At 37.4% G+C, this 1,123,588-nt stretch overlaps 19 protein-coding genes and 2 pseudogenes across 44 annotated transcripts; 11 read left to right on the forward strand and 10 right to left on the reverse strand.

The window, feature by feature from the left end:
• Positions 1–1,516: 1,516 nt before the first annotated feature.
• LOC137237898 (uncharacterized) lies at positions 1,517–96,405 on the reverse strand. The gene is made up of 8 exons (XM_067762249.1): positions 96,086–96,405; positions 95,810–95,978; positions 72,867–73,420; positions 67,950–68,121; positions 66,524–66,583; positions 64,490–64,728; positions 63,730–63,825; positions 1,517–1,713 (listed from the first exon to the last, which is right to left on the reverse strand). The coding sequence occupies exons 1-8, from the start codon at positions 96,180–96,182 to the stop codon at positions 1,706–1,708; spliced, it is 1,395 nt and encodes a 464-aa protein (XP_067618350.1). The 5' UTR covers positions 96,183–96,405; the 3' UTR covers positions 1,517–1,705.
• LOC137237895 (fatty acyl-CoA reductase wat-like) lies at positions 3,784–20,121 on the forward strand. The gene is made up of 7 exons (XM_067762247.1): positions 3,784–4,022; positions 9,720–9,832; positions 9,919–10,429; positions 10,502–10,703; positions 15,018–15,260; positions 17,160–17,417; positions 17,532–20,121. Exons 1-7 carry the CDS (start codon positions 3,893–3,895, stop codon positions 17,626–17,628), a joined length of 1,554 nt encoding a protein of 517 aa, XP_067618348.1. The 5' UTR covers positions 3,784–3,892; the 3' UTR covers positions 17,629–20,121.
• Positions 25,671–52,740, forward strand: LOC137237896 (fatty acyl-CoA reductase wat-like). The gene is made up of 8 exons (XM_067762248.1): positions 25,671–25,828; positions 34,161–34,273; positions 34,732–34,980; positions 35,042–35,303; positions 37,359–37,563; positions 37,625–37,867; positions 51,663–51,920; positions 52,468–52,740. The coding sequence occupies exons 1-8, from the start codon at positions 25,717–25,719 to the stop codon at positions 52,565–52,567; spliced, it is 1,542 nt and encodes a 513-aa protein (XP_067618349.1). The 5' UTR covers positions 25,671–25,716; the 3' UTR covers positions 52,568–52,740.
• Positions 73,843–79,191, reverse strand: LOC137237902 (myosin regulatory light chain, striated adductor muscle). Its single transcript, XM_067762255.1, has 5 exons — positions 78,694–79,191; positions 78,392–78,613; positions 78,213–78,332; positions 77,907–78,043; positions 73,843–74,238 (listed from the first exon to the last, which is right to left on the reverse strand). Exons 1-5 carry the CDS (start codon positions 78,736–78,738, stop codon positions 74,055–74,057), a joined length of 708 nt encoding a protein of 235 aa, XP_067618356.1. The 5' UTR covers positions 78,739–79,191; the 3' UTR covers positions 73,843–74,054.
• Positions 96,406–120,018: 23,613 nt separating the features above from the next.
• On the forward strand, positions 120,019–122,045 carry LOC137244410 (piggyBac transposable element-derived protein 4-like). The gene is made up of 2 exons (XM_067773391.1): positions 120,019–120,056; positions 120,147–122,045. The coding sequence occupies exon 2, from the start codon at positions 120,192–120,194 to the stop codon at positions 121,587–121,589; it is 1,398 nt and encodes a 465-aa protein (XP_067629492.1). The 5' UTR covers positions 120,019–120,056; positions 120,147–120,191; the 3' UTR covers positions 121,590–122,045.
• A 166-nt stretch (positions 122,046–122,211) lies between these two features.
• GstD11 (Glutathione S transferase D11) lies at positions 122,212–127,689 on the reverse strand. Its single transcript, XM_067762254.1, has 4 exons — positions 127,421–127,689; positions 123,618–123,759; positions 123,016–123,267; positions 122,212–122,943 (listed from the first exon to the last, which is right to left on the reverse strand). The coding sequence occupies exons 1-4, from the start codon at positions 127,687–127,689 to the stop codon at positions 122,872–122,874; spliced, it is 735 nt and encodes a 244-aa protein (XP_067618355.1). The 3' UTR covers positions 122,212–122,871.
• Positions 127,690–148,686: 20,997 nt separating this feature from the next.
• Positions 148,687–150,476, forward strand: LOC137237900 (uncharacterized). Its single transcript, XM_067762253.1, has 2 exons — positions 148,687–149,496; positions 149,573–150,476. Exons 1-2 carry the CDS (start codon positions 149,173–149,175, stop codon positions 150,185–150,187), a joined length of 939 nt encoding a protein of 312 aa, XP_067618354.1. The 5' UTR covers positions 148,687–149,172; the 3' UTR covers positions 150,188–150,476.
• Positions 150,477–166,760: 16,284 nt separating this feature from the next.
• Positions 166,761–182,051, forward strand: LOC137237889 (glutathione S-transferase 1-1-like). 5 transcript variants are annotated; one of them, XM_067762238.1, is made up of 2 exons: positions 166,761–166,785; positions 181,249–182,051. In XM_067762238.1, the coding sequence occupies exon 2, from the start codon at positions 181,258–181,260 to the stop codon at positions 181,879–181,881; it is 624 nt and encodes a 207-aa protein (XP_067618339.1). In that variant the 5' UTR covers positions 166,761–166,785; positions 181,249–181,257; the 3' UTR covers positions 181,882–182,051. The 5 variants fall into 5 exon arrangements, with proteins under 5 accessions (XP_067618339.1, XP_067618335.1, XP_067618337.1 ...); XM_067762234.1 differs by lacking the exon at positions 166,761–166,785 and adding an exon at positions 178,820–178,916; XM_067762236.1 differs by lacking the exon at positions 166,761–166,785 and adding an exon at positions 178,889–179,027.
• Positions 182,052–190,196: 8,145 nt separating this feature from the next.
• Positions 190,197–196,682, forward strand: LOC137237891 (glutathione S-transferase 1-1-like). 3 transcript variants are annotated; one of them, XM_067762239.1, is made up of 2 exons: positions 190,197–190,246; positions 195,956–196,682. In XM_067762239.1, the coding sequence occupies exon 2, from the start codon at positions 195,978–195,980 to the stop codon at positions 196,599–196,601; it is 624 nt and encodes a 207-aa protein (XP_067618340.1). In that variant the 5' UTR covers positions 190,197–190,246; positions 195,956–195,977; the 3' UTR covers positions 196,602–196,682. The 3 variants fall into 3 exon arrangements, with proteins under 3 accessions (XP_067618340.1, XP_067618341.1, XP_067618342.1); XM_067762240.1 differs by lacking the exon at positions 190,197–190,246 and adding an exon at positions 190,265–190,549; XM_067762241.1 differs by lacking the exon at positions 190,197–190,246 and adding an exon at positions 190,265–190,450.
• An 11,067-nt stretch (positions 196,683–207,749) lies between these two features.
• Positions 207,750–213,079, forward strand: LOC137237903 (glutathione S-transferase 1-1-like). Of its 4 annotated transcripts, none has more exons than XM_067762258.1 (3): positions 207,752–207,850; positions 210,170–210,710; positions 212,341–213,079. In XM_067762258.1, exon 3 carries the CDS (start codon positions 212,342–212,344, stop codon positions 212,981–212,983), a length of 642 nt encoding a protein of 213 aa, XP_067618359.1. In that variant the 5' UTR covers positions 207,752–207,850; positions 210,170–210,710; position 212,341; the 3' UTR covers positions 212,984–213,079. The 4 variants fall into 4 exon arrangements, with proteins under 4 accessions (XP_067618360.1, XP_067618357.1, XP_067618359.1 ...); XM_067762257.1 differs by lacking the exon at positions 210,170–210,710 and adding an exon at positions 208,929–209,111 and having other exon boundaries at positions 207,756–207,850; XM_067762259.1 differs by lacking the exon at positions 210,170–210,710 and having other exon boundaries at positions 207,750–207,854.
• Positions 213,080–218,315: 5,236 nt separating this feature from the next.
• On the forward strand, positions 218,316–219,389 carry LOC137237906 (glutathione S-transferase 1-1-like). Of its 2 annotated transcripts, none has more exons than XM_067762262.1 (2): positions 218,316–218,410; positions 218,494–219,389. In XM_067762262.1, exon 2 carries the CDS (start codon positions 218,510–218,512, stop codon positions 219,131–219,133), a length of 624 nt encoding a protein of 207 aa, XP_067618363.1. In that variant the 5' UTR covers positions 218,316–218,410; positions 218,494–218,509; the 3' UTR covers positions 219,134–219,389. The 2 variants fall into 2 exon arrangements, with proteins under 2 accessions (XP_067618363.1, XP_067618362.1); XM_067762261.1 differs by having other exon boundaries at positions 218,349–218,444.
• Positions 219,390–226,115: 6,726 nt separating this feature from the next.
• LOC137237908 (glutathione S-transferase D1-like) lies at positions 226,116–226,738 on the forward strand (annotated as a pseudogene).
• Positions 226,739–236,687: 9,949 nt separating this feature from the next.
• On the forward strand, positions 236,688–247,875 carry LOC137237907 (glutathione S-transferase 1-1). The gene is made up of 2 exons (XM_067762263.1): positions 236,688–236,810; positions 247,115–247,875. The coding sequence occupies exon 2, from the start codon at positions 247,141–247,143 to the stop codon at positions 247,768–247,770; it is 630 nt and encodes a 209-aa protein (XP_067618364.1). The 5' UTR covers positions 236,688–236,810; positions 247,115–247,140; the 3' UTR covers positions 247,771–247,875.
• On the reverse strand, positions 246,932–351,864 carry Cad89D (cadherin-89D). Its single transcript, XM_067768005.1, has 14 exons — positions 351,846–351,864; positions 276,778–277,094; positions 276,248–276,703; positions 273,672–273,925; positions 272,977–273,613; positions 272,588–272,911; positions 272,360–272,526; positions 265,994–269,146; positions 265,861–265,929; positions 261,297–261,551; positions 254,945–255,409; positions 253,369–253,503; positions 248,584–248,841; positions 246,932–248,408 (listed from the first exon to the last, which is right to left on the reverse strand). The coding sequence occupies exons 1-14, from the start codon at positions 351,862–351,864 to the stop codon at positions 248,090–248,092; spliced, it is 6,828 nt and encodes a 2,275-aa protein (XP_067624106.1). The 3' UTR covers positions 246,932–248,089.
• A 441-nt stretch (positions 351,865–352,305) lies between these two features.
• Positions 352,306–352,935, reverse strand: Gr89a (Gustatory receptor 89a; the record flags this gene model as incomplete). The annotated part of the gene is given in 1 exon segment (XM_067768020.1): positions 352,306–352,935. A coding segment is annotated over 1 exon segment (630 nt), but the record flags the coding sequence as incomplete, so codon positions are not given.
• A 2,856-nt stretch (positions 352,936–355,791) lies between these two features.
• Positions 355,792–360,852, reverse strand: LOC137237909 (caspase-3-like). 2 transcript variants are annotated; one of them, XM_067762265.1, is made up of 4 exons: positions 359,308–360,852; positions 356,662–356,837; positions 356,446–356,586; positions 355,792–356,362 (listed from the first exon to the last, which is right to left on the reverse strand). In XM_067762265.1, exons 1-4 carry the CDS (start codon positions 359,648–359,650, stop codon positions 356,237–356,239), a joined length of 786 nt encoding a protein of 261 aa, XP_067618366.1. In that variant the 5' UTR covers positions 359,651–360,852; the 3' UTR covers positions 355,792–356,236. The 2 variants fall into 2 exon arrangements, with proteins under 2 accessions (XP_067618366.1, XP_067618365.1); XM_067762264.1 differs by having other exon boundaries at positions 356,424–356,586.
• A 15-nt stretch (positions 360,853–360,867) lies between these two features.
• LOC137237912 (caspase-3-like) lies at positions 360,868–430,000 on the reverse strand. The gene is made up of 5 exons (XM_067762280.1): positions 429,904–430,000; positions 366,964–367,331; positions 366,726–366,901; positions 366,513–366,660; positions 360,868–362,856 (listed from the first exon to the last, which is right to left on the reverse strand). Exons 2-5 carry the CDS (start codon positions 367,292–367,294, stop codon positions 362,435–362,437), a joined length of 1,077 nt encoding a protein of 358 aa, XP_067618381.1. The 5' UTR covers positions 367,295–367,331; positions 429,904–430,000; the 3' UTR covers positions 360,868–362,434.
• A 20,502-nt stretch (positions 430,001–450,502) lies between these two features.
• LOC137237910 (collagen alpha chain CG42342) lies at positions 450,503–956,946 on the forward strand. Of its 14 annotated transcripts, none has more exons than XM_067762266.1 (18): positions 450,503–452,052; positions 802,961–803,040; positions 804,874–804,981; positions 805,995–806,063; positions 818,890–818,943; positions 823,178–823,357; positions 826,842–826,947; positions 856,152–856,249; positions 924,459–924,818; positions 924,885–924,956; positions 925,051–925,146; positions 925,236–925,280; positions 928,300–928,362; positions 950,556–950,582; positions 950,647–950,700; positions 951,147–951,344; positions 951,620–951,965; positions 955,914–956,946. In XM_067762266.1, the coding sequence occupies exons 1-17, from the start codon at positions 450,672–450,674 to the stop codon at positions 951,779–951,781; spliced, it is 3,153 nt and encodes a 1,050-aa protein (XP_067618367.1). In that variant the 5' UTR covers positions 450,503–450,671; the 3' UTR covers positions 951,782–951,965; positions 955,914–956,946. The 14 variants fall into 14 exon arrangements, with proteins under 14 accessions (XP_067618367.1, XP_067618369.1, XP_067618368.1 ...); XM_067762268.1 differs by having other exon boundaries at positions 951,620–951,962; XM_067762267.1 differs by having other exon boundaries at positions 951,620–951,952.
• On the reverse strand, positions 956,274–959,036 carry LOC137237913 (putative peptidyl-tRNA hydrolase PTRHD1). 2 transcript variants are annotated; one of them, XR_010949054.1, is made up of 4 exons: positions 958,845–959,036; positions 958,573–958,658; positions 958,124–958,506; positions 956,274–958,066 (listed from the first exon to the last, which is right to left on the reverse strand). XR_010949054.1 is itself a non-coding variant. In XM_067762281.1 (3 exons), exons 1-3 carry the CDS (start codon positions 958,942–958,944, stop codon positions 958,333–958,335), a joined length of 360 nt encoding a protein of 119 aa, XP_067618382.1. In that variant the 5' UTR covers positions 958,945–959,036; the 3' UTR covers positions 956,274–958,332. The 2 variants fall into 2 exon arrangements, 1 of the variants encoding a protein (XP_067618382.1); XM_067762281.1 differs by having other exon boundaries at positions 956,274–958,506.
• A 5,445-nt stretch (positions 959,037–964,481) lies between these two features.
• On the reverse strand, positions 964,482–965,000 carry LOC137240972 (glutathione S-transferase 1-1-like; annotated as a pseudogene).
• A 19,124-nt stretch (positions 965,001–984,124) lies between these two features.
• On the reverse strand, positions 984,125–1,077,205 carry Scp2 (Sarcoplasmic calcium-binding protein 2). The gene is made up of 6 exons (XM_067773403.1): positions 1,077,003–1,077,205; positions 1,027,545–1,027,703; positions 1,012,785–1,012,837; positions 1,012,141–1,012,260; positions 987,132–987,344; positions 984,125–985,165 (listed from the first exon to the last, which is right to left on the reverse strand). Exons 2-6 carry the CDS (start codon positions 1,027,600–1,027,602, stop codon positions 985,055–985,057), a joined length of 555 nt encoding a protein of 184 aa, XP_067629504.1. The 5' UTR covers positions 1,027,603–1,027,703; positions 1,077,003–1,077,205; the 3' UTR covers positions 984,125–985,054.
• Between the last annotated feature and the right edge of the window lie 46,383 nt (positions 1,077,206–1,123,588).

A 1,123,588-nucleotide genomic window follows, 5' to 3' on the forward strand; every position in this document is an offset into this window, starting at 1 on the left:
CACAAACATCGACAATGGAATCTCAGCTGGAATCACAGGAGGCACGCATTTCAGAAATGGCGTCGCAAATGTCATCTCAATTGGAAGAACAGAAGACATATATGTCATCTCAACTGGAAGCGCAAGGGGGACGTATATCTGGAATGTCGACAAAAATTTCGGAACAGGTATCATCGCAGCTCTTTGCGAAACTGGAAGAGCAAGATGCAAAAATTTTACAACTCGAGGACAAAATTGATGCCCAGATAGAAGCGTTGAAAGGTCTAATGCAACAGTTGCAACTAAATTGCCCAGCTGTTCCAGGGAGCAATCCGAAGGTAAAAACTCCATCTTTTGACGGTTCTGTTCCTTTCGAGGTATTCAAGCTTCAATTTGAGAAGACGTCAACAGTGAACAACTGGAATGCTGAAGATAAAGTTGCTGCACTGTTCGTGGCATTGAAAGGTCCTGTAGCTGAAATCTTACAAACTATTCCAGAGTACGAACGGAAGCATTGATGGCCACTGTCGAGAGACGTTATGGAAGCGAGCATAGAAAAAAGATATACCAAATTGAGTTGCAAAACCGTTACCAAAAGTCGAATGAGACTTTGCTGGAGTTTGCGTCGGAAGCTGAAAGATTGGCTTATTCCAACTTATTTACCAAAACGGATCAAAAGAAAAGAAAGCTCGAAAGCTCCGCATCAACTTCAAACAAATCTTGGTGTAATTTGATATTCGTGTATTATATATCTGTATAATGCAGTCCATAGCAGTAGCTCTTAATTTCTTGCAAGGGGGAAGACACGTTGTGTACGGATATTTGCTTCCAGTGCGCATGACACTAGGCAACAAACTAAATTAGAAGCGCAGTTAGGGCAACGTTTCAATATTTTCTTTTCTTTAGCTGCCGAAGCAAATATTGCAATATCTGCTTCTGTTTTAACACCAGATGTTAAAGTCAACTGGCTCAAGGTGTTGCAGACGACAAACAGTGATTTGCTGGAAGATGTTATATACGAAAGAGTTGTATCAACCATATGCTTGTATCACCAACAAGGCAAACTTTCATTTGAAGTCGACGGTACGAACACTAACCAAACGTCATCGCGATCGACATAATTCCATTTCGAGGATGATGGTAAATAACTTTGTTTACATTCATAAATTATTCAAAAAATAATGAAAGTTAATAGTAAATAATGAAAATGGACCAAGTGCTGCGCAAGTTTCACCTTCTAAAGAAACTTTGAGGATCCTTGTTCAAAGTCAGCTACCTACGCGATTGTTCCATAGATGCGGAAATTTGAAAAAACCACCAATTACTGAAGGAAGCGCCAATATTAACATTCTACTGACGTCGTCTGCCCCAGTTGAGAGACTTTTCCCTTTCGCAGGCATTATAAATTCTCAAAGGCGTTAATATTTGATGGATTTTAAAAAACTCGTTTTATTTAAAGCAAATGCAAACAGCACTTAACCTTTTTCAACACGCTTATATAAGCCTTACTTGTTTGTGTATATGTAATCGCGTTCCTTGTACCTAAAAATACAAAACTAACACCCGCATATCGTGCAATATCGTGCAATTAGTTGGTATTTAATAAAACAATGTACTTTTTCCCTTGTTTGTTATTCTTATGTATCTATGTATTTCTTTTACGTTACTATACTGCCCATTCAGAGATAAATATCCTTGATATATTTTCTTTACTTTGTTGAATATATTATGATGCTGGAAAACACAGAAATAATTAAAATTAATCAAAAATAATCATTTAATTTTTTTAATTATGTAATTTAAATAATCAAAATTAATTGAATAATTATGTAATTAAAAATAATCAACATTAATTAAAACAATCAAATAATTATGTTTATCATTCCATAAGACAAAGGAAAAAATAATTAAAAATAATCAACATTGTATGTATTAGTTATGCAATTAAAAAAAAATTATTAATTAATTACAATTTAATGAAAATAATTAATTAATAATCATTAAAAGGGCATACCTACTGTCACTTAATCATTAAACAATTGGCTGAGGAAAACTCATTATAATTAATAATCATTAAAAATTTTAATCATTATTTAACAGGTCTGGTTTGAAGTTAACCGAACAAAAAGCGGTAAGTATGAAAATGTTAAATCCTAGACTATAGACCTTTAGCTACAATTTCTAAATTTTATTTCTTTTAATATTGATATTACCCACAAGCTTAGAATATGAATTATTTTAAACTTTTGTCAGCATCGAAGGTCCTGGGTTAAAAAAAGGGAATTGTGCTCTGTTCGGGGGTCCCTTTTTAACACTCTTATATTAGCTTCACTTGTATGTATGCTTGTTTGTAACTCTCTAGGCTAGGCGCACAAAGAAAAGTTAGACCCATCTAGCGGCAATTATTGAAGACTCGCGGCAGTGGTTAAATAACTTGCTACAAAAGGAGTTGTACTTAATAGCGCAGACACGAACCTATGTGCTACGGCGTGTTTTTTAGTTTTTTTTAAACTATATTAATAGCCGTGTTTTTTTATACACGCGTATACGTTTACGTTTGCGCGTGAAAAAAAAACGCCTATCCTCGCTTAGATAATGCATAGGAGACCCATCTAGCGGCAGTGGTTAAGTAACTAGCTGTAGCCACAGGCTGTACCGAAAAGCGGAGACACAACCCTCTGATGGCCATAGGGTATAACATATAGCTAAATCAGTTGCGATGAATTGTGGACACATATAGAATACATAGAATTAGTGTAGAGGGTGAAATAAAAACACATATTTCAGTTACATCTGAGTATAATGCGTATTGAAATTTAGTAGTACACATTTCATGCGCAGCAATTTCAGAGGTGTATTTAAAGTTTGACGCTTAGCAGTCCATATAAAATTTAAGCGTATAGACGTTTACGTGTAAAAAAAAACACGGCTAATGTTATTACTTATGAGTACTGTAGTGGATTTTTTAATTGTTACTATGTACGTCATTTGTCTCTAGTTTCTATTTCAATGTTCTGATTATTTTATTTTCTCTATCATTATCATTCTTGTGGTTGTATTTTGCACGCTTTTTTCCAGCTTATGTTCCTCTTATACTGCAGTTCCTTTCTTGTTCTGTGAAGGAAAGTAATGATGATGTGGATTATATATCCGGTACGTTCCGAAAGTAGCAACTTAAATGACTAGCTAATTGGGTTGGAGAAGTTGACTAGTTTTAAAGTTATATATTTGGCTCAACATCCCTTTTAATTCCGCCTTAATTTACTCGTGCCGGTATGACTCTCTCTGGAGACTAGTCTAAAATATTTGTGCAGGGTAGTTATTAACTGATGAATAATCAATGGAAATTTACCCACTTATAACCAATGTACATATGTAGCAGTTAATATCTAGTACATACTTACTATCGATTATTTACATGTGTTCACAATTACCTATATTTACAATTTTTTTATAACAATGATAATAATAGTACGTAATAATAATAGCTGATCGTAATAGGTAACGATAAATTGTTACATTCCTACTCCCAAAGCAAATATGTATGGAAAGTTATTCTTTTCCGGATTTTGTTGCGTAGCAGTGTGGGCTTTTTTATTGTTGCTTATTATATTATAACTAACTTGTTTTTATTTACAAATTTACTTTGCAAAGTCACTTCATTTTTTGCAATTGTTGACCAATATGACCTATATGTAAATACGTTCATATACATGCATATATATTTTCAGAAATTTATCTTCAATAATGATTCTAAAGATTTCTGTTGATTAGTATAAAAAGCATTATTCTTGACTACAGTAACTTTATTGACATCTAATCGCATGAGCGAACAGTCGTAAACGTAAATTAACAGCAATATTAACGGATTATAAATTTCGCCGGAATTCTTGTTTAAATGTAAATATTCAAAATGAAAACGGGTTTGCAAAAAAATAATTCGAAGAAAGAAATGCTGCATACCAACAGGAGTTCGGATATACAAGAATTTTATCGAAATAAAAGTGTTTTTCTTACGGGCGGTTCGGGATTTTTGGGAAAAGGTATACCTTTTAACTGAAATATTTCAAAAATATAAAATACTGGTTGTAAATGTGAACAGGATATAAGACGAATAGTGAAATGCATAAATAAGCGCCAACAGTTGGGTCGTAGCATCAAAAGTGTCCCACATGGCCACTCCACCAGTACTTCCTAATATCATGGGTGTTTTTGTGCCGTTGCAATAAACCCACAATAATAAAAAAATGTTGCTTTAGTACAAAAAGTTAATATATAATCTCAGTAAGGTTTGTGTTGAGTGACTCTAATAAACAATTTAATTGAGAAATTTCGTAGAGATTGGTGAATTTGAACGTGCTATTGAAAGTATTCAAAGCGTTCAGAATGATTTGAAAAAAGGGGAATATACTGAAAGTTATTCATTCAAAGAAATAAAAAAGAAGAACAAAAATAGCTGCCATTAATGAAATATTTATAAAAGAAAAGTAACAAAGAAGAACAAGTTTTGTAATAGGAGAGTGATTTTAGAAGATGATTCAAAGTTTATAAGTGTAACACCTTCTACTTTGCATCACTCAATAACAAAATGTTAAAAAAATGACAAAAGTGAAAATACTTGGAAAGTCATACCAATTTTCTACTATATCTCGAAAATCTAATGATGACTGCATGCGATATTTTCCAAAATTGTTGGTTACGAGTTAAAAGCCGTTTTTTCGTACCTTTGAACCCTTGCGAGCCTGTAACTTTGTTAGCTATTACTCGATCTCTTCGGATCACATAAGAACAGATTTCGATCTTTCCAATGATATATTTCAACAGGCAACATTGTGAAGATTTTCCCAATTAAAATTTTGTTTTTCATTTTTTTTTTTGGGTTTGGACAACTTTGATGCTATCTGTATACACTAGTTTATAGAAAGACTATACCAACCCTGCATTGCATCAAAACTAACTTTGCCGAAGGAACGATACCTCTAAAACGAATTCTGATGTCCCCCAATTTGGGTCGAACTTTTCGGTAGAGGCAAATTTTGAAAAATCCCACTTTGAAATGCCTATGTTTTTTATACTCAGTTGAGCAGAGCTCCCAGAGTATATTAACTTTGATTGGATAACGGTTGGTTGTACAGGTATAAAGGAATCGAGATAGATATAGACTTCCATATATCAAAATCATCAGTATCGAAAAAAAATTCGATTGAGCCATGTCCGTCCGTCCGTCCGTCCGTCCGTTAACACGATAACTTGAGTAAATTTTGAGGTATCTTGATGAAATTTGGTATGTATGTTCCTGGGCACTCATCTCAGATCGCTATTTAAAATGAACGATATCGGGCATAACCACGCCCACTTTTTCGATATCGAAAATTTCGAAAAATCGAAAAAGTGCGATAATTCATTACCAAATATGGATTAAGCGATGAAACTTGGTAGGTGAGTTGAACTTATGCCGCAGAATAGAAAACTAGTAAAATTTTGGACAATGGGCATGGCACCGCCCACTTTTAAAAGAAGGTAATTTAGAAGTTTTGCAAGCTGTAATTTGGCATTCGTTGAAGATATCATGATGAAATTTGGCAGGAACGTTACTCTTATCACTATATGTCTGCATAATAAAAATTAGAAAAATCGGGGAACGACCACGCCCACTTTTTAAAAAATTTTTTTTTTAAATTCAAATTTTAAAAGAAAAGTTAATATCTTTACAGTATATAAGTAAATTATGTCAACATTCAACTCCAGTAATGATATGGTGCAACAAAATACAAAAATAAAAGAAAATTTCAAAATGGGCGTGGCTCCGCCCTTTTTCATTTAATTTGTCTAGGATACTTTTAATGCCATAAGTCGAACAAAAATGTACCAATCCTTGTGAAATTTGGTAGAGGCTTAGATTCTAGAACGATAACAATTTTCTGTGAAAAAGGGCGAAATCGGTTGAAGCCACGCCCAGTTTTTATACACAGTCGACCGCCTGTCCTTCCGCTCGGCCGTTAACACGATAACTTGAGCACAAATCGATATATCTTTACTAAACTCAGTTCACGTACTTATCTGAACTCACTTTGTATTGGTGTAAAAAATGGCCGAAATCCGACTATGACCACGCCCACTTTTTCGATATCGAAAATTACGAAAAATGAAAAAAATGCTATAATTATATATCAAATACGAAAAAAGGGATGAAACATGGTAATTGTATTGGTCTATTGACGCAAAATATAACTTTAGAAAAAAACTTGATAAAATGGGTGTGACACCTACCATATTAAGTAGAAGAAAATGAAAAAGTTTGGCAGGGCGAAATCAAAAGCCCTTGGAATCTTGGAAGGAATACAGTTCGTGGTATTACATATATAAATAAATTAGCGGTACCCGACAGATGATGTTCTGGATCACCCTGGTCCACATTTTGGTCGATATCGCGAAAAGCCTTCACATATACAACTAAGGGCCACTCCCTTTTAAAACCCTCATTAATACCTTTAATTTGATACCCATATCGTACAAACACATTCTAGAGTCACCCCTGGTCTACGTTTATGGCGATATCTCGAAAAGGCGTCCACATATAGATCTAAGGCCCACTCCTTTTTAAAATACTCATTAACACCTTTCATTTGATACCCATATCGTACAAAAAAATTCTAGAGTCACCCCTGGCCCGCCTTTATGGCGATATTTCGAAAAGGCGTCCACCTATAGAACTAAGGCCCACGCCCTTTTAAAATACTCATTAACACCTTTCATTTGATACCCATATCGTACAAACAAATTCTAGAGTCACCCCCGGTCCACCTTTATGGCGATATTTCGAAAAGGCGTCCACCTATAAAACTAAGACCCACACCCTTTTAAAATACTCATTAAAACCTTTCATTTGATATCCATATCGTACAAACAAATTCTAGAGTCACCCCTGGTCCACCTTTATGGCAATATTTCGAAAAGGCGTCCACCTATAGAACTAAGGCCTACGCCCTTTTAAAATACTCATTAACACCTTTCATTTGATACGCATATCGTACAAACAAATTCTAGAGTCACCCCTGGTCCACGTTTATGGCGATATCTCGAAAAGGCATCCACCTATAAAACTAAGGCCCACGCCCTTTTAAAATACTCATTAACAACTTTCATTTGATACCCATATAGTACAAACAAATTCTAGAGTCGCCCCTGGTCCACCTTTATGGCGATATCTCGAAACGGCGTCCATCTATAGAACTTAGGCCCACGCCCTTTTAAAATACTCATTAACAACTTTCATTTGATACCCATATAGTACAAACAAATTCTAGAGTCACCCCTGGTCCACGTTTATGGCGATATCTCGAAAAGGCATCCACCTATAAAACTAAGGCCCACGCCCTTTTAAAATACTCATTAACAACTTTCATTTGATACCCATATCGTACAAACAAATTCTAGAGTCAGGCCTGGTCCACCTTTATGGCGATATCCCTAAATGGCGTCCATCTATAGAACTATGGCCCACTTCCTCTTAAAATACTTTTTAATACCTTCCATTTGATACACATGTCATACAAGCACATTCCAGGGTTACCCTAGGTTCTTTTTACAACATGGTGATTTTCCCTTACTTTGTCTCCACAGCTCTCAACTGAGTATGTAATGTTCGGTTACACCCGAACTTAGCCTTCCTTACTTGTTCTTTTTGGAGTTTATTTTTCTCTTTTGAAATTTATTTAGTTAGAAAATATGTAAATGAAAAAATGAATTTAACTTAGTAATAGAAAAGAAATTAAAAAAAATTATTAGAAATTAGCCTTTTTACAACCCTTTTAAAACCAAGGCATCACTGTGATGCATTTGCATGTCGTAAACATAGTTGTGTGGGTTCTTTATTCAACCGTTTTAAAAAATGAAGGTATCACTGTGACACAATTGCAGATCGTAAAATTGCTTGTGTTGTTTTTTTTAAGCCACCACAAGACACAGCAGGTAGAATTGAAATTACCATTTCATTCTTATTACCTCGTCTCGTAAACCATATATAACGCAACACTTTTGTGAATGCATTAAGTCGTTGTGAAGAACTCAAAGTGTGAAGTGCTAATTTCAGATAGAAAAATATTTCAAAAAAATAATAAGTGAAGTGACCATTCCAAATCAAAAAGTTTACAATGAATCCACCATCCTCTACACCACAAGATGAAGCAACTACATCAAGAACTATCGAAAACACAATGAGTCATATACCCAAGCATGATGTTACTGTTTTTGGTGTGTCTACTGATTTAACTGATCTTAATTTACCAACCCATCTGGATATCTTGAGATATTATTTTTACTTAAGCGAACGTGCTAAAACAGAAAAAAAAAAAAATTGGAAAAACTTGGTATGGAAATAATAATGTTGTTTGATGATAGCAAAGAAAAGCGCGACTGTGCTATCAAGAAAATTCTACGCTATCGAACCGATGTTGACGAGCCAATGGAACTTAAGAGTTTATAAAAAACCAGATATAAACTTTAATGGCACAAGTTATACGGAAATGATCACTTTGAATGATATAAATATCGTATTTGAACCACCATTCACGCGAAGCATTCCGTACGATACATTGGAAGAATATTTAAATCAAGATGATCCACCGTTTAATGATCCAAAAATTCCATCACACATACAAGGAACGGAACGACATGTTCAATTGCTAGCTAGCGTTTCTAAACGGGTTATACCGGAAAATGTAGAGGCTGTTATGGCGACGACATTAGAGAGCCGTGCGAAATTGCCCGGACTTGAAAGTAAAAAAGACTTCAAATAATAATTTTTTTTAGTTTCTTTTCTATAACTCACTTAAATAAACTTTTTCATTTACATATGTTCTGACATATTATTATAAATAAATAATAAATATCATTATAAATAAATAAATAAAAATAAAGAAAAAACATAGCCATTTAGCTGCTTTTTCATGTAAAGTGCAAAACCGGCGATTTTTTGAAATGTTTGTATGGTGAACCCCCAGTGGGGTTCCAGGGGGTGTGCCACTGGCATCAGTGGGTCGGGGCTCCAAAGTTAGTGGGGGTCGGTCATACATTTGGACTCGATTGGAGCACTCTAAATGGGTCAAAGTGGGATTTTTCAAAATTTGCCCCTACCAAAAGGTCGAACCCAAATTGGGGAACATCAGAATTCGTTTTAGAGGTATGGTTCCTTCGGCAAAGTTTCTTATTTTGATCCCTAGGATACGATTTTCACAGAGCAATGAGCGATTTTAAATCGACCCGCCCTAATATGCAAATTTAAATTTTTGGCGATTTTAAGCTTTTTGGTTTTATTTTAAAACAAGGACTGTATACAAATTTCTTTTTTTGTATCTTCTGAACTTTTCGGTTCTGTTTTAAAACTGAAATGTTTGTTACTCGATTAATCGAATTATTCGATTATTCTTAAGAGCCCTAATATTTGGCATACATACATCCTATATGCATACTATTTATTTCAACAGGGTTTTAATGCAATTTTTTCCTTTTACCATCTTCAATTAAAAGAAATAGAAATTGAGTTATAAGCAGAAACTTTCAAGCTGCATTGGAGGCTTCATGCGATAAAACGCCAAACCTTTAATATTTGGATCGTTAATGATAAACCGTCATGGGATGTGAAATATTCCGCTATGCGGTCAATGAACTTTGTTTTTTTTTTCTGATTTAATATAATAATAAAAGTATTTGTAAATATGACTCTTTCAATTTCTTTTTAGTATTTATTGAAAAAACACTACGGGCTACAGAAGCAAAACGCATTTACATATTAATCCGCCCTAAGAAGGGACAAACAGTCGAAGAACGAATCGATGTTATGTTTAAAGACCCTGTGAGTATTATATATTCAACTTCTGTTTCTGTTTATACAAAATACCTTACTCTTACAAAATTCTGATAAATTTACTTAACTCACAGCTCTTTACAGAGTTAAATCGCATTAAACCGACAGCAAGAACGCGGCTAGCGCCCATTCTAGGTGATTGTCTGCTACCCAATTTGGGCATTTCATCAACCGATCGTCAAACTTTAATCGATGAAGTACAAATTGTAATGCATGGTGCAGCCACTGTGCGCTTCAACGAGCCACTTCACCATGCCTTGGCCATAAATGTGCGCGCCACAATGGATCTCATACAGTTAGCAAAGAAAATGGTTAAATTACAAGCCTTCGTGCATGTTTCTTCTGCTTTTGCAAATTGCACAGTCTTTCATAACGATGAAATCTATTATACAAATGAATTAAATATGACAGCGGAAAGTATGTGCAAAGTGGCAGATCTATTGGGTCCAGATAAAACTAATCGTATGACTAATGAGTGGTGTGGAAAATCGCCGAATACTTATACATTTACGAAAGCTCTGGCGGAAGAGGCTGTACTTAATCAAGGCCAAGGATTGCCGATTTGCATATTTCGACCTGGCATTGGTAGGTTTTTTTGTATTGTAAAATGATTGTTTTTTTTTGACTTATTAATAAATCTCAAATTTTTTTTTATAGTTATTCCAACATATAGGGAACCAGTGGTTGGTTGGGTTGATAATCTTTATGGTCCAATGAGTATTTTATATGGAGTAGCGCATGGGGTACTGCGTGTTCTCTATATTCATTTGGACGCGAATGCGAATTTCGTACCAGTGGATATGTGCGCGAATTTGATGTTGGTTTCAGCTGCACAAACGGCTAAAACAGTAAAACAAAGGTAAGTATATAATTACATACATATATCTTGCTGCCCCTCCTCTAAAATCTTAAGATAATTTCGCTTGCAATAGGACGAGCTATGCAAAAAAACTTTATAGACATAACTTTACTATTGTAATTAATGCTTTAGCAAGCTTCTCCAAGTTGCCGTCATTAACTATCTACGTACTCGAATGTGTGTATAGCTTCCAACCGATTTGCAAGAAACCCTCCGTAGAACAGTGTTATGGAGGATGGGTAAGCAGAGTAAGCAGCAACGGTTTGCGCTATATGTGGTTATTAACCGGTCGGTGACACCTGAAGGAGAGAAGTCTAAGGTCTTAGTGAAGTTGGCAGCGCCTGTTCCTCCAGGTGGAGATACAAACTGGCTTATGTCTTCGCACTGGGGACAGATATTTCGATACGGTGAAGGGTAATGACGTCATTCCAATGAAGTGCATAAAAACATGACTTGGTGTATACGACACCCTGTTGTTGTTGTTTTTGCTGTGGCGATAAAGACACTTGCGAAGGTTTTGAGGAGTGTTATCGATGTTGATGGTTCTTTAGCGGATATAGTTTCGGTAACAAGCACCATTAAGGTACGATCCCGCCCACCTCGGGAATGATTTAATATGACCATATTGAACCTTCTAGGCTATCCCTCCCCCATGACGAATTTGGGATCGCCAGAGCCTCACCTGATAAAGAAATAGGACTCGATCCGGTTAGATGAGGTTGGAGAAGCTATAAATTGCGCTGGCAGTCCTTTGAGAGGGGTGCGTTACACAACCTCTTAAACCCCTACACTGCTGCTTTATTGGAAATGTTGAAGCGGCTTAAGAATCATTAATCTTGTGGAGTTCGTATAATATTTTCAGTATAAAATCTTTGTGTTTTGATGTCGTTGGATATTTGGTACGATGTTACAACTTAAAATCTTGTTAATGTCCTTAATCTTGTGGAGTTCGTATAATATTTTCAGTATAAAATCTTTGTGTTTTGATGTCGTTGGATATTTGGTACGATGTTTCAACTTAAAATCTTGTTAATGTCCATTCCGTGTCGAAAAAAGCACTTAAATCTACAGACGCTATAGAATCGAGGGGTAAAAAAATCGTTTCCTAGGCATTCTGGCTAGTACTGTAAAGTGCTAGAAAAGAGCGTGCCGGGCTCAAATCCGCTGAAGGCCTTCCTACATCCGCACCACTCCCCTAAAGTTTCGGGGAATGATTTCGCGGTTACAACAAAAACAAGATCATCAAGCGCATCCTTTATTCTGAAGGCGCCCCTACAAGACTTGTTCATGCCTTCGACGGTGCAAAGTTTGAAGCCACTGCCTTACAAGAATGGCGTAAGACGGTACAAGGTAACGTCCGCTACACTAACCTCTATGTTGTTGTTGTTGTTGTTGTAGCGATAAGGTTGCTCACCGAAGGCTTTGGGGAGTGTTATCGATGTGATGGTCCTTTGCCGGATACAAATCCGGTACGCTCCGGTACCATAGCACCATTAAGGTGCTAGCCCGACCATCTCGGGAACGATTTATGTAGCCACATTAAACCTTCAAGCCATTCCCTCCCTCCCTACCCCTAAGTTCCATGAGGAGCTTGGGGTCGCCAGAGCCTCGTCTGTTAGTGAAACAGGATTCGCCGCGGATAGGTGAGGTTGACAATTGGGTTTGGAGAAGCTATATATTGCGCTGGCAACCTGAAAGGTTACGCTACACAGCCCCTTGAATCTGGTATTTTAGTCGCCTCTTACGACAGGCATACCTACCGCGGGTATATTATGATCCCCTAACCCGCTGGGGTACACTAACCTCTATCAAGTACAGTTGTAAATCGTTGTAATTGTGTACAGTTGTAAAAGACGATCGAGTGCTGGGACCTTTGGTCCTGTGGTCAAAACAGTATCTCCCTTTGGGAATAAGTACGTTCCTATGCAGAACATGGTTTCATCATAAGAAAATCCATCAAGCAAGTCCATTGTATCGTGATCAACGACCAACTTTACTCCAGCAAGCTGGATTTCGCGAATTTTTGAAGTAAAAATAAGGATTCGAACCACAATCTGGGCCTCCCGTATCATACTTGATCAATATCCGACAAAGAACTATCAACATCGATAAAACTCATCAAAAAAATTGTTTTTGTTTTATCGGCCTATTGATAAATTATTCAAGGTTCGAAACGAGCTCAAGGCCAGAATAATAATTTTTTGTAATGATTATTGTTTTTTTAATTTCTCTATAATTGAAGCGTACTGATGATGAAGGCTTAGCACCCTTCGAAATGGATCTATCTGCGCAGCTATGGCAGGTTGTCTGAAAAATTTTCTACTTACTATTCCAAAAACAAAATAAAATTTGTCAATTATAGAAAAATTAAAAAAAAAACAATAATATTTACAAAAAATTATTGTTCTGACCTTGAGCCCGGTGAATCCTGTACTAAAAGAACAATACCCTAAACTTAAAGAAGAGGAACGCACACTCCCTAGGGAAACGCGAGTCACTCTAGCTCAACTTCGATCTGGATACTGTAACAGGTTAAACTCTTACCTATCCAGAATCAACCCCGACATTAACCTGGGTCGATTTGTATGGACGAAAGTTAACCGATATCACACCGCCGATTTTTCGATAGGATTTGGGCTTAGGAAAAAAAGTTCCACTACGCATACCCAAAAAAATAATTTTCGAGCTTGGCGAAAGGGTTAATTTTTCGACAAAAACACTCCCCAAAACCCAAAAAATATTTTTTTTTTCAAAAAACTGTTGTAAAAATATTGACGATAACAGTTTTTTGAAAAAAACAATTTTTTTCGGTTTTGGGGAGTGTTTTGGCCGACAAATTGACCCTTTCGCCATTTTTTTTTTTCGCAGGCTCGAAAATTATTTTTTTGGGTATGCGTAGTGGAACTTTTTTTCCTAAGCCCAAATCCTATCGAAAAATCGATGGCACGATATCGGTTAATAAATCGACCCTGTCTACCCGAAATACAAAACATATGTCCTGCTTGTAACGTGTCCCCACATGACACCAACCATCTCTTCAACTGTATTGTGAAACCAACGTCTGTAACACCCCTCTCATTATGGGCCACCCCCGTTGAAACAGCAAGTTTCCTTGGACTCCCGTTAGAGGATATTGATGAAAATTTGTGATCGGTCTCACCTATTGGATGGGGCGAAGCACTGCTACAACAACAACAACAACAGCAACGATCTTAAGTTATGAAATGACAAATCTGTTATCTGAATCGAGAACCTAACAGACTATCTACCACGCGATTTATTTTCCGTACTACCGAGGCCGATAGTTGTTGCGGTGTCATAACATTATCCCAACATTCTAAGTAGTACGGATATTTTCTAGAAATCCAACAAAGAATTACTCTTCTTCACAAGAGACATGGTCACAGACAACCCTGTAAGGATATTTGGTGAGGAGTTGCAAAAATTTATGCACACGTAGACACGGTTTGAAGCGAATTAAAGTCCCCGAATTGCGTCAAGTTAGGTGAAATGTATGAAAATTTCAACCCAGCAGGCAGAGAAGAGAGAGGGTACCCCTGCTTCGTGAAAAACCGGTGGATAACATTATCCAATTTGTAACGCCCTGCAGCGAAAATGGGGTACAGTCATGCACAGCATCAGTTTCGCACTACAGGTTTAATGACTATCTGCAAACCGGTGCTAATCGGATGCAAAGCGGGACAGTTGGTAGCCATTCTTCTACCCCTAGCGCTTTAGTCTGAGCAATAAGAATATAAATTATTTACGCAAATGAAGCGACTATTTCATAACTATTTACGACTAGGCCTTTGAGGACGCGTTAAAAAGGTCAGAATAGGGGGAAAATTCCCATTTCAATGGACATCACAATGTGAAAAGTGTCGGCCGAAAGCACTTCGATGGGGCAGAGTTAGAGCTAATACCGTCTCTCAACGAGGCAGTTCTGCATTAGTTTTTTACTAGTTCGCTGTAGTAACTTTTCCTAGTAAACTGGATATGTCGTAAAACAAACCATTTTTAGAACTACCCGACAAAATACACGCCGATAAACCGAAGCTATCAGCGCAAGAGTGGTGTATCCCAAGGCTAATGAAAAGGAGTGTATTCCGTTTTTATTATTTTGCTCCTCCATGAAAAAATTATGGTTTTAGCATAATCAATGGATACCAGGAGGTGGCTTAGTGTAGTCCTTTGAAAGTTATAATGTAAGTTAGTATTATACAGCAGCACCTTAACAAACATATATTGTGGGCCACCTCCGCTGATATCCTCATATATTTTATATTTTAATTGGAATAAATAATTTCATTTCAGCCCCACTGAACCCCCAACAATTTATAACTTTGTTCCTGACGAACGTAACATGCTGAAATGGGACACATATCGTCGAACTCTAGAGGAATTTGCGCCTAAAATGCCGCTAACAAATATGATTTGGTATCCTTTCGCCATTGTAGTGAAATCAAAGCGATTATATAACATTTTAATATTATTATATCATATAATACCAGGATACATTTTTGATTTCTTGCTGTTATTGATGGGAAAGAAAAGAAGGTACTTGCAAATATATGCCCAGTCTTCTTACTGAAATATTTTTATACCCTTCGAAAAAGGTTTTTACGATTTTTTTAAAGAATTTGGAAGATAAAAGTTTTGGAAAATTTCGGAATTTTGAATAACTTGATGGAACACATAAAAATCATCAAAAATATATCAATCGTTTTAGGATTGATTTCTATCATTTTGAGGCCATTTTAGAATATTTTCAAATTATTTTACAATTATTTCGTTTCGGAATTGTGTTTTGAATCACTTCAGGACCAGTCGATGGACTCGGCACTGCATAGGTTGCATATAAACATAGAGAAAGCTAAGAAATTACAGAGGTTTCCAACATGTCTATAAACAGTGGAGCTGTATGAGGCGGGGTATTTTCGCCTCTGCTATGGACTCTGGTCATCTACTATTGCTCAGGCGGTTAGATGTGGGCCCCGTTAAACTTACGGGATCAGGCACTTCAGGATATACATAACTGGGCATCTAATGTCGGGCTGAGCGCTAACTCGGAGAAGGCGGATATGATTTTGTTTACTAGGAAGTATAAGGTCCCGAATAGCTTTAGGCCTAATCTAAAAGGTGTGACCATGCATGGGGAAAACGTGTACGAAATATATAGATATGATTCTGACAGTAAGTTGCCGTGTAATTTCAACGTGGACGAGAGAGTGAAAAAGGCCATGACAGCACTTTATGTATGTAAAAGATAAGTCAGCAATCTTTACGTACCCTTTGTATCTCATTGGATATTTATAGCGATTGTTAAGCGCATTCTACACAGTGAGTCCTTGTTTAGAGGACGGCTGCTAAAAAAAAAAACGTACCTAAAACAGTAAGAGAGGATATGTCTATGGATAACCTCATCAATGTTTAGCATAACGATAGTCCTGAAAAACCCCTGACGACTGCACTGTATGCCATTCTGCACATTCCACCTGTAGACCTGGTGGCAAAGAACAAAACGTTAACAACTGCAACGAGTCTAAATGTTTGGGACAGCTTAGCATAGACCATACAGCCATAGTAGTATAGCGTCATCAAATATTGGTCGGACAGACTACCTTGTTCACTACCTGCGCTTTGTTGGTTTTTTTAGAGCGACGATATAAGTGGAAGATTGGTATACTGCGGAAGTAGTAGCCGTGACTAAAGCAGTAGAAACACTGGAGGAAAATAGCTTTAAGTGTGTTAGGGTGTAGCAATCGCTGTAAACAATCGGGATAGGGCGAAATAAACATTTATATTGGATCCACGGGCATATGGGAATAGATGGAAATAACAAAGTGCATGAGCTAACTAAACAGGGCGCACATACTTTTAAATTAGGCCTTATCAGTGATAGCAGATGTAGGAAGTGCGAGTTAGAGGAGAAATTAATCTAGTGCCCTGCGTTCGAAGGCTGAGGCTCCAGCTATTAGGAGTGGCACAGCTAGCAGGCCTAGAAGCAGCAAGTAGCACAGGTCCTATAAAGCTCCCGATTTAGTGCCAATTTTAGAGTAATTTATACAAATTGTCATTATTGGTTAATTATTTGTACTTCTATAAATAAAACAAAGCAAAATAAGTTCTTACAATGAGCCGCCAACAACAAAAGCATAGCGTTGATACAAGCAAACATTCAAAGTGTGACTGCCCAAAGAATCAATCTAAGCAAAGAAGGCCATTGGGAAAAATTACACAGTAACAAAGTCATGGCCTTGGCTGAATGTCTTTGTAACAGGTCAATCATCGCAACATTTACAAATACATTTTTATTAGAATTTGAAAAAAATTTTTAGATAACTGATTTCGAAGGCTACACTAATATGTAAGAAACTTCAATGTTAGGATAAGTTTGCAGTGAAATTACATCATTTAATCCACACGTTTAATATTACTTTGTTTCCTTTTTTTCAGAATGATTAAAATGTATGATAAAATTCATAAACAAACCGCAGTGCTCGATTATTTTGTAGAGAATAAATTTACCTTTACAATGAATAATACATTAAAATTATTTCATTCACTTTCAAGTATCGATCAAAGTTTATTTAATTTTGATATGCTTGCGATAAATTGGTATGAGTACTTTTATAATTCTTTGCTGGGTGTACGTCGTTTTATGGGCAATGAGGAACCTGACACTATACCTAAGGCAAGACAGCTGTGGCAAAGGTTTGTATGTATGCGTATATAAATTATACGTAATATATTTCAATATAAAACGACATAAAAATTTAGCTATTAAAGTGTAAGATTTTATGTCACTAAAACAAATTTCTTTTCCAGACTCCTCATTTTGCATCGCACCGTTCAGCTTATTGTTTATGGTGGTATTAGTGCCTTATTATCTTGGACGTTTCTACGAGTTTTTCATGTGCTTTAAAACAATAAGGTGTACATTTAATAAGTCATATATATATATACATGCAGTATAAATACATTTATAAATTCCTAAGTACTATAATTGTACAAAAAAATATTGTATATAGAAAGATCGGATCAGTTTTCACTAAAACAGAAATATGGATTGCCTAAGTTATGTTTAAGTAGGTGTCAAACCACCCGGCAAATGTTATCCTGCATTTACTGTTGCATTTGCATGTTAAATCCATGGCGGAACGATACAAGGTGGCAGCATGGGACCTTTTTTTATTTGATTTGATACATCAACTTCCGGCGCAGTACGATTTTAACATTTGTCCATCGAATTTACAAAAACAAAATACATGTAATTTTTATTTATGTTTGTAGGTATGCCACCATGCTGCCACCTTGTATCGTTCCGTCATGGTTAAATCTGTATCAGTGTTCATTGGAACTCAACAAAAATTGTAATACCTCACCACCTTCCTCTCTTTTACCTCTCCCTCTGCCTGTCACACCCAATCTGCCAGTCCATCACTCTTTCGCGATAATACCTTACGTTTTATGTCTAGTCACATTTTATATCTCAGAAACAGTTTGGTATAGCGAAATATAACTTAAATAAATAAAAGTAAATACAAGTCGCGATATATCGCAGAGGAGATTTAGGACGAGCTTTTCCAATTTGCTTCTGCAAGGAATATACATTTTTGGTGACGTATAATAGAGTCAATTGAAATAACGCCAATAGACACTAGTTCTCTTTGGAAAGAGAATTAATATCAATGACATTAACTCTAAACCCGAAAGAGAACTTATGTCAATTGCCTATAGCACACTTTGAAACTACTTAACGCCTCCAACAAAAGAGAGCTGGTAGTAATAAGACTGTGAATTGCGCTGTCAGTACTGTGGCTGACGTATCTGGCGCTAAGTCGGGCAGATTTTCATTTTTTTATGATACGCTCTCCAAATTTTTTAAAAAGCACCGCAGGCGAAAATTTTTAAAATTTAAATCGCGCCATTTTTTATTTCAAATTTTTTATTGATATTATGATACGATAATAAGATATCATTTCGAATTAATGTACAATTTTCGCCTACGACACTTTTTTTCAACTTTCGAAAAAATATCTTAATATCGTATTTAATATGAAGATAAAATTGGAAAATAAAAATCGGGCGGGTTTTTCTCCCAAATTTTTGTCTTTGGCTCTATTTTTATTTTATTAATTAATGCTATTAAAACTTTTTAAATCGTATCGTAAGAGGCGACTGACATTTGGTATTAAAAGTTGTGCGGTTTTTATTGCAAAGTTCTGTGACGCTGTCCATAAGAAGTTCCGGCAATAATGTGCTTTTTCAAAATAACCTAAAGTCAATGACTTTGATTCCAACATGATTCCGACATTAATTCTCTTTCGGAATTGAAGTCAATATGTTAATGACATTCTATTTCAAAAGCGAATTAACGCCAATTGACATTAGTTCCATTGCCACTAAAACACGTCACCGAATTTTTGAGCGGCATTTATAAAGGAAGTAGGAAATTTAAACTAACCAATTGGTCCAGATGCTTTTAAGATTTAAGCTTCCGATTAAACAATGGTCCACTTTGTTAAAGAGTATGTGATAGTCATGGTAATTATGGTAGGTATATGTACATTAGGCCGGGTCGATTTGTGGGGAGGCAAAAAAATCGCCCATTGCTCTGTGAAAATCATATTCTAGGGATCAAAATAAGAAACTTTACCGAAGGAACCATACCTCTAAAACGAATTCTGATGTCCCGCAAATTTTAAAAAATCCCACTTTGAAATGCCTATGTTTTTTTCTTTTTGGAGTTTATTTTTCTCTTTAGAAATTTATTTAGTCAGAACATATGTAAATGAAAAAATGAATTTAACTTAGTAATAGAAAAGAAATTAAAAAAAATTATTAGAAATTAGCGTTTTTACAACCCCCTTTAAAACCAAGGCATCACTGTGATGCATTTGCTTGTCGTAAACATAGTTGTGTGGGTTTTTAATTCAACCGTTTTAAAAAATGAAGGTAGAATTGAGATTGCCCCTACCCAAAAGTTCGACCCAGAGGAGGGGGGGGGGGGCATCAGAATTCGTATTAGAGGTATGGTTCCTTCGTCAAAGTTTCTTATTTTGATCCCTAGAATACGATTTTCGCAGAGCAATGAGCGATTTTTAAATCGACCCGCCCTAATGTACATACTTAATTTTTACAATATCTTCGCTTTAAGTTGTTAATGGGTGTTTATTCATTATACATTTACATATAGGCTAAAATAGATACTTACATACATACAAACGTACAAATATGTACATAACTTTAATTTTAATTAGATTTTTTGCAATTGTAATTTAATATGTGTAATAAATGTTGTGTTGTAAATATTTTATGTGCTTGCGCCCTTATTAATTTGTATAGATGTGTAGGTGATATTGTTAAACTTTATATTATTGCTTAACTTATAATAAATGTGCATTTGTTAAAAGAACTACAGTTTGTTTTATGACAAATTTTATAAGAACTATTTATCCATCAATGTATTTGTTTGCTTTATTTGGGTTTTGTTAAGAGAAAGCTAAATCGGAAGGCAGTAATTTTTCTTTCCACGACATCAAGCGAAAGAAAAAGCAGGTCCTTGTGCTGGCATTTCAGTTTATGGTTAATAACGTAGTTGCTCTTTATGAACATACGCCAATTTGTCTGAGAGTAAAATAACGGAAGTTGACACATATGAAAACAATAATAAAAGGTCATATATGCTTACTTTATTCATTCTTATGCATTTCGTGTTCTTTTGTGTTTCGAATGCACAGGAGACAATGCACTCATTGGCGTTGTAGGATTAGAATGTAATATGTAAATTTACAAAATCAATTTCACACATTGTACACCTAGATGTACTTAAGCACTGTTTTGTGCTAGGTTAGTTTGAACTGTCCGGTCCGTGAGGACTTCACATTGATTGAATAAGTGCATAGTGTTATTGATACGATCTACAGAATAAGGGTCCCAACAACAGTTGTTGTTCTAACGTCAAAAAAACGTCCCAAATTTATGAATAGAGTGCTATTAAAGGAAAGTCATTGACTTGTTTAAGATTCAAGAACGCTCTTAGAACTAGAGATATTACAGAGATTTTCGAAACATGTTAAAAGTTATACCGAACTGATCCTGGCAACAGTCTTCAAATGATCCCAAATAGGTTACGAAATCCGGAAACTATAGCGAAATTTTTTCTGGAATAACCCCGAAATTATCCCAAATGGTTCAGAACTGCCCCAAAAATAGGCTGATTTCCTATTGTGGGAGAGTTCATTTGCTTTTGGAAATGGTGAAGTTTTAGTCAACGTAACTGAATAGCTGGATATTCAGAGTATCCCATTGTCTACAACTAAGGAATATGGACGTCAATGGGATAATTGACGACCTGCAAGAAGGTGTTGAAATCGCGAAAGAGTATCTAGGAGGCTTGTAATACGAAAGCTAGGGATTGGCGATACACGGTACAGCGACCCAACATTCATCTAAGTAAACGAAGCGTTAAGAGGTAGGTTCATTGAGCAGAAAATGGTGGCTGCCGTAAAAATATTGTAACGAATTTAGTGCAATTCTGCTTATTTGAAATCTTCTGCTAACGTTCGTATCGCTAAACTGTTGAATAAATAACTCCACTTTTCAATAATGCAAAATGGCCTTTATTAAAGTACGTCACAATTAACACTCCTATTGCTCGCCAGATAGCGTCTTAAATCAAACTGATTGTCGCGACTCTACTGTTGCGGCCTTTTATACTCTGTGATTTCCCGTTTGCATACTTCTAGGCTCTTCCAGAATTTACTTTGTTACTGCTATATAATTATAACTACAGATGCACGTGTATAGCTCTCATATGCGCGTGTATTTGTGAGCCACACTTTCACAATTATAATTGCATAATTTTGGGAGCATCTCAGATAAGATATCTGCATGTGCTTGTGCGTTGCTTGTCCGCTGCGTGTACGTACATATGTGTAGACATAATGATTGAATTATTGATGTGCATAGAAGTCACTGCTTAGCATCGGCTTAGAGATGATAGTTGTTGTTGTTGTATGATAGTATCCCTCAGTGCTGCTAATATTCGTTACACTGCCCTCCACCGAAGCTTGATCGTCCCGATCAGACAAATTTCCTGATCTAAACGCCGCTAGCATCTCCAAATATACCACTCTTCTATTTCGTTGTTTCCCAATTGTTTGTATGCGGTAGATGACATCACTGATCCTCTTCACAACTCTGTACGGGCCTTCCCAACTGCACCAAAATTCAGATGGAACACCTTTCCGCCGGTGAGGGTTGTATAGCAGTACCAAATCTCCCTCCCGGAAACCTTCCGAATTATTTTTCTTGTCGTACCTGTGTTTCATCTTACTACTCATTACCCTGGGCCTTCCCTCACACTCTGTTGTTTGGCCAATGAACTACTTCGTAGAGCTTGCGCTTGACGGATTGGCTTCGCATAATCAGTATCGTTCCCACGTTTCACAACAGTAGTGCGCCCCGGCTTCAAACTACCCTCGCATTCTTTGTGGGAAATTCGTTCCTTGGTTTTTGTGCATCCATTAGGGTTTGTCAATGCCAGTGTTTCTCTCGAAGGTACTTTTGATTTCGCCTTATTCGGCCATTTCGATACATCAACCTTTGCCTATGACTTTCGTGGTCTTTGTCGAGTCTTCTCCACCAGTACTCGATTACTGCTGAACCCTTTCTCCAAACTAAAGTTAAGTTGTACATCCTGTTTCTCTTAACATCACCCTTCTCTCTATATCGATCTTGATGTCATGGGCAACCAAGAAGTCCACTTCCAATATGACTTCATCAACGATCTCCGCCATAATGAATTTGTGTAGAACCATGACCTTCCCAATTAAGATTTCACATACCACTTCTCCCTGGACTTGGTTACACTCGGCAGTAATCGTACGCAATCTTGCTCCAGGTAATGGCTTTTCTCTCCTGTTGACCAAATCAAATCGGATCAAGGAATGAGATGCGCCCATATCGACAGTCAGTACACGTTCTTTGCCATCCACATCTCCTCCGACGTAAATACTACTCGATTTTCTTCCAATTTGCGAGACAGATATCACAGGACATTCAACAGCTGGAGCTAGCTTTCGATTTTTACATCTGGCACGCTGTTGCTCGTCTCCTCCCGCTTTGCGTTTACGGCCACCCAAGTTGGAACTACCAGGACCGGTGCTGCAATGACGTGCAATGTGACTTGGGTTACCGCAATTGAAACACTTCATAACTCCGGCATTTTTCTGTTGTAACCCCTTCAGTGCTTCCAAAATTGTGTCTACCCAGTCTGGTCTTTCCACTTCCACGCGATGAGCTTTGTACGCTGGCTTACTCAAAAGTTAGGCTGTTTCCTGAGTCAGTACATGCGATACCGTTTCAGCAAATGTTAGTTTTGGATTCGCATGTGTGGCTCCTTTCGCTTCCACATCTCGTATGCCATTTATGAAGCTCTGGATTTTTACCCTCTCGGTGTATTCCACGGGTGCGTCCGCATTTGCTAGATAGGCCAGTCTTTCGACATTCGACGCAAACTCATGCAAAGACTCATTCGCTTTTTGGTAGCGATTTTGCAACTCAATTTGATATATCTGTTTCCTATGCTCGCTTCCGTAACGTCCCTCTAGAGCGCTCATCAATATTTCATAGTTGTTCCGTTCGTACTCTGGAATTATCTGTAGGATTTCAGCTGCAGGCACTTTCAATGCCACGAACAGTGCAGCAACTTTATCTTCAGCAATCCAGTTGTTCACTGCTGACGTCTTCTCAAACTGAAGCTTGAATACCTGGAAAGGAACAGAACCGTCAAAAGATGGAGTTTTTACCTTCGGATTGCTCGCTGGAACAGCTGGGCGATTTAGTTGTAACTGTTGCATAAGACCTTTCAACGCTGCTATCTCGGCATAGATTTTTTTCTTCCATTTTTGTTGTTGTTTTGTCGCTATCATAATGAAAAACATACTCCTCAGCATTGATTCCTTCAAATACCATAGCTATAATTAGTCGTCTTTGTAGCTGGGATTTATTGCCAAAAGTAGCCAATCCAACTCCTCCTTCGTTTGCTGGATCGTCGATTCACTCAACTTTGCCATGTCCAACTTGTATTCCCAATCTTCGGAATTTATTCAACAATACCTCTTCTGGCACCAATTGTAACGAATTTAGTGCAATTCTGCTTATTACAAATCTTCTGCTAACGTTCGTATCGCTAAACTGTTGAATAAATAACTCCGCTTTTCAATAATGCAAAATGGCCTTTATTAAAGTACGTCACAATTAACACTCCTATTGCTCGCCAGATAGCGTCTTAAATCAATCTGCCTTTGCGGCCTTTTATACTCTGTGGTTTTTCGTTTGCATACTTCTAGGCTCTTCCAGAATTTACTTAGATACTGCTATATAATTATAACTACAGATGCACGTGTATAGCTCTCACATGCGCGTGTATTTGTGAGCGACACTACCACAACTATAATTGCATAATTTTGGGAGCATCTCAGATAAGATATCTGCATGTGTTTGTGCGTTGCTTTTCCGCTGCATGTACGTACATATGTGTAGACATAATGATTGAATTATTGATGTACATACAAGTCACTGCTTAGCATCGGCTTAGAGATGATAGTATCCGTTAGTGCTGCTAATATTCGTTACAATATAAAGCGGCAGAGGTTTTACAGCAACGATGCTTTAAAAAATCAGAGCTGATAGAAATTCATTGATGGCAAACAAGAAATATGTGGACTATCAAAACTATATTTTAACCAGCTCTGGCTGAAACATTAAAATAAGCATGAAATAGCCGTATGATCAAACCCGACAGACATGTTCCGACTTTCTCCATCTATCCACCTGCCTCTCCTATGGCTAACCCTATTAATTATCACTTATTTCCTCTCCACTCTGCATTTTCTAGTTTACCTTAATCGGCCCACTCAACTTCCTTATCCCCATCCTTCTTCCGTAAATCTCCCCGTTTTTCTTTTTCTCCTCTTTCTCTTGCTCTTAGGCAAGTCTGACTATCACTATTACTCTTAATCTTATCCTCATATTATTCTTACTCTTCCAGTTAACCTCTTTTTACTAATTTTTCTCAAACCATTCACCTTATTCTTATTTTTACTCTCACTCTCCTTCTTAATCTTGATCTCTTTACTTTTCCCACTTCCCTCCAAGTTCCTACACTTTTTCTTCCTATTGCCTCTGTTTTCTCATCACATTTCTGTCATGTTCCCGTTTCTAATGTGTGAGATATATCGACTCGTTTCCGCACATTACATTGCAAAAGTACTAAAAAAGTAGCAAAATAGTACCAAAAATTTTCCCTTAATACTTTTTTAAAATTCATGGCCTGATTATGAGGACCGTCAAATTTTTGATGTTGTACTACTGAGAGATCACCTGCCTGGTTTTATTGCGTCCTGGTTGAACCTCAAAAAATCAACTTATGTGAAACTTCTCTGTACAGCATTTCTGCATACCTATTTTACCATAAAGGTGCGTGCACATTACGCAACGTAACATGTACCGACGTTACACTAATTTCGCCCATTTGACTGACTTTGTTGCTCATTGCTGCGTCGCGTAGTCGTAGTACTCCTGCCACTATGTGTGAGACACTCCATAAGAAAACATTTAAAGAACATTTTGTCGTATCATGTAATGTCGGCAGATGTGGCCTGGCCGTAAAACTCTCTTTTAGAACTTTTATGTTATGAGAAAATTAGCTCATACTCCACAGTGAGGACTATACATCCTAGCGAATCATATTAGGCTTAAACATTACAAAAAATATAATTTGGAAAGATTTTTCAAAACTGAACTTATTGCATTTTGATTTGATTCCAAATTAATTCCATATGTAAAATTGCAAATGCATTTACATAGAAAAAATATGCAACAAATAATTCATTCTAACGTCTAGTTTTACGAACTATAAAAACAGCTCAAAACCTCCAGTTTTCATTGTGAGTGGCCACCAGTTGGATTAGGTGCCGTAAGATATTTTAAAGTTAACACAAATATGGCAATGAGCGCTTCCAATATGCACGTTGACGAAACGCCGTCGGATTTACAAAATTTTTATCGAAATAAAACCGTTTTTGTAACTGGAGGCACAGGATTTATGGGCATAGGTACGAAAAGGATATTTGCTTAGTGCATAAAAAAATTTGAAATATTCAGAGTACTGTAAATTGCGAAATCTGCCGAAATGTGAATATAAAGTGACATTTGTTAAATATAGTTCGTATTGTAACAGAGACTTTAATTTGAGTGTCGACATGCTCCAAACAAATATAATAATATTTTTAAATTGTGTGGTGTGTTTTTAAAGGCGCGTCGTGTACTTCAAAATCTATGGTCAGCTCTTATCAAGGGCAACATTGAATTCATGTGCGTAATGTTACGCAAATATATATGAGTAACCATTAACTTATGAGTGCATTGACTCAAGCAAAAGGTTAAGTGCAAATCGAAATATAGAGTTCCACAACGAAGTGTTGCCAACATTTATATCAAAAAAAAACACAAAAATTCATAAAACTATATTTTTTCAGAAAATCTAAATTTTCTGAAATTTCGAGTAAATAAGTAATAGCTTACACTAAAAATAATTAACTTAATTGCGTAATTCTTAAAGAAAAACTACATATGTACATACTTAAGTAGATATCAGCGCAATCAGACACGAAGAATCTGACTCAAGGAAACGACGTAAATCAAATCAGAGTAGCAAAGCAATCGAAGAATTGGAAACAAGGGCGAAGCACTTAACTTTATGTCGCGACCAAAATTCCTAGTGAAAAAAGCACTAAAACCAACGACGGTCATAATAATTAGTGATTGAGAAAAGTGTATAGAAAATAACAATATTGTAACAAAACTGCAACCCTGGCCCTACCGCCGCAGGCATAATGTACTGTAGAAACACCAACATGAAACTGTAAACGTAATATTCCCTGCACTGGAAAAGCGGTTTAACAGTGAAATTTTTAATTTTTCGCCATGTTGTGATGGTAGCGTGCTCCGCCTACCACACCGAAGATCCAGGGTTCTCGCCCCGGGCAAAGTAACATCAAAATTTTAGAAAACAGTTTTTTCAATTAGAAGAAAAATTTTCTAAGCGTGGTCGCCCCTCGACAGTGTTTGGCAAGCACCCTGAGTGTATTTCTGCCATGAAAAGCTTTACAGTGAAAACTCATCTGCTTTGCAGATGCCGTTCGGAGTCGGCATTAATCAAGTAGGTCCCGCCCGCGAATTTGTATGAAAAACTAAAAGGATCACGACGCAAATTGGAAGAGAAGCTCGGCCTAAAATCTCTTCGGAGGTTGTGGCGCCTCACATTTATTTATTTGTTTTTTTTTTGTATTTTTTCATTTTCCACATTTATCTCTTCTTCTCCTCTATCTTATTTTATCTTTAAATTTCTCTTTTCTTTGCCATTCATTTTACCTTATCTTTATTAAATTTTAGCCTTTCCCATACCCTTACTATTTTCCTTTACCTTTCATTATATCCAGCTATACTTGTACACAGGGTATTATAACTTTGATTGGATAACGGTTGGTTGTACAGGTATAAAGGAATCGAGATAGATATAGACTTCCATATATCAAAATCATCAGTATCGAAAAAAAATTTGATTAAGCCATGTCCGTCTGTCCGTTAACATGATAGCTTGAGTAAATATTGAGATATCTTCACCACATTTGGTACACGAGCTTATCTGGGCCCAGAATAGATTGGTATTGAAAATGAGCGAAATCGGATGATAACCACGCCAACTTTTTATATATATAACATTTTGGAAAACAGAAAAAGCCTGATTATTTAGTAAATAATACACCTAGAATGTTGAAATTTGACGTGTATTGAGACTCTTGATAAAAATTTGAAAACATTTTTAAAATGGGCTTGGCACCGCTCACTTGTGATAACATCAATTTTACATATATTGTTAATCATAAATCAAAAATCGTTAAATCTAGCGTTCACAATAAGGAACGCTTTGAAGAAAAATTACCGAAATCGGTTAAGGACCACGCCCACTTTTATGTACAAGATTTTAAAAAGGGTCGTGGACGAATAAAATAAGCTATATCTTTGCAAAAAAGAGCTTTATATATATGGTATTTCATTTCCCAAGTGGATTTATAATAATAAATAGGAAAAACTTCAAATTTAAAAAAATGGGCGTGGCACCGCCACTTTTATGACTAAGAAATTTTTTGTTTCGAGAGCCATAACTCGTCGAAGAATTAACGGATCGTAATAAAATTGGATACACAAATTTTCCCTATAGCAGGAAATATTTCTAGAAAAAATGGACGAGATCGGTTAAAGACCACGCCCGCTTTTATATAAAATATTTTTAAAAGGGTCGTAGACGAAAATAGTAAGTTAGCGAAAAAGAGCTTTTTGTCAATCGTATTTTGTGTCATTATAACAAGAAATGGAAAAAAATCAAATCTTGAAAAATGGGCGTGGCACTGCCCATTTCTTACAATGCATTTCGCAATGTTTCTGGAGCCATAACTCGACGAAAAATTTGGAGTGTAACAGGAAATACTTTCAGTAAAAATGGACTAAATCGGTTAAATCGCCTTCTTTTTTATAAAAGATTTTGTAAAAGTGCGTAGATGCAGGTAATAAGCTATTTCTAGTAAAAGTTGGAGAATTTCGTTCATAACCCTGCCCTTTTTTGTGTAATAAAGCTTTTTAGTACAATGACACTTGTGATTTTATGTTTATTGTTCTGTTATATCTTTATTTTAAAATAAATCGTAGGGAAATCCCCACATCTGAAGGAAAATGCATTATTACCCGCTCAAGGTCATTGGTGTTAGCCTCTGTATCATTTTTGGTTCTTTTAAAAGAAAATTTGTTCATAATAGAACCATATGTATTATTGCGCAGCCTTGTAACACTATTAAGCACACAAAACAAACAGCATTTCAAGTGTACAGCTGGGTATGTAATGTTCGGTTTCACTCGAACTTACACTTTCTTACTTGTTTTACTTTATCTTTTGTTTGTCCTCGTAATCACGAAAGATGCCCGGAGAGTGGTAATGTTATGCACGCAACATTTCTCTTCCCTCGGACGAGTACACGCCTAACTACGGTAACCACTCTAGTTAAATTACAGATCAGGTTTTCGGTCTCAGTTTAAGGCCCTCAAACGCAGTAGGCTCCTTTGTTCGACAACACTGGCTTTTAATAATCTGTATAATTTGTAGATACAGAACAGCTTGTTTTGATTTACAGATTCGACGCCAAACAGTGGGACGGATAAGGATACAATGTGGACACATGTTATCGCTCCCATTCTCTACAAGTTTTCGTTTGCCGATATGGAATATATTGCTAAGATGGGAAATTGAGTATTTTAAAACGGTTTTATTTAGCTTGAGTTAAGTTTAACGGATTTATTGTGTAGCGGCCGGTCGGCCGATGTTTAAGTAACTTCCCGATAAGGTACAAGCTTGAAATTTGGAATATGGTTCAGAATTCGATGACAATGCAATAATAAGAAAAAAACTCCGATAGGTCGAAATATTTCACAAAATCGTATTTGTGTTCCGATTTACCTCATACTTGGAAAACATAATACATACATGAATAGAAAGCGACTTATGGAAAAAATCGCCGCCAGGTGGCGCAAGAATCGAGATATTAAAAATACTCGTATTTGTGGTCCGAGTTGGCTCATATTTGGAACAAATATTACATACAGTCCGATAGAAGTGGCACCAAAATGTAGTTCGAGAAGAGACAAGCATAAGTGGCGCTGAATCGAGTAAAGTCTTTGGAAGGATTATGTATTGAGAACTTAGATTGTAACAAATTGTCAGGAGAGGGTACTTGTAATAATCAGTCACTAAATGAACTAAATGGAATGAGATATAATAGGCAATTAAATAAAGACTAAAAACTTGAAAATAAAATAATTAAAAAAATGTTAAGTTAATCGGATTTATTAAAACCAATATGTACATTAAGCAATAATAATACTCAAAGCTAGAAAATAATTAGGTAGCTCCTAGGTATAAGTCATCACACTCCTCATCAATCTAGGGCGTTGATCAGACAATTAATTAAAAGCGTTGGGCCCGTGAAATTTCTAAAAATGTGAGGCGTAGCATAACCTGATTAAGCTTCAGCTGGTCTTACTTATGATTATCAAGAAGCGTCCAACGCTTTTATTTAATTGTCTGATTAACGCCCTAGATTGATGAGGAGTGTGATGACTAGTACCTAGGGCCTACCTAATTATTTTTTAGCTTTTAGTATTATTATTACCTCATGTAAGTATTGTTTTCAATAAAACCGTTTAACTTAACAATTTTTTTAATTATTTTATTAGTTCATTTAGAGACTAATTATTACAAGGGCTGTTTCCTGAGAGCTTGTTACAATTTAAGTCCTCAATACATAATCCTTCCAAAGACTTTACTCGACTCAGCGCCACGTATGCTTGTCTCTCCTCGAACTCAAAGTATTTTGGTGTCACTTCTACCGGACTGTATGTAATATTTGTTCCAAATATCAGTCAAATCGGACCATAAATACGATTTGTTTGAATATCTTGATCCTTGCGCTACGTAGCTGGATTTTTTTGCATATGTCGCTTCCTATTCACGTACGTAATGTGTCCCAATAATGAGCCCAATCAGAGCACAAATACGATTTTTTTGAATATCTAGATCCTTGCCGCACCTAGCTGGATTTTTTTTCATATGTCGCTTTCTATTCATGTATGTAGTAGTATGTGTTCCAAATTTGAGCCTAATCGAAGCACAAATACGATTTTTTGAAATATTTCGATACACGCGCCACGTATCGGAGTTTTTTATATTATTGCATTGTCATTGGGTGCTGAACTATATTCCAAGCTTCAGCTTGCAGCTTATCGGGAAGTTACTAAAATTTTAATTATAAAATTCGTAAGCAACGGCCGGCCGGCCGCTACACAGAGTCGAGCTAAATAAAACCATTTAAAAAAGTTTTGTGTGTAATTTCTGGTCAAGTTCGAATTCATATTCGCAAAGGTGAACATTACGCCAACCATTATATCTTCATAATACAATATTACGGATTTCCCTATATTTAAAATTCGAAAATATGTACATTGTTTCTTTTTAGTAGAGTTCTAGATCGGCAATAAGTGTCAAGATCCAACAAGTAATGGCATACACGTGTACGATTCAAGTGCATTTCTTTTATTTTTACGTTTTTTTATGTAGCAAATTACAAATCAAATTGTGGAACAAATTAATATTAATTTATTTTAATTTAATTTTTAGTCCGATAGAAAAGGAAGTAAATAAAAAATAACAACTTAAGCATATGCTACATTGTACATACTAGGTAGAGCTTGGCTGAATATTACAAAAAAAAAAAAAAATGCATAACATTTTTATACTCAGCAGAGTATATTACACAGGGTTACCCTAGGCTCATTTTCCCACATGGTGATTTTCCCTTATTTGACAAAGGATGAAGGAATATCATTCCAAAAAACCTTTGGTCTACAATTTGGTTGATATTTCCCAAACGTATATCATATGGAATTAAAAACCACTTTTAAGCCATCTACGAAACTCTACGGAACTAATGCAGCTAAGCTCTCAGCTGAGTATGTAATGTTCGTTTACACCCGAACTTAGCCTTCCTTACTTGTTTATTTCAAATTTTAATTATTTCGGAACCTGGAATACGTTGCCAAACTTTTTTTGTACATATCTTTCCTATACCACTTCTTCTTATCACCTGCTTCCTGCCCTTCACTCAATCCTATACTCATTCTTCTCAATAGGAGTCTATCTCTCATCCGCTTTCCATCTTTCTCTTCATATTCTTCTCCATTTCCCTTCGAAGCTTCATTCCATCAGTATCACGAGATCTTGATGTTGTCCGTGATAATTTCAACCCTCAGCTAATTTCGCCTTATTCCGGCTTCCATATTCCAGCTGTTAATCTAGGATGTATGCTTAAGCTTTCAAGGATTAACTAAATTTTACAATAGCAATTTTGCACCGATGTAAACATGGTATTTTTCTGAAAGGTGGTATCGCATAGAGACATTTGTCTATACAAACATCAGTACAACTCTTTAAGTTTGCTTCGGAGTATTTAGCAGAAAATATTTGTTCAGCATTACGTTTCTCTCCTTATGGGAAACGTTTTCACCTCACTATGTAGATGGTGTCCTGGCGACATAAGTAGATATCGCAGGGCAGTTCTGAGCGCAGTGTTTCAACAGGGGTGCAGTTTCCATCGTGAGGTGGTTTCCTAGGTCTAGTCGTCGTTTTGGATTTTTTAGGGATGACGAATGTGAATAGAAACAGCTAAAAGACATGCGCCAGTTAACTGAATCATTCATTGCCTCTTGTTACATCCTAGTAGTCGTGGACAATAAGTATGTTTGTGGGAAGTTCTACCATAGTAAGTCTGTTGCAAGACAAGCTATAATTTTTATTTATACTACCGCTACATAGCCTACTTTGGGGGAAGGTGATGTGGCTGCGGACTTTTTAGACGGGCGAGCAGTACACCCCGACATCAGCACTGTAGGCAGGAACATATCGTTTATAAAAGTCACAAGCATATATTTCATCTAAGAAAAAGTCGATAGGCTACCTGGTTCCCTGCTGGCGTTTCGATTTGTATAATTAGGCATAACGTTGGTGCAAAAGTATTCAAATGGCGGACATTCGTAAACTGATGGTCCCAAACTATTTGAAGAAATATACTCAGCAGATTCCCTTGATATGCAGGTTATGAAAGCTGCAAGATACCTTAATTATATTTCAGAGAAGTGGTGGACGCGACCAAAGCATTGCAAAAGTAGAGAAAATAAGAAAGAGATAACTGTAAGCTAATGATGGGCGTACTCAGAAGGTACTGCATTTTAGAAGCACAGGGTTAGAATTTAAATCTCGTCAGTTAAAGCAGTTAGGAAGTGCGGGTTACAGGAAGAAACGATTGAGTCTATACTCAGTCAACCGAAATAATTCTAAAATGCCTTCCAGATTTCTCCAGTCCTTTATAGACTTGGTTACCTGCGTGCTCCTGTGGCTTTTAATGGCCAATTCGATACCGAAAGTTTGCAGACATGTGAAATTGTTAGCTACATTTGTAGTATAGAGTCTTTTTACTTCCTTTATATTAGGACGGTTGAATGTTTGTCCGCTTTTTATACAAATCTTGCAATCAATTTTTAAGTAACTTCTCATTGAGCTACAAACGTGAAACTACACATAAGTTAGAACACTGTGACAATGCAACAAAAGGAAAAAATCCGTGAGGTGGCGCACGGATCGAAATAATTAGATAATAATTTAAATTTGTAAAGATTCGCTAGAGGACGCACGGGATGAGATATTTAGAAAAATCGTACGAAACGGAGGAAATTTTGGAATTTATTTTTATGTAAGTTCTCATTGAGCTACAACTGTAAAAACTTCACAGATAGGATAAGACGCCGAGAAAATTTAGGAAAACGTTAGGTGGCGCACGGATCGAAAAAGTTAGATAATAATTTGGTAAATTGAAACCGGTTTTAAGTAACATCTTGACGAGCTACAGGCTAAAAATTTACAGCTTAGTTCAGAGGTCGATGACACAATACAAAAAGTTTCGATAGGGGGCGCACGGACTGAGATCTTTAGAAAAATCAAACGCAACGGGGGGAATTTTGGGATTGATTTTTATGTAAGTTCTCATTGAGCTAAAAGCGTAAAACTTAACAGATAGGTTAAGACACCGAGAAAATGTAAGAAAAGTAGAAAATAAAAATAAAATAAAAAAATTTGAAGCACTTCCTTTATATAAATGGACAAAAGCAGCGAAAAATGTCTCCTTATATAAAGACATATTTTTGCTAAATTTTGATTCTAAAATTTTGACATATAAATTGCAAAACTATTTATGAGAAGTAAAAATATAACGGTGGAGCGCAATTGATTCACTAATAATATCTCCTTTCCTACCAACTTTCCAATCCAAGTAATGTGCGCTCCACTTTTATATTTTTTCTTCTCATAAATATTTTTGCAATTTCTATGTGTTACTTACTTACTTAATTGGCGCTTAACCGTCTAAACGGTTATGGCCGTCCAACAAGGCGCGCCAGTCGCTCCTTCGATCCGCCAACCGGCGCCAATTGGTCACACCAAGGGAGTTTAAATCGTTTTCCACCTGATCCTTCCAACGGAGTGGGGGCCGCCCTCTACCTCCGCTTCCACAGGCGGGTTCCGATAGAAACACTTTCTTGGCCGGCGCATGCCATGTTTCTATGTCAAAATTTAAAAATCAAAGTTTAGCAAGAATATGTCCTTATATAAGAAGACATTTTTCGCTGATTTTTGTCCATTTATAGAAAAGAAGTGCTTGAAATTTGTTTATTTTATTTTTATTTATTTGATGTTTTGAACTTATGTATTATTTTTTTTTCTGATTTTAGTGTTCATTGAAAAATTATTGCGTGCTACCGAGGTCAAACGAGTTTATATGCTGGTTCGTCCAAAGCGTGAAAAGAGTGCGGATGAACGATTGGCGATTCTGTTTCAAAATACGGTAAGTGAGCGCAAGCTTTTTTTTGTTGTTGTTAGGGAGGCATAAGTGAGCAAGGTATTTCTCCAAAAGCAAGATAAATCTCCAATTTTCGTCATCCGTATAAATTATAATTTATTTATAATTATTGCTAGTAATTGATGTATATAGGAACGACTTTCTGTCAATCGAAAACGTTCTCGGGAACGAAAAGAGACACTGAAGATGGCACCACGCTGGAACCGGTTCATCAATAAACGAAATTTAACAAGGGATGACAGAAAATCATACCAATATATATCAATTATTCACCCCGTCGGACAGATCACAGATAGATAGATAGATATTGCTAATCAATTCCAAGATCCTGAGCTCGTTTTAAGTTTGCAAACTCAATAGTTATTAAAATTTTTGCCAAGTATTAACAAGTATGCTTCGAATAGTTTCAGACAACCTCACTCATGTATTAATTTTTATTCTAGCTTTTCGATAAATTAAGAGCGACAGGCGTCAATCCAACCGACCGTATTCATCCGATTTTAGGTGATTGTAATCAAGAAAATATTGGCATATCACCACAAAATCGCAAATTATTGATCAATGAAGTAAATGTTGTCATACATTTGGCAGCGACTGTACGCTTTAATGAAACACTTTATAAGGCGACTTGCATTAATGTGCGTGCAACCTTGGATTTGATCAAATTAGCGAAGGAAATGAAGCATTTGGAGGTATAGTACGACTTTTTTATACCTATTTCGTATATATGATTATATTAAATGTCTTATTCAGGCCTTTGTTCATGTTTCATCTGCCTTCGCAAATTGTGTGGTGCATTCCATAGATGAAAAATATTACAACAATAAATTGAGTGTAAGTGCGAAGAAAATGTGTGAATTGTGTGACACTTTAGGTTTCGAAACAACAAATAAATTGGAAGAAGCTCTTTGTAAGGAATACCGAAATACATATACATACACAAAGGCACTGGCGGAGGAAGCTGTATTGAGTGAGGGTCGTTCTCTACCAATAAGCGTGTTTCGACCGGCTATAGGTTTGTTATAGTTGGTGTACAGTGATGATCTATGAAATAGAGCGAGCCGTTTCAAAATCATTTAAATGGAAAAATCTTAGCAAACGGTTGATTTAAATTTTTTTATTTTAATACGTACAGGTTGAACCATTATATATAGTAATTAAATACATATAGCTTACACCGTAATTCCGAGAATCGCAAATTCATTAGGGTATCCTATTTTAGATGTGACATAAAAGAGAGTCAGGTTCAAGTTCTTTACTTAAGTCGTGTCCTGTGACTGCTTGAGTTTTCATGAAAAGGTCAGTAGAAGTGGATGGAGTATAATTAATTTTAGCCCAATTTATGTTCGATTATCCGCTAGCTTTTTAGCAACACCTGGACATCCAATCTATTAATCGTGCTCCGCCTATCACACCGAATAACCTGATTTCACGCGCCGGGCAAAGCATTATCGAAAATTTAGGAAAAAGTTGTTGCAATTAGAAAAAAGTTTATTTTAAACGGGGTCGCCCCTCGGCAGTGATTTGGCAAACACTACGAGTGTATTTCTACCATGAAAAGCTTTTCAGTGAAAGCTCATCTACCTTGCAGATGCCGTTCGGAGTCGGCATTAAGCATATAGGTCCCGTCCCGCCAATTTGTAGAAAAAATTTAAAAGGAACACGACGCAAATTAGAAGAGGAGCTCGGCCTCAAATCTCTTCGGAAGTTATCGCGCCTTGCATATATTTTTTTATTGGATACCTATCTGTGAGTGTCACTTTAGCCTCTACTAGTAAAGTTATCCACAACTGTTAAGGCCAGCCTATAGCTAATATGACATTTTATTGTTCCATTGTGACGTAAGCTTTGTTTCTTTTTCCTGCTTGGATATCCAGCAAAGTGGTATATTTAACTCCGAAAACCACAGTAAAGTTTAATTAAAAATTCTATTGCACTGTGAAGCATTCTGCATAACGTCAAAAATGAATTTGGGAACATAGTATACATATGTGAATAAAAGGTTCCATTTTAATCAAATGAAAATTCATTATTTGGTGAAAAGAAATCAACGCGAAGATCCTTCACCATCAAACTCTTTTTCTAGAACAATTTTAAAATGTCAAAACACAGAATCATGACGAATGCTCTATAATACAATGAGATTTTAAGTGAAACCATGTGATGAAATTCAGAATTTACCACAACAGTTGTATGAATGTCTCAGTAGTATAACGAACCCAAACTCATAAGCCAATGAGGAAAACGGGCAAAGTCCTCGTTTTGATAAAAACACATCCAACGTTTGACTGACCGCCACAGTCGTCAGACATTAATATTATAGGAAATGGATATGTATTTATTAACGTCACACTCACAGCGAGATATTTAAGTAATAAAAAGTAGTCGCAGGGTCTGCTGATCTTGGCCGCCATGGTGTGATGGTAGCGTTCTCCGCCATCCACACCGAAGATCCTGGGTTCATGCCTCGGGCAAAGCAACTTCAAAATATTAGAAACAAGTTTTTTCAATTACAAGAAAAATTTTCTAAGCGAGTGTATCTCTGCCATGAAAAGCTCTCAGTGAAAATTCATCTGCCTTGCAGTTGCCGTTCGGAGTCGGCATAAAACAAATAGGTCCGGTCCCGCCAATTTGTAGGAGAAACTAAAAGAAGCACGACGCAAGTTGGAAGAGAAGATCGGCCTAAAATCTCTTCGGAGGTTATCGCACCTTACATTAATTTTTAAGTGGCATAAGTCCGAGAAAGCTTCTAGTATTTTCCAAGAGGACGGAGTTATTTCATAACATTGGTCCTGGATTTTGATAGATTCTAAGCTCACGCCCACCCCTGGTCATATCCATAGAAGGACACTGCATATAATTTTGTGGCAATGGCTTAGACTTTATGAGTTCGATTGATGTATCGATGTGTAAAAAAACTTTGAATTTTTAGGTTCCTTAGTTTTTTATTTTTTTTATTTATGCATTTGATAGTGCGCGGCTCTATTTCATGGAACATCGCTGTACTTTAGTGTTAATATTTTTGCATCAAATTTGATCTTAACTTAATCTTATCTCATAACAACTGCAGTTATTCAAACCTACAACGAGCCACTCCCCGGTTGGATTGGTAATTTACATGGTCCCTCAGCAATATTATATGCTTCTGGGCGTGGTGTATTGCGTGTGATGTTTATGAAAGCATATCAACGTGCCCATTTGGTTCCAGCAGATTATTGTGCTAATCTTATGTTGGCTATCGGCTGGGAAACAGCTAAGAGGTCTAAACAAGAATGGTATAAACTGCTTTGAGAGATTAAATCCTTATTTTCTTTTACAAATTTAATTTTATTGCAGCTTAAAAATGGCGCCGCCAATATACAATTACTCAAATCATGATGACAATCCTTTAAACTGGAAACAATATATATCTACCATTGAGGACTATGGGTATGAAGTGGCCCTCACCAAAATGATTTGGTACCCATTCTTGATAACCGTAGACAAAAAATGGTTATATTTATTATTAACCGTTTTCTATCATACAATACCTGGTTATATACTTGATTTTCTCCTAGTATTGAAGGGAAAGAAAAGGAGGTAAGATATAAAACAAAACTAGTGCTTAAGACAGTTTATTGGCAGGTTGTCTTGCTTGTTCAGAAATTTGGATTGAAAGTTTTTGAAAGGTTGTCATATAACACTATAGCTTGTGCCAAACAAACTTTTTTGAAGGGATTGATCCATTAACGAAATAGGAGTTTTCCCGCCTTTAGAAGTTTGACTTCAAAACATAGATATTAACTTTCAAAATTCGAAAAAGGACCAATTCTACAATTTTTCTTGCACTTATTGTGTTTAAAAAATTAAAAAAATGTGGAAATTTGGGCGTGGCCCGCCATTTTATTTGAATAATATTCTTTCCGCCGTGGTTTGACGGTAGCGTGCTTCGCCATTCACACCGAAGATCCTGGGTTCAGGCCCCGGGCAAAGCAACATCTAAATTTTAGAAACAAGTTTTTTCAATTAAAAGAAACTTTTCTAAGCGAGGTCGCCTCGGCAGTATTTGCCAAGCACTCCGAGTATATTTCTGTCATGAAAAGCTCTCAGTGAAAAGACATCTACCTTGCAAATGCCGTTCGGAGTCGGCACAAAACAAGTAAGTCCCGTCCCGCCAATTTGTAGAAAAAATTAAAACGAACACGACGCAAATTGGAAGAAAAGCTCGGCCTTTTTTTAAAAGTGGGCGGTGCCACGCCCATTGTCCAAAGTTTTTCTAATTTTCTATTTTGCGTCATAAGTTCAACGCACCTACCAAGTTTCATCGCTTTATCCGTCTTTGGTAATGAATTATCGCACTTTTTCGGTTTTTCGAAATTTTCGATATCGAAAAAGTGGGCGTGGTTGTAGTCCGATTTCGTTCATTTTAAATAGCGATCTGAGATGAGCGCCCAGGAACCTACATACCAAATTTCATCAAGATACCTCAAAATTTGCGAAGTTATCGTGTTTACAGACGGACGGACAGACGGACGGACGGACATGGCTAAATGAATTTCTTTTTTCACCCAGATCATTTTGATATATAGAAGTCCATATCTATCTCGATTAGTTTATGCCGTTACGGATTACCGTTATGCGAACAAAGTTAATATACTCTGTGAGCTCTGCTCAGCTGAGTATAAAAATTAGAACCAATAATTCGCACAACTATAAAAAATAAATTTGAGGGACCCGGTAGTGCGACACATGTATTCCCGATAGAAAAACAAATGGTCCACGGCCATAAGGTCAACTGACATTGTGTCAACTTCAAATAGCCATAAGTTCAATTGGCCTTATTTCGTGTGGCCATTTGGAAAATTTCCGTCTGACCTTACAACCATTTTGGGAATAAGATTTTTGCCGTATTTTTACTGTATCAAAACCAGGTCAAAAACAAAAAAAGTTCCTCAGGTATTTAGACGTTAAGTTGAAATTATTTCGCTGATATCAAAAAAATCCTGGACCGATACGCTTAAATTATTTCTCACTGAAACTAAACCAGAATTTGGGGAACGCATCGCTTCAGGCGAAATGCCTCAACAGAGTGCTGATAGTGTCAATAGCGTTGACGTTATAAACATTTGAATTTCAACTTCACCATTTCATATGGTCATAGCTTCTATTGATCTCGTGGCGGTCGTAAGGTCAATTAACGTTATGGCATATAGTACGATTACAGCAAACTAGGTCAAGATTTGCAGCAACTCAGCCAGATAAAGAAAAAAAACTTTTCTCCCAGATATTTTAACATATTTTAGGGATCAGAATATCGTGATGCTTATTTTCTACTCACTCTTACTCCACCACTCATGAGCCCCTTTTTCTTACTATTGTTCTGCTACTTCCTGTCGCTGTCCATTTCCTCTCCTTACAACTTCCAGTCTTTCTCACTCTATCTCTCTCTTTTTCATCTTGCATGCCCCAGCCCCCTCATTCTCTACGTATTCCACGTTGTTGTTGTAGCAGTGCTCTGCCCCATCCAATAGGTGCCAGCACACACAAATTTTCATCAATATCCTCTAAGGGGAGGCCAAGGAAACTTGCAGTTTCAACAGAGGTGGACTAGAGTGAGGGGGTGTTAGAGGCGTTGGTTCCACTTTGCAATTAAAGAGATAGTTGGTGTCATATGGGAACACATTGCAAGCAGGATATAGTGTATATATGCTAGAGTTGGTTTTCGATAGGTAAAAGTTTAACCTGTTATAGTATCCAGATCGAAGTTGAGCTAGAGTGACGCGCGTCTCCCTAGAGAGTATAATGCTGTGTTCTCAGGTGCCTTATTTCCTCATAATGCTTGCGGAGATAACTTCTTAAGCCCCTGGGAGGTGGGGCCTCTTAAATCAGATGTCTGTTGGGATCTGCTATGATCCCAATGAAAATGTCAAGTTTCGCTGAGCGAAAAACTGTAGAGATCAGGGTGATATCTGTTTATTTTACTACCCTAATTAATTTGTATTCCACGTCGTCTCCTTCTCCGTCAGTGCTTCTTTTTTTCTCACTCCTCTCCATCTAATATTCTTATCTTCCCTTCCCCACCATTCTTCATCCACTTCACAATACCAAGTTTTGAACATTAATTTCAATAATTTCTTGGCCGGACCAGCATCATCAATCAGCAAGCCTATCCTTTATGCCTTGGTCTGCTGCACTATGCTTATATATGTGTTAATATAATACAGCTGATAATTTTTGGCTTGCGAGATTGCCTCTCTTGGCGATAAAGCAGAGCATACTTAAGTTAAACAGTAGATGTGTACTCTTTACGAACTCTTTGCTTCCATTTCGCGCGGGTCACCCTTGCAGAAATATGTCCCGGTCTTGGCACATTTCGTCCTCAGCCGTATATTGCCGTCTGCAATAATGGGAAATTATGTTTTGATATGGGCGTTATTCAGTTATTGATTGATAAAAGAGCTTGCCAACTCTGCACGGATGAGTTTGACTGTGCCTCTCCTCCCAAACGGGGGGGATTAATATGGCCGGGAATTTATGTCAAGCAGATGTGTGTTGCGATGTCTTGGTATATGAAAATTTTGCATGTCTGCCTGCTGAACGTAATATGAAGATATTCAGTATCAGCTCTCAGTGGGACGTAAGGGAAGGCTTGCAACATCTTCTAGTGCCAATAAAGTTCAGCGTTTTTGTCTGAATTGCACAAGCGCTGGTCAATAACATAAATAGCAGTTTACCTCTAACGACTCTGAGGAGCAATGTTTGTTTGTTGGATTACGTAAAAAAGTGTCGTTCTATAATGGTAAATTTTTTCGTTAAGCCCGCAAACTTCTCGGGTTGCTAGTGTCATTTAACATAGCGGTGGTGCATTTCTCGACAAGAGTATCGTATGGAAAATTGTTGTATGTAAAATACTTTATATTTCACAAAAACCTTATACTATATGAGGTATCCTTTTACTTATGTAACCTACTTAGTATATCACGGTGTACCTGATCTCACTTTAAATGAAAGCTACCCTCAGTCGATGAGGGACCCGTAAAACTTATGGCTTGCGCAGATGACGTTGCAATTGTCATAAGTGGAAAGTGCCTTCCAACGATTAGCTCTTTGATGGAACGGGCGCTTCGGGATATTCATACCTGGGCATCTAATGTCGGGTTGAAAGTAAATGCGGAGAAGACGGATATGGTCTTGTTTACAAAGAGGTACAAGGTCCAAAATTGGACAAGGCCTAAGTTAGGAGGGGTGACCTTACAGGATAAATCTTGCATAAAATATCTAGGAATCATCCTAGATACGCTGTCATGGAAGCTCAACGTGGTGGAGAGGGTGGAGAAGGCTTCAACGGCACTCTATGCATGTAAAAGAATGCTGGGGTGTACGTGGGACTTATCGCCTTCTCTTTCTCATTGGGTTTTTACAGCGATTGTAAGACCTATTCTCTACTATGGAGTTCTTGTTTGGTGGAAAGCCACACAAAAAACAACATACCTCAAAAAATTAGAGGGGGTATGCAGACAATCGATGCTTAGCATTACGAGAGCCCTGAAAACAACCCCGAAGACTGCACTGTATGACATTCTGCACATTCCATCTGTAGACCTGGTAGCAAAGAACAAAAGATTATCAACTGCAACCAGGTTCGGTGCCTCGGGGCAGCTTGAGCGCCGACCATATGGCCATAGTTGTATAGCGTCATCAATCACAAGACGAACAGACTACCTGATTCCCTATCTGCGCTTCGAGGGAGATCTTAAGGCCACAATAGAGGTGGACAGTTGGCGCAAGTGTGCGCAAATAGCGGACGAGGCGATACATGTGTACACAGATGGTTCGAAAGTAGTGGAAGGAGTTGGGTCTGCGGTATACTGTGCTGATCCGGATATAAGGAGATCTTACAGGCTGCCGGATTACTGTAGCGTTTTCCAAGCGGAAATATTAACCAAAGCAGTAGAAACCCTGGAAAGGAATAGCTTAAGCTGCAACCGTGTTAACTTTTATATTGAAAGTCAAGCAGCAATTAAGGCAACAATCTCGCATAGCACAGCATCTAAGTGCGTGTTAGAGTGTAAGCAGTCTCTGGAGAGCGTCGTGACAGGGAGAAGCATACATCTAAATTGGGTCCCAGGGCATATGGGAATAGATGGGAATGAAAAAGCGGACGAACTAGCTAAAAAGGGAGCATCCCTTGATGCGTGCTCCGTAGACGTCCCAATTAGACTGGGCGAGATTAAGCGAAGGCGAGAGGTGCACATGATCCACCAAGCGGGAAAGGCGTGGGTTCAAGCGCGGGGCTGTAAAGTTTACTAACAAAGTTGCTTCTAGCATTAAAAAGAGAGGACTGTAGACTCATTACTGGTATTCTGACTGGACACTGCCTTCTGGCGTCACACGCCTTTAAATGAGGCTTGGTCAGTGATAGCATATGTAGGAAGTGCGGGTTGGAGGAGGAAACGATCGAGCACGTTCTGTGCTCGTGCCCAGGCTAAGAGTCCAGCTATTAGGAGTGATACAGCTGTCAGATCTTGAAGCAGCAACTGGCTTAAGTCCTAGGAAGCTTCTAGTATTTGCTAAGAGGACGGAGTTATTTTATAACATAGGCCCTGGTTCTTGAAAGGGGTTTTCAGTTTTGTCATTAAAACAAACTTCTGGTAACACTACGGACTCAATTAGTCTATGTGAGGTCCTCATGGACCGGCCAGTTCAACCTAACCTAACCTATCCTCAGTCTACCTTTTTATACTCAGCTCTGCAGAGCTCACAGAGTATATTAACTTTGTTCGTATAACGGAATCCGTAACGGCATAAACTAATCGAGATAGATATAGACTTCTATATATCAAAAAGATCAGGGTGAAAAATAAATTCATTTAGCCATGTCCGTCCGTCCGTTCGTCCGTCTATAAACACGATAACTTGAGTAAATTTTGAGGTATATTGATGAAATTTGGTATGTAGGTTCCTGGGCGCTCATCTCAGATCGCCATTTAAAATGAACGAAATCGGACTACAACCACGCCCACTTTTTCGATATCGAAAATTTTGGACAATGGGCGTAGCACTTCCCACTTTTAAAAGAAGGTAATTTAAAAGTTTTGCAAGCTGTAATTTGGCATTCGTTGAAGATATCATAATGAAATTTGGTAGGCACATTACTCCTATTACTATATGTGTGCTAAATAAAAATTAGCGAAATCGGATGACGAACACGCCCACTTTAAAAATTTTTTTTTTTTTTAAGTCAAATTTTAACAAAAACTTTAATATCTTTACAGTATAAAAGTAAATTATGTCAACATTCGACTCCAGTAATGATATGGTGCAACAAAATACAAAGATAAAAGAAAATTTCAAAATGGGCGTAACTCCGCCCTTTTCCATTAAATTCGTCTAGAATACTTTTAAGGCCATAAGTCGAACAAAAATTATGAAATTTGGTAGGGACATAGATTCTATGACGATAACTGTTTTCGAAAATGGGCGAAATCGGTTGAAGCCACGCCCAGATTTTTTACACAGTCGACCGTCTGTCCTTCCGCTCGGCCATTAACACGATAACTTGCGCAAAAAAAAAAAAGATATATCTTAACTAAACTTAGTTCACGTACTTATCTGAAGTCACTTTATATAAAATATGGCCGAAATCCGACTATGACCACGCCCACTTTTCCGATATCGAAAATTTCGAAAAATGAAAAAATGCCATAATTCTGTACCAAATATGAAAAAAAGAGATGAAACGTGGTAATTGGATTGGTTTATTGACGCAAAATATAACTTTAGAAAAAACTTTGTAAAATGGGTGTGACACCTACCATATTTATTTATTTATTTAAGCCAATCAGCATACAAATCTTATAGGCTATTTAGACATATATATCTATATATATTAAACAATAATACTACATTTCAAATACTTTATTTATAAAGAGTAGTTAAAGAACTTAAAAAGCGATCTTTCGAACCTGAAAAATCTATTTCGATAAATCTAGCAATTCTGTTGAACTCAATTAAAACTCTAGTAATTGGAGCATTTTTCACATAAAGAGCTTTAGAAATACCAACATGGAAGAACTCGGAGCTACGCAGAGCTCTAGCTGGAATGTTTATTAGAATCCTTTCAAGGAGCACGGGACAATCAACAACACCCCGAAACAAATCAAAAATGAATGACAGCGACAAAATTGTTCTCCTGCTCTGCAATGATTTTAAACTAATCAATAAGCATCGCGCTTCATAAGTCGGAATAGGCTCCGAGAAACGTAAGTTGCGTAATGCAAATTTTAAAAATACCTTTTGGATGCGTTCAATTCTTACAATATGGCAACTGTAGTATGGCGACCAAATGAAGCAGGCATACTCAAGCTTGGAACGCACAAATGCCGAAAATAACTGCTTAAGCGTATAAGGGTCGGCAAAATCCGAGCTATGACGCCTAACAAAGGCCAGCATGGCATACGATTTTGAAATGCAAAGATTAATATGGCTTGCAAAAGTAAATTTTGAGTCGAAAATTACTCCTAAGTCTTTAATTTCACTTACCCGCGACAAGGGCGTATTAGATATATGATATGAGGTATCAATGATATTCATACGTTTCGAAAAAGTAATATGAAAACACTTACTTATGTTGAGTGTTAGCCGATTATTTTTACACCAGTTACTTAATTTATCCACATCTAATTGCATCAATTCGGAATCATGAAGGCTATTGATTATAGAATATATTTTAAGGTCATCCGCGTACAGCAGAAATCTTACTGTAGAAAAGCAGGAGCAAATGTCATTTATAAACAAGACAAAGAAAATTGGGCCCAGAATGCTTCCTTGTGGAACACCGGAGCAGGCGACGAACGGGAGAGACCTAACATTGTCAACCACCACCATACAGTGACGATTATATAAGTAGGATTCAATCCATCTCAGGAAGACAGAATGGAATCCCATGAGGGCTAGTTTTTTAGTCAGAATTGAATGTGCAATCCGATCAAATGCTTTAGAAAAGTCAGTATACACTGTGTCAACTTGACATCCTGACTGAAAGGCTGCGATGCAGTCATCAGAGAAAATAGCCAAGTTAGACACAGTTGAGCGTCCCGGAAAAAAGCCATGCTATTCTGGACATACAATATTCTTAACAAAGAAAAGTAGTTTCTCTTGAATAATGCATTCAAAGAGCTTTGCTGTGGCGGATAGTTTGGAAATAGGCCTATAATTGATAACGTCATTTTTATTGCCACTCTTGAAAATAGGTGAGATCAGAGCTAATTTCCAAGCGCCAATAAAGATACCCGACGATAAGGAATTGTTAAAAATTAACAAGAGTGGATAAGCTAGGGTATCGCACTGTTTGAACACAATTACAGACAAACCATCAACATCGGTATTTGACGAGGGTTTAAGTCGAGAAATGCCCCTAACGACATCGCCATTGGACAACACAAGGTTCCTAAAATCAAAAGCAGGATGTGTGTTAAAACAAATGTCGTCACAATTGCCAGAATCGGATATAAAATTTGCCATAAAATATTTGGAAAAAAGATTTGCCGCAGCCACAGGAGTATCAACCACTTTGTCGCCGAGGAAAATAGATGATGGAATATTAGATACAGCCTTCTTCGAGTTAACGAAATTCCAAAATGATTTTGGATTTGATTTTAAGTTTTCTTCACAATAAAGCCCTATTTTGACTGTTTTTAAATTTACGGAAGAATTTATTTTTCAAATTGCGAAGTTTCATCAGGGCAGCATTGTGCCAAGGAACTTTGTATTTTTTCTTTGAAAGCACAGGTATGCAGCTTTTACATACATCCACAATGGTAGATCTAAATATCTCAAAACTATTAGTGGTATCGAGATACAAAGCAAATTATCCCAATTTACTTGCTGCAACAGGTTGTTCATATTCGAAAAATCACACCGCTTGAAATTAAAAGAGAAAGAAGATGTAGCATTACTAGTTATGGAGTATTTATAAAATTCAATATCAAGAACTAGAGGAACATGATGCATATCCGATTTAATAATAGGTGAAGAGCATTCATGCAACGTGAAATTTAAGTCGTTACTTAGAAATATCAAATCAAAAGTTCGACCAAGGCTGTTAGGAAAACAGTTAACTTGTTTTATATCAATGCCTAAGAAACTATCGATTAAATGTATTTCCGTAGAACTATTGACTTCACATGCAATTAAGGCATAGCTTGAAATAGTCCGTGACCATCTAACATTGGAGAGATTAAAATCACCCACCACACAGAGGTGGTCACCACCTACTTTGTTCAGAGACAATGACATAATATTGTCGACGTGAGCGGTATATAGCTCATGCATTAAGTAAAAGAAAATGAAAAAGTTCTGCAGGAGAAATCAAAAGCTCTTGGAATCTTGGCAGGAATACTGTTCGTGGTAGGTTAGGTTAGGTTGCAAGGGCTGAGCTGAACACTATGGTAACAGCTCACTACTTAGGCCACCAGTGGGCCCATTGTAATACCCTATACGGTCTCAAATGAGGATCCCTACCCTGCCTAAAGTGGGTCAAACCACCTCGTGGAAATTATAAATTTGGTAGAGCCTTTACTTCATAGCAAGAGACCTCAGCGAGGTCATGTAGAAAAGGTTTACCAAGGATAGCCATCCTACGCCTACTAAGCGCTGGACAGTGACAGAGAAGGTGCTGGACGCTCTCTTCCTCTTCTGTACATCTGCAGCTGCGACAATAGTCGAAGGTCGATACTCCCATTCTAGCACCATGCGTGCCTCTGAAGCAATGCCCTGTTAGAACCCTTATCAGGGACGATAGAACTGATTTGTTTAAAATCAGAAGCGCTTCTGTGCGCCCCTTGACATATGAGGGCTAGGTTTGCCTGGATGTCTCACACGATGATATGGCTGACCATAGTCCATTTGCGATTCTTATAGTGATTGTGTTCACACGAAGCCTGAAAGTGGCCATGGGTATGCCTACCGAATCATTTCCCGGAAGGATATCGTCGGTGGTGCCTCTTCTGGCCAGCTCGTCTGCTCTGCAATTGCCTTCGATATCCCTGTACCCAGGTACCCATATAAGGCTGATACTGAAGTGCTGAGCCATCTCGTTAAGAGATCTGCGGCATTCAGTGACCGACTTTGCGTTGTCGACGAATGAGTCCAGGACCTTTAAAGCGGCCTGGCTGTCTGAGAAAATAAACACCAGTTTACCATCCTTAGGCATAGACCCTAGATGGTTCACAACCCTGTGTATTGCCAGCATTTCCGCTTGGTAAACACTACAGTAATCTGGTAGGCGAAAAGAGACCTCTAGACCCAGATCCGGCGAAAAGAGGCCTGCTCCCACCTGCCCGTAAATCTTAGAACCATCCGTGAATATGTTGATGGCACCCGGTACCGTATGTTGTCTGGTATTCCAGTGCTGTCGCGATGGTATATATATACTATAATTTTTAACGAAGACGTTTTTTGGCGTGCAGTAGTCAGTGCGCACCGGTATTGGGACTGGGGCATTCGTGCCCAGGATTGTTGTGTGTCCACTAGATCCATTTGACCAGAGACCTGTTTCCCTTATGCGTAGAGCGGCGATGACCGCTATTTCCTTCGCCACCAGGTCAAGAGGTGGAAGGTATAGCATTGTGTTGAGTGCTTCAGATGGAGTGGAGCCGAGGGCCCCGGTGATGCAGAGCTCCGAACTCCGTTGCACCTTTTGAAACGTCTTAAGCTAGGTAGCGCTGCTGCTGCCTTCTTGCATCGCTCCACTATATGGTCACTCCATAATAGCTTCCTATCCAGAATTACTCCCAAATACTTGACTCGATCGCTAAACGCTAAAAACATACCCGCAATTCTTGGCGGTGTTAGATTTGGTACTTTGTACCTCCTAGTGAAGAGGACAAGCTCAGTTTTATCCGGGTTGACTTCCAAGCCTGTGGCTGTGGCCCAGTGCGAAATTTTGGAAAGTGCCCCTTCCATTACGTTGCAAAGAGTTTGCGGAAATTTCCCCCGCATGGTAACGCAGATGTCATCTGCATACGCGATCACTTGGTGAACTTCTGATTCCATGAGGCGGAGTAGTTGGTTGACGGTAACCACTCAAAGTAGCGGAGAGAGAACACCTCCCTGCGGAGTGTCTCTGCCGACCGGTCTGCGGATCACGCATCAACCTAGCTCAGTTTTAATCTGCCTACGCGTAAGCAGATTGTATATAAACTCCACCAGGCACGCGTCCACCCCCAGATCGGTCAGCCCCGAGGTGATGACCTCCGGGAGAACGTTGCGGAAGGCACCCGTTATATCTAGAAATGCCACCAATGTGTATTCCTTGAGGTCTAGTGACCTTTCGAGAGCGGATACCAGTGAGTTCAAGGCCGTGTCAGTTGACTTGCCCTTAGTATAGGCATGCTGAGCATGCGAAAGAAGTGACGGCTCAATCCTCCTCCTGATGTGGTCCTCTAGAAGTCTTTCGAGCGCTTTAAGCAGAAAAGAAGATAAGCTTATAGGCCTATAATCATTTGGTTTAGAGTGGGAGGGTTTCCCTGCCTTGGGGATAAAGACCACGTTGACTTCCCTCCACGATACTGGTACGAAATTGAGCCCAAGACAACCTATAAACATCCCTTTAATCCAGGGCCTTATAAGTTCGGCAGTATACTGGAGCTGAGCCAGAAAAATTTCATCCGGCCCGGCGGTTTATAGGGCTTGAAGGTCTGTAAAGCCCAATCTAACATTTTATCATCTGTGATTTCGCTTATCAGCTGATCATTAGGTGACCCTCCGCTGACAATACTTGAAGACACGCCCGTACTTGCTGGGAAGTGCGTATCCATTAGTATGTTTATGGTTTCAGTGCTGGAGTCCGGCCAGTGCCCATCCTGCTTTTGGATGTAACTTAGCTGAGTTGCAGATTTCGATAGCACCTTCCTTAACCGGGAGGCCGCGGATGTGGATTCAATCCTGCCGCAGAAATCCCTCCAGGATGATCGCTTTCCATTCCGGATTGCTTTTTTATATATTTATTTTCGCTTTATAAGCAGCCCACGAGGATTCATGTCCATCATGCTTTGCTTTATTAAAGGCCGCCCTACATGACTTCCTAAGCTTATCAAGATCAGACGACCACCATGGTGGTTTTTGAGTTTTCAAAACCTTTTTAGCCGGGTAAGCCCTATCTAAAGCATTCCTGCATTTTTGACTGAAATTATTTACAAACACGTCTAGCTCCTCCTCGCTTTCTGGGACGCGTACCTCCTCAGATAGCTTTTTACCTATTATCTTCTTGTAGTAGCCCCAGTTAGTTCTTCTAATATTTTGTATGTACTTAGTACTTGCGTGCGCCTCTGATATAGAAAAACTTATATATCTATGGTCAGAAAAGCAGTGCTCCTTTAGAACTCTCCATGAAACGATCAGGTCACTGAAAGAGTCTGTGACCAGTGTTATGTCAAGGACCTCCTCGCGGTTCCTCGTAATGAAAGTGGGATCATTTCCCCTATTACATATACTTAGATTAGTGCCTAACAGATAGTTAAATAAAGACTCATCTCGGTCATTTGTATCTCTACTGCCCCACTGGGCGTGATGAGCATTGGCGTCGCCTCCGAGTAGGATGAAATCGTTTCGTGGATTTGCCGCTCTCACGAAATCCTTGAAATTATCCGGTGGTAATGAGCCTTGTTGATCGTGCGCTAGGTAGAAGGAGGCAAGTTTAAAGCTCCTTCCTAGCACCTCGACGCTGACCGCTGTCAGATCCCCATCGCTATAATTGGGTAGAAGAAAAACATTAAGAGTAGACTTAGCCAATATACATGTGCGAGGCTTACCCTTTTCCTGAGCGCTATAAAGCTTATACGTTGGTGTCCGCAGGCCACAGATCCTATTGCCAGCGATCCACGGCTCCTCGACTAGAACGATGTCCACCGCACCTGAAGACAGGTGCAGTAGGAGTGCAGCTGATGCTGCTTTGCAGTGATGCAGGTTTATTTTGAGGACCCGGATCACTGCTTGTTTGTGCTCTCCTCCGTGAGCGTCGCGTCGGAATCGCCATCTTCCAGAAGCTGACCCTCAGAGTACAACCCTCTGAGAGCCAAGCTTCCGCTCGGGCCTGACGAAGCATAGCCACCAGCTTCTTCGCCCTCGTCTACCTCCATCTCGTCTTCACTGGGGGGGGGGGGGGGGGTTTAGCCACCTCCGTACGAGATGCAATGTTTACCAAGGCTTCAACGTCAGCCTTATAAACCATAAGGCTTATATTTTTAAAGCCGTAGCTTACCCTGAAATCCTGCCTTTTCAACGCTTCGACGCTTGCGCTGTCGAGCAGCAGGCCTATCTGCATCGTGGCCCGTTCAGGCTTCTCCACGTTAACCACCTTCCAGTTTTGGGTCGGTAGACCCGGGTTGTACTCCTGGAGCAGTTCCTGGATATCAGCGGGGTCCGTTGGCGTCACTGGAAGCCAGGCTCTCGCCCTTGGTCGTGAGGGGATATCACACGCCTCCACTACCTTGAGGCGCGCGCCCGGATACACCTCCCCTATCAGCGAGACGGCGGATTTGTAAAGCTTCGCCGACCTGGCGTCGTCACACGCAATTAGTTTGATATTGCCCTGGAACCACCCCGCATCGGTATAAGAAGGCGGCGGACCGGGGTTATCTTTTTTGACCTTAACGGCCACAGTAGCGAGCGCTGCCTCAATCCACTTCCACTGCTGTTTCGGGATCCTGCCATCTTCGCTGCTCTCGTCCATAACACCAATGATCTGCCGATCCTTGGCTATTTCGGCGAAAGACAGAGTCCATCCTCCCTGCATCTTGGCCCTTTTCGGCGCCGTAGGGTTGGATTCATCCATATACCGCTGGCGCTTCGAGGCTTCATCGCTCTCGACATGTTCGTGGTATGACATATATAAATAAATTAGCGGTACCGACAGAAGATGTTCTGGGTCACCCTGGTCCACATTTTGGTCGATATCTCGAAAACCCATTCACATATACAACTAAGGGCTACTCCCTTTTAAAACCCTCATTAATACTTTTAATTTGATACCCATATCGTACAAACACTTTCTAGAGTCACTCCTAATTGCGATATCTCGAAAAGGCGTCCACCTATAGATCTAAGGCCCACTACGTTTTAAATAATCATTAATACCTTTCATTTGATACACATGTCATACAAACACATTCCAGGGTTACCCTAGGTTCATTTTGCTAAATGGTGATTTTCCCTTATTTTGTCTCCAAAGCTCTCAGCTGAGTATGTGATGTTCGGTTACACCCGAACTCAGCCTTCCTTACTTGTTTTTGACTTGTTTTGAATCTGTAAAAGCAACCAAAAACACGCAAACATGCCCGCACCAGGAAAGATCTAAACTTGCGTATATGTTACTAATAAGTTTTTAATTTTCTAGGATGATAGAACTTTATAGCAAAATAGAGAAACAATCAAGCGCATTGGATTACTTCATTATGAATAATTTTGAATTTACAATGGAGAATACCATGGCATTATGGAATTCATTAACGGCGCGAGATAAGGAATTGTTTAACTTTGATCTTCGTTCGATTTATTGGAAGGAATATATACAGTACACCCTAAAAGGAATGCGTCTATATTTGTGTGGAGAAACTCCGGATAGTTTGCCGAGTGCGAAGAAAAAATACAAAAAGTTAGTAACTTTAATAATGCATACATACACACAAACATAAAAGGGATTTCAGAATTTTGTGCTTTTGACGTTGGAAACGTTGCTAAAGCAAATATAAGCTACGGTTCGTGAACAACTTTTTTTATTTTAAATTGTTCCTTTCCATATTTTGTTTTGTATTGACATTTGCTGATTTGCTATTCAATATTGCAAAAATAAACTATGGCTTTGGATGTTGCATATTTGCAATAATGTAGCAAATGCAAAGCCATGTATTTTGTTAGTGTATTGTAAAAAATATGCTACGCACGTTTGCAATGCCATGACTCTAAACCTGTTGCACAAAATCCTGAACTCACTTAATTTGAGTTATTAGTTTTTTGTAAGTGGCATAAGTTCATTTTTTAATGAAAAATTTTCAACGCCTCATTTTAGTAAGTGCGTTCTTAAATATGCACCAAAAATTATTTTATTATGTGGATTTATGTCACTCTCATAAAACTGGCTCATTTATCAACACGAAGAAACAAAATTTATTAAAAATAGTAATTTCTTTTATATTTTTTAGATTCGTGATATTGCATTACACGTTGACAAGGCTGCTTTTTGTCGGCTTATTTTTGTTGTTATGGACGTTATTAAAGACATTTTTTTTCTTAATTAATTAACTACATATTTATATATAAATATTCCTGTTAAATCACTGTTAAGAGCAATTGTAGTGCATTTGAAGATAGTGATTCTAAATTATCTAGTTAAGTTTGTAATTAGTAGCATGGCTAAAGAAATTGTGATAACAACACGGAAATGTAAAAATAAAATAAACTCAAAAATTGCACAATTGCGTCAATGCTACATATGGGGTATTCCATCCCATTTCGACCAATTTTGAACCCGACCCGTTTAGAATTGGCTGAAAGTTTTTCTTCTTTTTCTAGCTTACGAAAGACGTTTTTCAGAATTTTTTCAAATTTTTTCATCCAACTCAAAAAAAGTTATGAATTTTAAAAAAACCACCTTTTTTTTTTCAAAATGCTATAAATTTTTCAAAAATTGACCGTTTGGGATCGTTTTTTTTTTTAATTTGGTTTTAAATGTACTTTTCGGAAAAAATACAAAAAAATTTTTAAAGTTTTTTTTTTAATTTTTAAGTTTTTCAAGATTTTTCGAATTTCGCCATTTTTTTCTCATAAAAAACTTCAATCAATTCTGCAATCATCCCCACTAATCCCGGAGTGGGCCGATTTTTTTTTATATTTTTTTTTTATTTAATTGAAAAACAAATTTTCAAAAATAAAAATATATAACAAAAAAATGTAAGAAAATGATTTTTAAGTATTTTCTTTATATATTATGGTAATCTACGATTAAAATGACTCGCTTTAATTAATCCTGGTTATTTTAATCGTAGATTACCTTAATATATAAAGAAAAGAATACTTACAAATCATTTTCTTACATTTTTGTGTTATATAAATAAAATTGATAAAAAAAATTTAATTTTTGAAATTTTTTTTCAATTAAATAAAAAAAAATAAAAAAAAAAAAAATCGGCCCACTCCGGGATTAGTGGGGATGATTGCAGAATTGATTGAAGTACTTTATGAGAAAAAAAAAAAATGGCGAAATTCGAAAAACCTCGAAAAACTGAAAAATTAAAAAAATAACTTTAAAAATTTTTTTATATTTTTCCGAAAAGTACATTTAAAAACAAATTAAAAAAAAAAAGATCCCAAACGGTAAATTTTTGAAAAAGTTATAACATTTTGAAAACAAAAACGGTGTTTTTTTTTAAATTCATAACTTTTTTTGAGTTGGATGAAAAAATTTGAAAAAATTCTGAAAAACGTCTTTCGTAAGCTAGAAGAAGAAGAAATACTTTCAGCCAATTCTAAAGGCGTCGAGTTCAAAATTGGTCGAAATGGGATGGAATACCCCATATATATTTGTAATTAACAGTTTCCATGGTACCGTGCCACCTTGAGTTGTGGGCAAAGCGATGCATTCGAACATCCACATTTCCAGTGACAGCCGGTTCTACGTACCGGAGTGATTGGGGTTTTTTTATACGACTAAGGACACCAAGGCAGCCGCCGTGGTCTGATGGAAGCGTGCTTCGCCTACCACACCGAGGATCCTGCGTTCACGCCCCGGGCAAAACAACATCAAAATTTTAGAAATAAGTTTTTTCAATTAGAGAAAATTTTTCTAAGCGGGGTCGCCCCTCGGCAGTGTTTGGCAAGCACTCCGAGCAAGCACTTCTGCCATGAAAAGCTCTCAGTGAAAAGTCATCTACCTTGCAGATGCCGTTCGGAGTCGAATAAAACAAGTAGGTCCCGTCCCGCCAATTTGTAGGAAAAATTTGAATGAGCACGACGCAAGTTGGAAGAGAAGCTCGGCCTAAAATTTCTTCGGTGGTTATCGCGCCTTACATTTTTTTGAAAGGCATGTATTTCAATGTTACTTCGTTTTATTTACCTCGTTTTGCTGAAAAGCTTGTCACTCTCGAAGCAACATTTTGCAGCAAGTCTGCTTTTGTTACACTAGCAGCAATGGTACCCAGCAAGCCACACCAAACTCTCACTGTTACCCACGGCAAGCCGCTTTTCCAGCTCGCATGGCAGTTTTTTACAGCTCCAATCACCCAGCTCCTTGGTCGATGCAACTTTCCAATTTTAGGGCTTAGAAACGGAAGTTGCGTCTATCCACAAGCCGTAATCGATTGCTCACTGCACAAGGGGCTGGATCGGTCACTTATGAAATTTGTGAGTCAGTAAATAACGAAGAGAACTATCGTATCATGTCTGGGTGACTAATACATAATATGGAATGCATCCAGGGGTACTCTCCAAGTAAGTAAACTATCCCCTGTACTGTAGAACCTATATCAGGGGCACTATTCTTCACACCCACAAACGACTCTGGATGTGATCCTCACGAAATGTAATGTGGTAAGACTGAATGCAGTCTTGCCCTGGAGAGATATTGGATTTGGTCATATCACTTTTCTGAGAAATATGCCGGAAAACTTTCGTAAACTAGATTATAACACTCCGATTATTCCTCTGGTGCTAGTTTTCGTAACATTAAAAAATAAAAATAAGTTGTTTTAAAAGTTTTTCACACACAATACCGAAACAAGATTTTAGTTTTAACAGTCTTAAGATTCATTCCAACTATTAGTACACACACACTCACTGGAATTCGCTGTCAAGATGCAATGATCCGTAGTTTCATTTATATTATGTGGCTTGAAAAAGATATGCTGAATTGTAGTAGTTGATGTTGTTGGTGTTAAAGTGGTTTGCGCGCTCACATAGGATATATATTGAAAAGTAATAACTAGAATTAATAACGTGAACCATTTAAAATTCAAACACACTGATTGTATTTTATTTTAAATAGTATGTTTTAACTGCTAATTTTATATTTGAAGCATTTGTTCTCTCTTAAATGAAAATCTAATTAAATATCGCCGAAATGATAAAAGTTACATCAAACTTTTGTTTTCATTTAAATTCTAAACTTTTCGCAATTTTGGCGCGAAAAAATAACAAATTCACACACACAAGCCTTAACAGTCTTGATTTGAAAAGTTTTGCGCTCACAAGCGTCCACTTCAGTTGTAAAACTACAACTGAGATTTGTTAGCAATATAAAAGGATGCTGGCGTTTTTAAAGGATATATATATATACATACATAAACACATTACTTCCTCGTTTTGCGAAGCAATTGTGGGGGTTTGAGTATTAGCAAGGTCGTTGTGGTTGTGTGGAGTACGCCGACTATCAAACAGCGGAAGTTGTAGAAAAGGAACAAAATTCCGGCAGCTGACAGTGGCCGCAAGTGAAGTTATTCACATACCAAGAAATATATAAAAAATTGTAACCTTATATAAGCTTTATTTCATATGGTCAAAAGGTTTATGGTAGCAGGCCGCTTTGTGCTCGTACCCAGCGCTTGCCACGCTAAGACTCCAACTATTGGAAGTGATGCAGCTGATCTAGAAGCAGCCAGTGGCGTACGGGCTAGAAAGTTTCTAGTATTTGCCAAGAAATGGAGTTACTTTATAACATAGGTACTGGTTTTATATAGGGTTTTTCTGTTTGGTCGTTTAATAAATTCTGGTAACACTACGGACTCATTCAGTCTATGCGAGGTCCTTATGTACCGGCCAGTTCAACCTAACCTAACCTAGGTCTTGGTTATATATTTGTCTATACTTTTGTCATCAGGCCTAAGGTATACCTGAAGGATAACGTTATGCATAAGGCTAAATAAGGCTTACATAAGGAATTACTATAAGCCACAAGGTAGAGTATAACAACCTTATTATAAGGCTTATGGACCAATTAAAATATGGCTTTCATAAGGGCTTATTGCAAGGTACTACTCTACCATATTAGGATTTTTTTATAAGGCTTATAACCCTCTAAGATGCAGGCTTACATAAGACGTTGTAATAAGATAAAACATACATCGAATATAATGACTTGATTATAATCTGGCTGACTTCAAATTCCTTGATTCCTCTTTACAATCATCTATTTAATTTTTTAAGTATGTATAGATCAGTGAGCTATCATCGAGAACTCAATTTCAGTTCCAACGTTCAAGTTAAGGGACAAAAAACATTTAAAATACTTTTTTTAAGATTTTCTAAGCGGGGTTACTTCTTGGCATATATCAGCCATGAAAGTATTCTCTTCAGATGCCATTTCAAAGATTTCGTTTGGAGTCGACAAACAAAACGTAGCTTCCGCTAATTTGTAGGCATTTATCCTGCAAAAAATGTTAACCTTATATAAGACTTATTTCATTCGGTGAAAAGGCTTATGGTATCATGCCTTAATTCCAGGAGCGGAAACTGTTATTCCTTTTATAATATAATTCCTTCCAAAACTATTAATTTTGGACTTTTAATATATTTGGATGAAGATAAAAATTATTTTCGGATTTTTATTACCTGAGTCCGATAGAACTAGTTTTTCTTTAGCGCTGTATTCAGTTTAGTTTCGTGTACATCGTTGTGTTGCTAGCGTCAGAAGACTGATATGACTTTATTCATTTTATTACGCTGTTAGCCTTACTTATTCCAATTAGTGTTTTCGTATAACACAGTTGACTTTCTTGCTCAATAAGACAATTGAGTACTGAACTGCTTCGTAGCTTATGAGCGGTTATTCATTGTACGAAGCATGACTATGTAAATGTGTGTTAGTGGATATAAGTGCTTGATATTCTTTGTTTGCATCCGCACTAATACTCATTTTTTGCTTAGTCCACTAATAACCTTAAAAGATGAGTATTATAAGATATTAAGAAGAATATAATAACCTCATTATAAGGATTATGAACCAATCAAATGAGATTATATGTTACGGCTTGCTGTATTAGGATCTTTTCCAGTTTCCTTATAAAATATTACGACTAGAGCTGGATACTGTTTTCGTGTACCGTATAAGTTTAGGCAACATTTATTTTTTACCTTTTGTGTGACCTTACGGACAAGGCCTATTTGTGGGCATTGCTATAAGGCACATGATGTACTTTTTTACTTTTTCTGAGGTTTATCTATCAGGAGTGAAATCAGGGCACGAATCGTAACATACGATCACGGATCGGCAACTATACGAAAGAAAATTACGTGATACGGCAAACGTATAAACGAAATGGGATTATAACATACGATAGCAAACGGAACGTAATTTATTTTCAATTCACAATAAATTCTACTATCCACATTAGGTTGGATTGTATTTTTAGCTCACAATAGATTTTGGACTGTCAAAGTGGTTGCCAAAATATAAAAAATAAAGTAAATAACTGCGATGGATCAAATTTTTTTGTTTTGTTTGAGCTCCAGTAATAGCGAAGGCGATGAAAAGATATTCCAAAGGCGGTTGAGAGAGTGCAGTAACCCTTTGGACTTATCGAAAAAAGCGCAAGCATATCATTTATATATTATACCTTTGTAACAAAAAATTATTGCAGTTTCTTAGAGATTGCGCTTAACTTAAGAAGCTTTTAGTTACTTTCTGAAGAAGTTAAATTTGAAACAAGCCGATACCAAAGCGGGTGTCTTGCCATGAATTCCGGCAATATTTCCTTTTGGCTTGTATTACGCTTGTTTGATTTCGACCTTTGTTTATAATAACAGTTTTAAATTTGTTATTATATTTTACTTATTCATCAATTTTAACCATTTTCTTACATTTTCAATGAAATTTGTGTTTATACGATCATCAGTTTGTGTTCGAATGAAAGTGGAACGGAACGTGCACGTTCAGTCACTCGTCACGTATTTTGCGATCCAAAATTACGATCGAAAATCATATATTTACGTGACAAGTTATACGATCACGAATGTTACGATTTGGCCCCAGTTTCCTTATTGCTTACAACCGCTTATGTAAGTTTTTGCTGGGTAGCGCACACACACACTCACACATTCACACGCAATCACAAAAATTGAAATCATCGCTGAATTGGTAAATTGTCTACGGCTTATGCTTTTACACTCAGCATCAGTGATGAGACGAGGGAAAGATTATGTACGTTTATATGCGTTGTGGTTCATTTCCACTTCCGTTAGAAATTAAGGCCAACAAATGCTGGCGCGCAATAGTCAAGTTTATAACAGCTAAATCGGCGAATTGGCGCTGAAAATAAAACTAGTAAAGTGCTACTTTTATTTTTATACTCAGCGTGCTTTGCACACAGAGTATATTAACTTTGATTGGATAACGTTTGGTTGTACAGGTATAAAGGAATCGAGATAGATATAGACTTCCATATATCAAAATCATGAGTATCGAAAAAAAAAAAATTGATTGAGCCATGTCCGTCCGTCCGTCCGTTAGCACGATAACTTGAGTAAATATTGAGAAATCTTCACCAAATTTGGTACACGAGCTTATCTGGACCCAGAACAGATTGGTATTGAAAATGAGCGAAATCGGATGATAACCACGCCCACTTTTTATATATATAACATTTTGGAAAACACAAAAAACCTGATAAAAAAAAATAAATGTAAGGCGCGATAACCTCCGAAGAGATCTAAGGCCGAGCTTCTCTTCCAATTTGCGTCGTGCTCCTCTTGATTTTTCCCTACAAATTGGCCGGACGGGACCTACATGTTTTATGCCGACTCCGAACGGCATCTGCAAGGCAGATGAGTTTTCACTGAGAGCTTTTCATGGCAGAAATACAATCGGAGCGCTTGCCAGACACTGCCGAGGGGCGACCCCGCTTAGAAAAATTTTCTTCTAATTGAAAAATCTTATTTCTAAAATTTTGATGTTGCTTTGCCCGGGAGTTGAACCCAGGGCATACGGTGTGATAGGCGGAGCACGCTACCATCACACCACGGTGGCCGCCAAAAAACCTGATAATTTAGTAAATAATACACCTAGAATGTTGAATTTTGACACGTGGACTGATATTGAGACTATTGATAAAAATTTGGAAAATTTTTTTTAAATGGGCTTGGCAACGCCCACTTGTGATAAAATCAATTTCACAAATATTATTAATCATAAATCAAAAACCGTTAAACCGATCGTAACAAACTTCGGCAGAGAGGTTGCCTTTACTATAAGGAATGCTTTGAAGAAGAATGAACGAAATAGGTTAAGTACCACGCCCACTTTTATATAAAAGATTTTTAAAAGGGTCGTGGACGAATAAGATAAGCAAATTCTTTGCAAAAAAGAACTTTATATCAATGGTATTTCATTTCCCAAGTGGATTTATAACAATAAATAAGAAAAACTTCAAATTTTAAAAAGCGGGCGTGTCACCGCTCCTTTTATGACTAAGCAATTTTCTGTATTTTGGGAGCCATAACTCGAAAAAAATTAGTTCAGAATAGAACCATATGTATATGTATTATTGCACAGCCTTGTAACACTATTAAGCCTACAAAACAAACAACAACAGCATTTCAAGTGTACAGCTGGTTATGCAATGTTCGGTTTCACCCGAACTTAGACTTCCTTACTTGTTGTTTTTGGCTTTGTATAAATCAAACTAAAATCACTTTCATTTGGCTTGCGGGGATGCGCTTTGTGGTTGAAGCATAATTTGATTTGCGACGATGGCAGCACCAAACTAAGTAGTTGGATCGCTGTTAGATTGAGTAAAAACAATGACAGAGTGAGGCGGCAGATGAAGTTGAAGAAATATCTATACAGCTACATAAACATATGTACATATATTCGTACATGACGTATGGAGGATACTGCGCTGATAAAAATTTATGCGCGGTAAAAACTTAACTTCCGGCGCTCGGCTGAAACGGAAGCGAAAACTGTTTTTCGCTTCTTTATCTAATTTCCATAATTTTTTGCCGGCAGTAAGTCGTCTATAAAAATAGTTCGTAAGCGGAATTAGTTGAAACAGTTTTTGAAGACCTAAAATCACAAAACGATTAGTAGAATTAATTTTAACTGGATTTTGTTCTTGGAATTCTATCAGAATAATGGTTACCACATTCTTAACAACATAACATGATGTTAAGAATGTACATTAGAATGTAAAGGGAAAACCACAAGAAGGCCGCTTGTAGAATTCAAGATACCTCTCTCTTGCAGTCAGCCACTGAACAAAGCCCCTGAAGGCAGGAACATTTCATCGAAGATGGCAGTAGACTACAGACGGTTGCTCAACGAACTGGCGCATCGGTGCATCACAGCCGGCATATGTCTTAGGTCATAATGAATCGTGTACCTGGGATCTGTGATGTTGACTGATTAACGACGAAAGCCACTGATCAGATTGAGTTAAACCAGCTAAGTAACACGATTAATTGGGATAATAACAGGCTATGTCTGATGGCAGTATACAGCAAACACTTGGAAATACCAGCGATTCATTTCTGTAGGTGCTGTGGCGATGTAGAGTAGAAAGTTTTGATTGCTTTGCAGATGACTCGCTTTGGGCAGGACACGTGTGGAATGCCTGAACAGGTATTTTATTGCCTGTGTAGCGGAGCTTGGGTTTGCTGAGCCGGACAATACTAGACAAAAAAATTAGTATAATTTCCGACATATTTAAAAAGGGGAAGTGCTCTAGCAACTGCAGTGAAAACACTCTAACCTAAACTTTCTGAAGAGAAGAACTAAATTTTATATATGGGTAGTGCATGAAAGCTTGCAAACCCGGTAAACCCGAAAGTTTTAGGGTGTGTTCTCGATAGTGCTTTGGCGACCCGGTAAATCTTTCGAAGGACTTTTCTCTCGAACACTCCCAGAGCCGCTTCATCTGATTTTGTCATGGTCCATGCTTCTGCACTATATAGCAGGATGGGTACGATAAGTGTCTTGTAGAGCATATTTTTCGTTTGCCAAGAGATGACTTTACCTTTTACTACCTAGTCCAGAATAGCAATTATTTGCAAGAGTGTTTTATCGCTGGATATCGAGCTGATCTTTTTATTTGTGTTAATGCTGTTACCAAGGCGAAAATACACCAGGTGGTGGCAAAGCGAATTCAATCAATTCGCTGTGCAGATGAATGTCAAGTCAAAAGAAAATCTTTCATAGAATTCGATTAACTTACATTTTGTTGTACAAGGCTTTGTATGCAAAATTATCAAGAAGAAGCAATCAGCTGATGGGATAATACCACCTGTTATGAGTTCGCCTTGGCTGTTACCAAAGGAAACGAAGTCTTTTACAATTTTGAAATTATAGCTGACAACAGGGGGGTGGTAGCCAAGGGGCAAAAACGCTTATGTTTTGTTCGATGACAGCAGGTAACTTGTTTTGCGCTTTGCTTTTTTTTCCAATTTGGAGTGTGCAGAACTTACGGCGCGGGTATTAGGGCCGGTGATATCGACGTCATCAGCATACTAATTTTCCTTTCACTTTACATTCTTCTGCACAGCGCATTGGGTTGAATTCGCTTTGCCATCACCTTGTATAGATTCGCCGTGCAACAAGGGAAATCTAAACAAGGTGATGGCAAAGCGAATTGAACCCAATTCACCGTGCAGAAGAATGTCAAGTAAAAAGCAAATTTACATTCATTTCGGTTAATTGACATAGTTTTGTACAAGACGTTGAATGGAAAATAATCAAGATCACAAATAAATAAATAAAAATAAAACAAGTAAGGAAGGTTAAGTTCGGGTGTAAGCGAACATTACATGCTCAGTTGAGAGCTATGGTGACAACATAAGGGAAAATAACCGTGTAGGAAAATGAACCGAGGGTAACCCTGGAATGTGTTTGTATGACATGTGTATCAAATGAAAGGCATTAAAGAGTATTTTATGAGGGAGTGGGCCATAGTTCTATAGGTGGACGCCATTTAGGGATGTCGCCATAAAGGTGGACCAAAGCTGACACTAGAATTTGTTTGTACGGTATGGGTATCAAATGAAAGGCGTTAAAGAGTATACATTATATGGCATTAAAAGTATCCTAGACAAATTAAATGAAAAAGGGCGGAGCCACGTTCGTTTTGAAATTTTCTTTTATTTTTGTATTTTGTTGCACCACATCATTACTGGAGTTGAATGTTGTCATAATTTACTTAAAAAAAATTTTTTTTAAAAGTGGCCGTGGTCGTTCTCCGATTTTGCTAATTTTTATTAAGCATACATATAGTAATAGGAGTAACTTTCCTTCCAAATTTCATCATGATATCTTCAACGACTCCCAACTTACAGCTTGCAAAATTTTAAATTACCTTCTTTTAAAAGTGGGCGGTGCCACGCCCATTGTTCAAACTTTTATTAATTTTCTATTCTGCGTCATAAGTTCAACTCACCTACCAAGTTTTATCGCTTTATCCGTCTTTGGTAATGAATTATCGCACTTTTTCGTTTTTTCGAAATTTTCGATATCGAAAAAGTGGGCGTGCTTATAGACCGATATCGTTCGTTTTTAATAGCGATCTGAGATGAGTGCTCAGGAACCTACATACCAAATTTCATCAAGATATCTCAAAATTCACTCAAGTTATCGTGTTAACAAACGGAGGGACGGACGGACGGACGGGCATGGCTCAATCAAATTTTTTTTCGATCCTGTTGATTTTGATGTATGGAAGTCTCTATCTATCTCGATTTCTTTATACCTGTACAACCAACCGTTATCCAATCAAAGGTAATATACTCTGTGAGCTCTGCTCAACTGAGTATAAAAATTTAAACACACTTTGTATGAAAGGAAACCTGAAATATCCTTCAGAAAAAAATTGTCAAAAATCAATGCAAATTTTGAAAGACCCGCATATACCATGCACTTCGCTTAACTAAAATTGACTGAGCTACAAAATTGCGTACTCAGAAAAATTTTGAAAATTGTAAATAAAAAGTTCGATATTTTCCAAAAAATTTTTCGAGTTTTTGAATTTTTTTGAAAAAGCTCCTTAGATTGGTTTGCAGAGTTGTAGTCGTTGTGGATAAAACAAGTGTGATAACTTCTGCAGAGACGTCAAAATTACAAATAGAATGGATCAACTGATTTTTATTTGACTATCGCTTTCTCATTCTATATCTCTATTTATCAACCGCTGAAGATAGCTGGCGCTATGCGCCGCCATATTAAACACCCTGTCAAAACGCTGCCAAAATGCGAAAAAGTAGCCATATTGAACATCCTGTCAGGCAGTTGACGTATAAGATAATCACACTTGTATTATCAACAATGGTTTTAGTTACAAAATTGATAGAAGTTTTTTTTTTAAATTATCAAAAATAAAAAAATTAGGATTTACGAAATTTGACAAAAATTGAGACTGCAATTTAATTGTCCACCAGTGTATATTGATATATAATACTTAACTATATTTCGGTATAAAAAGCTCCTTACTCACCATTGTTTTTAAAAAAGTTATTCCATCCATCAACAGTTAGTACAGAGTATTGTGTCTCTTTGCGAAAACCAATTCTTTCCAAAGCGATAACTTTATCTATAAAAATTTTAAGTTAAAACACATAAGGAACATTATGCATGGTAAAACTAATACTATGTTCAAACAGAAAAGTAAATTGAGGAAATTTCGATTTGAATTGAGTGCTGTTCATACAACTCGATTTAGCTAACACAATAGTAATTTGATAGCTGGTTGGCTCATCTCTACAGCAAGAACATACCTTTGTTCAGACTGTCAAAATGAACACGCACATTATTAGGCGAATGAAATGGAATGAAAACATAAAACTTTGAAATTTGTGTGTGTTGTAAGAAAATGTGTTCAATGTTTTGGTTTCATTTTGATTTTGTCATCTTCTTTTGACAATCCGTACTCCAGTGAAATGAAAGACATAAAATCAGCTGATTAGATCAGCCAACCATATAGTTCAGCCATGCGTAACTGACGTTTAAGTATACTCAATAAACACACTTTACAATGTTGCATTTGCAGTTTGAAACAATTTATTACGCAATTTTTTTTAAATTGGCAATTTATTATTACAATTTATTATATGACAAATTGCGTAATAAATTGCCCAAATAGTATAAATTGCCAATTTGGTGTGTGTTTGAACCTAGTATAAGTTTTACTTTAAGCTCACACGAAAAAACTGGTTGTTATAAATCTGCTACTAACTAGTTGCACAAAACTTACGTACCTGTGGTTACTTCAAAGCTAACTGCTGGCACAAATTCATTTACCACTTCATTATGTGTAAATTTAAATTTTCCGCGAAATCCTTTAGATGTAATATTTGAGCTAGCATTGAATTCGATAAGTAAATCGGGACCGGAACTAAATATGCGACGTGTCGGCGGCGCATCACAAATTACATCAATTACGGCATTCATATTGGCGGATTCCGAATCGAAAATTGTTAGTTTGTCAATGCTGCAGCTACAAAAGAACAACAAGAAAACAGTTTAAAATGGAATACTAATATGACATATGACAAAACGATTGTAGGCAGCGCTAGGATGCATCATTACTCAGTAAATAAACGTGTGCATTAACCTGCGTCGATTAGTATGGATGAAAGTTAACCGATATCGCGCCATTGATTTTTCAATAGGATTTGGGCTCAGGAAAAAAAGTTCACTACTCATACCCAAAAAAATAATTTTCGAGCCTGCAAAAAAAAAAATGGCGAAAGGGTAAATTTTTCGACCAAAACACTCCCCAGAACCCAAGACATATTTAAATTAAAAAACTTTTGTAAAAACGTTGACGATAACAGGTTTTTGAAAAAAAAAATTATTTTTTTGGGTATGAGTAGTGGAACTTGTTTTTTCCTGAGCCCAAATCCTATTGAAAAATCGATGGCGCGATATCGGTTAATAAATCGAACCAGTCTAGTGTGCATATTCATGGGTAAATTTACGATGTTACGAATATTTGAATTGATAACACTTAGCTGAAAACTATACATAGTTTTTTTTCTCTCATGTTTCATGACTCCGTTTTCACTATCTCCAGTTAAGTTAGATTTTACCTGAAAGATAGCTATCTATCAGATAACCTCATTTGGCATTTTCGTTTTCACCAACACAGGTGACCAACCCGATAATTGTGAATATTTTGTAGAACAATTCACAATAATCTATTGTGAATACACGAAAATAAGCCAAACAGCTGACTTTTGCTCAAATTGATTGCTGCACGCACATACACAGCCACGCTCAGCTGATAAATGCTTGTTCTTGTTCTTTTTTTTGGGGATGCTATTTGGCACTGTTGTACTCCTTAGGTCAAAAAAAAGTGTAGTAGTAGTAGAAAACTCCGTAAAATTTGTATTGTTATATTACAAAGAAATATCCTTATTTACTTTCAAACGAGCACTTAATTGCTTCTCTCTTTAAAATCCATATGTTTTGGACAATTTTAATTAACAAATTGTGATACTTTATTACCGGGGACGATTGCTAAAACACGACCAAAACCGTCGGGGGAGGTATTAGTAGACGCGTTTTTGCCTGGCTTCCAATAATTCGCATACTTTTTCTCTTTGGACTATTGACAACAGGACAAAACGCGTCTTTTCATTTCTATTTCCACATTTTTCGACGGGATATTGCAGTTGACCTCGATTTCAAACTGTTTTTCGCGGAGGAGTTTTGAACGGGTAGAAAAAATTAGCACCCTTGTTTGTATTCTTAATACTGGAAGAACTACGCGCCCTCAGATACCCCAATTCAAGAGTTTTGCATAATTTTCTGTAGGACCCATATAGGTGCACTACATTTTCATACTAAATTCGTTCAAAAAAATTTACCCTCACAGCAACCCATATCTGATATTCCGCTCCTTTTTTTGTTTCCCTGTGTCGCTTTCCACGGCAGCAACCCCGGTAATTTTGACACTTCGTTCAGTGTCAAACGCATGTTCCACACAGGTTCCACTGGGCTCCACGCTAGTTTGACACTGACCGAAGTGTCAAACTGCAGTGTGTTAGAAAGAGAATGGAATTGTTTCCTTCTCATACATATCACACTTGTATACCTGTACTATGGCTTTGATTTAACTGAGACGCAAAGCTTCAGTAAGCGTGGAGAAAACGAAAATTTTGACAACTTACAGATAAGTGACTAACTGAAGATGGTGAAAATGGCCCTTAATATTTGAAATTAAGTACACTTCCGCGGATATTTATATGAATCCTAAAATGAAAGTAAGTTTGATTAAAAATATTTACCTTTCGCCAGTTTTGGGTAACTGTAGTTCCTCGAAAACAACTTCTACACGTGTTTCTGGCCTAAATTTGGAGTTTTTTTTAAAGATAAATTTAAATGAAAGTGAATATGTATAGCTGACATGTCGACTGTTAAGTGGAACATCACACTATATCGCAAGCCAATCCCCCTACATATCAGGGGCAGAATATGCACGAGGCAGGTAAGGTGGTCGTAAAAGGCGACTATACTAACAGTCGCTTAAAACTGTAACGTGGAAAAGCCAGTAATGACCTGTATTTATTGTATCTATAATACTTGTATATCGTATGAGTTGCGGGGCTGTTGTTTCATCTCGCATTTGTGTTTTCCTTGCATGCGAGGGAGTTCACTTTTGGGGAGGTTAACAATAAAGTATACTTAACGAAGCTTTGCATTCTCTTCTCCGCTGAAGTTGAGAATAACGTTTTCTTTTCAGAGTAATATGCTCTTCTTCGTTGGAAAGTTGGCAATAAAGTTTTGCCTTGATCCGCCCTCTAACCTAAGCGAACATTTTTCGATGATTCTTCTGCGGAAGTTCAAAGGAAAGGTTAATTACATTGCTGAATTGTGAGCCTATAGTATACCTGCTGAGTGAAATGGTGTTTGACTAAATATTTGCTAGTTAGAAGACTATCGTTTGTGGACAACAGTTGATAACTGTAAGAGTGGGGTACATGCTCACTCTTATTTTTGAAATGTTTGAAACTGCGTAAGGTTATTCCAAATCATATATTCTGTGAATATGGTTAGTAGATCAGGCTTTTTGGCGTAGACTCCAACGGATATTAATCTAGTTTCGATGTTATTAGTAAATGAGCTTTTAAGTCGAAGACTCGAACAGACATTTCATACAATCCGATATAAAAAGGTTGTAATTACATTCATTAATTGTGGTGTAGGTTATCCTGGTGCTCTGAATAGATTATTCACATCGCGATACTTCTATCGATATTTTCGAATTGTATGATGTATCTGATGAGCCAAAGCATCAGAACATGTTGCAGCGAATTATTTATGCTTATAGTAGAATGACAATGGATCACGAAGCGGAGTTGCCTTGCAACCGGATACCAATATCCAAAAAATGGTAGAGGGTTTAGATTGACCTTGTATTTTGTATTAGCAATTCGGCACTGCAGTACTTGGGTTGAAAACATGGAGTTGTTTCGTTGGTCGCCTGATGATGCAATTAGATCCGTGTGTTTGACACCGTGAGGTTGAGCCTAAAAGCAGGCACTCACGTTAAACATATATACTATATCGGAAACCAGTTTCAAAAACGCCTAATCTCAGGAAGTAGGTCGTTATTCAAAAGTTTTATGAGATAGGATGTTTGCGATACGACAGCCGAGATAAAGTGCTATTTGACCCAACAGTCGATGTATTTTTTTAATGTTAGTTACATACCTGCCAATAAATTTATATGCACATTGAATATGTGCGGGATACTTGGCTGGAAAACGTGGCGAATGAAAATATTTCCAAATTTCGAAACTTTCAGGCTTTGCATTTGCATCGGCAAAGAAATAATAATCGCAATATGTTCCGGGTATAAGGCGTCCATCGTTCTTAAAATATTCTGAAAAAGAAAGAGTTACTTAAAAACTTCTTACTGTAATTTCATTATACACTGCTTTCTTAAGACGAAATAAAAGGAGTTCTTCAAATTATCTATGTCGCATCTATATTTGTTGATTTATATTGGCGGCCGCCGTGGTGTGATGGAAGCGTTATCCGCCTACCACACCGAGGATCCTGGGTTCTCGTTCCGGACAAAGCAACATCAAAATTTTAGAAACAAGGTTTTTCAATTGGAAAACATTTTTTCTATGCGGAGTCGCCCCTCGGCAGTGTTTGGAAAACACTGCGAGTGTATTTCTGCCATGAAATGGTCTCAGTGAAAACTCATCTGCCTTGCAGATGCCGTTCGGAGTCTACGTAAAAAAGTAAGTCCCGTCCCGGCAATTTGCAGGAGAAATGAATTAGGAGCACGACGCAAATTGGGATAGAAGCTCGGCCTAAAATCTCTTCGGAGGTTATCGCGCCTTACATTTATTATTTATTTATATAAAATTTAGTTCCAAATTATGTATTGTAGTATATGCCGATGGTATGACCTTCTCCCTAGGGAGAAACTTTTCATATATTTAGTGCGACTTAATGTAGAAGACATTCAGGGAAGTACACAGATGGTCTCACTGCTGTGGCCTTAATTTGTTCTTGAACAAAGTAGTTTTAGTTAAATGGTCCGTTATATTTTGTCTTAGTATAGTGGACCTCCTTAAGCATGGCGTCGAAGCTGATAATTATTAAGCTTGTAAAATGGTTTATTGTTGGTAATGTTGCTTAACTTACAGCACATCCGCTGAGATATGTAAGTTACAAAGTAGGGTCTAGCTCTCGTAATTGCCTTCAGTAGGTAATAAAATAATAAAAAAAAATTTTTGAGTTAAACGGTTTTATTGAAAACAATACTTACATGAAGTAATAATAATATTAAGAGCTAGAAAATGATTAGGTAGGTCCTAGGTATAAGTCATCACACTCCTCATCAATCTAGGGCGTTGATCATACAATTAAATAAAAGCGTTAGGCGCTTGAAATTTCTAAAAATGTGAGGCGTAGCATAACTTTATTAAGGTTCAGTTGGTCTTATATATGACTATCAATAGAAATTTGTTCTAAATATGAGCCAAATCGGATATCATAGGTCGCCTTCTATTCATGTATGCATTATGTGTTCCAAATATGGACCAAATCGGACCACACATACGATGTTTTTTAATATATCGATCCTTGCACCACCTAGCGGCGATTTTTTTTACATAAGTCTCTTTCTATTCTTGTATGTATTGTATGTTCCAAAAATGAGACGAATCGGACCACAAATACTATTTTTTGAATATATCGATCCCTGCGCCACCTAGCGGCGATTTTTTTCATAGGCCGCTTTCTATGCTTTTATGTATTATGTGTTCCAAATATGAGCCAAATCGGACCACATATACGATTTTTTTGAATATCTCGATCCTTGCGCCACCTAGCGGCGATTTTTTCATAGGCCGCTTTCTATTCATATATGTATTATGTGTTCTAAATATGAACCAAATCGGACCACAAATACGATTTTTTTGAATATATCGATCCTTGCACCACCTAGCGGCGATTTTTTTTTACATAAGTCTCTTTCTATTCCTGTATGTATGGTATGTTCCAAAAATGAGACGAATCGGACCACAAATACGATTTTTTGAATATATCGATCCTTGCACCACCTAGCGGCCATTTTTTTCATAGGCCACTTTCTATGCTTGTATGTATTATGTGTTCCAAATATGAGCCAAATCGGACCACATATACGATTTTTTTGAATATCTCGATCCTTGCGCCACCTAGCGGCGATTTTTTCATAGGCCGCTTTCTATTTATATATGTATTATGTGTTCTAAATATGAACCAAATCGGACCACATATACGATTTTTTGAAATATTTCGATCCATGCGCCACCTATCCGAATTTTTTCTTATTATTGCATTGTCATCGGGTTCTGAACTATATTCCAAGTTTCGAGCCCGTAGCTTATCGGGATGTTACTTAAACTTCAATTAAAAAATGCATGCCGGCCAGCCAGCCTGTCAAGTCAAGCTAAATAAAACCGTTTTTAAAAACTGTTGAAGTATGACAGGGGAGCATGCTCACTACTGCTGTCACGGAAGTGGGGAATTGTATTGCCATCAAACATGTGAAAATAGTTACTTTTTTCATAACTTATGGCCAGACAACATCACGGAACACTTTTTTGTTTAATTTGAAACTGTTTCTAAAATGTTATCTGAACGAGGTTTATCTGTCGAATAGACTAATGGATAACACCTCCATAACAAAACTATAATACGCCGATCGATGACTCGTTGATAAAAGACCTGTCGATAGCAAACCGATAACACGTCGATAGCGGGGCTTCGTCGATAATAACGACATTTCGTTGATAATCAATTAATAATATTGGTATACACCTTGTCGATAATGAACTGATAACTTATTAACATAAACAAGCCAAGAGGTTTTGCTAAAAAACCGATAATTCAGCGATAACGGACCGATAACCGGTCGTTAAAAAATAAATAAGAAACCAATAAGAAGTCTGAAGCTTTAGAATCACACGCTATTTTGAGGTGTGCGTTGTTGTCGGAAATCTTTTGGGAGACAGGGAATTTATATACTGACCCTGGCTCAGAAGTCTTGTTCACTGATGGATCAAAATATGATGACGAAAAAACGGGAGGTGGCACCTATGTGCCGAACTTAAAGAAATCGATAATAATAGGATGATACCTCAGGCAGAAATACATGCAATAGAAGTAGCTTATCCTCGAGGGGTTTCCTGATTATGTCAGACAACCAGGTAGCCTTGCGTGCCTTACACTATTACTTCTAGACTAGTGGATGAGTGCATAGGTGCCCTAAATGATCTGTGAGCCAAAAATATGGTTTTTCAATATCGTTAGTGTTTTCATATGCACATGTTCATGCAGACTACAAAGCCAAGCAAGGTGCTATAGCAGCGTTCTATAGTTCAGAGGGAAACGATTGATAACTATAAATCAAAGCAATTTAGACACGACTGGATTTAAGGTCCAGGACAAAGGCAGGCCAGATTGTTCATACTCCCTGCAACAAGAAAACAAATCTGACGCTTTTGTGAGCTGGAGGGTGAAACGCCGGTTCACATTCTCTGCGAATGCAGACACTTAATCCCTTCAGCCTTCACATATAGTATTAGGCTGAAAGGTCAAGCACATTAGTACTGAGTAAAGGTAGCAATGCATTGAGGTCTACTAATAATAACACCAATAATAATACAAGCCTACGCCTTTTCGATTACAAACAGATAAAAAAGAACAATAAGAAGCAGATTACTCTTCGATATGAAACAGATAATTGGTCGATAACATACCAATAACCAAGTGATAGCCTGTCGATAACAAACCAAAAATAAACCGATAACTCGTCGATAAAAAATAGATAACCAACCAATAAAAAGTCGATAAAACGTTGATAGACCGACCAAAGAAAAACCAACTCCGACACCCTGATGAAGATATGTAAAAAGCATCGAAACGCGTAGGAGAACAGAAAAAAGTTCAATTTTTGTCTATTTTATATTGGCAGAAAAGCGCCTTAAAACCAAATCAATAAACTTATAACTCCTCGATAAAGTTGTTATCGACAGCAAGCGATAACTTTTACTATATCTCCTACTATTATCAATATCTGCTCAATTGGTCCCAAAATTATACCAAAATTACCTTAAATACACGCGACATAGACCCTTGTAATTTATGACCCGACATAGTACCGAAAAAAGCCCCAAAGTAGTTCTGAAATGATCTCCAAATAATTCAGAATTTTCGAACTGATCTTGAAGTTAAAGTTTCATCATAACGATACCTTGTCGAATTTGTTTGCAGAATGGCACTTAAGTTATTTAAAAGTAGCTCCCAAAATAATGCGCAATTTTTCCGTCAAGATCCTTACCTGAACCCTTGAAAATAGCTACATTTCATTGTCTGTGTGGCACATTGAAGTCTCAAATTCAAGTCTTGTACTGTTTTGTACCATTTACTAAATATTATACAGCAAACAGGATAGAAAAGGGAATGCATTAAATCAAAGGCTGTGCAGGACAATGTTTCTTTAACAACCGAGGCTCTGGCGACCACAAGTTCCTTATGGATCTAGCGGGTGGGTGGGCAGTATGGCCTAGAAGGTTTCATGTAGTCATACCAAATCGTTCCAGAGAAGGTCGGGATAGTACCTTAATGGTGCTTGTTACCGGAATGTACCGGAACTGCATCCGGCAAAGGACGATCAGCATTGATAACACTCCCCAAGGCCTTCGGGGATTATCATTGTCACTACAACTACAACAACAAAAACCTCAGCGAAATGTCTAATGATTAGATTCGAATTAATATTAGATCTTAATATATGTATATTAGGGTGGGTCGATTTGTATGGACGAGAGTTAACCGATACTGCGCCATCGACAGGGTATGCATATGAAAATTTGTTTAATAGGTCATGAACAAACCTTAAAAATCAAAGTCGAAAAAAATTCAAACACATGAAATTTCGCAGGCTGGAAAATTATTATTTTTTGGGCATGCGTAGTGGAAATTTTTTTCCTGAGCCCAAATCCTATCGAACAATCGATAGCGCGATATCGGTTAAATCGACCCAATCGAATATATATACTTTATAAACATATAATTATTTAAATAAAATAGAATTTATTACACGTTCTTTGCACGCTACATTACCTTTCTTGAAGAATCGATATTCCCCTGTTATATTGAGAATTCCAGTCTTAAGGGTATAATCGCCATCAATCTGCAATGAGTTCTGCTCTACTTGTTGTTGCCGTTTCCTTAGTCGTACACGAATGCCGAATATTTTTCCTGCACTATAAATAAATTCATTGGCACGTAAATCACGGCCATCACTGACAAGCGAATTATTGGCATCAATAGCTGATAAATGCTCATAAATGGCAACACTGTTCATTGTCGCCTGCTTTGCTTTCTTGTTGTTGGCTGCCAATGCCGCCATAGTGGTTGTATGTGCATTAACGATCGGCTTTCTGTACTGCTTGGCTGCAGATATTGTTGTTGTAGATGATGACCATATTGATTGCGTTTGATTCATTATCATTGTACCGTTATTAGCTAACATTGTTGCTGCCGAAGTAGATGCAAATGCTGACACATTCGTCGATGTGATTGCAGTACGATTACAAATAACATAATCCGGAATAGAAGAGTCATCGATGACAGGATCACGCAGAAACGGAAATATTTCTATATAGTCCAAGCAACTGAAAAATGGTAGCGGAAATGCGCCAAATAGCCAAAAACCACAAGAACCAAATGCGAATGAAGGCCGTGCGCGTAGCATTAGTAGCAAAAACAGAGAGCAAAAATTACTCTCAGCAATGTTGTTGTTTGTTTGTGGGGCAGCAATTGTAGCGTGGCAAAATTTGCAGAAACCAAAAAATATGACCAGCATCGTCGATTTTGGTGGCATTGGTAGCATTTGATGGCATTGGTGGTGGTGAGCGGTGCAAATGCATGAAATGAAATTGAGTTTGATAATTTATTATTCATTGGTGGACTTGGTCATGCGAGAAATATACGTATGTATGTATGTCAATCTGTATGTATTAAGCGTATAAGGCATGCAGCGCGTATAAAAATAAAAAAAAATTAAGATGCCAACTGTTTAAATTTTCACAGTGCATTTTTAGTCTGTGCATCTTCATACACCAATTTTGATTTATTTTTGAACAGCGCAAAGAGTAATAAGAATGTCACCTTACATGATATTCGTAATAAAAACAAGTAAATACATGTGTAGTATGTATGCACATAGTTATAAGAATATAGGTTTTTGGGTGGGTCAATAGCAAATAGCCATAAATATTATTATCTTAAGATATGTATATATATTGTTCAGTTTTCTTCCGTTCTTGGCTTTCCTTTTCGCAATCCGCACAGGATGCGACAAAAGGCTGGATAGTCAATCATTGGCGGTTCTTCAAGTGTTTTTGCTTTGGCGATCGGTGCATATTTTAACGCCTCATTAGCTTCTGCTGAAGTCATAACATCACCAAAATTCGTTAGCTCTTCAAACATTCTGAAAAACAATAGAATAGATAGTACAAATTTTTTATCAACAAATTCGAGTTAAGTACAATAATGGTTCGGTAATGTACATTGCGAGTACATAAAAAAGTATAAAAACTGATTTGTGCTTATGTTTACGCGCCTACCAAATACATATTACTCATACGCCCTGTATTACATATAAAGGAACACTAATAGGTTTTATTCCTTATACATACATAGATATTATATATTGTCGAAATAAAGCCTATCAGAGTAGTGAATTCTAAAATAAACTATCAAGTTTTTAGTCTTATTTTACATAAATTTTTTATAACCAAGGTAACTTCTGATATAGAATAGAATAATAGAAGTTTGTGGTAGAGAATGTCTACGGAGAGGCTCATCTTCGAAGAGCATCTACATTATTTCGTCCAGCCAGGCAGCCCTGCGTGGCCTGCAATCCTACACAGTTATATTTAAGCCAGTGGCTGACTGCATTGAAGTTCTTAATGACCTGTGAGCCGAAAACAAAGTTTCGTTACGATAGGTTTCCGGACATCAGGGACATGAAGGTAATGAACATTACTTAGCAAAGCAGGGTGCTACAGCAGCTTTCTACGGTCCAGAACCCTTCTGTGGACACACAAAAGCACACACCAGGGAAACCATATGTAACTGGGAAACAAAAGAATTCAGACGCCGCTGGATTGACGGCCCAGGGCAAATACAGGCCAAACTGTTTATACTTCAGGCAACGAAAGTAACAGACACACTCATTAATCTAAGCAGGGAAGACCTACGAACTCTCACTGGGTACCATACAAGGCACTGTGGTCTACGATATCACTTAAGTAAGCTAAATCTATCCAATGCCCAAATTTGTCGTTTCTGTAAGCTGGAGGATGAAACGCCGGTTCAAATTCTCTGCGAATACGGCGCTCTGACAAGGCAGAAACTCCAGATGGGAGAGGTGGTGTGACTCTTAATCCCTATGCGATATGGAGTGAAAAGCCTGAAGAGGTACTTAGATACATCAAAAGCATACACATACAAAATTTGGCTGAAAGGTCATGCACAATATATGTAAATATAGACAGTTCTAACAATAATAATATTAACTCAATATATTTGCTCTGCTATGCCTGACACGGCCTAATTAAGGACAATGTGATGGTAGTTTAAGCAATAAAACAGGATTGTATTTCGGGGGGGGGGGGGGGGGGGGGGTTATACTTCATTATTTTATGTCGTATATTTGATTGTAAAATGATGTAGGCAGGGTGCATTTATTTTGATTTTTACCGATGGCCAAAAAGGCAAAACGTTCTCCAGAAAAAAATTTTGAGTATGCAACAAGTAAGGCAGTCTAAGTTCGGGTGAAACCGAACATTACATACCCAGCTGTGCACTTGAAATGCTGTTGTTGTTTGTTTTGTGTGCTTAACAGTGTTACAAGACTGCGCAATAATACATATGCAATATGGTTCAATTCCGAACTAATTTTTCTTCGTGTTATGGCTTCCGAAACATAGCAAATTGCTGAGTCATAAAAGGGGCGGTGCCACGCCCATTTTTTTAAATTTGAAGTTTTTCCTATTTACTGTTATAAATCCACTAGGAAAATGAAATACAATTGATATAAAGCGTTTCTTTGCGAAGATATACATAGCTTATTGTATTCGTCCACGACCCGTTTAAAAATCTTTTATATAAAAGTGGGCGTGGTCATTAACCGATTTCGTTAATTTTTCTCCAAAGCATTCCTTATAGTAAAGGCAACCTCTCTGCCCAATTTTGTTACGATAGGTTTAACGATTTTTGGTTTGTGATTAATAGTATTTGTAAAATTGATAGTATCAAAAGTGGGCGATGCCACGCCGATTTTAAAATTTCTTTTCAAATTTGTATCAAAAGTCTCAGTATCAGTCTACACGTAAAATTTCAACATTCTAGGTGTATTATTTACTAAATAATCAGTTTTTTTGTGTTTTCCAAAATGTTATATATATATAAAAAGTTGGCGTGGTTATCATCCGATTTCGCTCATTTTCAGTACCAATCTATTCTGGGTGCAGATAAGCTCATGTACCAAATTTGGTGAAGATTTCTTAGTATTTACTCTTATCGTGTCAACGGACACACGGACGGACGGACGAACATGGCTCAATCAAATTTGTTTTCGATACTGATGAGTTTGATTTATGGAAGCCTATATCTGTCTCGATTTCTTTATACCTGTACAACCAACCGTTATACAATCAAAGTTATAATACCCTCTGTACAAGTACAGATGGGTATAAAAAAAAGTTTAAGACAAAAATTGCAAAGCGTCTGCCCAACAAGATGGGCCAATGCCATGAAGCGGTATCCACTTACTTGCTGTTGTTGTTGAAGCGTTAAGGACACTCCCCGAAGTCCTTGGGGAGTGTTATCGATGTTGATGGTCCTTTGCCGGATGCAGATCCGGTACGTTCCGGTAACAAGCACAATAAAGTACCAGCCCGACCATCTCGGGAAACGATTTGTTATGAGCACATGAAACCTTCTATACCATACCGCCCTCCCACCCCCTTGATCCATCAGGAGTTCGCGCTCGCCAGATCCTCGGCTGTTAATTATACAGGACGGGTAGGTGAGGTTGGCAATTGGGTTGAATAAGCTATATAATGCGCTGGCAACCCCTTGAGAGAGTTGCGTTACACAAGAAACCACGCATCAGTAAACATCAATTAAATAGATGCAACGTTGATACTTACATCGTCGAAGATTATTTCAGAATCGCATTCTATATTCCATTCCTTGGCGCATTAATAACTCATATCAAGACCCGATACATGAAACACCAACTAATTTTCAAAAATTTCGGGGGTTTGAACCCTAACCCCCAATAAACCTGATTATTATTAAATAATTCACCTAGAATGCTGAAATTTGATAAAAATTTGAAAACATTTTTTAAAATGAGCGTGGCACCGCCCACTTGTGATAAAATCAATTTTACAAATATTATTAATCACAAATCAAAAATCGTTAACCCTATCGTATCAAAATTCGGCAGAGAGGTTGCCCTTACTATAAGGAATGCTTTGAAGAAAAATGAATGAAATCGGTTAAGGGTGGCGGACGAATAAAATAAGCAAATTCTTTGCAAAAAAGAACTTTATATAAATGGCATTTCATTTCCCAAGTGGATTTATAATAATAAACATCAAATTTTAAAAAGCGGGCGTGTCACCGCTCCTTTTATGACTAAGCAATTTTCTGTTTTTTGAGAGCCATAACTCGAAGACAAATTTGTTTAGGATAGAACCAGATGTGTATGTGTTATTGCGCAGCCTTGTAACACTATTGAGCACACAAAACAAACAACAACATCATTTCAAGTGTACAGCTGGGTATGTAATGTTCGGTTTCACCCGAACTTAGACTTCCTTACTTGTTTTTTGATATAAGGAAGTTTGTATCTATTTCGTTTCCTTTATACCTGTACAACCCACCATTATCCAATCAAAGTTTTAATACCCTGTGTACAAGTACAGTTAAGTAAATTTGTGCAAGCCCATATTGTTGTAATGGAAAATACCGGCATTTCTTATAACTGGCAGGAGAACAAAGGACAACAAATTAAGATCAGGCTAGGCTAACCAAATTCGAGTTCTTTACATATATACGTAATTTCTGCAATTGTGTACTTACTTTTTTACCTCAATTTTGCCAATACCATATTCATCCCATTTACTCCATGCTTCCAACAGCACATCTTCTGGATCTAATTCAACGGTACGATGGCACATTAATTCAATAAAAGCCTCGTAATCCAAAGGATCCTTTGCCTATGTAAAATTTATATTTCAATTAACCACAGAACACTTCTCGTATATTACTTGAACACTAAAACTCATAAATTTTCATTTTGTTGCTTATGTTTTTTTTGTTATGTAATTATTTGCACAATTATTTTTTTTTAACACAATCAAGCACTTTCTAAATTTTTTTATTCACCTCCTTTAACATTTCCTCAATTTGCTCATCTGCTGTATCAGTCCCGAGCGCCGTGAAAGTAAAACGTAAATCATCCTTCGATATCAAACCATCGCAGTCCAAGTCCAGCAATAGAAAAACCTACAAACAAAATTTTGTGATTTGTATTTATTTAGTTGATTAGATATTTCCAGTTTTACTTCTTTCAATTCGGCCAATTTTTTTATATCAATATCCTGCATAACATCAAAGTCATCAGCGGTCATCTCATCTGGCGCACGGTAGGGTCCTTTGCTAACAGGTTTCTTAAATGTGGGATTGAATATCTCGTTAATAGCAGCCATAGCTTCAGACTCGATTTTGGGTGGCGTTGGAGGACGTATCATGGAGGCTTTACGAGCAGCGCTAGCACGACGTCGCCGCTAAAAATGAATGCAGGGAAGTAAAAAATATTAATTTTAATTTAAGGACGATGAACTAAGACGAAAGTGTGCCTTGGTACCTGCTCCAATTCCTCGAGCGAAAATGTGACAGGATCAGTTGCCATTTCGGAGGTAGTTTTTCTTTTGTGTAATAAAAGTTAGTTTTATCCTTTCTTTTTTATTTTGTTTAAAAATACACTGCTAATCCTCCAAAAGGAATTAACCTAAAATTTCGTATTGCTCTTTTAAAATAATTATCTAATTATCTAACACTCGCGACACTCTCCTAGTCGAGCACAATTGAGACGCGTCCTCGTACGTTTGTACACTCGCTTTGCTAATCGTTAACTGAAAATAAGTTTTTCGTTTTAATGCAAAATTATTGATGAATTGAAAGCGAATTAATTATGCATTAGCAAACATTTTTTTTATTTTTTTTTTAATTGCAAAAACCGATGACGTTTTGTAGGCTGGCTAACGCATTTGATATGATATTTTTTTTCTGTACCCGCTTTTGTATTTTTAGCGTAATTCCCACATAATTTTTCACTACGATTCTTTTTCAATAGCTAGACGTTTTTGAATTGCAGATCTGATGCTTTTGGTAAATTGGTATTAGCTATTCGTTGCTTGCCTACTCGCTTCATTTTGTCGCGTCGACTTCGCTGAGAGGCTGCGTAGCTGCATTGGAGTGACCGCCTGCACAAATTTGTACAGTGATCGTTGTTGCATTGAATCGCTTAAAACTTAAAAGATATTAAGCGACGTTGCCTCTTAATATTAAACAGATAAACCGTATGTGTGTTTACGGGGCAGATCTAAACATCTTAGGCCCAGTTTTTCAGTACGAGTTTAAACTCCAGTTAAAGTTGACTAGAATTTAACCCTGCCACTGCCAAATACTGATGGCAGAATAAAGATGTTGCATACGCGAACTTTAGTGGAAAGCAGCGGAGCGTAACAAAGTTCTAGTAGGTCACTTCCACCACACCAAAAACTTTAACACAATTTTTAACATAATTTAAGCACACAAATACACTGATTGCAGTTTTAGAGAGTAAAAGTTAAAATTCTGAACACATTAGCTGAATAAAAAGTGAACAAATAATTGTTAAATAACAAATACAGACAGTGGTAGTTTAACAAATTCTGCTGTGGTAAGTCTACTAGAGGTTTTGTGAAGCTTGCTTCACATTATTTTTCGTCCATGCAACATCTTTATTCTTCAATCAGCCTTTGCCACTGCGGCCGCTTAAGTTGATATGGGCACAAACTCCTCGCCCCCGTACTTGAATAGCTCCGCAGGCAATCCATCAGCACCCACGGCCTTGTTGTTTTTCAATCTGGTTATTGCTATTCTAACTTCGTCATAATCGGGCGGGGGACATATATTCCATCATCATCGATTGCGGGATCGGGTCCTTCATCTCTGCGCGGTGAATTGTTGCCTCCATTTAGGAGAGCAGAGATGTATTCCCTCCATAATCTAAGCACTCTCTGGACATCAGTTACAAGGTCGCCGTTTTCGTTCCTTCGTTCTTAAAACCTTCCGTCTATCGCCGGCAACATTTTATGTTGTTGAACAAAGTGGCAAGCTTAAACTCTAATCAACTTTAATAGAGTTTAAATTCGCCCTGAAAAACAGGACATTTTAAAATAAAGCCGTTTAGTATTAATTTAATGTAATAACTTCGCATATAAAGTTCCGATTTCAAAACGGTGTTAGCATTTTCAATCTTAGTTATGTGATAAAATTACATTCGATATGATATGAGGTAAACTATAACAAGTAAGGAAGGATAAGTTCGGGATATAACCGAACATTACATACTCAGCTGAGAGCTTTGGAGACAAAATAAGGGAAAATGTAGGAAAATGGACCTGGGGTAACCCTGGAATGTGTTTGTATGACATAGGTATCAAATGGAAGGTATTAAGGAGGGTTTTAAAAGGGAGTTGCCCTTAGTTGTATATGTGAATGCGTTTTCAAGATATCGACCAAACTGTGGACCAGGGTGACCCAGAACATCATCTGTCGGGTACCGCTAATTTATTTATATATGTAATACCACGAACTGTATTCCTGCCATGGTTCCAAGGGCTTTTGATTTCGCCCTGCAGAACTTTTTCATTTTCTTCTACTTAATATGGTGGATGTCACATCCATTTTACAAAGTTTTTTTCCAAAGTTGTATTGTATATATATATCATGGCATTTTTTCATTTTTCGAAATTTTCGATATCGAAAAAGTGGGCGTCGTTATAGTCGTACTCCAATGAAATATAACAACAAGCCTCGGAAAAATACACTCTCTATGATGACGACCATGGCAAACATTTGAAGGACAATGAATTGAGGGCATGCACCTGGAACGTCCGCTCTCTGAATGGGATTGGTGCAGATGCCCGGCTGGTTGATGTCCTCGTCAAAGTAAAATCTGACACCACCGCCATCCAAGAAATGCGTTGGACGAAGCAAGGAATAAAGAAGATCAAAAATTGTGACATCTTTGGAGTGGCCATGCGAATAAGCGCAGTTTCGGCGTTCACGCCTGTGGACGATCGTCTCGCCGCTATCCGAATAAAAGCAAAATTTTTTAATATATCATTCATCTGCGCCCATTCGCCTACAGAGGAGAAAGACGATGAGATGAAAGACACTTTTTATGAGCAATTAGAACGCACATACGAGCGCTGCCCCCATCATGATATAAAAGTCGTGCTTGGCGACTTTAACGCCAGGGTGGGCAAAGAAGGTCTTTTTGGCCCTACAGTCGGAAAGTTCAGCCTACACAATGAAACTTCTCCTAACGGACTGAGGCTGATTGACTTTGCCGGTGCTCGAAACATGGTCATATCGAGCACGAGGTTCATGCATAAAAAGATACATCAAGCTACATGGCTGTCTCCTGATCGAAATACTCGCAATCAGATCGATCACGTTGTGATAGACGGACGGCATGCCTCCAGTGTTTTAGATGTGCGCACGATCCGAGGACCTAACATCGACTCGGGCCATTATTTCGTTGCAGCCAAAATACGCACCCGCCTCAACGCGGCTAAAACCAAAGAACAAAAAACACAAGGAAAGCTAGACGTCGAAAAGCTTCAATCACAACAGACTGCCAATGATTTCGCAACTCGACTCTCACACCTGCTCTCTGAGAGCACAACTCATCCTGAAGGAATACAAGAGCAGTGGGAGCATATCTTCAAAGCACTTCGTACTGCCGCCGAGGAAAAACTTGGTTACCGGCGGCCATGAAAAAACAACTGGTACGATGAAGAATGCCGCGTTGCAACCGAAAGAAAAGACGCTGCCTACAGGGTTACGTTAAAAGCGAGTGCGACAAGAGGAGTGTGTGAAGGCTATCGTGAGTTGAAAAGGGAAGCGAGACGCCTTTTTAGGAAGAAAAAAGCAGAAGCAGAAAGGCGTGAGTGCGAGGAGCTTGAGCTGCTAGCTACCAGGAATAACGCCCGAAAAATTTACCAAAAAATACAGCGACAGACGGAAGGTTTTAAGACCGGGGCAAATTCCTGTAGGAACGAAAACGGAGACCTGGTAACTGATGTCCAGAGAGTGCTTAGATTATGGAGGGAATACTTCTCTGCTCTCCTAAATGGAGGCAGCAATTCACCGCGCAGAGATGAAGAACCGGATCCCGCAATCGATGATGATGGAATATATGTCCACCGCCCGATTATGACGAAGTTAGAATAGCAATAACCAGATTGAAAAACAACAAGGCCGTGGACGCTGATGTATTGCCTGCGGAGCTATTCAAGTGCGGCGGGGAGGAGTTGGTAAGGGGCATGCAGCAGCTTCTTAGCAAAATATGCGCGGACGAGTGCATGCCCGACAGTTGGAATCTAAGTGTTCTTTGCCCAGTCCACAAGAAGGGGGATATTGCAAAATGCACCAACTATCTCGGAATCAGCCTTCTTAATATCGCATATAAGGTCCTTTCAAGTGTATTGTGCGAAAGATTGAAGCCCACCGTAAACCGGCTGATTGGACCTTATCAATGCAGATTCAGACCTGGTAAATCTACCATCGACCAGATTTTCACAATGCGCCAAATCTTGGAAAAAACCCGTGAAAAGAGAATCGACACACATCACCCCTTCGTCGTCTTTAAAGCCGCCTTCGACAGCACGAAAAGGAGCTGCCTATATGCCGCTATGTCTGAATTTGGTTTCCCCGCAAAACTTATACGGCTGTGCAAAATGACGTTGAACAACACCATCTGCTCAGTCAGAATTGGGAAGGACCTCCCGAGGCGTTCGAAACTAAACGAGGCCTCAGACAGGGTGACCCCTATCCTGCGATTTCTTTAATTTGATGCTGGAGAAAAGTATACTAGCTGCAGAACTTAACCGCACTGGAACAATATACCATACTTTGGACTAGCTAGGCAATTGAAAAGTAAAGTCCTCTCTCGGCGAAAGAAAATCATACTCTACAAGACACTTATCGTACCCGTCCTGCTATATGGGGCAGAAGCATGCTGTTGTCATGCAGATGAAGCGACTTTGGGAGTGTTCGAGAGAAAAGTTCTTCGAAAGATTTATGGACCTCTACGCGTTGACGACGGCGAGTACCGAAGAAGATTTAATGATGAGCTGTACGAGCTATACGCAGACATCAACATAGTCCAGCGAATTAAAACGCAGCGGCTGTGCTGGCTAGGCCATGCTATGCGAATGAATGATGATGCTCCGGCCAAGAAAGTGTTTCTATCGGAACCCGCCTATGGAAGCAGAGGTAGAGGGCGGCCCCCACTACGTTGGAAGGACCAGGTGGAAAACAATTTAAACTCCCTTGGTGTGACCAATTGGCCCCGGTTGGCGGAGCGAAGGAGCGACTGGCGCGCCATGTTGGACGGCCATAACCGTTTAGACGATTAAGCGCCAATTAAGTAAGTAAGTTAGTCGGATTTCGCCCATTTTTAATATCAAGATAAAGTGCGTTCAGATCAGTACGTGTACTAAGTTTAGTAAAGATATATCAATTTTTGCTCAAGTTATCGAGTTAACGGCCGAGCGGAAGGACAGACGGCAGACGATGTATAAAAACTGGGCATGGCTTTAACCGGTTTCGTCCATTTTCACAGAAAACAGTTACCGTCATAGAAGCTATGCTCTCTTACTTTCACAAGGATTGGTAAATTTTTGTTCGACTTATGACATTAAAAGTATTCTAGAAAAATTAAATGAAAAAGAGCGGAGCCACGCCCATTTTGAAATTTTCTTTTATTTTTGTATTTTGTTACACCATATGATTACTGAAGTTGAATTTTATCACAATTTACTTATATACTGTAAAGATATTCAATTTTTTGTTAAAATTTTACTTTCGTCATCCGAATTTGCTAATTTTTATTTGGCACACATATAGTTATAGGAGTAACGTTCCTGCCAAATTTCACCATGATATCTTCAACGACTGCCAAATTACAGCTTGCAAAACTTTTAAATTACTTTCTTTTAAAAGTGGGCGGTGCCACGCCCATTGTCCAAAATTTTACTAATTTTCTATTCTGCGTCATAAGGTGAACCCACCTACCAAGTTTCATCGCTTTATCCGTTTTTGGTAATGGATTATCGCACTTTTTCGGTTTTTCGAAATTTTCGATATCGAAAAAGTGGGCGTTGTTATTGTCCGATTTCGTTAATTTTAAATAGCGATCTGAGATGACTGCCAAGGAACCTACATACCAAATTTCATTAAGATGCGTGATGGTGTTTAGGGACGGACGGACGGACACGGCTAAATTTATTCCTTTTTTCGCCCAGTTCATTTTGATATATAGAAGTCTATATCTATCTCGATTAGTTCATGCCGTTACGGATTACCGTTTAGCGAACAAAATCAATATACTCTGCGAGCTCTGCTCAGCTGAGTATAATAAAGGCGTTGCAAGTTGCTAAAATGTAATAAAATTGTTGTTGTTTGCACAGCTACAAATCAACAACGTATCACAATTGATTGAAACATTTCTTACTTGCAATTAAATTTTGAAATATTTACTTTCGTTCTGCTTAAAAAATAGTTAATATTTCCAATATAACCAAAATTGTTTAAAAAAATTTAAAGTTTCCAAAAAAAAAAAACAAAAAAACAGATTGTGTGTGTGTTCGCTGCCAAACATTCGTTCAAACATGCCAAACGTGGCCATTTCTTCCTGCAGCACGAACTTCTTACATCTGCTGTTACTGACGAGGTCTAACTTATATGACGCCAGAAGGCAGTGTACAGTTAGTAGGCCTATCGTGAGCCCATGTCTTCTCTCTTCAGGAATATGAGCCACTTTGTGAGTCTAACGCCGTAGGATTTGCACACGATCTTAGAAATTTTATAGCTCCACGCCTTTTCGGCGTAATGGATCATATACAACTTTGGTCTCCTTTTAATTTCTCTCAAATGGATTGGGACATCTATCCTCTAGTCAGCCAGTGCTGCGCCCTCGTTTGCCAACTCAGCCAAATTGGCATTTTCGTTACCTTTTATCCGTTTTATGCTTCTTTGCATGCGAGGACTTTTCTTGATGAAATGTTGTGTGAGATTATTGCCTAAATCGCGGCTTGATTAATATCTTTATATTAATATCTGACTGATCTATGCGAAAGCTTGTAATGTATGACGCTATATTCTGTAATACGCCTACATAAACATTTCGCATACCTTTTCTTAAGGAGGTGGATTGTTAGATAATTTAATAGAAGGAACGAGAGAAAAGAAAAGCGTGGAAAGGAGAAAGGGCCTGCGAAAAGGATAGATGATGTAAGATGTAATGCGCGATAAGCTCCGAATAGATTTTAGGCCACGATTTTCCTCCAATTTGCGTTGTGCTCCTTGTTTCTACTTTTTCCTACAAATTGGCGGGTCTTGGAAGGTCTTGTTTTATGCCGACTATGCACGGCATTTGAAAGACTGATGAGTTTTCACTGAAAAGCTTTTCATGGCACAAATACACTCGTAGTGCTTGCCAAACACTGCCAAGGGACTACCCCGCTTAGAGAAATAATCTTATAATTGAAAAAAAACTTGTTTCCAATATTTTTATGTTACTTTACCCGGGGCGTTAACCCAGGGCCTTCGATGTGGTAGGCGGAGCACGCTACCATCACACCAGGGCGGCCGCCAAAAGGATAGAGTTATACGAGCAAAGAGAGATAAAGGTAATGGGGTGGGAGAAGGAGATGAAGCTAGAGAGGGAGAGATGGATAGAGAGAGAAGAAATGAGAAGAAAAGACGGTGGGATAGGCAAAGGGAGCTGGAGGAGTGAATAAAAGTAAGTGGAAAAAGGAGAAAGAGAAGAGAGGGTGTAAGGAATAATAATGGATGAACATTTCACTTGAAAACTGGTAGTGTCGCCTTTTCAGAGTTTGCTTTTCAATTGCCAACTTAATAAAAAGTTCCGAATTAAGACAAGGCGGCTTATAGACAACTCCTTCTCGTGCTTTCGAAGGCGGCTTTAAATCGACGAAGAAGTTGCTGTTAATCCCCGAAGGCTTTGGGGAGTGTTATCGATGTTATGGTCCTTTGCCGGATACAGATCCGGTACGCTCCGGTAACACATCTCCATTAAGGTGTTAGCCCGACCATCTCGGGAACGATTTATATGGCCACATTAAACATTCAGGCCAGAGCTCTGCAGGCAATACATCCGTGCCTACGGTCTTGTTGCGTTTCAATCTGCAATGGACGGTGGGATGAAGGGTATCAACACCCTTTGGGAAAGAAGGAATCCACCTGCAGGGTCATGCAGCATACGAAGAAAGAGGTTGAGATACTCTTCAGTATGCTGGCTGATAAAATTGTTGTAGAAAATTATACCAGAAAATGCGGCGGATGACGGAAGGTTTCAATACCAGACAGCTTTTGCTGGAAGAACAATTACGATAAGGTGATCGACGTACAAACTGTGCTTATGATATGAATTCCCCTCCGACGACAGACTAAACTGTGCGGCTGAAAATTAACAAAACGCCCATAAAGAGCGGAGTACCCGCTAGACTGTACCAACCCGGAGCAAATAGAGCATTGAAACTTCAGTATGCTCTGTTCAATCCGCTCTAACTATACCAGAATTGGTATCAATAATATCGCCTATGCGGTTCTACACAGTATATTGTATGAAATAATGAAGCCCAAATTCAAAGAACAGATCGAACATTGAACCGAAAACTTTTTTATCGCCTTAGAAGCAGCTTGTGACAGCTCATAAAGGAGTTACTTGCGTTCTGCGAAGTCTGAATTTGAATTCCCTGCAAGACTTCTACAGCTTAGAAAATAATGTTGAGTAACGCCATCAGGTCTGTTAGCATTGAGTAGGATGTATCCGAGTCATTCGTTACCAAATTGGGCTGGCTTCAGACAAAACCTAACTTATTCAAAGAGCGTTGAATAGTTGGCGATTGCTGATGGTATTCATATTGGGAAATTCCTGATTATTATGCAACTTCTGTTAACGTTCGAATCGCTGAGCTGTCGAATAAATAACTCCAATATTCATTATGATAAAGTGGTCTGGGATTGGTACGTCACAATTATCGTGTACTTCGCTACACGATCAAAACGGATACATTATTCCTCAGGTTGGGCTGCTTTTATACTCTTCGTTGCCTCGTTCGTATATTTCTCCTAAGGTCTAGACTTTTCACGAACATTCTTTCTGGAACAGTTGTATCTCACACTTGGTTATTTGGCTATATGAGTGTGTATGTGTGAGTAACAACTTCTGCTCTTAGCTGATGATAACGTGATGTGTGATTGTTTTTCTTTCTACTTCGCTCTTATTTGCTGACTAGATATGTGTATGTGAAATAATCTCTCTGCTTCAAGCTGCTGGTTATGAGTATGTTTGGCTGCTTGCTTTAATGTTGTTGTGCATTTATTTAGTAGCAGCCTAGTGATGAACCGAAATGCTAATATTCGACACAATATCAACAAAACACAAGGCCAACAAGTACTACTTCGGGCTTAGTAGCAAAAGAAAAAGTTATACTCCCTGATGTAGAGCTCGGAATCATGGACGGTGTCGAGTTGGAAAAATTATACGAAATTTTTTCATATTTAATCCACTGTTCTTTATGTCTTGTATTTACATTACTTCTTTCCACGATCAGCGGTCATTGAATGTTTAATGGTTTTTCGCAGCTGCGACAAATGTTCGTCCAATAAATTTATTTCTTATAAAAATTATTTGCTTGCATGTAGTTTGCAGATTGATTGATGCCATTGATGTGTAACGAAGACACAATTAAATCAAAAACAAGAGTGAAAAGCCAAAAGGAAGGTGGGGAAATATGCAAGAAAAAATCCAAATTGTTTTAATTTCTATGTATGTATGTATGTATGTACGTATGAACAACCATTTTATAATGGCATAATTGAAAATTTGAAAAAATCGAATTGCATGAGAAAAATATTAAAATTTATGAGCGAAACAAAAACAACACATTCACAACTTTGTTGCTATCTCCCACCATCCTTTTGTTAAAGATTCATACGAGCGCATTGCATTGACAAGTTGCAACATTGCGTTATTTTAAATGTTGCATGTTGCAATACTGAAAAAAGTCTTAAGCGCATATTAGACCGTTTCAAAATAAATTAAACTTTTTTCTTCAAAGTTTCCTTCATGTATAACAAATAGTCTATATATGAACGGTCGGCGGTAAAAAAGAGGATTTATACTAGAATTGAATAAAAGGAAAGATTGAACATAACAGTAAACGTGCGAATTCTATAAAAACGGGCAGTAAAAACGGGACTTATAATTTTTTTACAATTCAAACTATAACACATGGACTCATACGATAAACCAGGGACTCGGCGTTGATATCAACTAACATGAAGTTAAGTGACCTTTGTCGTGTGCATATCAACTAACATGAAGTTAAGTGACCTTTGTCCATGCTCAACGGATTGACATATTACTTATTCTTGAACTATTTTGATACTATTTCGGTACTGCTTCACCAAAATGTCGGGTTGACTTAAGGAACTCTTCAGGAAAATTTTAAGGATAATTTCGAAACTATTTTATGGAAATTTCAGGATCACTTCTGAACAATCATCGACGCCGTTTCATAACCAATACCAAACAATTTCGCGATCACGTTGGCTTTATCACTTTGAAACAACCTCAGAATCATTCCGACACTATTTCGAAACCGTTTCGGGAGTGTTACAAGAACATTTCAAAATCACATCGCGATTTTTTTGAAATCATACAAGGACTGATACATGAGAAAGGTAACTTAAACCGCATAAGAATTGTAAAAAGTGTGGCGTGAAATACTTATCCCGGTAATTCGGGAAACTTTTCATCAGATTCCGTTAGCGATATCTTGAGAACTGTTCAAGCTATAATATGAACTTTGATATGATTATTCCTTATTTATGGCCCATTTGAGGGCAGCGCTCTGCAAAAATATCTATTAAATAAAAGAAGAATAACAGATCTAGAAAAGCTACAAAAATCTGCCCAAGCCGACTTTCTACAAAATAAAATAAAAGTACGCATTTTAGACGCAAAACGTGATATCTCTGTAGCTTATAACGATACAACCCAAACATTTTAGACGAAAAGTATGAGTTGATATACAGATTTGAAAAAAAGGCATAGTAAGGCCTATATAGGCAACGAAAACTTATCTAAAACGAACTTATAGACCAGAAGATATCACTGGCAAAATTTCCGTTCTGAAAGTGGGCCTTAAGATATTTTAAGTAAACAAAATATTTAAAGCCACGTTCTTCATTCAACGTTAACTTTAAACAAGTGGGTTACGACATAGTATTTTTTTATTTATTTATTTTATTTATTACGACTCTTAGAGCCTAGATCAACACTTAAAAATATTATAATATGCTATGCGATATGAAAATAATCGCTCCATAACTCCATTCTTGTAAGTGGAGCACTCGCTCTGTAGGGAAAATAATTTCCAAAATTACTCATCAAAATCAAATTGGAAGACATGGAAACAGTGTTAAAGGGATAAGGGTTGCTGATGTGATTTTTTTTCTTTTCTTTTTTGGTTTGGTTTATCAAACGAAACGTTTGGGAACTTTTGAAAAAAAAAAATGGCTTATTCTCAAACGGTTTAATATACACATGTGTATGTATGTATAGAATTATAGAACTATGCCAAACAAGTGCTACCCATCGCCTGCTGGGATAGCCTTGTTGCATCTCCTCCCATTGGCTCATGCCATTTGTTAGCTCGCACTGCTACGCGCTGCTGTCAGATTTGGTTATGGTTTTGTGGTTTCGTTTGCTATAAATGAGAAAATAGCTGTTTACATTAATATTTTCGACAAATACTGAACGAAATTTATCACATTTATATTCAAACTTTTTATTTTCCAGTTTATTTTGTGCTTGGAATTTTTAAGGTATTTTCTATATCTTGACTCTTTTTATTTAATAACAAGTAAGGAAGGTTAAGTTCGGGTGTAACCGAACATTACATACTCAGTTGAGAGCTATAGTGGCAACATAAGGGAAAATAACCATGTAGGAAAATGAACCGAGGGTAACCCTGGAATGTGTTTGTATGACATGTGTATCAAATGAAAGGCATTATGAGGGAGTGGGCCATAGTTCTATAGGTGGACGCCATTTAGGGATATAGCCATAAAGGTGGATCAGGGTTGACTCTAGAATGCGTTTGTACGTTATGGGTATCAAATGAAAGGTGCTAATGAGTATTTTAAAAGGGAGTAATCCTTAGTTCCATAGGTGGACGCCGTTTCGAGATATCGCCACAAAGGTGGAACAGGGGTGACCCTAGAATTTGTTTGTACAATATGGACATCAAACGAATGGTGTTAATGAGTATTTTAAAAGGGAGTGGGCCTTAGTTCTATAGGTGGATGCCGTTTCGAAATATCGCCATAAAGGTGGACCAGTGGTGACTCTAGAATGTGTTTGTACGATATGGGTATCAAATTAAAGGTATTAATGAGGGTTTTGAAAGGGAGTGGTGGTTGTTGTATAGGTGGTCGCCTTTTCGAGATATCGCCATAAAGGTAGATCAGGGTTGACTCTAGAATGCGTTTGTACGTTATGGGTATCAAATGAAAGGTGCTAATGAGTATTTTAAAAGGGAGTAATCCTTAGTTCCATAGGCGGACGCCGTTTCGAGATATCGCCATAAAGGTGGACCAGGGGTGACCCTAGAATTTGCTTGTACAATATGGGCATCAAACGAAAGGTGTTAATGAGTATTTTAAAAGGGAGTGGGCCTTAGTTCTATAGGTGGACGCCGTTTCGAAATATCGCCATAAAGGTGGACCAGGGGCGACTCTAGAATGTGTTTGTACGATATGGGTATCAAATTAAAGGTATTAATGAGAGTTTTAAAAGGGAGTGGTGGTTGTTGTATAGGTGGTCGTATTTTCGAGATATCGCCATAAAGGTGGACCAGGGGTGACCCTAGAATTTGTTTGTACAATATGGGTATCAAAAGAAAGGTGTTAATGAGTATTTTAAAAGGGAGTAATCCTTAGTTCCATAGGTGGACGCCGTTTCGAGATTTCGCCATAAAGCTGGAGCAGGGGTGGCCCTAGAATTTGTTTGTACAATATGAGTATCAAAATAAAGGTGTTAATGAGTATTTTAAAAGGGAGCAATCCTTAGTTCCATAAGTGGATGCCGTTTCGAGATATCGCCATAAATGTGGGCCAGGGGTGACTCTAGAATTTGTTTGTGCAATATGGGTATCAAACGAAAGGAGTTAATGAGTATTTTAAAAGGGAGTGCACCTTAGTTCTATAGGTGGATGCCTTTTCGAGGTATCGCAATAAAGGTGGACCAGGGGGACTCTAGAATTTGTTTGTACGAAATGGGTATCAAATGAAAGGTGCTAATGAGTATTTTTAAAAAGGAGTGGGCCTTCGTTCTATAGGTGTTCGCTTTTTCGAGATATCGCCATAAAGGTGGACCAGGGGTGACTTTAGAATGAGTTTGTACGATATAGGTATCAAATTAAAGGTATTAATGAGAGTTTTAAAAGGGAGTGGTGTGAAGGCGTTTTCCAGATATCGACCAAAATGTAGACCAGGGTGACCCAGAACATCATCTGTTGGATACCGCTAATTTATTTATATATGTAATACCTGCCAAGATTTTAAGGGTTTTTTATTTCACCCTGCAGAACTTTTTCATTTTCTTCTACTTAATATGGTAGGTGTCACAACCATTTTATAAAGTTTTTTCTTAAGTTATATTTCGCGTCAATAAAACAATCCAATTACCTTACCATCTTTCATCCCTTTTTTCGTATTTGGAATAGAATTATGGTTTTTTTTTCTTTTTTCGAAATTTTCGATATCGAAAAAGTGGGCGTGGTCATAGTCGGATTTCGTTCATTTTTCATACCAAGATAAAGTGAGTTCTAGTAAGCACGTGAACTAAGTTCATTAAAGATATGTCAATTTTTGCTCAAGTTATCGTGTTAACGGCCATGCGGAAGGACAGACGGACGACTGTGTATAAAAACTGGGCGTGGCATCAACCGATTTCGCCCATTTTCACAGAAAACAGTTAATGTCATAAAATCTATGCCCTACCAAATTTCAAAAGGATTGGTTAATTTTTGTTCGGCTTAAGGCGTTAAAAGTATCCTAGACAAATTAAATTAAAAAGGGCGGAGCCACGCCCATTTTGAAATTTTCTTTTATTTTTGTATTTTGTTACCGCATATCATTACTGGAGTTGAATGTTGACATAATTTACTTATATACTGTAAAGATATTAAATTTTTTGTAAAAATTTTACTTTAAAAAAATTTTTTTTTTTGAAAGTGGGCGTGATCCTTCTCCGATTTTGCTAATTTTTATTAAGCATACATATAGTAATAGGAGTAACGTTCCTGCCAAATTTCATCATGATATCTTCAACGACTGCCAAATTACAGCTTACAAAACTTTTAAATTACCTTCTTTTAAAAGTGGGCGGTGCCACGCCCGTTGTCCAAAATTTTACTAATTTTCTATTCTGCGTCATAAGTTCAACTCACCTACCAAGTTTCGTCGCTTTAGCTGTCTTTTGTAATGAATTATCGCACTTTTTCGGTTTTTCGAAATTTTCGATATCGAAAAAGTGGGCGTGGTTATAGTCCGATATCGTTTATTTTAAATAGCGATCTGAGATGAGTGCTCAGGAACCTACATACCAAATCTCATCAAGATACCTCAAAATTTACTCAAGTTATCGTGTTAACGGACGGACGGACGGACGGACGGACATGGCTCAATCAAATTTTTTTCCGATCCTGATTATTTTGATATATGGAAGTCTATATCTATCTCGATTCCTTTATATATGTACAACCAACCGTTATCCAATCAAACTTAATATACTCTGTGAGCTCTGCTCAACTGAGTATAAAAATGTTATTCTATGTTTGCTTTTGACATTTTTATGTGTGTGTGTATACAAGAAGAGTAGTACGCATTGAATTTCCGCAACAATAATCGCATACCTACATAAGTACTTACGATTGCACACATTAATACCATTTACATATGTATGTATTTACATATTTTTTTAAATTTATTTAATTGACAGATGCGAAATTTTGCTCTGCATTTAAGTTGATGGCTGATTTTCAGAGTGGGTGGCTATTAAATTAATTACTCCACTACTGCATATCGCTTGTATGTTGAGTGCACTCTAATATACATCATAATCTGAGCTCCCTAAATACTTTCAATGGCTGAGCTACGAAAAAAAAGCAAAACATTTCTAATCCCGCAATGGATCTTCGAGCCACTAACAAAATCAGCTGTGAGTGAGCGCCTACACGCATTTTTAAGACTGGATAAAGAAGTATGGTAATCTCGACATCATAACCATTCTACATAGTTTGTTTAAGTTATGTTGGGACCACTTCTCCTGGTAGATAGATAGCAAGGGGTATGGCGAACCTAATCCCTATATGCCTGACTACGTAATATTTTTCCGACACACGAATATGGCGTGAAACGATTGACTGCTAGGCGAGCTCTTCAAACCAGAGTGTACGTTTAACTTAAACGAAAATATTCATGCAACAAGGTTAGGTTGAACTGCCCGGTCTGTGAAATCCTCACACAGACAGAATGAGTCCGTAGTGCTACTAGAAGTTTGTTTAATGACCAAGCTGAAAAGCGCTATCAAAATCAGTTTCTTTGTTATTAAACAACTTCATACTCTTTGCAAATACAAGAAGAGCTCTAGGACCTATGCCAATTACTCTTCTAGATCTGCCAGCTTTATCCCTCCAAACAGCTGGAGTCTTTGCCTGGCCAGCGCAGAGCACGAGTACAACACGCGTTCGATCGTTTCCTCCTCCAACCCGCACTAATTTAAATGCATGTGGCGCCAGAAGGCAGTGTTCAGTCAGAATACCCGTCATGAGTCTACCGTCCTCTCTTTTTAATGATAGAAGCAACTTTGTTAGTCTAAGATTGTTAGACCTACACATAACTTTGGACACTTTAGAGCCCGTGCTTGGAGTCACGCCTTTCTTGCTTGGTCTCTCATGTGCAGCTCTCGTGTTTTCTTAATCTCGCTCAATCTAATTGGAACGTCTACGGAGCAAGCTACAAGGGATGCGCCCTTTTTAGCTAGTTCAACCGCTTTTTCATTCATTTATATAGTCCCATATAACCTGGAATCCAGTATAGGTGTATGCTTTTTCCCATATCGACTCTTTCCAGGGATTGCTTACACTCTAACAAACTTTTGAATGTTGTGGTATGCGAGATTATTGCCTTAACTGCTGATTGGCTGTTAATATAAAAGTTGACGGGTTGCAGGTTAAGCTTCTTCCAGTGTTTCTACTGCTTTGGTTATGGCTAGCAGCCAGTAGGATCTGTTTATTTCCCAATCAGCACAGTATATCGCAGACCCTACTCTTTCCATTACTTTGGAATCAAATTTGAAATTGAAAAAACTTTTTGAACATATTTTTATGCTATTTTTTAGAGCCTTGAATGCAGGACTTCTAGAAACTGGTTAGTAGACTTTTCAAATTATTTGCGAAATAATATTTAGAAAGTTAAGATACTTGTTCTCAATTAAACTGTGGATATTTTCAAAAAGCATGCATAGTTATTTATGGATCCTCTCCGAAGGTTTTGGAAAGTGATGTTGATGGTCCTTTGACGGGTATAAATTGTTACATTCCGCCGAAAGCACTAGAAAAATACTAGCCCCACCATCTTCGGAACGATTTAAGTGACCACATTCAACACGGCTCATGATAAATCATTTCGGTACTCGACGTGGAAAAAAACTTTTCTGTAGCAAAGTTCCAGAGCCACCTTGTTTAATGTTGACCCCGTCGATACTTCTGCATCATAGAGGAGGACTTGTGGGATAAGTGACATGTAGAGTACAAATTTGTTTTGCCGAAGTGGGGTCTTACTTTTTAATTGCCTACTCAATCAAAAGTGACAGTTTTTGGCAAACCCTGACTCTTCGCTGGATCTTTAGTCATACGTTATTGTTTGTGGTACTGCGTCCACAGTGATGTGAAGGTAGAGTACACGCCTACTAAACCGAAGGTTCGCGGTTCAACTGCCAGGAAAAACCATACTTCAGAAAAAGTGTTTATAAGCGGGGTCGGGTTCTCACCCAAAGTAATAATTGGAAGAGAAGCTTAATCCTAAATCGCCGTGAAGGTGTATCGCGCCATACTATTATTGTCATAACTGTGAATGGTAGTTTCCAAATAAAGAAAGTCGTTTACTGTATCGAAACTTTGTCTGCAAACTGTAGTTGCCAAGATCCAAATGCGCCGATTCTTTGCATGATGGCAGCACTATCAAGTCCATATTGGTCCAAATCATTGTCCATATTTTTTAAGTTTTTAGAAAGAACTCATGGCACGGATGTTCAGGCTGATGATGTTTAGTAACTTCTTATAACACTATGGACATATTTAGTTCATATGATCCGCCAGTTCAACCTTATTTAACCTACCACACTTCGCAAGGGTCAACTTCTAAACTACTAACAAATCGATCCACATTCTAAAATGGAAGTTCTTCGTCGTGCCTTCAAGTGTTTGCAAATCTAAATGAAATATTTATATCAACTTTTTGTTTGTCACTAGTAATTTTACTACATATTTTGCAGGAAAGTTGCATTAGCATTTAAAAGAAATGGTTCGGATGGTCGAATCACTTACCCAGCGGAGAGTTGCAGTGTGTGAAAGCGGAAGGCTACCAATTCATCACTGCCACCTGCGATAAATATTAAGTAGCAATCATTTTTAGCGTTACGCAACATGCTGCTGTTGATAGAAATATTTCCCCAATTTGCGGCATTACGCTCCCTAGCATACATGCAAGAGCAGCCTGCACCCACAAGGCATGCCAGAAGAAGAAGAGAGAGATTGGAGAAAAAGAAAAAACATCTCAATCAAAGTTGTCTTTGTTTATGTCACATTACGTTAAACACAAACCTAACCACAAATCTTTTCGCACCAATACTGCAATCCCGTGACAAATATTCCCAACGAGAAAGGTCAACAACAATGCGTTAAATGCACTCATTCTCATTGCACTCGCCGTAATTTACTTGAAACTGCAATTGCGGAGGGTCACCTGATTCACTTTCTTGCTTGCAGATCTTTTTTTCAGTTAGAATGCACTTACGCGCCTCATGTACGAGTATACTTCGACCGATGTGCGTGCACCCAAGCGTAACCGTTATTCTAAGTAACCGATGTGCTTTTATTATTGAAATATGAAAAGCGCGCGTAAAAGTAAAACCCAAAGCGGACCACACGTGCTAATGGCCAAAAGGAGACTGTAAATGCTGCGAGCTGGTGACAAAAGTCTATGCTGCCATTGCATGCTATTAACAAAAGCCTTGTGTCAGGAATATAGTAAAGTAGAGTTTTGTATGGCCCATTTCTATTCTATTCTTGTCCCGGTGACAGCTTTTATGGCAATTTTAGCATTCCAGCAATGGCAGCATGAGCTGATGTAAACACTTTAAACATAGCTACTCCATGTGGTGGGTGGCTGATGGCTATTGGGCGCATACATAACGGAAACGACAACTCTATGATATCTCGTCCACTGTGGTCCAAGTAATGTGTGTTTGTATGTGCCCACAAAACATGTTACACATGAATGCAGACACCTGGGCAGTGTGTCACGATGTCAGTAAAACAGCATGACGATGGAGCTGCGGCGGGTGAGTTTTTTTTTTGCTTTTAAATAGCTACACTTCAATGAGATAAAAACCTAAATGAAGTGTATAAGATACAAATAAGCAAAATTCAAACATACTTTTATACATACTAGGTCTTCGAATCCCGAAATTTCGTCTGCCAAAATGGCCGAAGTGGCGTCGTCATTGGTATAGTTAGTTCAGTAAAAGATTTTTAGGTCAGAACTAACCAAAGGATAAGTTACAACTTTACATTTATCCACAGCTCGGATGAGCTTGAACCCAATAGCTACATCGTTGGGATATCTAACTACTCTTTTAGAAAGGTGACCTATGAGAGCAGCCGAGGCTGCATTAGACTTATTTCGTTTTGTTTGAAGCATCCTCCACAAGTCTTTGCCTAGACTCCCCCCCCCCCCCCCCCCCCCCCCCCCCCCTACAATCGCCGCAACGTCATGATCTCCTCCGTCGCTGTACAGCATATTATCCTCTATCGACAAATCCGTATTAATCAGAACAACCGAAAGGAATGCGCTGAAAGGCGCCACAGCATACGGTAATTAAAACCACGATGATACCGTAATGCATACGTCAATTGCACCAGCTCTGGAGTCTACCTTTCCACGGCCAGGACAACCTTCCTCCTACGCACGACTGCGTTCCCGCCCAGATCAGACCATCCCGAGAATTCTCTGATATTCTCTGACTCTTGGACGAACCGGAAAGTCCTAGTCGATTACCTATATCTTCGCCCCAGGATATGCCGGTTCCAGCCTTGTAATTGCCGCTCAATGCAGCACAACAGTTTTTGCATAGTCACAAGTGAATGCCTTGATTTGGTGCTGGTACCACCCAGCGTCAGTACCTGGCGGCGGACTACCCAAAGATTCCACCAGTACGTCGAGGAGGGCATTACCGCTTTAGTTCCACACGTACGGACACTGGTATTAAGGATCCATCCAGCCTTAAGATGTTTCGGAAAAGCGGGTTTTGTCTAACTCAACGTGATTGTGGTGCCTCTTCGGGAATGTTTAATGGCCTCGTCCAACCTCTGTCGTTTGTAGGGGGTGTGCTTTCCGCGATTGACACCAAAGTGCTTTGGAGCTTCGGCAGAGCTTGCATCCTCTCCACAGCATTCTTTGCGTTCTGAGACAATGCATCCAGCCATACATTTAAATAAATTTTTTTTTGATCCAGGTCTTGTATTGCTGCTTTTGGTATCACAAGTATTCATACGCCTCATCGCTACACTAAAAATCACAAATACGTGATGAGCCAACGAATGAAAGGCACATACAAAATGCAAATGATCACTGCAGGCGTTTCATTCGCGAAACATTGCTTACCCCGTGAACTAATACTTCACCAATAGCTTATACATGTTACGATAACGTCATTTTTGCACCACAAGTTCGTAAGATCCATGCCATTCCCGTTATCTTTCGCGAACCGTCAACCGTTGAGAAGTCTCGCTGGTGACTTCCGTAATCAACTCCTTGTCTGTGAATCCGCTAGGTCACTGGGTCAAACGTAAAGCCCGCTTCATCGGTTGAGTAACATCGGTTCACCGTTTATCCATCTACCGGTTTTTGATGGCGACGTTCATCAGGTCACCAACCACCGGATTTTCGACATTGCCCAGTCAATCACTAGTCCATAAATTATCGAAAATAATAACTGATATACGGCGAGAGTGCGGAAGATATCTAGGAACTACGGAGCGTTAAAGAAAATGGGAGAAATATTCATACAATGAGAGCTATAGTTATATGGAGGAATATGTATAAGAAAGTGAGCGAGAGATAATTGGGTGAAGAAAGAGAGCCCTAGAATAAAAGAGCGGGTAGAGCGAGTGAGACGAGATGGAAAGGAAAGGAAAGCTGGCAGAATAAATATCACGGCAGAGTAGTAACCGGAATGGTTGCATCATTATTTTAAATAATATTAATATATGTATGGCAACGCCGTTCAGCGCGTAGTATTCATTTAGTATATAAAAAAAGCAACAAAAAAAAAAAAAAACATAAAAATCATTATTACAAAAAAATTTCAAAATTAAGAATTTTCCTATCCCGAAACTTCGGGTTTACTAAATGCCTTTGGCATTCAATTACCTAATACATAGCTACAAATATGTACTTACAATATTTTTCCGGTTGCTTATAACCTGATTTAGTTTATTATTTTTGCGGCATAAAATGATAGAGATATTCTGTATCAATAGAACGAATAAAAACAATTAGGTTAACGTGGATGAATGAAATCACATATACTATGTAGGATAACATAGCTCCCAGCAGGAGCTAATGTTATGTGAATGGAGTAGAAGACGTTCCGGCCAAGAAAGTATTTCAATCGAAGCAACGAATAAGGGAACCCTCTTCTGAGTTGGAAAATGGAGGTGGAGGCAGTTTTGAACTTCCTTGGCGTTCGTAGTTGGCGTCAGTTATCGTGAAGCAATGATAGTTGGTGTGACCTGTTGTTGAACGACCAAAATTGCTTAAGCTGCTAAGCGCTAAAAATTTTAATTTTTAATAATTATTAGCATGCACATCACATGTTATCCTGCCTGAAATTGAAAAGTTATTCTCGTTTCCGTGTCATCACTCTCTGTCCTATGCTCTTGTCTATGCATTCTACTCTTCTACTTTCTACCACTCTCAATCTCACTACGATTCCCCGTTATAAGGAACACACACAATTTTTCATCGTTGTTTGAACGGTCGGCACTAAACCCTTGATTGATATTAAGAGTAAATAAAAGTGAAAGTTATAAACATATCCGTTAAAGTTTGGTGAAAGAAACAAACACAGTAAAAAATTACTTACGGGTTTTTCCATTAAAATGAAGACACATCAATTCCTACAATAACGGGGGACTCATGGTTTTTTTCAATAAGAAGACGAAATACCTGATAATTAAATTAATGGTGGACACATTATGTTGTTCAGTCAAGGGAAGGGGGTGAGAATGCGGGCGCATATCAACTAATATGAAGCTAGGTTCCACCTTGGTCCATACGTAACGGACTGATGGACTGCGATAATTGTGAATAGGGATAGATCTGCATCATGTATTCTTGGACCAACTTGGGACTACTTCAGGAACGTTCCGTGAACTTTTCTATATGAATTCAGAAAGAAGGGAATATTTTAAGAATCATTTCAAGCTGAACCTTTCGAAACATTTTAGGACTATTATATTGTGGCGAATATTAGAATTTCGATATGCAGCTAGTAAATAAATGCACAACTACAGCAAAGCAAGCAGGCACACATACATGTAAACATCAAAGCTAAGAGCTAAGGATATTTCACGTGCATGTATTCAGCAGCTAAGAGGGAAGAAGGAAGAGAAATAGTCACACAAAAACATTACTCATACATATATACATGGGCGACTATTCGAGAAGGCTCTTCGTTAAAAGTGTAGACCATAGGCGAACAAAGCAACTGTAGTATAAAAGCAACGCAAGCTGAGGACTAATCAATTAGTTTGATTTTAACATGCTATAAGTCACGAACGCAAGAAATTTGATTGCGAAATACTAAAGTAATGTTGTCAAAACAGAACATTATGCTGAATATTTGCGTTATTTATTTGACAGTTCAGCGATTCGAACTGTAACAGAATATACATAATAATCAAATATTTTCTAAAATTCGTTACAACATGATTACTTCGGGATTATTTTCGGAAACATTTCGAGACTATTTAGGAATACGGATTATTTTGGATACCAATTCAAAACAGTTTCTGGATCATTGCAAGGCTATTTTGAAACCATTTGAGGAGTGTTCCAGGGAAACTTGTGGATTATTTTAGGTATCATTTCAGAAAAACTTCTGGATCATTTCACGACTTTGTGCAAGTGTAACGAAACGAAATGAAATGACATGGCACCAAGGAGCACTTCACATACTTCCTAAAGCAAACCCGACTAAAATATAATGTAGAAAGAGCCTTACATATCCCAGGCCCTGCTAAGATATAAAAAATAGTAAAAGTCCGCCCCTTAATTGTAAGTTTATGTTAAGAGGTTCTCAAAAAATTTTTTGTTATTAAATAATAGAATGTTGATATATCATTTTCAAGGAAAATCTGTCTTCCCAAAGGCTTAGTTATTTTTTCTAAAATAAAGTTAATAGCGAAAACACCTAACTATCCCTACTGGGTATTTTTCTATTTTAATTGGATAAAATTAAACACTTCCTCCTACATTAACCAGAAAATCGATTCAATTTCGTTGTGTAAAATTATTAATTTGTTCCAAAAGGTTGTGTTATAGCTTTTGGTGTGTATGTGTGAATATACACACAAATAAATATCAATGTTTTCATATTACTACTTTATCCACTTTATATATTCGTTTAAAGGAGGCGAAACACTAAACATGACAAGGAACAAATATATTAATATAATGTGAATAGGAGAACACAACAATGAAGTGAAATTTATTTTTAATTATTGCTGGGGATGTAAATTTTCCATGAGACTTAGTTTTCCTTTCACACATACATACAAATATATGTTCGTTATTTTCGTACTTGCTTATTACGTCGGCTGATACAACTAATAACATCCAATCAGCCTCAGTTTCTATAACAGGCACAATGAGCTGTGCTGCTTCTTCATGTTTTTTCCCTGGATATTCCCAAAAGTTCTAGACCATATCACGGTCGGTGTTTTCCTGAAGCCACTCATTACATCAAATAAACATTGTTTCAACAATTCTTTGACGAAATATGCGGTTAGGCAATTCGAATTGCAAGCTTTGAGTGGGACTTTCACCACATCACATCATGCGTCACATATATACATGTTGAATAAGACGGAATGGTTAAAAAAGCCACCATTACCTAGTGTTATTTAGCTTCGGGAGTGGATTGATAGGTATATTAGACTGGGTCGATTTATTAGCCGATATCGCACCATCGATTTTTCTTTAGGATTTGGGCTTAGGAAACAAAGTTTCACTACGCATACCAAATTTAATTTTTTTTACTTTTTTTCGACTTTGATTTTTAAGATTTTTTTAATGACCTACTACAAAAATTTGCATTCGATTGTAAAATTTTCATGTATACCCTGTCCGACCCAAAAATGTCCGCTAGTAGGTCATGAAAAATACATAAAAATCAAAGTCGAAAAAAGTAAAAAAAAAAATAAAATTTCGCTGGCTCCAATATTATTTTTTTGGGTATGCGTAGTGGAACTTTTTTTCCTGAGCCCAAATCCTATCGAAAAATCGATGGCGCGATATCGGTTAACTTTCGTCCATACAAATCGACCCACCCTAAGTTATATATTTATAACTTTCATGAAAATGAAATGATATATTAACTTTGTAACGAATCTAAAAATTGTCAGTCCTTAAAAGAAAAAATATATAGACCCACCAATAAGTATACCGCATTGATCAGGATGAAGAGCTGAGTTGATTTAGCCATGTCCGTCTGTCCCTCTGTCTGTTTGTATGCAAAGTAGTCCATCAATTTTTGAGATATCTTGATAAAATTTGGTGAGCGGGTGTATTTTGGTGGCCGATTAGACATTTGTCGGAACCGGCCGGATCGGACCACTATAGCATATATCCTCCATACAACCGATTTTTCAGCAAAAAAGAATTTTTGTCATATCTTCCTCAATTTATTAGATTGGAGCTTCAAACTTCACCACATGCTTTCGTATATTGCTCATATTGTTATCTGAAAAAATGGATGAGATCGGTCGTATATATAGTATATATCCCCTACCACCGATTGTTCATATAAAAAACTTTTCGTAATTACTGCCCCATTTTAAGAGCTAGAGGCTTCAAATTTCAACGAGTGCTTACGTATATAGCATTATTATTATTAATTGGTCTGGAAGCACTGCGACCTTTGTGCAGATCTATTGTTCAGCCTAATTTTGTATCTGGAGGCTTTTGATGTATCTAAGTACCTCGTCAGGCTTTTTACTCCATATCACATAGGGATTAAGATTCCCACCTCCTAGATGGGATAGTCTCTGCCTAGCTAGAGCGACGCATTCGCAGAGAATGTTAACCGGCGTTTCATCATCCAGCTCACAGAAACGACAAATTTGGGTATCAGATAGATTTAATTTATTTAGGTGATATCGTAGACCGCAGTGTCCCGTGTAGTACCCAGTAAGAGATCTTAGGTCTTCCCAGCTTAGGTTAATGAGTTTGGCTGATACTTTCGTTGCCGGAAGTATAAACAGTTTGGCCTGCCTTTGCCCTGGGCAATCAATCCAGTGACGTCTGAATTGTTTAGTTTCCCAGTTACTTATAGTTTCCCTGGTGTATGCTTTTGTGAGTCCACAAAAGGGCTCTGGACCATAGAATGCTAATGTAGCACCCTGCTTTGCTAGGTCATCTGCATGTTCATTACCTTCATGTCCCTGATGTCCGGGAACCCATCCCAACAAAACCTTTTTTTTGGCTCCCAGGGCATTAAGGATTTCAGTGCATCCATCCACCAGCTTAGGTGTAACTATGTAGGATTGCAAGGCTCGCAGTGCCGCCTGGCTGTCCGACATAATGTAGATGCTCTTCGATGTTGAGCCTCTCCGCAGACATTCTCTACCACAGACCTCTAATGCATGAATTTCTGCCTGAAATATGGTGGGGTAACATCCCATTGGTATCGATTTTTTGAAGTTTGGCCCATAGATGACAGCTCCCGTTCTTCCGTCATCGAATTTCGATCCATCCGTGTACCAGACCTCTAAGTCAGGGTCGTTATAAGGATTGCCTATTTCCCAGTGGGTCCTGTCCACAATGGACACTTCAAAGTTCCGTGAGATTCTGAGCTTAAGGGACATTACGTCACGCAGTTGTAATGAGGGATTTCCTATGAATTTTCTTATTACTTTCATATGCCCTATCATATTTCCTTCCTTCAACTCAGAAATATTTGGAAGTCTTAGTGCACCTAGTGTTGCCTCTTTCTTTATCAGAATAGGGAAGGGAGTTATTCCCACTAAAGCACTAAGTGCGTCAGCAGGGGCGGTTCTCATCGCACCCGTTATGCCAACGCAAACTAATCGATGCAGTTTGTTTAGTTTAGCCGTTGCCTTTCTTTCCGTGGCCTTCTGCCACCAAACTAGAGAAGCATAGGCAGGCCCGACGAGAGGGGATTCCCCCGGGCCCGGGGTTTCTCAGGGGGCCCGCGATTTAGATATACTACAACATTTTTTTTAATTCAGGAGAGTCTTTAGTTGTTCCATGTGCAAATTGTAAGCCGAATTTCAAAAGCAACGAATATTGATTATGATTTTTTGCCTGGGCCTGAGGGGACAATAAAAACATCCAACAAAAATCTATGTTTACACGAATCCGAAATCGTAAAGTTTTCGTGGTGACACTGATGAAGGTGCATCTTCAAAAAGTCTTCCAACTATACTACCAACTCTGTATCAAAATCCAGATTATTTAAACGACTTCGATATCGGTACCGTGAATAATGAGTTTTTGCGAACTGAAGAAGTCAACGAAATAATTCGTCGAGGTCATCAAAAGTTTCCTGTTATTTTTCCACGTGATTGTCATGACGAGGCATTTCCTACCTCGTTGTTAAACAGAATCTTGCCAAATGGAGAGAAAGGGAGCGTGACTGGTAAGTGTGGAGTGCCAGTAGCAATGCTTCTTATTGCCTACCATGTCGTCTGTTAAGCACCAATACTTTAAATCGACCTAAACTTTGTTGTGCGGATATTCGAAATTCCAGGTACGGAAGAAGCTATACAATAAACTGCCATCACAAGAAAATACTCAACATCACATTAAATGTTATATTCAATGGCGATCTTTATAAAATCTAAATCAAAAGGAGGCTACAATTGATACACTTATCATTGAACAGCTAATCACTGAAACTCAAAATTGGAAAGAAATTTTATGTTGAATTTTGGACACTATTTTATTTTTGGGTGAAAGAGGTCTAGCTTTCAAAATCGAAGGTTTATATCTTGGTGAATGAAACGATGGACATTTTTTTGGCATCTAACATCTCATAAGCCATTATGATTCGATACTTAGAGATCATTTGGAGAAAGTTAGGATTTCACAAAAGCAGCAGAAACGTTTACAAGTTCACTATCTTTCCCCAGACATTCAGAACGATTTTATAGAAATTTGTGCAAAGCACGTGAGGGAAACTATATTAGATCAAGGCAAGAAAGCCAAGTATTTTGCTATTATCGTTGATGCTATCCCTGATGCTAGTCACGTTGACTACGTTCATTTCAATTTGAAAGCAGCAAATTTTACAATTCAAGAACGGTTTTTGGCTTTCGTGAATTGTAACCAAACAAGTAAGGAAGGTTAAGTTCGGGTGTAACCGAACATTACATACTCGGTTGAGAGCTATGGTGGCAACATAAGGGAAAATAACCATGTAGGAAAATGAACCGAGGGTAACCCTGGAATGTGTTTTTATGACATGTATATCAAATGAAAGGCATTAAAGAGTATTTTATGAGGGAGTGGGCCATAGTTTTATAGGTGGACGCCATTTAAGGATATAGCCATAAAGGTGGATCAGGGTTGACTCTAGAATGCGTTTGTACGATATGGATATCAAATTAAAGGTTTTAATGAGTATTTTAAAAGGGAGTAATCCTTAGTTCCATAGGTGGACGCCGTTTCCAGATATCGCCACAAAGGTGGAACAGGGGCGACCGTAGAATTTGTTTGTACAATATGGACATCAAACGAATGGTGTTAATGAGTATTTTAAAAGGGAGTGGGCCTTAGTTCTATAGGTGGATGCCGTTTCGAAATATCGCCGTAAAGGTGGACCAGGGTTGACTCTAGAATGTGTTTGTACGATATGGGTATCAAATTAAAGGTATTAATGAGGGTTTTAAAAGGGAGTGGTGGTTGTTGTATAGGTGGTCGAGGGGTGACTCTAGAATTCGTTTGTGCAATATGGGTATCAAACGAAAGGTGCTAATGAGTATTTTAAAAGGGAGTGGGCCTTAGTTCCATAGGTGGACGCCGTTTCGAGATATCCCCATAAAGGTGGACCAGGGGTGACCCTAGAATTTGTTTGTAACCGAACATTACATACTCGGTTGAGAGCTATGGTGGCAACATAAGGGAAAATAACCATGTAGGAAAATGAACCGAGGGTAACCCTGGAATGTGTTTTTATGACATGTATATCAAATGAAAGGCATTAAAGAGTATTTTATGAGGGAGTGGGCCATAGTTTTATAGGTGGACGCCATTTAAGGATATAGCCATAAAGGTGGATCAGGGTTGACTCTAGAATGCGTTTGTACGATATGGATATCAAATAAAAGGTGCTAATGAGTATTTTAAAAGGGAATAATCCTTAGTTCCATAGGTGGACGCCGTTTCGAGATATCACCATAAAGGTGGACCAGGGGTGACCCTAGAATTTGTTTGTTCAATATGGATATCAAAAGAAAGGTGTTAATAAGTATTTTAAAAGGGAGTAATCCTTAGTCCCAAAGGTGGACGCCGTTTCGAGATAATGCCATAAAGGTGGACCAGGGGTGACCCTAGAATTTGTTTGTACAATATGGGCATCAAACGAAAGGTGCTAATGAGTATTTTAAAAGGGAATAATCCTTAGTTCCATAGGTGGACGCCGTTTCGAGATATCCCCATAAAGGTGGACCAGGGGTGACCCTAGAATTTGTTTGTTCAATATGGCTATCAAAAGAAAGGTGTTAATGAGTATTTTAAAAGGGAGTAATCCTTAGTTCCATAGGTGGACGCCGTTTCGAGATATCGCCATAAAGGTGGACCAGGGGTGACCCTAGAATTTGTGTGTACAATATGGGCATCAAACGAAAGGTGTTAATGAGTATTTTAAAAGGGAGTGGGCCTTAGTTCAATATAGGTGGACGCCGTTTGAAATATCGCCATAAAGGTGGACCAGGGGTGACTCTAGAATGTGTTTTTACGATATGGGTATCAAATTAAAGGTATTAATGAGGGTTTTAAAAGGGAGTGGTGGTTGTTGTATAGGTGGTCGAGGGGTGACTCTAGAATTCGTTTGTGCAATATGGGTATCAAACGAAAGAAGTTAATGAGTATTTTAAAAGGGAGTGGGCCTTAGTTCTATAGGTGGACGGACGCCTTTTCGAGGTATCGCAATAAAGGTGGACCAGGGGTGACTCTAGACTTTGTTAGTACGATATGGGTATCAAATGAAAGGTGTTAATGAGTATTTTTAAAAGGGAGTGGGCTTTCGTTCTATAGGTGTTCGCCTTTTCGAGATATCGCCATAAAGGTGGACCAGGGGTGACCCTAGAATTTGTTTGTACAATATGGGCATCAAACGAAAGGTGTTAATGAGTATTTTAAAAGGGAGTGGGCCTTAGTTCTATAGGTGGACGCCGTTTCGAAATATCGCCATAAAGGTGAACCAGGGGTGACTCTAGAATGTGTTTGTTCGATTTGGTATCAAATTAAAGGTATTAATGAGGGTTTTAAAAGGGAGTGGTGGTTGTTGTATAGGTGGTCGAGGGGTGACTCTAGAATTCGTTTGTGCAATATGGGTATCAAACGAAAGAAGTTAATGAGTATTTTAAAAGGGAGTGGGCCTTAGTTCTATAGGTGGACGCCTTTTCGAGGTATCGCAATAAAGGTGGACCAGGGGTGACTCTAAACTTTGTTAGTACGATATGGGTATCAAATGAAAGGTGTTAATGAGAGTTTTAAAAGGAAGTGGTGGTAGTTCTATTATGTGAAGGCGTTTTCCAGATATCGACCAAAATGTGGACCAGGGTGACCCAGAACATCATCTGTTGGATTCCGCTTATTTATTTATATATGTAATACCTGCCAAGATTTTAAGGGTTTTTTATTTCACCCTGCAGAACTTTTTCATTTTCTTCTACTTAATATGGTAGGTGTCACAACCATTTTATAAAGTTTTTTCTAAAGTTATATTTCGCTTCAATAAAACAATCCAATTACCTTACCATGTTTCATCCCTTTTTTCGTATTTGGTATAGAATTATGGCATTTTTTTCATTTTTCGTAATTTTCGATATCGAAAAAGTGGGCGTGGTCATAGTCGGATTTCGTTCATTTTTCATACCAAGATAAGGTGAGTTCAAGTAAGTACGTGAACTAAGTTCATTAAAGATATGTCGATTTTTGCTCAAGTTATCGTGTTAACGGCCATGCGGAAGGACAGACGGACGACTGTGTATAAAAACTGGGCGTGGCATCAACCGATTTCGCCCATTTTCACAGAAAAGAGTTAACGTCATAAAATCTATGCCCCTACCAAATTTCAAAAGGATTGGTTAATTTTTGTTCGACTTATGGCGTTAAAAGTATCCTAGACAAATTAAATGAAAAAGTGCGGAGCCACGCCCATTTTGAAATTTTCTTTTATTTTTGTATTTTGTTGCACTATGTTATTACTGGAGTTGAATGTTGACATAATTTACTATAAGTAAAGATATTAAATTTTTTGTTAAAATTTTACTTAAAAAAAAAATTTTTTTTAAAAGTGGGCGTGGTCCTTCTCCGATTTTGCTAATTTTTATTAAGCGTACATATAGTAATAGGAGTAACGTTCATGCCAAATTTCATCTTGATATCTTTAACGAATGCCAAATTACAGCTTGCAAAATTTTTAATTTCCTTCTTTTAAAAGTGGGCGGTGCCACGCCCATTGTCCATAATTTTACTAATTTTCTATTCTGCGTCATAAGTTCAACTCATCTACCAAGTTTCGTCGCTTTATCTCTCTTTTGTAATGAATTATGGCAATTTTTCGGTTTTTCGAAATTTTCGATATCGAAAAAGTGGGGGTGGTTATAGTCCGATATCGTTCATTTTATAAAGCGATCTGAGATGAGTGCTCAGGAACCTACATACCAAATTTTATCAAGATACCTCAAAATTTACTCAAGTTATCGTGTTAACGGACGGACGGACGGACGGACATGGCTCAATCAAATTTTTTTTCGATCCTGATTATTTTGATATGTGGAAGTCTATATCTATCTCGATTCCTTTATATATGTACAACCAACCGTTATCCAATCAAACTTAATATACTCTGTGAGCTCTGCTCAACTGAGTATAAAAACTGGTCAGAAAATCGCTGATCAACTTGGTTCAAAATACTGACTACCATTAATGAAAGAAACGTGGTCCTCCAAGCTAGACACGCCACCATATATGTTGAGTTCCGTCATCTAGATGCCTTAATACCTGATTTGAAGTCGATCGGGAACCAATGGGAAACAATTTTAAACGAATGCAAACTGCAACTGTTATTCAATTGAACATATCGCCAAAGTTTCCGGACATTCGAAAGAGAAAACCCAAAAGACGTTCTGAAGATAATTTAAATGGGATGATTACGGATGATTTTAAAACCAATACATTCCTGGTAATCGTTGATTCGGTAATCACTGGCATTTCTGATCGATTTGCAGATATGAGAAATTTAAGCGAGACGGTTTCCTTTTTGTGGCAATTTGAAGACATGGATGAAACTACGGTTCGGGCGAGCGCAGCAAAATTTGTCGAAAAATACAAGTCGGACATTTCTCAAAGCTTAGAATGCGAAATAGTTCACTTGAAACACATTTACGAAGCAAATTTTGATAAAGGTCTGTCACCATTGGAATTGCTAAATTCCATCTAAATAAATAAAAGTAAATGTAAGGCGCGATAACCTCCGAAGAGATCTAAGGCGGAGCTTCTCTCCAATTTGCGTCGTGCTCCTCTTGATTTTCCCTACAAATTGGCCGGACGGGACCAACATGTTTTTTGCCGACTCCGAACGGCATCTGCAAGGCAGATGAGTTTTCACAGAGAGTTTTTCATGGCAGAAATACACCCGGAGCGCTTGCCAAACACTGCCGAGGGGCGATCCCGCTTAGAAAAATTTTCTTCTAATTGAAAAACTTATTTCTAAAATTTGGATGTTACTTTGCACTTTGTGATCCCAGGGCATACGGTGTGGTAGGCGGAGCACGTTACCATCACACCACGGTGGTCGGTGACTGCCATCTATATATGTTCAAAATCTGTATAGGATTTTCCCCAACATTTGTGTTGCCTTACGCATCTTTGCACTACACCTGTCACTGTAGCTAGTGCAGAACGTTCCTTCAGCGTCCTTTCAAGGATCAAAAACTTTCATAGATCGTGTTCATCTCAAGAGTGAGTTTCAGGACTTGCCACGCTTTGTGTTGAATCCGTTTTGGCAAGACAGTTAAATTTTTATATTACATATTATAAAAATTTTGCAGCGAAAAAAGCAAGTAAAGCCATTCCTTGATATCCGAAATTTCTATATTGTATAATTAAAATTTATTATCATCATTAAATTTATCAGAAATGTATTAAAATATTACCAAATAACTAGAAAAGATTATTTGAAACAATATGTGACTGTTAAAAGAGAATTATATTTCTACGTTACAATAAAATAGTATAAATAGTAAATATTCCGTGTTAATTTTATTGTCAGCTCTTAGTCCAAAAATCATTTAGTTGATGTGGCAAAAGTTTTTTTTTTTATGTAATCCATCAATAATGATTCATGAATGGGACGTCATTAATTCAAGTTAATCAAATATATTAGTGGATTTTTTATAGGGGGCCCGCAAATTGTTTAGTCCCGGGCCCAGATTTTCTCTCTACGGCCCTGAGCATAGGTGACTATTGGCCTTACGACAGTATTAAATGTCCAATATACCATGTTTGGACATACAGGCGAAGAAAGACATACAGACGAAGAAAACTCTTGTTGCCTTGTTTAGGATAGCATTCAAATGAGCATTCCACGTGAGGGTTCTATCCAGTGTGACCCCTAGATATTTAGCCTCCATTGAGAATTGTATTTTTGTACCACCCAGGGATGGTTCTGGGATAGATAGTTTCCTTCTCCGGGTGAAAGGCACTATAACAGTTTTGTTAGGATTTATAGACAATCCTTTGGTATCGCACCACGTCTCTATGATGCAAAGGGCTTGTTGCATGCGATCTGATATTGTATCTTCGTGCATCCCTGTGATGCAAATAACTAGGTCATCTGCATATCCTTGTGTGTCAAATCCCTTGGTTTTCATTAACTGAAGGAGGTCATCAATGACCAGGGTCCACAGGAGAGGGGAGAGCACACCTCCTTGTGGGCAGCCTTTTGTGGCCGCAATTTATTCAGTTATCCCTCCCAGTTCCACATGGATTTTTCTACTCTTTAACATAGACACCACCCATCGTATTATTATAGGGCTTATGTCCTTGTCAATCATAGCTTGTTCGATAGCTTGATGTGTGGTGTTATCGAAAGCCCCTGATATATAAATAAAAGCGCAGAGGGCTATATTTTTTGACTCTAGAGCCTTTTCGATTTTTACCGTGACACTATGAATAGCCGTTTCCGTGGATTTCCCTGACTGGTAGGCGAACTGATTCCTACACAGAGGGAGCTTATTTAGATTGACCTCCCTGATATGCTGATCTAAGATTTTCTCCATACCTTTTAGGAGAAACGAGCTCAGGCTTATTGGCCGATACGACGAGGGCAGTTGCTCAAGTTTCCCTGGCTTTGGTAAGAATACTAACTTAACCTCTGCCCACCTGCTCGGGATATGGCCGAGCAGTAGTGATGCCTTATACAAAGTGGAAAGGACTGGGGCTATATGCTTTATCCCGTGCTGTAACAGACAAGAGTATACCCCATCCGGTCCTGGTGACTTGAATGGGCTGAATTTAGACAGAGCCCATTGCACTCCTTTCACAGTGGTGAGCTTTGTTGCTAGGCTTTTTTTTTCGTTACCACTGATCGTTGGCAAATCTGCCATTATAGGTGGTGATTGATAGCCTGCTGTGCAGTCAGGAAAGTGTGTTTCGAGTAATAGCTTGCTCGGCTCTTCCGGCAGCGTGGTGTAGCTCCCATCTGTTTTTTTCAACGTGCCAATTACATTTCTGTGATCTCTAGAAAGGGCTTTTTGTAATCGAACCGCTGCTGGAAGATCATTAATCTTTTCACAGTGTTCTCTCCGGGTAGCCCTTTTAGATTTGCTAAGTTCTTTATTGTAAGATGTTAGAGCGACTTTGTATAAATGCCAGTCGCCCGTAGCTCTCGCTTTATTGAACAGCTTCTGTTGAGTTCGAATTTTCAACCATAAGACATATTTATTTATTATTACAAGGGTTAATGCACAATCATGCCAATCCTGTATATATTGACATTTGCATTATCTCTATTCCTTTTGTTCACAATTCTTTTTTTACATTCTGGCTTACAGTCCACTTTTCTTATATATACCGCTCGCTATCGAATAATTGCTTTTGCTAATACTTGCCAATATTTTTGAGTACCTTAATTTGTATTAATAAAGTTATTTGTTGTTAAGAATTAAAGTATTCTCGAGTATTGATTTCAATTTGGAAACCACCGCATCAGAGCAGCAGAAGCATTTCTTGCCGTACTGACAACCCGCTACAGGTATTAGCCGCAAAAGGTGAATTTACAAGAGAAGGTAATAATCCGCATCAGCTTCCAAGCCTAGCATCTTAGCTGCCCAAGCTTTTTGTTCCACCAAGGCACATCACAACGTTGTGTACATATCTTTCCTTGGGGGTAACTCTCATTGAAAGCTGTTTTAATCTCTGAGTGAAGCTGTTCAGCTTCCTTCTCAAGCTCCTGCACGGTGGTTATAGGTCGCTGTAAGCTGTTACCAGCTTCCTTAATAATAAAACGGAAAAGCTTCCAGTTCGTTTTCCTGGGATTTCTTAAAGCTGGCATGTGCTCCGGGAAGTGACCAATGTCTAATACAATGTGTTTGTGGTCCGACATTGATTCCTCTCCTGAAACATGGCAGTTAGTGACGGTGCTGGCCATATTATGGCTGCACAGATTAAGATCTAAAACTTGCCCTCTAATAGCATTTACAAAGGTGGGTTCATTGCCCCGATTGTTAATGCTTATATTATTACTACTGATAAACTCAAGGACGTACTCACCCCTGTTGTTGATGTTCGTACTACCCCATGTTGTATGATGGGAATTTGCGTCACAGCAGAGGATCCATAGCGTGCCACTCTGCTGACAGTATTTGATGAGGGCTATTGTTTCGGTAGTTGAGACCGTTTTTTCCTGCCTCGGAAAGTAGACAGAGGCCAAGATTGCCTCTTGTTCGCCTCTTGGGGTTGGAATTTTAGCTCAAACTGTTACGAGATCAGCCGTCATAAACTGTAAAAGTGGAAGAAACATTAGTTTGTTGCTTAAAAGCACCGCCGCTCTTGGGCAGGAACTGGTGGCATAAATTAACTTACCATCAGTACTGTTCAGGCGTTTTACGGCACCGTGTTGAATCCAGGGCTCCTGGGTGAAGGCTATTCCCAGACCTTCTTCTGCAAATTTTTTAATTAGGACGTCTGAGGCTGCCTTGCCATGGTGAAGATTCACCTGAAGGCATTTCAGACGTCTTTGCTTTTGGGCTTTGATAGGGAGGGGAGACACTATTTATGGTCTTTGCGGCCACGTGTAGCCACCTTCCTTGCCCTATTGTAAAGCGACATTAGGCTTCTTCAGCCGTTCGTCCTCGTCTTTTTTTCTCCTTCCTGACATTGGGGCTCCCACGAGGTGGTTGCCTTGTTGCCGGGTTTTGGGGGACAGGCTGGCGGACTGTCGCTGTCTCGTTTGGCCTCTGTGGGCCAACACTAGACCCAGAAGGCCTGGGCTCTTCTTGAGAAGGTTTTTGGGGGGTGTCCGATTGACTCGGAAAATCCTGCTGTTCAGTAGGTAAATGCCTATTAGATACCTTCTGGTTCTTCGAACAGCACGGTTTGTCATCGTCAACCGTATCATCCCCCTCAACCTTATTGTCACTGCCGCTGGTATTTATATTTACCAGGGGCAGGAATGGCTTAGTTTTGGGCCTTAACTTGACCCTGTCAAACACACAGGACATCAAGTAGTTGCGTTGCTTTAATAGCTCCGCAGACAACGGATCGACGGCTATAGTAACTTCCGCCACCGTGGACTTTCGAATCCGGTTGAGGATTCTCCAGTTCCTGGTATTCAAGCCGACATTTTGGGAATCAGCTAACCTCAAGATGTCGTCGTTTGAGGGGCATTCCTCTTCCTTAAAGTACCCCACGAGAATGATGCGACGTGGTATATCCGCATCAGATGTAACCTTCAGCTTGGCACCATGCCATGGAGTGAGCTTTGGGGCGATAGCCCATAGCCACTCCGCGGTGGTTGCATCCCTGCAGGTGATAGAAAGTCAGCCTGGGCGAGGTGTGCAACCGCTAAAGGTGGGCTTTATAGCACCATCTTTTTGGCTCATCACCTCTCCCAGGATGGCCTTCTGTATGGCCTTCATTTCCCCTGAAGACCAGACCGTGGTTGGATAATCGGGAGGTATATGCCCAGCTTTACCCCACTCAGGACATCCCTGAAAGTTGCCGACTGCTTGGCTGTTGCATCCCGATGGGGAGGCATGGTGGCCTCGACATTTGATGCACAGCTTTCCACAGGTTTTGACAATATTTTTGTATTGCCAGCTGTGGGCAGCGGCATCTTTTTGGACTCTCTCTGTGGTGGAGTCGAGCTATCTGAGTGGCCTCTCTTGGCTGACCCCATCACCACGGACCGATCCCAAGGGTTCTTTGGCAAGTCCCCTGCCTTCATTGTAGCTAATCTCCCTGGCCAATAATCGCTTGAGACGTTTTCGAGCGGCACCACTTAGCCGATCTCGCTCTGCATTCCGGCCAGGCTGATCGCTTTTCGCCGGAGAGGCAAGGAGCCTCTCTTCATCCTCCGGCGAGACTGTGGATTGTGACTCAACACGATTTGCATCCTGCAGAGTCCCCACATCTGCCATCTCCACGTCATTGAGGGGACTATTCGGCCCGGCAAGTCTGTGGCGACAGCTGATTCGGATTGCACCGAAAGGTCGCAATCGACTTGATCTATTGGGAGCTGTTCAGCTCCATTTTGGTTGTTTTTTATATTAGTTTTATCCATAAAAATACCCACGAGTATGGGGGAAGGTAGGTCAGCTGGGACATAGCCCCCAGTATCCCAGCAAGACTAATTACAACCAGAGGGCGTCAGGTATCTGGAGGCCACCGTTATAAGACACACTAACGTAGTGCCGTTCATCCCATGAGCACCGTTCGGATCACACTCGGAATTACGGGTTTTATCGAGTTGTCCTCTCTAGATCCGCCATATTTGTTAGCAAAGCGTGGGCACCTTATTCAGGGTGTGACTCTTAGCCACGTATGGCCGGTCTTGAACTAAAAATAGCACCTGTTTATAGGAAAACTTGGCCCAGGGGAAACGGAGTGCGGTTGAGAGATGGGAGAAGGAGGGAAATCTGGTTGAGGGGAGGAGAAACGGGTCGCCTCTCGCATTCGCCGCCGAAGCGTTACCAGGTGTCACCGCCAGGAGGCTCCACCCCAATGTGGGGGGAGGGTGCAAGCACCTACGAGTCGACGTTTTGGGATGACGCCAGTGTGTGCAAGGCGAGACATCCCCATCAAAGACACCCACGTATATAGCATATATTGTTGTCTGAATAAATCATAGAGATCGGTGGTATATATATTATAAACCCCATATAAACTGTAATTGTTGCCCCTTTTTTACGGCTAGAAGCTTCAAATTTCATCAAATAGTTTTTACTTGCAGACCACAAAAAACGTGAAACTTTGCGTCCTCACACAAGTACCTACCTATTTTTAAACGGTTTTATTTAGCTTGACTTGACAGGCAGGCCGCACGGCCGCATGACCGCATGCACGGCCGTTGTGAACGAATTTTGTAATTGAAATTTAAGAAGTTCCCGCTAAAGCTTGAAACTTGGAATATAGTTCAGAACCCGATGACAATGCTATAATAAGAAAAAAATCTCCGCTAGGTGGCGCAAGGATCGAGATATTCGCTAAAATCGTATTTGAGGTCCGATTTGGCTCATATTTGGAGCACATAATACATACAAGAATAGAAATCGACCTATGAAAAAAATCGCCTCTAGGTGGCGCATGGATCGAGATATTTACAAAAATCGTATTTGTAGTCCGATTTGGCTCATGTTTGGAACACATAATACATACAAGAATAGAAAGCGTCCTATGAAAAAAATTCGCCTCTAGGTGGCGCATGGATCGAGATATTTACAAAAATCGTATTTGTGGTCCGATTTGGCTCATATTTGAAACACATAATACGTACAAGAATATAAAGTGACCTATGAAAAAAAATCGCCGCTAGGTGGCGCAAGGATCGAGATATTCACAAAAATCGTATTTGTGGTCCGATTTGGTCCATATTTGGAACACATAATACATACATGAATAGAAAGTGACCTATGATGTCCGATTTTGCTCATATTTGGAACAAATATTGCATACAGTTCGATAGAAGTGACATCAAAATATTTTGGAGTTGGAGGAGGGACAAGCATACGTGGCGCAGAGTCGAGTAGAGTCGGAAGGATTATGTATTGAGGACTTAGGTTGTAACAAATTGTCAGGAAAGAGTCCTTGTAATAATGAGTTACTAAATTAACTAAATAGAATGAGAAATAATAGGCAATTAAATAAAGACGAAAAACTTGAAAATAAAATAATTAAAATTTTTTTTTATTTAATTGTCTGATCAACGCCCTAGATTGATAAGGAGTGTGATGACTAGTACCTAGGACCTACCTAATTATTTTCTAGCTTTTCGTATTATTATTACTTCATGTAAGTATTGTTTTCAATAAAACCGTATAACTTAAACATTTTTTTTTTATTATTTTATTATAAGCTTTTATTTAGCTTCACTTGGCTGTTGTTTGTAATCAAATTTTGCAAGTTAAATTTGATACACTTCCCGGTGTCCGATTGAACTGAAATTTTGCACGCATGTATAACTCCGATGACAATGCAATATTACTTTGCGAGAATTCGATAAATTAATCGATAACAGAGTTATCGGTAAAGATTTGTGTTCGATTTGTGATAATAAAAGCCTAAGTCCTCCAAAACGCAGGTTGTTGTTGTTGTAACTTCGCTTTGTTTGTGTATACAACAAACGTAGAAGTTAGGCCGTTATCGCCAAATGTTGCATACTTTTCTGCGCACTTGATTTTGTTTTACAAATTTTGGCGATGGAATTTTAGCGCGAAAGTTGAAATTGTATTTTAAAACATGACAGAGATCTGCAGTTAGTAGTTGTAAACTGAACGCGACATAAGCAAAGACACAATAAAATATGATTTTAAGTTAGTTAACACTGTTTGACACAATTTTATATGTGCTCTCTGTCAAAAATACTTCAAATAACTTAGTCACATTTTATTTCGATTATGAATATGCCGCAATATATTCGGATCATGATATAAATAATATTAAGGAAAAAAAACTTTTTTAAAAATAAGCTTTTATTATTGGTTAATAAAATTAACTAAAAAGTATTAAATAAATTGACTGTAAAGAAATATAACACTTTATAAGTTAATTGTAACCTTTAACGATAATTAGGCTATTTCGTCTGCGACAAAAAAATTCCATATTGTATATAATTACATATTTTTAACATTAAAAATTTACACCTAAACTATTAAATCTTTCAGTTTATATCATAGTCCTAATTGTTCTAATAAAAATCGTGTTAAATTTTGGTGGTATAATTAAGAACATTTAGGACCTCCTTTTCTTGCTATCACAATGTAACACGCTTTTATTAGCACAATTAGTTATAAACTGTAAGATTTAATAATTTGGGAGTAAAATTTTAATGTTAAAAATATATAATTATGTACAATATGGAATTTTTTTGTCGCAGACGAAAAAGCCTAATTATCGTTAAAGGTTACAATGAACTTATAAAGTGTTATATTTCTTAACAGTCAATTTATTTTTTACTATTTAGTTAATTTTATTAACCAATAATAAAAGCTTGTTTTTAAAAAAGTTTTTTTCTTTAATTTTATTTATTTTATATTTATCAATTATTTATTTTTCCGGCTTTAGGTCAATGTTAAATAAAACACATATGGTTTAGTTTATCTCCAATATATTTCGGCTACACACCGGTAACCTTCTTTAGGGCAGACTGTTGACAAACATAAAACATTTAAATTATAATTAAAATCACATTTTTAACAAATAATATATTTAAATTTTAACAAATAATAAAATCAACATTAAAACAAAAATAATGTTTTCATACATTTTATTTACACGTCTGCACTGCGTGACGTGGAGTTGTGTACTGTCTGTTTGTCAGTAAATGTTTTTATAAGTGAGCGGAATGATGATCGGAGTCCGTTTTATAGTTTAATCGTCTATTAGTTGGAGTATTTATAATATGCAACATCTCGAGAGTGAAGCGCTTGCTGTATTGTTGCTCTTGTTGTTGAATCTTTGTGTTGTTGAAATCTGGCTCGTGCCGGCTGTTTGCACAGTGGGCCATAAGTGCTTTTTTGTGGTTGTTAGTTTGGTGACAATATTTATAGTCGGATTTATGTTGTGATATCCTAGTTTTTTAGTTTGAACTTTGTTGTTCCTACGTATATACTTTGACAAGATTCGTCGTTATTACCGTTGCATGGAATTTCATACACCACATTGCATTTTTCTATTAACGGTACCGCTGATTTTGTTTGATTGAAAATTTTTTTTAAAGTATTTGTTGGTTTGTGTGCTATTTTTATTTTTTCTTTTTTTGTCATAACATTCCGATGCAGTTAGCCGCTCTGATAATTTGGGTATATATGATACCGACTTATAGATCATGGGGTTTCTTGGTATATTTTGACTGTTATTATTTTTATATTTCCTTAGCAATGTTTTGATTATTTTAACTGGAAAGTCGTTGTTCCTTAATAAATCCATTATTTTCTTCTCTATTACTTTATGGTAAATTTCATCTGAAGTCTGCATTATCCTTCGTATACAGCCCGTTGCCGTATTCATTATCATCGACTTCGGGTGCTTGGAATTGAAGTTGATGATTCGTCCTGATGACGTCGGCTTCTTATACCATTTTAATTTTAGTTGATTGCGATATCTATTTATCACAGAGTCCAAATATACCAATTTTCCATCATGTTCTTCTTCAATTGTGAATTTAATATGTCTATTAAAGGAGTTAAGCGCTTCGAGCGTGTTTTGAATATTATTTACGTTCACTATTGCGAATAAGTCATCGACATACTTTGTGACTAGTCGTGGTTTCTGGCCTAGTTTTCTTAATGTAGTTTCTAAAAGTTTTTCCATTATTATATCGGCTATCACTGGTATCACCCATCGGTAACCCTTTTAATTGTGTGTAAATTGTATCCTTATATTTAAAATATCGATTACCCTTAATGCAAAAAGTAACTTTTTCCGTAAATAATTTCTTCGGTATCTTCGTATATTGTTGTATAATTGGCCATTTTTCTGATATAACATCTAGTGCTAACTGTACCGGTATGCTTGGAAAGAGTGAAACCACGTCAAAAGATATAAGTTTCTCCTCATCATTAATATAAGTGTTATTTATTCTTTCTTTTAAATTTAATATGTTTTTGATGTTATATGTGGACTCCGCCGTTATATTTTTCAGTATATCTATAATATATTTACACAGCCCGTACGATGGTGATCCAATTACTGAACATATTGGTCTAAGGGGCGTTCCCTCCTTGTGTGTTTTGGGTAGACCATATATTCTTGGGGGTAGTGCCGTTGTTGTGGTAAGCTTATTTCTTTCCGCCTTCGAAATAAGGTCAATTTTAAATAAATTATATACTAGGTTATTATTCTTAATTTGTAAACGTGATGCAGGATCTTGTCGTTGTTTTCTATATGTAGTCAAGTGAGATAAAATCTCCGTCATTTTATTATTATATTCGTCAATCTCCATAGCAACTGTTTTATTTCCTTTGTCAGATGTAAAGTATTCTAATGTTTTTATTTATGGTCAGGAAATTCCGCGTCTGTACCACTGTATCTGTGATTGCATTATCTATTGCACTGGGTTTATGTGTTGTTGTGTGGTTCTTCGCTAACAAAGAGAATTTCATACGCGCTTATTCTTGTAACTCTTTGTTTTGTATAGTTTGTATTAAATCTTCTCCATCCGCTATGTATTTAACCCTACACGTACATTCTTCGTCGTTTCGACGACGCCCGATTGCATTTTACTGTTTAACCGTTCTCTGTTTTTCTTCAATTTTTCGTACAGCTTTAGTCGTTGCTGGGTTTTAGTTGTGAGCGTACATTCATCTGTGCTAGATACTTGTAAGTACCGTTTTGAAAAATTTACGTCGTTGAAACGACGAAGAATGTCTTTTGTGTGACTTTTGCAATAAAATAATATTTTGCTTTTAGGATTTTTTTATTTGTCTTATAAACTTTTAAATAATTTAATTCGACATGACTAAAAAAGCCTTTTTAAACGACGAGGAAATTCAAAAATTTCTCGCTGAGGATGATGACTTGATTGATTCGGATGAAGATGATTGTGCCATTGGCGAGCTTGAGACAGACTTGGGAGAGCTAAGTGACGAAGAAAATTCTTCTGAAGGGGTTTCTTCAGACGAAGACGATATCCCGTTGAATGTGTTACTAGAAAAGTCTAATATAATTACTTTCTCAAAAACCATATTACGTGGAAAAAACCGCCATATGTGGTCGACGCAAAAAGCTAGGTCTTATAGATATGGGCAAAATATTGTACATCAAGTACGTGGTCCCACTCGCTTGTGCAAAAATATTGTGGATCCAATACAAGTTTTCAGACTTTTTATAACAGACGCCATAATTAAAGAAATTGTTGAGTGGACCAACGTCGAAATCAGCACGCGATCGTGTATTAATTCCACTGAAGCGGCGCAAAGAAAAGAAACAAACAATGAGGAAATTGAAGCTTTGATCGGTATGTTAGCTTTAACAGCTGCAATGAAGGATAACCACCTCACAAGTACAGAGTTATTTGATCCGTCCTGCTCTGGATCTAAATACTTATCCATAATGACTCATAACCGATTCAGATTTCTAATGTCCTGCTTGCGATTTGATGATAAATCGGTACGCATACATCTGACAGCAGACAAATTGGCTCCGATAAGAAAAGCATGGGATATTTTTATTCAAAAGTGTCGGGAAAATTACACACCTGGACCATATATGACCATTGACGAGCAGTTAATTTCATTCAGAGGTAGATGTGGTTTTAAAATGTACATACCGAACAAGCCTTCAAATTATGGGCTCAAAGTAGTAATGATGTGTGACAGTGGAACAAAGTACATGGTAGACGCTAAGCCATATTTAGGAAAAGGGTCAATAAATTCTAATTTACCTCTTGCGGAAAACTATGTTAAAGAGCTAACAAAAAGCATCTACGGCACAAATAGAAATGTCACCATGGATAATTGGTTCACTTCAGTCTCCTTGGCTAAATCTCTTTTAAAAGAACCGCATAAATTAACATTAGTTGGAACATTGCGATCGAACAAAAGAGAGATACCTCCGGAGATGAAAGTAAGCAAAGGTCGAAAGTGTGGCACTTCAATATTCGCATATGACAACGAACTGACGCTCTTGTCATATAAACCAAAACCGAACAAAATAATTTACTTGCTGTCCTCATGCAATGAAATTGGAACTGTGAACAACACGACAAAGAAGCCACATATGATCGAATTCTACAATTCAACAAAAGGCGGTGTAGACACCTTCGACCAAATGTGCAGCGTAATGAGTTGTGCTCGAAAACCAACCGCTGGCCAATGGCAGCATTTTTTGGTATACTCAATATGGCTTATATAAATAGTTATGTTATATACACCCATAATATGTTCCAATTAGGACAGATACCATTAAGTCGCAGGAAATTTATGAAAGATTTACACTCTGCTCTCATTCAAAAACACTTACATAAAAGACTTAATGTTGTGACATTAAAAGGGGCAGCTCGACAAAATATACAAAGCGGACTAGTTCAACGCGATGAGGATGCATAAAACCGTGGAGAGATATCAACAAGCAAAAAAAAGAAAGATTTGCGCTCTTTGTCCATCATCCAAACGTCGAATGACGAAATCTTCATGCGCCAAATGTCAAAAAAGTTTGTCTGGGGAGCATAAAATTTATCTCTGTGCCTCATGTGCAAAATAAAGTTAAAGACTTATAAAACTGAGTTTTGCTTTTAGTTTTAAGCATAAAATGTACCTTTTAAAAGTATTAATGATATTTAATTTGGTTAATAATACTCTTTTGTTAAAGTTTGTCAGAGGCTATGAAAAAAAAAAAAGTTTTTTATTGAAAATGAATTTTTTAATTTTAAGTTTTATATTATATTAAAATAAATGGACAAGCATTAAAACTATTAAATAAATTATTTGAGTAAAATATTGCATTTTTATTTTATTCTTTTTGGGTCTAGGTCCAATCTGAGGAAACATTAAAAAGGATCGTCGTCGTTTCGACGAAGAATGTCTTTAGTGTACTAAAAATATGAATGTCTTTCTAGGGTTAAAAAGAGGAAAATTCTTATTATTGGTAGGTAGAGCGAATTTTGCTCCCTTCGCTAACAAAGCTTTTACTTCTTGTGGTACATCTACATTTGTTTTATTTATAAACCAATCTTTATGATTGGTGTTGTTGGTAAAAAGGTTGTTGCGGTTGGCTCGCAATTTTTCAAATTTTGTTTCTTGGCGCGTCTTTATTTTTGCTGTAAGTTTTTTCCAAACATTATTCTCCCTATACATAAATTCTTGAAAAGATTTTCTCCTAGTTGCTCTTTAAGGGTTATTGTTGTTGTTTCCGTCTGTTGTTTTAGTCGTCTCAATATTTCATGTTTATGTTTTATTAGCAAGCTTAATATTTTGTTGTTGTAATAATGTGTATGTCTGGTTAAAACTCTATTTATGTCAGTATGGGCAGTGCAGTCAGATACAAAAAGTTTATGACATTTAGTGGTATTTTTTATAAAATTAGGAATAACCTTACACTTTCTACATTTTAACAGAAATTTTATATTGCACTTTAATTTTACCAATTCTACATAAAATTAAGTCACAATCCCAAAAAATTCATAAATTTAATCAATTCAATTCAATTGGCTTTCAATTTTTTTGCGAAATATATCTGCCAACATAACTGCTTTGCTGCCATTTATTTCCTATTTTTCAAATTAAAAAATGTAAAGTACATTAACTTAGTTGTTGCTGCAAAAGTTTTTAATCATTCCTACCTCATAACCGTAAGGTTGCATATAATCCCGACAACGATAGAACCATTGTTTTACACGATTGTACTGCTGAAGTTCGAATCCGAAAGCTTCGCATTGTGACACTGTCACCATCAGAGTGAGATCAGCAATTGTAAAATGATCGGTTGCGGCATATTCGCGACCCTTCAACGTAGAATTGAACCAATCGAATGCTTCGCGTAATTTGGATTTTTTTGTTTCATCCAAGGAAGCGTTCCAAAGTACGGTGGGTAGCTTAAAAATATTTATAGAATAATTAAATAATACAATAGGGGAGTTCAGGATTTCATGCAAATGGTCTAGCATCATTGTATTTGTAAAATACATAAAATAAAAACAAAACATGCAAAGAAAATATTTAAAACGAAAAAAAGGTGCTCACCATCCGTAGCGTTAAGTGGGCATAGCAACGTTTTCAACACCAAATACATAAAATTCTGAACTCCCTTAATGTATTTTTGAAAACTAATAATGTAATTGTATCATTTATATGACAATGTGCTTAATATTTTTTATAATAAAAGTAAAATTCAGTACATATATACGTGAATACCCTTAATGTTTTTAATGAAGTCAATACTCACATAATAGTCAAACATACGTGAATACAGGGTGCTCAAGTCAAATTGTATACGCTGATCTACCATTGCTCGTTCTCGCAAATCTTTAGGATACAACGAGTCGTCCTTGCTGTAAGCAGCAGCCATATATTGCAAAATAGCACGACTGAAATATTTTCAATTTTTAATAGGATTTCACAATATTGGGTTATTGTTCTCAAATTCCTAAAGTTTATGTGTAGTTAGCTTCAACTTTTTACAACGCAAACCGCTCTGCAACACCCCCTACGGCTTCATTTGGATGTTTAATTGAAATTATGTACGTATATTGGGTTTGGCCGATTTGTGTGGACGAAAGTTAACCGATATCGTGGCCATCGATTTTTCGACAGGACGTACGCGTAGTGAAACTTTTTTTTCCTGAGCCCAAATCCTATCGGAAAATTATGTCCGATGATTAATGCTTACTCGGATAAGCGGATAATATTTCCGTAGTCATTACAGCTGGGAACACAAAAGAAGCCCGAAGAAATATCAATCAGGTTACGATTGTGCTCATCAGCTAGTAGCTAAACTGGCGCAGGCTTCATCCTGAACCTGCTGACGGATACCACACTATCCGTCATTTTAGAAGAAGGATCCATGTAAGCTCCTAACATCTGTACTATAAACACCGTAACAATTACCCACGCCCTAATAGCGCTAGGGTAAAGGAAGTTTTGAAAAGCAAAGAAGCAGACAGATCAAGAGGACATGAAAGTCGTGATCGCAAAGTTCTCTCGTTTAGTACGAAATTTCTAAATATTTCAGGTTTTTAACCACATATCAGGTATAAAGTTTGTAGCTCAACTAGAAGTATCTAAAATATTAATTGCGAAAAATAAATTACGATTAGTAAGATTTCCGGTAATATCTAGATCCATTCGCTACCTAGCCTGAACTTTTCGTCACACATGTTAAACTGTTAGAGAATTTTGAACCACCTTTAAAATTTCAGTTATCTAGCCGAACAAGCTAGAAGTTTCTAATTATCTCCACTGGTGTTCCACCTAGCGGAAATTGTCGAATTTCTGGCGCAATTTCATGTAACTTAAAATTCGATCCCAAAGAGGATGGTCCACATGGATTTTCAGGAGACTTCTACATATCTCGATCCCTGTCCCATCAAGTAGAATTTTGTATCGTAAGTAGGTATTGCATTTGTATGAGTTTTAAGCGGGGATTACCCTTATTGCTTTAAATGTATGAAAACATTTATTTGAAGCAATTTTTAATTTGTAATTTATTAAAATTTAAAATTAAACAACGTGACATCACGACGGACAAGGCGACAGCTGTTTCGATTATACCTTGTATATCTCTTCAAAGCCTTTTTTCCCAGGAGTGCGATTTGAACCCACACACCTACGATGGTTGAATTGTTACAAACGCATTCAGCCACGTCATGCCATAGTTGTTGTAAATCTTATCCCAATCGTCGGTAACAGCATTGCTTTTACGATGATAAATGTTTGCTGTGAAAATGGGCGAAATCGGTTTGTGGACACGCCTACTTTTTTACTACGGTCGGCCGCATGAGCTTTCGTTCATTTGTTAACACAATAACTTGAGCAAAACTTAAGAAATCTTCACAAACTTTTGTACACGATCTTATCAGAACACACAATGTGGTTTATAACCACGTCCACTTTTTCGAAATAGAGAATGAATTAAATTATAAAATTGGAAACAATTTTTGTTGTTATATCGGCCTACTGATTTGTAAGATGGCGGGTTCGAATCGAGTTCAAGGCCTAACAATAATTATTTTATCATTATTATTGTTACGATAATTTTTTCTTAAATGAAAAAATGTTTAAATTGGAATAGTAGAAAGAAAAAATTGTTTAGACAACTGCCAAAGCTCGTTGAATAGATCCATTTCGGGGACTGCTAAATTCCTTCATCGGCCACGTCTGGCGCCGCTGCTATTACTAGAGATGGGAAATGGGTAAATACCAAAATATTTATCCAAAATGAGGGTATAAATTATGTTTTAGGAAAAATAGCAAACAAATACAGAAAATCAATTCGTCTTACAACCAATTTCTAAACTTGGAATACAAATATTTATAAAGCAGCCCAAATACTCAAATTTTAACACATCAAAGTTTATATTATACCAATGTACGTATTTATTTTTGAAATATGATATTACATTCTCAAACCAAAATAGTATTTAGTCACTCTCGCTGAAAGTTTTATAATCCCGAAAAGATGTATGAGGTGTGGACCGTGGGAACCCGGTGGAAGTAGATGGTACTTCATCTAATGAGTTTGTGCTTTCATCCTCGTCTGCATCAACTTCGCAAGAAGTATAATTTTGCCGTACACCTCCCTAGAAAAGGTTCCAATTGTGTGATAGTTATGAAACAAGCTTTTGCCGCATTATCTGTTGTTAATCTGTTTCTTCTTTTAGAGTGAATAAAACTTTGACAGCTGAATGAGCGTTCAGTTGCAGCTGAAGTGCATGGAGCAGTCAATATACGAACTGCTATTTTGCTCAATTCCGTGGTCGCGCAAATACTTTTCCACCACGTGGAAGTATCGCTTGCCATTTCATTGTGTAATTTGTTTAAATACTTACAAGAAACTGCCTTTCTGTTCCACAATTTCTCTGAAGGTGGTAATTCCTTAAAAAACTCTACCCAGAGTGGATGCTCCACAATGGAAAATGGAGTACCAGATACAATTATAGCCTTGGATAATTTTTCATGTAATATCTTTTTACACTCATCCGTCATTACTTGCACTAAGTTCCATGATTGGAGAGAACTGGATGAGCTGGAAATATCGTTAGCATTAATGGAAGGGGAATTCGAAATTGTTCCTGAATCACAGGGATTTATTTCCACAATATCTGTTTTAACCAAGCTTGGAAATTTAAAACATTTGGATAAATGATTAGCTATTTTGTTAACATCCGCCCATTTGTATACTTTACTGCAATATTTGCCAGAAACTGATTTGGCGTTTCCATATTTTAGCGCTCTTCGTTCTTCCCATGATTTAGCCTAAAAAAATGTAGACTTAACGAATTTCATTGGTATTGGCTTATTAACAATACCTACCGTTTCTATAATTTTAATTGTTTGGTTTGCACAAATATATGTAGATTTGTTAAATTTTATCAACATTCACTTTTGGAAAATCAAAACAAATATGTATTTTCAAATGACGTATACATTGAATTTCTGACATATAATTCCAACGAACCTCGATTCAAATGCTTTTGAAAATACCCAAAAAAAGGTAGAAAAAAGGAATATTCCGGGTATTTTCCCGGTATTTACCCTAAAAAATGGTAAATACCGGGTATAATCCCCTCTAGCTATTACCTTTCAGCTATCACAGCGGTTGTTTGTCTTCATTATTTCTACTTCTATCCTGTTTCTTGGAAACAATTTTAAAATTCACTAAAAAATACTGTGATGCAAATATAAAAATTTAGTAACCTATTTTAAAATGGACTATCCCAAAAAAAATAAAATAATAATAAAAAATTGCTTAAGGTCTTAATAATAGTAATATATTGGCGGGATATACCTCCGAGGAGATTTGTACCGAGCTTCTCCGCCGATTTATGGCGTGCACCTAGAACCTTCCCTAAAACCACCGGCTTATAAGTCTCAATTGGTGCGGGAACGTGGTCTGGTATTAAATTGGAATCGGATGTATAGCCCTTTCAGATTAACTTAGTGTCCTTAAAACGCTTTACCGACTAACCTTATCTCTTAAATTAAATATATAACTTATATGTTGATTTTCATTTAAATTAATTGCCTTACCTCTCCCACAGTATAAGTCCTTCATCGTTTATTGTTGGCACACAATGTTGTGGATTGATTTCCAAAAATTCTGGTTTCAATTGTTCACCGGCTAATATATTAATGGTTTTTAACTCAAATTCAATGCCCAACATCTTCGCCAATAACAATACGCTGCGGCAAGGTGGACTCAGTGGTATGTAGTAGAGCGTTGGTGCCATCCTGAAGCTACCTCTGGTTAAAATGCAATAAACAAATTCTTTAACAATATGCGCTGTATCATCGATCATCATAGGTAAATTATATTAAATAAAATTTCTTTCAACAACTTAATGAAAACACATTGCAAATGCTACTGTGAAATACCGTTAGCTACTTTCACTATTGTGCGTAATACAAAAAATGAAATTTCAAAATTAATGGACCTGAATCCTGATTGCAATTTATATTTTATCAGGTTTTAAAAACACTACTGAAACGACACTTATTCAATTTAAACAAGCAACTAAATAAGTGTACTGTACTTATTGGTTCCTAAAAGTATGCAATATATTTAAGCCAAGTGTTCGACAGTAGAGGCTTGTAATATTGGTGTACACAATAGACCGTTTCAGAAAAAGGAAACATAATATTTAATTCTTCCAAGTGACTTCCGAATCAAATTTTTCGAAAATCCAAAAAAATTTTATTGTTTGGCTTTTCCACCTGTAACTAGTGACTAGTTCGGTCGTGCAGTTTCAGCACTTACATGCATTTTTTTGTTCATTACAACAGAAGACGTCTTATATTACCAAAACGCTTTCTGGAAAAAATGCGAATATTTAATCAACCGGCTGGGAATCCCATTACATCCATCCTGTAAATACCTCAAAAATTTTGGTGGCCTGAATTTTTGAATACTGAGAGGCACTGGGTGAATGACTTAGCAGGAATTTCGTTCTAAAGCCTAGTGTGAGTTTAAGTTAAGCTCAGATTAACCTTGCCATTTTGTACGCTAACATAATATGAAAAACCGAGCTTAAATCGGTAGTATTCTGGTGTGCAGAAATAATCTCAAACAGTTCTTCATCAAGTAGGGTCCGGGAATGCAAACCCGGTCGTAAAGGGATAAGCTGATGAGCAGCATGCGGTGAATAAACGGTAGACCTCCTAATTCGTTTGAGAAAAACCAAAAGGAGACGGGAGTGGTATATGATCCATCAAGCAGGAAAGGCGTGGATTGAAGCGCGGGGCTGCAAAATTTCTAAGATCATGTGCAAATCCTACAATGTTAGACTCACAAAGTTGCTCACAAATCTAAAGAGACAAAACTTACTTAAGGCTCACGATGGGCATACTAATTGGACACTGCATTCTGACGTCACATGCTTATAAGTTAGGCCTTAAAAGTAACAGCATTTGTTGGAAGTGCGAAATGCTGGAAGAAGCGTTTGAGCACATTCTGTGTTCGCGTCCTGAACTCGTGACATCAAGGTTCCAGCCATTAGGCAAATAGCCAGATCTCGTGACAGCAACTAAGCTAGGTGCTAGAAAACTTCTAGTATTTGACAAGAAGACGGTGTTATTTTATAACATAAGTCCTGGTGCCTAATTGGGGGTTTTCCATTTGGTCGTCAAACAAATTCTGTTAATATTGTGGACACATTCAGTCTATTTGAAGTTTTTAGTGACCGGCCAGTTAAACCTAACCTAACATGCACCAGAATTAAGGATATGGAGATTTAAGGAGTTACATATATAGCTTCACAACTTCCGTAACCCAAACTTCAACCTAACTAACTCGTAAGGATTTCTGTAACAAATATAAATATAGCATACGCATATTTAGCAGGCGAGGCTCTAACACCCAAATGCGTTATGGCCAAGAAGGTTCAATGTGGTCATATTAAATCGTTCTCGAGATGGTCGGGCTAGTACCTTAATTAATGGTACTTGTTGCCGGAACATACCATATCTATATCCGACAAAGGACTCTTGGCATCGATAACACACCCCCCCCCCCCCCCCCCCCCAAAACTCCCTTGCAGCTTTAGCGCATTTTGAGTCCATAAGTTGCTATCAAGCGTTTAATTATTTGGAACGCAAGCAGTTCGACGAAATTTTCATGGTATGTTTATTAAAAGTATGTCCCTGACTGCTTTCCACGATTCATAGATTAGGATTGTTTAAATCACATTTTGCGGTTATATTCACGCCATGGGTTCTCGCCACAGAAGCTTAGGATTGCCATGTTGTTGTTATTTTTGTTTCAACCGCAAAAACACTTCCCGAAACGAAATGAAGCTTTCAGAAGGTTTATGGATGACTAAACAAAGGTTTATAGAGTGTTATGACATGAAGAAACCTTTTGGTCACATGAAATGTTTCTGTTTGCTTCCTGGGTAGAATTATCTTGAATCTAATAGAAATTTTTAAATATTTGGATAAAAAAAAACAAAATTTTGTTAAACGGTCTAGAATACTTTCAGGTATATGCGGGTACATATGTGAGCATGGAACTGTCTTCGACTGTCATTAATACCTTAAATTATTCACCAAATAATTTACATATGTATATACATACTTTGGTACTTATATTTGTTTTGCACGGATATTTGTTTTTCTTAGTCTATATATGTATGTACTTACAACCCACATATGTACATATATAATTGATTCATATCATATCTACCTAACTCACTTGATTTGGTGCACAATTTTATGAGGCACAACAGCGACGGTATCGATACAATTACCCAGGTTGAATTGTTCAACGGCACAACGAAGTTCTGTTCACACGTATCGGCTCAGAATATCCTTTGCGATTGAGCGGTGGTTGGCTTTTTTTCACTCTGTTTACTTTAGATTTTAGCGACAACTATTTTTTTTAGGTGGCATAACTTTCTTTACACTGAACGGCATAATTATTACCATATGCAGATTTCCCAAACGAAATAGCAGCTGGTTTTTGCATAATCCAGCAGGACATTCGTCAAGTTTTTCCTTTAAGTTTTGTTTGTTCATTTGTTATTTTGCCTTGGACAAGCGTTGCTTGGTAACAATGTGAATTGTCAGTTTGACATTAACTTGTTTAAATACAATGTTGTACATATTTAAGTATTTACACGTTTGAATTTACACATATATGGGATACTCACCCCCTGAGTTCAGAGAACACAACATTTATTATTATTACACTGTTTAAGGTGAAACGTGCGACAAACGGTTATTTTGTTGTAATTTTATGTACGCTGATCAACCAATATAATTAAAGGTAGTTATGTTAGGTCAGATGTGCCTATTCTTCAGGCTTAATAAGGCTGTCTAATGATGGTACGTAGGCGGTTTAATTATTTTGCTCGAACTATCATTCCCAGCATAGAAAATACAGAGCTCGCGGAATGAACAACTGCCTTGTCAGACACATGGTTTATCTGATACAGTTTAGAGGAGTGCTTCACTAGCTGCTGGTAATTAGGCACAGTTGTAAAAGTTATACAAAAAACCAAACAGCGGTTGTTTTGGGTTATTACAATTAAGGCTGCAGACATTGGTGCGTTATCGGTAACCATATCGGTAAACTTATAACAGCTGATTCGACCAACCTTATGGGAATCAATGTAATTGATTATTGGTGCCATATCGTAACGCTAAGGTCGTAACCGTATCGTAGCCAACCAATTGGTTTTTGGTTTCTCACCATATCCATAGCCTAAAATATTTGAGTTGGTGAATTTAATAAATTGTTGCAGATTTTATTCATTGTTTTGGATACGCTATGGCCAAGCGACTTATTTTTTGTGGAATATGTTTGTAATTTTTTGCGTTTTCTTCATTTTTATGAAATTTTCACCATTTTTAGGTTAAGGAACCATTAATCGATAACAATGTATCGAATAGGGTTACGTTAGGGATACGACTACAGCGGCAGGAATGACCCCGCTTTAAAATAGCTTTTCTGATACTTTATTATTATCTCCGCGCTAGATGGCGCTGTAGGCCACATTTCATAGAAATTGTCAATGTCAGAGCTTGCTGCTCTAACCATACCCTTAAAACAGTTTATTATGCGCTTTTTCATTCTAAATTGTTATATGGTAACAGCTGTTTTGGGGGGGGGGGGGGGGGGGGGGCATCCTTCAACAAAATTCAGTCTATCCTAGTTTTACAAAAATTTGTTATTCGTAAAATATCTAATGTAAATCGACTGCATCCCTCAAGAGAGCTTTTTAGAAGTCTAGAGATTCTTCCAATAAGAGACCTTTATTATTTTAAAGTTTTAAAAATATTTGTCATTAGGTGTGGTTATCTGCATAGTATGAGGTCGTAAATTTATAACCTTAGGATAAACTTTCATCCTACAGTTATTGTACCTCCTTCCAGAACCACACATTCAACAAAGTTGTATACAATTGTATCCAGGAAACTCTTCAACATACTACCCTCCGAAATTCGCGCCATGAGGATTATTCTACAATTTACGAAATGTGTGAAATCCTTTCTTCTGAGTTTCTCACATAATGAAATCGAAGTTTTGCTACGACGTATTCAATAAATAGCTTAATAAGAGAGACCAAAAGAAAATAATAGCAGTAACTTTCTTTACTTTATTTTATATACCTACACCATTATTTCTTCTTTCACTTAAAAAAAAAAATAAATGTAAGGCGCGATAACCTCCGAAGAGATCTAAGGCCGAGCTTCTCTTCCAATTTGCGTCGTGCTCCTCTTGATTTTCCCTACAAATTGGCCGGACGGGACCTACACGTTTTATGCCGACTCCGAACGGCATCTGCAAGGCAGATGAGTTTTAACTGAGAGCTTTTCATGGCAGAAATACACTCGGAGCGCTTGCCAAACACTGCCGAGGGGCGACCCCGCTTAGAAAAATTTTCTTCAAATTGAAAAACTTATTTCTAAAATTTTGATGTTGCTTTGCCCGGGGTGCGAATCCAGGGCATACGGTGTGGCAGGCGGAGCACGCTACCATCACACCACGATGGCCGCCTTGTAATTAAGCTAAAAATCATATGTAGGTTTTAAAAAACTTATAACTTAATTCCAATATTTAGCAGTCACCCACTGCACTAATGCACTGATGTTTCAATATTTTTGATAGATATGACATTTGTCACTATGTTAAGCTTAACATAAAAAATGTCTTACCTTTTTATACTCAGTTGAGCAGAGCTCACAGAGTATATTAAGTTTGATTGGATAACGGTTGGTTGTACATATATAAAGGAATCGAGATAGATATAGACTTCCATATATCAAAATAATCAGGATCGAAAAAAAATTTGATTGAGCCATGTCCGTCCGTCCGTCCGTCCGTCCGTCCGTTAACACGATAACTTGAGTAAATTTTGAGGTATCTTGATGAAATTTGGTATGTAGTTTCCTGAGCACTCATCTCAGATCGCTATTTAAAATGAACGATATCGGACTATAACCACGCCCACTTTTTCGATATCGAAAATTTCGAAAAACCGAAAAAGTGCGATAATTCATTACAAAAGACCGATAAAGCGACGAAACTTGGTAGCTGAGTTGAACTTATGACGCAAAATAGAAAATTAGTAAAATTTTGGACAATGGGCGTGGCACCGCCCACTTTTAAAAGAAGGTAATTTAAAACTTTTGCAAGCTGTAATGTGGCAGTCGTTGAAGATATCATGATGAAATTTGGCAGGAACGTTACTCTTATTACTATATGTACGCTTAATAAAAATTAGCAAAATCGGAGAAGGACCACGCCCACTTTTAAAAAAATTTTTTTTTTAAAGTAAAATTTTAACAAAAAATTTAATATCTTTACAGTATATAAGTAAATTATGTCAAGATTCAACTCCAGTAATGATATGGTGCAACAAGATACAAAAATAAAAGAAAATTTAAAAATGGGCGTGGCTCCGCCCTTTTTCATTTAATTTGTCTAGGATACTTTTAACGCCATAAGTCGAACAAAAATTAACCAATCCTTTTGAAATTTGGTAGGGGCATAGATTTTATGGCGTTAACTGTTTTCTGTGAAAATGGGCGAAATCGGTTGATGTCACGCCCAGTTTTTATACACAGTCGTCCGTCTGTCCTTCCGCATGGCCGTTAACACGATAACTTGAGCAAAAATCGATATATCTTTACTAAACTCAGTTCACGTACTTATCTGAACTTACTTTATCTTGGTATGAAAAATGAGCGAAATCCGACTATGACCACGCCCACTTTTTCGATATCGAAAATTACGAAAAATGAAAAAAATGCCATAATTCTATACCAAATACGAAAAAAGGGATGAAACATGGTAATTGGATTGGTTTATTGACGTGAAATATAACTTTAGAAAAAACTTTATAAAATGGTTGTGACACCTACCATATTAAGTAGAAGAAAATGAAAAAGTTCTGCAGGACGAAATAAAAAACCCTTAAAATCTTGGCAGGTATTACATATATAAATAAATTAGCGGTATCCAACAGATGATGTTCTGGGTCACCCTGGTCCACATTTTGGTCGATATCTGGAAAACGCCTTCACATATACAACTACCACCACTCCCTTTTAAAACTCTCATTAATACCTTTAATTTGATACCCATATCGTACAAACTCATTCTAGAGTCACCCCTGGTCCACCTTTATGGCGATATTTCGAAAAGGCGAACACCTATAGAACGAAGGCCCACTCCCTTTTAAAAATACTCATTAACACCTTTCATTTGATACCCATATCGTACAAACAAAGTCTAGAGTCACCCCTGGTCCAGAAAGGCCCACTCCCTATTAAAATATTCATTAACTCCTTTCGGTTGGTACCCATATTGCACAAACGAATTCTAGAGTCACCCCTGGCCCACCTTTATGGCGATATCTCGAAACGGCGTCCACCTATGGAACTAAGGATTACTCCCTTTTAAAATACTCATTAACACCTTTCATTTGATACCCATATCGTACAAACGTATTCTAGAGTCACACCTGGTCCATCTTTATGGCGATATCTCGAAAAGGCGTCCACCTATAGAACTAAGGCCCACTCCCTCTTAAAATACTCATTAACTCCATTCGTTTGATACCCATATTGCACAAACGAATTCTAGAGTCACCCCTGGTCCACATTTATGGCGACATCTCGAAAAGGGGTCCACCTATAGAACTAAGCCCCACGCCCTTTTAAAATAATCATTAAAACCTTTCATTTGATACCCATATCATACAAACAAATTCTAAAGTCACCCCAGGCCCACCTTTATGGCGATATCTCGAAAAGGCGAACACCTATAAAACGAAGGCCCACTCCCTTTTAAAAATACTCATTAACACCTATGATTTGATACCCATATCGTACAAACAAAGTCTAGAGTCACCCCTGGTCCATCTTTATGGCGATATCTCGAAAAGGCGTCCACCTATAGAACTAAGGCCCACTCCCTCTTAAAATACTCATTAATTCCTTTCGTTTGATACCCATATTGAACAAACGAATTCTAGAGTCACCCCTGGCCCACCTTTATGGCGATATCTCGAAACGGCGTCCACCTATAGAACTAAGGCCCACTCCCTCTTAAAATACTCATTAACACCTTTCGTTTGATGCCCATATTGTGCAAACAAATTCTAGGGTCACCCCTGGTCCACCTTTATGGCGATATCTCGAAACGGCGTCCACCTATGGAACTAAGGATTACTCCCTTTTAAAATGCTCAATAACACCTTTCATTTGATACCCATATCGTACAAACGCATTCTTGAGTCACCCCTGGTCCATCTTTACGGCGATATCTCGAAAAGGCGTCCATCTATAGAACTTAGGTCCACGCCCTTTTAAAATAATCATTAATACCTTTCATTTGATACCCATATCATACAAACAAATTCTAAAGTCACCCCTGGTCCACCTTTATGGCGATATCTAGAAAAGGCGAACACCTATAAAACGAAGGCCCACTCCCTTTTAAAAATACTCATTAACACCTTTGGTTTGATACCCATATCGTACAAACAAAGTCTAGAGTCACCCCTGGTCCATCTTTATGGCGATATCTCGAAAAGGCGTCCACCTATAGAACTAAGGCCCACTCCCTCTTAAAATACTCATTAACTCCTTTCGTTTGATACCCATATTGCACAAACGAATTCTGGAGTCACCCCTGGCCCACCTTTATGGCGATATCTCGAAACGGCGTCCACATATAGAACTAAGGCCCACTCCCTTTTAAAATACTCATTAATACCTTTCATTTGATACCCATATCGTACAAAACGCATTCTAGAGTCACCCCTGGTCCATCTTTACGGCGATATCTCGAAAAGGCGTCCATCTATAGAACTTAGGTCCACGCCCTTTTAAAATACTCATTAATACCTTTCATTTGATACCCATATCGTACAAACGCATTCTAGAGTCACCCCTGGTCCATCTTTACGGCGATATCTCGAAAAGGCGTCCATCTATAGAACTTAGGTCCACGCCCTTTTAAAATAATCATTAACACCTTTCATTTGATACCCATATCATACAAACAAATTCTAAAGTCACCCCTGGTCCACCTTTATGGCGATATCTAGAAAAGGCGAACACCTATAAAACGAAGGCCCACTCCCTTTTAAAAATACTCATTAACACCTTTGGTTTGATACCCATATCGTACAAACAAAGTCTAGAGTCACCCCTGGTCCATCTTTATGGCGATATCTCGAAAAGGCGTCCACCTATAGAACTAAGGCCCACTCCCTCTTAAAATACTCATTAACTCCTTTCGTTTGATACCCATATTGCACAAACGAATTCTGGAGTCACCCCTGGCCCACCTTTATGGCGATATCTCGAAACGGCGTCCACATATAGAACTAAGGCCCACTCCCTTTTAAAATACTAATTAACACCTTTCGTTTGATGCCAATATTGTGCAAACAAATTCTAGGGTCACCCCTGGTCCACCTTTATGGCGATATCTCGAAACGGCGTCCACCTATGGAACTAAGGATTACTCCCTTTTAAAATGCTCATTAACACCTTTCATTTGATACCCATATCGTACAAACGCATTCTAGAGTCAACCCTGATCCACCTTTATGACTATATCCCTAAATGGCGTCCACCTATAGAACTATGGCCCACTCCCTCACAAAATACTATTTAATGCCTTTCATTTGATACACATGTCATACAAACACATTCCAGGGTTTCCCTCGGTTCATTTTCCTATATGGTTATTTTCCCTTATGTTGTCACCATAGCTCTCAACTGAGTATGTAATGTTCGGTTACACCCGAACTTAACTTTCCTTACTTGTTCTTATATCTATCTACACGATCTCATACACATATTATGCATTCGTTAGTTTATACTTAATAATGTTAAACTTTTTTATTTTTATTTTGCTATTGTAACTTTGCTACTATGTAAATAGATGGGTATAAGAAAAATGCTCAATAAAAATGAAATGAAATGAATATTTAAAGCAATTACCAGAGCTGCTCAACCCCTATACACTTAAAGCACTTTTGTTTTTGTTTTGACCTGAATCATAGGCACCGATGCAAATGAACACTTAAAATATAAAAAAATATGGACATACCTCTCATATAAATAAAATTCATATTGAAGTTTTCGATTTTCATATGTAAGTGCAAAGCGAAAGTACTTTCATATCATGGCGGAACGATACAAGGTGGCAGCGTGGGACAGCTGATTATAAACTTTTTTTATTTGGTTTGATACATCAACTTCCGGCGCAGTACGATTTTGACATTTGCCCATCGAATTTACAAAAACAAAGTACATGGAATTTTTATTTATGTTTGTAGGTATGTCACCATGCTGCCACCTTGTATCTTTCTGCCATGTTTCATATGATAAACGAGCAATTCGGTATAAAAAACAAATTTACACTTACAAATTGACAACTAAAAATTATTCAAAAATGTTATGGCACTAAAAATAAATGTATTTAAAAATTATTCAATAAGAAAGTTAAAATCACTCCAGCCATTTAAGGGCTTGACCTCGGAATTTGAGATAAGACTTGAAAACTTGCATATGCTTTTCTTTTGACATTATGTTAAAGCTATTAAAATTCATAAGTCGCATATGCTCATCTTGAGATGTTCGGGACGCGGGGACGCAAAATTTAGTACTTCACAATTATCTCGCTTCCTTTGTCTTGCTCGAGTTTCGCACTCAGTTCGAAGTTGAACATCACGAAATTATCCACAGGTTCAGTCTGAAGTACTTTTTCGTGATCTCAAACATTTCTAAATTAAGGCTCGATCAGTTGCTGAAACTTTGCATCGACCTAGATTAGATATGAACGACGCGAGCTCCTTAAGTTCTGCTTACTCCAAACTGGAAAAAGAATCGAAAAAATGGGTTTGATTGTGAATGAGGACAAAACTAAAAACCTGTCGTCATCAAGCAAAGAGTTAGCGGATTTGCGCCTTGGAAACCACGCTACTGTTGCCAGCCATAATTTCGAAATAGCAAAAGACTTCGTTTATTTGGTATCCAGCATTAACACAAGCAACAGCATCAGCTTGGAAATCTAGCGAAGAATCACTCTTGCCAATAAATACCACATTGGACTAGGTAGGCAATTTAAAAGTAACGTCCTCTCTCGGCAAACGAATATCATACTCTACAAGTCATTTATCGTAGCCGACCTACTTTATGGTGCAGACCCATGGACTACGTCAAAATCAAATAAAGCGGCTCTGGGAGGGTTCGAGAGACAGGTTCTTCGAAAGATTTACGGACTTAGAAAGGCCAGTACCGAAAAAGATTTAATGATGAGCTGTACGAGCTTTACGTAGACATCAATATAGTCCAGCGAATTAAAACGCAGCGGTTAAGCTGGTTAGGTCATGTTATGCGAATAAAAGATGACGCTCCTGCTAAGAGAATATTTTTATCGGAACCGGCCTTTAGAAGAAGAGGAAAAGGCTGGCCCTCACTCCGCTGGAAGGACCAGGTGGAAAACGATTAAACTCTCTTGATGTGACCAATCGACGCCAGATAGCATAGCGAAGAAGCGACTGGGACGTCCATAACCGTTTAAACGCTTAAGCGCCAATTAAATAAGTAAGTTAAAGCTTCATGGTGAACGTAACGCGTCGGAGGAAAAGAAGAATGTATTTAATTAGCGATACTGGCATTCATTGCTTTATAAAATTTTTCTGATGGCAGAGGGTATAGAGGTATCTGATTCAATACCAGAATAAATATAGGTGAGTTCGAGTTCCAAACCTATCACCCGAAAGGCTAGCTGGAGTGAAATTCAAAAACTTTGTAATTTTTCTGTAATACATATCAATAACGCTAAAAAAGAATATTTACTTTGCCTTAAATTTATCGTGGCGGCCGCCGTGGTGTGATGGTAGCACGCTTCGCCATCCACACCGAAAATCCTGGGTTCACCCCCGGGAAAATCAATATAAAATTTTTAGAAACAAGTTTTTTCAATAAGAAGAAAATTTTTCTAAGCGGGGTCGCCCCTCGGTAGTGTTTGGCAAGCACTCCGAGTGTATTTCTGCCATGAAAAACTATCAGTGAAAACTCATCCGCCTTGCACATGCCGTTCGGAGTCGGCATAAAACGACGCAAATTGGAAGAGAAGCTCGGCTTAAAATCTCTTCGGAGGCTATCGTGCCTTACATTTATTTATATTTAAATTTATCGGCCGAAGAGCTTGAATGATCACACTTACCGCTATAAATCAGCAAGTTAATTCTATCAGACTTCATGTGAATAACGAAGTCTAAAACTTGGGATCAGTATGCTGCAAGCAAAGAACAGATTCAATTATCAAGCAAATAACAAATAATTATGTTGATAATCAAATTTTTATACAACAAGTAAAGGTGTCTAAGTTTGGGTGTAACCGAACATTATATACTCAGCGTGAGCTTCAATTGCACATTTCATTTCAGATAAATTAATTTTCTACATAAAACGTGGCACCGCCCGTTTAAAAAAAAAGGTCTCCCCATTTCCTCTTACAATTAAATTTGATAAGTGAAATATCATTGATTCAAAACTATTTTTTGTTAAGTTTTAGCTTATTATTCTAATCTACGACCCTTTTAAACTTGTTATATATCTAAGTTGCCGTGGTCCTTAACCGATCCCGTCCATTTTTGCTAGAATATTTTCTACTATAGGGAAAATTTGTGTACCCAATTTTATTACGGCCACCATGGTGTGATGGTAGCGTGCTCCGCCTACCACACCATATGCCCTGGGTTTACACCCCGGGCAAAGCAACATCAAAATTTTAGAAATAAGGTTTTTCAATTAGAAGAAAATTTTTCTAAGCGGGGTCGCCCCTCGGCAGTGTTTGACAAGCGCTCCGGGTGTATTTCTGCCATGAAAAGCTCTCAGTGAAAACACATCTGCCTTGCAGATGCCGTTCGTAGTCGGCATAAAACATGTAGGTCCCGTCCGGCCAATTTGTAGGGAAAATGAAGAGGAGCACGACGCAAATTGGAAGAGAAGCTCGGCCTTAGATCTCTTTGGAGGTTATCGCGCCTTACATTTATTTATTTTATAATTTTATTACGATCCGTTAATTTTTCTTCGAGTTATGGCTCCCGAAATATAGAAAATTGTTTAGTTATAAAAGGGGAGGTGCCACACCCGTCTTCAAAAATTTTAGTGTTTTCCAATTTAATGTTATAATTCTATTTAGAAAGTAAAATTCTATTGATTAAAAGCTCTTTTTCGCTAAGATATAGCTCATTATTTTCGTCTACGACCCTTTTATAAATCTTTTATATAAAAGTGGGCGTCCATTTTCTCTAGAAACATTTCCTGCTATAGGGAAAATCTGTGTACCCAATTTTATTACGATCCGTTAATTTTTCTTCGAGTTATGGCTCCCGAAACATAGAAAATTACTTAGTCATAAGAGGGGCGGTGTCACACCCATTTTTTAAAATTTGAAGTTTTTCCTATTTATTGTTATAAATCCACTTAGGAAATGAACTACCATTGATATAAAGCTTTTTTCGCAAAGATATAGCTTATTTTATTCGTCCACGACCCTTTTAAAAATCTTTTATATAAAAGTGGGCGTGGTCCTTACCCGATTTCGTTAGTTTTTCTTCAAAACATTCCTTATAGTAAGAGCAACCTCTCTGCCGAATCTTGTTACGATAGGTTTAACGATTTTTGATTTATGATTAATAATATTTGTAAATTTGATTTTATCACAAGTGGGCGGTGCCACGCCCATTTAAAATTTTTTTTTTTCAAATTTTTATCAAGAGTCTCAATACACGTCAAATTTCAACATTCTAGGTGTATTATTTACTAAATAATCAGGTTTTTTGTGTTTTCCAAAATGTTATATATATAAAATGTAAGCGTGGTTATCGGCCGATTTCATTTTCAATACCAATCTATTCGGGGTCCAGATAAGCTCGTGTACCAAACTTGGTGAAGGTATCTCAATATTTACTCAAGTTATCGTGTTAACGGACAGACGTACGGACGGACGGACAGTTAAAGTTTGATCTGAGAAGTTCAAGTATAGAACTAGTATGTTTTATGACTAGTCCGTCATTGGTGTGTATGGTATAAATGAAATATACGTCAATGGGCGTTCGGTTATTAGTCCAAGGTTTTCGTAAGTGTCATTGAGCATATTAAATAAAGCGTGTCTCCTTCTCTCATGACGTAAAGTGCGTTAGGAAGTCGTACAACAATCCAACAAGGGGTAATTAGTGGGCAGAAAAGCTTAATGATTATTGGAAAAGAATTATTTCCAAATGTGTATTCTGTAATGTAAAAAAAATATTAACTTTGTCAATATTATTAATTGAGGTTTACTGAATTCACAAAATAAGCCCACATGACAACGTTAAACGTTTTTTCCTACCTTCATATTACTTAATTTTCTTTTCCATTCGCGTTTTCCTCTTTATCAGAAAAAAGAAGTAAATCCTCCAAAGTCTTAGAGCCTTACGGAAACACAATTTTGAAAATAAAAATAAAACGGCTTGATGAGGCAATAAGTAAGCCCAGGTGGCACTCACCGTTATAATTCGAATATTTGTACTAGGTTTGGAGTTCATCGATCGATATTCAAGTAGCTTCGCGGTGTGCTTAAAACCTATGATTCGAAAACCAATACAAAACGTAGCACAAAAATGAACGCTTGGGGGCAACGGTCGAGATAAATATTCAGAAAATTTTAGAATCTCATTCTTATAAACTTATACATAAATAGTTCAGGGCACCGGGACGTTGGTTCCAAATTAACGGAAGGGCCCGGTTCTGCTGTTTACTGTGTCGATTCAGAAATGTGTAGATCCTACAGGCTGCCAGATTACCGCAGCGTCTTTCAGGCGGAAATTGTAGCCGTAAAGAAAGCAGCAGAAATTCTGGAGGAAGCATGCTTAAGCTGCAGTTGCGTCAATATATATATTCATAACCATTAACTGATTAAGGCAATAATCTCAAAGAAGCATTGAAAAAACTCGCTCGGGCCGGAGGGTGCTGCACTCGCTGAATCGACGATAGACGTCAAAATCCATTTGGAAGAAATCAGAAGGAGGCATTAGTTGCATATCATTCATCAAGTAGGAAAGGCGTGAACAGAAGCGCGGAGCTGCGAAATTTCTCAGATCATGTGCAAATCCTACGATATTACACTCACAAAGTGGCCACATCTCTAAGTAAGAAGTGCGAGCAGCAGCAGTGACGATTGAGCACGTTCTGTGCTGGTGTCATTTGTTCAGAAAACTTTTAGTTTTTGCCAGAAGGACGAAATTTTCCTATAACATAAGTCCTGGCACGTGACTGGGGTTCTTCTGTTTGATAGTCAAAGAAATTCTGGTAACTCTATGGACACATTCAGTCTATGTGAGGTTTTTATTCGATTAGAAAATTGAAGACTTTATTTCAGATCAGCGAGGCAATATATCTTGTGATGTACATATATTAAAACGATGTTCCGTCATTCCTTGTCAAATTTGGTTTGGAGACAAACATAAAGTATCCACTCTATCTGAAAATCAACAACACAAAACGTTTCAGTCACCTTTTCTTAATTCTTGTTGTTTGATTTAATAATGACAGCGCTGAATATATAACGGGTAACAGCATTCAACCATTCAAATCTTGAAATTTAGATACTGATAAAAGGCTTCGAGTCTAAATGTCCTATTGTATGTACGTATCCTCCCTGCTGGTTAGGCGTCAAAATATGCCCGCGGAAAGTATACCGATTATAAAATCATCTCCTGTCTTTGGGTTCGGCCCTCTTGTGGGAGAATCGCGGTGGCTGTGGCTTCATGTCGTATTTTGGATCGGGCGGGTCCTTAATACGACGAATTGACCTTCGTGGAAGTTGACAATAAAGCATGCTTAATGAAGTTATGCAGTCGCTTCTTCGTTGGAGTGACAATAAAGTATTCTCTTCGGAGTAATGCGGTCGCTTCAGCCATCGAATCAAACAACAAAGCATTCTCTTCGGATTAATGCAGTCTTCTTCGGTGGAAGGTTAGCATAAAGTTTCCTCATGGCACTCTTCCTACTTGGAGTAAACTGCTTTTCTGGTCTATGTACAAGTAATTCAAAGACTATTCTGCGGAAGGTCAAGAAAACTGTTGAACATATCCTAAAATTGTGAATGTAGCGTATAAAATGGTTGTTCGCAAATAAAGCAGAACGAAAGTTGCATCATGGTCTATCGTTGCGGATAATTATGGATACTTGTAAGAGTGTTAGTCCCCACCCTTCTTTTTGAAATTTTTTGAAAGCATTTGATCTTAAGTAAACGTACAAGTACCTGTGATTAATGAGACGTATCTTAAGTGTAAATGTGTTAGTACCTATGATTAACGAAGATGTATCTTCCGAGTAAATGTTATCCACTGCGAACTATCATTTCCACCTTAAGATGACGTCGAAGTAGTTATTCAAGACATTTTGATCTTTTAGATGACGTCGTTGTAGTTATTCACAGCGAACGGACGTTTTGGATCATAAAGCGTAGGAAAGGTTTATCATATCCCTAAATTGTCATCCAGGTTTCCTGGTACTCAGAACGGTTTGTTCATACTCCCCTAATTCTTGTATTAAAATTGTGGAATAGTATCATGTATCTGATGAGCCCTAGCATCAGAACATGTTACTGCGAAATACTTCTGCATAGAATTATAATCGTAGTGGAATTCTTGCTTGATAGACTCCTATCAGACCAAGGAAAGAACTTGTAATTGAAACGTCTCTATTACAAGCTAATTGGTACCAATGAACCGTCTAAGAAGTGTTGCGGGAGTGCAACCTGTAGCCGATAATTTGGGCCATTGATCATGCAATTAGATCCGTGTCTGATACCGTGGGGTGAAGTCATTCGTTGAGAGGTACGCCCTTTAAGCACATAACGTAATTGTATGCACGTATTCACGAGTAACGTTTATAAAGTTTATAAGTCTGTATTTGTGTACGTTTAAGTTTATTTAAAGTACGTAATCGTTACTAGTGGAAAAAGACTACTCCTGCTTTATGTATAGTTTCTGTATTATTCAGTCGATTTTACAAGCAAATGTGTCAAAAAATCCACGTTTATTTGTAATGACACAACACAATTTGAATTCCCACAAGTATATTATTCCGCTTTGAAGTTCTTCATTGTATGTTAGTGACACTTGCGACAATCGACATTCACACAGGGTCGGTCAAGGTAACGTACAAGCCTCACTGTAGTCCTAAATTAAGTTGTTAAGCGTTAGGAATTGATCCAAAAATGTTAGACTTTAACGTCGATAAATTGGTATACTATGTAGTATGAAAACCCTTTTCTCCATTGATTCATTACAGATTGAGCGCTTGAAGAAGGCGTTTCGTGGAAGTATCCAAACTTAATTTTTTTTAAAAATGTTTGTCAGCAAAGAATTTAAAAAGTTGGGTCATGGTTTTGGTCGCATATCTTTTAGGGTCGTAATATAAATAAATTGACTGATAAACCAAAAATAGTTAATAAAAATAATTCATATAGAATAAAAATTCACGTTTTTCCTGCGTTAAAAGACAATCTCAATTTCAGTTTTTTTTATTCGTTCTGTCATTTCTTGTGGGTTGACCCTAATATATTGCAGGATTGATTTAATTCAAAATGTGTTATATATATATATATATATATATATATTAGATATAAATAGCATTTTAATTAATTATAGTAGTTTTAATTATATTGTAGGTAGTTTTATTTGATTGAAAAGGTACCATAAAACTCATGTTGTTATTATAACACACATTTTATGAGGGTCAAACGCATAAAATAAAAAAAATTTGACACGCTATGATACTTTATGAATCTTCTTGTTTTCCTTGAAGCAGTAATACTTTGTGAACCCCCAAATAATATTACCGTGAACATGTCGTTGCGTGAAACATTTAAAAATATCTCATTGTTTTAAATTAACATTTTCAAAGAAAAAACTTGTTTGTAAAAAGAGAAAAGCTATACTTATTTTAGTGTAATAACATAGTGGAATAACCAGGCGAAGTAAGCTGTCAGCCCAAGGCGAATCCATAGCAGGTGGTGGCAAAGCGAATTCAACCAATTCGCCGTGCAGAAGAATGTCAAGTCAAAGGAAATTTTTAATTGATTTCGATTAACTGACATATTAAAGTTTAAGGCGCTATATGGAAAACAATCAAGAAGAAGCAATCAGCTGTTGGGATAACAAACAACATCTGGTACTGAATTCGCCTTGCGTCAGCCAGAGACATAAAACCAAGGCGAATCCATTACAGGTGGTGTTATCCCATTAGCTGATTGCTTCTTCTTGATAATTTTCCATACAAAGCCTTGTACAACAAAATGTCAGTTAATCGAAATCTATGAAAATTTTCTTTTGACTTGACATTCATCTGCACGGCGAATTGATTGAATTCGCTTTGCCACCACCTGGTATACATTCGCCTTGCATAAGGCTATATAGTACTTGGTATCCCAACAGCTGATTGCTGCTTCTTGATTATTTTCCATACAGCGCCTTGTACTTTATTATGTCAGCTAATCGAAATCAATGAAAATTTTCTTTTGACTTGACATTCTTCTGCACGGCGAATTGGTTGAATTTGCTTTGCCATCACCTTGTATAGACTCGCCTTGGGCTATAGAGAATCGCCAACGGCGGAAAGCAATAGACATTTTCAAACTGGCGGTAGGTGTTTTCGTTAAAATAGTAAATGAATTTTTATTGTTAAAAAAAAAAATAATTTTAAATGCAGAAATACACCAGAGCTTTGAGGGTCAGGCGGAAGAGGTACATATATCGGCACCTAAATTAGAACAGCGATCTACAAAAAATATCGCAATATTCAAAAAACACCAAAATTTCACTGCCTTATACGTCAATGAAACTTTTATGTAATATATAGCCTTATCTCAATGATTAGCAAAGTTATTATTAAACTGTGTACATACACATTTCCGTATGTATTGAATCGGGCGGTACTCCAACTTCAAAATTTCAGATTCTTTAGTTAGCTCTCTTTAGATTTTGGTGTGCGCTATGATGATAGGCTATCGGAAATTTTCTCCTCTTTGTCTCTTCGCTTGATATTATAATAAACTAAGGGCCATCACTTATTTCAGCACGTACTGCAAAACGTAAAATTAATGTTGGTAAAGGTGATTTTTCAAAAGTTTTTACATAAAGGAATACAATAAAGGTCTTAAAATCAAGAGAGCTAAAAAATTTTATAAACTTGCTTTAAATTCATTACTGTTCGGTTAAGCACGGAATAGAAATCTCCCAACAAACTTTTTTGGCGCAAGAACTTAACCTCTTAAATGGGCTCTCTGTGGGTACTCTAGTGGCAAACTATGAAAAGCATCCAATTCCATATATTTTCTTGAACTTAACGCCTATTTGCTCTGCGACTACGACTAATTAATCGTTATTGGCATAGTCCAAGAATTTGGTATCACACGTTCTCTACCTAAGATTTTTCGAAATATTTTTGCTGTAACGGTCTAATCTAATATGCAAGTATTAAAGGAGAATTCTCCATATGAGGTAATGAGGTGTTGATAGTTCATAAATAGTTACATATGTAAATACAAGCTAATTGTTTTACTCAGATTTAATACGAACAAAGTTTTTATGCAAAAATGTATGCTTAATTGATTTCATTACATTGCAATTTTCTTAATGATACAGTGAAGTCGGAAGCAAAATTCTAATGGTACAGCAAATACAATAGCTGTGTTTTTTTATGTATATATATATTTACTTAAACTTTATATGGACTGCTAAGTGCATACATTTTTCTACACTTATGAATATTATTACGCAGGAAATTAGTACTGCTAAATTTCAGTATGCATTATACTCAGTTGCAAGTGAAATGGGTGTCTCCATTTTATCTCTACACTATTCTCAACTTCTATGACCGAAAAGTGTGTGCGTCCACGATTCGTCGCAACCGATTCAGCCGCAGGTTATAAACTATGACCAACTAAACATTATCTAAGTGTTGACAAGCGTTTTTTTATCCGCAAATGTAGATGTATACACATGTAAAAAAAAACACGGCTAATTTATCCGCACTTTGGAAAAATTTCAGCTTGCAAATCCGTTTTTACAGCGTACAAACAGCTAATAATTATTTTTGAAATGGTTTTAAAAAATATTTAGCAAAAATGGTTTTTAAACAAGTTTTCAATTTGTTTCCGTGGAAAGATATTTGATAAAAGGACGTCCCATCAAATGTTTAGCGTTTTGCTTTGCTAATTATCAATAAATACTGGGTATTTTAGTATACAATATTTGAAGTATCTAAGTATCAAAGCAAAATTTGGAAATAGGTTCATGGGTAAAAAAACTAACCGGATAAAAATAACAAAATTCGAAAAAAACTCCCTATAACATTAAAAAGGTATTGTTTCGAATAAGGCTGATATCGAAATTGGATCAATCCGCCGGATATTCGGATAAGGAGAGAAAGAAATAATTTCACCTAGCCAATCATGAAATGATATCAGCTGACCGGCCGCCATCAAATTCCGGTAAAGAGGATCTCGCAAGACATGCGAATTGGCCTCACATGACACCAACCATTTTTTCAATTGTAATGCGGAACCCACGCCCCTAACAGCAACATCACTATTGATCAACCCTGTTGAAACTGCTGGTTTCCTTGAATTCCCGTTATAGGACTATGATGACAATTTGTGAATGGTCGCACCCATTGAATGGGGCTAAGCTCTGTTAAAACAATAAAGATATGACCTTGCAAGGCGCAAAGTCTACATAAAGTTTGCACAATTCAGACAACGGATAGCCAAAGGTAGGGACAATTCCTAACGCTCATCACGTATGCTTAAATGTTACTCATCCAGAGTCAAGAGATCAGATAAAAGTTGATTGCAATATTACTATGTTGTGGAACCGGAAAGAAACAACCACTTAAAATAAAATAATTAAAAAAAATGTTTAAGTTAAACGGTTTTATTGAAAACAATATTTACATTAAATAATAATAATACTAAATGCTAGAAAATAATTTGGTAGGTCCTAGGTACTAGTCATCACACTCCTCATCAATCTAGGGCGTTGATCAGACAATTAAATAAAAGCGTTGGGTGCGTGAAATTTCTAAAAATGTGAGGCGTAGCATAACCTGATTAAGGTTCAGTTGGTCTTACTTATGACTATCAATAGATTTTTTTGTTTCCAAAAGCACCAGGAAAACCCCAATTAGACGAATATGTACTTATCACCCATTTCATAGAGCCAGTGTTCTACGTATGGCGAAGGCCTAAGCTTTTGCTCGCAGTTCCCCTTGCACGCCAGTGTAAGGAAAGTGTGGTCTTGAGCTTCCTATAGTATAATACCTAAATATTTAACCATATCAGATAGTACCAGTAGTACTACTGCAATTGGAATCTTTCGTAAAAGGAACTAGTTACACTTTGCTGGGATTGCCAGCCCAACCTGCAACCCAACCCTGATCTGGAAAAGATCCCGGAATAGAATCTGACACAAAATCTGCACCAGAACCTATCCCGCAACCAATTGCAGTACGAAGTCCGGACCTGAACCTAACCCTGAACCAGAACCAATCCCGGAACCGCACCGAAACTGAACTAGCAACCAAACTTAGAACCGGAAGCGAGCCCGATATCACAACCGAACCGGAATTTTAGCTGCTAACTCTGATTTACTGATAGATGAGCTCTTTTATAGATTCCAGTAAGTATGAGTCCACTGAAATGTGGCTGATAAGGTGCAAATGCGCCCATTGTTTCTATGATGATTTCGTCTCTTGGCCTCTTGCAACACAGACCTATCTTTTTATCAATCAAATATATCCCAATAAATTTGCCAGCACTGTTCTTGTTTGATTCCCAGCATCTTTTGAATTGGTTCTATTTAATATTTCGCAAATGCATTCAAAGTGTTGCTGTCGAGTGCATCGGTTGCATTGTTTACCTGCGTAAAGATAATAGAAATGCTTTCATTAGCAAATATATATGCATATACATACATATATGTGTATGTAAATGAGTAGGGATAGTATGATCCTGGTGCATAAATTGACTAAGGGAAATCCCAACATATACAAATATTTATTGGCAGAATACAATTGCACTGAAGTAAATGGACACAGCCATTGGAAATGGTTTAACTAAGTTTTCAAAGTAAGATTTACCTAAGGACAATGCTGAGAAGTACATGCGGATATTTTTAGTTCAAATGTTTAAAATACATGTGTACAACATATGTAACCATACTTTGTGCCTAAATAGACAAGCGAAGTAATAAATAGGACAAATGCAGTTCTTCTACAAGCAGTCGCCTAGCAGCTATCGAAAGTGTGCGTACACATCCTTGGTCGAATGTTGGAAAATGACAAATTTAAAATATCTTCTTGGAATTACGTTTTTAATTCTGTTGTTAACAAGAGTACTGCATGCGGTGCCATTAGACACCGTAACGGATGCATCGTCCTCCCAAACTGAGCAGACAACACCAATGGTAGTGAATATACCAGCAGAATCATCAAACAGCAATGGTGTGAACGAAAGTGCCGCAGTAGAGCAACAAAATGAACTTGAGACTGCAGCCACTGAGCAGAAACCACAAATTGCTGAAGCGGTGAGTTAAAATAATATTTTAAATGTATGTTTTTTTTTAAGTATATCTCAATAATGTAAATTTTGCATTTCTACAGGCAACTCCTACCATCGGCAACTATGATCCTGCTGCCTCCATGTACGGCTATCTTACGCCTGAGGCTATTCAACAATATGTTACTCAAATTGGTGCCGCATATCCCGGTTATGCAGCCTATCCTGCTCCTATCGGCTATGCGCCCGCTGTTCCACCTCCACCATCGCAACAAACACCAGCTATGGCTCCCATCTATCCAGGTCCATATGTAGTACAAACTGGTTATGAAGGCTATTTGGTGCCAGCTTCATCTACAGATCTCACCACAAATCAGCAAAACAATTTCTTACTCAGACCAATAAACTATATAACGAGCCTATTTTCGGGTATGATGATGTCCGCGTTCTTCCGCATCGTTGCCGCTATTTTTGCTGGTATTGGCATGATCTTTTTTGGTGGTGCTATTTCCAGACTTCTGTGCAGTTTTACGCCGATTTGTGCGTTTACTACGACTGCTGTCGAGTACTTAAAAAGTGATAAGGCTAGCGCGGAGCGTGTGGGACGCATGCTTGCCGAGGGTATGACTCCGGAGCGTGTACGGCGTGCTACCGAACTTGTGCAGAATGCAATACTCAAATATCAACAACTGCAAGCATTAGCGGGGAATGAAGACTGATGATAATAAGCACAAACAACACATGAATTGATTTGTTTAATTCCAATCAGATTTGGATTGTAATTTTAATGTTTATGGCAATGTTTTATAATCTCGAGAAAACTAAAATTTTTTGATTTTAGTTAATTTTGGTGACTTCATGTTTTATTAACGCGTTGCTTTAGTTTAAAATAATTAGAAAATCCATTTAAACTCGAAAATGTGTTTTAAACCGCGCAAATCTCGAATAAGGCCGTAGTAGTAAACCAGATTGAGTTGCTAGACTGTCAAGGTTACAAAAGACATTGAATTTAAATATATTGCCTTAAACTTGTAAATATAAAAATATATATTTATAATAAAAAATCTCGTGTTTAGTCGAAGAGGTTGTTTTTTTTTTTTTTTGACGAATTTATAAATTTTTGGAAACTGAAAGACTTTGATATGCAATAATGTAAGTATGAACTCGTCAGTTCCTTTGTGAATACCCACAAATGGCAAATATTTGAAAAAAACATTAGCAATATACCCAGGACCGCCTAAATGATTGACCGTGTGAAGAAAAATGTCTAACAATACTTAATAGGAATATCATTCTCTACAGCTTTCTAGTGGATAACAACACACCGCCCCCCCCCCCCCCCCCCCCCCTTTTTTTTTCTCTATAGCAAGAACTTGTCAATAACTAATTTTTTGGACTTTGATTACCAAGCAATTAACCCGCAGACCAGACTAACATGCAAACCTTGACATTACCCTCTGCAACACATTTTATTAATCATAAATTAGTAAGGTCTGGTGGATGTGTTATCTTATTTCAATATGCTCTTCAAACTTCTGAAAAGTCAAAATGTTGTGAAGTTTATGTTTTGCAATTTCTAATTCTATGACTCTTTACACAATACAATCTAAGTAGAGGCATGTTACTAAATCACGTTTCGCACCAGAAAGAGAGGGAGCATCGGTAAGACCATTCCGGCATACTTGGCCTCAGGGATCATCCTTCTGTTCACCATGATTGCGGCTGCATTAGGACGTCTTTCTTGCATCAAACTACTTTCACAATTATGTGTAATTATTTCCGAGTTCCGGGCTGTGGCCTGGTCCTGCCACCCGCCACGGAAAAAATTAGGGGAATTAAGGCGTAAATGTGTGTAGAAACACTCTCAGTCGTGCGCTCTTACTAAATTACGCCTCACAAAAGAAAGAGAGGCAGCCTCGGTAAAACCATTTAGGCATATTTGGCTTAAGGGATCATCGAGATCTGAATCGACTGTTCAGCACGAGGTGCGACCGCAAGAGGGCGTAGTGGAGCTAATAGCTTAATGGTGCTTGTTACCGAAACGTACCGGATCTATAACCGGCAAAAAACTATTAACATCGATAACACTCTCCAAAACCATCGTTATAACAACGACACTATGATTTGAGGGCATATTTCTGGAGTGCTCGTTCCCTCGGTCGTCGATGTCCTGGCGAATGCAAATGCTTACATCACCTTCGTAGAGCAAGTACGAAGAAGAGGACAACGAGCATTGCCAAATCTAACATGATTATCGTTTATTAATTGATGCGTAGCAAGTCACCCCATATATTCCTGTTACATGATAACTGGCGTCATTTGGGAGCATCAAGAGAGCTAAAGTCTTCTCGACCTGTCCCTCCCATCTTAGTGATTACAAAATGCGGGCACCGGTAAGAAATATTTCTGAACAGGAGCGTTTTATTTCATTCTCATAACATTAATTAGTCAGCTAAGTCTTATACGTTGCACTATACTCATGTCTGAGTTACGCTTATATCACTCATCATCAAATCTCCTTCGATACACGCTGTTGTTATCATGGGCAGGATAACATATTTTTCGTTAGAACTTTTCTCTGGAATACTTCAAGGATCATCCCATCCTGTCTCGTACTGTTGTGACAAGCATGATGGGAGACTCAACGAGCGTGATGTTTGATCATCGGGATATGATTTTATTTTTAAATGGCATACTCAGTCCAAAGCGGGACATGTACTACACCATTAGATTTGACAAGAACATATCCGAGCAAGGGCGTATGCAGGGGGTGGGGGAGGGGTGCCGTTTCCTCCCCCTCGGCGAACTAAGAACACAAAACTGAAAGTTAAACATCAACAACATAAAAGGGTTTTAGTTCCTCACCTTTTCTTCAAATTATGACCTTAATAATATTTATTTATATAAATTTATTAATACACATACATAATACTTACCTATCCTTACTAATAAAGTAACTAAAATGATAAATAACTTTGGATAACAATAATACTGATAAGGTGCATAAACGCACCAGATATTCTGCTTGCAATGCCCTGCACATCCGCAACTGTGGAACGCTCCTTCAGCATTCTAAGGAGGGTAAAGACGTGGTTGAGAACAACAATGGCAAATAAAGTTTTTTTAAGTATATTTATTGTATTTTTTTTTCAAAGGTTTATGTTTGCTGGTTAGATTAGGTTAGGTTGAACTGGCCAGTCCATGAGGACCTCACATAGACTGAATAAGTCCGTAGTGTTACAGAAGTTTGTTTTAGCGACCAAACTGAAAAACCCTATCAAAAACAAGGACCTATGTTATAAAATAACTCCATCCTCTTGGCCAATACTAGAAGCTTCTTAGGAATATAGGCCACTTGCTGTTTCTAGATCTGACAGCTGTATCACTCCTACAATCAGAGAAAAACGCCGTTCTAGAATCCAGCACCACCGGACTCAATTCAAGCTTTTCATGTTCTTACTTTTTTGTTCTTGAAAAACGAACGACCTGCTCTCAAAACAACAACCTTGTTCTTGAACTGACAACCATTTTCTTGAAAAGAGAACGGCTGGTCTTAAAATATGAACAAATGTTCTATGAATGAGAAAAATTTTCTTAAATTAAGAACAATGTTCTTAAATTAAGTTCAAGAAAAAAGAAACGGTATAATTCGTGTGTACTACAACGTTAAATACAACATTTGGCACAAGCTTTCAAGCAGTTGAAGTGGCCCAGCGGCTACAATATTGCGGTTGTAATCGTTTGGCTCGAGTTCGATCACCGCCAAGCTCTGAAATTTTTCAAAACAATTTCTTTAAATTCTATTTCTTTAACTCTTATTTTTCGTTCAGCTCCATTCACATATGCACAGGTAATTCTCAATCTTGTTATCCAATGTTTTAAATATATATTCAGATTGCATCATCATAAAAGAACAATTTCTCAATAAGAGAAATATATGAGAAAATGCATACTATGCGTTTTTTTCTAATATTTTGGAATTTTAATAATAATTTTTTTTGTTATTAATATGTTTTATTAATGACAAAAAAATTATTTATTAATAAAAAAATAAATAAATGGGTACTACTAAAAAAAATTACCTTCCCACTCCCCCCAAATGTCAAGCACAAACCGTTTTTGAATTGAGACCGAAAAATTTTAAATCGACCACAAATCGTTCTCGAAGCGTGAGAACGAAAAATCTTAAATCAAGCCCAAGTAGTGCTTGAAATGAGCACAGAAGGTTCACACATCAACACCAAAGTGGTCACAAATTACGAACGGTGTGCTTGGAAAAACTGTTCTTAAAACAAGCCCGTCGGTCACGAGTTAAGAAAAAACGTACTTAACAGACTTTTGTCAACAAATGTTCTTAATTTTGAACTTATTTCGTTCGTTTTAGAACGATTTTTTCTCTGAGTGTAATAACTGGAGCACAGAACGTGCTCGATCGTTTCCTCCTCCAGCCCACACTTCCCACATCTGCTATCACTGACCAAGCCTAATTTAAAGGCATGTGATGCCAGAAGGAGGTGTCCAGTCAGAATACCCGTCATGAGTCTACAGTCCTCTCTTTTTAATGATAGAAGCAACTTTGTTGGTTTAAGGTTGTAAGACCTGCACATAATCTTAGACACTTTATAGCCCCGCGCTTGAGCCCACGCCTTTCCTGCTTGGTCGATCATGTGCACCTCTCGCCTTCGCTTAATTTCGCCCAGTCTAATTGGCACGTCTACGGAGCAAGCTTCAAGCGATGCGCCCTTTTTAGCTAGTTCATCCGATTTTTCATATTCCCATATGCCGTGGGACCCAATATAGATGTATGCTTCTTCCTGTACCGATTCTCTCCAGGGACTGCTTACACTCAGGAACTGCTTACACTCTAATACGCATTATGTATGCTGAGTGTTCACAGAAAATTGGATACGGAGTTAAAAGATCTAATTTTAGATGAATTTACAATAAATCCTCCAAGAATTATACTTACTTATCAGGTTTTCTAATACTCAGAGAATGAGTAGTGCAATGCAAATTTGCAAAATACATCTCTGTAACTAAATAAAGTACGAGGAAAAATACAATTTTGTGGAATCTGAAATTCACTTGAGGGATCACATTTCTAAAGTAATTACACCTTGTACTGACTCTTAAATTAATCTATCTAATCAACAAAATTTTGAATTACCAAATCCTAGACATGGTAGATATTTTAGGGAGCTCTTGATAAATAAATACAAATTTTAACGGACTGCTAGAGCCCACAGCTGAGTCTATAATGCAGGCTTCGCTTTTACCTAGACGTCATTACTCTTTATACTTATAAATACGCTATATATGAATCTTAAATTAAAAAATAACAAGTAAGGAAGGCTAAGTTCGGGTGTAACCGAACATTACATACTCAGTTGAGAGCTATGGAGACAAAATAAAGGAAAATCACAATGTAGGAAAATGAACCTAGGGTAACCCTGGAATGTGTTTGTATGGCATGTGTATCAAATGGAAGGTATTAAAGAGTATTTTAAGAGGGAGTGGGCCATAGTTCTATAAGTGGACGCCATTTAAGGATATCGCCATAAAGATGGACCAGGGCTGACTCTAGAATTTGTTTGTACGATATGGGTATCAAATAAAAGGTGTTAATGAGTATTTTAAAAGGGAGTGGGCCTTAGTTCTATAGGTGGATTCCTTTTCGAGATATCGCCATAAAGGTGGACCAGGGGTGACTCTAGAAGGCGTTTGTACAATATGGGTATCAAACGAAAGGTGTTAATGAGTATTTTAAAAGGGAGTCTAGGGAGAAGGGGCCTTAGTTCTATAGGTGGACGCCATTTTGAGATATGTTATAAAGGTGGACCAGGGTTGACTCTATAATGTGTTTGTACGATATGGGTATGAAATGAATGGTGTTAATGAGTTGTAAGTAAAAAGTTTTTTTTCCAAAGTTATATTTTGCGTCTATAAACCAATCCAATTACCACGTTTCATTCCTTTTTTCGTATTTGGTATAGAATTACGGCATTTTTTTCATTTTTCGTAATTTTCGATATCGACAAAGTGGGCGTGGTCATAGTCGGATTTCGGTCATTTTTTATACCAATACAAAGTGAGTTCAGATAAGAACGTGAACTGAGTTTAGTAAAGATATATCGATTTGTGCTCATTTTATCGTGTTAACGGCCGAGCGGAAGGACAGATGATAAACTCTGTATAAAAACTGGGCGTGGTGGCTTCAACCGATTTCGACTTTTTTCACAGAAAATAGTTATCGTCCTAGAATCTAAGCCCCTACCAAATTTCACAAGGATTTGTACATTTTTGTTCGATTTATGGCATTAAAAGTATCCTAGACAAATTAAATGAAAAAGGGCGGAGCCACGCCCATTTTGAAATTTTCTTTTATTTTTGTATTTTGTTGAATGTTGACATAATTTACTTATATACTGTAAAGGTATTAAATTTTTTGTTAAAATTTGACTTAAAAAAAATTTTTTTAAAAGTGGGCGTGGTCGTTCTCCGATTTTGCAAATTTTTATGAAGCATATATATAGTAATAGGGGTAACGTTCCTGCCAAATTTCATCATGATATCTTCAACGGCTGCCAAATTACAGCGTGCAAAACTTTTAAATTACCTTCTTTTAAAAGTGAGCGGTACCATGCCCATTGTCCAAAATTTTACTAAATTTCTATTCTGCGTCATAATTTCAACTCACGTACCAAAATTCATCGATTTATCCGTCTTTGGTAATGAATTATGGCACTTTTTGTGTTTTTCGAAATTTTCGATATCGAAAAAGTGGGCGTGGTTATAGTCCGATATCGTTCATTTTAAACGGCGATCTGAGATGAGTGCCCAGGAACCTACATACGAAATTTCATCAAGATACATTACTCAAGTTATCGTGTTAACGGACGGACGGACGGACGGACATGGCTCAATAAAATTTTTTTTCGAAAAAAGCATTTTATTTTTTACATAGAATAGCAATTACTTGATAAATTGTCAAACTTGACAAATAAGCAAGATGGTGAATTTGTCAAGTGCACAGAATAGAGCTGTTAGTGAAACCAAAGAGTTCCATTACGAAGTATGGAGGAGATACTCCGTTTTCTGAACAGGGTGACTTTTTGAGTTGATCGCTGTTTAAATCTACATACTACTTACATAAATGTGCGACATGTACCCAAAAAATACCCTGCAAAAAATCATGCGATTAATCCCTAAAGAGAGTGATCTGCGACTGAACTCTTTTCTCTTTATTGGGGTATAATTGATCCCTTCTAGTCCCTTTTGGGTACGGTTGGGATAAGTCAGTTTGAAACATATGTAGCAAATTTTAAGAAGTAATCAAAAAAGAAAACAAAACGAAATGGGTAAAAAAAAAATTAATTGATATGAAGTGAATTATTTATAGATATACGCATACCGAGCCTAATATACCGGTATCCTAGGGTTCAATATTGCAGAATTTGTTTTTTTTTATATTTTTTTACAATACCAATACGAAAAAGAAAACAAAAAAATTGCATTAAAGTTAAAATAAAATCGGTAAAAACTCCTACATGGGTAGAAAGAGGAAATAGTATCTCTTCGATAGCACCCGTAGAGGTACGAAGAAGATCTGTTCAACAGTAATCAAACAGGTGCAAAGATGACCTGTCCGACATCACCCGCTGTGATATAAAACGGACATTCGAACAGTACCCCTTAAGGGTATAAATCAAAGATGAAAAAAGATCTGTCCGCCAGTACCCGTAGAGGTACAAAGAGGACCTGACCGAGACTACACATAGGGGTGCAAAAAGGTCCTGTCGGACAGTTCCCACTCAGGTTTTCTGCGCCAATTTATTGTTAAAACTTCTTTAGCGGCGTTGATGAATTATGGTCAACTGTGGTCTGGTAAAGGTTTTGTCAATTCCCACAAAGCGACAACGAACCGAACTCATTTTGTCGACAATTCATAATTTGGCCTTCGGCTGGTAAAGCCAAAACGAGCTATATGGCCAGCGCGAAAACACAATAAACCGCAGACGTTTATGAAGCCATCAAACAGGAGCAATCTAAAGTAGAAGGCTCAGTAGCCATGCCAACGGCTATCGCATAAATTGTAAAAATCAAAAGGGAATCCTCATTGTCAACTTTTGTAGTTTTATTATGTTCCTTCACTATCTCTACGGTTCTTATTTTGGAGATGTATTCATTTTCAAATTAACATAACCATTAGTGATAAATTCACTCATTTTCTGATTGGAACGGGCAAAATATTCTATCACTGCACTAAGCAAAATTTTTTCTTTACTGCCTTCGGATAATTGTTGTCGAAGTCAATACGCTTCTTTTGACACAAGAAAGCGTCCACTATCATTAGAGTATCATTGGGGTTGAAAATGCGACTGGTACCTATTTGTGTCCTTATTGATACGAAAAGGTCTTCATATGTTCCCATATGGGTACAAAGGGGATTGGTCCTATCGATCGCTTTTGGGTATAAATGGGTACAATTAGTCCCTTCATAGGACATGCTCAAACAAAAGGGAACAGTTCAACTCACACAAAGAGATCAAAACGTGCATTGGCCGCATACTACTTTGCGATTCATCCCGGATTCATCCTAGACTAATGGAATTTTTTGCAGGGTAGTTTGTTAGATAAGGTAAGTGTGAAATATAGATATTTTGGGAATATATGAAATGTTGTAGTTGTGCTTAGTCATCATGAATCGCTGATTTGAATGAGTCTGTTTGAGTCACCAGTCATATGGGTGTGCAGCATATGGAAATTCATACAAATTCATAAGTTATGTACCTATTATTAACCTTATTTTATTAAAAATTAGCACTTATTAAGGCGGACTGCTATCACAGTACATACAGTAGCTGTAACACTGCAATTCGGTATAAGCCAGTAAGAAAGTGAAAGTTCGGGTTGAACTACATAAATATTTCATATCCAGCCGTAACTTGTCAATAAAAGCACTACAGTTTGCTAATTTTTGTGATACATGAAAACGTATGAGCTTTCATGTTTGATAGTTGCAATGTTCGTCATAATTAATTGGCGCTTAACCGCGGCCGTTAGATATTCCTATTCCGCTTTAATTGACGGCAGTTGAGAGCACCAGCGAAGGTCAAGTCTTCCTCCAGCGTCCTCTCCCAACTCAGCGGACGTTTCCCCTTCTACTGCTTCAAAACTATGGTGTCGACTGAAAAACTTTTTTGGCTGGAGCACTCTCGTCCATGCGCATAACGTGGCCTAGCCAGTCAAGCATTAGGATTTGGCTGAACTATCTTCATATCTGCCTAAAGCTCATACAGCTTATCATAAGACGTCCTTCAAAACTCGCCGTCGGCATCACGGACAGGACTACAAATCTTCCGCAGAAATTTTCCATCGAACACTCAAAAGCCACAGTCCACGATTCCAAGCCAAAAATTAGGACATATATAATGACTACTTAAAGAGCGTGATTTTTGTTCTTCGACAGGGGACTTTAATTTTTAATTGCCTACTCAATGCAAAATAGCGCTTATTGGCAAGGGTTATTCCCCATTTGAACTCTAAGCAGACGTTTTTTTTGCTGTTAATGTTGGTTCCCAAATAGACGAAGTCCTTCACAGCCTTGAATATATATGCGTCGACAGTGACGCGGTTGCCAAAGCGTGAATGCGCCGATTCCTTCTTGAATGACAGCAATTACTTCGTCTTGTCCTCATTTACGGCTACTTTTTTGCCTCTTTATCTAATCCAGAGATGTCAGAACGCACGGCGCGTTTGTTAAGGCCAATTATATCAATATCATCAGCTCACTCCAGAAATGGTAAGAAAATAAGGCAGTAAAACGGAACTTATAATTTTTTTCCTTTCAAATATGGCACAATAAAATTCAAACTAGACACATCGATTAATATAATAAAACTGGGTCTCATCATATTTTTCCATAAGAAAAGGACATACTAATTCATTCAATTAAATATGGACATAATATTGTAACGAATTTTTATTTGCAAATCTTCTTATTTGCCCTTTTGCTAGGTTCGTATCGCTAAACTGTTGAATAAATAACTCCAATATTGGATAATGGAAAAAGATGCCTTTATTAAAATACTTCACAATAACACTCAAACTGTGCAACGAATAGCTTAATAACCAAACTGATATCTTAAAGGAAACTGACTTTCAAAATAATAGTGCTATTGCTCGCTAGATATCGTCTTACTCGTAACTGCTTGACAATTCAAATCAAACTGAATTCCTTCTTACTCGTCTGCATCGCTTTTATAGTTTACGCTGCATACTTCTAGGCTCTTCGATTTCCAGAAGTTACTAGTTGTTTCGGCTACAAAATCGCCAGCCACAACTACGTGCACAAATTATTGCTCTCTCTTGTGACAACTCAGATAAGGTATATGCATGTGTTTGTAGTTTACAGTCTCCCGCACACACATAAGCGTATAAGTAAATTCATCGGTGTGTGACATCTCATCTCTCGCTGCCTTGTATGTAATTGTTGCTCGTCGGAATGTGTACATATGTGTAGACGCAATTATTGATTCGTTTATGTAGATACATAATGATTGAATTATTGATGTGCATTCACGTCACTGCTTAGATCGGCTTAGAGCTGGCAGCACTCCTTAGTTTTGCTAATATTCGTAACACTGCCCTCCACCTAAGTCTGATCGTCCCGATCAGACAAATCTCTCGATCTAAACGCTGCTAGCATCGCCAAATGTACCACTCTTCTACTCCGTGGTATCTCAATGCTTTGTATGCGGTAGATGGTATCACTGAGCTTCTTCACAATCTTGTACGGGCCTTCCCAACTGCACCGAAATTTGGATGGAACAACTTTCCGCCGGTGAGGGTTGTATAACAGTACCAAATCTCCCGCCAAGAAACTTTTCGAATTATTGTTCTCATGGTACCTGTGTTTCATCGTACCACTCAATACCCTGGTTCGTTCCTTTACACTCTGTTGTTTGGCCGATGAACTACTTCGTAGAGCTTGCGCTGGACGGATTTGCTTTGCATAATCAGTATCGTTCCCACGTTTCCCCACAGTAGTGCGCTCTGGATTGAAACTACCCTCGCATTCCTTCTCGAAAATTCGTTGCTTCATTTTCCTGCGTCTTTTAGGTTTTGTCAATGCCAGTGTTTCTCTCGCAGGTACTTTTGATTTTGATTTATTCGGCCCATTCGATCTATCAACCTTTGCCTTCGACTTCCGTGGCCTTCGTCGAGTCTTCTCCACCAGTACCCGATTACTGCTGAACCCTTTTTCCAAACTAAAGTTAAGTGGCACATCTTGGTTCTCATAACGCATCACCCTTCTCTGCATATCGATCTTGATGTCATGGTCAACCAAGAAATCTACTCCCAATATAACTTCATCAACAATCTCCGCCACAACAAATTTGTGTAGGACAATGACCTTCCCAATCAATACTTCACATATCACTTCTCCCTGAACTTGGTTATACTCGCCAGTGACCGTACGCAACTTTGCTCCAGGTAACGGTTTTACTCTCCTGTTGACCAAGTCAGATCGGATCAAGGAATGAGATGCGCCCGTATCTACAGTCAGTACACGTTCTTTACCATCCACATTCCCTCTGACGGTAAGACTGCTTGATTTCCTTCCCATTTGCGACACAGATATCACGGGACATTCAATAGCCGGGGCAAGTTTTCGTTCTTTACATTCGCCACGCTCTTGCTCATTTCCGCCAGCTTTGCGTTTACGGCCACCCACATTGTTGGAACTATTAGGACCAAGATCGCAATGACGTGCAATGTGACCTGGGTTGCCGCACTTGAAACATTTAATAACTCCGGCATTCTTCTGTTGAGATCCCTTCAGTGCTTCCAAAATAGTGTCTACCCAATCTGGTCTTTCCACTTCTACACGATGAGCTTTGTATGCTGGTTTACTCAATAGTGAGGCCGTTTCCTGAGTCAATGCATGTGATACCGTTTCAGAAAATGTCAGCTTTGGGTTTGCGTATGTAGCTCGCTTCGTTTCCACGTCCCGTATGCCATTTATGAAACTCTGGATTTTTACCCTTTCAGTGTATTCCACGGGTGCGTCCGCATTTGCAAGATGAGCCAATCTTTCAATATCTGAAGCAAACTCCTGCAATGTTTCATTTGCTTTTTGGTAGCGGTTTTGCAACTCAATTTGGAATATCTGTTTCCTATGCTCGCTTCCGTAACGTCTCTCTAAAGCGCTCATCAATGTTTCGTAGTGGTTCCGCTCGTACTCTGGGATGGTCTGTAAGATTTCCGCGGCAGGCCCTTTCAGTGCCACGAACAGAGCTGCAACTTTATCTTCAGCATTCCATTGGTTCACTGCTGCGGTCTTCTCAAACTGTAGCTTAAAGACCTGAAAAGGAACAGAACCGTCAAAGGATGGTGTCTTTACCTTTGGATTACTCGCTGAAACAGCTGGGCGGTTTAGTTGTAACTGCTCCATACGACCTTTTAACGCTTCTATTTCGGCATCAATTTTGTCCTCGAGTTGTAAAATTTTTGCATCCTGCTCTTCCAGTTTCACAAAGAGCTGCGCTGATACCTGTTCCGAAATTTGTGCCGACATTTCAGATATACGTGCCTCTTGCGCTTCCAGTTGAGATGCCAAATATGTCTTCTGTTCTTCCAATTGTGTCTCCATCTTTGATGTAATCTGTGTCGACATTTCTGCCATACGCGTTTCTTGTGCTTCAATCTTCGATGTAATCTGTGTCGACATTTCTGACATACGCGTTTCTTGTGCTTCAATCTTGGATGTTATGCGTGTCTCCTGCGATTCTAGTTGTGATGACATTGTCGATGTTTGAGCAGATATTGCAGCCAAAATCATGTTCAAGTCTGTGCTCGTAACTGTCTGCGATGTTTCGTTTTTCTCTTCAACTTTTGTTACTTCCTCGCCATCAAGATGAAAGTCATACTTTTCCACATCAATTCCTTCCGCTTTCATTGCCTCTCGTAGCCGTGCCTGAAGTTCAAGTTTAACGCCGCTTGTATTCAATCCACGGCTCTCCAACTCCTTCTTTAGTTGCTGGATCTTCAATTCACTGAACTTTGCCATGTCGTTGTTGTCCTCTGGAATTTATTCAACAATTTCTCTTCTGACACCAATTGTAACGAATTTTTATTTGCAAATCTTCTTATTTGCCCTTTTGCTAGGTTCGTATCGCTAAACTGTTGAATAAATAACTCCAATATTGGATAATGGAAAAAGATGGCCTTTATTAAAATACTTCACAATAACACTCAAACTGTGCAACGAATAGCTTAATAACCAAACTGATATCTTAAAGGAAACTGACTTTCAAAATAATAGTGCTATTGCTCGCTAGATATCGTCTTACTCGTAACTGCTTGACAATTCAAATCAAACTGAATTCCTTCTTACTCGTCTGCATCGCTTTTATAGTTTACGCTGCATACTTCTAGGCTCTTCGATTTCCAGAAGTTACTAGTTGTTTCGGCTACAAAATCGCCAGCCACAACTACGTGCACAAATTATTGCTCTCTCTTGTGACAACTCAGATAAGGTATATGCATGTGTTTGTAGTTTACAGTCTCCCGCACACACATAAGCGTATAAGTAAATTCATCGGTGTGTGACATCTCATCTCTCGCTGCCTTGTATGTAATTGTTGCTCGTCGGAATGTGTACATATGTGTAGACGCAATTATTGATTCGTTTATGTAGATACATAATGATTGAATTATTGATGTGCATTCACGTCACTGCTTAGATCGGCTTAGAGCTGGCAGCACTCCTTAGTTTTGCTAATATTCGTAACAATATGGATGTACCACCTTTATCCATCCGAATCGGATTACCGGATTTCGACCAAATATTGTAGGGTATGGAAATATATCGCACATTCTTATACGATTTTGGTTGGGACTATTTCGTGTCCGTTTCGTGAACATTTTGCGATGACTTCAAAAATACTTCAGGATCTTCAGATTTTAGGGATCCTTTCCAAACTATTTCGGTGCGATTTTGGATCACTTCTACATTTTTTTCGGAATCGCTTCGATACTATTTCAGTACCAATTTGTAATACTCTCAGGATATTAAAATATTGACAGGGTGGGTTGTAACTAAAAATAATACAGAAATAATCCCAAAACCCATGCCGAAGTGTTTTCAAAATTGGTCCCGAAGCAGTCTCAAAATTATTCTGAAATTTTACTGAAACTATACCTTAAAAAATCCTGAAGTGATTCTAAAATTGTTCCAAATAAGTCGTGAAACTGTCGTATAATGGAACGGTTTTACGTTATTACTTGTCAAATTTGGTTGGGAGATAATATACTTCAATTAACAAGTAAGAGGCGACTAAAATACCCATATGATTCAAGGGGTTCTGTACACTTAAAGAAATGGTGCTAGTAAAATCAACAAATCGGTTCTGTTGTTCTTGACTTAACGGAGATTCGGTGAAATTGATCGAATTATGATTAATTTGACCGAGTTCTTTGTCAAGCGAACAAATTAGTTTAGTCATTTCAACAGAAGAGAAATTGTCGCTCTTAAGTTAACAAAATTCTGTAAAATTGACAGATTCCTAATCAATCTAACTGATCTTTCTGTTAACACAACTGATCTCACAGGTTATTTCAACAGCGATCAACAGTCAATACATGAGTAAATGTCAAAGAGAATTTTACGCTCACTGCGCTCTCTACTTTGTACTTATTACGATGGTGACACTTGTTAAAAAAAAACACCAAAATAAGAAAACCACCAAATCGAAAAAACACACAAAATGGGAAAACAAAAAAAAAACTAGTTTTTCAGTTATCAATACAAAACGGAAAACCCATTTTTTGAATTTACTGTGCAAAAAATTATGAGATACCGGGACACCTATTTATCGGGTACAAGTTTGCTACTTCTCCTCCTTGTTGCAAAAGTTTTGTTTGAACGAACAGGATTTTTCCAAGGCTAGTAACATTTTGTTCAAGTTTTTACGAATTTTTACTCCAGTGGTGAATCACCTTCCTGCGATTTGATTTTTTACTTTTCTATAACTTACAAGTTCTCTATTTAAAGTGTTATGTCAAACATTTATAGTACAAGTTTTTTTCGAAACAATCAAGTGTGGCAACTACATGCGAGAGAAGAAATTGAGAAAGAGCTGAGCTGCAACTGAAAGAATTGAGAATCAGTTTTGTGACTACTATTTTCATTTCTATTTGCAAAGCGAAATTCAAAACTATAAATCAAATAACTTATAAAATATAAAATTTGGCGAAAGTGCGTTTATAAAACAAAATAATAAAGTTTATAATGTTTAATGTGTGCCAGCATATTTGATGTACGCGCAGTTCGGTTTGTAAGTGCGTACATATTCGTACGTATTCACATATTTACGTATGTATGCATATGGCAACATAGGTACTTTCGTGCACAGCTGTCGCAAACACTTTTTTTGTTCATTTGACTACTAAAACGGTTCAACGAATCAACGATTTGTGCGCAGTTGATTCAACATCTTGTTGCGATGGATAAAAATTGACAGAAATTTCGGTTGATTTTACCAGTCTTTTTCTTTCAGTGTAGCGCAACCCAGAGCAATTTATAGCTTCTCCAACCCAATTTTCAACCTCACCTACCCGTGGAGAATCCTGTTTCTTTAGCAGCCGAGGCTCTGGAGACCCCAAGCTCCTCATGTGACTAGATAGTGGGCCGGGATTGCCGGGGGTTCAATGTGGTCTTATCAAATCGTTCCCGAATGGCGCTTGTTACCGAAGCGTTCCATATCTATATACGGCAAAAGACCATCAACATTGATAACACTCCCAAAGCTTTCGGGAAGCGTCTTTATCGCAACAACAACAGCAACATGAGGACTTTAGTGATTTGTTTATATAAGTATTCTTAACAGTTTTACTAACTTTCAACTGATTGATCTGACTATAGCAGTCAAGAAAAAGACATTGTAATAAACTTACGAAATGATCTGTAATAAAGCCTTTAAAAAGATGTGTAACGCTGATAATTGGAAAAATAATGAAAGAAAAGGTTCATACAAGAAAACATGAAGGTAATATGGCAGTAGAAAATGCTGAAGAACAAGTAGAATAGAAAAACATATTTTAAAAGCCACCATCGAAAGCCATTTTCGAATTCGTCTTAAGACACTCCATTACAGTATACAGGATTTCTTCATTAGCACCCAACCTCAGCTTAAAATGTACTAAATTTTAGGAAAAGCTTTGAGAAAGTTTCAAAAGTTTGCTGATATAGGGCGCCGATATTTAACTATATATATTAGGCTGGGTCGATTTATTAACCGATATCATCGATTTTTCGATATATATATATATATATAGAATATTATGGCGAATATTAGCATCACTATTTTGTTAGTAAATAATCACAACAACAAAAACAGCAAGCAGCCACACTTATGTACATGTACACATTAAAGCAAGCAGCCACACTCATGTACGAGGCAACGAAGAATATTCCATACACATAACCAGCAGCTTGAAACAGAGAGATTATTCCACATACATATATCTAGCCGGTAGCTAAGAGCAGAAATTGTTACTCACACATACACACGCATATGGCTAGAAGAAAAATATAAACTACAGATAGCTAAATAACTATACAACTGTTCTAGAAGGCATGTTCGTGCAACGCTTAGACCTTAGGAGAAATGGGCGAACGAGGTATCCGAGAGTATAAAAGAGGCGCAAGCTGAGAAATCAGTAATCAGGTTAATTTAAACACGCTATTAGTGAAGTATAATTGTAATTGTGAAGTACTACTCCCACATTAGTCTAGTAAAGATCATTTTGTAATACTGAATATTGGAGTTATTTATTCGACAGTTCAGCGATTCGAACGTTAGCAGAAGGTGCAAAATAAGTGGAATTCGTTACAATATTTTTATATTCTGTCCTAATTTGCATGTTTTGAAAATATGCTATTCGTAATGTTCCCAATGTGTATGTAATCCCACTGTAAGTAGGTATAAACAAATAAAATTACGTAATATTCTTACGAAATTACTCTTGATTTAAAAATATTTTAAATTTTTTAATTGGAACAATTAACTCTACTTTTATTTTGAAAAGGAAGCGCTTGCACTTATTATCAGACACACCTCCAAAAATTTAGGTCCAATGACTTGTTGTTATCGCGTGTTGGACTCGTAATGATTTCCATTATTGTTGCTTAAATTTTTCCCCATCTTAAAAAAACGACCACAGGTATAAAAACGAAACGTTTAGACCGTGATAATTTAGTATGTGCTTTCATCTTGTGGCAGCCTCGAAATAAACAAAGTTATTCAAATCGGTATGTGGTGTACAAATTAAATTTTTTTTCATAGAAGCAATAATTAGCTTACAATGTCATGTTAGGTATCCGTTTGGCTTTAGTGATCGGAAAAATTAAACAAATTTATATGTGAACATTCTGTGTTAATTGAACTCTTTAATTAGGCTCCACTGCACTTTTAAAAAAGAATATACACATTTTGCTTTAACAAATCTAGATTAATATGAACTTCCATATATCAAAATCGTGATGAAATATGAAATGATTAAGCGATATAAAACCGTCCATCCAAACTTTGATTTGTCAGTTTCCTGATACTCATAGCCATCGTTATTTAAAATTAACGAAATGGGATGATAACCAAGACCACTTATTCATTTGTAGATTACGCGTAAAACGTTATTTTTGAATAAATAATACGTCTACAAAGACTAGATTTGAAGCTGCGATCCCTGACTTAAATTAATATAAAAAACAAGTAAGGAAGGTTAAGTTCGGGTGCAACCGAACATTACATACTCAGTTGAGAGCTACGGAGACAAAATAAGGGAAAATCACCATGTAGGAAAATGAAACTAGGATAGCCCTGGAATGTGTTTTTTGTACGATATGGGTATCAAATGAAAGGTGTTAATGAATATTTTAAAAGGGCGTGGGCCTTAGTTCTATAGGTGGACGGCTTTTCGAGATATCGCCATAAAGGTGGACCAGGGGTGACTCTAGAATTTGTTTGTACGATATGGGTATCAAAAGAAAGGTGTTAATGAGTATTTTAAAAGGGAGTGGACCTTAGTTCTATAGGCGGACGGCTTTTCGAGATATCGCCATAAAGGTGGACCAGGGGTGACTCTAGAATTTGTTTGTACTATATGGGTATCAAATGAAAGGTGTTAATGAGTATTTTAAAAGGGAGTGAGCCTTAGTTCTATAGGTGGACGCCTTTTCGAGATATCGCCATAAAGGTGGACCAGGGGTGACTCTAGAATTTGTTTGTACTATATGGGTATCAAATGAAAGGTGTTAATGAGTATTTTAAAAGGGAGTGAGCCTTAGTTCTATAGGTGGACGCCTTTTCGAGATATCGCCATAAAGGTGGACCAGAGGTGACTCTAGAATTTGTTTGTACGATACGGGTATCAAATGAAAGGTGTTAATGAGTATTTTAAAAGGGAGTGGGTCTTAGTTCTATAGGTGGACGCCTTTTCGAGATATCGCCATAAAGGTGGACCACGGGTCACACTAGAATTTGTTTGTACGATATGGTTATCAAATGAAAGGTGTTAATGAGTATTTTAAAAGGGAGTGGGCCTTAGTTCTATAGGCGGACGGCTTTTCGAGTTATCGCCATAAAGGTGGACCAGGGGTGACTCTAGAATTTGTTTGTACGATACGGGTATCAAATGAAAGGTGTTAATGAGTATTTTAAAAGGGAGTGGGCCTTAGTTCTATAGGCGGACGGCTTTTCGAGATATCGCCATAAAGGTGGACCAGGGGTGACTCTAGAATTTGTTTGTACGATATGGGTATCAAATGAAAGGTGTTAATGAGTATTTTAAAAGGGAGTGGGCCTTAGTTCTATAGGTGGACGCCTTTTCGAGATATCGCCATAAAGGTGGACCAGGGGTGACTCTAGAATTTGTTTGTACGATACGGGTATCAAATGAAAGGTGTTAATGAGTATTTTAAAAGGGAGTGGGCCTTAGTTCTATAGGCGGACGGCTTTTCGAGATATCGCCATAAAGGTAGACCAGGGGTGACTCTAGAATTTGTTTGTACGATATGGGTATCAAATGAAAGGTGTAAATGAGTATTTTAAAAGGGAGTGGGCCTTAGTTCTATAGGTGGACGCCTTTTCGAGATATCGCCATAAAGGTGGACCACGGGTCACACTAGAATTTGTTTGTACGATATGGTTATCAAATGAAAGGTGTTAATGAGTATTTTAAAAGGGAGTGGGCCTTAGTTCTATAGGTGGACGCCTTTTCGAGATATCGCCATAAAGGTGAACCACGGTTCACACTAGAATTTGTTTGTACGGTATGGTTATCAAATGAAAGGTGTTAATGAGTATTTTAAAAGGGAGTGGGCCTTAGTTCTATAGGCGGACGGCTTTTCATGATATCGCCATAAAGGTGGACCAGAGGTGACTCTAGAATTTGTTTGTACGATATGGGTATCAAATGAAAGGTGTTAATGAGTATTTTGAAAGGGAGTGGGCCTTAGTTCTATAGGTGGACGCATTTTCGACATATCGCCATAAAGGTGGACCAGGGGTGAATTTAGAATTTGTTTACGATATGGGTATCAAAAGAAAGGTGTTAATGAGTATTTTAAAAGGGAGTGGGTCTTAGTTCTATAGGTAGACGCCTCTTCGGGATATCGTTATAAAGGTGGACCAGGGTTGACTCTAGAATGCGTTTGTGCATTATGAGTATCAAACGAAAGGTGATAATGAGTATTTTAAAAGCGAGTGGGCCGTAGTTCTAGAGGTGGACGCCTTTTCGATATGTCGCCATAAAGGTGGACCAGGGGTGACTCTATAATGTGTTTGTACAATATGGGTGTCAAACTAAAGGTATTAATAAGAATTTTAAAAGGGAGTTGTGGTAGTTGTATATGTGAAGGCGTTTTCGAGATTTCGACCAAAATGTGGATCAGGGTGACCCAGAACATCATCTGTCGGGTACCGGTAATTTATTTATATATGTAATACCACGAACGGTATTCCTGCCATGATTCCAAGGGCTTTCGATTTCGCCCTGCAGAACTTTTTCATTTTCTTCTACTTAATATGGTAGGTGTCACACCCATTTTACAAAGTTTTTTTCTAAAGTTATATTTTGCGTGAATAAACCAATCCAATTACCATGTTTCATCCCTTTTTTCGTATTTGGTATAGAATTGTGGCATTTTTTTCATTTTTCGTAATTTTCGAAATCGAAAAAGTGGGCGTGGTCATAGTCGGATTTCGGCCATTTTTTATACGAATACAAAGTGTGTTCAGATAATTATGTGAACTGAGTTTAGTAAAGATATATCGATTTTTGCTCAAGTTATCGTGTTAACGGCCGAGCGGAAGGACAAACGATCTACTGTGTATAAAAATTGAGCGTGGCTTCAACCGATTTCGCCCTTTTTAACAGAAAACAGTTATCGTCCTAGAATCTAAGCGCCTTCACAAGGATTGATAAATATTTGTTCGACTTATGGCATTAAATGTATCATAGACAAATCAAATGAAAAAGGGCGGAGCCACGCCCATTTTGAAATTTTCTTTTATTTTCGTATTTTGTTGTACTATATCATTACTGGAGTTGAATGTTGACATAATTTACTTATATACTGTAAACATATGGAATTTTTTCATAAAATTTGACTTTTAAAATTTTTTTTTTAAAGGGGGCGTGTTCTTCATCCGATTGTGTTAATTTTTATTTAGTACACATATAGTTATAGGAGTAACGTTCCTGCCAAATTTCATCATGATATCTTCAACGAGTTCCAAATTACAGCTTGTAACACTTTTAAATTACCTTCTTTTAAAAGTGGGCGGTGCCACGCCCATTGTCCAAAATTTTACTTATTTTCTATTCTGCGTCATAAGTTCAACCCACCTACCAAGTTTCATCGCTTTATCCGTCTTTGGTAATGAATTATCGCACTTTTTCGATTTTTCGAAATTTTCGATATCGAAAAAGTGGGCGTGGTTATAGTCCGATATCGTTCATTTTAAACAGGGATCTGAGATGAGTACCCAGGAACCCACATACCAAATTTCGTCAAGATACCTCAAAATTTACTCAAGTTATCGTGTTAACGTACGGACGGACGGACGGACGGACGGACGGACGGACATGGCTCAATCACATTTTTTTTCGATACTGATGATTTTGATATATGCAAGTCTATATCTATCTCGATTCCTTTATACCTGTACAACCAACCGTTATCCAATCAAAGTTAATATACTCTGTGAGCTCTGCTCAACTGAGTATAATAAATTAAAATTAAATAAATACAAGGCGCGATATACCTCACAGGAGATTAAGGCCAAGCAACTCTTCTAATTTGCGTACGCAGGCTATAACCTGTAAACCTATTGACAAAGAACATAGCGTTAACAACTGCAACGAGGCGCAGAGCCTCGGAGCAACTTCAGCATATACCCCACGGCCACAGCAGTATAGCGACATCAATTACAGGTCGAACGGGCTATCTGATTCCGTATCAACGCTTCGAAGAGGCTCTTTTAGTCACAACAGAGTGCGATGGTTGGTGCATGGGTACCCAAATTGCGAAAGAAGCAATACACCTGTACACAGATAGTTCCCAGGTAGTGGAAGGAGTAGAGTATGTGGCATACTGTGCTGGTCCCGAAATAAACAGATACTACAAGCTGCCAGATCACTGTAGCGTTTTTCAGACGGAAGTAATAGCCGTAACCAAAGCATTAGAAACACTGGAAGAAAATAGCTTATACTGCAGACGCGTCAACCTTTATACTGACAGCCAAGCAGCAAGTAAGGCAATAGTCTCGTTCGTTTTGTTTTGTTGATTTTCCGACAGGGAAATACAAGCACTTGTACTACAATGACATATACTCGAAGGGCAACTTATAAATAGGCTACCTTTTTTAAAAAATACAATATAAGCACAGCGTACACAAAATTTTAAGGTGAAAACTAAGAACTAACACTGGCTCAGAGGATGTATTTTGCAGCCACGGCGTATACAAGCTTACCTGCGAATGCCAATACAGCTACATAGGCCAGACAAGACGCCAAGTAAGAACGAGGTTAGAGAACACATTATATATTACAAAAGAAAAAATACACTGAATCCAACCATCATACCACAGTCGAACTTGCGAATCACATGGTCGAAAATAAATGCTCTCCAACAAACATCAATTAAAACAGTCTAGATCCTTCATATGCAAGCAAAGGACCGTTGACTGAACGTACGCGAAAACATGGAAATATACAAAGAAACAAAATTCGACGGTAGAATAATTAACGAACAGACAAAAACCTGCCTCAGCTAACCACACAAGTTGACAGTGAAAACCACTACTTGAATGAACACATAACAGACATACGGGAGCGTGTCATTATTCTGTATTACAAAATTCTTTGTGACAAAATTCTGTAAATTGCAAAAAAATTCTGATTGAACAAAATTCTGCTTTTTTAATATTCTGCTTTTTAAAATTCTGCTTTCTAAAATTCTGCTTTCTAAAATTCTGCTTTTTCAAAATTCTGCATGTTTAATTCTGGAAGTCAAAATTCCGGAATCATGGCATGGCGTAGCCGGTGTTGGATCGGCTAAGGGTTATTTGTTTAAAGTGCGGCCCAAGGCCGCCTACGCAGAAGGGTATACTACGCAGAAGGACATCACCGTGGCGGTAGCCATGGTTATACCACACACCCGGATTTGGCATGGCGTAGCCCAGGGTTATTTTTTATAAGCGCGGCCGAAGGCCGCCTATGCCGGAAGGTGTTCTACGCAGAATTACTGTGCATGTCGCACTGTTTCAAAATATTTACATGACCTCTTTAACATTGTTAACATTATATTTTAATACAGAATTTTGTAATAAAGAATTTTGTAATACAGAATTTTGAAAGCAGAATTTTAGAAAGCAGAATTTTAAAAAGCAGAATTTTGTTTTTAGAATTTTGTACATACATAATTTCGACACCAACCCCAGACATACACGTACACACACATTCAATTTGACAATACCTGTCCATCCACCTACGAACTACATATAAATACTTATAAGATAAACGACAACAACAGATCTGAACATAAAATGACACTGATGATAGCGCAACGCCGAGATCTGTTTGTCTCCAAACCAAATTTTACAAGGGATGGCGGAGAATCATCAATAATCTCGCATAGCACAGCATCTAATGTTAGAGTGTAAGCAATCCCTGGAAAGATATGGGATAGGTAGATGCATACATCTATGTGGAGTCCCAGGGAATATGGGAATAGATGGGAACGAAAAATCATTAGGCGCCTTGGCAATGCCATTCGAAATTAATTAAACTTTTTGTTGGATTGGTGAAAATGGTGTGTGAACCCCTTTGGTAGTATATCTCACCAATTTAAGCGCGTTCATTGGCTGAGTGACTTAGCCGGCGCTAAAAAAGTACCCAACGTTGAAAAAGTAAAAGCCTCTTAAAAAGTTCCCAGTTCAAAAGATGACTAAAATTCACGGTTTAAAAAACCATGCGGTTAAAAAAAAAAACACCTATGCAGTTCTAATAAAGTACCCATTTCTGAACAAGCATCGGGTTAAAAGTATACCCGGCTCAAAAAAAGTACCCGTGTAAAAAGCTACATTGCCCATTTTTTATTCTTACACATTGGTGACTCTGGGAAAAACGCGAAAAAAATGTCTGACAAAAAAACTAGTTAATAATACTACAAATCACTATCAGATATCAGGAAAATATATAACAATTGAGCATTTTGTAATTGAAAAAAGCATTTTGTAATATAAAAACACGAAAATGCAATGAATCTGTTTTCGCTGGTGCTTCAGCCAGTAAGATCTCATGCTCAAATTAGTTTCACTAATCTCTTCATGCACATATACCATTACAACAAGTAGGAAGGCAAAGCTCGGGTGGAACCGAACATTACATACTCAGCTGAGAGCTTTGGAGACAAAATAAGGGAAAACAACCATGTATGAAAATGAACCTAGGATAACCCTGGAATGTGTTTGTATGACATGGGTATCAAATGGAAGGTATTTAAGAGTATTTTAGAAGGGAGTGGGCCATAGTTCTACGGGTGGACGCCTTTTAGAGATATCGGCATAAAGGTGGATCAGAGGTGACTCTAGAATGTGTTTGTATGATATGGGTATCAAATTAAAGGTATTAATGAGGGTTTTAAAAGGGAGTGGCCCTTAGTTGTATACGTGAAGGCGTTTTAGAGATATCGACAAAAATGTGGGCCAGTGTGACCCAGAACATCATCTATAGGGTACCGCTAATTTATTTATATATGTAATACCACGAACAGTATTCCTGCCATGATTCCAAGGGCTTTTGATTTCGTCCTGCAGAACTTTGTATTTCTTCTAATTAATATGGCAGGTGTCACACCCATTTTACAAATTTTTTTCCAAAGTTATATTTTGCGTCAAAAACCAACCCAATCACCATGTTTCATCTCTTTTTTCGTATTTGGTATAGAATTATAGCATTTTTTTCATTTTTCGAAATTTTCGATATCGAAAAAGTAAGCGTGGTCATAGTCGGATTTTTAATAAGTTTAGTAAAGATATATCGATTTTTGCTCAAGTTATCATGTTAACGGCCAAGAGGAAGGACAGACGGTCGACTGTGTATAAAAATTGGGCGTGGCTTCAACCGATTTCGCCCATTTACACAGGTAGCAGCTACGGGCATAGAAGCTATCCCCTTACCAAATTTCACAAAGATAGGTAAATTTTTGTTCGACTTATGGCATTCAAAATATTCTATACAAATTAAATGAAAAAAGGCGGAGCCACGTCCATTTTAAATTTTCTTAGTAACGTTCCTGCCAAATTTCATCATGATATCTTGAACGACTGCCAAATTACAGCTTGCTAAACTTGTAAATTACCTTCTTTAAAAAGTGGGCGGTGCCACGCCCACTGTCCAAAATTTTACTAGTTTTCTATTCTGCGTCATATGGTCAACCCACCTACAAAGTTTCATCGCTTTATCCGTCTTTGGTATAATTCAGCACTTTTTCGGTTTTTCAAAATTTTCGATATAGAAAAAGTGGGTGTGGTTATAGTCCGATTTCGTTTATTTTAAATAGCGATCTGGGATGAGTGCCCAGGAACTTACATACCAAATTTGATTAAAATACCTCAAAATTTGTGAGCTCTGCTCAGCTGAGTATAAAAAATGTTGCGTCTGAATTCGTTGGCTTTTTTGCTCTATGTCCAAGAATATATCTAGGGAAAACTGTATGCTCTCAAGGGGAGACTTCGCCGTGTGAACCCTGTGAAGAAGTGTAGTATCGGGTAAACTGCCGTTGAGATAAGCATGTGTCCAACCTTCCGTGAATGCAAAAGTTCACTAGATATTTATTCAAAGTTTTAAAAGAAACGACGAAAAACTAAAGATTCTGTAGTACTTAGGGGTCGTCATGACCGTTATCGCTGACTTTTGCAGACTAATATCGAGCTACTGTTACATTTTTTTGACATTAACTAGTTCATTTGTCATCCGAAGAAATGGTACCAGCGTTTTTTTTTTTTTTTTTTTTGTTTGTTTTACAGCAGCTCTACTTTTTCTGCGAAGCTCCTTTTCGCCGACGTGTCGCCATTTATTTTCAGAAAATATTACCTCTTTACGAATATTTTTTGGTTAATTCGATATTTGAACAAAATTTCTTCAAGCAATCCTCTTTTACCTTTCCAAGAGGCTGCTTTGCTTCCTACACTTTGCCTTAAGGCCCGAACACATTCGACATTTGCTTCGTTTTGATGCTGGTGCCACTTTGAAATAACGCACGATGGAAGTTTTCCTGTAACAGTAAACGCATGAAATCTCAAATGTTGATTTGTTTTTATTGAATAAATTTAAAAAATAAAGATAAAATTAAAAAATTGGAAGCACTTCCTTTATAAAAATGGACAAAAATCAGCGATTTTTAAATTTGGACATAGAAATTGTAAAAATTGTTACTTGGATTGTAAAGTTTTTATATTTTTACTTCTCATAAATATTTTTGCAATTTCTATGTCCAAATTTAAAAATCAAAGTTTAGCAAGAATATGCCTTTATATAAGGAGAAATTTTTCGCTGATTTTTGTCCATTTATATAAAGGAAGTGCTTAGAATTTATGTATTTTATTTTTCTTTTCTCCTTTTCTTACATTTTTCTCGGTGTCTTAACCTATCTGTTAAGTTATACGCTTGTAACTCAATCAGAACTTACATAAGAATCAATCCCAAAATTCGCGCCGTTCCGTTTGATTTTCTAAATATCTCAGTCTGTGCGCCCTCTAGCGAAAATTTTTGTATTGTGTCGTCGGCTGTCATCGACCTCTGAATTAAGCTCTAAATTTTTAGCCTCTAGCTCATCGAGAAGTTACTTAAAACCCGGTTTCAAATTTCCAAATTATTATCAAATTTTTTCGATCCGTGCGCCACCTAACGAAAGCCTTTTCTCCTTTTGTTCCTTTGTTACGGTGTCTTAACCTGTCTCTGAGGTTTCATGTTTGTAGATCAATGAGGAGTTACTTTAAAATCGATTTCAAAACACCAAATTTCCAAATTCTTATCTAAATATTTCGATCCGTGCGCCACCTAACGGAATTTTTTCTCCTTTTCTTAAATTTTCTCGGTGTCTTATCCTATCTGTGAAGTTTTACAGTTGTAGCTCAATGAGAACTTACATAAAATCAATCCCAAAATTCCCTCCGTTTCGTAAGATTTTTCTAAATATCTCATCCCGTCCACCCCCTAGGTAATCTTTACAAATTCAAATTATTATCTAATTATTTCGATCCGTGCGTCACCTAACGGATGTTGTTTTCCTTTTGTTGCATTGTCACGGTGTTCTAACCTATGTGTAAGGTTTCACGTTTGTAACTCAATAAGAAGTTACTCAAACATCGATTGCAAGATTTGTATGAAAATCGGACAAACATTTAACCGACCTAATATAAAGGAACTAAAAGAACAGCAATTAACAGATAATAAAAGGTTAAATGATTTTTTTTTTGGCATATTTTAATTATTTTTTTCTACGGTTGTCGTCAAGCCTTGCTCTGTTGTGGCTGTGGTCTGTATACGCCATGTATATATATAAGCAGTCATATTTATATATTATATTATAAGCAGCCATATTCAGATAAGGAGCAAATTAGGGGAGCAAGGAAAGCTTGTTGTAGGGAAGTTGCTCGAGTAATGAATTCTTCAATCGTTTGTCGCTCCTTTTATCTTACAGAGAAACCTACGACCGCACGGTGTGGTACCGCTGGGGATTCTATACGATTTCTGTTGGCCTGGACGAACAACTTGACACATTAGGAATGCCACGATATTCCGTCATTCCTTGTTAGACTTGATTTGGACCCAAACCGGTATCGACATTGTTTAGCAAACCTGTCGGCAAATCAACAATACTATATGAATCACTTCTTGCGAAATTTGATATTCGCAAAGTCATCGCACAAAGAACATTAATTAGTCCATCATAAACAAAAAATTGTTTGGTGCTGTCTGTTGTTTTGAATACTAATATGCAATCAATAACATATTACTATTGCTTCAACACCTGGAGCGCTTATGGAATGGATGGATGAGGGACGTGCTCTTCTAACTAGGACGTGTGGTACTTTGTGTGTTTGCGACGGGTTCGGACATGCTAAAATTATCAGGCCCGCTTCCGTTTCTAGGCTTTATAATATGAAAATTCATTTTTATACATATATACCTATGTACATTAGGGTGACCCTTATATTCCAAAGAATTCCGATTCTCGATATCACGCCCCAGAAATATTTAAATAGCTTTAAAATTTGTATTTAACAAAATTTTAGGTCAATCAAAAAAGATTAAAAGATTGGGTAAGGAGTTTGAAATCGTAAAGAGGGCGAGTTTTTAGATTTTCTTGGTCCACCCTAATTCATTTACTGTGGGCGGTATTGTCTCTCACTTTTTATCAATAAGGTTGGCGACAGAATGGAAGGGAGAAGCTTTGCTATAATGTAACGATAGAAAGCTATGAAAATGATTTCCCTTGGTAAATTATAAAAGTTGTTACAGTGCCAGAAACGATTCAAGCTTGTAAAATATCTACATATAAAATTCGTTTCACGCTGTTTGGCCGCGATGGACTCCTAAGCTATCTAACCGATTTCAATAAAATTTGCGTACCGTGTGCATTTTTATCCAACCTGAAAGATAGGATAGCGTTCCGTGAAGTTTCTTTCCGGGAAGTGGACCAGGATCTATTCGAACAAATTCTATTCACGGTTCGATTTTCCGGAAATTAGGTATATAGGTAGCCCTTTACCTAGGTTAGAATTAAGATACTTTTTCCGGGAAGAGGACCAGAGAGCGATCTTTTCGAACAAGACATAGAGATATGGATAGATGGTGCGGAAGAGAATGAGGGGAAAACGGAGAGGGAGAGAGAGACGCAGGAAAAGAGAAAGGCAGAGGGAATGGTGAATAAAAAGACAAGAAAATGGGGGAGAGAGGGCAAGGGAGAGTTAGAGTTAAAAATTGCTTGAAAGTTATGTAGATAGATCAAAGCTAGGGCAAAGTCAGCCGTGTCTGTTTGTTATAATAATAAAAACTGCTTCTTGCCTAGCATAGCTTATAGCCAGCATTCTGCCGTCAGCTTACCCTTTACCGATTTTGCTTTCAAACGCATTTCATGTACAAAAATTTTACAAGATTTCAATTGTGCGCAACATTTTCAACTTTTTATTATGAGTTTTTCGAAATGTTTCGAGTAAGCTGGGGAATAATTCGCGTTCTATGAAGTGATAAAATGAAAAAAAAAATCAAACACAAATTCGTTTAAATGTATGGAAACTCATTTTCATTTTAGCACTTCACAGATCGTGAATTTTACTTCAACGTCGTGCAAATTTCAAAACGCTTTCGACAGTAGCTAATTTTGAAAAGCTGTTTCCAGATGGGTGTTGGTAATTTTCTTCCATACAATGATTGAAGAAAAACAGTTTTCATTAAATACATATATTATATTTTAGTCTGCAGCTCTGTTATAAGTAAGCCGATTTCTAAACCTGTAGTCATTTTAAAAAAGCTAGGAATTCAAGACATCAAAATTGCTTTGAAAAGGAGTAAACGTTTCCAGGATAAATGAATATGAACATTTGAAATGTTTAAAATTCGTCCTTTCCAGGACTAAATCTTTATAGATTGACATAAGACTTTGTATATATTCGTTTTTTGCACTATTCGCTTTTTTCTAGGGGCTGAGATCACAAATCCAAACACTATTTTTCTCATACAATGAAGCGCCACCCTAATATACACGTATCAATCTACAATTATTTTTGTCAAACGCTTTAAAGGTGTAGCACTGACAAAACAATCTTCAGTTCGTGTTAAACTTTTATAGTTACAGTTTAGCTGCTTAAAAAAGTGAGTTTGTGAAAAAATTATAAAAAACAAATTTAATATGAAAGTTAATACTTAATTCAAGAAACAATTACTGACACAAAACCCACAAGTATAACTAGACTGCTATTTAGAGTTGGTAAAATTTTATAGCTCTCCTCAATAAAAATATATCGAGTGTTTCTAGATATTACATGCTACACCAAACATTGTCGCAACTGAAAATTATACCCACTTTCTGATGACTGCTTCTATGTAAAAAAGTCTTGATAATATAGCTTTTAGTTATTTGATGATGTTTTTGTGACTATTGTGACTGCAAAGTGGCTATTCGTCCACAAATTATGTATATATTTTTCGTCCGTTGTGAAGAAAAGCAGCAAAAAAAAAAAAGTCGGCATCCCGCCATTTACCTCAGAGGAGATTTAGGCCGAGCTTCTCTTACAATTTCCGATAAATTGGCAAGACGGGATTTATATGTTTTTTTTTAGACTCCAAACGGCCTCCGCAAAGTAGCTTAAGTCTTACTGCGGATCTTTTTATGGTAGAAATACACTCGGAATGTTTGCCAAACCACTGCGGAGAGGCAACTCCGCTTCTAAAAACTGTTTTCTAGTTGAACATTTTTTTTCCCACATTTTCGATGTTGCTTTGTGCGGAACTTGAATCGAGGACCACCAGTGTGAAAGGCGGAACCGAAGAAAAACAGCAACAAAAAGAAAAAAGAAAATTTTAAGCATCCGAAAAACTGAGGACAGCCTTTTGGTGCGATATGTTGGGCTAACATCAAGTTATGTTCTTCAAATATCATTGGGCCTTGTTTATTATATCTCAAAGTATGGCTGCCGCAATTCCTTAAAAGGAGTAGAGAAGGGCACAGTCATTAGAAAGCCCAAAGCAATGTTAATTTTTCAGGAGCAGTTGAGGGATACTTTTATGTTGGCCTAACTCATCCAATGCGAGATCTCTGTATATAGAAATCTGTTGGGGATCTATAAAAGGGAAGTTTGAAGGACGAAAGAATTTCATTGAGTAACTCTATTCAGGTATGGAATGATGTAGTTAAACAGAGAAGCAATAACAATATCTATAAAGGGATTAAAAATAACGCTTCTAATGGATCGAACGGTTCGGGAAGTATATGTCCGAACATTTCACTTCGTGAAGGTAAAACGCTTCAAATGAAAATACTATACAAAAATATTAAGGAACCATTTCAGTCATAGCCAGCAAATTGTAGTAGGACTAAGGAGTCAGGAACATATAAGGCTAGCTAAGACGTCACATAGACTGAATTTGTCCATAGTATTACCAAAATTTGTTTGACGACCAAATGTAAGACCCTAATCAGTTGCCAGGACTGATGTTATAAAATCACTCCATAATCTTTGAAAATTCAAGAAGTTTTCTAGGACCTAGCTTAATTGCTTTCTCGAGACCTGGCAACTCAGCCGCCCCTAATAGCTGGAACCTTGACCTGGCGACCGCAGGAAACTAATGCCCAATTGTTTCTTTTGCAGCTCTCACTTTTTGCTAACTGGCTGTTAATGACGAGGCCTAACTTATAAGCATGTGACACCAGAAGGCAGTGTACAGTTAGGATGGCCATCGTGAGCCTTAAGTTTTCTCTCTTCTGAGATATGAACCACTTTATGAGTCTAATATTGTAGGATATGCACATGATCTTAGAAATTTCGCAGCCCCGCGCTTCTGTCCCCGCCTTTCCTGCTTGATGGGTCATATGCAATTTTTGTCTCATTTTGATTTTTCTTTAACATATTTAGATGCTTACCGTCGATTCAGCGAGTGCTGCACCCTCCTTTACCAACTCATCGACCTTTTCGTTACTTTCTATCTTTTTATGACCGGGCACGCAATACAGTTGTATGCTCTGGCCTCTGCGAAGTTTTTCCAATGCTTGTTCACATTCCAGGATACTTCTTGATGAAATAATATGTGAGTTTATTGCTTTAATCGCGGCTTGACTACATTGATGCGAATGCAGCTTAAGCTGCTGCTTTTTTCACGGCTATAATTTCTGCATGAAAGACGCTGCAGGATCTATTTATTTCTGGATCGACACAGTAAACAGCAGAAGCGACACATTCCGGAACATATAAAATTCGACTACTTTTTTCTAAAAAATTTGAAATATTTAGCAGCCGCAAATGCAAAGTTAACTCTTAAGTTCCCGAAGTGGAAGAAAAAAAGCAAAACTTCCCTTTGAATTTTTTTTTTTGCTTTTGCCACCAGGGTTCGAACCCTGGGCCTCATTTTGGGTTACAATATCTGTCCTTAAATTTTAAGTATATTTGTCGAAAAATAATCTTAATTTTTGCTTTACTTTTATAAACAGGCCTATAACATGGATTTTTACTATAAGCCAGCCTCACCGCCGTGCCGTTCAGTATTGCTTGCAGCCAACCAGCTTGGTATTGAATTGAATAAAAAGGTAGTGAGTTTACAAGCTGGTGAACATTTGAAACCCGAGTATCTAAAGCTCAATCCACAACACACTGTTCCCACTGTGGTGGATAACGGTTTCGCTATTTGGGAATCACGCGCTATTTTAATTTATTTGGTTCAGAAATACGGCAAGGACGACTCGCTATACCCTAAGCATCCCCAACAACAAGCTGTTGTTAATCAACGTTTATTCTTCGATTTGGGTTCACTTTCCAAGAGCTTTGGAGACTACTACATTCCATTAATTTTTGCAAAAAAACCCGCTGATCCAGAGAAATATAAAGCTGTAGAAACTGCTGTGGAATTCTTAAACACATTCTTAGAAGGAAACGATTATGTGGCAGGAGATCATTTGACCGTGGCGGATCTATCTATTTTGGCATCAATATCTACGCTTGATGCGGTGGGCTTTGAGTTGAGCAAGTATGCTAATGTAACCAGATGGTATGAAAGTTGCAAAAAATTACCAGGATGGCAAGAAAACTGGGAGGGCTGTCTTATTTTAAAAAGTCTTATCAAATAATGTGATATTTATTGGAAAATGTATTCATGTACCTACTCGGAAATTAACTGATAAGACTCATAAATAAATGTTTTGACATTTATGTTTAAACCCGATGGAAGAAAAAAATCAGTTTTTAATTTTGTCGGTTTGCCCATTATTATAATTAAATTAGCAACTGTATATAGATAGTGAGTATGTTTTTTATTTTATTTGTTAATGTAAAGTCCAGGGGACAGATTCAGTAAGTGTGCATTTTAAAATGCACATTTTTCTTCATTAAATTATTCTAAAGAAAAATGTACATTTGAAAAGTCACACTTACTGAATTCAGTCCCAGCTCATTAATTGGCGCTTAACCGATTCGATTTTGACCGTTTCATACCTACTCGTGCCAGCTATGCCTGTTTCGTGATAACTGACACCGATTATGTAATCAAGGAGCTGCTAAGCGGAATTCATAGCTTTCGCAACCTAATAGTCAACCTCACCTACGCAAGGCGAATCCTGTTAAAAATATCATACACATATTTAGCAGGCGAGCTTCTGGCCACCATAAGTCTTTTATGGATATAAGGGGTGGGGGAAATCAGTGGAGGTCGCCCACTTCCTCTGCTTTCAAATCCAGCGAAACCTTTGGTCTTTAACTCATACCTGCGATATCGGCATCTCGACCAGGACACTCTAAGGGCCATCTTGTGCCCTTTCCGCATAGTCCATAGTTCCAGGCCATACATCAGGACAGGTATAATTAGGGACTTGTAAAGAGAGAGGGTGATTTTAAATGGTCAAGGGAGCACTTTACTTTTCAATTGCCTACTAAGCCCAAGGTAGCACTTACTGGCACCTAGATTATTATTACTTATCGTTTGAAATGTAGATATGAATTTATTAACTTTTGAAGATAAGATAAAGCTAAAAAAGTAAATTGTTTGAGTTATACTTTTAAAATCAAGGTAAATCAGCTGCTTTTTATACTCAGCTGAGCAGATCTCACAGAGTATATTAATTTTGATCGCATAACGGTACCCTGTACCTGTACTTCTATATATCAAAATGATCTGGGTGAAAAAAGAAATTCATTTAGCCATGTCTGTCTGTTCGTCCGTCCGTAAACACGATAACTTGAGTAACTTTTGAGGTATCTTGATGAAATTTGGTATGTACGTTTCTGAGCCCTTTTTCATTTAATTCGTCTAGAATACATAATCCTTGTGAAATTTGGTAGTGGTATAGCTGCTATGACGATAACTGTTTTCTGTAAAAATGGGCGAAATCGGTTGAAGCCACGCCCAGTTTTTATACACAGTCGACCGTCTGTCCTTCGCTCGGCCGTTAACACGATAACTTGACCAAAAATCGACATGTCCTTACTAAACTTAGTTCACGTACTTATCTGAACTCAGTTTATCTTGGCATAAAAAATGGCCGAAATCCGACTATGACCACGCCGACTTTTTCGATATGGAAAATTTAAAAAAATGCCATAATTCTATACTAAATACGAAAAAAGGGATGAAACATGGTAATTGGATTGGTTTATTGACGCAAAATATAACTTTAGAAAAAACTTTGTGAAATGGGTGGGACACCTTCCATGTTAAGTAGAAGAAAATGAAAAAGTTCTGGGGGTCGAAATCAAAAGCCCTTGGAATCTTGGCAGGAATACTGTTCGTGGTATGACATATATAAATAAATTAGAGGTACCCGACAGATGATGTTCTGGATCACCCTGGTCCGATATCTCGAAAACGCCTTCACATATACAACTAGGGTTCACTCCCTTTTAAAACCCTCATCAATACCTTTAATTTGACACCCATATCGTACAAACATATTCTGGAGTCACCATTGGTCCACCTTTATGGCGATTTCTCGAAAAGGCGTCCACCTTTAGAACTATGGCTCACTCCCTTTCAAAATACTCTTTATTACCTTCAATTTGATACCAAAGTCATACAAACACATTCCAGGGTTACCACAGGTTAATTTTCCCACATGGTGATTTTCTCTTATTTTGTATCCAAAGCTCTCAGCTGAGTATGTAATGTTCGGTTACACCCGAACTTAGCCTTCCTTATTTGTGTATTTAAAATTTTTATAGCAAACGGTCAAAATTCCATAAAGCCAATAAATTAATGAATTAATGGCATTCGAAGTAAGATAAGTTACGCAAAAAAACAGACAAACAAATCAATTATTGCTTCAAATTTTGAAATTGAAAATTCAAAAACTTATCAAAACCGTTGCTTGTAATAATTTTCAAACGAAAATAAGTTTTTTTTTTTGTGAATAATAATTACATATATCAACGTTTATTTTTTACTTTATCTTGAAACACAATGCCCTGACGCGAAATAAACGCGACGAACATCGCCTTGTCAAAAATAGAATCCCCATAATTACATGAAGGTGAACACAATGAACGCCAAGAGCGAAATTTACGCGATGTCATTTTGTCACGATAGATTTATTTCTATCGTCGCCACCGGGCGATGACGACAAACATCCCAAGGATTGCTGCTGTTCAATTTTTTAAGTATAAAAAAAGAAAACATAATATCCAAAAACAATTTTTTTTTCTTTACATATAATTTTTAATTTAATTTCTTAACATTTTTGCATGCCGGTGGCCGCTCCCTATACAACCTTCACCCCAGTCATTCCCCCGAGGGAGGAGTGGAGAAGAGGAATTATCTGGGGCATGGGACCGGTTAACTTGTTCACGGATGGGTCGAAGTTGGACGGAAAGGTTGGCGGGGGGGTCTTTTGTCAAGAGCTAAATGTAAGCCGCAAGTTTAAGTTGGCTGATCACTGCAGTGTATTCCAAGCGGAAGTTGCTGCGATTAAGGATGCGGTGGATGAAATGCTATCCAGCGCTACTACGGTTAGGGAATTTAACATCTACTCTGATAGCCAAGCGGCTATAAAGGCCTTGAGCTCAACTACAGTGCGATCGAGGGTGGTCTGGGAGTGCCTGACCACACTTGCGATTGCATCGAATTATTTTACAATTAAGATTATCTGGGTCCCGGGCCATAGTGATATTCCGGGTAACTGTCAAGCGGATCTCTTAGCCCGAATCGGTACAACTGAACCGGATGAAGATGGCTGTAGGGATTTCGGGATTCCGCTAGCCACCTGTGGATTGCTCTTCCATAGCTGGGCCTCGAGTCAGCTCAGCAAACGTTGGGCGGACACTACGTCTTGTAGGATATCAAGATCTTTCTGGCCGAAAGTGGATGGCAGGAGGTCTGCTGAAATAATTGGGTTCACTAAGGCTCACCTATCAATGGTCATTGGGGTTTTGACAGGGCACTGTCCCATGGGTATCCATGCGGTACGTCTCAATATATTGGAAACTCCATCCTGCTGCAGCTGTATGGAGGATGATGAGGTGGAATCACCAAATCACTTTATGCTTGACTGCCCAGCTTTTGCCAGAACTAGGCGAAAGTATTTTGGTCGTGACTCACTTGGATCTCCCGAGGAGCTATCCAAGGTTGAGATCGGGATCATTCGGAACTTTATCGTTGCTACCCAACGATTCTCTGGTCGTGACTCACTTGGATCTCCCGAGGAGCTATCCAAGGTTGAGATCGGGATCATTCGGAACTTTATCGTTGCTACCCAACGATTCTCTAAGTAGTTATATCTACGTCACCGTTAGTTTAGTTTATTATATGTGGTATCACAACGGACCGTCATGTTGTCCAAGTGAGCTTCCTCTCATCAGGGAAGCTACCACCCAACCTGACCTGACCTGAACATTTTTGTTTTGTTTTGTTAATTTCTTAACATTTTGGGCGTGTTTTAGCAGTCAAGTGCTAAACCAGGGAAATAAAAAAAAGTTTTAATTGTTTTCATCTTTATTTCTAAATAGTGGCCACTCTGAATAAACAGCGTCAATTTCGTCCGGCATTGTGTTTTAAGTAGACGAAATGTCTGGGCGTAATTTGAAAAATGTCTTCGGCCGACGCGGCGTATATCGTCGTCGCTCGGCATTGTGTTTCAAGCATTTGTTTGATAATTATTATGAACGATAAGTATTTTTTTCGTTGGCAATAGGAAAACAATTTTAATTTTTCTTTTGTTAACATTTGTATTGCTAGATAAACGTGTTGTGCAAAATCTGAACATACTGACCTGTTTTTTGTGTGATTGCATTTCTTGAGGATTGGAGAAAGCACGGGAGACATGCGATTGTGCGACTAGGTTTTTGTTGTTATGTTAACAGTGCTTCGCCCCATTCAATGGTTGTGGCCACTCACAAATTACCATCCTCTAACGGCAGTCCAAGGAAAGTAACAGTTTTAACAGGGGTGCCGTAGGGAAGTTGCTAATAGAGGGCTAGATATACATAGCAACTGAAACAATTGTTGGTGTTATGGGGGACACATCGCATGCAGGACATATATTACGCATGTTGGGGTTGATTCTGAACAAGTAAAAGTTCAAACTCCTACTGTATCCAGAACGAAGTTGGTCCAGAGTGACCCGTGCCTCCCTTCGTAGTGCGCTTTCTTCTTCGACAAGCGTAGGATACCGTAGCACCCAGGTATTTCTTTTCCGTCCAAGGGCTGTCACTTCAGTGTACCCCCCCTCGTGCCACGATATTTTGCAAAAGCGTTAATGCACGCACGTTTGAACTCGTTGGTGCATAATTTCCTGAGCCAATGTTATTTTCCAACAGAAATATTCACAGTTTTATTTTTTCATTATTTTTTCAATCAGTCTCATCATCTCCCTTGCTGCTTAGCAATGAGAAAAAGTATTACCTCCATAACTTAAGTACACTCTGAACATCGGTCTTGAGGCATTCCGACATTCGCCATATTTTGTGCATTTTCGTTCATTGTTCCGCTTAGCCTGCAAATAATGCTCATGAGTAAGTTTTTTTGAGTTCTTGGTATCCAATATGATGGTCACAGACGATATTTGAATCTTCTAGGGTCCGTACAATGCGGTCCCTGTATTAATGCCTGACATCGATCATTTTGCCATTGATTGATAATGAGAAATAGATTCGGTTCCTGACTTTTTGGTCAGGGCAAAGCCAAGTTGCTTAGTTGTTGGTTAGTTTCCCATTTGGTACCTGATAATACTGATACCCGATAGCAATTTCCGGTAGAATTTTCAATTTGGCCTTAAAACTGCTATTTATAACTCTCGTTTAGCCTTAAAATTTTGGTACGTCGTTTGACCATTGTGTTCTTGACGGGCGTGTTTGATAGGATGTGTGGATTGGGATTTAGCATCAAAAACTACTCATTTGGTGCAGTTTAGATGTTATATTACGTTGTATGGTACGGATTAGCCAATCCAATAAATGGTTGGATGACAAAATAAATGCAAGAAGTTGAATGTAAGTATCTAAACTTCGGTGGTTCGGAGGGCGGACGAGGCATTGGCTGCATGTTGAACCATCTACTTTTGCTATGAAAAACTCCTGTATGTATTTTTTTGGTGCGAGGACTAGCCCTCTGAGGTATTGGCTGCGTGCTCAGCCACCTAATCTTGCGTTAAGGACCTCGGTTTGCGATATACGTTTTAAACTATGCCTTTAGAATATTTCACTAATTTGTTGAGAATAACAAACACACTCAATAGCTAATGAAAAAACGATAGTAAAGTGCTTACAGTTTAAGGCCCAGGTTTTCAGTACAAGCTCAACTCAGGTTGTCAATTAAAGTTAACCTATCAGCTATAAGCATTCTTTCGCAATGGCGTCGAATATACCCAACAAGCATTTAGGCTTGAGCTCATGTTGATATTTAACATACTTCTCTAAAATCTCAAGAGCTGTTTCGAAACGGTGGCTCAACTTGAGAATCATAGCGTTTTCAGCAAAAAAGCATTTTTTTATAAATCAGAAATGCTTTTACTTAAGTTGAAAAAAGATAGTTCCCAACTTGTACTCATGTGTGGTTCTTTAATTGGTCTCAATAGTATTATACTATTTTCACACAGACGGCTTATTGAATAATGAAGGCTATTTTCTACATTAAGACGCTTATTGAGCTCAATCTTCCCTACAAAATTCGAATCTATTACTATTTTCACTCAGATGGCTTATTGAATAATAAAGGCAATTTTCTACATTAAGATGCTTATTGAGCTCAATCTTCCCTACAAAATTCGAATCTATTATTATTTCATTAGTAGCTAATCGAATGCTTAATGAAGTCAAAAGCACAATGCAACTCTGTCGGCAGCGTTCCGCTTCCGTTTCCGCTTTTTAATTTTTGGTGTGTTCAGTGCTTAAAAATGTCATTTGTCAAAGCAAATGTCATTGTCTGCATGGCGGAACGATACAAGGTGGCCGCATCGAACAGCTGATTATAACCTTTTTTATTTGATTTGATACATCAACTTCCGGCGCAGTACGATTTTGGCATTTGTCCATCGAATTTACAAGTACATGGAATTTTGTTTGTTTGTAGGTATGTCACCATGCTCCCACCTTGTATCGTTCCGCCATGATTGTCTGTCTCATCCTTCATACTAATCGAGTAGTTACTTCTGTGTGAAAGCAAAAATTTACGATTTCATTAGCAGGTGAAATGAGATCATTAAGTTTCTGTGTGAAAACAGTATATTATTATTTCATTAGTAGCTAATCCAATGCCTAATGAAGTCAAAAGCACAATGCACCTCTGTCGGCAGCGTTCCGCTTCCGTTTCCGCTTCTTAGTTTTTGGTTTGTTCAGTGCTTAAAAATGTCATTTGCCAAAGCAAATGTCATTGTCTGCATGGCGGAACGATACAAGGTGGCCGCATCGAACAGCTGATTATAACCTTTTTTATTTGATTTGATACATCAACTACCGGCGCAGTACGATTTTGACATTTGTCCATCGAATTTACAAGTACATGGAATTTTTTTTTTGTTTGTAGGTATGTCACCATGCTCCCACCTTGTATCGTTCCGCCATGATTGTCTGTCTCATCCTTCATACTAATTGAGCAGTTACTTCTGTGTGAAAGCAAAAAATTTACGATTTCATTAGCAGGTAAAATGAGATCATTAAGTTTCTGTGTGAAAACAGTATAAGATTCTAATACTAAAATATTTTCACGAAAATAAAAAAAATATGAATAATTTATTTTAAATTTATAAGGCTACATTACTGCCATATATGCACATATATATTTCTCGAGGCCTGGAGAAATATTTTTTCACCCTTGTTGGGCAAACAAAATCCAGCTGTTGCCGTATCTACAAATTATCTAGATAATAAAAAAGCAATGCTCCCCTAAAAAAGTCTTCACCAAAGGCGGTCTTAAGCTGTGTCTGAAAAACTGGTCTTGACAGTTTAGTCGATCTTAGTTTAAGCTTAGCTTAACCAAGTACTGAAAAACCGGACCCAAGTCACTTAAACAGTGTGCTTAAAGACCTTTCCTGGAAAGGGCTGAGGACTATCGACAGAAAAAAATCGATGGCTTACCAAAAATCAAACTATCCATAATGTCATCTATAGTTTTGCAGCTTTATTCTCAACTACTACTTGTGGCATGAGTGCCCCAAATCCACCCTGAAATCCTACTCGTTATGTATGTACATTAGAGCGGGTAAAATTTATTGTTGAAAAGGCACATCCAGTTTCTGAATCTACGGGTCATACTGAGTAATATTGCCCTTGGGACCATAGGTCTGAAATGAATTTCGAGTCTCCCCAATCAAGTGAGAAAATTTTGATATACAATTTTCTAACAAAATGGAGAATATTACTCAGTATGACCCATAGATTCAGAAACTGGATGTGCACCTGAAGTTTTCTTCCCCCCCATACAATTTGATCCGCCCTAATGTACATACATATGTAAATATCAGGAACGTACAGATGTATTCCTGTTCATGGAGATGGTGTGTGCGACATAAGAGAAGTTCGATTGTCCGTGATATTGCAAAATATTTTATATCAATTTTAACTTGCTGTGCTATTTGCGAATATCTGGAATTATATAAACCAATACTTCCACGACGTTAGTTTACTTATTATATAAATATTTTACTTTGTTGCCGGCATGGCGGAACCATAAGTACCGGTGATGCCCGGATATCAGCTCATTTGAAATAAATTTTTTTATCTTTCTTAACATTTCAACTTCTGACACAGTAGAAGTTTGACATAAAACCATGGAATCACAAAAGCAAAGTACATGAGATATGTATGTTTGTTCGCATGTATCTGTGTCGCCCTGCTGCCCAACTTGTATAGTTCTGCCATGGTTGCTGGTGATAGATACCTACACGCGTGCTCCAATATTTACTTTACCCATGCAAACTGAGCGCAAAATCCTTATTAAGTGCTCCATTACGAATTGAAATTTTCAGTTGCTCTTTAGCTTTTCCCTAGTGCAGTTATTATTTGTGTGAATTGAAAGTAAGTTTGTGCAAAAATTTCATCATGTGTAACGTTGAAAATTGAAAAAAAAAAAAAAATGGAAAATTAGCCAATTGTCCAAATTGAACTGCATCATCTTTCATTCGCATAACTTGACCTAGCCAGCGTAGGTGCTGTGTTTTAATTCGCTGCACTAGATTGCTGTCTGCGTAAAGCTGGAACATTCACCACGAACGCGTACAGGTCCGTAAATCTGTCGAAGAACTTTTCTGAAGAACACTACCAGAGCCACCTCATCTGATATTGTAATGGTCTATGCTTCTGCACTATATAGAAGAACGGGTACGATAAGTGACTTATATAGCATGATCTTTGTTTGCCGAGAAAGGACTTTACTTTTCAATTGCCTATTCAGCTCAAGTGGCATTTATTGGCAAGTGTGATTCTTTGCTGGAGAGGGTGGAGCCGTGTGTAGAAGTCCAAGAAATTGAAAAAAGCTTCTGGCCGCCATTCACCAGGGAAGGACCAGAACGCTTCCTTTGCAAGCGGTTCAATCAGCTTACTACTGCCGGTCTCTTGTATCTAAGTATTCTCTATGTATTCACTGAACATCCGTTTGGTGGTGAGTTAATGTAAGAAGGCAACAACCTAACTATGTCACTCCGCCATAATCGGTTCAAGGGCTAGCTGGGGGATTTCACCACAGCGTTTGACCATCATGAGGCGCGTAACAAACGGATCAAGCGCCTCCGCATGTGTGCATCTCCGCTGAGTGGGCTGTGCGTTGGGCTTTGGATCCGCCACAATCTAATGGAAGTTAACAAAAAGGCTGGGATGCAGTCTTTGAGCTGAAGCAAATTTAGTCTATTAGGGTTCAGGTTATAGGTCTCTCAAAATTCGTAGTGATTTTTTACAAATTTTTTCCGAAGAGTAGTTTTTACTTTCTTCTATAGCTTTTTTTTATATGGATGAAACTCTGAGACGCCCTTAGGGAAACAAATTTTCAAGAATTAAAACGAATTTTAAGGGCCTGTAAATTATATTTTGTTGGACTAAAAATGTGCGGGCTACAAAACTGTATACTAAAAAAAAAAGAATTTCATAAAACTCTGAATAAAAAACTCCATATTTTCGTAAAATTTCCCAGAACTGTTTTGACAAGGTTTTCGAGATTCGTTTGCACAATTTCCGTTGCAAAATTTAGAAAAGAAAAATTAATGGACGAAATTTGATAAAAATTGCCACATCCATTTTCGTATTCTGAGCAAACTTTTAACCTTTGGGTGACTCGAATTTAGCACATGATAAAAAGGAACAAGTAAGGACGTGGCTGTCTTTAGATATGCCGAAGCTCTCATACCTTTTTTTAATGGAACTCAACAATAATTTGACAAAATTTCAAAAATTCATAAAATCTAAACCAACAGTAGTATGGGACATATGACCGGCAAACTCTTCAGAGAACAATACATACCTTATATGTTTCCATCCTGCTAAATTTTAAGTTCTACCTCATAAAATGAGAAAGAACTAAAGCAATCCCTCTTATGCAAAAAATCGGTTGTATGGGAGATATGTATTTGATATAGTGTTTCGGTTTGGTCGGTTCCGACAGATGATTAATTGGACACCGAAATATGTATATACACTCACCGAATTTTATCAAGACATCTCAAATATAGAGATATACAAGCCGACCGTCATGGCTAAGTCAACTCAGCTCGTCATCCTGATCATTTCGATATACTTATTAGTGGGTCTATTTCTTCTCCTTCAAGGACTTAAAATTTTGATATTCGTGCCAAACTTAATATACCATTTCATTTACATGGGAAGTCGCATATGCGGAAAATTATCTATGGATCTCTCCTAGTAACTTTCGTGTCTATTAGTCTAAAACCTGTTTTAAATGTATGATGAAATTTCGATACATAAATTGTCCATAGCTGGCGTTATACATGTGTGGATAATCGGCTTAATCGGTTAATGACCTTTTAACCCGCAGAGTTATTACTATCTCATAAAATTGTAAATATTTGCGACTTCCATTTCTTGGCAATTGCAATCAAACAAAGTACACACTGCCTCATTAAGCCCATAAACTTTCCTCTTCTGATAAGTGATTGCTCATAATGAAGATGATAATAGTTATTATTCATAGAAAGAATGTTATTATGGATGATTGAATGAATGTGCTGATACAAAAGTTCAAAATGCTATATCATTCTAAACAATGAAAGAGTTGTGAAATTTAGCCCATTAGCTGTGAAGTATAGCTTCTACATCGACAACAAAAACATCGACGTCTTTCAATAAGAATATATCGTACCAGAAGTTTGTTTAACGGCCAACCTGAAAGAACCTAGAAACAAGCAGCATCTAGGATCTAAACAACTTGCTGGTTTTAGATCTAATAGCTGAAGTCTTAGCCTGAGGAGCGCAGGACACGATTTCACTGACATCACTGACGGCTCCTAATTAGGCACATGAAGCCAAAAAGCAATATTCAGTCAGAATACGCATCGTGAGCATACAGTCGCTTATATTTAGTGACACGAGTAACTTTCTCCGTCTTAGGTCCTGAGACCGGCATATGATCTTTAACACACCCCGCGGCCGGACAACGCCTTTCCCCCTTGGTCGATCATGTGAAACTTTTTCCTTCTTTTTATACCGCCCGTTCTGATTGGAACGTATACACCCTTCTTAGCTTGCTCACACGCTTTTTCATTTCCATCTATTCCCATTTGCCCCTGGATACATTGCAGATGCAAGTTTCTCCACATCCCCATTCACGTGTCTGCTACTTAAGTAACTTTCCTCAGACTCCAGACCATATCCAGCAGATTGGAGCCAACGCCACTGACGCCAGCCTTTCATCTCCATCTTGGCTCTTAAATCCCCATAAAAATGCAGGGGTGGGATCCAGTAGTCTGTTTCTCCAATATTTGATGGCTCTATACTACTGAGGCCTGAAGCTGACAAACTGGCCTCGAGGCTTTGTGTCTCGTTGCATTTGTAAACACTATACTCTACGCAACCAGGTGTACATGCGGGACGTGTAATCATCCTGCAATTTAACATGCATCCGATCCATTTTGGTTAGGCCGGACGTCCTTCGACGAAATTAAGACCATCCATGATATCCCGTTTAGAGACATTTTCAAAGCCCCGGCAATGACATCTTATATCTGAAAAGAAATTCAGTCCCAAGTTATGTTAGTAACAGCGGTCATCTGAATGCGACATTAGATATTAGCATTGGTAATTTACCACTTAGTGTAAAAGCGTTAACCTACAACGAACCGCTTCAGCGGTTCAGAGGTACCCAGGAATCGGTTCATCAACCATTTCAAGTTTTGCCAAAGCGCTTTGAGCCACTGAAGTGATCCGCTTCGATTTTTCAGGCGGTTTGCAGCTCTCGTTTTTATACCTTTCATGAAAATGAAATGGTATATTAATTTCGTCACGAAACCCAAAATTGTAAGTCCTTAAAGGAAAATAGATAGACCCACCATTGAGTATACCGAAATAATCAGAATGAAGAGCTGAGTTGATTTAGCCATGTCCGTCTGTTTGTCTGTCCGTCTGTCTGTCTGTCCGTCCCTCTGTTTGTATGCAAAATAGTCCCTCAATTTTTGAGATATCTTGATAAAATTTGGTGAGCAGGTGTATTTGGGTGTCCGATTAGACATTTTTCGGAACCGGCCGGATCGGACCACTATAGCATATATCCTCCATACAACCGATTTTTCAGAAAAAGAGGATTTTTGTAATATCTTAAACAATTTAACAGATTGAAGCTTCAAACTTCACCATATACTTTCGTATATTGCACATATTATTTCCTGCAAAAATTGATGAGATCGGTCGTATATATAGTATATATCCCCCACAACCGATTGTTCAGATAAGAAACTTTTCGTAATTACTGCCATATTTTAAGAGCTAGACGCTTCAAATTTCAACGAATGCTTACGTATATAGCATATATTGTTGTCTGACAAAATCATAAAGATCGCTGGTATATACAGTATATATATGGTGGTATATATAGTATATATATATAGTATATATATATATATATATTTTCGCAAATTTTAGCCCCATTTTAACAGCTAGAAGCTTCATATTTCACCGAATATTTACGTATATAGCATATATTGTTGTCAGAAAAAATCATAGAGATCGGTGGTATATATAGTATATATCTCATACAACCGATTATTCAGATAAGAAACTTTGCGCAATTTCTTCCCCATTTTAACAGCTAGAAGCTTCAAATTTCACGAAATGCTTACGTGTATAGTATATATTATTGTCTGAAAAAATCATTGAGATCGGTGGTATATATAGTATATATCTCATACAACCGATTGTTCAGATAAGAAACTTTGCGCAATTTCTGCCCCGTTTTAACAGCTAGAAGCTTCAAATTTCACCAAATTCTTACATATATAGCATATATTGTTGTCTGAAAAATTCATAGAGATCGGTGGTACATATATTATATACCCCATATAAACTATATTTTTGTGCCCCTGTTTTACGGCTAGAAGCTTCAAAATTCAAAACATTTCATCAAATAGTTACGTTTACGTCATATATTGTTGAAATACGTGATTCGTAGTCATAGTTTTTACACGCAGACCAAAAAAAACCTGAAACTTTGCATCCTCACACAAAGTACCTACCTATTTTTTATTTTATATTTATCTTAAAAATCGTTTAGGTATGTAGATCTGTCCACTAGATATTTCTTATCTTATACATCCGATTATTCGGAGATTACGAAAGGGATAAGTTTATTGTTCAGCCCCATTCATGAAAGGTATGAAGTCTTCGGCATAGCCGAAGACAGTCCCGTCCTTACTTGTTTGATTAAGCTTTACCATATATGAGTTGTCTAAGCAAATTGGAAAAAACTCTTTTTTCATGATATAAAATAATGTAAGGATTGGCGCAAATTTCCAGATTTATCGATGCTAAAAACTCGTAAACATAAGCCGAATCGATATGGTGTTAAAATAAAACCAATAAGTACACACGTTAGACTGGATCGATTTATTAGCCGATAAAACCAATAAGTACACACGTTAGACTGGATCGATTTATTAGCCGATATCGGGCCGTCGATTTTTCGATAGGATTTGGGCTCAGGAAAAAAAGTTCCACTACGCATACCCAAAAAAATAATTTTCGAGCCTGCGAAATTTCATTTCTTTGATTTTTTTTCGACTTTGATTTTTAAGGTTTTTTTCATGACCAACTAAAAAATTTTCATTTGATTGTAAAATTTTCATGTATACCTTGTCCGACCCTGAAAAAAAACAACAATAGTTTTATTATACATACGAAATTTTTTTTAGTAGGTCATGAAAAAACCTTAAAAATCGAAGTCGAAAAAAGTAAAAAAAAAGTAATTTCGCAGGCTTGAAAATTATTTGTTTGGGTGTGCGTAGTGGAATTTATTTTCCAGAGCCCATTTCCTATCGAAAAATCGACGGCGCGATATCGGTTAACTTTCGTCCATATCAATCGACCCAGGTTCATACACGTGCTTGCTATTTCCTATAAATTAGTCAACGAAACCAGTTCGGTGCACTTATTTTCCTGAAAAGCTGAATAGTTTAAATTTTAAACCAAATTTCATTTCAGTGATTAAAAGAGTCTAAAATTTAGATTACAATTTTTTACCGTGTACTTAAATATTATTATAATATAAATCCTCATTGTTTTCTTCAATAGACCTTAATTGCATTACTTTAAAATGGACTTCTACTATTTACCCGGCTCTGCCCCATGTCGTTCAGTGTTGCTCGTCGCCAAGCAACTTGGCATCAAATTGAACAAAAAATTATTGAATTTGCAAGCTGGTGAACATTTGACACCCGAATTTATCAAAATCAACCCGCAACATACCATACCCACATTGGTGGATAACGGCTTCGCATTATGGGAATCACGTGCCATTTTAGTTTATTTGGCCGAGAAATACGGCAAGGACGACTCACTCTTCCCTAAGGATCCCAAAAAGCAAGCGGTTGTTAACCAACGTTTATATTTCGACTTGGGCGTATTATATAAGAGTTTCGCAGACTACTATTACCCACAAATTTTTGCTAAACAACCTGCTGATCCTGAATTGTATAAGAAAATGGAAGGTGCTTTCGATTTCTTGAATACGTTCTTAGAAGGCAACAAGTATGTAGCTGGCGATCAGTTAACTGTGGCGGATTTAAGTATTCTCGCTTCTGTATCAACATTCGATGTAGCGAAATTTGATATCACCAAATACCCGAATGTTGCGAGATGGTATGAAAGTTGCAAAAAACTGCCTGGTTGGGAAGAAAACTGGGAAGGTTGTTTGGAATTCAAACATTATTTCGATTAAGATTTGTATTCTCATGTATTTTTTGCAACACTAATGAATAAATAAATGAATAAATAACGCAAGAGTTATATGTAAAATCTATTAATATAATTTTCATTTAAGAAAACAAAAAAATATAAGGGGTAAGTAAAAAAAAATGTAAGGTGAGATTATGTAGGGAGCGCTTGTTGCTGATGGCGGAGCGCTCCAATAGCACCAATGGAGCACCTCAAGTAACGCCAATTTCTACAATCTGTATAATTTACATATGGGGTATTCCATACCATTTCGACCAATTTTGAACCCGACCCCTTTAGAATTGGCTGAAAGTTTTTCTTCTTTTTCTAGCTTACGAAAGACGTTTTTCAGAATTTTTAAAAATTTTTTCATCCAACTCAAAAAAGTTATGAAGTTAAAAAAAAACACCGTTTTTGTTTTAAAAATGCTATAACTTTTTCAAAAATTGACCGTTTCCACTCCGGGATTAGTGGGGATGATAGCAGAATTGATTGAAGTTATGAGAACAAAAAAATGGCGAAATTCGAAAAATCTCGAAAAACTGAAAAATTACAAAAAAAAAAACTTTAAAAATTTTTTTGAATTTTTTCCGAAAAGTACATTTAAAAACAAATTAAAACAAGTAAGGAAGGTTAAGTTCGGGAGTAACCGAACATTACATACTCAGTTGAGAGCTATGGTGACAACATACGGGAAAATAACCATGTAGGAAAATGAACCGAGGGAAACCCTGGAATGTGTTTGTATGAAATGTGTATCAAATGAAAGGCATTAAAGAGTATTTTATGAGGGAGTGGGCCATAGTTCTATAGGTGGACGCCATTTAGGGATATAGCCGTAAAGGTGGATCAGGGTTGACTCTAGAATGCGTTTGTACGATATGGGTTTCAAATTAAAGGTGTTAATGAGTATTTTAAAAGGGAGTAATCCTTAGTTCCATAGGTGGACGCCGTTTCGAGATATCGCCACAAAGGTGGAACAGGGGTGACCCTAGAATTTGTTTGTACAATACGGGCATCAAACGAATGGTGTTAATGAGTATTTTAAAAGGGAGTGGGCCTTAGTTCTATAGGTGGATGCCGTTTCGAAATATCGCCATAAAGGTGGACCAGGGGTGACTCTAGAATTTGTTTGTACAATATGGGTATCAAATGAAAGGTGTTAATGAGTATTTTAAAAGGGAGTAATCCTTAGTTCTTAGGTGGCCGCCGTTTCGAGATATCGCCATAAAGGTGGACCAGGGGTGACTCTAGAATGAGTTTGTATGATATGGGTATCAAATTAAAGGTATTAATGAGAGTTTTAAAAGGGAGTGGTGGTAGTTGTATATGTGAAGGCGTTTTCCATATATCGACCAAAATGTGGACCAGGGTAACCCAGAACATTATCTGTTGGATAGCGCTAATTTATTTATATATGTAATACCTGCCAAGATTTTAAAGGTTTTTTATTTCGCCCTGCAGAACTTTTTCATTTTCTTCTACTTAATATGGTAGGTGTCACAACCATTTTATAAAGTTTTTTCTAAAGTTATCCAATTACCTTACCATGTTTCATCCCTTTTTTCGTATTTGGTATAGAATTATGGCATTTTTTCATTTTTCGTAATTTTCGATATCGAAAAAGTGGGCGTGGTCATAGTCGGATTTCGTTCATTTTTCATACCAAGATAAAGTGAGTTCAAGTAAGCACGTGAACTAAGTTCATTTAAGATATGTCGATTTTTGCTCAAGTTATCGTGTTAACGGCCATGCGGAAGGACAGACGGACAACTGTGTGTAAAAACTGGGCGTGGCATCAACCGATTTCGCCCATTTTCACAGAAAAGAGTTAACTTCATAAAATCTATGCCCCTACCAAATTTCAAAAGGATTGGTTAATTTTTGTTCCACTTGTGGCGTTAAAAGTATCCTAGACAAATTAAATGAAAAAGGGCGGAGCCACGCCCATTTTGAAATTTTCTTTTATTTTTGTATTTTGTTGCACTATGTCATTACTGGAGTTGAATGTTGACATAATTTACTCATATACTGTAAAGATATTAAATTTTTTGTTAAAATTTTACTTTAAAAAAAAAATTTTTTTAAAAGTGGGCGTCGTCAATCTCCGATTTTGCTAATTTTTATTAAGCGTACATATAGTAATAGGAGTAACGTTCCTGCCAAATTTCATCATGATATCTTCAACGGCTGCCAAATTACAGCTTGCAAAATTTTAAATTACCTTCTTTTAAAAGTGGGCGGTGCCACGCCCATTGTCCAAAATTTTACTAATTTTCTATTCTGCGTCATAAGTTCAACTCACCTACCAAGTTTCGTCGCTTTATCTGTCTTTTGTAATGAATTATCGCAATTTTTCGGTTTTCGAAATTTTCGATATCGAAAAAGTGGGCGTGGTTATAGTCCGATATCGTTCATTTTAAATAGCGATCTGAGATGAGTGCTCAGGAACCTACATACCAAATTTCATCAAGATACCTCAAAATTTACTCAAGTTATCATGTTAACGGACGGACGGACGGACGGACGGACGGACATGGCTCAATCAAATTTTTTTTCGATCCTGATTATTTTGATATATGGAAGTCTATATCTATCTCGATTCCTTTATATATGTACAAGCAACCGTTATCCAATCAAACTTAATATACTCTGTGAGCTCTGCTCAACTGAGTATAAAAAAAAAGATCCCAAACGGTCAATTTTTGAAAAAGTTATAGCATTTTGAAAACAAAAACGGTGTTTTTTTAAAAACTCATAACTTTTTTTGAGTTGGATGAAAAAATTTGAAACAAGTAAGGAAGGCTAAGTTCGGGTGTAACCGAACATTATATACTCAGTTGAGAGCTGTGGAGACAAAATAAGGGAAAATCACCATGTAGTAAAAAGAACCTAGGGTAACCCTGGACTGTGTTTGTATGACATGTGTATCAAATGGAAGGTTTAAAGAGTATTTTAAGAGGGAGTGGGCCATAGTTCTATAGATGGACGCCATTTAGGGATATCGCCATAAAGGTGGACAAGGCCTGACTCTAGAATTTGTACTATATGGCTATCAAATGAAAGGTGTTAATGAGTATTTTAAAAGGGAGTGGGCCTTTGTTCTATAGGTGGACGCCTTTTCGAGATATCGCCAAAAAGGTAAACCAGGGGTGACTCTAGATTTTTTTTGTACGATATGGGTATCAAATGAAAGGTGTTAATGAGTATTTTAAAAGGGAGTGGGCCTTAGTTCTATAGGTGGACGCCTTTTCGAGATATCGCCACAAAGGTGGGCCTGGGGTGACTCTAGAATGTGTTTGTACAATATGGGTATCAAACGAAAGGTGTTAATGAGTATTTTAAAAGGGAGTGGGCCTTAGTTCTATAGGTGGACGCCTTTTCGAGATATCGCCAAAAGGGTGGACCAGGGGTGACTCTAGAATTTGTTTGTACGATATGGGTATCAAATGAAAGGTGTTAATGAGTATTTTAAAAGGGAGTGGGCCTTAGTTCTATAGGTGGACGCCTTTTCGAGATATCGCCATAAAGGTGGGCCTGGGGTGACTCTAGAATGTGTTTGTACAATATGGGTATCAAATGAAAGGTGTTAATGAGTATTTTAAAAGGGAGTGGGCCTTTGTTCTATAGGTGGACGCCTTTTCGAGATATCGCCATAAAGGTGGGCCTGGGGTGACTCTAGAATGTGTTTGTACAATATGGGTATCAAACGAAAGATGTTAATGAGTATTTTAAAAGGGAGTGGACCTTAGTTCTATAGGTGGACGCCTTTTCGAGATATCGCCAAAAAGGTGTACCAGGGGTGACTCTAGAATTTGTTTGTACGATATGGGTATCAAATGAAAGGGCCTTAGTTCTATAGGTGGACGCCTTTTCGAGATATCGCCATAAAGGTGGGCCAGGGGTGACTCTAGAATTTTTTTGTACGATATGGGTATCAAATGAAAGGTTTTAATGAGTATTTTAAAAGGGAGTGGGCCTTAGTTCTATAGGTGGACGCCTTTTCGAGATATCGCCAAAAAGGTGTACCAGGGGTGACTCTAGAATTTGTTTGTACGATATGGGTATCAAATGAAAGGTGTTAATGAGTATTTTAAAAGGGAGTGGGCCTTAGTTCTATAGGTGGACGCCTTTTCGAGATATCGCTATAAAGGTGGGCCTGGGGTGACTCTAGAATGTGTTTGTACAATATGGGTATCAAACGAAAGGTGTTAATGAGTATTTTAAAAGGGAGTGTGCGTTTTCGAGATATCGCCATAAAGGTGGGCCTGGGGTGACTCTAGAATGTGTTTGTACAATATGGGTATCAAACGAAAGGTGTTAGTGAGTATTTTAAAAGGGAGTGGGCCTTAGTTCTATAGGTGGACGCCTTTTCGAGATATCGCCAAAAAGGTGGACCAGGGGTGACTCTAGAATTTTTTTCTACGATATGGGTATCAAATGAAAGGTGTTAATGAGTATTTTAAAAGGGAGTGGGCCTTAGTTCTATAGGTGGACGCCTTTTCGAGATATCGCCATAAAGGTGGGCCAGGGGTGACTCTAGAATTTTTTTGTACGATATGGGTATCAAATGAAAGGTGTTAATGAGTATTTTAAAAGGCAGTGGGCCTTAGTTCTATAGGTGGACGCCTTTTCGAGATATCGCCATAAAGGTGAACCAGGGGTGACTCTAGATTTTTTTTGTACGATATGGTTATCAAATGAAAGGTGCTAATGAGTATTTTAAAATGGTGTGGGCCTTAGTTCTATAGGTGGACGCCTTTTCGAGATATCGCCATAAAGGTGGACCAGGGGTGACTCTAGATTTTTTTTGTACGATATGGTTATCAAATGAAAGGTGCTAATGAGTATTTTAAAATGGTGTGGGCCTTAGTTCTATAGGTGGACGCCTTTTCGAGATATCGCCATAAAGTTGGACCAGGGGTGACTCTAGAATTTGTTTGCACGATATGGGTATCAAATGAAAGGTGTCAATAAGTATTTTAAAAGGATGTGGGCCTTAGTTCTATAGGTGGACGCCTTTTCGAGATATCGCCATAAACGTGGACCAGGAGTGACTCTAGAATGTGTTTGTACGATATGGGTATCAAATTAAAGGTATTAATGATGGTCTTAAAAGGGAGTGGTCCTTAGTTTTATATGTGAAGGCCTGGGGTATTCGAGATATCTACCAAAATGTGGACCAGGGTAATCCAGAACATCATATGTCGGGTACCGCTAATTTATTATATATGTAATACCACGAACAGTATTCCTTCCAAGATTCCAAGGGCTTTTGATTTCGCCCTGCAAAACTTTTTAATTTTCTTCTACTTAATATGGTAGGTGTCACACCCATTTTACCAAGTTTTTTTCTAAAGTTATATTTTGCGTAAATCGACCAATACAATTACCATGCTTCATCCCTTTTTTCGTATTTGGTATATAATTATGGCATTTTTTTTTTCATTTTTCGTAATTTTCGATATTGAAAAAGTGGGCGTGGTCATAGTCGGATTTCGGGCGTTTTTTACACCATTACAAAGTGAGTTCATATAAGTACGTGAGCTGAGTTTAGGAAAGATATATCAATTTTTGCCCAAGTTATCGTGTTAACGGCCGAGCGGAAGGACAGACGGTCGACTGTGTATAAAAACTGGGCGTGGCTTCAAGCGATTGCGCCCTTTTTCACAGAAAACAGTTATCGTCCTAGAATCTAAGCCTCAACCAAATTTAACTAGGATTGGTAAATTTTTGTTCGACTTATGTCATTAAAAGTATCCTAGACAAATTAAATGAAAAAGGGCGGAGCCACGCCCATTTTGAAATTTTCTTTTATTTTTGTATTTTGTTGCACCATATCATTACTGGAGTTGAATGTTGACATAATTTACTTATACACTGTAAAGATATTAACTTTTCTTTTAAAATTTGACTTTAAAAAATTTTTTTTTAAAAAGTGGGCGTGGTTGTTCTCCGATATTGTTAATTTTTATTAAGCGTACATAAAGTAACAAGAGTAACGTTGCTGCCAAATTTCATCATGATATCTTGAACGACTGCCAAATTACAGCTTGCAAAACTTCTAAATTACCTTCTTAAAAGTGGGCGGTGCCACGCCCATTGTCCAAAATTTTATAAGGTTTCTATTCTGCGTCATAGGTTCAACTCACCTACCATGTTTCATCACTTAATCCGTATTAGGTAAGGAATTATCGCACTTTTTCGATTTTTCGAAATTTTCGATATCAAAAAAAATTTCATCAAGATACCTCAAAATTTACTGAAGTTATCGTGTTAAAGGGCAGACGGACGGACGGACGGCCGTCATGACTCAAAAAAATTTTTTTCGATACTGATGATTTTGATATATGGAATTCTATATCTATCTCGATTGCTTTATACCTGTACAACCAACCGTTATCCAATCAAATTTAATATACTCTGTGTGCTGAGTATAAAAAATATAAGCAGCATGTAAATAAAATGTAGGGTGTAGCGGAGCGCTCCAATAGCCGATGGAGATTCTTAAAGATAAATAAATACAAAAAAGAGAAACTGAGGGATATAGAAAATAACGAATCCTCCTACTAATTTTCCACTTCTCTGTGCCTGCAGTTCTCGGTGTGCCGGCTTCGACGCTATTACGACTTCCTCTCTGTCTTCACTTCTAGCGATGCACAGCCGCTACCAACGACTTTCTCCGCTAAATCATTTTGCATTGCGTATACTCTAATTCTTCTTCTTGAAATCAGGTCCATCTCCTTAGATCGATCGCTGTCTCTCTTTCCTGCTTATGGTTTCTTCATCTCGAAGCTGTTGTAGTTGAAATGGTTGATCGCTGCAATGCTACTTTTACCGAACTGTATTCGATCAGCTTTAGTCAACTGATAGGATCATTCCAGGTGCTCGCTATGCCCGTCGATTAGTTCCGTTCCCAAGCGATGGGGAACACATTTTGGTCAGGGTTCTGGTGAACGAGTCTATGGAAGGGTCCAAACTCGATTAAATGGTAGAAGGGGTATACTCTGTCAGTTTAACATACTTTCGGTCAGTCACGCGTCTACCAAAGCTCTGAACTTCAAAACTGTATCGTTGAGCGTAGTCCATGCGCGCCTGAAATCGTTCGCGGTAGCAATAGGCTACTTTGCAATAAAGATTTTTAAGGTGCAGGGCATAACGTAATCCCTGGCAACTTTCGCCGGGATTTATTTGCCTGAGCTGGTATGTGTGCACTGGAGGTGAATGCCACCGCTCGCCACATGCAGTTTTCTCCTAAAAAGGTGGGCCTCGGATCAGCTAAGTAAGCACTGGGCTCACGCCACCTCCTTTCGCTTGTCATTCCTTTAACTGGTTGTTGAAAACAAACTAGGAATTTCTCAAAGGTGATTGAAGCGTTGATGGGGCACTACCCTATAGGAATCCAGTCAGTTCGGCTTAGTATTCTGGAAAAACCTAACTATGGTTGTTGCATGGAGGATGGAATAGTCATAAAATCACCTCATACTCAATTTCCCAGATTTTACAAGAACAGGGCATGAATATCTCGGTAACGATGTATACGAATTGCCGGACGAAATTTCGGGGATCTATGTTTGCCTCATCAGGAAGTATATATTTGCTACGCAAGTGATTCACATCATGATCAGAAATCAGTGCCGCCGTTAGTTAATGTGGTATCATAACGGATAGTAAAAGTGTTCAATGGAATTGCTTCCACCTTGTGCGGGCAGCGGCCTCCTAACGCAACCTGACCTAACCTAAGCATAAAATTGCTGAATCGAGTAGCAGTCAAAGAAAACTAAAACTCTCAAATTAGTTAACTGGGCTGGGGGATGGTAAGTTTAAATTAAACAAGTAAGGAAGGTTAAGTTCGGGTGTAACCGAACATTACATACTCAGTTGAGAGCTATGGTGACAACATAAGGGAAAATAACCATGTAGGAAAATGAACCGAGGGAAACCCTGGAATGTGTATCAAATGAAAGGCATTAAAGAGTATTTTATGAGGGAGTGGGCCATAGTTCTATAGGTGGACGCCATTTAGGGATATAGCCATAAAGATGGATCAGGGTTGACTCTAGAATGCGTTTGTACGATATGGGTATCAAATGAAAGGTGTTAATGAGTATTTTAAAAGGGAGTAATCCTTAGTTCCATAGGTGGACGCCGTTTCAAGATATCGCCACAAAGGTGGACCAGGGGTGACCCTAGAATTTGTTTGTACAATATGGGCATCAAACGAATGGTGTTAATGAGTATTTTAAAAGGGAGTGGGCCTTAGTTCTATAGGTGGATGCCGTTTCGAAATATCGCCATAAAGGTGGACCAGGGGTGACTCTAGAATGTGTTTGTACGAAATGGGTATCAAATTAAAGGTATTAATGAGGGTTTTAAAAGGGAGTGGTGGTTGTTGTATAGGTGGTCGCATTTTCGAGATATCGCCATAAAGGTGGACCAGGGGTGACCCTAGAATTTGTTTGTACAATATGGGTATCAAAAGAAAGGTGTTAATGAGTATTTTAAAAGGGAGTAATCCTTAGTTCCATAGGTGGACGTCGTTTCGAGATATCGCCATAAAGGTGGACCAGGGGTGACCCTAGAATTTGTTTGTACAATATGGGTATCAAAAGAAAGGTGTTAATGAGTATTTTAAAAGGGAGTAATCCTTAGTTCCATAGGTGGACGCCTTTTCGAGATATCGCCATAAAGGTGGACCAGGGGTGACTCTAGAATGCGTTTGTACGATATGGGTATAAAATGAAAGGTGTTAATGAGTATTTTAAAAGGGAGTAATCCTTAGTTCCATAGGTGGACGCCGTTTCGAGATAGCGCCATAAAGGTGGACCAGGGGTGACCCTAGAATTTGTTTGTACAATATGGGTATCAAAAGAAAGGTGTTAATGAGTATTTTAAAAGGGAGTATTCCTTAGTTTTTTAAATTTTTTTTTTTTTTTTAAATCCTTAGTTCCATAGGTGGACGCCGTTTCGAAATATCGCCATAAAGGTGGACCAGGGGTGACTCTAGAATATTTCTGTACGATATGGATATCAAATTAAAGGTATTAATGAGGGTTTTAAAAGGGAGTGGTGGTTGTTGTATAGGTGGTCGCATTTTCGAGATATCGCCATAAAGGTGGACCAGGGGTGACTCTAGAATTTGTTTGTACAATATGGGTATCAAAAGAAAGGTGTTAATGAGTATTTTAAAAGGTAGTAATCCTTAGTTCTATAGGTGGACGTCGTTTCGAGATATCGCCATAAAGGTGGACCAGGGGTGACCCTAGAATTTGTTTGTACAATATGGGTATCAAAAGAAAGGTGTTAATGAGTATTTTAAAAGGGAGTAATCCTTAGTTCCATAGGTGGACGCCGTTTCGAGATATCGCCATAAAGGTGGAGCAGGGGTGACCCTAGAATTTGTTTGCACGATATGGGTATCAAATGAAAGGGGTTAATGAGCATTTTTAAAGGGAGTGGGGCTTAGTTCTATAGGTGGACTTTCGAGATATCGCCATAAAGGTGGACCAGGGGTGACTCTAGAATGAGTTTGTACGATATGGGTATCAAATTAAAGGTATTAATGAGAGTTTTAAAAGGGAGTGGTGTGAAGATGTTTTCCAGATATCGACCAGAATGTGGACCAGGGTGACCCAGAACATCATCTGTTGGATAACGCTAATTTATTTATATATGTAATACCTGCCAAGATTTTAAGGGTTTTTTATTGCGCCCTGCAGAACTTTTTCATTTTCTTCTACTTAATATGGTAGGTGTCACAACCATTTTATAAAGTTTTTTCTAAAGTTATATTTCGCGTCAATAAAACAATCCAATTACCTTACCATGTTTCATCCCTTTTTTCGTATTTGGTATAGAATTATGGCATTTTTTCATTTTTCGTAATTTTCGATATCGAAAAAGTGGGCGTGGTCATAGACGGATTTCGTTCATTTTTCATACCAAGATAAAGTGAGTTCAAGTAAGCACGTGAACTAAGTTCATTAAAGATATGTCGATTTTTGCTCAAGTTATCGTGTTAACGGCCATGCGGAAGGACAGACGGACGACTGTGTATAAAAACTGGTCGTGGCATCAACCGATTTCGCCCATTTTCACAGAAAACAGTTAGTGTCATAAAATCTATGCCCCTACCAAATTTCAAAAGGATTTGTTAATTTTTGTTCGACCTATGGCGTTAAAAGTATCCTAGACAAATTAAATGAAAAAGGGCGGAGCCACGCCCATTTTGAAATTTTCTTTTATTTTTGTATTTTGTTGCACCATATTATTACTGGAGATGAATGTTGACATAATTTACTTATATACTGTAAAGATATTAAATTTTTTGTTAAAATTTTACTTAAAAAAAATGTTTTTTTTTTAAAGTGGGCGTGGTCCTTCTCCGATTTTGCTAATTTTTATTAAGCGTACATATAGTAATAGGAGTAACGTTCCTTCCAAATTTCATCATGATATTTTCAACGACTGCCAAATTACAGCTTGCAAAAATTTTAAATTACCTTCTTTTAAAAGTGGGCGGTGCCCCGCCCATTATCCAAAATTTTACTAATTTTCTATTCCGCGTCATAAGTTCAACTCATCTACCAAGTTTCGTCGCTTTAGCTGTCTTTTGTAATGAATTATCGCACTTTTTCGGTTTTTCGAAATTTTCGATATCGAAAAAGTGGGCGTGGTTATAGTCCGATATCATTCATTTTAAATAGCGATCTGAGATGAGTGCTCAGGAACCTACATACCAAATTTCATCAAGATACCTCAAAATTTACTTAAGTTATCGTGTTAACGGACGGACGGACATTGCTCAATCAAATTTTTTTTCGATCCTGTTGATTTTGATGTATGGAAGTCTCTATCTATCTCGATTCCTTTATATATGTACAACCAACCGTTATCCAATCAAACTTAATATACTCTGTGAGCTCTGCTCAACTGAGTATAAAAATTCAATCCTCCCGCTTTCCCCCATCGTATTCGTTATAGGATACGTGTAGATAAACATTAAAATATCTCTACCATTCATAAAAAGTCTGTGTATTGGGCGGGTAAAGATAATCTGAGAAAACAAGTAGGAATGAGTAGATGTTGGAGAAGTAAGTTTCTTTTATAATTTTTACCTTTCCACTGAACCTTTAATGGCAACAGTCACTTAAGACAAAGTTTAGTCGAGTGTTGAATAGCTGAGTGTGCGCACACCGTTTGTTATAAAATTATTTGGGTGTTCGTAATAAAGTAAAAAAAAACTGTGAACAGGTAGGTAAGAGGTAAAAACAAAATAACAATGTCTAAAAAACACAACAATTTTACTACAACACTATTGTTATACGGCCATTAAAGCTGGCTACTTTAAACAATTACATACAAGGGCGTATGCAGAACACATATGTATAGAGGGGAAGAGTAAATATAAATAACATGCATATAGTTCACAAAACTAAAAAATGCCTCAGCACAGATGGGTCTAACTCTCCTTTGCGCGCCTAGCCTAGAAAGTTACAAACAAGCATACATACAAGTGAGGCCAATATAAGCGTGTTAAAAAAATTCTTGTCAAACCAGGGCCCGCTCTGAAAGGTGAATCGGATAACTTATCCAGAGTTCACGCGTACTCATTAGATAAATAATTTAGTATCATATTACCAAAAGTTTAAGAGCTTCTATATATTATTATCGTATATTAAGTGAAATTTGTTTCCGATCAGTTAAAAATGGAAAACAGAATAAATTTTTATAAACTTATAAACGCTAAATACTCCAAACATTGGATCCCATGGGTTTAGTCAAATCGAAATTAAAAGAATAATGTTCTTGAATTTGCTCAGACAGAAAACGGTACTCAGCAATATACTGTCCATTCTACTGTGGCCAACCCCTCAAACTGGGGTGAGTTTTCATCTTCTAACAAATCTTTGCCAAATCTGATGTACATAAAACACTCAGCCACAAAACCCCTGCCCAAGGCAAGAAGCCCAGCCAACATTTTATGAAAGTTTTGATAAAAAATATTTAAATACCCCAAGATGATTAAAAACGTTCAAATTTAAAAGCATTTTCTGTTCGAAAATTAATGTATCGTCGGGAGAAAAATGTACCATAAATGTGATTATTCTTAAATAATCATTTATGATTTCTATTTCGAAACGCTTTTTATTCATATTTGATATCATTGTAAAATTGTGCTTTAATAGTTTTAGAGTAATATTTGACTGCTTTTCACAGTCATTTTCTGATCATATTCGTAAATATATTTCAGTCGTTTTGTTTGAGATTTTTTAATCATTTTTGAATGCCATTGCATATGCATTTATTCTTCATATCTCATTCAAAATAGGATACTACATAATAATCTTATTTCATCACGGGAAGAAAGCATGCGAAAGTGAGCTATTCGAACCACAGCTAACTCGCAAACAAACTTGACCGATATACACCTGCGACTACAACATCCAACATCAGCATTATCGTCTGCATCTTAAAATACGGATACCATACGGGATGTTGAAGTCGTATCCAGGTATGTCAAGATAGTTTCACTTACCTCGGGCTCAAATAGCTCACAACCTATGTATTGTCCAATAATTATGTATTTTCTGAGAAGCTGAAGGGGAGAAATGGTTATGGAAATCTTCGTTCACGAGCAGCATTACATTATTATTGTCTTGAAGAATATCTTTTGCATAAATAATAAAATATGCTTACCTTTGATGATCAAAAACTAAATATAGTTTTTCATCCACATTTTGGAATCATATTTGAATCAAATGTGTTTACTTTACGTGATCAAAAATTTATAATCATTTTTCATTCAGCTTTCTGAATCTTTTATGAATATATTTGTTGACTGAATAATGAATTTTATATTTTCTGAAATTTTACTTTTCATTAAAAATCTTATTTTTTTCACATACACATATTTTTTCAATCATGAAGCTAAAAAATATAAAAAGTGGGCGTGGTTATTGTCTGATATCTTTCATTTTTAATAGCGGTCTGAGATGATTGCCCAGGAACCTACATACCAAATTTCATCGAGATACCTCAAAATTTACTCAAGTTATCGTGTTAACGGACAGACGGACGGACGGACGGACGGACATGCCTCAATCGAATTTTTTTTCGATACTGATGATTTTGATATATGGAAGTCTATGTCTATCTCGATTCCTTTATACCTGTACAACCAACCGTTATCCAATCAAAGTTAATATACTCTGTAAGCTATGCCCAACTCAGTATAATAAAGAAGCTATGATCACAGGAATAAATCGCGTCTATTATGCTATAAACCAATACAATGAGCGTATTATTTAAGCTGTAACTGAATAGCAGTACCCGTCCCAGAAAATGATACAGAAGCGGCTATAGAAACACCTTGGCTAACAGAATATATCCAGTGTTAAATCGTTGGTCGCAGTAATAGTAATGTTATGTATGTATATATATGCTATTAGTGAGTGCGTTAGTAGGGGCTGTTCCTTAGAGTTTTTCTGCGACGTCTGTTACTTATTTGCAACACAATCCATAGGGAAAAATATAAATTCATTTTCCTTTGTTGTTTTTGTTTTGTTTCAGTCACAGTCACGATTAAAAACCGCTGTAACTGTGAGGTCACAAACACATATAACATTGTTCCTCAAAAATCACAGGATCGGCCAACATTATCACCAATCTTACAAGTTGGCAGCAGCTCCGTCTACTCAATAAGATCCATTCAGAACTTCTAAAATTGATGGCATTATGAGTCTTGCCCCCTTACAGCATCCCACTCAGCATCTCAGCCAGGAATATACAAAATAGGGAGTGTTTTAACTGGTGGCAAGCTCAAGAAAGCGTGTTTTATTGCCCGTCATAAGCAAGTCGTCTCTTATTTAGTAACTCCCATCTCGAAACCTATCCAGAGAATGAATAGTAAGAGCATTGTGTTTGTCAACATAATTAATCCGGAATGTAGTTAGAGAGCTATCCAACGCTATTAATACAGCTTGGATGTCACCGCAGACAAAATATTACCACATCTGCAACTATCTTCCGCCATCGGTGAGTTTTAGGAATACTTGAGAATTAGGAATACTTCAAACTGGAGACTGAAGCATACCTCGGCAGCAAAAGTTTGGTATGTATTATGACGTTCTCAGTTGAGCCTAGTATTGAATATGTGAACACGGTTGTCTATATCGCAGCCCCAGCAATAGAAATTTCCAGTAGTCTTAAAAAGAGGCTACCACTCAATTTGTCAGAACATCATCTACACCGTGTTTAAGGACCGAACTGCACATATTACTGAAAATGGCACTATCAACAGCACTTTCTTTATCCACAAAATTTTCAAGGGTGAAGTTCATTGAGATGGTCTCACCAATTCTGCGAAGCCGTCTCAACGATTTTTTCACATGATAAGCATGCCGATGTGAGTTATAAATGTTATGTCTCTTTTCGAATGCGAAATTCAAACAGTGTCTCCAGACAATTCAGGACGAAAAACATCATTTCTTGGTCTTGAAGCTTTTGAAATCTGTATCGTCGCTCTCACCCACTCTGAGAATCAGGACCGGGTGGGTTAAAGCTGTAGTAAAGTTCAATAGCATGACTCGATTTTGTGATGAAGGTGATAACTACAATATTTTATGAAAGGGTTTGATATACCTATTATTTTTCTTGGATTTGTGGGGTTTGTTTCGGCATTGCTCTACAGACACATTTTTCGAGGTGAAAACACATACCACTTTGAAAATTTCCTATCTTGGAAATTATTTGAAGAAAATCCTTTCTAAAAATTGTATTAAAAATGTCCTTTTCAAGGATTTCATTGACGACCGCGTAAACTCAAAATTGTATCGAAAACACTCGATCGTTGAAAATGTTTGAGAGTTTTATACCGTTTTCACACAGGTAGGTAGGTTGAACTGGCCGGCCCATGAGGACCCCACATAGATTGACTGAGTCCGTAGTGTTACCAGAAGTTTGTTTTAACGACCAAACGGAAAAACCCTATCAAAAACCAGGACCTATGTTATAAAATAACTCCGTCCTCTTAGCAAATACTAGAAGCTTCCTAGGACTTAAGCCACTCGCTGCTTCTAGATCTGACAGCTGTATCACTCCTAATAGCTGGAGTCTTAGCCTGGCAAGTGCAGGGCACGAGCACAGAACGTGCTCGATCGTTTCCTCCTCCAACCCGCACTTCCTACAGCTGCTATCACTGACCAAGCCTAGTTTAAAGGCATGTGCCGCCAGAAGGCAGTGTCCAGTCAGAATACCCGTCATGAGTCTACGGTCCTCTCTTTTTAATGAGAGGACCAACTGTGTTAGTCTAAGGTTGTAAGACCTACACATAATCTTCGACACTTTTCAGCCCCGCGCTTGAACCCACGCCTTTCCCGCTTGGTCGATCATGTGCACCTATCGCTTTCGCACAGAAACTTAATCGAATAATAATTCTATTTAATGAAATAATTAAGTTTCCCATTTCATACAGGGCAAAAAAAAAAAAATTACGATAAAACCATTCCAATAGTCGAATGCAAAGAACTAGTTCATTATCAAGAGCTACTGAGAACCCTACTTGTGTAGTAGACTTGTTATACACTGCTATAATACTAGAGTTTGTGAAGAGGCTATGACATCCTCAAACTTCCCCTACCTGGCTGCGCTCATAATGACATATATACAAACTTACACATATATACGTACATAAATATATACTACAACAAATATTCAACCCTTTTTTCTTTATTTCACTTCAGTATGGATTTGTATTACTCACCCGGCTCTGCGCCTTGTCGTGCCGTTCTAATGACCGCACAATGCGTTGGTATAGACTTGAATAAAAAATTGTTGAACTTACTGGCTGGTGATCATATGAAGCCAGACTTTTTAAAGATCAATCCACAACATACGATACCAACATTAGTAGACAATGATTTTGTGCTATGGGAATCACGCGCAATTATGATCTATTTAGTGGAACAGTATGCCAAAACCGATTCTCTCTACTCAAAATGTCCTGAAACGCGTGCGCGTATAAATCAACGTTTATATTTTGACATGGATTTGACACAAGCTTTTGGCAAGTATTTCTATGGCCCAATGATGAAGAAAACCCCATTTGATCCAGAGGCGCGTAAACACTTAGAAAAACAATTGGAAATGCTAAACAAACTTTTGGGTGGAAATAATTTCGCTATCGGCGATTCGCTGACATTGGCTGATCTATCACTTTTGGCCACGGTGACCACTTTGGATGTGGCTTCTACAGCTAAGAGCGCCAATGTTGATATTAAAAAGTATCCAAATATTAAAAAATGGTATGATTATATGAAGGCTGTTACACCGGGATATAAAGAGAATTATGAAGGTAGTTTGGAATTGAAAAAATTCTTGGATTAATAAAAAGTATTTTAATATGTATGCAAATAGTTTTCTCACATTACTCAGTAGTACTTAAGTAAACAAAAAATAAATTAAAAGCTTTATAAAAGCAGCAAAAAGTGCAACTATTTAATTGTTGTTAAGGGGGTTGCCACGCCAAAGTTTGTTTTGGTACCGAAAATTGTTTATGTACTTTTTTTTCAAATTTAACGCAATAGTCAAAATTATATACACAATCACAGAAGTTCGCGAATTCCTGTCATTACAAGATTTTTATATCTATAACTTGGCTAAACTAATCCATTTATGCCAATTCCAAATATCGACGAAATATTAACCCCTGTCAGCTGCCAGTTCAAAAACACCTTATGTTGCGGACAATTCACAAGAATGTCGCATACTTTGAACGATATAACAACAACATTTTTTAAATTGTCAAAAACTTCTTTAATAATCTTTTTCTTTGATTTTACCATAAATGATTAGACAGCTTTCCTCTCATTGAATCCATATTTCGAATTTCGATAACCGTAGCGGACATTTTTTGATAGTGCTTACATGCGAAAAAGGTTTTCCTCTTGCTTAAGGTAGTTAAAATCAAACTGAGTTTTCCAGCAACATATTGTCTGCAAGGTTGGTATTTTTTTAGGGCAGAAAATCAAAGTATTTCGAATTTCAGCGAAAATATTATCAGTGTTCCTCGGTTTCCTGGATTAACCTGACGCAGGAATCTAATAAAACCTTTAAACTTATCACACTGAAAGACACTTCTATTAAATCAACCAAACTATTTGAAAAGAGGTCAGCGACCTTTGGTTGTGGCTTTGGTCCATTTTTGGCAAAAATGAACCAAGATGGTAGCTTTGATAATAAACAAATTCATATACATATAATCAACTGAGATTACCCAGTACATCTCTTTGTCTGATCTCTACAGTGGGTAAATAACTGAATATAATAATTATAATAATAAGCGAATTCGCTGAGAAGCGACATTGCCATTTGTATGTATGCACATTAGGGTGTATCAATGGTACAGAAGATGGACACTGAACCGTTTACTTTATGTAGAGTGAACTTCCGTTTTGGTATACAATATCAAAGAACGATCTCAGGAAATTTTTTCTTTGGAGTATAACGAAGTTTAATTCCAGATACAGTTGGATGTTTAGTCCTCATTCGTACCCCTGGGAAGCTTACTAATATATGTAGGTGAAAATTGTGTAAGGTAATCTGTTTGGAACGTTAGGTCATGGCGAAAGTGAGAACGAGTCGGTGAACTCTCCCTAAATATTCAACTTATGAAAGCTTCGGTAGCCCCCCAGTGGGTTAAGGGGTATAGAATATTCTTGCGGCAGGTTTGACGTGGTCATATCAAATCATTACCGAGATTTTCGAAACGTAATACTGTCCGGTTAGTTGATGTCGTTATGAATCCAAGCGCTAACAAGGCATTAATACAACTTACAGCTATTGTGTATTTTAAGATCCGTTTAATTTAAGTAACATACTGTCCTCGTCGTTTCACCTTCGACAACGTCCAAAGTCTGTGTTCAGCAGAGATAACCCAGCCGTTAGTACTTAAGGCTACGCCACAGGAAAGAGAGCCTTTGGCATGTTCGGCTTAAGAGCTCTTTGAGGTTTTTCAGAGTATGCTTACCAGTGATAGTGACCGCAAACGCGCAACCGTAGTGGGGTTCAGATATCTTTGTTACACTTTGCTAGATTCAATGCGATGAAACCCCCTCCCTCCACGCTAATAATTCCTGTAAAAAATTGTGTAAAAGGTAAGGAAGTTGGCTTATCAAATGAGAGAGCATAAATTAACACAACAGCGCGATCATACTTATGTCACTGAACCGTCATTTAAAAAAATAGATCTTTTGAAAATTCCTATTCTGCACATGCCACATGGTCAATAAAATATTACCGTCCGTATTGAAATATGGAATTCTAAGAGTCGCAAACTGAAAGGGAAAATGTTTTTAAATTGATAATAAATTTTAAACTTGTGCAATGAAATTTAAAACCAAGCCATATGTCGCAAAACCGTCGTATCCCAGCCCTATGCAGACAAAATAAAGGTCAGCTAGAAACCATAACGGAATGTATGCATAACTTATCAAAATAACAATTTTTATCGTTGCTTAAAGGCAAAGGCAGATAAGGTTTCTGTGTGCTCCAAGTAGATGAGGTGTCTGATACCACAATCCCTAGCAATTGAAAATGTGTTCTACTTAAAAATATACGTGCTGAGAAAATGAGAGACAAATCGTCAGTTATTTTGGAAATCATGGAAAATTCTTGGAACTTAGACTTTATAACTGATAGGACACTCTTGTGAATTGCCTTATTAAATTACCAAATGCGTGTGGCACATTGAATAAAAGGTCCATCCAATCGATTTACGTGTAAATATTTAGGACATTGCGTTCGTAAATTTTATAAGTTTGAGACGTATTCACAATAATTTCTCTTATAAAATTGTTGTAATTTTATTATGATGAAAAAACCGAATGGAATTAAACATACTGGCTGATATTATAATTATTTCGACCCTGCCAAAGATCTCTTCAGATATCTTTGTATTTTTTAATTAGAAATTAATTATTTGATTTTAAGAAATTATATTCTAATCTCGAGTGAGATTTGAACTCGCGTCGTCGCAGGCCTACCATAAGGCTATCACTGCGTATATTTGTATGTGGCTTAACTCTTTTAGGACCTTGGACAACATACAATTATTCAAATCAACGTCGACTACACACCCCTTTGCTTTTGCAGTCACCTATAAAAAGATCGCGGATTATGTTTGCTGTGTATGATTGTATATACGAGTATACATATTTATTATTTGTGATATGTGCGAGTTTTAACTAGATCGAAAACGATATAACTTAAAAAGTGCAAATTTTGACCCATGCAAACCAGCGTATTTTTTACTCACTATCTCTAGATCAAAGTAGCAAATTCAGTTATAGTTCCACTACTTCAACCAGAAATTATTGGTCAATCGGCGCCTAGGGCTGTGTTAAAGACTTCTTCACAGTTTCCCCTTTACATTGTTGCTTTGAGATAAAAGTTGTTTGGGTTTAGGTAAGTAATTCTACAATACATACAAACACATTGCCACAACTAGATCAAAACAGCGATCAACTCGAAAAATTGTAATGTTCAGAAAATGCGAAAAACTGACTTGTCTCTCCCATATTCGCCAGTGCAGTTTTAAATTTTTACAAAATCTTTTCTCTTTGATTAATGGAGGTATTAATAAATCGAGTATACAGTTCGGTAGGTATTGCATTGGGAAGTTCGGAGATACTTATAGCTTCGAAATTTCTGATTTTTGAGTTAGTTCGCTATTGATTTGAGTGTGCGATATATAAAATTGTACATAGGTATAAAAAAATTGTGTAGAATCTCTTTCTCATTATACCTTTCATGAACATGAAATGGTATATTAACTGTGGTCCGATGTTTGTAACGTTGAGAAATATAGAAGATAGACTCACCATTAAGTATACCGAATTGATCAGGGCGACGAACTGAGTTGACATAGCCATGTCCGTCTGCCCGTCCGTCCGTCTGTCTGTTTGAACGCAAACTAGTCCCTCAAATTTTGAGATAAAAAAAAAAAAATAAATGTAAGGCGCGATAACCTCCGAAGAGATCTAAGGCCGAGCTTCTCTTCCAATTTGCGTCGTGCTCCTCTTGATTTTCCCTACAAATTGACCGGACGGGACCTACATGTTTATGCCGACTCCGAATGGCATCTGCATGGCAGATGAGTTTTCACTGAGAGCTTTTCATGACAGAAATACACCCGGAGCGCTTGCCAAACACTGCCGAGGGGCGACCCCGCTTAGAAAAATTTTCTTCTAATTGAAAAACCTAATTTCTAAAATTTTGATGTTGCTTTGCCCAGGGTTTTAACCCAGGGCATACGGTGTGGTAGGCGGAGCACTAGGGCGGGTCGATTTAAAAATCGCTCATTGCTCTGTGAAAATCGTATTCTAGGGATCAAAATAAGAAACTTTGCCGAAGGAACAATACCTCTAAAACGAATTCTGATGTCCCCCCCCCCCCCAGGTAGGGGTAAATTATGAAAAATCCCACTTTGACCCATTTAGAGTGCTCCAATCGAGTCCAAATGTATGACCGACCCCCACTAACTTTGGAGGCCCGACCCACCGATGCCTGTGGAACACCCCTGGAAGCCCCCAGGGGGTAAAGTGCATGTAAAGTGCAAAACCGGCAATTTTTTGAAATGTTCGTATGGCGAACCTCCAGGGGGGTTCCAGGGGGTGTGCCACTGGCATCGGTGGGTCGGGCCTCCAAAGTTAGTGGGGGTCGGTCATACATTTGGACTCGATTGGAGCACTCTAAATGGGTAAAAGTGGGATTTTTCAAAATTTACCCCTACCTGGGCGGGGGGCATCAGAATTCGTTTTAGTGGTATGGTTCCTGCGGCAAAGTTTCTTATTTTGATCCCTAGAATATGATTTTCACAGAGAAATGGGCGATTTTTTTACCTCCCCACAAATCGACCCGCCCTACGGAGCACGCTACCATCACACCACGGTGGCCGAGATATCTCAATGAAATTTGGCACAAGGATGTATTTTTGTATTATATTAGACATTTGTCGGATCCGGTAGGATCGGACCACTATTACATATATCTCCCATACAACCGATCGTTAAGATAAGACGATTTTGGTCATTCCTGCCGCAATTTAGAAAGTATAAACGTAAAACTCGGTGATATATATTCTAATTAATCATAGAAGATATCCTGAAAAAATCACTTTGAGCGGAGCTATATAGAGTATATATCCCATACAACCGATCGTTCAGATAGAAAGATTTTTGGCAATTTCTCCCTTAATTTCCAACAGAAAAACGTTAAACTTGGTGATATTTATTCTAATATATCATAGAAGATTTCATGAAAAAATCATTTCGAGTGGAGCTATATATAATATATATCCCATACAACCGATCGTGCAGATAGAAAGATTTTTAGCCATCTCTCCCTTAATTTCCAATATAAAAACGTTAAACTTGGTAATATTTATTCTAATATATCATAGAAGATTTCCTGAAAAAATCACTTTGATCGGAGCTATATATAATATATATCCCATACAACCGATCGTTCAGATAAGGGGGTTTTTTGCCATTTTTTATTTTATATTTATCTTAAAAATCGTTTAGGTATGTACATCTGTTCACTATATATTTCTTATCTTATACATCCGATTATTTGGAGACTAGGAACGGGATAAGATTATTGTTCAGCCCCATTCATGAAAGGTATGAAGTCTTCGGAACAGCCGAAGACAGTCCCGTTCTTACTTGTTTTGCTTTGTAAATAGCTCATATTTTATGTGATCACTTTTAGTATTCTACCGCTTGGGCTATCATGTACCGGAATATAAATTAAGTAACGGAACAAAATATAAATAATAAATTGCTAAGTATGATTTTTTACAATAAGAAATCATAAAAATAACTTTTTATTTTCAGAATTTGCAATTTTACAATGGATTTCTATTATTTACTCGAATCTGCACCATGTCGTTCCATTTTAATGCTCGCCAAAGAGTTGGGCATCGAGCTGAATAGGAAATTGCTGGTGTTGCAAAAAAATGAGCATTTGACTCCAGAATTTCTAAAAATCAATCCACAACACACCATACCAACATTAGTGGATAACGGTTTCTCAATCTGGGAGTCACGTGCAATACTCATTTACTTAGTTGAAAAGTATGGCAAGAATGATTCTTTATATCCAAAATGTCCACAAAAGAGAGCCGTGATCAACCAGCGGCTCTTTTTCGACTTAGGCTTATATTCAGCATTTGGTGAATATTATTATCCCATTGCTAAAGATAAGAAATCGCCGGTGCCTGAGAATCTGTCAAAACTTGAAGCACAATTGGAATTTTTGAACATTTTCTTGGAGGGACAAACTTATGTGGCTAATGATAGTTTGTCTATAGCTGATTTTGCATTGCTTGCTACGATATCAACCTTCGAAGGTTGTGGCATCGATTTGAGCAAATTTCCGAATGTTATGAGATATTTAAAGCACTGCAACAATACTTTGCCGGGTGCGGATGAGAATAAAGATGGATGTCAATTGTTTAAAATTTATTGGAAATAGTTCTTCCATTTTTTTTTATTAATTTGTCGACTGTGTCTTGAATTTTTTTTTTTGCAAATTTTTTGCTGGATCTAGCTTAATTAACTATATCTTATTGATATGGGCCAATAATAAATATCTTATCTGCTGTACAGATAAATTTGTTTGGTATACTTATACTGTGTTTAAGTGAGAAAATAAAAATATATATAGTTATGTACATATGTCAGTGAGCTTATGGAACATATTAAATATATAATAAAATAAATCAATAGAACGTGTATTTTGTTTTCTTTTTCTACTTCTGTATTTAATTTCCAATTTCCATATGGCAAGTGGTGATGCTCGAAAAAAGAAAAGTTCATATGAGCTTACTAAGGATGCCAATCTATGAAGCCCGCTATTAGTGCAGTGCATGGTGTAAAGACGTTTTAGTTTTTCTATGATAGGTACATGGTTCCTTTTGAAAATTCTTCTTCTTTGCAAACTACCGATTTTTTCCAGTTTCACCTTTCAAAAGTTGTTACCAAGGCCAAAAATATCACACACGAATTTTGGTTCGGATAGAGATTGCTAGATGGTGTTAGGTTAGGTTAGGTGGTAGCTGCCCTGGTAGAGGTAGCTCAGTTGGCCAGCATGAACGTAAGCTATAGCTACTAAGAGAGTCGTTGCATAGCAACAATTGAGATCGATCTCAATACTGCATAAATCCCTCAGAGATCTAAGGGAGTCAAGATCGAAATACTTACGCCTAGTTCTGGCAAAAGCTGGGCAACCAAACATAAAGTGACTCGATGGTTCCCTCATCATCCTACATACAGTTGCAGCAGGAAATGGTTTTTAGTATGTATATTGAGATGTACTGCTTGGATTACCATTAGAAAGTGTCCTGTCAAAACCCAAAATGACAATTGATAGATGAGCCTTAGTATACTCAATTATCTCGGCAGACATTCTGCAATCCAGTTACGGACAGAAGGATCTTGCTACCCTGCAAGAGGTGGTGTCCGTCCAACTCGAAGCTCATCTATGCAGGAGCAGACCACAGGAGGCCAGCGGAAACCCGAAATCCCTGGGTTGAAGGTTGCACATGGAGCTGTTATCGGCACGCAATAGTCCGTCCTGTCAGAGATAACGCGAACCTGGTAAGAAAGCTAGAGTGCTCCATAGCCGCGGCCGCCTTTTCGGGATAATCTACTGGATATATATTTGGCATGAAATTCATTGCCAAGGTAGAGTTGTTCTAAGTGCGCCGCTGTTACTATCCAGCTTCTCTCATCTACCCGTGGCCAATCCTGTTTGATTAGCAGGCGAGGCTCTGGCAAGCAGTAGTTCCCCACGGAACTAAGGGATGGGGGGGGGGGGGGGGGGTGGCTTACAACGTTGAATGTGGTAATATTAAATCGTTCACAATATGTTACCTGAACGTAGCGGATCTCTATCCGACAAAGGATAGATATCTCTCTACAACAACAACAACGTGTATAGGAAGGCACCCAAAGCAAACTCATTGTGTTCTAGCGACCTCTATATTTGCTTTACAGACGAATAGAGAGCCGTTTCCGTGGATCTTCCTTTCGAATAGACATGCTGTGAAGCCGACAGTAACATCCGAACCTAGTTCCGAACTGCGAGACCTTTTCAAATTCAGGCTAGGTTGGTGATGCTTCTCAACGCCGCCATTTTGCACAGCCGTATAAGTTTAGTGGAGGAACTAGATTCAGACATAGCGGCATATAGGCAGCGGCGTGACACTCACGTCCTTCCGCATCTACTTTTTTTCATGAAAAGACGGTACACTTCCTTTTTCAACTTACGGTAGCATTCAAACACTTCCGGAGTTGCGTTAAATCTTAACGCGTAATTTTTTCAGCGTTCAGTTGCTCCAATTCCATATAGATATATTCGGCTTTAGTGTTCTCAGAGAGCTGGGCAATATAGTGGTGACCCGTATCGATGTAGGGACCCCGAATATTGCAACATGAACGATCTGGTTGTTTTTCGATCGAGTGGGAGCTATGTAGCTTGCTAGATTTTTTTATGTTTGTACCTGGTTTTAAACCTGTTTCGAACACCGGTGAAGGCGATCAACCTGAATCCATTAATAAAGGTGTGGAACTGCTGTCTTTATATGCAGCTGTCTCCCGAATGGATATGTATAATTGTCTACAACTGTGAAGATATTGAAAAATCGTTTCGTAGCTACGATTTTCTCTCTTCTCTCTATTAATTAGAATTTAATATTCTATTTACATAAGCGTAGTGAGATTTCAGTAGTTGTTTCAGAGGTATGCAAGTCTTCAAGATTATCTTCTTATATCTTTATCCGCGGAGGGGTATTTGTTACATAAACAAACCTACTTCATATTGTTTATTACTATTTATTTATTTAGCGACTGGTAGGAATTGGGGTTACAGGATAACATAAATGGTATATTTATCTTCTTAATTTGAAATTCAGATATTAATTTTCTTCGTATTCCATGTAATGCGCTAAACTACTCAATCGAATTGCATATATAAAATTTCACTAACATATAGGCAATTCACAAGAGCCTCGTATCCATGTAAAATTTTAAGATTTGAGTTATTTCCGTGGTTTTCAATATAATATTAGATTAATGCATAACACATACGATGAAAGAGGACCTTATGAATTGCCGAATAGTTTCAAGAACTTTAATAAATACATCGATTGCCTGTTATTTGATTATATTAAAGAGTATTTAAAATACGAGTATGCATCCAAATATGACAGAAGTACCCCAGGTATATGACTTGTACAATGTAGGAGGCAAAGTCATGCCTGCAAATCATCAGGAAGTTTTTATACTCAGCATGCCTAACAGAGTATATTAACTTTGGTAACATAACTGTTGGTTATACAGGTACAAAGGAATCGAGATAGATATAGACTTCCATATATCAATTTATCAGTATCGAAAAAAAAATTTAATTTAGCCATTTCAGTCCGTCCGTTAACACGATAACTTGAGAAAATATTGAGATATCTTCACCAAACTTGGTACAGGAGCTTATCTGGACCCAGAATAGATTCGTATTGAAAGTGAGCGAAATCGGATGATAACCGCGTCCAATTTTTATATATATAACATTTTGGAAAACACAAAGAACCTGATTATTTAATATGTAAATAGCACACCTAGAATGTTGAAATTTTTTGTCTGGTCTGATATTAAGACTCTTGATAAAAATTTCAAAAAGTTTTTGAAAATATGAGTGTTACCACCCACTTGTGATAAAATCAATTTTAAAAATAATATTAATCATGAATCAAAAACCGTTAAATCTATCATAATAAAATTCGGCAGAGTGGTCGCCTTTACTATAAGAAATGCTTCGAAGAAAAATTAGCGAAATCGGTTAAGAACCACGCCCACTTTTATATAAAATATTTTTAAAGGGATCGTGGACGAATAAAAAAAAGCTATATCTTTGCAAAAAGAGCTTTATATCAATTATATTTCTTTTCCCAGGTGGAACTATAACAAGAAACAGGAAAAAATCTAATTTTTGAAAATGGGCGCGGCACCGCCTCTTTTATGACTAAGCAATTTTCTATGTCTCGGGAGTCATAACTCAAAGAAAAATTAGCGGATCGTGATAAGATTGTTCAAAGACCACGGCCACTTTGCACAACAAATATAAAAGTTGAACTGGCCGGTCTATGAGGACCTCACGTAATAAAAGTCTCATATCAAATATCAACAGAAATCAGCTGTTCTATGTATCAATCAAACATCTACATATAAACTTACATGCGCTGCCAACTGGCGAATGCTAGCAACTTCCGGTAATGCAGTGTTAGTTCTAATCAAATATTCACAAGAGTGCCATAGTACAAATAGATTTCTTTGTGTGCTCACAAGAGTTTATTTTTAACAAATTATTTTAATAAAATATAGCTAAACAAAAGCACTACGACTAATAAAGCTAGCTAATAGCACGAATCCCCATCTTTACAATCACAACATTTCGCTTGATTTTCCCTACAAATTGGCCGGCGGGACCTACATGTTTTATGCCGACTCCGAACGACATCTGCGAGGCAGACGAGTTTTCACAGAGATCTTTTCATGGCAGAAATACACCCGAAGCGCTTGCCAAACACTGCCGAGGGGCTACCCCGCTTGAAATTTACTTTAGAGCTAAGCTTAAGTGAACTTGTTTTCTTTGAATTCTATACAAACTCCGAATATGTTAGGAATGATGTCGAAAAAATTTGTTAAATTCAACGCACACCCTAACATATGAATGTACATATGTATATTTAAGGGTATGAATATAGTTATTATAAACGCCCTCCATAAAAAAATAATAGTTTTCCTTTTATTACATCTGATACTAATTGTTTATTAACTTCTTTATATTAGGTCGGTCTCACATTTGCACGCAAATTTCAATACGAAATTGTAGCTTCAAGTAGAGCTAGAGTCTTGAAACTTGGAACAACCCCGGAGGGAGGTCAGTATCTAGTGATGCAGATTTCTGGTTCGGAACTAGACCTTAAGTGCCAAATAAATACTAGTTCGTTAGTTGTTAGATTTTCTCCAGTTATGAAAACGACAGTTTGGAATAAACTGCTACCAGCTTGAAGGAGCTTCGACTATGCGTATACTTATTACCCCACACTTTCCCACCACTTCGGAACTATAGAAAAAGGGGATAATATCGCACTAAAAGCTACAAGTAGATTTTCGGTCCGATTCGGAGTCAACGAAATAGTACCAAGAAAAAAATTAGATCTAAGCTGTAAGTTTTTACAACAGCTCGAAACTATCGAAAAAGTGCCATTAAAGAACTACTTCTAAAGTGGAAATTTTTACATTAGTTCGGAACTAGTAAAAAGGAAATGCAGCGGCGACAACTTCCACCGCCTAGGACATCGCCATGTTAAACTCGCCAATTAAAAGCATGTGAAAGAGATAGATGGCGAACTATATTGGTTCGGAATACACTAGAACCGCTAGTTTTGAAATAGAGATTTCCCCTACAGCGAAACTTCAGAGTCCAATGACAATACAGCAAAAGGGAAAAAACTTTTGCTAGGTGGCGCAAAGATCAATACATTAAAAAAACGTCCGAATTCGGAAACTTTGATTTCGAGTTTACGTAACTTCCCGATAACATTTGGCATTGATTTTTAAATTGTGGGTAGCGACACCTTAGTGGGTCCACCAAGCTTATAGTTATATAAGAATGTTTTAATTAAGAAAAAACATTTCTAGTATATATATAATCCATTCAGAGAATGTAGCATTTCGCGACAGATTTTTAGAGACCTGAAACTCAACACGTGTTTCAAAATTCAATATAAATAGACTTTAATTAGCTGCTCCCACAAGAAAAAAAAAGAGAGTATGTGGTGCAAGTTATCTCCGTGTAAATTTAGGCCGAGTTTTTCTCCCAACTGGCATGGTGGTTTTTAAGTTTTACTACAAACCGGCGTGACGGGCCAACATCTTTTATGACCACTCCGAGCGGCATCTACAAATCACTGCCGAGTTGCGACCCCGCTTAGAAAAACTTATATCTAATTGAAAAAGCTTGTTCCCAAATTTTCGATATTGCCTCATCCGAGATTTGTCCTTAGGACTTTTTGTGTTGTAGGCGGAGGGCACTACCTCCACAACGCTACTGCTCACCTATGCTTGGTATTCGAGATATTTATAATTTAGTTTTAGTTAAGCTGTTTAGAGTAGCTGTTGTCATGGTATATTCATCAAAATATGTTTGTGTTTAGGGATACATTATTCGCTGCATATTGTTATTAATAGTGTGCATTAGTTGATTGATATATGTGTTGTGCACCATTAGGGTATTCGTTAATTATTAATATTTCAATTTATAGCTCAATTTTGTAGGAATCGCCGCCATTACATTCTTTCCAAAAATAGGCTTGAAAGTGATCCCTTAAGATAAACATGACCTCTTAAATATCGTATATAAATTCAAATTTTGATATTTTTTACCTTTTATCTTTAAATATAAATGCGAATGTAATGGCGCCTAAACTACACAACGAAATAGTGCACAAATGCGCATGCTTATGTAGTTTCCCAAGGAAGTCCCTAGGTACACTTTTGTCTCGCTAGGTAGCTAGGGTCTTGAGATATAGACCAAACGTAGACCCTAGGTTGTGTTTTTTTTTTTTAAATTGGATATCAAATGACAGCTGTTGATTAGAGGTAATATTTTTTGTGGCAACGGATAAATATGCATGCGAAGCCGAAATAAAGACATGAATTGATAATACCTACATACATATGTATATAAGCGTATGGGAAATGAACCAGGGACCGATCGATCCGAACATGGTTCGATTTGCCTGAAATTTGGTATTTATGTAGCCTCTTGCCTAGATTAGTATTTACGATCCTTTATTTCCGGGAAGTAGACGAGGGACCAATTGGGACTGGGACTGAGACTGGGAGGTGGAGTGCGACTAGGACTCGGAATGCGATTGGAACAAAATACATACCCATACTAATATCTGGGACTGGCAATAAGGGATGGAGCAGAATGAGAAGAACAAGAGAGAAGATAAAAGAGGGAAGAGGGAAAAATAGATAGAGTGAGGTGAAGATAGAGAGATAGGGGTAGCGAAAAGAAGTAAGGGAAAATACGAAGAGGGAAAAAGAGACGCAGAGAAGAAGAAAAGTAGAGGGTGGAGTGCATAAAAGGATTAATAAAAAGTGAGCGGACATAGAGAGGGGGGGGGGGGGGGGGGGGGCAGAGTAAGATGGAACAAATATTCTTAAAATTTATGCAGATAGACCAAATTTAAGGCAGAACCGTACAAACAAAGGACAATTCCTTATGAGATCGTATTCATTTGATTAACGTCTGGGCGTGTGAAAGCAAACGTTCATAGTACTCACCGGTATTTCTATGAATATTAGTAGTGAACACTTTTTTATTCAATATCACTGTAACAAAAAATATTCCCTCCTTTTCAGAAATAACCAACATTCTATTGACAATGGATTTTTATTATCTCCTCGAGTCTGCACCTTGCCGTTCCATATTACTGATAGCTAAGGCATTGGATATAGAGCTGAATCGCAAGTTGTTCAGCTAAAAAACAATGAGCAGCTAGCACCCGAATTTGTGAAGATAAATCCACAACACACCATTCCAACTTTAGTGGACAACGGTTTCTCCATCTGGGAGTCACGTGCGATTATTATTTATTTAGCGGAAAAGTATAGCAAAGATGATTCTTTATATCCGAAATGCCCCGAAAGAAGGTCTGTAATCAATCAGTGACACTTCTTCGATTCCAATTTGTATTCGTGCTTTGCTGATTATTATTATCCAATTGCTAGAGATAAACAAGTACCTGTACCAGAGCGTTTGACAAAACTTGAGGAACAATTAGAGTTTTTGAATACATTTTTGGAAGGATAAACTTATGTGGCTAATGATAGTTTGTCCATAGCTGACTTTGCATTATTGGCCACAATTGCAACTTTTGATGTTTGCGATATTGAGTTAGGAAAATTGCCAAACGTTGTCAGATGGTATAAGCACTGCAATAAAACCCTTCCTGACGCAGATGAGAATAGGGAAGGATGTGATTTGATTAAGACTTATTGGAAATAATTTCAGCAGCGATTGGCATAGAGGTTTGCAAAGTATGACTTATTTTGTTTTGTTGATTTTCCGACAGGGTGGATATATGTCTCAATGGTTTGTCTCAAAACCAAATTTGACAAGCGATGACGGAAAATCGTTCCATTGCAAAGTATCCCAAAATTTTCATAGCAGAAAAAAGGCACCGTTGCGACGGCATGTTCTTTGGTTTTCATGTAACTATGTATGAATGTATTAACCAAATAGTAGTATTTACTGGATGTGATCTATGTTGTATGTACCTTTGAATTTGTGTAAGTGTGATAAAATGTGAACCTATATAGAATTTTGCCTTAACTGTCCGTGTGTTTAATAAACAGTGTTCACTCCTAATTTTTCTAAATTATTTCCTTGAAAATATTATGCTACTTAATAATGCAGACATGATTTTGTGAACAGATCAGTTTATGTGAGTTTTTGGTATTTCAGTTTCAGGCAAGTTGTTTCTTTTGTAAAATAACAAAAAGAAGGTACCCCGCTAAACTCCCTCATATACGAAATTTTTGCAAAACATACTGCCAGTATCCCATTTTCGACTGGCGTGTGTGGCATAGAGCTGGATTGGGTTAGATTTTTTATTACTTACTACCTGTATATTAAGTCCCTTTCATGTTTGTCCCCTCATTTCCATACGAATTTTTGACCCACGGAAAAGTCTTTTTCGGTAACTTCCCGTTGAGCTAGACACTCGATACTTAGAACATAGTTCAGATGAGACATTACAATACAAGTGAAAAAAAAATCCGCTAGGTGGCGCACGGATCGAGATATACAGAAAATTTATTTTAAAAAGGAAATTTTGCGATCGACTTTTAACTAACTTCTCGGTGATCCAGAGACTTGAAACTTAGCGCATAGTTTATGATTCGATGGCAGACGATGAACCGGTGAGCTAGAGACTCGAAACTTGGGCCGTGAGTCAGAACCCGGTGACAGTGCAATATTTGTTCCCAAAAAAATTCGCTACATGGCGCATGGATCGAGATATTAAGAAAATTAATTTTGATTTGGGAATCATTCAATCCATTTTTAACTAACTTCGCGGGGACCTAGACACTTGAAACTTGGCACACAGTTCGAGGCTTGGTGCAGCACAATCTCCCCAAAACAAAATTCCGCTAGGTGGCGCGCTAAGTGAGATAACTACAAATCCTTGAAAAACGAGGGGAATCTTGCAATCGATTTTTGAGTAACTTCCCGGTGAGCTGGAGATATGAAACTTGAGCCGTAAGTCAGAGCCTGGTGACAATGCAATATTTTATCAAACAAATTCCGCTAGGTGGCGCATGTATCAAGATATTAATTTGGGAATTTTTCTATCCAATTTTAACAAACTTCCCGGTTACCTAGAGACTTGTGACTTAGCACATAGTTCGAGACCCGGTGGCAATATAATTTATAGAAAACAAAGTTCCGCTAGGTGGCGTGCTAATTGAGATGACTGCAAATCCTTTAAAAACGGGGGGAATTTTGCGATCGATTTTCGAGGAACTTCTCGATGAGCTAGAGACATGAAACTTGGGCCGTAAGTCCGAACCCGGTGACAATGCAATATTTTATAAAAAAAATTCCGCTAAGTGGCGCATGGATCGAGATATTGAGAAAACTAGTTTTAAATTGGGAATCTTGCAATTGATTTTTAACTAACTTACTGGATATCTAGAGACTTGAAACCTGAAATATAGTTTAAAGCTCGATGACAGTGCAATGTTTGATCAAAAAATTTGAGCTACGTAATGCACAAGTCGAACTATTTAGAAGATTAGGCCATACCTTCATGGCTAGCCTCCTGAATGTTGAAGGCGTTGTAGAATTCCACCTCGTTGAAGGTCCAACTGCGCGTCCTTGCATACTTTTAGGCGTACGCGACTTTCACCACGACTCTTTTAGACTTTCAGGCGTATGCAAATTTCACCACGATTTTCAGCTGTGAAAATTAAGTAGCCGACAAACGAGGTGGAATTCTCTTGTTATGTTGCGAGGTGGAATTCTGTTGTTTTCGCCAGTGTTGTCAGCGAAAATTCGACTAATTCTCTTAAGTCTTGCTGTGTTGAAAAAATAAATAAAGATAAGAATTTTCACTTAGGAATTACTTAAATTACTAATCAAAGTTGCAGTACTAAAACATTGAAAATAAAAGGTGATAAAAAAATTTTAAGGGCTACCTTTATATAAATGGACCAAAAAATAGAAGGCAATTATTCCTTTAATACAGACATAGTCTTGTTGAATTTTGACTAAAAAACTTTAACAATAGCTCTTGTAAAAGAATTTTGGGATTTAAAATTATAAAGGGAGAGCGCGTGTTTACATTTTTAATTAACAAATAGGTAATCCCAAGTACATGGTTTGCCTTAAATTGAAAGATTGCGCTCCACCTTTATAATTTTAAATCCCAAAATTCTTTTACAAGAGCTATTGTTAAAGTTTTTTAGTCAAAATTCAACAAGACTATGTCTGTATTAAGGGAAAAATTGCCTTCTATTTTTTGGTCCATTTATATAAAGGTAGTATTTAAAAAATTTTTATCATCTTTTTATTGAAAAATCGAGTAGAAAAAAATTGATTGCTGCCTAATGTTTCGATTTTGACTGTTTGATAAAGTGCGCCAATTTCTTCCTCATTTCGTTAACTACCGCTTATTGGCTAATCAAGGGGAACAACATGGTTCTTTACTTGGTCCTCCGATCGGAGTGAGATTACTAGTGTATTCGAACTGAAATATCATAATTTTTTTTTCTTTTTTATCAAGCGGGACTTTTATGATGGCCTTAAAAAATAAAAGTACGGATTTAACTTTTATTTCCGGACTTTTATTTTTAAAAGTCCGAGTTTAACTAGTTCTTTCGGACTCAAAAAATAAAAATCCGATAATAATTTTTATCTTGATCCAAATATATTAAAATTCCAAAATTAATAGTTTTGTAAGGAATTATATTATAAAAGGAATAACAGTTTCGGCCCCTGCTTATTATTACACAATCAGTTTGACAGGCTGGAAAGAAAAACGTCATTCTTTTCTAAATTTACAAAATGTTCGCAACCCTGGCAGCAATTAGACGCTAAGACGTAAAGTATGTATAAACATGTAAATCTAGGCACTTCCGTATTCCAACCAGCTTTGACTGAGCCTGTTTCTGACCGGGCACCAGTCTCGCCGTACATATTCTCTCTTGAAAGGAATAGTAGGAATTAGTAAACTAATCTAGAAAGTATGGTGAGAATGTTTAGGTATGGACCTCATTATGGTTATTGGAGTTTTGCTGAACATTTGGACAGTTAAAACATTCCCAGCTATTAGCTTAAACAGGTTCAGGGATCTAGCTTTCGCCGAGACCTTATTTGATTATCGGAAGGTCATAACGATTCAATTGGTTCATAAGCACGGAAAAAATGTTAAGCTTCACAACTCCCACGACCCAATTGCCAACCTCACCTAGCCGAGGAGAAATCTGTTAAAAACATGAATGAATCATACATATATTAAACAGGCAACGCTTTGGCGACCCCAAGTTTCTCAGGAAACTAGAATGTGAGGGATGGCCAAGAAAGGTTCAATGTGGTCATATTAAACCGTACGCGAGTTGATCGCACTAGAATCTTAATGATGCTTGTTACCAGAGCGTACCGGATCTTAATCCAGCAAAGGATTATTCCCAAAGCCTTCAGGGAGAATTTTAATTGCTACAGCAACAACAATCCGGAGGACATATTTAAGATCGATGCATTTTCTGGACGAACTCGTCCGCCATTTGAGCACACTTGAGCCAACCATCCACCTCTATTGTGGTTTTAACTCGTAGATAGGGAATCAGGTAGTCTGTTCGTCCTGTTATTGATGAGGCTATACTACTATGGCCGTATGGTCCTTGCTCGAACTGCCCCGAGGCACTGAGCCGCGTTGAAGTTGTTAGGTTAGGTCTAACCTAACCCAACGTGCGTGGGTGTTACCCACACTTCCACTCGGAGACATTTTTGTCCATTGTGAGTGCCCTCAGTAAGTACAGGGTGACGGCAAATTCGTTTAGCCCCATTACCTCCTAGTGGTCCTCAACGAACCACTTTCTTTCCCTGATGAACCTAAGAAGAAGCGAGACGTTCACCTTCTCTGCGGGGCTGTCGAAGAAGCGTGAGCCCAGAAATCTGAGCCTTCTTCTTTTAAGCGCCGGGTATCGGCAGAGAAAGTGGTAGATCGACTCCTCTTCCACCTCATCCTGACAGCTTCTGCAGAGAGAGCTTGTTGGCATCGCCACCCTAAGAGCATTGGTGCGATCCATATCAAGTCCGTTGCCCTGCTCTCATATTCGTCGATTTTTCCTAGGAAATAACTCAGCGGCGGTCGGACGCGCTCTCCACCTTACTTATGTCTAAGTCGGAATCTTTCCTAGCCATCTCATCCGCGAGTTAATTCCCTTCAATGCCGCTGTGCCCAGGGACCCATCAAAGGGAGACATTGAGATGACTTATAGAAGGCAGAGAGGCTCTACACCTCTGCACGATGTCCGATTTTATCATGTTGGACTCAAATGCCCCTAAGGCGGCTTGGCTGTCAACAAAGATTGTTACGTGGGTGTTGGAGACCGCACTATCTTGGAACAGCTTTGCCGCTCTGTCTATGGCATAGACCTCGGCTTGGAATACACTGCATGCGTCGGGAAGTCGGAATGATTGGCTTAGCTGTAGGTGTGTTGAGTACATCCCAGCTCCAGTTCCCTTTTCCATTTTCGAGTCGTCGGTGTATATTGTGATGCCCCTTCCGTTGTCTAGGCCTTCTTCCCATTCCTCCGTTGAAGGATATCGTATGTTCTGAACCTGGAAGTCCAAAACCCCTGTAATGTGTTCCGTTTAATTACCCCTTAGTCACATCGTCCAGAATCGTCGCGTGCCCGTGCTTAGCTGTTTTCCACATATAGAAGTTGTTAACGCTATGTTCTTTGCCACCAGGTCTACAGGTGGAATGTGCAGAAGGGCACGCAAGGCAGTTGTCGGGGTTGTTTTCACAGCTCTCGCTAAGCATTGCTAATCTGCATAACCCCTCTAGTTGTTTGAGGTAGGTTCTGGTTTGTGTGGCTATCCACCAAACAAGAACTGCATAGTATAGGGTAGTGTTTACAATCGCTTTAAATACCCAATGAGAAAGAGAGGGCGATAAAACGAACGTACACCCCAGCATTCTTTTACATGCATAAAGTGTTGTTGCTGTTTTTGTAGCGATAAGGTTGCTCCCCGAATACTTTGGGGAGTGTTATCGATGTAATGGTCCTTTGCCGGATACAGATCCGGTACGCTCCGGTACCACAGCACCATTAAGGTGCTAGCCCGACCATCTCGGGAACGATTTATGTGGCCACATTAAACCTTCAGGCCATCCCCTCCCTCCCCACCCCAAAGTTCCATGAGGAGCTTGGGGTCGCCAGAGCCTTGTCTGTTAGTGAAACAGGATTCGCCGCGGATAGGTGAGGTTGACAATTGGGTTTGGAGAAGCTATATATTGTGCTGGCAACCTTAAGGGTTGCGCTGCACAGCCCCTCGAATTTGGTATTTTAGTCGCCTCTTACGACAGGCATACCTACCGCGGGAATATTCTGACCCCCTAACCCGCTGGGGTATGCATAAAGTGTCGTCGAGGCCTTCTTCACTTTCTCTCCACGTTGAGCTTCCACGACAGCTTACTAGGATTATTCCTAGATATTTTGTGCAAGATCCAATTGTGACCGGCAATAAAGCCATTAGAAGTTTAAAAAAAAAATTACCACTTATTTCCCAAATCTACAACAGTTTGTTGGCTAATGTACTACCTGCTAGAATTTGGCAAGTTACTATGACGGCACGACTGAAAAATCAAATGTTTACCAAGAAAATACATATTTACGGATTTTTTGTGTTTTTCGTCGCGAGTATTACTCATATACTTATTTGTATATATGTACATACATACTTAAACCATACCAAGTAAGAATGGAAGTGTCATCGGGTGTGCGGAAGACCTTATACCGTTCATGGATGTTATTGATCTATAATCCGACTTTTACGCATATCTATCTTTATTACGCATATCTAAGGATCTTACTATTTTGAAACCTGTCTAACCTTTTATTATTTTCAAGAAAATTTTTCTGATATAGCCTATTGAGAGTAATTTGAAGTGGGATAAACATCCAGCACCGACTTTTCATAAGGCATTGCTGTGCCAAAAGACTACTTAGTCAATAGCTGTACGGGCCTTGCCTTTCGTTCAACCAAATTAGACTAAGTCCATGATGTATTACAGTTTTTAATGCGTTTGGCACGCCGCTGGTGTAAGGCATTTTACGATTTTCGAACAATTATGTATGAGCCATTGTTTAATAAGGTGTCATCGCACTCTCAATTATCCAGGGTACTGGTACTGTTAGAGAGGTTATACTCCTGAATCCAAGATGAAAATCAAACGTATAATGCCGTACGATCTCTTGGATTTGGAGTTTTTAGCATATGGATGACCCCCATATCTATTGTGTGTGTATAGTAATTGAGAGCTGAAGTCTCGCAATGGTTACAGGTTCTTTGGTTTTGTTGTGCGGGCTTTTAATCACAACTTTTTTACGAAGAGTGTTTCGGATTTTTTTCATATAAAAAAATTGTTCACACTTGTATCGGAGATTAATCTAAAATTGATTGGGATGGAAAACTAGGTACTGAACAAAATTCAAAAAACTCCTAGAAAAAGTTCGAAATTTTCGTTAAATTTTCACTATTTTTTAATGTTTTTGAGATATCAGCTGGCACGAATTTTGTAAATAAAATTTAATTAACTTCCTAATAAGCTACAAGCTTCAAACTTGCAGCATAGTTCAGAACCCGATGACAATGCAATAATAAGAAAAAATTCCGATAGGTGACGCATGCATCGAAATAATTCAAAAAATTGTATTTGTGATCAGATTTAGCTCATAGTTGGAACACATAATACATAAAGGAATAGAAAGCGACCTATAAAAAAAGTCGCCGCCAGGTGGTGCAAGGATCGAGATGTTAAAAACATCATATTTATGGTCCGATTCGGCTCATATTTCGAACACATATTACATACAGAAATAGAAGTCGCTTTATGAAAAAAATCCCGCTAGGTGCGGCAAGGATCGAGATATTAAAAATACTCGTATCTGTGGACCGATTTTGCTCATATTTGGAAAAAATTGTATATACAGTCCGGTAGAAGTGGAGTTCGGGGACTTAGATTGTAACGAATTGTCAGGAAAGAGTCCCTAAAATAATGAGTCACTAAATGAACTAAATAGAATGAGGAATAATTAGCAATTAAGACTAAAAACTCGAAAATAAAATAAATTAAAAAAAAATGTTTAAGTTAAACGGTTTCATTGAAAACAATACTTACATTAATTAATAATAAAACTAAAAGCAAGAAAATAATTAGGTAGGTCATAAGTACTAGTCATCACATTTCCTCATCAATCTAGGGCGTTGATAAAACAATTAAATAAAACCGTTAAATTAGGTTAGGTTGAACTGGCCGGTCTATGAGGACCTCACATAGACTGAATAAGTCCGTAGTGTTACAGAAGTTTGTTTTAGCGACCAAACTGAAAAGCCCTGTCAAAAACAAGGACCTATGTTATAAAATAACTCCGTCATATTAGCAAATACTAGAAGCTTACTAGGACTTAAACCACTTGCTGCTTCTATATCTGACAGATGTATCACCCCTAATAGCTGGAGTCTTAGCCTGGCAAGGGCAGGGCACGAGCACAGAACGTGCTCGATCATTTCCTCCTCCAGCCCGCACTTCCTACATCTGCTATCACTGACCAACCCTAATTTAAAGGCATGTGACGACAGAAGGCAGTGTCCAGTCAGAATACCCGTCATCAGTCTACAGTTCTCTCTTTTTAATGATAGAAGCAACTTTGTTAGTCTAAGGTTGTAAGACCTACACATAATCTTCGACACTTTACAGCCCCTCGCTTGAACCCACACCTTTCCTGCTTGATTATGTGCATTTCTCCCCTTCGCTTAATCTCGCCCAATCTAATTGGGACGTCTACTGAGCAAGCTTCAAGGGATTTGCCCTTTTTAGCTAGTTCATCCGCTTTTTCATTCACATCTATTCCCATATGCCCTGGGACTCAATATAGATATATGCTCGTCCCGATTCTCTCCAGGGACTGCTTACACTCTAACACGAATTTAGATGCTGTGCTATGAGAGATTATTGCCTCAATTGCTGCTAGACTGTCAATATAAAAGTCAACACGATTGCAGCTTGGGCTATTTTCTTCCAGGGTTTCTACTGCTTTGGTTACGGCTACTATTTCCGCTTGGAAAACGCATCCGGATCAGCACAGTATACCGCAGACCCTACTTCTTCTACTACTTTGGAACCATCTGTGTACACATGTATCGCCTCGTCCGCCATTTGAGCATCCTTGCGCCAACGGTCCACCTCTATTGTGGCCTTAAGATCGCCCTCGAAGCGCAGATAGGGAATCAGGTAGTCTGTTGGGCGCGTGAAATTTCTAAAAATGTGAGGCGTAGCATAACCTGATTAAGGTTCAGTTGGTCTTACTTATGACTATCAATAGAAATTTGATGCGTCCAACGCTTTTATTTAATTGTCTGATCAACGCCCTAGATTGATAAGGAGTGTGATGACTAGTACCTAGGACCTACCTAATTATTTGCTAGCTTTTAGTATAATTATTACTTAATGTAAGTATTGTTTTCAATAAAACCGTTTAACTTAAAATTTTTTTTTTATTATTTTTTTATTGCACAACTTTGGCCACTTCGCTACATTGTGGTAAGTTATAATTATCGTGATAGAACAAAACAAAATAACTTATTCGATCTCAAAACCTAACCAAACTCAGTAAGTTCTTCTTATTAAACTTTGCCCAGCTTAATGCATTATACATTTTCATTTTCATGAAGGGTATAAAATATAAAATTTTGTTCATTGTGAGTATACTTTTACATATAATTGTTGATTGTTTAAGCAAAGAGATGAGTTTTAAAGGCACACTGAGCAATCTAAGGCTTAGTGCATGAATGTGTGCGAGTATTTAAATATATAATATAAAGTCTGGGTTACCATTCTCGAAAAAACTTTTCCCCTTATTCATGAAAAATAAAAAAAATGTTTAATTAAGCTCTTATAATTGAATATTTGAATGGAAATGTAATTTTAAAAAGCTTTATAAACCCTTTAAATTTTTTATGAATATGAGGGCTTATGTTCAAATTATTTCTAAATATTTAAATGGCATTGGGCTTTTATTGTACAGTCCATATGCGGCATACTTAGACAAAAATTTATAAGAGTCATCGCTCGCGACATGCCCATGGTATAAAGATAGTGTGCATAAATAACCGAAGGTCCTCTTCAAGTGACGAGGAAACTAACATAAAGCTCTTTAGAAAAACTTTATTAAACAGGGGCGTGTCTCAGCAAAAATAATTCCGCCTTTTGAAAGAAAAGTGGAAAAAAAGCAGAACACCTCAAATAAATAACCACAATCTCCCCTGATGTATAAACAAATTTAGTACATAAATAAACTGGGAGCCTTAGCAGAAGTCTATGTTATCGAAGCCACTCTTATAAAACAGAGACCTAAAATGTACAAAAAGTGATTGTAAAAAGTAAATAACATAAGTTAAACCCATAGCTTTTGTGACAAAAAAAATTATATTTTTACTTACAATCTTTCTATAGGTCTCCTAAGATACGCTTTTATTAATGATTTCGATCAGATACGGCCTTTTTAACGGAATGTGTGAGATACGTCCTTGTTAACAAAACTTTTATGCGGATAGGTCGAAATAAGAACAATACGAAATATATGGCGGCTCACAATATCTGCAATATTACAAAGTTGGTAACCCTAGATACATATGTAACATTTTTGCGTTCTATAAAAGTGCCGGCCGCTTTTATTTCCAAGCTTAAATTTTCTACTATAAAAGAGAAACAACTCGAACGGCTTGATCAGTTGTTAATAAGTCGTTGAAGCTTTAAATTGCCAATTTTGTTTTCATCGTAAAGGTAAGTTGGGAAAAACTTAGTAAAAGCGGATATTCATACCTACATAAATATATGCATACCCACATATTGGTGTACATAAATAGTGCTGTAAAGTTCATAAATAAGTTCAGCTTAATCCATAATATCAAAGGGAAATGTGTTTTTTGTGATTGTGAGCGGTTTTGTGTAATAAACCTGTAAATGCAAACATTTATTCTGACAAGCTGGTATGCAACTATTGTACTATAGAAAAAATATAGTGAAAAAAAATGGTTAACTAAAAATGTCAAGTTCCATTAAAAAACGTAACTTAGTGAAAACTACACACCATTGTCGATCATTGTGGATAAAACAAGTGTGATATCCGTAAACTGCCTGACAGGATTTTCAAGATGGCTACTTTTTAGCGTTTTGGCAGCGTTTTGACCCGATGTTCAATATGGCGGCGCATAGGGCGGGCTATCTTCAGCGGCGGATAGAAACGGATACAGGATGAAATCACTATAGGCATAGGTGATCCATTCTATTTGTAATTTTGACAGCTATGCAGAAGATATCACAATGTCGTCGATGTTCCAAACTACCATCATAAAAAAAAAAAACGAGGTATAACCGTTTTCTCTTCAGGTCAGCCATGACTTTTTTATTGAAGTTTTTGCGCAATATAAAATTTAGAAATCAATCTCAGAACAAAAGGAAATCAAAAAAATTAACAAAGTAAAATATTCAAATTTGTTTTTGTTTGACAAAAAAAATAAATATGTATGTGTACAGTTCAGAAGTTTGAAATTTTTTTCTATGCGGAAAAACGCTAATGACGTTTTTATCATGGAAATTATAGATGGGGGTTTCCACGTCAATTGCTCCATCCAAAAACTTGATATCTTCAATATTAACAAAAGTGGGTCTAAAGTTTTTAAAAAATTTAAATTGACACTTCATTTGGTCCCTTCTATTTGACAGTTAATATACCCAATGTTGTTATTCATTTCACCAAATTTCGTAAAAACTGCAGATATCAAGTTTTTCAATTGGGAACACTTCACGTGAAACGCCCCATAGTGTTTCGCACATCTAGGTGTACATAAATTCCCATCAACTAATACAAACCCTAGGAAAAAATCTTACTAATGAATATATTTTCTTGAAATTCAGTATAGTTATCGTATAGTTCTTCTGCAACCAGCTTGATATTTGGGAGCCTTTCTTTCTGGAAAGTGAACCAGGATGGTGCTATTTGTTTGAAATTTGTCATTTAGGTAGACACTGTTGGTAACTTTATAACTCAAGATCGGATGAACCAATTTCAAAAATCAAGGCTACGTTAATTTCGTAAAAGGTTTGTAAGTATAAGGTCCCAGAATGTCTCTTCACAGTATGGGTATCGATGTGGTGATGAGGGCTAAGAAGAGAGCGAGAGGGAAAGTGAGAGTTATACAAAAGGTCATAGGATGAAAAAGAGTGGGGAGAATTGGAGAAGGAGAGAAAAAAATAGAGAAAGGATGAAAATTAGAGAGAGGAGAGGGAGAGGTAAGGAAGTAGAGGAGCCTAGAGAAGGGAAGTGAATGAAGAAAGATGTGGGAAGGCTGAGGGAAAGGAATTTATTGGGAGTATAAGAGAGAAACATTCAGAGTGAAGAAGAAGATATGTACATGGAATAAGGTATGGACAAGAATAAGAAGAACAAGTAAGAACGGGACTGTCTTCGGCTGTGCCGAAGACCTCATACCATTCACAATTGAATCTGAGCAATAATGAATTGAAACTTTAAAAAGTTATAAAATCTGAATAATCGGTTGTATGGGATATACATATAATATATACATATACGACAGATCTTGATGATTTTTTTAGATAATAATATACACAGTATTTGTGAGTATCTGAAGAAATGTCAAGCATTTAGCGGTTAAAATGAAGAGGAAATTACGTTAAACCTATTATCTGAACAATCGGTTGTATGGGATACATATTTTTTTAGACAACATTGTATGACTTATGTCTTATGTGAGATTTTACGGGTGGTATATGCTATAGTGGTCCGATCCGGTCGGTTCCGACGAATGATTAAGCGGTCAGCTAAATATGCCCGCTCACAAAATTTCATCAAGATATCTCAAAAATTGAGGTATAGGTTTGCGTCCAAACATACAGACATACGGACAGATAGACAGGCGGTCATGGATAAATAAACTCAGCGCATCATCCTGATCATTTAGGTTTCCTTACAGGTGAACCTATTTCTCCTCCTTTAAGGAGGATCATTTCATGAAAGATTTAAAAATGGAAGATATAGTAGAGGAGAATTGGAAAGAGAGTGAAGACAACAATATCTGCCGGGTACTCTAGTATTTTCAGAAAACATTCAAATAAAATGTATTAAATCACAAAATAAAGTATTTCTCTCAAACCGTTACGACGATAATTTTGAGAGTTAATAACTTTGCCCATATTTTTTCTGAAAAACGGTAACTAAAACAAATGCCAATCTAGAACTTGTTTGTAAATACAGATATTACAAAAAAGATCGGTATTGTTTGGAAGTTTTCCAAACATGGCCACCGTCCTTTTTTATTTATTCATCGATCAGGTAATGGGTACCGTGTATATAAAAAGAACCAGAAATCAAGTGAATTTTGATCCTATATTAAGAGTAGATTATCAAAATTAAGACTAGAAGAATGTGCGACGAGGTGCTACTTTTACTTTTTGTACTTTATAGTCAAAGTGTGGGGGGCGTGGCAATTTTCTACAATAAGTGGAGGTTCCATTATGAACTATCGTGAAATTTCAACAGGATAAGTACTTTTGACCGCGCTTATATGGGACGACGACACTGTGCGCCGCATTGATTAAAAATGCCATAAAACCTGTTCAGAAAATGTTACAGCGAGAAAAAATAATTTGAGTTGATTGACCGCAGAGCCTTGGAAAATAACGGAGTGGCTAATGTGCATCAAGTTGTTTTATCGTTTGAACAACGCGATTCCAAAAAAAGTAATAAAACAGCAAAATAAATAAAGGAAAAAGAATGAATGAAATCAAACATGCATTGGGCTGAATCATAATTTGAGTGAATAGAAAATAACTACATACTTATTATATACATACTTACTTACTATGGATGTCAGTTCTGTGTATTTTTATATCACGAAAATTTCGGAATTTCGGGATTTGTATTTTTCTACTAACATTTATACAAATTATTTAAAAAAGTTGTACTTAAACACAATGAAATTATATCTGAGTATACTCTTGCTATGTTTATAGTACAAGGATGTAGTAAACTTTTAGCCAAATTGTTAAGAGTTATTTGATCTAATCTTTTGTTTACTTGTGGCTCCCATTTTGGAAAACCACGTTTGCGAAGATTTGCCAATCTGTACTTAAGTTGTCTCAGACTCAAAAATGAGTCACTTAACTTTAGGCTGGTTTTTTCTCTATTTAGAGTATTTTAACGAATTTAGGGAAATCCTGATTATTAAGCACCTTCTGCTAACGTTCTTATCGCTGAACTGTCGAATAAATAACTCCAATATTCAGTATTGCAAATGTTCTTTATTAGACTACTTTGAGAGTAGTACAATTATACTTCACCTCACAATAGCGTGTTTAAATCAAACTGATTCGTTATTACGCAGCTTGCGCTGCTTTTATTCTCTCTGTTGCCTCGTACGCATATTTCTCCAAAGGTCTGGACGTCTCGCTTTCTAGAACTCTGGTATCTCCTGCTTGGTAATCAGTTATATGCGTTTGTATGTGTGAGTAAGAACTTCGGCTCATGACCACATGTGCGTGTGTGAGATACCTCTTCACTTCGATTTGCTGGTTATGTGTCTGCATGTACTTCTCGTCGCTTGTATGTGTGTAAATGATGATTGAAGTGTTCATGTATTAGTGTTTTTGTTATTGCGTGATTATTTACTAACAGCTTAGTGATGTCAACATTCGCCACAGTATGAAAAATGAAAAATAGAAATACAGTCATTATGTCTGTGTGCTATTTGAACCGCCACTGGGTTTCGTAAAACAGAAAAAGAAACAACTGCTTAGCAAGTAAGTCTACCGCAACACACCAGTTAACATTGCCAAAATAAGATTGGCTGTCGCACTTCAACAGTGCTGGGCAGGCCTCCAGGAACTTGAGAGAAACCCCTAATCTTGAAGTGGAATATGACATCCTCCCATTTGCAAGTGAATGCAACTATTGTACTTCAGTATTGAATAGCTCATTTGTCTTATAGATTTGGAACCGATACTGTGAATATCGCGTCTTTTAGGTTAGACGGGATCGGGATCCTGATGCTTGTAGAGCCATACTGGAAACTAGTACTGTATCGATGCTTTGCATTTCATATCTTAGGCGACTATTTCTTGTATCTCAGTTCAGTTAAAAAAACACATAGTTACGATATAGGCAGCACCTTCAACAAATACTCACAGAGAAAGCTCTGGAAAAAACTAACCTCCAGACATGTTTTATGATTGGATTTTATTCAAAGGCTTGCTGGGAAAGACCACTTCCGAGTTTACAAATGAGTCGAATCGAATTCAATAAAAAGAAAAATATGTTTGATATACTAATATTCATTAGAGAATACGAAAATAGTGGTGAGAACTTTTGTCAAATTTCGCAAATAAATTCTTTTTTTTTATTTATTTTTTATTTATAGTTTGGGCAAAAATGTCTATGAATTTTGTTACTGAAGCTATGCAGATCATTTTAGTCAAACAAAATACAAGTTATAGGTCTCTCAAAATCCGCATTCATTTTTGTCAATTATTTCTCCTAAGAGTGTTTTATATTTTCTTTGTTAGCTTCAGTTTTTAATATGGAAGAAAATTTAAAACTTTCTCCTGAAATAATTTCTCAAATATCGGTGCGAATTTCGAGATATCTCTAACTTAAGGCTTGGTTTCCTCCAAAAGCGATGCGTTATGTCACGACCGCTAAAGAGCGGCCGGTATACTCACCTTTTTCAGCGGCACTGCTTTGCTGGAAACTACGAACAGTTACGGCAAACGATTCGCAAAATTTAATTCTGCATTTTTGCGTGGTTTTTTTTAGTTTATTTTAATATTTAAATAAACCCCAGCCAGCATTTTTTGAAATTTTTATACTCAGTTGAGCAGAGCTCACAGAGTATATTAAGTTTGATTGGATAACGGTTGGTTGTACATATATAAAGGAATCGAGATAGATATAGACTTCCATATATCAAAATAATCAGGATCCAGAAAAAATTTGATTGAGCCATGTCCGTCCGTCCGTCCGTCCGTCCGTCCGTCCGTCCGTTAACACGATAACTTGAGTAAATTTTGAGGTATCTTGATGAAATTTGGTATGTAGGTTCCTGAGCACTCATCTCAGATCGCTGTTTAAAATGAACGATATCGGACTATAACCACGCCCACTTTTTCGATATCGAAAATTTCGAAAAACCGAAAAAATGCGATAATTCATTGCCAAAGGCGGTTAAAGCGATGAAACTTGGTAGATGGGTTGACGTTATGACGCAGAATAGAAAATTAGTAAGATTTTGGACAATGGGCGTGGCACCGCCCACTTTTACAAGAAGGTAATTTAAAAGTTTTGCAAGCTGTAATTTGGCAGTCGTTGAAGATATCATGATGAAATTTGGCAGGAACGTTACTACTATTACTATATATGTGCTAAATAAAAATTAGCAAAATTGGATGAAGAACACGCCCACTTTTTAAAAAAAATTTTTTTTAAATTCAAATTTTAACAAAAAATTTAATATCTTTACTGTATATAAGTAAATTAAGTCAAAATTCAACTCCAGTAATGATATGATGCAACAAAATACAAAAATAAAAGAAAATTTCAAAATGGGCGTGGCTCCGCCCATTTTCATTTAGTGTGTCTAGAATACTTTTAATGCCATAAGTCGAACAAAAATTTACCAATCCTTTTGAAATTTGGTAGGAGCATAGATTCTATGACGTTAACTGTCCTCTGTGAAAATGGGCGAAATCGGTGGAAGCCACGCCCAGTTTTTATACACAGCCCACCGTCTGTCCTTCCGCTCGGCCGTTAACACAATAACTTGAGCAAAAACCGATATATCTTTACTAAACTTAGCCCACGTACTTATCTGAACTCACTTTATCTTGGTATAAAAAATGGCCGAAATCCGACCATAACCACGCCCACTTTATCGATATCGAAAATTACGAAAAATTAAAAAAATGCCATAATTCTATACCAAATACGAAAAAAGGGATGAAACATGGTAACTGGATTGGTTTATTGACGCAAAATATAACTTTGGAAAAAACTTTGTAAAATGGGTGTGACACCTACCATATTAAGTAGAAGAAAATGAAAAAGTTCTACAAGGCGAAATCAACAGCCCTTGGAATCTTGGCAGGAATACTGTTAGTGTTATTGAATATATAAATAAATTAGCAGTACCCGACAGATGATTTTCTGGATCACCTGATCCACATTTGGTCGATATCGCGAGAACGCCTTCACATATACATCTAAGGGCCACTCGCTTTTAAAACCCTCATCAATACCTTTAATTTGATATCCATATCGTACAAACACATTCTAGAGTCAACCCTGGTCCACCCTAATGGCGATATCTCGAAAAGGCGTGCACCTAAAGACCTAATGCCCACTCCCTCTTAAAATGCTCAGTAACACCTTTCGTTTGATACCCATATCGTAAAAACATTCTAGAGTCACCCCTGGCCCACCCTAATGGCGATATCTCGGAAAGGCGTCCACCTATAGACCTAATGTCCACTCCCTCTTAAAATGCTCAGTAACACCTTTCCTTTGATACCCATATCGTACAAACATTCTAGAGTCACCCCTGGCCCACCCTAATGGCGATATCTCGAAAAGGCGTCCACCTATAGACCTAATGCCCACTCCCTCTTAAAATGCTCAGTAACACCTTTCGTTTGATACCCATATCGTACAAACATTCTAGAGTCACCCCTGGCCCACCCTAATGGCGATATCTCGAAAAGGCGTCTACCTATAGACCTAATGCCCACTCCCTCTTAAAATGCTCAGTAACACCTTTCGTTTGATACCCATATCGTACAAACATTCTAGAGTCACCCTTGGTCAACCTTTATGGCGATATCTCGAAAAGGCGTCCACCTATAGAACTGAGGATTACTCCCTTTTAAAATACTCATTACCACCTTTCATTTGATACCCATATCGTACAAACACATTCTAGAGTCACCCTGGCCCACCCTAATGGCGATATCTCGAAAAGGCGCCCACCTATAGACCTAATGCCCACTTTCTCTTAAAGTGCTCAGTAACACCTTTCGTTTGATACCCATATCGTACAAACATTCTAGAGTCACCCCTGGCCCACCCTAATGGCGATATCTCGAAAAGGCGTCCACCTATAGACCTAGTGCCCACTCCCTCTTAAAATGCTCAGTAACACCTTTCGTTTGATACCCATATCGTAAAAACATTCTAGAGTCACCCTTGGTCCACCTTTATGGCGTTATCTCGAAAAGGCGTCTACCTATAGAACTAAGGATTGCTCCCTTTTAAAATACTCATTACCACCTTTCATTTGATACCCATATCGTACAAACACATTCCAGAGTCACCCCTGGCCCACCCTAATGGCGATATCTCGAAAAGGCGTCCACCTATGGACCTAATGCCCACTCCCTCTTAAAATGCTCAGTAACACCTTTCGTTTGATACCCATATCGTACAAACACATTCTAGAGTCACCCCTGGCCCACCCTAATGGCGACATTTCGAAAAGGCGTCCACCTATAGACCTAATGCCCACTCCCTCTTAAAACGCTCAGTAACACCTTTCATTTGATTCCCATATCGTACAACTAGAGACACCCCTGGTCCACCTTTATGGCGATATCTCGAAACGGCGTCCACCTAGGGAACTAAGGATCACTCCTTTTCAAAATACTCATTAACAGCTTTCATTTGATACCCATATCGTACAAACATATTCTAGAGTCACCCCTGGTCCACCTTTATGGGGATTTCTCGAAAAGGCGTTCACCTATAGAACTAAAGCGCATTCCCTTTTAAAATACTCATTATCACCTTTCATTTGATACCCATATCGTACAAACACATTCTAGAGTCAGCCCTGGTCCACCTTTATGGCGATATCCCTAAATGGCGTCCATCCATAGAACTATGGCCTACTCTCTCTTAAAATACTCTTTAATACCTTCCATTTGATACACATGTCATACAACCACATTCCAGGGTTACCCTAGGTTCATTTTTCTACATGGTGATTTTCCTTATTTTGTCTCCATAGCTCTCAACTGAGTATGTAATGTTCGGTTACACCCGAACTTAGCCTTCCTTACTTGTTGATCATAAAATATTCAAATATCATACCCCAAGATGATTGAAAGCGTTCAAATTTAAAGGTATTTTCTATTCGAAAATTAATGTATCGTCGGGAGAAAAATGTACCATAAATGTGATCATTTTTGATTCATGTTTCGAAACGCTTTTTATTCATATTTGACATATATGTAATACTCCTATATTGCTAATAGAAAATGCTCGCATTGTGTTTTGCATTCGAAATCAAAACAAGACAGCCTGTAAAATTTTTGTGATTGTAGAAGCATAAGTGTGACAAGAAAAAATTTAAATTTAGGTACATTCGATTATTATATAAATAAAAAAAAATTTTATATATTTTTCTAACTTCATGATTGAAAAAATGTGTGCACGTGAAAAAAAAAAAAGATTTTCAGTGAAAAGTAAAATTTTAACAAGTATAAAATTTTTTGTTCAGTCAACAAAGATAGTCGGAAAAGATTCCGAAAGCTGATTGAAAAATGATTATAAATTTTTGATCACCTAAAGTAAACACATTTGATTCAAATATTATTCCAAAATGTGATTGGAAAACAATATTCAGTTTTAGATCAACAAAAGTATTCATATTTGATTATTTCTTTTGTTCGAGTGGGACGTACAAGAAGAAAATTTTATTTCAAAAATTTTAATTTTTTTATAGATAATTTTAACTATATGACAAAATGTTAACCGCTTTGACAATAGCGGTGGCAAAAAACGGTGTTTAACGAGTTTCTTGACGGCCGTAATATTTTATGTTCTGCCGCTATATTACGTTACGGTGAACTTCACCGTCTTCTTAGTTTCCACATAAATACTTTTACACTGCAAGGTTTTATAACGGCACCGCTTTCGAGAAAACCAAGCCTTTAGACTACAAATGATGGGGTAACAAAACTGTATACCCATAAATATTCAGAAAAGTTAAAAAAAGATCGAAATTTTCGTAAAGTTTTCCCATATTTTCGCATTTCTTCGAAAAATTTTTTTAGATTAATAGTTTGGATAGCTTACAAAATTCATAAAAGTTTTTTTTTTTAATTATTGAAAAAAAAAAGAATCTAATGGACGAAATTTTATAAAAATTGCTGTTTTCGTGTTCGCTGTTGTACATAAGTTATAAAATACTTTAATCTAAAACTTTTCTTAGCGAAGGCACTTATTATATGCGAGCCCTAAATAAATTTGTCTTGCAGATATAAATAGATAAAATAAAAATAAATAAATGTAAGGCGCGATAACCTCCGAAGAGATCTAAGGCCGAGCTTCTCTTCCAATTTGCGTCGTGCTCCTCTTGATTTTCCATACAAATTGAACGGACTACGAACGGCATCTGCAAGGCAGATGAGTTTTCACTGAGAGCTTTTCATGGCAGAAATACACCCGGAGCGCTTGCCAAACACTGCCGAGGGGCGACCCCGCTTAGACAAATTTTCTTCTAATTGAAAAACCTTATGTCTAAAATTTTGATGTTGCTTTGCCCGAAGTGTGAACCCAGGGCATACGGTGTGGTACGCGAAGCACGCTACCATCACACCACGGATATATATATAAGGGTGGAAACACAACTTTTTAGGAAAATTCTGATGCTAATTTTGGCTTTAGCGCATAAAAATACACGAGAATACACGGGTTTACAAAGAAAATATACCTTCTAGTTGTTGCGAAAAGAAGAAAATACCTAAGCCATGACATTTAGTTATGTCGGGATTGCCATATACAGTACCGAAAATAGCGTGATAATGAAAATAGTCATCGCTGATATTAAGAAATCTAATTGTTTTTTTCAAGGTTTTAGCTGAAAGCCAAATGCATGCTATTATGTATTTTTTTATCAGTCTTTTAATCAAACCTTGGCCTAATACATTAACGTAATAAACATACATATGTATGTATGAATTTGTTTACTTACTTACATTTACATAAACAACTAAAAATGTGTACATTTTTTTAATTGCAGCAAACATAAATACACCAAGTACAAACATGGATTTCTATTACACAGCTGGTTCTGCCCCTTGCCGATCGGTTATAATGACCGCAAAAGCGCTTGGTCTCAACTTAAATAAGAAACCAATGAATCTTATGGCTGGCGAGCACATGAAACCAGAATATCTTAAACTAAATCCACAACACACTATTCCTACGCTGGTCGACAATGGTTTCCCACTTTGGGAATCACGCGCAATTATGGTCTATTTGGCTGAGAAATATGGCAAAGATGATACGCTATATCCTAAATGCCCCAAAAAGAAAGCAGTTATCAATCAACGTTTATATTTCGATATGGGTACACTTTATAAGAGCTTCGCTGACTATTATTACCCACAATTATTTGCCAAAGCACCTGCTGATCCAGAGTTGTACAAGAAAATTGAATCAGCTTTTGACCTGCTAAATACTTTCCTCGAAGGACACAAGTATGTAGCTGGTGATGCACTTACCTTAGCCGATCTTTCTATACTTGCGACAGTGTCCACTTTTGAAGTAGCCGGATTTGATTTTAGTAAGTATGCTAATGTGGCCAAATGGTATGCCAATGTCAAGAAATCTGCACCAGGCGCCGATGAGAATTGGGAGGGTTGTTTAGAGTTCAAGGCGAAGTTCTTCAGCTGAATTTGAGGCTAATTAGTGTGTAGTTTTTTTTTTAATGTTTATATTGAGTATTAAATATATTGAATCAATGTATTATTTTAATAAATTTTATACTAACACATTAAATGTTTTATTTATTTAAATATTTTTTTGGTTAAATTCGTATTTATTGCTCTTCCTTTTGCTCCTTTTTGAAATACTCTTATAACAGGTACTTTTCGCTTAAATTTTAAAGCTAACTACATATACAAAAACAATTTTACAAGTACGCATATAATTTTTAATTTAAATACATATTTATAGAATATGCAATATATACATATACGTATATATAAAAATCTTAATAAATCGAACTAGATTTCTCAAAATCTATGGGACGTCGAAAGGATTGCTCTAAATTGTGTAAGCGCTCTTCTAAATCGTTCATTGAGTTGCGTAATATATGACCACGAGGTCGTAGCGAAATTTGCGGCGAATTCTGCACCAAATCATCTTTAACCCCGGAGAAAGAATGACGCACACATGAATGTTTTTCAAATTTGGTATTTTGATAGTCGTGTCGTTGGTGATCGCACTGCGAGTTGTGCATGTCGTGTGGGTTACGACAATTGGATGCCACTAATGGTTCCTCGTTCTTGAGTGAATCCTCATAGTTATCACTATTGCGATGAGTACAAAGCAAAGTACGAGAAAAATAGTAATTAGGCAATATTATAGAAACAAAATTTCGTTTACGAAAAACATTTTTATAGCACGAATAAACTTTAAAGTTTACATAACAAAATGGCCATAAGTAGTATATTAGAATAGCATAGTTGCCAATTTTCATTTTACCTGCTGTCATTTCCCATTGTTGCAGTTACACTACCGCCACTACCACTTGTATTGTTGTTGCTGCTATCCTTGTGCTTGTGCTTAGCATGTCGCGGGCAGAGTAAGTCTAATTTATTTAAACTCTGTGAATTACCCGAACTGGTTTTGAATGAATCCGGCGAAGTTTCATACAACTCACGACTGCTGAGAAAATCTACACCAGAGTCTTGGCCGTGCGAATGTAATGAAAACATGGAGGCATCATAACCGTTGGGAGAGCTAATAAAATTGATATAAATGTATTATAGAAATCATGATACAAAACGTGTTGTATAGATATAAGGGTGTGGTGTGATGGTAGCGTGCTCCGCCTACTACACCGAAGATCCTGGGTTCACGCCTCGGAAAAAGCAACATCAAAAACTTTAGAAACAAGTTTTTTCAATTAGAAGAACATTTTTCTAAGCGGGGTCAACCGTCGGCAGTGTTTGGCAAGCACTCCGAGTGTATTTCTTCCATGAAAGCTCATCTGCCTTGCAGATGCCGTTCGGAGTCGGCATTAAGCAAGTAGGTCCCATCCCGCCAATTTGTAGGAAAAAAAGTAGGAACACGACGCAAATTTATTTATTTATTTCGAATAGAAAGTTATATAATTGTTCCTTTGCTAGTTTTCGAATCGTTTTCATATGTCTTTGGACATCTCAATCAAGTGCCCTACTCAATACGCTATGAAACTCAAAAAACATATTTGCTGTATATTTTTTTTACATGTATATACAAATGCGTTAAAACTTTACGTGAACTGCCAACATGGTGGAAAAACCAGGTGAAGTAAGCCGTCAATTGTCTCGCTCTAAATTCTTCTTTGTTCTGTCATTCGGCTATCTGAAAATTTTTCACCAATGTTGTCCCCGATAAAGTGTTGTTTTTGCATTTTTCAGGAGTAAAATATGGCTGTTTTAGTACTTTTTTTCAGGTGAGTATGTAATGTTCGGTTACATCCGAACTTAGCCTTCCTGACTTGTTTTCACATAAACCACATGGTAGGTGAATATCGATGGACCTTTACTGGATTTAATTACATAGATTCATCATTTGGGTATGTTTGGTGTTGGCTTCCATAAGTAAGGCCGTGCTAAGCTATTACGTACATATTTTCGATGTTTCCATTATTATACAAATTAAAACAAATTATTTGTATCCACGACATATCCAACAAGGATTTTCGCCTGTGCAGCGCTACGAATACTGAAGACTTTCAAGAAATGTTTTTGTGATTCCTGCATCAAGAACACCAAAACTGGCGAATTACACCTTATTTAAGTAAAAACCCGGCCGGTTGGCAGAGAGAAGAAGTGACTGGCGCGCTTTGTTGGACGGCCATAACCGTTTAAACGATTAAACGCCAATTAAGTATGTAAGTAAGTATGTAAGATAAGAGGAATGTTACAGTTTGGATTGTAGTTTAGAATAAATGAATCCGGCTCGATCGGATCAGCATCTTCTGGTTTTAGGCCGACTGCCGCGAGGCTATTATATCCCCTGTCATATTTTAGGAATTAATAACTTGGTAGCATTAATTAAACAACATGAATTCAACTGTCAAGAGCTTTTCGGGGATCTTCTGATCAAGTTTGTATGATATGTATATTAGAAAGGCATAGGTTTTACTTCCGACTGTCAACGACAAACAACAGAGCATATGGAAATAATATGGATTTTTAGGGATGAAAATACATTTAAAAGTATTACGATCTCTTCCAAGTGTGACTGTAAAACCTTTCATTAACCCCATTTAGGTGTGCAAAGTTACTACAGTTCAACTAACATAACACCTCTCCCTTTTATTTGCGGTTTTTCGATGAAAGCTTCAACTGCAGTTGAAGTTGAGGTCAGCTTACTTTAGACGCATTGTTGAATTTTACTGCTCATCACAGTTTAAGTTTTTTATTTTTATTCCATGACAAAAGTAATATAAGCTCGCACTGGCCCTGTGTATCTCTTTTTGCCCTGGCTGACTGATATACTGAAAAAAAAAAACAGTTTCTGTAATGGCTTTCGTAGAAAGGCTTTTCTTTTTCCACTCCTATTTTTTAAAAGCGGGTATAAATTGTACGCTCTTCTGACCGTTGAAAATACATCCCTACCGTTTCAGATAGCGCACATCTTTTGTCTTTTTTTATTTACTTCACCTGGTGATTCCACCATGTACTGCCAAGTGCACAACTTTATCTACACTTATGAAATTGTTGCGCAGAAAATTTGTACTGCTAAATTTCAGTTGAAACTGAAATGTGTCTCTCCATTTTATCTCTACACCATTCTCTACTTCTATGACAGAAACGTATGTGTGTCTACGATTCATTGCATTCATATACACTATGACCAAGAGAGGTGCGTGTCTCCGCTATTAAGCACAACCCGTTTTGTACCGAGTTATTTAACCACTGCCGCGAGTCCTCAATAATTTCCTCTAGACGAGTCTCTTAAACATTATTTAAGTGATGATAACACAAGTTTACAAATTCAGGTCAACTTCTGGATCTGAGTAGATAAGAACGATTCTTTACTATATTTGATATGCTGAATTCGAATCTTCATTCAGTTTTTTAAGATTGATTCTAGTTTCCGAGTTCTCGCATGATAGCACCTTTGTGCTGTTATGGTAGCTTTTAAATAGTGGCACTGCTTGATAAGTCATTTAAACTGTAACTGTAAAACAATATAAGTGATTAGAGCAAATTAAAATGCAGAGACAGTGTTGCAAAGTGTTTTTGTTACGTTTGTGGTTGTTATATGATTAAAACAAGTAGCAAAATAATAACAAATGCGCTCGAAGATGCGTATCTGCACTACTTTGGTTTCAGAAAAGCAAACACTCATAAGTCATGGATACCGAAATTTATTTCAACACGTAATTGGTATCTTAACAGGGACGCAATCTGGATTTAACAAATTTTGTTGTTTTATATGCTTGTGGGATAGCCGCGCAACTGGACATCATTATGTGAGAAAAGAATGGCAAAGACGTACTCAATATGAGCCTGGACAGCAAAACGTCTCCGCTGAACCACTTGTAAATCCACAAGACATTTTCCTGCCATCTCTTCACATTAAACTAGGCCTTATAAAGAACTTCTTCAAAGCATTAAACCGTGAAGGAGCGGCTTTTCAGTACTTAGTCAAGTTGTTTCCTAAATTGTCATATGCAAAAATCAAAGAAGGAATATTTGTCGGATCTGATATTAGAAAATTAATGGCTGATAAAACATTCACAAAATGTTTAACACCCGATGAAACAGCCGGATGGGCATCTTTTCAAAATATCGTTCACCACTTTCTTGGTAATCACAAATCCCCTTATTTTAAGGAAATTATTGGCGATATGTTGGAAAATTATCGAAAGATTGGAGCTACAATGTCTCTAATGATGCATTTTCTGCATTCCCATCTCGATTTTTTCCCCGAAAACTTGGGTGATACGAGCGACGAGCAAGGAGACCAAGGACACCAAGATCTAGCCAACATTGGAATGACGATACCAAGGATTTTGGGATGAAGGCATGATGAGCGACTACTGTTGGACTCTAATACGCGAAACAGGTACTAAACAATACAAAAGGCAAAGTTCCACCAATCTTCGTTTCTGATTTGTTACTTTTAAGTTAATAAAATAAATATTATTTGACAAAAACCTTTAAAAATGAATTTATTGACTATATTAAAACCCAGAATCAGCCTTAAAAAACGGAATGAAGAATCGGATTCAGCGTCATAAATTGTCTTAAAAACCACTTTTAATTGCCTAGATCCAAAACCGCGTATACTTGTGTAATAGATGCATATACATGTAAAAAAACCCTATTGTATAACTCGATATATCAGAGAGTATGTTCAAAATTTTCCTTAAATTTGTGGTGAGTTTTATAAAAAAATAGTTACTCTAATCTGTAAAAAAATGCTTTTAGGAAAAGTTTTCTTACTATAAAATGCGGGTGGCTCCGCTTCGTCTTACGTTGACGTTACGAATTTTTTCCATAGACGTTCTGCAAAGTTTTTTGCTCATTCATGTAACTTTAGATCTTTAAATAGTTTGGTCTTGGAATCCCAATTATAAGATAATGAGTATCAGCAAAGTAAAGGAAGATCACGGTTATCTTTAACCAGTCGAAAGTTTTACAATGCTGTGTAAGAAATAAGCCAACGCAGTTTCGTTTCAAAGCTTCTAGCTTCCTGTTTACGTGGTGTTGGATAAAAGGACGGGCACATGGGTGAAGTGATCTTAAATAGGTAAATAGGAACTTTTATACTTTTGCTTCATCTTTATTATTTGAATATGCTATTGTAAAGTTATGACATACGGTATCCAAGAAACCTGCGTCTCAAAGTACCAGTTATTGATTTTTATTTACAAAACCGCCTAGTTTACGGGTATTCTGACTGGACACGGCCTTCTGGTCAGTGATAGCAGATGTAGGAAATGCGGTTGGAAATGCTGCGCTTGCCAGCCTAATGCTCCAGCTATTAGGAGTTATATAACTATCAGATCTAGAAACAGCAAGTGGTTCTAGGAAGCTTCTAGTATTTGCTATGATGACGGAGTTATTTCATAACATAGGTCCTGTTTTTCATAGGGGTTTTCTGTTTGGTCGTTAAATAAACTTCTGTATGTAAGGTCCTCATGGACCCAATCGCCTAGTTTTTACACACTATTAAAAGAATTTGGATTAATTCACGATCAACTGCCATATCTATATATAATTTGTTTTATTACTATTTTTAAGTATTGCTTTGTTTTATACTTACATATTGTTCACCGGTTGGCTTGGGTTGTATTTGAGTACAAATGGCGATGTAGTGGTATCGTTGTCCAATGTGGCCAAGCGATTAGCTGTCACAGATTTTGGAAGTGGCACATCAATGTATTCACGTGGTCGTTGGCTGTGAATTGAAAAAAACACAACCTTGAGTTTTCACAAGCAATTTGATGTATTAGTTTAATATATTTCAATAAACCAAAGCAATTTGAACAGACTAAATTTCGAGTATGTGGAAGCATAACGCGCGATCACCTTCTTAAACATCCACCTCTTACAGCAGTAAGACAAAGGAAATGAAGAACTCTTAAAGAAACAAAAGCTGTGTTTCTTTTTTACATGTATATACATATGCACTTAAACTTTATATGGACTGCTAGGTATGTAAATTTATCTTAACTTATGAAATTGTTGCGCAGAAAATTAGCACTGCCAAATTTCAGTATGCATTATACTCAGTTGCAACTGAAATGTGTCTCTCCATTTTATCTCTACACTCGTCTCCACTTCGATGACCGAATATAGTGTGAGTTCACGAATCATCGCAACCGATCTAGCTATAGGTTATACACCCTGCCAACAGAACTGCGTGTCTCCGCTATTCAGTACACCCTGTATTGTAGCGAGTTTTTTAGCACGGCTCCGAGCCTTCAATAATTGCAGCTAAATATGTCTCCCAAACATTATCTAAGTAATGATAAGCGTGTTTTTTACCGCACTGCGAAAGTTCCCTGAAAGCTGCAGAGTAGAAAGAGGAGGGAGGTAGTGGAAAGATGGCAAGAATAGGGAACAGAGCGGAAGGAGTGGTTGACAAGCCACAGTGAGGTTGCAAGGGGACTTTTGTTTACTCGGAGAAACCAAAGCGACCTTATTCTATGAGAGGGCTTTAAATGGGGCGCTAATCGATTGCAACGTGCCAATAAGCCGATGTTGATTGAAAAATGGAAATGTAATGTCAGACAACCTGGCATTAGTGCAAGAACAGCAGTTGAAGGAGGAAAACTTCACTGCTGCTGCGAGGCTTACAGCTAAACCTCCAACATTGTGAACTAGCGCCGAGCAAACTCCTTCTTATACTTAAGAAGGATTCGTTTCATGCTGATACGGGATGGAGGAAACATTTCTTTGTTCAGCGCACTTGGTCCCAGCGTAGGTACTGGCAGCCTTAGATAGTTTCTTAAGAAATGAACAGTCTCAAATATGACTTTGCTCCAGATACTCTAAAGCTGGCGCGTTTTGATTTGAAAACTGATAGAGTCCACTTTAGTTCCTCACTTTATATGGCTATGAAAGTTCTCTTCGGTAACTTTTCTTCTTTTGCTACTAATATCAAGTTCTATGTAACAATCGGGTAATTTTGGTTTTAAAGATACATACATATGTATCTCCAATCAACCTTCGCTTAACGGGTCGAAATAAACTGGTTAGACTTTAGTGGAGTAGACTCGCAAAGTCGCCAGGCGCTGTACACCACATTTTTTGTATAAGTATGTGGGTACACGACTACAAATTTTTTTTCTTTGTTAGCAAACGTTTGACCCACATTTTTTCATGGTCATACTTACTCCGTTTTTGTTTGTTGTTGCTGCTGCTGCTGTTGCGCATGCCCACTATGAACGTAATGATTAAGATGAGAATTAAATGCATGATTATGATTTCGTGCATGATGATGTTGATGGTGCGACTGCTGCTGGACTGACTGTTGGTTGTGTTGCTGTTGTTTCTGATGCTGTTGATCACTACTTGGTGAAGCTGCAATAGCGGTGGATGGTGTATGCGACGATGATGAACACACCGATTCTGGAATAAAAGAACTTGTTGTCTTCATTGACTTACCGCAAAGTTGCACTTGCTGTTGCTGTTGTTGTTGCATTTGCTTTGGCTGCTGATGCTGTTGTTTATTTTGTTTTAATTTGCGTTGGAGATTGCGATGTTGACGACAAGCACCAGCAGCTGTAAGACCAGTGCGCGCAACACTGTAAGTAAGACCGGTTTCTGAGGAGGAAAAATCTGGCTGCGACCAAATCGTACTGTTCATAAGGTAATAATAATGAAGTTGTTGTTGATTGGAGTTGTTTTGTATGTTCATTAAAAATTTATATCGAATGTGAAAATAAAATAAGAACAAGTTAGTTAAGTATGTATGTAGTTAGATGAATGATTTTGTTGGTTTATTGTAAAGTTATGTGGTGGCTGCGAGTAAGGACTTTAGTCTGCTCTTTATTAATCAATGTTGTTGTATATATACATGCATATGTTTGGGTGTATATACACATGCATTCCAGTCTTACTTCTGTTCATTACGTCTTGTGCTACCCAACATTAGTTGTAGTTAGTAATTTGTTCTAGTTACAATGAGTCGGTCTCAAACATGACTTTGGTAAGCTTTGCTCATAGCGCTTAAAATAGGTTGGCAATGAGTTTGTGAGAAATGTCATGTCTAAATGAAAAAAACCACATATGTGCAGGTATTTAATAAACCAATGCACATTTTACTGCCGGTGGCTTGCCATTTGCCAAACGCATACGAACATACAGTTACCCAAAATGTCAATGGAACAAAATAAAGCTATTTTAAATGAAATAAAACTAAATTAAATGAAATTAAATGAAATAAAATAAAATAAAAGGAAAAAAAATAGTTAAAACTAAAAATAAAATAATACAAAATAAAATAAAATAAGATGAATAAAATGAATTTAAATTAATTGAAATAAGATAAAATAAAATAAAATAAAATAAAACGAACCAAAATAAAATAAAATGAAGCAAAATAAAGTGAAACAAAAAGAAAAAAATAAAATTAAAAATATAAAATAAACTAAAATAAAATAAGATAGAATAAAAGAAAATAAAAGTGAATAAAGGAAAATTAAACAAAACAAAATAAAATAATTTAAAGTAAAATAAAACAAAACAAAATAAAATAAAATAAGATAAAAAAAGAAGAAGAAAAGAAAATTAAACAATATAAAATAAAATAATTTAAAGTAAAATGAAATAAAACAAAATAAAATAAAATAAGTTGAAAGAAAATAAAAATTTTTTATTAAATAAAATAAAGTAAAATAAAATAAAATAAAATGAAACGAAATAAAACTAAAAATAATAAAATAAAATAATAAAAAAATAAAATAATAAAATAAAATAAAATAGAATAAAATAAAGTAAGATTAAATAAAATTAAATTTTATTCAAATAAGTGTAAATAAATGCATATAAAATAGAATAAATTGAACTTAAATAACATAGAACCAAACGAAATAGAAAAGTATAAACGAGAGTAAAACAAAATAAAATAAAAACAAACAAATTAAAGTATTAGGGTAATGAGATTCGATTATAAATATTTTTAGTTTCCAATAGTGCACCCTTAATAAGCAAATCATACACAAATCGAAAGCTTTGCGCCGTGAAACATGAAAATGCTTGCTTGCGGACTTTTTTCTATACTACATGTTGGGCTGCCAGGCCTAAACAATAAAAAACAAAAGCCAATCAAAATATATAATCATAAATTCATGAATGCATTGAAAAAACTAGCAAAAGAAAATGAAGTTAAACAAGTAAGGAAGGCTAAGTTCGGTTGTAACCGAACATTACATACTCAGCTGAGAGCTTAACTGCGTTGGTTTCGTAGATGGTTTATAAGTGGTGTTTAATTACATATCACATACGTTTGGGAAATATCGACCAAATTGTAGACCAAGGGTGACCTTTTTAGACCAGGGGTGACTCTAGAATGTGTTTGTACGATATGGGTGTCAAATGAAAGGTGTTAATGAGTATTTGAAAAGGGAGTGGACCTTAGTTGTATAGGGGGACGCCTTTTCGAAATATCGCCATAAAAGTGGACCAGGTGTGACTCTAGAATGTGTTTTTACAATATGGGTATCAAATTAAAGGTGTTAATGAGGGTTTTAAAAGGAAGTGGCCCTCAGTTGTATATGTGAAGGCATTTTTTTCATTCTTCGAAATTTTTGATATCGAAAAAGTGGGTGTGGTCATAGTCGGATTTTGCCCATTTTTAATACCAAGATAAAGTGAGTTCAGATTGTGAACTAAGTTTAGTAAAGATATATCGATTTTTGCTCAAGTTATCGTGTTAGCGGCCGAGCGGAAGGACAGACGGTCGACTGTGTATAAAAACTGGGCGTGGCTTTAACCGATTTCTGCCATTTTCATAGAAAACAGTTATCGTCATAGAAGCCATGCCCTTACCAAATTTCACAAGGATTGGTAAATTTTTGTTCGACTTATGGCATTAAAAGTATTCTAGACAAATTAAATGAAAAAGGGCGGAGCCACGCCCATTTGGAAATTTTCTTTTATTTTTGTATTTTATTACACGATATCATTACTGGCGTTGAATGTTGACATAATTTACTTATATACTGTAAAGATATTCAATTTTTGTTAAAATTTTACTTTAAAAAATTTTTCCATTTTGCTAATTCTTATTTAGAACACATACAGTAAAAGGAGCAACGTTCCTGCCAAATTTCATGATGATATCTTCAACGACTGCCAAATTACAGCTTGCGAAACTTTTTCTTTACCTTGTTTTAAAAGTGGGCGCATTGTTCAAAATGTTGCTAATTTTCCATTCTGCGTCATAAGGTCAACCCACATATCAAGTTTCATCTCTTTGTCCGTCTTTGGTAATGAATTATCGCACTTTTTCGGTTTTTCGAAATTTTCGGTATCGAAAAAGTGGGCGCGGTTATCCGATTTCTTTCGTTTTAAATAGTGATCTGAGGTGAGTGCCCAGGAACTTACATACCAAATTTCATCACCATACCTCAAAATTTACTCAAGTTATCGTGTTTACGGACGGACGGACAGACGGACTGACAGACGGAAATGGCTAAATTAATTTCTTTTTTCGCCCAGATCATTTTGATATATAGAAGTCTATATCTATGTCGATTATTTTATGCCGTTACAGGGTACCGTTATGCGAACAAAATTAATATACTCTTTGTCCGTCTTTGGTAATGAATTATCGCACTTTTTCGGTTTTTCGAAATTTTCGGTATCGAAAAAGTGGGCGCGGTTATCCGATTTCTTTCGTTTTAAATAGTGATCTGAGGTGAGTGCCCAGGAACTTACATACCAAATTTCATCACCATACCTCAAAATTTACTCAAGTTATCGTGTTTACGGACGGAGGGACAGACGGACTGACAGACGGAAATGGCTAAATTAATTTCTTTTTTCGCCCAGATCATTTTGATATATAGAAGTCTATATCTATGTCGATTATTTTATGCCGTTACAGGGTACCGTTATGCGAACAAAATTAATATACTCTGTGAACTCTGCTTAGCTGAGTTTAAAAAAGCAAAAAAAAGTAGACCGTCCCATTTTGTTTGCACCTGACTGTACATAGCCGCGCGAATGCTTTTTAGGTCAAATTGCTTTGTAATAGAAATTGGTTGTTATTGTTTGTTCATTACTCCTTATTCAAGTAAATTTTTTTTACCGTTATAATTTTTTTTGTTAAAGTACACCTAGCAAATAGAAACTGGTTAAAGACCACTAACTATCAATGTGACAAAATGAATCAATATCAAATCAAGCCAATTTTAAGCGATTGTCTGCCAACTGATGACAATCACAAAAAATATTTATCTGGGTATACTAACAGGGTCAATTACGTGATGAGCAGATTAAACAACGTAAGTCCGATAATGGATCGAAGAATAAACAAACAAACAACCAACTCGTTTCCATTACTAAGCTTTTTATTAATTAATTTTCTATACGATTAAAGTCGCTTTCTTTATCTTAAACTAATTATGAAAGTACTGGTACTAACATTATATGTTTAAAGTAAATACGTTATTACTTAAATGGCGACTTGCAGTCAGTAAAAATTGAATAAATGTTTATGTATTGTGTGGAACCAAAGAGGATAAATATAATAAGAGCCGTCACTCGTTATTTTTTAGGCATTTACTCGATGTAAACTATGAGGTAGTCGCTACTTTTTTTTTGGGCGAGATGTTTATAAATGCCTTCTATACATTTTCACGGGGTATTTGTGTTTATTTCTCCGACTGTATTTAATTAATTATTTAATTCTCTTTCCAAAAAACACGTTTGCATAAAGTGACAACACCGCATGGATAAATGGAAGGCAATTCAAAAATGTCCCTCATAAAACAAATGCCCGTATTACGGTGAACAACTCAACTTAGTTGGGTTGTAATTAAAACAACTCAACTTTCAGACAACTCAACTCCTGTTTGGTATTACGAATTACAACTTATTTCAGTTGAAGTTGAATTGGTGCTGCCAAGCTAAGAAAATGATGATTTGACAGATAAATGAACAGCTGATCAATTTGTGGCAGAAATTTAAGCATTTTCAAATGTGATTTTTTTTATTAATATTATATGAAATCTATTTTATAATGGCGAATATGTTGGTGATTGACATGTCGCGAATACGGAAAACATTCGCGTGATCATTACAATCCCTTGGAACTACCAAGCACCAAGTAAGAAAATGTTTAAGTGGCAAATAATGAGCTCCATATGAAGTTATTTTGCAAATTTGAAAGGAAGCATTTTACTCAATAGTAAACAAAATTAAGAACCATTTCCGCATACGCGTTCGTATTTTAAAATTATGCGCCACAAATCGATTCCTTGCTGACGGCAGCTATCAAATATGCTGTGGAAATGATTTTGGTGTTGGACTGCTTTTAGATATTATGGAGGATCGTATTTGTGCGAAGTAGATTAAAACCCAAACAGAAAAAACTGTATTTTACTCAAATAGGATTCCCAGGAGTAGTGATTAGTATCAATGGGACTCGCATAATTTGACCTATTTTGGCTGCACCCGAACTGCGACCAGTCTCGTCCAACTATGGAATGTCGCTACATAAAGTCAAAAAGTTATTAAATGTAATTCGTTTAAACGTTGTTTTTTCTAGAAATGTATACAAAATTGTTGATTATTGTTTGATTAAAAAAGGTTTAACTACGGCTTTAAATTTTTTTTTTTGGTAACGTTTTATAAGCCCATGCACCATCTAACTCATATCAATGGTGGTATCAAAAGACGGGTTTCCATCTCCGTTTTTAAGATTCGAAAGCGGAAATTAAAAATTTTATTTCTGTCGAAAGATATTTACAAAAACTCACAAAATGGCCCGAGAGGCTCCGAAACATGAGGTCCGATGCACAGTTTTTTTGCGCAGAACATCTTTCTGCGTTGGTGGCCTTTGCCCGCGATTTGTATAAATAACGCTGGGTGGATCCAACGCCTTTCTGCATTAGTGTGTACAAAAAATCTGGCAAAATACAACAACCACATTAAAATTTGAACCGAAGTGATATGACAGAAATAAAATTTTTAATTTTTGTTTTCGGATTCTTAAATCGGAGGTTGAAACGTGTCTTTTGATACCAACTTTGAAAATTTTTGTTAAAAAACCGTCTTCTAAAACTTCACATTTTTTCAAAACAACTGCAAAATTGTATGAGACAACTGCTAGTAATCAGTTGTAAGATTTTGAAGTCTTTGACAACGACACCAACACAAGGTTGTAATCGGTAATGCCACAAAAAGTTGTTAGACTAGACAACTCAACCGACATTTTTTTTGACAGGTTGAGTTGTAATCCGTAATACCAAATTGCGAAATTTCAACCCAATCAGAGTTGAGTTGTAAACGGTAATAGGGGCAAAAAGTAGCGACTACCTCACAGTTTACATCGAGTAAATGCTTAAAAAATAACGAGTGACGGCTCTTATTATATTTATCCTCTTTGGTGGAACTTTCTAACAGATCAGTCTTAAAATATTTTCAATTATGTTAATGCAACTAAATACAGAAATGCGGAGGTATAAAGATAAATATCAAATTTTACTTTATATCTGATTATAAAAGTATTATTTTTACCGTTTCTGTCGTAGACAGAGAAAACAAAGTGCAGTCATTGCCGCCCCAATTCCACACAGAACAATCAATACAATGCTTATAACCTCTAGACTGCCGATAAAATTTGCGGTATGTGCGTTCCCACGTGCCAATTGTCCAAATTCGGCTAGTTCAATAATTCGTGGCATTATTTTGCTAAAATTGTATTGACCGTTTTCATCCAACAGCTGTTGTTGTTGCAACTGCAATCTATCCAATTGCAGACCAGCAAGTAATCTAAGAATAAAAAAAAAAAATATGCATGCTTAATTAGTTTAAATGGGAACTACTGACCATTATGAATGATAACTAAGTGTGATATCTTCTGCATAGACGTCAAAATTCCAAAGTGATTGGATCACCTGATTTGTAATTGACTATCGCTGTCTCATTCTGTATCTCTTTCTATCACCCACTGAAGATAGGCGCCACCATATTGAACACTCTGTCAAAACGCTAAAAAGTAGCCATATTGAATATCCTGTTAGGCAGTTGACAGATACGATATCACACTTAGTCATCATTCACAATGCTACTGACTATTCATTAAAAATATGGATCTCAACAGTGTAACAGGGCCCGTATTACGTTTTACGACAAGTGACTCAAACACGCTCCAGCGATAACTATGCAACTGTCAAAGTTAAGGACCAGTTAATGGTGACTTAACCATAACCAGATAAAACAGCTAATCGAGCCAACCGTATGGAAATTAATGTAACCGATTAATGGTGCCATACCATAACGCTAAAGCCATAACCATGCCATAGCCAACCAGTTGGTTTTTGGTTTTTCGCCATATCCATAACCTAAAAATATTTGAGTTGGATAATTTATTAACTTCTTCTAGATTTTATTTATTGTTTCCGATACGTTTTGACTAAGAGACTTATTTTTTGTAGTATATGTTTGTAATTTTTTGCGTTTTCTTAATTTTTATGAAATTTTCACGATTTTAAGGCACTAATAACTGATGCCAATTTAAAAAAATATGGTTATGAATATGGCGTTATGATTATGTCAATTTTAAGGGCCAATTAAACTTCCTTAACCCTAACGCCATAGTCATAACCATATTTTTACTTATCCATATCAAATTGGCATCAATTATTGGTGCCTTAACCTAAAAATAGTGAAATTTTCATAAAAATGAAGAAAATGCAAAATTTACAAACATATACCACAAGAAATAAGTCTTTTATACGTATACAAAACAATAAATAAAATCTACGAAAAGTTAATAAATTCACGAACTCAAATATTTTTAGGTTATGGATATGACAAAAAACCAAAAACCAGTTGGTTGGCTATGGTATGGTTATGGCTTTAGCGTTATGGCATGGCACCATTAATAGACTGCATTGATTTTTATAAGGTTTGTTCGATCAGCTGTCTTATCTGGTTATGGATAAGTCACCATTAATTGGCCCTTTAACTCGGGCTTTATGGATATGACGAGTACTTTTTGTCGCTAGTTCACTAATGTCATTTATCTGATCCACCATTTCAGAGCTATTGTGATTTAAAAAATATATTTCGATCACGGATCGTAAAACGTAATACGGCCCAGATTAAAGGCTGGTACAAAAAGTTCTGCAAGTTAAAAAATGTCGATAAAGGGCTAACATTTACTTTGTTTATGCTTTTGTTTTTAATAGCATGAAAATATATATTTATATCAGTGATAGGTAAACAAATCTGTATCAATTTATTCGTTGCTGTCCGTGTGACCGAACTTTTCTGGAGTTACCCGTCATAAAGTTTTGTATAACGGTTTAGTCCACTTTTAGCGATACCACTTTCTTTTTACTTCTGTACTAGTTTTTGTTGCTTTTACTATCTTCCAAAGTTTTAATTTTATGAGAGTTCAATATCGCACAATTATCCGCAGCTGAGTCCCTTTGGGTGGATTCAGGTTTTTGCTAGCATAATTTACATTGTTATCTTCGAACCAAGGAAACTAAGTGAAAAACCGTTCTTCGGTCAGTGTTATAGGATGATCCTGCGACCTTCGCCAACCCTAATGTAGCATACATTGGAATTATTGGTTAAAATGTACAAAGTTATTTTCACGTTGATTTTCATTGTTATTAATTTTTATCTTTGTTGAAGGCATTGTGGATAAGAGAAGTGTGATAACTTCTGGAATGGATCACTTGATTTTTAATTGACTATCGCTGTTCCATTCTGTTTCTATCACTTGCTAAAGATAGCCGGCCCGAACGCTAAAAGTAGCCATCTTGAACATCCTCTCAGGAAGTTGACGTATAAGGTATCACACTTGTTTTATCCACAATGGTTGAAGATTTTACTTCAGAAGCTAATTTATTTTTTAAAATGTCTTAAGGCACTAATTCAAAAAATTTATTCAATGCGTACTTTGTCATTTCTAAAAAACTTGTAGGAAATTCTGAATTAGCAGAGCTTTTTGTGCTAGCCCTTATATAAATTGTTCCGCTGAAATTTATTTATAACAGCTCAGGATAAAAAAAAAATAATTTATTAAGCCACAACTCGAGCAAATTCAGGGAAGATGTATGGAAATTTTTAGCATCCATCTTCCATTGATATCAATTTAATCAAATGACAATCACTTTCACAATTAAGGATCAACAGATATTTTGCTGAAAGCGCTCAATAATACACGTCAGCATCATGATTTATTTATTTCATCTACAGATTGATAAAATCTGGCTAGATATACAATTATTTTTATTGATATTCAGTAGATTCAATAGATTTATAAAATATTAGAATTGTATTGTTGATGATGTCGGGATAGACGGGATTTCAAGCACCATAGTAGGAGTGATGATGGTGAAATAGTTAATTATTTTCAATCTTACTACCCTTTTTCGTAGTTGAAAACTTGCAGCATCCAATTTTATAGTTATAAAATCGGTTTGTATACTATGAAATATGTATATGATTGGTTTTGTTGTCGAAAAGGACGCGATGACGCGCAATGCTGAATCACCTACAATTAAAAATTCCGCTGGGCTGCAGAGGAGGTATAAAAAGACGTGTCTGCAAGTCATGGCGTGGATTATTGTCTTTAATTAAGGTATAATACGTCATATAGTATGTAGAATTATTGATACTGTCGAGATGGACGCCGTCCTGAAAAGTAGCGCTAATATACTATTTAAGATTTAATTTTTGCAATAAATAGAAGTCTTGGTACTGACAAAGAAATTGCTCCTGGTAATAAAAATTCGGTCCAGAAGTGCTTAAAATGATCGAGTTAGGCATCTGTAGATATTTAAGGCAGCTGAAGTACGGAGTAAGGCTGAGTAACACAGCACTGTGCTGTGTTATTGTGTTAACACTCAGTAATGTGCGGCACGCACACGCACACTTATCGATTAATTTATAACACAGTGGCACACTCGATGGCACAAAGCTGATTGTTTCTATAGCACAGAGAATGACACTCAAGCTATCATCCGGTGGCAAAATCCTGAGCCAGATAAATAATTTTGCATGTAAATGCAACAACAACGATTTGAGCCATATCAATCCAGATAGAAGTCTGGTTCAATTTGTGAGCCACATAATTTGTTAATTACTTCTTTTTAGGTTGGCAACGCGACCTTTAATATACCTAATTTTTCAAAAATAGATGTCGCTGTTTAGCCTTCGCCGTATGAGTTAAATGAAAAACAGCGGCGACATCTGCCTATAACAATCCACGTGTGCGAAAATTTCACGACATCTGCTTCTCAAGTCTCTCAATGATCCAGAGCATTCCCGTGAGAATTGAGCGTGAGCCGGAGCTGCAAAACTCACTGAAAGACGGCATCAGATCGTAAGTGCACATTCATACATACATAGTCCATTGTGCTTGTGTTTTGCTTATGTGTTGATTGTACTCATAATCTTGCCTGTGTGTTACGTTTAAAAGATGTGGGCACAAAATGTATACTCTAAGTTGAAAATGTTATATTTAAACAAAAGTTGTGGTTATATAACGTAGATTCCCTAAACATGGGAGTATGAAAGAAGATAAATGTTGCCATGATTTACTTTTCTAAATGGCGTCAAACGTGGCGTTAGAGGTACGTAACACAGTACTGTGCTCTGATATTGTGCCAACACTCATATCGACTTTCGATAATCAGTTATAACACAATTGTGTCAACACAATGTGTTAACACTGCAAAGTGTGCCTGTGCTACTGTGTTAACATTCAAAAAATAGTGTCATTACCCACCAGTAGTACGGAGCGACATTCCTTGCTGGACTATGATGACAACAACAATTGTTTCCTGTAACAACAATTGAATCCGATAACGCTTGTTTGAATTGGGTAGCAAAGAAAGGGGATGGCTAAAATGAGTTCAGAGAAACAGGTGGAGGGAAACTTCACTAACGGGCTTCTTGTTTTTGAGCTGGAGTATCGACGTTCTTGTATCGCATAGTTCGGGCTTGGTATTGCACTCGCTATCTAACGGATTCAACCTTAACGTAAGCTAAATTCATAGTAAAAAACTGAGATTTTGTTCAAAACCGGACAAATCCCTTTTATTGTATTAATGATACTTACTCTTGCAATCGCTCCATTTCCAAAATCGCATTTGTACGGTAATCCACTGCATAAATGTAGGCATCAGTGCTACGAAATAAATAAAAAAGGAATTAATGTTACGTTCAGACGCAATAAATTTTGTTAGGCTTACGCTGATTCAAGTCCTCCCACATGCGGTTCCAGCAATCTCACACGAACATCCATTTGTATAGCATCACTGAGTACCTGCATAAGCACATCGATACGCCGCTCTACTTCGACGGGTTTTCCAGCTACTACAATACGTACTTGACGCGCCTCATCGATGACGTAAACAAATACGTTCACAATACTGCTGCGTCCATCATCTGCGCCAGCGCGATCAGTTGCCTTCACATCAAAACCATAGACGCGCTCATTTATTGGCACAATACCCACTAAACGTATTTTGCCTGTCACTTCATCGATGGCAAACAAGCGCGAAGGTTCATTTAACAAACGATAACGGATTTCAGCATTTAAACCTGCATCGGCATCGAAAGCTTTCACAACTGTCACTGGATAACCAAAAGTAGCTGAGCGTGGCACAACTGCAATGATCGCTTGACCTGCAGATTGAAAGCGTGGCTCATTATCGTTTTCATCTTGAATATTCACCACAATGCGACATTCATTCATAGTTAAGCCATCAATGCGCTCATCGGTCACCGGATATGAGATGTGCGCATAATTGCGTGCCTCCCGGTACAAGCGTTCAGCGCGTAGGCGTAACTGATAGCGAGCTTTTATTTCACGATCAAAGCTTTTGAGAGCGTAGAGTGTAGTAGCATTTGCATCGAATTCGAAAAGATTTTGCGCATCATACTCTTCACCGCCTTCTTCTTCCAAAATTAAACTCCAGCGGTAAACTTCGGAATTCACATCTGTGGTTAGATTTATTTTGATAAGCTCGATTGGAAACTCATTATTTTCGAGTAGCTGTACTTCGTAGTATTGGTGTTGAAAGAGTGTCACATTACGTTGCTCTGCTGGGAGCTCAACTTCTTGCTCTAGTGGCGGCTCTGTGATAGCTTGACCCTGCAAATTGATGAGCACAATAGCTGTTGATGAGTGCGCTGGGCTGCCCAAGTCGGAAGCGACTACCGTAACATTGAGATGCTCATAATCATTGTAGCTACGAAAGCTAGCCACAGTTGTGATGGTGCCATCGCGTGAATCTATTTGAAAGATGGGATTGTGTATGTCCTGATGCAGTATGGAGTATAGCACCAAACCATTGCCGTTGCCAACATAATCTTTATCAATAGCATTTACTTGTTTCACAAACATGCCTGGTATGGTGCTGCGATCTAAATAGGCTTTGTATATCGGTAGTGTTAGCGTACGATCCGGTAAATCGGCTATATATTTTTCGGCGTTGTCTATATCATCATAACCAATGAACTCTGGCTTGTTATCATTTATGTCTAAGACATTCACTTCCACATCCACAGAGCTTGACATGCGATATAGTGGTTCGGCATTATCGGACGCAATGACTTCAAAATTGTATTTCGGATGGAGTTCACGATCTAGCAAACCAGTAATTTTGATTACGCCAGATAACGTTTTGATCTTGAAAGGTAGATCAGTTTGGCTTAGTGTGTAAGAAATATTTGCATTCTCGCCAAAGTCCAAATCCACGGCAAGCACCTGGCCCAAAACGCTATCTACATATTCGCCCTCCTCTGTGTCAAAGCTGTACCAAGATTTCTTGAATACTGGCGCATGATCATTTACATCGATAACGGTGAAACGTAAACAAGTAATATCCTTAAGCCCATCTATATCGGTCGCGGTAAGGTTGAGTAACATATCCAAATTAGCCGCTAGCGGATAATTAACCATCAACTCGCCACTCAGCTTATCTATAACGAAATGCTTTGCGCCAGATGCACGCGTCGGAAATTGTGTGCCACCAATGGGACGTTCCACATGTTCAGCTGTTAGCTCGTAATGTACTACGGCATTGTTGCCATAATCTTCGTCACTCGCCATAACTTGCAACACCTTTGTGGTAACGGGAGTGCTCTCATAAATGGCAAATAATAGACATTTCATTATGGGGTTTTGCGCAGCGCCACGTCCCAAACGCTTACGCGCACGACGTCCACGCTGTTGACGCATATCTACAAAACTTGTATTGTAGGCGCCGAATTCGGAGCTGAGGCGTGGCGAACCCGGTATATTATAAGGTGGTACAATCATTGCTGAAGTTATTGCGTCCATCGTTTGCACCGCCGAATTGTCTACAAAATAAATTTCCATGTCTGTGGTGTATTCACGTATTTCTACTTTGGACTCTTTGAAAACGGAGATGCGTTCAAAAATGGGCGCATTATCATTCACATCAGCCACAAGTATATTCAAATGCGAATAGGTAGATAAACCGCCCGAGTCAATTGCAATTAGTTTGAGTTTATAAATTTGATCTTTCTCACGATCCAAAGGACGCTTGCCGCTGTAAGTCACACGAAAATAAGCGCCACTCGTCAGTTTAATACTCGATTGTGTTAGCATATTTTGCATTTCGATAAATTTAAATTCCTCATTCCATTGTTCGGTTAAGTTAAAGACGCTGAAAGTAGCTGGCGTTGGCAGTGTCATCTGGTGACTTTTATTTTGCTCTGCACCGCCAGCACTCACATTATACAAATCAATGGAAAATTGATCACTATAGTCACCCTGTAGTATAACACGAAATTCCGCGTTCTTACCCAAATCTGCATCAAATATTTGTATCGGCTGATTTATCGAAATTTCTGTGCCACTTGCGCTGTTCTCATTTATTAAGCCAATATAGGATAAGCTATTGAACTTAGGAGCATTATCATTGACATCATCCACTTCTACAGTCACCTGATAGATGCCAGCACCGCTCACCAAACCTGTGGTGTATTCCACAATCACAGTGAGATCATATTGATCTTTGTCTTCGCGATCTAGACCCGTTAGCGTTAGCAGCGTACCATCTTCGGTTATGCTGATTTTATTGGCCACCTCCTGCTGATTAGCAATTATGTAACGTAATTTTATATTCGAGTCACCACTCACAAGACGGCGAGGTGATCGTAGGCGCATTGTTTTATTATAATTTTGACTTCGGCTATGGCTGCGACTACGAAAACGACTACCCATTGTTATATTGCCAGTAGCGCCCATATGACGATAAGTGCCCAGTTCGTTATTTAGTACATTGATGCCATTTTTATAGAGGAGCTGACCGATTATACCACCAACAAGGTTCTCTTCTATGTGGAAATGTATAATATTCATGTTGATTTCCCTGTGTTGATAGTGGAAAATATTAGTTGTTGTAAAGAGGTGGGATATTTAAAAAGGTCTGGGTTGTCTAGTGAAGATAAGAGTCGTCGCTTGGTTTACGCAACATTAAAAAGGGCGAGCTTGTCTTGCAATTTGCGTTGTGCTCCTTTTAAATTTTCCTGCAAGTTGGAAAATTTTGGTTTAAATCTTAAACTTTTTGTTCTACATTAATGATCAAAATTTTTTTGGTTTTAAATGCGGACCTTGCAAGGTTTAAAACAAATCGAGCTAATATCAGTGGTTTTGAATTGACAAATTTTGGTTTCAATTTTAGTCCAGAAAATTTTCATTTTTTTCAAACTACTAGACTAAAATTTAAACCCAAATATATATCAAATGGGTTTATTCTCTGATAGTTTCTAATACAGACCAAAAATGTTTGGAAACGCGGTATGCGTGTAAAACTTTTTGATTTTAATTTTAAACTTTTCATTGAAAAGTAAATTTTTCAAGGGTCTTGACTAAGATTAAAACCAAGTAATCTTAGAAATTGCTTAAAACTATTTAGTGGTTTGAAAAGTAATATAAAAATCTTAAAATCAGCTGTAAACTTTGATAGGTTTAAAAAATAAACTAAAATATTTCACCGTGTACGACGAAGGGCGACCCCGCTTAAAATATCCTTTTCGAACTAAAATAAAAAATAAACTTAGAAATTGCGTGACGATGATGACGTGGCGGTTTTCGAAATGGTACCATCGCAATATATCAGTAAATGTTTCCTTCCTTTCAGTTTTTTCCAATAAAACCAAAAATAAATATTGAATATGTTATTTACCGGTGTTAAGCTCACTAATTCTTAAAAATCTTAAATGTTAAAAAAAAACGTGTTAATAAATTTCGATGCTGTTTTGTCCGGGACTTAAGCCCAGGATTACCGCAATCGACACATTGGGTATCGCAAATATCTTGGTTTGAGAGAGTATAAGATGTATGTAGGTTCTGCGATTATCAAATTAGGTTTAATGATGAGCTAATATGAGCTCTCCGCAGATATGAAGCAAGTGCAGCGAATAAAATTCGAAAGGCTTCTCTGGAAGGATCCTCTACTGAATTGGGAGAGAAGTGGACAAAGACTTGGAATTTCTGGGTGTGTCAGTGCCTCAGTTATTGCTAAACAGTTAAGCTAGCGTGCCTTTATACGAAACGGCAAAATCACTTAGGCGGTCCAGCACCATTTAATGATAGTGATGAAAATAAGGCGTTCCCACTGTTTTTGTTGTTTTTGGCTTTACATGCTCAAGAAGCTCTCCAGGCTTAATATCACTGAGCTGGGAGACTACATGAAAACGGGGCATCATAAAAATTTCATTGTACCACGGCAGTGAACGGACAATAGAAGGGTGCTTTTCATCTCGGTATGACCTTTTTTGAGCTGAAGCATAAAACTCCAATTCAATTCTCTGTATGTATGCGTTTTTGAGCCTGCTTAAGGTTATAAGTGTCATCATCAGATTTTTTCAGTTATCCCCTTACCCACCTAGGAGGTGATGCAATAGTAAGCAATAGCCTGTACGGATCAAACTGTTTATGAGCGCTCTGCAGTAATTGTCTGCTTACCGTTTTATTGCGCTTTTAACATTATGCATTTCCCCTTAAATATGTTAAGGGTGCGAAGGTCTGCAACTTTACCCAGAAGGAGTCACTAAATGGCGAAATACGCCATTCGCTCTTCACATTTTTAGTATCCATTCTTAATTTCTTCCTTAAATAGCATCACATACTTAAAAATTTAGTTGCAGTTCGAAATATGAACATGCGATTTTATGACATCTTACAGTCGGTAATGTAATGCAATCGACGAGGCTATTCATTTGCTGTCACTTCAGCCAATTTGCCGCCAAAGAATTGATCGGTAGACAGGTCAATACCTGCGAGGTGAAAAACTGGAGAGGCAAGGGAAATAACTGTTTATTTTTAAACCAAGCTCATATATGGATGACGTCTGTTGTCATCCTAGAATGGCCCGAAGTTTTGGAGAGTGTAATCGATGTTGATAGTCTTTTGCTCGATATATATCAGGCAAGTTCCAGTAAAAAGCACCATTAAAGTACTAGTGCAATAATCTAAAGAACAACTGTACCTTCTAGGCCATCTCGTCCCCACCCCTAGTTCAGTGAGGAATTTGCGGTGGCCAGAGCCTCAATTGCCAAATATGTGTATGATACATTCACATTTCTATAAAAACTCACTCGGGTAGGTGAGGTTGGCCACTGGGTTGCGGAAGTGGAGTGTGTGTGTATTGCGTTTATCAATCTTATGAATCCCTTCCCTAGGTGCTGTTTGGCATTTGCTTATTTTTTTTGGCCCACCAACTTCAGCGAAGAAAATTGCCCGTGTTTCCAGAAGTAGTCCCTATGTTCTTTCAAGTCTTTCCGGATAGTTTTTTAAGAAATTATGTTCGGCGTTCCTAGGCACCTTATGTCATCAAAAGCTGTCGACGTTTTTGACGAACGCTTTCCTTGACAAATCCTTGCACTAGGATAGCCCGTAGGTATGGATAATATTGCCTTATTAGGTCGACTAATATTTAGACGAAAAGGGAGGTGGTTATGAGTTTTGGCAGATTCTATTCTAATGTGGTGCAAGCCAGAGGGTTTAAAGAGTCCCCCTTTTTGAGCAAAGAGATATGTCTAACTATATTTTAGTATGAACACAAAAGGCCGTCTAGCTTTTCTTTATCTGTGCTCCGGAAAAATATCTAGAAGTATGAGTACTAAAGCAAAATAATGGGAGGAAGATGAGTAGTTAGGGGTCAAAGGCGTCAGTTCTGTGGATTGGTTTTGGAGTTGTGCGTCACTACACTTTACAGATTAGTATCTCACCGTTGTCTTATCTCTCAGAGATAAAGTGGTCCAATATCTGGAGCTGTTTATTTCACAACAACTGTGGTTGGCACCCTTTCATAATGGCTGAATAATGGAGATCGTCTATGCACAGCGAGGCTCAGTTAAGATTGATTCTTAATCAACCAAGTTTTGCTTGTCTATGTTTTGGGCAAGGATATGGGCAGGTTAGTATTAAAAGTTACACTTATATTTACTAAAAGTTCATAGTCCTGGATATGGTTAAAGATAACTCGTCTGGGACAGATTTAACCCTTTAAGAGCAAACAATTTGAGAATATAGTGTTTGACTATGATGCGGGTTTATGTATTTCCCTGCAGATACTTACTCGATTACAGGACGTAGAGGTACTTGGTTTTCAGGTTTCATAACCACATGTATAGTAACATTTGTTATAAGGACGCCTTCATCGGTCAATTCAGCAGGGGTCGGTGATGTATTCATAGGCGCTGAGCTACGTGACACAACAAGTGTTTGCGTTGAATTTGCAAAGAGCTGAAATAACGTGAAGTAAGAAAAAATGCCTGCCTCCATTTTTTAGAAAGTTTGTACTCACATAGTTCGCAACCGCCTCAAAGAAGTAAATCTTACGCGTAAACTCGGCCAACTCACGTATCACTGTTATAATACCAGAACGTTCTTCAATAGCAAATGGTACACCCTCTGCATATGTGTGCAGGAGATCGTACATAATTTCGTCTTCGCCTTCATAAATGAGTGTGGTGCGTACTTGACCGACCGATGTACCCAAGGGAGCATTCGAACCTACCCAAAACTCATAGGGCGCACCTACAAAGTCAATTACTTGATCATCAATCGTTGCATAAACTTCAATCGTAATAACTGCTAGTGTAAAGCGACGCTCTGATGGGTTTGTAGGCTAAAAAAAAGGAAGTGTATAGATTTTTTAAATTGAAGAGCGAGTACTTTACAAACGTTACCCACCTGATCACTCGCTTCCACAAATACCGCCATGCGTCCACGTCTGAGCGGTCCATTCACAAAAATCGTACCATTCTTTGTATCCAAACGAAATGGTATGTAGCCGCTGCCTTTTGGACGCTGCAACTCATACAATAGCATACCGTTGGGTCCTTCATCTGGATCAAGCGCCACCACTTGACCCACTTTATAGCCCACTTGCGCTGTTATGGGTACCATGAACTCATACAAGTTGCCATGTTCAAATTTTGGCGTATTATCATTTGTATCCAATAATGTGATGTCTACTTTAACGCGACTGGGTCCAGGCTTCCGCATATTAACATCAGCCATGTATGGTGGATTACGTTCAATCGCTTCAACCACCAAATGCAAAGATTTACGTTGTTCACGATCAAGCAGTCTATCATCATTCACAGTAATCCAACCGGTTCGGGAATCAATGCGAAATGCGTGTGCCACTGCCGGCTCTTCTATGAGCTGATATAAAAATTCAGCATCTTCACCCTGATCGCGATCGATGGCGTTCACTTGAAGCACACTAAAGCCAGTTGGTAGATTTTCTACTATGGAAATATTGTAAAAATCAGCTTCGAATTCGGGTACGTTATCATTGAGATCGAGGATCTCTACCTCAATTCTGTAAAGAAAATTTTGAGTTATTATTTATATTTAAAAAATAAAGAAGGCATACATACCTGGCCACAGCTTTCTTCAAAGGATTATCACGTTGACGTGCCTCCACTTGCAGTACGAACGTATTGCCTGGAAGGCTCTCCTCCTCCAAATCTATCTCCTTTTGTAGATACAAAATGCCATTATTTGGGTTAACACGAAAAAGTTTGCGTTCGTTGCCGGAAATGAGCTCATAAATAAGCGTAGCGTTCAATGAGTCCTGATCAAAAGCCATGATGGGTGGTGCGAAATAGAGTGGTATGCGTATCGGAATAGCCTATGAAGAGGAAATACGTTGCAGTTATACAGTAGAGTACAGATTTTGGAGATGACATTAATCTAATTGGTGAGGAAAGAGATATACTTTTTTCTAATAGAAAAACACTTTATATAAATGTTTGATGTTGCATTGCCCGGGACTTGAGCTCATAATCTGCGGTGTGCTAGGCAGAGAAGGTTACCAGCACTCCACGGTGGCCACAGCAGAGTCTAATTAGAGTGCAGGCTTCTAAATAATGAAGGCCTTAAAAGGGCGACATAAGTTGTCGAATATTTGGTGGAAACTATGCACCTCGTATGAGTAATGGTCTGCTTTGAAGAAAATTGTACGGATATACTTAGTAGAATGTGTATACACTTTAGGATTAAGCGTATATTCTTAAAGACAGAGATAGTGCTCTTCAGCACTAGGACGAAAGTTCCTAACTACAGCACACCTTCTCTCAAGAGCCAAGAAGTTATTATTTTAATAGCTCCAAATAACAAGGAAGGTTTGCAAACTCAAGGGACTCTTTGGGGCGGGCTGGCTCATTGTGATTACAGTTTCCTTCCATACTGTCGCAAAAGTGTTTTCCTTTAAGGCTTCTTACTGTCTTCTTGAAGATGCTTATGGCATCTTTGTAAACTTGCGAAGATTCAATCAATGTAGCTGGATTTAAAAGCCGTTTTGCCATTCCTGCCGAGCGAGGAAATCGCGAAGCTCCAACGTCGTGGTTTCTGCGTCTACCTTAGCCGAAAAACAGAAAATAAGATGCTAGGCGCAGCGTTACAATACGCGTCCACTGCTTCGTCAATTTGTAGCCATGAGCTGAACGCCTAAAACAAAGTAAAATCTAGTCAATCGGGCCTATGAATCTCTGAATGCCTGCAAAATAATGCTAGAAAAGCGGTGTCTGAGTCTCGAAAAATTGTTTGTACAAAACTGAGGTACGGCGATCTGAACCTACGGAGAACTGATGTGGTCTAAAGAAATCGTAGAGAGTTACGTTAACAGGGCATGTGAATGTCATATGCAAAATGCCATCGATGGATCATTTTATCATTCTGTCCTTAAGGGACGTGCATGCGATGACATCCACCTCCCGCTCAATGTTGTCCAACAGTCTTGGATACAAACTGTGGGGCTGACGTTCCTGCTCGGAAAGATTGGAAACAAGGGTGATTCGCTGGGGGATTTCTTATATCAGTTTTCAGGTACGGATCCATGAAAGCTTGCAAAGTTTTCTGGTTAAGGGGCATCTAAGCGGGTTCCAGATTAAATGAGATGTTTCAATTGTAACCGGCTTCTATCTAAGAGGCATGCAAGGCATCAACTTTGAAAACCTCTTTCGGATCAGTAATGATTACAAGTGTGGATCGGCTCTAAATGCCATAGTTACCTAGGAGTTCATATCCTCCAGCTTTGTTCATATATGAAAACGGCTGCAGTCCTGCGAAGAGCCACTGAAAATACTTAGCTGTCTCTCATCCTCCTCGAGGAAAAATTAGGGAGGTTAGGGTGTCATCTACATCATAGTTATATGATATATAACATGTTAAGGGCTCTGTCGGAAAATTCAACAATTTGTGCTTAGTTCTGTCTTTTTAGTAGTCCTCGCCTTTCTAGAACTGGGTGTAGGTGCATAAATGCCTGTTCAAAGTCCATTACGGTAAAATTTCAAGAGCTGTGCCAAACCCAAAAACTCTAATTCGACCCGGTAAAGTGGCAGCTTACATTGCCGAAGCGGTTTGAAAGTGGTGAAAGAAGATGACCGTCATTGCAGAGACAAACCCGTATGCCTATCCAACTTTATATCGTCAATGATAGCAGAAGTGTGTACTATGCGAGGAAACAGTTGAGCACGTTCTGTGTGTGAGCACCTTCATCACATAACAGGTCATATCCTCCTCATATCAGCTACTATTTTAAAGTGAGTGAACCCGGGTTCCTTACGTGGTCTAAGCCAATATTTCGACTCGGGTCGGAAATTTTGAAGACTATAATTGATAGAATTAATAGTTTTGTGGGAGCTCGTGTGTTTATGTGGCGACCACCAGCAGCATACCCTCATTCAGTGCTATACAATAATTTATACCATTGACTTCTGTAAGTGTTCTCAAGGACCTCCTCATGATAAAGTAACGGCCTGTAGATGCAGCATAGCATCTAGAAAAACATCACTGGTTGTAGGGAATCTAACGTGCAGCACACAGTAATGATGAGTTAGGCCGACATTCTTATCCAATATAGTTTTAGTTTTTCCTTTACAGAAATACACTCAGAGGACTTGCCTTTGAACCTGGGCTTAGCTAGTTGAGTTATAAGAAAATAATTACTCACCGTCATTGGAGAGAATTCATTAATTTTTGTCCTATAAACGCCTTCTGTAAATTTCGGTGGCAAATCGTCAACATCTTTGACATTAATTGTAATTGTGGTGTTCACCTGGTTGGCTGGAGTACCGCGATCCCATGCGAAGAGAGGTAATTTAAAAAGTCTTATACCATTATCAAAATCCAAATCCTTTCTCAATATAAGCAATGGGCGATATGGACTTTTTAGCGAAAAATATGGGCTACCATCCGCGGATAGCTGCTCTGGCATTGTGGACATACTAAAATGCACCTCTGAGTTGGGTGTATTTGGTTTATCACGGTCGAATGCTTGTATGCCTTCAAAAACAATAGTGCCAGGTGGTGTATTCTCAGCCAAATCGACGATGTAGGGCGTATTGAGAAATTCCGGCGCATTATCGTTGACATCTTCAATGTAAACTGTTATCGACATATAACTGCCCTAGATTTAGGAAATGAATTTGTTTAAATGTTATTATTTTGTGACAAAAGATTGTCTTGCATATTCAAACTCACCTCATCAAGTTTCTCATTTTTACCCGCACACACTACACGAAATTTCAGTAAATTTCTTGGTACATCACGATCCACTAAATTCTCTATGGATCGTGTAAGTGTTATTCGTACAGTGGTTGAATTTAACTCGGTAACCGCAAAATATTTATGATCACCCGAATTATCGACGCTACGTAGCGTTATTGTAGAACGTGGATAGGCGCGTAGTAGTAATATCTCTTTACCTATCTCTGCATCTTCTCGCAGGCGTATAAAACGCACGCCTTCACTTTCCGCCGAGACACCATCATATGTATGAAATGCACATCCGTGTGAAGCTGTCCAATTAAAAAGGGTATTTATTATAAGTATGCGTGTATGTACATGTTTAGCAGATTAAGGTTGTTGAATTTTTAAATTTTCATATTTTCCAAAAATGTGAAATAAAAACAAGTAAGGAAAGCTACGTTCGGGTGTAACCGACTATTACATACTCAGCTCAGAGCTTTGGATACAAAATAAGGGAAAATTACCAAGTAGGAAAATGAACCTAAGGTAACCCTGGAATGTGTTTGTATGACATGTGTATCAAATGGAAGGTATTAAAGAGTATTTTAAAAGGGAGTGGGCCATAGTTCTATAGGTGGACGCCATTTCGGGATATCGCCATAAAGGTGGACCAGGGGTGACTCTAGAATGTGCTTGTACGATATGGGAATCAAATGAAAGGCGTTAATGAGTATTTTAAAAGGTAGTGGGCCTTAATTCTATAGGTCGACGCCTTTTAGAGATATCGCCATAAAGGTGGACCAGGGGTGACTCTAGAATTTGTTTGTACGATATGGGTATCAAACGAAAGGTATTAATGAGTATTTTAAATGGGAGTGGCCCTTAGTTGTATATGTGAAGGCGTTTTCGAGATATCGACCAAAATGTGGGCCAGGGTGATCCAGAACATCATTTGTCGGGTACCGCTAATTTACTTAAATATGTAATACAGCGAAGAGTATTCCTGCCAAGATTCCAAGGGCTTTTGATTTCGCCCTGCAGAACTTTTTCATTTTATTCTACTTAATATGGAAGGTGTTACACCTATTTTACAAAGTTTTTTCTAAAGTTATATTTTGCGTCAATAAACCAATCCAATTACAATGTTTCATCCCTTTTTTCATAGTTGGTATAGAATTATGGCATTTTTTTTAATTTTCCATATCGAGTTCAGATAAGTACGTGAACTATGTTTAGTAAAGATATATCGATTTTTGCTCAAGTTATCATGTAAAAGGCCGACCGATTTCGCCCATTTTCACAGAAACCAGTTATCGTCATAGAATCTATGCTCCTACCGAATTTCACAAGGATTGGTTAATTTGTGTTCGGCTTATGGCTTTAACGTATTCTAGACAAATTAAATGAAAAGGCGGAGCCACGCCCATTTTGAAATTTTCTTTTATTTTTGTATTTTGTTGCACCATATAAAAATTTTGGAAAGTGGGCGTGGCACCGCCCACTTTTAAAAGAAGGTAATTTAGAAGTTTTGCAAGCTGTAATTTGGCAGTCGTTGAAGATATCATGATGAAATTTGGCAGGAACATTACTCTTATTACTATATGTATGCTTAATAAAAACTAGTAAAATCGGAGAACGACCACGCCCACTTTTGAAAAAAAAAATTTTTTTAAGTCAAATTTTAAATGAAAAGTTAATATCTATACAGTATATAAGTAAATTATGTCAACATTCAACTCCAGTAATGATATGGTGCAACAAAATACAAAAAAAAAAAAAGAAATTTTCAAAATGGGCGTTGCTCCGCCCTTTTTCATTTAATTTGTCTATGATACTTTTAATGCCATATGTCGAACAAAACATTACCAATCCTTATGAAATTTGGTAAAGGCTTAGATTCTAGGACGGTAGCTGTTTTCTGTGAAAAAGGACGAAATCGGATGAAGACACACCCAGTTTTTATACACAGTCTACCGTCTGTCCTTCCGCTCGGCCGTTAACACGATAACTTGACCAAAAATCTATATATCTTTACTAAACTCAGTTCACGTACTTATCTGAACTCACTTTATATTGGTGTAAAATATGGCCGAAATCCGACTATGACCACGCCCAATTTTTCGTTATCGAAAATTACTAAAAATGAAAAAAATGCCATAATAATATACCAAATACGAAAAAAGGGATGAAACATGGTAATTGGATTGGTCTATTGACGCAAAATATAACTTTAGAAAAAAACTTTGTAAAATGGGTGTGACACCTACCATATTAAGTAGAAGGAAATGAAAAAGTTTTGCAGAGCGAAATCAAAAGCCCTTGGAAACTTGGAAGGATAACTGTTCGTGGTATTACATATATAAATAAATTAGCGGAACCCGACAGATGATGTTCTGGGTCACCCTGGACTACATTTTGGTCGATATCTCGAAAACGCCTTCTCATATACAACTACCACCACTCCCTTATAAAACCCTCATTAATACCTTTAATTTGATACCCATATCGTACAAACACATTCTAGAGTCACCCCTGGTCCACCTTTATGGCAATATATCGAAAAGGCGTCCACCTATAGAACTAAGGCCCACGCCCTTTTAAAATACTCATTAACACCTTTCATTTGATACCCATATTGTACAAACGCATTCTAGAGTCATTCCTGGTCCACGTTTATGGCGATCTCCCGAAAAGGCGTCCACCCATAGAACTAAGGCCCATTCCCTTTTAAAATACTTATTAACACCTTTCGTTTGATACCCATATTGTACAAACGCATTCTAGAGTCAACCCTGGTCCACCTTTATAACGATAATATTCTGAAACGGCGTCCACCTATAGAACTAAGGCCCACTCCCTTTTAAAATACTCATTAACACCTTTCATTTGATACCCATATCGTACAAACAAATTCTAGAGTCACCCCTTGTCCACCGTTATGGCGATATCCCTAAATGGCGTCCATCTATAGAACTATGGCCCACTCCCTCTTAAAATACTCTTTAATACCTTCTATTTGATACACATGTCATATAAACACATTCCAGGGTTACCCTAGTTTCATTTTACTACGAGGTGATTTTCCCTTATTTTGTCTCCATAGCTCTCAACTGTGTATGTAATTTTCGGTTACACCCGAACTAAACATTCCTTACTTGTTTTATTCTACGTCATAAGGCCAACCCACCTACAAAGTTTCATCGCTTTATCCGTCTTTGGTAATGAATTATCGCACTTTTTGGATTTTTCGAAATTTTCGATATAGAAAGAGTGGGCGTGGATATAGTCCGATTTCGTTCATTTTAAATAGCGATCTGAGATTAGTGCCCAGGAACCTACGTACCAAATTTCATCAAAATACCTCAAAATTTACTCAAGTTATCGTGTTTACGGACGGATGGACAGACGGACGGACGGACGGACATGGCTAAATAAATTTCTTTTTTCGCCCAGATCATTTTGATATATAGAAGTCTATATATCTCGATTAGTTTATGCCTTTACGGATTGCCGTTATGCGAACAAAGTTAATATACTCTGTGCGCTCTGCTCAGCTGAGTATAAAAATATTGTCATAATAGATTAAAAATTAAATTAAAATAGATAAATGACCGCAGAACTGACATATATGGGGCATATGACTAAAGGATATATGAAAAACTGTACCAAATAAGAGGAACCTATTCTGACCTCATATGATAATATCTTCCCTGCAAAAAATCGTGCGATTAATCCCCAAAGAGATTAGTCTCCGATTGATCTCTTTTGTCTACATTTGGGCATAATTGATACTTTCGAGTGCAGTTGGAATTAGTCAATTTGAAATCTATGTATCCCATTTTAAGAAATTTTAAAACGAACGGCAAAGAAATGATTGAAATAAAAAAGATTACAGGTGAATGAATCGACCTATGCCGAACCTAAATTACTAGGACTTACCGACTTCGCCGGAGTTAGGATTAAATTTTTAGATAATATTTTTTATTCGTTTTTGACAACCGGGCTAACAACTTACATCAAATAGATTTGATGGCTTGGTAAACCCTTCGATTGTGTTACTGTCATGAAAATTTCGACTGGTCCCTATTTGAGGACTTAATGAATCGAAAAGGGCAAATCTTCATATGTCCCCATATGGGTACAAAGGAAAATGGTCCTATCGATCCCTCTCGGGTATAAATGGGTACAACTAGTCCCTTCATAGGACATGCTCAAACAAAAGAGAACAGTTCAACTCATACAAAGAGATCAAAACTGGCATTGGTCGCATACTCTTTTGAGACTCATGCCGGATTCATCCTAGACCATTCGCATTTTTTGCAGGGTTATTACTCTCAGTGGAATTCAGTAACAAGTGATACAAATTTCTGATTCGGAACTAGACCTAGAGTGCCAAATAAATACTAGTATCTAGATTAGCAGTTATAAAATCGACAGTTTGAATTTTTATATTTCATTTTTAACATATACTTCAGAAATAGGCCACCAACAAAAAAATTTTACACTAGTAACTTTCGAAAAACTGCCAATTAAGAACTAGTTCTAAAGTGACAATTTGTATCTAGTTAGGAACTAGTGAAATGGTAATACAGCGGGGACAATTTCCACCGCCTAGCGCATCGCCATGTTAAATTCACAAGTTGAAAACATGCAAAAGACATAGATGGCGAACTGGTAGTGTCTAAGAATATAGTAGAAGTGCACTAGTTTTGAACTAGAGATACTGCGGGGTAGTTTCTGTGATTTTGTATTTAAATTCGGTGAAGTATTTTTCATGATTATGAGACATGTTTGACATTTTATTAAATTCAGGTGGTATTTAAGCACATCAGTAATCTCTGTAGCTAATATATGTAAATTTGAAGACAAATTCAAAACAAACCGCGCGGAGCTCTCTAATTAAGCATTTCGAAAGATTTCAAACTCAATTTCCAATGCGATATTCGCGGGAATCTCCACATTCAATTTTAGTATGATTATCGAAAACCAAATTCCGACGATATGTGTACAATTTTGGCGGCCGCCGTGGTGTGATGGTAGCGTGCTCCGCCTACCACACCGAAGATCATGGGTTCACCCCCCGGGCAAAGCAAAATCAAAATTTTAGAAACACGTTTTTTCAAGCACTCCGAGTGTACTTGTGCCATGAAAAGCTCTCAGTAAAAACTTGTAGGTCCCATCCCACCAATTTGTAGGATAAAATTTAAAAGGAACACGACGCAAAATTGGAAGAGAAGCTCGGTCTAAAAAATCTCTTCGGAGGTTATCGCTCCTTACATGTATGTTCCTACAAAAACTGAGGCTATAGGTCAATGTAATTTTTTGCAACTTTCAGAATTAAATTTGTTGGCTCTTGTATGTTGATAATATAACTATGTATTTTCGTAATATTTTAAGCAAACACTTTGTAACTTGAAACCAAATCTTCAACTTTTCCTGACCTCAAAAAATGTTTAAAACAAATTTTTCCTCTTGATATTAGTTATAGTCAAGCGTGAAGAATGATTTGAGTTTACAGATAAAAAATTACAAAAATTTCAACTGGCTCGCTGTTCAGAGCAGAAATGTTCTATCACTCAACTGACGGAAACTACAAACACAAAGAAAGTGGACACCAACAAAAATTGTGTTCGCTCAAAGCACCAATTAGTGCTCTGTATCTATCTTAGGTCACATTTCTGTGCCTACTCTTAACTTTTTTCAACTTTCGTCCCATATTCCTTTTGAGCGCGGCTACACTATTCACACTATTTGCTGGGCAAAAAGATACAGTATATCATCCTTCTGCCCGACTTCCCAGCCTTCCCCAGCCTTAATAGCTACTTGTATGGTTAGGCTTTAGATGTATCTAAATACCTCTTCAGGAGTTTTACTCCATATTACATAGGGATTAAGAGTCACACCACCTAGATGGGAGAGTATCTGCCTTGCCAGAGCGACGCATTCACAGAAAATGTGAACCGGCGTTTCTTCCTCCAGTTTACAGAAACGAAAAATTTGAGTATCGGATAGATTTAGCCTACTTAGGTGATATCGTAGATCACAGTGTTCCGTATAGTATTCAGTGTTAATGAGTTAGGCTGATACTTTCGTTGCCGGAAGTATAAATAATTTGGCCTGTCTTTGCCCTGGGCAGTCAATCCAGTGACGTCTGAATTGTTTTGTTTCCCATTTACTTATGGTTTCCCTGGTGTGTACTTTTGTAAGTCCACAAAAGGGCTCTGGAACATAGAATGCTGCTATAGCACCCTGCTCTGATAGGTTATCTGCATGTTCATTACCTTCATGTCCCTGGTGTCTGGAACCCATCCTAACAAAACCTCTTTTTTGACTCCCTCGTTATTAAGGATTTCAATGCAGGACTGCAAGGCAGTCAGGACCGCCTGGCTCTCCGACATAGTGTAGATGCTCTTCGAAGATAAGCCTCTCCGCAGACATTCTCTACCGCAGACTTCTATTTAATAGATTTCTGCATGAAATATGGTGGGGTAGCATCTCATTGGTATCGATATCTTGCCAGTTGCCGTTCTTCCGTCATCGAATGTCGATCTATCCGTGAATCAGACCTATGAGTCAGGGTCATTATAAGGACTCTCTGTTTCCCAGTGGGTCCTGTCCACAATGGACACTTCAAAGTTCCGTGAGATTCTGAGCTTAGGGGAAAGTACGTCACGCACTTGTTTTGTTTACCCAAGACTTTGTTTTCGATTGGTTGTTTTATATTCCCTAAGTTAAGTGCCATGTCGGCTCAGGCTGGACAAAAGATTTTCCTACAAGTTTTTTTAAAATGGTCTAAGAAACAGTGCGTACACAATTACCAATAAGTGACAGCACATTAAACTTTCATACTAAATTAAATATTAAACACCACCGACGCTAACCTGCAACAAACAAACAGCAACATAAAAAATTTAAAAAAGTACGGTTTTGTTACGTGCGAAAAACTCGCAACACCTTCACAGGAACGATGGTTAGGTACTACATATTTTCGCCCGATATAATGAACCGCAACGTGTCGCCAGTGCAAACGTTGCAAGTAAAACAACAACTATTACTAAGGTAAAACTTTCTTTGTTGTAATTTTTTTCGCTGCTTGAATGTTGTTTCAGTGGAAATTAGACGTTCTCTCAAACTCAAGCGAAGGGAATTTGAATTAACTGAACCCAATAAGCACAAAGAAGTCGGCTCGAATTCGACGTGAGCTTGGAAATAAGCGGGATTTTTTTTTATACAAGCGAGTCGACCTCTTCTAAATGAATCTATAAATACTTATCACTGTTCCGGTTCCATTACTACACTTTTTAGGGCAGATTTTTGAAGGTTTAGAAGAATCCAGAAATTCTCGAGTGACAATTGAGATCAGTGTATACTTTGTACAAGGTTAAGTTCGTAGGTTAGGTTGTGTCTCACTTTTTCATTTAAGGAACTTTTTTACACATTAATGCTCTGTTTTGTTACAATATACACCAACTACTAAACTGGCTTCCGGATACCGCACAGCAAACCGCTGTGTGGTGGTAATGATAAAGCTACGGAAGTTTCTTGCGTAAAGTCGAATACATCCCGATCGTGACATTTACGCCTCGTCCTCGCTTAGACAGGTGAGTTTAAAGTGAAAGATTTATTCAACATCGACATCCTCCATGAAGCTAACATAGCTGGGGCTTCATAGTATATTAAGGCGCGCCGCATGGACCCTCATTGGGCAGTGCCAATTCAGCACTCTAATAACCATATATAGATGAGATTTTGTAAAGCCTTTTATCTCCGATGAGCTATTTGAGCCACCAACTGGCCAGATAATCCTCGGCACACGTGAAGAGGTGGTGTTAGCTCTGCGTTTGTTTAGCTGGTTGGGGTCCACCTTTCGTGAACCAGAGAGCAGAGCAAGTGCCCAGTGGATTCACAAAGACTCCAATGGAAGACACTTTCAACTCGGCACCTGTTAAAAAGTAGTTAGATGACATAGCCTGTCTATCTGAGTAGATGTTAACCTCTCTACCAGCTAAAACTGAGGAGAGCATTTCATTCACCGTATTCTTTATAGCGGCGACTTTCACATGGAAGATGGTTAAGCGATCGGGCAACCTAAATTTCCAGCTAACATCGAGATTATGGCAGAACACTCGCAACACCCTGGATCCAGCTGTGAATAGGTTTACCAGACATCAGTCCCATATTAGTTCTCCATTCCATTCCCACCTACACGGAGTGTGAGTTGTAAAAGTGGCAACAGGAGCAGAACCAGCCATAGAGTAGTCCGTCCTGCCAGGAATGTAGTCGAACTAGGTCAGAAAGCTGGTGTACCCGTAGCACACTAGGTTATATCCAACCTCTCAAAGTCGGACTGTGACCATTTTTCTCACGATACCAACAGGGTACAGATTCCTCATTGCATTTAGTGCCAATGTAGGTGATGTAAGAAGGGCCCCTCTTATACAATCATCGCCAATCGATACACGGCATCCAACCTTTTATCCATGGAAGAAGTGTCAAGTGTTCTCACTAATGAACCACCCTTTGAGAGAGCCCCCACCGTTTTCTAATTTACCCTCGACAACAATACAGGTCCTCCCCTCGAAATCAGGCTGTCAAGAAAAATCCCAAGGTACTTAGTACTGTATAAGAGAACCATCCGTACTCCCTCAATATGGGGTGGTATAATTTCGGGAATATTGAATCTGTGTGTGACCAAAACAAGCTCTGTTTTGGTAGGGTTGACAGCTAATCCAAGTAATTGATCACAGCAGCCAGATAACCCTATAAAATCACCTTCAGGGGTTTCAGATAAATAACCCTAATAATGATAGCCAAGTCATCGATATAAATCACCACCACCTGGCAGACTTTACTTTCAATATCCAGAATTACCATGACCCAAAGCAGTGGGCAGTCTAAGTAGATGATTCCCTCTACTCTGATGCTACAGTTTTGCCACACAGCAATTTGCGAATGACTGCCACCAGATTCCATTCGACTTCCAGTGTTGAGAGGGTCCTTCAATTGCCAAACGTAGTACGTTCTTGAAGTCTCCTTCTATGTCAAAAAAGTTTCTTTGATTCCGGGAACGCCTCTATTAGTTTGACAACCGACTGAAAACTTGTTTCCATAGACCGTCCCTTACATTAGGAGGGTTAAGTTCGTAATAATTTAGAAAACTTTTATTAAACTCTTATTATTTAGATTTTGTTTCGGGATCATTTCGGAAACATTTGGTGATTTGTGGGGCTGTTTTCGCGATAATTTACGTTATAGCACGAATAGTTCGGTATACTTGTTTCGGAACCTTATTGGGATCATTTAAAGATTATCTCGAGATCAAGTTGAAATTATTAAGGGATCGATTTGGAACTGTTTTGGGGATTATTCCAGGACTATTTTGAGATAATTTTAACATATAAGATATTATTGGAATAGTTTCAAGACTTTTATGGGTTCAATTTGGAATTATTTCAGGAAAATTAATAGAATGTATTCAGGAAAATTCGAGAGTATTTTAAGACTGCTTCAGTATTTTTATACTCAGTTGAGCAGAGCTCACAGAGTATATTAAGTTTGATTGGATAACGGTTGGTTGTACATATATAAAGGAATCGAGATAGATATAGACTTCCATATATCAAAATAATCAGGATCGAAAAAAAATTTGATTGAGCCATGTCCGTCCGTCCGTCCGTCCGTCCGTTAACACGATAACTTGAGTCAATTTTGAGGTATCTTGATGAAATTTGGTATGTAGGTTCCCTAGCACTCATCTCAGATCGCTATTTAAAATGAACGATATCGGACTATAACCACGCCCACTTTTTCGATATCGAAAATTTCGGAAAACCGAAAAATTGCGATAATTCATTACAAAAGAAAGATAAAGCGACGAAACTTAGTAGATGAGTTGAACTTATGACGCAGAATAGAAAATTGGTAAAATTTTGGACAATGGGCGTGGCACCGCCCACTTTTAAAAGAAGGTAATTTAAAAGTTTTGCAAGCTGTAATTTGGCAGTCGTTGAAGATATCATGATGAAATTTGGCAGGAACGTTACTCCTATTACTATATGTACGCTTAATAAAAATTAGCAAAATCGGAGAAGGACCACGCCCACTTTTAAAAATTTTTTTTTTTTTTAAGTAAAATTTTAACAAAAAATTTAATATCTTTACAGTATATAAGTAAATTATGTCAACATTCAACTCCAGTAATGATATAGTGCAACCAAATACAAAAATAAAAGAAAATTTCAAGATGGGCGTGGCTCCGCCCTTTTTCATTTAATTTGTCTAGGATACTTTTAACGCCATAAGTCGAACAAAAATTAACCACTCCTTTTGAAATTTGGTAGGGGCATAGATTTTATGACGATAACTCTTTTCTGTGAAAACGGGCGAAATCGGTTGATGCCACGCCCAGTTTTTATACACAGTCGTCCGTCTGTCCTTCCGCATGGCCGTTAACACGATCACTTGAGCAAAGATCGACATATCTTTAATGAACTTAGTTCACGTGCTTACTTGAACTCACTTTATCTTGGTATGAAAAATGAACGAAATGCGACTATGACCACGGCCACTTTTTCGATATCGAAAATTACGAAAAATGAAAAAAATGCCATAATTCTATACCAAATACGAAAAAAGGGATGAAACATGGTAAGGTAATTGGATTGTTTTATTGAAGCGAAATATAACTTTAGAAAAAACTTTATAAAATGGTTGCGACACCTACCATATTAAGTAGAAGAAAATGAAAAAGTTCTGCAGGGCGAAATAAAAAATCCTTAAAATCTTGGCAGGTATTACATATATAAATAAATTAGCGGTATCCAACAGATGATGTTCTGGGTCACCCTGGTCCACATTTTGGTCGATATCTGGAAAACGCCTTCACATATACAACTACCACCACTCCCTTTTAAAACTCTCATTAATACCTTTAATTTGATACCCATATCGTACAAACGAATTCTAGAGTCACCCCTGGCCCACCTTTATGGCGATATCTCGAAACGGCGTCCACCTATGGAACTAAGGATTACTCCCTTTTAAAATACTCATTAACACCTTTCTTTTGATACCCATATTGTACAAACAAATTCTAGAGTCACCCCTGGTCCACCTTTATGGCGATATCTCGAAAAGGCGAACACCTATAGAACGAAGGCCCACTCCCTTTTAAAAATACTTATTAACACCTTTCATTTGATACCCATATCGTACTAACAAAGTCTAGAGTCACCCCTGGTCCACCTTTATTGCGATACCTCGAAAAGGCGTCCACCTATAGAACTAAGGCCCACTCCCTTTTAAAATACTCATTAACTCCTTTCGTTTGATACCCATATTGCACAAACGAATTCTAGAGTCACCCCTGGCCCACCTTTATGGCGATATCTCGAAACGGCGTCCACCTATGGAACTAAGAATTATTCCCTTTTAAAATACTCATTAACACCTTTCTTTTGATACCCATATCGTACTAACAAAGTCTAGAGTCACCCCTGGTCCACCTTTATTGCGATACCTCGAAAAGGCGTCCACCTATAGAACTAAGGCCCACTCCCTTTTAAAATACTCATTAACTCCTTTCGTTTGATACCCATATTGCACAAACTAATTCTAGAGTCACCCCTGGCCCACCCTTATGGCGATATCTCGAAACGGCGTCCACCTATGGAACTAAGAATTACTCCCTTTTAAAATACTCATTAACTCCTTTCGTTTGATACCCATATTGTACAAACAAATTTTAGAGTCACCCCTGGTCCACCTTTATGACGATATTTCGAAAATGCGACCACCTATACAACAACCACCACTCCCTTTTAAAACCCTCATTAATACCTTTAATTTGATCCCCATATCGTACAAGCACATTCTACAGTCACCCCTGGTCCACCTTTATGGCGATATCTCGAAAAGGCGTCCACCTATAGAACTAAGGTCCACTCCTTTTTAAAATACTCATTAACACCTTTCGTTTGATGCCCATATTCTACAAACGCATTCTAGAGTCAACGCTGATCCACCTTTATGGCTATATCCCTAAATGGCGTCCACCCATAGAACTATGGCCCACTCCCTCATAAAATACTCTTTAATGCCTTTCATTTGATACACATGTTATACAAACACATTCCAGGGTTTCCCTCGGTTCATTTTCCTACATGCTTATTTTCCCTTATTTTGTCTCCATAGCTCTCAACTGAGTATGTAATGTTCGGTTAAACCTTAACTTAACCTTCCTTACTTGTTCTTTATAATTTCGATTATTTAGAGACAGTTTTCGAGATCATTTTGGAGTAACAGAACCTACGATGAAAACTAAAGAATTAAGGAAAATTGTGACATTTGCTTCCAACCTGGCCAGATATCATCATCGGTTCGCAAACTCGTTAAAAGTTCGACACAATATCACCTTCATTTTCGTGTTAATTGAGAGCTAATGGGGCGTGTGGAATTTATAAAATATGTATGTAGTTGGTTGGTTTACTGTCATGTGGTTGCACATAGCAATTTAATTTTTTCCCCTACTTTTCAAGTCATTTATTGTTGTTGGAATTCTAATTTCCCGCCGTCAGTATTTCACTTTTATTTGCTTTGTTGATATGTCTTGTTGTTATTGCTTTTCTCAGCTTGCAACATATGCCTGCGTCCATGTCTAATTCAACTCCTTCCGAAACAATGCAAACATCATCAGCAACGTATGCAAAAGCAACAAAAACTCAACAACTTTTGTAGTTGCAAATACTGAATGTATAGTATTTTAATATTTTTTCCCACCCTCATAACATAATTAGCTAATTTTCCTTTATGGTATGGCATAGCATGGATAGTGCAGAAATTTACATAGGTACATATGTTTTAAATATGAACGAGGGTGTCCGTTAACACTAAATATTTTCGTTTCGTTTTTACTTAACATCAACTCTAATTTGCTCTAGGAATAAGTATCCACTATTCAGGGACGGAATACCTACTATCGACCAGACTTTTAGCATGCCTCGTGATATGAGAATCGCCAGCTTTGGACAGCGCGAAAAGTAGTTGCTTGTGTGCTGCTATGTTGAAGTAGGGATCTTTGCAAAGGCCATACGGTTTTGTTAAATGAGCTGTAACATTATCTCTATTAATATTTGGAAGGATCTATCCGGGCCATTCGAAGCCAACGAACCTTAAGACAAAGCGACTTCATATAGTGCGATTATATTACCCTGATGCTGGGGGTACCAGACTGGCCCCTATTTAACGTACTAAACTACCCACGGTCAAAATAGCTAATAAACGGAGAACTAAGGGGTAGGTCCTAGGCACTGATCTCTGTAATATAAATTTCGATAGCCTTCCTCCTTTCCGCATGCGAGAAGGCTTTCGCAGATGGCGTGTCTGCTAGCTTATCAGAGGGGTGACATAAGGTGAAGGGTCGTAACGTCAATTGACCTTATGACCCATTCTTTCCAAATTTTTGTCTGCGGCGCTTCTTTTTCTATATTTCGGTCTCATAATAGTGAAGTAGTCGCCGCCTTTAAGTAATTTATTTAAGTTCGTATAGCTAAGATCTAAGCGCTGTAGGTATAAGTCTGGCTGCCAAATGTCCTACTATGCATACAATTAGCACCAGTTGGGAGGTAGTCATTAAAATAGTGCGAACTGTCTTCCATTTTCGCTGCAGGGATGTGATACAGTTACCTTATACATACATGAGGAAAATTCTTTTCATCAAACGAAAAATGGTGAACTAGTCCATTGGCGTGAGAATATCCACGGGATCATGTGGCGCGCACCCGTACATGAAGCAATGCTGAAAGCGATCATATGTTCAGAGAATGATTGTCCACAAGCTTTGAAGACAGTGCTTAGCCTCTATTGTACTGTACATCCAGTTGAACCCCTCTTCTTTACTACTATCGCTGTTGTGTTTATAAAGCCATAGCGATCTTCATATTAAGGGCAATTCCGAGCAGAGCTATTCAGATTATTTTTGATATCCTACGCTTTGATATAGCAAGATATTCAGCAGCGGCAACGTCAACCCTGCATTTAATAAAATAAGCAAGCTGGAGTACTGAAATCATTGGACACTCTGGCATACTATACAATTAAAGTTTTCTTCCTTCAAAATTTTAAGAGACAGCCAGAATGCTATCAAATCCCTTAGCTCATACTCATTCAATTCCTAACTAACACAAACTGTCACCGATATATTCAGGAGATGGTCCAACAGAACCTCACATAGATCCCGTCTTCCAAAGAACGCTTAGGTATACCATTTCCCATATGCAAGTTAATAGTTCAAGCCAACTATAGATTGCTTCAACCTCCAGCGTGTCGTATATCTAAGCAAACCTGGTGGAAATGGGATCCTAATAGATCCCGTCACGTGCCAACTGAGCGCTGCCTTATTGGTAGTCATGCAGAGAGGCTAGGAGTGCCCTCTCGGCTATACTGTAGGCGTTGTATAGATGACAAAGAGGAGGAAATCATCTAATGTGCCACTTCCCTGCGCTAAGTGGTGCCTGACAGCGCTGCCGAGGAGCTCCCAAGCTAGGTTATGGAGTACGACATATGGTTTGAAGAGAAGTAATAGTTGTTTTAGGATGGGCCTCCTGACACTAGCCTTTGTGTGCCTCCGCGGCAGCCACTTCAACCTAAATTGACCTTATGGTCTTAATGGCTTATAGATAATTACATTTGCATTCACTAGGACACCAATAAGCCAAGAAGCGGCAAATTCCCTTAGTGCCTGTTATGGAATGTGTTATATGTATATACTGATCTTGTTGGTTAGAGTGCGCAAAGAAAATTGTAACAATTCACTTCATATAAGTTATTGGAACCCAATGGAAAATTAATATGGGAAATAGTGGCCACTCTAATAAATTCGTATTTGAACAACTGTAGCAATGTTGCTGATTAAAGAGCTTCTATATAGCACTGTTTGTTTTGTTTCTATTTTTTTCATGTATGTTTGTTTTTGTGTGGTTTTGACTTAAGTTGTTAATCTATTCAAAGTATTCTGCATTTTTGCATTCGAAAAATTATTGCACATACCGACTGTGTGAGAGTATGTTTTGTGGCAAGTTGTAGTTGGTAGCGCAGTTGCAACACGATCAAGATTGACACGCGACGCTTCATCTAGTAGCTGACATTTTTTCCGACAACTTTATCATGAATATGTTTAACTTGTGGTGAAATCAGTAGATTTTCTTTTCTTTCCGCATCTGGATTTACGAATCTGAAAGTCGTCAAACATATACAATATATGTGTATGAACATACATAGGAGTGCTTATATGTATGCGTGCGTGTATACCTCTACCCTGCAAAAATCGCGAGTACTCCATGCATGCATATATGGAGTACTCGCTATGGACCAACCGAGTGCTCCAAAATTAACCACAATTCATATAAAAAATATGGTCCAATTAACATTGCGATGTCCTAGGACTGGACCATATACTCCACCTCCGCATAACATCAGAGTAATCCATGGAGTACCCACAGCCCAATAACATCGTGTAGTGATTACAATCGTTAAAAACGAGCAATGATCGGATTACAATATGTTCGTGTAGAAACATGAGTTGGTCCATTGCTGCATTACAGTGGAGTATAATGGTAAGTACTCCAGTGGACCACATGATCCAACGATTTTTGCAGGGTACTATGCATGATTGACACAGATTTTGATAATTTGAAAAAGTTCCTTATCGATTTCAAGCACCAACATGTTTTATGGGCAATATTTACTTCTTTCTGAATTCCTTTCATAAAATATGATTTATTAAAACGAATCAAAATCTGTTTAAATTTGCTAAAAAGTTAAACCTATCATTTGGCTTTCTTCACAGCCGTCAAGAACTTCAGTTATTAGGGAAAAACCTGTCAGCCTATAAGCCCCGCGGAGATTCACCCCTCCTAACAAGTGCTACTTTGAACTAAGTAGGAAATTAAGAATGGAAATACTATTTGTTTGAACATCAATAAAACTTTATAACATTCTTATTTAGATGTCCCGAGGTGTGACTCATTCCTAGAGTATTCGAGCGAACAGTTCTGCGTCATATTTACCTATTTTCCTCCCTTTCTATGGCCAATTATCGAAGAAAGTTTAAAAAAATTTAAGAAAAAAACTTTTTTAAAAATAAGCTTTTATTATTGGTTAATAAAATTAACAAAAAGTAAAAAATAAATTGACTGTAAAGAAATATAACACTTTATAAGTTCACCTTTCACCTTTATAAGTACAAAAAAATTCTATATTGTACATAATTATATATTTTTAACATTAAAACTTTACACCTAAATTATTATATCTTACAGTTTATAACACAGTCCTTCCCAATTCTGACTGAGCTGATGGTGTTGCTCAAAGCCATTTTGCACAGCCGTATAAGTTTTGCGGGGAAACCAAATTCAGACATAGCGGCATATAGGCAGCTCCTTTTCGTGCTGTCGAAGGCGGCTTTAAATTCGACGAAGAGGTGATGTGTGTCGATTCTCTTTTCACGGGTTTTTTCCAAGATTTGGCGCATTGTGAAAATCTGGTCGATGGTAGATTTACCAGGTCTGAAGCCGCACTGATAAGGTCCAATCAGCCGGTTCACGGTGGGCTTCAATCTTTCGCACAATACACTTGAAAGGACCTTATATGCGATATTAAGAAGGCTGATTCCACGATAGTTGGTGCATTTTGCAGTATCCCCCTTCTTGTGGACTGGGCAAAGAACACTTAGATTCCAACCGTCGGGCATGCTTTCGTCCGCCCATATTTTGCTAAGAAGCTGCTGCATGCGCCTTACCAACTCCTCGCCGCCGAACTTGAATAGCTCCGCAGGCAATCCATCAGCGCCCGCGGCCTTGTTGTTTTTCAATCTGGTTATTGCTCTTCTAACTTCGTCATAATCGGGCGGGGGGACATATATTCCATCATCATTGATTGCGGGATCGGGTTCTTCATCTCTGCGCTGTGAATTGCTGCCTCCATTTAGGAGAGCAGAGAAGTGTCCCTCCATAATCTAAGCACTCTCTGGACATCAGTTACAAGGTCGCCGTTTTCATTCCTACAGGAGTTTGCCCCGGTCTTAAAACCTTCCGTCTGTCGCCGTATTTTTTGGTAGAATTTTCGGGCGCTATTCCTGGTGGCTAGCAGCCTTTCTGCTTTTTTCTTCCTGAAAAGGCGTCTCGCTTCCCTTTTCAACTCACGATAGCGTTCACACACTCCTCTTGTCGCGCTCGCTTTTAACGTAGCCCTGTAGGCAGCGTCTTTTCTTTCGGTTGCAACGCGGCATTCTTCATCATACCAGTTGTTTTTTCGTGGCCGCCGGTAACCAATTTTTTCCTCGGCGGCGGTACGAAGTGCTTTGGAGATATGCTCCCACTGCTCCTGTATTCCTTCAGGATGAGTTATGCCCTCAGAGAGCAGGTGTGAGAGTCGAGTTGCGAAATCATTGGCAGTCTGTTGTGATTGAAGCTTTTCGACGTCTAGCTTTCCTTGTGTTTTTTGTTCCTTGTTTTTAGCCGGGTTGTCTGTAATATGGCCATATAATTTCAGTGATGTGACCTATTGCTCCATTTACAAGTCCCTTAGCAACGTCAACGTTACTCAACATAACTTTAGCACCAACAAATATTTTGGAAGAACTCCTGTTTTGTTAATGTCTGAGTGTATTATTTTATTAACATCAATCTGGTCATTGTTTTTTGTTCCATCAATTAATTGATCTTGCTAATAATCAGTTATCAGCTGAGTGAAAGAAATTGTGCTTTTGAAACGATACGGTGAGCCAACTGCCAACAACCAATCGATAGAAACGTTGAGTGAATAGAGCGGACAATTTTTATGCCACTAATTGGCCTAAAGTTGCAACTGTGCGTCCCAAGAAGTTATCACTAATAAACTTCGCCAGCAGTTGTGCTTTTGGAATGCGCCCCATGCTTTGTTCAACTCATTGAAATGAATTTGTATATATGTGCATACACATGTTCACGTGTTCTTGCAACAACAAAACGTTAAATACATACATACATATGAATATACAGATTTTCGAGAAAACATATCGTATGTGTATGTCAAAAGTGGCTTCATTTCGGATATCAGCATCTTCGGTTGTCAGATCTTTCGCGTTCAACGCTAACGCTGTGTCAGGATGAAAAAGGCTCTCAACCAAATTACTGATACGAATCGCTACATTTAAATAACCCTGACTAAGTGCACGATTTATTATATCATGATCCGAATATATTGGGGCATATTCATAATCGAAATAAAATGTGACTAAGTTAGTTGAAGCATTTTTGACAGAGAGCACATATAAAATTGTGTCAAACAGTGCTAACTAACTTAAAATCATATTTTATTGTAACTTTGCCTATTTCGCGTTCAGTTTACTATTACTGATTGCAGATCTCTGCTCTGTGGCTTAAATCTGTAAAACAAAATCAAATGCGCAGAAAAGTATGCAACATTGAGCCATAACAGCCTAACTTCTACGTTCGTTGTATACGCAAACAAAGCGAAGTTACCTCGTTTTTGAGCTGCTGTATGTTATTCACCATCTCTCTAAACAAAGGACTTAGGCTTTTATTCCCTTGTGAACACAAATGTTTACCGATAACTCTGTTATCGATTAATTTATCTAATTCTCGTACAGTAATATTGCATTGTCATCGGAGTTATACATGTGTGCAACATTTCAGTTCAATCGGACAACGGGAAGTGTATCAAATTTAACTTCCAAGATTTGATTACAAACAACAGCCAAGTGAAAGTAAATAAAAGCTTATAAAAATCAAAACATTCTAGTGCAGAAAGCGGAGGGGTGACATAAGGGTAATGGTCATAACGACATTTCACCCCATGACCCATTCAAATGGCCACGAAGTCATTTGATGTTATGAACACATGAAGTTGTCAAAATTTCAAATGGTGACAATGACAACAGTGCTGACATTGTGATCATTTTGCTTTTCTGAAACGGACAGAAAGTCAACTCATATCTTCTCAAGCGCCTAAAAGGTCAGGCTGGGATGACCGCTTTTTAAATTTAGAAAACACAAGCAAAATGTTTACTTGTCCAGCCATTTAGCAGATTTCAATTTTTAAAAAATTGTCTTTAAAACAAAGCTTTCAACTCAATCTGGAGCTATCGCAAACTATTTAATCTGCCTTTCTTAGTTGTAACATTGGGTGTAAATACAAATTTGGTGCGGATTTTAAACACGTGTAGACCTTCTGGTTGATTTATTGTCGTCATCACCAATTAACTTTTATTTAAGAGAAACTAGCTCACCCTATTGCACGTTTTGATGTAGTTTTGAGTGAAAGTTTATCTTGAGTGAAAGAAATTAATTCCAATTGGAGTATAAAAAAATTACGAAATCATACTACACCGGAAATTACCTTATCATTAAGTGACATACTTAACGTCGTTAAATTGAACAAAAATGCTGCCCTTTTTATTATTATAAACGGCCGTTGTGAACGAATTTTGTAATTGAGATTTAAGTAACTTCCCGATAAGCTACAAGCTTGGAACTTGAAATATAGTTCAGAACCCGATAAAATATAAAAATCGGCGCTAGGATCGAGATATTCACAAAAATCGTATTTGTGGTCCGATTTGGCTCATATTTGGAACACATAATACATACAAGAATAGAAAGCGACCTATGAAAAAAATCGCCGTTAGGTGGCGCAAAGATCGAGATATTCACAAAAAATTTTACTTTTGGTCCGATTTGGTCCATATTTGGAACACATAATACATACATGAATAGAAAGCGACCTAGATGTCCGATTTGGCTCATATTTGGAACAAATATTACATACAGTCCGGTAGAAGTGACATCAAAATATTTTTGAGTTCGAGGAGGGATAAGCATACGTGGCGCAGAGTCGAGTAAAGTCTTTGGAAGGATTATGTATTGAGGACTTAGATTGTAACAAATTGTCAGCAAAGAGTCCTTGTAATAATGAGTCACTAAATGACGCCTATCACACCGTATGCCCTGGGTTCGCACCCCGGGCAAAGCAACGTCAAAATTTTAGAAATCAGGTTTTTCAATTAGAAGAAAATTTGTCTAAGCGGGGTCGCCCCTCGGCAGTGTTTGGCAAGCGCTCTGGGTGTATTTCTGCCATGAAAAGCTCTCATTGAAAACTCATCTGTCTTGCAGATGCCGTTCGGAGTCGGCATAAAACATGTAGGCCCCGTCCGGCCAATTTGTAGGGAAAATCAAGAGGAGCACGACGCAAATTGGAAGAGAAGCTCGGCCTTAGATCTCTTCGGAGGTTATCGCGCCTTACATTTATTTAAATAAAGACTAAAAACTTGAAAATAAAATAATTAAAAAAAATTTTAAGTTAAACGGTTTTATTGAAAACAATACTTACATGAAGTAATAATAATACTAAAAGTTAGAAAATAAGTACGTAGGTCCTAGGTACTAGTCATCACACTCCTCATCAATCTAGGCCGTTGATCAGACAATTAAATAAAAGCGTTGGACGCGTCAAATTTCTATTGATAATCATATATAACACCAACCGAACCTTAATCAGGTTATGTTACGCCTCACGTTTTTAGAAATCTCACGCGTCCAACTCTTTTATTTAATTGTCTGATCAACGGCCTAGATTGATGAGGAGTGTGATGACTAGTACCTAGGACCTACTTAATTATTTTCTAACTACTAGTATTGTTATTACTTCATGTAAGTATTGTTTTCAATAAAACCGTTTAACTTAAACATTTTTTTCCAATTATTTATCAAAATTAAATTTAATGAAATTATTTTACAAAATTAAATTTAATGAAATAAAACAATAAGATAAAAGAAAATAAAATAAAATAAAATAAAATAGAATAATATAAAATAAAGTAAAAGAAAAAAAAAACAGCAATATATAATAAAAGAAAATGAAATAAAAAAATAAAGTTAAACAAATTAAAATAAAATAAAACAAAGTGAAATAAGGTAAACAAAAATAAAACAACGCAAATAAAGTAAAAACATATAATAACAAGTAAGGAAGGCTAAGTTCGGGTGTAACCGAACATTACATACTCAGTTGAGAGCTGTGGAGACAAAGTAAGGGAAAATCACCATGTAGGAAAATGAACCTAGGGTAACCCTGGAATGTGGTTGTATGTCATGTGTATCAAATGGAATGTATTAAAGAGTATTTTAAGAGAGAGTATGCCATAGTTCTATGGATGGACGCCATTTAGGGATATCGCCATAAAGGTGGACCAGGGCTGACTCTAGAATTTGTTTGTACGATATGGGTATCAAACGAAAGGTGTTACTGAGTATTTTAAAAGGGAGTGGACATTAGGTCTATAGGTGGACGCCTTTTCGAGATATCGCCATTAGGGTGGGCAGGGGTGACTCTAGAATGTGATTGTACGATATGGGTATCAAATGAAAGGTGGTAATGAGTATTTTAAAAGGGAGTAATCCTTAGTTCTATAGGTGGACGGCTTTTCGAGATATCGCCATAAAGGTGGACCAAGGGTGGCTCTAGAATGTTTGTACGATATGGGTATCAAACGAAAGGTGTTACTGAGCATTTTAAAAGGGAGTGGGCATTAGGTCAATAGGTGGACGCCTTTTCGAAATATCGCCATTAGGGTGGGCCAGGGGTGACTCTAGAATGTGTTTGTACGATATGGGTATCAAATGAAAGATGGTAATGAGTATTTTAAAAGGGAGTAATCCTTAGTTCTATAGGTAGAAGCCTTTTCGAGATGTCGCCATTAGGGTGGGCCAGGGGTGACTCTAGAATGTTTGTACGATATGGGTATCAAACGAAAGGTGTTACTGAGCATATTAAAAGGGAGTGGGCATTAGGTCAATAGGTGGACGCCTTTTCGAAATATCGCCATTAGGGTGGGCCAGGGGTGACTCTAGAATGTGTTTGTACGATATGGGTATCAAATGAAAGATGGTAATGAGTATTTTAAAAGGGAGTAATCCTTAGTTCTATAGGTAGAAGCCTTTTCGAGATATCGCCATAAAGGTGGACCAAGGGTGACTCTAGAATGTTTGTAAGATATGGGTATCAAACGAAAGGTGTTACTGAACATTTTAAGAGGGAGTGGGCATTAGGTCTATAGGTGGACGCCTTTTCGAGATATCGCCATTAGGGTGGGCCAGGGGTGACTCTAGAATGTGTTTGTACGATATGGGTATCAAACGAAAGGTGTTACTGAGCATTTTATGAGGGAGTGGGCATTAGGTCTATAGGTGGACGCCTTTTCGAGATATCGCCATTAGGGTGGGCAGGGGTGACTCTAGAATGTGTTTGTACGATATGGGTATCAAATGAAAGGTGGTAATGAGTATTTTAAAAGGGAGTAATCCTTAGTTCTATAGGTGGACGGCTTTTCGAGATATCGCCATAGAGGTGGACCAAGGGTGGCTCTAGAATGTTTGTACGATATGGGTATCAAACGAAAGGTGTTACTGAGCATTTTAAGAGGGAGTGGGCATTAGGTCTATAGGTGGACGCCTTCTCGAGATATCGCCATTAGGGTGGGCCAGGGTGACTCTAGAATGTGTTTGTACGATATTGGTATCAAATGAAAGGTGGTAATGAGTATTTTAAAAGGGAGTAATCCTTAGTTCTATAGGTGGACGCCCTTTCGAGATATCGCCATAAAGGTGGACCAAGGGTGACTCTAGAATGTTTGTACGATATGGGTATCAAACGAAAGGTGTTAGTGAGCATTTTAAGAGGTAGTGGGCATTAGGTCTATAGGTGGACACCTTTTCGAGATATCGCCATTAGGGTGGGCCAGGGGTGACTCTAGAATGTGTTTGTACGATATGGGTATCAAATGAAAGGTGGTAATGAGTATTTTAAAATGGAGTAATCCTTAGTTTTATAGGTGGACGGCTTTTCGAGATATCGCCATAAAGGTGGACCAAGGGTGGCTCTAGAATGTTTGTACGATATGGGTATCAAACGAAAGGTGTTACTGAGCATTTTAAAAGGGAGTAATCCTTAGTTTTATAGGTGGACGGCTTTTCGAGATATCGCCATAAAGGTGGACCAAGGGTGGCTCTAGAATGTTTGTACGATATGGGTATCAAACGAAAGGTGTTACTGAGCATTTTAAAAGGGAGTAATCCTTAGTTCTATAGGTGGACGGCTTTTCGAGATATCGCCATAAAGGTGGACCAAGGGTGGCTCTAGAATGTTTGTACGATATGGGTATCAAACGAAAGGTGTTACTGAGCATTTTAAGAGGGAGTGGGCATTAGGTCTATAGGTGGACACCTTTTCGAGATATCGCCATTAGGGTGGGCCAGGGGTGACTCTAGAATGTTTGTACGATATGGGTATCAAACGAAAGTTGTTACTGAGCATTTTAGGAGGGAGTGGGCATTAGGTCTATAGGTGGACGCCTTTTCGATATATCGCCATTAGGGTGGGCCAGGGGTGACTCTAGAATGTGTTTGTACGATATGGATATCAAATTAAAGGTATTAATGAGGGTTTTAAAAGCGAGCCGCCCTTAGATGTATATGTGAAGGCGTTTTTGCGATATCGACCAAAATGTGGACCAGGTTATCCAGAAAATCATCTGTCGGGTACTGCTAATTTATTTATATATGCAATACCACTAACAGTATTCCTGCCAAGATTCTAAACGCTGTTGATTTCGCCTTGTAGAACTTTTTCATTTTCTTCTACTTAATATGGTAGGTGTCACATCCATTTTACAAAGTTTTTTCCAAAGTTATATTTTGCGTAAATAAACCAATCCAATTACCATGTTTCATCTCTTTTTTCGTATTTGGTATAGAATTATGGCATTTTTTTCATTTTTCGTAATTTTCGATATCGAAAAAGTGGGCGTGGTCATGGTCGGATTTCGGCCATTTTTTACATCAATACAAAGTGAGTTCAGATAAGTACGTGGACTAAGTTTAGTAAAGATATATCGGTTTTTGCTCAAGTTATTGTGTTAACGGCCGAGAGGAAGGCCAGACGGTGGACTGTGTATAAAAACTGGGCGTGGCTTCCACCGATTTCGCCCGTTTTCACAGAAAACAGTTACCGTCATAGAATCTATGCCCCTACCAAATTTAAGAAGGATTGGTAAATTTTTGTTCGACTTATGGCATTAAAATTATTCTAGACAAACTAAATGAAAATGGGCGGAGCCACGCCCATTTTTAAATTTTCTTTTATTTTTGTATTTTGTTGCATCATATCATTACTGGAGTTGAATTTTGACTTAATTTACTTATATACAGTAAAGATATTAAATTTTTTGTTAAAATTTGAATTAAAAAAAATTTTTTTTTAAAAAGTGGGCGTGTTCTTCATCCAATTTTGCTAATTTTTATTTAGCACATATATAGTAATAGTAGTAACGTTCCTGCCAAATTTCATCATGATATCTTCAACGACTGCCAAATTACAGCTTGCAAAACTTTTAAATTTCCTTCTTGTAAAAGTGGGCGGTGCCACGCCCATTGTCCAAAATCTTACCAATTTTCTATTCTGCGTCATAACGTCAACCCATATACCAAGTTTCATAGCTTTATCCGCCTTTGGCAAGATGAGTGCCCAGGAATCTACATACCAAATTTCATCAAGATACCTCAAAATTTACTCAAGTTATCGTGTTAAAGGGCAGACGGACGGACGGACGGACGGACATGGCTGAATCGAATTTTTTTTCGATACTGATGATTTTGATATATGGAAGTCTATATCTATCTCGATTGCTTTATACCTGTATAACCAACCGTTATCCAATCAAAGTTAATATACTCTGTGAGCTCTGCTCAACTGAGTATAAAAAAAAAAAAAAAACAAAATGAGATAAAATAAAATATACTAGATTGAAAAAATGGAATAAAAATAAATAAAACAAAATAAAATAAATTTAAACAGAAATAAAACAAAATAGATTAGGTAGAAAGGTGAAAGGCTGCAACCCTGGTCGCCCAAGTAGCTATTTAAAGCCGTTTTGATGCCATGTAACTCGTCTAAAACCTACGGAATATTACGGTCAATGTATTGCAACCAGCCAGAGTTGTTGATAAAGTAAGAATATTCGGGATTGCTATCACAGATAAACCTCTGAGCTCTTCTAGAAACGGGGTTCCAAGGAACCTTAGTCGGGCTCTAGCTAGAACCGGACATTTACACGTAAAGTGTTCAACTGTCTCCCTGGCATTTGGATCTTTGCAGCTTCTGCAGTAGTCGTTATACGGAATGCCCGCATGCGTACCTACTGCCCAATGACCGGTGCAGACTCCTGTCAGTTTGCGTGTGTTTGCCCTAGATTTGTTCAGAAGACTTCTCGTCCTCTTTCCATAATAGTTTGGCTAAATGGATTTTGATGTTATTCATTTTGTTTGTGCTTTCTTCCAGTAGAAGCTTTAGATATTCCCCTTGGCTACTGTTAAGGGTATGCCTACTTCGACACTGGTTGCTTACTCGCTCATCTCCGATGAGCCCCTGCGTGTCAGCTCGTCGGCCTTCTCCTTACCCTCTATGACCCTATGACCAGGGACCCAGATAACGCATATTTCTAGATCGGTGGTTATTTGGGATATGAGTCGCTTACAAGCCTACACTAATTTTGAGTTAATTTGTGGCGAGAAAAACGCTTTTATCCCTGCTTGGCTATCCGACAGGATGCAAACTTTACTTGTACGTTCAAGCCTTCCAGTAATTTGCAGGCTTGCCAAATCGTGAGTATTTCTGCTTGAAACACTCTGCAGTGCGATGGGAGTCTGAATGATGCTAACAAATCTAGGGGCTCAGAGTAGACTCCAGCCCCCACTCCCGATTCCAACTTGGAGCCGTCAGTGTAGATTTGCATGTCGTCGACCCTTATGCCCGGGTTTCTCTTCCACTCGTTCCTGCTTGGAATGGCGGTATTACAACCGTACTCAAACATCAGTTTGCGAGGGCAGTAATCTGTCTCGCTACTACGTGTACCATCCGCAAGTTAGATTAAGATAAAATAAAATAAACTATAATTATAAAATGAAATAAAATAAAATAAAATAGAGTACGATAAAATAAAATTGAATTAAATAAAACAAAATAAAATATAATTAAAAATATTTAAATAAAACTAGATTTTGCTACTATCAATTTTTTATCTTAGCTTTATCGAGAAGCTATCTACTTTTTATCAAATAGTTATCGATTATTTAATATAATGGATTTGTTATAGCCAATTTTTTATAGGCGTGTTATCGACAAGTTATCAATGTTTTATCAAAAATGTATCGATTTTATATCGAAAAGTTAACGATTTCTTATCGGAGCGTTGCCAAGTGGTTAACGGGATGTTATCGATTTGTTAACGGCGACTCATCGATTTGTTATAAAACACATACCTTCAAAACTTCAATATAAAATCGATGACACATGTTTAACCTTTCGATAGCAAGCCGATAAGAAACCAATAAGAAGATGAACACCACTCGCCGTTTTACTAGACATACGCGCAGGTATATTCTAACCCCCTAACCCGCTGGGGGTACTGACGTCATGATTTGCTTCCTTACAAATTCAGTAAATTCAAATCGATTTAAACGCTATTCCGTTTGACCGACTCCTTTCGCTTTACGCCATTTTATGTAACTTCCGTCATTTGTACATGACTGAACTAAATTAAAATTCTTTAATCGGCGTTTTCCTGAATTCGCACCTTTCAATGAAAAATTTGAAAACAGCAATTTTCATAATTTCTATTTATGTGCGGCAAAATAAATAATGTTAAAGTGGACTTGGTCAGTTCACTAAGCCGGCGCACAGTGGACCGAAATTGAAAAGATGGGACTTAGGACTTTAAATGTACATTTTCGTATTCTGTGATCTTTTTCCATAATTTATTGTTATATAACATTTTTTCGCAAAACCTAATTTAAAAAAGTTATGACACTTTTCGTGACCGGGTTTCATATCGACATACCCTAACGAGCATATGTGTACATCTAGGTATTTTTTCCAATTTCCAGCAATTTTGGCTTCACTAAAATAATTTTTACTATTTCTCAATAAAAATATTTATCAATGTCGAACCCACAAGCTTTCAAATTTATTTTAAAAATGTGTACAAAATACGCGAAAACTCGACGAAATTTTTTAAAATTTGTGCAAGAAAGCAAATATACTATCACTCAAGAAATGAGTGCGATTCAATTCGAAATCGACAATTTAACGGAAACAAAATGCGAAAAAGTTAAAGTCAGTCACTCATTAGTACTAACCATTATTGATGGAAAAGCTTCATCAATTTTGAGTGATACATCCACGCAACGTTGTGACATATGTAAGGCTACCCCAAAAGAGATGACTGACCTCACTTTAATTTTTTACATAGACGTTGATACTGACATTTACAAATACGGGATTTCAACTCTGCATGCGAGAATTCGGTTTATGGAGTGTATTCTTCATATATCTTACCGATTAGAATTTAAATCATGGAAAGCGAAAGGAGATAATAAATATAAATTGGAATAAAAGCAGAGAGCAGTACAGAATTCTTTCAGAAACCAGACTGGTTTATTGGCAGACGTGGTAAAGCAAGGACAACGACTGATGGAAATACCGCTAGACGATTTTTCGCTAACATTAAAACTACCGTCTCTATAACTGGTGTCAGTGAAAATCTCATTCAAAGATTCTCTTCAATATTAGGGGCACTTTCATGTGGGTGTCCAACAGATGTACAAAAGTTCAACATGTACGCCAGAGAAACCATTCGAGTTTACGTCGAACTATATGAATGGTATTACATGCCTTCAAGTGTGCATAAAATTTTAGTACATGAAGCTTCAATAATAGAGCATTTTGGTTCCATTCCTATTGGAAAGTTGTCCGAAGAATTCGCTGAATCCAGAAATAAAGATTTTAGGGAATATACCTATATATTTATATATTTGGAGATTTCATGGACTATTGACCGATCGAATAATTTTTGCTTTTAATTACTCTTTTGGTACTAGCGAACAAGCTGGAATAGTAGGCATCATATAAACAAAAAAACAAAAAAAAAAAAAAAAATTAACGAACAAGCTTGAATAGCTAAATTTTTGATTTGAAACTTTTTTGGATTGTTAGATATAACTTCAATACAAAAAAATTAAATATATAATATGAATTATCAAACATTGCTTTTTAATTATTACCCAGAATTAAAAAGTTATTCTCAATACTAACATTAAAAAAAAAATATTTTTGTTTTTAAATTCTACCTAAAATCAAAAAGTGATTCGCAAAACTAAAAAAAAAAAAATTTAAAAAAACAAAAACGCGATACTTCCCGAACCATGAAACCGAGTATATAACCCTAACTATATAAATAAATTAATCAAGTTTTGAGGAAATGGGAGGAAAATGAGTTAACGGTAAAAATGTGATTTTTCCCATACATACATTTTTATACCTTTCATGAAAATGAAATGGTATATTAATTTCGTCACGAAACCGAAAATTGTAAGTCCTTAAAGGAAAATAGATAGACCCACCATTAAGTATACCGAAATAATCAGTTTGAAGAGCTGAGTTGATTTAGCCATGTCCGTCTGTCCGTCTGTCTGTTTGTATGCAAACTAGTCCCTCAATTTTTGAGATATCTTCATAAAATTTGGTGATAGACATTTGTCGGAACCGACCGGATCGGACCACTATAGCATATATCCTCCATACAACCGATTTTTCAGAAAAAGATGATTTTTGTAATATCTTACCCAATTTAACAGATTGAAGCTTCAAACTTCACCATATACTTTCGTATATTGCACGTATTGTTGCCTGAAAAAATTGATGAGATCGGTCGTATATATAGTATATATCCCCCACAACCGATTGTTCAGATAAGGAACTTTTCGTAATTACTGCCCTATTTCAAGAGCTAGAGGCTTCACATTTCAACGAATGCTTACGTATATAGCATATATTGTTGTCTGAAAAATTCATAAAGATCGGTGGTATATATTGTATATATATGGTGGTATATATAGTATATATATATAGTATATATATATATATATATATTTTCGCAAATTTTAGCCCCATTTTAACAGCTAGAAGCTTCAAATTTCACCGAATACTTACGTATATAGCATATATTGTTGTCTGAAAAAATCATATAGATCGGTTGTATATATAGTATATATCTCATACAATCGATTGTTCAGATAAGAAACTTTTCGCAATTTCTACCCAATTTTAACAGCTATAAGCTTCAAATTTCACCGATTGCTTACGTATATAGTATGTATTGTTGTGTCAAAAAATCATAGAGATCGGTGATATATATAATATATATATGATGGTATATATAGTATATATATATAGTATATATATATTTTTTTTTGCGATTTCGGCCTCATTTTAACAGCTATAAGCTTCAAATTTCACCAAATGCTTACGTGTATAGCATATATTGATGTCTGAAAAAATCATTGAGATCGGTGGTATACATAGTATATATCTCATACAACCGATTGTTCAGATAAGAAACTTTGTGCAATTTCTGCCCCATTTTAACAGCTAGAAGCTTCAAATTTCACAAAATGCTTACGTATATAGCATATATTGTTGTCTGAAAAAATCATAGAGATCGGTGGTATATATATTATACTTCATATAAACTGTCATTTTTGCCCCTTTTTTACGGCTAGAAGCTTCAAAATTCATCAAATTTCATCAAATAGTTACGTTTACGTCATATATTGTTGAAATACGTGATTCGTAGTCATAGTTTTTACACGCAGACCACAAAAAACCTGAAACTTTGCATCCTCACACAAATTACCTAACTGTTTTTTATTTTATATTTATCTTAAAAATCATTAAGGTATGTAGATCTGTTCACTATATATTTCTTATCTTATACATCCGATTATTCGGAGATTACGAGCGGGATAAGATTATTGTTCAGCCCCATTCATGAAAGGTATGAAGTCTTCGGCACAGCCGAAGACAGTTCCGTTTTTACTTGTTTTATTTGCTTTAACTTTTTTGTTTAAGACTTTATGAAAAAATGCTCATATATAAGAACGTCATGTAATGAGACTTAAAATCGATCCCCATCAAAGTTTTTGTGTTATTAACTAATATTTTTTTCATTTCCTCAAGTCCACTGCAAGCCAAATCCAATCCACAGTGCGGCGGCAACGCATTGCACAAAAATATTTGTTATATGTGTGTTATGCACAAAAGTGTTTGTGGCACTCCAGGTCTAACTTGTTTCTATCTAGTGCTTTAATGTATGTAGGCACAAAAAAACTAAACTCGGGCTCTAGCCGAATAAACCACAAACTGGGTTTTGTTATAAAAAGTAAACATTTTATAAAAATATTTTATTAAAAAAAAGTAATAAAAATGTCGTAAGAAGAGTCGAAAATTAAGTGGAGCAAATTATGAGTGTAACAAACAATTTGTATATATTATCTATGTATGTATGTGTACGAAGTGTAAAAAAGCCAACAAAGAGTAGCACAAAATCAAACAGGATGCGCGGCCACTTAACACAAAATGAGGTTATTTAACGGTTCATTCAACATGAGTGTAGCCTGGCTGACTGGCTAGCTAGCCATGTTGGGGCATATAGCTAGCGCTGGTTGTGATGGTCAATGCCACGGCTATGAGATTAACAATGTCGATTGTACGCATGTAGTGAAACGGGGTGTAGTGCTGGCGGAAATGCTGCGAAGTTGATGCAGCGCGGACCATAAAAGTGCCTGTGCGCTGATTTAATGCGGACGCTTACGCGTATGCGTAAATAATGATTGTACGAGTTTTGATTTTTACAAAGCATACATACATATGTATGTCCATATGGTTCTTTTTGTACCGCCGTTTTTCTAGTTAAGCAAAAAAAAAATTCATATATTAAGACCTGCCCCTAAATATTTTGAAAAGTTTTCATACATACATAGCACGTAACTATGAAAACGCGGTCCCTAACGTTACAGACATTTTTTCTATCACGATTAATAACTAATGTGAACTTGATTCACATTTGAATATCGTAAAGGACCACGTTAGAGTTCGATAAGAAAACTATTTATTTTCTCGATTTGATAATTATTTATGTAATAATAATAATAATAATAAACCCAAAGGATAAATACCCTCCAAAGCCTGACCAACCGACACGTGAGGCGTATCCGCATGACGCACGGATTTTGTTTTTGTCGAGTTGTTGATAGGCGGAGATTTGTTAAGCGTTGAGATCCAAAACTGCTCAGCTACAGAATAAATATCATCAGCTGATTATTATACATAACAGTTGGAAATAATACATATACTACTTTGTTAAATAAGTGAACATTTTATATAACTAAAGATTTTATTTTTTTTTTTGTCATTTTGTTACAAGGTAAGATAGGATAGGACAGTTTTCTTTATAGTAAAAAGTGAATCTTGTATATCAAACGAGTTCGAATGAGAGTGAAAATCATAACACAAACACCGAAAAGGTTTATTTAATTCGTAATTAGTTCTGCACTGCCCCAAAAGGAGAGGTTTGTAATGTCTTAACGCTCGTGATGGGGCATTGAAGTTTACTTCGTTCAAAAGAAAGGGGCTAGAAATCAGTCGGTTCATTAATTTCGCCATGAATAATACGCCTAACATTTCTCTACGACTTGCGAGAGTTGGAAGATTGATAAGCTTTAACCGACTAGTATAAGGTGGAAGATTACACCCAGAGTCCCAATGAAAATTGCTTAAAGAAAAAAAATAAAAATTGCTTCTGTATTGACTCTAGTCTATCTGCATGAACTAGATATCTCGGATTCCAGATTATTGATCCAAATTCCAGTGTCGGTCCAACTAATGTGTTAAAAAGGGCTTTAGTTACATAAGGGTCACTAAATTCTTTAGACCATCGTTTCACGAATTGTAGAACACCTCTAGCCTTATTGACAGTAGCCATAATATGAAGGTTGAAACTAAGTTTAGCATCCATCGTAACACCCAAGTCAACAAAATAATTTACTGATGCAAGACAAAAATTATTAATTACGTAAGAGGCTGCTAGCAAAGATCCCCGAGAGAGGCACATGAATTTACATTTATTGATTTTCAGCGGCATTGAGTTTGCGTTGCACCAAGCAACTAAGCAGTTTAAATCCGCTTGAAGCAAGACGTTCATCAATATACGCATAGGACCTAAAAAGTTATACATCATCAGCACACATTAAAATTTTGGAATATTTTATTGTGGTACAGATATCATTAATAAATACCAAGAACAGAACTGAACCGAGATGAGTGCTCTGTGGGGCGCCAGAGTGAACATCAATAACATTTGAAAGAGTATTTTTAAAAATTACTTTTTGCGTTCTACCGCAGACATACGAAGAGATCCAGTGGGTGAGACCAGGTTGGAAGCTAAGTCGATCAAGCTTGTGGATAAACAAGGAGTGGGAAACTTTATCAAATGCTTTACTGATATCAGTGTATATAACATCGGTGTGAAGATTTTATCTAAATCAATTAGAAACATGAGTTGTGAATTCAAGTAGGTTGGTAATGGTAGATTTGCCTTTACAGAACCCATGCTGTGAATCTGTAATCAACGTAGAAATGGAAAATGTTAGCTGATTAGTAACAATAGCTTAAAATACCTTTTGGACGACAATTTTGCAATTCCTCGATAATTTTCTACACACGGTCTTCTGCCGTTTTTATGAAGGGATATAAGAAAAGATTCCTTCCAAACAGCAGGAAAAACTTCATGTTTTAGGGACATATTGCATAAGTCAGTTAGGGGCTGATAAATGTGTTCAGCGCATTTTCCAAGAAAACATGTGGGAATAAGGTCAGGACCGTATTTATAAGATTCCTTCAAAGACGTTAAATGTGAAAAGACCTCCTCAGGAGATATTGCTGGAATGTTAATTGCATTAACTGATTTAAATTGATACGGGTATTCATTAGACAAGGAAATTAATTTAGCGGAATATGTAGTTGGAATTGATAAATTGTCGCTAGAGAAATCATCACGGTATTTCATACGAGAAGGAAACCCTTTAACCCTACGTTTAGAGTTTACGAAATCATAGAAAGCTTTCAGATTGCAAGTTATTTTCTGTTTCATCATACAGAGATAGGTATTATAACACCCTTTGTTTAATTCAAAATATTTATGACGCAATATAGAGTACTTCAAGTAATCAGAGTGTGAACCCGTCTTCTTGTACAGCTTGAAGGAACGCGATTTTAAATTTTTTTTTTTAATTTCAGCTCTTTGGTAAACCATATTTGGACTAGTTTAGTGGAAACACGTTTACGCTTAGGTACGCGTGTTTCCAGAATAGCGTGAATGATGGTATTGAAGTCCGAAACATTTTTGTCAATATCTGCACCGTATTTGGGCCAAACTACTGTAGATAAAATTTGGTTACGTTTATTAAAATTAGCCTTCGCGAATTCAAATCTAAAACTACAGTCGTATACAGTGGTAATGCAACTCTGAGAATTTTTTCAATTCGTAATCTATTTTCAGGCAAGGATGGTAAGGGTCTTCAGGTACAGTATGAGGTTCAATCCTCTTAAGAGTGAATTTTGATGCATCATCAACAAATACCAAATCAAGGACACTCCCGGACATATTTGGAACTATATTTATCTGTCTAAAGCAAAGTTCAGTTATTTCAGCTAAAAAGTCGTTGCTGGATAATTTGGAGGAAACGGGTACAAAGGGTACCATGCTCAGATGTGGTCCATAAAACATGCGGTAGATTAAAGTCTCCCAACACAATTATAGAATCAATGGGCTTCAACATTGAATTGTTAGCTTTCAGCAATAAAATATTATTCATGTATAACGAGGGATCAGAAGATGGTGGGATATGGCAGATGGCAATATAGGTGTAACTTATTCCCAGCTGGGTCCTAATGCACTTAAATTCCGTCGCTTCTATAACAGGTAGATTAACCTCAGCAGAAGTTATAGAAGAATGTACCGCGAGCAATACTCCACCTCCAACTCTGTTCAAGCGGTCATTTCTATATATTTGGTAATCAGAACTTCCGAGTTAAATATATGAGGCTTTAGCCAAGTTTGTATGTAGGTCCAACTTTGTTTCAAAACGCTCTGTTTCAACAATGTTCCCATAGTCATTCTCCATCATTTGACATTAGTAAACGAAGTAGTTATCAAAATTAAGCTTTAGTGTTTGATGGGAAGTTAATGTTTTTACCGAATCTTGACTATCAAATTAATTTTCTATTTGGTCTATTCACGATCTGAAGCTGTTCTGTAAGTTTGATGTAGAGGCCAATGCTAAAAACATGGCCCGGGTGCATGGGCCTTTCTGATTTGCTGTGTGGTCTCACTAAGGTTATGAAATGATTGTCAAACCGATACTTTTCTACGGAGTATTATAATAATAATATACTACCTTGGTGCTATATACATCTGTAGGGATCTGGGACAAGTTCATTTTTAGTTAAAAAATGCCGGAACAGGACCTATATTTTTAATGAGAAGCCTTTCATGACGGAAATATACTTGGAGTGCTCCCCAAACATTTTCCCTATTGAGAGATACGTTTTCCAAAGTATTTTGATGTAAGTCGTACCTCAACTTGAATCTAGGAATCTCAACGTGCATGCTATATCTCCATACCACGGTCGCCACAACGGAGTATTAAGCTTTGTAAAACACCTACTCTAGAATAAAGGTCTGCTAACTACTGTGGGCAAAGCTAATAATATGTTAATACTTTTCACGTCGCCGGCATAGTGTGGTGGTAGCGTGCTCCGCCCAACCACACAGGACCTCCTGTGGATTTAATGCCCTAGCAAAATCAGGTCAAAAATTACGAAAAAAGTTTTTTCAATTAGAAAGAGGTTTTTATAACCGGTGTCAAACTCTCCGAGGATATATCTGTCAAGAAAAGCTTCTCATTAAAAATGCGTCTGCCTTGCAGCTGCCGCTCGGTGTCGGCACAAAACATGTTATTACGTAACGTCATATTGTAGGAAAAATTAAAAAAGGAGCACGACACGATTTGGAAGAGAGCTATGCCTATCGTCGATCACGACGTGATAGATGTAGTTCCGTTTCCATCAATCAGACGAGAGCTTGGTATTTTGAGTCCCTGCCATAGACATTTAGTCTCAACGCGTTAAGAGATGTTTAATGGTGGAGGTTATGTTTTCCTACTATAGGACCAAATACCCCTTCCGCGCAGATCCTGGCTAAGAATTTGCCAAGTATGATTGTGATATCAAAGCGGCGGAAGTCATCGTATGTCTTTTCTTTCATTTTTACTTGGTAGGGGCGCAGGCACGCCATAATGCAGCTTACTGTCTTCCCCTCTGTGGCTCTTGATAATGCACAACCTATTTCAGGACCTTGAGAGTAGGGGTATATTTCTGAATACACTGAGGGTAGTTGGTAAAAATGTCCAGGGTATCGTGACCAGGTGGTTCGAATCACGTGAACTAGCTGTCAACCCTATAAGGTTCCTGAATTCAGATCACCCTCTATTGGGGGCGTACCGTTGTTACTCTCTGACAGATTTAAGTACCTTAAGATCATTCTTGACAGCAAGCTGTCATGTAAGCTTAATATTGAGGACAGAGCTGGGAAGGATTTGGTGGCCTTTAGATGCTGTCGAAGTGCAATTGGCAAACACTGGGTGTGCTCTTCAAGTGGTTTGACCTATCTTTAGGATATGGTTTTTAACAAATTCTCTTCTATGGAGTTCTGGTCCCGTGAGTAACATTAGACACTTCTTCCATGGTCAAAAGGATAAAAGCAGTGCAGCGATTGGCGATGGTTGTTATCGGGGCCTTTTCTACAAAACCTACACTGACACTAAGCGCAATGCTGAATCTGTACCTGTTTGACATCGTGTTCAAAGTTGCCGCAGCCCGGGTGGGACGGGACAGACTCCGAACGGCAGATGCAAGGCAGATGCATTTTAACTGAGAATCTTTTCATGTCAGAAATACACTGAAAGTGCTTGCTTCTACTACTGCCGAGGGGCTAGCCCGCTTAGAAAAACTTTGTTCTAGTTGAAGGATTTTTTCTAAGTTTTGGATGCTGCCATGCCCAAAACTTGAACCCAGGAGGCGGAGTACGCTTCCACCAAAGTGTGACGATCATGTGGGATATAGGACTGTGAATAACGGGCCCTCCAGCATTCTGACTGGAATGGTCCAGCTGGAGGTCGCTGCTATAAAGGATGCGGTAGATGAATGCCATCCTCTGCTGTAACTGGCTTGTTCGGCCCCACGGAGGTGGCATCAAATTACTTTTAGATAAAAACAAGTAAGGAAGTCTAAGTTCGGGTGAAACCGAACATTACATACCCAGCTGTACACTTGAAATGCTGTTGTTGTTTGTTTTGTGCGCTAAAAATATTACAAGGCTGCGCAATAATACAAATACATATGGTTCTATTCTGAACTAATTTTTCTTCGAGTTATGGCTCCCGAAACATAGAAAATTGCTCAGTCATAAAGGGGCGGTGCCACGCCCATATTTTAAAATTTGAAATTTTTCCTATTTATTGTTACAAATACACTTAGAAAATGAAATACCATTTATATAAAGCCCTTTTTTGCAAAGATATAGCTTATTTTATTCGTCTGGCTGTTGGCAGGGATATCCTTATGCCCTGGCACTGTTATCATTATACCCAGCTGTACTTGTACATAACATTGATTGGATAACTGTTGGTTGTACAGGTATAAAGCAATCGAGATAGATATAGACTTCCATATATCAAAATCATCAGTATCGAAAAAAAAATTTGATTGAGCCATGCCCGTCCGTCGGTCCGTCTGTCCGTTAACACGATAACTTGAGTAAATGTTGAGACATCTTCACCAATTTGGTACACGAGCTTATCTGGACCCAGAATGGATTGGCATTGAAAATGAGCGAAATTGGATGATCTTAAATCTTTTATATAAAAGGAGGCGTGGTCCTCAACCGATTTCGTTAATTTTTCTTCAAAGCATTCCTTATAGTAAAGTCAACCTCTCTGCCGAATTTTGTTACGATAGGTTTAACGATTTATGATTAATAATATTTGTAAAATTGATTTTAAAAAATCTGTTAGTGGAGACTTTGAAATTCCGCTACCCGCTTGCTCTCTGCATTTGGACAGATGGGCATCGAGTCAGCTAGGCAAACGCTGGGCCTATGTCAGCTCTTACCGCGTGTCAGTGTCTTTCTGGGTCGTTATTCATTACAAGCGCTTGGCGAAGGTATAACGGTTTACAAAAGCTCACCTATCCATGGTTATTTGAGTATAAACAGGGCACTGCCCAAAGGATATCCATGCGTTACTCCTTAATATACCGGACAGCCCCAATTGTATTAGCTTTATGAAGAGCGCCAAGGTACAGTCATCCAGTCGATATATGCTCAAATGTGCAGCCTTAGCGAGAACGTGGCGTAAGTGTCTCGGTCTTGACATATTTTACTATCAGCGGGAAACCCCCAAGATCCATCTGTGGTTTTTCCAGCTTTATCGTTGCCAGGCAGCGACTCTTTTAATAACTGGAAGGCAGTTTCACCGTTAGAGTATGTGATAACACAACGGACCAAAGTATCCAAGTGTGCAGTTCCTCAACTGGACAGCTACACCTTACCAAATATTAACTCACCCATTTTTTCCTCTTTGGCGGCAGCCGTGGTGTGGTGGTAGCATGCTTTGCCTATCACACCGAAGATCCTGGGTTCATGGCCCGGGCAAAGGAACATAAAAAATTTAGAAACACGTTTTTTCAAATAGAAGAAAGTTTTTCTAAGAGGGATCGCCCATCGGCAGTGATTGGGTAAACATTCCTAGTGTATTGCTGCCATAAAAAGCTTCTCATTTGAAATGCATCTGCCTTGCAGCTGCCGTTCGAATTCGGCATAAAACATGTAGGTCCCGTCCCGCCGATTTGTAGGAAAAATTAATATAAGCACCATGCAAATAGGAAGAGAAGCTCGTCCACAACCCTCTTCGCAGGTTATCGCGCCTTACACGCATACTTATTTTCTGTTCCTCCTCCACTCCTCCTTTTCTTATCCTCAACAATGCATAGATTTCGTATATACCAAGTAGGTTCTCTACGAAAGCTTAAATATATGTAGGACAATGCAACTGGAAATATAGTACAAGACGTAATTTTTTTCGAGTCTGTTTATCATTTCTCTCATTGCCAAGAGAGCGGGTTCGAATCACACTCCCGTAAGGAAAGCGTTATAGAAAGTTACAAGATACAACAAAACAGCTGCGTCCTTGCCTGTCCTTGCTATTGTTGTTGTAGCAATAAAGACACTCCATGATGTACATGGTCCTTGCCGAATATAGATCCGGTACGTTTCGGTAACAAACATCATTAAGATACAAGTCCGATCATCTTGGGGACGATTTAATATGAGCGCATTGTACCTTCTACTCCATCCCGCCCCAGATTTCAGTTCCACAAGGAACTTGGAGTCGCAAAAACCTCGCCTGCTAAATATGTGTATGAGGTTGACTATTAGGTTGCGGAGGCTGTGCATTGCGCTTATGAATCCCTTGAATCGCACGTGGCTTTGGTCAAGTGTGTTTTTCAACAGATCGCTCACCGCAGAAGTGCAAGTTCGAATTCCACTCCCATGAGAAAAGCTTTTGAAGAAGGTTTTGGAATCATTTTCATAATTTAATTTCGAGTCATATTCAAAGCTCGAAAGGCTCAAAAGAGGAAAGTAAGATTCAAGGGGTTTTGTAGCACAACCCACTCAAAGGGGTTGTCAGCGCAATATATAGCTTCTCCAACCCAATTGTCAACCTCACGTACACGCGGCCAGTCCTGTTTCATTAACATACAAGGCTCTGGTGACCCCTAAGCTCCTCATGGAACTAGGGGGTGGGGAGGGGGGGGGGGGAAGGCATGGCCTTGAAGGTTTATTGTGGTCACATAAATCGTTCCCGAGATGGTCGGGCTAGCACCTTAATGTTGCTTTGTTACCGGAACGTGTTGGATCTATATCCGGAGAAGGACCATCAACATCGATAACACTCCCCAAAGCGTTCGGGGAGTGTCTTTATCGTTAATACAACAACAACAACAAGAGGAAAGTATTTTTTTCCGGACGGTCTAATGTATACCAAAATGGACTTAAGTGAGTTAGGCACACAAATCAATGGAACGAGCAGCTTTTAATTGCAATAGCTCAATGTGTAAGATGTGTAAGATGGCGTATGCCATTTCTGTATATGTACAAAATAAACTCGCCTCGCACAAACCCCAAATTTGTGGCATTTAAAACGATGCAATTAAAGATGAAAATAATCCATAAGTTCAATGTATCCTTTGCGTTTAGCTGCATTTGCATTTTTCATACGCTCACTTAGCGCTATGGCGCTTTTATCTATTTTGTGTGTTGTTGTTGTCGTTGTTGTTAATCTGACTTTTTCCACAAATTTGAGATGCACTTTGGTATTAATTTTTTTCACCTTTAACTTTGCTTAGTTATTTTCATTAATATTTAATTTTTTCACTACATCATCACTTAATTTCAGCACTTCAAATGAATTGCAAGTTTAAGGTCAAAACCACGGAGCTTGATGATCCTTAAACGCTTAGAGCAACTCACGCGCATCAAGTATGTGCATACGTAATTACTGTTCACGCTACTACACTTTTCAGGTTATTTGAGATGTCATCAGTCATAATGACAGCGCCAGCCCATTAAATTGTATTTTGCCACCTCAGGAAGAGGTGCACTGAGGTTATTTCTAATTTCTTTGCTGCTTCTTTAATTTGTTTCAATTACACACTCGAATTCCCGTTGTCAGCAGACGCCATATGAAATTTTCCGCGCTTACTTGCAACAACGACCGCACTCAAACACGAACTAAATAAACTTAGACAAAGTTTACCAAATGCGACTCCAGTTTAGTCGTAACTCCACATTTTACGCTGACATGGCTGGCAGGCAGCAGCATGAAAGATGTCGAAGTTGGAGCACAACAAAAACCATAAAATAAACAACCTGTTGGCTTAACTAACTGAATGGCTAATTCAACCCGTTGTTTGTCTATTTAGGTGCTAGGAAGACTTGCTGCCGGTTGCTGCATTTGTATGTACGTATATATCTTGCTTATGGTGCAACAATTGCTGCTGCAGCTACTCTATTCCTCAGTTAGTTCAATACATGCTTTGTACTCATATACCTTACCGCCCACTTGAGCGATTATGCATATGAAACGTAAAGTCCGACTTAGAGAGCGCGTAGCTGTAGATGTCTGCCACTTTAGTTGTGGATTACTAATATTTGATTTGTAGCAAAACAGTGCGCATGCGCTTATCACTTATTCAGCTGTGGTGTTACATATTGCGCCTATAAGGAAATGGGGTTTGTTGTGTTGCATGCCACAAACCTGGGCACATATGTATGCGTATCACGGCAGCTCTGCAGTCTATAGTTGCTCAGAACTTGCCATGCAAAACATGAAAGGGAATTGCGGTGCATTGAATGTAGCGAATGTTGCTAGACCTACGTTTTCTCATTATGAAGTCCCACAAACGCATATGAAGGTATTTTTTTCCACGCTTTCATTGGATTAGCACAATCGCTTTTTGTTGCATGAGTTTTACGCGAATATTTTCTGATCGCTTTCTTTTTAAAACTTTGTAGGGCAAATAAAAGCTTTGCGTCTGCACCACGGTTTAGGGTTCGTTATGTGGATAAGTACATATTTTCTTAAATGATAAAGTACAGGAGACGTTCAAAGGGTGCTTAAGCGTAAACGGAGCATTTCTAACACAGTTGTAAGATCTCTTCTAAATTTATTACGTACCAGCGTGCACGACGAACCCTGTCCCGAAATTGGTTTGCCTATACTCCACTCTCTTTCCCATTCTCTTCCAATTAACCCAACATTTCTTTTTCTTATTACTGTCCATCCCATATCATATTTTTCTTCATATCGTTCCAGTTCTACTTCTTCCTGCCACTCCCAATCCAATTCTTATTTCCGCTCCTTCACCAAGCCCACTTCCATTCCTACTACCGCTCCCACCCCCACTCAATTTCTTAGTCCCACTTCTTCTACCTCTCCCATTCTGACCAATACTTCTGCAGGGAGCGAAATAGCTACAAGGGACTGTAACTCTTCCACTGCGTGTGTACAAACTTTCCAATAAATGCGTTTTTTGTTGTTCCTAAATTGCTCTTCTATACCTGTATATGGCGTATTCCATCCCATTTCGACCAATTTTTAACCCGAACCCCTTTAGAATTGGCTGAAAGTTTTTCTTCTTTTTCTAGCTTACGAAAGACGTTTTTCAGAATTTTTTCAAATTTTTTCATCCAACTCAAAAAAAGTTATGCATTTAAAAAAAAAACACCGTTTTTGTTTTCAAAATGCTATAATTTTTTCAAAAATTGACCGTTTGGGATCTTTTTTTTTAATTTGTTTTTAAATGTACTTTTCGGAAAAAATACAAAAAAAATGTTTAAGTTTTTTTTTTAATTTTTAAGTTTTTCGAGATTTTTCGAATTTCGCCATTTTTTTTTTCTCATAAAAAATTTCAGTCAATTCTGCAATCATCCCCACTAATCCCGGAGTGGGCCGATTTTTTTTATATTTTTTTTTATTTAATTGAAAACAAAATTTTCAAAAATAAAAATTTTTTTTTTATCAAATTTATTTATATAACAAAAAAATGTAAGAAAATGATTTTTAAGCAACATCAAAATTTTAGAAATAAGGTTTTTCAATTAGAAGAAAATTTTTCTAAGCGGGGTCGCCCCTCGGCAGTGTTTGGCAAGCGCTCCGGGTGTATTTCTGCCATGAAAAGCTCTCAGTGAAAACTCATCTGCCTTGCATATGCCGTTCGGAGTCGGCATAAAACATGTAGGTCCCGTCCGGCCAATTTGAGAGAAGCTCGGCCTTAGATCTCTTCAGAGGTTATCGCGCCTTACATTTATTTTATTTATTATGGAAGAATGGGCGAATATTGACCTCGCTGTACTAAAAATTCTAGTAAACTCAACCACGTAGAATTGCGTCCGTTATTATAAACAATGGATGTCATACAAAGTATTAAATATAGTTAAACTTAATAAAAGTGAAAATTTCTTGTTTGTACCTTATAGCAATTTCCTTTGAAGTTTTAAAGAAAGTTACGTTAACTGAATATAATAGTTTATTTTAGATTCATAATGTTGTTGTTTTCTTCTTGTTTTATATACTTCTCAATATGCATAGTTTCCGGTTGAAACGGGCTATTTTTCTTAGACTGTTTAAAATTCGCCCTTGCACCTAATAGTTATTTCGGGTGGTGTACTCCATCTAGCATTAATTTTCTTACTCCCACTCGCCTACCTCTCCCACCGCATTTCCTCATATATGAAACCTATAAACAAAAAATTAGGTATCTGCTTCAAATAACTGCGGAAATATAGCGAATATAAATTTTTCCTTATTAAGGGCGTGGCACAGCCTACTTTTTCAAAATTCGATACAGAACAAATAAAGTAGATTTAATCAAATATCAATAGTTTGAGTCACACAAACTTGGCAAAATGAAATTTAATTGGCTGGGGCGTGGCCCGCCCACCTTTCCAAAATTGTATACAGGCAGAAAATACCAGGTGAGCAAGTTTCGCACATCTATTTTCATTTATAAGATTTCGTAGTCATGAAGATGCGAATTAATGGCGGCTCCTTCTGGTGTAAAAGCCAGCTTCTTGGATAAGATATTTCATTTCTGAACTGCCCGATACCTGCTGTCCACATACGTAATTCGCCTTTAACATATTGAGACTGGGGGCGAGATGATACTACATTATTTTCCAATAACGTACCATGTTTGGCTGTTTGGCGGGCCTTTGATGGGTCAAGCGAGTCTGTATGGTAAGCTTGGGATCCGCCATTTTAAAAACTTTCCAATGAATAATTTTAGCCACAAGCCTCAGCCTCCTTTTTCTGCTGCCGATGAGCCCTTTCAGAAGAAACTTACAATGTCCAGCTGGTTTCACTGGTTGCTGTCCACGCCAAGAAACGACGACGAGGTAGAAGGACAATAGGGCCTTGCGACGTCTATTACAAACACAGTTAGGCGTAGTGGAAAAGATACATCGTGCCAAGAACTGTCGTTCATGGGCGGAAACAAGCATCTCACTGTGATCCGCACCATGACCTGGTTTTTCATTACAACACTCATTTACCCATACGCAATAAAAACAGATGCGGACGATAAGAATAAGAACTTCTTTTATAACAACGTAGAACAGGCTTTTGATGACCGCCTCCGCATGATATTAAAATCATGTCTGCCGACTTTAACACCAGAGTAGGAAGGAGGGGTCTTTGGTCCTACAGTCGGAAATTCAACTCAACGATGTAACATCCCCCAACAGGTTAAGGCTGGTTGACTTCCTTTTGTTATGCTTGTTGTAGCGATAAGAACACTCCCCGAAGGCCTTTGGGAGTGTTGTCTATGTTGATGGTCCTTTGCCGGATGCAGATCCGGTACATTCCGGTAACAAGCACCATTAAGCTACTAGATCCCTAGATCCATGAGGAACTTGGGGTCGCCAGAGCCTCGGATGTTAAAGAAACAGGATTCGACACAAGTGGGTGAGGTTGACAGTTGGGTTGGAGAAGCGCTGGCAACCCCTTGAAAGGGTTGTGCTATACAACCCCTTGAATCAATTTGGTATTTTAGTCGCCTCTTACGACAAGCATAGTTACCTGCCGCGGGTATATTCTAAGCCCCTTAACCCGCTGGGGTTTCTCGCGATCCACTCCACGAGGATTTAACATGGATTTGCGCCAACCCTTCGTGTGCAAGTAGGAAGTGGCCACATGTTTATCCAGCGAAAAAGTACGCGCAGCGAAGCAAGGAAAGTTTCCTGTCAAAAGATGTTCACGGAAAAGACAGACAAGCATAGAACAATTTTCGACCCAACGGTATAGTTGAGCAGTTGAAATACATTTCTCCTTCACTTCTTATCGCTCTTCTGACATTAAAGGGTTCCAATGAGTACCTATTGTTTAAAAACTGGTGCGTTGAGAAGTGTCGTGCCATCTCACAAAGCGAACGATATACCGTGACGCAGAGAAGAAAGATATGCGCCTACTTTGATGAAAGGAAAATGATCATGCCACTTTTTAGTGAGAGGAGCTTCTCGAAAAATCTGTCAGATAGTACGATGGATAACGGTAACTGACGAACCGAGCACACTTAAATTTTGAAGTGCTTAATTTTTCTCCTAACTGGGAAGTGGGAGAAACTAATGCTACACAACCGCTTAATCAGCAGGAGCAGTACGTTAACGGACTTTTTGACCTTGACTTTCGTTTGTCTCGACAGCACTTAAATTTTCAATTACCAATACAGTTTCAAGTAGCATTTGATGACAATAGTGATTATTCGCTGGATTTCTAGATTGACGTTATTGTTTGCGTTAATACTGGTTCTAGAATAAGGAAGGTCTTTAACTTCAACTAAATTATTGCATCTCGTGGCGGCAAATACGCCAATGCGCAGGCTCTTTGCGTGATGACAGCTTTACTCTGTTTTTTTCCCTATACACCATTAAGTCCTTATCTTTCGCTTTTTCTCCAGTTTGGAGTAAGCAGAACAAACGCTTTCAAAATTAAATCATTTTTCCTATGCGGTTAATGTCGGCAGCTTGAATTATATTCTTCAGCATGAAATTGTTTAGTTTCCAACGGCTTTTTCCCAGACCTGACTGAGCGGTTTGTTGTTGTAGTAAACCAAACTTATACGCAGCGGCGGACTAAGTAGACAATTGAAAATGCCAAACAAAAATTACACTAGGTGTATTTTTTTTTCAAGCGAGCTTGAAGAAAACGCTTCAACTAGCTAAACAGTTTCATTATGCCAAAACCATACAGATGGTGGAGGTTTATCAGCTAATTGTTACTTTTTTCGCTGCTATGACATTTCTACTTCTAGCGCAGTATGTTTTTAACACTCAACCAGAGAATTACAAAAACAAAATACATGAAATGCGTGTGTTTGTTTGTATGTATGTCACCCTGCCGCCACGCTGTTATTTTGTTATTTTTCTTTATCTGCACATTCGTATGTTAATTTCATTCGCTCGTTCACAATAGTGCCCTATTTTTGAATATGCAACACTATACAACACTATCAATCAGGTCGACAATTACCTAAGCGGTTTCAACTGAAAGCGCTTAGCCAACTCAACTCGATTACTTTTTATTGTTACTTTGCAATTCGGTAAGCTAGCTAATGTTTTAATTGTACTAGTTAGCAACGAAATACAGCTACTATATTAGCTTCTCTTCATACCCGTTCTAATCTACGCCTCGAAATCATAGACAATGTCGAAAAAACTAGACGTCATCTGGAGTGTTCGATAGAAAATTATCGTAACTCCCCAAACCGAAATTGCCTCATTGGTTAAACGCCAAATAAGGATGATAATTTCAGCACTTACAATGTCGGGATAGACATTCCACCATATTTGAGATGTTAGTTATACTCATACCCATGGCATTCTTTGACCTTGTTGGACAGCTTCCTGCAAACAAGCGCCCCCAAAAATTTGTAGGTATTCTCCTTTGCTTCGAAGTAGTAATTTCTTACTGAACATTTAAAAGCTCACTGAAGTGCATCCAACTGCGTTTGAAAATTCAGTAGCTAATAAACACAAAGCTAAGTATGTATACATAATCGTAAACCGAAAATTTTCATTTGCATATTTTGTCTATTTATTTTTTGCCTGTTATAAGAAAAACTTTTTAAATATTTTTATGGTCATTTGCCATACAAAAGCTATCACCAACGATGTTAATATGTACAAATATAGAAACAGACATAAACGTCACATTTAAAACATTCACTTGGCCCATGCGGTTTTATTAAAAAAATTGTCATTGATCAAATGAATAGCAAAAACAAGATAGAGCGTGAAAATTGTAATTTGATTTCATTTTCGCTATCACTGCGGCAATGAAACCAAAATCAAGCAACAACAAAAGTATCGTAATCAAAAGTTTATGAGTGTGAGTGAGCTGCTGTTTTCTTCTTTATAACAAACAGTTTAATTTCATAATGATTAAAAACAAAAATATGAATACGAAGCCAATTTACAACAACAATACGACACACACTCAAGATACCTCCTCCACCAAAACAAATGCATAACCGTAAGGGTAAGGCACACCAGTTAGTTGCAGCCGGTAAAACACCTTTCCAACATCAAATGCATGTATGTATGCGTTTAAGCATTTATTATGCATCTTGAGTGAAAGAACAAAGTAAATAACGTATGTATGTAGCTCTTCTCATACCGCTCTCCAGCAGCTGACCAATTAATACTTCTTGATTGGTGAACGTCATGCTATGTATTGTTGCTGCCAAGTTCGCATTTGGGTATAAAGGGGTCATAATGTGAGTCCGCAGCCCCTTTTTTGGACCGCTAGGGCAGATACCTTACTTTGAGAGATCACATGATTGTGCTACGTTTTTCCATGTGGGTGAACCGTACTGAGCAATGGCCTATGTACTCAAGTTTTTAAGTTGCGGATCGCCCGAGCAATGAAATATTTCGATGGTGCGGCTGTAGTTCATAAAATTTTGTTTCGATTGTGGTCTGGGAATGAAACTACTTCAAAATAGCGGTCTGGTTTCGGTAGTGATTCCATTCGTTTAACTAATTCTGGAATTCATTTATGTTTTTCCAAAGAAAAAAAATCCATTTAATAGAAGGGATATGGAGCTTAGCAGCGCTCTTGGTGCCGTTTTGATGAGCTTTCCCCTAAAAAAGTTTCTTTTAAAGATGTCATTATTCGCTACCAATTGGGTGAGTGGATGCTGCGCCCAAAGAAGCTCCTGCCTTAACAAATTCGGCGTATCTCTTTTGGAAATTAATTTCTTTGTATTCATAAACCTGAATGGAAGTGGTACTTGATTAGTAGCCATTTTAAATACTTTAGAAAATGCTTTGAAATCGGGTCGTTCCTCGGAAACTGTTTGGCAAACACACCTCGGCGGCAACCGTTATGCGGTGGTGTAACGCTCGCCTACCCCATCGAAATTGGTGATTTGGGAACCGTTGAAGATATGCTCATCCGTGCGCCCGATCTGGCACTGAACACATGGCTTATGAAGTCATTGTCCCTGCAGATATCTCTGGTGATTATTTGCGGTTGGCTGGTGCCTATCTATGTCAACTACTTGAGGATATTTTACCAAGTTTTGTAATATGGTCAAAATCGCCTTTTTTATGAAGGCGGGAAAGAGCTTTCACTTATCTCCCAAGAACTTTACACCGATCATCTTATACATACGGAGTAGGATTGCTTGAGAACGGTTAGTGGCATAGCAACATTCTTATTGTTAACGCACTGAGTCGAAGCTGAGTTGATGGTTTAGGGTGTGCATTCTCTCAGAAAATCGATTTCAGCCGTAGGTTTAGGCTGCTGCCAAGCGGAAGTCTTCGCTATGAAGGGCAAGATGAATGGGACCAAACCACTCTTTGCCAGGTGTGTTGGGACGGGTTCTGGATGCCAAACGGTTAGCGAAACTACTACGATTCACTTAAGCTCATCTCTTAATGGTTATTGAAGCGCTGAAAGGCCATTGCCGTTGGAATTTTGTATTATGGAAAGGCCAGTTGCGTTGGTTGTTTAAAAATACAGGAAGGGTTAACTTGTCCCTTTATGCCTAACTACAGCGATTCTCAAGAGCAGCTTCCCAAATACTTCGTCTACTTTCCTTAAAGCTTGTGTAAAAACTAATCAAGGTGTGATCAATTACACCGTGAAGCCTGCTTGTGATACTGTATAGTCCAATAAGTGAGTTTGAATCTTATGATCGCTGGGCGAAGACAAGTGACGAATTTGAGGTCAAACTTCGTGATCTGATGGCTGCACAATTAGCAGTCTATATGGGACTTTCCAACCATTTATTATAGTATAGTTTTACTGTCTATTTCAACGAAAAAATATTAGAACCTCAGCGAGAGGCAGAGCGCAGTACAAAGCCCTGCTATTTTGGTCTTGGAACTTCACTGAATTACCCCCGATTCGATTGGGCATATAGTTGGTATATTTTTTGCAGCCCCGACACCTACAACCCAATTATAAATAATTTTTCTTAAAAATATTTTCCTTAATCTCATATTAAAATGACTTCCGAGGAAAAGTTGTTAGAGTTAGATAGACCATCAAGGCTTCCCTTATGTATACACCTAATTTCAGTGGAACTGTTGAGGTTTTTAAACCCTCATTTGTCTAATACGACAACGACATGGTGTGAAGTGCAACTCGAAAATTTTACTTCGAATATAACGCCATCTATTTTCTACTTTCCTTCACGCTAGGTGGCGCTCTTCCCTTCGAACATCTGTTGTGAAAAAATGTACAATGTGGGATGACCCCAAGTTTCGAGTCGCTTCCGCTGCAGTCGAGCTAGTATCTGGCAGAAAGTACTAACACAGGGGCATATTATAATTTTCTCTTCAATTTTGTAGCTTGTTTTAGAACGAGTTTACAGAAATTCTGCTGCTAGTTTGGATGAACTTGATTTTACGATTTAAGGATAAAAAATTTTCAAGACATCCCCATTTCATAAAATTGCCTACACACTGTTGCTTATTGTTGTGCCCAGGATGGTCTTATGTAAGTACCTACCATCCCTCAAACTTACCTACGCCTCTGTTCAGTGGTCATAATCCTCACCATCTAATATTCATAATAGATTTGCCGCCGATATGCAACAGTAATAAAGAATAACAAAGCTTTTAAAGAGCATTAAAACTGGTTGAAAACAAAAGAGACTTGAATGATGAAGAAATTCTAGAATGTAATCTAAATAGCCGGCATGAGGGGGCTGAACTAATATACTGCGCTTGAAAACAATAGAATGAAAATAAAAGAATAATGATAGCAGAGGTGTTAAGTGTAAGAGTTTATGAAAACTTGTTGCTGAGAGGAGAAGCACTGCAATGATACCTGAGAGCAGCTATAGAACCCGCGTGCAGTTGACCAGCATGAAATGTGTTTAACGGTGCAGTGAGCGCTTACTCACAGCACAGGCGAATATGATATTAATTAGCATAAACATGAGAAGACATGCAAACACACAAATATTGGTTATGCTACCTGGCATCATAAAAGACTGAGCAACAATAAGTGATTCTTGGGAATTCAATACAATAACTATCGCCGCCATATAAAAATGGTTAAAGATAACTGTTAACCATACGGTAATATCATTTAGCTGTCATCTGGGTATGCGGTTGCAGCTAAACAATCTTGGCTATTATGTCTTCGCTCCTATATTGTGACCTTTCTAAAAAGGCTTGGCTACAGTCTCCCGGTATGAACTCAACGTTAGTTTCGATAAATTGGAGCTTGTCTTTTACACTGAACGATACAAAATTTGCACGTAAACCTACTGCAACTAAACGGTAAGCGTTTTAATCTGGCCGATGAAGCGTAGTTCTGGACAAAAAGTTTATCATTCCAGTTCTGGGTCAAAATAAAGAGTACATTGCATTATATACGTTGCAAAAAATGGGCACTAACTCCCAGTTTACGCAGAAGGCGATTTATACTGCGATTATTCGACCAACCTTGCTGTGAGTGTACTAAAACCGTTGAAAACTCTAGCATACTAAACAGTTCCGAGTTTTCTTCCTTTAAACACAGGTCGCTATGCGACAACAACAGTTGCAGGCAGCAAATTTATGGTAAATGTTCTCAGCAGAGATGAAAGGATGGAGTCAGATCCAGTGGCGTAATGAGGCTTTCTTGCGCCCAGGGAAAATATTTTTTTGGGATTAATCCGGATGTCCCACTTAACGCCAAAGTGGGGGAAAAAGGTGTCGGAAAAATTCAACTTCGACAAATTAATATTCCCCAGTTGGACTAGGTGAATCGTCTAGTTGCGAAGATCTGCAACACCTCTAATGATGGAAGTAAACTGAATGATGTTATGAGCAAATTATGACCATACATGGTTAAATCGTACAATTAACAAAAAAATAAGTAAGGAAGGTTAAGTTCGGGTGTAACCGAACATTACATACTCAGTTGAGAGCTATGGTGACAACATAAGGGAAAATAACCATGTAGGAAAATGAACCGAGGGAAACCCTGGAATGTGTTTGTATGACATGTGTATCAAATGAAAGGCATTAAAGAGTATTTTATGAGGGAGTGGGCCATAGTTCCATAGGTGGACGCCGTTTCGAGATATCGCCATAAAGGTGGACCACGGGTGACTTTGGAATTTGTTTGTATGATATGGGTATCAAATGAAAGGTGTTAATGATTATTTTAAAAGGGCGTGGGGCTTAGTTCTATAGCCGGACCCCTTTTCGAGATATCGCCATAAAGGTGGACCAGGTGTGACTCTAGAATGCGTTTGTACGATATGGGTATCAAATGAAAGGTGTTAATGAGTATTTTAAGAGGGAGTGGGCCTTAGTTCTATAGGCGGACGCCTTTTCGAGATATCGCCATAAAGATGGACCGGGTGTGAACTTAGAATGCGTTTGTACGATATGTGTATCAAATGAAAGGTGTTAATGAGTATTTTAAAAGGGAGTAATCCTTAGTTCCATAGGTGGACGCCGTTTCGAGATATCGCCATAAAGGTGGGCCAGGGGTGACTCTAGAATTCGTTTGTGCAATATGGGTATCAAACGAAAGGAGTTAATGAGTATTTTAAGAGGGAGTGGGCCTTTCTGGGCCAGGGGTGACTCTAGACTTTGTTGTACGATATGGGTATCAAATGAAAGGTGTTAATGAGTATTTTTAAAAGGGAGTGGGCCTTCGTTCTATAGGTGTTCGCCTTTTCGAAATATCGCCATAAAGGTGGACCAGGGGTGACTCTAGAATGAGTTTGTACGATATGGGTATCAAATTAAAGGTATTAATGAGAGTTTTAAAAGGGAGTGGTGGTAGTTGTATATGTGAAGGCGTTTTCCAGATATCGACCAAAATGTGGACCAGGGTGACCCAGAACATCATCTGTTGGATACCGCTAATTTATTTATATATGTAATACCTGCCAAGATTTTAAGGGTTTTTTATTTCGCCCTGCAGAACTTTTTCATTTTCTTCTACTTAATATGGTAGGTGTCACAACCATTTTATAAAGTTTTTTCTAAAGTTATATTTCGCGTCAATAAAACAATCCAATTACGTTACCATGTTTCATCCCTTTTTTCGTATTTGGTATAGAATTATGGCATTTTTTTCAATTGTCGTAATTTTCGATATCGAAAAAGTGGGCGTGGTCATAGTCGGATTTCGTTCATTTTTCATACCAAGATAAAGTGAGTTCAGATAAGTACGTGAACTGAGTTTAGTAAAGATATATCGATTTTTGCTCAAGTTATCGTGTTAACGGCCATGCGGAAGGACAGACGGACGACTGTGTATAAAAACTGAGCGTGGCATCAACCGATTTCGCCCATTTTCACAGAAAACAGTTAACGCCATAAAATCTATACCCCTACTAAATTTCAAAAGGATTGGTTAATTTTTGTTCGACTTATGGCGTTAAAAGTATCCTAGACAAATTAAAAGAAAAAGGGCGGAGCCACGCCCATTTTTAAATTTTCTTTTACTTTTGTATTTTGTTGCACCATATCATTACTGGAGTTGAATCTTGATATAATTTACGTATATGCTGTAAAGATATTAAATTTTTTGTTAAAATTTTACTTTAAAAAAAATTTTTTTTAAAAGTGGGCGTGGTCCTTCTCCGATTTTGCTAATTTTTATTAAGCGTACATACAGTAATAAGGGTAACGTGCCTGCCAAATTTCATCATGATATCTTCAACGACTGCCAAATTACAGCTTGCAAATTTTTAAATTACCTTCTTTTAAAAGTGGGCGGTGCCACGCCCATTGTCCAAAATTTTACTAATTTTCTATTTTGCGTAATAAGTTCAACTCATCTACCAAGTTTCGTCGCTTTATCGGTCTTTTGTAATGAATTATCGCACTTTTTCGGTTTTTCGAAATTTTCGATATCGAAAAAGTGGGCGTGGTTATAGTCCGATATCGTTCATTTTAAATAGCGATCTGAGATGAGTGCTCAGGAACCTACATACCAAATTGCATCAAGATACCTCGAAATTTACTCAAGTTATCGTGTTAACGGACGGACGGGCGGACGGACGGACGGACATGGCTCAATCAAATTTTTTTCCGATCCTGATTATTTTGATATATGGAAGTCTATATCTATCTCGATTCCTTTATATATGTACAACCAACCGTTATCCAATCAAACTTAATATACTCTGTGAGCTCTGCTCAACTGAGTATAAAAATTATAAAACCGAACTAAAAAAAATACATACCAAATTTTCAATCTATTTTATTTTTGTTTTTTATCGGGCATTTGTAAAGTCAAATATACAAAATTTTGTTTTGGTTTCATTTGATTTGGCATTTCGACAAAGTTTTTGAGAGAGATTTTAAAATTTTTTTTGTAAATCAAAAAATCGTTACGGCCGCCGAGTAGAGAGAATGGTTTTACCTTCCTATATTTTTATCATTGGCTGAAGATATCATCTATAAGTAGACTCAAATGCACATTTAATAATATATGATTATAATACATTAGTAATAATATACCTTAGTAATACTGAGATAGCCAAGTTTGAAAAAACATCTTCTCCATACGAGATTATAAAAGTAAGTCATTCTAACGGAGTTTTAGGTTCAATTTCTTTTCTACTGCAAAGTAATATCTTGCAGTCACACATTTCGAGAAAAAGTTCTGTTCCACCGAAATCTGTATTATAAAATTCACCCAAGTTCTTATTCGTCGTTATCTCTAGCCGATTCTATGGGCATTTGCCTTCTTACACGTTTTACTATATCAATATCCCATTTTTCACAAAGAGACTTCGCTTTTTCTATTGCTTCTTCACAGAAAGTGTCTCGAATTTCGGATTCACGTTTGCCAGTTTTCGTCAAGTCATTTTTTAATAATTCCTATCGTAAAGTTGAAAAACAATATACGCTTTCAATTATTTCACAACCTGTGGCAAGTTTTCTGGATATGTGCATACATTTTTTAGTCCAGATATCAGCTTTAATAAAAATACAAACTATTCAGAAAGTTCTGCTGGGCGGACCATTTGGCGCCACCCTGTGAGTAGCCCCGGAACAGGATCCCCCCCCCCCCCCCTCTCACTACGCCACTTGTCATATCGGTGCTTCGCGGCTGACTGCAATATTTCCAAATACACCGAAGGTTCTAAGTTGAACAGTAGGTTTAAAAGATTGGTATAGCCAAAGGACCGAAACCTCCAACACTCTTTTATACTATCTAATCGCTGTAGTGTCTTCCAGGCAAATGTATCCACGCCGCTGTTCATATAAGAAAACATACTATCGGCAAAGAAATGCTTTTGTATAGCGATATCAAGTTCCTAGCCTCTTACATAGGAGATGACCCAACAGAATAACATATACCTCACATGAGTCTCGGGACATAGACGTACTTGCTAAGCAGGGCACGACAAAGCAGATTCTTCCTGAAAAAGAATGCCTAGGTGTATTCTTTGCCACATGCAAACGAATTCTATAGTAGTACACCCTAAGTAGAAATAAACTCTTCCGAATTGTAGGAGTACTAAATGTGCGCTGTCTTATTGGCATACTTGATGAAAATCAATGCAAGAGTTGCAAGATAAATTCAGGCCTATTCCTGGAATAATTTTGAAGTAATGACTCTGTTTCCACAAGTCCAACTCCCATTTAGGGGCAATTGCGTTGAGAAATGACAGTATTTTAACAAAGTAAGTCATGAATCTACATGCGTAATCATGCAGATATACGTCTAGAAAACCAATGTTTTAAGTAACTAGAGCTCACCCGGGGGTTGAAGGCAAACAACAAAAGAGGTAGCTTTATCAGAAACTAATAATTTCCGGCTTTGTTAAAATAACTTCGTTGGCTTATTATCGAAAGCAGCCAATATCGACAAGCTATAATTTTATTATTGGCTTATTATCGATATCGAGTTATCGGCTTCTTATCAGCTTGCTAAAGGACGGGCTACAGATGTGTCATTGATCTTATATTGAAGCTTTATCGGTATCTATTTCATAACAAACCGATGTTTCGTCGATAACAAATTGATAGCACGCCGATAACTAATTAATAGAAATCGATTACTTTAGGATATCAAATCAATAACGTTTTGATAACAAATAACTTTTCGATAAATTTTCGAGAATTTTTTGATACCAAATCTATATCCATATAACTCTTCTACCAATAATGGATACAATTTTTATTATTAATCGGAAATTTACCGATAGCACATTGACAACTTTTTGATAACAAATCAATATTTTTTTAATAAAAAACAATAACTTTTACATTACAAATCGATAACTTTCTGATAACATATCGATAATTAATCGATAACTTCTCGATTGTAAATATATAACAAGTCGACGAATCGTCGTATCGGTAACTCATTCATAATCTTTGCTGTCGCTAGCAAACTTATTCTACTTCGATAACAAATGGATAACTCTTCGATAAGAAATGGATAACACGCACATAGCCCGTCGATAACAAATCGATAACAATGCGCTAACACTTCAATAACAAATTGGTAACACGCCTTGCCATATTTGAATTTTCTTTCTGTCCTACAGCGGAAATGGGAGACAATCATGCAAAGCACCAGTTTTGCTTAAGTCTGTGCTATATGAATTTAAGTTACCCTGCAGCGAGCCGCACTAGTTCCGAACTAGCGCAAAACTAAGTACTATAAAAGGAGGCAGTACCAAGTTCCTCATGGAACTAACGGGTGGGGGCGGGATGGCCTAGAAGGTTTAATGTGGTCGTATTATTCGTTGTTTCAATGGTGCTTGTTACCGGAACGTACCGAATCGATATTCGGCAACGGACTATAAACGTCGATAACATTCCACAAAGCCTTCGGGGAATGTGTTTATTTTTAATACAACAAAAAATCCAACAGTTCTTGTTCTGTCGCCTTGCCGGACTTTAAACTCACACTGTAAACATTTTGATGTTTTATGGCAATAATCCGTTCTTAGCTCTCTCAGTCGCAGGCGGTGCTGAGATAGTTGCAGCCTTTGATTGATAAATTTAAATATATATTACTCAGACCTATGCGCTGTTGGTGCAAATAACCGTCACAGCCTGCATCTGATTAGCACCAGTTTGGATGTAGTCATTAAACCTCTAGTACGGAATTGTAGGTTTAATCGAGTTTCTCCCATTTGCAGGGTAATTGCTCAAAGGCAGTAACAATTTCAGAATCACCTACAACTCAACTATTCTGTATTCCCTCACATAGCATACCACTTACAAAGACTACGCTTAGACTAACCTTACGCTTGTATTATTGATTCCCTCATACCGTGAGCAAAGATGTTTATACATCAAACAAAATCTAAATTAAACAATATTAATCATCGTGCAATGAATATAAAAAATCTCTTTTCCAGCCTTCCAAATTACCTCTTTAACTAAAAATATATTTGGTTTAGCGTTGATTCAGAGATAGTCAAGATTTCACCTACAGCTTGGCCGCGCATGCGCAGGACTGGCGAGAGGGGGAAGGCGGGATTTCTCCCGGATCCGGGGTTTCTCAGGGGGCCCGCGATTTAGAGATATTAAGACATTTTTTTTTAATTCAGGAGAGTCTTTAGTTGTTCCATGTGCAAATTTTAAGCCGAATTTCAAAAGCAACGAAGATTGATAACAAGTTTTTGCCTGGCCCTGAGGAGACCATAAAAACATGAAACAACAAGTAAGGATGGTTAAGTTCGGGTGTTACCGAACATTACATACTCAGTTGAGAGCTATGGTGACAACAAACGGGAAAATAACCATGTGGGAAAATGAACCGAGGGAAACCCTGGGATGTGTTTGTATTACATGTGTATCAAATGAAAGGTATTAAAGAGTATTTTATGAGGGAGTGGGCCATAGTTCTATAGGTGGACGCCATTTAGGGATATAGCCATAAAGGTGGATCAGGGTTGACTCTAGAATGCGTTTGTACGATATGGGTATCAAATTAAAGGTATTAATGAGAATTTTAAAAGGGAGTGGTGTGAAGGCGTTTTCCAGATATCGACCAAAATGTGGGCCAGGTTGACCCAGAACATCATCTGTTGGATACCGCTACTTTATTTATATATGTAATACCTGCCAAGATTTTAAGGGTTTTTTATTTGACCTGCAGAACCTTTTCATTTTCTTCCACTTAATATGGTAGGTGTCACAACCATTTTATAAAGTTTTTTCTAAAGTTATATTTCGCGTCAATAAAACAATCCAATTACCTTACCATATTTCATCCTTTTTTTCGTATTTGGTATAGAATTATGGCATTTTTTCATTTTTCGTAATTTTCGATATCGAAAAATCATAGTCGGATTTCCTTCATTTTTCATACCAAGATAAAGTGAGTTCAGATAAGTACGTGAACTGAGTTTAGGAAAGATATATCGATTTTTGCTCAAGTTATCGTGTTAAAGGCCATGCGGAAGGACAGACGGACGACTGTGTATAAAAACTGGGCGTGGCATTAACCGATTTCGCCCATTTTCACAGAAAACAGTTAACGTCATAAAATCTATGCCCCTACCAAATTTCAAAAGGATTGGTAAATTTTTATTCGACTTATGGCATTAAAAGTATCCCAGACAAATTAAATGAAAAAGTGCGGAGCCACGCCCATTTTGAAATTTTCTTTTATTTTTGCATTTTGTTTCACCATATCATTACTGGAGTTGAATGTTGACAAAATTTACTTATATCCTGCAAAGATATTAAATTATTTGTTAAAATTTGACTTAAAAAATTTTTTTTTTTTATAAGTGAGCGTGGCCGTTCTCCGATTTTGCTAATTTTTATTAAGCGTACATATAGTAATAGGAGTAACGTTTCTGCCAAATTTCAACGATTGCCAAATTACAGCTTGCAAAAGTTTTAAATTACCTTCTTTTAAAAGTGGGCGGTGCCACGCCCATTGTCCAAAATTTTACTAATTTTCTATTCTGCGTCATAAGTTCAACTCACCTACCAAGTTTCGTTGCTTCAGCTGTCTTTTGTAATGAATTATCACACTTTTTCGGTTTTTCGAAATTTTCGATATCGAAAAAGTGGGCGTGGTTATAGTCCGATATCGTTCATTTTAAATAGCGATCTGAGATGAGTGCTCAGGAACCTACATACCAAATTTCATCAAGATATCTCAAAATTTACTCAAGTTATCGTGTTAACGGACGGACGGACGGACATGGCTCAATCAAATTTTTTTTCGATCCTGATTATTTTGATATATGGAAGTCTATATCTATCTCGATTCCTTTATATATGTACAACCAACCGTTATCCAATCAAACTTAATATACTCTGTGAGCTCTGCTCAACTGAGTATAAAAATATATGTTTACATGAGGTCATCAAAAGAGTCCTGTTATTTTTCCACTTGATTATCATGACGAGGCATTTCCTACCTCGTTATTAAACAGAATCTTGCCAAATGGAGGGAAAGTGGAGCGTGACTGGTTAGTGTGGAGTGCCAGTAGCAATGCTTTTTATTACCTACCATGTCGTCTGTTAAACACCAATACTTTAAATCGACCTAAAAATAGTTCTGCGGGTATTCGAAATTCCAGGTAAGGAAGAAGCTATACGATAAACTGCCATCACACGAAAATACTCAAGATTACTTTAAATGTTATATTCAATGGCGATCTTTACAAAATCTAATTCAAAAGGAGGCTACAATTGATACACTTATCATTGAACAGCTAATCACTGAAACTCAAACGTGGAAAGAAATTGTATGTAGAATTTTGGTCACTATTTTATTTTTGGGTGTAAGAGGCCTAGCTTTCAAAGGCGAACGTATATATATTGGTGAACGAAACGAAGGACATTTTTTGGGCATCTATGATCTCATAAGCCAATATGATCCGATACTTAGAGATCATTTGGAGAAAGTTAGGATTTCACAACAGCAGCACAAACGTTTACAAGTTCACTATCTTTCCCCAGACATTCAAAACGAGTTTATAGAAATTTGTGCAAAGCACTTGAGGGAATCTAATTAGATCAAGGCAAGAAAGCCAAGTATTTTGCTATTATCATTGATGCTATCCCTGATGGTAGTCACGTTGACCACGTTCATTTTGCGCTAACTCCATTTCAATTCGAAAGCAACAAATTTTACAATGCAAGAACGGTTTTTGACTTTCTTGAATTGTAACCAAAAAACTGGTCAGAAAATCGCTGATCTAATTTGCCATACTCTAGGTAAACATGAAATCCCATTAAAAGATTGTCGTGCACAAGGGTACGATAACGGCGCCAAAATGAAAGGAGCTTACAACGAAGCACTACGTCACATTCTCGACAAAAACTCGAATGCTGATCTCAAGTACATCAACAAGTTCGAATGTATCTTGCTGTCCTCAATTTGGTTCAAAATACTGACTACTATTAATGAAAGAAACGTGGTCCTCCAAGCTAGAGACACCACCAAAGATGTTGAGGTCCGACATCTAGATGCCTTATTAGCTGATTTGAAGTCGATCAGGAACCAATGGGAAACAATTTTAAACGAATGCAAAACAGTTGCTATTCAATTGAACATCTCGCCAAAGTTTCCGGACATACGAAAGAGAAAACCCAAAAGACATTCTGAAGAAAATTTAAATGAGATGATTACGGGTGATTCAGAGTTTGATTTTAAAAACAATATATTCCTGGTGATCGTTGATTCGGTAATCACTGGCAATACTGAACGATTGGCAGCTATGAGAAATTTGAGTCGGGCATTTGTCAAAGCTTAGAATGCGTAATAATTCCCTTGAAACACATTTACGTAGCAAATTTTGATAAAGGTATGTCACCATTGGAATTGCTAAATGCCATCTACATATGTTAACAAGTAAGGAAGGTTAAGTTCGGGTGTAACCGAACATTACATACTCAGTTGAGAGCTATGGTGACAACATAAGGGAAAATCACCATTTAGGAAAATGAACCGAGGGAAACCCTGGAATGTGTTTGTATGACATGTGCATCAAATGAAAGGAGTTAAAGAGTATTTTATGAGGGAGTGGACCATAGTTCTATAGGTGGACGCCATTTAGGGATATCGCCATAAAGGTGGATCAGGGTTGACTCTAGAATTTGTTTGTACGATATGGGTACCAAATTAAAGGAATTAAAGAGTATTTTAAAAGGGAGTGATCCTTAGTTCCATAGGTGGACGCCGTTTCGAGATATCGCTATAAAGGAGGACCAGGGGTGACCCTAGAATTTGTTTGTACGATATGGATATCAAATGAAAGGGGTTAATGAGTATTTTAAAAGGGAGTGGGCCTTAGTTCTATAGGTGGACGCCTTTTCGAGATATCGCCATAAAGGTGGACCAGGGGTGACTCTAGAATGTGTTTGTACGATATGGGTATCAAATGAAAGGTGTTAATGAGTATTTTAAAAGGGAGTAATCCTTAGTTCCCTAGGTGGACGCCGTTTCGAGATATCGCCACAAAGGTGGACCAGGGGTGACCCTAGAATTTGTTTGTACAATATGGGCATCAAACGAATGGTGTTAATGAGTATTTTAATAGGGAGTGGGCCTTAGTTCTATAGGTGGATGCCGTTTCGAAATATCGCCATGAAGGTGGACCAGGGGTGACTCTAGAATGTGTTTGTACGATATGGGTATCAAATTAAAGGTATTAATGATGGTTTTAAAAGGGAGCGGTGGTAGTTGTATATGTGAAGGCGTTTTCCAGATATCGACCAAAATGTGGACCAGGGTGACCCAGAACATCATCTGTTGGATACCGCTAATTTATTTATATATATAATACCACGAATAGTATTCATGCCAAGATTTCAAGGGTTTTTTATTTCGCCCTGCAGAACTTTTTCATTTCATTCTACTTAATATGGTAGGTTTAACACCCATTTTACAAAGTTTTTTTCTAAATCTATATTTTGCGTCAATAAACTAATCCAAATACCATGTTTCATCCCTTTTTTCATATTTGGTATAGAATTTTGGCATTTTTTCGTTTTTCGTAATTTTCGATATCGAAAAAGTGGGCGTGGTCATAGTCCGATTTCGGTCATTTTTTATACCAATACAAAGTGAGTTCAGATAAGTACGTGAACTGAGTTTAGGAAAGATATATCGATTTTTGCTCAAGTTATCGTGTTAACGGCCGAGCGGAAGGACAGACGGTGGACTGTGCATAAAAACTGGGCGTGGCTTCAACCGATTTCGCCCTTTTTCAGAGAAATATGTTACCGTCCCAGAATCTAAGCCCCTGTCAAATTTCACAAGGATTGTTTCACCATATCATTACTGGAGTTGAATGTTGACATAATTTACTTATATACTGTAAAGATATTAAATGTAAGCTCTGCTCAACTGAGTATACAAATCCGTATACGATTTTTCCCAACATTTGTGTTGCTTTACGTATCTTTTGCACTATACTTTGTCACTGTAACTAGTGCAGAAAGTTCCTTCAGCGTCCTTTCAAGAATAAAAACTTTCATAGATCGTGTTCATCTCAAGAGCGAGTTTCAGGACTTGCCACGCTTTGTGTTGAATCCGTTTTGGCAACACAGTTAAATTTTGATATTATTATAAAAATTTTGCTGCGAAAAAAGCAAGTAAAGCCAGTCTTTGATATACGAACTTTCTATATTGAATAATTTAAATTTATCAGAAATGTATTAAAATGTTACCAAATAACTAGGAAAGATTATTTGAAACAATATGTGGCTGTTAAAAGAGGATTTTATTTCTACGTTACAATAAAATAGTATAAATAGTAAATATTCTGTGTTAATTTTATTGTCAGCTCTTAGTCCAAAAATCACTTAGTTGATCTGGCAAAATTTTTTTTATGTAGTCCATCAATAATGATTCATGAATGAGACGTCATTAATTCAAGTTAATCAAATCAAACTGAATTCCAGCGCCTCTACAATTGCCGCCTTTTATACTCTTTGATTTCAACCATCGCATCTTCTAGGCGCTTTCAGAATCTACTAGTCCAGCAGCTCTCAAACTTCTCAGCTGTAACTACAATTGCACAATTTTATAGTTTTTCTCATTGCATACTTATAGGGGTATCTCAGATATATGCATGTGTTTGTGCATTGACTCTCCGCTGCTCGTATACGTACATGGTACATATGTGCAGACGCAATTATTGTTTCGTTTATGTAGATACATAATGATTGAATTATTGATGTGAATTCGCGTCACTGCTTAGCATCGGCTTAGAGATAGCAGCACCCCTTAGTTTTGCTAATATTCGTAACAATATATTACTCAGACTTATGCGCTGTTGGTGCAAATAACCGTCACAGCCTGCATCTGATTAGCACCAGTTTGGATGTAGTCATTAAACCTCTAGTACGGAATTGCAGGTTTAATCGAGTTTCTCCCATTTGCAGGGTAATTACTCAAAGGCAGTAAATATCTCAGAATCAACATTTGTGTTGCTTTACGTATCTTTTGCACTATACTTTGTCACTGTAACTAGTGCAGAAGTTCCTTCAGCGTCCTTTCAAGAATAAAAACTTTCATAGATCGTGTTCATCTCAAGAGCGAGTTTCAGGACTTGCCACGCTTTGTGTTGAATCCGTTTTGGCAACACAGTTAAATTTTGATATTATTATAAAAATTTTGCTGCGAAAAAAGCAAGTAAAGCCAGTCTTTGATATACGAACTTTCTATATTGAATAATTTAAATTTATCAGAAATGTATTAAAATGTTACCAAATAACTAGGAAAGATTATTTGAAACAATATGTGGCTGTTAAAAGAGAATTTTATTTCTACGTTACAATAAAATAGTATAAATAGCAAATATTCTGTGTTAATTTTATTGACAGCTCTTAGTCCAAAAATCACTTAGTTGATGTGGCAAACATTTTTTTTATGTAGTCCATCAATAATGATTCATGAATGAGACGTCATTAATTCAAGTTAATCAAATGTATTAGTGGATTTTTTATAGGAGGCCCGTAAACTGTTTAGTCCCGGACCCGGATTTTGTCTCTACGGCCCTGCGCATGCGCCAATGCAGCTTTTAATCAGCGAACAAAACAAAACATCTAAAGTACGGCAAATCGATTAAACCAGTTACGCTTGTAGTATGCAACCGGGCATTAAATTGGAAGAACTTCAATTTGTTAATAAATCAGAAATATCAACACTCATATTAGATCATAAATAATTGCCTATGTGCATATAAAATTTTGTAAGTTGATATTAGCTCATACTGGATTTTATATAATTGGTGCATACTACTCATATATAGCATCTACCACTTTTTGTTTGTACTTCTTTGCTGACATGTACGTATGTAAATCCCACATTTTCCTTTTTCATTTTGTTGCGTTTTATTGTTTGTAAATAGAAAAACAGGATGGGAAATGCGGTCAACGGCGGCAAAAAAGCTGACCCAACTGCAGCTGAGGGATATTGCAGAAACAATGCACAATGTTGCTTGACTTTTTTTCCAAAAAACTTAAATATTATCTTTTATTTTTTAACTTTCTTTCAACAAAGGCAGTGGTTCATATGTATATACGAGTACAAAGCCTTCTCCACCGTTTTGCCAAGTTTAAACACTTGGTCGCCGAACTCCTTTGTTGTGGGTTTGGTTAGTGGTACAAATTGGCTGTGGTTGTGGTGGCCAAGTCTAAAAAGCTGTTCTTAACCTGTATTTTCACATTGACCGCAACATGATAATATGAAAGTCAATGACTATTAATGGCACCTGAATTTTTTAACTGGGCTAAGTAAAAGCCTGCGGACTTAAGCGGTTTGGGGCGAATTAGGTGCATATATGCTAATGTGTGTACTTCCAATACACACATACATATGTACATTATACTCCCAGCAAAAACCAGCATAAGCGATTGTAAGCAATAAGGAATACTGGTTTTAGTCCTGACAGACAAACTTAAGAATAAAGTAAGTATAGTACATCATACGCCTTCTAATAACGCCTCAGTTTAGACTTCTTTACGCCACAAATAAGCCTTATGGCTGAGATAAATAAAAATAAAAAAATTTACTTTTCCTAAACTTAAACGGGCTACATGATAAATAAATGCTAACAATAGTAGATACATTTTTTTACTTTATTCGAATTCTTCCTCGGTCTCTTTCCTGGGGGTGACGACCTTCCATCATTAGCCGTATCAATAGCAATTATTTTCGTTTTTAAGTCCTTTACCTCCAGCGCGGATTCGATGTACAATGCTTTGATTATGGAGGCTAAGCGCTTGATTTCAGCTTGCCTATTATTACGCTCTTTAAAAAACTCAAACAGATCACCATTCGATCTCCCTAATATGGTCACCTTATTTTCGTTCCTTCCCGAGTCCTGAGGATTTTGAAGATCTTCCGCTGCCTTCTTATGAGGTAACTTAATGAAGAAGTGCTTGTTTTAGCCTTCTCCTCTCTTGCTCTTTGAGTAACAGCCGGAGATGCTCCTTGGCTGCCGTTGGCTTCTCCTCCTTTTGATTTTGTTCCCGTGTGCGAGGAGACATTTTGACGTAGGGCCGATAGACTATATACTCAAATATAAGCTTTTTTAATTATTAAGAATTGAGCTTTTTTCCTTCCTGAATGTGTATCCCTCGCCGCGTAGTTGCCTCCCTATCTCGCATAGGTATTCCCTTGGTGCAGCCTCGATGTGGGTTGTGGATGCTTAAATTATGGGCGGAATCTATTCGTCCCGTCACTGGGGTTCACAGGGTGCATGAGGCCTTTTAAGCAAAACCCTACTCCAATTAAAACTTCTTATCTTAAACATCGATTGTATTTGATATATATTATACATATACTATATGACCGACATTAATAATTTTTTTCAGAAAACAATGTATGCCTTAAATGTACCCATCCTGTGATATTTAAAACTTCTATCTAATGGAAAAAATTGATATAGAGGTTTGATCCGGTCGGGTCCGACAAATACTTAATAAGGTACACGAAATAAACCGCTTTCAGAATTGCATCAAGTTATTTCAAAAACTGAGAGACTAGTTTGCGCCCAAACAGATAGTCAGGCAGACGGGCGGCTAACTCAATTCACCTCTTCATCCCTATCATTTCTGTATACTTATTGGTGGGTCTATATCTTCTCCTTTGAAGACTTATAATTTTAAGATTCGTGCCAAACTTATATACCATTTTATTTTCATGAAAGTAATAAATAAATGACATTGAATTGTATTATGCAATATTTCAGAATGGAGCACAACAGAAATTTAAAAAATAACGGCATTTACAATGTACATCTGTTTTTAAAGTGGTATCACAAATAACACAACACATACGCGGAACACTATTATGTGGAGCAGAAGTATCGTTAGAGCACGAGTTATGACGAATGAAGAGTAATGACGAAACCCATTAGAAATAAGTTTATTTATATCTGTGACAATTTATTGAAGCAACCTGCTATGGAATCGTAACATACGATCACGGATCGAAAATGGTTTTCACACAAGCGATAAAAATAAGGCTATCCAATTATTTAAAAAATAATAATATATTATGGATTAAGTGAGTAAGCGTTGTCCCTATTTCGCATATTTCATTAATCCAATACACCATTTCGGAGCTATAGTGATTTAAAAAACGGATTTCGATCACGGATCGTATGTAACGATTCGGCCCCTGTTTCGATCTCTGACAAATTGGATTAATTCAATTCAATTCAATTCAGTTTATTAGGTCTATGATTGCAATAATTTTACAGACTAGCATTTACAAATCAGAATCTTAATTATAGATAGATATTAAAATTGGAATTATACATAATATGAATCTAATTTAGCACTAAAACACGATCTCGGGAGTGCGAAATCAAGATCAATACTACGAAAAATTTTGTTAAATTCATCGAGGGCCCTAGAAATAGGATCATAATTATGGTAATTAGTTCTAATTAGATTAACGTGAAACGGATATTGCGCACGGAGAGTTCTACTTGGTACATAGAAATCTACTTGTGCCAGCAGTTCCGCGCAGTCAACTAAGCCACATATTAAATCATATACAAACATCAAAGATTGAATGCAACGTCTAGACGAAAGCGACTTAATGCTTATGAGGGCACACCGTGCACCATATGATGGCAGCGGTTCAGCGAAGTGAAGCGGTTGGAGAGCAAATCTTTCCAGTCTATGAGAGTGAACAGAGTAAATCGGATTCCATATTAGATGCATAATCCAATTTTGAACGTACTAAGGAATTATATAAGCTTTTTCTTGTGTATGGATCTTTGAAGTCTCTGCCATATCGCCGCAAAAAGGCGAGATTGGAATAGGCCTTCGGAATAATGAAGCTGATATGATTTGTGAAAGAGAAACTAGAGTCAAACATTACCCCAAGATCAACAAATTCACGGACAGTAGAAAGGTTATGGTCAAAAAGGGTATACGCAGAATTAAATGTGTTGACGTTTTTCGAAAGCGTCATATGAAAAAATTTTTTGATATTAAGGCATAAGTTGTTTATAGCTCTCCAATTAGTTAAACTGTTTAAATTATCCTGTAAGAGAGAACCATCTGACATGCTCGTGATCGTTCTAAAAACTTTTAGGTCATCTGCGTAGAGCAAATATTGTGAATTTTTAAAGCAGGCTCCTATATCATTGATAAAGAGAAGAAATAAAATTGGTCCAAGTATACTTCCCTGAGGTACTCCGGACGTGGATACAAATGAATATGACTTGACATTCTCAATTTCAACAAACGAGATTCTATTGGAAAGATATGAACCCATCCAGCATAGAAAAGCAGAGTGGAATCCAATTAACTCAAGCTTACGCAATAAAATGCTGTGAGTAACTGTATCAAAAGCCTTTGCGAAATCAGTGTGAACAACATCTACTTGATGACCTTTTTTACATGACGAAATACAAAATTGAGAAAAAGAGGCAAGGTTGGTAACCGTAGAGCGACCAGTTAAAAAGCCATGTTGGCACTCATCTATGGATCCCTTTATTGCAAAAGACAGCTTGGATTTAACTACATTCTCAAAGAGTTTCGAGCATGTCGAAAGTTTAGAAATTTGTCTGTCGTTAGCGACATAATTTTGATTGCCCGATTTAAAAATAGGGGAAATGGAGGCTATTTTCCACCGTTCGATGAATTCACCTTTAGCTAGTGAGAGGTTAAATATGTGATTTAGTGGTACGCAAAAAGACACACTGCATTTCTTTAAAATGAATGAAGAAATCCCATTAATATCTCTTTTCATTGATGTTTTTAGGGTAAATATGCAATTGATTATGTCTTGTTCCGTGAACAGCATGGATCCAAAATAGACCATTTGTTCAACGTCGCCACAGAAATTACTGACCGATTGACTCGATACAAAATTTGATTTGAAGAAATCCGCGAAAAGATTGACGGAGTCCAAAGGGCATTCTGAGACAACACCGCAATACGACATACAGGTCGGAATATTTGAACAACCTTTTTTCGAGCGAATGTATTTCCAAAAGGCCTTTGGGTTTTCATTCAACTCAACTTCGTATCGAGAAATATATTGATTGTATAAAAACTTATCGAGTACATTAAAATTTTTGCTGTATTGAATATATTTATACTTATGGAATATATCATTAAAGGTTTTATAAAGTTTGTAATGCTTATTTCTAAGATTTTTAAGTTTCTTTAAATTCTTCGTATACCACGGAAGTTTATGAATTCGCGGGGGTAGAGAAGACAGATTATTAGCAAAAATTTCATTAACAGTTAAAATAAATGCATCATAGCAATCCGCCACACTTTTCGAGGAGAAAATAGACTTCCAGTCCAATTATAGAAGCCTGGCATTTAAGGAGTCAAAATCGGCGTCACGAAAATTTAAACAGGTATTCGACAAACGGGTCGGACCTGATATAAAATTACAAAATTAGAAGGAGAGAGAGAGCGGGACATGGTGCTTATCACATTTGCAGATTGGGAAACTAGATTCGGAAACTTTGAATTAAACCAGTTACTAAAACACCCTTTATTTGCTGCATTAAAAAATATCTATTTGATACGTATGCTCAATACTTAAACTAAACAAATGTAGTTTAAACTCACATAGACCAAATCGAGTTAAGTTACTTTAATGAAATCCCACAGATAAACATATAATTTTTTAGAGTTGTATTGACATTAGATATTTTATGTTGTTTGCTTTCAGCAAATAAAAACTTTACTATATAAAACTGAGTCGCTTATAATAAAAAAGTAAAATTCGAAGTGTGCCCAGCATTTTTTTTCAATATAAGGATGATTGAAAATCAAAAAGTTAACATAAATTAGGCTAAAAATAATTTAACACATCTCACAGGTCTTGATATAGAAATATAGAAAAGAATTATCAAATTCAAATAGCAAACAAACACCGGTTTGGAGACCAAAAATATATAAGCGCAAAACAGTTTTACCCACAGTTTTTTTGTGGGTTCTACAAAATCATCAAAATTACAGGAACCACATGAAAATTTTCAATTTTGTTTGCAAATATCTCCGGAAAGAAATAAAATTTTCAATTTCTGCTTTCGATTTCGTGATGCCAGGTCCAAAGCGCGTCTTTTGACACCTCTACCGATATTTTTTGACGAAGTTGTGAGCTAAAGTAGCATTCACCATTCACTTCTAACATGCTACCTACACACAATACAGAAGTATGTATGTATATACATATATCTATTGAAAAGAACTTACCTAAATTAAGGGTGGGGATAGCACCAAACTTTAAACATTTCGCCGATCTTGCATCTTCCTCGAAATGACGGCTGCAGATAAATAAATTTTTACGAGGAAGGTCTTCATAAGTGGGGATTTGCATATTAGCCCTCCACTTTAGCTGCTCCTCCTTACTTCTCGGAAACGAAAAAAATTTTACGTTTTTCGATGTACTATCGGAAGTACAAGCGAGAACGCGATGCTTTCGACATTTCGGCACTTTTTAAATTAATAGTTTTAAGTTTTTGCAATCTCGACCAACCGAACTGAAACCAATTAATCGAATAATGAGACGGCCGTTGAAATTTCTTCTTTGAAATTTGAAAGCAACCATGGCCCTTGGCGGAACTAGGGTGAGGTGGCAGCCAGCCTTCTACAAACATAAATAATAGTCCAAGTACTTTGTTTTTGTAAATTCGACGCACTGCGCGCCGCAAGTTGTTGTATCAAATCAAATAAAAAAAGCATACAATCTCAAATGCTTGCTGCAACCTTGCACCTGTTACCTGTTAGAATCTGAGATCTGATATTTGCAATGTTTTGCTTTGCGTTTTGTTGCTTTCAGCTTTGTTACTATTTCCGAAATTAAAATAAATTATTGTATACATTTTATTGTATATTGTAACGAATTTACTTGCAAATCTTCTTATTTGCAACCCTCTGCTAAGTTCGAATCACTAAACTGTTGAATAAATAACTCCAATATTGAATAATGGAAAAATGGCCTTTATTAAAGTACTTCACAATAACACTTATACGTTGCTACTCGCTGGCTTAACAACCAAACTGATTGATAACTCAAATGAAACTCTACTATTGGCCGCCAGATCGCGTGCTTAATCAAACTGATTGATAGCTCAACTCAAACTGAATTCCAGCGCCTCTACATTTCTTGCCTTTTAACTCTCTGATTTCAACGTTCGCATCTTCTAGGCGCTTCCATTTCCAGAATCTACTAGTCCATTAGCTCTCAAACTTCTCAGCTGTAACTACAATTGCACGATTTTATAGCTTCTCTCATTGCATACTTTCAGGAGTATCTCAGATATATGCATGTGTTTGTTCATTGACTCTCCGCTGCTCGTATACGTACATGGTACATATGTGTAGACGCAATTATTGTTTCGTTTATGTAGATACATAATGATTGAATTATTGATGTGAATTCACGTCACTGCTTAGCATCGGCTTAGAGATAGCAGCACCCCTTAGTTTTGCTAATATTCGTAACAATATTTTAAACCATTTTCCATGTTCCATTCTATGTTTATTTAAAATAGATTTTCCGTTTTCTGGCAAAATACTCTGCTTTATTTTGTGGGTTGTGTGGGAGGGTGTGTGTGGTTGTTGTGGTGGTGTTTGGCAAGAGGAAGAGGAGAGGGGGGGGGGTGGTGTGGGTAGAAAATTCTCTGTTATTACTTTACTCTGTTCCGTTATTACCCTGCATTTCGCAGGGTAAGCCAAGCTGGACAGCAGGCTGCAACATGCAACATCTAAGGGAACGTACCCAAACTACGTGACCCATTTTCTACAACTTTTTATCCCCCTCTCCCCCTTGGTGACCACCGGTAGTATATTTTAAGACACCCTCCCTCCCCCTTAAGTTTTCACGTAGTGGCTCATAAGTATGATTTTAAACTATTTTTTGCTAACTTAAAAAAAAATTTATTTGATTTATATTTGTTGTTATTAATTCGGCACCCGCCGCGTTACGCGAAGCACGCGCGGCACGTCGTTCACTACATTACCGTGCACGCTTTTCTGATGATTTTTCATGGAAATTTTTGACGCAAAATAAATTCCACAAAAAAATTGCAAGATTTCCTATTATTGTCTCAATCCCTCCCCACTCCCATGTGACCAGGTGTAAAACCTAAAGAAATTCCCCTCCCCCTTAAACGGATCTCGTAATTTTGGTACGTTCCCTAAGCATGTTTTTCTGTTAAATTCTGAATTTGTTAAATTCCTCTGCCAAATACAAGAATTCTGTTATTCCTCTGCAAAACCAGAACAAACTCAATCAGAAAGTTTGTATGGCACTGACAAATTGTGGGAGTATACTTTATGGACAGTTTTGGTGCCACAGTTATACCATTTCCTTTGCAGCCGCGCGCCATCTATATGCCAAGTTATGTAGGCAAAATAACAGGTAATGGAAATGAGAATTTTTACACAATGGAAGGTGAAAACGTCTTGCGACTCACCATATTTCCCCTAATTTATGTTAATTTAACATGCACAAGAGGTTACACAAAATCATATTAAAATATATGTTAAAACATAAAACATGCAAACATTTTGCTACAAATAATATAATTTAAATATAGTTAATCCTACTAAATACTTACGTTCCCACAAAGAAATCATCTTAAGAGAAAATAATCAAAAAATATTAACACCAATTGAAACTGTTAACAAGCTAACATTTTAGGGTGTGGTGAGTCGCAAGACGTGTTCACATACAAAAAAGTTGGAATCTAGCAGAAATTCTCTGGCAAAACGTAATAGAAAATTCTCTTATTATGAAATGTACGTATGTTACCTAAAAATTCTCTAATCAGAGCAAATATTCTTGCAATTTTTAATTCTGATTTTTTGAAATAATTTATGATTGGTATTGTTTCATTATAAATTGAATTGCCCCATTAAGTAAGGTCGTAGGAGGCATTTATCCGATAGTATGTTTGGTGCAGGTGTAAAGCACTTGCATCGATTTAATTTTTCTTTTTTCAACTTGTGGTTCAAATGACGCTCGTTGTTACCTTTTATCCCATGAATCAGGAAAGGTGCCCATTTTCCCCAAAACAGCCGATTTGCTCGAATAATCGAATAATATTAGTTCACAAATTCCCCATCCTCAACTAACCTTCGAATATCGAATTTCCATATTGTCATCTTCTTCATCTGCAGACAATTTATGTGTCCGTCTTCCTCATCTGCAAAAATTTTATTTTTTCCCCTTCCTCCTAACGCATTCGTCTTATTTATCAAAATCAGAGAAATTATAGTGAAGTGTCCTGTTAAGCAACCTTCGGTCAGAAGAATGTATGGCGAATGTGTTAAGTCTGCGGGCACAACTTTTGCAAATTCTTAAGTTCGACTCCATCATATTTATTTTTTAATTTTTCCTTCTTTGGCGGTATCAATCAATCAAGAATCAATAAAAAGATTCTTTCTATAAGCCACAGAGGAAGGCAGAAAATTAAAAAAAAAAACCTGATTCACCAGGCCACCAGTAACAAAACCTCTAAACAGGTGCAGGTACGCCAAACGTACTACATTTTTATAAGCTTTTATTTAGTTTCACTTTTGTTGTCTGTAATGGAATCTTGCAAGTTAAATTTGATACACTTCCCGGTGTCCGATTGAGCTGAAATTTTGCACACATGTATAACTCCGATGACAATGCAAAATTACTTTGTTAGAATTCGATAAATTAATCGATAACACAGTTATCGGTAAAGATTTGTATTTACTTTGGCATAACAGCCTAAGTCCCATACAAACCCGTCGGTACCTATCCGTGGATTGTGATATTTGGACGTGGTGAATCACGCGTGTCACTCGTGGTGAATCTCAACGCTTGCGAAAAGCGGAGACACAACCCTCTGTTGTATTTCTATGCATAACCAACATAGTTTTAAGGCTGTTTAACTCTGTAATCTTTTCTGTAATTTATTTTGCTTTTGGAAAAATTACCTATTTGAAAAAAGCTGGCTGAAAAATATTGGCATAACAGCTTAAGTTAAATCAAGAATGGAAAAACTTTGAAAATTTGAGCAGATGTGGCAATTTCGCGTGTCCGTTGAACGAAATATTGACAATCTATTTATCATCGCTAGGAAATTAGCGACATTCCATCAACTTAGCAGCACTTTAGCAATACTACTGTTATTATTTGGCCGCTCAAACACACCCATATTAATTGTGCATTAAATATAAAATATACAACTCAAAAATGACTCCGGTTGTTATGTCCGCAGCATTTATTTGGTGCAAATACAACAAAATAATTTACACGGCCATAATAATTTGCACGGGTCATCAATTCTTTCTCTGATTCAAAAGCTGAACTACCAGCGCTACCGCCATCAGCTCAGTGTCATCATTGCCAGTAGCGTCAATAACACCAAACTCGTGCCTGACACACAAAAGTCGTTTCACTCAATAGCGCAAGTGAAATGTACTACGCACTCACTACTAAGTAGCGTCAAAAATTCGATTGGAGTCATTTCGTCAATGAGCTACCATTGAGTTGGCACCGCTTTGGCGCTGGCGCCATGCAATTTACATCACTAAAATTGCACGAATGTCCAGGCTCATGACTTTGTTAATCCAGATGGTGAAAACGAAGACTCAAAGGAATGCAACCTTGCAAACAACAGCCGTCATTTTCAAAGTGTAAAAATTCTGTGATACAACGAACGCTAATACTGTTTTCACACAGAAACTTAATGATCTCATTTCACCTGCTAATGAAATCGTAAATTTTTTGCTTTCACACAGAAGTAACTGCTCGATTAGTATGAAGGATGAGACAGACAATCATGGCGGAACGATACAAGGTGGGAGCATGGTGACATACCTACAACAAAAAAAAATTCCATGTACTTGTAAATTCGATGGACAAATATCAAAATCGTACTGCGCCGGTAGTTGATGTATCAAATCAAATAAAAAAGGTTATAATCAGCTGTTCGATGCGACCACCTTGTTTCGTTCCGCCATGCAGACAATGACATTTGCTTTGACAAATGGCATTTTTAAGCACTGAACACACCAAAAACTAAGAAGCGGAACGCGGCCAATAGAGTTGCATTGTGCTTTTGACTTCATTAGGCATTTGATTAGCTACTAATGAAATAATTATAGATTTGAATTTTGTAGGGAAGATTGAGCTCAATAAGCGTCTTAATGTAGAAAACTGCCTTTATTATTCAATAAGCCGTCTGTGTGAAAATAGTATATCGCCGTTAGGCTGTTATCGGTAAGTGTTGCATACTTTTCTGCGCACTTGATTTTGTTTTACAAATTTTTGGCGATGGAATTTTAGCTAAGCGAAAGTAGGAATTTTATTTTAAAACAGATTTAACCCACAGATGAGAGATCTGCAATAAGTAGTTGTAAACTGAACGCGGCATAGGCAAAGTTAAGTTATTTAACACTGTTTGACATACTTTTATATGTGCTCTCTGTCAAAAATGCTTCAACTAACTTAGTCACATTTTATTTCGATTATGAATATGCCCCAATATATTCGGATTATGATATAATAAAATTAAAGAAAAAAATAAAATTAAAGAAAAAAAACTTTTTTAAAAATAAGCTTTTATTATTGGCTAATAAAATTAACTAAAAAGTAAGTTGATGCATTAAAAGAAATGGATAGAATGAGAAACGTTACAAATAACTAAGTAAAGATTACGTAACTAATTTAAACAATATTTTACCCTACTAAAAATTTAAAAAAATTCCTTTTTAAATTAAATTTAAGAAAAAGGCTTTTCTAAGAACAAGCTTCTATTACTTGTTAATAAAGCGAACTAAAAAGTAAAAAATAAAATTAAAGAAAAAAAAACTTTTTTAAAAATAAGCTTTTATTATTGGTTAATAAAATTAACTAAAAAGTAAACAATAAATTGACTCTAAAGAAATATAACACTTTATAAGTTCATTGTAAGCTTTAACGATAATTAGGCTTTTTCGTCTGCGACAAAAGAATTCTATATTGTACATAATTATATATTTTTAACATTAAAACTTTACACCTAAATTATTAAACCTTACAGTTTATATCACAGTCCTAATTGTTCTAATAAAAGCGTGTTACATTGCGATAGCAAGAAAAGGAGATCCTAAATGTTCTTAATTATACCATCAAAATTCAACACGTTTTTTATTAGAACAATTAGAACTGTGATATAAACTGTAAGGTTTAATAATTTAGGTGTAAAGTTTTAATGTTAAAAATATATAATTATGTACAATATAGAATTCTTTTGTCGCAGACGAAAAAGCCTAATTATCGTTAAAGCTTACAATGAACTTATAAAGTGTTATATTTCTTTAGAGTCAATTTATTATTTACTTTTTAGTTAATTTTATTAACCAATAATAAAAGCTTATTTTTAAAAAAGTTTTTTTCTTTAATTTTATTCCTGTTGTCTTATCTGCTACTCAGCATATATACGCATTTGCATGTAAGTGCATGATTGACGATTGTGTCCTTTGCCTAGTCCACAGGTAAGGGGATCCTGCAAACTGCGCCAGCTATCGCGGGATCAGAATTCTTAATATCGCTTATAAGGTCATGTCTAGTGAATTGTACGAAAGATTGAAGCCATGAATCGGCTGATTGGATCATATCAGTACGGCTTCAGACCAAGCAAGTCTAGCATTGAAATCTCCAATCTTTGAAAAAAAATCTGCGATTTTAAAGCTACCTTCGACAGCGCAAAAAGGAGTGCTTATATGCCCAGCAGAGGAGGAACGCAAAGATTGGCTCTGATTTCTTTGATATACTAAAAGCTTATGGAGCTAGACAAGACATTCATATGAACAGAACATGCCCTGCAATTGGAGAGTTCTCGCACAGCCCGAACGACCTAATTAAACAAGGTTTAGTTGAAAGAGCGCGTATACTTAGTAATAATCAGACTTCCACACCGCAGCATGTATTATTATTAGGCCTCAATTCATGGCGACCTTAACTTAGATCTATTGTGTTTGACCTTTCAGCCTATTAATGCATGTGGAGGCTTTTATTGTATTTAAACACCGCTTCAGGCCTTTTCTCCATATCACCAAGGGATTAAGAGTCACGCCACCTAAATGGGAGTCTTTTTCTTGCCAGAGCAATGAATTCGGAGCGAATGGGGACCAGCGTTTCATCCCCAATCTCACAAAAGCGATAGATTTGTGTATAGAATAGATTTAACTTACTTAGGTGATATTGTAGACTTTAGGTTCCCGTATTATACACAGTGAGATTCGAATGTCCTCTTTGCTTAGATTAATGAGTTTGACTGATACGAACGTTGCTTGGACTATGAACAATTTGGTCTCTCTTTGCATTGGGCATTTAATCCGGTGATGTCTGACCTTCACTGCTTCACAGTTACTTATGGTTTCCCTAGTGTGTGCCTTTGTGTGCCGCAGAAAGGCTCTGGACCATACATGTAATGCTGCTATGGCACCCTGCGGCATGTACATGTGATTTTTTTCCCATAAATTGGCGTAACAAGATCTGCATACATGTTACATATGTTAAAAAAAGGACGACAACGAAGCAAACCATTCCAAGTTCGATCCATTTTGATTAGAATGCCTCTGAAGCAGCTTCTAAGTCGATATAAATTTGTTTGCTGGATCCGTTCTATCCTACGTATGTATGCTCGCCAATTTTCTATAACGCAGACGGATACGTAGTGACCGTCTAGCCAAAAATAAAAACTTCCAGAATGGTCTACACCTTTTCCAACTATATTTGGAGAAAAATGTTTTGTTAATGTCCCAGCGTACCGTCATATTCGAGCTATTTATACCTTCATATTTATTTATGTATAAAAACCGAACTGTAAAATTATTACAGTAAAATTTACCGAATATTCGACAAGAAATAACCAAAATTCTCTGTTTAGTTCGAAAAGACCTAGAACGTAGAATTTAATGGGCTGCGGCCACAATGTATCCGATTGAGTTAGTTCAAAATGCCACTATAAATAAGCCAAATTAAATTTTAACTTTTCAATATTTTACAGTTGCTTTACCGCTAAGCACCCACGCATGTCCAGATCGCGATCGAGGAAAACCTGCGTAGCTCTTTTCCGTTGTTCGCAACAAAAGTTTACAACATGAAAAATTAAATATAATTCAATGCTGATTTTGGCGCAATAAAAAATAAAAGCAAACCATCAAGCTTCTGTTATGACATAAATATGGGCATACAAAATAGCCAAAACATTAATGAAATCGTCGCAAACGATCAGGCAAAGAGGTAACTGAAAAACTGTAATCAGCTGTTTGATGGGAGCATCCAAAGTATTTTGTAACCAAATTAGCTCCTCGAAGCGCTCTCACCGAACATTATAACCCCGCGTAAAGTCTTCCAAGCTTTGCACCAACTGCATATAACAAGCGGCCAATAAAAGCACAAAGCACGTAATCAACAGTAAGAGAGTGGCGCGACCCTGTTGTAGGTATAGTGATGCCAGATTGATAAAAAAGCGCCATGGCTCAATTGTAACTATCAAATTTACTAAGTAAATGAGTTGCGTCAAGAAATCGTACAAAGTTAAAGCTAATTGTAACCATAGCAAAATCAGAACTTTTCCGTTTATAAAGTGACGACCGCATAGGGCGCGAACACGGCTTAAAGTATTGTAACGAATTTACTGCCATTCCCCTTATTTATTTTTGTTGTCTCCTCCCCATCAAGATGAAAGACATACTCTTCCACATCGATTCCTTCTGCTTCCATTGCCTCTCGTAGCCGTGCCTGAAGTTCGAGTTTAACGCCGCTTGTATTCAATCCACGGCTCTCCAACTCCTTCTTTAGTTGCTGGATCTTCAATTCACTGAACTTTGCCATGTCCTTGTTGTCCTCTGGAATTTATTCAACAATTCCTCTTCTGACACCAATTGTAACGAATTTACTTGCAATCCTCTTATTTGCCCTTTTTCTGCTGAGTTCGAATCACTGAACTCTTGAATAAATAACTCCAATATGTAATAATGCAAAATGGCCTTTATTAAAGAACTTCACAATAACACTCAAACTGTGCAACGAATAGCTTGCTTAATAACCAAACTGATTGATAGCTCAAATGAAACTCTACTATTCAAAATAATACTGCTCTTGCTCGCTAGATAGCGCCTTAATCGAAATCTCAAATCAAACTGAATTCCAGCGCCTCTACAATTTCCGCCTTTTATACTCTTTGATTTCAACCTTCGCATCTTCTAGGCGCTTCCAGGATCTACTAGTCGAGCAGCTCTCAAACTTCTCAGCTGTAACTACAATTGCACAATTTTATATTTTTTCTCATTGCATACTTATAGGAGTATCTCAGATATATGCATGTGTTTGTGCATTGACTCTCCGCTGCTCGTATTCGTACATGGTACATATGTGTAGACGCAATTATTGTTTCGTTTATGTAGATACATAATGATTGATCTATGGATGTGAATTCACGTCTCTGCTTAGCATCGGCTTAGAGATGGTAGCACTCCTTAGTTTTGCTAATATTCGTAACAATATTTTGTGTTCTATTCATTTGTTAAAACTGTGAAAAATTTTAGAAAATTATCAACCAGTGGGAAAAATAATTTCAATTGCAAAGTGTGAAAGCACACTTAGCCAAATCAAAAAGCACCCTCAAAAATCAAATCTTCTTACTATGCTTTGCTTGCAAAAAAAGTTGGAATATGGCTACTTTTTCATGTCAGATGGCGCCAGTGTCGCTCGATCTGGCGTTCTCCATAAAAATACGTGTAATCTACTCATAATGCATAAGATTATGTTAAACTCATCTACATGAAAAATTGCTTATGTTTCGGGGCTTTAACTACAAGTCATTCGACAGATTTCACAAATCACGCTATTTAAAAAAAAAGTATTGAAAATAAATTTAAAGATTAAATTAAACATTTTTGGGGAGACTGAAGGTTTTTATAACAATTATATTCACACTATGTCTAATTTTAAAAGAAAAATTATCCCCCCACCAAGGTTTACTTTCTCATGGAACCTCCCCTAAGCTGACATCCCAGCTAATTCAGTTTCAACATGCAAGAATAATTGAACTAAGCTTTCAGTCTCACTATTATGTAATAGGCAGCGGCTGTGGTTCGTTCAGTATTTGTCGAAACTCAGTATTTTCAAATTGAGTACCGGTGCCCAACCTCGAAAAGTACCCAATTTCGTAATTCCGTAGCATAGGCAACAATTAAATTATTTTATTATGCATACGTGAATTAGGGGCTTATTCTATTTTGAAAGTATTTCTCATATTACAATAGATAATTTTGCAATTGATTAAAGGTGCTTAATTGAACAAAATTCAATAAAATCGCACCCTGCTAAGGTAAAATGTGTCATAAATCTAAACTATTCAATTTATTTTTTTTTCTTCCTATCAATATATAATTTCGATAATTTTATGAAGTGAAATAACATGCACACAGTGTAAACAAATGTAGGGCAGCAACATAATTTTATAAGTTATATATATATATTTTATTACGACAGATATGATATAAATTTTGCAAAATTGGAAAGAAGCGATACAAATATATTAATAATTTGATAAGTTCAGGAATGTCGCTGGGTGGCTATAGGATAGACAGCTCGATGATTCCCAACATGCTGGTCGTAAGTGGCGACTAAAAACCATATGCCCTAAGACTCCATGGGCCATCAAACAGGTCCCGTTGTAATCGGGCTAGTACCATAAGGATCTACTACCGAAGCGTTGACTATTGATTCGACTACCATAATATTGATCAACTGCACCAGAACATCAGTACTGTTGTTGTTGTTGTTGTAGCGATAAGGTTGCTCCCCGAAGGCTTTGGGGAGTGTTATCGATGTAATGGTCCTTTGCCGGATACAGATCCGGTACGCTCTGGTACCACAGCACAATTAAGTTGCTAGCCCGACCATCTCGGGAACGATTTATGTGGCCATATTAAACCTTCAGGCCATCAACTCCCTCCCCACCCCCAAGTTCCATGAGGAGCTTGGGGTCGCCAGATCCTCGTCTGTTAGTGAAACAGGATTCGCCGCGGATAGGTGAGGTTAACAATTGGGTTTGGAGAAGCTACATATTGCGCTGGCAACCTGAAGGGTTGCGCTACACAGCCCCTTGAATCTGGTATTTTAGTCGCCTCTTACGACAGGCATACCTACCGCGGGAATATTCTGAACGCCTAACCCGCTGGGGTGAACATCTGTACTCTTTTCAGTGAGCAAAAGTAACAGAAGTAGCATCCAGTCACTAGCAATAAAGCCCTGCAAGGTCAAATACCGGCTACTCGCCGAAAGTTATAGGCACTTGCCAATGCGCACGATGCTTGCGCCAAATGATTTTGCGCTCTTAGGGAGGGTCTACATACTGTAACGAGTCTTAAGAAATTCTTGATTATTCTGCGCCTTCTGCTATCATTCAAATCACTGAAAGAAAGCATACTCATTGTCGAAGCTACTTAAAGCTAGTACCAGTTTTTTTTGTGTAGATAGCATATTTATTAAATATATGTTACATATATAGGAGACATAAAAACCCAAACTGTCGACTTAAGACCTAGAGAAATTCTAGTTAATATCGCACTAGTACCTACGTATTTAGTACTTTAGGTATAGTTACGAACCAAAAATTTGTATCAATAGTTACTGACTACCCTTCAACGCTCTGATTTCATATAGATTTTTTTTTATCGAATATTATGAAAAGTGTTTATAATGTTACGGTGCTTATTATATAAAAAGGGGTCTCACATTACTTGATTCAAATTATTTTAAAAATTTATGTTAATGATTAATTTACTTATATTGACTTTTGACCTTGAGATGAAATGTTTTCGTCAGCGTTGAGAGAAAGTTTGGCATCTCTTTCATTTGATTCAACACTTCCACTTTGGCAAATGATTGATATTCATAAGCGACCTTGCGATTGACAGCTGTCAACAATCGTAAAAGATCGAAGCCTTCTGTACTTGCTTTTGGGTTTTTCGCAGCCGCAGTAAAAACCTCACAAAGGCCTTGAATGAACCAGGAACCATTTTCAACATTACGAAATGAATAATACTCTGAAAAGAATAGATTTTGAGTTATTTCATAAAAGTTAAGTCTTGTCAAATCTCCTCTAACTTTCAAATGTCGAATACATTACTAAAAGATCGGCGGTGTTTGGTATGGCATAGCTTATCACAGGCGGATTTTCTTCGAACTCCCTAGGAACCTCTAACTGACGAGTCATCACAGCAAATTCATTAAAAACTACAGGTTTGTCTAAACGTTCGCCGCGGCAAGCCTAATAACAGTACAAAGATGAAGTTTTACTTATATGAACTGAAATATTGAAATAAGTATTTCTCAATTTATATACCTGGACGAAGAATATTTTTGGTTTATTAATTAAACTGCTGCAATTGCTACCTAAGAATGGTTGCCACAAACGTTCCACCGGATAACTCATATCACTTGCATAGACGCGACCTTCGGCGCCATGTGACATAATGACCAACACGAAGCAATCATTGTTTGTGTGATCCTCTTTTGCAACTGAAAGATAAAATAAAAAGTAATAAATTTTTCTACAAAAAAAATGTATGTCTACGTACATATGTATGTCCTACATTCTTTGTCGTGGTAACCCTTTATAAGATTTTACCCTGATCCAACCTGGTCTTTTGTACTTGAACTATATAAAGAAGAAAACTGGGAAACTGTAAATGCTTGGTATGTCTAGAAGTATCGAGTGTAGTGAGCAATGTACCTCATGAGTGCCCCGGCATGATTTTGTGCAGGATCAACTTGGGTTGAATTGCCTGGGACGGGCTTACATAGACAGAATGCAGCCATAGCGTTACCAAAAGTTTGTTTGACGAGAAAACTGAAAAGGCTCATCAAATACCAGAACCTTTATTATATGCCTATGTTTTAGCCTTGTAATACCTAGCCTACTTGCTGTTTCTAGACCTGATAGCTGTGTCGCCCCTAATATCGCTAGCTCAGAATATGAACACAGAATTGTATCAATTTTCTTTCTGCAACTAATGCAATTTGTGACCTTCATTGTAAGTAAGACCAGAACCGCACTCTCCGCATTGACTGTCAACCAGAAAAAAGACTGGCAGGTATGTATCTCTAAATGCGCCCAATTCACTAGGGAGCTATTTGTTGGCAGGTATTTTCAACTTGTTGCAATTTCAACTCCATCTGCGTACGCCGTCAGTTTGACAGGGCCCACACTGTAACGCCTGAACAGTAGATTGAATGCGAGCATCCAAAGTCAAGATGATAACAAACCGATCTGGGGCGTGCTTCTGTTCTCCGATTTCGTGGTCTCATACAGCATCTGTTTTCAAGCTAATAGGCCTGTATAAGGAGTTGGGATACATATGGCTCATCCTCACCGCTTTTGTTATGATACGAGCAGTTCTCCAAGAGAAGAGCTCATGATTGAGTATTATACACCATGCAAACATTATCTTGAGCCACGATCGCTCTAATGTACATTTGTAGCATATACCATCTGAACCCGACGATTTAAACTTAAAGAAAGTCATCACTGCCTATGATCTAAGCGCATCGAGGGACTCTTTACTGCTACGACACTATTCCTCCTCGCTTTCTTTCGTGCAGGACTTGACCGCACAAAAATACCTTCTTCTATGTAAAAAACGTCTGTCTCCCTTTTTGGTCTCATGATAACGCTTTAATACCCTGTATGTTGCTGCGCCCGTAACTCTATAGTATATGTTGGGTTTCCGAGCGTTATGCAAGTGTTATGAAGAAGCGTTATTAACACTGATGTACTAAATTTTCAGCTGTATGTGGCGTGAGTAGCTTCTCACAGCCCAAATTCCCTTGTGCCACGAATTAATGGTCCGAGTCGGCATTTCGACTTCGTAGTATACTCACATACATAATGCTATGCTTACCGTCAATCAAGACGCGATCTCTTTGGTTTCGTGTTCTTCGATCAAGAGACAGCGATCTAGAGTAACTTAGCGTATCTTGTTATGCTCGAGCCTGGTACTGTTTTTCCATATTTGTCGAAGTTAATCACCCTCAAGCCGTTGGGAGATGTTACATCATGAAAGTTGGTTTTTCTAAAAACCACTTCCTTCCACACACGAAATCGTCAAACATACTTTTATGTCAAGATGGGGCAGCTATCGTTTGCATTTTCTGGTTTTTAATAAAATTAGTCCTATTCACGTCGACGGAATTAACATCGCCTTGATGTGGCTCACTGCGTGAACAACAATACTTTTGCTTCTGACCCTCTCTCTCCTTCTACAAAACCAACAGCCTCGTACTGAATTTTGCTCCCCTTCTCATGACTATGCGGTTGACGTCGCAAGGCTCTATTGTCGTTCTGCCTCTCCCGTCCTCCCGTTAGCCTTTGTCTTCACAAGAATATCAATAAACCGGGTCTCTGTATTTTCTCTACATGTTTAAGCAATATACCTCATTGAACCACCGATGCCAGTGGCACACCCCCTGGAACCCCCTGGGGGTTCACCATACAAACATTTCCAAAAATCGAACAGGGATGTTCCAGGGGGTATGCCACTGGCATCGGTGGGTCGGGCCTTCAAAGTTAGTGAGGGTCGGTCATACATTTGTACTCGATTGGAGAACTCTAAATGGGTCAAAGTGGGATTTTTCAAAATTTGCCCCTACCCAAAAGTTCGACCCAGATTGGGGTGGGGGAGGGGCATCAGAATTCGTTTTAGAGGTATGGTTCCTTCGGCAAATTTTCTTATTTTGATCCCTAGAATACGATTTTCACAGAGCAATGATCGATTTTTAAATCGACCCGCCCTAATGTGAATATGTACATAAATTATTTAAAGTTCGAACTCGACCCTATACTCATGACTACATTCAGCCGTATAAATGGTTAATGAACGCCAAGCATAGTATATGAAGCATTATCTCTCCATTTTATCGGTAATAACTGAACTGATAATTTCGCTAAGCCTAAAAATGTATTACAGAATATATGCATATACATACTTACTGTCTTTTAAATGTCCGTCCACTTTTTCGAAGGTCAGATCATTAAAAATGCGTACATCGAAACCATATGACAATAACATATCGGCTACCGTATCACGATCTCTTTCCGTACCCATACGATCTTTTTGGCCCTTACAATACTTGTGATTGAGTATAACGGCAATACCCACATGTGGATTATTATTCGCATAGAATTCTTCGTAAGTGGGACGTGATATAATTATTTGATTCGAAGGTTTGTAGATGTCATGATTTTGCGGAAATACTTGTGCTGCATCGGCCTTGTCATGTTTGGCTTTGGATTTCTTACTTGTAAAGAGCTTAAAATCAGTCTCATCCGACATGGCGTCACTGCCTCCGTTGCGATTAGCCTTACTATATGGGTTACAATTGCCTATTTTGAAGCCGATGACTGGCGCCGAATAAAAAATGTAATGACTATTATCTAAACACTTAAAGAGTAGTGTCGAGCTCAACTAACGCGCAAGAACTGAATTTGGCTAACAAGTAGTGCACGATTTACTGAAATGAATATTAGAAGCTATTTTTATCTTATCAAACATAGAGTGTTATCAGAATGGGAGAGCTGAATCAGACAACTATTTCTCTCTCTTATTGCAGTGTTTTCTTTTTAGCAAATATATAAAGTCGTTTACTTTCCTAGTAACTTAGCCGTCTCGCGACAAAGTACTTGAGTCATTCGTTTTATGTGTAGACAACTGGTAAAAATAAGACAAGCCAATGTGTCCTTCACCTGTTCTTCCAACTCAGTAAAAGTATGCCACTTTCTATGCTGCCAAAGTCGCCTGATCCTAGAAATAAATTTGGGGACAGCGCGTCTCCATACCCATTCGCAGAACGACTTAACCAACGAAGTCCGTAGTTTATATTTGCTAGTACATTTTGAATCTAATTGCACTCTGAAAAACCGCCGTTGATATCAAGTGAGGTATCACACAACTTCAGGAGAACTTTTCAATCGAATACTTCAAGGACCATCCAATCCTCTTTAGGCACCGTCTATTATTCGGAACCATATATCAGGGTAGGTATAAGAGGGACTTATAGATGTGCTTTTTGTTCTCCCTTAGTGCGAAGTAGCACTCCGTTATATTTCTAGGCTCATAATGTTTTCGTTGTAAAAGACGCCTCCCAAATAGCCGAAGTTCTTAATGTCAACGTCTGTTAACAATGTAAAAGGCCAGCTGCTCCAATTATTTCTCTGATAGCAACAAGTAATGCTGTTGCAGACTAACCATGCATTCAACTGCACTAATAAGATGAAAAAAGTTTATCGACAATCTTTCGCACCCTCCGTTAAATAACTTTATTGCTCTGCAGCAATTTTCTTTTTAACCCAGCTCCGAAGACCTCCATCTTCACGGTTTTCTGACGCAAGGCAGTCTTGATGCGATTTTACGCGGATTGGTGTAGTATTCTAGTTGGAAATGGGGCGTAGCTCCTTCTCGTAACAATTTTGTCTTTGTGTCTCGCTAGAACCCTATAGACTGCAACGATGATGCCTATAGGCCAGAAATATGCTCTCTCCGCTCTCTCAAGAACGACTGTCGAGTGCTGAAATCGTCAGCTGTATGTTACGCGATCTACTTCACAGCAAAAAACTTCCCTACTGTAATTGTATTCACTTCCTTCGCTGCACATACGGGGTTTGGTTGCCCATATCTAAGACCTTCGTGCTTTGTCAGCCGTTCGTCATGAATTGATTGATTTTGTTTCATGGTTTTATATCAGCTGATGGCAAAATAGCTGGGTGGATCTTCTCATGATGGAACATGGGGCTGTAGATCCCCGAGGAAGTCGAATAATCTCTCCGTTGGGAGATGTTTTATTGTGTATACTGAATCTTGTCTAAAGAGCATAAACCAAAGACTGCAACTCAACCTTTCTTTTTGATTTCTTGGCCACTGTGGTAGACGTCACGATGATTGCTATTTTGACTTGCATCATCCATCGCTCTTTCTGAAGGGCGAAAGCGTCAGTATTTGCATTCACCAGGCCGTCAGAAATGGTTGAAATTGTGTATCTAACCATTTCAAATAATATCGAAACAAAAATACTTGATATCGATACCCATATCACAAGCACAAATATATCTACCATGGGCGCATTTTGATGTGACCCACTACTCTCATAACTTTCTGCAAAATACCATACAATAGAAAAACTATTTTTTTTAGGGGTGACTGGCAGAAAATATGAAATTTTGAAAATGGGTTTGTGGCAGAACGAAACTTTTCGTTATACTACAAAACAAGAAAGGTCTAGTGATTTGCCAGCTATGAGCGAATACTTTCTAGAAAAAGTGTTGATATGTTATGGTATCGTATCAAAATTGGTGTTCCTAGGCTACATATTTCTATATTTTATTGGCTCCACAATAGCAGGCGTTCGATCACTTGTTTCCATGTGCATCTGAGAATACTGGCCCAGATATAGAACCACACCCCAAAATACATCGCATGGCGGAACCATACAAGGTGGTAGCAGGGCGACATACATACAAATAAACACAAACATTCCATGTATTTTGTTTCTGTAATTCTATGACTCCATATCAAAATCGTACTGAGCCAGAAGTTGCAATGTCAAATCAGATAAAAAAAGTTCCAATCAGCTGATTTACGAATGTCACCTGTATGGTTCCACCATGATATATCGTATGAATATAACAAAAAGAAAATAATTGCAAATACTGGGTTTTCATTAGGTCAAGACTTGACATTAAGAATTGCCTCATACTGACCTACTGGTCATTTGATGTCAAAGGCGTTTCCGATATGTTACATAACTCACTCGAAGTCGATAAGGTAGTGTGTGGTCATAACCTAACCTCAGATTTTGTGATTTTATTAGCATTAGCCTCTGGGTACAAACAACTGCTGCTAGTCGTTGCAAGATGCTTAGGTACTTCGTGACGACTATTGTACAGCAATGTCATCAGATTTACTGCAGAAATTTTTAGTGCACATTTTATATTTAATAAATTTTTTCCTACAAATACTTAAAAACTAAGGGTTTTGCTACATCACACGATTTTCTCGTCGACCAGTAAATCGACTAGTGTAAACTGTACTTAAAGGCAGTGTACTGTTTAAATTGGTATTCTTTTAACAGAAGATTAAATCATTTTTGTTTTGATTGAAAATGCGATCAATTTTCTTGAATGTGTCATTTTCATATTTGTCATCTTCGTCTTTTCCATCTTTATTTTTGTCATCTTCATCCTTGTCACCTTCCACCTCTGGGATAGCGTTGATAGTAGGATTGACCTTTTTATGTTTCCTTTTCAAATAGAACGTCTTTGTTAGTGTTGACATAAAGTTGGGCATTTCTTTTTTTTGGTCGTATAACTCGCTTGTATGATAAGATTGATATTCATAAGCTACTTTGCGATTAACAGCGGTAAGTAGGCGAAAAAACTCCACACCTTCCGTTTCTGCCTCCTCAGCTTTGGCAGACTCGTTTAAAATACTGCAAAGACTTTGAATGAACCACGAACCAGTCACACTGTTGCGGAAGGAATAATAGTCTGAAAATACATATATGCAAATTAATGAGCTTAACTAACGTTTCGGTATGAAAAAAATTTGCATTAGTGCGCTTATTTGAACTTCACTATTATAGTGACTACATTTTTCGAAAACTTGGAGATCTATAGTCTTTAGCTTTGCGAAATAACATTTGGACACAAATCACCAATTACTTCCTTAGAATAGGAGAATCCAACTTTAACCGGAAGTAAGAAGCCTCAGAGCTTCTCTAGACAGTAGATTGAACTATAAAACATCAAGGTAACCTTCTATGCCTCTAAAGAAGAAGTGGACAAAATGGTTTTTAAGGCCACGCAATATACACTGAGTGCACACAGCGGTTGCTACAACCATATTATTATAGGTATTAAGGTTTGGTGGACGCCCCTCGAAATATATAGCATAGTCAGCATGATGATTAGAGTGAAGTGCTCAGCCGCAATGCTTATTTCACACCCTAAAGACTTGTTAAGTAAAATCGAAGTGAGTTGTCCTGAACCGAATATCTCATAACAACTAGTTTTTCGTTCTCCGAATCTCAGAGAGACAGGAATGTGATTATATCTCTATTCTGGAGCCAGAATCCCTTACCGCCATGACACAAAACGTGTTATAAATGTGGGCAGTTCAGAAGATTTTTAGCACTCCTTAAGTCTTTCAGGCAAAACTAACAATCATAAAGGAAGTTGCTCGATGGCTCATACCAAAGAATCCAAAGAAATCATGTACGCTACGGTACTAGCACCTTCTGGTACCAGCCCAACTGCCGAGGGAATAATTTCTTTGGCCTAAGCAAGCTTCGGGTCAGTGGGTTTTAGTGTCGACAAATATGCATATTGCCACTTCTGCCGCTGGGGATAGGAGGCCACTATAAAGGTTCAGTCAATCCAGTTGAGCTATTTCCCTCCTCCATTGGCCACGCGCAAACAATGGCTCGTGCTCGTATTCACCGAGAAAGATCTGCTCTATTTAAAGCATATATGAAATGTCCGAATATGTACATAATCACCCGTTTAGCTTAGTTTAGCTTTGCTGACATCAAAGGCATCCTATGCTACCTAAGAAAGACAAATTCGTTAAACATTTTACACACATAAAAGGGGAGCGGCATATTCGGTGGTTTAAGAAGGAGCCAGCCGATCCAAGTGTGCTCTTAGTCCTAACCTAAGGTAACCCTAAAATAAGTAAGAACCTCTTTGACGATATCAAATTTTGAATATATTGATATCATGGGCCCTAAAAAGTCCGTCCCATCACGGTTCACAGACATATGTTCGAGACTGTGAAGGATTTCAGCTATTAGGCAAATAGAAAATAAAGTAATTTCTTGACAAACAAAGGCCACGTTTTATAAGACTCTGTTTATAGCTGTCCAAGTGTAGCACCATATTATTGGACTGTGTCAAAAGTGCATGGGATGGTCATTAAAGTATTTTAGGAAAGAATTCTCCAGAAGATGAGATCATCCTCCCGTAATGCTGACGGTGTGTGTCGAAGGAAATTTAGTGTTGACTTGCTATAGTTCTACCCATTTATTAATATTATTATTAATATTTAACAAGTAAGGAAGGCTAAGTTCGGGTGTAACCAAACATTACACACTCAGCTGAGAGCTTTGGAGATAAAATAAGGGAAAATCACCATTTAGCAAAATGAACCTAGGGTAACCCTGGAATGTGTTTGCATGACATGGGTTTCAAATGGAAGGTATTAAAGAGTATTTTAAAAGGGAGTGGGCCACAGTTCTATAGGTGGACGCTATTTCGGGATATCGCCATAAAGGTGGACCAGAGGTCACTCTAGAATGTCTTTGTACGATATGGGTATCAAATGAAAGCTGTTAATGGGTATTTTAAAAGGGAGTGGGCCTTAGTTGTATATGTGAAGGCGTTTTCGAAATATCGATGAAAATGTGGACCAGGGTGACTCAGAACATCATCTGTCGGGTACCGCTAATTTATTTGTATATGTAATACCACGAACAGTATTCCTGCCAAGATTCCAAGGGCTTTTGATTTCGCACTGCAGAACTTTTTCATTTTATTCAATTAATTTGGAAGGTGTCACACCCATTTTACAAAGCTTTTTCTAAAGTTGTATTTTGCGTGAATAAACCAATCCAATTACCATGTTTCATCTCTTTTTCCATATTTGGTATAGAATTATGGAATTTTTTTCATTTTTCGTAATTTTCGATATCGGAAAAGTGGGCGTGGTCATAGTCGGATTTCGGTAATTTTTTATACCAAGGTAAAGTGAGTTCAGATAAGTACGTGAACTAAGTTTAATAAAGATATATCGATTTTTGCTCAAGTTATCGTGTTAAGCGCCGAGCGGAAGGACAAAAGGTCGACTGTGTATAAAAACTAGGCGTGGCTTTAACCTATTTCGCCCATTTTCACAGAAAACAGTTACCGTCATAGAATCTATGCCTCTACCAAATTTCACAGGCATTGGTGAATTTTGGTTCGACTTATGGCATTAAAAGTATTCTAGACGAATTAAATGAAAAAGGGCGGAGCCACGCCCATTTTGAAATTTTATTTTATTTTTGTACTTTGTTGCACCATATCATTACTGGATTTGAATGTTGATATAATTTACTTATATATTGAAAGATATTAAATTTTTTGTTAAAATTTAACTTAAAAATTTTTTTTTTTAAAGTGGGCGTGTTCATCATCCGATTCTGCTAATTTTTCTATAGCACATATACAGTAATAGGAGTAACGTGCCTGCCAAATTTCATTATGATATCTTCAACGACTGCATAATTACAGCTTGCAAAACTTTTAAATTACCTTTTTTTAAAAGTGGGCGGCGCCACGCCCATTGTACAAAATTTTACTAATTTTCTATTTTGCGTCATAAGGTCAACGCACTTACCAAGTTTCATCGCTTTATCCGTCTTTGGAAATGAATTATCGCACTTTTTCGGTTTTTCGAAATTTTCGATATCGAAAAAGTGGGCGTGGTTGTAGTCCGATTTCGTTTATTTTAAATAGCAATCTGAGAGGAGCTCCCTGAAACCTACACGCCAAATTTCATCAAGATACCTCAAAATTTACTAAAGTTATCGTGTTTACGGACGCACGGACGGACGGACGGATATGGCTAAATGAATTTCTTTTATAGAAGTCTATATCTATCTCGTTTAGTTTATGCCGTTACGGATTACCGTTAAGTGAACATAGTTAATATACTTTGTGAGCTCTGCTCAGCTGAGTATAAAAAAAAAGCCCGACGGATTCGCACGTCCGAAATGCTCTAGGTAACCTATTGGTTAATATCGAGTCCCAGCGGAACGCAATGTCAGGCTTAGGTTTCCAAACTATCAAGCACCATGCGGATAGTCATTTGAATGAAAGAGCATTTGACCAGTATACGCTATCCAGTACGATTTTCAAACGAAGGAGCGAAGCTAATCACAAGCCAACAATCTAAGAAAAATCACTTTTGCCTATAAATGCTATTTTGGACTAATTACGGTTGGCGGTAACTGAAAAGACCCACGGTTGGGCTAAATGATGTTGAGCAACTCTACCAGCTCAGTTAGAATCAAGGAGTACTTCTCGAAACTATTCCTAACCAAATGATGTTTTAAGTTTACTCTTTTATTATTTATTGAAAGACCATATTTGCAAAATAACTTTACCTTCGAAAGTCGAATACATGACCAACAGATCAGCAGTTGAAGGAATGGCATAAGTAGCATGTTCATACGATTCTGATCTTGAACTAAAAGCAGACCGTAGGGCTATCCTCATCATAACAGGTTCATCCACACGCTTACCACGGCATGCCTGAAAACAAAAAAAAAGTTCCATGAGTTACCTAAGTAATTCCACATAAATCAGTTATTATTTACCTGTATGAAAAATATTTTTGGTTTACCCAAAAGTGTCGGACATTTTTCGCCCAATAATGGCTCCCATAGTTCCTCCGTCGAATAAAACTCATCTGCTGCACCTATTTTGCCCTTATCACCATGAGTCATAGCAACCAATACGAAACAATCAAATTGACTGTGATCTTCAGCGGCAACTTTTTTTTGGTAGATTTTGTGTTATAACGATTTGTTTTTAATATCTCACAGAAATTCATACCTGATTTTAGAAGTTGTGAAATTTTGTTTCGTGTCAAGTCATTGTAAACCCGCACCTCAAATCCATAATTCTCTAAGGATGCTTTGATATCTGTACCGTCTTTTTCAGTACCTTTTCGTACTGTTTGCCCCTTCACATATTTTTGATTGAGCACGATTGCAAGACCGACATGTGGATTATCAGTTCCATAGTCTACCTCTGCTGTTGGCCGTGATATGATCACCTGAGGCTTTGATTCTTTGAAGTGCTGTGGATCCCTTTGTAAATTTGTTGCGGTTGTCTTCTTTTTAATTTTTTTACTACCGAAGAAGAAAATGTCACGTTCATCCATTATTCGATTACCAGAACTTTGTGTGAAATTGAGAGATCTGTAATTGGAGTTGAAAATTTATGGAAATAAAAAAATTGTTGAATTTGTTTTTTATAACTGTGTTTGTTGTTGTTGTAGCGATAAAGACACTCCCTTAAAGCTTTTGGGGATTGTTATCGAAGCTGAAGTTTTGCCGGATATATATCCGGTACGTTCCAGTAACAAGCACCATCAAGGTACAAGCCCGACCATCTCGGAAACGATTTAATATGACCACATTTTCTTCTACTTCCATTGAACTTGTGGTCGCTAGAGGCTCAGCTGCTAAAGAAACAGGATTTGAAAAATCTGTTTTGTTTAGTTATTAATACTATCCTACATTTCTTTCCTGTCGTGTTTCCGTAATTTTCCACGTCCCTGATCATCTTCCTATCCCTTTACTTCTCCGGTATCTCTACTATATCCCCCCTCTTTTATCTCTCCTGTCCCCGTTCCGCTCCTTTCAACCTCTACCTATTCATATTCCGATGTTTCTCGCTTTCTTAATCTGGCCATCGAACCATCAATTTGACTTTTTTTAAAAAGTTGTTTCCTTCTGCACTTCACGAAGAAGAGCATCCTATATATCAATACAGGCTAAGGTATTAGGTATTTACGTATCTACCAAACAGTCCTATCAAAAATACAGTTTTTTAGAATATAACGGCTCCTGTTGCACTTCCTTCAAAGAGAAGTGTCCCTAATATTAACTTTGCCATAAAGCGTCCGATGTACCAAAATGCACCTCAAATAAGATTTTTTTTAAGTTGATCCTTGGCCCATTTCCGCGAAAGAAAGGTTTCCCAAATGATAATCTATTCGAAAGAATACTTAATGCCCATCAACATCCTTGAAGTGCAAGCAATATGCTGACGAAGTTGGGAGCACAAAGGAAGCTTAGGGGTTCCTCATTTGCTTTTCCTAGCTCAGTCTATTTGTTTCATTATCAATAAATCGATAAATTTACGACAGAATTTCGATAAGTTTTTGATAGCTTATTTCTTTTTGGTAACATGTCGATAACTTTTCGATATCTCACCTATAATTTGTCGATAAGACGTCAGTAGGTCATGGAAACAATTGGTATCGTTAACAAATATAAAGCACTTCCATAGCAACCCGATAACTTGACCACACCTCGCCGATAACATATCTATACCAAACGGATAACAAACTGTTACTGCTTCGCTAACAAGCTGGAAACACGTCGTCCGGCTTCAGTTCCAGCTTTGCCTCCTCTCTTTTTTCATTCAATTTCCTTCCTTATCTTTCCTTTACTTTCATTTCCTTCCCCTTCTCTGCTTTCACTCTCTTTCTTTCGTTGCTTTTTCTTATACTTTGGATGTCCCCACACCGTGGGTTGGTTGAACGTATATTATGTTCAAGTCATGCACTAGCTAGATTATGGCTCAAGCTTTAGCAGAGGATAGAGACATTTTATAACTTAAATCATCTTTGCTGATAGAGGCTTACAGTTTATTCACATTATTAAGATCTAATAGCAATAGGTTACCAGTGACCAGGGAAAAGCAACTGGTACGATCAAGAATGCAGTGTTGCAACCGATAGCATAGACGCTGCCTACAGGGCTACGTTAAAGCGAGCGTAGCAGTGTGTAAACGCTACCGCGAGTTGAAGAGGGCAGAGGCAGAAACGCGTGAGTGCGAGGAGCTTGAGCTGATAGCCACCAGGAATAACGCTCGCAAAATTTTATCAAAAAAGTCAGCGACAGACGGAAGGTTTTAAGTCCGGGCCAGGAGTATGCCGAAACGGCTGCCTTGTAACCGATGCTCAGAGAGTACTTAGATTATGGAGGAAGCCTAAAGGGAGACAGCGATGCACCGTACAGGGATGATGAACCCGATCCCGCAACCGATGATGTGGAATTAATGTCCCCCATGTGATTATGACGAAGTCATAATAGCAATTATCAGATTAAAAAATAGGAAGCCCGCGTACGGTGGCGAGGAGTTGCTATGGCGCATGCATCAGCTTTTTTGCAAAATATGGTAGAACGGGGGCATGCCCGACCATTAGAATCTCAGTGTTTTTTGTCCAGTCCACACCTAAGGTCCAGTCAAATGTATTGTGCGCAATATTTAAGCCCACCGCGAATCGTCTGATTGGACCTAATCAGTGCGGCTTCAGACCTGGTAAATCCACTATCGGCTTTGACAGTATGAAAAGGAGCTGCTCTTAAGCCTCTATGTCTGAATTTGGTTTCCTCGCAAAACTTATACTGCTGGACAAAATGACGTTGAACAACAATATGAGTTTTGCCAGAATTGGGAAGGACCTCTCTGAGCCGTACGAAATAAAATAAGGTTTCAGACAGAGTGACCATCTATCGTGCGATTTCTTTAGCTTGATTAAAGAGAAAATTATACTAGCTTTAGAACTTAACTGCTCTGGTTAATTGGTGCAATTACTGGCGTATACTGATGACATTGATTTCAACGGTCTGAGTACCCGCGCCGTAAGTTCTGCTTACTCCAGGTGAATGAAGGCAAAATCCAAAGATTGATTGAAGAGTAAAGATGTTGCAGGGACGAAAAATAGTGTGAAGCAAGCTTCACAAAACCTCTAGTAGGTCACATTCACCACTTACCACAGCATAATTTGTTAACTACCACTGTCTGTATTTGTTATTTAATAATAATGTGTTCAGAATTTTAACTTTTACTCTCTAAAACTCCAATCAGTGTATTTCTGTGCTTAAATTATGTTAAAAATTGTGTTAAAGTTTTTGGTGTGGTGGAAGTGACCTACTAGAATTTTGTTACGCTCCGCTGCTTTCCACCGAAGTTTGCGCCCGCAACATCTTTACTCTTCGATCAATCTTTGACAAAACGAAGTACCTGCTATCATCGTGCAAAGAGTCAGCGCGTTCTCGCCTAGGCAACCACGCTACTGTTGACAGCCATAATTTCGAAACAGTAAAGTACTTCGTTTATTTGGGGACCAGCATTAACACACACAACAACATCAGCTCTGAAATATACAGAAGAATCAATCTTGCCAATAAATGCTACTTTGGACTAGGTAGGCAATTGAAAAGCGAAGTCCTCTCGCGGCAAACGAAAATAATGCTCTTCAAGTCACTTATCGTATCCTTCCTGCTCTACGGTGCATAAGCATGGACCATGAGAACATAAAATGCAGCGGCTCTGGTAGTGTTCGAGATAGATATTCTTCGAAAGATTTAAGGACCTCTACGAGTTGGCGATGGCGACTACTGAAGAGGATTTAGATTTAATTATGAGCTGTAAGAGCAGACATTACCATAGTCCAGTGAATTAAAACACAGCGGCTGCGTTGGCTAGCCCATGTTATGCGAATGAAAGATGACGCTTCGGATGTGAGCGTTTTTTTAACCGGAACCCACCTATGGAAGCTGAGGAAGAGAGCGTCCCTCACTCTGCTGGAAAAGGATTTAAACTCCCTTGGTGTGACCAATTGGCAGAGCGAAGAAGCGACTGGCGTGTCTTGTTGAACGGCCGTAACGGTTTAAACGCTTAAGCGTAAGTAAGTTAGTAATATCACTTGGGTACCCTGCAAAAATCGCGAGTACTACATGCATGCACGTTTGGAGTACTCGCTATGGACCAAGCGAGTCCTCCAAAATTAACCACAATTCATACAAAAAATATGGTCCAATTAACATTGCGATGTCCTAGGACTGGACCATATACTCCAGCATCGCATTACATCAGAGAAATCCATGGAGTACCCACAGTCTAATAAACATCGTGTAGTGATTACAATCGTTAAAAACGAGCAATGATCGGCTTACAATATGTTCGTGTAGAAACATGAGATGGTCCATTGCTGCACTACAGTGGAGTAATGGTAAGTACTCCAGTGGACCACATGATCCAACGATTTTTGCAGGGTATTTGGAGTCCTTAAGAACCAATTAATTCAACCTAACCTTGAGTATCTTAAAAGTGATTCCGCTAACGTGCAGCATCAACTTTTCATTCAAATCCTTTGTGAACACTAATATTTCTTTGTATGTATTTGTTTCAAGATATCACGAAAATAGCATCCATGCACCCTTCTAAACTTTCGCTGATTAGCTCTCTTTAAAGGAAATTCACTTTTCACGCTCGCATAAAAAATTATTGACTTCCATCATAAAATCAGACAAGTTCGTCAATTTCATTTCGACACCATTATTAGCTGTCTAACATATTTTTGTAAATTTATTATGTCACGCCCAATGACGGAAACCAATTGGAAAATACCATAAAATATTTTCTATATGGACCACCCCAAAGCTGCAGAGTAGTCAACCATTTGAAATTTTCATGTTTATGTTGGCTTAACGCGCGAACGGAAGGGGGTTGTGAATTTCGGAAATTGTTAATATTATTGCAGACATTTTGAGGAAATTTGTAAAATTTATAAACTGCCAATAAAAATCTAATTAGCAAATAAAAAGCAAATGTAATCGTAGTCAAGTAACAATGTGATAACCACAAGATGAAGAAGTGTCAGTTGTTCGAAAATTTGAATGCTGTGTATGATTTGTGTGTATGTTTTTATCGAATGCGCGCGCAACGGAAACCGGAAATGACAGCACGAGCAATACGAATTTTGAAGTGACTGCTTCCTCAATAAACGTGAAGGGATTTTTGAAATATGATTTTGGCGAATGAAAATGAAAGTCAGATTATGGTAATAAACAGTGGAGCAACAGAAATTAAATGCAGTGCATGTGTCATTGTAGAATAAATAATAACTAAAAAAACACGCTTTTATAGCTAATCGAACTAAAAAATAGAAAATAATTTTCAATTAAAAAGAGTTTATATAACAGTAGTAGAAGATCAAACAATCATTTATAGTTAATCACCTCAAAATAAAATTATAATAAAATTTAAGTTATTAACAGAATAATTTAATTCACAGTAAAAAGCGTGGGGTGCTTGATATTGAATGTTACAATCATTCTCTTGGCAACTATCTGAGAGGAAAATATGAAATGTAGTCAAATGCACCCCACGCTTTTTACTGTGAATTAAATTATTCTGTTAATAACTTAAATTTTATTATAATTTTATTTTGAGGTGATTAACTATAAATGATTGTTTGATCTTCTACTACTGTTATATAAACTCTTTTTAATTTAAAATTATTTTCTATTTTTTAGTTCGATTAGCTATAAAAGCGTGTTTTTTTAGTTCAAGTAATTTTAAAAGTTTTAGTCGAGAGTGATGAAACTTCGAAACGCCAGCGGTCCATGAATGAACCCAACCCCACGGCACCGAAAAGGGCCAAGACGCAGGGGGCCTGGGCGCGGTCTTTCGCCGAAATTACCAAGGGTCGGCAGATCATTGGCATTATAGACGAGAGCAGAGAAGATGGCAGGATCCCGAAACAACAGTGGAAGTGGATCGAGGCCGCGCTCGCTACGGTGGCCGTTAAGATTAAGAAAGACAACCCTGGTCCACCGCCATCTTACACTGATGCACGGTGGTTCCAGGGCAATGTCAAGCTAATTGCCTGTGACGACGCCAGGTCGGTAAAGCTCTATAGGGCCGCCGTCACGCTGATAGGGGTGGTATATCCGGGCGCGAGCCTCAAGGTTGTGGAGGCGCGTGATATCCCCTCACGACCGAGGGCTAGAACCTGGGTTCCCGTGACGCCAACGGACCCAGCTGACATTCTGGAGCTGCTCCAGGAGTACAACCCGCCACAGGTTTGGAAGTAAACCCGGATAAAACAGAGCTTGTCCTCTTTACGAGGAGGTACAAAGTACCAAATCTTACACCGCCAAGCATTGGGGGTACGTTTTTAGCGTTTAGCGATCAAGTCAAGTATTTAGGAGTCATTCTGGATAGGAAGCTATTATGGAGTGACCATGTAGTGGAGTGATCCAAGAAGGCAGCAGCAGAGCTGTTCACCTGAAAGAGGACAATTGGCACCTCTTGGGAATTCTCCCCTAAGTTGACCTACTGAACCTACAGCCATTGTTCGCCCGATTCTTCTTTATGGTGCCGTGGTCTGGTGGCCTGCACTAGCTAAAAGTACCTATCTTAAAATCCTCAAAAAGGTGCAACGGAGTTCGGAGCTCTGCATTACCGGGGCTTTCGGCTCCACTCCAGATTCCGTTACATACATACATGTATACATAGATACATAGATAGATACAGGCCAAGCTAATAAAAGCGTGTTAAAAAGGGCTCCAGTATGCTCTTTCGTAGATGTGCCATGCATCCCCTTCTATCATTAACAAAGGAATGCGTTCTTCGCATTATGTGCAAGGTTTCAAATCTATGGCCATTTGGGGTGGTCATAAGTTCAATTGACCTTATGTCCGTTAACCTTATGTCACCCCACCATCACATTATTGCATTTTCATTGAGCCTTGATACGTGTGCAAAGTTTCAATCAAACCTATGGCCATTCAAAGTGGTAATAAGGCCAATTGACCTTATGTCACCGCACCATCATATTAATGAATTGTCATCGAGCTTTGATACGTTTGCAAAGTTTCAATCAAACTTATGGCCATTCAAAGTGGTAATAAGGCCAATTGACCTTATGGCCTTTGACCCTATGTCACCACCACATTAATACACTGTCATCGAGCCTTGATACATGTGCAAAGTTGCAAAGTTTCAATCAAACTTATGGCCATTCAAAGTGGTAATAAGGCCAATTGACCTTATGTCACCGCATCATCACATTAATGAATTGTCATCGAGCCGTGATACGTTTGCAAAGTTTCAATCAAACTTATGGCCATTCAAAGTGGTAATAAGGCCAATTGACCTTACGGCCGTTGACCTTATGTCACCGCACCATCGCATTAATGTATTGTCATCGAGCCTTGATACGTGTCACAACAACAGCAAAGTAAGCAACCACACATAAGTATATGTGGTGTAGTGAAGTGTTTCTACTGCCTAACGACTAATACTTCTGCCTGGAAAACACAACAGTGATCTAGTAACTGAAAGGATCTGTTTATTTGATTTGTGTGATCCTGCTCTCCCTTAGCATCTTCTATCAAGCGTGCAGATATGGAGGTGGGGGTGTTCAGCGAGGCGGCCAGAGCTAACGTGAGTCCTAACAGTTCTCATTGCAGATAAGTACCTGTCCTAGCGAGCAGTTATTGTATCCCCAGCGGGTTAGAGGGTCAGAATATACCCGCGGAAGGTATGCCTGTCGTAAGACGCGACTAAAATACCAGATTCAAGGGGCTGTGTAGCGCAACCATCTCAGATTGCCAGCGCAATATATAGCTTCTCCAAACTCAATTGTCAACCCCACCTATCCGCAGCGAATCCTGTTTCACTAACAGACGAGACTCTGGCGACCCCAAGCTCGTCATGGAACTTGGGGGTGGGGAGGGAAGGATGGCCTGAGGTTTTAATTTGGCCATATAAATTGTTCCCGAGATGGTCGGGCTAGCACCATAATGGTGCTGTGTTACCGGAGCGTACCGGATCTGTATCCGGCAAAGGACCATCACATCGATAACACTCCCCAAAGCTTTCGGGGAGAAACCTTATCACTACAACAACAACAACAAGCACTTATTGTAGACTACCCCTGGAAGATCCGCAAGTGTTACCAGGCAAAGCATCAGCCCCTGCGCCACCAGCGACATTCCCGCCCCTTCGTCTGCACTGCTGGCACGCACTCCGTTGCCTTACTACCATTATTGGTCGCCGTCGCTGCTGGCCACCATCTTACTGCTTCGCTTCCATTGCGACCGCCGGTCACGTTCAAACTAACTCCCTGTAGGAGCAATCTTTGACAATGTCAGTTCACAGCTACTCCGTCCGTGGCGTATTACTAGCCCGTGTAGCCTCGGTCCCTCAATCTTTTGGCACCGAAAGCTATTGCCCTCCCTCGTACTTAGCACATAGATACTTTGTTTTGTTCGGTGTTTGGGACCTATACTTGACCCTGGATTGAATGAGTAATACCTCAGCTTTTGAAAAAACTCCGTGATACCTTGCTATATAGATAGATTCAAGGTTTCTCTTTCAGAGTCATACCTCCTAGCTTAATCCTTGTCAAATTCGGGACCGTATGACTCTGCATACGATGCAAGTCTGACGGGTTCCTCGCCCAACCGTTTGAGCAGTTGGTCAATAACCAGTGTCCGCAGCAGATGTGAATAAACTTCGTTTTGAGTCTTACCCCTATGCTATAATTTCGCGGCCTCGTGGAGCTTCGATTGCGAAGTAATCTTCTTGCAAATTTAGTGTTCTTACTATCGCATATAAGCTCCTGTCAAGGTATTGTGTAAAAGATTAAAGCTGATCTTAAACCGGGTGATTGGATTGGATATTATAAGTGCGGACTAAGACCTGTTTAATCCACCATTGTTCAGATTTTCACTTTGCGCAAAATATCGGGAAAAAATCCGCCAAAATCAATTGACGCACATCACATCTTCGTCGATTATTAAACCGTCTTTGACAGCACGAAAAGGAGCTGCCTATAAGCCGATATAAATTTTGTTTCCCTCAAAACTTCTACGGCTATGCAATACGCCGTTGAGTAAAATCATCAGCTCAGTCAGAATTAGGAAGGATTTCTCCGAGCCATTCGGAACGAAACGAGGTTTCAGACAGGGTGATTCACTATGGATGATGGAGAAAAAAATAGTCGTGCAGAACTTAACCCCTCTGGAACAATATTCTAAAAAAGCGTGCAATTACTGGCGTATACTGACAACATTGATAGCATCAGCCTTCGCACCATCCGCGCTGTAAGTTCTGCTTACTCCAAACTGGAAAGAGAAGCAGAAAAAATCTGTGTGAATGAGGACAAAGCGTAAAGGCCGTGACACAATGACATTTTTCATAAAGATGCGCTTAACACAAGCTTATGCATTCCAATAACATTGCCACAATCAACCAAGATGTTGCGTTTGTAAATATGAAAGAACTTCAGACCTGGCAATTGAAGTTTATTTCGCGTTGCCCATTCACATAAAAAATTTCGCAAAGCACTGGTATAAAAATTATCCCCTTACAACAAAGATACCTGCTAGCATATCGTATTCATTTGTTATATTACAGTTTTTACCTGCGAAAAATGTTAGAAAATTTACCAACCAGTGGGAAAAATAATTTCACTTGCAAAGTGTGTCAACACCCTTAACCAAAACAAATGTCACATTCTTCTTCTTATGCTTTGCTTGTAACAAAATTTTGGAGATGGCTACTTTTCAATATAAGATGGCGCCAGTGCCGCTCATTCTACCGTTCTCCATAAAAATGCGTGAAATGCATAAGCTTGTGTTAAACTCATCTATATGAAAAAGTGCTTATGTGCCGGGGTTTTAAATGCGTATCATGGATGTTGTCAGTCTTTTTCACACGAAAACGTTTAGAAACGTCTACGCACACACGTCTACGCGTGTCTATGGACTTCCGCTTTAAGTAAGAAACATGCAGGAACCAATAGCCTCCATATTGCAAATAATTGTTTTGTGTCAATGAAAACAAATAAAGAACAAGTAAGGACGGGACTGTCTACGGCTGTGCCGAAGACTTCATACCTTTCATGAATGGGGCTGAACAATAATCTTATCCCATTCGTAATATCGAAATAATCGGCTTAATAAGATATGAAATATATAGTAAACAGATGTACATACCTAAGCAATTTTTAAGATAAATATAAACTAAACTATATTGACAAAGTGAGATATATGTATACTATATATACCACCGATCGCTATGATTTTTTCAGACAACAATATATGCTATATACGTAAGCATTTGCTCAAACTTGAAGCTTCTAGCTGTTAAAATGGGGCAGAAATTGCGCAAAGTTTCTTATCTGAACAATCGGTTATATGAGATATATACTATGTATACCACCGATCTCAATGATTTTTTCAGACATCAATATATGCTATACACGTAAGCATTTGGTGAAATTTGAAGCTTCTAGCTGTTAAAATGTGGCTGAAATTGCAAAAGAAATATATATACTATATATACCATCATATATATATTATATATATCACCGATCTCTATGATTTTTGGCACTGCAATATATACTATATACGTAAAGAATCGGTGAAATTTGAAGCTTATAGCTGTTAAAATGGGGTGGAAATTGCGAAAAGTTTCTTATCTGAACAATCGGTTATATGAGATATATACTATGTATACCACCGATCTCTATGATTTTTTCAGACAACAATATATGCTATATACGTAAGCACTCGGTGAAATTTGAAGCTTCTAGCTGTTAAAATGGGGCTAAAATTGTGAAAATATATATATATGCTATATATATATACTATATATATACCATCATATATATACTATATATACCACCGATCTTTATGATTTTTTCAGACAACAATATATGCTATAAACGTAAGCATTCGTTGAAATTTGAAGCCTCTAGCTCTTAAAATAGGGCAGTAATTACGAAAAGTTTCTTATCTGAACAATCGGTTGTGGGGGATATATACTATACATACGACCGATCTCATCAATTTTTTCAGGCTACAATATGTGCAATATACGAAACTATATGGTGAAGGTTGAAGCTTAAATCTGTTAAATTGAGTAAGATATGACAAAAATCCTCTTTTTCTGAAAAATCGGTTGTATGCAGGATATATGCTATAGTGGTCCGATCCGGCCGGTTCCGACAAATGTCTAATCGGACACCCAAATACACCCGCTCACCAAATTTTATCAAGATATCTCAAAAATTGAGGGACTAGTTTGCATACAAACAGACAGACAGACAGACGGACATGGCTAAATCAACTCAGCTCTTCATCCTGATTATTTCGGTATACTTAATGGTGGGTCTATTTTCCTTTAAGGACTTACAATTTTGGGTTTCGTGACGAAATTAATATACCATTTCATTTTCATGAAATGTATAAAAACTAAATACACAAATTTCCACTATTCTTTTGAAACTAACGACCATTAATTACTAGGCGCTCAAAAATTCACACTACATGATGCCAAGAAAAGTGTACTCCAAATAATACGCTCTCGCGCTCACACATAACGAATCGGTACACGAACACAACCGCCACCAACAAGTTCGGCTGCAATGGCCAGCCAAATGCAACATTTCCAATCAGTCCAAGAATTAATGTGGTGAAGGTTGGAAGTAATTTTTTGACGGTTACGGACTGTGGCGCAACAAAGCATTAAATTACTCGAATAATAAAGTGCAGCAAACGTGTGTTAAGCTGAAAGCAGCAACAGTGTTGATTGTTTACGCATCAAAGCTATTAATAAGTTAAATTATCTATCTATTAAAATTAAAGTTAAATTATCTATCTATTTACATATGTGCGAAAAATACATAAATCTTCATTATATAGGAGTAATATGTTTGTGTATGCAAGTGCGTGTATTAAATAAAAATTCCAAAAAAGAAATAAAGATAAAAAAATTATGGGCATTGAAACAAAAATGTGAGTGCAAAACAAAGAGGTGCTGTTTATAAAGTTTATTGTGAGAGCCGCATAAATAATAAAAATAAAAAAAATATTTTAAATGAAGTAAAAATTCCAAAATTGTAAAAAAAAAATTTAATTGCATAAAGTGAATCGAAAATGCCAATAACGTGACAACAACTGCGAAAGCGAAAAAAAAAATAAATGTTCAAATACAAAGGTAGAGTGGATTACAAGTCAAATAAAAACAACAACAAAAGTGAAAATAGTAGGCGAAACACCAACAATTGAAGTGGGGCGCTACAGAATATAAAGTAAGAATACGCTTACAACAAAAATAAATAACAAATAGTACAAACAATTCCAGCAGATGGTTGGCAAGGCGAATACAAATACCTAATCTATAGTCAAGGAGGAGTACATGTGCGTTTGAATGGAAGTATGTATTCACGTTTGTGCTTGAAAGGACTTTGTATGGATTGTGCATATAAACGAGCTAACGAAGAGATCGACATTCACATTAACGCTATAACGGCATAACGCGAAATGAATGTGAATGTACGAGTGAGCTTTATTTTATTGTACTACTGAAAATTGGGTGGAGGTGCATGCGTTTGCGAGTGTGTGTGTGTTTGTGTGTGTGAGTGTGCAAGGCCTCTGTTTGTGGGTGTTTTTGCAATGCGAGTGTAAGACAGCGTGTCTCCGACATTTGCCAAAAGTATGAATCGCGCAAAGACAATTCACTTTTCCGCTCACAAAATGTCACTACATAACTGTGTACATATGTACATATGTATGTATGTATGTATGTATATATTTCTGCTCTGGAAGGTTGATTTTTTAACAAAATCATATTGAACTTAGGCCCGGTTCTTTTTAAACTAGAGATAAAGTTTACTGGTGCTGGGTCAAACATGTTGGTCGTAGCAAAGTTAAGCCTAAATTAATTTTAAATAAAGTTTAAACTCGTAAGGAAAACCAAGGTTAACTTAATGAACTCTTTACATATGTACTTACTTAATTGGCGCTTAACTACTTAAACGATTTAACTAGAAGGCGCGCCAGTCGCTTCTTTGTTGGGTTAACTGGCACTAATTTACCATACCAAGAGAATTTTTAAGTCATTTTCCACCTGGTACTTCTAGCGAAGTGTGGGCCACCCTCTTTCTCTGCTTCCATATACGGGTTCCAATAAGAATACACGATAGCCTTCGCAGAGATTTGCGTCATGTTCCTTTTAATTTTTCCCAAAAATTGGTGACAGGACCTACTTGCTTTATGCCGACTTCAAAAGGCACCTGCAAGGCAAGAAATACACTCGCAGTGCTTGCCAAATTACGGCCGAGGGGCGATCCGGCTTAGAAAAACTTTTTTGTAATTGAAAAAACTTGTTTCTAAATTGTTTTGATGGTTTTACTTACTTAATTAATTGGCGCTTAACTGTTTAAACGGCTATGGCTGTTCAAAAAAGCGCACAAATCACTTATTCGCTCTGCCAACTGGCACCAATTGGTCACTCCAAGGGAGTCTAATCATTTTCCATCTGGTCTTTTCAGCGGAGTACACTCAGAGAAAAACGTCGTTCTAAAATCCAGCACCACCGGACTCAATTCAAGCTTTTCATGTTCTTACTTTTTTGTTCTTGAAAAACGAACGACCTGTTCTTAAAACAACAACCTTGTTCTTGAACTGACACCATTTTCTTGAAAACAGAACGGCTGGTCTTAAAATATGAACAAATGTTTTATTAATGAGAACGATGTTCTTAAATTAAGCCCAAGAAAAAAAAAACGGTACAATTCGTGCGCACTATAATGTTAAATACAACATTTGGCACCACCTATCAAGCAGTTGTAGTGGCCCAGCGGCAATGATGTTCATCTTGCGATCGTGTGGCGCAAGTTCGATCCCCGTCAAACCCTGATTTTTTAAAACAATTTTTTTATGTTCTATTTTTTTTAACTCTTAATTTTGTTTAGTTCCATTCACATATGCACAGGTAATTCTCAAACTTGTTATGAAATGTTTTAAGTATATATGCAGATTAGGTTTTCAAATAAAAATAATTTCTCAATAAGAGAAATGTATGAGAAAATGCTTATTATGCATTTTTTCTTAAACTTTTGAATTTAAATAACAATTTTTTTGTTATAAATATTTTTTATTTATGACAAAAAAATTATTATTAATAAAAAATAAATAAATATATTTAAAAAAAATACTTTCCCCTCCCACCAAAGATCAAGCACGAACCGTTCTTAAAATGAGACCGAAAATGTTAAATCGAACCCAAATCGTTCTCGAAGCGTGAGAACGAAAAATCCTAAATCAAGCCCAAGTAGTGCTTGAAATGAGCACAGAAGTTTCACACATCAATACCAAACTGGTCAGAGAATACGAACGGTGTGCTTGGAAAAACTGTTCTTAAAATAAGCTCGTCGGTCACGAGTTAAGAAAAAACGTACTTAACAGACTTTTGTCAACGAATGTTCTTAATTTTGAACTTGTTTCGTTCGTTTTAGAACGATTTTTTCTCTGAGTGTAGGAGCTGCCCTCTTGCTCTGCTTCCATTGGCGGGTTTCGATAGAACCCCTTTCTTAGCCGGAGCGTTGTCTTTCATTCGCATAACATGACCTAGCCAGTGTAGCCGCTGCGTTTTAATTCGCTGGACTATGTTGATGTCTGCATCAAGCTCAATATTAAATCTTCTTCGGTACTCACCATCGCCAACGCGTAGAATCTTTCGAAGATCTTTTCTCTGGAACACTCCCAGACCCGCATATAGCAGGACGTGTACGACAGTGAATTGTAGAGCATGATTTTCATTTACCGAGAGAGGACTTTACTTTTCAATTGCCTACCTAGTGCAATGTACATTTATTGGCAAGAGTGATTCTTCGCTGGATTTCAGAGCCGATGTTGTTGTTAGTGATGAATCCAATTCTCCTCTCCGGTTTGTTGACCTAATTCTACGAAGTAGACTTTGCGAGCTTCGTGGCAAGCGGGTAAATTTAACTATAGTCGTCGGATCTTTCAGTAACACCTACTTTCGCTTTAATGTCGTACTGATTGCATATCGGTTGGACTTTTTAACAAATCCATTGCAGAATTGGTCATCTAGTAAGCTGAGTAAGCTTTCGAGGTCCAAAGATTTTCAGCATTAAAGTCAAGGTCTTCAAACTGTATGGAGTTTTATGATACGGAATTGTATTTCACTGTCCAGCATAGAAAGGCGAGTGTAAATCGGCATCGGTTTGTAGGCCTAAACACACGTCAAACTCCATTTTTATGCGCGTTCTCCTTGAAACCATTATATATAGTAAATTCTTGACCCGCCATGCCACCCCCTAGATCCACCAGGAGTTCGATGTCGCCAGAGCCTCCGCTGTTAATAACACAGGATTCGCCATGGGTAAGTGAGGTTCACAATTAGGTTGGGGAAGCTATATATTGCGTTGGCAACCTCTTGAGAGAGTTGCGCTACACAACCCCTTTAATCAATTTGGTATTTTAGTCGCCTCTTACGACAGGCATACATACCGCGGATATATTCTAGGCCCCATAACCCGCTGGGTGTCTGTGTGATGGTCGCCATGTGTGCTGCTTCGCGAAGCGATATGGATAGAAAAGGAGCGTCACTCCGACGGTGACGCATACCAACAAGCTTCCTCTGCGAAAGCTATCAGAAGGAGGAGGAAGAGGGGTGTCAATGCCCAGTACCTCAAAAAAAGCTACTCAGATTTCTAGTGCACGGTTTTTCGACAGTCTGGAAAAGGTTTGAAAGATTGATCTTTCGGTGCCATTTAAGTTCGTCAGAGGAAGCAAGTAATTCCTAGGTAAGGTCCCATGCACGCCCTCCTAACCTAACTAACCCAACCAATAACAATAGTAATACAAATTCACTCATTAGTCTAACTTCACCATTATTCCCTTACAACACTTTGAACTCTAACTGATTTCTGTAATTCGCTTTTACGTTACCTTTTATAGGCGCACAGTTTTGTAGTTGTTTCCGTAATTAGAAGTCATTTCAGCTCTCTCGAACTTCCAATCAGGTATCTATCATTGTGAATCAAGCTAAGTGTGATATGTTATCTGTCAACTGCCTGACAGGATGTTCAATATGGCTACTTTTTAGCGTTTTGACAGGGTGTTCAATATGGCGGCGCATAGGGCCGGCTATCTTCAGCGGGTGATAGAAAGAGATACAGAATGAGACAGCGATAGTCAATTACAAATCAGGTGATCCAATCACTTTGGAATTTTGACATCTATGCAGAATATATCACACTTAGTTTGATTCACAATGGTATCTATCATTCATTTCTGTTTACTTTATTCGTTATTGCTATTGTTATATCGCTCTTTTGCTGCTAGTTGAAATGACATAGTGATGGGAGAAACTTGATTAAATTCGCTAAAATATATAACAAAGGCCACCTAGGATTAACCGATCATTTTGGATTGATTTTCAAACTGTTTATGCCTTTCTTTTGAGCTTAAGTGAAAATATCAAAGCATATAAGCGCATTTGGTTCAAATTTGAAACAAGGTATATCGCAACGGGAAGAGTTTTTATATACTTACCTACATACATTTTTATCGTTTGTAAACAAAGTTTAATTATCTTCAGAGAGTCAGAGCAGTAAATACAAGCCATTGAAAAATCCTGACTATGAATGAGCTGGTTATTGTTGTAGGCGTAAGATTATGACCACACAAATAATGATTTCAATTTTATTGCACTCATTTTTATTATTCATGAAAAATTTATTTCTGTGCAAATACATTCCTAAAAGCTTTTATTCGCAAATCAACAAAAACACTCATGCAGACAAGCATATTTGCACACATTGGCTACACAATTAATAGAGAAATTAATATGCTTAGATTATAAGCCTGAAGAGTCGTAAAATGCGAGAGCTTAAACTATCAAAATACTGAAGAAAAGTAATTCATTTGCTGGCAGCCTTTTCTGAACTTTCCTTGCGCTTCGCTGCGTGACGGAGTGATTGACTCACTGACTGACTTATTGAGTGAGTGCGTCAGTTTTTCGAATGCTGCAGCCGTCCGGGTCGGTCGTCAAGTTTTGAATGCTACACCACTACATTTCAAAGCAGCATGTTCTAACTACACGTACAACAATAAAAACTGCCCAAAAAACCACTGCACTCATTCCACTCCCACTTATGAACACAACATCGTTCAACACATACACTTACACACATGTACATTCGTACTGTAGCACACATTTGGCTCTTATCCTGCTTACCAAGCACTTGTAGTATGCGCCAACGGCTGGTTGTGTGTCGGACTATGGAGTGCTTGAAGTCACTTTAACCACTATCAAAGTGGCAGTCGTTCGAGTACCATCAAGTGGCCTGAAACGGAGTAGAGCTCAAGCTGGATTGATGCTAGCCCACTGCTGTTGGTAAGGATGTGAGAGCTGGCTCTTGCAGATGCCTCTGTCTAAAAGCTGGCGATTTGTTAGTCAAGCAGAGACAGAAAATAGATGCTTTTGCAAACCATTGACACACTTACCACGCCATCAACATTTTCTGTATGTATGAGCATATATACAGAAATGTCTGTATGAGCATTAGGCTGCCCTTTGACAGGATTTCGTCATATCCTAGCTATTTCGTGTTGTTATTTTAAACTTACTTTTGGGAAAAGAAAAGAAGTTCAAAAGGTAGTAACGTATTCTCCTAACATTGCGTTCTTATGCAAGACCATCTAAGTTAATGGGATTAACCTGACAGGACAAAGTGCGCGGTGGTGTTTTTAAAAAGCCGTTGCTTGTGTGTTTAGGTGAGACAGGTATACGTCAGTAAATTTAGTGGATTGATCTGTGTGTGAATATATGTATTAGTAATAGAGCCGAACTGGACTCAAAGAGCCACGGATGCCTCTAAAACCACATGCAGAATTGGTAGCCCTTATGACGATAGGAGACAAAACAAAAAAGAAATATCTTTATACACCTTGGTTCGAAACAGTTGGCCACGTTGCCACTTGATACCGACAATTTGCATAGTTTATAACTATATGTTTAGGGATCGTGTATCCGTGCCGTATTTAAGTACTGATTTCTTGAGGGGTATGTTAAAGTTGGGGATCCAATATTGAAGTTTGGCGCAAAAATATCTGAGCCTTTACCAATGGTTCCATAACATAGCCTTATTTTCCAGGATCTGGCATATATCTTGGTATCCCAAGCAGAAAATATTAAAATTGACTCTTAGCCCTCAAAAAACTCAACTAAAGCTCTGCCGTCGTATGCAACTCGTTGGTTGTTTCACTCAGCTCTTATTGAAAAGTATCTGGTTAGAAATAGTCTGCAATATAAATATGATGTCTGCAATATAAAAATGATTTCTTCCTTCTTCCTGCTTCATTAGAAGGAGTGACTGAATAGTAAACTTTAATGACAACCAAGCATGATTGGAAGGTAACAGCTCACCTTCTATCCCAAATGAAAAATGCGGCTGTAAATGTCTGCCCCATGGGAATGTAATTAACATTTTGAGTATCGAAGGTTTTTATAAATACGATGAATACGATAATATTGAAAGCAGTAGTCAAAACGAAACCCAAATGAATAGTTTTAATTCAATATCATAGCGGTACAAACGCCTTATTTCAAAGCCCTGTAGCTCTTTAAAATTTTAAATGGTACTACATATCTGTTTTCTATGTAGAAGCAGCAAGTTAGGTGAGACCTAGAAGGCTTATGGTTTTACCAAGGCCACAGAGTAATTTTATAATAAAGGCCCTCATTCTTGATGATGTTTTTCTGCTTGGTCGTCAAGCATACACTATGGTCACATTCAGTCTATGTGAGGGACAGCTATTAATTACTAATCTACTAAAAAACGCTGCGAGAATTTATTGTTTTTTTTTAAGAAACTTAAGTTATATTTACATTATTTATATTGCGAACTAAACGAAACATTGTTGAGCGTTACTTTATGATGATTACTGTAACGAATCTTATGAAATTCTCGATAAATCTGCGCCTTCAGTTATCATTCGAATCACTGAACTGTCGAATAAAGCCAATAAAATGTTCTGAATATAAAATGCTCTTAATTAACAGCACTACTATGGTAGTAGATCTTCACAATTTAATGTACTCGCGTACTGCATTTATAGCGTGTTACAATCAAACTGAATGATTCTTTCACAGACTGCGATGCATATATACTCTCAGTTGCCTCGTTTGCTTATTTTTCCCAGGATCTAGACTTTTAACGAACAGCTTTCTCAATTAGTTGCTTATTTACTTCATTCATGTCTCTGCATCTCATATTTGCTTTTGACTATATGTTTATGTGAGTAATGTCGCCTGCCTTATTTGTTGCTGTGTACGTGTGTGTGTAATGCCGTCTACGCTCTTAGCTGCTATGGACACGTGTGTGGAGCTGCATTCATGGCCGTTGTGGTTGTGCAGCATATATTTACCGTTGAAGCACATCTTGTAATTTGGGGAAAGCAACCAACTTTACAAAAAGCGGACAACCTAACGCATATGTCATAAATGGAGACTCTACTTACATACATATATGTATATGTATTTTTGGTGTTTAAGAAAAATGCAACTGCAAAATCTTCTCTGTTTCAAAAAATTGATTTTAAGCTGCAAGTGTACATTCAGTGTTGCAGCATTTACAAAAGTTTATTTTTTCCACTCGACGGTTAATATCTTCAACTATTTATTCTATATCATACGATTGCATCGGCACTCACTCAATCAGTTGCTAAGCACATAAAATGCAGTAATTTGATTCTTATGGGGAAATGCTTAAGTTACGATTGATTGGATAGAGATAAAGCTGAGCAAATTTGTGCTTGGGGTTTTAGTCATATGCTTGCTGGTTCGATGCAACATTGTTTTTTTTTTTTGAAATAGTTAGGCAAAACTATCCACTGAGTTAAAATTACTTGCGCCAATGGTCTCTCTCACTCTTAAAAACATCAAAAAAATCGAATTCATCATAATCTTATATACATCTTTTCTATTTTGTGACACACTGCGGCCTAAGTCTATTTTCTTGTATTATCATAGCTGTTGTTAAATGAGAGAATGAATTGATTGATTATTTTCTACCGTCTGCTGCTGTGCGATAAACTTTTCCTTTTCGATTGATGGAGCTACTAACAAAAGTGTATTGCATAGCTATTTTTGTCTTGACCAAGTGCTGCCACTTGGTAAAGTGGCTCTGTTTTTATACCCAGCTGTACTTGTACACAGGGTATTATAACTTTGATTGGATAACGGTTGGTTGTACAGGTATAAAGGAATCGAGATAGATATAGACTTCCATATATCAAAATCAACTGTATCGAAAAAAATTTGATGGAGCCATATCCGTCCGTCCGTCCGTCTGCCCGTTAACATGAGTAAATATTGAGATATCTTCACCAAATTTGGTATACGAGCTTATCTGGACCCAGAATAGATTGGTATTGAAAATTAGCGAAATTGGATGATAACGACGCCCACTTTTTATATATATAACATTTTGGAAAACACAAAAAACCGGATATTTAGCAAATAATACACCTAGAATGTTGAAATTTGACGTGTGGACTGATATTGAGACTCTGGATAAAAATTAGAAAACATTTTTTTTTAAATGGGCGTGGCACCGCCCACGTTCGATAAAATCAACGAAATCGCTAAGAACCACGCCCACTTTTATATAAAAGATTTTTAAAAGGGTTGTGGGCGAATAAAATAAGCTATATCTTTGCAAAAAAGAGCTTTATATCAATGGTATTTCATTTTTCAAGTGGATTTATAACAATAAATAGGAAAAACTTCAAATTTAAAAAAATGGGCGTGGCACCGCCCCCTTTATGGCTAAGCAATTTTCTATGTAAGCACACAAAACAATCAACAACAGCATTTTAAGTGTACAGCTGGGTATGTAATGTTCGATATAACCCGAACTTAGACCTCCTTACTTGTTTTTATTATTTTCAATAAATGAGTCTTTTCATTAAGCTTCGGAAATTCATTTAACGCTCATGTCGTGTAATTGAAGCGAATTCAAGCAGGAAACATCATATGTGTGAATTCTATGCTCAATTTTTGTTCCCATTCTCCTTATACACATACTACTACAAAAAATGTTGCGTTTGTGATGGGAGCTTTAGTGGCTTAACTTGCACCACTGCATTAAAGACCTGTATACTTCCGGCTTCTCCCCAGCGTCATTTGTGAAGAGAAGGCCAAAACCGCACGAACTTTTCTAGCCTCGAAACTTCCGTTCGTACCAGGAAATTTCTGTTGGAAGTTTCACGCATTATTTCCATTAGTTGGAATCGAAAGCACGCAGCACTCACACATCCGGCTTAGCGTTTCTTTCTACTAACTCGGCTCATCTTTTTCTTCTTTGCGAGTATAGCACTCCCGCATACCACGAGCTCCTGCATCTCTATGCAAGTTAGCCCTGTGGGCATCGTCCTTTTTTTTCAAGACGGTAAGATATTCTTCATTGCACCAGTTGTATTTCTGAGCATGGTTATAGTTGATAACCCGGCAATGCTCGTCTGGCGGGAAATTCTGGGTACCCTGCAATACTTTTTGCGTGCCTACCACGAAAATCCTGGCTTCACGCCCCGGGAAAAGCAACATCAAAATTTTAGAAACAAGGTTTTTTCAATTAGAAAAAAGTTTTTCTAAGCGGAGTCGCCCCTCGGCATTGATTTGGCAAGCACCCCGAGTGTATTTCTGCCATGAAAAGCTTCTCAGTGAAAAATCATATGCCTTTCAGATGCCGTTCACAGTCGCGATAAAACATGTAGGTCCAGTCCTGACAATTTGTAGGAAAAATTTAAAAGGAGCACGACAGAAATTGGAAGAGAAGCTCAGTCTAAAGTCTCTTCGGAGGTTATCACGCCTTACATTTATTTTTTTATTAATAGATACTACACTAGCTAGGTGGTCCAAATCTTATGAAGTAACTGTAATCTTTAGTAGGACTGAGCTAGTTGATTTCATTAAAAATAAAAGCTATTTATATTAAGCCGCCAACCATTGGCGCAATCCCATGCGAACTTAAGTACGGTAAAATTAAAGTTGACAGAAGGTCTTATGGATGCTAATATACAGGAATATGCTTCAAAGCCTGAGGTGCCTTGTGCTGCTTACGAAGCTCAAGCTTTTTGCGAGGATAGTGCTTGGGTTGAATGATATGGTGGTAAAACCGATTATCTTCTATGTAGAATTGGCCTCACTCAGAGTTGAACACACTAGACACTGCTTTCTTTGTACAAAATATGGAAACCGTGCGATAAAAAGCTCTACCTGAAATCAGCGAGAGTCCTCGTACAAAACCAACTCACGCCTTGGCATTGATCGGAATGAAGGCGCAGACTGGGATAAAATCTATATGTATAAAAATGAATGTCCGTTTGTGTGAGGCTTACAGAATCAAAAACTATACATCAATATAGCTAAACCATTATACAAACTTTTTTTAGGAACAGGTCCGAGACCCCTCCTGTAGGTGGGTCTCGATATATAGGCCAAAACGTGGACCCGGGTACCCCTAGAATATGTTTGTAGAATATGGATAACAAATGAAAGCTGTTGCTGAGCGCTTTAAAGTAATTTTCACTGTGATATTCGATTTAGTCGCATCAACCTAGCAAAACTGATAAATATGCATGCGAAGCCGAAATTAAGACATGAATTAATAATACCCACATACCTATTTACCTACGTCCTATTCCATTTGTCTGAAATTTGGTATATACATTTGCCCATATTAGTATTTACGATTCTTTTTTCCAGGAATTAGACCAGAGACGGGCTGGGATTGGGATTGTGACTAGGACTGGGACTGAAACTCGGAGTGGGACTGGGACTGGGACTCGGAATGGGACTGGAGCAAAACACATACTACCCTCTGGGACTGGCAATAAGATATGAAGTAGAATGAGAAAAACTTGAGAGAAGAGAAAAGAGAGAAGGAGACTGAGAAAGAGATAGAATGAGACGAAGATAGAGATAGATGATACGAAAAAGACGGTGTTTGGTGTGAATAAAAGGATTAGGAAAAACAGAAGAGGGCAGAGTTAAACGGAAAAAGCTTATTAAAATCTATGCAGATAGACCAAATTTCGGGCAGAACAACGTCTGCCGGGTCTGCTAGTTATTAAATAAATAAATATATTCAGATTTTTGTTTTTACGACTTTCAACACCATCATTGTCAAAACAAGTTACTGTGCACCGGCTTTGAAGTGGGTAACTAATTTAAGCAAGGGTTTGGCGAACCTGTTTACTCGAAGTCGAATGAAAATTTATTCTACTCAATCATTGCAGTCTTTTTGCAGGCTGAGGTCGTCGATATTAAGGATGTTTAGCTAATTTACAACTCTACTTGAAAAGTCACTAAGGCTACTAAAGCGCTGAGCTCTAACAGCGTGCGAACGAGAGAAGGCGGCAACTGGACCCTGAGACCCGTACATAGGCACCAGTATAGATATTGGAACTATGCTGTCCAATTTAGTTTTTTTGGCTAGGTTGTAAGTAAGTGCTGGGCTGATCTCTTTTTGTCAGTTGTTAATGCAAGAAAAAAAAATGAGCGCCAGATAATTCAAGGGCAGTCAAGTAGTTTGGCTAAACTGTACGCCACGAACTTCAAGAAAGATCACAGTAAGTCCTATAATTATCCTTTATTAATCTCGTTTCTTGCCACACCGAAAATCCTGAGTTTAACTAGCGGGCAAAACAACATTAACACTTTAGAAAGAAGTTTTTTCAATTAGAACAAAGTTTTTCCAAGCGTGGTCGCCATTCGGCAGTAATTTGGCGAACATTCCGAATGTATTTCTGCCATGAATAACTTCTCAGTGAAAGCTCATATACCTTGCAGGTGTTGTTCGGAGCCGGCGTTAAATATGTAGCTCACTTCCAACAAATTTGTAGAAAAATTTAAAAATGCAGCACGACGCAAATTGGATTAGAAGCTCTGCCTAAATTGAATTCGGAGGTATATCGTGCTTGATATTGATTAGTATAAAAAAACAAAGCGATTGGCTATCGGTTTTTCTATAAAAAATTGAAACTTTTCCTGTGGCAAGTCCATATCTTTTTGATAGTAAATCGATATTATTACGATAACAAATCGTTTTGTTTTGATAACATAACACAATTTTTTCTGTAACGGGTAGATTTTTCTTCGATAGTAAATCGATAATTTTTCCATAACAAATCTATATTTTGTGGTATACAAATCGATATTTTTTCGACGAATCTTTGAGGATAAACCGATAACAAATTTATAACTCTTCGAAAACAAATCGCTAAGAAGTTAATACCTCGCCGATATTTAACAGTAATTAAAAGACTGGTAACTAAATAGTTGTTTTAATTGAAAATATCGGTTTCGGGAAGTGTTATTTCAAACTCTGGTTGAAACACAGCTGTTTGAAGAGTAGATAAAGATGAGGTACCTTTCCGAATTTCTAGCTTAGAAATATGTAGATTTGAAATCAATACGTGCGTAGAGCTGACAGACCCAAGTGCTCAAAAATAAGTTTAAGGTGTTTGAGAATTAAGTGCATTTTAGGTGCTATTTAGGGCCACAAAAGATAATTTAGGTGCTCATTTGGTTTTCGAGATATTCGCAAAAAAGTGTGCTAGCTTTACGTTAACCTAGCAGACCCACAACTTAAATTTGATTTTATTTTAAATAAAAAATATATCAAAATTAGGAGCTATTTAGGTGCGAATATCTCGAAAACGAAATGAAAACCTAAATTATATTTTGTGGCCCTAAGAAGCACCTAAATAGCTCCTAATTTTGATATATTTTTTATTTAAAATAAAATGAAATTTAAGTTGTGGGTCTGCTAGCTTGACGTTAACCTAGCAGACCCACACTTTTTTGCGAATATCTCGAAAACGAAATGAAAACCTAAATTATATTTTGTGGCCCTAAAAAGCACCTAAATAGCTCCTAATTTTGATATATTTTTTATTTAAAATAAAATGAAATTTAAGTTGTGGGTCTGCTAGCTTGACGTTAACCTAGCAGACCCACACTTTTTTGCGAATATCTCGAAAACGAAATGAAAACCTACATTATATTTTTTGGCCCTAAAAAGCACCTAAATAGCTCCTAATTTTGATATATTTTTTATTTAAAATAAAATGAAATTTAAGTTGTGGGTCTGCTAGCTTGACGTTAACCCAGCAGACCCATACTTTTTTGCGAATATCTGGAAAACCAAATGAGCACCTAAATTATCTTTTGTGGCCCTAAATAGCACCTAAAATGCACTTAATTCTCAAACAACTTAAACTTATTTTTGAGCACTTGGGTCTGCCAGCTTTACGCACGTGAAATCAATTTATGTAGCATTTCATACAATGACAATGAAAGTAACAACAACGCTAGTAATGGCATTTGATTATGTTTGATTATGTTTAATTGGAGAAAAAGGCGTGAAAAAGCGGATATTTTTTTGTACATGCTGAGCAGTATGTTACCGACACCACACCCATACCTCACCAATGCCCCCAACATACGAACCAACGATACACAAACAACTGGCCGCAATAAATGAAATGAGACGTACAATGAAGTGGAATAAAGTACCCCATCAGAGAAGAACTGAAGTGGAGTGTAGTATCATTGAATTTAGATGAGAAGTGTGATGAAGCAACTGGTGAACAAAGAGGGAGTGTGCGGCAAGATGGTGTTACAAAGTGTTGATGAAGTAAATACTGCCGCTAGACCAGTAGCTAATGTTATTGCTATTGCTGATGATGCCATTGACGCTTCTAATGCTGCTGGTGATAATGAATGAACGACGAACCGGTGGTGACAACAACGACAATTTTATTATGAACTCAAATCAACCCTCATCCATTGCGCGCAAACATACACAACAAAGATACAACAACAATTGGCGACAACGACCGGAAGTTTAACTGAAAGTCACGTCAAGCGAAATCAAATGTAATAAATGCTACTAAAATGCCAATGGGTTACGTACCAATGATATTTGTACTTAAGTGCTCGTATGTACGGCAACGCTTCAAACCCATCAACATAATTATAAAGCTAAATTGAGTAACCGGAGGCGCGACGCGAAAATTAAACCAGACAAACAGTCGAACTTTCGATGAGTATTTACAATCACAAATGCTAAATGCAGATTGTTTGCGACGGCTGCTGCAGTGCCAACGGCAACTGGCAGCAACCAACAGCACCACACCAACTCGCAACTTGTCATTAGAGTGCATAAAGTTGTAAATATGGGATGGTACATTTAGTCCCTGATTGCCCTACTGCGTCTGAGGGGGGTTGTTGCTATGTTGTGCAATACTAGGGGGTACACTGGCATATGTATTTAGTATATATATTTATTTACATACAAACATGGGTATGTGTTTTGATGTATAGTGACTCAAAGGTACTCATAGTAAAATAATTTGAAAAACTTTCTGAAATTGGTTTCAGTTTTAATTCATGCATCTTAGGCGCAAAAAAAAAAAACGTAACGCTCGCCTTAGGTTAAAAATGGCTTTACCCTCTCTTACCCCTTAATTTTAGTATTCAACAAGTGTCCCTAGAAGCCACAATAAACCTGGGGCACATGCCTTGAGATTTTCTAGGTCAAATGCGCAAACGAGTTTCCAGCCAGTTGCCTCAAATTCAAAAATAACGCCTTAAAACTTTGCTATTATAATGGTTCTCAAGGGGCTTCATAGCGAAACCATTTCTAAATTTAGCCAGCAAAATGCATATTTTCTTCAGCCCAATTGTCAACCTCAACTTTCCGTTGGAACTCCTCTTTTTAGGCTATGATCACACTTAGACCCGGTTTCTCAGTACAAGTTCAACTCAGTTTGTCAGTTAAACTACACTTAAACTTATTCTGCAGTTTTTTAGTCTACTTTAACTGAAGTTTAAGCTGATCATAAGCGACCGATCTGGCAGGGTTAGGCTCTAGTTAACCCATCGGTGATTTGCGTTGGTTCGAAATGGCGTCGAATATACCCAACAAGCATTTGGGCTTGAGTACCATTAAAGCTCATGTTAATAACTAGCATACCTCTAAAATCGCAAGAGTTGTCACGAAAAAGCGGCTAAACTTGAGAATCATAGTGTATTTAGCAAAAGGTGACAGGCTATTACTTAAGTTGAAAAATGATAGTTCCCAACTTGTGGTTCTTTGACTGGATTCAAGGGTAAGATTCCAATACTACAGTATTTTCACGAAAAAAAAATATATATATATATATAAGATTTTTTTTGATAAGTTAGGCTTCATTACTGCTATCAATCAGGTGTTTATCTCACAATAAATAGCTGCTGGCTTCGGTGGTACCACCTTCACCTCAACTCGATATCCACTGTAGGATATCAACTGGAGAAACGTGTTGAATATTCATTTGAGTACTGTACATTTCTCAAAATCTCCCAAAGGTTGGCTAGTAATTTGAAAATGCTAATGATGTTGGAGACCAACCCGAGAACTATAAATTTCACAAATTTTATCAAAGGTTGGATAGTCTTTGGAGAATGAAGTTGGAGATCAACTTGAGAACTATTTGGTTTAAGAATAACTAGATAATGATGTTGGATATCACTTTGGGAACTACATAGATATATATTTCGCTGGAGAAATATCTTTTAAATGTTTGTTGGGTAAGCAAAATCCAGCTGTTATAGTATCTACAAATTATCTAGAGAATAAAAAACCACAAAAAAGCCTACCCCAAAGGTGGCCTTAAACTGTGACTAAAAACTGCTCAGTAGTTTATTTGGAGTTTAAATTTGACTAGAGTTTGAGCAAACTTAGATTAAGCTTAGCTTAACCAACTACTGAAAAACCGTGCCTTAAGATTCAAAGCAGTCATATTAAATCGTTAAAGAGATGGTTGGATTATAGCCTAATGATATTTTCCGGAAAGTTTCGCATCAATATCCGGGAAAGGAAAATCAAAAGCGCAAGCGATATCGCTAGAAAAAAATATGAAGAAGATGATGTTTTCATATTAGAAGAATCTTTATATTATCGTTCATAATAGTCAACTGTGACGTGGCTGCTAAGGCGCGAGGTCGTAGATTCTTGGATGACAGCAAGTACTTCGTCTTGTCCTCATTTACCATCTGACCCACTTTTTTGCCCCTTTATCGAATCCAGGAAAGGAAGAAATGTTCGATGTTGCTTTGACCGGGAGTTGAACCCACACTAAGTACACGAACGAACAGTCTATGTGAGGTTCTCATGGACCAGCCAGTTAAACCTTTCTGGTATGCGAGTATGCGAACATTACCATTGAGAAAATCTTAGAAAATAGCATGAATATAGTTTAAAGTCACTGTATACCGTTATCCATGTATTTACCATTTTTCTGCGTAATGTCAATCAACTTGCTGTAAAACTAAGGCCCTGTATTTTCTAACAATTTGAAGTCGATGAGGTATGGTTGAGGGAGCGCCCTTAACATCTATGCATTAACCCTTCTGCTACGTTAGGAAAAAATTACATGTTTGATGTTTTGGGTCAATTTGGCCCACTCATCAAAGTTCACCGCTACTACAATTTTTTAGTAAAACTTCATACAGTTTCATGGGAATGCATTTATTATTTTTTAAAGACAAAAACATTGTAAATAAATAAATAAAAGATAAATAAATGTATACATGGATATTTTAGCGGCAGTTTTTGCACACTAAGCTGCTATGTTCCTTGCAAACAAATTTTTGGCACGTGGTGCACACCGTTGAATATTTATTTGAATTTTTTGTGTGATGGCAGAAGAAGCAACGTTGACGTTTTTTTAGCAGACTCATGCGTGGGAGCAACACGCGAAGGCAAGGCCACTTCCGTGGATTTATAATTTTCTTGCATATTTTTGACAATATTCTTCGTGGAAATTCCATGTGGCATTCTCTCTCTACGAACGATATGTTGCTCGATCATTTGCTTTGCAATTTCTTCTAAAAAAAGTCTGCGTTTATAAAGTTTTTTTGGAGTTCCAAGATGGTTTTAATTCTGTCCAAATAAGATATGCATTGTATGCCGATATATCTATCATATTTAAAAACAACGCAACTGGCCAACGTTTGGTCTGACGTTTGCACGTATAATTAGCTACTAGCTGATCAAGTGCATCCACACCAACTTTAGTTTTATTATAGTGTAATATTATTTCAGGTTTTTTTATTTTCGTCACTTACAAGTGCTGAGTGGTGGAGGGAACTCAATGCAACTAAAAAATTATATTTTTTGGGGACGTACGACACAATAGTAACATTTTCCGTGAATAGAAATTGACTATGAAAAAGGTTATTTTTTTTAACGTCGATAATTTTTTTGGGCAGAAACGCTTTGTTCTTTCTTAAAGTTCCCACGAAAGTAATATATGACAAAATGGTTTTAGCTGATGATTCCATTGATCCCAAACATTTCTTAATGGAGCTAGATTATCTTCTTTCCTCCCTATCTTTAGTCGAGTCGAAACGAAGGCACCGTGATATGTTCATGAATCTTTCCAGACTCATTGTTGCCCGGAAAATTGGTCTGCCATTGTTTTCATCATACAAATGAAGTAGGCTTTCACCGTGGGATTTGAACACTCCAGCCAATATTTGTAATCCTAGGTATGCTTCGAATTCTGTCAAATCTATGAGTCTCCAATTGTCTCCAGAAAGTTCCAATCCTTTGGCATTGCTCATTTCAATAATCGTGTTTTTTATACTCGAAGGAATAAATATATCAAACGATGATTTGATGTCTGTAACCATAGAAATAGCACGTTTCGATGGCCCAGGCGAATGAGATAAAATGTGATTACCAGGGATTCTTCCTTTTGAAATTGAAGGTGGTTGATCATGCCAGAGAACACTTTTATCCTTTGAAAAATTAGTTCCTTGGTTGACTTCTTCTGCCGCATTACAATCTCCAAGCACAATATCTTCTTCACTGTCGCTGGAAGAAATGTTTGAATCCTCAGCTTCTTCTTCTGGTATGGCTACAAAATCTTCATCATCATCACTGTCGTCAAAACAGTCCTCCTCATCAGCATTTATAATTTGGTGTATTTCTTCAGTACTTAGTATTTTTTTTGAAAAGCGAATTTTCATAAAAATTAATTATAGCAACAAATGAAAAGAATGTGAATTATTTTCTTTCTCTCAGACATTATGTAAAATCTGCCTACAATTATTTTTTATAAAAAATATAGAATCTTCTCTCTATATCAAAACAAAATTGTTACTGAGCGATGTGGAAATTGCTCTTTTCATATGTGCCTAAAACGGGGATTCCCAGTTTTCGTAATACCTATGAAGCTATCGATAATCGATAGAAATAGGGCTGCCATGGTGAAATAATATAATGTCACCATGATGTTGGCCAAAATTGTCTAATAAATAATATTCATTAATTTTTGATCGAAATATGCAATGAGATATGGCAAAAGTAAACTAAAGCACTAGGTGGGTCAAATTGACACACCAACGCAATAAGTGTGACAAAAACATATTTAGAACTTCCTGGTAATAATAAAAGCTATATATTTTTCGATTAGCATGTTAACCCGTTCCACTTGATGTAGTAAACAAGTGCAAAAAGAATCAGGACGATTCGATAAGATAAACCTAGTAATTTCGTTAGATTTTACTTAAAATTGTGTCAAATTGACCCAAACATAGCAGAAGGGTTAAATACTATACTGAAGAGTAAGCTCACGCGCATACAAAAGTAGAAACGGCGTTATTCAGTAAATGATACAACTAAATAACTTACTTATTTGCAGTCCATTTCACATATAATTCTTTACTCATTCACAGCAGCCGCAATACTTTTGTGCTTTGGCGACAGCGAGACCGAATAGAGCTTAAAAGTATACTAATGACGACAACAAACACGTCACTTGTACTCATGTTGATAACAGTCAAAGCAACTAATAAGAGTAAGACCCAGTTGCGAATTAAACCATGTGAGCTGCCAATCGACTGAGTTAGTTCTGAATAGAAATTCGTTTTATTCCTAACTTATTGTGGTAATAGTATTAAGTATCGCACATTACTAAACAATTCTCACCACTTGCAAACCAACGAACGACAACAAAATCTACATATTAACGCCAACTGATACAGCGGGGGGGAATATTCGCAAATGAGGGAAGCGAACGATCCAGACGACTGATGATGCAAGCAAGTAAAAGTTGTATAGGGGTGAAGGTCAACAACCGCGAGGGGAGCCTACCGACGTTGATGAGGACGCCTTTTATAACTAACTGGGAAATGTAACGCCAGATTGTGTAAGGTTAAAGCACAGAAACAGTCGGCGCAAACGCATTTTGGGCAGATACCGTAAATTTGATGGATATACGACGGATATTCAAGACTGTGACGTACATACTTCTTCTATCAGAGGACTAAAAGCAGCCTAGAAATCCTCTGTTTGATTGATAATAAGCGATATTTTCGACTGAGTAATCGAAAATTAAACTCCCCTCTCGACGCACACAAATTACGCTCCATCATACCTGTTCTTATGTATGGCTCTGAATCATGGAAGATGTCCGAAAAGATGGGACGGCCACTGGAGTATTCAAGATACACGTTCTTCAGGAAATTTATGGTTCCGTCCGTGAATCAAATGTTTTGACGATGAGCTGTAAGAGCTTTATGCAGACATGAACAGATTGTGACTACGTCAGATTAAGGACAACCAAGTTATTTGTATTCATTTTAACGATTGTCCAATTTTACTTACATATTTAATTGGCGCTTAAGGGTTTAAGCGGTTATGGCACGCCAGTCGCTTCTTCGCTCTTCCAACTGACGTCAATTGCTCACGCCAAAGGAGTTTAAACCGTTTTCCACCTGGTCCTTCCAGCGGAGTGGGGCCGCCCTCTTCCTCTGCTTCCATAGGCGGGTTCCGATTCGCAGAACATGGCCTAGCCAGCGTAGCCGCTGCGTTTTACTTCCGTGAACTATGTTAATGTCTGCGAAAGCTCGTACAGCTCATCATTAAATCTTCTCCAGTACTCGCCACCGCCAGCGCGTAGAGGTCCATAAATCGTTCGAAGAACTTTTCTCTCGAATACTCCCAGAGCCGCTTCATTTCATGTTGTTATGGTCCATGCTTCTGCATCATATATCAGGACGGTTACGATAAGTGAATTGTATATTTATTCCATCATCATCGATTGTGGGATCGGGTTCATCATCCCTGTTCTGTAAATCGCTGTCTCCATTTAGGAGAGCAGAGAGATGTTCCCTCCATAATCTAAGTACTTTCTGGACATCGGTTAAAAGGCCGCCGTTTTCGTTCTCACAAGAGTTTGCCCCGGACTTAAAACATTTGGTCTGTCTGTCTTTTTTGCTAAAATTTTCGGGCATTATTCCTTGTGGTTGGCAGCTCAAACCCCTCGCACCCACGCTTTTCTTCCTCTGCTTTTAGCTTCCTGAAAGGCGTCTCGCTGCCCTTTTCAACTCGCGATAGCGTTGACACACTCTTTTTGTTGCACTCGCTTTGAACGTAGCCATGTAGGCAGCATCTTTTCTTTCGGTTGCAACGCGGTATTCTTCATCGTACCAGTTGTTTTCCCGTGTTCGCCGCTAACCAATTTTTCTTCGCCCCTCTCCCACCACTAATACTGTGCTTATTTGTATGGCCACTCCAATAGATGTCACAATTTTTAATCTTCTTTCTTCTTTGCTTCGTCAGCAACCAGCCGGCCATCTGCACCAATTCCATTCAGGGAACCGACGTTCCATGTGCATGCCCTCAAATCATTCCCCTTTAAACGTTTGCCATGGTCGTCATCAGTAAAGGGTTGTCTTCTTATCCGTGGCTTGTTGTTTCCTTTCATAGGAGTGTGGTTTGACGTTGCGGATCCCAAGCCCAGCGCACGACCCGCTCAGCGGGGAACACATTTACATAATATTGATATCAAACATCCGTTTTTTTTAAACAAAGGAAGGGAAACCGGCACTTAACTGGAAGGAGCAGTTGAATAAGACTGCTTGGCGTCAATTATCTCGAAACAGGGACAGCTGACGTGACTTGTCTACACTCAGAGAAAAAATCGTTCTAAAATGAACGAAAGAAGTTCAAAATTAAGAACATTCGTTGACAAAAGTCTGTTAAGTACGTTTTTTCTTAACTCGTGACCGATGGGCTTGTTTTAAGAACAGTTTTTCCAAGCACACCGTTCGTATTTTATGACCAGTTTGGTATTGATGTGTGAAACTTCTGTGCTCATTTCAAGCACTACTTGGGCTTGATTTAGGATTTTTTGTTCTCACGCTTCGAGAACGATTTGGGGTCGATTTAACATTTTTCGGTCTCAATTTAAGAACGGTTCATGCTTGATCTTTGGTGGGAGGGGAAAGTATTTTTTTAAATATATTTATTTATTTTTTTTTTTATTAGTAATAATTTTTTTGTCATAAATAAAAAATATTTATAACAAAAAAATTGTTATTTAAATTCAAAATAAAAAAAAAAAATGCATAAAAAGCATTTTCTCATACATTTCTCTTATTGAGAAATTATTCTTATTTGAAGACGTAATCTGTATATATATTTAAAACATTTCATAACAAGTTTGAGAATTACCTGTACATATGTGAATGGAACTGAACGAAAAATAAGAGTTAAAAAAAATAGAACATAAAAAAATTGTTAAAAAAAATTCAGAGTTTGACGGGGATCGAACTCGCGCCACACGATCGCAAGATGAACATCAAAGCCGCTGGTCCACTACAACTGCTTGATAGGTGGTGCCAAATGTTGTATTTAACATTGTAGTGCACACAAATTGTACCGTTTTTTTTTCTTGGGCTTAATTTAAGAACATCGTTCTCATTAATAAAACATTTGTTCATATTTTAAGACCAGCCGTTCTGTTTTCAAGAAAATGGTGTCAGTTCAAGAACAAGGTTGTTGTTTTAAGAACAGGTCGTTCGTTTTTCAAGAACAAAAAAGTAAGAACATGAAAAGCTTGAATTGAGTCCGGTGGTGCTGTATTTTAGAACGGCGTTTTTCTCTGAGTGTAGCAACGTCCAAAATGGCTCAAACGGTTAAGCGTCAATAAGTGTTGATTATAAGCAAAGAAAATGTCTTCAATATTACAGTTTGTAAAAGCAGCCTACACAGTGTAACGTCTCTCAAGGGATTTAGGTTGACCAATTTTAACTCAGTGTAACTTGTCTGGAAATTGACTATGCCAATTTGGTTGCTTAAACTCGTATAAGTGTAAAATGTAATGAAAGCGGTCAAGTGGCAAGGTTAAAGTGAGTTCACTACAGATTACACTTTCACTGAAAATCTTAGTATTCGTGTGCGTTATGCGAACTATCCTAGCATTAGCCTGAATTCTTGCTGGGTATTGGCTTATGTGTATGCGACAGCATCCAATCAAGTGTGCACCCCATTTAACTATTCATTCGTTCTTTCCTTCCTTTTTCACTTGTTCATGCTTCCTGCCATGTCGTTGTAATTTTAGTCATAACAATAAAGCTTTTTATATAATAATAGAAAATACGGAAATAATTTGTAAAATTTTGTTATATGAGAGTGTTGGATATTGTTGTTGCAGTTACCATTTCTGATACATACATATGTATGCAACTATGAATATGTATAGCTTTATTAAATTTGGTTTGTCTTCTTTAATCTCAATACATGATATGAGTAGCACATGATTGTATTTGAATAAAGAAAACACCTACCTATAGATGTACATTAGACTAGGTTGGTCCCCATACAAAAAAAAGTTGCCAATGTCCACCCCTAAATTTGAAGATTATGTTGAGAGGGTTTCGGAAATTTTTTTTTTAATTTTTTTTGATCCTTCGAAATACAGCCGAAAATATTTTTTTGTTGTAACTTGGTTATTTGACGTCCGATTTTTAAAATTGATATGTCATTATTTTGGCCTTGAAATGCTTCACATTTCCGTTTAATGTCCTTTTAAGCTATGAAGTCGTTTTCACATGATTAGGTCAGCTAATAAAATTTGTTAACGCTTCAGCAAATTGAAAAAGTAAAGGTGAAAAGTCAGAATTTAGAGCCTGACTTTTCACCTCGTATAACAGCTGTTATACTAAATTTCTCAAAGAAAGAATTCAGCCCTTCAAATAGGGGAAAAGAGCGGACCACGCCCACATTTTCACTTTTTCAATTTGCTGAACGCGTTAACAAAAAAATAAAATTTCGAAATGTAAAATTTCGAACTTCGTAAGCCGATATCTATTTTTTGGAGGCTAAGTTCGAAAAGCAGAGATAGTACTTTGTTTACTTAAGCCTCAATCTCTACAAAAAAGTGGGTTTTGTCCAATACCCAGAAAAAAAGTTGATTTTGTCGCATAGCGTTATTATTATAAATACGAAACAACAGGTTTCACTCACTTATTTACTTTGACTTCCCCTATTTATGATATTTGGCATATCTTTATAAACTTTTCAATGCAAACCCTGCAATTTTTCCTCCAAAAATATCATGAGTTTCAGGTCCAAGTATAATAAGAATCAGGTAAAATATCGTTGCAATAAATATTTAAAGTGCTATAACTTCTTTGTTTATTATTTTAGTAATATGGTTTCAAATTTTTCAAAATTTTTTTGAATTTTTAAGTACTTTCGTTTGGTAAGGAAAAAAGTATACATTAGGGGGGGTAAAATTTTGTTAGCTGACCTAATCATTTGAAAACGACTTCATAGCTTAAAAGGACATTAAATGTGAAATGTGAAGCTTCTCAAGGCCAAAATAATGACATATCAATTTTAAAAAATGGACTTCAAATAACCAAGTTACAACGAAAAAACATTTTCGGCTGTATTTCGAAGGATAAAAAAAATTTTAAAAAATTTTTCCGAAATCCTCTCAACGTAATCTTCAAATTTAGGGGCGGACATTGGCAACTTTTTTTTTCGACCCAGTCTAATGTACATATATACATGTCAATTGTTGTAAAAAAAGATTTTGGTAGCATTATTGTTGTGATTTTCAAAAAAAATGCATATATTAATATGAACAAATGTTTTATTTCAAAATTTTATGGCAGATCCTTCCAGAATAAATCTGAACCTAGCAACGTGCATATAAGAGGTCATGTTATGTTGAGCTGACCGGTCCGTAAGGACTTCATATAGAGTTCATAGTGCTCACAGAAGTTTGCTCAATCACCAAATTGAAACCCTATCAGAAATCAAGACTAATGTTATAAAATAACTTCGTGCTATTGGAAGCTTTCTATGAACTATTCTTCTTGCTGCTTATAGATCTGATAGCTGTGACACTCGTAATAGCTGGACTCTCAGCCTGGCGAGCGAAGGGCAAGAGCTCAAAATGTGCTCGATCGTTTCCCTCGCCAACCCACACTTCCTACATCTGCTATCACCGACTAGGCAGAGTCCATCAAGTATAACTTTCATGCGCCTACAGAACCTCCTTTTTATTGAAAAGAACAACTTTGTTAATCTAAAGTGCACATGATATTCGCAAATTGCAGCCAAACGCTTGGTTCCACGCCTTACCTGCTTGGTCCATCATGTGCAACTCTCACCTTCTTTTATTTTCGCCCAATTTGATTTGAGCGTCTACGTTACAAGCTTCCTTTAGCCCTTTTTAGCCAGCTCATCCGCTTTTTCATTTCCATCTATTCCCATATGACCTAATATGGATGTATACTTTTTCTTATCCCGATTATTTTCAAGGATTGATTACTTTCCAGCACACTTTCAGATTTTGTGTGATATTATTGCCTTAATCGCTGCTTGACTGTCAATATAAATGTTGACGCGGTTGCAGTTTAAGTTTTTTTCCTCCAGCGTTTCTAATACTTTAGTCACGGCTACTACTTCCACCTGAAAGAACTTACCATGATCTGGCAGCTTGTAGGGCTTGTTTATTTTCGGATAAGCACAGTATACCAACCCTAATCCATCGAAGGTAGGGAACTAGATAGTCTGCACGTCCAATATTTTGACGCTATACTACTTTGGCCGTATGATCTGCGCTCAAGCTGCCTCAAGTCATTGAATTTCGTTGCCGCTGTTAATGCTATGTTCTTCTCTACTTAGGTGGGATGTGCAATACATTTTTGACGACTCCATAGTAGAGGATGGGCTTCACCATCGCTGTAAATATCTAGAGAGGACGATGGGCTTCACGTACACCTCAGCATTGTATAACATTCACAATGTGCTGTCGATACCTTCTTCACTCTCTGATCCACGTTAAGCTTCCAAGACAACTTTCTGCCTAGAATGATTCCTAGATTTTGGAATATGGTTTCTCCTCTAGCCTAGGTTTAGACCGATTCGGAACCTAATAACTTTTGGTGAACAATACCATATTCGTCTTATCCGCGTTTGCGCTCAACCCGACATTAGACGCCAGGAAATGTATATCCCGAAGCGTTCGCTCTATCTGAGAGCTAATTTTTGGAAGGCACTTTCCATTTGTGACAATGCAACATCATCTGCATGCGCCTTAAGTTTGACGAGTCGCACATCGAACCGCCTGAGCAGTTGGTTGATGGCCAACGTTCATAGCAGAGGTGAGAATAACCCGCCTAGCGAGGTGCCCTTGTCCACCAACTTTGGGGACTTATACAACCCCCAGGGCGAAGTAAACTTCCTGCAATTAAGAATGCAGTCGATCTACCTGGTTAGGGGACAGTCTCGGCAATATTGAAGAAGTCACATAAGGAGTACTCCTTCTTCCTATGCAGTACCGTGTCTACCGACTTGCCTTTGATGTACGTACGCATGTTGAGTTTAGGAGAACAGTTTTCATAGACATAATTTGATAAAAACTGCAACTTCTATTTTCTGTTCACTGCTGTGTATAATGTAGGTATTTATGCCTTTTTCAGACAAAGTACATATTTCAATAGTACCTACATGGTTTATTATCAAAAGATATGAATTAATTTTAAATTATGCAGTTATGGTTGACATTCCGTAAAATCATTACACAGTTGGTGCATAAAGCAAATGTGCCATCGGACCATTACATAAAGAACCTGAGGGGAGAAAGTAAATGGATATACTTATAGATTCATTTACTTTTTAAATGAGCTTTTTCTTTGAATGCGCACACTTTAAAGTGAAGGATATCCAAGAAGAGAGTAAGTGGGGTGTGGAGGTTCATTGGCGCTTCAATGTACTTCCATATCAGCGAAGTTTCTACCACAAATCAAACACATCGACTCTCTTTGTTTGCATTAATTCTAAGGTAGCGATGTCAATTGGACCGATAGTTTCCCTGCGTTCTGCCACGACCATCGTAGTTCCCGTAGGGCGATTAGGGCAGACCTTGCATTTACCTAGACATCAACCAACTGTGTTGCGGTGTCTTATCTTAAAACAAAGTATGCCAAGAAACAAAATAAACCATTTATTTGTGTACCGTTTTAAGTACCATTAAAAAAAACACATAGAAAACCATCCTGCAGTCGTTTCGTAGTTAATTCCACCTCAACAGTGCCAAAAACATTTCGAAAACTGGGTACTGCAAGTGGTTTAAAAATATTTACGGAAATATTCCAAATAAAATCCAAACGGTACGAGGTTAATTTTTAAAGATCGCAACTAATTTAATTATGAAATTAGTGCTGAAATTATTGCGAAAATAGTCACGAAATATTCACAAACTGATTTAGTAATAGTCTTAATAGTACAGATATTATCTTGCAAATCTTCTCGGGACTATACCTACCCGTATCGCTATTGAAGTAGTGTACTCAATTACCATTATGAAGATCCTTTGTTCAAGTGACGATAAAAGAAGGAATAAAATATTATCGAAAATAGTTTTTTTTGGCAAACCAACCAGTGGAGTTCTGCCATGAAAACTACCTTACAAAAAATTTACCTGCAGACTCTGGCAAATAAGTCAGGGTCCGTATTCGCTTTATGATAAGTGACTGCGAAACATTTTCACTCACGAGAAGATTGAGCAATTGATTTTCATAGGTTTTCGTTGTATTTTTTTATTTTATGTGCCAGTTTTCTGATGTTTTTTCCCATGCAAGCTATATCTTTGCTATGGTGTGCTCTCGTAGTCTAGCATCTTTTGATGCAGGATATAAACAAACCGTGCACCTTGCAAGACATCTACTACATCCCTACTGTAATACTCTTATCTACATTGAAATGCATAAATCATACATAAATATTGCACGCTTGCCTATTAAGCATTTATGTCAGTCATGTGAGACGATTGAGCATAAAATAAGCCATCTGTTAAGCAACGAATGCAATGGTGCTGAGCAAATTGCTTGCAATGAAAAACCTTTTCATATGTGCAACGTGGCAAGTGCATAAATACACGATATGCAAATAAATAGGAATGTGCACACACATATATGCATATCGCATATGGCTTGTGAATGAATGTAATGATTCTGCTGCAGCTTATGCCATCACATTTGCTTTTGCAGCTGAATTGCACAATTTCCAACTTAATTACGCGTATTTTTTTCTGCTGACTTGTGCCACAAATAAAGTTTTTCGCAATGCCTTATTTGTTGTTGCTATATTTCTTGTGCTATGATCTTCTGACTGCCTAAAGCCATTTACACGTAATTCCATTGCCATGATGCAAATAAAATTTTATATTTTGTGTGTTTTTTTCGGTAATCCAAGGCTGCTGCTGCTGCATTCTCCATCGAATAGAAGCCAAGTGATTAAAATAAAAATCTAACAAGTAAAGGTGTCTAAGTTCGGGTGTAACCGAACATTATATACTCAGCATGAGCTTCAATTGTACCTACATTTCATTTCAGATAAATTACTTTTCTGCATAACACGTGGCACCGTCCGTTTAAAAAAAAAATGTCTCCCCATTTGCTTTTACAATAAAACTTGATAAGTGAACTATCATTGATTCAAAACAATTTTTTACTAAGTTATAGCTTATTATTCTAGTCTACGACCCTTTTAAACTTGTTTTATATCTTAGTTGCCGTGGCCTTTAACCGATCCCATCCATTTTTACTAGAAATATTTCCTGCTATAAGGGAAATATGTGTGCACAATTTCATTACGATATGTTAATTTTTCTTCGAGTTATGCCTCCCGAAACATAAAAAATTGCTTAGTCATAAAAGGGGCGGTGCTACGTCCATTTTTCTAAATTTGAAGCTTTTCCTATTTATTATTATAAATCCACTTGCTCTTTTTTGCAAAGATATAGCTTATTTTATTCGTCCACGACCCTTTTAAAAAGCTTATATGTAAAGGTGGGCGTGGTCCTTAACCGATTTCGTTAATTTTTCTTCAAAGCATTCCTTAAAGTAAAGGCAAGCTTTCTGCGGAATTTTGTTACGATAAAGTTAACGATTTTTGATTTATGATTGATAATATTTGTAAAATTGATTTTATCACAAGTGGGTGGTGCCACGCCCATTTAAAGTTTTCTTTTTTAAATTTTTATCAAGAGTTTCAATATTAGTCCACAAGTCAAATTCCAATATTCTAGGTGTATTATTTACTAAAAAAAACAGGTTTTATGTGTTTTCCAAAATGTTATATATATAACAAGTAAGGAACGCTAAGTTCGGGTCTAACCAAACATTACATACTCAGCTGAGAGCTTTGGAGAAAAAATAAGGGAATATCAGCATTTAGGAAAATGAACCTAGGGTAACCCTGGGATGTGTTTGTATGACATGGCTATCAAATGAAAGGTGGTAATAAGTATTTTAAAAGGGAGTGGGCCACAGTTCTATAGGTGGACGCCTTTTCGAGATATCGCTATAAAGGTGGACCAGAGGTGAGTCTAGAATGCGTTTGTACGATATGAGTATCAAATTAAAAGTATTAATGTGGGTATTAAAAGGGAGTGGCCCTTAGTTTTATATGTGAAGGCGTTTTCGAGATATCGACCAAAATCTGGATCAGGGTGACCCAGAACATAATCTGTTGGGTACCGCTAATTTATTTATATATGCAATACCACGAAGAGTATTCCTGCCAAGATTCCAAGGGCTTTTGATTTCGACCTGCATAAGCTTCTAATTTTCTTCTACTCAATATGGTAGGTGTCACACTCATTTTACAAAGTTTTTTCTAAAGTTATATTTTGCGTCAATAAACCAATCCAATTACCATGTTTCATCCCTTTTTTTCATATTTGATATAGAATTATGGCATTTTTTTCATTTTTGGTAATTTTCGATATCGAAAAAGTGGGCGTGGTCATAGTCCGATTACTGCCATTTTATAAGCTTTTATTTAGTTTCACTTTTGTTGTCTGTAATGGAATCTTGCAAGTTAAATTTGATACACTTCCCGGTGTCCGATTGAGCTGAAATTTTGCACACATGTATAACTCCGATGACAATGCAATATTACTTTGTTAGAATTCGATAAATTAATCGATAACACAATTATCGGTAAAGATTTGTATTTACTTTGGCATAACAGCCTAAGTCCCATACAAACCCGCCAGTACCTATCCGTGGATTGTGATATTTGGACGTGGTGAATCACGCGTGTCACGCATGGTGAATCTCAACGCTTGCGAAAAGCGGTGACACAACCCTCTGTTGTATTTCTGTGTATAACCAACATAGCTGAATTTTTAAGGCTGTTTAACTCTGTAATCTTTTCTGTAATTTATTTTGCTTTTGGAAAAATTACTTATTTAAAAAAAGCTGGCTGAAAAATATTGGCATAACAGCTTAAGTTAAATCAAGAATGGAAAATCTTGGAAAATTTGAGCAGATGTGGCAATTTCGCGCGTCCGTTGAACGAAATATTGACAATCTGCTGAACATCGCTAGGAAATTAGCGACATTCCATCAACTAAGCAGCACTTTAGGAATACTACTGTTATTATTTGGCCGCTCAAACACACAAATATTAATTGTGCATTAAATCTAAAATATACAAATACACCATAATAATTTACACGGCCAAAGCCATAATAATTCACACGGGTCATCAATTCTTTCTCTGATTCAAAATCTGAACTACCAGCGCTACCGTCAACAGCTCAGTGTCATCATTGCCAGTAGCGCCAATAACACCAAACTCGTGCCTGACACACAAAAGTCGTTTCACTCAAGAGCGCAAATAAAATGTACTACGCACTCACTACTAAGAAGCGTCAAAAATTCGCTTGGAGTAATTTCGTCAATGAGCTACCATTGAGCTGGCACCGCATTGGCGCTGGCGCCATGCAATTTACATCACTAAAATTGCGCGAATGTCCAGGCTCATGACTTCAATACTTATATTTACAATGCTTTAAACTTTAAATACACCTCTGAAGTTGCTGCGCATAAAATGTGTACTAATAAATTCCAATACGCATTATACGCAGATGTAACTGAAATATGTGTTTTTGTTTCACCCCCTATACTTATATTTAAAGCTTTTCTAAGAACAAGCTTCTATTACTTGTTAATAAAACGAACTAAAAAGTAAAAAATAAAATTAAAGAAAAAAAAACTTTTTTAAAAATAAGCTTTTATTATTTTGGTTAATAAAATTAACTAAAAAGTAAACAATAAATTGACTCTAAAGAAATATAACACTTTATAAGTTCATTGTAAGCTTAAACGATAATTAGGCTTTTTCGTCTGAGACAAAAAAATTCTATATTGTACATAATTATATATTTTTAACATTAAAACTTTACACCTAAATTATTAAATCTTACAGTTTATAACACAGTCCTAATTGTTCTTATAAAAGCATGTTACATTGCGATAGCAAGAAAATGAGATCCTAAATGTTCTTAATTATACCATCAAAATTTAACACGTTTTTTATTAGAACAATTAGGACTGTGATATAAACTGTAAGATTTAATAATTAGAACAATTAGGACTGTGATATAAACTGTAAGATTTAATAATTTAGGTGTAAAGTTTTAATGTTAAAAATATATAATTATGTACAATATAGAATTTTTTGTCTCAGACGAAAAAGCCTAATTATCGTTTAAGCTTACAATGAACTTATAAAGTGTTATATTTCTTTAGAGTCAATTTATTGTTTACTTTTTAGTTAATTTTATTAACCAAAATAATAAAAGCTTATTTTTAAAAAAAGTTTTTTTTTCTTTAATTTTATTTAATACCAAGATAAAGTGAGTTCAGATAAGTACGCGAACTAAGTTTAGTAAAGATATATCGATTTTTACTCAAGTTATCATTTTAACGGCCAAGCGGATGGACAGGCGGTCGACTGTGTATAAAAACGGGGCGTGGCTTCAACCGATTTCGCCCATTTTCACAGAAAACAGTTATCGTCATAGAATCTATTCCTCTAACAAATTTCACAAGGATTGGTAAATTTTTGTTCGACTTATGGCATTAAAAGTATTTTAGACGAATTAAATGAAAAAGGGCGGAGCCACGCCCATTTTGAAAATTTCTTTTATTTTTGTATTTTGTTGCACCATATCATTACTGGAGTTGAATGTTGGCATAATTTACTTATATACTGTAAAGTTATCAAATTTTTTTTTAAATATGACTTAAAAAAATTTTTTTTTAAAGTGGGCGTGTTCGTCATCCGATTTTGCTAATTTTTATTTAGCACACAAATATTAATAGGAGTAACGCTTCTGCCAAATTTCATCATGATATCTTCAACGACTGCGAAATTACAAATTACCTTATTTTAAAAGTGGGCGGTGCCATGCTCATTGTCCAAAATTTTACTAATTTTCTATTCTGCATCATAAGGTCAACCCACCTACCAAGTTTCATCGCTTTATCCGTCTTTGGTAATGAATTATCACACATTTTATGTTTTTCGAAAAATTCGATATCGAAAAAGTGGACGTGGTTGCAGTCCGATTTCGTTCATTTTAAATAGCGATATGAGATGAGTGCCTAGGAACCCACATACCAAATTTCATCAAGATACCTCAAAATTTACCCAAGTTATCGTGTGTTTCTTTTTTCGCCCAGATCATTTTGATATATAGAAGTCTATATCTATCTTCATTAATTTATGCCGTTACGGATTGCCGTAATGCGAACAAAGTTAATATACTCTGTGAGCTCTGCTCAGCTGAGTATAAAAACAAATTGGACCTACATAAGTGACTAAGTACTGCTGTAAGGAGTGTCACTATTGTCCTCGTAATTAATTTAATTCGCAAAAGCGAAATGCAAATTCACTCATACAAAATCTAAGCAACAACAATTTGTAGATGAGCTCAAAAGTGCAGCAAATGCACTAACTTGGTAGACCAACAGATGCAACAAATCATTTTGTGTTTAGGATTAACGCCACTACTTAAGGCATCTAATGCGGTATTTAAGCGAAAGGAAATTCTCTGTTCTCTGTTGTTCGAGCTAAAAGTCAAGGTATTCAAACCCAGTAGGAAATTCTAAATATAATTTGTTTCAGCATTGTTATAAATTTCGATCATTTCAGGATTTATCGTCCTTTTCCCGTACCGTGAATTGTCAAAAAGTTACACGCAAATACTCTGTAAATGTAGGTGAACTTATTCGCCATTAACAGCAATCATATATACTATTTCTAATTGCTGTTTTTATGTCCGTTCCCTTTTTCGTTCTTATTTGGAATCCAAATCTATAAATAAAGTTTTGGTTGTAAAGATGGAGATTGGAGCTATTAGCGAGCTTTGGGCAATTTTTGAGCTTTGGGCAATTTTGTTTAGCGCTATTTTATTAAAATAATTTGTTAAAAATAAACGATTGTGAGCACACAAAGAAATCTGTTTGTACTATGGCACTATTGTGAATATTTGCACTGCATTTGATAAGAGATTTATATTGGTTGCGCAAGATGCGCACGGGTCCGGCTCGTAACACAAATTCACGATTTCGTATAACTCTAACGCAATTCCCTTCACGAGTAAATCAAACAGATCGCCCCAATCACATACATTTCGCCTTATGTCAAGTTCCCTGTCCCATATAACAATATCCGTGAAGTGCTCCACGCTCAACGATTTTTTTCAAGATTCGTAATTACGTTGGAACAAATATCGAAGGTATAAGCTTTTTAAAGATAATAGTGTACAAAAATATACAAAAACAACAACAAAAAATTTGACGAATTTTTAGGAAGTATTTCAAAATCACCTAATTTTTTTTAAGTTTTTTTTAAGTTTACAGTTTGCAAAGTCTATACAGCCACGTCTCATACGAAAAACAGAAATATCTCACCAGGTTTAAGTAATTGCCATAGTATAAGATATATCTAAGTTTACTCATGTGTGATACTCATATATGATACATGAATCATATGGTATGGTATAACAGTGCTACGGCTGTCACACCTAGAAAACTCTTGACACCCTAGCATATTCGGTCACCATGTTGTGTCTCTTTTCCCTGTACTTCAATTGTGAGCTACTTATAAAGCCCGCGAAAGTGTACTGTTACTTGTAGAGCGATGTGATAGGAATGGTGAAGTATTTGACTCAAAACTTTGAAGTTCTGAATAGATAGATAATTGTACAAGATTGCACTGCGGCCATTGAATATAGTGCCCTTATCGCACTCGCACAGCACCTCATCCAATCCGATTTCCCTGATGAAGTCTAGTAGCTCCATTGACTTGAGAGTTTATATGTGGGAGTGCTCTGGCCATGTCGAGACCAAAAACTTAGCCATATATCTTGAGATAGTGCCGCATTCCAAGACGATATGTACCGACGTTTGGGTTGAACGATCGCAGAACCGGCAGGTGTCACTCGATTCTCTACCCGATTTATGATGTGGCTGTTGAGTCTACAATGTCCTGTAAGAATAATTGTTACAATGCTTAGGTTATTTTTTTAAAGGCACATAATTGCCCTACAGCGATTCTTACTATACCCTCCTAACAGTGGATTGTCCTCATCCTGGCGCTTTGCGCATAGCTTTTCCTCGCACTCTAGGAATAGTGTTGATTTTATTTCGAACGTCGAAGTTGCCTTGAGTGCGGCTTGACTGTCGATGCGTATGGTAATGGTTTCGTAGGAGTATCCGCGCTGAAGGTTCAGCTTAGCCCCAGACTTATGGCGTATGCTTCCGCTTGAAATGTGTTCAGGTATTCTCCCAGATGCACTGATATTCTGGCTCTAGGCTCAAACAAAACAGGTATATTCCCCTCTGGAGCTTTCGAGCCATATGATCTTGTAAATACTTTGGATGCTCTCTAGTCTGGGTGCAATCCACGTTCTTGTCTCCCATTTCTATTTTATATCTTTTCTGAAAGATTACCAGATTGAGGACATCATTTTTCGGGAGTTGAGAGATCTGGGTCTTCTCTCTTGAGATGACCTTTCCTTTGCCCGAGCCTTCCTTTGTAATATATTGAGGAGGATTCGCTTGGCTGACTGCTCTATCACTATGTTTAGCGCAACAAGGTATACGATAGTCTCTACCGTTGTTTTCTGAAGCTGTTAGCTTCACAGGTCCTTCATTAGTCTTGAACTGAAACACGCTTGGTAAATGAAGAAACCGCACAGATATGTACAAAAACACCCACTCCTACTCTGAAGGCTATTTTGGATCTGTCCCTTAGAGTCTGCGACTGAATTTATCTACTATTCAATACTTCTAAGTAGTAGAGATCCGTTTTGCCCATTCATGAATTGGGTCCTTAATCGAGTTAGTTCAGTGCATAGACTTAGCTTTAGTAGAAACTCTTACTTACCGATCCTATTAAACTCCTTTTAGTCATCTCAAAGCCGCGATATGACTGCACCACATCAACTTAACACCATTCGGCTACTCGGTTCGTCTCGCTACATGAAGCAAAGAAGTTCTCCTTCTACAGACCTCTAACTTTCGGTGAACACGTACCCAAAGGCATTACTACAATAATTAAGCGCCACAGTCAGAGCTACCCATGCCTTAATTCTCTAGGAGAAAGCCGAAGACAGGGTTATCTCCTTTTGGATTATTGACAATTTAATCCATCTTATCTCTTGCTGACTTGCAACTTTCGAGGTAGACGGAGGTCTTCTTTTCTTTTAGATTTCGACGTACATATCTTGTCGACGTGGTTAGCCAGCTTCGCAGTTCAGAGCATGGATCCTTTCCAACTCTCAAAAGCAGGCTTATTGCATTCAGTCGTTCATAGCTGCTTCATTCCGACCGCAGCTTCAACCACCACAAACCGGTGACAGTGAACTGTTTTCTACTTGTTAATAGGACCTCGCTGTCCATTTACAGCACTCGCTCTTCCCGTCGGCACCATCAACCACGCCTTGCAAGCGTTGGACAAATTCTATCTGGAAGTGTGAGAGGGCTATCGCACTAATTGGAAAGTTATTAATGTAGAGTCGTGTATGGCTGCCAAGGTGGATTCATTCTTCAAAGACGCAACAACTTCGTTCTTAAAGCTTATGGCGTAAACTTTTAACACGTATAACACGACAAATTTCCTATGCGGTGTGCAAAGTGTGACTCAGATTGCATTTATATATATGTATGTATGTAGATGCGTATGTAAGCAATCGCACTTTGGGAGGCTTAAATCTCAGCATCGGTAGCTTCAAGTAAAGCCAACAACAAAACATAGCTGCTGCAGTATGCGTTTACAGTAGCAAAATGAAAAAAGGAACAACAAATTATACATAGGCTTATGTGGCTATGCATGTACAAAGAACAAGTAACAATAACCACAGTGTGACAAGCAGGTCGTATTACACATTTGAAAAATTGCATGCCACCGGAGAGCAGTGCAAATTACTTAAATGCCCATTTGTGCGCACAAAAGCTCCCATAAAATGTGTGTAGATGAGAAGAAGTAAGTAAGGCTCTATACCTATGTATCTATGTATGTACATTTGAATAATGTACCTGAATGTATGTTTGTTCAATATGCATGTTAATAATAAATACCTCTTTTGTTCGACTTGGGAGAATACCTACACTAGGGTAGTATAAAATATTTGAATAAAAAGCAGTAGCTCTATACGGATTTTGGAAGCATTTTAAATAACCTGAACTCCAAAGAAGGAGGAAAAGACGAAGCACTTGCTGTTATCGAGAATGAATTAGCGCATTCGCGCTTTGGTAGTTACGTCACTGTTGACGAATATAAACTGTAAAAGATTTCGTCTATTTGGGAACCAGCACTAACAGCAAACACAATGGCATCAAACGGAGAAAAGATATTTCCAACAAGTGCTACATTGGACTGAGTAGGAAAGTAAAGTTCTCTCTCGACGAATATAAATCACACTCTTTAAGTCGGTCATCATCGTCCATGATATGACGTTGTCGAGAGAAGATGAGATGGCTCTTGGTATGTTCGAGAGAAAAGTTCTACGGAAGATTTATAGTCCTGTCCGTTATGCCGACGGCGAGTATCGAAAGAGATATAAGCGATGACAGTTGAAAAGAGATATTCAGCCTAATTGTAAACAAAAATTCCGTGCAAGATTTATCCCTTCTCCCATTCCTCGTATTCTAAACAAAAATTCATTGTGAGTTTTTTCACTTCTCCCTTTCCTCCTATTCTAAACAATGTTCGAAAAAGCGGAAACCAGTTATGGGAGAAAGGTAGGTATTATGAATGTGAGTGAGAGGGAGATTTCTCTCCCATTACTTAGGAGTTTTTGTACTTGTTAAATTAAAGGATTGCATCGAAATACTTAAAGCAAATTGGTTCTTTTAAGAAATAACAATTATTTGTACAAATAAAAGTGCTAAAATATGTACATTCTACCACAATATTCTGTATTTTAAGTCGAAAAGTATATCATCAGCAAAGGAAGAGCTCTTGGTATATTTGATGCAGCCATCCACAAAATGCGCAAGGATTTTATAAGAAGGGTTAAACAGATTTTGGCATATGACGAAAGACTAATTCAACTCAACATGGCCGCCAGAAAATTGCTTTTCTGAATGGAAGCAGGCAACTCCGGCGGATTTGTGTTATCCCGCCGTCTTCTTCTTCTAATGCTCCTCTGTTGATGTTGCTGTGGCAGCAATTCATTACTGATTTCAGTGAATACATGAAATGCAATACTGTACATTGTTTATATTTTAATTATTAATTTCAAACAAATTCGCAACAATAATTTAACTTAAAATTTTTAAACAAATTAAAAAATGCGCAACGAAATTGTAATTAACAAAATAGCTGATTTCGAAAATTCGAAATTCCTATTCCCCAATTATTCTTCTCCCTAGGAGAAAATAATTGTAGGCATTTTTCCGCGGGAAAAAAAAAATCCGCGAGAACAAAATTCCGAGGGAATATTTAGAATTGGGCTGATTTTAAAATCCACTTATCCAGCGGTAAAGCTTTGAATAGTTAGAAGCAGCAGGTCAGAAACAATAGAATCGGCGTACAAGGCCGATGAAGAGTGATTGGTAATCCTTGATAACGCAAGAAGTGACAGCGGATGGGAGTCGACAGCGGCTACATAATAACATGTTCCAAAATGTTGATTGAAATTAAATAACAGTTAAGTTTGTATTACTCACACATCGTTCAACGGCCGTAGTCAATATCAAGAAAATGGGATGTACAGTCATTCTGACTACAATTAGACTTAACATAAACACCCACTGAGTGGTCTCAATGATAACATCAAATCAGCTGAAGCTCATAGTCGGTTTAAATTTAGTGAAATTTGTTGAAGCTGCTTGCTCTTAATAATAGAACCACCCTAACTAACAAACATTGACTGCACCTACTCTTATATATATTTTTTTATACTCAGCTGAGCAGAGCTCACAGAGTATATTAACTTTGTTCGCATAACGGTAATACGTAACGGCAAAAACTAATCGAGATATATATAGACTTCTATATATCAAAATGATCTGGGTGAAAAAGGAAATTCATTTAGCCATGTCCGTCCGTCTGTCCGTTCGTCTGTAAACACGATAACTTGAGTAAATTTTGAGGTATCTTAATCAAATTTGGTATGTAGGTTCCAGGACGCTCATCTCAGATCGATATTTAAAATGAACGAAATCGGACTACAACCACGCCCACTTTTTCGATATCGAAAATTTCGAAAAACCGAAAATTGGGATAATTCATTTCCAAAGACGGATAAAGCGATGAAACTTGGTAAGTGCGTTTATCTTATGACGCAAAATAGAAAATTGGAAAAATTTTGGACAATGGGCGTGGCACCGCCCACTTTTAAAAGAAGGTAATTTAAAAGTTTTGCAAGCTGTAATTTGGCATTCGTTGAAGATATCATGATGAAATTTAGTAGGCGCGTTACTCCTATTACTATATGTATGCTTAATAAAAATTAGCAAAATGGGAGAACGAACACGCCCACTTTTAAAAAATTTTTTTTTAAAGTAAAATTTTAACAAAAAATTTAATATCTTTACAGTATAAAAGTAAATTATGGCAACATTCGACTCCAGTAATGATATGGTGCAACAAAATACAAAGACAAAAGAAAATTTCAAAATGGGCGTAACTCCGCCCTTTTTCATTTAATTTGTCTAGAATACTTTTAATGCAATAAGTCGAACAAAAATTTACCAATCTTTGTGAAATTTGGTAGAGACATAGATTCTATGACGATAACTGTTTTCTGTGAAAATGGGCGAATTCGGTTGAAGCCACGCCCAGTTTTTATACACAGTCGATCGATAACTTGCGCAAAAAACGATATATCATAACTAAACTTAGTTCACGTACTTATCTGAAGTCACTTTATCTTGGTATAAAAAATGGCCGAAATCCGACTATGAATACGCTCACTTTTCCGATATCGAAAATTACGAAAAATGAAAAAATGCGATAATTCTGTACCAAATATGAAAAAAGAGATGAAACATGGTAATTGGATTGGTTTATTGACGCGAAATATTACTTTAGAAAAAACTTTGTACAATGGTTGTGACACCTACCATATTAAGTAGAAGAAAATGAAAAAGTTCTGCAGGGCGAAATCAAAAGCCCTTGGAATCTTGGCAGGAATACTGTTCGTGGTATGACATATATAAATAAATTAGCGGTACCCGACAGAAGATGTGCTGGGTCACCCTGGTCGATATCTCGAAAACGCCTTCACATATACAACTACCACCACTCCCTTTTAAAATACTCATTAACACCTTTGGTTTGATACCCATATCGTACAAACACATTCTAGAGTCACCCCTGGTCCACCCTTTTTGCGATATCTCGAAAAGGCGTCCACCTATAGAACTAAGGTCCAGTACGTTTTAATAATCATTAACACCTTTCATTTGATACACATGTCATGCAAACACATTCCAGGGTTACCCTAGGTTCAGTTTGCTAAATGGTGATTTTCCCTTATTTTGTCTCCAAAGCTCTCAGCTGAGTATGTAGTGTTCGGTTTCACCCGAACTTAGCCTTCCTTACTTGTTTCATTTTAGACTTGCTACCTTTAGTAATTTCGGCAGCGAATGCGATCTGCTGCAATTTTGCTACTAACTTCTGGCCTACGCTTGAATCAATGTTGGTGGGTGCGATAGTATGAGCTTTACCAATGCTAGCCATTGGTATAAATACCCACGTATAGGCCGAAAGAAAATGGCTCTGTGGTTTACTACAATGTTGGCTGTTTGAGGACCCACAAGCATATAAACTATTTTAAATATAAATTTGCTGCCTTGCTATGTTTCACATTTCCTACATAAATATCTGCATAAGTCATTCAACACAAAAAGAACCACTCCGCATGTCTTTCGACCCTCTTCTATATGCGTTTCTGTTATAGTCGATTTGTGTTTGCTGACCGGCTCGTTTATTTGTCATGCGATGTTCTTTATGCGCCAAGTAAATAGCGCCAACGCATTCTCAGCGGAATTCAGCCTCCAGACTGAGGCAGGACAAACAGACGTAGACACCTTTGTAGATTTTTTGAATATTGTTTTCAGCTACATACACGGGGCAGACCAAGCATGCAGCCATTCACTTGGTAGATTGACCGACTGATAGGTGGGTAAGATGTCACTACACACAAGACCTCTTCGCTGTTTCGCTTTTGTCTCTGTGTGTTTACACACATTTTGCCTTTTGTTATGGCCAGCAAATGCTGTTGCTTCCTTTTGTTGTTGTCTTCTCTTAGGGTTCACACCATTTGCGGTCGCATCTGAGAATATTTACATATGTAAGTACCTTATTTAGGTGGGTACAAAGTAGATCCCTGCTGTTTACAATGACTGGCTTAGTAAAGGAATCACCTTTTGTACCTTCATATGTAGAAAAATTAATCTTAACAATATTACAAGAAGATGGGCCAATTTATATGGAATATAATTTTTCAAATATTTCCTGAAATAGAAGAAGCGCTGTGACAGAAGGAAATTTTGCAGTCGATAAGCTGCCTATGAAGTATACAGCTGATGAGTGGAAGAATATTCCTCACACGAAAGACCAACCGCCGATGTGGTCTTTAGAGGGTTGCAGGAAGCCTGAATAAAAACTTTTACGATGAGGAATGCTGGGCCGACCAAGAAAAGAACGCGTCTGTTTACATGGTTACGTGAAAAAAATGAGGCACACCCAATTAGAAAAACGAAGCACGAGGTCGAAAAGCGCAAGTGGAAACAGCTTTAGCTGCTGGTTAATAGAAAAAATCACCATAAAATTGGACGGATATTATTTTCATTGCTGAACGGCGGAGCGATGATGACCCATTACCCCAGTCACTGACGACGGAATATACGTTTCCACACCCAACTATGACAAAGTGAGAATAACAATATTCCGGCTATAAACCAACAAAGCGGTAGGTAACGACGATGAGAATTCGAGATTACTGATCAACCATCCAAGCTATTTTTCAATTTATAGCCATTCCATCGTCTTTTATCCAGAATACAATAAAGGTTGCAGAAGGCAATGCTTCGAAAGATATATATCACCGAAACAGATATACATTAAGGTTGAAAGCGAAGCAGCCTTGTGAACTTGCATCCTTATACAATCACAATTTCGCTAATACCCTAGCGAGTTAGGGGGTTTGAAGTGTTCCGGCGGTATTCCTCTCGTAAAAGGCGACTATAATCCACAGAGGCAGTCTATATAGTGATAGGAGGCGCTAGCACGGAAGCGTATCTGATTTATATCCTGCAAAGGACTGCTCATCGGAACCTTCCGCAAGTGCTTTGGGGTTACAAAAACAACCGCAAGTTTTTTAATGAATGCCTCATAGTACTCGCAATTTTGGGACCAAAAAGAAGCCTTGTCCTTATTTGTTATCAGACTTGAGGGAAATTAATACAGAAAAAAACTTCTACAGGTACAGTTAATCTAATCTGTTAAGGCCACGGTGGATTGGCAGGGACAAGCCAAACCGGTAATTTTTCTAATAAAACGAGATTCAAAGAATCCACTTGGTTCTATACTGGCTACTGTGAATTCACGTTATCGCCCCAGCGGGTTAGGGGGTTAGAATATACCCGCGGTAGGTATGCCTGTCGTAAGAGGCGACTAAAATACCAAATAGATTCAAGGGGTTGTGTAGCGCAACCCTTTCAGGTTGCCAGCCCAATATATAGCTTCTCCAAACACAATTGTCAACTTCACCTATCCATGGCGAATCCTGGTTCAGAACTCCTTACGAATCTAGGAGTGGTAGGGCAGTATGGCCTAGAAGGTCGCATGTGGTCATAACAAATCATTTCCGAGATGGTCGGGCTTGGTACCGGATTTGCATCCGGCAAAGGACCATCAACATCTATAACATCGCAAGCCAAAAACCCTCTTAAATAGGAGATGTTACTCTTAATTCATTTGATATATGTAAATATATAGATAGGGAGATCTCCACTGAGTTAAAACAGGCAGGTGAAGAGACAGAAAAAAGCTTCTTTCGCTGGCTATGTTATGTGAAGGGATAAAAAGGACCGGCTCTCAAAGTTTTGCTAACGTCAAACTAATTTTTCAGCTTAGTCAGGGTGCGACTTCCAATGAGCTGGATGAAGACTTGATCTTCCTTGGTGGTTATAACAAAAGTGGATAATCGCAAAGCAGGAATGCCTTGCTATGCAGCGGCCAAAATCACATAGCCTGTTAAGCGGCGAGTAATGACGATGTACAAGAAAGGATTAGATGTCAAGTATAATAGATCTTTCTAACGGTCTAAGCACATCATGGCCTTAAATCTTTATGAAACATATTTAACTATATGTATAAGTATTCCTGTGAAACCTAGATATATACATACATACAATACCAACATACATATGTATTCGTAGGCAAACAATCAATCGATCTTGGATATACAACATTAACACTATTTGTTTAGTAACCAACAACCTTCACAGCCATCACTATTGTTCTTTAATTTGCACTAAATTTGTACCGGTGCAGATATGCGCTTGCAAACATTGGTATAATAACACATGCCTTAATATATAAATTAGACTGACAAAAAAAAAGTCATATGTTCCAAGTACTCGTGAAGCTCAACATACGGGTGTACGTTTAGAAAACTAATGTTTTAAAATTAACTAGATCTCGCCCAGGGCTCGGCTTATGAAAGAAATCAAATTTGTCGTCGACTTTTCGGTTTTTTATCGGCTTGTTATCTTCGCCTCATCGCCTTCTTATTGTTTTCTTACCGGCTTGTTATCGATGGGTAACAGATGTGCCATCGATTTAGTATTAAAGTTTTATTAGTATCTGTTACATATCAAATCGCTGAGGCGTCGAAAATCGATAACATGTCTGATAATTACCGATAACAAACCCATCAACTTTTCATCGATAACTTTTCATAACATATCGATCTTTATTTTAAAAATAATCGACACATTTTCGACTAAGTGGATATTTTTTCGAAAAAAACTGTAAATTTTCGATAACAAATCGGTTGCACGGCGGAAACAAATCGACATTTTATAATAATATATCGACAAATTTTAAATAATACACCGATAACTTGTTTTTTACAAATCGATAGCTCATTTTGTTATCGAAACCAAGTTTATATCACATCAATAACTCGTCTTTACTATACCTCGTGCATAATATACAAATAACATACCTATAAACCGATAAATCGACCTAGTCGGAGAGCCATGAGTTAGACCAGCCGCATTTGCAACACAAGCGGATCCATGGCGGAACGATATAAGGTGGCAGCATGGGACAGCGGATTATAAACTTTTTTTATTTGGTGTGATACAACAATTTCCGGCGCCGTACGGTTTTAACATTTGTCCATCGAATTTACAAAAACAAAGTACATGGAATTTTAATTTATGTTTGTAGGTATGTCACCATGCTGCCACTTTGTATCGTTTCGCCATGAGTGGATCTGAAGCTGTAAGACGGATGGACACCAATATCGATGGATGAAAGCTGCAAGTCAGAGAGAGGATGTAAAAAAGAGGCGGTTTGCGAACAATGGATGTGAAAGTGGGCGACTAACCAAGAAGAGGTACTACTTAGATTCCGGATTTCCCGGAACGGATAAAGGGACGGACGAAGAGTAGCGGGGTGACGCACTCTCTCGCTGTGTAACTCATTGATTCCCTTAGACCAATATCTATCGAAAAACGGATATCTGCATATATCGAGCTTATTATCGTTATGCTTAAGATGATATGGGCAGAACCAAGTTAGCCGCTTCCACCCTTTGATTTGGCGGGGTGGTACAATGGTGTTAGGTTGATTACGTGCGACAACATCGCGAGATGCTGAGGGAAGTTTTTCCTAACCTCAGAAAGTAAGGCTAAAGCGTGCGAATTGACATGGTGGATAACGCGCAGGTCCCTACGATACCAAAGGTTAAAGTATGAATTTCATGCGTGATGTAATCGCAGGATACCCCGCGCCCTCTGCAGAGTCAATAACCAAATATACCAATATAGGATTGCGAGGTAGTTAATGCATCTCGAGCTACGGAGGAGGGTCCGCACTACATGTCAAAATGGAGCACAAGTAGAATTTATCTGCGACTCAGGAAAAGAAGTAGATAAAGAACAACACTCTAGAAATGGGCGAATTTGAAAAAGATCTCAAAAGCGTTCAAACAGGAGGGAAGGAGGAGAAGGACGCATCGTTCGGTTATTTAGAATACTTTTACCAAATATCTGATATAAAAGGTTTTTCCTACCTTTTTTTAAATATAGGAATCAAAAGGTGAAGCCATTCAAATAAAGCAAAACTATGTTGAGGTTTTATTGTAGCGGTCTTGGTTCATCATACTCCATGTATGTGTGAGCTATTTCTTTCCACATCGTCTCCTGTCCTTAGGCTCCCCCACAAAAAGCAAATAGCTTCGGTATTAAAACACTAAAATTTGGCATAGTTGTGTTTCAATTGTGTTGAAATCGGGCATAAAGTTCTATAAAAGCAAACGAGAAACAATCAATCGACATTTATTCAATACTGGCTGGCCAATTATCAATGCGTACAATTTCGTAGTTACCAGTTTGAATTCTTGTAAAGCTCGTGACGTTTACAGTTTTCTTTTCTATTTGCTTCTTTAATCTGCATTTAACCGTTTAAAGGTGGAGTGCCCATACAGTGGCTCTTTTGGCTCCGTATGACTCCCAACAACATCATTTTGGCTCTGGATGGCTCCCAACAACAACCGACTTGAATTTAAACAAGTTAGAAAAATTTCGAATTTTGTAGCTTATTAAAAACCCACTTTTGAGATAAATTTTTTACTTTTGTTACTCCGATAAGGACGTTTTTGTAATTTTCATTTATTTTGTAGTCGTATGGCCAAGTTAGTTGAGTTTCTTGAGCAGCTTTGATCTAGAATACGGCTCTATAGTCCATTTTGAGCCTGTCCATTTTGAGCCTGCTGATGATTGACAACGTTTTCTTCTGCGTCCTTAATTACTCAATAACTCGTAACCCTCTTAATATGTCGTTATTTTTTTCCTTTCTGGTGGTTCTATGTATAAAAGGTCACAGGGAAACCTATGAGCTTTCGCGAAGTAAATTTTTATGGCCCAGTCGTTTTCAAATTTCAACCGTTAGAATCTCGTCTGTGCAGTCTAATATACTTAGCATATATTTACATAGCACGCTGTTGAAGTACGGAGGATGTGCTAGCTAAAGTAAATGGCAACATGTTTAGTTGTGTGCGTTGGCCATCATCTTGTGGTGAATTTTGCACGTGCACAAGCATTCTAAGACTTGAAAATAGTCGACTTTCATACATCTATAGCTGTGGTTTTAACCGCCAGCTTGTCTGCGATGTTTACTTAACTCAACTCAATTCATTTTGGCTGTTTATTTGCTGGCGATGGTGTGCAGTTAATTGTGATTCCGCTTTTACTTTATTAAACACTTTTTATGAAACAAAAAACGACCAACAATGACTGGTATGCATACAGACTTACACATACATACAACCAAGAAATTCCTCATGTGTGTACGTTGCACGAACTGGTTGGGTCGGAAAGTCAAAAGTAAAACAAGAAAGGTAAAACAAATATGTGTATGTATATGTGCTCAAACACATTACTTCGTAGCGCATATTCACAAATATAAGAATCCGCTCATACTGGGCAAGTGAAAGTACTCTTAGTTTCCAGGTGAAAATTGAAGTTTACAGAAAGCATTACAGGAAGGTACAGCTCTTGTAGAACATTCCTCCCTGCGATGTGGCCTCACCAGGTGCAAATCCTTGTGCTTAAACCGACAACCATCAATGATATCCTCGCTTTGTTTTGGGTGAAAGATCATCAGCCTTTAGGGTCGCCAAATTCTTCGAAACATGATCACTTCACTGCCAGCGCTTCCCCCCCCCCCCCCCCCCCCCCCAAACGTTTTTACTGTTATTTATTCACATTCATCAGTTCATCCTATCGTTATACTGCAGCCGAAAACTTTGGAAATAAGCACCCGCCTCCATCCACACATATATTTGACCGATCTTCCGATAACTGGTAATTTTGGCCTCGATTGACCACTCCACTATTTATCCGCCAACCATCCACCGGCCTATCGTTCCCAAATTTAACCATTCCGAATTCACTGGTAACTTTGGTACAGTTCAACCAACATCAAGTCAGCGTTCACCATGCACTGTTAGCCATCAATTACCCTCTAGTTACGTTCACCTTTAACCCGATTCCACAGGGTAATTTAGGTAACCGTCAGCCGATTCAATATTCAACATAACTGACATCACAGACATAAACTGCTTAACTCCCAGTCATCTCGCCTGATAGGTTATACTTAAGTCTCTGACACCGACGATCCTTCGTTCACGCCCCGTGCAAGGCAACATCAAAATCTTAGAAACACATTTTTTCAATTAGGAGAAAACTATTCTAAGTGGGATCGCCCCTCGGCTGTGTTGGGCAAGCACTTCGAAAGTATTTCTGCAATGAAAAGCTCGCAGAGAAAACTCATCTGCCTTGCAGATGCCATTCGGAGTTGGCATAAAACAAGTAGGTCCGGTCCCGCTAATTTGCAGAAAAAACTAAAAGGAACACAACACAAGTTGGAAGATACGCTCGGCCTAAAATCTGTTCGAAGGCTTCCCCCCTTACATATATTTATAGCCACAATTAAGTTATCAACTGGAAGGTGTCACACCACCTTTCTGTGTTCGTGTACTGCGCTCGCGAGGTTAAGGCTCCACTTATTAGGGACCGCGGCTTTGCCTGATTTCGGGGCAACAATTGATCTAGGTCATTGAAAACTTCAGTATTTCCCAAGAGAACTTAGTGATTTTATAATATAAGCCCTGGTACCTAATTGTTGCTTTTCTGTTTGGCGTCCTACGAATTCTTGTAACATGGACATATTCTATCCTTGTGAGGTCTTTATTGATCGGCCAGTTCAATTTAATGTCTGCCACTATGTATCACTGACTCAAATAACACCAGCAAATTAGTAAAGGAAGTTCCATCTGTAATAGACCAATAACCCAACTTTAAAGATAACTACCTTACGAATGGCGCCCGAGCAGATTTAATCTACTGTATATGTACTCGACTCCGCCTTGGCTGAATGACACTCTAGCTTTCAACAAAAATAATTTCACAAATGGCGCCCACTCAGATTTTCGTTTCCAGAATACATCTAAAGATCAGAAGCATCAACACTAGAGGATCCAGCACAAACTTAGTCAAGGAACCACACTCATTTTTTCTTTGTTGAATCTACTTACTGTTCTTACTGAAGCGCAAAATACTGGTCGACGAATGCATCCGGAGCGCATTGAGCGCTTTTGATAGAGAGGAAGAGCATCTGATGAGAATTTCTGGAGCCAGTAATCGATGCCGAAGAAAAGAATCATGTAATCCCAACGAATTGAGCTACGTCGTATGATAGACACTGTTCGTCCGTTCGACGTACATTAGAAGCAGTTGAAGCGCTTCATGACCTCTTGAAGAGCATCGAAGAAGTGTCAAATTGGCATCAAATCATGTCACTCCTGCTTCAAAGATACAACGCTTCTGATACGTACTACATGTTGACCGAATCGTTGGAAAATACCATTTGAAATTATCTTTCGTGTGTTCAAACACAAAATTTATTTAATTTATCTCGAAATAACTAGGAAACGCACTCTCACTTGCCATGTGTGACTGGTGGTCAAATAAAGCGAAGTAAATGAAAAGAAAAGATCCCACGTGAGTCGCAAACGAACTAAATACACACCTACGGAAATACTTGAAACTACACGCACTGCGATGCTGTTAGCACAAAATTAACTACAATGTGGGGTAGAAAGGTTGGCTTGGAAAAATTTCTTGTAATTGCAAAACCAGAAGCGTTATTTGGCGGAAGAGAATGAAAAATGAAAACTGAAAAAATACAGTTAAAAAACTCAACATTCCAAAACATACAAGAATGTTGCAATGAATGTACAACTTGACTTCCCATACAAAAAAAAAAAAAAAAAAATTATGCAAACCAAGTGCAATATTAAAATTCCGGATATAAGGAATTACAGCAGCGTAGCAAGGTTTACATAAGCTTGCACTGCAACTGTGAAATTTTAATGCTGGGCGTAAGCAATAAAACTGCGAAAACGATATCGGACTAGAAATCCACCAGAGAACATTTCTGCGAAAAAAGTGCTTATTGCGAGAGTGAGAGCTGGAGTTTGAGTAGGAATTGGAGTGGGAGCTGGAGTTTGATTTTGATTGGGAGTGTGATTCGAAATGGGACCGTGAGTGTGTGCGGGGATGGGGGTGTGAGTTGTAGTAGGTGTGGGAGTGGGAGATAGGAACGCATAAAGAGTTGAGGTGATAAAGGGATGAAGGTTATGGACAGCAAAAGGCAAGGAAAAAAGCGACGGAATATTGAAGCGAATAGGACAGGGAGTGTAATAAGCAAGCCAATTTTCGGGCAGAACAAAATCTGTTGGATACATTAATTTTTATGCACAACTATTTTGAAATGTGTTCAAAACCACTGTTCTTTATTCATCTTCCTGCTGTTTCCCCCTTAGGTTTGTTATTGCTCTGATTCTTAAAGCCCTTTTTTTTCTTTTTTCCCCGCTTTCGTTCTTTTTGCTTATAATTCGTCTTCTTATCCAGTTTCCCCTTTTTTCACCTTTCTTTCTATTTCTGTAGTTTTCATCCCTTTCCCTCCCACTTCCTTTTTTCCCTTTCTGCTCCTTTTCTTTGTTTTGCCTTCTCCCAGCGTCTCTCCTATTCCCACAGTCCCTCTCCTTTTCCACTTCCACTCCCAATCCTGTTTTTACCTTTTTCTTTCTTGCCCTTTTTCCCTTCTCTCACTTTCTTTCCTAGCCTCACTTACCTCTTATTTTCTCCCTTCTATTACAATTCATCTATTCACCTTTTACTACCTTCCTTTCCCCTATTTTATAATCACTTTCCCATCTCATATATTCTCCTATTGTTGTTCTCTCCATTTCCACTGTCCTACTCCTTTTACCTTTCCTTACCTTATCCCATTCTTTACCTTCGTCTTTTTCTCTCTCTTTCACTTTCTTGCCATTCTCTTTTTCCTTCTTCTTATTCTGGCCAAATTCCATAACTTCATTTGAAATAACCATGACAGGTGTAAGCGTTTCAGCCACCCGCATACAGTTATTTCTTTACTTATTTTCACTACAACAGGGCTTTCAATATTTTCAAACTAAACGCGGTCAGTAACCAATATTTCTATAAACCCGTTTAAACCTACTAATGCAATATCAAATTTCATAATGGTCCGGAAGTCGCATGGAATCTACGATTCTTTGCAGTCACAATAATGAAAAAAGAGATATCCTGAGTTTAAACATATTAACACCTGTAAGCAAACAACAACAAACCCGTCGTTGATGCAAAGAAGTTAAAAGAACTCGTACCGAACATTTTTATCAGAAGCCCTTTCAAGTCGTAATACCAACGGCTTTTAATCACTTCAGTTAAGTGCCTTGGTGATGTGCATATGCAAGTTAAGTGGATACAAATATACCTACAAACATATGTAGATAAAACATATTTAAACAAACCTACATTCGTTGTGCTTATGCTGAAGTATCTATATGCATAAATGAAAAGTATTTGACATGCCATTTCACACATCGAAGCATTTATTTTCATACTGTACGTACATATAGTTAAATTAAGAGTCTCAATTAAGGAAAAAAACAAGTAAATATATGTATATTTATATTCGTATGTTAGGGTGGTTCTTATAAAACAAATGAACGAATTGTTAGTGTCACCCTTTTAACGGTAATAGTAATATAAAAAATATTATAGGTAAATTTTGGCCCTGGGTTTTGGAGGCAGCTAAAAGTTGTCTCAGAAGGGTCAAAACTAAGTTTTTTCTACGTAGGCCCAAAAGTTTAAAAAAACCAAAAACGGAAAATCGGTAATACTAGGCGATAGCAAATATTACTTTCAGGTCGGATTGAAGGCGGTTAAGAAAATACGTATAGGGTTCAAGCTCAGATTGGCCTTCGGAGCCTTTATATTGTGGCGAATATTACCAGTATCGATACGTCACTATATCGCTTGTATTAAATGCTGTGCAACAACAACAGAAAGGCAAGCAAATGATATAAAAAACAGCCACACATACATGTACACAGCAATAAAAAGTGCATATTACTCAGCCATATACACCCATATATATAAAACAGTAAATATGAGTTGCAGAGGTATGAGAGAAGTAAATAAGCAGCTAATCAAGAGAACTGTTCGCAAAAAGTCCAGACTCCACAGAAAAAGGCAAACGAGGCAACAGAGAGCAAAAAAGCAGTACAGGCTAAACAATAATCGATCAGTTTGGTTCTAAAACGTTGTAAGTGAAGTACGCAAGTAATTTAATTGTGACGTACTACAACCATGGTACGGTTGTAAATAGAGAACTTTTTGTATTTAATTAGCGAGCTTTGCTCATATTGCTTTATACAATGGTTTTTGTAATTGATATTAGAGAAAAATTGTAAGTTTACAAACGGCGATGGTTATTGGACATGTTGCTGAATTTCACTTCTTCATCAGCTAGCTTTTCGGGAGCTGAGCGTTGAACTCGAATCTCCAACATTCATATCAGTGCAAAGGTAGATGCCTTTAGCTGCTAAGCCATATGAATATCCCGTTGTTCGCTGTACAATTAGTCTCTAAGGGTTGCTTTTTTGTTTATATTCCTTTTGATCACCATGTAGGCACATACACTCTGTATGTAGTTTATTCCTAATGGTGTGGATATGATTTTTAGGCGCGTTTTTTCTATACTAAATATTTTAGTTATTTACTCGACAGCTCAGCGATTCGAATGATAACAGAAGCGCAGAATAATAAATAATTACAATATATTGTAACGAATTTTGGGTAATTCCGCTTATTTGCAACCTTCTACTACGTTCGAATCACTAAACTGTTGAATAAATAATTCCACTATTCAATAATGCAAAATGGCCTTTATTAAAGTACTTCAAAATAACACTTCCACTTCTCAACAGATAGCGTGCTTAAATAATACTGCAAATGATTCTCAGCTTTGCCTCCTTTTATACTCTGTGATTTTCTCGTTCGCATACTTCTAGGCGTTTCTATTTCTAGAATTTACTACTCGCTTACCAGATATAAGTTTCTCAGCTATAACTACAGATGTACGATGATTATAGCTTCTCGCATAGCCCATGCGCGTGTATATGTGAGTGATACTTCCACAGATGATAGCCTACTTTTGGGAGTATCTGAGATATAGATAAATGCATGTGTTTCTGCGTTTCTCCCTGCTGCGTGTACGTACATATGTGTAGACATAACGATTGATTCGCCTATGTAGACACCAGTGACCGCTTGTTTTATTGTTGTTGTGGCTTTGTTTACTTAGTATCAGATTAGTGATGTGAGTATCAGTTAGTGTCACTAATATTCGTCACAATATTAAGAGCTTCTCTGTGCGACATTCTTATCCATTTCCAATTGAGATGAAAAATATATATTTCATATCATTTACAAATGCATTAGATACGAAAAAAGTAGTTTCCACTTTTGAAGTTTTCATAGAAAAATCTTATCTTTGACCCCTGTGGAATAGTATTAATTTTGATAGAGAGAAACATGAATCTATATTGGGCTCTCGAGCATATGGAAATAGATGGTAAAGAAAAGACGGCAAGCATCAAATTTTGTGCCGTAGACTTTCCAATCAAAATGGGCCAGATAAAAAAAAAACCAATAGCTGCAAAGTGTGCAGGTTTTATGAGATGAGACTAACAAAGTTACTCGTAAAACTAACAAAAGGTGATAGTTGAATTGAGCATGTTCTCTGTTTATGTCCTGCGCTGGCCAGACTTCCGCTTTTGGTAATAACAAAGCTATAAGATCTAAAAGCAGCAAGTTTTATAGATCTTAGATAGCTTGTAGTACATAGTCCGAGAGCATGAAGTTATTTTTTCATAGGTTCTGGTTTTTTATGGGGTTTTTCAGTTAGGTCTTCGAGATAGCTTCTGGTAACACTATGGACATATTCAGTGTTTGTGATTTGTGATATCTTTAACCTTAGCCTTACCGTCTGGAGCGGTGAAGAAAATCGGGCCACCCTAATGTACATACTATGTATATACGTATGTACATATGCCTTACCTTTCGGATACACCTTAGCATCTTGATCTCTGGCTCTTAATTTGTTTCATTAAATCGTGCACTTTGTTTGACGGGGGAAATGTGAGCTAAAATTGCACAGTAGAAATTTTAAGTGCTCGGTCCCAAGGGGTGACCATAACGCTTCAAAATATTATCAAATGAAAGTTGATTTTTGATGTTATGGGCGCTATCCATTTTTTATCCATGAGTTATCGGCTTGTTATAGCTGTGTTATCGATAAGGCTTAGAGGATTTATCTATTTGCTATCGAAGTGTTATGAATTCGCTTTTGACAAAAAAAGTTAGCGATACTTTATCGAAAAGTTATCGAGGTAATATCGAAAATCTATTGATTGCGTATGGAATGTTATCAATAATTTTGGACTTGGTACTGAAAATTTATTGATTTATTATCGGATAAATAACAATTTGTTATCGGCATGTTATCGGAAAGTTATCGAACGTTTATTTAAAAGTTATCTAAAATGTTAAGATTTTTTATCGAAAGTTTATCAATTTACTATCGAAAAGTTTTGATTTCTTATCGAAAGGTTATCGGTATGTTATCAAAAAGTTATCGATTGGTTACAGAATAGTTATCGGTTTGTTTAGTCCTACCATTTTGTTAGCAGGCGTGTTATCGATGTTTAGTGAAGTTATCGATTTAAGCAAACGTTTTTATATTTTATATCGAAAGGTATTGAAAGCTATGAAAAAATTCTGGTAATATTTTCATATAAAATCAACAGATCTGTTAACCGTAGGTCAGGTTTACTTAACTCATCACTGTGACCACAATTTAGACGTACAAACGGCCAAACGAAGAACGTTTTTATCAAGAAATTGTATTGGTAGCGTTCCGTTAAAAATATTTGCGTTGTTTTTATTTAAAAAAAGTTACAAGTACTTGAAATTTTGTGTCTGTCATCGAATTAGTCCCAAAAAATTCTAAATTTTGGCGAACATCGGCGGCATTTGTATTATAATTACTTACAATAATTGAGTCATAATTTTTTGGTCATAAACGACTGGTATTTTACTCTCCTTACCATGCGAAATGACATCTTCATGTTAAGAACAGCAGTTGTGTATGTGGAGGAAACAGTTGGCTGACTAGTTAAGATTCGTACTTTTTAAAAAGTAGTTTAAAACTAGTTAGTATGTTATACTGGGTTCATCTCAAAGTTGATTAATTGTGAAGTAATTAAGATGTTTGCTTAATACCGATCTTCGTAAATTCTGTGGGCAAATGAAAAAACACGTTCCACGAGATGTGGCTTAGTTTTGTGTCAAGTTTCTAGTTTATAATTTTTAATACCAAAATGTATTTCAAATCTATTATATACTAGTAGACCCGGCAGACGTTGCTCTGCCCTAAATTTGGCCTATCTGCATACATTTTAATAAGCTTTCCGTCTGACTCTGCCCTCCCCCCCTCATCACTTTTTCCTAATCATTTTATTCACTCCTCCCTCCGTCTTTTTCGCTTCATCTATCTCCATCTTCGCCTCATTCTATCTCTTTCTCAATCTCCTTCTCTCTTTTCTCTTGTTTCAATTTCTTCTCATTCTTGTGCATCCCTTATTGTCTGTCCCAGAGGGTGGTATGTATTTTATTCCAGTCCCAGTCCCAGTCCCACTCCGCGACCGACGCATCTCTTCAAACACTGGCGACCAACTAACACGCATTTTAGCCTTTCTTTTTATATATATAGATTTTTATTTTTCACACTTCACTATAATATTAAAACGAAATTCAGATTTTAGTTGCTTTTGAAATTCTTCTTAAAAATTGCACATGGAAGAAATAAAGACTCTCCTGAATTAAAAAAAATATCATTGTACCTCTAAATCGCGGGCCCTCCAAAAATCCCGGGCCGGGGCTAATCCCCGCCCCCACCTTCTGGCGGTCCTGGTGATGTGCTATACTTGATATCATTCGCTATAATATTTTTTATTGATAAGCCCGTTGTTTAATTAAACACCAACCGATTACACGGAAGTATATCCGCACCACCTGAAAATGTGAGTGCCGGTGCGTATATGTAACATTTTATTATTACGTATAAACAAATAAAAAAAATTATAAAATAATATTGCGACTATAAACTGAGATATAACCTATCCTATATTTCAAGCTAGATCGAACTACACAAGGGGTGCAAAACAAATTCAAAACCGGTTCAGTAGTTTAGGAGTCCATCGGGAACAAACATAGTGACACGTGATTTTTATATACTAAGATTAACAGTTCTATGTTGAATTTAAATTTCATGGACATTTTAATTATTAATTGAATTAATTAAGCATCTAATTGTGTCTCTTACAAAAACAACAAAAAAATCAACCGAGAATCTTGTGACTTTTGGTACAAGGTGGCCCAAATTGATTCGGACTTTAAGCCTGCTTGAACATGCTACAGTTCTTCCTTTGGTACGACTTCGGGAAGGCAAGGGATTTAAACAACAAATAATCATACTTAAAAAGAATATTCAACAGGCACTCGCCGGCCGAAATCTGCCGAATCAACACTTACTGCATCTTTCACGGATATCATCATTCTCATTTAGCGAGAAAGCTCCAAATAAAGAGTTCCATTATTCAAGCAAATTTAATCATTTTTATTCACTAAAAAGTTATTAAAAAACCAAAATGTTATAACTTATTTTGCTAGAAAATGCAGTGTTGGGGTTTAATGACTAATGTTCAAGATTCTTACATAGACTGAATGTGACCCTAGTGTGACGATGAAACCGAAAACCTCTATAAAAAAAATAGTACTTATGTTATACAATAGTTCTGTCCTTCTAGCAAAAACTAAAAGCTCCTTAGAAGATCTCCTCTATCAGTTTATAGTCATCGTGTCAACTTTCCACCTCTATTACAAGGGCCCCATCGACAAGCCAGTACGGTAACAGGTAGCATGTTCGGCAAATATCCGACGACGTAATACTATTAGGGCGGAACAACCTCCTCTCCGAGTCTTGTTACATCTTTTAATGCTACATTTTTGGCCACTATATTTACAGGTAGTACGTAGAGTATGTCATGCAGTGATGCTATGGGGGTGGCTTTCAAAGATCACGCTATAGTTTCTTAGGTTAACAGGGCGTGCGTTGGTATTACCCACACTTCCCCTCGGAGACATTTTTGTCCATTGTGAGTGAACACAGTTTCTTAGTATATCAAATTTTTTGTGTGGCATAGTTACAGTAAAAGTAATGTGGAGACTTACATTATGAAATTGCTTAAATATTTGCGTTTGCTTTGTTGCGACTAGTCGGGATTTTGAAATCGGGATGCTTGTGTTGAGGATAAACGTTCGCATTTATTTAAATATATATTTATTTAATATATATATTAGCCTCTCAAGGGTTTTGGGCAGAAAACTGAGTAGACCTGGGTATAGTCTTTGTGGTCGAGTGTCTAAACTTTCTAGCCTTTAGTAGGAGAACGACGCGAGAACCTCACGAAGATTAAAGATTATGTTGATCATTTTACAGAAATTTGTGGCAGTCGGGGATTAATGTTTTCCTTTTTATTAGTAGATATTTTTCCAAATGATAATTGTGCGCCACCTTGTATGAATATTCAACTTTTAACAGTCAACGTGAGAACAAAAATTAATAAATGTGCATAATTTTTTCTGAAAACGACAACGTGATCAATCAGAGTAAAGCTGTAGTTACCCACGAACGTACATACAAAAAAAAGTGTCAGCTGACACGATCTATGTATATTATGAATGTGCAATGTAAACGAAAACTCACCGACGTTCAAGGCACGTACGTACGTAGCCCGGAACGTAGAAATCAAAACAACTTTGATTTTTTCCGTAAGAACGTGTCAGCTGATCGCTCTCTCCCTATACAGAGTTACCTAGTAAACTTTTGTGTGCTAATTTTTGACCGTTTGCAGTTTTATTCAAAAACACCTAATTAAAGTTTGAAAAATTGTGAAAATAATTCGAAATAATTACGTAAAAGTGTAGATTATAAATATGTTATCTATTTATACTTATTTAATATTAATTCCAGCCTTTTACAACATCAAAAATTAAAATAGAAAAAGTTGATGTTTCCATAAGCATGCATTCAAACAGGTCAATGGCAATATTTTTTTCGTTGCCACTACGGGCATACATTTCGCTCAAATATGTGTACGTACGGCATACATATCCGTACGTTACACAAGTCGGTGGGTAACTGCTGTTTAACCATGCACTCGAATATCTTACAGGTCGATTGCGAGCTTGTGGGAGGCGCTTACGATTGTAGGGTATTTGTAATAACTTTAAATAATATCAACTTGTTATTTTAAATATTTTATGTATTTGTTCTAATTTTCAATCTTGAATTTTTTGCTTTCAAAAATTTTCATTCTTGATATTGTTCTGCTGGAAATTAAATTCATTTTTTACTGATTTTGAACTGACTGATAAATTCCTCACGATATCTGCTGCTCCTTTAGTTTCACATTTGTTCAAATTGTTGTTATTTTACCTTCGTTATTATGTTGTTATATGTAGTAAACCCTTTAAATGTAGTTCTAAGTTCTCTATACTATTTTATTATTTATCACATAAATATGTCCTTATTTCTTTCTATTATTTCTCTTTATTTCTGTTGTCCAGTACAAATTAAGCTTGTTAAGTAGTTGTTGTAACTATTGTAGATGTTGCATCAAAATCTCTATTGATGTTGCAATCACAGAAAATTAACGCTCCTGGCAGGATCGCCAGATGTAGAAGGGGGAGTAATGTAGGGTATTTGTAATAACTTTAAATAATATCAACTTTTGTTATTTTAAATATTTTATGTATTTGTTCTAATTTTCAATCTTGAATTTTTTGCTTTCAAAAATTTTCATTCTTGATATTGTTCTGCTGGAAATTAATTTCATTTTTCAATAAAAAATAATATTTAAAAATTTCTAAAATATTTATCCTACAACGATTTCTTCTCGAACACAAGAGAGATTTCGAGACCCGAGAAATCAAGAACTCGACTTCTCGCGAGATTCTCGTGTCTTGAGGTACTCGTAAATCTCGCGAGCTTCTCGACATAAACTTAATTGCTATATGGAAATATTTATACACTAGGTTTTTTTTTACTTGTGAATTTTTTTTGATTATATAGCTTTCCAATGACATTTAACCGAAAACATATTTATCTATAATATAAAAATAAGTCGGGTTTTCCTTCCTGACGCTGTAACTCCAGAACGCAAGAACCGATTTCCACGGTTTTGCATTCGTTGGAAAGGTCTCGGGCTCCGTGAGGTTTATGGCAGAGAAAATTCAGGCTCGACGCACAGGCTCTCAAGATATAGGCCAAAACGTGGACCCGGGTACCCCTAGAATGTGTTAATAGAATATGGATAACAAATGAAAGCTGTTTATGAGTGCTTTATTAGAGGGTAATTTTCATACCCCTGCGTGACTAGGGTCTCGATGTATAGTCCAAAACGTGGACCCGGGTACCCCTGGAATGTGTTTATAGAATATGGATAACAAATGAAAGCTGTTGATGCGTGCTTTAGTAGAGGGTAATTTTCATACCCCTGAGTGACTAGGATCCCAAGATATAGGCCAAAACGTGGACCCGGGTACCCCTGGAATGTGTTTATAGAATATGGATAACGAATGAAAGCTGTTGATGAGTGCTTTAGTACAGGGTAGTTTTCATACCCAATGGTGACTAGGGTCTCGATATATAGGCCAAAACGTGGATCAGGGTAACACTAGGATGTGTTTTTCATTATGGGTATCAAATTGATGTGTGCTTTTGTACAGAGTAAGTTTTACACCTCTGGGTGACTAGGGTCTCGAGATATAGGACAAAACATGGACCCGAATACCCCTATAATGTGTGTGTATTATGGATATCAAATGAAAGCTGTTACTGAGAGCTTTAAAGTAATTTTCATTGTGATATTCGTATTGAATGAATTAATAATACTCGCATACTTATTTACATACGTCCTATTCGATTTGCCTAAAATTTGGTATATAAATTTGCCTATATTAGTATTTACGATGCTTTTTTCCGGAAAGTAGACCAGAGACGAACTGGGACTGTGATTAGGACTTGGACTGGGACTGAGACTGAGACTTGCAGTAGGACTGGGGCTGAGCCTCGGAATGGGACTGGAACAAAATACATACCACCCTCTGGGACTGACAATAAGATATGAAGAAGAATGAGAAAAACTTGAGAGAAGAGAAATATATGCAGATAGACCAAATTTAGGGCAGAACAAAGTCTGCCGGGTCTGCTAGTTATACATATAATTTTGTTCACAATATTTTATTTTTTTAACGAGACATCGACAACACGGCTTCTCGCGAGATTCTCGTATCTCGAAATACTCGCAATACTCGCGAGCTTCTCCACTTTTAATTCAGTTGCTGCATTGGCAGTACTCTATACATTTCGGTGCCTTTCAGTTGTGGTCTTGTGGAAATTTTCGCTTGTGCTCCAGAAGAAATCGTAAGTTCTATATAAAACAGCCAATGAATCGATTAAATTGAATGTAGAGAAGCTCGCGAGTATTACGAGTATTTCGAGATTCCAGAGTCTCGCGAGAATTGAAAGTCGAGAAGCTCGCGAATAATTCGAGATTTGAAAATCTCGCAAGAAGGCGAGACTCGCGAGAAATCTCTTCTCGAACAAGTTCGAGAAATCGTAAGCTCGCAAAATGAGAAACAAGAAAGTAAAGCAAAACATTAAAATGAGCAAGAGTTAAAAAAATAATTAAAAAAAAGTTTTTAGGTTAAACGGTTTTATTGAAAACAATACTTACATGAAATAATCATATTACTAAAAGCTAGAAAATAATTTGGTAGGTCCTAGGTACAAGTCATCACACTCCTCATCAATCTAGGGCTTTGATCAGACAATTAAATAAACGCGTTGGCGCGTAAAATTTCTAAAAATGTGAGGCGTAGCATAACTTGAGATATTTTTAATATCTCGATCCTTGCGCCACCTAGCGGCGATTTTTTATAGGTCGCTTTCTATTCATGTATGTATTATGTGTTCCAAATATGAACCAAATCAGAACACAAATACGATTTTTTGAAATATTTCGATCCGTGCGCCACCTATCGGTATTTTTATACTCAGTTGAGCAGAGCTCACAGAGTATATTAAGTTTGATTGCATAACGGTTGGTTGTACAGGTATAAAGGAATCGAGATAGATATAGACTTCCATATATCAAAATCAAGAGGATCGAAAAAAAATTTGATTTAGCCATGTCCGTCCGTCCGTCCGTTAACACGATAACTTCAGTAAATTTTGAGATATCTTGATGAAATTTGGTAAGTAGGTTCCTGAGCACTCATCTCAGATCGCTATTTAAAATGAACGATATCGGACTATAACCACGCCCACTTTTTCGATATCGAAAATTTCGAAAAACCGAAAAAGTGCAATAATTCATTACCAAAGACATATAAAGCGATGAAATTTGGTAGGTGAGTTGAGCTTATCACGCAGAATTGAAAATTAGTAAAATTTTGGACAACGGGCGTGGCACCGCCCACTTTTAAGAGAAGGTAATTTAAAACTTTTGCAAGCTGTAATTTGGCAGTCGTTGAAGATATCATGATGAATATTGGCAGGAACGTTACTCCTATTACTATATGAACGCTTAATAAAAATTAGCAAAATCGGAGAAGGACTACGCCCACTTTTAAAAAAAATTTTTTTTTAAAGTAAAATTTTAACAAACAATTTAATATCTTTACAGTATATAAGTAAATTATGTCAACATTCAACTCCAGTAATGATATGGTGCAACAAAATACAAGAATAAAAGAAAATTTCAAAATGGGCGTGGCTCCGCCCTTTTTCATTTAATTTGTCTAGGATACTATTAATGCCATAAGTCGAAAAAAAATTTACCAATCCTTTTGAAATTTGGTAGGGGCATAGATTTTATGACGTTAACTGCTTTCTGTGAAAATGGGTGAAAATCGGTTGAAGCCACGCCCAGTTTTTATACACGGTCGTCCGTCTGTCCTTCCGCATGGCCGTTAACACGATAACTACAGCAAAAATCGACATATCTTTACTGAACTTAGTTCACGTACTTATCTGAACGCACTTTATCTTGGTGAAAAAAATGAACGAGATTCGACTGTGACCACGCCCACTTTTTCGATATCGAAAATTCCGAAAAATGAAAAAAATGCCATAATTCTATACCAAATACGAAAAAAGGGATGAAACATGGTAATTGGATTGGTTTATTGACGCGAAATATAACTTTGGAAAAAACTTTGTAAAATGGTTGTGACACCTACCATATTAAGTAGAAGAAAATGAAAATGTTCTGCAGGGCGAAATAAAAAACCCTTGAAATCTTTGCAGGTATTACATATATAAATAAATTAGCGGTATCCAACAGATGATGTTCTGGGTCACTCTGGTCCACATTTTGGTCGATATCTGGCAAACGCCTTCACATATACAACTACCACCACTCCCTTTTAAAACTCTCATTAATACCTTTAATTTGATACCAATATCGTACAAACACATTCTAGAGTCACCCCTGGTCCACCTTTATGGCGATATTTCGAAAAGGCGTCCACCTATAGAACTAAGGCCCACTCCCTTTTAAAATACTCATTAACACTTTTCGTTTCATACCCATATTATACAAACGTATTCTAGAGTCACCCCTGTTCCACCTTTATGGCGATATCTCGAAAAGGCGACCACCTATACAACTACCACCACTCACTTTTAAACCCCTCATTAATACCTTAAATTTGATACCTATATCGTACAAACACATCCTAGAGTCACCCCTGGTCCACCTTTATGGCGATATCTCGAAAAGGCGTCCACCTATAGAACTAAGGCCCACTGCCTTTTAAAATACTCATTAACACCTTTCGTTTGATACCCATATTGTACAAACGCATTCTAGAGTCACCCCTGGTCCACCTTTATGGCGATATCTCGAAAAAGCGACCACCTATAGAACTATGGCTCACTCCCTTTTAAAACCCTCATTAATACCTTTAATTTGATACCCATATCGTCCAAACAAATTCTAGGGTCACCTGGTCCACCTTTATGGCGATATCTCGAAACGGCGTCCACCTATGGAACTAAGGGTGACTTCCTTTTAAAATACTCATTAGCACCTTTTTTTGATATCCATATTGTACAAACAAATTCTAGGGTCACGCCTGGTCCACCTTTATGGCGATATCTCGAACAGGCGACCACCTATACAACTACCACCACTCCCTTTTAAAATACTCATTAGCACCTTTTTTTTTGATACCCATATTGTACAAACAAATTCTAGAGTCAACCCTGATCCACCTTTATGGCGATATTTCGAAACGGCGTCCACCTATAGAACTAAGGCCCACTCCCTTTTAAAATACTCATTAACACCTTTCGTTTGATACCCATATTGTACAAACGCATTCTAGATTCACCCCTGGTCTACCTCTATGGCGATATCTCGAAAAAGCGACCACCTATACAACTACCACCACTACCTTTTAAAACCCTCATTAATACCTTTAATTTGATACCCATATCGTACAAACACATCCTAGAGTCACCCCTGGTCCACCTTTATAGCGATATTTCGAAACGGCGTCCACCTATAGAACTAAGGCCCACTCCCTTTTAAAATACTCATTAACACCTTTCGTTTGATACCCATATTGTACAAACGCATTCTAGATTCACCCCTGGTCCACCTCTATGGCGATATCTCGAAAAAGCGACCACCTATACAACTACCACCACTCCCTTTTAAAACCCTCATTAATACCTTTAATTTGATACCCATATCGTACAAACACATCCTAGAGTCACCCCTGGCAACCTTTATGGCGATATTTCGAAACGGTGTCCACCTATAGAACTAAGGCCCACTGCCTTTTAAAATACTCATTAACAGCTTTCGTTTGGTACCCATATTGTACAAACGCATTCTAGAGTCACCCCTGGTCCACCTTTATGGCGATATCTCGAAAAAGCGACCACCTATACAACTACCACCACTCCCTTTTAAAACCCTCATTAATACCTTTAATTTGATACCCATATCGTACAAACACATCCTAGAGTCACCCCTGGTCCACCTTTATGGCGATATCTCGAAAAGGCGTCCACCTATAGAACTAAGGCCCACTGCCTTTTAAAATACTCATTAACACTTTTCGTTTGATACCCATATTGTACAAACGCATTCTAGAGTCACCCCTGATCCACCTTTATGGCGATATCTCGAAAAAGCTACCACCTATACAACAACCGCCACTCCCTTTTAAAACCCTCATTAATACCTTTAATTTGATACCCATATCGTACAAACAAATTCTAGGGTCACCTGGTCCACCTTTATGGCGATATCTCGAAACGGCGTCCACCTATGGAACTAAGGATCACTTCCTTTTAAAATACTCATTAGCACCTTTTTTTTGATACCCATATTGTACAAACAAATTCTAGGGTCACGCCTGGTCCACCTTTATGGCGATATCTCGAACAGGCGACCACCTATACAACTACCACCACTCCCTTTTAAAACCCTCATTAACACCTTTAATTTGATACCCATATCGTACAAACAAATTCTAGGGTCACCTGGTCCACCTTTATGGCGATATCTCGAAAAAGCTACCACCTATACAACTACCACCACTCCCTTTTAAAATCCTCATTAATACCTTTAATTTGATACCCATATCGTACAAACAAATTCTAGGGTCACCTGGTCCACCTTTATGGCGATATCTCGAAACGGCGTCCACCTATGGAACTAAGGATCACTTCCTTTTAAAATACTCATTAGCACCTTTTTTTTTGATACCCATATTATACAAACAAATTCTAGAGTCAACCCTGATCCACCTTTATGGCGATATCCCTAAATGGCGACCACCTATAGAACTATGGCCCACTCCCTCATAAAATACTCTTTAATGTCTTTCATTTGATACACATGTCATAAAAACACATTCCACGGTTTCCCTCGGTTCATTTTCCTACATGGTTATTTTCCCTTATGTTGTCACCATAGCTCTCAACTGAGTATGTAATGTTCGGTTACACCCGAACTTAACCTTCCTTACTTGTTTCTTATAATTGCGTTGTCATCGGGTTCTGAACTATATTCCAAGTTTCAAGCTTGTAGCTTATCCGGAAGTTACTTAAATGTTAGTTACGAAATTCGTAAACAACGACCGGCCGGCCGCTCACTACACTGAGTCAAGCTAAATAAAACCGTTTAAAAAATCACACTTTCGCTGCGTTTTATGTCTAAAATATTTGTTTAATCAACTGACATACTAAAAGATAGCTGACCTCTTACACATTCTTTCGCACGTTAAAGATATAGGAATGATTTTTTTGTCACGAAATTTACCTTGACCTTGAACTTATTCGGATATATGAAAGCCTTGGTAAAGCAATTGTTTAGACTCGAATCTCTTTCGTTTATCTTTAGTAACAATAATTTTTTCTTGTTTGCTTTTAAAGTTAACTCACTACGCGCACGTGTACGACAAGAGTCACTAATCTCAATGCGATACTAATCGGTTGGCTGTAAATAAGCTACTGAGCACAGTGGCAATAAGCAAAATATCGAGAGTTGCAATTTTTGCACTAAATGTCTGATGGCTATAATTAAAAACATAAACAAATGAATTAAGTATTCACGCACATATATATATTTGTATTATAAAGAGAGGGGAAATACATACATTATCTTATAATATATTGAGTACGTATTAGCAAATATTACTGTTAAGAAACAAAGTAGTATAATATGATGTCTACACGGCCCGTAGTTCTAATATAGTCGCTGTCTTGAAGTAATTAATTTAAAGAGGTAAAGCTTAGTCTAAAGCGCTGTAGGTACAAGTTTGCCTACCAACGGTCCCGCTCTGTATCCTATAAGCACTAGTTGGTGCGGTTGAGTTGATTCGCTTTCAAACTTTTGTGTGGAATTTGGCGTAAATATGTATTGTAATTTATTGGAAAATTAGAAATGGGAGTGTGAATTACGAATGGGTGAATGAACTATGTGTAATGCGGACATCCCATAATTTATCGTTTTAAGATTGTGAGTCACCTTGTTTTTGAACATGTCTTCATATGATAACAAATTATGTGCAATCGATGGGAAGCCCCGATTATGTGCAATCGATGGGAAGCCCAGAACGGAATGCGTTCAAAATTATATCTGTATTCAATTAGCGAGACATGCTCATATTGTTTTATACAATTGTTTTTGTTATTGATATTATAGAAAAAATGCAAAGTTTACAAATGGCGATGGTTACTAGGAAATGTTTCTGAATTTCACTTCTTTATCAACTAGCTTCTCGGGAGCTGAGTATTCCAATGATACTAAGCTCTTAAGCGCAACTATAATTATTCCACACAATTAGGATTAACAAGTAAGGAAGGGAAGTAAGGGGTGACTCTAGAATTTGTTTGTACAATATGGGTATCAAAAGAAAGGTGTTAATGAGTATTTTAAAAGGGAGTAATGCTTAGTTCCATAGGTGGACGCCGTTTCGAGATATCGCCATAAAGGTGGGCCAGGGTGACTCTAGAATTCGTTTGTGCAATATGGGTATCAAACGAAAGGAGTTAATGAGTATTTTAAAAGGGAGTGGGCCTTAGTTCTATAGGTGGACGCCTTTTCGAGGTATCTCAATAAAGGTGGACCAGGGGTGACTCTAGACTTTGTTAGTACGATATGGGTATCAAATGAATGGTGTTAATGAGTATTTTTAAAAGGGAGTGGCCTTCGTTCTATAGGTGTTCGCCTTTTCGAGATATCGCCATAAAGGTGGACCAGGAGTGACTTTAGAATATGTTTGTACGGTATGGGTATCAAATTAAAGGTATTAATGAGGGTTTTAAAAGGGAGTGGTGGTTGTTGTTTAGGTGGTCGCATTTTCGAAATATCGCCATAAAGGTGGACCAGGGGTGACTCTAGAATTTGTTTGTACAATATGGGTATCAAAAGAAAGGTGTTAATGAGTATTTTTAAAAGGGAGTGGACCTTCGTTCTATAGGTGTTCGCCTTTTCGATATATCGCCATAAAGGTGGACCAGGGGTGACTTTAGAATATGTTTGTACGATATGGGTATCAAATGAAAGGTGTTAATGAGTATTTTTAAAAGGGAGTGGGCCTTAGTTCTATAGGTGGACGCATTTTCGAAATATCGCCATAAAGGTGGACCAGGGGTGACTCTAGAATTTGTTTGTACAATATGGGTATCAAAAGAAAGGTGTTAATGAGTATTTTAAAAGGGAATAATGCTTAGTTCCATAGGTGGACGCCGTTTCGAGATATCGCCATAAAGGTGGGCCAGGGGTGACTCTAGAATTCGTTTGTGCAATATGGGTATCAAACGAAAGGAGTTAATGAGTATTTTAAAAGGGAGTGGGCCTTAGTTCTATAGGTGGACGCCTTTTCGAGGTATCGCAATAAAGGTGGACCAGGGGTGACTCTAGACTTGGTTAGTACGATATGGGTATCAAATGAATGGTGTTAATGAGTATTTTTAAAAGGGAGTGACCTTCGTTCTATAGGTGGACGCCTTTTCGAGGTATCGCCATAAAGGTGTGCCAGGGGTGACCCTAGAATGCGTTTGTACGATATGGGTATCAAATGAAAGGTGTTAATGAGTATTTTAAAAGGGAGTAATCCTTAGTTCCGTAGGTGGACGCCGTTTCGAGATATCGCCATAAAGGTGGACCAGGGGTGACCCTAGAATTTCTTTGTACAATATGGGTATCAAAAGAAAGGTGTTAATGAGTATTTTAAAAGTGAGTAATCCTTAGTTCCATAGGTGGACGCCGTTTCGAGATATCGCCATAAAGGTGGACCAGGGGTGACCCTAGAATTTGTTTGTATAATATGGGTATCAAAATAAAGGTGTTAATGAGTGTTTTAAAAGGGAGTAATCCATAGTTCCATAGGTGGACGCCATTTCGTGATATCGCCATAAAGGTGGGCCAGGGGTGATTCTAGAATTCGTTTGTGCAATATGGGTATCAAACGAAAGTAGTTAATGAGTATTTTAAAAGGGAGTGGGCCTTAGTTCTATAGGTGGACGCCTTTTCGAGGTATCGCAAAAAAGGTGGGCCAGGGGTGACTCTAGACTTTGTTTGTACGATATGGGTATCAAATGAAAGGTGCTAATGAGTATTTTAAAAGGGCGTGGGGCTTAGTTCTATAGGTGGCCGCCTTTTCGAGATATCGCCATAAAGGTGGACCAGGGGTGACTCTAGAATGAGTTTGTATGATATGGGTATCAAATTAAAAGTATTAATGAGAGTTTTAAAAGGGAGTGGTGTGAAGGCGTTTTCCAGAAATCGACCAAAATGTGGACCAGGGTGACCCAGAACATCATCTGTTGGATACCGCTAATTTATTTATATATGTAATACCTGCCAAGATTTTAAGGGTTTTTTGTTTCGCCATGCAGAATTTTTCATTTTCTTCTACTTAATATGGTAGGTGTTACAACCATTTTATAAAGTTTTTTCTAAAGTTATATTTCGCGTCAATAAAACAATCCAATTACCTTACCATGTTTCATCCCTTTTTTCGTATTTGGTATAGAATTATGGCATTTTTTTCATTTTTCGTAATTTTCGATATCGAAGAAGTGGGTGTGGTCACAGTCGGATTTCGTTCGTTTTTCATACCAAGATAAAGTGAGTTCAAGTAAGCACGTGAACTAAGTTCATTAAAGATATGTCGATTTTTGCTCAAGTTATCGTGTTAACGGCCATGCGGAAGGACAGACGGACGACTGTGTATAAAAACTGGGCGTGGCGTCAACCGATTTCGCCCATTTTCACAGAAAACAGTTAACGTCATAAAATCTATGCCCCTACCTAATTTCAAAAGTATTGGTTAATTTTTGTTCGACTTATGGCGTTAAAAGTATCCTAGACAAATTAAATGAATAAGGGCGGAGCCACGCCCATTTTGAAATTTTCTTTTCCTTTTGTATTTTGTTGCACCATATCATTACTGGAGTTGAATGTTGACATAATTTACTTATATACTGTAAAGATATTAAATTTTTTGTTAAAATTTGACTTTCAAAAAAAATTTTTTTTAAAAGTGGGCGTGGTCCTTCTCCGATTTTGCTAATTTTTATTAAGCGTACATATAGTGATAGGTGTAACGTTCCTGCCAAATTTCATCATGATATCTTCAACGACTGCCAAATTACAGCTTGCAGAACTTCTAAATTACCTTCTTTTAAAAGTGGGCGGTGCCACGCCCATTGTCCAAAAGTTTTACTAATTTTCTATTCTGCGTCATAAGTTCAACTCATCTACCAAGTTTCGTCGCTTTAGCTGTCTTTTGTAATGAATTATCGCACTTTTTCGGTTTTTCGAAATTTTCGATATCGAAAAAGTGGGCGTGGTTATAGTCCGATATCGTTCATTTTAAATAGCGATCTGAGATGAGTGTTCAGGAACCTACATACCAAATTTCATCAGGATACCTCAAAATTTACTCAAGTTATCGTGTTAACGGACGGACGGACGGACGGACGGACGGAAATGGCTCAATCAAATTTTTTTCGATCCTGATTATTTTGATATATGGAAGTCTATATCTATCTCGATTCCTTTATATATGTACAACCAACCGTCATCCAATCAAACTTAATATACTCTGTGAGCTCTGCTCAACTGAGTATAAAAATTAAGTTCGGAAAAATGCAACCTTATCACGTGCACTCTCAAACACGGTTGCCATACCATGTTGTCATTTGGGACCAAAATTTATCGAAAAAACGACCAGACCTCAAAAAAAAGAACCAAATTTTAATTTTATTTTACTAGTATACAAACAATTCGGCAAGTTACTAGAGTATCGTATTTGTTGTAAAAAGCAAAAATTGTAATAAAGGAAACACTTGGTTTTAGTTTAAACTGCACAAACAAAAGTAAAGTGTACCTTTAGGTATTACATTTTCAAATTTTTAGGATAAGACTATGTCTTTCACCAATCTAACGTTGTGAACCTAGCGCATTTAGGTTTTAGTAAGAAACGGTTAAAAAATTTGCGTTGTGGCAAACTCAATAAATCGTAAATGAAACTAAGCAATTGTGTTAATGCTATTTTTATAGATGCTTACATTTTCATTCACAGTTTAAACTTCATACCAGGGCTTAGATTCAGTGTGAGTTTTGAACTCAGACTAAAAATGAAGCGTTTTAAAAGTTTCAACTGTATAATAATTGAATACCGATCGAAATATCTAAACACTAAAACAAGTCTTTTTCTGATAAGGGCGTCGTTTCATCAAAATTTAATGACAATGTGTTTGTCCGAACATTCAGCACTTCCTTTTTAGTGCCTCGCCTAAATTATCTCCCAAGTGAAATGTCATTGTTCTGCTATATTTTATTGATAGAGCAATTTTCGTGGTAAGAATTCCATTGCAGTAAATTGAAAATTGTATGTGGGTAATAGATTTGCGACATTTTTTTAGCAGTGTTTAGAATTTTTGTTTCAGTGAAAAAGAAATAAAAGTACCAAAACCGTGCCGAAAAAGAACCAAAATTGAGAAAAAGGGATGGGCGGACCATATAGGGGTGGAAGGGAATGGACTGAAGTGGCAACCGTGTTCTCAAATGCAAGCTTCCACATCAAATACATATACATATAAGTACTTCGACATTACGAAATACATTGTCGCGTTGTGAGGTTAAGTATTTTTGCATAAAAGCTTTTCGACCACCACAATACCACAGATTAAGTATAAAATTTCACAAAAATAATAAATTTTTTGTAAAAATCACACAGAATATCCGCAGTCATTGTTTACGAATTTAGAAACAATGAGAATGGCAAATACGAACGTGTATAAAATGAAATGTCAAAACGTATATGCACATGGTTGTATTTATATGCACGAAAATGCTTTAAAACGCATGAAATTGTTAAAGTAAAGTTCAAAAATAAATGATAAAAACTATAATACAAATAAAAAGATTCTTTTAATAACAACAAAAACGCCTTATATATTCTATATATATCAATTGGTAAGGATTATCTCACTTTAAAATTTAAGCTAAATATTCAAAGTTTTTTTTTTGAAACTAAGTCGAGAACTGTGCGTGTGAATGTGCGAATTTCACCGATCAGCTGTTAGTTGCGCTACTTGGTAAAATTTACTATGATTTCGATGGTCGTACGGTGAGGAAGTGTCGCACGCGCGCTTAAAACAGAGTACCAAAGAGTTCGTGTGACACATGTTCACCGTTCATGTATTGAAATCAAACTAAATAAATAATTGATTTTGTGTTCGTGCTCGCTACGCGTTCGTGTTTACTAACACATTCTCAATTTGGTAACCTGCCCACCGCTGATTATGATAGAGATCCAATATTATGTATTTGGCCTGTTGCTGACACTGAACCTTTACGAACGTTTTCGAATCTTTTCGAACCTTTTCTAGCCTTTTCGGATCTTTTTTGACAAATAGCCGTTACGGTTTTTTTTGATTTAGTCGCCAAGCCCGCGATAAAATCTATGCAATAGCTTAAAAACCAGTGTAATAAATTAAATTAACATTAAGTGTTGTACAATTTAGTTCGGTCTCGTTTTTTGATTGCGCTGGAAAGGTTGGGCTAGCTTAAGAGACCTTAATGAAATAACTAGATTTCCCTTCGATAATAGATTACTATAAACAAATTTTAGAGATGCCGATTTTTTTTTTTCAATAGAAAAAATACAACCTCTAGAGTGAAATCTCTCATTGAATGCACGATATAAAAGAGGAGCGTGAACATTTGCCAGATAATAATCTAGTTCCGAGGAATGGAACATATGTAAACGCGTAGATTATTTATTGTAGATTAGTGTATATGTAAACGTGGTCTAGGGGAGTTATATATTCAGATAAATTACAAACTCCAAAAGCACAGACCTCAAGCAATACTCAACCAATTGGTAATACAAATTTAAAATTCCACTTCTGAACTATTGAGTTTAATTTACAACGATATTTTTGATTCCTTCTACCGGGAAATAAAGCGTGCTGACTTTATTTTTTTTTACAAAATTTGTTGCTATAAATGTGATGAGCGTACACAATTTCGATTTTCGTGCAGACTGCTACAAACTCGGCTGGAACAATTGACAATTACATGACATTGTATTTGCCAAATTGTAATGAGCTTGTCATGTAAGTAGTTGACAATTGAAGAGCACGTTCGGCAAATCAGTCGCACGACAACTTTCAATCAATATGAACTGACCAAAAAAATACAACGACTCTATACAAATTTTATGTGTGTGAATGTGTGTGTAAATGAATAAATAGGAGTATGAGAGAGCAAGATTTTGCAACTTTTGCAAAAAACTCAAGAACTCGTACGCTTGAATTTTTATTTTATTGTATTTTATAAATGTCGATTTATTTCAACCTCGTTTCATGCTTCTCTACTTCTGCTTCACAGAGAACAAATAAACAAGATGACAACTGGGCAATTTTCATTATAAGGACTACCAAAAGCATATACTACACAAAAAATAAAATAAAATTACATTACCAAAGTTGTAACAACCAAGAGCAGAAGAAACAAGTACGCTTAAAACACCGGAGGCATCAAAAAAAAAAAAATTTAAAAAAAAGAAAGTAAACTTGGCAGACAAGTGCTAAAAGTACACAGTAAGGATACAAGGAAGCAGAAAAGTGAAAAGGGTGTGTGTGCAGTGTGGTCGTTGTGAAAAATGGTTGAAACGACGACAATTGCCAGTTGTTTCAAGTAGCGCAGACTGTCAAAAACTTGTCAAACTAGCACACACAAGTGGCAACGCTTAGACGACAGAGATCGCAGAAACGGCAAGGGATGCAGCGCTAAAACAAGAGGAAGTGGAACAAGTTTTGGTATAAAAAAATATATATTTTTTGGAATATTACTTTTGTTTTAACACAAGGCTCCCTGTCATTGCTTAAGCGTTATGCAGAGAAAGACCAACTAATAAATTCAACAAAAAAGTAGTAGTACAAGCCTTGCTCGAACAAGCAAACAAAACTTTTATAAATTGAAAATGTAGTAGAACGTGGATATTAAATCAAAAGTGAGAACACTTAAAAGAACAACAACCTAACTTGAGCTTTTTTGTAGAGACTCAAGTGCGTACAAAAGCGTAGTAAGGGAACACAAAACAGGTTGGTTTTGTGTAATGGTGAGAAACTGTTAAGCAAGTGCTGAAATACAACTATGCTAAGAAGGAGCGGCGAGAGCGCGGGAGCGAAATATTGAGAACGGTATAGCCGATATGAAGTCCAATGCAAAGCAATTGAGTATGAGAGAAACAAGAGAAATTAAATGCAATATGTGGTTAAGTAGATAATATGACAGTTTTTGAGATAACAACAACAATAATTTCATATTATTTAAGAATTAAAAATTTAATAAAGGAAGAACAACATCAACGAGCCGCAAGATATCCTTTTTCAAGCTAAAAAACTATTAAAATTAAAAAGGTGCAGCAATTGCAGTATTTCCAGGTCTAGCAACAACAATATACCTCACACAAAGGTGCACTGCATTTTGCATGCCCTTGAGGACGTTGGAATTTTCATTGCAGCCGCACAATTGGACAGTCAGAATGTAATACAAAAAGTTGCTGACTAAGGACAATATTTGCATGACTTGACTGCAACAATGCAATGAGTTAAAATGAAGCTACAAATAAAAACAGAGAAGAAATAACAATTACCTCAGAAAAAAGAAGACAAAAATTCAAACAAGAAAGGGGAAAAAAGTAGCAGTCGACGAAGAGTTTGAAAGGACGCGCAAGCCACACTAGTTGCAGATCAACGAATACAACAACATATAGTAGAAGTTGCACAGGGCAACCGGTGAGTGAGTGGGTGACAACAACAAATAAAGCGCGAACACAAAGTTGTGCGCGCAAATACAACAACAAAAGCAGCTAAAGGTGGTCAAGAACAAAGTGAAATGCCAGCGACAGATGAAAAATCTGCAGCAATGTCACAGCAACAGCAGCAGCACTACATGCACAAGGCCACAGCACAGGAGGAAGCAACAGAAATAGCTGCGACAGCAAGAGCAACAACGTCAGCTGCAGAAACAGCCTTAGCAAACGCATCAAAAACAGCTTTAACTGCAAGCATGAAAACAATAGTGGAAACAAATACCGTAGCTGCGACAAGCGGTGAGAATGATGTTGATGTTATGAGACCAACAAATAGTATTTTGATCGTAACGCGGCAGCAACAACAAGAACAAAAACGCACAAGAGCAATGCCCTTGAATGCTACTGCAGCATTAGAGAAGAAAAGTAGCAGCAGCAGTGATGATAGCAATACCAAAGTATTGTTGTCCACCACAGAAAAAGCGACGCACAAATTACGTGCTCAACAAACAATGATGCCAAATGCAACAGCACAAGCAAACACAGCAAGAGAATTGCACAATACAAAAACAACAATTGCGAAAAATGCAACCATGCTGCATGATGATGCTAGTCGACTGCCATCACTACTTGATAACGATAACGATAATGATAATGAGTGTAAGAACAAAAGCACAAGCAACGACAGTATCAGCGCTAAATTGTTGACACAGCAACAGCAACAGCAGCAACAACAAAAACAACAACAACGAATCATAACGATTACAAAGTCAGCGTCAACAAAAAATGCGCCTACAACAAACAAGGATTCTCATCAACCAACCAAACCAACCTCGTACACTTCAGCTGCTGGTATTGATTGTGAATATCCTGGCAGTTACCGTTATTGCGCGCGATTTTTTCATGCTATCACAATAACGCTGTTGATGGTAATGTTCGTAGCATTGGGTTTGGCATTGTATAGCATTAATCGGCATTCGTATAGCGAGCAACGATTGAAACAAATATGGCAATTGGATGAACGAATAAGTGTGTTGGAACAAAAATTGAAATTAATGGAAGAGCAGCAACAACAGCAACAGCAGTCATTATCGCAAAAACCACAGCAATTCGGTAATGACATGCCGCACTTGTTAAATAGTGAACGCCGTACCAACAATATTGACATTGAACGGAACGTTAGTAATTCGCATAATTATCAGCAACAAAAGCTACAAAAGCCAGTGAATCAGCAGCAGCAGCAGCAGCAACAGCAATTGCCTGTGGATGTGACACAAACATTGCATCGTTTGTCACGACAGGTGAGCGATTTGCATCGCTTACGTCGTGATGTTTCGCATTTGCAATTGTCGCGTCGTCAACAGCAGCGAAGGCAAGCGAATCTGGCGACGGCGACCACCGTCGATGGATTACTTGTAACAACATTACAGCAGTCGCATTCTAGTGAATGTGGATGTCCAGCAGGTGAGTGACTTATCTATATCATTTTTATAAATTATGTGCTACCTGAATTGAGTGGGCGACAAAGGTGTATGTAAAAGTAGTAAGCTAATTATAATGACTACGATCTAGTAGCTGCTTCGATGATGTCATACAGCTTTTCTAAATCTTAAAACTGCTAAATCATATATTTACTTAAACCAGCCGTTGACAAACTCAAGAATATTGGGAACTCAAATTTGTTAGATAGGTAATTCAAAAGCATAGCACTGACTATGGGCTAGTGAGCGGTGCAGATTGTCGTAAGTCCATAGACAAAAAATATTGTTTCTTCATTGCAGGTCAAGGCTCTTGATATTCGGCAAGTTGTGATTCTCTTGTTGTTGTAGCAGTGCTTCGCCCCATCCAATAGGTATGGCCGATCACAAGTCGTCATCAATATCCTCTAACGGGAGTCCAAGGAAACGAGAGGGATGTTAGAGGCGTTGGTTCCACAACACAGTTAAAGAGATGGTTGGTGTCATTTGGGGACACATTATAAGCTGGACATATGTTTGGATTACGGGGTTGATTCGGGATAGGTAAGAGTTTAGCCTGTTACAAGGGATGTAAGTTTACAAGAAAAAACGTCGGGTTTTTGAGAGGAGTTTCGTCGCCTTCTTATCCGAAACAACCGATAGTGTAAACTTATTTTTTATCAGTTAATTATTGAAGCGAATTATTATCGCGCAGTTTTAGAAAATCTAAATCGAAAATTTTTCCAAAACATATCAGTACATAAGGCCGTAGTAGTATAGCGTCATAGATAACAGGACAAACAGGTTACCTGATCGCGTATCTGCGCCTCGAAGGGCTCTTAGAGCCAAAATAGAGGTGAATGGTTGGCGCAAGGTGGCCCAAAGTAGTGGAAGGAGTAGGGTCTGCGGTATACTGTGCTGATCCGGAAATAAACAGATCATACAAGCTGCCAGAGGCGGCCTCGCGTTCATCATACACCACACTGTGCAATATCATATATTTGATCCCGACATCGACCGCAGGGACAGTGTCTTAGAACGTCAAGGATTATCTGTCCGGTCGGGCGATGCAAATCTAGAAATCATCAATATATACATCCCTCCTGTCACCTGTTGCCCCAGTGGATACCGCCCTGATATCAGCGGCGTACTCACTGGAAACAATCGCATTATCTTAGGCGATTTCAATGCCCATCACGATCTATGGCATTCAAACTTGCGGATGGACAGTAGGAGTGAGATGTTGGCGGATCAAATAGAAGAAACGACGTTCTGCACAATAAACGGAGACGCCCCCACACGTATGGTAGGAAGCTGTCACAGTTCACCGGATATTTCAATCGTGAACGCAGAACTCGTAAACTGCGTCAACTGGCAGCCGATGGTAACATTGGCATCCGACCACCTGCCTATACTTATTTCGCTCGAGTGTCCCGCCGACTTCATCGTGTCAGAAAAACGCACTTTCATTAACTTTAAAAAAGGAAAGTGGGACGAATAAAAATCCTATACAGACAACCGCTTTGCTGCCCTTCCTATCCCAACTGATGCCCGCCAATGGGAGAGCGTGCTTTCCGCAAGGTCATTGAATCCGCCTCGGCTCGTTTCATTCCCGCCGGTAGAATTCCCGAAGTTCGGCCCCAGTTCCCGGCAGAGGCCGCAAGTTTAGCGAGAGAACGTGACCTTATAAGACAGCTCTATCCCGGCGACCCCCGAATAAGGGATATAAACGCATCAGATTGCTTGTGGATGAACACAAGCGGGCGAAATGGGAGGAGCACCTAAGCGGTTGTAACCTCTCTGCCGGTGTAGGTAAACTTTGATCCACTGTAAGGTCTATCGAATCCGTCTAGGCACAGTGACAAAGTTTCCATCGCTTTTGGCGACAAAGTGCTATCGGATGCGAAAAAATGCGCGAGCGCTTTCTGCCGACAATACATAATGCATTCTACGATCGACAAAAATAGACGGAGGGCCAACCAACGTGCGTGTCACGTAAACATAAGTTCAGTGCGTCACCAATTACCATCACCGCCAAAGAGGTTGAGGATGCCATCGGTAATGCTAAACCATTCAAAGCAGTAGGCCCAGGCGGCATAGCCATGCCGATGCTTAAAAGCCTAGGGAAAGAGGGTTTCAAATATTTAGAGCATGTCTTCAACCTGTCTCTTTCCACCTTTGTCATACCCGAAAAATGGAAAATGGCCAAGGTGGTCCCGCTACTAAAGCCTGGGAAACCAACTAACATAGGAGAGTCATATCGCCCGATATCTCTCCTATCGCCAGCAGCCAAGACGCTTGAAGCCATTTTGCTCCCCCACTTCAGAGCAAATTTGCAGCTAGCCTGTCATCAGCATGGCTTTAGAAAACTCCATAGCACCACCACCGCGCTAAATGCCATTATCACCCAGATAAATTGTGGTTTAAATCAGAAGCTCCACCATAGAACAGTACTCGTAGCGCTATCCAAAGCTTTTGATACGGTCAACCATGGCACGTTACTGCAAGACTTGGAAGGGTCTACCCTTCCCCCATGTATTAAAAGGTGGACCGCAAATTATCTGGGTGGTTGACAGGCATCGGTGCAATTCAGAAACGAAATATCAAAGCCAAGAAGAATTAAATAAGCGGTGCCTCAGGGTGGTGTCCTATCCTCACTTTTGTTTAACTTTTACATATCAAAACTACCTTCGCCACCAGAAGGAGTTGCTATCGTTTCTTACACCGATGACTGCACAATAATGGCCACAGACTCGGGCCCAAAGATCGACGAGCTTTGCAATAGAATAAACGGCTACCTCCCTGATCTCTCCAGTTCTTTCGCCTCGCGATACCTGGCATTATCACCGACTAAATCATCCGCGACCCTATTTACAATTTGGACGTCCCAAATGTCGACCATTTTGAACATCCTCGTCGATGGCACTACGCTACCGACTGTCCTACACCCAAAAATCTTGGGTGTGACGTTTGATCAGGATCTACATTTTGGTGAGCACGCAGCCGCAATTGTTCCGAAAATCCAGAGCCGTAATAAAATCCTCAAATCTCTTGCTGGCAATACTTGGGGAAAAGACAAAGAAACGCTCATTACCACATACAAAGCAATTGGCCAGCCGATTGCGTGCTACGCGTTCCCTATATGGTCGCCAAGCCTAAAAACTACCCACTGGAAGAAGGTACAGGGCTACCAAAATACTGCGTTCATAACCGCCACGGTCTGTCTTCTTATGTCCCCAGAACACCGTCTACATAATGAGGCGAGAATACTCCCCATCAGGGAGAGAAATGAGATGCTAACCAAACAGTACCTGTTGAATACCCAGAAACCTGGGCATCCCAACAGACATCTGATCGATAAGCCAGCACCGCCTAGGGACTTAAGGAGTCATCTCCGTAAGCATTTTGAGGAAATACGGCACCTGAGGACACAGCCGTATGAAGCAAATAGACACAAGCAGGTCCTTGGTGAACTCCACAAACAGGAGTCGGACCTTTATGCCGGGAATTGCCCGGTGAATCCAGTACTCCGGGAACAGTACCCAAAAGTTGCGGAAGAGGAACGCATACTCCCCAGGGAAACGCGAGTCACTCTGGCTCAACTTCGTTCTGGATACTGTAACAGGTTAAACTCTTACATATCCAGAATTAACCCGGACATACAAAATGTATGCCCCGCTTGCAATGTTTCCCCACATGACACCAACCATCTCCTTAATTGTAATGTGGAACCAACGCTTCTAACACCCCTTTCATTATGGTCCACCCGTGTCGAAGCAGCAAGTTTCCTTGGACTCCCGTTAGAGGATATTGATGACAATTTGTGATCGGTCGCAGCTATTATGTGGGGTGAAACATTGCTACAACAACAACAACAACAGCCAGATCACTGTAGGGTTTTTAGGCAGAAGTAGTAGCCGTTACCAAAGCAGCAGAAACACTAGAAGCAAATAGCTTAAACTGCAGCCTCCTCAACTTTTTTAGTGGCAGCCAAGCAGAAATTAAAACAATAATCTCACAGAGCACAGCATCTAAAGGTGTGTTAGAGTATAATCAATCCCTGTAAGAATCGGGACAGGGAGAAGCACACATTTATGTATATTGGATCCTAGGGCATGTGGAAATAGATGGGAGTGAAAAAGCGGATAAACTAGCTAAAAAGGGCCCCTTGAAGCTTGCTTCGTATGCGTCCCAATTAGATGGGGCGAGATTAAGAGAAGGCGATAGGTGCGCATGATCGACCAAGCAGGAAAGGCGTGTGTTCAAGTGTCGAAGATTATGTGTAGGTCTTACAACCTTAGACTAACAAAGTTGCTTCTATCATTAAAAAGATAGGGATGTTTACTCATTACAGGTATTCCTACTGGACACTTCCTTCTGGCGTCACATGCATTTAAATTAATCTTGGTTAGTGATAGCAGATGCAGAAAGTGTGGGTTGGACGAACGATAGAGCACATTTTGTGCTCGTGCCCTGCGCTTGCCAGGCTAAGACTAAAGCTATTAGGAGTGATGCAGCTGTCATATCTAGAAGATCTAGAAGCAGCAAGCATAGGTTTTAGAAAGTTTCTAGTATTTGGCAAGAGGACGGAGTTATATTTTAGCACAGGTTTGATGGAGTTTTTCATTTTGGTCGTTAAACAAACTTCTGTTAACACTACGGACTCATTCAGTCTATATGAGGTTCTCCTGGACCGGCCAGTTCAAATTAACCTAACCAAAAAAAAATGTTTTTTTGCATAAAAGTTACACACCTACACACATATTTTTCCGCATACATGCATAATTAATTGAAAATCTTGGGACGCAAACAATCTTCTTGGCCTAAATATGCTGAACGTGCCGACTTACGCATAGTGAAACGAAATGCTTTCATATTGAACTTCCATAAGAGACGTTAAATGGCAAAGCTAGCCAATTTTATTACGTTTTTTTTTTTTCAATACCTTGTCACAAAATATACACACATCGTCGGTTAAAGTGCAAAACTTTATACGCACTATTTTGAAACAGCGTAAGTACAAACTTAATTCTATAAAGTGATATTCGTTGCTCCTGAAAATGCCTGTTTTGTGGTAGAACTTGCGCCGTTTTAAAAATGTTGGTTACGCGTAATTGTACTTTCTTCAACGAAGTACATTTTCATGTTTACGAAATGTGAATGTTTTTTTTTTTCATACCTACATACATGAGCATTTTTACATGTATGCTCGACTTCTTTGGAAACAATTTTCCAATTAATGAAATCTCAAAACTGCCATAAATTTGCCACCCTCCGCGTAATTAAATAACAACAACGAAAATTTAAGCAAAAACATATCCCTGCAGAAGATGCAGCCAGTGTTGCCGTTGTTAAAAATGTTTGGCATATTTGGAAAGTTTAATGTTTTCAAAAGAACAAAAAATTAAAAAAAGATACAAAATTTGTAAGTACTTCCTCTATATAAATGGACCAAAAGAAACGAAAAATGTTCAACAAGGACATAAGCTTAGTAAACTTTGATATTCCAATTTTCACATTACCACTGTACATTTTTTTATAAGGAACAAAAATATAAACGTGGAGCCCACATTGCTGGTCTTTGGTTAATACTGTTTTCACACAGACGGCTTATTGAATAATAAAGGCAGTTTTCTACATTAAGACGCTTATTGAGCTCAATCTTTCCTACAAAATTGGAATCTATAATTATTTCATTAGTAGCTAATCGAATGCCTAATGAAGTCAAAAGCACAATGCAACTCTGTTGGCAGCCTTCAGCTTCTTAGTTTTTGGTGTGTTCAGTGCTTAAAAATGTCATTTGTCAAAGTAAATGTCATTGTCTGCATGGCGGAACGATACAAGGTGGCCACATCGAACAGCTGATTATAACCTTTTTTATTTGATTTGATACATCAACTTCCGGCGCAGTATGATTGTGACATTTGTCCATCGAATTTACAAGTACATGGAATTTTTTTTGTTTGTAGGTATGTCACCATGCTGCCACCTTGTATCGTTCCGCCATGATTGTCTGTCATATAGCATTGTCATTTTATTCGCTTGACATTTCATCCTTCATACTAATCGAGTAGTTACTTCTGTGTGAAAGCAAAAAATTTACGATTTCATTAGAAGGTGAAATGAGATCATTAAGTTTCTGTGTGAAAACAGTATAAGACTATATCAATGTGCAATAAATAGGCTATTGCACTCCACCTTTATATTTTTTTCCATATAAAAATTTTTGCAGTGGTTATTTGAATATCAAAGTTCAACAAGATTATGTCCTTGTTTAAAGAGACATTTTTCGTTTTTTCTGGCTCACGTATAGAGAGGCAGTTCTAAAAAAATTGTTTATCTCCCCTTTACTTTCTCATTTTGTTGCATTGTCAAGGTGACCTGAATTATTTGTAAGATTTCATGTTTCGCCTTTTATATAACTCTAAATATCTCGATCCCTGTCTCATCTAAAAAAACTCTTTCACCCTTAATATTACAACCTAATAAAGCCCTAAGTTTTGATCAATATTTCAAGTCTCTGGGTTATCGGGAAGTTCCTTAAAACTCGAAAGAAAAATTTCTATGTACGAACGATTTCATTTTCAAGGAACTAGAAATATGTTGCAAGTTTCAAGAATCTAGCTCCACGTGAAGTTACCCAAACAGCGGTCGCAAGATTCCAGAATTCTAAATCACTTTTTAATACCTCCTAATATCTCGACCGCTACGTAAAATATTGCAACGTAGTAAAGCTCGAAGTTATATTCAAAGTTGCAGGGTTATTGGGAAGTTCCTCAAAACTCCAAAGAAAAATTTCCAAGGTAGAAAGATTTTTTGAATTTTCTCGATCCCTGGACCACCTAGCAAAAAACTTTTTCCTTCATGTCACATTAACATTGAGTTCTAAAGTATGTTTTTAGTTTCAAAACTCTAGATCTACGGGAAGCTACTCAGATAGCGGGTGCAAAGTGGACTTTCTAAATATTTCCAAATATCCCGATCCCTGTGCCATCGAGACAGCTTTTTCATCCTTAATATTACAACCTAATAGAGCCTTAATCATTATTCGAAGTTTCAGATCTCTGAGTTATTGTAAAATTCCTTAAAACTAGAAAGCAAAATTTCCAAGCTCGAACGTTTTTTTTTTAGAAATTTCACGATCCCACGCTTTAAATTGTCACCGGGCTCCGATATGTGTTCCAAGTTTCAAGACTCTAGCTCTCCGGAAAGTTTCTCAAAAATGGATTGCAAGAGTCTCCAAATTTGTATGGAAATTGGCGGAAAAACATCAAACGACTTAATATGGACAAAGATGCACAATGAGTATAACTTTTCAAAGTCAGCTAAAAGGAAACGTGAGTCATATCATTTCCAACCGGAATGTTTCTTGAAGATACAACATTAAACGTTTTTAAAGCAGGTCGCGTTAACTTTAACAAAAGGAAAATGGAGACTTGAGGATATATGCACAAAAGTGGCAGCCGAACATCGTTCGAATTGACAGGGCTTCCCACTAAGGCCAAACCTCCGACGGCCTGGGATCGCAATTAGCATTGCCTCGCCTACAGGTATAGCGCTATGGACACTCTTACGATAATGGATTAGTCATCAATCTCCCACTTTACTATGAACTGTATGCTTTACATATCCGCTAACCGTATCCCAGCTGTCACTTCGGCAGCTCATGCCCTAGGATAGGTTGCCAAGTGTCTCTTCTACCCTCCTGTGTTGTCGAACGAAGTGTTTGCATTCGAAAAAGGTGGCGTACATCATCTGTATCACCACGGTGCGGGTAGGTCACCATGCCCTGTTTAGAAGCGTTTGACCGACCACATTTCTACTGTCGCTTCTGCTAGATGAAAGCCTTTCTGTTAGTGATTTTTCTCATCCATTTACAGAGAAGAGAAACAGTTTGTAGTTGAGTAAGGTCTTACTACCCCGAGTCGGATAAGCTAATTACACCTGCACTGTTCTTTACATAAGATAATGGTGACGTCATCTACAGGTACTTATCGATTGTTGCGTAGGAAGGATATAGAGCTGAATAAGTCCAATTTCCGAGATTCCTCGGGCCAACTTCGAACGACTATCTTTGGACAAACAATTATGAAGTGATTCGATAATGCCATATCGTCATCATTGAATGCGAGGTCTGACATCCTCAACTGCATTACTAGGTCTTCCTGTGACCATTAGGTTATCCGAGTAGCAGTCTGAGAGGTTTAATGCAACCAAGAAACTTATGTAAAAGTATTTAAAAGTATTGGCTTCTCATTAATTAAGTAAACTGCCCTTTGCGAGAGCCCCCACCTCATCCCAATGCAATGCACGGATTTCGTTGGCGTGTCGCCCTCATTGAGTCTTGAAAACCAATTTCCTAGTATAGTCTCGAGATATTTTACTTTATTACAGAGCCCAACCTGCCTCCCAGAGAGAAAGGGATGCCCGATAGCAGGAACCGTAAATCTTCTGGTAAAAATACCCAGGTTGGTTTTATTAGGGCTGTCAGACAATATGTGTAGACGACTAATCCGCAGTTACTAATTTTGGGTACGTACTACAAAAATTCACAAGTGCTTTGCCACACTCTGCTTTGTGTTGTGGTGCCACCCCACTCTGCGGCGACAGTTCTATCTCACAAGGGTTTGTTCGTGCAACTAGATACTTTTCAACAGCGCCAGGAAGGAAATAATAGAATGGAGACTCGTTTCCATTAAACTTCCCTTATAAAAGGAAATACCGGCAGTAATCACGATCAATCAATGCTCTAATGTTACCTTAACCACGTTCTAAGTCTTGGGTATATTCGTTTATGGCCGTCCAACAAGGCACGGCAGTCGCATCTTCGTTGGCCTTACTGGGCGCCTATTGGTTACACCAAGAGAATCTAAACGTGTTCCACCTGTACCTTCCAGTGAAGTGGGGCCGCCTTCTTCGTCTGCTTCCATAGGCGGGGTCCGATAAAAATCCTTTTTTGGTCGAAGCGTCATGACCTAGGCAGCGTAGCCGCTGAACAATGTTGGTGTCTGCTTAAAGCTCGTGCAGCTCATGAATAAATTTCTGATACTATACGTTTTCACTAAATTGGTGGACATTTTTTCGTATTGGTTGTTTTAAAAATCGAAATAAATTTTTTTCGAAGTTGGGAAGTAGATTTGGAAGCTTTTTGATTTTTCAAACAAAAAAAAAAAAAAAGTTGTTGCTGGCAACACGGACAGCAGCTCTAATAGAATGAGAGCAACTAGCGGTTTATCAAGCAGTAGTAAGAAAATAATAAATACATGAACATGTACATATATTAAGGTATACAACATTTTAGTAAAAATAATAGGGTGGATCCATTATTTTTCCAACATCGTTTCCAACATTCCACAGAACCTACATTAAACTCAATGAAAACGAAGTCCCTTATACCCTAAGTTAAGGTCAATTCCGAGTTTGCTTTCGCAATTAAAATGCTTATTCTATCTTACTAAAATTTTTCATACGAAGTGGAATTTTTTTTAGAATACAAATCGACCCGCCCTAATAAACATTAATATGTATGTCTGAATATGAGAACAATAGCAAAATAAAGAATGTGGTAGAGGTGGCAATAAAAGAAAATAACTTTTGCCAAACAAAACATGAAGTAAGAAAACATACGACGGATACTTTCGAAAAGTTGGTAAGAATCTTTGGCATGTACCGGCGTCAAATAAGCTAGAAGGTGACTGAGCGAAATGTGGCATTATAACCCATTTATATTTATATGTATGTGTCTGCGGTTTAACTGCTAATTGTGCCTCGTAGTAGACGTTGTGCCCTAGGGCATTATCAAACAGCAACTGATGTGAGATGAGTAAAATAATTACCAACATTTTATACACCCACAACTATTTATATGATGTATGTTTGCATGTGTATTAGTTTGAATTTGTTTTAGCTCAGACCAAATTTCGGTTAAGTGAATATGCATAGGACCCCTGTTAGAATTAGAATAATGTAGGTATTTGCCAAAAATCTCACCGTTATGTAAAGCAAAATATTCACATAGATCATCTTTAATTAGGGTCTTCCGCTGCTTTCAGGGAAGAGTAACGGTGCTCTGCTATCCAGTGCTACTACGGTTAGAAAATTTAACATCTATTCTGATAGTCAAGCGACTATGGAGGCCTTGGGATCAACTATAGTGAGAACGAGGGTGGTCTGAGAGTGCCAGACCTCGCTTGCATTTGCCTTTAACTGTTTTATGAATAAGATTTTCTGTGTCACAGGCCATAGTGATATCCCACGCAAGAGCCAAGCGGATCTCTTAGACCGCATCTATACGATTCAATCGAATGCAGATGGCCGTGAAAATTTTGAGATTCTGCTGGCCACCTGTGGTCTGCTCCTGCATAAATGGGTATCGAGTCGACTCAGCAAGCGTGGGGCGAACACTCTTTCTTACAGGACAGCAAGACTCTTCTGCCGGAAGTGGATGGTAGGAGATCTTCCGAAATAATTGGGTTCACTAAGGCTCATTTATTAATGGTCATTGGGGTTTTGCGGAACACTGTCTAATGGGAATCCATGCGGTACGTCTCAATATACTGGAAAGCCCATCTTGTTGCAGCAGTATGGAGGATAATAAGGAGGAATCATCCACCTAGGCGAAAGTATATCGGTCGCGATTTACTTGGCTCTCCGGATGATTTGTCTAAAGGTTGGGTATCTCTAAGTTGTTATAGCTACGTCACCGTTACGTTATGTGGTATCACTACGGACCTTCATGCTGTTCAAGTTAGCTTCCCCTACCAGGCAGGTACCACCAAACCTAACCTAGCGTTGTTTGCATGATCCCTCTTCTTGCCTACTAGGCAAAGATCGCGTATGACGTTTTCTTTTCTAAGTTTTGAACTAGGTCGCCTGAAGTTATGCAAATTGGCTCTTTTTGTAGGAAAGGGACCCCTCTTTTTATGTGGAAAATATTCAGCCCAATTCTAAAAAAAAAATCCGTGCGAGTTTTTTCCCTTCTCCCATTCCTCGTAGTCTAAATAAAAATTCCTTGTGAGTTTTTTCACTTCTCCCTTTCCTCCTATTCTGAACAATGTTCGAAAAAGCGGAAACCGGTTATGGGAGAAAAGTAGGTATTATGAATGTGAGTGAGAGGGAGATTTCTCTGCCATTCTTAGAGTTTTTTCACTTGTTAAGTTAAAGGGAATGCATCAAAATAGTTAAAGGAAATTTGTTCTTTTAAGAAACAACACTTTTTTTGTAGAATTAAAAATGCTAAGATATGTACATTCTACCACAATATTCTGTATTTTAAGTCTAAAAGCATATGATAAGCAACGGAAGAGCTCTTGGTATAATTGATGCAGCCATCCAGAACTTGCGCAAGGATTTTTTAAGAAGGCTTAAACAGATTTTTGCATATGACGAAAGATGACTTCAACTCGACTTGGCCGCTAGAAAATTGCTTTGCTGAATGGAAGCAGGCAACTCCGGCGAATTTGTGTTATTCCGACGTATTCTTCTTTTTATGCTCCTTGGTTGATGTTGCTGTGGCACCAATCCATTACTCATCTCAGTAAATACCAAATGAAATGCGACACTGTGCATTGTTTATATTTTATTTCTTAATTTCAAACTTTGCAACAATAATTAAACATTGAAATTTTTTAAACAAAATAAGAAATGCGCAACGAAATTCCAATTAAAAAAACAGCTGACTCCGAAAATTCGAAATTCCTATTCCGCCTTTATTTTTTGAAAAGAAAACGCCATTAAATTCCACCCGTAAGATATGCACTCGCCCACCGATATTTTGCAAAGAAGCTGATGCATGCGCCTAACCAACACCTCTCTGCCGTATCTGAGTAACTCCGCAGGCGATCCATCAGCACCCACGGCTTTGCTGTTTTTCAATCTGGATATTGCTATTTTGCTGCGTCGTAATCGGGTGGAGGGGCTTTAATGCCATCATCATCAATAAGGGCTCGTGTTCGTCATACCTGGGGGGTCCATTGCTGTCTCCATTTAGGAGGGCAGAGAAGTGTTCCCTCCAAAATCTAAATGTTCTCCGGACATCGGCTACAAGGTCGCCATTTTCTTTCTTATAGGAGTTTATTCCAGGCTTAAAATCTTCCGTCAAATTTCTTCCTGGACAAATTTTTTGTTGAAAGTCGCTTGCGTTATTCCCGACGGATAGCAGCTCTAGCTTATCGCACTAGCGTCTTTCTGTCACTGCTTTTCTCTTCCCATAAAGGCATATCGATTTCCTTTTCAACATTCTTCCTGTTGCGCTCGCTTTTAACCTAGCCCTGAAGCAGCGTCTTTTATTTGCCTTGCAACGCAGCATTCTTCATCGTACCAGTTGTTTTTCTGTGTTCGCGCGTAACCAATTTTTTTTCTCAGCGGCGGTACGAAGTTCTTTAGAGTTATGCCCACAATTTTCCTGCATTTCATCGGGTTGGCTTGTGTTCTCAGAGAGCAGGTATGCGAATTCAGTTGTGAAATCATTGGCAGTCTGTTGCGATTGCAGTCCTTCGACTAACACCAATTAATTAAATAGCCTAGGTAAAAGATAATGAATGAGTGAGTAGAAAGCCGTTGAGATCCCAAATAAGAACAAAACCTTCGGTAACTTTGTGCTTTTTTCTGACCTTGAAAGCAACAAGCACGGCTTTGATGAATCAAAGCAAACATTGGTTTTCTCAAGCATGTTTCACTATACAATTTGATTAGATTTTCTTTGATGGAATTGAGTTAAAAGAAAATGTGTCCCTAAAAATATCTTCTTTATTTGCGTATCCATTATCTGTGCTTCATATTTCCTGTTTGCACTTGATGTAAATCAGTTTCTTTAACTCATATTTCTTGTCCATCTTTTTATGCCTCCCACTTACTTTCTGTTCGAAAACAGATTGTAATATCAATTTTTTGCATTTATCACTTCATTGTTGTTGGTGTTCGTCAAAGTTTTTGCGGTCCATTACGTTGAGTTCAACCAGTTCGCTTTTCCTGTCTAGCTGCCCTTCCGGCTAGTCGTTGGCTGATGACTGCCTCTCTATCCCATACATATGTACATACATATTTATTGGTTTACAAAGTTCGTGTCACTTGGGAAATGTATTTATGCAGTATTGAGTCGATAAAGTTTGATTATTCGGGGATTACTGTCGGTGTCGGCCGAACCTACTCAAAAGCAAACATTACAAAATTGCTACAAATACACTGCGGCTCACAGGGTTTGTTGATGGTTGTTGTTCTTTTAGTTATCCATTTTGCATAAATTTACACAGTCTTTGGAGAATATGAAAAATAAATAAAGTTAGGAGAAAAAAAATTAGATACATACCATGGAAAAATATTTCGTTTTAGTGGTCCAAACGTTTTTATGCTACAAAAGCAGGGAGGCGCATGCAGGGGCGTCTTCAGGTTAAGGCTAAAGGTTGAAGAGCAGTGTTTTTGTTTTTTTGGATATATTAGCTAGTATAAGTCTAGTGCTATTCTGATATGCAGTCTGACGTCATCAAAAAAATAGGCGTCTTGCGGTTCTACCGAAGATATGGACATCGGGATAAGTCATGTAAATCTGTGTAGCGACTTTAACATATTACCTTTAGTAAGCCTGAAGACATCTTCTGCATAAAAAAGTGAAATCAGATACTGTCTACTACTTGTTAGAGCGGCTAGAGCTAGAGCCTGTGATATGTTGGCGCCTTTCTACGTAGCAGAGAGGCGGAAATTCAGGTCTTTTATTGTACCCCTCATGGGAGCTTCAAAACTTTTTCAAAAGAGTGCACTATTTTGTCTTAATTATTGTCGCAAAATGTCCCCAATTCCTGTTAAATGCAGCAGTGGTCAATAGTCGATGAGGTATTTATTCAGACATTCCATGCGTGGCTTGGACAGCGTAGGGCATTTGCAAGTTAAATGCTATAAGACTTTCTGTCCATCTTCGCAGCTACCACAGATGTTTTTCTTTGGGACACACATACCTTCGTCATGTACTCCCATCGGACAAAGCTGTATAAAAATCCCTGATTTAAGGTAAGACATTTTATGTTATATTAAGTGCTTGGTTCTGATCTCATTGAGGTCTTCTCAACGAGCTTATATAAGTCTGATCAGTAACCATCCCGGCAAGGTCATCGATATTGCAATTTCGAAGAAATCTGGTGTGAATCGGAACCCATACTAATCTGTGTACACAGGAAATTAATTTTTTGATGGGTTTCATTTAATATTACTGCGCTAAAGGTTCGTACACAATGCTTTACATTGGCGCTGATGTAAGGTCTAAGGGTTGAGTCATTTATAACAATCAGTTCTCAGCTCAAAAGCCGCTCTAGGGGCCCGGTAGCCTTTTTTGTTTTCTTCTTCGTTGTATGGACCCGGTAGCCTTGTTTTGGTCTTAATTGAGACAGTAAATTATTTATGCACTGAAAATAGAAAATAGTGCGCTAAGCCTCACCACGAGGCTCTCCGAATGTAGGACTCCGTTTTTCTTTTGAAGAACTTTCCGTACCTGGGACCGTATACATCATTACTTCTGTAAGCGGAGCATGGTACGTAAGCTCCATGGCTACGTCCACGCTAATGGGCTAGGAAACTATCTTCTCGTTTCTGCCTGAAATACATGTAGACTGCATTCCATCTGTCACCTCCGAAGGCTTTATTATGCTATTTTACCTTCGATGTTCGGCTAAGTGAGTGGGTTTAGTTCGAGAATTTATTCCATAGTCTCTTTCCTGCTGCCTTGCTATTGTTTCAGGCATCGTATGGTAAGCTTAAAGCAATTAGCAGCGTCCTTCTGGATTGGGGAGACGTCAGGGTGGCTCGGTACTTCCAATGTTTCAATTCATCGGGCCAAATTTTTGCACCTCACAAGAGTATAAGGGGATTTATAAATTATGTGACGTGGAATTTTTGACCCCTTGGTCCTCTGCGTGACACACTTTTATGTTTGTTAAATCCGCATAATGCCCCGGGCAGAATAAGCCTTTCCTTCTTTAAAGGTACACTGAGAGGTAATATTTAGCACTAATTTCAGGAACAGCTTCATTTTTGCCATTTCAGGAATCTCCCGTAGTCTACGACAGCTACTAGAGCATTGGGTTTACAATCGCATCATAAGGTCATTATGTTACGTAATGTCCCAGATTTTACCATTAATCTATGATGTGCATTTGGTAGCGTAGGGTCAGCTGCCCTTCTATAGGAGGGATCTGTGTACGTCTATGGGCGCATAATATCTAATACTTAATCATTGATGGTTGTGGTGACAATACTTAGGGTGCTTAGACGTTTTCGACGTAGAGTACATATTAACACAATACGTGCTGACAATCACACAATTAAATCGCCAACAATAAAAGTAAATCTTGGCTTATAGCGATTATGACTTTTGGCGAGACTGCACGGTGTGTGGTCAATGCTACTGCCATTTAGGACAGCTTTCCATGTACTCAACGTTTATGAATTTACAAGTAGTATGTGTGGTCGAGGATTATGTTTGCACAAAAGTTTATCTAAGGATTAAAATGGTGACAACATTTGTTGCACGTCGGTCACTCAACAAACACATCACCCCATCCGCAACCATGTCACCGCGCAAACTTAGGACAAAGAAACTATTAAAAGAACAAAGAAAAGTTCAACAGCTAAACGTTTATCCTCTTTTGAGGAGGAGTCGCTGTATGGGAAAGAGAATTTGTGTTGGAAATGTTGACAGCTGCTTCCTACATATATTTATCCTTATATCTGTCCATGTCGTTTATGTTTGCATGTTCGATTATAATTTCTAGACATAAGCGTTGATAAAACGTTGCAGAAAATGAAGTTTTGTTGTGCACATCCACATGTGCAAGCTGACGTAGATGAGGGTATGCGGTCAAATGGTAAAAGTTTACATCAGCGAATAATTAGATATGGCTTAGTAAATAAATGCGCATTTTCATTATTTCGAGCAGATTACTGAAAGTAGTTTTGCTGTTTTCGTAAGTGTTATCCAAGAAATGGTTGCCACTCCAAATTTTTTTGTGTCTGGTTTGCTATGAAAAAATGTCAAAAGTAAAGATAAGAACCAAATCGAATTATAAAAAAAAAAAATAATAATAATAATTTAAAACAAGGTGCGATAGCCTCCGAATAGATTTTAGGACGAGCTTTCTTCCATTTTGCGCCGTTGTCCTTTTAGTTTTCTCTACAAAGGAGCTCCACGTGACTCACATGTTTTACACCGACTTAGCACGGTATCTGCAAGACAGATGAATTTGCACTGAGAAGCTTTTCACAGTGTCTGCCAAGTCACTGCCGAGAGCGAGCCCGCTTAAAAAAACTTGTTTCTAAATTTTTGATGTTCCTCGATTCCCGGAGCTCGACCCAGGATCTAACGTGTGGTAAGCGGAGCACGCTACCACTACACCACGATGACCGCCGAATTACAATCAAATATAATTGGCAAGTTTGATTGTAATTTCCTACAGTCATTAAGATAAATCGAAGATCGTGATAGGCTGGGTTAGGTTGAAGTGGCCGGTCCATGAGGACCTTACATAGACTGAATATGTCCGTAGTGTTACCAGAAGTTTGTTTTAAGGACCAAACTGAAAAACCCTATCAAAAACCAGGACCTATGTTATAAAATAACTCCGTCCTCTTGGCAAATACTAGAAGCTTCCTAGGATTGAAGCCACTTGCTGCTTCTAGATTTGACGGCTGTATCACTCCTAATAGCTGGAGTATTAGCCTGGCAAGAGCAGGGCAAGAGCACAAAACGTGCTCGATTGTTTCCTGCTCCAGCCCGCACTTCCTATATCTGCGGCCTAATTTAAAGGCATGTGACGCCAGAAGGCAGTGTCCAGTCAGAATACCCGTCATGAGTCTACAGTCCTCTCTTTTTAATGATAGAAGCAACTTTGGTAGTCTAAGGTTGCAAGACATGCACATAATCTTCAACACTTTACAGCCCCGCGCTTGAACCCACGTCTTTCCTGCTTGGTCGATAATGTGCACCTCTCGCCTTTGCTTAATTTCGCCCAGTCTAATTGGGACGTCTACGGAGCAAGCTTCAAGGCATGCGCCCTTTTTAGCAGCTAGTTCACCCGCTTTTTCATTCCCATCTATTCCCATATGCCCTTGGACCCAATATAGATATATGCCCGACTCTCTCCAGGGACTGCTTAAACTTTAACACGCATTTAGATGCTGTGGTATGCGAGATTATTGCTTTAATTGCTGCTTGACTATCAATATAAAAGTTAAAATGATTGCAGCTTGGGCTATTTTCTTCTAGGATTTCTACTGCTTTGGTTATGGTTACTATTTCCGCTTGGAAAACGCTACAGTAATCCGGCAGCCTGCAGGATCTGTTTATTTCCCGATCAGCACAGTATACCGCAGACCCTACTCCTTCCACTACTTTGGAACCATCTGTGCACACATGTATCGCCTCGTCCGCCATTTGAGCACCGTTGCGCCAACCGTCCACCTCTGTTGTGGCCTTAGGATCGCCCTCGAAGCGCAGATAGGGAATCAGGTAGATCATGATAAAACCGTGAATTATATGTGACCGCGAATCCGGGGAGTTTGTGACGAAGTTATCGTGTATATTTGCATATGTGCGATAGCGCACGTGTGAGCGAAACTGCCCAGCCCTGTTGTAGAAAGTCACAGATACCTTACTATATTGACTGCTCCTTCTTATCCCTCCGTGAGCTGCTGCAGAAGTATTTCTCAGTTACTAGGGGACAATTATATCATATTGTTGCTGACTTGGTCTTCAAATAAAGAAAATCCGGAAGTTTATCGAGCACAGTTTTGTGGTTTAAGTCTATTTATATTGCGTGGTAAATGTTCATACAAAAATAGATACTTGATTTTTATTTTGTAGCTGAGTGAAATATCGCCCTATCCAAGGCGTCATTTCGAAAACGGCCTGTCTGAGGAGATATTTTCTAAACACCCTATCTCAGAATTCAGTCGAAGAATGTCCTATTACAGCATTGTTTTCATAAATTATCCTGCTAATGTCAAATTTATTGAATAGAAATTCATATTGGGCGTTTATGAAACAAATTCTGATAGGTCGTTTTCGAAACGACAGCAAAGATTGGTTGATATTCCACTCAGCAGTCGATTTGTTGTGAAGCAAGAACAATTTTTGCAAAACTAATGGCACCGTGACAAAGTAAACAAAACTTGAATATATTTTTTATCGAAATATTCTTCCAGTTCCAAGTTTCCAATAGATCCTCAAAGTTTATATTCGCCTATAAATTTATTAATGTTTAGTAACGGCCTATGCGCTTTTAGCCAGATTAATGCAAATTAGGAGAACCAGGGGAGATTAAGTCATACTTTACCTGCCTTTTCTCTGCTGCCAAATACAGCCGCCGGTAGAAATACTTTCTTGGCCATAGCGTCTACATCCATTCGTTTGAAATTACCTAGTCAGGAAGACTTTGGGCTTTTATTCGCTTCACTATTTTCATATCTGCGTAAAGCTCATATAGCTTCCTTCGATAGTCGACGTCGGCATCATGTAGAAGACCATAAATCTTTCGGAGAACTTTTCTCTCAATCACTCCAAGAACCGCCTCATCAAAGACCTTAATTTTCAATTGCCTCCGCAGTTCAAGGGAGCACTTCTCCATTTGATTTCTAAGCGGACGAAAACTCATCTAAGGAATATCGTGTCATTTTATTTTTGCTGTTATGTTTCCAACTTGAATTTGAACTATATTCATTACTTTACTCTCCCAACTTCGCTCTCCCATCTTCCAATCCTCTTTTCTCACTTTTTTAAAATTTCTATTTCTGCTTATATTTCGTCTTCTCTTTTCCTTTCTGACCTTATATGTATATGTATCTACCTCTGTATTTATCCACTCACATTTCCTTTTTCCTCCTAAACGTATGACATGCACGTAGTCTCGCCCCCTTTCATTCATATCGATCTATACTTATCGGAAGCTCGTAGCTTAAAACTTTCGAACTGTCGTATGGCTTCGAAATCGTCAATAAAGTCGTATGATACGTTTACAAGTCTCAGGAAAAATAAAAATCTGGAAATTACAGATATGAAGTGTTAAACCCATCTCATAATAAGTAAAGGTCTAAAATCGATAAACTGTAATATACATACATATGTATATAGTTTCATACTTCTGTAATATAATTTACAAATTTAAGTTATTAAAGCATTTCAATTCGGCAAATTTCTTACTTACTTTAAAGGTCAAGTTAACATTTAAATTGAAAAACGGATTTAAAATCATTTGCATAGTCTTTCATTCATGAATATTTATGATAAGTAAATATACAAACATATGATATCTTTTTATAATAAAATTTTACACATACATGTATAAAAATCCTTTTACAAAGGAAACATTTTAACATTTTGATGAAGCATAATGGTTTTGTGAAAAGAATATTTTGCAATTAAAATGCACAAAAAGAGATAATGAATGCAATTAATATGCATGGTTATGTTATATTTACGGTTATGTATTTAAATATACAGACACTTGTAGATACAGGCATACTAGGGTGTCCTTAGCTGCATGCCAAAGTTATATATAGTAGTTTCATGGATGTTATTATACCTTTCATGAAAATGAAATGGTATATTAAATTCGTCACGAAATCCAAAATTGTAAGTCCTTAAAGGAAAATAGATAGACCCACCATTAAGTATACCGAAATAATCAGGATGAAGAGCTGAGTTGATTTAGCCATGTCCGTCTGTCCGCCTGTCCGTCTGGTCTGTTTGTATGCAAACTAGTCCCTCAATTTTTGAGATATCTTGACAAAATTTTGGTGAGCGGGGTATTTGAGTGTCCGATTAGACATTTGTGGGAACCGGCCGGATCGGACCACTATAGCATATATCCTCCATACAACCGATTTTTCAGAAAACGAGGATTTTTGTCATATCTGCCTCAATTTAACAGATTGAAACTTCAAACTTCACCATATACTTTCGTATATTGCACATATTGTTGTCTGAAAAAATCATTGAGATCGGTGGTTTATATAGTATATATCGATTACGAACGGGATAAGATTATTGTTCAGCCCCATTCATGAAGGGTATGAAGTCTTCGGCACAGTCGAAGACAGTCCCGTCCTTACTTGTTTTTAATTTCAAGTTTTCAACTCTGTTTCGCCACTTGGTACTGGTCGGGTCACTGAACTGTCAAATAAATACTCAGATCTTTTGTACAAAAAAATGCTCTTTATACAGCATTACAATGGGAGGAAACACAAATGCTGAGCAGTCGTTGAGTGATAACTCTCTGAATGCACCAATGAGTAGTTACGATCCACTCAATGGTTGGAATTTAACGTCATTTTACTGAGCAGGAAGTGTTGGTTGTGAACAAAATGTTTCCTCTTAATATTATGGTGAGATGCAAAAAAAAATGTTAAAGCCCTTTTCCGTGAAGTTTAAGGACAATTATTTAATTTGATAGTTAGCCCAACTCGCCGTCCATAAAGCAAAATTTCCTACTTGCAACTGACGTATACATGTTTGCAACGTATCAACAAAAATAGTGTTTTCTGAAAGCACCCAACGGTAGTAGAACTTCACTATTTAATGTATTCAGTTACTTCACTTACAACGTCTTAAAATCGGACCTAATGTCGTCTTAAGCTGTCTGCGCTCGTTGATGTGTAAAACACAAACGCAAGGAGCGATAACCTCCGAAGAAACTTTAAGCCAAGCTTCTCTTCCAATTTGCGTCGTGCTGCTTTTGATTACGCGCCAGTCGATTATTCGCTCTGCCAATTGACGCCAATTGGTCCCACCAAAGGAGTTTAAATCGTTTTCCACCTGGCCCTTTCAGCGGATTGGTGGCCGCCCTCTTCCTCTGCTTCCATAGGCGGGTTCCGATAGAAACACATTATTGTCCACGTCATTATGCAAAATTTACTGATCCAAATCCTGACAGTCTTTTCAAGTGCACTTCCTTCGTTTTATTTGGTGGTTTTCCCATTTTTCATATGCGTTAGAAAACTTCGCTACCCGTTTTTCGACCTTGTCGCACCTTCCCAATAACATTGAAATTTTGGTGGTAAGCCTTTCTTCATATATTGTTTGTATAACAGCACTAAGTAAATCTCCTTTCAGGAAAACTTCCGAATTCCTTGTGTTCCGGGCGTTCATCTTATTGCGAATGGCCAGTGGAACACTTTGAGTAGTTTGCCGGATTTGCCTAACATCACTAATGTCAATTTGATTTTTCACAACGTTAGTGCCTTCTGGTTTTGAACAAATCTTGTAGCCTTTTCGAGCAGTTCTCTTTTTCTTCTTTAGGAGTCCGCCTTCTTTTGACTAAAAGATTATTTATTTTTGACTTGTTAGATACCTCAACAAATTGAAACCTCTTTATACCGAAATCTTCATCAATCTTTGCTTAGACCATTGCCTCATATTTTTTGTTATATTTTTTGATTCTCCTCTAGCACTTGTTTACTGCTGTATCTCTTATCAACGCCGAGGTTTATTAGCACATTCTTGTTCTTTTATCCTTTTTGCATGCCAATATTGATGCCATGGTCAACTTAGAAGTCGACTCCCAACATAACTTCATCAACCATCTCGCCACTATGAAAAATTGTGAAAACCGCAACTGCCCTATAACGATTTCACATGCCACTTCTGGCTGAATTTGAATGTATTCACCAGTTGCTCCGTGCAATGGTTCTTATCTGACAGTAAGACCAGTTGATCCGAATAATTATTATAGGATTTTCAGTTACGGGAGTGTGATGAGCTGATTGGGAGATGTGCTGGGCTTTATGGTCAACCATGTTTTCAGAATTACCAAAGCCGTTGCCGTAATAACGCGTAATGTGATCTGGTTTCGACGTTTGAGGCATTTGATTACTCTGCATTTTTTTTCACCCAATCAGGCCTTTCCCCTTTTACACGCTGACTAAATTAAAAGTGAGGCTGTTTTTTGAGTAATTGAAAGTGATACAGCGGTGTAGAGGTTCATGAAAGTGAGGAAAGCTTCTGACCGCCATTCACCTGGGAACGGCCAGAGTGATTCTTTTGCATGCGGTTCAAGCAGCTCACTACTGCCGGTCGCTTGCGGCCAAGTATCCTCTGGGTAGCCGCTAAAGGGATGTTTATTGGCATGAGCTAATGTGAGAAGGCGACAACCTGGCTAGGTCACTCTGACATAATCAGTTTAAGGGCTAGCCGGGGAGATCTCATCGACCACCTCTAGGTGCAGCTGAAAGCGGGCGTCTGTCTTGGAGCAAGTGGCTCGCTATATAAACGTGCAAGTAATATTGTCACCCCCGCTGAGCGGGTTGTGCGCTGGGCTCGGGATCCGCCACGCCAAAGAAATATACCAACAAGCCTCGGATAAATACACTCTATTGATGACGACCATGGCAAACGTTTGAAGGACAATGAATTGAGGGCATGCACCTTGAATGTCCGCTCCCTGAATGGGATTTGTGCAGATGCCCGGCTGGTTGATGTTCTCGTCAAATCAAAATCTGACATCACCGCCATCCAAGAAATGCGTTGGACGAAGCAAGGAAGAAAGAAGATCAAAAATTGTGACATCTATTGGAGTGGCCATACGAATAAGCGCAGTTTCGGCGTCGGATTCGTGGTGGGAGAGAGACTTTGTCGCCAAGTTCTGGCGTTCACGCCTGTGGACGAGCGTCTCGCCGCTATCCGAATAAAAGCAAACTTTTTTAATATATCATTCATCTGCGCCCATCCGCCGACAGAGGAGAAAGACGATGAGGTGAAAGACACTTTTTATGAACAATTAGAGCGCACATACGAACGCTGCCCCCGTCATGATATTAAAGTCGTGCTTGGCGACTTTAACGCCAGGGTAGGCAAAGAAGGTGTTTTTGGCCCTACAGTCGGAAAGTTCAGCCTACACAATGAAACTTCTCCTAACGGACTGAGGCTGATTGACTTTGCCGGTGCTCGAAACATGGTCATATCCAGCGCGAGGTTCATGCATAAAAAGATACATCAAACTAGATGGCTGTCTCCTGATCGAAATACTCGCTCTATGAGAGCACAACTCAGCCTGAAGGAATACAGGAGCAGTGGGAGCTTATCTCCAAAGCACTTCGTACTGCCGCCGAGGAAAAAATTGGTTACCGGCGGCCACGAAAAAACAACTCGTACGATGAAGAATGCCGCGTTGCAACCGAAAGAAAAGACGCTGCCTACAGGGCTACGTTAAAAGCGAGCGCAACAAGAGGAGTGTGTGAACGCTATCGTGAGTTGAAAAGGGAAGCGAGGCGCCTTTTCATGAAGAAAAAAGCAGAAGCAGAAAGGCGTGAGTGCGAGAAGCTTGAGCTGCTGGTCACCAGGAATAACGCCGGAAAATTTTACAAAAAAATACGGCGCAGACGGAAGGTTTTAAGGCCGGGCAAACTCCTGTAGGAACGAAAACGGCGACCTTGTAACTGATGTCCAGAGAGTGCTTAGGTTATTGTGGGAACACTTCTCTGTTCTCCTAAATGGAGGCAGCGATTCACCGCGCATAGATGACGAACCCGATCCCGCAATCGATGATGATGGAATATATGTCCCCCCGCCCGATTATGACGAAGTTAGAATAACCAGATTGAAAAACAATAAGGCCGTGGGCGCTGATGGATTGCCGACGGAGCTATTCAAATACGGCGTCTAGGAGTTGGTAAGGCACATATAGCAGCTTCTTCGTAAAAGATGGGCGGACGAGTGCAGGCCCGACGATGGGAATCTAAGTGATCTTTGCCCAGTCCACAAGAAGGGGGATACTGCGAAATGCACCAACTATCGTGGAATCAGCCTTCTTAATATCGCATATAAGGTCCTTTCAAGTGTATTGTGAGAAAGATTGAAGCCCACCGTGAACCGGCAGATTGGACCTTATCAGTGCGGCCAAATGCTGGAAAAAACCCGTGAAAAGAGGGTCGACACACATTACCTCTTCGTCGATTTTAAAGGCGCCTTCGACAGCACGAAAAGGAGCTGCCTATATGCCGCTATGTCTGAATTTGGTTTCCCCGCAAAAATTATATGGCTGTGCAAAATGACGTTGAGCAACACCATAAGCTCAGTCAGAATTGGGAAAGAGCTCTCCGAGCCGTTCGAAACTAAACAAGGTTTCAGACAGGGTGACCCCCTATCGTGCGATTTCTTTAATTTGATGCTGGAGAAAATTATACTAGCTGCAGAACTTAACCGCACTGGAACAATATACTATAAAAGCGTGCAATTACTGCATATACTGATGACATTAATATCATCGGCCTAAACACCCGCGCTGTTAGTTCTGATTACCCCAAACTGGAAAAAGAAGCGGTAAAGATGGGGTTGATGGTGAATGAGGACAAAACGAAGTACCTGCTGTCATTGAGCAAAGATTCAGCGCATACGCGCCTTGGCAACACGCTACTGTTGGCAGCTATAATTTCGAAATAGTAAAAGACTTCGTTTATTTGGGAACCAGCAGTAACACTAGCAACAACATCAGCACTGAAATCCAGCGAAGAATCAATTTTGCCAATAAATGCTACTTTGGACTAGGTAGGCAATTGAAAAGTAAAGTCCTCGGCGAACGAAAATCATACTCTACAAGTCACTTATCGTACCCGTCCTGCTATATGGGGCAGAAGCATGGACCATGATAACAGCAGATGAAGCGGCATTGGGAGTGTTCGAGAGAAAAGTTCTTCGAAAGATTTATAGACCTCTACGCGTTGGCTATGGCGAGTACCGAAGAAGATTTAATGATGAGCTGTACGAGCTATACGCAGACATCCACATAGTCCTGCGAATTAAAACGCGTCAGCTGCGCTGGCTAGGCCATGTTATGCGAATGAAAGATGATGCTCCGGCCAAGAAAGTGTTTCTATCGGAATCCGCCTATGGAAGCAGACGTAGAGGGCGGCCCCCACTCCGTTGGAAGGACCAGTTGGAAAAGGACTTAAACTCCCTTGGTGTGATCAATTGGCGCCGGTTGGCGGAACGAAGGAGCGACTGGCCGCCTTGTTGGACGGCCATAACCGTTAAACGGTTAAGCGCCAATTAAGTAAGTAAGTAAGTAAGCAAGTGATACAGTTTTGGATTTTGGGATTATAGCTCGCTTCGCTTCGACGTCTAGTTTTCCAATAATAAAGCACTGAATTTTCACCCTCCTGATGTATTCGACGGGTTCATCCGAACTTGCCAGATAAGCCAGGCTTTCGATATCCGAAGCAAGCTCCTGTAAAGCCTCATGCGCTTTTTGGTAGCGCTTCTGCTATTCTATCTGGTATATCTGGTTCTTATGCTCGCTATTATATCGCCTCTTAAGAGCGCCGGTCAATGTTTCATAGTTATTTCGGGAATCATATATAATATTTCGGGTACCGGTATCTTCAATGCTACAAATAGTGCGGTGACTTTGTTGTCTTTATTGCAGACATTAACTGCTGTGGCCTTCTCACACTGAAGCTAGAAGACTTGGAAAGGAATAGAGCTATCAGAACGCCGTCGGTCGGTATGATTATGATGTACATGCATTAGACTCAGCCTTGATTCCGAAAAAGATATCAAGACTTCAGCGTTTGTACTGCTTTGATTGAAACAAGCACTTACATCATTGATAAAAAGAATAAGGGAAAGGAGGCCAAGGATGCTTCCTTTAGGCATATAAATACATATATTTATAGTGTTAACAAAACTTATCTCGCGTAGGTTAATTTGACAGTTGGATGGAGAAATTGTAACGCTCTAATACTATACATCGTATCCCCTAGAATATTGAATCTCGAATACGCTATGAACAAAGGCTTTCTTCCTTCTAGATTTTATATAATTTGTTATCTTTTGCCTTCTATTGTCTATGCAAAATACTGACGTAAATGTCAAGAAATTAATAACATCAATTAACCACAACCAAAGGATTTGAATCTTTTGGACAAATGTATTTACTTGTGTATGCTATTTGTAAATTAATTATTCATTCTTATCTCTATATCCATATGTTTCGTTGCTAGTTTGCAGGGAGTGTAAAGCTAAACATCTTTGCCATTGATGTTTTGCATGCAAATTTGTTCTATCCTTTATTGTTCTTGGTTTCTTGCACTTCATGTCCATATTACGCAATACTTCAAAAATGAATTTTGAAGTTACACTTCTTTAGGCGCGTTGTGATAATTGATGGGAGTGAATATTTAAAAAATGTTACACAAAAGTCACAGGTTGAAAATGCAGTTCGTGTGTATGTTCGCTGTGAATTGTACGAGCATACTTGCTTTGAGTGGGATGTATGTATCTATTCGAAAAAAAAGCTACAAACAAAGTAGAAATAGCGACTCTCTTTTTGGTTTGTTTGTATGCACTTATGTACATATACACTAATGTTTGTGCACTGAGGAAATATTATCTGTCTTATGTATATATATATTTACTCTATATATATGTTTGTCACTCCTAAACGACTGTACCGATTTTGATAAAATTTTGTGTGTGTTCAAGGTTGTTTGATGATACTTTAGATTCACAATTTAGTCCGGCAAGTGGACCAAGGCCGACCTATTCCAAAAACTCTTATTTATGACCTGATTTGCTCCTGAAATTCGGTATAGGAGTACCTCTTGGACAAAGATAATATTTGAGAAACTTTTCATATTGAAAAGTGGACCAGGGGCTGATCTATTCAAAATTAAGTTGTGTATGGTACGACTTGAAATTTGTTATAGGGGCACATCTGTGACTAGTTCATTATTTGAGAAACTTTTCTTTCTGGGAAGTGCACCAGGGGCCGATTTATTGCACGTAAAACAGTTTTAAGTACGATTTGCTTGATCTTTGGTACAGGGGTACTTTAATCACGAAAGTTCATTATTTGAGATACTTTTTTCCAAGAAGTGGACCAGAGATCGACTTTCCAAAAAAATCTTATTTACGGAGTGAGTAGCTTGAAATATGGTCAGGAGTACCTGGACACAGATAATATTTCAGGAACTTTTTTTTAAGGAAAGTAGACCAGGAGCCGACCATTTTTACATAAAAGAGTGTAAAGTGAGATTTACTTGAAATTTTGTATAGTGTCACTTCCTTTCTTTTCGCAAAGTAGACCAGGGTCTCATCTATTGTAATAAATCGTAGCTATTGTGCGAACCCGGAGATTCTACCTGTGAACCAGGGATCGATCTATGCGACCATACTCTGTTCACTGTTCGATGTGCCAGAAGTTTGGTATATATGTAGTTAGCCTTTTTTATCATAAGCCACTGAATAACTGAAGTTCCGTTTCAGTCATTACCGAAAGATGCTATGTCAGTGGACATAATTTAAATATAATATTATTCGACTAATTCGCGAATTCATGCTACACTTATCTAATGTAAGAAAATAAATATTTATTTATTTAATTTTTCAAATTTAAACTGAACTTTAACGACTTTGTTGACTATCTTTTTCCAGTGCTCTTATTATTTTATTGTAATTAATTATTTGCATGCAATAAAAAATAATTTTTTAATTATGACAAAGAAGTTTTTTTTTTTTAATATTTTCGGAAAATCAAAGCTCAATAGCAAGTTATAAAAATATAGTAGATCTACATATAAGCCAATAAAAGTTTCAATTAAATTAAGAAGTTCCTTTGATATTAATGAAAACTGCGCAAATTTATAATACCGTTCAATTCAGTGGTTTATTAAGAAGTAAGAAAATAGTTTCATTTTACATATTATGAATGACATTTAAAACAGGGTTCACGATGTTCAAAGATTCAAAGTACAGAGTTTCAATGTTCAACACTCCTTCTCAACGTGAATGCTGTTTTACATTAAAAAGTATTCATATCATTTGTAAATTTCATATGTTTGACTTTCGGAAGACTTTTCGTGAATACATCAGCTGTCATCTGGTCCGTTCGACAATACGATAAAACGATCTTTTTAGCATTTACCAGTTCGCGTATATGGTGATATCGAACGTCGATGTGCTTGGTTCTATTATGGTACACAGGATTACTTGCCAGCTTTTGTGAACCTTGATTATCGATGTTTAGAGTGATCGGATCACCATTCCAGAAACCTATCTCTGTTAGGAAACGTTGTAAGCAAACTGCTTCTTTGGCGGCATTTGATGCTGCCATATATTCAGCTTCTGTGCTGCTTAAAGCTATGGTGGCTTGCTTCTGGACTCCCAAGATATAGCGCTGTTTCCGTAAAAGAATACGAATCCCGTATATGATTTTCGGTCATGGGAATCACTTCCCCAATCAGCATCGACAAAACCTTCAACATGTTTACTACCCGCCTTGTACGTAAGTTTTAAGTCAATGGTAGCTTTCAAATACCTCAAAATATGTTTTGCAGCAGTCATATGCTCAACATGTGGATCATTGTTTCTCTGCGATAATTTTGAAACAGAGTGTAAAATATCTGGTCGGGTTGTTATGCCCAAATGCATAAGAGCGATTGATATTGCTTAATATCTGCTTTGTTACAGTTTTCGTTACATGCAACTTGATATACAGCTTCTAATGGAACAGCCGTTGGTTTACATTCATTCATGCCATACTCATTTAACAAATCTTTAATATATTGTTCGTGACTCAAAGTAATATGACCCACTTTGTCTTGTCGCTGGATTTTTATTCCAAGAAAATGTTGGAGTCCACCTTTATCTACTACTTCGAATTTTTTAGATATCAGTGCTTTAATTGTTAGCAACTTCGATTTACATTTGCATGCTATGATCATGTCATCTACATATACTGCGATAAGAACAAACTCGTTCTCGAACTTCATTTTATATAAACATGGCTCATTCTCACAAGCGTCAAATCCAATTTGCTTAAGGACTTCATCTAACTTAACATTCCATTGCCTGCCAGATTGTTTTAACCCATAAAGTGATTTCTTCAACTAAAGAACTTTTTTAGGTTCTTTCTTGCAAATAAAATATTCAGGTTGCTGCATGTATATTTCGTAAATGCATTTTGTTTTCTACAGCTATTGCCAATAACATGCGAATGGTAGCGTAGCGAACTCTTTGATGCTACTATTGATGTGTTTGATGCTAGCCAAATATTCTCTCTTACCTCTTCATAATTCACGAACATTGCCTTGTTGTTACACATGTGAGATGTTGCCCCGCTGTCTATATACCAACATGTTTCGTCGAATGTTCTGGGCGTTTTTGTCATTGCAATAACATTCATAGTAACTTCGCTAACATTTTTCTTTGTTGCACTTACTTGCATAATGCCCTTTCTTACCGCATACAAAACATTTACCATTAAACTTCTGCTGCGTTCTCTTATTAACATTTTCACGAGCTACGAATGCTTGCTGTCCACCAATTTCCGATGCTATGACCTGCCTTTTACGCCGTTCTCCCTCTTCTAAAAACTTTAACTTTAATGCATTAAAATTTGGTAGATCATCGCGCGTCTCCATCGCTATTACAAAATTCTCGTGCGATTTAGGTAAGCTTGATAACAGAATTATACTTAACAGTTCATCTTGTATTGAAATACAAGTCTCCGCCAACTTATCAGCCACTTCAGTAAAAGAATTCAGAAATATTTGTACATTCTCCTCCTCGCCCATTTGCTTGCTTAACAGCTGCTTGTACAATGAAACTTTTTGTACTGGACCCTGAGGCTTTTGCACCTCCTTTAATTTCTGCCATGCTTCTGCTGATGACTTGCAGTTCTTGATGTAAATAAGTTGATTTGACTTCACACTGAGTAGAATCGTTGCCAACGCTTTTTCGTCATTTACTGTCCATAATGCCAATTCGTCTGCATTTGTAGGTTTCGCTTCATTTACCACTTTCCACAAACCACCATGGATTAGCACACTTCTCATCTGTACAATCCATGTTTCATAGCTGGACACATCCAGTTTTTCAATAGCATAAAGTGATGATGATGCCATTTTATATTACACAAATTTTATATGGAAACTTCTGGGCCCATAACCTAATGAAAACTGCGCAAATTTATAATACCGTTCAATTCAGTGGTTTATTAAGAAGTAAGAAAATAGTTTCTTTTTACATATTATGAATGACATTTAAAACAGGGTTCACGATGTTCAAAGATTCAAAGTACAGAGTTTCAATGTTCAACAGATATGAAAAAGCTTGATTAGGTTTGAAAAAAGTTTGATTTGAAAAAAATTTCAATTGATTTGAAACAAATTAAATTTTATTTGAAAAATTTGTTATTTGACCCCTAAAAATGCTTTATTGCAACGAAGTTGTCATAATCTTAATCAGTATTTCCATAGTTTTGGAAGCAGATTGTCCTATTATTTCTCCTGTCAAATTTGCCTCATAAGATGCAGAATACCAACCAAATAAAGCATCAGTTTTGGGCGAGGTTTAATGAGGAGCCAAGTTATTTTCTTCTATCTGAAATATCGTAACGGACTATACGTAGTTTTCTTGGAAAACGTAGTAAAACATAGTAGTCTAGTTAAATTGTGTTAAGGTTCTAACCCTGCTAGGGTTTGATGTTTCAGCTCAGTGTATCCAAACTTTATGGTCCATTATATTCTTCTCTGCTACTGTTACGATTCTAAACATAGAGCAGTGTCATTACATAAAAAAGTGACAGCATTTCTTGGGCTCGTGTTTTAGAACAGAGCAAATAGCAGAATAAAAGCTCCGAACAAAACATGCTATTGGTAATGGAGCGATAGCAATAAAAATAAATCTGATGCTATTTGCTCTGATGGACATTGTTATGCAGAGCTATGTCTTTTCACTTGTTTTTGTTGTTGGAGCTAATGAAGCATTGTAATGTTGTTTTTGCACTTGTGGTATTAGTTGGCGGTCCTTAAGCTGTTGCTGTAGCTTCTTACCTTTGTTGACATTGTTATTGAATCCGAACAGTCACCTCGGTTCCCATGTTGCATTGTAAGTTCTTGTCGAAGACAAAATTCTGCATAACAATGCTCAATAGTGCAAACAGCACTAAATTTTTTTTGTTTATCGCTCCACTACAAATGTCATATCGTTCGAAGCGTTTATTTTGCTTTTGTCTGTGTTCTAAAACACGACGTAGCTCATAGCAAAGCGAGATAAATGCTATAATTTTTTTTTGCTCTGGCTCAGCTCTATGCTCTGTTCGTGTTCAGAGCCAAAGCAAGAGCAAAAATAGAATAGCGTTTTTAATCACTGCGACATTCACACCTTTTTTTGCTAGTTCTTAAGTGATGCTATAATATCTATGTATGTAAGTACTAAGATATATTTTGCTTAGTCTGGCACTACTATATTCCACTTTTCCACCGCCAACAGTGCTGTTGCCTTAGCCATAATTCAATGTTTAATACACAAATTCAAAAATACAAAGCCAAAAACATTTAAAGAAGCATTACACCTCTTGATTACTTACAAGCTAGGGTTTCCATCAATAACTGCTAAGCATTTTTGGTCCCTGTCCTTAAAATTTAACTTTAATTTGTTCACTTTGTAATTGCAATAGTTTTGTAAGCATTACATATTTTTACATACGTGAACAGATCATAAATCAATTTATATCGAGCTGCTGTTTCTGACACTATGCACTCTAAATTCTACTGCACTATACTTAGACAATACTATGCTAAAATACATTTTCAGTTGGATTTCGTACTTCGATGATCTGCATGTGTTTTTAACAAGTCAATTGTTGGCATACTTACATTTGCAACTTGTGCATATCTGCAAGGAAACAAGAAAACACTACAGCGTAGAGATGTATTTGAATGGCAAGTCAAACCACAGTTTTCTGCCTGCTCAGATATCCATATACATTAACCTGGGTCGATTTGTATGGACGAAAGTTAACCGATATCGTGCCATCGATTTTTCGGTAGGATTTTGGCTCAGGAAAAAAAAGTTCCACTACGAATACCCAAAAAAATTATTTTCGGGCCGGCGAAAAAAAAAGAATGGCGAAAGGGTAAATTTTTCGACCAAAATACTCCCCAAAACCCAAAATTTTTTTTTCAAAAAACTGTTATCGCCAACGTTTTTACAACAGTTTTTTGCTTTGAGCTACACGATAAAACCAAAATATTAAAAGTGGCCGGGAGAACTAAATTATGACCACGTATGGCTAATCGGCCAAATCCACAAGCAAGGCCATTACGCAAACTGCTCCAATTACCGCGGAATCAGCCTGCTTTACATCGCGTCAAAGGTTCTATCTAGCCTACTGTGCGAAATACTGAACCCCATTGTCAACAAACTGATTTGATCTTATCAGTGCGGCTTTCGAACTGGTAAATCTACCATATACTAGTTCGTACGCCATATCCTGAAGAACACTCACGATAGGAGAATCGACACTCACCAGCTATGTCCGATTTTAAGTTCCCTGCAAAGCAACACCATCAGCTCTGTAAGGATTTGGAACGACCTCTCCGAGCAATTCGCAACCAAACGAGGCTTCAGACAAGGCGACTCTTTTTCATGCGATTTCTTTCCCATAATGTTGGGGAAGATAATTCTAGCAGCAGAACTAAACCGAGTTGGTAAAATCCATTTTAAGAGCGTATATGTTTTGGCATATGCTGATAATATTGATGTTATTGGCTTGAACAAACGCGCTGTGAATTTTACCTTCTTGGGATTAGATAAAGCAGCAAAAAAATTAGGTATTGCGGTAAATAGGGACAAGGCTAAGTACTTGCTGTCATCCAAAAAATAATAGCAAAAACAATGACAGATTAGAAATTAAAATCTTCCCAACAATTGCTACTTTGGCCTGAGTGGGCAATTGAAAAGTGAAGTCCTCTCTGGACGAACAGAAATCACGCTCTACAAGTCGCTCATCATACCTGATATATGTATGCATCGTCATCATGGACGGTGCCGAGGTGGCTCTTGGGGTGTTGGAGAGAAAAGTTCTCCAGAAGATTTATGGTCCTGCCCGTGATGCCGACGGCGAGTATCGGAAATAAAATGATGAGCTGTATGGGTTTTGCGCTTCGCTGGCTAAGTCATGTTATACGAATGGACGAAGACGATCCGGCCAAGAAGGTATTTCAGCCGGCACTACAGTTTGTAAGCATAGGCAGGGGGAGGCCTCCACTGAGTTGGGAGAGGCAGGTGGAGGAAAACTTGACTTCCCATTGTGTTCCCAATTGGCGTCAGTTATCGCGCAACAGGAATAGCTGGCGTGACTTGGTACGAAACGGCCAAAACCGCTTATACTGTTGAGCGCCAATTAATTATTATGATGATGGCCAATCGGCTGTAATTCAATTAGCGCGCTGAGGCTGAGCCATTGCTTATTTTAATGCTGGATCGCGAGTGGAATTAACTATTTTACCGTTAGTTTATAAACGCACCACTACTGCCAATTTTGGCGGCTCTTCAACCAAAAATTTTGCAGCTGACTTATAAGATTTCCAGTGGTAAATATTTACGGCGCGTTTTATGTATTATAAAAACTTTGAACAGTTATTTAATTCCTTTGAAAAACTAGATAATGAATACCAAGAGCAAATAATATATGATGTCCTCTATAGCAATGCCTTTACAAAGCTTCAATGCCATCTCTCTATAATCCTTCATCCACAATCAAATTCAAATGCAAATTCAAATTCTATCCAATGACATGTCGATGTGGTCAAGAGCAATTCGTGTGTCACTGTCATATGCCCATTTGTCTACTTTACATATATTCATTAGGGTGGTGCTAATTCTTTTCGATTTTAAAAAATTACTGATGGTGTATATATTTTTTTTTTAAGTTTTTAGGGGTCGCCGTGGTGGGAGGGTAGCGTGCTTCACCTACCACACCGAATATCCTGGGTTCCCGCCCCGAACAAAGCAACGTCAAAATTTTAGAAACAACTTTTTCAATTAGTTGGGTTCGCCCATCGGCAGTGTTTGGTAAGCACTCCGAGTGTATTTCTGCCAGGAAAAGCCTCAGTGAAAACTCACCTGCCTTGCAGATGCGGTTCGGAGTCGGCATAAAACAAGTAGGTGCCGTCTCACCAATTTGTTGGAAAAATTAAAGGGAGCACGACGCAAATAGGAAGAGAAGCTCGGCCTAAAATCTCTTCGGAGGTTATCGCAACTTAAATTTATTTATTAATAAAAGTCGAATGGAAGAATTCCACGTGCTCTGTATGGATTTACTAACTAGCTATAAATATCTCGCCATGTTCAATCCGCAACATTTCCAAATTGGGGCAGTTTGTTTTCCTCTAGTTGCATTGCCATCGGGTTCTAAAGTACCTTCCAACTTTCAAGACTTTAGCTCCACAGGAAGCTACTATAAAATCGATTGCAGGATTGCACAATTTTGTACTGAAAGCAACTTAATATAAAGGCAGTAACAAGACACAAATGAAAGATGCTTAGTACAATCATTCAGGTATTTCGCTATTTTGTTTGTTGATTTTCCGACAAGGTATATAAATGATGTATATTGGAACGATTTTCCGTCATCCCTTGTCAAGTTTGGTTTCGAGACAAATCGGTTTCGGCGCTGTTGCCGTTATCTTCATGCTGCTACAAATTATCCTCATAGACCATTGTGCAAATGCACTACTGGTTATAAAAATATTGTACATACACTAGTACCCCAATTTTTTTTTGTTAAATTCTTCCTTTGAATTAAGAGAAAAAAAACTGTTTCAAATCTAAATTTAGCATGAAATTGATGAAATGCCTCATCGTCAATTATCCACAGGCATTACTCCTTTTTTTGCTTGATACTGATTTGGTCAGCTTTATGCATATTTGATTCACTTGCTCCACCTATGCTCATTACCAGACGTATTAACCCCGCCTTCGAGTTGGACTAAAAGCTTTCTATGTACGGATATGTGTATATGTGTGTGACTATGTTGTTTATTGTATGTGCTGACGTTATAGTAGACAAGAGCGGATCCATAGCGTCAGGACATTGTTGACAACATTGCACATGGGCTGCAGATGACTTTTTCCACAGAACTATGCATGAAGTGGATGTATTGTTATTTAACGTTTAGATATATATGGGGTATTCCATCCCATTTCGACCAATTTTGAACCCGACCCCTTTAGAATTGGCTGAAAGTTTTTCTTCTTTATCTAGCTTACAAAAGACGTTTTTCAGAATTTTTTCATCCAACTCAAAAAAAGTTATGAATTTAAAAAAAAAACACCGTTTTTGTTTTCAAAATGCTATAACTTTTTCAAAAATTTACCGTTTGGGATCTTTTTTTTTTTAATTTATTTTTTTTTAAATGTACTTTTCGCAAAAAATACAACAAAAATTTTAAAGTTTTTTTTTTTGTAATTTTTCAGTTTTTCGAGATTTTTCGAATTTCGCAATTTTTTTTTCTCATAAAAAACTTCAATCAATTCTGCAATCATCCCCACTAATCCCGGAGTGGGCCGATTTTTTTTTTATATTTTTTTTATTTAATTGAAAAAAAATTTAAAAAAAAAATTTTTTTTTTATCAATTTTATTTATATAACAAAAAAATGTAAGAAAATGATTTTTAAGTATTCTTTTCTTTATATATGTTACATTATTTTTAGAAAACTTACATGTTTACTGTGTCAGTCATTAATCCTGGTTATTTTAATCGTAGATACCATAATATATAAAGAAAAGAATACTTAAAAATCATTTTCTTACATTTTTTTTGTTATATAAATAAAATTGATAAAAAATTTTTATTTTTGAAATTAAATAAAAAAAAAAAAAAATCGGCCCACTCCGGGATTAGTGCAGAATTGATTGAGGTTTTTTATGAGAAACAAAAAAATGGCGAAATTCGAAAGATCTCGAAGAACTGAAAAATTAAAAAAAAAAAAATTTAAAAAATTTTTTCCCAAAAGTGCATTTAAAAACAAATTAAAAAAAAAAAAAGATCCCAAACGGTCAATTTTTGAAAAAGTTATAGCATTTTGAAAACAAAAACGGTGTTTTTTTAAAATTCATAACTTTTCTTGAGTTGGATGAAAAAATTCTGAAAAACGTCTTTCGTAAGCTAGAAAAAGAAGAAAAACTTTCAGCCAATTCTAAAGGGGTCGGGTTCAAAATTGGTCGAAATGGGATGGAATACCCCATATGTACAAATATGAACACATACATAGGTACTCACTAACAAACAGTCACCAACATATCCTACAACAATAGCAAATATTCAAGTACTTTTACTGATTGCATTGACGATTGATCCACTTTACTCATGTCCTTTGGAGAAGCGTGCGCTCATGTATTCAAATCTCCGGCAGCGAACGCCCGTTTTTCAGAAATATCTGTATTACCCAGTCTACTTATTTACTTTCTGTTGGGAATTTTATTCACCTGTTTGTGCAGGTGTGACACTTTGATGGGGTCCGAAATAACAGATGAGTGCAAGTGATCACAAGAAAGTCCCAACAACAAACAAATACTAACTAAACCAAAGTTTGAGTAAAGCTAGCACTAGGTAATTTCTATTCCGAAAAATCTAAAAAATGCATCTAAAGATTTTTGAGAAAGGAATTGCACAAGGTGAAGCTTTACGCATTTGAGCTGTTGTGAAAGCAAAAGAAATTCGCATGAGAAAAGTTTGTTAGCTGACCTGTGTTATCACATTCCTAATTTCGTATGAACGTAGGTATGTTTGAAAGTTAATTACACTGTGCAACAGAAATTTTTCAACACAGTAACCATGGCATTTTTCTGAAAAGTGGCATCACACAAATACACCTTTCTGAAAAACATATAGTCCAGCTTGTTTAGTTTACTGATATTTTGTATTTAAAGGATAAACTGAGTGTGTCCTTTGACCAAGTGGGCAGAATTCTGTAGGGTTTAAAATTTAGCTCTTGGAGAATATTAGTCCTTATAAAATAAGTAGAATTTTATAATGATGCTTAGAAATTACACAATTTCTCCTCCACCACTTTTTCGGATTTTTCTTGGAGGCATCAGGAAGTTTCTTTGTGTTGATGCATCACGTTGTCAAAATTATGAAAGGACCTATATGGGAGAGACAACACGTCCCTCTCAAGTCGACTGTGATTCACCTCATCTACAACTGCGTGGCGCTAAGTGGCGCACGGCAGCGCTTCCTGGGTGCTCTATTTCTGGAAAGTATTGGCCAAGTTGTGGAGCATGACGTCAAGGACTTGGTAGCCTTTATGGGTCCTCAAAATGGTTCGAAGAGTAAAGGTAATGGTGTCTTTTCGTTGTATCATAACGGGCCTAATATCACTGGCTTAAGTAGGTAGCAATATTTTCTAGGACACCAATGTTGTAACTCTTCCAGATCTGTTGCAACTTGACCAAAAGGCCATAGGTGAGGTTGTCAGGTCAACTAAGTAATAACTCAAAGGTGCTGGATTATCAGTAAGTTCAGCGAAAATAATAAGAGTAAGATTCGCTTAGCTTGGGCATGGGAAAATAATATATATACAACAGGTGTCTAGGCTGCGAAGATCGGGAACCGCCAGATCGCATTATTGCTTGCTGGAAGTCTGGAAGTATGGATAGAACGAGCGTGTGTCCTTGGTTTGCACGAAGAATCGAATGCTATGTATGCCTGTCCCATAATCTGGAGAATCTACCTGGTTAGATGGTGTGCAGCACTTTTACGAGATGCATGTTGCCGACAAAGGCAACCTGATTGCCGAATGAACAACATCAGCCAATAAAACCGAAGTCGACAACTAAACTGGCCCCCACGTAAGAAATTACGTCATATCCCAAAATTACATGGAAGTTAATTCTAGGGATGGCCTCCATGCTAGATTCATATGCTCCGAACCGAAATACGTTCGCTGGCTTTTGAATACCCTTTCCTTGAAATTTCGTTAGAATCAAAAAATCGATTGCTAAGCCTGTTTGATTACTGTCAGGAATTATACTCTACCTGTTAGGAGCACAAAGGGAGATTAATTCTCTCTCCACCTGCCTCTCTCAACTAAGTGGATGTCTCCCCCTTTCTAGGAATACTTTTTTGAACTTGTTTTCGCTGCTCTATTTTCATATCTCGTAGAGCGCATACCACCACACCATAAATCTTCCGGAGAAATTTTCTCTCAAACAATGCATAATATAATAAGTTGGATTATCGTGGTTTAGATCTGCTGTTAGAATTATTAAAGAAGTCTGCATCCTCGTATGGTTTTGGTGTTTCTAGCAATCATTTGGTTAAATCTTATTAGCTTTGCAGCAAACTCAAACTCTGAAATATCAACAAGCAAGGAATCACTTGAAACATTGTTGTCGATTCTCGTGTCGTGAGTCGTCTCCATGATTTGGGCTCTCGGTGTCACAAAATTTGATTACTTGTAAGCGCACTCTGAAATCCTAGATAACAACTAAACAAAAAAATAAAAGGAAAACCTTCGTTATCAGAATCGGAAGGTGGACGAAGACGAAATTCGAAACAAAGTATTTGGTATGCTTTCCATTCGACCATTAAGTGAGGGCTACCTCGACTTGTAACCATTCAGTGCAAAAGAACTAACGATAGCTCTGCACAGAAGATGCCTGAACCGCACCAGTCACTGATGTGGGTTTTAAGCCGGTGTGATATTTTCTAAGTTAAGAATGTCATATTGCTGATAAAAAAAACGGTGCCCATTCATATGCCGATAAGTGTAGTATATTGCTGTTCCGATGCCACGATAAAATTCCTATGGTAAACTTCAATTAATCACCTACGTACACAGACTTAGAGTTTGTATGTTTGCAAATATGGAAAGCAAGGAAGCACCACAATTCCTGCATATTTTGTAAGAAAGCTGATAGGCTTGCAATTTTCCCACTAAATGCCAGTAAGTAATGAATATTCGATTGCCAAGAGAATTTTAGTCATACATAAGCTAATAGAATATTTGGGCAATTTTGTGATTGACCAGAGTTTACTCACTCTGATTTATCTTTTTGGAAGTTCTACGAGTACGGTTATTGGCTTATTTGAAAAATTTGTCAGAGGTCGAGCTCTCTCCATTCACCGTCTCACTGACACGCCCAATACCACTCCTACTCCCACTGTGTGCTTTGCAAAGCACACAGAGTATATTAACTTTGATTGGATAACGGTTGGTTGTACAGGTATAAAAGAATTGAGATAGATATAGACTTTCATATATCAAAACCATCAGTGTCGAAAAAAAATTTGATTGAGCCATGTCCGCCCGTCCGTCCGTCCGCTAGCACGATAACTTGAGTAAATATTTAGATATCTTCACTAAATTTGGTACACTAGCTTATCTGGACGTACACGCAGCGGAGAAGAGACGCACAAACACATGCATATATCTTATCTGATATGCTCCCAAAAGTAGGTAATTATAATTGTGGAAGTGTCGCTCACAAATACACCGCATATGAGAAGGTATACACGTGCATCTGTAGTTATAATTATACAGCAGTAACTAAGTAAATTCTGGAAGAGCCTAGAAATATGCAAACGAGGAAATCACAGAGTATAAAAGACAGCAACAGTAGAGGCGCGACAATCAGTTTTGATTTAAGACGCTATCTGGCGAGCAATAGTAGTGTTATTGTGAAAGGCCATTGTGCATTATTGAAAAGTGGAGTTATTTATTCAAAAGTTTAGTGATTCGAACGTTAGCAGAAGGTCGCAAATAAGAGGAATTTCAGTAAACTCGTTACAATCTAAAATTTTGGAAAACACAAAAAACCTCATAATTTAGTAAGTAATACATCTAGAATGTTGAAATTTGACACGTTGACTGATTTTGAGAATCTTGATAAAAATTTGGAACAATTTTTTAAAATGGGCGTGGCACCGGCCACTTGTGATAAAATCAATTTTACAAATATTATCAATCATAAATCAAAAATCGTTAACCCTATCTTAACAAAATTCGGCAGAGAGGTTGCCTTTACTATAGGGAATGCTTTGAAGAAAAATTAACGAAAGCGGTTAAGAACCACGCCCACTTTTATATAAAATATTTTTAAAGGGATTGTGGCAGAATAAAATATTTTTGAAAAGGGAGCTTTATATCAATTATATTTACTTTGCCTTGTGGAATTATAACAAAAAATAGGAAAATTTTAATTTTTAAAACTGGGCATGGCACTGCCCCATTTATGACTAAGAAATTTCCTATGTTGTGGAAGCCATAACTGGAAGAAAAATTAACGAATCGTTATAAGATTGGGTACACATATTTTCCTTATAGCAGGAAATATTTCTGGAAAAAATGGATGATATCGGTTAAAAATCACGCCATTATTTATATGAAGGATTTTTAAAAGGGTCGTAGACGAATATATCAATCTGTATCTTGTATGGTTTTTTATTTTCTAAATGGAATTATAAAATTAAAGTATTTGACAATGGGCGTGGCACTGCATCTTTTTTGACTAAGGAGTTTTCTATGTTTCGGGAGCCATAACTCTAGGAAAAATTGACATATCGTGATAAAACTGGGAATACATACTTTATTTATATCAGGTAATCTATTTATATATAAAAAGAAGTGTACATTTTGATTGTCACTCCATAACTCGAGAACGGCTAGACAGATTGCCATGAAATTTTTAAGAAAGATACAGGAAGGAGAAATGATGGTTAGTTGATTTTGAAATCCCAAATCGGTATAGCCATTCTTGAGTTATGATTTTTTTTTAGAAAAAATTCAAAATTTAAAAAAAAAAGTTTACATTTCGGTCCACGCGGGTACCCCTAGAATTTGTTTATACAATATGGATATCAAATGAAAGCTGCTGCTGAGAACTCTAAAATTCATTGTGATATCCGATTTAGTCGCATAAACCTGGCAAAACTGATAAATATGCCTGCGAAGCCGAAATAAAGACAAGAATTAATAATACCCACATACCTATTTGCATACGTCCTATTCGATTTGCCTGAAATTTCGTATATAAATTTGTCTATATTAGTATTTACGATGCTTGTTTCCGGGAAGTATACCAGAGAGGGACTGGGACTGGGATTAAGACTAGGACTAGGACTGGGATTAGGACTAGGACTAGGACTGAGACTGAGACTCGGAATGGGACTTGAACAAAATACATACCTCCCTCTGGGACTGGCAATAAGAGATGAAGAAGAAGGAGAAAAACTTGAGAGAAGAGAAAAGAGAAAAAGAGACTGAGAAAGAGATGGAATGAGACGAAGATGGTTATGAAGCGAAAAAGACAGAGGGAGGAGTGAATAAAAAGATTAGGAAAAAGTGTAGAGGGGTAGGGCAGAGTTAGACGGAAAAAGCTTATTAAAATGTATGCAGATAGGCCAAATTTTTGGCAGAAAAACGTCTGCCGGTTCTGCTAGTATTTATAGTAAAAATGGACGGTATCGAATAACGACCACTACCAGTTTACATAAAAGATGTTTAAAAGGATCGAAGGCTAGAATAACAGGGTACATCTTAGCGAAAGAGAGTTACAAGCGGACCTTGTTTTCATTAGCAAACAATTTTTTCACAAAAACAAAAAATGTAGAGTAAAATTAAGTGTTGGCAACACGGATTTTCTACCTACCTCTAGGGAATGTGAAAAGTACTGTAACCTCGTAGGAAAAAATTCATTAAGGGCTGCCAACTCTAATTAAGTTAGAATTAAACTGGGGGATAGAAATCCTTCAGACATTTTTTTTTAACGTTTCTGTTTTCACCTCCACAAGGTGATTCACCCGATTTTGTAAAAAAAATCGCGAAAATCTATCGTAAATACACGAAAACCAACATAACACGTTTGCCTTGCATAGACGTCAAAATTACAGATATTACAGGTATTAGTAGCCATAGTTGTAAAAATTACCGATCAACTGACCTTTAAAGTGATTTTAGTGGTGGTCATCCTGTGTCTCTTTTAATCGCCCGCTGAAGATAGCTGGCCGTTGGCGCCGCCACATCTTGTCAAAAGCCGCCAAAATGGCGAAAAGTAACCCTCTTGAACGTCCTGTCGGGCAGTTGACGGATAAGATATCAACATTTTTGTTCACAAGGGCCGATGCTTCAGTTACAATGGAAAAACCGAGAACTTCGATAACTTATCGATAAGTGGCAAACTGAAGATGGTACAAATAACTCAAAATGTGATATTTAACGGCCCGAAAACGAACCCAAAAAAGAACTGTTATGCTCAATAGTAGTACACCAGTAATTATAGTATGTGCGTAATAAAATATAATGCATACATACTAAATGTTATCCGAATAAACTTTAGAACAAATAATATAAACAATAAAAGCACATGAAATTGACAGCACACAATCCGGCATGGTAATTGCTTAATTTCCGCTTGCTTTCCGCTTTCAATTCTTGACAATTGTTTGCAATTTTTCAAATCGCAGGATGCCAAACTAAATGCAATTAAGCAATTTATTTCGTATTAAATTTTTTAGAAGAAAAAAATTGGTCAATCAAGACAATAATCTCAAACTGTTCTTCATGAAGAAGTGTCCTGGAATCGAAAGAAGCATTAGACATACTTCGTTTAGGCCAGAGCATACATCTATACTGTGTTTCCGGTCAAAAATTGATAGAAGGTAACGAAAAGACCGATGATTGGCAAAAGAGGGGAAACCACTCTATGAAGCGATGGTATAACATAAGTCCTGCTACTTTATTGGAACTTTTTCGTTTGGTCGTCAAACAAAGTCTGCTGATACTATGGACACATTAAGTGTATGTGAGCTCTTCTTTAACTGGCTAGTACATTGGTATTGATACGAAACACAAGGCGTGACTGGAAGCTGAAATTGCACTATATTAAAACTTTGAGGTCGCGAAAAAAAATTATATAAGGCGAGCAGATCTGGGAAGAAGGATAAAAACCGAATGAAATAAAGGGGAAGTAAGAAAGAATGGGAAAGTGATTTTGATAGTCAATGAAAGAAAGACAAAGGAGAAAGAGGGGAAAGAAACTCCAAAATTTTGGCAGGAAAACACCTGCAAGTTCTGCTATTAGTACATACCAATTAAACATAACACGGAAGTACCAGTAAAAGCAAATACCCAAACATCCAAGTTAAAACGGTAGCTGTTGAAAATGCAGCTCAGAACTTAAAACTAGTACCTGTTCTGAAAAGAAAAAACCATTTCCTTCAAGTACCTGGAGTCATACTTTTGTATAAGTACAACAAAATGCAGTGCTAAGCTGAAAAAATAAAAGACGACTGTAAACGGAAGCGTGTGGCAAATACGCATTTCCTGACTGTGACTACCTGAAAAGTGGAATTCGCATATTTGCACACATCTATACAAGTTTATGCACCCTGTAGGAAAAATACCGTATTCGGAATGAATGGGTTTCAGCTAATTTGAAGCGGAAGATCTGTGCTTATGTTAATCGTATAATGATCGGAGCAGTTTGTAGCCACACTTGTAACAACAGCGCTGGAACTATTAAATTAATTACTCAAAGGCAGCGACTCTTTTAGAACTACCTGCGCCTGAGCTATTTACTAACACTGCGATGGAACAGAATAAGAACCAGTACCGCCCACATATGCGATAGTTCTGCGCTAGTTGCAAATTAGTTCGTTTTGGGGTTGCATTTTCGATGTTCGCTAGCTCTAAATATTTAAGAAATGATTTCATTGTTGCTCCGTATGTGGCGTTGGTGGTACGATAGCTCTCCATTGTTGCAAAGAGGACAGCCCGATTTCGTGCTACCTGAAAAATGCACTAATTCTAGACTTGATGTCCTCGACTAAGCTAGAAGTGCTTGCTGCAAATCTGAGGTTATTCTGCCTGTGCTGTAGGTACTGCCATTTTCATTTTCTTACGTGTTTATATCTAACTACTAAGTCGGCGTCTTGAACTTTATCTATTTTAGTACTATTTTGTAACACATACCCTATGGGCCCTTGTTGACATTTCCTCGAAGCTTTTACTTCTTTTTATAGCTCTTTTTTTTTATAAAATAGTACAATGCTTTACTATATATAAGGACAAGACGAAGTGCTTGCTGTCATCTAAGAAAGAATCGGCCCATTCGCGCCTTGGCAGCCACGTCACTGTTGACGGATATCAATTCGAGACTGTGAAGGATTTTTTCTATTTAAGAGCCAACATTAAACGGAGAATAACTCTTGCCACTAAGTGCTACTTTGAAGTGAGTAGAGAATTAAAAAGTAAACTTATCTCTCCACGAACAAAAATCACGCTCTACAAGTCGCTCATCTTACCTGTCCTGATGTATTGCTCGGAATCATTGACGGTGTCGAGATAAGTTCTCCGGAAGATTTATGGTCTTGTCCGTGAAGCCGACGGTGAGTATCGAAGGAAGTATAATTTTTAACTGTATGAGCTTTACGCAGATATGTCAATAGTAAAGAGAATAAAAAGCCAAAGACTTCGCTGGCAGGTCATGATATGCTATGGAACGAAGACACTCCGGCCAAGAAAATGATTTAGTCGACACCGAAGTTCGGAAGCAGAGAAAGGAGAAGACTCCACTGAGGTAGGAGAGGCAGCTGGAGGAAACCTTGAGTTCTTTTGATTTCTGATTTTTTTTATAAATTTTATTACCGTACTCAACTGGAATTTTGCGGATTATCTGTACTCTATGAGTCATAAACTTCCCGCATACAAATCAACTTTTACCTTCCTTTAAAGCTTCGCAGTTCAAGCTTGTTTAATTTGGGCACACATTTAAAAAGAGCGCTCTATAGCTTCGTGTCTGCTTCTCCATAATTAGTCACGTAAGCTCTTGTTCTCTTCGTCCCCTTTGTAGTGGGCGAATCCATATAGTGGATTTTTACCTCAGTGTTGGTTTATGGTCGCTTATAGAAGGGCGTTTCCAGCTTTTCCCGTTGAATTGGGTTTGTATACTTTTTGTGTGGTGTAGACTTTCTGACTTCTGGTGTTCTTAGCCACGTACTACGATAACTACAGTTTACGGCAATTTTATCTTCCGCATCTGAAAGCTCGGTTTTTACTAACGAACCAATATTACTTTAGACACGTTTTAGTCTGCCCATAGTAAATTTCCAACAGGGTGTTACACCACCATTCACGTCACCTGTCGTAAACTTGTTTACATATGAGCAATATTAAGAAGAACCAAATTATCAACACCATTTTAAATGGCATTGGCCTTTAGGTGCCTTTTGTGGCGATGTTTGTCACTCCAAATGTTGTTGATGATGTCGATTTCATTATTTGAATTGCTATTGTTGTTGCTAATGTCGCTACTGCTAATACACTTGTCGCACGTACAGATATACTCACTTGCCACATTACCAACACTTGCAATATTCTGCCTTTCCCTTCACCACTTAAATATATCACTAAAGCCTGCTTCTGCTGCCTTTGCTTGCCACTGCTTGTGGCAGGTTTGTTCTATGCTTTTGTATTCTGGCTGTTTTGGGAAGTACATACATACAGAGTGTTGAAAAAAATGGATCCAGTCGTCATATACGGCTGAGTGTTGTGTTAGTACATAACCGTAGGCGTACAAACTTTTTTGTCACGCACTTTACAGCTTACAGTCTTCGAGACGTCTTACTTCTCCTACATAGAAACTTCTATGTAAGCAAAAAGTGTTTAATACAAACCGTGTATGACAGATATTGTGCTGGTTTTGGTTTTTTATTTCTCATTTTGCGTTTTCTTCTTTCTGTGGTCAGTTTTATCTCTGCCAGTAATTTTTATGAAAATCAATTTGATTTGTTGTAGCTTTTGAAAGCCATTGCAAACACGTTCGCAGCCAATCTTCAACACATATATCTTCTGATCAGCAAGCAAGTACGCTGAGCAAAATGTGACGAATCTATGTACGCATATGATGTGGCTTGTTTGGTCAACGACTAGCTTTAATGGATACGTAAATAAAGTTTAAAAGTTTGGGTACCTAAACTAACAACGAAGAAATTTTAATAACAAATTTGTCAAGCTTTGGGCTTTCTCTTATTGGTCAACTTAATTGTTCTTTGTAGTCACAAGGGACGCCCAACGCATTTGAAGTTGTATGACAAGCTGTCTCCATGATAACGCCAAGTCTGTGGTTAAAGCTTACATATTGAAAACCAAGCATAACACACTCGGCAAATGTTGCTCCGCTATCTTTTTTTCTGTATTATTAACCCTCTCACTCCACCCTCTCATCCACGTTCTCAACATCTGTCGCCGTCTCACTCTTTTTCCCTCGCCATCACCTTATCTCTCAGCCTGGCCCTTTCCACTTTAACGTTGCCTCTCCTTCCCACTCACTCTCTTTTTTCCATTTTCGTATCTCTCTTGCAGATCACTTTCTATCGTTCGTCAAGCACGTTGAACGTAAATATAAATCTCGTATCCATCTAAAGCAGGGCTCTTCGAAACTGAAGCTGTCACTGTGTTAGTAAGAGTACTATGATCGTAGTGATTTGGTCATTGATTAACTAGCAAAGAAGCAAGAAGATAGCACGCATTGTTCGCTAACATTAAAAAGACTTCGTAAATATTCTACGAAAATAATATTTTATTACATGAGAGTACCAAAAAATATACGCGCTTGAGCTTTCGTTTGCAAACAATGTTATTTTGAAATACGTCTCCTACATTGTTGCTACTCTGCTCGTTCAGCGACGACTAACACACTCAATGAACGAGAGAGCAAAGCAATCTGCGTAAATCAAATCTGCACTAAGAGATGACGACCCTTGAGCTAAAGCCTCGAAGTTTGAGTAGAGCTCTGAATCGAAAGAAATCTCATACTGTCGCAGTACCTCGCGTTCAATATTACATTCGGATAGATACCTTTAGCATCTTTTTACAACGCCAACTAAATTGCGCAAGCTCTCTCATGTAGTCAGCGGATTGGCTGTGGACCTATTAAACTTTTTTTCTTCTCTTCACTCGGAATATTTTTATAACTTGCCAGTTTTACATGTGAAGAATAATGTGGGTAGCTGTAGTTTCTAAACTTGATTGTTTGTTCCTCATTTTTTTGATCATGCTTGGTCCTTAGTATACAAAGCTAATTAGGAGAGTTCAATTTGCGTCTCGCTCTGTCTGGGCAATTGAAAACTTTGGTTTATAATCGACGACTTCACTTTTTTTGTTGGCATAATATATTTTCACATTCTTCCATCCGCAGCCTGAGTGATAAGAGAATGTAGAAGAGAAGCTTTAGAAAGCTTACTTCACGAAAAAAAGATTGGTTGTGAAATCAACAAAACGGGGGTTTGACCTTGAATTAACAAACACTCGGTAAAGTTTATAGCATTGTGTTCAATTCAACTGATCTTTTTATCAAGAAAACAAATTTGTCCAGTAAATTCAACAGCAGAAAAAATGTTGATCTCAAGTTAACAATATTCTGTAAAAATTAGAAATATAATTTTAAAGAGTTACGTTCACGGCGCTCACTACTCTGTTCTCTCTGTCGTTTCAACAGTTTTCACTGTTATTCTAATGCCGACGAAAATCTATCATTTTAACAATTTTCATTGGTATTTGTATGACGACAGTAATATTTGTTACGTTAGCAGAGCTTTAGCTTATGTTTGATGAACTGTTTTCGTTGGTTCAACTGTTGAAACGGTCAACGCAACGATTGAATCGACAAGCAGCTCGGTTGGTTTTACCAGGACATTTATTACACTGAAAGCCCAGATTTGAGATGCAATCAACGTCCTATTCGTACCTTTGCTAGGGGCCTTTTCTTTGGTCAGCCATTCACAGTTGCTTTCTGAGCTTTTTGTTGTGTCCTCTCGGTGAAATTCAGTCAATGGTCACACCGAAAATCTGAAGTTTAATTATGACAGGAAAGAGATACCGGTGATAGATAAAAAGATGTGGAGTAATATTGTTTCAAGAGTGCTACAGGAAAACAATAGGGGCACGGAGCCCCAAGGTGAAAGATTATCCTGTGACCCTGTCTAGTTTAACGGTATCAGTCGCAAGTGAATCCAGGTCTAAAGATTTGACAGTGACACCCCAAGAGTTAAAAAATGGAACACCAATTCATATAATTTCGCCCTGCAACAGTCTTCTCTGTCTTGCAGTCTACTGAATGCCAACTTTTTGTTCTTTGGTGATTGAGATGCTGCCCCAAAATACGAAAAAGTGGGTATGGTTGTAAAAGTGCAGGCATACTCCATTTCATATACCATGGCCAGTTTTTGACATCCTAACTGAAGCAATTATTTAGCACCATCCAGTTATCTGTACGTTTCCGGTCTTTGTATGAACTCTCATAACACTTGGCTCAATTTGCCCTTTACCCCCTTCAAGAAGGCTTCCTACTGGGTTAAATGATTTCAGACTGCCACTAAATGCATAAGCATTTCTTATAATTTGTCTAATAGTCACTTTTTTAATTCTAAGACTCTGACGGCTTCCTTTCGGAGGAGGTAATAATCACCTAACTTACATTGGAATTCGTAAAGACGTGGTAGAGGCTCCGTGGTAAAGCCTCCGAGCCTCCTCAAGTTTTTAATCATATGTGTATACGTTTACTTAATTGTTGTTGAAGTATACTTTAGTTTCGTAATATTCAGGGCGCCTGTGTTTATACTCTCTCCGCTTAACTAACTTATTTCTAAGAAGCAAAAAGTTCTCTGGTCACAACTCGAAAACTGAGGCCTGCAACCTTTGACCTAATTTTGTATCGTCAGATTTAGTTGCTGTATTTTGTCATCCTTTGATAGGCATTGTCTATGGTATAATATTTCCTTTTTCACATAGGTACTCACTTAGCCATCAAAAGCTCATCCAACCCCTCCACAACTAAAAAGCATCATTTTTTTGACATATCTTTCACTTTATTTAACCACATCATTTCGTGAACATCCTACACTTTTTGTACATGACACAACCCAATTGAATTTGTCGTTTTGTCAATTTATCTATTTCACGCTATTTTTTTTTCTCAAATTGCGTCTGGAAATGTGTTTGTTTGATTTTTGTGGGTTGTTTGTTCTGTCGCGTGACAATAAATAGTTCGTATGTTTCTTGACAGTTCAGTTACGCCCTCATGGTCTTGAATGTTTACTAATAGCCAATAAAGCATTTATCAACAGACAACAAAATAATTACAATGTTAAGAAGGACTTATAAGAAAAAATATTAGAACAACAACAATTACAACTTAATTATTAATTAGTTTGAATTAAAGAATGCGTAAATGTCATCATCATTTGTTGGCTTTGGTGTGGGGACATGATTCCTTGTTTTGTTGATTCATGAGTGAGTGTAAGATATAGGCACAGTGTGGTCGTGTGTTCAATGTTGTATATATTTACGAAGAACAAGATATATTCCGTTTCAGTTGATGTTGTTGTTCTTCTTCTAGCAGTAAAGACACCCCCCGAAGGTTGTGGGGAGTGTTAGCGATGTTGATGGTCCTCTGCCAGACATAGACTAGGTCAAGTGCTCTGCAACGCTGTAATATGAAACTTCGAGGCTATAGCGCCCCATCCTACAACCCACACTTCTTACACTGATAAGGCCTGATTTAAAAGCGCTTGACTTCAGAAGGCAGTATCTAATCGGAATACTCATTACGAGCATACTCTTATATCGTTATAGTAACAAGAGTTACTTCGTTGATGTAGGATCTTATAATCAACACATGATCTGCGACTCTTTGCAGCCACGTGCTTGGTTCCACGCCTTTTCTGCTTGGTCAATCACGTGCCACTCTCAACTTCTTGTTATCTCGTCCAATCTGATCTTGACGTCTACGGTACATGCTTCGAGGGATGCGCGCTTTTCAGCTAGTTCATCCGCTTTTTCATTACCATATATTTTCATATGACCGGGAGCCAACATAGATGTATACTTCTTTCCATCCTGATTCCTCCAAATAATTGTTAGCCTCTCACGCACTTTTAGATGCTGTGGTATGCAAGGTCATTGCCTTAGTAGCTACTTGGTTGTCAATAAAAAAGTTGACGCGACTGCTTTGGTTACGATTCCGACTTTCACTTTTAAAGCACTACAGCAGGCATGCTTAACCAACGAAACGATATCATTTCGTTACGATAATCAACGTTAATAAACGAAACGAAGTCATTTCGTTTCGTTTATTAACGTTAAGATCGTCAAATTAACGAAGTGATTTCGTTTCGTTTTCTGCCATATCAAAACGAAATCAAATCGTTTATGTTGATTATTAATTTCAAACTATGCTGGCAAAGCTGATTGATGGCGGAGTCATTAAAGGTGAAAGCATTAGCCGAGCTGATTGCAACTTTTCTCATGAATTTTGACAGTACGAACATTTCTCAGAGAATTTTTGACATTACCACCAACGAATTACACAAACAAATTACATGGAGTTTGTGTGTGTATGTGCGCTCGTTGTTGCCACCTTACGGCTTCACCATGGCTATAGCATTGCCAGCACAATTCAAACATAAAGTATCACGTTTTTGTTAACGTTTTTAACGTTAACGAAAGCTTTTCGTTTCGGTTAAAAACGAGATACAATTTATCTTGATAATTTCTTTATCGATAATATTTCGAAGTGTTTCAACGGAAACGGTGGAAATTTTTTGATAAACGATTAGCTTAACGTTAAGGTGCATCCCTGCACTACAGTAATCTGGCAGCTTGTAAGATCGCTTTATTTTCGGATCAGTGCATTATAGCCCAGACCCTACCCTTGCCATCCCCGGCGTACACGTTTATCGCCTGGTTCGCTATTTGGGCGGCCTTGCGCCAATCTTCCACCTCACAGCGCAGGTATTGATTCAGGTAATCTGTTCGTCCTATACCTAATAGCTTCTGCAGATAGAGCTTGTCGATATGCGCCAACGTCGGAGCATCGGTGCATTAACGTAATGACCTGTGATGACACCCGTAAGTACTCTCACTTCAGATTTGTTTATTTTGAGAAGGAACCTATCCAAATATGGCCTATAGAATCTTGATATCTCGCCATCATCCCGATTGGTTCATAACAAGTTAGTTTTCCTTATCTCATATTACTCGATTTTCCCCCAGGAGATAGCCCAGAGGTGGTCGAATGAAGCCGTCCGCCTCTCTGATGTCCATTTCGTAACTTTTCCGGGACATTTCATCTGCAAATTCATTACCTTCAATATCGCTGTGTTAAAGGATCCAATAAAGGGCGTAACTGCGGTGGCTAATGAACTCCAGTGAGACGGGACATTTTCGCAACGGACATATCCTAAAAGGGCGAAACTGTGCCCAAGGATCCAACAAAGGGTGAAAATGAGATGCCTTATGAACGCCAGCAAGACTGGACATTTCCGCAATGGTTATATCCTACTTAATGACTTTGGATTCATATGCCTTTAAAAAGGCCTGTCAGAAGTTAGGTCAGTCATGACCCTGTTTCGTCGTCCTCTTTGTCATTTCATCACGTTTCGTCGATTTCCGGGATTTGGTTGATTTTCACATGTTCGATTCTCTTAAACGGAGAGCCTCTTTCGCGGCCAATTTCTTCGTGAACGGCAGTCAAAAATTACGCTTAACTCTTCCTGAGGTGTGCTACTCCTTCGCAGGTATGCCAGCCTTCTTAACAACAACTCTGTTGATTAATCTTTTGAACCTGAATGAATGTAGATGCCAAGGTGACTGCCCCCAAATCCTCCCGAACGCCCTTTTGTATTTGTAAAAAGCTACGAGATTTTTTTTTTTTGATATCTCTTCTTTTTTGAGCGTTATCGGAGTCGAGACAAATTCAAAAGTTTTTGGTTTCAGAAGAGAGATTTATCAATGTGCCATTTAGCATCGGTGGGAAGCAGGGAATTTTTCCTGTACCGTTTTTCCCTGCCCCACGAAATGCTGCAAAGTGCCGTTTTCATGGGCTGTCTAATCGTTGGCAGGAATTAACCTTTGATCAGAATCACTGAGCCGTCGGCGTTTTGACTGCGCTCGTCCCTTCTGGACTGAATATCTCTAGAATTTCTATAACTAGTATTGTCCATAAAAAAGCGTCCTGCCACCCTGAGGGGTGCCTCTCCAAGCCATTTTATATGCTAAACCAGCTCCCAAAATTGCGAGAGACCCTACTCCTGCAAATACACTGAAAGAAATGGTGCTAGTAAAATGTTCTTGACTTAACGGAGATTCGGTGAAATTGATCGAATTATGGATAATTCGACCGAGTTCTTTGTCAAGCGAACAAATTAGTTTAGTCATTTCAACATAAGAGAAATTGTCGCTCTTAAGTTAAAAAATTTCTGTAAAATTGACAGATTCCTAATCAATCTAACTGATTTTTTTGTTAACCCAACTGATTTCACTGGTAATTTCAACGGCGATCAACAGTCAATACATAAGCAAATTTCAAAGAGAATTTTACGCTCACTGCGCTCTCTACTTTGTACTTATGTATGCTGTGTCCTATATTTATGCACATATTTACGTATGTATACGGCGGCCGCCGTGGTGTGATGGTAGCGTGCTCCGCCTACCACACCGAAGACCCTGGGTTCACACCCCGGACAAAACAACATAAAAATTTTAGAAATAAGGTTTTTCAATTAGAAGAAAATTTTCCTAAGGGGGTCGCCCCTCGGCACTGTTCGGCAAGCACTCCGAGTGTATTTCTGCCATGAAAAAATCTCAGTGAAAACTCATCTGCCTTGCAAATGCCGCAACATAGGTACTTTCGAACAAAGCTGTCGCAACAACTTTCTTTTTGTTCATTTGACTACTAAAACGGTCAATTACGAATCAACGATTTGTGCGCAGTTGATTCAACATCTTGTTGCGATGGATAAAAATTGACTGAAATTTCGGTTGAACTGACCCGTATTTCGGTTGAATTTACCAGTATTTTTCTTTCAGTGTACATAGTCTTGAGTTTCATGTATAAATGCCATGCAGAAGATCTACGTTTACATTCTTGGTTAGCACCGCATGGAATGCAAATATTGTTTAGCACTTTGACACTACAACACCACTGTGCAATCAATCGCTCCCTCATTCCATGTTAAATCACAAACATTTCAAATATTTGACTGGTTCCTTCAGCGACAAATCAACGACCAGCAACCGCTCCTTTATGCAAAGTAATTTCATTGTCAGCTTGTACTGTAAAAAACACAAACTTTGCAGGATAGGCTGCCGAGTTTCGGACTGAAGTGGTAAGTCTGAACTTTTGTTGAAGTAATCAACACTGCACCCTTTTTATTATTGGACGCCAACGTATTTGGAACGTTTGCGGAAAAAGTATGAGCGCGTTGTTAGTGACAAATTTATAAGCAACTGCGTTAAGGCAACATATTGTCAACGACAATCGTCACAATAGACGTATACCAACAATAATAAAGACAATAACGACGAGGACACTGCGGGGCTATGAGATATTTTATTTATTTCTGTGGTGTTTTGACGGCTGTCGTTGACACAAGCACAGAAAGGGGTACTGGGAAGCAGCAAATATGAGGCATAAGTGGCGATTGGCGACTTAAAATAGATTTAAAGTGGCTTGTAAACAAATAGTAATGCAACAACACCCTTACCCGCCGACATACCTACAAATGTAAGTAGAAACATATGCCAGATATGACATGTAAAAATAATTCCTTGCATTTTGCATTAATGCAACAGAAAATTGACATAAAGCCACTACACCAAGAGGACCCCGCCAGCAGAGGATTAAACGGAGTTAAATTGGTACAATGAAATATTATTACAAGAATTTCATTAATTTTGTTGTGAATGTGTGATTTGTTGGTTTTGCGCACACGCCACACACATTCCCGCACACGTAACAATGAGGTCAATATGCGGCATCATGCTGTTACAGACCGAGGGAGGGAGAAACGTAAAGAATGTGAATATGTTTGGAACAGCTGCCATTTGTCTGCGAAAATATGTTTAAATATGTGTGTGTGTGTGTGTGTGTGTCAACTACGACTGGAATTTAGATTGAACGTGTGTTCCGCATGGCATATGCGGATCAGCTTTAAACATTGCTGCCACATATTACTTGCGTACATGGCTCATATGCCTCACGCTGCTGCATGAACGACATTGCCTAGCAAAGCTGTTGTCGTACGCGTAAATCAAAACGTATAAAAATTGCTAGGGAATAACCAAAAAGTAATTTATTTTGGAGGCAGATTTTTGTCAGATTTGGCGTATTTTATTGCTATGGCGGCGACACGTCATTACAAAGGTCACGTTGGCCCTTTTGTTGCCACCAACAAAGTTTTGCTTCCTTTGCGCTTTTGGATATTGCCGCTTGCTCTTATTGTCAAATGATCTGCTAGTTTATGTACATATGTATAATTGTTTTTACATAAGGGTGGTCCCGCTTGAAGGTTTTTCGCTTCGGGAATTTAGTAACACACTCTAACTTAGCTAAGCGTTGCCTGTGTTAGGTGGTTCCGTGGCTTAAATCGTCTACAAAATATTTTCCACCTAATGTCAACAAGAAGAGAGAAGCAATTTTAGGTTAGGTTAGGTTAGAGTGGCCACCGTTGCGAGCACCAGTGCCATTAGGCTCAAAAGGTCCCATTGTGATACCACGTGGATCTCTCTCCTACTCAAACCAACTGGTCGATTCAGCAAATGTCAGGAATTTCTTAGGTTCCAACTTAGCCAGATCACAAAGATCGTCAAAGATGGGAGGTCCCAGAGATTCCTTCCTCTTACGCCAAAGCGCAGGACAGTCGCACAGAAAATGCTTCACTGTTTCTATCTCCTCTTCGCCTTTGCAGCTCCTGCAGTAATAATTATAAGGAGCACCCAGCCGTTGTGCATGCTTCCCGATTGCTATGTGGCCGGTTATAAGTCCAACCACCAGAGATATGTCCTCCCCTTCTGAGAAGAAGGAGACTTCTTGTTCGTTTCGCGTCCCATTCAGGCCACACGAGCTTAGTATGGTAGCAGGTTACGAAATTGCTCCATCTCACATCCGCTTCCCTAATTCCCCCTATTATTTTCAAAGTGAGCTTACAGGTAGCGCGCGGCATGCTTAATCCCTTCCAGGACGACGAAAGCGGAACGGATGTGCCATCTCATTGCCTGGTATTTCCGAGTGCCCAGGCACCCATACCTGACTGAGGGAGGTTTGCTCAGCAATCTCGTTAAGAGATTTGCGGCACTTCTCCACTGTCCTGGACTTACATGTGACCGATCCAAGCGCTTTTAGTGCAGCCTGGCTGTCAGAGTAAATACAAATTTTATTATAGCCGTGTGCAGCATTCCTCATGTGATCAATGGCCTCACTTATAGCCGCCACCTTCGCTTGGAGGACCCTGCAATGATGAGGTAGGCTAAAGGATAGATTTCACCCTAGTTGAGGTGCCAATACCCCGCTGCCCACCTTTTTATCCAGTTTGGAGCTGTCAGTATAAATCTGCAGACTATCGCTCAGGTCATAGTTCTAAAAGGGCCATAGTTCTAAAAATGGACCAGGGGTGACTCTAGAATGTGTTTGTACGATATGGGTATCAAATGAAAGGTGTTAATGAGTATTTTAAGAGGGAGTGGGCCTTAGTTCTATAGGTGGACGCCTTTTCGAGATATCGCCATAAAGATGTACCAGGGGTGACTCTAGAATGTATTTGTACGATGTGGGTATCAAATGAAAGTTGTTAATGAGTATTTTAAAAGGGAGTGGGCCTTAGTTCTATAGGTCGACGCCTTTTAGAGATATCGCCATAAAGGTGGACCAGGGGTGACCTTAGAATGTATTTGTACGATGTGGGTATCAAATGAAAGTTGTTAATGAGTATTTTAAAAGGGAGTGGGCCTTAGTTCATAGGTCGACGCCTTTTAGAGATATTGCCATAAAGGTGGACCAGGGGTGACCCTAGAATGTATTTGTACGATGTGGGTATCAAATGAAAGTTGTTAATGAGTATTTTAAAAGGGAGTGGGCTTTAGTTCTATAGGTGGCCGCTTTTTCGGAATATCGTTATAAAGGTGGACCAGGGTTGACTCTAGAATGCTTTTGTACAATATGGATATCAAATTAAGAGTGTTAATGAGTATTTTAAAAGGGAGTGGGCCTTAAATCTATAAGTGGACGCCTTTTCCAGATATCGCCGTAAACGTGGACCAGGGGTGACTCTATAATGTGTTTGTACGATATGGGTATAAAATTAAAGGTATTAATGAGTGTTTTATAAGGGAGTGGTGGTAGTTGTATATGTGAAGGCGTTTTCGAGATATCGACCAAAATGTGGACCAGGGTGACCCAGAACACCATCTGTCGGGTACAGCTAATTTATTTATATATGTAATAACACGAACAGTATTCCTGCCAAGATTCCAAGGGCTTTTGATTTCGCCTTACAGAACTTTCTCATTTTCTTCTACTTAATATGGTAGGTGTCACACCCATTTTACAAAGTTTTTTTCTGAAGTTATATTTTGCGTCAATTAACCAATCTAATTACCATATTTTATTCCTTTTTTCGTATTTGGTATAGTATTATGGCATTTTTTTCATTTTTCGTAATTTTCGATTTCGAAAAAGTGGGCGTTATAGTCGGATTTCGTCCATTTTTTGTACCAAGATAAAGTTAGTTCAGATAAGTAAGTGGACTAAGTTTAGTAAAAATATATCGGTTTTTGCTCAAGTTATTGTGTTAACTGCCGAGGGGAAGGACAGACGGTCGACTGTGTATACAAACTGAACTTGGCTTCAACCGATTTCGCCCATTTTCGCAGAAAAGAGTTAGCGTCATAAAATCTATGCCCCTACCAAATTTCAGAAGGATTGGTAAATTTTTGTTCGACTTATGGCATTAATGGGGCCACGCCCATTTTGAAATTTTCTTTTATTTTTGTATTTTGTTTCACCATATTATTACTGGAGTTGAATGTTGACATAATTTACTTATATACAGTAACGATATTCAATTTTTTGTTAAAATTTTACTTTAAAAAAAATTTTTTTTTAAAAGTGGGCGTGTTCTTCATTCGATTTTTCTAATTTTTATTTAGCACATATATAGTAATAGTAGTAACGTTCCTGCCAAATTTCATCATGATATCCACAATGATTGCCAAATTACAGCTTCCAAAACTTTGAAATGACCTTCTTTTAAAAGTGGGCGGTGTCACGCCCATTGTCCAAATTTTACTAATTTTCTATTCTGCGTCATAAGCTCAACCCACGTACCAAGTTTCATCGCTTTATCCATCTTTGGCAATGAATTATCGCATTTTTTCGGTTTTTCGAAATTTTCGATATCGAAAAAGTGGGCGTGGTTATAGTCCGATATCGTAGTAGTAGCGATCTGAGATGAGTGCCGAGGAACCTACATACCAAATTTCATCAAGACACCTCAAAATTTAGTCAAGTTATCGTGTTAACGGACAGACAGACGGACGGACGGCCGGACATGGCTCAATAAAATTTTTTTTCGATACTGATGATTTTGATATATGGAAGTCTATATCTATCTCGAATCCTTTATACCTGTACAACCAACCGTTATGCAATCAAAGTTAATATACTCTGTGAACTCTGCTCAACTGAGTATAAAAAATGATTTGAAAAATTTTACTTTTTCGCCTCTAAACCAAACAAAAAGGCCACTGTGAGAAGGCCGGCCTGTTATGCATATTATTCGCACAGAGGAGGAGCTAGACTCCAGCGTACTCCAGTCCGAAGCAGAAAAACAGAGTTAATGATCCCAAAAAAAAAAAAAAAAAAAAAAAAATACCGCCAGAAACTTGCTTTGAAACCATCACTGGATGTACCTATGAAAGTTGTTAACTATCTCAACTCAACAATCCTCATCGACCTATTAGCACTGGACGTTTAGACTGTGACATCAACATCGCTAACTCTCCCCAAAACCTTTGGGGTGTGTCTTTATCGCTATAACAACAACTATTGCAAGATGCGAAAATTAAAAACGAAGCAGATGTACAGCGAAATTAGTATAGATGCTGAAGCACGGACCCTGAGAAGCTTTGGTGCGGCTAATAAGTATGCTACCCAAATGCCTCTTGGACATGGGTATTTCAAAAAAACATGTACAGTATAAAAAAAGCCTACAATCCTAAGTGCATTTAAGCGTTGCAAACGAGGACGATGCTGAACACACTTCCTCCAAATACTGTCGATGCAGCTAAAACAAACATATGTTCGAAGAAAGAGTCGGCCAATACACATTTAACAGGAAAACCCCGGAGTAGTACAGAAGATTGGCAACAAATCAGCAACTTTGTAGAAGCCACAGTCAAAGGTAAAAAGCGGAAGGTAGACGCAGGAACAATAGAAAGTTCTTAGAAAACGAGAAGTGTGGAACGCCACCCTTAAGTAAAGGAAAAGCAGTTTTGTGGTGGACGACGGTCTCAAAATAGTTGGTTCTTGATCCAAGGACACACGATTGCGAAAGCGGAAATTGTGCTGCTTTAGGCATATCTCATCCCCATCCCAAAGATAAAACTAACCTTTTACAAAAAAGTGTAGCCAAATTTCCTCAGATTGGAACACCCTAATGTACCCCTGGCTTCGTATTTGGCTTGAGCCCAAAACTAATTTTAATCCAAATTATAAAACAAATGTACTTATACTTACATATCTACTCGCCTTGGGAGTGTCGAAATTGCGCCTTTCGTTCACTAGCAATACCCCGCTCCTTCTCAGTTTCCACATTTATGTATATCTTCATATCTACATATACAAGCCTTAAATAAATCTGCATACGTGCGTGCTTCTTTGCTTTTATGCATTTATTTGCGCTTAATATTTGCACTTTATTTTCTTTTAAAACACCGGCACGCACGTTGGTTGGTGCAACCAATTTCTGTAGCGGTTATCTTACTATGTTTGTTGTTGGCTGGTTGGCTTCGTAGGTTGCACGTCTTGATGGTGCGGTAGTCATTCGTATATTCATTGTCTTCTTTTATCAGAGAAATTTCAGTTCATTTTATTTCTTTCAACGTTGTGGCGGTATTTACTTTTACATACACTTGTCCTTGTTGTTTGTTTTTTAGGTTTTATTGTCATCTACATTATTGTCTTATCAATTTAAGTCGCTTATCTACTATAAGCTAAAAATCGAGGTACGTTGGCGACTTTGCGTCTGCTACATATTTATTCAATATTCTGTGTGTTTCTTTCACTGCCTGAAGTTGCCCATTACTGGTTGCCGTTGTCTTCTGCTTTGGTTGTCGGACTATTAGGAGTTACTGGGCGAGTGCAATTTATGACGCTATCTATAATAAAGCCGACTTTGTGAAAACTAAACAAGCCATATAAACTACAGTTGTCCTTGTCCTTTGACCTTTTATTCCGGTAAAAAGATTTTGGTACTTTTGAGTACTATAAGTCCGTCAAGGCACGTTTTTCGGGCGCCATTACCCGTCAAAGGAACACACCTATTCATGGGCATGCCAAGGCCTCTTCATTCAGTCTTTCTGCCTTTTGTTGCAAGCATCGTTTTGCTTACACAGCTTGCGTTTGATTCTATTTTGATTTTTTGTTTTGGCGTTTGTGATGATTTATTGCCAACACAAATACCAAGCGATTTGTTTAGATTTGACTGTGTACAGGGAGTAGATTGCTTTGTTGAAATTTCTTTTGACTTTGTTGATGTCACGAACAAGAGGAATTCCAGCCTACATACGGCAGGCAAACCTGACAGTGGAAGCATTGAATAAAAATGAATTCTTAAATCAACAACTGCTAACACCATCATCAATAACTAGATCAGATATGCGGGCGCCATTTCTAGATATATTCAGAAGAAAATTATCACTATTAAAACTGTAAAGTTTTTTTCAGCTGAGTATATATAACGCCAGATTACGAATTGCTCATAAATCAGTTTATAAACAGCTGATGTACATAAGTTTAATTCGTTGTTTCCAAGAACGTGATTATCTCGACTTTTTCAGCTTGCATTTTTTTCTTCTTAGGAAAATTACGCCCACAGTTTAATCCCCTTAAATGTGTATAAATATTATTAGTTATTTGATTTTTACTATATTTTGATTAAATTAAATTTTATTTTACTACATTTTGTTTAATTTAGTTTCATTTTATTTTATCTCATTTTATTTTTTTATTTCTTTCTATTTTATTTTGTTTTATTTGATTTGATTTTATTATATTTCATTTTATTTAATTTTTGTAAATTTTTTTTTGTTAGTTTGATTTTTTATTATGGTATATTATTATACTCAGTTGAGCAGAGCTCACAGAGTATATTAAGTTTGATTGGATAACGGTTGGTTGTACATATATAAAGGAATCGAGATAGATATAGACTTCCATATATCAAAATAATCAGGATGGAAAAAAAATTTGATTGAGCCATGTCCGTCCGTCCGTCCGTTAACACGATAACTTGAGTAAATCTTGAGGTATCTTGATGGAATTTGGTATGTAGGTTCCTGAGTACTCATCTCAGATCGCTATTTAAAATGAACGATATCGGACTATAACCACGCCCTCTTTTTCGATATCGAAAATTTCGAAAAACCTAAAAATTGCGATAATTCATTACAAAAGACAGGTAAAGCGACGAAACTTGGTAGATGAGTTGAAATTATGACGCAGAATAGAAAATTAGTAAAATTTTGAACAATGGGCGTGGCACCGCCCACTTTTAAAAGAAGGTAGTTTAAAATTTTTGCATTAGCAAAATCGGAGAAGGACCACGCCCACTTTAAAAAAAAATTTTTTTTTAAAGTAAAATTTTTACAAAAAATTTTATATCTTTACAGTATATAAGTAAATTATGTCAACATTCAACTCCAGTAATGATATGTTGCAACAAAATACAAAATTAAAAGAAAATTTCAAAATGGGCGTGGCTCCGCCCTTTTTCATTTAATTTGTCTAGGATACTTTTAATGCCATAACTCGAACAAAAATTTACCAATCCTTTTGAAATTTGGTAGAGGCTTAGATTCTAGGACGATAACTGTTTTTTGTGAAAAAGGGCGAAATCGGTTGAAGCCACGCCCAGTTTTTGTACACAGTCGACCGTCTGTCCTTCCGCTCGGCCGTTAACAGGATAACTTGCGCAAAAATCGATATATCTTTACTAAACTCAGTTCACGTACTTATCTGAACTCACTTTGTATTGGTGTAAAAAATGGCCGAAATCCGACCATGACCACACCCACTTTTTCGATATCGAAATTACGAAAAATGAAAAAAAATGCCATAATTATATACCAAATACGAAAAAAGGGATATAACATGGTAATTGTATTGATCTATTGACGCAAAATATAACTTTAGAAAAAAACTTGGTAAAATGGGTGTGACACCTACCATATTAAGTAGAAGAAAATGAAAAAGTTTTGCAGGGCGAAATCAAAAGACCTTGGAATCTTGGAAGGAATACTGTTCGTGGTATTACATATATAAATAAATTAGCTTTACCCGACAGATGATGTTCTGGATCACCCTGGTGCACATTTTGGTCGATATCTCGAAAACGCCTTCACATATACAACTAAGGGCCACTCCCTTTTAAAACCCTCATTAATACCTTTAATTTGATACCCATATCGTACAAACATATTCTAGAGACACCCCTGGTCCACGTTTATGGCGATTTCCCGAAAAGGCCTCCACCCATAGAACTAAGGCCCACTCCCTTTTAAAACACTTATTAACACCTTTCGTTTGATACCCATATTGTACAAACGCATTCTAAAGTCAACCCTGGTCCACTTTTATAACGATATTCCGAAAAGGCGTCCACCTATAGAACTAAGGCCCACTCGCTTTTAAAATACTCATTAACATCTTTTTTTGATACCCATATAGTACAAACAAATTCTAGAGTCACCCCTGGTCCACTTTTATGGCGATATCTCGAAAAGGCGTCCACATATGGAACTGAGGCCCACGCCCTCTTAAAATACTCATTAACACCTTTCATTTGATACTCATATCGTACAAACAAATTTTAGAGTCAGGCCTGGTCCACCTTTATGGCGATATCCCTAAATGGCGTCCATCTATAGAACTATGGCCCACTTTTTCTTAAAATCCTTTTTAATACCTTCCATTTGATACACATGTCATACAAGCACATTCCAGGGTTACCCTAGATTCTTTTTACAACATGGTGATTTTCCCTTACTTTGTCTCCACAGCTCTCAACTGAGTATGCAATGTTCGGTTACACCCGAACTTAGCCTTCCTTACTTGTTTATTATACCTTTCATGAACATGCAATGGTATATTAACTTTGGTCCGATGTTTGTAACGTTGAGAAATATATAAGATAGACTCACCATTAAGTATACCGAATTGATCAGGGCGACGAACTGAGTCGATATAGCCATGTCCGTCTGTCCGTCCGTCTGTCTGTTTGAACGCAAACGCCTAAACGTTGCCGATGAAGGAATTTAGCAGTTCCCGAAATGGATCTATACAACGAGCTTTGGCAGTTGTCTATATTTTTTCTTTCTTCTATTCTAATTTAAAAATTTTTTCAATTAAGAAAAAATTTATCATAACAATACTAATGATACAAAATTATTGTTAGGCCTTGAGCTCGATTCGAACCCGCGATCTTACATATCAGTAGGCCGATATAACAACAAAAATTTTATTTTATTTTATTTTATTTAACGTTAATCTGGTTTATTTTATTTTATATTATTTTACTTTACTTTATTTTATTTTACTTTACTTTATTTTATTTCATTTTACTTTATTTTATTTTATTTTACTTTACTTTACTTTATTTTATTTTATTTTATTTTATTTTATATAATTTTATTTAATTTTATTTTATAAATTATTTTATTTCTTCATTGAGCTCAACTTTGGGCTGTAATTATACATCGGTTGTATACAACAACCCACATATCATATGGAAGATTGATTAAAGCATAAATCACCACAATGAGACATCTACGACTCCTTTTGACGACTAAAAACTGTTTAATCAATTTTGCGATCAAAAGAAAACTCGAAATCGACTCCCTCTTATGAGTGAAATATGATTTATTGAAAAAGCAACAACAAAATGTACAGCGACCACAAATTGATCACATTGGGGATCGAAATATGATTGAGTAAGCAATTTTTGTCTACTTTACATTTTGTTGTTGCTTTTTCAATAAATCATATTTCACTCATAAGAGGGAGTCGATTTCGAGTCTTCTTTTGATCGCAAAAGCTTTAAAACACACTTAAAAATTATTCCCACAAGACTCATAAATAATGGTAAATATGACTCGAAAAAGACTAAATACTGATTAGAAATATGGGTTAAAAGAGGCTCACCAAGTGTAGTCGAGCGTAGGGTACCATTTTCTCCCGACGAGGGAGTATTTTCTGATCAAAAAAAGAGCGCATATATGCTTATTTTGATCATGCTGGAGACTCGAAAAAGACTCTAATATGATTAATAATTTCAAAAAATGCTGGGTGGGAAGACATATAAAACTAAAAAAAATAAATGTAAGGCGCGATAACCTCCGAAGAGATCTAAGGCCGAGCTTCTCTTCCAATTTGCGTCGTGCTCCTCTTGATTTTTCCCTACAAATTGGCCGGACGGGACCTACATGTTTTATGCCGACTCCGAACGGCATCTGCAAGGCAGATGAGTTTCCACTGAGAGCTTTTCATGGCAGAAATACAATCGGAGCGCTTGCCAGACACTGCCGAGGGGCGACCCCGCTTAGAAAAATTTTCTTCTAATTGAAAAATCTTATTTCTAAAATTTTGATGTTGCTTTGCCCGGGAGTTGAACCCAGGGCATACGGTATGATAGGCGGAGCACGCTACCATCACACCACGGTGGCCGCCAGACATATAAAACTATTTATACTAAATATACATATATAAATTCATAATATATATATTTGTACTATATATAGGTACATTCATAATAATATGTAAAATACATGTCATTGTCTAAAAACGAACGAACAATGGATGTTGTAGGTAGAATTACTGCCTTTTGAATGGGTAGAAGTTTATCTTTTAATTGTAGTTTCTCCAGGGTCGTCATAAGGGTTTTGGGTACCACGCCTGCTGATGAAATGATTACTGGCCCTATGCTTACTTTATCAAGGTGTCATAACAGCTTCATTTCCTGAGCAAGTCCTGTGTCCTTTTTTTTTATTTTCTTTTTATTTCACGTCTTTCAAGTTGTGCGTGTTGGGAACACCGATATCAATTAAATACGCGTTCTTTTCTTTCTTTTCTAATAGGACTATATCCCCATAACAGGGTATACTTCTGTCTGTAAGTATAGTGCGGTCCCAGTATAGTTTATATTAGCTACTTTCTAGCCCTGCCGAGGGAGTATATTTATAATACGGGACCTCTTTTGTAAGCAGATTTGTACGGATTGCCAAGCGCTGGTGGACGATTTTCGCTACGTTGTTATGTCGTGCTAAATAGTCTGTTGCTGCGAGCATAACGCAATATCTTGTTATGTGCTGTATTGTTTCCGACTGCTGTTGGCACTTCCTATGTAATTTTTATGGCGATGACTTGGTCCTGTATTGCTATCATGAGGCCCTCAGTTTCCATAAAGATTCCTGAATTCTTCAGCCATAGGTTTGAAGCAACGGGATCGATCCCTGGTTGGCCTAATGAATGGGGGTGTTTTCATTTTCCATTTTATTTTATTTTATTTTATTTTATTTTGTTGTATTTTATATTATTTTGTTTTATTTTATCTTACTTTATGTTATTTTACTTTTTTTAGTTAAATTTTAATTTATTTTATTTTGTTTTATTTTATTTTATTTTATTTTACTTTATTTTATTTTATTTTGTTTAGTCCTTTTTTATTTTATTTTATTTTATTTTATTTTTTGTTTTATTTTATTTATAATCTAAAAGTCTATTATCAAATATCAACAGAAATCAGCTGTTCTATCAATCAATTAAAGCTTACAGCTTACAGCTTGCACTGTCATCTGGCGTATGAGAGCTTCTGCCGGTAATGCAGTGCAAATATTTACAATAGTGCCATAGTACAAATAGATTTCTTTGCGTGCTCACAGTCGTTTATTTTGAGCAAATTATTTTAATAAAATATAGCTAACAAAAGCACTACGACCAAAATTGCCCAACGCTTGCTAAAATCCCCAATATCCATCCAACCGTATTTATAGATTTGGATTCCAAATTTTATTTTACCTTATTTTATTTAACTTTTTTTGTTAAATTTTATTTTATTTATTTTTTTTTAATTTTATTATATTATATTATATTTTATTTTATTTTTTTGTTTTATTTAATTTAATTTAATTTATTTTACCTATTTTTTTCAATTATTATTATATTTTATTATTTAATATTTATCTTGATTTGTTTTAGAGGTTGGCGTAAGTAGTAGATATAGTAGTAGTGGTGGCGGTAGAGGTAAGAGTAGAAATAGAGGAGTAAGCACATTGCCTCATTCGGTTATTGCAATTCAATTTAAACTATCGTGAAGCGGCTTAAGGCCAAGGACAATAATCCCAAACTGTTTTTGAGGAGGATTTTACATAATGGTGCTATCTGAATGGTACAAAAAATGTAGGAGCAAGATTGGCCTAGGGAATCCACTGAAAAAGCCTTAATTTGGAAACGATGCAAACTTTTGCACCAAAAGATAACAACGACGGTTGCTAGATATAGGTGAGCAAAGATCAGGGGAATATATATTTTTTGTTGTTATGCACCTCCGAGCAAGGCTGGTACAGAGTTTAAGGACATTACTATCTGGATGACCATTGAAGCACAAGGTAAACAGCCGCTTATAATGTGTGGAGATTTCAATGCTTGGTCCACTGTATGTGATAGTAATCAAACCTCATCTTTGGTTCTCCTAGAAAGTTTTAGGTCATTGAGGCATGATGGAACGCACACAAAAATTAAATGGAACGGTCCCACAGTACAAATTTTTCATGCGGAAGACCAGTCGGTTCATACAGAAAAGTAGGTACAAGTGTTCAGAAACCGCAGAAAATTCCATCGCACTCACGTTTATTGGTGGAATGACGAAATACGGGAGAGCGTAGACAATTTTGTAACAGGCCTGCAGTTGCCTCCAATGTGATTCTTTTAAGATGAGCTTCTAAATCGGAGACGATTAGCACACAAGTGGCTGGCCAATTGCTTTATAAGTAGCTATGAGCCTGCCAAAGCACTGCGATTAGAGCTAACACGGGATGTCTACTTATGACAACAAAACATCATCTACACAACGAGGCGGGAATTCTTCCTATAGAAGAGAAAAACGAATAGCTGAAAAAAAGTGTTTGTTAAATACTAAGACAGCTGAGCAGACAACTGATTGATCAGGTCCCGTCTCCTGCGTATATAAGATAACATCACCGCAAACACCAGGAAGATCTCCAGCATACAAGGATTGAGCTATCTGAACAAGACCATAAATGTATTATGCTGAAAAAAATTCCCGGTGAATCCATGTTCTCCGAACCCAATGCCGGAAACTCGCAGTAAATAAAGTATACTTTTCAGGTAAATACATGCCTTTTTGGCACAGCTTTGATCTGGGAAAAGTAATAGGCTAAACTCTTACTTATTCAGAATCAATCCCAACCACCATTTCAATTGCAATGCGGAACCATTACCTTGAACGACCACTATATTTTGAAACTCAAGTTTTCGTGGAGTTCTGTTAAAGTATATCGACGATAATTTGCGAGTAATCGCGCCTATTGGATGGATCGAAGCCCTTTACAAGAAGAGAAGAAGAATTATAGAAAATGTCACAAAGCACAACGAGGGGCAGGCTAGGGGGCTTAAAATATACTTGCGGTAGTTATCACTGTCGTAAGAGGCGGTATGACCTAGAAGGTTTCATATGATCATACCAAATCTTTCACGAGATGTTCGGGCCAGTACCTTAATGGTGCCTTTTACTGAAACGTACCTGATCTGCATCCGGCACACATCGATAACACTCCGTAAGGCCTTCGGAGAGTGTCCTTATCGCTAAAACAACAACAACAACCGGCGCAGAGAGCACGACAGTATGATGACTTGCACGATAACTATCTACCTCAACGAAAAGCTCTTAAAAATGCTATACATAGGAGCAAGAAAGCGTGCTTCATAGAGCCGATGACACAGGTGGCTAAAATTAAAGAACTGATATCACAGCTACCCACACGACGGGTCCAATGTTGATGAGTAATGGCATCGTAACTCTTTTTCCGGCACAATATTACTGCACCTATCTAAGATAGTTACTCGAAGATATACAAATTTCAGAAATTATAGAGCAGAAGGTTCTGGATGGTGCACATAGACTTTGGGATCAAAAAAGTGAATTTGACAGAATCAATGTGGGATGGGGGCATTGTCAGGACTCATCCTCATACGCGCTATGGTTAGAACATAATACTTGCTACAAAATGCCGCGCATACCTACCGATATACATATATCGCACCGGTCCATAAGGAATGACTAAAAGAAAAATTATATTTTCCTGGTTTCCTTCACAACCTTCTATGTCCAAAAATATTTCAATATATGTATTCCTAGCCGAGTGTTCAACCAAAACCCGCAAAATTTAAGTAATAAACAAATTCTGATTTTCTAGATATACAACCAGTTGCAAAAACTACTCCCATAATTGAGATAATAAAACTGATTTGCAAACTTGCCAACCAAATTACCCAAGTATTACTCTAATTGGAAAAAGCAAACTATATAACTAAATTACGTTTATATAATTAGAAAGTGAAATGGGAAAAAATCATAGGTGTATACACATGCATATGTAAATACATCAAATAAATCTATACACTGAAAGAAATGGTGCTAGTAAAATCAACAAATCGTTCACAAAACGTTGTTCTTGACTTAACGGAGATTCGGTAAAATTGATCGAATTATGGTTAATTGGACCGATTTCTTTGTCAAACGAACAAATTAGTTTAGTAATTTCAACAAAAGAGAAATTAACGCTCTTAAGTTAACAAAATTCTGTAAAATTGACATATTCCTGGTCAATCTAACTGATTTTTCTGTTAACACAAATAATCTTACAGGTCATTTCAACGGCGATCAACTGTCAATACATGAGCAAATTTCAAAGAGAATTATACGCTCACTGCGCTCTCTACTTCGTACTTATGGCGATGGTGCCACTTCTTAAAAAAAAACACCAAAATAAGAAAACCATCCAATCGAAAAAACACACAAAATGGGGAAACAACAAAAAACTATTTTTTTAGGTATCAATACAAAACGAAAAAACCCTTTTTTGAATTTACTGTGCAAAGATTATCAGATACCGGCACACCTATCTATCGGGTACAATTTTGCAATTTCTCGTCCAAGCGAAATTCAAAATTGCGCCCTCTTGTTGCAAAAGGTTTGTTTGAACGAACAGGATTTTTCCAAAGTTAGTAACATTTTGTTCAAGTTTTTACGAATTTTCACTCACGCGAACGAATTTAATACGATAATAAAAAATATCCTTTTTTAATGTTGATGTTTCCGACAACATAAAAGTTTGAGTTGTTTTGGAATCGTTTCAACTTAAAGTGTTACGAAAATTAAACTTGCCGAATAACATTTAAAGTTACTCCAGTGGTGAATTACCTTCTAGCGTTTTCATGCTTTACTTTTCTATAACTTACAAGTTCTCTATTTAAAATTTTATGTCAAACTTTTATACAAGTTTTGTTCGAAACAATCAAGTTCAAAACTATAAATTAAATAAATTATATAATATAAAATATGGTGAAAGTGCGTTTAATAAAACAAAATAATAAAGTGTATAATGTTTAATGTGTGCCAGCATATTTGATGTAGCCCAATTGAGGTTCGGTTAGTAAGTGCCACCGTGGTGTGGTGGTAGCGTGCTCCGCCTTCCACACCGTATGCCCTTGGTTCGCACCCCGGGCAAAGCAACATCAAAATTTTAGAAATAAGGTTTTTCAATTAGAAGAGTGTACTTCTGCCATGAAAAGCGCTCAGTGAATACTATCTGCCTTACAGATGCCGTTCGGAGTCGGCATAAAACATGTAGGTCCCGCCCGGCCAATTTGTAGGGAAAATCAAGAGGAGCACGACGCAAATTGGAAGAGAAGCTCGGCCTTAGATCTCTTCGGAGGTTATCGCGACTTGCATTTATTTATTTATTTATTTATATGGCAACATAGGTACTTTCGTACAAAGCTGTCACAACAGCCTTTTTTGTTCATTTGACTACTAAAACGGTCAATTACGAATCAATGATTTGGCCGCAGTTGATTCAACATCTTGTTGCGATGGATAAAAGTTAACAGAAATTTCGGTTGATTTGACCCGTATTTCGGTTGATTTTACCAGTATTTTTCTTTCAGTGTATAACCTTCTATACAACTTCTGTCATGTAGCAATATCTTATCTCACAAATATTTACCTACCTGCACTACTCAAGCATAATGATTTATCATCCCTGCACACATTTTCCTCTATCACCTGTCATTCAGTTCTGTGGCGACAAAAAAACAAAAACGCCCAGGATTTCTCTTAATATTCTTCTCTATGGAAAAACTCGTATTTTTCCCTTTCATTGCCATTTATAGCTCACGTATCGCCGATTTACTATACGACAACATAAAGAGGGCAAAGTACTTAGTTACAATAACAAAAGCTGCATATAAAACAAATAAAGTAAAGTAATACCGTGCAAAACAGCAGAAAGACAGATAAAAGGCGGACCAGCACCAACAAATGATTTGATAAAAAATAAAAAAAGAGAAAGGGACATATGGGCTGAAGAGCAAACTGCTGGCAAATATCTTCTGGTACTAGTTGCACTAACGAAAACCGGACTATTTGTCACCGAGAATGAAGCCATTTATTATCCATCATAAAACTTAAATTTATCACTTTATATGCGGGTTTTGGTACGATGTCAGTAGCGGCAGACGTAGCTGAATCCACCACTGAATATCGACTTGCAGTCCACGCTCATATCAGATTCACTGTGCACGGTATTTACTGTTGGTGCGTGTAAATCTAGAAATGAAGGCGTTGAAGGTGACAAATCTTGTTGTTACAAGCGAGTATATGTACATAGAGACAGCTTATGTACCAATGTACATATGTGTATACCCGCAAATGTACTTATGTACTTATCTATAATGAGAAACCACCATTCATCTATTGGTTGCATTACAGATGCAGAAACGTGTAGGATTAAGAGATTGTCAGATTGAATGCTATCAACGAGGTTGGGGCAGCAATGACGGTGGTCGTTTCTCAATTGTTCAACAGTGCGATTTTCACGTTAAAGGTGGATGTTCTACTTTTATGAATTTTATCAATATAAAAATAAGATTTTAACGCGATATGCCTCCGACTGGATCAATTGAAGCTGCTTTTCCAATTTCCGGCAGACCTACATACATATGTCGATGTTTTATGCTGACTCTGTGCTCCCTCTCAGCAGCCGTAACTAGTGACATTACTGCGAAAAAACGTCATTTGGCCCACAGCACTCCAATAATCTGTAAATATTTTGTTCATCGTGTAAGAATTCGCCTTCAAAAAGAATACAATCAAGCATTAACCGTGTTTTTTTACATGTATATACATCTACATTTGTAATTTAAAAAAATCGTATGGAGAATTACACATAGTAGTAGTACTAATCCGTTGACAGTTTAGGGCTTAGTTCCATATGTGCGTCCATTTCTGACATGTAGGCCAAAATTCGAACCAGGGTGATCGTAGAATGTGCTTTCACAATATGGGAATAAAATGAGATGTGATAATGAGGGATTTAAAAGGGGGTATAGGCTAAGAAGATGCGAGAGAGAAATAGAGAGTTATACAAAAATTCCTACGCTGAAAAGGTGAAAGTGGGAGATAGAAACAAGGAAAAGGTGAAAGGAAGAAAATCAGAGAGAAGGAGGAGAAATGCAAAAAATGGAGAAAGTGCGAGGGGAAGATAGGAAGAAGAGGAACCTAGAGAAGTGATGGAGATGAAGAAAAATAGAGAAAGTTTGAGGGAGAGGAACTAAGTGCGATTGGAAGAGAGAAAAATGTCGAAAGTTAAAAGGCGGAATACAGAGCAGGAACCAATCAGGGAGAGGAGGAAGCAGAGGCAAGAAGATATAAAATTTTTTGTTCGTGGGAATCAAAGTGTTAACGGGAGTTGGAGTTGGTGTGGTATTTAGAACGGGCGTGGCAAAAGGAGTGCGAGTTAAACCGGTTGTTGGATTGGGAATGGGGTCGGGAGCGGAAAGAAGATAAACGAATAAGGCATGGACTAGAATAAGAAGAAAACTGAAGATAGAGTAAAAGAGAATGGGATAGGGAGTGTGGAGAGAAAGCAGGGCTTACATTTCACAGGTAGGTATACCAGCCGGTATGCCGGTACTCTAGTGTTTGTATACAACTTTTCGTTAATTTGAGAGACAATTTTGCTTCAACTTTTTCAATCAATGATACAAGATTGAATATTTCTCACAATATTCACATGCACAAGTTAGCTCAGTGAATAAATCCACGGCCGTGTCAGCTACACAAATAACTTTTTTTTTACACACAAATTTTTCCTATAACCAGGAGAACAGCATCTGAGTTTTTGAGAAAATTACTTTTCTAGATTAAGAGTAGCGTTTTTATGGCGTAAAATCAATCCAATTTTTTTCTTCGTTTTCAAAAATTTTTACTATTTTTTTTAGTGTACGCGTATCCATCGTATAATGAGAATAGTACAACACTCATTTAATGCGATATTGAAATATGGAATGCTAACTAATCAATACTTGATTAAGGTATGAGTAAATGATCGTAAGTACTTTTTTCATACATACATGATCTATGCTCGTAGCGAAGCCTCGCACAACCATAGCCAGCTACTAATCAATGTCATAATATGGCCAGAACAGAGGAGCGTCGAAGTGTTCAATGCTTTCTAGGGAGATACCCTCATCTTAAACCGAAATGATTTGATACGTTTGATTGAAGTTTGGTTTATTGATAATATGACAGATTCAAAGCTTTTTTCATATACATATGTATGTGCCAGTGCTCAAGAGATTTTCACATTGTTGAAACTTATTTGAAATGTTTGAAGAAATAAAAAGGTTAAAATGAGATCAAATAAAAAGTATTTTCCATATTTTTACAAAATAGTAGGGTATCGATATAAATTGTTTTTGTATAACTGTAAATCGTGAAGCAGTATAGTTCCTAAGGTAAACCTCGGTCATCCAAGGACTGGTAGCTGACCTAATATTATAAACTTTCATAAAATATTGTGCACCTTAAACACTGTTTTCTTTTTCCTCATTCAAATTCTTATCTTTTACTGAATTTTAGTATAAAAGGTAGTCAATATATTACAAAGATTTTGATGAATTTTAACGGACTATCGAATATAAGTAACTCCTCATTAGTGCAATGAACTTTTGATGTTTAGTTAGTTCCCATTGCTTCGCAGCGGTTACGTTTGGCCCCCACCAAGCGCATATAATAGTCGTATCAATAAACTGAAATCTATACTAAATCGTAAATAATCAAATGTCACCGAAAATGTCCACACAAATGTCATTAATGATAGATGTCATGTTGAAATGTCACGCATATCTCACACTCATTAATCAACGGCCAAACGTAATGTCCCACAAGGCTATGGAGCTTAATTGCAACGATCACAAAGCGATAAACACAAAACGAAAAGTCTCAAAAGTAGGAATCTATTCATAAAAACAAAAACATTTAACAAATAAATTATCAAAGTATTAACATAATTTGTAGCGGCATTTATTACATTGAACAAAACATCCATCTGCTAACTATTGTAATTAACACCACATTAAATTTTAGTGAGAAGCTAATGATTGTAAAAAAATACTTTAACGCGCATTAAAATTGATTATACTTAATTTCCAGCTAAACGCATATGGGATTGGAAACACTATACATATATGCTTTAATTTTTTATGATTTATTTATTTTTTATAATTTTTGTTTTTAATACACAAATATACTCAGATAATTTTTGTTTTGTGTGCAACGGAATTTTAATGACGCTCTATCGGATTTCTCCCCATTGTTATACTCAGCTGAGCAGAGCTCACAGATTATATTAACTTTGATTGGATAACGGTTGGTTGTACAGGTATAAAGAAATCGCGATAGATATAGACTTCCATATATCAAAATCATCAGTATCGAAAAAAATTTGACTGAGCCATGTCCGTCCGTCCGTCCGTCTGTCCGTTAACACGATAACTTGAGTAAATTTTGAGGTATCTTGATAAAATTTGGTGCGTAGATTCCTGGGCACTCATCTCAGATCGCTATTTAAAATGAACGATATCGGACTATAACCATGCTCTTTTTTTTCGATATCGAAAATTTCGAAACACGGAAAAAGTGCGATAATTCATTACCAAAGACGGATAAAGCGATGAAACTTGGTAGGTGAGTTGAGCTTATGACGTAGAATAGAAAATAAGTAAAATTTTGGACAATGGGCGTGGCACCGCCCACTTTAAAAAGAAGGTAATTTAGAAGTTTTGCAAGCTGTAATTTGGCAGTCGTTGAAGATATCATGATGAAATTTGGCACGAACGTTACCCTTATTACTATATGTCTGCTTAACAAAAATTAGCAAAATCGGAGAACGACCACGCCTACTTAAAAAAAATGTTTTAAAGTCAAATTTTAACAAAAAATTTAATATATTTACAGTATATAAGTAAATTATGTCAACATTCGACCCCAGTAATGATATGGTGCAATAAAATACAAAAATGAAAGAAAATTTCAAAATGGGCGTTGCTCCGCCCTTTTTCATTTAATTTGTCTAGGATACTTTTAACGCCATAAGTCGAACAAAAATGTACCAATCCTTGTGAAATTTGGTAGATCTTAGATTATAGGACGATAACTGTTTTCTCTGAAAAAGTTTTTATACACAGTCGACAGTCTGTCCTTCCGCTCGGCCGTTAACACGATAACTTGAGCCAAAATCGATATATCTTTACTAAACTCAGTTCACCTACTTATCTGATCTCACTTTGTATTGGTGTAAAAAATGGCCGAAATCCGACTATGACCACGGCCACTTTTTCGATATCGAAAGTTACGAAAAATGAAAACACTGCCATAATTCTATACCAAATACGAAAAAAGGGATGAAACATGGTAATTAGATTGGTTAATTGACGCAAAATATAACTTCAGAAAAAAACTTTGTAAAATGGGTGTGACACCTACCATATTAAGTAGAAGAAAATGAAAAAGTTCTGCAGGGCGAAATAAAAAACCCTTAAAATGTTGGCAGGTATTACATATATAAATAAATTAGCGGTATCCAACAGATGGTGTCCTGGGTCACCCTAGTACACATTTTGGTCGATATGTGAAAAACGCCTTCACATATACAACTACCACCACTCCCTTTTAAAATACTCATTAACACCTTTCATTTGATACCCATATCGTACAAACAAATTCTAGAGTCACGCCGGTCCTCCTTTATGGCGATATCCCTAAATGGCGTTCACCCATAGAACTATGGCCTACTCCCTCTTAGAGTATTTTAATATTATTAAATTAATACCTCCCATTTGATACACATGCCATACAAACACATTCCTAGGTTCATTTTCCTACATGGTTTTCCCTTATTTTGTCTCCATAGCTCTCAGCTGAGTATGTAATGTTCGGTTACACCCGAACTTGGCCTTCCTTACTTGTTTTTAGTACACAAATATACTCACATAATTGTTCCTTAATGTGCAACGGAATTTTAATGACGCTCTATCGGATTTCTCCCCATTTTTTATAAATTTTTTTTTTTGTAGTAATGAAAGCTGAAACCGCCAATCAAGATCATATACATATGTATGTAAATGTGAATGAAGAAGGTTTGACAAGCGTTTCGTTTCGGCGCTCTGCTTAAAAAGATTATCGGGTGTAGAAAATTGATGATATGAGTGCGAACATGCACACACTGTACTTTTATTTTAAACATGCATTGCAAAGTGTGTTACGTACCACACGGAAGGCTCACATCCTGCGGCAAGTAACATCAGTAATGGAAATGCCTTCGAAAAATTTAAAAAAACAGGTTTCAGTGTATTTCTGCCATGAAAAGCTTCTAATCAAAATAATTCATCGGCAGACGGCAATTTGGAGGTGGTATTTACCTCTCGCAATACATCGATGCAGTACGAACAGAAAGTCGAACAGACAAATATTTTTGGCTGACGTTTGAAAAAAATACTTGCTATTCATTTTTTTGTAATATCTACAATGTGGTTGTATACCATAATTCCTCTTAATAGAATCCCGTAGAACAGACGCCAAAAATCTATCTATCTATAACAATAATATTCTATAAACCTAATAAAATAAACAGTTGTTTGCATTCAAAATCTTAGCTACGTGAAATGGACGTTTTTAATATAATTTGAAGGCATATTAAATAGGGGCGTGGCAAATTGCCAAAAATTAGTTTAAGTCATAAAATTTTTGTTTACACAGTTATAGCTCAAAACTGGAAGAATCGATTTTAATACGTATTTCTTCTTTGCAGTAAAACTTTGATATATTTATTTCTGCATCACAAAAACTATTTGATGCCTTTCTAATATGAGCAAAACTGTTTAAACAAACATTTCTTTTAAAAAAATTGAGTGTGTGTTTGTGCGCTGTGATCGTTCGTGATCTGTGATCAAACATGCTTTGAGTGGGACACTCAAATCACATACATACATGAAAATATCGCATAGTAAAAAAAGTTTGCATTCGCTAGGGATGAAGAAGAATAAGAATTAGAGAAAGAGAAAAGAGGAATGGAGAAAGATACTGAGAAAGAGATAGAGTCGAACTAAGACAGAGAGAAAGGGACACATGGAACAGGAAAAAGTCAGGGAAAAGACGGAGAGGGAGAGAGATGTAGAAGAGAAATACAGAGGGAGGAGTGAATAAAAGGACAAGGAAAAGGGGGAGAGTGGAGAGTAAGAGGAAAAGCTTCATAAAACTTATGCAGATAGACCAAATAGGGCAAAAGAACAGCAGCCGGGTTTGCTAGTACATAATATATGCATGAGCAAATCCCGTCCAAACATATTCCAATCAAAATATAAAAATTATTTCAAGAAATATTTACATAACCTACAATTACTTTTGTAGACTGTGGCTTCAAATCTTGACCCAGTCGTACAATTGATAACAAAAAATAATTGCGTATGTTCTATTATTATGAGAAACTAGTCTACCAAGCAGACATTGTCCTGCACGAAAATTGGTTTGCCTACATTTGAAAGGTGGTCTAAACGTGGATGGGTAGTCTTTTTTCTTCAACCTCTCCTTCTTATTTCTTCTTTATTTCCTTCATCTCTATTCCCTTTTCACTATACTGTTCACTCCAACTAACCCATTCCCACTCCTACTGCCACTCCTAGTCCCAGTCCCACTCCCACGCACATTTGGAATCCCACTAATTTTCAAATCCATTAGAATTTATTACATGAAGTGGATAAAATAATATTGGTGAAGTGGCCGCCGCAGTAATTTCTGGCCTTACTGACCCGTTTTATAACATTTTCCATCACTCTAGCCAGAACTTGGGGCGACAGGTTCTTGCATTTGTGGTGAATATTCACCGTAAGAGCCTCAGATGTAAAAAGGCTGGAATAGTTAAATCGTGTGCCTTTTCCGAATACGTATCCTCAGGATTTTTCGCGTTATTGAGGGGTATTTCAAAAACTAAAGCGTTTTCGAAAATAGTGATTATTTGTGTCCAACTTGACGGCTTTTGGATGCAACTGACTGTATGTGAAAGTTGGACATTATTTTAAGGCACATTCTTTGCCGTCAAGTAAATTAGGTCAGGTCAGTGTCATCACATGTAGCAAAAGTGGACGGCGGGAAAAAATGGTTATGCTTATGTTACTTTCCTGTCCTGCGCTCATTACATTAAAGCTCTAGGTAAAAGGGGTGACAGCCCTTTCAATCAACCTACCCTACCTTTACTTATTTATTTCATCTGCAGACAAGAGATCTGTTTTATAGAATCCACAGGAACAATTCTATCACGACAGAATATTATCGCTTTGCCAGAGACAATTGAAAGGCCTTTTTGATAAACTTGTTTCACAGACAAATTTGTCAAGGTTCATTATGTTTCTGTGGCAAACTTTATTGAAAATAACAAGATTGTTACGTAGCAACAATATAGTTTCTAATGAGACCAATCTCAACCTTGGATAAATCCACTGGAGATCCAAGTAATTTGCGACCCAAATATATGCCACCCTCGATCATACTAAAGTTGAACTCAAGGCCTTGCTAGCCGCTTGGCAATCAGAGATGTTAAGCTCCCTAACCGTAGTAGCACTGGACAGCATTTCATCCACCACATTCTTAAGCGCAGCATCTACCGTTTGGAAGACGCTACAGTGATCACGCAAGTTAACTTGAAGCTTACATACAGCTCTTAACAAATATTGACAAATCTAGTCAGAAAGCTCATAGCTCATGTCACGAAGCCTGACCAACGACCGCCGCCGCCGTCTTTCCCGCAATATCTACTGGATGGATGTTCAGCATGACATTCAATGCCAAGGCAGGTGTTGTTTGAAGAGCGCCGCTGATACCAACCAGCGTCGTCCCTTGTACTGATTCTACTGACAGAGTCATTTAGTTTTGTCATTATTTTCACGAAAATTTCGTCAGACCGATAATTGTCTATATTGTCACTGTCGACTTTCCAGTTTTGTCTTTGTTGTCTATGGAAGTCCGCAAAAACTTTCTCTTATATCATTTTTCAGAAAACACGAGCACTGCTGCTATTGTCACTTCTATGAAACAAGTCCTAGGTGTGGAACTATATTTAATTCACAAAATTATAGAACCAAGTTTAGGCATACTATGTAGTTCACATAAATTTAGAAAATTATTGTTGATGATGTCGGGATGAACGTAATTCTGAGCACCATAGTATAAGTTTGTTGGTATTTTAGTTATGATTAGTTTCCAATCTAGCATTTCTTACGAGAAAACACAATAGTGAGTTTGTTCGAAATATAACCAATTTTTGACCGGTTTATGTTGTAACGAATTTTGGGAATTTTGCTAATTTTGCACCTTTTGCTATCGTTCGAGTCACCGAACTGTCGAATAAATAACTCAAATATACAGTATAGCTATATTTCCTTTATTCACAACTCTAATGTAGCAATAGTACTTCACAATTACAATACTCGCGTAATTCGCTAAAAACGTGTTAAAATCAAACATATTCATTATTCCTCAGCTTGCGCTGCTCTTATACTCTGTGTTGCCTCGTTCGCATATTTCTCCTAAGGTCTAAACTTTTCACGAACATGCCTCCTGGAGCAGTTGTATATCATACTTGGTTATTTAGCTATATGCGTGTGTATGTGTGAGTAACAACTTCTGCCCTTAGCTAATGATAACGTGATGTGTATGTGAAATAATCTCTTTGCTTCAAGCTGCTGGTAATGTGTATGTGTGGCTGCTTGATTTGTTGTGTTCATGTACGTAAGTGTGGCTGCTTGCTTTATCGCTGTTGTGCATTTATTTACCAACAGCACAGTGATGTTAGCAATGCTAATGTTCGCGACAATATTTTAATGAATATGTTATCAGAATGGACGCGATTTCGGGCAATACTGAATCACCCTAATTTTATATGCTGTCGGAATGCCTGGGGCAAAGTTCGTACATTGTCGAATTCGATATACCGATCAGTCCCAAGTAGTAATTGTTGGCAATGTGATTCCCAAACAGATCTTCATAGTTTTCAGTCGGTATCTACCATTAGTAGCGTAATTGCAAGGTCGCCTCTACTAACAAGCAGTCGGAAACTTGAAAAACTACACTGTGCATTCTCTCCATTACCCTGGAAATGCGTTTTTTTAGTATTTTACTCAATTGTATTGCTTTTAAAGAACTTCGTTTCATGTTTTACTCTTTTTTTTGTAATTTTTTTTTTTCTTTGAATGTGACCTACTAATGTTCGAGAGCGCCCGTACAAAGTAAATGTGCTTGACTTACGCAACAAATGGTCGCACGTTTGGCGTTGTTACTGTTGCACGTAGCACAAACACAAGTTAATATTTTTGTTGCAAGTTAAAATGAATCCGAAAAAATCAATCTCCACGTTGATTTGCCATATCAATTTCAATTTCACTCAATTTAACGCATTCGACATGTTAGCTTTTCAATGCCTTCCGTCTCTCTTCGCCACCCCTCGGCATGTGTACTATTTTCAAGCGTTAATTTATAATTATTTCGGTTTTTGAAAAGTAAACTATATAAAATGCTATACTTTAAAAGATTTATGAGCTGAAAAGAAATTATACAATCGATCATTGTCAGCGGTGGTTAACACAAGATACATACATATATTAAATACAGCAACAAAATATCAAAAAAGAAAAACGTTTAATGAATATAAAATATTCCAATCATAAAAATGAGCGGAACGGCACCAAAGTGGTTGAGCTTTCGACCGCCAGTTCAATTAGGCGCTCAATCAGTCAATCGGCTTTCTTCATCTTACAAATGAAATGGATTTTAAATATTAGCTTCTGCGCTGAGTCGACAATTAAAGTTTTGTTATGATTTCATTTTTGTAGCCATGCTTGAATTGGGTAATGTGTTGACTACTATATCGTAGTACCTATAGCGAAATCGCAGAACAGGCAGCACTCAAGAAAACGCGACGTCTGCCTTCCGATAATATTTCAACCATGAAAGGTTTCCCAGCAAAAAAAAAAAAACAAAAATGATCTGCCCTAATTGCTGTTTGGTCGGTCATCGTGGTCTGGTGGTAGCGTGCTCCCCCTACCACACCGAAGGAACGGGTTCAAGTCCCAGCCAAAACACCATAGAAAATTAGGAAACAATTCTTTCAACTACAAACAAGTTTTCCTTTGTAAACACTCCTAGTGTATTTCTGCATTGGAAAGCTTCTCAGTAAAAATTAAAAGAAGCAGGAATCAAATCGGCGGCCGCCGTGGTGTGATGGTAGCGTGCTCCGCCTACCACACCGTATGCCCTGGGTTCGCACCCCGGGCAAAGCAACATCAAAATTTTAGAAATAAGGTTTTTAAATTAGAAGAAAATTTTTCTAAGCGGGGTCGCCCCTCGGCAGTGTTTGGCAAGCGCTCCGGGTGTATTTCTGCCATGAAAAGCTCTCAGTGAAAACTCATCTGCCTTGCAGATGCCGTTCGGAGTCGGCATAAAACATGTATGTAGGTCCCGTCCGGCCAATTTGTAGGGAAAATCAAGAGGAGCACGACGCAAATTGGAAGAGAAGCTCGGCCTTAGATCTCTTCGGAGGTTATCGCGCCTTACATTAATTTTTTTTTATTTTTAGGAATCAAATCGGAAGAGAAGCTCATATTTTCGAAGGCTAATGGCGCCAGGTATTTTTTTGCTGCTCTTTCGAGTCGACATGTACTCGCCGATTTCTAGGCCCAATTTGTTCCTTTATTTGTGATATAAGATACCCAGAATCAAAGCAAAAAGATGGCGTTATTTAAAGAGTTTATTACGGTAGGCAGTCGCTAATTACCAGTTTTGCCCGAGCTGATCGCCACAGCCGAGTCCACCAGTAACCAGCTTTCGTGACAAATATTATCAACTCTTAAAATTTGTGCCTCGCTTGGTTGCTGCCTAAGCTTGCATGAAACATCCAATCAAAAACTTGTATGGCTATAGTTAATTCTGCCAGTGATCACTAGCAACTTAATAGCTTTTAAGACTCAGTTAACTCATTTAACCCTGGTCCAACCTTCTTTACTTCCAGCCTTGGTATGCTACTTTTCATTGATGTGAGGGATTAAGCTGAATGTATGGATGCGCGATTAAGGAACCCATATCTAGGCCATTCTGTCTTATAGGAGGACGGTGCGATTCCGGTCACCTACAAAAACCAGCCCCTAATCCAAATTATTATGCGAAGCGGTTGTATTTGAATGCAGCTTTTGCGATACTGGGCCGCCTTGGCAAATAACTATGGCCGTAGTTAAGTAGACGGCGCTGCTATGGTGGACATTTATTTTTCTACATGTATAATATTATACTCATGAGTCCATCTCGTCGGGCAGGTGGCAGGTGATCATACGACCAAGATGGTTAAACCTAAAACTTTCAGTGATAAAATTTGAAACAGAGGCTGACCCAACTTGTCGTGAGAAGTTGATGGTAGTCTGCTCATACAAAGAGGAAGAAACAGATAACGGCTGAAGAGGTAGAAGGAGAAAGGCAATTGTTCCAGTAGATACATGGTTCTTGAGACAAACTAAGAAAAAGTAAAATACTTTCGCCTTAACTTCTCTCAGCCAGAAAAAAGTTTAGTTTGAAATAAGAAAACTTCATTCGATTTGAAAACGTAGTATTTGTCTTGAAAAATTTTCATTTGATTTGAATAAAATTGCATTTAATTTTAAAAAAGTTTCACTTGATTGGAGAAGAGTTTCATTTGCCTTGAAAAAAGTTTCTTTTGATTTGAAAAAGTCTTATTTGACTTGAAAAAAGTTTTATTTGTTTACAAAAAGAATTCATTTGACGTTATAAATGAAAAAAAATTTCATTTGGTTTTGAAAAAGTTTCACTTTATTTGTAAAAAAAGTTTGATTTGTAGCGAAAAAGCTTTATTTGATTTGAAAAAGTTTTAGTTGACTTGAAAAAAGTTTCATTTGTTTTTAGAAATAATTCATTTGAAGTTTTAAATGAAAAAAAATTAAATTGGTTTTAAACAGTTTCGTTTGTTTTTAAAAAGAATTCATTTGACGTTTTAAATAAAAAAAATTTCATTTGGTTTTGAAAAAGTGTCACTTTATTTGTAAAAAAAAGTTTGATTTGTAACGAAAAAAGCTTCATTTGATTCGAAAAAGCTTTATTTGACTTGATAAGGTTTTATTTGTTTTTAAAAGCAATTCATTTGACGTTTTAAATGAAAAAAAAAAAAAATCTTTTAGTTTTAAAAAAGTTTCACTTGTTTTTCAAAAGAGTTCATTTGGCGTTTTAAATGAAAAAATTCATTTGGTTTTAAAAAAGTTTCATTTGTTTTTAAAAAGTATTAATTTGACGTTTTAAATGAAAAACATTTCATTTGGTTCTAGAAAAGTTTCACTTGGTTTGTAAAAAGTTTCATTTGACTTGAATACAAGTTTTATTCGACTTAAAAAGTTTCTTTTGATTTGAGAAAAGTTTCATTCGACTTGGAAAGAGTGGCAATTGTTTTGAAAAAAGTTTAATTTGACTCAAAAAAAGTGTCGTTTGACCTTAAATACAATAAAAAAAAAATGTAAGGCGCGATAACCTCCGAAGAGATCTAAGGCCGAGCTTCTCTTCCAATTTGCGTCGTGCTCCTCTTGATTTTCCATACAAATTGGCCGGACGGGACCTACATGTTTTATGCCGACTCCGAACGGCATCTGCAAGGCAGATGAGTTTTCACTGAGAGATTTTCTTGGCAGAAATACACCCGGAGCGCTTGCCAAACACTGCCGACGGGCGACCCCGCTTAGAAAAACTTTCTTCTAATTTAAAAACCTTATTTCTAAATATTTGTTGGTGCTTTGCCCGGGGTGCGAACCCAGGGCTTACGGTGTGGTAGGCGGAGCACGCTACCATCACACCACGGTGGCTGCCAAATGCAATACGAGTATATAAAAAAAAATTTTGACGAGACACAGAACAGCATGATTTGCATATTTAGTGATGTTTACTCTCGAGTTGGCAATCAACCTTTTTGGTTGAAGAATTCCCAATTAAAACGCATTGTCATTATTCCCGACCGATTGGCAATAAGTTTGAGCTCTCTTAACTTTTAAATCCACAACGGTATTGTTATTAATATGAGTAAATTTTTTTGTTTTACTGTTGCTCTTGTTGTTCTGCATATTGTTGACGTTATTAATTGCGACAAAACCAGCGAGACACTCAACCAACCCAACTCAAAACAATCGAACGCACTGACCCAACCATATAAATGACACTGCCAAGCCCTCATTTGTGCTGATTGAATTTGATCGGCAATCAGAATTGGTCAACAACATAAATTTTAAGCTGCTTTGCAATCAATATGCTATTCACAATGCAACAAAAACAAGAACAATATAAATAATAAAAACAACAATAAATATACTATGTGTGCAATCAACACAACACAAATTTCTCTTGATGCGCTCATAAGTCAATTTGATGCATACGTGTAAAATTCATTTGTTTGTATGCATGGAATAACTCAGCAGTTCAGCCAATCAGTTCTAAACGACATCACAACTAACATTAATCCCAAAAGTACTTAGTCAGCTATTTCCGATTAAGAAAGAAATATATCAGTCTCCTACTAGTTCTTAGTTGGTACATGGAAGTCAAGGGTTCGGATTAAGTGAGTAAAGATTACGCGGTAATTTGGAACCATTGTCAATAATGTCCAAGGCTAGTCTGTGAGCGTATTTTCTACGAGACAGCCGAACTACTCATCTTGCGAAATTCAAATAGTACGTTACACTCGTACGTTAGGCAAAAGATGGAGAACAAGGGATATAGTTTATGTAGGTTGAGCATTCTAAAGGTAATGATGCCAGCTGCCCGATCATTTTCGAAGAGTATGAGTAGATGATGCGCTGACAGGAAAGGCACAGTACATAAGCGTTGCTATAAAGTTGGATATATCAGCAATTCCTGTTGTTGTTGTTGTTGTTGTAGTGATAAGGTTGCTCCCCGAAGGCTTTGGGGAGTGTTATCGATGTGATGGTCCTTTGCCGGATACAAATCCGGTACGCTCCGGTACCACAGCACCATTGAGGTGCTAGCCCGACCATCTCGGGGACGATTTATGTGGCCACATTAAACCTTCAGGCCATTCCCTCCCTCCCTACCCCCAAGTTCCATGAGGAGCTTGGGGTCGCCAGAGCCTCGTCTGTTAGTGAAACAGGATTCGCCGCGGATAGGTGAGGTTGACAATTGGGTTTGGAGAAGCTATATATTACGCTGGAAACCTAAAAGCTTGCGCTACACAGCCCTTTGAATCTGGTATTTTAGTCGCCTCTTACGACAGGCATACCTACCGCGGGTATATTCTGATCCCCTAACCCGCTGGGGTCAGCAATTCCTGCCACCCTGTTGTGGGAGCATATGATTTATTGACCATGAATGTAGTAGCATTTTTCTTTGCCGCGCCCCTACCATCAGGAAATCTAAGTGCCAAAATCGTGGTGCGTGTTTAAGTAGACGAGAGTTATACAGCAATTATCGCTTATTAACCCCCCTAAGTCGTATACTTAGTTTCTCGGTAGGCAGGTGATTGGGGATTTTTACAAATATGTCTCTAATTTCGTGCTCGACATTACCTGAATGAAAAGCTGTACTTTGAGATTTGAGGGTGCTGTATTTGTGAACCACGCCAAGGTTGAACAGATTTTACGGTTAAGATGGATATCGTATCAGGTATAATTAGGTCTTGAACTCCGAATAGTATCGAATGCGATGGAAGAGCTGACGTCTCTAAGAGTATTCTTTGCTGGCACTCTGGCGAGATTTTGTGCGTACTCCCTAGATCAAGGGCTGATTGTCTTGTCTCAAATAAGCGGTGAAGTAGCATGAATAAGCGATTGAGAGTGTTGCTCCTTCCGGTAAAGACTGTATTGCGGAAACTAAGACTGTGCGCAGTGATTCTAGACAAGTTGTGCAGAAAGTGCGGGTACCGCTAGATGAGCAGCGTTGCTGTAGCTTTGTAATGCCTTGTCCAATGATACCAGTTTTTTTTTGATACATAAGGAACTGAACAATCACGTGTTTAATTGATCTTCTTCCAGAAATACTGCACAATTAGAGTGAGTATAAGTCGAGATATATTAAGCTACCCCATGCATAAAATAAATAAATAAATATAACTTCCGAAGAGATTTTAGGCCGAGGTTCTCTTCCAATTTGAGTCGTGCTCTTTTTAATTTTCCCACAAATTGGGCTCCGAACGGCATCTGCAAGGTAGATGAGTTTTTACTGAGAGCTTTTCATGGCAGAAGTACACTCTCCGAGGAGCGACTCCGTTAGAAAAATTTTCTTCCAATTGAAAAAAATTGTTTCTAAAGTTTTGATGTTGCTTTGCCCGGAGCGTGAATCCATGATCTTCGGGGTGGTAGGCGAAGCACGTTACCCTCACACCACAGTGGCCGCCTCCGTGCATTGCAATTTAGAAATTCGGCTCAAGTGTTAAATATGGTTGTACTGTGGGAGTCGTTCAAGGACTATCAACTGTAAGTGGAATCTAGGGGTAGTGTCATCTAAGTTGTGTCTTCGTCTATTGCCTCGAAAAAATGGTCTCTGATATTTTTTCAAGACAACCATCCCTTAAGCAGATGCTTACAATAATGCTTCATATGCGAACATCCAGTTAGGACAGTGCTTAACAGCAACGCTCTGAAGATTATGTTAAGGAGGAATTCAAAAATAACACATAGACATTTTTACAAGCAAGATAGGCCGAATGATCGGCTTGGTCGTGGTTTAGGTTAAGTGAGTTACAAAAAACTTAACTTGAAAATATTACACCCGTAAACTTTGCATTGTTGGCGACTGTGGGTGACTATTTTTCCGCAAAAAGATTAAGAAAGGAATTGGCTATGGCTTTTGAAGCCGGAAGAGACCGATTCCCTTAGTAAGTATAGGTTTGGAATATTTTATATAACTCATTCTGAAACATGACCGCCGATTATCGACCACCAATACCTATAGAAAACCTGTTTATGGGGTGTATTAAATTCCTACATTGAGCCAAGTTTTTGTCTCAAGACATGAGGCGAAATCTGGTTCAAGTGTCTGTGCACAATCTCAACAGCTCAAGCTTTGACAACCCCTAGTCACTTTCGGAAGCGAAGAAGTTCTACGTGGTCTTCTGAAGATGTTCGCACCACAGAAGGTGCTAATAGAGCTTGCAGTTTTTCAGCCTCTTTGGGCAAGCCATTGTGATTATAAAGGGTTATTGAAGTAACCAGATAAATTATGGACTAGTTTGATTTCAGCAAGGAAATTTTGCATAGTTGTAGATAAACTAAGAAGCATCTGCCTATCCGAGTATGACTCTGAAAGGTTTACAGATGTAAATATATTAAATTGTGGCTCGAACAAACAAGCTAAAATTACAAGCACACATACGAACACAACTACAAATATAAATTTAAAAAATATTTAGATGTATTTTGTGGTTTATTGAGCAATGTTGTGATTATCCGTTTGCATTTTGTTGAGTTTGATTGAATTGAAATTCAACTTGCAGCGTCAAGTGTAGACACAGCTCCATGGGCGTATAAGGAGGGCGATACCATGATATTGAGGTAGCCTGCTGTCCTAGTCAACCGAAAATCGCGAGTACAGTGGCAGGAAAAAAAACATCAAAATATCTTAGAAAATGTGCTCGCCTCTTGAGAAATTTTGATAAGCCTTGGTAGTTTATTTTTGCCATGAAAAACTTCTCAGTGAAAAGCCGAAGGGCAAACTTCTCCCTCGGGTGTACGTCATGTCATGTACTAATTATTATTAATAGAATACCATATAGCCTGAGCTCTCAATAATGTTTTGTGATCGTAATAGCGCAGTGAAGAAACACCTTCTCAGGGCAACGTTTGCTTTCGGCTTACTAATAGCCATCAAAGCTGCAAGTATTACTTTAATATAAACAGCGAGATCTTAAGTACATTGCAAGCTAAGTGGTGCCAAGACATCTTATAAGTGCAAAGTTTGATAAGCAAGATTGCACGGATTATGACTTTTTGGGTAATGGAGAATTTCTTCAAAGTTTTTGTTGTTATGGTGGAGGACGTGGTATAAAGGCTTTGGATAGTGTCATCGATGTTGTTAGTGCAGTATGCTCCAGTACTAACTCTGGAAGATACCAGCTCGACTAACTCGAAAACGATATAATATATCCAAGTCGAACATTATATGTGACCTGGTCTATGAAAAGGTGGCCTTTGGCTCAAAAAAGAAATTGTGAGAAACAGCTGTTAACAGCGAGAAACAGCTGTTAACAGCTGTTTTGTTTTTTTGAGTCATAATCCACCTTTTCATAGACCGGGTCACATATGTCATCCCTCCCCTTCTTTTCTTAAGGAACATTGACTCACCACAGTGTTGCTTGCTAATTCTATGAAACCATAAAGCTATGTATTGCCTCAAACAACCCTTTGAATGCCGAAGCATAGCGGATAATTGTGTCATCGCTAGAGAAGAAAATAGAGACATCGGTCGATATGCTGCATATTCTGCATTTTAGTTGCTTATTTCCGTAGAGCAGGAGCTATAGATCTCCGGTGACTATGTAGTTGTGAACTGATGTTGAATAGGTGGGTCTCGATTGAAGTCAGCAAGCGATGACCTGGGAATCTTGTTTGTATAAAGATACTAAGGAGTTGAAAGTACTCTGACTACGTCCCTGAACACTCATAGTCATACATCTACTTATTTATGCATATCTACTTGCGCCCTAGTAGAGTTGTAAATAAATGTCGTACAACAATGTTGCTGACGGCCATGTTAGGGAGTTCGATGCATGTCTGATGGTAGCGGTATATACAGTGGTAAGTGATCGTGATTTATGTGCACATTTACACAAACTACATAAAGCAATAATAAAGCTATAAAGCTGCGGTTTCAGTTGTCGTCAAGTGTGTTGTCTAAATGATAAGAAGCGGACGCACTTGAATTTATTTTATGGATTTTAAACTTAAAATTTAATTACTTAAATACGTTTTAAATCTAAACTTTACAACGTGAGTTGAAATGCGTAGCCAGAAATTCCACAATGTACAGAAACTTGCTTGTTCATTTAACAGAGTTCAGATCCACTATTTTGCTTGCCCTTTTGGTCTTGAGCCAAGGGATGAGAAAGCTCAACCTGAAAGTCCCACTGAGCAAACGATTTTAAGTGTTGCTGGGACATTGTAGAACAACAATCTGCACTAAGGCTCAGTTTGAAAGGGGCATGTATCTAGAAAAAGGGGTTGTCTAAAGTTGTGTTCATGCTGGAGTTCCGGTTTTGGCAAAGGTGTCTCCACGTCATACGGAGTAACAGCGTCAACTTACCTTTATTACATATTTTCCCTTTAGAAGTTTCAGAGTCTTTCCCAAAGCCAGCATTAAGGCTCAATTATGACAGCAAACTAATTCAATTCGGTTGGGCGCAAGAACACAATATTTTGAAAGATCGTCGAGCCTTATAAAGAAACATGCATTTAGTAACAAAATTCCCATGTGAGAGAGACTTCTTCGCTAAGCTCTCACTTCAATGCTTTAAAACAGCGTTTTTGCCACTAATTTGATTACAGCGAGATTTTTGATGTGGGAAGGCAGGTGTAACCGATATGGTAAAGACGAGTTATCGATATTTTATCGGTAACCTATCGAAAAGTTATCGATTTTTATCGAAGTTTTTCCATTTTGTTATTCGCGTGTTTTCAATTTGTTATTGGAAAATTCTAGATTTGCTATTGAAAGTGTATAGATTTTGTATTAAAAAGTTATCGGGTTTCTATCGAAAAGTTATAGGTTTTTAACTGAAATTTTTCGAGTAATTAAAAAAAGTAATTGTTATCGATTTGTTATTAAAATGTTCCCTTTTTTTATCGTAGTGTTACGATTTTTTTTAGCAAAGTGTTTTCTATTTGCTGTAGGAAAGTTATCAATTTATTATCAAAAAGGTATAGATTTATTATCAAAAACTTATCGATTTGTTATCAATAAGATGTCAACTTTTATCGGAGTGTTACCAGGTTTCTATTCGCGTTTTATCGATGTGCTAACAACGGCTCATCGGTTTGATACGAAACAGATACCGATAAAACTTCACTAAAAAATTAATTACACATCAGTAACCAGTCGATAATAAGCCGATAAGAGACCAATAAGAAGCCGATGATTCAGATATAACAAGACCTTAACACACGGAAGGCTCAACGATAGTAATTTGCTATCGAAAATAAGCCGATAGTAAAACAATTATTTATTGCTTTCGGCTGTTAGAAACCCAGCAAAGTGTTCTCAAGTGTTTCTGGTAAAGTTACCTCTACTACCTTCGATCTAGTTATTTTACAAAGCTTAGTTTAGAAGTACACTTGTATGCTTTCACATTGAGCTTCATTAGTCCTTGGTACTCGCTTTTTAAATGTCGTATATCATTGCCGCCGAACAGAAGAGCAAACTGAGTAAGACATTTCTCCAGATCCCCGAGAAAATTCTTAGGGGTGCTATTTTCACCCCTTCACAAAAAATGCCTCTTGATTAGAAAAACCGATAACTCTGCCCAAGATGTTCCATCTCCAAAACAGACGAGCTTGATCGATTTATTTTTACATGCGATCCGGTCAATCTTACTAATAGTTTTTTAAATGAATGCATTCTTCACGCTATATGAAAAGAGAATATCACCAATATCTCCGGCACAGCACACTATACTTTCGTTTTAGAGTCTTGCTAAAATATTTCTACGCCCACACCTACATACTTAATGTGACGAATTCACGTCCAGTATCACCGAAAATATTTTACGTATGGATGATATTCAACATTAGAATTCACACCTGAACCTAAAGATTTGGGCGCGCAGTTGACACATTTTGATCACTGTCCCTATTTCGGGGCTAATTATGGTTTCACCGACCTCGTAAATATAAATGGTACGATAAGGAAAGGTATTCTGCCTCAGAAAGCAGGGTGCCAATCACCGCATTACAGCTAATGCAAAATGGTTTGTATCTACGTCCAAACTACGCCTGGAAAAGCAACCAATCCGGTTGTGTCACACCTACATCGGCAAGATATCAAAAAATAGCCTACGGGAAGACTTTCTTGGGAAAATTCGTAGCAACTGCTTGACCATAGATCATGGATAATAGTCCCAAAGAACGTACCCGAAGTGGAAGATTATTACAATACAATACAACCATCCAATTCGAGGCAAATAGTGAATAACTGGAGCTCCTAACAGAATCTTGCAGCAAACAATATAGTGTCCAAGACTTCGTTCGACAACTACGAGATGATTGGATGCATGGTCTGTTCTAACCCTAGTTCGACATGATCGATAACGCAACTATTCTCAAAAAAGATGAATAATGTGAAGCGCTAAGAGGCAGCCGAATTATCGCGTTGCTAGAAAACCACGCCAGGTGAAAAAAGCTTCTACCTAATGCAACATGCTAATGAGACGACACGTTGTCAAACATCCAAAGTTGCGGACTACTATTTCGATTGCGCATACAGCAGTAGTTAAGACAGAAGTGATAGAGCGATTCCATTTGATGAGAGCCATTATCGACATTCGCTCACCCAACACCATAAAATCGGCATACTTGGCAGGGAAATTGGAACTTTTATCATCACCGCACAGTAGCCTATGAGGGTGTATCCTACCTCCCAGAGGGTTAGGGGGCTTAGAATATACCCGCGGCAGGTATACTGAAATTATTTAAGGGGTTGTGTAGCGCAACGTTTCAAGGGGTTGCCAGCGCAATATATAACTTATCCAACCCAATTTTCAACCCCACATACCCTTGGCAAATCCTGGTCCTGTGGCCGCCGAGGCTCTGCTGACCTCTAGCTCCTTATGAAACTAGAGGGTGGGGGCGGGAGGGCCTAGAAGGTTTAATATTGTCTTATTAAATCGTTTTCGAGATGATAGGGCTTGTACTTTAATGGGGCTTGTTACCCGAACGTACCGGATCTATATTCAGCAAAGGACCATCAATATTGATACCACTCCCCAAAACCTTAGGGGAGTTTATTTATTGCTACAACAACAACAAATATCAGGCTGCATCCTGTGCCTCAGAGGTAAACATGTAGAAAATAACCTTAGTTGGTCCATACTACAATTAGGGAACGCTTTCATCGGCTCTCATCAGCGAGCAGTGTGCTTGGATTAGATGGTGCAGGCAATTTTATGAAAAATAGTTTACAATGCTGGATTCAAACGAAAAACACGACTGCTGCTGTAAACGAAATCGGAGTATTACATACCAAAAAAGTTAGCAGAAAATGTGAAGAAAGTAAGGAAGCTACGCTAAGATTTAGAAAAGGGGAAATATAAAGCAAGTCGATTGGAAAAACCACAAAAAAAAGGCTAGACAGCCAATCAAATGAACTGACGTTGGACACCTTTTTTCTCTTACATACAAATATGTATGTATAGGTGTATTTAAGTACACATATGGCTGCATGTAAATGTAAACCAGCATATATATGTATATATGGACATGGCTAGATTAGATACATGCGGTTTGGTCTATTCAAATTGCTCAATTTGTATTTTTTTTTTGTTTTGTGCCCAAAGGCTTTTGTCGGTATTGACGAGTAAACCAATTGAAGTGTCAGTGCGGTTAGATTTATATAGCACATATAATAGAAAAGCTTCAACTGCACCGACAAACGCACATACATACATATCTACATGCGAAGTAGGTGTGCATATTCATAGATAACCAGTGTAGATGGATGGATGAATGGACTTTTATTGAAAAGTCATTATGCATTGTGTCGCTTCGTCGCGTTTTTGGAGCGCTTTGATTTTTCATTTGTTCGGTAACTGTCCGTTCAATAGGAATTCCCCAACCGCATACATCTAGTTGCAACCCGAAAGTGATTGACTAACCTTTTGTTGTGTCTTGGTTGATGGATAAAAGCCCAATTAATACGTTCGGCACATGATAAGTAGGTACATGCAATATGAAGCAATGCAGAACCACCAAATTTTATTTAGACTGGAGATGAGATCAAAATATTGGGACTGCGAAGCTTACGGTACTAATAGAAAATATTACGAAAGGAGAGTTAAAATAAGAGGGGAAAACGGAACGGGGGTTACGGAAAGGACACATTTATGATGAATGGGGAATGAAAATGGGAAGAGAAAGGGAATAGGGATTGGAAAGGAAAAGTGAAAAAGGAAAGGAAGGTTAAAAATGAGGAGAATGAGAGGGGGTAATGAAAATTAAAAAAAAAAAAGAAAAGGAGAAAGGAACGGGAGAGAGACTAGAAGAGGGCTAGGGAGATGCCGTAGGAAAGTTAGAAGAGTAAAAAGAAGAATCAGGATAGGATAATGGAAGGATAGCAAAAGACGTAGAGAAAAGGAGTTGAGAATAGCGTTGAAAGAGAGTAGAGAGATAAGTTAAGGCAGAAAGGAAGGTGCGTGAACAGGGGAATAATTTTGAAAATTATTTAGGAACTATGCAGCTCAACTAAAGTTCGAAAAGAGCAACATCTGTCGGGTATCACAATAAGAATTCCTGCTACGTCCGGTTCTATGTTTCGGATTGAATAGTGGTTTACCCACACAAGGGCTATACTTACAGTATTACCTTTTTTAGTCCATCCCGCTAAAGCATCAAGAGCAATTGCAAAAACGTGGATCAATTTTACGATCTCTATATGGTGCTCTAGATGGTAGAGGCAAACCGCAAGCTCTGAAGCATGCGGTATTCATCTCCAACAGATAACTGACATCTTCCGTAACACTCGCTAAACCTTAGTAGAGTATTTTTTTCTCTGCAACAACAACAACAAACTGCTTGAGGATACTCATGAAAAGCCGGTTGTGGGTAAAAAATGCTTTAACTTCACGATGTTGTAAGCGGGATCATGCAGAGAACTCGAAGAAGATGAGTAAAACTAGGAAACTTCCAAGTTCCAATTTACCGCCCCTTAAGTGCTGAAAATCAACTCTTTTCGACGGTTCTTAGTATCTTAGATTAGCACCTTTTGATGCTTCTGATAAACAGAGGCCTGAATACAGAGCATGTCCGACAAAAAATGTGGTATTAAACCAGAATTTATAAATTCGTTGTGCATTGGAGAGCAATCAATGTAATATGAATAGAGCTTGACATAAATGTAAGGCGCGATAATCTCCGAAGAGATCTAAGGCCGAGCTTCTCTTCCAATTTGCGTCGTGCTCCTCTTGATTTTCCCTACAAATTGACCGGACGGGGCCTACATGTTTTATGCCGACTCCGAACGGCATCTGCAAGGCAGATGAGTTTTCACTAACCTTAACAAGTTTTGTAAATTTTGAAGCGGGTAGGTAGGGTTCTTGAGAGCCTGTGATCTAGGCACGCTCTTTATTTCCTTTTAGTCCCAGGCGCTTAAGTCTGCGGATGTCGCCTCTCTGAGGAGGTAAACGGTAACACAATGGTGATCTTAGTCTGCGTGTGTCGGGCTCTGCGTAGGTAAACAGTGTCAGCGGATGTATTTAGTCAGCGGGAGTTGGGGCTTACGAAAGGTCGTAGTAAATGGTAGTATATTCATCATCTAATAAAATCATAGTTCATATCTGATCTTAGCAAAGGCCTATCCTGACAAATGCTCCTGCGTGGCATCAACTTAAAGATGACAGCGGTAATAAGGTGCCAGATCTTAAACATCTGAAACTCTCATGCATGACTCTAGCCTAAGCGGGGCTTAGAAAATGACCAGCGGACTCATTCCCTTCAAAGCAGGACAGAGCTTAGTGCATTCTTTACCCCTCGTATATTCCAACCCATAACCTGGTGGAGTTATCCCTCCTTGCTTCCAAAAAGTGCTCCTGTATAGTCAGCGGCTCTTCGATATCTCTCTTCAGCAACGATAGAAACGATAATACTCTACACGAAGAAAAAAAAGGGGACCAGTTGGAATACTTCAACATACCTTGAAGAATAAAAATCGTTCTCTATAAATATCTTATTATTCCGTCTTAATTTAGAGGAACGCTGAAACATAGACGCAATCAGCATCAGAATAATAGAATTTGAATAGTTATTTGATGGCGAGAGTTCCAGAGGATCGTAGGATGAGCCGATATGCAGTATCTGAGTAAATTTAGCTATAAACTGCAAGTCTTGTGCTAGACATGGACATAGTCCAAAGAACGAAAGTGCGTTTCCTCTCCAGCCTAGGCTGTATAATTTGAATGAAGGAAAAATCTTAAGAAAGTATTTATATCGAGTATCATGATGGGCGTATCGGGATAGCCTACTGGAACCATTGCTATCTCCAAATCATGCACTCGCTGACCATAAACCGATATTCAATGACATTTTGAAACTACCACAACTAAAGTATTAATTCCGTATCTACCAGACCATATTTAGTTCAATTTTCATGTTTTTATACTCAGCTGAGCAGAGCTCACAGAGTATATTAACTTTGTTTGCATAACGGTAATCCGTAACAGCATAAACTAATCGAGATAGATATAAACTTCTATATATCAAAATTATCTGGGAGAAAAAAGAAATTCATTTAGCTATGTTCGTCCGTCCGTCCGTAAACACGATAACTTGAGTAAATTTTGAGGTATCTTGATGAAATTTGGTATGTAGGTTCCTGGGCGCTCATCTTATCGCTATTTAATATGAACGAAATCGGACTCCCCGAACCACGCCCACTTTTTCGATATCGAAAATTTCGAAAAACCGAAAAAGTGAGATAATTCATTACCAAAGACGGATAAAGCGATGAAACTTGGTAAGTGGGTTGAACTTATGACGCAGAACACAAAATTTTAAATTTTGGACCATGGGCGTGGCACCGCCCACTTTTAAAAGAAGGTAATTTAAAAGTTTTGCGAGCTGTAATTTGGCATTCTTTGAAGATATCATGATGAAATTTGGCAGAAACGTTATTTCTTCTACTGTATGTACGTTAAATAAATATTAGCAAACTCGGATGACGAACACGCCCACTTTTGAAAAAAAAAATTTTTTTAAGTCAAATTTTAACAAAAAATTTAATATTTTTACAGTATATAAGTAAATTATGTCAACATTCAACTCCAGTAATGATATGGTGCAACAAAATACAAAAATAAAAGAAAATTTCAAAATGGGCGTGGCTCCGCCCTTTTTCATTTAATTTTTCTAGGATACTTTTAATGCCATAAGTCGAACAAAAATTTACAAATCTTGTGAAATTTGGTAGGGGCATAGTCTCTATGACGGTTACTGTTTTCTGTGAAAATGGGCGAAATCGGTTGAAGCCAAGCCATATCTTTACTAAACTCAGTTCACGTACTTATATGAACTCGCTTTATTTTGATATAAAAAATGGCCGAAATCCGACTATGACACGCCCACTTTTTCGATATCGAAAATTACGAAAAATGAAAAAAATGCCATAATTATATACCAAATATAAAAAAAGAAATTAAACATGGTAATTGGATTGGTTTATTGACGCAAAATATAACTATAGAAAAAAATTTGTAAAATGGGTGTGACACCTACCACATTAAGTAGAAGAAAATGAAAAAGTTCTGCAGGGCGAAATCAAAAGCCCTTGGAATCTTGGAAGGAATATTGTTCGTGGTATCACATATATAAATAAATTAGCGGTACCCGACACATGCTGTTTTGGGTCACCCTGGTCCACATTTTGGTCGATATCTCGAAAACGCTTTCTCATATACACAGGCCACTCCCTTTTAAAACCCTCATTAATACCTTTCATTTGATACCCATATCGTACAAACACATTCTAGAGTCAGCCCTGGTCCACCTTTATGGCGATATCTCGAAAAGGCGTCCATCTATAGAACTAAGGGCCATTCCCTTTTAAAACCCCCATTAATACCTTTAATTTGATACCCATATCGTACAAACACATTCTAGAGTCAGCCCTGGTCCACCTTTATGGCGATATATCGAAAAGGCGTCCACCTATAGAACTAAGGCTCACTCACTTTTAAAATACTCACTAGCACCTATCATTTGATACCCATATCGTACAAACACATTCTAGAGTCACCTCTGGTCCACCTTTATGGCGTCCGTCTATAGAACTAAGGCCCACTCCATTTTAAAATACTCATAAACGCCATTCATTTGATACCCATATCGTACAACACACCTTCCAGGGTCACCCCTGGTCCACCTTTATGGCGATATCCCGAAATGGCGTTCACCTAAAGAACTTTGGCCCACTACCTTTTAAAATACTCTTTAATACCTTCCATTCGAAACCCATGTCATACTAACACATTCCAGGGTTACCCTAGGTTCATTTTGCTAAATGGTGATTTTCCCTTATTTTGTCTCCAAATCTCTCAGCTGAGTATTTAATGTTCGGTTACACCCGAACTTAGCCTTACTTACTTGTTTTGTATTGCGCTCAAATTATGTGGTAATGCTTCACTTTGCCCTTCATATTATGAACTGTGGTGGTTTTTAAATTCCAAGCCAACGTATTTACATCGCAAAATTTTTAGCTGCGACAGCGCCTTTCAGCTGGTTTTGGGTCCTCGTCATATAAAATCCACTTGTTTACAAATTTAATAATCATGCGACACCATCAGCATCACGCTATGTTACTACTATATAAATTTCAATATATGTACATATAAACACACTCGGCCTCATGACTCAGAGATCCTGTATACAACTTTTTACTTTACATGCACAGGGAATACACATCGTATCAAAAAAAAAAATAATATATATACAGGGTATCCGAATAATATTGTTTCGTTTGGTACTCAATAATTGACTTATTTGGGGTATCAGATTCCAGCATAAGGGATGAACTATACCATGGAGGTGTCATCTGCTCGAAATGTATGTAGCCGATGAGTTGCCTACTCGTATATCTGCTCCATTAAAGCGAAATTTGTACGACCAATGTAATCGTTAGAACCGGAAACATAGTCTATTGGTTATCGATAGTTAAAAATTTTAGGCACTATTGATAATTTCAGTCAATACCATTTGTGTGAGCTAGCTCATCAGGCATGTCGTTTTCTTATATGCTTTATATCCCGGAAACTAACTTAAAGTAACAGCTTATAACATCTTTAGGTTCATGGTAGAAACACGCTCATTAATACGGAAAGTGGGATATAAATAGACGTAAAAAGAAATACCCCATATGGTATTTTGGATCTATTAGTACAAACTGAAATTCAGCTTCGCTAGGCAAGCCTGTCACATATGCCATGATAATTATCACGATCTGTTAGGTGTTAGAGCTTCCGGAGCTTATTAGACACCTCTTAGTCGCCCTTATATGCTATGTCACTTTTTGTGCCGGCATATAGAGTAAAAATTGCACCCAGGTGCTTCACAATTAGGTAGATATAAATATTGGCCAATGGCTCAGCAAAAAAAATGTTTGGGTAACTTTTTACTGAGTCTGAAATGATCCGAACTTCAACTGGAATCCTTCCATGCTTGCTATGCTTGGGCACACCTGTACAGAAAGCCTATCTAGCTGATCTCACCACTTAAATGATATGTTGCTATGTGGTCCTTATTGAGGCTTTCTAGCTTGTATATTTAACCAGATACCCTGTACTTCTGCAACCATGTACACAAACACGCCTATTAGGCAATTCTTTGCTACAATAAGTCGAAATCAGCATCATTCTACGCTGCCGCTACACTCGACTTCACTTGCGGAATTGGCATTGTCGTCAAGTATTTTGTGTGCAGCTCCTAAGTAAGTCGCGGTTTTATTGCCGTAGCGCATATTCCAGCGCTTTTCAATGTGACGGCACTCCATTGGACACAGCAGCACTTACCTCCACATGTGCAGCAAGAACACAACCCAAAATCCACTTAGCGCAACTCTTCGCCTGCCGCACTTCCGTTGCTGCTGCTGGTCGTTTTGTTCCTTCCAGCTGCTTAACGCAACATCCATGCTTCGTTGGTTTCGTGGTTGTATTTTGTTTTATTCTTTGTTGCATTATTGCTTTGTTCCATATTGTTGGTTGTTGGTGGCGGTATGGTGTTCGCTGCCGCATTGTGACACCTCGTTTAGTTTATGGCATTTTCATATGCGCAAACTTGCATCCATATTAGTTTAGCTAGTATTTTATACTTAAAAAAACTTGCTTTTTTGCGCCTTCTTTTGTGGGTCTTGTTTATTTGTTTAGTAATTTTTTTTCTTGCATAAAATTTCATTTTGTATTCACTTGCGACAAATTCTGATGCGTCTGGTATGCTCTTGCCACAACTCAGCGTATAAAGCTTTGTTGTGGCAATACTCAAAGTAGAGGAATGAAGATGCCATGATAAATGTTCGTCTGCAATCTGACAGCCGTAACAAAAGGTGGGTAAGTAATAAGGAGGTTTGGCTAACGGTTAAAAGGATTGTGTTCTTAAAAAGTGTTGAATTTAATTCAACTTATGTCCGGATTTCCAGTCAAAGTTGACTAGAGTTGCTCATTTCACCTAAAGCGGCCGAATTGGCAGGGTTAAACTCTAACCAACTTCAACTATAGTTTCAACTCGCACTGAAAACCCGGCCATTAATCACTTCTATGTACTTGGAATGGTGAAAAGCATACGTTTTAAACTCATCTAAAAACTTAAAGTAATTATGGTGATACCATTCACCATTCACTAAAAAGCTTCCCCCGACTGGAAATACCAAAGGAAGCCAAGTCAATTCAAAGTTTTTTGTTCAATGCTGTGGGATTCTACTTTTTCCTCTGCTGCCATAAACGTCAGACACTTCTTTGGGATGAGGCAAATTCATTCATTCCCATAAATGGCCTATCCAGCGATTTTTCTTATTCACCGCATAATATATGGAATCTAGTAATCCCTAATTTTTTCTTTAAACCGAATGGGGGTCAGGTTAGCAGCATCCTTTAACTTTGTCGTAATTGTATTTCCGATCTCACTGGAACTCTTTATCTGCTTCGCCCCGTGATGACTTCAAAAAAAGTCTCCAATGATGTTGATCCATTATTGGCTAAACTGTTTCTCTGAGAATTTACGGATTGATCGGATCAGCTGTACTTTGCTTGATTCGCTTCTCAATGGCCAATTTTTATTCGATCGTAGGATTTCATATCAATATCTTTGCTACTCGATGCCAACGTCTTATTCTCTATAGAAATAACAGGATCTATTCGAAACTTTGAGTTGCCATGCGCTTTCTCCGGATAAATGATAAACTCTGAGTTTCTAATACAGTCCTTTCACAAATGTGTCAGCATCCCAGCAATGCCTACTGTAAGGGCAGGCCAAAGGAAACGACTCTCCATTCTACTGAAAAGCAAATAGAGGGGTCCGTGGAACGCAAAGAATTTGGGTGCGTTCTCGACAATAAAGGAGCGCTTAACACCAACCTGTCTGGAACCGTTGAAAATGGCCTGGTTAGCTGGGAGAGGCCACAATCGAGAGGAAGACGTGCAGAGGAATGCCACAGAGGGCGTTCTATCTCCACTGCTCTGAATTGTGGTAGTAAACGAGTTTCTGGTTACCTTGGAAAAACGGAACTGTTTTCTGCTGTGAGGAGATATGAGATTTCCGCCATATGGACACCCTCGATTGAAGGACTCACTGATAGGGCTAAGTATTTGGGGATTATATTGGACAACAATCGGTTCTAGAGAGCCAATGTGGAAGGTGGAACCAGAACCTCATTTTCCTTGTAATGATGCAGTAGGGTCATCGTACGAGTGGTAAATTTGCTTTATAACATGGTGTGCTAACTGAGCTTGCTCTATGCGGTAGTCGTTTGCTCGAACGCACTTAACACTGTCGGATTGAGCTTGCTGGATATTTGGTGGGCCAGGCAGCTGCGGCTCGGTTGCTGATACGGTTTCGTGACATGGACTATGGGCTTTCTCACTTGGGGCATTCCAGCATTCTTACCAACTTTGACTTCATCCCAGACAAGACTTCACAACAGTCATCACGTCGAGAAAAAAATGTGGAATAAAACTAATCTGGGGTGGACTGCTTAACTGGTTGACGGATGAGCCGTGAAGGTTGAGCGGGTTTTCTGCCAGGAGCTCGATGTTAGTTTATGTAGCCAGATCACAGTCTTCTAAGCGGAGGGTAGTATGTGAATGTCTGACCTTCCTTGCGGTTGCCTCGATCTATTTTAATATGATGATCATCTGGGTTCCAGTACATAGAAAATTCCGAGAATTCGGTCACGCGGATCTCCTATCGCGAATGTGTTCAATTGAACTGAATTTACAAATACCCTGGCTATCTGTGGTCTACTATTTTATAGATTAACCTAATTTAGCTAAGTAAACGCTGGTCGGACACTACTTCTTGCGGGAAGTGGTGAAATTTCACTAAAGCCAATATATCAACGGTTATTTCTTTTGATGTATCACTGCCCAGTTGGAGTCCTCGCGGTACGTCTCAACATACTGGTAAACCAAATTCAGTTCAGTTGCATGGCGGAAGACAAAGTGTAATCTCCGAGACACTTCACGCCTGACTATCCAGATTATGCAGAATAAGATAGAAATATTTCGGCCTCACCTCTCTACCTGAAGGAATTATCCAGGGACGATATAGGGTTTTTTAGGATCTACATTGTTACTACACAAATATTCTCTAAGTAGCTATAGTAGACGACACCGTTTTATCATGTGGTATTACAACGAACCTTCATGTTGCCTAAGTGAGCTACACCTGACGGGGTGGCTACCGCTCAGTCTAAGCTAACCTATAGAGAAATATATCTCGGTATTCCACGCTAAAGTTTTCGAATACCTTGCAGTAATGGGATACCTAATGGAGAATAGGTGGAGTAGGAAATTAAGTACGGGAATCTTAGTGGGCAAAGTTGAGTGTTATATTTATGTATCAAAGATTTTTTGCAAGTTTCTTCCGGATTTTTCTGAGAAGGCATGCAAAAGATAATTCGTAGCATATGAACCATATATCTCTTGATCCTTCCCCCTGGGCTGCAGCTATGTATGCCATCGGACGACGGAGAAGCTGATTAGTCTCCTCATATGGTGAAAACTTACATCGCGGCTGACTTTTTTTGAAGTGGGTGTGGGCGGGATAAGTAGAATGCGAATAAGACTAAGAAGAAAACGGCGATAAAAGGAACAGCAGACAGTAATAAAGAAGAGAAATGGCTGAAAAAATCGACGGGCATGGGTGAGAGAGTGATAGGGAGAAGGTATAATCACTTTGTAAATGTAGGTAAATAAATTTTCGGGCGGGGTGTGCTACTGCCTTTTGTTGAAGTTCTTTTTTTTTTTGTTTTACCTTAGATAAGGACGAACATTAAGTAAAGGAAATGCTATCATCCTCTTCTATATACTTTTCCTTTTAATTCTATGCCCTCCCTATATATATTTTTACTACCTTTATATTAGGTCGGTTGAATGTTTGTCCGCTTTTTATACAAATCTTGCAATGGATTTTTAATTAACTTCTTATTGAGCTACAAACGTGAAACTTAAAATCCGTTAGATGGCGCACGGATCGAAATAATTAGATAAGAATTTGAAAGTTTTCAAACCAGCTTTTAAGAAACTTCTCGATGAGCCAGAGACTTGAAATTTCAAACTTAATTCAGAGGGCGATGACAGCCGATGACATGATACAAAAAGATTCGCTAGGGGGCGCACGGGATCAGATATTTAGAAAATTGTACGAAACGGAGGGTATTTTGGGATTGATTTTTATGTAAGTTCTCATTGAGCTACAACTGTAAAACTTCACAGGTAGGATAAGAGGCCGAGAAAATTTAAGAAAAGGAGAAATAAATTCCGTTAGGTGGCGCACGGATCGAAATATTTAGATAAGAATTTGGAAATTTGGTGTTTTGGGATCGATTTTAAAGTAACTTCTCATTGAGCTACAAACATGAAAACGCAGAGGCAGGTTAAGACATCGTGACAAAGGAACAAAAGGAGAAAAAATTCCGTTAGGTGGCGCACGGATCGAAAAAATTAGATAATAATTTGGAATTTTGAAACCGGGGTTTAAGTAACATCTTGATGAGCTAGAGGCAAAAAATTTAGAGCTTTATTCAGAGGTCGATGACAGCCAATGACACAATACAAAAGGTTTCGCTAGGGGGCGCATGGACTGAGATATTTAGAAAAATCAAACGGAACGGAGGGAATTTTGGGATTGATTTATATGCAAGTTCTCATTGAGCTACAAGCGCAAAACTTAACAGATAGGTTAGAACACCGAGAAAATGTAAGAAAAGTAGAAAGTAAAAAAAACTTAAGCACTTCATTTATATAAATAGACAAAAATCAGCGAAAAATGTCTCCTTATATAAAGACATATTCTTGCTAAACTTTGATTTTTAAATTTTGACATAGAAAAATATTTATGAGAAGTAAAAATATAAAGGTGGAGCGTAATTGATTGACTAATAATATCTCCTTTCCTACCAACTTTCCAATTCAAGTAATTTGCGCTCCACTTTTATATTTTTACTTCTCATAAATATTTTTCTATGTCAAAATTTAAAAACCAAAGTTTAGCAAGAATATCTATAAATCTTATAAAATAAAGCCGCTAAATGCTATGTATGCAAATAACTTCACATAGAATGCTCCGATTTTAAAACGGTTTTTTGCATTTGAAAGCTTAGCTACGTGAGATGGTACACTTAATATAATTTGAAGGTATATATTATAGGGGCGTGGCAAATTGCCAAAATGTAGTAAAAAATCAGAAAATATTTGTTTACACAGCTATAACTCATAAACGGATGGACGGATTTAAAAAATTCTACTTTTCAGTAAAACTTTGAAATAATTACCTTCGATCTGCATCAAAAAAATACTTGATTCCTTTCTTATATCAGCCAAATTGTTTAAACAAAAGTAAAATTTTTATCAAAAAATGCGTATGTGTTTTTGTTCGCTGTGAACTGTCAGCGCTAAATGCTTTTGAGCAGGCATGCTTAACGAACGAAACGATATCATTTCGTTACGATAATCAACGTTAATAAACGAAACGAAGTCATTTCGTTTCGTTTATTAACGTTAAGAACGACAAATTAACGTTAATTTGACGATCTTAACGTTAATAAACGAAACGAAGTGACTTCGTTTCGTTTATTAGCGTTGATTATCGTAACGAAATGATATCGTTTCGTTCGTTAAGCATGCCTGCTTTTGAGTGAGGGTTGATGCGACACATACATACGTACATATAAAGCATTCGCTGCGTTATATAACTTCGGGCGTAGGTTTATAGGTATGTATGGATGTACATCACTACATAGTATAAAACAAGGTCGCTTTTTCTGTCCCTATGTCCCTTTGAAAGCGTAAAACTAAAAATACGCAACGGATTTTGATGCGCTTTTTTTAATAGATAAAGAGTGATTGAACATATTTGGCTGAAAATTGGTGGAGGGGTAGCTTAGAACCAGGATACAGACATAGGCTAATTTTTATCCGGTTCTGGATAGGGTATTGAGATCAAAACGTGGACCTGGGTTATCCTGGGATATGTTTGTACAATATGGGTATCAAATGGAAGCTGTTTATGAGTACTTTAAAGTAATTTTCATTGTGATATTCGATTTAGTCGCATCAACCAGGCTAAACTGATAAATATGCATGCGAAGCCAAATTAAAACATGAATTAGTAATGCCCACATACCTATTTACATACGTCTTATTCGATTTGCCTGGCAATAAGGGATGAAGAAGAATGGGAAAAACTTGAGAGAAGAGAAAATATGGAGGAGATGGAGACTGAGAAAGAGATAGAGTGAGACGAAGATAGAGTTAGATGAAGCGAAAGACGGATGGAGGAGGATTAAGAAAAAGTGAGGGGGTGGGGGAGCAGAGTTAGACGGAAGAAGCTTATTAAAATTTATGTAGATATGCCAAATTTAGTGTAGAGCAACGTCTGACTGGTCTGCTGGTGTCTTTATATAGGGAGAAATTTTTCGCTGATTTTTTTCCATTTATATAAAGGAATTGCTTAAAATTTTTTTATTTTATTTTTATCTTGAATTGTGTATTGTAAATGAAGAGTCCCAATCCGGCGTAAACTTTTAAGAAATTTGAGCAAACACTATGGGAATTTTTAGTGCATGCGAAAAGTTTCAGAAAACAAAAACAAAGACAACAGAATAGTAATATAGACAAGATACGATAATGCGCAAGGAAACTAAGACTAGATACAACATTATTAACGCCAAGAGGCTTCTTAACACAAAACAACACAATAAACAAATAACAAATGAGAGTAGTAGATTTGTAGAGTTGTGCTATGTGACATAGGACAAACTAAAATGTGCAATTCTGCTGCATTGGCGATGTCTACCCAGGCAGCCCATCAGGTATCGCAAGCTGATCGGTACGTGAACGTCGAAGCTTTTTACTGCGATATTAAGTACCTTTCAATACGCTCAGAATATTTAGAAGTTGTTTCTATTGAAATATGAAGTGGTTTTCGATCTGCTTTTTATTATTGATGTCAGAATGGGGTGCATATTTGTTATATACTGGAATACAATTTTTTCGAAAAATTACACTGAAGATGGTAAAGCGCAGAATCCAATTTGCCTGCAAGCCAAACTCATACAAGGTTTGGCGAAAAATCGTTCCCATATATGTACATCAATTTGATTTTTTGTTCATGTGTAAACATCTATTCTTACGTTATGGGGGAGTCAAGAATGTAAGCGTAAGGTGTAAACTTAAACGTTATGTTTGGAAGTGGAATGTCATATGGTAGAATACAAAATGTAAGCGGCAGTGTAATCACTAAAGCCTAAAGTGGAAACAATGTATGTGGTACAGTTGATATGAGCCTAATCACACAGCAGACCAAGGCAAGGCAAAAGGAGGAAAGGAGAGGGAATCAAAAAAAAATAAAAATAAATGTAAGGCACGATAACCTCCGAAGAGATCTAAGGCCGAGCTTCTCTTCCAATATGCGTCGTGCTCCTCTTGATTTTCCCTACAAATTGGCCGAACGGGACCTACATGATTTTATGCCGACTCCGAACGACATCTACAAGGCAGATGAGTTCCCACTGAGAGCTTTTCATGGCAGAAATACACCCAGAGCGCTTGCCAAACACTGCTGAGGGGCGACCCCGCTTAGAGATATTTTCTTTTAATTGAAAAACCTTATTTCTAAAATTTTTGATGTTGCTTTGCCCGGGGTTTGAACCCAGGGCATCCATTGTGGTAGGCGGAGCACGCTACCATCACACCACGGTGGCCGCCAGAGGGAATCAAAAGCATGTTATTAATTTCTATCGAATTGTCAAAAAGTTATCGGTTTGTTAGCAACGGTTGGGGGCGTAGTTTTAATTTCTTATCCATGAGTTATCAGCTTTTTATGGGTGTGTTATCGAGGACTGGACGAGTAATTATCGAAATATTATAAATTATTTATAAATAACATCCTTTTTTTCGGCGATATATCGTTTATTTATCGAAAATTTATCGACTTGTTATCGAAAACGTATCGATTTATCGTCAAAAGCTCTCGATTATGCATCGCAAAGTTAACGTTATGTTGTTGAAAAATTATCGATTTGTTATCGAAAAGTTATCGATTAACTATCGGAAACGTGTTGAGTATTTGTCGAAAAAATATCGATTATTTATCGAAAATATATCGAATTGCTATCGAAAATTTATCGAATTGCCATCAGAGTGTAACCAGTTTTTTTATCAGCATGTTATCGATTTGCTATCCATGAAGCCGATAGTCATATTACATTGACTATCAAAACTGGATCTGATTAAGCTGCCCCTCTTTTGAGCAATCATGCTTTTACATCTCGGCGACGATAACCGAAAAAAAGTTACATAAGTATCGTAAAAAACTCGGTACACTTATTTCCTTTAAAGAAAAGTGGGCAAAATCGATTGATAAGCACGCCCACTTTTTATATTACCTTGTGTGATTTGCCAAACACTCCGAGTGTATTTCTGCCAAGAAAAGCTTCTAAGTGAAAGCTCATCTGCCTTGCATGTGCCGTTCGGTGTCGGCGTAAAACACGTAGGTCCTGTCCCGCCAATTTGTAAGAAACATTAAAGGAGCACGACCCGAAGTGGAAGAGAAGCTCGACCTGAAATATATTCAGAGGCTACCACTTCTTGCATTTATTTATTATTAAAAAACAATATTCGCTGTGGGATTTACCAATGAAATCGGTTGTTTTAACACAAAAAAGCTTGATTGATTAAGAATCTGTAATTTTTACAGAATTTTCTTAACTTGAAATCAACAGTTTCTCTCCTGTTGAAATTACTACAAAATTTGTTCTCTTAACAAAAAAACTTGGTTGAATTAACCACAATAAATTTTAGCCTGAAGTTATGCAAAAGCGGTCCTGTGTTAGGCGACGGTTCCAAATGAGGTGCTTTTTAGTCCACGCGTTTGCTGCGCCGGCAGCACTAATGGTGCATTAGAAATTTTCCATCCCAAGCCAAAAAAAAGTTACCACGTGCCAGTTTATTAAAGAAAAAAAACCCGACTTATTGGTTTTACTAGCGTCAGTTATTTTGGTGTCCCTCTTCACTCCAATAGTTCCTTCCAGAAGTTGCTCTGCCCGTTTACTCTCCTACTGGTTGACTGTGATATATCTATAAAATAAACTCTTTATATGCATTATAAATGTAACAATCTGCATGCCGAGACTTGGCTTTTACGTAATGTGATGATTGCATCGTCGCGTCATTGTGGCAGGCGACAGCGGCAACATTTATTATGTTTAAGCGATGAAAAAAGTGACAATTCCGACACCTTTTTAATGATTTACATGACTTCAACTTCTATACAAATATACGTACAAGCAGCAACAAACATCTAAGAGACACGCGGTTGTGTGAGCGGCAATAGGCCCACCTAACACCTTGAGGCCTTTCAAGATGAAAGATATATTGAGAGCTTCAATGATAATTAAATAAACGCTATTATCAACAAAGATGTTGAGTAAGAAAATGGCGCAATAAAAAAGGAAATATAAATAATCGAGTTAAGAGCGAAAGGGGGAAACAAATAACCTGAATGTTGCTGTTGACATGTTGCTAAGGATATGGGGGATTTGTTGTTGTTGACAACCATTAAATTAGTTAGTTATGTTGTAGTTGTCACTCAAATTGTCTGTGTGTGTGTGAGTTCGTGATGTTTCTGACTTGTCATTTGGTTAATCTACTGTTGCACAATGTCAGTTACAACAGCAAAATTCATTACTTTATGCAGCTACAAGTAACAAGTTGATCATTAATACGTATATGTAGGTATGTGTGTAGAAGTATGTATGTATATTAGAGTGAGTTTTATTTTGCAAACTTAGCGTTTAGACAGTTAGAGAGTTTAATATTTACTCCAACAGTCAAGTTGCAATTGAAACACTGAACTTAACCAAAATGCGGCCGATTGTATCCGGCGGACGCCTGGTCGCCGTTCTTGATAGCATTGAGCAAACTAATCAAATACTCGGCATCTGATCTGGCAGATCTCTTGCCACAACTAGGCACATGTTTAAGGGAACTGCCTGTCATTAGGCATTTTTGTTTTTCATCGGCCACTTTTAGACAGGTTTTCCTTGAGGCGCTGGGTTGATAGCATAACTTGGCAGATGTGGAGCTCTTTTCGTTTAGCTATTCGCGCTAAGCGCTTATCCCAGCAGATAGTCAATTGAAACGCATAAGGTTATACTAGGTTCAAACACACACCAAATTGTCAATTTATACTATTTGGGCAATTTATTACGCAATTTGTCATATAATAAATTGTAATAATAAATTGCCAATTTAAAAAAAATTGCGTAATAAATTGTTTCAAACTGCAAATGCAACATTGTAAAGTGTGTTTATTGAGTAAAGTCAGTTACGCATGGGTGAACTATATGATTGGCTCATCTCATCAGCTGATTTTATGTCTTTCATTTCACTGGAGTAGGGATTGTCAAAAGAAGATGGCAAAATCAAAATGAAACCAAAACATTGAACACATTTTCTTACAACACACAAAAATTTCAAAGTTTTATGTTTTCATTTCATTCCATGCACCTAATACCAGCACCCACATTTTGACAGTCTCAACAAAGGTATGTTCTTACTGTAGAGATGAGGCAACCAGCTATCAAATTACTATTGTGTAAGCTAAATAGAGTTGTATGAACACCACTCAAGTTAAATCGAAATAGCCTCAATTTATTTTTCTGTTTGAACATAGTATTAGCTGTATCGAAGCTGATTATTTCAGTTTTTATATGACTAATGAAGAAGTATATCGATCGGTGTATCATCGAATCTCTGGAGCACGTTTTCTGGAACTGCCACATCAGCACTGCAGCGATTGGTTAAATAACAAAGTAATGGCGTGCATGTGTGCTATGTTGGGATTCAAGGTGGTCTTAATAGAGCCCGTGACTGCCCGACCTTCGTCATTTTATAAAAGTTGAAAATTCGTCAGTGCATACTTTCAACTGAAGCATGATCGTTGGTTTATTATAAAACTTTAGTCATAGTGGCTTTAAAAGATATCGTGCAAAAATGTTGCAGAAAAATAGGCTTTTCTTTCGTCATTTTATAAAGACTGATTTTCATATATGGTCCTCGTCACGATATAAGAAGTCACTAGCCTCATTGCCAGACACTTTCCATAGTATGCACTGACGAAATTTCAACTTTTGTAAAATGACGAAAGTCTGGCAGTCACGGGCTCTTAGACTATAAGCGCAATACAAAGCTTTATCGTTTCACAGCTTTTCCAATTCGATTGTTAACCTAACTTATGGAGGGCGTTTTCTGTTGCAAATATAAATACACCATAAGGTGAGGCACTGGCGGCCCCAGTATTCTCACGGAAGGTGGGGGTAGGTTGGCTCAGAAGTTTCAACTCAGTCTTATTAAATCGTTACACAAATGCTTGGGCTGGTACCTTAGTGTTTCTAGTTACCGAAACGGAGGTATATCTGGAAAAGGACCATCAACACCGATAATACTCCCAGCAACCTTCGGACAGTGTGCTTATCGTTAAAACAACAACACAACAACAACAACATCATAAAGTGGTACAGCAAGGGATCATAATTATTTTCAAGTATGCTACGTTTTTTGGATACAGGCCACTTAACCAAACTTAAAAAGCAAGATCATGGTTTTAATTTGGTTTACGGGAGGACGTGGCGCGTACTCTTTAAATGGCTGAAATTTAAAAAAAATTTGTGCAGAAAAGGAGGAAAAGCATTTGGTGGATCAAAAATCTAAAGTGTTTTTCGAGAGACTTTATTTTATTGACTACAGATTGTGTGGTACTAAATAACTTATAGCCCAAGATTTGGGAGAATCGAGATCAAATTTTAAAAGAAATTCGTATTTTTTTAAATGTTTGAGAAACCTCAGCTGTAAACCTTAATGTGATAAAGTTATTTATTTATTTATTTATTTTCGACCGCCTAGGCGATTTTGGTAATATGGGACAAAGCACACCAGTCATCCACTCGTAGAGATAACCTAGTATTTGCTCCTTAGCGCCTGCTGTTTCAAGTCGAGCTCCAACCATTTTATAAACTCATTAGCGGCCTGCTCTTCACATTGTTTGTAAAGGCTTTAGTCTATTCCTTTGTGCTTCGTCCTTGTTCACTGCAGCGCATTCCCTGTATGGCGGTGACGTCAGCCTTTGATCTCAAGCAACCAGAACATTTCTCTTAAAGTAAGGAATTTCTTCTGGGATGAGATGTGCGTAGTCTGGGAGCACGTTTGCAGGAAAGTCAAATTCAGATAAAGAAGTATAAAGGTATTTCCCCTTTACGTCATATCAGCCAAGGTCCGGCTCAGAATATGTCGTGTCGATAGCATACTTTCTCAGTTCACCAAAACTGCTCCTGAATCCCTTCATCATCGGTCGTATTTTCTGGTAAAGTTTTTGGACATTATTTCTATGAGTGAGTAGCTGAAACTCATCGCTCTCACCACTTGGGCCGCACAATTTTTGAAATTTGTAACTATTATAAAGCGTTCTTATCAGTTCTTTTATAAAATTTATATTCAAGCCGATAATGAGACCTCGTAGAATGACAACATTAAGGACACTTTTGCCTTCACTACTGTCCGACATGTCGCCATCGATTTGGTTTGCTTTGCTTTGTATGTCTACTAAAATTTTAATTGTTCTTCATACAAAAACGGCGAACCCTAATATAATTCAATCATACATATTTACCAGATTGTCAACTCTCGCTCACAACTCTTTTGCGGTGACTAACTTGTGTTGCAAGTTCATAAAAACTATACTAAGTAATATTTAAGTATAGAAACAAGGACGGAGCTCAGCTTAGATCAAGGGCTTTGCAGGAGATTTTGAGTTAATTAGACAGCCTCTCATGCTAATAGACGCAGACCGTTTGCGGTAACACTATGGACACATTCAGCCCTTCATTCTGCAGTACATAGCCACTATTTTTCTCGATTTGAAGAAGTCGATTTGATGTCACAATGACTTGTCGCTCAGTTCATACCCCAATCAAAAATTTAGAATCTAGTTGATTCGACGTTACCATAATATACAACTCGTTTTTGCTTTTTCAGAAACGCACTGCAAGAGCAACGACACTTGGCCTTTCTAGCCGCATTCCCTCATGTTTTAAACTTTGTTCTTGAAGATAACATGTGTTCTTAGCATTCCATCCTCTTAAGAACTGAGCATGAATTACAGAGAGTGTATTGTATTGCCCTTAATTTTGAATCAGCTTCTTCTGTATTAACTTAGGTGGGCCATTGCAGTAGGATACCCTAACAAAATCCAATCCACTTCGCGTTTAGAGTATAAGTTGGAGTTGTTGAGGATGCTGTAACTACTTAAACAGTGTGTCAAGGCTAATTTTAACTTTGTTGAATATTATTCGAGTTCGAGGCCAAATATATATATATATTATTAAAACACGATTGGTTAATCAATATATATCATTATTTTATTAGTGTCGATAGTTATTTCGATTTCATTCTGAACTCATTATCAAGACTGTAACCAAACACAAAAACATCAATGTTTGGTACACTCAGAGAAAAACGCCGTTCTAAAATCCAGCACCACCGGACTCATTTAAAGCTTTTCATGTTCTTACTTTTTTCTTCTTGAAAAACGAACAACCTGTTCTTAAAACAACAACCTTTTTCTTGAACTGACAACCATTTCCTTGAAAAGAGAACGGCTGGTCTTAAAATATGAACAAATGTTCTATTAATGAGAACAATGTTCTGAAATTAAGCTCAAGAAAAAAGAAACGGTATAATTCGTGTACACTAAAATGTTAAATACAACATTTGGCATCGCCTACCAAACAGTTGTAGTGGCCCAGCGGCTACGATGTTGCGATTGCGATCGTGTGGCGCGAGTTCGATCACCGTCAAACTCTGAAGTTTTTTAAAACAATTTTTTTATATTCTATTTTTTAACTGTTATTTTCCTTCAGTTCCACTCATATATGTACAGATAATTCTCAAATTTGTTTTGAAATGTTTTAAGTATATATTTAGATTGCATCAATAAAAAGAACAATTTCTCAATAAGAGAAAGACATGAAAAAATGCATATTATGCGTTTTTTCATCTTTTGGTCTTTAATAATAGTTTTTTTGTTATTAATATTTTTTTATTAATTACAAAAAAATTATTATTAATAAAAATAAATAAATAAATGGGTATTAATTGGAAAAATCACCTTCCCACTCCATCCCCCACCCCCTCCACCAAAGATCAAGCACAAACCGTTCTTGAATTGAGACCGAAAAATGTTAAATCGACCACAAATCGTTCTCGAAGCGTGAGAACGAAAATTCTTCAATCAAGCCCAAGTAGTGCTTGAAATGAGCACTGAAGGTTCACACATCAATACCAAAGTGGTCATAAAATACGAACGGTGTGCATGGAAAAACTGTTCTTAAAACAAGCCACGAGTTAAGAAAAAACGTACTTAACAGACTTTTGTCAATGAATGTTCTCAATTTTGAACTTGTTTCGTTCGTTTTAGAATGATTTTTTCTCTGAGTGTATACGAGCCTTGATAATGAGCTCAGAATGAACTCGAAATATCGACACTAATAAAATAATTATATATATTGATTAACCAATCGTGTTTTAATCTAATATATAAAATTCTTCTGTCACGGTTTTAGAGGCTGAACTCCTCCGAAACGGCTGAACCCATTCTCATGAAATTTTGTGACCATATTGGGTAGGTCTGAGAATCGGCCAACGTCTACCTTTTTTTCGCTACGTGTCTAGGGTCTTGAGATCAAAACGTGGACCCGGGTACCCCTAGAATGTGTTTATACAATATGGATATCAAATGAAAGCTGTTGATGAGTGCTATAGTACAGGATAATTTTCATACCCTGGGTGACTAGGGTCTCGAGATATAGGCCAAAACGTGGATCCGGATACCCCTAGAATGTGTTTATACAATATGGATGTCAAATGAAAGCTGTTGATGAGTGTTATAGTACAGGATAATTTTCTTACAACTGGGAGGCTAGGGTCTCGAGATATAGCCCAAAACGTGGAAAAGGGTACCCCTAGAATGTGTTTGTACAATATGGATATCAAATGAAAGCTGTTGATGAGTGCTATAGTACAGGATAATCTTCATACCACTTGGAGGCTAGGGTCTCGAGATATAGCCCAAAACGTGGAAAAGGATACCCCTAGAATGTGTTTGTACAATATGGATATCAAATGAAAGCTGTTGATGAGTGCTATAGTACAGGATAATCTTCATACCACTTGGAGGCTAGGGTCTCGAGATATAGCCCAAAACGTGGACCCGGGTACCCCTAGAATGTGTTTATACAATATGGATATCAAATAAAAGCTGTTGATGGGTGCTATAGAACAGGATAATTTTCATACAACTGGGAGGCTAGGGTCTCGAGATTTAGCCCAAAACGTGGACCCGGATACATCTAGAATGTGTTTTTAAATTGTGGGTATCAAATCGAAGCTGTTGATGTGTGCCATAATACAGAGTAAGTTTTACAGCGCTGAGTGACTAGAGTCTCGAGATATGTGTGTGTATTATGGATATCAAATGAAAGCTGTTGCTGAGAGCTCTAAAGTACATTGTGATATTCGATTTAGTCGCATCAACCTGGCAAAACTGATAAATATGCATGCGAAGCCGAAATAAAGACAAGAATTAATAATACCCACATACCTCTTTAAATACGTCCTATTCGATTTGCCTGAAATTTCGTATATAAATTTGCCTATATTAGTATTTATGATGTTTTTTTCCGGGAAGTATACCAGAGACGGACTGGGACTGGGATTAGGGCTAGGACTGGGACTGAGACTCGGAGTGGGACTGGGACTGAGACTCGGAATGGGACTGGAACAAAATACATACCACCCTCTGGGACTGGCAATAAGAGATGAAGAAGAAGGAGAAAAACTGGAGAGAATAGAAAAGAGAGAAGGAGACTGAGAAAGAGATAGAATGAGACGAAGATGGAGATGAAGCGAAAAAGACGGAGGGAGGAGTGAATAAAAAGATTAGGAAAAAGTGTAGAGGGGTAGGGAGAGTTAGACGGAAAAAGCTTATTAAAATATATGCGTATAGGCCAAATTTAGGGCAGAACAACGTCTGCCGGGTCGAGCTCGAATAATCTTCAACAAAGTACTATTTAAAGTCCGATAGTAAGAATATAATGGCTTATTTTAACTGTAGAACAATTGCAATCAGTAAGAAGGGCCAGAGACTTTTAAATGACACGAGGCAACCAAACCCACAACATTGACTTAATCTAACTCTAAACCAGGGGTCTGCATTCCAAAGCACAATTGTGCTCTCATTGCGTATGCGAAAGAGCAATCAGTTAACATTTTATAGTACCCATGTTCTATACATATTTAAAAATCAACATCTCTTTCTGATAAGATCAGGCTTAAACCAAACGAAATGATCCATACCAAATTGCGATCAGGCTTAAATAACCATAGCCAGTTGCCCTGCCCTTCAGAGCCAAGAGAGGAATAGTATATCGGGTGAGTATTTATCTACATATCCCTCGGGATAGACGCTCACGACAGCTCCGTCATCTAGTAGGAGTTGATTAAAAAGCAACTAGAGTGTTTTGAATAATGTAAATTTTAGAAGTAATCTTCACTACCTGCCCGCCTGTGCAACTCATCTTTATCCAGCGCTATCTAGTATACATATGTGCTGGATGATAATGTTGCCGAAAACCATTATTAGCAATGAAAATAAACTGCCAGTATTTTGCGGTTAATTTCAGATTTAGTCAGAACTGCTGTTGAGCCTTAGACAAGGGGGTAGCCAGTCCACTACCAACAGCCCATAACACCCATGCATCTAAATATACATGCAAGTATGTACGTATGTAGTAGGTAAATAGTTGTGCATTTGTGACACAGCATGACAAGTTTCAGGTATACTTATAATTTTCTCCGAAAAAATATTAAAGTATTTTTTATGCATGCAAGTTAAATTTACGTCGAAAGTCGTATTTAAAGTAAATTCTATGGCAAACTAAATATTATTTGCAGAAACCTAAGTATTATTGTGGTATAATCAACGTGATCACAAAAAACAAAATCATGGGTTATTTGTTTGCACTTAAAGTAAATTTGTTTGTGTTAAAGTAACTGTGACTCGGTTTGAGCAAAAAATTTTATTACTAAAGGGAAATGCGTTTACTTTTTCATTTTGATTTCTTTGTTAAAATTTTTTTTTTTTTTCAGAAAATTCTTAACGTAATAACATGAGATTTTGCGATGTTCCAAAGACATGAAATGGAGAATAGAGCAACATCTATATTTCTACCAGCAGCAAGCTGTATGAAATGGCACTCAAGGCAATACTCTTCTACAGACTATTGTTCTGGCGGGATGTACTGGACACTGCAAGTACTTCCAAAAACCTGGATAGAGTGCCAGGGTTGCTAAACTTAAGCGAAAACCTATTCCAGCATTGTAGAGTTGATATTAGACAAAAATGGAATTCAGTGAGTGTACATAAACAAAATCAAAGCAAAAAACCAAAAAGTGAGAAAAAGAAACAGGTTAAGCGAAGAGATAGGAAATACTGAAGCACTCAGCGGGTTTTTGGAGCACACCCTGCCAACTTGCCGTCTGCTCCTAGAAAAGCTTGCCTCAGGCCAGCTAAGCAAGCGCTGGGCTGATATCACTTCTTATATCGACATCCTTTTCGCCTGTTAGTAATACCAAGTGATCAGCAGTGTCACTGTGGTTCAATAAGGCTAATCTCTCAATGGTGGTGCGAACTACTGCCTGAGGGGAGTCCATATGGTGCGGCTCAGTAGTCTGGACAAACCCAACCGTGCCCTAACCTAACCTATTACCCTTTCGAAGCCTCCAAAATCCATCGGAACATGTTTTTAAATCAAAACCAGTGGTTGGCGCGCCTTAGCTCAACTGAGCTAGACTTGCCTCATGCATATTCTTATTCTCCATCGTTCTGTCGTTAGCGATACAGCAACGAATAAACACTGCGCTCTGCTGTCGCATATATGTTAAGTTTTCATGTGAGAAATTTTATGATATGGAAACGCAGCTGGTAAGATTGCCTTTTGTAAGATCATAAATGCAACCATGTCAACTAATTAATAGAATAAGCAAAAATACATCCCTGTAAAGGAAAGAAAGGAAGATGGTGGACTTTCGGTTCATTATTGGATTGAAGACTGAAAAATAAAGTACTAAGGTAATTAATCCAGACGTTTCTGCTGTTTTATTAACCATCGAAGTTAGAAATTGCATCTCAGGTGTGGTAACGGACCTCGCGCACTATTATAAACAATTATTTTGTAAAATGGATGCTCGAGAGAACATTGCCAAGGTTTTAACTGAAAATAATGTGGATTTCCCTCCTACTGCCAACATTATATAATTGCGCAGATTACCGCAAAATATAGTTGGCGTGGGAGTTAATAGCTCCGCAAATACGATGAATACCATTCCGAACACAAATATATTGGAGAACATTCCGGACGAAATAATTGAGATAAACGCTGCCGTTTCTATTGATTCCTCTGCCGCCACTGCCGTTACCGCCGTTCATACTGCCGCCACTGTCGTCTATACTGTTACCGCTACCGTCTGCTCTGCCGTCACTGCCGTCACCGCCGTCCATACTGCCGCCACTGCCGTTCCAACTGCGTCTACTACCGATGTTTTGGTTGAATTCAATTCAACACCTGCTGTTCACGATGTTTTTGCTGCCGCCCCATCAAACTCTGCCGCAATTGACGTAAGAGCCACGACCATAAGTGTGGATGACGAACTGGTGGTGCTACGAAAACGTATGGAGATGTTAAAATTAATGAAGGAAATCGACGAGCTAAGAGCTAGCACTGGGGTACAACAGCAACGTAGACTGGATTTTGCCGATATAGAGCATGCTGTTTCCAAGTTCAGTGGTGATGATATATCAGTGACGGTGGGACATTTTCTTCAAGACTTCGAAGAAGTAATGGAGTCGTCAAGAATAAACGAACGATTTAAATTGCTGGCTCTTCGTCGCTGCCTGGTGGGAACAGCCAAAGTTTTCCTTACCACCACCAAAGCATGAAGCCATGCCGAGTTAAAAAAAGGCCCTTACAATGGAATTTGATGTGCCGATACAGAGGAACGAAGTTTATAAAATATTGGCAAGACGCAAGTGGGACAAAAAGAGCGAGTCATTACATTAACTACATTCTATTGATGCAGGCAATAGGAAAACGGGCAAACATATGCGAAACAGAAATCATCGATTTCATAATAGACGGCATAGGCAATGTAGTGCCAAATGCACATCTACTGTTACCGGCCAAAACACTTGATGAGTTGAAGGCATTAGTGAGCCGTTTTCAAAGAAAATATTTCACAGTAGAACCAGACTAATATTTGTTAGAAATTAAGTTATACTGTATTGAGGTCGATTACAGTGTCAGATTGGCCGAGCTGTAACTCTGAACACAAATAGCGAATTGTATTAGATTAGGTATTAGATTTAGGTTAGGTATTAGATTAAGAAATTAAGGATAGTGAAGATAGAAATTAAGTTATAATGTATCAAGGTCGATACAGTGTCAGGTTGGCCGAGTTGTAAGATCATAAATGCAACCATGTCAACTAATTAATAGAATAAGCAAAAATACATCACTGTAAAGGAAAGAAAGGGAAGATGGTGGACTTCCGGTTTATTATTGGATTGAAAACTGAAAAATAAAGTACTAAGTTAATTAATCCGGACGTTTCTGCTGTTTTATTAACCATCGAAGTTAGAAATTACACTTTCTATAATAACTCGTCGTCCAAACATGTTTAGGTTTGCGTTTTCACCTTTTTGGGTATGTTATAGGTAATAAACTTTCAAATCAATGTAGTGGTAGCAATTCCATTCTTGACTCACTTTTGTGAGCCAAAAAACATCGAAAAAACTTTACTTCTGCTCTGCAAAGAGTTGCTATAGAATTTTTAAAGTAGCTTAGCCAGTTATTAAAAAAATTAGCTTGAGTGTATTTTTATGTTTATTTGTTGTTGTTTTTTTTTTTTTTTTTTGTGTTTAAGTCTTATTTTATACTGCTCGGGTTGCGGCACCTGTATTAGTTTCGGAGATATAATTGTTTAAGCGAGTGATCGGCACTATTTTTGTGCTATTTGTCGTTTTGACAAACCAAGTTTCATCTTTCATATTTCTTGAGAACTTGGGAATATTTCAAACTATTTTTGATTTAAAAATCAAATTTTCATAAAATACTATTGTTTTCAATAAAAAACTCTATTTGCATTTTGTAATTTTGCCTTTTATTTTCTGATGTGATGCCCACGCTCTCGCTCTCAATAATACAATTGCCGACCCCTGATCTTAAAGCAACCAGAGTACTAAAAAATTCATTCACATTCCTTATTTCTGAGGACCTATCGTTGTGCCGAGTGTCAGTACCTAGTAAAAGCGTAGTGTAGTCGTAATATGTATTCGTAATACATAAGGGGGATTCGCTTACGAGTATTGCAAGCTGCACTGATTGCACAGATTTTTTATATAATAAATAAATAAATGTAAGGCGCGATAACCTCCGAAGAGATCTAAGGCGGAGCTTCTCTTCCAATTTGCGTCGTGCTCCTCTTGATTTTTCCCTACAAATTGGCCGGACGGGACCTACATGTTTTATGCCGACTCCGAACGGCATCTGCAAGGCAGATAAGTTTTCACTGAGAGCTTTTCATGGCAGAAATATAATCGGAGCGCTTGCCAGACACTGCCGAGGGGCGACCCCGCTTAGAAAAATTTTCTTCTAATTGAAAAATCTTATTTCTAAAATTTTGATGTTGCTTTGCCCGGGAGTTGAACCCAGGGCATACGGTGTGATAGGCGGAGCACGCTACCATCACACCACGGTGGCCGCTTTTTTATATCCTACGACAAAATATGCAAGACTACGAGGGGGGCTACTGCAAAGTTAAAGCATGCATCTGTACGAAGCGTCAAACAGTTGAGACCTACAATAACAAAATATGACGAAAAAACATAAAAACAATTCCTCAATATTTTCGTTGGCGAAATGAGAGTATTGAGTGGAATACAGTTGAAGCAGGGTTGATTTTGATTTCCTACCATTCGTTGCACGATAATATACATACATAGGTTTGAAAATACTATCCATTGCACAGATTTTATAATTTTTTTAGTGTATTTTGTTGTGTGACTTTACAATCGGTGCCATCCATGCATTCCGTGCAACCCGTGCACCGTTTGCAAGACAACGCGAATTCCCCTATAGATATAACACGCGCCCTCATTTCAATTCGTGTTCAGCTGGCGGCTGTGCCTACACGCCCTTCTCTGCTGTTTAACGTTTTACTCTTCTTACTTACTTAGACACCTTTCAAAACTCTTGTGAACACATTTATTAAAGTTGTTCGTTCATTTGAATGCAATATTTTTACCGTTTGACGTTGTTGCTGTGGCACGCTGCAATGCTGTGCACTTATGGATAATCAAAGCGATAGAAATCATTTGTTGCCGCCAGGTTTTCTTATTTCTTTGGAAATAAACATTAGCATTTTAGACTCCATGTTGGTTGTCTCCGTTTTATGTATCTTTTTGTGCTTCTTTACGCTTTGCCAGGTGGGCGTTTAGCTGCACCTTTTGTTAAGTGAAGAACGAAGAATTTGTTGAAATATAATTTAGTGTTTCGAAATGAATATTTTTATTTAGGATAGTTTCTCAAGAATAAGTTAGGTTGCACACACCGAGAAGGAATATAGTAAAAGACTTCGCTTATTTCACCACATCAGCTTTGCAATCCAGTGAAGAATCACTCTTGCCAATAAATGCTAATTTGGAGTAGCTAGGCAATTGAAAAGTAAAGTCCTCTCTCGTAAAACGAAAATCGTGCTCCTCAAGTCATTATCGTACCTATCCTGCTATATGGTGCATAAGCATGGATCATGACAACATCGGATGAGTGGGCTCTGGGAGTGTTCGAAAGATTAATGGGCCTCTACACCTCGGCTCCAAGAATATTTTATGATGAGCTTTACGAGTTATACGCAGATATCAGATTTGTCACCACAGTACTTTGCCATCATTTGGCACATACTTTTACTTTCATAATCAATCATAGAAACATATTTCTACTAGCTTCTGAATCACATACAGAGAGCAGTAAATGCACCAATAAATGTGAATGCATTTGTTAACAAGAAATTCAGTGAGTCGAGTGCGTACGACTTAAATTACCCTTCGATCAAAGCGTACAGTGTGTTAAGTTTATATGAGGAATTTCAAGAAAGTCAAGCACTATTATTATTATTATTAATAGGTCTGGAAGCACTGCGACCTTTGTGCCGATCTATTGTGCAAGACCTTTCAGCCTAATTTTGTATCTGGCGGCTCTTGATGTATCTAAGTACCTCTTCAGGCTTTTTACTCGATCGATTTTTTGAAGTTTGGCCAATAGATGCCGTCATCGAATTTCGATCCATCCGTGTACCATACCTCTAAGTCAGGGTCGTTATAAGGATTCCCTATTTCACAGTGGGTCCTGTCCACAATGGACACTTCAAACTTTCGTGAGCTTCTGAGCTTAGGGGACATTACGTCACGCAGTTGTAATGAGGGATTTCCTATGAATTTTCTTATTACTTTCATATGCCCTATCATATTTCCTTCCTTCAACTCAGAAATATTTGGAAGTCTTAGTGCACCTAGTGTTGCCTCTTTCTCTATCATAATAGGGAAGGGAGGTATTCCCACTAAAGCACTAAGTGCGCCAGCAGGGGCAGTTCTCATCGCACCCATTATGCCAACGCAAACTAATCGGTGCAGTTTGCTTAGTTTAGCCGTTGCTTTTATTTGCGTGGCTTCTGCCACCAAACTAGAGAAGCATAGGTGACTATTGGCCTTACGACAGTATTACATGTCAAATATACCATTTTTGGACAAATCCCCCATGTTTTGCCGTAGAGACGAGTACAGGCGAATAAAGCTATTGTTGCCTTGTTTAGGATAGCATCAACATGAGCATTCCACGTAGTGGTTCTATCCAGTGTGACCCCTAGATATTTAGCCTACATTGAGAATTGTATTTTTGTACCACCCAGGGATGGTTCTGGGATGGATACTTAGGATTTATAGACAATCCTTTGGTATCGCACTACGTCTCTATGATGCAAAGGGCTTGTTGCACTAACTGGAACAATTTCATTTTTATTAATATTAACTACAAGTGAATCCTGCCTTACTCCTTCTCTGCCACTCCTTACTTGTCAGATGAAGACGCACGCTTTGGAAGTGACATAGCGATTATATCTCTTAGCGGTAAGTAGTATAGTTCATAAAGTTTTTTTATATTTCTTAGTTACATATTTAATAACATCATTTTGAGTTTGGTCGTCAAACAAAACTTGTTATAATATGGACTGGTAAGTTTTTTAACACTGTCTTCTTAACGACCCATAAGCAAAGTGGACACTCAATTCTCAGATTGAACTTTTGAAAATTTTCTGCTGATTTAGGTGCTTACCAAATTGTCTAATCAGAACCCGATAAACAATTTGTTGAATCTCTATTTGAAATGCATTTGCGACTTGAAATAAATCTGCCATCAAAAATAAAATAGCTTTCTCAAATAACACAGCCTTTTCAAATTTATGTCCGCAGCTTCTGAAATCAACCGGATTTTTAACAGAATTTTACAGGAAAGAAATAGAATCGAAACGCTTGTCCCAACTAACCGTGATCTCAAATTAAAAGGTAAAGCTTAAGAGCAGTTGCAGAAACATTTAGTTTCTAAACATCAATCAAGCAAAGTTCCTAATAAACATGTTTGTTGAATCTTAATTTGAAAGTCTTCTTTATATTCGCATCTCAAACGGTCTTTGAGAGTATTACCAAAAAAAGAACTGTTTTCACCGTCTGCAGCTAATGCTAACTGGCATTTTATCTGACAGATCTCTGAACGATTTCTGTCGAATGAAGTGTTAACGGAAAATTGTGAAAATTGCCCTAAAATGATTATATGTAACTTCTTGCATTTGAAATTTACATTGCAAAACCCATCTCAATCAACAGAAATTCTCTTCTCAAATGTTTCTCAACTTGAACCAGAGTTGAAAATCTAAGTTTGACAATATTTTTCGAAAGAAATGCTTCAAATCAAATTAGTAAATCACAAAAAACGAACAAAGAAAAATTCTCAAAAATCTCCAATCTTTATACCGCCTTACCAAATTTTATGAATATAACTAAAAAATTGAGGGTTAGTTCCTCCCTGCCTTCAAACATATAGGCGGACGGACTGGCTTAATCACCTCAGATCGTAATCCTGCTCAAATCATTTTACTTTATGGTGGGTCTTTCTCTGCTCATTGAAATACTTATAATTTTCAGATCTGCGAGCAATTTAGTGTTTCATTTCATTTACATGCAAGATACAAAAAAACACATTTCGGGGTGCCAGCTTCACAAACCCAAAGTTCCGGCTATGAATATGCCCGATCCTGTTTCGTTGCCGACGTATCACTTAAATTCAAGAAAAATGCTGTTCTCGACATTTTTCATTGCTTATTAAATAAACTTCACTTAAAAAATTTACACATTTGACGTATAGAAGACACTGTGCCTTTGTAAAGGAATTACTAAACGATTTAAACATCCGTTTGCATGCCTTTTTTCTTCTATTTATCTTTCTTCTGTATACTATGAGCGCCTAACCCATCTCAAATTACGCCCCTTTGATATCTCAACCCATAAGCAATGCTTGATGCACCAAAGACGTTGGTTGCTGTGCTAAATGCACGTCTCCGATTTTCTTCGTCTGCAGCATTTAGTTCTGCATTGTTGTGTTGTTTGTGCCTATGTGGTTACATTTCTTTTAAACGTTGTCGCTGGATCTTAAATGTGGAAATGGTGCGTGTTTTATTGTTATTTTGATTAGTTATTGTGTGCAGCTATTAAGGTTTATTGTTGCGCCTTTTTACTATTTCCACAATATTTCGTGTTAACGTCTTTTGTTGCCATTTGCTATTATTGCTTGCCCGTTAAGCTGCTTGAAGTGTCACGTTGAGAAACAGCATCATGCTCTTAGGAGGAGCTGCACATTCATGCCTCTTTTCCCTCAGTCGCATGTAATTTCCGCAAATGTTCACTTTGGTTAGGCTGTGACAGCACACAACGGTAACGACAGAGTGCACAGGCCATTCTCGTTTATTCACAGTTCATTGTAGTGGTTGTAGTTCTTGTTTTGCTTAATTTGCTTGATTCTTTTATTACTTATTGTCGCTTGCCAAGAGTCTGTTACAATTGCCACTTGGCGCATTTGAATGCAAAAACGAGAAGGAAAGGAAAGGAATTTCCTAAAATCTAAAGGGTGTCCCAATTTATACGGCATTTTGATACGTACCTATTAAGTAAACTTTCATCTTGAGTACTCCAGAGGTGTGTGCTTGGCTTAAAGCTGCTCGGGATGTGTTTCTCCTCGTGAATGAGCTTAAGCTGCATCCAATGTATCCTAAATTCCTAAAAGCCAAAGGGTGTCCCAATTTATACGGCATTTTGATACGTACCTATTAAATAAACTTTCATCTTGAGTAATCCAGCGGTGTGTGTTTGGTTTGAAGCTGCTCGGAATGTGTTTCTCCTCATGAATGAGCTTAAGCTGTATCCAGTGCATCCTAAATTCCTAAAATCCAAAGGGTGTCCCAATTTATACGGCATTTTGATACGTACCTATTAAATAAACTTTCATCTTGAGTAATCCAGCGGTGTGTGTTTGGTTTGAAGCTGCTCGGAATGTTTTTCTCCTCATGAATGAGCTTAAGCTGTATCCATTGCATCCTAAATTCCTAAAAGCCAAAGGGTGTCCCAATTTATACGGCATTTTGATACGTACCTATTAAATAAACTTTCATCTTGAGTAATCCAGCGGTGTGTGTTTGGTTTGAAGCTGCTCGGAATGTGTTTCTCCTCATGAATGAGCTTAAGCTGTATCCAGTGCATCCTAAATTCCTAAAATCCAAAGGGTGTCCCAATTTATACGGCATTTTGATACGTACCTATTAAATAAACTTTCATCTTGAGTAATCCAGCGGTGTGTGTTTGGTTTGAAGCTGCTCGGAATGTTTTTCTCCTCATGAATGAGCTTAAGCTGTATCCATTGCATCCTAAATTCCTAAAAGCCAAAGGGTGTCCCAATTTATACGGCATTTTGATACGTACCTATTAAATAAACTTTCATCTTGAGTACTCCAGAGGTGTGTGCTTGGCTTAAAGCTGCTCGGGATGTGTTTCTCCTCGTGAATGAGCTTAAGCTGCATCCAATGTATCCTAAATTCCTAAAAGCCAAAGGGTGTCCCAATTTATACGGCATTTTGATACGTACCTATTAAGTAAACTTTCATCTTGAGTACTCCAGAGGTGTGTGCTTGGCTTAAAGCTGCTCGGGATGTGTTTCTCCTCGTGAATGAGCTTAAGCTGCATCCAATGTATCCTAAATTCCTAAAAGCCAAAGGGTGTCCCAATTTATACGGCATTTTGATACGTACCTATTAAATAAACTTTCATCTTGAGTAATCCAGCGGTGTGTGTTTGGTTTGAAGCTGCTCGGAATGTGTTTCTCCTCATGAATGAGCTTAAGCTGTATCCAGTGCATCCTAAATTCCTAAAATCCAAAGGGTGTCCCAATTTATACGGCATTTTGATACGTACCTATTAAATAAACTTTCATCTTGAGTAATCCAGCGGTGTGTGTTTGGTTTGAAGCTGCTCGGAATGTTTTTCTCCTCATGAATGAGCTTAAGCTGTATCCATTGCATCCTAAATTCCTAAAAGCCAAAGGGTGTCCCAATTTATACGGCATTTTGATACGTACCTATTAAATAAACTTTCATCTTGAGTACTCCAGAGGTGTGTGCTTGGCTTAAAGCTGCTCGGGATGTGTTTCTCCTCGTGAATGAGCTTAAGCTGCATCCAATAACATCGTTGACGGTGGGTATCACCCTAAATGCGCAGACTATTTCCATTAATGAGGAGGTTTTCCGTATTTACGGACCTCTACGCATTTTCGACGGCGAGTACCGAAGAAGATTTAGTGATGAGCTATACGAGCTTTACGCAGATATTAACATAGTCCAGCGAATTGAAACACATCGGTTACGTTGGCTAAGCCATGCTACGCGAATGAAATTTGATGTTCCGGCAAAGAAAGTATATTTATCGGAACCCGCCTGCGGAAGCAGAGGAAGAAACCGGCCAGGGTCCAAGGACCGTGTGAAAAACGATTTAAATTCCATTGGCGTTAGCAGTCGGCGCCAGTTAGGACAACGAAGAAGCGATTGGCATGCCTGGTTGAAAGGCCATAACCGTTTAAGCGGTTAAGCGTCAATTAAGTAAGTTAGTACATATATGTCGATTGAGCAGAGTACGATTCAGTTCTTATTTTTGTTGTATTGACGATAAAGACACTCCCTACAGGTTTTGGGCTTACTGTGTCATCATAGATCGGATCGTGTTTACCATCTCCCCTGCTTTTGGAAAAATATGGATAAATGTTTCACCGCACAAACTAAGAAGACGTTACTATTTTTCCTCCTAGATCTCACTTTTTTACAAGGAGTCTCTCATATCTCTTTTTGTCACTATAAAAAAAAAATACTTGCACAAAATCAAAACGGGATACTACCCGAGGGGATACGATACCATACAACACCTGTTATTTATTTTTTCGTTAGAAGCAGAGAACTTGTCAGATGCCCAGGCACCTTCTCGAAGCAACTATCCTTGCAAAATTTCTAACATCTTCTTCACTATACAGGGCCTTGCACGCTTGTTTTGTATCTGCCCCAAGGTGCTGATCTGAAATAATATTGGAACGTGTAAGTGTGCACGGAGGCCATGCCTGGAATCTGTCATGATGTGATCGAAATGCTGGAAAGTGGTGCTACAGACGAATGTCTTATGTCGCACGGAAGTCACTGAGCTTCTTTTCCGAGGGAGATATTACTTGTTGGAGGCTCTGTCCCGGCACGGTTTTAATGTCGTGAGTTGTTGTTGTTGTTGTTATTTTTGTAGCGATAGAGACACTTCCCTAAGATTTTGGGGAGTGTTGTCGATGTTGATAGTCTTTTGCCGGATATAGATTCGGTATGTACCGGTAACAAGCACCACTACGGTACAAGCCCGACTATCTCGGGAACGATTTGATTTAATCGCATTGAACCTGCTACGCCACCCCGTCCTCCACCCATAAGGAACTTGGGGTTGCCAGAGCTTCGGCTGATAAAGAAACAGGATTCGACAAGGGCAGAATAAGCTGACAATTGGCTTGGAGAAACTATAAATTGTGCTACACAACTCCTTGAATCATTCGGGTACTTTAGTCGCCTTTTACTACCGCCATCACTGAAGCGGGTATATTCTAAGCCCCCCTTGGTCATCGTCGTATAAAAGTAGAGTAGTAAGCCCTCGAAAAACCATCATCATTACTCACTTTTTCAAAATTTCTAAGCTCTCGATCAATATGACTCATATATAAAGTTTATTTGGTCTAAGTCAAAGAGTCTCAGGGTAATTTAAAAACAAACTGTTCCCAGTGGGGATGAGATGACACCAACTATTTTTCCAAAATTGTTTATAATGCGACCCAGTTTCTGCAACTGGCTAGAGCTCAACCCCTTTGACTTAGATACTATAAAAATTTTCAAATAGTAGAGCATTGGCATTGTCTTACTATTTCGAAATTACTTAGAACTCGACCCATATATATCGTAATCTATGTCTACCTAATTTTATTGGTCTAAGTCAAATACTTTCAGAGTAATTTAAAAACAAGTTGTTCTCAGTGGGGATGAGATGGCACCACCCACTTTTAGAAAATTGCTTATAACCAGACCAATTTTGGGCAAATGATTAGACCTGAAACTCTTTTACTTCTTCATTGGTCTAGGTCAAACCGACTCATAGTTATAACGATTTGAAAATTCTGTTCCCAGTGGAATGGAGAGAGGAAGAACGGCACTGTCTCTCTTTTTCATAATATCTTAGACCTCTACCAAAGTATACCTTAATCTATTTCTGCCTAATTTTATTGGTCTAAGTCAAATAGTCTTAGAGTTATAGTGATTCAAAAAAATCTTTAGAGGGAGGGGTACCGTGATTGAGTAACAATAATGGTTAAAAATAAAAGGAATTAAAAATTACCGGATCCCAATCAAAAGAATATGTTCCGTAGTTAGATCCTTCAATATTTTGGCTACCTGTATACCAAATTTCATCCAATCAAGTGGCTTTTGAGATATTGAGTTACAAGGAGCTACATCTAGGCATCCACACATCTATTTTACTTTACATTAGCGATGTAATTAACAGCAGTAGTAAGCTCGAGCAGATCGAAAGCCTAGATCATAACTCAGGAACGGTGATAATGGCGCGTGGATTTCTGCTGAGTTCAAGATCGAATTCCACTTCGTCTTTCATCACTTCACGAGATCGGCAGTTTTTATAGCTTTCATAATTATTTTCATACATTTTGGGTTCCCCTTTGAAAATTTGTATTTCTGGGCTCCAAACTTGGACGCGTTTTTATAGCTTGCGCATTGAGGTGTGAGCTTAGCCATATTGGTTACACAACTGAACAACTAACTATACGCATAAATTCAATAAAAAATAACAAGAAAAAAGAATGTAATAAAAATAAAACGATAACTATTTTCGACTGCGGAGTCCGACTATGGTTCTGGTTTTGGTGTAGCTAACCGTCTGGCTTTGGATATAAATTTATGTAGCGACATGCTTGTAAGTGTAAAAGGGCGTAAGTGTGCGCATTAATGCGTTTATTGGTGTCATAAAAATCGCTTTTAATAATTGATACTATAATTTTTAGTATTTGTTGTATTATTATGGTGTTGTTCCATGGAAACGATTACGTCATAATTGTTACAACGGTTGAATGCACAGGAAGAGAAGTGTAAAAATGGCTTCATTGTTAAGGTTTAAAACCACAGCAATAACAAAGGCATGTATATGTAAATGTAAAATTGGAATGCTACTAAGAAGTTCATTAACTGATTTGAAGATCTTCTTTTCAATGAAGTTAATTTATGTAAAGTAATCACGAAAGTAATTACAATTAATGACTTTTATTTTCATTACTCTTGCAGTGGTTATTTATACCCACGCCTTCGTTACTGTTTCAACTAAAAACATACAATCCACAGTAGTAGTGTATAAATTTAGCTTTGTTTTTCTCACGGTCAGGTGGTTCGGCCATTCTGCCTCATAGGGGTGCCGACAAAATTCGGTAACAAATTACACCCCACTATCCTTATCTAGGGTTTTATGAGAACCGCGCCTGTTATATGATTTGTCGCCAGAAGCTATATTTGATTGTAATTGAACGGAGCGTTCTCGAAACCCATCCGCCTATTGAAGTACCCCAAAGGGCGCTGCTATAACGGACGATTATTTCCCCCACATTAATTACTAGTCCGCCTAGACCACTGAGCCCACTATGTCGGGCAGGTGGTCGTGGGGGGGGGGGGGGGGGGAGATATGTTGAGGTCAAAAACTTTTAACGATGACAAAATTGAGGAGATAAAAAAAATGGCGCTACAAGCCGGGAAAGAAGAAAGCTCTGTAGGCGCAGGATAGGGAGGGAAGCATGAAGCTCGATGAGGGAGCGTTTTGGGAGCCGAAGAAGTTTAATTGTAAGCTGAATGAATAATGGAGGAAATGAAGGAATAGATATTACCGAGCAGCTTTAAGAATTGACCCGCGCTTTGGACCCATTTTAGAGTCAACTGAAGGCGAGAGCTTGGCGTGGGCTCTTGTGAGAAAGCAAGCAGGTCTTAGGCTTACTGAGGTTTACCAACTAGAACTCAGCCGGGAAAAATCACTGATTCCAAAATCGGATCGGAAAGGAAGAATCACCAGGGGGAAAAAGAGGCAGCGATCGGCTAGTGGTGAAAAGCATGTTTTTCGGTGTCAGTTGGGAGAGAGGAAACGTACCAGCGACAGGAACGTAACCATCTGTTGGAAAGAGACTAAGCTGCCAAGCAAGAAAATGATGGAAATATTGGTAGTAGATTAGAAAAAGGTGATGTGGTTAACAAGCTAGAGGAAGAGAGCAAAAAAAACTCAAGTATATTCGTAAGTTCCAAAGACAGCTAATGCTGTGACCTCGGTTGTACACAAAAGATGAACGAAGTGGCGAAGTAGTCGCTGAGTTTGGTACTAATAGATTGCAGCAATCACCATGGGCAACTATTGAATTGACAGAGATGGAAGTTGAAGAGTTGTGAGAAGAGAGCTCATTGGCATAATAATCGTATTGATACTGGACTAAACAAACAGTTTCTCCCTTTTGTTTTAATGAAACAATGGGTTTAAATTGATGATATGCAACAAAAACTCGATCTAAAAATGGCTGAAGTGCGCTGGACCTGACCTGCAAAGTTAAATCACAAGCGTAAGGCTCACTAAACCAAAGGCCAAGGTTTGGTTAGCATGTATGTCGATGTCGGAAGACACAAATAATTTAATGAAGCTACTAAGCGTCGAGCGGACTCTACCTGACTTTTGCATAGTGTTCGTTTAAAATGGCCCTCATCTGACGTAAAGGTTTATAGCAGAGATAGCGACTTCAAATTCCCATTCATGCTGCTTACTCAATGACGGAAAAAGCCTTCACAAGAGTTAACTTGTCCTCGTCTAGCATTTCCAAGCTAACACTTTGAAATTTTTGGAAACCATTAGCTTACTTACTTACTTAATTGGCGCTTAACCGTTTAAACGGTTATGGTCGTCCAACAAGGCGCTGTGCCAGTCGATTCTTCTCTCTACCAACCGGCGCCAATTGGTCACGCCAAGGGAGTTGAAATCGTTTTCCACCTGGCCCTTCCAGCGGAGTGGGGGCCGCCCTCTACCTCTGCTTCCATAGGCCGTTTCCGATAGAAAAACTTTCTTGGAGGATGACATTCGCTTAACATAAACCATTAGCTTATTCATACAAAATTTTCCGAGAGTGGAAAACTTTTAATTTACTGAATCACTTGATTTTTAAATTGTGTTTTGCCTGTCTGCTTTGCTATCTAATTAAATACAAGTACTTGAATATTCTTTAAGCACAAAGTGCTCATTCATTTCACAGACACTTTCACCATCATTTTTGCATTTGAGCTTATTAAATATTTAAATTGGTTGAATTTTTAGTGACTAAGAAGGAATGTTTTTCTTTAGAAAAAGTACAAAAAGGAAAGTGTACATATGTATGTATGTATGTATGTATAAACATACACCAACAAAGGATCATGTGCATTAACCTGGGTCGATTTGTATGGACGAAAGTTAACCTATATCGCGCAATCGATTTTTTGAACAAAATTCTTCTAAATCTCCATAAAAGAATTATTTTTTGTTTTTCAAAACATGCATTTACCAATTTTGCGTTTGCCAATTGCCACGAAAAAAATACATAAAAAATGACTTGGAGCCTTGAAAATGAAAAAAAAAAATGCAAAAATCGAAAAAATCGTTGAAATTTTGCAGGCTCAAAAATTATTTTTTTGGGTATGGGTAGTGAAACTTTTTTGTCCTGAGCCCAAATCCTATCGAAAAATCGACGGCGCGATATAGGCTAATAAATCGACCCAGTCTAATGTGCATATCTTAAGCTCACTTTATGACTATGTACGTAGCTCTAAATTTTGGTTCAATAATAAATAAATATTTTTCTTTTCTTTTCCAGGTAATAAATGATGTCATAACGGTGAAAGTATATACTGATATATGTAGGTACTTAAAATATGTTTACATAAAGTAGTAATAATATTATTAAATACAGATAATATATTGATATAATAGTGAACAGCGGAAGTACTTCTTATAAAAGCAATGCTACAAACCCAATGTTACTAAGCTCTCAGAGCGCGCCTATAATTATTCCACTCAAAAAGGATTAAAAAAGCATATAGGATAAATATGTAACTAAATGGTGAATAAAAAAATAGCAACAACAAGTAAAGGTGTCTAACTTCGGGTGTAACCGAACATTGTATACTCAGCGTGAGCTTCAACTGTACATTTCATTTCAGATAAATTACTTTTCTACATAACACGTGGCACCGCCCGTTTAAAAAAAAATGTCTCCCCATTTCCTCTTACAGTAAAACTTGATAAGTGAAATATCATTGATTCAAAACTATTTTTTGCTAAGTTATAGCTTATTATTCTAGTCTACGACCCTTTTAAGATTGTTTTATATCTACGTTGCCGTCGTCTTTAACCAATCCCGTCCATTTTTATAGAAATATTTTCTGCTATAAGGAAATATGTGTACACAATTTCATTACGATATGTTAATTTTTCTTCGAGTTATGGCTCCCGAAACATAGAAATAAAAGGGGCGGTGCCACACCCATTTTTAAAAATTTTAGTGTTTTCCAATTTAATGTTGTAATTCAATTTAGAAAGTAAAATTCTATTGATACAAAGCTCTTTTTCGCTAAGATATAGCTTATTATTTTTGTCTACGACCCTTTTAAAAATCTTTTATATAAAAGTGGGCGTGGTCTTTAACCGATCTCATCCATTTTTACTAGAAATATTACCTGCTATAGGAAAAATTTGTGTACCAAATTTTATTACGATCCGTTAATTTTTCTTAGAGTTATGGCTCCCGAACATAGAAAATTGCTTAGTAATAAAAGGAGCGCTGCCACGCCCATTTTTTTAAATTTGAATTTTTTCCTATTTATTGTTATAAATCCACTTGGGAAATGAAATACCATTAATATAAAGCTCTTTTTTGCAAAGAGATAGCTTATTTTATTCGTCCACGACCCTTTTAAAAATCTTTTATATAAAAGTGGGCGTGGTCCTTAACCGATTTCGTTAATTTTTCTTCAAAGCATTCCTTATAGTAAAGTCAACCTCTTTGCCAAATTTTGTTACGATAGGTTTAACTGTTTTTGATTTATGATTAATAATATTTGTAAAATTGATTTTATCACAACTGGGCGGTGCCACGCCCATTTAAAAATTTTTGTTTTAATTTTTATCAAGAGTCTCAATATCAGTCCACACGTAAAATTTCAACATTTAGGTGTATTACTTACTAAATAATCAGGTTTTTTGTGTTTTACAAAATGTTATATATATAAAAAGTGGGCGTGGTTATCATCCGATTTCGCTCATTCTCAATACCAATGTATTATGTGTCCAGATAAGCTCGTGTGACGGACAGACGAACGGACGGACGGACATGGCTCAATCAAATTTTTTTCGATACTGATGATTTTGATATATGGAAGTCTATATCAATCTCGATTCCTTTATACCTGTACAACTAACCGTTATCCAATCAAAGTTAATTTACTCTGTGTGCAAAGCTCTCTGAGTATAAAAAGGGAACACTAATTGCAAAGCAGGAAGCGAGTCTGAGTGAATAATTGCGTCTCCCTTTACACTAGTATAAAGTATGAATGTTGTAGATTTCGATTTCAGTACTCAGCTCCCAGGAAGCTAGCTGATGAAGAAATTAAATTCAGAAACATGACCTTGTAACCATCGCCGTGTAAACTTTGTAATTTTTCTGTAATATCAATAGTCATAATTTATAATTAACCGAAAATATTCGTAGTGTGTTTATTGTTAACACACACAATTAACTCTCACTTAATTTCAGACTCTGCAACAGTTGGGACCTGAGTGGACATTTTTTTTCTTGGGTAACTTCGCATTGAGAATAATGAATTCGAAATCAGATTTTAAACGGACAAAGTTGCACCTATCTCTTATGAGAGAAGATTTGAAGCTCACGATAAGCGTATTTACCGATCATTGCTTACGGGTGTCATCTATATCTATACCCTCTATAAAGTAAAGTCGCAAAATACGTGCTTAATAAAATAACTCCACACAAAAAGCTCCGATATGAAAATGGTTTTTTTGCGTTTTAAAGTTTGGCTTTGTGGGATCGTTATTTTTGAGATAATGTGAAGCAATGTATGTAGGAGACCTGTCAATTTGCCATAATTGGTAAGACAAAAGTACCCAATGACCATGGTACTGATGGATGTTTTTAGTTTTAAGTGTTTGTTGTTTTATGTTGTGTGATGTTTACACGTTAATTTAATACTTTTTATGTAAGTTTGTCACCAATGTTCTTATAGTGATTTATATGTTTTCAAAAATTGATTTTCTGTTTGTTTTTATTTGGTTTTTTGTTACTTTTTGTTTAAAATAAAGATTATACCCCTGAGGATGCCAAGGAGCTTGGCGAAACGTAGGGTGATATTGGAAAGTAAAAAAGTACGAGTTTTTACTTGGTCTAACTACACTAGACCAGCAAAGCCTAATAAAATTCAAATAGATACTAAACTGGTCAGCAAATTATTAATAAACATAACCTTATTGTTTTCCCCATTTTAAATCAAAAACGAACCACACGATTGAAATATGTCTTACCATGATAAAAACATGAGCAGGTAAATCAGGTGAGAGGTAAATGAAAATTTTCTTTTAAAGATTGTTTCTGTTAAATTTATTCCGGGAAGTGGGCCAGAGGCCGATCAGTTCGAATAAAATCGTATTTACTTAGTTGACTGGGGAATGATTTATGCTAAAAGATTGTAATTTTGGGTGCTACCTTTGAAATAAGAGGTAGCTAGAAGTTTGGATAGAGGAAACTAAAGAAAACAAAAACAAGAGAATAAGAGAGAAAGAAATAGTGGAGGAGATATAGTAAGACCAGCAGGGAAGGAGAGAGAAAGATACAACTCCAGATAAAGAGTTAGACTATGATATAGGAATAGGGAAAGAGAAAGAAACGGACGGAGAGAAAAGACTTGAAACATCTCCTATGTATACTTGGCATTTTTTGTAGTACCTTTCAATGATCGTAATGCATTTAAAGGAAATATAAATCTCGTTCTATTTTATTCGAACTCTAAAGAATGTCAGATTATTTTTAGTTTTCTCTCCCAAGTGACGATATTACTGGATATTATTATCATTTAAAGAGCACTGACTATTGTTTACCCACTAAATTTTGGTGAGGAAATAATTCTTATTCATCATTTCTCTTATATTTTAATACCTCGTTAAATATCACCGCGACCAACGTGGTGTGATTGTAGGGTGCTCCGTCTACCACCCCGAAGATCCTGGGTTCACGCCCCGGGAAAAGCAACATCAAAATGTTTGAAAGCAGTTTTTTCAATTAGAAGAAAATGTTTCCAAGCGGGGCAGTGTTTGGCAAGCACTCCGCGTGTATTTCTGCCATGAAAAGCTTCTCAGTGAAAACTCATCTTCCATTTATCTTGCAGATGCCGTTCGGATTCGGCATAAAACAAGTAGGCCCCGTCCTGCCAATTTGTAGACAAAACTAAAAGGAGCCTACGCAAATTGGAAAAGAAACTCGGCCTAAAATATCTACGGAAGTTATCGCGCCTTACCTTTATTTATTTTTCATTGAAAATCGAAAGCACAATTTATTCAAAATGTCGAAGTTTAGCAAAAGAGGAATTTTCAAACGTCGGTAGCGACCTCTCTTCAGTTCTAACGTGTAACCAACGCCTCTAACACCCCTCTCCCACCGGTCCACTCCTGCTGAAATTGCAAGTTTCCTTGGACTCCCGTTAGAGGACATTGATGAGTATTTGTGATCGGTCACACCTATTGGATGGGGCGAAGCACTGCTACAACAACACAACCTCTACATTTTAGTTTTATGATACCATCCGGTAGCAAGCCTCATCTTTTCCACCAAGTGATCTGAGTATGGAGGCATATCAAGATAATTTATCTTTTGAAATACTCCAATGGAAATGTTCAGTCTAGTAAAACTTATAAGAGTATTATTAGTTCGTATTTTGAGTTTCTTAAAACAAGACACTTAACATTTTTTGTATATTTAATGACTTCTAACACACTACTGAAAATAACTGCTTAACTTTTTACGGGAACTCATTCGAGTTGCTTGTTGGTGGACAAACATTTAGTATGATCGCAGCAGCAAGTGCGTAGAAGAATTCTTAAATATACGACCTTTGAAAACGAGTACACTGAGTCAGCCTTGTGCTTTAGAGATTTAAAAAGTATTTAGTGCCAGCTCTCGTAGGATTAGCATTAAATATTTCCCCCTGTATTACATAATTCTTCTCTAGCTATGTTACTGTCTTTAATTTTTTCCCCTATGTGTATTATATCTCTTTTGTTTGGTCAGTATTCGATTACAACTTAATTAAGTTCTATTGGACGTTTGCGTCACCGGAAAATTGCCTTAATTTATGACGCTTCAGAATAGGGCGTTCAGCTTTGTAAATGTGGACAAACATATTCACGTACATTTATGTAAAGCGTACCCACAACAAAATTGCGATGCATATATGTAAGGCAAACGCCATTCATTTGCTTCTGGTTACTTGATGTGTATTGAAAAGATGACACATGTCGACAAATTATGAAATAAGTCCAGACCCAGAAATGAGCAAATACCTATTTTTCGTTCTTCGGTTTGCTTAATCTGAATATTGTATCAGTTTTTTTTATACTAATCGTGCTTTGCACACAGAGTATATTAACTTTGATTGAGTAACGGTTGGTTGTACAGGTATAAAGGAATCGAGATAGATATAGACTTCCATATATCAAAATCATCAGTATCGAAAAAAGATTTGATTGAGGCATGTCCGTCCGTCCGTCCGTCCGTCTGTCCGTTAACACGATACCTTGAGTAAATATTGAGATATCTTCACGAAATTTGGTACACGAGCTTATATGGGCCCAGAAAAGATTCGTATTGAAAATGGGCGAAATCGGATCATAACCACGCCCACTTTTTATATATATAAAATTTTGGAAAACACAAAAACCCTGATTATTTCGTAAACAATACACCTAGAATGTTGAAATTTGACGTGTGGATTGATATTGCGACTCTTGAAAAACACTTGAAAAAAATTTTTTAAAATGGGCGTGGCACCGCCCACTTGTGATAAAATCAATTTTACAAATATTATTAATCATAACTCAAAAATCGTTAAACCTGTCGTAACGAAATCCTGCAGAGAGGTTGCCTTTACTATGTGCAATACTTTGAAGAAAAATTAATGAAATCGGTTAAGGGCCACGCCCACTTTTATATAAAAGATTTTTAAAAGGTCGCGGACGAATAAAATAAGTTATATCTTTGCAAAAAAGAGCTTTATATCAGTGGTATTTCATTTCCCAAGTAAATTTATAACAATAAATAGGAAAAACTTCAAATTTTAAAAAAAGGGCGTGGCACCGCCCCTTTTATAACTAAGCAATTTTCTATGTTTCGGGAGCCATAACTCGAAGAAAAATTAACGGATCGTCATACAATTTGGTACACAAATTTTCCCTATAGCAGGAAATAATTCTAGAAAAAATGGACGAGATCGGTTAAAGACCACGCCCACTTTTATATAAAAGATTTTTAAAAGGGTCGTAGACGAAAATAGTAAGGAATATCTTAGCGAAAAAGAGCTTTGTATCAATAGAATTTTACTTTCTAAATTGAATTATAACACTAAATTGGAAAACACTAAAATGTCTTAAAATGGGTGTGGCACCACCCCTTTTACGACTAAGCAATTTTCTATGTTTCGGGAGCCATAACTCGAAGAAAAATTAACATATCGTAATGAAATTGTGTACACATATTTTCCTTATAGCAGAAAACATTTCTAGTAAAAATGGACTGGGTCGGTTAAAGACCACGGTAACTTAGATATAAAACAATCTTAAAAGGGTCGTAGACTAGAATAATAAGCTATAACTTAGCAAAAAATAGTTTTGAATTAATAATATTTCACCTATCAAGTTTTATTGGTAGAGAAAATGGGGAGACATTTTTCTTAAACGGGCGGTGCCAGGTGTTATGTAGAAAAGTAATTTATCTGAAATGAAATGTGCAATTGAACTCACTAGCTAAGCGTGGGGCAGTTGATGGCGAGCAGTTTAATCTGAGTTATAAGGGAGTAATTTGATGTGCTTGTAGGCGTATGATTCGTGGCACAGTGGATGACGTACCCGACTCAAACGTTTGGGGTTGCCGGTTCAAGGCTCACTGCAACCAAGCATTTTTTAAATTTATTATTTTATAAATTATTAGTTTAATGGACTGTATTTTATGTTCATTTAGTTTATGGTGTATTTAAAACACGGGACGATGCAAAGCATCTGTACACCTTTATTTATTTATAATATCTTTATTTTAATGTATTCAATTTATTAAGTTTGTTATTTTTAATTTTATTTATGGTGTATTTAAAACACGGGACGATGCAAAGCATCGGTACACCTTTATTTATTTAATTTGGGGCGAGCATAGGGAACTCTGAGGTTTCGCTCTAATGAGCCACCTCATCTTCTATTTCAAGACCCCTTTAAAAATGTGATATGGAGGCGAGCACGGGGCTCTGAGGTATTGGCACCCCATTTTCTACTAGAAAAACCTCTATTTATTTAATTTGGGACGAGCATAGGGAACTCTGAGGTTTCGCTCTAATGAGCCACCTCATCTTCTATTTGAAGACCCCTTTCAAAATGTGATGTGGAGGCGAGCACTGTGGGCTCCGAGGTATTGGCACCCCATCTTCTACTCAAAGAACCTCAATTTTAAATTAAAAACTAAAACTATGTCTTTAGAATATTTCATAAGCCGGATGAGAATTTCAGCGCTTATGAAACAAACGAAAGAAAAAAACTCATAGTTTAAGTCGCTTAAACACTCACGATGAGTATATAATGTTCGGTTACACCCGAACTTAGACACCTTTACTTGTTTTCTTTTCGGTTCTTGTTTTCAAGATATTCTCAACCCAACCTGCTTGTGATATACTAATATATGTGACCTGGTCTATGAAAAGGTGGCTTATGACTAAAAAAAAAATTACTACTACTAAGAAACTGAAGAAATGCATTGTTTATCTTTAACAACTGTTTCTCGCAATTTCTTTTTTGAGTTATAAGCGACCTTTTCATAGACCGGATAAGATATACGTTTTTTTTACTCTACATCCTTGATCGCTGCGAACGAAGGCAACATGTGTAGCATGCTATCGGCAACTTTTATTGTGTTTGGACTGGTGTAGCAGATTGAGTAGTCGATAATTCATTAGTTTATTACAACTTTATTTCGAGAATCCATGTTCTGGTGCACCCGCCTATATTGAGATTTTAAATAACTTACGTACCTTAAAGTATACTTAAAATTTCTCCCAGGATAAAACGGCTGAAGAGATTAAGCCTCACTTTATTTAAATAGCTCAAGCATCCCAGGAATGCGGGCTTGAATCCCACTCCCGGGAGAAAAGTCGCCTTGTCCCTGCCGATGTCCCTTTTTATAAATTTTTCCCAATTTATTAAATGCGCTACAAGTAACAAATTCCATTTTCATAAATAAGTATCCTCTCAAGAGCCATTAGCCATCGAATTGAGTTTAGTTTATTTAAAAACTTTCTCAAAAATGTATGAGTTTAACCCTCCATATCAGGCTAACTCTGAGTTAAAAAGATAACTTGCGGTTCTGCAAGTAGGCCTTAGTTGATTAAATTCTAAGACATCACGTAATTCACTTAAGTTTAAAAATGTTCTATTAATAATGTCGTAAGGGACTGATTTTTGCGCTATGGAGCTGGAAGTTTATTGATAGGTTTGAAATTATTAGTTTTCAATCTATCGTCTCTTTCTCGTAGTTGAAAAAAAGACTGATCTTATTGATGATATCGGTATCCCGAACACCTAAGTAGAAGTTTGTTTATTGGTTCGGAATTATTCGTTTTCAATTTATCACATTTTCCTCGTAGTGAGTAATTCTCAACAAGCGGGCGAAAGCGTACTTAATATGCCGTTTTCTATGACCCTCGAGCAAGCAAGAAAATATATTTACCTAAATGTTAAGAAGTTTTTCCCTTATTCAAGACTTACGTATGGAAGACTCATCGTCGAAATATATGGCATTTATTATTACCTTCAACTACGTACAATATTTCCTGGTGGGCACTTGCAGTGGTTTCTATATGCGTGTGTGATCCACAGATATCTGTGAGTGAGTGTACGCATTCGTGTAGTTTTATACTCAGCTGGGCAGAGCTCACAGAGTATATTAATTTTGTTCGCATAACGGTACCCCGTAACGGCATAAACTAATCGAGATAGATATCAAAATTATCTGGGCGAAAAAAAAATTCATTTAGCCATGTTCATCCATCCGTCCGTACGGCCGTTTGTCCGTAAACACGATAACTTCAGTAAAACTTGAGGTATCTTGATGAAATTTGGTGTGTAAGTTCCTGGGCACTCATCTAAGATCGCTATTTAAAATGGACGAAATCGGACTATAACCGCGCGCACATTTGCGATATCGAAAATTTCGAAAAACAGAAAAGTGCGATAATTCATTACCAAAGACGGATAAAGCGATGAAACTTGGTAGGTGCGTTGATCTTTTGATGCAGAATGGAAAATTAGTAAAATTTTGGACAATAGGCGTGGCATCGCCCACTTTTAAAAGAAGGTAATTTAAAAGTTTTGCAAGCTGTAATTTGGCAGCTGAGTATGTAATGTTCGGTTACACCCGAACTTAGCCTTCCTTACTTGTTTCAATAATTTTTTCAATGCAACGTAGCCGAATGCGAGCAAAAAGTATCAAATATCCTGAATATATAGAAATTACAATTCATAATGGATTTTCTGGGATTATGGCCATTCAGCATAAGCCATATTTTTTAAGTACAATAAAATTTAAAAATATTATACTTTGTTCTCGATCGTATCAGCGATTACAGTAAGTCTTTTCCTATTCTAAAAAGAAAAAGGTAAAAATAAAAAAATTTTATTTGAAACTGTAGACGCTTGTATGGCATAAGCCGTAATAATATTTAATGGAGTATGAATTTTCCGTTCCACTGAGCGTTTTCCTAGGAATATGAGAATTCATGTTTACAACCTCAAAACAGGAGAAACGAATTCCTCCATATTGGGTGAAGTCACAAAGGGAGTTAAATTCATAATTCTCCTTTTACCTGTGGCGACTTTCGTTACCCTTTAAGCGTTTTCCCAGGTGAGTGGAAGCCCATCTCCAAAATTGTGAATTTCGTTTGGCTAGAGAAGCTTCGAGAGAAAAGTTCTTCGGAAGTTTTATGGACCTCTACGCGTTGGCGATGGCGAGTATCGAAGAAGATTTAATGATGAGCTGTACGAGCTATACGCAGACATCAGCATAGTCCAGCGAATTAAAACGCAGCGGCTGCGCTGGCTAGGCCATGTTATGCGAATGAAAGATGATGGTCCGACCAAGAAAGTGTTTCTATCGGAACCCGCCTATGGAAGCAGACGTAGAGGGCGGCCCCACTCCGAGATAAACTCCCTTGGTGTGACCAATTGGCGCCGGTTGCCGGAGCGAAGGAGCGACTGGCGCGCCTTGTTGGACGACCATAACCGTTTAGACGGTTAAGCGTCAATTAAGTAAGTAAGTAAGAGAAGCTAGAGTACAGCTGCCCGTAATATTCCTATTGCCCGGGCTTCAGATGATGATTGTCTTAAAATAGCTTGTGCAAACGAAATTGAGAACATGTATTTCCAGGCCACCATCGAACATACCAATTTTAAGCTCAGTTGTCTTGGCTGGCCGAGTAAATGTTAGATTCTTTAACCATAGTATAACGGAATACATTCAACGAATCCTTTATTTCACCGGATTTTACTTGGAGGCACTGCAGTGATTGCGCAGCTTCAACCTGCGGATTTCGTCACACTGCTCAGTCAATCATCCCTTCGCAGTACCATCCACGGGCCCACAGTTCAAGGCTCCCGCATCCAACTCCTCTGTCGAGGATAAAGTCGAAAGAAAAAATTGTTAAGTGCACAAAATTGTAAAGCCTTGCCCGTAAAAACACGGAGTATATATTCAGCAGGACTTTCAGTGCGAAGATGAGCATTACTTTAAGAGCGACTCATACCACGGTGTCCGTTGTACAGATGCTAGCACCAGATGCCAGATGGCTTGAATACAATCTATCTTTCTATGTCATTACAAGGGGCTGAGGCTTTCATAACTCTGTCCTGCACACTAAGGCAGCTTCCTTTTCAATATGATCTCGAGGTAGCTAACCCTTTCAAAGAAAAGTACCAGATATACTCCACTAATTGAATGTCTGAAAGCTACGTTATAATATTTTCCTGGGCAATGAACCAATCCGGCTTTTGCTATGTTTTATAGCCAGTACAAATGACTCTGTCAATCTACCAATATGTACCTTCCGATAACCCTGAAAAACAAAGCACAGTAGGCGAAGTGGACGAAAGAAAACTTTTTGGTCCTATTTTTGAAGGAAAGAATTATGTTTGAAATCAGTCTAATATGAATACATACATAAGCACATTCACGCATTAATAAACGATCTCCCATCACATACTTAGTTACAACCGTAAGTCAAAGGAACAACTTTTTAACATTTAAATACATAAAAAAGCAGAAGTTACATGACACTTGAAATGCTTAAAAGCCATTTAAATGGCGTAACTAAGAGACTGACAAAAGTTACAAAATCTTGACCCTTCGACACGCAAAAAAGTCGTGGTACTTTAACTTATCCGCATTCGAGCATGACAACTGAGCAAAAAAAAAATAAATTTGCTGCGAATAATAACCAAAAACACTTTAAAGATTCTTAGAAGGCACAGACAAATTCGCCTTAACTTTCACTTGATCTTTTTGCATATTTAATACCAGCTAGCTCCTTATAATTTTCTTTTTCATCAATGGACTAGGAAGTTGTTGTAGTTTGACTTGCATGAAAATTCAAATATTGGCTGTAAAATTTTGAAAATAAAAACAAGTAAGGAAGGCTAATTTCGGGTGTAACCGAACATTACATACTCAGCTGAGAGCTTTGGAGACAAAATAAGGGAAAATCACCATGTAGGAAAATGAACCTAGGGTAACCCTGGAATGTGTTTGCATGACATTGGTAGCAAATGGAAGGTATTAAAGAGTATTTTAAAAGGGAGTGGGCCATAGTTCTATAGGTGGACGCCATTTAGGGATATCGCCATAAAGGTGGACCAGGTGTGACTCTAGAATGCGTTTGTACAATATGGGTATCGGACGAAAAGTGTTAATGAGTATTTTAAAAGGTGGTGGGCCTTAGTTCTATAGGTGGAAGCCATTTCGGGATATCGCCATAAAGGTGGAACAGCGGTGACTCTGGAATGCGTGTTGTACGATACGGGTATCAAATGAAAGGCGTTATTGAGTATTTTAAAAGGTAGTGGGCCTTAGTTCTATAGGTCGAGATATCGCTATAAATGTGGACCAGGGGTGACTCTAGAATTTGTTTATACGATATGGGTATCAAATTAAAGGTATTAATGAGGGTTTTAAAAGGGAGTGGCCCTTAGTTATACATGTGAACGCGTTTTCGAGATATCGACCAGGGTGACCCAGAACATCTTTACAGTATATAAGTAAATTATGTCAACATTCAACTCCAGTAATTATATGGTGCAACAAAATACAAAAATAAAAGAAAATTTCAAAATGGGCATGGTTCCGCCCTTTTTTATTTAATTCGTCTAGAATACTTTTAATGCCATAAGTTGAACAAAAATTAACCAATCCTTGTGAAATTTGGTAGGAGCATAGATTCTATAACGGTAATTGTTTCCTGTGAAAATGGGCGAAATCAGTTGAAGCCGCGCCCAGTTTTTATACACAGTCGACCGTCTGTCCTTCCTCTCGGCCCTTAGCACGATAACTTGAGCAAAAATTGATATATCTTTACTAAACTCAGTTCACGTACTTATCTGAACTCACTTTGTCTTGCCATAAAAAATGGCCGAAATCCGACTATGACCACTCCCACTTTTTCGATATCGAAAATTACGAAAAATGCCATAATTCTATATCAAATATGAAAAAAGGGATGAAACATTTTAATTGGTTTGGTTTATTGACGCAAAATATAACTTTAGAAAAAATGTTGTAAAATGGGTGTGACACCTGCCATATTAAGTAAAAGAAAATGAAAAAGTTCTGCAGGGCGAAATCAAAAGCCCTTGGAATCTTGGCCGGAATACTGTTCGTGGTATTACATATATAAATAAATTAGCTGTACCCGACAGATGATGTTCTGGGTCACCCTGGTCCACATTTTGGTCGATATCTCGAAAACGCTTTCACATATACAACTAAAGGCTACTCCATTTTAAAACCCTCATTAATACTTTTAATTTGATACCCATATCGTACAAACACATTCTAGAGTCACCCCCGGTCCACCCTTATTGCGATATCTCGAAAAAGCGTCCACCTATAGAACTAAGGCCCACTACGGGTTAAATAATCATTGACACCTTTCATTTGATACACATGTCATACAAACACATTCCAGGGTTACCCTAGGTTCATTTTGCTAAATGGTGATTTTCCCTTATTTCGTCTCCAAAGCTCTCAGCTGAGTATGTAATGTTCGGTTACACCCGAACTTAGCTTTTCTTACTTGTTTTTATTTAGCACACATATAGTAATAGGAGGAACGTGCGTGCCAAATTTCATCATCATATCTTCAACGACTGCCAAATTACGGCTTGGAAAACTTTCAAATTACCTTCTTTCAAAAGTGGGCGGTGCCACGCCCATTGTCCAAAACTTTACTAGTTTTCTATTCTGCGTCATAAGGTCAACCCACCTACCACGTTTCATCGCCCTATCCGTCTTTGGTAGTGAATTATCGCACTTTTTGGATTTTTAGAAATTTTCGATATCGAAAAGATGGGCGTTGTTATAGTGCGATTTCGTTCATTTTAAATAGCGATCTGAGATGAGTGCCTGGGAACCTACATACCAAATTTCATTAGGATACCTCAAAATTTACTCAAGTTATCGTATTTACGGACGGACGGACGGAGATGGCTAAATAAATTTGTTTTTTCGCCCAGATCATTTTGATATATAGAAGTCTATATCTATCTCGATTAGCTTATGCCGTTACGGATTGCCGTTATGCGAACAAAGTTAGTATACTCTGTGAGCTCTGTTCAGCTGAGTGTAACAAATATGTATTTTGTGTGTTTCTCAGAACCAGTAAAACATTAACATACTGAAGTAACACTATTAGCTAGTTTACCCAAAAACTATACTAGTCGGGTCTATACATGGAAGAATAATGCCGACCTAGTAAAGAATGTTGGTTATTGCAGAAGAGGCTACAAAACAATTACTGTCCCAAAACTATGTTATTAAATTTCGTGTTGTGGAAATATTAACTAAACAGGAGCAGGGTCACGCACCATATGAAAGGCTGGCCCCGTTCATTATTCATTGATTTTCAAAGTGATCGTCAATATAACTTGGTTATTTACCGTAAAAATATTAAATATTTCGTTACGTAAGAATTAAAATAACATAGTTTTTTTTTAAGTGAACGTAGTCCTATGTTGCAGAGAGGAAATCTTATATATTTGATTTACGGCTTGGAAATTTTTAAAATTTTCTGTTTTTGGTAATGATTTATTTATTTGAATCAGTCTACGAACATGAAAAATATTTTTACAGACTATGAGAAAATTAAAATTTAGCAACTTAATTGATTATATTAAATTTAGGGTATACAGAAAACATTATTTCGAGACCGAAAAATCAATATCGATACAAATAAAAAATATTTCGCGGTGTCGTTTGCGGGACATTTAGATAAAGAAGGGAACTACAGTCAACAGTTCGTTGTATAATGCCAAAAACAAAAGCTAACGGGAGGACAGACCTTCTTTTTTCTAAAGATTTAAGATTTATTAACAATGACGGAGTCCTGTAGGAAGGAACTGGTTCCGAGAAGCGAAGTCAAAGCAAAGCGTATCGCATTTTTTCGATTTTTCGAAATTTTCGATATCGAAAAAGTAGGAGTAGTTATCTATCATTTGGTTTTGGCCATTTTAAATACCAAAACCTCAATTTTGTCTCAAGTCCGAACTTTGGTTTGACACTACATGCTACCGTTATGCACTCAAAGAACATGTGGGGTATAAAAATACCCCTATGTAAATCTTGGGAAGAAACATGTTATTAATCTTGGTCGTACGACCACATGTCCATTAAGGCAGGTACAATGGTCTTTTATTAAATATGGCGACGAAAAGCTTTGCGCTACAGGAGCGCTCCTTTACATTATTAGGACTACCAATACTTTCCGAGGTGGCCCGGTATCGTGAAGGCTCAATTTAAATACCCGAATATGCCCCTGGCCTGCAATGTGTGGATCGCTGATGATAAACCGTCATGGGATTTGAAATAGTTGGCTATACGGTCTATGAACTTTGTTTTTTTTTTTCTTATTTACTCTTTTTGGGGACTCCTGCCAGGAGTAGTACACAGGCTTTATGAGATGGTGGTCAAACCGATTCTGCTATATGGGGTGCTGGTCTTGTGGAAAGCACTGGACACGGCGAGCACCTCCAAAATGTTAATGCCCGTGCAACGGACTGCGCTGATCGGTATCAGTGGCGCTCTCAAAACAACACCTACCTTGGCACTAAGGCGGCCACGGCAAGGTCGTTGGTCAGGCTTCGTGATATGGGATATGGGCGTTCTGACCGCGGACACTCTAGCCTTCTTACCAGTTTAGACTTTATCCCGGACAGAACGAACTATTGTATGCCGATAACTGCTCCCCATACAACCCTCAACCCAGTCATTCCACCGAGAGAGGAGTGGGGAAGAGGAAATATCTGGGGCATGGGACCGGTTAACTTGTTCAGGGATGCTGGATGGAAAGGTTGGTGGGGGGTATTTTGTCAAGAGCTAAATGTAAGCCGCAAGTTTAAGTTGGCTGATCACTGCCGTGTATTCCAAGCGGAAGTTGCTGCGATTAAGGATGCGGTGGATGGAATGCTATCCAGTGATAATACGGTTAGGAAATTTAACACCTACTCTGATAGCTTAGCGGCTATCAAGGCCTTGAGCTCAACTACAGTGCGATCGAGGGTGGTCTGGGAGTGCCTGACCTCGCTTGCGATTGCATCGAATTATTTTACAATTAAGATTATCTGGGTCCCGGGCCATAGTGATATCCCGGGTAACTGTCAAGCGGATCTCTTAGCCCGCATCGGTACAACTGAACCTGATGAAGATGGCTGTAGGGATTTCGGGATCCCGCTGGCCACCTGTGGATTGCTCCTCCATAGCTGGGCCTCGAGTCAGCTCAGCAAACGTTGGGCGGACACCACGTATTGCAGGGTAGCAAGATATTTTTGGGCGAAAGTGGATGGCAGGAGGTCTGCTGAAATAATTGGGTTCATTAAGGCTCACCTATCAATGGTCATTGGGGTTTTGACAGGGCACTATTCCATGGGTATCCATTCGGTACGTCTCAATATACTGGAAACTCTATCCTGCTGCAGGTGTATGGAGGATGATGAGGTGGAATCACCAAATCACTTTAGGCTTGATTGCCCAGCTTTTGCCAGAACTAGGCGAAAGTATTTCGGTCACGACTCACTTGGATCTCCCGAGGATTTATCGAAAGTTGAGATCAGTATCATTCGGAGCTTTATCGTTGCTACCCAACGAATCTCTAAGTAGCTAGATCTAAGTCAGCGTTATTTGTGGTGTATGTGGTATCACAACGGACCTTCGTGTTGTCCAAGTGAGCTATCCTTATCAGTGCAGCTACCACCTAACCTCACTTACTCTTTTTCTATGTAAAATATACATACATTTAAAAAAAATACTAACCTCGGCCTTGGAGACAACAAATTAATATATGTATGTACATATGTAGTTTTTTCAATTTAAAAAAAAAAATATTTCTAATGGAGGTTGTCCCTCGGTAGTGATTTAGCAAGCACTCCGAGTTTATTTCTGCTATGAAAAACTTCTCAGTGAAAATTCATCTGCTTTGCAGATACCGTTCGGAGTCGATATAAAACACGTTGGTCACGTCCGGCCAATTGGTAGGGAAAATTTAGAGCAGCACGACGACAATTTCAAGAGAAGCTTACCCTAAAATCTTTGGGGAGAGTACCGCGCCTTACATTCATTTATTTTTAACTTGTTGAAACTAGCTCTAAACCAAATTTTAAGCACGCATTGGACTCCGTTTGTCCGTACACGTAATAAATGGAGCAAACAAATGCATGATGTCAAAAATTGTTTGTGAAAATATTCCAGTTGAATTCATTTCAATTAAACTTGTCAACCTTACGCCAACTGCAAATTGGAGTATCTGACATTTAAGCAAAATATGTGTGTGACTTATTCAAGGAGAGATGTGACACATTTTTTCATTAATTAACTTCCGAAAACAATAAAACTTCTGTAACACGTGGCAAGGTGGTGTTTCAACAGTACATTGGTATGTCTCGGACACAATGCCGTAGGAACATAAAATAAAAATATTCATTGCTGCAAAAAGAAGCAATTTAATTACACGTGCAACATATGAAATGTACCTCCCAACAACAACAACACTAAGCGTAAAGACAATTGTGAACTGGCTACAAAAAATCGGCACAGCAACAATGAATTTGGGAATCGAAAACATCACTCCTACACTTCTCTTTTCCCCCAAGATGGTTACATGACGACGCACTATGGCGCCTTTTGAGTTTTTTCTTTGCAAAAATCATAACTTTTGAACTAAGGAAGATATTTTAAAGATTTATACTGCACCTGAAAGCTAATTATTTAAACATTGGACAGTTTAAAATACAGGGTGCCAGAGTAACAGGCGCTTTATAATAATTCGTCAAAATTGAAAAATTGTAGAAAAATAAAAAAAATTTTTTTTGAAGGGCAAACTTTGAAATTTTTTTATGAGGATGTATTTGAACATGAAACTTATGATTTGTATGAAGTGTGGCTTTGCCCACTTATGATTAAAAGTTTTGTCTTAGGAGCAAGGTTATGAATCTCCACCAAACTTGATGGACGCATTACTTCTTTTAAAATGTTATACTCTTATAAAAGTGAAATGTGTACGCCAGGGGATAAGTATATAAACATTGCTTGAAAATTCATTGTATAAATTTACTTACATATTTTTGAAAAATTCAAAAACCAAATATTTTATTAATACTTAACTAAGAAAAATTATTAAAAGTTGTTCAATATTATTGTATTTGAGCCAAAACAACTAATAAATTTTTGAGCTCCGCCCACTTATGATAAACAGTTTTATCTTAATAACCGCTTTACCAATTTTGTTGATTTCTGCTATCTTCTGATAGCCGAAGCCTAAGCTTTAAAATAAATATACATAAAGGGTGCTTCAAAACTCATCTTAAAATTTGATAAATTTTAAAAAGATGTAAAAACGAAAATTATGTGATTATAATTGCTAAATGAAATAACTGTATTATTTATAATAAATAGTAAACTTGTATTTATTGATTTTTTATTTTATTTTTTCGATAAAATAACAAAACTAAATACTAAATATTTTTTTTTGCTGTGATAGAAAATATATTTAATCTTAACGTAGTCTTCGTCACTTGAAAATATATCTAACAAGGAAACCATTTCTGAGCTATAGGTGCCTGTAAGATCTTTTTGTGATCTTACATGCCTCATGGATGATATGACTGGATCAGAAGAGATGGCCAACATGTTGAAAAGGTCCTCGTTTTGTCTAACTCTTGAGATTTTGCAAGCGTTATTACTTCTATATCTTTTGTAATTTATTTGTATTTATATACGGCACAATTTAACTGATGACCGTGGATTTTTCCAATATTCTGAAGCTTCATCTTTTAAACGTAGGGGAACAATAGAAGCCATAAACATATTACCATCTGTAATTGTTCCATCGTCTACATTTATTCTTTGTTTATACGCGCTTTGTCCTGATGATCCATCACAGCCCCATTTATTTATTAATGTTAGGCTTTTTGCCAGTGATTTCAACTTTTCTTCAGAATAACTTTTCAAGAGTCATATAGACGTATATGATCCATTAAGTTTTGGAGCTCAACTTCAGCTGATGCTTCGGTTATTTTGGCTCTTGGAGGAACTGCTTCTTTATTGGCTTGGGTTATTTGTTTGTATCCAGGGAAAAGATCGGCACTATGTTGCAATAATGACTTACGCAATATAATATATTTATCCTTCGATGACCCGAGATCTATAAATAGCGCCAAAGACTCATCAGGAGTGTATCTCCTTGGTAGCGCATTTGGGGGTGTGGGAATGTTGTTTTTGATCCCTCTCAGTCGCACTGGACTTGCTAACGCATCTGCTCCTATGATATGAGACTTGGGTGTTTTCTTGGTCCTTTTTATATTTAATAGCCAATGCTTCTGAAGGATGAGTCGTGGTGATAGTTCTAGTATAATCTGGCAGCTCCTTTTCCTTGTGTAGGTCGAACATTCTTCTATGGGTTTTGTTGGTCTTCCTCTAGTTCGATAGGTTGATGTGCTAGGCATTTCTTCGTCTAATAAAATTTTACCGGCTAGCCAGCTTTCATGCTTACTTATAAGCCTTAAGTAGAACGACCGACTGCTTGCCATTTTCTTTGTATTTGAATATAGAGGAAGCCAATTTTTTCCTTCAAGTCTTCGTCTTCTTTGTTGCATGCTTCATTTGGTAATTCTGTCATAATAGTCTCAACGAACTCCGCTTTTGTCTTTGAAGCTTTGAACACCTCAAATAGTTTGGAGTTTTCTAGAGGCATATTAAAATTTACCATCGAGTATATCTTACTAAAAAATATGTGAGCTATATTTATGCTTATTTAAATAAAAAGAGTACTTTATTCTATAGACTCCAAAACGGACTGATTTTGGGCGTTGTATTAACCTTTCGTTATAATACAAGAAAGAAGTAGGAGGCAGTTTTATTTAGAGACAAAACAATTTTTAATACAACAAAAAAGGACAAAAACTAAAAATTTTTCTAAGTGTTAAAAATTAATCAACTTTGAGCGGCTCTGCCTCCTAAAATATCATCTTTTGTTTAATAAGAGTTATAGTCGTAATCCCTGGAAAATTCTCTATTAAATACGTGTATTAGGTTTATCGAACGCTTTCATGAAATTTTTGATTTTTGCCAGGATTTTCGGGCAGAAGCGCCATAGTGCGACGGCTACTGCATGAAGATGGCTACCCCATTTGCTGTGGCAACATGTTTTGACAACTTCGCTTGACATTCGGGGTCAAATTTGTGCCGCTTGTCCGTTTTGTCCGGAATCGGTTGAACTGCGCAAAAGTTGTTGGTTTTGTTGTGTTCTATTCTAGCTAGTGGTTTTGCTGGTTGATTTTTTTTTTAAATTTTTTCTGTTAGTTTTTTCTTGTTGCTTTATTTACATTTGAGGCAAGCAAACAAATTAATATTGTCCGGCTTCATGCAAAATTTAATACAGAGATAAAGTTAAAGACTGACAGCTGCGAAAAGTCATTTTTGTTGTTGTTGCGGACATGGTACGATGAATGATGTTAGCTTTTTCGCCTTGTACTATGAAAGATACGATCGGGTTGAAAAGTTTCCCATTTTTTGAATAAAATATATGAGCATATGCTAGGGCGCATAGACGTAGGCTTTATCGTTGGGGTATAAACCCCATGACAGACTGAATAAATAGATAGCTCCAGAGTATTCAGAACAGAAAACCACGACAGCCCTACCAATGTCATGGATAACAGTAAAATTGTCCACATATATCCATTTTGAGTTCAAGTTTTATCCACTATGTTGATTTGCGAACCAAATCCACAGAATAAGAGCAGAACTCTCTTAGTCAACCATGCCACATTGCCTCAAGTTCTCGAAGAAACAAAGCTACAATATGCACTTAAACGTTGGTCTTCAAACTTTTTTGTTTTGTCGAAAAGTTGAATTGCGAAATAAGAGCTAACTCAAGAATCATACAAATTTTTCCACGTGGATAAACGTCACCGCGTCTCCACATCCCTTCTTGCAACAATTAGAATACTTGCGCAGGTAATAGGGAGTTTTATCGTTGTTGATGGTCCTTTGCCGGGAATTTATTCGGCGCATGTCGAAAGCGTGTACCATTAAAGTACTATCCCTACCCTTTGGGAACGATTTAACATGACCCTCCCAACAGGTTTTGGGGAGTGCTATTCTAGTACCATTAACTTACTATCCCGGCCATTTAGGGACAATTTAATAGGACCACATTGAACCTTCTAGGCCATCCCGTCACAACCCCTCAGTGATCCCAAGCCCAGAGCCTCGCCTAATAAATTTGACTATGATACAAATATATTTGCAATAGGATTCCCCTCATGTAGGTGATGTTGCCCAATTGGTTGCGGAGGCTTTGAATCTATAAACCTATGTATCGCTCTTATGAATCCGAAAGCTTCCAGGTCATTCCACAATCCCTCCGTGAGGTGCTTCTGCTCTCCAGAGCCTCCCTGCTAAATATATAGCATTCGCCATGTATTTGTTAGGTTGGTAGTTGGGTTGGAAAAGATATTAATTGTGTTGCATTTGCCCTTGAATCCCTCACCACATCCCTGGGTTCGTAGAGGCATTCCTCTCTAATCTTCTTTCAAAGCATGCCGCGTACAAAAATTTCAGATTCTTCTCGGCTCGGAGCCGATCTCAAATTTCCTTCCTTCGTGGTATCTATCACACGTTTGGTCGCGCTGTCAGGCTTCAGTCTGGAGGCACTCTTTCTTACTGTTATACAAGCAGAGCGAACCGAGCAGACACTTTCTACCATATTCAGGCGGCCCAGCAGAATTTATAAGTACAGCAGAGCTCTTTGTTGATGTAAGCCGTTCACATCGAAACTCAAATAAATTATTTCGTCATAGTCATTGAACTTGTCTGATCCTGAAAACCCCTTCCGCCTTGTGATTGCTAGGAAAAGCTGACATCAATGGGTGTAAGTTTCTATTTACCCCTATCTCCCTAGTTTACCACCCAAAGGTGTTCTCCAACCCATTTGCCAGAACCCAAGTAGTTTTAATTCAAACCTCTTCGTTCATATTTTGTATCACCTGAAAGTCAAGCAATTTTAAGGAATCATACTCAAACCTGGCATAGGAAATGAGTTCTACACCTTTTCGTTGGGCTCGTGTCTTTCTCATTCCACGTGCCCTTATGACCGTATTATCTTGAGTGACACGATGCTTATTCTCGGCATCGCCACAGATTTCGTGCGATCTGTCTAATCCTTCATACTTGTGCCTGATTTCTTTTTTGCCCGGTAAAACCACAGCCCACCCCTGCAATCTGGGGAAATGTTTCATAGTCGCCTTCGGACGATCACATAGTTCCAAAGCTGGAACAGCACGAATCGTTCGTAGTCCGGCTTTTTGTGCAATCCGTTCACTTTGCTTGACCAAGCAAGTCCCCCTAATGTGAATCCGCCACTGGCACATGCATAGATTAATGTGAATGGTGAATTTGTTGCTAGTTTGAATGAAGCTGCCTTGAATGCTTGACAGCCTTACGCAGTTATGAAAAACTGAAATAATTAAGACTAGATTAAAATATTTTTTTGTTGTTAATTTTGGAAAAATTATGTTTGTGCCTCCCAGCGGAAGGTTAAAATTAAAAAGACTGCATTTGTTTTAATTCAAAAATGCACAAGAACGTTGAAATTTTCGATGGGTCGTAAGGTTCACTACATTTGACATAGCTTTTAATGAAAGCTTTCACTTAAATAAGTGAAATATGTTTTTTCACAATAAGAATCTTATAAAAGATTTTCAAGTAGTGTGACTGACAAGTTATTCTTTTATTATCGGCTTACCTATTTTAGATAGCAGCTTATTGTCATCGATTTCTTGTTTTTTTTATCGCTTAGTCGTGGTTTTCTTATCAGCTTCTTTTTGTCGCCGGATTACAATTGTGTCATCGATGTTATTTTAAGGTTTATAGCATTAATCATACCGATACCAAACTAGTAACACTCCTTTATAAATAGCTTAATTTTTAATAACAAATCGATAGCTTCTCTATAAAAAATTGATCGATAACAAATTGATAAAACACCGATAATAAATTGGTGATATTCCGATAAAAAATTGATAAGTATTCGAAAGCAAATCGAAAAATGTTTGATAATATATCGATAACTGTTAAATACAAGCTCGATAACTTTTCGACTATATGTCGAAAACTTTTTGTTAAAAACCAGATAGCTGTTTGATAACAAGTGAATATCTCTAAGATGGCAAATCGATATTTTTTTGATACTTATGGATAACGTTTTGATAAAATATCGATAGCTTTTCGAGAACAAATCGATAAATTATCGTCGATAGCACACTTATAACAACCCGATAACATGTAGATAAGAAATGGGTAATTCACCGATAACAGATCGGTAACACTTCAATAACAAATTAATAACACGCCGTATGTTTCGGTTCCGATTTCAGTTTAGGTTTCTGCGTTATAAACGCATGCTTTTCTGTCATTTAAGCCCGCAAGCTTATTTTTAGAAAATAAAAGTAACAACAATTTTTTTTTTATCAAACATTTTTATCAAAAATTTTTGTATTCTAAGGCTTTGCCGTATCCACTACAAAGTTATACACCATGACATTATCTCCACATCTTGTCTAGAATGCTTCTCTTTGGGGTCAACAGTTTCTACGTTGCAGTCCACAAACTACATGAGACTTGCTGTGCATCGGTGATTAATGAAAAATTCACTAATTTGGAAAAAAGAGAGTAGTACTGCCCTTTTGTAGGGCTCGCGGCGTCAACGCTATATTTCATAAACGTTTAACTCCTTGCAAAAATGTTTTAGACAAGATTTGCTAAGAATATTTGATCTACAGCTTTTTAAGAGACCAAACACGCAGCATAGTCATTGAAGGTGCGATATTTGCGAAAATATTTTTATTGTGACATTTGGCCGATAAACTGACCTCTCGTCCCTCAACTGAAGTTATTGCTACCCAGGGTTACCGACTGAACTTACTGCAGTTGTTGATATAACCGCTACTATTTTTGAAACAGCAGTGACCTACATGAAAAAAATTTTGTAATAAGCTGCAACACATCAATATTTTAACGAATTCTGGGTAATTCTTGGAATTTATACGCCATCAGCTAACGCTGAACTGTCGAATAAAAAACTCCAATATTCAGTATTGCAGTATGGTCTTTATTTAGTCCACTTTGGGAGTAGTACCATTATACTTCAATATCACGTACCTCACAGAGGCGTGTTTATACCAAACTAATTAGTTATTACTCAGAACCGTTCTATCTCCTGCTTGGTAATTTAGTTATATGCGTGTGTCTGTATGCGTATGAACTTCCGGTGTTGACTACATGTGTGTGTGAGATATCTCTTCACTTCGAGCTGCTGCTTATGTGCGTGCATGTACTTCTCTTCACCTTCCATGTATGTGTGTAAATGATGATTGATATGTTCATGTACACAAGTGTGGCTTGCTTTAATGTTTTTGTGTTGTGATTATCTACTAAGAGCATAGTGATGCTAATATTCGCCACAATGTTATGTAAACGGAAAACTTACATCGAAAATATGACTGGACATATGAAGGTTAATAGAAAACTCATAGGAAATCCGATATTGCAATAACGTGATAGAATGGCCCATACGCTCAGAATCACACGTAACTTTTAGGTGCCCACTAAGGTCATAACTCTTGGGAAACAGGGTGTCCAGATACTAACCCTGACTCAGAGGTCTTGTTCACGATTGTATCACAGTTTGATAACGGAAAAACGGGGGCTGGTGTCTATGGGCCGATCTTCAAGACATTGATACTAATGGGATGCTAGCCAACATTTTTAAGCAGAAATTCATACAATTGAAGTTTGCGGTAGAGAATTTCTACGAAGAGGCGTATCTTCGAGTAGTATTTTAATTCTGTCAGACAGCCTTGCATGCCTTGCTTTGGCAAATACTCCGAGTATATTTCTACCATGAAAAGCTCTCAGTGAAAACTCATCTGCCTGCGGATGCCGTTTGGAGTTGGCGTAAAGCATGTAGGTTCCGTCCCGCCAATGTGTAGTAAAAATTAAAAGAAACAAGTAAAGGTGTCTAAGTTCGGGTGTAACCGAATATTATATACTCAGCGTGAGCTTCAATTGCACATTTCATTTCAGATAAATTACTTTTCTACATAACAAGTGGCACCGCCCGTTTAAAAAAAATGTCTCCCCATTTCCTCTTACAATAAAACTTGATAAGTGAACTATCATTGATTCAAAACTATTTTCTAGTCTACGACCCTTTTAAACTTGTTTTATATCTAAGTTCCCGTGGTCTTTAATCGATCCCATCAATTTTTACTAGAAATATTTTCTGCTATAAGGAAAATTTGTGTACCCAATTTAATTACGATCCGTTAATTTTTCTTCGAGTTATGGCTCCCGAAGCATAGAAAATTGCTTTGTCATAAAAGGGGCGGTGCCACGCCCATTTTTTAAATTTGAAGCTTTTCCTATTTATTGTTATAAATCCACTTGGGAAATAAAATACCATTATATAAAGTACTTTTTTGCAGAGATATAGCTTATTTTATTCGTCCACGACCCTTTTAAAAAGCTTTTATGTAAAATTGGGCGTGGTCCTTAACCGATTTCGTTAAATTTTCTTCAAAGCATTCCTTATAGTAAAAGCAACCTCTCTGCCGAATTTTGTTACGATGGGTTTAACGATTTTTGATTTATGATCAATAATATTTATAAAATTGATTTTATCACAAGTGGGCGGTGCCACGCTCATTTTAAAATTTTTTTTCAAACTTTTATCAAGAGTCTCAATATTAGTCCACATTTCAAATTTCAACATTCTAGGTGTATTATTTACTAAATAATCAGGTTTTTTCCAAAATGTTATATATATTAAAAGTGGTTATCATCCGATTTCGCTCATTTTCAACAATTCTGGGCTCAGATAAGCTCGTGTACGAAATTCGGTGAAGATATCTCAATATTTACTCAAGTTATCGTGTTAACGGACATGGCTCAATCAAATTTTTTTTCGATACTGATGATTTTGATATATGGAAGTCTACATTTATCTCGATTCCTTTATACCTGTACAACCAACCGTTATCCAATCAAAGTTAATATACTCTGTATGCAAAGCACGCTGAGTATAAAAATTAGAAGAGAAGCTCGGCCTAAAATCCCTTCGGTGGCTATCGCGCCAAAGAGAGGGCAATTTGTTTATACTCCCAACAACGAGTGTATCAGCCAAACTCATTAATTTAAGCCTGCGAACTCTTTCACTGGGTACAATACGGGACACTTATTCTACAATATCACCTAATCATATTAAATCAATAAGACACAAAAATCTGTCGCTTTTGTGAGCTGGAGTATGAAACGCCAATTCACATTCTCTACGAATGCGTCAGTCTTAAATCAGAGACCCTCACATATAGGTGGCGTGTCCCTTAATCCGGATGTGATATGGGGGAAGTAGCCTGACGAAATACTTAAATACATTAAAAGCCTCCACATAGGGTAATAGGCTGAAAGGTCTAGCACAACAGATTTAAATAAAGGTCGCCGGCATCAAGGCCTAAGAATAATAGCTAATAATAATATTTTTTCTCAAGAAAATTTCAATAATTTGTTTCCACCTTCAAAAGCTTCGCATATTCCGACGATGCAATTATTTGAAAGAAAATTATCTAATACGAAAGAAATGGTTTTAAATATTTGTCACATCAAGTCTTAATTCCATTCCAAACAGAAACGAAAATTGAAGTCAAAATGAGAAGAAAAATGCTAAAACTTAATTACCATTAGCAAGCCTCAGTAAGTTAATCGGCAACTGCGTCACAGCAAAGAGATCGACTTTGCAGCTCAAATTGCTTAAATTTCAATTACAAAGTTCGGCAAAAGTAGAAATTCCATCGAAAATTTGTCCATTAAGTATCTAACTTTATTAGCATAACGTGACCTGAAATTTAGCGCCAATAATTTCTACTATGACATTGTAGCTACAGTGTGAGACCAATGACAAACAGTAATAAGCAAACTCGTACACTTTTCACCCCACCTGAAGGACATTTTCCTTTCGCTTTTGTATTGATTTTGGCTTTGATGTTGGCGTTTAGCCATTGCTATTAAGGTTAGCCAATCGACAAATGGTTGTTTGCGATTATACAATATTTGGAGGATGATGAGAGCCAACATACCATCGCAATCATTTACATATCGTTGTATGTATGATTTTTTTATTTCTGGCTATGACACTCGATTAAGATGAGATGTGTTTGACAGTCGTCATCTACAGTTCTGTTAGCCATATTGCAGATAGCTTCATCTATTTTTGAACAAATCTGTATTTCACCTATGTTCATTTTTACGGCCCAAATCGTTGCTATTGGATTTATGTGCTGGTACTAACATATGGGACTATAGTATGGTGGCATGTGGAAAAATAATATAATACTAAAAATATGGTACAACGAGCAGTGGATAGACGTCTCCGATTAGTACTTCTTGGAAACCTGCAAGATAAAGAAGCAAAACTTAATGAATTACGATAGCAGGAGAACAGAAGATCTACTAATTAGTCAAGGAGAGAAATGTTAAGGTTCACTGCCACTATCGCGACACACTGGCGGCTTAGCCTGCATGCTGAGAGAATGGAGGTCCCTTTTAACATCATTTGCTGGGAGTGCGACGAGGAGGACAGCAAAGAAATAGTTGCGCACTGCCTATGCCTAGTGCGAACCTTCAGCATACACTTAGTTTCTAACTTTGAACAGTTAAATACTGTCGGAACTTCCGGAAGTTTCTAGATGATCCCTAAAAGTTATCAGAAGATCCATTGACTTAACCAAATGATTTGAAGGGAGCACCGACTAGTGCTACTTAAAACAGCAGCATTTGGTTCAAGGAGAAATTTTATTAGAATGTCGTTCAATATGCTACTTAGGATCTAGTGCTTGATATCCGAGCAGCACAGCAACCAACCAGATTACTTTGCTTGGATGAAAAGGGCTGATGGGGTTCGTTTATCCGGTAACAAGCCTTAACATTGAAAATGAGATCAGCCTGAAAATTCAATCGAAATTTACTGATGCTACTTTGTCTAAAGTCTTCTCACGATGTAAAACCTCTAATGATCTATCTTATTATATTCGTTCTGATTTATGGCACTGAGGTATGGGCGCTGTCAAAAGAGATATATAAAATAATCAAATAAAAAGTTTCGTGAAATATACGGCAAGCATCGAAGGACATTTAGTAGTGAGCTGCCTTAAGTTCTTAAGAAGCCATTACAAGAAAATCAGCTTCGCTGGCTTGATTATTTTATGTGAATTAAAGAACGCATTCCAATCCATAAGAAATAATTTTAGAGCTCCTTTATTTTTCAAGATGAAAGCTTTATCAGAAAGAAGAGAGTACCACGGTGATAATGTGTATCGGAGCGATGTTTCGACATCCCATTACTTTCGAACGAACGAGATATGGCACTGAAGATTCCGGCCCCCTACATATAAGCCAAACTTGATACAGAGTGACGAAAAATCGTTTCTGAAAATCCAAAGATGAAAATGTGGACGATTTTATTTGCTACCCGTAAGGTAATTGATGGAAGAAACTTTACCCGGTTTTTTTTAGTATTCAACCTTTAATTAAACTGCTTTTGGATCCCTTTTTTCAAACCAAAATTAATGTTTGGTTTCTCGGTTGAATAAGACTTATTTTCCACTTTGATTTTACTGTTAATCGAGCCTGCATTGGTTCTCTGACATTTCTCCAACCAAAATACATCTAGCATTAAGAGTTCTGTTTGCTAGGTTTGCATTGTGCGATATCTGTTATAATGAAGTAAATTAAATTTTGAAACTTCAATTTGGTCATTATGTTTTCAGTTCAACTGCCAGAATAAAATGAATCATAACACAATCCCAAAATTAATGAAATGGTAGGTGTGGCTACTGACCTATTCAATTATGTTCACAATAAATCTTCTTTCTTTATTTTACTACTTATCTACCTATTTTTAATCATTATTTGCTGCTCGTTGTTGCAATCTTGAAGGCGTCTGTACACACAAATCCTCCATCAATTTATTTTCAATTTTTTTTAATTCTCTCGGTCATTCAGGTTCAGTCGCCCATTCAATTTCCTTTTTAAATACATCACAAAAGTGCCCATAAATACAAAATGTAGTCTGTGATTGTGGCGACTGGATACTTAAGTCATTGTTACATTAATATTTTTTTTTTTTGTTGTTCTGCAACAATTGTCATTATGTTGTTATTGTTATAGATCTTATTATTTTACGTTTGCTGTATTCACTCAGGCAATCAGAGTTCAAAAGTTTAATTACGATTTGAGTCAAAAAATTTCATTAAATTCTTTGCATTTGATTTCTGTTTTGTCGTTGGATGTAGGTATAAACGAAGGCAACATGACAACAACATTTTTACAAAAACAACATAAAGATGATACTGTAAACAAAATTCTAGAAACTCAATCAAATCAGCTCATTGTGGTTCTAGATTAAAAAAAAAAAAAAACAAGTAAGAACGGGACTGTCTTCGGCTATGCCGAAGACTTCATACCTTTCATGAATGGGGCTGAACAATAATCTTATCCCGTTCGTAATCTCCGAATAATCGGATATATAAGATAAGAAATATATAGTGAACAGTTCTACATACCTTAATGATTTTTAAGATAAATATAAAATAAATAACAGGTAGGTAATTTGTGTGAGGATGCAAAGTTTCAGGTTTTTTGTGGTCTGCGTGTAAAAACTATGACTACGAATCACGTATTTCAACAATATATGACGTAAACGTAACTATTTGATGAAATTTGATGAATTTTGAAGCTTCTAGCCGTAAAAAGGGGGCAAAAATTAGAGTTTATATGGGGTATATAATATATATACCACCGATCGCAATTATTTTTTCAGACATCAATATGTCGTATACACGTAAGCATTTGGTGAAATTTGAAGCTTCTAGCTGTTAAAATGGGGCCGAAATCGCAAAAAAAAAAAATATATATATATACTATATATATATACCATCATATATATATTATATATATCACCGATCTCTATGATTTTTTGACACAACAATATATACTATATACGTAAACAATCGGTGAAATTTTAAGCTTATAGCTGTTAAAATGGGGTAGGAATTGCGAAAAATTTCTTATCTGAACAATCGGTTGTATGAGATATATACTATATATACAACCGATCTCTATGATTTTTTCAGACAACAATAATGCTATATACGTAAGCATTGGGTGAAATTTGAAGCCTCTAGCTCTTAAAATGGGGCAGTAATTACGAAAAGTTGCTTATCTGAACAATCGGTTGTGGGGGATATATACTATATATACGACCGATCTCATCAATTTTTTCGGGCAACAATATGTGCAATATACGAAATTATATGGTGAAGTTTGAAGCTTCAATCTGTTAAATTGAGTAAATTAATTAAAAATCCTCTTTTCATGAAAAATCGGTTGTATGGAGGATATATGCTATAGTGGTCCGATCCGGCCGGTTTCGACAAATGTCTAATCGGACACCCAAATACACCCGCTCACCAAATTTTATCAAGATATCTCAAAAATTGAGGGACTAGTTTGCATACAAACAGACAGACGGACAGACGGACATGGCTAAATCAACTCAGCTCTTCATCCTGATTATTTCGGCATACTTAATGGTGGGTCTATCTATTTTCCTTTAAGGACTTACAATTTTGGGTTTCGTGACGAAATTAATATACCATTTCATTTTCATGAAAGGTATAAATATATAACACAAATGATACCCTCATGAAGTTTCTGCATTGCATGCACATCTTCCTTAAAAATACAGAGAAGCTTCTACAAATGAACAGCTTTTACCCTATTACACCTCGGTAACATTTAACACACCAGGGTTCTGGCCCAACAAATTTGTTTGAAGATATGGATCCACAAGCAAGAAATGTATACCCCGTTTTTTGAAGTTAGCTACTAAAACATAAATATTGGCTTTTGAAATTTTACTTTTCCTTATATGTTTTTTACACTTGGGCCCGGGTTTTCAGTAGTTGGTTAAGCTAAGCTTAAACTAAGTTTGCTTAAACTTTAGTCAAATTTAAACTCCAGTTAAATTACTGAGCAGTTTTACAGTCACATTTTAAGGCCACCTTTGGGGTAGGCTTTTTTGTGCGGCAACATTGGCTTTTAATTATCTAGATAATTTGTAGATACCGAAACAGCTGGATTTTGTATACCCAACAAACATGGACAAAAAAATATCTCCAGCGAAAAATATGCCTAGTTCCAGAGGTGATACCCAACATCATTATTTAATTATTCTTAAACCAGCTAGATGTGGAGTTGATATCCAACTTCATTCTCCAATCACTATCCAACCTTTGAGAAATTTTGTAAAATTTAGAGTTCTGGAGTTGATCTGCAACGTTATTATCATTATCAAATTATTATCCAATATTTGAGAGATTTTGAGAAATGTACAGTTCTCAAATGAGTATTCAACACATTTCTCCAGTTGATATCCTACATTGGATAAAAAAAAAAAAAAAAAATTAAATAAAAACCCTAACGTGGTACCACCAAAACCAACAGCTGTTTATTGTGAGAAATAAACACCTTGTTGATAGCAGTAATGAATTGTAATTAATCAAAAATAAATTGCATATATTTTGTTTTATTTTGGTGAGTTGGAATTCTACATTCGAGTCCAGTTAGAGTAGATACCACAATTTGGGAATTAAATTTTTCCAACTTAAGTAATACCATTTTTTCCTTATAAAAAATTCCCTCTTTCTCGAGTAGAGCCACTGTTTCGAAACAACTCTTGAGATTTTAGAAGTATGCCTAGTTTTAAACATGAGCTCTAATAGTACTCAAGCGCAAATGCTTGTGGGGGTATTTGACGCCATTTCGAACGAACGCAAATAACTGATAGGTTAACTAGAGTTTAACCCTGATAGATGGGCCGCTTAAGCCCAGCTTAAACTTCAGTTAAAATTTACTGAAAAACTACAGAATAAGCTTAAGCGTATTTTAACTGGGCCTTAACGTCGGTTTTGCAGTACAAGTTCAACTCAGTTTGCTGATTAAACTACGTTTAAACTTATTCTGCAGTTTTTCGGTCTACTTTAAGCTGAGCTTAAATGGCTAATCTGGCAAGGTTAAGCCCTAGTTAACCTAACAGTTATTTGCGTTCGTTCGCAATGGTTTCGAAAGTACTCAACAAACATTTGAGTTTGAGTGCGAATAGAGATCATGTTGGTAACTAGCATACTTCTAAAATCTCAAGAGTTGTTTCCAAACAGCGGCTCATTTTGAGAATCATGCGTATTCAGCAAAAAAAAAAAAAGAATTTTGTATAAAGCAAAAGGTTCTGCTACTTAAGTTGAAAAAATATAGTTCCCATCTTGTACTCAAGTGTGGTTCTCTAATTGTACTCAAATGTAAAATTTCAGTACTACAGTATTTTCTCGAAAATAAAATAAAACAGGTGTAATTTACTTTTGATTTATAACCCTTCATTAATGCTACAAACCACCAGGTATTTATTTCTCACAACAAACAGCTGTTGGCTTGGGTGGTAACACTTTTTTCAACTCCACCTCAACTCGATAACGAATGTAGGATATCAACTGGAAAAGTGTTCTGTATATTCATTCGAGAATCATATAATTCTCAAAATCTGTCAAATGTTGGAGAATAATTTGCCGATCACGTTGCAGATCAGCTCGGGAACTATAAATTGAACAGAATTTCTCACAAGTTGAATATCAACTTGAGAACTTGAGAAAAATAATTAGAAAATGACGTTGGATATTAACGCCAGAGCTAGATGTATATTTCTCTGATAGTGAAGAAATATTTACTGCACCCTTGTTGGATAAACAAAATGCAGCTGTTGTCGTACTTACAAATTATCCAGATAATAAAAACCATTATTTCCATACAAAAAAGGATATCTCCAATAACGCCTCAAGCTGTGACTGAAAACTTGCTCTGTAGTTTAACTGGATTAAAACTGAGTTTAACAAACTACTGAAAACCGGACTTTTTTGTGTCTATGAAGTTAAGAAAGTAATAATAAAGGCGTGGTCTGTCTTTTTAATACAACTCGAGTACATATTCTATTAAAAATTCTGATAGCAGATTTGAATTTGGCGAATCTAAATGCATATAAAAAGGTATGTCGCACCAACGGATCGGCCAACCCATGACGTAATAAAACCAGACAGGTGATTACTGAGTATACCAACGGCCCTCATAATCTGGTCATGAATTTTAAAGTAGTAGGAAGGGAACATTTTTGGTACTATTTTTCTACTTTTTTAGTACTTTGGCAATGAAATGTGTGGAATAAAGTCAAACTCGTTGTATCTCACATATTAAAATGCGGGATCATGACAGAGAGGGAGGAGAAAACAAGAGTAATAGGAAGAAAAAGTAGAGGAAGGTGAAGGCAAGTCGGAAAAGTTACGAGAACAAGAGAAAGATGGAGAGTGAGAGTAAAAGTAATAATAAGGTTAATGGTTTCTAAGACAGTAGTAAAAGAGATAAAGAGGAAGATTAAGAATAGGGATAAGATTAACAGTAATAGTGAGAGTTGGACTTGGATAAGAGGAAAAGCGGGAAGAGTAAGAGGAAAAGCGGGAAGATTTGTGGCATAATGAATGCGCCGATTGAGGTAAACTGGAAAATATAAACATTTCCTATCTTGAGAGGAAGACGAGACAGACAGAGACAGAGAATAGGCGCGTAGATAGATAGACAAAGTCACAACACCGGTTTTTTTTGCCATCAGGTAAATCTATAAGCTCAGATTGGTTGAAGCATCGTTGCTGGAATACTTCTGCCGCTATATACTTTTAAAACAGGCATCTCTATCTGCTCAATGAGCCTATCTTAACGCTTGGTTTACATAGATAAAGGTTGGATCTCGGGACCACATACCGAGTTTTCGCACTACAGGCCTCACAGATACTCATCCGCAACTTCGTGATATTGTTCCAGATCGTCAATCAACTCAATGACGCCAGCAGTATGTTTTCACATTCCTTAGTTGTGAAAAATGTGATACCCTGAACATCCAGCCATTCAGTTCCGTTGACTAAAACTTTTCAATTTCCTCTAAGGAAAGGGAAATAAACCCTCACACAAAAGGACCGCAGCTATTATTTTTCTGTACGTTACTTCATATTTCAGAAAGGCATTAATGTAATGGGCGACTGCCATGGTGTTGTGGTAGCGTGGTCCGCATCAAACTTATAGAAAGTTTTTCTAAGCGGGGTCGCCCCTCAGCAGTGATTTGGCAAGCACTCCGAGTGTATTTCTGCCATGAAAAGCTTCACAGTGAAAGCTCATCTGCCTTGCGGATGCTATTTGGAGTCGGCATAAAAGATGTAGGTACCGTCCCGACAATTTGTAGGAGAAACTAAAAGGAGCACGACGCAAGTTAGAAGAGAAGCTCAGCCTAAAATCTCTTTGGAGGTTATCGCGCTTTATATTTACTTATTTATTATTAGTGTTGTAGTTTTTTATGATACCGAAAAAATTAATGCTGCAGATAATTCAAGAAGCAATATTTAAATTTATGAGGGCTAGTATTGTCAAATGGGACTTCATATTGTAATATTGAGCTCGCCTGTCTGGGTCAACCTTTTTTTTTTGTGACCTCTGTAGATATCGTATTAATTTTTTATAATGCCATTTCCATTTACTTAATTTTCTTGAACACAGTGAACTACAAAATATTGCAGAATGGATCCAATTTCGAACTTCAAGAAACAGAGTCAGTCTCTTGAAAAATGGCAAGATTACTTTTTTGCTTATACATTAAAAACGAAAATCCAAACCCAAGAAAAGTTATTTGGTGGTGTAGTGGAAATAGTTGGTTATTTTTGAGTTTTACTGCAAAAATAAAAATTTTTAATAATACTCTGATACCTATTTTGGAAGAACAAGAGCTGACAGGCGGCTCGTGTCCCACCAAGGGAGGTTTCACTGTAGGTGATAGTTTGGGATTAGCGTCATTCTTGCTGGAATTTGGCGTGTCTCATTCTTTTTGAAGAATTTTATGCGGTTGGTGCGTTTCGTGTTCTTCAAGCAAATCATGAAATATTTTTTTTTATCATTTTGCTTATTCTTGTTTACCTTTAGTTTTCATGTTTATATTCTTTTGGTTTACGAGTTTATTGTTCAACATAATGGAAATAAACACTATAATCGCATAGTAAACAAATAAACATTTAAATTTCGCTTAGTGTAGGCGTCGGTACATCTAAACAATGTTCGAAAGATTTTTGTCGTAGCCAAAAACTATCTTGCGCTCTAATTTTTTAATTATTTCAGTGACACGCTTTTCAGTTTGCAGAGAGAACTGGGAATAAATTTGTCTATATAAATAGTTTAAGTCGTAAATATTTGGTTGGTTCATAAAGTCTTATAATGTTATACAAATAGTTATGAAATGTTACCCTCAACTGGTTTGAAAACGCCTTTGTCAGAATTTTTTTAGAAGCACGCTGAAGAAGCCGGCTGAAGAACTTGCCATTTCAGTATTTTTTTGGTTTTTTTTTTTTTTTTGATAAAAACCCTTAACATCATTCTGTTACTACTGAACTAGACTTGACACATAAAGCCACACACCGATGCAAAATAACGGCATAACCCAGAACAATGAGACAACGTGTTTTAAACGACATTGGCCAGAGCTTACAAGTCTACAGTTTCAGGTCATGAACCTGGAATAGTAGCTTAGAGATGGTACCTCTTAATAGAGACACTATTATGTAATCTGGGATCACCAAAGCATGCAATAAACGAAACAAGGAAATATGGCTAGGATAAAAATAAATAAATAAATGTAAGGCGCGATAACATCCGAAGAGATTTTAGGCCGAGCTTCTCTTCCATTTGCATCGTGCTCCTTTTTAATTTTTCCTACAAATTGGTGGGAGGGACCTACTTGTTTTATGCCGACTCCGAACGGCATCTGCAAGGCAGATGAGTTTTCACTGAGAGCTTTTCCATGATGACCATGTAAAATTGACTGAATCCGCATGAAGGCAACATTCTTTAATACTTCATTAATTACCGTCAATGCTGCAACCGCTGATTGTTATAATGTGGAAAAGGATACATTCTACAGTCGGAAAGTTCAGCCTCCAAGAAGAATCATTACCTCATCGATATTGCTGACAATGAAGCATTAGAATATCCAGTAAAAGAATGCTGGAAACATAAAAAACTAGATACATACGTGGCTATTCCCCGATCGAAAAACATACAAGCAGATCGAAATACCTAAGTGTCTTAAATTTGTGTGAGTTGCGAGGTCCTAACTTCAATTTCATTCACTACGTAGTCACAACTGAAATTCGAGCTCGCATCCACGCCGGCGAACTCAAAGAACTATACCTACTAACCAAGAGAAATAGTGCCCCAGAATTTCAGAAAAAAATATTTTGGAAGATGGACCTGGTAACCGATGTTTACAGAGTGCTTAGACTATGTTGGAAACATTTCTGTGCCCTCAACCCAAGCTGCCGGGGCAAATGCTGATTCCGAGCGCTTAATCGAAGATGTTGGTATTAATGTTCGCTCTCCCTACTACGATAATGTACGAACAGCAATATCCAGAACAAAAAACAAAAAAGATGAGAAATTGACCGTAGAGCGGAGAAAAGTTCATGCAGAATATTGTCGGATGAGTAAATGTCTAACAATTCCAATCAGTTTGTTATCTACCCAATCCACAACAAAGTACGGATTCAATTGTCAACCTCACCTACGCGAGGGGGATGAATATATCATACACATTTTTAGCATGCGAGGTTCTGGCGGACCCAAGTTGCTCATAGAGGAAGGGGGTAGGAGGCGTTATGACCTAGAAGGTTTAATGTGATCATATTAATTATTTCGCGACATGGTCGGGATAGTACCTTAATGGTGTTTGTTATCAGAACGTGCCGATATATCCGACAAAGGACCATCAACATCGATAATACTCCCCAAAACCTTCGGGGAGTGTCTTTATCGTTAATACAACAATAATAAAATAGACATCATTGATATTGTTGTACTAAATAAAACACCTTCTAGGGCATGTGTGAAGAGACGAAAAAGTGTCCCCCAACCGGGTTAGGGGCTCAGAATATACCCACGGTAGGTATGCCTGTCGTAAGAGGCGACTAAAATATAAGATTCAAGGGGTTGTGTAGTACAACCCTTTCAGGTTGCCACCGCAATATATAGCTTATCTAAACCCAATTTTCAACCTCACCTATCCGTGGCGAATCCTGTTTCATTAACAGCCGAGGCTATAGCGACCCCGACCTCCTCATGGATCTAGGGGGTGGGAGAGCGGAATGGCCAAGAAGGACCGTACCGGATCTACATCCGGCAAAGGACCATCAACAGCGATAATACTCCCCAAGGCCTTCGGGGAGTGTCCTTATCGCTACAACAACAACAAGAGGTGAAAAAGTAGGTTCAGCGATGAGCAAGTACGAAAGGAGGTGCTTATTTCGTTTAAAGGAAGAATCGTTACACTCACTTGCCACCCAATGCTACTTTGGGCTGAAAGCTGATACTTAAACTATTTTCCCGATGCACAATAATCACGCTCTAAAAGCTGCTTATCATATCTGTCCTCATGTTGATGAACTTTGGTATATTCCAAAGAAGTTTGTAAGTATGGTTTATAGTTCTTCGCTTGATACCAATGGATTTTATCCATGGGGGTTTAGTAAAAGGGTGTATAAGCGTTACGCAGATTTGAATGACTACAAGTCCGAAGGCTTCGCGGGCCAGGTCACGTTGTCTGATTGAAGAAGCCACTGTGCAGAAAGTATGCCTAGCAACACCCGAGTTTTTCAGCAGAGGACTGTGTCGAGAGAAACATTATCGTCACCATTGATTGGCGCTTAACCGCCTAAACGATTTTGGCCGTTTCGTAACAAGTCTTGCCAGCTATCCCTATTTGAAAACTGATGCCAATTGGGAACAGCAAGGAGGCCTCCCCAACCTAAGCGGAGGACTCCCCCTTCCTCTGCTTCCAAACTGCAGTGTCGACTGAAATACTTTCTTGGCCGGAGCGCCTTCGTCCATTCAAAAAACATGACCAAGCCAGCGAAGTCTTTTGGTTTTTATCCGCTGCACTGTCTTCATATCTGCGTAAAGCTCATACAGCTTATCATCATACCTCCTTCGAGAGAAACAACTGTAGGATAATTGACCTTAAAAAAGACGGTGAGGTGAAGAGGAAAGGAGCATGGTTAGGAAAAAGTAAGAGAAAGATAATGGAGAAGATGCTGAGCAAAATGATGTAAAAAATAAGAAGGATTCCGTGTTTATCTGCAAACCAGGAAATTGTCATTAAGAATTCTTCTATAAGATTGCTCTCTCCTTTTAATTAGTTATGAGCTTAGTTTTTCAAAGAGGTACAAGGTCCCAAATTGGATCAGGCCTAAGTTAGGAGGGGTGATCCTACAGGAGAAACCTTGCACGAAGTATTTAGGAAACATCATAGACAGTAAGCTGTCATGGAAGATCAACGTGGAGGAGAGGGTGAAGAAGGCTTCAACGGCACTTTATGTATGTAAAAGAATGCTGGGGTGTACGTGGGGCTTATCGCCCTCTCTTTCTCATTGGGTTTTTTCAGCGATTGATAGAGTTCTTCTTTGGTGGAAATCCACACCACAAAAAGTAACCTACCTCAAAAGATTAGAGGGGATATGCAGACTATCAATTCTTAGCATTACGGGAGCCCTGAAAACAACCCCGACAGCTGCCCTGTGTGCCATTCTGCACATTCCACCTGTAGACCTGGTAGCAAAGAGCATAGCGTTAACAACTGCAACCAGGCTCGGTGCCTCGGGGCAGCTTGAGCGCCGACCATACGGCCACAGTAGTATAGCGTCATCAATCACAAGAAGAACAGACTACCTGATTTCCTATCTACGCTTCGAGGCGATCTTAAGGCCACAATAGAGGTGGACGTGTAGCACAAGGGTGCTCAAATGGCGGACGAGGCGATACATGTGTACACAGATGTTTCCAAAGTAGTGGAAGGAGTAGGGTCTGCGGTATACTGTGCTGATCCGGAAATAAACAGATCCTACAGGCTGCCGGATTAACCAAAGCAGTAGAAACCCTGGAAGAAAATAGCCCAAGCTGCAATCGTGTTAACTTTTATATTAACAGTCAAGCAGCAGTTAAGGCAATAATCTCGCATAGCACAGTATCTAAATGCGTGTATGAGTGTAAGCAGTCTCTGGAGAGAATCGGGACAGGGAGAAGCATACATCTATATTGGGTTCCAGGGCATATGGGAATAGATGGGAATAAAAAAGCGGATGAACTAGCTAAAAAGGGCGCATCCCTTGAAGCTTTCTCCGTAGAGGTCCCAATTAGACTGGGTGAAATTAAGCGAAGGCGAGAGGTGCACATTATCGACCAAGCAGGAAAAGCGTTGGTTCAAGCGCGGGGCTGTAAAGTGTCGAAGATTATGTGTAGGTCTTACAACCTTAGACTAATAAAGTTGCTTCTGTCATTAAAAAGAGAGGACTGTAGACTCATGACGGGTCCTGCCTTCTGGCGTCACATGCTTTAAATTAGGCTTAATCAGTGATAGCAGATGCAGGAAGTATGGGCTGGAGGAGGAAACGATCGAGCACGTTCTGTGCTCTTGCCCTGCGCTTGCCAGGCTAAGACTCCAACTATTATGAGTGATACAGCTGTCAGATCTAGAAGCAGCAAGTGGCTTAAATCCTAGGAAGCTTTTAGTATTTGCCAAGAGGACGGAGTTATTTTATAACATAGGTCCTGGTTTCTGACAGGGGTTTTCAGTTTGTTCATTAAAACAAACTTCTGGTAACACTACGGACTTATTCAGTCTACGTGATGTCCTCATGGTCCGGCCACTTCAACCTAACCTAACCTAAGAAGGATTCCGTGTTTATCTGTAAATCAGGAAACTGTCATTAAGAATTATTCGATAAGATTGCTCTCTCCTTTTAATTATTAATGATTGGTTTTTCAGATAGAAAATACATATGTGATACAATTTCAGGCACAAGTATGTTATTATGAAAAGCCCTTCTTTCGGGAGCTTGTAAGTTATGGTGTGGCTGTTAAGCTCGACCATCAACGTACCATACCTATTATAAGTGGAAATTGGACAGACAAACAGCAGTTCGAAATGAACCCTGATTGCTGCTGATAGTAATGGTGCAAACATGCAGACATATGTATATGGGGTATTCCATCTCATTTCGACCAATTTTGAACCCGACCCCTTTAGAATTGGCTGAAAGTTTCTCTTCTTTTTCTAGCTTACGAAAGACGTTTTTCAGAATTTTTTCAAATTTTTTCATCCAACTCAAAAAAGTTATGAATTTTTAAAAAAACACCGTTTTTGTTTTCAAAATGCTATAACTTTTTCAAAAATTTACCGTTTGGGATCTTTTTTTTTTTAAATTTGTTTTTAAATGTACTTTTCGGAAAAAATACAAAAAATGTTTAAAGTTTTTTTTTAATTTTTCAGTTTTTCGAGATTTTTCGAATTTCGCCATTTTTTTTTTTTTTTTCTCATAAAAAACTTCAATCAATTCTGCAATCATCCCCACTAATCCCGGAGTAGGCCGATTTTTGTTTATATTTTTTTTTTTTTTTTTTATTTAATTGAAAAAAAAATTTTCAAATATACTTAATACTTAAAATCATTTTCTTACATTTTTTTGTTATATAAATAAAATTGATAAAAAAAAATTTATTTTTGAAAAATGGTGAAATTCGAAAAATCTCGAAAAACTGAAAAATTTTAAAAAAAACCTTAAAAATTTTTTTGTATTTTTTCCGAAAAGTACATTTAAAAACAAATTTCTTAAAAAAAAAGATCCCAAACGGTCAATTTTTAAAAAATTTATAGCATTTTGAAAACAAAAACGGTGTTTTTTTTTAAAATTCATAACCTTTTTTGAGTTGGATGAAAAAATTTGAAAAAATTCTTTCGTAAGCTAGAAAAAGAAGAAAAACTGTCAGCCAATTCTAAAGGGGTCGTGTTCAAAATTGGTCTAAATGGGATGGAATACCCCATATACATAAATATATGTACATTTGTGTATATATAAATAAACAAGTTTGTGTGCATCTCTTTGATGTTGTTGCCTCTCATACCTTCTCTGCATGATAATGTTGAAGGCAAATTCTAGCTGCCTTTGTTGCAAAGCTTTAATAAGGCTTTTAATTTTCGAACAATTAATTTCGTATTTGCAACATTTGTTCATCTCAGATTGTTTGTGTCCTGTTGCTTTAGCAAATTGCCAACCAATCAATGAATATTTGAAGCCGTTTGTCAATATGCCATTGTTAAAAAAATATGTATTTAGATTGTATTTACAGTTGTATATATGTACGTGTGTATGTCTGTACCGGTAGCCTACGCAAAATGTGGCATATGTAATGCTATATTTATTCGGAGATTTGAGTATGGCAAGTTTTATTTATTTTGTTGCAGTTCGTATATTTGTTGGTATATATTTGTTGTTTGTTTGATTTGTTGCCGTCATTGCCGTCATTGCCGGCATTATTGTTTTCAATTACTGTGCATTTTTGTTGCAGCTACTGTTTACGCTGCTGTTGTTGCGTTTATTGTCAGCAACAAAGTTTTTTGCCGACATCGATAGTACCATTCACATACATATCGCTCATTTACTTCAATAGTGTCATAACTCAAAAAACACAATTTTCCGAGAGAGCCATTCAAAGATTTTAACTGCCATATGTTGCCCATATAAAGGCATATTTTCATTTTTATAGCACGTGGTAAATTTTTAACGGATCACAAAGATTATTTTATACAACATAGATCATGATATTGGGTACGTTTATATGTTATTAACTCAAACGTCATGTTTTTTGAGTTATGACACTATTGCAGTAAATGAGCGATATGTATGTATGTACATATATGGCATTTACATTAGGGTGCAGAATCAAAATATGTTACTTGTTTCTGCGAAATGGTGTGGTGGTAGCGTACTCCCCCTACCACACCGAATGTTCTGGGTTCACTCATATCATTAAAAAGAGAGGACTGTAGACTCACTACGGATATTCTGACTGGACTCTGCCTTTTGGCAGAGGACTGTAGACTCAGGACGGGCTGAGTGTAGATTGAGTGGGCTCTGCATTTAGGCGTGACATGCTTTTAAAAAAAGTAAGAAACGATAGAGCACGTTTTTTGCTCGTGTCTTGCACACAAATATTCCTCTATCTTCTCGCACACTTCTATGGCCAGGATCCTATATTTAATTGCGGGTTCAACTATTCCACACAACCCCACGGCGAATACTGTTTAAGAGCAGCTTACTGCTGCCAAGTATGGCGACGGTTTCGTTAGGGTACATGCACATTGCCTTTTAGCTTGAAAGATCCTCGGCTATATTTCCAATGGCGAACTTGTGTTATAATTAGATGCTCTCTAATCCATACTATCCTGCCTATATTGAATCTTTTCTCAATGAGGAAGTAATCCCTGGGGTGGAATAACCTTACCTCTGCCCGAGCCTACATTTCTGGAAGTGGCGTTTGGTTGTCTCCTCTATTCCATCGTGCCCTTCATGAAGGTGCCTCCTACCCAATTTCCGGTATTATACAGACAAAAATGCTGGGCATGCATCCTGGATATCGAAGATCTCCAACTTAAATATGCTTGCTTAATACGGTAGCCGCATAGATACAAACGTGGACGATCCCATTGCACATATAATTTTGGATTCGAATCTCTAATCCTTCTTGGTAGCAAATATGATTGTAGAGTTTGTATCGATGATATTCATTGAATAAATGTCTTTCCTGGCGAAGAAAGGTTCTGCCAAGTGACCCACATAAGTCTCTGAGTTGTTGGTGGTTAATTGAGGAGGTTTAAAAGAGAGTTTTATGAGCTTAGCAGCGATGTAAACTTAGTGCAGCGAACAACAAGGCGAGACCACGCTGACTAGGTCATCTTGTGCGAATGGATGAACCGGGTTCTGGTTCGGAAAGTATTCCCTTCTGTAGTGTAGTTGAAATTAGAATAAGAGACTTACATGATGATTTTTATGCAAGCTCTCCGGAAATAGAGAGCTGTTGTGAACCGTGAAGTTCTTCTGAAATATTTTGGTGGATTTCCGACAATGCTTTAAATTGTATGGTTTTTATGCCAGAAAGAGGTGCAGCTTGAGACAACCTAATGTACTACATACTTATGTATGGAATAACTATGTTTTTTGTTTTTTTTTTTTGGAATTTCGTTGTCACTATCATCGCGCTCATTGTGTATGCGTGTGGGCTATAGCAATGGTTACGTGACGCAATTAGTACGAATAGCCAGAAGAAAACAAAGGCAAAAACGTCTGTGCGGTAGATGAGGCCAATGTATTTGACTGCAATTACCCAGCTGTGCAAGTTTAATTGATTTCGCTGCACAAACCATTGCACGTAGCATAACAGACAACAAATACAAGTAGGTATAACAGCCACATCAGCAACGTTGGCGGTCGTTCTTGCAGACTTCGCACACCCGCACATTAATACCAACTCTCATCGTTCGTGAAATATTTTTGAGTTTTTTTTTTCTATATATTTATTCGAGTATTTACGTTTTCAATTTTAATAATGTCTGCTGCTTACTTGCAACTTTTTGGTGTATTGTTTAACTTGTTGTTGTTGCACTGCTTCTTCTCCTTGCTGATAGTATTGCTAATGCGATAGCGTACAATCGGCTTTTCTTCTGCTTCTCAAAACAATATTTTTTGCAGTTGCTGCTGTTTCTGTATTAAATTGTTGCAAGAGTTATTTACGCGTTCATATTTTATTGCATTTTCCTTCCGTTTTCTTAATGCACAGTGGGGTATTTAACGTAAGCTTGTGGTGGAAGATACAAATCGTGCCGTTATTCTTCACAAAGTCCACAAACTTTCGATTGTTGCGCTCATCGATAGTTATCGAGTGACAAATTCGATGATTCCTCAATATTATCCAAACCGATTTCTTCGCGAACACAAGCGATAATTTCGAGACTCGTGAAATGTAGAACTCGGTTTCTAGTGAGACATTCCAAATCTCGTGAAGCTCGCGAATTTCTCGCCATTCAATTTTTCGCTGGATAGGCAGTATTATATGTAGAGCTTATACTGTTTTCACACAGAAACTTAATGATCTCATTTCACCTTCTAATGAAATCGTAAATTTTTTGCTTTCACACAGAAGTAACTGCTCGATGAGTATGAAGGATGAAATGTCAAGCGAATAAAATGACAATGCTATATGACAGACAATCATGGCGGAACGATACAAGGTGGCAGCATGGTGACATACCTACAAACAAAAAAAATTCCATGTACTTTTAAATTCGATGGACAAATGTCAAAATCGTACTGCGCCGGTAGTTGATGTATCAAATCAAATAAAAAAGGTTATAATCAGCTGTTCGATGGCGGCCTTGTATCGTTCCGCCATGCAGACAATGACATTTACTTTGACAAATCACATTTTTAAGCACTGAACACACCAAAAACTAAGAAGCGGAACGCGGCCAACAGAGTTGCATTGTGCTTTTGACTTCATTAGGCATTCGATTAGCTACTAATGAAATAATTATAGATTCGAATTTTGTAGGGAAGATTGAGCTCAATAAGCGTCTTAAGGTAGAAAACTGCCTTTATTTTTCAATAAGCCGTCTGTGTGAAAATAGTTTTACGATTTCTACTCGAAATATTTGCTTGTGATCGAATATTTATTCGAGAAATCGTAAGCTCTACTTGCTATAAATTGGATTCACTAAACTTTAAAATAAATATCCGCAAATGCAACACCAACAAAAATATTATCAACATCTACTTCAAAACATCTTCAGTATATGACGCTTTCAATCGCACTGGTTGACATATCTTGCATGTGATTCGACTTTTATAGTTCGAAAGTACTGTAGTTGCCACTCCTAAAAGCATCCAAAGCTTTGGTGTCGTGCTAGTTCTGTCGCATACATTTTTATTCACCTATCCCACCTATGTTAGTGTTGGGAATGGGAAATGCCTAGTGATGTGCGACATTCGATACCAGTTCTAATAACAATTTCTTCACATATTATCGATATTAGCTATCAGTAAGAGCTAAAAAGAATGATTTTCAGAGAAATGAGCTGCTTTCTGGGTGCCATCGCGCTCCAGCATCTTAACAGAGAGGCGATGATCACAATGAGCCTTTCTTCTAGGTGTCGCTTGTAGAGACATCCATTATAATTTGGCCAATGCGCCTTTGCTGGTGCTAGCTAACTCAAAGCTATAACTTCACCACCAATTTATATGTTAGCTAATCTAAAACTTGCCCTGAGGCATTCCAGAGTTCTAACGAGATATGGGCAGCCGATATATTATAAAGCCATTGTAGGAATGTTTTACCCCCACTTACTGAGGTGGTAGAATACCGCGACGACCAGCCCATAACTCAATATTATCCAAACATCATTAGGAAAAAAAGGTTGTCCCTTACCGTTGTGTACACATTTCGATACACTAATGCATTTTCCTCCTCCCATGAGCTCGGCACAATCGCTCAGGGCTGCGGGTTTTTCGGGGATGTTCTTTCAAAATCCGCCGGATCTTAGGGTCTAGGTTGATTCGGAGCCTTGTACCATGTATGATATCCCAAGCAAGAAGCTTGACCCCCTCCAGTTAGTGCGTGCTCCTTAAGATAAACCACACCGAAGGACGCTGTTCAAGTCTCGGGCAAAGCCATATCAAATATTTAGATAACAGTTTTTTTCAATTCGATAAAAAAAGAGTTTTTCTATACGTTATCACTGCTTGGCTGTGGTTTCGCGAAAACTGCCAATATATTTTTCCCATGGAAGGATTCGCAGTGAAAACTCATCTGCCATTCGGAGCCGGCATAAAACATATAGTGCCTGTCCCCCCAATTTGTACGAAAACATAAAGAGGAGCACGACCCAAATTTGAAGAGAAATATAAAATGGTACATGGATCACCATCGTAGGCGCTATCTATCCCATATACCAATTAAGTTTCTAAAAATTGTAAAAAGTGGCAACTTCCTAACGATATCTGCGGTGATCATACGGGTGCTGGCTATGATACTTGACCGACTTAAGCCTCTTGAGTTAAGCAGCTGTTATGAAGACACTAAAAGCTGGATGATCTGCACGCAATACTCCAATTATCGTAAAATCAATTTAAAAGTTTGAATCTCATAAATCGATTGAACTTTGATGTAGTCGTTTGAACTGATTTCATTTTCAATTGATGATAAGCGATGCAAGTGGTTGGCGCACTAATTCTAATGGGTCCAAGAAAATCAAAAAGTGATAGCGAAACCCACAAGCTCAACGTCACAACTAGTTAATCATTCATTAGTCAAAGTGTGTAGGTTTATTAGTAACGGCTTCAATTGACCACGATTTGAGCTTAGCCTTCAAAAACACCTTCCCACCTATCAACAAAATATGAAATGTTCTGTGCTTTTCATTCAGCAAAACATTCCACAATGGATCTATTGATTGTATTTTTGTTCTTTTTTTTTCATTTTCCAAGCTCAATTTCAATTTCTTTACTTGTTCTAGATTTTGCAACTGTATCGGCCGGTCTTGCTTTTGTTATTGTTGCAAAGTATCGTGTTTCAGTTTGAGTTGCAGATTGAAGGCTGTAAAACGCGCAATGCCAAATAAGCAACATTCATCTGTTGTCCGTAGAACGATATTCACCATACATAATTATGTACATATGTATGTATGCACAGGGTCGCATGAAGAACCACAGCGCCTAGTCAATATAATATCGGGGCCTTTACTTTTCTAAAACCACCCCTATCGCGCTCATTTCCTCCCATTTGAACACTTTCTTTGGTCTGTTGTGTTATTATGTTATACAATGATGATAATGGCTTCCAATTATTTGGCGAATCTTTGCGTAACGAGGTGAAAGTTAGGGATAATGTAAACATGGATAAGAGATATTTCCTTCGGACCAAAAATACGTCGCGAAAAATGTAAGCACCGTCGTTGCAAAGGCTAGCCAACTGATGATAAAAAGACTGTATCATTCATGCATCTACCTAAGCTAGGGCTGTCCAGGTTGTTCAGCGTGATAGTTGTTAGGGATATCCTTACGCCCTGGCACCCAGGTAAATCAGGTGACTCAAAAATAGTTCAATACCATTGCTATTGAGTATCCCTGCCCACTATAGTGGCGGATATCGTACCTAATATGTACTACATTCTTAATAGGAACGACCTCTGCCTGAAAGAGAATGCATTGATCGAAACTTCGACCTGAAATCGAGATCCTGATAGAATACTAGCCCCTATAAAAGTGAGTCACATTGATCAAAGGTCCCCAACCATGGTGAAAGCACCAATATTAGCCAATTGCGCCCTTCTCGACCGCAGTACAAGACAACCGAGGCCTCTTAGCTCCGTCCACCACCCTGTCAGAAAGCGCCAGCGCTACGTCACCATTTGAGGGCGTTATACATTAAGTGACGTTGCAGCTCTTCACACACCGAACTAAACCGTTTTTGTTTATGGCTAATACGCACGATTCTGAATACTTGGTTATGCCATCCAGTTACTCTTGTTGAACGTACATCAGCTATTCAGATATTCCTTGTAGCATGTCACTAAACCGCGTCTAAAACCAGGGAGAAAGGAGCAACCTTTCTCACCTTTCTCCGAGCTATCGCTCGCTGAATGAGGGCTCGAGAGTCACAGAAATGGTGTCCGCTGCAGTTACAACATGTTTCAAAGTTGAATGAATATCAGGTTGAAGCTTTTGTAAACCAAATTGGCGTTCTTCGCGATATTAGGGCCAAGGCGAAGAGCGACTCAACCCGGGTGCTATTCAAAAATTATTTACTCTAGGTTTAACACAATTCTGACCATAGGTATTATTGGCGCGTCCAAGAGAATTTCACAAGTCCCAATCATGATAATTTGGCCAAAAATTATATTTACTTGAAAGATGGGAATATGAGTAAAGAGATGGTTGAAAGACGGTTAACCAAAACAATTGCAAACTACCGGACTTACAAGCGAACATATTGTGGCCGGTGAAACGATCTTTTCATGGATTAGGCGTGAAAGTTTTGGGTTTTGTTGAATTTTCAGCCGGAGTTAGCATTCGTCTCATAGCTCATATTCGATTTGGTATGTCGGTATGGAATTCACTCTTTCGACTACATGGAAAGTATTATTGACCAGGTTTTGGGGCGTGCTTAGTATTAAGGATGCATCCCAGCGCTGATTTCTTTCTGTTTCCTATACTTCCAGGCGGGAAAGGCGTGGATCCAAGCGCGGGGTTGCAAAGTGTCGAGGGTAATGTGCAGTTCTAACAACCTTAGATTAGCAAAGTTACTCTTATTGCTGAAAAGAGGGGAAATTAGGCCCATGATGGGTATTCTGACTAGACACTGACTTCTGTCATCACACGCTTCTAAATAAGGCGGTGTCAGTGATACCAGATGTAGGAAGTGGCGGTGAAAAGAGGAAGTGATCGAGCACGTCCCGTGCTCGTGCCCTGCGCTCGCAAGACTAAGACTACAGCTATAAGGAGTGGCACAGCTGGCAAATCTAGAAGCAGAAAGATTTATAGCTCTTAGAAAGCGTCTAGTATTTGCCAAGATGATGACTTATTTTACAATATATGTAGGTACTGGTTTTTGGTTAGGTTTTTCAGTTTGGTCGTTGGCCAAACTTATCGTCACATAATGCCTGCCTTTTCAAACCTTACATAGCCCCTTTACACGCCTTTATCGTCCTTTTCTTCAGCCATTTTCTAAATTTTCTTAAAGGTAAACGTAATTGTAAACCTATTCTCCGTTCGCGTAGCTGTAGGTGTGGGTAATGGAACTTACTGGATCCAAGACCACGTGTTAGCCCCTGATGCAAACATACCCCCCTTGCCATCCAAACTTCCAAAGTAGATTTTTGGTTCACTTTCGTTGGTGACCTGACTAGATTGAACAATATTTCACAATTAAATATTTTTCAATTTTTAACCACCTCTACGCAGGCCCCTATCTGGCAAAACCCTGCCCAGCCTTATTGATAATCCCACACTTGCTTGCATGCACTTGTATATCGAATAGCATATTGGCAATGGAATACAAAAATCTCTAAGTATTGGATTTATTTCGCAATAACTGCTGCTGCAACTCTTTTGGTCAGTGGCATCGAAAAGAGCAACAACGCGCAGTTAAGGACAACAAAATGCATTTCTATGCGTTCGATTGCATTGCAAAAAATGGCACAAATTGCGAATGCCATCAGCATTGATCAGCAAGAACAATAAAAACAGTAAACAGATAAAAAGTGATAGCCATCAAATAGCGCATTGTTATGACAGGTTCATGAAAGCATATTCTGAATATCTACAACAATTTCGAACGTTATGGAATTACTTTCAACTTTGTTTGAAATTGTAACTTCTTATATTTCAAATTAAAATTTTTATTGATTTACGATATATTGAATTTCAAAACAATGCAACAACAAAAAATGTATTAAGTATATATTGAATTCTATGTAGCGAGTTTATGCGATTTAATTTATTTTTATGCACGATTGAAGGATTCAAATGGCAGACTGCATTTCTAAGTACTGAATATATTCGATCAGAAAATTCATCAGTAATACATTTATACTGTAAAAAAAAAAATAGATAAATATTTTGAAACGCTTCATTTATATACTAAATGGATCAAAACTCTGCGGAAAATATGTCCTTTAACACGCACATAAGGCTGATGAATTTTGAGGCCCCCTTTCTTAAATATATCAGGCCGAGCGCTTCCCAACGAAACTTTTTGCGAAAGATATTGCTCCACCCTTGGCCCCTGAAAAAAGCTTAAAATTTCAAGGCCATAGATCACAAGGAACCCTGTAGTGAAGTCGATAACTAGTGATAGAAATTTCTGGTTCAGAACTAGGCGGAAAGTGCCAAATATGTGCCAGTTCGATAGTAAAAAGATTTTCTGTTCCAAAATCGACAATTCGCGTTTTTATCTTAATATATAAAAAACACGTGTCACAACATTTTAGGCCGCGATGTACTCCTAAACTACTGAACCCATTTTGAATTTGTTTTACAATCCGTGTGTAGTTTGATTTAACTTGAGAGATAGGATAGGTTATATCTCAGTTTATAGTCGCAATATTATTTTATTGCAAATTTTTTTATTTGTTTATACGTAATAATAAAATTTACGTATACGCAGTGGCACTCATATTTTCAGGTGGTCCGGATATACTTCCGTGTAATTGCTTGGTGTTTAATTAAACAACCTGCTTATCAATAAAAAATATTATAGCGAATGGTATCAAGTATAGCACATCACCAGACCCGCCGAGAGGGGGGGGGGGGGCGGTTTCTGAAGGGGCCCGAGATTTAGAGGTACTATGACATTTTTTTAATTCAGGAGAGTCTTTAGTTGTGTAGAGGGTAATTTTCATACCCCTGGGTGACTAGGGTCTCGAGATATAGGCCAAAACGTGGGCCAGTGAATGCCTAGACAGTGTTTATACAATACGGATATCAAATGAATGATGAGTGCTTTAGTACAGAGTAATATATTATCCAGAGACGGACTGGGATTAGGACTAGGACTGGGACTGAGACTCGGAGTGGGACTGAGACTGGGACTGGAATAAAATACATACCACCCTCTGAGACTGGCAATAAGGGACGCAGAATAATGAGAAGAAATTGAGAGAAGAGAGAAGAGAAAAGGGAGAAGGAGAAAGACATAGAATGAGACGAAGATGGAGATAGATGAAGCGAAAAAGACGGAGGGAGGAGTGAATAAAAGGAATAGGAAAAAGTGAAGAGGGGGGAGGGCAGAGTCAGACGGAAAAAGCTTATTAAAATGTATGCAGATAGGCCAAATTTAGGGCAGGACGACGTCTGCCCGGTCTTCTAGTATTTTATATATATTTGATAGATATGTAATCTACAAATAAAATAATTAAAAAAAAAATGTTTAAGTTAAACGGTTTTATTGAAAACAATACTTACATTAAGTAATAATAATACTAAAAGCTAGAAAATAATTGTGTAGGTCCTAGGTACTAGTCAACCACACTCCTCATCAATCTATGGCGTTCATCAGACAATTCAATAAAAGCGTTGGACGCGTCAAATTTCTATTGATAGTCATAAGTAAGACCAACTGAACCTTAATCAGGTTATGCCACGACTCACATTTTATTTAATTGTCTGATCAACGCCCTAGATTGATGAGGAGTGTGATGGCTAGTGCCTAGGACCTTCACAATTATTTTCTAGCTTTTAGTATTATTATTACTCAATGTAAGTATTGTTTTCAATAAAACCGTTTAACTTGAAAACAATTTTTTAATTATTTTATTTTCAAGTTTTTAGTCTTTATTAAATTGCCAATTATTCCTCATTCTATTTAGTTCATTTAGTGACTCATTATTACAAAGAATCTTTGTTGACAATTTTTTACAATCTAAGCCCTCAATACATAATCCTTCCAAAGACTTTACTCGACTCAGCGCCACGTATGCTTCTACCTTCTCGAATTCCAAAGTATTTTGATGACACTTCTACCACCCTGTATGTACCATTTGTTCCAAATATGAGCCAAATCGGACCACAAATACGATTTTTTTAAATATTTCGATCCTTGAGCCACCTATCGGCTGGCGGCCGGCCGGCCGCTACACAGAGTCAAGCTAAATAAAAAACGAATGCTACTAGCTTCAAGCTGTACCGACTTTGAGTATGCCTTCTTTTCTCCCACCATAAAGTGTATCCCTTACGGAGGAGATCTATACTTATGATTTTTTAGCTATTTGGGAACTATAATTTCTGTCTAGTTCGGAACTACGGAAAAGTTAATACAGCGGGGACAATTTCATCCGCCTAGTACATCACCATGTTAAATTCGCCAATTGAAAGCATGTAGATGATATAAAGGCGAACTACAAGTGGTTCTGAATGCACTAGAAGCGCACTAGTTTTAAACTAGAGATTTTCCTTGTAGGAAAGTTACATGAAAATCGATCTAAGGATTTTAAATATCTTAATCAGCGCTGTCATGGAATTCAAGTCGGTTTTGCGTTTTTTCGAAATTGCAAACCAATATTGATTTAAATTGGTGTCATAAAACCGTATTGGTTTTGCTGTTTTCGAATGTAAATAAAAGCGATATTCGAATCAGCTGTTTTGCAGTGTTATCGGTGCACAGGCAATTTTGATGTTAATTTTTTTGGTAAAATTTTATAAAATAATTGTTTTGTGCATCTAAACAGAAATAACAAATTTATTGACATTAAAATGACACAAGCAGTTGTAGCATTTATGTTATTGGAGGAAGTAATTTGCGAAAAGGTCAAAAGCAAAATGGTGAGAGATCGCAGCAATCCACTTGAGTTGCCAGAGACAGCGTAATTAAAAATATTTCTTAATGTGGGTTTCTAAATATTTATAGTGTATTTGCAGTTACATTGAATAATATCGCATAAACAAAGACGCTTTCCGAATGGTATTGGACACCATTGAAGGACGCTTAACCCGTTCGAAAGTTCTGGTAGTGCTGCAACTAGCTGCAACCTTACGATTTTTAGCTGAAGGATCCTATCAAAGATCAGTTGGCAAGGATTCTAGCATGAGTGTAGGAAGAAGCATGGTGTTAACGATTTTAGATGATGTGCTTCGTAATTCCTCCCTTCACAATATCTGGATGTTTGTCCATAAATTCAATCAAAATACTATTTTGCATTGAATTTTTATGCTTTCCCCTATTAAGATTGAAAATATATATTTAAATTTACATTTATTTTTATAAAATAAACCTTTATTTACTTACATTTTTAGAAAATATTCAACTGCAAGAGAAAAACAACTACGAAAAAATGAAATCCAACAGCATTTAACTGATTAGTTTAACTCCGGTAGCAAAATCGATATTATGGGATTCTGTGACACCTAAAACCGACACTAATTCCAATTCGAACATTAAACCGATAACATTGGATTTCATGACACCACAGTAATTTTTTTGTCTTTTCTAAATCCGATTCCGACAACAATTGGATTCCATGACAGCCCTGAATAGTCTTCTTACTATCTCAGCCCATGCGCCGCCTAACGAGTTTTGTCTCCTTGTTGTTGTAGCAGACAGCCGGTTCTATGTATCGGAGCGGCTCGAGATTTTTCCCTACCAATGGCTGTCATTTCAGTGTGACCCCATTTAATTTCTTGCGTCCCTCTCACAAAGTTTTGTCTCCTCTTGTTAGTTTGTGTCTGTCCCCTCAACTCTGTGTGAGGTTACAGGTTTTTAGCTCAACCGTAACTTTCTTAAAACTTGATTCAAAGATTTCCCTCTTTGTTGGGAAATTTCGAAATATCTTGGCGCCGGTTATCGCAGTTTTATCCTTATTTAATGAATTATTATCGGGTTCTAGACTACGAATGAAGGAGCTCAATAGGAGGTTTCTCATGATTGTCATGATTTATTTTATCAGCCTGATTTTCGTCAATATATTCTTGTATTTTCAAAGAGGATTGACACCTAATTGCGGTTCTTCCGTTTGGTCGTCAAACAATTTCAGGTGCCGCTATTAATATACTCAATCTGTATGAGGTCTTTATTTTCCAGCCAGTTCAACCTAAACTGTCACCTAATTGGATTTTTTCCGTTTGCTCGTCAAACATATTCTAGTAGCATTATGGACTTATTCAGTCTAGGTGAGGTCTTTATAGACCGGGCAGTTCAACCTTACCTAACCTCCATCAGATCAGTAAGATTTTCCAAAAACTTTGATCCGTGTTATGCCGAAACCTTTTGAAATATTTGTGAAACTCTCTGAGGCACATTTTGAATTTCAAGTCTCGGCCACAAGATCACAAAAGCTGCATCCCTAACTAGCGAAAACTTTCCTTTTCCTATTATTGCATTGTCACGTGTTTTGTTTTTTTTTTTTTTTTTTGTTATTTAGTTTTTTTGCAGAGGGGAAAGAATTGAAAGCACCAAATCCAGTGTGAAGCTTTAACCTGCACTAAAACTCCTGCCGCTTAAGTACTATTTTCCCTCGGTACTACCGTCAAGTTATTCTCTCTTTGCTTCTCCTGCGCTTGGATAGGCCATGTTCCAAGCCGCTAGTGCTATCTGGTCACAGTTTATTTTCCTCTTATTCCATTGTCATCGAGCTCTGAAGTATTTTCCAAGATGAAGACCCTTGCTCCGCTGGAAGTTTCTCAATAGTCCATTTAAACGAAGTAATATAAAGAAAGAACAAGGTTTAATAAATACCAGCAAAATTGATACAGGTTACCTTGAACCGACTATGTGTTCTTTACTTGCATAAATAAGAAAAGAGTGTGAAGACATTTCTATAGCTTACCATTCCCCACCTTCTCGATTCCTCCGCGCTCACATTTCTTCTTTCATTATCTCTTCCTCGCATTTTTTTATCACACGTCCATCACTCTCCCCCTTTTTCTTACTCTTAAAGTGTTATCTCTTTCGCTCTCCTCTTCCTGCACCCTTTCGACCTCCTTCTGAAGCAGAGCGCGCTTATGTAGATTGAGAGTAATCTACAAGTTATCCTCCTTCATACTAAAAACTTGGTTCAATATTCATTGCGATGTTCTAGCGCAGGATCAGTTTCGCATACAGAAGGGTCTTTATGAGCATACGAAAGTGAACAGGCCTAACCTGCTTCTCTTGCTTCCGCTGCTGTAGCATAAGGTCACACAGGAGTTTGCTATCCACTTCTTTCGCATACCTTTCTAAATATGTCCAGTACCTAGAAAAGTGCGAACATTGAACTACGCCCCTTATGCACTAAACTGCCAATAAAATAAAACGTAACTCTTTTATATTTCTTTACCTGGCAATTTCTATTTTCCCTCAAAAAAAAAAAAAATATAAAAGTAAAATCTAAATAAACAAAATACTTTCAATTTAGATCTTCGCATCGCAAAAGACGCACGTAAGCATGCCAAAAATAGTAAAATATAAAATGCATAAATACATTTGAAGTGAATTAGTTAAATAAAAATAAAAAGCCACGTGACTTGAGAGCACTGCAAAATTCATAAAGTATCTGCGTAATAAAAGCAAGAAACTTAGTTAACTTAAGCAGACGAGCGAAATTAAAATAAAATAAAACCAGACTGAGAAGAAAAACTACGCGCACGAAATATCTTCACTTGAAAGCAGCAGGGAACTATGTACTGCCTTACATAAGTACAAGTGCACAGAAGTAGGGAAAACCAGGAGCTAGAAGAACAAACATAGGAAGATGTCAAACATGCTGAAGAAGCGTTGGCTGAGATGTTTGAGTTGATTTACTTATTTGATACTTAACGGTTTAAGTATTAGAGACTATAAAGATGTTGACAACAACGACAATATGCAAGGACAGGGATGGGCGCATTGAAAAAAAGAGCTATAAGTATAAAAAAATAATTAGTTCTGCTAAAATTCAGCATAATTTATAGTGTAGGGTTAAAAGTACAAAGTACTCGATTCTCAAAAGTATCGACAATACTCAGTTCGCCAACGTGAGAGTTCATAAAGTATTCCATATGAAACTCTAAACAAGGTAGCCACATGATGATATTCTGAGGGTTTAGCTGCACTCCATAGCACGCGACTATGTGGCCGAGCAACTAAGGGGCTCGAATCTATGACGTTACGCTCCATAGGAAGGGAAAGGGATGTTGGAGACCAAGAACTGCCAACGCGCCTAATCCAGGGTGTTGTGCCTGCCTTGCCTATTGAATGATTTGCAGCCGGTGGTATGGTCCTTACAAATGTTGGTTCAACATCTAGCAAAATTCTTGATACCACATTGAGTTATGATCAAGGTATTATTATTGGAAGGTCCCTGATTATGCTTAATGGTCGAATGGTAGAAAAGGAAGGACCCTTTACAAACCCTTGGTAGGCGAAGAGGACCAAATTCCAGAAACATTTAGAAATAAAAGTGGAACAACCAAAAAGTTTGTTCTCCTCAAAGTAAGTCCGTAGACACGGCACTGTTCGCCTTAGGTGTCTCTAAAAGGGAGATCGTGGATGGCCTTAACTACATTGCATTACAACTTAAGTTGATGGTAGTAACGCGTCAAACTTTCCGCGTACGCCGCAAGATGTCATAATGACGGTGCCGATGTCATAAGTAGAAAGTGTTTTCCAACAGTTATATCTTTGACGCTCCGGAATATACATACCTTGGCACCTGATGTCTGGTTGAGTGCTCACGCAGAGAATATGGATATGGTCTTGTTTACTAATACCTATAAGGTCCCACATAGAACTAGTCCCCAATAAGCACCCTACAGAAGAAACCTTGTACAAAATATGTTGGAACTATTTTAAAAGTAACTTGTCGTGGAAGCTCAACGTGCAGGTGAGAGTGAAGGACACCTTGCCGGCAAATGCCATATTACTGTAGTGAAGTAATGTACTCGAGAGCTTCGGAAAGATATTCGGCGTTCACCTATATGTCGTGTGAGCCCAGCGACAGAGATTCAGTAAGCAAGCAGTCAATTGTTTTACTTCAAGTAGTAAACATCTCCTGCGTGATTTCTATGCTCAAACATTCTCCATGTAAACACATGCTACTCCAAGCAAAGCTGCATTTATATTTGACGCAGCACTGCTGTAGTAGTACCAAAGTAGTAACAAAGTAAGTCTTTTCACTAAATAGAGAGGACTGTTAGCTAATGGTGAGTATTCTGACTGAACATGCTTTCTGGCGTGACGTGCTTTTAACTTAGCACTCGCCAGTTATAGCTGATGTAGTAAGAGCGGGTTGCAGGAGAAAACAATCGAGTACGTGCCGTGCTAAGTTTTAGCTATATGTGGTGACTAGGGATGCAATATCGCCAAAAAAACATCGATGTTCTCACAAAAAACATCGTCTAAACATCGATGTTTTTCCGATGTTTTCATTTTAAATCAAATCACCGATGTAAAGTATTGCCAGAAGTTTCTTTTTAACTTTGATAGTACGGGCTTTGCCATACTAGCTCGCGTTACACGAAAATAGGGTTCGAATGGAAAAGCCCATTAGTGTTACGAAAATGTCAGTGTAGAATAATCAATACTTACAAGCCAATGGGTTTAAGAACAACACACACATTCTTAATAAAATAGGAATGTTGTTATATTACTTACTTACTTAATTGGCGCTTAATTGTCCAAACGGTTATGGCCGTCCAACAAGGCGCGCCAGTCGCTTCTTCGCTCCGGCAACCGGCGCCAATTGGTCACAGCAAGGGAGTTTAAATCGTTTTCCAACTGGTCCTCCCAACGTAGTGGGCGCCGCCCTCTACCTCTGCTTCCATAGGCGGGTTCCGATAGAAACACTTTCTTGGTCGGAGAATCATCTTTCATTCGCATAACATGGCCTAGCCAGCGCAGTCGCTGCGTTTTAATTCGCTGGACTATGTGCATGTCTGCGTAGAGCTCGTACAGCTCATCATTAAATCTTCTTCGGTACTCGCCATCGCCAACGCGTAGAGGTCCATAAATCTTTCGAAGAACTTTTCTCTCGAACACTCCCAAAGCCGCTTCATCTGCTGTTGTCATGGTTCATGCTTCTGTCCCATATAGCAGTACGGGTACGATAAGTGATTTGCAGAGTATGATTTTCGTTCGCCGAGAGAGGACTTTACTTTTCAATTACCTATCTAGTTCAAGGTAGCATTTATTGGCAAGATTGATTCTTCGCTGGATTTCAGTGCTGATGTTGTTGCTAGTGTTGATGCTGGTTCCCAAATAAACGAAGTCTTTTACTATTTCGAAATTATGGCTGCCAACAGTAGCGTGGTTGACAAGGCGCGTATGCGCTGACTCTTTGCTCGATGACAGCAGGTACTTCGTTTTGTCCTCATTCACCATCAAATCCATCTTTACCGCTTCTTTTTCCAGTTTGGAGTAAGCACAACTAACAGCGCGGGTATTTGGGCAAATGATATCAATGGCATCAGCATATGCCAGTAATTGCACGCTTTTATAGAATATTGTTCCAGTGCGGTTAAGTTATGCAGCTAGTACAATTTTCTCCAGCATCAAATTAAAGAAATCGCACGATATGGGGTCACCCTGTCTGAAACCTCGTTAAGTTTCGAACGGCTCGGAGAGGTCCTTCCCAATTCAGACTGAGCTGATGGTGTTGCTCAACGTCATTTTGCACAGCCGTATAAGTTTTGCGGGGAAATAGCGGCATATAGGCAGCTCCTTTTCGTGCTGTCGAAGGCGGCTTTAAAATCGACGAAGAGGTGATGTGTGCCGATTCTCTTTTTCTTTGTTTTTCGTTGTTATATACATATGCATTTTTAGGAATTTCCTTGAAGGAACTTTAACATTAATTGCACTCTTCAATATGATTGTGATGCATAGGTACAAATGTTACTTGTTTAATTACATTAAACGTTTTGAGACCAAGTTTAGGAAAATAAGCTTTGACAATTTACCTCCCAAAAGCCTATTCCTATCCTGAGTGATGGTTTCGGCAGCTTCTGAGAACAGGCGTTCACTTGGCACAGATGTGGCGACGATGGGGAGGTATATCCATGCAATATTCGCAAGTTTTGGGAACATGGATATCATATCCTCCCAAATTTCAATACCATCTGCTTTTGTTGGTGTAACAGGAGACGAAAGGTACATATGAACTTCAGTTACACCAGCATTTTTCGAAACAGAAGGTGAGGCATGTTTCATGTTCAATTCATATTTCCAAAGCGCGTTTTTTTTTCTATAAGTAGTTAGGTATGGTTGACGTCGATGTTTCTCGATTTTTATCCGATGTATTGACGATGTATCGTCTAGCAAAACATCGATGTTAACATCGATGTTAACGGGGAAAACATCGATGTATCTTTTGCATCCCTATTGGTGGAGGCACAGCTAACAGATCAAGAAGCAGCACGTATGTATGCATGTCCTGAAAAGCTTGGAGTATTTGCCAAGAGGAAGGAGTTATTTTACACCATTGGTCCAGGCTCTTACTAGGGGTTTTCAGTTTTGGTCGTTGAGCAAACTTCTGGTAACATTATGAACTCATTCAGTCTATGTGAAATCTTCACGATCCTAACCATATCTTTTGTTTTAAAGGACTTAGCTTTTGTATTACAACTTTTTGCACACCTGGTACATGTTTTAGCAAAGCTCGCACCCTTTGTTAAAAACATATTTGCTTGTATGGAAACAAATTGTTGACAAGTTTCGATTGAGGTGCATAATATTTGGTTTCTAGGTAACGCATGAATAAGTTTACTTTGACTGCATGGTATATCCAATGTTAAATTCTACTGCCTGGCGGTTGCAAGCGGATGCGTGGGTGCTGCAATCAGCTGTATGGGATGAGCTTACGCAATTAAGGAAGCCATACAAACAGCAGGTGAAAAAATGCTGCAACAAAAAGTATAATTCAAAGACATTCATACAAAACATACAATTGTACACGTATATATATCTGTACATACATATGAATAAATAAAGTTATAGCAAATGTTGCTACAACCTATAAATATTGCAAAAGAACAACTAAAACTTTGTATAGCCGTAAACATTTAAATAAAATGTGCTTGTACACCAAGAATTATTTGGTGCTAATGGAAATGAGAAAACAGCTGCAACATAAACACATGAAAAGAACTACAACAAAAATAATTATAATTGTAAGCAATATAAACAATCGCACTAAAGTCGGCAAAAGTAGCGACAATAAATAAATAGCAAAGTCTTTTGTAGATGCAACAAATATGTAGGTAGTAAATATGTATGTACATTCGTATAGTTGCATGTGAGCACCGAACCGTTAGCAAGCCACACCAACTCAAAGGGCAACAGAATAAGAAGCAGCAGCAACAAGGACGTATAACAGAACAGCAATTACAACCTCTTATAAGAAAGCAAAAGCAACAACAATCGAACAAGCTTTCGTTGAATTAAGGGAAAATTGTTCAAAGTTTATTGTTATTGAAATAAAAAAATTAATAGGGCAATCAAATTAAAAGCACTTAAGCGAAATAACAACAAACTAACAACAATTTATTAGTTAGAGAAAATTAACAGAAAACTGAAAATATACGTAAATGCTGAGAGGGTAAAAATAGCTTAACAACAAATTGAGCACACTTCAAAATTATTCTTTGCAACATAATTGTATAGTTTATAACCTGCTGGAGAACACTTATGTAAATGAAGACATCAGTTAATAAACTTTAGGGCTATTCCATGGCGGAACGATACAAGGTGGCAGCATGGGACAGCTGATCATACCCTTTTTTATTTGATTTGATACATCAACTTTCGCCGCAGTACGATTTTGACATTTGTCCATCGAATTTACAAAAACAAAATACATTGAATTTTTATTTATGTTTGTAGGTATGTCACCATGCTGCCACCTTGTATCGTTCCGTCATGGGCTATTCAAAACTGAAAGTGCACCTGTATTAGTGAGAGCGAAATCGTCGCGATGATCGTGCGGGTGAATTGATTTTTCATTTAGTCGCTTACTAGGTCATCATTGCTTACTAGCAAGCAACGAGCTAACAATAACGATATGTATGGCGCATAATTTTTCATACATATTTTGATACCGATTAGCCGATACCCACCACTGATATTGCTACGCCAAGTGCCAAGCATAGATGAATGGATTTGCAACACACATTTTTTATAACATTTATCAATGATGCCACTCCAAACAAAACTGAATAGATCTGAAAATGGGGATTTTTGACATACATTTCGGCGATTATAATTTCAATCATTTAATAAAATGATAGTCGTAAAATATTTATTTCCTTAAAGTTATTTTACAATAATACGACTAGTTAGAGTTAAATAAAAACAAATCTAAGTAAAACTATCATTTCGATTAAATTAATTAGTCAAATATTGTAACGCATTTAACTCGCAGTGAAAACCATATATTCTTTTGAATCGGACATATGATATAATAGTTAATATTATTTAATGGATAGGGCTTATCCTACATGTCTGGCGTTCCAGGTTCTGTGATCAAAATGGACTGGTTGCATCGGGAGTTCATATTTACAAAACCTGTTTTTAGTGATAACTTTTGAATGGGAAATAATATTTACCCTCCGCCTTCGAACTAATAATACTTACACTAAAACAAGTATTTTTATTCTTTTTCCCATAATTTTTGAACGCTATTCTACAGTTGTAGGTCAAACTAAAGTTTACCAAAATTTTTGGCACGTTTTTCGTTTTGGCTGGCACATTTTTTGTTCTGGCACCCGCTTCAGCTGGCGCGAGGGATTTATCTGTGATTGTTGCCAGCAACAACTGGAAGATAAATCCCTCGTGAGAGCGAAAATATGAGAGCGTAAACAAAAGATTCGTATCAATCTAATCTATGGTGCCAAGCGACGACTAGCTCAATTAACGACGACAGATTCGAGCGAAAACGTTTACCCGAAGGCGTTTCATAATCGCTACGTACCGCGCAGCAGCAGAAACTATAAGATTCCAGCGATTAGCGAAAAACAACTACTAATCAGACAAAATGTGTGTTTGCCACCGAAGTGAAGGAAATTTTCACTACAACTGGGTGCAAGCATGCGTAACGTACCCGATCTATGTATTCCCCGCAAAACACAACGATAACATTCCCCAAAATCGAGTATCTTCCCCGCTACAACAACAACGTCAAGCCTGTTCACGACATGAAAGCAGCAGATGACACAAATATCGAAAATTCGCGCGAATGAAGTCTTCGCAAGCTTGCATGCACTTGCGACAAGAATTGCTTCATAGGTACAGAGACTCAAGCAATGCCTCAAGTCCATTGTTCACCGATACAAACTGATGAGGGTTTAGCTGGAGTCAGGGTTTAGCTTTTTGGAGAGGTAGGTCTTTGAAAAACTTTTTTCGGTAAGTAGGCGAAGTTAGGCCGTGTTGAAATAATATCTTATTCGTAGTTCGATTGCAAGATTAAGAGAGCAGAGAGTAGGAAGAGGCACATAACCAGGGATGAAAAGATCTGCACGCACAGGAAAAGACAAAGACAGAAGGATAGGGAGGGAAGCGGGAGGGATGCGGATAGGGATAAGGAGGAAGAAGTTAAAAGGAAGAAGGAGACAAGTAGGCGGAGGTAGAGCGGAGAGTAATTGAGGAATATGAGAATAAAGTAATGATGGGTTAAATTGCAGGTTTTTAGTTATATGTTAGGTTAGGTTAGGTGGTAGCTGCCCTGATAAGGATAGCTCACTTGGACAAAACGAAGGTCAGTTGTGATACCACATACACCATAAATAACGGTGACTTAGATCTAGATACTTAGAGAATCGTTGGGTAGCAACGATAAAGCTCCGAATGATACCGATCTCAACTTTGGATAAATTCTCGGGAGATCAAAGTGAGTCGCGATCAAAGTACTTTCGCCTAGTTCAGGCAAAAGCTGGGCAATCAAGCATAAAGTGATTTGGTGATTCCAACTCATCATCCTCCATACAGCTGCACCAGGATGGAGTTTCTAGTATATTGAGACGTACTGCATGGATACCCAGGGTACAGTGCCCTGTCAAAACCCCAATGCCCATTGATAGGTGAGTCTTAGTGAACCCAATTATTTCAGCAGACCTCCTGCCATCCAATTTCGGCCAGAAAGATCCTGCTACCCTGCAAGACGTGGTGTCCGCCCAACGTTTGCTGAGCTGAATCGAGGACCAGCTATGGAGGAGCAACCAACAGGTGGCCAGCGGAATCCCGAAATCCCTACAGCCGTCTTCATCCAGTTCAGTTGTACCGATGCGGGCTAAGAGATCCGCTTGACGGTTACCCGGGATATCACTATGGCCCGGAACCCAGATAATCTTATTTGTAAAATAACTCCATGCAATCGCAAGCGAGGTCAGGCACTCCCAGACCACCCTCGATCGCACTGTAGTTGAGCTCAAGACCCTGATAGCCGCTTGGCTATGAGAGTAGATTTTAAATTCCCTAATCGTAGTAGCACTGGATAGCATTTCATCCACCGCATCCTTAATTGCCGCAACTTCCGCTTGGAATACACTGCAGTGATCAGCCAACTTAAACTTGCGGCTTACATTTAGCTATTGACAAAAGACCCCCCACCAACCTTTCCGTCCAGCTTCGACCCATCCGTTAACAAGTTAACCGGTCTCATGCCCCAGATAATTCCTCTTCCCCACTCCTCTCTCGGTGGAATGACTGGGGTGAAGGGTTTATAGGGAGCAGTTATCGGCATACAATAGTCCGTTCTGTCCGGGATAAAGCCGAAACTGGTAAGAAGGCTAGAGTGTCCGGAGTCAGAAAGCCCATAGCCCATATCACGAAGCCTGACCAACGACCTTGCCGCGGCCTCCTTTCCCGCAATATCTACTAGATATATGTCCAGCATGACGTTCAGTGCCAAGTTAGGTGTTGTTCTGAGAGCGCCACTGATACCGCTCAGCGCCGTCCGTTGCACGGACATTAACATTTTGGAGGTGCTCGCCATGTCCAGTGCTTTCCACCAGACCAGCACCCCATATAGCAGAACCGGTTTGACCACCATCTCATAAAGCCACTGTACTACTCCTGGCTAGAGTCCCAATTTCTTTCCGATAGCCCCTCTGCAGCAGTACAAGGCAACGGCGGCCTTCCTGGCCCGATCTTCCACATTGGGTCTCCAGGACAGTTTCTTGTCCCAAACAATCCCCAAATATTTAACCCTATCAGAAAGTACCAATGATACCCCTCCAATCGAGGGAGTTCTGAAATCATGCATCTGAAATCTCCTTGTAAAAAGAACCAATTCCGTTTTTCCAGGGTTGACTGCCAATCCACATGATTCAGCCCACCTAGCCACAATATTCAGGCAGCCCTGCAGAACATCGCGCAGGGTGCCCAGAAATTTGCCTCTGACTAGGATAGCGATATCATCTGCATAGTAAACCACCCGACAACCATTGGCTTGCAGCTCCAAGAGAAGCTCGTTGACTACCACAACCCAGAGCAGAGGAGATAAGACACCCCCCTGCGGCGGGCCCCTGCACACCTTTCTCTTAATTATGGCCCCTCCCAACTCTGCTGCGACAATTCTGCCGCATAGAAATTTGCTAATAATTTCAACCAGAGCCGCCTCGACTCCTAAACCCACCTGGGCGCCTTGCACTTCCCCTGTAAGTTTTCAACGGTCACGACAGTTGAAAGGCGCTATCGCTTGCCGAGGTAAAGTTTTCCACCAGAACGTCTATCTCAGATTCGGACAGTTCCGAACTAACGGTAGGCGCCGCAGGCAACAGCTCTCCCAGCTCCCTACAATACAAGTCCAGTAAGTACTTTTAGGGTTCCAAAAAGATATTTTACCGCGACGTTCTTCGTTCACCGAGAGCTGAATATATCCTTGATCAGAGAAGGAGTGCTCGTTGAGTACCCTCCAGCCAGATATCCGACCTTCCAGTTCTATACTAACCTGGGTGAGGTCCAGGACTTCCTCCCTTACCGCAGTAATAAAAGTCGGGTCATTTCCCCTATTACATATACAAAGCCCCTCATGTACAATAAAAGTAAACAAGGACTCACCTCTAGTGTTGGTATCCGAACTTCCCAAGATGAAATAATGGGCATTGGCATCGGCACCGATGATCACGCCAACACCTTTCCGCCTTGCTTCAGCGGTGATTACGCCCAGTATCGCAGGTGGTGGTCTCGCTACGTCCCGATGGGGCATGTACGCTGAGACCACCCACATTTCATTACAGCCTCGCTCGAGGCAGACCGTGGTTACGTCAGCATTACTGAAATTAGAGAAAATAAAAGCTTTAATCTATTTTTTAACAAGCATACAGGATCTAGGCCTACCTGCCTCCCCATGCACCAAGGTGTTGAATTATGACTTAATAAAATAAATTTTCAAAGCAGATATCGATGTATTAAAGTAGTATATATGCGGTAGCAATACGGTGAGTATTACATAGTGTCAAAATAAAATTGAATTCGTAGGTCTCTGCAAACTCTAGCAGTATAATACTAGTGAGTTATCCATACTCTTGAAGTGAAAAAAGTAACGGCTGAGCTGAAAATCCCGCTTTCTCACTTAAGTTCTAAAACGGATAATATATTGAGAACCCTAATATTTAGTATAGCAAAATGCTCTCTACAACTCTACTGAAGTAGTACTCACAATTTAGTTACTCGCGTACTTCACTTATAGCGTGATAAATCAAACTGACTTATTATTTCTTAGCTTGCGCTGCTTTTATAATCTCTGTTGCCTCGTTCACCTATTTCTCCCACGATCTAGACTTTCCGCGAACAGCCGTCTGGAATAGTTGCTTGTTTATTTTCGATTATGCATCTCTTATAGACTTTGGCTACATACATGTATATTTGCCATATGCGCACAAATAGCCGCGTACATATGTTTGAAATATTACATTTGCGGTTAGTTGTTATCTTCATGTGTGTATGTGCGCTGTTTTCATGTATGTGTGGCTTGCTCTGATGTTTATATATAAATATGTGCGGTTGCTTACTTTGCTGGTGTTGTGCATTTATTTACTAGCATTATAGTGTTGTATCGCAATGATTAGCGCATCCTACTGTTATAATTTAGGCTCTTGATTTCCAGATAGGGTGGATAACTGATGTATATTGGAGCGATTTTCCGTCATCAACTTTGGTTAGGAGGAAACCTGTTCCGGCATTGTGCCATCTTCAATGCCACCACTCGTAGAATTTTTTTTGATAAAAAGTTTATAGTTTAGGAAACCTGAAGCGAATATACATAGGAATTGTTTCGCACTACAGGTCTAATGACTACCTCTGAGCTGGTATGAATCGGCTGCAGATTGTGAGAGTTAGCAGCCATTCTCATACCAACATCAAACAAAGGATGCGACTATTTCACAGCCACCTACGACTGAACCAGTTGTTTACACTTTCGGGGATTATTACAATGTTATAAGTGCCAGTTGAAGGCATTGTGAGGCCAGAAGTATGTACGCATCAGCCATTACCGCTCTCATTTAATTAACCTTCACTTACCATGTTTGATCTAGAATGATTCTTATCTAATTTGAACTAGTATGCGATTTTTGTCGTTCTGTGTGACATCTGATAAACGGCAACTAGTAGCCCATTTTCGTGCAAAACTAACAGTTGCTCACATGATGCAAGTAGTTGGTTAACTTGTTTGCCTTGGTACTCATAATCTGTAGTTTTTTTTTTAAAAGTAGTAGGCTATGACTCCTATAAAAACCTAACTTGAAGCGTTGAAAATTTCTTAAACACAACTGTTTTAAATTCTAAGCGCATTTAATACCCTTACTTACCTTTGTGGTTTCGCGAAGTGTCAAAAACAAGCGCCATATAAACCATAAAACCATAAATAAGTCGTCGGCAACATTTCCACCGCTCTTGTTTGGTTGCTTACTTATAGGCACCAATAGCAACCGACAATTACAATCGGCAACTTAGCAAATAAAACCAGCAAAGCATAAAAGTGGAAAGAACAACGACTATGAAAGCTACAAAGCACACGAAAATGTGAATACAAGCTATCGACAATGCGATACAAATGGTACAGCAATTGGCATTGAAGAAGGAGGAAAAAAAAATTAAAATTGTAAATAAAAATCATTCCATAAAAGGCGTAACAACATTTGCTCTTTGTGCAGTTTATGCTGTACATTTCAAAGGTATCCCAGCTAACCAAATATTGAGGAAGCAGAGGCAAGAATGAAAAGCGACACATACAGCAAAACTTCCACAGAGCTGGCTTAGTGGGTCTCGGTGCGGTCCTAACGTAAAAAATGCACAATCGCCAGTGATTTTTTCTCCTGTTTTGAGGTAAGGAGTAAATTTTGATACCGGATTCAGATTTAGCGAGTCAAAATTCATTTGCGCTTTTTTGATGTGTGGGCTTAACTGAGAGTCACTTGGCAATTCGGGGTCTTATCTCTTTGCATTTTCAAAAAAAAAAACAAGAAAGGACGGGACTGTCTTCGGCTGTGCCGAAGATTTCATACCTTTCATGAACGGGGCTGAACAATAATCTTATCTAATCTCCAAATAATCGATTTTTAAGATAAATATAAAATAAAAAATGGCAAAAAACCCCTTTATCTGAACGATCGGTTGAATGGGATATATATTATATATAGCTCCGATCGAAATGATTTTTTCATGAAATCTTCTATGATATATTAATATATATCACCGAATTTCACGTTTATACTTTATAAATTAAGGGAGAAGTGGCCAAAAATCTTTCTATCTGAACGATCGTTTGTATGGGATATAACTATTATAGCTCCGATCAAAGTGATTTTTTCAGGATATCTTCTATGATATATTAGAAAATATATCACCGAGTTTCACGTTTATACTTTCTAAATTGCGACAGGAATGACCAAAATCGTCTTATCTGAACGATCGGTTGTATGGGAGATATATGTTATAGTGGTCCGAACCTACCGTATCCCACAAATGACTAATATAATACAAAAATACATCCTTGTACCAAATTTCATTGAGATATCTCCAAATTTGAGGGACTAGTTTGCGTTCAAACAGACAGACGGACGGACAGGCGGACGGACAGACGGACATTGCTATATCAACTCAGTTCGTCGCCCTGATCAATTCAGTGTACTTAATGGTGAGTCTATCTTCTATATTTCTCAACGTTACAAAAATCGGACCAAAGTTAATATACCATTGTATGTTCATGAAAGGTTTAAAAATGTCCGTTGCACAGTGTTTCGTGTAGAACAAGCTAGCTGGACAAAATTTTTTTTATGAGATTTTCCGTTTCATATGCAGTCATTTATTACAACTACGTCATTTTTTTCAGCCATATGTTATTTTTTTTTATTTTTTTCCAAAATTTTACGTCATATGCATACATTTGCTTATTTCATATACAGTAACTCATGTGAATAAGTGACATAGATCCAAAAAAATTTAAAGGACTTAAGAATATTACTTTATTGTACTTAAATTGAATGGAATACAAATCTCAATACTCTAAAAAATTCTAAAAATTCGGAAAAAAAAATTAAAATTTTTTATGAAAATTCGTCGAATTTTTTAAATATAATTTAGTTTTTGTTATAGATCGTGACAAATTTTCTTATGGGAAATTAGTTAAAATAAATTTGCGAAAGCGAAAATTGTAAGATTTCTTCAATTTTATATTATTTATTTTGTTTTAAAACTTGCTGATGTACTTAAAAAGACTTTATCTTACAGATACAACCACTATGTCAAATAAATAAATAAATAAATAAATAAATAAATTTAGCCAAAAAGGGGTGTCTACTTATTTATATGAGTGACTGTACATATGTACGTACATATTTTGTATTGAGTATTTATCCTGGTACTACAATTTTTACAAAATTATTTTATAGTACCAGTCAGGAATGTAAAAGTGAATTACAATAATAATAACAACAATGTAAATAATTAAATTAATTATGTGAAAATAACTTATTACAAAAACTTAAAAGTAAAGTATCATACAAAGTAGAAAAGACAATAGATTTAAATTAAATAAAACCTGATCCAACAAAAAGTTATAGGGTAGGTTATCTTTTATAATTATGTTATTATTCGCTATCATCACTTTCATTGGATGAGTCACTTGTGGAATAGTCATGAACATCAGCAACACTACTGTGAAAGCTTGAAACAACTGGGGTATTTATTGACTCCTCAACATTATCGGGGGACAGTAAATTTAAGACTTCTGAAGTCAGACTTTTAAATTTTTTTTTAGGTATCTCCCTAAAACTGTTAACTAAAGGATCCGATGTTATAAGCAACATATTCATAAGATCTCTATTCATAGCTTCACGCGACTGCTTTTGTGTGTTATCAGCCCTCAATCGTCTCAAATCTTTGTTACGGGCTTCCTGTGCTTCCTCGGAAAGTTGACCAATAGGTAAAATTGCTGATTTTATAATATCAGTACTATCCACTAAGAATCTATGAACTGTAACAGGCATATTAAACCATGGCTAGAGATCTATGTATAGTTTTTTAGTCTCGACCGCAAATTTTTCAAATTTTTGGATATTTATATTGTACCCAGATGCTAATGCGCGAAGGAGAGTGTCGAATCTTTTGATGAGCGTTACACCCAATCCCGTAATCTCAGCACTAGTCTCAGAATTTTCGAAAAACCTACGAGCAGTGTTGCCGTCATTGGTATTGCCGAAACCTGGTTTTGGTTTATCTTCATCAATCCATTGTATGTACCTGTTTTTATGCCTTGGTGACTGGTGCGGTAGGTTGTGGCAGGTTGAAGTCAATGATCTTCGCCTTTTTGCTTTTGGTGTGATCTTGTTGACCTTGCGCGTTTATTTTTGTATGTTTTATAACTACGTGTTTGTTCCCTGTACCAGGGAATTGGTTGTGCCGTTTGTAGATCAGCTTTAAAGGTTCAAATATCTCGTCGGAGCTGGTAGGTACATACATCCTATTTGATATGTAGAGATAACTAAATCTACAAAAAAAAAAAAATTAAAAATAGATGTGCAAAGAATTCGCAATGGTTTATTAGAGAATACTTGCGACTATAACATATGTAAAATTAAGCCCGGATGTCCACGGATGTATGTAACTTTTTTGTCCCTAAAGTTAAAAATATAGGGAAAAAATACCTTTTCTTCTTAATAACGGAATGCTAAATATATTGAAAATACTCTAATTGTGAAAGGATTACTATTAAAAAATTTTACTTACCTTCGAGCTTAGAATCCATCAGAAAAATTATGTAAAAGTGTTCACTTAAAAGAAATATGAATCTTAATATTCAACAAGAATTTTGAAAATTAATCAATGCATTTTACGGCCACTCCTGCCTTCTTACTTCAATTACTCAATATATATGAGCAAAAATATCAAAAAAAAGCAAAAATCCCGTTACTTTGTTTGTTTTCTTTCATTTCTCATTACACTTTTCTTGGAATAAGAACTTTGTTTTTGTCCAGCTAGCTTGTTCTACACTGTGCGTTGGTATCATAAGCACAGTATAATTGTAGGAAAACTTCTATTCAGTGAAACCTCGTAACTTAAAATTTTTTTGGAATTTTACTACAAAAATGTGGGTTTCAAACGAGTCTTTCATTCAGGGTTAGCTGTAGTTACTATTTCTAAATACTTACTCTGTTCTGCTCTCTCGAGGCATGTTTAAGGTAGGCTTCCAATTCTACTTACATTAAATTCTCGGAGCTGCAACTTTTCCTTTGACCACCAGAAGCACCGATAGGCGGGACTGACTATGGCGACATATGCTTTGCGTTTGCAATCACTCTTACCATAAGGCTAATTACATACCCAATTAGTAGGCGTGTTTGTGAACTTCGGATCAGTAGAAGGTACAGGCAGAGACAACGTTTTTATTCACAAATAGTAAGATCTGAAACCTTGAATTGGTCCAACCAGTTTTGAAGAACCCAAAACCTTTAAATAAATCAATAAGACAACTTGGAAAATATGAGATGAGATTTTCAAGCAGAAGTCCAATTGTTGTTGTTTTTTTTTTTTTTTTTTGTTTTGAATCAAGGAAACGTGGAAAAGTGTCGAAGAACCATATCGACCCCTTTACCGCTCCTTTATTTACCCTGCACCGAATTGCAGTAGTCCCGAACCAGCGCAGAACTATCGAATTAAGATACGGTGCTAGTTCGTATTCTGTCCCGTCGCAGTGCTTTCAACTGACACTTTAAATATCGTGATGTCCTACGAAGTGGCATTTGGCTCCCTTAGCAGATCATTTGAACGCGTTCTTAACTGGTTTAGTCGTAGATGGTTCTATAATAGCTGCAGCTCATTAATTAATACAAAAACAAATAGGCTTAAGAGCTTTTGGTACAAGTGTGCCTACCAACTATCCCGCTCTGAATCCGACTAGTACCAGTTCGGAGGTAGATAGTATACCTGTAGTGCGTAACTTTAGCTTTGCGCGACCCTTTTTAACGTTTTACCGATTTTAATCGCAAACAAAAAGATGTGCAACCTTAAATTTCCCCAATATTTTAGGTGCTTTCCACTTTTGATGAAGGCCAAAATCTTGAAATAAAATTAATAGGCATCGGGAATGTGAGATGATATTTCTTAGCATAGGTATCCAATTTCTTGGTACACAGATACTTGTGAGGCATAAAGACAGATAATTTGCCTAACTACACATTTGCCTAGGACACATTCAGTCTATTTGGGGTTTTTTTCGACCGGCCAGTTCAACCTAATTTAGTAGCCTGCATAGCTTGCTATGGATCCTCTAATCTCACTACAAATGTTCGAACTACAATGGGCTGAATCTGAGCGCCAGATTTATATCGGTCAAAGAACTGCCATGTTGGCAATACTTTTCACAAACATCTGGTTTTTGAACTTTTTTTCTAACGTTTTTTTCTTTTTTTTTTTTCAAAAACTTTCCTACAGTATTTTTGATGTTTTAACAATGACTATACGATGATTCAAACTAAGTCGTAGAAGGAAAAATTTGACTTATGAAATTCTGTCACTTATCGTCCTGCTACTTCGTACATAAGCTTGAACGCTCACAACGTCAGATGATGCGGCTTCGGAACTGTTCGGGGGAAAAGTTCTGCGAAATCTTTACGAACGCCTATGCGTTGACGATGCAAATACCTAGAAAGAACATTTAATTACGAGCTGTATGAGCCTGGTTTCTAAATAACAAGAGAGAGAAATTCGTTATTCAGCCGGATTTGCCCATTGAGTGCATTTCGGAACATTTGCGCCCTATACTGCCTCAGCTGGTTGGCTGGGATACCTTTTAAATTTTTGTTGGTACATATTTGTGTTTACAATGTTTTGTTACTATATAGCCACTTCTTCGTGTAGACAAGTTTGATACTTTGCTGTTTCTTTTCTGGAGAGGGGGCCACGTCAACGCCCACAAAATGCCAATCGCTCATCAGCTGAAGGCTCAGTTACGGCAGATAAAGGCAACATGAGTATTGCTGCTGCTGTTGCGTTTGACCGCATGTTGCTTGTAGGCAGCGGTTTTTTGTTGGTATATTTTTTTTTTTCTTACGTTCCAATCTGTCTGCGACCTCAGGCTGGATCGTGCGGTTGTGGCGCTACAAGTAAAATTGTTGGGTATTAAGCCGGAGTCATTGGCGCCGTATGTCGTATCGCTGTAGCCGTATCCCTAACGTAATCAGCTGCTTATCGTTACGACGGTAAACCAAAACCCAATTGGTTGGCTACGATACGGTTACGACCTTAGCGGCACCAATAATCGATTGCATTGATTCTCATAAGGTTGGTCGAATCAGCAGTTATAAGGTTACCGATACGGTTACCGATAAAGCACCAATGTCTCCAGCTTTAGTCTTATTACCAGCGCTAGGAGGAGTACTAGATGACTGAAAAAAAAAAAATGGTAGAAGTACAAACATGTTTGTATGTATTTCTGCGTTGTAACACTGTAGCTACCTTAGAATTTTGATTGTAAAGAAATAAATTTTTTATTTCGGTTGTCTTGTGATGTTCAATTTTGCACTGCAGTTTTTTGAAGGTATTTTAATATTAAGTAGGTTTCCTTGTTCTTTTCCATGGGTCTACAATATATATTAATAAACATAGCGAATATGTTGGTGTTGCCTTTTTTCATTAGCGTGTACGCCCTCGCGGCATACGCACGCATATTAAATGTTAATAATGATGAAGGAGCTCATTCATGTTGATGGAGTGTTTTATTGTTATTAAAATTTTGACAGCTTTTAGCACTAATACTAGGTGGAACACTCAACCTGAGTGTATGTGCTAGGGATGTTGCGAATATTGCATTCTAAGCATTCACGTATTAATTTTTTTGTTCTTTATGAAGGCCACCGTGGTGTGATGGTAACGTGCTCCGCCTACCACACCGTATGCCCTGGGTTTGCACCCCGGGCAAAGCAACATCAAAATTTTAGAAATAAGGTTTTTCAATTAGAAGAAAATTTTTCAAAGCGGGGTCGCCCCTCGGCAGTGTTTGGCAAGCGCTCCGAGTGTATTTCCGATATGAAAAACTCTCAGTGAAACCTCATTTGCTTTGCAGATGCCGTTCGGAGTCGGCATAAAACATCTAGGTCACGTCTGGCCAATTTGTAGGGAAAATCAAAAGGAACACGACGCAAGTTGTAAGAGAAACTCGGCCTTAGATCTCTTCGGAGGTTATCTCGCTTTACATTTATTTTTTTTATTTTTTATGTCGTTGGTTAGGCTTCGTGATATGGGCTATGGCTTTCTGACTTCAGGCACTCTTGCCTACTTATCACTACGGTTAGGGAATTTGAAACACTAATGGCCAAACGGGTATCAAGGTATTCTGTTCAACTATAGTGCGATCGAAGGGGGTCTGGGAGTACCTGACCTCGCTTGCGATTGCATAGAATTATTTTATGATTAAGATTATCTGTGTCTCGGGTCTTAGTAATATTCTGGGAAATTGTCAAGCGGATTTCTAAGCCCGCATCGGTACAATTGAGCCTAATGCAGATGGCTGTTGGAATTTCGAGGTTCTGCTGGCCAGCTGTGGTCTGCTCCTGCATAGATGGGCCTCGAGTCAGCTCAGCAAGCGTTGAGCGTAGACTACCCCTTGCAGGGTAGCAAGATCTTTCTGGCCGGAAGGGAATGAGAGGAAGTCTACCGAAATTATTGGGTTCAATAAGGATGATCCGTCAATGGTCATTTTATGTTGACAGGGCACTGTGCAATGGTAATCCATGCTGTACGTCTCAATGTACTGGAAACCCCATCCTGCTGCAGCTGTATGGAGCATGATGAGGTGGAATTCGCGAGTCACTTTATGCTTTATTGCCCAGATTTTGTCTGAACTTAGTGAACGTTTTTCGGTCGCGACTCACTTTGATCTTTGGAGGATTTATCCAGGGTTGAGATCGGTCTCATTAGAAATCATATCGTTGCTAGCCAACAATTCTCTATGTAGATATACGTCATCGTTATTTTATGTGGTATCACAACGGACCTTCATGCTGTCGAAGTGAGCTTCCCTTACCATGACAGCGACCACCTTACATAATCTATCGGTTTATTATAGATGGTTTATCGAAGAGGTATGTACGAGCTATCGATTTATTATTAATTTATATCAATTAACTATCGATAACAAACATTTTCGATGAGTGTTTAATTTTGTTATGATCGGTTATGGTTTTGCCATCGGAAAAATTATCGATTTATTACCGAAGATTTATTGAGTATTTATCGATATGTTATCGAAAATATCTTGATTTCAGAATACCATCAGAGTGTTATTGATGTTACATAAAAGTTATCGGTTGTTTTCTGAAGAGGATATCGAATAGTTAGCGATTCCTACTCGGAGTGTCACCAAATTGTTATCGGCGTATAACCGATTTGTTATGGACGACTCACTGATTAGTTATGAAACAGATACCATTAAAGCTTCCATATAAAATCGATAACACATCTGTAAATCGCCGATAACAAACTGATAATATGACAATATGAAGCCAAATAATCGGCGATAGCTTGACGATACTAATTCGGTATCTTTAATAAGCCGATAATAAGACATTAACTTGGCGGCATCAACTATTTTCGAAATGAAGCCGACCTCAAAACTATTTGTTTCTGGTAAAGTTAAAGCTCTTGTGATCTGACTTGAACCCTTGGACGAGCTCTGGTTAACCTTAAAGATTTCCAGACGGCCACTTGTATGTTTACGAATAGAATTTCACAAGTACTTGATGCGGCTGCCTTGTTTTTTATTACTGCCCATTTATTGGCCAACTGAAGCCAAAGCCGCACTCCAGTACATACTACGTATTGCCGGTCTTATCAAAATGTAATCGGATATGGTTCCCTTCTTATCTGGGAAACATTGTATTAAGCAATTGTTTGCTGGTAAGTTTTCGTTTATATTTCGGTTTTTAACTGCTAAGTAAAGATTGGATCAATCGTTCCTCAGATGGTCGAGCTAGTCTCTTAATAATGCTATTTTCCGGGATATGATGTACAAGTATCCGGCAAATTAATCTAGCAGTGATAAAAGCCCCCAAAAGGGGAGATTATTTATTATCCGGGCTGATCTCCTTATCATCATTAAGGAAATAAGATTTGATCTGAATCAACTCAACCCTGTACTCTAGAAGCATACTATCAAACACTACACCTAAGATTATGGAAGGCCAACGCTCGGTTTCTTGATGCGGTCTTTGTGGATGTCGAACTATTTTTCCATTAGCACAAGCCTTGCCATGTATAAGATAGCCGGAGTTAGTCTGAGATAACTGCACATTACGCCTAGCATAGAAGCTGCACGGACTCGAGATAGGGTTGGCAAATAGTCATGTACCTGTAAACAGGAAAATAAAAGTCAATCCCAACGATAGCTACGAATAAATTGACGTGACTAACGCTCTCTGATGGGATCGGCGCCTCATTTGCAATAATGTTTACCAATAATAATATTCACAGACCAAAGCAAAGAGGATAAATACAATAAGAGCCGTCACTCGTTATTTTTTGGGCATTTACTCGATGTATACTGAGAGGTAGTCGCTACTTTTTTTTGGGCGAGATGTTTATAAATGTCTTCTATACATTTTCGCAGGGTATTTGTGTTTATTTTTCCGACTGTATTTAACTAACTTATTTAATTCTCTTTCCAAAAATCACAGTTGCACAAGGGGCCTACGCGGCATGTATAAATGCGAGACAATTAAAAATGTCCCTCTCAGAAAATATTCGGCATCAATTTTTTCAATTTCCAGCGAAATACTCGTCGTAAAATAACGAGTGGCGGCTCTTATTGTATTTATCCTCTTTGACCAAAGCGCAGCTCCCGTTACAATACAATAAGCTGCGGTGCGAATACCTTCGCATGCAGCTAAATTTAATAATTTCCCACGACGTCTAGCAGATAACGGTACAAATCACAAAGTCATCGATTCAAGTTGTGATTGGATCTGTAATACTGGTTATTTGTTTGCTTGATTTTGAAGTGCGACTGAGATCGTATTACTGTTCCTTCAGAGAAGAGAAAGTCACAGTTAAAGTTTTCCCTCAAAGAAGCAGAATCTGCCAACTCTAATACAAGAGATTCTTTTGTATCTTGGAACATGGCTCATCCGCAGTCATTTGCGTATGGAATTGTGATAGTTGATACTGATGGTTAAATAACTACAGGCTTGTGGAATAATAAGGAAACAAAATGCTCTTTATTGTCTTCACTACCGCAGAAGCTTTCAATATCGCATTTTTATGGCACTCCTTAGTTAACGGTTTCGTTGATATCACTACGGGTTCCCTTCTTACCTGTTTACATATTTCGTAATGACTAATCGGGACAGAACGGGTTGAAAATATTAGCACGGTTAATGCGTTACATCGAAGTCGTTTAATATCGATCTGGCAAAGCCACCATAAATATGAATTACGATGCTTGAGTCAAAAACAGATACCATCGTCCGTTAGAAAGCAACTATGGATCTTTACGGGCCCCTTATAACTTTATCGCCAAAGTTAATTGATAATGTGGTGTTGTATTTTGTCGAATAATTCAGAAAGTTTACGTTTGATCATGGCTTGTCAACAACAGCAGAGATGTTGCAGCCCTTCGTGTTATATTTCCGTTTGGGAATCTCTTAAGCTGTAATGTCGCTCTAAATATACATAGTTGCCTCTCTCGCTACTACGCCGGCTGGAACATTTATTATTCACTGATCTGAAGGAATCTAGCTCCCTCCCATATATACATGAAATCCGCCCAGGATAGTCTTAGCTAAAGCGTTAATTGATTTTTCTCAAAATATCTGATGAGAACGGTTCAATAAGTACACTACAGCAACATCAACAACAGAAGTATGTGAAACCTTACACTACAGGCATACAAAAAATTATATAATATTATATAATAATCGGTTGCATAAAGCATAGAACTTAACACAAACTGAGTATTTAAGATGATTTGTCATCTACAATGACGTCAACAAAAAAAGTAACGTAGAAAATACAAATAAAACCCTGAAAGATAATAATGCATTTCGCTTTTGTCATAAGGGACAATGACTAGACGAATACGTCTGGTAGTAAGTGCGGTGCTACGAGTGACAGTGACTAAATAGCACAACTAAATATAATTGGTATAAGAACAAATACAATTTGAGATTATAAAGTTTGTGAGTAATAGCGTTTTCTTTTCTGAAATAAATTGTTGCCTAAGTAAATGGTAAAGCCTTAATAGAGTTACTCCCACCCCTGAAAATGTTCAACATTTATATATATATATATCCCGTAAAGGCGTTGCCTGTTTTTTAGAATAGAACAACAACCCTTGCGCGGCGTACAAAAAGCGTAACATTTTAGCCAGAAAAGAAAACGCTATAAGATTTCATACTTGCAATGAAGGCAACCGATTCAAAATAGGTCTTGTTTTGCGTATTGGTTTCGGTTTTAATTTTGCAATGAAAATATAAGATGTCTAAACATTTTCTCTCATGGTATGTTAAGTGTTGACGGTTTGTTATCGACGAGTTATTGGTTTTTATCGATGGTTGTGAGCGTGTTATTAATTTCTTATCGAAAAGTAACAGCTTTGTTATACATAGGTGTATTGTGGACAAGGTATAAACGAGTTGTGGCAGTGTTATAAAGTTGCTATCGATAACAACGATTATCGGTAAATGATCGAATTTTTATAAACGATTTATCGAACGGTTATCAATTTATTATTGCAAAGATATCGATTATTGTTCGATACTTTATCAAAAAGTGATCTATTTGTTATCGGAGTATTAACGAAAATAAAAGACGAAACCAAAAAAAAAATAGCTCGACGATAATATTTCGTTTTCCTTAATACGGCGATAATATAACAATGACTTGTCGATATATGTTTTTACGTATAAAAAACTGATGAAGGTCGTACCAAAAATTTATTATTATATTTATTTCTGGTGAAGAATTTAAAACCATTTTCTTTTCTAGAAATACACATCGAATTTTACGAGTACTTACGACTTGAGGCAGCTGCGTTCTTCTTGTAGCACCCTCTATGACATTAATGTCATCATGCTGAATATATGCTTGGGTTTTATTGTAGGCTAATGGGTCTAACTTTATGCTATGATTTGTTTCTCAGACATACATATGTGCTAGACTGACTAGGTGCCACCTATCTATTAATTATCTAAGCATCTTTCGAACATCGGGAGAAGGATTTGTTATTTTGACGATTAGAAAAGCTTTCTGGAAGAGTTCCGATTCCAAATAATGCTTACGGCGTTAAAAAACTAAACACTTTAAAACGGCTATGGAATTGATTTAATTCCTTGTTCATTTTCATATTTGTCTTTTCAAGAAAAACTGGCAGCTCTAAAGCTAAAGGTTGACAGCACCTAGCAGGAAATAATTCCAACCCACACAACATTGAGTTTCGTTTTGTTGTGTTGACTCGTAGATACCGCGGTTAGAGTAGCTCACTGGAACATTGAATGAATTTCTGTTGTAATACCACGTAACATAACGGTGTCGTAAGATTTATCTACTTAGAGAATCTTCTCCTATAGATTTAAATAAGCCTGATCTCCAAGAATGCTAATGGAATCCAAAGCAATCGAGACCAAAAAAAAAAAAAACAGGATTAGCCTGGTTTCATCGGGCCACTTGAGGGCAGTGCGCTGCCACAACGTCCGAGAAAAAAAAATACTTTGGCCTAGCTCTGCTGGCCGCCGTGGAGTGGTGGTAGCGGGCCTCGCCATCACACCGAATATCCTGGGTTCGAATCCCGGGAAAAGCAAGAAAGCAATGTCGCCCCTCGGTGGTGGTTAGGCAAACACTCCGAGTGTATTTCTTCCATGAAACGCTTCTCAGTGAAAATTCAAATTTGCATAAAACATGTAGGACCAATTCCGCCGATTTTTTGGCACATTTAAAAGGAGCACGAAGAAAATTGAAGGAAAAGCTCGGCCTAAATCTCCTCGGGGATGTATTTTTTATATTAGTTCTGAAAAAAGTTGGACAGTTAAGCATGAAATGACTTAATGATTCCATCTTGTCGTCCTACAAGCAGCTGCATATTGGGTTTATGGCAGTTTTATGTCCAAATTAATCTCTATCTATTTTATTCCCTCATAAGCACTGTAGCGGTACTCCCCAATCGAGGAACACTGAAAGCGGAATCTTATTTCTCGTTTAAAGAACCAGTTCCGCATGGTCAGGGTTGGTATCCAGTATGCATGACTCAGCTCTTTGTGCGCAACTTGTCCTACAAGCCATAGCGCAGAATGTCCAGAAACTTACCATTGACCAGGACTATAAGCCCATACGTGTCACTCGGATGTCGCTGGCTACGAATTTCAACTCTAGCTTGCTTACTACCACGTCCCAAAGTAGATGAGATAGAATAGCCCTCTGAGGTACTCTTCTGCATACTTTTCTCCCTATTACGTCCTTCAATTCAAGGCCCTACGATGTTCGCAGGCATGATATTTGATTTCTAGAAAGACACTCAGAGCAATTTTTTGTACCTTAGGGACCCCCATATCATATGTAAAAGCAATGCCCTCCAGCGTCGGTAAGCCGTACGTGAAAACGCTTAGGCCATGTTCCGGAAGTTCAACCGGCGATGCAGGTTGAGGCTTCTGTGCAAACGTTATATCAGAAAAATTGTTGTCTAGCAGAAACTATTGGGACTCCGCGCTAATTGATCTGTCGTACAGTTTGTTCCGTAGAGCCATCTCGTGTAGAGATTGTCTGTAAAATACTTCAAATAAACAAAGATATATTGAATACCGAACATAGTTCATATGCGTAGAGTTTCCCACTGGGTAACTACCTATGACGTGGCAAAATTAAGGCAGCTACTAAAAAAGCTACTTACAAGTTTTAACTAAAACACAGACTTGACTTAGGCAAATTTAAATTTCAGGATGTGAAAAGTTGCATAAACTTATGCTAGCCGGCAAAGTGGTACTAAATACGAAGTTGAAGATGTGCAGATTGGATGCTGCTATTCTTCAGAGAATTATAATCTACGAGCTAGAAACTTAAGACAAACACCAATAAATACCATGGAAACGATAAGCGTAACAAAACAGCAACTAAACAACAAAGTACAACAATAAGAACAAAACTTGTTTTGTAATTTTAGCCGAATAGAACTTGAGCAGCTAAAAGAACAACAAAGAAAGAGAGGAATGGTTATGTCAATTTATTAAATATAAGTGCGAAATGGAAATTCAACGAATTGTTTTTTTGGTGAAGTAATGGCCAAAGGCGAGACTTTGTTAACTCAGATACCGACTAAAGTCTGCTCTATGAGAATGCAATTTAAGTTTATTGCTTTGAGTAAGAAATTATAAAAAGCAGACATTAAGTAATTGCATTGAAAATAACGGCTTTCGGTTATAATAAATGCACAGTAGTGCATATCGAAATAAAACAACAAATCATGGCGGATTAGCATACCATTAAAAAGCTAAAAACAAGCAACGTTGCTAGGATTATCGGGTCTGAGTTTTCGTACGGTAGAACGTATGATTCATAGGCGAGGACGTTTTTCTCGGTATAGTTTATTTTTTGAAAGTACAGCTATCGGCAAAGGGCCACGCCCCATCCAAACGGCGAGACTCAAGAAGACTCCTTTAAGGGATATTGGTTCATTTAGGGTACATGAGGAATCTTTTGGGTTTTAAGTGGACATTTATTTTCCGAATGTTCCAGTGGCGTAGGAATTTACTCCGCTGCCGAAGATAGGCAGCTTGAGGGGAATGCCATCCATTCCATTTGGAGAAAACAAAATGCATGTGACAGCAACTGTTTTAAGTCTGTTTTGTGAATTACGGGCACTCCAACATTGTTACCGACTTCGCCGGTGTTGGCTCCAGTTTCAATATTCACCACTCATATTCCCTCTACGAAGAAATGGAAAGGGGAATTAATATTGGACGGGAGTCTTTTAAACCTGTCCACGGATGGATCCAGGGACGGGGGGGGGGGGGGGGGGGGCTATGGTTGTAGTATGCTGCCATGAGCTGGGTGTTAGCCGAAAGTTAAGGCTGGCCGACCACTGCAGTGCTTCCAGGCGGAGTCGTCGCTATATTGAATGTAGTAGATGGAATACTACAAGCACCTGTAAGTATTATGGAATTAAACATCTTCACAGATAGTCTAAGTTCTGCCACCTTGAAGGTTGAGGGCTGTGAGAGACTGCTTGACCTCTTGTGCGTGGGCATTTAACGACTTTCAGATAAATACTATATGGGTGTCAGGTCATAAGGACATCTCTGGAAAACTGCCAGGCTGATTTCTTTGACCGGGCATGCATTGGCGCATTAAACGTGTCTACTAGCGGATACCTGAGGATTCCGCCAATCACTTGTTTTCCAATTCTAGGAAGTTGGTTCTCTAACTAGCAAAGCAAACTCTGAGCTCACTAGTAACAGTGCGCTGCCCAAAATGAGTATATGCTTTGAACCTTAATATACTGGACAGCCTAGCTACGTTAGCTGTATGGAGAACGATGAGGTGGAATTATGCAGCCGGTTTATGCTCAGCTGTCGGGACGTATTAGGTCGTTGTTTGCCTTATTCGTTTGCCACGCAGCGATTCGCTAAATAACTGGAAGCCACTTCCACCGTTAGAGTATGTGGTAAAACAATGGACAAAAATTAAACTGTTGCTCAATGAGACAAGATAATCATTTCCGGCGCTTATAATTGGATAAAGGGTGTTCAGGTGTTCACTTGTAGGGCTGGTCGCAATACGGTCCGATAGGTGCAGGATACACTCAGAGCTGCTGTTCGATGTGCACATCTGTAGAAGTAAGAAGGAGTTGATGTTTATGATGGTTCAAGTATATCTATCGTTATATTGGCTATTTTATAATTATATGGAATTTAAATATACATATATGTATGTAGAGCAAAGCATATGGTCTTTGTGCAACTAATTATGGAATCTGAAATTTCCATGAAGCAAGAACTAAGTTAATGTGTACGCTTTTCTACGTGTCTCTGCGCGGTTTGAGTTTTCATTAGTGTCAACAAGTATGTATAGCATTTATGGGTGTTACGATGTATACATGCACATACATATACGCTCCTGTTTGTAGGGATGTGTGCTACTCAATGCTGCCAGAAAGCATAATTAATGAATTGCTACTTCAACTTAATTATCCTGTAGCACTCGTGCCAAGCACCCGCGAACATGCCACAATTTCACATGCCACAACAAATAAGCTTCGTATCTGCTTTCTACTCATCGCCAGTCATTATCTCAACTAACTCACTAATAATTATGTACACACATTTGCAGAGATTTAGGTATGCGCCCTGGTGGCGATGAGTCCAACACATTGGATAGCCTTCATAAATAATAAATCTCACTTGAGCCAGTGGACACTACAAGCAATGTACATATAAAGCGGCAAATCGTCAGTATGCAAAGCTTTATCTTCGTACGCAATGGTTATATATGCTTTGACCTTCTATGAAATCTGTATCCTAACATATTTACCTAATTATATGGCTTCAAACTGCTAATATGTTGTGATGTATATAACTAAAACTGGGTTGACGGCTTGATATGGTGCCAACTAAGTTAATAGGTATCCGTTAGATATTTATGAATTATCTTCAGGCATAAATGCTTATACTGAAACTTATATACATATGTATGTACCTTAGGGTGGTCCTAATTTTCAATTTTTTCCAGTCTCCCCCCTTAAACGGTAATACCAAGATCAAAGCAGCAGCGGATTAGGGGGCTTAGAATATACTCGCTGCAGATATGCCTGTCGTAAGAGGTGATACCCAGCAGCCGAGGTTCTGCCGACACTAAGCTCGTCATGAAACTAGGTGGGAGGGGGACCTAGAAGGTTCAATGTGGTCATATTAAATAGTTCCCGATATGGTCAGGCTTGCACCTTAATAGTGCTTGTTACCGTTACACACCCGATCTATATCCGGCAAAGGACCATCAACATCGATAACATTCGCCAAAACCTTCGGGGAGTGCCTTCATCGCTACCACAATAACAACAACAATCAAGATCAAAAATATCAAATTTTTAAATCATGAATTTTGGCTCCGTCCTAATGTTCCTAAATAAGCATTTACATTTATGTAGCATTATCTGATAGGGTAAACTGTGGTGCCTTTAACTTTGGGGAATTTTTTGCGCCTTTCAGAAATCAATGCAACTTGTCTTGGAGTATATAAGGATTTGGAAGAAAAAAAAAGGACCTGTTTTTGTTGTTGTAGTTGTACTACGCTCCATCTAATGCGATCACTCACAATGTGTCATCAAATTCTTTTAATGGGAGTCTAGGAAACTTGCACGTGCCACAATGCAGTTTATGCATGGTTTGTGTCATGTGGAGACACATAAGAGTTTAACCTATTACAGTATCCAGATTGAAGTTGGGCACCCTCGCCAATTTACATATCTCAGGCGTCTAAAAGTGGACAGAGACAGGTCGAAGACAATCTCCAGGTATTTAGACCCTTCCTTGCCAAGGTTTTTACGGCAACCCCGTACGGGGCTACTGCTTTAGATGATCTATAAAGTTTGATGGCTTCTTCAATCTCTTAGGCGGTAATAGAAATAAGAGACGCATTTTATTTACATTTATGTGAATGCCTGTGTGCCTGCGGTCTGGATTTGTCAACCGAGTATAGCATTACGTTATGCCGACAGAAAGGTCTCGCACATCTCTTCGCTTCCCATAGTACTTTATTGCCAAAAGTGATGAACATTTTTTCATATTGTGCTTTGTGCTTTGAATTAACGGTTGACCATAGCTTACCAATACGGGCAGGGAGGTTATAGTTCTTTAGACGCTCTCGCCAATTCGTTCACTGGCATTTATCCACAAGGTGGGTAATGCGAAGATTCACGTTTTTAGAGATTTCCCAGTTTACCCTATATTCACTAAGTACGTATAATAATATTACCAAAGTCAGTGACAAGCGAGAAGTTGATCAATTATGTTTACTCAATAAGGAATTAACTTAATTAGTTCTAATGAGAGGTTTTGGTATAATTTTAAGACTGACTACTCGTGTTATTTATGTGTCTAATATATTTCATCATCTCTCTTGCAGGTAATGATGACATCAAATTAATTCAAAATTTTGATACGGTAAAATTGTTAAAAATGTATTCGCACTTATATAAGAAACTCAATACACTTGCTTTTGTAATACTTCACGAACTCAAGCCCAGTTTGAAGGACGGTGGTATACAACAAATTTATATTGTATGCTAGTGATTCGGAGACTTCCTGCGGATCACTTTCGCTGAAAATACGTAGAAACATACACTCGAAGATGTCTGAATGCTTGGGAAATATTTTTCGACAAAGAAATTCAGCCGTAATCTATCAGCTCGACAGAGCAGAAGCCGCATCGACATTCTTTTACAAAACTTGCGTTTTCCCTAAAGCTCTGAAAATTTTCTTAAGCTTTTCGAATTGGCTTTTTAATGAATTTTCGTCGTTCAGAAGAATGAAATCTAATCGCAGTTTATAAATCCTACGCTAACGATAAAATTACCTGGCGCACAGTCTGGGGGTTTATCCAACTACCTTCGATTGGCGATTCGAAGGGTACAAATAGGTATGTCATAGGTAGAAAGGTATGATGGCTTCTACCCAAGTCGCCCAAGTAGCTAATAAAAGGCGGTTTTGATGCCATAAAACTTGTTTGAATATACTAAGTGCTACATAGGATATGTACCACGACCATAAAATCTTGAGTAGTTCCGATAATATGTCCAAACTTTTCAAAAAGGGGATTCCGAAGGTTTTTAAACGTGCTCTACCTAAAACGGGACATTCACATACAAAATGCTCAACAGTCTCTTGTGCACTTAGGCCTTTACAACTTCTCAGTGATCATTATTCTGAGTATCCCTCTTTTCCGTATGCGTGCTTAAAGCCCTATGACCAGTATAGACTGCTAAAAGTGTATAGGCGTCGGCCCTATATCTACCCATTAGACTCCTTGTCATCTTTTTTCATTGTAGTCTGGCCAATCATTCCTAATTGGAATGACAGTGTAAACACCGCCCTCAAACTGCAGTTTGCGGGGATAATAATTTATTTCGGAATTCAAAGTTTCCGACAGAAGTAAATTAAGGATACTGCTATGCCTTCTTTGATTATGCTTCCAGCACTCAGATTCCCTGAGTCTCAGCGTTTGTGCCGACGTTCTTTAAATGTACATGTCTATCGGAAGCAAGATTAAGATGGAGCTTAAAGTCGCCGCGGGGCAGGTGCGGCAGGCTCTGGTGGCACCATCGCAAACAGTGCACTGAACTTTCTGTAGGCTGGTGAGATTGTAGTTCTCACTAAGAGCTTCCCATCACACCGCAATGAGGCATATAACAGCTTATAATACTTAAACCGAATTCATCTGACCGCATGTGCTGGCGTAGCTATGGGGCTTAAAATACTAGCTATCCATTATTCCCACCGGAGTACCCTAAGTCATTAGTTGTTTAGCTCGTCACCTGTCAGCACGTTTTCTTTTCCTAGCTCTGAACAATAGCTGCATTTTTCTGATGTCACAGGCATATTTGTGCAATGCGGGTTCAAGACGAGATAGAGTTTTTTCTTGCGCGTTCTTGTGCACGAAAAAGAAGCTAAAGTGGGACAGATATTGGTACTTGGCATTGCTCTAGCTTATACTACGAAGGTTGTAGTAATATCATGCAGCAGTGAAAGCTTGTGAGCAGCATTGAAACTGCCTTAGATAGGTGTGTACTAGGAACTTTCGTCAGTTTCGGTTCAAAGAGACAGGCTGGCTGTAATGCGACTGTTTTTATACCTTTCATGAAAATGAAATGGTAAATTAAGTTTGTCACGAATCTTGTAAGTCCATCAAGGAGAAAAGATAGACCCACCAATAAGTATACAGAAATGATGAGGATGAAGAGCTGAGTGGATTTAGCCAATTCCCAAATTTTTGAGATATCTTGATAAAATATGGTGAGCGGGTACAATTAGTGTTCAATTAGACATTTGTTGGAACCGGCCAGATCGGACCACTATATCATATATCCCACATTCAACCTAAGAGAGAATTTTAATAAAATATTACCAAATGCTTACGTATATAGAATTTTTTGTTGTCTGAAAAATTTATAGAAATAGAAATATCCCATACAGTCGATTGTTAAGATGAAACGTTTCGTAACTTCTGCCCATTTCAACAGCTAGAAACTTCAAATTTCATCTATTTGTCTGTTTGAGCGCAAACTAGTCTCTCAAGTTTTGAGTCATCTCGATACAATTTTTTGAGCGGGAATATTTTGATGTCCGATTAGACATTTGTCGGAACCATCCGGATCGGATCGCTATAGCATATATCCGATTTTTTAGATTAGAAGATTTTTGACATATCTTCCTCATTTTAATTGCTAGTAGCTTCAAATCGTCAAAATCGGTCGAATATTTAGTATATATATCCCATACAAAGTCATCGTTTAGACAAGAGGATTTTAGTTATTTCTTCCTCATTTTAACAGCTTGAAATTTCACCAGATACGGACGTAAATTACGTGCAAAGGTGTATGAAAAAATCGCGAAGATCGGTTGAATATATAATATTTGTAGAATACAATAGAATAGAAGGAAGTAATACACTCGAAGAAGTAGCCGCCCCCTTTCGCGGGGCGACGCGGCTTAAAATTCTTTCACAAGTATATTGATGTTGCTTTTCTCGGGACTCGCAGAGCATGCCGAGCTACTTACAACGAGCGACCATGCTTTTGAATAATTGTCTCAAGTATTTTGATGTGAGCTGTCCCGTCATTAGAGTCGGAACCGTACTATTAGTTAGGCTAACACACTACCTCTACACCTCAGGACACCTCAGGACAAATTTAATCGGGTTATAGTGCATCACCATAGTAGTATCACGGCTTCGGCACAGCCGAAGACAGCCCCGCCCTTACTTGTTATAGTTACTTTTTCGCTAGATGTTGCAGAGCCAATCTTTTGATCTGCGGCTAGATTTGACAGCTTCCCAGAGCAAGCGGATACGGACTAGTCACCTACAAGTAGCTTAACATTATCGGAGTGTTAAAGCATGACATCATTTGGTTGGGCAAAAAAACCGAGTTACTATAGTACATAAAACCGGCTATCAGGAGATGTGAGAATATGCAGTCAGAGGCGTAGTTTCCAACTATCGGGAACTGAGCTACATAACATCACGCTTTCTTTATGATACTCCTGCTGCTGGGATCTTAGAGGTAGCGAGGCAATAACAACTGTCGCATGAAGAGGATGCGAAATCTTTTTGTTGCGAAACAACACTTAACGGCAATTTATATCTTGTCGGTTTGTTCTGCCGAGTTAGTTAGAGATTCCAGGAATCGCAATATCTCGTGAAACCTGCATTAATATGTAGGTCTTCGGATTTGCTTTCTTATTATTTCAATCTACCAAACGATATTCTTCTGCGTTTAGATCCGATGGAATGAAATATAGATCTTGATCACGCTCTTTTACCAATTATGCTGATCAGGCGTGAAAGTTAGAACGAATTTCAGATACTCAGTCAGTTTGTTAACAGACCGATTGAGTTGTCCACAACGATTCTGATGTCGTAGCAGAATAGCGCCCTCGTCTTGTAGCTACATATGTATGCGCTTGTATGTTGTTGGTGCTAATTACCTAAATAAATCTTCTCAAATACAAACCACATCTGTCTGTTTCTGACCTTCTGCACATAAAAGCATCATCGTAAAAAAAATTTGATGTTTTTCAAAAATTGAATTAAGCCAATTTACTCACCTTCAACCGCCCCCGCGCCCAATATTCTAGAAAAGTATGCAATGAAATTAAAATAAATTTTTCTACATTTGTATATATTTCGCTTAATAAACACAATTACCGACATAAATTTAATTCGTGCGCAAGCAAACGCGAACACCTATTTCACGCTCGAAAGGCAAATTTAAGCGAATGCCGGCTTACAAACACCACAAAATTGTGCCACAAAGCGAGTAGCAACAACTAAAGCAGACTAATTTGCGCGTAACAGAAGAGTGTATACTCAGCTGTGTGTTTCAATGCTACAGTTCACTATGTTTCTGAAAAATTTTATTTCAAATCTTACTGAAACATTTTTGGAAAAAAGTGTTGCCGGGGGCCGCCGTGGTGTAGTAGCAGAGTACTCCGCCTATCACACCGAGAATCCTACGTTCAATTCCTTGGGAAAGTAACATCAAAAATTTAGAAAAAGTGTTTTCATTTAGAAGAAAGTTTTCCTACGCGGGGTCGCTTCCCACGGAAGAGAATTGCCAAACACTGCGAATGTATTTCTACTATGAAAATGAATCTGCCTTCCAGATGCCGTTCGGATTCGACATAAAACATGTAAGTTCCGTCCCTCCAATTTGTAGAGAAAATTGATCGGAGCACGACGCAAATTTAAACAGAAGCTGTACCTTAATCTCGGTAACTCTCGCAGCTGGCTCAAATTTTTTTACGCCTAGTCTACAAAACTATTTGAGCTCATGTTTTATCAACTCGTTTGGATATGTAAATAAAGCAGCTCGTGTTGGTCACTGATAGACGGTGTCCCGGCTTTTCTGAGTGAAATCTTACTTGTATAACCTAAACATTGCCCCAATATATAAAGGAGGCTACAATATGGCTTTCATTACAGGTCACAAATACACAAATTTAAGAGTACCATGTGAGAGTGAAAGGAGCGGTGTATGGGGTGTAATCGATCGACGACATAGGGTCTGTTTAGCAATAGTGCATGCGCTGCTACAGTAAAGTCAGTTTGTCAACCATCTGAGGAGTAGACGAATGATTTGCCCGACTTAGTTTTGGTGGGTCATGCCACACGAGAATCGAGTCAGCATAAATAAAAAAAAATAAATAAATAAATGTGAGGCGCGATAACCTCCGAAGAGATCTAAGGCCGAGCTTCTCTTCCAATTTGCGTCGTGCTCCTCTTGATTTTTCCCTACAAATTGGCCGGACGGGACCTACATGTTTTATGCCGACTCCGAACGGCATCTGCAAGGCAGATGAGTTTTCACTGAGAGCTTTTCATGGCAGAAATACAATCGGAGCGCTTGCCAGACACTGCCGAGGGGCGACCCCGCTTAGAAAAATTTTCTTTTAATTGAAAAATCTTATTTCTAAAATTTTGATGTTGCTTTGCCCGGGAGTTGAACCCAGGGCATACGGTGTGATAGGCGGAGCACGCTACCATCACACCACGGTGGCCGCCATCCCCCGCCGAGTCAGCATAAGCTGATGCTTAAAATGGCCAGACAGGTGTGATGTATTTAGCACTGAACTCGCCATTGCTGATCCGCATCGACACTATCTAGGGAAAAGTAAAAAAAATAGGTGCACGGACACATTAACCTACCACTGATAAACGTATGTTGTATGTAGAGCTGCAATATTTATGTAGCAGATTACTCGGTGGATGCAGCGTACACATCAACAACTGAAGGAGACTGTGTGAGAGTATTCCAGCATTCAACGTCGTTCCACGGAAATGTTCTTTCACTTCAAAACACATATTTCAGTCGGAACATAGGCAGTTTCCTATCAAGTGTTATTGAGGATATGCCCCATGCAACATGGATAGCTTATTTTCATTATCATTATTTTCATATGACGCTTTCGCATTAACAATTGACTATTCTCATTTACAACTAACTATACTCAATTACAACTTACGCTTTTCATATGACGCTTTCGCATTTGCATCTGGCACATTCTCATCTACAATAATGACAAGTTTTTCAACCTCATTGCCGCTATAGATAGCGCGAATTAGACAAAAGTTGCTAGATCAATTAAAAAAAAATCCTTGGAAGGCCAATAATATTAGAGATGGAAATTAGACCAGGTCCTTCTCGACCCACATTTTTTGCTCGGGTGTTAATTATTTTTTATACAAAAAAATGTATAGAAAAGCATCTGCTACATTTCAAGGAGTATAATTTTATCAGAGATGTGCGCTTGTTTTGGCTCACGAGAGCTGATATTCATTTTCTCCTGAACATTCCAGGGACCCTGTTGGTTCCCTCGTTCTTCCCTCATATCATAGGGATTTTCACAAAAACTGTTGAAATAGTCTGTAGAGTAAGTGTACTTTGCTGCTATATAACACCCACGCTGCTGAAAGTGTGATAACATCAGTTTAAATTTTTTCCACAGTAAGTTTTATCAATATTTGTTTCGCAGAAGAACACTATTGACTCATTAAATTAACGTGAAGTACTCACGGTCCAGTTCCAGCCCGCATCATCCACTGGATCTACACGGCAGTGGTGAAACCCATACTCTTCTACGCCATCACCGTATGGTGGACGGCACTCGATATCGAATATAACAAGAGCAAAGTAACGAGAGTGCAGATGATGGTGGCAATTCTTACTAGCAGTGCCCTTCCCTCCACTCCCACCAAAGCTCTTGAAACCATATTATTCCTTCTCCCCACTGATATATATGGGAAATACTGTGCCTCATGCAACGCGGCAAGGCTCAACGCTATCGAACCATGGAGGGACTGCAGGTTTGGTCACACCCGGATTCTGAAGCAGGTCCCCGAAAACTTCTTGAAGTTGGACCATACAACGCCATCCCCTTGCTGGGACAACAAATTTTCCACAAGAATCACAGAGAGGAACGAGTGGGCAAATGGCAGGGAGCCGGGATCTCACGAAATCTCCGTTTTCACAGATGGCTCTAAACTAAATAACAGAGTCGGCAGCGGAATATTCTCGGAGAAGCTCAATCTAAGCGAGAGCTTTAGCGTACCCGACCACTGCACTGTTTTTGAGCTGAACTTATAGTTATCTGGGAAGCAGACCTCTATCTTGCTAACCTGCAGGTGACCAATTCTACTTCAATTTTCTCGGAGAGCCAAGCTGCCATAAAATCCCTGCAATGCAGTAACTCCTCGTCAATAGTGGCATTGAAGTGCAGACAAACCCTCAGCAAACTAGCTGAAAACTGCAACCTAAGCATAATATGGGTTCCTGGTCACTGTGACATCTCAGGTAACTGCACTGCGGATGATCTAGATAGGGAAGGCACCAACCTGCAAACAATAACCACCGCTGATTGGGCCAGCCCTCCTCTAAATACCTGCAAACACTGCCTACGATCTCTTTTCACGGATCAAGCAAACGCCAGATGGACCATGGAACCTACATGTAGTATATCGAAGCAAATCTGGGCTAAGCTGGATGAAAGGAGATCGCAATCGGTGATATTGTTAAGCCGTGTCTCTATAAGCCCACTAGTGGGCGTTCTTACAGGTCACTGTCTCATGGGCACTCACGGTGCCTATATGGGCCTACAGACAAATGACTTCTGCCGCAGCTGTAGGGACGAGGAGGAGATAGAAAGCGTAGAGCACTTTCTGTGTCACTGTCCCGCACTGTCAAAAATCAGGTACCGATGCCGCCACAGACACTCCTCTGAGTGCCTTGCAAACACAAACGGCATCTTGCGTTTCATCAGGCAAACGCGCTGGTTTAGCCTCACTGGGGTCTAAACATTCTTCTTCGGAAGTAGGGAAATAGGAAATAGGGACCCCGCGTGGTAGCACAACGGGCCACAACGGCCTACGTGCGTCTCCGCTTGGACAGCGCAGGCAGCCGCTTCAACCTAACCAAACCTAATGGTCCAGTTCAATCTTGTTTCCCAGAAAATGTTTTGTAATCCAAATGTTTATAAAGTCAATTGTTATTAGTTTCCGATTTTTTTCAGTATATTTTGTAGAAGTGGTAGTATTGTGCAACACCTGGGAATAAGGAACCAGTTCACCCAGAAACGCCCCCTGTATAAAAGGCCAACATTTTATAACTCAGCGGTCAGAATTCTCCAAGCTGATCCCGAACACAAATAAAACACGAATACGTTGTTGTCCCAGAAAAATGTTACCATTTTTGTATGGGTGTTAGTAAGAAACAAATCAATTTCGATAGAATACCACGGAAAATTAAGATCTCACCTTGTGCATTTTGGTATATGAAAATATTTTTATTAGCTAAATACATCTGAGTATAAAAAGCATTTTTTGGACACCATATACAGTGGGCGCGCGTGCAGCTTTGTGGGCGTTAACAGCAACAGCAAAATTTCCATTTATTATAGCAATAAAAAAGCAAAAAAAAAAAAAAAATATCTATAACAATTGTGCGCGATATAAATATATACATATATGTAAAGTGATGTATTTATTCAGGATGCCAAGCTACCATCAACCAATAACCTGCGGCTTAATTTAAGCCAACAAAAAGGGGTAGACCAAGCGGTAGTGGCGGCTTGCGAAAATTTATTTAGCAATACAAAAGAGTGATAGGATAGGTGTGTATGGCAAATAGAGTGAAGAAAAAGCTCCAACAAACAAACATGTTGAAATGTGCATGTATGTGTGAATATTATAAATGATAAATGAAAATGAAAAATGGAAAAGGCGCACAGGCAAAATAGTGGCCTGTACCAAAACTTATAAAAAACTGTAAAATAAATCATAGTAAAAATGGTGGTTGAAGGCTAAATCTGTGTACAAGAAAATTATAAATATTATAAAGTAAATGGAATGGAGTGTGTTTGCTCCTGCCCCTGCTGTTGAACTCTATTCGCTTCAAAAACAAAAGCTTAAACATTTTTGCGCCAACTGTGGTGACGAGGATTGTGACATTTGTCAAAAGCATTTCTTAGACCGCGAAGAAAATGTAGGCCAAAAATTATCGAAGTGGGCGGCAAGCAACACTTTATTTAAAATTTCCTAGGTTCTAAAAAAAAATTTTTTTTAAATAGCTTCTTTGTTTAAAATGTATATTTTTTCTCAGTGCATGTGTCTTATGCAAAAATGTTCCCACTTTACTTTAAAATTTACATACTACAATTGCTACACAACTTACCCATAATGGGCTCTCATATTGGTAAGCCCTGCTCCATAATGAAGGTTTCGCTAGAATCTTCAATTTTCTCCTTCCCTTCGCTTTGAGAAACTCTGAATTGAAATGCAGTCCACCAATCCCAATCTGGATGATGAAGGTGGGATAAGCTTTAAATATCCAAGTATACTGCTGTCTGTCAACCACCCTAAGATTTTAGACGGTATATTTCGCTCTCCACCCACGTAGGAGCCGCCACAAGACCATCAAATAACTTGCCACCATAAAAATTAAGAAACATTACTAGAAACATACAAGATATAATAGAGGGCTCATTAAACTTCCAGGGAATATCTTGTAGTATTTTTTTTATACTATAGCAATAAAAACAAAAAATAAAAATATTGTATTGAAGTTTAAAAGAATGAGTAAGTCGTTAAGAATTCCCCTAAGGGTAGAAAGAACAGGCCGAATAGTGCCCATAGTGGTACGAAGACCTGACGGACAGTACCTATGAAGGTAAAAAATAGGATAGATAAAGGATCTCACCGACATTACTCGTAAAAGTATACAGTCCGACAATACCTATTTAAACTTGGTCTCTCCATAGGACTTGCTCAAATAAAAGAGACTCTAACCCATATAAAGTATGTGTGTATAAGTAGAATGGTGAATAAATTTGAGCGTTCTCGAGTGAGATGTTCACAGCTTGAAGTACACGTGAAAACTGAGTCACTGATTGTAAATAAAAACAAGTAAGGAAGGTTAAGTTCGGGTGTAACCGAACATTACATACTCAGTTGAGAGCTATGGTGACAACATAAGGGAAAATAACCATGTAGGAAAATGAACCGAGGGAAACCCTGGAATGTGTTTGTATGACATGTGTATCAAATGAAAGGCATTAAAGAGTTTTTTTTGAGGGAGTGGGCCATAGTTCTATAGGTGGACGCCATTTAGGGATATAGCCATAAAGGTGGATCAGGGTTGACTCTAGAATGCGTTTGTACGATATGGGTATCAAATGAAAGGTGTTAATGAGCATTTTAAAAGGGAGTAATCCTTAGTTCCTTAGGTGGACGCCGTTTCGAGATATCGCCATAAAGGTGGACCAGGGGTGACCCTAGAATTTGTTTGCACAATATGGGCATCAAACGAAAGGTGTTAATGAGTATTTTAAAAGGGAGTGGGCCTTAGTTCTATAGGTGGACGCCGTTTCGAGATATCGCCATAAAGGTGGGCCAGGGGTGACTCTAGAATGTGTTTGTACGATATGGGAATCAAATGAAAGGTGTTACTGAGCATTTTAAGAGGGAGTGGGCATTAGGTCTATAGGTGGACGCCTTTTCGAGAAATCGCCATAAAGGTGGACCGGGGGTGACTCTAGAATATGTTTGTACGATATGGGTATCAAATGAAAGGTGTTAATGAGCATTTTAAAAGGGAGTAATCCTTAGTTCCATAGGTGGACGCCGTTTCGAGATATCGCCATAAAGGTGGACCAGGGGTGACCCTAGAATTTGTTTGCACAATATGGGCATCAAACGAAAGGTGTTAATGAGTATTTTAAAAGGGAGTGGGCCTTAGTTCTATAGGTGGACGCCGTTTCGAGATATCGCCATAAAGGTGGGCCAGGGGTGACTCTAGAATGTGTTTGTACGATATGGGAATCAAATGAAAGGTGTTACTGAGCATTTTAAGAGGGAGTGGGCATTAGGTCTATAGGTGGACGCCTTTTCGAGAAATCGCCATAAAGGTGGACCAGGGGTGACTCTAGAATATGTTTGTACGATATGGGTATCAAATGAAAGATATTAATGAGTATTTTAAAAGGGCGTGGACCTAAGTTCTATAGATGGACGCCTTTTCGAGATATCGCCGTAAAGATGGACCAGGGGTGACTCTAGAATGTGTTTGTACGATATGGGTATCAAATGAAAGGTGTTAATGAGCATTTTAAAAGGGAGTAATCCTTAGTTCCATAGGTGGACGCCGTTTCGAGATATCGCCATAAAGGTGGACCTGGGGTGACCCTAGAATTTGTTTGCACAATATGGGCATCAAACGAAAGGTGTTAATGAGTATTTTAAAAGGGAGTGGGCCTTAGTTCTATAGGTGGACGCCGTTTCGAGATATCGCCATAAAGGTGGGCCAGGGGTGACTCTAGAATGTGTTTGTACGATATGGGAATCAAATGAAAGGTGTTACTGAGCATTTTAAGAGGGAGTGGGCATTAGGTCTATAGGTGGACGCCTTTTCGAGAAATCGCCATAAAGGTGGACCAGGGGTGACTCTAGAATATGTTTGTACGATATGGGTATCAAATGAAAGGTGGTAAAGAGTATTTTAAAAGGGAATGGGCTTTAGTTCTATAGGTGAACGCCTTTTCGAGAAATCTCATAAAGGTGGACCAGGGGTGACTCTAGAATATGTTTGTACGATATGGGTATCAAATGAAAGGTGTTAATGAGTATTTTGAAAAGGAGTGATCCTTAGTTCCATAGGTGGACGCCGTTTCGAGATATCACAATAAAGGTGGGCCAGGGGTGACTCCAGAATGTGTTTGTACGATATGGGAATCAAATGAAAGGTGTTACTGAGCATTTTAAGAGGGAGTGGGCATTAGGTCTATAGGTGGACGCCTTTTCGAGATATCGCCATTAGGGTGGGCCAGGGGTGACTCTAGAATGTTTGTACGATATGGGTATGAAACGAAAAGTGTTACTGAGCATTTTAAGAGGGAGTGGGCATTAGGTCTATAGGTGGACGCCTTTTCGAAATATCGCCATTAGGGTGGGCAATGGGTGCCTCTAGAATGTGTTTGTACGATATGGGCATCAAATGAAAGGTGGTAATGAGTATTTTTAAAGGGAGTAATCCTTAGTTCTATAGGTGGACGCCTTTTCGAGATATCGCCATAAAGGTGGACCAAGGGTGACTCTAGAATGTTTGTACGATATGGGTATCAAACGAAAGATGTTACTGAGCATTTTAAGAGGGAGCGGGTATGAGGTCTATAGGTGGACGCCTATTCGAGATATCGCCATTAGGGTGGGCCAGGGGTGACTCTAGAATGTGTTTGTACGATATGGGTATCAAACGAAAGGTGTTACTGAGCATTTTAAGAGGGAGAGGGCATTAGGTCTATAGGTGGACGCCTTTTCGAGATATCGCCATTAGGGTGGGCCAGGGGTGACTCTAGAATGTTTGTACGATATGGGTATCAAACGAAAGGTGTTACTGAGCATTTTAAGAGGGAGTGGGCGTTAGGTCTATAGGTGGACGCCTTTTCGAGATATCGCCATTAGGGTGGGCCAGGGGTGACTCTAGAATGTGTTTGTACGATATGGGTATCAAATGAAAGGTGGTAATGAGTATTTTAAAACGGGGTAATCCTTAGTGCTATAGGTGGACGCCTTTTCGAGATATCGCCATAAAGGTGGACCAAGGGTGACTCTAGAATGTTTTTACGATATGGGTATCAAACGAAAGGTGTTACTGAGCATTTTAAGAGAAAGTGGGCATTAGGTCTATAGGTTGACGCCTTTTCGAGATGTCGCCATTAGGGTGGGCCAGGGTGACTCTAGAATGTGTTTGTACGATATGGGTATCAAATGAAAGGTGGTAATGAGTATTTTAAAAGGGATTAATTCTTAGTTCTATAGGTGGACGCCTTTTCGAGATATCGCCATAAAGGTGGACCAAGGGTGACTCTAGAATGTTTGTACGATATGGGTATCAAACGAAAGGTGTTACTGAGCATTTTAAGAGGGAGTGGACATTAAGTCTATAGGTGGACGCCTTTTCGAGATATCGCCATTAGGGTTGGCCAGGGGTGACTCTAGAATGTTTTTACGATATGGTTATCAAACGAAAGGTGTTACTGAGCATTTTAAGAGGGAGTGGGCATTAGGTCTATAGGTGGACGCCTTTTCGAGATATCGGCGTTAGGGTGGGCCAGGGGTGACTCTAGAATGTGTTTGTACGATATGGATATCAAATTAAAGGTATTAATGAAGGTTTTAAAAGCGAGTGGCCCTTAGATGTATATGTGAAGGCGTTCTCGCGATATCGATCAAAATGTGGACCAGGTGATCCAGAAAATCATCTGTCGGGTACTGCTAATTTATTTATATATGCAATACCACTAACAGTATTCCTGCCAAGATTCCAAGGGCTGTTGATTTCGCCTTGTAGAACTTTTTCATTTTCTTCTACTTAATATGGTAGGTGTCACACCCATTTTACAAAGTTTTTTCCAAAGTTATATTTTGCGTCAATAAACCAATCCAGTTACCATGTTTCATCCCTTTTTTCGTATTTGGTATAGAATTATGGCATTTTTTCATTTTTCGTAATTTTCGATATCAATAAGTGGGCGTGGTTATGGTCGGATTTCGGCCATTTTTTATACCAAGATAAAGTGAGTACAGATAAGTACGTGGACTAAGTTTAGTAAAGATATATCGGTTTTTGCTCAAGTTATTATGTTAACGGCCGAGCGGAAGGACAGACGGTGGACTGTGTATAAGAACTGGGCGTGGCTTCCACCGATTTCGCCCATTTTCACAGAGAACAGTTACCGTCATAGAGCCTATGCTCCTACCAAATTTGAGAAGGATTGGTAATTTTTTGTTCGACTTATGGCATTAAAAGTATTCTAGACAAACTAAATGAAAATGGGCGGAGCCACGCCCATTTTGAAATTTTCTTTTAGTTTTGTATTTTGTTGCATCATATCATTACTGGAGTTGAATTTGAACTTAATTTATTTATATACAGTAAAGATATTAAATTTTTTGTTAAAATTTGAATTAAAAAAAAAAATTGTTTTAAAAAGTGGGAGAGTTCTTCATCCAATTTTGCTAATTTTTATTTAGCACATATATAGTAATAATAGTAACGTTCCTGCCAAATTTCATCATGAAATCTTCAACGACTGCCAAATTACAGCTTTCAAAACTTTTAAATTACCTTCTTGTAAAAGTGGGCGGTGCCACGCCCATTGTCCAAAATCTTACTAATTTTCTATTCTGCGTCATAACGTCAACCCATCTACCAAGTTTCATCGCTTTATCCGCCTTTGGCAATGAATTATCGCATTTTTTCGGTTTTTCGAAATTTTCGATATCGAAAAAGTGGGCGTGGTTATAGTCCGATATCGTTCATTTTAAATAGCGATCTGAGATGAGTGCCCAGGAATCTACATACCAAATTTCATCAAGATACCTCAAAATTTACTCAAGTGTTAACGGACAGACGGACGGACATGGCTCAATCAAATTTTTTTTCGATACTGATGATTTTGATTTATGGAAGTCTATATCTATCTCGATTCCTTTATACCTGTATAACCAACCGTTATCCAATCAAAGTTAATATACTCTGTGAGCTCTGCTCAACTGAGTATAATAAACGCCGATTTAATTTCCGACGCTCTACGTTGCTTTTTAGGGTATCCCTGATCTATGGCGAACAATACAGGTGACGGCAGGAAATCAGCTAATTAATAATTTTTTATCTGATTTGACATTTTAACTTCTGACGCAGTACAGTTTTGATATCAGGCCATCGAATTACAAAAACAATATGCATGGCCCAGGGAGTGAATCGTTTTGCTGGCAAAGCTTTAACTTGGATGCTGTGATAAAGACACTCCCCGAAGGTGTTAGGGAGTGTTGTCGATATTGATGGTCCTTTGTCGGATATAGATCCGTTACGTTCCGGTAACAGGCATCACGAGCGATTTAATATGACCGCATTCAACTTTCTAGGCCATTTCGCCCCCTTGTTCGATGAGGAATTTGGGTTCGCCAAAACAGAAACAGAACTCGCCACGGTTGGGTGAGGTCAACAATTGGGTTGGAGAAGCTACAAATTGCGCTGGCATCGCTTTGAAAGGGTTGAGCTACACAACTTCTTGAATCATTTGGGTATTTTAGTCGCCCTTTTGGGTATTTTAGTCGCCTTTGAGCGAGCATGTCGCCTAAATAAATCGTAGTAATACTTGTGACATTATTGAATGATCTAACTTTTATGTACGAAGAAAGTTGAACAAATTTGTTTGCCTAATTAAGCGCAGGATGCCTTCGATTTCATAATAGCCAGAGTTAAGTATTTTTTTTAGACATTTCATGTGTGTCCTGCCTGGATCAGAGCATTTGCAAAAGAAATTTTCGGTACACTATCTCTTCTTTTTATCCGTATCCAGAAGACACCTTTTGTACTTTATTAAGGCCCAGATGCCTGCCTCGTCAATCAACTACCCATGAGAAGAAAAACACACCTCAAGGTAGGCTCTTTCCACGCTTCTAGGGAGTCTATCGTTAAACTCGTTATTAGGATATACAAGGTGGGGGCAGGAAGATTGTTGCTTGTGCGAATGACCTAGATCTTGCTTATTTAGACAAATTTCTTCCCTAGGGACCTCCCGATGCGAACTTATCGTTGACTCCGATAAAATGGAGCTTTTTTTTATACACTAAACGGTAAAATATACCACCGTTAAACCAATCAGGATAAGGCCAAATTCCTAGACATAGTTCTGCACAAAAAAGCTGAACTGGAAGAATACTTTAATTTAGCCTTAAAAGAAAGCATTCACTACATTATGTAAGTGTGAAAGAGGCCTTGGAAGAAAATTCGGACATACCTCCCAATATATGTAGATGAATGCATACCGCGACCACCCGCATGATGGCCAGCCTTCAGCAAAGCGTCCAAACTAAACTTGTTGGGTAATATGAACAGATCTAGTGTGACCAGAATAGGTGGTGCTCCAAGAATGATACAAAGCCAAGCTCTTCAGAACATTTTTGACATTCTGCCCTTAGATCTAGCAGGATGAGCAGCGGCAGCCTTAGCACTGCATTTAAGAGAGTTGTTGAGTTAGAGTACTGCAAGCATAGGACACTCCAAACGCAGTACAAAATTTAGTTTATAGCGCGACCACAATAGTTGCGGATAGCAACTTTATCGTAGACATACCCGGCAAGGATGATTGGAAGAAGCCCTGCTGCCGACGGTTCTAAATTAAATGGATGTATTTTATAAAGGACCTAGGCCAAATCTCTTTTAGTCTACTGATAGCTTTAGTGTCTACCAGGTAGAAGGATCAGCTTTCATTGCAGAAGCGTTTCTGATAGGAAACCGTTATTTTTAGCGACAGCCAAGCGGCAATCAAATCCCTTGGCTCACACTCGTTTTTTCTGAAATGATACTAAACTGCCACCAATCTCTTCGTCTGGCCCAACAGAACCATGTATATCCCACATGGTACCCGCAAAGTAGCGACATTGAGGGAAACTGCAGTGTAGACAAAATTGAGAGACAGGGCATGACCAAGCAGATTCTTGTTGACAAAGAAGGTTTAGGTTTACCCTTTGCCACATGAAAGCTCATGCCCAAAGAGCACATCTACCAATTATGACCACAAGTACCGGGATGTCGAATATCTAAGCAATCCTGTTCAAAATGGAATCTTAAGGGTCTCCGACCCTTATACACCTGGGATACAGTTTCCACACTTGTAAGAATATCAACTCGGTACTGCGGAAAGGCTAAGAGCCCTTTATGGTCCTTACTGCGGAAATTATAAGGATGATGACTGTCCGGTGCTAAGTGGCTAAAAACCAGCATCCCAAAAGATCCCAGGAACTTAAGAAGTCAACTCCGTAATCGTTATGAAGAATTTTAGCACTTTAGGACTTTAGGCCGTATGAGGGAAAAGGGCATGAATGATCCTTAGAGGCATCCACAAAAAGACGTTAAGCTACTATGCAAGGGATTTCCCGATGAATCCCGTTTCTAAAGATAAGTACCCTAAAATCGCAATTGATGAAGCCAATCTCGCCTAGGAAACGCGCGTCACTCTAGCACAACTTCGATCTGGATACTGTAATACTTTAAACTCTAACGCACCCAGAATCAAGCCGGACATAGCCAATGCACATCCCGCCTGTAACGTGTTCCCAAATGACTACAACAATATTTTCAATTGTAATGTGGAACCAACGCCTCTAACACCCTTATTCCTCTAGTCCAAGCCTGCTGAGACTGAAAGTTTCCTTGGAATGCCGTTAGAGGATATTGATGACAATTAGTCAGTGGTGACATCTATTGGATGGGGCGAAGCACTGCTACAACAAGAACAATAGCTCCACAAACTGGCTTGAAAAGGAAAGGCAATTGTTCTTTTCGAAGTATCATAACGGGCCTAATAACATTGGGCTATGTGTGCCATTGCGGCAACCACTTTAACCTAACCTAACTTTTGCACCATGGTTGGATAGAATTGGCGCTATTACGTAAGCCACCTTGAAGTTTCACAGCTTTTTAAATTTACGGCCATTCAATTTAAGTTGATATGAGGATTTTTTATTTTTTATGAATATGTAAATATGTATATTTAAATATAGTACAACCATATACTTAAAACTATATGCGTTGCTATTTATGTGTTTACTTTACATAAAAATAGTTTATATATCGTACCACTCAATTTATTTATATAGCCCACAATTTCCGCGCACAAGCACTTCACCTAAACAAACCTACATAGGCTATTTCACGGTGCAAATATTTTTGAATGAAAATAGCGAAATTGCAAACCGTTGAGCTAGCCAAAGAAGCAGGGTGTTAGCCAGTCTGCAGGCAATTTTGCTCGGATGGCTTATGCTTCGTGTGGGCGAGAATTTTGTTCACACAAATGACGTTTCAATCATTTGTGTCTACTGTCAAATATATCCTTGTAGGAAACTCAACTTACTAGTTTAAGGTTAAGTTTATGAAGGCGTTTATTCTAATACGTTGAATGAAAAAAGTTGGTAAAATCAACTGAAATGTCCGTCAATTTTTAGCCATGGCAATTAGCTGTTGAATCAACTTCGAAAAAACAGTTGATGCAACAATAAAATCAACAAAACCAATGTCATCATACATTACCCGTAGCTCTTTTAACTTTACAATTATTACATATTCGCTAACAAAACCAATGAAAACTGTTAAAATAACAGACTTTTGTCAATATTAGAATAAATTTAAGGCTGTTGTGTGTCAGATATTTCTGTGTCACCATGGTCATAAGACCAAACTAGTGAATGCTGTGAGTATAAGTTTCATTTTAGACGTGATAGTGTTTGCATATTATTTACAGTTTTTCGCCGTTGAAATGACCAATAACATCAGGTCGTTAACAGAAAATTTACATTAAAGGAGAATTTACAATTTTTAGGGAGTATTCTTACCTTCGAACCGAAAGATTCTCTTGTTTTTAAATGACTAAACAAATTTGTTTTCTGGACAAAAAATTCAGTTGAATTAACCATAACGCGACACAGTACTGCATCACAAAATGTTCTGGAAAGCAAAGAAGCATTGTGTAGACTTCGCTCAGCCCGGACCATACATCTATACTGTGGTCCCGGTCATAAACGGATAGAAGGTAACGAAAATGCCGATGAGTTGGCAAATGAGGGTGCAACAGACCCCGAAACGAAAAATATCTAAGATAATGTGCAAAGAAAACGATATTAGACTCAAAGAGTGGCTAATATCTCTTAAGAGGTTAAATTTAGGGCTCACGAGGGGCATACTAATTGAACACTGCCTTCTGGCGTCACATGCTCTTCAGTAACAGCAGGTGTAGGAAGTGCGAGCTGCAGTAGAAACAATTAAGCACGTTGTGTGTTCGTGTCCTGCGCTCACCAGGTGAAGGCTACAGTTATTAGGCCGGCAGAGTAAGTTAGGTTCTAGAGACCTCTTTGTGTTTATCAAGAGGACGAAGTTATTCTATAACATAAGTCCTGGTATCTGGTTTGGTCGTCAAACAAATTCTGGTAGCACTATGGACACATTCAGTCTATGCAAGGTCTTTAGTTCAACCTTACCTAACCATAACGCGATCAATTTTATCGAATATGTGTTAATTTAAAAACAACAAATGCCCATTGTTGACGCTACTATCTTCATTTCTTTCGTTGTAGTTAAAAATTACCTTGGATATGCCCGAAAAAATGTAAAAAAAAAAAATTAAAATACTCGATTTGATTTCTGTTCATTCTGGCACGAACTTATAAACAATTAAAAGCTTCGATAAATTAGTTAAAAAATAACTATTTTAGTAGTCGGCAACCAAATTCCCCAGAGCGATACATCTACCCTACGGTTATAGGGTAGAGGTAATTGTTAGCGGACGCTTGAATTATTGCTGAGCTTTAAACTCTCCAAGAAACACTAAAGTAGGATATCGATTTGAGAAAGATTAGATGAGATTAGCGAAAGAGTTGATAAACGTTAGATAAACATAGCGTTATCAAACGAAATGGAGAATATTATAGTTTTCGAGTCAGATTCTAATGTAAATCACTAATGATGTTCTAATGTGAATGGTATTCTGTTCAAAAGCATAAATCTTGTCTCATTCATAGTTTTAAATAATTTCATCGATATTTTATCTACATACTTAAGTTTAAAACACTAGTAAGTCATTACAAAGGTTATGAATCTTATTGTTTTATCAGAAACAACCAAATTACACACAAATATGTTCGTATCACCTGGAAAGACGGGTACCCACGCATATGCGTAACATTGGTGGAGTGACATACATACAAACAAACAAGTGAAGCTAATATAAACATGCTAAAGACATCACGGGCAGACCATATTATTATCGATGAACTGCCTATTACTGATGTGAAGGCTTTAATGTATTTAAGTAAATTTTCAGGCTCTTTTACGTCATAACCTCCAGCTCACAAAGGCGACAGATTTCTATATCAGATAGATTTAACTTACTTATGTGACTATAGACCCAGTGAGAGTTCGAGGGCTCATAGGAATGAGTTTGGCTCATACTCTCGAAATGCTCAGATTTGAGGCTACAAACAAAGTTCACTTTCTTGACTCACCTTCGAGATTCGTCAAAGAAGGATGATTAAATAACAAACAAATACCGTTCAAAGCCAAGAAAAAGAATATTTTCCAAAAATTAAAAAAAAACTAGCTAAGGATTATATAATTTCGTTAACTGCAGAAATGTGATCGAAGGATATGAAAAAGCGTGAACATCGGCGCCAAGACATTGTTGTCGGAAACAGGCGCAGTATAGAGAAAGAAATCATTATTTGGGATTTATGGTTACAGCGACCGCACGAAGAGGTCGACTTCTACCCTCCTAAGTTTTAGACGTACACGATTACTTCTTTTAATATACCCACAAAATACGTGTCCTCTGACAGCCGCCGTGGTGTGGTGGTAGCGACGTACCAACATTAAAAATGTTTGAGAAGTTCATTCTGTTAGAAAAAAAGTTTTCTAAGCGTAGTCGCCCCTAGGCTGTAGATTGGCAAACTCGTCGAATGTATTTCCGCTATGCAAAGCTTTCCAGTAAAAATGTATCTGGTTTGCAGTTGTCGTTCGGTGTCGGCATAAAATGTGAAGGTCCCGATCCGTCAATTTGTAAGCAAAACTAAAAGAGGCACGACGCAAAATGGCAAGCAAATGTCACGCGGGCTATAAATGTCCACAGATATCAATCGCGCAATGTTATAGTACTGTTTTTTTTTTTTGTGTCATGTACAATATAACCTGCAATTCAAGTGACGGGAAATTGCGCTGGCTTTGGAGGACAGTTCTTCAAAATAAGAGGGTAGACTTGCACATACATTTTGTCTCCTTCTACGTGGAAATAATAGTGTGACGAATATAGCATTTCGATACATCACTAAGCTACTAGGAAATAAATGCAAAACAACAGTAAAGCAAGAAGTCACACACATATTCATGTAAACATCACAGCACATACATTAAACAGCGCAGCTAACAGCAAAGAGAATATTTCACATACATTCATGTAGTCAGTAGTTAAGAGCGCATATAATAACTAGAAGACAAACGTGAATATCAGATATAAAACTAAGAAAAAAATAAGCAGCTGTTTGAGAAGGCTGTTCGTGAAAAGTTTAGACCTTAGGAGAACTAGCCGAACGAGGCAACGCAAGCCGATTAATAATGAGTCGGTTTGATTCTAACACGCCATTAGTGAAGTACGCAAGAATTGTAATGTGTAGTACTACTGCTAAAGTAGTGCAAATAAATAACATTTTGATATACTAAATATTTGAGTTATTTTTCCACGGTTCAGAAATGCGAACGTTAAAAGAAGCTGCAGAAGTTTACGAGTTTCCTAAAATGTGTAACCATGGTTAAAAAACACGTTAAGACATTTAGGATAAGATAATTAAATTTTTTCGATAATTTAAGAAACAATTTCTGCAAGTTTTGTAATTAAAACTACGCAAACTAATCTCAAAGCATTTTCGAAAAAATTCAAAAATTCGAGAAAAATTTATTGAAAATTTAGAATTTTTATTTATAGTTTTAAAATTTTTTTGAGTACGCATTTTTGTAGGCAATTTATTTCAGTCTAACAAAATATAAACTAAATGCCATCCCAAAAGTCGCATTAATTTTTGAAAAGTGTTTCTCTATTTTTTCCATATAAAAAATAAAGCTAAGCGCCCTTCGTATATACGAAAATCTAAAACACCCTTTGGAAAAAAATTGTCAAAAATTTGATGGGCCGGTAATTTATACTTTGTTACACTTTCTATTTAATTTTAATTTGGGCTACAAAACTGCATACTTAAAATTTCAGAAAACTTTAAATAAAAAGTTTTAAACTTGGCAAATATTTGCTCGAAAACGTTTTTGACATTAGTTTGCATAGTTTCGGTTACAAAATTCATGAACGTTTTTTCTTAAATTATCAAAAAAAAAAATGTACTTTATTGACAAAATTTTATAAAATTTGCCATTGCTATCTTCGTGTTCGCAATCGCAAAATAGAGATTGCACTAAGTCTACCACTACTTATATGTTTTATTCGGAGTTCGAGAAAACTACTTACACTCTACATGCTTATACATTTTTGGCTTATTACAGAGTAGAACAGGGTTAAAATTACGCTGATAGTGAAGTGTCCGGTTATTAAAGCATCTACCCTACACACATATATGTATATTTGCATATTTATATGATACCACTCTGTGTATATAAATTTTGCATCCTCTGATTGTTGTTGTTATTGCTGTTGTTGTTATTGCTGTTGCTGTTACCACCATATCTAAAATAACTGCCCACCAACTGCCTTCCAAAACTATCAATGTTGCAACCATTGGATGGCGTCTGACATTCGATATAAGCCAAATACACTTCTACATACATTTATGTATGTATGTATGCCATTAAACGCATAGTTTTTGCTGCACTCGACAATTGTTGCTAGTGCAACATATATTAATATTGTTGTTGTGTGCTACAAATATTTTTTTTTTTGTGTGTAACCATTTTTTCTAGTCAAGTTTTATTATGTGGCAGCATTTATTTTTTTTTCTTATTTTCATTGCTCTTATAGTTAGTTTATTCGCCACTGGCATATTTACTTTTTGCCTTTATTCCACAACATTTTCCACTCAGCAACTTCATGAACTTCAATTGCTCATCCCATATGGTTCACAGACCATATCCGCGCGATATACACATACACACAGACTTGCAGATATATTACTGTAACAAGAGCACTTTGTATCTACCACTTGTACTACATAGTGTTAGCATTGCCGCCGCGTTTCCATTATTGGTAGACTCGTGCTCATACTCCAATCAGGCGTCATCATCGTCGACGTTGTACAAATAACATGTCATGTTTCATTATGTTGCAACTCCCTCGCAGTAATGTCGATGATCAATGCTACCGCCACTACTGCGATTTCAGGCGATATCAGCATCATCATCTTAACTGTATGTATCCACTATCAGAGCAACACATCAGCGCCACAACTGGATCAGTGCATTCCATACCGCCACTATACGCTATCGGACTCAGAGAATTACCACTTAGTGTTTCGCCAGTGGCCAACCAATGGCATTGCAATGTTCATTCATTCATTCATTCGGTCATTCATTCATTGCCATGCTTTATGTGGTGCATGTTGCTGTTCTTATTTGCTCTATAATTGTGTATGTATATGCATATGTATGTATGTGTGTGTGTTGTTAATCAGGTATCAGCAATATTTGCACTAGTGAAACTTCAGCATCAGCAGCAGCGATATGTTGCATGAGAATTTCGAATTTATGGCGTCGCAATGATTTGTTAAAGATTCGATAAGGTTTCCTTTAAGACGGATATTGCAAGGATATAATTTACATCTGTACCCATGTACGTGCACACATTATTTATTTATTTTGGGTACATATGTACAACGGATATTACAAATATGAAATATTAGACCCCAAAGGCGTTTCCCTGTACAAAAATAAGTTTGTTAGCATATAAAAACAGGTAAAGGTGTCTAAGTTCGGCTGTAACCGAACATTATATACTCAGCGTGAGCTTCAATTGTACATTTCATTTCGGATAAATTACTTTTCTACATAACACGTGGCACCGCCCGTTTAAAAAAAAATGTCGCCCATTTCCTTTTACAATAAAACTTGGTAAGTGAAACATCATTGATTCAAAACTATTTTTTACTAAGCTATGGCTTATTATTCTAGTCTACGACCCTTTTAAACTTGTTTTATATCTAAGTTGCCGTGGTCTTGAACCCATCCCGTCCATTTTTACTAGAAATGTTTTCTGCTATAAGGAAATATGTGTACACAATTTCATTACGATATGTTAATTTTTCTTCGAGTTATGACTCCCGAAACATAGACGATTGCTTAGTCTTAAAAGGGGCGGTGCCACACCCTTTTTCAAAAATTTTAGTATTTTCCAATTTAATATTATAATTCAACTCCTCCTTCTTTCTGTTCGCTTCTCTTAAGTTCTTCTCATTCTTCTTCATCCCTTATTGCCTGTCCCAGAGGGTGGTATGTATTTTGTTCTAGTCCCAGTCCCACTCGGATTCTCAGTTCCAGTCCCACTCCGAGTCTCAGTCCCAGTTCGTTTCCGGTCTACTTCCCGGAAAAAAGGGTCGTAAATACTACTATAGCCAAATGTATATACCAAATTGAAGGCAAATCGCATAGGACGTATGTAAATGGTATGTGGGTATTATTATTTCATGTCCTTATTTCGGCTTCGCATGCATATTTATCAGTTTTGCCAGATTGATGCGACTAAATCGAATATCACAATGAAAATGACTTTAGAGCTCTCAGGAACGGCTTTCATTTGATATCCATATTACCCACACATTCTAGGGATACCCGGTCCATTTTTGGGCTATATCTCTAAACCCTGTACGTCGATCGCAACCAAAGCTATGTAATAACCACCGCGTGAGGTATATGCAACTTATGTGAAACTTGTGTGACCGGCGACCAACTAACACACATTTTAGCCTTTCTTTTTATATATATAGATTTTTATTTTTCACACTTCACTATAATATTAAAACGAAATGCAGATATTCGTTTCTTTTGAAATTCGGCTTAAAAATTGCACATGGAACAACTAAAGACTCTCCTGAATTAAAAAAATGTCTTAGTACCTCTCAGCCGCGGGCCCCCTCAGAAACCATGTGCCTGGGGGTAATTCCCCTAATCCGCCCCCGTCTTGACGGACCTGGTGATGTGCTATACTTGATATCATTCGCTATAATATTTTTTATTGATAAGCACGTTGTTTAATTAAACACCAATCAATTACACGGAAGTACCACCTGAAAATATGAGTGCCGGTGCGTATACGTAACATTTTATTAATACATATAAACAAATAAAAAAATTGCAATAAAATAATATTGCGACTATCAAGTGAGATATAACCTATCCTATATTTCAGGCTAGATCAAACTACACACGGGGTGCAAAAGAAATTCAAAATCGGTTCAGTAATTTAGGAGTCCATCGCGGACAAACATAGTGACACGTGATTTTTATATATAAAGATTTATAAAGTAAAATTCTATTGATGCAAAGCTCTTTTTTGCTAAGATATAGCTTATTTTATTCGCCCACGACCCTTTTAAACATCTTTTATATAAAAGTGGGCGGGGTCCTTAACTGATTTCGTTAATTTTTCTTCAAAACATTCCTTATAGAAAAGGTAATATCGCTGCCGAAGTTTGTTACAATAGTTTTAACTAATTTTGATTTATGATTCATAATATTTGTAAAATTGATTTTATCACAACTAGCCGGTGCCACGCCCATTTTAAAAATTTTTTGAAATTTTTATCAAGAATCTCAATATCAGTCCACAAGTCATATTTCAACATTCTAGGTGTATTATTTACTAAATAATCATGTTTTTTGTGTTTTCCAAAATGGCATATATATAAAAAGTGGGCGTGGTTATCCTCCGATTTCGCTCATTTTCAATACCATCTATTCTGGGTCTAGATAAGCTCGTGTACCAAATTTGGTGGAGATATCTCAATATTTACTCAAGTTATCGTGTTAACGGACAGACGGACGGACGGACATGGCTCAATCAAATCTTTTTTCGATACTGATGAGTTTGATATATGGAAGTCTATATCTATCTCCAATCCTTTATACCTTCACAATCAACCGTTATCCAATCAAAGTTAATATACTCTGTGTGCAAAGCACGCTGAGTATAAAAATGTTGCCCTTTTCGATTCCTAGTTTGGCTCTCATATAACTGCTTTTCTTCTCCCACGTCGTTCTTCGTTTGCCGTCCTTCACATCAATCCTGCTTCCTTTTTCCCCTTGTCCTCTTCTTATTTTCCCTCTTCTTGATCCAATTCGTTCTTATATGCAGGATCAAGGCCGCAGCCACACACAACGTGCCTCACCAAAAAAATTTGGTGTTATTCTATCCAAATTGTTTTCTATGGAATAATGAATGTTTTAATCTCCCTTCACACAATTAGCTTTTTGATGAATCGGGCACTTCAGAATATACGTATCCGGGCATCTTATGTCGGATACACCGCCAACACAACCATTTCTTTATTGCTCTTGTTTACTAAGATTCTGGGATGTAAGTTTTCTAAAGTTGTTAGAAGATCGGGTTTACAGTCTAATAAATTAGAAAAACGCCTTTTTTATTTCATTTGGTGCCGACGTTTCGACCTTTTATTGTTGTCTTCTTTAGGGCTAAAAATTACTGCGTTCTTCTTCGTTAGTTTTAATTATACATTTTTTTGTTTTCTGCATCAACAATGGTGTGGAAAACACGGTCAAGAGATAGTTTTTAAGCAAGTAACAAAAATACGGAAGATTCTATAAAATTTTAAAATTATTTAAAATAAAGCAAAATGATTAGATATTTTTAAAATTTTATAGAATCTTCCGAGTTTTTGTTATTTGCTTAAAAACGATTTCTTGACCGTATTTTCTACACCATTTTTGATGCAGAAAACAAACAAATGTATAATTAAAACATAAGAAGAACACAGTAATTTTTAGCCCTGAAGAAGACCACAATAAAATGTCGAAACGTCGGCATCATATGAAATAAAAAATGCGTTTTTCTAATTTATTAGACTGTAAACCCGATCTTCTAACAACTCTAGTTACAACAAAAGAGTAGGTAGTACAAAATGATGTAAGTTTTCGTGGAAGCTTAACATGGGGGAAAGAGTGAAGATTCCCTCGACGGTATGTTATTCATGAAAGTGCTGGAGTGTATGTGGGGCCTAGTGCCCTCCCCCCTTTCTCTCTCTCTTATTGAACATTTACAGCTATTGGTAAACCCATCCTATACCGTGAAGCTCTAGTTGGATGAACAGCCACACAAAAGAGAACCTCTCAGCACTGTATGCCATTCTGCACATCACACCTGTAGACGTAGTGAAATAGAACAAAGCGTTAACAACAGCATAGATGCTCAAATCGGCGGGGCAGCTTGATGCAGATAATATGGCTACCTGGTCCCGTATCAGCACTCCGACCGGGCTGCGAGAATATCTCAAAGGGCGGACGAATACACCGATGGTTTTAAAGTAATGGAAGGTAGGATCTGCGGTATACTGTGATGATCCGAAATAAAAAGATCCCATAAGCTGTAGGATAACCGTAGTTCAGATGAAAAGTATAGGCGTAACCAAATCAGTGGAAAAGAGGAAGAAATGGAGGAAAAACTGCAGTTCCCAGAAGAATCTCTAGCAAGAATGGGGAATATTAGAAGGAGAAATATACATATATATTGGGTCCCTGAGGATAGAAGACAGAAAATAGGGGAATGGGAGAAAAGAAGAAATGAAAACAAACAACAGATGCGAGACCCTTATTGGTTATACACTTCGAATTAATAGCCAAAAATAATGTGCTACTTAGTTCACTGCCGAGCATGATATATCATCATAGTAAGATTGGAATGCCCTTGATTTTCCATCATTGCCAAGCGTAGGTATTTCAATTACAATATACCCAATAAAGACAGTGAAGTAGCCCGGACGCAGGCGCAACGGCTCACGAATCTTAGGAAACCTTAGGAAATTGTCGCTGAACGCGAGAACTCCGACGTCCTTGAATAGCATACTAACAGAATAACTTCTTGTGCGCCGACACGATAAAAGTCCAACTGTAAGAAGCACAGAAAAGATGACAAGGAAAATTAAATAACACGAGCAGATAATACAAGCAGATACAGTGACCCCAATGATTAACTGCTTTTTCGTAAAAGTGTATGAGTAAAATTGAAATATTAGGGAAAAGGCTTTCCTTTTAACAATCAGATACAAAACGACCCTTTTTAAAGGTACTTAAGCTTAGAGATGAGTTCCGCTTTTAAGAGGTTGCACCGACCTAAACGAATTCCTAGCATTGCATCACCTTTAAATAAACCAATTTGTGCTTCAATCCGCCGAGTGACATTCGCACAGGTCAGGCTTGCATTTGTATACTGTTTTTTCGAAGTAGTTCGCATTGTAACAAAAAAATATTAGTTTGGTCAGACTTGTTTGGTACTTCACCACAAGGTACATCAATATTTTAAGAACATGAAAAACTAATTTTGGAGCTGTTTCGGTTTATATAAACTTTTTTTTCGCACCATAGTTGCTTCAACATTTCGAGAAAGATACAAATGTTTTAGTTTTTTATCAGTAATAATAGTTACTTGGACCGCATACATATCTGCTTACTTGCGTATGGATGTACATTAGGGTGGTTTTAAAAAGTCGATGTTGGATTTTTTTTGGGGCACCCCCTAAAATGTTTCATTTTGTTAAATTTTAAGATTTCCAAAGTTTGAGCACAATTAGAGGATGTTAACTTGTGCCACTGAAGCTACACAGTTTTGAAAGTCTCGAGTTTTCGGCAGTTTGGCGATTTCGGCGACCCGTATCGCTGGAACGGCTAACGCTATTTGCTCGTGTCACACATCAAATTAAAGGCAAAACTGTTAATAATATTTCATATGCTGCTGTGGCGCATCTGGATGCTGTTGTATAGTTGCATCCTATGCTACATCTGGCTGCTGCATTGCGTCTGTAACTGCTCTGATTGTTGCTGCTGTAAAGAAGCACCTTTTTACCACTCTTCATAAAGTGCACACAATTGCACCAACGTTGCTTCACTGTCGAACTGAACACTCATTTCCCTGAGTGCAGCTATTAATTGATTCCGCGTCATACACATCGTCATCTTATCTTAAGTAATGTCTGGAACAATCTTTTAACGATGTCGTATTCAACCCTGCACCTGAACTTTAAAAACTCAGTATGATGCCGGTTGTTTTCTTCGATTTATTAATTTTCCACGTGAAACACGTCTCGTCGATCCAATATGCCAAAAAAGATAACCGAAAATAACCGATCTGTCACTTGACAGCGACAGTAATGGTGAAGAGGCCGAGGTTGCCACCAGGGTTGAGGCTGCCACTTGGCCGGGAAGTATTACAAATAATTTGTTCAATCATTACAATATTAACAAAAAACAAGTAAGGCTGTGCCGAAGACTTCATACCTTTCATGAATGGGGCTGATCAATAATCTCATCCCATTCGTAATCTCCAAATAATGCGCTGTATAAGATAAGGAATATATAGTGAACAGATGTACATACCTAAACGATTTTAAGATAAATATAAAAAAATGGCAAGAAACCCCCTTATCTGAACGATCGGTTGTGTGTGATCAAAGTGATTTTTCAGGAAATCTTCTATGATATATTAGAATAAATATCAGCAAGTTTAACGTTTTTATATTGGAAATTATGGGAGAAATTGTCAAAAATCTTTCTATCTGAACGATCGGTTGTATGGGATATATACTATATATAGTTCCGGTCAAAGTGATTTTTTCAAAAAATCGTCTATGATATATTAGGATATATATAACCGAGTTTCACGTTAATACTTTCTAAATTACGGCAGGAATGACCAAAATCGTCTTATCTCAACGATCGGTTGTATGGGAGATATATGTTATAGTGGTCCGATCCTGCAGGATCCGACAAATGTCTAATATAATACAAAAATACATCCTTGTGGCAAATTTCATTGAGATATCTCAAAATTTGAGGGACTAGTTTGCGTTCAAACAGACAGACAGACGGACAGACGGACATGGTTATATCAACTCAGTTCGTCGCCCTGATCAATTCGGTATACTTAATGGTGGCCCTATCTTCTATATTTCTCAACGTTACAAACATCGGACAAAAGTTTATGTTCATGAAAGGTATAAATATGTAAGTAGTACTGAATTTGAGATAATGACGGTGCTTTGCACTGTCGGGTCAAACAATGCCAGAGCAATAAGTTCAGGACTAAGATACCAGAGGTGATTTATCATTTTGTTAATTTCTTTTTCTGATATTTCTTTGTCAATGCTTTCGTATTTCAAAAGATTTTTAATGAGGTGTAGGTCTTGTTTTGGTGCTAAGCATGCTATGGGGACGTTAAACTAGGCCTTATAGTGGTCCCAGTGGCACGAGTTAATATCTTTCAATTGTGCCCAAACTTTGGCAATCTCAAAAAAATGCTGACATTTTTTTAACCTATCAGATAAAACCACCCTAATGTGTATATCTTAAAGATAAACAAAATTTCAGCTTTATGCTTTAAAAGTCTATTGAGAAAAATTATCAAAATGGACCCTAAACCAAAAATTAAAACTTAAATGAGGTATCTAAACAAGCTTCAATTTTTGTTTACCCTATGAGATAAAACCAACCGAATGTAGTTAGCTGTAACTAAATTTAAAACCTATTTTATTTTTACTATGCCTAAGCGCCATTATGTTCTTGTACTCCTAGGTAGAGTGTGGAAGTGAGAAATGTCAAAGTTATTTTTAACAACGTTTTACTAGAACAAAAACGAAAAATTAATTAATGGAGAACGGCCGAGTAACGACTCTGAAGGCGAAAACGCACTGAACCGAATTCAAATAAAGCTGTTGGGTTTCCCGGGCCTTGAACCCAGTAGCTCTAGACTGCCAGCCGAAGAAGTAACTGCCACATCACGGTGACTTAAAAGATAGTGTTATCTTGGTTTGTAGTTCGATTGCCCTTGCGCTCTATTCTAAGCTGGAACTAGTACACGCACAACAATTTTGTTTCTTTTCATACTCTTTTGCTTCGTATACTCATTTCTTTTATTTGTATTTCTAGTTCTTTTGCACTTTCAAATATATTTTGAGCAAAGTTTTATCATACCGTAATTGCAGTCGCCACTTTTGACCTTTAGGGTGCACTTGGAAGTTCGTTGCAATTTTACCCCAGTATTCGTTTGTGAATAAACTTGTTCTTATTATCAACGTAAATACATATTCATGACGGATTTCATGCAATATAACGTTTAATGTGATTGTCAAACTATCTAACTGTAAAAAGTAATAGTGCTATATCTACATACATATGTTTATAAAAATTTTGTTTTTACAAAGTGAAAAATATCATCAAGGGAGCAATTGATAGTTTAAAAAATGGCTATGCAAATAATAACAAAAATCAAATGGCGAGGCAAATAATGGACAAAATAACTAAAAGAAAACTCTTTTCTGGATAAAGGAACCATATATTTCTAATGAGAAATCTGCAAGAAATCTCTAACTCATATTTCGTTCAAACCGTTTTTATACTCAGTTGAGCAGAGCCCACAGAGTATATTAACTTTGATTGGATAACGGTTGGTTGTACAGGTATAAAGAAATCGAGATAGATATAGACTTCCATATATCAAAATCGTCAGTATCGAAAAAAAATTTGATTGAGCCATGTCCGTCCGTCCGTCCGTCTGTCCGTTAACACGATAACTTGAGTAAATTTTGAGGTATCTTGATGAAATTTGGTATGTAGGTTCGTGGGCACTCATCTCAGATCGCTATTTAAAATGAACGATATCGGACTATAACCACGCCCACTTTTTCGATATCGAAAATTCGAAAAACCGAAAAAGTGCGATAATTCATTACCAAAGACGGATAAAGCAATGAAACTTGGTATGTGAGTTGAACCTATGACGCAGAATAGAAAATTAGTAAAATTTTGGACAATACCTTCCATTTTATACACATGTCATACAAACATGGACCATGGGTTATCCTAGGTTAATTTTCCTGCATGGTGATTTTCCCTTATTTTGTCTCCATAGCTCTCATCTGAGTATGTAATATTCGGTTACACCCGAACTTAGCCTTCCACACTTGTTAATTTTTAGGATGATAAAGATAACCAAATGCACTAAGGTGATCTCATTGCTAACTGGCTCCGAGTCACACTAAGGGAGTTTAAATCCTTTTCCACCATGTCCTTCCAGTGAAGTGGGGCCTCTGTCTTCCTGTGCTGCCATAGGTAGGCTCCTATAAAAATTCTTTCTTAGCCGGCCATCATCTTTCATTCGCGTAATATTGCCTAGCCAGCGTAGCCGCTGCATTGGTATTCGGTGGACTATGTTGATATTTGCATAAGGCTCGTACAGTTCATTATTAAATCTTCTTCGATACTCGCCGTCGCCAATGCGGAGAGGTCTGTAAATCATTCAAAGAACTTTTCTTTCAAACAGTCCTATAGCCGCCTCGTCTGATGCTGTCATGGTCTATGCTTCTACACCATTTATCAGGACGGTTACGATAAGTGACTTGTAGGACATGATTTTCGTTCACCGAGAGAGAGCTTTACTTTTTAATTGCCTTCCTAGTCCAAACTAGCATTTATAGGCAAGATAGTCTCTTCGCTGGATTTCAAAGCTGATGTTGTTTGTGTTAATGTTGGTTTCCAAATAAACCGAATGTGGCGTGGTTGCCAGATGACAAATGGTTGCAGATACTTCGTTCTGTCCTCATACACCATCAAACCAATCTTGTCCGCTTCTGTAAGCAGAACTTACGACGCAGGTATTCAGGCCGATGATATTAACGTCGCCAGCATACGCCAGTAATTGAATGCTTTTATAGAATATTGTTCCAGAGCGGTTGAGCTCTGCAGCTAGTATAATTTTCTCCAAAGAAATCACACGATATAGGGGGTCACCCTGCCTGAAACTTCATTTAGGTTCGAACGGCTCGGAGAGGTCCTTCCCAATTTTGACTGATGGTGGTGCTCAACGTCACTTTGCACACCCTTACAAGTTTTACGTGGAAATCAAATTCAGACCTTGCGGCATATAAGCTGCTCCTTTTTATGCTGTCGAAGGCGGCTTTAAAATCGACGAAGAGGTAATGTGTGTCAATTGCTCTTTCGCGGGTTTTTTTTTCAACATTTGGCGCATTGTGAAAATCTGGTCGATGCTGTATTTACCAGGTCGAAATCCGCACTGATTAAAGTAACCGATTCACGGTGGGCTTCAATCTAGCGAACAATATATTTGACGGGACCTTATATGTGATATTAAGAAGGCTGATTCCGCGATAGTAGGCGCAGTATTCAGGACCCCATTTCTTGTGGATTGGGTAAATAACACTTAGACTCCAATCGGGATGCATGCGCGCCTCAGCGCCCGCGGTTGTTGTTATTGTTGTTGTAGCAGTGATTCGCCCATCCAATAGGTGCGACCGATCACAAATTGTCATCAATATCCTTTAACGGGAGTCCAAAGAATCTTGCTGTTTCAACAGGGGCGGACCATAATGAGAGGGGTGTTAGAGGCGTTGGTTCCACAATATAGTTAAAGAGGAGGTTGGTGTCATGTGGGGACACATTACAAGCAGGACATATGTTTTGTATGTCGAGGTTGATTCTGGATAGGTAAGAGTTTAACCTGTTACAGTAGCCAGGTCGAAGTTGAGCTAGATTGACTCGCGTTTCCTTAGGGAGAGTGCGTTCCTCTTCTGCTAGTTTTGGATATTGTTCTGTGAGTACAGGATTCACCGGGCAATTCCTGGCATAGACTTCCGACGCCTGTTTGCGGAGTTCACTAAAGACCTGCTTATGTTTTTTAGCTTCATACGGCTGTGCTCTCAGGTGCCGTATTTGCTGGTAATACTTACGGAGATTACTCCTTAAGCCCCTGGGTGGTATAGGCTCATCAATCAGATGTCTGTTGGGATGCCCAGGATGATGAATACCCAGAAATTTAAAAGAAACTGTTTGGTTATCATTTCATTTCTCTACATTATGGGGAGTATTCTTGCCTCATTATGTAGATAGTGTTCTGGGGATATAAGAAGATAACCCGTGGCGGTTCTGAGCGCCCGCGGTCTCGTGGTTTCTAATCTGGTTACTGCTATTCTAATTTCGTCATAATCGGTTGATCAAATGCAATAAACTTTTTATAAAGTCCAAACATTAATTCTCTTGTATTGGCATGTGTGCTGCCTCCCCGCCCCCCCCCCCCCCCCTCCACCCTGCACACGCGTTACTGTTAACAGGAAGGGCCTGCGAACTTTTCACGTTGTGTGCTTTTATTTAATGTTTGTCGTTGACATTGTGCTTGTGGCGTAATTCACGTAAATTCAATGGAATTGCAAATTGTTGCAACAAACCAACAACATAGTTACAATTGCATTTCGTTTCATTTCATTTTCAGCTTATACGCGCTATACTTAGCTACATACTAGCACATCATGTAACAAAACATAAACCACAACAGCCGCAGAGCAGCAGCTGAACCAATGCTGTTGACTGTTCAATGTGCATTCAATTCGCATTTCAGTTTTATTTTTCCCTTTTTACTATACCTTACATGAAAACGAAATGGTATATTAAGTTTGGCCCGATTCTCGAATATTGTAAGTCATTAAAAGAGATGGCCCAACAATAAGCATACCGAATTGATCAGGATGACGAGCTGAGTTGATTAGCTATGTCCGTTTGCCTTCTTTCTGTTTGAGCGCAAATTAATATCCCAATTTTTGAGGTATCCTCATGAAATTCGGTGAGCGGGTATATTTGGGTGTCCGACTATTTGTCGGAACCAATCAGATCGGAAAACTATAGCATGTATCTCCCCGATTATTCGGATAAGAGAGTTTCCGTCATTTCTTCATTCTGTTATCCAGAAGTTTGAAACTTCACAAATTGCTTGCATATAAAGATTGTTGTCTGACAAATTTTTTAGGTTATATAGGTCGTATATATAATTTATGTATATCCCATACAACTAAGGTGGCAAGATTTTATCTTAATATATAAAAACACGTGTCACAACATTTTAGGCCGCGATGGACTCCTAAACTACTGAACCGATTTTGAATTTGTTTTGCACCCCGTGTGTAGTTTGACCTAACTTGAAATATAGAATAGGTTATATCTCAGTTTATAGTCGCAATATTATTTTATTGTAATTTTTTTTTATTTGTTTATACGTAATATTAAAATGTCACGTATACGCAGTGGCACTCATATTTTCAGGTGGTGCGGATATACTTCCGTGTAATTTCTTGGTGTTGAATTAAACAACCTGCTTATCAATAAAAAATATTATAGCGAATGATATCAAGTATAGCACATCACCAGGCCCGGCGAGAGGCGGGGAGGGAGGGGGGTTTCTGAGGGGGCCCGCAATTTGGAGGTACTATGACATTTTTTTTAATACAGGAGAGTCTTTAGTTGTTCCATGTGCAATTTTTAAGCCGAATTTCAAAAGCAACGAAAATCTGCATTTCGTTTTAATATTATAGTGAAGTGTGAAAAATAAAAATCTATATATATAAAAAGAAAGGCTAAAATGTGTGTTAGTTGGTCGCCGGTGTTTGAAGATGTGCGTCGGTCGGTTTTGCTCAAACTTTCACTCAAGTTGCGTAGACCTCCCCGTGGTTACTACAAGTACAGGGTCTCGAGATATAGGCCAAAACGTGGGCCAGTGATTGCCTAGACAGTGTTTATACAATATGGATATCAAATGAAAGCTGCTGATGAGTGCTTTGGTACAGAGTAATATATTATCCAGAGACGGATTTGGACTGGGATTAGGACTAGGACTGGGACTGAGACTCGGAGTGGGACTGGGACTGAGACTCTGGGTGGGACTGTGACTGGGACTGGAATAAAATACATACCACCCTCTGGGACAGGCAAAAAGGGATGCAGAAGAATGAGAAGGAATTGAGAGAAGAGAAAAGAGAGAAGAAGAAGGAGATTGAGAAAGAGATAGAATGAGACGAAGATGGAGATAAATGAAGCGAAAAGATGGAGGGAGGAGTGAATAAAAGGATTAGGAAAAAGTGAAGAGGGGGAGGGCAGAGTCAGACGGAAAAATCTTATTAAAATGTATGCAGATAGGCCAAATCTAGGGCAGGACAACGTCTGCCGGGTTTTCTAGTAAATTTTTAAAATTTCGTTAGATTGTTATTCATCTCCCATCAAGAAAAGTATGAGGATTTTGGCAGAACCGAAGACAGTCGTGTCCTTGCTTGCTTTGCATTGCATTACATTATGTGTATAACTTTTACTCCGCCCTTATTTTTCCTTTTAACCGAATTTTTTTTTAGCTTTTCTCACCTCCAACCAATTTCATTTTATTTGTAATCGTAATGTTTCATTTAAAATGTTTACCATTGGAATGGCAACGACAGCTCATTGCATCGATATCCTGAGAAGTGAAAAATAAACAAGGAATGTTGTTGCTACGCATTTTATGCCGACACTTGAAACGTATGCAATGCATTAAAATAAAATAAAATTACAAAGTTACAGCATCACGCTTTTGCCGTATTTATTTCCAATGTGACTTGTGGCTATTGCAGCTGCGCCTTTTAAAGTTGATAAGAACAGTGTGTCGAGCTTAAAGCGTTCCACGATTGATAATATTTTCACAATTTTTTACTGTCACTTGTTCTTACGTCTACATGGTCACTTCGTTTACTACACTGAAAAAAAAAGTACAATCAACTGAACTTTTGAAAGTTTTTATCCATCGCAAATTGCTGTTGAACCAACTTCGTATAAATTGTTGATACTAAATTAACCGTTTTATCAGTCAAATCAACAAAACAAAAAAAAAAGTTCATCAAATGAAAGCCACAGGCTAGCCCAGGTATGTTTACTAACAATTATTAATGTTACCCCAAAAATACTAATGAAAACTCTTAAAATTTAACAGTGCCTGTTGATATTACAGAGAGTTCTGTGGCACGATAGTCTTTAAAACAAAGTATTGGACGCAGTGAGAGTAAGTTTCCCTTTGAAATTAGTTTTCACAACATTGACAGCCGTTCGCTGTTGAAATTATCAATGAAATCAGTTCTTTTAATATAAGAATCAGTTACATTGATTGAGAATCTGTCAGTTTTACAGAATATTGTTAATTAAAGAACAACAGTTTATAAAAGTTTAATCAACCATAATGCGATCAATTTTACTGAATAACTTTTAATTCAAGAACAGAAAAACCTGAATTGTTGATTTGATTAGGTTCATTTCTTTCGTTGTGGTACCAGCATCTTACTCACTTACTTACTTCATTGGCGCTTAACTGTTTTAGTTGCTTCTTCCCTCTGCTATTTGGCGCCCATTGGTCATGTTCAGAGCATTTAAATCGTTTTCCACATGGCCATTCCAGCGTTGTAACGGCCGCCCTCTTCCTCTGCTTCCATAGGCGAATTCCGATAAAAATACTTTCTGAGCCAGAGCGTCATTTTTCATTCTTATAACGCTGGACTATGTTGATGTCTGTGAAAAGCTCGTACAGCTCATAATTAAATCTTCTTATTTCGAACACTCCACTTCCTCTGCTTCCATTGACAGGCTCCGATAAAAATTCTTTCTTAGCCGGAGCATCATTTTTCATTTGTATAACATGGACTAGCCAGCGCAGCCGCTGCGTTTTTTTTTTTCGGTGGACTATGTTGAGGCCTGCATAAGGCTCGTACAATTCATCATTAAAACTTCTGCGGTACTCGCCGCCGCAAACGCGGAGAACTTTTCTCTCGAACCCTCCTAGAGCCGCTTCGTCTGATACTGTCATGACCCATGCCTATACACCATATAGGAGGAGGTAGGATAAGTGACTTGTAAAGCGTGATTTTCGTTTGCCGAGAGAGGACTATACTTTTCAACCTAGTTCAAAGTAACATTTATAAGCAAGAGTGATTCTTCGCAGGATTGCAGAGCGGTGCCAGCATGAAGACGGTAAAATACCCTCTATCGCTTAAGTTTCCAGCACAGCTAGGGCGTTTCTTCTCTTCTCGCTTCAAACTTCCAGTCTTTCATAGGTTATATGAAAAACTCCAGATTCCGAAAGTCTACTAGAAGTTGTGAGTGCTTATATTGGTCAACATTTTTCCCAAAAATATCGTACTGGGATCCAGATAACTCATTTTTGGATACATCCAAGCACTGCTCTCCGCACTATTTTGAGATTACTTCGATACAATTTCTTGAACATTTTGCGTTCGTTGCAACATCGTTTTCAAGATTTTTCCTTCGGTCTTATTTAAAGGCTATTTCGATTTGGTTTTAGAGGCAGTTTCATTGCGGTAGTATTTCTTTCTGGTACTGCTTTAAGTATCATTTAGAGATTTTTGAGATAATTTCGAGAATATTTTGCAATCATTCAGGATTGTCCAATACCGGCACTACTCTCTGGCAATTTCGTGACCATAATAGCGGTTCTGGTTGTGACAGACATAGGGCGAAGTGGATAACACTTGCAAAGTTGATCTGTTATAGATTTGTTTTTTGTCATCATCTTTGCAGGTTATAAATATTTCCAGAAGGCACATTTTTAGAGTTTGGGTTATATCTTTAATTGACTAAGCGACCGAGCCTTGCTAGGCAACGTTTCGTTGTGCTGAGAAATCTTTCTAATAGTAATATGTGAGAAATTGCAATTATTCATTTAAAAGAAAATTATTTAAAATTAAGTCGAATCATGTGTAAGATTTTTTACGAAGATTTTTATCTTTAATGTTCTCCTTTAAAGCTTTAATAGAATATGAGTAAGTAGAGTACTATTTCGTCTAACTGCCCCAACCCTAAAAGGCAACCCTACTCAAAAATTTCCCTATTGTAATGCTCAGTGAAATACCTTTCGTTGGATACCCATATCGGCATATCTCATGCAGTTTTTTTTTTAATTTCGAATAGGTGGCAACCCTAAATGGCAACCCTGCTCAAAAATGTACGTATTGCAATGCGGAGTGAAATAACTTTCGTTGGATACCCATATAGGCATATCTCATGCAATTTTTTTTAAATTTCGAATAGGTGGCCAACCTAAATGGCAACCCTGCTAAAAAATTTCCCTATTGTAACGCGGAGTGAATTACTTTTCGTTTGATACCCATATCGGCATATCTCATGGAATTTTTTTTAATTTCGAAAAGGTGGCAACCCTAAATGGCAACCCTACTCAAAAATGAAATATTAAATTTCATTTAAATCTGTTGAGCCATTCCCGAGATCGTTCGGCTATACAAATAAACAAGAACTGCTCGTTTAAAGTTATAAGATAAAGAAGAATTCCACTGAAGAGCTTATGACCTTGGATTTAGACTTTTCTGTTACTTGCAGTCAATCAAAATTTTTTGGAAGACTTTAGGGTGGCTCTCCACGTGTTGCAAAGCAGCTGTCTAAGAAGCTCACAGAGTTATCAAGATCTCTACCTCTGGAACGAAAACGAACACTTTTAGGAATACTAATCCCTAACCTAGAAAAAACTGCTTCTCACCTCCCTCTTTTGTGTGTAATATTTTTACAAATATAAACAAATAATAAACAAATTAATGTGCAATACCCTAGAACTTATTATATTTCACGAATGTGTAACTTTTCTTCAAAAAAAGTTCTTAAAACAGATCGTTACTATTCTAACATGGCCTGTGGTAGAATCTCTAAATGAAGGAAATTCTTGTTTTCTCGTTCTCTTCATTCTAAAGGATCGTTTTTCAGTTAAGTGCAAGACAAAAATGTAAACAAAAGTCAGCTGTTTTGTTGGTTTTCGTGTATGCTGAATAGATTTTTGCAAAAATATTCACAAATAACGAAAATGTCAGATAAAGCTACTTGAAATATTGATTTCCTCCAGTTAAATTCTAACTTAACTAGAGCGCAAGCGCGAGAGCCAAGAGAAGTATTTGTCAACTGTGTGCTTTGCAAAGTGAATTTAACAAAGTGTGATTGACAGTTGAATATGATATCTAGTAAGGGACTATTATGTCAAACAAATGTAGACAAATGAATTAGCCCTATGTGTTGCATGTAGCATTTCATCATCATCATTTCTGTTTTCTTTTTTTTCATCAGTTCTGCATTTCACCTTGTGTGACAACTTATTTATGACTACAAAGAAAAGAATATGAAAAATTCGAGAATCGACCGTTCTTAACACACAAGTGACCTTTGCCTATCTGATATTATATTAAAGGACTTTCTGTTTGAATTTACAAATCGGAAAAATATATGATATTTTGCTTAATTGTGGCCAACTTGATGGACTCAGTTCAATTGGAATGGAACAGCTCTTATATACACGTTCGTAAATGCCCAAATCTGACTGACAACTGATAAAATAAGTTTCCTTAAAATAATTTTTGCAACGGTGAAATGAATTTGTTAATACAACACGATATATTTCATCTCATCGCCTCTGTCTTTGTTTGGAAGCTGGCGTTTTGTAAAAAACCGACTACTTTGCTGTTGTAATACGCACTGCAATCTTCTTGCCTTGTGCTTCTTTTCATACATCTATCTACCTTCTATGATCTAAATGGAATTGTAAGAAATTCAAGGGGTTGATAAGCAAAATATAAATTTTTATAGCTTTACAGCTTTCGCAAACCAACTGTCAACGTAAGCTACACGAGGGTAATTATGTAACAGATGTGAAAGTATCATACAAACATTTAGCAGACGTGGCTCTGGTGCCCCAAGCTCCTCTTGGAACTAGGGCGTGGGTGGCGGGATAGCCTAGACACTTAATGTGGTCATATTAAATCGTTCTGGTATGGTCGGGTTTGTAACTTAATGGTGCTGGTTAAACTGGATCTATGTTTCGAAAAGGACCATCAACATCGATAACACTCCCAAAAATAAGCTTCGTGGAATGTGTTTATCCCTACAGCAACAACATGGGCTTGTAAGCTATGCAATATGTACCCTACTATTCTTGGCGTGTTTTTATTGCAAATGATGGTGTTTTATTTTAAAATGGCAGCCATCTTTCATAAATTTAAAATTTTAAAAATTTGTTTGAAAGGGTTAAGATTTTTATCTTTTTCTTCCTTTATATTAGTTCGGTTGAATGTTTGTCCGCTTTTCATACAAATCTTGCAATCGATTTTTAAGTAACTTCTCATTCAGCTACAAAGGTGAAACTTTACTCATAGGTTAAAACACCATGACAATGCAACAAAAGGAAAAAAATCCGTTAGGTGGCCCACTGATCGAAATAATTATATAAGAATTTGAAATTTTTCAAACCAGCTTTTAAGCAACTTCTCGATGAGCTAGAGACTTGAAATTTCAAACTTAGTTCAGAGGTCGATGACAGCCGATGACACGATACAAAAAGATTCGCTAGGGGGCGCACGGGACGGGATATTTCGAAAAATCGTGCGAAACGGAGGGAATTTTGGGACTGATTTTTATGTAAGTTCTCATTGAGCTACAACTGTAAAACTTCACAGATAGGATAAGACGCCGAGAAAATTTAAGCAAAGGAGAAAAAAGTTTCGTTAGGAGGCGCACGGATCGAAATATTTAGATAAGGATTTGGAAATTTGGTGTTTTGAGATCGAATTTAACGTAACTTCTCATTGAGCTACAAACATGAAACCTCAGAGACAAGTTAAGACACCGTGACAAAGGAACAAAAGGAGAAAAAATTCCGTTAGGTGGCGCACGGATCGAAAAAATTAGATAATAATTTGGAAATTTGAAACCGGGTTTTATGTAACTTCTCGATGACGTGAGGCTAAAAATTTAGAGCTTAATTCAGAGGTCGAAGGCAGCCGATGACACAATACAAAAGGTTTCGCTAGGGGCGCATATATTGAGATATTTGGAAAAATCAAACGAAGCGGAGGGAATTTTGGGATTGATTTATATGTAAGTTCTCATTGAGCTACAAGTGTAAAACTTAACAGATAGGCTAAGGCGCCGAGAAAATGTAAGAAAAGGAGAAAATAAAAATGAAAAAAAACAATTTTGAGCATTTCCTTTATATAAATGGACGAAAATCAGCGAAAAATGTCCCTTATATAAAGACATATTCTTGCTAAACTTTGATTTTTAAATTTTGACATAGAAATTGCAAAAATATTTATGAGAAATAAAAATATAATGGTGGAGTGCAATTGATTGACTAATAATATATCCTTTCCTGCCAACTTTCCAATGCAAGTAATGGCACTCCACTTTTATATTTTTACTTCTCAAAAATATTTTTGCAATTTCTATGTCAAAATTTAAAAATCAAAGTTTAGCAAGAATATGCTTTTATATAAAGAGACATATTTCGCTAATTTTTGTCAATTTATATAAAGGAAGTGCTTAAATTTTTTTTTATTTTATTCTTATTTGACATCATAGTTAAAACTTTAATTTTTAAACTTTAAAAATTTTCGTTCTACAGCAACTCAGAGCATATTTTTCATAGCTGCAACGTCCCTGATTATGGGTAAACAACAAATCGTATTTCTAGCACCAAAAATTCAAATGGTTTTCCCTCTATATGTTCCCGTAAAACTCAATCACCAGATTATTGCCGTCATCCAGTGAGTTTTACAGCTCCGACTCACGCTCAATTCTCACGGGAATGCTCTGGATCATTGAGGGACTTGAGAAGCAGATGTCGTGATATTTTCGCACATGTGAAATGTGATAGGCAGATGTCGCCGCTCTTTTTCATTTAACTCATACGGCGAAAGGCTAAGCAGCGACATCTATTTTTGAAAAAGTAGGTTTATTAAAGGCAGCGTTGCCAAACTAAAGACAAGTAATTAACCAATTATCTGGCTCACAAATTGAACCAGATTTCTATCTGGATTTATCTGGCTCAAATCGTTGTTGTTGCATTTACATGCAAAATTATTTATCAGGCTCAGGCTCTTTGCCACCGGATGATGGCTTATAATTTGGCAAGAGCCCTTACCAATACTTTCGAAATTTAATTATAAACTATATCATTTTTATATGTAAATGTAAATATCTACATATTTATTAATATACATTACTATTACTTTAGTTATGAAAAGCCTTAACTCTAAGCTTATTAAAACTATTTATGTAAATCACGGTATATCATTATTTTTGTATTATTACGGACGCAAACGACCTTTAATCACTGTACATCATAGTTATAAATCTGCACGTTTATGTAAATATTTTCAGACATACATACATATTATACTTTGCTTGACATTCCATCACTGAGCGCATGAATTAGCCTGTGGCATATGTTTTATATGTAGATGATGTGAGTGACACAAATGTCATTTACAGCCTGATTCTAATGTGGTAACAACATTCTTCACCACGGCAACTTTCTTCATGTGGTAACTTTTGTACCCTTTTGGTATTCTGCCCACGAAAGTAGCCGGATATATGTTTACCCACTTAAATAGGTGGTAACATTTTGTAACCACACAAAAGCTGTTGTTTAGAAAAAGGCAATACTGAAAAATAAAAAATGTTGAGCCCAAATAAGTAAACATAATAATAAAAAAGTGTTGCCGCTTGCTATACATATTTGTTTCCATGTAAAAACGTATGCATGTATGCACATATGTATATACACATCGTCCCGTTTATTCGTTAACATCGTATCTACGAGTGAAGCCGTGGTTACTCACGAACGTACGTAGAAAAAACGTGTCAGCTGACACGACCTATCTTAAGCTGGAGTCATTGGTGCCGTATGTCGTATCGCTGTATCCGTATCCCTAACGTAATCAGCTGTTTATCGTTACGACGGTAAACCAAAACCCAATTGGTTGGCTACGATACGGTTACGACCTTAGCGGCACCAATAATCGATTGCATTGATTCTCATAAGGTTAGTCGAATCAGCTGTTATAAGGTTACCGATACGGTTACCGATAAAGCACCAATTTCTCCAGCTTTATGAGTGTGCAATGTAAACGAAAACTCACCGACGTGCAACGCCCGTACGTTCGTAGCCCGGAACGTAGAAATCAAAACAATTTTGATTTTTTTCCGTAAGAACGTGTCAGCTGATCGCTCTCTCACTAGACAGAGTTGCCTAGTAAACTTTTGTGTGCTAATTTTTGACCGTTTGCAGTTTTATGCAAAAACACCTAATTAAAGTTTGAAAAATTGTGAAAATAATTCGAAATAATTATGTAAAAGTGCAGATTATAAATATGTGATCTATTTATATTTATTTAATTTTAATTCCAGCCTTTTATAACATCAAAAATTAAATTGGAAAAAGTTGATGCTCCCATAAGCATGCATGCAAAATGGTCAATGGCAACAGTGCTTATCTGTAAACAATACACACACAAATATGTTATGTACATGTACATAGACGCACACATTGATTCCCACGTCGGTGGGTAATTGCCGCATGACACATTTTCGGTAAAGCCATGGCGGAACCATACACGGTGGCAGCAAGGTGACATACCTACAAACATAAATAAAAATTCCATGTACTTCGTTTTTGTAAATTCGATGGACAAATGTCAAAATCGTACTGCGCCGGAAGTTGATGTATCAAATTAAATAAAAAAGTTTATATTCAGCTGTCCCATGCTGCCACCTTGTATCGTTCCGCCATGGGTAAAGCGAAGAAAACCAACTTAAATTTCACCACAGACACAGGTGAGTCTTTCGGTGATGACAGCGTTACCACTTTGGCCAGAATCGCGAATAAAACAACTGGTAACGATTTTCGGTTACATAATGTTCTGGGTACTATTTTACCGGTAACGCCAAGAATCGGGCCGTAAGGGTTAAATTTTAAGCGTTTTCCCGACACATACATACATACACATTTACATAAATTTGTGTGAGGTATACATATATTTCACATGTAAAATACCTAAAGGTAAATACAAACACATCAATTAGCTATGTCAATGAGATGGGCGCGATATAACGAAATCCGCTTGATTCACAATATTAACATCCAAATGGCCGTTATGAGCGTTATATGGACGATGTTTGAAATTTCTTTCGAGACACCATTACATGTTTGATGGCGGAGGATTGGGTGCGGAAGTGGAAGAAGGGTAAGGGAGTGGGATAGGAAGATGCGTGGAGCCAGGAAGGGAGAGGAAGAGGGAGGTGGCCAGCGAGAGGGTGAGGAAAAGGAAGAGGGATAAGCAGAGGGAGTAGGAGAGGTGGGAGGAGGAGAGGGACTGTGAGTAGGAGAGGATCGGAAGAGGGACAGCATAAAGAAGTGGGAGTATGAACAATAGAAAGTGAATAACAGGAATCGGGAGAGTGGGAGAGAGATAAAGAAGTAGGGGTGGAGGAACCATGGGTTACCCAAACTTAAGACATTGAAATGCCGAAGCAGACAATATCGGGATAAGATATTTAGTTCCACGCCCATCTCCACTACTTGAGTGTATGGCTGATAGCAGGGGGATAAATAAAATGTTCACTAACACACGCTGTTTTTTTGTCAATACGTGTAGCTACAGCCGTCGTGCGTGTATTTGGCTACTCAGATATATGATTGGATACAAGCTTATTTATGTACATGCGTACGAGCTTATTTACATCAACCTCTGTACGAGTACAAATAGCGCTGCGAGCATTGGACATGTGGGACAATTCACATATGAAAGCGTCGGTGGGTTAAAGTGTAAACTTTCAATTATTTAAATTATTCTGCTCGAAGAATGCCACAAATACGAACCGCAAGTATCATCGCATACGGCATACAGTGAAAGGAGCTCTTTAAATTTAGCTGAAAATGAATTTGAAGTTAACTACGACTGATTGTCTGAGATGATTAAACTTCTCTCCATAGTGGGAGGGAGAGTTCTTCAGCAATCAATATTCTTCACTCAATTCTCTGGCTACAATATGCGTTATGATAAGCCTCTTCAAGTTCACTTTATCCATACCTACCTTGTCCTAAAAAATATGCCGAATTTGTTTTAAGGAAGCTGGAACCCTTATCAAGTTCTCAGACCAAAAATTTGGAAAATCTGTGTAGTGCAACCCTTTCGAAAGGTTGACAGTGCAATCCATAGCCTTGACAACAACATTGTCAACCCCACCTGTCCTGTTTGTTTAGCAGGCGAGGATCTAGCGATCCCAAGTTCTTCAATGAATTAGGTGGTGGGGATGGCCTAGAAAGTTCAATGTGATCATTATTCATAAATAGATAGTTCCCGATATGGTCGAGCTTGTACTTTTATGGTGCTTGTTACCGGAACGTATGGGATCCATATTCAGCAAAGAACCATTAACATCGATAACACTCCCCAAAACTTTCGGAGAGTGCCTTTATCGCCACAAAACAACCAAAGATCTTGGGAAAATCATTCGATAATAATTGGATTGCAGCCTACTCCATTCGACTACTCGTTGTACTTTTGAAGGTCCTGCTACGCGTCAGACTTCTATAGAAGCTTGCTATCTAGTGCTTATTACTATAAGGTTGTTAGTCCACGATCCCAAGATCGCCACACATAACAAAAGACCAGGTCGGCGCTCTTACAAAGTAAGAGGCAAAAGAATGCACCTGAATTTGAAGATTTTGCTGAGACGGTCTGGAAAAAAATGTATTATTTTTAAGCGTCCCATTATTTTTGTCCTGATAAGCTCTGTAACGTCTTCTAATATACTCTTAAGCTTTGCAGTCGTTTTCATATAACAGTTTTTAATAAAGTGGTAAAAATAGAAGCATACTTTAAGGCGTTAAAACTCGGTTGAAAGATAAAACTATGCAAAAAGAACATACAAATATTTTCTAAATTTCTTCTTAGAACATTATAGAGAATTTCAGAACTTCCAAAAAATAAATGTAAGGCGCGATACCCTCCGAAGAGATTTTAGGCCGAGCTTCTATTTCAATTTGCGTTTCGTTCCTTTTATTTTTTCCTACAAATTGGCTGGATGGCACCTACTGTTTTATGCCGACTCCGAACGATATCTGAAAGGCAGATGAGTTTATACTGAGAGCTTTTCATGGCAGAAATACACTCGAAGTGCTTGCCAAACACTGCCGAGCGGCGACACCACTAAGAAAAATGTTTTGATGTTGCTTTGCGCGGGGCCTGAACTCAGGATCTTCGGAGTGGTGTGCGGAGCACGCTTTCGTCTGTTGTTGTTGTTGTAGCGATAAGACAATCTTCGAAGGCATTGGGGAGTGTTATCGATGTTGAGGTTTGCGCCAACCAACCCGTTGAATCAATTTGGTATTTTAGTCGCCTCTTACGACAGCCATCCTACCACGGGTATATTCTAAGCCTGCTGAGGGTATGTAGGTCTCATTCACAGGAAAAATTGAAAAGGGGCACGACGCAAATTGGAACAGAAGCTAGTCCAAAAAGCTGGGACTGTAATTGGAACTTGGAGTAACGGATGGAGAAGACTAAGAAGAACTAGAGAGAAGAAAATGAGGGAAGGAGAAAAAGACTGAGAGCGGGATACACTTAGACGAAGATAGAAAAATAAGAATAGATTGGGCTTGGGAGGGAGAAGGAGAGGGGGCCAGAGAGAAAAGACGTGAGGGAAAATATGGAGCAGGAGAAAAAGACGCAGACAAAGAGGAAGGCAGATGTAGGAGTGACTAAAAAGAGACGGAGAAGGAGAGGGAGAGTAAGAGGTTAAAACTTTTGCAGACAGACCAAAGTTAGGGCAGAACAAAGTCTGCCGGTTATGCTAGTTTATTAGTAAAGGTGTCTAAGGTCGGGTGTAACCGAACATTATATACTCAGCGTGAGATTCAATTGTACATTTCATTTCAGATAAATTACTTTTCGACATAACGCGTTGCACCGCCAGTTTAAAAAAAATATCTCCCCATTTCTTCTTACAATAAAACTTGATAAGTGAAATATCATTGATCAAAACTATTTTTTGCTAAGCTATAGCTTAGTATTATAGTCTGCGACCCTTTTAAACTTGATAGTTAATATACTCTGTGTGCAAAGCACGCTTATTAAAGTTTCTTTCACTATAAGTTTTTATACTCAGCCTGCCTTGTACACAGAGTATATTAACCTTGATTGGATAACGGTTGGTTGTAAAGGTATAAAGGAGTCGAGATAGATATAAACTTCCATATATCAAGATCCACAGTATCGAGAAAAATTTGGTTGAGCCATGTCCGTCCGTCCGTCTGTCCGTTAACACGATAACTTGAGTAAATAACTTCACCAAATTTGGTACACGAGCTTATCTGCACCCAGAATAGATTGGTATTTTATATATATAACATTTTGGAAAACGCAAAAACCTGATTATTCAGTGAATAATACACATAGAATGTTGAAATTTGACGTGTGGACTGATATTGAGACTCTTGATAAACATTTGAAAAAAAAAAAACTTTAAAATGGGCGTGGCACCGCCCACTGGTGATAAAATCAATTTTACAAATATTATTAATCATAAATGAAAAATCGTTAAACGTATCATAACCAAATTCGGCAGAATGCTTTGAAGAAAAATTAACGAAATCGGTTAAGGACCACGCCCACTTTTATATAAAAGATTCGTCGTGGACGAATACATAAGCTATATCTTTGCAAAAACGAGCTTTATATCAATGGTGTTTCATTTTCCAAGTGGATTTATAACAATAAATAGAAAAAACTTAAAACTAAAAAAAAAGGCGTGGCATCGCCCCTTTTATGACTAAGCAGTTTTCTATGTTTCGGGAGTCATAACTCGAAGAAAAATTAACATATCGTAATGAAATTGTCTACACATATTTCCTTATAACAGAAAATATTTCTAGTGAAAATGGACGGGATCGGTCAAAGACCACGGCAACTTAGATATAAAACAAGTTTAAAAGGGTCGTAGACTAGAATACTAAGCTATAACTTAGCAAAACATAGTTTTGAATCAATGATATTTCACTTATCAAGTTTTATTGTAAGAGGAATTGGGGAGCCATTTTTTTTTTTTTGTAACGGGTGGAGACACGTGTTATGTAGAAAAGTAATTTATCTGAAATGGAATGTACAATTGAAGTTCACGCTGAGTATATAATGTTCGGTTACACCCGACCTCAGATACCTTTACTTGTTAAACTTGCTTTTAAAAACCATTTTTCAAACTACTGTGCCAGCAACATTGATATGAAGTCAAAAAAACAAGCATGTTACCGGTGTTGTGGTTGTTGTCGAGGTGATATTCTCGTGCCTTTGGTTTTGTTGTTGTGGTGCTGTTAACGCGGTATGCGTGCACATCTGTGGTTTTGGGTGGTTTTTTCCACGTATTTTACTATTATAATTTCTCACATATGTACGCTTTCATGTATGTATACACGTATGTGTTGGTTTATGTACGTAAAACATTTTTAACGTTTTTTTTTCATTTTCGTTTCGTCGTTTTGTTGTCATTATGTTGGTAACACTCAGAGTGTTATAAAGAGTGAGTGCTCCTGTTGTTGCCACTTGTGATGTGTTACAAATTTAACGAATGTCAGGGCACATCATATCATAACTCATTCATATCGTCCACATCGACGACACCCAACAAAGTGTCTGAATGAGTGAATGCTGTCGAGGCGGAATGGTGTTTGAGGTAATGCTTCAATGGTTACTTGGATGTGCATTTACATACTTACATATGTATGTATGTATGCATACGCACGCAGTGGTATGTTCGTGTGGATAGTCGAATTTGTGGTTGCACGGTTGAATGACCAGCCATTTGGAGATACGTGCATGAATATGTGTATGCATGTGTGTTTGAGTGTGGATGACCATTTACTGTGAAAATATTACTTCTTCATCAATGGCAGCATTAAGCTTTAGCTATTCTGCCATATATATATAGGAATTCTCTTTTGTCGCTGGTGATCTGACTAAACAGCGGTCTTATGGGCTCCCACAATAGTTTTGTTTTTTTTATATAAATAAATAAATGTAAGGCGCGATAACCTCCGAACAGATTTTAGGCCGAGCTTCTCTTCCGATTTGTGACGTGCTCCGTTTTGATTTTTCCTACAAATTGGCGCGACGGGAACTACTTGTTTTGTGCCGACTCTGAACGTCATCTGCAAGGCAGATGAGTTTTCACTGAGAAGCTTTTCATGACAGAAATACACTGGGAGGGCTTGCCAAACACTGCCGAAGGGAGACCCCGCTTAGAAAAGTTTTTTTATGTAATTGAAAAAACTTGTTTCTAAAATTTTGATGTTGCTTTGCCCGGGGCGTGAACCCGAGTATCGAAATGAGTTTTCAAAATGTTTTCTATTTAATATCGAAAAGTTACTGATTTCTTGTTAGGTTAGGTTGATTCGAACTGGCCGGTCTACGAGGACCTCACATAGACCGAATGAAAACATAGTGTTACCAGAAGTTTGTTTAACGACTAAACTGAAAAAATCTAACAAAAATAAGGACCTATGTTATAAAATAACACCATCCTCTTTGCAATATATATTAGAAGGTTTTTTAGAAGCTATGCCACTTGCTGCTTCTAGATCTGACAACTGTATCACTCCTTGTAGAATGGAGTCTTAATTGGCAAGCGCAGGGCATGAGCACAAAACGTGTTCGATTGTTTCCTTCTCCAACCAGATCTGCCTACATATGCTATCACCGACCAAGCCTAATTTAAAGGCATGCGACGCCAGAAGGCAGTATCCAGTCAGAATACCCATCATGAGTCTACAGTTCTCTCTTTTTAATGATAAGAGTAACTTTTTAGTCTAGCGCTGTAAAACCTACAAATGATCTTCCACGTTTAGAGCCAAGCGCCTTAGTGCAAGCCTTTCCCACTTAGTCGATCATGTGCAACTCCCAACTTTTCTTGATCCCACCCAATCTTACTGGAACGTCTACGAAGCAAGTTTCGAGGGTTGTGCCCTTTTTAGCAACTTCATTCGCTTTTTCATTCCCGTCTATTACCATATGCCCTGGGACCCAATATAGGTGTATGTTTCTCCCTATACCGGTTCTTTCTAACTCAAGAACATAAGTTTTCTAGACGTACATGTGTGCATGCTTACACATCCGACTCCAGGCGTATTTAGTACTCACGCTTTCTTTCTGCATTCTGGTGTTCTCGTCGACGCCTATTAAGTTCTGCTTGCAAGTCAGATGCCTAATGATATGAACTTTTGATATTTGTCACGTTTGTATAGAACTACTATTGTAACTACATACCCATTTATATGTACATATAACATAAACACATCAATGATGCTGATAGCAAAAGTGGAAAAGTGCTTTTGTGTTTGTGTGAGTTAATGTGAACTGACTTAGCTTAGCGGGTTTTAGTGAAAATACGCCAAATACGTGATTTATTACGTGAGTGCTTTCAACTAAATCCAAACATTTTGAGTTCTTAATCCGTTTGCATAGAACACACCCGAGTTGCAGAGAATCGCATCAGATATAGTATAATTCAAGTGAGTTTTGTTGGTGAGCGGGTATGATGAGATGTAGTGCTGATAATAAAAGTCGTGATTTTATCAATAAAGGATTACTGTAAAGCAAAAGAAGTGAGTGATAAAAACAGGTTTGCGTGATCTTGCTTTGTAATCGAATCACACTTAATGCAAACTTTTATTTTTCAATGTGTATCACCCATGGTTTTGTCGCTGCATTTTAAATGGCAAAGATAGCTACAATGCCATGTGTACAGTCTAGATCGCACCAGTATCGACATGGAGCATCATCGCGTGCAGCCAGAATGTTAACGCGATTATGTGCAGCGCAGAGAGTACGGACAGTATCATCGAGAAGCAATTTAGGCTTCGCCTCTCTACTCGACTCCATCTTCCATATATTCATCTTGCCAAATCCTCGCCTTTTCAATATTAGAACGTGTGTACAGTGACCAACGTGGTGTGGTGATAGCGTGCTCCGTCTGCCACACCGAAGATCCTGAATTAAAGTCCCGGGTAGGTTAGGTTAGGTTGAACTGGCCGGGCCATGAGGACCTCACATAGACTGATTGAGTTCGTAGTGTTACCAGAAGTTTGTTTTAACGACCAAACTGAAAAACCCTATAAAAACCAGGACCTATGTTATAAAATAACTCCGTCCCCTTGGCAAATACTAGAAGCTTCCTAGGACTTAATTCACTTGCTGTTTATAGATTTGACAGCTGTATCACTCCTAATAGCTGGATTCTTAGCCTGGAAAGTGCAGGACACGAGCACAGAGCATCCTCGATCGTTTCCTCCTCCAACCCGGACTTCCTACATCTGCTATCACTGGCCAAGCCTAATTTAAAGGCATGTGACGCCAGAACGCAGTGTCCAGTCAGAACACCAGTCATGCGTCTACAGTCCTCTATTTTTAATGATAGAAGCAACTTTGTTAGTCTATGGTTGTAAGACCTACACATAATCCTCGACATTTTACAGCCCCGCGCTTGAACCCACGCCTTTCCCGCTTGGTCGATCATGTGCGCACCTATCGCCTTCGCTTAATCTCACCCAGTCTAATTGGGACGTCTACGGAGCAAGCTTGAAGGGATGCGCCCTTTTTAGCTAGTTCATACGCTTTTTCATTCCCATCTATTCCCATATGCCCTGGGACCATTAATTGCTGCTTGACTGTCAATATAAAAGTTAACACGGTTGCGCTTAAGCTATTCTCTCCCAGGGTTTCTACTGCTTTGGTTACGGCTAATATTTCCACTTGGAAAACGCTACAGTATTCCGGCAGCCTGAAGGATCTGCTTATTTCCAGATCAGCACAGTATACCGCAGACCCTACTCCTTCCACTACTTTGGAACCATCTGTGTACACATGTATCGCCTCGTCCGCCATTTGCGCACTCTTGCGCCAACCATCCACCTATATTGTGCCCTTAAGATCTCCCTCGAAGCGCAGATAGGGAATCATGTAGTCTGTTAGTCTTGTGAATGATGACGCTATACTACAATGGCCATATGGTCGGCGCTCAAGTTGCCCCGAGGCACCGAGCCTAGTTGCAGTTGTTAATGCTATGTTCTTTGCTACCAGGTCTACAGGTGGAATGTGCAGAATGGCATACAGTGCAGCCGTCGGGGTTGTTTTCAGGGCTCCCGTAATGCTAAGCATCGATAGTCTGCATACCCCCTCTCAAGTCCCGGGTAAAGCAATATCAAAATTTAGAAACGCGTTTTTTCAATTAGACAACAATATCTCCAAGCGGGGTCGCCCTAAGCAGTAATTTGGCAAACTTGGCATGAAAATCATATTAGTGAAAACTTATCTGCCTTGCAGATACTGTTCGGAGTCGAAGTAAAATATGTAGGTCCCGTACCGCAAGTTGATAACAAAAATTAAAAGGAGCACGTCGAAAATTGGAAGAGAATCTCGGCCTAATCTCTTCGAAAGTTAATCGTGCCTGGTATTTTTATGTATACGTGATTTTGACACGCTTATCGGATAAACTATATATGGCTCATTATAAGATTTTTATTTCCGAAGTATCGGGCTCATTTAGTCATTTAATCGAGAAAACTACTACTCTAAGTAACAATGAAATTCGGGTAATAAGTATTAAGCTGCAAAGTGGGCTCTCAGTCTGAGACGATTCAATATTTAGAAATCAGCCGACTAATAATGAATCCAACAATATCCTTGTAAGAAAAATTAATTTTAAATATGTAATATATTAAATAATTGAAATTATTGTTTGAAAAATTACTGATTTTAATTTTGGGGGGAAGCAACAAGAGTTGTTCAGGGTTGCACAGCCTCAGAAACCAACATCATCATCATCATCATGACACCATTTGGGGACACCGAGGTCAGTCAAGTTTTCATCCACCTGCATATTCCAACTTAGTGGAGGTATCCCTCTTTCTTAGCCTATAACCTGCAGAATAATATGACCCAGTCGGCGAAGTCTTAAGGCAGCACTATCTTCATATCAACGTCGGGCCCGTATAGCTCATAATTAAACCACATTCGATACTCACCGTCAACACAACGGTCAGGTCCATACATTCTCTCGAATACTCCAAAAGCAATCTAATCTTGCCTGTACACTGTCCATGATTCCGTGCCATACAGCAGGGCAGGTATGATGAGGTACTCGTAGAGCTTGTTTTTTGTTCGTCGAGAGAGGACTAAACTTCTCAATTGATCACCCAGTCAAAAGTAGTTTTAGTTACTTACTTACTTAATTTCCGCTTAACCGTTTAATCGGTTATGGCCGTCCAACAAGGCGCGCCAGTCTAAATTTTCTTCCACCTGGCCTTTTTTACGGAGCCCTCTTCCTCTGCTTCCATAGACGGGTTACGATAAAAATCCTTTTTTAGCCGGATCACCATTCTGTCAGTCGCATAACATGGCCTTCTCAGTGTAGCCGCTGTATTTTAATAAGGTTTGGGCGTTAACAACATTTTTTGGATTGTTTACACTTTCATTGTAAACAATTGTAAATAATGTAAACAATTGTAAACATTTACCAGCATATGTCATTTCAACTTATATTCGTTCAGATTTGAGAAACAGACTCTCGTTTGAAAGGTCTAAAAAGTTACTTTTTATTTATTATAAAATGAAAATTGACCAAAACAATGAATAATCGGATAGTGAAAATGCTGGGTGCTCACCCCGTCTGAAACCTTGTTTAGTTTCGAACGGCTTGGAGTGGATGTTGTTGTTCTTGTAGCGATAAGGACACTCACCGAAGATCTTGGGGAGTGTTATCGATATTGATGGTCCTTTCCGGATGCAGATCCGGTACGTTCCTGTAACAAGCACCATTAAGGTACTAGCCCGACCATCTCCGGAACGATTTAGTATGACCATATAATACCCTATAGATCCTTCCACCTATGGGATCCATGAGGAACTCCGGGTCAGCAGAGCCTCAGCTGTTAAAGTAACAGCATTCGCCAAGGGTAGGTAAGATTGACAATAGATCGGAGTGGTCCTTCTCAATTCTGACTTAGCTGATTATGTTGCTCAACGTCATTTCTAATCAGTTTTATGCGGAAACCAAATTCAGATATATTGTTATATAGACAGTTCTTTTTCGTGCTATCGAAGGCGGATTTTAAACTAACGAAGAAGTGATGTGTGTCAATTCCTTTTTCGCAGCTTTCGATGGTAGATTCACCAGATCTGAGGCCGCACTGATAGGGTTCAATCAGCAGATTCACATTGGCCTACAATCTTTCGCACTATAGGCTTGACAGGGCACGAAGGCTAATTCCGTGTGGAACTGTAGACCGAGTGGATGAGCAAAGAACTCTAGAATCTAATCATCGGGCATGTACTCATTCGACCATATTTTGCATATAAGTCGATGCAGTCGTCGCCGCCGTATTTGTATAGCACCACAGGCAATCTGTCGAATCACGCGGCATTGCTGTTGTTTAGTCTGATTAGCGCTACTCTTACTTCGTCCACTATGATAGTCGGAAGACAGTTATTCCACTATCATCGATTGTGGGCTCGTGTTTATCATTTTCTCTGTGCGTTTGGTCGTTCTCTCTATTTACGACCACAGAGTTGTTCCCTCCACATTCTAAACAGCATACCTAGTCGCCGTTTTCATTTTTAAAAGTTTTCACCCCGCTCTTAAATTAAGGACTGATAGGACCTCTTTTTTATGCAGGTTCAATTGCTGCTTAAGCATATTTGCGAATATTTAGCTTGAGTGTTTATACCCGCTGTACTTGCACACACGGTATTATAACTTTGCTTGGATAACGTTTGGCTGTACAGGTATAAAGGAATCGAGATAGATATAGACTTCCATATATCAAAATCATGAGTATCGAAAAAAAATTTGATTGTCCGTCCGTCCGCCGTCTGTCCGCTAACACGATAACTTGAGTAAATATTGAGATATCTTCACCAAATTTGGTACACGAGCTTACCTGGACCCAGAATAGATTGGCATTGAAAATGAGCGAAATCGGATGATAACCACGCCCACTTTTTATATATATAACATTTTGGAAAACACAAAAAACCTTATTATTTAGTAAATAATACACCTGGAATGTTGAAATTTGACGTGTGGACTGATATTGAGACTCTTGATAAAAATTTCGAAAATATTTTTTAAATGGGCGTGGCACCGCCCACTTGTGATAAAATCAATTTTACAAATATTATTAATCATAAATCAAAAATCGTTAAACCTATCGTAACAAAATTCGGCAGAGAGGTTGCTCTTACCATAGGGAATGCTTTGAATAAAAATTAACGATATCGGTTAAGGACCACGCCCACTTTTATATACAAGATTTTTAAAAGGGTCGTGGACGAAGAAAATAAGCTATATCTTTGCAAAAAAGAGCTTTATATAAATGGTATTTCATTTCCCAAGTGGATTTATAACAATAAATAGGAAAAACTTCAAATTTAAAAAAATTGGCGTGGCACCGCCTTTTTATGACTAAGCTTTCGGGAGCCATAACTGGAAGAAAAATTTACATATCGTAACAAAATTGTGTACATATATTTTCCTTATAGCAGGAAATATTTCTAGTAAAATTGGTTAAGGACCACGCCCACTTTTATATAAATGCCTTTAAAAAGAGTCATAGGCAAAAATAATAAGTTAAATCTTAGCGCAAAATAGTTTTGTACCAATCGTATTTTTATTGTTCTGTTGTATCTTTATTTTAAAACAAACAGTAGGGAAATCCTCATATCTGAGGGAAAGCTACATTCTTACTCCCTCAAGGTCATTGGTGTTAGCCTCTGTATCCCCTTTGCTTCTTTAATGTATGTAATGTATATGTATTATTGCGCAGCCTTTTAACATTATTAAACACACAAAAGAAACAACAACAGCATTTCAAGTGTACAGTGGGGTATGTAGTGTTCGGTTTCACCCGATTTTAGACTTCCTTACTTGTTTCAATTAAAAACAAATTTAATTCTTTATGGGTCTTACAGCTCAACCGGCCGCTTTGTTTGCCAGTTTAGTTCACTCTTCTAATCCATACCCGTATAATATTGCCTTGATAAGCGCAAAATTTAATTCGCTTTGAAATTAATTTATTTGTTTAGGTACTTTAAATCTAACAGCTCTAGCAATAAAAGTGGAAATAAAAATTTTATATTTACATAAAAAATACTTTGTAACCTATCCCTTGGCGCTAATGGCAACTTTCCTGCAATATTTTCCGCGCCTAATGCGATCCAATTTTTTTTTAATTTAAAGAAATCGATGTTTAAACAAAAAGATGACGAATTATAATCGAATATGCAAATTAAGTAGAAAGAAACGCAAAATGCTAAAACACAAAACACAACGCTTTAGCCACACGAAAATAACTAAAATAAATCCCAGATAATCCTATGGAAATTTGTGCTGAAAAAAAAGGTATCGAACAAATCTCTATTAATATCAAACCTTTTACGAATTGCTCAAAATATATCAAACAATGGCTGGCGGAAATGAAAGACAAATAATGTGAAATAGCAAATCAAGAACGCGAAACAGCGAAATCGAATTGAAAGGGAAATTTTTCTCATGAACTTGTGTGTGAAAAAACAACAACAAACATATACAACAAAGTACATGTAAAATGACAAGCAAATAAAAACGAAACACCCCATACCAATTTCACTAAGCAGCGCGAATACGGAAAGTAAAACAAGTATGGAAGGCTAAGTTCGGGTGCAACCGAACATTACATACTCAGCTGAGAGCTATGGAGACAAAATAAGGGAAAATCACCATGTAGGAAAATGAACCTAGGGTAACCCTGAAATGTGTTTGTATGACATGTGTATCAAATGAAAGACATTAAAGAGTATTTTATGAGCGAGTGGGCCATAGTTCTATAGGTGGACGCCATTTAGGGATATCGCCATAAAGGTGGATCAGAGTTGACTCTAGAATTTGTTTGTACGATAGGGGTATCAAATGAAAGGTGTCAATGAGTATTTTATAAGGGAGTGAGCCTTAGTTCTATGGGTGGACGCCTTTTCGAGATATCGCCATAAAGGTGGACCAGGGGTGACTCTAGAATTTGTTTGTACGATACGGGTATCAAATGAAAGGTGTTAATGAGTATTATAAAAGGGAGTGGTGGTAGTTGTATATGTGAAGGCGTTTTCGAGATATTGACAAAAATGTGGACCAGGGTTACCCAGAACATAAACTGTCGGGCACCGCTAATTTATTTATATATGTAATACCACGAACAGTATTTCTGCCAAGATTTCAAGAGCTTTTGATTTCGCCCTGCAGAACTTTTTCATTTTCTTCTACTTAATATGGTAGGTGTCGCACCCATTTTACCAAGTTTTTTTCTAAAGTTATATTTTGCGTCAATAGACCAATACAATTACCATGTTTCATCCCTTTTTTCGTATTTGGTATAGAATTATGTCATTTTTTTTTTGTTTTTCGTAATTTTCGATATCGAAAAAGTGGGCGTGGTCATAGTCGGATTTCGGCCGTTTTTTATACCAATACAAAGTGAGTTCCGATAAGTACGTGAACTGAGTTTAGTAAAGAAATAGCGATTTTTGCTCAAGTTATCGTCTGAACGACCGAGCGGAAGAACAAGGGTCGAATGTGTATAAAAACTGGGCGTGGCTTCAACCGATTGCACCCTTTTTAACAGAAAAAAGTTACCGTGCCAGAATCTAAGCCCCTACCAAATTTCACAAGGATTGGTAAATTTTTTATCGATTTATGGCATTAAAAGTATCCTAGACAAATTAAATGAAAAGGGCGGAGCCACGCCCATTTTGAAATTTTCTTTTATTTTTGTATTTTGTTGCACCATATCATTACTGGAGTTGAATCTTGACATAATTTACTTAAATACTGTAAAGATATTAAATTTTTTGTTAAAATTTGACTTAAATTTTTTTTTAAGTGGGCGTGGTCGTTCTCCGATTTTGCTAATTTTTATTAAGCATATATATATATAGTAATAGGAGTAACGTTCCTGCCAAATTTCATCACGATATCTTCAACGACTGCCAAATTATAGCTTGCAAAACTTTTAAATTACCTTCTTTTAAAAGTGGGCGGTGCCACGCTTATTGTCCAAAATTTTACTAATTTTCTATTCTACGTCATAAGTTCAAATCATCTACCAAGTTTCATCGCTGTATCCGTCTTTGGTAATGAATCATCGCACTTTTCGCTTTTTCGAAATTTTCGATATCGAAAAAGTGGGCGTGTTTATAGTCCCATATCGTTCATTTTAAATAGCGATCTGAGATGAGTGCTCAGGAACCTACATACCAAATTTCATCAAGATACCTCAAAATTTACTCAAGTTATCGTGTTAACGGACGGACAGACGGACGGACGGACGGACATGGCTCAATCAAATTTTTTTTTCCATCCTGATGATTTTGATATATAGAAGTCTATATCTATCTCGACTCCTTTATACCTGTACAACCAACCGTTATCCAATCAAAGTTAATATGCTCTGTGAGCTCTGCTCAACTGAGTATAAAAACTTACTGAAAAGTACAAATACAAATACATGAAAACATAATCCCTCAACGAATAAGGGGACGCAATGCCATACCAAATCAACGATTTAAAAGGTTGAATGACTATGTGTCGTATAAAATCAGGGGCTTTTAAAGTGGCAAACTCAACTTTAGCGAATATGGACACCGGAATAGGATATTGCTATGGAGACGTAAGCGGAGACAGTTGGACGTTGGCAATGACACTAGCGAATTTACATACTAAGTGTAGGAGGTGGGAGGTCAAATGTAGTAGTAGAAGCAGCAACAAAAGCGATAAACGGCATTAGCATATTGGAGTAGAGGCGCACACAATTCAATATGAATTTTAGGTACTCTTTGGAGTATGAGTGCTGAGTGCCGCCATAACACAACTTTTAAGTGGGAACACTTTCAATAAGCGCTAAAATCGTTTCCACGCAATTGCGCACAATGAATGAATCGATGACTGGCTGGATGACGGAATGACTGAGTGAATGAGTAGATATATGAATGGATGGATGAAACTTTTATAATGAAGGGCTCATGGTGCAAAGAGCTATACATATATACTGAATGTATATTGAAAATGTATAAAATGCACGCATCTTTGCTTGTGTATAAGTAAGTGGATTTAGTTGCGTCGGAATTGAGATCCGTGATTTTTTTTTTTTTTTTAATCACAGACTGCGAGATTAGCTACACATAAAAAGTATATATGTATTTAAATAGAAAAAAACCAATTGACAAAACCATTTTACCGAAACAGCCACAAACGAATAGCCATAACAATCTGTTTGAAATTAAGCCAATGACAAATCGATCACAAAAGGATAAGCACGAAGCAAAAGTTCGAGCCATTAGCATTTTTTAAATGGATTTTTCATGGAGAGCCCTCCTGAAATTGAATAATGACTTTTTCTGTAACGTATTTAATGAAAACGTGACACGTCCTTTTTATGAAAAGCCCACATCAACATTTATTTTTGGTTTTTTGAGTCGAAAAAATGCTTGTCAAAAAAATTGTTCATGATAAAATTTTCTAAGATTTTACTAAATACTTTTATTTCCCAAGTAATAAAAAGTGTGATCAAATAACAAACCATTAAACATATTTAAATAAATCGAGAACCTATTAACATTATATTGAATTTGTATATCTAGCATAATATTCTTTAAATTTTGTTAGATATATCTAAACAAGAAACAAGACCAAGTAAAAAGTTACCGGTTCAAAAAAATAAAATTAAAATAAATTCAATAAAGTGACCTACTCACAAAAACAAAAATGGTTTCCAAAAGTTTGAAGTTCTAAAAAGTAACCGGATTCAAAAAAAATACCTGTTTTATAAAAGTAACTGATTTAAAAATGTAATTGGTTCCAACAAAATAGCTGGTTTGAGTAAAAGTTACCCATTCTTAAAACTTACCGGTTCCAAAATATTAACCGCTTCCAAATAAGTAACCGGTTTCCAAAAAGTAATCAGAATTAGCCGTTCAAAAGAAGCAATCCTTCCAAAAAATGTACCTGTATCCATTTTGAAAAAAGTTAACCATTTCAAAAAACCAGACCAGAGATGCTCTCAAAAGCTTTATAGAGTGTCGGAAATTTATGCGCATACATACATTTTACATACTACTAGAAAAAAATTGCGTTTATATTCGAGGTTTTGCTGGCTTTGTGCACCACCGAACTAGACTGTTTCATCGGTTTCGTATTGGTTCATTATCCGCTTGTTTTTAACGGGTCTCAGATGTGTCATCGGTTTTATATTGAAGCTTCATCGATATCTTTTCAAAAATGGTTACATTCCGATTAGGAATTGATAACTTTTCCATAGCAATCTTTGAACGATTTGAAGACACTCTATAACTTTTCGTAACAAACCGATAAAATTCCGATGAATAATTGGTAGAAATACCGTAGCAAATCGATAACTTTTCGGCCACGTCAAATCGATAAATTTTTGATAAAATATTTTTTTTTTTTATTTTAATAAGAAATCGTTAACAACCCCATACTTTCCTTATAAGAAATCGATAACTTATTGATAAAATATCGATAATTTTTCGATCACAAGACGAAAACCCTCTCTAAGAATAGGATAACACAGCCAAAACCCGTCGATTATAATTCGATAACTCAACGATAAAAAACTGTTAACTCGTCGATGATAAATTAATAGCACACTGCCCGGTTTCGGCTCTGGCTACGATTTTAACCTCGAATTCTTCATTTGATTCCCCTCCTGCTCGTTTTTCATTTTATATTCAGCTGAGCAGAGTTCACAGAGTATATTAATTTTGTTCGCATAACGGTACCCCGTAACGTCATAAACTAATGGAGATAGATGTAGACTTCTATATATCAAAATAATCTGGGCGAAAAAAGAAATTCATTTAGCCATGTCCGTTCGTCCGTCCGTCTGTCCGTGAAAACGATAACTAGTGTAAATTTTGAGGTATCTTAAAGGAAATTTGGTATATAAGTTCCTGGGCACTCATCTCAGATCGCTATTTAAAATGAAAGAAATCGGACTATAACCACGCCCACTTTTTCGATATCGAAAATTTCGAAAAACCGAAAAAGTGCGATAATTCATTACCAAAGACGGATAAAGCGATTAAACCTGGTAGGTGGGTTGACCTTATAACCGAGAATAAAAAATTTATAAAATTTTGGACAATGGGCGTGGCCTCCCACTTTTAAAACAAGTTATTTTAAAAGTTTTGTAAGCTGTAATTTGGCAGCTGAGTATGTAATGTTCGGTTACACCCGAACTTAGCCTTCCTTACTTGTTTTCTTTAATTTATCATGCCTTGGTGGGCTGTTTAATTTCGCTTATGTCAACTCTACCATGTACATTGTCCCACATAGCGCTACAGTGTAGTGACTACTGTTACGCTTATATTCTGGATTCCTCCATAACGTAATCAAAGATGTTTGGACAACCAAAAGCCGGTTTTATTTTGTAAATTCTATCTTTATTTCTGCACCACCGAATAGTATACTATTAGGCCATGAACTTTTTACGGTATGCTAAAAGAATGAGCTACCTTCGCAAATCTTGTCTTCATACCATGTGACGTGACTTGTTATCAATCCCTAAGATTGATGGCATTTTGAGTTTTATCTTTCTAAGACCTCTCAATGCTTCCCAAGCTGGACTGCGCGAAGTGATCCTAAAAGCTCTGACCTCGTTTCTGATGTCAATATAAGGGAGTGATATAACTAGTTACCAGCACACGCATTTTTGCTCAGAGTCCTCTTTGGATGAGTGATCAGCCGTAACACACCTATAGACTGCCGTGCGGCCTATATTAAGAATAATGGAATAGTAAGCGGAGCTAGCCAGTTTGGTTGTCACTATAGACAAATGACTACTACTGTCTCGCAAACTGTACACAGGAGTTATATACGTACTTAAACGCTTTGGTCACTTAAAAGCTCAAAAAGCATCAAGGCGTTCCATTGTTATCTTATGGCGATGTCAAAATGTTAAACGTCAAAGCGTAGCAGCGCGTACACTTTTCCCCAGCAGATTTAGGGTTCACTACAATCACGATGAAACCACAGTCGGAGTTATCCTCAGGCGAATTTCGCCTGCATAAACTATCCAGTCTTCTTCCTACATTCCCACCTCTTATAGTTAAAACTGCATATACCTATACCGGCATTATTAGGTCGCCGGCAGCAAGCTGCATGCTGACGCTTTCCCTCTCTGAAGAAATGTGTATTAGTAAAACATCTCCCTATCCTTGAAGCTGTGCTGATCTGCATAAATAAGGAACACTTTGGCGTGGCTGAGGTCTTCAGAATCCGGCCGCCAAGGCTAGTATGTCAGACGTGGGTTTCACCTCATTTTTTGCATCACATTTTCTACATTCTTCGTCCTTCCTCTCGAAATGCAATAAATACCATTGACAAATGTCACAATCTTTTAAAAAGTAAGATGGTTCTTATATCAAGGCCTTCATACATATGTGACCTGGAATCACGAAACGACCCTATTTTGCGAAAACAAGTTTTCGAGAAAAACGCGTTTAAAGTTTTTGTTTAGCTTGACTCTGTGTAGCGGCTGGCCGTTGTGAACGAATTTTGTAATTAAAATTTAATTAACTTCCCGATAAGCTACAAGCTTGAAACTTGGAATGTAGTTCAGAACCCGATGACAATGCAATAATTAGAAAAAAACTCCGATAGGTGGCGCAAGGATCGAAATATATTGTAACGAATTTACTGCAAATCCTCTTATTTGCAATCGTCTGCTAACGTTCGAATCAATAAACTGTTGAATAAATAACTCCACTATTCAATAATGCAAAATGGCCTTTATTAAAGTACTTCACAACCAATAGCTTGCTTAAATGAAACTGATTGTCGTGCCTATACTGGTGTTGCCTTTTATACTCTGTGATTTCTCGTTTGCATACTTCCAGGCTCTTCCAGAATTTACTTAGTTACTGCCATATAATTATAACTACAGATGCACGTGTACAGCTTCTCTCAAACCCCATGCGCGTGTATTTGTGAGCCACACTTCCACAACCATTGCATACTTTCGGGAGTATCTCAGATATATGCATGTGGTTCTGCGTTGCTTCTCCGCTGCGTGTACGTACATATGTGTAGACATAATGAGTGAATTACTGATGTGCCTACAAGTCACTGCTTGGCATCGGGTTAGAGATGATAGCATCCCTTAGTGCTGCTAATATTCGTTACAATATCAAAAAATCGTATTTGTGGTCCGATTTGGCTTTAAATGCTATTTGTGAAAAAACTAAGAAAGTTAGAAACCTGCGGGTTGTTCCTTTGGAAAGAGCGTTAAATTTCCTATAAGACTCACAAAAATTGAAGAACGGTATTTTCGCACAATAGGGTCGTTTCGTGATTCCAAGTCACATATGTATTACGTTTATGAAGTGTTGCTTTTATCGGCGACTTATGTATATCTACGCCTTTGTTCTCTTTTATGTAAATACATATTTACTGCATATTCATAAGTTAGCATAAAGCATTTAATGACAGGCAGATTCAAAAAAAAAAGGAAATTTAATATAAATAAATGGAAAAATGTGGTATGACAAACAGATTCAACAATACACAACTCAGCACTTGAGCCGTAGCGGAAATGCTGTGATTTTTGCTACTCATCGCCATATGCCAAACACCAAAGTTTATATATTTTACGACTATTCGCTTTACAACTCAGCATAAAAATATCTCACGTTTATTCAGTGCACGCAAATATACAATCAATGCAAATCACACCGTCTGACGCTAGTTTTCGCCAACATGTCATCAGCATCATTAAATGGTGATTTTGGCCAAAATTTTTGTGCATCAAATAATCGTAAAGTCCGAACGCTCATTAAATTTCCGTCGATGATTCCGAATTTCACTTCAAACCTGGAGTGATAAGAGGCTTATGGAGCGTGATTTTTGTTCGTCCAGGGAGAACTTGTCATCTTCTCCGCCAATTCAGTCCCAAGTAAACTAGCACTTGCAGCAAGAGCCAGCCGCATTTGGTTTTCTAGGCTGACGTTGTTAATGTACGGATTGGGATGCAACTTCTTATATACATATATAAGCATTGCATCGTACGATTGTAAATGCAGTGGTGTAGGGGAAATATGTATGTGTGATGGTGTGAATAGTAAATCAACTGCCCATTCGGCTAACTAATTGGTTTGAGTAGATAACAGAGCGGTTACAAAACTTTCTGCCATAAGCTCTTTGCCGCATTTTGTTGCGAAAATCTCGAAAACTCACAAATAATCTCATAACAATCCAAGCTGATGCTGAAAAATTCTAAAGTAATTTGAAAATCATGTCAAAACCATTTAAAAAACGCAAACAAGGTAGTCAAACATGACGTTGAAAATAAAAAATTTGTGAAAATGAATATTTGAAAAAAAGTATGTACTAATTTTACACAAACAAGAATACCATTTTTAGTGCACACGCGAATTTGCTCATGTCAACATTCATAAAACCAAATAAAAAATTAAAAAATAAAAATCGAAACCACAGTGTTGCATTAAATTTTAAAATAAATTAGTATGCATATATGCTAATTATTTCGATAGTAATAAACGTGAAGCATAGGGATTTTGCGGAGCTTCGACTAAAGTTCCGTGCATTGGAACTATGAACTGATTCCCAATATGATTCCGATTGCTTGGACATGATCTAGTAAGATGATCGCATGAAACAGATGTGTTGAGACCGAAAGGCATTAGGGAGTAACATTAGTTGCCATATAAAATAAACCATGATGCAAAAAGTAGAGGTAGTTCCATTTAGTGTGACGTTAGCCACTTGACTTTTGCGGCGACAATGACAATTTCACCAAAAACAGCTACCAGATCGAAAAATGTTACGAATTTTTCTAATTTTGATGGATTTCATATTAAGGAATACGACTACATTAAATAAAAAAAAAAAAATAGCCCCATGCCTTGGAAATATTTTAATACGAAATATCAGCCAAGAAAATTTTAATAAGTTTTTCGAGCTTGCTTTGGTGGAAGAAACATGTGTTCATGTATACAAAGGAAGGGAATATAGCCATCTTAAGTGTCCGTACGTTTGCTCAGAACATTTTGACAAAACATACACGTTTGTCAATTGCTTGCTCAATGGAGGTCCCTATAAACCGACAACGCAATTTCTTGATAAATTGGCTACAAGTCCACATTTTTTATTGTTTTATTTATTGTATAATTCAAGCGTTGCGCTTTAGGAGGGAATTATCAAACCATTTTTTAGGGAGAACTTTACCCTGTAGCTCTACAGGTTAGCCACTAGTTATGAGAGTGGTTTTGCCCGTTGTACCAGGAGTCACCTTGGGGCAGTCCCGCATATAAACACTCTGTGCCCTTTTAGCATGGACATAGATATGTAGACTTTGAAGGTACACTTTTTCTCAACATGCCTTGATAAATATCCATTGTAGGGGCATGATATTAGGGCCATGCTAGAGCAACAGGATTTTTCGTGTATTTTTTTTCTGTTTAGGGTAAAGCTGCCATAAAGATATGAGTCATTATCCACTATTTTTTCAATAAAATTGCATGTTTTACTGTATTCTCAATCTATGTGAATGCACATAAATCGTGTTAAAGCATATTATTATTGTCTCAGATGACCATTGCGTTTTCATCGTAAATGAAATTTCCAACACGAAAAACCCCAATTTCGACCTAAACTGTAACGGTATGGCAACGCTTCTGGCAAAACAATAAACATTATGAAACTTCAAAAATACCCAAATACGTAAAAAAATTTTGTGTGGAACTACCTTCTTTTTTGTATCATGAAATAAACTATATCTGATAGTTTGCCAGATAACGTGGCGAATGAATGAACTTTTCAAGAAACTGGTGCAAGCTAAAGCTATAGATAGTCCTGAGATAGTCCTAGCATCAGAATCCTATTTTCCCTACCTACAAAGGCAAGCAAGGCCCTATTAAAGAACAAAACAAATATGATTGATACAAATAAAGCTATTGTCAAACTCGACAAATAAATTAAAACAGGCGTTATCAGAGTCCAAGTTACCTCCCGAGATACAGCAGCGAACGCGAAAATACATAGCAGTGTGAATTGTTAGCAAATTTTGTTTACTAAATTCTTTCTTTCTATTTTCAACTGATAAAGAAAAACTTTCATGAATTTCGTGACTGCAATTATGCAATCAAAACTCAAAAACAATTTCCAAAAAATTTGAAAAATTTAGCAGAATTCGCATGGATTTATAACATTTTTTTTTTCGTGTGTGCCGACGGTTTGTTATCGAAGCGTTTCAAGTTTGTTCAAAAATTACTAATTTTTTATCAACGAGCTGTCGGTTTGTTGTTGAAAATTTATCGACCTGTTATTCAAATGAAATTGATTAATTATCGAAAATGTATCGATATTTTTATCGAAGAGTTATGGATATGAAATCAAAATTTTATCAATTCGTCATCGAAAGTGTTTCCATTTGTTGGACGCAAAATAATCGATTTTTTATCAAAAAGCGATGGATATTTTATCGAAAAGTAAATATTTACTATCGAACTTTTGTCGAATATTTATCAAAAATGTATCAATATGTTGTCAAAGAATTATCGAAGGTCTAACAATTTGTAATCGGCGTGTAATCGTTTTTTTTTTTTATCGAAGAAGTATTGATTTGTGATAGAACAACAATCGATTTGTTATCAAAAAAATATCAATAGGTTATGGATTGAAAAAATATGGATTATTTTTCGAAAAGTTATCGATTATCTACAGAAAAGATATCGACTTATATTTGTAGTGTTGCCAATTTGTTATCGGTTTTTAAAAGAAAATTATCAATTTCTTATCCGATAACAAGGTATTCGCTATCGGCGTGTTAACAAATTGTTTTCTACGACTCATCGGTATGTTGTGAAACAGATACCAACAATATGGCAATATAAAATCAGAAGCCAATGACACGGCGATAACAAGCCTACGAGTAACCGATAGCTTGAAGAGAATAATTCGCTATCGATAATAAAACAAAAGCTTGTCCTTGTCGGTTGTTACCGATAGGAAGCCGACTAAGCGCTTCTCATAAAGACCGAAACTGGGATTCAAGAAGTTGATAAGCGCAATACAAAGCTTTTTAGCTTCTGAGCTTCCGCAAACCAATTGTCAACCTCACCTACGCGAGAGGAATCCCGTTAAAAATATGAATGCTTCATATACATATTTAGCAGGCGAGGCACTGGCGAACCCATGTTCCTCATGGAACTAGGGGTGGGAGGCGGGATGACCTACAAGGTTTCATACATTAGTCGTTGCCGCGATGATCGGGCTAGTACCAATACCCAAAACCCTCGTCTCTATCGCCAATACAACAACAACAACAACCGCAATTATTAATTTTTGGTAAAGTTATCTCCTCTGAAAAGCTCTAGTTAGTTTTCTAGACAAATATACATAGACCTGAATATTTACACATCGAACTTCAGGAGAACATATTTTTCAAAAAGCGTGCAGCTGATTTACAGTAAAGAAATTGACTATGAAAGAAGTGTTCCAGATATTCATTTGGTACTCACATCCGTAAAATCACTACCGGAGAAATTTACAAAAAAGTTGCAAACCTGTTGACAGTTTACAATGTACTACTACATACATACAACTGTCACAACACAAACGCACATAAACATGAAACTGGTGGCGTGAAAACGAAACTATAAATTAACAAAATTTTATAAATTTTACAAATTCTTATTTCCCGAAGGATGAATTGAAATATGAGAGCGAGAAAAATGTACAATGTGACATACATATGTAGGAAGGTATGAAAGTATAGATGTATTTCATATTTACATTTGTTGCTGTTGTTGTTGTATTTGTAATTGCAACTTGTTGGCTGTTGTCGCGCATTCACGCCACTTGTTTGCCGCACGTTGATTATTTATGAAATTTATTGCTGTCATTTAATTAGCCTGCTGCCGCCACCATCACAGCGATGTGCACTTTCGCTTCGACGCTCTTTTCCTGTTGTGTGCGTTTCGATGTATGTATGTATGTGTGTGGCGCTGTAACTTGGTTGATTTAGTGGCGGCGTTATACAATTTTGCAACAATAAAACAAAATAACAAATGCAATCGTCATGAATAAAATACTGTTGTAAATAAAAAAGTATTCTGCGAGCAACACAAAAAAAATGAAAGAAACACGTAATTCATTGCATTGGTGTACAACAAAATTAGTAACAACAAAAAGTGACAACAAATTTGTCACTTATTTGCCATAACGATAGCCATAAAACATACCATAAATAAATAAACCAGCCGCAAATAATCCACAAAGTATTTATCAACAGTTATTCCAAAAATGTTTGTGCGATTGCAAAAATTGAAATTGCAGCAAATTTAAAAAAATTGAAATTTTCTTCTCGATATAACATTTACTACACTGAAAGAAAAAGATTGGTAAAATCAACCGAAATAGGGGTCAGTTCAGCCGAAATTTCTGTTAATTTTTATCCATCGCAACAAGATGTTGAATCAACTGCGCACAAATCGTTGATTCGTAGTTGACCATTTTAGTAGTCAAATGAACAAAAAAAGTTGTTGCGACAGTACCTGTGTTGCCATATACATAAATAAATAAATAAATGGAAGGCGCGATAACCTCCGAAGAGATCTAAAGCCGAGCTTCTCTTCCAATTTGCGTCGTGTTCCTCTTGATTTTCCCTACAAGTTTGCCAGATGGGACCTACACCGCGCGACTCCGAACGGCATCTGCAAGGCAGATGAGTTTTCACTGACAGCTTTTCATGGCAGAAATACACCCGGAGCACTTGCCAAACACTGCCGAGGGGCGACCCCGCTTAAAAAAATTGTTTTCTAATTGAAAAACCTTATTTCTAAAATTCTTATGTTGCCTTGCCCGGGGTGCGAACCCAGGGCATACGGTGTGGTAGGCGGAGCACGCTACCATCACACCACGGTGGCACTTACTAACCGAACGTCAATTGGTCTTACATCAAATATGCTGGCACACATTAAACATTATACACTTTATTATTTTATTTTATTAAACGCACTTTCACCAAATTTGATATTTTACAATTCATTTAATTTATAGTTTTGAACTTCGCTTTGCAAATAGAAATGAAAATAGTAGTCACAAAACTGATTCTCAATTCTTTCAGTTGCAGCTCAGCTCATTCTCAATTTCTTCTCTCGCATGTAGTTGCCACACTTGATTGTTTCGAACAAAACTTGTAGTATAAATGTTTGACATAACATTTTAAATAGAGAACTTGTAAGTTATAGAAAAGTAAAGAATCAAATCGCAGGAAGGTAATTCACCACTGGAGTAACTTTACATGTAATTCAGCAAGTTGAAACGATTCCAAAACAACTCAAACTTTTATTTTGTCGGAAACATCAATATTAAGAAGGTATGTTTTTTTTTTTATTATCTTATTGGATTCGTTCGCGTGAGTGAAAATTCATAAAAACTTGAACAAAATGTTACTAAATTTGGAAAAATCCTAAAACTTTTGCAAGAAGAGGGCGCAATTTTGCATTTCGCTTGGACGAGAAGTCGCAAAATTGTACCCGATAAATAGGTGTCCCGTTATCTCATAATTTTTTGCACATTAAATTCAAAAAAGGGTTTTTTCGTTTTGTATTGATAACTGAAAATCTAGTTTTTTTATTGTTTTCCCATTTTGTGTGCTTTTTCGATTTGATGGTTTTCTTATATTGGTGTTTTTTTTAACAAGTGGCACCATCGTCATACGTACAAAGTGGAGAGCGCAGTGAGCGTAAAATTCGCTTTGAAATTTGCTCATGTATTGACAGTTGATCGCCGTTGAAATTACCTGTAAGATCAGTTGTGTTACCAGAAAAATCAGTTAGATTGACCAGGAATCTGTAAATTTTACAAAATTTTGTTAACTTAAGAGCGACAATTTCTCTTCTGTTGAAATGACTAAACTAATTTGTTCGCTTGACAAAGAACTCGGTCGAATTTACCATAATTCGATCAATTTCACCGAATCTCCGTTAAGCCAAGAACAACGGAACCGATTTGTTGATTTTACTAGCACCATTTCTTTCAGTGTATAGTAGGAGATCCAAAAAAAAAAAAAAAACAGATTGGGAAAAATCAAGCCAAATAAAAAATGTAAGTCAATTTACCTTAAGTATTCTACGCTCTTTTTGTATCATATTATAGACAATTTGTTTGGCTATACCATTTTAGGGCCAAGTTAACCCTTTTAGAGCCAATTAAGTCTAACTTGAATCAAATGAAACTAAGTAAACGGAAACTCTCTTAGAATGAATAGAAACGTTTTTAAAATGGAATAAGCGAGATATTTTCTCGAATCAAATGGAACGTTTTCAAGGTGCAAGAGACATAAGTCGGAACGATTTTCCGCCACCCCTCGTCAAACTTGGTTTGATGACAAAACGGTCACGGCGTTGTGCCAACAACAATTTTCGTTCTGATTTGTTGTGGTCGTTTGCCTTGTATTTATAATTCATAGTTACAGTTAGAGTAGGTAATATCAAAACGGATGTTTGGGCATATGTATGTGCATGTGCAGTGTGTTCATTCAGAACCGAGGTTGCTTTTTACTGATCGATTTGTGCGCCTGACTGAGGCGGGTAGAAGCTAATAATTCTAGTTGTTTGACATTTTTATGTATTTGTTGCTTTGGCGCGTTTATTGTTTCGTGTTTATTTGTTGTTTTGTATTTGCCTGTTGTACCTTTGTGATTATTTTATTGCTCATGTCACTACGAACTTTAAATTCAAGGCAAACAACAACGACAGATCGGAACGAGCGTTGACACTGATCATGGCACAACACCGAAACCGGGTAGTTTCAAAACCAAATTTGACAAGGAATGATATAAAATCGTTCCAATATACATCAATTATCCACCCTTTCAGAAAACCAACAAAACAAAATGAGTTAGTAAAAGAGACCTTTTTCAGTTAACATAGTAAATCTTTTCCGATTTTTACGAAAACTATTTTTAAATGCAACTAAACCTTTTAAGCGTAATGAAACCTTCTTTTCTTCGCTCTGCCAACTGGCGCCAATTGTTTACACCAAGATAGTTTAAATTGGGTTTCGCTTTCTCCTTAGAGCGGCGTAGGGGCCGCCCTCTTCCTCTACCACCATAGACGCGATGCGATAAAACTACTTTCTTAGCCGGAGTGTCATCTTTCATTTGCATAATATGGCTTGGAAACGTAGCCGCAGCGTTTTAATTCGCTGGATTATGTTGATGCATGCGTAAAGGTCGTACAATTCACCATTAAACCTTTTACTGTACACGCCGCCGCCTACTCGTAGAGGTCCGTAAAACATTCGAAGAACTTTTCTGTCGAACACTCCCAGAGCCGCCTCATCTGATGCTGTCATGTGCTATGCTTCTGCGCCATAAAGCAGGACGGGAACCATAATTGACTTGTAGAGCATGATTTTCGTTTGCCGAGATAGGATTTTTTTAATTGACTACCTAGTCCAAAGCAGCATTTCTTGGCAGGAGTGTCTCTTCGCTGGATTTCATTGTTGTTTTTATAAATGCTGGTTCCCAAATAAACCAAATCTTTTTCTCTTCGTTGTGTCTTCAGTCACCATTAAACCCATCTTTTCGGCTTCTTTCTCCAGTTTGAAGTAAGCTGAACTTACTGAATGAGCTGATGCATTTGCTCATCGTTATTTTGCATAGCCGCATAAGTTTTGCTGGGAAACGAAATTCAGACATAGCCACATATAGACAGCTCTTTCTCGTGCTGTCGAAGGCGGCTTTAAAATCGACGAAGAGGTGATGTGTGCAAATTCTTTTTTCGCAGGTTTTTTCCCAAGATTTCGCTCATGTGAAAACCTGATCGATGGTAGATGTTTAAGGTCTAACGCCGCACTGATAAGGTCCAATAAGCCGATTCCCAGTGGGCTTCAATCTTTCGTAAAATACACTTAACAGGATTATATGCGATATAAGGAAGGCTGATTTCGCGATAGTTGGTACAGTTTGCAGGATCCCCACTCTTATGGACTGGGCAAAGAACACTTAGATTAACCACCGGGGTCAAATTTAACCCGAAGAACTTGAATGACGGTAATTTTGAAGACTTTATGAAGGTTAAGAGAACTCACAATATGGCAAATAAAGCTATCTAGTCTGTTTGGGAAGTGCCACGGACTTTCTTCTGTATTTATTTTACTTATGCCCTTTACCTTCCACAAAATGCATGCGCTAAGCGTAAAGCAAATTTATGTATATGATGCAGACCGAAATCCGAAAATAATCAACCGCTTTTGTTTTCCAAACTCGTTGTATCACATTAAAATTGTAAACGGAAATTGGTGCATTTATGCATCATAAATCTCCGCCCCCTTCAACCTTTATTTTCGGAAGTGTTATTGAATTGCGTCGTTCAGAAGTAAGCATAATTGACTTGATGGGTGATAAGGCTACCTGCGCTGAAATTAATTTTAGTAAAGCTGTTGTTGTAACTTTTGTAATTTGTTGCTTGAACCCGTTTACTAAAAGTTAATTTTCGCAAATTTGATGTATCCGCATCAGCAGAGCAATGGCTTAAGTCACGTTACAAGCTCTATGCAAAAAAAAAAAACAAGTAAGGAAGGTTAAGTTCGGGTGTAACCGAACATTACATACTCAGTTGAGAGCTATGGTGACAACATAAGGGAAAATAACCATGTAGGAAAATGAACCGAGGGAAACCCTGGAATGTGTTTGTATGACATGTGTATCAAATGAAAGACATTAAAGAGTATTTTATGAGCGAGTGGGCCATAGTTCTATAGGTGGTCGCCATTTAGGGATATCGCCATAAAGGTGGATCAGGTTTGACTCTAGAATTTGTTTGTAATTATGGGTATCAAATGAAAGGTGTTAATGAGTATTTTTAAAAGGGAGTGGGCCTTCGTTCTATAGGTGTTCGCCTTTTCGAAATATCGCCATAAAGGTGGACCAGGGGTGACTTTAGAATATGTTTGTACGATATGGGTATCAAATGAAAGGTGTTAATGAGTATTTTAAAAGGGCGTGGGGCTTAGTTCTATAGGTGGACGCCTTTTCGAGATATCGCCATAAAGGTGGACCAGGGTTGATTCTAGAATGAGTTTGTACGATATGGATATCAAATTAAAGGTATTAATGAGAGTTTTAAAAGGGAGTGGTTTGAAGGCGTTTTCCAGATATCGACCAAAATGTGGACCAGGGTGACCCAGAACATTGTCTGTTGGATACCGCTAATTTATTTATATATGTAATACCTGTCAAGATTTTAAGGGTTTTTTATTTCGCCCTGCAGAACTTTTTCATTTTCTTCTACTTAATATGGTAGGTGTCACAACCATTTTATAAAGTTTTTTCTAAAGTTATATTTCGCGTCAATAAAACAATCCAATTACCTTACCATGTTTCATCCCTTTTTTCGTGTTTGGTATAGAATTATGACATTTTTTAATTTTTCGTAATTTTCGATATCGAAAAAGTGGGCGTGGTCATAGTCGGATTTCGTTAATTTTTCATACCAAGATAAAGTGAGTTCAAGTAAGCACGTGAACTAAGTTCATTAAAGATATGTCGATATTTGCTCAAGTTATCGTGTTTACGGCCATGCGGAAGGACAGACGGACGACTGTGTATAAAAACTGGGCGTGGCTTCAACCGATTTCGCCCTTTTTCACAGAAAACAGTTATCGTCCTAGAATCCAAACCTCTACCAAATTTCACAAGGATTGGTAAATTTTTGTTCGACTTATGGCATTAAAAGTATCCTAGACAAATTAAATGAAAAAGGGCGGAGCCACGCCCATTTTGAAATTTTCTTTTATTTTTGTATTTTGTTGCACCATATCATTACTGGAGTTGAATGTTGACATAATTTACTTATATACTGTAAAAATATTAAATTTTTTGTTAAAATTTTACTTTAAAAAAAATTTTTTTTTAAAAGTGGGCGTGGTCCTTCTCCTATTTTGCTAGTTTTTATTAAGCGTACATATAGTAATAGGGGTAACGTTCCTGCCAAATTTCATCATGATATCTTCAACGACAGCCAAATTACAGCTTGCACAAGTTTTAAATTACCTTCTTTTAAAAGTGGGCAGTGCCACGCCCATTGTCCAAAATTTTACTAATTTTCTATTCTGTGTCATAAGTTCAACTCATCTACCAAGTTTCGTCGCTTTAGCTGTCTTCTGTAATGAATTATCGCACTTTTTCGGTTTTTCGAAATTTTCGATATCGAAAAAGTGGGCGTGGTTACAGTCCGATATCGCAATAGCGATCTGAGATGAGTGCTCAGGAACCTACATACCAAATTTCATCAAGATACCTCAAAATTTACTCAAGTTATCGTGTTAACGGACGGACGGACATGACTCAATTAAATTTTTTTTCGATCCTGATTATTTTGATATATGGAAGTCTATATCTATCTCGATTCCTTTATATATGTACAACCAACCGTTATCCAATCAAACTTAATATACTCTGTGAGCTCTGCTCAACTGAGTATAAAAACAGCAAAAAATTCAAGCAATAATTGGAAAACATGTAATGCTCCTCAAAGAAAAGGATGTGCTTGGGAGCGCCACTTATACGCTGACATTGATGGATACATACGCGCAGACATACACAGATAGTTATGAGCTATCAGTTCATAACCCTTCTCTAAAGTATATGCGGATCTTGGTTGTATCACTCAATCAAGTTGTCTTAATGCCAGTAAACATATGCAAATAAATACAACCATAGGCACACATATGCCTATATTCACCTAAATAAGTAAGTGCACAACAATTTTGATAAGAAAACATGAATAATAAAAACAAAAACGCAGCACCTTCTTTAAGCGAAACGTGCGCGTCTTAACAGCCTTGTAGAGCTTAATATGATAATATCATATGTACCAGTGAGCTGCAATTATTCATCTTTTAAGGTTATTAGTGGACTAACCAAAAAATGAGTATTAGTGCGTATGCAAACAAAGAATATCAAGCACTTATATCCACTAACACACATTTACATAGTCATGCTTCGTAAAATGAATAACCGCTCATAAGCCACGAAGCAGTTCAGTAATCAATTGACTTATTGAGCAAGAAAGTCAACTTTGTTATACGAAAACACTAACTGGAATAAGTAAGACTAACAGTGCAATAAAATGAATAAAGTAATATCAGTCTTCTGACGCTAGCAACACAACGATGTACACGAAACTAAACTGAATACAGCCACAAAGTAAAACCGATGATAAACGAAGTATACAGTGTAGTACGCACGAAATCAACGTGCTACTGAGCTAAAGCGACTATGACATCAGTTTATACTCAACAATGTCATATATGTATGGGACATATGTGTTTCGGGGCACTCGTATGTATTTTATATTTTATGTGCTAGTCACTCATAGTATTTATCTGTACTTGACTAAGTACACATTTAGACACAATTTTTTGACTCATGACTAAGTGCACTAATTTTATTAGTACTCAAAGCAGATCTCTGGTATGTACACACTTGCAAACACACGCGCACGCATTCATACAGACACACATACCCAAGCACGTTCACATTCATAAACGAACGACATACATAGAAAATCCTGTTTGCGACATTTATAGTTCGCCACGCATACGCCCCGTCACTCCCAAAACACATGCTCTTTATTTGCATATATTTACATGGATATGGATATATCAACATGCAAACATACATAAATACACAAGTAAGTACATATGCGAGTCGTTTAGAAGGCAGTCACCTAAAGTATGATGGTGCGTGTTTTGAAGGGCAAATGAACGTCACCATAGCTCATATTTATGCAACGCATGCAACATGCGACATAACAAAAGCAAAAGCAAAATAAAATTTGTAGAAAACAAGTAAGGAAGGCTAAGTTCGGGTGTAACCGAACATTACGTACTCAGCTGCCGCTTGCAAAACTTTGAAATTACCTTCTTGTAAAAGAGGGCGGTGTCACGTCCATTGTCCAAAATTTTACTAATTTTCTATTCTGCGTCATAAGGTCAACCCACCTACCAAGTTTCATCGCTTTATCCGTATTTGGTAATGAATTATCGAAAAAGTGGGCGTGGCTTTAGTACGATTTCGTTCATTTTAAACAGCGATCTAAGATGAGCGCCTATGAACGTACACACCAAATTTCATTAAGATACCTGAAAATTTACCCAAGTAAAGTCTTCACGGACAGACAGGCGGACGGATATGGCTAAGTGAATTTCTTTTTTCGTCCAGGTTAATTTGCTATGCGTTACGGGGTACCGTTATGCGAACAAAATTAATATACTCTGTGAGCTCTGCTCAGCTGAGTATAAAAAACGGAATGAAGAATCTAAAGCGCAGACAAACGCTAAGCTTCAGCTTAACTTGAGTTGCTGCTAAAGTTTTGTTTGCAGCATTTGATATTTGAAATTGCATATGAAATGAATCCTTTCGTCTTTTACCGCTTTGCAGTTTGAAATGTGTAACGTTTGTTTGTGTTTGTGTTTGTTAACGTTTATGTATTTAACTTTAACTTTATATGCCACTTGTGTTGGTCTTTTAGTTACTAACTCTTTTCCGTTATGGCAATTGTCTCGTTGTTTCTTTGTTGATATCTTTAATATAATCCCTGCTTTTCTTGTTGCTACAGTTATTGCTACTTCTTAAGAATATAATGACTTACAACACATTTCGTACATAATGTCTTAAAGTGGCAGACATAAAAGTTCTTAAGTATAAAGTACTTTGAAATGAATAGAGTACATAAAAAAATAAATAATACTTATAGAAACAAGTAAGGAAGGCTAAGTTCGGGTGTAGCCGAACATTGCATACTCAGCTGCCTAATTACAGCTTGCAAAATTTGCGGTGCCACCTCCATTGTCCAAACTAATTTACTAACTTTCTTTAATAATTTGGGGAAATTTAAACAACGTTATATCAGGACGGACAAGCGTTGTTTCGATTATAACTTGTAAATCCCAAATTATGAAAAAAATTATAAATCAAAAATTCCTTCAAATAAATGTTTTTATACATTTAAAAGCAATAAGGGCAATCCCCGCTTAATTCATACAAATAGGCAACATTGGCTAATTCTTTGTAGTTCTATATATAGAACAAAAAAGATAAGCAATACAGTTTCTTTGAAACCGCCTTACCAACAAGCATAACTTTAACACATGATTACATACAAAGTATGTACTGTGCAAAAAGAATAAAATATGCAAGGAACGCAATTCGGTTAAAGTTTACAACAACTAAGGCACGATGTGAGACTGCAACCATCGTAGGAGTGCGGGTTCAAATCTCACTCCCGGGAGAAAAGGCTTTGAAGAGATTTACAAGGTATAATCGAAACAGCTGTCGCCTTGTCCGTCCTCATGTCAACGCACTTTTTCGATTTTTCGAAATTTTCGATATCGAAAAAGTGGGTATGGTTTTAGTCCGATTTCGTTCATTTTAAATAGCGATGTGAGATGAGTTCCCAGGGACTTACATACCAAATGTCATTAAGACACCTCAAAATTTACTCAAGTTATCGTGTTTACGGACAGACGGATGGACGGAAATGGCTAAATGCATTTCTATTTTCGCCCAGATCATTTTGATATATAGAAGTCTACATCTATCACGATTAGTTTATGTCGTTACGGAGTACCGTTATGCGAACAAAATTAATATACTCTGTGAGCACTGCTCAGCTGGGTATAAAAGTACAAAAGTGACAAGTTCGGGTGTAGTTGGCTCAACAAGAGATTAGGCCTTTTTATTGCTATCGAGAAATATACTTTGAAAGATTGGTGCAATTTTTAGAGGAAAACACCTATTAGTTCATTGTGCTTGGGAGCCTACTAAATAAATTTGCAAGAATTGTACAAATGTATGTCGTCAACATGTCTAATCGGCGCTGGGCCGCCTAAAAAATTTTAGCAGCTTAATACAAAGCCACCAAAGCTGTCTCTGTTTCACTATAACTGAAGCCGATCGGGAGTACCTCGGGAGTTTTTAGTCTTCCTTCACCTGCCTCTTCCGACTCAAGGGAGGTTTTCTCCTTCCTCTGCTTCAAAATGAGTATATAAATTGAAATACTTTCTTGGCTAGAGCGCCAGCAAAACATTGGGACTTTTATTCGTTACCTACACTATTTTAACAACTTATCTATTTCATCATTATACCTTCTTGGTCACTCCCCGTAGGCATATAGGACAGCACCGAATAGTTTTGGGAGAAGCTTTCCCTCGAGCACTCCAGAAGCCATCTCATATTCTCTTTACAGCCTTCATGATTCAGAGCAATAAATCAGGAGAGGTATGGGTAGCGACTTGTAGAGCGTGATTTCTTCGTCGAGAGGATTGCACTTCTCAGTCGTTTTCGCTGATAATGCAAGTTGCCAAATAGACGAAGTCTTTCACAGAATCAATTTCATATACATCAACAGTGACGTGCACCAACTACTTGGTCTTGTTCTCAATTACGACAAAACCATCTTTATTCATCTACTTTTTTTTGTATTGTGTGCATCTTAAGCTCCTCCCACTCACGGCGGCCTGCTGCACGTTATTTCTCTTTAAAAATGTATTCTCTTCCTTCTTTTTGTCACGATAATGCTCGAGGCAACGCAATCTTCCTCAGCATACCAGTTATTTTTTCGAGCTCCTTAGAGACCTACAGTGCAAGCAGCGGCTGTACTTAAAAAGAGAAAACTATACTCCCATTGCACGGCTAAATCGTCAAGTCGAATATTTCTCTCATTGAGAAAATGTGAGAGCCGAGTGGAATTATAATCAAATGGTTGTTTTGTGAGCAACTCTCCGTGTATGTATCTTGGTTGTCACAAGATATCACAGTGGATATTTGGACCTCGTGGAGTGATCAGATCCTGTGCTCGCTGTAGTAGTAGCTTTATTTTATGCTTACGTCCTCCTGAAGATTACCATATTACGAGCCGTGACGAGTCACATCGTGGAGGCCAAATTTTCTGACTGTCGCCCGGTATGATTTTATAATGATACCGGGTGAAGCTTTTCTATATTCTCATAAAGGGAGTATTTATCTTTATCGGCCGCATCATCTATTGGTGCCGTAGGTGCTTATAAAAGTTATATTGAAACGATTCGCCTTGATGCGGATCGCCGGTACACTCTGGGTTTTATGGCGAGCAAAACGACGTAGCCGCTGTCAGCAACAGTTTAAATTACATAGCTGAAGCACGAAGTGAAAGGCCATTACGTACTTTTAATTCATGGAGAGCTTCCTACTGAACGAAATTGTGTTTCGCGCCCCATTAAATAGTCATTGTATAACCTGCTTTCAATTTAGACACTGAGTCGGTTTAAATTCTTCTTTTGATACTGCCATTTGAACGCAATATAACTCCCTCCCTTACTGAGTCCCCTCCTTGTGTCTACTTATATGCATTCTTATATCTTCTTCAAAGTTTTAAACAAAACCGCTGGCCGCCGCGGTGCGTTGGTAGCGTGCTTCCGCACCACACCAAACATCCTGGGTTGACGCCCTGGGCAAAGCAACAGCAAAATTTTAGAAACCAATTTTTTCAATTAGAAAAAAGTTTTTCGCTGAAGGACCGCCCCTTTGCAGTGATTTGGCAAGAACTCCGAGTGTATTTTTTGCCATTAAAAGCTTTTCAGTGAAAACTTGTCTGCTTTGCAGAGGCCTTTCGGAGTCGGCATAAAAAATGTAGGTCCCGCCCCACCAATTTCTTGGAAAAATTAAAAGGAGCACGACAAAAAATTCGAGAAAAAGCTCGGCCCAACATCTCTTCGGAGCCTGCTGTCGCGCATTATATTTACTTATTTTTAACAAAAACCGCAAGCTATCACTTGCCAACTATATTAACTCATTTATTTCTTTTTGATCCTCTAATGTTCCTAATGATGTAGGTACGCTCAGTCGTTTAACGGAAGCCGTTACTCTGTTCTACTTTTTTTATGCAAAGACTATCATCTGTTTTTTTATGGCATATATTTATGTAAATACTTACATATTTAGCTGTAAGTTAAACTCAAAACATATGATTATATGTGTTTACTCTAAAGTAAATATGTGAAACCTTCTTACACACATAACACATACATATCCAACAAAAACGACGAAAACATTGAAAAGTCGAGGAAAAGTTTTCAGCAAATGTTTGTTGGAGGTTTTTGGCAGACAATCCATATTGTGTATGTAGATGAATGCGCATTACAATCAAAATTAGGCAAAAATAGAAGATTTGTATAAAGTTGGGAAGCTCCTTTGAGATTGTGACGTCACATTATCAAAGATAGTGAGCAACAAGTAAGGAAGGCTAAGTTCGGGTGTAACCGAACATTACATACTCAGCTGAGAGCTATGGAGACAAAATAAGGGAAAACCACCATGTAGGAAAATTAACTTAGGGTAACCCTGGAATGTGTGTGTATGACATGGGTATCAAATGGAAGGTATTAAAGAGTATTTTAAGAGGGAGTAGGCCATAGTTTTATGGGTGAACGCCATTTAGGGATATCGCCATAAAGGTGGACCAGGCCTGATTCTAGAATTTGTTTGTACGATATATTGGTATCAAATGAAAGGTGTTAACGAATATTTTAAAAGGGCGTGGGCCTTAGTTCTATAGGTGGACGCCTTTTCCAGATATCGCCATAAAGCTGGACCAAAGGCGACTCTAGAATTTGTTTGTGAGATATGGGTATCAAATGAAAGGTGTTAATGAGTATTTTAAAAGGGCGTGGGCCTTAGTTCTATAGGTGGACGCTTTTTCCAGATATCGCCATAAAGCTGGACCAGGGGTGACTCTAGAATTTGTTTGTAAGATATGGGTATCAAATGAAAGGTGTTAATGGGTATTTTAAAAGGGAGTGGGCCTTAGTTCTATAGGTGGACGCCTTTTCGAGATATCGCCATAAAGCTGGACCAGGGGTGACTCTAGAATTTGTTTGTACGATATGGGTACTAAATAAAGGTGTTAATGAGTATTTTAAAAGGGAGTGGTGGTAGTTGTATATGTGAAGGCGTTTTCGAGATATTGACCAAAATATGGACCAGGGTGACCCAGAACATCATCTGTCGGGTACCGCTAATTTATTTATATATGTAATACCACGAACAGTATTCCTACCAAGATTCCAAGAGCTTTTGATTTCGGCCTGCAGAACTTTTTCATTTTCTTCTACTTAATATGGTAGGTGTCACACCCATTTTGCAAAGTTTTTTTCTAAAATAATATTTTGCGTCAATAAACCAATCCAATTACCATGTTCCATCCCTTTTTTCGTATTTGGTATAGAATTATGACATTTTTTTCATTTTTCGTAATTTTCGATATCGAAAAAGTGGACGTGCTTATAGTCGGATTTCGGCCATTTTTTATACCAAGATTAAGTGAGTTCAGATAAGTACGTGAACTGAGTTTAGTAAATATATATCGATTTTTGCTCAAGTTATCGTGTTAAAGGCCGTGCGGAAGCACAGACGGTCGACTGTGTATAAAAACTGGGCGTGGCTTCAACCGATTTCGTCCTTTTTACAGAAAACAGTTATCGTCCTTGAATCTAAGCCGTAGGGGATTGGTAAATTTTTGTTCGACTTATGGCATTAAAAGTATCCTAGGCAAATTAAATGAAAAAGGGCAGAGCCACATCCATTTTGAAATTTTCTTTTATTTTTGTATTTTATTACACCATATCATTACTGTAGTTGAATGTTGACATAATTTACTTATATACTGTAAAGGTATTAATTTTTTTGTTAAAATTTGACTTAAAAAAAAATTTTTTTAAGTGGGCGTGGTCGTTCTCGGATTTTGCTAATTTTTATTAAGCATACATATAATAATAGGAGTAACGTTCCTGCCAAATTTCATCATGATATCTTCAACGACTGCCAAATTACAGCTTGCAAAACTTTTAAAATACCTTCTTTTAAAAGTGGGCGGTGCCACGCCCATTGTCCAAAATTTTACTAATTTTCAATTCTGCGTCATAAGTTTAACTCACCTACCAAGTTTCATCGCTTTATCCGTCTTTGGTAATGAATTATCGCACTTTTTCGATTTTTCGAAATTTTCGATATCGAAAAAGTGGGCGTGGTTATAGTCCGATATCGTGCATTTTGTGTACAGTTATGCAAATCTTAACATAAATGTAAGGCGCTAAACCCCCGAACCAATTTTAGGCCGAGCTTCTCTTCCAATTTTTAAGATTTTAAATTTGATAAACTAAGTGTTGTGCTGCACGTACAAAAATTTTTGTTTATCTGCTAAACTAGTACGTCACAATATCACCAAGATATAACGGGATTTAAAATGTGTGTGCTGCCATCGTGGTGTGGTGGTAGCGTGCTCCGCCTACCAAACCGAAGATTCTGGCTTCACGCCCCGAGCAAAGCAACATCAAAATTTTAGAAATAAAGTTTTTCAATTAGAAGAAAATTTTTCTAAGCGGCAGTGTTTCGCAAGCACTACGAGTGTATTTCTGCCATGAAAAGCTCTCCGTGAAAACTCATCTGCCTTGCAGATGCCGTTTGAAGCCGGCATAGAACAAGCAGGTCCCGTCCGGCCAATTTTTAGGAAAAATTAAAAAGTAGCACGACGCAAATTGGAAGACAAGCACGGCCTAAAATCTCTTCGGAGTTTATCTCGCCTTACATTTATTTTTTTATTTTTCTCTTCCAATTTGCGTCGTGTTCTTTTTAATTTCTCGTACACATTCCGGGACTGTACCTACATGTTTTACACGGACTCCGAACGGCATCTAAAAGGCATATAAGTTTTCACTGACAAGCCTTTAAAGGCAGAAATACACTCGAAGTGTTTGCCAGATCACTGCCGAGGGGCGACCCCGCTTAGAAAAATTTTCTTCTAATTGAGAAAACTTGTTTCTAAAAATTGGTGTTGCTTTGCCCGCGTGTTAACCCGGAACATGCTACCACAACACCACGGCGGCCGCACATGCACATCTTAAATCCCGTTATATTTTGGTGATATTTTGATGTTTTTTCGCAGATTAAAAAAAATGTTTGTACGAGCAGCACAACACACGGTTTATTAATCTTAAAATCTCAAAAGAGGCTATGCCCAAATGTATGTAAATGTGGAAATGGGATTAACGTAATTGGTTATGCTCGTTTGCCAAGGCGTGTGGTTCATCTTACATTCGTATATTCGGTGGTTTCAAATTGCCACCTCTTTGGCTTTAGCACAACTATGGAAAATCTTGAAGGAAATTACGCCGCCCGCAAACACGTTCTTTTATAGTTGAGTGTTAGCAAAACGAATATGACCAACTGCATATAAATCTATAAAAGCGCATATGTATTATGTAGATATATATTTTCAACCCAGGGTGATTTTAAAATTTAGTCTCTCCGCTAAAGTCGTCTTATTAATACAAGCGAAAGCTCTATTCATTCTATGATACTATCACCTAGGAAACCACTAATTAAATAGGTTTACAAATCCGACGAAGTGAAGTTTTTTGTTTGGTGACAACTATGGCTAACACTTTAAAGAATATGACTTGAAAGTGTATTCCTGGGATATTCGCAACCCTTCAAAAGGAAATCCGCTGAGCACTTTGTTGTAGATCTCGTGAAGCTATATAGGAATACGCAAAATACCCAAACGTGCTCTGCTGCAAAAATGGTAGAGCACTCACTTAAAGCCTCTTGTTTCCCACTACAGGTTTTATGACTACATCCGAACTGGTGTTAAGTGGATGCGGAGCGGGACAGTTAGCAGCCACACTTGTACCAACAGCGCTTAAGTCTAAGCTATACCAATTCAGAACCACCAACGACTGAATCAGTTAAGAAACGTGTAGGACATCACAAAGTGAAAAGTGTTGAAAGCACTCCGAAAAGAAAGAGTTAGTTCCGTCTCTTAATGAGATAGTTGGGCGCTACTTCATACCCGGCTTGAATCGCTGCAGGGTATAAACTCAGAAGGCTGCACAAATCATTTGAGGGTTCTGCTGATAAGAATGTGTCTAACTTAAACCGAATTTAAAGCACACAAACACAGAAACTTCCTCGCCGAGATTAAAGTGCAAAAACTAGTTTCGGTCAGTTGAAATGTTACGAAACACCGTTGGGAAATGATAGCTCCGTGATACTTTAAGGATCAGGAAGTACCCTTTTTTCCTTAAAATGTTTTATACCTACCGATTCTAAATCATAAACAAGCATCAGTCAAGCACCTTCTGAAAAGTCAAATTTCGGACATTGTCGTACGTAAGAAACCAGAAAAGTACGGCAAAGAATTATAAAATCATATAATCAAATGGGAATACTAAATTTTTTGAAATACATTCCATAGCACAATTTTCTGATCTAGGAAAAATATTAGCACTTGGGACACATCAAAATGCTGGTAGTGAGTAAATGCTGCAGAATCACAACACCAATGTAAGCAGATGAGACAACAAACAGCTATGCATATATGTACTAGAGATATACGCCGCCGATAAACGCCGCCGCCGCGCCGATTAGGGTCGTTTCTCGCACGCCGCCGCCGAATGTCAAAAATATCGGCGGCGGCGGCGGCGTCCGGCGCGTTACTATATTTTCCACTCGTTTAAAAAGACTGTTTAGGCCTTTAATTGTTCATGTCGAAAATTGGTCGGATATGGTCGAAAGTGGTATCAACGGATGCGCATCACTGCCAGTTATAAGAAACTAATTGCGAAATTTAACTCTTTCTAACTGTTCAAAATTTATTTAAAAAAAAACAGACATTTTCGATGTCAGCTTAATACGAACTTTGCATCGCCCTATTTACCAAGTTATTAAAACAAAACACTAAAAGAAATGTTATATAATAAATTTATATGCTTACTTTGCAAAATAAAAAAAAATATTGAACAATGAATTCAAATAAAATTACCCAAGGTGTTTCAAATTGTTTTCACATTGTCCTCAATTTGTTAAAAAAAAACAAAAAAGGTACCGACTTTTTTAAAATTTTATATTGCGATTGGCTGAAAGAATAAACCAAATCAGTGATGCAAAATATTTTAGTAGGTTCTAGGGGCATAAACACTCCTTTGAAATGATTCTTACCTCATACTTAAGGTGAGGATATATGTACGTATAAGAAGGTTTTGAAAAATCATTTGGGCTTTCATTCAAAAATCTGTTGTTTATTTGCGAAACTATACAATAGCGTCTGAATTGTTAATTTTAATTTTCACACTTCATCCTTCAACACCCAAGTCTCTCGATTTGACATAAAGTTGGCGGCCCTATCCAAAGCTAGTCCCTTGGAGTGATTCACATTGATTATAGCCTATCAACGAAGTTTAAATATCACCTACACGTTACGGCTCCTTTTACAAATGTGAATACGTAGGCACATATATGTATTTACCAGGTGAGGCTTTGACCTTCGCAAGAACACTCAAAGTGGTGAAGCAAAAGCTTTCCCAAGACAGTCGAAATAATGACCGTGTGTGCTACTACCCTAACGTTGTGGACAGTCGAACTAGTTTGAAAACTGAAGCTACGCAGTCATCCATAATGAGCTCTTATATCATAAGGCCGGAAAACAGCAGTTAACATCTTTCAACTTAAAATCGGTTGACTTTCATTCTAAAATATCGTTTTGATTTAATGGAGACTATTGAAATATATGTTGTGAACACAAACGTCTGCAAACTTTGGTCTACATTTTAAAAACTTTTATCCAGGGTCCTTGTAAAATTTTAATTATATAAATGCGTCGAGGATTATACGATTTTAAGGTCAGGATTGCTACGTTTGCACATCGGGAATTGTAGCTCTTAAAAACAGCCGACAAAACTGGAGGCGCCCTGTGCCACGAGAGTCATGAGTATTAATAGACCATTAGTAGCAACCGTAAGTCGCCTTTGTGCGTGTGGCCAAGGAGCCACAAATGATTTAAAGAAATTTTGTCAGCGACGATTATTAGGAGTTAACCCCAGGTGAAACTACGCATTGCACGAGATATACAGACAAAGATGTGACCATTTTATGTATCTCTATTTCTTTTCAGCAGACGCAGGAGTACCAATTCCAAAGACCGGGGTTAGGTACGAAGCCTCTCTGTAGTAAATGAACGAGGGACAATCCCTCCGCAAGGAACCAAAACGTTGATTTCCTTAAATACATACAAACAAAACTTTTCCTAAATATTAGTTTTTTGAATAGAAAAATCAAGCTTTTTGAAGTAAAAACACCGGCGTACGCCGGCGCGCTATCCACGCCGCTGCCGCCGTTATATAATAGAGCCTACGCCGCCGCCTCGGATAAAGTGATCGGCGTAAACCTCTAATATGTACACAGCAATTTAGAGAGCGGACGATATTGCTTACACATATACATAGAAGACGACAGCGACATATGACATACAGGTATATAGGAGCAGGAAATAAGCTACTAATAGAGGAAGCTGTACGCGAAAAGTCTGAGCCCTGGGAGAAATAGGCGAATAAGGCAACTGAGAGTATATAATCAGCGCTGTCTGGGAATAAATCATTCAGTTTGATTTTAGCACGTTGTAAGTCAAGTACGCGAATAATTTCAATTTAGAAGTTCTACTACCATAGTGGTGCTGTAAATATAGAGCATTTTTCATACAGAATATTTTAGTTTGGTAATTCGACTGTTCAGTGATTCAAACCATAACAGAAGGAAAAATTTATCGATACTTCTTGAAATCTATAAAGATAAATTGAAGCCTTGCTAATCTACAAATTCCCATTAAAAATTTTCTCTATACAAATTAGACGCACTCCTGTTTGCATACATAATAATAATCGAACATATTTTTGTCGAAATCGATTTTTGTCCCAAGTGAATTCATGCGCTAAAGACGGTGGTAAGTGCAGTTTAAAAAAAAAAATTTTTTTGTCCGATCTTGACGATTTTTCAGACAACCATCTATGCCCAATACGTAAGCTTGTGGTAAAATTTGATATTGCTAGCTGTTAAGATGAGGCAGAAATGGCGAAAACCCTCTTATTGAACAATCGGTTGTATGGGAGGTATATGCTATAGTGGTCCGATCCGGTCGATTCCGACAAATGTCAAATCCCCCATCAAAATATGCCTGCTTACCAAATTTCATCAAGATGTCTCAAAAAATGAGGGACTAAGTAGTTTGCGTTCAAACAAACGGACAGACGGACGGACAGACGGGCATGGCTAAATCAACTCAGCTCGTCCCCTGATCATTTTGTTATACTTATTGGTGGGTCTAACGGAAACATATACATAAAAAATGATTTGGAGCCTTGAAAATGAAAAAAATCGATTTCGACCAAAACAAGTCCCAAAAACCAAAAAAAAAAAAATTTTTTTAAACTGTTAATGCCAACGTTTTTATGGCATAACTTTAAGTGGGATAGGAACTATGAGACAAATTTTCATCGGCGATACTCTTGCACGTTTCTGAAGAAACCTTTAAAAAAAAATGGCGAAAAAATAAATTTTTTCACCAAAACACTCCTCAAAACCCAAAAAATATTTTTTTTTTTCAAAAAACTGTTATCGCCAAAGTTTTTACCGGACAATTTTGAGTCGGACAGTGTATACATGAAAATTTTAAAATCAAATGAAAATTTTTTAAGTAGGTCATGAAAAAAATCTTAAAAATTAAAGAAAAAAGTCAAAAAACTCAAATTTAGCAGGCTCGAAATTTATTTTTTGGGTATGCTTAGTGGAACTTTTTTTTCCGAGCCCAAAACCTATCGAAAAATTGATGGCGCGATATAGGTTAATAAATCGACCCAGCTTAGTATACATGCAGGTGTTTATTTAGTTATACTGTTTATTAAATTCACCGACATTTGCCTATATAATGACACTTGTGTGGAATCCACACTATGGATGACACATAAATTATTTATGCGAATTATCATGTTGTGTGCATAAATGTCTCGTTATACGTTTGCTCTAACTTGAAACTGCCGTATCACATAATTAAATGCATAACTTCCTCATTTGTTGCGTATTTAGACATTAAATCATCAAATTAAATTACCATTAACTAACTCGCTCATTAAATCTCACTCGACCCAAATATGCAATAGTTGTTACGTAATTAACTATATAATATGTATATGAATCTAGATATGTATTAAATGATGTATCCAAGCCAATGGAGTCTCTGGCAACTGAAATAGTTGAACTATAAAATTATTATAACAACTTTGCTGGCAAACTTAATGAGGATAAGAACATGAAGCATTTTTCAGCTTATCAATATTGAAAGCTCTTTATTACTTAATATCCCAGTGACTTACAGCGGAATTACAAATTTGTAGCAGACGATTTTGTTTTGCTTTTGTTATGCCATCAATGAAGCGAAAAGTATGAACATTTTTTCTATGTACTTTTACAACTTAGTTTCTTCTTTTCAATTCAGTTGGGATTAAGCGAAAATTTGTATGATAAAATAAGTATCATAGTGACTCCTAATTGATTGAAGCATTAAGCAGTAGCATGACGGAAAATATTTAAAAGTTTTAGTTATTAATATTAAAGAAAATTCACAGTTCTACACAATAAGACAATTGTTGCTAAAATAGATGCTGAATTATCGATTCTTCATCAGCCACCTTTTCGGGTACAGAAATATGAACCCAAGCACACGTTTTCGAAAACTAGATAGCACTACCACCGCGCTAAACCCCATTAACAGGCAGATAAATTGCAGATTAAATCAAAAACCCCACCACAAATATGATCAACCACGGCACGTTGCTGCAAGGCTTGGAAGAGTCTTCCCTTCCTCCAAGTCTCAAAAGGTGACCGCAAAATATCTGTCTGGTCGACAAGCATCGGCGCAATTCAGAAACATAACATTTAAACACAGAAGAATTAAACAAGGGGTACCACCGAGTGGTGTCCTATCCCCGCTTTTGCTTAACTTCTACATATCGAAGCTACCGTCACCGCCAGAAGGAGTCGCTATTGTATCCTACGCCGCTGACTGCGCAATAATGGCCACAGACCCAGGCCCACACATCGATAAGATTTGCAATAAAATAAACAGCTATCTCCCTGATCCTGATTATTGGCGGCCGCCGTGGTGTAATGGTAGCGTGCTCCGCCTTCCACACCGAAGATCCTGGGTTCACGTCCCGGGAAAACAACATCAAAATTTTATAAACAAGTTTTCTCAATTAGGAGAACATTTTTCTAAGTGGTGTCGCCCCTCGGCAGAGTTTGGCTACACTCCGAGTGTATTTCTGTCATGAAAAGCTCTCAGTGAAAACTCATCTGCCTTGCAGATGCCGTTCAGAGTCGGCATAAAACAAGTAGTCCTGTCCCGCAAATTTGTAGGAAAAAATAAAACGAGCCCGACGCAAATTGGAAGAGAAGCTCGGCCTAAAATCTCTTCGGAGGTTATCGCGCCTTACATTTATTATTATTTTTTTTTTATCTCCCTGATCTCTTCAGTTTTTTCACCTCGCGTAACCTGACATTGTCACCGACCAAATCATCGGCAACCTTATTTACAACATGGACGCGAAAAATGTCGACCATATTGGACATACGTATCGATGGTATTATGCTACCGACTGTCTTACGCCCAAAAATAACGTGTGATCAGGATCTACATTTCGGAGAGCATGCAACCGCAATTGTACATAAAATCCTGTGCCGTAATAAAATCCTTAAATCTCTTGCCGGCAGCGCTTGGGGTAACAAAGGAACGCTCATTACCAGTTACAAAGCAATTGGCCGGCCGATTGCATGCAACGCATCTCCGATATGGTCGCCAAGCCTAAAGGTTACTCACTGGAAGAAAATACAGGCGTGCCAAAATAGTGCCCTCAGAACCGCTACGGGCTGTCTGCTTATGCCCCCAGAATACCACCTACACAATGAAATGAGTGTACTCCCCATGAGGGAAAGAAATAAAATTCTGAACAAACAGTTTTTTTTGAATAATACCCAGAAATCTAAGCATCCCAAAAGACATCTTATTGAAGAGGACATGCCCCCCATAGGCTTAAGGGGTCATCTCCGTAAGCATTATGAGGAAATACGGCACCTGAGAACATAACCGTATGAAGCACAAACAGGTCCTCAGTGATATCCCCAAACAGGCGTCAGACTTCTATGCCAGGAATTACCCTGCGAATCCAGTTCTTAAAGAAAAATACCCTGAACTCGCAGAAGAGGAACGCACGCTCCGTAGGGAGAGCTTAACTTCGCTCTGAGTACTGTACAGGTTAAACTTTTACCTATCCAGAATCAACCCCGATATACAAAACTTATGTCCTGCTTGCAATGTGTCACACATGAAACGAACCATCTCTTCAATTGTAATGTGGAACCAACGCCTCTAACATCCTTCTCACTATGGTCCAACCCTGTTGAAACTGCAAGTTTCCTCGGAATCCCGTTAAAGGATATTAATGACAATTTGTGATCGGTCACGGCTGTTGGATGGGGCGAAGCACTGCTACAACAACAACAACCACGTTTACATATCTACAAATCTACAACAAATCCTCAATAGATAGTTAACATGTTTACATATGTATGTTCCATATGTATGTTCCATCCGTAGGATAGATTATTATCTATAAAATTTTCACATTTCTCTTTTATTTCAAAGACGGCATCTCTAAAACTTGTTCATGATTGTCGATTATCAAAAGGAAACATTTATATGGGAATTCTAGTTATTTAATGAACGATTAGAAGTTCAGTAACAATAACTCGCAACGGTTTTACCCTCCAAAGCCCGCTCAACCGACAGGAGGGGCGCATTCGCACGACGCATGGATTTGTAATTTTTGTTTGCCGAGTCGCTGAAAGGCAGGGATTTGTCAAGCGTCGGTATCCAAAACTGCTTAGTTAAAGTGAATTGTTAAACGCATCAGCTAAGTAAAACGCTAAAAAGGTGGGATAAGTACTACTGACACTTAAATAGAATAATAATCAAGTTAGTAAGACAAGCGAACTGCTAATTATTAAGAGGATTATAGGAAAGACTGTTTATTCCTAAAAAGTGATTCCGAACTTGCTTTAATTTTGCTTGATGAGAGTTATAATCCTGACACAGACTGCGGAAGGGCTCATTTAATTTAAAATTGGTTCTGCATTGTTTCATGAAAAGGGGCTTAAAATGTCTAGTTGGCTAGAGGGAACATTAAAGTCAACTTCGCTGAGTAAAAGAGGACTAGAAACCAAGCCGTTCAGTAATTTGATCATAAAAATTACTCCAAGCATCTGTGTACGTCTTGCAAGGGTAGGAAGATTAATAAGTTTTAGCCGATTGGTATAAGGGGTATATTATACAAGAAATTCCATTGAAAATCCCTCAAAGCAAGAAGTAGAACCTGTTTTTGAATTGATTCTAACCTATCTGCATGAACTTGATTACGCGGATTCCAGAATCGATTCATATTCTATTATTGGTATAACCAGGTGCAGTTATATTGGAGTAGAAACCAAACACTTCTATCCATTCAGACATATGATTAACCCGATGCTCAAAATCTTGTTAAAACATTTTTACATTGACTAAGGTTGAAGGCAGAGTACTTGTTTTAAAATATGCTAGGCGTGAAGAGATATTTTCAAACAAGGATCACGCCCATTTTTATATAAAACATCTTTTAAGGGATCTTAAACCAAAAAAATAACCAATTTGATGCGAAAAATAGATTTATATTAATACTATTTTACTTTTAAAGTTTATTTAAAACGATGTGGCAGCGCCCCTTCTCTAAACGGTTTTATTTAGCTTGACTTGACATATTTGGAACACATAATACATACAAGTATAGAAAGCAAGGATCGAGATATTCAAAAAAATTTTATTTGGGGTCCGATTTGGCTCATATTTAGAACAAATATTACATACAGTCCGGTAGAAATGACATCAAAATACTTTGGAGTTCGAGGACTTAGATTGTAACAAATTGTCAGGAAAGAGTCGTTGTAATAATGAATCACTAAATGAACTAATATAAGGAGAAATAATAGGCAATTAAGACTTAAAACTTGAAAATAATATTATTTAAAAAAAAGTTTTAAGTTAAAAGAATTTTTAAGTTAAGAAAATAATTAGGTAGTTCCTAGGTACTACACTGAAAGAAAAAGACTGGTAAAATCAACCGAAATACGGGTCAATTCAACCGAAATATCTGTCAATTGTTATCCATCGCAACAAGATGTTGAATCAACTGTGCACAAATCGTTGATTCGTAATTGGCCGCTTTAGTAGTCAAACGAACAAAAAAAGTTGTTGCGACAGCTTTGTACGAAAGTACCTAAGTTAACTCATTTGCAAGGCAGATGAGTTTTCACTGAGATCTTTTCATGGCAGAAATGCACTCGGAGTGCTTGCCGAACAGTGCCGAGGCGCGACCCCGCTTAGAAAATTTTCTTCTAATTGAAAACCCTTATTTCTAAAATTTTTATGTTGATTTGCCCGGGGTGTGAACCCAGAGTCTTCGGTGCGGTAGGCGGAGCACGCTACCATCACACCACGGCGGCCACCATATACATACGTAAATATGTGCATACATATAGTACACAGTATACATAAGTACAAAGTAGAGAGCGCAGTGAACGTAAAATTCTCTTTGAAATTTTCTCTTGTATTGACTGTTGATCGCTGTTGAAATGACCAGTGAGATCAGTTGTGTTAACAAAAAAATCAGTTAGATTGATTAGCAATCTGTCAATTTTACAGAATTATGTTAACTTGAGAGCGACAATTTCTCTTCTGTTGAAATGACTAAACTAATTTGTTCGCTTGACAAAGAACTCGATCAATTTCACCGAATCTCCGTTGAGTCAAGAACAACATAACCGATTTGTTGATTTTACTAGTACCATTTCTTTCAGTGTAGTCATCACACTGCTCATCAATCTAGCGCGCTGATCAGACAATTAAATAAAAGCGTTGGTCGCGTGAAATTTCTAGAAATGTGTGGCGTGGCATAACGTGATTAAGGTTCAGTTGGTCTTACTTATGACTATCAATAGCAATTTGACGCGTTCAAAGCTTTTATTCAATTGACCAGACAACGCCCTAGATTGATGAGGAGTGTAATGTCTAGGATCTAGGACCTACCTTATTATTTTCTAGCTTTTTTATTATTATTACTTAATGTAAGTATTGTTATCAATAAACCCGTTTAACTAATTTTTATACTCAGTTGAGCAGAGCTCACAGAGTATATTAAGTTTGATTGGATAACGGTTGGTTGTACATATATAAAGGAATCGAGATAGATATAGACTTCCATATATCAAAATAATCAGGATCGAAAAAAAATTTGATTGAGCCATGTCCGTCCGTCCGTCCGTCCGTCCGTCCGTTAACACGATAACTTGAGTAAATTTTGAGGTATCTTGATGAAATTTGGTATGTAGGTTCCTGAGCACTCATCTCAGATCGTTATTTAAAATGAACGATATCGGACTATAACCACGCCCACTTTTTCGATATCGAAAATTTCGAAAAACCGAAAAAGTGCGATAATTCATTACAAAAGACAGCTAAAGCGACGAAACTTGGTAGATGAGTTGAACTTATGACGCAGAATAGAAAATTAGTAAAATTTTGGACAACGGGCGTGGCACCGCCCACTTTTAAAAGAAGGTAATTTAAAAGTTTTGCAAGCTGTAATTTGGCAGTCGTTGAAGATATCATGAAGAAATTTGGCAGGAACGTTACTCATATTACTATATATACTCTTAATATAAATTAGCAAAATCGGAGAAGGATCACGCCCACTTTTAAAAAAAAAAATTTTAAAGTAAAATTTTTACAAAAAATTTAATATCTTTACAGTATATAAGTAAATTATGTCAACATTCAACTCCAGTAATGATATGGTACAACAAATACAAAAATAAAAGAAAATTTCAAAATGGGCGTGGCTCCGCCCTTTTTCATTTAATTTGTCTAGGATACTTTTAACGCCATAAGTCGAAGAAAAATTAACCAATCCTTTTGAAATTTGGTAGGGGCATAGATTTTATGACGTTAACTGTTTTCTGTTAAAATGGGCGAAATCGGTCGATGCCACGCCCAGTTTTTATACACAGTCGTCCGTCTGTCCTTCCGCATGGCCGTTAACACGATAACTTGAGCAAAAATCGATATATCTTTACTAAACTCAGTTCACGTACTTATCTGAACCCACTTTATCTTGGTATGAAAAATGAACGAAATCCGACTATGACCACGCCCACTTTTTCGATATCGAAAATTACGAAAAAAGAAAAAAATGCCATAATTCTATACCAAATACGAAAAAAGGGATGAAACATGGTAAGGTAATTGGATTGTTTTATTGACGCGAAGTATAACTTAAGAAAAAACTTTATAAAATGGTTGCGACACCTACCATATTAAGTAGAAGAAAATGAAAAAGTTCTGCAGGGCGAAATAAAAAACCCTTAAAATCTTGGCAGGTATTACATATATAAATAAATTAGCGGTATCCAACAGATGATGTTCTGGGTCACCCTGGTCTACATTTTGGTCGATATCTGGAAAACGCCTTCACACCACTCCCTTTTAAGACTCTCATTAATACCTTTAATTTGATACCTATATCGTACAAACTCATTCTAGAGTCACCCCTGGTCCACCTTTATGGCGATATCTCGAAAAGGCGTCCACCTATAGAACTAAGCCCCACGCCCTTTTAAAATACTCATTAACACCTTTCATTTGAACCCATATCGTACAAACATATTCTAAAGTCACCCCTGGTCCACCATTACGGCGATATCTCGAAAAGGCGAACACCTATAGAACGAAGGCCCACTCCCTTTTAAAAATACTCAAGAGTACCTTTCATTTGATACCCATATCGTACAAACAAAGTCTAGAGTCCCCCTGATAGAACTAAGGCGCACTCCCTTTTAAAATACTCATTAACTCCTTTCGTTTGATACCCATATTGCACAAACGAACTCTAGAGTCACCCCTGGCCCACCTTTATGGCGATATCTCGAAACGGCGTCCACCTATGGAACTAAGGATTACTCCCTTTTAAAATACTCATTAACACCTTTCTTTTGATACCCATATTGTACAAACAAATTCTAGGGTCACCCCTGGTCCACCTTTATGGCGATATCTCGAAAATACGACCACCTATACAACAACCACCACTCCCTTTTAAAACTCTCATTAATACCTTTAATTTGATACCCATATCGTACAAACACATTCTAGAGTCACCACTGGTCCACCTTTATGGCGATATTTCGAAACGGCGTCCACCTATAGAACTAAGGCCCACTCCCTTTTAAAATACTCATTAGCACCTTTCATTTGATACCCATATTGTACAAACGCATTCTAGAGTCAACCCTGATCCACCTTTATGGCTATATCCCTAAATGGCGTCCACCTATAGAACTATGACCCACTCACTCATAAAATAATCTTTAATGCCTTTCATTTGATACGCATGTCATACAAACACATTCCAGGGTTACCCTCGGTTCATTTTCCTACATGGTTATTTTCCCTTATGTTGCCACCATAGCTCTCAACTGAGTATGTAATGTTCGGTTACACCCGAACTTAACCTTCCTTACTTGTTTTTTTTAATTATTTCATTTACCAATCATATTCTCGCGTTTCGGGAGCCATAGTTGAAGTGAAAAAGTGAAGGAAAATTTCGTCATCGATTAAAATCCTTTTAGATGACTTAATTGTAAAAAGTCAATATTAAATTTAAAAGAAATTACCACTCATATTATTGATTTGCAATAAAACTACATACAAAGAAAGAAATAAAGATTATCAAAAGTCAAACTGTTTTATAGCATGCATCTTTTAATGGACATAGATACATGTCAAGAAAAAAAGATTAAGAAGCACCATGAAAAATTAAGTTAGTTTAGCAACTTATCACAAACATGTAAACATATAATAGTCCGCGCCCATCCACGGTCTTCTCCGCCGCATCCAAAATATAAGTAAACATCTGTTCAGGTTACCACGCGTAACCTTGCCATTTCTATGCTTTCGTTACTCTTCCCGCTTTCAACTTTTATACTTTTCCGTCTATTCATATTCATAAAACGGACAAAGACTACAGAGCTAAAACAAAAACAAGTAAGGACGGGACTTCATACCTTTCATGAATGGGGCTGAACAATAATCTTATCCCGTTCGTAATCTCCGAATAATCGGATGTATAAGATAAGAAATATATAGTGAACAGATCTACATACCTAAACGATTTTTAAGATAAATATAAAATAAAAAACAGGTAGGTACTTTGTGTGAGGATGCAAAGTTTCAGGTTTTTTGTGGTCTGCGTGTAAAAACTATGACGTATTTCAACAATATATGACGTAAACGTAACTATTTGATGAAATTTGATGAATTTTGAAGCTTCTAGCCGTAAAAAAAGGGGCAAAAATTACAGTTTATATGGGGTATATAATATATATATCACCGATCTCTATGATTTTTTGACACAACAATATATACTATATACGTAAGAATTTGGTGAAATTTGAAGCTTATAGCTGTTAAAATGGAGCCGAAATCGCAAAAAAAAAATATACTATATATATATACTATATATACCATCATATATATATTATATATATCACCGATCTCTATTTTTTGACACAACAATATATACTACATACGTAAGCATTCGTTGAACTTTGAAGCCTCAAGCTCTTAAAATAGGGCAGTAATTACGAAAAGTTTCTTATCTGAAAAATCGGTTGTGGGGGATATATACTATATATACGACCGATCTCATAAATTTTTCAGGCAACAATATGTGCAATATACGAAAGTATATAGTGAAGTTTGAAGCTTCAATCTGTTAAATTGAGTAAGATATTACAAAAATCCTCTTTTTCTGAAAAATCGGTTGTATGCTATAGTGGTCCGATCCGGCCGGTTCCGACAAATGTCTAATCGGACACCCAAATACACCCGCTCACCAAATTTTATCAAGATATCTCAAAAATTGAGGGACTAGTTTGCATACAAACAGACAGACGGACAGACGGTCATGGCTAAATCAACTCAGCTCTTCAACCTGATTATTTCGGTATACTTAATGGTGGGTCTATCTATTTTCCTTTAAGGACTTACAATTTTGGGTTTCGTGACGAAATTAATATACCATTTCATTTTCATGAAAGGTATAAAAAACAGCCACTGTTTGGCTTCTCTGTGCTCAAACAAACTTAACTAAATTCTTTACAGCAAGTTTGGCCCCAGTTCAACGCTCAATTGCTTTCCAACTATGTAATGCGCTGTTGACGTTACCATCGTCAATGGAGCTTTTTACATCACAATGCTAGTTGCGGGCATCAGGCAGTCAGGCAGGCACATATCTTACAGTATTATTCAAACCCTACCAAAACACACATTAACGCGGATTATGTATTTATAAATATTTATATACTTACGCACTTATCTATATCCTTAAGGGAAGCTGAGTCGAAATTGGAGAAGCCTGAAGCTTACGCCCACACACATATCTACACATTTGCGTTATAAGATTATATTGGGAATTGAGTAAAATCAGAAATTATACGAAAATGCCTTAATGGCCTTGTGAGCTCATTTTATGATTACTACGTAATTAGATTAAGAGTTAATGTTGACTATTTTCGAGCACACTCCTACGTCTCCTTAATATGTTTGTATATTTTTGGGCTATTTCTGTTTTTGTTTTCTGGAGTTAACAAACAATTAAGTACTTTTCCTCTAATTTTCTTATACGCATTCCAATTAACTGATTATTTATTTAAGATGAGTCCTTGAATTTATATAGGCCATGATTTAATCACAATGGGTTTGCTTGGCTGAGAAATTTGTTGACAATTACAGCCATTTTTCTCCCAAATTGACATCCGTTAACGGTGTTGTTTCTTTGCGATTTTTAGAAAGAAATAGGAAGCAATTAATTTGCAAATATCCGATAAGTTCTGAACTGCGTAATATCCTAGGACAATTTTTATACTCAGCGTGCTTTGCACACAGAGTATATTAACTTTGATTGGATAACGGTTGGTTGTACTTGTATAAAGGAGTCGAGATAGATATGGACTTCCATATATCAAAATCATTAGTATCGAAAAAATATTTTATTGAGCCATGTCCGTCCGTCTGTCCGTTAACAGGATACCTTGAGTTAATTTTGAGATATCTTGATGAAATTTGGTGTGTAGGTTCCTGGGCACTCATCTCAGATCGCTATTTAAAATGACGATATCGGACTATAACCACGACCACTTTTTCGATATCGAAAATTTCGAAAAAACCGAAAAAATGCGATAATTCATTGCTAATGGCGGATAAAGCGATGAAACTTGGTAGGTGGGTTGACCTTATGACGCAGAATAGGAAATTAGAATAATTTTGGACAACGGGCGTGGCACCGCCCACTTTTAAAGGAAGGTAATTTAGAAGTTTTCCAAGCAGTAATTGGTAGTCGTTAAAGATATAATGATGACAATTGGTAGGCACGTTACTCCTATTACTATATGTGTGCTGAATAAAAACTAGCAAAATCGGATGAAGAACACGCCCACTTTTTAACAAAAAATTTTTTTAAAGTCAAATTTTAACAAAAAATTTAATATCTTACCAGTATATAAGTAAATTATGTCAACATTCAACTTCAGTAATGATATGGTACAACAAATACAAAAATAAAAGAAAATTTCAAAATGGGCGTGGCTCCGCCCTTTTTCATTTAATTTGTCTAGGATACTTTTAACGCCATAAGTCGAAGAAAAATTAACCAATCCTTTTGAAATTTGGTAGGGGCATAGATTTTATGACGTTAACTGTTTTCTGTTAAAATGGGCGAAATCGGTTGAAGCCACGCCCAGTTCTTATACACAGTCGACCGTCTGTCCTTACGCTCGACCGTTTACACGATAACTTCAGCAAAAATCGATATATCTTTACTAAACTTAGTTCACGTACTTATCTGAACTCACTTTATCTTGGTATAAGAATTGGCCGAAATCCGACTATGACCATGTCCACTTTTTCGATATCGAAAATTACGAAAAATGAAAAGAATGCCATAATTCTATAACAAATACGAAAAAAGGGATGAAACATAGTAATTGGATTGGTTTTTTGACGCAAAATATAACTTTAGAAAAAACTTTGTAAAATGTGTGTGATACCTACCATATTAAGTGGAAGAAAATGGAAAAGTTCTGCAGGACGAAATCAAAAGCCCATGGAATCTTATAAATAAATTAGCGGTACTCCACAAATGATGTTCTGGGTTACCCTGGTCCACATTTTGGTCGATATGTCAAAAACGCCTTCACATATACAACTAAGGGCCACTTCCTTTTAAAATCCTCATTAATACCTTTAATTTGATTCCCATATCGTACAATCACATTCCAGGGTTACCCTAGGTTCATTTTCGTACTTGGTGATTTTCCCTTATTTTGTCTCCAAAGCTCTCAGCTGAGTATGTAATGTTCGGTTACATCCGAACTTAGCCTTCCTCACTTGTTTTTTTTTTTTAGTTTTATGATGAATTTATTAACTATGCCATGATCTATTAGTGTGTCTGAACATAGGTAATTTTATGAAAAATACAGACAGCAAGGAATCGTGCACTTTCGTAAACCTGCGAAACCTAAACCAATTCAAAGTTCATAGTTCAACGTCGACTGGTAAATCGGTTCACGTAAAAATGTCATTAGTAAATCATGGAGATGCCATAACGAAATGTACTCATTGAGCATGTTAACTTATTCATTCCGTATGTTCGGAATATTCAACTCCATTTAAGAATATGTTGAACCCATTTATATTTGGAACGTTATGTATATATTTATTTGATATATTCGGCCCTCGTGTATCGAACGAACGTGTGCCGAATATTCTAAATTAACGGTTTATCCGGAAAACTTCCTTAAATACTTAACGGAAAAGAGCTTTACGAAATTTCAGAATAAAAAGGTAAACACTCCATGTGTAGGAGGACCGCACAAAAGCTTAACTCTTCTGTCAAAGTCAAGTTCGGAATATAAAGTTTTAACACAATAAGTCATTTTCTTTTATTTATTTTTTTGTCAGTTCATTGCGGCTGCTGAGTAGAGTATGACCCCATGTCGGCTGCCTGTTCAAAGTCGTCCTATCTCAAACTATTTTTCAAAAATTCCACTTTTCCGGATTTTTCACAAAAACGCCCTATATTAGAATTAGATTGAAGAACGGCTTATCTCAGAATGCGTTTGAATATCTCCTTCTTATGTCAAAATGCATTGAACTTATGCTCAGATAGGGAGTTTTTGAAACAAATTTTAAGATAGTGTATTTTCGAATAAAATTCTAACGTAAGAATACCGTACGTACAAACAAATTCTGAAAGAATGACCAAACCAACATAGCTCTTTAAGAATTCACGAAATATTTAGTGGAAAAAAAATTATTTCCCCAAAAACCTGTTGGTGCTTACAAATCATCATCATCACTACTAATATACCACTAAAGATACTTTTCTACTACAATTTTCGCTAAAGGGGATTGATTTCCTTACTTCGTAAAAGCAACCCGTGCAGAATTTTAAATTTAGGTGTGTGAAAGCTCTGTCATCATTGGAGAACAAGCCTCTAGTAATTGAATCATGCTTACAGACTATATTATGCAAATTTTTACATTAACTTAATGCTAAGCAAAATAAGATCTTAAATGGTTAATTAAGGCAGCGTAAGGAAAAGTGTAGTCAGCACCTGATGAGCTACAAACATATTCAGATCATCGCAAGCCCTAGAGAGCATTTACAACATAAATAGTTGTGGAAGACCCAATTTTTAAGGGTTCAAACTGTCGCAGGTTTTGGCCTAGTACGTTAAACTGAATTTTATCAAGAAGTAATGGAAATTAATGGTCCCTGTAATTATCCCAATCATAAATTGAGCAAGATAGAATGGATCTTCTATTTGCAAATGTGTTTAATTAAATTAAGAGGCATTGAGATTCATGCGAAGACATTGTTTCAAAAAAGTTTAAAGATCGAAGAACATATCGTAAAAAACATTCTTAACATGCTTAAGCCGATTAGGGAGGCCAATTTGGTAGGGTCTTCATATGACAGCCGCATACTCCAACCTCGATCTGACAAAGGCACAATATAGTGACGTCATAGTGTAGGGGCTAGTCAATGCGGAATAGTTATGACGTATGAACGCAAGCATTGCGTAGGTCGAGTTACGACATAGTTTACATGCGTAGTGAAATTAAATTTGTTGTCAAACTAAACTCCTAGGTCTTTGATTCATCAGATTACAAGATGTGGCCAGCGATACTATAGCAAATACGAAAGGTATTATTATGAGCTCTACCTAAGACGACAGCATTTCTAGAATCCTTATTCGTGCTTGCTGTAAAAAGTGGCTATTACTACGCACCTGGGTGATCGTCAGCCCAGCTCGCGTCCCCGCCTTTCTTGCTTAATTCATCACATGGAATTCATTTCTCATTTTTACTTCTCCAACCAATTGTTTCAAGTGCTCCGCGAAAACCTTAAAAAATTCCCCTCCTTTCCAGGAGCAAGTTCTTTCTAATGGTTGTTTGAACTTTGATATACTTTAAAGACCGCTTTCACAAATGCAGCTTAAACAACATAGAATTATCTAGGGTGTTCTTCAATTCCTAAAACTAAACTATAAGCCATAATCTTCGCGAGTTGAAACTATTTGTACATACATCTACAAAACTATACCTGAAGGGTGAAAAACTTAAATTTCCTCCAAATCCAAGCAAATAAGTGCATATTGGGTGGTTTGCAGTGAAGGGATTTTAAGGAAGCCTCCTTGATACTTGCCCACCTCTAGTAATAATAAGCTTCCTGCGATATCAAGCTTTGCCGTAGTCGATCGTCCCTTTTCTCTTTAAAAGTGTATGGCCAATGCAAGGGCTCGACCAAAGAGCCAAAATATGGACGCAAATAAAAATTCAGTATTAGAACCCTGTTCTGGTAAACATTCGGCCTCTGAACTAGGCTTCAGATACACCTGCTCCAAATCGCAGGATAAACATACGAGAATAAGAAAATTGTCGAAGCTTCATGTTTTGTGCCGACCCTGAGCGGCGTCGATATAGCTGAAATACGCTGGGATTGGCATAAAGTATTTTAATGTTAATTGTCGTGACATGTAAGCCAGGGACCATTAGTTAGGCCAGCACCACGCCACCATGGTCCAACTATGACCAAACTCGAACACTTGGGAACAGGCGGATCAGATAGCTGCCATATTCCCTACCTAACTTTATCCTTATAAGGTCAGGAAACTGCCAACGTCAGAGTCCATCGCGAGCGATATTTAAACTAAGACTCGGGAAGGTGTTAATAGAAAAAACAATGCCAGGTTAGAAATCAACCGGAGAATAACTCTAAATATGTACAATAAATGCTACTTTGGACTGAGTTTACAATTGAAAAGTATAGACTTCTCTCCGCGAACAAAAATAGCGGTCTACAAGTCGCTCATCATACCTGTCCTGATGTATGGCTCAGATGAGGATAAGATAGATAAGTCTTGGAATTCTCGAGAGAAAACTTCTCCGGAATATTTATGGTTCTGTCAGTGATACCAAGGATGAGTATCGAAAAATGATGGCCTGTTTGAGCTTAACACAAATATGACGATAGTGCAGCGAATAAAACCCCAAAGGCTACGCTGGCTAGGTCATGTTGTGGGAATAGACGAAGACGCTCTGACCAAGAAAGTATTTCAGTCGACACAACAGTTTGAAAGCAAAGGAAGGGGGAGAACTCCACTGAGTTGGCAGAGGCAGGTGAAGGAAGACCTCATCTCCCTTGGTGCTCCTAATTGGCGCCAGTTATCGTAAAACATGGTTATCTGGCGTGACTTGTTACGAAACGGCCAAAAATGCTAAGGCGGTTAAGCGTCAATTAATGATGAATGAATGATGACTCGAGAATGTTTTTCTCGTAGCGGAAAAATGGTGAGAAGTTTGGTAACTGCTCTGTATTAAGGACATTTGCGTGTGAATGGATCCAAAAGGCATAGATTTTCGTTCTCAACCTCCTTAGGCACTTTAATGAGCTGGCTGGAGACTATCTTGCTGTTGCGGTACTGGATCAGAGTCTTTAGAGGCAACATCACTCCAGACAGCTGGAAAATTTTGATTTTAGGTTTGTTCATAGTATACGAGGACATCCCGAAAAAATATTCGGACCCTTTTGCCATCAAAGGAGGTAGATTGTTGTGCTCACAAGAGTAGCGCTATTATGGTAAGCCATCGCATGGTTGAGCGGTCTGAGGTTTGGAAATCCCTGGCGAGCTAAGGGTACCACAGCCGCAAAAATAATCCACGCCAATGTCCATTTTTGACGTCTGACGTGCAGGTGGTACGGTACTAGGGTATCGTCGAGCAGAATAATCATATGGATGGTCCACAGTTTTTGTTTACTGCAATTCTATGCCCGTCCGAACTAATCATCCTGCAGCTCAGCAGGCTGTCGACTTAATTCGTCAAGGCTGGATGTACTTCAATCGAGTTAAGACTACCCATTACTTTTCTTTTGTGGTTCAAAGACAAATACACTCTTAATTCGAAAACGTGTAACTTATTTCTGTAAAATCGTTTCAATTTTAGCTCAAAAACACCTGAATCTCGGGGCGCAAAATCTTAACTTGTTGCCCTATAGAAGTCGGCTTTGCACTTTTGCAAACGAGCGTAATGATATTGTAACGAATTTAGTGAAACTCCGCTTATTTCACACCTTCTACTAACATTCGTATCGCTAAACTGTTGAATAAATAACTCCAATATTCAATAATGCAAAATGGTCTTTATTAAAGTACTTCACAATGACACTTATACTTCGCAACCAATAGCGTGCTTAAATCAAACTGACTACTGCTTACTCAGCTTTAACTCCTTTTATAATCTGTGATGTCTCGTTCGCATACTTCTAGGCGTTTCTTTTTCTAGAATTTACTACATGTTTACCAGCTATAAACTCACCAGCTATAAAATACAGATGCACGTTTATAGCTTCTCATATGCGCGTGTACATGTGATTGATTGTATACTTTTGGGAGTATCTCAGATCTATGCATGTGTTTGTTAATATCTCTCCGCTTCTTGTATGTATATATGTGTAGACATAATGATTGATTTGTTTATGTAGATACAAGTGACTGCTTAGTATCAGCTTAGAGATGGTAGTATGCCTTAGTGTTGCTAATATTCGTCACAATATGCTTGTGTAAAACTGAGAGTACTTTATCTCATGTTAACCCCTCGCTAAAACAATTTCCTTATGCTAATTAATGAAGAAAAGTCAAATTTTATAATTAGTTATCAGATATCACGGGTGATTCTCTAACAAGCTACTTGCCACATACGCCGGCAATGCTATCTTCTTATCCTCCTCCTTTTGGCATGCTTTACGGTGACATACATTCTTTATATCCTACTACTGATTTTCTGCTAGCGGATTTACATAATTCTCATCCCATCTCTGTAGTTTTTTTTTGTTTTTTTTGCTGTTTTGTTTTAATTAGATGCATAAAACTTAGACAACTCAAATGCTAACACGCAATTTTTCTGCTTTATATCACATCAAAAGCTCACTCTTTTCCAATTTGAAGTATGTACGTAAGTACAATTCTTCTACTTTCTCAGCCTTTCATCTTTTTTACTTGTTTTGTAATCCAGTATGAGAGTTAATTTGACGCAGTTTGAGGTTTGCTTCGTAGTATTTAATGAATCTTAATTGTCTTCAACTCAAATCAAAGTACACGGACATCTACGCACGCGCGGGTGAACTTCATAACTAATCCCGACTTCGGAAATACCGAAAGCACATGATCCCGTTAACTTTCGAAAATTTCGCTCAAAAACAATGCAGTAAAAATCTTCAGTATTCTGTATACATGCTCCAATGACAATTTATGGCCAGCTTAGCTCTTTAATGCAAATTTGAAAAGAAGTTAGACGTTCTGGACTATAAGCTTGTCGGGAAAATATATTTGAGCGAGATGCCACCCTTTTAGAAAATTGTTATAGGTGCTTTGTTGGAGAACTGTTGGTGTTGATTATAAGTAATAAATCAAGGCTTTTAAGAACTTTACTTGAAAAAAAACTGTAAAGTTTCGCTAAAGTTAGATCTTACGGTAGGCAGTCTCGGTTAAATGGTTGCAGAAGAAAATAGGAAACGACTTAAAACTGTGCATTTTCTTAGGGACCGATGCGTATGTCCCAATGCTTTCGAAAGTCAACTAGTCCTTTAGAAAGTTGAATCCTAAGCGTTCGACTGCTTTGGCATACAATTGCGGAAGAGCTTGCTCAATTCTTATTCCACCTGACAAGACCGTTAATGGAATGATAACGAAATTGTCACGCCTATAATAATATTTTTCAAATTTTCTTAAATTGTCCTTTACATAATGTCAATTTCGTTGTTGTCAACCTTATCTCAACATCGAGAGCTGCAAAAAGTAATTGCTTATTTTTTTTTTGCACTCAGTCCATTTAGTTTGTCTTTAAAGGTGAGATTCCGAAATACGCTTCATATAGCAAGCGCTATAGCAAAAAATTACAAATGCTCAAACAACTCCCTAACGTTAGGTTTTTTATAAACTAAAAAAACCTCAGGATACTGGGATTGCCATCACTACTATGTAGGTTTTCCTACATTCATACAATCCACAAAAGCTTTCATTATACCTCAATTTCGTTGAGCTTTCTTATTCCTTTAATGAAAATTAACTACTCAATTATCATAATTACGTCCTAAATAGTATTCTATGAATTTATTTAAAAATGCAAAAACTAAGCAAAAGATGAGCGTTTCTTAAAAATGTGTAACTTAAAGGAGAACGGTAAATACTTCCGTGGGATACTTCAAGAAGTCAAGCACACGAGCTTATTCGATCAAGCGATGTCAGCAGTGATTCCAAATGAGGAGTATTCTCTCTTTTTTATGATTTTTTGATCAGAAACTCTGCTGCGAATGTAAAAACGATTTCCACAAGTTCACAGAACATAGATAAAGAGTTTTAAGAAAGCCCACCTCATCTGCCTTGCAGATGCCGTTAGACTCAAGTTGAGATATTATGCAATTTAGTACCGAAGAGGTTTGACGGGACGGGATCACACGTCTTACACTGACTCCCAACGGGATCTGCATGACAGACGATTAGAAAAACTGTTTTCAAATTAAATAATCTTATTTCTAAATTTTTGACGTTTCTTTGCGACTTTAACCCAGGAATTTTGGTGTTGTAGGCGGAGCACGCTATCAACCTACCACGGCGGCCGCCATACTTTTCTTATCTCTTCAATATATACATATGTACATATTGATAGTAAGGTGGCCATTAAGGCAATAAAACAGTACTTCATCAAGCAGAGAACTCGAATGTAAACAAGCTTTAGAGAGATTTCGTTCAGACCGGGTTCTCAGACATAACTAAAGGGACAGAAGGTAACAAAAAAGCCAATGAGTTGGCACAGGAAAGCGCAGTACTCAATGAATTAAGGGCTGACGTCCCAATGCGCTTGGACGATATGAAAAGGAGATATAAGTTCTATATGATCCATCAAGGCATTGATAGAAGCGTGGCGCTGCAAAAGTTTTAAGATCGTGCGCAAGTCTTACTACGTTAGACTCATAAAGGTGTTCATGCCTCTAAAGAGACAAAAATGATAGCTCACTATGGGCGTACTAACTGGATACTACCTTCTTGCATCACATGAATATAAATTGATCCTTGTCTGTAGCAACAGGAAGTGAGGGCTGCAGGAAGAAACAGTTGAGCACGTTCTGTGTTCGCTGGCGAGGTCAAGGCTACTAGGGGCTATTAGCTAAATCCAAAAACTTCTAGTATTTTCCAAGAAGACGGAGTTGGCTCAATGAAGATTTTCGTTTTGGTTATCAAACAAATTCTGGTAGCACTATGGACACATTCAGACTATGTGAAGTCTCTATGACCGGCCAGTTAAACCTAACCTAACATAACAATCAACAGAAACTTTGCTTGGTTTGCTTTGTTTGCTTAAGTGAGGGGTTTAAATTCACGTCCAGTGAAGCGAACAAATTTAAATGATTTTATGAATTTTTTTTTTTATATTACTTCACAGAACCTTAATTGCCACTCAGAAACGGGTTTCCAATCAAATTCGAAAAAGTGTCTGAATCAAGTCCCTTTTGTCTAGCATCCATGTATAAAAAATTAATAAGTATAAGAATAAGTACTAAACCATCCACTTTTATTAGATAGCGTAGGAATCGGCCTCCTCTTCTGATCTGCTTGTGGCTACAACAGTCCTTGAGGGAAATACATGAACATGACAGGGTTATTTAATCCGTTCTAGCAGATTAAGGGGCTTAGAGTGCAACCGCGCGAAGCTCACAGACCTATAAAGTTCGACATAATCCTATCAAGTCGGTTCCGAGATGGTAGGGATAGTCCTCTTCTTGTAGCGGTGCTTGACCCCATCCAATAAGTGCAATGACTTACAAATTGTCATCAGTATCTTCTAACGGATGTCGTATAACGTAGAGACACATTCCATGCAGGACATGCGTTGCCTATGTCGGAGTTGATTCTGCAATGGCGTTTTTTGCAAGGTGTGATAGTGTCCGGAGGGATTTTAGGCCGAGTTTCTTTTCCCATTTGCGTGGTGCTCCTTTTACTTTTTCATACAAATTGGTGAGACTGAACCTACATGCTTAATGTCGACTCCGAACGGCATCTGCAAAGTAGTTGAGTTTTCACTGAGAAGCTGCTCATGGCAGAAATACACACAGAGTGTTTGCCAAATCGCTTCCAAGGGTCGACTCCGATTAGACCTTTTTTTCATTTTGAAGAAACTCGTTTTCTTAATTTTTATGTAACTGTGCTCGGAAGTTGGACCCAGAACCCTCGGTGTGATGGCCGGAGCAAAACAAAATACTTCAATTTGTTATATGTTGGCAAAGTCCCATGTATATCTATATGTATTACATATACGTATGTATATCTATATAAATCTATATACATATATATTAGGCCGGGCCGATTTGTGGGGAGTCAAAAAAATCGCCCATTGCTCTGTGAAAATCATATTCTAGGGATCAAAATAAGGAACTTTGCCGAAGGAACCATACCTCTAAAACGAATTCTGATGTCCCCCCTTTGGGTCGTAGGGGCAAATTTTGAAAAATCCCACTTTGAAATGCCTATGTTTTTTCTTTTTGGAGTTTATTTTTCTGTTTAGAAATTTATTTAGTCAGAACATATGTAAATGAAAAAATGAATTTAACTTAGTAATAGAAAAGAAATTAAAAAAAATTACTAGAAATTAGCGTTTCTACAACCCCCTTTTAAAACCAAGGCATCACTGTGATGCATTTGCATGTCGTAAACATAGTTGTGTGGGGTTTTTATTCAACCGTTTTAAAAAATGAAGGTATCACTGTGACACAATTGCAGATCGTAAAATTGCTTGTGTTGTTTTTTTTAAGCCACCACAAGACACAGCAGGTAGAATTGAAATTGCCACTACCCAAAAGTTCGACCCAAAGGGTGGACATCAGAATTCGTTTTAGAGGTATGGTTCCTTCGGCAGAATACGATTTTCACAGAGCAATGAGCGATTTTTAAATCGACCCGCCCTAATATATATGTATGCTTGTATAACATTACACTTAGAGCTGCTACTGCTTTCAGTTAGTTTGTATCATCTAATTCTGTTAATTTGGGTGCACTCAACCAGACGCTTGAACCTTTGCAAATTGGACTTCATTCAATTTTCGCTTAACTTCATCAGCGTTCTGCTAAATACTAGTTTTCATCTTCTTTAGTAAAACACTGCTGGCCATGTAGATACTAGATACTTGTAATGTTTTTGACTAGCGACTTCAATCTAACAATGCTTCGTTTTCTCTGCTGTCATCCCAATTTAATCTCCCCATCGTCCTCCGCGCTTCTCTTTGTCAATTCGGTTATTGCTTTGAATTTACTTGTTGGTTTGCTACTCTTATTTAATTAAATTCATTCACACCTACTTTATTTAATCTTTATCTTACTTATTTTCACGGACAGACCTAAATACTTAGCAGCAGCTACTCGAAACTGAGGACATGCCGGTAACACGCCTTGAAGTATTCACGTCATTTTTGCAAAAGCATCTTATCTGTTCTCTGTTTTTGTGTTGACGCAGCACCAATTATTATATCTGTCGCTGTATTTAGTTAATATTGCTAACATTTAAACAAAACAGTTACTGTTATCATTCACATTGTTGATAGGATCTAAATAGCTGCTGGCAAGATGTTGCTATCAGTGATCCAAACGACACCGATGTGCGGTTGCCAAAAACTTGTTATTTAGGACCAATATTCATTATAAAATGAACCGAAGCTAGTAAAAAGTGGGCGACTAAAATCCATAGGCCTACAAAAATCGGCGTGGTCGTATAAAATCGTTCCGGAAATGGTCGGGCTAATACCTTAATAGTGCAAATGTCTGAAACATACCAGATCAATATACGGCAAAGGACCATCACCATCGACAATACCCGACAAGACCTTGTTGACAATTCCCTTATCGATACAAGAAGCGGAAGACTCGTGAAGGCGAAAGTGATTTTGTACGCGGGTTATATTTGTGTAAATATGCAGGAGTATTATCAACAATATGCAACTGAGCTCGAGTCTCGGTGCTAACCTGAAAAAATGCACTCGTTCTCTTCACAAAAGCACACAAAATACCGAATATTGCATCTTTCAAAGCCTTGTAAAGCATTTGCTGGATTTTAGCGAAATAGTTAAATACCTGGTAGTCATTTTAGATAGAAAAGTACTTGGGACTGACAATATAGCAGAAAAAGTAATGTGTCGTGGCATTTATCTTCTAACGTAAAGAACTGAATTTATATGGCCATTAAATGCCCGATTCTACTGTATATCGTTCTGGCTCGGAAGCCTGCACTTGGAAAGTATACAATCCGCAAACCTTAGCAAAAGATCGAAGGGAGCTCAGAGCTCTGTAGAAGGGGTGGTCTTGTTTCACTGCGATAGCGGCTATGCCCAACTACCACAATTCGATATGGTCGGAAACCATCGTACTTGCAACCTTCCAAATAAGAGGAACCATCTGTTGGAGTCAGGGGATAATGCCAGTTCGACATTCTCACAAATTGATACCTAATACCCCAGTAACATATTTTTATAGAACTAAAGAGTCTACTGTTTCAAACATTTCAAATGCTGTATCTTTGTGACGGACTAATTCCTGCTGAGGTATGCCCAGTCCGTCCAGGGTTCCTATATTTGGTGGGGGAACCTATTCCGATGAAAATAAATAGACGAAGGAGTTCTGAAACGTTATAAAGTTTATTAAAAAAAAGGATCGATATCCTTAAGGGCTACTCCTATTCTTTGTCCCTGTCTAAATAAGAGTAGCTGAGGTAGAACCCCTCTGCTAGCTCTCCGTCAGTTGGAGTAGAAACCTCCTACTGAATATAAAATAATTCACGAAATGAAGTAGAAACCTTCAGGTCGTGTTGGTCAGTGGTAGAAGCCCACTGACTCGTATGCCTATCTCCTAGCTTCTGATCTTACAAGTTAATTTGCCGCCCTTATATACTATTTTGTACGCCGGTGGACAGTTATTTCCTAAAAACAATTCATTGTAATAATTCCTTAGTTATAAAGTTATGTAGGACTGCACGCAGGCAGTCAGTAATTTTACAATAACAATTATAAAAGTTGGAAATGCAAAAATCGAATTCTAGTTAACGCTACTTTCGCTGTATTCTATTGGTACATACATACGCTTACATGCTAGCATGCGTTTTCCCTCTTTCCATTATCATACATATGGTGGTACATCGGTATATATACATATATGCATATTTTCGATCATGTATGGCAATCCGCTATCCCGGCATTTCATATCCCAATTTTAGGGAGCCCTAATATACATAGCGAACAATGTGCCAAATCTCGTACGTACGCTTGTTGTATGCCTGCCGTGTTTTCCAGTCTTTGGTTTACCAATCGAATTCGATCATATGTGTTTATGCGTATGTTCGCTGTCACTTGGTTTTGATGGTGCGTTGGCCTCGTTTGATGCTTTCGGCTTCTGCTTAGGGCGTGCGTTGGTGTGTCGTATGCTTGTACGTAAGTATGTAGAGAAAAGTCCCAATTAGTAGCAGCGCTTAGTTTGGCGACTTTTACTGCTGATCTTTGTTTATCTAAATTGTTATGTATGTTGTATTTGTGGCTGAGTGCATTGGATGCGCAAAGGGTTGGTTGACCGGCATAATTTTATGTTTTTGTGCATTTCCATTTTCCTTCCAAATGTTTTAGTGTATGTTAGGGTGACCTATATTTGAAACTTATGTGGGCGAAAAATGTAAATATTGTGCTTGCGTGCAAAAGTGCGCAAGTCTGGTTTATCCTTCAAATTAGTAAATAATAATTCAATATGCGACCGCATGTATTTGTTTTGACGTGTAATTCATAAAGGTATAATTCATGTCATAAAAATGTATAAATGTTAAATTCAGAGTTAAATTCAATTCTTGTATAACATGTATGTAAGAAAAAATGAAAAAATAGGTATATGTTGTGAGGGTACAAAAACCCTTGGTTTTGGGGTCCTCACACTCCCCCCTCACCTACCGCAGCGAAGCTTACGGTCACCGTACCGGTGCGTGTGATCCGTACTCGGAAGAAGTGTTCGCTCATACTGCCTTCGTCGTCGCTGTCGTCATGGTTGTTGTTGTCGTTGAGGCTGCCGTTGACCTTACTGTCCATACGGCTTAATATTTCGCTGTCGTCGTTGTGTTTGTTGAGGCTGCCGTTGACCTCGCTGGCCATACGGCTTAATACTTCGCTGTCGTTGTTCGTTGTTGGCGTTTTGCTTCCCTTCCCATCGGCGGTGTGTGACTCCAGTCTATACTGTAAATAAGAAACTGGTGGATTTTCCTCAGGGTGCTCTCACCGTATATGGTGGATTTAAAAAAAATGTGGTATATCATGAGCCTAGTTACAGGGTATATTTATGTGATTATGTAATTGTGGTTAGAGTTTACCGCGCTTCAGTGGTTGATCCGAAGTTCGGGTACTTCTTGAAATGAAATTTCTTCGTGTATGATTTGATACTGTTGCGGTTGGGCGTGTACGTTACTACCGATTTGATTCGAGTTGCAGTAGAATCTCACGTAATAATCCGTTATTCCGGAGCTGTCTCTGGGTGTGTGTTCATTTAGGGCTGCTATAGCAAACTGTCTTCCTAGGTGTAATCTTGCTACAGGTATCGGTCCTTTGGCGATCTGTACTTGGGTTCCTCGAGTGACCTGTACCTGATTTTCTGGAAATGTTCGTGCCTGATTCTCCGTATTGTTTTGCACTTGAGCGTCTTTATATACTATCAGTTGTTGGCTCGGACTTTGGTCCTCTTCGTGTTGTCTCTCGGTCTCTTCGCTGACTCGTGTGAGCGTACCACAGATGGCTACCTCGCTGTTCTCTCTCTGTTGTTGTACCTCGGGGATATTGTTTGTTGTTCGATTGGACGATGTTGACGGGATTTGATCTTCACTAGCGTTCTTCTTGTTACCCTGTTCATTCCTTTGCTTTATGGATTCATTATTGTCGGCGGCGTCTGTTGCGTGGTATGCTTTCAGCTCACTTAAGTGGGCTGTCCTCCTCCTTCCTCTGAAAACTCTGTCTAGCTCTACGATTACTGGTGATACAAAGTTCGTTACCCGGTGGGGTCCACTGTACCTGGGCGCTAGTTTGGCTGCAAAGTTATCCACCGCTTTTGACAGCTGATGCTCCTTTACCAGCACTAGGTCGCCTATAGCCGGTCGCCATTGCCTTCTTCTTAAATTATAATGCTTTGCTTGCTCCGCTGATGCTCGCTCTTGCTTCCGTCGTACCATCTCGAATATCTCCTTCATCTTCATTGATTTCTCGGCTGGATTAGCTACTCTCTCACCTGTACCGAATGTATGCTCGTCGTAAAGGCTATTGGGAATCCTTGGTTCTCTGCCTTGTACTACATATGCTGGACTATACCCTGTCGATTCGCATACGCTTGTGTTTAATGCGAGTGTTATCTCTGGTATAAGCTCGTCCCATGTTCTCTGCTCTATCCCTGAAAACTGTGCTATCATCCTCTTGATGTTGCGGTTCGCTCTTTCTGTCGGATTCTCCTGCGGTGTGTATGGTGCTGTCAGCTGGTGTTTTACGCCCAGCTCCTCCAAATACTTCTTAAAACGTTTGCTCACGAACTGCGCTCCGTTGTCTGTGATTAATACCTTTGGAATGCCAAATCGTGCCAAAATTCTCTCTCTAAATCCTCGTACTACGCTTTCTGTTGTTGCCTTTCTAATTGCCATTATCTCCACCCATTTTGAAAATCTGTCAACGAAAACTAATGCCATTGTATTACCATGTTTTGAGCGTGGCATTGGACCAACAAAGTCTGCACACACTGTTGCCCACGGTTCTTCTGGAATTTTAGTTAACATCTTACCCGCGGCCTGTTGTTGACTAGGTTTGTATACCTGACATCCATGACATTGTTGTACGTACTTCCTTACGTCTCTGAACATTCTGGGCCAGTAATATCGTGTCGTCGCTCGTGCAATAGATTTTCGAACGCCCATGTGTCCTGCGCTTGGTGTGTCATGAATTTCCGCCAGCACTCTGCGTCTCTGTGGGGTCGGTACACATAGCTTCCAGGGTACTGCGTCTTCACCATCAACTTGACTCTCTATTCTCCTGTAGAGCTTTCCGTCCTCGATCACATAGTCTGGGAATTTCTCCGGAGCCTTTCTTACCTCTGTAATCTTCGCTTTTAGCCACTTGCACTCGTCTTTGCCTTGCTCTACTGTCAACGTAGTTAGTTGCTCGTCCATCGGCTGTCTCGAAAGTGCATCTGCTACCACGTTTAGCTTTCCTTTCCGGTACTGTACGTCGAATGAGTATTGTTGTAGTTCTAGTGCCCATCTAGCAATCCGTCCCGTCGGACTGTCTATTGCGTTTAACCATTTTAGAGCTAGGTGGTCTGTGATTACCGTGAACGTGTATCCCTCTAGGTAGGGTCTCATCTTCCTTATCGCCCACACTATTGCCAAACATTCTTTCTCTGTCGGGGAATAATTTGTTTCTGCCTTGTTAAGTCGCCGACTCGCATAAGCAATCACTCGTTCTTCGCTGTCTGATCCTTGGGTGAGCACTGCTCCGAGGCCAAAATCGCTTGCATCCGTCTGTAGGCAAAACTTCTTCGAAAAATCTGGGCAAGCTAGCACAGGTGCTTGGGTGAGTGCGGCTTTTAATGCTTCGAATGCCGACTGCTGCTCTTCCGACCACTTCCACTTCCTTCCTTTCTTTAGCATTGACGTCAACGGGTGTGAAACTTGTGAAAAGTCTGAGACGAATCTCCTGTACCACGATACCACTCCTAGGAATCTTCGTAGTTCGCGTAAATTGTTTGGCGGTGTCAACTCTTTGATGGCTGCTATCTTGTCCGGGTCCGTGTGAATGCCTTCCTCGCTAACGACATGACCTAGATACTTTAAACTTTTCTTAAAAAACTCACATTTTTCCGGGTTTATCTTAAGGTTTGCTCTTCGCAGCCGTTGAAATACTTCCGCCAGGTGTCTTATGTGTTCTTCCAATGTTTTGCTCGTAATGATGATGTCGTCTAGATATGCGAATGCGTAAGGTTCCAACTCTGGTCCTATAACGTGATCGAGTGCTCTCTGGAAAGTTGCTGGGGCTGAGTGCAGACCGAACGGCATTACTTTCCATTGATATAGCCCACGTCCGGGTACAGTGAATGCGGTGTATTGTTTGCTGTTTTCTTCCATGGGGATTTGCCAATATCCGTTTTTTAAATCGAGGCTGCTGATAAACCGAGCACTTCTCAATCTATCCAGGATGTGTTGGATACGGGGTAACGGGTATGCGTCTGGTACTGACCTTGCGTTTAGTTGGCGGTAATCTACCCACAGTCTCCATTTACCATTTTTCTTCCTTGCCAAAACTATTGGTGCGCTGTGCGGGCTTCTAGAAGGTTCGATGCAACCTTTCTCGATAAGCTCATCGATTTCCTTATTAATAATCTCTTGCATCTTGGGAAATACCGAAATATCTTTGTTTTATGGGGCGGTCGTCGTTCATCACTATCTTGTGCGTGGCCACGTTGGATACACCTGACATTTCCTGGAACATCTTTAATTCTTTGTTGAGAAATTTACTCACCGACTCGTCTGTGTTCGCAACTTTTTGGCTGTTATCTTTGTGACTACTTTCATTTCTACTTTCGACCATTGTTGTACAAGTGACCGCATCCTCCTCCTGATTGTTTGTGTTCAAGGTTAGAGTTTGTCCTCCGCATCTCATCTCCATGTTCACCTTCGCTAGGTAATCCGTTCCAAGCACCACTTCGTCGACTAGTCCTGGTAGGATTAGCATTTCATTTCGCAGCACTTGGTTACTCATTCTCACTTCTACATCTACCGCTTCTATGATCGTCTTAGGTTTGCCATCTCCCAGTATCACTCGTGTTTCTATCGCCTTGAATATACCTGTCTTCAGCCTTCTTGCCAATGTTCCACTCACAAAGCTTCGCGTCGCCCCTGTGTCGATTGCTGCTACTACCTCTTCGCCATTCACCGTAATATTCGCCAAGATCCGGCCCTTTGTATGTCTTAACGTGTTTAGTTTTCCCGAGGTTGCGTTTGGGGAGACCCCACTCCTCGGTGCCAATGAGGTCTCTGGCCGTTTCCCTGCGTTCGTCTACAACAATTTCGTGTGAGTGTGCCTACTTTTCCGCATGTCCAGCAGAATTCGATGCGAGCGCTACGGCAACCGTATGCGACATGGCCGCCTCCTCCGCATCGTCTGCACGCCGTGTTTGTATCGATGTATCTTGGTGCCGGGTCTGATTTCTGGGATGGTTGTTTCTCTGTCTGCTGTTCCCGCTCCTCTGCCTGTATATATTGGTAACGTTCTTCTGGGCGCCTTGGTACAAATGGTCTTGCCGTTGGTCGCATCGGATCTCTGTCAGGGGTAATATTTTCATAATCTTCTACCAAACTTACCAATTCTTCCAGGCTGCTGATCTCGCCTCTTTTAACATACAGCTGTATTTCTCTGCGGGAGTTCCTGTATATGCGGTTTAGCTTTTTGTCTTCGGTGTAGGCGGCATGTCGCATCAGCCCTTGTAGTGCTAGCACATAATCCTTGAACTTCTCTCCTGGTCTTTGTATGCGTGTCCGTATCTCGTCGTCCAACTGTTCAAAATATCTGGAGCTGAGGAAAAATTTTAGGAAGTCTTTCTTGAATGAGTCCCACTCTTTCCAACTCCGGTTGTTATTTCGGTACCAAACCAACGCTTTGTCTTTGAGTAGCTCCGGCAATGCTCGTGGTATCGAGTTGACGTTTATTTCGTATCCTTCTGCCAGTTCTTCCACGCGTTCTATGAACCCTAGAGGATCCTTGCCCCCGTCGTATTTTAAACCCCATTTTCTTACCCGGTCCATAGTGGTTGCGTATGTGCCTGGCTGTTGCATCGTATATCGTTATTTTGACTTTATTTCCGTATGTCGCTGTTACCTTCCTTTGAATATCCTTTATGTAAAGCCTTGTTGATTTCCTTGATCTTTCTTAAGTCTGCTTGGGTGCCATATGTGTTTTTATTTATAAGCCTGCTCGGGCGCCATATGTGTTTTTATTTATAAGCCTGCTCGGGCGCCATATGTCCCTGCTCGGGCGCCATATGTGACGGACTAATTCCTGCTGAGGTATGCCCAGTCCGTCCAGGGTTCCTATATTTGGTGGGGGAACCTATTCCGATGAAAATAAATAGACGAAGGAGTTCTGAAACGTTATAAAGTTTATTAAAAAAAAGGATCGATATCCTTAAGGGCTACTCCTATTCTTTGTCCCTGTCTAAATAAGAGTAGCTGAGGTAGAACCCCTCTGCTAGCTCTCCGTCAGTTGGAGTAGAAACCTCCTACTGAATATAAAATAATTCACGAAATGAAGTAGAAACCTTCAGGTCGTGTTGGTCAGTGGTAGAAGCCCACTGACTCGTATGCCTATCTCCTAGCTTCTGATCTTACAAGTTAATTTGCCGCCCTTATATACTATTTTGTACGCCGGTGGACAGTTATTTCCTAAAAACAATTCATTGTAATAATTCCTTAGTTATAAAGTTATGTAGGACTGCACGCAGGCAGTCAGTAATTTTACAATAACAATTATAAAAGTTGGAAATGCAAAAATCGAATTCTAGTTAACGCTACTTTCGCTGTATTCTATTGGTACATACATACGCTTACATGCTAGCATGCGTTTTCCCTCTTTCCATTATCATACATATGGTGGTACATCGGTATATATACATATATGCATATTTTCGATCATGTATGGCAATCCGCTATCCCGGCATTTCATATCCCAATTTTAGGGAGCCCTAATATACATAGCGAACAATGTGCCAAATCTCGTACGTACGCTTGTTGTATGCCTGCCGTGTTTTCCAGTCTTTGGTTTACCTATCGAATTCGATCATATGTGTTTATGCGTATGTTCGCTGTCACTTGGTTTTGATGGTGCGTTGGCCTCGTTTGATGCTTTCGGCTTCTGCTTAGGGCGTGCGTTGGTGTGTCGTATGCTTGTACGTAAGTATGTAGAGAAAAGTCCCAATTAGTAGCAGCGCTTAGTTTGGCGACTTTTACTGCTGATCTTTGTTTATCTAAATTGTTATGTATGTTGTATTTGTGGCTGAGTGCATTGGATGCGCAAAGGGTTGGTTGACCGGCATAATTTTATGTTTTTGTGCATTTCCATTTTCCTTCCAAATGTTTTAGTGTATGTTAGGGTGACCTATATTTGAAACTTATGTGGGCGAAAAATGTAAATATTGTGCTTGCGTGCAAAAGTGCGCAAGTCTGGTTTATCCTTCAAATTAGTAAATAATAATTCAATATGCGACCGCATGTATTTGTTTTGACGTGTAATTCATAAAGGTATAATTCATGTCATAAAAATGTATAAATGTTAAATTCAGAGTTAAATTCAATTCTTGTATAACATGTATGTAAGAAAAAATGAAAAAATAGGTATATGTTGTGAGGGTACAAAAACCCTTGGTTTTGGGGTCCTCACACTCCCCCCTCACCTACCGCAGCGAAGCTTACGGTCACCGTACCGGTGCGTGTGATCCGTACTCGGAAGAAGTGTTCGCTCATACTGCCTTCGTCGTCGCTGTCGTCATGGTTGTTGTTGTCGTTGAGGCTGCCGTTGACCTTACTGTCCATACGGCTTAATATTTCGCTGTCGTCGTTGTGTTTGTTGAGGCTGCCGTTGACCTCGCTGGCCATACGGCTTAATACTTCGCTGTCGTTGTTCGTTGTTGGCGTTTTGCTTCCCTTCCCATCGGCGGTGTGTGACTCCAGTCTATACTGTAAATAAGAAACTGGTGGATTTTCCTCAGGGTGCTCTCACCGTATATGGTGGATTTAAAAAAAATGTGGTATATCATGAGCCTAGTTACAGGGTATATTTATGTGATTATGTAATTGTGGTTAGAGTTTACCGCGCTTCAGTGGTTGATCCGAAGTTCGGGTACTTCTTGAAATGAAATTTCTTCGTGTATGATTTGATACTGTTGCGGTTGGGCGTGTACGTTACTACCGATTTGATTCGAGTTGCAGTAGAATCTCACGTAATAATCCGTTATTCCGGAGCTGTCTCTGGGTGTGTGTTCATTTAGGGCTGCTATAGCAAACTGTCTTCCTAGGTGTAATCTTGCTACAGGTATCGGTCCTTTGGCGATCTGTACTTGGGTTCCTCGAGTGACCTGTACCTGATTTTCTGGAAATGTTCGTGCCTGATTCTCCGTATTGTTTTGCACTTGAGCGTCTTTATATACTATCAGTTGTTGGCTCGGACTTTGGTCCTCTTCGTGTTGTCTCTCGGTCTCTTCGCTGACTCGTGTGAGCGTACCACAGATGGCTACCTCGCTGTTCTCTCTCTGTTGTTGTACCTCGGGGATATTGTTTGTTGTTCGATTGGACGATGTTGACGGGATTTGATCTTCACTAGCGTTCTTCTTGTTACCCTGTTCATTCCTTTGCTTTATGGATTCATTATTGTCGGCGGCGTCTGTTGCGTGGTATGCTTTCAGCTCACTTAAGTGGGCTGTCCTCCTCCTTCCTCTGAAAACTCTGTCTAGCTCTACGATTACTGGTGATACAAAGTTCGTTACCCGGTGGGGTCCACTGTACCTGGGCGCTAGTTTGGCTGCAAAGTTATCCACCGCTTTTGACAGCTGATGCTCCTTTACCAGCACTAGGTCGCCTATAGCCGGTCGCCATTGCCTTCTTCTTAAATTATAATGCTTTGCTTGCTCCGCTGATGCTCGCTCTTGCTTCCGTCGTACCATCTCGAATATCTCCTTCATCTTCATTGATTTCTCGGCTGGATTAGCTACTCTCTCACCTGTACCGAATGTATGCTCGTCGTAAAGGCTATTGGGAATCCTTGGTTCTCTGCCTTGTACTACATATGCTGGACTATACCCTGTCGATTCGCATACGCTTGTGTTTAATGCGAGTGTTATCTCTGGTATAAGCTCGTCCCATGTTCTCTGCTCTATCCCTGAAAACTGTGCTATCATCCTCTTGATGTTGCGGTTCGCTCTTTCTGTCGGATTCTCCTGCGGTGTGTATGGTGCTGTCAGCTGGTGTTTTACGCCCAGCTCCTCCAAATACTTCTTAAAACGTTTGCTCACGAACTGCGCTCCGTTGTCTGTGATTAATACCTTTGGAATGCCAAATCGTGCCAAAATTCTCTCTCTAAATCCTCGTACTACGCTTTCTGTTGTTGCCTTTCTAATTGCCATTATCTCCACCCATTTTGAAAATCTGTCAACGAAAACTAATGCCATTGTATTACCATGTTTTGAGCGTGGCATTGGACCAACAAAGTCTGCACACACTGTTGCCCACGGTTCTTCTGGAATTTTAGTTAACATCTTACCCGCGGCCTGTTGTTGACTAGGTTTGTATACCTGACATCCATGACATTGTTGTACGTACTTCCTTACGTCTCTGAACATTCCGGGCCAGTAATATCGTGTCGTCGCTCGTGCAATAGATTTTCGAACGCCCATGTGTCCTGCGCTTGGTGTGTCATGAATTTCCGCCAGCACTCTGCGTCTCTGTGGGGTCGGTACACATAGCTTCCAGGGTACTGCGTCTTCACCATCAACTTGACTCTCTATTCTCCTGTAGAGCTTTCCGTCCTCGATCACATAGTCTGGGAATTTCTCCGGAGCCTTTCTTACCTCTGTAATCTTCGCTTTTAGCCACTTGCACTCGTCTTTGCCTTGCTCTACTGTCAACGTAGTTAGTTGCTCGTCCATCGGCTGTCTCGAAAGTGCATCTGCTACCACGTTTAGCTTTCCTTTCCGGTACTGTACGTCGAATGAGTATTGTTGTAGTTCTAGTGCCCATCTAGCAATCCGTCCCGTCGGACTGTCTATTGCGTTTAACCATTTTAGAGCTAGGTGGTCTGTGATTACCGTGAACGTGTATCCCTCTAGGTAGGGTCTCATCTTCCTTATCGCCCACACTATTGCCAAACATTCTTTCTCTGTCGGGGAATAATTTGTTTCTGCCTTGTTAAGTCGCCGACTCGCATAAGCAATCACTCGTTCTTCGCTGTCTGATCCTTGGGTGAGCACTGCTCCGAGGCCAAAATCGCTTGCATCCGTCTGTAGGCAAAACTTCTTCGAAAAATCTGGGCAAGCTAGCACAGGTGCTTGGGTGAGTGCGGCTTTTAATGCTTCGAATGCCGACTGCTGCTCTTCCGACCACTTCCACTTCCTTCCTTTCTTTAGCATTGACGTCAACGGGTGTGAAACTTGTGAAAAGTCTGAGACGAATCTCCTGTACCACGATACCACTCCTAGGAATCTTCGTAGTTCGCGTAAATTGTTTGGCGGTGTCAACTCTTTGATGGCTGCTATCTTGTCCGGGTCCGTGTGAATGCCTTCCTCGCTAACGACATGACCTAGATACTTTAAACTTTTCTTAAAAAACTCACATTTTTCCGGGTTTATCTTAAGGTTTGCTCTTCGCAGCCGTTGAAATACTTCCGCCAGGTGTCTTATGTGTTCTTCCAATGTTTTGCTCGTAATGATGATGTCGTCTAGATATGCGAATGCGTAAGGTTCCAACTCTGGTCCTATAACGTGATCGAGTGCTCTCTGGAAAGTTGCTGGGGCTGAGTGCAGACCGAACGGCATTACTTTCCATTGATATAGCCCACGTCCGGGTACAGTGAATGCGGTGTATTGTTTGCTGTTTTCTTCCATGGGGATTTGCCAATATCCGTTTTTTAAATCGAGGCTGCTGATAAACCGAGCACTTCTCAATCTATCCAGGATGTGTTGGATACGGGGTAACGGGTATGCGTCTGGTACTGACCTTGCGTTTAGTTGGCGGTAATCTACCCACAGTCTCCATTTACCATTTTTCTTCCTTGCCAAAACTATTGGTGCGCTGTGCGGGCTTCTAGAAGGTTCGATGCAACCTTTCTCGATAAGCTCATCGATTTCCTTATTAATAATCTCTTGCATCTTGGGATTCTTCGGGTAATATCTTTGTTTTATGGGGCGGTCGTCGTTCATCACTATCTTGTGCGTGGCCACGTTGGATACACCTGACATTTCCTGGAACATCTTTAATTCTTTGTTGAGAAATTTACTCACCGACTCGTCTGTGTTCGCAACTTTTTGGCTGTTATCTTTGTGACTACTTTCATTTCTACTTTCGACCATTGTTGTACAAGTGACCGCATCCTCCTCCTGATTGTTTGTGTTCAAGGTTAGAGTTTGTCCTCCGCATCTCATCTCCATGTTCACCTTCGCTAGGTAATCCGTTCCAAGCACCACTTCGTCGACTAGTCCTGGTAGGATTAGCATTTCATTTCGCAGCACTTGGTTACTCATTCTCACTTCTACATCTACCGCTTCTATGATCGTCTTAGGTTTGCCATCTCCCAGTATCACTCGTGTTTCTATCGCCTTGAATATACCTGTCTTCAGCCTTCTTGCCAATGTTCCACTCACAAAGCTTCGCGTCGCCCCTGTGTCGATTGCTGCTACTACCTCTTCGCCATTCACCGTAATATTCGCCAAGATCCGGCCCTTTGTATGTCTTAACGTGTTTAGTTTTCCCGAGGTTGCGTTTGGGGAGACCCCACTCCTCGGTGCCAATGAGGTCTCTGGCCGTTTCCCTGCGTTCGTCTACAACAATTTCGTGTGAGTGTGCCTACTTTTCCGCATGTCCAGCAGAATTCGATGCGAGCGCTACGGCAACCGTATGCGACATGGCCGCCTCCTCCGCATCGTCTGCACGCCGTGTTTGTATCGATGTATCTTGGTGCCGGGTCTGATTTCTGGGATGGTTGTTTCTCTGTCTGCTGTTCCCGCTCCTCTGCCTGTATATATTGGTAACGTTCTTCTGGGCGCCTTGGTACAAATGGTCTTGCCGTTGGTCGCATCGGATCTCTGTCAGGGGTAATATTTTCATAATCTTCTACCAAACTTACCAATTCTTCCAGGCTGCTGATCTCGCCTCTTTTAACATACAGCTGTATTTCTCTGCGGGAGTTCCTGTATATGCGGTTTAGCTTTTTGTCTTCGGTGTAGGCGGCATGTCGCATCAGCCCTTGTAGTGCTAGCACATAATCCTTGAACTTCTCTCCTGGTCTTTGTATGCGTGTCCGTATCTCGTCGTCCAACTGTTCAAAATATCTGGAGCTGAGGAAAAATTTTAGGAAGTCTTTCTTGAATGAGTCCCACTCTTTCCAACTCCGGTTGTTATTTCGGTACCAAACCAACGCTTTGTCTTTGAGTAGCTCCGGCAATGCTCGTGGTATCGAGTTGACGTTTATTTCGTATCCTTCTGCCAGTTCTTCCACGCGTTCTATGAACCCTAGAGGATCCTTGCCCCCGTCGTATTTTAAACCCCATTTTCTTACCCGGTCCATAGTGGTTGCGTATGTGCCTGGCTGTTGCATCGTATATCGTTATTTTGACTTTATTTCCGTATGTCGCTGTTACCTTCCTTTGAATATCCTTTATGTAAAGCCTTGTTGATTTCCTTGATCTTTCTTAAGTCTGCTTGGGTGCCATATGTGTTTTTATTTATAAGCCTGCTCGGGCGCCATATGTGTTTTTATTTATAAGCCTGCTCGGGCGCCATATGTCCCTGCTCGGGCGCCATATGTGACGGACTAATTCCTGCTGAGGTATGCCCAGTCCGTCCAGGGTTCCTATATTTGGTGGGGGAACCTATTCCGATGAAAATAAATAGACGAAGGAGTTCTGAAACGTTATAAAGTTTATTAAAAAAAAGGATCGATATCCTTAAGGGCTACTCCTATTCTTTGTCCCTGTCTAAATAAGAGTAGCTGAGGTAGAACCCCTCTGCTAGCTCTCCGTCAGTTGGAGTAGAAACCTCCTACTGAATATAAAATAATTCACGAAATGAAGTAGAAACCTTCAGGTCGTGTTGGTCAGTGGTAGAAGCCCACTGACTCGTATGCCTATCTCCTAGCTTCTGATCTTACAAGTTAATTTGCCGCCCTTATATACTATTTTGTACGCCGGTGGACAGTTATTTCCTAAAAACAATTCATTGTAATAATTCCTTAGTTATAAAGTTATGTAGGACTGCACGCAGGCAGTCAGTAATTTTACAATAACAATTATAAAAGTTGGAAATGCAAAAATCGAATTCTAGTTAACGCTACTTTCGCTGTATTCTATTGGTACATACATACGCTTACATGCTAGCATGCGTTTTCCCTCTTTCCATTATCATACATATGGTGGTACATCGGTATATATACATATATGCATATTTTCGATCATGTATGGCAATCCGCTATCCCGGCATTTCATATCCCAATTTTAGGGAGCCCTAATATACATAGCGAACAATGTGCCAAATCTCGTACGTACGCTTGTTGTATGCCTGCCGTGTTTTCCAGTCTTTGGTTTACCTATCGAATTCGATCATATGTGTTTATGCGTATGTTCGCTGTCACTTGGTTTTGATGGTGCGTTGGCCTCGTTTGATGCTTTCGGCTTCTGCTTAGGGCGTGCGTTGGTGTGTCGTATGCTTGTACGTAAGTATGTAGAGAAAAGTCCCAATTAGTAGCAGCGCTTAGTTTGGCGACTTTTACTGCTGATCTTTGTTTATCTAAATTGTTATGTATGTTGTATTTGTGGCTGAGTGCATTGGATGCGCAAAGGGTTGGTTGACCGGCATAATTTTATGTTTTTGTGCATTTCCATTTTCCTTCCAAATGTTTTAGTGTATGTTAGGGTGACCTATATTTGAAACTTATGTGGGCGAAAAATGTAAATATTGTGCTTGCGTGCAAAAGTGCGCAAGTCTGGTTTATCCTTCAAATTAGTAAATAATAATTCAATATGCGACCGCATGTATTTGTTTTGACGTGTAATTCATAAAGGTATAATTCATGTCATAAAAATGTATAAATGTTAAATTCAGAGTTAAATTCAATTCTTGTATAACATGTATGTAAGAAAAAATGAAAAAATAGGTATATGTTGTGAGGGTACAAAAACCCTTGGTTTTGGGGTCCTCACATCTTCAGTTTTCTCAACAGGTTACAACAGGTTAAAAACCGGGGCCGCAATTTTTGGGATGTGATCAACCTTTTCTTTGACCTTTTGCAGAAGTCTTTGAAATATTTATGCTTAGGCTAGAATAAGTAAAAGTGCAGTTTACCCTTGTGGACGGACCAAGAGAAAACTATATGCCAACTTTCCAGCGAAGAAGACCGCATTACTCCGAAGATAATACTTTTTTGCCAACTCAAATGAAGACGAGACTGCATAGCTTCATTAAGTATGCTTTATTGTCAACTTCTACGAAAGCGAATTCATCGCATGAAGGAAAAACCAAGGATTCTAAAAACCACAACTCGTGCCATTCCTCCGAATCCTCAAGGCAGGATGAAGACCTGAATTCAAGCATCTGCGACACATTATATCGGTACTGTTTTTATCGAACGTGATACGGTCGCACAGGTGATATACCACGCACAGTCTGTTTTCTTTCGAGTACTTCAGTATTGGTTAGTCTTTTTATAAGCATCGCTAATACGATGGCGGCAATTTGCTACGTTTTAAGAGTGACTAATAAGATGACGGACATCTGCTACATGGTACTATGATCGCCTTTTACGATCGTAATACCTACCGTGGGTAAATTCCTCCCCTAGCCCGTAGGAGGGAGGTTGCAGCTGTTACGTGAGAGCTTAATACTCGCCTTAAAACTTAATATGTCTCGTCACCATCAAATTTGTTTCCTTACTCGCGAACGCAGTCTGACTGCGTTTACAAATCGATTGTTGCAGGTGAACGCAATTTAAGTGCGTTCGCTGTTTGACGTGTCTTGGGCACTGTCTTTAAAATCGCAGCCAATACTGCGTTGCTCCCATTTCCGCCTTTTCAATCACAACCGCCGGCAGAAGCAGCACAAAAATCTCAGTCCAAAAGTATTTTTCCAAACAGCGTCTAATTGAGGTGAGTTATTTAACCTAAAATGATAGTGAAGATGTAGTGTAACAAACTCATCAATATTTCAGTTGGATGTCTCTGAAATTGAGCGACAAGGAAAAAGGAGACAGTAAACGCGTCAACGTGGCAGCACCTTTAAGCAGCGCATACACATGCCCAACGAGCCACCGCATTAGCATCCACATCAGCGCCAAGTGAGGAAAACCGGCAAAAGACCAGAGCAACATCGCAAAATAGCAATGAGTGAAATCACTGCAGGAAATAAACGTTCACAACCCTATGCTAGTTGCTACAACCGATAAGTAATATATATAATTTTAGTTATAGTAAGTAGTTATTGTATGATATTTGCCATAGCGCGAAAAGTGCGCTAAGAAGAGCAGTGTCCAGTGAAACGCTGGTGTAGAGTATGTCAGCCGAGCAAGTCTCTCATTAATCGCCAAGAGCATTATAGAAAGCTCGCTGAATTCGTTCCATAAGCGCGAAACACCGACGTGAAAGCGAGCGCGTTAGATGCTTGGATACGCTTAAGTGATTGAGGTTGAACTACTCAGTTTCGCTCAAAAAACGAGTATTGCGGGTGGCGCGCTAACGCTCAACGTAAAATTGCATGATCGGGTAATCGGAGTTGGCGGAGAGCGTCGAAGCAAATAAGCAGAGTAGCTAGAACGATTGGCTGTGTAGCAGACAATTGCATGAGTGATTTAGCTTGAGCTTAGTTGGTACAAAACATGCGTGTCTACGCGCCGTGCTATCATTCTGCTGGCAAAAGAGTTCAGGCAAATTCATGCAATTTTCTGGCACACACTCAATATCAAATATTTATAAGTTTTAAGAAAGAGGAAATGCTCGAACCTGTGAGCGCAAAGTATCACTAAAGTGGTGGTTTTAGTTTGTTTAAACAAATATAGTGCTCATGCTGACATTAGCATAACAGTTGCAGGAGCTCATCCTCAAGGCGCCTTAGGGACTTCAGCTTTCGAACCCACAGTACATGTAGGCATGAATATACACAAGCTAAAGCGGAGCAAACCGCAATCGACAATCGCCACTCTATTGCATACCGAGTGCGAAAGTAAATAACTCAATAGTGAGGACACAATAACATTTAAATTTTATTCTCTAATTCTAATTCATTAATTTAATCTTTTGGCGTTAATAGTAGCATTAAGAAGCAAGTAGATCACCCATTGAAAATTCATATTGAATGCAAGGTAACATGAATTCCAGCCTGCGTATTTAGTTCATTTATTAGATATACGTATATATACATACACATGTAGGAACCAACCTCCATAAACATTTCATTTGTCAGACGTGTTTGTTATACACGTATGTACATAGATAGAGGGAGTTAATCTCAGCTGGTCGTGGTGCGCAGGCACTGCAAGCAAATTATTTTGTAAGTACATGTATATATGTATATGGCTTATCAAGGTCAGTTGTGGCCGAATGAGATGTCGCTAAATTGGATGAACGGCGATGTTGAAAGAGTAATGAACTCGAGAATTCGAATTCTCTTTTTTGTATAAGCATTATCAAGTTAATTAGTTTCCATATGAAATATCAATGACTTTGTTGAATAAGCCATACGGATGAAGTATGATAGTGAGTTAAGGGGAAGTTACGTATAGAGCGAGGAAGTAGGTATGGTAATTTTAGTGAAGCGAAACACATTTGAATAAAACATTTGTAAGTGAGAAATGGATCTCTAAACGAAACGGTTGTGTGTGATGATGGGGCGGGATGTGGGTGATCGAATCGGTAAGTAGACAGACGGACGATTGGACGATAGCTGGTGTCAACGCGGATGAACACGGGCCATGGATACGTGGTGACGACGTCATGGGGATGAGGGCCGATCTTCAGTGGATGGATTTTGATGGCGGAGAACAGAGGATTCGGTTGAACACGCGTTAGAAAGGGGGGGATTGATTGAAGACTGACTACGACATTCAGGGGGGATGCATGACTGTGGTGCACTAGTTTAGGGGTTATAGCTTTAGAGTTTTGTTAAGCAATGAGAAGCGGGTACGAGTTTTTTTCGGTTTGTTGCCGCGGTCGCAATGCAAATTCAGTGGTCTGCAAAAGAAACCCACCCCAGTCCGGCGAGCTCAGTCGCGCATACGTAAGCGTACCCGAGCGGACCACAAGGCAATGTCTTCTTGCCGTATGACCAGGGTAACAATAAGAAAATGGCGCCCAACGTGGGGCCCTCAAGCAGGGGGAATTCCAAGCGAAATTTTTTTTGGACAGCTTGTGTCCGCAGTCAAGTATTATAAGTTAGTTATATTTCGGACAGAGGTGGACATTAAAAGGGGGCTTCGTTGTTGATATCTTACTAGGCGACCATGAAAGCCTTTAACTGTGTCAACAACGATACATTCTTTGTTATGAGTTTTGATCAGCTACTGATGATTTGTTTTAGATGACGAGCTTCATGAGGTTGATCTCGGGAATAGGGAATATCAGGGTCGGCCACTGGTTATCTGAAGGAGAAATAGATATCCATGAGGTAGACTTTGTAATGAAAGAGGGTTTCGTAAGTGAAGCGGCTACTACCAGCGGGTTAAGGCCAGATGAGTATGAGGTAGCTTCCGAGGAACATTCAAGGGGAACATACCTTGTTCAACACGAGGGAGATTCAAATCCCGTCGGACGGACAATGGAAAGAAGATATTATAGGAGGACAGGTAGACAATGACTTTAGACGGGTAGGAAGATTGGTCACCCCAATCCCAACGCATCACACACACGGGTTGAACATAATAATTGCTTTAAAGTATAAACGTTTCCGAGAGTAAATCATATCGCGACTAGATCATTATTTTAACTCAAACTTACCGTTATCAAGGTACGCATTGAATTCGGTAGACTTCCGCTATCGACAAACGAGACGGAGTTTGATTTTAAATATTAGCGATATTTCTGGTTTGTTGAAAAGAACAGTAACGCGCCTTCAAGTGCTCGTGTGCTAAAACTATATACAATTTTTTATTTTCATTTTTATATTTTACTATACTCTAATTATTGGGTATATCATTTGACTCTTGGTCTGGAGACTGATAGACATTAGAGTAAATACTTGGTCGAGACTTGTGGGTTAATCACCAGACAATTGGATACAGTTTTTTTTACGGTGCCATACCGCACTAGTTTTCCTTTTATTCTTCCGCGAAGCGAAAGAGATTGCCGTTTCGGCGCACTAACCCACGTAAGGTCGGACAGCAGAGGTTGTCGAATCGCGATAGTCAGAAAGGGAGGCAAAAGGGGCAGGCAAGCTTCTCCGAAGTCAGCGGTAGGCCAAGGAGATGCCACGCACGCAGAGCAGCTATCCACGGGAGAAGTGGAACGCGAGACAGATTCACCATCGGGACGTAGATTAACCTCGTTAGGGAATGTCACTTCACCGGGAGCGAGCGCAATAGAAAAGGTAGGGGGAGAATTGCTAGCCAAATTTGAAATGATGTTTATACAATATCAGATGGATGTCAATCGTGCCACCACAGATGCGATACAAGATGCCATGAACACGGTGCGAAAGGACGTTAAGGGTTTAGGAGAGCGTGTTTCCAAGGTGGAAAGTAGTCGCAAGAGTGAGCAGGCAACTGCGAAGAATCAGAGAGGGGTTATCGACGCCGCTGCTACAGCCGCTGATAACGAGAAAGATGAAAGAGAAGAGGAACAAACAGTCTTTGACCAACCCGCATTCGGGGGTCGAAAGAGTGCTTCCTCTCTACAACTAAAACCCATTAACTCAGATAAGAACAAATACAAGTTTAAAATTATTAGGGACTGGGGACTCAAATTCGATGGTAGTTCCAAGTCCATACCAATTGAAAGATTTTTGTTTAGAGTGGAAACCCTGCAGAGGAGACATGGAGTCTCACCGGGAGACCTATACTCTAATTTTCACTTGCCGTTGAGCGGAGCTGCCCAGGAGTGGTTCTGGATGTATATGGAAGAGAAGTCAGGAGAGGAAGAAGACGGTTTCGACAACCTCAGGGAGGCACTGCTGGATCATTTCCGCAAAGCGGATTGTGATGAAGAGATTCTGCAGGCCATGAACGAGAGAAAGCAAGATGTGCGAGAGTCCTTCGATGATTTCTATACGGTCGTGAGAGGAATGGCGCTGACCATGAAGACGAAGTTGCCGGAACTGAGCCTAGTGAACTTGATGCGTAGGAATTTGAAGCCGAGGATAAAGAATCTAGTGTTCGGATGCAACATCACTACACTCAGCGAACTGAAGTCAGAATGCAGGCGCGCCGAAAAACACTTCGCCGAGTACGATCAGAAGTTCACAAAAAGGAAGGATGTCGATGAATTAGACCTAAAACGCACAGACGAGTGCAGAGACGTCAGCGAAGGAACCGCGGTTGAGGCATTTGAAAGGAAAGGACATGCAATTAATCGAAACAAAAGCCCCGGGAAGTCGTCGGACACGACGACTAAACCCAGAGCTGTCGACCATGGTTGCGACTCTCAGTTCCATGGACTGGTATGCTACAAATGCAATAAGGCAGGAGCCAAGTTTGTGGTATGCGAGAAGTGCGGACAGGAAAACTGTTCTCCTGGCGGAAGCACCGGGTCATCTTGCCAGGACAGGAGAGCCCCGGAAAACAAGCAATAATCCAAAGCATTCTGAAAAGAGTGAACTCCGGACGTGAGCCCACATCGGTACGGACGCCGATCAAGACGCTACAGGAAAGGGAAAGGCAATACCGGGAGGTTCGCAGAAGGATATTCGGAATCGTAGACAAAGCGGAAGACGAATTTAGCACGCAAAGTAGCAGAAGGAAAAGAGGGAAGATCAAGAGACTGCGAGAGAGGGACGAAGAAAGGAAGACCATGAAACGGGCGATAACAGCAACGATAGTAAGAAGTGACGGAGACCGGAGACCATACGCTGAGGTTCTGGTCGGGGACATACTCATGATGGGATTATTGAACAGCGGAGCCTCAGTAAGCTGTTTAGGGGGTCCTGCTATAGGACGTTTGAAGAGGGAGAGTTTCAGATCGGTTGACGAAGAGATAAAGACAGCCGATGGGAAAGGACAAGCCATAGTAGGGAAAGTGAGGATGAAGCTGAAGTGGCGTGACAAGACAGCATACCTCGACTTGTTTCTGGTACCGAGCCTGAAACAAGAGTTGTATTTGGGTATCGATTTTTGGGAAGCGTTTGGGCTTTTGTCGGCCGTAGTGTCGGAGTTAAGCGTGGATAAAGCGGGAATGGTGGAGCTGACTCATGAGCAGGTTCTGGAGCTGGAGCACGTGAAGTCATTGTTTCCATCATCCGCCGAGCTGGGCCTAGGGAAAACCAGCCTAATGGAGCATGTCATAGAGGTGTATGACGAGACCATTCCGGTTAAACAGCGCTATTACCCGCTGTCACCCGTGAAACAAAAGCTAGCTTATGAGGAAATAGATCGGATGCTCGAGCTCGGAGTAATCGAAGAGAGCGACAGCGCATGGAGTTCGCCGATCGTTTTGGTCCAAAAGCCAGGAAAGAACAGGCTATGTGTAGACATGCGAAAGCTGAATGAGCGCAATAAAAAGGACGCGTATCCTACTCAGCACGTCGAGGGCATCTTGAGTCGGTTGAAAGACACGTTTTATATAACCGGAATTGATTTGAAGGATGCGTTTTGGCAAATCCCTTTGGCCAAGGAGGCGCGGGAGAAGACGGCATTCACAGTCCCGGGGCGGCCGCTTTATCACTTCAAGGTGATGCCGTTCGGGCTGTGCAATGCCAGTCAGCGACTGTGCCGGTTGATGGACCGAGTCATTCCCTCGAGGCTAAGAGAGAACGTGTTCGTCTACATTGACGATCTTCTTGTATGCTCTCCAGATTTAGGAACGCACCTGCAGCATCTTTCGGAAGTGGCGGAATGCTTATCGAAAGCCGGCCTAACGATAAACCTGTTGAAATCTAAGTTTTGCCAAAAGGAGATCAAATACTTGGGGTTCATAATCGGCCAAGGTGAGTTGAGAGCGGACCCGTCAAAAATACAAGCCATGTTGGACTTCCCGATACCAAAGACGACCAAACAGTTAAGACGATTCTTGGGCCTAACTGGATGGTACAGACGATTTTTGCCCAACTTTGCCACCACAACCGCACCTTTGACGGATTGTCTGAAGAAGAGGAATGAATTTGTGATGACAACTGAGGCCATCGCGGCCTTCGAACAGCTCAAGAGTGATTTGACATCGCCAAAGATACTCATCAACCCTGACTTCTCGAAACGGTTTTACGTGCAATGCGACGCTTCTACAACGGGCATTGGAGCTGTGCTCTTTCAGCTGGACGGGGAAGGGAATGAGCGGCCGATAGCATACATCTCGCAGAAGTTGAATGCAGCCCAGAGAAACTATACAATCACGGAGTTGGAGTGTCTGGCAGCAGTGACTAGTGTCAGGAAATTCAGACCTTACATCGACGGCACGCCCTTTACCATCATTACGGACCACATGAGCCTCAAATGGCTCATGCAGCAGAAGGATCTGTCGGGAAGACTGGCGCGTTGGAGCCTAAAGTTACAAGCGTTCGATTTCGACATTGTCCATCGCAAGGGAGCAACGAATATAGTCCCAGACGTGTTAAGCCGTGTTCATATGGATGAAATCGATGGCAGTGGGCTTGAGACGGACATTTCGTTGGATGATGCCGAGTTTCGATCGGAGAGTTACCAGGATATGCTGAGGGCTATAGAGCGCAATGCGGATCGGCTGCCAGATGCGAAGATAGTGGGGAATGTTATTTTTAAAAGAGATGGTTTCAGATCAGGTGCCGAGGCGGAGGAGTCGGCGTGGAAAGTATGGGTGCCGGAAGGTCTACGGAGGGCATTGCTAGAGCGATCGCATAACAGTGTGTCGGCTGGACACGGGGGCATAGCCAAGACAGTAAGCCGCTTGAGAGCGAGATACTTCTGGCCAGGCATGGTTGCTTCGGTCAGAACTTTCGTGGGTGATTGTGACGTGTGTAAGCGCAGTAAGGCGACCAATGTGATAAGCAGCCCTCTTATGGGTAAACAAACGGTGACCGAAAGACCTTTCCAAAGACTCTACGTGGATTTCTGCGGACCATATCCCCGATCTCGAGACGGAAACAGCTATGTATTTGTCGTGTTGGATCATTATTCGAAATTTCTGTTCGTCAAGCCAATGAGGAATGCTACGGCAAAGGAGGTGATTCAATATATGGAAAGAGATATTTTTCATATTTTCGGAGTGCCCGAAATAGTCCATTCGGACAATGGACGACAATTTGTGTCGGAGGCATTCAGCGATTTCCTGAAAGGTTATGGGGTTAAGCATGTTAGAACTGCCGTCTATTCCCCGCAAGCTAACGCCTCAGAAAGGATCAACAGATCATTACTAGCCATCGTCAGATCTTATATTGCGGAAAATGACCAGAGATCTTGGGACACGCACTTGTCGAGAGCTGCATTCGCACTACGTAGTGCGGTGCATGAAGCCATACAAACCGAACCGTATCGGGTCATTTTCGGACAGACCATGGTGCAGCACGGAGAGACTTATTCGCTTTTACGCACGCTGGGAGAAATGAACGATTCGAATATGGAGATAGCCCCGAAGGATATTCGGCTTAGACTGTTACGCGACAAAATACAAAAGAACCTGAGGTCCGCGTATGAGAAGGGTCGCAAGGTATATAACACGCGCGCTAGGCCAAAAGTTTTTGCAGTAGGGCAACTTGTATACCGGAGGAGTTTTAGACAGAGCGACGCAGCAAGGGAATTCAGTGCTAAGCTAGGCCCCAAATATCTTAGAGCGGTTGTTCTTCGACGAGTGGGTCATTGTTTGTACGAACTAGCGGACATGGGAGGAAGGCTCATCGGAGTCTTCCACGCCAAGGACCTTAAGGTATGAGCCAGGGCCATGGGTTCGAGTTCGGGTAAGCCAGCACGCACGGAAAAAGCTCACCGTTTCTCGAGCTCATCGGATCAAGCGAGGCCGATTAGCTCGCCCTGTTACGTGAGAGCTTAATACTCGCCTTAAAACTTAATACGTCTCGTCACCATCAAATTTGTTTCCTTACTCGCGAACGCAGTCTGACTGCGTTTACAAATCGATTGTTGCAGGTGAACGCAATTTAAGTGCGTTCGCTGTTTGACGTGTCTTGGGCACTGTCTTTAAAATCGCAGCCAATACTGCGTTGCTCCCATTTCCGCCTTTTCAATCACAACCGCCGGCAGAAGCAGCACAAAAATCTCAGTCCAAAAGTATTTTTCCAAACAGCGTCTAATTGAGGTGAGTTATTTAACCTAAAATGATAGTGAAGATGTAGTGTAACAAACTCATCAATATTTCAGTTGGATGTCTCTGAAATTGAGCGACAAGGAAAAAGGAGACAGTAAACGCGTCAACGTGGCAGCACCTTTAAGCAGCGCATACACATGCCCAACGAGCCACCGCATTAGCATCCACATCAGCGCCAAGTGAGGAAAACAGGCAAAAGACCAGAGCAACATCGCAAAATAGCAATGAGTGAAATCACTGCAGGAAATAAACGTTCACAACCCTATGCTAGTTGCTACAACCGATAAGTAATATATATAATTTTAGTTATAGTAAGTAGTTATTGTATGATATTTGCCATAGCGCGAAAAGTGCGCTAAGAAGAGCAGTGTCCAGTGAAACGCTGGTGTAGAGTATGTCAGCCGAGCAAGTCTCTCATTAATCGCCAAGAGCATTATAGAAAGCTCGCTGAATTCGTTCCATAAGCGCGAAACACCGACGTGAAAGCGAGCGCGTTAGATGCTTGGATACGCTTAAGTGATTGAGGTTGAACTACTCAGTTTCGCTCAAAAAACGAGTATTGCGGGTGGCGCGCTAACGCTCAACGTAAAATTGCATGATCGGGTAATCGGAGTTGGCGGAGAGCGTCGAAGCAAATAAGCAGAGTAGCTAGAACGATTGGCTGTGTAGCAGACAATTGCATGAGTGATTTAGCTTGAGCTTAGTTGGTACAAAACATGCGTGTCTACGCGCCGTGCTATCATTCTGCTGGCAAAAGAGTTCAGGCAAATTCATGCAATTTTCTGGCACACACTCAATATCAAATATTTATAAGTTTTAAGAAAGAGGAAATGCTCGAACCTGTGAGCGCAAAGTATCACTAAAGTGGTGGTTTTAGTTTGTTTAAACAAATATAGTGCTCATGCTGACATTAGCATAACAGTTGCAGGAGCTCATCCTCAAGGCGCCTTAGGGACTTCAGCTTTCGAACCCACAGTACATGTAGGCATGAATATACACAAGCTAAAGCGGAGCAAACCGCAATCGACAATCGCCACTCTATTGCATACCGAGTGCGAAAGTAAATAACTCAATAGTGAGGACACAATAACATTTAAATTTTATTCTCTAATTCTAATTCATTAATTTAATCTTTTGGCGTTAATAGTAGCATTAAGAAGCAAGTAGATCACCCATTGAAAATTCATATTGAATGCAAGGTAACATGAATTCCAGCCTGCGTATTTAGTTCATTTATTAGATATACGTATATATACATACACATGTAGGAACCAACCTCCATAAACATTTCATTTGTCAGACGTGTTTGTTATACACGTATGTACATAGATAGAGGGAGTTAATCTCAGCTGGTCGTGGTGCGCAGGCACTGCAAGCAAATTATTTTGTAAGTACATGTATATATGTATATGGCTTATCAAGGTCAGTTGTGGCCGAATGAGATGTCGCTAAATTGGATGAATGGCGATGTTGAAAGAGTAATGAACGCGAGAATTCGAATTCTCTTTTTTGTATAAGCATTATCAAGTTAATTAGTTTCCATATGAAATATCAATGACTTTGTTGAATAAGCCATACGGATGAAGTATGATAGTGAGTTAAGGGGAAGTTACGTATAGAGCGAGGAAGTAGGTATGGTAATTTTAGTGAAGCGAAACACATTTGAATAAAACATTTGTAAGTGAGAAATGGATCTCTAAACGAAACGGTTGTGTGTGATGATGGGGCGGGATGTGGGTGATCGAATCGGTAAGTAGACAGACGGACGATTGGACGATAGCTGGTGTCAACGCGGATGAACACGGGCCATGGATACGTGGTGACGACGTCATGGGGATGAGGGCCGATCTTCAGTGGATGGATTTTGATGGCGGAGAACAGAGGATTCGGTTGAACACGCGTTAGAAAGGGGGGGATTGATTGAAGACTGACTACGACATTCAGGGGGGGATGCATGACTGTGGTGCACTAGTTTAGGGGTTATAGCTTTAGAGTTTTTTTAAGCAATGAGAAGCGGGTACGAGTTTTTTTCGGTTTGTTGCCGCGGTCGCAATGCAAATTCAGTGGTCTGCAAAAGAAACCCACCCCAGTCCGGCGAGCTCAGTCGCGCATACGCAAGCGTACCCGAGCGGACCACAAGGCAATGTCTTCTTGCCGTATGACCAGGCAATGTTCAATAAGTTTAGACGAGTTTTATCATATTGTGGCGAATTTTAGCATTACTAAGCTGTTAGTAAATAAAGACACAACGAAAATATTAAAGCAAGCTACGCTTGTGTACATGAACACATCAATCATTATTTACACACATACATAGAAGGCGACGAAGAGATATCTCACACACTCACATATGTAGTCATCGTCCGAAGTAGTTACTCACACATACACACGCATATGGCCATAAACTAAAAAATATACATGTATATAGCTGGTAACCAAGCATGAGATACAACTGTTCGCGAATTTACTAGAGCTTACGAGAAATGGGTGAACGAGAAAACCGAGAGTATAAAAGCAGCGCAAGCTGAGTAATAACTAATCAGTTTTATTTAAACACGCTTATGTGAAGTACCTTATATTGAAGTATAATTGTACTACCCCCAAAGTAGACTAAATAAAGACCATATTGCAATCCGGAATATTGGAGTTATTTATACGATAGTTCAGAGATACGAACGTTAGCTGAAAGTGCACAATAACCAGAATTTCCCTAGATTTCGTTACAGTATCAAAACAGCTCCTTAAAATCTACTTGAGTGACCATGGCAGCAGCCATTATATCTACCCACCTAACTACCATGATGATTGCAGTATTAAATTTATTTTACTTAATGCTCCAATAAACGAATTAATATTGACAAAAATTTGATATTTGGCAACTCTACTTCATCAGTTATTGCAGTCATTTCAAACGAAAACATAAAAGAGCTCAAAGTCAAATAGCAAAAGTCAAAAGCAATAGCAATTTTTGCAAGTCCTTCCATCCTCCCCCTACTTACGATTTAAATGACTGTTACCTAAAAAGCAATGTGGTAAGTAATTACAAAAGTCAGCGGCTACCACTACCAGTGACTAACGACATCAGAACAACGAAAACGGGCATCAAAGGGGATGCGCATTGTTGCAAATTCAGCGAAAGCCAAAGTATATTTTACTTCTTCATTTGCACACTTTCACTTTGCCTTATAACACTTTTAGTGCAATTTGGCTTCTGTGTGCAGTTTTATGTTTTTCCATGAGATGCTGCTAGCGGTTGATGGGGATAGCGGGCAAATGGTGGCACATAATGAATAAAGTCACTGGGAAATTAAGTGCAACTGCAATTACATTAAAGTTTTCTCGTTTTACGAAGCCGCAGCATGCCACAAGCCAAGCCATCACACGCATAACACGCTGCTTGCCTTGGCCTCACAGCAACTACATACACATTTAAATACACACACATACACAAACACTTTTTGGGTGCTTCAATTGATATTTAATGAGAGCCACACAGCTGGAAGTCGATTGTCGCACAATAAGCTGTATGCCCCTCTGTCATATTTTATCCCCTTGGCGCCGTCCATGCTGCTGCAACAACTCTTTAAGCTCCATTGACAATATTGCATTTGGGTAGTGGGATACGCATCTGCATGGAGGTGAAGTGCTGCTATTGCACGGTCATGCGTGTCCTTCGAATTTTCGTATGCTACATTTCCGAATTTCCACTTAATCTTCTAAACTTTAAATTGAAATTGCAATTTTGTGGCAGTAATAATAAATTTAAAATCACTTTTGTTTATACATACAAACACACTTTTAATTTATACTTATCTTGATCTTCAATAATAAATAAATATCATTTCATTTTCTTGTATTTGCAGGACCACCAGGCCCACCCGGACCACCTGGCAAACGGGGGAAACGTGGCAAGAAAGGCGATCCTGGCGAAAAAGGAGATCCCGTAAGTACATGAAATAAATGTGGCTGTAATGATTTCAATCAGCATTTAACAGCGTGCCTCAAACATTATGGTGTCACATACTTTCGGTATAAATATAAGGGAGTTTTCTAACTCTACTTTAAGTAAACTGCCTTATTTTTTGACAACTATGCATTACCAGTTCGAAAGTCAAATGACACAGTTCGATTATGATAATCGTTTTGCTATATGAAGATATCAGACGAGGTGGCCGTATGAGGGTTCGACAAAAAATATATTTAGAGTATCGGCTTCCTGTGAGATTTTGGGATCTCGAAGTATTCGTAAAGCTCGGTAGCTTCTCGAGAAGAAACCATAAGTTCTGCATATGATACTGTCAATGCAGTCGAGATGAACGCGAGCTGCACGAGCATATTGATAGTTGAAAAATTTCGCGAGATGCCGAGTTTTCGGGTTGGACCGATGCCTTTTGCTTACTGTATGGACCTCTTTGGTCTATTTCCTCTCAACTTTTGTCAACCACTTTTGTCAGTCTACTGTAGAAGAAATCTCTAATACCGTCCTCATATCAACCATTACGTGCATCTATACCTACATATAAGCCAACCCAACTCTATCGAAAACCCCTTCCCACTGACTTAGAGAAGTACTAAGAATGTAGGTATTATTTTCCAGAAATCTGTGATGATACCTACTATTTCTAGCACGAGTGCCGCGGAAACGATTTTTAATCCTTTTGAAAGATATAGGAGAGATATTCTAGCGAGAGATGGGGAGAGGAAGAAAAATATGAGGTGGAAAAAAGAGAGATAAAGGGAAGAAAAGGATAGAGATAGAAGAAAAGCGAAGGGATAGGTGAAAGACAGAGGGAAAGGGACGAAAGAATGATAGGGATAAACAGAAAGTGATGGGGGAATTAATAAAGAGTGAGCATGAAAGTCGAAGACGGAGAACAAAAATAAGAGGAGCTAGAAAAAAGGAGTGGGAAAACTGTGAGTATTAAAGGTGCTAGGAAAAGGAATGGAAGATTAGGAGAACAAAATTAAAGTGGGGGCGGAAGCGGAAAGAAAAATGGTTTCGGAAAACAACAGACAGTGAGGGAAAGGCTGAAAATGAAAAGAGGAAAAAATAAAGGCTATCGCTAAGGAGAAGGATCAAGGACTGGAAGAGGAATCTAAAAGATAGTAAAACCAAGGAAAAACAGAAAGAGAGAAGATAAGGGAAAGGAAAGGAAAGGAAATACCTGTAAGCAACACTATGACAAAAAGATGGAGGAAACAAAAGTAAAGTTAAAAGCAAGAAGATAGAAGAGAAGCAGAAAGGAGAGTAAGAATAAGAAAAAGAAGAATAACAGTGAGAACACGTGCAAGAGTAAGACAAATAGGGAAATCGGCGGAGGGCAATAACTTGCATTAACCTTAATCTTTGACTAAATGGCAGCAAAGCAAGAGACGGTTTGCTACTTTGCGCTTCCCACGGAACACGGATCTATGTACCGAAGCGGCTCGGGATTTTTACAGACCAATCAGACTGTCATTTTAGTCTAAATCCGTTTAATTTGTTGCGTCCCTCCCACAAATCGTCATCCTCAGAGCAGATTGTAGCAGCTGGACTGCTTCATACTCTCTTGCTCCAGGGAGGGTGTTGAGCCCAAACCCGGTTCAGGGAAGTGATTTTGCTGCATTTGGCAAAAAAGATTATATTTAGGACAATCGCGCTCCTGTCAGTGTGTCGCGTATATAAGGATGGTTGCATAGAAAGTGTTGTTCTGGGCTAGATTGCAGTATCTGCCAAGCCCATAATTTCTTCTACTGTTTGCTTTTACATGTTAATTTTTTTTATTCTCGCCTACAGGGTCTCAACGGCGTAAATGGTGAGAAAGGCGCTGCGGGTAGACCGGGTGACAAAGGACAAAAGGGTGATGTTGGTCATCCGGGTATCGATGTTTTTCAAACTGTCAAGGTGGGTAAATAAAGACCTATGCACTGGTCGTATATCATATTAGTATAACAAATTTAGCCAGCAGTGCTCTTGTTTATAATAAACAATTTAATGAGCAAAAGTAAAATATCTTTAAAAAAAACACTTTATTTAATATGCAGACATTTTAGTGCTGCTGTTTTCAAACTACGCACACACTCACACCTACATATGGGGTATTCCATCCCATTTCGACCAATTTTGAACTCGACTCCTTTAGAATTGGCTGAAAGTTTTTCTTCTTTTTCTAGCTTACGAAAGACGTTTTTCAGAAATTTTACAAATTTTTTCATCCAACTCAAAAAAAGTTATGAATTTAAAAAAAAAACACAGTTTTTGTATTCAAAATGCTATAACATTTTTCTAAATATATATTTTTTTCAAAATATTTAAAACTTATTTTGAGTTGGAAAACGGTGTTTTTTTCAAAATGCTATAACTTTTTCAAAAATTGAGCGTTTGGGAACTTTTTTTTTTTTTTAACTTTGTTTTTAAATGTACTTTTCGGAAAAAATACAAAAAAAATTTTTAAGTTTTTTTTTTTCAATTAAATAAAAAAATTCTCAGCCCACTCCGGGATTAGTGGGGATGATTGCAGAATTTATTGAAGTTTTTTATGAGAAAAAAAAAGGGCGAAATTCGAAAAATCTCGAAAACTGAAAAATTACAAAAAAAAACTTTTAAATTTTTTTTTGAATTTTTTCCGAAAAGTACATTTAAAAACAAATTAAAAAAAAAAAAGATCCCAAACGGTCAATTTTTGAAAAAGTTATAACATTTTGAAAACAAAAACGGTGTTTTTTTAAAAATTCATAACTTTTTTTGAGTTGGATGACAAAATTTGTAAAATTTCTGAAAAACGTCTTTCGTAAGCTAGAAAAAGAAGAAAAACTTTCAGCCAATTCTAAAGGGGTCGGGTTCAAAACTGGTCGAAATGGGATGGAATACCCCATATATATTAGCAGCTAAATAATTAATTAAAAACTCGTTTTCAGGGTTTGAAACGATCGGTTACCACCTTACATGGCGGCACTTTAGGTTATGCTGAAATTGTTGCTGTTAAGGTAACATAATACACAAACCATACGTTTTTGGCTTTAGTTGTTGTTGTTGTTGGTTTGTATTTTGTTGCATCTTTTTTTAACCATGGTACACGTGCTCTCTAACCGTAGCCAATTTTCATGTGGTTTTACTTTGAAGTAGAAAATTTTGCAGACATTTTTTTCGCGCTTTTATTTTGCGAAGTTTTTTTTGTTGTAGATAATGCAAATTGTTGTTGTTCGTTTGGTTTTTGTTGGTTAAGCGATGGTTTTAGTTTTTTGTAAATATTTTTCGTTTATTTTAATTTAGCAGTATTTTTTGTTGTGATAAAAAATGTATTTTAGTATTGTTAGTTTCGTAGTAGATAATAGCCGTAACGAGGTTCTTGATTGGAATTCTTATTTAACATTTCATTGTTAACCGCAACACGTTTACGGTAATAGTTTCCGTTTAAATGGTGAAGTAGCGATTCTCTTGGTAGTTGGTATATACTTTAAAATTAATATTTTTACAATAGTGGTATTCAAATTCGGTTCGTTGCCACGTCAACTGGTGGTCAGTTGCTCTTCTGCTTATCTTTCTTTTTATAAATTTTATTTCGGTTATTTTATAAAAACAAAAACTTTATAAAACTTGTGAACAAAAAACACAATGAAACCTTGACGTCGAAAAGCTTCAATCACAACAGACTGCCAATGATTTCGCAACTCAACACTCACACCTGCTCTCTGAGAGCACAACTCATCCTGAAGGAATACAGGAGCAGTGGGAGCATATCTCCAAAGCACTACGTACTGCCTCCGAAGAAAAAAATGGTTACCGGCGGACACGAAAAAACAACTGGTACGGTGAAGAATGCCGCGTTGCAACCGAAGGAAAAGACGCTGCCTACAGGGCTACGTTAAAAGCGAGCGCAACAAGAGGAGTGTGTGAACGCTATCGTGAGTTGAAAAGGCAAGCGAGACGCCTTTTCAGGAAGAAAAAAGCAGAAGCAGAAAGGCGTGAGTGCGAGAAACTTGAGCTGCTAACCGCCAGGAATAACGCCCGAAAATTTTACCAAAAAATACGGCGACAGATGGAAGGTTTTAAGACCGGACAAACTCCTGTAAGAACGAAAATGGCGACCTTGTAACTGATGTCCAGATAGTGCTTAGATTATGGAGGGAACACTTCTCTGCTCTACTAAATGGAGGCAGCAATTCACCGCGCAGAGATGACGAACCCAATGCCGCAATCGATGATGATGGAATATATGTCCCCCGCCCAATTATGACGAAGTTAGAATAGCAATAACCATATTGAAAAACAACAAGGCCGTGGGCGCTGATGGATTGCCTGCGGAGCTATTCAAGTACGGCGGCGAGGAGCTGCTAAGGCGCATGCAGCAGCTTCTTAGCAAAATATGGGCGGACGAGTGCATGCCAGACGATTGGAATCTAGGTGTTCTTTGCCCAGTCCACAAGAAGGGGGATACTGCAAAATGTACCAACTATCGTTGAATCAGCCTTCTTAATATCACATATAAGGTCCTTTCAAGTGTATTGTGCGAAAGATTGAAGCCCGTGAACCGGCTGATTGGACCTTATCAGTGCGGCTTCAGACCTGGTAAATATACCATCGACCAGATTTTCACAATGCGCCAAATCTTGGATAAAACTCGTGAAAAGAGAATCGACACACATCACCACTTCGTCGATTTTAAAGCCGCCTTCGACAGCACGAAAAGAAGCTGCCTATATGCCGCTATATCTGAACTTGGTTTCCCCGCAAAACTTAAACCGCTGTGCAAAATGACGTTGAACAACACCATCAGCTCAGTGAGAATTGGGAAGGACCTCTCCGAGCCGTTCGAAACTAAACGAGGTTTCAGACAGGGTGACCCCATATCGTGCGATTTCTCTAATTTGATGCTGGAGAAAATTTTACTAGCTGCAGTACTTAACCGCACTGGAACAATATTCTATAAAAGCGTGCAATTACTGGCATATGCTGATGACATTGATATCATCGGCCTAAATATCCGCGCTGTTAGTTCTGCTTATTCCAAACTGGAAAAAGAAGCGGTAAAGATGGGTTGATGGTGAATGAGGACAAAACGAAGTACCTGCTGTCATCGAGCAGCGAGTCAGCGCATACGCGCCTTGGCAACCACGCTACTGTTGGCAGCCATAATTTCGAAATAGTAAAAGACTTCGTTTATTTGGGAACCAACATCAACACTAGCAACAGCACCAGCACTGAAATCTAGCGAAGAAGCAATCTTGCCAATAAATGCTACTTTGGACTAGGTAGGCAATTGGAAAGTAAAGTTCTCTCTCCGCGAACGAAAATCATACTCTACAAGTCACTCATCGTACCCGTCCTGCTATATGGGGCAGAAGCATGATGGACCATGACAACAGCAGATGAAGTGGCTTTGGGCGTGTTCGAGAGAAAAGTTCTTCGAAAGATTTATGGACCTCTACGCGTTAGCGATGGCGAGTACCGAAGAAGATTTAATAATGAGCTGTGCGAGCTATACGCAGACATCAACATAGTGCAGCGAATTAAAACGCAGCGAGTGCGCCGGCTAGGCCATGTTATGCGAATGAAAGATGATGCTCCGGCCAAGAAAGTGTTTCTATCGGAACCCGCCTATAGAAGCAGAGGCAGAGAACGGCCCCCACCTGTTGGAAGGACCAGGTGGAAAACGATTTAAACTCCCTTGGTGTGACCAATTGGGCGGAGCTAAGGAGCGACTGGCGCGCCTTGTTGGATGGCCATAACCGTTCTTTTTTTTTGCTTTTTCAAAAAAAGAAAATTGTGCATTTTTGTTTATGAAGGCTCTGAACTACAATACAATTTTTATTTGCCTTTTTTTAGTTTTATTATTATTTTTTTTTAAATATGCATAAGCTAATACATAATAATAAAATACGATGTAGCCTGGGATATTTATTGTACATCATAAAAAATAGGAAAATGAAAATGTGTGCATTTAATTTAATTATTTGAATTTTATGCCCTCGGTGACTAATTATTTCATTTATCAGGAACCGTGCATTCATTAAAAAAATTTTAATATTTAAAAATTTAAAGCTACTCAACTAAATCAAAGAACGTACACATTGCTGTTCATATATTTATAGCCGTGTTCGTAGCCATGTAGGATTAGAGGAAGGGGTCCCAACCCTTCGCCTCTATAATCGTTATTTTCTTGAATTTTACTCGCTTTACGTTTCATGCTAAATAAAATATGCTCATACTAAACTATCGCAAACTCTTTGAGACTGAATTTCTCTCCATGTAACTGTCCCTCTCTACGCCTCTTACCATGTATCCCTCTTATGTGGACGCTGGTCAACAAACAACTGCTCAGGCGGGACTCGTCCAATTTGCGGGATGCAGTTTACATTACAGTCGCCATACGTGGAAATTTCCCTCCAACAATTAGCTCTTTGATAGATCGGGTGCTGTGGGATATAAATACCTGGGTATCTAATGTCGAGTTGAGCGCCAAGGCAAGCAAGTCAAATATAGTGTTGTTTAGTAGGCGGAAAGGTCTAGAATCGTAGTAGATCTAAGGGGTGGTCCTGCAGGAGAAATCTTGTACAAGATATCTAGGAATCATTCTAGACGATAAGTAAATGTGGAAGCTCTAGGTGGAGGAGAGAGCGAAGAACACTTTACGTTTGTAAGATAATGCTGGAATGTACCTGGGTCAATTGCCCTATCTCTCTCATAGGATATTTACAGCTATTGTAAAGCCTATCCTTTACAATGAAGTCCTTCTTTGAAAGACAATGACACAAGTTACTCAAAAAGTTTGAGGCGTTATGCAGGCTATCAATGCTTAGCATAAAGGGAGCCGTGCAAACAAACCCGCAGGGTTTATGCACTGTGCACATTCCACCTGTAGACTTACTGGCGTAGGGGCATAGCTGTAGCAACAGCAACGGTACTCTATACCTCAATGCAGCTTGAGCGCAGGCCATACGGTCGTAGTAGTATAGCATCATCAAATATTGGACAAAAAGATTACCTAGTTCCCTACCTGCACTTCGATGGGCATCTTGGGCCACAAAAGAGGTGGTTTCAAAGTAATTGAAGGAGTATGGTCTGCGGTATACTCCACTAATCCAGATATAAACAGATCCCGCAAGCGGCCAGACCAATGTAGTATTTTTCAAGCTTAAGTAGTTGCCGTGACTAAAGCAGTTGAAACAACGGAAGAAAATAGCTTAAACTGCATCCGCATCAATTTATATATTGACAACCAAGCAGCAGTTATGGTAATAAATTCTCATAACAGAACATCTAAAAATGTGTTAGAGTATAACAAATCTCTGGAAAGAATCGATAAGGTGAGAAATGTAAATCTATAATTTATTACCAAAGTTACCCTTATCATTGAGAAGAGGGGACTGTAGGCTCATGATAGGTATTCCGACTGGCCACTGCCTTCTGCCGTCAAATGCTTCTCAATGATAGTAGATGTAGGAAGTGCGGGTTGAAAGAAAAAATGATCAAGCACGTTTTGTGCTCGCGCCCTGCACTTAATAGGCTGCCTTATGCTTTTGGAGTGGCACAGCTATTAGATCCAGAAACAACAATTGGCATAGGTCCTAGAAAGCTGCTAGTGTTTGCCAAGAGGGCGGAGTTGTTTTATAACTGGATTCAGGGTTCTGGCAGGTTATGAACTCATTCAGTCTACGTGAGGTATTCACGGACCGGTCAGTTCAACCTTACCTCACCTAACCCTCTCAATCTTTTGATCGATCTACGAATGCGATTTTTTCAAAAAGCCTCCGCCGGCGGGATCACTTTCCGGCAAAAATGGTCCCAAATATTGAACTGGTCGCAGAGGGACCCTTATACCAAACTTCAAGTTGGTAATTAATAATAAATTTCAAAGCAATCGCACTATAAATAAGAATTTTTCGAATGGATGGACCACTGGTCCACTTTCTGGAGAAAAAGGGTCCCCAATATCAATCTAGGCATGTGTCCCTGTAACAGATTTTAAGGAAATCGCACCGTAAATAAAATTTTTGCCCAGCGCTCTTCTTGCGGGGACAAAAGGGTCTCAAATATTAAGATAGACTGTACCAAATTTCCAGCAAATGTCATCAGAAATAAAATCTGTTTAAAAAGGTCAGTCCTTAGTCTACTTCACGGAGAGAAACGTTTCTCTAATAAGGCCTGTTAATAATTTCCAGCCAATTGAGCCATATATTTATCTTTTTTCTTCTTTCCGGAAGGAAAAAAAAGAAAAGGGGCCAATTTTGAATCTATAGTATATAGTCGTTTAGGAGTTCTGTGACATCCTTACGCATGCAAGAATATAAATGTAAAGAATATACATACCATCGCGGTCTATATCAGCTGCTGGCATTATCTTCTCCAACATCAGACTAAAGAAATCGAACGATGTAAAAACGGATGTTTCGTTTCGAATGGCGTGGATAGGTCCTTACGGATATTTACGGAGCAACGTCATATTGAATCATTGTTCTAGGAAGTGGTGAAGATTAATTTCAAGCAAAAATTTATTCAAATGTAAGAGTATTTCGCTTCCTTTCGTCGTTTTATAGAATAAAATTTTCTTCCCAGACCTACTATAGGCCAAAATCTATTTTAAGATTTCGTTAAACCCTACTCTATTATTTACACTGGTTTATAGACACATTTGAAACAATTTCATTGTATTCAGAGCTGCTTTACAAATTTATAATGACTTATGCAAAAATGATTTTTTTTATTGCAATCAAATTACATTGCTTTGATTGTGATTGTAAAATGTATGATCGGTCATTGCAATCGCATATAAGTTATTGCTAAATTACAATCTAGTTTTTTACAATTATCAATTGCAATCAAATCGTTTGAAATCAATTCACGCCAAGATAATCTATGATTAAAATCACAAAATATTACAATAATTTTTATGTTTATTTTTTTCAACCATAACTGCAACCATTGTTCTGTGTTGTAGATTTAATTTTTAGAATTTAGATTTACATTATACAATCAAATTTAGCAAAGTGTGATTTCAATCAATTCTTCTCAAGTGATTGTTTTCTGTAATATTTACAATGACAACCAAAACAGGCCTAAATGACTGCAGTTTAATAATGTTCGATTAAAGTAAACTTTTATTGAGAAATTAAGCAGAAAAACGGGCAAAGGATCGCATTCGGGTATCTTATTCATTGATCTCGCACCTCATATCAGATTAAGCCGCTGATTAAAAAAAGTTGAAGAGATATTTTTCATTTTCGTGTATTAGTATTTCGGCATCTTCCATTAAGCACGTTTTTCCGGTGCGATAAAGCAGATTTTAAAGCTCTGCTTCAGATTCCGAATTCACTTCCGATTAACCCACTACCGTAACATCCCTAGCCGACAGCACTAAACAAACCCAATATTTATTTTAGCAACTGAGTGTTAAAACACTTAATACATTAAAATGTTTAAAAAATCTTAAGAGTACCACAATTCTTGGCCAATACTATGCACACAATCAGTTTATCTGTGCTCTACATTAACCATCCAGCTCAACTAATCTTTCTGATTTACAATGTGAATGCAATATATTTTATTTACATTCACAAATCCACATACATACTCGTACATTTGTATACAAACATTTCTCTATTTATTCCTTCTTCACAAAATATTTGATGTTCTTAAAAGTTCAATATCTAAGAGCATTTCAATTTAGTTTCGACCATGAAGTTCATTATGTACATAACATTGAACTGCGAAGTTGTAAAAAATTTTATGGATTTATTCAGAATAGTTAAATGAAGTTCATGGCTTTCTGGGTAATGGCTAATAGCATGAAAAGTGGTTTGTGTATGAATGACTTTTTTACTTTATTCTGTTAATATGTTTGTATGTTAATATATATCGTAATTGCGGTCAGAAACTTCTACAGTTGTTGATTTATTGCGATTTTCGCAAACTTTGAAAACATACAACGCCCTTGGGTTTTAGTCAAGATCTACAAATTTAATGATACATCTATATGAAGATATTAACTTATGATGTTAATAACGTAAGTTTATCAGAACCGGATACATCAAATTTGTTTTATCGAAAGCGCAAACCGACGTTGCTATTTGAAGATTGGCAAGGGCCTCTCCCGCGTCATTCGAAATGGTGAAGAAGATAATTCTAGCATCGAAGCCGCCGTGGCACAATCTATTATAATAGCGTACAGTTCATGGCAATCAAATTAGTAGAGCAAGACTTATTTCAAAACAAAGTAATAAAAGATAAAAATGTTTTTGTTGTTTATCGGTCTATTGATAAAGCATTCCTGGTGCGAAGTCGAGCTCAACGGCTATAACAATAACTTTTGTGATAATTATTTTTTTTTTTTTATAATTTTCTAAAATTGAAAAATTATTATTTAATTTTGAAAGAAGATAGAAATTTTCAGACACCTGTCATAGCAGATCCATTTTGAAGATTGCTAAGCTTTCATCATCATAAAAATAATTGTTATAGGCCTTGGGGCCGAACTCGAACCAGGAATAGACTAAATTATTTCAAATAAAGTGACTGTAAAAGAACGTTATTACAGAGTGCAGCAAAAAGAAAGTGCTAAGAAAATATCGCAATGAGTTTTGTGCTATTGGTCTGGTTTCAATTTCACGCGTATGCTAGCTCCTAGTCCGTAAGTTTTATACCACTTTTTCTATGGCAGCGAATTCGCAAACTTTATTCTGCCCAATCTATCGCTTTCAAGTAATTATAACTCCTCTCTTTCTCTCCCTCCCAAAACTTTTTATTCCACTCTCCACCCTACACCTTCTCATTCGTTTTACCACTCCCACTATCACACCAACTTCCATTCCGACTCCCACTCAAACTTCCACTTCAACTCCCACCCCGATTCCCGCTCCCATTCCAACTCCAATCCCCAATACTCACACTCTCCCGACTCCGACTTCTAGTTCCACTCCAACATTCACTTCCACACTTACGGTTCCGACTACTCCAACTGCCAACCCCGCACTCACTCTATCCACATCCTCAGTTACATAACCACTGCTACTACCATTCCCAGCCCTATTTCATCCACTCCTGCTCCAGATCCTTATACAACTCTTCCTTTTTTAAGAAACTTAAACTATATAGGATGAATTCATTCACATATATGTGCAGTAGGAAAGATTCCATTTCGAAATTTTTCAAGCCCATGATAATCTTTAGTAAATTTTCAGTACATGCCTAAAATTTGTTACTATCCGTCTATCCGCTTACGATGCAATTCGTTATATACTTATGTATATGTAGGTGAAAATTCCCATTTGTATGATGGAGGCCCCTTCTTTTCCTCTTCTCCTTAAAGCGATTAGAAGACTCCCCCAATGTTTTGGGGAATTTTACCGATACTGGTAGTCGTTTTTCTTGATCTGGTACGTTCCGGAAAATAACACCATTAAGGTACTAGACAGCACATCTTGAAATAGACTTGATATGATCACGCTCAATTTCCTAGCTCATCCAACCCCCTACTTCCGTGATAAAACTACGGCGCCAATGGCTCACCTACTACATAAACAAGAATCTCCACGGGTAGGTGAGGTTGACAATTGAGTTATCTGAGCCATCTATTTTCTTATCATTCTGTTCATCAATTTCTGTGAGATGAGTTCCAAATTTGTGCCTCAGTATTGCAATTGATTTTTCGTTTCATCGAAAATGTAATCAGATGTCTATATTAAGCGGAGTTCGGACGCCTCGCAATCGTAATCGAAGCTCCGTAACATTCCTACTACTGGCCACCACATTTACGATTTATAAGGCTTAAACAGCAATTCAATAGTTTCAAGCTGAATTTATTTTATAGTTGGTAGCAAACTCTTTACTTTAGGTTTTGGCTTAGCAATAAAAGTATACGGTTTCACGAAAACAAGTTAAAAAGCTGGATAAGTGTAACCTTATTCTTTTGGGTTTGTTCATTATATTGGAGCGTTTTTCCGCCATTCATTTCATTCCAATACACATAAGAATGCAATGTATTCCTCTTACCGGCAGAAGAAAATAAGACTGTATATAAGCTGTATCCAGATATAACTAAATGGAAGCTGTCCAAAGTTTGAACTTCGGCGATTTCTAACTAAGTCGGTACACCAAATATTGATCTCAGACATTCTATGCAACAGCTATCATGTGAGTTGTAATGACTTGTCACTCACCGCCCGCACTATAATGCCCACTGTATCATATCATATGTCACTGTATAAGTAAATTATATGCTTCACTAACATTAAATATACCTCCATTTCACACTTTGTATGGCCATTTGTCGCGTCTTTTTGACGAAATGAATAAAAAACTAAGTTGCATTATTTGAAGATGCACAACGAGCGCATAAAAATGTCTGGACAACTAAGTAGATGACGATAAAGCTGAAAGAGCTTTGTTATGTTTACACTAGTACTTTATTTGCTGGCACATTAACAAGTGACTGCCTTGAAGGAAATACGAAAAAAATTTACGTGGTATATAAATTTTGCATTGATGCATCAAATTATTTTCACAACCACAGAACTGAAACATTTAAGAAGAGGTCCAAAGCTGTTAAAAATGTAGTTGAGCTCACCGGATCAAGACTTATTCCTGGCACCCTCATTTACTTGGTATCGCTACATAGAAAGTGACTTTGTATTTGATTTTGCTAAAGATCGTGATGTAGTATAGTATATGATATGGATTATATTCTTTGCCTAGAGAAAATATTTTAAATAGGTTATGAGACAAAAGAGTCTAAATTGGAAAAGAAATTTGAAAGCGGTAATTTTTTCATAACGGCAATATTCCGTATATATTTAAAGCAGTGGTGAACAACGCCAAACAAACGCAACATTGAGCGTAAAGGGCCAATTAATGGTGATTTATCCATAACCAGATAATACAGCTGATAGAACCAACCTTATGGAAATCAATGTAATCGATTAATGGTGCCATACCATAACCATACCATAGCCAATCAGTTGGTTTTTGGTTTCTCGCCATATCGATAACCTAAAAATATTTGAGTTGGTGAATTTATAAACTTTTTGTATATTTTATTTATTGTTTTGGATAAGTTTTGACTAAGAGACTTATTGTTTGTGGAATATAATTGTAATTTCCTTTTTATGAAAATGTCAGCTGTTTAAGTTTATGGCACCATTAATCGATCACAATGGACATGGTTATTTATATGGGTATGGTTACGACTATGGCGTTAGGGTTAAGGAAGTTTAACTGGCCCTTAAAGAGCTTAAGCATATGATGTTAGCCGCTTTAAGTACAGGCGAAAACTGATTTACTGGTAAATCTGAGTCAAAGCGCTCAAACGATATGTTTATGTATGCAAATTTATATAAACACGCTTAACAAATCACTTAGGGGCACCTGTGATTTCAATAGAGAATAAGGTATGTGGAGTTATTTGTGTGCTGGTGGGTCAAGAAGGTGGCTATATGAAATAGCGCTTGTCTCACTCTGGAACTGGAATAGTCTAAATAGAGATCGACATTGGACGAGTTTAGAGTGGTCACCGGAGAAAAACTTTTGATACACTCTGGAACCTTTGTGAAGGCACTGAAGAAGAAGATTGATGAAGAGCATTGCGTTTAGAAATTTAGTGGGCTAGAAACCCAGATGCAATTTGTAAGACGTTTTTAAAAGAAACCACAAAAACTCAAATTATGGAGAATTTGTGAAGCAAATGACTGCAAACTTCGGTAAATATAAAGTTTGATGAGCATTAAACTACATTTCCGTGAATTCGCATTAGGACTGCTTTGCTAATAAGTTGGAAGCAGTAATTTATGCGCAAGGCGAAAAACTTCACTAGGAAAGGGACGGATAGTCGCTGGCAGGGATGGTGAAACAAAAGAATTTTGGTGTACTGCTGTTGGCTATTAAAGCGAGATGTTGGCTGTTAAAGCAATATCGAAGCTCACCATAGATTGAATGAGTCCCTAGTGTTACCCAACAAATTTCATCGGAACAACCAAGCTGAAAAACCGTATCCAAACCCTGGACCTATATAACATATATTCCATCTCTTAGCAAATACTAGAACTATCGAGGACATATTGCTTTGTTTTGTTTTTTTGTTATACACACATCTGCTGTTATATGTTGTTATAGATTTTAAAGCTTTTCCAGTCCTCCTGGCTGGAGTCATAGCCTTACAAGCGTAAGGCACGAACGTAGAACTCGATTCGTATCCTTCTTTAATCCGCCCTTCCTACACCTGCTTTCACTGACGGTGTGCCATTTAAAAGCATACGACGTATCGTCCAGTAAGAATATTCATTGTGAGCCAAATGTCCTGTCTTTAAGATCTGCACATTATATTCGACACTTTGCAGCCTCGTGGTTGGGTCCACTCCTTTCCTGGTTGGTCCACCTTGTGCAGCTATAGAAATCTTTTATTGTTAGCGCCCAAAAAAAAGGAAAATAATTAAGTAATTGCCTATCATTGTCAGTTAACTCAACGATCGATTGTAAAAATAATGAAGGACAACGCTGATTTGAACAATGGGTCAATTGAACAGAAATTTCTGTAAATTTTTATAGTTTACAAACTGTTGATTCTGAGATGACCGCTTTAACAGTCAAATCAGTAAAAAAAATTCATCACACGTAACCTATAGATCTGTTAACTTTACAATAAAAGTGGTTAAACTAACAGAATTCTGTCACCATTTGAACAACAATGAAAGCTGTGATATTACAGAGATTTCTGTGGCAGCACAGTCATGAAACAAATTTTTCTTTAAAATGGGCTGATGCATTTGCAGAATATTGTCAGTTGTTAGCTGTTGGAAATCAGTCAGATTGATTGAGAATTTGTGATTTTTACCATGTATTGCCAACTTGAGATCAGCAGGTCCTATTCTGTAAAGAACCTCGATTGAAATGACCATAATGAGTTCAGCTTTAGCGAATATCTATAAATTCAACAACAACAACAAACCTGATTTGTTGATTTTACTAACATCATTTCTGTCAGAGTACGGATTGTTATGTCATTCTAAAACATTTGTTACCTCGAAGCTTGTTTCGTTTGCTTCTAAGATGGTAATTTACCTTATGTTACAAGGTTAAGCATAGGACTATCAAAGGGATCATCTTTCTACTTGAACTATCCTTTTTTTATATTTTGAGTACAGTAGTAATTTTAAAAGTGCTCGTATTTTCGGCACCTTTTTCTTTATTCGCTTAGTAAAGCATGGCTACTTTTCCCTTTGGGTATTCTGCAAAAACATATTCACATTTCACCTCAGAGGCATATGCATATGCTGCCTTGCATATGCTTACATACGTAGCATATGAGTATAAATTTGAAAATTGTATATATTTTCTAGTGTTACTGAACATGTTCCATCATCTGCAAGTCAATGTTATGTATTATTCTTTCAGACGGAAAAATTCGACACATATGTTGCAAATGGCCAAAAGAATTTGTATGCTCGAGCGCTTACAAAGTTTGTAATGCAAACACGCGCTTGCATATGGAATTGTGCATTTGTACAATACTCACACATAATATAAATCGTTTCATTCTAAAGCTAAGCGAAAAGTTGCAAAACTTTATGACAAGAATCATTTTAGAGAAATATAAGTGTTTATTGCTGTCAGCAGGAAATTGAAAAAATATGAAAAACAAATCAGAGTCGCCGATTGTGTGCATATAAACAAAGATATATCACAGGACTAAGTTCGATCAGATATAATATTTTAACATTTTGAATTTTATTTATTTATATATAATTTAAGATTTATTATTATTTTTTGTCCTATATTTTTACACTTTTTATTTATTTGGGTTTTTTTGTTTTTATTACATATAAGGGTTTGCAAGAAGCCGGTGTGAATGTGTCAGCTGCCACTGTTATACAACTAAAGGTAAGAGCAACGGCATGCTTGCGAAATCACACCCACATAAATACACACACGTATGTACATATGTATGTATGTATCTGCAACCACTCACCCATATACAAATATTTCTTACAACTAGTTTCATAAACTAGAAACTCTTTAAGCAGAGTGCATAAAGCAAAGTTCACTTCAAATCTGTTCACACTGTAAATCGAAAAAAAAAAACAGAACAAATAAAAATAGAAGAGAGCTAAATAAATAACACTAAAATGAAATAAAATAAAACAAAAAAATAAAATAAAATAAACTGAAATGTAATTAAACTAAATAAAATAAAATAAAAATAATGTTATAAATTTAAACTACGTTAAATTAAATAAACTAAAATTAATTTAAATTAAATTAAATAAAATGAAAATAAATTCAAAAGAATGAAAATGAACGGCCTATACAATAATTTTAATGACAATTTTTTTTCTGTAATTAAAAAATTGTTGGACAAGAAAAATATTTCCATCTTCTATTTAAAATTAAAAAATAATTTTAAAATACAAAGAACTAATATAGTATAAAATAAAATAAATAATATAAAATAAAATAAAGTAAAGTAAAATAAAATAAAATATTATAAAATCTAATAAAATAAAAAATTAAATTAAAAAATGAAATAAGATAAAGTAAAAGAATATGAAATAAAACAAAACAAAATAAAATAAATAAATAATAAGAAAAAATTAAATAAATGAAGAAATTAAATAATATGAAATAAATTTAAAAAATTAATATTAATATTTATCTAAATTTGAAAAATTGTATTTTGTTTTTGGAATAGTAAGTAGAAAATTGTTCAGACAACCTGCCATAGCTGCGCAGATAGATCCATTTCGAAGGGTGCTAAGCCTTCATCATCAGTACGCTTTAAGCATGCTGCGCTAACCATTTAGCTATACAGCGGTGGTTTATTTGACTGGCGAATTTGCTACTTCTATTCCTTTTTACCAACTATATTTATTCAGTGTTGCGCCATCTGGTGCAAATCACTGATAATGCTGGATTTTTGTTTATTGTCAATTACTTTGTTTGACATTCCCAAGTACTCCTGGTTTATTAACATTTTTTTTTTTTTGTTTTTATCGGCCTATTGATAAATGATTCAAGGTTCGATTCGAGCTCAAGCCCAGAACAATAATTTTTTTTTTAATGGTAATTATTGTTATTTTTTAATTTTTCTAAATTTGAAAAATTGTATTTTGTTTTTGGAATAGTAATGATAATTATCATTAGAAAAAAAAATTATTGTTCTGGCCTTGAGCTCGATTCGAACCTTGAATGATTTATCAATAGGCCGATAAAAACAAAAACAATTGTTAATAAACCATGATCACTTGCTCATATAAAACAAAATAAAATAATATAATATAAAACCAAATATAATAAAATAAACAATTTTATCATTATTATTATTATGACACACTTTTTCTTAAATGAAAAAATGTTTAAATTAGAATCGTTTTTGCAACAGATGTCGCAGCGCTGTGAAAATTAATTGGCAAGAAACAGGATAGAAGAAGAAATAAAGAAGACAAACAAACAACCGCTAAGATAGCTGAGTGATTATAGCAGCGGCGCACAGTGGAACGAAATTGAAAATTTGGGACTTAGGACTTTAAATGTGCATTTTCGTATTCTGTGATCTTTTTACATAATTTATTGTTATATAAAATTTTTTTCGTAAAACCTAATTTAAAAAAGTTATGACACTTTTAGTAACCGGGTTTCATTTCGACCTACCCTAACGAGCATATTTGTATATCTAGGTATTTTTTCCAATTTCCAGCAATTGTGGCTTCACTAAAATAATTTGAACTATTCAGACTGGTTTATTAGTAGACGTGGTAAAGCAAGGGCACGGTACAACGAATGATGGAAATACCGCTAGACGTTTTTCGTTGACATTAAAACTACCGCCTCTATAACTGGTGTTAGTGAAAATTTCATTCAAAGATTCTCTATAATATTAGGGGCACATGAAAGTGTCCAATAAATGTACAAAAGTTCAACATGTACGCCAGAGAAACCATACGAGTTTACGTCGAACTATATGAATGGTATTACATGTCTTCATATGTACATAAAATTTTAGAAACGGAGCTTCAATAATATAGCATTTTGGTTCCATTCCTATCGGAAAGTTGTCCGAAGAAGCCGCTGAATCCAGAAATAAAGATTTTAGAGCATATCGTCGAGACCATGCAAGAAAAATTAGCCACAAAGCCACAAATGAGGACATTTTAAATAATTTGTTAGCTACTTCTGACCCATTTATTTCATCGAGGAGATCGAAATTAACTAGTAAGCATGAGGAAATATCCGAAGAAGTGAAATCTCGACTACTCCTACCGAAAAACCGCGGCTATGCTAAGGAAAACTAAATATTTTAGTTTCTCAATTTTAATTGGGTACGAATATACATACTAGATATGAAACGTAAGATTTACTTAAATAATAAAAATTGTTTTTTTTTTAGTTTTTTTTTTTTGGTCATATACATATATGTATATTTGGAGATTTCATGGGCTTTTGACCGATAGAATAATTTTTGCTTTTAATTAATCTTTTGGTACTAACGAACAAGCTGGAATAGTAAGCATCATATAAACAAAAAAAAAAATAAAAAATTAAAGAACAAACTGGAAGAGCTAAATTTTTTATTTGAACCTTTATTGTATTGTTAAAAGTAAATTCAATATAAAAAAATTAAATGCATAATATGAATTATCTGATATTTTTGTTTTTAAATATTACTCAGAATTAAAAAGTGATTCGCAATACTAACATTAAAAACAAAAAAAACAAAAACAAAAAAAAAACTAAAAATATTTTTGTTTTTAAATATTACCCAGAACTAAAAAGTGATTCGCAATACTAAATTAAAAAAAAAAAAACAAAAAAAAAACAACAAATAACAAAAAAAATATTTTTGTTTTTAAATTCTACCCAAAATTAAAAAGTGATTCGCAATACTAAAAAAAAAACAAAAAAGAAAAAAAGAAAAAACGCAAACCTTTTCGAACCATGAAACTGAGTACATTGCATAGTATATAACCCTGACTATATAAATAAATTAATGAAGTTTTGACGAATTGTGAGGAAAATGAGTTAACGGTAAAAATGTGATTTTTCCCAGACATTAAATTTTTTATTTGCTATAACTTTTTTGTTTAAGACTTTATGAAAAAATACTCATATATAAAAACGTCATGTGATGAGACTTAAAATCGATCCCCATCAAAGTTTTTGTGTTATTAACTAATATTTTTTTCATTTCCCTAAGTCCACTGAAAGCCAAATACAGCCCACTGTGCGGCGCCTAAACGTTGCCGTTGAAAAAAGGGATCTATTCAATAAACTTTGGAATTTGTCTAAATTTTTTATTTCTTCTATTCTTATATAAAAATTTTTTTGTTTAAGGAATGAAATGAAATGAAATAAAATAATATAAAATAAATTAAAATAAAATAAAATAAAATAAAATAAAATAAAATAAAATAAAATAAGATAAAATAAAATAAAACAAAATAAAATAAAATAAAATAAAACAAAATAAAATAAATTGAAACAAAACAAAGTAAATTAAAATAAAAAAGTTGAAATAAAATGAAAAAATTTAAAATAATTTAAAATTAAAAAAAAAATGTAACTTGTATTGCACATTATTGCCTTCAAACTAAAACGTTTTCCTAGCGGAATATTTTTTGTAGTTTGTGGTTTCATTCTTTATGAACAGCGCCCAAATGAAAACGCATTTACATATCAACAGCACATTCCACATGCATAGTTATGTGTGAAAAATTGTATGCCATTTGGTCACTTGACAATTTTATAATGCTGTCATAAAATAGCAAACCGTAAATATGCAAAGAAATTCATTAGAAATTCAAAATCATATAAAATGTACGAAGGTGACGCTACTACACGTTACAAGAAAGAATAAAAACTCAACCCTAACAAAGATTTTAGTGGGATACTAAAGATTTTTTAGTTGATTTATATATATTTTTTTTATTTTTCTTTTATTCCAAAGATACTAAATTTAACTGTGTGCTTTTTATATATGTTTTTTTTTTTTTTAACTTTTGCATGTGCATGTTTTGTGGGTTTTTCGTTTTTCGTTCTTATAATAACTGAATTTAAAAAAATATATATACAAGATTAATACTAATTCAGTTCTTTTAATTTCGCACCTTGCTCACATTAGGGTGAACCTGGTGAACCGGGTCCACCTGGACCACCGGGACCGCCTGGTGAGCCTGGCTCACCTGGAAAGAATGGAGAACGTGGTCCACCTGGCGAAACTGGTCCAGCAGGACCTGTGGGGCCACCTGGAGAACCTGGCACAATTGGACCACCTGGAACGCCGGGCGTACTAGGACCTAAGGTGAGTAATGAGTATTAAATTGTATGTGTAATGCTCACCAATAGTTAAAAAAAAGCCATTAATATTGACAAACATACATACGGAGAGAGACACGAACATAAATGAGAACGGTATCTTACGAAATTTTGTACAAAAAGTGTTTTTACACTTAAGAGCGATGAGAGTCCATATGAATCTGTATATTTAGATACATACTTAGAAATGCAGTTTATAAAAAGCGTATAAATTCTGTAGAAATCGATACAAAATTATGAACAGCACATTGCTAGCTTAGAGTAGTGGCGTGCAAACGAAGCACATTTGCACTATGTCGTTAGCGTGCAATTCTGTGCGGTTTTTGTGCCAGGTAAAGGGGGATCGTAAAGTCTTAGCGTGTTAACCTGCTAGGTACAACTTCTGTTAAAAATTACTTTTTGATACAGTTTTATAGAGCAGAAAATACGGCCGCAAACAGTCAAAACAAATATAATGGTTATTGACACAGATCGTCTTTGCTTTACTTCCTATGATGTCAATAAGAAACTGAAGTAGTTTTTTGATTTCCAATGAAAAGTTTTTCTAGATATTTATACTTTTTACGGTTTATTAAAGAATTAAAAAAATGTCGAGTAAAAGGGTGTACAAGTCCCGTCCGATTCGAATCTAATCAAATTATTAGACTCGATTTGATCTTCCAGTCGAATATCGAATAGTTCCAACGAACAATTTGAAGAATTTAAATCTTAAAATTACTATTTTATTGTAGTAATCGGGTAAAATAGAATGAAATGAAAATATTATTTGTTTAAAGTTGATTTTTACATTTATTTATAATATTTCGAGCAATAAAGATAATTATAAACTAATAAACGTTTCTTATTGGAAACTTATTTTTAAGTCCATTTGTTACTCTGTTTGCATAGAACAACGTTACAATATATACAATTTCTACATAATAATATTCAATTGAATATAATTAGTTAAATATTTATTCGAATATTCCGAACTATTCGAGCTATTCGAAAAATTCGCACTATTCGTATCTTCAGTTCGAATCTCGAATCGAATATTTCGATTAGATTCGCATCGAATAATTCAAAATTTCGAATATTCGCACACGCCTAGTAAAAATATTAAAAAAAAAAAAAAAAAATAGGAGAACCTTAAGAGAATTTTACATTTTAAAAAGAGCATGTGAAAACCAAGTCTCAGTTTTCTGAACTTTGATCTAGGTTTCAGTAAGCAAGACGTAACATACATATTTTAAACGAATTGTCCAAATAACATGACCCGTGACACACCTACCATTATTTAAACTCGTGAAGCAATAATACCGTTTATAGTCTCAGTTATCAGTTTCTAACTCACCCGCAATTTTTTTACTTTTTTATCTTAAACTGAATTTTGGTTTTAAGTCCATAACTCATAGGCTAGTTATTTAAAAATTTCAGGATTCCGAATTTCGTTACATTTTTTCACCAACTTGCATTTTCGCCGAGCTTTAAGCTTTGTTCTATGTTTCAGGTATCGATTTCATCAAATGTTGCATCGAGTTTGGAAAGTTCTATGTTTACAGCGTCCAGCTTAGTGTGAAGTTACTTAGAATTCGATTGCAGAGTTTCATCGATTTCTAAGAAGTTTTCTCAATATATAGGCTCCTACATACTCTTGAGGAACTTTTAAGACAACAATATTTTTTATGATTTATCGGCGAACACTTATACTCTTCTGAAAATACTTTCCGATAATTATAGTACAGTTCTTGATAAAAAAATGTATGGGTCTAGCGAGTATATTATTATTATAAATAAGCTTCGCTGCACTGCAACCTTTATTTAGATCTATTTTTCATGACCTTTCAGCCTATAGCTCCATATGGTGGCTTTTAATGTTTTAAAGTACCTCTGCGGGCTTTTTACTCCATATCACGAAGTGATAAGAGTCACGCCACCTTGATGGTAGAGTTTCTGATTTGCTAGAGCGGCGCAGTCGCGGCGTTTCATCCGCCAGCTTAAAAAAGCGACAGGCTTGTGTATCGCATAGATTTAACTTACCTAGGCGAAATGTTGTTGTTGTAGCGATAAGGACACTCCCCGAAGGCCTTGGGGAGTGTTATCGATGTTGATGGTCCTTTGCCGAATGCAGATCCGGTACGTTCCGGTACCAAGCCTGACCATCTCGTGAACGATTTACTTAGGTAAAATCGTAGACTGCTGTATTCTGTATAGCACCCAGAGAAATTTCGTAGGTCAACTCTTTTTAAATGAATGAGCTTGTCGGATGCACGCGTTGATAGGAATATAAGCAACTCGGCCTGCATTTGCCCTAACCATTCAATCCAATTTCGTCTGAACTTATTTGTTTCCCACATACTTATATTCTCCCTAGTGTGTGCCTTTGTAAGTCCACAGATGGGCTCTGGACAATAGAATGATTCCAAAGCACCCTGCTTGGCTTTGTAGTCTGCCTGTCCTATTCCAGATACCCGAAAACGCATTCTGGTTCCAACATCATTTAGGACTCCATTGAATTTATCCACTAGCTTAATAGTAATTGCGCAAGACTGCTAGGCACGCTGCCTGGCTGTCTGACGTGATGAGGATACTTCTCGACTAAGATGGATAACTATTATAAGATGGATGAGTTTGGCCGATTACCTAGCCGAATTTGAAAATACTTCCTACTAGGTGACAACCGCAGCCAAAGCTCAGATATCGGTTTGACTCTAGTACGCATGGCTGTTATGAATTGGACGGTAGGGCGTTTTGTTTTTATTGCTCGTTAGCCCCGACGCAAATCAAGGTTTAGTGAAAAAAAAGTTACTCAAAATATTTAAATAATATGTTATCAAGGATAATATTACAAAACACTTTAAACTAAAACATACTATATCCTTTAATAGTACACGGTGATGCAACAGCCGCGACCGGATCCATACGATTTCATTAGATTCATAACCATTTTTTAGTTTGAATGATGGTGGCGGCAAAAACTTTTGTTTTCCTTAATTAACATTTTTGTATTTATTTATTTGCATTTATAGAAATAACCCCTTTTATCCTATCAAAACGGATATTTATGTGTCTACACTCAACCCAAGGTACCCATTTTTTAAATAGACACCGCATATAATAGGCACATTTGTATGACAGAGCGGCAGATATTTGTGACTATAGTGAAATTACTCAGAATGTGATATGTGTGGTCTCTTGGCGATGTACGTTGCTGACTTCTTCATTGACTGGCTAACTTGGCTGTGTCACAATCTGCTCTGTCACAATACTTATCATATGATTTTGGTACCTTTGTATGTATGTATGTTGACGTTTGTTTATTTCACACTTAATTCCTTTCTTAAGTGCATGTCCTCTAAGACCTTACAAATACCTTCGTGTGTGCCTTTTCAAAGATTTATTTATATACATACATACTAACTTCCTTATCTATGTTATTGTTTTTCTCCTTTGTTTTTAATGTGAATGTTTATTTTTATTATCCCTTGTAGGGTGACAAGGGCGACCGCGGCGATCGAGGCCTTACCACGACTATTAAAGGTGACGAATTTCCCACTGGTATTATTGAAGGGCCACCAGGTCCACCTGGACCACCTGGTAAGTATGTTACAACAAAGCATTTGTAACCTAATCAATTGCCTATACAAACTACTTAGCAAGCATTATGAACACACAAATAGAGAGCAGTGTTGCCAGCCTTTGGTGATAATGCCAAAATTAAGTATGAAACTCTAGAACAGTTGGTTTTTAGAGAGATATTTTTTAGGGGTTTTTATGGCAAATTTTATTGTATTGTGTTGATTCATGGCAATCGAAAATATGCAAGGGTGGGGTGGTGTGCTGGGGCGTTATCTCCTAGATCGTGTACCTTAAGATGATAAATGTAGCGCATCCCAAGGGAGAGGGACTAAATTCGTGTAAAGGCATTCACTGGCCTGGTTGCAGCAGTAATTTGGTAGCAGAAAGTCCTACTTTTCGACTAGAGTACTTTCGGGGCCAGAGTGTTGCCATCATAACCTTTGGCTTTGGGCTTTCATTCGTTACCGTATGTTGCACTACAGCTCACCAATAAACTTCCTTCGATATTCCTCGTTAGCATCACCGAAAATTCAGAAATTATCCGGATAAATTTTTCACTGGAATTCCATTTGTTGTCCGTAAAATGTTTAGACTCATGTTGTTTCTTCTTCTAATGTTAGCTTAGGTAATCCTATATTTATATGACGGCTCCCTTGCACCAGGAGTCCTCACGTTTAGTGTACCTGAGTGGCCTCTCTTTCACGTTGTACCGAAATCACGAGCGAGTACGTATGATCAAGGTTTGAAGATGACCGCGCGAACTTATTACCATCCCAAATTGAAGAGAAACGCCTTGGGTCAAAGTCTAGTGAAAGTCAAAAAAGCGAGAACCAGGTTGTCTTTTGCCTTTTCTTTTAGCGATGAGGTGACTCCCCGTAGGGTTTGCGCAATTTTATCGATGTTGATATTCCTTTGACGGATATTGTTCCGGAATATAATACTTATGAGACACTAGCCCGAAGATTGAGAGGGTTCCGCTACACAACGCTAAAGGCTTCACAGAGCTCAAAGCTCTGCATAAGCGGTGATATTGTCTTTACGATCACTAAACTCTCTGACAAATGACTCAGGCCTGCCAAAATACTGCTCTCAGAATCGCCACGGGCTGTCTTCTTATGTCCCCAGAACACCATCTGCATAATGAGGCGAGAATACTCCCCATCAGGGAGAGAAATGAGATGCTGACCAAACAGTTTCTGTTGAATACCCAGAAACCTGGGCATCCCAACAGACATCTGATTGACGAACCAGCACCGCCTAGGGGCCTAAGGAGTCATCTCCGTAAGCATTTTGAGGAAATACGGCACCTGAGAACCCAGCCGTATGAAGCGGAAAAACACAAGCAGGTCCTTGGTGAACTCCATAGACAGGCGTCGGACCTTTATGTCGGGAATTGCCCGGTGAATCCAGTACTTGAAGAAAAATATCCAGAACTCGCAGAAGAGGAACGCATACTCCCCAGGGAAACGCGTGTCACTCTTGCTCAACTTCGTTCTGGATACTGTAACAGGTTAAACTCTTACCTATCCAGAATCAACCCCGACATACAAAATGTATGCCCTGCTTGCAATGTGTCCCCACATGACACCAACCATCTCTTTAATTGTAATGTGGAACCAACGCCTCTAACACCCCTTTCCTTATGGTCCACCCCTGTTGAAACGGCAAGTTTCCTTGGACTCCCGTTAGAGGATATTGATGACAATTTGTGATCGGTCGCGGCTATTAGGTGGGGCGAGCATTGCTACAACAACAACAACAACAAATGACTCAGCGGTGATCACAGGCATGCGTATTAAGGAATCCGGTTTGGGATGAATTGAGTAAGCCAATTCGAATTGCAATTCTTACCAATTATTGCACGTCAAGCAATGCTTTCAAAAAGAACAACGCAGTGAATATACCCGTTCTGTTCAAAATGTCATCAACATGTTCACCGATGGCCTCAAGGCATATGGGAAGGAAGGAGTTGGAATCTTTCTAACGGATCTACGAATAGTGATTTATATTTACGTTCTAGAACTATGTTCTAACCTTATCAAATATTGTAAGATCTCTCATTCTCCTCTTTGCGTTAGGATAGAATACAGGTCATACATCGCGAATACAAAGTTGGTCAGTGAATGTCGCATATATCTAATTGAGATGTCCCTGTACCTCAGAATCAGTCGTGCTTTGTTAGGTTAGGTTAGGTTAGGTTCAACCGGCTGCCATTCACATCGGAACGGCACCCCTAGGCCTTTATAGTCCCATTGTGAAACCACACGGATTTGTTCCTACTCTCCTAATCAAACCACTTCGCTGACTTTGTGAAGCTCACTAAGCGTCGTGTATTTACCTCATGAAACGTTGCCTTTTTCAACCGAGCGCTGGATATTCGCAAAGTAGACGCCTAATAGTTTCAGGCTCTTCTTCTTTGCCGCAGCTTCTACAATAATCATTAAATGGAGCGACAATCCTTTAAGCATGCGGTCCAATACAAACGTGACCAGTGAGAAGACCTACAACTAAGGAAAGATCCCTCTTATGGAGGGTGAGAAGCTCTCGCGATCTCTTCTCCTTCCATTCCGGCCATGTGAATTTTGCCGTGTGGTATGTAACATGATGCTTCCACCTGGCTCCGGCTTCCATCAATAGAGCCTCATTTATCTTGCGTAGGTAACTGAACATAAAGATATTGCAAGCGACTGGTGGGTAGGTCAGAGCGGACGTCAGTTTTCGAGTGCCTAGTCTTACCAAGTGGGAGAGGTCTAGGCTCTTTCTGTGTTCCATTTGTAGAGCTGACAGTTCAATTTCTACTCAGCTTAAAGTCTATTAGCGTAGCTTAACCCAGGATAGTAAAAATGTGTAACGTTAAAATTGCTGAGGACATGAATTTTACTTAGGTTATTTTGACATTGTTGTGAGCGGAAAATTGTTCAACTGTTGGTAACATTGGCCTGCGCATATGTGGAAATCAACTTCTTACTTAGCATTATTGAGAAAGTGATACCAAACTCACGTAAATAAATAAATTGTTTGTGGATACCTATAATCTATCTATTGTTATTGTTGGCAGCTCAAGAATCAAATACTTTTTCTTCTCATAGCAGAGTTTTACCTTTTAATAATATCCCCTCTTTTCATTCGATAAATTGAACGTAATTCACGTGCTGTTTATTTGTTTTGAAAGGTATTTTTTGTTGTTGCTATTTGTTATGCTACATGCTGTTAGTCAATGTACACAACTACTATATAAATATATTTGTTTATATATGTAGGTATATCTAACCTTAAATCTATATGTCGTTTTTATTTGTTTTTGTGGTTGTGCACATCTTTAGCTGCTATGCCAACAGCATCAAAGTGACTGCCTACGAAGTACCTTTTGTAAACATTATTAAAAGGCAGGAAAAGTGCAATAACAAAATCACACTCATACACATTTTAGTGTGCTGTAGTTGTTGTTGCAATAGAGCAAATGGTGTTGGTTCTTTTAATTTATGGCCTGCTGTATGACACCGCAGCACACAGCAATGCAAAAAGAACAAAACTGAGTGCACAGTGGGTTGATAGTGAAAATCAGTTATTGTTGTTGTTTGACAGCTGAAAAATATTCCATAATATGTTTTTGGGGAATGGATTTTGAGGTGGCCGTACTGGGCTGCATTTGTTTCCTTTCTGTTTAAGACAGAAAAAGTCCCTGCATAAAATATTACGAATTGCTAAAAAAGCTAACTAATTCCGAAAAGCCAACTTGTTTTGGGACTGTAATTTTATGACCAGAAGTTAGGTAACAAGAAATGCAGATATAAAGGTATGTCCACACCGGTAACGAAATAGCAAAGTTGTATAACAATTGTTTTAAAACAATTGCAACATGTTATACAACCAAGTTATCTAATTCCTTTGATCTTTACCGACAACCCCTGGGTAACATGTAACCTTCTATAAAAACAGAAAAAAAGTTACACAACATCGTGTTATAAAACATTTTTCAGTTGAATTTTTAACAAGTTATATAAAATTGGTTATATAACTGTTTGTAATACGTTTTGTTACTGGTGTGGACGCACCTTAATTTTTCGGTCATTCCGATCATATTTTTTCAAAAAAAAAATAAACAGATAACAGTGTACGTTTTTTGGAAATTACCTTCTACCTGGCTTGTAGCGATTATTTAAGATTTCGACTTTTAAGATTTTCTTGAGCAAATGCTACTGATCTGTATCTCAACATAAAGATTCGCTTCATAGGCTTGCGGTTAAGCCATCAGAAAGGTACTTATGAGTACTCTGTATAGTGCTTCGTTAATAAGATATCTTACTATGTCTCCTCAAAGTCATTCACATAGCACTTCAAAAGCCTTCCCAGTGAGTGATCATAGCAAAATGTTTAGTCGGTAGTCTTCGTATCTTCATTATACTGCTTCTAGAATCTTTAAGGCGCCGTGGTGTGGTAGTAGTATGCTCCGCCTAACACACCGAAGATCGTGGGCTCAACCCCCGGAAGAAGCAACATAAAAAATTTGGAAACAAGTGTTTTCAATTATAAAAAAAGTTTTTCGAAGCGTGGTCGACCCTCGGCAGTGACTTGGCAAGCACTCTGAGTGTATTTCCCCCAATAAAAGCTTCTCAGTGAAAACTCATGTGCCTTGCAAATGCCGTTCGTAGTCGGCGTAAGGTTATCGCGCCTTGCATTTATTTTTTTATAGACTGTTTTAAGGAGTGAAGCAACGTTGAGGCGTCAATACCTGTACGGCGGCTCATATACTAGGAATGCTAGGAAGTTAATACACCCAGATACAGAATTTTTTAAATCGAACTAAACAGGTCTCAAACCTACGATTTTTCGTAAAAAAGATTTAACCATCGTTGACATTGATCGTTATCATTTCACGAATGTCTTGTTCTCTGTTGAGGCCTTTTTGTTTTCATTTCAAAATCCTATTGGCCTTTATTTGAGGCACTTGCATCATTGTTTGGAGGAAGGTGAGTTTTTCGGAGCATATATTTTTTTATAAAAAAGAAAGCTGTTTTATACCAAAAAATAACTTACTTGCCAAAAATACCAAAAAATATTTCTCAGATTGAAAAGTTATTCCACTTTGGTTATATAAATATTAACCGCAATATTAGCCGTGTTTTTTTAAACGCGTATACGTTTCGTTTGCGCGTGAAAAAAACGCCTATCCTCGCTTAGATAATACTTAGGAAATCCATCTAGCGGCAGTGGTTAAACAACTAGCTCATCATCACAGGGTGTACCGAAAAGCGGAGACACAACCCTCTGTTGTATTTCTGTGTATAACATATAGCTGAATCAGTTGCGATAAATAGTGGACGCGCATAGAATACATAGAAATAGTGCAGAGGGTGAAACATAGACACATATTTCAGTTCCATCTGAGTATAATGCGTTTTGAAATTTAGTAGTACTAATTTTATGCGTAGCAATTTCAGAGGTGTATTTAAAGTGTGTCGCTTAGCAGTCCATATAAAGTTTAAGCGTAAATGTATATAGATGTAAAAAAAACACAGTTATTATTTAAAACGTTTCATAAAGAGGTTGAGAATTCCAGAACAAGAATTTCAGAGTAATTTTTTTTTTTTTTTTTGTAAGAACATGAAAAGCTTAAATTAAGTCCGGTAATGCTTGATTTTAGAAAGCAATTTTTCTCTGCGAGCAGCTATTTGCACCTAAGTAGAGGTGGGTGATATCCAGATACGTTGTTTTATAAATTTCAGTGCCTATGAAAAAATCGCCTATCTCGGCTGTCAGTTTGAAAAGAACCGATTTTAAAGTTCGTTTGAAGAAGACCTTACCTCAGGATATGTTTCAAAGACGCCCTAGCTAAGAACCCCGCCGAAAAACGCTTCTTCCGGAATTTTTATTTGGACTATGGGACTATGCTACATAGATGGCATTGAGAAAACAAATTCTGACATAGGGTTACTTCTGAGATAGGGCGTTGTTGTCTAATAAATTATGAAATAGGATATTTCTGAAGGAAGACATTCTTAAAAAAAAAAAAAAAGGATTCTGATATACAACGTTTTTAAAACGTTTTCTGAGAGACCGTGTTTTTGAAGCGACAGCTGAGATAGACATAAAAGAATGTCCGTTTTGAAAACCGGTACTACCGCATATAAAAACTCAATGCAAAAAATTAAAAAAGTTTTAGCTAGTGGCCAGTTTCTATTAAGTTCAATACACAACTAAATATGTGCAGATGATTATTTAAATCAACGGAGAGGAATAAATTATCATTTTTCTGAAGGAAATCAGACTGTTTTCGGTGGATCCAATATTTTCGTTTGGAACAAATTAACACTCAGACCAGTTCCGGGTTTCACAAGCAATCTCGAATCGATGTTTTGTGATGTACTTTCTTTCCCATATGAAATTTTTAATGAACATGCAATTAATTACCACATTACCAAATCGAGACCGTTAGCATCCCTTTATATGCCCACGTTTATTTACTGAGAACTAAAAATTATTTAAATAGTTTTCTGGTTTTGTTTTAAGTACTTACATTTCTTAAATTCGATTTCTCAATAGCGCTAGGAAATTTAGTATAAAAAACTATTTTGATTTTAACACAAAGCTAAAACAAAAAGTTTTGGTTGCGAAAAGGTCTAAATTTAATTAAGTTGGTAAATTATCGAAGCCAAATTTGACGGAATTGTGAGAAGCCAAAATATGCTCAAGGCTCTTGACTCAATTAAACCAGACAGGTGATATCAGTACAAAAAATTGTACCGCCTTCATAATCCGGTCATGAATTCTAAAGTAGTAGGAAGATAAAATTGTTGGTACGATTTTGCTAAGTGCTCGCTACCTTAGCAACGCAATGTGCGGAAATTAGTGAAATATGAAAGAAGAGGAAACAGTAGAGAAAGTTGGAGGCAAGTCAGAAAAGTAGAAATAAGAAGAACAAGTAAGAAAGGCTAAGTTCGGGTGTAACCGAACATTACATACTCAGTTGAGAGCTATGGAGACAAAATAAGGGAAAATCACCATGTAGGAAAATGAACCTAGGGTAACCCTGGAATGTGTTTGTATGGCATGTGTATCAAATGGAAGGTATTGAAGAGTATTTTAAGAGGGAGTGTGCCATAGTTCTATAGGTGGACACCTTTTCGAGATATCGCCATAAAGGTGGACCAGGGCTGACTCTAGAATTTGTTTGTACGATATGCGTATCAAATGAAAGGTGTTAATGAGTATTTTAAAAAGGGAATGGGCCTTAGTTCTATAGGTGGACGCCTTTTCGAGATATCGCCATAAAGATGGACTAGGGGTGACTCTAGAATTTGTTTGTACGATATGCGTATCAAATGAAAGGTGTTAATGAGTATTTTAAAAAGGGAATGGGCCTTAGTTCTATAGGTGGACGCCTTTTCGAGATATCGCCATAAAGGTGGACCAGGGGTGACTCTAGAACTTGTTTGTACGATATGCGTATCAAATGAAAAGTGTTGATGAGGGTTTTAAAATGGAGTGGTGGTAGTTGTATATGTGAAGGCGTTTTCGAGCTATCGATCAAAATGTCGACCAGGGGGACCCAGAACATCATCTGTCGGGTACCGCTAATTTATTTATATATGTCATACCACGAACAGTATTCCTGCCAAGATTCCAAGGGCTTTTGATTTCGCCCTGCAAAACCTTTTGCATTTTCTTCTACTTAATATGGTAGGTGTCACACCCATTTTACAAAGTTTTTTTCTAAAGTTATATTTTGCGTCAATTAACCAATCCAATTACCATGTTTCATCCCTTTTTTCGTATTTGGTATAGAATTATGGCATTTTTTCCATTCTTCGTAATTTTCGATATCGAAAAATTGGGCGTGGTCATAGTCGGATTTCGGCCATTTTTTATACCAATACAAAGTGAGTTCAGATAATTATGTGAACTGAGTTTAGTAAAGATATATCGATTATAGTGATATCGTGTTAACGGCCGAGCGGAAGGACAGACGGTCGACTGTGTATAAAAACTGGGTGTGGCTTCAACCGATTTCGCCCTTTTTCACAGAAAGCAGTTATCGTCTTAGAATCTAAGCCCCTACCAAATTTCACAAGGATTGGTAAATTTTTGTTCGACTTATGGCATTAAATGTATCCTAAACAAATCAAATGAAAAAGGGCGGAGCCACGCCCATTTTGAAATTTTCTTTTATTTTTGTATTTTGTTGCACCATATCATTACTGGAGTTGAATTTTGACATAATTTACTTATATACTGTAAAGATATTAAATTTTTTGTAAAAATTCCACTTTAAAAAATTTTTTTTAAAAGTGGGCGTGGTGGTTCTACGAGTTTGCAAATTTTTATTAAGCATACATATAGTAATAGGAGAAACGTTCCTGCCAAATTTCATCATGATATCTTCAACGACTGCCAAATTACAGCTTGCAAAACTTCTAAATACCTTCTTTTAAAAGTGGGCGATGCCACGCCCATTGTCCAAAATTTTACTTATTTTCTATTCTGCGTCATAAGTTCAACCCACTTACCAAGTTTCATCGCTTTATCCGTCTTTGGTAATGAATTATCGCACTTTTTCGATTTTCCGAAATTTTCGATATCGAAAAAGTGGGCGTGGTTATAGTCCGATATCGTTCATTTTAAACAGCTATCTGAGATGAGAGCGCAGGAACGTACATACCAAATTTCGTGAAGATACCTCAAAATTTACTCAAGTTATCGTGTTAACGGACGGACGGACGAACGGACGGATATGGCTCAATCAAATTTCTTTTCGATACTGATGATGTTGATATATGGAAGTCTATATCTATCTCGATTCCTTTATACCTGTACAACCAACCGTTATCCAATCAAAGTTAATATACTATGTGAGCTCTGCTCAACTGAGTATAAAAAGAAGGAGGGGAGAGTGAAAGTAAGAATAAGGGTAATGGTTTGAGACAAAGTAGCAAAAAGAGGTTAACGGGAAGATTGAGAAAAAAGATAAGATTAAAAGTAATGGTGAGTGATATACTTAGATAGAACCAAGAGTGGTATGAGTAAGAGAAAAAGCGCTAGGATTTACGGAAGAATGAAAGTCGTAGCGAAATTGAATGAGCCGAATTAGGTAAACTAGAAAATGCGGCAGGTAGAGGAAACAAGAGAAGAAGAGGGTTAGACAGAGGAGAGACAGGTGGATAGATAGAGAAATTCAGAACAATGTATGTCGGGTTTAATCATACGGCTGGGAGTATTTCATGTTTGTATAAATGTTTCCAGGGATAGCTAGAGCTCTTTAAAATAAAATTCTGATTTTTTGTTTTTATTTGTGTGCCATCAGTTAAATCTATAAGCTTTAAAACATTTTCATTTCCTCTCAGGAAAGGCAATAAACCCATCTACAAAAGGTAATACAGGCCTTTGGCCTGCAAGCGTTATTTTCCTGCATGTTACTTCATATTTCAGAGAGACATTAATGTAGTATTTTTTTTATGATACTGCAGAAATCAGTGCTGCAGATAAGTCAAGAAACAACACTTCAATTTATAAGGGCGAGTTCTGTCAAACGCGACTCCATTTTGTAATATTTACTTCACCTGTGTGGCATCATGCTCAAGACTACTAGAATGTAAATCATATAAATTTGTTTTAACATTTTAACAAATTTTCCCCATCTATATTATCATTTTAACACACTGTATAACATACCAATTTCCTTCCCAGACAGATGCATTCAAGCATTTATTTGTTTTCCGTGATGTTGCCTGGCGTTATTTTCAACACACCGTAACTGCATCGATTGCATACAAACATTCCACTATTTATTTATGTGTATATTAGTTTTATTGTATTGAGTGGCATAGTAAATGCACCGGATCTCCAGAAAATTTGTTGCCGGTAAAATAGTATTTGTTATTGTAAGTAACACTTAATTGAGTCACTTGAGCGCCGCCGCTCCAAATAAAATTATCATATGAATCTGTACTGGTTTATGTTTATGCCCACCAAAAAATACTGCGGAAAGTTTTGTATACTCGTACTATCCTGTCAAATTATTTTGCACGTCTTTAAGGAGTCGGAGACAGCAAATCAACATCAAAATTTTGGGAACAAGGTTTTTCAATTAGAAAAAAAAATTTTCTAAGCGAAGTCGCCCCTTGGCAGTGTTTGGTAGGCACTCCAAGTGTATTTCTGCCATAACAAAATTGAAATTCAAAGAATTAAAAATTTTTGTCACACATGCAAGACAGTCGATCGACATTCATTCACTTTAACTCCGTAGTCAGTGAACCAAATTGATTTCGGCAGAAAAACACGCAGGATGATGCTTTGAAACTCAAGCGAATTTCATGCCACACAATTAAACGGAAATCTATCAACATTCGTTCACTGCTTGTATCTTAGAGAACGTACCCAAATTACGTAACCCCTTGAGGGAAGGGGGGGTTTCTTTAGGTATTACACCAGGTCACAGGGGGAAGGGAGGGTTTGAGACTTGCAATTTTTTGTGGAATTTATTTCGCGTCAAAAATTTCCATGAAAAATCATCAGAAAAACATGCACGGTTATGCAGTGGACGACGTGTCTCGCGTGAGACCTCTGCAGGTCCTCTCCAGGAGACCAAAAGAGATCTTATGTATCGTGGTGCAAAGCGCGGAGCGGATAGACATCGAGGCTGTCGACGAGGAAAAAATAATCACGTCTGAGGAAACTCCTAATGCTACTGCTCCCATAATCTACGATGTATCCCAGTGGCTTGATGCTGGAAACGTATTCGTTAAAGTTGAATTAGATAAATGAAATAAAAAAGAAACAACTTTATAAATTAAGTTGTTGTTGGAATATGTTTTTAAATACATTTGTTCTTCTTAATATTTTTAACTTATAATTATATGTATGCACGCACGCTTCGCGTAACGTGGCGGGTGCCGAATTAATAAAAAAAAAAAATATAAATCAAATAAAATTTTTTTAAGTTAGCAAAAAATGATTTAAAATCATACTTATGAGCTACTACGTGAAAACTAAAGGAGGAGGGGGGGTCTTAAACTATACTACCAGCGGTAACCGAGGGGGGGGGGGGGGGGTAAAAAGTTGTAGAAAATAGGTCACGTAGTTTGGGTACGTTCCCTTAACTGTATCTGTAGCTTGGTTATATCTTAGTTTAGTATGAAACCATTTTTGTTCGAATAATTCGTTCTCATTCCAGGAAGGATGTTGTTATACTTTTTACTGACGTTATTGTCAAAATTTAATTTTTGGAATTGCGAAAAGGCAGTTGTTGTAATTTAATTGATGTTTTTGTCGTATGAGTCCGTTATCCAATCATACAAAGGCGGCGTCTGTGTAATGGTTATAACGGTTTCCTTTCTTCTAAGCACTTGAATCCCAATAAAGTAGATTTTCCTTTGACACCAAAAATATGAAGTAACTATTTCCGGGTTTTCGTCCATAGCCTTTTTTGTTGTAAGAGTTTGATTTTTGCTTTTTATTTAATTGGACAGAATTACATATAATTTAAAAAAAAATGTAAAACGTTTCATTGTATCGCCCGGAAAACCCTCGAGTAGAGAAAATATTGTTATATGACACGTGTATACACTTTCTTTTGACACTGACTGTATGTATGCAACCACAAATTAATTTGATAGCATTTTTATACTCAGCTTACTTTGCACATAGAGTATATTAACTTTGCTAACATAACGGTTGGTTGTACAGGTACAAATGAATCGAGATAGATATAAACTTCCATATATCAAAATCATCAGTATCGAAAAAAAAAAATTGATTTAACCATGTCCGTTCGTTAACACGATAACTTGATCAAATATTCAGATATCGTAACTAAATTCGATATACTATGGACCCAGAATAGATTGGTACTGAAAATCAGTGAAATCGGATGTTAATCATACCCACTTTTTATGAATATAACATTTTGGAACACACCAAAAACCTGATTTTTTAGTAAATAATACACCTAGAATGTTGAAATTTGACATGCGGACTGACATTAAGACTCTTGACAAAAATTTCAAAAACTCTTTTAAAAATGGCGCGGCACCTTTGTGATGAAATCAATTTTACAAATATTATTAATCATAAATCAAAAACAAAATTTGGCAGAGACCTTGCCTTTACTATAAGGAATGCTTTGGAGAAAAATTTACGAAATCGGTTAAGGACCACGCCCACTCTTACATAAACGATTTTTAAGGGGATCTTTGCAAGAAAGAGCTTCATATCAATTATATTTCTTTTCCCAAGTGGAATTATAACAAGAAATAGGTAAAAAAAATTTTAAAATTGGCGTGACACTGCCCCTGTTATGACTAAGCAAGTTTTTTGGCTCGAGAGCCATAACTCGAAGAAAGATTACACATTTTCCTTATAGCATGAAATATTTCTAGTAGAAATTTACGGGATCTGTTAAAGACCACGGCCACTTATATATAAAAGATGTTTAAAAGGGTCGTAGACTAGAATAATAAGCTACAGTTTTATTGTAAGAGGAAATTTGGAGAATTTGTAATGTAGAAAAGTAATTTATCTGAAATTAACTGTACATTTGAAGCTCACGTTGAGTATATAATGTTCGTTTGCACCCGAACTTAGACAACCTTACTTGTTTTATATGTATGCAGTTATTTTGGATGATGCTTATTTTAGGTTTACCTATAAATTCTTTGTTGTACTAGCTATAAAAAAAATTAATTACAATTCCATGACATTTTATCTTTCTTTATTTAGAATTTGGTACTTAATAAGATTTTTATGCATTCCATGGAGAACTTCACGCTCACTATTATCTTAAATTATTGCTTAAATTCCCATTAGATTTTGTTATTTATTTCTATATTATTTATTGATAAACGTGTTTTTCGTAGGTGTGAAGCTTTTCGGTAATTGCGACCATATTTTGTATATATTTCTAATACATTTTCAATGGATATGAAATTATATTGAATTCAATGCAGTTAATGGGAAATAAATAAAATATGTATAAAAAAATGTGTCCCACTTTTGAAATGAAAAATTGGATAGACCCTTAATTACACAAAAGTTTTAAATAAAAAGTTTTCCATACGCCTTAACAGTTACAATACTATGTGACATGTCAATTATACATACAATTATGTATGTAGACAAATGTTTAGCTATCGAATTTATTGAAGCAAGAATTTAAATTTGTTCGAAAGTGATTTTTGTCACATCAATCTTTTTTATAGTTTGTTGGTTTTAGCGCATGGCGATTGAAATATCTCGCCTTGAAGCTGAAATTTGTGTATTTGGATATATTCAAATAGTTACATATGTACATACATACGTATGCGTGCATATGGACGCCTGCGCTTACCCCCCTCTGATTGGCTGTCTGGCTGCTGCGATCAATCAACTTGACACTATATGTATTTTTGTTAATGAAAGACATCAAAAAGCTGATTTTTTTGGTATTTTCTTTTTTTCTATTAAAAGCGGAAGTGTGGGTCCAGCACTTATATTGCGTAGATAAATACACAAACACTCATTTTTACATACCCCTGTGAGTTGTATGGCCTTCAGCATTAGCGATTTGCTTGTTTGTCGACACATTACAGGAATTGTTCATTTTATCATTTGCCCCCCTTTGGAGTATTCACTCTCAATAAAAAAAGTATCATTCACAATTCAAAACAGAAGTACCTATGTAAATACATTCTTCTATATACATGATATATGCTTTGGAAAAAACTTATATGTATGTATATACGTAGGGTCGTAGGTAGGTAGGTAGGTAGGTAGGTAGGTGAAATGGCTGCGACCCTGGTCGCCCAAGTAGCTATTTAAAGCCGTTTTGATGCCATGTAACTCGTCTAAAAACCTACGGAATATTACGGTCAATGTATTACAACCAGCCAGGAGTTGTTGATAAAATTATGAATAGTCGGAATTGCTATCACAGATAACCTTCTGAGGTCTTCTAGAAACGGGGTTCCAAGGAACCTTAGCCGGGCTCTAACTATAGCCGGGCATTTACACATAAGGTGTTCTACTGTCTCCCTGGCATTTGGATCTTTGCAGCTTCTGCAGTAGTCGTTATACGGAATGCCCATCTTTTCCGCATGCGTACCTACTGCCCAATGACAGGTGCAGACTGCTATCAGTTTGCGTGTGTTAGCCCTGGATTTGTTCAGAAGACTTCTCGTCCTCTTTCCATCACAGTTTGGCCAAATGTATTTTGATATTGCACAGGTGGTGATATTATTCCACTTTGTTTGTGCTTCCTTCAAGTAGAAGCTTTGGATATTCCCTTTGGCTACTGCTAAGGGTATGCCTACTTCGAGACTGGTTATTTCCTCGTTCATTTCCGAGAAGCCCCTGCGTGCTAGCTCGTCGGCCTTCTCGTTACCCTCTATACCCCTATGACCCGCGACCCAGATAACGCGTAGTTATAGATTGGTTATCCACAGGGTCGTAGTCATATATAATTTTAGTTAGTCGCGTCGAATATTTTTTTGAAACGTGAAATGTGCATAACCGAGCTATTGATTTGGACCAAAAACCCGGATAAAAAGGTAGAAAAAACCGCATCGATGAACCAAAAGTGCAAAAACAATTCAAACAGTTCACACTTGTCATCCGGTTAATCACACCGAGGGTCATGGGGCTCAACTCCCGGGCAGGGTAACATAAAAAATTTAGAAACAAGTTTTTTATTTAAACAAGTTTTTCTAAGCGGGGTCGCTCCTCGGCGGTGATTTTTCCAATACTCCGAGTGTATTGCTGCATTACAAGCTTCTCTGTGAAAATTCATCTGCCTTGCAGATGCCGTTCGGACGCGGCATAAAGCATATAGGCCCGTCCCACCAATTTGTAGTTCAAGAAAAAACCCATACTGTGTCCGCAGAAATACCCATTTTTTCATTAAAATAGCTAATAAATCTTTGTGGACTTTAAGTCATCTGTTTGTGATATTTCACACAAAATTCGACCAGCGTTTCTCTCTTGATTGTGCAACCAAGACAAACATCTGGACATATAAACATCTCTTTCTTAATGTGGAGGCTGCCATATCTTTTTTTGTTAATATCGAAAGAATAAATGATCATTATTTTACATTTAACAAAGCCACAGATATGGCAAAGAAGAGGAGCATACACATGTACATAAATGCAAAGTCCCCTTTTGACTACGGAACTGCGTAGACAAGTATGTGTAGGCATTTATATCAAAGAGGATAAAATATATATTTTCTTCAAACATTTATAAAACAAATAGCATTTTTCACACTTGTTTCACATTTGATGTATTAACACTCAGACAAGTTCATTTCAAACACTTACGTTTTTCCACTTGCAATGCGCTCGTTCCTTTCTGCAAAATAAATTTTACCATATTTTTTCCATCAGTGTTTTCCCACCTTTTGCAAGCTCCGTGACTTCATGATTTTACAATTTTTCACATCGTTTTGTTATACTCAGCTAAGCAAAGCTCACAGAGTATATTAATTTTGTTCGATAACGGTAATCCGTAACGGCATAAATTAATCGAGATAGATATAGACTTCTATATATCAAAATGATCTGGGTGAAAAAAGAAATTCATTTAGCCATGTCCGTCCGTCTGTCCGTTAACACGATACCTTAAATATATTTTGAGGTATCTTGATGAAATATGGTATGTAGGTTCCTGGGCACTCATATCAGATCTCTATTTTAAATGAACGAAATAGGACCATAACCACGCCCACTTTTTCGATATCGAAAATTTCGAAAAACCGAAAAAGTGCGATAATTCATTGCCAAAGATGGATACAGCGATGAAACTTGGTAGGTGGGTTGAGCTTATGACGCAAAATAGAAAATTAGTAAAATCTTGGATAATGGGCGTGTCACCGCCCACTTTTAAAAGAAGGTAATTTCAAAGTTTTGCAAGCTGTAATTTGGCAGTCGTTGAAGATATCATGATGGAATTTGGCAGGAACGTTACTCCTGTTACTGTATGTGTGCTAAGTAAAAATTAGCAAAATCGAATTACGAACACGCCCACTTAAAAAAAAAAAATTTTTTAAGTCAAATTTTAACAAAAAATTTTATATGTTTACAGTATATAAGTAAATTATGTCAAAATTCAACTCCAGTAATGATATGGTGCAACAAAATACAAAAATAACAGAAAATTTCAAAATGGGCGTGGCTCCGCCCTTTTTCATTTAATTTTTCTAGAATACTTTTAATGCCATAAGTCGAACAAAAATTTACCAATCCTTGTGAAATTTGGTAGGGGCTTAGATTCTAGGACGATAATTGTTTTTTGTGAAAAAGGGCGAAATCGGTTGAAGCAACGCCCAGTTTTTATACAAAGTCGAGCGTCTGTCCTTCCGCTCGGCCACTAACACGATAACTTGAGCAAAAACCGATATATCTTTTCTAAACTCAGTTCACGTACTTATATGAACTCACTTTGTATTGGTATAAAAAATGGCCGAAATCCGACTATGACCACGCCCACTTTTTCGATATCGAAAATTACGAAAAATAAAAAAAATGCCTATAATTCTATACCAAATATGAAAAAGGGATGAAACATAGATTGGTTTATTGACGCAAAATATAACTTTAGAAAAAACTTTCTGCAGGGCGAAATCAAAAGCCCTTGGAATCTTGGCAGAAATACTGTTCGTGGTATTATATATATAAATAAATTAGCGGTACCCGACAGATGATGTTCTGGGTCACCCTGGTCCACATTTTGGCCGATATCTACCTTCCATTTGAAACCCATGTCATAGGGGTTACCCTAGGTTCATTTTCCTACATGGTAATTTTCCCTTATTTTGTCTCCATAGCTCTCAACTGAGTATGTAGTGTTCGGTTACACCCGAACTTAGCCTTCCTTACTTGTTTATTTTTATTTTTTTATTACTTATTTAGCTAGATTTTGTATAATTCAGTTAAAGAATTTTTATTAGGAGCAAAACTGTTCGATAAATATTATTTTAGTTTATTTATTCATGTGAAAAAATTTCACACTTTGCTTTAAAAAGAACTTATATTAGATAAATATACGATTGTATGTTTAAAAGTTTATTTGCTTTTCGATTTATTATCAAGGAAAGCGCAGCTAAATGTTATGCTAAGTTTGCCCATATTTTTTCTATAACGATATCATGTCGTTCATCGCATATAAATGTACGCCCTAGTATGTATGTTATATATTTGCCCCCATCTCCACTGACACCAATTTCAGCAGTCTTTAACAATTTAATGCTTTCAATGATACATTACAAACACATTTAAAATAATTTATTTTAATTGGCCCATATGGGCTGTACTTATGTAGAGTGTGAATGATTAGTGTGCTGCGTTTGCCTCGGGGAGTGAGTGTGTGCCACTCCATCCATTGCTTTTTACATCAAATCTAAAACCAAAAATCTAATTGAATTTATTTTAATGATTTAGTTAATTGCATATAATTTAGTATTGACTTTTCGTGGCCTTTTAATTAATATCAATTAAGTAGAATAGTAACGGAGATTTGGATAGGTAGCACTCCCCGTAGACTGAATCGAGAAACTCATGAATTTTGCATTGTTAATGTATTTCAACAATGCTAAAGTACTGCTTAAGTATGAACTTTTCTTGCCTTAAACTTACTTTTTACTTTGATTGTTCTGATGAGGTCTCCACGTTGTGAGAAACGTCAGGTTTAAGTCTCGATGGCTAATAACGCTATCACCCAGCACTGAAAGTAATCCATCCAGCTTTTGCTGCAGATAAAAGCATTGGCTACTGGATCATCGCCAAATCGAAGGAACCCTTATAAAGATGTTTTACTTTCATAAAGGCTAATCAGTAAGACTCGTAGAAATATTGCGCTATTTATCCCCCTGTACCATGTGAGCAATTACGTTCTTCCGGTAACTTCAAGCTCTCGAGGTGTGTTTCCACCGGTCCTGCTTCAAACGTATTATGATTGTTGTACTTTCTACTTCCCTCCATGAGACATGTCGCGTATGTCCCAAAACATTCTCAAAGTCTGCGTATAAAATATCGTCCACCTAGTGCAACATATTTTCCATTCCAACCCTCATGGGGATCGGTGCTCTATAACCCATCCCTACAGCGATCTGTAGATCACGATATTGTTCCACCCTTTCAACTTAACTCCCATTAACTCCGCTGAATGGAAGAGGTTTGCCACAGCTGGCTTAAGATATCCTTCCAATATGCATGTCTGTCGAAAGAGGTTACTGAAATCCAGAATCCTAGAAGCTTTGGCGTGGCCACATCAAATCGTTCCAGAGGTTATCGGGGTAGCACCTTAATAGTGCTAGTTTTCGGAATGCATAGGATCGTTTATTTGGGGACTAGCATCAACTCTAATAAAAACATCAGCTATGAAATCCAGCGAAGAATCACTCCTGTCAACAAATGCTACTTTGAACTAGGTAGGCAAATGAAAAGTAAAGTCCTCTCTCGGCAAACGAAAATCATACTCTACAAGTCACTTATCGTGCCCGTCCTGCTACATGATGTAGAATCATGAACCATGACAACATCAGATGAAGCGGCTCTGGGAGTGTTCGAGAGAAAATCTGTTCGAAAGAGCTATAGACCCCTAAGCGTTGGCGATGGCGAGTACCGAAGAAGATTTAATGATGAATGGTACTAGCGATTTAAAACTCAGCGGATGCGCTGGCTAGGCCATGTCTTTGTGCTGCAAGAAGAAGAAAGAAGCAGTTCACTCGGTTCGTATTGGAACGTCCAGATCATTGTTCTTCCCCATCTTTTCAAGACATCTTCCCTAAGGGATTATTGCCACCAATTAACGTCACAGTCAGCGACTATTTTGCCACGCCATTAGTCCCAGCGTTATCTTCCTTCGATTTCTTCGAAAAAGCCTAAGCCTTAACCTTACCTCACTTTAACTTATCACCTGCTTCGTCCGTCCTCATATCTTTTGTTGGCATGTTATCACTATTATCCCACTGTTTAAGACTTTCAGCTTTCTATACTGAGGTGCCTCTGTCTGCTGGCTTTAGACCTACATTTCATGTTAATGCAGTTAGTCTACCTCAATGTCCTGGTAGTTGGCCCTCCCGCCACATTTGGTTGCAGTACCTGAGAAATGTTCGAAGCAAACATATCCTCTCCCGACGGCCTCCGACCTGCTTCTAAGCTCTCGTGAATTCATACCAATACGTCAACCTCTTTTTTGATTAAGTCGACCATGGCTTTCAAGCGCTGAAAAAATCTGAATGCTGTCCGGTACTGGGAAGGTGCGCTCTTACTCTCACTGCTTCAAACTCTTGCACACACTTTATTTCTATTCGGACACGCCAGCCGTTCGCCAAAAAACTTCATATTATTCGGTGGGTCCCGTTTACATATATTGGGATATAAACGCTGGGTGCATATCTGCCAATTACTGTGATCAGCATAGCATCTCAGATATGGATGCTCTGAAAATTCTTGTTCAGCGATCTTCCGTCATCCTCCTGTGAGAAGTAAGCATGTCCCAAAGCGTCCGATCCATCGGAAAACTAATGGCTTTGAAGTATTTATAACTAAGAAAAATCCTTTGCGTACGCCGTGGGTTTAACAGTTTCCAAGTCGAGCCGCCTGAACAGTTGACATCAGAACAGTAACAATAGTATCCCGCTTGCGTCGTATCCCTACTCTACTAATGTTACTGCTAACAAAATTATTTAGCCTTCTTCAGTCTACCTTTCATAGCAATCAAACTATAATCGAAACGAGTACTTCGCCTTAAATTGGTATCATTAATAATTATAAATAAGTAAGTAACTTTTATTGACCAAAAATGGATGTAATCTTTAATTTCGTAATAAAACCCAAATGCGACTTTTGCAATTTCATGTAGCATAAGTTTAGGAGCATTGGTGCTCAAGCGAAATGACCTGTCACACCAGCCATTCATTAATGCGTTAGCAACGCTATAAACCTTAAAAGTCCAATAAATTTCTACTCAAATTGCAACTAAAAAATTCACAACTTAGTTTACTTCTCCTCGCCTTCCTTCTCGTGTTTCACCAAATTGAATTTCACAAATCGCTTTTACTTTCCATTTTTATTTTTGTTTTTTTTTTGTACTCAATTTTATTTGTTAGTTAAGTTACTGCTATGAAATAAGAAGAACCATTAAACTATGAAAAGTTCCGTCTCTGGCTTTTGTTAAAAGTCAACCAAATGCCCGCCACAGCCCGTACGTACAGTCCGGAAAACGCCTCTTTGATTGCACCAGTTGTGGCCGTGGCGAGAACGTTTTCTATTGTTAATATTTTTGATATAGCTGTACTATTATTTCCCCCCCCCCCCCCCCCCCCCCCATTGCCATAACAAATGTTGTTAGTTCAACTATTGTCAACAGCCTTTGCGACAAGCTGTGACCAAAAAGGAGGCACGATTCTTTAACCCCAACTAACTGCAGCCTCCTGCCTACTAACAGCAGCTGAAATGATCAACTTGGGAATCGTAAAAGTAATGAAAAATCGTTGTGGTCGAGTGCTGCCATTCAAAATGGCAACAAATTTTATTCGTTTCCTCACATTTTGCACCATCAATTTTCTATTGTTGTACTACTCCTGGTTCGTTAGAATTGTTCAAGTACTTTCTGGAGGGTGGGTATGTAGTGATTGCTGGTGCTTTTGCTGATTAAACTACTACTCGGTTCGTTGGCTATTGTAGGTTTATTAAGTTACTAAATTATATTTGCAATGGAAATATTATGGCATATTATATGGTCGTATAGATTTTTTATAAAACGTTGATAAGCCACGTTGTTGTTTGCGCATTTGCGCTTAAAATTCATTTCATTCATAAATTTTCTATAGGCTATTATATTTATTTGACCACTTTTATTTGACTTTAATTTATTCAAACATCAGTTTTAAATTATGTATGTAAATTGAACGAAATTTGTGACTAAAGTAACTTTAGAAAATTATTTGGATGTATTGGTGTGCAACACAAAAGCTATCATCCGGTAGCAAAATCCTGAGCCAGATAAATAATTTTGCATGTAAATGCAACAACAACAATTTGAGCCGGATAAATCCAGATAGAAGTCTGGTTCAATTTGTGAGCCAGATAATTTGTTAATTACTTCTTTTTAGGTTGGCAACGCGGCCTTTAATATACCTACTTTTTCAAAAATAGATGTCGCTGCTTAGCCTTTCGCCGTATAAGTTAAATGAAAAACAGCGGCGACATCTGCCTATCACATTTCACGTGTGCGAAAATTTCACGACATCTGCTTCTCAAGTCTCTCAATGATTCAGAGCATTCCCGTGAGAATTGAGCGTGAGCCGGAGCTGTACAGCTCACTGAAAGACGGCAAAATACTCAGCAGGTTTAAACTCAGTTATGTCAAGCAGACAGAATGTTTTTGTTGTTGTTGTTGTAACGACAAGGACACTCCCCAAAGGCCTTGGGGAGCGTTATAGGTATTGATAGTCCTTTGCCGGATACAGATCCGGTACGTTCCGGTAACAATCACCATAAAGGTCGCATGAAACCTTCTAGGCCAACCCTCCCTCCCATCCCCTAGATCTATCATGAGTTCGGGGTCGTCAGAGCATCGGCTGTTAATGAAACAGGATTCTCCACGGGTAGGTGAGGTCGACAGTTGGGTTGGAGAAGCTATATATTGCGCTGACAACCCTTTGATAGCGTTGCGCAACTCAACCCCTTGAATCAATTTGGTAATTTAGTCGCCCCTTACGACAGGCATTCCTATCGCGGGTATATTCTAAGCCACTAACCCGCTGAGGTAAGCCAGACAGAATATTAATTTATTTTTCATAAATGCTAAAAAGAATCAAAATAAATATAGTTTCCCAGATATCAAATTAATTAAAATTTTTAGAAATTTTTATTTCAGTTGCCACGACAACAGGGGAAAATGGCCAAGGTGGTCCCGCCACTAAAGCCTGGGAAACCAGCTAACGTAGGAGAGTCTTATCGCCCGATATCTCTCCTATCGCCAGTAGCCAAGACACTTGAAGCCATTTTGCTCCCCTACTTCAAAGCAAATTTGCAGCTAGCCTGTCATCAGCATGGTTTCAGAAAAATCCATAGCACCACCACCGCGCTAGATGCCATCATCACCCAGATAAATTACGGTTTAAATCAAAAACCCCACCATAGAACAGCATTCGTTCCGCTAGACCTATCAAAAGCTTTTGATACGGTCAACCATGGCACGGTACTCCAAGACCTGGAAGCGTCTACCCTTCCCCCTTGTCTTAAAAGGTGGACCGCAAATAATCTGGGTGGTCGGCAGGCATCCGTGCAATTTAGAAATGAAACATCAAAACCAAGAAGAATTAAACAAGGGTATCCACAGGTCCTGGCGAAACCTGGAATTATCACCGACTAAATCCTCCGCGACCTTATTTACAACATAAATGTAGACCATTTTGAACATCTACGTCGATGGCACTACGCTCCCGTCTGTCCCACACCCCAAAATTTTGGGTGTGACATTTGATCAGGATCTACATTTTGGTGAGCCGCAATTGTTCTGAAAATCCAGAGTCGTGATAAAGTCCTCAAATCCCTTGCTGGCAGTACTTTGGGAAAAGACAAAGAAACGCTCATTACCACATACAAAGCAATTGGCCAGCCGATTGCGTGCTACGCGTCACCTATATGGTCGCCACGCGTAAAAATTACCCACTGGAAGAAGCTACAGGCCTGCCAAAATTCTGCTCTCAGAATCGCCACGGGCTGTCTTCATATGTCCCCAGAACACCATCTACATAATGAGGCGAGAATACTCCCCATCAGGGAGAGAAAAGAGATGCTAGCCAAACAGTTCCTGTTGAATACCCAGAAATCTGGGCACCCCAGCAGACATCTGACTGATGAGCCAACACCGCCTAGGGGCATAAGGAGTCATCTCCGTAAGCATTTTGAGGAAATACGGCACCTGAGAACTCAGCCGTATGAAGGAAAAATCACAAGCAGGTCCTTGGTGAACTCCACAAACAGGCGTCGGACCTTTATGCCAGGAATTGCCCGGTGAATCCATTACTCAAAGAACAGTACTCAAAACTTGCGGAAGAGGAACGCATACTCCCCAGGGAAACGCGAGTCACTCTAGCTCAACTTCGTTCTGGATACTGTAACATGTTAAACTCTTACCTATCCAGAATCAACCCCGACATACAAAATTTATGCCCCGGTTGCAATGTATCCCCACATGACACCAACCATATCTTTAATTGTAATGTGGAACTGACGCCTCTAACAACCCTTTCATTATGGTCCACCCCTGTTGAAACAGCAAGTTTCCTTGGACTCCCGTTTGCGGATATTGATGACAATTTGTAATCGGTCGCAGCTGTTAGGTGGGGCGAAGCACTGCTACAACAACAACAACAACAGGAGAGCTCCCCGCCAAAAATCACCAAACCGCTGAAAATGTGATATATATATATTTTCTATTTTTAATACTTTCACATTGACAGCCACGAAAGATGAGGCTGTAAAAGTTTATTGCTTCTCTGTGACGAATGAAAGGTTAATACTCCAGCGCCTTTCCTCCTCCACTGCTTCCACGGGAAGGTGTCGCTGAGAATACCTAACCTGGCAGAAACATCTTTTATTATTAGCATAACATGACCTAGCCAGATTAGCAGCTGTGTCTTAGTTCGCTGGACTATTTTGCTATATTCGAAAAGTTCCTACAGCATACTTGCCGTTGCAAACGCGCAAATTTCCACAAATCTCCGGTAAAAAGAAACGGTTAAATGGTCATGCGTTCATACGTTTGTTCATACTTTTGCCAGGCTCCAGCTTTTATGGGCGCAAGGTTTCAAGATCTCAGATCAGAAATTGGGCGAATGTCCTAGAAACCTTCTCCATAAAGTTGATTTATAACCAACAATCAGTGTAAACCGTCTGCCTTAACTTCTTTAGTGGTACATATATAAATAATTTATCAATATGATTATTATTATTATTTGCATATGGCTCTTATATGTACTAGTGAAATATATTTATTAGGCCGGGTCGATTTGTGGGGAGGCAAAAAAATTGCCCATTGCTCTGTGAAAATCATATTCTAGGGATCAAAATAAGAAACTTTGCCGAAGGAACCATACCTCTAAAACGAATTCTGGTGTCCCCCAATTTGGGTCGAACTTTTGGGTAGAGGCAAATTTTGAAAAATCCCACTTTGACCCATTTAGAGGGCTCCAATCCAGTCCAAATGTATGACCGACCCCCACTAACTTTGGAGGCCCGACCCACCGATGCCAGTGGTACACCCCCTGGAACCCCCCTGGGGGTTCACCATACAAACATTTCAAAAAATCGCCGGTTTTGCACTTTACATGAAAAAATCAGCACAAACATGTCCATGCCAACTGAAAAATAATTTGAAATTTTTGTATGGTGAACCCCCAGAGGGGTTCCAGGGGGTGTGCCACTGGCATCGGTGGGTCGGGCCTCCAAACTTAGTGAGGGTCGGTCATACATTTGGACTGGATTGGAGCACTCTAAATGGGTCAAAGTGGAATTTTTCAAAATTTGCCCCTACCCAAAAGTTCGACCCAAATTGGGAGACACCAGAATTCGTTTTAGAGGTATGGTTCCTTCCGCAAAGTTTCTTATTTTGATCCCTATAATACGATTTTCACAGAGCAATGAGCGATTTTTAAATCGACCCGCCCTAATATTTATCCACAAAAACATTTGAAATTTGCTTACTTTTTATTTTGCAAGAAAACTGAAAAGTAAAAACTAGAGTTGTCACGAATATTCGGCAACTATTCGGTATTCGGCCTATTCGGCCACTTTTTGCTATTCGGTATTCGGCCGAATAGTACGTATTATTCGGCCGAATACCGAATACCAAATCGTAAAAAAGACACGCTATATTAATCAAAATTATGTACTTATTTCCAAATTACAACACTTTAGTATTTAAAATTGATCAGTGGTAAGTTATGTTAGATAAAAATTAGGTTTTCATCATTTTTGGGTAGTAAACGTTTCATCGTAAATGTTACCAGCATCAGAAAATAAGGTCTCACTATACACGCTACTTCCAGGAGAAGAAAGATAAACTTTAGCAAACTTTTAAACTTTGCCACAGCATTCTTCTCCACGTCCTGCTCATCATTAGCATTTCGCATATTATCTGTAGCGACTTCCTCAAAGCAGTTCCAGAAATTGCCGTGTATTTCAGTAGTCCTATCATTTTCATTCAGGTTTCTTTTCTTACGAACGGGAGAAGAATCGTCATCGGTACTATTTTCAGAGCTTCTAGAAGAATTTTTTGTCTTGCTCTTTCTGCTTGAACCAATCTTAGGAAACACGGTTTTAAGCCAGAAAAGCAGCAACCAGATATTTGTTTTTTTCATCGAAGCTGAATCACCTTTCAAACACGCCTTGCAGTGAAGATCTCTTTGTTACTAAATTTGGTACTTTCTCAGCTGTCTCTGCTTTTCCCAAATATTTTAATAAATTTACTGCATCTGGAATCACTTCAGAGATGCAACAGATACCTGAGCTCGTTATTTTTGTAATCTCTTCGAATGGTTTGAGGAGTTTGATACATTGTTCCAATAGTTCCCATTGTCAGATTTATTAAAGTTTCATGATCTGTTATGTACAAGCAGGAAAACAGGTGTCCACTTGTCTTAATCCAGCTAACGCGCCTCGACAAGCATGTATTTCGTGCCGAATATTCGGCGGCCGAATATTCGGTATTCGGTATTCGGCCAATTCACTATTCGTGGCATCTCTAGTAAAAACTACATTTGAATACAACGTACACGTTTTCGTTTTTACTTATGCAGGTCGTTTTATTTAATATCACTCAAATGGAATTTGTGTTTAATTTTTTACAAACGCATTTTTAGCTTTTGAGCGGATTGTGACAGCTGTCATTTGCCTTACTTACAAGTGACTGTTAATCAATGACCATTGCGGACACTGAAAAAGCAAAACTGGCTAAAAAAATTCACTCATGACAAGTATTGATAAATTCGTTTCAAGTGAGACTCTTGTAGGCATTTCCAAATGAAAATCAAATTTAAGTAAATTTTGAAAATTGCGTACTTGAACTGAATAGTTAGTATCAGTAAGCACACATATTGAGGCAAATTTCCTAATTGGTTTATTCATTTATTGTTTGCCAAATTGGGTAATATTTGTCCTTTTTAAACTCTAAATCATTGGTCTGCATTCCATAGCTCAACTGTGATCTTATTGCGTATGCGAAAGGCAAGTAACTTAAAATTTTTAGACCCCGATACTCTAAAGGTATCTTGGACCACTACTGTATGAAACAAAGTTTCTTCTGGCACTATTTGAGATCAATTCAAGACAGTTAATTAAGACAGATCATTTCGTAATAAATATTAAAACTTTTATATTAAAGCAACTCATGAAAGCTTGCAGTGCTCGCAAACCGTGCACACCTTCTCAAATGGAAAATAGTTTCAATTATTATAATAATTTGAGGATTATTTCGTAGTAGTTTTGCGATTGTAATAAACGAAACCAATTCTATTCAATTAAGGTGATCCAATAAAAGTAACCGGTGTCAGCAAATGTAACCGGATTCAATAAAATTAACTGGTTTAAAAAAATAGGGCGGTTCCAAAAAGAGTAGTCGTCCCCAAAAAGTTATGCAGATACAATTATAAATCGGTTCAGGAAGTAGCCGGTTCCCAAAAAATATGCGCATTAATTTGAATAAATAAGTACTTACAAACTGTGAGGCTCAAACTGAAGAACCCGGTAACTCAAAAAAAAACCGATCTCAAATAAAAGCAGTCGGCTCCAAAGTATTTACTGATTCAATGAAATAACCCAATTCCTATAAAATAGGCCAATTCCAAAAAAGAAAACAGGTCTCAAGAAATTAAACGTTTGGAACACTGCAGAAATAAGATAACCCGTTTCTAATTAAAGAAACCGGTTACTTTGATTGACGAGCACTGTGAAAGATTGCTTGACCTCACTTGTGGTGTCATCTAAATAATGTTGTAAAAATTCTGGGTGATCCCACCCTTATGCTGTGCTCACTAGGAGGCCCTGCAGTGTACCTTGGTGTACTAGATAGCCTCAGCTTTACTCGTTGCATGGAGAACGGAGTGGTGAAAGTATCCAGTTCATTTATACTCAGCTGTTTAGCCTTTAGAAAGACGAAAGGTAAATACGGCCGGAGGAGATCCAAGGCCGATGCGCGGACTGTTCGCAATGGACCAAAAATATGTCCAAGTGTATTGTTCTTTCACTGAACAGCTGCTTTCAGCTTAACCTAACCCACTGTTGGAACATATCACTCTTTTCTCAATTATCGTCCAATTTTATTGACCGGTTATTGTATATTTCATGAAAATGGTATGGTAAATAAAGTTTGTCACGAATCTCAAAACTATAGGTCATTAATGGAGAAGAGATAGACCCACAAGGAAGTACACCGAATCATCAGGATGACGATCTGTGTTGATTAAGTCATGTTCGGCTGTGTGTTTGAACGCAAAATCGTCCCCAAATTTTTGAGATATCTTGATCAAATTTTGACAGCAGCTACATTTTGGTGTTGGATTAGACTTTTTTTGGAATCGGCGAGATCGGACCATTATAGCATATATCTCCTATACAACCGATCTTTCAGAAAAGATTTGTAATATCTTCCTCAATTTATCTGTTGGAAGCTCAAAATTTCACCAAGTGCTTTCGTAGATGATATTTATAATTATTTGAATTATTTTTAGATATTGGCGGTATATATAGCATATTTTCCATACAACCGATTTTTGAGATAAGAAACATTTCGCAAATTGTACAATTGTTTTCACCAAACAGTGACATATATTGCATATATTGTTACCCTTTATAGAAATCGTAGAGATCGGTCGTATATATAGTATATATCCCCATACAAATAGATTGTTCAGATAAGAAGCTTTTCGTTATTTGAGCTTGATGTTGCAAATTTCAAATACTTACGCATATGTCATATATTGTTGAGATAAGTTATTCATAGTCGTAGCCATCTCATGCACACCACAAGAAACGTGAAACTTTGTATCCCCACACAAATTTCGTTTAAGTATGTACATCTGTCCTTTATATTGTAACGAATTTACTGCAAAACCTCTTATTTTCAACATTCTGTCCATTATATATTACATATACAGACAGTCCTGCCTTTCTTTGTTTTTCTTTAATTTACTTTTTTCGGGACTCATTAATTTCAATGCGTTGGTTTGTTTTATGAACGCGGTGGATTTTATGGTTATGGTTTTATATGCCGCTAATATTGTTCATGGCTTAATACTGAGCTGGGAACCGTTATCGTACTTGCTCTTACTCCCCAACTTACCCTTCCGGTATTGATTTTTCGCAACTACCTACTCGGTTTAATGGTACCTTTTACTATGGCAATTTCTTTATACCTATTACATTTTGGTGCCGTTTCTTGCTTTGAAGTTACTACCATCTTAGTAAAGTCTAATTTACCCGGAGATAAATATTTGAATAACAATTGAGACATTATTCGATATTCCAAATTTCTATAACATCATATAAGCAGTCACCCGTCAGTCAATATTTCTGGAATAATAAATAACCACTTCAATCATCGTTCAACATTTCTAAAATACCGTATTGAAATGTACTTTAACAGTTTCGTACAGTTCCGGGTACTATTCTTTGCATATTTGTAACACCCATGAAAAATATGAGTATCACAAGAATAGTATTATAGAAAAAGTTTACGTTAGATACTATCGATTCATATGAACATTAACCTGGGTCGATTTGTATGGACGAAAGTTAGCCTATATCGCGCCATCGATTTTTCGATAGAATTTGGGCTCAGAAAAATAAGTAGTGAACGCATACCCAAAAAAATTATTTTCGAGCCTGCAAAAAAAATCGATTTTTCGACCAAAATTCTTCTAAATCTCCATAAAAGAAATTTTTGTTTTTCAAAAAACTGCATTTACCAATTTTGCATTTGCCAATTGACGCGAAAAAAAATACATAAAAAATGATTTGGAGCCTTGAAAATGAAAAAATGCATAAAAAACGAAAAAATCGTTGAAATTTTGCAGGCTCAAAAATTATTTTTTTGGGTATGCGTAGTGGAACTTTTTTTTCCTGAGCCCAAATCCTATCGAAAAATCGAAGGCGCGATATCGGTTAATAAATCAACCCAGTGTAATGAACATACTTGGCATGCAATTACGTGGTAAAACTGATCTCATGAACCACACTTTTTTCCAGGTCCACCTGGCACACCTGGCGAGCCGGGTACAGTGGGCCCGGCTGGACCGCCCGGACCACCCGGCGAGAAAGGACCACGTGGTAAACGCGGAAAGCGGGTAAGTGAACAGCCAAAGTCGCTTAACTTTTTAATTTCAACAACAAATCTTTCAAATGCCTTTCATTTGCTTTAAAACATGAGCTTCACTAAGACATCTTACTAACATCTTACACATTCGCTGTTGCGCCGCTTAAATAATAGCAGGGCGTATACGCAACCAAATTGATAACACTGTACTTAACTGTATTTATGTAAATTTAAATGTATATATGTATATAGATTTGCAGCGAGTTATGTTAAACTTAGTAAATTTTGTCCAAATAATGTACACGTCATATACATATGTAGTATGTATGAAAAGTTTAGCTTACAAATTTTGACCTGAAATATTACATATGTATATGGGGTATTCCATCCAATTCCGACCCCTTTAGAATTGGCTGAAAGTTTTTCTTCTTTTTCTAGCTTACGAAAGACGTTTTTCAGAAGTTTTTCAAATTTTTTCATCCAACTCAAAAAAAGTTATGAATTTAAAAAAAAAACACCGTTTTTGTTTTCAAAATGCTATAACTTTTTCAAAAATTGACCGTTTAGGATCTTTTTTTTTTTTAAATTTGTTTTTAAATGTACTTTTCGGAAAAAATTCAAAAAAATTTTTAAGTTTTTTTTGTAATTTTTCAGTTTTTCGAGGTTTCGAATTTGGCCCTTTTTTTCTCATAAAAAACTTCAATCAATTCTGCAATCATCCCCACTAATCCCGGAGTGAGCCGAGAATTTTTTTTTTTAATTGAAAAGAAAAAAACTTTAAATTTTTTTTTGGATTTTTTCCGACATTTAAAAACATATAAAAACAACAAATATAAAACGGCGTTTTTTTTTCAAAATGCTTAACCTTTTTCAAAAATTTACCGTTTGGGATCATTTTTTTTTAAATATGTTTTTAAATGTACTTTTCGAAAAAAATACAAAAAAAATTTTAAAGTTTTTTTTTTTTTTTAATTAAAAAAAAATTCTCGGCTCACTCCGGGATTAGTGGGGAAGATTGCAGAATTGATTGAAGTTTTTTATGAGAAAAATAAAAAACAAAAAAACAACGGGCGAAATTCGAAAAATCTCGAAAAACTGAAAAATTACAAAAAAAAACTTTAAAAATTTTTTTGAGTTTTTTCCGAAAAGTACATTTAAAAACAAATTTAAAAAAAAAAGATCATAACGGTCAATTTTTGAAAAGTTATAGCATTTTGAAAACAAAAACGGTGTTTTTTTAAAAATTCATAACTTTTTTTGAGTTGGATGAAAAAATTTGAAAAACTTCTGAGAAACGTCTTTCGTAAGCTAGAAAAAGAAGAAAGACTTTCAGCCAATTCTAAAGGGGTCGGGTTCAAAATTGGTCGAAATGGGATGGAATACCCCATATGTTGTATGGGCTACTCACAGTCTATATTCTATCCATAACTTTAGAAATATTATTTTATTATGTACGCAAGAATATACCTAGTGACATGAATGTAGTTTTAGCAGCATGCATGATTATACTGTTATTGAAGTTTTTTTACTGTCGAAATCTTTGACGATGTGTTAATCACCTTATTAACTTCCTTTTCTTGTTAAATAATCAAAGTTTTGAATTATGTTTCGCATGCTGAAAAATTACTAAAAAGTTAACAGCTCCTGAGCATGCCGATAAACCAAAGGAAATTTTAGCTATTAAATTATGCCATAATTATTCCAGCGGTACCTAAGTAATTCGTTTTTATCACCATATATGTTATTTAAGCTATTTTCCATAATAATTGTAATTGTATGGTTTGTAACCCAAGATATGCTATCGGACCGCCATGGCTTTCCGAAAATATTTACGGCCGCGTCACAATGAAACTTCTCATGTTCATGAGACTTTATGCAAAAGCGAACATCGTCACAGTCACGCAAAATGTTGCGTTTGTAAATATAAAGAACTTCAGACTAAGCAGTTCAAACTTATTTCGGCTTGCCCATTTACATAAAAAAAATTCCCGACTAGCACAGTTCGTTGTTCGCATGGAAATCTAGCACGTTTCAGTGTTTCGCATGGACTTCCAAGCGAATAACTGAGATGTACTAGTCTTCCACGCGAACAACTGAAACGTGTTAGTCTTCCACGCGAAGTAGTGAAACGTGGTAGTCCCCCATGGGGCCGACAATGCTAGGTAAATTAAGGCAGAAAAAAAAAAGATTTTTGGACGACCTAACTGAAGAGCCCTATCATGAAGAAAGGCCTATGATATAAGACAACACTTCTCCCTTCGCAAATATTTGAAGTTTTAATAGAGTAGAGAGTAAGATTCCAAGGCCACCAGACATTACTAGTTTTCTGGTTCACGAAATGTACCTAAAAAGGTAGTGTTGCTGTGTACTATAAAAAAATTCATATCGGCTAAATTGTCCCTTGGGCCAAACACCAGTTTTACGTAAATATCTCATTTTCTGCGAATTTTGGGTGCCTTTCGTTCAGTGAAAAAATGCAATCCATGTATCATTTTAATCTCAATAGATCTGAATTGCATGTCTACCGTATGTTCTTCAAGGCTTGCGGCCTCGTCTAGCATCGCATCCGCTTTTTTCTTTACTACTACTTCCATAAGCCGCTAGCCCAATATTGATGTAAGTATCTGCCTATTAAAGTACTTTGTGTAATTGCTACAGTCATTAAAGGGATCTAGCAATTAGCGTACTGAATGGCTTCCCTAATCACAAACCCGTTCATCTACCATTTGTTTGGAATCATTGTCAAAAGCGTTTATCGAGTCCATCATCTTCCACAGATGAGAGGTGCAGAATGGCAAAGTTGGCTGCTATCGGGTTGGTTCTCAACTTTCTTCATTTTCTTCCCTACATTGAGCTTTTTCGTGAAATTAATTATTGAGCTATATTAAATTTTTAAGTAAATAAATTTGCTATGCCTCGCTGAAAGCTTAAACCTTTATTTCTTATAACTATATATATCTTAGAGGAGATTTAGGCCGAGCTTCTATTCCGAGCTTCTATTCGCGTCATGCTACGTTTTAATTTTTTCTACAAATTGACGGTATTGTCACTGGGAAGAAAGATGGGAAAGTTTTTGCCAAACCACTCCCGAGGAGTGACCCTGTTTTGAAAAACGAAAAAAAAACCTTGTGATGTTTGGTCTCATAGGCGAGCACACTACCATCCAAAAGGTTTGGAGAAAAAAATGGTTATTAGAGAGGGCAGTGTGAACAGCTTTTAATACGTGAAAGTCGAAATTCCGGCATAGCAAACTCTGTCGTACTAGATGGTTCATTATAAAGAACATAACGCTTATATTCGGTGGTTTATATTTTAAAATTATTGCAGCTAATATAGCTTATAATAACTACATATTTTGTTTCATGTCTTAAAATAAGATAAATTGTAAAATTTTGTAGGGAAAAACACCTATCCATTCTCTACAATATCTGTTAGGTAGCTAATCTCCGGATTTGTACGCTCTACACGTAATTAACCTATATTTATATGTATTGGTTACCTGGGAAAAAATTATGCTGCACAAAAAATAGAACGTGTGATAAAAAGAAACAATCCAACATTTTCAGCCGCGAGTAACTTTGTGACACAAAAATCAAAACTAAGTACAACACATTTCGCTAAATGGTTGCCGATTACGCGTTAGCAGCAACAACATAAAATTACTAAACTATCATTTTGCTTATTTTACCTGCTGTTCAGCAATCGGACAATTCTCACGTGCACAATAATACTTATTTAAGGATTCATTTGCTATTGATTGAGCTAAATAACAAAGTTTACGACAATGAAGTGAATGCCAAATTATGGCATTATCAAGTTGTTTTTTTTTTTTTTTGCTTCTTGAATGAAGAAGTTGCGCTGATTGTTATTCTTTATAATGCCTATTACTTTATTTGGGCAGACAGCCAAACGATAGCTTTGTTCTATCCTTGAGTTTGGTCTTTCTGCTTATGCTTTTGCAATTTCATAGTTCAAAAAATATATCTAACCTAACGATCAAGCATCTTTTTGTGTAATATATCGTTATTTGTCTGCCACAAATAAGCTCCCTAAAAGTAATATCACTTTAAGTAGTTTGGCGCTTATTGTCGGGTTCACATATCTTTAACTCCTGCTTAATGTTCGTGATTTGCAAATGTGCTTTTTCTTGGTAGTATGTATAAATATGCGCATGTTTTACTCCTTGTAAGTTGTTTTGTTTAAGGGATGCTACGGATCTGCAATTCCGATTCCCAAAAAACGAAGATTCCGATTAATTTAAATAACTAATGCCGATTTCGCTTTAAAATGCTCCGTATCGAAGTTATAACGAATGTCGAACGTTTGCAAAAAGGGGCATCTAAAAAACTTATGTTTTTAAATTAAGCAGAGGTCCCCATGAAGTTAACCCACAACAGACGAAACTTTACGAGAGAGAATTAATTTCGGGCTACATGAGAAGAGCTTCGTCGGTATCTTATCGGTAACGACACATACCGATAAGTTATAAGTTATTGTATTATTGGTTTATTATCGAAAGCGAAATCATCCTCGAGTTATCGGTTTTTTATCGGCTTGTTATGGCAGAGGCATCGGCCCCTTATTAGTTTCTTATCGGTTTGTTATCGGCGGGTTACTGATATGTCAATCATTTTATATTGTATTATTTTATCGGTATCTGTTTCATAACGTCTATCAAAACGTCGTTAATAGTCGTCGATAACACTCCGATAACAAACCGGTGATACTCCGATAGCTAACGGATAAATTTTTAATAATAAAAAGTTTTCGATAACAAATTCATAACTTTTCTATAACAATCCGTTAACACGTAAATACAAATTGGTAACTTTCCTATAAATTTTCGGTGTAAAGTATGTATATAACTTGTAGACGCCATATCAATAATTCATGATTAATCGACAACTTTACTACAATAAATCGATAAATTTTCGATAAAAAATTGATAACACGCCGTTGGGTTTCTATTCCGGATTAGGTTTTCCTCCTCAATAACACACCAATAACAAACCGGTAACTCGTCGATGAGAAATATATAAGAGACCCATATCCCGCCGATAAAAAACCGATAACTCATCGATAACAAATCCTTAACACTTCGAAAGTAAATTGAAGGCAAGTCTCCGCTTTTGGCGTTGGTTTAGACTCCCAATCTTTCCTTTCCTCTCCCCTCTTTTCCTTTAATTATACCCACCTTTCCCACACTTACGCTTACATTCTGTACTCCTCCATACAGCATATCAATATATTACGCTTACGTTTACTCTTATTATAAAAGTAAAGTTTAAGTGAAAACTTATCTGCCTTGCAGATGCCTTTCGGAGTCGGCATATTACATGGACCCCGGCAATTTGTAGGAAAATTTAAAAATGAGCCCGACGCAAATTGGAGGAAAAGCTCGGCCTAAAATCTCTTCGGGGTATATCGCGTCTTACATTTTCTTTTATTTTGGGTTGGACGTCTTTAACAGCTAAGAGGTGCATATGATTTCATGTCCTCTCAAATTAGTAATTACAAATGTTTTTCACGATGGAAAATCGGCGTTATTTCATTCAACATTCTTCTTTTATTTATTGATTTCGTGGTTCTTGTACTACCTACTCTAAAAAATCGTCTTCGATTATACTCCCGTTAAACGCACTTCATTTAACATCCCTAAGACTCATATTTGCCTTTGCGTTCACATCTTTCATCTGACAAGGCAAAGCTACTTAACATTTTTATTGGCACTTTGGGTTTTGCAACAAACAACACTGATATCTGTCAACATTTCAATTTCAAAAACAAAAGCACTGCAAAAAAATACAATAAAAAATGTATACAACGATAACGGGTAATAAATATGTGTGTAACGTATTGTTAACAACAGTTTTAGCTTCAAAATGCGCCAGCATTGACAACATCAGCGTATCTTGTGCAAAATATCAGCAACAAAACGACGACAACAGATGATGTGGGGGCGATAACAAAATTGGCTGACAGTGTTTAATGTTCAATGAAAATCTGGAATAATTGTAAGAAAATATCTCTCGTTAAACGTTTCATGTATAGCAAATTTGATCAAAGATGCTCTATAGATAAATACTTACATATATGTACCTATAAACTGTGTAACACCCTCGTCAAATCGTCACCCGCACTGAAATGGCTTGAAGTGTATTCGAAAGTCTTAGGTAAAAGACACAGTGCTTGCTTTAATCTAGCTGGGCATAAAGCATTAGATATATAATTTCGGAAATTTTTCAAAGCCCAACCTTCAAAAATAATGGGGCTCATGCACATAAAGCGGGAATTTTATCCAACTCTTTTTTTTACGGCTTTTATGTTTTATTAGAGCAGCAAAGTACCCAGCTTTTGCTCAGAAACTCAAGTGTGAAAGTAATTTAGATTTGAGGATTCATTCACTTTGACCCGATATAGCAACTTTTTCCATGACTGCGGCCTTCAAAATATTTAAAAAAAAAAATAAAATTCAAAAGCCTAGTTCAGCGTTTCGATGTTGGAATATCTTTTAGTCGTTATCATATTTGCTTAAATAATTTATCAGATTTTTATCTGAGGAATTCGATGAAAAGCAAAGTGAACTTGGCACCAAACTTTACGAAATCGATTGCACTGCATTTATTGGCACAGCTACCGAGTCGCTCATTATGGTTGGAAAATTACTGCGGGTGGCCGTTCGTTGGCTAAAGTTTGTGGAACATTACATTTTGCTTCGGAGAAGTGCCTTTTGTCTCAATTCTGTCCGCACGATGAAAATAAACTATGAAATTTAATTGAACTAAAATCCAAAACTTACCTGAAAATTTAACACTATCAGAAATAGGTCCGAAATAGCTTCTAATACAATTCTAAATAAAAAACAAAAATACAGTACCGAAATGTTCCAGTGATAGATCCAAATTGATCTCCAATTTATCTCGAAGCGGGCTCGAAATGATCTCGAACTAATTTCGTTATGATCCCTACAATAAGTAGATCCGAAATTATTCTCAACAAACCCCGCATTGATGTTAAAATCGTTTGTAACAAAATTATTAAACATACCCGAAAAAGTCTGGTGGAAAAATATACCAAAACGACTTCGAGAACAAATGCGAATTTATACCGAAATTTTGACGACATAATCCCGAAATGATAGTCCCGATTTTATTCCGATATATTCTTGAAGTGCTTTTCAAATGTAAAAAAATATACCCAAAGCAATCCGAACAAGATCGCCCCTTAATTGTATCGAAAACTCTAGAAATTATTAGAAAATAATTTCGAAAACACACCGAAAGGAATCCTTAAACTATTCTGCAGAAAACGGAGATAACGGCAAACGAAATCCAAAACATGTATTATTGCTTCAAATGTATGAAAACTATTTTTTAAAGCAATTTACTTAATAATTTGGGGAAAATATAAACAACGTAATATCAGGACGGACAAGGCGAAAGCTGTTTCTATTACTTAGAGCTTGTAAATCTCTTCAAAGCCCTTTTTTTCAGGAATGAGACTTGAAATGGTGTTCAAATAATCCTGAAAAAAACTGCAATATTATCAAAGCTACCTCGAAAACTTTTCTTAAATAAATCCCTACTAGCTACGGAATTGTTCCGAAATGTCATGAAATAGTCCCGAAATTATCACAAAATATTTCCAAAGTTATCCTACCTAATATCGAAACTATCCAAGAATAGACCTGCAATGATATCATAAACAATCTCGAAAATATTCGTGAACAACTCTGAAGTGATCCGAAAAAATATCCTGGACAATTTTCGAAATGGCCCCGAAGCGGCCATAGTACTTCCGTTAATATCTCATAAGCTATTCCGTAATCATGTTGAAATAGTGTCGAAATAATCCCGAAATGATCCAGCAGATACCCCGACATAATTTCGAACTGATTGCGAAAGCAATATATTATGCTGAAGTTTATATATGATCCCGAAATGTTTTACAAGTAATCCTGAAATAATCCCGAATATGGTCTGTTATTATCCCCAAATAGTCCCAAAAAAATACCTGAATTATCCAAAAATATCTCCAAAAACGTTTCAAAACAATACAATTAAGAATTTAACTCCAAAAAATCCGGAAATTATTCAAAATTGTCTCCGAAATAGTTCCAATGATCCCTAAAGGATTCCGAATGTACCTCCAAATAATTCCAAAATTATACTAAAATGGATCCTCCATGAAATTTGCTGGAAATAATAACGTAACAATCCGAAAAATGTCATGAATAAACCTCGAAATTATATAAAAGTGGTTTCGATAATATCTGTTTAGAAAAATAATACGAAACTATCTTAAAATAGGCCAGATATGGTCCTCAAATAGACCCGCTATAGCTCCAAAATTAGTCCGAAAGAAATCACCACGCTTTTTTACCTTCTTCATGAGCACCAGAAAAATTACCCCTACAATCCCGCTCATTTTATTACTTCGCTAAACCTGACATTTTTTCATGGAGAGCAACGCATCAAATAGCCACTTCATCCTATAGCATTCCATTGAACCGTAGATAGAGCCACAGTACTAGTTTTATTGTTATCATCTCGCAGTTCTTTCAATTGCACTTTTAACATTGTGCTATCCTGCCAAATGGCGATTGCAGACATATTTAACGCGTTCTTTGCTGGTTGAGTAGTCGGTGCTTTTTAAATAGTCGCAGCCTTTGAATTAATTTAAACAGATATAGCCCAGACTTCAGCGCTGTTGGCACAATTTTGGCTAGTAATTATTCCATACTGCAACCGATTAGAATAAGTTCGAAGGTCATTAAATCTGTCTTTTATGCGCAGGAACGGTACTCTAACACAACTTCGATACAGGTACTGTAATAGTAACAGCCCTGACCTATCTGAACTCAACCTCCACTTCATTATACTTTTCAAACACAAGAATTTTACAACAATCCCTCTCTGGCGACCCGTGTTTAAACAGCAAGTTTCCTAGAACTATTCTTAGTTAATGACGATGGCCTAATATAAAACGTAAACTGAGCCTGAGGCAACCGCCGTGGTGTTAACGTGCTCCGTTTCCCACACCGAGGTGCATGGGTTCTACTCCTGGGCAAGGTAGAATCAAAAATTTAGGAACAAGTTTTTTTCATTTATTTAATATTTTTAACAAATACTCTACATTGAAAAGCTTCTCAGTGAAAATTCATCTGCCTTGTAGATGCCGTGTGAAGTCGGCATAAAGCATGTCCTGCCAATTTTAAAAGGAGCACGAAGCGGAATTAAAAGAGTGGCTTTTATCTTCTCGGAGCTAAATCGCGCCAAGTATTTATTTATTTTTTTATTCAAGCTGAGTCTTGCCAAGTCTTTTTTCTTAAAAAACTGTTAAGCTGCGTTTCAAAACAGCATATTTGGATCTTAACCTTCTTAGCCGGGTAGCTGGGTGGAGTAGATTTAAATTGTTTATGTGCGTAATTTTTTTAAGGATTCCCCTCCTAGTTTAAAACAAGTAGATTAAGTTACGCAAGATATTATTCAAAATGTTGTTCTTTATTGCCCCCACTACTGGCTGCTATGCATAATAGCAAAAATATTTGAAAAACGAAAAATATAAAAATATATATATACAAGACTATTGCTATTTGTCCTACTTATGTATGCAATGCACATACTCGTATCTATGCTTTAAGCTTTTTTCTTTTGTTATAATCTACCCTGTAGGGAAAATCTACTACTCTCTAAACCTCAACTAGTTCGCCCTCTATCTCTTCTACATACCTTCAACTGGCGCATTTAACATGGCCATGTCCTAGGCAGAGGGAATTGTAGCAACTGAATTACCTTTTCTGTAGCTCTGAACCAGATAAAATCATCCACTGGTTCTAAGTTGGTTCATTGGTACTTTTTCGGTAGTTCCGAACTAGTGTAGAAATTAACATTCGAGCCAGCAGCGGGGTATTCATATAGCTGAGTGGATAAAGGCATCTGCCTTTACACTAGCATAAAGAATGAATGTTGGAGATTTTGAGTTCAGAGTTCAATACTCAGCTCCCGAGAAGCTAGCTGATGTAGAAGTTAAATTCAGAAACATTTCAAGAAAATATCGCCATTTGTAAACTTTGTAATTTTTCTGTAATATCAATACATTTGACATATATTTATATCTAATACGATTTTATCCTCTATTTCGATAGTCACAAACCCCTTCGTGAATATCTGCATTGGAAATATCAGCTGCCTTTGTAAGATAGTTCTGATCCAGTCGAAAACTTGAAATATTTTAGTTGGTAGCTTTCTGTATACCAGCCGTTGGCTGGTTCATTGAATCGTTCTTATACAAGCTACGCCAAACAAAGTAATCCAAGCAAAAGCGTACAACTTTCATAAGGCGTTTCAATAAGTTATCTACTACGCACTATTTTATTTCAACTTCAAATATGAGTTAAGAAAGCATACTTATAGTCGAAGCTCTTGTTATTGTTGTTGTACTAACGATAAAGACACTCCCCGCAGGCTTTGGGGAGTGTTTTCGATGTTGTTGGTCCTTTGACAGATAATTAAACATTATTGGCGATCCCGCCCTCGCCACCCCCTAGATACAAGAGAAACTTTGGGGTCGCCAGAGCCTCGCCTGCTAAATATGTGTATGAAACATTTATATATGTAACAGGATTCTCCTCGCGTATGTGAGGTTGACAATTGGGTTGCGGAAGCTTTGAAGCTATAAAACTTTGTATTGCGCTTATCAACCCCTTCAATGAGCTCCTGATAGCTGCTAGCAGTTTTTTTTGTTGAAGATGGCATATTTATCAAATATAAGTTTGAATTAGAGAAAATCTAGTTATTATCGAACTAGTACTTATTTGGTGCCTTAGGTTAGGAAAAATTTGTATCAATAGTTCTCCTTTTCCAGTCGATGCACACATTGTTGGTTAGTGCGTTGCCAAATTGCTCTTTGGCCGCCTGCTGCTATTTCTGTTGCAAATTATGAGATACACTTAATAAACATAGAGCCTGTGGGTGTTTAAGGGTATTTCCTACGCTTTTCACTTCGCTTTTGGCATAATAACAAGGACTCATACTCCGCCCTTATTGTCATTTATTGCCAGCGATATTTGTTCGTTGTCTCATTGATTTTTCTTATTATGAATCTAATAATTTGTTTCAATGGGGAAAAATGAAAACAAATCTACTGAGCAATATCAAAAAATATGATAACAATAAAAGAGTGAATACATCTGTAAATATGTTTATAAGTGCAAAGCTATAACGAATCCGGGTCGAGCGTGTGTAACTAACCAAAAACCAAAAAAAAAAAACCGAAAACATGCAATAAGAACAAAATTTTACTCGCAAAGTGCTCACGAACTTGCACAGTCTGAAAAGATGCTATAAAAGTCGCATATTTTTAATATATGCACTTGCCAGCTTTTATACGTAATTTTATTTTTGGCATTAATTTTTCTTTTTTATTGTTGTTCGAACCGCTAGCGGGCGAATAAAAACAATATGATATAATAAAATATGACAAGGCCAAAACGAACGAATCCGAAAACGGGCCAAATAAGCGTAAACACGTAACATAAGTTCTGGCGTAGAAACGTGATCTTAAGTATATGAGCACTTCTATGTACTCACACACACATACATATATACATACGCTCAATATATAAGTGGCTACTACGAAATGCATTGGCACGCATTTCTTGAACACACACAAAAATTCACGCAAACAAAAACAATGTCACTCACACCAATTTTTCCAGTTCACGAGCACGTGTACAAATTCATAAGAAATTTTATAATACTACACAAACATACACAAATGTGAACGTGAAGTATATTTCTTTATTAGAGTGTCTTACTCTCAAAACCAAAAACCATCGATACCTTTTTTAAGTTTGGAACATTCTAATTCAAACTTTAGGCGAGTTACTTTGTCATCATCATTAATTTCGCGATAACTGACGCCCATTGGTAGCACCAAGGGAGGTCAGTGGGGGTCTTCCCCTTCCTCAGCTTCCAAACGGTGTCGACTGAAATATATTCTTGGCGGGAGCGTATTCGTCCATGCGCTTAATATGACCTAGCCAACGAAATATTTGGCTTTTTATTCGCTGCACTATCCTCATGTCTGCCTAAAGCTCATACAGTTCATCATTATACCTCCTTCGATACTTGTCGCCGGCATCACGGAAATGATCGTAAATCTTCCGAAGAACTTTTCTCTCGAACACTGCAAGAGCCATCTCATCTTCTCCTCACACCGTCTATGACACCCAGCCATACATCAAGAGAGGTATAATGAGCGACTTTTAAGGCGTAATTTGTTGTTCTTCAATTGCCTACCCAGTCCAAAGCAGCACTGGTTGACTAGAGTCATTATTTATAAATTTTTTTTTTTTTTTTTTTTTTTAATTTCCAGGCTGCCATTGTTTTGGTGTTAATGATGGCTCGGAGATATCCTTCCGAAACCTTGCGGAGCTGGTGGCGTCGCTCAACGCCATTTGGCAGAACCCTCCTATGTTTGCAGGGTGTTTGAATTCGCGCTGCCAAAGTCTGCTTTGAAGTTGACCAAAAGATGGTGATGGCATATTCGCTTATTAAGGGTCTTCTCCAGGATCTAGGGCATCGTAAAGATCTGGTTGATAGTAGGTTTAGAAGGCCAGAAGCCGCACTGATAAGATTCAATCAGTTTGTTGACTATTCGCTCAGTTTATCGCAAGTGTTCCCTCCACAGCCTAAGCACACTCTGCACGTCAGTTACGAAGTCGCCATTATCGTTCCTATAGGAAACAATGCGCCGGATTTTTTGGTGAATTTTCGGGCACTATTTGTATCAGCCAGCATCTGAAGCTCCTCGCAGACACGCTGTTCTGCCTCACGGTTTTTCCTTCTAAACAGGCGTGCGTCTTTCTCCTTCTCTTTTCTTATAACTAGTGGTGGACTCGTCATGTGAAAGAGGCCTTAAGGTGAGTCTTATCCAAATTTGACACCATATATAAACGAAGTATGTATAGGTCAAATTTTAATATTCAGCCCGTTGAGGATTGGTTCAGAAAATACCTACCCCTTATGCCTCTGGAGATGTCGCCTGAACAGAAAAAAAAGTAATGTGAAATTCACAGCTGGCTTAATACTTTTATATGTGGAATTTACATCGAATAATATACGAAGCTTGTATTATATTTGACATTTGCAAGTAAATTTTCGATTGTCTGAAGTTAATCTCAGAAGCAAAAACAAAAATATAGCATGTGGGTGGTTTATATAGATCAAGGTCTAAGCAATTTTAGAATATGAACGTAACTACCAGGTTAAGTTTCCGGTTCAAATCGTGTAGATTTGGGTCCACGCGGGCATTTCCGGCACTAATTCGAAATCTCTTCATAATTGCTAATTACAACACTCTTTGAAGTTCACTTTGGACATTAAATGGACGCCGGGCCGCTTCCCAGGTAAATGGAACCAAAACGATGACAAACTGTTATAGCGGCTTTATGCACCTATAAACCTGTCATTTTAAAAGAATTTGCAATTTCCTCTAATGAGAAATTATTTTATCCACCACAGTACCGAAATTATCAAAACATTCCGTAAAGAGTACGTACGAGTACAATGTTCCCTTCATTCCTCCTCTGAGACGTTTTGTAGCAGCTAAGAACTCTCGAGTTTTGAAGCATTTTCAGTCTGATCACCAGTCTCATAATGCTACTTGAAAACTTCGACTTTTTCTTTGAAGCACTTTAATGTATCAGCATTCCTATACGGCACGCACCTGACCTTTATACCCAAAAGATTTTCGGTGAATATTTATTTGTAGCTACTCTTCTAATGTAAACAAGCTCCACGTTTTTCTATGTCACATGCAATATCCAACAGCGCTTTACGTGTGGCATATGTTGCTTATATATAGCATATGAAAATTACAGTAGTTAACATCGAAAGTGTGAGCATAGATTTTGGAATTCGTTATTGCAGTGAACATAGCATATTAAAATTCAGCAATACAAATTTGGACAGCTGCACCAGTACAGTGCTTCATGTTCTTCTCCTATTTGTACACATTTTTTTTTGTATGAACGCATACAAATTCTATTTTTGCATCAGTTGAAAATGGCATAATAAATTGAAAATACCTGAAACGTGGTAGATATGTTGCAGCACAGAAATGTATGCTAATAGTACAGAGACGCTTGCGAGTTTGAGTAACTTATGTTTTGCTAATTTAGATTCTTTTCCCTTCTAAATAAAGTAAAAAATAGCGGTTTAAATTCTGTTCAAAAGATGCAATGGTATGGCTCTGCTAGCCAAAAACTGTATATTTTTATATAGATATGTCGAAGCAGGCGGTAAAGTTCACTAATTGTCAGCAGGGACACTTCTCCATTTTTGTTGTGATATCATATTATTATATGTGATGCGATGTCATAAAATGTTCTGTGTTGTGATGTAGCTAAATAATAAAAATTCCATTTGATGCTTATGATAATTTAACAAAAGGAATATAGTTTAACTATTCCAATAGTATATTCTAGAAGCTTAGCTTAGGTTTGGTTGAATTTTCCTTACGCACCAAAGGCCGATGATCAATGGCGTTACTTGATATCGTACTGTGTGTGATATGTGAAGTTATGTCGTTTGATACTAGTGATAATAATAAAAGTAGAAGTTAAATATTCCCGTGCTAAATTTTAGTAGCTTTTTCGTTTATTGCTGCCCTCTTTTGAACTATAGTAACTGCCCCAATTTCAAGTAGCAATATATAACATAGAGTTGTCCATATATATTGTTTCTGCTCATGTTTCGCCTGTGTGTAGTATTTAATGGGGTAATATTTATAAGTGATATATTAAAATCAGTAATGATATGTCATAAAATTATCTGTGATGTGATATTCCTTAATATGCTCTTAAAAAAAGATCATTTGATGCTTGTGATAATTTAACAGAAAAATATAAGTTAAATAGTAAATTAGCTATGGTGTGATCTACCTAACGTACTGAAGGCCTAGGATTAAAGTAGCTTATTGGCATGATATGACACCACATAATATCTTGATATATGAGGCGGTGCCATATCTGCGATATGATGTAATTTAATAAAGTCGTCATAAAGTGCTCAAGTACAAATCTCATTGGCTTATAATAAAGTTGCGCATTTCAGGCACCTCAGCCTTTCCCAAAGTTAGGCGGCACAAAAGGAATTGCTAATATATTCGTGTCTACTCATGTGTTTCGCGTAGTACTTAAAGACGTGATATCATATAATGGTATAAGATGCGACGTCATTAAATGGTCTGACGTGATGAAGCTAATTACGCTCTTTTAAGGTTCTTTTTTTTACCGGTTGTGGTAGCGCAATGCCCTCAAGTTGTCCGCTAATGCGTGCGATAATTTAACAAACAAATTTAAGGCAACTAATCCACGAGTATGTTCTAATAGCTTACCTACCAGTACTAATAATAATCATTGAGTTATTACCCACTTGTTTATACAAAAAAAATATATAAAATAAAAAAAAAAATATTTAATTAAACGGATTTATTGTAAACAACCATTACATGAAATAATAATACTAAAATCTAGAAAATAATTAGGTAGGTCCTAAGTACTAGTCATCACACTCCTCATCAATCCAGGGCGTTGATCAGACAATTAAATAAAAGCGTTAGGCGCGTGAAATTTCTAAAAATGTGAGTTGTAGCATAACCTGATTAAGGTTCAGTTGGTCTTATATATGACTATCAATAGAAATTTGACGCGTCCAACGCTTTTATTTAATTGTCTGATCAACGCTCTGGATTGATGAGGAGTGTGATGACTAGTATCTAGTACCTACCTAATTATTTTGTAGCTTTTAGTATTATTATTATTTAATGTAAGTCGTGTTTTCAATAAAACTATTTAATTAAAAATTTTTTTTTATCATTTTATTTTTTATTATTTTATTTTCAAGTTTTTAGTCTATTATTTCTCATTCTATTTAGTTCATTTAGTGACCCATTATTACAAGGACTTCTTCCTGACAATTTGTTACAATGTGAGTCCTAATCCTTCCAAAGAATTTACTCGACTCTCCGCCACGTATGCTTGTCCCTCCTCCAACTCCAAAATATTTTGATGTCACTTCTACCGGACTGTATGTAATATCTGTTCCAAATATGAGCCAAATCGGACATCATAAGTCGCTTTCTATTCATGTATGTATTATGTGTTCTAAATATGGACCAAATCGGACCACAAATACGATTTTTGTGAATATACCGATCTTTGCGCCACCTAGCGGCCATTTTTTTCATAGGTCGCTTTCTATTCTTGTATGTATTATGTGTTCCAAATATGAGCCAAATCGGACAACAAATACGATTTTTGTGAATATATCGATCCTGGCACCACCTAGCGACGATTTTTTTTCTTATTATTGCATTGCTATCGGGTTCTGAACAATATTCCAAGTTTCAAGCTTGTAGCTTATCGGGAAGTTACTTAAATTTTAATTACAAAATTCGTTCACAACGGCCGTGCAGCCGTGCAGCCTGTCAAGTCAACCTAAATAAAACCGTTTAAAAAACGGGTCAAATGTTTACAAATGCCATAATTTACATTTTTAAGCACCTCATCCTTTCGTAGAGTTAGAAGTCAAAACATGGTTCTGTTGTTAATATATTTGTTTTCACTCATGTGTTCGCCTGTGTGAAGTACTTAATGAGGTTCATAAGCCATAAGATGTATTTAAATTACCACAGTTAGGGGGCTGCAGCCAACCTATTCAACTGGAAGGTGACAGACAGCCACTTAATGGGGTGAAATGACGTGATGTCATATGATGGTGCATGATGTGATCTAATTATGTGTTGATTTGATGCTTGTGATAATTTATCATGAAACTATATAATTTAGATATTGGAAGTCGAATTAAAACTTTGTAACACGAGCAATAATTGTGAAAAGTAGATAACATTGTATTTTATAGTATAAATCGGGAATAACAAAATTATTTTCCAGGAAGAAAAACAAAAGCAACTTTAACATAAACATACTGTATAAAATTGTAAAACTCTTCAATGTTACTTGTTTAAAGTTTCTCTATCTTCGATTTAACGCTGCTACGACCACAAAGTACAATGCGAAGGCGATGGATAACGCGTTAACCTTATACAACAGAAGTTTGCAAGTTACTTAAATAACACCACAACCATCCTTCGCTATGAATACTTTGTGAGCTTATAAGTGAAAACTTTGATGTACTTTTAATAAAGTAAAGATAATATTTTACACTCAATGAAGCATTTAGGTCGCATTTATGATAATTTGCATATATAAATATCTGCATAAATTTCATGTAATTATTTATTATATGTATAAATTTTGCTTAGCTACTGTCTAAACAATGTGGTATCCCTTACTAAAGAATACTTCGAAAAAATATTTTAGATATGCCGCCCGAGTGTTTTAAGCATATTTGTGCCAAAAATTTTGCAAGGCAACCCAACAACTGTTAGTGAATTGTTGATATAGGGTAACTAAACATACATACCATAAATCCTATCGGCAAACATAAAGCCCATAAACATAAAAGCAATAAAAAAGATATGAGAAAAATAGATTGACTCATGAAACTGTCACCAAAAACTTGTCTTGCGTTACGATATTACTTACTTTATAAATATAGACACACAATTACTTGTATCCAATGTGGAAATCTCCATTTTATGAACTGAGCCATATTTTATTATCTTAGGACGTATACTAGTTTAAAAGCGCAATGACACGTAAACAAAATGGTTAGTCATACCTCTTAGAGAATTTTTCTCAACTTTAAGATAATTTCACTATCAATAAATTAAGTTTTCAGTTTCTCCGATGACCTAATTTAGAAAATAAACCTCAACTTACTTGAAGAAGTTACGACAATATCTTATTCAATATTAATGAGAATAAGCCTACGTCACCCCAATAGTCCAGTGTCGAATGAGAACTGCATTCGCTTCCACCTATTTTTGGCGTCGTTGAGACAATGCTGAGATATATGGCCCTTGAGAAGTTGTGTTGTTGAAAGGAACTCTTTGCCACATTAAGACCTTGTTTTGCCGCACTAGCTTAGGCCAGGTTTATACCCGAATTAGAGAAAGGGAGCTTGGATCGAAACGTTCGTGACCCACGCTCTACACTGATATGTGACAATTGATGTTAACGAAGGATTACCTAGCCTTAAGAAAAGATGACTACCCTTTAACGGTACTACGTGTATGCAGTGATGGCTTACATGCAAATATACTCCCACTTCACGAAGCATTAAAACTGAGATGTACGTGAGTGAGTCTTTCATCTTTTCAGTCGTTCGCTTTAGGACGAATAATCCTATATTTTGTCGCAGTATAAATTTACTCCCTTTTTGTGGTAATATTGAAGTAATTTTTGGCGTTAGGTTCATGACCCAATGCCCATATCGACCGACTTGTCTACATAGACCCTATCGAATGGCCTTCCAACTATCTAAAGAGTACCCTTTTGTAATATCCAACATCTGGTCGAGCTTCCCATCCTTTCAATCCAAATTAAAGGAGTCTTCCTCTGCTGTCAAAGTCGGCCTTCGAATGGAATATTTTGTTTCACTAGCATGTTCATCCATTCTCATTACATGGCCTCGCAAGGAAAGCTTTGCTTATAGTTAATGCATATATACCATCCGGAAACCTTTTCTCTCGAACTTTCAGTACCTTTCATGATTCGCCCATACCTTACGACAAGTATGAAGGGTGGCTAAAAAGGAGTTGCTTCATTATTATTCATCAACTATTTGCGCTTAGTTGCTTTAGATTTACGTAACAAGCCACGCAAGCTTTAAATGATCCCAATTGGGAGCATCAAGATTTTTCCTTCACCTGTAACTCCCAATCCATTGAAGGTATGTGCGCTCTTCTGTTTTTATATAAGGGTGATGTTGGGAAAACATTTTATGCTGAAGCACCCTCTATGATCCTCGCAGCAAGCCCTTTCCAGTGAATCCTTTGGGATTTATTCGTCGCACTATGTTTGTGTCTGCATAAAGCTTATCTTTCAAATACACCAATGGCCATCAAATCTTTCCACGACACGGTCAGCTATTACATGTCATACATTAGGGTAGCTATTGAGAGTAATTTTGGTTCATCGATATTTACGTTTTTGTTGTTTTCAACTCAGCCAAATTAGCACTCGTTGGTTCACTCCTCCGTTGAGTTTCTAAGTGAACAATGTTTTCGCTGTTACTTGCCACTTCTTGAAATCCTTGAAAGTCTTCTTCTTATTCTTATTCTCCAACAGTGAAAGGGCTGCTGAAACTTACTTATTTGATGTAAGCAGTTACACTGTGTAGTCCTCGTCCACCGGGAAATTGTATTATCGCAGTCTCCTCCGGCATCATGTTAAAGAAACTCCATAGTATAAAGTCACCTTGTCTGAAGACTCATGTGGTGTCAAAACCTTCGAATTATTCAAAATGGTATCCGATTTCTGCTGAGTTCGGCATCTTTCTTGTAAAACCGCTTTTTATGGTGGAAAACTCCCTTCAAACCGAACTAGTTCTTAAAAAGCAGAAGAAAATTAGTTCTAAAACGGAAACCTCTTTAACTCGCTTTACACGTTAAACACACATACTCACAAATGTCCACCTTTTCTGCTTTTACAATTGAGTTGCCATTTCAACCAACTTTACATCTACAAAGTACCCCATATTTAGTAGTGCTTCCGCTTTAGCCACCCTTAACCGTCCAATAACAAAATAAAAATATTGTTAAAAAAAACTACAAGTAAAGGCCTAAATATGTTATGCTTCAAGAAGTGAGTGCGCCTTTTTTATATTGAGGAAATGTGTTACAAATCAAAGAATTAAACTTACGACATCACATATGAGTGCACACGCGACCTTTTTTCCTAGTGATTGTCTCAGCTAAGACCATTAAGTGGGGGCGATGTATATGACTAATAAGAATCGTTCGAGGTAAAGCGGAAGGAAAAAGTAGTAAATGCGAAAATAAAGAAATATAAGCTTAGTATGTACATACGTGTATAAAGCAATAAGTTCAGAACGCTGATATAACTTTGATTATTACATTCTTCCCTCTTTTTTATAGCTGGCACTTCAAGCCCAAAGCGATTACTACACAGAGTTTTTAAATTTTACTTTTCTTTTCTTACACTTTTTGCGGTTGTTGGTGTTATCTTTTTATAACCGCCCTTTGCTGTTTTGTTTGGCGCGTTTTTTTTTTAAATTCTTTGTATTGAATTTTTATCCACCATTTGTCCGTAAATATTTTTCGACCCAGTTTCAATCACCCTCGCTGTTGGCACACCCTCACAACCTCTACAGAGTTTTTTTGTTTCTAAGAACACAAAATGCACATTCGATAACATTTTCGACACAAATTTTCAAGCATCATGAAAGGCTCTTAATATAACGAAGTTACTCAGTATAAGAGTGGCACAAAAAAACAAACACGAAAGACATTAAAAAGAAGAGAAAAGCGTGCGACATGTAAAGCAATGATGGCAACTTTGCACATTTGAGGCATTCGGTTATAGTCGATGACGACACTGGCCCACATTCCTATGCAGCAGCCACAGAGACACTTGTATCGGCATGCATATATACACATACACACACATACTTACGTTGTAAAATAATAAAATATGAATGAAAATTGTCCTAGCAACATGCTTAGAATTCATTTGTAAAGTTGTGAGTGTTGCTGCATGGATGATGCCTGCTTGTGCAGCACTGCGCGCTCCCTTGCTCCTGCGTTATGACGCGCGTAACGACTTTGTAATTTTGAAATAATGGGTTCAAATGTGCAACCCCTTTAAATAAATTTTTTTCACTCACTTTTTGCCATCTTTTTTTTTTTGTTTTGTATGCGATGTTTTGGGAGCTCAAGGGATGCACAGTGGGATACCCAACTATTGCGCTTGCAAATTTACTGCGCAGCATGCAGCTTTTCTTGGAAATTCATTTTTGACGACCTCTCCATACGAAGGATACAAAAGAATATCATTAGAACAATAAGTGACTTCCGTTCCTACTACATATTACATTTTACTTACAGTCAAATAAGAAATTTATAAAAATCATTCATAACGGTAATACAATTTTTGCATTTGCATTCAAACAATGCTACTTTGGGAATGCCATTTTGTACAGTTGTTGTGCATATATTTTTTGTTACTAATTATGTATTTGGTCTTTGATTAAGGATGCGGTGGATGAAATTCTATCCAATGCTACTACGGTTAGGGAATTTAACATCTACTCTGATAGCCAAGCGGCTATCAAGGCCTTGAGCTCAACTATAGTGCGATCGAGGGTGGTCTGGGAGTGCCTGACCTTGCTTGCGATTGCATCGAATTATTTTACAATTAAGATTATCTGGATCCCGGACCATAGTGATATCCCAGGTAACTGTCAAGCGGATCTCTTAGCCCGCATCGGTATAACTGAACCGGATGAAGTTGGCTGTAGGGATTTCGGAATTCCGCTGGCCACCTGTGGATTGCTCCTCCATAGCTGGGCTTCGAGATAGATCAGCAAACGTGGGGGGGACACCACGTCTTGCAGGATAGCAAGATTTTTCTGGCCGAAAGTGGATGGCAGCTCACCTATCAATGGTCATTGGGTTTTGACAGGGTGTGAGTCATAACCTCAATCCTTTTATCGCCTGCTGAGTATTGCCGGTACTTAGGAGGGCGCCGCCTCCAGATCGTAGCGATTACAGTAATTAGAAATAACGTTTTACGTGGCGGTGGTCTGCCTCACACTACCATTAAAATAAGAGCACCACTCGGTCAGCTTTTGTAATAAAACTTTATTTTTTCAAAGTGCAGGAGAAAACACGTCCGACGTGACATATGATATTTATTCTATTTTCAATTGCGTGATGTTGGTCGTAATTGTATTTGACATGCGCGTTGCCAACTGCACGCGCCTGTCAAATACAACTTAAGGCCGAACCACATAGAATACCTTGTAAACTTTGATCTAACGCTTATGTTCGTTATAAGGGCATTGCCCCATGGGTATCCATGCGGTACGTCTCAATATACTGGAAACTCCATCCTGCTGCAGCTGTATGGAAGATGGTGAGGTGGAATCACCAAATCACTTTAAGCTTGACTGTCCAGCTTTTGCCAGGATTAGGCGAAAGTACTTCAGTCGCGACTCACTTGGATCTCCCGAGGATTTATCCAAAGTTGAGATCGGTATCATTCGGAGCTTTATCGTTGCTACCCAACGATTCTCTAAGTAGCTAGATCTAAGTCACCGTTATTTTTGTTGTATGTGGTATAACAACGGACCTCCGTGTTGTCCAAGTCAGCTTTCTTTATCAGGGCAGCTACCACCTAACCTAACCTAACCCATGTATTTGGAGTTCTTCTTTTTCTCAACGATAAATCTGTTTGCATGAATAGCAAACCCTTTTCATCTATCACATCTTTAATTGCGGTTTGAACATTTCTTGAAGATTTTCCAAACCCGGTAAGAATCAAGGGAAATCCAAGAAGGCAGAATTGAAAACTCTGTTTTTGTAGGAATTCTTCAAACAATTGTAGAGAAGTGGGTTTACCCATTGTAGGCTGGCTATTTATTCAGCAAAAATTGTTACGTAAAATAAAATAAAATTAAATCCATATTTGACGAAGAAGATGGATATGTGTGTTTTAGAATACTCGAGGGAGAGTTGCCCGAAAAATGTATGAACCTTTGCATGCGGTAAATGAGGATTATGGAAGATTTTTCGACACTCGCCACTAGCATAACTCGATTCAAAAGTAAATTGAAAAAAAAAAATCGGCCCAGGGTTGAACGAATCGTAAGGGCTTATAAAAGTCAAAATCTCAAGAGTCAGGGCCAAAACAAATTTTACCCGCTGCAGTTGGGCTAACACCAGTGAGATCTAGTACCCGAGCGCATCAGATTCTTTAACAGCGAACACTGCCCATATCCACAATACTCCCTTACAACTTCCTTTGCATTTATAGAATATCAGCACACTTAAGCTAAAGCCCTAAAAGCGCTAAAGCACTGCAAGATCGAGCTCTAGTGACACGCCGAGGGTTTATGAGCCCGATGCTTACGCCAATTTTTTCCACGCTCCTAGAATGCATATACTACATATTTACGTTATAAATTTGTTCTTTGTATTTCAAACTTACTACAACAACAAAAAGTAAACCAAAAAGGACTACGGGTTGAAATTTTTAATCACTTGATGCATGAATTCCTTTAAAAAAGAGAGAACTGTCAGGTCTACAATTTCTTTATGAAATATATATTGGTTAGAAGTCTCTTCGTTTTGACGATTTGCCTACCGACTTTATTTTCAAAGAAATTATGATGAATTTTTCATACATACTGTTGATTTTAGAACTTCCCTCTAGCTCTGCAGGTCTACCACTAGGCATGAGCACTCTTATACACATTGTAGCAGGGGCTACCCTCGCCTATGCGCATTGTAAGCCCTTTTAATTGTGGCATCCTGCCACAAGTAGGAAACGAAAGATCTTCAGAAATATCACTCCCTTGTTCTTACAGTAAAACCATCCTGCCAGACACTGCAGACTTTAGTGTGGACTTGTTCTCAATATCTCATATATAAACTTAATACCCTGAGAAATATTTACCGCTGTCGTTGTTGTTGTAAAGATAAAAACACTCCCCGAGGGCATATGTTGATCCTTTGCCAGATACAGATCCGGTAAGTTCCAGTAACAAGCACTACTAAAGGACTAATCCGACCATCTCGGGAATGATTTGGTATGATCACATGAAACCGCCCTCCCACCCCCTTGAATCCTTAAAAGGGTTGAATCAATTTGTTATTTTAGTCGCCTTTTACGCTAAGCCCCCCCCCCCCCCCCCCCCCCCCAACCCGCTGAGGATAAATATTTACCGCTGAGATTTGTTAGTGGCCATAGTTATGGGGCCATGGGAAAGTGCTTGTGAAATTGGATATTTTGACACCGCTAGATCAACAGGCTTTCGCCCACTTCAATCTATTATTATCGTACAACAGTCTTTGGATTATGGCGGCTTTAACAATTATAAGAACGAAATTTTATTTTATTAGAAACTGGGTCACTAGGAATTATTTTAAAACCTGGTTTCCTAAATAATTGCAAAATTTCATGACTTAAGCCATCTGCATGAGGAAGACAATCCTCCTATCTGATCGTTGCATGGGGTATATATGTATTTATCTCTGCTATTTACTACAATTTTTCGATTTCTTGGAACACAAATAAAATTTGCTGTGAGTATTCTTTAAGGCGTACGTAAATTGTAAGTCAACATCATGATTAATTTGTTCAAGTGCCCTAGGGAAAATTGGCGTCTTGCAGCGAAGTACGCTAGCCCGTCTTCTTTAGAGCTAGCTCACGCAACTTGGCAACATGAAGGCCTCCATTATATTTAATATCTATCTGTGTATCCTAACATAGGTATAAGCGTTCATCTTCCTCTACCGTTGGGATCAGCTTAAAGAAATTTCTCCTTGAGAGTCGTCTTGAAAGCTTTTTCTATTCCAATAGCTGCAGAGAGTACAGCTAATGTTGAATCGACTGGCTCGAGAGGACCTCACATAGACTGAGTGAGTACACAGTGTTACCAGAAGTTCGCTCAACGGCCAAACTGCAGAAACCTATAAGAAAATAACTCCACCCTCTGATCTGATAGCTGTATCATTCCGAATTGAGGAGTCTTAGTCGGGCGTGTGCAAAATCCGAGCACAGTATGTGCTCGAACGTTTCCTCCTGCACTATCTACAGATGTTATCATTGAAGGTGCCTACTTTAAAGGCATGTGACGCCGTAAGGCAATGTTCAGTCAGAATAGTCATCAAAAGCCTACCGTCTCCTCCTTTTAGTGATAAGTGTAACTTCTCTGCACTTGTTTCGACAGTTATTACATTAACATAGGGTAGCAGTTCTAATTCTGTACCTTCTCTGTGTTTAAGACTGACACTTTTAACGTTGTGATTTCCTCCCAAATGGCTATCGCCTTCTTTGCAGACCTTTTGAACGCGTTCTTTACTGTGTGCGAAACTGTCACTTTGCAGGGCTGCCTCCCGTGTTCGCTGTACATGAGCTTCGATACTTTGCAGCCCCCCCCCCCCCCTCGTGTGCAACTCTCGCGTTCGTTTAATCTCACCCAATCAGATCTGTACGTCTATGGTATAAGCGCCCATCTATTTATAAGTTTCCGAGGACCCAATATGGACGTATTATTCTCCATTACCCCAATGCTTTCTGTGGATTGCTTTTACTGTTACACACTTTTAGATGTTATCCTATGCGAGATTTGCTGATTACCTGTCAATATAAAAGTTAATGCGGCTGCGGGTTAGGCTGTTTTCCTCTTGTTTGAACTGTTTTGGCCACGAATTCAACTTACGCCTGCAAACCATTATCCGGCAACTTTTAGGGGCTCCTTGTCGCCAGATCAGCACAGTTTCATTTACGTTGGAGCAACCGGTGTAGACGTGTATCGTCTCATCCATCATTGGAGCAGTTTTGCATCAACCTTCCACCTCATTGTGGCCCATCGAAGCGCAGGTATGGGATCAGGTCGCCTGCTCATTCATTAAATACATGTAAGAATTCACTTTGCATATCTTTAAACATAGCTGCACCGTCGGTACTATTTCAAACATTTCATGTTGTTGTGATCAACTTTTTTCTTTAAACATTTTTAGGTTGTTTTCTGTTTTCTTTCTCCTGTAAGGTTATGTTGTTTTTATGCCGCATTGTTACTCAAGGGAAAAGTAACTTTATTTTATAGCGGTTGCTGATGATAGAGCTATGGGGATAATAAAAAAACACTGTAACAGCAATATAAAAGAAAAAAAAACCTTAATAAAGCGCTACCGGTTGCGGCTACTGCTTTAGCGGTAAAACAACAAAAGCTCTGTGATTGAAAAATAACACACACATACACGCAAATATAAAGAATACCAAATATAAAGATTAAACATAGTATGTATGTACATGTGTGCGTAAATATTTCCAGTAAAAGCTGATATATTTCACATGCCCAAAAAATTACAATGAATGTTGCGTATACGCCGTGGCGTCCGTGTCTGAAAAAATATTGGGTACAACGCATGATGCTGTGCAAATAGAGAGTATTTAAATCCAAAAATACATTCAATGATAGCAAATTGGTGAATGCAAGATCTTGAACATTTTGCCAAAGTATTTTTATGGGTTGATGCCCAATCAACAACAATGAAATAATGAAATGAAAACAAAGGCGAATATTGCGGCACTTTAGCACCGCGTCTTGTTTTAAAGAAAACAAAGGCAAAGTTTGCTAGCGCTATGAAATATAAATAAATACGAGTATATTGAAAAACATACAAAACAGCATATAAATTACCAATATTGCCAATAAAAACAGCAAATAAATTATGTGTTTTGTGAAACAATACGTACATACAAACCTATGAATGTGTATACAAAGTCTGTTGAACCAAAATTCGTATTTTTGCATACATACATACAGCATACGAAGGGAAATATAAAGTTTTAAGAAGACGAAAGGCGCACACTTTTAACGTAGCAAAAATCCGCGTTAAAGCGAAAAATAATTGAAGATATTAAAAGTTTTTTATGGGCTGGGGTAATGTTAAAAACTTTTATTTCAGTTTTACAAGTGTTAAAAGCTTTCGCATTCGTAAACTTTTTTTTGAAATATTAAAAGTGAAATTTTGTGAGTTGTTTTTCGACACTTTTTACTGATATTGAATTGTTTCTGTGACAATGTCTTATAAAATTTATTATGGTTGCATCGGCTGTTCCGTGAGGACCTCACATAGACTGAATGCGTTTATAGTGTTAAGGTTTATTATAGTATGACATACGTATCTTGAGGCAGTGACTAATGAAGCCGGTGGATTTTATTTTACTTAAACCCTTTCACGTTTATAACTAAGCCCGGAGATGTACAAAGATTCTGAAAACTAAAAAAGCTTCCTCCATACATAAATGAAATACTTTGGTTTAAAAACATTGGAAACCCTTAATAGATTTCTTACAGACACAATAAGAAATCGGCTGGTCGAGTGTGACTCAAACTCGAAATATAAAGGAATATCGGATATGGTGTTTTACTAATAATTTTCCCTGATAAATTGTCACGAACATTCACTTTTATATTATAACAAAAACTTTTAATAAACATCGGTTCAAGATAGCATAGTTCTAAAACCGTGATTGAGAGATTCAAGATTCATCAATTTTTCTCGTAAATAAGGGCACAAGTTACATTGGAGTTTCTGTAAAAAAAAGGCGTGAACTAATACAACTTTGTCATAAGTTAACAGATAATGAGGAAACACCCGTTCATTATGAGAAAAGAAAATCTGTTGTGAGACAATTTTGCTTATAAATTAAAAAAAAAAAACCGGCCTTTGTTTTCGCTTCATCTACCACATCAAAGATCCTGGGTTCACGCCCGGGCCATGCAACACCAAAATTTTATAAACAAGTATTTTCAATTAGAAGAACATATTTTTAAGCGGCGTCGCCTCTCGGCAGTGTTTGACAAGTACTCCGAATGTATTTCTGCCATTAAAAGCTCTCAGTGAAAACTCATCTGTCCTACAGATGCGGTTCAGAATCGGTCCAGTCTCGCCAATTTGTAGGAAATATTTAAAGGAGCACGACGCAAATTGGTTCAAAAGCTAGGCCTAAAATCTCTTCTGAGGCTAACGAATACAAAAATATCTTTTCTTATTATGCTTTTATTTTTTTTTTTTCTTTTTTCAATATACTTTACTTTACTTTCAAAAACAGAAACAAAAATTCAGCGCCCTATAAAAACAACGTAACAATATTTTTTTATAACATATCTATTTCATCAATGATTTTAATCAGTGTTGCACTATTGAAAATATGTTCACTCAGGGCATTATTCGTCTAAAATGTCTTACATCTATTTGGCTACTTGCGGCTTTTATCGACGATTTTGTTAAAACGGCATCCTTTATTAGAGCCTTATATCAAACGCAACATAAGAACAAAGCAAGAATAGATTCATATTTCATTAACTGAGTAAACAGCTTACTAAACTTTTAGAATTTTCCAGAGTGCAAAAGTTTAAATAGAAAATAAGATAAAGAAAACATAGAGATTACTTTAGGTTTGCTGCATTTACAGGGTGGCGAAAGTTTTTTTTTGCTATTTTCCAACTTTTTTTTACTCCATACATCGCAATACGTTTTAAAGTGCGCCCTTTTTCTCATTTTCTCTTCCTCTATCTCCCAGACAAGCTCTTACATTCCTCTTCCATTCTTTACTTTTACCTTTAATTTTACCTTTATCTTAACGTTTACCTCTACCTTTACTTTTATCTTTACCTTTACCTTTACCTTTACATTTATCTTTACTTTTACCTTTACCTTTACCTTTACCTTTACCTTTACCTTTACCTTTACCTTTACCTTTACCTTTACCTGTACCATTACCTTTACCTTTACCTTTACCTTTACCTATACCTTTACCTTTACCTTTACCTATACCTTTACCTATACCTTTACCTTTCCCTGTACCATTACCTTTACCTTTACCTTTACCTTTACCTTTACCTTTACTTTACCTTTACCTATACCTTTACCTTTACCTTTACCTTTACCTGTACCATTACCTTTACCTTTACCTTTACCTTTACCTTTACCTTTACCTTTACCTTTACTTTCTTTACCTTTACCTTTACCTTTACCTTTACCTTTACCCTTGTCTTTACTTTTAGCTTTACCTTTACCTTCGTCTTTACTTTTACCCTTACCTTTACCTTTACCCTTACCTTTACCTTTACCTTTACCTTTACCTTTACCTTTACCTTTACGTTTACCTTTACCTTTACCTTTACCTTTAACTTTACCTTTACCTTTACGTTTACCTTTACCTTTACCTTTGCCTTTACCTTTACATTTACCTTTACCTTTACCTTTACCTTTACCTTTACCTTTACCTTTACCTTTACCTTTACCTTCTTTACCTTTACCTTTACCTTTACTTTTACCTTTACCTTTACTTTTACCCTTACCTTTACCTTTACCTTTACCTTTACCTTTACCTTTAACTTTACCTTTACCTTTACCTTTTACTGTTGTTTTTAATTTTACCCTTACCAATATACCTCTCCCAGTTTACATTTAAATCGACTTCGTCATCTCTCCCTCCTTTCTTCCATTTACCTTTCCTTTCCATCTCTGCCTAAATGTACCCTCCTTTTCCCTTCCCACTAACGAAATCAGCATGTCAATCTTTAATGAAAAAGCACCATGTACTGCACAGAGGCTAACTCTCTATCGCTCACTGATGCTCCATATGTAATTCTGCACCTTCCGTACATATACTTGAAGATGCTCTTAAGGTAACTTTAAATCTTAAAAATAATGGATGGCGATATGTATCACTCATTGGAGAGAACTGAGAACTGCCTTTACGAACATCCTTCGTCCGTAAACAACCTTTGTAAGCCATTTGGGCGGCCGGGATTGTTAGTTATATATCTCTTCTCATTGAGTAGACGAGATTACAGACAGCATACGTGGCTCTCCATTGTGCAGTTAGCAAGTTAAATCAACTTTTTAATTTCAGTCATTCGGTATCCCTGCTTTCTCCTATTGATAAAAATTACTTTCTTATTCGGCGATCAATAGTTTAGTTTAGTTTTCGCCGTCCAACAAAGTGCGCCAGTCACTTCTACTTATTGCTACCTGGCAGTCAAATGAAAATTGCAAGTAATGTCATATCATTCTCCACATGCTCCCTCCATCGAAGAGAGATTGAGCTAAGAAATACTTGTTCAGATGTATATGTTTATAACATTTGTACCATTTGTTACCTTAAGCAATTATTCTTACCATCAATCAAATTGGAGAAATCGATATAGTTAAAAAACGTTTCAAATATATACAAATAATCTTAAAAGTGATGCAGTAAAATTGAAAGCAATCACCTTTTGGTGTACACCCCAAGAATTGTGATGGCATGAAAAGTACTTGTATACATAATGGCGTGAACATGAATGAGAACAGGCATGAATGAAATAACTACGCATATATATATGTGTGCACACATACATATGTATGTACAAAAGTGAAATACTTTTCGGCTCCACTTAAAGCGCGCGCAAATTATTGCTGTCCCGTCCTACAATTTTACACTGATTAACCAACTCAACTCACTCCAAAAGATTACGTATTTTATTGAGAATCAAAATGTAAATGAAATAACGGTATAGGAGTGCATGTGTGTGAGAGCACTTTACATTTAAAGCATTCCAGTGGAACTTTATAGCATTTTTATCTATATGTGTCCATTAGAGTGTGTGTTTTATGCCAAAATCATTTCGATTCGAACGCAGTCATATCCTTGAGCGCGTTAGCGCTCTAAATTTAACTACCCCTTTTAGATAAAGTCAATGGCTCATGGCCATAATAAAATAAGCTATCTTATATATAAAAAGAAAGGCTAAAATGTGTGTTAGTTGGCAGCCGGTATTTAAAGATATTCGCCGGTAGCTTTTGTTCAAACTTTCACATAAGTTGCGTATACCTCACGCGGTGGTTTGCACATAGGTTTGGTTGCGATCGACGCACAGGGTCTCGAGATATAGGCCAAAACGTGGACCCGGGTACCGCTAGAATGTGTTTATAGAATATGGATAACAAATGACAGCTGTTGATAAGTGCTTTGGTAGATGGTAATTTACATACCCCTGTGTGACTAGGGTCTCGAGATATAGGCCAAAACGTGGATCAGGGTAGCACTAGGATGTGTTTTTACATTATGGGTATCAAATTGAAGCTGTTGATGTGTGCTTTAGTACAAAGTAAGTTTTACGCCGCTGGGTGTCTAGGTCCTCGAGATATAGGCCAAAACATGAAGAAGAATAAGAAGAACTTGACAGAAGAGAAAAGAGAGAAGGAGACTGAGAAAGAGACAGAATGAGACGAAGATGGAGATAGATGAAGCGAAAAAGACGGAGCGAGGAGTGAATAAAAGGATGAGGAAAAAGTGAAGAGGGGGGAGGGCAGAGTTTCGTCTCTGCAAATAATATCGCCATGTTGGTTTCTCTCAACTCCCTCGTGAGTTTGTGTGTTCCTTTCACTAAACATTTTCCCATAAATAAGAAAAAAGGTCTCATTACCTATAAACAGAGTCATTTTCCATAGCTCCAGGTGACGCAGTTCAAAAGTAAGAATTTAAGAGCGCAAAATGAGGGTACAATTTTTTCCAGAGAAGAAAACATTATAAATCATTTTGGTTTTTTTTTTTGTCAGAATTTTAATAACTTCTCGCCTATAATCATACTATGTATGTTTATCGTAAATAACACAGAATATAAGTAGAAAAAGCACAAAGAATGAAATAACCTGATAAAATCCATCTCTTAATAAGATAATTAACTCCCCAAATAAAACAAGAAAAGGTGTCTAAGTTCGGGTGTAAGCGAACATTATATACTCAGCGTGAGCTTCAATTGTACGTTTCATTTCAGATAAATTACTTTTGTACATAACACGTGACAACGCCCGTTTAAAATAAAAATGTCTCCATTCATTCATCAAATGTCTCCTGTAGTTTCCTCTTACAGTAACTTGATAAGTGAAATATCTTTGATTCAAAAGTATTTTTTGCTACGTTATAGCTTATTGTTCCAGCCTACAACCCTTTTAAACTTATTTTATATCTAAGTTGCCGTGGTCTTTAACCGATCCCGTCCATTCTTACTAGAAATATTTCATGCTATAAGGAAAATATGTGTGCACAATTTCATTGCAATATGTTAATTTTTCTTCGAGTTATGGCTCCCGAAACATAGAAAATTGCTTAGCCATAAAAGGGGCAGTGCCACACCCATTTTCAAAAATTTTAGTATTTTTCAATTTAATGTTATAATTCAATTTAGAAGGTAAAGTTCTATTAATACAAAGTTCTTTTTTGCTAAGATATAGCTTATTTTATTTGTCCACGACCCTTTTAAAAATCTTTTATATTAAAGTGGGCGTGGTCCTTAACCGATTTCGTACATTTTTCTTCAAAGCATTCCGTATAGTAAAAGCAACCTCTCTACCGAATTTTGTTACGATAGGTTTACCGATTTTTGATTTATAATTATTAATATTTTTAAAATTGATTTTATCACAAGTAGGCGGTGCCACGCCCATTTTAAAAAGTTTTTCCAAATTTTGATCAAGAGTCTCAATATCCGTCCACATGTCAAATTTCAACATTCTAGGTGTATTATTTACTAAATTATCAGTTTTTTTTGTGTTTTCCAAAATTTTATATATATAAAAAGTGGGCGTGGTTATTATCCCATTTCGCCAATTTTCAATACCAATCTATTCTGGGCCCAGATAAGCTCGTGTACTAAATTTGGTGAAGGTATCTCAATATCTACTTAAGACGGACAGACGGACGGACGGACGGACATGGCTAAATCAAAATTTTTTTCGATACTGATGATTTTGATATATGGAAGTCTATATCTATCTCGATTCCTTTATACCTGTACAACCAACCATTATCTAATCAAAGTTAATATACTCTGTGTGCAAAGCACGCTGAGTATAAAAACGTGTGTAACAAGTACTCGTGAAATTCGATGTGTACACATACATGCGTACGTCGTACAGTTGGATAACAAACTTAAAACTCGTTGATAACATGCTGATTGCAAACCAACAACTCGTCGATAATGATAACTCGTTTTTACGACAAAAAATTTAAATTTTTTTTTTTTATTTTAAATTGTCGATGGCGAAACGACAACTCATCGAAAATGCTTAAATCAATTCAACATTTCGTATATACCCCGTCGCTAACCAGACGATACAAAAACGATAATAATCGCAAATCAAGCCGATAGCTCGTCGAAACCGGCTCTTATCGATAATAAACCGTTACCACTTCCATAACAAAACGATAAAACGGCGTCCGATTTTTGTTTTGGTTTCTTCTTTTAACTTTTCTCTCCTCTCATTACTCCCACGCATTATGCATACCCTTGTCCTACACGTACATTTTCCATTCAGGTTAATCGACTCCCCAATTTCTGTATCCCCTTTTTCCTCTTGCTCTTGCTGCTCTAACTATTACGCTTAATCTTATACTAATCATGTACTCACTCTTTCTGTTAATCTTTTGGGCATTCAATGGGTTGATAAGCGCAATTCATAGCCTCCGTAACCCAGTTGTCAACCTCACCAACGCGAGGCGAATCTTCCAACAAATATGCATGTATCATACACATACAACTTAGCAGGTCAGGCTCTGATCATTAAACTAGGGTGTGTGGGGGGTGGCCTAGAAGGTTCAATGTAGTCATATTAACTCGTTCCCTAGCTGGTCGGGCTAGTACCGTAATCTATTATATCCGGCAAAGAACCATCAAAATCGATAAAATTTTCACAATACTGTCAGGAAGTATCTCTATCGCTACAACAACAACAACATCTTTTATTCCTAAGTTTCTTCAAACCGTTACCCATATTCTTATTTAACTCTAATTTTCCATTATCTTCTTGATCCCTTTTCGCTTTGTTTTTCCGGCCTTAACTCCAACTTTTTCAGCTTTTCCGTCTCTCTTTCCAATTTTTCCTTTTCTACCGATTTCTCTTTTCCACTATATAGATATATTAAGAACGGCTTTTTCTGACTTAATTTGTTCGTTTTATTGCATTATGGTGAAAGCATAACGCAAATCTGCTACGACAGATGATTCTTCTCTTTTTTCTATTTTCCTTGTTATCTTTTTCCTTTCCTCGTTTTTTTTTCGTCAGTCTCTTTCTCCTTTCTTTTATCTCTTTCTCCTTTCCTCAATTTATGCAGATAACACGGAAATTTTTGAAAAATCGACTGAGTGTAGTGGGAGAACATAATATTGGATTTTGTAGTTACCAATCTTTCAATAGTTTTAACAAAAGGGTAAATTTCAAATCGTATACTATGCGGTATTTATTGTTTTTGTTGCAAAAATATGTATGTGACGCTGGAATGAAAGCGATACAAAATGAAAATGCATAAATATATGTTCACCATTTGATCTAATTCAACATCTGATGTGGTGAAATGCTTTCGTTGAACATATGTTTGTTTGAACGGTTGGTTGATAGCGAACACACATTTTCGCACACGCCTTTTTTATGAAAGCATACTTTTTCTGTTTAAACTATTTTAGTTATACTGCAAAAGAAGCATCTCTTTTTTCTCTTAAAGCAGAACGAAAGCATACATTTCAAAGTTAAATTTCAACTAATAAATATTTCGATCCGAAAATTTGTTGTTGATTTATAGCTGTGTAAGCTACAATTTTATGACTTTTTCCACATTTTTGCAATTTGCCACGCCACTTTATTGATTCCTTTAAATTAACCATCTTAAATAGCGAATCCCTTAATTACCATAAATCATCTTCTGTGCGGGATTATTACATTAAATCAACATTTAACGACATTATTTTTAATACGTAAAAACACAAATAATGCACACTCTAATGAACAGAAAACATTTTTATTCATTTTGTGCGTGTTAAAACGCGAATAAATATGTACAAGTGGATAAATATTGCTGTCGTTGCACGGCATGGTCATGGATTGTGATTTGAAAGTGAGTTGCTGTTGTGGGGGACGATACATTTGAAAGAAATTGAATACTAAATTTGTATGTTTTCATGTTATGGGTTGAGTTATAGAGCATAAGACGTGACTCAGGGGTCAAGGCGCCAAGCACTTAAAAACACGTTACACAAACTCACGCCATATCTTGTTGTTATTGTTATAACATTTCTGATGCATATTTAAACCACCAAGGGTAAGAGGTTAAAATGATTTTCAATTGAATGACTTTACATGCGGAGGCTTTCGCTGAGTCATAAATTTTTCACTTAAAATGTAAATTACATGTAAAAGTATTCACGCGCTTGTAGTAATTACATACATACATACATATGTAGTGAGTAGGGAACACGTTTTCTCCTTTACAGTAATGATAGTGAATTCAGTCAATTTCGATTTCACCTTTGTCGGCAACACCAGACACCTTAAGGGCAATTAATTTACAATTAATTGCATACTTTAGGGCGAAGGCGCGCGCACGACAGTGACACTTTGCAAATTACTCACATAAAAACAAATTCTACCAATAACATTTTGTACATTTCGTAAATCAATCAATCAGTAGAAAGATGGTGTTGTTGTATTGAATATAAATACAAATACAAATTGTATAAAATGAAACGTCGAGTTGATTCTTAACGACGCAACGTTTTAACAGCGTTAAATTATATTGCAATTTGCTCTAATTAAATATCAGTTTAACGCTATTTAAACAACAAATGTATAAAAAGCAATAACAACTGAAATGCTTAAACCAAAGCAATGTCAGCAACGATAGGGAATTGAATCAATAAAAGACTTGAAACATTCCCAAAGGAGTAAAGATAAAATAGCAGGGGTATTTATTAAATTTTTTTATTTATTTTGTTCATTCTTCTCATTTCGTTATTTTGAAACGGTTATCTCGAAATCTGCATCTACCAAAGATCTGTTTGATTACTGCTTATTTGTTTTTCGTCCTTTTTTTTATTTCTATGCAAAGTTAACTTCTATTGCTGTCAGTGTTTATTTTTTTTATTTGTTTTTTTTCTCGTACTTGTTGTTTTTGTTGTTGCATTATCTTTTGGGTAAATTAAATTTATGCTTATACTATCTTGCAACGCGCAATTTAAGCAAATATTGAAATATCCGAATGGCGTCTTGTGTTCGGCTATGTGATTCAAAGAGCAGTCAACCCTGAAAAAGACAGCAAAAATTTAATTTCTTTAAAGTGTGTCTACGCTTTGCTTGAAAAATGTATACAGAAAACAATATAAGAAATTAACAAATAAGCAAACGCTAAAAAATTGGATTGCGCTAGCAGGGCTAGATAAATAATAGAGGTAATTTGAAACTCAGTTACATCCTATTTTAATATTTTGTTTACTCTGATAATAAGTTTTTAAATTCACAAATGCTATTGAGCCGCTTGCACTCCAACTAATCAGTCGAGATGCAAGTATGGTTAGAGATCTGACGTAGTGTGGCCTTCAAAAGTTCAAAAGCTGCGAAAATCGTTCTTTGGTTCCGGTGGTTTTTTCGATGTGTTAACATTTTGTGCAGTATATAGAGGAATCCCTACATAAAAGAAGATATAAAAATAAATTGAGGCCAGTGCGCATTATTAGAGCAACTGAGTTCAAATCAACAGTTTTTTAAAATGTGTATCTGTCTGTCTGTATGTTTGACTCGGTATCACTCAAAAAGCACTGCATAGAATTTAAGGCGACTTTCGGCGTTGTGAAATTAGAGCTCTAACTTTAAATTTAGGGTACAATTTAATCAGGTAGGTCACTAGGGTCTAGACCCCAAAATATTAACCCGGGTAACCCTAGAATGGTTTGCACAGTATGCATATCAAATGAAAGCTCTTGACGAAGGCTTAAGAACAGTTTAACTCTGATTTCGATATCTTAACCCCTTTTCGAGATACAGACGAAAAAGTGGATCAGGGGAACCCCTGGATGAATTTTCACCAAGTATCGTTTTCAATAAGTATCGAAAAAGTTATTGACGGGGGTATTAAAGTATGATATCTTATATTTCAATATCTTATTTTCTTCAAAAAATATTCACCTATATGTGGGCCAGAGGTATCCCTAGAACGGGTTTTCACAATATGGGCATCAGACGAAAGGCATGAGAAAGTGTTTTTGTAATTAATAAAATAATTAAATCGGCGCAACATGTCTCCGAGGTGACTTGGGCGGATCTTCTCTTCCAATTTGCGTCGTACTTCTTTTAACTTTTTCTACAAATTGCCGGGACGGAAAATGAATTTTTGTTGAGAAGCTTTTTATGGCAGAAAACTTTCGGAGTGTTTGCCTTATCTTCCACCGCGGATTGAACCCAGTATCTTCGGTATGTTAGGCGAGCACGCTGCCTCCATGCCACGGCAGCCGCCCGTAGTATATTTTACTCCGTTGGCTAATAACGTGCTCAATGGATGGCGCTGTGGGAGAAGCATTTTTTAAAATCGTATTTGCCGGCCAATTCGTTCTATACAAATACAAAATTGTAGCAATCGAAGTAGCGGGCATTAGCTAGGGGAGAATTTAGACGTAATCAGCACACTGTAGAATAATGTGGGAACAATGTAAAGCAAATTACAGAAAGTCAAGGAATGGAAATGAAAACAAAGGAAAAGGAAGGAAAGGAAAAGAAGGAAGAGAAAATGAAATAATAGAGGTTAAAACCCAAGCCACAAATAAGGCCGGAACCGAAACCACACGGCGTGTTATCAATTTGCTTTCGAAAACTTAACGGTTCGTTTCCGATGATTTGTCGGTGTGTTATCGACGGTTAAAGGGCGTATCATTGTTATAGGTGTGTTATCGACAATCGTGTAATCGATTAGTTGTCGAGATTTTATAAATTTTCTGAAGGTTAAGAAGGTCACCAACGATTTTTCGAATTCTATCGATAAGTTGTCGGCTTTTTTTTTTTGAGATGCTATCGATTTCTTATTAAAAAGTTATCGATTATTTGTTGATTTTATCAAAAAATTATCGATTTATATTAAAAAATTATCGATTGTTTATTGAAAAGTTACCACTGTGTTATCAAAAAGTTATCCATTTGCTGTCGGAATTTTACCAATTGGTTATATGCGTGTTATCGATTTGCTATCAAGAAGTTAGCAATTCGGTGACAACAAGTTATGGGGTTGATATCAAAATGGTATCGGTTTCTTAGCGGAATGTTATTAAATTATAATCGGCACATTATCGATTTGTTATTCAAAAAATATTGATTTTTTATCAAAAACGTATTGGTTTGATACCCAAATGTTATCGATTTCTAATCGGAGTGTTACCAATTCGTTATCGTTGTATTTTCGATGACTTAGCGGCTGTTTATGAAACAGATAGCGATAAAATTTCAATAAAAAACCAATGACACATCTGTAACAAGCCAATAAGAAGACGAAGACTTTGCAAACCGATAATTTGACGATAATAATTCGCTAACGATAAAAGCCAATAATAAACCGATAACTTGTCGGTATCGGTTGTTATCGATAGGAAGCCGAAAAAGCTCTTCTTATTAAACTCGAATTTTTTTTCTAGTAAATTTGCCTCACCTGTGGGTTAACTTCAACTCCTAAACGTGCTTGATGTATTTATTTGAACTCATCCGTAAATAACACAATAAATTTACAAGCTGCAGATATGCGATCAGCGTCGAAATCTACAGTTTTTTTCAGGGCTGGAAAGAAATTACACTTCAACCTAAACTTGCCACAACCTTTCTGGAAAAATTCGGCTAATTTTCGTGTACTATCTTTGCCGTCAAAGACGAGCCGAAGCATATGTGATGATGTTGCGGGATTCTTTTGCACCATGTCGGACGTCTATTGTAGTAGGAAGGAATACCTCCCCAAGCAGCCTGATAGCAGTACATGAGTCCGACGCAACCACTGGCTGTCAAATTGAGATAAGTAGGAATAGCTAGTTCAGTGCTGACATTGACATTGATTTTCTCTACGCTTACAGTTTGGGTGAAATTTCTCATCTCTCGGCTATCGCCATTCACTCTTCCCTGCACCATGTGGTAGTGCTTGAAAAGTTTGAATCGCACATATCGTGGTGCATGTTAAAGTTACAAATATCATATGGCTATCATCCCCATGAAACCCGCTTTTGTCTTTACAAAAATCACTGTCCGAGTAGAACGTGATTTGATGTAGATGTTAACTATGATTTACGTTCCATTGGTCATCATGAAAGCTCATCAGCTTGTCCATACATTGTCTATTCAAATACCTTGAGGCTGTTATCGTCTACCAACTTACGATGCAGTGTGTATTGTAATAATAAATTTATAGATGTTTTGATAAATTTTTTCAAAGTTTTTGTTGTTATCAAATTCCTGGAAATAAGTCTTTTTATGTGGGTGTTTTATTTGTGTTTATTTTGCATACGACAAATCGAATTTGCATACGAATGTCAATGACAAGACAAATATGTACATGAAACTTTTGAAGAGCGCATATGGATGTACGTACACTCAGAGAAATGCTTTGCTTGGTCTTTTATCTTATTCAAAATTATATCCTTATCAATTTTTAAAATTGTGTGTTGTTCAAAATTTTCTCATTTTTTTGTACATGCCAAAGCCGTGGGTTGTGGAGCTTACATGACAAATTATCTCTAAGTTTCTTACAAAAAACAACAAAAAGGTTTCTTACAAAAATTTTGTATATAAATAAAATGTAACAAGGATAGCGCCTCGATATTATTTCGAAGCGCCATACGAAAACTTGTACTCTCAAAATAGTTTTTTATTGAATTCCTTTGTAAAGCATTTGAGGATTATCAATTTTTTTTAATGTGGTATCCACAGTGAGCGATGTTATACCCATATATTTCTTTCAGTGTAGTCTGTATGTATGCGCGACTGTATATTTTTTTAAATAACTTTCTGGGTGTTGCCTGGTAATATTTGTAATTGTTAAGGTCACAAGTACAATGTAAACATGTTTTGCCAATTTTCATCAACATGTGTGTATTTATGTACCCCGCAGTCAAGGCAACTAGTTGCAAACGAACTCGCTGAGCATATTTGATGCGTTAACATCTGTGCTCAGTTATGTGTAAGATGGTTCCCAAATCATCCAATTAGGGTCCAAAATAGTTCTGTACGTTGTTCGTTTCCTAGGAAGTACTTTTTTGGCTTCATTTTTTGATGTGAGAACAATGTACGTGGTAGAACAGATATGAGCGTAATCAGACGTCAAATATATCCAAGGCAAAGTAGAGAAAGAAATGGGAAGAAAATAAAAGGAGAAGGACGCTGGAAGGGAGACGAAAGGCAAGATGATAAGTCAAAACCAAACGCCTGAGTTATTGCTTTGCTATCGACGTGTTATGGGCGTGTTCACTTCTAATCAACGAGTTTTCCATTCTTTATAGATAAGATATCGACAGGATATAGACGGCTAATTGCTATCGAAGTGTATTCAATTTGCTATCTATAGGAAAGGTCATCAATGGTTGGCCGATTTTCGATCGGCGAGTTGTCGGTTTGTTATCGAAATGTTATCGATTACGATTAAGTTTTCAGTTTCTTTCCACGATGTTAAAGATTGGTTATCAAACAGTTAGCAATATGTTATCGAAAATTTATCGTTTATATATTGAAACGTGATAGATTTGTTATCAAAAAGTTAACGTTGTATTGTCGCTGTTCTCAAATAGCCCGATATAATTCGTTCCTGTTTACCTCTGTCGTGCTTAAGCTTTAACCGCTAGGCGAACTATAGTTAATTCAACGAGTAGGGGTGTATAAGCTCGGGTATAACCGCACATGATATACTCAGCGTGAGTGCCAATTGTACAGTTCATTTCAGATAATTTACCGTTCGTGTTCTGCGCTCGTCAGGTCAAAACTCCAGTTATTAGGGGAGGCATATGGCAGAGTTGCCAGATGTCGAGGCAGCAATTAAGCTAGGTCCTAGAAAACTTGTAATATTTGGCAAGAGGACGGAGTTATTCTATAACATAAGTCCTGGTACCTGATTAGGGTTCTTCCGTTTGATCGTCAAACAAATTATGGTAACACTATGGACACATTCACTCTATGTGAGGTCTTTATTGGCCAGCCAGTTTAACCTAACATAAAAAAAAACTTGCGTGGAAGTTAAAAATATCATTGGTTGCTCACCAACAATGTTACGTATTGCTACCAAGTGGCAAAAAACGTGGAAGCGAGCCAGCAATGTCGATAAAAGAAGTTAAGTTCGTTGTCAGATATTCAAATCAATTTCCATTTGTGGCCGCTACTGAGATCAAATATGCCTTAAAAGTGTATCCAAACGCTGAGGCTGTTCGTCGGCGTTTGTGTGAGCACGACCAGGGTTCCCACAGTCCAAGAAGAGTACAGCTGTTGACTAAAATTAACCGTAAATCATCGTGGTTATGGTCTGGGCATGCTTAGCTATTCATTGGGTTAGGGAAATTTTGACTGGCGCTTCATATGTTTATATAGTAAAGACATCACGTGTCATATACGAGAGACGCAATGTCACTTGTTTGGACGTTCCAGCAAGACAACGGCCAGAAATATACGAGCAAAGTAGCAAAAATATAGTTTGAGGAAACCCAAACTAACGTCATGGCATGGTCGCCACAGTCATCTGACATAAACCCCATTTAAAATGTGTGGGTTGATATCAAGAAGGCAGTATCCCGACGCAAGCCAACATCGAAAACGAATGGTTATCGATTTCGGTTTGAAAATGCCACAAATTTGTTGTTTCAATGCCACATCACTGTGCTGTAACTCTAAAGAATAAGGCCATGCAACTAAATGCTAATTCAAATATTAACCAACACCCAATGAAAAAGAAACAAGTAAGGACGGGACTGTCTTCGGCTGTGCCGAAGATATCATACATTTCATGAATGGGGCTGAACAATAATCTTATCCCATTAATAATCTCCAAATAATGCGCTGTATACGATAAGAAATATATAGTGAACAGATGTGCATACCTAAACAATTTTAAGATAAATATAAAATATGGCAAAAAACCCCCTTATCTGAACGATCGGTTGTATGGGATAGGTATATACTATATACATGTAGCTCCGATCAAAGTGATTTTTTCAGGAAATCTTCTATGATATATTAGAATAAATATCACCAAGTTTAACGTTTTTATATTGGAAATTAAGAGAGAAATGGCTAAAAATCTTTCTATCTGAACGATCGGTTGTATGGGATATATATTATATATAGCTCCGATCGAAATGATTTTTTCGTGAAATCTTCTATGATATATTAGAATAAATATCACCAAGTTTAACGTTTTTATATTGGAAATTAAGAGAGAAATGGCTAAAAATCTTTCTATCTGTACGATCGGTTGTATGAGATATATGTTATATATATGTCCGACCAAAGTGATTTTTTTAGAAAATCTTCTATGATATATTATAATATATATCACTGAGGTTCCCGTTTATACTTTCTAAATTAAAAGAGAAATGGCCAAAAATCTTTCTTTCTGAACGATCGGTTGTATGGGATATAACTATATATAGCTCCGATCAAAGTGATTTTTTCAGGATATCTTCTATGGTATCTTAGAATATATATCACCGAGTTTCAGGTTTATACTTTCTAAATTGCGGCAGGAATGACCAAAATCGTCTTATCTGAACGATCGCTTGTATGGGAGATATATGTTATAGTGGTCCGATCCTACCGGATCCGACAAATGTCTAATATAATACAAAAATACATCCTTGTGCCAAATTTCATTGAGATATCTCAAAATTTGAGGGACTAGTTTGCGTTCAAACAGACAGACATACGGACAGACGGGCACGGCTATATCAACTCAGTTCGTCGCCCTGATCAATTCGGTATACTTAATGGTGAGTCTATCTTGTATATTTCTCAACGTTACAAACATCGGACCAAAGTTAATATACCATTTCATGTTCACGAAAGGTATAAAAACTAAAACCAACATGTATTGCACCAACTATCGTGGAATCAGCCTTCTTAATATCGCATATAAAGTCCTTTCAAGTGTATTGTGCGAAAGATTGAAGCCCACCGTGAACCGGCTGATTGGACCTTATCAGTGCGGCTTCAGACCTGGTAAATCTACCATCGACCAGATTTTCACAATGCGCCAAATCTTGGACAAAAACCCGTGAAAAAAGAATCGACACACATCACCTCTTCGTCGACTTTAAAGCCGCCTTCGACAGCACGAAAAGGAGCTGCCTATATGCCGCTATGTCTGAATTTGGTTTCCCCGCAAAACTTATACGGCTGTGCAAAATGACGTTGAGCAACACCATCAGCTCAGTCAGAATTGGGAAGGACCTCTCCGAGCCGTTCGAAACTAAACGAGGTTTCAGACAAGGTGACCCCCTATCGTGCGATTTCTTTAATTTGATGCTGGAGAAAATTATACTAGCTGCAGAACTTAACCGCACTGGAACAATATACTATAAAAGCGTGCAATTACTGGCATATGCTGATGACATTGATATCATCGGTCTAAACACCCGCGCTGTTAGTTCTGCTTACTCCAAGCTGGAAAAAGAAGCGGTAAAGATGGGTTTGATGGTGAATGAGGACAAAACGAAGTACCTGCTGTCATCGAGCAAAGAGTCAGCGCATATGCGCCTTGGCAACCACGCTACTGTTGGCAGCCATAATTTCGAAATAGTAAAAGACTTCGTTTATTTGGGAACCAGCATCAACACTAGCAACAACATCAGCACTGAAATCCAGCGAAGAATCAATCTTGCCAATAAATGCTACTTTGGACTAGGTAGGCAATTGAAAAGTAAAGTCCTCTCTCGGCGAACGAAAATCATACTCTACAAGTCACTTATCGTACCCGTCCTGCTATATGGGGCAGAAGCATGGACCATGACAACAGCAGATGAAGCGGCTTTGGGAGTGTTCGAGAGAAAAGTTCTTCGAAAGATTTATGGACCTCTACGCGTTGGCGATGGCGAGTACCGAAGAAGATTTAATGATGAGCTGTACAAGCTATACGCAGACATCAACGTAGTCCAGCGAATTAAAACGCAGCGGCTGCGCTGGCTAGGCCATGTTATGCGAATGAAAGATGATGCTCCGGCCAAGAAAGTGTTTCTATCGGAACCCGCCTATGGAAGCAGAGGTAGAGGGCGGCCCCCACTCCGTTGGAAGGACCAGGTGGAAAACGATTTAAACTCCCTTGGTGTGACCAATTGGCGCCGGTTGGCGGAGCGAAGGAGCGACTGGCGCGCCTTGTTGGACGGCCATAACCGTTTAGACGGTTAAGCGCCAATAAAGTAAGTAACATTGTATAAAAGTTTTGCTTTTACTTACAATTTGTTAAGCTATTAAGTTTTCGACCGCGCAAAATTTGCCGTAATTTTTCGAAATATTTCTTTATCTTATTAAAACAAGATAAAAGTTGAAGCTGCTTTACGATTTTATTTGTTAGATATTTGGGCTATAAGGAGGTAAATTTATTTTTTTTTTTTTATCAAAGCGATTACAGGTACTTTTTTAATACATTCTTTTTTAAGTATATGGGGTATTCCATCCCATTTCGACCAATTTTGAACCGACCCCGTTAGAATTGGCTGAAAGTTTTTCTTCTTTTTCTAGCTTACGAAAGACGTTTTTCAGAATTTCTTCAAATATTTTCATCCAACTCAAAAAAAGTTATGAATTTTTAAAAAAACACCGTTTTTGTTTTCAAAATGCTATAACTTTTTCAAAAATTGACCGTTTGGGATCTTTTTTTTTTTTTAATTTGTTTTTAAAATGCAATTTTTGGGAAAAATACAAAAAAATTTTTAAAGTTTTTTTTTAATTTTTCAGTTTTTCGAGATTTTTCGAATTTCGTAATTTTTTTTTTTTTTTTCTCATAAAAAAACTTCAATCAATTCTGCAATCATCCCCACTAATCCTGGAGGGGGCAGATTTTTTTTTAATTTTTTTTATTTTAATTTTATTTATATAACAAAAAAATGTAAGAAATGATTTTTAAGTATTCTTTTCTTTATATATTATGGTAATCTACGATTAAAATCATTGCATATCTCATATTTTCCACCTGTATTTTTCACCTGTAGACCTGGTAGCAAAGAATATAGCATTAACAACTGCAACCAGGCTCGGTGCCTCGGGGCAGCTTGAGCGCCGACCATATGGCCATAGTAGTATAGCGTCATCAATCACAAGACGAACAGACTACCTGATTCCCTATCTGCGCTTCGAAGGAGATCTTAAGGCCACAATACAGGTGGACGGTTGGCGCAAGTGTGCGCAAATGGCGGACGAGGCGATACATGTGTACACAGATGGTTCCAAAGTAGTGGAAGGAGTAGGGTCTGCGGTATACTGTGCTGATCCGGAAATAAGCAGATCCTACAGGCTGCTGGATTGCTTTAGCGTTTTCCAAGCGGAAATATTAGCCATAACCAAAGCATTAGAAACCCTGGAAGAGAACAGCTTAAGCTGCAACCGTGTTAACTTTTTATATTGGCAGTCAAGCAGCAATTAAGGCAATAATCTCGCATAGCACAGCATCTAAATGTGTGTTAGAGTGAAAGCAGTCTCTGGAGAGAATCAGGACAGGGAGAGGCATACATCTATATTGGGTCCCAAGGCATATGGGAATAGATGGGAATGAAAAAGCGGACGAACTAGATAAAAAGGGCGCATCACTTGAAGCTTGCTCCGTAGACGTCCCAATTAGACTGGGAGAGACTAAGCGAAGGAGAGAGGTGCACATGATCGATCAAGCGGGAAAGGCGTGGTTTCAAGCGCGGGGCTGTAAAGTGTCGAAGATTATGTGTAGGTCTTACAACCGTAGACTAACACAGTTGCTTCTATCATTAAAAAGAGAGGACTCATGAGTCTCATGACGGGTATTCTGACTGGACACTGCCTTCTGGCGTCACATGCCTTTAAATTAGGCTTAGTCAGTGATAGTAGATGTAGAAAGTGCGGGTTGGAGGAGGAAACGATCGACCACGTTCTGTGCTCGTGCCCTGCACTTGCCAGGCTAAGACTCCAGTTATTAGGAGTGATACAGCTGTCCGATCTAGAAGCAGCAAGTGGTTTAAGTCCTAGGAAGCTTCTGGTATTTGCCAAGAGGACGGAGTTATTTTATAACATAGGTCCTGGTTTTTGATAGAGTTTTTCTGGTAAAACTACGGACTCAATCAGTCTATTTGAGGTCCTCATGGACCGGCCAGTTCAACCTAACCAAACCTATGTCTCATATTTTTTCTAAAATTACTTAGCGCATTTAAATGAAATTGTATATATCGATAATGCTCGAAATTCTCGGGTTAACTTAAGTCCTAACGCTCAGGAAATTTCCACAAAATTGTCATACATTTGGAAGAAAATTACTAGATTCATTGCATTTCAAAAATAATATCTTAGGTAGGGCTGCCACCTCACCATATGAATATCATGTAAATTAAGCATAAATATTTTTTATAACAGAAACAGAAATTTTAAAATTATTTAAAGCTTTACTTGGTTTCTTAACTCTGAGCCTTGCAGCTATCACCAAAACTTTGTGTTTAAAGTGGTTACACATTTGACAGTTTTTGGACTAATGCCAACTTCGTTATTAGTTTGCTGTTTCACTACAGGATACATGTGCTATGTGATTCAGTAAGATTGTAAGCTTTATTAGGTCGAAAAGCCATAAGCAGACAAACATTTGTAAGTATCTGCTAACAATTTTGTAATAATCAAATATTTATTTTAATTGCCTGCCAATAATTGAACGGGCCTATTGTTAAGGATTTAATTCTCAAAATTTGAATATAATGAAGAAACGTTTTATATGCAAATTTATTTTATCATTTGGCAGCAAATTAGATTGTATCCAATATTAACATTGGTTTAATTAACTTTTGTACTGAAATCTGAAGAATGTAATTAAGGAAAGCAATTACTAATATTTATGTCAAATTAATGCCGCAGAAATTGTATTTCCTGACAGTTAACTATACCTGTGTAAACTTGTATTTGTGTGTGTTTTGTTGTCATAGATTAACAAATGAACTGATGAGGTCCCCATAAGTAGCCACGGAGGGAGCTCAGTAATATGATAATAGGGATGGAACAGCCGATAAAGCCTTTCATAAATAAACTAATGAAGTCCCACAAAAATACTTAAGATTTTTAAGAATTAATGAGCTTAACACCAGTAAATAATAATTGTTATTCAATTATTATTTTTGATTTTATTGGGGAAAACTGAAAAGAAGGAAACATTTACTGGCATACTGCGATGGTACCATTTCGAAAACCGCCACGTTATCATCGTCAGGCAATTTCGTAATGTTTATTTATTTCAAACGGTTTTATCGGAGATCGAACCGTGATCGAACTGAAATTTTTATAATTTATTAATTTCCATTCTTACGAAAATCGACGTAGTTTAGCCTCTTTTTTATTCGTCGTTGGGGTAGCGCACTACCCTCAAGTGGCTCAATGAAACCAGGCTAATCCTGTTCATGTGTCCGCACCCCATTGGACCACCGCTAGGCATAACTTCACGGGGGAAAGGCGGTTTAGTCCCCACTAATTCGTATGCGCATTTCTTGCACTTCAATTCAGCTTGCATCAATTTCCCCATAACTATAAAGGCCATCTTGCTCACAGCAGTCCAAGAATCTTTTCAACGAACCCTCCATACAGTGTCATTTCAGACCGGTAGTTTTGTGTTGAAAGGAATCCCTTTGATTCCGAAAACCATGACTAATGCATACTATCAAGATACTATGAAAAACTCTGTCAAAATGAAAGTTGGGTTAGGGAAAGATTGGAATCGCGTGCTGTCCAACCTTCAAAAATGAGCAGCTGCATTCCGCTGAGCTACTGTTACTAAGCTGATCAGAACCCGATGCATTCAGACAGCGTTCAATATTCAATACGCTTTTTATTTTTTTAACACTACATAAATCATAACAAGAGTCATGGAGTAGGGCAGTATTGGAAACGCGTGCCACCCTACGAAAGCGGCACAGGCTCTCGTCTTCTGGAACACGCAGTTACTGTGCTAATCGGAATCCCATGCATTCCGAATAAAATGTATTACCTTAAAGTTTTAGGCAAAAAAAACTGCAATAAAAATATATAAACAAACAAATGGAGAATCTAGAATTGTTCGGAAATGCCAGATATCTCAATCTTTGTTCTATGAGGGGCTTGCAAAGGCTGAGGCAGCAGGTTACCCAGAGCTTAGTTTGGTCTAGTCTGATCAAAAGTATTACATACTAAACATGAAAATATTAAAACTCAAAACACCAAATAATCCCATAAAAACAACAAGTCATTGAATGACATGAAAGCATTTCGAGATAGAGAGAGATCATTGTTTAGTCTCTTTGAGAGCCTACAATGCAGATGGGCGGCACTGGGAGAACATAACCTTTTTCCCCAACTCTTTGGATGAAGCCGCCATTCTTTGCTGCCCAATAAGAGTTCCCTTAGCAACGAATCCATTTTTTTTTTTTTTTATTATCGTAACGAATTTAGGAAAATTCCGCTTATTTGCAACTCTTTACTAACGTTCGAATCACTAAACTGTTGAATAAATAACTCCACTATTCAATAATGCAAAATGCCCTTCATAAAAGTACTTCACAACAACACTTCTACTGCTCAACAGATAGCGTTCTTAAATCAAACTCATTACTGATTCTCAACTTTACCTCCTTTTGTACTCTGTAATTTCCTCGTTCGCATACTTCTAGGCGTTTCTAGAATTTAACTTAGTTACCAGCTATAAAATTACCAGCTATAACTACAGATGTTCGTGTATATGTGAGTGATACTTGCACAAATTATTGCCTACTTTTGTGAGTATCTCAGATAAGATATGTACATGTGTTTGTGCGTTTTCTCTCCGCTGCGTGTACGTACATATGTGTAGACATAATGATTGATTCGTTTATGTAGATACAAATGACTGCCTGCTTTATTGTTGTTGTGGCTTCATTTACTTAGCATCAGACTAGTGATGTGAGTATCACTTAGTGTCACTAATATTCGTCACATAATTATTAGCATGTAGAACTCTAATAGCTCACCATTTATATTTTTTCCATAATTCTAAGACACACATCAGTAAAAATATGATAGATGATACATAGGGTGTGAATTTCGTTCGTCCGGAGTGGAACACGATTTTTTATGGTGGTAAGTAGGCGCCCTATTCTGCAATTGAGGTAAGGGGCTCCTCATCTACTCGCCAAGTTAAAATAAGGAAAAGTTTTGCTTTCATTACCAAAGTTATCTATGTACTTCGATTACCAAGTAACGCCTATTTTTTCTGATGAGTTTGCCACTATTTTGAATCTTCCGTCCTACATCTATCGGAGTTTACTCCTATTGTTGTTGTTGTAGCGATAAGGTTGCTCCCGAAGGCTTTGGGGAGTGTTATCGATGTAATGGTCCTTTGCCGGAAACAGATCCGGTACGCTCCGGTACCACAGTACCATTAAGGTGCTACCCCGACCATTTCGGGAACGATTTATGTGGCCACATTAAACCTTCAGGACATCCCCTCCCTCCCCACCCCCAAGTTCCATGAGGAGCTTGGGGTCGTCAGAGCCTCGTCTGTTAGTGAAACAGGATTCGCCGCGGATAGGTGAGGTTGACAATTGGGTTTGGAGAAGCTATATATTGCGCTGGCAACCTGAAGGGTTGCGCTACACAGCCCCTTGAATCTGGTATTTTAGTCGCCTCTTACGACAGGCATACCTTCCGCGGGAATATTCTGACCCCCCAAACCCGCTGGGCTTATCAAGAAGCATCATATATAGCGAAAGTCTTTCTGTCTTGCGTTACGTTTTTCCAAGTAGTTGTTAACAAGGTATCGATTTGTTATCAAAATGCTATCTATACGTAGCTGAAAATTTATCGATTTCGATCATACACCAAAAAGTTATCGTTTGATAATAAAAAATTATTGATTCTTTATCGAAAATGTATCGATTTGCTATTAAAGATTATCAATTTGATATCAAAATTCTACCGATTCTTTATCAGGAGTGTGAGCAGTTGGTGGTCGGCGTGTTATAGATTTGTTATCGATGGCTCATCGGTTTGCTATCAAACAGATACCGATAAAACGTCAATATAAGATCAACGGCACATCTTTAATCCGTGATTAAAAACCGATAACAAATCAATAAGAAGCCGATAACAAACCAATAGCTTGATAATAATTCGCTATCGATAATAAGCCGATGATATAACAATAACTGGCAGACATCGGTTAATATCGATTGGAATCCATCGATACTCTTCTCGAAAAGCCAGAAATTATTTGTTTCTTTTAATGTTTCCGTTCTTGTGGTTTAGCTCCAATCGGTGTACCAACTTGTGTTAACTTTAAAACATAAGTTACATAGACGTATACACTCAGAGTAAAAATCGTTCTAAAACGAACGAAACAAGTTCAAAATTAGGAACATTCTTTGACAAAAGTCTGTTAAGTACGATTTTGCTTAACCCGTGACCGATGGGCTTGTTTTAAGAACAGTTTTTCCAAGCACACCGTTCGTATTTTATGACCACTTTGGTATTGATGTGTGAACCTTCAGTGCTCATTTCAAGCACTACTTGGGCTTGATTTAAGAGTTTTCGTTCTCACGCTTCGAGAACGATTTGTGGTCGATTTAACATTTTTCGGTCTCAATTCAAGAACGGTTTGTTCTTGATCTTTGGTGGAGGGGGTGGGGGGATGGAGTGGGAAGGTGATTTTTGCAATTAGTACCCATTTATTTATTTATTTTTATTAATAATAATCTTTTTGTAATTAATAAAAAATATTAATAACAAAAAAACTATTATTAAAGACCAAAAGATGAAAAAAACGCATAATATGCATTTTTTCATGTCTTTCTCTTATTGAGAAATTGTTCTCTTTATTGATGAAATCTGAATATATACTTAAAACATTTCATAACAAGTTTGAGAATTAGCTGTACATATATGAGTGGAACTGAACGAAAAATAAGAGTTACAAAAATAAAATATAAAAAAATTGTTTTAAAAAACTTCAGAGTTTGACGGTGATCGAACTCACGCCACATGATCGCAACCGCAACATCGTAGCCGCTGGGCCACTACAACCAAAGAGCATAAATCAACAAGAGACACCACTTAACATGTTTGCTTCGAACCCAAACTACTCGCTGATTTAGATTGTGGTTACTGACATTTCTTTTTAAGGCTGTTCGCAAAAACACGGCGAAAAACACGGTTGCCACTTCGGACTCTGTTTGGTGCGTTGGTACCTTTTTGTCAATTTTGGTGCTTTTTAAGCAAGTAGCCACGATTTTGATATTTTTGTCTTTTTTTCTACTGCACAGATTCAAAAATCGTTCAATCATTTAATTGTAGTAGAACAAAGGCAATTACGGCACATAAAGGAGTAATGTCGGATTTTACAAAAAACAAATTTTGTAGATAGTTGATGAAACAACGGACTTGTCAGAACGAGAGGTCTTGTTTTGGTGGTTAGATATTTCGATCGATTTAATTAAAAATATATTTGAAAATCACGTGTGCCTTTTGGTAATTTTGTAAAGCTTGCCATTGATGGAGGCAATAAGATGACCAACGAAAAAATTTATTGAAAACAAAATTTTACATTTAGTGCATTCAAGCAAATCGACTTGAACTAGGTAACCTGTCACTCTGAAAAATGGCTGAGTTTGTACCCCTTTTCTTATTCTGTAAGAAATATTGCCACGATTTTGTTATGCCACAATTTGTATGCTGCCTAGACTTTGTTATGAGAAATTATCTCATTAATTATCATACATCAGATGATGAATAGCACTGTGATATTGAAATATTTTGAGACTTATTTATGTATATGGGCAAGTTGCCTTTAACTTTTAGCTTTTATTCTTAGTGGCGGCCACCGTGGTGTGATGGTAGCGTGCTCCGCCTATCACACCGAAGATCCTGGGTTCACGCCCCGGACAAAGCAACATCAAAATTTTAGAAATAATGTTTTTCAATTAGAAGACAATTTTTCTAAGCAGGGTCGTCCCTGGGCAGTGTTTGGCAAGCACTCCGTGTGTATTTCTGCCATGAAATGCTCTCAGTGAAAACTCATATGCCTTGCAGATGCCGTTGGGAGTCGGCATAAAACAAATAGGTCGCGTCCCGCCAATTTTGAAGAAAAATTAAAAAGGAGCACGCCGCAAATTGGAAGAGAAGCTCGGCCTAAAATCTCCTCACAGGTTATCGCGCCTTACATTTATTTATATTTATTCTTAGCTTTAAAAATTTTACTTCGCTTCTTTTAGCCTTTAATTTTTGTCTATATAGCCTTTTTTCTGTAAAGAAGTTCTGGCAACACTGCTCTAGTATTTTGACATGCGGCGAAAATTAAAACGAAAAGTGGGAAGCAACTGTCAGTAACCCCAATCTTTTGTGGCGAGAGTTTGATATCAAACATACGAACTGACGCCTCTTGTTATGTATGCTCTTTGCTACAACTGCTTTGCAGGTGATGCCAAATATTGTATTTAACATTTTAGTGCAAACGAATTATACCGTTTCTTTTTTCTTGAACTTGATTTAAGAATATTGTTCATAATTTAAGACCAGCCGTTCTCTTTTCAAGAAAATGGTTGTCAGTTGAAGAACAAGGTTGTTGTTTTGAAAACAGGTTGTTCGTTTTTCAAGAACAAAAAAGTAAGAACATGAAAAGCTTGAAATGAGTCCGGTGGTGCTGGATTTTAGAACGGCGTTTTTCTCTGAGTGTATTAACGACTCATTTGGATAATATTTTTTTAGTATTTGTAGTTTGTTTGTCGTTTTATTGAACAAAACTACTTATATATATGGCGGCCACCGTGGTGTGATGCTATCGTGCTCCGCCTACCACACCGTATGCCCTGGGTTCACACCCCGGGCAAAGCAACATCAAAATTTAAGAAATAAGGTTTTTCAATTAGAAGAAAATTTTTCTAAGCGGGGTCGCTCCTCGGCAGTGTTTGGCAAGCGCTCCGGGTGTATTTCTGCTATGAAAAGCTCTCAGTGAAAACTCATCTGCCTTGCAGATGCCGCTCGGAGTCGGCATAAAACATGTAGGTCCCGTCCGGACAATTTGTAGGGAAAATCAAGAGGAGCACGACGCAAATTGGAAGAGAAGCTCGGCCTTAGATCTCTTCGGAGGTTATCGGTCCTTACATTTATGTATTTACTTACATATATGCTAACTAAGGCGATGAGTTTTATTTTATTTTAAGTTCCAAGACTATTTAGGCAAAAAAGTGCTACAAATTAATGTCGTGAATTATTTTACATAATATTTTAGCTCATTATTTGCTAAACAAAAAATATTAAATCAAAGCACTTAACTTGAGCAGATTAAAAATCTAAAGCAGCAAAAAACATAAAAAAATTATCTTTTTTTTTTAACAAAAGTAAGCATACAAAAACAAGAATAAACTTTACTTGAGCGTTTGTTTTTTTTTTTTTTTTTGTTCACACTTAAGAGCTGCCTTTGTTCATTAGGTTGCCCGTGCATTGCAAGTATCCACCCGGAAATGAGCGCTTTACACGACCGCCCAAACAAAAGCTTTTTTTGTTACTTTTAAATTTGTTGAACAAAATAACAAAAAATACAACAACAACATAATTTCATTGTTGCTGCAAAATTCAACACAAATTGCTACTAATTTCCGCAAACAAATATGAATCTCTTTAGATGCATGGGGGAAAAATCTATTAAAATACATGCATACTTACATACATGTGTTTATATAAGTATTTGTCGTTGTATATGTACAACAATTTAAAGTGAGAGCTTTTTGTGGAAAGGTAGCGGTGGGTACGGAAGTACAATAATTTGCATGGCATAGAGAAAATACATGAAAAGATTAAACACAGAGAACCGCAAAACATTGCCGCATTAGCAACAATTCACTGTTAACCGAAAACGCTGGCAACAACAACTGGTAGAAACAATGGTAACACCAAAACAAAGCCAACAATAGCAGCAAACGCAACATCAGCTGAGGAAGCGAAAACATGTCGAAACAAAAAACTTGGATAATATTCCTGTGTAGTACCCACATACTTATATCACCACGAATGCGAAACTCCACGAAATCTTCTGACGCAGTGCGTTTTTTAAAAGTTTTGTTGGGTTAGGACATTTTTGAAGCGGCAGCCGGGATAGAGTCACATTCCGAACCAGCATTTGATATTCACCTATAGCTCTAGGTTTGATGGGATGGTGGTGGTAGGAGGCTTTATTTCACCGGACCTGGGCCTAAAGATCTTTTTCTGCCTCTACTATCAATGTAGGGTATATGAAGTAGAAGTGTGAGAAAAAAAAATGGGTCGTAATTCACATGATGCGCATCCATAAGATAGATAACGCATGTTAAGCTTCTCAAACAGCCAGGCACCTCTAAAGGCCTTGGACTAATTTTTCTACAACACATAATAGAGCCGTGAAATGACTCGGCTTTCAGAGTAAGCCTTGTGTACCTGTGTACAGGTATATTGTTCGCCCACATTATTCTAGAAAATAGCTCTGTAGGCTCCGTTCTAAACGCAAACAGGGAAAATGTGCTCTGATCAGCAATATCCACGTGAGAGCAATCAAGGCCATCAAGATCATCTTTTGATAAAGGATAAATAAAAATACTTTCGCCCCTAAATAAGCCAATGAAAAGGTCTTCAAATGTTAATGTCACATCTACAGATGTAATAAGGAGGAGGGGATCATACAGTATCGGCTATCCCATGAAGAAATCCGGTAAACAAAAATTCAGCTGTTCGATCAAGATGAATATATATACATCCCCGAACCCAGTTCTCAGAGTACAATTACCGTAAACTCGCATTTGAGGAAATCAGACTTTCCACGGAAACGCATGTCACAGCTTCGATCTGGATACTGTAATAGGTTAAATATAAGAAAAAGATCTGCAATCCCGGGACAAATACCGAGTCGCTCCGGTACATGGAACCAGCTGCCTTGGAAATTCTTCCCGACCAAGGGCTCTCTTTTCAGTGTAACCCCATTTAATTTGTTACGTCCCTCCAACAAATTTTCATTATCCCAGCAGATCTTTGCAGCGGGACCGCGCCATATTCTCCTGCTTTAGGAAGGTATCGAACCCAATCGAGGACCTGTACCTGATCCCGGTCCCCGGTTGCTGCGTGTGCCGGAAAAGGATCGTCACACTCTTGTCAGTGTATCATGTATAAGGGATGGTTGCATCGGATTTCACTGCTACAACAACAACATCCGTAATCCTCTTGTCCAGCACTTAGTAAAATGCGTTAACTCACTTTCTAACTAATCCTTTCTATAGGATCCTACGAATGTTTGCAACATCGAAATAAGAGTATTAGGTAAATCTATTGATTCTACAGCAGGTACAGTAAGATATAGAGACTGTTTGGGGCATCACAATAAGTCCATATTTGGCCTCGGCTACGAACTAAAAATGTAATTTTTTAGCTCAGTGTTTTCAAACTGACCTAATCTGAGCAAAGTTCAGACTGGTTTTTAGTTTCTAGTACTCCCCACTGATAAAACCGCCAGAATCCATACAAATTTACGTATATTAGAGCAATATATAGCATTAGTGAGGCATTCATTATAAATCTGTACATCATCCGTCAATATTTCTCACAATAAGGCACGTAAAATATGTAGGTTCATACATATATATTGAAATTTTACACAAATATCTTTGTTTAAAAAATGTATCTTACAAATATGTGGTTCCAACAAATCCAAACATTTGACTCAATATTTGATAAAAAACACTCCCTCTTCCTTTCTTCTTACCAGCTTTACTACATATTCTTTTGTAGACAAGACTATTGGGATGGTATGATTTAGAAGCTCGTGGTCATATCAAATCATTCCCGACAAAGGCAGGAATACCACAGGAGATCAGTATTTCTGCCTTGTTATATTTGTGTTTTGTATGCTATCTGTTCTCAATAATATTACTATTGTGAACACATATCGCTTAGTTTGGAATGGTTTCGAGAGGACCGCACCAATCCTGAAATCGGCAAATGCGAAAGTAATTCCTTACCTACTTAAGGAATTACTCAAACTGAGGAAAGGTTTCTAGGATTGTTTATTTTCTTTTTTGGGTAAAATAAGCAAATGGTAAAGTATCTTACATGCACAGTTTTCGTGGATTTCCCCATGCATGTAGGTGCATATATGTCAAATGCTGTGTTATTTCCTCAGAAGCTTTACTTAATATTGCTGGCATGCAACTCATTTCAGTGGAATAATGTTAAAACGGCGCGTTCTGTGGATAGAGTGAGGCGTTTTAGAAGCCCTGTGGGAACAACTATTTGACTTTACTATTTGACTTCACGATCAGAGCTGCTGCAATGAGTAATGACTGTCACTAATAAATACGTGGGTAGCTCGACTTGCGAAAAATGGCCTCAAGCGGCCATTCCTTTTTACAAAATACAAGTATTTTTCGCACCATGGCGTGAGGTAGTGTATTCGCCTACCACACCGAAATTCCGGGGTTACCTCGGTAGTGGTTTTGCAAACGCTCTGTAAAACTCAACCTGCAGATCCCTTTCGGAGTCGGCTCGGTTCCACCAATTCGTAGAAAATAATACAAATTAGCACTAAGCACTGCCAAAATATCCACGTATTATAAAGCGCCTTATATTTTTTTTACTAGTATTTTTCATTCATTTTTCGTTGTATTGGTTTGTATTAACCTTTTTAGATTAATATGCTTTCGAGAAAGTTTGTTCGATTTTTAAACTTTATATGTGTATATCTTTTATTGTATATATCAAAAATCATGTTTTTGATTATAATATCGTTGAAGTAAATGAGCTACAGAAGAATCGAGCACTTTTAACAGAACCGGAGGCTTTTTCATAACCGTATACTTTTTCAGATCTGGGTACTTTCAAGAATCGGATACTTTTTAGAGATGGGTCTTTTTTCATAACCGCGTACTTTTTAAAAAAAGGTGCTTTTTTGTAACCGAGTACTTATTCGGATCTGGAATTTTTAGAACCGGCTCTTTTTCGCGTTCGGGTACTTTTTTGGATCCGGTTTTTTTTAAGTACCGGGTACTTTTCACAATCGAGTACTTTATCGGATGCGGAAACTTTTTTAGAAACTCTTACGTTTTGGAAACGACATACGAAACTACTCGAAGTGCTGGAATATATAAACAGTAAAAAGCCACTAGGCCCTTAACCCAATGAAGAGTGGACCAAATAAACAATACTTTTTTATTTTATAAACGAGCTTTACATTTTTTTTATATTCTCAACATCTTTCAATACGACCAACGGAAAATTACAATTGGTCACAAATATATAATTTCTGATTGGGAACGAACCATGGTCCACGAATTGACTTTGCTGATTTTTCTTCCTTTAAAAAGCGCTAAAAAACGAATCGACGTTACTATTCAGAATCGAGATCAAGTTACAATTTTAATAATGTGTTTTTCCATTATTTGTAATATTTGTAAAAAATTCTTTCACCATTTGTATTTTTGCTAGAGGGACAAGTGTTGCCGTCTGTTGGTAGTTGTGGCTTGCGGTTGTGGTTTCGACAGTAATTTACTTTATTTACAGTTAGCGCTGCGCCCAAACACGCCCACTCACTCAGTAATTCCCATGCGTGCCACATACCACACCACGTGGTAAATGCGTTAGACTATTACGCGTACAAACATGTGCTGTTAAGCACACACATACAGACATGCAAGTACATAAATAAGCAAATATGAATAGTGAAATTTATCTGTATAAAAGCCTTACTTGTGGATTTATTTCTCTTATTTGGAGCTTTAGTTAAGCTAAGAGAAATTAATTTGGCAACGATTCTATAAACTGAAATAAAGTAATAGAAAGTTTGTAGTGAAAATAATTTCCTTCGTATTTCCTACAAACTCAAATTAATTTACTTGCACATTTTTAATGTTAAAGCAATGAAATGCACTACAATTTTGGTCGACATTTGTAATTTTCATTACAAATAACAGAGCTGTTAAATTATGTGGAAGATTTGCATGTATGTGTGATTGCTCTTTCATATGATATTCGTACACCAGGGCGTATACGCAACTTATTGGCATGTGATAAAAATAAATTGATTAAGACATGGCAAATTTGTACAAATATTTTCCACATAATTAACCAACAGAACAATGGTAGTGACGTGCATTGTGACATCTGATTTATGGATATGAAGCCTCTCACCTCTAGCTATCACCAGTTTCCTTCAAATTAGATGGTACTGTTAACTTCCAACACATTTTGAAGGACTGGTAAGACGAGTTGACATGTAGTTGCATTACAGCGTACCGGATTGATATCCGACAAAGACAAAAGTTATTGGTGATATTCGTCTACAAAATCTTCTGCAAAAAATCCGTTGTATGTATATATATTAGGTTTAGGTTAGGTTGAAGTGGCTACCCGAGGGCACACCTAGGCCAGTGATATTAGACCCGTTATGATAGCACGAAAAGACGCCATTACCTTTTCTCTTGGAACCATTTTGAGGACGAGATAAAGGCTACCAGGTCCTTGACGTTATGCTCCAGAACCTGGACAGTTGCAGATGGGGTTGACCACAGTTTCCTCCCTCTCCTCCCCATCATCTTTACAACTCCTGCAGCACCGACGATAAGGCGCTCCTAACCTTTCTACATGCCTACCTGTAAGGCAATGCCCAGGTAGTGACCCTATAAGTGTGGAAATTGTACCCTTATTTAGGTTGTACAGGTGACGGGATCCCTTAGATCCCATTCTGGCCAGTCTTCTTTCGTTGTCCGACAACCATATTTCGTCGGCTTGCCGGTAGATGTGCTCTTTTAGCACATTAGCTTGCATGTGGCAAAGGGGCATACCTAAGTGTTCTTGACCAGGAATAATCTGCTGGTTGTGCCTTGCCTAACAAGTTCATCTGCACTAAAGTTTCCCTCAATGTCCCTTTTTTCTGGGATCCATGTGTGGTTTACACGGTTCTGTTAGGTCATCTCCTGAAAAGATCGGCGACAGTTTAATACTAGTTCAGATGCTGCATTAATCGGGTAATCTGAAGGAGAGCTGGTGGTCAGTGTCTCTTGAGTACAGTCCACTTCCAATTCTACCACTTAGCTTAGAGCCGTCCGTGTATATGGAAATGCTACCGTCAACAGCAAGGCACCTATCTGACTCCTTCCAATCCAATCCCTATTGGGAATGTTTATCATACAGCGATCCGTGCTGGGAGGAAGTACATTGTATTTTTTTAGTATATAAGGGTGTCCTCTGGTCTTGTTGTTCCAACAAGACAACTCCCTTAAGAGAAGGGCTAACGTTGCTGCTGCTCAATAACCGGCTTACATATATTAAGGTGAGGTGAAAAAACGCTTGAGGAAATTTTCAAGAAAAACACGATGTAAGAAAATTGGGCCCGTTAATACCCTCAGTGGGTTCCGCTGGCTTAGAATATACCTGTGGCAGCTAAGCCTGTCAAGCGAATAAAATGCCTAATTTATTCGAGGGATTGTGTAACTTAACTCATTCGAGGGGGCGCCAGCGCAATTTATAGCTTCTCAAACCAAATTGTCAACCTCACTTACCCGTGGCGATTCCTGTTTCTTAAGCAGTCGAGACTCTGGCGACCCCAAGTTCCTCACAAAACTAACGGCTGCGGGCGGAAATGCCTAGAAGGTTCCATGTGGTCATATTAAATCGTTCCCGAGATGATCGGGCGTATACCTTAACGGTGATAATTACTACGAAATGTTTCTGAATTTCAAAATAAAAATAAATTTAACTAATTTAAATTAAATTAAATCAAACTTAAATTAAAGTAAACTAAATTAGTTTAAATTAAAACAAATAAAATTAAGTTATATTAATTAAATTTCAAAATAAAACTAAACTAAATTATATTAAAGTAAATTAAACTAAATTAAATCAATCTAAATTAAATTAAATTGTACTAAACTAAATTAAATTAATTTAATTTAAAACCAATTAAATTAAATTATATTAAATTAAAATAAGTTAAATGAATTAAATTTAATTTAATCAAAATAAATATAACTAAATTAAATTAACTTAAATTAAACTGAATTCAATATAATACAATAAAATAAAATAATAAAGGATAAAATAAAAATAAATAACATAAAACTATCAAATAAAATAAAAAAATTAAATAATATAAAATAAAATAAAATAAAATAAAGGAAAACTAAATAAAATAAAGCTACTCCCGAATAGATGGGAAAAGCTTACCAAAAATATATAAAATAAAAGAAAATAACATTTAAATTTTAAAAGATTATAGCCTTATTTGATTTGATGAGGTATGTTTAATGAACTTGAGGCCGTACATAAGATTAAAACAGCATTGTTAGTCTTTAAAAAAAGTCTATATTTGGTCGATATTTCAATCATCACGATTGCATAGATATGTATGATAGATGTGGCAGTCAAACAACCATATCTCTGCAATCCTGATCATGACTTCAGATTGAAGTAGAAATACCGACCAAATAGAGATTTTTTCTAAAAAAATTAACATTGCGGTTTTAGTTTTTTGTACGGCCCTAAGCTCTATAAAAGTACCTCAAAATCTAATTATATTAAATTTAATTTTGATGAAATAAAACAAAACAAAATAAAACTAAATTAAATTAAAATAATAAAATAAATAAAAGTTTATTAAATTAAATTAGATTAAATTAAATTAAATGTAATTTAATTTAATATATTTAAATTTAATTAAAAAAATTAAAATAAAATAAGAATAAAAAACAAAATAAACCAAAGGTATTAAATTAATTAAAAACTAAATAAATAAAAAATTTTATTTAATAAAATAAAATAATAAAAAAGAAAATAAAATAAATGAAAAACAAATTTGAAAAAATAAAATTAAAAAACCTAAATTAATTGAAATCAAGTAAAGGACTATTAAATAGAATTAAATTTAATTTAATATAATGAAATAAAAGTAAAATAAAATAAGAATAAAAAATTAAATTAAATAAAACAAAAGTATTAAATTAATTAAAAAAATTTTATTTAATAAAATAAAATAATAAAAACATAAAAAACAAAATAAGGGTAAATAAAAAATTTTTAAGAAATAAAACTAAAAATATAAAATTTAAATTAATTGAAATAAAATAAAGTAATATTTGTAAGATGGTAACTCTGAACAAATAGCGAATTGTATTAGATTAGGTACAAGATTAAGAAATGTACGATATTGAAGATTAAGGCAACTCTGTAAAAGGAGAATACTAAAGAAGAAGAAGAATAAGATGGTCGACTTCCGGTGGTAAAATATATTGTGGACGACGAAAAGTGTGGTTTTATTTACTCGGTTGCATCTCTTTCTAAATAAGGAAATATATTGGTCAAGTTTTACATATTGAATAGAATTAATTAAAATAATATAAAATAAAAAAGCACGCGGGTATTATTTCGGTGCACCGTACGTATGCAGCACAACAAATATTATGTGGCGCTGCAATCAAGATATTTGGGACCATAACCTTAAATTCGAACGAAAAATTAAAAAAAAAAAAAGTTCACTATCGATTTGATAATTTAGCGTTCTTTTTATCAAAATTCAATGGTATATTAAGTTTTATTCTCACAATTTATTACGCTTAATATACATAGGTATTATACCAAATAAATAGGATACATTTTGGGCAAAAGTTGTTCTTGAGTATTTGGAGTTATACAGTAAGCATTAAACAATACACATAAGCTGGAGTTAATAGTTTTAGCTAGTTTTGGTTATCAAATTTTAATAATAAATATTGAAAAACAAAATCAAACGAAAACTTGCAAGGCAATTAATAAATCTTAAATATTCTATCTACCTCACAACTTATTTAAGGTTCTCAACTCTTCTTTACACTAAAATCGCTTCTGACACTTAAAGCTGATAAGCCATAGTCATACATATAAATATGTATATGCATGTAAATGCCTTATAGTACTACTTTAAAACATCCAGCATCCATGCAAGAATGGTTTTAATATGTATAATGCATTCTTGGTAAAATTGCTTTTGTCCTTGAGGTTTCCTATGACTCCTTAGAGCAGTGCCATGCTTTTTGCTTTACCAAAATTATTTGACATTGCATATTTTATTCGACACATTTTACTCGAAAAGATATGCAACTATGTGTAAGTACATAAGGATGCAAATTACATAAACATAACTAGACATATTAATGTATATGTAAAAATCGATTCCTTTTTCCATCGGAATGAAGAAATTTATTATATTTTATTTTAATATATCAATGCTATCAAAAATGTGACCAGTGTGAGTATTCTCGTAAAAAGCAGAAGAGTTTTTCTTCTTACCCTTTAGTTCTACGGCTCTTTAATTGGGCAAGGTAATTCTCGTAGCCGTTATAGCCGGAACGGCCCCCGGCTATACACATTGGTGTGTCATTGACTTAAACTTAAGACCTTAAGAAATATTACACCCTCACTCTTACAGCAGGGGCATCCTGCCACGCACTGCAGAATTTAAGGTACACTTTTTCCGTGATGTGGTGGTAGCGTGCTCCACATACTACACCGAAGGTCCTGGGTCCAACTCCGGGGCGAAGTAACATAGAAAGTTTAGATAACAGTTTTTTCAATTAGAAAAAGTTTTCCTAATCCTGCTCGCCCCTCGGAAGTGATTTGGCAAACACTCCGAATGATTTCTGCAATGAAAAGCTTCTCAGTGAAAATTCATCTGCCTTGCTGATACCGTTCGTGGTCGACATAAAACATGTAATCCTGTCCCGGCAATTTGTAGGGAAAATTAAAAGGAGCACGATGCAAATTGGAAGAGGTGCTCGGCTCAAATCTCGTAGAAGATAAGTCGCGACAAGTATTTATTTTATTTGCCCAAAATTGTATCCTAAATGCCTTGATAAATATCCAACAAGGAGTCTTAATAGTGGGCATGATAGCAGGGCCATTAGAACAATAGGGTTCTTTCTTCAATGGGGTGCGAAGTTGCGTTAATAAAATAAATCACTGACGACTTAAGAACGGCATCAAAACTAGTTAGACCAATTCTGTATTAAAGTATTCGTCGGCAAACAGTCCCAGAACAACCCCCCCCCCCCCCCCAATAGTCGCAAAATTATAAAGCACACAATTACGTCACAATTCGACGATATTCCCAAAATAGTCCCTAATTGTTAATTATATCAAAATTATATACGGAAGAAATCAACCTTGTTACACCGAAATAATCCCGTATTTTTCCCGAAGTCGTCTTTATCTCCTCAAGGACTGACTTTGTCAATCATCATATCTCTGAGTGTTTCTAAAAAGGACCAATAATTGCACCGCTATATGAGCAAACAGAATTTGGTATAGAATCTAGATTATAGCAGGTTTCACGGCACGCCGACATGAGTATGACCGTCTGAGGTAGATTCTTTTCAGATATATGCAGCAAAACCACTTCGTAAGACCGTCCATACCTTTCCGGAGCAGGAGGGTTTGGAGCAGTCCAGCTGTAAGAACATGGTTTTATTTTAAAACCACATTTTTTAAGCTTCTTTGGCCGGTTTTAAAAGCAGACATCTCTAGATTTACTAAATCTTTTAGTTTTGTTTAAAAAAAATTGAATTTAAACTGAAAAAAATTAAAAAGCGGTTGTGAATTGAGAGTTTTCTAATTGAATATAAAAAAAAATGAGAAATTGCTTAAATAGTTGAATGGTGCCAAATTTCGAATACAGGTTTTAGCTGAACTTATCTTTACTGTTAGTCATGGCAATGAGTGAATGCTCTTCTATCATATGAATATATGAATTTTGGTTCACTCCCGAAAAAGTGGCTCGTTACATCTCTTTGAGTTATACATAATTTTCGCCTTTTGAACACTGGCCGAATGAGCAGATTTATTAGGCCCGTTTTTCCGTTGTAAGCTTAAGCCCCAGTTAGAATTGACTAAAGTTTAACCTTGCCATTTTCATCGGCAACATAAAATTTGGCTCCTCATCTTAATTTAGTCGGCCAAAGCAGCAGGATTACACTCTAGTTAACTTTAACTGGAGTTTAAACTTGCACTGAAACCCCGGTCTTTAATATGTATAATTTTAAATGTATGTTTGAACTTTCTTGTGTGTGTGTTTGCTAGAATTTTGGTGTTAAAGATAATGGTATGTGGTTTTACATTGTAATATGGTTTTTTGGTGTTGGTAACTTGTAGTATTTTCTTTAGTCATTAAAGTTTTTTCCTAACCGAACTTTATATATCCTTTGGTATGCTTATACTTATGTTCAAGTATGTATGTTTTTGGTTTTTGCTCACTAAGCTTGCTTTATCCACTTTAAATTAGACTAAGTATTTTCGAAAATGCATTCCACCACAAATTGACACAAAAAAACACACAAGTATATCACCATCCTCTAAGTGCACGTGCAAAGTATGCAAATGTGGTTTGCACTTACACGCATATCTACATATACATATACAAACATATCTTAGATAATGGCTTTTTGGATACGTAATTTCAACAATGTCATTGTTGTTTCCCTTATCACATCAATTGCTGATGCGCTGAACGCACTCGAGGAGTAGCAAAGGAACTGAAGATGTATCTAATATGCAAAAGGCTATCTTTGCATACATGTGCATGAGTTAATATTATGCTAAAATATGTATGTACGTACAGTGCTGTGCAATAAAATAAGGTTGCTTTATTGTTACCTTGAAATTCCATCCCTAAGTCTAGTGGTGGTAATTTTGCTGTGTAAAAGTCGTGACATCGCGCAGGGAGGCGAGGACTCTAAGAAATATTTTACAGCAGAACCCAACGAAAATTAATTGCGAGTTATACAACGTTTCGAGCGAGGTATTTCGAAAGAGGTATATAAGACGCGTTTTACTTCAAAATCAAGATATGAAAGCGTAAACCAAACAACAGGGGTAGATATCTGAAACTCTTGGAACGTAGTTTCCAAGTCAATGTAATAATGTTTCATACCGAAACAAATAAGAAAACTTTCGATAAAGAATTTGAAGTTTTTAAGTTTAAGTATACTACAGCATCCGCTTAATTCACCTCGCGGAAAGGTTTAGCTACCTGCTTCCTAAAAACCTCCACTACAGTGAAAAGAAAATTTTTTAAGAAGTTTTCTGATCGCAGTACTTACATCTATTGCCGTTAATGAATTTAGACATATACTGGATAAGCTAGTTATGCTTCGCACAACAGGGGTATGCACCAATGCACTGAACACTTATGAAGCTTTCCTGGAAACTGTATCGCAGACGATCTGGCTAAAAGTGCTACGGAACTACCGGGCGTCATTCTACCAATACTAGATAAACACATTCGTATGTTTACCTGTAAGCACAGGCTAGAGCAAAATTGAGACGGTGGATGTTAAATGGCCACGGGAGCACATTTTCAGGGAAACTTTTTCCTCAGGAGCAAAGAAAGAAATGAGATGGGCAGTGTAGAGCACGTCTTTTGCCATTTTATTGGCATCGCCAACATCAATTATTGGATATGCAAAAATCGGGTGGATACAATGTCCAGCACAAGTACGGTGGTTCCGTGTCTTGGGCCATTTATGCAGGGTAGAAGACAAAAGTTATTTGTCCAATATTTGTGATACTTTGGTCACATCCGCCTGAGGAGCATTATAGTGATCGGCTTACTACCAGATCAGCTCAGTATACCGGAGGTTCCACCCCTTCCATAAATTTGGACATACCGGTGTTCTTTAATCGTATGCGCGGATATAGATAGATTGTCATTCAATGTTTGATGGCGCTTCACAACTTTGATAGTATGGACCTCAAAGCCAGCGGCTTTAAATGTTCGTCGGTAAACTTTTGGGCACCACTCAAGATGCTTACATGTATTAAGGTTTCCTGTTTAAGAACGCACTTCACATGGCGAGCATTACCAAAATATTTGTGTGCGACCGGCAACAAGCACAATAAAGGCAGTAATCAGTCTTAGTGATATAGGCTATGGGCTTTCTAATTTCGGCTACTCCAGATATCTTACCAGCTCCGGCTTTATCTTAGCTACGACAAATAATTATGTGCCGAAAATTTCCTTCTGTGTGTTCTTCAATACTTTCGCTCACACGGGTGAATTATGGAATTGAATCCACTGTAGTAGTGACAAGTAAACTGGTTTACGGATGGGTCTAATTTGAAACGAACGGTTGGCTGCGGGATTTTCTATCAAGAAATGTAAGCGGTCCGATTACTGTCGGGCATTACTATTGAGTGTTGCTGTAATTAAGGAAGCGCAGGATAAAATACTACCACTGTAAGAGAATTTAACATCTACATGGATATAATCAAGCAGTTCACAAAGCGCCAAGCTCGAACGTGGCGCATTTCGAGAATGGTGTGAGAGCATCTGATCTCGATTGCGATTGCCCCGAACTATTTTAAGATTAAGTTTAACTGGATTTGGGGCACAGCAATGTCCCACGCAATCGTCGGGAGCATCTCTTGGTCTCGCATAGCATTGTATAATCTCGGAGTTTCGCTGTAGTATGCTCCTATACAGATGAGCATGGATTAAGCTAAGCAAAAGCTTCGCAGAGATTTCCCGTTGTTGCTAAAATCGCAATAACAATGTTTTGCATATGTGTACAGTGTCCTGCCCTACGCTCCGGAACTAGCCCGAGTTCCTCGGGAACAATTGTTTTTACCCCTAGAACATTTGTACCTGTAGGTTTTAGACGGTACTTACGGTATGCCTACCGCTGGAATATTCCATCTTCTGGTCGGAAGCTGACGGTAGGCGGTATACCGAAATCATTGGATTCACTGAATCTCATTAATCTTTGGCGATTGGTGTTCTGACAAGTTGCTATCGAGAGGGAAATTCATGTGGTATGCCTCAAGAAATCAGATAAGAATTGGCTAATCCTGCTGCAGGTGCAAGGAGGAAAATGAATTAGGGTCATCCAGTAATTTCATGCTTGACAGTCCAGGTTTTGCCAAGCGAAAGTATTTCGGTTTCGGTTAAGTCTTATTTTCGGGGTATTTATTCATGGTTCAGACCAGTAATATTCGAAATACATTGTCACCTCGCTGTGATTGTTCAATCGCCCAACCTTACCAACCTAGAGCATACATCAGCACCATGTTGTAGTGTTGGTAATCCAACGAATTTCTGTAGTCTTGTAACAAGTATATGACTAACAGCGAGCAAACCCTAAAATATAACACAAAATTTCTTTTAAAATCAATTCCAACTGCTTAACATGAAAAGCAAAGCAAATCCAAGATCCTTTTTGTAAAAAGACAGAACTAGAAAGCATATAGCTGCTTTATGAGTATAATCCTCCTCTATGGAGATGATCGGCGTACCTTGCCGAAAATGTACTAAAGACCGCTGTGACATACAAAAGGGTGTATAACATAATCCCGAAATATATTAAACATACCCGACAACATGGCAGCCATTCGTATTACGGACCTGAAAAAATCCGCACTATACACAATCTCGTCAGGACAAACATCGAACACAAAATTCTATCAAAAGCTCTAACCAAATTTTAGCATTGTTACATCAATTTTCGACAGGACTTTTTCTTGTCGTGATTTGCTTTGTCAGGTATTGACGGGACTTATAAAAATGGACGCGCTTATGTGTTTGCGGCCGCCGTGGTGTGATGGTGGCGTGCTCAGCCATCCTCGGTTCACGCCCCGGGACAAAGCAACATCAAAATTTTATAAACAGGTTTTTTTCAATTAGAATACAATTTTTCTAAGCGGTCGCCCCTCGGCAGTGTTTGGCAAGCGCTTCGATTTTATTTCTGCCATGAAAAACTCTCAGTGAAAGCTCATCTGTCTTGCAGATGCCGCTCGGAGTCGACATAAAACAAGTAGGTCTCGTCCCACCAATTTGTAGGAAGAAATCAAGAGGAGCACGACCCATATTGGGAGAGAAGCTCGGACTAAAATCTCTTCAGAGTTTATCGCGCCTTACATTTATTTATTATGTATTTTCGAGATTATGAGGTGCACCCATACAAAAATATACACCAAACATTAATTTCTTAGACTTGCTCATCCAAAGTAGAAAAGTCACTGATCTCAATTTTTTTCGCCAAGTATATTTGTATGTATTTATATTATTTTTAGCTTCGTATTATTTGTAGCGTTGCTCCTTTTGTTGTATTTAGTGTTAACACGCTTTTATCAAAATTAAAACGGAGAAAAGTTATTACAACAAAACAAGAATCTCAACTAAATAATGTAGAATGTAATATGGTGTTATTATGTAACAAAAACAACAATAACAGTAGGTACAAGTAAACACGTACATAAATAAATGTAGCACTACTTAAGCCCTAAAGGCTTACACGCTTTGCAATAAACGCTCATACACTTGCACATAAATGAACACGCGCTTACGCGCTTCATGCGTCCTTTCAACAATAAACTTGCTGAGTAGCCACTTCAACAAAATTATTATTTTTTTATCCTTACGCTGCTCTTACACCTTTAAATAATGGAATTCGCAATCAAAACTTATGCAAATGCAAAACTTTCAACTTAACGTATAAATGGCAACAACAAACATACGCACCAAAAAACAAAACAAACGCAACTTCATTACACTATAGATATTCGGTCCAGGCGGTGCGAAAGATGAAGACTATGATGATCCACCTGTGCAGCTGTTACGCGGTCCTCCAGGTCCGCCTGGCATGCCTGGCAAGGATGGTCGTGATGGACGTGATGGTACCAAAGGTGATGCGGGCGAACCGGGAGAACCGGGATCGTTAGGTCCACGTGGTTTGGATGGTTTACCTGGTGAGCCAGGTATTGAGGGTCCACCAGGTTTGCCTGGCTATCAGGGTCCACCAGGTGAGAAAGGTGATCGAGGCGATATTGGACCACCAGGTTTGATGGGTCCACCAGGTCTGCCCGGGCCACCTGGTTATCCGGGTGTGAAAGGTGATAAAGGAGATCGTGGCGATTCAGTGAGTATATAGCGTATAACTTTGAGTAATTTAGAAAAATTATATTGATCATAGCATTTCAACTAGAAGTACAGAAAAATGCGTCGTCGACAAGATGATGGAATGTCGGACCAACCACACATGCCTACAATTGAATATGTAAGTTTATTTATTATATTTTTAATTTTCTCATTTTGGTTTTACATATTTTTTATTTTTACATACATAATTTTTTATATTTACTTTTAATTAGCTTTATGGCCCACCTGGACCACCTGGTCCAATGGGTCCCCCCGGTCAACCAGGAAAGCATGGTGAAAGAGGCATGGATGGTCGCAAAGGTGATACAGTAAGTTCTATAAAACAAAAACAAAATCAAAAATTCTGATGTGCTTATATATTTTAATTATATTTCATTAAATGTATAATCATTTTCAGGGTGAAAAAGGTCAAAAGGGTGATCAGGGACCAATGGGCTTACCGGTAAGTAAAATATACTTCTATTAAAGTTGAATCTAATGTACCAAACAGGGCTCATTATCAAAAATTTAACGGTTAAGGACAATAATAATATTGGTAGTCTGTTGCGGTTGAAGTTTTGTCGTGGAGCGCCAAATGCACCTTTCGCATCCGCTCTGGCATTGAAGTCGCCAAGTGCGACTTCTATATCGTGTCGGTGTAGTGCTCCAATATGCGTTGCAGGCGCTACTGTTCGTATATAAATGTCTCGTACATCGCATCTCTTAGATGACGCGTACATATGTCAGCTATAGCCTTCATGAGGATAGCGACCTGCCGGGGATCAACGCTTTTATCGTTTTATGGCTGTTGTTTTCAGGATCGGACTATCAGATACTACTGCCCTAGGACTTTTGCCCAAGCTCTGTGTCCTACCCTCCGATTCCTATTTTATTTAGAGGGTGTAGTTTTCATCGTCCTTTGTTGGTATAGCCCTCCTCTAAAGCTGCCAAAGCTTCAACGCAGACTCCGTACCTAAGTGTTGGGTATCAGTCCATCGCCTCAAATCGTGCGCTTTAGCTTTATATTTGGAGGCCTTGAGCCCCTTCGGAAAATAAAAAAATTGTGCTATCAACTTAAACCCATTATACCGTGATATCGGCACATTTGGCTGGGCCCGTATGATTCTTATAAGGACACTAATCGTGTTCTTTTTTACTGATCTCCATTTTTTGGCAGACATCTGCCTATGGCGATTGCTACTATTTATTGGTGCTACAGTCAGAATCGTTTCACTTCGCTCATCTCTTCGTGAACTGCCGTAATTGCAGCGTCAGCTCCTTTTAGAACATCGGCATTTCATGGCAAAATTTTGCTGTAACTGCGTGTGCGGAAGGGCAAACCTTTAAATTTTTGGGGACCATGCTTCAGAACCTCCTAGTAAGCCGGAGTCTTCTGGCTACCTCCGCTCTTTTAGCCCATCCACAACTTCGTCTTTTGTTTACCTCCTTCTTCTGGGTTTTAACTTTAAATGTACATGGTTCTAAATAGATTGCCTCCATCTGGTAGCTGCATTCGTCAACTTTTTCAATGGCCTAAGTCAGGCGCTTGCTTGCTATCGCGGTCGGTTGGATCGACTACTGCACCCAAGCGCTGAATAATTCTTACTGCTGCCAGAAGTTATGAGGAGACTCTCTTCATTCCTCTGTCTCGTTCCCGTCCAAAATTCTTTTCTTTGTCCAGGCTAGTAGGAGGCCCACTCATGGAGCTCACTGTCTGCATGCTTCCACCTATTTTCCAAGCTTATTGCGATTTCTTCTTTGCCGCCTTAAGAGTATTTTTCATTTTCTGTTATATTACTTGAAAGTTTCCTTTATTTCTGTTCCTACGTAGCTTAGAAAGCCAACTAATGAAGTTCCGTTTGGGAAAATAAATTTCTGACAACACAGACATAAGGCCGGAATGGTTTAAAGCAAATGACCAAATAGGTAGCTATTTTAAAGATATCGCACATCTAGATCAATAGCGAGCTAACTCAAAAATCTGAAATTTCGAAGTGAGGAGTACCTCTGGGATTTCGGATCCATTTATGTACCTTGCGGAATTCTAAAAATTCCACATTTTTACATCTGGAAACTTTTAAAATCAAATGATTCGCTATACCTTTCCACATCTCCACTAGTTGCTCATTTCGTTTGACTAAAGAAAATATAGCGAAAATATTAAAAAATAACTGTAAATTTAATTGAAGTTTTCGCGGACCAATACCACTTGCTGCTTCTAAATCTGATAGCTGCGCCACTTCTAATAGCTGAAATCTTAGCCTTTCGAACGCAGGACACGAGCAAGAAAAATGCTCAATCTGAGCGCATGTCCTCTTCCTACATCTTCTATCACTGACAAGGCCTAATTTAAAAGCTTCTGGCGCCGTGTCTAGTCAGAATACCCACCGTTAGCTTAGTGCCTGCTCTTTTCAATGATAAGAATAATGTTTGCTAATCTAAGGTTTTAAACCTGCAGTTGATATCTGACACTTTGCAGCCCCGAACTTCGCTCTACAGCCTTCCTGCTTGGTCGATCCTGTACAGCTTCCGCCTTCTTTGCATCGTGTCCAATCTGATGGGAATGTCTACGCTAGAAGCTTCGAGCGATGCGCCCTGTTTAGCTGGCTCATCCGCTTTTTCATGTCCATCTATTTCCATATGCCCAGATGTATATTTCTCCCTGTCCCGTTCCTTTCCAGGGATAAACTCTAACATACTTTTAGATATTGTACTATGAGAAATTTTAGCCTTAATTGCTGCTTGACTGTCAGTGTAAAAATTTACGCGGCTGCAGTTTAATAATTGATAAAACATTAGCTTGACGTAGTTACCATTTCAAATAGCAGAGTGGTCATAACTGACATTAAATAAATTAAATAAATGTAAGGCGCGATAACCTCCGAATAGATCTAAGGCCGAGCTCTCTTCCAATTTGCGTCGTGCTGCTCTTTATTTTCCCCACAAATTGGCCCGACGGGACCTACATGTTTTATGCCGACTCCGAACGGCATCTACAAGGCAGATGAGTTTTCACTGAGAGCGTTTCATGGCAGAAATACAATCGGAGCGCTTGCCAGACACTGCCGAGGGGCGACCCCGCTTAGAAAAATTTTCTTCTAATTGAAAACCCATATTTCTAAAATTTTGATGTTGCTTTGCCCGGGGTGTGAACCAAGGGCATACGGTGTGCCGCCGATAATTGACATTATAACTTTTTGAAATATGACGCTGTGACCTTTTCATATGGTCATAACTTTAGTTGACCTTGTGGTCATTTGAAGTTGCGATAAGGTCAATTGACTTTATGTCATCTCTAAAACTGTTTCAACCGGCTTCCTTAGATACAACCGTTTTAGCTGAATGTTCGAAAATCGAGCCTTTTGTTAAAATTTTTAAGTTACGACCTATCTATTAGGATATAGTATATGCTATAAGTTTAAGAAGCATTTCTTTGTTACCATCAAAAAAATTACAACTTTCTTATTCTTATCTATCCACAGGGTCCTATGGGCATGCGTGGTGATTCTGGACCACTGGGTCCCTCAGGCAAAGCAGGCTTACCGGTAAGTAATAAAAGCTTTTAAGAAGAAAAAAATTACGTTAATAGTATTACAATAAATTTTTGTGTTTTATCAACTTAACTGTCCTAAATAGATTTTTTAATAAATTCACAGTACTTCAAAATTCTGAATATTTTTTGTATTAACGTTACTAAAAATTGTTCACTAATTGTCTAATAAATCGAAATTCTATGTTGCTAACAAAATAGTAAAACATAATTTTTGTATTTTTTCTTGTTTATTTCTAACAGGTGTGGGGCTACTAATTCTAAAAAAAATCAAAAGTGCAAAAATATATTAAAAGCAAAAGGCAAAACAGCAAATAACAGAACCATTTAAATGCAACTAAAATAACTGAACACAAAAAAATACACACATACATGCATACATACATGATTTGATTGAAATTAACTGAGGCAAACTTTTAATGTAAACTAATTTCTTACAATTTAGTAACCAAAAATACATAACATATATTGCATACATACATACCATGAACATAGCATAACACGAATACTTAACTACATCGTACGTATGTATGTATAAATATTCATTATATAGAACTAAAACCCAGTGAAGTTATGAAAACAGAAACTTGAAACGATATATGTTTGTAATATAAAAACGTAATTTAGTTGAAGATAAATCTAGCCTAGATTATCTAGGTATCCATTTTCTTATAAGTGGATAATTTCAATACACTTCATTCAATACTGCTTGAGTTATGGTTGGACATAGTACACTGCATTTAAATGTTTGATTGGTAGTGGACAATTGTTTCTATACCAAGAAATTGTTTAAACTGTTTTTTTTTTTACGTTTTTACGATCACTACCCCTTTTCCAACTGTACATCGGAGAAGAGCAAACATAATTCACAAAAGTTAATTGTATTTCAGACAAGCCCAAATTAGTATTAGAAAAGTGTAAATCTATTTCAGAAAATTTCCAATTTTTGGTATTTGAGATAATCCAATTGTGTTTCAGAATACCTCAACTTATTTCAGAAAAGCTCAAGTGTATCTCAGAAAACGTCAACTGTTTTTCAGATTTTCTAAATGTATTCCAAAAACCCCAAATAAGTTTTAGAAAAACAAAAATTTATCACAGAAGATGAGAAAAGTATTTCAGAAAAAGCCAATGGTACTTCAGAAAAATTCAAATCTATTTCAGAAAGTGTCAGTTATATCATAGAAATCCATCAAAGAATATATTTTTTCACAATTTTAAGTTAACCAAAAGGTAACAGGACGAAAAAAGCATCGAACTGAAAAAAAAGAAAATCGGAATTATATTCCAACTGTTATATCATGTCCTCCGAAAGCATCTTAAAACTAAACAAGTGCTTTCAAGCACGAGCGCAGTCAACTGTTTCAACCCTGTTTGTTTTTCCTTTGTCGAAAAATCCCTTGCATTACAATCGTCTTTCAATAACTCCTGATCCATTCATATTGGAAAGTGCCATATTTGCTTTTACAAATGATTTTATTGTTACCATATATTTTTACGAATTTTAGAAAATTCTTGATTATTCTGCACCTTATGTTATCGTTTGATTCGCTGAACTGTCGAATAAATAATTCAAATTTTCGGAATAGCAAACTGCGCTTTATTTACAACACTACTTTGGTAGTAGTACTTCATTATTAAATAACTCGCGTACTACGCTTACAACTGATTGATTATTGCTCAGCTTGCGCGGATCTTATACACTCAGTTTCCATACGGGCATTTTCTCCTATGTTCAAGCCTTTTCGCAAAGAGCCGTCTCGAATATTTGCTCATATATATCTATCGTTTCTGTTAATTACCTATACATGTATATACGTGAGTTATGGTCATCTTCGCTCTTAGCTGAATACATGTATGTGTGACTGTTTCTCTTTCTTCTTCGCTCTTAGCTGCTGATTGAATATATGTGAAATATTCTCTTCGCTGTTAGCTTTGCTGTTGTGCACAGTGCACTTATTTACTAGCAGCATAGTGACGTATAGAGACTGCTTTTATTCGTCACAGTATTTTCAATTGGATTAAGAGCGAGGAGTATCAGACCAAAAATCATTACTGATCTGTTATAGCAGACTTCCTTCAAATCATGTTTAATTGGATTAAGATGGAGGTGTATCAGACGAAAAATCGTTACTGATCTGTTATAACATAGACTTCCTTCAAATCATCATAATCCAGTGCTTTGTCGCATGCAATGACTAAATTTAACATTTAGTTTAATAGTTAAGTAAGTTTTTGAGCTCATTCTGCCGCACCTCATTTTTGAATGAGCCACCACGCATTTAATCGAGAGCACACTTTATGTGCTTATATCATCGATCTCTTAATGCAGGTTCGAGTTCCAGAATGCTAGCGTCCCTTTAAATTTTAATAGAAATTACTCATGTTTGCACAGCACGGATCATAGCCACAAATTAAATTTTGCTGGATTGCGGCTTTCTGATATGCAATTGAGCTTTTCTGGAATATATTTTTAAAATCTGAAATACTGTTGGCTTTTTTCTGAAATGCACTTGACCTTTTCTGAAATAAGAATGAGTTTTTCTGAAAAATATTTAGAATGTCTGAAATATGTATATTTGGCTTCTACTAATATACATTTGCACTTTTCTGATATTCATTACAGATTTTCTGAAATATAATTGATTGTTTCTGAAACAGAGTCGGAAAACGTGAGGTTGCCTAGTTCAAATTGTGTTGCCGTCGCTTACCTAGGAAAATTACGCTAGAGGTCGGTTCTCACTTACACTGACTAGCCTATTCACATTAATTACATAAATATTAAAATATATTAGAATTTAATATTAAATATAATAAATAAATACACATATATTGTTAACAAGCGATGAATTTTCAACGCCCAATGCAATAGTTCAAAATTAATTTTTTACAGACCTCTTAACAAAAACAGTTCATATCATTTATGCATTTAACTGAACTAAAAATATATCAATATACAATACTACTTACACACCAACTGATACTGATGATAGATAGATTTGCCAAACCTATGGGTCTTTATATTTAATGCAGTTAAAAACATTGTTTAAGGGAGTTCAGGATTTTGTGCAACTGGTCTAGATTTGCATTGCAAACTTGTGTAGCATATTTTCTACAATACACAGCTTAACGTTTGCTACGTCATTGCAAATACGTAACATTAGAAACATTGAAAACCAACTGTCAAAACAAAACAAAAATGTGAGAAGAAAAATATTATAAATTAGAAGTTGCTCACGATTTGTAGCTTTTATTTGCAAAGGCCTACGTTTCCTATACAAATGCACAAAACTCCTAACTCCATTATTATGTAAAAATATCTCAAAAAAGTTCAAAGTAAGTTGTTTACTTAAAAGAGTTAAATTAACCTTAAATTGCTTTTAGCTCTTGATCTAAATGTTCAATAAAGAATATTGAATAATTTAGTTAGAGAATTACATGTGCTACTTCTTAATAAATAATAAAGAAATTCATTCAAATATTCGCCTATGTACGTGCCGTATTAAATATTTTGTATGCCGTCCATGGGCTTTGCATAACAAATGTACATATGCACATACACATTTATATATACAATGAATAAAAAAACTTTACTTCATGATGAAGAAGTGAAGCATTCTCATTTCAGCCTTGTAAAAAATTGTTCAGCTTGTGTATAATTATAGCCAATACAAGATTTATCACTAACTGGTTTACTTGGTGATTAATTAGTCCTGGACAATTTTCATCAAGTATATTTTTTTCTTGAAGCGGCTATAAAATGTACATATATCAGTTCAATTGATACAATAAGTTTTTTTTTTTTTAATAAAATACTAGAGTACTTGCAGAAGACGCAGAAACGTCAGAACGCGTAGTTGGGTACAGGGAAATAAAAATTTTGCTTGCCAGGTATTTTATTTGCAGATTTTCATGTCCTTTTTATTTGATCACCATCATCATCATTAATTGGTGTCTAACCGCCTAAGTGAGTTTGGCTTTTTCATAAAAGTTATCGCTGCTAACCATGTTTCGCTATAACAGGCGCCAATTGGGAGCACCAAGGGAGGTCAAGTCTTTCTCCACCTGTCTCCCAACTCACTGGAGGTCTCCCCTTCCTTTGCTTTCTAACTGCGTTTTCGACTGAAATACTTTCTAGGCCTGAGCGTCTTCGCCTATTCGCATGATGACCTAGCCACATGACCTAGCCAGCGAAGCCTTCGATACCCGCCATCGGCATCACAGACAGGACCATAAATTTTCCAGAGAACTTTTAGAGGTCGATTTTTGTTCATCGAGAGAGGACTTTACTTTTAAATTGGACTCAGTACAAAGTTACACCTGTTGGCAAGATTTATTATCCGTTAATTCCCAAAAGACAAAATCCTTCACAGTCTCTAATGTATATTCGTCAACAGTCACGTCGCTTCAAAGACACTTATTTTATCACAGCACTGCAAAAAATACAAATTCCTGGGAATTTTGGCTGTTTTTCTATAATTATGTGTGGCTCGTTTAGAAGAACATGAATAAAGTTAAGGAGTTTCTAAAAATCTGTAATTACGGCTAACAAATGGTGTTTTGTACCTCGAGACACTCAGTAACATAGCATGGTATGCATTAATTTGGATTTTCTTAAAGAAACATGAAATTCAGACTCTTAAAACGCGATGCCCGAAAGTTGAGACAATGGGTATCTTGCATAAAAAGGGAGTATTTGCACGTAGTCGAGTTTCTAAGTTAAATGTGGTTTGTTTATTTTTGGAACACAACCGTTATCGGTTTATTATCGGCATGTGTTATCGAGGAGTTTCCTGTGTATTATCGATTTGTTATCGAATTTTTATTGGTTGCTGTCGTTAGCAACCATTGTCCATGAATTATCGGCTTGAAATCAGCATATTATGGGAAGGCTATTGACGTGTTCTCGGTTTGTTACCGATGTGATATCAAACTGCTATATATTTATTATGGGCGAGTAATCGATTTGTTATTGAATGCTATCGTAACGATGTTAATCGGTTTGTTATCGTCGATAGCATGCCCCTAACTAATCGATAAAATGCCGATTACAAACACGAACACTTCTTTAATAAATCGATGGCAAGGTCATAGCTCGTCTTACTTTCTTACTTATTTGGTGCTTAACCGTTTAACCGGCCATAACGCGTCCAACAAGGAGTGGCTGTCGCTTCTTCGCTCTGGCGCCAATTGGCCACACTAAAGGATTTTAAAAAACCAATAAAGCTCCGATAAAAAGCCTTAAGAAGCTCAATTTCGTAATTTGCCTATAGCAAGCCAATGAAGATTTTCTCAGATATTTCTAAAAGGACCTCGATATAAAGGTGAAAATTGCCAAATGGTCCTAAAATGTTTTCAAAGTAGACCCGAAATGATCCAAAAATAGTATCGCAATGATCCCAAAACTATTCCGAAATAGTCTGGTTTATATGCTACGCGTTCCCAATATGCTCGTGGAGCCTTAATGAAACACACTGGAGGAAACTGCAGGCTTGTCAAAACACCGCGCTGAGGCGAGAATACTCCGCATTAGGAGAAATGAAATGCTGAACAAACATTTTCCGAAAGCTAGACATCTGAGTAAAGAAGCTCCGCCTCCCACAGACTGAAGAAGCTATCTATTTAAGCAGACATCTATAAAAAGTCGTCGGACTACTATTCCAGGGATTTCCCGATTAATCCCATTATTCAAGACAAATACCCTGAACTCGCAGTTAAGAAAAAAATTTCCCCAGGGAGACGCGCGTCGCCCTAGCTCAACTTCGATCGGGATACTGTAGTAGGTTAAGCTGTTATTTGTCCAAAATCAACCCCAACATACCTTATGTATGTCCTGCTTGCAACGTGTCCCCAAGTGACACAAACCATTTCTTTAAATGCAATGTGGAACCAACGCCTCTAACACTTTATCTCTCTGGCCCAACCGTGTTGAAACAGCATGTTTCCTCGGACTTTCGTTAGAGGATTTAAGAGTGATCGCACCTATTGGTGAAGGCAAAGCACAATTACAACAATAACAACAAGACCCGAATTGTTGATTTAAAGTCTAGAAATTGTCTCAAAGCGTTAGCGGAAATAGTCCCTGCATGACCCACGAGATCATAGAATCGGGACTGAGTGTGATTTTTTTGTTTAACTTTTGAGGAATATAAGAACTCAGCCATTTGAATCATAAAATGATTAAAAAGCTCTCAGAGTCATTCACAAAGTAAAGACAAAGTACTAAAACAATGAACGCTCGGCATACCACATTCTCTGTGTGAAATACACGAATCTCGCACGATAACAACAACAACATATCAGTTACCGCGAGAAAAATTTTCATTATAAAAAAATTGCATCATGAAAATCGAAAAATTTCTTATTTTCTGTTCTTTGAAATAGGTTGCTATCCATGAAACCCGGACTTTCTCTGTTTTTAACTTGGTATGTATGCATGTATCTCTCGAGCCCTGTTCTGACTACCGCTTTCGATTCTGATAAGTCAGTTTAAAAAAAATCTGATTCGGGTCCGGTAAAATCACTTCCGTAACATCCCTAACATTTCATCATTGAAGAGACAACAAAAAACACTAACTTACATAAATGCAACATACCTTCACAAGAATATTATTTAAGCAATTAAAATTTTTTTTATATTTAGAAATACAAATAACGGTATATCTATGGACACATTGTATCTATACACAATGAAGCGAAACAAAGAAATCAGTTCAAAATATATATAAGCAAAAAGAATCAATTTAAATTATAGCATAAATACAATGCATAATAATTGAATATGGAGTAAAATTCAATTGTACATACTACATACATAAGTGTATATGGAGTATTCCATCCCATTTCGACCAATTTTGAATCCGACCCCTTTAGAATTGGCTGAAATTTTTTCATCCAACTCAAAAAAAGTTATGAATTTAAAAAAAAACACCGTTTTTGTTTTCAAAATGCTATAACTTTTTCAAAAATTAACCGTTTGGGATCTTTTTTTTTAAATTGTTTTCAAATGTACTTTTCGGAAAAAATACAAAAAAATTTTTAATGTTTTTTTTAATTTTTCAGTTTTTCGAGATTTTTCGAATTTCGCCATTTTTTTTTTTTTTCTTATAAAAAACCTCAATCAATTCTGCAATCATCCCGACTAATCCCGGAGTGCGCCGATTTTTTTTTATATTTTTTTTTTATTCAATTGAAAAAAAAATTTTCAAAAATTAAATTTTTTTTATCAATTTTATTTATATAACAAAAAAATGTAAGAAAATGATTTTTAAGAATTCTTTTCTGATTCTAAATATTGATTTCTGATTTTTAAGTATTCTTTTCACTAATCGTGGTTATTTTAATCGTAGATTACCATAATATATAAAGAAAAGAATACTTAAAAATCATTTTCTTACATTTTTTGTTATATAAATAAAATTGATAAAAAAAAATTTTTATTTTTGAAAATTTTTTTTTTCAATTAAATAAAAAAAAATATAAAAAAATCGGCCCACTCCGGGATTAGTGGGGATGATTGCAGAATTGATTGAGGTTTTTTATGAGAAAAAAGAAATGGCGAAATTCGAAAAATCTCGAAAAACTGAAAAATTAAAAAAAAACTTTAAAAATTTTGTTGTATTTTTTCCGAAAAGCACATTTAAAAACAAATTTAAAAAAAAAAGATCCCATACGGTCAATTTTTGAAAAAGTTATAGCATTTTGAAACCAAAAACGGTGTTTTTTTAAATTCATAACTTTTTTTAAGTTGCATGGAAAAATTTGAAAAAATTCTGAAAAACGTCTTTCGTAAGCTAGAAAAAGAAGAAAAACTTTCAGCCAATTCTAAAGGGGTCGGGTTCAAAATTGGTCGAAATGGGATGGAATACCCCATATGTATTTACATAAGCACAAGCGCCACATAACAATTTATTTTTTAGAAGTATCAAAAAAAAAACTAAAAGAAAATGACGTTGCTTAATTTAAAAGGATAAAAAAAATTGTTTTTCATTAAATGTTTACATTGAATAAAACAACTTAAATACAAAGTATTAGTACAGACTTACGGCTTCACATAATTGATGATTGTACAATAACATATGTGTGTATGTGTGTGTAATGGAATTACGCAAACAGAACAGCATACAGATACAAAAGAAAATTGTGCATATGTATGTGTGTATGAATGTTGGGCAAATACAGGCGACTTTAGTAATCCGATAGAAAAGTGAATACTTTGTTTAAGATTGATAAATAAATGCCTCTTCCATTTTATTACATAGAAACGCAATTTGATGATAGTAGCTATGATATGACATATGTATATGTAGACAGAAGAAAAGAACTTAAAGCCATGCAAAGACGTAGTTAGCACTATTTTGTTTACTCCTAAAACTCATTCATTAATTGTAGTGTATATAGAATTTCCTATGTGTATGTATGTATGTTTAAGTATTTGTAGAGCAGTAGGCCGAATGATATACAGAATTACAAAAATAAACATATTAGTTAGAATGATTAATGAAAAATGGCAATAGGGCGCTATACAACTTTTCAACTCGGACTTTAATGGAATGTATAAAATATATTGCTTACAATGGAGCTTTCGAAAGAATACACTGGAGTTATTGAAAAAAAAAATTATGTTTAAATTCTTAGTAAGTGATAGAAAAAACTTTATAAGGCAGTTTTATTATAAACATTTAGAGTAATCACAGTGTTGTGGCAAAGTTAACACCTGACCAATTTACGCAGATATTTTAATAATATAAAATTAGTTTTTAATTTTAATATAGAGTAAATTTTCGCTTTTGAAAATTTTACTGATTTTCTTATTCCTTTGAAATTTTTTTCTATATTAAACAAAGCTAAAGAAACAAAAACAAAACCATCGTAGGTACAAGATATAATCGAAACAGCTGTCGCCTTGTCCGTCCTGATGTCACGTTGTTTAAATTTTTCCCAAATTATTAAATAAATTATAAATTAAACAAGTAAGGAAGGCTAAGTTAGGGTGTAACCGAACATTACATACTTAGCTGAGAGCTTTGGAGACAAACGTTAGAGTTGAATGTTGACATATTTTACTTATACACTGTAAAGATATTAAATTTTTTGTTAAAATTTTAATTTCAAATATATATATTTTTTTTTAATTGGGCGTGTTCGTCATACGATTTGGCTAATTTTTATTTAGAACATATCGTCGCCCACTAGCCAGAGGCATGAATGTGCAATGTTTCCAATTTTTGTTCGAGGCCTTTTTGGATTACCGTTCAGATTATCTAGGTTCTACTTAAATCTAGAGCTTCCTACGTACATGGAAACCCCACTAATTGGCAATGCCATTTTCACGAATGTACAATTCAATGAATGTGGCACATTGTATGACACATTCGTTGATATGGCCAAACAATTTTTACAATTTTTGAAAAAAATAAGAACAGCGCATATTCGTATGTTCGATCGTTCGGGTATACGTGCATGGTATTCTTCAAAAATAATTATACCGATGAAGAATTTTTAATAGCTTAATATCCTAAAAAAAAAATAGTTGTTTAATTGAAGGCAAACCGGTTTATTCGGAGCCGTTGCCTCTTCCCCAATCAAAACTAAAATACTTGGAAAAATTGTGTGAAAACCTGGTTATACCAAAATAATATCATTCGTTTTATAAAAATCTTGAGGGCAACGCTTTTCCCGAACCCAACATTTCAGAAGATGCTGATTCTGATAAGAATAATAACTAGTTACTAGAGTATATGAAATTGAATTGAATGTGTAACTTTTTTCATTGCCATACATACTTTCGATAAGTCCCAGCCGCGGATGTTTTCCCAAGTACTGCGATGCTCCGAATCCCAATCTGCCAACGTAATTTGCCTAGCAGGTTTTGGCTTGGCCCTAACGTTATTTAAAAATCAATCTTTAGTGATTTTTTACGTCCTTTGAGGTTAAGGCCATACCATGACCAGTCGGGCCAATTCTTATAGCTTATTCGGATTCAGCGCATCAAAATGCATAGAAAGCATGAGCAGATTAACCTGATGCGACTACTTTTAATTTTTTTTTTTATAGATGTGTTAACAAAACATATATCAGTTTTTTAAATTTTTGTTGTGCCAGAAAAATGAACATGCTAAATCTCGGAGAATAGAAGAGATGCGAGCAGAACAATTATCTCAGTTAAAAGAGCATAGTGTGAGTGTTATATATAAGTACATTTTTGCACTGGAAACTAATTCCTCTAATTTTGAGAGAGCAATAACTCGATTTCCCAACATTTTCATTTTGGCACATTCATGCTGCTGGCAAGCGGGGACGATATATAGTAAAAGGAGTAACTTTCCTGCCAAACTTCATCATGATATCCTCAATGATTGCCAAATTACAGCTTGCAAAACTTTCAAATTACCTTCTTTTAAAAGTGGGCGGTGCCACGCCCACTGCCCAAAATTTTACTATTTTTCTATTCTGCGTGTTCAACCCACCTATTAAGTTTCATAGCTTTATACGTCTTTGTGTTATAAAACACTAGTAGCGATTTTCGCAGTGGCAAGTAAACTTCCATTCCACAGTTAACTACAAATTTTCATTTTGATTTTATACATTTAACTAAATTTTTACTGTCCAACGCATGTTAGACAACCTATGATTTCTAACTAGAGCTTAAACTCGGCAGCATTGAGAGGGTAAACTTTAAGTAGGTTAGGTTAGATTGAACTGGCCGGTCCGTGAGGAATTCACATAGACTACTTAAATGAGTCCATACAGCTATCAGAAGTTTGTTTAAGAATCAAAGTGAAATACCTTATCACAACCTAGGTCGTATGTTATAAAATATCTCCGTCCTTTTAGCAAATACTAGACGCTTTTTGCAGCCTATTGCTGCTTCTAGCTCTGATAGCTGTATAACTCCTTATAATTGGAGTCTCGCCTTACAAGCCCAAGACAAGAGCATAAAACTTAAAGTAACTCGGCATGAGAATCAGGAATCGATAGTTAACTGTATAATGTAAGATAACTCGCCACCGTGAAAATGACGAATATTACTAATTTAGATCAGTGAGCTGCAAAAAGAGAGTACTGAAAATGAGGATTTAATGATTTATTACATGTACAGTATGGGTTTGTGGCATTGCTACTCATTTGCCCTTGCTGTTGCCGATCGTGTAAAAGCCCCGTCACATAAGCAGTTTTTCATATAAATGCGTTTTACTCAATCTTATGCGTTATAAGTAGATTGCAAGTATTTATATGGAGAACGGTAGAATTAGCGATACTGGCGCCATCTGATATTGAAAAGTAGCCAACTCCCAAATTTTGTTGCAAGCAAAGCATAAGAAGAGGAATTTGACATTTGCTTTGGCTAAGAGTGCCAGCACACTTTATTTTTCCCACTCGTTAGTAACTTTTCTAACATTTTTCGCAATTAAAAACTGCAATATAACAAATGAATACGAAATAAAATATGTTATCAAGTGTTTATGTTGTATAGGGAGAATGTTTATAACAGCGCTTTGCGAAATTTGGTATGTGAATGGGCAAGGCGAAATAAACTTCATCGGCCAACTCTAAAGTTCCTTCATATTTATAAACGCAACATCTTTGTTGATTGTGGCGTTGTTATTGGAATTCATAAGCTTGTTACACATTGTTCACAGAGGCATCATAAATTTGTTTTATGTTTATTTAAAATGTAGCGAAATATTTACTGAGTATTTTTATCAGATAAAATAAAACTACTGAAGGAACTATGGTATATGGTATGTTGAGCATTATTCGCATCAAAGTGCTACTCTCCCAGATTTTGTACGAATTTACAAAAGACTCATTGTACCCTTTAATGTGTAAGGGCGAATGAAAAGGTACTCAAACATGCTGGCAGATAACGATGGACAGCGAAAATTATCTGCGCAAACCCTGCTCATAAATACATATGTGACCTGCAATCATGAAAGGTACCTATTGTGCCAAAACAAGTTTTCGAGAAAAACGCGTTTAAAGTTTTTGTTTAGCTTGACTCTGTGTAGCGGCCGGCCGTTGTGAACGAATTTTGGGATTAAAATTTAAGTAGCTTCCCGATAAGTTGGAATATAGTTCAGAACCCGATGGCAATGCAATAATAATACAAAAAATCTCCGATAGGTGACGCATGCAACGAAATATTTAAAAAAAATCGTATTTGTGGTCCGATTTGGCTTTAATTGCGATACTGTTTGTTCCGTTGGAAGGAGCGTTAAATTTCCTATAAGAATAACTCAAAAAGTGAACAACGGTATTTTCGCACATTAGGTCCCTTTCATGATTCCAGGTCACATATAAGGAAAAACTTCTTATCGTGCTGTACTAAGTTGTTTGTTGGGGCAATCCCAAATTATATAAGGTTGTGGTGCTCAACTTGAGCGTACCAACTTTTTCGGTTTCCATTAGGAATTATCGATCTCCGACTTTTACTAATTTTTTTCGATAGAGTCTTAAAATTTTGAACCCGATAACAATTCAGCATAAGGGAAAAACTATCACGGGGTCGTCTCCGTGAACATGAAATTTAAAAAAATCGCATTCGTGTCTCTTCCAAATTTCAATGTAATATCTTGCTTGTTGAACTTCTAAATTTTCTAAATCTGCGTAGTACCACGCCCATATTACAAATTTTTTTGGAATCAAGGTTTTGTGTCATAAAACCAATCTATTTGCCAAATTTCATTAGCTTGGCGATATTCGGTTTTGAATTATTTAATTTTTTTCCATTTTTCTAAATTTTCGATATCGAAAAAGTGGGCGTGATTATCGCCCGATTTCGCTCGTTTTCAATAACAATATGTTCTGTGTCCATATAAGCCCGTATATCGAATTTGGTGAAGATATCACAATATTTACTCAGGTTATCGGGATAACGGACGGACGGACGGACATGGCTTAATCAAATTTTTTTCTATACTGATGATTTTTATATATGAAAGTCCATCTCGATTACTTAATACCTATACAATCAACCGTTATCCAATCAAAGTTATAATTATGTTAATAAGTACAGATGGGTATAAAAAATTTTAAGCAACAACCCGAGAGCTTTGAGAGGTACATATATTTAAGATTTAAAGGATTTATCTAGCTTCAGAACACATAATTTGTGAAAGTATTTAATTCTATATTTTTATAAATTTTTTTGATTTTCACCCTCATACTTAGGTTCTCTTACTTTAATTTGATTTTTTTCTGATTAATCGCTTGTTAGTCCTCAGGGAAGGCGAAAGTTAATAAAACGCTCAAAATATGTTTAATGGTCGTTTTTTTATAATATTTTCCAGTTCGTTTGAAATGGTACGCTTTTTGCATTTATGTGAGAACTTGTGGCATTTTTAAATCAAAACAGCCCATATGAATAATTGAAATTAACAATAAAATTTGACACCTTATTGGTTTCAAATACATCTCAATAAAAGTTATGCGTTTAAGTGTTAAATGAAAAAAAAAAACATTAAAATGTATAGAAATACATCTAAAAAGGTGGGTACTATAAGCAAATGCCCATGTAATATAACATAAAAATAAAAAAATAAAAATAAAAAACAGAAACAAAAGTGATTTAAGTAGATAAGCAAATGAAAGAACGAAAATTTAAACGAGCAAAGAATTAAACTAAGGATTAAGTAAATGTATATTCAAACATAAATTAATTACATCTTGGTAAAAAGGAAAAAAATTAGAATTAATAATGCAAATTTTTTTGAATATTTCAATGTCAATTGAGTTCAATTATGCAACACCTTCCAAAAGGCCAAAAGAAATTGTAATGAAAATCAATTCAAAAGCCAAAAGAGATAACCATCTAAGTCAATTCCATAAATGCTCCCACTTTTGAACTCACTTAAACTCAAAAAAAAAAGATGCGCATAAAAAAATGTAAATAAATAATAAGATCGAAAGAAATGCACGATCCTTTTCGCCTGTGCAAAAAAAAACGTCCATAAATTTTACATAACCTACTAAAATATTAAAAACAAAAAACTAAAACTACTTTTTCTCTAAAGCATTAATTAATTTCCACAATATATTTCACTATAGCTTATACCACTCTTAACAGTTTTAAGATTTACCAACTTTCAAAATTTTATGTGCACACCCTAATGCATATGTATAGTACTATCTATTTATGCTTTTTAATTACATAATGCATATATGTAAACATTAACGGGTTCTTTGTTAGTTTTAGGCTAGAATATTGAAATGAAAAATTGAACAAAAAAATACCTTGAATGATAATAATAATATTACAATATTATACAACAATGCAACATAATACATACATACTAACAAATGTAAAAAATATGCAACTAAAAATAAAAAGAACAAATAATCATAGTGTATATTATTGATCTGTATGTACTTTTTATTATTTGCTGCATTATACGTAATTAATCATGGAAAAATAATATTCAAAAAAGTAATTTTGTGTGTTTTTATGTAATTTGTATTTCTAAATGTCGATTATGCATAAATATATAAATTACGTGTAACAACATCAAGGATCAAAATTTAAGTGCTATGTTACGCTTATGCAACGCATACATACAAAGCCAATATACATACATATACAATTACAAAAAAAAAAAAAAAAAAAAACAAGAGAATAACAAAAAAAATACCAATGTATTATATTGCATTTTGCGCTAACAAAAGGAATGCATGCAAAAGAAGCAACAATAAAACTACTAACAACAAGAGAATATGTAAATATGAATGCAGGTATAAACATTAGACAGTGTAAAAAAAATAAATAAAAAAGTTCGCTTTCAATTTCCCTTATAAAGGACATACATATTGTAACGAATTTTGGGGATTTCTGATTACTAGGCACCTTTTGCTAATGTTCGAATCGCTGAACTGTCGAATAAGTAACCCCAATATTAAGTAATTTATATATTAAGCAAAATTGTCTTTATTCAGACTACTTTGGGAGTAGTACTTTACAAGTATACTTCACCACTAGCGTGTTTAATATCAAACTGATTTGCTATCGCTTGCATCGATTTGCTTTTAAACTCTCAGTTAGACTCGTTCAACTTTGGAATATTCTTCGTTGCCTTGTACATAAGTGACGGTGCTTCCTTTAATATGTACAGGTTCATAAGTGTGACTGCTTGCTTTTGTTGTTGTTCTGATTAGTTACTAACATCATAGTGATGCTAATATTCGCCACAATATTTTGGCAAATCCAGCTACGAAACAAAAAGGATACTCTTGTCATTCTATTCAAAATTAATGCCCCTATTACCGTTTACAACTCAACTCTGGTTGGGTTGAAATTTCGCAATTTGATATTACAGATTACAACTCAACCTGTCAAAAAAAATTTTAGTTGAGTTGTCTCGTCTAACAACTTTTTGTGGCATTACCGTTTACAACGTTGTGTTAATGTAGTTGTCAAACGCGTCAAAATCTTACAACTGATTACTAGCAGTTGTCTCATACAATTTTGCAGTTGTTTTGAAAAAATGCAACGTTTTAGAAGACGGTTCACCACCTAATTTTTAACAAAAATTTTCAAAGTTGGTATCAAAAGACGCGTTTCGACCTCCGATTTAAGAATCCGAAAACAAAAATTAAAAATTTAATTTCTATCATATCATTTCGGTTCAAATTTTCATGTGGATGTATTGTGCCAGATTTTTTGTACACACTAATGCAGAAAGGCGTTGGACCTACCCAGGGTTATTTTTACAAATCGCGGCCAAAGGCCGCCAACACAGAAAGATCTTCTGTGTAAAAAAACCGTGGATCGGGCCTCATATTTCGGACCCTCGGGCCATTTTGTGGGTTTTTGTAAATATTTTGCGACAGAAATAAAATTTTTAATTTCCGCTTTCGAATCCTAAAAACGGAGGCAAAAGTCTAGTTGAGGGGTCGACTGCTAATACGCTATCAAAAATTACGAGAGAGGTGTCCAAAGACGCGTATTGACCTCGAGAAGAATAATCCGAAGGCGGAAAAGAAACATATTAGCAGTATTAGTAGTCAACCCCTCAACTAGACTTACCAAAACAGATATCGAAACGCGTGTTTTGATCCGACTTTGATGAGAGTTAGATGGTGCACGGGCCCAACTAAGTTGAGTTGTATACCGTAATAGGGGCATAAAAAACGTGCCAACACTTAGATATAATCAGAAATTATTCCGAAGCTCAAATATTTGTCAAAACATATTGAAAAAAGGCGTGAATACAAAATAATCGTTAATCAAACTTCTGGTGCCACAATGGACTTCTAGTAGCACAATGGACTTATTTATTCAATCCACACAGACTATTTACAAGAAGGTACTCCTTAAGTTCGATATGTAAACACACAATCGGTTATAAAACTTATGTTTTGTAGTTAACTAGAGATTGCCCAAGTGTTGAAGTTAAGCCACAATAGAGATAGCTTTACCGGAAACAAAACAATTGAGGGCTTTTTGAGATGAGCTTCAACGTTATCTTATTGGTAACAACCGAACTGTTATTATCGGCTTATTATCGTTACCGAATTACTATCGTCGAGTCATTGGCTTCTTATCGGTTTCGAATCGGCCTGTTACCGCCGGGTTATAGATGTGTCATCGATTTTATATTAAAGTTTAGTCGGTATATTTATGCTTATCAGGCGTTGGTAATTGATAATACTCCGAGAATGAATGCATAAGTTTCTGCTATCGAATTAATAGTTTTTCATTAGATATAAAAAGATGCTAAGCGCGATAACAACTGAAGAAATTTTATGCAGAGCTTTTCTTTCAATTCGCGTCGTGCCTCTTTTAATTTTTCCAACAAATTGGTTTGACACGACCAACACGTTTTTACGCCGACTTCAAACGGCTTCAGAAAAGCAGATGAGTTATCACTGGAAAGCTTTTCATGGTAGAAAAACACTCGGAGTGCTTGGCAAATTACTTCCGTGGGGCGACTCCGCTTAGAAAAACATGTTTGTAATTGAAAAAAACTTCTTTCTAAATTTTTGATGTTACTTTGCCTGGGAGTTGAACCCAGGACCCTCGAAATGGTAAGCGGAGCACGCTACCACCACACCACGGCCGCCGCTTTTCTATCGTTTTTTTTATAAACTACCGATAAATATTCTATAGTTAGACATATCGATAAATAATCGATAACTTATGTAAAACATCAATAACAAATCGATAACTTATCGCTAACACGCCAATAACAAATTTATAGCACAGTGATAACAAATCGATAACCGATAGCAAAGTTATAGTTTGTAGTTAGCAAATTTATAACACTTTTATAACTTGTCGATACATCATCGATAACACACCTAAAACAAACCAATAAAATAAAAAATATTGACACGTCCTAGCCCAGCGGTAACAAACTGATAACACATCGTTAACAAACCGTTGTCAAACCGTGTGTCTCACTTCAATTTAGCCACAGACATAGTTCAAGCTTTACTACCGTTGCTCTCGTGATGCGACTGCTTAGTGGAATAGCCTGAAAAGCATGGCGTCCATATAATTCCTAGCCATGACCCAGAGGTCTGATTCACGGATAGACCAAATCAGGTTAAAATTGGAAGTGATAGTTATAGACTACACCTAAAAAAATCGATACCTATATGGTGCAACCCCGCTAGCTTCTTGCGGAATTCTATTTTAAGGAAGCTTGTAAAAAAAAATATTACGAAGAGGTTTCTTATCTAGGTCTTCATTTTGTTATACAGTCCGGCTGGTTCACGTGTCTTTTTTGTTTGCACAACCACTTCTAAGTTAGAAAGTGACTGCATTAAAGTCTTCACTCGTCTAGGAACGACAGACAATGTTTGGTTTGTATGCGCTCCTCGACATAAGAGACATGAAATAAACAGGCTGAGCATATGGCCAAGCACTGTGCCGCTGTAAAATTGTATGGTCCAGACTCTTGTTGTGGGCTCTCCAATAATACATATGGGAAACCACGAATAACTGAAAATAACGCTGTATTATCTGCTTAGGGAAAAGATTGACCAAACTGTATGTACTGCTGTGAAAAAGAGTATCATTCAGATACAATAACTTGCGTAGAGGAGTTCTACTAACTGTCACATGGTACTGTGCGAGACACGGTCATCTACGATATCGCCTTAATAAGGTCAAATTATCCGATACAGAGACCTGTCGCTATCGTATTGCACTATTTGCTATGAAATAGTAATTCACATTATTCGGAAATGCACTGTTCTAGCAATATAGAGATCATCTTATATATGCATGATTTGGCGCAAAGCCGTGAAGAGGTATTTGAGTAACCGCCTAAATGGATTTGGCCGTTTTGTTACAAATTACGCCAACTATACCTGTTACAAATCACGCCAGCTATAACTGACGCCAGTTGGAAGCACCAGGGAGGGCAAGTCTTCCTCCGCCTGGCTTTCCCAACTCAGTGGAGGTTTAGACCTTCCCTCTGCTTCCAAACTTCGGTGTGGACCGAAAAAATTTCTTGGCCGGAGCGTCTTCGTCCATTCGCATAACAAGACCTATCCAGCGAAGCCTTTGGGTTTTATCTCGTCATATCTATGTACCTTCGATACTCGCCGTTGGCATCACGGACAATGCGATAAATCTCCCGGAGAACTTTTCTCTCGAATACTCCAAGAGCCATCTCATCTTCTCTCGACATGGTCCATGAATCCGAGCCTTACACCAGGAGAGGTATGACAATGATCATTATGCTTAAACTTAACTAAATTTTCTTCAAAATATAAAAAGTGCGTCTCATAGTCAAACTTTTACTCACATAACACTAACAGATTGCTTAAGATTTTTCTGAATCAAAAATATCTCCTCGAAACAATATTTAAGGTTGTAATAAGACAATAAATGCAGCTTAACTTTAGTTATTTTGATAAGGTCTAATGTCCATGCCTACACAAGTAATTCTGTGGAAATTTACATATTCTGCTTATGTGAAATGCGAAAATATTTTATGAAATTTAGTGTGAACATTTTTAAATAATAAATATGTATATTTGTGCATTGCTGCGAAAAATTATAATAAAGAGAATTGAGAAATACTAATTTTTTTTACAAATAACCAATTAACCGTTTTTATTGTTTATGCATGAAAGAGGTAAAAGGCATTAACGAATTAAATAATCTAAAACTACACCTTTGACAGGGTATTATAGGAGTTTTTTTTTATAATGAATGCAGCGACTGGTATTTTACTACAATTTTTATTTAAACTGTGGGATTGAAGCAGTGGCCAAAGCTATAATGGGATACTTTCGTTACAAAACTAACCATAACTAATCTGATTCACTGCAGAATCAGCTTTCGAATTTCCACAAGTTCACCTTCTTGCACACCGCGGCCCGCTGGTAGCATCCTTTCTCAAACTAAAGTAAAATAATTATAAAACTTCTCAGACCAAAGCAAACCAAGACAATACTAATTTTTCTATGCTTTTCATCTAATTGGCATTTAACAACCGATGCGATTCTGAGTCCAACGAAGCCAAAAACCAAGGAGAGTAAAACTTTCTCTACGTTACGTTTCCACTGTCGCTATTAGTACAAATCGATAGAAATACTTTCTCGGCCATAGAATTTTCTTCACTTCGCAGAATTAAGACTATAGCTGCATAAAGTACATCATCACGTTATAAATCGTACGAAGAACTTTTATCCCAAAGACCTTTATTGTCTTCTTATTTGATATAGCCAACATCCATGCCATTCTCCACCAAGCTTTTCTTCGCCTATCTTTCCAACTCAATGGAGTGGGAAACCTCGGCTGCCAAACTATGAGTTCGCTTGTTATACTTTTTGGGACGTAAGGCATTTATCAAATAACTTACCAAAAAGTTTATAATTATAGATGTATTATCATCATTTGACTTCCTTAGATAACAGCAGACGAAGTTCTTTAGTAATATAGGTTCAGTTCTTTCTAGTATAAGGTGCTTGCGAAGGATTATGCAAGCCGACTTTTGCTTTGGTGACAGCAAGCAACTGTCTCTTGTAGAAGGTGTCTGTGGTGTATAGTTATGCTACTCGAACAATCAGATCAAGTAACTGGCGCGACAAGATGTCGCCTTAATAATGACTCAATCTCCTTCAGAATCCTTGCCGAAGTAAATGAAGCTCCTTTTCTCTAAAGCAATGTAAGTGAATATAATTTACCATATTTTTGGAAGCGTACAAAACAAATTTCTAGAATCTTAAAATTGGTTTCTCGTTAACTTCACAGTGAGCTTTGGGCCTTAGTACTTATCAAATTTCTTTACCCCTGAATGCCCTCAGCATATGTGAGCAACTCCGTGCTGGACGGAGGTACTAAACGACCAGAAGGCTGCTTGTCGACAGCGCAAAAAGGAATAAAGGAACGTCGAACTCGTTGAGGTTAGTTTTGAAAAATATTCAGTCAAGCGGAAATCTTGGAAAGCTCCTACGAAAAAGTGTAAAGTTGCAATAAGTTAGCGACATATATGAAAATGTATCTAGGGGAATCCTGCTCTCTTGGGATACTTGTAGCTGTGGAGGGCTGCTGTGCAGTGAGCGCCGAGGAATCCATTTCTCTAGGAGCTCAATGTCCCGTTCATACAAGAATTCGTTTCTTCATCGACAGTAATTGCTGTTGGTACAAAAACCGTGGGAATGTATAATCGACCTTATTTTTCTTCTTGTAGCGTTGAAGATAAGTCCCAAAGGTTTTGTGGAGTTTTATCGATGTAGATGTTTCACTCCTGCCATCGCAGAAACCACTTTCAACATTCTGGGTCATCCAAGCCCCCTTAAATAAACAGCACTTGTGCCTGCTGGACCTCTATATGCGATTCTTTCTTAGGATTGCTGACACAAATCTGTAGATGTGCTTGCTGCTGCTTGTCTGACAATTTAGGCTCCGCGTACACCTCAGCATTATTTTACATGCGCGAGGCTTTCTTCACTCTCTCCTTATTGCATTTCCACGAAAACTTACTGTCTATAATGATTTGTACAAGGTTTCTAAGGCAAGGTTACACCTCTTACTTCAAACCTAGTCCAACTCCTGACCGTATACCTCTTGGCAAAGTAGACTGTATCTCTCTTCTCTATCTTGATGGTCAACCCGACATTATATGCCCATGTATGAAGATTCCGAAGCTTCAAGCTTAATTGGTCAACCTTTACAAAGGTAAGCCCAAAATATGGTGTTACGGAGGTATACGAGTCCCATGAGGAAATATGCGGTTCACTGTAAACCACCCTGCAGCAAATAACTATCCCGTTAAGAAACCTTACTAGTTCTTACTTAGTTCATACTATTTTATGCTTTCAACTGATACTTTTGGCGACCTTTTGAACGCGTTCTTTATTTGTACACTCGTAGGTGGTTTATAAAATAGTGCCTTTGAGTAATTAATTAAGTTCATATAGCTCAGACTTTAGCGCTGTTGGTGCAAGTGTTGCTACCAACTATGCCGGTCTACATACTTTTAGGACCAGTTCGAAGGTAGTCATTAAAACTGTAAAATCGAATCTGGTGATTTGCGTGACTGTCTCCCATTTTGTTGCAGGATAGTAACTCGGTGTGTAGAATCTCAGGAGGAAATATCCTCCTCACTGGAAAGTAGTGTCGCCCAAATAATGTGGCATCACAACGCACCGTGAAAGTATTAAGGTGAGTGTTTGTTTAGGAAAAAATTGGTTGTTGTTGTTTTTGTTGTAGCGATAAGGACACTCCCCGAAGGCCTTGGGGTCTGTTATCGAGTTTAGGATCCTTTGCCCGAACCAAGAGGAGTTCGTGGTCGCCAAAACTTCGGCTGTTAATGATTCGCCACGGATAGGTGAGGTTGACATTTTGGTTTGGAGAAGCTATATATTGCGCTGGCAAGCTAAAAAGGTTGCGCTACACAACCCCTTGAATCTAGTATTTTAATCGCCTCTTACGACAGGCATACCTACCGCGGGTATATTCTAACTGTCTAACCCGCTGGGGGGAAAAAATTGGTCGCTGCCTTTTGGTCTATATAAACGTAGTCTTGTATATTCCTTTTGTCAACTTAACTCCATATAACATTCAAGTCAAAGTTGAAACCAGTCGCTCATTTTGTAAATAAATTTTAAATATACATACATATGTACATCCTTCTACTCTTTCCATTTTTTCATGGATTTATTTATTGAAATTCGATTTTATAACTTTTGCATTAACTTTTTTGTTCACTCTTTCGTTTTAAACCTTAATAGGGCCCTCCGGGTTTAGATGGCATGAAGGTTAGTTAAAGAGATAATACATAATCTTTTTGAAATGATGTTTATTATAATTGTCTGCTTTCAGGGTGCTCAAGGAGAAACCGGAACCAAGGGTGAACGTGGCGATCCTGGTCTACCGGTAAGAATGTTTATTATCAGTGAAAAATTATTTTCAAATGGTGAATGAATGTAAAGAAGCTTTAATGTTTTGATTCCAAAATTGCATGATAAATGGGCACAGCTACAAATATATGTTTTAGTTTTTTTTTTTAGTTAAGTATTTATATTTGAGCAGAGACTAAATGTTTCTAAATTTATTTTTTCTCTTATTTTTCTTGCGTTTGCACTCTCTACAACAACACAAATTTCCACACGCATTGGATACAAAATTCTTAACTAACTCCTACCGTAATTATGTATAAACAACAATAAAAATCTCAACCCACCTGTGAAAAATGTGCCCATCCATATCTTATATCTGTGTTGGTATATGTAACTTTATATGTGTTTGCTTGCAAAAACCATTGCTCATTTTGGTTTATCCACACATACACACACACATGTATGTACGTCGTTATTGCACAGGGCACTGATGGAATACCCGGTCAAGAGGGACCACGCGGCGAAAAGGGCTCACGGGGTGATGCTGGGCCACCCGGTAAACGCGGACGTAAAGGTGATCGTGGCGACAAGGGCGAACAGGGCGTACCTGGATTAGATGCGCCCTGTCCGCTGGGCTCTGATGGCTTACCATTGCCGGGCTGTGGTTGGCGACCACCAAAGGTTAGCATGAAGTCAATAATACAAAATTACTTTTTTTTTATTATATTTAAACTCGAAAAAATATTTAGAGCGTTAAATTAAATATTTCTTTAGTTTGTGTTGGTGTTGGTTTTCAAAATTTCTTTTACGCGCTTTTTGTTGTTAACAATGCGCACTAGTTGCATGTTTAGCTTTTGACCAACCGTAACACATACACACATATAGCTTACTTATTGATTAGCATTTAATAACTTTGCACGCACACAAATGCACACACTAATCCAACTCATCCGTAGGAGCCCGTCATTTCGACGCCAATACACAAAGATTATTTGCCCGATGTAACAGCGCCTGAGAGCAATGCCAGCGACTATGAGGCAGAGGAGGAGGAAGATGAGCAAAATGAGGCTGAAGAAGAATATGATGAATATGCTGAGAATTTGCACAATAATGATTAAGTCATCAGATGCACGTGCAAATGGAATGGAATGAGAAAAACTACCAAATTAGCAATGAATAAATAACAAACGGGAAAACTAAACCGGCGCAAATTAACTAACCAGTTTGCTGCTAACAACTAAATAAAATGTTTTCGTCTCTATTACTCATAACAAGCTTCGTAGTCTTCAGTAATTAAAAGTGGTATTAATTATTTAGATGTGTTTATGTTTTTATGTTTTTAGTGCTAACTTTTCAATAACTTAATTTAAAACAATTTATAATACGGTAATGGCAAACTAAATAGCACAGTAGTTATTTATAGAAAGTTGTTATTTATTAGTAGTTTACTTCCAAAGAGATAAGACCCCCTGGGTCCTTGCGTTAATTCTTATTAAATACAAACGCTATCTTAATATATTGTAACGAATTTAGGAGAAATTCCTGAAATTTATACACGTTCTGGTAACGTTCGAATCGCTGAACTGTCGAATAAATAACTCCAATATTCAGATTGCATGGTCTTTATTAGACTACTTTTGGAGTAGTACTTCACAATTATCACGTACTTCACTATAGCGTGTTTAAATCAAACTGATTACTGATTCCTCAGCTTACGCTGCTTTTATACTCTCGGTTTTCTCGTTTACCCATTTCTTCTAAGGTCTAGTAATTTCGCGAACAATTATATCTCATGCTTGTTTACCAGCTATATACATGTATATTTGTAGTTTATGCTTTTCTACTAGTCGTATGCGCGTGTATATGTGAGTAACCACTTCGGCTAATGACTACATATGTGTGTATAAGATATCTCTTCGTTGCCTAGTACATAAGTGCCGCTGCTTGCTATGTTTTGTTGTTGCGATTACTTACTAACAGCATAGTAATGTCAATTTTCGACACAATATGTATATATTTCTTCTGTACGTGTGTTTGTGTCTGAATTTTTCCTATACGATGACCGATTTTGATGAAAAGTTGTGTGTGTGTGTGTGTGTGTTCGAGCAATTTTGAGGATTCTTTAGAATCATTATTTACTTTTTCTGGGAAGTGAAACAGAGGCCGACCTTTTTTCTTCTGAAATTTGGTAAAGGCCTGTCTCCTTGACTGGCTTATTATTCTTTCTAGGAAGAGGATCAGGGACTGACCTTTTCCAAAAATCTCTATTATGGTGCCATTTACTTGAGATTTGGTACAGGTCTACGTCTTTATCTTTATGCTAAGAAAATCCTATTTACGGTGCTGCTTGAATAGCACAGTAATACAGGCGTTCCTCTTCTACAAGTGGCCCCAGAATGTGTTTTCACAATATGTTTATCAAATAGGATTTGTTAATACAGATTTTAATAGGTGGTGGTGGTTAAAAAGAAAAGCGAGAGGGAGAGAAAGTGTTATACAAAAAGACATGGGCTGAAAAAAGAGAAAAAAGAATATTAGAGATAGGTGCGGCGATTGCAGACGAAGAGAAGGAACTTGTGAGAGGAAGTAGAGTAGAGAGAAGGCTAAGGAGAGGAAAGAAAGTGGAAGTAGGAAATGTAGATAAAAGTGGCGAGGAGAGGAACCTAGAGAAGGGAAGGGGTGGAAAAAAATATAGGCAGGTTTTGGTAAATGGATTAAGAGGGAGTAACAGAGAGAAAAATTTTGAAAGTGAAAGGGGTAAGATACGTAGAAGAGAAAGGGATGAAACACTGCTACAACAACAAAAACAACAACAGAGGCGGAGCATGAAGAGGGGAAGGGAGAGCCAAGAAGGTTTAACATTTGTTTTTGCTGTGGCTACCATACCGGCTACTGATTGGAATATTACCTAATATTGTGCTGCCGTTTCAAAAACGCTCTATCTCAGAAACATTTTGAATAACGCCCTATCTCAGCATTCGGTTGGAGAATGATCTCTCTCAGAATTTTTTCATAAACACTCCAGCTAATGTCAAAGAGATAGCGCGTTTTTGAAACAAAATTTGAGATAGGGCGTTCTTCAAGCGAATTCTGAGATAGATCGTTTCCGAAACGGCAGTCGAGATAGGCTGATATTCCACTCAGCATATAAAATATAAAAAATGCCTCTGTTTTCTGAGAATTTAGGTACCTCGCAGAGAGAAATATTATCAGACAGGAGAAAGTGTCAATTATCAGTATATATCTTAAATGTAAAGATGAATGCGATTTAAAATTGTTCTTGCGTTAGTTTCGGTTTCGTTAATGAAAACAAAGATACCTAAATCGGCTGGTCTGGTGAAGCAGGTATTCCATATTTAATATAGAGATGCCAACGTAGTAGAAGTGGGTGTGATAGTGAGAGCGGTAGTTGTAGTGGGAGTGGATTCGGGAATGGGAGGAAGATATGTGAATTTAGGGATTTAGAAGAAATTTAAAAATAAAAGAGGAGAGACAAGGCAAACTAATTTAGATCGTCACTATGGCGTTCAGAGACTGATGAGAACGCTTTGACGGTATAAGGCCTCGACAGCAGCATAGAGTGACAAAAACTTTCGTGGGCTTCCGTTGTTAAGTCCAGAAAATTTAGGAGTGTCATTGACCAAACCATGAAGTGTATTGGTCTAATATCCCAGTGGTATAAAGGCAAGGAAGTCACGAGGCCGGAATAAAAGGGGAAAACGGAAGAAGCAGGTTGTGCCAAGGCATTCGTGTTAATTAATAGACGTTAAGGCCATGGAGGTCCACATATGGGCGGACCGCGGGGCGCCCTTGGTATTGAATAGAAAGGAGCAACAAATGTTGAACAGGCACTGCGAAGACAATGAGTATTGATGGATAAACATTAACGCCCCCTACATTAGGTGTAATCATCTTTTGCACGATATACAGTGACAACGATGCGTCCGTCCTAAACAAATATTTTTCCGGTACACGCAGCAGTACCAGTCTATAAACCAGTGGTTGGGTTCAACACTTTAGCAGAGGAAGAGGACAAGCTGTGTAGCTGTATGGAGTTTCTCCGAGGGTGGCTGTTGAAATGAAAGCCATTTTTTGTAGAAAACCCGCAGAACTATTGAGAGGTGTATTTTCCCTCTTGCTTACCCTACATCTACTTCCCTTCTGCCCCTCTTATTCACTTCTACAGTCGGTCAGTCGTCGAAGGATCCAGTTGATCTTTACGTAGCATTTTGCATTCTCTGGATTAGTTAAAAAAAAAAAAAACAAAAACAAGACCCACTTGCGGTAAATTAGGACAAGACAAAGTACTTGCTGATATTCAAGAAAGAATCGGCGCATTCGCCACTTTGCCGCCAAGTCACTGTTTACGGATATAAATTCGAGACTGTGAAGGATTTCGTCTATTAGGAAACCAGCATTAACAGCAAGAGCAATGTTAGCTTAGAAATCAAACGGTTAATAACTCTTGCCAACAAGTGCTACTTTGGACTGAGTAGGCATGTGAAAAATAAAGTCCTCTTTGGACGAACAAAAATCACGCTCTACACGTCGCACGTCGCTTATCATACCTGTTCTGATGTATGGCTCGGAATCATGGACGGTGGCGAGAGAAGTTGCGAATGGACGAAGAGGCTCCGGACAAGAAACTACACTGCAGTTTTGAAGCAGAGGAAGGAGGGAACCTCCCACTGGGAGAGGCAGGTGGACGAAGGCTTGACCTCACTTGGTGCTCCCAATAGGCGTCAGTTATCACGAAACAGGGATAGCAGGCGTAACTTGTTATGAAACGGCCGAAATTGCTTAGGGAGTAAAGCGCCAATGAATGATGATGATGACTAAAGGTGCCATTCCATAATGGTTGGGTCATAATCACACCACAGCCAACTTTGTTTTGAAATCCTCGCTTTTTTATAACCAATCAATTTTAAGTGGTCAGTTTGTTCACATTTTGCAGATTTTTTTTTTTTACAAATACGGAATTGTGAGTTATTTTAGTTCGTTAGTTAGTTATTTAACTTTTCTCATTTTCCTTTTTTTCTGAAATTGTCATTTTGTTAGTCGACTGAGCTTTTCATGTTTTCTGCTTTTACTAAAACTTGGTTCTTTGGTTCTTTGGTTCTTTGTTCTTAGTATATCTTTACATCTAACTAGATATATAATACGTAGAGCAGTTTGATAATCATAAGCATATATATTTAATTTTTACCAAACTGCATATTAACAATAAATTATGATTTGATAATTCCTTAGGAGAACTGGCAGGAATGGTTAAAAGATGAATTAAATGCAGTACAGCGACACATGCGAAATTAAAACGATTACGATTACAGCAACAACCTTATTCATACCCGACAAATAAGAGGAAAAGTCAGCATAAAGCTTCTATTGGTGCTCAATTAAATTTTAACCCCAGTAAAATATTTATTTATGCACAAAATTACAATAGTTAATGTTTAGTTTACTATAAGACAAAAGAAAACGAGCTTTCAATCTAAATATGCTAATCTCGAAATCTTAACGAAATATTTTATACTGCTTTTATGCATACGGCAAACATATCACATGAATGATCAGATACAGATGTAACTTCATAAGTAATTTCGTTTTCTAATATTCTGTAGATGGTTTACCTTTACCAAAATAGGCAGCTATAGACGTTATGGTTATAGAAGCTTAATAGAAATATTTGCAAATGTTTTATTAAAACTGAACTTGGAATGTTAAAACAGGGTTTTCTTCATAAACATTGAAATTTTGTATATCATTTCATCAGATCAAACAGTGATTTATCACCTACGATTATTAAACTAAACTAAGCTAAACTATAGTAATAACTATTCTAAACCATAGTTTCTAATCAAACATACACAAATACAATTTTATCTTAAGATAATAGCAAACTAATAAAGCATCATAAATAAGCATCATTACGACCGAGTTTGTGCAAACTTTGGAATATATAAGAAATAAAAAATAAAAAACTAACGAATAAACTAAATTAAATTTAAAATTTAACAACTATTTTGTATGACATTAAATTAATTAGTTGTTAACTTATGTAATTTAAACTATCAGATTTAAGTATTTTATATATATGCCACAAATATTTATGCTCATACAAATATACGTAAACATTTTGTATTTAAACAACTATAATTGTTAAATAAGGAGACAATAATGTACAATATTTACCGTTGTATTGTGTTTAAAGATTTACGAAGTCTTACAACTATTTTAATTTATGTAATAAAATAAATAGAAAAATAAATAAAGTTATCTAACAACCAAGCCAAAACACGTATTAATATGGTATAATGGCAAGTTTCTCATTTAACTAAGGGATGTGGGCGGGATGGACCTAGAAGGTTCAATGTGGTATTAAATTGATATTAAATCATTCCCGAGATGGTTGTAGAAATCAGGGCATGCCGGTCAAAATGTGGCTCCTTCAAACCTGCAAGGAGTGTTTTGGCGGATATTAAAGTAACATCGCTGCTGCTATGAAAGTGGAATTGTTTCTAAATATACAAAGAAAACTCTTTCTTCATAACTGTTTGCGTTATATTCAGCTGTAAGAGTAACAGTATTACAGCTGCAACTCGTGAGGCGTGGTCGGCTTCCAGCTTCTTAGCTAACACTGCCTACGGCTACGTTTAAACTCATACTTAATAGAACACTGATAATCTGTACCAGTCTTCCCACACTTATAGACATTTACTAAAAAACGTACGAGCAGTGAGAGGCTACAGACGTGCACATGAATGAATGTATGCAAATAATGTTTAAAGTTGTTAGTAACGTACTTTTTATGTATTTGTTGCAAGCATGTACAAATGAGCAATTTTGCTTAGAGTTGGAACATATTTGTACCAATGAGTTGCAGTCCAGGCTTACATACTATTGTGTTGGTAACATCGATTATGGAGCGAGTTCTAGGTAGAAGTTATAAAGATTTTTCTTGCCGTATCTATGAGAGGGCTTGCTCTTCTGTTTGTAGCACCAGTAACGTTAGGTGAATAATTAAGGTGCACATCGACAAGGTAATCTTTAGCCAAGTATGAATCTAGTAGTGCGTTTTGTTGTATCTTGATTGAACTTTGTAAAGTTTACTAATCCTTCCGAAAGAAAGCAGTGCCAAAACCCGACTGCTGAGGGAACATTTTATGTAATTATGTAACGTCGATCGCCAAATCGAAATCATGGTACTACTTTTAGCAATTTGTTCTGAATACATTCCATCTACCGAACTCGTCACGGTATATTTCACTCTAAATTGAGTGTTTATCATCTGTAGGGGCGGTAAGTCGAAATATTTTTTTCAACAGAAATGATGTTACTAAGTATGATGTCTGTGATGCTGTCCAAAGTTCTATGTACTGCAACATGTCAATACCGTATCTGATCTAGGGCATACTTTCAAGGTTTGATTATAAGAAAAAAAACAGCGATAGAGTGGGTACTTTTTATGAAATTGTAGTGAATTGTTCTCTACTGTTGTTATTTTGAATTTGAAGGACTAGGCTTGTGTGGATACGAGCAAAGCTTTTCCAAAATAATCTGCATTAAATACACCAGCTTCACATCCCCGAGTTTTACAATAGGTCCCGCAGAATTAACTTATGTAACTATTCAACGAAAGTCACATTATTCCATTTAACATAAGGCATATTTATTCTTTGAGCAGTTTAAGATGTTTAACAAACTTGTGAACATTATCCTTAACATACGGTTTAATTGCTATACATGTTGGTATATTTTCCGGTTGCTCAATCCACATTTTATGTTTGATATCATTAGCCTTCAATTTTTCTTCAAGCTTTACCAATGCCGCTTCGTCTTTAGCCTATGTTTGAGAATAGATTGTAAACACAAAAATGGCAGTATGTACTAACAGCAGTTACTAACTCACCTCTAACACGACTTTATGCATATTGTCCAGGTCTTTTAAGTAAGCGACTGTATCTTCGTCATTGGAATATAAATGCATTATCGCTGCTAAGATTTGGGTTAACAAAACGTTTTATAAGAATTGTAAATTTATGTGGGATATTAAAGGTCTTAAGGCTTATCCTACGAGGTTGCGGATTAAAGCTTTGTGCTGTACATTTGTTATTTTAAGAAATGGGTTCAGCAATTGCAGAAATATTCGTCAACTATTAAAACTAAATATGTGGTTTTTACCTGTGGCGTGGCAGCATTGAGCTATGACTGCACCCATTGGCCATTCCAAAGCTGTCCTTAAATCACTGCGCACAATTATATATTGAACAATATTGGACATGGTTTCTTTAAAAAGACACCTAATTAAACTAAATACTTAATTTTATGCAATTAGGACATATTTATAAAAAAAATGCATTTGTTTATTGTCCATCTAGGTCTTGAATGCCGGTTGTCAAAATCAGCTGATGAAAATGGAGAGTACTAAAATTTCGCAGAACAGTGCTGTGTAATGCTATAGAAACTTTGGATAAACTTTAATTTACTAGGTTGTATGCCAATCAGCGGCCACCGTGGTGTGATGGTAGCGTGCTCCGCCTACCACACAGTGTGCCCTGGGTTCGAACCCCGCGCAAAGCAACATCAAAATTTTAGAAATAAGGTTTTTCGGTACTAGTGCAGTTTGGGGGCCCACCCTAAAGTTGGGCCAAGATTTTCGAGTGAGCTATCAAAAGACGTGTGTTAATCTCGAGAACAATAATCCGAAGGCGGAAAAGAAAAATTGTATCTCTGTCCGGAGATATTTGCAGTTGAAATTGGCGATTTTCATGTGGTCGTCGTTGTTTGTACCCACAAAAAAAAATTGTGCATCATCGTGGCGGTAGCCACAGTTATACCACACACCCGGACTTGGCATGGCGTAGCCCAGGGTTATTTTTTATAAGCGCGACCGAAGGCCGCTAACGCAGAAATGTGTTCTGCGCAAAAATACTATAGATCCCACCCCCGGTTTCGGAAGTACCCGCGGGTCTTTTTTCGGTTTTTCGTTAATATCGGGTAAAAAAATTTTACTTCCGATTTCGGATTCTTGATCTAGATGTGAATACGCGTCTCTTGATACCTCACTCAAAAAGAAAGGCCCAATTTTAGGGTGGGGCCCCTAAACTGCACAATTACCGGTTTTTCAGTTAGAAGAAAATTTTTCTAAGCGGGGTCGCCCCTCGGCAGTGTTTAGCAAGCGCTCCGAGTGTATTTGTGCCATGAAAAGCTTTCAGTGAAAACTCATCTGCCTTGCAGATGCCGTTCGGGGTCGGCATAAAACATGTAGGTCCCGTCCGGCCAATTTGTAGGGAAAATCAAGAGGAGCACTACGCAAATTGGAAGAGAAGCTCGACCTTAGATCTCTTCGGAGGTTATCGAACCTTACATTTATTTTTTTTTTTTATTTATGCCAATCAGCAATCGTTCTCTCAGTTCCTGCGGGTCAATTCCCTAATTGTGAAAAAGTGAAAAATGTACACTCAATGAAAACTCATTTGCACACACAATTTACACTTTGAATTTTCATGCGAGTCTGTAATTTATTGTGCACATTGTTTTGATGAATGTAAGTCTTATGTCAGTGAGAAAATATTCATCAAACGCCATGAAAACAAAAAAATGATCTGCAACAGTGCGTATGAGTTTTGAATGTCACAATAGTGTACTACACTGGCAATCAAGAAAACTCACGAAGTTTTTATCAGTGAGTTTTTTTATTTTAATTTTGTTTCCTTTACAGAAACAGAATTTCAAAGTTTACACAATTTCTTGTGTACACCATGATACAAAAAATGGAGGTAGTTCCATTTAGTGTGACGTTAGCCACTTGACTTTTGCGGGGACAATGGCAATTTCACCAAAAACATGATACCAAATTGAAAAATGTTACGAATTATTCTAATTTTGATGGATCTCATATCAACGAATACGACTAAATTACTTTCATAGTTATTTTAAATAAAAAAGAAAAAATATGAGCCCCATGCCTTGGAAATATTTTAATACGAAATATCAGCCTAGAAAACAAAGTTTTTAATAAGTTTTTCGAGCTCCCGAAAATTGTTTTGGTGGAAGGAACATAGATCGAAATATGCGAAGCAAGGGAATACAGCTTTCTTAAATGTTCGTACGTTTGCTCAGAATATTTTGGCTAAACATACACGTTTGTCAATTGCTTGCTCAAAGGAGGTCCTTATAAACAGACACCGCAATTTCTTGATAAATTGGCTACAAGTCCAAATTTTTTATTTTTTTTTATTTATTGTGCAATTCAGGCGTTGCGATTTCGGAGGGAATTGTTAAACCATTTTTTAGGGAGAACATTACCCTGTAGATCTGCAGGTTAGCCACTAGTTATGAGAGTGTTTTTGCCCGTTGTACCAGGGGTCACGTTGGGGTAGCGCCGCCTTTACACATTCTCTGCCTTTTAGCATTGACATAGATGTGCAGGCTTTGGAGGTACACTTTTTCTCAACATGCCTTAAAAAATATCCAATGTAGGGGCATGATAATAGAGCCATGCTAGAGCAACAGGATTTTTCGTGTATTTTTTTCTATCTACGTGTCAAGCTGCCATTAAGATATGAGTCATTAACCAATATCTGAGTCACTATCCACTATTTTTCAATAAAAGTGCATGTTTACTGTATTCTCAGTCGAAATATATGCACATAAGTTGTGCTAAAGCATATAATTATTGTCTCAGATGACCATTGCCTTTTCATCCTAAAGGAAATTTCCATCTCGAAAAACCACAATTTCGCCTTAAACAGTAACGGTATGGCAACGCTTCTGGCAAAACAACAAACATTATGAAACTTCAAAAATCCACAAATACGTCAAACAAATTTGAGTGGAACTACCCTCTTTTTTTGTATTATGGTGTACACCTTAAAGCTGGAGACATTGGTGCTTTATCGGTAACCGTATCGGTAACCTTATAACAGCTGATTCGACCAACCTTATGAGAATCAATGCAATCGATTATTGGTGCCGCTAAGGTCGTAACCGTATCGCAGCCAACCAATTGGGTTTTGGTTTACCGTCGTAACGATAAACAGCTGATTACGTTAGGGATACGGATACAGCGATACGACATACGGCACCAATGACTCCAGCTTAAAACTCACAGTTACGGCCGTGACACAATGACATTTTTCATATAGATGCGTTTAACAAAAGCTTATGCATTCGAATAATATCGTCACAATAAACCAAGAGGTTGCGTTTGTAAATATGAAGAAACTTCAGACTTGGCAATTGAAGTTTATTACGCCTTGCCCATTTGCATACAAAATTTCGCGAAGCATTGTTGTATACATTCTCCCTATACAACAAAAATACTTGCTAACATATTTTGTGTCATATTCGATTGTTATATTGCAGCTTTTAATTGTGAAAAATGTTAGAAAATTTACCAACCAGTGCGAAAAATAATTTCACTTGTAAAGTGTGCCAACACTCTTAGCCAAAGCAAATGTCAAATTCTTCTTCTTATGATTTGCTTGGAAAAAAAATTGGGGAGTCGGCTACTTTTCAAAATCAGATGGCGCCAGTATCGCTCATTCTACCGTTTTCCATAAAAATACGTGCCATCTACTCATAATGCATAAGCTTGTGTTAAACTCATCTATATGAAAAACTGCTTATGTGTCGCAGCTATTAGTGAATAGGACCCCTGGGCTCAATGGAATAAAATTGTAAATCTTCACAAATAGGCTGTGTGTAAGTTGTGTTCAAGAAAATGCGAGTAAATATGACAACTCTTCCTTTAAGAAAAAAAGGATATTTGTCTATTCGAAAATAATGGTGGCCCATTTTAAAACCAAATTTTACAAACCTTTTAAGTGTAATAAAAAGCGAAATGTCTACTTGTGCGGAAAAACATTTTTTTTCGTACAGTATTAAGCATATTGCGGAAAAATAGTAACGGCATAATATCTTATTATACAATTGCTGGTATATGCCGATATTGAAATCATTGGCGTTGTCAAATGTGCCCAAAATTCTGCTTTTCTCAGGATGAGGTAGAGGGAGAAAAAGGTGGGACGTTTGGCAAATTATAAGAAAAGAGAATTGGTCTTCTGCCTTAAAACTACACACTGGAAAGGACTTCAGGCCTGCGAAAATAGTGCACTCAGCACTGCCGCGGGAACTCCTCATATGACTCCCAAAACATTATCTACATTGTGTGCTAAAATAGCTCAACATAAAGGGGTTTAGTGAGATGCTCAGACAGTTTTTGCGGCATTGTTACATACCGGAACACCCCAGCAAAACAACTGCTTGACGTAGCACAGCCGCCTAGGGTGATAAGGAAACATCTCCGTAACCATTATGATAAGATCCTCCACCTACCAACTCAGCCCTTCGATCCAGATAAGCATAAAAACTGAGTTGCGGTAACAACGATGCACCATCTGTCATCCAAGAAAGAATGAGCTCTTTTGTGCCTTGGCAGTTACGTTTCTGTTAACCTATAAAATTTTTAGACTGTGTGGACTTCGCCTCTCTGTGAACCAGCATTTATACCGAAAAAAATATTTAAAATCCCGGTTTTCTTGTGGTTGGTTAACCTTAAAATAACCGCCACATACTTTTCGTCTAATTTTATGTAATAATTTTAAATATCATTGTAATATTAATTATTTTTCTATAATTGTTGGGTGAATTGGTACAAAATGGAACTAAAATAATGTCCTTCCAATGAAAGAGTACTGAAGAAGCGATAGCACTGGTTGTATCGTAAATGTCACTGGATTGGAGACATGCAATTTTTATATTGTAAACGATATTAGAGAGTTTTCACATCTTGTAATCGCATCGCGTGATGCGACGAGAAACGCTCCATCGCTTGTTTCATTTTCGCTAGCGTTATCGCTGGCGATTGAGTGATTATAGTAGAGCGAAATCGCAAGCGATGGAATGTTCAACAATATAACTCTACATTTTTTATTCACGTTGTGGCAGTGTAGAGAAAGAAACATGCGTACATTAACTCGTAAAATTTTATTATCAGAAAATAGCTATTTGTTACGAAAAAAATATTTAAAAAGTATACATAAAAAAAAAATATAAAGTGCATCCAATCGCGATTGTGGTAATCTACATGACGCAAATTCCACAAACACTCCTTGTCACGTACCTTTTCAATAAAAACATCCAGATTGTTTCGCTAATTTCTCTCAACTGAATCAAAATATTTTGGTTGCGAATTTCCGTCGATTTTGTCGCTTGCAATCGCTCAATTCGTTTTACGCTAAATCGCTTTGTCATAAACATCTCCATATGCACTAATATAATTTATCGCTAACAGCGATTCTCGTCGCATCGCGCGATGCGATTACGCTCGATCATAAACTTAGCCTAAACGATTCAAATTTCGAAAAATAAAATTTATCAATTGATGGTGAGTTAATTGAAAATAAATTCAAATGCTATGATCCTGACTTTGCTTTATTTTAGGTTGAATCCACGGTGATTCTTTACTTTAGCTCACAACTGCTAAAACTCGACCAAAAATATCGGGAGAGGTGTCAAAAGACGCGCTTTGGACCCAGGACCACGAATCCGAAAGCGGAAATTCAAAATTTGGACGAGTTTTAGCTGTTGTGAGCTAAAGTAAAGAATTACCGAATCCACTCCTGAAGTTTAGCAGATACATTCAAAAGTTTGTTAGAACTCCTGCACTGAAACCAGCGGTTTCAATTGTGAGCGACCATAATAGAATAGGGGGTTTATTCCATGTGAATGCGTCACAGTTTAAACTCCATGCAACCGTCCCAGTTCACTTTCCAACCTGGTAAATTTTTACAACCTTCGTACTATTTGGAAACATTACCGCACGAAGCCCGATACATCCAATGCAGATATTGAGGACAATATCGAAAGATCAGTCACGGTAAACTGTTCACCAGCTACATAGTTGGTGTCTTCCAAGAACGTATTCGAGAGCTCGACAGCCGTTTCCAATTTTTTGTACTTTTCTTTTACAAGCAGCTGGCTTTGCAAATAATATATGGTAATAGTAGTCTGCAATGGCCGTATATAGGGTTCCCATGTCGAAGTATAAACGCTGATTAACGATTGCTTGTTTTTTTTTGGGCATTTAGGAAATAATGAGTCATCCTAGCCATACTTTTGGACCAAATATATTTGAATGGCGCGTGATTCCCACAATGAGAAACCGTTATCCACCAAAGTGGGAATGGTGTGATGCGGATTAAGGTTCAAAAACTCGGGCTTACGGGTATAACTCATTTCTATGATTTTTACATTCAATTCGATGCCAAGTTATCTTGCGGTAAGCAATACTGAACGGCATGGAGGCGAAGATCCAGCATAATAAAGATCCATTTAGCAAACGTATTAAAAAAAAAAAAATTAAATTAAAAATGCTTATAATTTTATGTTTATTTCTGAAGGCCTGTAAGAAATTATTGTAGTTACTGAGATATATTTTGAGCATATTCCCTGAATAAATCTATCAGGATTAAATTGAATTGATTAACCAAGTAAACGAACATGGCTATTAATCTATACTTGATTGTCAACTAACAACAGAATAATCATTAAAATTAAATTTTAATTAAAATAATCTAATCAAATAGTTTGATTTTACTCAAACTGAACAGCTACCACTTGAATAATTAAAAAAGTTGTTGTTATGCGGAGCACCCACTCTCAGCAAACTTCGTTTCTTTGTTAAAAATTTATTATGAAATAGTTACAAAAACTATACCGATCATAAACGCCGAAATGATTAGTCCTGAAATAATCTTGTGAACAATCCGGAAACTGTTCCGAAAAAGTCCCAAAATGATAACAAAACAATCCCCCAATAGCTCCGAACAGAATAGTGCCAGAGAAAATCCCAAAATGGTATCAAAATGATTACAAAACAGTCCCGAAATAATTCTGAAGTAATGCCTAAACTATACTGAAATATAGCTGCAATCGTGGCCGACGTAGTGTAGTGGTAGCGTCCTTGCCTACCACATTACGGTTGTTTACCGTCTCGGTAAAAATAATAGCAAAATGCCAAGTAAAAAGCTTTCTCCAAAAAGGAGTCGCCACTGGGTTTGACTAACATTCAGAGTCGACATAAATAATAATGCCGCCAATTTGTATGCTAAATTAAAAGACGAGGCACAAATTGGAAGATAAGTTCGGCTTTAATCTCCTCGTATTATTAATAAAGCCGCATTGGCTCAAATATAGTCTGGAAATTATCATGAATGATCTATATGACGATAGGGTAAACAAGATCAACGGCCAGAAGGTCATTCGACGTTATGACCACTTCAAATGGCCATTTCAAATACTCCTAATATCAACTGATTTTATGACCTTTCTTAATTTGACTTTATCGCCATTTAGATTGATTTCACTTGACCTTGTGACCATTTCAAAAAAGAGACCATAACCATATACAGCAATTTACGATAAGGATTAGCACAAAAGCAAAAACCGTTCTCTATCTCAGAGAGCCTCATTATAAAGAATAAATGCTTAGCGCGATTTATCTCCGAGGAAATTTAGGTAGAGCTTCTCTTCCGATTTGCGTCGTGCTCCTCTTCAAATTTTCCTGCAAATTGGCGGGCCGGGACTTACAGGTTTTATGGCGACTCCAAACCTCAAGCTGCAATACAGATGAAGTTTTACTGAGAAGCTTTTCGTGGCGGACATACACTCGGAGTGTTCGCCAACTACTTCCGAGAGAGCTCGCTTAGAAAAATGTTTTCCCAAAATTTTTGATGTTGCTTGGCCCGAGACAAGATTTGATTCTTCACTGGAAAATAGTAAAAGAAGCGTCACAACTGAAAATTTAAAAAATGAAGTTCTTTCAATGGGCAAAAAAAATATCGAAAACAGCAACAGTTGTTAAGATTTAAGTAATACGTGGAGATGCTCAACAAAGTAATTCACGTTATGGCCATATGAGAAAAAAGTGCATTGTGAACATTTCGGTCATATTGTCAATGAATGTCATAGGCCACCGCTCACTTTCCCAAAGTGCTTCGAGCTTCGATTTATTTGACTTAGATACCGATTATTATTGATCCAAGTCAAATAGAATTACACCGATTTAAAAATCTGTTCCCTGAAGGTGTCAACGGGAGCGCTTAAGGCAGTACCGCTTTTCAAAAGTGTTGGATTTTGACTTAAGTATATAACCCACATATGGAATAGCATGTGCCAAAGAATAAAAGTAAATTTACAAAGTTTGTCAACTTTAAAAAAATGTAGTCTGCAAAACCTTCCAGCTAGCTTTGTGCCAAATTCTTATAAATTCTTGCAGCCGTTTTGGTGTTATTGAGTCATAGAAACAAACTTAACGCCTCCGAGAAGATTCAGGCCGAGCTTCTACTCCAATTTGCGTAGTGCAACTTTTATATTTACTTACATATTACCGGGACCCCTATGCCAACTCAGTTTACGAACGGCTCCTATAACACAGAATTGAAAATTTTTTAAGGCAGCAATACACAACTTTTCTAAAGTATTTCGATATTACTTTTCTCGGGCTTGAATCTACGACCATCGGTATAGTAAGCGAGCACACTACACCCATACCACGGCTGTTCTACTTGCCTTGATTAAATTTTCACAATAACCAAAAACGTTTAGCTTTGCAGAAACTTACTTTATATTTCAAAGCAACAAATACAACGTTAGATAGCGAACTGAAGAGTGTTTGGAGTGTACTCAAAATATTTTATGAAGTTCTCTTTGGCAGTACCACACATATTAAGGTGTGTGTTAGATATTTAGATTACTAATATAAATGTAATATTATGTGACCAGAGGCGTAGCGAATTTTGGGAGGACACAATTTGTGAGCCTACCGCATGTGGGTAAGCTCATCCCCAAACAAATATATAAAAATGTAAAATGAACGTTATGTTAGGTGGAACTGGCCGATTGTCCAAAGCGTTACCAGAATTTGTTTGACTACCAAACGTAAAAACCACAACTAGGTACCAGGACTTACGTTATATAATAACTCCATCCTCTTGGCGAATACTACGAACGTATAAGACCAGAATTTTAATTCAGAGTAGGAAGTTTGAAATTTATAAAAAATTTAGGTGATCTAAAAAATATGTTATTATATTATACGCAATTCAGAATAGAACCAGTGAGATAGGTTTTTTGGTTAAAACCTTCCAGACCATACATTATTTGGGTTTATCGAATTCACCTGCTTGCCTGATATGCATGAGGGGGCGGGGGGGGGGGGGGGCGTATTTGTGTTCCGATTTGGCTCATATTTGGAACACATAATACCTACAAGAATAGAAAGCGAGCTATGAAAAAATCGCTGCTAGGTGGCGCAAGGATCGAGGTATTAAAAAAATCGCATTTGTTTGGCTCATATTTCGAACACATATTACATAAAGAACTCGCTTTATGAAAAAAATCCCGCTAGGTGCTGCGAGGATCGAGACAATAAAAATACTCGTATTTGGGGTCCGATTTGGCTCATATTTGGTAGAAATATTACATACAGTCCGGTAGAAGTGACATCAAAACACTTTAGAGTTCGGGGAGGGACAAGCATACGTGGCGCTGAGTCAAGTAATGTCTTTGGAAGAATTATGTATTGAGAACTTATATTGTCAGGAAAGAGTTCTTGTAATAATAAAAAGAGTTCTTGTAATAATAATAGGCATTAAATAAAGACTAAAAACTTGAAAAAAAATAAAAATTTAGTTAAGCGGTTTCATTCAAAACAATACTTATATTAAGTAATACTAAAAGCTAGGAAATAATTAGGTAGGTCCTAGGTACTAGTCATCACACTCATCAACAGGGCCGGATTAACAATTAGGCAGAATATGGAGTTGTCTGAGGCCCCCGATTTTAGGGCCCCGAAAAATGAAAAAGACTTAAAATTTTCTTAAAAACATAAAACTCTAGATAGTGGAAGAAAAATATAATCAGAACTAAAAATAAATTTTACTCAAATAAGTAAAACTCAATTGACCGCATTCAAAAGGCGACGACCGACGAGCTAGACAAGGTTTCCAAAAAGAACATTTTCGACTCGTTTGACAAATTGTATGAGCGTGCAAAGAAGTGTATGGAAGTGAAAGGAGAGTATATTGAATAACAAAAAAGAATTATCTCAAAACGTACACTGGTTGCTTTTATTTTGAAAAATTGCGGTTATTTTTGGAACAGAGGGTGTAGCAGCTTTCAAGCGGATTTTCAACTAGAATGATAAATGAGTGAATGATTAATGATGGATGACAAATAAATGAATGTACTGTAACGAATTTGGGGATTTCCTGATATTTTGCACCTTCTACTAAAGTTCATATTGCTGAACTGTCGAATAAATAACTCCAATATTCAGTATTGTAATATGGTCTTTATTTAGTCTACTTTAGGACTAGTACAATTAATTATTCAATATCGCGTACTTTACAAAAGCGTGGTTAAATCAAACTGATTACTGTTTCTTCAGCTTTGTACACTTGGTTTTGTCGTTCACCCATCTCTCCTAAGATCTACTAATTTCGCGAGCAGTTGTAAGTCATGCTTGGTTACCAGCAATATACATGTATATTTGTAGTTTATGCGCGTGTATGTGTGAGTAACTACTTCGGCTGATGACTACATGTGTGTGCGTGAGATATCTATTCATTTCGAGCTGCTGGTATATAAGTTTGTATTTTTTTAATCGAAAAAGGAAGGGGACGGACGTGAAAAAAGGGCCCCCTAAATTGATGGTTGCTTAGGGCCCCGTTGAGGGTTAATACGGTCCAGCTCATCAATCTAGGGCGTTGATCAGAAAATTAAATAAAAGCGTTGGGCGCGTGAAATTTCTAAAAAAGTGAGGCGTAGCATAATCTGATTAAGGCTCAGTTGGTTTTACTTATGACTATCAACAGAAATTTGACGCGTCCAACGCTGCTATTTAATTGTCTGATTAGCTCATGATTGAAAAAGGGAGTTAGCTTTGTGTAGCAATGGGAGAATGACAACAAACCTACATACCAAATTTCATGAAGACATCTCAAAATTTTCTCAAGGTGTCGTGTTTACGGAGAGGGGACGGTAGGATGGCTGACATGGTTTAATCAATTTATTTTTTAGTTTTTTTTCTTGGACATTGGGGCAGCGCACTTTCCTCAAGTGGTCAAATGCAATCAGGCTAATCTTGTTCATGTACCCACACCCCGCGGTACCACCGTCCGGCATAACGTCACGGGGGCGAAAGTCGATTTAGTTGCCACTGCATCTCATCCGCATTTACATATATGCGAATCCTTTCAGCATGCATCAATAGCGTATTCACTAGAAACGGACGGACGGACGGACATAGCTTAATCAATTCCTTTTTTCATCCTGAACATTTTGATAGAGGATCAAACCGTTATATTACCAAAGTTAATATACTCTGTGCAAAGCGAGCTGAGTATAAAAAAATACAATATATTCTGTTGCAAACCCATGAGTCAGCGCTGTGTTCAGTTGTATAATAGTATTTTTAGTAATATTGAATTGAAATATTCAATTTAGTACGCATTTGTAGCACTGATCGCCTTCAAATTGTGTTCATTAACACTTTTGCCTCAGGATTATAATTGCATCTGCATATTGCTTGTACGTGTGAGCCATCAGCAACTTATTAAATGCTTAATTTTCTTCATAGCATGCAAATGCATGTAACCATCATGTGAGATTATATTGTCAACAAGGAGATAACACGCAAATACACATACACCCATGTACATATGTATGTACATGCACACACTCATTTACATCACTTGCAAGTTGCAACTCTCTCTTGTGAATTTAACACAAACGCACATATGCTACTATGCATATGATTATGCATAAGTTAGCACTTAAGGCGGTTCGTAAAACCATAGAGAGTTACATTGAAGGACGGACTAGCCGGTGCCGCATGTCGCATTTGATTAAATTTTACTCTTATGTAGCCACTGAAAACAACAATCACTGTCATTGTCATTGCCAACAAGCGCCAAAACCAACAATGCAACTGAAATGCACCGCTCGCTCTTCACAAATTTGTTAGCCACTTATTACAAGCACAACCCCAACTTGCTACACCCTAGCCACTCTGCGCAAGCAATCATTCAAGTGCATCAGTGCACAATTATTTGCACAAAATATCTTACTTTATAGGTGTGCGTGTGCATGTGTATTGTGTGACCATAATACAAGTGCCACTTAAGCGTAACTTAAAGTGAATTCTACGTGATCTATGAGTGTCCATATGGTCGGCTACACGCTCTCTAGGCTATGGACTTCCCCTTGTAAATGTGGTTAAATGGCACATTTTGGATGGCCACTTTGATTTTTATACTCAGTTGAGCAGAGCTCACAGAGTATATTAAGTTTGATTGGATAACGGTTGGTTGTACATATATAAAGGAATCGAGATAGATATAGACTTCCATATATCAAAATAATCAGGATCGAAAAAAAATTTGATTGAGCCATGTCCGTCCGTCCGTCCGTCCGTCCGTCCGTCCGTTAACACGATAACTTGAGTAAATTTTGAGGCATCTTGATGAAATTTGGTATGTAGGTTCCTGAGCACTCATCTCAGATCGCTATTTAAAATGAACAATATCGGACTATAACCACGCCCACTTTTTCGATATCGAAAATTTCGAAAAACCGAAAAAGTGCGATAACTCATTACAAAAGACAGATAAAGCGACGAAACTTGGTAGATGGGTTGACGTTATGACGCAAAATAGAAAATTAGTAAGATTTTGGACAATGGGCGTGGCACCGCCCACTTTTACAAGAAGGTAATTTAAAAGTTTTGCAAGCTGTAATTTGGCAGTCGTTGAAGATATCATGATGAAATTTGGCAGGAACGTTACTACTATTACTCTATATGTGCTAAATAAAAATTAGCAAAATTGGATGAAGAACACGCCCACTTTTTAAAAAAAAATTTTTTTTAATTCAAATTTTAACAAAAAATTTAATATCTTTACTGTATATAAGTAAATTAAGTCAAAATTCAACTCCAGTAATGATATGATGCAGCAAAATACAAAAATAAAAGAAAATTTCAAAATGGGCGTGGCTCCGCCCATTTTCATTTAGTTTGTCTAGAATACTTTTATTGCCATAAGTCGAACAAAAATTTACCAATCCTTCTCAAATTTGGTAAGAGCATAGACTCTATGACGGTAACTGTTCTCTGTGAAAATGGGCGAAATCGGTGGAAGCCACGCCCAGTTTTTATACACAGTCCACCGTCTGTCCTTCCGCTCGGCCATTAACACAATAACTTGAGCAAAATATGATATATCTTTACTAAACTTAGCCCACGTATTTACCTGAGCTCACTTTTTCTTGGTATAAAAAATGGGCGAAATCTGACCATAACCACGCCCACTTTATCGATATCGAAAATTACGAAAAATGAAAAAAATGCCATAATTCTATACCAAATACGAAAAAAGGGATGAAACATGGTAACTGGATTGGTTTATTGACGCAAAATATAACTTTGGAAAAAACTTTGTAAAATGGGTGTGACACCTACCATATTAAGTAGAAGAAAATGAAAAAGTTCTACAAGGCGAAATCAACAGCCCTTGGAATCTTGTCAGGAATACTGTTAGTGGTATTGCATATATAAATAAATTAGCAGTACCCGACAGATGATTTTCTGGATCACCTGGTCCACATTTTGTTCGATATCGCGAGAACGCCTTCACATATACATCTAAGGGCCACTCGCTTTTAAAACCCTCATTAATACCTTTAATTTGATATCCATATCGTACAAAAACATACCAGAGTCACCCCTGTCCCACCCCAATGGCGATATCTCGAAAAGGCGTCCACCTATAGACCTAATGCCCACTCCCTCTTAAAATGCTCAGTAACACCTTTCGTTTGATACCCATATCGTACAAACATTCTAGAGTCACCCCTGGCCCACCCTAATGGCGATATCTCGAAAAGGCGTCCACCTATAGACCTAGTGTCCACTCCCTCTTAAAATTCTCAGTAACACCTTTCGTTTGATACCCATATCGTACAAACATTCTAGAGTCACCCCTGGCCCACCCTAATGGCGATATCTCGAAAAGGCGTCCACCTATAGACCTAATGCCCACTCCCTCTTAAAATGCTCAGTAACAGCTTTCGTTTGATACCCATATCGTTCAAACATTCTAGAGTCACACCTGGCCCACCCTAATGGCGATATTTCGAAAAGGCGTCCACCTATAGAACTAAGGATTACTCCCTTTTAAAATACTCATTACCACCTTTCATTTGATACCCATATCGTACAAACACATTCTAGAGTCACCCTGGCCCACCCTAATGGCGATATCTCGAAAAGGCGTCCACCTATAGACCTAATGTCCACTCCCTCTTAAAATGCTCAGTAACACCTTTCGTTTGATACCCATATCGTACAAACATTCTAGAGTCACCCCTGGCCCACCCTAATGGCGATATCTCGAAAAGGCGTCCACCTATAGACCTAATGTCCACTCCCTCTTAAAATGCTCAGTAACACCTTTCGTTTGATATCCATATCGTACAAACATTCTAGAGTCACCCCTGTCCCACCCTAATGGCGATATCTCGAAAAGGCGTCCACCTATAGACCTAATGCCCACTCCCTCTTAAAATGCTCAGTAACACCTTTCGTTTGATACCCATATCGTACAAACATTCTAGAGTCACACCTGGCCCACCCTAATGGCGATATCACGAAAAGGCGTCCACCTATAGAACTAAGGATTACTCCCTTTTAAAATACTCATTACCACCTTTCATTTGATACCCATATCGTACAAACACATTCTAGAGTCACCCTGGCCCACCCTAATGGCGATATCTCGAAAAGGCGTCCACCTATAGACCTAATGCCCACTCCCTCTTAAAATGCTCAGTAACACTTTTCGTTTGATACCCATACCGTACAAACATTCTAGAGTCACCCTTGGTCCACCTTTATGGCGATATCTCGAAAAGGCGTCCACCTATAGAACTAAGGATTACTCCCTTTTAAAATACTCATTACCACCTTTCATTTGATACCCATATCGTACAAACACATTCTAGAGTCACCCTGGCCCACCCTAATGGCGATATCTCGAAAAGGCGTCCACCTATAGACCTAATGCCCACTCCCTCTTAAAATGCTCAGTAGCACCTTTCGTTTGATACCCATATCGTACAAACATTCTAGAGTCACCCTTGGTCCACCTTTATGGCGATATCTCGAAAAGGCGTCCACCTATAGAACTAAGGATTACTCCCTTTTAAAATACTCCTTACCACCTTTCATTTGATACCCATATCGTACAAACACATTCTAGAGTCACCCCTGGCCCACCCTAATGGCGATATCTCGAAAAGGCGTCCACCTATAGACCTAATGCCCACTCCCTCTTAAAATGCTCAGTAACACCTTTCGTTTGATACCAATATCGTACAAACATTCTAGAGTCACCCCTGGCCCACCCTAATGGCGATATCTCGAAAGGGCGTCCACCTATAGACCTAATGCCCACTCCCTCTTAAAATGCTCAGTAACACCTTTCGTTTGATGCACATATCGTACAAACACATTCTAGAGTCACCCCTGGCCCACCCTAATGACGATATCTCGAAAAGGCGTCCACCTATAGACCTCATGCCCACTCCCTCTTAAAATGCTCAGTAACACCTTTCGTTTGATACCCATACCGTACAAACATTCTAGAGTCACCCCTGGCCCACCCTAATGGCGATATCTCGAAAAGGCGTCCACCTATAGACCTAATGCCCACTCCCTCTTAAAATGCTCAGTAACACCTTTCATTTGATTCCCATATCGTACAAACACATTCTAGAGACACCCCTGGTCCACCTTTATGGCGATATCTCGAAACGGCGTCCACCTATGGAACTAAGGATCACTCCTTTTCAAAATACTCATTAACAGCTTTCATTTGATACCCATATCGTACAAACACATTATAGAATCACCCCTGGTCCACCTTAATGGCGACATCTCGAAAAGGCGTCCACCGATAGACCTAAGGCCCACTCCCTCTTAAAATGCTCAGTAACACCTTTCATTTGATACCCATATCGTACAAACAAATTCTAGAGTCAGCCCTGGTCTACCTTTATGGCGATATCCCTAAATGGCGTTCATCCATAGAACTATGGCCTACTCTCTCTTAAAATACTCTTTAATACCTTTCATTTGATACACATGTTATACAACCACATTCCAGGGTTACCCCATATTGATTTTCCTTATTTTGTCTCCATAGCTCTCAACTGAGTATATTATGTTCGGTTACACCCGAACTTAGCCTTCCTTACTTGTTCGTTTTATTGTTGGTTATTATGTTTTTTTTTAATTTAGTTTGCAATAAACGATAAGACATTCGCAAATTATGCAAATAAGTAATTTTAATTTCAGATAAGCAAAATGCTGAAGTGCTGCAACGTGCATAAATCCTTTGGTGGTTGTGGCTGATTTATCATTTATGATTTTGATTTGAGTATAAATATGTATGTATGTATGTATGTATGAAAGTAATAAGGCATTGATGCATGCCACAAAGTGCACTTTACCTACGGCATTGTTGTTCTCATGACATTGATGTAGTAAATGATGTATGTGCAAAGTTCTTCTTAAATTTATTCGGTACATAAATATGTATATACTTCCTTAGGAAAAGGTGTATGTATATATTTATGTAGGCTAGTTTATTCTTGATGTTTACGTCGTGTTTGTGGTTAATTAATTTAACAATGCAGGAACTAGAAAAATTCCTGAAGAACCCTTGACCTTACATCATATTTTTAATGTCATTCAATCAATTAGTTGACAGTTCATATTACTTCTTTGTTTAACTTATTGCACCAGAAATCTATAAGCTGAATCCACAAACAAAATTTCTCGAACCTAGTAAATTAGCTATCGAAATTATAAGCAAACTTTAAAGATTTTTTGCCACTAATTCCTTTCCTTTTATTTACCTAAAAAAGCGAGTATGTTTACATATAATTTGTGAGTAGTACTTTCCCCTTAATCTTCCTTTCCTACTACCTCTCTCCAATCCCTCTCCCTTTCCCTTTCCTCATATTCTCCCTGCCGCTAACCTCGTCCCTACACCAGCCCCTCCGCGTTTCTGTTAATTTTATTTCTACTTCTTCTTTCCCCCTATCTATTAATAATAATGTTTCGAATATTAGCAACACTAAGGGATACTATCATCTCTAAGCCAATACTAAGCAGTCACTTGTATCTACATAAACAAATCAATCATTATGTCTACACATGTGTACATACAGTAGCGGAGAGATACTCAAAAAAGTATGCAATCATCAGCAAAGTAGTTCTCACACATACACATGCATATTTCTGAGATACTCACAAAAGTATGCAATCTTCAGGTAACTAGTAAATTCTAGAAGGAAAAACGCCTAGAAATATGCGAACGAGGAAACCGAAGAGTATAAAAGCAGCACCAGCTGAGGCATGAGCAATCAGTTTGATTTAAGCACGCTATTGGTTGCGAAGGCGGCGACCGTGGTGTGATGGTAGCGTGCTCCGCCTACCACACCGTATGCCCTGGGTTCGCACCTCAGGCAAAGCAACATCAAAATTTTAGAAATAAGGTTTTTAAATTAGAAGAAAATTTTTCTTAGCGGGGTCGTCCCTCGGCAGTATTTGGCAAGCGCTCCGGGTGTATTTCTGCCATGAAAAGCTCTCAGTGAAAACTCATCTGCCTTGCAGATACCGTTCGGAGTCGGCATAAAACATGTAGGTCCTGTCCGGCCAATTTGTAGGGAAAATCAAGAGGAGCACGACGCAAATTGGAAGAGAAGCTCGGCCTTAGATCTCTTCGGAGGTTATCGTGCCTTACATTTTATTTTATTGGTTGCGAAGTATAAGTGTTATTGTGAAGTATTTTCTAAGTAGTCTACTAAAGACCATTTTGCATTATTGAATATTGGAGTTATTTTATTCAACAGTTTAGCGGTACGAACGTTAGCAGGAGGTTGCAAATAAGAGGAATTTCAGTAAATTCGTTACAATATTTTTTCAAATAGGTCAGTAACAATTAACCTAGTAAAAAAATGTTCGAGGATATAATATTAGGGCGTTTTAGTATAGCTCTGTGGTCTGTTTCAAAAAATAAATACTGTGGAGAATATTAGCATTTCTAACATCACTATTGTCTATGTAAATAAACACAATGACAGTAATCCATTAACACACATGCATAGACGGCAACGAAGAATATTTCACACACGTAACCAGCAGCTTGAAGGGAAGAGATTATTTCACATACACATACGTAGTCAGCAGATAAGAGCGAAGAAGAAAGAGAAATACGTCACGTTATCATCAGCTAAGAGCAGAAGCTGTTGCTCACACATGCACGCATATAGCTAGAAGAAAATCATAAACTACAGATATACATGTATATAGCTAAATTACCAAGTATGAGATACAACAGTAGGCATGTTCGTGAAAAGTGTAGACGTTAGGAGAAATGTATGTTTGTTAAATGGTGTGTTCAGTTTATACTTATATTCAAGAATTCATGAGCTTAAGACCGGCTTATAATAATTGAATTTCAATTATTATGTTTTCTAAGAGAAACTGAAAAGAAAGAAACATTTACTGGCATATTGCGATGGAACCATTTCGAAAACCGCCAACGTAATCATTATCAGGCAATTTTGTAATGTTATCAAAGGTTTCACCGGGATTCGAACTGTGAATCACATGGCAGTTGCCTTTAACCACTAGGCTATCCTATCTAGACAATTATTACAAACTTAGGAGAAATAGCTGAACGAGGCTAACTGAGGTATAAAAGCAGCAAGCGATAAGGAATCAGTTTGATTTTAACATGTTTTACTAAAGTACGCGGTAAAAGTAATTGTGAAGTACTACTCTCAAAGTAGTCTAAATAAAGAATGTTTTGTTATACTGAATATTTGAGTTATTTATTTGATAGTTCAGACATTGGAACGTTAACAGAAGCTTCAAAATAATTAAGAATTTCCCAAAATTCTTTATAATACAATAATAATAAGATTACACCATGACGCAATGAAACCAGAGAGGTGATCTCAGTAGTACGACAACAAAAATTTGACGGCCCTCATAATCCGGTCATGAATTTTAAAGTAGTAAGAAGGGACAATTTTTGGTACTAGTTTGATACTTTTTTACTACCTTGGCAATGTAATGTGCGGAAAAGAGTGAAACTCGATATATCTCCACATTGTAAACGGGAACATGAAAGAAAAAAGGAAACATTGGAAATGGGAAGAAAAGGTAGAGGAAGTTGGAGCCAACCCGGAAAAGTAAAAAGAAAAAGAGAAAGATGGAGGGTAAGATTAAAAATAAGAATAAGTGTAATGGTTTGAGGCAAAGTTTTAAAAAGGGGTTTAGATTAAGTGTAAGGATAAGATTAAGGGCAATGGTGAGAGATAGACCTGGATATGAATGAATGAGCCGAATAAGGCAAACTAGAATGTGCAGAGAGGAGAAGAAATAAAAGAGCCAGAGCTGTGTAAAATGAGCCAATTTTTGTTCATCAGTTAAATCTATAAGCTCTGATTTATTGAAGCATCGTTGCCGTAAAACCACATTCGCTTTATATTTTGACACCAGCCCCTTCTTTCTACTTTAAGCCTCCTTCAACGCTAGGTTTGCATAAATAAATGTTGAGTCTTGGGACCGTTTACCGTCAATCCTTAGTTTTCGTATAAGAAACCTCACATAAACTCATCCGCAACCCCCACTATCGACAATCGATCGGATCTTAACCGAAGCACGCACCATCGCCGTCTGAGGTTTCAGGTACTTGAATTAAATGAACATAAGCCACGTATTTCCATATACAAGTTAAAAAAAAACAAAATAAATATGTAAATAAAATCAAGAAATTGGGACATATCAATTTAGTATGCTCATCAAAATTCTAAATTATAATTTTGCACTGCCTCTTTAATAAGGTAGAACTTTAGATCATCTCGCACCCAGCCTAAATATTTGTTTTAAAATTATGATACGATTTTTAGAAATTCTCGTTTCATTATGCCCTTCATATTTTTCCAGTTCCAATTAGTTGACTAAGTTTTACTGAAATCCGATGAATGTGTGTAAATGTGCTACCTATCTACAAAGATTCTCTGGAATAAATAATTCTAGAAACATTTTCTCTTCAGGTCAGCCACCACCACCCCTACCTAAGAAATGCATTGAATGGGAGGTGTTGTGTTGTCGGGGACCGTTGGTTAAATTAATGACTTAGCAGGTGCTCGAAATATGGTCATCTGCAGTACCTGGTTTTATCATAAAAATATGCGTCAAACTACCTGGATGTCGTCTAATCGAAGAACATAAAATCAAATTGATCGCATCGTGATTGACGGCAGGCATAATGCCAGTGCCCTGAATATGCGCATCCTTCGAGGTCCAAATATCGACTAGGACCATTAAATAAATAAATAAATGTAAGGCGCGATAACCTCCGAAGAGACCTAAGGACGAGCTACTCTTCCAATTTGCGTAGAGGAGCCTCTTGATTTTCCCTACAAATTGGCCGGACGGGACCTACATGTTTTATGCCGAGTCCGAACGGCATCTGCAAGGCAGATGAGTTTTCACTGAGAGCTTTTCATGACAGAAATACACCCGTAGCGCTTGCCAAACACTGCCTAGGGACGACCCCGCCTAGATAATTTTTCTTCTAATTTAAAAACCTTATTTCTAAAATTTTGATGTTGCTTTGCCTGGGGTGTGAACCCAGGGCATACGGTGTGGTAGGCGGAGTACGCTACCATCACACCACGGTGGCCGCCACTGTGAAAACTGAAGATACGTATTTATTTATGTGCCTTGAAGAAAGTACATGCAATGACAAAGGGAAGAAGAAATAAAAGTGACGCCTAATAAGCAGGAAAAACGTGAGAAAAATGTCGTGTGTTGATGCTGTCTGAGAGGAATAAAACCTGAAAGTTTTACCATAAATTCCGCAGTTTGAGAGAAAATTTCAAAACCAGAGAGGACCAGGTAAATACCGTACAGCAGGCGTTGTAAAGAGCGCTCTACTACTCATCGCTATCTAGCGAAGAAGGTGACGAATTTGATTCTTTAATCGTTCAAAACGGAAAACATGTTGCGGAACCGGACTATGACGAAGTGTGAATGTCGAATATGTCCGGCGAGCATCAGTCTTCAGATTGGAATTAAATGTGCTCTGCTCAATTCAGAAGAAAAGGGATCCCACCAACCGCGCTAAGTATCACGGAATCACTGGCTTAGTATCGTGTATAAGGTTATATCTACCGTATTTTGCGATGGACTGGAACCCAAAGTCAGTGGGCTTCCAGACGAGGTAAGTTTAATACTTCACGAAGCGCCAGATCGTGAAGAAACTCACGATAAGAAAATCGAAACTAATCGTTTTCTTGTCCACTTAAAGGCAGCATTTGACATCGCGAAAAGGAGTTGCTTTTATGCTGCTATGTCTGAGTTCCCTGCAATCAACAAGGCGACTGTGTATAAAATAGAAAAGTAAAACTACTTCTCGACGGACAACCCACACGTACCGTTCTATACCTTTATATGCGGCAGCTCTGGGACTGCTAGAGGGAAAAGTTAAGGTTAAGGGCCAATGGATCGTAAATATATGGTAAGTGTCTCATTATACCTGTCCTTATACGTACAGAGACGGCCACGAGAGGAGATGGAATACAATACAATACCAGGCGCGATATCCTTCGAAGAGAATTTAAGCTGAAATTCTCTTTCGATTTGTGTATTGCTCCTTTTAGTTTTTTCTTATAAATTAACGGGACGCGTTTTACGCCGACTCCGAACGGCGTCTGAAAGGCAGATCCTGCTTAGAAAAACTTTTTTCAAATTAAAAAAACTGGTTTCTAAATTTTTAATATTGCTTTGCGCGGGACTTGAAGCCACGATCTTCGATGTGATAGGCGGAGCACGCTGCCATCACACCACGGCGGCCGAAGAGAACTTGAAATATTCAAGAGAATTGTTCTTCGTAGGATTTAAGGCTTATTGAGGACGATGACTTTTATTTCATTGGTGCCCCCAATTGGTGTCAGGAGTAGCTGGCGTCACTTGTTACACTATTGCTTATACTCTGCAGAAGTTTCAGCGCAAAGTAGTAGTTGGTGTGCTTGTCCAGAGATTTTCTGCCAGATTTCTATATAATTTCGTTAAAATTGGAGGGGTAATCGAGTTAAGCTTAGCTCAATACAGAATGAATTCTCACCGAATGAGAGTTTTCGCTGTAAAAATTTTGTACGGAGTTTTACACAATTTATCACGTAGTTCGAGGCTAAGAGACGAATGGGAAGATTGACAAAGAAATGTGAGGTTTGGTGTAGATAATATGGCAAGCGCAGAACACGAACACAGAACGTGCTCAACCATTTCTACTTGCAGCTCGCACTTCCTACATCTGCTGTTAAGTGAAAAGGCTTAACTTATAAGCATGTTACGCCAGTATACCTATCGTGAACCTTAAGTTTTCTCTCTTCTCTCTATGAATTTAATATCGTAGGATTTGCACATGCTCTTGGAAATTTTGCAGCCCCGCGCTTCTGTCCACGCCTTTCCTAATTGATGGATCGTATGCAACTCCTGTCTATTTATAATTTATCCTAAATAGATTGGGACGTCTACCGTGCTGGCGGGATGGTCAGAGCAAAATTCATAAAATTCAGTAGTCTTATTACACTTGAGTAATCGATATCTCGATACTGTGCCTTTGTACTCGATACCTAAGAAGGTACTTGTGCCAAAGAGGATAAATAAATAAGAGCCACCAGTCTGCTACGAGTGGCGAGTAAATCGCTGAAAATCAAAAAAATTAGTGTATAATGTTTTCTGTGACGGACATTTTTAATTTTCTCGCATTTATCCATGCCGTGTAGGCACCTTATGCAAATGTTAATTAATTAAATATAGTTGGAAAAATAAACACAAATACCCCACGAAATGTATAGAAGACATTTATGCACATCTCGCAACAAAAAAAAAAAAAAAACCGAAAGTACTCTAACGAATAACATTACGCAAAGTAACGAGTGACGTCTCTTATTATACTCAGTTGAGCAGAGCTCACAGAGTATATTAAGTTTGATTGGATAACGGTTGGTTGTACAGGTATAAAGGAATCGAGATAGATATAGACTTCCATATATCAAAATCATCAGGATTGAAAAAAATTTGATTGAGCCATGTCCGTCCGTCCGTCCGTCCGTCCGTTAACACGATAACTTGAGTAAATTTTGAGGTATCTTGATGAAATTTGGTATGTAGGTTCTTGAGCACTCATCTCAGAACGCTATTTAAAATGAACGATATCGGACTATAACCACGCTCACTTTTTCGATATCGAAAATTTCGAAAAACCGATAAAGTGCGATAATTCATTACCAAAGACAGATAAAGCGATGAAACTTGGTAGGTGAGTTGAACTTGTGACGCAGAATAGAAAATTAGTAAAATTTTGGACAATGGGCGTGGCACCGCCCACTTTTAAAAGAAGGTAATTGAAAATTTTGCAAGCTGTAATTTGGCAGTCGTTGAAGATATCATGATGAAATTTGGCAGGAACGTTACCACTATTACTGTATGTACGCTTAATAAAAATTAGCAAAATCGGAGAAGGAACACGCCCACTTTCCAAAAAAAAATTTTTTAATGTAAAATTTTAACAAAAATTTAATATCTTTACAGTATATAAGTAAATTATGTCAACATTCAACTCCAGTAATGATATGGTGCAACAAAATACAAAAATAAAAGAAAATTTCAAAATGGGCGTGGCTCCGCCCTTTTTCATTTAATTGGTCTAGGATAATTTTAATGTCATAAGTCGAACAAAAATTTACCAATCCTTTTGAAATTTGGTAGAGGCATAGATTTTATGACGTTTACTGTTTTCTGTGAAAATGGGCGAAATCCGTTGCAGCCACGCCCAGTTTTTATACACAGTCGTCCGTCTGTCCTTCCGCATGGCCGTTAACACAATAACTTGAGCAAAAATCGACATATCTTTACTGAACTTAGTTCACGTACTTATCTGAACTCACTTTATCTTCGTATAAAAAATGAACGAAATCCGACTATGACCGCGCCCACTTTTTCGATATAGAAAATTACGAAAAATGAAAAAAATGCCAAATGCCAATTCTATACCAAATACGAAAAAAGGGATGAAATATGGTGATTGGATTGGTTTATTGACGCAAAATTTAACTTTGGAAAAAACTTTGTGAAATGGGTGTGACACCCACCATATTAAGTAGAAGAAAATGAAAAAGTTCTGCAGGGCGAAATCAAAAGCCCTTGAAATCTTGGTAGGTATTACATATATAAATAAATTAGCGGTATCCAACAGATGATGTTCTGGGTCACCCTGGTCCACATTTTGGTCGATATCTGGAAAACGCCTTCACATATACAACTACCACCACTCCCTTTTAAAACCCTCATTAATACCTTTAATTTTATACCCATATCGTACAAACAAATTCTAGGGTCACCCCTGGTCCACCTTTATGGCGATATCTCGTAACGGCGTCCACCTATGGAACTAAGGATCACCCCTTTCTAAAATACTCATTAACACCTTTATCTTGGCGGCCACCGTGGTGTAATGGTAGCGTGCTCCGCCTGCCACACCGTATGCCCTGGGTTCGCACCCCGGGCAAAGCAACATCAAAATTTTAGAAATAAGGTCGCCCCTCGGCAGTGTTTGGCAAGCGCTCCGGGTGTATTTCTGCCATGAAAAGCTCTCAGTGAAAACTCATCTGCCTTGCAGATGCCGTTCTGAGTCGACATAAAACATTTAGGTCCCGTCCGGCCAATTTGTAAGGAAAATCAAGAGGAGTACGACGCAAATTGGAAGAGAAGCTCGGCCTTAGATCTCTTCGGAGGTTATCGCGCCTTACATTTATTTTTATTTTTAATACCTTTAATTTGATACCCATATCGTACAAACAAGTTCTAGAGTCACCCCTGGTCCACCTTTATGGCGATATCCCTAAATGGCGTCCACCTATAGAACTAAAGCCCACTCCCTCATAAAATACTCTTTAATGCCTTTCATTTGATACACATGTCATACAAACACATTCCAGGGTTTCCCTAGGTTCATTTTCCTACATGGTTATTTTCCCTTATGTTGTCACCATAGCTCTCAACTGAGTATGTAATCTTCGGTTACACCCGAACTTAATCTTCCTTACTTGTTATATTTATCCTCTTTGCTTGTGCGACGTATTCGAGTACGAAAAGTACTCGTATATGAACAAAGTACTCGAGTATGTACTCGCAACTACTCTTTGCGGAACAACACTGCGAATGTGATAGTGGACTAGGCATGAGCGGCTCCGTGTGGATAACGTATTAGACGCCTACTGACTAAGAAAGTATTAGCATAACTTTCAAATTATTTTAATAATTTTAAGTAATTTTATTTTAAATTCATTTAGCTACACACACAAATATATAATAAACAATTTTTTTATCTCAAACTAATTTATTTAATACATAATTCCTCTCGCTTATTATTTTTATATTGAAAACATTTAATTTTATTACCATTTAACTAATAAATTTATTTTAAATATTTCTTTATTGCTACTTTAACATTAACCACTGAGAAATAGTCCATTAACAGTTATGTATCTACATTCATACAAAAAGGGTCTAAGTTGCATTCATCTGTAGATAATTCATTTAATACGCGGAATGTACGTAAGTAATAGTACGACATATCCTTACATACATACATACATAGGCTTGATTGGGGAGAATATGACTATAATTTTATGCGACGCCATATACCCTTCATAAGTGTTTGTATGTATGTGTTACCGATATAGTTAGTCTAATTTTTATTAGTTTATATATGTAGGTATATATTTTGTATAGATATACGTAATTGAGCACATTTGTTCAGTAATCAAAGATAAAGTTTAGATATATTTTTTGTATAATTTAAATAAAGTGTTACAGTGCCACATTTAATTATAATAAAGTACAATTTATTTATGTTAATCCAAGTTAATTGTCGAAAAAGTAATTACGCACGTCAAAGTACATTTCAATATCCCACTTATTGAATTTTCACAAGATTTGGCTACTCACAATTAATACTTAATACCATTCTTTCAAAAGTGTTTTGTATTATTAATATTTTATCATTTCTAACACCATTATTTTCTAAAAATTTACAATGAAATTTTGCATTTCGTCCGAATGCCCACTTCAATTTCTCTGTATTGCCGCCATCAGCAATTATGATTTGTTAAGCAAATTTAGGAGCAGCTGACCATTCACCATAACCTCATTAGCCAGCTAAAGAAGTGCTGGAGCGTTAAAATGCAGTTTTGCCAAAGATGAAGTTTCCTGGCGCATTCACGTCTTCAGCGGCAAAATAATCCTTCCACAATGAGGCAAATTGCTCGCGTGTGACTTCAGAGTTACCCTAAAAAGAAATATAAATAAATTATTTCAGTGTGTTGTGTTATTTTATTTTATTTTCAGTTAACTGTGTTATTAAGTTCATGTTTAGATGATATGGTGCCAGCTGGAGGGGGTATTATTTCTTCTGTGCTTCGGATCGTGGTAATGAACGCCTTTCTTAAAGATCTTCAGAGTGGAGGCTTCCAAGCAGTGGCGTATGCCAATGAAGTAAAGGACGTTTTACAAAATTACATGGGTTTCGTCTCCAGGTAACCAGGAATCATGCGAATTAGCTGTCAATTCTAGCGAAACGAACCTCATTTTGTTTATGCGAGGATGCAAGATTCCTGAGTTTATACCACCTTCTTTGGTGAAGTACCACAGCTTCTGTTTGACAGGGTTAAGTACGTTGCGACTATTCTTAAGTGCAAGCTGCCATGGAAGCTTAATGTGGGGGGCAGAGCTAGGAAAGTTTCGATTGCCTTGTACTCCAAGGGTGTTATATTGGCTGTACGATATGGTAGTCAAGCCAATTCTCTTATTTAGGTTTCTGGTGTGGTGGCTGTCATTATATACTTCAGACATGGTGAAAAGTTTGGAAGCAGTGCAGCGATAGGAGGCTTGAAATTGACAGTTCTTAGGGGATTTTCTGCCCCTCGCTGACCATGATTACATTAATTGTTTTTAACAAGGAACTCATGACTGATTCGTATTTATGGTACATGATTCCTGTGATTGATTGGGACTTATATAACAGGACTTATATAACAGGAATCCTATGATATGCCTATTTCATTGGGAGATAGAAAGAAACGGCTCTTTTTGGTTATAAGAAAAAAACGAGAAAAAAGTTACTATTGTGCGCCTTTCTAGAATGGTTGGAGTAATTTATCTAAATCAGCCTTTCTAAGGGCTATCGAAAGAGCGCTGACTGATTAAGCTGTTTTTTAGAGAAATCTTAAAATGGTAACGAGGAGGTATACAATCGCAGCTTCAGGCATTATCCGGTTTGGGGAGCAACGCTGGTATTTTGTGATAATCTTAAATATCTAGGAGCTTTATTGCATTAGAAGCTGCCTGAGAACTCGCTGTGAAAAACAGAGTTAAGGAGGTTTCTTAGGTACTCAGTATATACTCCTCTATAGGGTCCTTTTTTGCAATGTCAAAATGCTGACAATAAATGTAATCCTGAATTTATATTCGGCCGACCTTCCTGGTAAGGCGGCTTTGGCGCGGATGTTGACCAGTCTTCGTAACATGAGTTCTGAACTTTTTGATTTCCAGTACACTTAGATTCTTCGACCTTATCGCATGTGCGTGCTGTCAATTTCGTGGGTGGGCATAGTTGGAAGCGAAGGTTGGTGGGGAGTGTTATGTTCATGTTATGTTATGAAGCGAGGGAACCGCAATTTACTGGCTTTTAGATAGGATGGAATCCAGAGATATTATGGCTGGAGAATTTAACATTCAGTCGAACAGCGTCATTGAAATTTCCCAGGCAATTATCACGTAGATCTATTTTCCCAGGTGAATGCAAGTCAACAGCACGTCGTGGGCTGAAAGGAATTCTTAGTTCTGAGACACTTTAATTTGCAAGCAAGCGAGATAGGCCCGAAGTCTAATGGGGGACCGTGCGGTGCATCTCAATGTCCTAGAAGACTTACCCTGGAGGTAGACACATCCAGTCACTCAATGCTTGACGGTCCAGCTTTAGCTAGATCTAGGCGAAAGTATTTGGAATTTCTTACTCTAATTTTCGGAGGATTCATCCAAGATCGATCGATACACGGAAGAGGTAGATATCCACAGAACCCACTTTTAAATGTGCTTAAAGGCAGACTAAAATTATATAATAGGTTCATAAACTCTAGATTTGAGGCAGGCAAGATATCAACCGGTGTCCTAACTTTAAACTTGTTCACCTAGTTCTGATCTATCCTACTGTGATTCCGTTATTTGTTAATAGGACTTTGTAACCCAATCCTTACCTGTGCCATTTTTTTGAATGCCTCCTCACACTCTGACTTCTCTAAGCCATAACTGGAGCAGACTAACGCAAACTCATTCACATCAATACCACCATCATTTGAGGCGTCCTCTAGATCGAACATAAAGTTCATATATTTCATTTGCCAGTCCATAACGCTGCTGGGATCTTTGGCATAGGCGTCCCACATATTGCACCATTCATCAACCGAAACCTGCGAAATAAAATAAAATTAAATTGGTATTATTTTGTAATCATACGGAAACATAAAGTATATTAAGTAGTTAAACTAACTGTAGATTTCCTTATATTCAAGTATGTTTAACGGTATGCTATGCATAACACTTAATCACCATTAAAGCAACATAAGCCAGCCACTTTGGCCCAGTTAGTACGTTAATGTCGTTTGTTGAAAATTTATGAGTGTTTAAAATTACTTTGCATGTGTGAGAATTTCCTAAATGTTTTATTGCCCTTTCCAGTAAATTTATACTTCAAAAACATAAACACTTGTGCAGGTAATTCACACATACTCATACCCTTCATTTGTTTTAACTATTGCCATTATTATTATTATTTTTCGGTAACATTTCTGGTAGACAAACATTAAACGCGAACATCAAGTAATTTATGAGCTAAATGAGTAACTTAAATTTAGAAATTATGCAAACTGGAATATACCACAAAGTAAAGGCAGAGGACTTATGAAGGAACTGTGCCCGAAAAGAAAAAACTCGTATTACTCACTTGTTTACCAGCAGTTTATTCGATTATTATTTTAGTAATTTTTTTCAGAAGGTAGCAAAGAAATATGTAATAATTGTTGCCTTATATCAACTTCACGATAATATTACATTACTCAATTCGAGAAATGTGAGACTAGGGCAACGGGCTCGCAGTCAACCAACCAGGATGATTGGGAGGTCTCAAGCTCCGTATGGTCATGCTTCAAATAGAAAGAGAACTAGCTTCCTTTACAAGCTGAGCACTGCATTGAGAATATTGACGGGTGTCACCACAACTCATTGCGCTATTGCAACAATGCTCAAACGGGTGTGCATACTAAAAAGCTCTTTCGGAAACATGCTATCAGGATCACGGACTGCAAACAAAACCACTCACTGCTCTAAGCGCATGGTTTTTCGATTGTCTGGAAGAGGTGCGGAAGGTGAATCTTTAACTGCTACTTAAGTTCACCAAAGAAAGGAAGTGGTTCTTTGAGGACCCTTAGAAGGTTATCTGGTTGGACGAATATGTCGTCACCCACTCAAAATGAACAAAAATGTCTCCAAGTGGAAGTGTTAGAAATTCTCGCGCTTGACCTCTTTTTTCTAACCTAACCTAACCTTCACTAGAATGCGACCACATTATAGGAAATTGATCGTCGTATCCGAAAATTTAAATTAATATAAATAAATTATGTTATATTTCTACTGAACAAGGATATAGCGAAAATAAGAGAATGTAACTGTTGTGCAACAGCATTTTATACGTAGAAGAACAAAGTTGAGCATATGACCATTTCGGAGAGGCAGGTTGGTCATAATGTCCATATCGTTGACTTTTTAATCCCTTGAAATTTGAAGTTGTAACCATTTCATATAAAATAAATGTAAGGCGCGATAACCTCCGAAGAGATCTAAGGCCGAGCTTCTCTTCCAATTTGCGTCGTGCTCCTCTTGATTTTCCCTACAAATAGGCCGGACGGGACCTACATATTTCATGCCGACTCCGAACGGCATTTGCAAGGCAGATGAGTTTTCACTGAGAGCTTTTCATGGCAGAAATGCACCCGGAGCGCTTGCCAAACACTGCCGAGGGGCGACCCCGCTTAGAAAAATTTTCTTCTAATTGAAAAACCTTATTTCTAAAATTTTGATGTTGGTTTGCCCGGGGTGCGAACCCAGGGCATACGGTGTGGTAGGCGGAGCACGCTACCATCACACCACGGTGGTAGTTACATGCAATTTTATTAACTACTTGCAGACCTGCCAGACGTTCTTCTGCTCTAGTTTTGATCTATCTGCATAACTTTTAAGCAGTTTTTACCTCTTACTCTCCATTCCATTCTCTACCCTTTGCCTTATCATTTTATTCACTCATCCTCTGCCTTTCTAATTTTCTGCGTCTCTGTGTTACTATCCGTCTTTTCCTTCACTTCTTTTCCGCACCATCTATACCTATCTCTCTATCTTCGTCTAACTCTAACTCTTTCTCCTTCCATCTTTTCTTTTTTGCCTAGTTCTTCTTACTCTTCTCCATCCCTTGCTCCCAGTCCCATTTCAAGTCCAAGTCCCAGTTTAGTCCCGGTCTCAGTCCTAGTCGGTCCATGCTGCATTTCCCGAAAAAAAGGTTCGTAAATACAGGCAAAGGTAAATATAGGCAAAGGGCTAGCTTTATACCAAATTTCAGGCAAATCGAACAATGAATAGAATTTGTTCGAATTGATCGGTCCTTGGTCTACTTCCAAGAACCAGAACGGTATCTTGTATTTCAAGTTGAATCAAACTGCACTCGGTATGCAAATTTTATTAAAATCGGTTAAATAGTTTTGAGAACTTTTTCAAATCATCGGCATGTAAAAAGTAAACGCAGCCCACAATCTTTTACACTCCGATGGTTGCCTGGGTATAGACATGCATACGTCAGTAGTAAAGCGCCCTTTCAGCCAACCTAATTCATGCCCTCTCACCTTGCTGGTTAGCCAATATTATACATATTCAACCAAACATGCAAATTGTTGTGGTCATTATTTTGAACGGATTCAAATGCAGACATTTTGCCAACAAATTTAAGCAGTTTTAGCCCAAAAACACAACTTAATATGGCAAATAATATATTTGAAACTTTAAACACATATGTTTGCATGTATGTATGTACCATGATGGGTAAGAAGAAGATATGAAGCCTCATTGTCATTACCAAATATTTATATACTTATCTTTGAAACCATAACCCCCAGCGGGTTAGGGGGTCAGAATATACCCGCGGTAGATATGCCTGTCGTAAGAGGCGACTAAAATATCAGATTCAAGGGGCTGTGTAGTGCAACCCTTCAGGTTGCCAGCGCAATATATAGCTTTTCCAAACCCAATTGTCGACCTCACCTATCCGCGGCGAATCCTGTTTCACTAACAGACGAGGCTCTGGCGACCCTAAGCTCGTCATGGAACTTGGAGTTGGGGAGGGAGGGGATTCTCAGTCTTCCATCCTTAATGTTAGCTTTATGCAATAATATTTTTGTATTTATGCCAGTAACAGCATTAGAAATATGTTTGTACAAACATAAACAAAATAACTAACAAGACCAAAAAGTAGGCATGGAGAAATAGGGCAATTATCATTATTATGAACTGGACATTAGCCATAAGTTGTTTATGCACTTGAAAAGTTGGACTGTTGATAAACTTTCCAAATACAGGTTCTTTAGTTTTCCTTGAACTTTTATACTGACATGTAATATATATACATATATATGTATACATTTATGATTTTGTGCCATGATATTACATATGTAATAAAATCCAATTTAAGTTCACAACTTAAGAGATATGTTTAATCCAGAAATGCCACCAGCAAGATATAAGCCGTTATTCTCAAAAATAAAAAATATGAGTTAATCACAATTTACCTAGCCTGCTAGGATCTTCTTTTTAATTTGTAACCATGCGGTCAATCAAGCACGACTTCTTGCTACAGCAAGAATTTCAAATAGCTCTCCTTATTAATTTGGGGTATGCAGAGTATCAATGATTAGCATAACGGGAGCACTAAAAACTACCCCGACAGCAGCATTGCACGCCATTCTACACATCCCGCCTGCAGACCTAACGGCCAAAAACATTGCGTTAGCATCTGCAACAAAGCTTAAGGCCTCAGGGAAGCTTGAGTGCATACCTTATAGCTATAGTAATATAGCGTCATCTAATATTGGGAAAACGGAATATATGGTCCCATGCCTGAGCTTCGAAGGAGATCTTGGGGTCACAACTAAGCCGGGGGGTTGGTGCCGGGGTGCAGAAATGTCAAAAAACACTATACATGTGTATACGGATGGTTCCAAATTAAGGGAAGGGGTCGGGTATGTTTACTGCGTCGATCCAGAAATAGGTAAGCCCTACAGTCCGCCAGATTACTCCAGCGTCTTTCAAGCAGAATTTATAGCCGTGAAGAAAGCAGCAGAAATTCTGAAGGAAGCGCTCGACTTGTTAGAATTTTATTACATGTATATAAAAAAAATGTAGCGTACACGCACCGGTACCCATCTTTTCAGGTGGTACGGATCAGAGAACAGCAAAAATCGAACACAACAACTTTCGATTATATTGGGCAACATGATCGTGTTCAATGATCCAACTTGCTTAAACGAACAATCGATATTGATTTAAAATCAACCAACTTATTGCATGCGTGAATATAATCAATTCAGGCGTTTGCTCGTTTGCCTCAACAGCGTTTTCATTCATCGGAATGAGAAGGAAAAAATGAAAACTCCATGCGTCTGAATATTTGCATGATTCTTCTGCGCTTACGTCACGGCGGCAAGCTACATATAAACAAACATACATATAAACATTGCTTACGATTCTATTTGTTTGCCAAACTAAGCGATACTAATTCCCGTGCTTTTATTTTATTCTCCGCTTGCCTTCGTTTGATCAATTCAATCGTACGCAAAACCTGTTCGGTCATTCCATCGCAATCATGCTAACGAAGTCTAGTAAAGACAGATGCTGACTGTATTCAATTATAAGTTTTTTCAGTTATGATTTTATTTAATTATGAGTTTATTAGCAAGATTGAATGTGAATGCAAGTTTTAGTGTTTGATTTAATCAGGAAAATTTTGATTTTTGCAGTTCTCTGGTACGGATATGTTGGCGTGTAAAGATCGCATAATAATTTTTGACGGAGACCCTTGGTAACAAAACTTTGAAACTACGACCTTTTTAAAAAAAATTTCCGCATCTTGATACATAAAAAATCGACTTACGCTACTTCCAACAAACTGTTATTTTAAATTACGAAATGATAATACTAGGCATTAAAACTCATTTGCGAACAAATGCACAGTCTTAGGAGATATCAACTTATAACTTAAGAGTATTAGAACCCGCCTATGGAAGCATAGGAAGAGGGCGGCCCCCACTGCGCTGGAAGGACCAGGTGGAAAACGATTTAAACTCCCTTGGTGTGAGCAATTGGCGCCAGTTGGCAGAGAGAAGACGCGACTGGCGCGCTTTGTTGGACGGCCATAACCATTTAAATGGTTGAGAGACAATTAAGTATTAGAACCAGAAAAAAATTGTTAATAAATGAGGAAATTGGCTTTCTAAGTTACTACCTGGTGATTGTAGGATGGATACAAACTATGGACATAGTGAGAGCCCAATGAAAATGCAATATATTTTGTTAAAAAATGGTGATTCATATTATTCATAAATCGATATATTAAAAAATTTTTTTAAAAATATTTCAGCACGGACAATCCAATGACAATGATATATGTAAAAGGAGAAACATCTGCAGATGGTGCATAGATTGCAGTGTGCAGGAATTTCAATAAAAAACAAGTAAGGAATGCTAAGGTCGGGTGTAACCGAACATTACATACTCAGCTGAGAGCTTTGGAGACAAACTAAGGGAAAATCACCATGTAGGGTAACCCTGGAATATGTTTTTATGACACGGGTATCAAATGGAACGTACTAAAGAGTATTTTAGAAGGGAGTGGGCCACAGTTCGATAGGTGGAATGAGGGTTTTAAAACGGAGTGGCTCTTAGTAGTATATGTGATGTCGTTTTTGAGATATCGACCAAAATGTGGACCAGGGTGACCCAGAACATTTTAATTTATTTATATATTTATATATGTAATACTACGAACAGTATTCCTGCCATGACTCCAAGGGCTTTTGATTTCGCCCTGCAAAACCAATCCAATCACCATGTTTCCTCCCTTTTTACGTATTTGGTATAGAATTATGGCATTTTTTTTCATTTTTGGAAATTTTCGATATCAAAAAAGTGGCCGTGGTCATAGTCGGATTTCGCCAATTTTTAATACCAAGACAAAGTGAGTACAGATACAGATAAGTGCGTGAACTAAATTTAGTAAAGATATATCGATTTTTGCTCAAGTTATCGTGTTAACGGCCAAGAGGAAGGACAGACGGTCGACTGTGTATAAAAACTGAGCGTGACTTCAACCGATTTCGTCCATTTTTACAGAAAACAGTTGCCGGCATATAAGCTATGCCTTTGCAAAATTTCAATTTCTATTCTGCGTCATAAGGTCAACCCACCTAACAAGTTTCATCGCTTTATCCGTAATTGGTAATGAATTATCGCACTTTTTCGGTTTTTCGAAATTTTCGATATCGAAAAAGTGGGCGTGGTTATAATCCGATTTCGTTCATTTTAAATAGCGATCTGAGTGAGTGATGAGTGCCCAGGAACTTGCGTACCAAATTTCATTAAGATATCTCGAAATTTACTCAAGTTATCGTGTTTACGGATGAACGGACGGACGGACATGGCTAAATAAATTTATTTTTTCGCCCAGATCATTTTGATATATAGAAGTCTATATCTATCTCGATTATTTTATGCCGTTACGGATTACCAATATGCGAGCAAAATTAAAATACTCTGTTAGCTCTGCTCAGCTGAGTATAATAAGGATACAAAATTTTTAGAGTATTACCAAAGGGACTTCGATGTGGCCCAGAGCACTTTTCGTACCGTGTAAAGACCACTAGAATCAGAAAAAACCTTCTCCTAACCATTACAGATAGTACTGATGAGGTTTTTTAAAAAAAATTTAAAAATTTTACTTCGAATTGAGATTTAAGGTTTATTTTTTGTCTAACTACTCGGATTCATACTTTGGATTGAGTGGGACGATTTGAAGCTACGTTATGACTTAAACACGTTATAAAAATTCACTAACATCATGTTACGAAAATACTAACAGACAACTCAATGGATGATTTACATAGATCCCGTCTTTGACCTTTCACTATCAATCTAGTACTTTTCATTAGCATTAACTGGCAATGTTAATTCCATACATATTTTTGGAAAAGAGATCAGCAAAATGAGACGTCCTAAATGATCAGAAGTAGAAAATCAAATCGTTCGCAATGCATATAATATATTGAAATATATAAATTATATAGTCGGATTAGGATTTAAAGTTGCTCATAACAAAGTGCACCGAATTTATATACGGCAAAAGGCTACAACCTTCGTTTGGAGTGTTTTTGTTGTTAAAGTAACAATAACAGCAATAAAAGCTCCATAAAGGCAGTCAATCCAATGCCAACTGGAATGCACCGCATTAGCTATGTACTCAACGTTTTATTTATGTAAGTCTACTTGTTTGTAAGTGCATAAAAAACGCTGACTCGTACGGAATCAACAAAGTTATCAAGTGCATCCTGACATTAAACAAAGCGACAATATTTTATCATCAAAAGCCGTAAAATTGCAGCAATGTAGGTAGGCGTGATATATTTTATTTATACCCTGTAGGGCTAACAGAAATTAGCAGACCCGAAAGTTTCATTTCAAAACATAATAAAACCGTGAACTTCATTAATTTAAGTGGCTTATACGGATTTCACATATAAACTTAATCGAATCACAATGTTGCTTAATGAAATAATTAAGTTTTCCTTTACACAAGGGGCTACTTGCTTCTTTTAGAAAAAAAAACAAGGTGTTTCATGCCATTTAGATATCGAACCTGAGAAGCTAGAACGCGTCGAAGCTCTGGTTACCGCTGAAGCCGAAATCTCTATTTCAAAATACTCTTTGCAGATATTTCAAAAATAAGCTACTGAATGCATTGTGGCGTGTTCATTTCAAAAGGCAGTATTTCCTACATGGCACATGCTCAATTCACATGCATTCTTACATTAAACGAGATGACTTTGTTAAACCGTAAGTCAAGAGACAAGGTAAACATCAAGGTAGCTGACCACTTTGTGTGCTCACTTAAAATACGGGTGACTGAATAAGTTGCGATAGTAACACAGCAGTAATAATAACAGCATAACTAAATGCTACTAAAGCAACACACACACACACAAACAGTAGCTTAGATAAACATAAATGTATGCATGCTGAAAGTAAGGTATATTTTCAGGCGCAACATACTTGAAGGTATGCCCTTTGATATGCCTTTGGCTTTCTCATGCCAAAAAACAAGCAATGCAACAATGAAGTGCATATCTGCGCCAATACTAAACTACAGCCACCGCTGCGAGCAACGCAATCAACACCATAACTACCAGACTAAAGCATTGCTGGTTGGTTGGTTGACTGGTTGCAACATAGATTGCAGTGGAGTGCTGCAGGACAAGTTGTTATACATAATTTGACCGTCACCTTAGCACAACAACCACCCTCAAAAATTTACATGCACTGATTGCTGTTCATTTTATTTATCATTTGACCATGACGGAAAAATTTAATTTTACTTTCATCCAACAAAAATCAACATTGCACCTCAAACACCTTCCATGGCGTTTTCATGTTGATTACATTTTGGAAAAAAAAAGTAAAGGTGGAAAAAATGCTGTGTTGACACAACAATTTGCAGAGATTTATGCACAATAATAACTACTGTATAATCGTCAGTAGTAAAATAGATGTAGTACCATGATGACCTTACAAACACATGCATACATACTTAATTTTTTATTTATGCAAAAGGAAAAACCATTGGTCATATATAAGTACAAATTTGGCATGTTGTGTTTTTACGAGTATGATGCGACATGACATCGTTAATTGTTGGTGCTTTGCCAACAGAAATCATTGCCAACAATAAAGCGCAGCACATAACTATAAAATATAAGAAGGATAACAAGATAAGAAGTAAGGAGGTATAAGATCGGCCAATATGAATATTATATACCCAGCTGTGTGCTCTCGCATACATACGTACTGGCCTTAACAAATAATACTTGGCGCGATAACCTCCGAAGATATTTGAGGCCGATCTTCTCTCCCAATTTTCCTTGTGCTCCTTTTCATTTATCTTACAAACTGGCGGGACGGGACCTATAGGTTTTACAGCGATTCCGAAGGGCATTTGCAAGGCAGATACATTTTGAAAAGCGTTTCATTGCAAAAATATACTCGGAGTATTTGCCAAATCCCTGCCAGGGGCGACACCGCTTATGGAAACTTTTTTTCTAGTTTCTAGACCTTCAGTAGGTTAGTAGGTAGGCACGCTAATGCCACACCACGGTGGCCACCACGTACTAGTCTTACCCACGATTAATTTGTGCCTACTTTTGTTATAGACATTTCAGCTCTTATCATTATAAATCTAAGTTCGAAATGTATGCCAATCTTACATACCATAAATTCATTAAACATTTTCTAAACATTAGGCTGACGACAGAGTGGGAGCCAGAAACTATAATAAAAAGATAGAAAGCTACGATAATGATTTCTTATGGAAAATTTTAAAAGCTGTCACAGTGCCAGAAATGGCTCAAGCTTGTAAACTATATATGAAAATAAAAATTGCTTCTCGCCTAGCAAAGCTTATAGCGAGCAGTCTGTCGTCAGACTTAGAAACAAAAACAAAGGTCTTGAAGCTAAACCGGCTTTGCTCAGGTTTATACAGTAGCGACTATAAAAATAGTGTGATTTGAATCATACATTTAATGAAATAACGGCAACCCCTGCTTAATTCATACAAATGGACAGCATTGGTTAGTTCTTTATAGTTCTATAAATAGAACAAAATCAAAAATACCAGTTTCTTTGAAACCGCCACAAAAACAAGCGTAACTTTAACACATGAAACACAAAGTATGTGCTGTGAAAAAGAATAAAATATGCAAGGAAGGCAATTGGGATAAAGTTTACAACAACTAAGGCATGACGTGGCTGAATGCGTTTGTAACACTTCAACCATCGTAGGAGTGCGAGTTCAAATGCCACTCCCGGGAGAAAAGGCTTTGAAGAGATTTACAAGGTATAATCGAAACAGCTGTCGCCTTGTCCGTCCTGATGTCACGTCTGTACCTGATGTCACGTTGTTTGAATTTTTCCCAAATTATTAGATACATTAAAAATTGCTTCAAATAAATGTTTTCATATATTTAATTCATACAAATAATCAAACTTCTGCAACTAAATTCCTTTTTTTATTTTCGATAATTTAAAAAAATCTTCTGTGAATTTTGTATCTGCAACTGTGCAAGCCAATCTATATAATCTTTAGAAAAAATTTAGTATTTAGTAACCAAATTTTCGAACTTTTAGAACAGAAAATTTTATTCAAAATTCGTATTGACTTTTAACAATTTTTTTCCAAGTTTTTTTTAAACTTTCTTACACTTGAATGGTGCATAGCTTTATTTTTTACTTGAAAGAAAAAAATAAATTCTTTGGTAAAAAAAATTGTCAAATATCGGAGCAAACTTTAAGAGACCTACAGCTTCTATTTTGTTGGACCAACATTGATTGTGCTACAAACTGCATACTCAAAAAACTGTAAAAAAAATTCGAAGTTTTCTTAAAATTTCTTCGAATTTTCGAATTAAAAAAAAATTTTTTTTTTTTAGATTAGTTCGCATATCTTTAGTAACAAAATTCATAAAACTGTATATTAAATAATCGTAAATAGCAAAATTAAAATTTAATTGACACTGCTGAACACAATACCAAAAACCAAACCAAAATTCACCACCTTACCCGTATTTGTTAACGCCCTATCCTATTTTTCCACTTATTATTAACATCCGATTTTGCTTATTTACAATACCAATCTATACAGGATTGTGAGAAGCCAATCAACCTAATTTGATAAGCATATCTCAATTTCTTTATCGTGTTAACGGACGGTTGGAAGTGCAGACGATTGGTTGGATATAAGAAAAGGGCCAGATTTTGCAAATTTTCACAGCACAGTAACAGTCATAAACACAATGTTCTTACCGAATTTCACATGGACTATTCCATTTGGTTCTATTTCTGGCACATTTTATAGATAGCTTGATCAAAAAAGTGGAGGGACCACAGCCATTGACAAAATTGTTTATTCCTCGGACTTTGCTCCACCAAGCCACTACAGCGGTGGAATATCAGTATCTTAGTTAGAGTATTGTTTTTTGTAAATTTTCTCAGTTTCGTCACTTTAACTATCTTTGGTGATAAATTATCGAATTTTTTCCATATTTCGAAATTTTCGATTTAGGAAAAGTGGTCGTGGTTATCGTCCAATTTTTCCCGTTTTGAGTACTCATCTGTCTTTTGTAGCAAATTTGGTATAGATATCTCGATTTCTGTTCCAGTTATCGTGTTAACTGACGGATGAATATGGCTCAGCCAAAATCTTATTTTATGGGAATAATCACGCTCTGAACCTGTAGGGGTCCTAAAATGGTTTCCCAAAATGATCCAGATGTTGTCCCGAAATGTTACCCTAAGTTGCCCTGACATTTTTTCAAATCGGTTCTGAAATAGTCTCGGAATGATTTCGAAAATAATCCCGAGGTGATCTTGTAACGGTTCTGCAATAGTCTTGAAATAATCCTGAAGATGTCCAATGTGATACCTATGCCATTAGTAATAAATGCTGGACAACAACAATAGCAAGATAAACAGATGAAAGAGAAAACAGCCACACATACATATGCACAGCAATAAACAGCGGACATGAATACGCCATATGCACATATATGCATAGAGGGCAAAAGTGCGTATGAGAGGCAGGGGCGGCTTTCCGTAATTCGATATCGATCAAGAACGAGTATAAAATAATCGTTTTCGCTTTCCGTAACACAAATTGTCGCGCGTCGTATCGAACGTTCGATACAAACTGTTCGATACCAAATTAGGTGTCGAATTGCCTTTTTGAAAGTTATAATTTTATGCTTTGGTGATTATTTAGGCAATGGTTTTTTCTTCAGAGATTAAGAAACAAACACTATTTATAGAAGAAAATATTTTGGTAGTTCCAAAAAGCTTTCTAAGCACTCTTTGAAATCTGCTAACGAAAGAGACCATTCCAAGACAAAATAAAAAATAAATGTAAGGCGCGATAACCTCCGAAGAGATCTAAGGCCGAGCTTCTCTTCCAATTTGCGTTGTGCTACTCTTGATTTTCCCTACAAATTGGCCGGACGGGACCAAAATGTTTTATGCCACTCCGAACGGCATCTGCAAGGCAGATTAGTTTTTACTAACAGCTTTTCATGGCAGAAATACACCTGGAGCGCTTGCCAAACACTGCCGAGAGACGACCTCGCTTAGAAAAAAGTTTCTTCTAATTGAAAAACCTTATTTCTAAAATTTTGATGTTGTTTTGCCCGAGGTGTGAACCCAGGGCATACGGTGTGGTAGGCGGAGCACGCTACCATCACACCACGGTGGCCGAATACCAGGATACGGGAAATAAAATGGCATCATCGAGCGTTCAATATCGACTTGAAGTAACGAATCAACGAGTGTCAACTATCGAATTACGGAAAGCCACCCCAGATATATATACACCAATAAAGAGCACGTAAGAGCTCAGACGTTATTACGCTCGTGAGTAAACAACAGCTAAAAACGTAGATGTTAGTCCTCACACATATACCCGCATATACGCTGAGGACAACAGTGAATAAGAGGAACAGAAATAAGAAATAAAGAAGAAACTATCCGAGAAGGCTGTTCACGAAAAGTCCACACCCTGGCAGACATAGACGAACGAGGCCACTTAGAGTGTTAAAGCAGCGCAAGCTAAGCAATAGTCAATGCTATCCTGAATATTTGAGTTGACGATTCGAACGGTAACAGAGGATATAGAATTATCGAGATTTCAAGAAATGCGCTACAATAATTTCGAGGTGATTCTGAAATTTGTCCAAATTTCTCTATGATAGCTGATATGCACGGGATGCATGTATGCTTCTGAATGTTATGATTTGAAGTGAATGATTTGGTATATCCTGTTCCTATGAAAAAAAAACCAAGAGTTTTTGCTTGTTAGTACGAAGCGTTGTATCGTGGTTTGAATAAAAAAAAAATGGTAAGCCGCGTTAAATGGACTTGTTTCTAAGTCTCGGGTTTTTTCACTCTCAATATAAATACCCTTATTGTCGGCCTTTCATATATCTCGATCCACTCTTATCAATGCAATACTCTGTATACACGTACAGCTTGGTATAAAAAAAAAAACAATTCAATTATACGTGAAGTATATTTCCTACACGCAAAATCGTTGAACATTGCTTGCTTTGGTTGCTTTTGCCTGATGCATATATCAAAATAAAACTTTTTTCTCTTCATTTTACCTCCAATCTGCATATTGAGTTATGACTATTTGGACTTTGAAGGTATGCACATTTATTTCTTTTAATATAGGTAGGCATTTTTCAATGCAAATTCTACAGTCGAAATGTTGTCCCCGACAGTCAACAATTTCCAATTTATTTATATAGTCATGGTAAATTGAGCACTCATAAGTTGAGCACAAATGCAATATTAAAAGTCGTGGCTCATGCAGTTTTTCTATTAATTTATTTAAGATGTCAGCTGCAGATGCTAACCATTTTTCTCTTTATCATTTAAAATTCGCATAACATATTTTAAAAATCTTCTGAAATTTTTATATTGACAGGCATGAATGCTCAAGTAGCGGTAATAGTTACGAAAAGTCATATTATATGGATCCTTAAGTGCATAGCAGTTTAACTATAAACATGCTAAATGAGATAAGTAAAAAAGTCTAAGTTCGGATGAAGCCAATTATAATATACCCAGCAGTAGATTTTCAATCAAAAAATGTAGTGTGGTTATTTTTGTAATTTTTTTAAAATTGCGAATCTGCGTAGCATTAAATAAAATTTTACTTAAACTGGGCTGCCTCCAGTATAGAAACCAGTATGTTTGCTAATTTCCTGGCATTGCCGACTTTATTCTATAAATGGTTTAGCTGGATTATTCTATACATTTCCCAATATAGAGCATTTTATAAAAGTTGAAATTTTCTCAGTGCATACTTCCAACTGAAGCAGGATCGTTGGTCTAAAATAAAACTTGAGTCATAGTGGCTTTAACAGATATGGCGCAAAAATGGTGCAGAAAAATAGATCTTTCTTTCGTCATTTTATAAAGACTGATTTTCATATATGGTCTTCGTCACGATATAAGGAGCCACTAGCCTCATTGCCAGACACTTTCCATAGTGGCTTTGAGTAGCCAGACACTTTTAATCCATCTAAACTTCCAAGAACATCGAAGCAATTTTATACTGAAATTCGAATACAAAATCTTAAAAAAAACTTTTGAAATTTATAATGACTTTTTCCGGTCAATTTATTTATAGAATAAAATTTTTTTTTTCCTAAATAAACAGATATCCCCCTGAAGAAGCTAGAGAGACTAGCGAAACGTCGGGTAGAAAGATGAAATAAAGTTTTTATTTTGCATCTAAAATACATTGGTCAAAAAAACCTAACCAAAATTAAATTTTGAAATTTTGTTTGCCGTAAAAAATTTTCAGCTTATGAAAAGGTACTTAGCTTTATGAAAAAGTAGAGTTTTGCATTATAAAAAGTGTCTGGCTGGACAAAGCCACTATGGAAAGTGTCTGGCAATGAGGCTAGTGGCTTCTTATATCGTGACGAAGACCATATATGAAAATCAGTCTTTATAAAATGACGAAAGAAAGATCTATTTTTCTGCACCATTTTTGCGCCATATCTGTTAAAGCCACTATGACTCAAGTTTTTTATTAGACCAACGATCCTGCTTCAGTTGGAAGTATGCACTAGCGAAATTTCAAAAATTTACAAAATGACGATATTCTGGTAGTCACGTGCTCTTAGACTAATAGATGCTGTCTGGGGCGACCTCAGTGTTGCTTAGGTTACTCTTTACTTTGGCTGGATAGAAAATTCTATCTATGTACGTGCTGAAAAGGAATGTATAGTTTTTTAGATTTGAATTGAAGTTGCCTGGCTAGGAAATTTCATTCAGGAACAAAATGGAACCCACATTTGTTCAGACCATTCTATTTGCATCTGTCTGGATAGAAAATTCTACATTTCCTACATTTTTCAGATGCTCGCAAGATAATTACAAATGACGGCTAAATAGAAAATTCGGTAAAGGCAGTAAATCGGTATTTTTAGAATGAAGCAAACCGGTAGCATCACCAAATATTATAATAGTTCCGTTCTGCCAACTCTCAGCATCCTGACCGTTCGAACTAGATCTGATCGTGATTCAGAGCTCGATGACTCAATGGAACGCTACTAATATTAGCTCAGTCTGCTGCTCGTATTTCCTTTTATGCAAGTTTAAGTACGTGCGAACATAATAGCAGTTTGGAAACAAATAAAACTAAGTTTACGCTTTCTTGTTTTCATAAAAATATAAAGCTAAAATAATAACAAATTTCTATAGTAATGTCATTTTAAAAGGCTGTATAAATATTTTGCATTTCTCATCATTAACAGTATTGCAATTTAATTAGGCAATTAAAACCAAAAATTTACTCAAGCTATAATAGGTTGAGTAAAAAAATAGTTTGTTTTGTATAAACAAATAATAAATAAATGAAAGGCGCGATAAGACCGAGCTTCTCTTCCAAATTGACGTGCTCCTTTTAATTTTTCCTGCAAATTGGGGGGACGGGACCCACTTGTTTTAGGCTGACTCTGAATGGCATCTGCGAGGCAGATGAGTTTTCACTGAGAGCCTTTCATGGCAGAAATACACTAGGAGTGCTTGCCAAACACTGCCGAGGGGCAACCCGGTTAGAAAAATTTTCTTCTAATTGAAAAAAACTTGTTTCTAAAGTTTTGATGTTTGATGTTGCTTTGCCCGAGGCGTGAACTCTGGATCTTCGTTGTAGTAGGCGGAGCATGCTACCATCCCACCACGGCGACCGTATTTTTGTTGTTCGAATTACAGAAATCTATTTTATTTTGCTTATTTTTTATTTACACCACCCAATTATGTATAAATAGCGCCCACAAAATAGATCTCGGTGTATTTTATACTTAAAAAGTATAATAGTTAAAAAAAAATGAATTACTTCGCGCTCTTCTTTGTCATATTTAGCTGCGTTTTTACTTATACGAGTTCGGCATTTCGCATTGTAAATGGCTATTCTTGGAGTATAGAGAATAGCCCTTATTTAGTATCTATACACTATAGCGGCATTAAGCGCTGCGTTGGTGCATTGGTCACCATGGAGAAGGTGGTTGACTGTTTCAGCTGGTGTAACGGATTTACGTGATATAACCTCTGCTGGACAAACTCGCTATGTGGAGCATATATTTTATCCATGTGATTTTAATTCCCTAACAAAGGATATAAATATAGCTTTGGTGAAATTGTGTGGATTGTTTAACCCGACAAGTACAGTAAAAGCTATACAATTTTGCGAAACTCCATCAAGCACATCCAAATTAGTGTATGGGGTTGGACATCTGCAGAATCTGGGAAGACTATGAATAAACTCCGATCTACTTATTTGACTACAATGAATTCGACCACATGTACGGATCATTATGGGAAAGCAGGGCTTACTTTAACAACATCAATATTTTGGGCTGTGCGTCGTACATCTGATGCATGCTATGAAGATTTTGGGGGACCGGGCGTTGTAGATGGACAACTTTGTGCGGTGAAATCACATAATCGGGGTTGTTCGGGCAAAATAGATCCGAGTGTATTTACAAATATAAGTAATATAAATGTTCAAAACTTTTTAAGTGAAGCAATGAATTATTGATTGCAGGGCATTGTTATAAATCGACTCCTGAGTGGAAAATCACCCTAACTCGGCTGAACGCCCCATTTCAGAATTATTTTCTCATAAACGCTGCGGCTCACGTCAAAATAAATAGAATTTATGCTAAGATAGAGCTTTTTCGGAACGGTAGCTAAGATATGGTGATATGGTGATATTTCAATCAGCAGTCGAAATTACGATATTTCTTTTAATGTTATCTATAAAATTGCGGTTAAAAAAAGACACATTTTTGATTGTATGCAATGAAAGTGTGGCACATGCAAATGCCTAAGGTTGTGAGATCAAACTTTATTCTTAGCTTTAAAGTTCCCTCCGCAAGGAGCTACTCCTGAAAATTTTTTGAACGATCTGCGAGATTTTTTAATGCAAAAACCGTGGATCTTTCCGAAATGGCCAAAGTTATCGGCAAAAAGCAGAGCCAGAGGAATAGGGAGACACCATTGGTCGGTCAATGGTATAAAAAATGGTTTTAAATTAAATGTGAATTAAGAATAAGAAGGATATATCGACGCTTGAATGGAATATCACTTTATCTCAGATGGGAGTGATATTCCATAACGTAAGTTCGAATATTTCAAATATCTCGACTACATAGTGTAACACCTTTCTTACAAATTTCTGGCCTTAATTTGTCATTACATGGCAACAAGTTACGTATACGCCACGACAAACCGCTGGGACTACAGGGGAAAATAAATACATTAAAAAGGTCACATTTAGTGCGAAAAATCACCACTTCATTTGCACAATTTTTAAAACATCATTTGGCAGCGTACAGAAATTACTTATTTTTAAACAAATTCAATTTATCAGATGCTCACTAACTAGAGAATTGTAAAAATATTCAAAGTATAATTTATTCAATGCAGATTTTTTCAATCGGTTGAATGGGGGCGCGAAGTAGCTTTCATAAATTTCTATGCGACAATCGGAGAGCGCATAACGTCGACCATTTATTGTCGCTTGTCAATTTGTTCACTAGATTTTATAGTAGGTGCTTAGAGCAACAACAAAATCACAGCAACAACGATTGCAACAGTGAATAAACGCAAATTTACATACCCCCGAGCATAGGCATCAACTACATACTACTTTCTAAAAGGCTACGCAAAGGAAGACGAGCCAGCTGCTCACTGGGATGCAATAAAAAAGCGAGCTTGCAAAATGTTTACAGAACCCAAAAAAAAAAAATTTGATACCTATTCAAACGATTGCGTTTGTAAATTTGTAAATCAGCATTTGTGTAGCATTTGCATTGTTGGATGTGCGAAGCCTTTGCATGTGCAATTCACGCAGCATTGAGTTTTCGGTTTGTGACATAGAAAATATTTATGCGACATTGGCAGTGAAGTGGTGAAAACAAACTCATAGATGAACGGAACTAACAAACTTGAATAAACATTGAAACAAAAATAACGCACATTGATAACTTCATAAATTCTGAAAAAAATTTTATTTACATGTGCAACGGTAGGCAGAGTTATAACTTTATGGGTCCGCCTTGACGAAAGTTAAAGTAATAAAAAACGGCGAATTTGTTGGAGAAATATTTATGAAATAGTGGAATTGTATCAAATAAAATTTTTCCATTGTTTGGTTCATTTTATTGCACAGTCTTTTTCTTACAACGAAATATCTGCACAAAGCTCAACGAAAGATTTATTGTAATCCGTGTTGTCGATGGCAAATCTTAAAGGAAGTTTAATGATGAGCTGTACTATCTTTACAGATTTTGCAGAAGAGGAATGGAAGGGCCTCCACAGCGTTGGAGAAAACAAAGAAAAAAAATTTGGTAATTTATTGAGTGAATGAAAGGAACGAGTTTCATATCGTTTGGCTGCTTTTATGCTACTGCTTTTGTCTGAATTTGGTTTATAACCCACACTTATACGGATAGCTTTAACGTATACGAAGAACACCTCCAGCTTCAGCAGCCGTTCGCTTCCGGCCAAGGTTGAAGAAAAGGGGGCACCCTCTGATGCGGTTTTCATAAAGCAATGTTAAGGAAAATAGTTCGAGCAACAGAAGTTACATTGAATTTGTTTATCCTTAACAGCATCGCCATAGGTTTTTCTTGTACTGGACTGGGCAAAGAAAAAAAGATGAGATAGTAAACAAAAACAAGGCGGAACTTGACAAGTGAGGCTCTTTCGAAAGCTTAAAAGAGACACAAGAACGATGTGAAAATGAACAACAAGGCAGATGGACAACGAAACTAATCGCAAATGGAGCAAAGAGGCGGCCAAAACACGGTTGCTTATATTACAACAAACATGCTGAGGTACCCAGAAGAGTTGTAACAAATCAGCAACTTCGCAGAAACTACACTAAAACAAAGCTGCAAGCGAAATAAGATAAAGCTCTTAAAAACGAGAAAAATGGAACACAGTCCTGAAGTAATTAGGAAGCGGTTCAAGGGTAGGAGACGTTCAAAATGGACTTTTTAGTCCACGGATACAGGTGGAAATTATAGTGCATTAGGCATTTCTCATCCCAACCCACGAAAAAAAATGTGGTGTAGTATTACAAAGACTCCCTCAGGAGGTAGTAAACAAGGTGGATATCGAGTCTTGGTTATCCTATAATTCCTCTATTGACAATCAACTATAATTATCATTACTGAAGAACATCCTATCCAAGGAATATCTCAATGACCAATTCATTAAAAAGAAGTTTGCCTATGGACGTTCTCAGCAGTGAGCTCTCCATATACTTATTAATAAAAACTCCACAGGGCACATTCAATTTTCCGAAAACGAAAAAGCTTAAAGCGCTCAACTATTTAGTAGCTTTTTGTTGTCTCGTAACATAGAACTGGATTCGAAAAAAAATGTATGTAATTTGAGAAAAGTTTAATTTAAATTGAACAAGTTTAATCTGTCCTAAAATAAAGTTTTATTTTACTTAAAAAAAGGTTTATTTCACTTAAAAAATTTTGTTTGGTAGAAAACAACTTCATTTGATTTGAAAAACGTTAAACTTGATTTGAAAGGTTCATTTGATTTGTTCGGCCGGGGTGCGTTTGCTCCTGAAGGTAGGTGGGCGCACCGGGGTCGATCTCAGCGAGCGGATTGTATTTGGAAAAAATAAAGAGCAGACGAGAATATCTCGTTATAAAAATATGTTTTATTGGGTGAATAAGAAATATACAGGAAAATATATTACCTGTGAATATGTGACTACGGGAGAGATCGCTGGCGGCAGATGTTTACAGGATGACTGTTGGAATCCAAGAGGCCGGTTGTATCGAAAGCGACAACCGTTGACCCGCAAAATCCTCCGTTTTGGAGGGGAAAAGCACCCACACATCGACCCCGATATGCATATGCATGAGTGCTGACAAAATACACCCATACACGTGCATGTACATGCACGCACACGCATATGGCGGTGATGGCGTGGATGGTTATAAATTAAATCGAGTATCGAAATGCAGAGTTGCATTAGGGGATCGCAATCAGATGCGGAAAAGTTAGGCATCCTGCCTAAACATGACTTGAAAAAAAAAAAAAATTGTTTTTGTTTGAACAAAAGTTTGAAAAAAGTTCAAGTTTACTTGAAAACAGTTTCATTTGATTTGAAAAAAGTTTAAGTTGATGAAAAATTTAGTTGATTCAAAAAAAGTTTCATTCGATTTGGAAAAATTTCAATTTATTTGAAAATAGTTGGCTTTAATTTGAAAACAGTTTATCCAAAAAAGTTTTGGTTTGAAAAAGTTTCATTTAATCTGAAAAATGTTTCATTGGATTTGAAAGAACTTCATTTGATTAAAAAAATTCTCATTTGGCTTATAAATAGTTTAATTTGATATGAATAAAGTTTCATTTGATTTGAAAACGTTTCATTTCATTTCAAAAAAATCCATTTAATTTAAAAAAAGTTTCATTTGACTTGAAAAAGTTTCATTTGATTTAAAAATAGTTTAATTTGATTTGAAAATAATGTGCCTTGATTTGAAATAAGTTTATCCAAAAAATTTGGTTTGAAAAAAGTTTCATTTAAGCTCAAAAGGTTTCATTGGATTTGAAAAAAATTTCATTTGATTAAAAAAATTCTCAGTGATTCCGGTCAATTTTCTTCAACTTATTGGAGTTAAGTAGGCTATAAAATAGGTCAGGTTTTCAGTGCAAATAAAACAATTTTACTTCACTGTTGCAACTCGACGTTTCGCTAGTCACCCTAGCATCTTCAGGAGCGAGATATTATTTGTTTATATTATTAACTAAAAAATTCACTTATTATTAGTACCGCGCGCATTGGATATCATTGTCATACTGTCCAAGAAAAAAAAAAAAAAAAACAAAAAAAAAAAATTCTCATTTGGCTTAAAAAAAGTTTCATTTAATCTCAAAAAGTTTCATTGGATTTGAAAAAAATTGTATTTGATTAAAAAAATTCTCACTTGGCTTAAAAAAGTTTCATTTGATCTGAAAATAGGTTTTGATTTGAAAATATTTTATTTTGAATGAATAAAAAGTTGATTTAAAAAAGTTGCTTTTATTTCATAAAAATTTCATTTGACTTGAAAAAAGTTTAAGTTAACTTAAAATAATTCCATTCAATTTGAAAAAAGTTTAATATGATTTGAAAATAGTTTGATTTGATATGAATGAGGTTCCGTTTGATTTGAAAACAGTTTCATTTCAAAAATTTTCATTTAATTTGAAGAAATTTTCCTTTGAATTGAAAAAAGTTTAAGTTGACTTGAAAATAGTTTCATTCGATTTGAAAGAAGTTTAATGTGATTTGAAAATAGTTAAATTTGATATGAATAAGGTTTCATTTGATTTGAAAAAAGTTTCATTTGATTTGAAAAAAATTTTATTACATTCGAATAAATTGCATATAACTCGAAAAAGGTTCTTATTTGATTTGGAAATTAGGTCTAAAAAAATTTTGTTTGACCCATAACTAAATGCTGTATATATTTTTATAAGGGATTTCCCAGAAAAAAGAATGTGACTAGCACACAACATGCCTGCTTGAGCATTTGAATTTCATAATATTTCTCGAATTTTTGATTGGCAAACTATCATACATACATAGACTTGTTTCTTGAAAACTCAAATGTGAAAATGTGAAGAAATTTCGACAAAAAGGTCTACATATATGTAAACAGTGCGTATATGTAAGAACATTTCTTGAAATTGAGAAATACCAAAAAGTCACTGTCAGTGGCATTAAAACCATCGAAACAGTTCCTGTCAATATTAATGGGCGACGGCAAAGAGTAACCAAGTGACACTTTTAAATTTAGTGCCAAAATGATGTGCGAAGACAAAATGTTACTCGGTTTGATTTGATGGCATGCAGTAAAAAGCAGTTGTTATTCTGTGAGAAATGCTTTTAGGTGTTAAAAGATGGTTGTTTAATCCAAACAGATTTATTTGCACAAAATTCTAGCATTGGAAAGCTATGCCATCTGATAACCAACTGATATCGTCAGAAAACGACACCCAGCTGCGCGCTCTCACATACTTATATAAAGAGAAATATGAAATCTGGTATTCCGCAAGGGGCCATAAAACCATAATAAACACTAAAATAGTTTTTTTGCTTTATTTCATTAGAATCGCTTGATTTTTGTTCGACTTATGGCATTAAAACCCCGCGAAAAAAGAAATGACACACACAACTTCTTTGTCGAATTTACTGCCGCCTTCGATAGTAGGAAAGAAGCCGCCTATCGGTCTAAAAAATCCCGAAAAGATGGGTTTTATGGTGAACAAGAAAAAACAATTTCCTGCTGTCATCAAGAAAAGAGTACGATTATTTGCGTCTTGGCAATAACGTCACTAACGGCACCAATAATTTCGAAATAGTTAAAGACTTCGTTTATTTGGGCATCAGCTTTAACACAAACAACAACGCAGTCTAGAAATCAAGCGAAGAATAACGCTTGCCAACAGGCGCTACTAGGGAATGTGTAGGCAATGGAAAAGTAAAGTTCTCTCTCGGAAACGAAAGCTCTACAAGTCACTTATCGTACCCGTCCCGCTATATATTGTACGAAAGCATAGACCATGACAACATGAGTTGAGGCTGGTCTGAGAGTGTTCGCGCCTTGTTGGAGGCGCGTCTTGTTTCGGAAAGTTTCACCACTTGATCAGTGTTTTCCATCTTTCCGTTTTTGGAAATTTCGATATCGAAAAAACAGGCGTGGTTATAATCTGATTTCGCACATTAAATGCCAGTGTATGTTAAGATAAGCCAGTGCTCTAAATTATAAAAAGATATCTAAATTTGTGTTCAGGTTATTGAGTATATGGGCGGATGAAAGGACAAAGGGATAGTTGGTTCTGAAAACTGGGCATGGCTTCCAGTTATCGGCGCCCTAATAAAAAAATCAGGTAAACATATTAATTGGTCTTACCTTATTCCATCAGAATTGGCCGAAGTTTTTACGTTTTACGTTATAAAGATTATTATAGAGATATCAACTAAAAAACGGGCGGCGCTACACTCATTAAAAAAATAAGTTCGTGGTGGAGCGAAACACCATATCAATACTGAGGTGGAATATCAGTAGAAAACAAGATTCAAGTTTTTTTTTTAAGTGTGTATGAATGTCGACCGATCCTGCTTACTTCCACCAGGTCTATATGTAATGGCAAAGATGACGCCTCTGCCAAACTTCAACATGACATTTTATACGAATTTGGTTGCCTGAAAAACTTTTAAATTATCGTCTTAAAATATGGGGCACCTCCCTCACGCCCATTTTTAAAATATTACAACATATTTATTTTGCGAAAGAAAGTTAACCGACTCATTGGGTTCCATTACCTAATCAGTATCTTTTTATAAATTAAGCATTTTTTTTTTTTGAATTTTTCTATATCGAGAAATTGGGCGTGATTATTTTCAGTTTTTTGACTATTTTCAGTACAAATCTATTCTGGGTTCAAATAAGACATCCCCTCAGAGGGATAACAGGTGTACTAAGGCCGTATATATTTTACGCACTAAAGGTGCTCCCAAATCGCCCAAATCTGGACATTTACATACGGAAACTGCGACTTTTTCAGCAGTAAGACATCTTGAAATTAACTGTTGGAACTCAAGGTAGTGTGGCCAGAGTAGTATCCTCATAAGGCTTCCCAGGGTGGCTCCGTCATCAGATTATAACAAGCCATCACTTAGTTTAGTCAGAAGGTGTGCATTCATTTAGATAGCCAAGCACCGCTCATGGCGCTCAGCTTCCCCATCATTTTGGCTAAAGTCGTCAACAGCTGCAAGATGTCGTTTGCATCCGCAGCTAACTTAGCAAACATAAATCTTATATGGGCACCTGCTCAATGGAACATCGACGACAACAAGAAGGCTACGAACTTGCAAGTGCTGGAGCACTGCTAGGGGCAGTAGAGGCGGTGGAGATACATCAGCCACTTACATCAATGAAAAAAAATTTACATAGCCGGCTGGCACTCCTCGGACACGTGCATGATAACCAAGGCCAACCAACAGAGTTCCTACTGATAAGGTTAACGAAAGAAATATTTAGGTTCACTGCTACAATCACGATTCGCTCTCCTTTTGATCCACATGCCGGTAGAATGGGGATCCCTTTTAACATCGTTAGCAGGAGCCGCGAGATGGAAGGCAGCAAAGAAACAGTCCCGCACTACCCGTGTGAATACTCAGCTCTAACGGACACTAGGTTTCTAACTTAGAGCAGTTATATACTGCCAGAACTTAAGATAGTAGTTAAATGCTCTACCAAAGATATCAGCTGGTTCATTGTCCGCACCAAATGGTTCGTACGGCATACCGACTACTCAGCAGCAATTGGTTCCAGGAGTGCATCATGGCGTACCGTGCAATATTTGTGCTCGAATTCTTGATACCAGGGCGGTACAGCAAGCAACCAACCAAGCCGTACCAATTTTAGTAAATACATATAAATTGTATCTCAAGATATCCTTTGAAGGGCGTACTGATAGATGGGCATAGCTCATCTTTTGCGATGCTGATAATTTTAATTTACAGAAGTCTATATATATATCTGGATTCCTTTATACACTACAAGCAACCGCTATCTGATAAAATCTATAGAACACTGTGTGCAAGTAGAATTGGGTATAAGTATAACTTTAACTTCTCTTAGGATAAACAAATGAGTGGAAAAATTAAAACATGTGCATGTCGTCTTTCCTGCTTCATACAATTATTCTTATCTGATAAGTTTTTGTTTTTAATTTCATTTTTATTCTAACAAATGCACTTACCTGTCCGTCGTTGTCCTTGTCAGCCTTAGACCGCAGACCCTCCCAGATTTCCAGCATGATCGAATGTATTTCCTTATTTTTGGGTGTATCCTTTGACCAACCGCGCAGTTGGCAAATGCGCTGTAAAAATGCAAAAGCGAATGCATAGCGAAAAGTTAAAACAGAGAAACAAAAAAAAAAAAAATATTCCAGTTAAAGTAAGCAACAATAAAAATAAACTCTCCCAAGGCAGATAAAAGTAAGCAGGTGAGCAAACGATTCAACAATGCAAGGACGCTTACATAAAATTAAAAGGTGGCATATTTCGGGGGCACACCTGAGGTATATCTACAACCAAATTTTACATACATATGTATAAATCTATATTGCATCCATGTAAACATGCAAACATCCAAAAAGTGGGTGAAACACAACAATGTGAATGCGGGTGTTCTGACAGCAATAACAACACCAACTTTGTTGGTGGCAATTATTTGCATGCAAATAAATTCTGTTCAATTGTTGCGCCACGCGGTGTTGGCCACTTTTTGTTGCCTGCGTTGCTGCGTATTTGCATTGTTGAAGTGACAGAATAACTTTAAGGATATAAGGAAACTGCACAAACAAAACAAAACTTTCCTCCAACACCACCAGCACTCACTCACCTCAATGGCCAATTCGAAGTCTTTAACGTCGATTTCGCCGCTCTGATTGACATCTGTTGACAGTTGGCACAATGTAGTGAGAAAGCATGGACACATATGAAGTGAACAGTTAAGACAGTTTATTGAAGTTTATTTCCAACGTACATTGTTGTATTCAAATGTATTGATTGTTGTTGCCAGTTGTTGATTGTTTATTGTTGTTAACGCAATAGTCGGATGCATTGACAGGTAATTTAGTGATGTTGTTCATACGCCATGGTGCACCGCAATTGTATGAATGAAAGATAAGAGAAAATTTTTCGAACTAAGTACAAAAAAAGCATAAATTTAAGTTGTAATTTGCTCGGTTCTAACTGTACATATCGATCTATCCTAATAGAAAGGTCATAATTTAAAAATTGTGTTAATAAGGCGGCATCTGAGCCAAGTCGTTAATAAAGTCGGACCTCAGGAGACCGTTTAAAAAGGTTGCAACTGAAAATATAATTTTTTTTTTAAAGATGTGTTCGAATTAACCCAGGCAGAGTTTAGATCAATGTATCTTCTATAGTATAGTTTAGAATTTTAATTCGTTAACGAATCGTGAAAAGAAATTAATCTAAATTTGCTTCATATCTCTTCTGTAAAAATGTTTTTCATGTCAATTACTACATTTTTATCCGGCTTCTTGACATGCTACTTTATTAACGACTTTTTTGAGATACGGCCTTATTTACAGAATATCTGAGATACGTATTTTTAGCAAAACTTTCAAGTTACGACCTTTCTTTTAGGATAGTTCGATATATGCTATGAAGGGTTCCCACGCTTAGCTGCGTTTTGATACAATATAAACATAATTTCAAGGTAATCTAAGGAAATGTTAGACTCCTTCTGCCAATTTAACTTCATCTGTCTTTTATTTCTCTTTTTGAAACATCTTTTCTTATTCCTTCGTTTGTACTATCCGTGTGCCATTTCTTTATTTTCTCTTCCTTTCCTTCTCCCCAGCCCTCTGCCTCGTTCGCCTCCGCTCCCTTTTAGCCGTTCCTCCCCTTCCCCATTTTCTTTGTTTTCATTTACAATCCTCCTCTTTTCCTCTCTCTCTTTAACCTCCCATCCTATTCTTCCTTTCATTTTATTTTTTTGCTCTTCTTGCTCTTCGTCTTCCACTTTTTCTCTTTCATTTTTCGCATGTCACGCTCTTTCTGAATCTAACCAAATTCAATTTCTTCATCCCTTTCTTTCTAACTCCTCTTCCTCCTTACTTCCGTCAACCTGACACTTTCTCATCCTCTTCTTCTTGCTCTCCATCTTTCAATTCCCCTATCTCTGTTTCTACCTTCCAACTATAGATTCCTCTAACCATCTTCTTTATTGTTTCTTCTCTCCATTTCCTTCCTCACTACTTCAACATTCCTATATTTGCCTCTTCCGCTTTAACTCATCTTCCTCATATAGGACAATACCATACCAAATTTTGGATACATACTTGAAATATTTCCAAAGATTTATCTGAAAGGGACGTGAAACTACCTACTGTCCCAATTTACATAGTGATTTATCTTTAAGTTACGTTTACCCAATTTTCTACAAATAAAAGCCGTCTATTTAAAAACAAAAAAAATACACGAAAAGGCACAAAAGATAGAATACAAAATGTGGTGAGAATAATGCAAATGCTTCTTCTGCATCAAACAATTTATTTAGGCTGTATTCAACAACTTCGGAGCTGGCTCGAAGGAATGCGTCCTCGCATGGGTGGAAGAAATAAAAGGGATCTTACCTCTAAGCCGAAATATTGCTTGATTTGGGAAAAAATATTTACTAAGCCCAAAAAGAGATATATAAGAAGCTGGGATGTTCCCACCTCTTCTGTGTCTCACTACTATAATGATATCCTGCCATAACCAAACATTGCATAATTTCGATGTAATTGAAGAGAGAAATCAGCAAAAAAACGTTGACAATACGAGACAGGTGAGAGCAGGAATGTGTTCTTAGGCTAAATACGAAAAGACGGATTTACCTTTTTTTTACGAGGAAGTACAAGCCACTTATTGTTGAATTATCACGACTTAATATCCAGTGCTTAACCTTGTCAAGATGTACAAAGTATTTGGAACTAGAAATCGTTTGCTAACTAAATTGGAGAAAGGGAATCCAGTGGCGTGTGCCAACAACCTGCATAGAATTCTATGGTTGCTGATCGATATACGTTTGCTAAGAAGTTTTATTATTGAGCATATTATGGTGATTTGTTTATATAAGCCTAAGTGTTCGAGAGAAAAGTTCTTCGAAAGATGTAAGGACCTCTACGCGTTGGTCATGGCGAGTACCGAAAAAAATATAACGATGAGCTGTACGAGCTTTACGCAGACATCAACATAGTGCAGCGAATTAAAACGCTGCGGCTGCGCTGGCTAGGCAATATTATGCAAATGAAGGATGACGCTTCGGCTAAGAAAGTGTTTCTATCGGAACCCGCCTATGGAAGCAGAGGAAGATGGCGGCCCCACTCCGCTGGAAGGACCAGGTGGAAAACGATTTAAACTACCTTGGTGTGATCAATTGGGGTCAGTTGGCAGAGAGAAGAAGCCAGTCGCTTACTAGCGCGCCTTGTTGGACGGCCATAATCGTCCAAACGGTTAAGCGCCAATTAAGTAAGTAAGGTTCTATAAGCCTATACGTCAATAGCGTGGTGATAATCCCTTCGGAAGAAATACAATCTCAACGGCCTACAGAAAGATCAGTGCACTTCGAGCTTTGGCCCGTAGCCATGTGGCTCACGTGCTCATGGTAGATTGGGCATTGGCCATTTTAAACTGTTTTCAACTCACTCAGACAATTATGTACATTGGTTAAACCCAAAATACGACAAATGAAAGCTGAGCGCCTATGCACTTTCGGTGGCGAAATTCGTGATGAGATATATTGTTATAGCAACTGATTGAATTTTGGGAGCAGTATTAATACAATGTTTCCAAGTCAAAATTATTAGAAAAGAGTCGCAGTTAGGTGTGGCTGCTGGAATGAACTGGGAATCTTTAGAGATTCGTGCATCATTTAAACTCCCGCCATATTTCAGTGCGCTGGAAAGTTTGCAAATCTCTCAAAAACCGGCACATAACTGTTAAAGACACTCTAAGAATTTAAATTATCTACATTTCGTATCACAAAAGAATCGAAAGCCATGAGAAGACCGTAGATCTGACACCTACGAGCCTCATGAAAATAAAATAAGTGTCGATGTAGGCATACCCATATCTGAATTTTTTACGAGTAGAAACCACCACATAACGAAAACTACCACTTCTTTTCGTTTACAAAAATCCACATTACCGGTATACTGTTGGATAGATTATTGAGCAATTTCTGTGTAGATGCTCTTACTAGAACTTGCCTGAAATTCTTCGGTACTACCTTCCGGTTGCCGTATTCAAAATTGTCTGAATTAAAATAAACTAATCCACATACATAGTGATATGTCAACGAATGCTTTGGAGTTACGGAGGCGCTTTCACATATTCCCAATTTCACTTTACATAGAGTATCATCATACCGACGTGCTCTATTAATTTCCCATTTTTCCACTCTGTTGAAATTCAAACTTCATTTTCCACGTCATGTGCACAGCTGGCAGCACTTCCGCATCCCGAATTCCGTTAACATTGGCCATGGCAGTGCAACATGAAAAGCTTTCAAACGTGCTGTATTCTCAGCGGTTTAGTCAATCGCGGTCGTTTGCTCTAATTTGGGGTTACCAACAAAACACAAACATCCGAAGTGTACAGCTGAGCAGCGAGGTAATTGAATTAATTATTTTACTATATTGTAGTTAATTTATAGTTTTTTTTTATCTATTTAAACAATTTTAAATTATGTACTCGGAAATTGCATATAACATTTTAAATGGACTTTATACGCATACTTCAATTAAATTATAAAATATTTCGTAATATATGTACTTATATTAGACTGTTTTTACTTTAAGTCGATTTCGCATTTGTTAAGAATTGAGCTTAAGGAGGCCTACATCTCCAAACTCCCTTTAACCTTGCTAGTAAGACCGTCTTATAAGAAAGTATATAGTTATTGCCTTTAATAATTAAAACGAGTAAGGACGGGACTTCATACTTTTCATGAATGGAGCTGAACAATAATCTTATCCCATTCGTAATCTCCAAATAATGCCTTGTATAAGATAAGAAATATATAGTGAACAGATGTACATACCTAAACGATTTTAAGATAAATATAAAAAAATTTTTTTTTTTTTTTATAAAAAATGGCCAAAAACCCCCCTTATATGAACGATCGGTTGTGTGGGATATATATTATATATAGCTCCAATCGAAATGATTTTGACAGGAAATCTTCTATGATATATTAGAATGTATATCACCGAGTTTCACATATATATTTTCTAAATTGCGGTAGGAATGACCAAAATCGTCTTATCTGAACGATCGGTTGTATGGGAGATATATGTTATAGTGGTCCGATCCTACCGGATCCGACAAATGTCTAATATAATACAAAAATACATCCTTGTGCCAAATTTCATTGTGATATCTCAAAATTTGAGGGAATAGTTTGCGTTCAAACAGACAGACGGATGGACAGACGGACATGGCTATATCAGCTCAGTTGGTCGCCCTGATCCATTCGGTATACTTAATGGTTTCAACGTTACAAACATCGGACCAAATTTAATATACCATTTCATGTTCACTGCCTTGGAAAGTCGACCTTTCTTACCTACCAGACAACGCTACGCTTATTGTTGTATGAAATGTATATGCACCTTTTGACGTAAGATGGCGCGTTTCTGAAAAATTGGCTGAAATTAGGCATTTTTTAGCCGAATTCTGAGATGTCTCGCTTTTGAAGCAAATTCTGAGATAGGGCGTTTTCGAACTAGCGGCCAGGATAGGGTGATACTCCACTCAGCAGTCGACATAAATACTGAAATTTATTCCAGGTTGTAAAAAAAAGCGACCCCCTTCTTGTATAAAGCATTATAAAAAGAGAGAGACAAATGAGGTATATAAATAAAAAATAAATGTAAGGCGCGATAACCTCCGAAGAGATCTAAGGCCGAGCTTCTCTTCCAATTTGCGTCGTGCTCCTCTTGATTTTTCCCTACAAATTGGCCGGACGGGACATACATGTTTTATGCCGACTCCGAACGGCATCTGCAAGGCAGATGAGTTTTCACTGAGAGCTTTTCATGGCAGAAATACAATCGGAGCGCTTGCCAGACACTGCCGAGGGGCGACCCCGCTTAGAAAAATTTTCTTCTAATTGAAAAATCTTATTTCTAAAATTTTGATGTTGCTTTGCCCGGGAGTTGAACCCAGGGCATACGGTGTGATAGGCGGAGCACGCTACCATCACACCACGGCGGCCGCGGAGGTATATACAATTTTAAAATTTTCACCGTTTTCCAATTGAACTTTTTATTTGGAGTTTATTTTTCATTACAAAAAATTACGTACAACAATTTTTTTTACATGAAAATTTTGTTATTTTATGCATAACAGAATATTTAATAGGCGAAAAGGAGTCTACGGGACAAGAAAAGGCCGACCTGACTCTCGCCCTGACGTTAAAATTAGGCTTGCTGACTTACTGCCAAGGTGGGGATAAACGGTGTCTTCGAATGATTATATTATTATACCTCAGAGGAGAGTACAAAGTTTTCCTTACAATTTGGAGTTTTTGAGTTGACCCATCACTTGAACGTGGAACTTTCGATATGATAGGCCAGCACAGTACCTCTTTAATACGGCGGCTGGCCTTGGCAGTAAAGCTGGTAAATAAAGCATCCACGATCTTACAAACTTCAGCTGGAGAATGAGGTTGAGCTTTTTTTTTTATTGGACGCTGGGGTAGCGCCCTACCCTAAGTGGCCCAATGAAATCAGGCTAATCTTGTTCAAGTGTCCACAACCCCTAGGGCCCCGTTAGGCATAACGGCACGAGGGGAAAAGGCGATTTAGTCGCCACTACTTCGTATGCGCATTTCTCTGCGCTCCCTTTCAGCATGCATCAATTTCGTCATAACTATAAAGGCTACCTTGCTCACAGCAGTCCAACAATCTATTTATCCGCACGTTCGGGGAACTAAATCATGGCGTGGGCAAGTTGCGGTGCCCGTGTAGGCCCTGTGTAACTCGAATAAAACAACGAGCACGTAAATATTTCCTTTGACTATTATGAACTGCTGCGTCTATTACTATTTTCTTTTCTTTTCGATAAACAGATTATTTTTGGATTAGGAAGGATCTTTCTGAGTCAGTTGACACCAAACGAGGGTCCAGACAAAACGACTGCTTATCATGCTTCTTCTTTCACCTTACGTCGGAGAAGTTAATTCTAGCAGCAGATCTATGGTTATAAGAACATACAACTTCTGGCGTATGCGCGTATTCCCGTCTTGTCAGTCTCGTCACTGCCGACGGATATAAATAAGAGACAGTGAATGATTTCGTTTAACTGGTCAGGTCTCCACCAATGAATGAATGCGTACCTCCAACCAAGATCATTCCTTTCAGCAGTAGCGAGTACACTTGATTCTCTATATACACAAAAACCGACGTAGAGTCTAAATCACCGAATGGCTGCTATATCCTGGCGATCTGCGCAAACAGCGCAACGCGTCAATGTTCTCTGTCTAGAAATCTATTCAGCATCACCTACATTTCGTGTGAGCGCAGCGTCACAAGTTCAGTAAAGCAATCACTCAATCAGTTCTAGCTTGAACTTCAAGCAATAATGAAGTGTCTACGAAGTCTGGGAAGTCTCCGGCGTAGTAGCGAACATTGAACAGTCCAGTTCTGCAAAGGTGGAGAAGGGAATTGAGCTGAGCATGTATTGATTATCAGGCCTCCGTATAATAAGCGGCATCAGAAGGATAAACTAGGAAAAGGCTGGAATAAAGGAAAAATAATAGCAAACCAGGCGAGAGATTGGAGATACGGCTTCTTCAATCGTAGAAATAACGACGTAGGAGTATAGACTCTATAGCTCCACATGTTGTTAGCGTTTCCACACGGATTGGAGACAAGGCTTCTCTAACCGGTGGAAGTGTAACTACATCACAGTGGAAAACTGTCCAGAAAAATTGTGGGCAAAAAAAAAATATATATAAAAAAACAAGTAAAGAAGGTTAAGTTCGGGTGTAACCGAACATTACATACTCACTTGAGAGCTATGGTGACAACATAAACGAAAATAACCATGTAGGAAAATGAACCGAGGGAAACCCTGGAATGTGTTTGTATGACATGTGCATCAAATGAAAGGCATTAAAGAGTATTTTATGAGGGAGTGGGCCATAGTTCTATAGGTGGACGCCTTTTCGAGATATCGCAATAAAGGTGGACCAGGGGTGACTCTAGAATGAGTATGGACGATATGGGTATCAAATTAAAGGTATTACTGAGAGTTTTTAAAGGGAGTGGTGGTAGTTGTATATGTGAAGACGTTTTCCAGATATCGACCAAAATGTGGACCAGGGTGACCCAGAACATCATCTGTTGGATACCGCTAATTTATTTGTATATGTAATACCTGCCAAGATTTTAAGGGTTTTTAATTTCGCCCTGCAGAACTTTTTCATTTTCTTCTACTTAATATGGTAGGTGTCACAACCATTTTATAAAGTTTTTCTAAAGTTATATTTCGCGTCAATAAAACAATCCAATTACCTTACCATATTTCATCCCTTTTTTCGTATTTGGTATAGAATTATGGCATTTTTTTCATTTTTCGTAATTTTCGATATCGAAAAAGTGGGCGTGGTCATTGTCGGATTTCGTTCATTTTTCATACCAAGATAAAGTGCGTTCAAGTAAGTACGTAAACTAAGTTCATTAAAGATATGTCGATTTTTGCTCAAGTTATCGTGTTAACGGCCATGCGGAAGGACAGACGGACGACTGTGTATAAAAACTGGGCGTGGCATCAACCGATTTCGCCCATTTTCACAGAAAACAGTACGTCATAAAATCTATGCCCCTACCAAATTTCAAAAGGATTGGTTAATTTTTGTTCGACTAATGGCGTTAAAAGTATCCTAGACAAATTAAATGAAAAAGGGCGGAGCCACGCCAATTTTTAAATTTTCTTTAATTTTTGTATTTTGCTGCACCATATCATTACTGGAGTTGAATGTTGACATCATTTACTTATATACTGTAAAGATATTAAATTTTTTGTTAAAATTTTACTTAAAAAATTTTTTTTTAAAGTGGGAGTGGTCCTTCTTCGATTTTGCTAATTTTTATTAAGCGTACATATAGTAACAGGAGTAACGTTCCTACCAAATTTCATCATGATATCTTCAACGACTGCTAAATTATAGCTTGCAAAATTTAAAATTGTCCAAAATTTTACTAATTTTCTATTCTGCGTCATAAGCTCAACTCATCTGCCAAGTTTCGTCGCTTTATCTGTCTTTTGTATTGAATTATCGCACTTTTTCGGTTTTTTCGAAATTTTCGATATCGAAAAAGTGGGCGTGGTTATAGTCCGATATCGTTCATTTTAAATAGCGATCTGAGATGAGCGCTCAGGAACCTACATACCAAATTTCATCAAGATACCTCAAAATTTACTCAAGTTATCGGGTTAACGGATGGACGGACGGACGGACGGACGGACATGGTTCAATCAAATTTTTTTTCGATCCTGATTATTTTGATATATGGAAGTCTATATCTATCTCGATTCCTTTATATATGTACAACCAACCGTTATCCAATCAAACTTAATATACTCTGTGAGCTCTGCTCAATTGAGTATAAAAACAACAAAAAAAAAACAAGTAACGAAGGTTAAGTTCGGGTGTAACCGAACATTACATACTCAGTTGAGAGCTATGGTGACAACATATGAGAAAATAACAATGTAGGAAAATGAACCGAGGGAAACCCTGGAATGTGTTTGAATTACACGTGTATCAAATGAAAGGCATTAAAGAGTATTTTATGAGGGAGTGGGCCATAGTTCTATAGGTGGACGCCATTTAGGGATATAGCCATAAAGGTGGATCAGGTTGACTCTAGAATGCGTTTGTACGATATGGGTATCAAATGAAAGGTGTTAATGAGTATTTTAAAAGGGAGTGATGCTTAGTTCCACAGGGGGTCGCCGTTTCGAGATATCGCCATAAAGGTGGACCAGGGGTGACCCTAGAATTTGTTTGTACGATATGGGTATCAAATTAAAGGTATTAATGAGGGTGTTAAAAGGGAGTGGTGGTAGTTGCATAGGTGGTCGCCTTTTCGAGATATCGCCGTAAAGGTGGACCAGGGGTGACTCTAGAATGCGTTTGTACGATATGGGTATCAAAAGAAAGGTATTAATGAGGGTGTTAAAAGGGAGTGGTGGTAGTTGCATAGGTGGTCGCCTTTTCGAGATATCGCCGTAAAGGTGGACCAGGAGTGACTCTAGAATGCGTTTGTACGATATGGGTATCAAAAGAAAGGTATTAATGAGGGTGTTAAAAGGGAGTGGTGGTAGTTGCATAGGTGGTCGCCCATTCGAGATATCGCCATAAAGGTGGACCAGGGGTGACTCTAGAATGCGTTTGTACGATATGGGTATCAAATGAAAGGTGTTAGTGAGTATTTTAAAAGGGAGTAATCCTTAGTTCCATAGGTGGACGCCGTTTCGAGATATCGCCATAAAGGTGGACCAGGGGTGACCCTAGAATTTGTTTGTACAATATGGGTATCAAAAGAAAGGTGTTAATGAGTATTTTAAAAGGGAGTGATGCTTAGTTCCACAGGTGGACGCCGTTTCGAGATATCGCCATAAAGGTGGGCCAGGTGTGACCCTAGAATTTGTTTGTACGATATGGGTATCAAATTAAAGGTATTAATGAGGGTTTTAAAAGGGAGTGGTGGTAGTTGTATAGGTGGTCGCCTTTTCGAGATATAGCCATAAAGGTGGACCAGGGGTGACTCTAGAATGCGTTTGTACGATATGGGTATCAAATGAAAGGTGTTAATGAGTATTTCAAAAGGGAGTAATCCTTATTTCCATAGGTGGACGCAGTTTCGAGATATCGCCATAAAGGTGGACCAGGGGTGACCCTAGAATTTTTTTGTACAATATGGGTATCAAAAGAAAGGTGCTAATGAGTATTTTAAAAGGGAGTAATCCTTAGTTCCATAGGTGGACGCCGTTTCGAGATATCGCCACAAAGGTGGACCAGGAGTGACCCTAGAATTTGTTTGTACAATATGGGCATCAAACGAATGGTGTTAATGAGCATTTTAAAAGGGAGTGGTGGTAGTTGTATATGTGAAGACGTTTTCCAGATATTGACCAAAATGTGGACCAGGGAGACCCAGAATATCATCTGTTGGATACCGCTAATTTATTTATATATGTAATACCTGCCAAGATTTTAAGGGTTTTTTATTTCGCCCTGCAGAACTTTTTCATTTTCTTCTACTTAATATGATAGGTGTCACAACCATTTTATAAAGTTTTTTCTAAAGTTATATTTCGCGTCAATAAACCAATCCAATTACCTCACCATGTTTCATCCCTTTTTTCTTATTTGGTATAGAATTATGGCATTTTTCTCATTTTTCGTAATTTTCGATATCGAAAAAGTGGGCGTGGTCATTGTCGGATTTCGTTCATTTTTCATACCAAGATAAAGTGAGTTCAAGTAAGTACGTGAACTAAGTTCATTAAAGATATCTCGATTTTTGCTCAAGTTATCGTGTTAACGGCCATGCGGAAGGACAGACGAACGGCTGTGTATAAAAACTGGGCGTGGGATCAACCGATTTCGCCCGTTTTCACAGAAAACAGTTATCATCATAAAATCTATACCCCTACCAAATTTCAAAAGGATTGGTTAATTTTTGTTCGACTTATGGAGTTAAAAGTATCCTAGACAAATTAAATGAAAAAGGGCGGAGCCACGCCCATTTTTAAATTTTCTTTTATTTTTGTATTTTGTTGCACCATATCATTACTGGAGTTGAATATTGACATAATTTACTTATATACTGTAAAAATATTAAATTTTATGTTAAAATTTTACTTTAAAAAAAATTTTTTTTAAAAGTGGGCGTGGTCCTTCTCCGATTTTGCTAATTTTTATTAAGCATACATATAGTAATAGGGGTAACGTCCCTGCCAAATTTCATCATGATATCTTCAACGACTTACATATTACAGCTTGCAAAATTTTTAAATTACCTTCTTTTAAAAGTGGGCGCTGCCACGCCCATTGTCCAAAATTTTACTAATTTTCTATTCTGCGTCATATGCTCAACTTACCTACCAAGTTTCATCGCTTAATGCGTATTTGGTAATGAATTATCGCACTTTTTCGATTTTTCGAAATTATCGACATCGAAAAAGTGGGCGTGGTTATTGTGCGATATCGTTCATTTTTAATAGCGACCTGAGATGAGTGCCCAGGAACCTACATACCAAATTTCATCAAGATACCTCAAAATTTACTCAAGTTATCGTGTTAACGGACGGACGGACGGACGGACGGACATGGCTCAATCGAATTTTTTTTCGATACTGATGATTTTGATATATGGAAATCTATATCTATCTCGATTCCTTTATACCTGTTTAACCAACCGTTATGCAACCAAAGTTAATATACTCTGTGAGCTCTGCTCAACTGAGTATAAAAATACCAAAAAAAATGTTTATATATGTATAAAAAACCCTACCATCCAAGAAGCCCCTGCAACAAGCAGCGTATGTAGATTGTTTAAAATATGTATGTAAATGTTTATTGATGTAGTATGTGTCAACTCATTGAGGTAGTAAGCAGGGGTGGGATTAAACCGCATACACGCAGGGTACCAGTATCAGCTTAAACTAAGCCGTGCGACTGTGAAAGTACAGCAACGTGAGTCCGACAAACATAAAGCTTAGTGCTAAACCTACCTCCCGACGGAATACCTGACGGTAGTACCAGTGGGTTATGGGTACTCAGACCGTAGGAGTTGCGAGTAAATTCCCACATTGAAATTGAGGCTCTGTCGATGTTTTGCACCACTGGTTTAGACAGTTGTGTCTAAATAAACAAAATGTGTTAGTTCTAGACACAAGCAAGCAAAATGTGTTAGTCTTTCATGCAAATAACGAATTGTGTCAGTTTTCCACACGAATAAATCCATGGGACCCACACTATGAGCTGACTACAAAATTAAAAAAAAAAAAAATTTTATATTTATCGAATAACCAGCAGACCCGGCTCTCAGCAACAGGTTAGCTTAATGTGAAAATGTGCTAAGTCACTTTTTTTGAAAAATTTTATTTTAATGCAGTTTTAAAACTGAATTCAAAATACATCGATCACAAGAAAAAAATATTTAAATTTTTATTTTTACGTGCTGTTTGCAATGATGTGTAAATGTGCTAAGTCGACAACTGTACAAAAAAAAATGAGCTAAGTCAACCAGTCAATCATATCAATCTGAATTACTAGTCATTTCTTTGTGCGCGCATTTTATTTACTTATTTAATTCATTCAGTCGAAAATTACATGCTTTCTTGTTGTTGTTGTATTAACGATAAAGACACTCCCCGAAGGCTTTGTGGCGATGTTGATGGTCCCTTGCCGCATATAGATCCGGTACGTTCCGGTAACAAAGCATTATTAAGGTACTAGTCCGACCATCTCGGAACGATTTATATGACCACATTAAAGCTACTAAGCATTCCCGTCCTCTCCAACCTCTAGTTCCATGAGGAACTTGGGGTCGCCAGAGCCTCGGCTGTCAATGGAACAGGATTCGCCACGGGTGGGAAAAGCTATATATTGCGTTGGGAACCCCTTGAGAGGGTTGCCTACACAACCCCCTGAAATTGTATTCGCCCAAATGAGACATACATTTGGTGTTTGATAAATGCTTTGCGCTGATCATAATCTACTTCAATTCTTACATGTCGATAACTAAATGCTTTGTTACAGACTAGTTAAAAATAGAAAACAATTCAAGCTTAAACTGATATAAGCTGTTATTAAAATTAAGAACACTACTGAATATATTTGCTAGATTTGCTAGATGTATAGTCCTAGTAATAGATTCATTCATAGCATAATTCGTTTTATTAGTTATTTAGATAAATAATCTATTATGCCGAAGATCACGCAGTGGAATGTATAATTTGTTACATTATAGGCAAGCATGAGTGAGATGCAAGTTGTTCTGTCATGCAAAGCCTGAAGACCAAGCAATTTCCACCTGCTGGTATATGATGGGAGGCCGTCTGGCCAGTGAAGCATACGTAAAGCAATATTTGTAAAAAATTTTGAACTCTCCCAATTTTATAGGAGTTATATTCATAGAAAGGATTCCATATTATTGAGCAATATTCAAAAAGACTTCTGACCAAGGATATATAAAGTGCCTTCAACGTCATAGGGTCCTTAAAGTCACTGGTGTTACGTCTACTGAAGCCAACCATTGCAACAAATTTTGAAACAACGAAGACAATGGTACAAGAAAAAGAGAGTTTGAAGTTAAAAATTACACTCACGTCTTTACTCTCTTGACAACGATTAAGAGATGTAGTATTTAGTTTGTAGATAAAGTATGTGGCAGTTGTCTTTTTGGAATAAGACACAACAGAACCGTTGGAAATCGTTTGACAAATAAATAGTATTTTTTGTGAAATATATAATTTAAGTGTTTTATTTCAATCATTAAAAGTGAGGAGTGATGGGAAAACATATTGAGTAAAAAGTGCTAAGTCAGGAGATAAAATTTTTATGAGTGTGGAAATTGTGCTAAGTCTAAAATAGCTGCTGGGTTAGCATACATGATTTTTATTTATCTTTTTAAAGCTTTTACACTCAAAAGCATTGCAATTAAGGTATACTCATTCACAGTTTTCAAAAAAGAAGGTTATTTCAAAAGTTATTAATTTTTTTTCGTCTCCTGTAAAATTCGTAAAAGTTGACTTAGCACATTTTCTCATTCAGTTAACGAACAGCTTTCATTTGATATCTATACACATTCTAAAGGGTATCTGGGTCCACGTTTTGGCCTATATCTCGAGACCCTAGTCACCCAGCGGTATAACAGCTTCAATTTGATACCGATAATGTAAGAACACATCTTAGTGTTACCCTGATCCACGTTTTGGCATATACCTCGAAACCCTAGTCACCAATAGGTATGAAAACTAAACTGTACTAAAGCACTCATCAACAGCTTTCATTTGTTATCCATATTCTATAAACACATTCTAGGGGTACCCGGGTTTTGTGCTATATTTCGTGACCGTTGTCACCCAGAGGTATGAAAAATACCCCGTATCAAAGTACTCATAAACAGCTTCCATTTGATACCCTTATTGTACAAACACATCCCAGGATTACCCAGTTCCAAGTTTTGATCTCAAGACCCTAGCCACAACGGGATGAAAAGTATCCCATATCCGTCTCCTGGTTCTGAGCTACCTCTCCACCGATTTTCAGCCAAATCGATTCATCCGTTCTTGGGTTATAAATAGTGTAACTAACACCACTTTCTTTTATATATATAGATTTAAATCAGTCCCTCTCATGCAGATCCTTTTTCCGAACTCTGTTATGAAGCTTATAAATATATCAAGCTCTTTATGAGGGAATGCGTTTTATCGTTAATTTACCAATATATTTGCACTTAATTTCAAGATAAAATGGACAACAAGTCAAATTCAAAATTTAGTTAAAACTAAATTTTAGATATCATGGCAGCCCTATTATTTTCTATCCAATTCCATTACTCACCAAAGAAGACATTGAACAGGAAAAGCAATTTCTTCTTGCGGAAGTCAGAGATCGACATTTTGTTGGTGTTGTTTTTTTTGTTTGTCTTGCTACTGCTTTTACCTTAAAATAAACTGACGAATGCCAAATCACTGCTCGTCACACAAAGTTTCTGTAATGCTGAAATTGAATTAGATAAAGGAAGAAAAGTTAGATGCTGCGTACATAAGTATGTATTATAGGTCTGTAAAATAGTAAAACTTATATAGATACACAAAAAAACTAAACAGTAATAACTGGTCAATTAAAATTAGCTGCACAAACTTGAAGCAGTGAATTAACAAAATTAAGTTGTGCTACTAATCCAACCATTCGATGGTGACCTCTAATGATGAACAACAAAGGAAACTCAATACAACGCATGCATTGTTTTCGAAGTTTACCAGTTTGTAAACCTTTGAAAATTGAGTATGTGTATTAAACTGGGCCGGACAATAAGGGTTCGACATACCGCACAAAAATTTGAAGCTCACTTCCTGAGGGCCTCGAAAGAGCTTTTTGCTTGACCCTTCTAAGAACATCCGAAATGTCGGAAACTTGCTTACTTTTAAAACTGAAATACCATGCAATAAAAATCGATTTCGGCTGTTCTCAATTTTAGGTAAAATTTTTGTGTATATTTTAGATTTTTTATAGAGATCGACCTAGTCTCATGTGCACCTACGCTAGAAACTTTAAACTTTTTGTTTGAACTCATTTTTTTCTTCAAATTAGACTAACCATTTCGTTTTACATGTAAAAATGTTTGAACACTTGATTCGCTTTTTTGTGTTGATCTTCTGACAAGGTGGACAATAATGATGAAACATGACGGCAAATCGTTCCAATATACAGTGGCTCAAAGCTTATTTCGTGCAGGTACAGAAAAAAAACTGTTGAGCTATGTAGAAAGGAAACTAGCGACGGTGTCAAAAAAATTCAAATGCACGGTTTTAATAAAAATATACTACTATTTGAACAAATACTTAATTTTCATGTGTTTACACGTTTGTGCTAATTATTTAATTAAAACTAAAATTATCTCAAAAACTAAGGTCACAGCTTATTTCGTGCACTGCGCCCTGCCTTAGAAAATACTACTTTTTATTTAGTTTAGTACTTCGTATGACCACCTTTTTGTTAAATAAAATCTTCAAGATGATTTTCCATAGATGCAATTAGTTTTTGAGCGGCTTCGGGTGGCACCTTATGCCTTACTTCGACAAGCTACCTCTGGAGTTGGAAAAATAACTTTATTTTATGCCACAATGGACAAAAGTTTGTAATCAACCTTACGAAAGTCAATTTGCTGCGAATCGCCCCTAATTTAGGTGTTCGTGATCGATTTCGCAAAAACGAAGACAAATACTCTTGACACATATCCAGGATGGTGCCGGTATTGTGCAGGCATGGGTAATATGGAACTGTCCACACCTCATGAATCTACTTCCACATTCTCTCGTCTTAAATGCCATTGAAAAATTGTGGAAAATTTTGGAATCGGCTACACGGCAAAGGCAGATTAGTAAGATTAGCGATTTAAAAACTACTCTTGTCTTGTATTTTTAGGGTTCCCACAATCGGCCGTCTTGTCATTCGGCAAAAGTAATGCCAAATAATTTAGATAAAGTCTTCCTTAGCAGGGTAGTGGTTTGGCAAACACTCCGAGTGTATTTCTGTGGTAAAAAGCATATAAGCGAAAATGTATCTGTTTTCTAGATGGCCCTCAGTGTCGATATAAAAGATATAGGACCAGTGCAGTGTTGCCAGGACTTTTCAAAAACTGCTACATTGACAAAAATAAAAAGCTAAAAAAGCTAAATAAAAATTGTTAAGGCTAAGAAAAAAAGCTAAATGTTTTAGGCAACTTTCTATGCGTTTTATTAATTTTTTTCATAAAAGACATAACAGAATAAAAAACTTAAATTAATTTTTACTCCAATTTCATAAAAAATATAGAAAATAGCGGATGCTATCTGTGTTTTAATTTAAAAGCGATACAAGATAAACAAAACTCCACTGTAGTCTATAAGATTTCGTAATATGTTTGAGGTAAATGATTTTTTATTTGCAAAATAAGAACACCGATAAAACTATTTTCAATAAGGAAATCTACTTTGTGTCGTTTTAAAGAACTCATGAAAGATATAAACTCTACATTCCACACTGCCTGAGAACCTCTTTTTCAAATTTTTGGTATGTGTTTTATTTACACCGACTCCAAACCATATCTGGCAAATAAATGTTTTGAGGGAATATTTTCATGATATTTTCTGAGCTGGCCGAACCACTACCGATGAGTGACCCGCGGTAAAATAAAGTTTCGAAATAGGTTATTATGAATATGAATAAAAGAATTTGAAGTCAGATGGTGTCTCATTATAAGGCCAAGCAATTTTATACGTGCAATTAAACTTATAATAAGGTTAAACTATGGTACACCAATCCTTATTGAACCTTGTTATTATAACAGCTTATGTAAGCTTGATTTTGGGTGGGCTATATAATATATAGTATAAATGTATAAGCCTTATTTTTGTTGGTTCATAAATCTTATAAGTTGTTATATGCTACCTTATGACTTACACGCAACGGTATTTTTTGTCGCAGATGAAGAGGCCTAAATATCGTTAAAGGTTATTTATTTATTCTTTACTTTTTTGTTAATTTAGTTAGTTTTATTAACCAATAATAAAAGCTTATTTTTAAAAAAGTTTTGTTTTCTGAAATCAAAAATTCGATTTCGGAAGCGGTTTCGAAGCACATGAAACAGTCATAGAATCGAGTGGCAAACACGCGGAACAAAAATGATATTAGGTAGATGTTGCCTTAATAAAGTTACTACCCCTCGATTTCTGTCTACCATAATACCAACATTATTTGTTCCTTAGTCCCTCAAATATTTTAAATCTAGCCCAAATTTATTCAGTGTTCTTAAAATTGTTACTACATAAAACTGTTTATCTATATTTTCTAAAATATTGAAAAAAGCTAAAAAGAGCTAAAAAATTTCTAAAAAAAATCTGGAAAAAGCTCAAAACTATATCACAACTTTTCAAGCTAAAAGGAGAAAAAGAAGCTAAATCTAGTTTGAACAAGTAAGGAAGGCTAAGTTCGGGTGTAACCGAACATTACACACTCAGCTGAGAGCTTTGGAGACAAAACAAGGGAAAATCACCATGCCGGAAAATTAACCTAGGGTAATCCTGGAATGTGTTTGTATGACATGTGTATCAAATGAAAGGTGTTAATGATTATTTAAAAGGAGTGGGCCTTAGTTCTATAGGTGGACACCTTTTCGAGATATCGCCATAAAGGTGGATCAGGGGTGACTCTAGAATTTGTTTGCATGATATGGGTATCAAATGAAAGGTGCTAATGAGTATTTTAAAAGGGAGTGGGCATTAGTTCTATAGTTGGACGCCTTTTCGGGATATCGTTATAAAGGTGGACCAGGGTTGACTCTAGAATGCGTTTGTACAATATAGGTATCAAATTAAAGGTATTAATGAGGGTTTTAAAAGAGAGTGGTGGTAGTTATATATGTGAAGGCGTTTTCGAGATATCGACCAAAATGTGAACCAGGGTGATCCAGAACATCATCTGTCGGGTATCGCTAATTTATTTATATATGTAATACCACGAACAGTATTCCTGAAAAGATTCGAAGGGTTTTTTATTTCGCCCTGCAGAACTTTTTCATTTTCTTCTACTTAATATGGTAGGTGTCACACCCATTTCACAAAGTTTTTTCCAAAGTTAAATTTTGCGTCAATAAACCAACCCAATCACCATATTTCATCCCTTTTTTCGTATTTGGTATAGAATTATGGCATTTTTTTTTTCATTTTTCGTAATTTTCGATATCGAAAAAGTGGGCGTGGTCATAGTCGGATTTCGGCCATTTTTTATACCAATATAAAGTGAGTTCAGATAAGTACGTAAACTGAGTTTAGTAAAGATATATCAAGTTTTGCTCAAGCTATAGTGTTAACTGCCGAGCGGAAGGACAGACGGTCGACTGTGTATAAAAACTGGGCATGACTTCAACCGATTTCGCCCTTTTTCACAGAAAACAGTTACCGTCCTAGAAGTTAAGTCCCTACCAAATGTCACAAGGATTGGTAAATTTTTGTTCGACTTATGGCATTAATGGGAATGGAAAAGCGGATGAATTAGCTAAAAAGGGTGCATCCCTTGAAGCTTGATCCGTAGACGTCCCAATTAGATTTAGCGAAATTTAGCGAAGGCGAGAGGTGCACATGATCGACCAAGTAGGAAAGGCGGGGGTTCAAGCACGGGGCTGGAAAGTGTCGAACATTATGTGTAGGTCTTAAAACCTTAGACTAGCAAAGTTGCTTCTATCATTAAAAAGAGAGGACTGTAGACTCATCACGGGTATTCTGACTGGACACTGCCTTCTGGCGTCACATGCCTTTAAATTAGGCTTGGTCAGTAATAGCATATGTAGGAAGTGCGGGCTGGAGGAAGAAACGAACGAGCACGTTCTGCGCTCTTGCCCTGCTCTTGCCAGGTTAAGACTCCAGCTATTAGGAGTGATACAGCTGTCAGTTCTAGAAGCTGCAAGTGGCTTAAATCCTAGGAAACTTCTAGTATTTGCCAAGAGGACGGAGTTATTTTATAATATAGGTCCTGGTTTTTGATAGGGTTTTTCAATTTGGTCGTTAAAACTAACTTCTAGTAACACTACGGACTTATTCCGTCTATGTGAGGTCCCCATGGACCGGCCAGGTCAACCTAACCTAACCTATGGCAGTAAAAGTACCCTAGGCAAATTAAATGAAAAAGGGCGGAGCCACGCCCATTTTGAAATTTTCTTTTATTTTTGTGTTTTGTTGCACCATATCATTACTGGAGTTGAATGCTCACATAATTTACTTATATACTGTAAAGATATTAAATTTTTTGTTAAAATTTGACTTTAAAAAAATTCTTTTTAAGTGGGCGTGGTCGTTCTCCGATTTTCTAATTTTTATTAAGCATCTATATAGTAATAGGAGTGACGTTCCTGCCAGATTTCATAATGATATCTTCAACGACTGCCAAATTACAGCTTTCAAAACTTTTAAATTACCTTCTTTTAAAAGTGGGCGGTGCCACGCCCTTTGTCCAAAATTTTACTAATTTTATATTCTGTGGCATAAGTTCAACTCACCTACCATGTTTCATAGCTTTATCAGTCTTTGGTAATGAATTATTGCAATTTCGAAAAAGTGGGCGTGGTTATAGTCCGATATCGTTCATTTTAAATAGCGATCTGAAATGAGTGCCCAGGAACCTACATACAAAATTTCATCAAGATACCTAAAAAAATACTCAAGTTATCGTGTTAATTGGCGGACGGACGAACGGACGGACATGGCTCAATCAAATTTTTTTTCGATACTGATGATTTTGATATATGGAAGTCTATATCTATCTCGATTCCTTTATACCTGTTCAACCAACCGTTATTCAATCAAAGTTAATATACTCTGTGAGCTCTGCTCAACTGAGTATAAAAAAGCTAAAATGGCAACACTTGCAGGAACTTGCAGGAAAATTAAAAAATACATTTTTGGAAACAAATATATGTCGTTGTACCATTATCGATTGGTGTATTATTTATTTGTACTTTTAAGCCAACAAGTACTTTTTGTGTCTCCATTTCGATTTACATATGTACTTGCAATGAAGAATACCTTCGTTTACAATCATTTCTGTTGTCATTGCTTTTAAATTATAGTCGTTACTCATTCGTTAGCAGCTGCTATTTCATATCACATGATAAAGGCATTCTCATTAACCTGGGTCGATTTGTACGGACGAAAGTTAACCGATATCGGGCCATCGATTTTTCGATAGGATTTGAGCTCAGGAAAAAAAGTTCCACTACGCATTACCCAAAAAAATAATTTTCGAGCCTGCAAAAAAAAATCGATTTTCGACTTTTTCCATAAAAAATTTTTTTTTTTTTTTTGAAAAAACTGCATTTACCAATTTTGCATTTGCCAATTGACACGAAAAAAAAAATACATAAAAAATGATTTCGAGCCGTGAAAATACAAACATGCATAAAAAATCGGAAAAATCGTTGAAATTTTGCAGGCTCAAAAATTATTTTTTTGCGTATGCGTAGTGGAACTTTTTTTCCTGAGCCCAAATCTTATCGAAAAACCGATGGCGCGATATAGGTTAATAAATCGACCCAGTCTAATTCTCATATTTATTCATTTTATTTGTCGGTACTGTTACATTGTTTTTAAACCTCCCCACTCCACAAGTCTCATATGTTTTGATCTTATTTTAAAACCATGCGCATCCACATTTCTTACGCAAAAATACCCACAGAAGTATGACTGAGTACCTCCATATTACATAAGACAAGGGCAAACTTTCGTTCTCTCAAATTCATGTGCATATGCACATGTGTACATACAAAAAATTGCTCTATTTATATAATTAACACTTTACAGTGGAACAATTAGAGATTATAGTGCGAAATTATTCTTGAAATAATTTATTGCTTCTTTGTTGGCCAAATCCGGCAAAGTGATTCATAAAAATCTTGAAAACCTTAAAAACAAGCAACAACTTTCGGAACGCTTCGCCTTTTGAGAAAGCTTCCCACCAAAATAAAAATTTGTATTATTTAATGCCATTCAGAATCAGTATTTATGTATCTTTCAACTTGACTTGACCCCAAAATGTAGAAAAAATGCAAGTATACTGCAAGCTGGGGAGAAGGTAGACTTTGAGTTCACCAAGATTTAAGCTGAGGGCACACCTAGCGAGCACTACGCCATGCGACTAAAATGATCAAATAGGTGATTACAAACAATTCCTGGCAAATACCAATAAATCGCCGTTGATACACGGGAAGATTCCCTACATCGGTGTTCCAGATAAAATTTTTATTTATCACTGAGTCGGCCTCAGCTTGACCAGTAGAAGCCTGTTTTGGCATTATAAATATTGTTAGATTACTATTTTTTTTTTAGCAACGCTGGCTTCTGTGAATAGTTTCTCGCTCTGACCCCCGATGGTTCACTGGCTTAGTTGAGGTTGGAATATTGCAAGGCCTCCTCTTTAATACGGTTGAGGGACCAATAAAGTACAACATCACCTACGGTGTCTCTCATGGTTCTGTTCTGACAATATGCTACAAATCGACCTACCCGGAGGCTCGCAAATTGTCGGCTATGCAGAGAGTGTTGTCGTAGTAGCAGTGACCAAGAAGCCGGAACTGCTCCACGCATTATGTAATGACACCGTTGATAGAAAAAAAGAAATGCCTGACGAACCTGGCGCTGGAAATAGCTAGCAATATGACAGAAGAGGAGTTGGTGACCTCAAGCCGACAGTGGATGAGTTAGTACTAACCATAACAGATTATGAAATAAAGTCAGAGCTTTCTTGGAATATTTGGGTGTAAACATTGACTTAAAACTGAAATTTAAGGAGCAATTCGAGGCGGATAATGCCCAACATCAGCGGCCCAGGCGAAGGTAGCCGTCAATTATTATCCAACGTAACCAGCTCGATAATATTACATATAAGCAGCGCAATTATGGCACGGATCTAAAATGATCCACGAAAAACAGATAAAAGCAGTCTACCATATTACTGCTATATGAATAGTATGCGCTTATCGGACGGTGTCAGACTACGCGATCCGGGTTTTATCGCGAATAGTCGCAGTATATTTACTGTCGAGTGAAGAGGCCGAGCTGCATAGCATTGGAATTGGCCGACCATCTGAAGATGTCAAAAGAAGTGCAACGTCACTAACATTAGTTAGGTGACAAGAAAGGTGGGAAGAATCGAGGAAGTGGCGCTGTACCTTCATGTTAGTTGGGTATATACTAGATTGGTACGACCGGAAGCACGGCAAACTAAACTACTACATAACGCAGATATTGAGTGGGGAAATGAACATGGTTAGCGTGGTTTCTTTGGGCCATTTGAGGGCAAAGCGCTGCCCCAACATCTAAGAAAAAAAAGAAAAAGGCAGAGGGACACACTGCAGGCGTTGCTGGACTTGCTTTGACGACGTTTGCACAGAACCAGTCCTCTATGATAAATAAGGTTTTCGGCGTTAGGATACACAGTAGGCGGATACCACACTTCAAGTACTATGAACAAGTCCCCCAGACATTATAGGATCGTTCTTCTCATTTAAAGCTGCTCCGCGAATTTCACAAGCGGTCGACCCATCCCAAACGTACGATTACGACTTTTGAATAAACGTTGTCAAACGCACCATCTATGTATCTTTCTTTTCGCGAAGAGAAGCCCAGAAAGCAAACACTTTTTCTGTCTTAGTGGTGCTTGCGCAGAGTGCAGTCTCGCCGGATCTACCTTTGACGAGTGATTGGACAGGATTTTTACGTGCATCTTATATCAAATGTATACATCCAGCAGCCTTTCCAGAGTTTTGAGGTGAAAGAACCTGAGGCATGTCGGCCTGAAGTCTTGAGGCTTTGTGTGCGAACATGAAGACTATCTTTACCTCGGTCCATCTTTGTGGACAGGCATTATAGACTGCTGAGAGTATGGGACATTGAATACCACTTGTCACTTGTAGTTTTGGGAAATAAATTATCTGGTCCTGGATATTTAAAAAGGTCGAAGCGTACGATGGCCTATTCGGCCTTGTGGGAGCTGATCAAAATCCCAACAAAGTCACATAAGGGGAATTACTTTCTTTTGACCACTGGTGATATACAAGCTATTTATTTGAGGTCTTCCTAAATAACTTCCTAATTTTCAAAATGCACAAATTGTCATTGTCTATCGCTTCAGAAAAAGCTTTTTCGTAAACTATTACTTACATAGCAGGTTATGGTCGTCAAACATGGCGCACAATCGGCTTTGTACTAGTAAACATCCCGCACACCACTAACACATAACTATCTCTTTGTCTCTTTCTGAATATTATTGATTTCAATTCCATTTCGTTCCGTACTTGCTTGATATTGGTTTGAGAAAATTATATTTCTCAAAATCAAAATTATGAAAATCTAATATTCGTAATGTTCCTTTTCCTTTTAGAACGCTATAAACGGTTGTTTGGGATGCGTTAGAGAACAATCTTTTGAGATTTGAGAAAAGCGTTCCAAATGCAACCGAAATTGTAATATAGAAAAATTTATATTGTTATTTATTTTATTGTGCCCCATTACCATTGCTAACTTTTGCATAAAAAACAAGAACAACAGTTGCTAAGCAACAAAAAGTCCCATTTTGTATCTTTCTCGATGATTTGCATGGACATACTTTACATATTTGCATAAGTTACTTGAGTTTTTTTTTATTTCTTTTTAGCTGTTGCATTTGTCTATAGTTTGTGCTTTTTTTCAAATAAAAGTTAGATTCCTTTTAGGGGCGCTATTTGTTCAAAGCTGCAGCTCAAATTGTCTGCGAAATCATCTCAGGCTATCATTTCTCCTTGACGTCTTTTAGACAAATGCTGGCAATCACGTCACGGAAATTACGCTTAAAGTGTTATCAACACGGTGCTACGTGGCGGTTTAAGCGAATATTTGTGGTGTGAAGGTTTACATATATATGGGTACAATGTATCTAGTACTTACATGCATGAACCAACGAACTGAAAGATACTTTCTTTATAAAAGTGTGCTAGTAGATATTTTTATACTCAGCTGAGCAGAGCTCACAGAGTATATTAACTTTGTTCGCATAACGGTAATCCGTAACGGCATAAACTAATCGAGATAGATATAGAATTCTATATATCAAAATGATCTGGGTGAAAAAAGAAATTCATTTAGCCATGTCCGTCCGTCTGTCCGTCCGTCTCTAAACACGATAACTTTAGTAAATTTTGAGGTATCTTGATTAAACTTGGTACGTAGGTTCCTGGGCGCTCATCTCAGATCGCTATTTAAAATGAACGAAATCGGACTACAACCACGCCCAGTTTTTCATTATCGAAAATTTCGAAAAACCGAAAAAGTGCGATAATTCATTACCAAAGACGGATAAAGCAATGAAACTTGGTAGGTGCGTTGACCTTATGACGCAAAATAGAAAAGTATAAAAATTTTGAACAACGGGCGTGGCACCGCCCAGTTTTAAGAGAAGGTAATTTAAAAGTTTTGCAAGCTGTAATTTGGCAGTCGTTGAAGATATCATGATGAAATTTGGTGGGAACGTTACTCCTATTACTATATGTGTGCTAAATAAAAATTAGCGAAATCGGATGACGAATACGCCCACTTAAAAAAAAATTTTTTTTAAGTAAAATTTTAACAGAAAATTTAATATCTTTACAGTGTAAAAGTAAATTATGTCAACATTCGACTCCTGTAATGATATGGTGCAACAAAATACAAAGATAAAAGACAGTTCCAAAATGGGCGTAACTCCGCCCTTTTTCAATTAATTCGTCTAGAAAACTTTTAATGCCATAAGTCGAACAAAAATTTACCAATCCTTGTGAAATTTGGTAAAGGCATAGCTTCTATAAAGATATTTGTTTTCTGCGAAAATGGGCGAAATCGGTTGAAGCCACGCCCAGTTTTTATACACAGTCAGCCGTCTGGCCTTCCGCTCGGCCGTTAACACTATAACTTGAGCAAAAATCGATATAGCTTAACTAAACTCAGTTCACGTACTTATCTGAACTTACTTTGTATTGGTATAAAATATGGCCGAAATACGACTATGACCACGCCCACTTTTCCGATATCGAAAATTTCGAAAAATTAAAAAATGCCATAATTCTGTACCAAATATGAAAAAAGAGATGAGACATGGTAATTGGATTGGTTTATTGACGCAAAATATAACTTTAGAAAAAACTTTGTAAAATGGGTGTGACACCTACCATATTAAGTAGAAGAAAATGATAAAGTTCTGCAGGGCGAAATCAAAAGCCCTTGGAATCTTGGCAGGAATACTGTTCGTGGTATGACATATATAAATAAATAAGCGGTACCCGACAGAAGATGTTCTGGTCCACATTTTGGTCGATATCTCGAAAACGCCTTCACATATACAACTAAGGGCTACTCCCTTTTAAACCCCTCATTAATACTTTTAATTTGATACCCATATCGTACAAACACATTCTAGAGTCACCCCCGGTCCACCCTTATTGCGATATCTCGAAAAGGCGTCCACCTATAGAACTAAGGCCCACTACGTTTTAAATAATTATTAACACCTTTCATTTGATACACATGTCATACAAGCATATTCCAGGGCTACCCTAGGTTCATTTTGCTAAATGGTGATTTTCCCTTATTTTGTCTCCAAAGCTCTCAGCTGTGTATGTAATATTCGGTTACACCCGATCTTAGCATTCCTTACTTGTTTTTATTTGTCTGGGGTTTTTTTTATTACTACCAGGTATTGTTAAATTCAATGATATACATGTACATATATATAATGTTGCAAAAGACTATAAAAACTTTGAAAAACATTGCATTGTATAATGAGTGCTTTCCCAGACGTAGTAATGTTGAGGGGAACAATACGACTAGGCAAATATGTTGCACTGAGCATGTAGAAGTAGAGGGTTGATAATATTAAATAAGCGTAATAAGGTTGCAAGCTGAATAACTGCATGTCAAGTTTTATAGCAGAAAGTTACCAACATATCATGGCCCAAAAATATATGTGCAAAGCTTTCACAAAAATTTTATAATCAAAAAAATATGTGGCTTTTGAGAGGCAGGATGCGGCATTCGGCAGACATCTGTTCAGCTTTCGAAGTTGACAATAAAGCATTCTTTTCGGAGTAATGCGGTCTTCTTCGTTATAAAGATTTCCTATGATTCGCCCTCAAAGGTCAATGAAAAGGTTGATCACATTCCTTAATTGTGACCCCGGAGTAAACCTGTGTAGTAATATGGTTGACTAAATAGTTAGCTAAGCAGATGCCTATCGTTGTGGATAGTTATTGATAATTGTAAAAGTGGGGTATGCGCTCACTCTTCTTATTGAAGTGTTTGATATTGCGTTGGACTATGCTGAATCGGATATAATGTGTATGTGGTCAGTAGATGAAACTCTAACGGAAATGGAACTAGTATGCAGTGATTAGTAGATGAGACGTTTCATACAATCCAATATGAGTAAAAGGTTGTAATCATATTCCTTAATTGTGATGCAGGTCAACTTGGTGTCCAGAGGTTGTTCACATCTCTAATTACTTGTATTGAAAAGTGTAAATTTGTCTTATATGTGATAAGCCAGAGCATTACAACATGATGCAGCGAATTATTCATGCTTAGATTCGAATGGTGATGGAACTTAAGATACCTTGAAATGGCATGCCATTATCCATAAACTAAAGACCTTCTGATTGGACACCTGATTAAAAGCTAATTTGGTACCACCGAATGAAGTGTTTGGGTGAGAGACTTGGAGCCTGTCGATAGGCCGCTGATCACGCAATTAGAACCGTATGTTTGACGTCGTGAGGAGGAGCCTCAGAGACAAGCACTCACGTTAAGCATATATATAATTGGTAGTTAACGACTGTCTTGGAGCAATCGAATGGCTTTAAAAACATTTTTATGTTCCTCCATATCACGGTGATCGGGACTTATAGTAGGCTTGGGCCTTGTAAAACTAAAACACTCAAAATGAAATAAAACGAAAGCCTCTGTGATGACTATATAAAAGCTTTAAAAGAAATGATTCAAAGTTATTTCCTTGCGGAAGAAATGTGTTCCACAAGGAAAAGCATAAAAAGCGAGATTCTCCATTATCATGGTTATATGCGCCTTGCAGATGATAGAGGAGATAGCCAATGCGTATTAAACAGAAAGTATTCGCTATCGCCGCCCTCATATTGATACCAGAATCTTGTTTAGGGACTTTAATGTGAGGATGAGCAAAAAATTTGCTTTAATCCAACATTGGCAAACGTCAGCATGCATACCGTTGATTGACTTTGTCGTCGCTCGAAATATGGTAATCTATACCGATCTCACTGACTGAATTCAAACCTTACTCCAGCCTCCTAAGTATATGTGCTAAACAGGGTGCTATAGCAGCATTCTGTGGTCCAGAGTCCTTCTATGGACTCACAAAGGCACACACCATGGACACTATAAGCAGCTCAGACAACATTGGATAGAATGCCCAATACAAAGACAAGCTAAATTATTTATACTCCCAACAAAGAGAGTATCAGCCAAACTCATTAATCTAAGTAAAGAGAGCCTACGAACTCTCACTGGGTTGAATATTCGGAAAACCAATGCTTCACGGCCTGCACTGCAACCTAGATGTCACGTATTAAAATGCAAACCATTTAATTAATTTAAAAAAAAAATGTGTGCTATAGGTAAATATGTACATCGGTAAATACATTTATAAATGTTTACGAGTTTACGCAAATATGATAAAGTCACATTGAACAGTTATTTATTGATTATCTACTTAATTGAAATTGTAATTTCTGTTGAATTGCAATACCAAAATTATAAACGTATTCAGAATCGTTTGCACGTTTAAATTTTGAAAACGCTTATATGTATATTAAATTGTTATACTGTTTTCACACAGAAACTTAATGATCTCATTTCACCTGCTAATGAAATCGTAAATTTTTTGCTTTCACACAGAAGTAACTGCTCGATTAGTATGAAGGATGAGACAGACAATCATGGCGGAACGATACAAGGTGGGAGCATGGTGACATACCTACAAACAAAAAAATTCCATGTACTTGTAAATTCGATGGACAAATGTCAAAATCGTACTGCGCCGGTAGTTGATGTATCAAATCAAATAAAAAAGGTTATAATCAGCTGTTCGATGCGGCCACCTTGTATCGTTCCGCCATGCAGACAATGACATTTGCTTTGAAAACTAAGACACGGAAACGGAAGCAGAACGCTGCCAACAGAGTTGCATTGTGCTTTTGACTTCATTAGGCATTCGATTAGCTACTAATGAAATAATAATAGATTCGAATTTTGTAGGGAAGATTGAGCTCAATAAGCGTCTTAATGTAGAAAATTGCCTTTATTATTTAATAAGCCGTCTGTGTGAAATTAGTATTACATTTACTGCGCATTATTCACATTGGCATTACAGGTTTTTTTAGTCAAGGGCAGTTTATAAACTTAATTGTATAGAAAGTCATTAGCTTCAACCAAAAATTTCTAAAAACCTGTATTTGTACACAATAGAGGCTCATTTTTTAATTCAGTTTTTTTTAGTAAATAAATAAATATCACTGGTTTTTAAAAATTAATTGGCTATAAATAATTTAAATTTGTTAGAGTCATAAATTGGCGCGGTTAATTGCTTTAGTGGTTGTGTGTCAGTATAGCATTTTAGGAGCAAACACTGAAAAAAAAAAATTCCTAAAAATCTAAAAAAAAACTGGGATTAATTTTGCGCCATAGAAACGCTTTCCTTAATCTAGATATGTAATATTCTCAAAAGCATAGATGTTTTTTTCCTTGGTTATAAGAATAATTTTCTTAAATATGTATTGTAATTGTGTAACTGTTCGACCGCGGATTACTAGTCGAGGTCCACAACTTTACGTTGAGTACTCTTATTCACGGAGCTAACTTGTAGTTGTGAGAAATATGTATTTAATAAAGTATTCTTGATTAAAAAAAAAAAAAATAAGAACAATTATACCTGAAATTTATGAAAATTTTTTAAAAAAATAAGCAATTCTTATTCATTGCATTGAAATTTTCCTCTATTAAAATAAATATTTTCTCTAATATAAATAACCAAAACAATTGTATAAAGCAATATGAGCATGTCTCGCTATTTAAATATAGCAACAAAAAGGCAACACTTAGAGACCCATTGCAAAGCGAGTAGCGAGTCATTCATATGGCTGAGTGGATAAAGGCATCTGCCTTGACACTAGTATAAAGTATGAATGTTGGAAATATCGAGTTCCATACTCATCTCCCGAGAAGCTAGCTGATGAAGAAGGGAAATTCAGAAACATTTTCTAGTAACCATCGCCGCTTGTAAACTTTGTAATTATACTCAGTTGAGCAGAGCTCACAGAGTATATTAACTTTGATTGGATAACGGTTGGTTGTACAGGTATAAAGGAATCGAGATAGATATAGACTTCCATATATCAAAATCATCAGTATCGAATAAAAATTTGATTAAGCCATGTCCGTCCGTCCGTCCGTCTGTCCGTTAATACGATAACTTGAGTAAATTTTGAGATATCTTGACGAAATTTGGTATGTAGGTTCCTGGGCGCTCATCTCAGATCGCTATTTAAAATGAACAATATCGGACTATAACCACGCCCACTTTTTCGATATCGAAAACTTCGAAAAACCGAAAAAGTGTGATAATTCATTACCAAAGACGAATAAAGCGATGAAACTTGGTAGGTGTGTTGAACTTATGACGCAGAATAGAAAATTAGTAAAATTTTGGACAATGGGCGTGTCACCGCCCACTTTTAAAAGAAGGTAATTTAAAAATTTTGCAAGCTGTAATTTGGCAGTCGTTGAAGATATCATAATGAAATTTGGCAGGAACGTTACTCCTATTACTATATATATGCTTAATACAAATCTGTCTCTCCTTCCGCTCGGCCGTTAACACGATAACTTGAGCAAAAATCGATATATCGTTATTAAACTCAGTTGGCGTATTTATCTGAACTCCCTTTGTATTGGTATAAAAAATGGCCGAAATCGGACTATGACCACGCCCACTTTTTCGATATCGAAAATTACGAAAAACGAAAAAAATACCATAATTCTATACCAAATACGAAAAAAGAGATGAAAGATGGTATTTGGATTAGTTTTTTGACGCAAAATATAACTTTAGAAACAAACTTTGTAAAATGGGTGTGACTCCTACCATATTAAGTAGAATGAAATGAAAAAGTTCTTCAGGGCGAAATAAAAAACCCTTGAAATCTTGGCAGGTATTATATATATAAATAAATTAGCTGTATACAACAGATGATGTTCTGGGTCACCCTAGTCCACATTTTGGTCGATATCTCGAAAACGCCTTCACATATACAACTACCACCACTCCCTTTTAAAAGCCTCATTAATACCTTTAATTTGATACCCATATCGTACAAACATATTCTAGAGTCACCCCTGGTCCACCTTTACGGCTATATCTCGAGAAGGCGTCCACGTGTAGAACTAAGGCCCACTTCCTTTTAGAATACTCATTAAAACCTTTCGTTTGATACACATATTGTACAAACGCATTCTAGAGTCACCCCTGCTCCAACTTTATGGCGATATCTCGAAACGGCGTCCACCTATGGAACTAAGGATCACTCCCTTTTAAAATACTCATTAACCCCTTTCATTTGATACCCATATCGTACAAACAAATTCTAGAGTCTACCCTGATCCACCTTTATGGCGATATCCCTAAATGGCGTCCACCTATACAACTATGGCCCACTCCCTCTTAAAATACTCTTTAATACCTTTCGTTTGATACACATGTCATAAAAACACATTCCAGGGTTACCCTCGGTTCATTTTCCTACATGGTTATTTTCCCTTATGTTGCCACCATAGCTCTCAACTGAGTATGTAATGTTCGGTTACACCCGAACTTAATCTTCCTTACTAGTTTTTCTCTAATATCAATAATAAAATTTTTTTATTAAATGTTTTTCTCGTTTTAGGTAGGTAAGTGTTTTTTGTAAGTGTAGTTAAAATATTTGTAACATCTTTTAATTCAATAAATTTTATAAGAAATAAGCAACATAAATAAAACTGAACAACAAGCAATCATTAGAATACTTATTAAGACAAATTAGCTCATCAATACAACTTGTAAGAGTTATAAAAATGCATTTGGAATTTGTTTTACTCATTATTTTATTATTTTGTAAAAACCTGCTAGCAGATTATATATAACGCCGTGACCGTTTGCGCCGTAGTCACCGACTTTCACACTCACCACTATGTATATATTATCAAAAATTTCATAAAAGCATTCATGGTAAAAAATGAGTGTACTTCAGCAAACATAGTAAAACATTCAGTGTCCTTCACATATATGCAAAAGGCCGACGTTTGAATGTACTCGAAAACATGGAAATATACGAACAGAAAACATTCGACGGTAGAATAATAAACACAATTTCTTAAGAAGGTTAAACGACTATAATTACTGAATTTTACCTGACTCAGTCAGCCACACACCACAAATATACACAAAAAATCAATTTCTACAATACCTGCTCTTGTACCTAGAAACTATAAATACAAGACGAATAACAACAACAGATCGGATCGAAAATCAACACTGATGATGGCACAACGCCGAAAGCGGTTTGTCTGTAAGCCATATTTGACAAGGGATGACGGAAAATTGTTCCAGTGTACAGCATTCAGGTTTACTGTCAGTCACTGAAGTGAATGAATGCTCTTATATCCTACGATTATTGGACGAGTTATCGTATGCTGGTCCTTCCTCGAACACCAAACTATTTTGAAGTCACTTCTACCGGACTGTATGTAATATTTGTTCCAAATATGATCCAAATCGGACATCATAGGTCGCTTTCTATTCATGTATGTATTATGTATTCCAAATATGGACCAAATCAGACCACAAATACGATAATTTGAAAATCTCGATCCTTGCGCCACCTAGCTTCGATTACTTCATATGTCGCTTTCTATTCATGTATGTATTTTGTGTTCAAAATATGAGCCAAATCGGACCACAAATACGGTTTTTTTGAATATCTCGATACTTGCGCCACCTAGCGGCGATTTTTTTTTTCATAGGTCGCTTTCTATTCATGTATGGATTATGTATGTGCTCCAAATATGAACCAAATCGGACCAAAAATACGATTTTTGTAAATATTTCGATCCATGCACCGCCTATTGGAGTTTTTTTCTTATTATTGTATTGTCATTGGGTTCTGAACTACATATATTCCAAGTTTCATGCTTATCGGGAAGTTACTTAAATTTCAATTACACAAGTCGTGCCGGCCAGCCAGCCAACCAGCCAGCCTGTCAAGTGAAGCTAAAAAAAACCGTTTAAGATAATTAAATGTAATGCGCTATAACCTCCCAAGAGGTTTTAGGCCGGGTTTTTGCACCAATAGGTACGACAAGAACAGCAATTCAAAAGGATTCGTGGTGGGAGATTTGGTACTGTTATACAACCCCGGCGAAAAAGTGCTTTATCAAAATTTCAGTGTGGCTGGGAGGACCCGTACAAAATGTTGGGAAAAACGCGAAAGAGAGCAAATGTAGTTCATTTGGAGAGGCTAGCGGCGGTTGAATCAATAGATTTGGTGGAGAGCACTGTGGCGAATATTTGCATTTCGATGCTAGTAAATAAATGCACAACAGAAGTAAAGAAAGCAGTCAACCATACATTTTAACAATGGAGCTATTAAATAAATAAAATAATAAGGAATATCTTTAAATACGTAACAATATTATACCAGCTAAATTATTAGTAGTAGCTTTCATGTTTATATAAAATTTGTTCTACAACAATGTTAGTTAAAAAAAAACTAACATTTCTACTAAATTTAATACAAGCAAATCAAAACTAAGTAACCAACAAGCTATTCAGTCCAGCATGTAGCCAAGCCATTGGCGAACGCGTAAATCTACACTCGACACAAACACTTGGAATGGCCAGCATATTCGACGAGTTTTCGCTTGCTTTTATTACGAAAGGAAGAATGTTACTAAGTGGATTTATTGTAAGCTCTTAACACTTACAAATATCATTGGAAAATGTTACCAGACAAATTTAGGAGTGCTGCTACTACGAGTAGGTACTGCTGCAGGTGGCAGTGATTGCAGCAACAACAATTTAACAGCAATGGCATATAATCAACACCCGAATTTCTTGCAAGAATATTTGCTTCCAGTAATGGCTTTATACAAATTCTTAAACATCTTAGCAATGCTTTGTCGAGTGGACTACTCATTTGTTATAGTGTATATGTAAGAATGTTGTGCCATGTGTATAAGTACATAAAATTTCACCAAAAGCGTTGATCTTGAGTTTTTCTTCGGGATGGTCATGCAACTTTGCGAAATTTTACGTGTAGGAATGAAATGGTTTTTTTTTAAGATAGCTAAATTAACGGGCAACGCTTGTTCACAAAAAATTTTCATATTCGCCAATATGCGTGTAAGGGTGTATAGTTTTGAGATAAATCATTTTTTACATTGATAAAGTGGCCATTCAAAATGGCTTCGTCCAAATCTTAACGCAGTGTGAGGCAATCCTTCCAAAGCTTCATCTTTTGGCATGTAAATTTTAATAAAATTGTCCAGTTAAATCGTATCGACTCGACTCGTAATGAAAACGATTTGAAATCTACTTTGAATCGATTTGTTGCAATTGAGAACACCAAAAAGAAATCGACTCGGAATCGACCTCGTTTTACTTTACAAAACGAGTCGGAATACAGAACAGGACTGTATATCTTTGTAAAAAAGAGCTTCATATCAATGGTATTTCATTTCCCAAGTGGATTTATAACAATAAATAGGAAAAACTTCAAATTTAAAAAAATGGGCGTGGCAACGCCTCTTTTATGACTAAGCAATTGTCTATGTTTCGGGAGCCGTAACTCGAAGAAAAATTAACATATCGTAATGAAATTGTGTACACATATTTTCTTTACAGCAGAAAATATTTCTAGTAAAAATGGACGGGATCGGTTAAAGACCACGGCAACTTAGATATAAAACAAGTTTAAACGGGTCGTAGTCTAGAATAATAAGCTATAACTTAGCAAAAAATAGTTTTGAATCAATGATAATTCACTTATCAAGTTTTATTGTAAGAGGAAAGGGGGGACATTTTCTTTAAACGGGCGGTGCCACGTGATATGTAGAAAAGTAATTTATCTGAAATGAAATGTACAATTGAAGCTCACGCTGAGTATATAATGTTCGGTTACACCCGATCTTAGACACCTTTGCTTGTTTTATAACACAGGTCCTGGTTTTTAAAGGGTTTTTCAGTTTGATCGTTAAGTAAACTTTTGGGCTCAATCAGTCTATGTGAGGTCTTCATGAACCTGCCAGTTTAACCTAACCTAACCTAAAGGTGTACTTCAAACTGTTTTCTCATGCACCCTAATAAGTACAGCTACATACATGTTTATAAAGTTATTTATGCACCAATGCAGTTTCACATGGAAAGGAAATACTAAGAAGTAGTGAGTGCTACGCATCATGAACTTCCGTAATAATGTGCAATAAAAATTTTATGTACGAGTATGTCAATAACGGTTTTCATGCAAAAGTGAATGGAGATCTTGCAGTTTAATCTAAAAATTGTTATCGTAACTCAATCGTCAAAGCTTCGAAAGACAAGTACTTATAAATTAAAGCATTGCATACGCATTTCACAATTTTAAAGTATATTCGAAGCGCATGGAGAAATAACTTCTACTCAAAGATGAATGATTGATAAAAAAAAAATCAATTCTTAAGCAAAGTTTGGATGCAAATGTGTCGGTCATCTGACTTAAATTCAGGCTTCACTCCGCACAATATATAAGAAAGGCGACCAGAGTAAAAATTTGGTATTCTGAACCATGTTAGCTTTTATAACCTTGAAAAGAAGAAACAATTTTGGATGACAAAAGTGCCCCGTGAAGCAAGTATCTAGTTTTGAATTGGTTGTTGTTGTTGTAGATACGCTTCACCCCATCCAGTAGGTGCGACCACTCACAAATTGTCATCAATATCCTCTAAAGGCTTTCCCTCGAAAAGCGGTGCCGCTCTATTACCGCCGCTAAATATCGATCGCTTTACCTGCCGTAATCAAAGGCACCACTTTCTTGTAAAGTTGGTCCACCGTCGCAGCCAATGTATGCCAGTCTGACGTCACCATTTTCCAAATTTTTTTGGAAATTCTTTTGTTTTGTTTTTTATTTGTATACGTGTTCCCAAAAATTTTAAATTAAAAACAGTCTTGAATATAAATTTTTAGAAAAGGAAACCAAGCCTTAATGGGAGTCCAAGGAAACTGGGGAGAGAAGGAATATTAGAGGCACTGGTTCCACGTTGCAATTGCAAAGATGGTTGGTGTCATGTGGGACGCGTTGCAAGCAGGACATGCATTATGAATGTGAGGGTTTATTCTGGATAGATAAGAGTTTGAGCTAGAGCGAAGCGCATCTCCCTAGGAATATTGCTTTCCTTCTCTGCGTGGAGGCCTTAAACACTGCGATATCCTAGACGGTGGGATTATCTCCAGCGTTGCGCTTTGTATTCGGCCTCAAAAGAGAAACATGATGGAGGAAAATAAGCATCTGCCTCAAAAGGTGGACTGGTTTCGTTAGCAAAAGTGTGCTAATACACGTCCAAAAAAATTTAGTAAAATCTGGAACAGCGGTCGACTGCTAATACGCGTTCGATACTATCGCGATGGGTATCAAACGACGCGCCTTGACACCAAGATGTTAGCTCTGTGTGGAGATATTTTTTATAGTTGAATTTAACAGTTTTCATGTGGTTGTTGTACATAGAAGGAAAATTGGTGTACAAAAAGGTTTTGCACGTATTTAATTTAAATCCCAAAATGGTGTTGGACCGGCAAGTGTAATTTTTTATAAGCGCTGCCGAAAGCCGCCAATGCAGAAAGATGTTCTGGCGCAAAAATAATCCGCCTTCGGATTATTGATACTGAGGTATTTTGCTCAGATTCAATTTAATCTTTGATGTTTTTTATCCAACCCAGTGTAATTTTTTATAAGCTCGGACAAAAACCGCTAATGCAGAAAGGTGTTCTGGATCCCACCCCCGGTTTCGGAGGGGTGCATGGTTATTTTTCGTTTTTGGAAAGATGAAGTTATCGTCGACTAAAACAGAAACCTTAATTTTCCATACTCCTCCAAAGTCTTTACTGACCTGTAATGACTTAAATTTCATATTTAAAATAATTAATATATACATTATATATATATATTGACATGCAACCCCCGATTTGCTGGTCATCAATCATTTGAATATAAAAACCTATTTTTACAGCTAACTCAAAACTTTGGAATTGTTTTGAAAATTAGAATTCTTGTTTTAGACGATGATAACTACAAAAATAAAAACATCAATTCCCAAATATCTACAATTTTGCCTTTTTTAGCACTCAGATGTGCTCCATAAGGGATCTTCTGCCGCTACGGAAATTTGTCGATAGTATCGGCGTACATCGATAGTCCGTACTATTGATAGTTTTCCACCTCTAGTACATACATACCGTCACCTTATATTCAATACTATCTATAAGCAAAGACCCAGTTCATCAGGAGAGAAAAAAACCGTTTTGGCAGCTAAATTGTACATTGCTTAATATGCAGTACCACAATGGACGATGATAGCTCCCGTTGTGTATTTAAACCACTTTTTTATTCTAAACTCAGCTTAGTTTAGTTTAAAAGAAGGTTTTTGCTATTCCAGTTAATACATATAATATTGCGGGGAAAAGAAAATCTTAGTTTTTTTGGATGAATTACTTATGCCGAACCATATTTTGAAAATGATACCTTGTAATGGTGGGCAAAATGCTATCTTTTCATATTGAAGACCATGACGTTGATTCTCAAGGTAGATATTATCAAAAACGCTAGCCGCGGACGGACGAACAGACCGACCTAGCGCAATCAAAATATTTTTCGACACTGCTAGTATTGAAAGTTTATATCCCTGTCGACCCTATTGCACCATCACACCTCTACATTTTGTGATTAAAGCTATAATTCTTATGTGTTTAAGTATAGCTGCTGGCTTCGGTTTAGAAAAAAATTTGTTTGCTGATAGAGAAATTTTTAACATGAAAATTAATACAATTTGAGATAGCATTAATGTCATATATGAAAGGTGATTTAGGGATCAGTTTATCATCTAAAACTCAATATCGTTAAAATAGCTGATGGAAGGTATAGTATTTAAGCCGACGATATGCAAATTTCTAAGCATTAGGTATCTACACTTATACACATACATATGTATCTCTGTATATATTTATATCGCAGGTTTTTTTTTTTTTTAATTTGATGAAAGTACACAGATAACACAGCAAATAAGAAATAAAACATAGACATGCCTGCATTAATAAAAAGATTATTGCCCTTTTCAGATAAAATAAGATTTATATTTGCAAATATAAAACTCATTTGCGTATCAAAATACAAAAACCAGTTCTAAGCTATTCAAAATGAGTTCACTGCTCTTATAATTAACTTTCAGAAACAAGTATGGCAAGGCCAAATGCAATTTGGAAATTATCCCCCACGCAGTAATTTCTTTCTTGTCGCTCAAGGCTAATTGCGAACGTGTGTTACCACTTTTTTGTATGAATCAAGTAATCACATGGAACAGAACAAAATGGTCTCACACACATTCGCATTAATCCGTAACCACATACATATATATGTACATTGGGAATACATACGAAATAAATGTTGCATTTCAATTCTAGTCATATAACTAATCACTTCAGCTTTTTGTGTAACATTAATATGTCATGAATATTCGAGAATTTCATATTCTATACTATCTTGTTAGACAGGCCCGTACCACCTTTTAATTATACTCAGGGTGCTTTGCACACAGAGTATATTAACTTTGATTGGCTAACGGTTGATTGTACACATATAAAGGAATGGAGATAGATATAGACTTCCATATATCAAAATTATCTGTATCGAAAAAAAAAATCCCGGCCGTCCGTTAACACGATAACTTGAGTAAATTTTGAGATAATTTAACCAAATTTGGCACACGAGCTTACCTGGACCCAGAATAGATTGGTATTGAAAATGAGCGAAATCGAATTATAACCACGCCCACTTTTTATATATATAACATTTTGGAAAACAAAAAAAAAACCTGATTATTTAGTAAGTAATACACTTATAATGTTGAAATTTGACACGTGGACTGATATTGAGACTCTTGACAAAAATATGAAAAAAAAAAATTTTAAATGGGTGTGGCACCGCCCACTTGTTTAAAATCAATTTTACGAATATTATTAATCATAAATCAAAAATCGTTAAACCTATCGTAACAAAATTTGGCAGATTCTAATTCTCTATTCTAATTTAAAAATTTTTTCAATTAAGAAAAAATATATTATAACAATAATAATGATAAAATAATTCTTGTTAGGCCTTGAGCTCGATTCAAACTCGCGATCTTACAAATCTGTAGGCCGATATAACAACAAAAATTGTTAATACATCCCAGAGCACGGGGAAAAAGTGCCAATAAAATATGACACTATGGCATCATCGCCATAAACAAAGTCCAATTTTGACAACTATTCTGTAACAGATGTCGCAGTGCTGTGATTATCAATTGGCAAGAAACAGAATTGAAGTAGGAATAATGAAGACAAAAAAAAAACTGCTGTGGTGGCTGAATGTTTATAGCAGCGGCGCCTAAACGTTGCCGATGAAGGAATTTAGCAGTTTCCGAAATGGATCTATACAACGAGCTTTGGCAGTTGTCTAAATTTTTTCTTTCTTCTATTCTAATTTAAAATTTTTTCAATTAAGAAAAAATATATTATAACAATAATAATGATAAAATAATTATTGTTAGGCCTTGAGCTCGATTCAAACTCGCGATTGTATTATTTATATAATTTAAAGTGAGTTTTTTGCAATCTTGACAGATGAATCTGAGTTCTTTTGTGTTTAAGTTCGACGAAAGTTAATCAAAATGTTGTTCAACGCAATTTAAACATCTCCAACCCAATTGTCAATCTCACCTACCTGTGTCGAATCATGTTTCTTGAGCAAGCAAGGCTATGCAACCTCAATTTCCTTATTAAGTTAGGGGTTAGGATGGCAAAGAAAATTCACTGTGGTCATATTAGATCGTTCCCAAGATGGTCGGTCTTGTACCTTACTGCTGCGTGTTACAGGAACCAACCGAATCTATATACGGCATAGGACCATTAACATCGATACAACTCAGCAAAACCTTCGGCAAATGTCTTTATTGCTACAACAACAATAACAAAATACGGTTGATCTGAAGCGAAGTAGCTTATTTCGGAACTCACAAAAAAGTCAATACGGTTTGCATAGAAATTTGTTTAGTAATGAAACCAAAGTTGGCAAAAGTACTCGTGCAAACGAGATGCCGTGGCGTATGAGTAACAATTTTGGAAGGATTGCGGAGCAGCAAATAGTATTTACCTTCAACTTAAACTTGCGGGAATACAACTTCCTATTTATAAGCTTGGTTTGAATATTTTCTTTTTTAAACGGTTTTATTTAGGTTGACTTTTATTTCGGTTGACCTGACAGGCTGGACAGCACTTTTTTGTAATTGAAATTTAAGTAACTTCCCGATAAGCTTCAAGCTTGAAATTTGGAATATAGTTCACAACCCGATGACAATGCAATAATAAGAAAAAAATAGCCGCTAGATGGCGCAAGGATCGAGATATTCACAAAAATCGTATTTGTGGTCCGATTAGGCTCATATTTGGAACACATAATACATACATGAATAGAAAGCGACCTATGATGTCCGATTTGCTCATATTTGGAAGAAATATTACATGCAGTCCGGTAGAAGTGACTTCAAAATAGTTTGGTGTTCGAGGAGGGACAAGCGTACGTGGCGCAGAGTCGAGTAAAGTCTTTGGAAGAATTTTGTATTGAGGACTTAGATCGTAACAAATTCTCAGGAAAGAGTCCTTGTAATAATGAGTCACTAAATGAACTAAAGAGAATGAGAAATAATAGACAATTAAATAAAGATTATAAACTTGAAAATAAAATAAATTTTACGCGTCCAGGGCTTTTATTTAATTGTCTGATCAACGCTCTAGATTTATGAGGAGTGTGATGACTAGCACGAGGACCTACCTAATTATTTTTTAGCTTTTAGTATTATTATTACTTCATGTAAGTATTATTTTCAATAAAACCGTTTAACTTAATTTTTTTTTTTAATTATTTTATTTAGTTAAAACAAATTATTTAAATCAAGAAAGGTAGCCTAAGTTGTGTATATTAAGTTTCATAGATATTGCTCCTCCAATTTGGTTAATACAAATTTTTTGACACTCTTTCATCGAAATATTACTCCTTAAGGTGCGTCCACACCAGTAACAAAACGTGTTACAAACAGTTATATAACCAACGTTATGTAACTTGTTAGAAATTCAACTGAAAAATGTTGTATAACACGATGTTGTGTAACTTTTTTCTGTTTTTATAGCAGGTTACATGTTACCCAGAGGTTGTCGGTAAAGATCAAAGGAATTAGATATCTTGGTTGTATAACATGTTGCAATTGTTTTAAAACAATTGTTATACAACTTTGCTATTTCGTTACCGGTGTGGACGTACCTTTAGAATTAAAATGTATACCAAATTTTGCTAAGATGCATCAATTCTTCGTTCAGACGACCCCCAAAACGTCGTAAAAAGCGTAATAAAAAGAACTGTTCCAGTGAACGCTGTGTTAATTAAGTTTTTTTTTTTTTTTTTGTTGTAGATACTACTTTGGAAGAAAACTATCAATGGTCTCGGTTACATGTAATAGTGTCAACATAATTAATATCAATGGATATTATTTCTATGCGGCGACTTTTATTTAATATAAAATTCGCATAAAGCTGCACTACCTAATCTAGACAAAAAATAACGCAACGTCTGACCGAAAGGGTTTGTAAACAAAGAGCCAAAGCGCCTCTCAGCCACTGCACTTCCTGTCTTTATCTATGTTGATCATACTCGTAACACAATTATACTCTCATTGAGTATGCGAAAGTGCAATCACTTTAAATTTTTGGAGACACATGCTCTAAAGACCATCGATTCGAGGGATACTTAATCCGAAAAAGAATTGAATCCATTGATAACTGACTTAAAATGCAATCTTCACCATTTCCTACATACATATTTTCATGATATTAATGCGTACTAAGAAATACTAATCCAGAATATGTTTTTATTAAAAACAAAGGCGCTTAAGCCTCTTATAATGCAGCGTCACATTATTTTCTTACTTTGTGAAACCAAAAAGGTATAGCACAGGAAACATTTGAATCGAATGAATCAAGTGCTTCATTTTCTGCGTTCTTGTTCTAGCTTTTACCTCGCTCATTACTCGAAAGGCAAGTAAAAATTTTATAAAAAAAACCACTCATGTTTCAACTGAAAAGAGCACACACTCACTGCCACTCAACTCTAAGGACTGGTATAAAAACACTGCAAATTATAATGCCCATAAAGTGTAAACATAAAAATACATATTTACGTCAACGACAGGTAAAGAAATTTGTTCAATTTAGTCTTTGCTCTCTGTATGAGCGCACTTTTCTGAAGATACTCGACTTCAATTTTTGTACAATAGTTTTATTCAATTTTAGTGACAATTTTTGTCACATTTTTTTTTTTTTACTTCTGACACGGTATTTGTTGGTTTCCCTACTTTTAAAACTTTTGCTTCCAACGGAGCACGTTGGGTGGATTCAAGTTCTGCCTAACATAATGTGAACTTTTATCTTCGAACCATTTATCTGTGACATGAGTGTAATATGCTGGGCCAAGTTTTTACGTAGCATCTGTATTGATTTTTGTCGTTTTTGAAGGCTTGACTTCAGGAGCTAATACAAATTTAAAATTGCCATGAAGAATCAGTTCAAAGATTATCTATCCAAAGCGTACTATGTTATTACTAAGCTCAAAATTTACAGAACTTTTTGTACTTGCTAGAACTTTTTCAGAAAAAAGGCTCAAATGACCAAAATAAAAAAAACTAAAAAAGGCTAAATAAAAATGTTTAAGGCTAAGAAAAAAGCTAAAAGTTTAAGCCAACTTTCTATGCGTTTTATTAATTTTTTTTATTAAAGACATAACAGAATAAAAAACTTAATTTAATTTTTACTCCAATTTCATAAAAAATTAAGAAAATAGCGGATGCTATCTGTGTTTTAATTTAAAAGGGATACATGATGAATAAAACTTTGCCATGTTTGAGGTAAATGGTTTTTTATTTCCCATTGCCATTTATGCCGATAAAACTATTCTCAATAAGGAAATCTACTTTTTGTCCTTAAAGAACCCACGAAAGATGTAAACTCTACATTCCACACTGAGAACCCCTTTAAATTTTTGTATGTGTTTTATATCGACTCAAATGAATTTTTGGAAGAAATATTTTCATGACACTTTCTTGATTGGCCGAACCATTGCCAATGAGTGACCCCAGGTTAAATAAAGCTTTGAAATAGTTTATTATGAATATGAATAAAGGAATTTGTTATTATAACAGCTTATGTAAACCTGATTTTTGGTGGGCTATATATGTATAAGGCTTATATAAAAGGTCCTAATACAGCACGTAGTTTCTTTTAATAAGGCCTTATGTAAGTAAGCCTTATTTGTGTTGGTCCATTTACCTTATAATAAAGTTGTTATATTCTACCTTATGGCTTATAATAATTCTTTTCGTTAGTTTTACTTTATATGAGCTATAAGCCTTACACACAACGGTATCTTTCAAATAAATATTATGCCGGTTGACACAAGAACAGAAAAACAAGGAGTTATGCCATTTGTGTGGATGCGATATAGTACGTATCATTGCATAGCTCTTTTGTCTACATGTGGACTTAGAAACCCCGTTAAATGCTTCTGAAATCAAAAAAAATCAATTTCGCTCTGAAGCGGTTTCGAAACAGATGAAACAGTCATAGAATTACGTGGCATACACACGGAACGAAAATAATATCCGGTTGATGTTGCCTTAATAAAGTTACTACGCCTCGGTTTCTGACTACCATAATGCCAACATTATCTGCTCCTTAGCCCCTCAAATTTTTTAAATCTAGCCCAAAATCATTCAGTGTTCTTAAAATTTTATCTACCTAAAGCTGTTTATCTAGATTTTCTAAAATTTTGGTAAAAGCTAAAAAGAGCAAAAAAATTTCTAAAAACGGCTTAAAAAAGCTTAACGCTAAATCGAAACTTTTCAAGCTAAACGAAGTAAAAAAGCAAAATCTGGCTTGAAAAAACCTAAAATGGCAAGACTGCCTCTTAGCTCATATTTGTTATAAAGCGACTACTGATCGGTTGCCCTACAGAGTCAACACTAACATCGGCAATCACACCAAATCACAGTGTGCACACAAAAAAGCGATTCCATTTTTCCAGAGTAACATCCCAAGGGTAGACAATTTAAAGGTTGTTGGATTTCCCCATATATAGTTCAGGTTATTGTAGAGCATTCCTCTTCATAGTGTCCGCATAGGGTGGTGACGTGCAACCCGAGGGCGTACTTAGCAGCCATTTTTTCTTTGCTTAAACTGACAACAATTGGAAACAGTAAAGGAGTTTAAGTCATTGCATCCTTTTTTACAAACCTCACCTTGTCACCATAGCATACTTAAGCTTAATTTTTATTGCACTATACTTCAACATTAAATCTGGTAGTCATCGCTTTTAAAAATTTTATCGTTTTTGTTATAACAAAGCACTCTGTCTAAGCAGTTTTAAAATTGGTTGTGAATATGTTTAGCAATTGCAAAATCTTCTATAAAAAATTCCAGTTTATTACATATTTAAAGTGAGCACTTTTTTTTTAATATAAACATATATTTAATAGTAATGATTTATTGCATCTTCTAATGTACATGTTTATGCGAATCTATCTTAATTGAAGTAATAAAAAAAATTTTATGTTCTCAAAGAATATGCGAACATATAATATTTATATGAAAATAGATACCGCCGTGCTAAAGAACTTTTATACAGTCACAGCATACAAAAAGTCGAGGATTCGCAAAAAAAATATATCTGCTTTTGCAGGTGCTGTTTCGAGTCATCATAACAGTAACAGTTCAGCAAAATTGCAGCAAAAATTAAAAAAAAACACAGCACAATATAAACTGAAAGAGAAAAGATGCCTGTAGAACTGGTACAAACAGTTCTGCAAATTTAGAACTCCCTATATGTTTTTTAGCAATGAAATATTGAGCTTTGAATAAATTATATCTATTGGTGTTTCACAACATCTTTATACTCAGCTGAGCAGAGCTCACAGAGCATAATAACTTTGATTTGATAACGGTTGGTTGTACAGGTATAAAGGAATCGAGATAGATATATACTTCCATATATCAAAATCATCAGTATCGAAAAAAATTTGATTGAGCCATGTCCGTCCGTCCGTCCGTCCATTAACACGATAACTGGAGTAAATTTTGAGGTATGTTGATGAAATTTGGTGTGTAGATTCCTGGGAACTCACCTCAGATAGCTATTTAAAATTAACGAAATCGGACTATAACCACGCCCACTTCTTCGATATCGAAAGTTTCGAAAAACACAAAAAGTGCTATAATTCATAACCAAAGACGGATAAAGCGATGAAACTTGGTAGGTGAGTTGAACTTATGACGCAGAATAGAAAATTAGTAAAATTTTGGACAATGGGCGTGGCACCGCCCACTTTAAAAATAAGGTAATTTAAAAGTTTTGCAAGCTGTAATTTGGCAGTCGTTGAAGATATCATGATGACATTTGGCAGGAACGTTACTCCTTTTACTATATGTATGCTTAATAAAAATTAGCAAAATCGGAGAACGAGCACGCGCACTTTAAAAAAAAATTTAAGTCAAATTTTAACAAAAAATTGGTTGTCTTTACAGTAAGTAAATTATGTCAACATTCAACACCAGTAATGATATGGTGCAACAAAATACAAAAATAAAAGAAAATTTCAAAATGGGCGTGGCTCCGCCCTTTTTCATTTAATTTGTCTAGGATAATTTTAGTGCCATAAGTCGAACAAAAATTTACCAATCCTTGTGAAGTTTGGTAGGGGCTTAAATTCTAGGGCGATAACTGCTTTCTGTGAAAATGGGCGGAATCGGTTGAAGCCACGCCCAGCTTTTATACACAGTCGACCGTCTGTCCTTCCGCTCGGCCGTTAACACGATAACTTGAGCAAAAATCGATATATCTTTACTAAACTCAGTTCACGTTCTTATTTGAACTCGCTTTCTATTGGTATAAAAAATGACCGAATTCCGACTATGACCACGCCCAGTTTTTTGATTTCGAAAATTACGAAAAATTAAAAAAATGCCATAATTCTGTACCAAATACGAAAAAAGGGATGAAACATGGTAATTGGATTGGCTTATTGACACAAAATATAACTTTAGAAAAAAACTTTGTAAAATGGGTGTGACACTATAAGTAGAAGAAAATGAAAAAGTTCTGCAGGGCGAAATCAAAAGCCCTTGGAATCATGGCAGGAATACTTTTCGTGGTATTACATATATAAATAAATTAGCGGTAACCGACAGATGATGGTCTGGGTCACCCTGGTCCACAGTTTGGTCGATATCTGGAAAAGGCATCCACCTATAGAACTAAGGCCCACTCCCTTTTAAAATACTCATAAACACCTTTCATTTGATACCCATATCGTACAAACACATTCTAGAGTCACCCCTGGTCCACCTTTATGGAGATATCTGGAAAAGACGTCCACCTATAGAACTTTGGCCCACTCCCTCTTAAAATACTTTTTAATACCTTCCATTTGATACACATGTCATACAAACACATTCCGGGGTTACCCTAGGTTCATTTTCCTACATGGTGATTTTCCCTTATTTTGTCTCCATAGCTCTCAGCTGAGTATGTAATGTTGGATTACACCCGAACTTAGCCTTCCTTACTAGTTTAAAATATAATAAATTTAAAAGTCAAGCCTAGAGCCAAGAGCTTGATAGATAGATGATAAAAAACTCTGCCTCTATACCAAATTTCAGACAAATCGATCAGTGAATGGAATTTGTTCGAAAAGCTCGGTGCCTGGTCCAATTCCCGAAAAGAAACTTCTTGGGAACACTCTCCGGATTCGCAAATTAAATACCCTTTTATTTAAAATAGGACAGCGAATTATGGAGAAATTTTGTCAAAAAAAAAAAAAAAAAAACCAAAAAAGGTAACTGTAAGCACTTTATGAATATTATTCGATTTGCAGAGCCTTTTGTGCCAGTTTTTACGTATATCGCATCTAGTTGTTATTATTATTATTATTTCCATTGCTCTTTAAGTTTTATAGTTTTCATTTATTGCGAATTTGAGTATGAAATTGCAACCGTATTAAGTATTAAAATTACGATGGGACTTAAAAAATACTTTTTTTTCAAAATAAAGGCATTGCAGCTAATTGGAATTTACAGTTCAAAGCTTCTGCCAACTAGATGATTGTTCTTCAATATATAACAAAAAAAAAAAAAAAAACAAAAACAGTTGTGTGGAATGTTTCAACAAAAAGCATTTAGTGACATCGTTAAATCGTTGAAATGTGTCGTATTATCATAAATTTAAAATTACTCATACGCCAGCGTGTGCTATGAAACATACGCAACTAAAAATATATACTAACACAAATAAATACCCCACAAACATCTAAAAAAAAATATTTCTTCAACCTATGAAATTCAGGCACTTTCATATGAACCGAATTTATATGTGAGGGCATATGAGACTGCTATTAAAATATTTTTTATATTGAAAGTGTGAGTGTGTATCTGTACCTATTCTTCAGGGCAAAACAAAAAAAGTGCTATAAGTGTATAGATGGTGAGCAGCTCTCTTTATTGTGCGAAAGATTGTAGGCCACTGTGCAATTTCTGATTGGACGTTATCAGTGCGGCTTCAGATCTGGTAAATCTACCATCGACTAGACTCTGCTACTAAATATTTCTGCGACTAGACAATGCTCTAAATATTAGAAAAAAAACCAGCGAAAAAAGATTTGACACATATCTTCTCAAGCCGCCTTCGACAGCAGGAAAAGGAGCTCCCTATATGGTTCCATGTGACTGAATGTTTTCCCCGCAAAACTTATGCTGCTGTGCAACACCATTAGCTCAATCAGAATTGGGAAGGACCTTACCGAGTTGTGCGATTTCTTTAATTTGATGCTGGAAAAAGTTTGACTAGCTGTAGAATTTAACCGCTCTGTAACAATATTCTGTAAAAGCGTCCAATTACTGGCGTATGCCGATGCCATTGATATCATCGGCCTCAACACCTTGAAGGCTTGACCTCGTGAGCATAGGACATGACAGAGAATGTGCTCAATCGTTTCTTTGGGCAGCTATCACTTCCTAGATTTGCTGTTACTGACGAGGCCTTACTTATAAGCATGTGACGTCAGAAGGCAGTGTCCAGTTAGTACACACATCGTGAGCCTTATGTCTTGACTCTTTAGAGATATGAGCAACTTTGTGAGTCTAACAACGTAGGATTTACTGATGATTTTAGCCCTGTGCTTTTGTCCACCTCTTTCCTGCTTGATGGACGTTATGCAATTCCTGGCGCCTTTTGATTTATCCCAAACAGATTTATACGTCTACCGTCGATTTATCGAGTACTTCGCCCTCATTTTCCAGCTCATTGGTTTTTCCGCTACTTTCAAGGGCTTTAATGTAACTGAAGCTCGAATGTTTGTTGGGTAATTTGTATAGTTTTTACAATACCGATGTGAACATTACACAAATACAAAAAAAAAAACAAATATACTTATGTATTTGCATGAATAAGTACTCAGTACGTTAGAACTGCACTAAGTACATTTGTATCCACATTGGTTTTTGATTTCAGGTGTCCGTACTGAAATCTTTCAATTACATTAAATTCATCTATTCAAAGTTACTCGCTTGAAAACGAAAAATGTTATCGATTTGGGAAACTCGAATTCGTTGACCGGAAAAGGCTGGATAAAACTTTTTTATTAATTTTCAAATTCACTTGATAAATTTCTATTGAGCCATGTCGCTTTGTTCACCCGCGCGGGCGTTAAAACGATGACGAGAAAAAAATGGAATGGATTTACGAAATGTTGATCGCTGGTTTGCCTGAAGGTAAGATATGCGAAATTGGATCATTTATTTATGAATGAATAGTAATCAAATGGGAGGGAGAAGGCAATGAGAAAAATGTGGGCAAGACATTTTTCGGGCAGGACAAAGGCTATTCAAAGATTGATCTCTCTGGACGAAACTAAGGTAGCTCACAAACTTGTATCGTTACGTTCAGTTCTTATCTAATGAATAGCTTCCAGTTATATGCAGGTAAATAAAGACCCCAAGTGGACTGGTATTCCAAAATACATATGTTCTACCTTCTCTGTGTGGGATAAAGGGACAAAAAAATGGACCAATACTGGCTGTTATCAAAAAAGAATCAAAAAAGTTATCAAAAAAGAATGCATTCACGCCAAGTCTTTCAAATCACTCTTGTCGGAAATAAATTCGGGATTATGAAGGATTCCATCCATCTGAGAACCCGCATTAGCATCGAAAAAACAATTTCAGTATCAAAATCAAAGGGCGAATTACTCTTGCTGAGAAAGTACGACTTTGGTAATTGGAAAGTAAAGTCGTCTCTCTGCGAACAAAACATAAACTTACCTAACCTCATGTATGGCTCGGCATCATGGACGGGTTCGAGAGAAAATGGGATAGCCATTGGGTGTTCGATAAAAAGCTTCTAAAAAAGAACAGCTTATGTCCGTGATGCGGCGAGTATCGAAAGCAGTATAGTGACGAGATATTAGGATATTACGCAGATATGTAGATAGTGCAAAGAATAAAAGCACAAAGGCTTATGATAGGTTTATTACCACCAAAAGCGCTTCTACCAAGAAAAAACTTGAATCAACACACATATTTGGAAGCAGAGGAAGGGGAAGACCTCCACTGAATTGCAAAAGGTAGATGGAATAACATTTTATCTGTGCTCCCGATTGCCCTCAATTATGGCGAATCACGGATCGCTGGCGCCAAATGTTGTGCTCAGTCAATATTTTAGCATAACCCTAATTTTGCCAGTTTAATGTCATAAGATCTGCACATAACATGCGACACTCTACAATACCATGCTTGTCTTTACGCCGTTCATACCTTGTTCCGTTACATTTGGTCGGGCTTCGCTCGCCTTTGGAAGCTCATCCACCCATTTACTACCATCTATGCCAATATCGATTGTGATCCTATATAATTCTAAAGCTTTGGTTATGTTAACTTCTTCTAATTCTAGTATATACTGCAACTTCTAGATGATATTTTATGTTAGATGAATGTCAAATCTGCTAAATACTGTGAAGATAACTGTTTAGCCTATAGTCATTACGATACAAAGTAGGCGTGTCGGATTCATTATGGTGCGCATAGTGTCCTCCTATATTTCGTGCTATAATTGGGACAATTGGAACTTTGTTCTCATATTTGCAAATGATTTCGAAATTTGCGCCTATATAACTAAGTCTTTTGATTTGCAGAGTGGATGTCTCTCTATCCAATATGCCTCTTCAACTATGACACAAATACACGTACTAAAGTCGCGCTCATTTCTTAAACTTGGTTCTATCCAGATTTAAATTTTTTCGCCGATTTTAAGTATACTTATTCTCCGTATCCCCTATAAGTGAATATCTCTCATACTCAAACAAAAACACTCCGATTGCGAGAGTCCGGTTGTGCGAAGTTTCACTGTACATAAAAAAATTTTTGTAGTACGTAACGGAAGTACGGAACCTCATAACACTGGTCGGCTTTCTTATGCATACAAACAATTGCTAACGTGATTAGTGTGTCATGTACCACTCAAAAAAAAAATCAGTATGAAAAGGGCTACGGAAGGCGCATTAACGCCGTTATTAAGTAGGTATTTTAATACATAGATTTGTGCAAAAAAGAGCGATGGCATTTACCGCTTGGTATTTTTTCTTTGGCTGCGGATCTGTTTTGAGATACTTAAACTTTCGTCTGCGAATTACGATATTTGTAGACTATAAATCAGTGATCAACAAAATTGAAAATTGTTTTTTTTTTTTTGGTTTTATCGGCCTATTGATAAAAGATTCAAGGTTCGAAATGTGCTCAAGGCCAGAACAATAATTTTTTGTAATTATTATTGTTTTTTGTAATTTTTCTATAATTGAAAAATTGTATTTCGTTTTTGGAATAGTAACTAGAAAATTTTTCAGACAACCTGCCATAGCTGCGCAAATAGATCCATTTCGAAGGATGCTAAAAAAAAAACAAAAAAAAATAATTTTTAACAAACCAAGAGCACTTGGGAAATGTCAAACAAAGTAATTGACAATAAACAAATCCAACATTATCAGTGTCTTACAACAGATGGCGCTACGCTGATCAAATATAGTTGGTAAAAAGGAATAGAAGTTAGAGCTGGATTTCGATTCGATTCTTAATCGATTTAATCGATCTTTTTTTAGAAATGTATAATGTTTTTTTTTTAATCGTTCGATTCTTAAGGCATCGAAGTTTTCATAAATATCTACTTTACGGATGCTTGAGGAAATACATATTCTTTAATTTTTGTTATTTAAATTTAGCTTTATTTTGTTGGTGTCTTCGAGAGAAAGGAGAAAGATGAAAAAATGTCTTCGCAATTCTGGTACGCAATATATTGAACATGTGTTTATCTATTTTGTGGTATTATATTGTGTTCAGTATGAAATTAATACCACAGTTTTAGATCCTAGTAATCCAATCGGAATTGACTGAAGGGGAGTTCAATCTTATAAGTAATCCAAAGACTCGCAGATCTGTTGTCTGGAAATATATTAGTCAAGTGCAGCGCCATTCTTCGAAATGCAAATCGTACGGAAAAAAATGCAAAACAGGTGGAAATACAACCAATTTGTTAAATCACTTGAAGCGGTCACATCCAACGTTGATGGAAATGTCTTCACCAACAGCTCTTATAGAATCCTTTTTTGAACCTAATAGCAACAACGTAAGGAAGTCTCAGAGTGTAGATGAGCAAAAAACAACTGGATTGTGCTTTTATTAGAATGTGTACCACAGATATGCAACCCTTTAGGATTGTCGACGATAACGGATTCAGATCTTTTACACAATTTTTGGATCTTCGGTACGTTTTGCCTTAAAGAGTAACATTAAATAACACACTTTTAACAAATATATAAAATAAATATTTTTGACATAGACAGCAGCAAACACGAAAACAGAAGTGGCAATTTTTTGAAATTTCTTTAATTAAATTCCTTATTCCTTTTTATTTTCAATAAGCTAAGAAAATACTTCCATAAAGTTTTTAACTGAAACTGCGCAAACCATGACAAAAATTTTTGTATGTTGTCATTTGAAAGTTCCGTATACCGCATTGGTTAAACAGCTGCAAACGTTTACTGAGAACATGTTACCTTACCAATGTAATAAATACGAAGCGAGAACATTATACATATTGTAATAATAAGTATTAAAGAAGAAAGTGTATTGGTTAATGTTCCCAAGGTTGGTTTCCCTACATAAATAAAAGATTCAAAAAAGCGCAAAAAGTATGACACTTCGGTAAAGACTATACTGATTATCTCACTCAGATGAAAGGATCAATTGAAGAACCATGTGGCATTCCTTGATGCTTCCGATTTTGTCGGCAGGCAACAAAACGATAGAGAAACTGTCCAGCTTTATTGTTGAGGGAAAAATCGTGTAAAATGGTTAAGAACGTAAGCAAGTACATTGTTACAAAGAATAAGCAAAATTTAAATAAACTTTATTTGGTTCGATTTAATCGATTAAATCGATTTTTTTCTAGAATCGAATGGAAAAAGTCGATTCTAAAAAAAAAATCCAATCGAATCCAGCTTTAATAGAAGTAGCAATTTGTCAGTCAAGCAAACAACCGCTGTATAGCTAAATGGTTGGCACAGCGTGCCTAAAGTGTACTGATGATTAATGCTTAGCACCCTTCGAAATAGATATACGTGCGCAGCTAGGGCAGGTTGTCTGAAAAATTTTCTACTTTTTATTCCAAAAAGAAAATACAATTTTTCAATTATAGAAATATTAAAAAAACAATAATAATTACAATAAATTATTGTTCTGGCCTTGAGCTCATTTCGAACCTTGAATCCTTTATCAATAGACTGATAAAACCCAAAAAAAAAAAAAAAAATTTTCAATTTTGTTGATCACTGATTTATAGTCTACGAATATCCTGGGTATAGAAATGTATAACTTAAAATTTGAATATGCATAAATTCGCATATTATTGAGTACAAGCAACTTACGAAAATCTTCCTTTGTTTCATGTAAGCTTTAAAAAACCATATAATATATGCTAAATATTTATGTTACGCTTATTAGCACCAAATTATTGCTAATATAATAATAAATCTGCCATTCCTCTTTATCTTTTAATATATGTTTATTAGGCCGGGTCGATTTGTGGGGAGGCAAAAAAATCGCCCATTGCTCTGTGAAAATCATAATCTAGGGATCAAAATAAGAAACTTTGCCGAAGGAACCATACCTCTAAAACGAATTCTGATGTCCCCCCCCCCTTTTTTTAAAAATCCCACTTTGAAATGCCTATCTTTTTTCTTTTTGGCGTTTATTTTTCTCTTTAAAAATTTATTTAGTCAGAACATATGTAAATGTAAAAATGAATTTAACTTAGTAATAGAAAAGAAATTAAAAAAAATTATTAGAAATTAGCGTTTTTACAACCCCCTTTTAAAACCAAGGCATCACTGTGATGCATTTGTATGTCGTAAACATAGTTGTGTGGGTTTTTTATTCAACCGTTTTAAAAAATGAAGGTATCACTGTGACATAATTGCAGATCGTAAAATTGCTTGTGTTGTTTTTCTTAAGCCACCACAAGACACAGAAGGTAGAATTGAAATTGACCCTACCCAAAAGTTCGAACCAAAGGGGGGGGGGGGGGGGGGACATCAGAATTCGTTTAAAAGGTATGGTTCCTTCTGCAAAGTTGTTTATTTTGATCCCTAGAATACGATTTTCACAGAGCAATGATTTTAAATCAACCCGCCCTAATGTTTATGCATAGTTAAGTGTTTCAAATATATGAACACCTGAAAGTTACATATTTACTTTTCAGTTGCCTATATAGTTCGAGCTAAGAAAGTTAATAACTGTTGCCATATATTAAGTTGCGGTGCATATGTGTGCGTATGTATTTGTTCATACTACATGAGATATAAATACATTCATGTGAACGAGAATATCTTGCCTGCCTTTTGTTAAGTTTGGTTTAATTCACCGTTCATTTGTGGTTCTTAAGTTTAATTGTGAGCGTTTAACCAAAGTTTTCCCATTGTGAAAAAAAACAAGTAAGGAAGGCTAAGTTCCGGTGTAACAGAACATTGCATACTCAGATGAGAGCTTTGGAGACAAAATAAGGGAAAATGATCATTTAGCAAAATGAACCTAGGGTAACCCTGGAATGTGTTTGGTTGACATGTGTATCAAATGAAAGGTGTTAACGATTATTTAAAACGTAGTGGGCCTTAGTTCTATAGGTGGATGCCTTCTCGAGATATCGCAATAAGGGTGGACCAGGGGTGACTCTAGAATGTGTTTGTACGATATGGGTATCAAATTAAAAGTATTAATAAAGGTTTTAAAAGGGAGTAGCCCTTAGTTGTATATGTGAAGGCGTTTTTGAGATATCGACCAATATGTGGACCAAGGTGACCCTGAACATCTTCTGTCGGGTACCGCTAATTTATTTATATATGTCATACCATGAAGAGTATTCCTGCCAAGATTCCAAGGGCTTTTGATTTCGCCCTGTAGTACTTTTTCATTTTCTTCTACTTAATATGGAAGGTGTTACACCCATTTTACAAAGTTTTTTCTAAAGTTATATTTTGCGTCAATAAACCAATCAAATTACCATGTTACATCTCTTTTTTCATATTTGGTACAGAATTATGGCATTTTTTTTCACTTTTCGTAATTTTCGATATCGAAAAAGTGGGCGTGGTCATAGTCAGATTTCGTCCATTTTTATACCAATATAAAGTGAGTTCAGATAAGTACGTGAACTGAGGTTAGTAAAGATATATCGATTTTTACTCAAGTTATCGTGTTAACGGCCGAGCGGAAGGACAGACGGTCGACTGTGTATAAACACTGGGCGTGGCTTCAACCGATTTCGTCCATTTCCACAGAAAACAGTTAGCGTCATAGAATCTATGCACCTACCAAATTTCACAAGGATTGGTAAATTTTTGTTCGACTTATGGCCTTAAAAGTATCCTAGACAAATTAAATGAAAAAGCCGCGCCCATTTTGAAATTTTGTTTTATTTTTGTATTTTGTTGCACCATATCATTGATGGAGTTGAATGTTGACATAATTTACTTATATACTGTAAAGATTTTAAATTTTTAGTTAAAATTTGGCTTTAACAATTTTTTTTTTAAAGTGGGCGTGTTCGTCATCCGATTTTGCTAATTCTTTTTTAGTATACATATAGTAATAGGAGTAACGTGCCTGCCAAACTTCATCATGATATCTTTAACGACTGCGAAAGTACAGCTTGCAAAACTTTTAAATTACCTTCTTTTAAAAGTGGGCGATGCCACGCCCATTGTCCAAAAGTTTAATAATTTTCTATTTTGTGTCATAAGGTCAACGCACCTACCAAGTTTTATCGCCTTTTGGTAATGAATTATCGCACTTTTTCGGTTTTTCGAAATTTTCGATATCGAAAAAGTGGGCGTGGTTGTAGTCTGATTTCGTTCATTTTGAATAGCGGCCTAAGATGAGCGTGCAGGAACCTACATACCAAATTTCATCAAGATACCTCAAAATTTACTCAAGTTATCGTGTTTACAGACGGACGGGCGGACATGGCAAAATGAATTTTTTTTTTTCACCCAGATCATTTTGATATATAGAAGTCTATATCTATCTCCATTAGTTTATGCCGTTACGGATTACCGTTATGCGAACAAAGTTAATATAATCTGTGAGCTCTGCTCAGCTGAGTATAATTAAGCAACTATATGTCATAGTAAAACAAATAAGATAGGCGGCCAACATTTAGTGAAACGAATGAAAAAGCAAAATAATTAAAATCTAAAATAATAACACAAAAAGCATATCGAGAAAATTGTGTGCCTGAGGCACAAGGCAAATAAAAAAGGAAATGTAAAAAAAAATAATTTTAGAAATTTGTGTGTTTTAAAAGTGAATGTGCAGTAAGAAAACCAGAGAAAGAGCATGGTTAAATGCTTAATAGACTTGTTTAAAGGCCTGAGTGTGAGGCTGTGGTAGGGCTGCATTTTAAATAATAGCACTTTCTCTAACACAGTCCCTATAAAAATTGTAAAGACACCCTTAAAAACTTTCTTTTAAGCTATGACAAATAACGTGTTCACACAAAATTTACTCTTACACAGTGTTGCCCAAAATTTTTTATATGGCAGTGCAAATCAAATACATGTATAAAATTGTATGTGCACTGAAATTTTTTCGTATTTAAAAAAATAAATATAAAAATTTTAAATGTTGTATTTAGCGATATATTAATGATTTGAATTCAAGTTACAAATTATGTGCTTAAAATATTTCTTGAATAATTAAATCATCATAACAGGCAGTAGTAATTATATGAAATTCTCAAAGGTACAAAAAATAACATTGACCTATAGCCTCAGTTTGGGTCGGAACATGTTTTCTATACAAAAAAAAATATTAAAATCAGGTTCTACCTTAAGATAGTCACAGATATAGATACTAAGCCATATTTAATCAAACGTGACATGTTCGCTCAGTTTCGGTTGATATTTATTTCAAATTGTTATGAAGAAGTGAATGTTGACAAAATTACAAAATATCTAGGAACAGATATAATGTATATAGTTGTTTAAGAAATTGAACAAGTGATGTTGAAAACTAGCTTACAATACTGAAACTCTTGGCAGCAGATTATAAATTTTAAGACAAAGTTAATTTTTTCTCGAAAATTTAGTTTATAAATGTGTCTATATTCTCGTATCATCGGAATGTAGCTTTTATTAATCATTCTAAATGATTATGTGGGGATTTTGGAGAAATTTGCATTGGAAATTGAGTTTAATACTCATTTGAAAATTATAGGGTTCCGCGCCCATTCGTTTTAAATATTTTTTTTTCAGATTTCCATATATAAGCAAACGAGGTCACTAAGATCAGCATCTCAATTGAATAAATTTTTCAAGCAAATTTCTCATATTACAAATAGCAACTACCGAATTTAAATCGAAACCCCCTTCCAATTAATTAACAATTTTCATATACAGTTAGAAAAGGCTCCCCTTCTTTTGGTACAGGTGTGCTTATATTTTTTGGTCATATCTGAGATATATTTCAGCCCTGTGATAAGGTACATTTCTATTTTAATTTTATTTATATGTAAATTTTAATTATAAACTTTTTTTCAGCGCCATAATATTTTTAAATAATTTTCAGTAGTCAAATTGTTAGTGTAAGTTTTTTTAGCATAGATTAGTGCCTGAGCTATCTCATTGCACTTTCATAAGAAGTTCGAGCATTTTCATATAATTCTTATTTATACGTGAGGGCATTTGGGATAGAGGTTTACGCCGGTGTACGCCATTGTTCTTGCTTTAAAAAGGGGTTTTTCTATTTAAAAAAATAATATTTAAGAAAGGTTTTGTTTGTATGTATTTAAAGGAGTCAACGTTTTGCGATTTCGGAATGATCCGGGGTTTTTGCCTCAAAGTCTCGCGGATCGTTCAAAATATTTCTCTACCAAACCTCCTGGCCCTCATAAAACATGCCAGCACAGAAGCTATAGGAATGCGACTTCGAACTCATACCTTCGTGAACGTCACTAAAAGCTCTATGTATAGCTCTGAGGAATTTCTAATGGATTTTTTTTTTTTGTCGCGCTATACTGCCGAGCTCTACCAGAGAAGCACCTTGATAGTAGCAGTCCAAGTGGATGTTATTGCGAAACTCATGGGTGAAAATAGTATAATCCTACATAATTTAAATTTTACAAGTACGTATCCAGGTTCCTTTCTTATATGTAGACCAAAATTTGCAGACGCTTGTGTTCGAAACATTGATTTCAATAGTCTTCGCTAAACCAAAACGATATTTTATAATGAAAGTCGACCGATTTTAAGTTGAAAGATGTTAAGGTTATACGCTCAGTACAAACTGTTGTTTTCCGGCCTTTTGATACATGAATTCATTATGAATAACCGCGTAGCTTCAGTTCTCAAACTAGTTCGACTGTCCACAACGTTAGAGTAATAGCACACCCGTTCATTTGTTCGACTGTTTGGGGAAAACTTTTGCTTTACCACTTTTAGTGTTCTTGCGAAAGACAAAGCCTCACCTGATAAATATTTGTGCCTACGTATTCACATATTCAACAGGAGCTGAAACGTGTAGGTGATATTTAAACCTGGTTGATAGGCTAGAATCACTGGGACTAGTTGGGATAGGGCCGCCAACTTTAGGGAATGTCAAAACGGGAGACTTGGGTGTTGAATGGTGAAGTGTGACACATTAGACGCTATTTTAAAGTTTCGCAAATAAAGAACAGATGTTTGAATATAAGGCCAAATGATTTTTCAAACCCTTCTATCTTCAACTTAAGTATGAGGTGAGAATCACTTCAAAGGAGAGTTTAAACCCCTGGGACCTACTAAAGGATTTTGCATAATTGATTTCGCTTATTATTTACGCCAATCGCAATTTTTGAAAAAATCGGCAATTGTTTCGGGTAAATTGCTTTTTTAACAATTTAAGGAAAATTTTAAAACATGTTCGACTTGAGTCATTTTATTTTAATTCATTGTTCCTTCTTATTTTTTTTTTTAAATTACGCATAGTAAGCATTTAAATTTTTTATATAATTTTTCCTTTAGTGTTTTGTTTTAATAACGTGGTGAATAGGGTGATGCAAAATCCGTTTTTTTTGTTTAATACTTTTGAACGGGTAGAAAGAGTTAAATTTCGCAATTAGTTTCTTATAACTGGCAGTGATGTGCATCCGTTGATACCCCTTTCGACTATATCCGTCCAATTTTCGACACGAACAATAAATGGCCTAGACAGTCTCAAATGAGTAGAAAATATAGTACCGTGCCGGAAGCCGCCACCACGCCGATATTTTTGACATTCGGCGGCGGCGTGCAAAAAACGACGACTATCGGAGGCAGCGGCGGCATTAATCAGCGGCGTATATCTCTAATATGGGAGTGCGATAAACATATTTTTTTTTATATTTGAAGTGTAAATTTGTATCTATGCCTATGATTCAGGGAAAAACAAAAAAAAGTACTACATGTGTATAAGGTTAGAGCAGCTCTGCTCTTATATATAGCAGGGAATACGAAGAAAACCAATAGCAATTTTTATAAAAAATCGTAAATTAAATTCTTGCTTTTTAATTTCGATAATTTGAAAAACAAAACTTCCATGCATCGAGAAAACTCTAAGAAAATGTCGAACTTTTTATTAAGAATTTTCTTAATTTTTTCAAGTATACAGTTTCGTAGCCCATCAATTTCAGTCTAATAAAGTATAAGTAATAGAACACCACCGGGCGGCCACCGTGATGTGATGGTAGCGTGCTTCGCCTGGGTTCACACCCCGGGCAAAGCAACATCAAAATTTTAGAAATAAGGTTTTTCAATTAGAAGAAAATTTGTCTAAGCGGGGTCGCCCCTCGGCAGTGTTTGGCAAGCGCTCCGAGTGTATTTCTGCATAAAACATGTAGGTCCCATCCGGCCAATTTGTAGGGAAAATCAAGAGGAGCACGACGCAAATTGGAAGAAAAGCTCGGCCTTAGATCTCTTCGGAGGTTATCGCGGCTTCCATTTTTTTAATTTTTTTAATAGAACTCTCTAAATTGAGAAAGATATGCCTATAGTAAAAGGAGACTAAAATACCACATTGATTCAAAGGGTTGTGTAGCGCAACTCTTTCAAGGGGTTGCCAGCGCTTCTCCAACCCAATTGTGGTGAATCCTGTTAGCCTAACAGCCGAGGCTCTGGCGACCCCAAATTCATAATGTATCTAGGGGGTGGGATGGCGGTATGGCCTTGAAGGTTTGATGTGGCTTACTAATTCGTTCCCGATATAGTCGTGCTAATACCTTTATGGTGCTTGTTACCGGAACGAACTGTATCTGCATCCAGCAAAGCACCATCAACGTTGATAACACTCCGCAGGGTCTTCAGGGAGTATCTTTATCGCTACAACAACAACAACAAAACATTTTATGCTGCTATGTTTTTTGCATTTTCACTAAGGTGTACAATCAGACTTTTATTGTAATTTGGTTTTTTAAGGCTTTTTACAATCGTATCACAATTATAAGCACTTTTTTATTGAGCAATATGTTGCCATAAATTAATGTGAACATATTCATTGTACCATCTCATCCTTATTCCGTTTCAAATAACTTTTTAATTACCATATTCCCGTTATATTTTTAACAATGCTTGGTGGCTTGCCTTCACTGGAACCAAACTTGTATCGGAACTATATATGTATATCTCATTACTTTAAACGAGTAAAAAATGTGTGTATATCCGGAACGACCTCGAAAACGGCTCAACTTATTTGAATGAAATTTGGCACATGGATAGTGTATCACATTCTAAGATTTTCTACATAGGTCCGTCTGTCCGTCCGCTAACACGATAACTTGAGCAAATATTGAGATATCATCACCAAACTTGGTAAGCCGACTTATCTGGACGCAGAATAAATTAGTATGAGCGAAATCGGACGATAACCACTCCCACCTTTTTCGACAACTAAAATTTTTTTATGGAAAAAATGAGATAAATCAAAGACGAATACCGCTAAACTAATGAAATTTGGTAGGTGAATTGGTTTTAAGACGCAAAACATAAATTTTAAAAAAATTTGGAAATCGCAGACACACTATCCTTGCCAAATTATATAGACTGAGAGAAAATGATAAAAAGCGCTAAAAGACCACACCCACTTTTCCTAAAGGTCTAACTTCAACAAAGTTTGCAATAATTGTATGGTATTTTGGTATTTAATTACATTTGCCTGATATTTTATCTCAAAAGTGGTATGGTTGAGCTAAGAACAAAGCTTAAAGAAATTTTTAAAATGGGTGTGACCCGCCCCTTTTTGTGGTTATTCTTTCCAAAATACTTTTAATGCAATAAGGCGCACAAAAATCTCCTAACTACAAAATCTACAACTGTTTGCACTGAAAATTTGCGAAATTTCCAGAAAGCCACTCCTATATTTTATACCCAGCTTTACTTGAACACAGGGTAATATAACTTTGGTTGGATAACGGTTGGTTGGGTTGGGTTTTTTTAATTTTTCCTACTTTTAATTGACGGGACGGGATTTATATGTTTTATGCCGACTCCTAACGTCATCTGCGAGGCAGATGAATTCTCACTGAGAAGCTTTTCATAGCAGAAATAACTCAGAGTGTTTGCTAAATCATTGCCGAAAGCGAGCCCGCTTAAAAAACTTTCTTTTAATTGAAAAACTTGTTTATACAATTTTTATGTTGCTTTTTCCGAGGCGTGAAACTAAGATCTTCAGTATGGCAGGTGGAGCACGCTACCACCACACCATGGCGTTCGCCGTTAGTTTTAACATTCTGAACATTAAATGGATTTTATGAATATGGATTGTAACTTTCTGAAAACAATCTGAAACAAGAAAGGAAAGCTAAGCTGCCAAATTATAGCTTGCAAAACTTTTCAATTTCATTTTTTCAAAAGAGGGCGATGCCACGCCCATTGTCCAAAATTTTACTAATTTTCTATTCTGCGTCATAAGGTCAACCCACCTATCCGTCTTTGGTAATGAATTACCACACTTTTTCGATTTTTTCGGAATTTTCGATATCGAAAAAGTGGGCGTGGTTATAGTTCGATGTCGTTCATTTTAAATACCAATCTGATATGAGTGCCCAGGAAATATCATACCAAATTTCATTAAAATACTTCAAAATTTACTCAAGATATCGTGTTAGCGGAAAGACGGACGGACGGGCATGGCTAAATGAATTTCTTTTTTCGCCCAGATCATTTTGATATATCGAAGTCTATATCTATCTCAATTAGTTTATGCCGTTATGGGGTACCGTTATGCAAACAAAATTTATATACTCTGTGAGCTCCGCTCAGCTGAGTATAAACAAGTAAAGAAGTCTAAGTTCGGGTGAAACCGAACATTACATACCCACCTGTACATTTGAAATGCTGTTGTTGTTTGTTTTGTGTGCTTAATAGTGTTACAAGGCTGCACAATAATACATATACATATGGTGCTATTCTGAGCTAATCTTTCTTCGAGTTATGGCTCCCGAAACATAGAAAATTACTTAGGCATAAAAGGGGCAGTGCCACGCCCATTTGTTAAAATTTGAAGTTTTTCCTATTTATTGTCATAAATCCACTTTGGAAATGAAATACCATTGATATAAATCTCTTTTTTGCAAAGATATAGCTTATTTTATTCTTTCACGACCCTTTTAAAAATCTTGTATATAAAAGTGGGGGTAGTTCTTAACCAATTTCGTTAATTTTTCTTCAAAGCATTCCCTATAGTAAGGGCAACATCCCTGCCGAATTTTGGTACGATAGGTTTAACGACTTTTGATTTGTGATTAATAATATTTGTAAAATTGATTTTATCACAAGTGGGTGGTACCACGCCCGTTTTAAAAATTGTTTCCAAAATTTTATCAAGAGTCTCAATATCAGTCCACACGTCAAATTTCAATATTCTAGGTATATTATTTACTAAATAATCAGGTTATTGTGTTTTTCAAAACTTTATATATATAAAAAGTGGGCGTGGTTATCATCCGATTTCGCTAATTTTCAATACCGATCTATTCTGGGTTCAGATAAGCTCGTATACTAAATTTTCTGAAGATATCTGAAGATTTACTGAAGTTATCGTGTTAACGGGCAGAGGGACGGACATGGCTCAATCAAATGTTTTTTCGATATTGATGATTTTGATATATGGGAGTCTATATATATCTCGATCTCTTTATGCCTGTACAACCAACCGTGATCCAATCAAAGTAATAATACCCTGTGTACAAACAGCTGGTTATAAAAATGTAGACAGAAATAACTTACAAACAGATTAATTGATAATCATATTGACATGAATTTGCCAAAAAAATTAGGCCTTAATCAAAAATTCACTAACACAAGCTTTTGAAATTAGATTTAAAATAATATGCTGCTTTACATATACACTCTGAAAATGCAGTCTTACAATGTACTATTTAATGTGAAAAACATTTGCGCTCTGGTGCTTAACACCAAATAAAAACTGATTACAATCATACCGTTTGCAAGGATCTTCAACACTACACAAGCAACCATATAAAATAGATAAGTGCGTTACGATTCCCTCGGTAATGCTAATCTGCTACGAGTTTCTTACTCAAATCCCACAACAATCCCAAATTACCGCAAGACTTTTATGTCCACTCTATCTTAGTTTTGTGGTTGCCAAACCAAATTGTTTGTGCGTATATATATGTATATTACAATATATTTGTCTTTTGAATGCTTATTAAATTCGCTATAACACAAATATTTTCCAAGTTTGCGACCTTCAGTTGGCCAAGTTTTTTTTATACCTTTCATGAAAATGAAATGGGATATTAACTTTGGTCCGATGTTTGTAACGTTGAGAAATATAGAAGATAGACTCACCATTAAGTATACCGAATTGATCAGGGCGACGAACTGAGTTGATATAGCCATGTCCGTCTGTCCGTCCGTCTGTCTGTTTGAACGAAAACTAGTCCCTCAAATTTTGAGATATCTCAATGAAATTTGGCACAAGGATGTATTTTTGTGCTATATATACTATAATATATATATATATATATACTATAACATATATATCCCATACAACCGATCGTTCAGATAAGACGATTTTGGTCATTCCTGCCGCAATTTAGAAAGTATAAACGTGAAACTCGGTGATATATATTCTAATATATCATAGACGATTTCCTGTAAAAATCATTTCGATCGGAGCTATATATAATATATATCCCATATAACCGATCGTTCAAAAAAGGGGGTTTTTTGCCATTTTTTATTTTTTATTTATCTTAAAAATCGTTTAGGTATGTACATCTGTTCACTATATATTTCTTATTTTATACATCCGATTATTTTGAGATTAGGAACGGGATAGGATTATTGTTCAGCCCCATTCATGAAATATATGCACAGCCGAAGACAGTCCCGTCCTTACTTGTTTTTTTTTTTTAATTTTCACACTGAAGGCACAAAAAGCCCTATATTCTTTTAACAATGTTGTACTTTGCCAGTTGTACATTAGTTATCATAATTGTTCTGCTCATTTGTGAAATTACAAAACATAAAACAAAAATCAAATTTTTTGTTAAGAAAAGTTGTACAATGCCAGTAAGCATGAATCCTTTTTTCATAGCAAACAATTCTTTGTATGTAATTCAAAAGTGTATTTGGTCATTTCCTATTTCACTTTAGGTTTCTTGTTTTGTTTTGAATTATTTCGCTTTTCAATGCACATACATACATAGATTTGTAGTATAATTATTTATATTTTCCACACACTCACCAATTTATTAATTACTTTTGCAATTATGATATTTTGCTTCTCCAATGGTTTTTGTATTTAAGTTTTATTTGTTTTTTTTTTTTTGGAAACAACAACGAATATCAATTAGAACAATGTGTATTTATTTATTGGTTCGCTGTTTCACTGCGACTGTTGCAAGTTGCTGGTTGCGCGTGCGAAACGTTTATGATATTTCCGTACAACTTCGTTGCTGCTTTTATATACCCGATTGGTAAGCTGCGATTCTGTGTATTTGTAACTTCGTCGCAAAATTACGATACCGTCTCGGGTAGGGTGGGTATTGGTAGGCTCGTGCTGCTGGGATTCTTGTTCCATTCTCATTATGGCATTGCAGCGCTCCATTAAGTTGTTTCGCTGTTGGTGCTGTTGTTATTGTGCATTCGACGTTATCTTATCGATGCTGTCTGGCAACTGAACTGGTTGAGGATTGCCATTGCGGTATTTCGCTTAAAACAACCCACATTGGCTTAGTCGTTGCTCTTTGTTTATATTTACATTTGTTCTAATATCTCTGCATACTTATAAACATTTACATATGTTTGCACATGCAGCCAAGTGATTGTATGTGTGTACAGTTTGTCTTGTTTTGTTTATTGTTTTAAATGTTGCAGTCATCTCATGCGAATTACTGAGCAGTCTAATTGGTGAGGGGATGTGGGAGTAAATTTTTAAGCACGTGTGTTAAAAGCCCTTGTTTGCTTGTCAGCGCTACAGTCGACAGGTTGTGATTTACTTTTTATACTCAGCTGAGCAGAGCTCACAGAGTATATTAACTTTGTTCGCATAACGGTAATCCGTAACGGCATAAACTAATCGAGATAGATATAGACTTCTATATATTAAAATGATCAGGGCGAAAAAAAAGATTTATTTAGCCATGTCCGTCTGTCCGTCCGTAAACACGATAACTTGAGTAAATTTTGAGCTATCTTGATGAATGGTATGTAGGCTCCTGGGCACTCATCTCAGATCGAAATTTCGAAAAACCCAAAAAGAGCGATAATTCATTACCAAAGACGGATAAAGCGATAAAACTTGATAGATGGGTTGACCCTATGACGTAGAATACAAAATTAGTAAAATTTTGGACAACGGGTGTGGCACCGCCCACTTTTGAAAGAGGGTTATTTGAAAGTTTTGCAAGCCGTAATTTGGCAGTTGTTGAATATATCATCATGAAATTTGGCAAGAGCGTTACTCCCATTCCTATATGTGTGCTAAATAAAAATTAGCAAAATCGGATGACGAACACGTCCACTTTAAAAAAAATTTTAAGTCAGTATATAAGTAAATTATGTCAACATTCAACTCCAGTATTGATATGGTGCAGCAAAATATAAAAATAACAGAAAATTTCAAAATGGGCGTGGCTCCGCCCTTTTTAATTTCATTTGTCTAGAATACTTTTAATGCAATAAGTAGAACAAAAATTTGTCAATCCTTGTGAAATTTGTTACGGGCATAGATATTATGGTGTTAACTGTTTTCTGTGAAAATGGGTGAAATCGGTTGAAGCCACGCCCAGTTTTTATACACAGTCCTCCGTCTGTCCTTCCGTTCGGCCATTAACACGATAACTTAAGCAAAATCGATATATCTTTACTAAACTTAGTTCACGTACTTATCTGAACTCACTTTATCTTGGTATAAAAAATGGCCGAAATCCGACTGTGACCACGCCAACTTTTTCGATATCGAAAATTACGAAAAATTAAAAAAAATACCATAATTCTATACCAAATATGAAAAAAGAGATTAAACATGGTAATTGGATTGGTTTATTGACGCAAAATATAACTTTAGATAACTTTTGCTTTGGGCGGCCACCGTGGTGTGATGGTAGCGTGCTCCGCCTATCACACCGTATGCCCTGGGTTCTCACCCCGGGAAAAGCAACATCAAAATTTTAGAAATAAGGTTTTTCAATTAGAAGAAAATTTTTCTAAGCGGGGTCGCCCCTCGGCAGTGTTTTGCAAGCGCTCCGGGTGTATTTCTGCCATGAAAAGCTCTCAGTGAAAACTCATCTGCCTTGCAGACGCCGTTCAGAGTCGGCATAAAACATGTAGGTCCCGTCCGGCCAATTTGTAGGGAAAATCAAGAGGAGCACGACGCAAATTGGAAGAGAAGCTCGGCCTTAGATCTCTTCGGAGGTTATCGCGCCTAACATTTATTTTATTTTTTTTTATAACTTTAGAAAAAACTTTGTAAAACGGGTGTCACACCTACCATATTAAGTAAAAGAAAATGAAAATTTCTGCAGGGCGAAATAAAAAACCCTTCAAATTTTGACAGGAATACTGTTCGTGGTATTACATATGTATATAAATTAGCTGTACGCCACAGATGATGTTCTGGGTCACCCTGGTCCACATTTTGGTCAATATCTGGAAAACACCTTCACATATACAACTACCACCACTCCCTTTTAAAACCCTCATTAATACCTTTAATTTGATACCAATATCGTACAAACACATTCCAGGGTTACCCTTGGTTAATTTTTCTAAATGGTGATTTTCCCTTATTTTGTTTCCAAAGCTCTCAGCTGAGTATGTAATGTTCGGTTACACCCGAACTTAGGCTTCCTTACTTGTTATTTATTTTTTTTTTTTTTAACCCTTTCGAACCGACATTCAGCCTGTTAAGTAAATATAATTTAATTAGTTTCAAGTAATTAAGATACAGATAATTAATTAGATTATTTCCATTCAAAAATTTCAAATTTTTTGTTGCGGGATGCTGGGGGACTGGTACAGCATTTGTACCAGCAGTTCTCAACGTACAAATAATAATAAACAATTTTCATATTGATGGATAATCATTTATTGGAAAAAATAAAATTTTTCAAAAAGGTATATTACTTCCAAGAAAAATGTTTAAAAATAAACACACAATTTTTAAATTTCGAAAATTATGTATGAATCTCATTTATTTTTGAGTATGATATTTTGCGAAGCACATCTTGCAAAGTGATATATCACATTTCTGTCAAATTTGTTTTGTTCGGGTTTGTGTTTTGCCCTGCGAACACTTTACGCAACGTCTTCGAGTCTCAATAGGAATTGGTAAATGCAAGGATACGTTGCCCAACTTCCTTTTTTCGTTGAGATAAACCGCTTGGTGATTGGGTTCCGCGTACGGCTGCAGTTTTAATACCTTTAATACCTGATATTAATGACCAGATGTGCTGACCCTTTTGTTTGTTGGTGGTAAATTTTATCTATTTTTCTTTAATTGTACTAACTAAAGCTTTAACCACACGTTCGCCTAAAATTCCATCGTATTGAATTTGTTCTCTTCCGTTGTATATATTGAAATCGCATATGTATCCCGTCTCAGAGTTATATCGCAGCCACATTTTATTCCACGTTTTACTGATTCGAGTGGCATATATTGTTTTAAGGATGATCTTCGTTTAAACTGTGCCATTGGTTCATCTCTTCCCTGCCTAACCTTATCCTGCGGGTATTTTTGAAATGTACTTTTCAAATACTCCCCAACATCATCAATGTAATATGTTTTACTGCAAGCAGTTGGTTTCTGAGAAAATTAAAAATATAATGTTGATGCCAAAAATTTATAGCGGTCACGAGATATTGCAGTCTTGATAATAGCATTACTTATTGAAGGATGTTTTGACCAATAATGTTTTAAAGTCGAAAGCTTGTTATAAGACATAACGAACATAGAGCCCAGCATAATTTATATCAGTCTTTACTACATTTGATCTTTATTTGCGGTTTGAAACTCAGAAATGGGGTCATTTGTACATTGTGCGATATACATGCACAGGCTTCGAGGAAACATCTTTTGAAAATTTTTCAAAGGTTAAAGAATTAAGAGGAATTTCCGGACTTATATTACGTCCACGGTAATCACTTATAATATGTATAGGTATGGAATTTTCTAAAAGAGAAAACGACAACCTAAAGTCTGATGGGATGTAATTCTCATTATTGTCTTGTCCCACAAATTCATTCAGTGCTATAATGCTTTCAAAATCTGATAACTCACTATTGGACGATGAAGAGAAACCAGATTCATCGCCGTGCGAAGCCAATTTTGGCAAATAATTATCATCATTTCCGTTAAAAAAATCGTCATCTGACTCAAGTATTTCATCAATCAGCAGTTCGGTAATTTTTTCTGAGCTCAGTTTTTTCGAGATGGTATTTCTTTATAAAAGAAAGACGAAAGAATAATTTTTTTTTGAAGAGAGGCACTGTTGGTACGTATATGTACCAGTATAAAATACTACTGGTACATATAAGTACCAGCTCACTGAAACTCCACAAACTCAAGCAAATACATATAAATGTTTCACTAAATTTGCTAAAGCTTGTAAATAAGATAAATATCTTCCATAAAAATAATTTGTTTGGTAGTTGCAACTTTTGTTTTAAGATTATTATTCAAAAACCAAACACGTGTCCGAACCTTTCACAATTTAACTCAAAACTGAGCGTACTGCACAGGAGTAAATGATTTAATTTTTATATGTACCTTTAGACAAACTAGAAAGCCTGCTTTGGTACATTTTTTAATCAGTTTGAGTGTGATTGAGGATTTAGTACAATATACACATTTAGTGGTAAATATGGTGTACCAACAGGTTCGAAAGGGTTAAATATCAGTTGAGTCCAACATACACAAACTCATTCACATTTACACTTGCAATATGTGTGCATTTATATTAAACTAACAGCGGTTAACACGGAAATTTCGCTGACCTTGCCAGAATTTTTCCTTCAGCCAATCCCATGTTAACAATTAATTTCAACCCGGTATGTCACTTATAGAAATAAAGATGTTTTTGCAAGATTGCAACCGAAATCTAGTTCAATGCTAAAGCTGGGCAATTTGTTGCAGCAAAAGGTTTTTGTTCCATGTGCAATGTATGTAATAAAACCAAAATGTGTATCGAGATAAACAAACGCTACGCTATTCAATGCTACTGCCTTTTGTACGTTCGTATTACCTTTTGAAATGGAATTGCATAGTTTGTAGTAATATTTTGTAAACAAAACCATATGCTGTGCACGTGTGTTCTCTTTTTCATTTCGTTTCATAACGTAGCGCCGGCGCTGATGTTTTGCTGCTACGACCTGCTTGCTACCTGGGCCTAGGCATCCTGTTCTGCAGTTACGGCGCCCGAAATACTTCTTTTGATTGCAGATGGCCATTTTCTCTGGTTCATGAATTTTAATTTCAGACCAATGTTTCGTTCCACTATTTGAGCATATCGAAAATGCATTGATTACATTGTATTGAAATATTTCATATAGTGATTTGACATACACAGTCATGTATTAACAAAACATACATGTATATGTAAGTACGTTTGTATGTATTAAGAACCGCAAAAAAATATATTCAAGTTTATTTACGCCAGCGGTGCACACAGCAACTATTTGTGATGGATTGGGGCTCCCAAATATAAGGCAATTCAACACTAAAAAGTTCTCCACACAGATTTTTCCTGTCATATTTAATTACATATTTAGTTACATATTTAATAATTCAACATATTTAATACCCAGGACTGAAAAAAGAAATGCTAAAGCATTTAGACGACTAATAGTTTCAAAATAGAAATCATTTTTGTTAAAGAAATTCACATAGGGTTAATGCAGAGATAATTACCCGAGAGTAATATATATGTATGTAGCAGCGCTTATGGCGCTGGACTTTCCTCTTACGTCCTCTAAGGCCGTCGATAACTGTAAGAAGGCACTGCCAAATGCAGCAAATTCGGCGACCATTACTCTCATATGGATACCGAGTCGCAGGAATATAGACGGCAATGAAACAGCGAATGAGCTGGCAGAGGCCGGTGTATCGTTAAATAACACTGGGACAGTCCCGGTACGCGCTAACATCCATAAAAAGTGACATTCTTACCCATTTCGGGAAAAATGCTAGTCAAAATTGATACTCTATGGACTTATGTAGGATCATCAAAATAATTTGGTCGGACTATAACCATTAAAAACTAAGGATTTACTAAAATTGCTAACATAAACATACATAAGGTGCTCAACCGTTTCTTCCTGCAGCTCGCATTACCTATATCCGCCGCCGCTGATGAGACCTTACTTATAAGCATGTGACGCCGGAAATATGAGTACATAGATAATAGCTAGGACAATGCATGGAGCATGTTTTAATATATCTTCAGCGCCTTTTAATTACAGGCTTAAAAACTTTTTAGTTTTCCTTTTCTATATGTGGGCAGTGTCACGCCTATTTTTCAAAATTTTATAAAATTTCTGGTTTTAGGCATAAAATCAATCAACGTTTCAAGTTCTAGTACCTTAAAGTTCTTCTCAAGTTCTTACCTTATAAAATCAATCAACATTTCAAGTTCTGGTACCTTATCTGTCTGCGGTTATGACCTCCCGCTATTCTCGGATTTTTCGAAATAATTTTTTTTCAAATGGATGTTTTCGTCAACCGAATTTGAATACGATGTCTATAACGGCTTTGGATTTGTGGCTTAGAAAACTTTCAAATTTTCTTGTTCTAAATGTAGGCGGTATCGAGAGTCATCAGATTATCGATCTTTGGTAATAAATGATCGAACTTTTTCCGAAATTTCCGATATTGAAAAAGGGGCGTGTTTATGGGGCGATTTGGCATTTTCAATTGGGATGGATCTTTTTTGGGCCCAGATAAATTGGTGTACCGAATCTCGTAAAGATATCTAAATTTTTACTCACGTTATGGTGTTTAGGACGGAAATGGCATGATCAAATTTTTTTTCGACGCTGATGGTTTTGATACATTAAAGTCTATATCTATCTTGATTCCTTTATTACACAATACGTAATGTTCCGTTATCCAAAGTCGAAAATATACATTGGGTAAAAAAATGGTTACGTATACGCACCGGTACTCAGCTTTTAACGTGGAACCGATATACTCGTATTTGCGAGTAATTGGTAGGTATTTTTTATAAAACAACAAGCTTATTTATCTAGTTTACCTTTTATTGATATTAGAGAAAAATAACAAAGTTTACAAACGGCGATGTTTACCAGGACATGTTTCTGAATTGCTCTTCTCTTTCAGCTAGCTTCTCGGGAGCTGAGTATTGAACTCGAAATCTCCAACATTCATACTTTATACTAGTCAGATGCCTTTATCCACTCAGCCATTTGAATGCCGCGCTCCTCGCTTTGCAATTGGTCTCTAAGTGTTGCCTTTTTGTTGATATTCCTTTTATTCACATTAGGTACATTCTAATTCTATATGGAGAGGCACGCTAGCAAGAGCGTTTAATATTTGTAGGCCGGTTACCACCTGAAGTGGCGACCACCGTGCGTAGTGGCAGCATGATGTGCCTGCCACGCCGAAGGTGCTGGATTCAAGTGCCGGGCTAAGCAACATCAAAAATTTAGGAAAAAAGTTATTGAAATTAAAAAAGTTTTTCTTAGCGGGGTCATTCTCTGCAGTGGTTAGACATACATTTTATGTCCATTTCTACCATGAAAAGCTCTTATATGACTTACAGCTGCCGTCTGGACTGGAAGATAAGCTCGGCCTAAATCTCCACGGTGATAAATCGGGCCAAGTACTTCATTTTTTTTTTTTTTTTTTGTATCATCTAGTGTTTCTAACTAACTACCTTGGGAACGGATTAAACTATTTCAACGAATATTGGTAAATTTTTTCAGTATTTTTTTTTTTTTTCAAATTAAGAAAAGGTTCTTTTTAAAGGATTGATTTACTCGAAAGCGGTGCCGCGATATAGCGGCTGTTACGTAGGGGTAGAGTATGTTGTCAAAAATGTTGCAGTGTAAAAGTAATTATATCGAAACTAAGAAGACAGTTCACCGTTACTTGATAAAGCGGCGAGGTATTAAATATTATGGCTGTTATGACGGTAGCAACTCGTTCATCACCGCTTTTTACCACCGCTATTGTCAAAGCGGTAAACATTTTGTCAAATAATTGAAATTATTTATAAAAAAATATTTTTGAATACATTTTTTGCTTGTACGTTCATTTAAAAAAATATTTAAAAATCTAGAAAAAACACGCAAAAATGCAAATTTAAATTTTGCGAATCGTCTGCCGTAACCGTTCGTAGTTTTCAACAAAGGGGTGCCGCTGAAGACGGTAAGTATACCATCCGCTCTTTAGCGGTGCTATCATAACGGCACCGCTTTTGGAGTAAACCAATCCTTAACTGAAACTACGCAAACCAATTTGGAACATACATATGTTGGAAAAAATTCGACATCTCGATTTTACGAAATTGTGAGCTTTTTGTTTTTAGTCCTCTGAATTAGTATGAGTATGCAGCGTTAAAGACCAACCAAATTAGGTCTCTCCAAATACGCGTTGATTTTTGCAAAACCGCTAGCAAATTTTTCTGCCATTGTCTTTCAGATTTTCTTCCATAAAAAAAAATCACACTTTGTGGAATTCAGGAATATCCTAAATTGTACAATCTATGCTATCAGACACAGTGGAATCCGCCAAACTCAGTGGTAAAATAATTTCCGCTAACGTGCATAATATTCCTGGGAGCGTGATCCTGCTCCTTCTAAACTCGTATACACAAATTCATATGTATATGCATGTATGTGGCAGCAGCTTTTAATTGTGCGGCATGCTGCGAGCAACAATGAATTTTAGTACGTAACTATTTAGGTATCTACAAGTATTTTTTTTTGTATGAGAAACAACCAAAACCAAATCTTACCTTGCCACACTTTTAATTGTTGTATGCAGTGTATGACAACACGAAAAAAATTATAAAACAAATACCTAAAAATCTTGACAAATTTATTAGACTTGGCAGCGAGGAATTGCAATAGAGCTTAGCAGAAATTTAGAAAATGCGAAATGGTTCAACATTTTTCCTTGGATTTCAATGAAAGTTTGCATGAAGCGTTTACGCCCTTCTCTTCAATGTGAGTATATAATTTTTTATAATCTTTTCTCAGGTATTCTCTAGTCATGTTGCTACTTTCTGTTGTCAGTTGGGCGTGTACAGTTAGTGTACAGTTGCCGTCTTCCTTGTTGTATGTATGTGTGTTTGCCGTGCCATTCATTCGTTACTTACGTTCGTCCTTTCGTTTGTATGCTGCATATTTTTTTGCGTTTATATTCTAAATTAGAAATTCTACTGCTGTTGTTATTTCAGTTGCTGCCGCATGTCTTATAGCTTTTCATTACACTTCACTTTTTATTTGTGTATCCTGGTTTGCTTTTTTATGCCTTCCCCTTTGTTTTCTGCTAGTTAGTGCAATTGGATGTTTTATACCTCTTAGACTCCTTAATTTAACCGTGCAATGAGTTGACGTTTCTGGATGCTACGCGTTTCCCTCATCGGGAGTATTGTTCACGTGCAGCACACTAATGCACACACATCAACAAATGTATTACTAGTCAATTAAACAAGAAAGCAAAAATTTTCCAATGTTGGACGAAAAGTTAGTTCTTGAATGGACTGTCAACATTGTTAATTATTTTACACCAGAAGAAGATATTTTTTTGTCTACGAGGAGTCGAACGGCATTCATACACCCACTATTGGGTTTTACAAGTATATAATCCGGACCTCATCAGAAAAAGAAAACGGCTAGCAAATTCGATTAGTTTCATGTAGGAATGGTTGTTGACGCCGTATTGTTTAATGAAATAACTACGTCACTGAATGTATGGAAACTTCTCTTATTAGTTCCAAGAATACAATAGTTTCAAAACATACCAATTTTTGTGGAATAAACCACGTAGGTACTGAGCCGTCTCTTACTGAAATACGCAGCTTTAAACTAGAAGTTGTCTCAAACCCTACTCCAGCCCAATTCTCAATTTGAGTACAACCTGGGAAACATTTGAGATACGTATTTCAATTCCATTTCGTTACCGTCATAGTTGAGACGGATTCGAGAATGTGCATGCCCTCAACTTCCAAAGTAGCAAGAAACACACATGTATCTATTAGTCAGCGTCATTTGTTGTACAGTTTGGAACAAAAGTTGGAGATTCGAAAAAGAAAGTAAATTCGCAAATGCATTTCACTTGAGATTGACCAAAAATGTTTACAGGGTTATATTATAAGAGATTTAAGGAGACAAATTTCTCTAGGATTTTCGTAGTTCTCAATACACACATTGTTCAAGGAATTAATCAGCTGCCGCCGCAAACGCACATTTGGCGGTCTCTAATGTTAACGAAAAAAAACAGGTTAGTTATTTTGATATAACTAAGACGCGATATGTATGTATAACACTGAACCGAAAATCTCAAATATTGGCGAAAATTCGTAGTTCGAATTCGATTTGCGTAATGTTTTATCAAATATATAAAACGAGTCGGACCTGTGCACATCTTACGCAACCAATAACAAATTCTCTTACCAAATATCACTAGAAATCAGCTCTTCTATCAATCAATTAAAAATTACAGCTTGCGCTGCCATCTGGCGGATGGTAGCAACTGCCGGTAAAGCAGTGCAAATATTCAGATTTCTTTTTATGCTCACAATCGTTTATTTATAACAAATTATTTTAATAAAATATAGCTAAACAAAAGCACTGCGACCAAAATTACCCAAAGCGCGCTGATGGCCCGAATCTCCATCTTTACAACCAAAACTTTGTTTATAGATTTGGATTCCAAATAAGAGCGAAAAAGGGACCCGTACATAAAAACAGCAATTAGAAATAATATATATGATTTGGTTCAGTTTGCGACTGGGACTGGGAATAATGGATTGAGAAGTATAAGAAATAACATGAGAAAAGTTAAAAGAGGAAAGGAGTGAAAGACTGAGAGAGAGAGAGAGTGAGACGGAGATTGAGAGATAGGGATAGGTAGCGTTGGGGAGAGTGGAAGGGAGAGAGCTAGAGTGAAAGAAATGAGGAGAAAGATGGAGAGGGAGACTCACAGAAATAAGAAAGGCTGAGGATGTAGGGAGGGAGAGAAAGAGGTAAAAACTTCTTCAAAGTAATACATATAGACCAAAGTTAGGACAGGTTAACGTCTGACGGGTCTGCTAGTAGATGTATAATAATCTTTACGCACGGCATAGGTGAATCCAGAATGTGTGTGTTATGCTCTACGAGTCACAGCAGAATGTGTATGTCTAGCCGTTATATGTTGTAAGGGACTACAGGATGTAAGCGTTGGCGTTATATGTGGAAGTGATGCGTTAGCGTTTTTTTATGAACGAGTTTACGTATTATTATAGACGTTTCATGAAGTATTATCTATTTCTTCTTGACGTGTTATCGGTGTGTTATCTATTTGCTATTGGTTCGTACTCAGCGCGCTCCCAACTTGGTATGAACATGGTATCGATTTGTTATCGAAGAATTTTTAATTAGTTATTGACAACAGGCATTATTAATGTGTTATCGAGTTTATCGTTTATTTTTACGAGGCCTTATCTATTTGTTATTTATTTGTTATCAAAAATTTATCGATTGGTATCTGGTATCGTTTACCATCGAAAAACGGTCGACTTTTTATCGAAAAGTTATCATTTGTTATCGAAAACTTGTAGATTTATTATAATGATGTTACCGATTTGTTATCGACAAGCTATCCGTTTGTAAATGACATGTTATTATTATAGAGTTATTGTACAGTGTTATAGAGTTATTGGTTCGTTATCGGTCTTTAATGGATAATAACGTTATTGGTGATTTATAGGTTTGTTATCAAACAGATACCGACAACAATGTAGTAGAAATCGAAAACAGATTAGAAAACTGACGCTTAGTAACCAATAACATTCCGATATCAAGCCGATAATTTTTCTATCAATAATAAACCGATAACCAATCGATATCTATTGTTACCCATTGAAAGCCGATGTAGCTGTTCTCTTTTAAGGATTGTTATGAATCGAACAAATTAATTGTTTCGTATTTGATTCCAACTATCATAGTTACTTCTCTTGTGGTTTATCTTCAACCACGGGCGACCCCTAGCTAATGTGAAAACATAAATTTTCCAGATGTACACCCAAATGTTTACACATCGAACTTCACGCGTGCTTGTTACTCGCGCTTTTTTATGATATAAAAATATTCTCAAACTATTTTAAATTTTTTACTTTATAAGTTGAAAAATTTAAGAAAGGCATTTCGATTCCATCCATTTCAATCAAGTTAGAGATGAGCTATAGAGTATATAATTCCAAATTTGAGATGTAGAGAAATTCCCATTAAAAAGGGATGAAATTCAGGAATGATTTTATGTTAATTTGAAATATGTTTGAGGTTTGGGAACAATGCGCAATAAGTTTTTAAACTCTAAACCCAACAGAAAAATGAGTTAACCACAAGCTCACTAGGAGTTTGCTTTTTAAATACATGTTTCAAGATTTGATTCTTAAACGCCCTAAATATGCGTATCTATTGATTCTGACATAAGGCGTCTTAGAAAAGTTTGCTGAAATAGAGAGAAAAGGCAAGGGTTATAGGTTGTCAGTGTAGACAGCGCTGCAACGTATTTGTTTTCTTTCTTATAATTTCTTACACAATTTTTTAGACAGTTTTCCGTTACTGGAATTGTTACATTCTTGCTAAAGTGATATTGCGAATTTTTACTTTTCATGGCAGAAATACCCTCGGGCTATTTGGCAAATCACTGCCGAGGGGCGCTCCCGCTTAGAAAAGCTTATTTCGAATTGAAAATTTTTCTTTATAAATTTTCGATGTTGCTTTGATCGAGAGTTGAAACCACGATCTTCGGTGTGGCAGGCGGAGCATGCTAGCACCTCACCACGGCGGTTATTATTAGTACTAAGTACATGTTATTATCATTATAATAAAAAAAAATATTGAATTGACATGGAATGACCCACAACGTGCATATGCACTTAAGATTTTGTGTTAAACTGTTTTCTCATTACTCTAAATCACTCCGTCATTTCATTGCGGATCAGCATTTAACATGAAACTTTGTCCGTTAAGTATTACTACTACTTTCCTCAGATCCTTCTGTTTACAGTAATTGCACGTCATATATTGGTTTCACGCCATGATGGCTGTGATGAGTTGCAGGTTTGTTAGTTTGCCGACATACTCATGTAGCAAGTTACAGCTGCAAGCTGATGTGAAGGGGCGAAGCTTGTGAACAAATAAAGAATTCGTAATTTTTAATACTTGGGCAAATCGTGCATGACTCCCAAATGTTTTTCGCACGTTTACGACGACCACTCGCTTATATCTACAATTTTTGTTTTATTCAGCCCAAACATAAGAAACCGAAGGATCATGGACTTAGCTGTTAACTTTGGTTCAAAGTGAGGAAATATTCTACAAATAACACCCACCACGGGGGTCACATCATATCTCTGAAAAAAAAACTTAAGTCGCACGATGGGCATAGTAGCTGCACACTGCTTTCTGGCGTCCCATGCTTATAAGTTAGGCCTCGTCAGTAACAGCTATTTAGGAGTTGCGGGCTGCAGGAAGAAACGGCTGAGCATGTTCTTTGTTCATGTCCTGCGCTCACACCACTACCTTTGATTAACTAATTTAAATACATATCCATAGCTCACACTTTACAGCTGGAGGTGCAAGTGTGGATACGAACTGTTTCGCATCCATTATGAGGTGGTCATTTAACCATTCATGGGAAACTGTCGCTTTGCGTGACTTTCTTCTAAGTTTTTGCAGGGTTCATAAATGAGTTACGAAATAAATCATGTGTTTTTGTCCAACTACTCCAAAAATGATCGTCAAAACTGTCTTTGTTAAAAGACTTTGGGGCTATTCGGCAGCAGTCTGTCTGATTGGGATTTGTGACTCTTTTTGGTTTAGGGTTCGATGTGCATGGTTTGCTAACCAATCAATTGAAATGCATTTAATGTTACTCATACGCCACGTGATGTTAAAAATTTTCCTGTAAAATTATGTTTCCTCTTTTTGTAAGCATTTTTATAGCACTTTAACCGGAGTTACAACATCCTAATTGTGGTAAAAAAACTGTGTCTATAAAGGGGCAGCGCTGGCCCCACTTTCCAAAATTTTTAGTAACTGTTGCTAGCGACCGCAATGCACGTCGAACGAATTCGCTGCATTAGTCTTTTTCTGGGTTAATGCTAAATTTCAGCGACGTCTCGCGCTGTAACTCCGCAATGCTTGACACCACCAAAAAATACTTCAGGCTGGAGCTGTGGCGAATTTCATCAAGATCAACTTCCTACTGAGCGCAAAACTCGAGCAAGCCATAAGGAGCTTGACATTTGCGAAAATCAAAATTTTGCGACCTTTAGCCTAAAAATTTTGGTCTGTCGGTCTGTATGTTTGCCCTCGCAACACTCAGGAACCACTGCATAGAATTGAATGCAGCTTTCACACTTGCATCAGACTAGGTCTTACTTAAAATTAAAGATACATTTCAAATATACTCTCAGATCGCTAGGGTCTTGAAACCCAAAATATGGACCCGGGTATTTTTCTAATGTATTTGCATAATATAGATATCAAATTAAAGCCGTTGAGATATCTTAACCATTTTTCGCGATATAGGCCAAGATTTGGTTCAGAGGTATAATTATAAATATAACTATAAATTAGTTCCCTACATTAGTACCTCAGAAGCGGTTTCGATATCACTTGGCTTTCGTATCTACCAACAAAATCTTTTTGTAATGAATTTGAAGAACGACTTAAGAGAATATCTAAAAGATACTAGCCATGCACCTATTCCGATTATCTAAATCTCGGTAAAGAAGAGAGCTCAAACTTTTCTATATAATGACGTACCGAAATATACATATTGTAACGAATTTAGGGAAATCCTGGTTTTTTTTGCACCTTCTGCTAAAGTTCGAATCGCTAAGCTATTGAATAAAACACTCCCATATTCAGTATTGCAAAGTGGTATTTTTTTAGATTACTTTGGGAGTAGTACTTCGCAATTATACTTCACAATCAATAGCGCGTTTAAATCAAACTTATTCGTTATTACTCAGCTTGCGCTGCTTTTATGCTCTCGTTTTCCTCGTACACCCATTTCTCCTAAGGTCTAGTAATTTCTCTTCGTTGCCTTGTACATAAGTGTTGCTAGCTTTAATGTGTACATGTTCATAAGAGTGGCTGCTTTATGTTTTTGTTGTTGCATTACGTTTCTGTTGTTGCGTTGCGTTATTTACTAACAGCTTAGTTATGTAAACATTCGCCAAAATATGTATATACTATAAGCAAGGCACAATTTCTAAATGTGCATCATGTGTGAGAATTTCTGCTTAGCTTAGATCCCAAGTAGAACTATTTAAATATCACTGATACAATATTATTTTACGCAAAGATATGTCTTATTATTCTGGTCTACGACTATATTAAATATCTTTAATATAAAACTAGGCGTGGTCTTTAACCAATCTCGTCCATTTTTACTAGAAATATTTCTTGCTATAAGGAAAATATGTGAACCCAAATATTATCACCCTCTCGTGTGGCTCCCGAAACATAGCAAATTGTTTAGTCATAAAAGGGGCGGTGCCACGCCCATTTTCAAAAATTTTAATTGTTTCCTAATTCTTGGTCTAATCCTTTTTGGTAAAAGAGACGTAATTGATATAAAGCTCTTTTTTTTGCAAAGATATAGCTTATTTCGTTCGTCCACGACCCCTTTAAAAATCGCTTATATAAAAGTTGGCGTGGTCCATAAAAGGATGAGTGACTTTTAGGCGATTTCGTTCAGTGCTGAGGTAGAATATCAATCAAATGTAGTTAAATACCATAGAGTTATTGCAAACTTTGTCAAGGTTAGACCTTTAGGAAAAGTGGGCATGGTCCTTAGCCGATTTTGATTATCTTTACCCAGTCTATAGAATTTGGCAAGGCTAGTGTATTTGCCAAATTTCAATGGAATGTCTTTAAGGCCTTTTGATTTACGGCTTGTTAAACTTCCAAAATTTGTTCTTCTAAATTTGGGTGGTCCCATTACCACGATCCAAAATTTTTTTCAATTTATGTTTTGTGTCATAAAGCCAATCCACTTACCGAGTTTCATTAGCTTAGCGCTATTCGGTTTCGAATTATTTCATTTTTTCCGTTTTTCAAAATTTTCGATATCGAAAAAGTGGGCGTCGTTATCGTTCGATTTCGCGCATTTTAAATACGAATTTACTGTTGCTCCAGGTAAGCCCGTATACCGAATTTCGTGAAGATATCTCAATATTTGGTCAAGTTATCGTGTTAACGGTCGGATAGACTGACGGGCATGGTTCAGTGAAATTTTGTTTCGATACTGATGATAAAATGTTAAAATCCGAGCTGCCAAATAATGTCCTCTGGTGTAATTTAAAAAACCTTTGGGTGTATGTTAAAGATAATCCTAATTGTTCCCTTAATCCTGATGAGCTTAATGATGTATTTGTAAATCGTACTTCTCACCCAGCGCCCCCATTTCTCAGCACATACCCTCTCCACCTGCATCGGTTCAGCAATTTGAATTTTGTACCGCCACGGAGTTTGATGTTGCAAGATGTCTTTGTAAGATCCGCTCAAACGCGATTGGGGCTGATGGAATCCCGGTAAAATTTCTAAAAATAATTCTTCCTCATATTTTGCCAACCCTAGCACATATTATAAACCATTTTATTACAACTTCGTGCTTCCCTGATGCATGGAAACTTGCAGTCATTCTTGCGGTAGCTAAAAATAGAAGTGATAGTAGTGCGTCTGATTTCCGTCCCATAAGCATCTTTCCCGCTGTATCGAAGACCCTTGAGTCCCTGTTATCTGAGCAAATCCACTCGCATATAACTGTATACAAATTGCTTTCACCACTGCAGTCGTGTTTTAGATCTAAGCACTGCTGCGCTACAGCTGTTATAAAAATTCTGGTTGACATACGTCTACCCTATGAAAAAAATCAATTAACATTGTTGTGTATGCTCGACTTTTCAAAGGCATTTGAATCAGTTAACCATAGTTTGATATGTACGACGCTGAAAGCCTACTTCGGATTTAGTGACTCTGCGGTAAAATTAATGATGAGCTATTTGGGGGGTAGATTGCAGCGTGTTAAGTTTGGATCGGATTATATGACATTAGGCCATTGCACGCTGGTGTACCCCAAGGTTCTATGTTGGGGCCGCTATTATTTTGTCTATTTATAAATTACATCTTCAGCGCCTGTCATCATGCACAGATACACAGTTGATATTCAGATCTATATGTCAGCGATGCTGGGGCAAGCCTCTGAACTTTGTGCCAAGTTTAACAGTGACCTGTCGTCCTTATCCCATTAGGCATCTACGAATCTCCTTGCCCTTAACAGTGCTAAATCGTATGTACTTCCCATTTCAAAAAAGCATATTAACTTTCAGGATCTACCAAATCTTTACATTAATGTTAACTGTCTGAAATATGTTTCTAAGGCGACGAATCTTGGCTTCGTCATAAATTCGACTCTGTCCTGTGTTGATCACGTTAATTCTGTCATCAGTAAAGTTTACTATACCCTACGAAATTTGAGAGTATCGGCGGCCTTTACCCCGCTAGGAATAAGGAGAAAGCTGGCTATACAATTAATATTGCCAATTATTTGTTATGCGGAATGTGTATACAGCAAACTAGATTCCAGGTGTGCACACAAAATTGATTTAGCCTTCAACCATGTAACGCGATATGTTTTTGGTTTAGCACGATTTGACTATGTATCTGAATGGAGGAGTTGTCTGTTAGGTTGTGAGTGTATTTATTGATTCCTTTTTCGTATCATGGCAGATAAAGCGCCCAGTTACTTATATAACAAGTTGACTCTCTCGCAGACTGCTCGCATATGTGACATAAATTTACCAAACTACAACTATTTGAACTCTGCAAGGCTATTCTTTGTCAATGCTATCCGAATATGGAACTCCATCCCGAACTCAATTCGCAATAGCTTAAGTAAAGGCAATTTTAAGAATGTTATATTTTCCTTCTTTCGTCAATGAATGTGTTGATTCGTAGCTGAGTTTACCTACATATCTTCTAGTCATTATTATTATTACTATTTTAAGTATTCTGGTACCCAACTAGCAATTCTGTTTTCGAAAATAGCTTATTGCAAGCTTTCTGTATATTTACATATAACCGATTTTAATACTAAGTTCATTTTTATTTTCCTAATTGTAAGCGTTGGGAGCGAATATTTGATAATGTTTAACTTTTATTTTTTTTTTTATTTTTTTTTTTTTTTTTTGAATTTTAATGAGCATTTCTGTTATGAATCTGTTTTGGTTTCCATCATAATATGATATGATATGATATGATAATATATTATATTATTTTATATACTATAATTGGTTAGGTTAATGTTTTAAATTTAAAGCTTGAATGTTTTATTATTATCCTGTTATTTAATGTCTGTTGTACTATAAAAGATCATAGATGATTTTATTGTGCTAATGTATATTTCTTTTAATAAATAAAATGGAATCAAATAAAATGATTTCGATTCCTCTACATCGGTACAACCAACCGTTATCGAATCAAAGCACGCTGAGTATAAAAATATGGTCGTTTGAATAGGTTCTTCCGGAAATTCATATTTTAAACATTTTTTTTTTAGATCAAGACTGGAAAAAAAGTTTCCTTTAAATTTCTGACTCAATGTCACCCAATTCGCGGGCAATTTCTAGTTCAAGTGGAGATGCTCATCTAATGCAATGACACATTCAAACAATTTTGGTAATATAAAACCAACAACAAGGCTATGAAAATAAAAAGTTGCAATTCAAGTAAGAATGCATGTGTTACATTGATTTTGGCAGCCAAAACAATCAAAAGCGTCATAGGCGTACTTTTGGTGCAATTCGAGTACTTGATATTCGAAGTGGACATGTGAATGTGTGCACACCCCACCGAAGACTTATTTTTCGGCCCCTTTTTAATGTAAGAAAATAAAATAAAACAGCTAAGAAGTAAGACACAGCCTGCATAAGCAAGCCTGTGGGTGCAATTTTGTGCAGCCCACTTTTGAGTTGTCACGTATTGAATCAGATATTAGGCGAATTGACAGTTTGCTTGTTTGTGTGTTTAAATGACAATTGCAATCGAAACTAAGTTCATTATTGTTTTATTATTATATCTGCATTTATCTATTGGCTTACCAGCATTCAGGGCAGCCAAAAGAATAATTGCTATGCACACACGCGCATATGAATAAATGCAGCACACAAACACGCACACACACATACGCTATAGAATATCTCAATTACTAGGTCGCTGAGGGCAATCAGCCGGCGAACTGGGCCGCATATAAATTTGGTTGTCTACTTAAAAATACAATTCAAGCATTAGGGCACTCACACACAAATATATTAGAGCAAACATACACACATATGTACATACGCATATTTTGAAAGAAAAAAAAAAAGACATTTATGACGAAGTAAATAGATGACGGCCACTAAGGGCAAAAAGATAGCTTACGGCCGCAGCGAATTAAGCAAAAAATCAGCAAGCAATTGGCAATGAATTTAGCCGGCGACAGTGCAAGGTTTTTGGTTTTTTTTTTTTCCATCCCCTCAACGTTGATCAATTGTTGTTAGATTTTTTATGTGTTTGCTTGTGTCAGCAGCAAATTTACCGCATTAGTATCTATAAAGATGGTGTCTGCTTCTTTCCATTTTGTACGGAATAATCGCAGTACTTTTCTTCTTCTTTGTGTCATGTTACGTTTTTGTCATATTAACACAAAATTTGCTGATAAGCCAACTGCAATAACAACAAATGTCTTCAAATAAATGATATGTAAGTACATAAAAGATACTGAAGATAGACATTAAGATGATGATTTACCGTCATTTAAATGCAATTAAATCTGACTAACTCAACATTGATAACTTCCCGCTGGACTGCGTTGCTATTTTCTACAAGCAAGTGCTTGGTGCATAAAAAATATTAAGATAACAAGTAAGGAAGGTTAAGTTCGGGAGTAACCGAACATTACATACTCAGTTGAGAGCTATGGTGACAACATAAGGGAAAATAACCAAGTAGGAAAATGAACCGAGGGAAACCCTGGAATGTGTTTGTATGACATGTGTATCAAATGGAAGGCATTAAAGAGTATTTTATGAGGGAGTGGGCCATAGTTCTATATGTGGACGCCATTTAGGGATATAGCCATAAAGGTGGATCAGGGTTGACTCTAGAATGCGTTTGTACGATATGGGTATCAAATGAAAGGTGTTAATGAGTATTTTAAAAGGGAGTAATCCTTAGTTCCATAGGTGGACGCCTTTTCGAGATATCGCCATAAAGGTGGACCAGAGGTGACTCTAGAATGAGTTTGTACGATATGGGTATCAAATTAAAGGTATTAATGAGAGTTTTAAAAGGGAGTGGTGGTAGTTGTATATGTGAAGGTGTTTTCCAGATATCGACCAAAATGTGGACCAGAGTGACCCAGAACATCATCTGTTGGATACCGCTAATTTATTTATTTTTTTTTTTAAGCGTTTTTTATTTCGCCCTGCAGAACTTTTTCATTTTCTTCTACTTAATATGGTAGGTGTCACAACCATTTTATAAAGTTTTTTCTAAAGTTATATTTCGCGTCAATAAAACAATCCAATTACCTTACCATGTTTCATCCCTTTTTTCGTATTTGGTATAGAATATGGCATTTTTTTAATTTTTCGTAATTTTCGATATCGAAAAAGTGGGCATGACCACGTCGGATTTCGTTCATTTTTCATACCAAGATAAAGTGAGTTCAAGTAAGCACGTGAACTAAGTTCATTAAAGATATGTCGATTTTTGCTCAAGTTACCGTGTTAACGGCCATGCGGAAGGACAGATGGACGACTGTGTTTAAAAACTGGGCGTGGCTTCAACCGATTTCGCCCATTTTCAAAGAAAACAGTTAGCGTCATAAAATCTATGCCCCTACCAAATTTCAAAAGGATTGGTTAATTTTTGTTCGACTTATGGCGTTAAAAGTATCCCTGACAAATTAAATGGAAAAGGGCGGAGCCACGCCCATTTTGAAATTTTCTTTTATTTTTGTATTTTGTTGCACCATATCATTACTGGAGTTGAATGTTGACATAATTTACCTATATAAAAAAAAAAAAAATAAATGTAAGGCGCGATAACCTCCGAAGAGATCTAAGGCCGAGCTTCTCTTCCAATTTGCGTCGTGCTCCTCTTGATTTTTCCCTACAAATTGGCCGGACGGGACCTACATGTTTTATGCCGACTCCGAACGGCATCTGCAAGGCAGATGAGTTTTCACTGAGAGCTTTTCATGGCAGAAATACAATCGGAGCGCTTGTCAGACACTGCCGAGGGGCGACCCCGCTTAGAAAAATTTTCTTCTAATTGAAAAATATTATTTCTAAAATTTTGATGTTGCTTTGCCCGGGAGTTGAACCCAAGGCATACGGTATGATAGGCGGAGCACGCTACCATCACACCACGGTGGCAAAATTTTACTTTAAAAAAAATTTTTTTTTTTAAAGTGGGCGTGGTCCTTCTCCGATTTTGCTAATTTTTATTAAGCGTACATATAGTAATAGGAGTAACGTTCCTGCCAAATTTCAGCATGATATCTTCAACGACTGCCAAATTACAGCTTGCGAAACTTTTAAATTACCTTCTTTTAGAAGTGGGCGGTGCCACGCCCATTGTCCAACATTTTACTAATTTTCTATTCTGCGTCATAAGTTCAACTCATCTACCAAGTTTCGTCGCTTTATCTGTCTTTTGTAATGAATTATCGCACTTTTTCTGTTTTTCAAAATTTTCGATATCGAAAAAGTGGGTGTGGTTATAGTCCGATATCGTTCATTTTAAATAGCGATCTGAGATGGGCACCCAGGAACCTACATACCAAATTTCATCAAGATACCTCAAAATTTACTCAAGTTATCGTGTTAACGGACGGACGGACGGACGGACATGGCTCAATCCAATTTTTTTTCGATCCTGATTATTTTGATATATGGAAGTCTATATCTATCTCGATTCCTTTATATATGTACAACCAACCGTTATCCAATCAAACTTAATATACTCTGTGAGCTCTGCTCAACTGAGTATAAAAATGTTTATTATTTATTATAAGCACGAGATTTCATTTTTATCCCCGACATAAGCAATAACTATTGTTTAATTTTTTGTGCGCCAGTAAACCATAACGGCTTTTGTACCTATTGATACGAAAAGTTATACTGACAGGGAAATACTTTATTTACGCACAATATAACAGAGGGTGTGTAATGGGTAAAGCTGCCATTACGGTGCATTCAGGTGGCTGCTCCGTCATGCGATCTGCGCATTATCAACAACTGAGTTACTCATTCGTCGCCTTTAAAAGCGGTGTTGTTTCAACAATGATTCACCCCATTCAATGGTTGCGATTACTCACAAATTGTCATCAAAGTCTTATAACGGAATCCCAAGGAAAATAGCAGTTTCGACAGGGGTGGACCATAGGGAGATTGCTGTTAGAAGCGTAGGTTCTACATAACAATTGAAAAGATGGCTGGTGTCATGTGAGAGCACAACGTACGCAGCACATACATTATTTATGTATGTAGGGTTGATTTTGGACAAGTAAGAGTTTGACCGGTTACGGTATTCAGATCGAAGTTGGGTCACGGTGACTCGTGTCTCCTTTGGTAGTGTGTCTTCGTCTTCTGCAAGAGCAGGATAGTGTATATTGATAAAGGGGTTCACCGGGCGCGTCCTAGCAAAGGCGTTTACCGATTCTGTGTGGTTTTTGCCTGAGGCCTCCTTATGATCGTCTGAATAAAACGGCTATGTTGGTAAATGCCGACTCTCATAATAGTGCTTATGAAGATGTTCCCTTAATGCTCTTCGAGGAGGGGCTAGCTCAAGAAGTTGTGTGCTAGGGTGTCCAGGTTTGTGACAATTTAACAAAAACTGTCTGTTCAGCATTTCTTTGTGCTTTTCAATATTTAGCTCTTTGGTCTCGCTATGTAGGTGATGCTCACGGGTCATAAGAAAACCTCCCGTGGCAGTTCCGATTACAGAAGATTTTAAGAGGCCTGCAGCCTTTTCCAGGATGTGTTTTTAACACCAGGCGGCCGGTAAATTCCTTTGTACGTAGTTAGGACTCTTAGAAATCAAAAAGGATATAAGGTGTCTGCAACCGCCATTTTGCTCCATATTATTGACTCTTCTCACAATTATTTGAACTAAAATCCGTAAAAAAAAGGAATTATCAAATTACAATAAACTAAAATTCAAATTTAAAAATGATACAAAAATCATACCTTTTATAACAGGGGGTGGTAACGAAAAATGTGAGAGAGCACAAAATTTCTTATAATTATTTCCAAACAGAATGAACGCATTTGAGAGATTAATAAACGTTCATATTGCAATAGGTTGAATGCTTCTGGGCTATCAACAGCCCAACATGCTCATCTTAAGACCAGCGCAATTGTACCTGCACTACATCAAGTAGTCCTCAATGTAGTACCTAACCTTGGGAACAAACAGCTAACTCTTACTGCACTTTTGGACAATGAGGAAGTTGTAAATTATATTCAGCAGAACACAACTAAAGATGCCATCTCCGCCATTTGAACGCATTAGCGTAAACTTGGTAATATGGGATTCACGCGCCAGGATGATAAGTGTACAGCTGGGTGCTGGTGAGGTCGCAAAACTACCCTGAAGAAACCTCACTCCATCAACACAAGAACATGGTGTTCAATTGAGGACCAACGCAGATGTCGTAAGACTTTTAGAGGCAAGTTATGTACATATGTATAACGCAACTAGTAATTTTGTTTCGTGTGAACCAAAATTCCTATCATATAAGAACATTCTTTCACTTGAGTGAGTGATAGTAAACTTGAATGCCTTTATGAAATGTTTGGCATTGAGTACATAGTGGTGACTATGAATGTGAGTGAGTCCGACGCAAAGTGACATCATCTGGCCCTTAATGTCGTATCTGCTGCCCAACGTGATCATACAGGGATCACTTAGATAGCTGAGTAATTGGCCAGAGACCGCAACAGTTAGGATTACACCTTCAAAGACAGAACAAGTGCTCTTTACTGCTAGGACGTGAATGTTTTACGTACCTTCTCTGATCTCAAGTTGATCTTAGGCTTCATGAGTTGGGCCTCTTTAAAAGGCGTATACACGCACAATGTCACAACAAAAACGCACTGCATATATCCTATGACTATCTGCGATACCTACAAGTAGTAATTGGCAGGATATGTGGTGAGAGATTTGAGTCTCGGTTTTTACGGATATATGGATTGGGAGCGTCCCTATTTGCAACGCATTCAACCGCAGCCATTATAAAATACTTTGCGGAGCGATGATCGACAATATTACATAAAAATAATATTTTGATTAGTTGCGGAAATCGCGAATTTTTCTTCTCGGGGTCATCCGACACGAATGGGATCGGAGAACAATACCTCATGTCACAGCTGCTATCAGCGGAAGAAGTTGTAGAGCCCTGCGCCTTGTCTTAGCTTCTTGAAAACCCTTATTCGAGAGCCTCTCTGAGTTAAAAGATGTTAGACCGGCGAAGCTGTTCAAATAAATACAGCCTACAGGGTAGATGTACTTAACTATTGGGCCGAGGCTTTTGAATATTTTCTAGTTTTCTTAAAATATTTCAATTGACTAAGAATTGTCTTAAGGTCTCTGCCGCTCCCAAAATCCAGAGTCTTGGCCTCGCGAAGGGCACGGAAATAGAATGTGTTTAACCATTTATCTTTTGCAGCTCAAAATTCCTACAACTGCCTTCACTAGCGAGGCCTAATTTATATTCATACGGCGCCGGAAGAGCTACTCATAAATATATCAATGAATGCGGCCGCGTTGGTATGGACAGTAGAAAAGTCATACAATGCCTTCAAAACCATGCCTGGCGACATTTACCAAAGGTTGGCAAGGAAGAGATCTATTGTCCTAATATTTCTTCCACATCATAACATCCCAATGGTTGCTTGGCTTTACCTCGGTTCGAAATATGTTCATCTATTGTATTAGGTTCCAGCATAAAAACTTACAACCAGATATTTCTTGGCAACACAAATCAATGTGCAGCGAAGAAGCGCAGTGAATCTCACTGAGAGCACTTTTCAACGTATATGAATATTGACCACGCAAAAACTGTTTAAGAAAATCTGACGGATAATGGGCAGTTTTAAGACCATATAAAGTACGATGGCTGCCGAACTTTATCACGGCTTCAGGCCTGGTAAGAAAACTCCACGATAAGAGATCGCTCGCATCACCGTCTTTATAGTTTTGTCAGAGAACGCCGAGCCATACCGTTTTCTCCAAGAGGATTTTTTTTAAAGGGAAGTTTTCTTTAAACAGGCGACTGATTTCCTTGAACAAGATAACTGTAGCGCGTAATTGCTGGCATATTGTAGTATATTGGTAGCATCGGCCTTAACAATTATCAAGCTTAGTAGGTCCCTAACCAAGCATGTCCTGGAATGACCTGCACCGTATTGTAACATCATACGGCCGTAAATATCTTTCTAGTATTCAAAAAAGCTTCCATAATGCTGAAATGCCTTTCGAATCGGAAATGAACTTGTAGGCCTCTGAGGTTTATAGAAAAGACCTATAATGATACAGATAATAATGTTGAACAAAATTGATAACTAAATTACATCATAATAAACTGTATGACAGTGAGGCCTGACAAAAATGCATAATTCAATTCAAAGCCAAACATGCATACATATACATGTGTGTGCACGTGATATATTAACTTATTATCTCTCTGACTTAATCTTATCTATTCAGTGTTTACCCGTTTGTGTGTTTAGTCAAAATAGACATGGTGCAAGTTCGAAAAGAATGCAAACAGAATGCATATGTATATACATATGTATTAGGGTGGGTCGAATTTTATGGACGAAAGTTAACCGATATCGCGCCATCGATTTTTCGATAGGATTTGGGCTAAGAAAAAAAAATTCCACTACGCATACCCAAAAAAATAATTTTCGAGCCGGTGAAATTTCATTTTTTCTTTTTTTTTTCGACTTTGATTTTTAAGGTTTTTTCATGACCTAAGGTAAGTGTCCCTAATTTCGTGGTACTAAGAATTTTTCTGATTTTCTAACTCTCTTGCGTTAAAACAAATGAAGCAAAACTAAAAAAGTATATTTTTTCTATTTTTTTAGTTGATCAATTAAGATAAGTTTCCACCTACTTTCAAACAAACCTAACAAATGTTTCAATTTATATAAATCAAAATGTGCGAGTACCTCAAATGTACCTAATTTCGTGGCAAAAATTGTCTGATATACCTAATTCCGTGGTAAAGCGTCCCTACTTTCGTGGTATTTAGTTCAACTCTAATTTTATGGAAAAAAATAGTTATATTTGATTTCAAAGGGAACTTCCTAAATATACACAAATTGGTTTACTGAAATTCATATTCAGAAATTTAAAATTTAAACTATTTTTTTTTTATTGTTATTTTATTTATGAAAAGAAAGAGATTCAAGACCAAAATAAATAAATAAAAAAAATTAGTTTAATGTACGTACTTTTCAAAAATTTTTATTTTTATTTTTTTGTTGTTTTTTTTTTTTGTTTGTTTTATTTTATATTTTTTCATTAAATCTAATATTTCTTAGAACTTTAGACATTATTGATATGAAATAAGTAACATTAAATTAAAAAAGGTTTAAAACAAAAGTTAACAATAAAAAAAAAATGTATTCAATTGATGTAACTTGTTACTTTTCTAAAAATTACTTTTATTTATTATTACTAAAAAAATTTTTTTTTGTTATTTTTGTTTTTTATTTTTTTCATTAATGACACCATTAAGCGCTTCTGTCAAATATTCATTTGTGTTACGAGCTTTTGTAATTTTTTCTATAAAATTAAGTTATTAACCCAATAATCAGCGAATAAAGATCGAATTAAATTTGAGGCAGTTTTCTTAAATTTATTTGAAAAAATACGCGCATAAATAACTCCACTCCAAAAATGCGTGCTTTCCTGCTGAAATGTAAATGCGCAGTATGCCACGAAATTAGGGGCATGCACAAAATTTGATGTACGTAAATTCGTGGTATCGCTTTAAGCGGTAATTTGAGGTTTATATTCAAAAATTTTTTTTTTCTATTATCAATATTAATTCAAACCAAGTAAGGAAGGTTAAGTTCGGATGTAACCGAACATTACATACTCAGTTGAGAGCTATGGTGACAACATAAGGGAAAATAACCATGTAGGAAAATGAACCGAGGGTAACCCTGGAATGTGTTTGTATGACATGTGTAGCAAATGAAGGGCATTAAAGAGTATTTTATGAGGGAGTGGGCCATAGTTCTATAGGTGGACGCCATTTAGCGATATCGCCATAAAGGTGGATCAGGTTGACTCTAGAATTTGTTTGTACGATATGGTTGATACCCATGAAAGGTGTTAATGAGTATTTTAAAAGGGAGTAATCCTTAGTTCCATAGGTGGACGCCGTTTCGAGGTATCTCCATAAAGATGGACCAGGGGTGACCCTAGAATATGTTTGTACGATATTGGTATCAAATCAAAAGTATTAATGAGAGTTTTAAAAGGGAGTGGTGGTAGTTGTATATGTGAAGGCGTTTTCCAGATATCGACCAAAATGTGGACCAGGGAGACCCAGAACATTATCTGTTGGATACCGCTAATTTATTTATATATATAATACCACGAACAGTATTCCTGCCAAGTTTTCAAGGGTTTTTTATTTCGCCCTGCAGAACTTTTTCATTTCATTCTACTTAATATGGTAGGTTTTACAAAGTTTTTTTCTAAAGTTATATTTTGCGTCAATAAACTAATCCAAATACCATGTTTCATCCCTTTTTTCATATTTGGTATAGAATTATGGCATTTTTTTTCATTTTTCGTAATTTTCGATATCGAAAAAGTGGGCGTGGTCATAGTCGGATTTCGTTAATTTTTTATACCAAGATAAAGTGAGTTCAGATAAGTACGTGAACTAAGTTCAGTAAAGATATGTCGATTTTTGATCAAGTTATCATGTTAACGGCCATGCGGAAGGACAGACGGACGACTGTGTATTAAAACTGGGCGTGGCTTCAACCGATCTATGCCCCTACCAAATTTCAAAAGGAATGGTAAATTTTTGTTCGACTTATGGCATTAAAAGTATCCTAGACAAATTAAATGAAAAAGGGCGGAGCCACGCCCATTTTGAAATTTTCTTTTATTTTTGTATTTTGTTGCACCATATCATTACTGGAGTTGAATGTTGACATAATTTACTTATATACTGTAAAGATATTAAATTTTTTGTTAAAATTTTACTTTAAAAAAAAATTTTTTTTAAGTGGGCGTGGTCCTTCTCCGATTTTGCTAATTTTTATTAAGCGTACATATAGTAATAGGAGTAACGTTCCTGCCAAATTTCATCATGATATCTTCAACGACTGCCAAATTACAGCTTGCAAAGTTTTAAATTACCTTGTTTTAAAAGTGGGCGGTGCCACGCCCATTGTCCAAAATTTTTATAATTTTCTGCGTCATAAGTTTAACTCTACCAAGTTTCATCGCTTTACCTGTCTTTGGTAATGAATTATCGCACTTTTTCGGTTTTTCGAAATTCTCGATATAGAAAAAGTGGGCGTGATTATAGTCCGATATCGTTCATTTTAAATACCGATCTGAGATGAGTGCTCAGGAACCTACGTACCAAACTTCATCAAGATACCTCAGAATTTACTCAAGTTATCGTGTTAACGGACGAACGGACATGGCTCAATCAAATTTTTTTTTGATCCTGATGATTTTGATATATGGAAGTCTATATCTATCTCGATAATTTTATACCTGTACAACCAACCGTTATCCAATCAAACTTAATATACTCTATCATCTCTGCTCAACTGAGTATAACAATAGTAAAGAAGTTGAAATCTTGATACATTTTTTTAAATTAAATGAAAAATTATTGAATAAACAAAAGTTTTATAATGCCATTATTTCGTTAAAATGTTGTGCTTCGCAGAGCTGTTTGATTAAAATATTGACGAATAGATTAATAAAAGTGTACCACGAAATTACATCAAAATCTTCCTCGGGGGTTTATTTAATAATTAAAATACTTAAAAAATAGGGTTTCTTATGAAATGTTAAAGAAAATATGAAAAACATAAAGTATTATATTACTCTAATTTCGTGGATACCACGAAATTAGATACATCACAAAAAAAGAGTGTCCCTAATTTCGTGGGCTAGAAATATTAAAAAAAAAGTTAAAAAAATTATTGGAATGAGTTTTGCAGTAATAGAAACGTTTAAGAAATATTCACTAAAAAATTGTGATCATAAAAAAAATTTACCGATACAATTTTTACAGGGTTAACAAAATACACTGGACTCCTTAACACTTTACTTAAAAGGCCTCCTTTCCGAGCTTCCAACTTTATATTGCTTGATATTTAGTATTACGTTTAATATCAAAAGTTAGTCAAATATCAATTATTATACCGTAAAAACCAATTTTTATTATGAAAATTTCAGTTTAAAGAAACACTCCCCCAATTCCTTGTTTGGAAGAAAAAATTGAAATTCCACGAAATAAGGGACACTTACCTTACTAAAAAAATTTTCATATGTATACCCTGCCCGACCCAAAAATGTCCGCTAATAACGTTGTCGTTAACAGTTTTAACAGAAAAAATGAATCAAATGAAAATTTTTTTTAGTAGGTCCTGAAAAACCTTAAAAATCAAAGTCGAAAAAAAGTAAAAAAAAAAATGAAATTTCGCAGGCCCGAAAATTACTTTTTTGGGTATGCGTAGTGGAACTTTTTTTCCTGAGCCCAATTCCTATCGAAAACCCGATGGCGCGATATCGATTAATAAATTGACCCAGTCTAATATGTATATGGGGTATTCCATCCCATTTCGACCAATTTTGAACCCGACCCCTTTAGAATTGGCTGAACGTTTTTCTTCTTCTTCTAGCTTACGAAAGACGTTTTTCAGAATTTTTTCAAATTTCATCCAACTCAAAAAAAGTTATGAATTTTTAAAAAAGCACCGTTTTTGTTTTGTTTTAAAATGCTGTAACTTTTTCAAAAATTGACCGTTTGGGATCTTTTTTTTTTAAATTTGTTTTTAAATGTACTTTTCGGAAAAAATACAAAAAAAATTTTTAAAGTTTTTTTTTCATTTTTCAGTTTTTCGAGATTTTTCGAATTTCGCCATTTTTTTTCTCATAAAAAACTTCAATTAATTCTGCAATCATCCCCACTAATCCCGGAGTGGGCCGATTTTTTTTTTATTTTTTTTTATTTAATTGAAAGAAAAGAACACTTAAAAATCATTTTCTTACATTTTTTAGTTATATAAATAAAATTGATAAAAAAATTTTTTATTTTTTAAAATTTTTTTTCAATTAAATAAAAAAAATATAAAAAGGCCCACTCCGGGATTAGTTGGGATGATTGCAGAATTGACTGAAGTTTTTTATGGGAAAAAAATATGGAGAAATTCGAAAAATCTCGAAAAACTGAAAAATTAAAAAAAAAACTTTAAAAATTTTTTTGTTTTTTTCCGAAAAGTACATTTAAAACAAATTAAAAAAAAAAAAGATCCCAAACAGTCAATTTTTGAAAAAGTTAAAGCATTTTGAAAACAAAAACGGTGCTTTTTTAAAAATTCATAACTTTTTTTGAGTTGGATGAAAAAATTCTGAAAAACGTCTTTCTTAAGCTAGAAAAAGAAGAAAAACTTTCAGCCAATTCTAAAGGGGTCGGGTTCAAAATTGGTCGAAATGGGATGGAATACCCCAAATATATTCAATTAGATACTTGGATTTGTACCTATGAAGGCTTGTATGAACTCTATATGAACCATTTAAATGGATGAAATGTCTTTGAGTCATTTCCATATGCACTTGTACACCCACTTGAACAAATTTTAAAGGTAAAAGAATTTAAATCTCAGCCAAAACCAACAAATGACAGGAAATACAAATAAAATTGTAAATGTTGCGTACAAATGCTTTAAGCAGTGCGCTATGATTTTTGTTGTTGCTTTTCCGGCGCTTAGTATTTTTGCTCCATTTATTGTTCTGCTAACGAATTTGCTGAAATGATTGCAATGGCGCTTTGCGTCACCAATTAAAATGCAATTAGTAATCGTCAATTACGTTGGTCTCTCGTTATCTCGTCTCGGTTTCTAACTAAGGTAAGATTGTTATTGCAGTTTATGCATTATTCAGATATGTAGATATATGATGCGATGTACATTTTTATTGAGTCTTAATTTTGTATTGCTTTCTTCATAGCCCCATTGTTACTCATATTTTATGATGCACAGCGAGTTTGCATAAATAATGTAAGTAATTACACTTCTAATAGACGAATATCCCTCTCTCTCTCACTCTTTCTATTCAATGTACGTACATAGATATGTAAATGCTGGAAAGAAGTTGATTGCCGACGAGGCAACAGACTTCTTGGGAAACAAACTTCTAGGCAGATGACCTCAGAATCTTAGGCAGAGTTAAATTTTTGGAAACCCTGCCCGATGTTCGGTATGAGCATCTGAATATGATGAACAGATATGCTGAGTCATAAGGATTCGCTGTTAACCCCAACAATTAATTTAAGCAGGGAGGATCTAAGGACCCTCACTGGGTACTATACGGGACACTGTGGTCTACGATATTACCTAAGTAAGTTTAATCTATCCGATACGCAAATTTGTCGTTTCTGTAAGCTGGACGTTGAAACGCCGGTTCACATTCTCTGCGAATGCGTCGCTTTGGCAAGGCAGAGACTCTCCCATATAAGTGGTGTGACTCTTAATCCCTATGTGATATGGAGTAAAAAGCATGAAGAGGTAGTTAGATACATCAAAAGAATCCACATACAAAATTAGGCTGAAAGGCCAAGGTGGATAGGTGCTAATTACTGCTACTACGGCTAGAGAATTTAGCATATACTCGGAGAGAGAAGTAGAAATCAAAGACCTGAGCTGGACTTTATTGAGGTCAGCAGTAATTGAGAATGCCTGTCCTCGCATGCAAATACCTCAAATTATTTTTACATTATCATATGGATTTCAGTGTATAGCAATATTGCAGGCTACTTTCATGTGGATCCCTTAGCCTTAATGGGTAGCAAGCTACGCCAGTTATTTGTGCTTTGAGATTGCTGATGCCAACTGGGAGCAGCAAGGGAGATTAAGTCCTCCTCCAACTGTCTTCTCTTCAGGCAGTCGCTTTGTTTCGTCGCGAATGGCTGGAAGAGTTTCTTATGAAACTTTACGAAGCTGATTGTGTTACTATAGTGTTAACTACTTTGTACTCTTTACTTTAATTTTTAAAATAATTTTAATTGAGTTTTCGTGTTAACTTAAAATTTTGAATAACTTCAAAAAAAGAAAATTCTAATTAGTTGGAAAATATCTAAACTCAAAAATAAACAAAAATAAATTTTTATACTTAAAATCAAAATAAAAGATTTTTTTAAAATATCAACTTGAATGTTGATATAGTTACCCAACATCTTTTGCGTTTGCTTTTTGTTTTGTTGCCTTTCTCACTTCGTCACAGTCGGGTGGAGCTACGTAGTTTCTGTCCTTGGAGATTGGGTTATCAGGTTCTTCATCTCCCTTTCTCACTTGCTATCTATCCAATAAGAATTACTGTCTCTGCATAACTTAAGCAGTCCCTGAACGCCAGTCTTCAACCCCTTCGTCATCTACCGGATATTTTTGGTCAAATGTTCGGGATGTATTCCCAACAGCGAGAATATGAAACTCCTGGCAACCTCTTTTCAATAGACTGTTCTCATCCTTCTTCACGATATCATTTCACGTAACGTGACCCTATACTTCCTAGACTATCTTTTCCACCTTTTTCGCTGCATAGAGGCGTGTATGTTTCTTGGCTGCCACAAGGTAGTGGCCACCAAGGGTGATTTTGATATCATAACGGAGGTAGTCACCGTATGTCTTTTCTAGTGTATCAAACAAAGGAGTGCTCCTCCACGACGGATCGTGGTGGGACGCTTAGCCACTTCAAGAGCTAACAAAAACACACACATTTTCACCAAGTTTTGCTTCCCTTCTCATGGTTCTTTCGGTAAAAATCGAAATGCCTTATTGCCGTTCTGCATTTCCCTATCCAGAGAACATTAACCAGTCTGGCATCTGTATCTTCTTCTGTAAGACTCCGGACATAATAGTTATACGTCTTTTTTCAAAGCCGAGTGTTTTAATATGGTGTATCCCAAGCCCAGCGACATACGGGAGGAGTGGAAGCGGGAGGTTAATAAGACATCTATCTTTTTTCCAAAGTGTGCAACGGGCTCCTCTTCTGTCGAAATCGGTTGTCGCTAATAATATTTTTTGAGCTGAAGAATCTTTCGTATATCACGAATTAGCCAGTGAAGCCGCTGCTCTGTGCTCATATTTGCGAAATAGTCACACTTGTTCCTTAATAGGATCCCGATATATTACGAAATAAAATATTGCAACAACACCGTGCTCACTAATATGGTTTCGGAAGCCATCCATATACTAAATTCTTAGACGATGATAGATTAAGCAAATTGTAGTTCGTATAAATTTTTAATTTTCATATAAATATTTGCTGCAGCATTTACCATAAATGATCACGATAATCCTAATCAAATGAAAATAAAAATAAATGCAATTATTTTTTTATTTTTTTTTTTTTTTTAATTATTATGCATACAAAAGGCCACCAAGTCAAGCTACTGAAATTTCATGCGAGTACTAAATATCTAAAGATATTTATTACTTTTACGGAAAATATCGTCATGTCAATGTAAAAACAAAAACGCCAAAGTCACGTTCACTATTGCCTATTCAATGCATTTATTTTTTTTTGCTTTTGTTGTGCACATTAAATTAATAAAAAACGCGATGTAGTTGCATGCCACAAATCTGAGAAAATCACCGGAAAAAATGCGCCACTTAAGTAAATTTCCAAACAAAATAGAAAAATTACAAAATTCGAATGAAAACTCAGGCGCCACCAGGTGAATAAGTTACCGAACTAAAGCAATGACGTTAAAACAACTAAATACATACATATCTACATACGGTGTTTGTGTGAATATGTGCGCATGTGCAACTTATAGCTTCCAGCTTCCAACTTGTCACCTACCAATGGAGCGACAGGTAGTTAAAGGTGAACGCAAAAGTGGTTGATGCAGGAAACTAAAAGCGGCATTCAACTTCACTTTCGTTTTCGTTCGACCGTCACGCGAGTTGCCAAGTAAGTGCAAGTGGAGTTGTAAGCACAAGCAAATTAGTTGTGCGTCTGCGGTATGTACTAGAGTTCGACCGAAGCCAATTGTTAGTTCAAGTCGAATGGGAATGTTTATCCGATCGAAGCAATATTGCTTAGCCGAAGTTGAACTAGAATTGTTTGGTTAGTTTTTATTTTTTAATCATATACGTTACTAAAATCACAATCTATTTCTGTTTTGACCTAACGTGGAACCCATGAATCTGATTCACTGGGTTAAAACAATTGCGCAAAAAATCCGTTCATTATTAGGGTCGGTGCCAGTATTTATCCAAAGTAGCGAAGACCTTACCTTTTTTCACGCCTTTTTTCGGTGCTTTATTGTTTTGATGCAATAGAATTGCATTCTAACGTTGTCTTACTCCGAAAATAATCCATTGATTTCATCAACATCATTGGGTTTCTCGGGTTCCCTCTATAACCTACGTGTGTTATAAATGTTCAGTCTTCTTCTTTGCTTCTCTCGCATTGATGAATTGCTCCATTTAACATGAACAGATGAACTTTACTAAACCCTTATAGCTACGCTGTACTCGTGTAGTCAACAACTGCCCAAAAAGATCCCGCTCCCTGCCAATAGGTAGAGGCTCAAGGCTCATCAGTCCGGAGAGCAAATGGCCAGTGGAATTCCAAAGTCTCTACTGGAAACCACTTGCAGTTTCGACATGCCTGTTCTTTTGTTCTAGCCGCCAGATAAATTTTATCAAAAAATAAAATTTGAACTGGTAGACAGCAGCCAAAGTACTGTTGTATGGCTGTTAATCCCATCTGAAAGACGCCACTGTGGCTCGGAGTCCCTATACTTAAGAATAGCGAAATATCCTAGGAGTAGCTTCGACTGCTCTCATTGCCGTTAAGTTTGGAGCCATGTACCATTCATGCGCTGGGTTCGACTAATGGAAGTCTTATTTTCTAGTGAAAAGGTTGGTGCAGTAGATTCGAATTGACGTACGTTTTTGTGAACAATGCACAAAATTCGGGCAGTAAAACTTGCTTGATTATTACTATACATTAGCTTACTTGCCATACATATGTATACGCCCATTAGGCCGACCAATCCGCAACATTGTTCTTACGACGACAGTGCATAGCCAGTATATCATTAAATTTGTATTTAGGCCAAGGGTCTGCACTCGATAGCACAATTTTGTTCTTTGCATATGCGAAAAGGCAATCACTTAAAATTTTCGAAGACTTGTGACTGAGACCATATTTTACCTACGGTTGCTTTGGAAGCACAGAGAATAACATGATTGATCCAGTACAGTGAATTGGCCAAGATAACTGCAAGATACATGTCCTCCGCTAAAAATTATAGCCTCATTTCATTAATGAGATGATATGATATATTTTAATGCCTAGTTCCGTATTGAAAAGATATTTTTTGAAATAGCCTTCCTATTATAAGTTGCTTCACGAATTCTACAGGTGATCGATCTGATCCCAACCTCAGCAGTAAGTCGATTATGATTAGACGTTGTTAATCGCCCCATAAATGTCCATAAATATGCCCAGGTTAAAGTCGTTGATAGCCAAACCACAGTGTTCTGGGTCACCTCTTAGATTTCTGATCGAACTTGTAGGACGCTGCTACTATGTTTGCGTCATTCGAAACGTGGCAAATTATATAATATTTGTTCAGTAGGCAGAATGAAAGAAATCTGCTTTGAACAAATTGGCCTTTAAGTGGTCAAGCAAACTTTTTGTGTCATAATAGGGCAGTCGCATAAGCGTAATTCAATAAATGATTTGCTGAAAAATATTGCTCTTGTAGTTTTTTCTTTCGGTGACTGTATCAGATCTCTTAAGGCCATATTGAGGCTTAGTTTTTTCTTCCACTGGATGTGGGTTTTATGTGACGGGTCACATACTTCTATTTCAGTTGAAGTCAATATTACAAAATGGAGTAGCATTTGACAGTACTGCCCTCATAAATTTACGTGTTGTTTCTTGATTTACATATCTCCAGTATTGACATACTACATTAATGCCTTTTTGAAGAATGAAATAAGTGTAGAAAAATTACACGTGAAGTCTGTATTTTCTTTTGTAAGAGGGTTTATTTACTCATTCTGAGAGGAATGCAAAAGTTTTAGTCAACTGAATAGCTGTATCTTCAGAGTATCACATGGTCAACTTCTAAGAAATATGGAAACATATTGCTGACGTCAATCTGAAACAATGTAATGAAGATACGGTTGAGTATCTAATAGGATTTTAATACGAAAACGCGGGATTGATAGTATTGTGGCCCAAGACCCAACACTTATCTATGCAAGCCAAGTGCTAAGCGAGCCTCATTGAGCAGAAAGAGGTGGCTGGCATGTGCTTCAACAAATCAGAGCTTATAGATTTACCTGAGGGCAAAAAAGAAAACTTTGGCTTAACAGAACTTTATTTTGAACAACTCTGGCTAATCCTAGAAACGTTTAGGCAAACATACAAATATTCCCAGCCATAGGATCAAACCTGACAGATATTGTTCCGACTTTCTCTATCTATCCACTTACCCTTTCCTCTGTCTAACCCTCTTCCTCTTATTTCCTGTCCCCTCTGCATTTTCAAGCCTAATCAGCTCATTCAATTAACTATCGCTTTCATTCTTCCTCAAATCTTCCGGCTTTTGCTCCTACTTTTACTCGCACTATTACTCTTAATCGTATCCTTATTCTTAATCTTCCCAATAACCCTTTTTTACTACTTTGTCTCAAACTCTTACTCTCTATCTTCCTTTTGTTTACTTTACTTTTTCGATTACCCTCAAACTTCCTCTACTTTTTCTTCCCATTTCCACTGCCACAGTTTCCAAAGTGGGGATATATGTCGAGTTGGGCTTTTTCCGCACTTTAAATAACTAAGATAGTAAACAAAATTTCCCTCCTCAATACTTTAAAATTGATGGCCGAACTATGAGGGCCGTCAAAAATAGTCTGTTGTTGAACTGATTTCACCTGTCTAGTTTTATTGCGTCATGTCCGGAACTTTGGGTAGTTTTTCTTTTTTAAAGAAGCCTATAATTAATTCCAACATTCGGTCGGTCTAGAGTATACGTAGGTATAATCGATATTTTGTGGTAGCCAAACGGCTTCAACGACAGTCCTAACATGAATATACAAACAATGTGATAACAACAGACGTTGGGAAATGTAAAAAAACCAAAAATACCCTGCAAAAATCGTTGGACCATGTGGTCTACTGGAGTACTTACCATTCTACTCCACTGTAATGCAGCGATGGACCAACTCATGTTTCTACACGAACATGTTGTAAGCCGATCATTGCTCGTTTTTAACGATTGTAGTCACTACACGATGTTTATTGGACTATGGGTACTCCATGGATTACTCTGATATAATGCGGAGCTGGGGTATATGGTCCGGTCCTAGGACATCGCAATGTTAATTGGACCATATTTGTTGTATGAATTGTGGTTAATTTTGGATCACTCGCTTAGTCCATAGCGAGTACTCCATACATGCATGCATGGAGTACTCGCGATTTTTGCAGGGTATGTGTGTATGTAAATCGAAAACAATGCCACCAGTTACTATGGTTACCGCACCATCATTGCCACTGTCAATGCCATTGTAAAGGCTGTGATACCGATCAGCTGTCAGCCAGTTCATTTATGCATGATCACACGTACACATCTACATATACCCAAAGATTTGTACGTGCCACACTGTAGCCATATCATCATCATCACTATCATCATCACCATCATCAAACGCAACATTAACAGTAACCTCGGTATTTTTAGATGTAAATAAACAAAGCTCATAGACAAACAATGTCTCGGAAAAGTCATAAATACCCGTAGTAACAACGAATGGGTACAAACCGTAATGTCCCAATGGGGCTTAGCCACGTTTCGTTTGTGTCTGCATCCGCGCCCCCAATCTCCGCTCATAACACTAACCACAGTCTATACACAGTCACTTCCACTGTCGTCTTCAATTTCAAGACAGAGTTTTTCGACCTGCCGCTTTTGCACAGCTGATCGCATTCACCGCTTATCTTTAACGTTTCTCATTTTTCTTATTGCCCCCCTTGTTTATTTGTTGTATTTACTTTGTGTGTTGTTATTTATTTGTTCAACTTGCCATATGAGGAAAGAGTGGTGATGCAACTGCAGTAGTTGAATAATAGCTCATCTCAGGCAATGGTTAAATCATAGCGATGGCTATGGAAAAACTCTTATCAATATGCAAATACTTGCAAAGAGTTCAAGGGTGTTAGGAAGTATGTAGGTAGAAAAATCTTTGCAGATGATGAGGGCTGAGAAATTACTGTGAGAGTCTTTTTGAAGTTTCTAAACTTAATATATCAACAAGTAAGGGTGGACTGTCTTCTTTAGTGCCTTTGCTGAATGGAGCTATACAATAATCTGATAAAATTTGAAAACCTTTTATAATCTAAACAACCAGCTGTATGGGACATATATATTGTAACGAATTTACTTGCAAATCCTCTTATTTGCAATCCTCTGCTAAGTTCGAATCACTAAACTGTTGAATAAATAACTCCAATATTGAATAATGGAAAAATTGCCTTTATTAGAGTACTTCACAATAACACTTATACTTTGCAACGAATAGCTTGCTTAACAACCAAACTGATTGATAGTTCAAATGAAACTCTACTATTGCCCGCCAGATTGCGTCTTAATCGAAACTCCAAATCAAACTGAATTACAGCGCCTCTACATCTGTCGCCTTTTATACTCTTTGGTTTCCTCGTTCGCCTTTTTCTAGAATCTACTAGCATTGTCCATGAGCTCTCAAACTTCTCAGCTATAACTAAAATTGCATAATTTTATACATCTTTTAGGCGCTTCCAGAATCTACTAGTCCAGTAGCTCTCAAACTTCTCAGGTATATGCATATGTTTGCGCATTGACTCTCCGCTGCTCGTATTCGTACATGGTACATATGTGTAGACGCAATTATTTATTCGTTTATGTAGATACATAAAGATTGAATTATTGATGTGAATGTTTGTAGTTTACAGTCTCTCGCGCACACATAGGCGTATAAGTAAATGCATCTGTGTGTGACATCTCTCGGCTGCCTTATATATGTGTATACATGATTTGATTATTGACGTAAATATCGCTTAGCATTGCCTTAGTGATGGTATAGCTTAGTGATGCTAATATCCGTGACAATATTATAGAACCTGGTAAAATTTGTGCTTCGAACAGTTAAACCCGTTTATCTGAAAAATCAGTTGTAATGGAGACATATGCTATAGTTATCCGAGTGGGTTCGACAAGTATCTTATAGGACACCAAAATATACCCTCTCACCAATTTTCATCATTATCTCTTAAAATTTGAGGGACTAGTTTGCGTTCAAATAGACAGGTTAGGTAAGGTTGAACTGGCCGATCAATAAAGACCTCACATAGACTGAATGAGTCCATATCCATAGTGTTAACAGAATTTGTTTGCCGGCCAACCATAAGAACCCCAATCAGGTGCCAAGACATTTGTTATAGAATAACTCCGTCCTGTTGTTTTTGTTGTTGTAGCAGTGCTTCGCCCCACCTAATAGCTGCGACCGATCACAAATTGACATCAATACCCTCTAACGGGAGTCCAAGGAAACCTGCTGTTTCAACAGGGGTGGACCATAATGAAAGGGGGTGTTAGAGGCGTTGGTTCCACATTACAATTAAAGAGATTGTTGGTGCCATGTGGGGACACATTGTAAGCGGGGCATACATTTGTCGGGGTTGATTCTAGATAAGTAAGAGTTTAGCCTGTTACAGTATCCAGATCGAAGTTGAGCTAGAGTGACTCGCGTTTCCCTGGGGAGTATGCGTTCCTCTTCCGCAAATTTTGGTTACTGTTCTTTGAATACTGGATTCACCGGGCAATTCCTGGCATAAAGGTCCGACGCCTGTTTGTGGAGTTCACTGAGGACCTGCTTGTGTTTTTTTGCTTCATACGGCTGAGCTCTCAGGTGCCGTATTTCCTCATAATGCCTACGGAGATGACTCCTTAAGCCCCTAGGCGGTGTTGGCTCATCAATCAGATGTCTGTTGGTATGCCCAGGTTTCTGGGTATTCAACAGGAACTGTTTGGTTAGCATCTCCTTTCTCTCCCTAATGGGGAGTATTCTCGCCTTATTATGTAGACGGTGTTCTGGGGACATAAGAAGACAGCCCGTGGCGGTTCTTAGAGCAGTATTTTGGCAGGCCTGCAGCTTCTCCCAGTGAAAAGCTTTTAGGCTTGGCGACCATATAGGGGACGCGTAGCATGCAATCGGCTGGCCAATTGCTTTGTATGTGGTAATGAGCGTTTCTTTGTATTTTGCCCAAGTACTGCTAGCAAGGGATTTGAGGATTTTATTACGGCTCTGGATTGCGGCTACATGCTCACCAAAATGTAGATCCTGATCAAACGTCACACCCAAGATGTTGGGTTGTAGGAGAGTCGGTAGCGTAGTGCCATCGACGTGGATGTTCAAAATGGTCGACATTTGGGACGTCCATGTTGTAAATATGTTGTAAATAAGGTCGCGGAGGATTTAGTCGGTGATAATGCCAGGTTTCACGAGGCGAAAAAACCGGGGAGATCAGGGAGGTAGCCGTTTATTCTGTTGCAAAGCTCATCGGTCCGTGGGCCGGGCCTGTGGCCATTATTGTGCAGTCATGGGCGTAGGAAACGATAGTAACTCCTTCTGGTGGCGAAGGTAGCTTAGATATGTAGAAATCAAACAAAAGTGGGGATAGGACACCACCCTGTGGCACCCCTTGTTTAATTCTTTTTGGTTTTGATGTTTCGTTTCTAAATTGCAGGGATGCCTGCCGACCACCCAGATAATTTGCGGTACACCTTTTAAGACATGAGGGCAGGGTAGACCCTTCCAAGTCTTGCAGTAACGTGCCATGGTTGACCGTATCAAAAACTATTGATAGGTCTAGCGCAACGAGTACTGTTCTATGGTGGGAGTTTTGATTTAAACCGCAATTTATCTGGGTGCTAATGGCATTTAGCGCAGTGGTGGTGCTATGGAGTTTTCTGAAGCCATGCTGATGACAGGCTAGCTGTCCGTCCTCTTGGCAAATACTAGCAGTTTTCTAGGGCCCAGCTTAATTGCTGCCTCAAGATCTGGCAACTTTGCCGGCCGTAATAGCTAGAGCCGTGACCTGGCGAGCGGAGGACATGAACATAGAACGTGCTCAACCGTTTCTTCCTACAGCTCACACTTCCTACACTTGCTGTTACTAACGAGGCCTAACTTATAAGCATGTGACGCCAGAAGTCAGCCTAAAGTAAGCCTAAAGTCTTCTCTCTTCAGAGATATGAGCCAATTTGTAAGTCTAATATCGCAGGCTTTGCACATGATTTTAGAAATTTTTTCTACGCCTTTCCTACTTGATGGATCATATGCAATTCATGTCTGCTTTTGATTTCTCCCAAACGGATTGAGACGTCTATCGTCGACTCAGCGAGAGTTTACCAACTCATCGGCCTTTTCGTTATCTTCTATCCCTTTATAACCGGGAACCCAGTAAAGATGTATGGTCCGGCCTGAGCGAAGTTCTTCCAATGTTTCTCTGCATTCCTGTACACTTCTTGATGAAATACTGTGTGAGATTATTGGCTTAATCGCAGGCTGCCTATCAATATGTACATTGACGCGACTGCAGCTTTGTGTAGCTGTCCACCAAGTAAGAACCTCCTAGTAAGTATGGATTTGAAAACTGCCTTAAATACCCAATGAGAGAGTTTGAGTGATAGGCCCCACGTGCATCGTAGAATCCTCTTGCATGCATAGAGTGCCGCGGAGGTCTTCTTCGCTGTCTCTTCCAAATGGAGTTTCAATGACAAATTACTATCTAGTAGAATTCCTAGATACTTTACGCTATATTATTACTGGGTTACCCCGCCAAGTTTAAGCTTAGTCTAGTTATACTTCCTAGTAAATAATACTAGTTCGGTTTTTTCGCGTTGGCGGTTAATTCGACTTCAGATACCCAGGCATGTACATCCCTAAGTGCCTGACGCATCAAAAATATAAGTGTTTTGAAAATTTGTTTTTCATAATAAAACAACGTTGGATCACGCCAGCTACCCTTCGTCCGCGATACCTGACGTCAATGTGTGATCAAGGCCTGCGCTTGTTGTTGTTGTTGTTGTAGCGATAAGGTTGCCCCCGAAGGCATTGGGGAGTGTTATCGATGTGATGGTCCTTTGCCGGATATAGATCCGGTACGCTCCGGTAACACAGCTCCATTAAGGTGCTAGCCCGAACATCTCGGGAACGATTTATATGGCCACATTAAACCTTCAGTCCATGAGGAGCTTGGGGTCGCCAGAACCTCGTCTGTTAGTTAGTGAAACAGGATTCGCCGCGGATAGTTGAGGCTGACAATTGGGTTTGGAGAAGCTATATATTGCGCTGGCAATCTGAAGGGTTGCGCTACACAGCCCCTTGTTTGTGGTATTTTAGTCGCCTCTTACGACAGGCATACCTACCGCGGGTATATTCTGACCCCCTAACCCGCTGGGGGTTTAGGTCTCCCCTTTCATTGCACTTTCTTCATATCTGAATAAAGCTTATTCAGCTCATCATTATACCTTGCTGAGCCCATAATTTTCTTCCTGAATGTGCAAAAGTTAAATGTTCTATGCCAAGGCGAACTGTAAGATGCTTAAAAAATTTTAGAAGTCTCTCTCCGGTTCTACCTTAGAATTTATCAGACTGTTTGAATTCAATTTTCCAAAATAAATACTAAAATCGATCCCAGGTTTCAAGCCTTAAATACCATTCCACGTATTCAATCAATCTTTCAGCTGTAATAAAGAAATTTTAAGTAAATAAAAAACCACTAAATGCTCATGTAATTATGTAGGTTATACGTTTTAATTATTTTCAATTAATCAATTGCCTGTCATAAATCATCTATATTTTCAGGCTAATGAAATCCCCTATATGTATGCACATTGTAACAATTACACCTTTTATAGAAACATAAATTATGTGCGCTCACAGACCCACCAACTTGCTGGTAATACTAATTCACAGTGCACGTGCTTTTATTCAATAGCAGATTCAACACTTCGATAATCAACAGCTTAACATCATTACCTAAGGCAACAAAAACACCAACAATTTAAGTTAATAGCAAACTCCGGTGATATCAACAAAAATATGAATAATGCATAGGGCAATAATGTAACCAACACCGAAACCAACAATTACAATAACAGCGCTGAAAGCAAAAGCAAACAAAACAACGGTAATTACATGTGCAACATTGATAACAACTACAACAACATTAACATTGGTCATAAATGCAATAAAAAACGCTCACAAAGAAAGAAAAATACCAAAATCTAAAATACAATGCGCGTTTAAATAAAACATCTGACCTCTGCTTGGTGTTCACGATTGCTTAATACGCCTACATGATGAAACTAATTCCAGCGGCAGGGACTACAACAAGAAAACCACATAGCAAAACAGGTATGTAACAACAACTTCCCGGTTTATGTTGCATTCAACAATCAAGCGGATGTTTTTTATTACAGTTGGTACTAAACAAAAAGAGAGTGAGAGTGAATTGGGCACGATGATGGAATAGGTTGGAGGAATGAGCATGAAGCGTGGTTACAATAAATGTTAGATTGCTGCTGCGAACCAATAGTCGCATAGAAGACTATCAGTAACAAAAACAACAACATCAATGATAGCAATTAAACGCTTTGAAAGCTGCTTCTTTGTAAATGAAAACGAAAGTAATCGTGTAACCACAAAGCGCAACATAACGCACTGTGGGCCAAGATGCCTATTCGGGTTTATGTACAGAAATATATTTAATAACACTATGTGACAAAACCAACTTTTTTTCTGAGTATTGGACCAAACCCACTTTTTTGTAGAAATTGAAGCTTAGGTAGACAAAGTACTATCTCCGTTTTTCGAAGTTAGCCTCCAAAAAAACAAAATAGATATCGGCTTTCGAAGTTCGAAATTTTAATTAACTTTGCACTAAGCAAATAATGGTCAAAAAGCCTATTTATACTGCTGTTCGAAATTTTATTTTTTTTTTTTTTTTTGCTAACGCGTTCAGCAAATTAAAAAAGTAAAAATGTGGTCGTGGTCCACTCTTTTCCCTTATTTGATGGGCTGAATTCCTTTTTTCAGAAATTTAGTATAACAGCTGTTATACGAAGTGAAAAGTCAGATAGTCCCATGATAGTGGCTACTACTTTCATGCCTGCACATACTCTCCACTGGAATTGCTCGTACAGTAATTTTTCAAAAAAAAGAATTTCGCCATTCAAATAAAAGAAAAAGGTAGACCACGACCATATTTTTACTTTTTTAATTTGCTGAACGCGTTAGCAATAAAATAAAATTTCGAAATGTAGAATTTCGAGCTTCGAAAGCCGATATCTATTTTTTGGAGGGTAACTTCGAAAAACGGAGATAGTACTTTGTCTACTTAAGCCTCAATCTCTACAAAAAGTTAGTTTGGTCCAATACCCAGCCAGCTGTTGCACAGTGTTATATTACCAAACAGGGGCGTAGCGGGGGCGGGGATGGGGGAGTTTAAACCCTCCCCCTCGCCTCAGGATCATTTGATTTTTTAGGTCGTTACAATCCAAATATTTGGTGTTTTTATGTCTATGTTAATAAATATCTTTATAATTCTGCTACGTATTTACTTTGTTGGTGATATTATATTTTTAATATGCAATCATATGTAAGTATGTACAAAGTGAACACTTATATTTCAATCATATTCTGTTTGGTAATAATTCTGCAATTTATTAAATATACAAATGTACATGTTAACTTTTACTATAATTTCATAAAGAAGTTTCCTTGTAAATTTGCCTAACGACCATCTACATACATATCAGAGAACAGCAAAAATCGAACACAACAACGTTTGATTAGATTCGGCAACATGATCGTGTTCAATGATCCAACTTGCATAATCGACATTGATTTAAAATCAACCAAATTATTGCATGCGTGAATATAATCAATTCAGGCGTTTGCTCGTTTGCCTCAACCGCGATTAATTCATCGGACTGAAAAGAAAAATATGAAAACTCCATTCGTCTGAATATTTGCATGATTATTCTGCCCTTACGTCACGGCGACAAGCTACGGTTCTGTTTGTTTGCCGAACTAAACGATACTAATTCTCGTGCTTTGATTTTATTCTCCACATGTAAATAATGTTAAATTTACAGCATTTTTTCAAAGTACACATTTCCTATTTTGAAATATAATGCAAATTTGTTTAATTTTCCATGTGGAAAACACATTATTATAATGTAATATCTAAATTTTTTTTTTTATATCAAAAACACATCTTGTGTACGCTTCCAGTAACAACGGCAACGAACGAGAGATCTTTTTCAACTCTTAGGCTGATTAAAAACTATTTGAGAAACACGATGAGTGAAAATCGATTGAATGGCTGTGCATCACTAAGCATCCTCCGTGATCAAATTGTTACAGTTGATGAAGTTTTAGATGAAATGGCAAAGAAAAGCCGACGCATGCGCTTGAGTTTTTAATGTAAAATTTTTCATATCATATTCTAAATAGACGTACTTTAATGTTAAAGCTAAAGACAACATTTTTTTTTTTTTTTATTTAAGTGAAAAAAAAAATTTTTTTGAACCGACATCAATTGCTGAAATTTGAAGCTTTTAAATGATAAATTGAGGAGGATACGACAGTAAGACCTATTTTCTTAAAAATCGGTTGTAAAACGGATATATGCTATAGTGGGCCGATCCGATCGGTTCCGTTAAATGTCTTATCGGAAATCAAAATATACCCGCGACCAAATTTCACCAAGATATTTCAAAAATTGAGGGACTAGTTTGCATTTGAACAGACAGACGGACATGGCTAAATCAATTCACATCGGCATCCTTATCATTTCGGTATACTTATTGGTGGGTACATCTGTTCTTATAATACTTAATCCAAAAAAAAAAAATTCATTATTTTTTCTGTGTAGAAATTAGGGACAGTCGTAAAAGGAGGAAGCAAAAGGGTATGAGGAGAAAACCAAGCAAATGGATCAAAAGCGAATGAAAGTACTTAACCAAAGAAGCGGGAAGGAATGCTGTGCAGATGATTGCTGCAACGGTGAAAATTCGAATGCCTTAATCATTTGTTCAGTATCACCCGGGCAAAAAGAAAACCTATTTAATAAACAGCAACCAATATCTAAGGGCATAACTGATTTGGATCCAATCCTTATATGCTGATATCAGCTAAATTAAGAGTATGAAATATGAGTACTAAGCAAAGTCGCCTGACCCAC

The sequence above is a fragment of the Eurosta solidaginis genome, chromosome 1 (genome assembly GCF_040869045.1).
Source record: "Eurosta solidaginis isolate ZX-2024a chromosome 1, ASM4086904v1, whole genome shotgun sequence".
NCBI lineage: Eukaryota > Metazoa > Arthropoda > Insecta > Diptera > Tephritidae > Eurosta > Eurosta solidaginis.

Bases quoted from the DNA above. Each gene is read 5' to 3' on its own strand.
- LOC137237895 (XM_067762247.1), top strand. From the start codon at position 3,893: ATGAAAACGGGTTTGCAAAAAAATAATTCGAAGAAAGAAATGCTGCAT. The intron at 10,430-10,501 runs GTAGGTTTTTTT...TTTTTTTTATAG, and splicing joins CATATTTCGACCTGGCATTG to TTATTCCAACATATAGGGAA. The intron at 10,704-15,017 runs GTAAGTATATAA...ATTTCATTTCAG, and splicing joins GCTAAAACAGTAAAACAAAG to CCCCACTGAACCCCCAACAA.
- LOC137237896 (XM_067762248.1), top strand. From the start codon at position 25,717: ATGGCAATGAGCGCTTCCAATATGCACGTTGACGAAACGCCGTCGGAT. The intron at 25,829-34,160 runs GTACGAAAAGGA...TTCTGATTTTAG, and splicing joins CACAGGATTTATGGGCATAG to TGTTCATTGAAAAATTATTG. The intron at 35,304-37,358 runs GTTTGTTATAGT...TAACAACTGCAG, and splicing joins CGTGTTTCGACCGGCTATAG to TTATTCAAACCTACAACGAG.
- LOC137237902 (XM_067762255.1), bottom strand. From the start codon at position 78,738: ATGGCAACTGATCCTGTCACATTTTCGCTCGAGGAATTGGAGCAG. The intron at 78,333-78,391 runs GTAAAACTGGAA...TTTTGTTTGTAG, and splicing joins AATTGGCCGAATTGAAAGAA to GTTTTTCTATTGCTGGACTT. The intron at 78,044-78,212 runs GTGAATAAAAAA...AATTTTACATAG, and splicing joins TTGAGGAAATGTTAAAGGAG to GCAAAGGATCCTTTGGATTA.
- LOC137237898 (XM_067762249.1), bottom strand. From the start codon at position 96,182: ATGAGAATGAGTGCATTTAACGCATTGTTGTTGACCTTTCTCGTTGGG. The intron at 95,979-96,085 runs GTTTGTGTTTAA...TTGTGGGTGCAG, and splicing joins GCGAAAAGATTTGTGGTTAG to GCTGCTCTTGCATGTATGCT. The intron at 66,584-67,949 runs GTATGTAACTAA...CTCCAAATTTAG, and splicing joins GCATATAAATTTATTGGCAG to GCCAGAAACACGTGTAGAAG.
- LOC137244410 (XM_067773391.1), top strand. From the start codon at position 120,192: ATGACTAAAAAAGCCTTTTTAAACGACGAGGAAATTCAAAAATTTCTC.
- GstD11 (XM_067762254.1), bottom strand. From the start codon at position 127,689: ATGATCGATGATACAGCGCATATTGTTAAAGAATTTGTTTATTGCATT. The intron at 123,760-127,420 runs GTAAGGCAATTA...AAAATATTTCAG, and splicing joins GGACTTATACTGTGGGAGAG to TCGTGCTATTTTGCAATATA. The intron at 122,944-123,015 runs GTAGGAATGATT...TTTGAAAAATAG, and splicing joins TGCAACCTTACGGTTATGAG to GAAATAAATGGCAGCAAAGC.
- LOC137237900 (XM_067762253.1), top strand. From the start codon at position 149,173: ATGCAGTTCTTCTACAAGCAGTCGCCTAGCAGCTATCGAAAGTGTGCG. The intron at 149,497-149,572 runs GTGAGTTAAAAT...GCATTTCTACAG, and splicing joins AACCACAAATTGCTGAAGCG to GCAACTCCTACCATCGGCAA.
- LOC137237889 (XM_067762238.1), top strand. From the start codon at position 181,258: ATGGATTTTTACTATAAGCCAGCCTCACCGCCGTGCCGTTCAGTATTG.
- LOC137237891 (XM_067762239.1), top strand. From the start codon at position 195,978: ATGGACTTCTACTATTTACCCGGCTCTGCCCCATGTCGTTCAGTGTTG.
- LOC137237903 (XM_067762259.1), top strand. From the start codon at position 212,342: ATGGATTTGTATTACTCACCCGGCTCTGCGCCTTGTCGTGCCGTTCTA.
- LOC137237906 (XM_067762262.1), top strand. From the start codon at position 218,510: ATGGATTTCTATTATTTACTCGAATCTGCACCATGTCGTTCCATTTTA.
- LOC137237907 (XM_067762263.1), top strand. From the start codon at position 247,141: ATGGATTTCTATTACACAGCTGGTTCTGCCCCTTGCCGATCGGTTATA.
- Cad89D (XM_067768005.1), bottom strand. The intron at 272,527-272,587 runs GTGAGTACAAAC...ACGTTATTTCAG, and splicing joins TTGAGGCGGTTGCGAACTAT to CTCTTTGCAAATTCAACGCA. The intron at 248,842-253,368 runs GTAAGTATAAAA...CAATTTTATTAG, and splicing joins AGCCAACCGGTGAACAATAT to CTCTCCCAACGGTTATGATG.
- LOC137237909 (XM_067762264.1), bottom strand. From the start codon at position 359,650: ATGTCGGATGAGACTGATTTTAAGCTCTTTACAAGTAAGAAATCCAAA. The intron at 356,838-359,307 runs GTAAGTATGTAT...TTTATCTTTCAG, and splicing joins GGACGGACATTTAAAAGACA to TTGCAAAAGAGGATCACACA. The intron at 356,363-356,423 runs GTTAGAGGAGAT...TATTCTTTTCAG, and splicing joins AATGTATTCGACATTTGAAA to AGTATTATTCATTTCGTAAT.
- LOC137237912 (XM_067762280.1), bottom strand. From the start codon at position 367,294: ATGGATGAACGTGACATTTTCTTCTTCGGTAGTAAAAAAATTAAAAAG. The intron at 366,902-366,963 runs GTATGAATTTCT...ACCAAAAAAAAG, and splicing joins TTCACAACTTCTAAAATCAG to TTGCCGCTGAAGATCACAGT. The intron at 362,857-366,512 runs GTAAAGTTATTT...ATGTATTTTCAG, and splicing joins CATGTATTCGACTTTCGAAG to ACTATTATTCCTTCCGCAAC.
- LOC137237910 (XM_067762266.1), top strand. From the start codon at position 450,672: ATGCCAGCGACAGATGAAAAATCTGCAGCAATGTCACAGCAACAGCAG. The intron at 803,041-804,873 runs GTAAGTACATGA...TCTCGCCTACAG, and splicing joins CTGGCGAAAAAGGAGATCCC to GGTCTCAACGGCGTAAATGG. The intron at 806,064-818,889 runs GTAACATAATAC...ATTACATATAAG, and splicing joins CTGAAATTGTTGCTGTTAAG to GGTTTGCAAGAAGCCGGTGT.
- LOC137237913 (XM_067762281.1), bottom strand. From the start codon at position 958,944: ATGTCCAATATTGTTCAATATATAATTGTGCGCAGTGATTTAAGGACA. The intron at 958,659-958,844 runs GTAAAAACCACA...CCCAAATCTTAG, and splicing joins TCAATGCTGCCACGCCACAG to CAGCGATAATGCATTTATAT. The intron at 958,507-958,572 runs GTGAGTTAGTAA...TCTCAAACATAG, and splicing joins TGCATAAAGTCGTGTTAGAG to GCTAAAGACGAAGCGGCATT.
- Scp2 (XM_067773403.1), bottom strand. From the start codon at position 1,027,602: ATGTCGATCTCTGACTTCCGCAAGAAGAAATTGCTTTTCCTGTTCAAT. The intron at 1,012,838-1,027,544 runs GTGAGTAATGGA...AACTGTCAACAG, and splicing joins CCTGTTCAATGTCTTCTTTG to ATGTCAATCAGAGCGGCGAA. The intron at 987,345-1,012,140 runs GTAAGTGCATTT...TTTATTTCGCAG, and splicing joins ACAAGGACAACGACGGACAG to GTTTCGGTTGATGAATGGTG.